General features: G+C 39.8%; 23 protein-coding genes, 3 long non-coding RNA genes and 2 other non-coding genes across 62 annotated transcripts; 19 read left to right on the plus strand and 9 right to left on the minus strand.

Annotated features, from left to right (window-relative positions):
• Positions 1-20,785: 20,785 nt before the first annotated feature.
• LOC127516283 (uncharacterized) lies at positions 20,786-364,933 on the minus strand. Its single transcript, XM_051900759.1, has 2 exons — positions 364,423-364,933; positions 20,786-24,841 (listed from the first exon to the last, which is right to left on the minus strand). The coding sequence occupies exon 2, from the start codon at positions 24,319-24,321 to the stop codon at positions 23,356-23,358; it is 966 nt and encodes a 321-aa protein (XP_051756719.1). The 5' UTR covers positions 24,322-24,841; positions 364,423-364,933; the 3' UTR covers positions 20,786-23,355.
• On the plus strand, positions 57,525-63,687 carry LOC127516292 (uncharacterized). Its single transcript, XR_007930962.1, has 5 exons — positions 57,525-58,073; positions 58,393-58,582; positions 58,739-58,880; positions 59,075-59,380; positions 59,468-63,687. It is a non-coding gene; the product is annotated as an uncharacterized LOC127516292 (long non-coding RNA).
• On the plus strand, positions 93,725-95,100 carry LOC127516289 (cornifelin homolog B-like). The gene is made up of 4 exons (XM_051900777.1): positions 93,725-93,876; positions 94,024-94,139; positions 94,259-94,413; positions 94,619-95,100. Exons 2-4 carry the CDS (start codon positions 94,037-94,039, stop codon positions 94,739-94,741), a joined length of 381 nt encoding a protein of 126 aa, XP_051756737.1. The 5' UTR covers positions 93,725-93,876; positions 94,024-94,036; the 3' UTR covers positions 94,742-95,100.
• Positions 98,631-100,735, plus strand: LOC127516290 (cornifelin homolog B-like). The gene is made up of 4 exons (XM_051900778.1): positions 98,631-98,760; positions 99,002-99,131; positions 99,308-99,462; positions 100,005-100,735. The coding sequence occupies exons 2-4, from the start codon at positions 99,029-99,031 to the stop codon at positions 100,125-100,127; spliced, it is 381 nt and encodes a 126-aa protein (XP_051756738.1). The 5' UTR covers positions 98,631-98,760; positions 99,002-99,028; the 3' UTR covers positions 100,128-100,735.
• Positions 154,028-158,007, plus strand: LOC127516260 (uncharacterized). The gene has a single exon (XM_051900703.1). It carries the CDS (start codon positions 154,533-154,535, stop codon positions 157,056-157,058), a length of 2,526 nt encoding a protein of 841 aa, XP_051756663.1. The 5' UTR covers positions 154,028-154,532; the 3' UTR covers positions 157,059-158,007.
• si:dkey-165a24.9 (probable G-protein coupled receptor 132) lies at positions 163,273-169,125 on the plus strand. The gene is made up of 4 exons (XM_051900755.1): positions 163,273-163,535; positions 163,691-163,823; positions 164,674-165,256; positions 167,870-169,125. Exons 2-4 carry the CDS (start codon positions 163,814-163,816, stop codon positions 168,276-168,278), a joined length of 1,002 nt encoding a protein of 333 aa, XP_051756715.1. The 5' UTR covers positions 163,273-163,535; positions 163,691-163,813; the 3' UTR covers positions 168,279-169,125.
• Positions 173,462-180,790, plus strand: LOC127516273 (uncharacterized). The gene is made up of 2 exons (XM_051900741.1): positions 173,462-175,354; positions 178,766-180,790. The coding sequence occupies exon 1, from the start codon at positions 173,462-173,464 to the stop codon at positions 174,977-174,979; it is 1,518 nt and encodes a 505-aa protein (XP_051756701.1). The 3' UTR covers positions 174,980-175,354; positions 178,766-180,790.
• On the plus strand, positions 196,734-302,581 carry fxr2 (FMR1 autosomal homolog 2). Of its 3 annotated transcripts, none has more exons than XM_051900713.1 (17): positions 196,734-197,343; positions 200,131-200,183; positions 203,595-203,688; positions 205,579-205,650; positions 212,191-212,339; positions 213,942-214,035; positions 214,123-214,239; positions 214,371-214,541; positions 215,500-215,578; positions 215,715-215,824; positions 216,033-216,119; positions 220,160-220,379; positions 246,174-246,353; positions 256,120-256,323; positions 271,520-271,618; positions 281,191-281,285; positions 300,847-302,581. In XM_051900713.1, exons 1-17 carry the CDS (start codon positions 197,293-197,295, stop codon positions 300,955-300,957), a joined length of 1,986 nt encoding a protein of 661 aa, XP_051756673.1. In that variant the 5' UTR covers positions 196,734-197,292; the 3' UTR covers positions 300,958-302,581. The 3 variants fall into 3 exon arrangements, with proteins under 3 accessions (XP_051756673.1, XP_051756674.1, XP_051756672.1); XM_051900712.1 differs by having other exon boundaries at positions 196,735-197,343; positions 215,715-215,872; XM_051900714.1 differs by lacking the exon at positions 256,120-256,323 and having other exon boundaries at positions 215,715-215,872.
• On the plus strand, positions 309,072-314,638 carry ponzr6 (plac8 onzin related protein 6). Of its 2 annotated transcripts, none has more exons than XM_051900775.1 (4): positions 309,072-309,194; positions 312,646-312,772; positions 312,957-313,117; positions 313,791-314,638. In XM_051900775.1, exons 2-4 carry the CDS (start codon positions 312,655-312,657, stop codon positions 314,001-314,003), a joined length of 492 nt encoding a protein of 163 aa, XP_051756735.1. In that variant the 5' UTR covers positions 309,072-309,194; positions 312,646-312,654; the 3' UTR covers positions 314,004-314,638. The 2 variants fall into 2 exon arrangements, with proteins under 2 accessions (XP_051756735.1, XP_051756736.1); XM_051900776.1 differs by lacking the exon at positions 309,072-309,194 and adding an exon at positions 309,207-311,065.
• Positions 349,868-349,941, plus strand: trnan-guu (transfer RNA asparagine (anticodon GUU)). Its single transcript has one exon. It is a non-coding gene; the product is annotated as a tRNA-Asn (tRNA).
• trnak-cuu (transfer RNA lysine (anticodon CUU)) lies at positions 351,731-351,803 on the plus strand. Its single transcript has one exon. It is a non-coding gene; the product is annotated as a tRNA-Lys (tRNA).
• Positions 364,934-366,877: 1,944 nt separating the features above from the next.
• tifa (TRAF interacting protein with forkhead associated domain) lies at positions 366,878-368,282 on the minus strand. Of its 2 annotated transcripts, none has more exons than XM_051900773.1 (2): positions 368,132-368,282; positions 366,878-367,965 (listed from the first exon to the last, which is right to left on the minus strand). In XM_051900773.1, exon 2 carries the CDS (start codon positions 367,899-367,901, stop codon positions 367,320-367,322), a length of 582 nt encoding a protein of 193 aa, XP_051756733.1. In that variant the 5' UTR covers positions 367,902-367,965; positions 368,132-368,282; the 3' UTR covers positions 366,878-367,319. The 2 variants fall into 2 exon arrangements, with proteins under 2 accessions (XP_051756733.1, XP_051756734.1); XM_051900774.1 differs by having other exon boundaries at positions 366,878-367,931; positions 368,132-368,259.
• A 1,181-nt stretch (positions 368,283-369,463) lies between these two features.
• On the plus strand, positions 369,464-377,289 carry rbm4.3 (RNA binding motif protein 4.3). 3 transcript variants are annotated; one of them, XR_007930959.1, is made up of 5 exons: positions 369,464-369,567; positions 370,328-370,770; positions 370,860-371,511; positions 373,871-373,956; positions 376,716-377,289. XR_007930959.1 is itself a non-coding variant. In XM_051900754.1 (4 exons), the coding sequence occupies exons 1-3, from the start codon at positions 369,497-369,499 to the stop codon at positions 371,480-371,482; spliced, it is 1,137 nt and encodes a 378-aa protein (XP_051756714.1). In that variant the 5' UTR covers positions 369,465-369,496; the 3' UTR covers positions 371,483-371,511; positions 371,888-372,623. The 3 variants fall into 3 exon arrangements, 1 of the variants encoding a protein (XP_051756714.1); XR_007930960.1 differs by having other exon boundaries at positions 373,871-373,951; XM_051900754.1 differs by lacking the exons at positions 373,871-373,956; positions 376,716-377,289 and adding an exon at positions 371,888-372,623 and having other exon boundaries at positions 369,465-369,567.
• On the plus strand, positions 373,871-377,289 carry rbm4.2 (RNA binding motif protein 4.2). Of its 4 annotated transcripts, none has more exons than XM_051900750.1 (4): positions 373,871-373,951; positions 374,565-374,991; positions 375,776-376,533; positions 376,716-377,289. In XM_051900750.1, the coding sequence occupies exons 2-3, from the start codon at positions 374,580-374,582 to the stop codon at positions 376,513-376,515; spliced, it is 1,152 nt and encodes a 383-aa protein (XP_051756710.1). In that variant the 5' UTR covers positions 373,871-373,951; positions 374,565-374,579; the 3' UTR covers positions 376,516-376,533; positions 376,716-377,289. The 4 variants fall into 4 exon arrangements, with proteins under 4 accessions (XP_051756710.1, XP_051756712.1, XP_051756713.1 ...); XM_051900752.1 differs by having other exon boundaries at positions 373,877-373,956; XM_051900751.1 differs by lacking the exon at positions 373,871-373,951 and adding an exon at positions 373,963-374,373.
• A 748-nt stretch (positions 377,290-378,037) lies between these two features.
• rbm4.1 (RNA binding motif protein 4.1) lies at positions 378,038-387,369 on the plus strand. Of its 3 annotated transcripts, none has more exons than XM_051900743.1 (4): positions 378,038-378,208; positions 382,309-382,768; positions 384,999-385,284; positions 386,438-387,369. In XM_051900743.1, the coding sequence occupies exons 1-4, from the start codon at positions 378,149-378,151 to the stop codon at positions 386,466-386,468; spliced, it is 837 nt and encodes a 278-aa protein (XP_051756703.1). In that variant the 5' UTR covers positions 378,038-378,148; the 3' UTR covers positions 386,469-387,369. The 3 variants fall into 3 exon arrangements, with proteins under 3 accessions (XP_051756703.1, XP_051756702.1, XP_051756704.1); XM_051900742.1 differs by having other exon boundaries at positions 384,999-385,871; positions 386,438-386,576; XM_051900744.1 differs by lacking the exon at positions 384,999-385,284.
• A 1,159-nt stretch (positions 387,370-388,528) lies between these two features.
• On the plus strand, positions 388,529-398,046 carry sf1 (splicing factor 1). Of its 3 annotated transcripts, XM_051900715.1 has the most exons (12): positions 388,529-388,924; positions 389,549-389,677; positions 391,313-391,388; positions 393,897-394,049; positions 394,125-394,214; positions 394,321-394,504; positions 394,668-394,783; positions 394,876-394,983; positions 395,498-395,684; positions 396,316-396,529; positions 396,790-396,954; positions 397,043-398,046. In XM_051900715.1, the coding sequence occupies exons 1-12, from the start codon at positions 388,678-388,680 to the stop codon at positions 397,363-397,365; spliced, it is 1,992 nt and encodes a 663-aa protein (XP_051756675.1). In that variant the 5' UTR covers positions 388,529-388,677; the 3' UTR covers positions 397,366-398,046. The 3 variants fall into 3 exon arrangements, with proteins under 3 accessions (XP_051756675.1, XP_051756677.1, XP_051756676.1); XM_051900717.1 differs by lacking the exons at positions 388,529-388,924; positions 391,313-391,388; XM_051900716.1 differs by lacking the exons at positions 388,529-388,924; positions 389,549-389,677; positions 391,313-391,388 and adding an exon at positions 391,999-393,460.
• A 12,514-nt stretch (positions 398,047-410,560) lies between these two features.
• On the plus strand, positions 410,561-471,877 carry pygmb (phosphorylase, glycogen, muscle b). Its single transcript, XM_051900702.1, has 20 exons — positions 410,561-411,168; positions 412,719-412,820; positions 426,394-426,472; positions 426,572-426,675; positions 426,769-426,900; positions 427,467-427,578; positions 434,951-435,033; positions 435,126-435,269; positions 435,472-435,564; positions 452,653-452,799; positions 453,328-453,491; positions 454,185-454,299; positions 465,741-465,842; positions 465,944-466,091; positions 466,442-466,500; positions 466,583-466,724; positions 466,818-467,025; positions 467,279-467,413; positions 467,545-467,611; positions 468,251-471,877. Exons 1-20 carry the CDS (start codon positions 410,926-410,928, stop codon positions 468,398-468,400), a joined length of 2,529 nt encoding a protein of 842 aa, XP_051756662.1. The 5' UTR covers positions 410,561-410,925; the 3' UTR covers positions 468,401-471,877.
• Positions 471,878-472,571: 694 nt separating this feature from the next.
• On the plus strand, positions 472,572-523,443 carry clcn5b (chloride channel, voltage-sensitive 5b). 8 transcript variants are annotated; one of them, XM_051900704.1, is made up of 15 exons: positions 472,574-472,907; positions 476,245-476,919; positions 477,445-477,505; positions 478,253-478,389; positions 483,724-483,872; positions 483,945-484,044; positions 484,927-485,114; positions 493,901-494,023; positions 494,735-494,941; positions 496,946-497,026; positions 498,580-499,134; positions 500,353-500,539; positions 500,890-501,288; positions 518,078-518,294; positions 522,408-523,443. In XM_051900704.1, exons 3-15 carry the CDS (start codon positions 477,486-477,488, stop codon positions 522,496-522,498), a joined length of 2,454 nt encoding a protein of 817 aa, XP_051756664.1. In that variant the 5' UTR covers positions 472,574-472,907; positions 476,245-476,919; positions 477,445-477,485; the 3' UTR covers positions 522,499-523,443. The 8 variants fall into 8 exon arrangements, 6 of the variants coding, with proteins under 6 accessions (XP_051756671.1, XP_051756668.1, XP_051756664.1 ...); XR_007930957.1 differs by lacking the exon at positions 522,408-523,443 and adding an exon at positions 512,836-513,359 and having other exon boundaries at positions 472,572-472,907; positions 476,245-477,505; positions 518,078-518,210; XR_007930958.1 differs by lacking the exon at positions 522,408-523,443 and adding an exon at positions 512,836-513,349 and having other exon boundaries at positions 472,572-472,907; positions 476,245-477,505; positions 518,078-518,202.
• A 5,164-nt stretch (positions 523,444-528,607) lies between these two features.
• tnfsf10l (TNF superfamily member 10, like) lies at positions 528,608-554,641 on the minus strand. Its single transcript, XM_051900760.1, has 5 exons — positions 554,273-554,641; positions 548,340-548,489; positions 536,377-536,413; positions 536,086-536,187; positions 528,608-531,894 (listed from the first exon to the last, which is right to left on the minus strand). The coding sequence occupies exons 1-5, from the start codon at positions 554,468-554,470 to the stop codon at positions 531,440-531,442; spliced, it is 942 nt and encodes a 313-aa protein (XP_051756720.1). The 5' UTR covers positions 554,471-554,641; the 3' UTR covers positions 528,608-531,439.
• Positions 554,642-560,312: 5,671 nt separating this feature from the next.
• On the minus strand, positions 560,313-572,472 carry si:dkey-171c9.3 (uncharacterized). 3 transcript variants are annotated; one of them, XM_051900719.1, is made up of 4 exons: positions 572,373-572,472; positions 563,495-563,572; positions 561,696-563,285; positions 560,313-560,651 (listed from the first exon to the last, which is right to left on the minus strand). In XM_051900719.1, exons 2-4 carry the CDS (start codon positions 563,570-563,572, stop codon positions 560,478-560,480), a joined length of 1,842 nt encoding a protein of 613 aa, XP_051756679.1. In that variant the 5' UTR covers positions 572,373-572,472; the 3' UTR covers positions 560,313-560,477. The 3 variants fall into 3 exon arrangements, with proteins under 3 accessions (XP_051756679.1, XP_051756680.1, XP_051756678.1); XM_051900720.1 differs by lacking the exon at positions 572,373-572,472 and having other exon boundaries at positions 563,495-571,271; XM_051900718.1 differs by lacking the exon at positions 572,373-572,472 and having other exon boundaries at positions 563,495-563,810.
• A 277-nt stretch (positions 572,473-572,749) lies between these two features.
• On the plus strand, positions 572,750-603,876 carry ccnb3 (cyclin B3). 2 transcript variants are annotated; one of them, XM_051900746.1, is made up of 12 exons: positions 572,750-572,974; positions 573,217-573,303; positions 573,394-573,477; positions 573,969-574,069; positions 574,207-574,312; positions 574,656-574,754; positions 574,843-574,935; positions 575,366-575,503; positions 586,487-586,642; positions 591,983-592,132; positions 592,781-592,911; positions 603,381-603,876. In XM_051900746.1, the coding sequence occupies exons 2-12, from the start codon at positions 573,229-573,231 to the stop codon at positions 603,451-603,453; spliced, it is 1,206 nt and encodes a 401-aa protein (XP_051756706.1). In that variant the 5' UTR covers positions 572,750-572,974; positions 573,217-573,228; the 3' UTR covers positions 603,454-603,876. The 2 variants fall into 2 exon arrangements, with proteins under 2 accessions (XP_051756706.1, XP_051756707.1); XM_051900747.1 differs by having other exon boundaries at positions 572,752-572,974; positions 573,397-573,477.
• Positions 603,877-637,121: 33,245 nt separating this feature from the next.
• Positions 637,122-669,031, plus strand: LOC127516272 (E3 SUMO-protein ligase ZBED1-like). 2 transcript variants are annotated; one of them, XM_051900739.1, is made up of 3 exons: positions 637,122-637,224; positions 665,396-665,478; positions 666,348-669,031. In XM_051900739.1, exon 3 carries the CDS (start codon positions 667,227-667,229, stop codon positions 668,772-668,774), a length of 1,548 nt encoding a protein of 515 aa, XP_051756699.1. In that variant the 5' UTR covers positions 637,122-637,224; positions 665,396-665,478; positions 666,348-667,226; the 3' UTR covers positions 668,775-669,031. The 2 variants fall into 2 exon arrangements, with proteins under 2 accessions (XP_051756699.1, XP_051756700.1); XM_051900740.1 differs by having other exon boundaries at positions 665,396-669,031.
• A 1,390-nt stretch (positions 669,032-670,421) lies between these two features.
• On the plus strand, positions 670,422-672,160 carry LOC127516844 (coiled-coil domain-containing protein 106-like; the record flags this gene model as incomplete). The annotated part of the gene is made up of 2 exons (XM_051901795.1): positions 670,422-670,641; positions 671,101-672,160. Coding segments are annotated over 2 exons (534 nt in total), but the record flags the coding sequence as incomplete, so codon positions are not given.
• Positions 672,161-792,820: 120,660 nt separating this feature from the next.
• Positions 792,821-1,005,419, minus strand: LOC127516285 (uncharacterized). 11 transcript variants are annotated; one of them, XM_051900772.1, is made up of 2 exons: positions 1,004,217-1,005,419; positions 792,821-793,172 (listed from the first exon to the last, which is right to left on the minus strand). In XM_051900772.1, exon 1 carries the CDS (start codon positions 1,005,156-1,005,158, stop codon positions 1,004,220-1,004,222), a length of 939 nt encoding a protein of 312 aa, XP_051756732.1. In that variant the 5' UTR covers positions 1,005,159-1,005,419; the 3' UTR covers positions 792,821-793,172; positions 1,004,217-1,004,219. The 11 variants fall into 11 exon arrangements, with proteins under 11 accessions (XP_051756732.1, XP_051756729.1, XP_051756726.1 ...); XM_051900769.1 differs by having other exon boundaries at positions 792,821-793,184; XM_051900766.1 differs by having other exon boundaries at positions 792,821-793,164; positions 1,004,217-1,005,408.
• Positions 897,108-897,970, minus strand: LOC127516291 (uncharacterized). Its single transcript, XR_007930961.1, has 2 exons — positions 897,652-897,970; positions 897,108-897,569 (listed from the first exon to the last, which is right to left on the minus strand). It is a non-coding gene; the product is annotated as an uncharacterized LOC127516291 (long non-coding RNA).
• Positions 925,617-966,414, minus strand: LOC127516275 (uncharacterized). Its single transcript, XM_051900745.1, has 2 exons — positions 965,220-966,414; positions 925,617-927,162 (listed from the first exon to the last, which is right to left on the minus strand). The coding sequence occupies exons 1-2, from the start codon at positions 966,008-966,010 to the stop codon at positions 926,724-926,726; spliced, it is 1,230 nt and encodes a 409-aa protein (XP_051756705.1). The 5' UTR covers positions 966,011-966,414; the 3' UTR covers positions 925,617-926,723.
• On the minus strand, positions 984,329-986,136 carry LOC127516293 (uncharacterized). The gene is made up of 2 exons (XR_007930963.1): positions 985,758-986,136; positions 984,329-985,145 (listed from the first exon to the last, which is right to left on the minus strand). It is a non-coding gene; the product is annotated as an uncharacterized LOC127516293 (long non-coding RNA).
• LOC127516269 (uncharacterized) lies at positions 1,002,265-1,004,053 on the minus strand. Its single transcript, XM_051900732.1, has one exon. The coding sequence runs from the start codon at positions 1,003,965-1,003,967 to the stop codon at positions 1,002,399-1,002,401; it is 1,569 nt and encodes a 522-aa protein (XP_051756692.1). The 5' UTR covers positions 1,003,968-1,004,053; the 3' UTR covers positions 1,002,265-1,002,398.
• Positions 1,005,420-1,032,011: the final 26,592 nt, after the last annotated feature.

Consider the following 1,032,011-nt stretch of genomic DNA (forward strand, 5'->3'; position numbering starts at 1 on the left):
ACATCAGCAATACAGTAGTCCACATTTGACCTACTGAACATATTTCTGGATAATTAGTCCAAGATCATGAACTTCATATACATACTTATTGACTCCATCTGATGGTAGATAAGCCAGATAGTAGTCCATATCTGACCGACTGAACATATTACTGGCCATAGAGTATTCGACACTGAAGACTTTATATATACTCATTATATATACTCATATATACTCATCTTCTGATGTCACATTAGCAATATAGAAGTCTATATTTGACTGAATGGACATATTTCTGGCTAATTAGTCTTTGATCATGAATTTTATATATATTCCTCACCCTGATGTTACTTCAGCCATAGAGTATTGCATTATTGAACTAATGGACATATTTCTGGCCAAAAAATACTTGATTTTGAACTTTTTATATATTATCATTGACTCCTGATGTTACTTCACCCATACCGAAGTCCATATTACACCTGATTAATTTTTTTCTGACCCAAATGTATTCGATCATGAACTTTCTATACAAAATCATTGCCTCACTTGGATGTTATATCAGACAGACTGTGGTCCATATTTGACCTAATCAACATATTTCTGGTCCAAGAGTACTTGATCTTGAACTTTTTATATGTACTCATTGACTCCTTCTGATTTTATTTCAGCCATACAGAAGTCCATATTAGACCTACTTAATTTTTTCATGTCCCGTAAGTCCTTAAACATAAACTTTCTATACAAACTCATTGCCTCACTCTGATGTTACGTCAGTAATATATGAGCCCATTTTTGACCTACTGAATATAATTCTGGCAAATTTAGTCCTTGATCATGAATTTTTTTTTATACAGACTCATTGACTCCTTCTGATGTTACATCAGACAGACCGTAGTCCATATTGGACCTAAAGAACATATTTCCGGCTCAAGAGCACTTGATCTTGAACTTTCTATACTTTCCATATTAAACTTTCTTTAAAAAATTGTCCCAAGAGTCCTCGATCATGAATTTTCTATACATACTCTTTGCCTCACTCTGATATTACTTCAGTACTCTTTGGCAAAAAATATGTTTAGGACTTCTGCATGGCTGATGTAACATCAGAATTAGTATGATTTGAAAGTTCATGATCATGGTCTCTTTTGCCAGAAATATGTTCAGTAGGTCAAATATGGGCTATTGTCTAGTTGATGTACCATCAGAAGTATTCTATATGTAGGTATAGAAAGTTCAAGATAAAGAATTAATGCCAGAAAAATGTTCAATAGCTCAATATGGACTACTGTATTACTGATGTAAAAACAGAAGGCGTCAATTAGCATAATTTGAAAGTTCATGATCAAGGTCTCTTTTGCTAGAAATATAGCAATATAATAATAAAATAAAATATATTCAGTAGGTCAATTTTGGACTATTGTCTGGCTGATGTAACATCTGAAGGAGTCTTTGAAAATGTATTTTAAGTTCATGTTTAGGGACTTCGATATGGCTGATGTCAAATCAGGAGTCTGTGAGTACAAACATTTCAAGATTGAGTTCTATTGGGCCAGAAATATGTTCACTTTTTCAAATATGGACTTCTGTCTGGCTGTTGTAACATCAGAACGAGTCAATAAGTGTGTATAGAAAGTTCAAGATCCAGTACTCTTTGGCCAGAATTCTGTTCAGTAGGTCAAATATTGACTTCTGAATATCTGATGTAACATCAGGATTCAATAAGTCAGAATAAAAAAGTTCAAGATGAAGTATGCTCTGGCCAGAAATATGTTCAGTCGATCAAATATGGAGCTCTGCATGGCTAATTTAAAATCAGAAGGAGTCTTTGATTATGTATAGTAAGTTGATGTTCAGGGCTCTTTGGCCAGAAAGGTGTTCTGTTGGTCAAATATGGTCTTCTGTAAGGCCGTTATAACATCAAAAGGAGTCAATGAGTATGTATAAAAACTTTTATATAAAGTTCACGCAGTGCGCATTGCATACAAGAACTAACTCTTTCCTTTGTGCATTGAAGAAAAAACAAATCACATATGCTGTTGCATTGCAATGCATCAAGAACTAACTGTTCATTGCATTGCGTACAATAGTTAACTTATTACGCTTGTGCATAGAAGAAATTAATATAACATATTTGCTGTTGCATTGCAGCATGTGCACTGTTCCTTGCATTGTATACAAGAACTAATGTATTCCTCATGCATTGAAGAAATAACACATAATAATATACATGGTGCTGCAATGGATGAACTAACTCATCCGTTGTGCATTGAAAAGTTGTTGCGTTGTGCATTGAAGAGTTGTTGCATTGCCATGAATACAAGACTGTTAGGTCTCGTATTCATGGCAATGCAACAACTCTACAATGCACAACAGATGCCCTATTTCCTTGCATTGTCTACAAAACTAACTTATTCCGTTGTGCAATGAACAGATAACACATAACACGGGTGCTGTTGCACTGCATTGTATACAAGAACTAAAATGACAACATTCATTGTGCATTAAAGAGTAGACACGTATGTTTTGTTGTATTGCAAGTAAGCATGCACTGTTCCCTTGTATTGTATAGCTAAAAGAACAACAACGTGAATAGAAAAGATAATACATAACATACGTCCTGTTGCACTGCAATAAATACAAAAACTAAATCATTTCATTTGTGCATTGACTCTTCACTTTTTCATTGTATTGTATACAAGAACTAAGTTATACCGTTGTGCATTGAAGAGATAACACATAAGATATGTGCTTTTGCATTGCATTGGGTCCGTGTACGTTTTGATCATTTCATTGCCTAATTGGAATGGAATAACGAGAAATGAAAAGACTGCTCGTTTATTCGTTTTCTCGTTTAGTTTAACAGTCAAACAGTATGCTGACTAGGAGTTTGGTTTATTATATATTATTTCTGTTTTTTAGTAGGTTGACAAATGCAATGAAAATATTTTATATAATATGAATAAAAGTAAAATGTTTACTGTATGACGTATGGGCAACAAGGATTAGATGTAAAAATCAATGATAAACATGACCATGAGAACATCCATAACATTTCCCACTCTCCTTTTAATGAGACCACGAGGTGTGTGTTGTGTGTGTGTGTGTGATCCGTAATTGAATGCAAGTGCAACATTATTTTTTCAAACTGAAGAGCTCATGGAACTCATGGAAATGTATAATAATAAAATGTATAATAATGTATTTTTTTTTTAAACTTACATAATATAACTCATATTGTGTTTTAAAAAATGTGTTTGCATTTGTAATAAATTTATATCTAATTTAATTTCTTAATTTTGTTCATGGAGATAACATAGACAATGTGTCATGGTTTAGTGGAATATTGCTGCCATCTACTGGAAAACAAACATTTAAAATTAAAATAGCATGAAATTTCAAGAACAGCCACTAGATGGTGTGTTTGGTTGGAGCTAAACTTTGCAGGACATTGATCCTTCAGGAGCAGGACACCCCTTACATGCCCTTCACATTACCTGAATGTGATTTATCAACACCTAGTAGTACAAAAAATACTACCAGAGCTTTTCTGGACAAACATTAAATGCACAAAGCAGTGGGAATAAACAATACTTTGAAAGAAATGTAGCAAACATCAGAGAAACATCAACCAATTAATCATGTAACAATAATAATAGTGCTGTCTAATTAATATACAATGTTAAGAGGGTTGATTTTAAGTTGTATTCCACATATGATAGAATCTGTTCAATATTATTTGTAGATTAATGTATTCGATTAATTTTAAATCAGCATGGTCAAATTAATTTTTGATTATTTGTTTAACACTGATATTAATTTGAACCACTGCAAAAAATCTCCTCAGATCACAATTCATTGCTATTTTTATTGGATTGTATTTCTAATCTGAAGTAAACTATTAACAATTTTTTTTTATAACAAAAAGATTGACAATGTATTCTAGCCTAATAACTTTAACATTACAGTTCCTATTCATAATTCGTATTTCAATTTAAGACCTATAATACTGTTACTCTCCAACCCTGCTAATTTTGTCAGGTATTCAGCCTAACAAGTTCACTGATTCAGTGATCTTTTTTATCTCATTCTTTTCGTGTGAACTGAGTCACAACGCTTACAGTCATACTTTTAAATTTAAATAAAATAAAGTTTTCACAGTTATTTATTCAGGTCTCGCACGTACGCACACCATAGTGATCATCTTAAAAGACAGGTTAGACATGTTATCATGGTCACGTTTTTTATTGATTTTTACATACTTATTGCTCAGACATAATTATACAGTAAAACATTTTACCTTTATCCAAAGAGGCGGAACTATTTTCATTGCATTTATTAAAGGGACACACGGAGTTTGGTGTATTTTATTTATATATATATATATATATATATATAATACACTATATATACAGCGTACTGTATGGCTTGTGATCTCTCAAGTGTCGTACATTAGAGGCGAAGCTTCGCAGCAGCACTAATTAGTGCTAATACCATTAATTATTCCAAATAGAAAATGAAATGATCAAAACGTACACGGACCCATTGCATACACGATCTAACATGATGCGTTGTGCAGTGATGAATAACATGTAAGTTATGCACTGTTTCATTGCATGGTATACAAAAACTAACTTTTTTGTTGTGCATTGTTCAGTTAACACAGGAGCTGTTGAACTGCATTGCATACAAAAACTAATTCCTTCGTGTATTGAAGAGAAAACAATACTGCACTGCAATAAAAAAATAACTTTCATTTGTTTTCTGCATTAAATAGATAATACATACATGTTGCATTCCATTGCATACAAAAAGCTTATCCCGTTATGCATGAAAGAGATACCATACATGCTGTTGCACTGCAATTAATACAGTAACACAAGAATTAACGCATTCCGTTGTACATTGGAGAGATAACACATAACGTATTTGCTGTTGCATTGCATTGCATTCAATACTTAAATTATTCTGTTATGTATTAAAGAGGTATATGTGCTATTGCATTGCAGTGCATATAAGATCTATCTTAATCCGTTGTGCAGTGAAGAGAAAACACTTAACAAACGGGCTGTTGCATTGCAATAAATACAATAACTAACTCATTTGGTCTGTGCATTGAAGAGAGAACATAGTGCTATTGCATTGCATGTAAGATCTAACTTATTGCGCTGTGCAATAAAGATGTAACATATATGTGCCATTGCATTGCAATGCATAAAAAGAGTACATATAAGGTATGCGCTGTTTCATTACATTGTATATAAGAACCAACTTATTACGTTGTGCATTGAACAGATAACACATACCATATGTGCTGTTTGCATTGCAATAAATACAATAAATAACTAATTTCATGTGTGCATTGAAGAGAAAACACATAATATATCCTGTGACATTGCATTCAAAAATATGAATTATTCCGTTGTGCAGTGAAGAATAACATATAAGGCATGTGCTGTTTCATCGCAATGTACACAACAACTAACTTATTCCGTGGAGCAATGAAGCCATACAGTAGTCCATATATGAAATGAAAATATTTCTGGCCAAAGGGTTCTTGAACTTGAATTTTCTATACAAACTCATTGACTCCTTTTGATGTTACATTCGAGAGACAGTACTCCACTTTTGACCTATTGAACATATTTCTGGCCAAAGAGTATTCGATATTGAACTTTCTACTCATTGAACCCTTCATATGTCACATCAGTCACACAGTAGTCCATATTAGACCTACTGAACATATTTCTGTCCCAAAGAGTACTTGATCTTGAACTTTCTATACATACTCATTGACTCCTCCTGATTTGATTTCAGACAAACAGAAGTCGATATTAGACCTACTTAAATTTTTTTTTTTTTTTTCCCCAAGTGTCCTCGATCATGAAATTTGTATGCATACTCTTTGCCTCACTTACACTACATATAAACATAAATATAACAGGGCAGCACAGTGGCTCAGTGGGTAGCACTATCACCTCACTATCACCCTGTGTGAGCCTGGTAATGGACTGGCCATCCGTTCAGGGTGTTTTGAGCGTTCAGAAAATATTCAAAAATAACGTTTTCATGACATTTCTAAAATGATAGAATGGAATTTTCCTCTAACGTTCACATAAACCAAGATAAAAAAAACGTTCTTGATACATTAAAAACGACGTTTTCAGCGTTTAAAAAACATTCAGAAATAACGTTTTCATAACATGGGAATGTTAGCACAACATTCTAAGAACATATTTTTGTTAGCTGGGTAGTTACGGCTAATTATGACCAATATATATTTGTGCACACAAAGTTCAAACTTCTCAAAACTTTGTAAATATGAAGAACAATAAATGAGCAAACATGTTTAGTTTAATTAAATTTTGATGCTGGTGGTGAGGGTAAAATCAAATTTTAAACTAATTCTAGCCTTTCAACTGGAAGATCAAGGCCGTGACATCAATGATGTCCACTAGAGGGAGCCACAGGATAAGGAATCTTTCAAGCTTACAGTTTTTATTATTATTATTATTTTATTTTATTTTTTTCACAATTGCTAACAAGCGTTTACCAATACTTAAAGTACTTTTCCAAAACTCTTAACACAGCGACACACCTACATCACACAATTATCCAAATAGTTAATTTTCTGCCCAAAAAAACATATTTTGTTAAATATCAACTCTACTTTTCAAAATGCTAAAAACCTTTTTCTACATATAACTCTATCAAAACACAGCAAACCCAATTCAAAACGGAATCATTCTGTCAAAACACTAACACTGGTCTTCTATCCAACTTGAACATATAGTCAATCATAGCGCAATGACTGTCAAAATACTAACAGTTGATGGCATTACAAAAACTGTTATGTTTTGGTTCTACCTGCAGAAAGTGTGAAATCCAGTTTCCTTTTACTGCAGTAAAAGTAGAATGCTTACATGTATATGTAAGCCATTCTACATTTTTGGTTGAGTGTTGAATGTGTGCATTCTTGGCAACATAGCAACATACTATCTAAATGAGAATAAGTCATTACTTTATAGAATGTAGGCTACAGTAGAAAAAAAGAAGAAGAAAGTAACAGAATTGCTCGGGGCAGCCACTGGTCAAATGGGTCCCCTATGCAGAAGTTCAGTTGCCCCTTGGTTGAAAATTCTTTCTGGGGGTGGGTGTGTTGTGTTGATGGTGCCCCCCATAGAGGGTGGGATGGTGTCTCCTTGGTATTAGTGACCTGCAGACCGCATATTCTGTGTTTATGGAACACTGGTAGTGGAATCATTGTAGTAAAAGTTTTACATGTTCAGCAACAAATCAAAACAACCAACCAACCAACCAACCAAAACAATTTGGTTATTATGGAAGCTTTTTTTTCCCTTTTTAAAAAAAGGCAGATATCAACTGCCTTTGTTGATATCAATAATTGTTTTGTTACTAGTAAAAATGTGAATTCCTGATATCAAGAATTCAGTTGTCACAAGTTGAAATGTTCGACTAGTCATAGTCAAATTTAAGATATCTTTAATTCATCATTTTTAAAGATATCTAAAGTACATTTGTAAATATCTGAAAATAATTTGTTACTAATCAAATTACAATTGTAGATAACTTGAATTAGATTTTTGACCAGACAATCCTAATAAGAGTTTCCTTTCAATACTACACTCCGTACTGCGTACTGCCATTTAGGCAAGACGCAACGGGGAAACTCCTGTTTTCACCGATTCTGAAGCCTTTTTTAATCACGCAGTGAAAGCTGCACGACCATTGGTTCGTGGAGTTTAAGAAAACGGACCAATGGCGAGCCTGCTCGAGCCCGACAAAATGGGCGGGGTCTCGGGCTATATAAGCGGCTGTCTCGCCTTGGCAAACTGATTCATTCTCCTTCAGCGACGCAGATCACATCTCTTCGTTGATCCCGAGACTTGAAGCCGCCTTCTTCCTGCAAGCAGCTGGAATTCGCTGCTGATCAGCACGCTGCTCTGCAGCAGCAAGATCTGCTCGCCTCTCCTCTGCTCGCCACTCTCAAGCAGTTCGCCGCTCTCGAGCAGATTTACTTTCACTTTCAGCTCGCTGCTCTGCCAGCTCGCCGCTCTCGTGCAGCCCTGATCAGCGCGCCGCCTCGTCAGCAGCTGGATCAGTTCGCCGCTCTCAAGCAGCTCTGTCCTCCACGCCGCTCTCAAGCAGCCTGGTCAGCACTTCGCACCCGAGCCGCCCACAGCGCCGAGTGCGTGCTTAGTGTTCTTCCTTCTGCGGCCGCAGTTGGAAGCTGAAAGAGCATTTTTCATTGAGCAAATTTCCTGCAGCATTGTTTCAAATGTCGCGCCACGATTGTGGCACGTGCAGAGATCCTCTGCACGCTGATAACGGGCACAGTGAGTGCGTGCGATGTCTGGGCAAGTCTCACGCAGAAGCCGTGCTCACTGAATCGACCTGCTCTCATTGCGAGAGTATGAGTCTCGCCTCTTTGCGCTCGCGGATAGCGTTCTTTTCAGAAAGTGACTCCGCCCCTCACACCCTCCCATTTTCTTCCTCCCAGGAGCCTGTGAGGAAAAAACAGTGGGGCAGAGGATCTCAGCACTCGGATGAAAGTGAGCTCACGTCGGCTCAGGTCCCGCGTGCCTCACTTTCTCCAAAAAGAGAGCCTTCCCCTGTCCACTTCTCCCGCCCGGACCAGCGCCCCTCTGCCATCGCGAGCGACCTGGTCTCATTCGGGGGATCTGAAGAAGAGCTGCTGGATGACAGCATGTCCCTAGCGGGCCTCGGACGCTGAGGATTGGCCGGACTCGCACCTTGACTCCTCCCCCTTGCTGTCTCTTGAGCCGATCGACGGCAGGGCTTCCATCGACTCCAAGCTCATTTGTGTGCTCTCTAAGGGTGTTGAAGAGCTCAGCTTGGAGTGGTCTGCGCCTGAAGAACCAGCACGCAGCCGCCTCGACGAATGGTTTCTGCCTGGATGTCGCCAGGCTCCTCCCCAGCGGGTAGCTCCCTTTTTTCCTGAGGTGCACGAGGAGCTCACGAAATCATGGCGTGCCCGTACTCTGCCCGCCTTCGCTCTTCTGCTTCTCACGCTCTCACCTCGATTGACAGCGCAGAGCAGAAGTGTTATGACAAACCGCCACCTCTGATTTCCTCTTCCACCCCTTATGTGCACCACAGTTTCTCACAGCGACTTGGTGCTTGAACCAATCCAGCCCCTTGCCACCCGGGCCGAGGCCTGGCAGGCCATCCCCGGAGTGTCAACTTGGGTGCTAAACATAGTAAAACGAGGTTATGTACTCCAGTTCGCTCAGCGGGCCCCGTTATTCAACGGAGTGGTCCAAACCTCAGTAGAGAGCAGGGATGTGCACGTCCTACGCTCCGAAGTGAACACTATGCTGGCAAAAGGAGCCACAGAAATGGTTCCCCCGGCACTAAGCGAATCAGGCTTCTACAGCCGATACTTCCTCGTTCCCAAAAAGGATGGCAGTCTCAGACCTCAGATATCTGAATCGGGCCCTAATAAACTGCTCGTTCAAAATGATCACTTTGAAACAGATCTTCTTGCAGATTCGCCTAGGAGACTGTTTTTTTTCCCTGGATCTGAAGGATGCTTACTTTCACATCCAGATAGCACCCCATCAGAGACGATTCTTGAGATTCGCCTTCGAAGGGGTGGCGTATCAATACATGGTCCTTCCATTCGGGCTGTCTCTGGCTCCCCGCACTTTTACGAGTGCATGGACGCGGCCCTCTCCCCTCTGAGGCAGATGGGCATACACATACTCAACTACCTCGACGACTGGCTCGTCCTGGCCCAGTCGGAGGCAGAGCTAGTGGCACACAGGTCCCTTCTCCTCAGCCACTTGGAGTGCTTGGGGCTCAGGGTCAATTTTCCAAAGAACTCTTTATCTCCCAGCCAACGTATCTCGCTCCTGGGGATTATTCTCGACTCAACCTGCATGAGGGCCGTAGTCTCGCCAGAGCGATCCTTGGCCATTAAGCAGCTCACGAAAACTTGCACGCCTGGATCCTCTCTGCCACTCAGAGCGTTTCAGAGGATTCTAGGTCTCATGGGCTCAGCATCACCAGCCCTGCAGTTGGGCCTACTTCATATGCGCCCACTACAGTTCTGGCTGAAACCGCGGGTCCCGCCCCAAGCCTGGCAGCATGGTCGCTGCTCGCTCAAATTGAATCAGGCGTGCGTTGCAACCCTGACTCCTTGGATGAACCCCTGCTGGTTCGAGCAGGGCGTGGCTATAGGGACGATGTGCAAGAGGAAAGTTGCTTTCACAGACACTTCCAAAATGGGCTGGGGAGCTCTGTGTGACGGTCATCCAGCCTTCGGTGCTTGGACGAGCAAAGAGAGCGAGCATTATATCAACCGCCTGGAAATGATGGCAGTGTATCTAGCTCTCCAGTCCTTCCTCCCTCTCTTGGCGGGACACCACGTCCTGGTCAGATCAGACAATATGACAGTGGTGTCCTTCATAAATCGCCAGGGCGGGCTCTCATCCAAGCCCCTTTTCACTCTAGCAAGATCCATCATAGAGTGGGCCCAGCACAACCTGCTCTCACTCAGAGAAGCGCATATTCAGGGCATACTGAACAAAGGGGTAGACATGTTGTCCCGGAACAACCTTCCCTCGGAGGAATGGTCGCTCCACCCCCTCACGGTTCAGGAAATTTGGGATATCTTTGGGAAGGCAGAGGTCGACCTCTTCGCCCCAGAAGACAACTTTCGACCAAGACCAAGGATGCGCTGGCCCACGACTGGCCCAGCCTCCTCCTGTATGCTTTTTCCCTGGTCGATCTGATTCGCCAGGTTATCAGACGAATCAGGGAAGGTGCCCACAAAGTCCTCCTGGTGGCTCCCCTATGGAGGAGCCAACCATGGTTCTCGGACCTGTCTCAGCTTTTTTTTGGCACGATTTGGCACCCCAAACCCGAGCTGTGGGATCTCCATGTATGGCTTCTAGACGGGAGCCTTCAAACCTCCCTGAAGATGTCCTGAACACTATCTCACAAGCCAGAGCTCCGCCAACGAGACGTCTCTACTCCCTAAAATGGTCAGTCTTTGCTGCCTGGTGTACAGCCCGGGACAAAGACCCATTTACTTGTGACATATCTCTGATATTGTCTTTCCTTCAGGACTTAATGGATAGGGGCCGTTCTCCCTCTACCCTTAAAGTCTATGTCGCAGCTATAGTGGCCTCCCATGCTCCCGTAGCAGGACAGTCGATAGGGAGAAACAACCTTGTTGTTCGTTTCCTAAAAGGGGCTAGGAGGCTGAACCCTCCCTGCCCCCGCACAGTTCCCACATGGGACCTGTCTATGGTTCTCAGGGGCCTTAAGGGCCCTCCCTTTGAACCATTCCAGACTGTCGACTTATGTCCTCTAACGCTTTATTAAAACATTTATTAAAAAAATGCCTTATTGCTAGCCTTAGCATCGGTAAAGCGAGTGGGAGATTTACAGGCTCTCTATGTGAGCCCCTCCTGTCTTGAGTTCGGGCCTAACGACTCTAAAGTTGTCCTGAAACCGAGACATGGATATGTCCCTAAAGTCCTATCCACACCCTTTAGGGCACAGATGGTCATTCTCTCTGCAATTCCTCCTTCCCAGGATGATCATGAGTTGAACCTACTCTGTCCAGTCAGGGCCCTGAGGACTTACAGTTGCAAGAAAAAGTATGTGAACCACTTGCAGAATCTGTGAAAATGTGCAAAATTTTAACAAAATAAGTGAGATCATACAAAATGCATGTTATTTTTTATTTAGTACTGTCCTGAGTAAGATATTTTACATAAAAGATGTTTACATATAATTCATAAGACGAAAAAATAGCTGTATTTATTAAAATGACCCAGTTCAAAAGTTTTTGAACCATTGATTCTTAATACTGTGTGTCATTACCTGGATGATCTACGACTGTTTTTTTATTGTGTGATGGTTGTTCATGAGTCGAAGTGGTTTATTGCTATAAAAGATATGGATTTTAGATGACTTCGAGACACGTGCAGGTAGGGTTTCCACCCGTTCTGTAGTCGATCGTCCCGTATTTGGGACATTCTACCAGAAACATACATTTTCACTTACAAAAAATCTTGGGGAAAAAATATCTTATTCTTAAATCTGAACATTGAGTCATATAGAGGACGTTAAACTATGAGAAACACATATCGTGCCATCTCAGCATGTTTTTATGATTGAATAAAATACATTTTTATATGCATTTCACCCCTAAATTTGTATATGTTAGAATGGTTTCCTAATGAATTTCTTTGATACAAATAGCATTTTCTTTTTGGTCACATGTCCCTGATTGTATCTAACATGGTTTTGTAATTCCTGTAAGAAATATAAGCAACTTTTTGGTCAACTGTAGTACACAAAATCACAGAATACCAGCCAGGCGCTTATATATTTTTAAAAGAACTACCTTTACATAGGAGATTTTTACAAAAACATAGTAGTGGATATATACCCCCACCATCATCTACACAGTTAAAGAGATTAATTCATCAATATTTCCTCAAATACTACATTTTTATATCACAATTTCCTGTGTGACAGGACTGACCGTGGCGTGACAGGACTGACGGCGCTGTGACAGGACTGACATAATGGATTTGGTTTTTTAACTGATATTGTCCAAACATCATTTTAATTAAACTAATTTCATTTTATTTCAATATAAAAACATATTTCATTTAACAATTCATTTAAAAGTTCATTAAAATTTCATTTATCAATCACATGGGCAGATACAATAACAATAAACGACTAGAATGGCACAATGGCACAAACACAGACAGGAGTGAAAACACAATTGTAATGGTACTACTAAGGCCTCTTGTAGCTCTTTCACTTTGTCCTGGAGCTTCTCTTTCTCAGAACGCTTTCGCCCCTCTCTCTTTTACCTGCAACATACACCACACATACTGTCACAACCATTTAACAGTCATTTAAAGGTTATACTCTATTTAGTTACTCTGTAGTTCTATGGAAATATAACTTAATATAAAGTACATTTTATTATGATACAGCAAATGTAATTGTAAACCCCTTGAAATTAGAGTGGTTAACAGACTCTTAATTTAAAAAAAAAAAAAAAAAAAAGTGTACTGATTGCTGTTCTCCACTAGAGGGCGCTCCTCCGTGATGAGCGAAATGATTGAGAAAGGAGCCATATTACGAATGAGAGAGAGCGGAGATAGAAGATTGTTGATTCAGAGTGCAAATATTTTAGAAGAGTAATATAGAGTGTGAAGAAACAGTTTTAAGTTCTTTTCCAGTCGAATCTGGGGGAAGAAACATCTTTTTGTACTTTTATTTCGAGGAACCTCCGGTGAGTGTTATGTTCCTCCGTTATTGCTCTGTAATCAGTCCTATGTGTTCAAATAATGGTTTACGGTTGATAACTAACTGATGATGAGAAAATATTGAAATATGCATGTTGAAAAAAGTGATGAAGGATAGTTTGTCATAAAAAACCAATCGGAGTTCAGTCATATGAGTTGTTAAAATCAACTGCGTCACATGTTGTTTGATGTGCAATGGTTCATGCAAACTGAGCCAATTTGTGATAGTTTGATATTATTAATCAACTATATGGGGATATACTGTTAAGAAAAAGAATCAGAGTATGTGGTGACATGCATGTATGACATTTAGTTGTTTTATTTAGTTTTTATTTAGTCATAATAATATATAATATGTCAGACATTGCTCTGTTTAATGTTGATTAAGGTGGTATATTCTCCCATGATTGTCTTTGTCAGATAAGTTAACGAGTTAATATGCAGTAGAAGGAAGAAAAGAGAAAGCTCTGAAATCTCATGTGCTTTATATCTGTTGTCAATTCAGATGACGTGAATGTGAATGAGTGATAAGTTTTCTGCATTATGCAGGTTGTTTTTTTTTCTTGTTTCCTGTTGATGTGTACTTCTTCGATCGTGGACGAGTGAACGGCGAGCCAATGGTGCCTAGTTGATGTCGCAATGCATCTTTCTTTGCAGCACGTTCAGCATCCTTTTTCTGTCATCAATCCCTGGATACAGATAAGAGAATACAACACACCATACACTTCAGATACCTTGAGTGAAACTGAGTTTAAAACTACCAGGGTAGTAAATCTTTCTTCTGTCACGTGACTACTTCTACTTCTACTTTTTTTTCTATTTTTTCTTTCTTCAGTTTTTTTCTTCCTGGAAGGACCTGACTTTATCAAAAAGACAAAGACAAATAATAACACAAGGAAAAGACTTTCTGAACAGTGTTTGGGGAAACCTTTCTTTTATTGGTCATACCAAACAGGCCTGATTGTATTTGTATTGTAAACTTGTATTTGTATTGTAAACTTTGAACTATTTTCAATTGATGGTACCAATACAAACTCTTTTTTCTTCTTTCACAAGTTGTAGTGAAATTGCCGTCTCAAATTCTCCTTACGAACTTAGACGTTAACTATTCTGTCACGCTACTGTGCCCATTCATCCTGATTAGTTAGTTTAGAACCCCATACTAGAGTGACACAACGGGTTACATCACGAAAGTGGCGAGCCAGCCAGGAGGATTCTTATTGACAGCTTTAATTTTGATTGTTATTATTGTTTGACATTTAAAGTTCAAATTCAAGTGTTCTGAAATTTTTTGAGACCAACAAAGTCATTGTATTTTGTTTCATATTCATTCTCTTTTTGAGGAAAAAAAAGGGTTTTTGAAAGGGTTTTTGGTGTAGATGTACAGAAGTCTCTTTGTGTGTTAAACCTTTCTGGAGATAATCCTAATAATGACTTAGTTACCTTTCCATAAGTAGCAAAGGATGCCACTAAGGTTGTACGGGTGGGTAAACCGGATAGAGCCGGTCAAACCAAAACAATTGTCGAGTTTGATTCTGATCAGCCTATAAATATTCTGAAGCCAGATTTCCCTTGCTATATACCAAATGTGGTTGATGCTACAGTAACATGGCTAGTTGACAGTGTAAATGTCTTGACAAAGAAAACTGACCAGACTGTGAATCAGGCAGATTTTGTTCCACTTGAAGAATCAAGTTCAGATACAGGCTCAGATAGCTCTGACACCGACGGTAGTCACACCCCTCTCCTTAAGGGAAAGACAAAGAGATTAGGCCGAAACTGTGGTTCAGTGCAAGGAACCCCCACTGCAACAGTTGTTCGACCCAAAGTGCCAAAATCTACACATGCACAGAAGCCTGTTCCTTGCATCTCCTCTGACGTGTTGAACCCATCTGAAATACAAAGAATTGTAGTTGAACGTGATTAAGAATGACACTTCAGCAGCTTCATCCATTCAAGGGTCAAAATGGCTGAAATCTTTCTCAGGTCGCATCCCACGACCAGCTGGTGAGGCAGACTTTGAGACATGGTGTTTACACGTTCAGTTGATGTTTCAAGATCATTTACCAACTGATGTACAGCGCGGGAAAATCCTGGAAAGCCTCCTTCCACCAGCATCAGATGTTGTCAAACAGCTGGGTCTTTCTGCTTCTCCACAAGAATATGTTGATCTTCTTGATTCTGCTTATGGTCTTGTGGAAGATGGGGATGAGATATTCGCCAAGTTCCTCAACACTTATCAGAACTCAGGTGAGAAAGCCTCAGATTTCCTACAAAGGTTGCAAATTCTCCTCAGTTTTGCTGTAATAAGGAATGGGTTGAAGAAAGCAGATTCTAACCGATTCTTACTCGGCTGTTGGGATCAGTCACTGCTTCTGTTGTTACAGCTCGAGTCAAAACCAGACAAACCTGAATTTGCTCAGCTCTTGCTCCAGATTAGAACTGAGGAAGATAGACGAGCTGCAAAGCTTGAAAGATTACGTCACTTGGGTAGTTCCAGGGCAAAACCCTTCTTGAACGTTCATACGGTAAATTAATCTTCACTACCCTATGATTCAAATGCAGCCATTCTCACTGCTTACCAGGCTGAAACTGAAGATCTGAGGAGACAAGTAGCTGAGTTGAAAATGCAACTGAGTTCTAAAAAGTCGAAGAAAGAACAGAAAGCAGAATCCAAGAAGATTGAGAAAGAAAATGAGCACACTGTGAAAGCGGAAGTTCAGGCATATCAAACAATACCGAAGTCCCAGCCAAAGGCTTGGTTTTGTTTCAAATGTGGTGGTGATGGCCACATAGCCAGACAGTGTGTGAATCCCCCTAACAAAGATGTTGTGGATCAGAAATACAAAGAGTTGAAGGCTAAGCAAAATTAATGGAAACTGAAGTATGGTCTGAATTTAAACTAGAAAGGGTCTCAATAGAGGGACATATTGAGGCTCAAGTTGATCAGTTGATCCATAGTCCCAATTTGAATCAAAGATGTTGCAAAGTCAAATGTGAAACTCATACACCAATTCAGTCTTTCCCAAAAGTTCCCCCAAATGGATTGGTGGGGCCCTGGTGTACTGCTTTACTTGTTATTGACGGGATCCCCTCTGAATGTCTTCTCGATTCTGGTTCACAAGTGACTACTGTGTCAATCTTTCTACAACTCATACTTGATGACTTACTTGAAGTCGAAGGTGCTGGAGGGCAAGTGGTACCCTATTTGGGGTATCTTCAGCTCAGTATTGAGTTCCCAAAAGAAATTGCTGAAAGAACAGCAGAAGTCCATACATTAGCTCTGGTGGTTCCAGGCTGCAGAACCAACAGTGAAATTCAAGCCTTGGTTGGAACAAATACTCTGGATGCATTGTACAAAGTTTTTACTGAAGGTCTTGAGAGTCAGCATGGAAGTCCCCAAAGCCATGTATATGCAGCTTTTGTAAAAGAATTGAGCAACCAACATAAAATGGAGCTGAAGAATGGGAGGGTTGCAAATGTGAAGGTCCAAGGCAAAGTGGCCCACACAGTTTCTGCCGGTCAGAAGATGGTATTGACTGGATATGCCAGAAATGTTTCTCTATCTTTGGGTACACCTATTCTTGTTGAGTCCTCTTCCCATTCCAATTTACCAAGTGGGCTTCTGTTCTGTAATTATGTTCTCACTTTCCTAGCCAGGACTTCGTTCAAGGTGCCTGTTCTTGTGCAAAACTGCACTGATCATGACATTACAGTACTGTCAAAGAAGATCATAGCTGAGCTTTCAGTACCTCTTTCCCTTTCCAACCCAACACAAACTGTGACAAAAGATTCCTCGCTTGCAGTGCGATGTGCAGGAGTGTGCTCAAACACTAAAGGTTCCATCACTTTTGACTTTGGCGAATCTCCTTTGCCTGAAGAGTGGAAAGCTAGGATCACGCAAAAATTAAATTCCATTCCAGAAGTCTTTGCTCTCAGTGACCTGGACTATGGCCATACTACTGAAGCCAAACATCGAATTCGCCTTTCTGATCCTACTCCATTTAAACAACGAGCAAGGCCAATTCATCCATCAGACCTTGAAGCGGTGAGACTCCATCTTAAAGAGCTGCGTGACCATCGAGGAGGCCTTTGCATCCTTGACTGGATCCAAGTGGTTTTCATTCATGGATCTAAAATCTGGCTATTATCAAGTAGAGGTCGAGGAGGAAGACAAACACAAGACAGCATTTGTGACCCCAATAGGGTTCTGGGAATTCAACCGCATGCTGCAAGGGGTCACTTATGCGGCAAGCATGTTTCAACGTGTAATGGAGAAATGTGTTGGCAGTATGAATTTAAAAGAAGTCTTAGTGTTCCTTGATGACCTCATCGTGTTTTCCAGTACTCTTGAGGAACATGAAGATCGCCTCACGCGTGTTCTCGCCAGATTCAAAGACTTTGGTCTGAAGTTTTCCCCTCAGAAATGCCATTTCTTCCAAACCTCTGTCAAGTACCTTGGGCATGTTGTGTCGGAGAAAGGTGTAGAAACTGATCCAGGAAAGATTGCAGCACTCACCTCCTGGCCTAGACCCAACAACATCAAGGAGCTGAAATCCTTTCTTGGATTTACAGGATATTATAGGAGGTTTGTGAGATTATTCAAAGATTGCCAGACCTCTCAACAGGCTGTCTAGTGTGAAAAGCTCAGTTTTCCCCTGCTGACTGGAAGCGGCCTTTCAATGAAAAGTGGTTCTCGGAGTGTGAAGAGGCATTCCAGAGCTTAATACAGAAGTTGACAGCTGCACCTGTTTTAGGGTTTGCAAACCAGAGGAACCCTTATATATATTGCACACTGACGCTAGTCTGCATGGTCTTGGAGCGGCTCTATATCAGGAACAGGATGGACAACTTAGAGTCATCACTTATGCAAGCCGTGGACTGTCCAACTGTGAACGGCGCTATCCTGTTCATAAGCTTGAGTTTCTTGCCCTAAAGTGGGCAGTGACCGACAAGTTCTTTGACTTCCTTTACGGAGCCAAATTTGTTGTCATGACTGACAACAACCCCTTAACCTACATGTTGACTTCAGCTAAGCTCGATGCTGCAGGACACAGATGGTTAGCTGCCCTCTCAAGTTTTGATTTCAGTATAGAGTACCGAGCCGGGAAAAGGAACCAAGATGCAGACGGTTTATCCCGAAGACCACACACGCAGAATGAGCATGATCATAGTTCCGAGGAGGATGATCGGATACAACAGTTCATTTCTCGGTTTGTGATGGAAAGATCGGAACCAGTGTTCTCCAAGGGGGCTGTGAAAGCTGTGTGTCAGAGACATAACGTGTACAACAGTTTAGACTCTGAGGATGGAGCAGATAGCGAACCAGCAATTGTTGAGTGTCTGGCAATGAGTGAAGAAGCTATTCCACCTGATTTCTTAACCACAGCTGTCTTCTTTGGATCTAACATGCTTCCGGGTATGACCCAGCAGGATTGGGCTCGTGAGCAATGAAATGACCCTGCTGTGAATCAAGTGATTGACATTAAGTCACAAAAGCGTCTGTCCTGCCGTGCTAGGCTGCGTGAGGTTAGAGAAGTCCAGATGATGTTGAGAGTTGTAGACCAGTTTGTTCTTACTAATGATGTCTTGTATCAGAAGCGCATCATTGGAGGGGAGCCTCTATTCCAGCTTGTTCTTCCAAAAGCTTTCAGACCAGTAACTCTTGCAGAACTGCACGATTCAGTTGGCCATCTGGGTATTGAAAGGACTGTAGACCTTGTGCGACAAAGGTTTTATTGGCCCAGAATGGCACTGGATGTAGAGGAGAAAATAAAATCTTGTGAGAGGTGTGTAAGACGCAAAGCAAGGGTAGAGCAAAGTGCCCCTCTTGTCAACATAACCACAAGTCGTCCCCTCAATTGGTCTGTATGGACTATTTATCCTTGGAGCCAGATGGAAAAGGCACAAAGAACATACTCATAATCACTGATCACTTCACGAAATATGCCGTTGCTGTTCCAACCTCTGATCAAAAGGCGAAGACAGTTGCCAAAGTCTTATGGAACCATTTCTTTATTCATTATGGTTTCCCAGAGAGACTTCATAGTGATCAGGGCCGTGACTTTTGAGTCCTCTGTCATAAAAGACCTCTGTCAATTGCTAGGCATAAAGAAAACCAGAACAACGCCATACCATCCACGTGGCAATCCAGTGGAATGGTTTAATAGGACTCTTTTAGAGATGCTCGGGACACTCTCTGAAGAAAACAAGTTGAGGTGGAAGGAATTTGTTCAACCCCTAGTGCACTCTTATAATTGCACCAAGAATGACATCACAGGATTCTCTCCATACCAACTGATGTTTGGTCGACAACCAAGCCTTCCCCTTGACCTTGCATTCGGTCTGACCCCCAGGAACCCTGGTAAGGTGTCTCATTCAGAGTATGTAAAGAAATTGAAGGAGAGTCTTCAAGAGAGCTACCGACTAGCCATTGAACAGAGTGACAGAACCGCACAAAGGAACAAACAGCGATATGACCTCAGAGTCAGGGAATCCATTCTAGAGTCCGGTGACAAAGTGCTCGTAAGGAATGTGGGAATTCGTGGAAAGCATAAAATAGCTGATAAATGGAGCAAGACGTGTATAGGATTGTGAAGCAGATTGACAACTCACCTGTTTATGTTGTTGCACCTATGGACTCAGTAGGTTTAGAGAGAACCCTACACAGGGATTTACTTTTACCCTGTGGATTTCTGTCTACTTGTAAAGATGGATCTACAAGAGCAGAGTCTCCACTGAGGATGGAGAATTTCAGTGTACCCCAGGATGCTCCCACAGATAAGGTGGATGATGTTTCAGATCACGTTCCAGAGGATCATGTAGTAGAGTACTACTCACCAGAGTCACTGTCTTGGATTGAAACAATTGACCTCCCGCTTCCAAGCCACCAAGTGATTGAACCAGAGGGAGAAGTATGTAGTTTGGAAGAAGAGACTACTGAACTTGAAAAGATGTTTCCTGTGCAGTCTCAGGAAAAAAGCCAGGACATCTGAACATGAGGGTTATGCTGAGTCAACTTTAAGCCCGGAGGCTCAACCATTCTATCCGCAGATAACACCAGTCTTTACTGAAATGACTGACACTCAATCAGTTGGTGCAGAGACAGATTTGACTGTCCCAGATGCATTGATCAAAAGTCAAGGGGAGGAAGATGAAGTTATAGCTGATGTCTCCAAGGAGCCCGACACTTCTAAAGCTGAAGGAATACTTCAATCAAATGATGAACTGGTACAAGAACATTTCACACCAAGAAGATCTACTAGACAAAGAGTTCCACCACACAAACTGACTTACCCGACTTTAGGGAATCCTTTAGTCCTCGTTATGCAATCTCTGTTTAGTGGACTTGACAAAGCATTCTCTCAAGCCCTTAACCACGACATGAGCCCTAGAGTTAGTTCCCTATTACCTCATGGGGTTGTATAAATTGACTACATGCAGGGACGCATGCAGATTTAGGAGGGGAGGATGTAACCCCTTGAAATTAGAGTGGTTAAGTCACCTTTATTTATATAGCGCTTTTTACAATGTAGATTGTGTCAAAGCAGCTTTACATTGATAACTGGTACATTATTTGGCTGCACAGCAGCTCTTAAAAGAATAGTGTCAATGCAGGCAGATCAAAGCACTGTTGAATATCAAATGTCAAGTGTCCCCAACTAAGCAAGCCAAAGGCGACAGCGGCAAGGAACCCAAACTCCATCAGGTGACATCAGGTGGCAGACAAGTGGCAAATAGGTGTTTAAATGGAGAAAAAAACCTTGGGAGAAACCAGGCTTAGTCGGGGGGCCAGTTCTCCTCTGGCCAACAGTGCTTTGTTACGATTCAGGTAGCTATCATAAGTCCGACAGGATCGCAACATTAAAAGTATTTATTCCAGTTCCATCCAATTGAGGATCGTATTCATCACGGTGGTATGGACGGTTGTTGAGGAACTGTGTCGTGGCTGTCGTGTCGATGAGGCCCTCACAGTGGATGATCTAGTTGACTCAATCTCTGCTGATACTTCAGGGCTGCGTTGTGGTCGTGTCAAGGCGCAGGTCCTTGGTCTCACCTGGATACGGCCCGGATCCGGTTGACTACGGTGAACCTCGGGATAACCAGAAAGACTAATATTAGCGTAGATGCCATTCTTCTTCTGATGTAACGAGTACATCAGGTGTTATAGGAAGTGTTCCCGGTTCCGGCTGACCTAATTTATGCAGCCTAATAATCCTTTAACGGATTTGAAAATATAAATTGGTAATGTGTTATGTGTATGCCAGGTTAAAGAAATGCGTTTTTAGTCTAGATTTAAACTGACAGAGTGTGTCTGCTTCCCGAACAATGCTAGGAAGATTGTTCCAGAGTTTAGGTGCCAAATAGGAGAAGGATCTACCGCCTGCGGTTGATTTTGATATTCTAGGTATTATCAGCTGGCCTGAATTCTGAGATCGCAATAGACGTGAAGGACTATAATGAATTAGGAGCTCGCTCAGGTACTGGGGAGCTAAACCATTTAGTGCTTTGTAAGTAATTAGCAAGATTTTAAAATCTATACGATGTTTAACAGGAAGCCAATGCAGTGTTGACAGAACTGGGCTAATATGGTCATACTTCCTAGTTCTAGTAAGAACTCTAGCTGCTGCATTTTGTACGAGCTGTAGTTTATTTATCAGGCGAGCAGAACAACCACCCAGTAGAGCGTTACAGTAATCTAGCCTTGAGGTCATGAACGCATGAACTAACTGTTCTGCATTTTTCATTGAGAGCATATGTCGTAGTTTAGATATATTTTTAAGATGGAAGAATGCAGTTTTACAGATGCTAGTAACATGGCCTTCAAATGAAAGATTGGTATCAAAGAGCACACCCAGGTTCCTAAGTGACGACGGAGACTTAACAGAGCAGCCATCAAGTGTTAGACAGTATTCTAGGTTATTACGTGAAGAAGTTTTTGGTCCAAAAATAAGAATCTCTGTTTTTACTGAATTTAGTTGTAGGAAATTACTGGTCATCCAATTTTTTATGTCAGCTATGCATTCTGTTAATTTTGTGAATTGGTTTCCTCAGGGCGCGAAGAAATATAGAGCTGAGTATCATCAGCGTAACAGTGAAAACTAACGCCATGCTTCCTAATGATATCTCCCAAGGGTAGCATGTACAGAGTGAACAGCAACGGTCCTAGTACTGAGCCTTGCGGTACTCCATATTGAACTTGTGATCAATATGACATCTCTTCGTTTACTACTACAAACTGATAACGGTCAGATAAGTATGATTTGAACCATGACAATGCAATTCCACTAATGCTAACATAATTTTCGAGTCTATTTAAAAGAATATTGTGATCAATAGTGTAAAATGCAGCACTAAGATCCAGTAACACTAATAGAGAGATACAACCACGATCTGATGATAAGAGCAAATCATTAGTAACTCTAATGAGAGCAGTCTCAGTACTATGGTACGGTCTAAATCCTGACTGGAAATCCTCACAGATACTATTTCTTTCTAAAAAAAGGAACATAGTTGTGATGATACTACCTTTTCTAGTATTTTTGACAGAAAAGTGAGATTTGAAATCGGCCTGTAATTGACATTCTCTAGGATCAAGTTGTGTTTTTTTAATAAGAGGTTTAATAATAGCCAGCTTAAAAGTTTTTGGTACGTGTCCTAGTGATAAAGATTAATTGACTATTTTAAGAAGAGGATCTATAATCTCTGGAAGCATTTCTTTCAATAGCTTAGTCGGTATAGGGTCTAACATACATGTTGTTGTTTTTGATGATTTAACAAGTTTAGACAATTCTTCCTCTCCTAAAGCAGTAAATGAATTGAATTTTATCTGACGCGATACTGTAATAGACGGTTGCATGGTTATAATTTTTTCTCTAATATTACCAATCTTGCAAGTAAAGAAGTTCATAAAGTCATTACTGCTGTGCTCTTTGGAAACATCAGAAGTTGAAGCTTTATTTCTTGTTAATTTAGCCACTGTATCAAATAAATACCTAGGGTTGTTTATTTTCTTCTAAAAGTTTTGAAAAATAAGCAGATCTAGCAGATTTTAATTAAATACTTCTAGTTTTGTTTTCTTCCAGCTGCGCTCCATTTTTCTGGCTGCTAACTTTAGGGCCCGAGTGTGCTCATTGTACCATGGCATTGGATTAATTTCCTTAATCTTTTTTAAGCGCAAAGGAGCAACTGAGTCTAATGTGCTGAAAAAGACAGAGGCAATAGTTTCTGTTACAACATCGAGGTCTTCTAGGCTTTCTGGTATGCTAAGGCGATGAAACTGATCAGGAAGATTATTTATAAAGCGATCTTTAGTGGTAGAAGTGATGGTTCTACCATATTTATGGCATGGAGGCAGTTTAGCCGCCTTGACTAAATGTAGTATACACGAGACTAGATAATGATCTGAGATGTCGTCACTCTGCTGCAGAATTTCAACAGCATCAATATCGATTCCATGTGACAATATTAGATCTAAAGTATGATTACGACAATGAGTGGGCCCTGACACATGTTGTCTAACACCAATAGAGTTTAGAATATCTGCAAATGCCAATCCTAATGCGTCTTTTTTATTATCTACATGGATATTAAAATCAACAACAACAAGGACTTTATCTGCAGCCAATACTAACTCCGACAGAAAATCAGCAAATTCTTTGATAAAGTCTGTATGGTGTCCTGGTGGCCTGTATACAGTAGCCAGCACAAATGTCAACCTACATAATGTTACGTAAAGTACCATCACTTCGAAGGAATTATATTTGAAAGACTTTTGACTAATACTGTAAATATTACTATAGATTACAGCAACACCTCCCCCTTTGCCTTTCTGACGGGCATTGTGTCGATAATCATAACCTTGAGGACTAGACTCATTTAAAGTAATGTAATCGTCCGGTTTTAGCCAAGTTTCTGTCAAACACAGCACATCTAGATTATTATCTTTGATAATATCATTAACAATAAGTGATTTTGAAGAAAGGGATCTAATATTTAACAACCAGAGTTTTATCATTTGTTTAGCATTATTATCTCTATTTTTTTATTTGTTGAACATCAATTAAATTTTTACCATTAAATGGGTTTGGAAGTTTTTTGTTTTTACTAATTCGGGGTACAGACACAGTCTCTATTTGAAAATATCTAGGTGTAAGAGTTTCTATGTGTTGGGAGTTATCTGAATTTTCTGACTTCTGTAACGTGAGGCAGCTAGCAGACGGTCGGTTTAGCCAGTCTGTCTGCTTCCTGACTTGGGCCCCAGTTTGTCATGTTTCAGTTCTAAGACTATGTGCCATATTACTAGAGAGAAGAGCAGCACCATCCCGGGAGGGATGAATACCATCTCTTTTCAACAGGTCAGGTCTGCCCCAAAAACTTTTCCAATTGTCTATGAAACCTATATTATTTTGCTGACACCACTTAGACAGCCAGCCATTGAGTGATGATAATCTGCTAACTATCTCATCACTCCGACGAACAGGAAGGGGGCCAGAGCAAATTACTTCTCCTGACATTGTACTTGCGAGTTCACACACCTCTTTAATGTTAATTTTAGTGATCTCCGACTGGCGAAGTCGAACATCATTAGTGCCGACGTGAATAATAATTTTAGAGTATTTACGATTAGCATTAGCCAGCACTTTTAAATTTGCTTTGATGTCAGGTGTTCTGGCTCCCGGCAAACATGTGACTATGGTGGCTGGTGTCTCTATTTTCACGTTCCGTGTAATAGAATCGCCAATAACTAGGGCACTTTCAACAGGATTCTCAGTGTGTGTATTACTTAGTGGGGAGAACCTGTTTGATGTTCTTATTGGAATGGAAGAGTGGTGTTTTCCGCGGCTAGGCCGCCTCACCGTTACCCAAGTGCCCTGCTGCGTGGGCTCTACAGCCGGAACCGAACAATGTACAGAGTTCACTAAGCTAGTCGCATCCAAAACAGTATCTGAAGCCCTTGCATTCTTACTATCCTCGATTAAAGTTTGGATGCGTGTCTCTAATTCTGAGATTCTCTCTGTCAGCCTCACTATTTCCCTACATTTATGACATGTAAATCCCTCGTCGCTGACAGAGAGAGCTATGGTGAACATGTGGCAAATGGAACAGGTAGCAATGCTGGGAGAGGATGACATGACTCACCGTGTTTGTAGACTGATCCGACTTACCACAGCTGTTTGAAGAACGCGTTGAAAAAGGAGCGCGCGAGAGACTGTTAACAAGTTAACAAGCTAGCGCTGCAAATGCGTTGTAACAGCGATTTAGATTCAAAGATTACAAGCTAGCGACGTCAGATTAGTGTGGTAGGCAATATTACATATAAGGTAATTAAAAAAAAAAATAAAAAAAATAAGCAACAATGAATAAAAGAGATTCAAAACAAAGCTATACGGAGTTACAGATGCAAACCAATCTGAGCAGCAAGGCCGAGTTCCTCTGTTAACAGACTCTTAATTTGAAAAAAACAAAAAAAAAAAGTGTAGTGATTGCTGTTCTCCACTAGAGGGTGCTCCTCCGTGATGAGCGAAATGATTGAAAAAGGAGCCATTTTACGAATGAGAGAGAGCGGAGATAGATTGTTGATTCAGAGTGCAAATATTTTAAAAGATTAATATAGAGTGTGAAGAAACAGTTTTAAGTTCTTTTCCAGTCGAATCCAGGGAAAGAAACATCTTTTTGTACTTTTATTTTGAGGAAACTCCGGTGAGTGTTTTGTTCCTCTGTTACTGCTCTATAATCAGTCATATGTGTTCAAATAATGGTTTACGGTAAGAAATATGATTGATAACTAACTGATGATGAGAAAATATTGAAATATGCATGTTGAAAAAAGTGATGAAGGATAGTTTGTCATAAAAAACCAATCGGAGTTCAGTCATATGAGTTGTTAAAATCAACTGCGTCACATGTTGTTTGATGTGCAATGGTTCATGCAAACTGAGCCAATTTGCAGTGGCGGTTCTACATTGAATTACACCCTGGGCGAGACCCCCTCCCTAAATAGCACAACTCCTTTATCACACAAATGTGAAAACACACTAAAGAGAATCTAATTATTACACAAAACTCAATTGAGGTGACTGACTTTAGCCCACTAATTCTATTAGAGTATTGCTCTATACAATGGATCCCCCGTTACCCCCCCCCTTGTCCGTTCCATTCTCACTCAGCTTCTGTGCACGGCACCTTCTCAGCAAGCAGGGGCGCCAGTTTGCCAATTCCCCACACGGTGAAATGATAGATAATAGAAAACTGCTTTGCGGCGGCGACGCAGAGGATTTTTTATTTATTTATTTTTTAACTGGTTGTGCCGCCCCTCGTGTATCATGAAAAAATGCCGCCCCGGGCAGCTGCCCGGTTCGCCCGTGCCAAAAACCGCTACTGCCAATTTGTGATAGTTTGATATTATTAACCAACTATATGGGGATATACTGTTAAGAAAAAGAATCAGAGTATGTGATGACATGCATGTATGACATTCAGTTGTTTTATTTCATTTTTATTTAGTCATAATAATATATAATATGTCAGACATTGCTCAGTTTAATGTTGATTAAGTGGGTATATTCTCCCAGGATTTTCTTTGTAAGATGAGTTAACGAGTTAATATGCAGTTGAAGAAAGAAAAGAGAAAGCTCTGAAATCTCATGTGCTTTATATCTGTTGTCAATTCTACGGAGCCCAGCACGTCACCTATAGGAGAAGAAAAACAATCCGTGCCGACGGTTTTGCAATCCGTTCCCTCAGTTTATAAACAGTGCTCACGAATTCTTAAACTGTTCCCTCGGTAGGGCTGGGCGATAATATATTATATTTTATATATATATAATATTTATATATAGTATTTTTTTTATTCTTCGTCGGAAGAAAACAGAGGTTGCGAAGCAAGTTTGGTTGCATTAACAAAGGCACTCGCTCTCTGGTAACCTAGCAACGTAGGGAGTGACATGCTAACAGCCAATCATGTAACAGTATCAAGTTTGGTTGCGCCATATCGTTGTCTCGTGCTGGTCTGCTGGATTCCTCCTCAGTAACCGGCGACTGATAAGCAGAAAATGAGTGCCGCAGCGAGCGAGGAAATTGTAAATAAAAGAGGAAAAGTCAGCTCGCCAGTATGGCAGTTTTTTGGATATTATAAGTCTGACCGTAGTCAGACCAATGTCGTCTGCAAATTATGCAAGACCGTCGTCCCCGCCAAGACTGGTAATACCACGAACTTGATGTACCACCTTAGCCGCGCTCACCCTTTGGAGCACAGCCGTATTCAACCAACAACATCTGTAGCTGCAACACCGCACAACATTTTAATTATTTGAGTTTTCCATGGTTGTTGACATTTCTGTCTTAATAACTGAGGGGATTATGATCAGAGGAAGGTTAAGTTTAAAATAAAAATGTTTAAATGTAATATATTTTTCTCCTGGTCCTTATTTTAAATGGGTCATAAAAAATATCAATAATTATCGATATCGACCGATATGAAACACTGATATCGTGATACAGTTTTCAGCCATATCGCCCAGCCCTATCCCTCGGTTTAACAAATCGTGCCCACGGATTAATAAAATGTACCCACGAATTTCCAATCCGTGCGCTCAGATTTTGCAAACCGTACCCTCGGTTTTTAAATCCGTTCCCACAAATTCATAATCTGTGCGCACGCTTTGCAAATCCGTTCCAACGGGTTTGTAAAAACTGTACTCACGGATTCATTTTAGAAGAAGAACAGGAAACTCCCCCAGGTGAAAAAATACTATAGTAAATACTAGTGTTTTTGAACCATACTATAGTAAATTGTAGTATACTGTATTATAGTATTTACAACACTTCGTTAATGAATGCTACAGCATACTGTGGTATTAACTATAGTGAACTGATAAACTGTTATAAATACTGTAGTATACTTTAGTTTTTTACTACAGTAAACTGTAATTTATTATAGTATAATATACCCTATAGTTGTAGAAAACTTAGCACAATATTGGGTAAAGTAATTTGTTTATATTACTATAGTTATTATATTATCACAGCAACTATAGAATTACAACAATAAATTAATTCAAGTACTTAACTATAGTATGGTTCAAAAACACTATAGAATTTACTATAAATTACTATAGTAATTTTTTTCACCTGTGCCAGGTACGTGTTAACGAATCTTATTGTTTTATTGTGTATTATTCATCAAATTATATTAACTGCAGTGATTCTCTATCAAGGGGTAGCGGAATACAACGATTTAATAAGAATTATGTGCATCAAAATCTTGTTTATTTGTGGTAATCTTAGCACTTTATTATTATTGCCTAATAAACCTGGCATTGTGTATTATGACTGACTTTTAATTTCTTTGTTCCTCTTTTCTTCTTCTAAATGCATGTAGCCAAAATGCAACAATAGGCTAATAATAATAATAATAATAATAATAATAACAACAACAATTATTATTTATTGTATTTATTTTTTAAATGTATTTATTTATCAATTATTTTTAATTTATGACTATAAATGAGTGCACTTAAGATAGTATGTTTATTATAAAATAATTAATGAATGCTTTATTTAAAAAAAATAAAATAAAATAAAAAAAATGTTTGTGTACTAGCTTATTCATTCTTAACATGAAGACTTGTTTTGGTGATTTTTATTATACTAAGCTTTTTGCCCAAAATGGACTTAATAATGGAAATTCTCAAATGAATTCTGAATGGAAGTTCGGGAAATTCTCCATTTTGTAAAATAAAGTTTATTTATTTACAATAGCCTATGCATCCCGCACCTAAATAGGTGGCCTGGTTCAATCTGCCGGCAAAGTTTGGAGGCGGGGCCACAAATCCGTGAGTACAGTTTTTACAAACCCGTGGGAACGGATTTGCGAAAGCGTGCGCACGGATTATGAATTTGTGGGAATGGATTTAAAAACCGAGGGTACGGTTTGCAAAATCTGAGTGCACGGATTTGAAATTCATGGGTACGGTTTATTAATCCGTGGGCATGATTTGTTAAACCGAGGGAACGGTTTAAGAATTCGTGAGCATGGTTTATAAACTGAGGGAACGGATTGCAAAACCCTCGGCACGGATTGTTTTTTTTTCTCCTATAGGTGACGTGCCGGGCTCCGTACAATTCAGATGAAGTGAATGTGAATGAGTGATAAGTTTTCTGCATTATGCAGGTTGGGTTTTTTTTCTCGTTACCTGTTGATGTGTACTTCTTCGATCGTGGACGAGTGAACGGCGAGCCAACGGTGCCTAGTTGATGTCGCAACGCATCTTTCTTTGCAGCACGTTCAACATCCTTATTCTGTCATCAATCCCTGGATACAGATAAGAGAATACAACACACCATACACTTCGGATACCTTGAGTAAAACTGAGTTTAAAACTACCCGGGTAGTAAATTTTTTCTTTCTTCAAATTTTTTCTTCCTGGAAGGACCTGACTTTATTAAAAAGACAAAGAATAACACAAGGAAAAGACTTTCTGAACAGTGTTTGGGGAAACATTCTTTCATTGGTCATACCAAACAGGCCTGATTGTATTTCCTTTGTTCCGTTGACTATGTTTGCAAACTTTGAACTATTTTCAATTGATGGAACCAATACAAACTCTTTTTTTCTTCTTTCACAAGTTGTAGTGAAATTGCTGTCTCAAATCCTCCTTACGAACTTAGACGTTAACTATTCTGTCACGCTACTGTGCCCATTCATCCTGATTAGTTCATTTAGAACCTCATACAAGAGTGACACAACGGGTTACACAATCAATAGACATTTAACTGAATAGCACAATGTAAAGTAACTGTGGTACCACATCATATTATGGCTCAGTAGTAACAGGGTAATATCTACATTATTACTTAGGAAATTACATGGAAATAACGAAATTTCATGTAATTTACTAGGTAATAATGTAGATATTACCATGGTATCACTGTTATTACCAAGCTGCAATATGAAGTGAAATATCATTAATATACAAAGTGCAACCTCAAAAGCAGTGCTACATAGGCCTAGGTAAAAGAGGGACAAAATTAAAAAAAAAAATTGTAGATGAGCATAAAAACCTTCAAATTTACAGTGTAATGTCTATTTATTCAAATAATATTTTGCTATGGCATGCATTAAATACATATTATATGCAATAAATGTAATAAAAAAGAACAATGCCATTAATTTGTAAGGCCATGTTACAGGAATGTCGGGCCCTGTCACAGGAATGTGACGGGACTGATGTGACAAGGGCCTGATGGTCGGCCATTTTAAATTGCCATTACTCAGGCTGCTAGCATGCTAGCATAAAAACTGTTAACATGCAAGCAAGGAATTTCAGGAACCTTTTTAGACATGTTTTGGATTTATTCATTATAAAAATTCATTATTTTCTGGGATGTTTTACCGTGACAGGGTAAAACCCTTTAGCTCGTCCTCCTCAAATAAACCATACAAAAACAAGCTTAAAATCGTAAAATTCAATGATAGAACTCATCCTTGATCAGTGTCAGCTTCACCTCAGTCAAATAATGTCACTTCCTCTGAGACATACCCTTAAAGGCCTATTGCACACATTTTGTTTTATGTAAACGTGACAGGACTGACCGAAAACATGGGGACAGCTGTAAAATAGTATTTATTTGTAGAAATTATGTATAATTTCATGTTTTTAATCAATTGATGTGAATGATAACAGCTTAAACATGTTATTGGAGTTTTTTTTCTAAATAACAGTTTTTAGCGTAATAAAACTATGAAAGTTGTAGCTCCAATTTGGTTGAGGACAAGGACAAAAACAGGATTTGTAGTTTTCAAAAGTGTTTTTAATAAAGGAAAAAATATCTGAGAACCTAATGAATGACATATTCATTTACAGAACAACTCACAGAAATCAACCATCAGTCAGTTTTAGACATTTTTTGGATGAAATACTTTTTATTCACTGTAACAATTCAAGGACAGATAATGTACGTTTCTGGTAGAATGTCCCATTTATGAATGAAATTGTGTCGTGTTTCAAATCGATATGCGACGCTATTTGTCCCATTATTTCAAGCTGTGTTACGTTCAAATCATTCAAATGGACGCCAACATTATTAAGTTAGTTTTCATTGTGATATTCATTTGAAATTCGCCTATGTTGGGAAAGGGATCGTGTAAAAAGTACACACATTTACCATGTTTTTACTATAGTAACTGTTGCTTCACCATATATGTAGTAAACGCACAGTAACCACAACACATGTATGTATGCCATGCTTCTCCCACCCTAACTATAGATTTACTGTTGTGTTTGTAGTGAAAGGACAGTAATCACAGCACTTAACATGGTTTTACCTGAGTAACCATAGTTTTAGTGTGGTATTTGTCATTAAAGCAAGTAACCACAGCACTTACCATTTTATCAGAGTAACCATAGTTTTACTGTGGTGTTTGTAGTTAAAAAAACAGTAACCACAACACTTACCATGGTTTTACCACAGTTACTGTAGTTTTAATGTGGTATTTGTAGTTAAAACACAGTAACCACAACTTTTGCCATGCCTTAAATACCTTTTTGTATTGTAATTGTAATTCAATATTTTTTTTTCTGTCTTGCAGTTACTTCAGATGACATACTCCATCTCCATCTCCCACAACAACCTTTAATCCAAGAGCTCTTTTAAGAAGCCATCTCTCGCAAAAGCCTACTTACTCACTCTCTCTCTCTCTCTAATTCAAATGAGCTTAATTGGCATGACTTGTACAGTATTGCCTTTACATGAGCAATAAACTAAATAATGATTATATAATACATTAAAAAAAAAAAAGAATAAATAAATACATGAATATTTTTATACACAAGAAATAAATAAGTCAATGTAAAAAAAACAAAACAAAAAAAAATTAAAGCTGCAAGCAGCATTTCCCGGGGTTCAAGCATTTAGGGCCTTTAAGCACATATGCATAAGAAGATATCAAGTTTCATTTAGCAAGCATGTAACCATTTAATTTATAGAAAGAACATCTATGCAATGTGCTTAAACACAGAGAAAGAAAAGATTTACACAATGATACTTGATACATACTAAGCATGCTTACACACACACACACACACACACACACATATTTTCTTGTAGATTTAGTATTTAAATACATGATGGGTAACAATGTTTTCTGTAAATCTCAGTATAACACCATTTTCACGTTTCATTTTATTCATCATGTGGCACAACCGTCAAAACTAATACTCGAAAGAAGCTGAAGTGATGGATTTTACCAAAAAAGTGATAGTAAATGTTAAATTAGTAATTTTATATAGTCTAAATATGAATTGTAGAACATATTAGTGAGTATTATGACAAAATGACTTTTAAACAGCAGGTGTCAGCAGAGGACCACTTATTGGCTCACTTTCATTTTAAGTGTTCTGTGTTTCATTTTCCATGTTAACTCCATTAATTTAATATGCTTACACACAAATTTTGTTGCATATATGGATATTTGAGATCAATGATTAGGTAAGAAAATGCTTATTCCAGGTTTCCCCTTTAAATATCATAATTTTTAGGTCTAAATGTAATTGTAATGTTATATTATTGCAAAAACATACAACAAATGAAGTGGTAAACCTTGACAAAATGTGATTTGTAATGTTATTATAAGGATTTATATAGTTTAAAAGGGATTTTAAATGACAAAACCATGACAACTTAAAAGCTTGAACTATATTAGTGGTCTTCTACTGCCATCTGGTGACACAAAATGACAGTTTCAGGCAATTTACAGAGGCAAAATATTGTTTTTAAAGGTTTTTTGACAGTTATAGCGCCATTTATTGCCCGACCTCCACCATTTTTTTGGGTGTCCTCAGAGTGTGTCCATACATATGTGTGCCAATTTTGGTGAAAATATCTCATTTTGTTTTGAAGTTATAGACACTTACATATATGAGAGCATAAAAAATGACATTAAAAAAAACCATTAAAAACATACGTTTTTTTAGTTTTTTTTCACAATTATGGCGCCACCTATAGTCCGATTTACACAAAAATTGGCGTGCTTCTTTAGAGTCATATGCTACATGAGCTCACCTATTTTCGTGAAGTTCTGAGTTTTCTTTTAGGCTTTACAGGCTTTTGGGTATATTTAGCCACTCCCGTTTTCTAAATGACCCAGTTATAGCAACCCAAAGGGTAAAGTTCAACTTTTTTTTTTGATAATTATTGATCTAGAGAGTCGATAGAATTGTCCTACGCTGGTTTCGTTCTGATTGGGTGAAAAACCTAGGACTAGTTCGCAAAAGTAGGTTTTTCACAAATGTGCGAATAATTAATGAACGATTTGATTGACAGCATTAGTTCTTGAGGCAAATTTGTTAAGCATGAGGAGATCTATCAAATGATATGCATATTGTGTGGATCTGTGAAACACCTCATGATTACTGAGGTGTAAAACTCGTTAGCGCCACCTTGTGGCCGATTTCTTTCAAAATTCTTAAAGACCTCTTAGGACCATGAGTCGAACATGCCGACGAGTTTCATTCCGTTCAGCCTCTATTAGCCTTGTCTAATAGGTGCTCAAAGTTCATTGGCCAATGGCGGCCATGTTTTTTGAGATACGCCAATGTCCTCATAGACCATAATGCCCCCTCGGACCAAGACACTGCATACCAAATTTCAAGTCAATCGGACTAACGGTTGCTTAGTTACAGCTGTTTTCATGTTTTTTTCAAGTTATAGCGCCACCTATTGTCCAGTCGACGCAATTTTTTAAAAGTGGCTCCACCCTTAACGTATGTTTTGGCGCCCCTTAGCGACCGTGAATCAAAATTTCAACTTTTTTTTTGATAACTTTTGATAATCCGACTCCAGAGAATATTTCTGCACTGCTTTGGTTCCGATCGGGCGAAAAACCTAACTAGTTTGCAAAAGTAGGTTTTGGACAAAATTCAAAATAGCGGTAAAATTTGCATACCGGAAATGAAATCGGAGATATACGTTTGATCCGTACTGAGCCAAGGATTAAGGTGATATAAGACACTTGACTCTAGGACAAACGGTCTAGGAGTTATTAGTGATTTACTACTTTTGATTGCTGTAGCGCCACCTATTGGCCGATTGGGGTCATACTCTGTCAACCTCTCCTCGATTTCTGTCTTATCATCTGGCAAAGTTTCAAGTCTCTAGGCCTTATGGTTTGGGCTGCATGATCAGTTTTACGGCAGAAGAAAAAGAATAATAAATATAGATGCAAGCAGCAATTACGGGGCCAAGCACAAAAACGGCACAGTAAGCCAGCCAACATGGCTGTGAGCATCAGACCAACTGCAACAGTGAGCAATTAAAGACCTATTAAGATCATTTTAGGCAAAAGAGCTGAAAAATGCTAAAAAATGAGGATTTACTGGTTCATCACTTTCGACCAATAGGTGGCACTGTGACCAAATTAATGTGGTATGGTCAGAGTGAGGTGACAATGACACTTGCAAAGTTTGGTGTCAATATTTCAAAGCATTGCAGAGATACAGACTCAACAGTGATTTTGGCATCATACCTCTAATTTGTTGCTGCAGTATAGGAAAAACATGAAATCCATATGTTTTTGCCGGCATGGTCTGAAGATGATACGATTCAATTTTGGTGAAAATTGGACCAATGGTCTAGGAGTTTAAAAGAGTGTGATTTTAAAGAAAATCAAAGTAGTGGAGACTTAGTTATGCTGACTATGGCAAAATTGGCATCAATGTTCTCAGCATGACCCACGGAATCTAATAAGACCAGTCTCATTACAATAGGACACATTTATATACAGCTATTAGCATTTTTTAAATATTTTGTTATAAAATTTGACCACAAGGAGGCACTGTCTCAAAACCTATTGTGTACCTTCAGAGCATGATGCCGATGCCACATCCTGAGTTTCGTAATGGTACAATAATGCATTCGTATAATATAGCATTTTTTATCATAATACTGTATTGTAGTTAATGTAAGAGGCACAATCCCACCAATTTTTTTGTGTGTCCTCATGGTGACCCCATACATGTGTGTATCAAATTTGGTGCAAATATCTCATTTCGTTTTGGAGTTACAGACATTTACATGTAAGAGATCATAAAAAATGACCCATGGATGACTTTGTTTTGATTTTTTTTGCCACTTCCTATCAAAATTTTGACATTTGGGCTGTGACATTTAGTTAACCAGCTTAGGTTCTGTGTTTCCTACGCTAGCTTCGTCTTGATCAGACTTACGGTTTCAAAGATATTCGACTCCCATGAAAATAAGCCAACCAGATCAAAAGTTATAAGCATATGAAAAAAAAATTCTCTACTAGGTGGTGCTGGTTCGAAACTTCTCAGGCTCCTTCAGGGCATTGTCCTAATGACCCATACCGAGTTTCGTAACGATACGCTAATGCGTTCGTAAAATACAGCATTTTAGCACAAAACTCAAAATGGCCGACAGCCAAAATGGCCGATATGGGAAAACTGGATAACAATCGACTCGGCATGATGCCCCGAATCCAACGAGGCCAAATTTATGATTTTTGGACAAACCCATCAGAAGTTATAAGCAAAAATACCCATTTTTCGTATCTCCGGACCAGTAGGTGGCGCTGCGCTGAAACTCTGCATGTTGCCTCAGGTCATGCTTGTGATGACATGTACCAAGTTTGGTCTGAATACGATACAGCGTTGTGGAGATACAGTCTTATGTCTATTTTCGCAAGCGCTACATACAATTTTTTCACGTGTTTTTCGAAAACGGTTTGAGAAATCAACTTGAATTCCATAACTTTTTGTCGGCATGGACTGAAGATGATCTGGTTCAATTTTCGTGAAAATCTGAGTAATGGTCTAGGAGGAGTAGGTTTTTCAGTAAATTCAAAATGGCGGAAAACTTTTCATGACGGAAAATGACGTCATAGGGTGCAATCGATTCGTCTTGACCCAAGAAATTTCTAACCCTTACGGTTCAAAAGTTATTAACATAAACATGAGTGAAAATTTGGACAGCTGGTGGCGCTAGAGGGATTGAGTTAGAGACTCCAAATTTGCTATGGACAAAAGTCAGACTGTCCTCTGTGTGTCAAATTTCATAACTTTCCCACAAGCGGTTCTATGGGCTGCCATAGACTTCCAGAGCGGAATAAAAATAAAAATAATAATAATAAAAAAGAACGCCAACAATAACAATAGGTGCCTCCGCACCTTCAGTGCTTGGCCTCTAATTAAAGCTGCAAGCAGCATTTATCGGGGTTCAAGCTTTTAAGACCTTTATGCCAGTTATGGTGTTAGGTTCTAGGCCGACACGAAAGCATTTAAGATTTATAGGCTTTTGGATGATATGTAGCGCCACCTGGTGGCTGATTTCTTTCATACTTCACACAGACTGCTAGAGTCAAGAGTCAAATAGGTCCACCAAGTTTCGTTTTGATCAGCCTCTGTTAACCTGGTCAAGCAGGTTTTCAAACTTCTTAGGCTAAAGGCAGCCATGTTTTTTTGAGAGATGCGAAGGTCCTCATAGACATTCATGGCACCTTTGGGCAAGACACTGCATGCCAATTTTCAAGTCAATCGGATTAACTATTGCGTAGTTATTAGCCATTTTCATGGTTTTTTTCCTGTTATAGCGCCACCAAGTGGACAATCGCTTTTACATCATGGCAACTTGGCAAGGACAGCGCATGCCAATTTTCAAGTCAATCAGAGTAACTGTTGTGTAGATGTAGTGGTTTTCATGTTTTTTTTTACTATTACAGTGCCACCAAGTGGCCAAACGCAAAAAGAAAATTTTCTTTGACCTCGGACTGAGCTTGTACACACGTGTACCATGTTTGGTGAAAAATCTTGTTGAAATCAAGAGATATAACCATTTTAGTAAAAGGTAACTGCTACTTCAAACGTTTTGCCGTTCAATTGCGAACCTGAATCACCAATCGAAATTCTTTTAATAACTTTTTGCCATGAGTGTTTCTAGATGATGCATGTCAAGTTTTGAACAGATTACACAAATGGCCTATGAGGAATTCAAAAAAGTAGATTTTTCAAATAATCACAAATGTTTAACGAACAATTTGATTGACAGCAGTGGTTCTTGAGGCAAAGTTGTTCAGAATGAGGAGATTCAACATATATGAACATTGTGTGAATGCGTGATACGTTGCATGATATATAGGTTCAAAAACACAATTGCGCCACCCAGTGTCCGTTTTCTTTCAAACTTCGCACAGACCTCTAGGGCCACGAGTCAGACAGGCCCACCAAGTTTTGTCCCAATTGGCCTCCGTTAACCTGGTCTAAGAGGTGCTCAATTTATAGGCCGATGGCAGCCATGTTTTTCGAGATACACGAATGTCATCATACATCATCAAGGCAACTCAGACAAAGACAGTGCATGCCAATGTTCAAGTCAATTGGACTAACAGTTGCGTAGTTATAGCAGTTATGTTTTTTCGTATTATAGCGCCACCAAGTGGTAATGCTCTGCAATTTTTTTGTATGACCACAGAATGAACTCGTACATGAGTCTGACAAGTTTGGTGAAAGTATCTTGTTTCGTTCAAGAGTTATAACCATTTAAGTGAAAGTGGCCCTGCCAACTTCGAACGTTTTGGTGTCTCGTCACGAGAATGAATCACGGATCAATATTCTTTTAATAACTTTTTTGCCAGAAAGGTCTCTAGATGATGTATATGAAGTTTCGAGTGAATCGGACAAACGGCCTATGAGGAGTTCGAAAAAGTAGATTTTTCAGAAAATTCAAAATGGCGGAAAAATTTTAATGGCGGAAATGAAATCGGAGATATACGTTGAGCCAAGGATTCCAATGATATAAGACACTTGAGTTTACGACAAACGGTCTAGGAGTTATGAGCAGTTTCACGTTGTTGATCGCTGTAGCGCCCCCTATAGGCCATTCGGGGTCATACCTTGTCAGGCTCTCCCCAAATTGAGACTTACCATCTGGCCAGGTTTCAAGCCTCTAGGCCTTACGGTTTGGTCCGCACGATCAGTTTTACGGCGGAAGAATAATAATAATAAATATAGCTGCAAGAAGCAATTACGGGGTCAAGCAAAAAAGGCACGACAAGCCAGCCAACATGGCTGGGAGCATCAGATCAACTGCAACAGTGAGCAATTAAAGACCTATTAAGATCATTTTAGGCAAAAGAGCTGAAGAATGATATGTACAGTCAATAATAAAGATTTACTGGTTTATCACTTTAGACCAATAGGTGGTGCTGTGACCAAATTTAATGTGGTATGGTCAGAGTGAGGTGACAATGACACTCGCTAAGGATATGACTCCTGTGAAAATAAGTCAACCAGATCAAAAGTTAAAAGAATATGAAAAAAAAATTCTCCACTAGGTGGCGCTGTTTCAAAACTTCTCAGGCTCCTTCAGGACATCGTGCTGATGACCCAAACCGAGTTTTGTAACGATACGCTAATGCATTCATAAAATACAATATTTTCGAACTAAATTCAAAATGGCCGATATGGTAAAATTGGATATCATTCGACTCCGTATGATGCCCCGAATCTAAAAAGACCACCTTTATGATTTTTGGACAAACCTATTGGAAGCTATAAGCAAAAATAGCCATTTTTTGTATCTCCAGACCAGTAGGTGGCGCTGCACCGAAACTCAGCATGTAGTCTCTGATCGTGCTTGGGAAGACATGTACCAAGTTTGGTCTGAATATGATAAAGCATTGCAGAGATATAGCCTTGAGTCCAAATTGGTGCTCTACGTTAAATTAATTTGTGTGTTATTTGACAATGGTTGAGTTTATCAGAAAGCTTTTGATAACTTTATGTCAGCATGGACTGAAGACGATCTGATTTGCTTTTCATGAAAATCAAATAAAGCATCTAGGACTAGTTCGAAAAAGTAGGTTTTTCGCAAAATTCAACATGGTGAAAAAACCATTAGTTAAAACCTAACATGTTTGGTATCGTTGGACTCAGCAGGGATTCAGGAGTCTAAGGACATGACTCTTTTGAAAATAAGTTGACCACGCCCGTAGTGATAAGCATTTGAATATTTGATTTTACCACTAGGTGGCGCTGGTCCGAAACTTCTCAGGCTCCTTTGGGGCATTATGCTGATGACCCATACCTAGTTTCGTAACGATATGCTAATGCGTTCATAAAATACAGCATTTTAGCACAAAATTCAAAAAGGCCGACGGGCAAAATGGCCGATATGGTAAAATTGGACATCATTCAACTTGGCATGATGCCCCGAATTCAACGAGACCAAACTTATGATTTTTGGACAAACCCATCAGAAGTTATGAGCAAAAAAAGCCATTTTTCATATTTCCGGACCAGTAGGTGGCGCTGCGCCGAAATGCTGCATGTTGCCTCAGGTCATGCTTGTGATGACATGTACCAAGTTTGGTCTGAATATGGATAAAGCATTGCAGAGATATAACCTTGAGTCCAATTTGGGGTGCTCTACGTTAAATATAATTGCGTGTTTTTCAAGAACGGTTGGGTTAATCAAAAAGCTCTTAATAACTTTTTGCAAGCATGGTCTGAAGATGATCTGACTTGATTTTCATGAAAATCAAACGCAGCGTCTAAGATGAGTTCGAAAAAAAGTAGGTTTTTCGCAAAATTCAACATGGCGGACAAATTTTCATAACGCAAAATGAAGTCATAGGATGCTTTTGAATTGGCATGAGCCTAGGAATCAGAGGAGGAAAGAATTTTGTTTCTAACCATTATGGTTCAAAAGTTATTAGAACAAACGTTAGTGCAACTTTGGACAGTTGGTGGCGCTAGAGAGATTGAGTTAGAGACTCCAAATTTGTTATAGACACATTTGAGACTGGCCTGTATCAGTGTGCCAAATTTCACAACTTTCCGCATACGGTTCTATGGGCTGCCAGAGACTTCTATGGCGGAAACGGAAGAAGAATAATAATAATTAAAGCTACATGCATCATTTATGGGGCCAAGCACAAAAGCGGCACAACAAGCCAGCCAACACGGCCGTGAGCTTCAAACCAACTGCAACAGTGAGCAATTAAAGACCCATTAAGATCATTTTAGGCAAAAGAGCTGAAATATCACAAATACATTCAATAATATAGATTTATTGGTTTATAACTTTCCACCAATAGGTGGCGCTGTGACCAAATTCATGCGGCATGGTCAGAGTGAGGTGACAATGACAATCGCAAAGTTTGGTGTCAATATGTCAAAGCATTACAGAGATACAGCCTCAAGAGTCATTTTGGCATCAAGCCTCTAATTCTTCGCTGTGGTATGAGTACGGTTTCCTCTATCAACACGAAATCTATAACATTTATTCGAAATGGTCTGAAGATGATACGATTCAATTTTGGTGAAAATTGGACGAATGGTCTAAGAGCAGTTTGAAAAAGTAGGTTTTAAAGAAAATCAAAATGGCAGACAGGAAGTTTGGCTGACTATTGTAAAATTGACATCAATGTTCTCAGCATGACCCACAGAATCTATTAAGACAAGTCTCAATACAATAGGCCACATTTACATAAAGCTATTAGCATTTTTAATAAATGTTATTGCAACATTTGACCACAAGGTGGCGCTGTCTTGAAACCATTTGAGAACCTTCAAAGCATGGTGCCGATGACACGTACCGAGTTTCGTAATGGTATACCAATGCATTCATATAATAGAATATTTTATATCATAATACTGTATTGCAGTTAATGGCAATTTCGTGTTTTGTTCAATTATAGCGCCACCAAGAGGCACAATCCCAACAATTTTTTTATGTGTCCTCAGGGTGACCCCATACATGTGTGTGTCAAATTTGGTGCAAATATCTTTTCATTTTGGAGTTACAGACATTTATATGTATGAGATCATAAAAAATGACCCATGAACGACTTTTTGATTTATTTTTTTTGCCTCTTCCTATCAAAATTTTGACATTTGGGCTGTGACATTTAGTTAACTTCGAAGATATTCGCAATCGTTTAAGCGCTAAATCACCACGCTGCACAAACCATAAGTCGAAACCTAGCATGTTTGGTATCGTTGGACTCGGCAAGGATTCAGGAGTCTAAAGACGTGACTCACATGAAAATGAGCCAACCAGATCAAAAGTTATAAGCATATGAAAAAACAAATTCTCCACTAGGTGGCGCTGGTCCGAAATTTCTCAGGCTCCTTCAGGTCATTGTGCTGATGACCCATACCGAGTTTCGTAACGATACGCTAATACGTTCATAAAATACAGGATTTTAGCACAAAATTCAAAATGGCCGACGGCCAAAATGGCCAATATGGGAAAATGGGATATCATTCGACTCGGCATGATGCCCCGAATCCTAGGAGACCAAAGTTTTTTTTTTTTTTAAACATATTTTTTATTGAACATTAAACATGTAAAATGACAAAAGAATAAGCCAAGAAAATACATTTTAAAATATTTTAACCACCTTCCCACAACCCCCCTTCCCCTCCCCACCCCCCACCCCCACTCCCAAAGCATCCAAAAATTCAATTACATGGGTAAAGTTATTATACAAAGGCTAAGACAGACATATCCACATATTTCAAATACAAAAGCACAACATGTAGCAATCAGTGAGAGATAACTAACCTTGCCTGTGTCAATATTTGGTTATTTTCCAGGAAATTTATAAAAAGATCCCAAATTTTGTGGTAGTCCTTTAGTTTGCCCTTTATACTGTAGGTTATTCTTTCAATTGCAATAAAATGTGCCAGATCCTTCAACCAATGATCAATAGATGGACCTTCTATGTTCTTCCAATAAAATGCTACCAAACGTCTTGCAAGAACTAGACAAATGTCAATCATTTTAGTATGATAACCTGATAGTGATAAACTTACGGGAATTAAACCCAAAGCACATATTTCAGGAGTCACTGGAAATGGTTTTGAGATTATTGAGGAAATTACTGTTGTCACTTTTTGCCAGAACGTCTTAATCACCTCACATTCCCAGATACAATGAAAGAATGTTCCCTTATGTTTTTGGCATTTAAAACAGATGTCTGGAATGTTTGGGTTAAACTTATTTAACTTTTCAGGGGTTACATAAGTACGCATTACCCAGTTAAATTGGATCAGCTTAAATCTAGCATTAATTGACAGATTTTGGGCTCTGATACATATCTGGCTCCATTCTAAATCTGAAAGGTCATACTGCAGATCTGTACCCCAAGCGACTCTCTTGGATTCAGATGATTCTTTAGAGCTGTTAACAAATTTGCAATAAAACTGTGAAATTTGGTTTGTACTAAGATCCTCAAAAAACATAGCTTTTTCTAGTTCTGTTGGTAAAGGTCTAGATATGGAATAATTTTGCTTAACATTGATATAGCTGCGAATTTGTAAATATTTAAAAAAATGTGTCATTGGGATTCCAAATTTTTCGTTAAGATCTCTAAAGGTCATCAATGTGTCTCCTTCAAATAAATCCCCAACCTTACGGATACCCTTTAATGCCCACTGTTTAAAGCCAGAGTCATTATTCCCTGGTCTGAAGTCCCTGTTTCCCCAAATAGGAGAAAAGTAAGAGAGAGTTGGAACTTCTCCTAATATGTGCTGAACATCATTCCATACTATTAAAGTATTTCTAACAAATGGATTTTTGGTAGCCTTTTTTAGATTCTTATACAAGTCAGAGTATAAATACAGGTCCATACTCATTTCGTTTATAACTGTCGATTTTATCTCTACCCAGGGTAACTGGCTTTGAGGAAAACCAATAGGTGGCATTAGCCAACTGGGCAGACCAGTAGTACCACTGCAAATTGGGTAAACGTAAACCTCCTCTGTCATAAGGAAGATATAGCAATGTTAGGCGAAGCCTTGCACGTCTATTATTCCAAATGAATTTGGTTAATTTTTTTTTCATACTAGAGAAAAATCCTAATGGAGGAGAAAGTGGAATAGAGCGAAATAAATACAGAAATTTCGGTAGAATATTCATCTTGATAATGTTTATACGGCCAATCAGTGAGACTGGTAGGGAGGACCATCGGTCAACAGATTCATTGACTTTGGCTATGACTGGGTTATAATTGGCAGGGACTAACCTGTCAACTGTAGGAGTAATGATTATGCCTAAATATTTAAAGCCATCGACTGCATTTATAAATGGATGCCTAATTGGTGGTTGATGTCTTTCTTGGGTATTTAAAAAAAAGTATTGATGATTTGGTATTATTAATTTTATAGCCGGAGAACTTTCCAAATCTGTCAATCAGTTCGAGCACCGCTGGAATGGATCTCTCAAGCCTTGTTAGAAAAAGAATGGTGTCGTCTGCATATAGCGCTATTCTATGATCATGATCTTTAATTTTAATGCCCTTAATGATAGAGTTGCTTCTAATTGCAATTGCTAAGGGCTCCAGTGCTAAAATAAAGAGCAATGGTGACAGAGGACATCCTTGCCGTGTTCCTCTGTGTATATTAAAAGGTTTTGATGTTGTATTATTAGTCCTAACTTCAGCTATTGGTTTAAAGTATAAAATATTGACCCAACCTAGAAATGAGTCTCCAAAACCAAAACGAGTCAATACATCATTCATATACAGCCACTCAACTCTATCAAACGCTTTTTCTGCGTCAAGTGATAGAATACATGTGTCTGGGGCTTCTCTTTTTTCATACAAAATGTTTAAGACCCGCCTAATATTATTACTACCCTGACCATTCTTGATGAATCCATTTTGGTCTATACCTATTACGGATGGTAGGCTTTTTTCTAATCTTGATGCCAAGATTTTAGCAATGATCTTTACATCTGTATTAAGTAGAGAGATAGGTCTGTACGACTCACATTTGGTAGCAGACTTATCAGGTTTCAAAATTAAAGTAATTAAGGCACACCTCAGTGTAGGTGGTAGACAGCCATTTTGAAATGATTCTGCATACATTTCCTTTAGAGGACCAACCAATTTGTTTTTAAAAAGCTTATATATGTCGATTGGTAGACCATCAGGGCCAGCAGATTTACCATTCTTCAGCTTTGATATAGATTCCAAGATTTCACTTTCTTCTAATGTACGGTCTAAATATTTTTTATCTTCTTCTGATATGAGTGGGAACTGAAGATCATTGAGAAATCGAACTTGATCTTCAATAAAATGGGCTGACTCAGATTTATATAAATCTTTATAAAACGAAACAAAAGCATTATTTATCTCTAAAGGATTAAATGTTGTTTCCCCATTCAGAGTTTGAATACTATTAATGGCTTTTTCTGTGTCCATTTTTTTTATCTGCCATGCTAATAATTTCCCTGCCTTTTCTCCATGCTCATAGAAAGATTGTTTCAGTCTTATTAAGCTATTTTCAGCTTTTGTTATGGAAAGGGTGTGGTATTGAGCCCTAAGTTTAAGAAGTTTGTGATCTATAGTATTCGAAGTGTCTAAATAAGCCTTTTCCTCTGCAAGTTTAATTTCTTTTTCCAATAAATCTAATTCCAATTTAAGTTTATTAGTTTTTGAGCTTGTATAACAAATTATCTGACCTCGAATATATGCCTTGAACGCTTCCCACCTTATAGCAGCTGAAGTTTCATTTTTATTCTCTTTAAAAAAATTATCTATCTGTACTCCAATAAATTTTATAAAATCCGGATCATGTAACCATTTCGGATGAAAGCGCCAGCGACGAGTTTCATTCATATCACTTACTGATTTGTAAACTAAAGAAACTGGACCATGATCTGAGATAACAATAGAATCATACTGACACAATGTTACTCTTGGAAAGAGGTCATTAGAGATTAAAAAATAGTCAATACGAGAATGACCCTTCGTCACAGTAGAACAACATGAATATGTTCTTTTACTAGGGTATAACCTTCGCCATGGGTCACACAGATTGAGTTCTTTTATGTAGTCCCATATTTTTTTCCTAGACTGTGTGTGTGTTCTATCTAAACCTGTTGAGCGGTCTAGACTAGGAGATATTGTGCAATTAAAGTCTCCAGCAATTAACAATTTTCCTGGTAAAGAAGACAGCAAAAGAAATAATTTCTCAAAAAAAATCAGACAATCTGTATTAGGGCCATATACATTTGCCAAAATAATGTTTTCATTTAGAATAGAGCCTTGTATTATTATGTAACGACCTGCTGTGTCCTGTAAAACCTTGGATATTTGAAATGGAACTGACTTGTGTATTAAAATCATTACCCCCCTAGAGTTAGGAGAAAATAAAGCTGAGTAAATTTGGCCTTTCCAGCGCCTTTGTATTGGTGTTATGTTATTTGAAGAAATATGGCATTCTTGCAAAAATACAATTGATGGATTAAGTTGTTTAATCATCATTACATTAAGATCATTACTTGCTTAATTTTAGTTAATTTCCCCAAGCCTCTCACATTCCACGATGTTATTTTTAACTCTGAAATGGAACCCATTACAGTATTAGTTCATAGATTGAGAACTGCGTAATATTACAATCTTGTCCCTTAGCCTGTTTACAATAAAATGCAATTTGCCCCATGACTGAAAAAAAGTAAAATATACACAGGATGCTTTTACTAGTACTGGCACCCTGAACTCGCCAGCACTTTACCCGTAACACAAAATCTAAAGATTCAACACTTTGTGTCACTGATCCTATTGCTATGAGCAGCATAACGCGGATCAAGAGCATATTCGTTCATTACATGCTCCCATCAACAAACGGCTGGTCATATTAGAAATTGAACAACAGCCCATAATAACAACTAAAGTAACCACAATCAGTCAGCTTCTGAATATACAACAAATTATAATGAAAATAACTGAAAAACAATATAGATACTTAGAAGTCACTGACCACAACTGTACTAAGTATCATCCGTCAAGTGTCTTTGAAAAGTCAATCAATCCTATTTTACTCTAAATACGTTACCAGTCTCGTAAGAAAAGAGAGCAAGATTTCGTTCCGTGACGACTCCTTTCTTCTGTATTCGGCCTTCCTGCCTGAAGGATTATTAGTGTATCCTTGAGGTTGCGAATAAAATTCTCCACCTCAACTGGGCTCTCAAATGTGCGGTCTCATCCTGCGTGAGTGATGCGCAATTTCGCTGGAAATATTACTCCGTAACGAATGCCCATGGCCTTCAGCTGTTGCTTCACTTCGTAGTATTTCCGTCTTTTCAGATGTGTTTCTCTGGCGATATCTTGGAAAAACTTCACTTCGCGCTCGTCGTATGTTATCTTGCCTTTGGTCCGCACGATTTGTAACACTTTGTCTTTATCATTTGAATTCAAGAAGCGCATAATAAGTGTTCTGGGAGCGTTTCGATCTCGACGTTCCTGTAAACGATGAGCTCGTTCGATGGTTATCGGGTTGGTAAAAGATTCCGGTCCCAGTACCTCAGGCAGCCATTTCTCAAGGAAACCCACCGTATCCGAGCCCTCGGCGCCTTCAGGTAGACCGACGAGGCGCACATTATTGCGACGGCTTCCTGGTCTTCCAGTTTAACGCCAAGAAGTTTCACCTGTTGCTGAAGGGTATCTACGGTGTTTTGCAGTTCGGATACTTGATCCTCTGTGTCGCTAATACGTTGTTCCGCCGTAGACAATCTGTTAGAAAATTCTTTGACGTCTTGTTTAACCTCCTGTATGGCTGAGAGGATTCCTGTGAATTTGATTGAAAAGTCTTCTCTCATGCTTGCGATTGCGCTCATAATGTTGTCGTCTTGGTTTTTGTCTGTATTTGTGTTGGCTTCTTTAACATTACCCTCGATTGTCATGCTAGCTTGATGATTAGCCACAGCGTTGGAGTCGTCTTGGTTTCCATGTTTTTTCTTTGTAGTACGCGAAGTCATTGTGTTGTAATATTGTTTACAGTGATTTTATATATTTGTTAAGTTTTAGTACGATACTAAGGCTGTTTGACAAAGAAATTGCAGAATGTTGTAGGAGCGTGAGTAAACACGTGTGATCAACGCGCCGCCATGTTGAGTCCCCCTAGGAGACCAAAGTTATGATTTTTGGACAAACAAAGTTATTAGCAAAAATAGCTGTTTTTCGTATCTCCGCACCAGTAGATGGTGCTGCGCCGAAACGCTGCATGATGCCTCAAGTCATGCTTGTGATGACATGTAAGAAGTTTGATCTGAATATGATAAAGCATTGCGGAGATATAACCTTGAGTCCAATTCGGAGTGCTCTACGTTGATTTTATTTGCTTGTTATTCAAGAACAGTTGAGTTAAACAAAAAGCTTTTAATAACTTTTTGTCGGCATGGTCGGAAGATGATCTGGTTAAATTTTTGTAAAAATCGAGGTAATGGCCTAGGAGGAGTTCGAAAAAGTAGTTTTTTCAGAAAATTCAAAATGGCGGAAAAATTTTCATGATGGAAAATGATGTCGATTCGTCGATTCGACCCAAGGAATCAGAGGAAAAAAGAATTTTGTTTCTAACCCTTAAGGTTTAAAAGTTATTAACATAAACATAAGTGCAACTTTGGACAGCTGGTGGTGCTAGAGGGATTGAATTAGAGACTCCAAATTTGCTATGGACAAAGGCCAGACTGTCCTCTAACTGTGTGCCAAATTTCATAACTTTCGCTCAAGCGGTTGTTATAGACACAGTGACAGTGAGCAATTAAAGACCCATTAAGATCATTTTAGGCAAAAGAACTGAAAAATCACAATTACATTCAATAATAAAGATTTACTGGTTTATCACTTTCCACCAATATGTGGCGCTGTGACCAAATTCATGCTGTATGGTCAGAGTGAGGTGACAATGACAATCGCAAAGTTTGGTGTCAATATGTCAAAGCATTGCAGAGATACATCAGGCCTCTAATTCTTCGCTGTGTAGTGATTTTTACTCCATTCACCAGTGACGTAGTGATTTTTGATCACGTGCCACTTTAAGGTGTGGTTATGAGTGTATCAGATGACCCCTCCCCCCTTTTTGTAATACGGGGCACCAGTTAAGAATACTATCCTAACAATTTAAGAACACTCCAAAAGAGCTGTTCAATAATTCAGAATTAATATAAACGGGAGGGAGTTGGTCAACTGATTTATCTGAAGGATTTGTGAGAGTCTGGTCAACTAGTAGAGTCTTTGATCATCAACACAAGGAAGACACAGTTATAATAAAATCAATGAAATTTATTAACAATAGACATGCAAGAGTAAATACCACAACTATTAATAATGAAATAATGAATATGCACTTCTAAAAGATAGTGAAATAATAATCAAAGGAAAATACTGAATTAAATCAAAGACACAAATAAATGAAGTGAACACAGAATGGATAAATGCAATGCTGTTGAACTGAATGTAGAATGGAAGAGAACTGTATGGGAATGCTTCTTATGGAAGCCACCTAATGGCTCTGGTAAAATGGTGATAAATAATTGCTTATTTATCATTCAACAAATAATATCCCTATTATTTGTAACAAGCTGACCTCAAGTAACTGTTATCTAAACAGGTTAGAAAAACATATGCTGCATGTATAAACTAATGCCAAGGTCTCTAGAAAGAGGTTTGGTAAGTTTATTATTACGTTCCACACAGTCGGGTGATCAATCCGGTAGCAGAGACGTCTTCCACTGATGATGCAGGCTGCGTGCAGTGGGAGGGCGCGGAGTTGCGATCCAGTAGTCGTGCCACGCTGGGCTGGAGGATGCTGAACTTTGGTTGCGCCAAGAGGGTCCTTTAGGATGGACTGGGCAGCTGGGTCAGATGAATCTTCACAGGTTCCTTTGCAGGCTGGCTGCGTCGCTGAGGAGCCGTGTGGTACAGGCAATGTCTGCCAATGCAGAGGTCCTTTACGGACTGGGCTGCGCTGCTGTAGGAGCCGTGAGGGTCAGATGAAGTCCCTCAAAGCTGGGGCCCTTTTTGCAGCTAGAGTGCAGCTGAAAGCAATGTAAAAGGTTTTGCTCGCGAAAGCTTCACCTTAACCGTCTTGTAGTCTCTTTCCTCGTCAGGTCAGAAACTCAGGACGTGGGGTGTCTGTTAATGTCTCCTTCCCCGTCGAGCTGGAAACGCAGAACAAGGGTGTGTCTACCCGGGGGACATATTTATCCCTTTCTAATGAGGAGGAGATTGAAATGTGGCGTCTTGCCGATCCTGGAGTGTGATTGGCCACTGTTATCTGAAGCAACCCCGGTGTTGCCCACCCTAGTGTGGAACTCATTTGCATAGCATAAGGTACAGTGTTAAAATAGTGTCTTTAACATTTTACCCATGCATTATTTCTTTACCAAACCCCTTTCAAATTATTAAAGGCATCGTAGGGAACAGATAGACACCAAACACAATATGAAATGATTAAATCATCGTCCATGCATTTGTTTATCTGTTAACAGGACTGTCCCATGACCTGTTGTTTTAACAGTCAGTGACCATTAACATAAACTGTGCTTTGCGTGAAGACGGAGTGGATGTGATGCAGTTTCAATCAAATTAAGGCCTCCAAACATAGGTATGAATGGATTTAGATAGTCTCTGTGGCCTCTCTTTATTTCAGTCACTGCTGCTCCATCCAGGGGGTCCTGAAGGAATTTATATGGCAGTCCTTGCCTAAATCTTAGGAATGAGTTTGGTGGTTAGAGTCAATGTGTCGTCCAATGAGAAGTCCTCTCCTTGGTTTTGGTGGGTGCAGAAGGTTCCCCTTCCTGCTCTGGAAGAGGTGTCTGGTAGTTGTCCTAACATCTTATCTGATGTTGCTGAACATTTGTTTATGTTCATTCACCAAAGATCCAATCACAGTGTGGCACATCTTCTCACACACCAGCAGTTAGAGAGGGGCCCTGTCGTAAACCGGTCCCTGGAATGCCATCTTAACTGTTGTTCACAACAGCTGTGTTATATGAATATGGTTTTGTCTATCAACACGAAATCCATATCTTTTATTTGACATGGTCTGAAGATGACGATTCGATTTTGGTGGAAAGTGGACGAATGGTCTAAGAGCAGTTTGAAAAAGTAGTTTTTTGACAAAATTTTGACATTTGGGCTTTAACATATAGTTAACCAGCTTTTTTTAAGTGCTAAATCACAACGTAGCACAAACCATAAGCCGAAACCTGGCAAGTCTGGTATTGTTGGACTCGGCAAGGTTTCAGGAGGCTAAAGATGTGACCCCCATGAAAATAAGTCGACCACACACAAAGTTATGTACATTTTCAGCTAAAACCATTAAAAACATATGTAAAACATAGGTTTTTAACAGTTATAGCGCCACCTATGCCTATAGTCCGATCTCCATAAAAATTGTCCTGCTTCTTTAGAGTCATATGCTGCATGTTCTCACCTATTTTCGTGAAATTCTGAGTTTTTGTTTAGGTTTTATAGGCTTTTTGGTATATTTAGCCAAGCCCACTTCTAAATGACCCTGTTATAGCAACCCAAAGGTCAAAGTTCAACTTTTTTTTTTAATAATTATTGACCTAGAGAGTCCAGAGAATTGTCCTACACTGGTTTTGTTCCGATCGGGCGAAAAACCTAGGACTAGTTCGCAAAAGTAGGTTTTTCATATATTTTCGAATAATTAATGAACGATTTGATTGACAGCATTGGTTCTTGAGGCAAAGTTGTTCAGCATGAGGAGATCTATCAAATGATATGCATATTGTGTGGATCTGTAAAACACCACATGATTACCGAGCTGTAAAACTTGTTAGCGCCAACTTGTGGCCGATTTCTTTCAAAATTCTTACAGACCTTTAGGGCCATGAGTCAAACATGCCCACCAAGTTTCGTTCCGATCGGCCTCCGTTAACCTTGTCTAATAGGTGCTCAAACTTCATTGGCCGATGCCAGCCATGTTTTTTGAGATACGCCAATGTCCTCCAAGACCCTGCATACCAAATTTCAAGTCGATCGGACAAACGGTTGGGTAGTTACAGCTGTTTTCATGTTTTTTTTTTTAGTCTTATAGCGCCACCTAGTGTCCAGTCGGCACAATTTTTTTAACGTGACCAAAGATCTAGCCCGTACATGTGTACCGAGTTTCATGCAAATATCTAATTTCGTTCTCGAGTTATAGCCATTTTAGTAAAAGTGGCTCCGCCCTTATCGTACTTAGCGACCGTGAATCAAAATTTCAACTTTTTTTTTTTTATAATTATTGATATGCAGACTCCAGAGAACATTTCTGCACTGGTTTGGTTCTGATCGGGCGAAAAACCTAGGACTAGTTCGTAAAAAGTAGGTTTTGGACAAAATTCAAAATGGCGGAAGAATTTGCATACCAGAAATGAAATCGGAGATATATGTTTTGTCCGTCTTGAGCCAAGGATTCCAATAATATAAAACACTTGATTCTAGGACAAACGGTCTAAGAGTTATTAGCGATTTTCAACTTTTGGTCGCTGTAGCGCCACCTATTGGCCGATTGGGGTCATACTCTGTCAACCTCTCCTCAATTTCTGTCCTATCATCTGACAAAGTTTCAAGTCTCTAGCACTTACGGTTTGGGCTACACGATGCGTGTTACGGCAGAAGAAAAATAATAAAAATCTGAGCAATTACAATAGGGTTTCAGCACTTCGTGCTTGAACCCCTAATTAAAGCTGCTAGCAGCATTTATCGGGGTTCAAGCATTTAAGGCCGTTTGTCTTATTTATTAAGCATGTAACCACTTAATTCATAGAGGAACAGCTATGATATGCTAAAATAAACACACAGAAAGAAAAGGTTTAAACCAGAGGTCTTCAACCCTGCTACTGGGGACCCACTGTCCTGGAAATTTTATTTCCAACCTGCTTCAGCACACCTGCATCTGTAGTTTCAAGTCATCCAGAAGAGCATGATTAGCTGTGTCAGGTGTGGATGATTAGGGTTGGAGCTAAACTCTCCAGGATAGAGGGTCCCCAGGAGCAGGGTTGAAGACCTCTGGTTTAAACAATAATACTTGACACATACGAAGCATGCTTACACACAGACAGACACAAACACACAAACACACACACACACACGTCACAAACAAGATAAAGAAAAAGCACACATTACCCTTCTCTACTTTCAGTGTGAAGTTAGACCTTTAAACACTTTCTTTGAGCATAGGTCAATGCTAAGCACAGTTAGCCACTGCTAAGCTCTGTAAGCCACTGCTAACACACAACTAATGTTGCACAATGTCACAGGCAAACACACAAACCAACAACATTCAATCTGGAGCAGGGAAGAAGTTTGTCTTCTCCAGCAAGCTCTGTACTGCCCCAATATACTCCCAGTCTCAGGCATGCTAACACAAACGAGCTACAGGTGGTGGTGATTTGGCCTGAGATTTGGCCACATCATTTCAGGTTTCCTTTTAATTAATGTGGCACAACTGTTAAAAGTAATACTCTAATTGAAATGTAAGCGTTTTAACAAAAAAGTGTTAGTAAATGTTAAAATAATGATTTTTATTAAGTCTCAATATGAATTATAGAACAATATTAATGGGTAGTATGACAAAATTACTATTTTAGACAGCAGGTGGCAGCAGAGGACCTCTTATTGGCTCACTTTCATTTTAACAGTGTCTGTTTTGTCTAAGGTTTATTTTACATGTTAACTCCATTAATTAAATGTGCTTACGCACACATTTTGTTGCAGAAATGGATATTTGAAATAAATAATGAGGTAAGAAAATGGAGATCCTAGGTTTCACCTTCAAAATTCATAATTTTCAGGTCTCAATAAAAAAAAAAAAAGGTAAACCTTGACAAAATGTGATTTGTAATGTTATTATAAGGATTTATATAGTTTAAAGAGATTATAAATTACAAAACCTTGAATTATATTAGTGGCCTTCTGGTGGCATAAAATGACAGTGTCAGGTAATTTAATGTAGAAAACTATGGTTTTAAAAGTTTTTTTGACAGTTATAGCGCCACCTATTGCCCGATCTCCACCATTTTTTTTTTTTGGGTGTCCTCAGAGTGTGCCCATACATATGTGTGCCAATTTTGCTGAAAATATCTCATTTCGTTTTGAAGTTATAGACACTTATATATATGAGAGCATAAAAAATGACATATGAAAGACTTTGATTGGATTTTTTTGCCACTTCCTATCAAAATTTTGACATTTGGGCTTTAACATTTAGTAAACCAACTTAGGTTCCGTGTTTCCTATGGTGGTTTCGTCTCGATCGGAAAAACAGTTTCGAAGATATTCGTGAATGTTTTTTAAGAGCTAAATCACAATGTAGCACAAACCATAAGCCGAAACCTGGCATGTGTGGTATCGTTGGACTCGGCAAGAATTCAGGAGTCTAAAGACATAACTCCCATTAAAATAAGTTGATCACACCCTGAGTTATATATATTTTCATCCAAAAGCATTAAAACCACAAGTTTTTTAAAGTTTTCTAAAAGTTATAGCGCCACCTATAGTCCGATCTCCATAAAAATTGGTGTGCTTCTTTAGAGTCATATCCTGCATGTGCTCACCAAATTTCGTGAAGTTCTGCATTTTCGTTTAGGATTTATAGGCTGTTTGGTAAATTTGGCCACGCCCACTTTCTAAATTACCCTGTTATAGCGACCCAATGGGTAGAGTTATTTTTGATAATTATTGATCTAGAGAGTCAAGAGAATTGTCCTGCACTGGTTTTATTCCGATTGGGCAAAAAACCTAGGACTAGTTCGCAAAGTAGGTTTTTAAAATATTCACGAATAATTAATGAACAGTTTGATTGACAGCATCATTGGTTCTTGAGGCAAAATTATTCAGCATGAGGAGATCTATCAAATGATATGCATATTGTGTGGATTTATGAAACACCATGTGATTACTGAGTCGTGAAACTCGTTAACGCCAACTAGTGGCCGATTTCTTTCAAAATTCTTACAGACCTCCAGGCCCATGAGTCGATCATGCACACCGAGTTTGGTTCCGATCGGCCTCCGTTAACCTTGTCTAATAGGTGCTCAATTTCATTGGCCGATGGCGGCCATGTTTTTTGAGATACGCCAATGTCCTCATAGACTATCATGCCCCCTTGGACCAACACACTGCATGCCAAATTTTAAGTCAATCGGACTAACGGTTGCATAGTTATAGCTGTTTTCATGTTTTTTTTCGTGTTATAGCGCCACCTAGTGGCCAATCATCACAATTTTTTTTATCGTGACCAAAAATTTAGCCCGCACACAGGTGTACTGAGTTTGGTGCAATTATCTCGTTTCGTTCTCGAGTTATAGCCATTTTAGTAAAAGTGGCTCCGCCCACATCATACGTTTTGGCGTCCCTTCGCGACCGTGAATCAAAATTTCAATTTTTTTTTTATAATTATTGATATGCAGACTCCAGAGAACATTTCTGCACTGGTTTGGTTCAGATCGGTCTAGGAGTTATGAGCCGTTTCGCAAATTTGATCGCTGTAGCGCCACCAATTGGCCGATTTTGATGATTCCAGGTATCTGAGTAGCGAGCAAGACTACTACCATTTGACAAAGATTCAAGTCTCTAGGCCTTACGGTTTGGGCTGCCTGATCAGTTTTAGGGAAGAAGAAATAAAATAATAAAAAAATCTGAGCAATTACAATAGGTTTTCAGCACTTCGTGCTTGAACCCCTAATAATAATTAAAGCTGCAAGCAGCATTTACCGGGGTTCAAGCATTTAAGGCCTTTAAGCACATAAAAAGGTATTATATTTTATTTAGCAAGCATGTAAACACTTAGATCAAAGATGGAAAAGACCATTTACAGCAAATACAGGCAATTCAGTAAGAAAAAACATGTTTTTTAAAGGTTTATTGACCGTTATAGCGCCACCTATTGCCCGATCTCCACCATTTTTTTTGGGTGTCCTCAGAGTGTGTCCATACATATGTGTGCCAATTTCGGTGAAAATATCTCATTTCGTTTTGAAGTTAAAGATACTTATATATAAGAGAGCATAAAAAAATGACCTATGAAAGACTTTGGTTGGATTTTTTTTGCCACTTCCTATCAAAATTTTGACATTTGGGCTTTAACATATAGTAAACCAACTTAGGTTTTGTGATTCCTACGCTGGTTTCGTCTCGATTGGACTAATGGTTTCGAAGATATTTGCAAAAGTTTAAGCGCTAAATCACAACGTAGCACAAACCATAAGGCGAAACCTACCATGTTTGGCATCATTGGACTCGGCAAGGATTCAGGAGTCTAACGACGTGACTCCCGTGAAAATAAGTCGACCACATCCAAAGTTATATATAATGTCATCTAAAACCATTAAAACACATGTTTTTAAAAGTTTTTTCACAATTATAGCGCCACCTATAGTCTGATCTACACAAAAATTGGCGTGCTTCTTTAGAGTCATACCACACAGACACACATATTTTCTTGTAGATTCAGTATTTATTAAATACATGATGGGTAACAATGTGTTCTGTAAATCTCAGTATAACACCATTTTCAGGTTTCATTTTACTCATCATGTGGCACAACCTTCAAAACTAATACTCGAAAGGAGCTGAAGTGATGGATTTTACCAAAAAAGTGATAGTAAATGTTAAAATAGTGATTTTTATATAGTCTAAATATGAATTATAGAACATATTAGTGAGTATTATGACAAAATGACTTTTAAACAGCAGGTGTCAGCAGAGGACCACTTATTGGCTCACTTTCATTTTAAGTGTTCTGTGTTTCATTTTCCATGTTAACTCCATTAATTTAATATGCTTACACACAAATTTTGTTGCATATATGGATATTTCAGATCAATAATACGTAAGAAAATGCTTATTCCAGGTTTCCCCTTTAAATATCATAATTTTTAGGTCTAAATGTAATTGTAATGTTATATTATTGCAAAAACATACAACAGATAAACAAATGAAGTGGTAAACCTTGACAAAATGTGATTTGTAATGTTATTATAAGGATTTATATAGTTTAAAAGGGATTTTACATGACAACCTTGACAACTTGAACCGTTTTTGGAAAACACGCGAACAAATTTTAAGTAGCGCTTGCGAAAATAGACATAATGCTGTATCTCTGCAACGCTTTATCGTACTCAGACCAAACTTGGTACATGTCATCACAAGCATGACCTGAGGCATCATGCAGCGTTTTGGCGCAGCGCCACCTACTGGTCCGGAGATACGAAAAATGGCTATTTTTGCTTATAACTTATGATAGGTTTGTCCAAAAATCATAAATTTGGTCTCGATTTGGGGCATCATGCCGAGTCGAATGATAACCACTTTCCCATATCGGCCATTTTGGCCATTGGCCATTTTGAATTTTGTGCTAAAATGCTGTATTTTATGAACGCATTAGTGTATCGTTGCGAAACTCAGTATGGTTCATCAGCACAATGCCCTGAAGGAGCCTGAGAAGTTTCGGACCAGTGCCACCTAGTGGAGAATTTTTTTTTTCATATGCTTCTGAATCTGATGATCTGGTTGGCTTATTTTCATGTGAGTCACATACTTAGACTCCTGAATCCTTGCCGAGTCCAACGATACCAAACATGCTAGGTTTTGACTTACGGTTTTTGCGGCGTGGTGATTTAGCGCTTAAAAAACGATTGTGAATATCTTTGAAACCGTTAGTCCGATCGAGATGAAACCAGCGTAGGAAACACGGAACCTAAGCTGGTTAACTAAATGTTAAAGCCCAAATGTCAAAATTTTGATAGAAAGTGGCAAAAAAATCAGAACAAAGTCGTTCATGGGTCATTTTTTTATGATCTCTTACATGTAAATGTCTATAACTCCAAAACGAAATGAGATATTTGCCCCAAATTTGACACACACATGTATTTGACACACACACCCTGAGGACACATAAAAAAATTGGTTGGATTGTGCCTCTTGATCTGTGGCGCTATAATTGAACAAAACATGAAATTTCTATTAACTACAATAAAATATTATGATATAAAATGCCATATTATACGAATGCATTGATGTACCATTACTTCATGCTCTGAAGGTACGCAATAGGTTTTGAGATAGCGCCTCTTTGTGGTCAAATTTTATAATGAAATATTTAAAAAATGCTAATAGCTTTATAAAAATGTGGCCTATTGTAATGAGTCTGGTCTTATTAGATTCCATGGGTCATGCTGATAACATTGATGCCAATTTTGCCTTAGTCAGCATAACTAAGTCTCCACTACTTTGATTTTCTTTAAAATCACTCCTCCTAGACCATTGGTCCAATTTTCACCAAAATCGAATCGTATAGTCTTCAGACCATGCCGGCAAAAACTTATGGATTTCATGTTCATAGACATAACCATTTTCCTATACTGTAGCAACGAATTAGAGGCATGATGCTAAAATGGTTGTTGAGTCTGTATCTCTGCAATGCTTTGACATATTGACACCAAACTTTGCAAGTGTCATTGTCACCTCACTCTGACCATACCACATTAATTTGGTCACAGCGCCACCTATTGGTCGAAAGTGATGAACCAGTAAATCCTTACTTTTGACAGTATATATCATTTTTTAGCTCTTTTGCCTAAAATAGACTCTTTTGCCTAAAATCTTAATAGGTCTTTAATTGCTCACTGTTGCAGTTGGTCTGATGCTCACAGTCATGTTGGCTGGCTTCTTGTGCCGTTTTTGTGCTTGGCCCCGTAATTGCTGCTTGCAGCTATATTTTTATGTGTTGCTTTCTTTAACGTCCTTCCTTTTGGATATTTTGGTCATAGATCATTTCTAACATACTGTTTCAACATGTATATATTTCTCTTTGTTTCAGCTGAAAATGAAGACCAAAGGAAAGGGTTGTCAAAGTCTTGTTGAACCTGTCTTGTTTGTGGAGAGGGATGAATTTGGCCATCTTGTGCGTTTACGGAGAAGACAAAAAGCTGCAAATGCAAACGTTTCCAATGGTATGTCTGTGTTGGTCTTAACCCTTGATTGAACATTTCTGCAGTTATATTTTTTTCACAGCATTTGATGTTTCTTAAACTTTGTTTTACATACAAATGGCCCCATCAGTAAGAAGTAGTAATAATTCTTACAATTAGTCAGCAAATTCATATGATATTGTACAAGCGTACTTGTACAAAACTCATACAAAAATTGCCTTCCTCTCATTCTGTTAAACTTACACACAAAATACTTCCTTTCTCTGCCTATTTCTCTTCATCTTAGTCCTTTACTCCCTTCCTCACTCACTTACACATTCTTTTTTGCTCTGCTTTTAAGGTAGGAAGAGTTTGCATGATGGCTTTTTGTCAGACTGAATCTGATGAAAACAGATGAACTCAGGAGCGTTCACTGGGAACTCAGTCCTGCTAGAGTTCCCAGTGAAGTTGAGCTCGAAGCTGCTAGTGCTGAAACTTAAACAGCTACTGGTGAGGCTTGGCAAGTTCTTGCCATGATCAGCCCTACCCAGGTAAGATTTGTAGAAAATTGTAATCAATATTTATTCATCAGATCCTCTGACCTGAATCTTTTGGTGAATGAACTTAATTATAACTGTCTTAATGTATATGTTTAAAGAACAATAGTAATTAAATGTGGGATCAATAGACATTTTCTTGTTTTACAGCTGAAATGGAAGACCAAAAACGCAAAGAAAATCAGTCACAGCAAGCCAGGCATACCAGTCCTGTTGGGGATGAGGAATGAACATGGCCACCTTGTGCCTGAACAGAAAAGACAGAAAGATGAAAAGGTGCACATTTCCACTGGTATGTCTGTATTCAAGCAATGTAGTTATATGTAGTACAGCATTTGATATTGATCTCTCAAAAACTATTCATGTTAGCAGTTATTATTTTTCACATGTACATCTTTTTATCGCTCCTAGAATGATCAAATCAGCTGTGCCACCATCATCAGAATTTGGGCAGGAAATGAATGTTCTCATTTTCTACTTGTACAGAAAGACTATATCAAGAGGTAGAAGAGCTGTCAGCTGGCACTACAAACACTCAATGCTGAGGTCAGTCTTCACAGAAGTGGTCAGTTCGCATGGCCCAGACTGAAGAGAAGAGGGTCTGAGGCCAGAGATGATGGAGTCTTTGTTGACGGAGTATTCTGTGGCCACCAAGTGCAGCACTGCAGCCTGAAACCATCATCAGTTTTCCGATGTGAAGACTGCTTTCCCAACAGCTCTACTGTGACAACTCAGGTGTTATGGCCCATAAAAGTAAACATCACAACCTTGAGAACTGAGAGATAACCAATGGTAAGTCCAGCGCAATAATTATAAATAATAATATGATATATTGTTTATTGATTTACCACCTCCTAAATACATGTTTTCTTGTGCTAGGACTTCATCCCCTGCTTGAGAAAAAGCTACACTGCATCAGTGGTGCTGAAGAACTATTTGAGCTGCTTCAAGTTCACATCACTGAGGACCACACATGGCCCATCCACACCGATGCTGTGCTGAAAAAGGCTCAACAGTATCTTTTCTTCCTCAGACAGCTGAGGAAGTTCAGTGTGAGCCCCAAAACCCTCAAATCATTTTACACATGCACTGTGGAGAACATCCTGACTGGCTGCATCCCTGCCTGATATAGGAACAGCACCGCCCTAAACTGCAAAGCTCTTCAGAGAGCGTTACAAACTGCACAGAACATTGTTGGAGGTGAGCTTCCCTCCATCCAGGACATCTACAAAAGGTGGTGTGTGTGTGAGGAAAGCACAGAGGACCTTCAGAGACTCCAGCCACCCGAGCCATGGACTGCTCTCACCATTACTATCAGGCAGACGTTATCGCTGAACCCGCACCAGCAGACTGCGAGACAGGTTCTTTCCACAGGCATTCAGAATGCACTGAACTCATACCAGTAACACCACACACAGCACACCCCACACCACCAACCTCATATACACTGCACTCTATCAGTTACATCAGTTACACTGACTGGACTCTGACCAGTGGCATAGCGTCTGGGCATGTAGGAAACCCCCCATCGGCCCCAAATGTGTGCATGCCTTTTCAGCGCCCCTGTGAAGTTCACTTAATTTCTAGAATTTAGTTTCAATTTTACTTTAGCTGCTCGTTTAATCTGACTCCAATTTCAAATGATAATTACTCTTAGATGGTGTTTCCAATTAGAAATTAATCATTGGTTATGCATTAATTTAGATTTTTGATTAACTGCAACTTATTTAAGGCAGCGATAGTCAGAAATCGATATGGTCTTAATTGATGTGCCCTATGCTCCACCTATTAAGCCTCCTGTATGTCTATCCTGAACACAAATTTGCGGTAATACTTTCACTTTAATCTACTAGAAATAATGAATTAAGAATAATGCAGAATAAATCAAGAATAATATTTGTTTTTCAAGTAAAAATGTATCATACCAATTACATAGTTGGACAATTAGAAGCCAATTCAGAAATAATAAATGCATACTGTAGATGTGTGATGGCAAGGCGTTGTCCTATGCTATTTCTTTGAGATCTTCTCTCCCCATATGAGTTTTATAGCTTTATTGCGGGGTGCTTGTTCTCAGTTTTTGTCTTAGCAGGAAAATCAAGTCTTACAGGCATGCAAGGTATGCGCGTGCATATGGGCCCGGGCGGATTGGGGGCCCGCTATTATGGGCTTAACCCCAAAGTATACTTTCGTCATTAGGAGAATTCGCGGACGTCCGCACTCCCCGTCCACGTACTGCGGTCAAGCCTCAGTAGAATGCGCTGCTCCTCTCAGCCACCCACTGAACAGAGCAGACGCAGGTATATGAAGGTAAAATGATGCCATAAAGAATCGCATGCGCAAGTAATATTTGTGGAAGTGTAGGCTACACAAGATTGTAAGCGTAAATTAAATTTGCATGCGCAAGAGAAGATTTGTAAAGGTGTAAATCGCATTTCAAGCATAAGAAAAAATTATTTGCAGCATTTTACTGTTATTCGTAAATGCAATTCATGAATTGTGAAATTGTGAAAACTGTAGCTTTATGCTAAAGCAAAATAAATATGATCTGTATTCTTCTGACTACTGCAGTCAAGCCAGCCACGGTTTGAAAATACACGGTCAAGCCAGCGGCCAAAAAAAAAGTGTGAGCGCCTACTACTTTGAACACGGTAATTTCAGGAACAGCAGAGAGACAAGGGGCTTTCAGTATGCTTGAGTTGCCCAGATGTATCTTTCTTTCTTTCTTTTTCTTTCTTTCTTTCTTTCTTTCTGATATTTATCTTTCTTTTTTTCTTTTTTTCTTTCTTTTTGATATTTCTCTTTCTTTCTAATATTTTTCTTTCTATATATCGGTCTGTCTATCTTTTTTCAGTATGCATACCTCACATGAGTAGATTTTACTGCAGCATTTTGGAGATATATCACATTATTTGACTTCACAGGCCTATAAAGTCCTCATTTAAAATAAGTAGAAAAAAATAATGGTCAGTTTCTATAGGGGACGTCCCATACAGTATGCAGACTTTATATCAAACCATTTTACTGTAACATTTTGGAGATGTATGTCATTATTCTTCTTTATACACCTATAAACCTCATTTCTAATAAGTAGAAAAAATTAATGGTCAGTTTCTATAGGAGACGTCCCATACAGTATGCATACCTCCATATGAGTGGATTTTACTGCAGGGTTTTTTGAGATATCACATTATTTGACTTCGGAGGCCTATAAAGACCTCATTTCAAATAAGTGGAAAAAACTAATGGTCAGTTTCCATAGGGGACGTCCCATACAGTATGCATACCTCATATGAGTACATTTTACTGCAGCATTTTTGAGATATATCACATTATTTGACTTCGGAGGCCTATAAAGACCTCATTTCTAATAAGGTCAGTTTCTATAGGTGACATCCCATACTGTATGCATACCTCATATCAATCCTTTTTACTGCAGCATTTTGGAGATGTGTCACATTAATCGACTTCACAGGCATATAAAGACCTCATTTCTAATAAGTGGAAAACACTAAAGGTCAGTTTCTATAGGGGATGTCCCATACAGTATGCATACATCATATGAGTACATTTTACTGCAGCATTTTGGAGATATATATCATTATTCTTCTTTATACACCTAGAAAAACCTTATTTCTAATAAGTAGAAAAAACTAATGGTCAGTTTCTAAAGGGGACATCCCATATAGCATGCATACCTCATATGAGTGCATTTTACTGCAGCGTTTTTGAGATATATCACATTATTTGACTACGGAGGCCTATAAAGACATCATTTCTAATAAGTAGACAAAACCAGTGGTCTGATTCTATAGGGGACATCCCACACAGTATGCATACCTCATATCTAACCATTTTACTGCAGCATTTTGGAGATATGATACCAATCTTTCATTTGAAGGCCATGTTTCTAGCATCTGTAAAACCGCATTCTTCCATCTTAAAAATATATCTAAACTACGACATATGCCCTCAATGAAAAATGCAGAACAGTTAGTTCATGCGTTCATGATCTCAAGGCTAGATTACTGTAATGCTCTACTGGGTGGTTGTTCCGCTCTCCTGATAAATAAACTACAGCTTGTACAAAATGCAGCAGCTAGAGTTGTTACTAGAACTAGGAAGTATGACCATATTAGCCCAGTTCTGTCAACACTGCATTGGCTTCCTGTTAAACATTTGTATAGATTTTATAGACCGCTGATAATACCTAGAATATCAAAATCAACCGGTAGATCCTTCTCCTATTTGGCACCTAAACTCTGGAACAATCTTCCTAGCATTGTTTGGGAAGCAGACACACTCTGTCAGTTTAAATCTAGACTAAAAACGCATTTAGCCTCTTTAACCTGGCATACACACAACACATTATCAATTTATATTTTCAAATCCGTTAAAGGATTATTAGGCTGCATAAATTAGGTCAGCTGGAACCAGGAACACTTCCTATAACACCAGATGTACTTGTTACATCAGAAGATAAATGGCATCTACGCTAATATTAGTCTTTCTGTTTATCCCGAGGTTTGTCCAAAGTCAACTGGATCTGGGCCGTATCCAGGTGAGATCGAGGACCCGCGCCTTGACACGACCGCAACGCAGCCCTGAAGTATCAGCAGAGATTGAGTCAACTAGATCATCCATTGTGAAGGCCTCATCGTCCATACCGGTGTGATGAATACGATCCTCAACTGGATGGAATAAATACTTTGATTGTTGCGATCCTATCGGACTTATGATAGCTACCTGAATAGTAACAAAGCACTGTTCGCCAGAGGAGAACTGGCCCCCCGACTAAGCCTGGTTTCTCCCAAGGTTTTTTTCTCCATTTTAACACCTATTTGCCACCTGTTTGCCACCTGATGTCACCTGTTGGAGTTTGGGTTCCTTGCCGCTGTCGCCTTTGGCTTGCTTAGTTGGGGACACTTCACATTTGACTTGACATTTGATATTCAACAGTGCTTTGATCTGCCTGCATTGACACCATTCTTTAAGAGCTGCTGTGCAGCCAAAATTATATACCAGTTATCACTGTAAAGCTGCTTTGACACAATCTGCATTGTAAAAAGCGCTATATAAATAAAGGTGACTTGACTTGATATGCCACATTTTTTAACTTCAGAGGCCTATAAAGACCTCATTTCTAATAAGTAGAAAAAACTAAAGGTCAGTTTCTATAGGGGACGTCCCATACAGTATGCATACCTCATATCAAACCATTTTACTGCAGCATTTTTAACAAGTTAAATCTAGGCCAGTCACTCACTGTGAAACAGTTTCAGAGACTGTGTTAGGTCTGATGGCAGCTGCGTCCAACGTGATACCTTTTGGCCTGCTGTACATGAGACCTTTGCAGTGGTGGCTCAAAACCAAGGGGTTCTCCCCGAGGGGAAACCCATTTCGCATGATCAAGATCATGCGGCGATGCCTTTGTGCTTGTGTCATGGAAAAAAAAACCTTGGTTTCTTTCCCAAGGGCCGGTGTTGGGGGCTCCTTGTCATCGCGTAACGCTTACGACGGATGCATCTCTCTCCGGCTGGGGGGTGATCATGAGTGGTCGCTTGGCTCAGAGTCTGTGGAGGGGCCATCACCTTTCCTGGCACGTAAACAAAAACTAAAGGTCAGTTTCTAGAGGTGATGTCCCATACTGTATGCATACCTCATATCTATCCATTTTACTGCAGCATTTTGGAGATATGCCACATTATTTAACTTCAGAGGCCTATAAAGACCTCATTTCAAATAAGTAGACAAAACCAGTGATCTGATTCTATAGAGGACGTCCCATCTCTCTCAGTGCATCTCTCACCGGCTGGGGGGCGATCATGAGTGGTCGCTCGGCTCAGGGTCTGTGGAGGGGCCATCACCTTTCCTGGCACATAAACCAGTTGGAGATAATGGCTGTGTTCCTGGCACTCAAACACTTCCTCCCAGTTCTGAAGGGTCACCATGTGTTGGTCCACACGGACAACACAGTCTCGTACATCAATCATTAAGGGGGTCTGCATTCGCGCCCTTTATGCAAATTGGCACACCAGATCCTCTTGTGGGCCCATGGGAAACCACTGTCAGTCAGAGCAGTGTACATCCCAGGGCACCTGAACCAGGGAGCAGACATTCTGTTGAGGCAGGGGCTGAGGACCGGGGAGTGGAGACTTCACCCCGAGGTGGTGGAGCTCCTGTGGGAGCACTTTGGGAAAGTGGATGTGGATCTGTTTACATCTCGAGAGACGACACACTGTCCATTGCTTTACTCCCTCACGTATCCGGCCCCTCTGGGGTTGGATGCAATGGTAGAGACGTGGCTGAGGCTGCGCCTGTACACTTTTCCCCCAATTGCTCTGCTCCCGGGAGTTCTGGAGAGAGTTCACCGGGACAGGGTCCGTCTACTGTTAATAGCCCCGTTTTGGCCGGGCCAAGTTTGGCTCTCGGACCTGATGTCTCTCCTTGACGGCTCTCCCTTCGAGATTCCGGTCAGGAGGAACCTTCTCTCACAGGCGGGGGGGCTCATTTCTTCACCCCCGCCCGGAGTTGTAGAAACTGTGGGCGTGGCCTCTGAGGGGGCCCAACTCATAGATTCAGGTCTCTCTACCGAGGTAGTAGAGACCATACTCCAGTCCAGAGCTCCAGAGCTGAGGAGGCTATATTCGCTGAAGTGGAATGTGTTCGCTTCATGGTGTAGAGGTTGTATGTTGGACCCAGCTAATTGCCCGGTTGGTACAATTCTGGAGTTCCTGTAAGTTCTCATCAGGGTTATCTCCTTCCACCTTGAAGGTATATGTGGCGGCCATCTCAGCTTACCATACTCCTCTGGATGGTACATCAGTGGGGAGACACCCATAGGTAACTCGTTTCCTTTGTGGCACTTTGAGGCTAAGACCTGCGGCACGTCAGAGGGTACTGACTTGGGATTTGGCCATAGTCTTAGAAGGCCTATCCCTGGCTCTGTTTGAGCCCAATGAAGAGGTTCCTGAGAAGTTCCTCACTCTCAAGACTCTGTTTCTGCTCGCTATTTCATCTCTTAAGAGAATTGGAGACCTTCAAGCTCTGTCGGTCTCTCCCTCTTGCCTGGACTTCGCTCCAGGCATGGTTAAAGCCTTCTTGTTTTCTCGGGAAGGTTATGTCCCTAAGGTTCCCACTAATGTGGCAGGCCCTGTTATGCTGCAGGCCTTCTGTCCTCCTTTCCAGGATTCAGACCAGGAGAAACTTAATTTGCTCTGTCCTGTCAGAGCTTTAGATGCTTACGTTCACAGAGCTGCCCTGTGGCGTGAATCTGATCAACTCTTTGTGTTTCGGGTCCCCTCGAAGAGGGCACCCTGCATCTAAACAAACTTTAAGTGGATAGTCGAGGCTATCTCACTTGCTTACGAGTCGGCTGGCCAACCGTCACCTCTTATGGTCAGAGCCCACTCTACTCGGAGTATGGCTGCCTCTAAGGCTTTGCTTTCTGGAGTCTCTCTTCAAGAAGTGTGCGATGCGGCAGGTTGGTCCTCGCCGCACACGTTTGTCAGGTTTTATAACCTGGACCTGACCTCGACCCCGGGGTCATGAGTGCTATCGTCTTAGTGTGCGCATCACGATTTCACACAGACAGGCACTTGGTTTCTTCGACCTATCAGAAGCTGACTCTGTTTGGTTTAGGTGTGCTTTAAAGTTTCCTGGTCATGACATCACCCACCTATGACGTTCTGTCACGCCATTGGACTGATTTCACATGTACTTCACGACGCAATCACGCATAGGCATTCCCAAAGCGCAGCGTCTTTTTTTTTTTCGACTGATAGGAGACGGGGATCGGCTGGGCATTACTGCCTGACGCACTTCCACTGAAACTGACCATTAGTTTTTTTTTTTTTTTTTTTTTACTTATTAGAAATGGGGACTTTATAGGCATCTGAAGTAGTAAAATGGTTTCATATGAGTTGTGCATATAGTACGGGACGTCCCTTATGAGAACTGGCCAATACTTTTTTCTACTTATTAGAAAAGAGGACTTTATAGGCATCTAAAGTAGTAAAATGTGACATACGTATCTCCAAAACGCTGCAGTAAAATGTTTTCATATTTGGTGTGTGTATATAGTACGGGACGTCCCCTATAAGAACTGGCCATTTATTTTTTTCTACTTATTAGAAATGGGGCTTTTATAGGTGTATAAAGTGGAATAATGACATGTGTATACAAAACGCTGCAGTAAAATGTTTTCATATGGGACGTCTCCTATAAGAACTGGCCATTCGTTTTTTTTCTACTTATTAGAAATGAGGTTTTTATAGTTGAATAAAGTAGAATAAAGATGCGTGTCTCCAAAACGCTGCAGTAAAATGGTTTCATGTGTGTTGTGCATATAGTACGGGACATCCCTTATGAGAACTGGCTATTATTTTTTTCTACTTATTAGAAATTAGGACTTTATAGGCATCTGAAGTAGTAAAATGTGACATCTCCAAAACGCTGCAGTAAAATGCACTCATATGAGGTATGCATACTGTATGGGACGTCCCCTATAGAAACTGACCGTTATTTTTTTCTACTTATTAGAAATGAGGACTTTATAGGTCTCCGAAGTCGATTAATGTGACATTTCTCCAAAATGCTGCAGTAAAATGGTTCCATATGAGGTATGCATATTGTATGGAACATCCCCTTTAGAAACTAACCATTAGTTTTTTCTACTTATTAGAAATGAGGTTTTTATAGGTGTATAAAATAGAATAATGACATCTATCTTCAAAATGCTGCAGTAAAATTGACTCATATGACTTATACATAATGTATGGGACATCCCCTATAGAAACTAGCCATTAGTTTTTTCTACTGATTAGAAATTAGGTTTTTATAGGTGTATAAAGTAGAATAATGACATATCTCAAAAATGCTGCAGTAAAATGTACTCATATGAGGTATGCATACTGTTTGGGACGTCCCCTATAAAAACAGACCATTGGTTTTTTGCTACTTATTTGAAATGAGGTGTTTATAGGCCTCTGAAGTAGAATAATATGGCATATTTCCAAAATGCTGCAGTAAAATGGATAGATATGAGGTATGCATACTGTATGGGACGTCCCCTATAGAAACAGACCATTGTTTTTTGCTACTTATTTGAAATGAGGTGTTTATAGGCCTCTGAAGTAGAATAATATGGCATATTTCCAAAATGCTGCAGTAAAACAGTTTCATTTGAGAAATGCATACTGTATGGGATGTCCCCTATAGAAATTGACCGTTGTTTTTTTCTACTTATTTGAAATGAGGTGTTTATAGGCCTCTGAAGTCGAATAATATGGCATATTTCCAAAATGCTGCAGTAAAAGTTTGACTTGAGGTATACATACTGTGTGGGATGTCCCCTATAAAAACAGACCATTGGTTTTCTCTACTTATTTGAAATGAGGTGTTTATAGGCCTTGGAAGTCAAATAATGTGGCATATCTACAAAATTCTGCAGTAAAATGGTTAGATATGATGTATGCATATTGTGTGGGACGTCCCCTATAGGAAGAAACAATTGTTTTTTTCTACTTATTTGAAATGTGTTCATATCTCCAAAATGCTGCAGTAAAATGGTTAGATATGAGGTATGCATTACTGTGTGGGACATCCCCTATAAAATCAGACCATTGGTTTTGTCTACTTATTTGAAATGAGGTGTTTATAGGCCTTAAGAGGTAGTAAAATGTGATTTATTTCCAAAACACAGCAATAAAATGTTTTCTTGTGAGGTGTGCATGCTGTATGGAACACTGAATTCAAGAGAAGCTGAGACAGTAATCCATATGCAGTAAGACAGTAACACAATTCAATTCAAGAGTAATTGTCATTTTAATACTGTAAAACCAAAAGAGGTATTTAGAAAGAGTGTAAACTGTATTTTATCTGCCTTTTGCAATTAAATATGCTGTAAACCTCTACATAAAACAACGTCTTGATATTGTGACCTATAAAGAAGAAAAAACATTAGTTGAAGATATACACAACTATAAAAGACAATGTGAGTGTAAAAAAAAAAGGCCAACAGAGTAAAGCACCAAAAAAAAAAAAAAACATGGCATCTTCTTATATCATCTCTAACAATTATAGGCATATAACAACAGACAGACAGACAGAAAGAAAGAAAAGAGAAACATTAGAAAGAAAGAAAGAGAAACATTAGAAAGAAGAAAGAAAGAAAGAAAGAAAAGAGATAGATATATAGAAAGAAAGAAAATACATTAGAAAAAAGAGATAGATATATTAGAAAGAAAAAAAGATATTACAAGAAAGAAAGAAAGATATATTAGACAGAAAGAAAAAGAAAAACAAAGAGAGATGGGTATATTAGAAAAAGAAAAAGATATCAGATGGAAAGAAAGAAAGATAAATATCAGAAAGAAAAAAGAAAAAAAGGAGAAATAGATTGATAGAAAGAAAGAAATAGAAAGAAAGATCAGAAAGAAAGAAAGAAAGAAAAAAAACACATAAACTCAAGCGCTCTGAAAGCACGTTCTCTCTCTGCTGTTCCTGCAATTACCGTATCAAAGTAATAGGTGCTCACGCTTTTTTTTTTTTTGGCGGCTGGCTTGACCGTGTATTTTCAAACCGCGGCTGGCTTGACCACAGTTTCTGACTTCTGCTTTTCCGTGCTTACACTTTTGGTGCGTTTTTTTCGCCGAAATTCGGCCAAAAGCATTGCAAGCCTGTGAACAGTGATTTGCAAGCGAAAACAACAGTTTAAAGAACTGCAAAACGGATCTCTATGTGTAAAAAAACGAACTGTTGCAAATGTCTAAATGACTTGTGTACGTACGGCAAAAAGGTCCCGAAATAACCCGATTTGTACAGTTCCGTCTTTCTTTTAGCTGCACCTACAATATTGGCATGATTCTCTCACTCACAATTTTTCTACAATAACAATTGTAGAAAAAAAAAATAACATTAAGATGTCCAGAAATCAATTTCAATAGTACATTGAGAACTCATGTTTAATGTGACAGTTTCATAATACAATATATTGTTAGTTCTGAGATTCTTCAATTTAGTGAATAAATACATAGATTCGCAAATTATACTTGAATTCTCTAGTGGTCTAGTGGTAGAATCTTTGTTAAAAGTATCAAAGTTTCCGTGTTGTAATTCGCCCTTGTATAGTTTTTTTTTTTCCTCATTAAAATCAAAGATGTCCATCAATGGTTGTATATCAAGAGCAGGGTCACGTTTGTGTACATTTGTTTTGTGATTTTACTGAAAGAATAGAACCTCTGCAACGGCATTAAGCGACCGATTGACGTGCTCGTCAATCAAAAATGATTTGGCCATTTCTAATTATTGGAATGGACTTGTCCCCCTCAATGTCTATGGTGGTTACGGCCCTGACATAAACAACATCCCCAAAATATCCTCAAAATGCTGTGAGCTTTTGTTAACACTTATTATGAAATTTTGTCATCTCAGGCAATAATATCCTCAAAACATTTTATGAATGTTGCTTTGATAATGTTCCTCCTTTCTTATTATGGAACATTGTGCCAATTATTTAGCCTATAAAAGATCATTATACAACCTGTTCGACAACATCCCCAAAACATCCTTAAACTGTTTCAGGCAAAATGTTCTACTTTTTTTTTTTAAAAAACATCACTTAACAGGAATGTTTTATTAAAAACATTTTGTCATCTCAGGCCTCAATGATGTCCTCATAACATTTTCCTAATGTGGCTGTGAGAATGTTCTTCCTTTGTTATTATGGAACATTGTGCCAATGTTTTATAAAAGATCATTCTACAACTTTTACCTCAACAACATCCTTAAAACATCCTCAAAATGTTACATTTGAAATGTTCTAGCTTTAACACGTCAAAGAACGTTTAAAAAACACTCTGTGATCTCAGGCCTCAATGATGTCCTCATAACATTTTCCTAATGTGACTGAAAGAATGTTCTTCCTTTGTTTTAATGGAACATTGTGCCAATGTTTTATTGAGAACATTATATAATCTGTTACCTCAACAACATCCTCAAAATGTTACTGGTAAAATGTTTTGATCTTAGAATCAGATTTGATCTTAGTTTGCATTTAACCTTATATAAACATTATTTGAAATGACAAAACATCCTTAAAACATTCTTTGAACATTACATTCAAAGGTTTTCTTTAAAACATTAAACAAACTTGTAGGGAATGTTATCCAAAGTTCTATGAATGCTTCTCCACAGTTCACCTTGCGTTCAACATCAGTTACTTGACAGACCCATTTATAACTTTTTTTCCCATTCACCCAAGATCTGAAGAGCCTCATGCGCTCAGAGGGCGGACCTGAGCTCGCCATGTTTTTAAAAAACCATGCAGGTTTACGGCGCGTTCTAGAGATTTGTCGCTATGATCATTTTAGTGTTAAACCGGAACGATTCCATATTTTAAGGGACGGGTGGCAACCGATGTTTATATAATGTTTTCCTAATGTGGCTAAAAGAATGTTCTTCCTTTGTTATCTTTAAACATTGTGCAAATGTTTTATTGACAACATTGTATAATTTGTTACCTCAACAACATTCTCAAAACATCCTCAAAATGTTCAGGTGAAATGTTCTAGGTTTGTTAAACCGTCACATTAGAAGAACGTTTTATACAAAACATTCCATCACCTCAAGCCTCAATGATGTTCTTATAATGTTCTGCTAATGTGGCTGAGAGAATGTTCTTCCTTTGTTATCTTGAAACATTGTGCCAACGTTTTATTGACAACATTGTATATGTTACCTCAACAACATTCCCAAAGCATCTTTAAAATGTTGCAGATAAAATGTTGTATCTTTGTTAATATGTCACATTAGAAGAACGTTTTATACAAAACATTTCATCACCTCAGGCCTCAGTGATGTTCTTATAATGTTTTCCTAATGTGGCTGAGAGAATGTTCTTCCTTCGTTTTATTGAAACATTGTGTGAATGTTATATTTAAAACATTGTATAATGTTACCTCAACAACATTCCCAAAACATCTTTAAAATATTTTAGGTAAAATGTTCTAGATTTGTTAATACATCTCATTAGAAGAACATTTTATACAGAACATTTCATCACCTCAGGCCTCAATGATGTTCTTATAGCGTTTTCCTAATGTGGCTAAGATAATGTTCTTCCTTTGTTATCTTGAAACATTGTGTGAATGTTTTATTACCTCAACAACGTCCTCAAAACATTCTAAAAATGTTGCGGGTAAAATGTTCTATTTGTTAAACCATCACATTACAAGAACGTTTTATAAAATCATTCCATTACCTCAAACCTCAATGATGTTCTTATAGTGTTTTCCTAATGTGGTTGGGAGAATGTTCTTCCTTTGTTTATTGAAACATTGTGTGAATGTTTTATTGACAACATTATATAATCTGTTACCTCAACAACATCCTCAAAATGTTGCAGGTAAAATGTTATAGATTTGTTTACACTTAACATTATAGGAACATTTTCTGAAATTATAAACATTCTTAAAACATTTTTTGAACATTACATTCAGATGTTTTCTTTAAAACATTAAAAAAAACTTTTACAGAATGTTAGCCAAAGTTCTGAGAACATTCCCTGCTAGCTGGGATTGCCCAAAGCATCACACTGCCTCCACCGGCTTGCCTTCTTCCCATAGTGCATCCTGGTGCCATGTGTTCCCAAGGTAAGCGACGAACACGCACCCAGCAATCCACATGATGTAAAAGTAAATGTGATTCATCAGACCAGGCCACCTTCTTCCATTGCTCCGTGGTCCAGTTCTGATGCTCACGTGCCCACTGTTGGCGCTTTCGGCGATGGACAGGGGTCAGCATGGGCACCCTGACTGGTCTGTGGCTATGCAAACACATACACAACAAACTGCGATGCACTGTGTATTCTGACAGCTTTCTATAAGAACCAGCATTAACTTCTTGAGCAATTTGAGCTACAGTAGCGTTTGTTGGATCGGACCCCATCGGACCATCGCTCCCCACGTGCATCAGTGAGCCTTGGCCACCCATGACCCTGTCGCCGGTTTACTACTGTTCCTTCCTTGGACCACTTTTGATAGATACTGACCACTGCAGATCGGGAACGCCCCACAAGAGCTGCAGTTTTGGAGATGCTCTGAACCAGTCATCTAGCCATCACAATTTGGCTCTTGTCAAACTCTCTCAAATCCTTACACTTACCAATTTTTCCTGCTTCTAACACATCAACTTTGAGGACAAAATGTTCACTTGCCGCAAAATAGAGAAAAAAACTTAGATTATTGACAAATTGGAATTCACAATATTGACTTCTTGTTTATTGATCTGTATATAATTAATATCACGTGCAAAAAAAAAAAAAAAAAAACAGCACTCTTGCTTGCATTATTAAGATATAAAAGATCACACAGGGGCATTTTGCCCCTATTTCTGGAATTTAAGGAGCATTGAGATATTTGGGTTTTGTTTTTTTTGCAAAGTGAGTGACATACTCGAGCCTCGCACATCATTAAAAACAATTATTATCGTAGACGATACAGCTCTGATATTACACATGTACATGCGAATCAACTTTCTCCTGCCACAGCTTGCTGTATTTTCTGCATGTCTTGATTGACAGATGTCCACTCAACGGTCAGTATTCCATTCGCCACATATGCCTACCCTTTCCGTTTTGTTTGACTTGTCGTTGTGTTTTCTGATTTGCTATTTTGTTTTCAGATTTGTCGTTGTGTTTTCTGACTTATTTTGTTTTCAGAATTATCGTTGTGTTTATTTGGTCCGTGTAACTTCGGATAATTTGTTTTCTCATTTTTGTCTTCTAAACGGAAAAACAAAAGAAACCATTCATTTATCACATATTCGACCCTCCTCGTGAGCATAAATAAACAAATCTCGAATCGTTTTTTCATATTTTTATTTTTGTTTTAATCACACTTTGTTCTAATCCGCCAAATGGAAAAACAATAAAACCATAATGGATAAACAGCTTGAATATTCGATCTATACATGGGCGGGAATAAAACGCCCCTTTCCACTGATTGGTCAACCAAAGATCAAGTCGCGTCATCAGTTCTTAGCTCCAGAACTCAGCTCCGCGCAACAGAATATAGTAGCCTATATATATCCGATACATTTGTACGGATTATTACAGAGTTTATTGCAACTACATTTAATCTCTCTCTCTCATCAGACAGCCAGACTAATAAATGGCTCGACACAACCCGTGCCAGGGCAGAGCCTAGACAGAGCTTTCTTCTGTATACACATAAATTCGCGTGCCGTGAAATACTAATTTATCGTATTAAATAATAATTTACGTTGCATCTGCTCTCACAACTAGCCAAACCATTTGGCACACTTATTAGCCTACTATTTAGCTGACCAATTCTCAAAATCTGTGTGTGCCGGAGGCTGCGCGCCGCACTGGACAGCGCCCGGAGAATGCATAAGCTATTGTACTGAAGCGCAGAGCAGAATCGATTCAAGGGTCAAGTCAAGTCATCTTCATTTATATAGCGCTTTTTACAATACAGATTGTTTCAAAGCAGCTTCACAGTGATAATAGGAAAATTAATAGACAAGAGTTTGTTTTGGCTTTACAGCAGCTCTAAGATAGTTTATCGAACTAAAGTTTTTGATTGAATCACTTCCATTGTAAAAATCATTAATTATTAACTTAGGGGACGTTTAAATGACAACTTTTTAACTGAAAACAGAACAGAAACATTTAATGCGTTCTTGCCGTTCCCAGCAAACAAAATTATGTTCTGAGAACGTTTTCCAAACGTTCTCTTTTGGTTGTGGGAACGTTATTTTAAATGTTCTAAAAACGTGGAAATGTCCAGTTTGCTTAACGTTGCTGGAGCGTTATAGGTTAGCATAACGTTCCTGCAACGTTCTTTCCACCTAAATTTTTACCATCAATACAACGTTCAAAGAACGTCGATTTCTAACGTTCCAAGAACGTTAAAATGTCGTTTTTTAAACGTTAGCAAAACGTTATTTTAAGGTTAGCATAACGTTCCTGCAACGTTCTTTCCACTTAAATTTTATTATCAATTCAATGTTCCAAGAACGTTAAAATGTCGTTTTTTTAAACGTTAGCAAAACGTTATTTTGAGGTTAGCATAACGTTCCTGCAACATTCTTTCCACCTACATTTTATTAACAACACAACAGTCAAAGAACGTTTATTTGGAACATTCCAAGAATGTTAAAATGTCCACTTTCTTTAATGTTAAAATGTTATGTTAAGATTAGAATAATGTCCCTGAACCATTCTTTCAACGTTATTTTTTTATTAACACAAGGTACAACCATTCCAACAACACAATGTGAATTACAAAAGGTAATTATATAACTGCACACTTAAAAAACTCATTCATATATAAATTAAGCTTAATCAATAAGATTGTGTGTGTGTGTGTGTGTGTGGTGTGGTGTGGGGTTGGGGGCGGGTTTGCCAAACTAGCAGGTCCAGTCTCTTCATGCTCCATCTGTAAAGTGAACAGACTGACTGATGTTACTAATGGTTATTTATTATTTCATAAGCATTTAATAATAACATTCATGCATTCACTTTTATTTATAGAGCACTTTACAACTGCACCTGCAGACCAAAGTGCTGTACAATCAAGAAACACTTCATTAAAACAACACACATCCTACTAAACAAAGACTAGCCCACCCTCTCAAAGGCTAAAGACAGTGTGTAACAGTGTGGCTACTCCATAAAAGTTATTTAGGGTACTTAAGTACTATAAATATTAAATCACACAAGATTCAAAGGTAGCTTCCAAATGTTATACAATGTAAAATTTCATAACACATTGTAAAGGATTACACTTGAGGTAAAGTGAGGTAATATGCATATGTTCATATACAAATAAAAAAACATAACAATACTTTTAAATTAAACTGCCAGTAGGGGGTGGCTAGTGACTGTCGTAATGAGTGAATCAGTAGGTTCGACTTGAAGCAGTGCTGTGCAATACAATTGGTTATTAAAAGATTAATATGAAGCAGAAGTACAGAATGTCACATTTTATTATTGGCTGTTTCAACACAATTTTTTTTTACCAATTTAAGGCTGATTTATACTTCTGCGTCAAGTGTACGGAGTAGCTATGGCGTAGTCTGTGTGTACTGCACCTAGCCTACGATGTAGCCTGGCGTGCAACTCTTCAAAAATGTAACAACGCGTCAATTCTATGTGGACTGCAAGCGCTGTGATTGGTCTGCTAGAACCCCTCCCTCAGGTTAAAAAACTAGCACAGAGTATTCAGAGAACAGCGAGCATTTTCAACTTCCATAGGAATGAAAAAATGCTGTTTCAGGGGACACATGCAGTCATACTGCAACAAAAGTCGTTACCTATTTGCTGTTTCTGTACATGACAAGCTGCTTCTTCTTCGGCTTTTGCCTTGATACTCAACATGACCGTGGACACTGCCTACTAGTGGTCTGCATGCACATCGACGCAGAAGTATAAATCAGCCTTAAGAACAGCACTTTTACAGTTTCATCGCTCTGCCTAATGTGAGCTTAAGTATTGGGCCGGTTTAACTTAAAGTAAATGTAAAAGTGTAAAAGCTAATATTTAGTTGTAAATCCCTTGCAAGCAATCACAGGAGTGAGTCTGTGACCCATAGACATCACCAGACTCTTGTACAGGAAAAACGTTAATGTCATGCCCTGTATACATGATAAAATCCAAGGTAACTGACTCATCCATGGACAGCAATATAGAGGGTGTGCACGTGACGTCGTCATCGACCGTTATGACTGCGGTTACGCCCACTGAGTAGCAAAAGACTGAGTGGCAGCGCTGGTTTTCAGCGTGAATGCCGCGAAAAACACACAAAACACATCCAACACAGGAATGAGCTTTGTGACTGACTGTACAAATAGCTTTGACACAAAATCTGAGGTATATTTTTACAGACTGCTGAAAGCTACAGAAAAAAGAAGCAAATAGGTTGCTGCAATTCACAGAAACAGCGGGACTCCAGGCAAAGAAACATGTTTTGCAGTTATTATTTTGTGTCAAAATGTTGGATTTTGGGGTAAAATCATACCCTATATATTGTATTGTTGTATATTGTGTTGACAACTCATCAATTAAATATTTACCATCTTATATTCTGCATAATTGGGTGTTTTTAAATAAACACTGACAAAAACTTTCCCCTATTAAATTCAGTCATGCAGCAGGTTCTTTTACCACTCAGTCCGGCTGAAGGAGCGCATTCTGGCGGGAAAGTGACGTCAATGCATACCCTCTATAATCAACACTTTCAAGATCCAGAAAGGTACTAAAGACATCGTTAAAACAGTCAACGTGACTGCAGTGGTTCAACCTTAATGTTATGAAGTGACGAGAATACTTTTCGTGCGCAAAAACAAAACACGAAACACAAAATGACTTCATTCAAAAATCTCTTCTCTTCCCTTTCATTATCCTTACGCAGTAAGCACAGTGAAGGCTTCCGTGTTTACGTCCGTATTGGCCAATGCTGATCATGTGATCAGCACGACGCATGTGTGTGATGCTGACACAGGAGCCGGCCAATAATGAGTCGGCGTTCTGACATAGAACCTGGAATGGCTAGGTGTAAACAACGTATGGGAATGGCACAGAAAAGAAGAGATTGTTGAATAAAGTTGTTATTTTTGTTTTGTTTTTGTGCACAAAATGTATTCTCTTTGCTTCATAACATTAAGTTTGAACCACTGCAGTCACATGACTGTTTTAACGATGTCTTTAGTATCTTTCTGGACCTTGAAAGTGTTGATTATATTGCTGTCTATGGACGAGTCATAAACCTCTCGGATTTCATCAGAAATATCTTAATTTGTGTTCTGAAGATGAAAGAAGGTCTTATGGGTGTGGAACGACATGAGGATAAGTAATGACAAATTTCATTTTTGGGTGAACTAACTCTTTAAGATTTTTCAGATTCTGCATTGTGATGTGTGTGTGATACAGTCAGTACAGCAGGCTAACATCAGTGAGATATCAATAGGGGTCTATCATCCTCTACCATGTTCTTTCTCATCCGGTGGAAACTGCCACTTGTGGTTCAAAGGGTTCCCATCGCCGCAGTCCTTCAGATGAGTGGTTGGAACTGAGAATGTAGGATCCTGTGACCAAACAAATAAATAAAATAAAAACATTTTCTTAATACATTACAGTTCTCATTGTTTAAGCACAGGTTAGAATGACGCAACATGACATGTCATAGTACAATGTAATGATAATACAAAACAATTGTGTTAGTTAGACAGCAATAATAATGGAAAAAATCAAAACAAGTAAAAGTGTTTTCTTGTCGTTTCAGTAGCTGAATAAAATACAAGATAACTTGTGTAACTGAATGGTATTCAAACAAAAGATTTTCAGTGTGCAAGTTACCTGATTGATGACTGTGTTCTTTGAAGAGCAACAGTATTAGAGAAGAATAGCAGCATTTACCACCTGGCCTAAAAATATATACATATATATATACATACACACACAGTGAGTGAGAGAGAAATTACATTATAATATGACAAATTGTAGATTTCTACACTTAAACAAGAACAACAGGAGTGAAATTTACACTTTAACAAATATGATATATTTTATTGTAAGTGTTGGTAAAACACCTTTTCTGTCCTTGTCTGCATAGCAAGTATCAAGTCAGCTGCAGCTCTTCCTTCAGTGCTGTATTTGAAGCATCTGTGGACTGTTGAGAGGAAAGTGCCTGCTGATTTGTCAAAGAGAGAAATAAGATAACAACTCAAGCACACTAGGTAGACTAGAATAAATTAATAAACGTGAATATTTTACTAATAGCTAACTTCTTATAAATGTATGCGGCAGCTAAGTACCAGTTAGCAGTTTACCAAACTAGCTAATTTTAGCTAGACTAATTTTACAACATACACACACTCAATTTATATCAACAACGCGTAATCTTATGTTTTGGTAACAGCTCTATTTAAAATTGTTTTATGAATTTGCACTCATCTCTTCGTCTGATATTTACCTCTGAAAATACAGGACGCTGTCAGCGCGCGCAATAACTGAAAGGCAGCGGCCTATAAAATGCGGTTCACAAAAAAATGATATAACACTGAAAAACTTTTTATGTTGTGTTATGTAAACATGTTATTTACAATTATTCTGTCAATCCACACTTACCCTTTTATGATGTAAATCTCTCTATGATGAAAATACCGGACCCTGTCAGCGCGCGCAAGATTTGAATGGAGCAGGAGCGGGAACGACCGGCTCGTATAACGTCAGGCTAAAAAATAAACAGTTTGGGAAAAAAAATAAAAAAGATACAACGTTGAAATTCTGATGTTATGTTCTGGCATATATGTTATTTAAAATAGTATTGTGAATTCACGCTTACCATTTACGTTTTCTCAGCCTCAGAAAATAACAGACGCTCTCTGCTGCTGCGCGCGCAAGAGCAGAGCTGCAGTGAGGCAGTGGGGGAGGGGAAAGAACAGACTCGAGAGTCAAGACTGTAAACGATTCCAAAAAGATTCGATTCAGTGGCGTCAGCATTTGAGAGTCTCGTGATTCAGCTCAAGGCCTGAATGTCCGTGCGTGATATATTATGAGAACATAAATACTAATAACATATGGACGTTTTGAGTGTTGTTCTAAGAACGTTTTCTATCAACATTATGAGAACGTTCATCAAGTACAAATAACGTCCTAAAGATGTTCCAAGAACGTTGTTCCCAGAACGTTTTATAATAACATTATGAAAACATTCAGAAAATACTAATAACATTATAAGGACGTTCTGAGAATGTTGTTCTAAGAACGTTTTCTCTCAACATTATGAGAACGTTCATCAAGTACAAATAACGTCCTAAAGATGTTCCAAGAACGTTGTTCCCAGAACGTTTTATGATAACATTATGAAAGCATTCAGAAAATACTAATAACATTATAAGGACTTTCTGAGAATGTTGTTCTAAGAACGTTTTCTCTCAACATTATGAGAACGTTCATCAAGTACAAATAACGTCCTAAAGATGAAGAACGTTGTTCCCAGAACGTTTTATGATAACATTATGAAAACATTCAGAAAATACTAATAACGTCCTAAAGATGTTCCAAGAACGTTGTTCTAAGAACGTTTTCTCTAAACGTTACAAGAACGTTAATAATGTTATAAGAACGTTCCAAAAACATTATTTTAATAACATTTTGTACTAACATTCACACAACTTTTAAAGAACGTTAGTGAATGTTCTGGGAAAGTTCCCTGTTAGTTTAAGGGTAGACTATGAAATAACACTTTGAACAATAAAGCCAGAGATGAATATATATATTTTTTTATTATTTATTGGCATCTATTACCGTCATAAATTAATTAGTCAAATAAGGCTACCTAGATTTTTTAAATAGCTATATCTTATTAAATATAGGCCTATGCCATCTCTAAAATTAAAATCTTAAATTTAGTCAACAAAATTAGAGTTTGACACTATTTGTTTCAACCAAAGGCATCTTGCGCTGCAGAGGTGGCATAGCAGCATCTGAAGTTGTTTTTAGATGTATTTACACAATTTAATGCTGCTCAGAGAGGTCCGTAAATACATTCACACAGCAAATACATAATGCAATGATATTAATTTTATGTTTTAAACAAAATGCTTTGAATACAGAAATATGAACTAAATTAAAAGATGTAACGAATATGAAATATCGCCAGTAGGTGGCAGCAAGTCACTGTGTTAATGAATGAGTCATTTTATTCAATCGATTCGCTCGAAACGCTGATTCATTCAGTAGTAAAAAGGCTGTATGGCTCAACTGATTTGTTCAAAGACTCGGATTCATCCACGAATTAACTAGGCTACTCTGTGCGCATTATGTTGCGAGTCCAGGGGCGGATTAAGGTGGTCAGGGGCCCCTAGGCTGCTCTTTGTGTGAGGCCCCCCCTCCTTAATCATTATGCTTTCTTGAAAAAATGTATTTAGTGCCATACATGGTCCACACGCAAATATTAAGGTTAACTGGCACACGCTCATCGAGACAGCCAATACTACAGTTTTTCTTCTATGTCCCTTCAACTGGTGCACCACCACAGTAAGACAATTACCACCACATTGCATAGGTAAAATGTGAAATTGAAAATCATAAATCATATAAACCAATATATAACATAGCATAGGGGGAGGGTGAACCAACTCTAGGGTAAGGCTAGATGCGATTCCTCCATGAAAACATAGAGTCTATGTCATGAAATAGTTACGTGTCGCCTATCAGCAACCTATACACATCCCAATATAAATGCAAAAAAAATGTGATCTTCAAATTCTGAATGAATTAGGCCTATTATGGAAGCCCGTTTCCACCACTAAATAAAAAATTAAAAACCGTAATTGCGACTTTTTTATCTCAACATTGCGACTTTTTTTCCCCCTCACAATTGCGAGTTATAAAGTCACAATTCTGAGATATAAATTCGCAATTGCGAGAAAAAAAGTCGGAATTGTTACTATATTGCGAGTTTATATCTCAGAATTGTGACTATATCAAGCAATTGCGAGTTAATATCTAGCAATTCTGACTTTATAACTCGCAATTGTGAGAAAAAAAGTCAGAAATCTGAGATTAAGTCGCAATTACTGTTTTTTTTTTATTTTATTTTTTTTATTAAGTGGCGAAAACGAGCTTCCATACTATAAAGCCTAGAAAGCGTGCATAAAAGCGCTCCCTTTATAACCACTAAGCTGTCACTCATCTTAATTCATTGCGATCTCACAAAGTTTTGCTAATCGATTAAGCTGACTGAACAATGAATATCTTATTTGGCCTACATAATAACTATATTTTTTTTGTTAAAAGGTAAATTATAACGAGAGGATTTGAGTGTGCAGATCTCAGCACTGGACAAAAACTCATGCGTTCAAGAAATCATCAAGTAAGTTTGTGATTGGCTACATTGCTCAAAAATACGTTGTAACTGCCATTGCAGTTGTAAGCTCAACAGAATCGTGTGTGATTGGTTATAGGGCGCAAGATCTATATTAAATGCCGCAACCAACACTTTTCATTTAATTTTTATTTTCACTTTATTACTAGATTTAGTTTAAATGTGCAGATGCATTTTTTGCCAAAGCCCCCGTTAATTTTTGACCCATTGCCAGGGGAAGCTAAGCCGTCCCCAGCTCCGCCTATGATACATAGCCTAATCAGCATAAAACTTGCCACAGCGCACCAGTAAACGTATTTATTATGAGTGTGTAGTGAAAAAACAGCAAGCAGACGTTCTAAACATTTTAATAATTTATTGTTTCAAGCTTTCTATAAGATATATTTCTCGTGTCTGTGAGGGAAGTACGGTTCATGTTTGTTACGTGCTCAAGTTCACAGAGATGACAGAACGCTCATCCTGGTTGATTTCATTTTACAAAAGCACACCGTTTTCTGTTATTGTGAGTTTACAGAAATAAAAGTAGACCCGTTACAGTTTGTATTACTCTTATCTGTATGACCAAAATGACGGAATATTTTAAGTTATCGCACCTGCGCCTCCATGTCATGCAGCGAGCGCGCTCTCCACACAAACGGATATGCACCAAATAATAGTGCACATTTATCTAGGACTACTAGGCTAACATTAGCGGACTTGTAAAGTTGCTACTACTTACATGTTTCAAGTGATAAGCCGTATTTGAGGTCGATGAATGATAGGCGAATGTTTGTATTTCCTGCGTTAACGATCTCTCCCTCACGAACTGCGTGACTTCGCCACGTCTTGATGTATCCAATGCCTTGAAGTATTATGTCAATTTAGGTATTTTCAGTATATCTTGTTCACGTTGTTGTTTTAACCTTTGTATTTTCCGATTTTTTGTGCTCCACTATCGTAATTTCTTTCGGACATTTTGCCGCTATGCTGCCTAGCAATAGCAGTGACGTAATGAAAATGATTGACATGATTTGATCAGCAGCTGATTGGACAGATGTGACCCAAATGTCACATCTATCCAATCACCTGATATTTTAATGTTTCTTATGGGCCAATGAGGGTCTTTTTTTGATCGCGCTGTAAATTAAAAAAAAAAAAAAAAATAGCCTGGCCAATCCGGGGCCCCTGCACACGTGGGGCCCCTAGGCTGCAGCCTAGGTAAGCCTGTGCGTTAATCCGCGCCTGTGCGAGTCGCACAGTGATCTTTGACTTTGCTTTAGAAATTTAGCTGGCAGAAAAAATAAAACATTGTTTTGAGGGACATCAATTAATACTCAGTGTTAATGAAATAAACTCGGTGTATTGCTCAAAACAACAGTCAGGACTGCTGATCTGCACTTGAACTTCACAACAATGTAACATTCTCTCTGCGCTGTTCAGTGAGTCGCGCATTTTTGGCACACAGATTTCAAGAGTTGATCATCTAAATAAAACAGGTGGTGTGCCAAATAGGTAGGCTAGGGGTAGTTGTGACAGCAGTTGCAACGTAAATTAATTAATATTTAATATGATAAACTAATTCCACCGCACGCAAATTTATGTGTAGGCAGAAGAAAGCTAGGTAGGGTTTGTGTCGAGCCATTCATTAATCTGGTTGTTTGATGAGAAATAGACCTAGATGAAATGTCCAAGTTAAGAATCCATACAACTATACAATTCTGTTGCGCGGAACTGAGAAAGAACTGCTGATAGCAGCTTGATCTTCACTGTAAATACATTCTCTCTGCGCTGTCCAGTGCGTCGCGCAGCTTCAGCAGAGATTTTTAGAGTTGGTCAGCTAAATAAAACAGCGGTGTGCCAAATACGTAGGCTAGGAGTAGTTGTGAGAGCAGATGCCACGTAAATTAATATTTAATACGAACTATAAATTAGTATTATCCATTTTGGTTTTATTGTTTTTCCATTTGGCGGATTAGAACAAAGTGTGATTAAAACGAAAATAAAAATATGAAAAACGGGGGAAAAAATTGTTTATTTATGCTCATGAGGAGGGTCGAATATGTGATAAATGAATGGTTTCTTCATTTTTCCGTTTAGAAGACAAAAACGAGAAAACAAATTATCCGAAGTTACACAGACCTTATTTAACTTGTTAATTTGTTTTTAGACTTTCCATTGTATTTATAATTTGTTGTTTTGGATTTAGGATTTGTTATTTTGTTTTCAAAATTATGAAATACTTATGGGCTTATGAAATTTTGAGCTGCAAATGATAACTTCACATACATTTGAAAGTGACCTATAACATCCTATGATATGAAATCCATCTAAATTTTATCTCATGGATGTGGCTATTGTGTTTTGCAGTCATGGTGGCACCAGCTGGCTGCAGTAAATGTGCTGAATGCTGCTTTAATATAGTCCTTTTATATTTACCCGCTGTAAATGTATATTGCCCACCATGCACTGTTTCCCTAAAGCCACCGGGATGGCTGTGGCGCCGGGGCTTGGGCCCGTCATTCTGCTTGCAGCTATATTTATAAAGTGTTACCGAAATGGGTATACGCACCACAACAAACAAAGACCAAATGTGTGACCTTTACGGACTGTGGTTATGAGTTAATGAATAATATGTAAACACAAGTGTGTGAAGTGTTTACAATTACTAATTAAACATTTTTTTTTCACAACATTTATAAATGTAAAAAAGTGCAATAGGTAATGAATTATAGTTTAATGACATTTGTTAGCATTTGTAAGCATTATATGATGTTTCTTAATGATTTATTGGTAACACTTTAGAATACTGATCCTTCATTCATGATTAATGCATTATTAACACTCTAGTAACTACTATTAACTAACAAGAAGCTCTGATTAATGAATTAGTAAGTAATAGTGCTCAGTTGAAGGTGGTAGTTCACTATTAGCTAATCAGTAACTACTGTTTTTTTCATATCTCCCAGAGAACTACTAAGAAATACTATATACAGGTTCATAATTAATGTGAATTATGCATAATGTATAATTAATTCTAAAGTGAAGATCATGGTAACCCACTAGTAATGACTGAAGTATTACCAAATCCTTCTGAAGGAATTACTAATTATTTGGAACAGTATTCTAAAGTGAGAAACATGATATCTCTCTAGTAACTACTGGAGTCATTGTAAACTTTTGAGGTTTTTGTAAAGTATTGGATAGTAATAACTCAAGAGTTACAACATAACTCTAAAGTAACTACTACTTATATGGATCAGTATTCTAAAGTGAAGATCATGGTAACCCACTAGTAATTACTTAAGTGTTACCAAATACATCAGAAGGAATTACTGTACAAAACTGTGCAAAAATGTACAAAAACCTCAAAAGTTTACAATGACTTCAGTAGTTAATAGAGAGTTATCATTTTTCTCACTTTAGAATACGGATCCAAATAATTCGTAATTCCTTCTGAAGGATTTGGTAATAATTCAGTCATTACTAGTGGGTTACCATGATCATAATTTTAGAATTAATTATACATTATGCATCATTCATGTTAATTATGAACCTGTATATAGTAGTTCTTAGTAGTTCTCTGGAAGGTATAAAAAAAGTAATAGTGAACTACCACCTTCAACTGAGCACTACTACTTACTAATTCATTAATCAGAGTTTCTTGTTAGTTAACAGTAGTTACTAGAGTGTTAATAATGCATTACTCATTTGTTCCTGTGTAGTTATTCATTAATGAAGGATCAGTATTCTAAAGTGTTACCGATTTATTAATAAAGCTTCTAATCACTGTAAACCATCTGTCAAAATCATTTGTAGATTTTGAAAAAAGTGCTTGATCATAAGAACTGAAAGTTTAATGACAATTGTAAGCATTTCAATTTACATTACAGTTTTTATTTTAATTGCTTTGGTGCAATTTTCACAAGCAACTGTTAAATTTTCAAAACTCTTAGTACTAATATCACAACAGATCATCAAAAGAGCACTTTTTTCAAACATTTCAGCATATTTTCAATTGTGTTAGTACAATACATAAAATCAGAAAGTATCGTTTTTCACACCATAAAATAAGTTTCATATTTATAAATGTTTCATTCACATTGTGAGGGACTCGACATGGAGGCAAGATGGAATCCAAATGCTGGAAGTTTAATAAATATCAGCAAACAAATCCAAAACAAAAGGCAGAGATGTAGTTGATAAGGCAGGCAGGATAAACAGTAACAAATAATCAGTCCAATAAGACAACCACAGCAAAAACGATAATCCAGAAGGCAAAAATCCAATAAAGCAAGCACAATGGTCAGTAACATGAAGGCAAAGAAACAGGCAATGTGAAATGCTTGGTAGGGCAGTGATAAACTGGAAATACTTCGCAAAGCAGCAGTGGAAATGCATGTCTATTTATACAGGAGTGAGGCAGGAAGTAACAAACAAGCAACAGTCCATTTTTGGTATTCAGGAGAGGGCTCCCTCCGGTGGCTGGATGAATGAGTACCAGCCTCATTCATTACAGAACCCCTCCCTCTACGAACACCTCCTGGTGTTCTCCTTCTTGGTCGTCCCCTTGGTCGAGGTGCAGGACGGTTTGGGTGCTGTTGGTGGAACTGTTGGATCAGCGATGGGTCCAATATGTCATTGGCGGCTACCCATGATCTCTCCTCCGGTCCGTAACCCTCCTAGTCCACCAAATATTGCATCTGGCCCCCTTGACGACATGAATCCAAGATCTCTTTGACCAAGTAAGCAGGTAATCCATCAATCTCCAGTGGAGGAGGGGGTTCAGGATCCGTGGTTCCGGGGCTAGATGCCGGGTGGACCGGTTTCAGCAAGGACGCATGAAAGGAGGGAGAAACACGGTAGTTAGCAGGAAGTTCCAGATGGTATGTCACAGGATTGATCTGTTTGACAATTCTGAATGGACCAACATACCTGGGGTTTAGCTTCCTGCAGGGTAGCCACAACTTCAGGTCCTTGGTGGATAGCCAGACTCTCTTTCTAGGCTGATAGTTGGGGTGGGGACACCTCCGTTGATCAACTTGGATCCGTTGGGCCCGGATAGCCCTTTGCAGTCTTACGTAAGCGTTGTCCCACACCCGTTCGTTGTGTCTGATCCAATCGTCCACCGCGGGCACCGTAGAGGGTTCACCCGACCAAGGGAATAATGGAGGCTGGTAGCCTAAGACACATTGGAAGGGAGTGAGTCCAGTTGAGGAGTTAGTGAGGGAGTTCTGTGCATATTCCGCCCAAGGAAGAAAGTCGTTCCATCTTTGCTGTTCACGGCTACAGTAGGACCTGAGATATCTTCCTATTTCCTGGTTGAGCCTCTCCACTTGTCCATTAGACTCTGGGTGATAACCTGACATGAGGCTAATGTTGATGTCCAGCTGTTTGCAGAAGGCCTGCCAGACTCTGGAGGTGAACTGGGGTCCTCGATCGGACACAATGTCTGGTAGGCCATAAATCCTAAAAACTTGGTGGAACAGAGTGACAGCAGTTTCCATAGCAGTGGGTAAACCTTTCATGGGGATTAATCTGCATGACTTTGAGAATCTGTCAATGATAACAAAGATGGTTGTATACCCATTGGAGTTAGGTAGATCCGTGATAAAGCGATGGACAGGTGGGACCAGGGTCTCTGTGGGATGGGGAGCGGTTGAAGCAGGCCGGCCGGATGTTCTCTGGGTTTTGGACTGTGCACATACTGAACAATGAGTTACGTATCAAGCTGATTGTTCTGTGGATGCCAGGATGTCCAGTATTAAGAGAGGTATGGACCCACTGTATCGTTCTTTGACGTAGGGTATGAGGAACGTACTGCTTGGTTGGAGGGCATTCAGGTGGTACTGGGTCTGTTTGCTGTGCTCTTTGAATCTCTTCCATGATGTCCCAGCTAATGGGTGCAATTATGACAGATGATGGTAGTATAGGTTCACTTTGTGGTGTAAGATGGGGAGGGTCATGGCGGTGGGAAAGAGCATCTACTTTGCTGTTTTTGCTGCCTGGCCAATAAGTGACTGTGAATTGGAATCTTGTGAAAAAGAGTGACCATCAGGCTTGTCTTGGATTCAGTCTCTTGGCTGCCTTAATGTATTCGAGGTTCTTATGGTCAGTGATTACTTGGAACGGATGGATGGAACCCTCTAGCCAGTGGCGCCACTCTTCTAATGCAGACTTCATGGAGAGTAACTCCTTGTTACCTACGTCATAGTTTCTTTCTGCAGTGTTCAGCTTGCGTGAGAAGAATGCACATGGGTACAGCTTTCCAGGAGTACCATGATGTTGGGACAAGACTGCACCAATGCCATAGTCGGATGCATCAACTTCCACAATAAATGGAAGATTGGGATTGGGGAGTTTTAAAATGGGGGCTGTAGTGAAGCTGGTCTTGAGTGTTTCAAAGGCTTTCTGACCATTGTCACTCCATGTTAATTTAGAGGGTTTGTCCTTTAGCAGAGATGTCAAGGGAGCAGAAGATGAGGCTGTAATTGTGGATACAGCGTCTATAAAAATTTGCAAAGCCCAGAAAACACTGCAACTCCTTGATTGTGTGGGGTCTTGGCCATTCAGTGACAGCCTGGATCTTTGAGTTGTCCATCTCTACACCTTGGTGACTGATGATATACCCCAAGAATGTGGTTTTGGTTGTGTGGAATTCACATTTTTCTGCTTTTACGTATAGCTGGTGCTCTTGTAGACGAGAGAGGACCATCTTGATGTCCGTGATATGCTGGGACAGTCATTGGAGTAGATGAGTATATCATCAATGTAGGCTATGACACACTTATTTAGGAGGTCTCTGAAGATTTAGTTGATAAAGGATTGGAACACTGCTGGTGAGTTAGCCAGGCCATATGACATAACCTGATATTCGTAGTGCCCCCTAGTGGTGATGAATGCGGTTTTCCACTCGTCACCCTCTCAAATGCGAATGAGGTTGTATGCACTTCTCAGGTCCAGCTTGGTATAGATGCGGGCTTCGCAAAGCTGTTCAAGAGCAGAGGGGACTAAAGGGAGTGGATATCTGTATTTGACAGTGACAGTGTTAAGACCCCTGTAATTGATACATGGACGGAGACCTCCATCTTTTTTCTCAACGAAGAAGAAACCAGCTGCCGCGGGGGAAGTGGAAGGGCAAATGAACCCATATGAGAGTGCTTCTTCAATACATTTCTCCATTGCCAAGGTTTCAGGTCTGGATAAAGGATAAGCTTTGCTCTTAGGTGGTGCCATGTTAGGTAGCAATTCTGTCATACAATCCCAAGGACGGTGAGGTGGTAACTGAGTTGCCTTGACTTTGCTGAAGACCTCAGAAAACTCTGAATATTCCTTGGGTATGGTGGTGGATGTATGGTTTTCTGGACTTTCAATACTGGTGGTGAGACAAGGCATGGTAACAGCAACTTGTAGACAGTTAGCCATACAATAATTTGACCATTGTTTGCGCTCACCCTGGTCCAGGAAATGAGGGGATCATGGACAGCCAGCCATGGATGGCCCAAGATGAGAGTGTGTTTGGTGGAGTTGATCGGGGTCTGGCAAAGTCTTCTGTAACGAGACCTTACTATAATGACTTGGGGTGACTTGGGGCTACTTCTTGAGCTTGGAGAGTTTCGTAGCAAGTTATCAATTCTTATTGCCAAAGAAATGAAATCAGTGAGGTTATAGTCAATACCTTTACATGCAAGTTCTGCCTGCAGGTTGTGATTGAGCCCCTCTCTAAACACAGTCTTTAGTGCCACATCATTCCAACAACTTTGTGCAGCTAGCGTTCTGAATTCTACAGCATAGTCAGCGGCTGAGCGAGAGCCCTGGCGTAGATAGACGGTTGAACAGAAATATCCTTAACCCCCTCAGAATATTCAAATACCTCATGTAATTGTGAGACGAAGTAATCAAATGAGGTTTGGAGTTGCTGGTCTCTCTTCCAAACCGCTGATGCCCAGTCTAACTGTCACAAATTTGGCCTCTGTGGCTCCCTCCGATCACCACCTGAGGGCTCCATCACCGGAGTACTAACTCTTTTGGACTTCATTTCCCATCACCCACTACCTGGCGCTGATTACGCGCTCACCTGATCCCCATCCGGTGGACTATAAAACACGCACTCTCACACACACACACTGCGAAGTCTTGTTTTGCCACGGCTGATCCTTCTGAGCGTTCTTATATGTGTATTGTTTTTTCATGTATGACCTTGGATTGTTTATACTGTTACGACATCTTGCTGCCTGCCCATTTGACCTTCTGCCTGTTTATCTGGATATTGTCTGTTCTGTTTGCTGCCTGCCCCGACCCTGGGCCTGTCTCTTCGTTATGTTTCTGCCTAGCCTGTGATACTGCTGTTGCCGGTGATTTACCCTTGCCTGTTGTAATACGATTGTCTACAATAAAGTTGCACATGGATCCCATGGCTTCTGACTCCTCGTTACACTAACTCCCTGTTAACAGCGTCATCATGAATGCACGCTTCTTTGAGTCTTGGTTGAATGATTAGGTTGACGTTAAAATAGATTCTGCATTGTCGTAAAAATCCTCTACATTTCTCGGGAGAGCCATCAAATTTGTCTGGGAGAGCAAATCTTACCAGGGTAGCCTGAGGAGATGGAAGAGAGCGGATATACTGAGTTAAACTCTTGTTAGCAGCACTCAGATGACTCAGTTGTTCCTGGTAGCCCTTTAGGATTTCACTAAGCACAAGCTGCCTAGAGTTGAGAAACTTCCGCTGGATCCATTGGTGGCGAAGTATTCTGTGAGGGACTCGACATGGAGGCAAGATGGAATCCAAATGCTGGAAGTTTAATAAATATCAGCAAACAAATCCAATACAAAAGGCAAAGACGTAGTCAATAAGGCAGGCAGGATAAACAGTAACAAATAATCAGTCCAATAAGACAACCACAGCAAAAACGATAATCCAGAAGGCAAAAATCCAATAAAGCAGGCACAATGGTCAGTAACATGAAGGCAAAGAAACAGGCAATGTGAAACGCTTGGTAAGGCAGTGATAAACTGGCAATACTTCACAAAGCAGCAGTGGAAATGCATGTCTATTTATACAGGAGTGAGGCAGGAAGTATCCAACGAGCAACAGTCCATGTTAGTATTCAGAAGTGGGCTCCCTCCAGTGGCTGGATGAATGAGTACCAGCCTCATTCATTACACACAGTAACTGCCTTTCATAAAGCTATTACTATCAAACTTTTGATTTGCATCTCTTCTCGTTTAGTTTAATACATTTGTCTATTATTTAATCCAACTGAACTTAATGGTTAATTAATGAATCGTTTGGTACACCTGTAGGAAACTTTTCCCTCGTCGAAGCAGAGACCAGGAGACGTTGGGATATCTTTCAAGCAGAAGTTACTCTTTATTGAGAAACGCGCTGTGCGTCGCTGTAGTCATCCAAGTCCAACTAAGGCAGTGTACTTGGTAATTCATATACATTCAAGGGGGAGGAATACATAGAGTAGAGGTGGAGACAATCTAAACAAAGCATGCAAATGCAGTGCAGGAATCAGCCCATTCCCTACATTTCCCAGCCATGATCTAATCAGTATAACGGTGTCATTCAAATGCATAGGTGCTAATCCACTCAGTCTGACAGTATCGCCCATACCTTTACATTATCATAGAGACAAAGGCACCGCTGTATCTTGAGCTTGTCCTGCCAAATGGTCAAGAAGTGCATGAAGACAAAAGGTTAATGTTACAGACACCTGGGCTGCCTGTATTGATCTCCTTAAATTGTCATTATCTTTACCTCAAAATGTTAAATACAATATACTTCACCTTAGCATTTCATGTGAGGTTATGTCAGGATGTAGGATCAGCAGATCTTAAACAGATTCTTAAATTTGTAATCCTACACACCTATAGAGTTCTATAGATAATGATTCTATAGGCATAGTTTCTATAGAAATTATTTGCAATTTCCGATATGGATAATCAAATGTAATGAATTATAAGCAATTTATCTTAGACCACAATTTTCAAAGTGTGTATGTGTGGTCCTGGTAAACACTGTGTTGTGAACCAAATGTCCCAACAAGGATGGTAATACCAGTAATTTTAGACCGTGTTTGGACATTTATTTATTTATTTTTTTGGTCCCCATGAGGAAAACAGCTTATAAATCATATGAAATTAAATTTTTATAAAATGTAAAAATGCAGACATTTTCCTGTGATGGGTAGGTTTAGGGGTATGGTTGGTGTAGGCGAATAGAATATATAGTTTGTACAGTATAAAAACCATTATGTCTATGGAGAGTCTCCGTAAACCACATATACCAACGTCTGTGTGTGCGTGAGAGAGAGAGAGAGAGAGAGAGAGATACAGATACAGATACACAGATTTGAAATTTGTGAACACAGAGCAGGAGAAGGAAAAGAAACAGTCAATAACTGTATAACATCAGTGTCAGGACACAGACGGAGGCAGACAGGTAAGTGATTAACAGGTTGTTTTATCGAGACAGAGGCACGGACACTGGCAAACGGAGAATGCAGGTGAGTAAATGAACAGGCACTTTTGAACAGTCAATTAGCTGGAGTATTAACAGATGATTGTTTCTTTGCAGGTGAAGGATCCAAGAGGAACGGAGAGTAGACAAAGGAAGATGGATGGAAGAGGATACGGAATGCTCAGGTAAGTAACAAGTAAGGAGTCCAGGTACGTTAAACGAGACCAGACACTGAAGTGCAGGGAGTGAGAGTCTTAATAGTGTGTCTGATGAGGTGCAGGTGCAGGTGATTAGAATTCAGGAGACTGTGAACGAGTGGGTGGAGTGTGTAGATCTGGTGACGATGTGTTGGTGTTGGTGGGTGCTGGCTGTGACTCCGTGACAATCAGATTGATCAGAGATGCATCAAAAGAAGGGAGATAAATGGCATCGTTTTACATTATAGTATGCCATGTGACACTGTAAACAGAGGCATTACTATGGTATAGAGACTGCCACATTATTGTAACTCACCCTTCATCTTTAAAGGTTGACTACAGTATAGATTCAGTCATATGGTACAGTGAGATCATTTACTGTATTACAGCAAACTCTGTTCTACACAAAACCTCATGACTGTGTCATAATTCATCACACCTTTTGATAACACTGAATAGATACTATTACAAACATTATGGATTTTATGTCAATTATGTAATTTAGGTAATGTAAGTGTATTTTCTAATGTGGCATCTGTAGCCTGTGTAACTATTTCAACAACAAGGGTGATTTGAAACATGTATCTTGCATTGTTTGCTATTGAATTAACTGATTGTTAAAAGTACTAAACTGAAAGAAGAACATACTGTTGTGTTTTGGTAATTAAACCAAATGTTCACATTACATATTACAATGATCTTGTGTTCTGAAACAGTGAATATGTAGAATGAAAATATGTACAACTAGAATGAAAGCATGAGATCAGGTTTTGAAAGAATGACTAGCTGTGTAGAAGTGTGATCAGTTTGGAGTTTTGTACTAAGAGTTTTGAAAATGTACACCTTACTTGTGAAAATAGTACCAAAGCAAATAAAAAAAACTGTAAATAATGATCTGCTAATCAGTTCATTTATAAACATTGACAAGCACATTATCTCATATTTCTAGCTATGTGCTAGCTATATATTAACTAATTATCTAAGTGTTATGTAATGTTTGTTAATTATGTATTAATGTTTAATAATAATTTATTAATTTTAATAATTTATTAAGTGTTACCTAATTATTATTTCTTATTAAAACAGTTGTCATGCTTAATATTTTTGTGGAAACCTTGATACATTTTTAGGATTCTTTGATGGATAGAAACTTCGAAAGAAAATTGTATTTGAAATAGAAATCATTATAAATGACTTTACTGTCACTTTTTATAAATTTAATGTATCAATTTAATAAGTATTAATTTCTTTGTTCTTTTTTTTTAAATCATTTTTTTAAAAAAATTATCAGAATGATAAAACAGCAATAGTGCTTTAATTAAAAGGCTGGTATGTCAAAAACATGAGTTTGACATCCAGAACCTCTGTTTGCCACTGTTACTGCTTTATGTGAAATATTTGGCTTGAGGGTGATTGTTGTGCTTTTTTTTTGTTTTGTTTTTTTGCATTCTTTTCTTTCTTATAGATAGTTCTCAGTATCAGTATACAGTCTCATTAAGATGAATCATTATGTCTCACGTCAGCAGAACTGGTAATCACCTAAAATCTATCGATAAGAAGAAAAACATGTACCTGACTAACCTGCTTTGGCTCTGTGGAGACGTTGTGTGATGCTAATCTCTTGTCTCTACGCATGTGTTATGTCCATTGCTGGTTCTATAAAGTCACACTCAGATTTCACAGACACTCAGTCCTGGTCTTCATTGTCATTCCCACAGTCTCTCCTCTCCTGTGGTAAGAACTGCACAGAATTAAATGTGACACCCCTGTCTTTTGATAATAAAACTTATTTAACTTTGTTGTGCACATAAGATCTATTGAGCTTACCTTTTAAATACATGTTTCAGTCCTAAACATTTCTTAATGTGTGTTGTCTTTCAGAGTACAAGTCATCATGGCAACTAAGATAGTGATTCAGCAGCCTAAGCCCCTCGTTTTGGCTCCTGGTTCTGACCAGTGGTCCACCAGCATCTGTGAATGTGACAACCTCAATGATTGTGAGTGCATTTTTTTTATGAAAATTACTATGGATAGTCGAATATTTGGTTATCTAATTGGTAAGTTTCTTCTTCTTTTTCTTTGTATGGTTACTGATTTTCCACATCTTGTTCGGCAGGTTGCTTTGCGTTCTGGTGCTGCCCATGTTTCGCCTGCATCACAGCCAGAGATCATGGAGAATGTCTCTGCCTGCCTCTATTGGACAGTTTCGGCCTCATCCCACCCATCACTATGGCAATGAGAGTGTCTGTCCGACGCACCTATGGCATTGAGGTAATGACTGCAAAAATTCACTGCAAAAAATGCATATCTTAATCGGTTCTTTTTTCTTATTTTCCAGTAAAAATGTATTGACAATTAAAACAAGAAAAACTAGTTGCTTCATTTTAAATAAGACAGGCTTTCTCAAATAAAGAATCATTTAGATAAATATTCTTTTATGTTCAGTGACTGACTGATTTCTTTCTCTCTTTATCAGGACTCTATTTGCAATGACTGTGTGTTATCCTTCTGCTGTGGGCCGTGCTCCTATTGCCAGATAAGACGTGAGATGAAGGCTCGCAACCAACCCGTCACCCTCTTAAGCTACCGAGGAAAATAAAACACTTCATCATCAGTCACCAAATTGTAACTTCAACTCTAAAATGAACTCCATTTGGAATTCAGTTCTGACCCAAGCAGTGATGTGGATTTCAGTTGTAGTCTGCTGAGGAATGAAGACTGAAAACTCTTCTCTAAAAATATATGATTCTTTAGGGTAACAACCATATTGATGCTTCTTTAGACTTAATGGAACACTGTTTGTATCAACTGTGAGTTTATCACAGGAATCATTAGGTCCTTGTTAATTTTGTTTCAAAGCTGTTGCTTTTTAGTTATGTTTTGTTTAATTTTATGAATATTTTTTAATGTATTGTCATTGCATGTGTTGAAATAAAAAGAATTATGATAAAAACTGCACTCCTTTTTTATGTTCTTTTGTTTTAGTGCACACTCACACAAACTTTTTGGGTTTTTATGTTTTATGGTGACTATTTTTTTAAACTGTAAATTCTATCCCCCAACCCTAAACCTACCCATCACAGGAAAAAAACAACAACAAAAAAAACATGATTTAGTATGATTTATAAGCTGTTTTCCTCATGGGACCACACACACACACACACACACACACATGTTGGGTTTCCATGTTTTATGTGGACTTTCCATAGACATAATGATTTTTATACTGTGCAAACTGTATATTATATCCACTAACCCTAACCCTACCATCACAGAAAATGTCTCAGGTTACGCATATAACCATGGTTCTCTGAGGGAGGAACAAGACCCCACGTCAGCTGACGCAATGGGCACGCAGGACCCTGGTGTCTGAGAAGTGTAACAACTTAGTCAATCATGGCTGACACAGTGATGACGTCGCAGGGTGCTCCCAGTGTATAAAAAGGGCATTTGAAAACATGTCATCAGCTTCAAATGTCTGAAGCAGGCACGCCCGAGGCATGGAGACGCAACATGGCTTCTCGTTCCTCTCTCAGGGAACCATGGTTACATGAGTAACCCGAGATGTTCCTTTTCAAGGGAACTCAACGGCGTGTCAGCTGACGCAATAGGGACGTCAGTACCAATTACACCATGCTGACCAGTGCCTGCCTGGAGAAAAAATAATCTAGAACCTAGGCACTGGGCTAAAAAGTCAGCCAGCGAGCTGTCTTCTCTAAAATCAACATGCTGTACTTCACACCCTCTTCAGAGAGGGAGGGAGAAGATATAGTATCCTCTAAAAACAGAACTGTTGTACCCCAACACCCTCCTCAGAGGGGGAGGGAGGAGATATCTCCCCTAAAACAAGCCATAATTCCGACTTCCTCTAAAAACAACATACTGTACTCCACGCCCTCCTCAGAGGGGGAGGGAGGAGACTGAAACACCCTGCACACGTTGAAATGGGAAGGAGCATATTATCAGTGTAGCGTCTGGATAGATCCGGCTAGTCAATCAACTTTGGACATTTCAGAATGCTTTTAGCCTCCTGAACTGTGCATGTAAATCACGAATCGGCTCCGGCAAGTCCGGGACCAATTGCCCCATTGGCACCTTTGTTACCCCAGTAAAGAAAAACAGAACATATTCTCACCAGCTCCAGAGACTTCAAAGAGTCACCCTGGTGGGACTAAAGGTGATATGGTCACAGACACTGGCCACAACCCCAATACACACACACATACAGACACTCACAAACACGCATGGAGATTGTGAATGTACATTTATCCTCCAAATATGACTGTGCCAATATGTACCCGTCGCTGTATTTAAAGGTGCATGTATTTATCCCTAGTATATAAGCTTAGCTATGACTGTAGTTGTATTAGTTTTCTTCTAAACGATAAAACTCAAGTATAAACTGTATCTCACCTTTTATGTCTTTGCCATCTGACAAGTTTGGTCTCATTGTAAAGCTTTCGTTATGCTCTAATTGAAAATGTATGTCACATGACTGTAAAATGCATTCTTCTATTTTTAATGGTACTTTGAAGAAAATGTACTCAGATCGGACACTTCGCAAACCATGCAAATTAGGTCATAAATGGAGACAAAGAAAGAGTTTGCCCGCCAAAATCGCACCCTCATCATTGGCTGATGTATCCCAGGAGGCGTTCTGGCCTGTTGTCCTTAAAACACAACGACACGCATCTCTCATTGTCTCTCGATTGTCTCTCGCCATTTAACACACGTCTCTCCCGGACGTCTCGGCGACCGCGCTTCCATCACGCGCCCCCTCTCTTCGGGACGACCATCTTTTGGCAACAAGTTTCTTTGTCAAACCCTCTTCATCCGTCGCCCTAAGTCTTCTCTCTTCATCGCCTAGGAGACGGACTCTTTTTCTTTATTTTCCGGTTATCTTACTCTTAAGTTAAACCCTTGTTTGAAAATCCCGCCGAAGAACACCTTCTCGGAAAAGGACCAATCGCTTCAGCCGCACGCACCGAAACTCCTGCAGAAACACGAAACGACCACAGCACCTGAACCTATGCAAGTATAGAACCATTCTTTCCAAAGCGTTTTAAGCTCGATGTGTAAGCTGAGTTTCCTTGCTGGCTCTCAAAGGTTTTAACTGTTAGTAAGTTGCCAATCCTTTGATCACCTCTGTTTTCTTGACTTTACTTTCGTTTTCCATATATGTGTATTGTTTGTGTATGTCTAGTAGTATAGTCTCTGTATCCGTAGTTTCATATATTAAATACATTATATTCATGCTCGATTGTTTTTTTTTTGCTCATGCAACAAACCCAGGTCACTTTAACGTTTCGATCCAGTATCCTTGCTTTACGCATTGATGCTAGAATAGGAAGTCTTTCTCGTGGCCAGAGAAAAACCTTCCTTTTATAATCGGCTATGAGGAGCTAACGGTTTGCTGGACAAACTAATAGTTTCTCTAAATTATTATCAAACCAGAACTAATCATATATGTGATTGATTATAATTCGTTGTAATTAATTCACAATATATGTATAATTCCCTCTCGGGTCGGTATATGTATTATAATTAATCATAAAGCTTTATGATTTATTATATTCATATATTTCACCCATAAATTAATTAAATACCTGTACTGATTCGCTACATCAGGGAGCCAAACACACAGCTTTGCAAGCTCAACCTGATGCCAGCCATCCCTTTGTAAATTTTTTATCATCTTTCTCCTTCAATAGCAATTATCTGCACCCCAACTCCTTCCTCAGAGGGGGAGGGAGGAAAATGTTATTCTCCTCATAAGCAGAACTATTGTACCCCAGCACACCCGCCCAATTGCTCCTCAAAAGTAGCCCAAAACTAGTCCAATCGCATTTCAGGGGGGTCCCACAGTAAAAAATCGTGTTCTGTGGGGTAAAATTTGTGATTTTTTGGCAGGGCTCCCCTGGTAAAATTTGCATTCCAGGGACTAAATATCACATTATTTTGGGTCAATTCAACCCGCGGACATGAAAAACAACCCGCGGCAACAGTGTATAAGTAGCCCAATTCTGTGGGAAAACCGCGGACTTGGCAACACTGCTGCCTGGTAGTGCGGAGAGCTAAATCTGTGCCCATGCACAGTTTGTCAGTACTGTCTGTCTGTAAGAACGATCAAAGGATTTCATAAAAAGTTCCTGATGTTTGTGTTACATGTACTGAGGATTAATCAATAATTCTGTTGTTTTTGCAAAGAGTTTCACAACAACTAAAGACCTGCATCCATATTAAGATTGTGACATTAATCTCATCTCATTATACATGTTTTAGGTACTTTCTCTTATTTCCAAAAGACAAAATGTAATACAATAGGAATAACTACAGGGGATTACACCACAAGCTTTACAATCATGTTGCATTTCTTGTCAATTTTTCAAAATCTATTGATCTTGCATACTTGTAATTTTTCTCATTATTACCATGTTCCAGTCTGATGAAAACACAGCTAGAAAGTTGTTCTGTGATAAGCATCCTTTACTATTTGCGTACGTGTGGACGTGTATGACTGTGAATCTATGTCTAGACATTCCCGACTTCCTCCCTACCTCATAAATAAATAACAGCATCACCCTCTCAAGGTGTCAGTCGCTTGCATCTCTGTCCCAGGTAAGACAAAATCTGCTACTGAAGCAACTGTTGAGAAAAGCTGTTTTATGTGTATATATATATATATATATATATATATATATATATATATATATATATATATATATATATAGTTTAGAATTTCCTTTATGGAGGCAACTAAGTAACACATTTTATTGTCTGACTTTTTGAAGTCACCTTTTTAATAATAGCTAAAATAATGCTTTAGATTTTTAATTATAGTTTTCTTCTGGGATTTCAGAGTTATTAATTCTGAGAAACATTCATCATGGCAACCAAGATGGTAATTCAGCAGCCCAAGCCATTGATAGTGGCTGCTGCATCAGACCAGTGGAGCACCAGCATCTGCGAATGCGACAACGTCAATGAATGTAAGTTTGTGTGTGTCTGTATGAATTAAGACTTTTAAGAAAAAAGTTAAATCTCTGACTGCTGTAGAAACACTCTCTTTAGATTAATGTTTTTAGCATGTGCTTTCAACACTAAACCGAGAGTCTGATTGTTAAGGCAGAATAATTAATTGGTCGGTCTTCTGGTGATTCTGCAGGTTGTTTCTCTGTGTGGTGTTTCCCCTGCTTCGCCTGCATTACAGCCAGAGACCACGGAGAATGTCTCTGTCTCCCTCTACTGGACAGCTGCGGATTTATTCCCCCAGTTACTCTCTCCATGAGGGTGTCCACGCGCCGACGTTACGGCATCACGGTAAAGACAAAAAACTCTATGATAACCAAAGCATTTTTTTTTAATTCTGTGCTATGACAAGCTGAATCAGTGGACCTTAATCAGGGTAGCGCCATATTTAAGTTTTGACAAGAATGAAAACGAGTCTGTGATGGTTAGAAGTAGAGTGCGTTCAATGGATTGTACTGTTGTTTAACAACATACGTTGTTCAAAAACTATTTTGAAAGTTGTGAGTTGTGAAAATTACATAATCTAGGGCCTTATTCAGTGTATGCCATTAGGTGTGTTCGACTTGAAGCGCGTTGAGCAGACCATCAAAGTGCCACAAGAGCGATTAGAGAGCAGACAGCTCCGCATGTTTTCAAATTGCTCTCGCAATACTTTTATGTCATACATCGACAGGTCTGCTCAGCTTGCTTCAAGTTGAACACACTTAAAGTCTATCCCTCACAGTCTTGTTTTCATCTGCGTTAAATTCAATATAGCATCTAACCTGACTAGATCTATTGAGCCTGTCTTAAATTGTGGTTCATTATGTTTAACCCATTTTTTCTTCACGCAGGACTCTATCTGTAATGACTGCGTGTACTCTTTCTTCTGTGGACCATGCTCATGGTGCCAGATCAGACGGGAGATGAAGGCAAGACTCCATCCAATCACTCTGTTCAACAACAGGCCAGCCTAAAGATCACCATCATCTTTCTCATCTTCATCACCTTTTTTTAAAATAATTTTCACAATACATTCTCTAAAGTGCTCTTTGTCCTTATTGGATCACAGTCACGTCAGTCCAAAACACAAAGACTTGCTGTTCTGCAGGTGTAATCAGAGTTTTTGATCTTCCTCCCACACACACTGACCTGAGATCAGCCCTTTGGCATTGTATTGTAGTGGAATGTGTTTTACATATTGTTGGTGTACAGCTTTAATACAGGAAGTGAAGCATTTCTGAACAATTAATTCCCTTAAGGAAAAAATATGCCAATTTGGGATTTTTAGTGTTATAGCATATTTAGTGTCACAACATATTAATTATTTTTATTATAGATTGTTGTATTATGCTTTCATTTTTAAAGTTATAATCTTTTTATCTCACACTCTGTATCTTTATAAAAATATCTGCTTAATATGATTTTCACTGTAATTGGAAAGTTGTTATATTGAGCCATTGATATGTGACACTGGAGGTTTGATATTAGAAAAAAAAAGATGTTTGTGCAGATCTGTATATGATTAAATGTATAGAATATAAAAATATGTTGGTGTACTCAATAAAGCTGATTAAAAAGATAAGTGTTCTATCAAAAAAAAAAAAAAAAGAAAAAGAACGAGAAAAGAAAAAAGAAAAAATAATTATTTTTTAGAAATTATGCTTAGAAACATTTACACACCCTTAGGCTACTGTTTTCCACTTTTACAAAAAGTGAATAGGAACTGGGGCTGACAAGCTCAAAAAAGCACCATACAACTAATGAACTGATACTAGACAGAAATTACTTTTAATATTAAAATTCACAGGGCCCAGGACAAAATTATTATCATGATTTATTTTTTTCATATGAATGTCCACCCATTTCCTTCTCTTTACAATTAAAGTTAAGGTAGGCAATTTCAGAGATTTCCCAATTCGCCTACTTAAACTATGCCTTAAAAGTATGTAGAGTTTTTATGAAGAAAAAGTACATATTTTTGATTTTGTAGCAGAAGAGTAGGCAAGTTTTGGGACATATTACTTCGCTTAGTTACCGTTTAAACTGCCCTGTCAATCATCTTGATACAGTTAAAATCCTCCATATTCAATTTAATTTAATTTCCTACTGTTTCAGAGAGAAATGTAGTAACACGTTGATCTGCTAGTCGTGTGGGTTTCATGTAGAGATCTCTCCTCGTGTATGTGCAATTAGCATAATGATGCATTTAAAAGTTGATGACCAAACGTATCTTCACATAAGTTCACAATGCTGTTGCAGATGAAATAGAATGTGGATAACATTGAATATCTTTTTGTCAGGTTAGATACTGTTTATTAAACACTCAAACCCCTTTATCTAAATCACTTTACTTAAAGGATTAGTTCACTTTCAAATGAAAATTTCCTGATAATTTACTCACCCCCATGTCATCCAAGATATCCATGTCCTTTTTTTTTTGTTCAGTCGAAAAGAAATTAAGGTTTTTGATGAAAACATTCAAAGATTATTCTCCTTATAGTGGACTTCAATAGACCTCAAACGGTTGAAGGTCAAAATTACAGTTTCAGTGCAGCTTCAAAGGGCCGCGTTCGTTCCGTAATTTGAATAGGGAAGGTGTAAAACATACAGCGTAAGCTTGTTAAAGAATACGGAAGGTGGTCTGGCGGAAACACTTGCGAGGCGATCATTTGTGTTTACAAAGCATATACATTTTTATTTTTTTTTTTTAAAATGACTGATCGTTTCGCTAGATAAGACCCTTATTCCTCGTCTGGTATCGTTTAAAGCCCTTTGAAGCTGCACTGAAACTGTAATTTTGATCTTCAAACGTTTGGGGTCTATTGAAGTCCACTATAAGGAGAATAATCCTGGAATGTTTCCATCAAAAACCTTAATTTCTTTTCGACTGAAAAAAGAAGGACATGGACATCTTGGATGACATGGGGGTGAGTAAATTATCAGGAAATTTTCATTTGAAAGTGAACTAATCCTTTAACCGTTGGACGGCGGTCCCACTGAAACTTTTTCTGAGGATCCTGGGACATATGGCAGCTGCAGCAGCAGTAACACTGCTCAGTTTGATTCATATGAGACTGCTTCAGGACTGGCTTCACGGCCGAGTACCGAGATGGACGTGGCAATGCGGCACTCACCGGGTGAAAATCACACCGGCCTGTCGCCAAACCTTCAGCCCATGGTCAGACCCCTTGTTCCTACGGGCAGGAGTACCCCTGAAACAGGTGTCCAGGCATGCTATGGTATTAATGGATGCCTCTGCCACCGGCTGGGTTGCCATGTACAATGGGCATGCAGTTTCAGGGGTTTAGGGGTCTGCAGTGGCACATCAATTTTCTTAGAGTTGGTGGCAGTACATCTTGCACTGAGCCGCCTAAAAAAGCGCCTACAGGGCAAAGAGGTGCTGGTCCGTACAGACAACACTGCGGCTGTTGTGTACATCAACCATCAGGGTGGTCTACGCTCCCGTCACATATCACAGCTCACCCGCCATCTCCTCCTCTGGAGTCAGAAGCATCTGAGGTTTCTTCGTGCCATTCACATTCCTGGCATGTCAGGTTTTAAATAATGTAAGTCAAATTGAAAACAAATATTCTCTGTTTGAAAAGAGAAATGTCAGTCGTTCGCGAGTCATCTCATTATCCCTTGACGATCCATGCAACAGAGTGAATGCCCGCATCAGCTCAAAAAAAAAATTGATCAAGCTTAGTCAGATTCATATACATCGTTTTGAGACGCAGTGGGGAATAATTCTGGAAGAATTTACCTCAGAGGAAAAGCACGACTTTCAATTTCATTTCGAGGATCAATTAGATCAAGCCGATGATTGTGAATAGTAAGTTTTTTTATTCTTAAGTCCTTTATTCTAATCACGATATAGTGTCTCTGAATATTAAACCCCAAAAAGACTGTTTAAATATGAATCCTGCAAGTTTTGTGTGTCTCTGTGTGAATGGTTTACTACACTTAACATACATTAGTAAACTTTGATATTGGCTATTCCCAAACTATATTGCTATACTGAAATCGACTGAAATACATAATAAATACTGAAATAAAATGTGTTAGCAACATATTAAACTGCACATTGACATTTAGACTCTATAATATAACAAATATAATACATAAAATGTCTGTTACGGAACACAGACTCACAATGATGTAGAAATGAATATGAGAGTTTATTGGACATGGCAGGTAAAGTAAACAGGTAGGTGAATACAGCAGTTAAAGCAGCAATGCAATAATGAATGGAAATACATTTACATTTAGTCATTTAGCAGACGCTTTTCTCCAAATGAGAATAGTAGAAGCAATCAAATCAACATGAGTAGAACAGTATGTAAGTGCCGTGTCTAGTCACAGTTTCATCAGTAGAGTGCTCGTAGCAAGGTTTTTTTTTAAATATATATGCAAATAGATGGAGAAAGAGAATAGAAAATCGAAAAAAGAAAAGTAAAATAAAAAGTGCCAATATTGCTGTCTCAAGTGTTGACGAAAAAGATATGTCTTTAGCAGTTTTTTGAAAATGGCTAAAGACTCAGCTGCCCGGATAAAGCATGGTAGGTCATTCCACCAACCAGGAACAGACCAGGAGAAGGTCCGTGAGAGTGACTTTGTACCCCTTTGGGATGGCACCATGAGGCGCCGTTCACTTGCAGAATGCAAGCTTCTGGAGGGCGCGTAAGTCTGAAGTAGTGAGTTTAGGTATAGTGGTGCAAAGCCAGTGGATGTTCTGTAGGCAAACATTAGAGCCTTGAATTGGAATCGAGCAGCTATTGGCAGCCAATATAAACTGATGAAGAGAGGTGTGACATACGCTCTCTTCGGTTCGTTAAAGACCAGTCTTGCTGCAGCATTCTGGATCAGTTGTAGAGGCTTGACAGTGCATGCTGGAAGGCCTGCCAAGAGAGCATTACAATAGTCCAGTCTGGATAGAACAAGAGCTTGGACTAGAATTTGTGTGGAATGCTCCGATAGGAAGGGTCTGATCTTCCTAATGTTGTACAGGGAAAATCTGCAGGACCGGGCCGTTGTAGCAATATGATCTGTGAAGCTTAAACAATCATCCATCACCACTCCAAGGTTCCTGGCCGTCCTGGAAGGAGTTATGGTTGATGACCCAAGTTGAATGGAAAGGTTGTGATGAGGTGTTGGGTTGGCACTGACCACAAACAGTTCCATTTTGCAAGGTTGAGTTGAAGGTGGTGGTCCTTCATCCAGGCAGAAATGGCTGTCAGGCAGGCTGCGATGCGACCAGCAACCGTCGGATCATCTGGTTGGAATGAGAGGTAGAGTTGTGTGTCATCAGCATAACAGCATAACATAACATTAGCATAACATAACAGGAAAAACCATGTTCCTGAATGACAGATCTTAGTGATGACATGTAGATGGAGAAGAGAAGTGGTCCAAGCACGGAGCCCTGAGGTACCCCAGTAGCAAGATGATGCGACTTGGACACCTCACCTCTCCAAGATACCCTGAAGTACCTACCTGAGAGGTAAGACTCGAACCACTGGAGTGCGGTTCCTGAGATGCCCTTCGACATGAGGGTTGACAGGAGGATCTGGTGGTTAACCATGTCAAAAGCAGCAGACAGATCCAGCAAGATGAGTACCGATGATTTTGAAGTTGCTTGTGCCAATCTCAGGGCTTCAGTAACTGAGAGCAGGGCAGTCTCAGTTGAGTGGCCACTCTTGAAGCCAGACTGGTTGTTGTCAAGGAGGTTGTTCTGTGTGAGATAAGTAGACAGTTGGTTGAACACAACTCTCTCAAGTGTCTTAGCAATGAATGGAAGAAGGGATACCGGTCTATAGTTTTCTAAAAGTGCTGGATTCAGAGTGGGCTTTTTAAGCAGTGGTGTGATCCTAGCCTGCTTAAAAGCTGTGGGAAATGTACCAGTGTGAAGAGAAGAATTGATAATGTGAGTGAGTGCAGGTACAATTGAGAAGGAGATGGCCTGAAGAAGATGAGTGGGGATAGGGTCAAGCGGACAGGTAGTAGGGTGATTGGAAAGGATGAGTTTGGAAACATCTGCCTCAGAGAGCATAGAGAAGGAGGGGAGTATTTGTGCTTTTTCCATTAAGATGTTATTGTCAGTATGTGGTGTGGAGAATTGGCCGCTGATGGTTGTTATTTTATGTGTGAAGAATGTGGCAAAGTCATCAGCTGTAAGAGCTGATGTGGGAGGGAGGGGAGGAGGGCAAAGAAGAGAAGAGAAAGTTTTGAAAAGTGTGTGGGAATCAGTAGAATTGTTAATGTTTGTTGTGATAGTATGTGGTTTTAGCATTGGAGACATTTGTAGAGAAAGAAGAAAGGAGTGACTGATAGAAGCTAAATTTAGTAGGATTTTTAGATTTGCGCCACTTCCTCTCTGCAGCCCTGAGTCTAGACCGATGCTCACGGAGAACATTGGAAAGACAGGGGGCAGAGGGGGTGGCGCGGGCTGGTCTGGATGAGAGGGGGCAGAAGTCATCTAAGCAAGATGTTAGCGTGGTGCAAAGAGTCTCAGTAGCATTGTTAGTGTCCAATGATGAGAACTGTTTAGGGTGAGGAAGTGTGGATGAGACCAAAGAGGATAGGTGGGAGGGTGAGAGCGAGTGTAGGTTTCGCCGAAAAGTAACATGAGGTGGAGTGTGTGTTGAGTTAGGGGTCAGGTTGAGCTTAAAAGTGATGAGGAAATGGTCTGAGGTGTGTAGTGGAGTAACCAGTGTATTATCAGTGGAGCAGCAGCGTGTGTAGATGAGATCCAATTGGTTACCTGATTTGTGGGTAGCTGTAGTAGACACTCGCTTGAGATCAAACGAGGCAAGCAGAGTGTGGAAGTCAGTAGCCTGAGGTTTGTCTAGATGGATGTTGAAATCTCCAAGTACTAGCAGAGGAGTACCATCCTCAGGGAAGGATGAGAGTAACACATCTAACTCCTCCAAGAAGTTACCTAGCTGACCTGGGGGACGATAAAGCACTACAACATGGATTTTAGCAGGGTAGGTGATGGTAATTGCATGTGATTCAAATGAGCTGTAGTCACAAAGAGCTGGTAAAGGATTGAACTTCCATTCATTGGACATAAGCAGACCAGTACCACCACCCCTCCCAATCTGGCTTGGGGTGTGAAAGAAAGTGAAATTAGAGGAGAGGGCTGCCGGTGTGTCAGTGTCCTCTGGTTTGATCCATGTCTCAGTCAGAGCCATGCGATAGAGACCTGAATGAGTAGCAATAGATGTAATGAAGTCAGCTTTGTTTACAGCAGATTGACAATTCCAGAGACCAATAGAAATTGAAAGTAATGTACTAGATGACATGGGTAAAATATGCAGGTTGTTATGATTGCAGAGAGAAGCAGTCAAGCAACAGGTAGATCTACATACTGTACTGTTCTTTGTTTTGCAGGTGATTTGAGGAGGTCGTGGAGGATCTACATACTGACAGTTCTTTGTTTTGCAGGTGATTTGAGGAGGTCGTGGACATGAGCAGCAGAGCACACACTTCGGTGATGTGAGTAAAGCATAAAAGAAGTCCGGGGGAATGAAGACGCTGGAGACACAGACCACCAGGTAGACACTGGGAACATGGAGGATCAGGAGAGATGATGGAACAACAACACATGAAGATAAGTAGCACAGGTAAGTGGGTCTAACTCAAGAACGAGACCAGACAATGTGCCAGGGTGAAGTGTGTGCTTATATGCTGCAGTGATGATGAGATGGAAGGGAGTCAGTCCAGTGGCAGCTTGGCGGAGGGAGTTCTGCGCGTACTCTGCCCAGCCTAGGAATTGGTTCCAAGAGTTCTCGTGGCCGTGGCAAAAGGTTCTCAGGAAGTGCCCAATCTCCTGAGTCTTCCTCTCCGCTTGCCCGTTCGACTGCGGATGGTACCCTAATGACAGACTGATGGTCACACCTATGAGCATGAAGAAAGCCTTCCATACCTGGGATATGAATTGTAGGCCTCTGTCAGACACAATGTCCTCTGGGATACCATAGCTTTGAAATACATGATTGAAGCCCTTCAGAGGAATCAAACAGCAGGATTTAGAGAATCGGTCAACAATGACTAGGACTAGGATGTGTTACCTTCAGATGGAGGTAGGTCGGTGGCGAAGTCTACTCCTAGGTGTGACCAAGGGCGCTGTGGTACGGGCAAGGGAAGAAGTTTGCCAGATGGAAGATGGCGTGGGCTTTTGGAGATGGCGCAATCAGGGCATCCCTGGATGAACCTTTTCACATCCCTGGCCATGTTGGGCCACCAGAAGCGATCTTGTAGCAGTGAGAGGGTGCGGTTGGCCCCTGAATGACCAGTGCCCATGGAGGATTGAGCCGAGTGTGTGAGATTATGTATGAGGTATGGAGACGGGATAGAGCATCTGCCTTGAGGTTTTTGTTTCCTGGACGATAGGAGAATAAAGCCCATCTTGCCTGTATGGGTTTGAGACGTTTGGCGTGAGATACTGGAGATTCTTGTGATCGGTGAGTACGGTAAACTTCTCCTTTGCACCCTCCAACCAATGTCTCCACTCCTCCAATGCGAAAGGAAAGCACCGCTCCTACGCCAGTGGTGGATGCATCGACCTCGATGACGAATGGTTTGTTGGGGTCAGGGTGGATCAGGAGCGGTGCTTTGGTGAACGAATCCTTGAGGCTTTGGAAAGCTTGGGTGGTGGCTGGAGTCCAGGACAGAGACTTGGGCTTATTTCTGAAGAGATTGGTGAGTGGAACTGTGATGGAGCTGTAGTTTTGAATGAAACGGCGGTAGAAGTTTGAGAATCCCAGAAAACGTTGAGTTCTTTTATGGTAGAAGGTGTTGGCCAGTTATGTACAGCGTCGACCTTCCCCTCGTCCATCTGGATGCTGTGCTCACTTATGTTTTAGCCAAGGAACTGGGTGGAGGACTGATAGAAGGAACATTTCTCAGCTTTGAGGAAGAGCTGATGTTCCCTTAGGCGCTGGAGGACCTCTGCAACATGTTGGCGATGTTTGGCCAGGCTCCGGGAGTATATCAAGATGTCGTCGATGAAGACAATCACAAAGCGATGGAGAAACTCCCGGAGCACCTCGTGCATGAAGTCCTGGAATACGGAGGGGGCGTTGACCAATCCATATGGCATACGAATATTCGTAGTGTCTAGTAGGGGTCACGAAGGCGGTCTTCCACTCGTCCTCCTCACGTATCCGGATGAGGTTGTACGCGCTGCGGAGGTCCAATTTGGTGAACATGGCTGCTCCACAAAAATGTTCCAGGGCTGCTGGGACAAGGGAAAGAGGATACCTGAACTTGACGGTGATCTTGTTGAACCGGCAACCAATGACATGAAGCCAAGACAGGCTTCACTTCATTGGTTGCCAGTTGAATATTGTGTGAAATTTCCATAATTTACTTAAAGTGCTCTATTTTCATGCACTAATTTTGTACTTAATATACTAAAAATTCTTCTTTAGTACTTCTTAAGATAATCCTAAGAACAATCTTAAGAGGCATTGACTTAATCTTGAGTGTATTCAACTGTGCTATTTTGAGACACCATGAATATGAACTAAAATGTGCTTTTAACATACTATCTCTGTATTAAAAAAAATGTATTTAGTTACCACTTGTATTACACTTGAACCCATCTTTCATACACTTTTAAATATACTCATTTTTTATATTAGCTATGCATTCCATTAATTTTGTGAATTGGTAAGTTTCGTCAGGGCGCGAAGAAATATAGAGCTGAGTATCATCAGTGTAACAGTGAAAATTAATGCCATGCTTCCTAATGATATCTCCCAAAGGTAGCATGTACAGAGTGAAAAGCAATGATCCTAGTATTGAGCCTTGCGGTACTCCACACTGAACTTGTGATCGGTATGACATCTCTTCATTTACTGTGTAACGTTCAGCCCAGAAGGATGAATTTACATAAATTAAAATGGGGTCAGATTAAACTGTGTGAGCTTTTGGAGTGTTTTAAAAGATGAGTCAACAACAGAAATAAAGTGAATAAATAATATGTATTTACAATAATCACATGGAACTTAAAACAACACAATAAAACCAGGAAAACTTAGTCTGTTAGAAGCATAAAGTCTAAAACACCATACCCTAAAACAGTCCAAGTATCCTAGTGTGCTGATAAGTCCCAATGTGCAAGTGAGAAATGTCCACCGGTGTATAAACAAATGTCTGCAGTACTTTCTGGAAAGGTAAGTCCACAGGTGAGTAATTGTTTTCCTGGTTTGTGGTTTGATTGTTTTCCTGGTTTTATTGTGTTGTTTTAAGTTCCTTGTGATTATTGTAAATACATATTATTTATTCACTTTATTTCTGTTGTTGACTCATCTTTTAAAACACTCCAAAAGCTCACACAGTTTAATCTGACCCCATTTTAATTTATGTAAATTCATCCTTCTGGGCTGAACGTTACATATGGTGGCCCGTACGGGGAACGTTTAAAGATTTTATACGCTGTGTTGAGAAGAGTGTTTTAAGATGATGACAAACCAAATTAATGCTGTTTCTTTTAATACATCTGCTGGTTTTAATGATGAACGGGTTTTACATCATTGTGAATGTGTACAGCTTTGCGCTGAGGTGGCTGCTCTTAAAAACATTGTTTTAAAACTGGAGAAGGATTTTAAAGACTCTGCTGAAACTAATCTTAACCGTGAACTGTTTTTTAGAGAGGCTGTGGATTTTAAATTTGAAAAAAATGGAGGAATCTATAAAGGATGCCGTGGTTACACTAGAGAGAGAGGTCATCGACTGTTTTAAGAGGAGAGACAAGAAATGGGCGAAACAGCTGGAACAGACAAAGGATCCAGAAACTGCCATCTCCCCTCCCACTGCGACGACCAGCCCAGTGCCTCCCACGTCGACCCCTGGCTTTCCTCCGACCAACGATCCCACTGCCTCAACCACTTCACGGACTATCAACAGAGAGACCAATGGAGAATTCTGTGCCACCGTTACAACTGGGCCAGACTTGGACACCATCTTCTCCATCCTCCCCTTCTCCAGAGAGCAGCTCACCAGCTCACAGGGTAATGACGACACTCTCCAGAGACTTTCCATCTCTCCCTCCACTCCACCGGCCGACGGTATTGAACTGCGGGACCACCAAGGCGTGCTGCATCGGTGGATCCAGAAGGGGGAAGACAACATAAAGATCCAGCTCATCATCCCCAAGACCCTGATCCAGCAGACGGTGCTGCACTTCCATCAAAAGACCCCAGAGAGACACCATAGACGGCTCAAGACCCTCCTGAGGATCCTGGAAGTTGCCTGGTGGCCCACGATCCGCAGTGACATCTGGAGATTCGTCGGCGACTGCAAGTCGTGTGGTGTGGAGACCAGGGAGTGTGCAGTCATCAACCCCAGCAGCAGACCACCTCATCATCATCCACTTCATCACCGTTCATCAGCTTCAACATCATCATCATCCACCAAAGAGACCCATAAGCCGGATAGGAGGAAATGCCAGGGGGAGTGGCGTGCAAGGAAGACTGGATGCTACAGAACCTTGGGAGGAATGGTATCACCGACCCAAGGACATCCAGGCTGGTATCTGATCCCACCTCTCTCTAGTGTTCCAATAGATCCCTACGGCAGACTAGTGCCTCTGTGGGAGGGCCTAGTTTTACTTAATATATTACAAAGACATTTTAAGACACACATTTGAGAGGATACCCACCACATGGACAATGGTTGACAGTACCTTTTAAGGACTGGTTTCTTTCCCAAGGTGACGTAAGCTAAGGGGGGGGACTATGTGACACTGTCACATAAGACACGTGTTTTATCCGCTCAATATATATAACATGATGGTTTTATGTATATTTGAGTTTTAATTGGGTTACATGTTGTCTTAGCTATTTTATTCCTCTTACTTATTTTAATGTGTGTATGTCTTTAAATGAGTCTGGGTCTGCCTGTCATGTGACTGATCACATGACAGGAATAAGGAAGTAAGCCAGCATAAAGGAGGCAGCATGGCAAACAAACAGGGTCACCAAGCAAAGACCACAAGCTGGATTGAGGAGTTTCATTTTACGGACTTACCTTTCCAGCAAACCACATCACTTTTCCATTGGATTATCACTTTCAGGACTTTGTATATACACCGGTGGACACTTTCACATTGGGACTTTCGGCACGCTACTAGGACTCTTAAGGACTGTTTTAGGGTATAGTGCAAATGGACTCCACGCTTTTAAACAGCCTAAGTTATTCTAGTTTTATTGTGTTGTTTTAAGTTCCATGTGAATATTGTAAATACACCTTATTTATTCATTTCTAATCATTCATTTTAAACACTCCAAAAGCTCACACAGTTTAATTTGACCCCATTTTAATACATGTAAACTCGACCGATAGGGCCGATCGTTACAACTGCTACAAACTAATAACGGTCAGATAAATATGATTTGAACCATGCCAATGCAATTCCACTAATGCCAACATAAGATACAACATAGATCTAAAGTATGATTATGGCAATGAGTGGGTTCTGACACGTGTTTTCTAACTCCAATAGAGCATAAAATGTCTATAAATGCCAATCCCAATGCGTCTTTTTCATTATCTACATGGAAAAAATCACCAACAATTAGGACTTTATCTGCCAGCCATTGAGTGAGGACAGTCTGTATCTCATCACTCCGGCGAACAGGAAAAGGGCCAGGGCAAATTACAGTGTCTAATGTCATACTTGCGAGTTCACACACCTCTTTGGGTCAATATCACCATAGAGTGCCTTTCAACCCTCACAATACTCAAAAATTTTGGTCTTAATTTCCCATTCGTTTTATGTCTTGTCATAAATAGTAGACACTTAAATACTTTAAGAAATATATGGCTGAGCTCCCACACATATTTTTAGATAATTATGGACCATTATTCGGAGCATAAACCATAAGATATGTCCACTCCTGTCATGGATATATATTACTGTTAAATACATTTTCATTGTAATATTAAGATGCAAATTATATTTTCGGAAAAGTATGATGTCCCTTTTCTAAACAGGGTTATTTGTTTGCTTTTTGTAAGTTACATTCACTCCTCCTTCCCTACATGCCAATTCTTTCTGCATCGACATTCTTTCCCTTCTGTCTGCTTCATCCAGCCTACAATCTATTGTCTGCTTACATTTCACACACACATCGCTTTCACACAACATCCCCACATCGCAGATCTCTTTAACTCATTCCCTTACGACCTTAAGTCTTATGACACTCAATGTTCCTTCTCTCGGAAAATCATAATATTTAATTAACTTTTCTATATCTTGCATGCATCTTTGGCCATACAATCTTCTCATTTGACAAAACACCAGTATATCATATTTTGCGAGCTTGCTCTGGGATTTCCCCATATTGGCTCTCCCGAACTCTCATGGACTTACCTTGTCGGTGCGCACCTAAATAATCTGTTGGACGTCTCCTACAGACCTGACTTTTCACCTAAAATCGGACAGGTTGAGCCTTCCACTCCAGCTTAAGACGTCTAAGCCTTGTCACACAGCCTCAGTTTCAGGCTTCCCCTGAACCCACAAATTTTCTGTAGTCCCCTGACTACAGCTGGATTCCCCAGAAATTTGCTTGAGTGTGTGATGCAGCCTAGATTTCCCTTCCAGAAACCTCCCCTTGGAAACGTCTTAACTGTCCTAACGTGATTCAGTTTCCGGGAATGTCTTAATCACGCTGTCTTCGCCCACAAAGTTTTGTCTAAACTGTGTCACACAGCCTCAGTTTCAGGCTTCCCCTGAACCCACAAATTTTCTGTAGTCCCCTGACTACAGCTGGATTCCCCAGAAATTTGTTTTAGCTGTGTGATGCAGCCTGAATTTCCCCTCCAGAAATTAACTAATTTGCTTTTGCCCACGTGATCTCAATTCCCCTGAGAAACCCCTTGACCATGACCACAGAGGCAGCCAGACCAACCTATATGGTTTGTCCCCTATTTTCCTAATCTTTTTCCAAATTTACCAAATTTTACTCTTAATCACTTTTAATCACAAAATTTCAACTTCAATTCCCCATAAAATTTTGATTTATCTCTTACCAGAGAGTTGTGATGCCACCTGGGTTCCCGCCACCGAAGAGACAAACAATCTGTTCTCCTGATGTCACTAAAGGGGATGGCCTTTTCTTAAAGGGTTAGTTCACCCAAAAATGAAAATTCTGTCATTAATTACTCACCCTCGTGCCGTTTTACACCCGTAAGACCTTCGTTGATCTTCGGAACACAAATTAAGATATTTTTGTTTAAATCCGATGGCTCCGTGAGGCCTACATAGGGAGCAATGACATTTCCTCTCTCAAGACCCATAAAAGTACTAAAAACATATTTAAATCAGTTCATGTGAGTACAGAGGTTCAATATTAATATTATAAAGCGACGAGAATATTTTTGGTGCGCCAAAAAAAATACAAAATAACGACTTATTTAGTGATGGCCGATTTCAAAACACTGTTTCAGGAAGATTCGAAGCGTTATGAATCAGCGTGTCGAATCATGATTCGGATCGCGTGTCAAACCGCCAAACTGCTGAAATCACGTGACTTTGGCGCTCCAAACTGCGGATTCGACACGCTGATTCATTATGCTCCAAAGCTTCCTGAAGCAGTGTTTTGAAATCGGCCATCACTAAATAATTTGTTATTTTGTTTTTTTTGGCGCACCAAAAATATTCTCGTCGCTTTATAATATTAATATTGAACCACTGTACTCATATGAACTGATTTAAATATGTTTTTAGTACCTTTATAGATCTTGAGAGAGGAAATGTCATTGCTCCCTATGTAGGCCTCACGGAGCCATCGGATTTAAACAAAAATATCTCAATTTGCGTTCCGAAGATTAACGAAGGTCTTATGGGTGTAAAACGGCATGAGGGTGAGTAATAAATGACAGAATTTTCATTTTTGGGTGAACTAACCCTTTAAAGGGACGGATTCCCCAATATGACAGGGTGGACAACCGTTCAAGGGACATGGACAAACTCTTCTTTTTTAAATAAAAATATTGTTTTTATTACCAAATGATCAATACACTCAAATTGAGTAATCTCTTATTTAACAAAATATTAATAGGAAAACAAAATTTTTAAAATTTATGATTTGACTATATTTTACTCTCATTCAAATTTAATGAGCAGTGCATGGGACATAGCAAAATAACACGCATTTGAAATAGTACTATCATCCACAAGGTGAATAAACAGTGAGAATGTAAATAAGATGATAAAACCCAAAATTGTGCATGACAGAAAATGGGAAGTCATGGGTTCAAGCCCTGCTCATTGTGTTGATGGCAATGAAAGTATGAGAGACCAAAAAGAGCCAGGACAGCCCTCAGCCCACATGAAATTTCCTCAGGTCAAACCAAAAAGGAAGACCGGCTAGATAAGCAGAGTTAATACATGATGTCACTAACAAAGATACTTAAGGTTTGCATTCACAGGTGACAGCAACCCGGAAATGGTTAACTTCTCCACCAAATAAGGACCAGTGGAGGTGTGGATGTGATCTTAGGGAAAAATCTCACAGTGATCAGCGAAATGGTTGGAGAGTGTGACACCTGGGTCCAAGCCTCTCATCTTAATCTACACCAAGCAGCCTCAACAACCCCACACAGCATAAAGTGAGGGATCAAAGCAGGGGCAGACTGGGGCAAAAAAGTGGCCCTGGACTTTCCAGCACAAAGCGGCCCATCACACGGTCCGCAACACACCTCACCATAAAACCCACCAATTTTTTTTTACACCACTTACTAACATAAAAATATAAATGCTATTTGTACAGAAATATAAATGCTATTTTTTTTTTTATTGAAATGCTTATCATTAACATTAATGAATGACTGGCACACTTCTTTACGTTATTAATTTGTCTTTCCTGGTGCACATGGCAAATAGTGAATAATTTAAAAAAAAAATTCAAATCTCTTTTCCATACAGCAGGGTTTCTGCAGGTTTCATCAAATCTAATTTAATGCTTTTTAATGCCTTTTTAATGCCAATTTTTAATTTTTTTAATGCCATATATATATGCCGCTAAATGTCGATAGATTTCAATTTCAATTTCAAATACTTTATTTATCCCCGAAGGGCAATTCACAAGGTCACGCAGAGTAACAAGCAATATACGTCAAAAACACAACACAGTAAATAAATAACACAATGTACGCAACATATGTGTATTCTATGATGACGTCATACGGCAATTAGAAAATTCATCAAGTCATTGTTGTCAAGTGTCAGCCCTTTACATTTGTTTGCTTCTCTGCTGCTACCCTTTTGCTCACATAATATATTTGATCAAAGCCAAACTCCCAATAAAATTGTTTCATCTATATATTTTTTTCTGTTTTGGTTGTCAGACAATATGAAATGGTGACTGAAACGCAGCCCATTAAGATTACACAGGGCTCGACATTAAGCCTTGTCATGTCAAGTAAATCGGTCACTTGTACAAGTAAAACAGTAGCTTGTCTGGAAAAAAAATAGATTTATTTATTTTTTGTGGTAGAAATATAAATTTGTTCTGAAGCAATATCCTTTCAGAATATTGCAGCTTTGACATATATAAATCTGCATATTTTGCATTTAACTGCATTAAATAATGTTATGGGATTGCTTTAAATGTTTTTTGAAAATACAAATATGAAATGTTGGAGGGGAAATTATATTTTAAAAATGAAACTAAACCACCAGTAGGTGGCGTCAAGTAACCGTCTTATTGAGTGGGTCATTGATTCGTTCATTCAAATGTCCGATTCGTTCAAAACGCTGAATCATTCAGTAATGAAAACAAGGCTGAGTGTTGCGCTTTGGTTCTGCTGTGATCTTTATTTGAAACTATTTTTGCTGCTAAAATAGAATAAAAACAGTCAATGTTCCTTCTAAAATGTAAGTGGCTTAATATTAACTACTTGTTAATTGAACCGTTGTATGAAATCAATGTCGCGTTTTTAATCGTGATGGTAGCCTGTTTAGGAAAACAGCATTCTTGGTCGTGTGATTTTGCTTACCAGTATCAAGTTATAAAAACTCCACATTTTGAATTTTTACCGCAGTATGTTTAACTGAGATTCTTTTTGTGCTTCGCTCATGTTTCCATTTCTCCTCGAGATGGTGCGCGAGCCTCAACAGCGCACCTTGTTATCGTCACTACATTATACAAACTATTATTATCCACTATCTATCGCCACTTACACTAAATGTAATAAAATCAGTCATACTCCCGTTTGGTATTTACGTTTTAATCAGGTCCTTAACCGGTCGAGAAAGTAAAGTTCGAGCCCTGGCATGTTAATCGAGACGTTGTCTGACAAAATCACCATACAAGATAGACATTTGCTGTGATTTTGGCTATATGTACTGAAAAGTCGCTCAGCCCGCCGCTGTCCAAACCGGCGTTATGGCAATTTTGCACTGGCCTGAGGCAATTACCAAACTGGTTCCGTGTGCGTATCACACCAATGTACATTTGCGACAGCAAATCAAAGTTATTAATTATTTAGGCTTTATTCAAAATAAACTGGTATTCTTTTTCTTCAAAACTATCTAAAAAATTTAATGCCTGTAGAAATGAAATTTAATGCTTTTCAATGCCATTTAAGGCCTTAATTTTCGCAAAATCCATTTAATGACTTTTAATGTTTTTTAATGCCCCGCGGATACCCTGTACAGGGAAGTTTAATATCACTAAAGTTCAATACCTACCATTAAATCAGTCCATATGTACCAATGCTCTGGTATGGTCTATAAGACTTAGAATGTAGTGCAGAATGTTTTATGATGCCTTTCTAGTGTTTGTCCTTTCAGGGGCTTCTGTCATTTTATGGAATACAGGTCCAGTTGTGGGAAAGAGTGTAAAAATTATTATGTTTATGAAAAATACATCATATTAGAATGATTTCTGAAGGATCACATGACTGAAGACTGGAGTAATAATGCTGAAAACTCAGCTTTGATCACAGGAATAAATTATATTTTACAATAAATTCACATAGAAAACAGATATTTTACATTTTATTAATATTTTATAATATTTTTTACTATATTTTTTATCAAATACATTCAGCCTTCCTCTTTCAAAAACATTAAGTCTTAATTCAAACTTTTGATCTCCAGTGTGTAAAATAATGCATGTGAACTAATTAGCGAATTATATTTTTATTTTAGGCTACTTGAATATGAAATAGGCTATTACCATGTTTTAGTGTAAATTTGAGAATGATATTTTGAGTTTTATGAATAATTTTCAGATGATTGTGAAATTAGAAATCCTGACAACAGACAGGCTACACAAACATTCACTCTTATCTGACATGCTAAAAACTATAGGCTACGTTAATGTTTCTTTGTGCACTGTGTGACGAATAACATGGCATTAAAATATGAAAAGTTCAAAAAGGCCAGAAGTAGTTGCATCTCTGGAATGAATGTACTTCGTTTTATCGTAAACAGTCTGTAAATATTGCTGTATGTTATTGTCTCGTCATGTTCAGCTGCTTATCTTACCTCGGCCCGCATTCTTCAAGCATTAAAAAGTGCCGCGCTGCTCGGTTTCTGTAGACAGTAAATCCCGCGTCCTTCGACTTGATTGGATATCGCAAACATTTTGACATTGACGAGCGTTTTTAGACACTAAACGGATTCGTTTTTGCCTCAAGTGGCCGCGCCCGCGCGAGCAATTCGTCTGTGCTGACGGAAGGATATAGACTACGAAAATTTACTATAATCCATTCTTCATTACTTTGCAACGGGCCGGCCCACATTGTCCAGCGGCCCACCGGGAAAACTCCCGGTACTCCCGATGGCCAGTCCGCCCCTGGATCAAGGTGCACGCTGGTAACGCCCTCCCTCGCCAACGAAGTAAAGCCCATTGCAATGGCTCGCAAAGTGGCACCTTGGTGAAAAATGGGAAGTCCATGGGTAGGGTGACCAGACGTCCCGTTTTTCCCGGGAAAGTCCCGTATTTCAGCTCTATTTTTAGTGTCCCGACTTATTACGAAAAAAATCATGTTTTGTCCCGTATTTCATCTTTCCTAAAATTTCGTTACAACTGGGTGATCATAGAACGAGTCAGAACAGCCCAATCAATTCGTCGTAGAACAAAATTACCATCCAATCACAATTCGTTATCGATTAACTTGCAGTTAGTGATGACACAACAGAAGCGCTCTCTCTCGCGCGCTCTTTCTCGCTCTCTTTTCTTGCGCGCGAGCCCAGTTTTCAGACAGTGCGCGATCAGTTCTCCTTGAGCCTGAATGGTCAAATCAAATGTACACACAGTTGTCAAAATGTCCATCGTGTGGAGTATCTCAAGTAAATACAGTCGGTTATGGCTTAAGTGGACGTAATCAGGTGGGTGAAAACAGGATATGTGTCAGTATATTGAATTCGGTCTTAAAGGGACAGTAGCCTAATTAAAAAATTGTCCTGTCATTAATGTTAATCAAACAAAAAAAAGAGGTTAAATAAATGTATACATGGTAAATAAACCTACTGTATCTGAAAAAAAAAAAAAAACAGTTTATTTATTTTCTATCGTACTTGTATTGTTTGTAATTTTTTTGTAAATGTCTTATATATATATATATATATATATTGCCCACCCCTTGCTCACCCATCCCGTATTCCACCTTGAGAAATCTGGTCACCCTATCCATGGGGCTAACGAGATGACCAATGCACCTGGAAGAAGATGTAGACCAACTAATGGTTTAAGTTTAGCAGAAGTGTGATGTTTTCTGATGATTAGGGCCCAAGCCACTAAGGCGCAAGGCCCTATGGTTTTTCTAAGGATTATTAGCAGGTGATCTATCGGAGTGGCACGGGGTGGCAACTGCCACCCTAAGAAAAAGCTTTGCCACCCCATTTGCCACCCCAGAATTATCACAGAATAAAATATAAATGTAAGCCGTGTTTCAAGTACTGCTTTTCAGCAGCGGCGCTTCAATGTGATGACATAAAAAAGACGTAACGTAACGCAGCGTAACGCAAAATAATGGCAAGAAAACACGTCTTTCAATAAACTGCATGATGGTTGCACGCGCACGCAGCGCGACCAGTGTAGTCCGCTTCATTAACAAATGACTTATGAACCGGTTCTTTGTGAGTCAAAAACACACAGCGCAGCCAAGTTCACTTACGAATTGTTTTTCCATTTGTTCGTGAATCGGAAAATTACTGCTTCTCAGCTAACTCAGAAGTCCTGTGAGAAATGTAATCCCATCCGAATATGTCTGAGATTCATTTCGTAAATTTTTGGCAAGCTGATTCTCCGATCGCCCGCTCCACTTTCATCATGGATAAAGGTCTCAGTTTTTCTCAATTGCTAACACATTAAGTCATTCAGTTGGCCCAGTTTCCCAAACCATTCGTTCAGTTCTCAAAACAAAGACATTTCTCAAAACGTTTAACAATGACAACATTAGATAGCAAAACTGATGACACAGTCAAAATCTGAGAGAGAGCTGAAAGAATCATTTACGAGTGTTTTAAACTTACACATACAGTATAATTACAGTACCAGTATTTTAGATGAGGGAAATTTCACTATTCAGTACACAGTAAACTGGAGCACATGTTGTAACACCCTCAAACTTGTGATTGTCAACTTTCTTTGTAGCCATTTTTTATGTGTACTGTACTGTGCAGAACTAAGAAATGACTGCCTAGGGATATAGTCTTGTGTCAGAAGACCAATATAATGCTATTGTACAGCATACTGTAATGAAATTTGTCCAAATGTGCTGAGGTGTCACGGTTCATGGATTCACTTACTCACCCTCGTGTGTTGTTGTGTGTGTGTGTGTGTGTGTGTGTGTGTGTGTGTGTGTGTGTTGGGTGTGAGTGAATGATTGTGTGGGCGTCACCCATTATGGTCTGATTGCGATCTGTTGCCAGCCGTGTCTTGTTAGTGGTTGTTATATATTGTGCATGTCTTTATGTGTCTTTGTCAGTTCGTTGCAGGCTGTTCCCGGTGTCGTGTTCTCTGTGTGTTTCTTCCTGGTTTTTGGATTCTGGACTTTCGTCGTGTGCCCTGTTTTCTGGGTTGGATTATCCTTGTTCTCTGATACCCGCTGTAGCCCTGCGCCACCCAGTGCCTCGCCACTCTGCACGCCACAGCCTCTGCCTCGACTGATCCTTGGAGTGAAGTTATTGTACAGCATTTTCCTGTCAATAAATATTGTTATTCTTGCACTTGGATCCTCTGTCTGTGTTCATTCCCTGACAGAACGAACTGACCACTTATGGATCCAGCAAGGTCGTCGGATCTTCAGGAGTATTTGAGCAGGAGTGCTCAACGGATGGATCATCAGGACGAGCAAGTGGTGGCCACTGCTCGTGCCGTTCAGGCGTTGGTGGCGCAGGTGGCTGAGTTATCTACCCAGGTTCAACATCTTTCATCTCCCACTGCGCCAGCTCCACCGTCTGTTCCCCACCCATCCGCCAACGTCAGCAGTCAACAAGAGCCGCGTATTCCTGCACCAGAGAGGTATGCTGGAGAACCAGATGTTTGTAGAGCCTTTCTAACGAAGTGCTCTATTTATTTCTCTTTGCAACCTAACACGTTTTCTTCTGAGGAATCTAAAGTCGCGTTGGTCATGACGCTTCTGACGGGACGCGCAGCGTTGTGGGGAACAGCGGTGTGGGAGAACAAACATCAGTGCTGCTCCTCATTCCACACCCTGTCGCAGGAGATGAGACGGGTCTTCGACCGTTCGGTGGCGGGACGGGAGGCCGCGCGCAAACTCGCGGATCTGCGGCAGGGAATCCAACCAGTGTCTGATTACGCCATCAAATTCCGCACCCTGGCAGCGGAATGCAAGTGGAACGAGGAGGCGCAGTGGGATATGTTCCTGCATGGGTTGGCCGACCGTGTTCAGCAGGAGATTTACCAGCTGGATCTACCCACCAGTCTCGACGGTCTCATTGAGCTCGCGCTGCGGGTGGACGCTCGCTTGCAAGAACGCGCGGCGCGTAAGAGGCCCGTAGCGCGCTTCGAGGAAATGGAGGAGAGCGGTGCCAGCGGAGTTAACACGGTCGGTCCCCCGTTCGATCCTGAACCCATGCAGGTGGGTAGAGCTCGGCTCTCCCGGGAGGAGAGATTACACCGGAGAGAGATGGGACTGTGTTTGTACTGTGGAGGGGCGGGGCATTTTCTTAGGGAGTGTCCCGTAAAAGGCAGAGCCCGACAGTAGTACCGAGGTTATTGTCGGGTGGTCTTTCCTTGGATAAATCCTCATCTGCGACACTCCTCCCGGTGAGACTACAGTGGGTATCGGGGCATCACACCTGCCAGGCTCTGGTCGACTCGGGGGCGGAGGGCAGCATCATGGACTATGATCTGGTCACGCGTTTGCACATACCCATTCACCCTTTGGAACATGCCATAACTGTCATCGCCCTTAATGGACAGAAGCTACCCACCATCACACACGCCACGGAGCCCTTAACCGTCATCACTTCCGGTAATCACACTGAACAGTTGCCATTTTTTATTTCTAGATCTACTACTCATCCGGTCGTCTTGGGTCATCCGTGGTTGCTCAAACACAAGCCCAGGATCGAGTGGGGTCAGGGGTCCGTGGCAGAATGGAGCAACCAGTGTCATGCGTCTTGTTTGTTGTCTGCCTGTTCTTCTGTGTCTCGTTCTGTGTTACAGGAGTCGTCGGTGAATCTGTCAAACGTGCCAGAGGAGTACCTTGACCTGAAGGAAGTGTTCAGTAAGTCCCGGGCTGCTTCTCTTCCTCCGCATCGTCCCTACGACTGTGCCATAGACTTAGTACCAGGGTCTTCTCCGCCTAAAGGCAAGTTATATTCACTTTCTAATCCGGAAAGGGAGGTCATGGAGAAATACATTTCTGATTCTCTGGCAGCTGGGATCATCCGCCCTTCCTCGTCTCCCGCGGGGGCGGGTTTTTTTTTCGTGGGTAAGAAGGACGGGTCGCTGCGGCCGTGCATTGATTACAGAGGACTGAACAACATCACGGTAAAGAATACTTATCCTTTGCCGTTGATGTCTTCTGCCTTTGAACGGCTGCAGGGCGCGTCTCTTTTCACGAAATTGGACCTGCGCAACGCTTATCATTTGGTTCGCATTAGGGAGGGGGATGAGTGGAAGACGGCATTTAACACCCCTAGAGGGCACTTTGAATACTTGGTTATGCCTTTCGGCCTTTCCAACTCGCCCGCCGTGTTTCAAGCACTCGTTAATGACGTGTTGAGAGACATGATCGATCAGTTCATTTATGTCTACCTGGACGACATATTGATATTTTCTTCTTCTCTCCAGGAACATGTGCAACACGTCAGACGAGTGCTCCAGAGGCTGCTAGAGAATGGGCTTTTTGTCAAGGCGGAGAAGTGCGTTTTTCATGCACAGTCAGTTCCATTTTTAGGGTATATCGTGTCGTCTGAGGGGGTGCGCATGGATCCTGACAAGGTTAAGGCTGTGGTGGATTGGCCAATCCCAGATTCCCGTAAGGCCCTGCAGAGGTTTTTGGGATTCGCCAATTTTTACCGGCGTTTTATTCGCAACTTCAGCCAACTAGCCGCTCCTCTGACCGCCTTAACCTCCACCGCAACGGCGTTCAGGTGGTCTAATACAGCTGAGGCTGCATTTTCCAATCTGAAGAGCCGCTTTGTTTCGGCTCCCATTCTTGTCGCCCCTGATCCTTCACGTCAGTTTGTGGTGGAGGTTGATGCTTCAGAGGTGGGGGTAGGGGCAGTTCTTTCCCAGCGCGCCGCCACGGACGATAAGATGCATCCTTGCGCGTTTTTTTCTCATCGCTTATCCGCCGCCGAACGGAATTACGACATTGGTAACAGGGAGCTGCTGGCGGTCAAATTAGCTTTGGAAGAATGGCGTCACTGGTTGGAGGGGTCGGGGGTACCTTTCATCGTCTGGACCGATCATAAGAATTTAGAATACATCAGATCCGCTAAAAGACTAAACTCTAGGCAGGCTCGGTGGGCTCTGTTTTTCGGTCGTTTCGATTTTTCTCTATCATATCGTCCCGGGTCTAAGAACATCAAGCCCGATGCTTTATCTCGTATTTTTGATCGTTCCGAGCGCCCGTCCACTCCCGAGTGTATTTTACCTGAGAGACTCATTGTCTCTTCACTCACATGGGAGGTCGAGTCGAAGGTCCACACGGCCTTAGAAGGGGTAACGCCTCCGCCCGGGTGCCCACCGAGTCGATTATTTGTACCAAAGAGGTTACGTCCAGACGTTATCCGATGGGGCCATGATTCCAATCTGGCTTGTCATCCAGGGGTTAGTCGTACCATGTTTTTGGTTAAGCAACGATTCTGGTGGCCCTGCATGGCTCGCGATGTTCGCAATTTTGTTTTGGCTTGCTCTGTCTGCGCTCGTGGTAAGATTTCTAATCGTTCCCCAGATGGGCTTCTTCAACCGCTGTCTGTCCCTTCAAGACCCTGGTCCCACATAGCGCTAGATTTCGTAACAGGCCTCCCTCCTTCACAGGGCAATACGGTGATTTTGACCGTAGTGGACCGGTTCTCGAAGGCGGCACATTTCATCCCCTTGCCCAAATTACCCTCTGCCAAGGAGACAGCGGTTACTGTCATTAATCACGTCTTTCGTATTCATGGCCTCCCGGTAGACGTGGTTTCTGACAGGGGATCCCAGTTTACCTCCAGATTCTGGAAGGAGTTTTGCAGATTACTGGGAGCGACTGTTAGTTTGTCATCTGGGTTCCATCCCCAGAGTAACGGGCAAGCTGAGAGAGCCAACCAGGATTTGGGGAGAACGTTGCGATGTCGGGTAGCTCAGAATCCTTCATCCTGGAGTCAGCAGCTTCCTTGGGTGGAGTACGCGCACAACTCGTTACCAGTGTCGGCTACGGGCCTGTCGCCTTTCCAGTGTAGTCTAGGTTACCAGCCACCTATCTTTCCTAGTCTGGAATCCGAAGTCGCGGTCCCCTCCGCTCACGCCTTCGTCCAGAGGTGTCGTCACACGTGGAGAAGAGCCCGAGAGACTCTTATTCAGGTGGGAGCGCGCACCAAGGCCCAGGCCGATCGCCACCGGCTGAAGCCTCCCGTATACGTCGTCGGACAAAAAGTGTGGCTTTCTTCCAGGAACATTCCGCTCCGCTCCGTATGTAATAAGTTGGCACCTAAATTCATTGGCCCGTTTACTGTCACCAAGATTCTTAGTCCGGTGACAGTCCGCCTCAAATTCCCCCCAGCGTACCGTAGAATTCACCCCGTATTCCACGTATCTAAAATCAAACCTGTTTTTCATGCTAACATTAATCCGCCGGTTCCGGTTCCCCCCCCGCCGCGTCTCGTAGATGGGGAACCCGTTTATTCGGTTCGTCGTATTTTGGACGCTAGGCGAAGGGGACGCGGATTCCAGTACTTGGTGGACTGGGAGGGTTACGGTCCGGAGGAGAGGAGTTGGGTTCCTGCCAGGGACATCCTGGATCACTCTCTTATTGATGATTACTATCAACAGGTAGGCTCTCCTGGGAGCGCCAGGAGGCGCTCATAGGAGAGGGGGTACTGTCACGGTTCATGGATTCACTTACTCACCCTCGTGTGTTGTTGTGTGTGTGTGTGTGTGTGTGTGTGTGTGTGTGTGTGTGTTGGGTGTGAGTGAATGATTGTGTGGGCGTCACCCATTATGGTCTGATTGCGATCTGTTGCCAGCCGTGTCTTGTTAGTGGTTGTTATATATTGTGCATGTCTTTATGTGTCTTTGTCAGTTCGTTGCAGGCTGTTCCCGGTGTCGTGTTCTCTGTGTGTTTCTTCCTGGTTTTTGGATTCTGGACTTTCGTCGTGTGCCCTGTTTTCTGGGTTGGATTATCCTTGTTCTCTGATACCCGCTGTAGCCCTGCGCCACCCAGTGCCTCGCCACTCTGCACGCCACAGCCTCTGCCTCGACTGATCCTTGGAGTGAAGTTATTGTACAGCATTTTCCTGTCAATAAATATTGTTATTCTTGCACTTGGATCCTCTGTCTGTGTTCATTCCCTGACATGAGGATGCTGAATTTCCTTTTTTTTTTTTTCTTTTTTTTTTTAAACTGTACTGTAATTGGCAGTATAGGCTACTGTATTGTGTTACATTTGATTTTGTCAGAAGAGAATACATTTTCGACTAGAACATTTTATTTTGACCTGGAAGTTTGAGGTTTGTGCAAGTTGATGTATAGTTTCGAGATTGTGTTTATAGTTGTGAGAAAATGTTCAATTGTGTTATGAATTGTGTGTTAGCAATCAAGAAAAAAAATAACTAGATTGAAAAGTTTGAAAAACAAATTTATACAGCCAATTTAAAGTCTTGTTTTAAACAGTTTGGTCAGTTAGGCCAGAATAGATAGATGTTCTGGGTGTTTGTTAAAGTGTTGTTAGGAGATTCTGGGTGGTTGCTTGGCTCTTGGTATGCAGTTGCTATATGTTGCTAGAGTATGTGGTTGATAGGGTGTTCTGGGTGAACACACACAAACATTCCCATCACTGTTAAAGGATTAGTTCACTTTTAAATAAAAATTAGCCCAAGCTTTACTCACCCTCAAGCCATCCTAGGTGTATATGACTTTCTCCTTTCTGATGAACACAATAAGAGATATTTTAATAAATATCCTCCTGACGTATAAGAGCTTTATAACGCAGTGAACAGGGGTCACGAGTATGAGCTGAAGAAAGTGCATCCATCCACATTCATCCATCATAAACGTGTACTCCACATGGCCCCGGGGGGTTAATAAAGGCCTTCTGAAGTGAAGCGATGTGTTTGTATATAAAAAATATCCATATTTAAATAGGGAAGGTGTAGGACATAGCATAAGCTTTTGAACTGCAAGAGTTTTACAATTTCTTCGTACATTGAATACGGAAGGCGGTATATGAATATGTAAGTACTTCAGCTCATACTCGTGACCCCTGTTCATTGCCATTATAAAGCTCAGATGCATCAGGATATTAAAATATCTCTGATTGTGTTCATCAGAAGGAAGAAAGTCATATACACCTAGGATGGCTTGAGGGTGAGTAAAGCTTGGGCTAATTTTCATTTGAAAGTGAACGAATCCTTGATTAATAACAGAAACTCAAAAATTGTTTGCAAAACTGTGGAAATTCAAACGTCCAAAAACTTGGCCATATATCAAACACGCTTGCATGTATTAGTATGAAACTCAGTACACATATAGACCTCATCGGGTCGAACAACTTTCGTGCTCTAAGTTATACGCCGGCTCAACAGGAAGTCAATTATTATGGGTTGTTTGAAAAACGCATGCTCTGGAATTTGATATACTCCTCCTAGGCGATTAATCCGATCACCACCAAACTCGGTCAGCATGGAGTCAAGACATTGATGATGAAAAATTGCCAGCGGATTTTTGATACCTCGAACGGTTTAGCCGTGGCGAGGCAACGGATTTATGGCGAGAAAAGGAAAACACGAAATGTGTTATAACGTCTGCATACATTGATTGATTTCTATGAAACTTCAGCTGTGTGTTCGTTGTAGGAGGCTGATCACATGGATGTGACTATTGTGAGTCAAAGTTATAGCGCCACCAACCGGCAGCAGGAAGTGTGTCACTTTCAAAATGCTTTGAGATCACCCTCTTACTTTCACACGATTTACTTCAAACTTCATCAGAATAATGTCAAAACATGGCAGATGTAGACCTATGAATGTATTTGTGACATCTTAAATATTGTTGCCATGGCAACATGTCAAACTTTAATAATATTCTTTAGTGTTTTTGAGGCTCTTAACATGCTTCAAATTGCATGAAACTCGACATACCCATCAATATTGTAGACCAGTAGACATGGACAACTTGGCTTCACAGTTGCCGTGAAGCCAATGGGGTGGCGGTGCCACCGGGCTTGGGCCCGCCATCGCTGCTTGCAGCTATATTTCTTCTTCTTCTTCTCCCAAATGAATCGCTTTTTTGAGGGCCTAAACATGCTCGAAAACTCATGAAACTTTGCACACGCATCAGAAGTGGTGAAAATTTACATCTGTTATGGATCTCAGAATTAGGCATGGCAAAATAGCTCAATAGCGCCACCTACAGAATTTCAACGGAGTGCCCTTCGCGCTACGTTTCACGTACAGGTATGAAATTCGGTACACACATGTAACATCCCAATACCTACAAAAAAGTCTCCCGGTACGAAATCTGAAAACCAACAGGAAGTGAGATATTTAGAATTTTCTGCAAAATTTGTGCAGATTTTGCCATTTTCACACGTTGTACTTTAACGAACACCTCCTAGAGCTTTAATCAGATCAACATCATATTTGGTCAGTCTAATCTAAAGGCCTTTGCGATGTTAAATTGCGAAGATCTAGAGTTTTCGCTGAAGGGCGTGTCCGTGGCGGCCATGTTTCGCCATGTTTCGCCATGAAACAGGAAGTTCTTGTAAATCGGGTATACAATGTCGGATCTGCCCCAAACTTCACGTTTTATTAGAGTCCTAGCCTGAAGATATCAACATGGCACTATTCAGTGACAGTCATAGCGCCACCTGCGGGCAACAGGAAATAACATGTTTTACGCTGTGATTAACTCCTCGTAGATATTTAACCAGAACCACATCATATATGGTCAGTTTAATCTTAAGGCCTTAGCAATGTTAATTTGCAAAGATCTTGAGTTTTCTTTGAAGGGTGTGTCCGTGGTGGCCTGACAAAGTCTGATGTTTCGCCATTAAGGAGGAAGCTGTTGTAACTCAAGCATACAGTGTCTGATCAGCCCCAAACTTCACATGTGTGATGAAAGTCCTGGCCTGAAGACATCTACAGGTGCTGGTCATATAATTAGAATATTATCAAAAAGTTGATTTATTTCACTAATTTATTATGAAACTCAGTACACATATAGACCTCATTGGGCCGAACAACTTTCGTGCTCAAAGTTATATGCCAGCTCAACAGGAAGTCAGCTATTACGAGTTGTTTGAAAAACGCATGCTCTGGAATTTGATATACTCCTCCTAGCCAATTAATCCAATCACCACCAAACTCGGTCAGCATGAAGTCAAGACACTGAGGATGTAAAATTGCCAGTGGATTTTTGATATCTCGAACGCTTTGGTCGTGGCAAGGCAACGAATTTATGGCGAGAAAAGGGAATCAGGAAGTGTGTTATAACTTATGCATACATTGATTGATTTTTATGAAACTTCAGCTGTGTGTTCGTTGTAGGAGTCCGATCACATAGATGTGACTATTGTGAGTCAAAGTTATAGCGCCACCCACTGGCAGTAGGAAGTGTGTCACTTTCAAAATGCTTTGAGATCACCCTCTTTTTTTTTACCCGATTTGCTTCAAACTTTATCACAATAATGTCAAAACATGGCAGATGTAGACCTGTGAATGTATTTGTGATATTATAAATATTGTTGCCATGACAGCATGTCAAACTTTAATAATGTTCTATAACGTTTTTGAGGCTCTTAACATGCTTCAAATTGCATGAAACTCGACACACACATCAATGTTGTCGACCAGTAGACATGGACAAAGCCTTAGAAGTGAGCGTGGTGGAGGGGCTCAGTAGCGCCACCTTTTGACAAAAGTGGGGGGGTTATTTTTACCTACACTCACCAAACTCGGTACATTTATTGTTCTCATCAAGCTGGACAATTTTCTAATATACATTCATTAGCTCCGACCAACAGGAAGTCAGCTATTTTGGTTTGAATGTGGATTTTTTGAAAAAACAGGCTATGAATTTTATACTACTTCTCCAACAGGGTTTAATACAATCTACACCAAACTTTTTTAACTTGGTGCTAAGACATTGAAGTTGTTTAATTGCAAACGGATGTTGTATATCTCAAACGGTTTGGCCGTGGCGAGGGAACAAATTTATGGCGAGAAAAGGGAAACAGAAAGAGTTATAACTTCTGCATACATTAATTGATTTTGATGAAACTTCGACTGTGTGTTCGTTGTACAAGGCTGATCACATGGATGTGACTATTGTGAGTCAAAGTTATAGTGCCACCAAATGGCAGCAGGAACTGTGTCACTTTCAACATACTTTGAGATCACCCTCTTATTTTTACCCGATTTGCTTCAAACTTCATCAGAATAATGTCAAAACATGGCAAATGTAGACCTTTTAAAAGAATCGTGATATCTCAAACACTGTTGCCTTGGCAACACATCAAACTTTAATATTCATTTTAGTTTCTTTTGAGACTCTTAGCATGCTTCAAATTGCATGAAACTCAACACACATCAGGATTGTTATCCAGTAGACATGGGCAAAGCCTTAGAAACGGGTGGGGAGGAGGGGCTTTATAGCGCAACCTTAAAGTGCAGTAAATGTGGAGTGAATTTGACATAGTCCTTTGATGTTTAACCGTTTTAAATGCCTATTGCCCGCTGTGCACAGTTGCTCTGAAGCCACCGGGGTGGCAGTGCCACCGGGCTTGAGCCCACCATTGCTGCTTGCAGCTATATTTATTATTATTATTTTTATTTTTTTTTCGTCATCCGGGGCTTTTTGGGGGCCTTAACATGCTCAAAACTCTTGAAAATTGGCAGACACATTGGAATCTGCGGCCATTAGGACACCGCAGAGGCTGGTATTCGGGCGTGGCAGGGGGGCTCGACAGCGCCCCCTTGAAAGAAGTTTAAAAACTTGGTCCATATATCAAACACGCTTGCACGTATTAGTATGAAACTTGGTACACATATAGACCTCACCAGGCCTAACAACTTTCGTGCTCTAAGTTATACACCACCCCAACAGGAAGTCGCCTATTACGGGTTGTTTGAAAAACGCATGCTCTGGAATTTGATATACTCCTCCTAGGCGATTAATCTGATCACCACCAAACTCGGTCAGCATGAAGTCAAGATATTGAGGATATAAAATTGCCAGCGGTTTTTGGATATCTCGAACGGTTTTGCCGTAGTGAGGCAACGGATTTATGGCGAGAAAACGGAATCAGTAAGTGTGTTATAAGTTATGCATACATTGATTGATTTTTATGAAACTTCACCTGTGTGTTCGTTATAGGAGTCTGATCACATGGATGTGACTATTGTGAGTCAAAGTTATAGCGCCACCAACTGGCAGCAGGAAGTGTGTCACTTTCAAAATGCTTTGAGATCACCCTTTTTTTTACCCGATTTGCTTCAAACTTCATCACAATAATGTCAAAACATGGCAGATGTAGACCTGTGAATGTATTTGTGATATCTTAAATATTGTTGCCATGACAACATGTCAAACTTTAATAATATTCTTGAGTGTTTTTGAGGCTCTTAACATGCTTCAAATTGCATGAAACTCGACACACACATCAATGTTGTCAACCAACAGACATGGACAAAGCCTTAGAAACGGGCGTGGTGGAGGGGCTCAGTAGCGCCACCTTTTGACAAAAGTAGGGGGGTTATTTTTACCTACAGTCACCAAACTTGGTACATATATTGTTCTCATTAAGCCGGACAACTTTCTAATTTACAGTCATTAGCTCCGACCAACAGGAAGTCAGATATTTTGGTTTGAATGTGGATTTTTCACACACACACACACACACACACACACACACACACACACACACACACACACACAGACAGACATAGACTCTCTCTGTCCAAACCCCCCTACCCCCTCCCTCCTCCTCTCCCCCTCTCCCCTCCTTTGCCCTCTCACTCCTTCAGTCTCTGTTTGTGTGTGTGTGTGTGTGTGTGTGTGTGTAAGTGTATGTGTGTATTACAATCTTGATTAGTGGTCTTTAACCCTTTTACTGATTAACCAAATTTTGAACTACAAATGACAACTTCACACGCATTTGAAATTCAACCATGACACTATATCACTATTAGGACAGGACTAGTTTTCTAAATGTCGTTCGAGTTACAATTATTATTTTTTACAATTAAAATTATTTTTAAATTAATTATTTATTGATATAATTCAAATTTATTAAAATAAAACCCTCTTTAAGTACATTTCACATGATTATAAATAAAAAGCATGATTATATGCTGGAAGGTCTGCTCCTATCTAATTCTTTAAACAAAACAAGCAATTAGAACAATTTCTCAGTTTTTCTTCTTTTCTCTTCAATTATGTACATCCAGTGGTAGTGCTTTCTAAACGCTTATGCAACTGTGAAACAATCTGTTTACAGGTTCAGCCTTACTGGTTTCACAATTCTCCTCCCATACTTTGATCTTGGAGTAGACACCATCTCAGGAAAGTCTTGCTTCTCTGATTCCTGAGAGACAGGGTGAGATTCAGTGAATGTTTCCAAGGACTGGTCTTGTGTTTCACTGTTTTCATCCTTTGACACTGTTTTCATTGGTATCAAATGGTGACGGTTACGTCTCACAGATCCATGTGGCGTATTCACAATGTAGGACCGTGGAGAAACATGACTGGATACAACTGTTCCTGATTCTTTAGCATCTGACACCCAGACTTGTTCTCCTGGCCGTAATGTGCTAAGTTGTCTAACTTTGTGTCGTTCATTAAAGCGCTCTGCATCTGCACGCTTTCTTTCCTTTTCCTTTGAGAAAACTGCAACACAATCGGGGAGTGCTGGATCTAGCAATGATGAGAGCATGGGCACGGTTGTTCGCAGCCTTCTGCCCATAAGAAGCTGAGCTGGACTGTACCCATTCTGCAAGGGTGTAGCTCGATATGCTAAAAGAGCAAGATAAGGGTCTTTGGCTTTCTTGAGAATTGCCTTCACGGTTTTGACCGCACGTTCCGCTTCACCATTGCTCTGGGGAAACTTTGGGCTGCTGGTAACATGTTGAAATCCATACGAGGTAGCAAAGTATTCAAACAAACGCCCAGAGAATTGTGGCCCATTATCTGTTACCAAAGTTTCTGGAACTCCATGCCGTGCGAATATGGACTTCATGTGAACAATGACATCAGTGGACTTAGTAGTTGATAACTGAGCAATCTCCACATATCTAGAATAGTAATCTACAACTAGCAGATACGTTCTAGTTCCCAGCATGAACAAATCCGCTCCTAGCCTTTGCCAGGGCCTGTCAGGTAGTTGAGTAGGCATGAGTGGTTCTTTTGGGTTTTTTCTCTCCTTGAGGCGTGTTCTGCAGTTGAGCACCACTTCTTTCAGCTGATGACTTAACCCTGGCCACCAAACTGATTGTCTTGCTCGCTCCCTTCATTTCACAAGTCCTAAGTGCCCCTCATGCAACTTGGTAAGGACGCTGTTTCTCATGGCTGCTGGAATGACCAGCCTCGTGCCTCTCAGCAACAGGTCGTCCTGTACAGTTAGGAGAGCACATTCTGCAAAGTATCGTTTCAGCACTGGATCATGCTTGCTGTGTTCTGACCATCCTTCAACACACAGCTTCATCACACTAGAACATACATTATCACTCTTCAGCTCTTTTCTCAGCTGTTCCAGGTACGTTGTACTTGCTGGTAAATTTCCCATGATAGAGTCTACATATATGTTAGTGTCTTCCCAAAACTCTCTCTCTTCTTCTTGTAGCTCACTCCGCTTCACCGGAGCGTGTGAGAGAGTGTCAGCCACCCACAAACTCTTTCCTGGTACATGAACAATGGAGTAAGAGTAACGCATCAGTCGCATTCTGAACCTCTGAATACGAGGTGGAAGTGCATCCAAAGCTTGTGAGCCCAAGAGACTCAGTAGCGGCTTGTGGTCTGTTTCCAATTCAAAATGCTTACCGATGAGAAAATCCTTGAATCTTTCGCACACCCATGTGAGACCTAAGGCTTCTTTCTCCACTTGTGCGTATCTCTGCTCTGTCTTAGTAAGAGATCTTGATGCATAAGCTATGGGCTTCCAACCTTCTGACCATTTCTGCATAAGGACAGAACCCAGTCCATAAGACGAAGCATCAGCCGACACTTTACAGTCTCTGTTTGAGTCATAGATAGCTAGAACAGGTGGGGACGACAGAGCATCTTTCAGAGCTTGAAACGCCTTGGCTTGTTCAACTCCCCAAATCCAACAGTTCTTTTTCGACAACAGATCATGGAGAGCTTTGTCTTTTTCTGCCAACTGGGGGATAAACTTCCCAAGCTGATTCACCATCCCCAAGAAGCTCCGCAATTCACTCACATTTGAAGGCTCTTTCATATCCCTGATGGCTGCTGTTTTCATTGGATCAGGACTTATGCCATCAGCAGAGATAATGTGCCCTAAGAAGTGAACTTTCTGCTTTGACAACTCACACTTCCCAACATTGAGTGTCATGCCTGCCTTTTGCATTTTCTGCAACACTGTATGCAGACGAATGTCATGCTCCTCCTTTGTTCTCCCCCACACCAGAACATCATCAATGTGACACACCGTGCCTTCCAGCCCTTCAGTGACCTCTGTAGCCATCCTATTCTGGAAGTGTTCTGGAGCGGAGGTTATTCCGAAAGGAAGCCGTTTGAAGAAATATCGGCCAAATGGAGTTATAAACGTTGTGTACCGCGCAGAATCCTCCGACAACGGTATCTGCCAGAATCCCATATTGGCATCTAACTTACTGAAGATCTGTGCTCCAGCCAGCATTTCTAACGTCTGTTCCACAGATGGCAGGATGTATTTTTCCCTGCGAACTGACTCGTTCAACTTGGAGAGGTCTACACATATTCGAACAGCACCAGACTTCTTTGGGACCACAACCATGCCAGCACACCAGTCTGTTGGTTCCTCCACTCTGCTGATTACTCCCAACGACTCCATATGACCCAGCTCTTCCTTAACTTTGCCCATTAAAGGTAACGGGATTCGTCTCGGGGTTTTAAGTGAGAATGGAATAGCTCCCGGTTTAAGCCTGATAACATATGGCTGTCGAACTTCTCCCAGACTGCTGCACAGTTCTGGATAACTTGACTTTAGTGTTTCCATATTGATGTTATCTAATCATGCCACAAGCTCAAGTTTTGCGATAGCCGGTCTGCCCAGAAGTGCAGTGTGTAGATTTCTGATGACGTACAGATCTTCCTCAGACTGTTTTTCACCTCTCTTTAACAACAGATTTGCTACTCCGACGACATCCAAGGGAATTTGTCCCGGACCAAGCAATGGCCTTGTCGTGTTCCTGAGGGCTTTCTTGAAAATCTCCTTAAACACATCTACTGGCATGACAGTGACATTCGCGCTGGTATCAATCTTAAACGGTACGCGTTTATGTCCAATGTCCAAGTCCACCATCCATGGTTCACCAGTTTCTGTGATGCTGCCAAGAAATATAGGATCGCCCTTCACGCACAGTTTTAGATGATGCACACATCCGCTTGTAGTGGCCTTTTTTCCCACAGGAGTGACATTTTACATCATTTGCTGGACAGTCACGCTTTGCATGTGCTGGGGAGCTACCACACTTATGACACTGGTTGCCATTCGTCTTACTAAAGTGTAGTACATGTGGTTTTTGTTTAGCACAATTTCCTTTTTGAGCTCTCCCCACATTACGCTTTCCTTTGTACACTCTGTCGACAGAACCAGCATCTGTACTCACAGCGTCTGTCGCACTTCTCAGCGCAGCTAGCTGTCGTTTCACCTCCTCGCTTTGTCTTGCCATTGCAATTGCTCTTTCCAAGATCAGTTCATGATCCAACTGCATACGCTCAGAAAGCCTTCTGTCCGCCAATCCCACGACGAGTCTGTCACGAATCAGCTCATCGTGCAATGCAGAATAATTGCAATGTTCAGCCAGAGCATACAAAGCTGTCACAAATGAATCAACAGTCTCCTGGTTCTCTTCCGAGTTTTCATGCAAGTTGCTCGCCAATCAGAACCGTTCAAACCGCCGGAACCATTTTGCCCAGTCTTGTGGTTTAGAAAAGTTGCACGGCTCAGGCGGCCGTATGCTGAATGTAACGCTCGGTCCCACTGCTCTCGGTAAAGCGACCGCCATACCTCCGCCATACCTCCGCCATACCTCCGCCATCCATTTCAACTCGAGCGTTCTTCCCAATACACGGGCTTCACGAGTCAACTGCAGCAGGTAACACGTCTAACTACAGCACTTCTGACACCATGTCGTGTCTCTTAAATAAAGACTCTGGATTCAAACTGTATTAACGTGTTTTACTTTCTTCAGGCAATGCCATACATACATACATACAACTCACTGGTACTAGTCGCCCTCTAGTGACATCATATAACATCACCAAACTAGAACACATAGCAACATCCATAGCAACATCACCACACTTGGCAAGTACTGATTGGGACATTTTTTACGGGAATCTGAATGACAAAGTTTCTGTTATTACTGATTATATAAACTTTTGCATTAGCACGTGCCTCCATGTCAAAACAGTAAGGAAATATTCCAACTCCAAGCCATGGATTACCCCCCAATAAAACAATGTCTTAAAGAAAAACATAAAGCCTTCAGCGAGAAGAATTGGGTTAGCCTGAAATTGGCAAACCGCAATATCAAGAATGAGGTATTCAGGGCAAAACTGAAATACAAGGACAGACTGGAAAATGAATTTTCTAATATGAACACGAAATAAAGCATTTCAGAAAGTACGGACACTAACAGGATGTGAATTCAGAACTACTTCATGTGCAAATAATGCAATAGATCCAGCACTATTTGTAAAAGAACACAATGCATTTTATGCTCGTTTTGACAAACACATTCAACTGAATGTGAAACATTTTTGAGAGCCCTCCCTCCTCCAGACCCTGATGAATCACCCCCCTTCAGTGTGGAAGATGTGAGGTGTCAGCTCAGCAGATGTAAGCTGGGCAAGGCCCCGGGTCCTGACGGCATCTCAGCACAGGTGCTGAAGAATTGTGCTCAAGAGCTCTCACATATTTTTTACTTTCTTTTCAGTGAGGCTTATTTCACTGCCACCATACCTTCCATATGGAAAATGTCCATCATAATTCCTGTCCCCTAGAAGCCATGGCCCACGGAGCTTAACCACATTATGGACATTCAGAAAAGAAGTCACCAAAGACCGTCAGTCATTCATAAACTTCAAGGACTTAATGTTGCTCCTCGATTATTATAGCTACTTTATCAAAGCATCATTCAGCCAATTTTATTGTATTATTCTATCTGTTTTTTCAACATGTTCTCTGATAAAAACCAGACCAAACTCACAAAGGTGTCCAATGTTGCTGCGAAAGTTATAGGTCTTCCAACACTCCACCTCAAAGAACTTAATAACAGAGCCATTACAAGCATTGCAATTTCAATAGAACAGGACTCCAAACTTCCACTTAATGAGTATCTAGCCCCACTGCCCTCAGGATGCAGGTATAGGGCTCTGAGGTGCAGGGGGGCCCACTTTGGAAGAAGCCTGATTCCCTCAGCCATCACATACCTTAATAACAGACATTGCTGAGTGTTATCTTAACTTTTTTTTTTTTGTATTATGTTTTTTGTATTATGTTTGTTATGTTGTGTGTGTTAAACAAGTGCAGTGCTGTGGAAAAGAATGCAAAGTACTGTGCTCTGTCTGCTATTATAGGGAGTATAGTAGCGTAGTATTTAGTGTGTGTGTGTGTGTGTGTGTGTGTGTCTGTCTGTCTGTTTGTGTGTGAGTCATTTTCACGCTTGATGGTTAGTTTAACCCTTTCTTTGCAGTGTGCATTAAATGATAAGAAATCCCTTAGGCCTTGGTTTTTTCTATACACATTTGAATAACAAAATAAAGGCATAATACTAGTTCATTTGTAGGGCACTGACAATATAGTTTTATAATTAGGTTAAATATGTATAAAAATACTGGAAATACAAAATTTTGAGCTTCAAAATATATCTTTGCACTCATTTGAAAGTGACCTATGACATCATATAACATGATAATTATCTAAATTTAAATGACCTCATGGATGTGGCTGTTGTGGTTCACAGTTATTGGTTCACCAGCTGACTGCAGTAAATGTGGCGTTTTAAATGACTTTGACATATTCCTTTTACATTCACCCAGTTTAAATACATATCGCCCATCATGCACAGTTGCCCTAAAGCCGGGGTGGCGGTGGCGCCGGGGCTTGGGCCCATCATCACTGCTTGCAGCTATATTTATTATTTTTTTCCAAGGTTTTGGCGGCTTTAGGGGCCCTTAACGTGTTCAAAAACTCTTGAAAATTTGCACACGGGGCAGAATCCACGGCCATTAGGGCTGGGCCAAAGCTGGGACATGGGCGTGGCAGGGGGGCTCTACAGCGCCCTCTAGAATGGAATCTGAAATCATGGATACATACTAACACGTAAATGTATGAAACTCGATACACATATAGATCTCATCGGGCCGAACAACTTCCGCACTCTATGTCATTAGCTCTGCCCAACAGGAAGTTGGCTATTAAGGGTTGTTTGAAAAGCACATGCTCTGGAATTTGATATACTCCTCCTAGAGGATTCATCTGATCGCCACCAAACTCGGTCAGCATGAACATTGAGGATGCTAAATTGCAAGCGGATTTTTGATATCTAACGGTTTGGCCGTGGCGTTGAAATGAATTTATGGCAAGAAAAGGGAAACAGGAAGTGTATTATAACTTCTGCATACATTGACAGATTTGGATGAAACTTTAGCTGCATGTTTGTTGTAGGAGGCAAAATTTTTCCAGTTTTTGCCATTTCCAGACTTTGTACTTTAACTAACTCCTCCTAGAACTTTAATCAGATCAACATCATATTTGGTCAGTCTAATCTAAAGGCCTTTGCGACATTAGATTGCAAAGATCTTGAGTTTTCACTGAAGGGCGTGTCTGAAGCGGCCTGATAAAATTCGATGTTTCGCCATGAAACAGGAAGTTGTTGTAACTCGGGCATACAATGTTTGATCTGCCCCAAACTTCACATGTGTTATTAGAGTCCTGGCCTGAAGACATCTACATGCCAATACTCCGTTACAGTCATAGCGCCACCTGCAGGCAACAGGAAATGTCATGTTTTACACTGTGATTAACTTCTCATTGAGATTTAACCAGAACAACATCATATTTGGTCTGTCTATTCTTAAGGCCTTAGTGACGTTAAATTGCAAAGATCTTGAGTTTTCATTGAAGGGCGTGTCCGTGGCAGACTGACAAAGTCTGAAGTTTCGCCATGAAACAGGAAGCTGTTGTAAGTCAGGCATACAATGTCCAACCTGCCCCAAACTTCATATGTTTGATAAGATTCCTGGCCTGAAGACATCTACATGCAAATATTCAGTTAGTCAATTTGTTGGCAACAGGAAATGGCATGCTTTACACTGTAATTCATTACCTGAATCACATTTAAATATGCCATGAAGTACCAAACATACTAGAAACATGTTAAATCATGAAACACTTGGCTAAGTGCTAATATATGTGATTAATGCTCAGCCTGCGGTTATAGGCCGCTCCCCAGTAGTGGTGTCCAACCCACGCCCTGTTGTGACAACCCAGGTGACAACAGGTAACAACAGTGGGTTAACTGATGCTCTCATGAGATTAATCCACTGTGGAAGTTGGTTGAGATTCTTAATTGGTGGATGAAGTGATTTTGCTTCACACTGTTTCCCATATACCATCAATTGCTTAAATATATAACCATTTCTATGTACAGCCACACACACATACTCACTATATTCATTTTTTTAGCAAATTTTCTATTTGGTCAGGACAAGGCAGCACTCACAGAAGTTTGCAAAATATGAGAAATCATTAAGGTGCCATTCTCATTCAGCTCCAAATATAATATTAGTATTCCCAGAGGCAGAATGTTTTTGTACCAGGTAATATGAACTATAGAAAGTAACAGAGGAAAGAGGAAACTGTGGCTTTGTGATAAAGTACATGAAGTGAGTCATAGCCTGGAGTCATAGTCAGCAATTACACCTGTCTTTGTTGCTTTTGGCAGCTTGTCTCCTCTTTTAAACTTCTCACCAACAAAACTGAATGCTTGAGATCTTTCCAAGATAAGTAATCTACAAGTTGTTTGTGTTGTGTCTTTATGAGATGATTTTGTAGCTTGTTGGAGTGTTTAAGACTCTTCATGTGTTGAAAACATTTGTTGATTTCTTCTTGCTCACTTAGTTCTAAAAATAGTTTAAAGATGAAATGTTAAGGTTAAGCATTATTAACTGTTGTACCCAGTTCTTTTAAACATTAAATAAAATCTTAGTTCTGTTCACCACTTTGAGCATCAAAATAACATTTGAACATTTGAACTTTGCACAGTTAGTAGAGCACTTCAGGAAAACAAAGTTTTCTGTTCAGCAACTGCAAAGCCTCGCCTGTTGGCAGAAACAAGTCAGAGTTTCACAAATCTTTTTCAAAATCATTTTAAACCATTCTGTTTTAAAGGTTCTGCACATTCACATTTCTGTTTGAAGTTTTAAAGTTTCACATTTTGCACATATTTTGTTAATAGTTTACTGTGCTTTTTGCTGTGTCAGTACATGAATCTGCTAAATGTATGCATGTAAATGCATGTAATAGCTAACACACAAGTAGCAAAGTTAAAACCTTTGCTGCTTGGTGAACACAAGCTTATTGTCAATTCTGTTTGTAATGTTTATTATGGGAAAAGCCTGCCTGTTGCAATGCACAGCACAAAATAATTCTATCTGTCAGAAAATGTAATTTCATGATTTTTAGCTTGATGTATCATGTTTTTTTTTGTTGTTGTTGTAATAATCCAAGTTGATTAAACTTAAAATTTGAAGGCATCACAAACACTTAAATTTTTAAGTTGAAACAAAATATTATTAGTTATTCTAATACACAAGTGGATCTTTGAAGAGAAAGCAAGATTAGTAGTATTTTAGTAGTAGCTGATCCAGATCTCCAAACCAGAAATGCAAGACTGATTGTGATTGTATTGCTGTCAAATATTCAAGAAAAAAATCATTTTGCTATTTTGCATTACAATTTATTATTTATTATCAAAAATTATAATGATGTTGGTTGCAATTAGTATTTACGTTAATTATATTATGATAATGGTGTAAAACAAATGGACCATTCTAAATTAAAGGATTTTAATGTAAAATGCATTATGATGTATTAAAATGCATTTTAATGTAAAATTCCCCATCTTAAATGCATTACATATAAGGTACAAACTCAATGTGCTGCCTTTTGCTTTGCACAGAACAGATTAGTGACCTTTAGAATGTAAATGTTTAAATGCAATTCAATCCAAAAGTAACTGATCCAAGCTGTTTTTGGCAAACAGGCCTGTATGAGCTGACTGTTGATAGCCCTCCCTTTTTTCCCTTATTTTCATTTATTTATTTATTTATTTTTTGCCTAGTGATTCAGTCCAGAACCTAAAGCTTCACATTGATTCACATGAAGGCAAACAGGGAATCAGTGAGGATATTTTGCTCTCTCTGATTGAAAGCATATCCAGATGCCACTTTAGATCTCATGTTACAGAGTATGAGAAAGAGGCTTAAAGAAACACACAGCCTTTTGCCTGTTTTGGCGTGTCAAGTGTGGCTGAATGTGATCATACTGTATCTGTGTTGAATGCATGTTTATAAATTTTGGAAATCCAAAGCTTGTTTTGGCATTGTTTGCACCAGGCAACCAGAGTGTCGATAGGATCCTTTCATACAAAAGGTAAAGGAAAACTTTCAGAATGTTTTAGTTCATCACATATACTTGTAATAACTTGTACTGAACATCTGCAGAGCATTTGTTTTTGCTTGTTACCTCAAGATCTGGAGATTAACACTCTACGCATGGTCACAGGTATCCTTTGTTCCAGTTCATTATCTAAAAACACAAACAGGTAATTCCAGTATAGTGAGATGCAGGGCAGATCAAACAAAAAACAACCATGCTTTCGTTCTGATTTGAAATTAACTGTTTTCTTTTTTCACACACAGTTTCTGCCAATCTCATGTTAATCTTGAGTACATATAGAGTAACAATGCATCCTTCATATCTCCGGAAAGTCTTTAGTTTTGTCATATTTATAAAAGATAGATACACTAAACTGAGTCTTTCTGAAAAAAGCCAAGATCCTCGAGGCGTGCCTACCGTCATTGCCGTGGGCAGAGCTAAAGAGTCATGAGCGCGCGTAGCTTCTGCGTAGAGATCGCATGCTAGCTGCGACATCATTATAAATAAAAAGGGAACAAAAACGTTCATGTTGTTTACATTATATGCACTTGCGCGCCGATTGCCAACAAGACACAGACATCTGATGCAGCTTCACTCACCGCCCGTGATCTGCAAATCCAGCACCGAACTGGGACTTGTTTACAAAGTATTCGTCACCGAATTCCCGGGAACAAACAAACATACGTGCACAACTCCGTTGCTGCCTCGGAAAAACAAACTTCATCCTCTGTTCCCTTAACGCTGGGTTCTTTGGGAAGCTGAAAAAGGTAATCTTTCCCTCACAACCCAAAACACACTCCTTTGGTGACAGGAGCTGTGTCTCACTTCAAAGGCCGCATTTGAAGGCTGAATACTTTATCAAGGATGTCATATTTAAGAAAAGTAACCATAATAAAATTGACTGATATTCATTGTGAGGTGTAAAATACTGTAATTTCTTTCTTACTTTGAAATCTAATGGTTATTTTTCTTAAATGAGACTGCCTCGATGATGTATGCAGCCCTTGAATTGGGACACAGCCATTGTTGAAAAATCTCTCGGCTTCCATATCCCGAATGAAGCATTTTGTTTTTTTTTGGTGCACCAAAAATATTCTCGTCGCTTTATAATATTAATATGTTTTTAGTACATTAATGGATCTTGCGAGAGGAAATATCATTGCTGGCTATGCAGGCCTCACTGACCCATCGGATTTCAACAAAAATATCTTAATTTGCGTTCCGAAGTTGAACGAAGGTCTTATGGGTGTGGAACGACATGAGGTGAGTAAAAAATGGCATTATTTTCATTTTTGGGTGAACTAACCCTCTAAGCAGTGTGTTCCTCCCTGCCCTCATTTCATCATGGGTGGGGATACACACGAGCTTTGTGTTATTTGTTTGGGAGCGGAGCATGCTCAGGCAGCCCTCGAATGCTCCGCTCCCGCCTGACGCTCTCTGAGGAGGGCACCTCGGCTCGCGTTCCCCACGGCTCAGGTCCCACTGATGCTGAGGCCACAGTGAAGGCTCACGTCGTGGGGTTCGCAAATGGACCTTGCAGAGGGGTTAGAGATGGGTGCTGGTACTGCAACGATCCAGCGCGTTGTTAGTATCGATCCTGGTGACGGTGAGGATTCACCACCTCACACATAGGCATATGAGGAGCTTGTGGATGTTGTGACTTGTGCTGTAGCCAGATTAAACATCAGCTGGCCAGCCAAGAAACAGGAGGTTCATCATGCAAGCTTATTAGATGAACGCTTCTTGCCATCTAGAGTGCAACCTCCTCGCCGCGGCTTGCCATTTTTCCCCGACCTCCACACTGAGGTTTGGAGGTCGTGGAACAAACCAGCTTCATTTTGTGTTTTCAGTCCCCAAACGGCCAATTATTCTAACATTATGGGACTGAAATAACATGGTTATGGGGAGATGCCTTGGTTGGAAGAGATGCTTGCGAGTTATCTCTCCCCCGAGTCTGCATCATCCCTGAAAGCCCAGAAGTTACGTGCTAGTGGGTAAAGCATACTCTGCAGCAGGTTAGGCAGCGGCATGCTTGCACACTGTGTCCATCCTGCAAGCTTATCAAGCCGACCTGCTGAAAGACCTGGATGAGGGCGGGGAAATGAGCCGTGAAGCTTTCACTGAGCTCAGGAAAGCTACAGATCTATCTCTCTGGGCTACCAAGGAGACGGCCAAGTACATCGGCCGATCTATGGCAGCCCTTGTAGCCACGGTGAGGTATTTATGGCTCAACTTATCTGACATCAAGGATAGAGATAAGAGCTTCCTTATGGATGCCCCGCTCTCTCCTCCTGTCCTCTTCAGCGATTCAGTGAATACAGTTGTCGAGAGAAAGAAGCAGGTGGTGGCATTCCAAAAACTCTCAGGTCTCTGGGGCTGCTGGGCGGGAGCAGCCCCAGCCAAGTACAAGCTCCTCATACAGAGCGCAACAGAAAGTGAGCGTCGCCACCTGAGCGCCCCCATAGAGACACTGGGGATAGGGGTGGCACTCATAGCCGAAGACAGATCTGATGACCGTCATTATCACAAAGAAGGCTTTGGCAAAGAAGTCCTGACACTAGTGGTGTTGGGCTTCTGAGGGCAGTCCCCTCAGGGGAGAGTCAGAGTACACCTCATTATACGGTGTCCGTCTCCCCTCTGTGCCCTCAGGGGACCATTCTACCATGCTGCTTTTGATTTGCAGCATTTGTCAGCGAACATATGTCTCAGTGTCCGTCCGGAAACGTAGTGGCACTGGAACGTTCGCTCCCTCTGAGGAGGGTCTCAGAGGTCACTACCACCTCCTGCTCCTTTCCTTGCTCTACTTGGTGAGCCTCCGATTCCCTGGACTCATTGGTTACAGTCCTTCGAGACTTGGTAGTGGGGCTGACTGACGTGAGTGCAGCCCGCAAAAAGGCGCTGTTACTGCATTGTTTGGGAGCCGAGGGTCAGCGTCTGCTAGGAACCCTTTGAGTCGGGCACCACAAACAATTATGACACAGCCATGGAACTACTGACCGCACACTTTGCGGCCCCACAGAGTGTGCTCTTGCGCCGATTTCTGTTCCGCCAAAGACACCAGCAGCCCGGTGAGTCTGTGTAATACGTAGCAAACTTGCAGGGATTGGCCAGCACATGCAAGTTCGGTGCGTTGCAGGACAAAATGATTTGTGGCCAGTTAATTGAACATACAAACAACGCAAAAGTGCATGAAACTCTGCTATTAGAACCGGATGATTTATCACTGTCCCGAGCAATCACAATTGCGCTCAAGGTGCAGCTCACCACAGCTCCAGTGTTGGCTCACTTTGATATCTCCAGCCCCATCGGCTACAGCCATAGGAGCAAGGCTGTCACAGATCCAGTGGGGCGTGGAGAAGCCCATCGCCTTTGTGTCACGGGCCCTCAATCAGATGGAGCAGCGGTACTCTGTGGGGGAACGTGAAGCATTAGCCTGCATCTGGGCCTGCGAGAGGTGGCATTTGTATCTCTATGGCCGTGCCTTCACCCTAAGGACAGATCACCAGGCCCTGACTGCACTGCTTTCCACGTCAGGGACAGGCCACAGACCACTGAGGCTGCACCGCTGGTCCAACCATCTTCACCAATATAACTTTGACCTGAAGTTCACCTCTGGCAGAGACAATGTTGTGGCTGATCTACTGTCCCGCTCTGCTCCACCCCACCCTGCCACACATACACACACCGACATGGACCAGGTGGAACGGGACATTGTCCAGATCTTACACACACCCCTTCAGGCCGTCGTATCATTAGAGTTTGATTGTGCTGAAAGCATGGTTTTATGCCTGACTATGTATGGGTTTGTATAGTGGGGTCTGATAACAGAGAGACTAAGTAAAAAGATATGATAAGTTGATGCTACTGCTTGTGTCAGTGTGATTCTTACCAAATATAACATATTGGAAAATATTCCTGAGATAAATGTGACATAATGTGACATATTGTTCACAAGCTGTTTTATTGACGTCTTTCCACGGTTAAAACACAAATAAAGTGATTACATCAGACATGATACATTCCGGTAAGTTGTACTATATCTTTCAACATACCTTTGATGTTCATGCATGTTTTTCAAGATATAACTTGTATTGAAGAGGAAGAAAAGACTCGCGCTCCGCGCTGCCGCCTGAACTGAGGCGTTACAGCGATCTGACACATCACATTTAAGAGCGTCAAAACGGCATTTATTGTTTGAATTTCATGATAAAATGGACAGAATTTGAAAACTGAAACATTTATTCTTATCAGAAGTAACAAAGCAAAAAGTTTTGCTATTATTGGATGGGAGGTGCTACAAATAATATTTGATGTAGCCTAGCGAAAAAAACAACAACAAAAAAACAACAACAACAACAACAAAAAAAAGTCACAATTTTAAACTGTGAATGTGTTGAATTTTAACATTGATTGATTGATTTTTTTTTTTTTTTGCTAGGAAATTTACAAACAATACGACAAATATGATAAAATACAAATTAAATATACTTGTTTTTCAGATACAGTAGGTTTATTTACCATGTATACGTTTATTTAACATCTTTTGTTGTTTGATTAACATTAATGACAGACAAATATTTAATTAGGCTACTGTCCCTTTAAGACCGAATTTATGGACGTAATATTTACCTTATTTTCCACGACAACAAGGGTGACGTCATTGCGTTCGTTATGTCATCTTACTTCCGGCCGAGAGGGACCTAAGCTCGTTGCTAGCCATAATCCTACAGCTGTAACGGTAGATGATAACAGAAAGCAAATATTTCAAGTATTATATGCTCAGTTAGGGGCTGCCACAACAATTGGATTAAGTGGAGAGAGCAATTGCACCAACGATGTTACGAACACAATGTGAAGCGGTCAGAGTGTTGTGGTGCACTTTACAATTTACACCCACCACTTTAAGATGAGGAACACCTGAGGCAATGGCTGAAGGCGCTAAACTTGAAGTGCCCACCCAAGCTCCCTTATGTGTGTTCGTACCATTTCATGGACGGGAAGCTGACTGACAAACACCCTTACCCCGAGAAATAGCTCGGCTCCGATGTTCTGGTAGAGAAGTCACGCCGGGTGCTGAACAGGTTGTCAGATTCAGGTAAGCTAACTTAGCTAGTTATGTGCTTTTTAGCCTAACGTTAGATTTGTGAAGTCCGTTCTATGAATACATTTAAGATCAGTAACGATCAGTTAACAAAATACAATCTTGCATGATTACCATTGCCCACCTATATATTTCATAGTTACGATAGCACAAGATATTATGGTACATTACAGTCTTACAATAGCTTACATTATTTCTGTAAGTTACAGAGATTGCAGATGCTAGCAGGCCAGCTAGCTACATCTCTCATTCAGATATTGATATTGACCTACGTATTAACACTAGAGTTAGAGATTGTGTGTATACTGTCTCGTTTTTAATGCATTTCTCTCTCACACACTGTCTCTCACACACCCACACTGTTCAAGTATAGGTGCCATCATATATAAATTATCATGATGCATTTAAAGTACTAATGTAAAAATATGTTTATGGCTATATTATTTCCACAGATGCATCGATGAGCATCAGTGATGCAGTGGACAACTGTGAGAATGATCACATCCACATGCCACTGAACTGTGATGCAGAAACACAATAGGAGGATTCATCTGTCTCTGACCACAACTACGCTTCAAAATCACAACTCAACCTGAAGCCACCTACATCTGATATGGGAACACAATGCGTTGAGCCGGCGCCATTGTACATAACTCTGCTGAGAAACAACCACCTTTGTCAGCTCACAGAGTTTACATTGGATGCATTCCATTCAGTTGCTGAGCACCTTACCAATACATACACCAACAGCTTCCAGCTACACACTTGGGATCAGCTCCTGAAGACTCTGATGAAGCTGCGTCTTAATTTATTGCAGGGTGATCTTGCTGAAAGGTTTGGGCCCGGTTTCACAGACAGGGCTTAGCCTAAGCCAAGATTAGGCCTTGGTTCAATTAGGGCATTTAAGTAGCTTTAATAAACGTTCAATAGAAAAAACATTACTGGTGTACATCTTGAGACAAAACAATGGCACTGTGACATATACTTTTCTAGTATTATTGCCAGAAAGGTAGATTTGAGATCGGCCTGTAATTGACTAATTCTCTAGGATCAAGTTGTGTTTTTTTTTAATAAGAGGTTTAATAATAGCCAGCTTAAAAGTTTTTGGTACGTATCCTAGTGACAAAGATGAATTAATGATATTTCAGACAGGACCACTCACAAGTTACTTGAGTTTATTGAACACAATTTATCTTTGGCGGTATGGTTCCTTATGGGGGTTCTTGCTCCAGAATTAACTGAACATACAAGAGCTTTAACATTAACCCCCTGGAACCATCAGCTTGAAAATACATAGACAATTAAGACACTTAGTAATGTCTTTAAAAGTGAACATGGTAATCGTGTAGATATGGCAGTGGGATGTCTATACTGTAGCTTGGTTATGAGGATGAGTGTCTCTCAGCAGTGGGTTCCATGCCAGCCGGGACTTGAAAGCCTTAGTGATCTGAAACAGAAGACAACAACCAGAAGGTGCATAGTAATATGCTCATGCTTATAATGGGGAGGGAGGGTTGCAAGCAGTTTGAGCATACTTACCGAGCAGTAATGCCATGTATATATGGCCTGTGTCTAATAGGAGAATGGTAGTGATTGGAGCGATTTGACAGCTGACCGCATCAGCTGGTCGCAGCACTATGCCTACATGGCCTGACTGAACTAACGCTGCGCTCGATTAAGAAGAGGAGCTATGACCTCTGGAAGCATCTCTTTCAATAGCTTAGTCAGTATAGGGTCTAACATACATGTTGTTGATTTTGATGATTTAACAAGTTTAGACAATCCTTCCTCTCCTATAGCAACGAATGAATGGAATTTTTCCTCAGGGACACTACAATGCACTGATGACGCGATACTGTAGTATACGGTTACTGTAGTGAAAGTGTTCTGTCTCCAGCTTAGAGAACCTCTTTTCTAGGCGTAATATGGGATTAATCTACGATGCAGGCACATCTATCTCTTGCTCGTGTAGAAGCGATTCTCATAGCCGTAAACAAGTTAAAGCTAGGCCAGTCACTCACTGTCAAATAGTTTCAGAGACTGTCGGGTCTGATGGCAGCTGCGTCCAACGTGATACCTTTTGGCCTGCTGTACATGAGACCCTTGCAGTGGTGGCTCAAAACCAAGGGGTTCTCCCTGAGGGGAAGCCCGTTTTGCATGATCAAGGTCACGTGGCGATGCCTTCATGCCTGTGTCGTGGAAAAAACCTTAGTGCTGGGAGCTCCTTGTCGTCACATAATGCTTACAACGGATGCGTCCCTCATCGGCTGGGGAGCGATCATGAGTGGTCGCTCAGCTCATGGTCTGTGTTGGGGCCATCATCTTTCCTTGCACATAAACCAGTTGGAGATGATGGCTGTGTTCCTGGCACTCAAACACTTCCTCCCAGACCTGAGGGGCCACCATATGTTGGTCTACACAGACAACACAGCGGTGGTCTCATATATAAACCATCAAGGGGGTCTGCGCTCGTGCCCATTATGCAAATTGGCACACCAGATCTTCTTGTGGGCTCTAGGGAAACTGCTGTCACTAAGAGCAGTTTACATCCCGGGGCGTCTGAACCAGCTGGGCAGACATCCTGTCGAGGCAGGGGCTGAGGCCCGGGGAATGGAGACTCCACCCCAAGGTGGTGGAGCTCCTGTGGGAGTGCTTTGGGAAAGCAGAAGTGGATCTGTTTGCATCTTGAGAGACGACACACTGTCCATTGTTTTACTCCCTCACGTATCCAGCCCCTCTCTTCCAGGGTTCTGAAGAGAGTGCGACAGAACGGGGTCTGTCTTCTGTTAGTAGCCCCGTTCTGGCCAGTTCTCGGACCTAGTGTCTCTCCTCGACGGCTCTCCATGGGAGATTCCGGTCAGGAGGGACCTTCTCTGAGGGGGCCCAGCTCGTAGATTCAGGTCTCTCAACAGAGGTTGTAGAGATCAAACTCCATTCCAGAGCTCCCTCCATGAAGAGGCTGTATGCCCTGAAGTGAAAATTGCTGAGGGTGCCAACTTGGGATTTGTAGTAGTTTTGGAAGGCCTTTCCCTGGCTTTCTTTGAGCCTATTGAGGAGGTTCCAGAGAAGTTCCTAACTCTCAAGACTGTGTTCCTCATCGCTATTTTATCTCTCAAGAGAATTGGAGACTTACAAGCTTTGTCTGTATTCCCTTTCTGCCTTGATTTTGCACCAGGCATGGTAAAAGCCTTCTTATTTCCTAAGGAAGGTTATGTTCCCAAGGTTCCCACTAATGTGGCAAACCCTATTATGCTTCAGGCCTTCTACCCACCTCCATTTCAGACCGCAGACCAGGAGAAGTTAAATCTGCTCTGCCCAGTTAGGGCGTTAGATGCTTACGTCCACATAGCTGCCCTGTGTCGTAAAACTGATCAACTGTTTGTATGTTTTGGGTCCCCGAAGAAAGATTACCCTGCATCTAAGCAGACGATGAGCAAGTGGATAGTTGAGGCTATATCACTTGCTTACGAGTCGGCCGGCCAGCCTTCACCCTTGATGGTCCAGGCCCAATCTAATCTGAGTATGGCCGCTTCAAAAGCTTTGCTTTCGGGAGTTTCCCTTCAAGAAGTTTGTGATGCAGTAGAGTGGTCATCGCCGCACACCTTTGTGAGATTTTATAACCTGGATCTGGCCTATACCCCAGAGTCACGGGTGCTCTCGTCTTAGTGTGCGCTCATGATTTCACACAGACAGGCACTTGTTATTATGGCTGTGTGGGTATTGAGGTTCCCACAGTGTCTTCGACACAGTGCGAGTTCCCTTGAAACGTATTTTATGTATGTAACCATGGTTCCCTGAGAGGAAATGAGACGCTGCGTCGCTTTGTCATACTCTGCATGCCTGTGACCGACTTGCTTCAGCCTATCAGAAGCTAGTGTGGTTTGGTAACAATGTCTATTGTATTGTTTTAGAAGAAAATACACTGGCTGTAAAATTGTAAACATCTTGCACTCTCTCACTCTTTGTGTATTTACAGCTTTCTAAAAGATGGATTTGAGGTCCAAACAACTATCTGCACTGACTTGTCTACTCTTTGTGCTGTGCTGCTGTCATGGTGGAAATATCCTGGTGTTGCCTAAAGATGGTAATCACTGGGTGAACACGCAAGTAATTTTGAGAAAACTCCACACCCACGGCCATAGCCTTACTGTGGTGTGTTCGTCTGAAAGTTGGTACATTCAAGAGAATTCTTCCCTTTACAGCAATATCACTGTCATTCCAACGGAGACCGAAGACGTCAGTCCTGACTACTTTAAGATGTTAATAGAGAGGTCACTAGCACTACAAAGGATGTCGCCCTTCTTTCACATACTAAAGGATTTCACAAAAGAGAGCTTTGAATTATTTCTGCCTTTTTGGATGACACAGCACTTGTCGAACACTTGCGAGAGGCTAAGTTTGACCTGCTTCTAACAGACCCAGCATTCCCAGCCAGAGTCCTGTTAGCTAATTTTTGTTTAGCAATATTTTAGAGTGTATATTTTTACATTTTTTACACCTGCTTTCAAACGCTCCCGCTTTCAAGACACTTTGTAACAAATGGACATGATCAAAATGCTTCAGGCATCATAAAATCTTTCCTTTTCTCTCCCCTGTTCAAACTAAGTCATCAGCCCCAAAGAGTCACAAAACCAGTTCTCTTCAAAGGCCATTATCACCTCTGCACCCATGAACGACCTTAGCAGAGACGGTGTCTGGAGCTCTCTGCAAGCTTCAAAGACAGGTGATCCCCTCTCCGTATCCCCCATCAACAGACAGTTCCAGCCATTTGGTCCACAGACTACAGACAAACTTTCAAAGGACATTGACTCCATTTTTACCCACAATCAAACTGTCCCAACTGTATATAGTATTTTCCCTGTATTATGTATGTTCTTATGTTATATTAGCCTAATTATGATTCTTTAGTTATGTTAAAGTAAATGCTGATATCCAGGTGTATGTATCAATTGCTTTAATGTCTTCAAATCCCCATATTTCTTGGTATCAAAAGAATCCTCTTTTCATTTCATAATTAACGGTGTATAGTATAAATGCGTATAAAATGCATCATAATATTTTTACCATGCTTTTGAGTAAAGCTGCACAAACTCTCCAGACCAACATAAACATGCAAATAGGGTGACAAGATAGAACAAAGACTTTCTCCTGGTCATCTTTGATTGGTCACTTCACCGAAATGGGTGTGAACTGATAGGGCCTTTAAGAGTCCTCAGATCAGGTACATCTTTGCTCAATCTCTTTTGACACCATTGTTTCCCGTCTCCTTCCGGAAATTCTATCTTCAAGTTAAAGGGTTAGTTCACCCAAAACTAACTCATTAATTACTCACCCTCATGTCGTTCCACACCCCTAAGACCTTCATTCATCTTCAGAACGCAAATTAAGATATTTTTGATAAAATCCGATGACTTAGAGAGGCCTCCATTGCCAGCAATGTCACTGAACCTCTCAAGATTTAGAAAGGTACTAAAGACGTTGTTAAAACATTCGATGTGACTACAGTGGTTCTACAATAATTTTATGAAGCGATGAGAATACTTTTTGTGCGCAAAAAAATAAATAAAATAACGACTTTGTTCAACAAGTTCTTTTCTTCCGTCTGGGCCTCTGACGTGCGCTCACAAAAGCACCACGACGCATGTGCGATGACATAGAAACCGGCGTTCTGACATATTTGCGAAGACTGTTTTATAAAAAAAGAAAGATGTACAGAGCGCGTCTTCCTCTGCTTGCAAACACAGTGCCGTGCTTCTGGGTCATATGTCAGAACACTGGCATCTGAGTCATCTTCCCGCGCATGCATCGTGGTGCTTTCGTTAGCGCACGTCAGAGGCCCAGGCGGAAGAGAAGAACTTGTTGAACAAAGTCGTTATTTTTTATTTTTTTTGCACACAAAAAGTATTATCGTCGCTTCATAAAATTATTGTAGAATCGCTGTAGTTCCCTTTCAGTCGGTCACGTTCGACGTACGTCAGTAGTGACCGACGAATTGGGATATCGCTAGAGAGCCCTATCAGCTTCGAGTGAACTACAACAGGCCAATGGAGTTGGCGTGCGATATTTGCATAATGCGCACCGCCCCCGCCAGGTGGTATAAATAGGGGAGCAGATGCAATCGCACTCTGTCTTTCGCTTCGGAGCCATCTAGTGTGTTTCCAGCTTTCAGACTTCAGTGAATTCTTCAAGCCAAAAAAAAAGGAAAATTTCTTTTTCTTGTGTTGGTGCAACGGCACTCCAGCGAGGTCGCGAGCTTCCGAGGAGCCTGAGCTTAAAGCTCTCAACTGCTGTTTTTACAGCATTCAATTTCCATTTCCCAGCATTGTGGTCTGTTGCGATTTGGGCCGGTTCCTCCGTTGTGTTCGGGGAGTGGTGTACCCGAACACATCGTGACACTCCCTGTGTGCTTCAGCACAAGAGAGCTGAATTTTTCCCCTCCTAAAAGAGCTTCACAGACGAACCCTGCGTCTTTTTCAAGATGTCATTTCGTCTGTGCGTTACTGGATGCGGTCGTTCATTGGTCCCCGCTGACGGCCACAATCGCTGCATCACGTGCCTGGGCGTTCAGCACGCTGAAGCAGCTTTTGTGGATAGTTCATGTTCTCACTGTGGGAACATGACTATTGCAGTGTTGAGATCGAGACTCTCGTTCCTTGGTTCTCAGGGAGCGGGGGTCCCCTCCCCTATGCCCCGTGCCGCCGTTTTCTCTGGCTTCGGCCGGGGTGACGGTGCGCCGGCGTGTAGGCAGGGTGATCTGAGGATCACGGTCAGGGCTTCCCCGCCGAGCTCCGCTCCGCGGGCCCCTGTCCCCTCTACCTCACTGCAACCGGTGGTGTTGCCGATTGAGCGTGCTGGTCCCTCTACGGAGCGACCAGCCGTTTCTTTCGGAGCACCGGCGGATGACTGCATGTCGATCGCGGCATCGGAAGGTGAGCCAGAGTCCTCGGGAGATGAAGACTCGGCTGCGTTACCTCCCTCCGGGACCGTAGCGTTGTCCGAGCCTGATCCTGAGTTGACGGCTATGCTTTCCCGGGCTGCCGAGAAGGTCGGGCTCGTCTGGAACCCTCCACCGTGTCCCGAACCTTCTCGGCTCGATGATTGGTACCTCGGGGCGGCCCGCGCTGGTCCCCAGCGCCCCGCCCCGATGCCATTCTTCCCGGAGGTGCATGATGAGGTGACCAGGTCCTGGCGGACGCCCTATAGCGTTCGTGCGAGACCTGGTCCCTCGTCCGCCTTCACCAACCTGGATGGCGGGGAGGCTAGGGGATATACGCGGATTCCCCCAGTCGAGAGGTCTGTTGCGATGCAACTGTGTCCAACGGCCTCTGGCTGGCGCGGTGAGCCGCGTCTCCCATCCCGGGCCTGTAAATTCTCGTCAGGCTTGACAGAGAAAGCTTACAGAGCCTGCGGACAGGCTGCCTCTGCCTTGCATGCCATGGCCCTTTTGCAAGTTCATCAGGCAAAAGCGTTGATGGAAATGCCCCAGGGAGGTCTTGACCAGCAGCTGCTTGGGGAGCTGCGTGCCGCCACGGACCTCGCCCTCCGGGCGACTAAGGTGACGGCACGTTCTGTTGGTCAGGCGATGGCCACGCTTGTGGTCCAGCAACGCCACCTTTGGCTGACCCTTGCTGATATGAGGGATACCGACAAATATCGGTTCCTGGACTCCCCCATATCACAGGTCGGCCTTTTCGGCGACGCGGTAGAGAGCTTCGCCCAGCAGTTCTCTGCCGCCCAGAAGCAGGCTGAGGCTATCAAACACGTCCTGCCCCGGCGGTCCGCTGCTGCCTCCACCCCGCCGCCGGCAGCACAGCCTCAGCCCGCTCGTCGCCGAGGGCGCCCGCCTGCGTCGTCCTCCGCCCCTGCTAAGTTGGCAAAGCAGCAGCCTACACCAGCCAAACAGCAGGGTGCCGGTCGCGGACGCGGCGCCCAGCCCGCTCAGGCCAAGCCAGGTGGCAAGAGGTCGAGGAAGACGCGACCCTGAGACGGGCGACCTGGAGGGGAAGGTTCCTGCTCTTCGGGAGAGGACTCCATCGTCTCTCCCACCCCCGGAGGAGGGCCGGGGGGAATTTGTGAAATTGTCTGTCCCGCCGCTGGCTCTCCGGAGTCCAGCGGTACCCACTTCATCACAAAAAGAGCAGTTTCCCAATCCTCCAGGTCACAAGAGACTGTGGCTGTCAGCGCGCGAGGCTCCGCCTTGCCACTCGCAGCCCACTCTCACTTCGCCAGCAGGTTCCAGTGTGATGGTCGAGGCCGCCCCCCAGCCGTCTCCCATTCACACTGTCACCTCGCAGAGTCTGACCCCACTTCGGGCCGCTGCGCCGTCCGAGTCGGGTTCCAGCACTCTGCTTCGCTGCCCCACCCCCGGTGCGTCTGTGGTGCCTTTGGTCCCGCTGGCTCGGTGTCTGGAAGCCTGGATAGCGCTCCCCAGCCCGTCCCGCTGGCTCATTCGCACTATCAGACTCGGCTATGCGATTCAGTTCGCCCGGCGTCCCCCGGTCTTCAGGGGTGTCCACTACACTCAGGTGTCCCTGGACAATGCACCTGTTCTCCGGGCGGAGATTGCTGTCCTCCTGGCGAAGGATGCAATCGAGCCGGTCCCTCCAGCCGATATGAAGTCAGGGTTCTACAGCCCCTACTTCATTGTACCAAAGAAGGGCGGTGGGCTACGGCCAATCCTGGATCTGCGTGTCCTGAACCGGTCCCTTCACAGGCTGCCGTTCAAGATGCTTACGCAGAAGCGCATTTTCGAATGCGTCCGTCCCCAGGATTGGTTTGCAGCGATCGACCTGAAGGACGCGTACTTTCATGTCTCGATTCTGCCTCGTCACAGACCCTTCCTACGGTTTGCGTTCGAGGGTCGGGCATATCAGTACAAAGTCCTACCCTTCGGGCTGGCCCTGTCGCCCCGCGTCTTCACGAAGGTTGCGGAGGCGGCCATTGTTCCGCTCAAGGAACAGGGCGTTCGCATCCTCAACTACCTCGACGACTGGCTCATCCTGGCCAGCTCGCGGGAGCAGTTGTGCGAACACAGGGACATGGTGTTAGCTCACCTCAGTCGGTTGGGTCTTCGGGTCAACTGGGACAAGAGCAAACTCTCCCCCGGGCAGAGGATCTCTTATCTCGGTATGGAACTGGATTCGGTCGCCCGGACTGCGCGCCTCACCGAGGAGCGCGTCCAGTCAGTGTTGACCTGCCTGAGTACGCTCAAGCGCAGGACAGCGGCCCCACTGAAACTCTTTCAGAGGCTCCTGGGGCATATGGCATCCGCAGCCGCAGTCACGCCGCTCGGATTGCTTCATATGAGGCCGCTTCAACACTGGCTCCGCGGCCGGATCCCGAGATGGGCGTGGCAGCGCGGTACGTTCCGTGTTCCCGTGACACCGAATTGCCGTCGCACCCTCACCAAGTGGTCGGACCCTTCGTTCCTGCGGGCTGGAGTTCCCCTCGAACAAGTGTCCAGGCATGCTGTGGTCCACACAGATGCCTCTGCCACAGGGTGGGGGGCCACGTACAACGGGCATGCAGCGTCGGGTCTGTGGACGGGGCCCCAACTGCATTGGCATATCAATTGCCTCGAGTTGCTAGCAGTACGTCTTGCACTGGGCCGCTTCCAGGAGCTGTTGACAGACAAGCACGTACTGGTCCGCTCGGACAGCACTGCGGCCGTTGCGTACATCAACCATCAGGGTGGTCTACGCTCCCGCCGTATGTCGCAACTCGCCCGCCATCTCTTGCTATGGAGTCAGAAGCATCTGAGGTCGCTTCGTGCCATTCACGTCCCAGGCGTGCTCAACCGTGCAGCCGACGAGCTCTCACGGCAGCCTCCGCTTCCGGGCGAATGGCGGCTCCATCCCCAGGTGGTCCAGCTGATCTGGCAGCGCTTCGGCGAGGCACAGATAGATCTGTTCGCCTCCCCGGAGACTGCCCACTGCCAGTTGTTCTATTCCCTGACCGGCGGCACGCTCGGCACGGATGCCCTGGCAATCAGCTGGCCCCGGGGCCTACGCAAATATGCGTTTCCCCCAGTGAGCCTTCTCGCACAGCTCCTGTGCAAAGTCAGGGAGGACGAGGAGCAGGTCTTGTTAGTGGCTCCATATTGGCCCACTCGGACCTGGTTCTCGGACCTCACGCTCCTCGCGACAGCACCTCCCTGGCCCATTCCTCTGAGGAAGGACCTCCTGACTCAGAGACGGGGCACCCTCTGGCACCCGCGTCCCGACCTGTGGAAACTCCATGTGTGGTCCCTGGTCGGGACGCGGAGGTTCTGAGTGATCTCCCGCAAGCGGTCGCAGACACCATCACTTCCGCTAGAGCTCCTTCTACGAGGAACCTCTATGCGCTGAAGTGGAACCTATTCGTCGAATGGTGTTCCTCTCAACCAGAGCGAGAGGACCCCCGATCATGTTCGGTCAGAACCGTGCTTTCCTTTCTGCAAGAGGGCCTGGAGCGAAGGCTGTCTCCCTCCACCCTCAAGGTGTATGTTGCCGCTATCGCCGCACATCACTATGCAGTTGATGGTAAATCGCTAGGGAAGCACGATCTGATCGTCAGGTTCTTGAGGGGGGCGAGGAGACTGAATCCTCCCCAGCCCCCCTCTGTACCCTCTTGGGATCTGACCCTGGTTCTTACATCTCTCCGGGGTCGTCCCTTCGAGCCTTTGCAATCAGTCGAGTTAAAAGTACTGTCCCTAAAGACCGTCCTCCTGGTTGCATTGGCCTCGCTCAAGAGGGTAGGGGACCTGCACGCATTTTCGGTTGACGAATCGTGCCTGGAATTCGGGCCCGGTGACTCTCACGTTATCCTGAGACCCCGGCCTGGATATGTGCCCAAGGTTCCTACCACTCCCTTTCGAGATCAGGTAGTGAACCTGCAAGCGCTGCCTTCGGAGGAGGCAGACCCAGCCCTAGCTTTGCTCTGTCCCGTCCGCGCGCTGCGCCTGTACGTGGACAGAACGCGAAGCTTCAGGACCTCAGATCAGCTCTTTGTCTGTTACGGAGGCCAGCAGAAGGGAAAGGCTGTCTCCAAGCAGAGGATGGCCCACTGGATAGTGGACGCCATCGCCCTGGCGTACGAGTCCCAGGGCGTGCCTTGCCCGTTCAGGTTGAGAGCCCACTCCACCAGAGGAGTGGCCTCTTCCTGGGCGTTGGCGCACGGCGCCTCGCTGACAGATATCTGTAGAGCTGCGGGCTGGGCGACACCTAACACGTTCGCTAGATTCTATAGCCTTCGTGTAGAACCGGTATCTTCCCGTGTACTCGCTTCCACCAGCCGGTAGACGCGAAGAGCCCGTTCTAGTGTCGGCTTGCAATGCCACTCCCGCCCCCTGGGCCGGATACGTGCATCCTTTTTACTCCAGTCGAGTTCCCCGCTTGGCGAACCCTGTCGAGTTCCTCCGCCTCCCCCTTCGGCTCGGACATTGCGGAGTGTCTGATGCCAGGCCAAACCTCCGTCACCGACGTTGACGTTTGGCTGGGTTCCACATGTCGTGACCCCTCCACGTGAGCGGTCCCATGTGTGTATTGTCCACGGTCAACTCCCTACGGCGAGCCCGTGTCTTTCCCTAGCAGAGCCAGCTCTGCTGTCACCTGTCAGATGAGTCTCCCCCTACCCAGGTGGAGCCATCCCAGGGACTCCATATGCGTACTGCCCACGGCCAGTCCATATGTGTACTCTCCACGTAAATTCCTCCCCTACGGGTGGGTAGTGGTCTCCGCAGCGTCCCCTACGGGTTCGCTTCCCCAGTGTAGTCTAGTTTACTTAGTGGGTATGTCGGAACAGCAGTAGACTCTCTCGGCGTAAGCTCGCCCCCTTCCCCGTCCCACTGGTGCGCCGGGTGGCTAGAGCTTGCGCTGGGCACTGGAAGGGGTTCATACTGTGGCGCTTTATTTGGGATCCCAATTCGTCGGTCACTACTGACGTACGTCGAACGTGACCGACTGAAAGGGAACGTCTCGGTTACGTATGTAACCCTCGTTCCCTGAAGGAGGGAACGGAGACGTACGTCCCGTCGCCACAGTTGCTGTACCCTCGCTGTAGTGCGGACTAGATTGTCTCCTCAGCGAAAAACAGAGTGCGATTGCATCTGCTCCCCTATTTATACCACCTGGCGGGGGCGGTGCGCATTATGCAAATATCGCACGCCAACTCCATTGGCCTGTTGTAGTTCACTCGAAGCTGATAGGGCTCTCTAGCGATATCCCAATTCGTCGGTCACTACTGACGTACGTCTCCGTTCCCTCCTTCAGGGAACGAGGGTTACATACGTAACCGAGACGTTACATAGACTGTTTTAACAATGTCTTTAGTACCTTTCTGGATCTTGAGAGGTTCAGTGACATTGCTGGCAATGGAGGCCTCTCTGAGCCATTGGATTTTATCAAAACAGGGGCATTTCCTTCGAGGAGGCAAAGGATGCAGTGCCTCCTCAAAAAAACTGGATGAGAAAATAATCGATATTACAAAAATAAAACAACGCAAATGTTACAAAATTTGACATTAAAAAGTGTAAAAGTCCTTCGTTTTTCTAAAGAAACACTGTCAAACAGTGACACCAGCACTATTTTTTTTTTTTATTAATATTACACATTTGCTTACAAAGTACAAAAGTGAGAAATAGCAAGAGAAAAGAGCCAGGGGTTCAGGGACGGCCAAACATGACATCACTTTGAAAATGATAAAGAAAAATAAATAATGAATAATAATAAATAATAATAAAAAAAGAAAAAAAGAAAAAGAAAAATAAATAAATAAATAAATAAATGGGGAAATCTCAATTAAACAGATCACATAAACATAATCTTCCCCACAAAACAAAATAAAGATTATACAAAGACACCAAAAAGTGAGCATACATTCAGAGTTTTAGTAGCCTTTTTGTTACAGGAGGTAGATAAGGATTTAATATAGATCTTAACATCTTCTTGAAAGTGACAAAAATGCGGGGTCACTTTTCATAATTTTACATTTGTGGATAAAGTATTTTGCAAGTAAAATAATTAGGTTGGAAAGAAAAAAGACATTTTCATGCTGCTTCTCAAAAATAACAAATCCAAACAAGACATCCTTAAAATAAAGCTCAAAGTCTTTATATATATAGTCTACAATAAGTTGGCAAATGTTTTGCCAAAGTTTTCTTGTATGATCACAATGCCAGAAAAGATGCAAGAGAGTTTCTGGTTGTGAATCACAGAAAGTACAGTTCACATCTATATTAAATTTAAACTTAGATACAATGAGGTTTTTACAGGATAGTACCGATGAATAAGCTTAAAAGAAATCTCTTTGACCTTATTTACCAGTAGATACTTGTTAGGAAGAGTCCAAACCTTCTTCCACAACATGTTTTCCACTAAATTATTCCATATTGAAATGACATGAGGAGTGGAAACCCAATCATTAAGAAAAAGAGAACGAATATCTCTATTATTTTTTAATGTAGATTTAAAGCATATTCTGCCTATATACGTGTCAGCCGGGTCTGGGAGAGGCATTTCAGAACTTGTCAAAAAAGTATTACAGCTTTTAAATAGTGTGCGTTCTCGTCGAATCGGCCTGAATGAAGACAGTGATGGCGTTAATGGGAAGACTAATTAAAAAGTAAGTAAACAACTGTCACTTACATATCACCGCTTTGTGTCATGTCAAAATCAACCTCGAAATGGCCTGAAAAACATGATGGTTTTTTTAGTGAGCAATCAGTGTGGTGAAATTAAAGGTAGCTACATCTTCGTGTCTGTGACCACTGACTAGTGTGTACAAGCGTGATGACTGCTGAAAATAAATTGACTATTAAAAAGAAAAGCTGAATATTAGTTTATAAATAATATACATTGTTTAAATTGTTACTACCTTTAGTTATTATTTTGGAATAAATGTAAAAATGAGTAAAAACACTAACTTGATGAAATGTATACTTAGTTTTAATAAATAGAACATTACATAGTGTAAAAATAACAAAATAGAATTGTATTTGGTCTCTCTTTTTATGTAATGTTAACTTAAAATTGTGTAACAGGGACATAAATGACTTTGCCTCCTCATTTTAAAACACCACCACACATGACTGTATCAAAAATATCTTAATTCGTGTTCTAAAGATGAATGAAGGTCTTAGGGGTGTGGAATGACATGAGGGTGAGTAATTAATGACAGAATTTTCATTTTTGGGTAAACTAACCCTTTAACTTCGTTGGATTCAACGTGGACCACCCAGAAGAACCCAAGCGAACGCTTCAGCGCACTCCTGACAAAATCATCAAGAATCTCCAGAATCTACCGTATCTGGACTTATTCAGCAACCAAAGTCAATGCAAGTACCTGTTTGTAGCCTTTAGACGCGTTTCTAAGTTATTGTGCCCCTTTTAAGGTGACCCTGATTCTTTGATGTTTCTCGCAGGTTGTGGTTAACTGATTGTAATATTGCCATTCTCCTCTCTCTTCTCTCGCTCTCTTTCTTTACTTTCCTTTACTTTCTTTATTCTGTATATACTCTTTGCTTATTTTAGTTGTGTGTGTAGCCTAATGTAGTTTTGTTTATTAAACAATTATATCCACGTTTTATTGTCTCTGTGTTCATGCTCACAAATCAAAGTCTCTTAAACGTTTTGATCTAGCTACAGGCTATTAACCTGCTAGCACTTTATACAGTAGGGAAAAGTTGTTCTTTCTTGGTCAGGAAGATAATTTTTGCTAGAATTGATAACTGATTATGCTGTCTGTTCGCTTGGACGAGCTGATTAAATAATCATAAAATTAATTCTGCTGAAACTAATCCAAAAATTTATAATTAATTATAATTCATTATAATTAATTATTCTTATTTCTTTTGAGCAAATTTGCTGCAGCTTTCAATTTCAAACACTTTCGTGTGCTTTCAAACGCTCCTGTGCATTGATCATTATAGCCAATCACAGACATATCTGATGAGCGAGTAAACACAAAGGCCAAGAAGTTTACAAACCGCTCAACAGCGCTTGAAGCATCACATTTCAGTACCGACTTGGTATCGCGGTTGGTACTTTTGACATCACTCAACACATAATCTATAAAAAAGCCAAAAAGATGTATTCCTAGTTCAGCCTTGATGTTGTTCCTTCTCCTAATGTGAATGTGTTTTAAATCATCATTAAATGTCCAATAGGCAACTTTTTTGCTTGTTTCAGTTCTAATCCACTTCCTTGTATTTCTAACCTCAGGTCATGAATTCTTTCCAGCTCTCATTCATTTACCAAATGTTTACATCTGCTAAATAAAAACAAATCAGTAGCATTCCTAGCGCATTACACAAACAGCCATATTTAAAAATGGCTCAAATTTAAATTAATTTCATTTAAGCATCATAATCCAAATTTCATATACTCTCACTGGCCACTTTGTTAAGTACACTTAGCTAGTACCGGGTTGGACCCTTTTGCCTTCAGAACTGCCTTAATTCTTCATGGCATAGATTCAACGATGTGTCCTTAGAGATTTTTTTTGTTCATATTGACATGATAGCATCACACAGTTGCTGCAGATTTGTTGGCTGCACATCCATGATGCGCATCTCCCATTCCACCACATCCCAAAGATGCTATAACGAATTGAGATCTGATGACCGAAGAATTCTTTCCCTGGTGAAGAAAACACCCTTCACAACAGTTGGCCAGATCAAGAACACTCTCCAGGAGGTAGGTGTATGTGTGTCAAAGTCAACAATCAAGAGAAGACTTCACCAGAGTGAATACAGAGGGTTCACCACAAGATGTAAACCATTGGTGAGCCTCAAAAACAGGAAGGCCAGATTAGAGTTTGCCAAACAACATCTAAAAAAGCCTTTACAGTTCTGGAACAACATCCTATGGACAGATGAGACCAAGATCAACTTGTACCAGAGTGATGGGAAGAGAAGAGTATGGAGAAGGAAAGGAACTGCTTATGATCCAAAGCATACCACCTCATCAGTGAAGCATGGTGGTGGTAGTGTCATGGCGTGGACATGTGTGGCTGCCAATGGAACTGGTTCTCTTGTATTTATTGATTATGTGACTGCTGACAAAAGCAGCAGGATGAATTCTGAAGTGTTTCGGGCAATATTATCTGCTCATATTCAGCCAAATGCTTCAGAACTCATTGGACGGTGCTTCACAGTGCAGATGGACAATGACCCGAAGCATACTGCGAAAGCAACCAAAGAGTTTTTTAAGGGAAAGAAGTGGAATGTTATGCAATGGCCAAGTCAATCACCTGACCTGAATCCAATTGAGCATGCATTTCACTTGCTGAAGACAAAACTGAAGGGAAAATGCCCCAAGAACAAGCAGGAACTGAAGACAGTTGCAGTAGAGGCCTGGCAGAGCATCACCAGGGATGAAACCCAGCGTCTGGTGATGTCTATGCGTTCCAGACTTCAGGCTGTAATTGACTGCAAAGGATTTGCAACCAAGTATTAAAAAGTGAAAGTTTGATTTATGATTGTTAATCTGTCCCATTACTTTTGGTCCCTTAAAAAGTGGGAGGCACATATACAAACTGTTGTAATTCCTACACCGTTCACCTGATTTGGATGTAAATACCTTCAAATTAAAGCTAAGTCTGCAGTTAAAGCACATCTTGTTCGTTTCATTTCAAATCCATTGTGGTGGTGTATAGAGCCAAAAAGATTAGAATTGTGTCGATGTCCCAATATTTATGGACCTGACTGTACATCCAGCACTGTGGTCATAAAGGGATGGACATGGTCAGCAACAATACTCAGGTAGGCTGTGGTGTTTAAATGATGCTCAATTGATACTAAGAGGGCCCAATATGTGCCAAGAAAACATTCCAGCACCATTACACCAGCAGCAGCAGTCTGAACCATTGATACAAGGCAGGATGGAACCATGCTTTTATGTTGTTTAGGCCAAATTCTGACCCTGCCATATCTGAATGTCACAGCAGAAATTGAGACTCATCAGAACAGGGAACATTTTTCCAATCTTCTATTTTGGTGAGCCAATCTGAATTGTAGCCTGAGTTTCCTGTTCATAGTTGACAGGAGTAGCACCTGGTGTGGTCTTCTGCTGCTGTAGCCCATCTGCTTCAACCCATGCCTCAGTTGTAACGAGTGGTTATTTGAGTTATTGTTCCCTTTCTATAAGCTCAAATCAGTCCGGCCATTCTCCTCTGACCTCTGGCATCAGCCAGGCATTTTTGCCCACAGAACTGCTGCTCACTGGATGTTTCCTCTTTTTCTGACCATTCTTTGTAAACCCTAGAGATGGCTATGCATGAAAATCCCAGTAAATCAGCAGTTTCTGAAATACTCAGACTGTCTCCCCATGACATTTTGTTCGCAAATGTACATTTGCTGTTAAAACAACTATTGTTAGGGAACTTTGCTTTTACATTGTTTAGATACACCAGCTAGAGCAGCGGGGCATAGGGTGGAGGGGTGTCACAGGGGACATGGAAATGACTATAAAGGGTGTTACAACTTGTCTCTCAGTGGCCCTTCCGTCTGAAAGAACAGCCTAGACTCTCTCATATCTCCGCTTCACATAATGGCCAGCAGGCAGGAGGGTGTTTTTGTTCTGAAGGAGAAAGGCTTCAGGATGTTGCCGCTCAAAAGCAGTAGAAGTGGCTTCCTGCTGGGGGAAATGATCAAAAAGCTAGACAAGCCCCTGGGTTGGACACAGCAAAACTTTCCACTCTAATTCATATACACATATACAGGTTCATGCACATGTAGTGGAGTTGGAAATGCAGAAGACGCTCTCCAGATCTAATCGAGGTGAGAATATTTCTCCTATTTTAATAAATAGATGCATAGGTTCTGGAACATTAGTTTGTTGTATGTTGATTTTTGCATTTGAAATGTGTTATCTTATGACAAACATTAATTTTATAGTGAAACCATGTCATGTAACATTTCTGTGCTCTGCTAAGGTTGCTTAATCATTGTCAGAGGTGATTGGAAAAAACTAAGAGGAGTGGAAAGGTTTGGTTCAACATGTTTAATGAAAAGTTTGAAGATTCAAATGTCATGGACAAGTCACAACCATAGAAACCATGCTTCTGAGTAAGTTTCCATTCCTATGCATAACATATCTAAAAATAACTACAGATTCACATGATTAAAATTATCATTTAATTCTAATCTAATTTTAAGTGAATTTAAGCATAACAACAATTAAAAAATGTACACTATGAAAAATACACTACCGTTCAAATGTTTGGGGTTGGTATAAGATTTTTTTTAATGTTTTTTTAAGTCTCTTTTATTGCATCTATTTGATAAAATACAGTAAAATAATTCAAATTGTTAAATATTTTTATAATTTAAAATAACTTTTTATTTTAATATATTGTAAAATGTAATTTGTTCCTGTGATGCAAAGCTGAATTTGATCCTTCAGAAATCATGTTAATATGCTGATTTGCTGCTTAAGAAACATTTCTTAATATTATCAATGTTGAAAACAGTTGCGCTGCCACTGCTTCATATTTTTGTGGAAGCTGTGATGCATTTTCTGTCAGGATTCTTTGACGAATAGAAAGTTCACAAGAATAGCATTTATTTGGAATAGAAATCTTTTATATCAAAGTCTTTACTCTCACTTTTGATCAATTAAACATGTCCTTGCTCAATAAAAGTATTTATTTATTAAAAAAAGTTGTAGTCATTTACAGAGTTGTTAAATTATTAGTGTTTTTAAAGTTTGTGTGTTAGATGATGACAAAGTTAACTTTAATGTAAAAAATACCATGCACAATTAAAATATTCAGTATCAAACAATACTTATTCTTATGAATGTAAAAATGTCTAATATCTTCAGATTATAATATAGTGCAGATATATTGTGCATTCCTTGCTAACCTGTTTGAGCTACCCTTCAGATTTGTGCAATTTTTTTCCTAATTTTCCACAGACCTGACCAATGGAAGCTGCCAAATCCCTCTGGCAAATGACAGAATAGGTCTGACCTACATCTACAGCCTTTCCTTCTCTATTGGACTCCCAGCCAACCTGCTCTCCCTCTGGGGACTGTACCAGCTAGGCCGGTCTGGTGGAGGTGGCTGCCAGCTGTTCTATATCTTCAACTTACTGCTTTCAGATCTTTTCCAACTACTTACCTTACCACTGTGGATCCTTTACCTGCAGGGAGACCACCGCTGGCCTTACGGGTCTGTGACATGCCAGCTAGTGGGCTACGTTTTCTACGTTAACCTCTATGCCAGCGTCATTTTTCTTTGCCTTATCGCCCTGGACCGCTGTCTAGCAATTGTGTACCCTCTAAGCAGCCGTGGTGTACGGAAAGTGCGTGTGGCAGCCTTTTCTGGTGTAGTAGTGTGGACTTTGATATTTCTTTTCTGCCTGACTGGCCTCTATCCATCTGTGTTCGAGCCCCAGAGAGAGCTGTGTCTGGAGCAGTACCCTGTAAGCACTAGATATGCTTACTTCAAAATTGCCACAGTTGCTTTAGGATTCCTGATGCCCTGCTTTATACTAGGGTAAGTGAAAGGCACTTAAGGACATTTATGTTTTGGTGTTTCAGTGCAGCTGGGTCAATGAAATAATGTTCTTATTTGGTCCAGATCTAACAATTTATTTAAAAATTATAAACACTAAAAATAAACACTAAAAATGCAAAAGTTGATTTGTAGATTATTGTGCAGAGTGATCAGAGTCATTTTAAATAATTGCAAAAAGCTTCATTGAGGGACCCCCCCACCCTCCGCGCTTCCCTCCCACCCTCCCACACCACACACCACACACCACACACCACACACCACACACACACACACACAAAAAGACCTCACCATTCTGAATGGATTATAAAAGCTGACTGATTTCTAGAAGAAGTGCTTCTAATCATTCTAATCATGTTCTTGTGTTAGCAATGGTTACCTCCAAAGAAAGACGTGTAGCCATCATCGCTTTGCATCAAAATGGCCTCACATGCAAGGAAATTGCTATGTAGGCATATTACACCTGAAAGAACTATTTACCAGATCAAGAACTTCAAGAAAAGAGGTTCAACTGCAGTGAAGAAGGCTTCAGGATGTCCCAGAGTATCCAGCAAGCACCAGGACCACCTCCTCCTAAGGAGTCAGGAATCGTGTCACCACCAGTGCAGAGCTGCTCAAATTAGCAGCAGGCGAGTGTGAGTGCATCTGGATGCACAATGAGGCCAAGACTTTTGGACAACAGCCTGGTGTCAAGAAGGGCAGGAAAGAAGCCACTTCTCTCCAAGAAAAACATCAAGGACATACTGAAATTCTGCAGGAAGAACAACATCAGAAGACTGGGGCAAAGTTATTTTCTCTGATAAAGCCCCCTTCTGACTGTTTGGGACATCTGGAAAATTGTGACAAATTGTGATTTGCATTAACTCCAAGCACTAATAATGCAAGAATGGATCATCATCAGACAGAATTGTCTGATTGTCTGACAGAGCAAATTGCAGAATTTATGACTCTTTGCATATATTGAATGTTTTTGCCAATAAAAGCCTTCTAAAATTATGAAATGCTTATCATTCTTTTCAGGTGTAGCATAGAAAAAAAAGTGTGAAAAAAAAGAATCTTATTTTAAATCTATATTTTAGATTTTTACAATGAGGTTTCACCACATAACATTTTTAACATAATTAATTTAAAATTTTTGAAAAAAAAAATGGTATAAACGTTTTTCAAAACCAAATGAAAGCAACATGAACACTGTAAAAACAAATCCCCATAAAATTTACGGTAAAAAACGGCAGCTGTGGTTGCCAGAACTTTACCATAAAAAAATACTGTAGCAACAATTTAGGTTTTACGGGAGAGCACTTAGTTTACTGTCTATTTTACAGTTCAAAACCATATAATTTAAAGGTTTATATAGTAATAATTACGGTTCATAACAGTTTATTTAAAAAAAAAAAAAATCTGTTATATTTATGTATTTCATTAACTGATATAATGTTAATTTACCAACCTATTGAAGTACTAATACAGTTGCAAAAAAAAAAGTATGTGAACCACTTGCAGAATCTGTGAAAATGTGAATAATTTTAACAAAATAAGAGAGATCATACAAAATGCATGTTATTTTTTATTTAGTACTGTCCTGAGTAAGATATTTTACATAAAATATGTTTACATATAATCAACAAGACAAAAAAAAATAGCTGAATTTATTAAAATGACCCAGTTTGTCAAAATGTTTCACATTTTCTGCAAGTGGTTCACATACTTTTTCTTGCAACAGTATCTGTTTTGTACATTTGTAATACACTTACAACCACCAAACACAGTGGTGATAAAAGTCACATGATGAATCAAAGTTCATCACAAGCAGCTTTTCCAAAAGCTGAGAAGGACAATACTATTATATAGAAGGTGCACACAGTGTCATTCACACAAACACTAAACACCATCGTGGTAACACACATACAATTTTAAAAATGCAATAAACATTAATTTAACAACATTAGATGTAACATAAAACCCTAATGTACATAAATGATTAGAAAAAAACTAAGAAAAACTGAGAAGAAAGAGTTATTTCAACGAAAATACATCACATGTACATCACAAGTGTCATGCAGGGAATTGTGGGAATGTCAATTTACGCTTTTTCACTGTAAATTATACAATGACTTGTTATTTTTCACTTCCAAAAACTGTAAATTTAATGGTATTTTACCGTAAAATCACATGAAATGTACTGTTAGATCTATTAGTTATTCACCGTATATAGAATGGAAACTTTCTGTAAACCAATTAACTGTTTTTCACTGTAGCATTTTTTTAGTCTTTTACCATTAAAATCACGATCATTTTATACAGTGAAGTACATGAGTACAACATGAGTACATTTCTAAGAACTTGATAAAGATTTATTATCGTGGACGCACTTATTTGTCACTGCCCCAGCCAACTTTTTAGCAACCCGTATTTATTAACATGTTGTCTCAACACACAGGCCCAGGAATGAATTTGCATACCGGAAAAATGGCATTGCAAAGATGACAAACACAGATACAACGTCTGTCTCTTTAAAGGAATGTTACTGTAAACACAATCATAACTATATCATTCATAACCTTTTGGCCTTTCTTTCCTCTTATTCATATTCAGGTACACCTCGGCCCGAATCGGGTTAACTCTACAAAACTCCCCATCTGTCTTGGATCACGAACGCCGCAGGATTGTCGCCGCCCTGGTTGTCATCACTGTTATCTTCATTGTCATTTTTGGTCCTTATCATCTGGTGGTCGGCTACAGATTTGTCACACTGCTTCTTACGGAAACTGAAAAAGACCAGTGTTCAGTGGAAGTTTCCCTCTACCTTTACTATAGAATCTGCTACGGCCTCACAAGCCTCAACACCCTCCTAGACCCTCTTTTTTACATCTTTCTTTGCAACGATGCTCGCCAAGAGCTACGCAGATCTCTTCTCTGCATCTGCCTGGGGAATAGGGTGCACCAGGGATCACGAGTACCTACTTTTCCCAAAGGCCGTCTCAACCACAGTGCAGATGTTTAGCTGTCTCATACAGATGCTAATCGGGGTTAGTGGCTTTGTACGCCATGTGCTGAAACCAAGGTTTTTTCACACATGTTGTGATATTATCAGACTAAGATCTGATTACCTGTCGCCACTGCGATGACATCACTGATGTCATTAAGACATGGCTGGTATGAGACGCCCTCTGGATCGCTGTCACAGGGAATGTGTGTCAAAACTCCGCCTGCAGCAATTTCAGTCAATTGTTTAGACTCCTATACAGCCTGAGGAGACTCTAATACGTCTCTATATTGCTGAAAATAAATTTTTACATCTCCCGAATTCAGGTGTGATTTTACCGAATTCAGGTGTGATTTTACACTACCTTTCAAAAGTTTGGTTTTTTTTATTGTTTTTAAAGAAGTCTCTTATGCTTGCCAAGGCTGAATTTATTTGATCAATAATGCAGAAAAAAAATATTTTTAAAATAACTATTTTTAATTTCAAAATATATTATAAAAAGTAATTTATTACTGTGACACAAAGCTGAATTTTCATCATCATTACTCCAGTCTTCAGTGTCACATGATCCTTCAGAAATCATTCTAATATGTTGATTTGCTGTTCAAGAAACATTTCTGATTATTATCAATGTTGAAACCAGTTGATCTGCTACATATTTTTGAGGAAACCATGATACTTTCCTTCAGGATTCTTTGATGAATAAAAAGATCAAAAGAACAACACATTTATTTGAAATAGAAATCTTTTGTAACAGTGTAAAAGTCTTTACTGTCACTTTTGATCAGTTTTATGTACCCTTGCTGAAGGGTAAAATTGGTATTAAATTCTTTCTTTCTTAAAAAATATTCTTACTGACCCCAAACTTTTGAATGGTAGGCGTGTATTTTGTCCAACATCTGTAAAATCTGTGCTATGCTCTGTTAGTTGTTTTAAAAGAAACACAATCGTGTTGACAGTGATAAAGGTGAGAAATGGAAACTTTCTCAGGGAAAGCTGCAAACAAACAAACAAAAAAAAAAAGATCATGGATCACAGCAAGTAAGCAACAAGGGCAAAAGTTGAGCTCTTTTTAAGGATTTTAAGGATATCCAAATCATGTCTGACACCTACTGGAAGACATATGCAAAGGCAGGCATACATGTGCTGTCGGATCAGATTTTGTTAGAACAGTAGGCTACAATGAGAATATGAATGTAACAACATGCCTAGAGTGAAACTGAATGTGCTTGCTTTGGATGCATTTACACTATGGGCTGAAATATATATGTTCGACAATACTGCAGCTATCAACAAGTTCACTTCCGCAAGAAACTGGCAATCCACCTTTTTCCTATACTAGGCCTATGTTTTAGATCATGTGAGGCACTTCCGGTTTGAGGTTTAGTTTCACTCAAAAAGGCTGAAACAAATCATTTCAAATCATAAAATTGTGCTACAAATAATCCTTATCCGTCAGTGTGACTAAATGGGCTGTAAAATTTGCTCCATGTTCTATTTTTAGACGTCAGGACAATACCGTAACAATTGGTATTTTAATGTGACATGGTAGCCTACAAGAATATCTATGGCAAGATCTCTTTTCACTCACTGCATTATTTTCCTCCTGATTATTTTCTCTTTCCCCCATAAATAAATTCACTGGAATACACTAGAACAGCTTTTCCCAACCAGGGTGCCATCTGGCGAGAGCAGGAGTGCCGTGTAAAAAGTCCTTCAAATACTTTTAAATTGCTAAAATGTGTAAAATCATTTATTATGTACCATCAATCTCTCATGACTCCAATAACAACAAATAACACACAAATTTATAATAAAAATGCGAATCGTAAGAAAGGTTGGTCTGAATTTCGGTGTGAGTTGCGCATAATTCCTATTCCCATTCTTCATTCCTAGTGCGTACACATAAAGCCGCCTCTTGCAAGAGACTGGGTTGTAATTTTATATCCCAGACACAGGGAATACAAACACTGATCTCTCTATTCAAACCTGCAATAATTAATAAGTTTAACTGTCCCAGGACCTTACGGAGCCCCGTGCGGGGAAAAAATAAATTGTTCCCTCGTGATACTACACGAGTACTGCGTCATTCGTCTTATTAATCAATATAGTTTATTAATAAGACAAGACGCTATGGGGAAAACTCCTTTTTCTCAGATTCTGAAGCCTTTATACAATCACGCAGTGTGAACTGCTCGTGCATTGGTTCATAAAGTTTAAGAAAACGAACCAATGACGGCGTGGAGCGCACAAGCCAATGGTGAGCGAGCCCGCTCGAGCCCACCAAAAGGGGCGGGGTCTCGGGCTATATAAGCGGCCGTCTCACCATGGCAAATTGATTCATTCTCCTTCAGCGACGCAGATATCATCTCTTCGCTTGATCTACGAGACTTGAAGCCGCCTTCTCTGCAAGCAGCTGGATTAGCTGATCAGCTTGACGCTCTCTAGCAGCTCTGTTCACGTGCCGCTTCCGAGAAACCTGGTCAGCGCTCTGCCCCCGAGCCGCCTGCAGTTTGTGTGAGTGCACGGCGTATCCTTTGCAACTCGTTGCATATAAAAGAGCTTTTTTTCTAAAGAGCAAATTTCTGTGACGTTGCTTCAAATGTCGCACCACGATTGTGGCACGTGCAGAGCCCCTCTGCACGCTGATGACGGGCACAGTGAGTGCGTGCGATGTCTGGGCCAGTCCCACGCAGAAGCCGCGCTCACTGGATCGACCTGCTCTCATTGCGAGAGCATGAGTCTTGCCTCCTTGCGCTCGCGGATAGTGTTCCTTTTAGAGCGCGACTCTGCCCCTCGCTCCCTCCCGTTTTCTTCCTCCCAGGAACCTGTGAGGAAAGAACAGCGGGGCAGAGGATCCCAGCGCTCGGATGAGAGTGAGCTCACGCCGGCTCAGGTCCCGCGTGCCTCACTCTCTCCACAAGGAGAGGTTTCCCCCGTCTGTTTCTCCCGCCCAGACCAACGCCCCTCTGCCGTCACGAGCGACTTGGTCTCGTTCGGGGGATCTGATGACGAGCCGCAAGACGACAGCATGTCCCTGGTGGCTTCGGATGCCAAGGAGTGGTCGGGCTCACTTCCTGACCCCGCCCCCTTGCCGTCTTTGGAGCCGATTGACACCAGAGCGTCAATCGATTCAGAGCTCACCTGGGTGCTGTCAAAGGCAGTTGAGCAGCTCGGCTTGGAGTGGTCTGCGTCTGAGGAACCCACACGCAGCCGCTTAGACGAGTGGTTCCTGCCTGGACGTCGTCAAGCGCCTCCTCAGTGGTCAGCGCCCTTCTTTCCTGAGGTGCATGACGAGCTCAGAAAGTTATGGCGTGCTCCCTACTCTGCATCCTTCTGCCTCTCACGCTCTCACCTCTGTGGATGGCGCCGGGCAGAAAGGATATGACAAGCTGCCTCCCTTGGACGAAGCTGTGGCCGCACACCTGTGTCCGCCCGCCGCCATTGGATGGAAGACAAAGGCCGCCCACCCATCCAAGCCCTGCTGTACCACCTCGGCCCTCGCTGGACGGGCATACACCTCGGCTGGCCAAGCAGCTTCCGCTTTGCACTCCATGGCGGTACTCCAGGTGTACCAAGCAAAGCTACTCAGAGACCTGGATGAGGCTGGATACGACTCAGCCACCTTTAAGGAGCTGTGTAGCGCCACAGACTTGGCTTTGTATTCCACAAAGACCACGGCTCAGGCTATTGGGTGTTCGATGGCCAGCCTGGTGTTGCTGGAGCGCCACTTATGGCTCAACCTGACGGAGATCAAGGACGCGGATAAGGCCGTTTTCCTTGACTTGCCGATCTCCCCCACTGGCCTCTTTGGGCCCGCCGTCGATGGTTTCACCGAGCACTTCACAGCGGCACAAAAGTTGTCCCAGGCCATGCAACACTTTTTGCCTAAACGCTCCAGCTCCTCTGCTTCGAGCCGCCCTAAGTCTGCGCCAGCTCAGCAGCAGCCGCCCAAAGACAAGCTGCAAGCCGCTAAGCCCGCACCACGATCTGAGCACAGACAACGCTCGCGGTCTGCTAGGCGCCACCCTCCTCCGGCGCGACAGGGACCCCGGCCCAAGATAGCGTTGGACCCTGTGCCTCAGAAGTCGGCCTGATGTCCAAGAAAGGAAGAGGGGGAGGCTAAGTCCCGCCGTGGCCGGACCATCCTCCAAAACGCCTCACCCAGTTTTTCTGTCACCCCGTTCAGTTCCGGGTGCTCAAGAAAAAATGATTGTTGCCTACACAGAGCCTGTTCAAATGCCCTGGCAGTGCACCGCTGTTATAGCAACAAAAACAAAAAGCAAACTTATTGTAAATGATATTATCACAGACAATAATCTGGATTTGCTGTGTTTGACAGAAACTTGGCTAAAATCAGACGATTACATTACTTTAAATGAGTCTAGCCCTCAAGGTTATTATTTTCGACACAATCCTCGTCAGAAAGGCAAAGGGGGAGGTGTTGCTGTAATTTATAGTAATATTTACAGTATTAGTCAAAAATCTTTCAAATATAATTTAAGGAGCTGTGTAGCGCCACAGACTTGGCTTTGTATTCCACAAAGACCACGGCTCAGGCTATTGGGTGTTCGATGGCCAGCCTGGTGTTGCTGGAGCGCCACTTATGGCTCAACCTGACGGAGATCAAGGACGCGGATAAGGCCGTTTTCCTTGACTTGCTGATCTCCCCCACTGGCCTCTTTGGGCCCGCCGTCGATGATTTCACTGAGCGCTTCACAGCGGCACAAAAGTTGTCCCAGGCCATGCGACACTTTTTGCCTAAACGCTCCAGCTCCTCTGCTTCGAGCCGCCCTAAGTCTGCGCCAGCTCAGCAGCAGCCGCCCAAAGACAAGCCGCCAGCCGCTAAGCCCGCACCACGATCTGAGCACAGACAACGCTTGCGGTCTGCTAGGCGCCACCCTCCTCCGGCGCGACAGGGACCCCGGCCCAAGATAGCGTTGGACCCTGTGCCTCAGAAGTCGGCCTGATGTCCAAGAAAGGAAGAGGGGGAGGCTAAGTCCCGCCGTGGCCGGACCATCCTCCAAAACGCCTCACCCAGTTTTTCTGTCACCCCGTTCAGTTCCGGGTGCTCAAGAAAAAATGTTTGTTGCCTACACAGAGCCTGTTCAAATGCCCTGGCAGTGCACCGCTGTTATAGCAACAAAAACAAAAAGCAAACACACTCAAAAAGAGAGCATATTTCCTCTTCCACCCTACACATGCACCACAGTCCCTCACAGCGACTTAGTGCCAGAACTAATTCAGCCCCTCGCCACACAGCAGGCCATCCCCGTGTGAGTGTCAGCTTGGGTTTTGAACATAATAAAACGAGGTTATGTACTCCAATTCGCTCAAAGGGCCCCGTTTTTCAACGGTGTGGTCCAAACCTCTGTGGAAAGCAAGGATGCGCATGTCCTGCGTTCCGAGGTAAATGCCATGCTGGCGAAAGGGGCCATAGAAGTGGTCCCTACAGCACTGAGCTAGTCGGGGTACTACAGCAGGTACTTCCTCGTCCCCAAAAAAGATGGCGGCCTCCGGCCCATCCTCGATCTCAGACAGCTGAACAGGGCCCTAATAAAGTGCTCATTCAGAATGATCACTTTGAAGCAGATCTTCCCACAAATACGCCCGGGAGACTGGTTCTTTACCCTGGATCTGAAAGATGCTTATTTTCACATCCAGATAGCCCCCCACCCCAGACCCGAGCTGTGGGATCTCCATGTGTGGTTTCTCAACAGGAGCCTGCTAGCCTCCCAGAGAACGTCTTAAACACTATCTCTCAGGCCAGAGCTCCGTCTACAAGATGTCTCTACTCCCTGAAATGGGCTGTCTTTGCCGTCTGGTGTACAGCACGGGGCGAGGACCCATTAACTTGTGACATATCCCAGATATTGTCCTTCCTTCAAGACTTAATGGATAGAGGCCGTACTGCCTCTACCCTAAAAGTCTACGTTGCAGCTATAGCAGCTTCTCACGTTCCTATAGCGGGGCAGTCGATAGGGAGAAACAACCTTGTTGTTCGCTTCCTTAAGGGATCCAGGAGGTTGAATCTCCCTCGTCCCCTCACGGTTCCTACTTGGGATCTTTCAGTGGTTCTTAGAGGCCTTAAAGACCCTCCCTTTGAACCAATCCAGACTGCCGACCGATGGCTCCTCTCGCTAAAAACTGCCTTGCTGCTGGCCTTAGCATTAGTTAAGCGTGTAGGAGATTTGCAGGCGCTCTCTGTGAGCCCCTCGTGTCTAGAGTTTGGGCCTAACGACTCCAAGGTCGTCCTGAAACCAAGACATGGATATGTTCCGAAAGTCCTATCGACCCCCTTTAGGGCACAGATGGTTGTTCTCTCCGCTCTTCCTCCTTCTCAGGATGAACAGGAGCTGAACCTGCTCTGTCCTGTCAGAGCCCTGAGGTCTTACATTGACCGTTCCGCCTCCTTTCGTCAGGCAGAACAGCTTTTTGTCTGCTTCGGGGGCCATTCAAAAGGTCTTTTGGTCTCGAAGCCCAGACTTTCCAGATGGACAGTCAACGCTATAGCACTCACTTACTCCTCCTTAGGCCTTCAATGCCCCTTAGGTGTGAGAGCGCATTCCACGAGAGGTATGGCCTCCTCGTGGGCATGGTCTTGTGGTGTTTCCATTGCCGACATCTGTGCGGCGGCCGGCTGGGCCTCTCCGTCCACATTTGTCAGGTTTTATAATCTGGAGGTCCCTGCGCTTCAGTCGCAGGTCCTTTCTGCATAAGCTTCCCTGCAGTATCTACTTATGCTTCTACATTACGACCCCGACCGGGTCTGGGCGTAATTTTATTTCGTGCCCTCTTATATATACTCTATATATATACTCCAAACCCATTTAATGGTAAAAATTGAATTGATGTTCAACAAATAAAAAATAGAGATAATACTGATAAACAAATGATAAAGCTTGGGTTGTTAAATATTAGATCCCTTTCTTCAAAAGCACTTATTGTAAATGATATTATCACAGACAATAATCTGGATTTGCTGTGTTTGACAGAAACTTGGCTAAAATCAGACGATTACATTACTTTAAATGAGTCTAGCCCTCAAGGTTATTATTTTCGACACAATCCTCGTCAGAAAGGCAAAGGGGGAGGTGTTGCTGTAATTTATATTAATATTTACAGTATTAGTCAAAAATCTTTCAAATATAATTCCTTTGAAGTGATGGTACTTTATGTAACATTATGTAAGTTGACATTTGTGCTGGCTACTGTATACAGGCCACCAGGACACCATACAGACTTTATCAAAGAATTTGCTGATTTTCTATCGGAGTTAGTACTAGCTGCAGATAAAGTCCTTGTTGTTGGTGATTTTAATATCCATGTAGATAATGAAAAAGATGCATTAGGATTGGCATTAACAGACATTCTAAATTCTATTGGAGTTAGACAACAGGTGTCAGGACCCACTCATTGTCGTAATCATACTTTAGATCTAATATTGTCACATGGAATCGATATTGATGCCGTTGAAATTCTGCAGCAGAGCGACGACATCTCAGATTATTATCTAGTCTTGTGTATACTACATTTAGTCAAGGCTGCTAAACTGCCTCCCTGCCATAAATATGGTAGAACCATCACTTCTACCACTAAAGATTGCTTTATAAATAATCTTCCTGATCAGTTTCATCGCCTTAGCATACCAGATAGCTTAGAAGACCTTGATGTTGCAACAGAAACTATTGCCTCTGTCTTTTCCAGCACATTAGACTCAGTTGCTCCGTTGCGTTTAAAAAAGATTAAGGAAATTAATCCAATGCCGTGGTACAATGAGCACACTCAAGCCCTAAAGGTAGCAACCAGAAAAATGGAGCGCAGCTGGAAGAAAACAAAACTAGAAGTTTTTCGCCATCATTGGTTCGTTTTCTTAAACTTTATGAACCAATGCACGAGCAGTTCACAGTGATTGTATAACGGCTTCAGAATCTGAGAAAGAGGAGTTTTCCCCATAGCGTCTTGTCTTATTAATAAACTATATTGATTAATAAGACGAACGACGCAGTACTCGTTCCGTATCTAAGGGAACCGAGGTTACGTTAGTAACCGAGTACGTTTATGCTATTAATCATTCGAAACATGAGGACATTTTATTGGGATATTTCGTCCCTGCATGCGTTTTAATTCCACTGTAGTTAAATTGTGGCTACCTTTTAGCCTATTTTTTTAGTTTCTTAATTTTTCAGATCATAAGAACGAATTAATAGCCCAACAAAGTTCTCACATTTTTAGTGTTCTCACAATGTAATAAAATGTGATCAACAGGTCCGTAATTCATTTATAAAGGAACGCATTAATAAAAAGTGATCAACAATTTCTTAATTCGTTTACAAAGAAACGGTTTAATAAATATGATCAACAATTTATTAATTCATGGACACTTTATTTTTCTGTATGTTATGCACAGAGCTCTGTGTTGTACGGGAATGAATGTTTCAATGTGCATGCCTGACCTGTTGAAATACTTCAGTGAATTAAGCATTTTGTCTGCCGTCACTGTAATATTTCACTGTAACTGTAGGCTATTCAAATAGCTGGAACATTATGCATTTATATGATAAATTATAGCCTATAAATGTAAGCAAATAAATTATGGTGTAAAAAAATAAAAGTGTGTGAGAACTGCAGGACACACACATCTCAGTAGCCTGTATATGTTCGGGATTTAAACCCATGTCATTAGCGATACTGCTGTCCAACGCTCTACCACTGGACTACAAGTTGGCTTTCCAGTGAAATGTCCAGAAGAGAAGATCCCTTTTCCAGCAGTAATCAGTGCATCCGCGCACGCGAAAGAGGAGCGCTCTTCATTCCTCTCACTTCGCAGTAGTAAAAATAATCAACTCATTGCACATGATTTGTTGAGGAAATTTTTGGCACTGACTGTGAGATATGATGGTCTTGTGGTGTATTTATTTTATGTTTATTAAAGTGCAAGAGGACTGTTCAAATCTTAATCAGGGATCGCACTGCATTTTGTGGAAAACAATAGGTTACTGTCGTAACCCAGGTTATCTGAAACATCAAGTGGAGCGATCCACCTATGGGAAGGGAATCATTATAATAATCGATTGATCGATTGATCGATTGCACCTGTCTGCCTCACTGCTCAGAGTGGTTTGCGTCTGTAACTCCGTATAGCTTTGTTTTGAATCTCTTACTTTCATTCATTGTTGCTTATATTATCATTACCTTATATATAATATTGCCTACCACATTAATCTGACGTCGCTAGCTTTTAATCTTTGAATCTAAATCGCTATTACAACGCTTTTGCATCTCGCTAGCTTGTTAACTTGTCATCAGTCTCTCGTTTTCTTTTCAACGCGTTCATCAAACAGCTGTGGTAAGTCGGATCAGTCTACAAACACGGTGAGTCATGTCATCCTCTCCTAGTGTTATATCGTGTTCTGTTTGCCACATGTTCAGTATAGCTTTCTCTGTCAGCAACGAGGGATTTACATGTCATAAATGTAGGGAAATAGTCAGGCTGACAGAGAAAATCTCAGAATTAGAGACACGCACCCAAACTTTAATTGAGGATAGTAAGAATGTAAGGGCTTCAGATACTGTTTTGGATGCAGCTAGCTTAGTGAACTCTGTACATTGTTCGGTTCCGGCTGTAGAGCCCGTGCAGCAGGGCACTTGGGTAACGATGAGGCAGCACTCTTCCGTTCCAATAAGAACATCAAACAGGTTCTCCCCACTCAGTGAAACACCCACTGAGAATCCTGTCGAAAGTGCCCTAGTTATTGGCGATTCTATTACACGGAACGTGAAAATAGAGACACCAGCTACCATAGTCACATGTTTGCCAGGAGCCAGAGCACCTGACATCAAAGCAAATTTAAAAGTGCTGGCTAATGCTAATCGTAAATACTCTAAAATCATTATTCACGTCGGCACTAATGATGTTCGACTTCGCCAGTCGGAGATCACTAAAATTACCATTAAAGAGGTGTGTGAACTCGCAAGTACAATGTCAGGAAAAGTAATCTGCTCTGGTCCCCTTCCTGTTCGTCGGAGTGATGAGATAGTTAGCAGATTATCATCACTCAATGGCTGGCTGTCTAAGTGGTGTCCGCAGACATACTGGCTAAACCGACCGTCTGCTAGCTGCCTCACGTTACAGAAGTCAGATAATTCCCAACACATAGAAACTCTTACACCTAGATATTATTACATAGAGACTGTGTCTGTACCCCGAATGAGTAAAAACAAAAAACTTCCAAACCCATTTAATGGTAAAAATTTAATTGATGTTCAACAAATAAAAAATAGAGATAATACTGATAAACAAATGATAAAGCTTGGGTTGTTAAATATTAGATCCCTTTCTTCAAAAGCACTTATTGTAAATGATATTATCACAGACAATAATCTGGATTTGCTGTGTTTGACAGAAACTTGGCTAAAATCAGACGATTACATTACTTTAAATGAGTCTAGCCCTCAAGGTTATTATTTTCGACACAATCCTCGTCAGAAAGACAAAGGGGGAGGTGTTGCTGTAAATTATAGTAATATTTACAGTATTAGTCAAAAATCTTTCAAATATAATTCCTTCGAAGTGATGGTACTTTATGTAACATTATGTAAGTTGACATTTGTGCTGGCTACTGTATACAGGCCACCAGGACACCATACAGACTTTATCAAAGAATTTGCTGATTTTCTGTCGGAGTTAGTACTAGCTGCAGATAAAGTCCTTGTTGTTGGTGATTTTAATATCCATGTAGATAATGAAAAAGATGCATTAGGATTGGCATTTACAGACATTCTAAATTCTATTGGAGTTAGACAACAGGTGTCAGGACCCACTCATTGTCGTAATCATACTTTAGATCTAATATTGTCACATGGAATCGATATTGATGCCGTTGAAATTCTGCAGCAGAGCGACGACATCTCAGATCATTATCTAGTCTCGTGTATACTACATTTAGTCAAGGCTGCTAAACTGCCTCCCTGCCATAAATATGATAGAACCATCACTTCTACCACTAAAGATTGCTTTATAAATAATCTTCCTGATCAGTTTCATCGCCTTAGCATACCAGATAGCTTAGAAGACCTTGATGTTGCAACAGAAACTATTGCCTCTGTCTTTTCCAGCACATTAGACTCAGTTGCTCCTTTGCGTTTAAAAAAGATTAAGGAAATTAATCCAATGCCGTGGTACAATGAGCACACTCAAGCCCTAAAGGTAGCAACCAGAAAAATGGAGCGCAGCTGGAAGAAAACAAAACTAGAAGTTTTTCGCATTTCGTGGAGAGAGAGAATGATTGAGTATAGAAAGGCCTTAAAAACTGCTAGATCTGCCTATTTTTCAAAACTTTTAGAAGAAAATAAGCACAACCCTAGGTATTTATTTGATACAGTGGCTAAATTAACAAGAAATAAAGCTTCAACTTCTGATGTTTCCAAGGAGCACAGCAGTAATGACTTTGTGAACTTCTTTACTTGCAAGATTGACAATATTAGAGAGAAAATTATAACCATGCAACCATCTACTACAGTATCGCGTCAGACAGTGCATTGTAGTGTCCCTGAGGAAAAATTCCATTCATTTACTGCTTTAGGAGAGGAAGAATTGTCTAAATTTGTTAAATCATCAAAATCAACAACATGTATGTTAGACCCTATACCGACTAAGCTATTGAAAGAGATGCTTCCAGAGGTCATAGATCCTCTTCTTAATATCGTTAATTCAGCTTTATCACTAGGATACTGTTACAGGACAGAAGGGAGCGGAGACACAGGTAAGGATTAACAGGTTTATTTCAGGTAAAGCAGAGCGTGAGAAGAGTGCAGGTGAGTGAAGACAGATGAATGGGTCGATGAGCCAATGAACTGGAACTGATACTTGTCTGTGTTCTCTAGGGAGCGTGGATACCGGGAGACGAGGAGCAGACGAACACACAGGAGAAGCACAGGAGACGAGGAGACACTGGGAATCACTGAAGACGCTGGAGATAGGTAAGTAGTCGAGTCCTGGAGGTAAGTGAACACTGGTATGTGTTAACGAGACCGGACAGTGACTGAGTGAACTGGCGTGACTTATATGTGGCTGTGGTGATGATTGTGAATGAGCGTCAGGTGTGGCTTGTCAGTACTCAGGAGAGGGAGTGCGATGTGATTGGGTGAGTGTAGAGCCTGGCGTGTCTGTGACATTACCCCCCCCTCCACGGTCCGCTCCTGAGGACCGCGGACCCCGACGTCGTGGTGGTCGACCTCTGCCTCGGGGGCCTGGCTTGCTGGGGTGTCTGGCGTGGAAGTCGTCAAGGAGGCTGGGATCTAGGATATCATTCCTCGGGACCCATGAGCGTTCTTCGGGGCCATAGCCTTCCCAGTCGACCAGGTATTCAAGGGACCCACCACGACGTCGGGAGTCCAGGATATCTTTCACCTGGTAGGCCACCCCGTCTTCTGCGATGAGTGGAGGAGGGGGATCTTCGGGGTCGCCAGGCTCTGTGGAGGGAAGAACAGAGGGATGGTGAGGCTTCAGGAGTGACACATGGAAAACTGGGTGAATGCGATACTCAGGAGGGAGTTGCAGGTGATAGGTGACGGGGTTGACTTGCCGGATGATGGTGAAGGGGCCAACGAATCTAGGACTCAGCTTTTTACAGGGCAGGCGCAGCTTGATGTCCCGGGTTGACAGCCAAACCTTCTGCCCTGGTTGGAAGTTGGGTGCGTGGGAGCGTCGAAGGTCGGCTGTCAACCTGCGCCTGCGTAGGGCTCGCTGGAGTTGCAGATGTGCTGAGTCCCAGACCCTCTCGCTCTCCCGGAACCAGTAATCCACCGCCGGAACGTCTGATAGTTCCCCATCCCAGGGGAAAAGTGGGGGCTGGTAGCCAAGCACGCATTGGAAAGGTGTAAGGCCTGTAGTGGGTTGACGAAGAGAATTCTGGGCGTACTCGGCCCAGCCCAGGAACTGGTTCCAGGAGTCCTGGTGGCCGTGACAGAAGGTACGCAGGAAACGGCCGATCTCCTGTATCTTCCTCTCCGTCTGCCCGTTCGTCTGTGGATGGTATCCGGAGGAGAGACTTATGGTCACACCTAGGAGTTTGAAGAAGGCCTTCCAGACTCGGGAGGTGAATTGGGATCCACGGTCTGATACAATGTCTTCAGGTAATCCAAAGTAGCGAAATACATGGTTGAATAATAGTTCTGCCGTTTCCATGGCAGTGGGGAGTCCAGGCAGGGGAATTAAACGACAGGACTTGGAAAAGCGGTCGACGATTACCAGCACACATGTGCATCCATCGGAGACAGGAAGGTCGGTGATGAAATCCACTCCTAGGTGCGACCAGGGACGAGTGGGAACGGGCAGAGGCTGGAGTTTTCCGGAGGGAAGATGGCGTGGACTCTTGGAGACGGCACATTCCCTACACCCTTGCACGTACCTTCTGACGTTGGATGTCATGTTGGGCCACCAGAAGCGCTGTTTTAACAGCGAGAGGGTTTCGTTGACCCCGGGGTGGCCAGTGCCCAGTGAAGTATGGGTTGAATGGATGAGGGGTGTGCGTCGTGACCGGGGTACATACTTCAATCCGGGGGGACAACCCGGCGGAATGCTGGTGGAGGCATTGGACTCGGGGAGCGTCTCTTCCGACCAGGATATGGGACTTACTATGAGTCTTTCGGGGATGATGGGCTCTGGATCCTCGTTGCTCTCGTCGAGGCTGTGGATACGAGATAGGGCATCGGCTTTCACATTCTTCGATCCGGGACGGTAGGAGATGGTGAAATTAAATCTCGTGAAGAACAGAGCCCACCTGGCCTGGCGGGGGTTTAGTCTCTTGGCTTCACGTAAGTATACTAGGTTCTTGTGGTCAGTTAAGACAACAAAAGGGTGTTTGGCTCCCTCAAGCCAATGCCTCCATTCCTCTAGGGCAAGCTTGATGGCGAGGAGTTCGCGGTTGCCGATGTCATAATTGACTTCCGCCGGGTTGAGCTTCCTGGAGAAGAAAGCGCATGGATGGAGTCTGCTGGGATTCCCCTGCTGCTGGGATAATACCGCTCCCACTCCGGTGGTTGAGGCGTCAACTTCGACGATGAAGGGGAGCTCAGGGTCAGGGTGAGCCAGGAGGGGAGCGGTCGTGAAGGCGGTTTTGAGGGCCTCAAAGGCTTGGGTGGCTGCTGGGGTCCAGGACAGAGACTTGGGCTTACCACGGAGGAGGTTGGTGAGTGGACCGGTGATGGAACTGTAGTGCTGGATGAAACGGCGGTAGAAATTGGCAAATCCTAGGAATCTTTGTAACTCTTTAATAGTGGAGGGAATGGGCCATTCTTTTACAGCTGTGACCTTCCTCTCGTCCATGCGGACGCCACTGTGGTCGATGTTGTAGCCGAGGAATTGCACGGAAGGCTGATGGAAGGTGCACTTCTCGGCTTTCAGGAAGAGGTGGTAATCTCTCAGGCGTTGGAGGACCTCCGCAACGTGTCGGCGATGTTCGGCCAGGCTCCGGGAGTAGATCAAAATGTCGTCAATGTAGACCAGGACAGACCGGTGCAGGAACTCCCGGAGCACCTCATGCATGAAGTCTTGGAATACGGAGGGGGCGTTGACCAGGCCATACGGCATAACAAGATATTCATAGTGGCCGGTAGGTGTCACGAAGGCGGTCTTCCACTCGTCCCCCTCACGTATTCTGATGAGGTTGTACGCGCTGCGGAGGTCCAGCTTGGTGAACACAGTGGCGCCGCGTAGATGTTCCAGGGCTGCTGGGACGAGAGGAAGAGGGTAACGGAATTTTATGGTGATTTGGTTGAGTGCTCGATAATCAATGCAAGGCCGCAAGCCTCCGTCCTTTTTGGCCACGAAGAAAAAACTAGAAGCAGCAGGGGAAGTGGACGGTCGGATGTAACCTTGCTTGAGAGCCTCGTCGATGTACTCCTCCATGGCTTTCTCCTCCGGGACGGATAGGGAGTATATCTTCCCTCTGGGCACTGGCTCACCTGGGATGAGGTCAATGGCACAGTCCCATGGCCGGTGAGGAGGCAGCTTGGAGGCTTGCTTAGGACAGAAGACATCTCTGAAGTGGGAGTAACAGGCTGGGATGTCCGTGGAACGTTTCTCGAGAGGGCTTTCCACTGTGGTAGCCCCGACTTGGATTTCATGGGAACTTGGAGAACTGGGCGCTGGGAGTTCGGGAAAACAGTCCTGGAAACATTGGTTACCCCACTTCAGGATCTCTCCTGTCCTCCAGGAGATGGTGGGGTTGTGCTGCTCAAGCCATGGGCGCCCTAGGATCACGTCAGATGTAGACTCCTCCAGAACCAGCAGCTGTATCTCCTCGGTGTGAAGCACTCCCACTTGGAGACGGAGAGGTCCCACGCTGTAACGTACCTTCCGTAAAGGTTTTCCTGTTATCGCGTGGATCTGGTAGATCTTCGGCGTTGGGGTGGTCTTGAGACGCAGCTGGCGACAGAGGGCTCCGGAGATGAAGTTTCCAGCTGACCCAGAATCGAGGAGCGCACTGGCTGGAAGACAAAGTTCAGCAGCAGTAAGTGTTACTACAATTGTGAGTGGTTTCATTTTATTTAGAGTGGGCAGGACGGCACTCACCAAAAATCGGGCAGGACGTAAAGGGCATTCAGCGATATAATGCCCGGCATCACCACAATACAAACAGAGATTCTGGGTCAGCCTCCTCTGTCGCTCAGCTGCTGAAAGGCGTGAGTGCTCAACTTGCATATTATCGTTTGCTGGTTCCGGGGAGCTGACGGACTCTGGCTGGCGGGAAATGGAGGGGAATAGCGGCTGGCCCTGGTGCTCTTCTAAGCACAGCTGCATACGAGTGGCGAATCTGATAGACAGCTGAATGAATTTCTCGAGCCCGATGGAATCCTCGTATGCAGCGAGATGCAACCGCACACGGGGATCGAGGCCTTGACGATACGTGGTTATTAAGGCCTGCTCATTCCAGCCACTAGCAGCAGCGAGGGTACGAAACTGGAGGGCATAATCAGACACAGTTAGTGCACCTTGCTTTAAATTGCATAATCTCTCACCAATCGACGAGTCCCAGGCGGGTTTTCCAAAAACTTCCTTGAAGTGGGTTGTAAAACTTGACAAGGATGATACAACGGGGTTGTTTAGGCTCCAGAGAGGTTCAGCCCATCGCAGTGCTTTCCCGTGAAGCTGAGAGATTATGAAAGCCACTTTTGAACGATCGTCTGGGTATAAGTGCGGTTGCATCTCCAGGACCAGCGAACATTGCAGGAGAAAACCGTTGCAATCCTCCACCAGACCAGAGAAGGGCGCCGGTTTGGCCATGGGACTGGCGACCACGGGAGGTGAAGGAGCTGTGGCGGTGGATGCGGAAGTGTTCGCTGGTGGCGTTGTCATGGAGGTGCTGGTGAAGGTGCGACGAAGTGCATCGACCAGCTCTTGAATGGGATCCGGGGTGCTCATGCTGTTACCTGGACGGTGTTGGTCCGGTCTTCTGTTACAGGACAGAAGGGAGCGGAGACACAGGTAAGGATTAACAGGTTTATTTCAGGTAAAGCAGAGCGTGAGAAGAGTGCAGGTGAGTGAAGGCAGATGAATGGGTCGATGAGCCGATGAACTGGAACTGATACTTGTCTGTGTTCTCTAGGGAGCGTGGATACCGGGAGACGAGGAGCAGACGAACACACAGGAGAAGCACAGGAGACGAGGAGACACTGGGAATCACTGAAGACGCTGGAGATAGGTAAGTAGTCGAGTAGGGAGTCCTGGAGGTAAGTGAACACTGGTATGTGTTAACGAGACCGGACAGTGACTGAGTGAACTGGCGTGACTTATATGTGGCTGTGGTGATGATTGTGAATGAGCGTCAGGTGTGGCTTGTCAGTACTCAGGAGAGGGAGTGCGATGTGATTGGGTGAGTGTAGAGCCTGGCGTGTCTGTGACAGATACGTACCGAAAACTTTTAAGCTGGCTATTATTAAACCTCTTATTAAAAAACCACAACTTGATCCTAGAGAATTAGTCAATTACAGGCCGATCTCAAATCTCACTTTTCTGTCAAAAATACTAGAAAAGGCAGTATCATCACAACTATGTTCCTTTTTAGAAAGAAATAGTATCTGTGAGGATTTCCAGTCAGGATTTAGACCGTACCATAGTACTGAGACTGCTCTCATTAGAGTTACTAATGATTTGCTCTTATCATCAGATCGTGGTTGTATCTCTCTATTAGTGTTACTGGATCTTAGTGCTGCATTTGACACTATTGATCACAATATTCTTTTAAATAGACTCGAAAATTATGTTGGCATTAGTGGAATTGCACTGTCATGGTTTAAATCATACTTATCTGACCGTTATCAGTTTGTAGTAGTAAATGAAGAGATGTCATATCGATCACAAGTTCAATATGGAGTACCACAAGGCTCAGTACTAGGACCGTTGCTGTTCACTCTGTACATGCTACCCTTGGGAGATATCATTAGGAAGCATGGCGTTAGTTTTCACTGTTACGCTGATGATACTCAGCTCTATATTTCTTCGCGCCATGACGAAACTTACCAATTCACAAAATTAACGGAATGCATAGCTGATATAAAAAATTGGATGACCAGTAATTTCCTACTACTAAATTCAGAAAAAACAGAGATTCGAATTTTTGGACCAAAAACTTCTTCACGTAATAACCTAGAATACTGTCTAACACTTGATGGCTGCTCTGTTAAGTCTTCGTCGTCAGTTAAGAACCTGGGTGTGCTCTTTGATACCAATATTTCATTTGAAGGCCATGTTTCTAGCATCTGTAAAACTGCATTCTTCCATCTTAAAAATATATCTAAACTACAACATATGCTCTCAATGACAAATGCAGAACAGTTAGTTCATGCATTCATGACCTCAAGGCTAGATTACTGTAATGCTCTACTGGGTGGTTGTTCTGCTCGCCTGTTAAACAAACTACAGCTCGTACAAAATGCAGCAGCTAGAGTTCTTACTAGAACTAGGAAGTATGACCATATTAGCCCAGTTCTGTCAACACTGCATTGGCTTCCTGTTAAACATTGTATAGATTTTAAAATCTTGCTAATTACTTACAAAGCACTAAATGGTTTAGCTCCCCAGTACCTGAGCGAGCTCTTAATGCATTATAGTCCTTCACGTCTATTGCGATCTCAGAATTCAGGCCAGCTGATAATACCTAGAATATCAAAATCAACTGCAGGCGGTAGATCCTTCTCCTATTTGGCACCTAAACTTTGGAACAATCTTCCTAGCATTGTTCGGGAAGCAGACACACTCTGTCAGTTTAAATCTAGACTAAAAACGCATCTCTTTAACCTGGCATACACATAACACATTATCAATTTATTTTTTCAAATCCGTTAAAGGATTATTAGGCTGCATAAATTAGGTCAGCCGGAACCGGGAACACTTCCTATAACACCAGATGTACTCATTACATCAGAAGAAGAATGGCATCTACGCTAATATTAGTCTTTCTGTTTATCCCGAGGTTTACCGTAGTCAACCGGATCGAGGCCGTATCAAGGTGAGATTGAGGACCTATGCCTTGACACGACCACAACGCACCCCTAAAGTGTCAGCAGAGATTGAGTCAACTAGATCATCCATTGTGAAGGCCTCATCGACACGACAGCCAGTGGCACAGTTCCTCAACAAACCGTCCATACCGGCGTGATGAATACGATGGATTGAACTGGAATAAATACTTTGAATGTTGCGATCCTATCGGGCTTATGATAGCTACCTGAATCGTAACAAAGCACTGTTTGCCAGAGGAGAACTGGCCCCCCGACTAAGCCTGGTTTCTCCCAAGGTTTTTTTCTCTCTATTTTAACACCTATTTGCCACCTGTTTGCCACCTGATGTCACCTGTTGGAGTTTGTGTTCCTTGCCGCTGTCGCCTTTGGCTTGCTTAGTTGGGGACACTTGACATTTGATATTCAACAGTGCTTTGCATCTGTCTACATTGACAGCATTTTCTTTAAGAGCTGCTGTGCAGCCAAAATTATATACCATTTATCACTGTAAAGCTGCTTTGACACAATCTGCATTGTAAAAAGCGCTATATAAATAAAGGTGACTTGAAGGGCATCCGTACCTGACCTCTGCAGAAGCATCCAATTGCGCCAAGTCTGGCTAGACAGACAGAAGCACGTAGCCAATGCCAGGTAAGGCCTTACCTGAGAGCATATATGGGCTGCACACGCTGCTATTCTCCAGTAAGTATATTCGCTTCTCATGCGGCAAGCGGGGCAAAGCTGTTGGATCGCTCCACTCAGTGTTTCAGAGAACCGGGGTTACGACATTAACCTATTGTTCTCTTTCATCATCTCGTGTTCGAGATCCACCTATGGGAGAGACATGGACAGCTCCCCAATACACTCACAGTGAGGTTCTGTAAGCCAGAGAAGGATATGGGACTCCCCTTGCGAGGGGACGCCCGTGAAATGAAGAGCTGGTCACTCTTGCGGAAAGCGCTGGTCCTGGTAATATACGTCTGTAATGCATGGACAGGACACAGAGCATTCAGCCTCTGATCCTCCGTGGAGGAAAAAGGTGGAGGGTGAAAAGCAGACAGCTCCAACACCTCCGACGCGAATGCCGTGAAGCACTTAGGCATAAAAGCCGGGTTAGGCTTAAGAAAAACCTTATCTCCACTAAGAGAGAATTTAGTGCACGAGGAATGAACAGAGAGTGCATGTAGCTCACTGACACGTTTAGCTGAAGCCAAGGCCAAGAGCAAAGCCGTCTTGAAGGACAGCAGCTTCAGGGAAATACTTCCCAGGATGCTGCCCGACTGCTGAGCCCTCAAAGCCCACATGACAGGCAGAAATAGCCACCAGTAGATCTTAATAGCGCGTCCACGTCCATTAGCGAGAAGAACATAGGACAATGTGCACGTCACTGTTACAGAGCGGCAAAGATCGCGTAACGGGCTGAAATGCAGTGACAAAACTCATTTCATGAATGCTCTCATTCTCAAAAGTCCCAGAAGCAAAACCTGGATAGATGAAGCCATTAGACCCTGCATCTGAGACATGTGCGATATTGCACTTTTGCTCCCTCTCTGAACTGTGACAGACATTCATAGTTCATTAGAGAGAGAACGTGCTCGCATGGATACTGAGTTCAGCTCCAAACCCAGAAAAATCACACTTTGACTGGGTGTAAAATTGCTCTTGTTTACATTCACCCTGAATCCGAGAGATGTGATGTGCATGACCACAAGGCAAGTGTCCTTCTGCACTTTCTCTTTCGATTCGGCTATTATGAGCCAATCGTCTATGTATGTCAAAATCTGCAGACCTGACAATTTCAGGGGAGCTAAACCCACTTCCACACACAGACAGAAAGTCCTTGGACTTAAAGCGAGCCCAAAGGGGAGAACTGTGAATTCGTAACATGTGCCTTGATAGGTGAAACGAAGAAATGTCCTGTGTGGCGGATAAATGCTTATGTGGAAGGGAGAGGGAGAGGTTCTCTCCTATTAACAAATGTTGCCACACACTGGGCAACACTGGGAACTGTGAAACAACTTTGAACACAGGGTGGGCACCCATTAGTAAGGGGGGGCTTACCTCGCCAACAAAGACCTTCCGTTTCTTTAGCAAGGGATATGAACGGCAGAACAGGCATTCAGTGGGTGGTCACCCATGCCAAGGACCATCATGTCTTTCACCTCGACACCCGCGAGGCCGTGTTTGAAGTCGAGCGGGTCCCCCCAACTGTACTTCATATGCTTGGCACAAGCGGGAAGGACAGGGAGAAGCTGCTTTCTCGGGCCGGGAGGCGGACCCAGGAGTTTTCCATCATAGATGTCCCTCTCCTGGTCGGTGGCACTTTGTAAAGCCGGCCATCCAATATTGAGATGAGCGGCCGCTCGCTCACAATATTCAAAAAGGACGGATTGGGGTAGAGCAGGAGGTGTGTGAGCCTGAGGAGCTACAGAAGGCGGGATGGCCTCCTCATCTTTAGAGCCTTTGAGAAGGCCTGCATCGCCCTCGTCCCCAGAGCCGGGCGGCTCATTTGTAAATGAGGGTTCACCCGTTAAGATGTCCTCAAGGAAAGCGGATTCGGCTTGGTCAGACCAATTCAAAGCTGGCGCTCCCCAGGAGTTCCCAGGGCGAACACCATCGTCGTTGTTTCCCCTGTCAGAGTCCGACTGTCCAAAATCCAAACTTTGAGTAGTGGCCACCTTATGTCTGCGGCGACTGAGCTTCTTGGGAAGCACCAGGCAGTGGCTACAATTTTCGGGGAATTCCATAGCTTCCTCCACGTGTTTGAGGCCCATGCAGACTACGCAGTATGGGTTAGAATCCCTGGCGGTGATAAGTGCACCACACGTGGCCGGACAGGCACGTGACAGGCAGTCGCCGGAGGAAGCAGCAGATTTGGAGAGTGCCATCGAAATGTGCAGTAAAATCGAAACAGTTGGCAACCATGACAGAGGGAACGAGCGAGAAAAAAGATGGACAGCCTAAAATGAAGTGCAGCGTGGGCGGCTTGCAGAATGACACAGCTGTAATAGAGAGTGAGACGATCACGTCCGACGGAGGCTGATCAGAGTGATATGTCCTCCTGAAGACAAATCTGAACGTCTGAAATAATCCAACGAGCTGTGAGAAAATTAAACCAGAGGTCGCGAGAAGTGAATGTCAACTGGAGAATAGCAGCGTGTGCATCCCATATATGCTCTCAGGTAAGGGGGTGGGGCCTTACCTGGAATTGGCTACATGCTTCTGTCTGTCTAGCCAGACTTGGGTGCAATTGGATGCTTATGCAGAGGTCAGGTTCGGATGCCCTTCCCATAGGTGGATCTCGAACACGAGATGATGAAAGAGAACAGCAGATTGTTTTGCTAATAACACAGTTTATGTTTAATGGGGAAAACTATAAAACATAAACTGTGCATGCCTGACCTGTTGAAATACATCAGTGAGTTATTAAATGTAGTTTCAAGCGTTTTGTCTGCCGTCACTATAATATTTCACTGTAACAGTCGGCTATTCAAATAGCTGGAAATGCACGTTAACACTTTACAATACAATACACTAATATGCATTAATTCATGCTTAACTAATGCACAGATAATCATGTTTTAATGTATGACTCATGAAGAACTAAACCATTAATTAATGATTACTGCATTGGCAACTAATAAAGTTTCTATATGATTAATAGATTAAGTAATATATGAATTGTTATTAATTAAATGTGTCATAATGTATTAACTCCTTAATAACATATTTTATTAACTAAAAGTGTAAGTTAATGTGTTAATTACCACAATGGTTTGAAGCCATGTACTTCAACTTCCAGTTGTCTGCTTTAATTAATCATTAACTAATGATTTGAAAATGTATCATTATGTTATGATTTTACTTGTTGAGGCACATGACTTTTAACTAATTGTTAAGTAATATGTAATTAATGGGTTTTGACAGTTGCACATGCAGTGAGTGTAATGTTAAAGAATGTGTTTCAAGTCATGCCGCAACAGCTGTTTACATTGGACATGACAGACAATTGCAAGTCCATTTATCCTTCATAACAGAAGTGACGTTTTGTTGCGTTGTGTTGTGTTGCATTGTGCTGCATCCATTGTAGAATCACTATCACTGATTATAATGGGTTCTATTCCAAAGACTATAGAATAACACAAGATGCGTCACTCGTATTATTATGAATGGGAGAAAGTGCAACGCGCAATATGGCAGAATAAGTCCCGCCTTCTAAATAAGAGCCAATCGCCGATTGGTAAAGTCATCGCGTCACTGCAGCGGCCGTTAGAAGCTCCGGTTTCTATAGAAACAGTCAGACGCGCGCCTCCGAAATGAGGCACAAGAGAGCATTTAGGACTGCGCATGCGCATTAGGTTGATCCAGCCTGAAAAATACTGTTTTTTTTGTCATGATTTGAGCGTTTAGAAACAAAATTTATGAGACAGTTGTTGTCAGATTTCATTGGTGATTTCAAATATGAAATTTAATTGAAAGCTTGGCAAACAGCTTTAGAGAATTTGATGTTTCCTCATTCAAAGAGATAGGAGCTGCACTTGGATGCCCGAGAGGCATTTCAAAGATGGCCGCCAAGTGAAATGACTTGTCTTAAAGGGACTTTGTTCTATTCTCTTTGTCCGGTCTTGACACAGTGTTACGAAATAGCAGTGCCCGGCCACATGTTCTCAGTGTTCCACCTTTGAACCCCAAATCTCAAGCTTAACCTGACACATTCCTGTGCCATGAATAACAAGGTTCTGGATGCAGCAGTTAATCTGGTACAGTGGAATCACGGTTGTAGATAGTTGGAAATTGAAATCCATGGCTTAATGTAGATGTCAAAACCATAATGACATATTAGCTAACAATTAGTTAATAGTCATGTGCCTCAACAAGTAAAGTCAAAACATAATGATACATTTGCAAATCATTAGTTAATGATTAATTAAAGCAGACAACTGGAAGTTGAAGTAAATGGCTTCAAACCATTGTGGTAATTAACACATTAACTTACACTATTAGTTAATAAAATATGTTATTAAGGAATTAATACATTATGACACATTTAATTAATAACAATTCATATATTACTTAATCTATTAATCATATAGAAACATTATTAGTTGTTGATGCAGTAATCATTAATTAATAGTTTAGTTCTTCATGAGTCATACATTAAAACATGATTATCTGTGCATTGGTTAAGCATGAACTAATGCATATTAGTGCACACGTATTGTAAAGTGTTACCAAATGCACTTAGGCTATATGATAAATAATTAGCCGAGACATGCGGCGGTAATAGGCATTTTGGTTGACTACCTACTGCGGATGCTCTGTGCTCTCGACTCTCTGGACCAGAGCAGACTGTGTGCGCGGTATGCGTGACATTAACGTGAAACCAGACTTTATTCGCCTCAATGGAAAGCATATCACTGTCTTAATCGTTCCCTATCCACTATATAGTCCACTATGTGCCATTCACAATGTAGAAAATAGTAAATGTGTGAACATGAGCGATTTCAGCCACAGCTTCAGTGTCTATTTAAAATGTAGGAAGCAGGACGCTTTAGATTCTAGAGAGCATTTGATTGGACAGAATATCTGATGAGAAGCTGAAATTTGCGGTAATGTCATGAAAATTTTGAGACTGTCAATTTTGAATGCTTATTTCTCCTAAATACGGATTTTGTCATTGTTTTGGAACACACCAACTTATTCATAACCTTAAGGCTAACATATTACCTTTTGTAACATTATAAATGTCTTTACTGTCACTGTTGATCAATTTCATCCTTGCTGAATAAGAGTATTACTATTATTATTAGGGGCCAAGCACCAAAGGTGCTTAGGCACTGTGGCGAGGGGGGCGTGGTTCAGCGGAGTCGGCAGCGGGAGAGAGAGTCAGGAGACGAACGGTGAGTGAGTGGGTTAAATGCAAATGACGAACACCTGTCTCTTGTTTCAGTAATTGGTGTGGAGAGAGTATATAACACCAGGAGAAACAGGAGTGGGCGAGAGAGAGAAGGACTACTGACTGCTGCCCAAGCTGGATGTGTCTTTTGTTGTGGAGAGAATTTGTGAATGATTTATGACTGTTTTGTGCCTGTCTGCACACCTTTTCTTTTTGTATGCTGAATTGGTTAAAATAAAGCAGTCAGTAGTCAAGCCGACCCTGTCCTCTTCCTTCCTAAACCTTGAACCTTGTTACAGGCACCTATTGTATCTGTTGGCGTTCTTTTTTTATTTTTTATTAGGGGCCAAGCACCGAAGGTGCTTAGGCACCTATTGTATCTGTTGGCGTTCTTTTTTTTATTATTATTATTAGGGGCCAAGCACCGAAGGTGCGTAGGCACCTATTGTATCCGTTGGCGTTCTTTTTTTTAATTATTCTTCTTCTTCTTCCGCTCTTGAAGTTTATGGCAGCCCATAGAACCGTTTGTGGGAAAGTTGTGAAATTTGGCACACAGTTAGAGGACAGTCTGACCTTTGTCCATTGCAAATTTGGAGTCTCTAACTCAATCCCTCTAGCGCCACCAGCTGTCCAAAGTTGCACACATGTTTGTGTTAATAACTTTTGAACCGTAAGGGTTAGAAACAAAATTCTTTTTTTTCCTCTGATTCCTTGCCTCAAGCCAAATCAAATGTACCCTATGATGTCATTTTCCGTCATGAAAATTTTTCTGCCATTTTGAATTTTCTGAAAAACCTACTTTTTCGAACTCCTCCTAGGCCGTTACTCCGATTTTCATGAAAATTGAACCAGATCATCTTCAGACCATGCCGACAAAAAGTTATTAAAAGCTTTTTGATTAACCTAACTGTTCTTGAAAAACACGCAAATAAATTTAACGTAGAGCACCCCAAATTGGACTCAAGGTTATATCTCCGCAATGCTTTATCATATTCAGACCAAACTTGATACATGTCATCACAAGCATGACCTGAGGAAACACCTATGGCCACCTACTGGTCCGGAGATACGAAAAATGGATTTTTTTCGTTATAACTTCTGATGGGTTTGTCCAAAAACATAAATTTGGTCTCGTTGGATTCGGGGCATCATGCCGAGTCGAATGATGTCCAATTTTACCATATCTGCCATTTTGGCTATCAGCCATTTTGAATTTTGTGCTAAAATGCTGTATTTTATGAACGCATTAGCGTATCGTTACAAAACTCGGTATGGGTCATCAGCACAATGCCCCAAAGGAGCCTGAGAAGTTTCGGACCAGCGCCACCTGGTGGTAAAATCAAATATTCAAATGCTTACCAATATGGGTGTGGTCAAGTTATTTTCAAAAGACTCATGTCCTTAGAGTCCTGAACGAATACCAAACATGCTAGGTTTTGACTTAACCTTTTGAAAAACCTGCTTTTTCGAACTCCTCCTAGGGCGTTACTCCGATTTTCACAAAAATTGATACAGATCATCTTCAGACCATGCTTGCAAAAAGTTATTAAAAGCTTTTTGATAGATCCATCCGTTCTCGAAAAAGGCACAAATGAATTCGACAAAAAGCTTGAGAAATCAGACTTGAGGTTATATCTCCACAACGATTTATTATATTCTTACCAAACTTGGTACATGTCATCACAAGCATGACCTGGGGCATCATGCAGAGTTTCGGTGCAGCGCCACCCACTGGTCTGGAGATATGAAAAATGGCTATTTTTGCTTATAACTTCTGATGGGTTTGTCCAAAAATCATAACTTTGGTCTCCTAGGATTCGGGGCATCATGCCGAGTCGAATGATATCCAATTTTCCCATATCGGCCATTTTTGCCGTCGGCCATTTTGAATTTTGTAGTAAAATGCTGTATTTTACGAACACATTTGCGTATCATTACGAAACTCGGTATGGGTCATCAGCACAATGACCTGAAGGAGCCTGAGAAGTTTCTCTATAACTTTTGATATGGTTGGCTTATTTTCATAGGAGTCACATCCTTACACTCCTGAATCCTTGCCGAGTCCAACGATACCAAACATGCTAGGTTTCGACTTACGGTTTGTGCGGCGTGGTGATTTAGCGCTTAAAAAACGATTGCGAATATCTTTGAAACTGTTAGTCCGATCGAGACGAAACCAGCGTAGGAAACACGAAACCTAAGCTGGTTAACTATATGTCGCAGCCCAAATGTAAATGTCTATAACTCCAAAACGAAATGAGATATTTGCACCAAATTTGATACACACATGTATGGGGTCACCATGAGGACACATAAAAAAATCGGTGGGATTGTGCCTCTTGGTGGCGCTATAATTGAACAAAACATGAAATTTACATTAACTACAATACAGTATTATGATAAAAAATGCTATATTACACGAATGAACACGACTTTTTTCCTATACTGCAGCAACAAATTAGAGGCATGATGCCAAAATCACTGTTGAGTCTGTATCTCTGCAATGCTTTGAAATATTGACACCAAACTTTGCAAGTGTCATTGCCACCTCACTCTGACCATACCACATTAATTTGGTCACAGCGCCACCTATTGGTCGAACGTGATAAACCAGTAAATCCTCATTTTTGATCATTTTTCAGCTCTTTTGCCTAAAATGATCTTAATAGGTCTTTAATTGCTCACTGTTGCAGTTGGTCTGATGCTCACAGCCAGGTTGGCTGGCTTATTGTGCCGTTTTTGTGCTTGGCCCTGTAATTGCTGCTTGCAGCTATATTTATTATTATTATTATTATTGTTTAAATCTTACCCTAAACTTTTGAATGGTAATATATCATGGTTTCCACGTAAAATATAAATCAGCAAAAACTGTTTTCAGCATTGATAATAAAAAGAATTGTTTCTTGAGCAGCAAATCAGCATTAGAATGATTTCTGAAGGATCATGTGACACTGAAGAAATTTCTCTAATGGAACAGTAACTTCCCAACTCATTTTATATCCCTTTACTTCACAAATGCAGTGGCTTGGATCTGTTAAAACGTCCTCTGATGTTTGACACATGTCCTCCAACATCTGATGTCTTCAGCTGTCATTTTTTCAACCCCCTCCTGAGTTCCTCACCCTCTCATTTGGTCAAACTGTTTGATGTCATGACTCATGACTTATTTCTCACCCATCAATAAGTAGCATCAAGTTGACCAACATCCAGGAACAGTTTACACCTTCCATGTTTGTTGTCAAGTATCCCAGCATCCTGTTGACAATTTCATGTATTTTTTTTAGGTAACCTTAATGGTACTTTTGTTTCCTTTTGTATCAGACATCAGTCTAGTGCATATGCCATAACATGTGCAACAGTCAAGAAGCTGTGAGATTTCACTATCCAACATCTGTTACAAAAAGTATTCTAAGAATATAGTTTAGTGGTTATGCATGGCAATTGATTACTTATTCTATGGTATTTTAATGTTGCCATAAAGTATTTCAAACAGAGACTTTTAAGGATTATAAAAAGTAGCGGTTTCAAGTCTACATTTTAGATGAGTCCTGATTTTAAAAGAAATACACTGGATATTTTAAATGTTTGACATACAAAATCAATCAGCTGTGCCTAATGCACCAAAGCCTTCGAAATGTGTTTTGAGTTTAGTACATTTTATGATTATTTATCATGAAGTTATATAGGGTGTTTGATGTTATGAAAGACCCCAAAGCATCCGGCATTGCCTCATGTTTGACAAACATTATAATATTTTCGCTAAGGTATATCAGAATACATAAAGAAAGAGCTGTGTTTACATGACATGTAGCCTACATATGATAGTTTTTGTGAATCAGTAGGTCTCAAAAACCAGAGCTACCCAAATATAGCAACTACACAACTGGCGCTAATAGGACAAACCCGGCGAATCTGAAGCCGTGAGCACTGAGTCCGCGTCGACCGGCCCTCGACAATTCCGCCAATTATGGCGCGCAGCTGTGCGTGAGTGGCAGCACAGTAGACCAATTCCAACCACAAACGCCACGATGGGCGGGGCGTAGAGTGGAGAGGGGTGGGGATTTCGGGGTCATTCACAGTCTTGCTGCTCCACTCTGACGGCGTGTGTTGGAGGGGAAGGGTGTAGTAGCACAGAACTACAGTCTTACTAAAGAACAAACGTCCTAATCAAGATCCTTTTCAGATATAGTTGAGAGGATTCTCACGAAAATCACCTCGACATTTCCAGGAACCGTGAGTTCAAGTGCCACAAGGTGTCGGTGAACGTTGATTAGCGGCTGCGTTAGCTGTTGTGCTAACACCTCGTTTACATTCACCGTCATCAGACAGCATCAGTTCAGCACCAGACCCGCCACTTACTGCACTCCTGCGAGCTTCCCTCACGCTTTAGGCAGCCGTTATTGAGTTGATTTGCCCCCACTGGAAAGGTTGTCGGAGCTGAACCCCTCCCTGTGGCTTCTGTGCTCCCCCGTCACCTTTAACCCCCCCACCCCCCCTCTTTCACCCGAAACACTGGACACACACAAGCGGCCGGAGAACGGCGAGAGGCCCGTGAAGCTGGGGGTGGTACCGGACTCGCACGCTGTCGGAGCGCCTAAAGAGAGGCACAGTTGTGGGGACCCGCCGACGAACATGGACGGGTTGGCGGTGGAGGTGCGCGGCTCCAACGGGGCCTTCTACAAGGTAACCTTATTTTAAACAACAATATGAAACCATAAACATCAAGTGTACGCATTTACAAACGAGTCGAGACAGCTCAGGAGTGATGCAGTGACGTGCATCACTTTCAAAGAGACCCGAGATGTAAGTGCTCCCTGGTGTTTGGAACTGCTCGCTAGTCATCGGCCTGTTTGGATAGATTGTTTATTTTATTTCTTAGCTGGTAAACAGGAGAACCACCGAGTCCTGTTAGCACGTTAGCTAATGAGTCTGTTGACAAGAAGCCAATGGCAGTGTCTCAACCTAATGAGCTGCCTTACCTATATAGTATTTATGGGCATCACAGGCGCTTTCATGAGAGGATGGGTGTCTCACTTTGTTTTGAGACACGTGATGGGACACTCCATCAGTGCTTGAAGAGATTGTTAGTCCAAAAATGAAATGTGTCATCATTTATCATCCTCATGTTTGTACCAAACCCTTTCTTTCTTCTGTGGGCCACAAAATATGTTAGGGACTTATTTCACTTTCACTGCATCTTTTTTCCAGACAACAAAAAAGTAAATGGTGTCTGACGGCATCATTCTTCCAAATTGAAGATCACATTTTCATTAAGAATGAACTATCCATTTAAGACTAAGGCAGTGTGGTTGATTTTTATACATATCAAAGTGTCAGCCTTAAATTGTGTTTTATGTGCATTTTGGGAAACTGGTGCCACTGGTTATTCACAAGCCTGTCCCCTTTTTTGGTCAGCATGAGTTCAGGTTAGACTGTGGGGAAACCACTCAGTTCAGCTTTTGTGTTACTTCAACCAAATGAGCTGTTTGGACCAAAGAACCATTCCAGAACTGCTGTTGCCTATGATGGTGAATTTGTTCAGGTTGAGATCAGGCTCCTTTGATCAATCACAAGGTATTTAGATGTTGTGACCATCCAGTTTTATCAAACTTTAGCTGTGAAGTGATGCAAATGTGTGCCATGAAGAGTCACATATGTTTCACTGATTTCATCCATCTCTGTGGAAGTGTGAACAGAGAATTCAACAGAGCCCGACCCTGACAGAACAGACCATATGAAACACTTTTTTTTAAATTTTTTTTATTTTTATTTTTTTTATTGATGGGCATATTATTCCATCGGTGATTTCATTCCATTGGATATTATTCCATTGTGATTTATTTGTTAAGGATATACTATTTTGTAGTAAGATGACAGTGACGGCTGTTTCAATCTGTAAAACTCTGAGGGGCCAAAGCATGTGGGAGAGGAACAGGTGATCTGACACACAACACTCTACAACCCCCCACCAATACTATTACTAACACTCTTATCCTTTGCTCTCTTTACTTTTTCTGTTCCGTGACCCATCATGTTGTGATGTTATAAAAGATGAATTCTTGCCAATTTAGTCTCACCTCTCTTTTATTTATATGCACATTCTGCATTTTTGCTGTAAACTGTCAACGTGTTCTTCTAATTCTAAATTGACTATTTCACAAGTAATCCCAACAACAAGTTCTGATCTGGGATGATCTGATCAATGTCTTGGTTTTGTAACCAGGTTATGAGTAGAAAAATCTTAAGCATATTTCCGACTCCACCAAGTAGACATTGAAGGGGAAAGTTTGCCCCAGTATTCAGATTAGTGATCAGTGCAAACGATGTGTGCAGAATCTTAAATGATTACATTTTCTCCTGTCTTGAATGTGTATTTTTAGTTTTATTAATTGTTTTTTTTTTTCTTTCAAATTAAGACTTTTTATAAGACCTACTTTTTATAAGTTTGAAATATGAAAGTTATTTCTTCTAGATAGGCAGTTTAACTTCAAGGTTTCTTTGAGGTTCCCCCATGAGGGAATGAATAGAGGATGGACAAGGGTCTCTGTCGTCGATTAGTTATCTGCCACTCATTCTGTTGGGTCCTTGCAGTCTGTAGTATCACATTCCCAGAACTGCCACCTTAACATAAGGCTCCATGCCTCTCATGGGCATATGCGGTCAGCAAACATGGGAATATGTAACTTCACAATCTAGTACATTGGAATGGCTTCAACACAGGACCGTCTATTTTAAAAGCATGCTCAGATTTTCAGATTTTGCTGACTTGTAAAATAGCAGAATTAAAGAAATTAAATCTTGATTCTTTTAATAGCTCATAAATAGAGCTGGATATTGTACATTTTACATTCACAGTTAAAGACAGACATACAGAAATAAAAACTTTAGACCCCTCTCTCTCTCAGTTGGATTGATAATGTGGATTTGGCAAGAGTGATAGTGCAGATTCATCCATTAGATGGTTATATGTGAATTCATGTGTCTTGTGACTCTAAATAGGCCTGCATATGCAACTGTGCTAGTGTTCTTGAAACTAGCCTGTCTGTTCCAAGCAGGTTATATACTGGAACTCGTTCTGTCTAATTTTCTCTCTTGTCTCAGTGTCTCTGCCCCATATTAGGCATTGTCTGTATAAGCTATGATGGGGTGGCGACTAATTATTTTAATGGCGGCTCTGATAGACTTGTGAAGGAGGGAGGAGTCATGGATGAGGAACAGATTTTGAGGAGGGGACTTTGGGTGCCTACTCCCCAATTGTGTCTCGCATTCACAAGCCATCACATGCTATCCCTGTGACAAGCTTGTGGCCACATTTGTTGCAAATATATACATGTTGCTTTAGGAAGTTAATGTGTAAAAGCACATGGTTTTGTATCACATCTGTGTCTCACAGGTGTTAACTCCCCAAACAACAGGTGCTAACTTGGTACCATGGAGAACACTTTTGCTGATCATATTTTCTCTTTTTAGGGTTTCATCAAGGATGTACACGAAGACTCCCTCACAATAGTCTTTGAAAACAAGTAAGTTTGGCCGAGCATTTTGTTCACTCTTTCTCAGAGCCTATGCTTGTTTCACAAGGTATTGCTTGTGTTAAGTGTTCACTCTCTGCCACCTACACAACCAACAAAAATATAAGGTTAGCCAAGAAGAGAAGTTTTACCCTGTTTAATTGCTGTGTACTGTAAAAATGACCATGATTTTAACTATAAAAGATTGTAAAAATGCTACAGTAAAAAAAAAAACCTGTTAATTGGTTAACAAAGTTTCCATACTAATATGGTGAAAAGCTGTAATAGATCTAACCATACATTTGTTTTTACATTTATGTTGCATTAAAAGTTAAATTTACAGTTTCTGGAAGTGAAAAAGAACAAGTCATTGAATAATTTACAGTGAAAAACCGTAAATTGACATTCCCAGAATTCCCTGTGACACTTCACATTTGATGTATTTTCATTGAAATAACTTTCTTCTTAGTTTTTCTTAGTTTTTTCTAATCAGTTATGTACATTAGAGTTTTGTTACATCTAGTGTTGTTAAATGTTTATTGCATTTTTTTTTTTAATATCATGTGTGTTACCATGATGGTGTTTAGTTTTTTGTGTGAATGACACTGTGAACCTTCTATATATTAGTATTTACCTTCTCAGCTTCTGGATAAGCTGCTTGTGATGAGCTTTGTGATGATTCATCATGTGACTTTCTCATCACCTGTTTTTGGTGGTTGTCAGTGAATTACAAAATTGCAAAACAGATATTAGTACTTTAATAGGTTGGTAAATTAACATTATATCAGTTAATGAAATGCAGTTTTTTTTTTTTTTTTTTTTTTTTAAACTGTAAATTTAAGTTAAATCTGTAAAACCTAAAATGTTGCTACATTATTTTTGGCGGTAAATTTCTGGCAACCACAGCTGCAATTTTTTTTACCATAATTTTTAACAGATTTTTAAAAAATTTTTTATGTATCTCTGGGGTCTTTAAAAGGGGTTAAGCAACGGTAGTGCATGATGGCCCATTATCAGTTGTCTTGATATATTTTTATAAAATATATAAACGCACACTACTGTTCAAAAGTTTGGTGTCTTTACCATTTTGTAAAAACACTTTTATTCAGCAAGGATGCATTAAATTGATCAAATATGACAGTAAAAACATTTATAATGTTACAGAATATCTCAAATTCAAATAAATGCTGTTCTTTTTAACTTTATTAAGTAGCACAACTGTTTTCAAAATTGATAATATTAAATATTATTCGAGCAGCAAGTCATCATATGATTTCTGAAGGATCGTGTGACACTGAAGACTGGAGTAATGCTGAAAATCAGCTTTGGAAAAATCAGGAATTATTTACATTTTATACTAAATTAAAATGGAAAATCTTAAATTGTAATAATATTTCACAGTATTACAGTTTTACTGTGTATTCTTGATCCAATAAATGCAGCCTTGGTGGGCGTAAGAGGCTTCTTTCAAAAACATAAAAAAATATTAGCGACCCTAGGCCTGGGCGATATGGCCAAAAAAAATATCACAATAACATTTTTTCATATCAGTCGATATCGATAATTGTCACGTTAAATGTCAAATCTTTATTTCTTTCAAGTTTAAAGGCAGACTTTTGCTCCTGAGTGAAAGTTGAAGAAACCAGACCGTTAATTGTAGTTAATTAATCTGAGATAGAACATTCAAAACATTTTTGAATTCCTTTTCGGTCTTTTTCCTTAACAAAATACATTTTTTAATAGAAAAATTTATTTCTTAGTTTCTGCATGTTCTAACCGATGATATTGTTTCAAATCATCAAACAGGTTTGTGTTGCCTGACTTTGATGGCACGTATCTTTGGCACACTTTGCCGTGCAGGCTGCAATATTAATAATATTACATGTTTTGTCTGTTAGAAATGCACATTTGACAGTAGCTTGATTTGACAGTAGCGGTAGCTTGAATTGTGTTTTAAACGCAAAGGGTGTCCAACTCATTATTGGCCAGCTCCTGCGTCAGCATCAAATGCATGCATCGTGCTGCTCGTGTACAGTGTTGGCCAATACTGAGTCGGCGTTCTGACATAGAACCAGGAAGCGCTGCACTGTTACTATGTCAACAGTGTAGGAGACTGACAGGGAAGAGAAGAAATTGTTGAATAAAGTCGTTATTTTTGTTTTGTTTTTGCACACAAAAAGTATTCTCGTCGCTTCATAACATTAAGGTTGAACCACTGTAGTCACATGGACTATTTTAACGATGTATATCATTTTGTGTTCCGAAGATGAACAAAGGTCTTACGGGTTTAGAACAACATGGAACACAGCGCTGTGCTTCTCACTGAATCGCACAGCGCTGTTTAATAGTCACGTAACTTTTGTTAACATTTTATCAAGAAATTATTTTGCAATTAACTTTTATCGCCCAGCCCTAACCAACCCCAAACTTTTGATACGTAGTGTGTACATCTTAAAAAAAATAAATAAACATGGTTGTATTCAATATTTTATTTATTAAATTCATGCTAGTATTAACATGTACAAGTAGATCAATTTATATGTAATTTATTTAAATAAAAGTAAGATGGAGTCTTATCTGATTGTCTGCATCTCACTATCAGCTTGTTTTTTTTTTTGTTTGTTGTGCTTAACTGACAGATCACTTCCACTTTTCCTTTAGCCATGTGCTTCAGCCCGTCTCTCTCTCCACCTGTGCTAATTCTCTTGGGTAACTGTCAGACAGCTCTTTATAGTTCTCCTTTTCCCCCCCTCCATGTCACCCTACTCCTCCCATCTTTATCTGTTTTCTTTCTTCATCTCTCACTCCCTGTTTTGGGCTGACTGAGATCCATAAATAACTCAGTGAGGTATGCAGGCAGGGGAGTGTGGGACAGTAGCCCTGCCATTCTTGGGATGGTTCTGCTGACCCATGGACAACCAGGAGCACTATCATCTCTCTGATACCATGTGCTTTTGGATTTTATTAGATTTGTGTTTAATAGTGAATTTGTCTAACCTGTGTTTAGTTGATAAGGTCAAACAGATTAAGACAGTGTAAGGAATTTCAATAAAAGTGAGGTTTTTCACTAACTGAGAAACTGCTAGTGTTTTTGGAACTTTTGTGTTCATTTAAGTGTGACTTATTCAAAGTTGTGAGCTTTACATTTCTGAGAGCATATGTTTTGCGCATTTCAGTAGAACCACAATGAACCCTTATATCTGAGTGTTGACACCCCTCCTTGCACAAATACTCCTCCACCAGCGTGATACTACTTTAAAACGGACATCTTCCAGAGTATAAATATGCCATTAAACTGCGCTGTTTCTTTCTGCATTGGGTTTTGTTAAGCCAGTCTGCAGGGTTTTTGGAGGTGGGGTGTCAAAGAACTGTAACTTGACTGACAGTTCTGTGTGTCTGTGTGTATGACTTCTTTTCCACAAGTTGGCAACCGGAGAGACAGCTGCCGTTCAGTGACGTGAGGTTGCCGCCCCCACCCGATTACCACAAGGACATTTGTGAGGGTGATGAGGTGGAGGTAGGGATACATTCACTTCTAAAACCCTCGGAGCACTACACAAAAAACCCCCCACATAGGAATCATCACTGGAGAAATAGCTCCTTGAAATGCTCTGCTAACAAAACATGTATAAGGCTGTCATCTTACATTACTTTCCTTAGACCTAAACGCAGGTCATTCTTTAAAGACAACATGAAATGCCTTTACAACATGTTTAACTTTAGTAATATGTATATTACTTTGGAGTGAAACGTAGGTATTTATGTATAAAGGGGCTTTATTTATAATAGAATCTTAGCCATGAGATTTGATTGGATTCTGAAATGTATACAGTGGTATTGTTTTTCCTTCCACTGCCCATGCAGCCTTTATGTGAGCAGACAAGAAATTTCAGAGGTGACAAGTTATTTATTTTTATAGGTGAAAAGTTAAGACAGTTATTATCTTTTGCTATAGTGTGTCAGTAGGAAATATCAGTTTAAATTTCCAAACATTCCTTTTGCCATTAATTGTAATCCAGTGAGAATTTTGTATGCACAAGGAGTCTGACAACAGCTGATATGCTCCACACATAGATCTGATCTCACCATCATCGAGTTCATCTGGGATTACATGAAAAAAATGAGACTAAATCTCCAAGACACTTGTAGAAACCTACCTCCAAAGTTACCTGAAAAGAGAAGCAAACAAATCTAAAGGGCTGACACTTGGCAGAATGCAAATGTAACAATGACATGATGAATTTTCGAATTAACGTATGTCGTCATCTATCGACATGTAGCGACGTATATATATAGCATTAAAAAATTAAAAAAATTGGCATTAAAAAGCATTAAATTAGATTTGATAACCTGTAGAAGCCCTGATTTAAGAGAAATGATTTTATTTTAGTGTTTTATTGAACCTATATTTTAAAATACGGAATATCAATATCAATTGGTGGTACTGGTATCAGCCAGGATTTTAATACCGTGCACCTCACCAGCCACTTTGAAATTGCCCATTTGACTGATTAACAGGTCTGAAACAGATCCAAAATCGCGGCTGGTATGAGACACTTGTTGCACACTGCAGTAAGCTAGATCGATATTAGAGTATCATATTAATAAATGCTGGATGGCTTGTTGCTAAATGGCGTGCAATCAATTTTAAAACGTATTGTATGATGAAGAAAATGCTGTATTACTGTTACTAAAAATAAAGCTGCATCTGATTTTGCTATTTTAGCCACTTGACAAAATAGTGTTTTTCTCTGAGGTATGGTGAAAACATGCAGCTTAGGAAAATCAAGAAAATGAGATTCAAACAATAAGACTAAATGTGTTGAGCTATATAACAATAATTAGTTTTCTGTCTATAAATGTATCCATTTCCCTTGTCTAATGAAACATGTAATATATTAAAGCGTCTTTGGTGTTTCCATGGTTTCTACAAAATAAAACAAAAAAACGGAAATAAAAATAAAACGGAGATCGAGGGTAAATCGGGTATGACCTTACTGATAGGCGACGCACTGATACGGTCCGTGTCCTGGTTAAAATTGCTTATTCCTCTGGATTTAAAGATTCTTGGAACCATCTGGGGTAATGTAAGTCAACAAAATATATGACACTGTTCTAGTGGTTATTGGATTTTAATCCAAAAATCTTACATATTGTGCCTTTTAAGTTGTTTTATAATATATATTGGGCATCTTAATCTGGTATTGGTGTCTTAAATTAAGAAATTGGTTGAGCAATAGATTCAAATATGCCTGACACACACTGCCTCTTTTATCTCTATCATACAGCACACTCCTTTTACGGTACAAACAAATACTAATTAAGTGTCTACTTTCACAGACACACACAGCCCATTTCTTTCAGTGCTTTACTTACACACTTAACTGACCTGGTCTTTCTCGTGCAGGTTTACTCCAGAGCCAATGAGCAGGAGCCCTGCGGCTGGTGGCTGGCGAGGGTGAGGATGATGAAGGGAGAGGTAAGCCAGGTCCAGGTGTCCAAGCTGTGCACATGAGCATGTATTTGATAAGGTGTGGGTTACAGGGTCTGCATTTCAAAGGCTCTGTCTCCCATTATTCACTCAGTTGGCCTCCGAAGTTGAGTCCAAAGTGAATGTATGAATATTGATGAAGGGTGTTTCAGGTCTTTCTGGGACTTGCTGCTCCAGTAGGCGTTTAACAAGCAAATCTGCAGTACTGACCCAGTTACCCATAAACATTAGAGAGTGATCTCATTTATTGAGTCAGACTGAAGCCCCTGGTGATCTAATAGCAGATTCCATAAGCTCTAGAATATGTGTTCAGTATGCATGAGCAAGATAAACAACCTTAAAATGTAGGTCCATTTAAAGACATCTGGGATCCTCTATATGGGTCCCACTTAAAGCATCAGATTAAAGGAATGTTCTGGGTTCAATACTAGTAATGCTTGAATGGCTGCATCAGCTGTATTCTGTCATTACCACGAAAAATAATTTTGAGTTGTCCCTTTGCAATAATGTAAACATTAGCAGTCATTTCAAAGAATAATACTGACTATATATTTATGAATTTCTATTGATGAGAATTTTATTCATCTTTAATATTAACGACGACGACGACAGTCTTTGGACAGGGTCATGGTGAATGAAATCATGAGAATCACGCCTTCTCCGTTGTCCAAAAAAAAAAAAAAAAAAAAAAAAAACCTCCCTCCTCCTGGCTTCACACCACATGAAACGCTCCTGGGAAGAGTGCACGACGGATGAGAGTCATCTCCGCTAGGTCTGCCTGCATTCCTTCGTAAGAATCTCATAAAGCAGCGTTATGATAACCTTCATTTAATTGGCATCGATATGTAAAGCTTGGGACTGTTAATAAGCCTGACATGGCTTACCCAGGGCCTGACAATTCATTCATTTAACATCAAATAGAACATTTTGTCAGAACCTCAAGTAAATTACATGTTTTGTTTAGTTGTCTATATTTTTTTTATATATATATATATATAATCATTGATGAATTGATGACTCGCATCTTTCTCACATTTTTTTTACCCCTGATCTGTTTGCATCCCTGTCTAATTAAACCTCTAGGTAAAAGTAAAATCCTGTTATTCCTGTTTGCTCCATGTAAACGGGGCATAACGGCATGGTCATGACAGTGGTTGAAATATTGAATATAACTACACGCAAAAGGTTAGTAAGCAATTTTACCTCACTAGTATCATGTTAATGTAATTTTTAATCCTTGTTAATTTTTTTCAAAACTGTTTATTTGAACATTTATCCTGGTTCAGTGTGTTCAATTTAAAATGAAAGTACATTAATGCAAGCACAATCTTTATTTTATTTCAATTTTTACTAGTATTGAACCTGGAACATTATTGTAAAGTTAAGGTAAAATGCTAGCATTTACATTAGCTGCTAGAATCAAAATATCTAATTTCTTTTATTAACGAGGACCTAGTATGCCTTTTTACAAAGTCTTTTATTTTGTGTTTGGGAATAGATTAGGTGCTTGAATGCATATTATTCAGGGCTTTTGCACCGGAGGAACCTTTTCATATTTCCTAGAGCTAATGGTGAAAGTACCCACTTTTTGTGTCCGCACCGCAGGGACTGGGAAAGATTTTACTTCTAGGAATGCCTTTTGGGGGAACTAAATGAGCTCCTACTTTAGAGTATGGTCTGTCCCAGCACAATAGGAACTACCAGTGACATAAGTGTACGCTGATTGGCCGAATGCATACAGAACACCAGCACCCACCATTTTTAAAAAAGCTGTGTGTACACAGTTTATAGCCTATATATTTACTCCATGAGTATTCTACAAACAATTCTACAAACATGGAAAATAGTGATAAACATAATACTCATAAAACATACACATAAAATAAAACATAGCATAAAACAGTGATAGATGGACCTCTCAACCTTTACACTAAGGAGAAAATCCAACACGGCTTTAAAGGGACCAAGGAAACATTATTATGCAGGGCCCGGCATTAAGCCTTGTCATGTGCAAGTGAATCAATCATTCACTTGTCCGAGTAAAAAAGGTTGCTTGTCTGGAAAATTTATTCTGTCTGGAAGATTTATTCTGAAACAATATTGTCATCAGTGTTCTATCAGCTTTGACATATTTAAACCTGCATATTTGTGATATTTACCCTGAGGGCAGTAGGTGGCGGCAAGTGACCATCTTAATGAGTGATTCCTTAGGGTTTTTCACACCGCTTTTAACCCCGGGTAAAGGAGCGTTTCACACTTGTAATTTAGAAGCAGGGTTAGTACCACTTTTTAACCCGGGGTTATAAAACCCTGCTCCGGAGCAGGGTTAGCACCGCTTTTGCGACGCTAAGCCTGCACTGTGGTGCCAAACTTGTACAGTGTGAAACGATGCGGTGTTAGAATGTTATGATTAGATGCTTAGCAATGGACAATCAATAGCGTGACTAATATTCGTGCTTTAGACAGTCATGGAAACACTGTGCATTTTATAAACAGTAGCTTCAGGGTTTGAGGGGAAAAATGTCAAGTGGCGACAGAAAATGTGACAATTGGAGTGAAAAAATTTGAAAATTCCATTCAGGATAAACTTGATAGTACAGTCGGCAATATATAATATGAGGATGCGTAACGCTAGAGCCTGTGTAAACACATTGCTTGCAGCGTTCATCCAATCAGTGACACAGACTACACAAATATGCAACTAAGAACGTTAACCCAGGGTTAAGGAATGTACAGTGTTAAAAGTCATCTTATGAATACACAGGATTAATTGTTAACCCCAGGTAAATTATGAGCAGTGTCGAACATGAAGCAAGATAACCCAGGATTCTGTTTACCCAGGGTTTAGAATGACTCAGTGTTAACTATTTCAAGTGTGATAAGCCCTATTGAGTCATTCATTAAAGCGGTTTGTTGAAACGGCTGATTCATTCAAGAATTAGGCAGTTTATGAATGGGTCAAAGATTACTCAACCGATCCATTCAAAACGCTGAATCATTCAATAATGAAACACGGCTGAGTGTTGCTGTGAGACGCGCTATAGTTCTGCTGTGATCTTTGTTTGGAACTATTTACGCTGCTGAAATAGACAAAAACGGTCAATATTAAACAGCAAGTGACTTATTAACTATTTGTTTATTGAGCTGTTGAAATCAGAAGTCAGTGTCACATTTTCAATCGTGATGGTATTCAGGAAAAAAGTACTGTGTAGTACTACCACAGTATGTTAACTGAGTGTCTTTGTGTGTGCTTTGCTCGTTTGTTTTGATTTTTCCTTGAGGCTGCGGGAGCCTCAACAGCACAACCTTGTTACCTTCTATACATTATAAATTATATATTATCCACTATCAGTTGCCACTGACAATAAATGTAACAAAATCAGAATCATTCTCATGTTTTGGTGATTCCGTACTAGTTATTTTTTATTGACGTTTTAATCAGGCTATGTCTGGTCGGGCAAGTAAAATTCTCTTTTACTCTTTTTTTTTTTTTTTTTTTACTCAAAAAATCTACTTGTCCCACTCCCAGACAAGCCGACAAGTGTTAATGTTGAGCCCTGTAATGTATTGTCTCTTTATGTATAACGATGCTTTTGAGAAACGTCTAGGAAGCCCCTCCTTCCGAAAAATACAGTGTGCTCTAATTGGTCGGCTGGACCAGTGTGTTGTGATTGGTCAACCAGAGCGTGTTTTGTCATGCCCCTTACCATAACCGTGAGTTTCAACACATTAATAACTCAACCAGGCCTCTTCCCATTATTTTGCGTATGCCTTAGGCAGGAGTTATTTAATTGAGGAATATTGTGATGTATTCTTTCCTGGAAGAAAACTCAAGACTGCAATCAATCCGGAGTTCAGGAACAGTGCTTACTGATATAGAGAATAACTCCCTTTGGAGTGACTTTGCAGACCTTTTTCATTCTCAAACAGCAACATTACACACAGGGCTGGAAATGGCTGAGATTTATGGGGGAGACTCTAGTTGGGAAGACTTGTATATTATTTTTTATTTTTTCCTTTCGGTTTTTCTTTTCAGACGTATGTACATATAAAATCTTGTATAATCTGTAATGACATTAAACATATTTCATGTTTCCTCCAAACATTTTTTTTTCTTGAATCGAGGCAGGCACATTAAAAGGTCAGAACAGCATAAATGAATTGTGTGGCAATAATTACCTCTCTAATTCTGGCCAACTTAAAGATACATTGTGTAAAAATCTTTATATGTGGTGCATGCATAATTGAACAGGTCACACAAACCTTTTAAAAACATTTGTCCCCAGGTTAAAGAACTAAAGAATGTTTTGGATGGCGACCTCTCAGTTTAGTGCTTTGAAAATCAACAATTATTAAACACAATTAAAGGTGAATCCAGTTTTAAGGGAAAGGGAATCTAATATGCAAAAATCTAAATAATTTGGATAAGAATTTAGAATGTAAGAAATCTCAGAAATGATTTCAACTGCTTTTAAGAATATATAGAGTATTAACGAGTTGATCTCCCCCTCCTTCTCACAACCTGTTTTATCACATGAGGTTGATGCTGAACTAAACAAAATAATGTAACTTACTAGAGGTTCTGACAATGTTAGTTGCTGCAGTCTATTAAAAATATTCAATTAATTCAAGTGATTTTTTTTTTTTTCCCCTTAAAGTCTGTTTAAATGGTTCAATGACTATGATTCACTTATAAAGACCTTGTTTCATTATTGGATGAATCAGTCATTTTGAGCAAATCTCTTGAATGAATTATTTAATGACATACATTTTTGTCACTTGTCGCCACCTAGTGGCATAATGATGTAATTGATTCAATATTTATTTGAAGCGTCGTTATTTTCAAAAGGTGATTTACTCTTTTGATCACTACCGTAGACATCAGTGTTTATATTCGAACTATAAAGTTTTATCCCAGTACTACTTTGATAATTTTGAATTATTGTAACAGAAATAATGATAGTCTACTTTTGAAAAGACCTAAACATGTTTCATACTTAAACATGACAACTGCTCTCTGTGGCTCAGTGGCAGTGCCAATGCAGATCTGAATGTTCGCATTTGTCAAAAGGTTTAATACATCGTCATTTAGGGTGTTTGGCACAAGATCGCAATCTTTTAATGATTGTGTAGCTCTACTGTCTCATTAATGGAAACGTCTCTTTTCAGGCTAGACATCATTATTAGACAGAGTTTGCATTAAATTTGATGAAACCTGGACAATTTCAGATACGTAAACATTGTTTTATCCATATCAAATTTTCTTTTATCACATTTAAAAGTAACTGGTTCTGTTCAGATTTTCTGCTAAAATCTCGGTTCATCAGTTTATTTACCTCAGGTGGTTTGCTCTGATGATTGGTTCTGTGAGGACCCGTGCTGACAGAGAGGCATTGGCTGTTTTTATGCTGAATTCGTATCGCTTTCATAGGCTATTGAGTGAATAATATATAGAAATCCTTTTCATTTCCTTAATAAAATCTACCACCCCCCCTCGAAATTTACTCTGTCCTCCCGCGTTACCCCCCATTTCCAGCCCTGATTACACACTAAAAAAAGTTGAACATGTAAAAAAATCATGATGGGTCCTCTTTAATACGCTTAAAAAATACTAATATGATCTAATAACTGCTTAAACTCCTCAGAGCTTGTCTGCTTCTGTCCATTGTTTATTGTCACAAGTTCCTGTTCAAACCTGCCTTTGCACACAGGTTTTGACTAATTAGGTTAACGCAACACATGGGTGACAGTCAGACCTCTCACTGGGACACTGTCTTCTCCCTCTTGCACACTTTACTCTGATATTGGGGCAGACGAATAATAGGACTAATTTTTTAGACTTGACTTTTGACTGCATTCTAGGTCATTGAGTGTAGTCGGGTGTTACGCTGATATGAGATGTGGTAGCTCTGTGATTATTATAGGGTTTGTTATTAGGCAGGAGGGGCTGTTTCCAGATTATCTTCAAATCCATTTTCTTCCTCACTGCTTTTATTGCATTACAGGCATTAGATGCATAATTTTGGCCTTAAGATGGCTTCAGTCTCACTCAGCATGTGCTGTGCTAATGTGTCTCATTGGAGTGACTAATTACTGTCATTTTGAGCTAGTGGTCTAGCACAACAAAACCGTCTTTGAGCAGCTTCAGTCTGTTTGCTGTGTCATTAAAGTGGTGAGACCGTTAAAGAGGCCATTGTGACTTGTGTGATAAACAGTCAGCTGGTCATTACAGCAAAATAAACCCGACGGGGTGATCAAGAGCCAGATTCAAAGATGACTGTACATTTATCCCGCTTGTTGCATGGCTATTGCCAAAAAGTAAATAAGAGGTGATTTTAAAAATTGGTTTTGAGTTAAGATGTATTTGACAAATAAAATAATTTAAACAGTCATTACACAAAACTATTTGATCTCAGAATGCTGTGTTTGACCAATCAAATTGATTCCACAGAGTAACAATTGGTATAATAATCCAATTTAACTACCTAAAACAATTAACTTAATTTTTTTTTTTTTTTGTCTGTTCAGTTCTATGTGATCGAGTATGCAGCCTGTGACGCCACATACAACGAAATTGTCACATCAGAACGAATCCGTCCAGTCAATCCTAACAGCCCCTCCTCTCAAAACTCCTTCTACAAAGTCCCCATCGCTGTACCCGATGATCTCAGAGACATGTAAGTCACACATGCAGTGTTCTGATGGTCCATTTTATAATGTTTATACAACTCTTTATTGTAGTGGTTCTGTGGGGTCACAGGTCTATTCTGACAGGGTGACACACAGCTAGGGTTGGGTATCATTTAAATTTTAGTTTTGATTCCAATATGGTAATAAAAATGAGAGATTTCAAACATATTGTTGCAAAACATTGTTGCAGCTGAATACCTTGAACAAATATCAGTAGCTTAAAGAACAACTAACTGATAAACTAGACTAATATAAATTTCAAGCATTATTAAAGACAAGTATATAGTCAGTAATACAATAAGAAAAAAAAGCAAATTAGCAGTAACACAAATACAACTGAACATAGTTGTATTAGAAATTGAAATCAAATGTCACATAACACTGCAACATTTTTGTTTTTATAAATAAAATATAGATTAATCCTTATTAAAGTTACAAAAGTTATTCAGTCAAGATCATTGAGTGATTTTTCTTTTTTTTTTTTTCTTTTGTTCTTTGATTAACAGTAACGAGACAGATGGCAGTTTATTAGTCTGCTGTCACTTTAGGACCTAATGAACAGATCCAATATACTGTTATGCATGCATTTTCATTCTCAACTGTTTACATTCAAATAAGACATAACCCACTGTGTTTGAGGATATTTTGACAATTTTGTGTGTGTTTGTCTGTTCAAGTGCAAGAAGATGTGAAAGAGAACTCAATTTAGTGTTTGTGCACTATATGAGAGGCGGCTTTTTGTATGTGCACGCTGGATGTGCCCAGAACAGAAGATGGTGCGCGAGTGCCAAATTGAGTTCTTTTTCGCATCATCTTGTGCTTGAATGGTTTAAAACCACATAGAAATGCGCACACAGGAATAGATAAGCAGAACTGAAATTTTTAATTTTATATCAAGTATCCGATTCCAGAATTGGAATTGAGTTTCAATTCCCAACCCTACACACAGCAGGGGGAAAAAATGCTAAATGCAACTAATTATGTAATAATGCATAGTTAGTTTTATAACTTTTGAAATATTTGTTACACTGCAGTCCAACATTTTCAACATTGATAATAACATTGATAATTTCAAATGAACATTGATAAGAATTTTTGAGCAGCAAATCAGCATATTAGAATGATTTCTGAATGATCATGTGACACTGAAGACTGGAGTAATGATGCTGAAAATTCCACTTTGCATCACAGGAATATTTTAAATTGTAATAATTCACAGTATTACTGTATTTTTGATCAAATAAATGCTGCCTTGGTGAACATACTTATAAGAGACTTGAATAGTAGTGTATATCTGCATGTACAGTGCTCAGCGTAAATGAGTACACCCCCTTTGAAAAGTAGCATTTTAAACAATATCTCAGTGAACACAAAAACAATTTCCAAAATGTTGACAAGACTAAGTTTTATATAACATCTGTATATAACATTTATATAACATATAACATCATAAAATATATATTAATTACATTAAGACAGACCAGCAGTACCACTGCTGTATTGAATGTGTGGTTGGGAATTTTGGAAGAAGTAAATTTTTTTTTTTTAATTCCTTTTTTTTTTTTTTTATATATATATAAATGATGCAGCTGTTTAACTGAGAACATCCACAAAGACTTCAGGAAAGCAATTGGAGCCAACTGCATCTTCTACAACACCTGCACACACCAACTAATTGTCCTGGTCAGTGTTTAATTCTTATTTATTCTTGCTTTATAATACTTAAATATGCGCTGTTGTGTCTGAAGGTGTTTGTCTGTTTCTCTGCAGTCCACAAATGAATCCACGGTGAAACGAGCAGCCCTACTGAGTGACATGCATTTCCGGAGTATTCGCACCAAACTCATGCTGATGTCCCGTAACGAGGAGGCCACCAAACACTTAGAGGTAAGTGTCCTCTATATGCATGTTCCTGTAGAAGTGATTCTGGTCATACTGGAATCCCCCTGTGGTTTAATTAATCTGTTTTAATTAAACATACAGCCAGCTCGACATTTGTGTTTTTGTGTGTGCTGCAGACAAGTAAACAGCTGGCGTCTGCGTATCAGGAGGAAGTGAGGGTGCGTGAGGATCTAATGGGTCTGGCCATTGGTTCTCACGGCGCCAACATCCAGCAGGCCCGCAAAGTTCCCGGCGTCACTGCCATTGAGCTGGAAGAAGAGAGCTGCACATTCAGGATCTACGGAGAGGTCTTCATCTTTTCTTTAAGATCTTCTTAGGGGTGTAACGGTACATGTATTTCTACCAAAAATTTTAGGTATGGGTCTTTAATTTCAGTACGCATGTGTACTGAACGAATACTGTGTTTTAACCGCTGCACGTGTGGTACTTTTCTGTTTGTGGAACGTAATTTCAAACTCAGTTTCTCCCCTAGGATGGGACAATATAAATTATATAGACATACTTTGTTACAAACACATCTAAAAAAATAGTGAAGGAAGAGAACAGAATGAGCTGCTGCTGTGCATGGTCCAAGTTGTTTTAAACATGAAACATGCTTTATATTAAGCGCTTCAAACTAAATCATAAACCTACACGGCTTGCCCTACAGTCAGATGCGTGTATTGTGTAATGTGATGCCTTTTCCTCAGCGCACAACTTACATCTTACGTTGTACACTTTCCTATAAATGATACAAATTCATTCAAGTATTTCGCAAGGATTATCCTGACAGCAAACGATTCTATATTTAACTTTGCAGACTTTAATGCACTTTAATGCAGCTTGTGCATGACCGTCAAATAGACAGAGTGGTTTAGAATGGGTTAGGTTATATTTAGGTTAGAATTAATCAAATTCTAAATTAGTTTGCTAACACATTTTGCATGTCATAGTGTAAGCACTTCAAATCTCTTCCCCCAATTACAACACTATAAACTGCAGTGTATGTTGCTGCCAGTTGCAGTAATGTTGACAGACTTTTTTATTTTTTATTTGAAGACAGACATAATTTGTTCAGTAAACCACTAAAACACGGTTTGTTTTTTCCCCTGCTGTACCGAACCGTGACGTCAAAACCGAGGTACATACCGGATCGTCATTTTTGTGTACTGTTACACCTCTGGTTCATCTTGGGTTGTTTTATAAAGATGCATGTAAGGTGAGTGACAGCAGTGTTTTTGATGGGTTTTGTCTTTCTGACCCAAGACCCCAGAGGCAGTAAAGCAGGCCAGAACTTATCTAGAGTTTAAAGAGGATTCCTTCCAGGTTCCAAGGAATCTCGTAGGTGAGTTGGTTTTCTGCTTATCAGAAATATTTCATTTGGACTTCTGGATGCAGTTTATTTGTGAACCAACAATAGCTACGCAATAATTCTGAAAATCTGGCCCAAATGTTCTTACCCAATGATTCTTTTACAACAGGCAAAGTTATTGGCAAAAACGGCAAAATTATCCAGGAAATAGTAGACAAATCAGGTGTGGTTCGGGTCCGGATCGAAGGGGACAATGATAAAAAGCTGCCCAGGGAGGAGGTAGGCAGGCAGGGGGCTGGCAGAGACAACACTGTCAGCGGCCAAGAGGTGAATGAGCCGCCCACCTGATACAACAAACCTCTCACTGTTACAACTAAATAAAACCTCAGTGAGGAAAACAACACATTATTAGTAACAAGCAGCTTATTTTCATGCAAGTGTTTACTAACACCGCAACTGCTATCCCTCCTCTTCCTTTGTTTTTCAGGGAATGGTTCCCTTTATTTTTGTTGGAACCAAAGAGAACATCAGTAATGCCCAGGCCTTGCTCGAATACCATGTGGCCTACCTTCAGGTTAGTCACCAATCATTGAAAACTGATCTAGGAACAGGTTTATCCTTTTTGTGCCTACATTTCACCTTAAGGGTGTTCAGCTTCTGAACTGATTGCAGTTGCTTAAGGGTGTCTGGAAATCCCATGTGTTTGTCTGTTATAATTTAAGACTCAAAAGTATGCAAATTTTGAAACATTATTTGCAACATAAAATTGCACAGATATGTTGTACCACTAAAGTTATTATTTTTTTTAAATGAACTGTTGTCTCTCGAATAGTCAGCTGATCTCCTCCAAGGAAAGCTGTTGGTCACCCTTAACCACAACTTCACACTAAAAATACCCCCTTTGGGAGTAGATTTGGTGGGGGAGGGGGCAAAGGTTGGATTACATGCTATGTACCCAGGCGCCTCTCAAAATAGACATTTCCTATCTTCGTCTCACCCCAGCTCTACCACATTGCCCCCCACCATCAGTGTTCAGCAGCTGTTTCAAACCGGCAGCTGTCACATTCTGATTTGACACCCTCACACACTTTTACAGGCATGTTTGATCTAGTGAAATCCCACCACAGTAAATGCTGTCTGTGCAGATAATCCTGCTTGAGATTGACATGCAGGACTCTCATAGTCAATCATTTCATCTGCCGCCGCCTCTATAAGAGACTTTAATCGCTTTACTGTGTTTTTTTGTTTGTGTAATAGTATAATAATAATAATAATAATAATAATAATAATAATAATAATAATAATTATTATTATTATTATTATTATTATTATTTATTATTATAATAATAATTATACTATGTACTATATTATAATTATACATATTTTGTTGTCTTTTATATTGTTGTTTTATTATTATATATTGTATTATATTATATTGTTTTCAGTGGTGTGCGGTGGTGTTTTAAAATGAGGCGGCAAAGTCCTGTTACACAATTTTAAGTTAACATTACGGAAAAAGAGAGACCAAATACAATTCTATTTTGTTATTTTTACAGTATGTAATGTTGCATTTATTAAAACCAAGTATAAATTTCATCAAGTTAGTGTTTTTGCTCATTTTTACATTTATTCCAAAATAATAACTAAAGACTGTAACAATTTAAACGATGTATATTATTTATAAACTAATATTCAGCTTTTCTTTTTAATAGTCAATTTATTTTCAGCAGTCATCAAGCTTGTACACACTGGCCACAGTGGTCACAGACACGAAGATGTAGCCTACCTTTAATTTCACCATGCTGATTGCTCACTAAAAAAAACCCAGAGTCATCATGTTTTCAGGCCATTTCGAGTTTGATTTTGACATGACACAAAGCGGTGATATGTAAGTGACAGTTGTTTACTTACTTTTTAATTAGTCTTCCCATTAATGCCATCACTGTCTTCATTCAGGCCGATTCGACGAGAACATGCACGAAAACAAGAGGCAGGATTTATAGCACGAACCAGTCATGTCCAATCGTAACCGATCATATCCAATCATAGCGCAATTGAGGTATTGCCTCCTCTCACGTGATTTTTCCCCCCATTCTCAATTACCCCCATTAAACCCACTGCACGCTATAGAGGCTCTGCTTTGTTTCTATGAGCTGAAGGGAGGCACAAGAGACGCAGACTCCCCACTGTAACTTTACCTGTGGGTGTCGCTGGTAAAGTTACGACAGTGTTTCTTTAGAAAAACGAGTGACTTTTACACTTTTAATGTCATTTTGTAACATTTGCATTGTTTTATTTTTGTAATATTGATTATTTTCTCATCCAGTTTTTTTTGAGGCACGCCCATGATTGTTTTATAATGTGTATTGTATTTTATTATCATTTATAATTAGATATTATATTACATGCTGTATTATATTATCATATCATATATTGTCAGCAATATAAGTAGCATATTTAATATTCCCTGTTTGCTTTTGAATAACCAGTATTTATATTTTATTATAATATAGTTTGTTGTCTTTTAAGTGATATTTATTGAATTATACTATACTATCTTATGTATTGTATTATATTATTTATAATTATATTTTATTATTACATGCTATATTATATGATCATATATTGTCAGCAATATAAATGGCATATTTAATTTTTCCCTGTTTGCTTTTAAATAATGAAAACCAGTAAATATATTTTATAATTATATACAGGTGCTGGTCATATAATTAGAATATCAAAAAGTTGATTTATTTCACTAATTCCATTCAAAAAGTGAAACTTGTATATTATATTCATTCATTACACACAGACTGATATATTTCAAATGTTTATTTCTTTTAATTTTGATGATTATAACTGACAACTAAGGAAAATCCCAAATTCAGTATCTCAGAAAATTAGAATATTACTTAAGACCAATACAAAGAGAGGATTTTTAGAAATCTTGGCCAACTGAAAGTATGAACATGAAAAGTATGAGCATGTACAGCACTCAATACTTAGTTGGGGCTCCTTTTGCCTGAATTACTGCAGCAATGCGGCGTGGCATGGAGTCGATCAGTCTGTGGCACTGCTCAGGTGTTATAAGAGCCCAGGTTGCTCTGATAGTGGCCTTCAGCTCTTCTGCATTGTTGGGTCTGGCATATCGCATCTTCCTCTTCACAATACCCCATAGATTTTCTATGGGGTTAAGGTCAGGCGAGTTTGCTGGCCAATTAAGAACAGGGATACCATGGTCCTTAAACCAGGTACTGGTAGCTTTGGCACTGTGTGCAGGTGCCAAGTCCTGTTGGAAAATGAAATCTGCATCTCCATAAAGTTGGTCAGCAGCAGGAAGCATGAAGTGCTCTAAAACTTCCTGGTATACGGCTGCGTTGACCTTGGACCTCAGAAAACACAGTGGACCAACACCAGCAGATGACATGGCACACCAAACCATCGCTGACTGTGGAAACTTTACACTGGACCTCAAGCAACGTGGATTGTGTGCCTCTCCTCTCTTCCTCCAGACTCTGGAACCCTAATTTCCAAAGGAAATACAAAATTTACTTTCATCAGAGCATAACTTTGGACCACTCAGCAGCAGTCCAGTCCTTTTTGTCTTTAGCCCAGGCAAGACGCTTCTGACGCTGTCTGTTGTTCAAGAGTGGCTTGACACAAGGAATGCGACAGCTGAAACCCATGTCTTGCATACATCTGTGTGTAGTAGTTCTTGAAGTACTGACTCCAGCTGCAGTCCACTCTTTGTGAATCTCCCCCACATTTTTGAAATGGGTTTTGTTTCACAATCCTCTCCAGGGTGCGGTTATCCCTATTGCTTGTACACTTTTTTCTACCACATCTCTTCCTTCCCTTCGCCTCTCTATTAATGTGCTTGGACACAGAGCTCTGTGAACAGCCAGCCTCTTTTGCAATGACCTTTTGTGTCTTGCCCTCCTTGTGCAAGGTGTCAATGGTCGTCTTTTGGACAACTGTCAAGTCAGCAGTCTTCCCCATGATTGTGTAGCCTACAGAACTAGACTGAGAGACCATTTAAAGGCCTTTGCAGGTGTTTTGAGTTAATTAGCTGATTAGAGTGTGGCACCAGGTGTCTTCAATATTGAACCTTTTCACAATATTCTAATTTTCTGAGATACTGAATTTGGGATTTTCCTTAGTTGTCAGTTATAATCATCAAAATTAAAAGAAATAAACATTTGAAATATATCAGTCTGTGTGTAATGAATGAATATAATATACAAGTTTCACTTTTTGAATGGAATTAGTGAAATCAACTTTTTGATGATATTCTAATTATATGACCAGCACCTGTATAGTTCGTTGTATTTTATTTTATATTTTAAATTAAATTATATTCTTTATTGTATTATAATTTATAATTATATATTGTATTATACATATTTTATTATATTCTTATTTTACTTATTGTATTATATTATTATATACTATATTGTCAGAGATATTAATAGCATATGCAATTTCTCCCCTTATGTTATTAAACAATGACAACCAGTCTGTTTTATATTATATTATCTTTTGTGATAGATTTCTGTTTGTGTTTTCTATGACTGCATATGTAGTTTAAGTGCCTGACACCTCTGTTATTGACAGGAGGTGGAGCAGTTGCGTCTTGAGCGTCTACAGATTGATGAACAGCTCCGACAGATTGGGGTGGGATATCGTGCACCCCCCAGTCGCTCTGGTTCAGGGGCCGCCGGCGAGCGTGAACGAGGCTACCTCACGGACGAGAGCACCAACTCTCTGCAGGCCACACGCACCTACGGAGGAAGAGGACGTGGACGCAAATCTAACAATACATACTCTGGCTATGGTGAGACTACAACTCCCATGATGCTTCTCTGTCTTGGACAGTCTGTCTTTCCGAAGTCTGACATCAAGTATGGGATTAAATTCCCACCAATAGTATTGCTGTCACGGATCAAAAAATAAGCGTGTATCAAAAATTTAAAAACATGCATTAATGCAAAATGATCAGAATGGCAAAGAACGTGGTCACGGATCAAAATATAAGCGTGAATCGAAAAATTAAAAGTGCATTTTAAAAAATAACAAGCATGAATCAAAGACTCTAATTAAAAATGATATTGCACAAATCTTAAATTTGTGTTTGTGTTCTTAAAAGTTGTTTTCCTTGCTTTTATTACTCTATACTTTGTGCTTTCTTACATTTTCTGCTCATATTTTACTCTTTTGTACGCTTGTGCTGTTTTTCTCTTTGCTCTTCTTTCCACGTTCTGCTCTTGCTTTTCCAAATGTTGCAGTTTGAGTTTCATGTAAATTAGGGTGGACTTAAGTGTCACCATTGGTCCACTAGTTCTAGATTGACAGCTCCTCCTCTAGCCAATCAATTGAAGAGAGGGAGATGACATCACTTCAATGCGACTCATGGCTACTGATGCTCACACTCATACAGGGGATAAGTTTAATTTGAAACTTTACAAGGACTTTCAAGCTGTATAGTTATCTAAACTATGGACAAATAATTCCTCTTTTTGAGATACATGAGATACTCTTTTTAATGTGCAGTCTTATGTGTGGAATCCCAAGTCTGCCAAAATTAAAAATAAACAAATACATAAATAAATATACAAAGAAATGTAAAAAAGCAAAAATAAATAAATAAATATATAAAATGGTAGAACAAAATGTTCTACTAGTAAATGGCCGTTAGGCTATAAGAAAACGCTTAATGTGGCTTAATGTATTAAGACAGTGATTTTAAAAAACGTTGAGATCATATTCAGGGCTCATCTGAAATTTTTTTTTTTTTTTTTTTTTTTTTGGTAAGTAGTATACTTTATTAGTATGACGTTTAGTGAGTTTGGATTTTAAAATCACTGTAAGCCACGTTAAGTGTTTTCTTATAACGGTTTTCTATGGGAGGAAAAGGCTTAACTTGTTATTAAACGCTTTTTTGTACATAGTATACTTTATTATTATGATGTTTGAGTTTGGTCTGTTAACATCACTGTCTTAGTACATTAAGCCACGTTAAAGCGTTTTTCACGTTAAGTGTTTTAGAATGTCCCCACAAGGGGAGACGCGACATGACAAAATGTTCTACTGTAACCGATGCCTCGTTCTATTTTGGATCTTTTGAAATATGCATAGTATTTTAAGCGTTTGTCACATGTTGTGCATGTAAAAGTAGGAAATATGAATGTGAAGTGAATTTGTGGTCTCATTTCAAATGCATTGATCAATATGCCTTTGTCGACTTCACTGTAGCCTATATGTGCGCTAGTTTGATCTTGTCCGTGTTCTGACCGGTGTCCGAACGATGTTCTATGGCCATGTCTGGAATAAAGAGTAGGCTATCCATGTCACACAGTACAGTTAGGGTGATATTATATGACTTAACCCGTGATGTAAGATTTTGGCCATACTACCCAATCATTCATCCCAGTATCAACGTCAATAGGCTACACTTCTTGTATTTCGGGCACACCACAAGGTGTCACTGGCCTCAACGCTTCGCTCTCGCCTACTCTGAGCTCGATTGCTATGTCTGAGGTAAACCACGCCCTCCTCATTACCCTACAGATAAAGAAACGTAGAAATAAAGAAACGTAGAAATAAAGAAACGTAGAAATAAAGAAACGTAGAAATAAAGAAACGTAGAAATAAAGAAACGTAGAAATGAATAAATGTGGAAATAAATACGTAAATAAATAAATGTGGAAATAAAAATCTAAATGAATAAATGTATAAATAAAAGAAAAAAATAAATGTGGAAAACAATATATACATAAATAAGGAAATGTATAATTTTTTTTTTTTTTTTTTTTTTTTTGCCTTTCTATGTATATTTATTTATTTTTGCTTTTTTACATTTCTTTGTATATTTATGTATTTTTAAATTTTGGCAGACTTGGGATTCCATAGTTATGATTGTTAATCTTTGTTCATAATATATGGTATTTGGTGTTAAAATATTACTTGGCTCATGATGCTAATATGCTAAGGCTACTGTAAATAATATTCTTAATTGTTGTTAAACGATCATAGGTAACCTGGTAATTTAATTCTAAAACTGAATGTATCATTTCTGCATTGACTACGATAGTGTTACAGAGGAGATAGTTACAGAAACCAGGTGGATTTTATATGCAGTGATTTATTCACACACGTTTATTTACATAACTACATAATTGCGCAATACTATAAGATTAATGTTTTAAATGTAGCTTTAAAAACAAAATTATAGATCAGGGATAGGCAACATCAGTTCTGGAGTGCTGCTGTCCTGCAAAGTTTAGCTCCAACCCTGATTTAAAAAAAAAAAAAAAAAAACTCACCCGTCTATAGTATTAATAATCCTGAAGACACTGATTAGCTGGTTCAGGTATTTGATTAGGGTTGAAGCTAAGCTCTGCACTCCAGGACCGACGTTGCCCATTCATGTTATAGAAATATGAATTTAAATGGCCAGTATGTGGCGGAAAGTTACTATCTTTGAGTGAGTCTTTCATTTAAATCTCATTCAAATCGGGAATTCATTAACTAAACACTGCTGTGTTGCTCAGAGACGAGCGACGCTGTTCTGCTGTGGCTTTGTTTGATACTCCTTTCATCAAAATAGTGCAAAAACACACTCAGAATTAACTTATTGCTATATTGATTTATTTATTTAACAGCTCAATAACATTTGCAATCGCTCTAATATTGGGGAAAACACTCTTGATGGTGTGATAGGCTATTGCTTAACTTTATAATTTTATAATCTCGATGCTAAAATGTGATAATTCATAAACCAACACCCTTGTCAATGACAATGTACATGGAAGACAAAATCTATAAATCTGTTTACAGGAAAACAATACATGACAAAATATGCAGGCAGTTTACAATTACGAGCAATATACAATGATCTAAACAATTGCAATGGCATATCTTTAACTGTAATTCACGAGCAATTATATTGTGCAAAAGACAGGAATTGAAGAGACAAGCCAGCAAGCATATTATTAGGGGCCAAGCACCGAAGGTGCTTAGGCACCTATTGTAATCGTTGGCGTTCTTCTTAATTATTATTATTCTTCTTCCGCTACGCGAGTCTATGGCAACCCATAGAACCGTATGTTAAAAAGTTGTGAAATTTGGCACACAGTTAGAGGACAGTCTGAACTGTGTCCATAGCCAATTTGGAGTCTCTAACTCAATCCCTCTAGCGCCACCAGCTGTCCAAAGTTTCACTTCTGTTTATGCTAATAATTTTTGAACCATAAGGGCTATTTTCCGCCATTTTGAATTTTCTGAAAAACCTACTTTTTCGAACTCCTCCTGGGCCGTTACTCCGATTTTCACGAAAATCGAACCAGATCATCTTCAGACCATGCCGACAAGTTGGAATTCAAGTTGATTTCTCAAACCATTTTCAAAAAACATGCAAACAAATTTTGCGTATTGCTTGAGAAAATAGACATAAGGCTGTATCTTTGCAATGCTTTATCGTATTCAGACCAAACTTGGTACATGTCATCACAAGCATGACCTGAGGCATCATGCAGCGTTTCGGCGCAGCGCCACCTGCTGGTCCGGAGATACAAAAAATGGCTATTTTTGATTATAACTTCTGATGGGTTAGTCCAAAAATCATATTTTGGTAATCGATTGGTAATCAATTTCAATTTGGTATCGTTGGATTCGGGGCATCATACCGAGTCGAATGATATCCAATTTTCCCATATCGGCCATTTTGAATTTTGTGCTAAAATGCTGTATTTTATGAACGCATTAGTGTATCGTTACGAAACTCGGTATGTGTCTTCAGCACAATGCCCTGAAGGAGCCTGAGAAGTTTCGGACCAGCACCACTTAGTGGAGAATTTTTTTTTTCCTGTATGCTTATAACTTTTGATCTGGTTGGCTTATTTTCACGGGAGTCACATCCTTAGACTCCTGAATCCTTGCCGAGTCCAACGATACTAAACATGCTAGGTTTCGACTTACGGTTTGTGCGGCGTGGTGATTTAGCGCTTAGAAAACGATTGCGAATATCTTCAAAACCGTTAGTCCGATCGAGACGAAACCAGCGTAAGAAACACGGAACCTAAGCTGGTTAACTATGTGCCGCAGCTCAAATGTCAAACTTTTGATAGGAAGTGGCAAAAAAATCAAAACAAAGTCGTCCATGGGTCATTTTTTATGATCTCATACATATAAATGTCTATAACTCTACAACGAAATGAGATATTTGCACCAAATTTGACACACACATGTATGGGGTCACCCTGAGGACACATAAAAAAATTGGTGGGATTTTGCCTCTTGGTGGCGCTATAATTGAGCAAAACATGAAATTTCCATTAACTACAATACAGTATTGTGATATAAAATGCTATATTATATGAAAGCATTGATGTACCATTACGAAACTCAGGATGTGCCATCGGCACCATGCTCTGAAGATACACAATAGGTTTGAGATAGCACCTCCTTGTGGTCAAATCTTATAATGAAATTTTAAAAAATGCTAATAGATTTATATAAATGTGGCCTATTGTAATGAGACTGATCTTAACTAATTCTGTGGGTCATACTGAGAACATTGATGCCAGTTTTGCCACAGTCAGCCAAACTTCCTGTGAGTCATTTTGATTTTCTTTAAAAACATACTTTTTTGAACTACTCTTAAACCGTTGGTCCAATTTTCACCAAAATCGAATCATATCATCTTTAGACCATGCTGGTAAAATGTTATGGATTTCGTGTGTTGATAGACAAAACCTTATTCATTTACCACCGCAACAAATTAGAGGCTTGATGCCAAAATGATTCTTAAGGCTGTATCTCTGCAATGCTTTCACATATTGACACCAAACTTTGCAAGTGTCATTGTCACCTCACTCTGACCATACCTCATTAATGTAATCACAGCGCCACCTATTGGTCGAAAGTGATAAACCAGTAAATCTTTATTATTGACTATTTGTGATTTTTCAGCTCTTTTGCCTAAAATGATCTTAATAGGTCTTTTAATTGCTCACTGTTGCAGTTGGTCTGATGCTCACAACCATGTTGGCTGGCTTCTTGTGCTGCTTTTGTGCTTGGCCCCGTAATTGCTGCTTGCAGCTATATTTAGGGGCCAAGCACCGAAGTTGCGTAGGCACCTATTGTAATCGTTGGCGTTCTTTTTTTTTTTTTTTTTTTTTTTATTCTTCTTCCGCTCTGGGACTCTATGGCAGCCCATAGAACCGCTTGCGGGAAAGTTGTGAAATTTGGCACACAGTTAGAGGACAGTCTGGTTAATTATGTCACAGCCCAAATGTCAAAATTTTGATAAGAAGTGGCAAAAAAAATCAAAGTCGTCCATGGGTCATTTTTTATGATCTCATGCATATAAATGTCTATAACTCCAAAACGAAATAAGATATTTGCACCAAATTTGACACACACATGTATGGGGTCACCCTGAGGACACACAAAAAAGTGGTGGGATTGTGCCTCTTGTTGGCACTATAATTGAACAAAACATGAAATTGCCATTAACTACAATACAGTATTATGATATAAAATGCTATATTATATGAATGCATTGATGTACCATTACGAAACTCAGGATGTGCCATCGGCACCATGCTCTGAAGGTACACAATAGATTTTGAGAGAGCGCCTCCTTGTGGTCAAATTTTATAATTAAATTTTTTAAAAATGCTAATAGCTTTATATAAATGTGGCCTATTGTAATGAGACTGGTCTTATTAGATTCTGGGGGTCATGCTGAGAACATTGATGCCAATTTTGCCATAGTCAGCATAACTTAGTCTCCACCACTTTGATTTTCTTTAAAATCACACTTTTTCAATCTCCTCCTAGACTATTGGTCCAATTTTCACCAAAATCAAATCGTATCATCTTCAGACCATGTTGGTAAAAAGTTATAGATTTCGTGTTGACAGACAAAACAGTATTCACACATCTCAGCAACGAATTAGAGGCTCGATGCCAAAATCACTCTTGAGGCTGTATCTCTGCAATGCTTTGACATGTTGACACCAAACTTTGTGAGTGTCATTGTCATCTCACTCTGACCACACCACATTAATTTGGTCACAGCGCCACCTATTGGTCGAAAGTGATAAACCAGTACATCTTTACTATTGACAGTATATATCATTTTTCAGCTCTTTTGCCTAAAATGATCTTAATAGGTCTTTAATTGCTCACTGTTGCAGTTGGTCTGATGCCCACAGCCATGTTGGCTGGCTTCTTGTGCTGCTTTTGTGCTTCGCCCCGTAATTGCTGCTTGCAGCTATATTTAGGGGCCAAGCACTGAAGGTGCGTAGGCACCTCTTGTAATCGTTAGTTTTCTTATTATTCTTTTCCGCTCTTGAAGTCTATGGCAGCCCATAGAACCATATGCTAAAAAGTTGTGAAATTTGGCACACTGATAGAGGCCAGTCTCAACTGTGTCCATAGCAAATTTGGAGTCTCAAACTCAGTCCCTCTAGTGCCACCACCTGTCCAAAGTTTCACTCATGTTTATGCTAATAACTTTCGAACCATAAGGGCTAGAGACAAAATTCGAAAAACCTACTTTTTCGAACTCCTCCTAAGGCGTTACTCCGATTTTCACAAAAATTGAACCAGATCATCTTCAGACCATGTTTGCAAAAAGTTATAAAAAGCTTTTCGATAGATCCATCCGTTCTCAAAAACTGCACAAATGAATTCGACGAAAGCTTGCCAAATCAGACTTGAGGCTATATCTCCACAACGCTTTATTGTATTCAGACCAAACTGGGTACATGTCATCATAAGCATGACCTGAGGCAACATGCAGCGTTTCGGTGCAGCACCACCTACTGGTCCAGAGATGCGAAAAATGGCTATTTTTGCTTATAACTTCTGATGGGTTTGTCCAAAAATCATAAATGTGGTCTCGTTAGATTTGGTGCATCATGCCGAGTCAAATAATATCCAATATTTTCCTTAACCTGTTTTTTTTTTTTTTTTTTTTTTTTTTTTTAACTGCTCATAGACTGTTGCTCCAATTTTCACTAAATTCGAATCGTATCATCTTCAGACCATGCTGACAAAAAGTTATGCATTTCAAATTGATTCGTCAAACCGTTTTTTGTATACCGTAGAAACGATGTACAGGCTTGATGACAAAAAGACTCTTTAAGTTGTATCTCTGCAATGCTTTCACATATTGACACCAAAATTTGCAAGTGTCATTGTCACCTTGGTAAGAGCGCCACCTATTGTTCGAAAGCGATAAACCAGTAAATCTTTATTATTAATTTATGATTTTTTTCAGCTCTTTTCCTAAAATAATCTTAAGACTTTAATTGCTCCCCATTGCAGATGGTCTGATGCTCACAGCCATGTTGGCTGGCTTGTTGTGCTTAGCCCCGATAATTGCTGCTTGCAGCTATATTAGGGGCCAAGCACCGAAGGTGCATAGGCACCTATTGTATCTGTTGGCGTTCTTTTTTTAGGGGCCAAGCACCGAAGTTAGTTTTCTTATTATTATTCTTCCGCTCTGGAAGTCTATGGCAGCCCATAGAACCATATGTTAAGAAGTTGTGAAATTTGGCACACTGGTAGAGGATAGTCTCAACTGTGTCCATAGCAAATTTGGAGTCTCTAACTCAATCCCTCTAGCGCCACCACCTGTCCAAAGTTTCACTCATGTTTATGCTAATAACTTTTGAACCATGAGGGCTAGAAACAAAGTGCTTTTTTTCCACTGATTCCTTGGCTCGATTGCACCATGTGACATCATTTTCCATCATGAAAATTTTCCCGCCATTTTGATTTTTCCGAAAAAGCTACTTTTTCGAACTCCTCCTAGGCCGTTACTCCGATTTTCACGAAAATTGAATCGGATCATCTTCAGACTATGCTTGCAAAAAGTTATCAAAAGCTTTTTGATAGATCCATCCGTTCTCGAAAACAACTCAAATGAATTCGATGAAAAGCTTGCCAAATCAGACTTGAGGCTATATCTCCAAAACGATTTATCATATTCTGACCAAACTTGGTACATGTCATCACAAGCATGACCTGAGGCAACATGCAACGCTTCGGCGGAGTGTCACCTACTGGTCCGGAGATACGACAAATGGCTATTTTTGCTCATAGCTTCAGATAGGTTTGTCCAAAAATCATCAATCAAAGTTGGTCTTTTTAGATTCGGGGCATCCTACTGTGTCGAATGATATCCAATTTTCCCATATCAGCCATTTTGGCAGTCGGCCATTTTGAATTTAGTTAAAAAATACTGTATTTTATGAACGCATTAGCGTGTCGTTACAAAACTCAGATATGGTCATCAGCACGATGCCCTGAAGAAGCCTGAGAAGTTTTGGACCAGCGCCACCTAGTGGAGATTTTTTTTCATATGCTTATAACTTTTGATCTGGTTGACTTATTTTCATGGGAGTCATATCCTTAGCGAGTGTCATTGTCACCTCACTCTGACCATACCACATTAATTTGGTCACAGTACCACCTATTGGTCGAAAGTGATAAACCAGTAAATCTTTAATATTGACTGTATATACAAACCCGATTCCAAAAAAGTTGGGACACTGTACAAATTGTGAATAAAAAAGGAATGCAATAATTTACAAATCTCATAAACTTATTTTATTCACAATGGAATATAGATAACATATCAAATGTTGAAAGTGAGACATTTTGAAATGTCATGCCAAATATTGGCTCATTTTGGATTTCATGAGAGCTACACATTCCAAAAAAGTTGGGACAGGTAGCAATAAGAGGCCGAAAAAGTTAAATGTACATATAAGGAACAGCTGGAGGACCAATTTGCAACTTATTAGGTCAATTGGCAACATCATTGGGTATAAAAAGAGCCTCTAAGAGTGGCAGTGTCTCTCAGAAGTCAAGATGGGCAGAGGATCACCAATTCCCCCAGTGCTGCGGTGAAAAATAGTGGAGCAATATCAGAAAGGAGTTTCTCAGAGAAAAATTGCAAAGAGTTTGAAGTTATCGTCATCTACAGTGCATAATATCATCCAAAGATTTAGAGAATCTGGAACAATCTCTGTGTGTAAGGGTCAAGGCCGGAAAACCATACTGGAATGCCCGTGATCTTCGGGCCTTAGACGGCACTGCATCACATACAGGAATGCTACTGTAATGGAAATCACAACATGGGCTCAGAAATACTTCCAGAAAACATTGTCGGTGAACACAATCCACTGTGCCATTCGCTGTTGCCGGCTAAAACTCTATAGGTCTAAAAAGAAGCCATATCTAAACATGATCCAGAAGTGCAGGCGTTTTCTCTGGGCCAAGGCTCATTTAAAATGGACTGTGGCAAAGTGGAAAACTGTTCTGTGGTCAGACGAATCAAAATTTGAAGTTCTTTTTGGAAAACTGGGACGCCATGTCATCCGGACTAAAGAGGACAAGGACAACCCAAGTTGTTATCAGCGCTCAGTTCAGAAGCCTGCATCTCTGATGGTATGGGGTTGCATGAGTGCGTGTGGCATGGGCAGCTTACACATCTGGAAAGGCACCATCAATGCTGAAAGATATATCCAAGTTCTAGAACAACATATGCTCCCATCCAGACGTCGTCTCTTTCAGGGAAGACCATGCATTTTCCAACATGACAATGCCAGACCACATATTGCATCAATTACAACATCATGGCTGCGTAGAAGAAGGATCGGGGTACTGAAATGGCCAGTGTGCAGTCCAGATCTTTCACCCATAGAAAACATTTGGTGCATCATAAAGGGGAAGATGCGACAAAGAAGACCTAAGAGCAACTAGAAGCCTGTATTAGACAAGAATGGGACAACATTCCTATTCCTAAACTTGAGCAACTTGTCTCCTCAGTCCCCAGACGTTTGCAGACTGTTATAAAAAGAAGAGGGGATGTCACACAGTGGTAAACATGGCCTTGTCCCAACTTTTTTGAGATGTGTTGATGCCATGAAATTTAAAATCAACTTATTTTTCCCTTAAAATGATACTTTTTCTCAGTTTAAACATTTGATATGTCATCTATGTTGTATTCTGAATAAAATATTGAAATTTGTAGCAATTTGTACAGTTATTAATCAATTTATGGGTGAAATATGAATATAATAAATCATAAAGCTTTGATTAATTATGAGACATATGTCGACCCAAGAGGGAATTGGGTACATATATGTGAATCAATTACAACGAGTCATAATTAATTACATATATGGTCAGTTGTAATTTAGTAGTTGTTTTAGAGAAACTATATCCCAGTTTGTCCAGCAAACTAAGTTTTCACAGACTATTATAAAGGAAATGTTATCCTCTGGCTATGAGGATAAATTCCTATGATAGCATCAAACGTAAAGCGATTGTGCTAGATCGAAAACGTTAAATTGACCTGGTTTTTGTTGAATGAACAAAAGAAACAATCGAGCATGAATAATGTGTTTAATATATGAAAACTACTACTACAGAGGTTATACGGCTATACACAGGGCAGATACATATATACAGAAGTGAAAGTAAAGAAAGGGAAAGAGAGAAGAGATGTGGCAACTTACTAACAGTCCTTTGCTAACAGTCCTGAGAGCCAGCACAGAAATCAGTTTCATTATCTAAGATTCAGAAACGGTACTTGCATCAGTTTGCTTGCTGAGTTTCAGTTCAGTGCTGCTGCAGTTCATTGGCTTCTTCCGTTTCCGCGGGAGGGTTTGAACTGAGGACATGAAAGTTATTTTCGCCGGAGAGATGGTGGTCCCGAGAGATGAGCGCGATGGAAGCGCGTCGCCGTGACGTCCGGGAGAGACGTGCGTGAGTGGGCGAGAGGTGATTCAGGGCAATCGGGAGAACACACAGGAAAATCCTGGTGCTCCTCTTTTATGGAAAACCAAACTAACACACCTCTTTGGCTGGATGGCCAATAGATGCGTGGCAGTGTTTGGCGGGCAAAGTTTCCTTTGTCTTGTCTCCTGGCTGAATTTGCATAATTTATGGGTATCAGATCGGCTAGTACTTTCTTCACAGTACCATTAAACAAATAGAACAATGCATTTGTCAGCAATGCGACATACATTAGTGAATAAGACATGGAAAGAGCTTTAAAACGAGACCAAACTTGCCATAAGAAAAGCATATAAAAGAAGTTATAGTTTACAGTCAAATGTAACCGTTGGAAATGACACTAGTATCACTACAATCCTAGCTAAGCTTATACAGTGGGAATAACTATATGCAATTTGACAATACAACGGCGGTTACATTTATAATTATATATCTTACACATACAGTCTTCAATGCATGTTTGTGTGTCTGTGTGGTGTGTGTTGGAATGTGGTCTGGCACTTAGTCCACATGAGGGGCCCTTTGATGTCCCAAAGCTAGGAAATGGGGTTCTCTGTTTAACCTCAGAGGGTCCATGAAAGTGCCAAAAGTGCTTGTCTTTCTCAGACCGGCCGGGGCCGATGTGAGATTTACAAACACAGTTCAGCAGGCTAAAAGCATTCTGAAATTTCCAAAGTTGATTGACTACGCCGGATCTATCCAGACACTACAATCCCCCCTTCTACCAACGAAGTTCCTGTGCGGACTTCGTTGGACGGTAACAAGGTTCGATGGCACATGGATCCGGATGGTCAAGCAGCAGGCGGTTCCTACTGGTTCTCTGTCCATCTCGATGAGGCTGGGCATTTTCTTTGACTTGAAACTTCCTCTCCTCTGTCTCTTTTTGAAGCCTTGAGGAAGGGCAGATAGGCACTTGTCCATGGACTCTTGCATCCCTTTGGTCCCTTCGGATAGGATGGAGGCCAGCCCCAGGGTGAGTGTGTACTTGATTGCTGTGGAGAGGCAGAGGGCTGTGTCAGCAGCTGTCCAAGCCTGGGCTATAGGTGAGCTGGTCAGGACGGGCAGTCGGTAGAGTGCTTGGAGGGCTGTATCAACGGGAGTAATGTCAATTAGCTGGGACTCCCCTTTCTCAATCCTCAGTTCCAGTTCTGGATCTAAGGTGTGGTTGTGATTTCCGGAGGAGGATGGGATTTCCAGTTCTGACGGGTCCTCTTCGCTTGAGAGACAGTACACTGCCAGATTGTTGAGGTGAAGGATGGAACCCAGGGGTACCTGGATCCACATACCTTGATTAGGCAGGCTGACACGAGTGGCCGTGTCGTGCTGATTGTAGGTTAGGGTGTCGATGCGAGTGTGGGTGTGGACGAGCAGTCGATCGCCCACAATCTTGGCTTGTGTTCCAATGACTGGGGTGTGAGGCTTGGCCTCGGCGGGGCAGCGTGTGTCGCTGATCACGGGCTGCAACCGGCAGATTCCTTCAGTGTGTTCTCTGAGGGAAGGCTTGTTAGAGCCGAAGCAGTGAATGTCTTTGGTCAAAATGCACCTGCTCAAATGGGGAGCCAGATACAGCTGTGGGTCGCTGTAGTGGTAGACTACCACATCTGAGGTATGTATCTTGGGATGGATGTTACCTTGCCACCACCTGACATTGACCTTGTCTTTGGGTCTGTAGATGTTATCTGGTTCACCGACGGGTGGATTGAGAAGGACGACCACCTCATTCTGCTCGGGGTTGGCGCGCAGTAGGATGGCAGCACCCAGAGAGTCAGCGAGGTGGGCTGGAACAGTCTTGGTGGGTCTGCCAGTAGCAAAGTCCAGCATAGTTTGTACAGGGTACTGAGGAATCCCATTTACAGCCACGCTCTCCATAGAGAAGCTAACTTCTCGCAGCAGGTCTGTTATCAGAGCTATACCCAGCTGACTTTGGGCAAAGTCATTTTGGAAGACTGTAAACAGTTGCTTCATTGAGTTCACCGTTTGGATCAGCAGGAAACTGTGAGTACAGAGAACCACCACAATACCTTCCCAGGATTTGCTAATGGTTTGCAGGGTTTGACGCTGCTTTGCGAGTTGTTTTCTCGGCTGTGGGCTGAGCTGGGGTCTCCTGGTTGGTACAGGTGCACCGGCAGCGTCACCTGCCGCGCCGTCATTAGTTCAGCGGGGGACACCCGAGTTGACTCCGGTATGGTGTCCGTGGTGGCTATGAACCCCAGAGGAAGTTTTACATTAGTCTTTCTGGTTGACTGACCATGAGAATGTGACTCCTCTGCGTTGCAGTGGGGTTCTGGGATTTGTGTTTGCAGTTTGGACTTGACAGCAAACCTGACATCCTCTGACATCCTCTGCCACATCTTGCTGCATGCTGGGCCAGTACGCCACTTGTTTTAATGTCTCATCAGTGGTTCTGGTGCCATGGTGTCTGGCACATGGTGTGTCGTGGGCGTATATCAGTTCACCCCCCTTTTGGCCTTGTGGCATTACAAGCTTTGGCGCTGTGAGGTCGTCAAGGACGTGTTTTAGGATGTTTAGTCCCACACGCAGCATGTGGTTGATCCCATGCAGCCGTTTGTGGCTAGGGGTCGCCGTGGGACCAGATGCCGTGATCGGGAGGTTGGAGGGGTTTGAGTGGTGGTTTAAAACAGTTCGTAAGGAAGTGTTGGTAATTTTGGTTGTCAGTGGCCGTAAGGCGGGAAATGTTGCAGGAACAGAGCGCTGGCTGCGGGTTGCTGCTGCCCCACTAAGGGTGGGTGACTGGGGTGGGGGTGACCGTAGATTATGCAGCGTGCCAGTCTTGGCACGGGCAGTAGTTTGGTCATTTGCGCCTTTGCCACGCACTGGTTGTTTTGAATGTCTTTTCACCTTTTCCCAGTAAACGATCATGTCGTGTGTTTGGGTGATGTCATCACGTGTTTGGAACAGGTGTTGATGTTTCACCGACATGTTGTATTCAGTCTTGAAATTAGTTTGTTTCCAGCCTGGAAGATGGCATGTGAAACTAGGTCTGGCATTGTGTGAGTCTGTGCAAATGAGTTCTCTGATGTTATGGGCTGAGGCAACTTGAAGGGTTATGAGAGTAGCTGCTACTTCAACATACTGACATGACTGGGGACCCCACCTGAAGTTCTGTGGTTGGCAGGGTTGGTTGTTTAACCATCACACCCCTGCACCTGCCTGTAGGATGCCCTCATGGTTGTAGGAACGTCCATCGACGTAGGCCGTGGGCATTGCTTGGCACGCATTCTCTTTGAAGTATCTGTGACAGGTTGGTTGCTGTTGTTGGGGTACCTTTTTCTCAAATGTCAAAGCTGGTGTGTTGTCGTAGCAGTTATGGCAGGCAGCCAAGCCGTTGCCCAGAGCAGATTTGTGATTTGGGGCATATCGTGCCTCAGTGTTGCGCCCCTGGAGGGCCATCAGCCATGTGGCTGCGCGTGAGTTGGTGACTACACCATCTCGGATGCGTTGGCTGCTGAGGAAAGTGACAGGCTGGTGACAGGTCTCTGTGATAACCTTTTGTGCCTCAATGTAGTTGGAAAGTCTTTGGATGGCCCATACAGTGCAGAGCAAAGCCTTTTCACAGTCTGAGTATTTGCACTCCGGTGACAGGAGTGTTTTGCTGGCATACGCTAGGACTCTTTTGTCTTGATCATGTTGTTGACTGCCGTGAGTAGTTGCACACACCTAGAAAACTGCGCGGCTCTGAGACGTTAGTGGGAGGTTTGATGGCTTGAGTAGGTTGAATGCGGCTGGACTGCGGTTCAATGCCTTGTGAACCGTCAAGTAGACCCACGTAGTTGACCTTGGTTCGGCACCATTGTCCTTTGTGGAGGGCAATTTTGGTGCCGGCAGTGGTCAGTTGGTTCAGAACATGGTCTATTTCTATCAGGTGGTCCGCCACAGTCGTACTTTCCATGAGCACATCATCCACATAGATGAGGTTCCCTCTCATCCTTGCATCTGGACATGCTTTGTTCAGAAAGATGTTGAATTCAGCTGGCGAGTTGGCATAGCCAAATGGGCACCACGTGAAAGTGTACTGTCGGTTGCCACAGGTGAAAGCCAGCTTGTGTTGATCCGCTGGGTGTACAGGTACGGTCCAGAATCCTGATACCACATCCAGCGTAGAGAAGATAGTGGCTCCTTTGATTCTGGGTAGTTCCTGTTCCAGCTGTGTCATAAGCCACCGTGACAGAGGCACTTGCCGGTTCAACTTTCTGAAGTCAGTGGTGGGTTGCCACTTGCCGTTTGGTTTGACAATGGGCCAGATGAGGGCTGAATAGGTGCTGTTGCCTGGGCAGACAACGCCTTTTTCTTCCCTTGAACGACCAATCTCCTGCGCTGGTTCATGTGAGGCGATGGGAATTTTGTAATGCCTGACGAAGGTGGGAGGAGCATTTGGGTGGTTTGCACTGTGCACCGTGTGAGGGTTAGGGATGCCACAGTTTAAAAGGTCTTTGGCAAATGTCACTTTGAATTTGATCAGGACCTGTCGGAGTTTTTGACAGTCTGCATCATTCTTTATGGCATCTGCATCATTCTTTATGGCATCTGCATCATTCTTTATGGCATCTGCATCTTCCTGAATTTGTTGGCCTTTAGATTCAAACCTTGGGAATGGCACCTCCGTTGTGGTGTCAGCTGTCAGAGGTACAGCGCTTTCCTGAGTTACACAGGCAGGCTGGTTAGTGACTGTGGGTACTGCAAGGTGTTGGTCCTCCATCAGCTCCATTCTGCGCACCTGTTCTGTGGGTACCAGCCTGATGGAAGTGATGGAGATGATCTTGAAGAATGCTGTGAACCTTGTGTTGTCTGGGCTTCCTTCTGGGACCATTGCATCTGGTATTGAGCTAATGACTGTTAACCGGAGTTCAAAGTCATAGAAGTGCCGGTTCAAAGTCCATCCCAGCTGATAGGCTTTAGGACTGCTGATGTCTGTGACCATGCAGTCGTTGAGCCAACTGTGAACTACACGGGATGACACTTCAGTGAGGTGTGTGGCTTCCAGAGTGAGTCCAAGTTCCACGCCTTCAGGTGAAAGTGTGAAGGAGCCCAGCGTGTGGTTCAGGGTTTGACCACCTTGCATGTTGAGCCAAACAGCACCCCCTTTGGTGTAAGCTGGTACTACAGCTTCCAGGATTGACCAGGATGCAGACCTCTGGGATGGTCTGGCCTGACAGGAAATTGGCAGTGTTGACAGGAACAACAGGGGGCTGTACAGTCAATGGGGCCCACACCAACTCATTAGCAATGTCCATATGAGCCTTAGGGTGCATCAGGAGGTCCGGAAAGACCAGGAAGTGATGGGTTAGATGCAGGTCATTCCATTTCAAGTTCAAAACGCAGATGTTTTTGGCAGTCGTCATGGTTGGCAGACGAAAGTCCAATGGGAAGTGTGTGTGTGCTTGTTGACACATGGGAGGTTCGGTGTTCCCTCAATAAGAGCACTTAACAGCGTGTGGCTGAAGGCTGAGTTGTCTGCCCACAGTGTGCGAATAATGTCTGTTGTAGTCACATCATTCAGCTGTGAGTCTGTGGTGACCTTGGAACAGAAGGGGTTAAAGTCTATGGTGAGTTTGAGTGTGCAGGGTAGCGAACTTGAACTTTGCCCTGAGACGGGGTTCCCGCGGCTAGCTGTGAGGTTTCCCGTGACCTCTGTGACCTGACCGTCTGGCTCAGGTGGTCTGGGTGACTGGAAAGGCAGAAGTTCACACACTTGAGCCCAGATTTTCAGCGGTTTGGCGTTCAATAAGGGCTCAACGCAGTCTAGCAGGTCTTTGTGGATGAAACAGGGAAATGTGTCCATTTGTGCTACACGCACAGGAGGTACCAGGCTCGCTGGACCGATTGTGTGGTGCATGGGAGCTATGTTTCAAGGTGGACCTCATTTTGACGGTGCGACTGCACATTCAGCTCACAGATTTGTGACTTGAGAGTCCGATTTTGTCTCTTAGCTCCATTTGTCAGTCTTTCAAACAGGTTAGGGCAGGTTTCTGGGCAGTAATCAGAGACTGGATAACTGGTTTGATTTTCTACAGTCTTTTCAGACGCAGTCCTCTGCTTGGCGTAAGCTTCGTGGCCCAAGTCTCGCAGCTGCTGGGTAGACATGCTGCGTGAGCAGGCCAAAGCTGACAGATGATCACTCACCGCAGGGTGCAGCTCTCTGAGAAGCAGAGTTTTGAAGATGAAATTTTCCTCCATTGCTGGCTGGTTACGTGCTCTGAAGTAGGGCCTTTGCAGTCGGTTGTAGCAGGCTTGTGGGTTTTTCAGTCTGCCCTGTTTAAGGTCCATGGCAGCAGGGAGTCCTTGCTCATTGCTTAGGTGCTGGGGATCCACAGTGGCGTTGGGTAGGAATGTGCTGGTTAGGGCGCTCCACCAGGTCTCGAGATGGTCCCAGCGGGTGCCGAGGCTGGCTGCTCTGAACACGTTGGCTTGCTGTTGGCGAGAGAAAGACAGCACAAACAGAACCAATGCAAGCACGCGCAGGACTAACGACTTATGATAATGCATGATTATATAATTCTTGGGTTTGATTCCAGTTAACTGGTGCAGACAGTTAGTGGAATGTAGGCTAGACACTTATTGTCAAATAGCCAAGAATGACCACGTGGGTCAATTTTGTGTCGGCGAGTGCCGGATTTAACTCCCTCGGGTCGGCGGTCACGCCGGCGATACCACCTCGGTTTTTTTCTTACCAGTGTGAAAGAGACTCAAAATACTCCGTCAATGTTGCACATATAATTAAGAGTTATACACCATTAAAATTTGTGGAATATCTTCTTTTATTTGCGTACACTCAGAGTAAAAACAAAATGATGTGCTTTTTGCAAACTAAAGAAAACTAACATGATGCGTGATCTGTCGTCTCCCTCTGAACGAAGTTTAATCTGATAGTTCTCAGAAAATGAACTGTAACTTAGTGAATACTAATGACACAAAAATGAGACTTATGTCTAAAAAAACGTTGAAATGTCAGGTTTTAAATCGTGTAAGTCAAATCGAAAAAAAAATATTCTGTGTTTATGTAATCTGTATGAAAAGAGACACATGTCAGACGCCCGTGATTCAGCTCATTATCCGCTAATGCGGCCACGCCCACGGAGCGAGCGCTATTCAGATGCAAATTCTGAAGCAATACATGTATATATTATCTCAATCATGCATTTATTGTCTTGAAAAGTGTTTATCTGGATGTTAAAGCCATGGTTAGCGATCTCTGGAAGACATGCCATTAGTTCCTGAATGTCCTATTCTTCTTTAGAGGAATTTGTGAACTAAAGGTGTACAGAGCGCCCTCCGGCTGCAAGTATGAATTGAAAACCGTATCCAGCGCTCACAGTGATGACAATACATATTGAATAAATATTACTCCTCTGTATAGAAAATTGACAAACATATGAGAATCCATCAATATTTCTCCAAATGTGCATGCTTTTAAGCTAAAAGACTATATGAAATGCCATAGAGGTAACATGAATGTTCAGACGCTTTGCATCACAGAAATACATTATATTTTAAAGTATATAATAGCACACCATTATTTTAAATTGTAATAATATTTCACAGTATTGCTGTTTTTTCTGTATGTTTGATATACACCATGATGAGCTTGAGACATGATCACAGAGGGTTTTTTCACAGCCTACCTGACTGAAAGGCCTCATTAATATGCAGCTCATTAGATGTCTTTATGCGATTCTTTTGTCTTCTCAGGTGTAAATCACCCATTATTCATGATGATTCACGCCTCCACACATACTGTGTTTCTTGACAAAAAGTGTCTTACAAAAACTAAATCAATATATTGTTATAAATGAACGAGTATGCAGGATAATTTTTACATCATTTTGAAGCAAAAACTCTAGTCTATAACCTCCAATACCCAGAAGTCTTGTGAACACAGATTTAATATATATTTTTTGGCTTTATTTCAGTGACTTAAGTTTTTGGTTTTTTCAATAACCACGCATAAACGTTATTCCTTCAAAAACACAAACATGTACATACATGTTCCTCACATATTATGGTAGCCTAGTTTGTGCTGAATACAGTGTAATGACACCTTTTCCATTAATATGTTTATGAACAACTGAAAAAAGCACAAATGTCAGGGCATGTCAACTTCTCCAGGGCCCCGAAAATCCTCAGACCCCAGAGGGTTAAATAAAGATCTTGACAGGCGGTGGCTCTACGAGTCTACTAATGACTTTGGCTGCTCGGTCGTCTATCTATTATTCAGCTTCCGTGATGGCTCTCACAGGCTCTGCCTTTACGTGAACTGAAAAAACAAACACAGCAGAAAAGCAAACAGAACAGAATAGGATGGATGCAATTAAATGAGAAAGAGCAGTAACAAATAGGAAGGAATAGAAGTAGAATAGCAATAAAATAAAACAAGAAGGGCTAGAGGGGAGAAGTGAAATTTAAACTTCCTATCACAGCGGGGTTTATGACGGGGCCCGACGAGGGTGCTTTCGCGTCATAAAACCTAGAAGGATGGTATGCTTAGAAGAAAAAGGGGTTTGACCAACACTTTTGATTGGAGAATATCAAATATTCTGTGGCTTTCACTGAGCGAAGGGACTGTATGTCCTTAATCTCGGCTTGGGGTGATTTGTGATTGCTCAGACAAGAACTCAGTGGCAGGGGCAACCTCTCCTAGACGTTCCAACACTTGACTGTCGTGTCCGTCGGCACCCTGTACCTTTTGCACCGCGATGCAACCTCTCAAACAGGGACTTTCAGCACAATTGCGTGTTTGGGCAAGGTGTTTGCGCCAACGGCCAGATCGACAGGCCAAAATTGAATTTTTCCCAACCCCAGAGTCTGACCCCGCAGGCAGCTACTCAAAGGGCGGTTCTGTCGTGCAGAAACAGGAAAATTTAACAAAATTGCCTTTGTTGTCAACCTGGACTCGTTGCCTCCCTGCACCTGACACACCCAACCTGCTAATGTCCCTGCGTGTTGCCCAGGGTACGAGGTCAGACGTGACCGAGGTTCACACACAGCCAGTGAGAGATCCGCCAGGCTAGTTTACTCCACTCACTGGAACAACCTTCAACTCACCACCTATCGCTAGAGGGCCCTATTTGCAAATACACAAGTGGTCAAGTAAACACAACTTAATTGTACATTTAAATCTCAATTTAAATCTTGTTTAAACTGAATTTAAATAATCAAGTGTGTAGGACAAAAGAATAGGGGTCTAAAATGACAGTCAGAATGAATTAGCTAAAAGTTGAAAAGAAAAAAAAAAGGCAAAGTAAAACACAACAATTCAGAGGCACTTGATTCAAATTTGAATTAAACTCTGTTCAATTGAATTTAAATAAGTGCATAGAATAACAAAATGGGAAAAAGAAAGGAGAAAGCCTTCCCTATTTGAGAATTCCCTAAAGGGAATTGCTTCTTGATGAGCAAAATGCCAACTGATTGACACTACTTAATTTTAAATTTCAATTAAACGTTGTTTAAATTAAAAAAATAAGTGCATAAAATAAGGGAAGCTTTGGTGTGAGGATGCTGTTACCAGCAAATCACAAACAGGACACAGACCTAAGAGTGGATAAAATAAAACAGTAAGTAATAAAAAGAAAGGAATTTCCAAAGTAAAAGAGAAAAATAACTCAAGAGAGAAAGAGAGGAAAAAGTATAATGAAAGAAAATCAAGTAGAATACAATAAAATAAACAGAATAGAGTAAATCTGTGAATACAGGAAAAGGAAAAGGGACAAACACACAGAGACGGGAACTGACTTATCTGGGAGTGTCCACCAGGGGGAGCACTTTCAGAAAGTGAATTCTCTTGTTGGAAGGGAAACGTAATTTAAATTAAAAATCTAAACGTATTTAAATCAAATTTAAATCGGTAAACCACATTCCAAACACGATTGAAAAGCATAACCATCAACAAACATTTATAACGGCAAGCTAGATTAAAGTAGCCAAAAGGAATTTGGAAACACTTCAGCTCAACGTATGGAGAGCAGAGCTAACCCAGAACGTCCACACGATGGCGTTAATGAGTCCACACAACAATGAAGTAGGGAGGGGTGCCACACACCTGAACAGATTGCCCTCTGGCGTCTGGTCAGAGTTACTGCATCCACCTACTGTAATCTCGTGAGAAAGTTTTTATTAGCGCTTTTTGGGGTTTTAATTCCCTGACAACTTAACTGCACTTAATCACGGGTACAAAACTTCAAAATCTCTGCGGATTCTTTGGTGCCAGTTTACTGGACACTAATATGCCCCTTTATTACGGGTACACAATTTTGGGGATTAGTGGACCCCTGTTTGTGCAAACTTAGTGCACACGAATATGTAACTTTGCAGGATTTCTTCGCTGCTGTTACGGGTCACGCTGGATCAGGACGTGGACCAAAGCTCCAAATTTTTACACATCAATCGATAAATCAGATAGACTGTTTTCCGACTAGATCTGTAACGGTCACGTGGTTGGTTAGCTACGCCAATGACGTCACCAAGGAGCAGACACGCTATTTTGAATTATTGGACGACACAGTAATTCAAATTCGAACTAATAGCGGTACAAATATGAGGCCTTCTAAGAGATAAGGGGGAAACTCGTCCCAAAATCTTCTTTCAAAAAAATACGCTGAATACGATTCAATTCGTTTATTCAAGCGGAAATTAATATTAAACTGTATATTGCAAAAAGATTGTCGCCTTTTGCAGATACGAGTTTGAAATATTAATTGGACTGCAGTTTACTTTACGGTCAACAATTGACTACAGTGTTTATAGGCACAAATAGCAGCTTGTTAACGTTTTTCAGAATGAGGGACGCGTTGTCGGCTCACTCAACAAGGCGCGCATATACACATTAAATCACACAAAATTATTCTGGGTTGCTCATACACCAAGAACCAAGTTTAAAATGTTGCCCGCATTCTCCACCAAATAATCTGTAGCAATTTGTACAGTTATTAATCAATTTATGGGTGAAATATGAATATAATAAATCATAAAGCTTTATGATTAATTATGAGACATATGTCGACCCAAGAGGGAATTGGGTACATATATGTGAATCAATTACAACGAGTCATAATTAATTACATATATGGTCAGTTGTAATTTAATAGTTGTTTTAGAGAAACTATATCCCAGTTTGTCCAGCAAACTGTTAAGTTTTCACAGACTATTATAAAGGAAATGTTATCCTCTGGCCATGAGGATAAATTCCTATGATAGCATCAAACGTAAAGCGATTGTGCTAGATCGAAAACGTTAAATTGACCTGGTTTTTGTTGAATGAACAAAAGAAACAATTGAGCATGAATAATATTTAATATATGAAAACTACTAATACAGAGGTTATACGGCTATACACAGGGCAGATACTTTCTTCACAGTACCATTAAACAAATAGAACAATGCATTTGTCAGCAATGCGACATACATTAGTGAATAAGACATGGAAAGAGCTTTAAAACGAGACCAAACTTGCCATAAGAAAAGCATATAAAAGAAGTTACAGTTTACAGTCAAATGTAACCGTTGGAAATGACACTAGTATCACTACAATCCTAGCTAAGCTTATACAGTGGGAATAACTATATGCAATTTGACAATACAACTGCGGTTACATTTATATATAATTATATATCTTACACATACAGCCTTCAATGCATGTTTGTGTGTCTGTGTGTGTGTGGTGTGTGTTGGAATGTGATCTGGCACTTAGTCCACATGAGGGGCCCTTTGATGTCCCAAGAGCTAGGAAATGGGATTCTACAGACGCTACAAATTTGAAACTTCCACATCATTGCATTCCTTTTTTATTCACAATTTGTACAGTGTCCCAACTTTTTTGGAATCGGGTTTGTATCATTTTTCAGCTCTTTTGCCTAAAATGATCTTAATATGTCTTTAATTGCTCACTGTTGCAGTTGATCTGATGCTCCCAGCCATGTAATTGCTGCTTGCAGTTTTATATTTATTTATTTATTTATTCCTTCTTCTTCTTCTTCCACTCTTGAATCTATGGCAGCCCATAGAACCGCTTGCGGGAAAGTTGTGAAATTTGGCACAGTTAGAGGACAGTCTGATCTGTGTCCATAGCAAATTTGGAGTCTCTAACTCAATTCCTCTAGCACCACTAGCTGTCCAAATTTGCACACGTTTATGTTAATAACTTTTGAACCGTAAGGGTTAGAAACAAAATCGATTACACCCTATGACGTCATTTTCCGTCATGAAAATTTTTCCGCCATTTTGAATTTTCTGAAAAAAATACTTTTTCTAACTCCTCCTAGGCCGTTACTCCGATTTTCACGAAAATTGAACCAGATCATCTTCAGACCATGCCAACAAAAACTTGAAATGAAATTCAAGTGGATTTCTCAAACTGTTTTCGAAAAACACGCGAACGAATTTAACGTAGCGCTTACTCAGACCAAACTTGGTACAAGTCATCACAAGCATGACCTGAGGCAACATGCAGCGTTTCGGCACAATGCCACCCACTGGTCCAGAGATATGAAAAATGGGTATTTTTGCTTATAACTTCTGATGAGTTTGTCCAAAAATCATAAATTTGGTCTCGTTGGATTTTTTTTTTATGATCTCATACATATAAATGTCTATAACTCTAAAATGAAATGAGATATTTGCACCAAATTTGACACACAGATGTATGGGGTCACCCTGAGGACACATTAAAAAAAAGTGGTGGGATTGTGCCTCTTGGTGGTGCTATAATTGAACAAAACATGAAATTTCCATTAACTACAATACAGTATTATGATATAAAATACTATATTATATGAATGCATTGATGTACCATTACGAAACTCAGGATGTGCCATCGACACCATGCTCTGAAGGTACACAATAGGTTGAGACAGCGCCTCCTTGTGGTCAAATGTTATAATGAAATTTGAAAAAATGCTAATAGATTTATATAAATCTGGCCTTTTTTAATGAGACTGATCTTAACTAATTCCATGGGTCATGCTGAGAACATTGATGCCAATTTTGCCACAGTCAGCCAGACTTCCTGTGAGTCATTTTGATTTTCTTTAAAAACATACTTTTTCGAACTACTCTTAAACCGTTGGTCCTTTCACCAAAATCGAATCGTACTATCTTTAGACCATGCTGGTAAAATTTTATGGATTTCGTTTTGATAGACGAAACCTTATTCATTTACCACAGCAACAAATTAGAGGCTTGATGCCAAAATGACTCTTGAGGCTGTATCTCTGCAATGCTTTCACATATTGACACCAAACTTTGCGAGTGTCATTGTCACCTCACTCTGACCATACTTCATTAATTTAATCACAGGACCAATGGTGATGCTTAAGCCCTCCCTAATTTACATGAAACTTGAACTGCAACATTTGGAAAAGCAAGACCAGAACGTGGAAAGAAGAGCAAAGAGAAAAACAGCACAAGCGTACAAAAGAGTAAAATATGAGCAAAATGACCACGTTCTTTGCTATTCTGATCATTTTGCATTATTTGTTTCAGTTTGTGCAATATATTTTTACATGTGTTTTTAAATTTTTGATTCATGCTTATTATTTTTTGATCCGTGACCGCAATACTATTGGCGGGAATTTAATCCCATAGTCGAGCGTCACCGTTTCCGGGTCCAAATGCTCTATCAGATCCCAAAAGCAAACAAATGGTACTAATATACACTCATGGTGTGCTGTAAAACTGCAGAAAATTTGAGATATATCTCCATACTGAAATCCCAAATGGCCAGACAATGATTCATCTTTTATGAATTGTTGTAATATTGGACTCTATATATACACTGTTTATAAAAACTTACCTTAATTGTGTAATATGATTAAATAGTGCTCATGAACGGCTATTGAGATAGTATTCTCACTTGAAACGAGTGAAGGCTTAGACCCAGAAACAGTATTCCTTACATCACAACTACAAAACATTTTAATTATATCTGTATCATGGTGTTATTGTATAAAAAGATAAGCATCCCTGGGTAAAAAAACATATTTGCTTATAATTTCTTCTAAACCACTAGATGGCACAAAAACCCTCCACAGCACTTTTCTCAACACCTACCTTTCACCCTTCACCTGGAAGTTTGTCTGATTTTTGACACGATCGCTTGCAAAAGTAAATATAATGTTCAGTGTTACTTTTTTAAATGTTATGAAGTGATTATTTTTTTTCTCTTCTATATTTCTTTAAGCTGCCTTTTGGTCCAGCCTTTTGGAGAATACTTTTTGTGCGTTGATGGGTCTTGTCTGAGGGGGGTGGAAGGGGACTTTTTGACTTTTTTTTTTTTTTAACAAAACCACTTTTAATATTTCATTTCACAACAAAATGTGTTGTTTCACCAATGTTCTATAAAAAAAAAAAAAAACATTTTATTTTCTACAGTCATACACAATGGGAATAATTAAATACTCACCCTCGTGTCGTTCCAAACCCGTAAGACCTTCTTCAGCTTCGGAACACCAAATTAAGATAGTTTTGCTGAAATCCAAGAGTTTTCATTTTTGGGTGAACTAACCATTTAATAAAATAATATATAATATTATGAATACTCAAAATCATATGCCAACTTAACTATCCTATAATATTTTTGTGAAAAGCACTACAAAAAAATAACTGTGACCCTATGATCCTTAATAGCTTCAAATAGGAATGCAATCACAACTTTCTTTTCACACAACTATCAGAAGCAAATATAAAAACAGGGTGTTTATCAGCAGAGTGCATGTCACATTTAATTGTGAAAATCTTTCTGAGGCTGCCTGCTGTTTTTTTTTTTTTTTTTCTTTGTTTATCCATGTCTTCTCCACAGGAACAAACTCTGAGCTGTCAAATGCATCAGAGACAGAAGAGATAGGGGACCGGGAGCCCAGGCCAAAAGGGGTTGGGGCAGAGGACAGGGGTTCCAAGCGTGGAGTTCGTGGCCGTGGCTCCAGCACTGGCAGAGGCCGTGTAGGACCAGGGCCTCGAAACACTAACACCATCAGCTCAGGTACATGCCGTTTGTGTTTATTATACAGAATTAAATATGTCTTGGAACTTTTTTCATAATGAATATAATATTTCTAGTTATGCTGTAAAATATTTAATCTGATAGAAATGGCTTTGTTGTGAGTGAAGTCTCTATCTATTAGTAATAATAATAATAAATAATTATAATAATAATAATAATAAATAATAATAATAGTAAATTGACATCTAGTAAAAAAGACTGGAGGTGTCATAAATTAAATTATCAAAAGTTGTTAGAACTAAAATTTTTAGAGAAATATATACAGTTAATAAAATACTTATAATAACTGATTACTTTTTAGTATTATTATTATTAACTCTTTCCCCGCTAGCTTTTTATTTATTTATTTATTTATTTATTTTTTATTTGCCCGTCAGCATTTTTGATCATTTTCACAAAACTTTCATGGCCCCCAGAATTTTTTGTGTAATTATCTGAACATACAGCATATCAAAATAAAGAACAGAACCTCTGCTTTCAAACAACAAAAAAATTATTCTAGCTTTACGGATTCGTGTTTTTTTTTTTTTTTTTAATCAACACTTAAATATGGGTAGGTTTCATTAAAAAAGCTGAGAAAATCATGTTTTTGTCAAAGTCTATGTCTAGATCGGATTCAGAATGATGATCAAAATGGATAGATCAAGTCTATCAACACCCCCAAAGCTTCACAGTCCTGTACCTCTTCCTCGGTCGACATTTTATTCGGTAACGATAGGCAGTTTTGGTTTATATGCTGTTTAATGTTTGATCATCACATTATTTTACATGTGTATAAACAATGCTTCTATAGCTTGTTTCTGCTGCTTCGGCTATGTTTTGATCTGGAGATTCTGTACTTTTTCAGAAGATGCATAATAGCACCCCCTCCGTTATAACAGTGAAAACATGGATTGTCGGAAAATTAGCTGTGTAAAGCTATGGAAAAGTGGGAGTGTAGAGGGTAGGAAGAGGGGAGACAACAACCAATAAAACACAGACATACAACACCTAGGGCTGCACAATATTGGGAAAAAAAACCTGACACTGCAATATTTTTTTTTTTTTTAAACAAACAAAAAAAAAAAAATCACCAGATGACTTGAATAGCTCTATTTGGAAAGAATTAATTCTAGAATCATTTAGGTGATTTTGTAGGTGAGTGAATACGCATATAAACCAATGAACAAATTACAAGCATAGATAAATAAAATAGAACAAAGATACAAATGAAATAAACAGTCTAACCATATTCAGGTAAAGAAATTGAATAATCAAATGTAAAATAACACTGCATAGTCTTCACTGTATAAATTAAATATAATCCATCTGTGTTAAAGCTACAAAAGTCACTTTTCTTTTTTGTTGTTTTGTTGTTTGATTAACATTATAGACAGCAGCAGGAATATTAGGCTGCTGTCACTTTAAGACTTTAAGATCTGTTTTCTTACCTTCACGGACCTAAGCCATAAGCAACTGTTTACGAGGATTTTGACATTTTGACGTGCATTTTTTTTTTTTTTTTTTTTTTTTTTCATTCCATTCAAGCACACTGAAATAGACGCTGAAGAGAAAGGAATTCGGTGTTCACATGCATCTGCGCGTGTGTGTGTGCACGCACACAAAACAGAAGCACGTTCAGACTTGAACTCTTTCGTGTTCTCTTGCACTCAAATGGTTTTAAAATCGCTTGTATGTTTAAACTGACAGGACCTAAAACACGTGCAAATGATAAACTTTTATTGTATGATGGGCAAACATTGCAATTAACCCGAGAATCGCATGCGTTTTGAACCGTGGTGTCTGGTCCGAACAGGTTTAACAATCCCTATACTTGACATCGCACATCCTGCGATGTGACTATTGCGATATCAATGCTAAAATGATATATTGTGCAGCCCTTATACGCATTATACAGACAAGTATATATTAAAATGTGAGCAGAGAGAAAAAAAAACAACAGAGTTGGGGGCAATCTAAAAATATAACTATGAACAAACTCACAAAAATATTTTCCACATGCTCGTAACATGCATGTTACATATTAAATATTCTTACAGTCTTATCTTCCATGTGTTGTTAGTCAAATTCCAGGGGTCCGTTCTTCGTACCTCACTTAATACATCTGAGATGATTTGGCAGATGCAAGATCACTGATCTCTGGCTAATTTGGTTCTTCAAACAAGTTTGCAGATTTGAATAAAACTTCTGGATTAAGTTGTCTGAGATTACTGCGTGTTCTTGTATTCATTGGAAAGGGCAGATATATCGATACTTGAAACCATGATCAGCAATGCAGCGATTGGCTGCGGCAAGACAGCAACGTAATGACAACATAAAAAAAAGAACATACACCTGATGAAAACCTGGACAAATTTCTGGACCTTTATAAGGAAACATCCAAGCGACCAAAATGACAAGTTATAATAGATAAATTAAATGTACTGTTTGTTACATGATTCACAATTATTTCCATATCCATTTCCATCACGATTTCTAGTATATGTACAGGCTTTACATTTTTTAGTTCATAGTTCACCCAAAAATGAAAATTCTGTCATTAATTACTCACCCTCGTGCTGTTTTACACCCGTAAGACCTTCGTTGATCTTCGGAACACAAATTAAGATATTTTTGTTTAAATCCGATGGCTCCGTGAGGCCTACATAGGGAGCAATGACATTTCCTCTCTCAAGATCCATAAAGGTACTAAAAACACATTTAAATCAGTTCATGTGAGTACAGTGGTTCAATATTAATATTATAAAGCAACGAGAATATTTTTGGTGTGCCAAAAAAAACCAAAATAACGACTTATTTAGTGATGGCCGATTTCAAAATACTGAATCAGCGTATCGAATCATGATTCGGATCGCGTGTCAAACCGCCAAACTGCTGAAATCACGTGACTTTGGCGCTCCGAACTGCGGATTCGACACGCTGATTCATTATGCTCCGAAGCTTCCTGAAGCAGTGTTTTGAAATCGGCCATCACTAAATAATTCCTTATTTTGTTTTTTTTTGGCACATCAAAAATATTCTTAGTTCATGTTAGTTAATACTTTAAGGTTAACAAATGAACCTTATTGTAATGTTACCCATTTTTGTAATGGCACAGCAGAAAGTTAAAAAGTTATCTGCATCTCCTGCGCTGCATTAAGCCACTCCCATAATAGCTGTCGCCGTTCAAATTAATGCACAGAATAGACTAACTGTACATCATGTGTGTAAGACTTCAATAAAATTATTAGGTAATTATTCCCTCATGAACAAAATCTCTCAATGAGTAAAACTGGCTGTCTATATTATCATAGACTTTTAAAGGGCTAGTTCACCCAAAAATGAAATTTCTGTCATTAATTACTCACCCTCATGTCGTTCCACACCTGTAAGACCTTTGTTTATCTTTGGAGTGTTTTTTGGTTGTTGTTGTTTTTTTTAATCCTCTATAGACAGCAACGAAATTAGAAAGAAAATAAGAATTAAGAAAATATCTTAATTTGTGTTCCGAAGATGAACAAAGGTCTTATGGGTTTGGAACGACATGAGGGTGAGTACTTGAGTACTTCTGTCATTAAGGACATGAGTACTTAATGACAGAAATTTCATTTTTGGGTGAACTAACCTTTTAAATTATTATTATTATTATTATTATTATTATTATTTTAAATTAAGAACGGACTCCTGATCTGACCGCAATGTTGGGAAAATACAAACAACACTAGTGTTACTGTAAAGAGAAACACACTTATGACGTGTTTGAAGAACAACAGCGCAAAGCTGAACAGGCAGAGGTGAACAAACAGCACTGAAATGGTCTATTGATGATATTTGTAATGCGGTCTCATGCATAATACAGCACTGTAGCCAGGTTTCCATCCAAGGAAAAAAAAAAAGTTTAGCGCTTCAAAATACACTGTACCAGTCTTTTTATGGACCCTAAAAATTTTTTGCATCCGGGACAAATGAGCTGCTCTGTGTCCAAACCTGGGCTTCATCAAATAAAGGCAGTAAAGTCCTGTCAGACAAGCTGCTCTACTTCACCGTCATCTTATATTCAATTGTCTCATTACTCTGTACATTTTACAAATATTTGGGATGCAAAACACACGAATTTGCTATATACTCAATTTTGTATGGAAACTGCTCAAGGGCAGATTTTTTTTTTTAGTAATATAGTAAAACTTGTGCGACTATGCATTTTTTTTTTTTTTTTTCATTATTAATTTTTATGAATGACATCATCACGCACACCATTTTATCGGTAAAGGCCAACTGGATGGAAACGGCCTCAAGACAGCAAATTTTGCTACATTTTTTTTTTTTTTTTTTGGCATATATTTGCTTTGTCGATAACAAAACATTGCAAAAACTGGATGGAAACTTGACTAGTGAAAGAATTGAAAGAGTTAATTCTCTCAGAGAAAAGTTCAGAAACCGATGACATAGACCTGTACTAACAGCCACGGCAGCTAATCACCACTCCAAATTAACGCATAAACCTAACTTTTCGTGACGTTGATTGAACTTTTCTTTTTAAAGAAGAAATGGTTTAGAAAAAATAAAAAATAACCACTTTACCCTTAATAACATAAGTGCTATCGTTGTTTTCATCCATGTGCAACCTGTACATATCTTTTAACATCTCCAAAAAAGTGTGTTTTAGGGTTTCATGACACTTTAAAATGCTTTGTAGCCTATGCATAGGGGCTTTTGCACCAGGTAGTTATAGAAACTAGCCATTAGGGCCGTCCTCCGAGAAATACATTTTTCTCTATGGCCATTTTCCTGGTTGCATTCGAACCACCGGTAGGAACTCTGTCAACTAAACTATCCCCTGTGAAGGCCTCCTTCCCTTTCCTTTACATATGTATAGATAAAACGTTATCAAAGTAATTCCAGTTCACATGGATCCATGGAAATGACTAATAATTCTGTTATGCGGGCCAGACAAGTAATTTGGCAACGTCACTTTGTAAAAAAAAGACTAAGCATCTGTGCACATACACATTCAAACGTGCATACCTATAGACTTAACACGTAAATGAACGGCAAGAACCCATTAAAAGTCTTCTGTTTTAAAAAGGTGACGTTTAAGCATCCCCTAAGTTAATAATTAATGATTTTTACAATGGAAGTGATTCAATCAAAAACTTACTTTAGCTCGATAATAACTTTTTCCTGGAGCTGCTGTAAAGCCAAAACAAGCTCTGTCCATTAATTTTCCTATTATCACTGTGAAGCTGCTTTGAAACAATCTGTATTGTAAAACGCGCTATATAAATGAAGATGACTCTGAAGTGACGTAAACAGTCACTTATGTCCTGCCGCTCTGGTTGTTGTGTGGAATTTGTTTTGACAGCACTGAGCACACAGCGCTCCCATTTCTCATCTTTATTATTTTTCAATAGGTTTAACAGTCCTATCTAATACATTATTAGATAGAACTGTTAAAGTAAATTGAATACGAAAAAGTATCATAGCGTTTGCCTTGTGGTTGATGCCCAGTGTCGCTTGCGGAGTATAAATGGATCATTCCGTGTCAGATCAACAATATTTCAGAAACTTCCCCGGCTAAAATTTTTGATTTTAATATTTTTTTTTTCTGTATAAAGACAAACATAAATAGTGATGAAAGCCAAAATATTAAATGTCACAGATGTACATTTACTGAGTAATCCACTATTTTGTAGAGGGGGGTCAAAATGACAATTTTCACCTGAGATTTGGAGCCAATTTACAGGGGTGTAAAAATGACTTAGAAAGTTGGCAGCAGAACTGTTTTATTTTTACACAGATTAGTAGGTCTGTTAGTACAATCTGTTGATTTTAGCAATATCTGTTTCATTATATGCCAATTGATTTTTTTTTTTTTTTGGCCTTAAATTTGCATGCCTGTAACTCAAAGTATTAAAAAATTTCTAAATATTCTTTTAGAATCTGGTTCTTAACAAACTTTCCTTTTGGTATCTTCATTTTAAAGGCCCTCGATAGTTCAAACTTACAGATATGGACATGTTAATGTGGCTCCATGAGTAAATTGTACACACTTTCAGTGGTCAAAAACCAAATGTGGGTCACTTTGCATACAGCTGATACTTTTTTTTTCTTTTAAAGAGGAATATCTGAAGAACAAATAATGTTGAAGCTTGAAATGTATCATGTTTTTCTGTCAACTCAGTTGCATAAAATAATACAAAATAACCGGAGTGCCATAAATATTCCTTTTCCATAGTTTGCGTGGCTGTAGTGTAACTCAAAGTATTCAAGATATCTTAATATCCTTTTAGATTCTCATTCTTAAAGTGTCATGGAACCCCCCTGACTTAGCCCAGTTGTTCACACTTCAGAGCTGGAAAAAGTCTCAAAAAATGGGCGTGTAAAGCTGTGGAAAAGTGGGAGTGTAGAGGGGGAAGAGGGGAGACGACAATCAATAAAACACAGAACTACAACACACTCATTATACAGAATAATGAATATTAACAATGTCCTTATTTGAACATTTATATTTCATTTAAAAATACATGATGAAATATGTGCTGGTTCATGTTTAGAGCAATAGATTATATGAAATATGTCCATAAAAATGTCTATATAAACTTGAAACATGCTTGCTTCTGTCCGTATATGATCTGTGATCCACATGTCGAGTGTTGTTAAACTCATCGCGGCGTTCTGTTCTTAAGTGCGCTCCACTTTTTTACATATTAAATATTGTTAGTCATATTTCCCATGTGTTCGTAGTCAAACTGCAGCTCTAAATGCATCACGGGGAAATGCAAACACCACCTTTGTTACTGAGGAGGAAACGTTACACTTATGGAGCCCCGCACATGACATGCAAGAGAAAAGTAAATCGCGCGCACGATTTAGCCTGCTATTTTTTTTTTTTTTTTTTTTTTTTTCATGTCATGTGCGGGGCTCCATACACTTATATGTGCCTGAAGGACAACAACGCAGTTGCAGGCAAGTGAATGGACAGCGCGCGTGTCATCTGAAATTTACGCTGTAATGCCATCTCATGCGCAGTACAGCGCAGTGTTTGGATTAAAAGTTCATTGTCATGAATAATTAGAATTAATGAGCTCTTTGTCATAAATAAATGCAGAGAAGCGTACAGAAACTGTTGACGTCAGCACGTTCGTCCAGCCCTGACTGGAGCCCTGGCAGCCAATCACTACTCCGGATCTTGCTGGTATTATACATTAACGTCAGAAGCCGTGGCGTTGCTCCGACTTTGCTTTTCAATGCAAAAAGAACTAATTTACCTTTAGTAAAGTATCTTTAGTGTTTTCAATGATGTGCAGCCTGGACATATGTCCAAATCTCAAAAATGCGTTTTAGGGTTTCATGACCCTTTAATAAACTTTCCCTTTGAAATCTTTATTTTCAAGGCCCTGTATAGTTCAGTCCCAGAGATATGGGGATCTCAAAGCAGCTCCACGTTCAAATTGTAAACCAAATGTGGTTCACTTTGCACACAGCTGATACTTATTTCATTTAAAGCGGAATGACTGAAGAATAAATTTTAAACTAGAAAAGTATCTTCTTTACCTAGAATTGCATAAAATATAACTCTGAGTACCAAAAATGCACTGAAAATAGTTAAGTTGAGGAACATTAACTTGCTCTCAAAAGTGTATTCATAAGAATCTATATTTGAATCAGATTTAGGGATATTTGGAAGATGGATTTTGTTCATTTTAACAGCTTCCGAAGCTACCATGAGTTCAAATATGCAGTATCATAACTTAAACACAATAACTATCAGCTGTTTAAAAAGTTACCTACAATCGCTTCTTGACCATTGAAAATGGGTAAAATTCAACAATTTGGACATGGAGACACATTCTGGTCCCAATATCTATGGGACTGAACTATACAGGGCCCTAACAATGAGATTCCAAAAGTTAATTAAGAATGAGAATTTAGATGGATAAGATATCTCAAATACTTTGAGTTACAGGCATGCAAACTTTGGAAAATGAATATTTATGGCACACATACTGGTATGTTCTATGCAATTGAGCAGTTTGAGAATGAAAAGTATACATTTCTAGTATTAACATTATTTGTTCTTTAGATATTCCTCTTTAAAAGAAAAAAGTGTCAGCTGTATGCAAAGTGACCCATATTTGGTTTTTGACCACTGAAAATGTGTACAATTTACTCCAATTTAGGATCTCTATCTCTAGCATTGAACCATTGAGGGCCTTTAAAATGAAGATGACCAAAAGGAAAGTTTAAGAACCAGAATCAAAAAAGGATATTAAGATATCTTTGATACTACTTGAGTCATAGGCATGCAAACTTGAGACAAATAACACAAGAAGTACTGTAACACTCAGCCTTACTGGCAGAGGAAACACAATTAAAAGGAGAATTGTTTAAAATACTTGTACGTTGGGTTTAAAAATGAAGACAAGAAAACAGCGGATATAAAACAGATATGTATTTACACCAACAGAAATGACACTGGACTAAAACAACACAAGATATATATAAAGAGTCCTTAGACTGTTAAATGCATAGAGTCCATCAGTTCCATACCATAAAACAGTCCATAGGAAGCTCTGTGTGTAGTCCAATGTGTCCACCCGTGTATATACAATCCAATGTGCAATAATCCAAAGTGCAAGTGTGAGAATGAAGTCCTGGAATGGCAAGTATTCACAAATAAGGAACTTCACAATCCAGGCAGTGGTAGATTGACCCAATTGTTTTCAGGCCTCCATTTTAGGCCATACTGCTCCTTTTATAGTGAGAGGCTACTTCCTACTACCTGTCATGTGATTGCTCACATGACAGGTGGAGTCTCAGTTCTTAAAGACAAACACACACATTTTTTCAAGAGGAGTAAAATGGACAATGAAACATGTAAAACCTATTAAAACTCTGATACACAAATATACAGAGTGGTTAAAACATGTTCCTTATGTGGCAGTGTCACATAGCTTTTTGCCATTTTTGAACTGTCACCCACCGTTGGCATATAATGCAACAAAGATTGCTAAAGTCAACAGATTTTACTAATAGACCTACTAATCTCTGTGTAAAAAATAAAATGATCCTGCCATCTTTCTAAAGTAAACACTCCTGTAAATTGGCTCCAAATTTCAGGTGAAAAATTGTCATTTTGACCCCCTCTACAAAATAGTGGATTACTCCGTAAATATACATCTGTAACATTTAATATTTTGGCTATCATCACTGTTTGTTTCATCACTGTTAAATATTAACGTAATCAAAAATTTGAGGCGTGGACCTTTGGTTGAGTTGACCCTGAATGACCCAAATAGATAACATGCTTTGCTTGGTTCCTTTCAAAATCGCATTGGATTTCCTCTTAAAGGTTGCTTAAAGGTTGAAAAGTGCCTCAGTGTTTTCCCTGTTTGTGGAGTTAGTTTGTGGAGTAAAAATGTAGACTATAAACTGTTTGTTTGTTTGTTTGTTTGTTTGTTTTTTTTTTAAATAGCGAGTGCTGGTGTTTTGCATATGTTCAGCCAATCGACGTACACTTAACGTCACTGGTAGTGTTCTATTGAGCTGGGTTAGACCCTAATTTGAAGTAGGAGCTAATTTAGTCTCTTCAATAGGCATCTCTATAACTAAAATCGTTCGCAGTTCCTGCGGTGTGAACACGTCAAAAAACAGGTACATCCGCTAATAGTTATAAGAACAATGAGAATGTTCCACCAGTGCGAAAGCCCCTCATGCAAACTCCTGCATATCTTTTGTGCCCTGCTGAACTTCTGTGTGTTTCCAGTGCTCCGAGACCCAGACAGTAACCCGTACTCTCTGCTGGAGGGAGACGGTGAACTAGGCGGTGACACAGATGCCAGTGAGAACATGGGCGGCATTGACCGCAGGAGACGTTCACGTCGTCGCCGTAATGACCAGGAACCCAGCCTTATGGATGCAGCTGCTAACGAATCAGACAGTCAGGCAGCCGCCAGTGAGAATGGACTGGGTATGACAAAATTTCAGGTTTTGATATGCACAGGTTGATTAAGAACATTTGAGCTTACATAATTTGTAACCTGTATTTGCATAGCACTATTAACTTTTTATTGGTTTCCCCTTTCCCATCACATGCCTAATGATGCCGTGGGTATGCAATGCAGCAGCAGGAAAGCGTTTTTTTTTTTTGTGCATCTTACTTCATTTTTTTCCTCTTGTGGTTATTCACCACCTCGCTAGGTGGCTGCTCAACTGTTTTTTGTTTTGGGGTTTTGTTTTTGTTTTATTTTTTTGAAGAATGTGGTCAGGAGATATACAGCTAATGTGGTCCACTGACCTAGTTCTACTTTGTCACTATGCAGTTAGATGCACACTCAACCCACTCTGCTCATGTTAACAGTAACAAGACAATATTTTGTACATTTGGAACAAAATCAGTTCTGCTCAATGAAATCCTTCATGACATCAGAGTTAACTGAAAATTTTCCGTCATTGACGGAATTTTTTTTGCAGTGACGGAAAAATCTGAAGGCCGTCCGTCATTTTGACAGATTACACTGAGGCTGATGTAACTTTTTAACTGTAATTCCCACCCCTGTCCAGTTGGTGGTGAGTGCGCTCCAGTGTGGCAGCAGAGCGCGAGTTCAGTCTCCAGAATAAAATGAAAACGATGCGTTTGATTACACACAGGAGAGCACCTAATTAAGTCAATTTTATAATAATAATAAAGTTATAATACTTATACTTACATAATTAAGTTTCTAATCCAGTTCGTTTTGTTTTAAATGGTTTTTGTTTTGTTTTTTTCTTGCTGACTCAAGTTTATGGTCAACGAATGGCTTTTCTGAGGTATAATGTTACGTGACATTGTTTCCAACACTGATTGAACTGATTAAGACATGATCCAGATTTCGGTAAGCTACTGTATCTTGCAGCATATTTTCTGATGTTCGTTCATGTTTATTCTATTCTGTAAAGTAGTAAAGAGGAAGGGATGATCGCGTTCACTCATGATCCGCGACAACTGTTCAAGATGAAAACTGAAAAGTGACGCACAGTCTTTGTTCAACTTTCTTTTCATAATATAAATAAATGCATAGCCTAGGCCCATTTTCTTATCCTGTAAGCTCATGAATAAAAATGAAAATGTGGACGAAAAAAGAAAGTATTAAACGTCTTATCATTAAAATCTAAAAATTAAAATGATGGGTAATAGATTATAACGGAATGACGGACAGTGCGAAAGTCTAATGTGACCTCTGCATGACATGCTGCAAAAGGAAAAAGTGTGGGGTGGACTAGAGTTGTCAAAAGTACTGACTTCGGTACCTATCGGTACTGAAATTTAAAAATGTGACGCTTTGAGCGCTGTTGAGCAGATTCGTAAACACCAGTGTTAATTTTGGCAGCAAATGAAGAGTTTGGTTCCAAAACGCGATAAACGGCATTTTTTTTATTTTATTTTATTTATTTTTATTGAGTTTCAGCCAAAATCAGTATTGTATCTGGTCGGTATTGAAAAGTAATTTATTAATTTTGCGCAAAATGCGATACCCGTCGTGTTATTCTGTTATGTTTTCTCCCTTTCTTTCCAAAACGCGACAAACTCCAGTCACCTTTCTCTGCAGAATGCGATATATATCGTAAACAGTAATGGTGGCGCTCTGAATACACCCGGCATCCTAGTTTTCCTTATCTGCTTTGTACTTTTTTCTGTTTTTGTTGATCACAATGAATAATTTTGACGGCATTGATGAACCTGTGGTGGTTTCTGCGGTGGGGAAGAAACGCAATGAAATTACATTTCATCGAAATGTAATCATTTAAGTGAGGAGACTAAGAAGATGAGGCACTCGAGTTGGGAGGAGGAAAAATGCCGGCTGTTGCTTGTTCCACGACAGCATCAAACTTCTGTCACGGTCCCCAAAACTGAATCATGGACAGTTTTTAAAAGCCGTTTTTAATACCAATGTAGCCTACTCTGTAAATGTGTTTATTTTAACCGTACGGTGGCGCCAGATACTCTTTAATCGGTAATGACAAACGGAGACATAATTCATTTATAACATTAACAAGATGACTCATTGAATTCATTTTGGTTGCGGCGGCTGAATGTATTTTTAGTAAAATGCCTGTATGTAAGATTAGTATTGGCAAAGTTCAGAGGCTGTCATATATGTGAATCAACTTACTTTGTTGTGTATTTTCAATATGAAAAATAACTTTTATATTGATGGATTAATTGCATTTTGAAAAAAAAAAACGTGTCATGGATTTATTGCATTTTGGGGGGAAAAAAATCTGTTATAATTAACCTTTTAAAATCAAAATGTAGATTTGAATTTTTAATGTTTTTATAACCAAAAGATGCCATGTGAAAGTTTGAAACAGAAAATAGTGGTTTTCATCTTGCCACTTTCTTGGTAAAGAAAACACCTTTTTACTCAAATTAATCAAAATGGAGTTATAGCGTTTTGGAACCAAACTCTTCAAATTTTGATTTAGTTTTAGTTAAAGTCTTTGACTAAAATGCCTTTTAGTTTTAGTCATATTTTAGTCATCGGAAATTGTTTTAGTTTTAGTCTAGTTTTAGTCGACTACAGTAGATTTAGTCAACTAAAATCTAATTTAGTTCAATTGTAATGCATTAAGTAAGCATTTCTCTAACAATACACGGATCCAATACACTGATATACATCTGATATACTCTCTAAACTGTTTGTTCACTTAAGACAACCAACTGTACTTTACTAGCCAAAGCGGAGTAAAACACAAGAAAGAGAGCTCTATTCAGTACTTGTCAGGGATTGACACAATTATCATTAAGGTACTATTATAGTTTTTGTTTAAAATTTTGATTAGATTTGATTTTTAGTTTTTCTGCTTTCATTGTAATTTTAGTTAAAAGTTTTAGTAATTTTTTGTGTTTGTCTTTTAGTTTTTGCTTTTAAATGTCTATAGTTTTTTATTTCTGTTTTAGTTACTTTAGTACATCAGGTTAAGCTAAAGCTTGGAAACTAGATGAAATAAAATAAGTTTACATTTTTATATATATTTATTTTTTCAGTTAACATTTATTTCAAGTAATGAAGATTTTTTTTTTTTTTATGGTTTTAGGTTAAGTTACTATAATAACCCTTATACCTGTAAAATATATAGAATAATGTGTCAATGTTCTTAGTCTTTCCTTCCTGTGACAGAAGATACAGTAGTTTACTATGAATTAAATAGAAATTAAATTAAATACAGTTTGTGTAAACAATAACCGTTTTCCCACGGTTAGATCAGCACATTATACTTCAAATGTGCGCATCTTCCACACAGGACGGCAGTCCTGACTGGATATCTTCCCAAATCGTCCCTCTCTATCATTTCTGTCTCGTTTTTGTTGATGAAAATTAGAGTAGATTTTAATCATAGTTTGTCATTCAAAACGCATTTTTATTTAGTCATCGTCTAATTTTCGTCCGTGAAAAAATGTCATTGACGAAAATTATGACATTATTCATCAACGAAATTAACACTGGTAAACACCTCTGATTGGCCATTGTGTTGACACGCTCATCGGATATGTCTGTGATTGGCTTCAATGATCAACGCACGGCAGTGTTTGAAAGCACACAGAAGTGTATGAATTTGAAAGCGTTTTAAATGCGCGAGCGGGAATATTTGAAAGCAGGCGTCTATCAGCGGACTGGTCCGTGGTAGACGCCTGCTTTCAAATGCTCCTGTCTGTATCTGTGTAAGCGCTCGATGAAGAGCATCACTGATGACTTTTTACTACGTTTTTACAGCGTTGATCATTGAAGACAATCACAGACATATCCGATGAGCCGTGAACACAATGGCCAGTCAGAGTTGTTTACGAATCCACTCAACAGCGCTCAAAGCATCACATATTTTAAATTTCAGTATCGACTAGGTACCGAAGTCCGTTCCAACTTTAGGGTGGACAGGGCAAGCTTGCTTGCTCTCTGCCTTCCCAAGTTATGCACTGCGCAGGTGTGGCGTTTTACTCCTTCCACACAATAATAACCCAGGCCAGGATAGTTGGCAAAATTCATCCATGGCCATTATTTTATTGGGCATATTCTGTCTTGTGGGCCCATTTAATAAATTTAGATACAGCTGTTTTGATTGGACTTGATTTATTTGCTTTGGTGTCTCTTCAAACACCATCTCTCACAGACACTTTCACACACCCCTCTGGCCAGAGCATCATACATTTTTATTGTCTGCCTCAGCAGATTGTGAACTAAATGGGGAATGTATTGTTACGGGTAACACAACTTTGATGACGGTGGAAGCTACTAAACGTAGACACACTGTGACATTCCCCACACTGTGGACTAGTGTTGTCAAAAGTACCGGTACTTCTGTAGCAAGTCGGTACTGAAATTTTGAAAATGTGACGATACCAGCATTTCTGTAGTACCGGGAGTACCGGGTACTTTCGGTACCCACTGATAGGACTGTGGCAGTATTTACGTGAATATGACACAGTGAGAAACAAAGCTTCGTTTGGCCTACAGAAGAAATGGTTAGCAAATTTAAATGTGACATCGCAGCCATGGAAACATTTTGGTTCATGCCGAATGACAGAGGTACATGAGTCCATACATTTAAGCTTTGTCAGGTTTGTATTATGTTTTAAGAATCGCGATCTGGTCGCCCGATTAGCAGAGAATGTAACAATATTCCACTAGTTATTCCACTGAACATGGAATCTGTTTATTTTCCCAAATCTTCACTCATGCAGGGGATTATAAACGTTTCTTTCTTTCGTTCGCTTTTAGGCCTATTATATTTGCATTCTTTACTGTGGTAAAGTAGAAAAAAACACTGTAGGACAGAAACATTTTTGCTTGCACGTCAATTTCTATTTAACAGTTTGTGCTTGTTATTATACTTTAAGGTGCATCAAGTTTGTTCATTTATGATTAATTTGTGATTAATTAATTAAATTTTTTTTTTTGAGAAAGTTTTGCTTTCTCTGGCAGCGCAAAATCAAACATAGCTTGAATGTCTTGCCCCTGCTGAAGATAAAATTAGCCCTTCAGACCTTTTACAACAAGTGTCAGTTGCATGTAACATCAAGAGATAACATGAAGATATTAAAGAGAAATGGTCTCTTTCCTGCTCATGTCCCACATCCCTCTCAAAGTGCAGAGCGGTAGGCTATATGACGCATCTTTGTGTGGAAATAAAAAAAACGATTGTTTTTAAAATATTTAACTTTCTTATTATTTAGGTTCCCATTATTCACTGATATTTATTTCATAGTTTTACAGGCTGTAGTGTGTTGTTTCACTGACGGAATAGCTAAAATAAACACGCATGTCTATTACAAAATGGATGTTTGAGCATTTGTTTATTTATTTATTTTATGTTTCATAACTTATTTCATTGAGGTATATATACACACGCCCCAAATATTTATATGTATAATTACCATCGTATTTAATGTTTTTAAAATAGGCTAGTTAAATAAAATAGTAAAATAGTTCCAACAGATTTTCCTGTGGTACCGAAATTGGTACAGAGAACCGTAAAATTAATGGTATTGGTACCGACTACTGGAATTTTGGTACTGTGACAACACTACTGTGGACATTAATTATCAATTGTCTAATGTCAGTTGCCATGAATAAAATGGATAAAATAGATTAGTTTAGAATAATCACATAGACCTAGGCCTGCAGTTGAGAGAGCCCATTTTAATTTCTCAAATGCAATTTGTCATTAATTGCGCAATTACTATTTTCAAACTTTTTGTTGTTACTCATACTTAGAAGAAGATAGGAAATCTCCACACAATCTTGGATCCATGGACAAATAACATTTCCATCTCATATCCCTGGTGCAGCATTTGTGATTTCAAAAATGTGGAGTCTTAGTTATTTATAAAAAAAAAAAAAAAAAATTGCATGCTGAGAAACTGCTAATAAAAAGCCAAAAAAAAAAAAGTGTTCAAGGGAAATTTTACATATCTTTCTAATTTGACATGCAATATCTCATGAAGGAAATAAGTAAGGGGGATAATTCTTTTTTGGTGATGTTCCTCTATATGTGAGTTGCATCTGATTTCAATTTTGTGGTGATAGCATAAAATAATCAAAAGTTACAGCATTTGGAACCAAGGTAGCCTTTTTGTTTAACCCTTGATGCCCCCTAATGGGCATTTCTAAAACCGTTCCTTCACGAGGAATATCTCCTGATTGACGGAAGGGATTGTTGATTTTGGACTCATTTCAATCGGGAGCATCCACTGTAAGTAATGATGTGCCATTTTCTACAATCTATGCAAAGTGTCGTAATTTGTCGTAATTCCGTGAGGAATATCCTGTGATTGACTTAATTATGTTGATGTTGGACTCATTTTAATCATGAGAATCTGCAAATTTCCACAATCGGAGCATGTTTCCCGAGCAAAAAAGTGACACAAATGCCACATCGGTATATCATTTACATATGGGTCTTGCAGTACTTCACATACAAAAACTCACTCAAGTTTAGTCAAAGCCCAAAAGGTTTCCGTGAGACCTTTCAAATGACATGTGACACATGATTATCTGAGCTGTATGTTTTTGACACATTGCAGTACATAGTACAAAAAAAAATTCATAAATTATGAAAACATTTATTTTTCAGCAAATAACTCAGTGCTCCTTAGGAGTTAATCAAATTGGTTACATTCATTGTAAAGTTCAGACTCTAAGCTTTCAAATGACACATTTTGTGTTGATCAAGGCAGTAGTTTTGAAAAATTAATTTTTTATTTATTTATTTATTTATTTATTTTTTTGTAGCTAGGCGGTGCCCACAGGCGGAACACTCTGGTTTAGCGGAATGACTCTGCACTCATTAAGAGTTGAACAAAAATGTTGGATGCATTAGCTGAGTTTCTAAGCTTTAAAATGATACCTATTTTGTGTTATTCCTGTCAGTAGTTGCTTAGTTAGGGCCCGAGCACCGATGGTGTGAGGACCCTATTGTAATTGCTCAGTCAATTCTTCTTCTCCGAAATGAATCGCATTTTTGAGGGCCTAAACATGCTCATGCAGAAGTGGTGAAAATTTACATATGATATGGGTTTCAGAATTAGATGTCAAAATGGCTCAATAGCGCCACATACAAAATTTCAATTAAGCGTTCTTCACGCTTTGTTTCACGTACAAGTATGAAATTCGGTAGACACATGTAACAGCCCAATACCTACTAAAAAGTCCCTGGGAGCAAAATCTGAAAACCCAACAGGAAGTGAGATATTTTGAATTTTCTGTGCAACATTTTTGCGGATTTTATCAGATTCCTAGAGATTTTATCAGATAAACATCATATTTGGTCAGTCTAATCTAAAGGCCTTTGTGACGTTAAATTGCTAAGATGTTGAGTTTTCACCGAAGGGTGTCCGTGGTGTCCTGATAAAATTTGATGTTTCGCCGTGAAACAGGAAGTTGTTGTAACTCAGGCATACAATGTCCGATCTTCCCCAAACTTTACATGTTTTATTAGAGTCCTGGCCTGAAGACATCTACATGCCAATATTCAGTTAGTCATAGCGCCACCTGTTGGCAACAGGAAATTGCATGCTTTACACTGTAATTTGCTCCCTAAAACACATTTAAATATGCCATGAAGTACCAAACATGCTAGAAACACGTTAAATCATGCAACACTTGGCTAAGTTCTAATTTATGCGATTAACACCATGAAACAGGAAGTTGTTGTAACTCAGGCATACAATGTCCAATCTGCCCCAAACTTTACATGTTTGAGAGGACTCCTGTTCTGAACACATCTACATGACAATATTCAGTTATAGTAATAGCGCCACCCACTAGCAACAGGAAGTGACGTGTTTAACACTGTGATGAACTACTAGCAAAATACTAAAATATGCAATTGAGTGCTAAACATGCTACAAACATTCTAAAACATGCTAGTGACACTTAGCTGAGTGTTAAAGCATGCTATTATCATCATGAAACAGGAAGTTGTTGTAACTCAAGCATACAATGTCCAGTCTGCCTCAAACTTCACGTTTGATAAGTGCCCTGGCCTAAAGACATCTACATGCCAAAATTTAGTTATTGTCATATTGCCACCAGCTAGTAGCAGGAAGTGTGGCAAATACAAATGACTGACGACGTCCTCCTATATTTATACTTAAATGCATATTGCCCACCGTGCTCTGTTTTCCTAAAGCCACCTGGTGGCGGTGGCATGGGTGCGAGGGCCCTTTCATTGCTGCTTGCTGCTTTAATAATTTGATAATAAATTTTTTCGTGGGGGGTTGTGTACCGCGGACGGTACACTTAGGGCTTAAGGGGTTAAATCTAGAAAATTACCTTTAAACGAAATGGAGTGACAAATTGTTGCTTTTCTAGCCACAGTTTTCTCTTTGAACACCTTGTGCCCTATTTCCATTGTCTTTGCCACAGATCTGTGTAGTCAAAAATCTATTTGTCTTTATTCCTAGTTGGTTAATGTAATAAACCTCACTATGCCAAATCCAGCCAGTTTTAAATGATTGGTGAGTCAAACTCCCACTTCTGTTAATGAACTTCCTTTTCTTTCATTAAGATGTACAGAAAGGCTGGACTGGTACTTATTGAAAGCAGGTTCAGAATGTCAGTTTAACAGAGAATACAAAGAACTGCTGTGAGACCAGTGAATAAATGAAAGGAATGAAGATATGGTAATTAACAGAATTTTAAGCGGTCTCTGTAGTGATCGTTGAGATGCAGCACCTGCCCACAAGGGAGAGAATGGAAGTCCTTCTGTGTTCTGTGTAGATCATCAGTCAGTTTAACTTGTTGGGCTGTTGCATTGGATCGTCAGCCAGTGATGGCACTCAAAGGCCTGGTGTTGTGGTGTATGAGCTCTGTTGTTTCTCTGCCTCTCCTCAGTCTGGCTTTTGATCGATCCTGCTATAAAATTGCATAATGCATGGCCAAATTGTCCTTAAGAAAAGTCTAAAGTTAAAGTTTAACCTTTTCCTGCGCTAGGGATGCAGCGATTAACCGATATCACAATTAACCACGATTTAAAACATCACAGTTAATTAATCATAAAGGCTCTGCTACACCGAGTGTTTCTGTTGCATGGAACTGTTGCAACTTGCACAAAATGAAAACAAAGTTACACTAGCGGTGCACCAGCTTAAAGTCCCGTGCTTGTCAGAGACACGGAGGTTACTACTCTACACACTAGATCAGTGGTTCTCAACCGGTGGGGCGCGCCCCCCCAGGGGGGCGAGGACACTCTCCCGGGGGGGCGCGAGTAGGCTACAGGATGGGAGGAAAAAAAACCTGAAAGAAAAAAAAAATGCAAATTTTTTTTTATCACTAAACTACTGTCATAAAAAGTTATAGTTTTGTATATACATAACTCCTGAATAAAATTAAAATGTGTTTGGACTGATTTAAAAAAAAAAAAGTTTTGAACAAATTTAATTGGTTTGTCGATAGTGAGCGCAAATGCAGGTGATAAGCGGTTTTATTAAGCGAGTCATTAAGTCGTTCATTCACGATTCGTTCAAACGGCCGATTCATCAAGAATGAGACAGATGTTTGTGAATGGGTCATTGAATCTTTGACTCAAACGATTTGTTCAAAACACTGAATCATTCAAAACACGATTGAGTGTTGCTGTGAGATGAGCTATGTTGTGATCTTTGTTTGGATTCATCGGATCTATTTTCGCTGCTAAAATAGACCAAAACAGTCATTATTTCGTCTAAAATGTAAGTGACTTAATATTAACTTGTTTGTTGAACTGTCATATCAGTGTCACATTTTCAATCGCGAGGTGATGGTAAATTAAGTGATGGTCAATTGTCAGCTCTCTTGGTCGTCAGGTCGTGTGATGTATGTTGCTGAACTGTATTCAAATGTTATAAATATAAAAACACCACATTTTGAAATTTAACTGCAGTATGTCAATTTAGTTTATTTGTGTGTGCTGCGCTCATAGACTTTAGAAAACGGTGCTCATTTGTTTGATTTCTCCTCGAGAAGCTGCGCAAGCCTCAAAAGTTTAAGGTCCTTGCACCCTGACTGAGTCCGAAACTGTCGTATTCGTTTTTTCATATTCGTCATTTGGTGGCTCTCAATTGTCAAAAACACCCCTCCAAATATTTGGGGCGGCCCAGCTTGCATAAGGTTGAGAACCCCTGCACTAGATTAACTATGGCAGAGGGACCAAACAGCGAAGCTTTATTTTCACCAAAGAACCCCACCACCATTTTAACCATTTTGTAGTATTCACAAACATTTCATGGCCCCCATAATATTTTGTTGTATGAATATCTGAACATACATTATATCAAAAGAAAGAACAGAGCCTCTGCTTTTAAACACAAATAATCCATTTTATTCTAGCTTAATGTACATGTAAAACACAGATTGAGTAACGTTAGATCGAGTCCATAAACACCCCCCAAAGCCTATAAAGTCCTATAGCTCGTCCTGAGTCGATATTTCATTCAGTAATGTTAGGCACTTTTCGTTTATATGAGGTTTAATGCTGATGATCGCGTTATTTTTCATATGCAATCTGCTTTCATGTGAGATCGCTAGTTTCTGCTGCTGCTTCGCCTGTGTTTTGGTCTGGAGATACTGCACTCGTTCAGGAGATGCGTACTAGCGCCTCCTACCGTATAACAGTGAAAACACATTAATTGTGATTAATTATCCCTGTTATAGTATTATGTTCAAGTTTAAAAAAAAATAAATAAATTTTCACCATGTTTCCAAGTTCTCAGGTCCAAAAGAATTGTAAAAAGAATGCACAATCTGAAATCACTAAATACTTTTGTGATCTATTTCCATTTGTTATTTTCAAAAGAGAAATACTGACATGAATGTTTACTACGGTGACCGGGAGGGGACATGTTTTGTTCACCTAGTTTTACATATAAACTCGTAGGAACGTGATAAGTCATGGCCACGAGATCATTTTGTAACGTAAGGTAACGACATCCTTATGTCTTGGCCACGTGATGTAAAGTCGTGGCCTCGAGGTGATATGGCGAGGGAACGATATATTTTTCTTGTGGCTACGAGTTAAATGTGTAAACAATCTGCGCGACCATAGCAACTTGGAATTATCAGAAATGGATGACTATAATAATATTTATTTTTAATTAAGAAAATGCGAATTAAGAAATGATTATATTAACATATTGCATATTATATTGTATTGCGCGTGATGTTGCCTAGACAGCAATGAAGTTTATCAATAAATGTTAAAAGAATATGCCTTGTACATTTTTAATCCCATCCAACCAACACTGATCGTTTTATTTTATTTTTAAAATGTATTTAATATTTTTATATTATTATTAATTACATTTAGCTATCCATTGTAAATATATAGGCCTAATTTGCTTTATTTTCCCTTTCATTTCCCATATCTCTGTATCTAACATTCTGTACCTTATGTATTTTGTAAATACTGTAAATGCCCGATCATGTCAAAGTTTTGACTATATGACTGTATTTCTGTAGACCTACAGTAGCTTAAATGAGCGTCTGTTTTCACTTGTAACGTTAGCCCCTCGTGCCCATGACAGCATTTGAATGAGGTTCAAAAATGTGTTATTAATAGGCTATAGCCTTTGTTGAAAGAATATTTTGTTTATTATTTGTATATAGCGTAGGCTATATAAAAGCTTTGATTTGATTTCTGTAGGTGCACGGGAATTTTACAGGAAGTTCATTAACAGGAATTTAACATATTAGGCTATATATTTCATTTTATTTAGGCTAGGTTTAATAGGCATAATAAAAAATAAATAAATATACGATCAGTGAATGGATTAAAAAGGCTGTGAGATGGGATGGATAAAATGTTTTCTTGTAGGCCTATATTTTATGTTCTTACATAGGCTATCCTTTTATCATTATTATTATTAACAAACTTCGTTCGAATGCTGTCAACATCGCGTGCAATACAATAGCCTATAATATGTTAATATAATCATTTCTTAATTCCGCGTTTTTTGTTAATTAAAAATAAACATTATTATAGTCTTGTCCATTTCTGATAATTCCAGGTTGCTATGGTTATGCAGGTTGTTTACACAGTTAAATCGTGGCATTTTCACTTAGGGGTGTACTCACTTTTGTGGCCAGCGGTTTAGACATTAATGGCTGTGTTGAGTTATTTTGAGGGGACAGCAAATTTTACACTGTTATACAAGCTGTACACTCACTACTTTTACATTGTAGCAAAGTGTCATTTCTTCAGTGTTGTCACATGAAAAGATATAATAAAATATTTACAAAAATGTGAGGGGTGTACTCACTTCTGTGAGATACTGTATGAGCATAGTAACTTTAGCACTTCTAACTCCAACATATATGACAAGTTGCTTTTTGCAGGAACAAAGTTTTATTGACCGCTTGCTGGGAGCACTCAATCACAACAACTAAAATACTTAAAACAAATACCACTTTGGTTGAATTCAACCATAATCACTGCCCTTAATAGCCAAGGGCTATCATTGTCTTAACAGAATCCAAAATTCAATTTCACATTCGATTTCACTTTTTTAATTAATTTAGAAGCATTTGTAAGGAAAAGTATGGAGTCCATCCTACCTTAACCCTCTGGGGTCTGAGGATTTTTGGGGCCCAAGAAAACTTTTGACATGCTTTGACTTTTGTGCTTTTTTTTTTCAGTTGTTTATAAACGTATTAATGGCAAAAGTGTCATTACTCTGTATTCAGCATGAACTAGGCTACCATAATATGCAAAGCTGAATTTTCATCATTCAATGTGAAAGTTTTGTTGTGGCACTTCACATACTGGCCAATTAATTTGCAATTTAATGCGTTGCTAGCACATTTTATTTCAGTATTTATTAAATATTTCTGTCGATTTCACTCATCTCAGTATAGCAATATAGTTTGGGAAAAGCCAATATTGCATGTTTACTAATGTAAGTTATGTGTAGTAAACAAAACCGCACATCTACACCATTCATACATAGACACACAGAACATGCAGGATTCAGATTTAAACTGTCTTTTTGCAGTTTAATATTCAGACACTATATCGCGATTAGAGTAAAGGATTTAAGAATACAGAACTTGCCATTCACAATCCTCTGCTTGATCCTCAAAATGGAACTGAAACCAGTCGTACTCTTCCTCGGAGGTAAATTCTTCCAACATTATTCTTCACCGCATCTCAAATCGATGAAAAGTACATAAATCTGACTAAACTTGATGCATTGTTTTTGAGTTGATTACAGCGGGTGGCGTTGACTGTTTACATGGATCACCTCAGAATTTGCGTTTGAATGCTGCGTACTCTCCGTGGGCGTGGAAACATTAGCATATAATAAGGTAACTCATGAGTGACTGACATCTCTCTCTTTTCAAACAGATTACACAAATAGTCTCTGTTTGTGTAATCTGTTTGAAAAGAGAGATGTCAGTCGTTCAGGAGTCACCTCATGGCAGCCCTGACATTTTAACGCTTGGGACATATGTCGCATGTTTGTGTGATAAGTATTCTCTAAGTTATTTTCCTGAGGAGTATCAGAATGGACTTCATTCAGATAGAGATGCCAGATCGCGCATCATGTTACTTCTCTTTATTTTGCAAAAAGCACAACATTTTGTATTTACCGAGAGTGCACACAAATAAAAGTAGACATTCTGTAGTTTCATTTGATGTATTACTTTTGTCTGTATGAAAAAAAAAAATTGAGTATTTTCAGTCAATAAAATAAGCCAGTGCGTTTCCCGACCCCTGAGTGTTAAGTCCTTTTAGCCTGTCCAGGAATGGTCCCTCTGTCGAACAGGGATCTGCAGTCTGGCAGAATGAAGACAAGTTCCTTGTCCCCATCCATCGACAGAGAGAGATTCCGAGGATTCCTGGCTGGCTCGCCAAATTGTGGTAGATTTTCTCCTACGCACCTGACTTTACCTGGGTCATCTCCAATCAACGCCCCAAAACGCCTATAGTTGACGCTTCATTAACAAATGAATAAGGTAGGGCTGCACGATTAATCGCACGATTAGAAAAATAACATTGAAATTGCGCTTAAACAATTTGGCTTAGTGCAATTTATGAAATTGCAAAGGCTGTGATTATTTTTTTATTTTTTTGTATGCGCAGCTTGTCAATGAAGTATGGCTCCAAATGCTTCTCAAATGAAATCTGAAAGCAATGCGAGCTTTAGTCACTTATGTGCATTTGAAAAAGCACCACGTGTCAAACATCTTTCGAAATTAAGCGTTTATTAACATCTTGTCCAACAAAAGACACCATTTTAATAACATGTTTTTACTCCAAACTCACTTCATAACAACAGTTGAGCATCCTTCTGTGAGATGATGTGGCTTCTTACACAGAATAAGGCAGTCATGTGTTTATTAGTCATGTTTAATCAAAGCGTTTATTTAGCTACAATGATGGTATGATGCCCATAGGGATTTCCTGGAATGACATGTCATCTACTTCTGTGGCAGGGCATATTTGGAGTTTCTGTGCAAGAGCACCCTCTGGCTTTCAGATGAAGAAGCATTTACTAGTGATCACAGAGCCGTACAGCACTGACAAGCTGTGCTTAAAATAATCCCCAGCCTTTGCCAAATCACGTGCAGTTTAATTGTGATTAAACGTGCAGACCTAGAATAAGGTCTCTAGTGTTCACTAACTTGCAAAAACCCAGACAGACTCCAGACTATGCCTTAGAATATGCTTTAATCACATCCGGAGGACCTCATATCAGTCACAGAGAATCTCACTGACAAAAAGAATACAACAGTTTATATAGGATAGGAGCATGGCAAAGCATTCTACAATATGATTATAGAATGTTACTTCTGTTACTAGGTAAAGATCTGCCCAAATCATGTTTATTAGTTAGTTGGTTACTCAATATCATGGGGCTATTATATTTATATAGTTGTCTAGCTGTCCCTAAGTTTCATTTCCTCTTTTCTTATATTTGGACATGATTCAGACAAACACTGTCTTAGGCCCAAGGTTTGAGGACATTTTAGCTTTCAAAAGCATACAAATTATGAGTTGTTCCTGCAAGGAAAAAGAAATGTTTATGATTAATTTAAAAATTCCATCACAGGTCACAAAGAATCATCAAAGGAAACTGCCTCAGAAGATAAACTGAAAACAAATTGGTCCCCTTGCATCTCATGCTCTTTGTCTTTCCTCATTTCTCTCAGAAGAGGAAGGCAGACCCCAGCGCCGCAATAGAAGCCGCCGTCGCCGTAACCGTGGCAACCGTCCTGAGGGAGGCTCTACCAGCCGTGACAGACAGCCAGGTGAGAGATTGGGAAGGGGTCAAGATGCAGGAAGAAGGGACTAAAGAAGAGAAGTTTTGAGAAAGAATGGGATTGGGTTGGATTGTGTTGCTGACCAGATTCAATCTTGCATCACCAGCATGAGCACCAGGGCTTATTTTTTATTTTTTATTTTTGTACCTTTGTAGTATTCAAGATTTTTTTTTTTTTAAACAGGACTGTTATAAAATATTTGCTGGTATGATACCAGATAGAGGTCTGCACAAGCTTTAAAGGGATAGTTCACCCAAAAATGAGAATTTGATGTTTATCTGCTTACCCCCAGGGCATCCAAGATGGAGGTGACTTTGTTTCTTCAGTAGAACACAAATTATGATTTTTAACTCCAACCTTTGCGGTCTCAGTCGTATAATGCTTGTCAATGGTAACTCCATCTATAAGAGTCAAAAACATGCACAGACAAATTCAAATTAAACCCTGCGGCTCGTGACGACACAAAACGATCGGTTTGTGCAAGAAACAGAACAGTATTTATATAATTTTTCACCTCTAAAACACCACTGTGTCCAACTGTCTTGCGCATCCGGTTGGTGAGGTCTGAACGCGCTCTGACAACGGAAGTGATGTCTTGCACTCATTGAAGTATAAGCGCGAGACATGACTTCCGTCATCAGAACACGTTTTTAGACCTCACCAACTGGATGCGCAAGGCAGTTGGACATAGTGGTGTTGTAGAGGTGAAAATTATATAAATACTGTTCGGTTTCTCGCACAAACCGATCGTTTCGTGTCTTAGGACATCAATGTGTCGTCACGAGCCGCAGGGTTTAATTTGGATTTGTCTGTGCATGTTTTTTGACTCTTATAGATGGAGTTACCATTGACAAGCATCATACGACTGACAGACCGCAACGGTTGGAGTTAAAAAATCATCATTTGTGTTCTACTGAAGAAACAAAGTCACCTACATCTTGGATGCCCTGGGGGTAAGCAGATAAACGTCAAATTTTCATTTTTGGGTGAATTATCCCTTTAAACTGAAGCCAAAAGCCCTGGCCCGTCCCCGAGATCATTTAACCCGAACCCGATCTGAACATGGAGTGCGTTTCTAACAGAAAATAACTTTTTGCAAATATGCTGGAACGATCAGTAAACAAATACATGTAAACAAACACAGTTTCATCAAGACACAGCGGCCCTCTCAGCAGTCAGCACACCAGAGGAAAGGAGAAAAAGTGCATACTTACCAATTATGAAACTTTGCTGGGTGAAAAGGTGTAATGGTCATATAAAGTCCTCAAACATATAAAGAACTCAAACTTTAACAGTGCTGATAGCAACCCAAGAGATCCCGCTCGTCTTCCATGTCGTGTTTTGCATGCCGTCTGCTGAGCACATGCGCAAAATGATTTTGTATAAATTATATATATTCTAAATGTATACTGTATATTCAAAGCTGTTTTGCGCATGTGCTCTCATGCGCTCTTTTGGTATATGTAGTGTGTGGTTTTTTTTTTTTTTTGGTTTTTTTTTGGCTACAAACCTGAACCTGAAGCTATTTATAAAACATTAACCCGAACCCAACACGAAACCTGCAAGTGTTTTGGGACCCGTCAGGCTTGGGTCGGGTAGCAGACCTCTAATATGTGGTGTATGTGAAATTTTTATATTTGAATTTATTCAATTTTATTATTTTATTGATCTTTTATTCACTTCTTTTGTTAATTTTTCCTTTTTATGGATCTTATTAATCTTTTCTTTATGAATTCTTTTTTAAGCTTTGTTTCATGATGTTTCCTGTACATGTTATTGATTTCTTTGGGTGTATTTTCCATCAGAATTGTTGATTACGTGATGTAGATTGGTATCAAAATGTTTGTTTACATCTCTGCAGATATGAGAATGCAAGATCTGTGATATTCTCTTAAAGGTCTTAAAGGTTCCGTATTCCGTGTGCCTTACAGGCAGTGGTGGCAAAGCACTGAATGGGGCACCGCCTGTGCATAGTGAACAGCTTTCAGATACGACTTTCTTCTTTTCTTTATAGTTCATTCGAGGCAGTTTATAATGACAAATGTCGAGAGCGCACATGTCTTATTTTGCCTAGGGCACCAAATAAACCAGAACCACTACTGCTTAGATCTGCTAGGGTACACTTTGTCTTGAGTGCATCATTAAATGGTTGAAGCAAAAGAAGTACAAGAACTTCAGTGGGTACTTTCCCCTAGTCTCTTCCTGTTACATAGGCACAGCATATAAAAAGTTTCAAAAGACTTGTGGCTTCTTTTCTTCCCCTCTGTGCATTCTGCAAATGTCTTCTTTTAGGCCTTTCTTTCTTTATACTTCACAAACTTCATCTGTTAGATACAATACTTTAGATATTATACTTAGTTTTACTTTATACTTAAATCTAAGTATAAGAAGAAAAAAAAAAGATCTTGAAACTTATTTACTATTACAATTTTAATATTAACTAGATTCATTTGTTTGTCTCTAATTTAACATTTTATTAAAATGTTATTCCTTATTCAAATTTGATGTCAGACGTAATCATTGCTTGTCTGCCTGGATCTCACTGCATCAATGTGTTAATCTTTAGATTGTAGATTTGTTGCATTTTAATTTGCTGATGTTGCATTGGTTCCCTTGTGATACTACACAAGTACTGCGTCGTTTGTCTTATTATATTATTATTAATAAGACAAGACGCATATGGGGAAAACTCCTTTTTCTCCGATTCTGAAGCCTTTATGCAATCACGCAGTGTTAACTTGCACGGCCATTGGATTGTGAAGTTAAAGTAAATGAACCAATGACAGTGCAGAGTCGTGTGAGCCAATGGTGAGCAAGCCCGCCAAAAGGGGCGGGGTATCAGGCTATACAAGCGGCCGTCTCTTCGCCCCCGAGCCGCCTGCAGCATCGAGCGAATGCACTTCGGTGTATCCTTTTGCAACACAGTTTCAGTTTCTAAAGAGTAAATTTCTGCGACGTTGTTGACAGGCACAGTGAGTGCGTACGATGTCTGTCTAGGAAGTCCCACGCAAAAGCCGCGCTCACTGTGTTTTCACTACTGTGCTCAGTTGAATATGATGTTCTTCCCGACTCAGGCGAGACTCATGGTATATATTCTCCCTAAAAGAGCATTTTCCGACATTTGTTGCAAAATGCTGAATCTGACCGTGTCATTTGCTGGCCACACCCCCGCAAGCCGCGTTCATTAAAAAAGGCGTGAGAGCGAGCCCAATGCTGACAGCGCTCAGCTGAAAATGACATGACGCTCTCCCCTGACTCAGGTAAGACTCTTGGAATATATATTCACTCTAAAAGAGCGTATTTCTCCAGCACTTGTTGTAATATGCCCAGTCTCTGAGCGTGTCGTTTGCCGGCCACACCCCCGCGAGCCGCGTTCATTGAGGGCGTGTGCTCTCACAATGAGAGCGCTACAACGAGCTCAAAACTGACAGCGCTCAGCTGAATATGACATGAAGCTCTCCCCTGACTCAGGTGAGACTCTTGGAATATATTAACACTGAAAGAGCATATCTCTCTAGTGTTTATTAAATGCCGAACTTCTGAGCGCTTCGCTTGCTGGTCTTGCCCCCGCAAGCCGCGTTCATTGAGGGAGTGTGTTCTTACTACAAGAGTGCTAGAACAATCTAAATGCTGACAGCGCTCAGCTAAATATGACATGACGCTCTCCCCTGACTCAGGTGAGACTCATGGTATATATTCACTCTGAAAGAGCATATTTCTCCAGCATTGGTTGTAAAATGCACAATCTCTGAGCGTGTCGTTCGCCGGCCACGCCCCTGTGAGCCGCGTTCATTGAGGGCGTGTGCTCTCACTACAAGAGCAGGAAAACGAGCTCAATGCTGACAGTGCTCAGCTGAATATAACATGACGCTCTCCCCTGACTCAGGTGAGACTCATGCTCTTTCTGTGTTAATATATACCACATCTCTCTGGTGTTTATTAAATGCCAAACCTCTGAGCGCTTCACTTGCCGGCCCCGCCCCTACAAGCTGCTCACTGAGGGAGTGTACTCTCACTACAAGAGTGCTAGAACAAGCTCAATGCTGACAGCGCTCAGCTGAATGACATGACGCTCTCCCCTGACTCAGGTGAGACTCATGGAATATATTAATTCTGAGAAAGCAGATTTCTCTGGTGTTTATCAAATGCTGAATCACTGTGCGCTTTGCTTGCTGGCCCCGCCCCACAAGCCGCATTCACTGACCCAAACAGCCTCGTATGTGTTCCCAGTCGCCCCATTCAATTCTGGGTGCTGGGAAAATGTGTTTATTGCACGCAAAGGGCCCGTTCTAGCTCCCAAGTGTATAACCACTGTGGTAGCGGACAAAATAAAGCACAAACATAAAAAAAAAAGAGCGAAATTCCTCTTCCACCCCATGTGTGCATCACAGTCCCTCACAGCGACCAGAACCTATCCAGCCCCTTGCCACGTGGGCTGAGGCCTGGCAGGCCATCCCCGGAGTGTCAACTTGGGTGCTGAACATAATAAAATGAGGTTATGTACTCCAATTCACTCAACGGGCCCCGTTATTCAACGGCGTGGCCCAGACCTCTGTGGAAAGCAAGGACGTGCACGTCCTGTGTTCCGAGGTGAACACCATGCTGGCAAAAGGAGCCATAGAAGTGGTTCCCCCAGCACTGAGCGAGTCAGGCTTCTACAGCAGGTACTTCCTCGTTCCCAAAAAGGATGGTGGTCTCAGACCCATCCTCGATCTTAGACATCTGAACAGGGCCCTGATAAAGCGCTCATTCAGAATGATCACTTTGAAGCAGATCTTCCAACAAGTACGCCCAGGAGACTGGTTCTGTACCCTGGATCTGAAAGACGCTTATTTTCACATCCAGATAGCCCCCCATTACAGGTGATTCTTGAGATTCGCCTTCGAAGGGGTGGCATTTCAATACACGGTCCTTCCATTCGGGCTATCTCTGGCTCCCCGCACTTTTACGAAGTGCATGGATGCAGCTCTCTCTCCTCTGAGACAGATGGGTTTGCGCATTCTGAACTACCTCGACGACTGGCTTGTGCTGGCCCAGTCGGAGGCGGAGCTAATATCTCACAGAGCCATCATCCTCAACCACTTGGAGTGCTTGGGGCTCAGAGTCAATTTTCCAAAGAGCTTGTTATCTCCCAGCTAACATGTCTCGTTCCTGGGGATAATTTTAGACTCGACCCACATGAGGGCCGTGGTCACTCCAGAGCGATCTCTGGCCATTCATCAGCTCGCGAAAACCTTTACGCCCGGGGCTTCTCTGCCACTCAGAGCATTTCAGAAGATACTAGGTCTAATGAGTTTGGCATCTCCGGCTCTGCAGCTGGGCTTGCTTCATATGCGCCCTCTGCAGTTCTGGCTGAAACCACGGGTCCCACCCCAAGCCTGGCAACGTGGTCGTTGCTCGCTCAAGGTGAACCAGGCGTGTGTCACAACCCTGGCCCCTTGGACGAACCCCTGCTGGTTCGAGCAGGGCGTGGCAATCGGGGCGATAGACAAGAGGAAGGTCGTCTTCACAGATGCCTCCAAGATGGGTTGGGGAGCTCTGTGCGACAGCCGTCCGGCCTTTGATGCTTGGAACGGCCCGGAAAGCGAGCTACATATCAACCGTCTGGAAATGATGGCGGTATATCAAGCTCTCCAGGCTTTCCTTCCTCTCCTGGTGGGACACCACGTCTTGGTCAGGTCAGACAGCATGACGGTGATGTCCTTCAGAAATCATCAGGGCGGTCTCTCTTTAAAGCCCCTCTTCACTCTAGCGAAAACCATCCTAGAGTGGCCCCAGTGCAACCTGCTCTCGTTGAGAGCAGCACATATACAGGGCGTACTGAACACAGAGGCGGACATGTTGTCCCATAGCAACCTTCCCTCAGCGGAATGGTCACTCCACCCCCGCACAGTCCAAAAAATTTGGGACATCTTCGGGAGAGCAGAGGTCGACCTCTTTGCCTCACAAAACAATCATCACTGCTCAATATATTTCTTGAAAGCAAGGGACGCGCTGGCCCACAACTGGCCCAGCCTCCTCCTTTATGCTTTTCCCCCAACCATGGTTCTCTGAGCTATCTCTGCTATCGCCCATGGAGCCATTGCCAATCCCTCTGAGATGGGACCTCCTCTCTCAAGGGAGAGGGACAATATGTCACCCCAGACCCGAGCTGTGGGACCTTCATGTGTGGTTTCTCAATGGGAGCCTGCAAGCCTCCCAGAGAATGTCTTAAACACTCTCTCAAGCTAGAGCTCCATCTACAAGACGTCTCTACTCTCTTAAATGGGCCGTCTTTGCCGCCTGGTGTACAACCCGGGATGAGGACACATTGACTTGTGACCATATCCCAGATATTGTCCTTCCTTCAAGACATAATGGATAGAGCCCGTACTCCCTCTACCCTTAAGGTCTATGTCGCAGCTATAGCAGCCTCTCACGCTCCTATAGCGGGGCAGTCGATAGGGAGAAACAACCTTGTTGTTCGCTTCCTGAAGGGATCCAGGATGTTGAATCCCCCTCGTCCCCTCACAGTTCCTACCTGGGACCTTTCTGTGGTTCTTAGAGGCCTTAAAGGTTCTCCCTTCGAACCAATCCAGACTGCTGACATCGGTTAAGCGTGTGAGAGATTTACAGGTGCTCTCTGTGAGCCCCTCGTGTCTTGAATTCGGGCCTAATGACTCCAAAGTCGTCCTGAAACCAAGACATGGATATGTCCCGAAAGTCTTATCTACCCCCTTTAGGGCGCAGATGGTGGTTCTCTCCGCTCTTCCTCCTTCTCAGGATGAACAGGAGTTGAACCTACTCTGTCCTGTCAGGGTCCTGAGGACTTGCATTGACTATTCCGCCTCCTTTCGTCAGGCGGAACAGCTTTTTGTCTGCTTCGGTAGCCGCACAAAAGGTCTTCCGGTCACGAAGCCCAGGCTTTCCAGATGGATAGTCAACGTTATAGCACTTGCTTACTCCTCCTTGGGCCTTCAATGCCCTTTGGGTGTAAGAGCGCATTCCACGAGAGGTATGGCCTCCTTGTGGGCGTGGTCCTGTGGCGTTTCCATCGCTGACATCGGTGCGGCGGCCGGCTGGTCCTCACCGTCCACATTTGTCAGGTTTTATAATCTAGATGTCCCTGCGCTTCAGACACAGTTCCTTTCTGCATGAGCCTCCCTGCTGTGTCCAGCTTATGGTTTTCCATTACGACCCCGACTACGTCCGGGTGTAACTATGTTCTGTGCCCTCTATATGCTCCTTAGGCCCCACTGGTGCCCTAGTTTATGGGCTTGGGAGGATGACTACAGTGTTTCAGTCCCCGTTGTCTGGGCCATCCTGTCTTATGAGTATCTGTCGCAAGCCCTTTTTCAACTGCTCTGCCCCGATGCTCGGTCATCCCCCTGTGTAGCACTGCGTGATTGTACTGTCCCCATATGCGTCTTGTCTTATTAATAATAATTAATAAGTTAATAATAATATAATAATAAGACGAACGACGCAGTGCTCATGTAGTATCACAAGGGAACGTACTCGGTTCCCAACGTAGCCTCGGTTCCCTTAGATACGGAACGAGTACTGAGTACTTTGCCGTGCTATGCACGAGACACCTCATGCCTTCGCTTCAGTCGAATTAAATCGATTTGCCATGGTGAAACGGCCGCTTGTATAGCCCAGTACCCCGCCCCTTTTGGCAGGCTCAAGCAGGCTCACTCACCATTGGTTTGTTTACTTTAACTTTACGAACCAATGGCCGTGCAGTTAACTCCCTCGGGTCGGCGGTCACGCCGGCGATACCACCTCAGTTTTTTTCTTACCAGTGTGAAAGAGACTCAAAACACTCCATCAATGTTTCACATACAATTAAGAGTTATACACCATTTTAATCTGTGGAATATCTTCTTTTATTTGTGTACACTCAGAGTAAAAACAAAATGTTGTGCTTTTTGCAAAATAAAGAAAACTAACATGATGCGTGATCTGTCGTCTCCCTCTGAACGAAGTCCAATCTGATAGTTCTCAGAAAATGAACTGTAACTTAGTGAATACTAATCACAAAAAATTAGCCTTATGTCTAAAACGTTGAAATGTCAGGTTTTAAATCGTGTAAGTCAAATCAAAACCAAAAATTCTGTGTTTATGTAATATGAAAAGAGACACATGTCAGAAGTCCGTGATTCAGCTCATTATCCGCTAATGCGGCCACGCCCACGGCGCGAGCGCTATTCAGACGCAAATTCTGAGGCAATACATGTATACAACGTCTCAATCGTGTATTTATTGTCTTGAAAAGTGTTTATCTGTATGTTAAAGCCATGGTTAGAGACCTCTGGAAGACATGCCGTTAGTTCCTGGAATGTCCTGTTCTTCTTTAGATTAATTTGTGGACTAAATGTGCACAGAGCGCCCTCCGGCTGCAAGTATGAATTGAAAACACAGTATCCAGCGTTCATAGTGATGACAGTAAATATTGAATAAATATTACTCCGCTGTATAGAAAATTGACATAAACATGAGAATCCATCAATATTTCTCCAAATGTGCATTCTTTTAAGCTAAAAGGCTATATGAAATGCCATAGAGGTAACATGAATGTTCAGACGCTTTGCATCACAGAAATACATTATATTTTAAATTATTTAATAGAATACCATTATTTTAAATTGTAATAATATTTCACAGTATTGCTGTTTTTTCTGTATGTTTGATATATACCATGATGAGCTTGAGATATGATCACAGAGGGTTTGTTCACAGCCTACCTGACTGAAAGGCCTCATTATTATGCAGGTCATTAGAGGTCTTTATGTGATTCTTTTGTCTTCTCAGGTGTGAATTACCTCATTATTCATGATGATTCACGCCTCCACGCATACTGTTTCTTGACAAAAAGTGTCTTACAAAAGCTAAATCAATATATTGTTTTATATGAACGAGTAGGCAGGATCATTTTTACATCATTTTGAAGCAAAAACTCTAGTCTACAGCCTCTAATACCCAGAAGTCTTGTGAACACAGATTTAATATATATATATATATTTATTTATATTTATATTTATTTTTTGGCTTTATTTCAGTGACTTAAGTTTTGTTTTTTCAATAACCACGCATAAACGTTATTCTTTAAAAAACACAAACATGTACATACATGTTCCTCACATATTATTGTAGCCTAGTTTGTGCTGAATACAGTGTAATGACACTTTTTCCATTAATATGTTTATGAACAACTGAAAAAAGCACAAATGTCAGGGCATGTCAAAACTTCTCCAGGGCCCCGAAAATCCTCAGACCCCAGAGGGTTAACACTGCGTGATTGTATAAAGGTTTCAGAATCGGAGAAAAAGGAGTTTTCCTCATATGTGTCTTGTCTTATTAATGTTAATAATAATATAAGACGAGGGACGCAGTACTCGTTCCGTATCTAAGGGAACCAAGGTTACGTTAGTAACTGAGTACGTTGATGTTAATTTCAGAGTCATGGTCTACAGAGAGTGTAATATATGAATGCAAACGTAAGATCAGATTACACCACTTGTTTGATCTCTTGCTGCTTCCCCCCCTTCTGACTACTGTTGCTCTCTGTGTTGATATAGTTACTGTTGCTGACTTCATCTCTCGTGCCGATTCCCAGAGCAGACAGAATCTCTCAGGGAAGGAGGAGGCAACGCAGCATGTGTCACATCCCAAGGTTTGCAAAAACTATAACACTAAACGCACCCCTCACAATTAGGGTAAAAATATTTTTTTAATATTTGTTATTATTATTATTTAAAGAAAAAAGTTCCAGGTTTGCTGTGCTTGCTTGTAGGGCTGCGCAATGTGGCTAAAATGGTTTGATTATATATCAGTATGACTATAAAATATAAAAATAATAATTATGGTTATTGTCTTTGTTAACTAAAATTAAAAATATTAAAAACATTCCTATTAACCTCTTAAGCCCGAAGTGTCCCGCCGGCGGGACACCACCCCCCGCAAAAAAATTTATAATCAAATTATTAAGCAACTACTGACAGGAATAACACAAAATAGATATCATTTTAAAGCTTAGAAACTCAGCTTTTTAATGCATCCATTTTGTTCAACACTTAACAAGTGCAGAGTCATCACTCTAAAACTGAGTGTACCGTCTGCGGGCGCCACCTAGCTATAAAAAAAATTAACCATATTTTTCAAACTCCTGCCTAGATCATCACAAAATAGGTGTCATTTGAAAGCTTAGAGTCTGAATTTGATGAACTCCTAAGTACTGCTGAGTTATTTGCTAAAAAACAATAAAAAAACTTTTTTGTACATGAAGCCCCACAAGACCCATATGTAAATAAACAGATGCAGCATTTGTCACGTTTCAGCTCATAACTTCAAGAAACATGCTCTGATTGTGGAAAAAATTAAAATGAGTCCAACGTCCGCATAATCCAATAAGCCGATCACGAGTTATTGCTCACGCAATTACGACACACAAAACCCCACAGGCGCACAGATGCTAACTAAACTAAAATGTAGCGATCACTTGGCATTTCTCAGCATGAGAATGTCCAAATTTAATTTAATTTTTTTTAATTGTAAGTTTTCTTTCAAACTATACCAACCCTTTGACTCTCCTTGCAAGAGATTTGAAGTTTGAGTCATTATTTTTGTGCATGTCACTCAGAAAACAAAAAAAATTCCAAATGCTGTAACTTGATTTCTTCATGTGATCACCACGAAATTTGATCCAGATACAGCTCACATCACCTCATCAAGTCAAGTCAGGTCACCTTTATTTCTATAGCGCTTTTAACAATGCAGATTGTGTCAAAGCAGCTTTGCAGTGATAACTGGTATATAATTTTGGCTGCACAGCAGCTCTTAAAGAAAATGGTGTCATTGTCCATCTTAAGTAAATTCAGTATTGATTCATTCCGATGTAAGAATCAATAGTTATTAATTTAGTTAATTTATCTATATCAGCACTGGAGTAAACAGTGACATCATCATTAAGCTCAGTTCAGTTCGCATACAATGTCAAGTCAAGTCACCTTTATTTATATAGCGCTTTTTACAATGTAGATTGTCAAAGCAGCTTTACATTGATAACTGGTACTTTATTTGGCTGCACAGCAGCTCTTAAAGAATAGTGTCAATGCAGGCAGATCAAAGCACTGTTGAATATCATATGTCAAGTCAAATGTCAAGTGTCCCCAACTAAGCAAGCCAGAGGCGACAGCGGCAAGGAACCCAAACTCCATCAGGTGGCAGACAAGTGGCAAATTGGTGTTAAAATGGAGAAAAAAGCCTTGGGAGAAACCAGGCTTAGTCGGGGGGCCAGTTCTCCTCTGGCCAACAGTGCTTTGTTACTATTCAGGTTGCTATCATAAGTCCAATAGGATCGCAACATTCAAAGTATTTATTCCAGTTCCATCCAATTGAGGATCACGCTGGTATGGATGGTTGTTGAGGAACTGTGTCGTGGCTGTCTTGTCAATGAGGCCCTCACAGTTGATGATCTAGTTGACTCAATCTCTGCTGATACATCAGGGCTGCGTTGTGGTCGTGTCAAGGTGCAGGTCCTTGGTCTCACCTGGATACGGCCCGGATCCGGTTAACTACGGTGAACCTCGGGATAAACAGAAAGACTAATATTAGCGTAGATGCCATTCTTCTTCTGATGTAACGAGTACATCAGGTGTTATAGGAAGTGTTCCCGGCTCCGGCTGACCTAATTTATGCAGCCTAATAATCCTTTAACGGATTTGAAAATATAAATTGGTAATGTGTTATGTGTATGCCAGGTTAAAGAGATGCGTTTTTAGTCTAGATTTAAACTGACAGAGTGTGTCTGCTTCCCGAACAATGCTAGGAAGATTGTTCCAGAGTTTAGGTGCCAAATAGGAGAAGGATTTACCACCTGCAGTTGATTTTGATATTCTAGGTATTATCAGCTGGCCTGAATTCTGAGATCGCAATAGACGTGAAGGACTATAATGAATTAGGAGCTTGCTCAGGTACTGGGGAGCTAAACCATTTAGTGCTTTGTAAGTAATTAGCAAGATTTTAAAATCTATACGATGTTTAACAGGAAGCCAATGCAGTGTTGACAGAACTGGGCTAATATGGTCATACTTCCTGGTTCTAGTAAGAACTCTAGCTGCTGCATTTTGTACGAGCTGTAGTTTATTTATCAGGCGAGCAGAACAACCACCCAGTAAAGCGTTACAGTAATCTAGCCTTGAGGTCATGAACGCATGAACTAACTGTTCTGCATTTTTCATTGAGAGCATATGTCGTAGTTTAGATATATTTTTAAGATGGAAGAATGCGGTTTTACAGATGCTAGTAACATGGCCTTCAAATGAAAGATTGGTATCAAAGAGCACACCCAGGTTCCTAACTGACGACGAAGACTTAACAGAGCAGCCATCAAGTGTTAGACAATATTCTAGGTTATTACGTGAAGAAGTTTTTGGTCCAAAAATTTGAATCTCTGGTGTCAATGCAGGCAGGTGTCAATGCAGGCAGATCAAAACACTGTTAAATATCAAATGTCAAGTGTCCCAACCAAGCAAGCCAAAGGCGACAGCGGCAAGGAACCCAAACTCCAACAGGTGACATCAGGTGGCAAACAGGTGTTAAAATGGAGAAAAAAACCTTGGGAGAAACCAGGCTTAGTCGGGGGTCCAGTTCTCCTCTGGCGAACAGCACTTTATTATGATTCAGGCAGCTATCATAAGTCCGATGGGATCGCAACAGTCAAAGTATTTATTCCAGTTCCATCCAGTTGAGGATCGTATTCATCACGCCAGTATGGACGGTTTGTTGAGGGATTGTGCCACTGGCTGTCGTGTCGATGAGGCCTTCACAGTGGATGATCTAGTTGACTCAATCTCTGCTGACACTTCAGTGTCACTTAATTAGCAAGATTTTAAAATCTATACGATGTTTAACAGGAAGCCACTGGGAGGCAGTTTAGCAGCCTTGACTAAATGTAGTATACACGAGACTAGATAATGATCTGAGATGTTGTCACTCTGCTGCAGAATTTCAACGGCATCAATATCGATTCCATGTGACAATATTAGATCTAAAGTATGATTATGACAATGAGTGGGTCCTGACACGTGTTGTCTAACTCCAATAGAGTTTAGAATGTCTGTAAATGCCAATCCCAATGCGTCTTTTTCATTATCTACATGGATATTAAAATCACCAGCAACAAGGACTTTATCCGCAGCTAGTACTAACTCCGATAGAAAATCAGCAAATTCTTTGATAAAGTCTGTATGGTGTCCTGGTGGCCTGTATACAGTAGCCAGCACAAATGTCAACTTACATAATGTTACATAAAGCACCATCACTTCGAAGGAATTATATTTGAAAGACTTTTGAGTAATACTGTAAATATTATTATAAATTACAGCAACACCTCCCCTTTTGCCTTTCTGACGAGGATTGTGTCAATAATCGTAACCTTGAGGGCTAGACTCATTTAAAGTAATGTAATCATCTGGTTTTAACCAGGTTTCTGTCAAACACAGCACATCTAGATTATTGTCTATGATAATATCATTTACAATGTGCTTTTGAAGAAAGGGATCTAATATTCAGCAACCCAAGCTTTATCATTTGTTTATCAGTATTATCTCTGTTTTTTATTTGTTGAACATCAATTAAATTTTTACCCTTAAATGGGTTTGGAAGTTTTTTGTATTTACTAATTCGGGGTACAGACACAGTCTCTGTGATAATATCTAGGTGAAAGAGTTTCTATGTGTTGGGATTTATCTGACTTCTATGACGTGAGACGGCTAGCAGACGGTCGGTTTAGCCGGTCTGTCTGCTTCCTGACCTGGGCCCCAGTTTGTCATGTTTCAGCTCTAAGACTATGTGCCATATTACTAGAGGGAAGAGCAGCACCATCCCAGGAGGGATGAATACCATCTCTTTTCAACAGGTCAGTTCTACCCCAAAAACTTTTCCAATTGTCTATGAAACCTATGTTATTCTGCGGACACCACTCAGACAGCCAGCCATTGAGTGACGATAATCTGCTAACTATCTCATCACTCCGACGAACAGGAAGGGGACCAGAGCAAATTACTGTTTCTGACATTGTACTTGTAAGTTCACATACCTCTTTAATGTTAATTTTAGTGATCTCCGACTGGCGAAGTCGAACATCATTAGTGCCGACATGAATAATAATTTTAGAGTATTTACGATTAGCATTAGCCAGCACTTTTAAATTTGCTTTGATGTCAGGTGTTCTGGTTCCCGACAAACATGTGACTATGGTGGCTGGTGTCTCTATTTTCACGTTCCGTGTAATAGAACCGCCAATAACTAGGGCACTTTCAACAGGATTCTCAGTGGGTGCATCACTGAGTGGGGAGAACCTGTTTGATGTTCTTATTGGAACGGAAGAGTGGTGTTTCACGCGACTTTGCCCCCTCACCGTTACCCAATTGCCCTGCTGCACGGGCTCTACAGCCAGAACCGAACAATGTACAGAGTTCACTAAGCTAGTCGCATCCAAAACAGTATCTAAAGCCCTTGCATTCTTACTATCCTCAATTAAAGTTTGGATGCGTGTCTCTAATTCTGAGATTTTCTCTGTCAGCCTGACTATTTCCCTGCATTTATGACATGTAAATCCCTCGTCGCTGACAGAGAAAGCTATACTATGCATGTGATAGGCAGAGCAAGTAACAATAGAAGGAGAGGATGACATGACTCACCATGTTTGTAGTCTGATCCGACTTACCACAGCTGTTTGATGAACGCGTAGAAAAAGGAGCGTGCGAGAGAATGATGATAAGTTAACAAGCTAGCGAGATGCAAACGCGTTGTGATAGCGGTTTAGATTAAAAGATTAAAAGCTAGCGATGTCAGATTAATGTGGTAGGCAATATTAGATATATGGTAATGATAATATAAACAACAATGAATGATAGTAAGAGATTCAAACAAAGCTATACGGAGTTACAGACCAAACCACTCTGAGCAGCGAGGCAGACAGGACAGGGTCTGTGGCTGTCTCTCACTATGCGTTCTTAAGCGATCTTGCGTCCTTATGTTCTTGCTCTACGTCATCATCAACCGTCGAAGTTCAGTTCCAATACTCAAAAAAAGCAAGAACAGAGCAAAGCCACTGGAAGGCAAGCCTGCAACCTTTAGCCAAAAAAGTGTAACGGCTAATGCTAACACTCTCAAATGATTGAGAGAACCAACTCGTCCCACTAACCTATTCACCTCACCTACCCACTATCTCCATCCCCAGCAATCTGGATCCTGAAAGCAGTTTAAAGGATTAGTTCACTAATACAATAAACTTTTGCTGATAATTTACTCACCCCCATGTCATCCAAGATGTCCATGTCTTTCTTTCTTCAGTCGAAAAGAAATGAAGTTTTTTGATGAAAACATTCCAAGATTTTTCTCCATATAATGGACTTCAATGGACACCAAATGGTTCAAGGTCCAAATGACAGTTTCAGTGCAGCTTCAAAGGGCTTTAAACGATACCAGACGATGAATAAGGGTCTTATCTAGCGAAACGATCAGTCATTTTGGAAAAAAATACAACTGTATATCTTTTATATAAACAAACGTTCGCCTTGTAAGTGCCTCCGCCAAAACCGCATTTCTGTATTCTCCAAAAAGCTTACGCTGTATGTCCTACGCCTTCCCTATTCAACTTACGGAATGAACGCAGCGCCAGTTACATTTTTTCCATAAGTTGAATAGGGAAGGCGTAGGACATACAGCGTAAGCTTTTTGGAGAAAAATCCTGGAATGTTTTCATCAAAAACCTTCATTTTTTTTCGACTGAAGAAAGAAAGACATGGACATCTTGGATGACATGGGGGTGAGTAAATTATCAGCAAAAGTTTATTTAAAAGTGAACTAATCCTTTAAGTGTTGGATACTTGTCTCCCTCAAGTTCCCGCTGTGCTTCATAGAACGGCTTCAGAAAGTCTATCAAAAAGCCCAGTGTGTCCGGTGCTATTTTTTCAATGCACGCGCTCTCCCCTCGTGCCTCCAGCTTTTCATGGAGCTCATGATAAATGGCCTGTATAGAAGTCAGTGTGAGGTACACCGTACTGAACCGAGTGTCTCCCATTTGCAGCAATGTTGTTGACAGTTGCGCAGCCAACCCCGACTGTTTATCGTACCTGACTAATGATTTAGCAGCAGAAATGGTATCTATGTCTGGAGCACTGTCGGCTTTGGATAACTCGGCAATGTCGAGTCCATGGTGCATTACCGTATTAATGACGTGGTCAATGCAGTCCAATCTCTGGTATGGCCGCAGAGCTAATTTAATGTTTGCCCCCTCATCGGTCACTCATACAATTTTGCTGAGAGAGGAAGCGTCAAGGCCAAACTTTGTCACCAGTAGTTTCAATATCTCCCATCTGATATTTTCTCCCGTCTTTGCCTCTTCCAAAGGGAACATTGTAGTTGTCAAGGTTTTATTCACCAGTTCCATATCCTCACTTATGAAATGGCATGTGATTGTCAAATAACTAATTTTCCTATAATCCTCTGTCCACATGTCTGTGGTCATTGCGACTGTGCCATCCTTCAACAAAGTCTGAAGTGTCTGTACTAAAGCTTTCCTCTTTTCTTCTGCCATGTCAGTGCACTTTTTCGCAATTGTCACATGGCGGGGAATAACAGAGTTTACGGGAACCCTCCCATACGCAGCCCCAACATTAATTAGTTCTTGCGCCAGCTCTTTAAACCCCCCGCCATTTACGATATTAAAAGGCCTAATGTCTTTACAGCAAAAGCTGACACACTTCTCCGTTTGTTTCACCTTTGCAGGGATGGGTTTTGATGCTGTAACAAACGATTTGATTCTAGGTTGATCCTGGGCACTGGCAGGTGTTGAACTGCTTTGATCAACATGCCTTATCAGCGACGAATTTCCTGTCATTTTGCTGTCGTACTTTAACAGAATGTCGCATTTTTTGCGTTTCACATAACCCACTGGCTCATTATTCTCATTATGCACATGGTCAAAACTTTTCCACACCTCAGACTTTGCTTTATTTGCTGGTGCAACCAAAACGTAATCGCCAGAGGCAAGCCTCCGTTTCACCTCCTCAGCATCCATTTTTGCATCTTTCTTGCGCTAATCGAAACGCATCACATGACCGCTCATTTACCGCGCAAGCCCGAGCCCGAGCCCGTGTAAAATGATAGAAATTAAGCCCGTACCCGTCAGGTTCGGGCAAAGATCTTCAGCTCTGCTCTCGGTAATGACACTTTGAAGCATCACTACACAATCCGTATTAGGCCAATTACGTTCCTCCGCAATACTCTCAAACAACAAGAAAAAAACATTGGGATCGTGTTAATTAAATTTCAGAGCAATTTTAAATTACCTACCACATCAAATGCAAGGAAAAACTTTCATTCGAAGGTGCACTTTCAGGAGCTAATTTAGCTTCACCAATTAGCTTTAACCGTTAAACTTGTAACTCATATTCTCTTGACAACTTCTCAGATTCCTGTTGAGCATGTCTAAGCTGTAATAATTCAATTTTGCGTTGTTTAATCATATCATCCATTTTTAATCTTTCTAATTCAAAATTTACGTTCTTTAACAACTCTACCCATCTCTCGATCATGCATTTGCTGCATTTCAAGAATCTCTTTCCTTTGATCAAACAATAAACCCGAAAAAGTACAAAATCCGAAACGGACAAAATATTTTTCTCACTCAACTTTGCTTTCAAAGCTTTTTTAACAAAGCGTTTTTCTCATTCTCTAATATATATCATAATGTTCCACAAGTTACCACAATTGTGCTTTATCCAATTTAATCCAATTTAATAATCCCTCCCACAGAGCTTAATAAAATCTTTAATGGATGCCATTCTTAATTTCCAATTCACATAAATTCATAGGCACAAAAAATATGGTCAATACAGATGAGAATTTATTCATAATTTCCCTTTCCTAAACTACAACCATACCACACCACTATACTTCCTAAACCTAATCTCCACCATGCTTTCCAGATGAGGTTGTATGCCTTGGATCATTTGCAGTTTCTTTTTTTTTCTCCACACTTTTGCTTTCCCACTTTGATAAAGGTTAATCTTTGTCTCATCTGTCCATAAAACTCTGTTCTAAAACTCTACTGGCTCATCTCTGTGTTTTTTTGCAAATTCTAATTGGCTTTCCTACTTTTGGTTCTGATCAGATGTTTGATCTTGCTTTGTAGCCTCTGTAATTCTGTTGAAGTCTCCTGTGAACAGCAGATTGTGAGACCATCACCCCAGCTTTCTGGAGGTTGCTGGTGATTTTACTGACAGTTATGTTAGTTTTTTTTTTTTTTTTTTTTTTTTTTCACAGCCCTTGTCATTTGTCTATCATCAACTGCTGTTGATTTTCTCAGCTGACCTGGTCATTGTCGGTTGCTGAAGCTTGCCAGTGGTATCTATCTTTTTCAGGACATTCCAAACTGGTTATTCCAAGACGATCTCCAGATTTAAATCATATTGAACAAGAATTTCAACAGGTGAAGGGAAGACTAAAGACAGAAACTCCCCAAAACAAGCAACCGTTGAAAATGGCTGTATTAAAGGCCTGAAAAAGCATTTCAAAAGTTTGAAACCAAGAGTCTAGTGATATCTATGGGTCACAGACTCGCTCCTGTGATTGCTTACAAGGGATTTACAACTAAATATTAGCTTTTACACTTTTACATTTGCTTTAAGTTAAACTGTCCCAATACTTATGCTCACATTAGGCAGAGGGATGAAACTCTAAAAGTGCTGTTCTTCTTAGTTGGTAAAACATTGTTGAAACAGTCAATAATAAAATGTGACATTCTGTACTTCTGCCTCATATTATTCTTTTAATCATATTTATAGATGTCTTGACACCACAGCTAACAGAGCAATTTTGTCTTTACTTTCCCAATACTTGTCCCTATATATATATATATATATATTAGTTGCAATAAAAATGTGAATAATTTTAACAAAAAAAAGAGAGATCATACAAAATGCATGTTATTAGGGGCCAAGCACCGAAGGTGCGTAGGCACCTGTTGTATCCGTTGGCGTTCTTATTATTATTTTTTCTGTTTCTTCCGCTCTGGAAGTCTATGGCAGCCCATAGAACCGCTTGCAGGAAAGTTATGAAATTTGGCACACTGATAGAGGAAAGTCTGAAATGTCAACATAGCAAATTTGGAATCTCTAACTCAATCCCTCTAGTGACACCAAATGTCCAAATTTGCACTTACATTTGTGCTAATAACTTTTGAACCGTAATGGCTAGAAACAAAATTATTTTCTCCTCTGTTTCCTTGGCTCATGAATGCACCCATTTTGCATCATGATAATTTGTCCGCCTAGTTGAATTTTGCGAAAAACCTACTTTTTTGTACTTGTCCTAGACGCTTCGTTCGATTTTCATGAAAATCAGATCATCTTCAGACCATGCTGACAAAAAGTTATTAAAAGCTTTTTGATTAACTCAACCGTTCTTGAATAACGCGCAAATTAATTTAATGTAGAGCACCCCAAATTGGATTTAAGGCTATATCTCTGCAACACTTTATCATATTCAGACCAAACTTGGTACATGTCATCCCAAGCATGACCAGAGACTGCATGCTGAAAATGGATATTTTTGCATATAATGTCTGAACAGTTTGTCCAGAAATCATAAAAGTGGTCTCATCAGATTCGGGGCATCATGCATCATGCTCATGCATCATGTGAATATCCAATTTTCTCATATCAGCCATTTTGGGAGTCAGCCATTTTGAATTTTGTACTAAAATGCTGTATTTCATGAACGCATTAGCGTATTGTTACGAAACTCGGTATGGGTCATCAGCACGATGCCCTGAAGGAGCCTGAGAAGTTTCAAGCCAGCGCCATGTAGTGGTAAAGTCAAATATTTAAATGCTTATAACTTTGGGTGTGGTCAACTTATTTTCATGGGAGTCATGTCCTTCGACTCCTGAATCCTTGCCGAGTCCAGCGATACCAAACATGCTAGGTTTTGACTTATGGTTTGTGCAAAGTGGTGATTTAGCGCTTAAAAACTTTCGAGAATATCTTTGAAACCGTTAGTCCGATCGAGATAAAACCAGCGTAGGAAGCACAGAACCTAAGCTGGTTAACTACATGTTTATGCCCAAATGTCAATTTTTATAGGAAGTGGCAAAAAAACAAAACAAAAAGTCATCCATGGGTCATTTTTTTGTTTTCATATATATATATGTCTATAACTCTGAAACGAAATGAGATATTTTCACCAAATTTGACACGCATATGTATAGGCTCACTCTGAGGACACATAAAAAAAAAAGCAGTGGGATTGTGCCTCTTGGTGGCGCTATAATTGAACAAAACATGAAATTGCCATTAACTACAATACAGTATTATGATGCTATAATAAAATGCTATATTATATGAATGCATTGATGTACCATTATGAAACTCAGTATGTGTCATCGGCACAATGCTCTGAAGGTTCTCAAATGGTTTTGTAAACGTTGTAATATTTTTTTAAAAATGCTAATAGCTTTATATAAATGTGTCCTATTGTAATGAGACTGGTCTTAATAGATTCCGTGGGTCATGCTGAGAACATTAATGCCAATTTTGCCATAGTCAGCCAAACTTCCTGTTCACCAGTTTGATTCTCTTGAAAAACATGCTTTTTTGAAATACTCCTAGACCGTTGGTCCAATTTTCACCAAAATCTAATTGTATCATATTTAGACTATGCTGGTAAAAAGTTATGGATTTCATGTTGATAGACAAAACCCTTTTCGTATACCACAGCAACAAATTTGAGGCTTGATGCCAAAATTACTCTTGAGGCTGTATCTCTGCAATGCTTTGACATATTGACACCAAACTTTGCGATTGTCATTGTCACCTCACTCTGACCATACCACATTAATTTGGTCACAGCGCCACCTATTGGTCAAAAGTGATAAATCAGTAAATATTGACTATTTGTGAATTTTTATTTATTTAAAAAAAAAAAAAAACGCTCTTTTGCCTAGGTTTTTAATTGCTCATTGTTGCAGTTGGTCTGATGCTCACAGCCATATTGACTGGCTTGTTGTGCCACCTTTATGCTTGGCCCCGTAAATGCTGCTTGCAGCTTTAATTTTTTGAGTACTGTCCTGAGTAAGATATTTTACATAAAAGATGTTTATATATTGTTGACAAGAAAAAAATAGCTGAATTTATTAAATTGACCCCATTCAAAAGTTTGTGAACCATTGATTCTTAATACTGTGTGTGGTTACCTGGATGATCCTTGTGATGGTTGTTTTTGAGCCCCTTGTTTGTCCTGAGCAGTTAAACACTGCTCTGTTCTTCAGAAAAATCCTCCAGGTCCTGCTGGAAAACCGAAGAATCTGCATCTTTTGAATATTTGAACCCTTTCCAGCAGTGACTGTATGATTATGAGATCCATCTTTTCATACTGAGGACAATTGAGGGAATCAAACACAACTATTAAAAAAGGTTCAAACATTCACTGATGCTTCAGAAGGAAGCACGATGCATTAAGAGCCAGGGGGTGAAATCTTTTGAACAGGATGTCCAATTTTTTTTTTTGTTTAAATATAATTTTTTTTTTTTTTTTTTTCCATTTAGTACTTCCCCTCGAAAGCAACAGAAGATACTTGCATATTTCCCGGAAGACAAATTAAGTACAATATACCTTGATCTTCAAATTCAAAAAGTTTTCACCCCCCGACTCAATGCATCGTGTTTCCTTCTGGAGCATAAGTGAATGTTTGAACCTTTTTTAATTGTTGTGTTTGAGTCCCTCAATTGTCCTCAGTGTCAGTCATTGTTGGAAAGGGTTCAGATATGCAAAAAAATGCTTGAAAAACTGAAGAATCTGCAGGACCTGGAGGATTTTTCTGAAGAACAGAGCTCAGTTTAACTGCTCAGGACAAACAAGGGACTCAAGAACAACCATCACAAAACAAAAAACAGTTGTGAATCATCCAGGTAACGACACAGTTCTTTATGGAGAATATCTTACTCAGGACAGTTCTAAATAAAAAATAACATGCATTTTGTATGATCTCTTATTTTGTTAAAATTATTCACATTTTCACAGATTCTGCAAGTGGTTCACATACTTTTTCTTGCAATTATATATATATATATATATATATATATATATATATATTAGTAACGGTACACAAAAATGACAAAAAAAATACGGGTTCGGTACAGCAGATGGGGAGAAAACAACTATTTTTTTTCTTTTTTCTTTTTTTCTTTTTTTATTAAACAATGTTTTACTGAACCAACTGTGTCTCTGTCTTTAAATGTATTCAATTATAATTAAAATTTTCTTAAGGATAAAAAAATCTATCTCTGCTAATGCTGTTAGGGAGCTATTAGGGAGCCCTTACTTGCACATTACTGTAATAAAGGTCACAATTAACAACAGAGCCCAAATTATTAAATTCAGTTGCTATTTATTTTTAAATATAATCATCAACACTCAAATAATAATAAAAAAAATTATGTATTGTAAACATTTACATTACACAAGGCAGTTTTTTGCATTAACTCCTGTTTCTCCAATTTATTGTTGAAATATAATAATTTATACAGTGGCTGTCATAACTTGTTTTCATGACGGATTTATTTAGGCCTTACATTAACTAACAGGTTAAGTAAAATATAATTAATATATAGGCTAATATAGTGCATATATTTAGTGAAACAGTTTCTCTAGCGAACTAACAAGATGTTGACACTGAATGGCTTTTCTGAGGTAAATGTAATACTGTGTGACATTGTTTACAAACTGACATCTTTCCATGGTTGTAACACTGATTGTGCGATTACACGAGATATGATACATTTCAGTAAGTTGTACTGTATCTTTCAACATACCTTCATGTTCATTCTGTAGTAGTGATGTAGAAGGGATGATTGCGTTCACTCACGCTCTGCGCTGCCGTTTGAACTGAGGCGATCTGTCACGCCACATCAAAAAGGCATTTATTGTTTGAATTTCGTGATAAAATGGACAGAATTTGAAGGATGGCACTTTTAATCGAATCGAAAAGTAACAAAACACAGAGCTTATTGCGATTATTGGTGGTTAATGCTGGTTAACATAGGTTAGGCTAAAAAGCATTACTGTGCGCACCCCCTCTTGGATTGGAGTGTGGATCGCCTGTGACTGAGTGTATTCGTCGTCTAACTGCATGAACCGAATCGTGACGTCCGTACCGTGACGGTTCGGGGCGAATACATGTATACACAGGGTTGGGGAGAAACGGAATACATGTAACGGCGTTACGTAATCAGGATACAAAAATCCAGTAACTGTAATTCATCAGTTACGGCAAAAAAAAACGTAGTAATCAGATTACAGTTACATTTTGAAAAAAGGGGGGATACTATCAGGATTACAATCATTTCATTTAAAACTAAATAAATCATTATTTTGCCATTAATAACACACATTAAGCGCTGCTTGATTATACAGTATTTCCTGGTTCTGTTGCCAGTGATGACTCACGTGAGCCACCCGCTGGTGCATGCGCAAATAACACCCGTCTACAATATAACACCAGTCTCTCCTCACTGCTGTTAGTTGAAACGATGCTGCCCACGGGGAAAAACACTGTCAATTCATGGAAATTTCGCTGCTATTTTGTTTTCAAAGAAGAAAATGCAAACAACATGGTTGTACAGTGCAAAGTCTGCCTTCCAGCTACGAAAACACTTTCTTTATCAAAGGACTAAAAGATAATCTGTAATACCATACTGAACACAGAATGAACAAAAAGATTTATTTCTAATCAGAGGAAGAAAGACTAGTACAAAACTTATAGGGATAATACAGGAATTGAAATGACACATTACAAACAATTTTATAAAGTTGCCACACACAGGACTCAAACCCACAATCGTTGGGTAAGGTGCTTATTAGGCATCTGGCTTTACATATTGAGCTACTTGAGAATGCACATTCATCAGGCTGCAGAAGAGAAGTTTTAATGTGAGAATGATCACAGAAAAAAACGTTACTCAGCATGTTAACCAGATTAGCATGCTAAGCTAACTTAATGCTAATGCTGCTTATAGTTAACCTGATAGCTGAAGAGCCACATTAGAAAGAATGGCAACTGGTTAGCATGCTAAGCAATTAGCATGCTAAGCTAACTAACATAAGACAACAAACAGAGGCAAGGTCACATTCAGAGACAAATATCTCAGGAACGGTAGAGAATATCAAAAATCTGAGTCATTTCTGTGCGGCTCGGTCCAAAGATAATATGAGCCGATTTTGGACAAAATTGGACAAAATATGTAGGAGGAGTACAGAAAAAACTGTTTTTCATTTACTTCAATATGGCTGACAGGTACATTTAAGGAAAATGACAGATGACACATCGTCAGAATCGACATTAGCCAGGGAAAAAAAATGACAAAGCATTCAAATTTTGGACATTGTTTTCAAAAGATATAAGCATTTTTGCAAAATTCCTTATATCTCTGGAACACTAGGTGGCGCTATGTTCCAACTTCTCAGGTACCTTCAGGACATTCTGATGATGCGTACCAATTTTTGTGAAGATATGTCAAATTGTTTAGATAATTGCAATTTGAACAAAAGATATTGGAATTTATGACAAAATTCAAAATGACGGACACGTGGTTTATCCGATATTGACAAAATCGGCATCCTCGGATTCGGCATGGCCCAAGCAATCCATAGAGATATGAAAAAAAAACTTCTCAGGCTCTTTCAGGGCATTGTGCTGATGACCCATACAGAGTTTCGTAACGATACGCTAATGCGTTCATAAAATACAGCGTTTTAGCACAAAATTCAAAATGGCCGACGGCCAAAATAGCCAATCATTTGACTCGGCATGATGCCCTGAATGATTTTTGGACAAACCCATCAGAAGTTATAAGTAAAAATAGCCATTTTTCATATCTCCGGACCAGTAGGTGGCGCTGTGCCAAAACGCTGCATGATGCCTCAGGTCATGCTTGTGATGACATGTACCAAGTTTGGTCTGAATACGATACAGCATTGCAGAGATACAGCATTATGTCTATTTTCGCAAGCGCTACATAAAATTCGTTCGCGTGTTTATCAAAAACGGTTTAAGGAATCAATTTGAATTCCATAACTTTTTGTCGGCATGGTCTGAAGATGATCTGGTTCAAGTTTCGTGAAAATCGGAGTAACGGCCTAGGAGGAGTAATTTTCAGAAAATTAAAAATGCGGAAAAATTTTCATGACGGAAAATCGATTTGTCTTGACCCAAGGAATCAGAGGAAAAAAAATTTTGTTTCAAACACTTACGGTTCAAAAGTTATTAACATAAACATGAGTGCAACTTTGGACAGCTGGTGGCGCTAGAGGGATTGAGTTAGATACTCCAAATTTGCTATGGACACAGTTCAGACTGTCCTCTAACTGCGTGTCAAGTTTCACAACTTTCCCGCAAGCGGTTCTATGGGCTGCCATAGACTTCCAGAGCGGAAGAAGAAGAAACGGAAGAAGAAGAATTAAAAAGAACGGCAACGATTACAATAGGTGCCTACGCACCTTCGGTGCTTGGCCCCTAAAAAGAACGGCAACAGATACAATAGGTGCCTACGCACCTTCTTTGCTTGGCCCCTAATAATAATAATAAGAAGAAGAACACTAACGATTACAATAGGTGTCTACGCACCTTCAGTGCTTGGCCCCTAATAATAAGAGAACTAACGATTACAAGAGGTGCCTTCGCACCTTTGGTGCTTGGCCCCTAATAATAAGGAAACTAACGATTTCAATAGGTGCCTTTACACCTTCGGTGCCTGGCCCCTAATAATATTGCAATAGATAATTTATCAGATTTGTAAAATATTTTTATTGTTGAGACCCATTCAAAAGTATGGAACGTGTAACATTTAAAAACTTGAAGAAATTGAGAAGAAATTATTAAAATTACATTTTAAAATGCAATTTATTTATAGTAAGTTGACAGACCCATGTCTAATTAAAATCACACCAAAGTTTTTTTTTTCTTTTCCCCGAGATAGTTACTGCGTGTCTGCATCATCAGAGAGAACTGAGGTAGCAGAAAACAGGTCGAACTACAACTAGCTCAACTGACCAGCCTAGGTTAAAAAGGGTAAATGCAAGTTTACTGCAAAATGGCTCAAGAACGAGTTCTCGTGGTGGTTGAAGCCTGTGCCTGGAAATGTCTATGAGGCAAACTGCGCCTTGTGACGGAGATGTTTTAAACTCTGTAGTGTGCAATAGGCATCATCAAGGCGGTGGAATCACAGACGCAGAGTGCAGGGCTCAACATTAACGCTTGTCCAGGCCAGGTGGATTTTTTTTGAAGGGGCAAGTGAAAGAGAATTTTACTTGATTGGCCGGAAAAATAGCCTGATTAAAACTTCAGTGACAAAAAATAACCAGTGAAGCATCGAAACGCAAGAATAATTCTGCAAGAATGATTACATTCAGCGTAAACAGCGACTGATAATGGATAGTGTATCAAAGACTATAGAATAACACAAGACGCGTCACTCGTATCGTTATGAATGGGAGAAAGTGCAATATGGCGGAATAAGTCCCGCCTTCTAAATAAGAGCCAATCGCTGATTGGTAAAGTCATCGCGTCACTTCAGCGGCCGTTAGAAGCTCCAGTTCCTATAGAAACAATCAGATGCGCGCCTCCGAAATATGACCCAAGAGACGCACATTTAGGATTGCATATGCGTATTAGCTTGGTCCAGCCTGGAAAAGACTTTTTTTTTTTTTTTTCTTTTTTTTTCATGAGTGTTTAGAAACAAAATGTATGAGACAGTTGTCAGATTTCATTGGTGATTTCAAATATAAAATTTAATCGAAAGCTTGGCAAACAGCTTTGGAGAATTTGATGTTTCCCCATTCAAAGAGATAGGAGCTGCACTTGCATGCCTGAGAGGCATTTCAAAGATGGCCGCCGAGTGAAATAACTTGTCTTAAAGGGACTTTGTAGTCAGTGGCGTAGCAAGTCAGCCCCGGGCCCATATGCAAAAAAAATTTTACGGGCCCCCCTCGGCTTCACGGACTTTAATATGAATAAGATATCACTAACATGCAGACAAAAATGGTAAAAAAAAATAAAAAATAAAAAATTCTAAGAATGACAACAACAGCACTACAGTAGGCCTACTATGCGCTCTTCCATCATTTTGACTTTGCATTGCGGATCTATTTCATGTCAAAAAATGGCTTTTCAACACAGTCTGCGTTTGAATTCGACCGATTCGACTCTGGCTTTGGAATTTCAGAATGATCATTGCATCATTTTAGATGCGATGAGTCAGAAGATTATTCCAGTTATGAATTAATTATTCTGTCACAGACTTTTTTAATGCACATGTTTTATTCCTAATAAATTTACTAGTTTCTTCTCTAAATATGTTTCCATCACGTTTTATGTGCATTTTATTTCGTTGAATAAAGAGTAGGCCTATCCACCCCAGCAAGAGTACGAGTTACATTTATTCACATCTTGTGCAGGATCTTAAAATGCAGACGTAGTCATTTTTTCAGAAAACTGTACTACTTTAATTCTGTACTACTTACATTACTGCATGCATGTTTCAGAAACCCACTTTAAAAATGACAGAAAAGCTAATACCAGTCAAATACAATTGATCATCGACATGGCATGGACCATTTTATGGTCCATTTATTGAGCTTCTTAATGATTTTTAGTACATTTAACATAGGCTATAGCAAGTTACTGACAACATTATTTCTATTATACTTCATTTTTCTGAACATATGGACACGGGTTCTGTCTCGCGCACAGACGCACGTGCAAGCCTTTGAAAGTATTTAGCTGCAGAAAGACGCGTTCGGCGTGTGCACTGCGCACTATCTACTGGACTTTTTTCAAGCCCTCAGTTTACTCTCGCATGGGCTGTTGTACAGTACACATACTGTCCGTGCCATCAAAAATTGGGCTGCACGCGGACGGGGAGTGCGATCGTCAGTGAACCCTCCTGATGACAAAAATTTCACGATGCGGACGGTGCGCGGACGCCCGAAGTATACTTTAGTTTTAAGCCCGTAATAGCGGGCCCCCAATCCTCCCGGGCCCATACGCACGTGCATACCTTGCATGCCCAGACGCTACGCCACTGTTTGTAGTGTATTTCTAGTAATGCTGTTAAAAGCCGCGCTGCCGGTCTCTTTGTGAGAGACTTTAGTGGAGAAATCAAAACATGTGGGCGTAACAGCACGCATAGAGAAACTCACAGAACATACTGAGGTAAAAATTCGAAATGTTGAGTTTTTTTTTTTTTTTTTTTTTTAATATGATTAAGTAACAACGTGACAAGGGAGCTATTTTGCCGAATATTCTCTTGATTGGAAATGTTACATTGATTTTTAGTTCAATAAACAATTAATTTACATTTTGGACACAATATTGACTGTTTTGTTCTTTCACCAATGAAAATAGTTTCAAACAAAGATCACAGCAGAACTATTGCTTGTCTCAAAGCAACTCTCAGCGGTGTTTTGTTACTGAACGATTCAGCGTTTTGAATGAATCGGTTGAATGAATGACTCAATGACTCACTCATTAAGTGACTTGCCGCCACCTACTGGTGGTTTAGTTTCTTGTTTAAAAGTATGCATTTTTCCCAACATTTCTTTATTTGTATATTCAAATATGTATTCAAAATATTAATCTAAAACATTTATTGCAATTGTAATTTTGCAGTGTGAATGTAATTTAATCAGTAACAGCCCTATAGTGCATTTATCATGTAAGAATTTTACATGAAAGATGACGCATACATTTAATAAGGTTAAAAAATTGGCCTTTATAAAGGTAAAGAATGTAAAAATAAAAAAATATGCAGATTTAAGTTTGTAAAAGCTGAAAGAACACTGAAAATATTTCTTCAGAATAAACTGTTTACACAACCAAAAATCTCAGTGATGCTGTACATTTGAGGGATTTTTTAGTATGGCATATTATCTGCTGATACGAAAAGTTCACTGTATATCATAATAATAAATAGCATTTATGACTGATGATATTTTATTTTCTTTTTTTATATTAATGACATTAAATATTACATATACATATGTAATATACTGTGTATTTCCATTACATGTTTGGTCTTAAATTTCATGCATGGTGGTATTAAAAAGGTCTTAAGTCTTAAATTTAACTTGTTTATATCTGTAGACATCCTGTTTCATTCTCTCTTCATCAGGAAAATGGGACTAGCACGAGTAAGGAAGAGCGTACTCCCTCCAAGCACTCCCCTAGCAGCGGCGTGGCATCGCCAGGGGAGGCTGTAGCCCTGGTGAATGGCGTCTCGTAAAAAGTCATCTCGCCTCTTCAAGACCCACGTCTAAAGCAAGACACCATGGCAAACTCTGTCCCTGCTTGCATTCACGTAAACCTTTAAACTGACGAATGAAAATGGACTAAAATCCTTGAATTCATACAAGTCTACGAGAAGAAAATGATACAAAAAAAAATGACGAACGCATCTACTTTAAACCACACATAACTGTGTATGTTTATCCTATCTATCAGTACTTAGTGCATATTTAAGACAAGCTTGCCAAAAATGAGCTCATGGATATGACTCAAATTTTCTGACATAACACAGAAAACAGGACGTGACTATTTGGGTTTTATTTTAGGGTTTTTTTTGTTGTTGTTGTTGTTGCTGTCATTATTTGTTTTTGTTTGTTTGTACTCACTGGTGTGGGATTGTGAAAACGCTCCCAAATAGACGCATCTCTGAAACAGTGTTAGCTAAACTAGGGTGGAGCTAGTGGAGAGGCGATGGGTTGAAGGCGGAGCCTCTCACAAGTGATTGACAGTTAAGTCTGTGGTACTACTTTTTTCTTTTTTTTTTTTTCTTTTTTTTTTTTTTTTTAGGGCAAAGTTTTAGGGTAAAACGGAGAGACATTGTGCCTTGAATTTGAAAAAGAGAAAAAAAAAAAAAAAAAAAAACTTGAGTATTTTCTTTTTTCCCTTAATATTTGCGTTGTTCATGAGATGAAGTAGATGGTTCCTGTTTGGTGTTTTTATTTTGTCTGAGGAAATGACAGGATAATGCAGAATTAGAGGAGTTAGAGTTTGGGGGGAGAGATAGATAATTAATGCCAAACATGAAATTAGGACGTTTGTCCAAGATCAAGTAGTTATTTGAAAGCCGTTTAATGTGTGTTTGTGTGTACGAGTGTGTGTCTGTTTGTACATGTTGTGAGCATATAAATTTGGAGGAACGTTACATGATCCAAGAGACAACCCAGAAGAATCCCAAATGGATTTTGTCTCTTTAGTTAAAGTTTGGTGAAAGTGGCTCAAGTGTCGGCAGCCTTTCCAAACAGAACTAGAGAGAGACGTAAATGAACTAACTGACAGGTTTCTGATAATTTTCAGAATCTCTTTCCTCAGCAGTCCCCCGTACCTTCTGGTGGAAGGCAGGCAGGATGAGTGTGGAAGGTAGCACACACTCGACATATTCCAGCCTTTTAGCCACAACTGACTGAAGGGCAGGAGGGGGTTTGTGCCCCCCTGTGTGGATGGTTGGTCTTGATGGTCTAGAAGGCACTCTGGAAACAGTGAAACCCTATTAAGATAAAGCCAGTAACACTGAGACAGATGCTTGAGTTCACACACACACGTGCATGTACACACATACATCCGAGAGCATTGTAATGTACTCCAATTCTGTCAAATGGAGTTTTGGCCTCTGCTGTCTCTGCTGGGGAGTTTTGATGCAGTGGCAGAGAAGCTGATCAAGTGTTTGTGTCCCTGGTTGTCATGGGTAAAGGGGAGAGGACCGTTCCCTCACTTTATTACTGTCATCTCAGTTCCTGCTCTCAAAGTTTTTTTTTTTTTTTTTTTTTTTTTTTTTTGGTTGTACTTTCCACATAAAAGGAAAAAAAAGATTAAAATGGAAGTGAAATAAATTATTTCTGCAATGACACCTGTGTGCAGATTTGCTTCCCCCCCCCCCCCCCCCCCCCCCAAGTAAATGATTTGTAAAAGAAAATGATCGTCAAACAAAATATAGTATGAACTGTTTTGTGAACCTGTCTAAATAAATCAAAACCCCAATTTGAGAGATTGTTTTAACAATAAACATTAAACATCCAAATTGTTAATCAAATTCAAAAGAAAAAACATAAAATGTTTACATAAAATAAACTATTTAATATATATATTTATAAGGAAAAGTTACTTTTAAAAGTAATTAGTTACAATATTGTATTAATTATAAAAAATTAAGTAATTGTGTTTATGGAAAGTACTGCATTGCGTTGTTTGCATTACTTTTTCTCACCTGGGCTGGGATTTCTTGTTTGTTTAAAGGATTAATTCACTTCTGAATGAAAATTTCCTGATAATTTACTCACCCCCATGTCATCCAAGATGTTCATGTCTTTTTCTTCAGTCGAAAAGAAATTAAGGTTTTTCAGTGAAACATTCCAGAATTTTTCTCCATATAGTGGACTTCATTGGGGTTCACAGGGTGGAAGGTCCAAATTGCAGTTTCAGCACAGCTTCAAAGTGCTCTACGCGATCCCAGACAAGGAATAAGGGTCTTATCTAGCGAAACGATCAGTCATTTTCTAAAAAAAATAAATAAAAATGTATATACTCTTCAACCACAAATGCTCGTCTTGCACTAGCTCCCCAAAAACCTTAATTTCTTTTCGACTTAAGAAAGACAGACATGGACATCTTGGATGACATGGGGGTGAAATGTTAATTCTGAAGTGAACTAATCCTTTAATTATTAAAAAAAACAAAAGTTCTATTTTTGGCAAATGTAAAGGCCCTTTCACATCAAAAGTGAAATGAAAGCGGAACGATCGGTGTATGACATCAAAGCACCCCGAGAGCAGATGGCTCTGTATGCTTTTGAATTGCTCTCACAGTGCTTTGATGTCACACTAAGAATATGATGCAGGAGAAGAAAATTCAATATCTTACTTCAGCAATAAAAAAATAAAATAAAACAAATTTGTTTATCTAAAGTCATTTTAGCTTATTACTATGGCTGAATTGGATCATCGAATGTCAGCAGCAAAGACATTGCTGAATGCATAAAGTATATTTGTATCATTTAATATATTTAATACATACTATTATGAGTTTGCATTTCACTGTTTTTATTCATTTTGAGGAACACTGTTTTTGTGCAAGTTAGACGAGTAAATGCCTGCTCACATTTAGTCTAACTACAGTGACCGTCATGTTTACACAGCACACAACACCTCTGCACTTACTCCTAATTTCTCTCAACGAAGACAAGAGAGCTGTCAGTCAAGTCATAATTTTAAAAGTAATGTGCTACTTTACTAGTTACTTGGAAAAAAAGTAATTATAGTTACCCTATAGTCTTGCATAACCCGACTTTCAAACTGACGGCAGAAGGTATGGACTCTATCGCAGCATTCGTTGGCCAAGGACCGCCCAAGAGAATGTCTGACCGACATTTAAAGCAACAACACAGTTTGTTTTGTTCCATGTCATGTTTAGGGGGGGTGAAAATGTAAAGTTGATGTGCCTACAATAACAGACTGGCATGCATCTAATAAATGAATCATTCAAGAACATTGTGCAAGTTAACTGCAACAATGGTGCTGCAAAACTTTTGAAAATCCAGCATTTAGTTCATCCTAAAAAGTGTTCATTGTCACAGTTGTAAACAGGACGGCTATCTTCTTCCATGAGGGGTGTGAGGGACTGAGAAGTTGGGAACAAGGAACACAAGCTTTCCACTGAAAAATGGGTCTTTATTTGAACCCAAGAAGAAAAAAATTTTCTTATACAACACAACAAAATAAACAAACAAAAAGAAAATAAAGTCAAAACATTCAGACAGAAAAGCCAACAAACTAAAACTGAAAACCTACTCAAATGAACAAACCAACAGTTTATAAAGGAAAGGATGGGCCCATTACAAATTAAGAGGGAAACCAGTGAAACTTTACATTCAACATATAACATTAAGTAAATCAAAATCAAATCAGACAAAGAAATATATTTAATCAAGATAAAGAAAAGCAAAATGTACTTAAATACCATAAATGTACAACTACATAAATCAATTAATAAAGACATCAACTTTTCTTCCTCCCCCCGGCAACCTCAGCGAATGGTATGTCTGGGCAGAACCAACAATGCTAAAATTCTCTGTTCCTGCCTGGACTCTAATTTTCATCACGCCAGGATGCGGCTGCTGCGGACCATGTCTGAAGATCATCACCACACATCACAGGTAAACTTAAACTCAAAATAGAAACAAATGTAAGTAACAGATACAATGTAACTAAGTTGTGTGCACTCCAAATCAGTAACAATGTATATAAAGATGTGTTGTAAAATGTAAACATGCAAACCTAACTAAAGAATTAATGGATATTGTTTGTTTCGTGTGGTCATTAGAAGCGATCATTATACTGAAACCAAAATGAATGTGAATGACAAAAGAGGGAAATTTAAATAAAGATTAACCTTAAATGAATGAACATGTCCTTCGTGTAGATGTATATGTGTGTGCGAGTGCGTGCATGTGGATGCGTGTGTGTGTGAGAGATGATGCATCCACATTACCACTCTTGTGCGTCCACCACTCAGGCCATCACATTTCCCCCCTCTTCAGGAACCTTGCCAGTAGAGCGGGAGAGATAGTCAGCGGTAACGTTGACTTTACCAGACACATGTTGAATCTTGAATCTGAAGGGCTGCATGGCGAGATACCATCTTGTAATCCTTCCATTAGAATCCTTAATTTTCTCCAACCACTGCAATGCTTTATGATCGGTCTCCAGGGTAAACTCACAGCCTAGTAGATAGTATTGATAGTGGGAATTCAAGGCCCACTTTATGGGACAGCTTTTACAAAATTGGGCCACACATTTACTTTCAAACCGGGCTAGAAAAAATACTTTTTGCATTAGTCTTATTTTTCCCCAGGTGGCCACCCCAAGGGATCGAGTGACTCAGATGTAACACCATCTCTCGAACACACTGTGGAACCACCAGTTGTTTCTGGGCCCTGATTTCTCGATAGAGTAGTCCCTTTGTTATCACATATCTGGCTGTACTGTCATTTAGAGGCTGCTCTCTTACCTCTGCAGCAGCAAAGCACTCCGTGAGACTAGCATCTTCCTGCTGCATCTGAATGATGTTGGTGGGCATCTGGAAGATCACAGGTAAGTTAGAGGTCATATTTTCAGACACTGTATGAGCAGCATAATTTACCTTTTCTTGTCTCTTTAGTATGCCCTTCTTGACCACACAGGTAACATATGGGAGGTTGTTAATTTAAAGCTAAATTTAATTTGGCTGAAGTGGGTTGTCCCCATGTAGGGCTTACCAGACCCCTCCACTTTCTTTTGCTGAAAGTGAGGCATGTCGGAAGAACGGCGGTCATTAACAGGTTTCCAAGCCCACGGCTTATTCTTTCCTCTGGCTGCAACAAACACATCCGCCAAAGACGCTGCTTCCGCTGCTATTCTGGGATCTCTTTCTCGAATCCACACCTGGAGTTCAGGGGACAGTGTTTTAAGATATTGCTCCAGAATGATGATTTCACTCACCTCCTCCACCATTTTCCTCTTAGGCTGGATCCACTTTCCAAAGAGTTCCTTGAGCCGACTTTTGTCGATAAGCATTGACATTGTATTTCTTTAAAATAGCATACTTCACTTTGTCAGTCAGTAGACTTGTTCAGATCCATATTGATATAAGCTGCTCTTGCTTTACCAGTCAACAAAGGGATTAAATGCCAAACCCAATCAGTTTTAGTCCACCTACAAGCAACAGCAATCCTCTCAAAAGTAACAAGGAAGTGCTCTACATCATCAGTGTCACTCAGCTTCTCCAATCAAGGTATCAGAGATAATGGCGGGCCTATTTTGTCCTCAACCTGATTAAAACTTTGCTGATAAGCCAAAGCCACAGAGTGTCCATCGGAATCTGAAGGATCCCTATCGGGCCTTTCCCGGGCCTCCCGGCCAATATCAGGTAAGTGAAGATTAGGAGAGGTGCATGCTTGGACTTCCATTTCCAAAAGACTGAACTGGTGCTGGAGAACCGTCGCTCCTGATCTGCCTGCTCCTGCTGTCTTGCAGTCTCCCAGCCTTCCGTCCTGGCCATATGGGTTCGAAGCAGTTTTGCCAACTCGGTCACCAAAACTTCTGTCTCCTGTTGCCTTGCCTCCTTCAACTCCTGCCACGTCCTGGTCCTCCTCACCCCTTTCTTCCACTTGCCGAAAGGGTGGAGCTTTAGGCATACTTTTCTTTAAGGTATGACTTATAATAACAGGGGAAAAAAACACAGCCTAATTTTCGTCACGCCAGGGTGCGGCTGCAGCAGACCATATCTGAAGATCATCGCCACACATCACCGGTAAACTTAAACTCAAAATAGAAACAAATGTAAGTAACAGTTACAACGTAACTAATTTGTGTGTACTTCAAATCAGTAACAATGTATATAAAGATGTGTTGTAAAATGTAAACATGCAAACCTAACAATAAAGAACTAATGAATATTGATTGTTTTGTGTGGTTATTAGAAGCGATCATTATACTGAAACCAAAATGAATGTGAATGACAAAAGAGGGAAATTTAAATAAAAATTAACATTAAATGAATGAACATGTCCTTCATGTAGATATGTGCGTGCGTGCGCACGTGTTTTTGTGATTTAAGAGGACACAAATTTGTATAATGACATGGGTATTACGACGTAAACAATAAATATGAGGACATTTCATGAGTCCTCATATTTAAAATAGCTTTAAAAACATACTAAAGAATGTTTTATTAAAAATGCAGAATGTTTTCTGTGATGGGTAGGTTTAGGAGTAGGGGTAGTGTAGGGGGATAGAATGTACAGTTTGTACAGTATAAAAACCATTATGCCTATGGAATGTCCTCACTTTGATAGCAAAACAAACCTGTGTGTGTGTAAGATAGATGATACATCCACATTATCGCTCTTGTGGAGCCACCACTCGGGCCGTCACAAGGGGGTTTGGCGTCACGACAGCCTTGTTTCCAGGTTGACCTTTAAAGAATGCAACACACAAGTCTCCCAAAAATCTTTGAGAATTCAACCAATCAGATGACAACTTTGAAACTCCCGAATTGTTTCCCAATTTGTGTGCCTTGCACATCAGACTTCTTTTTTTTTATGAACAGAACAGAATATACAACAGTATACAGATATGTACAGAATAATACCAGAGTGTACAAAACATTAATTCATTAATCAAAAAAAGTATCCACGAAAAATACTACAAGTCTTTTTTGCTTTTTTTTGTTGACAATATTCTCCAAAGTGCTGTAGTCCTTGATGATCTGGAGAAAATTAATGAAATTTGGCTTGGACCCTGACCATTTCTTTTTATGACGTTCATCCAACGGTCCGTGGGCATGATGTCTGAGGCTGAGATATGTTACCACCAACAATGTGTGTGTGTCAGTAGAGTTGAGTGGTTTAGCTTGACAAATGCCAGTTATTTTATTGTCTTCTCACCAAACTACAGAAAGTGTCCAAATGATGTCATTTTTTGTGTGCCTATTTTCCTTTTTTATATTCATTAGCAGGAAAATCATTCATTTCAATCAATCATTCATCATTCATTCAAGGTTATGAACAAAATGCCTACTGCAACATTGAATTCAGGCCTTTAAAAAAATGGATGCTGATTGTGGAAAGAACTATATTAGCTGATAAATTTGCTCCTTTATAACCAGCATTGTGAAACTATGTAGCTTTGCTAACCACTGCTAAATAAAAACAGGCATTTTAGCTCTTGTGTATTGATCGAGAGAAACTATGAAGCCCATGTGGGAGTGCCTCATACATTCGAATACAAACTAAGCTCTCAAATCAGGTTTCATTTTTGAATAGCTTGACTAAGAGACAGACTACACAATTTATTTTACCGGATGAGATAGGACAACACAGAATTATAATAGTGATTGTGTTTGCGTGTATTAATGTTAAAATGCATAATAGAGGTTTAGAACCTGATCCCAGGTTCAGATGTCACAGACAATTGAGACAATGGGTTTTTATTACCAGAGCAGATTTAATCTTTGTATGTTTACTGATTCATCACCATGTACATTGCAGTGTTTACATTTTACATTAAACATGCTGTTGTTTAGCAAACCTTTATTTATTCTGCTCAGTGCCTGCAGACCGGTTTTGTTCCAGGATGTCTTACATCATAAGGGTTACTGCGCAAATAAGTCTATTTACAAAGATCTTTTAATATTATCATAATATCAACTTTTATAAATGTCATTAACTGCTTTATATTCAATATGAATAACAATGTCTAATAATTGTCTTAAATTCCCTGATCACAACAGAAATGCACCTGCTTTTCTATTATGCTGCATTTATAATGGTGAAGGGTAGGGGTTGTGTGACGTCCTCATGTCTGTTGTACTCACCTGTGGTCACACACAAGGTGCTCCACCTAGAGCTTTTTGGTTTCCTTCCTGCTGTGAAAAGCAGTGCATCAACACACGTCTTATACACAGCCTCTGAAGACCAGACTTCAGGCAAGTACACCGTTTTCTACGCTTGTGTAAATATGCATCACTTTTCTGTAGTATTCCATTTCTGAACTGTTCCTATATCTGATGACTTTTTATTAGATTGTTTTTCAGATGTTTTAGGACTTTTTGCTATTAATTTAGCTTTTGCACAGCAACAAAGTTGTGTATGAATGTAAATTTATGTCTTGTTTTTCAAATTAGTATTAGTTTAGCATGTCCAGGCACTGCAGCTTTAATTGTATTTGACAGTAGCACCTCTTGATACTTTAAAAATCATATTCTTGCAATTTTCTAAAGCACTTCTTTTGCATTTTCAAATACATTATGCTGAATGTTTCCTGTCCGTGACATAGGAGAACCTGTGGAGGCCATTTACAAGTAAAATGAAGGGGGAAAGTATATGAAAAACCAGTTCCCTGACCTCACTTATGTGCTTTCATTTCATGTTATTCTTGGTCATTGGCAACCATACTGCTCTATTATTTTCCATTACTTCTTCCTTCCCACTCTTTATGCTCTGATACTCTTTGACAGAATAAAAGGTTTGGAAATTTGCATTGTGTTCCTCTGTTCTGGAGTGAGGGAGCGGACTGGCCCTGTGGGTGAAGAAGGGATTTTTCTTTTTCAATCTAGCTCGAGTTTCACCGTGATCTCTGATTGTAGTGGAGATATTAGATAATGGAAGACTTAAGACTAAAAGCAACCATGTAGCTCTTTGCTGTCTCTATTTAATATGATGTGATTTAAATCCTCTCCATCCGACTTGTAGAAAGTTCAGAAACCTCTGTCTAGGCTTCTAAACATTGTCTTTCTCACAAAATATACAACTGACTCAGAAAGGCTTGAAGCCTTAAAAAAATTTACAGTAAATACTTCATTTTAGATGTTGTGAGCTATGCAAAAATGGGACAGATAACTGTTTTTACTCTCAGACGTTTTTTGTGATGCTACAACCTCAAAACTAAATCCAGTGTGGATTTATCAACTTTTAGCACTGCTATTCACTTAATCTGTTTTGTCATTCAAAGTGGGGTTAAATTGTTCAGGTTAAATTGAAACTGGAAAACCTTCACAAATAATTAAATGTAATTTTACCAAAGTATAATAATGATTATAAAACAGATAGTTCTGTTCCTTGATGGTGATTGGTGATATCTGTGTTTTATTTACAATAAAGCATGGCAATGACTGCTTCAGGGCCTAAAACTAACTTTTGGCCACATTTACCAATGGCTGGTGACTTAAGAAAATTTACCAGCTATAAATATTTTTTTTACCGGCCATGAAACTGTTATGAGACAAAAGTTTAGATACCAGTGAAAATTCACAATTCTCTATTCCCATTTCAATATCACAGCTAAAATTACTAGCTTTACTAATATAAATTTAAAACTTTATTAAAGACAAGTAACAGCAGGTTCCAGGTAGAGACACTGAATAAATTTATCAAATAAATAACACTGGATAGTCCTCACTGTATAAATTAAACTAATCCTTATTAAAGTTACAAAAGTTATTCAGTCAAGAGCAATGAATGTTTTTTCTTTGTGCTTTGTTGTTTGATTAACATTAAAAACACAGAAAGCAGCAGAAATATTAGGCTGCCACTTTAAGACCTAATCCACAGATCCAATGCACTGATACTGATACACAAACAGTTGATGGGCCCCAATGACTTCTATAGTATTTTTTTTTTTTTTTTTCCCTATACTATGGACGTCAGTAAGGCCCATCAACTGTTTGGTTACTTACATTCTTCATAATATCTTCTTTTGTGTTCTGAATCGCTGATGGAAATCACTGTGTCCCAATTCAGAGGCTGCATCCTTCGAAGAACTCGAACTTAAAAGGCCACGCCTTCGAAGGCTGCAAAGGTCAGACTGAGCATTGTTAAATGGTATGGTCTAGCCTAAGGAGGACTGTTCTTGTCGCCTAGCAACTGTGACAGCTGCTGTTGATGAGTGACTAATGCTTGTACAAGACTTGAAAGTTATATTAAAATGTCGGAAAACAAAACAGGGCTAACAAACTGTCTAAATATATTCACCATGGTCCATTTCTGTATATAATAAAGAGTATAAACTATTTATAATCAAATCTTAGTAAGATATGTCAACATTTGAACCGCTTTAAAGGTTTTCTTTTATTTTTACATTTTTATCATTAGATATTTGAGTAAGTTGAAACCCAATACTTACGTTTAAAAGTGTTCGTCAATTTCTCTCAAAAAAAATTATGTCGTCACTGGAGCACAATGAATTCTGGGGTAGGCAAGGCCACAAAGGATCCATCTGTTGCATCCTTCATTTCATGGGAAACAAAGGATGCATTTGGAGGCCGCATTTGAAGGAGCCTTCGAATTGGGACAGCCTTTGTCATGGTGCATTGATGCAATCGGTCTTCAAATGCACCCTTCGAAGGATGCAGCTGCTGAATTGGAATGCAGCAGTTTTTACTAGCACTGCTCTTCTTCTACCTCACCTTGCTCGCTTTTTTAACTTCGCCATCACCACCTAGTGATAAGGCATACAGATCATATAACACAGATCACTGACGCCATAAGTCATCCTGTTTGTTTTCATCAGTTTTTAAAGTATTTTAATTATGAAACTCTTCAGTTAACTTTACATTTATGGAAGGGGTAGGTATTTAGCTATAATTACCATGAATCTGTATTAATTTGACAGTATCATTTATTTTATGTTTTAATAATAGCTTTTATTTCGTTCATAAGATTCTAAAGCAATATAAGCTAAATAAAAATACCTTACTTAAAGATTGTTTTATTCAATGACATCCATGCTTGTTTCTTCGCGGGAGGCTTAGCTTGTAGTAGGTGTAACTTGCAGGGGCGTGGTTTGTAGTACTGCGGGACGCAGAAAGAAACTCTCTTTCAACTCTCTTTCAACTCTTTCAGCTTTCAAACTCTCTTTCATTTGGCGCTTGGGAACACCCTTAGCAACATAAACAAACAATATACTGTCAAAACTGTTCCATGTATTATGCATTTCAGCAAAAATAAGGGTTTACTATTAATTTAATGAAGTATGAGTGACCCCTGCATGTCTGCATCATTCATTCACTTTTAATTTTGAAGCCACACCCTTCCCCCATTAAAGTGTCTCTGTCAGGGACTATTTTTATTATTTTACTTAAAAAAAAATAAATAAATAAAGTAATAAAGTAAGGGAGGCTGTGCTGTATTGTGAATTTACAAGTCACTGTCACGCTCTTCAGCCATGACTGTATTCACAATACAGCACCGCTGCTTAGACCTTAATTATTGCTTACTTTATTAGTATTAAAATTAAAAAATAAAAAATAAATATTAATGTGCATGTAAAACACATGCCTCTGTAAATAAATACAAATCTATTTATATTTATTTATTAGAAGTGTTTGTTGAAGACAAGCATTCTTATTTGTCTGTGGATTTTCCCATGTGTTTTCCCAGCTCAGTGGAATGATGATGGCACATTCAGCTGTAAGTGTCCAGCCAGCCATGGTTGTTACCACTGATAACTTGAGGCTAAACCAGTGGAGCAGCGGAGTGTGTGACTGCTGCGAAGACATGGGCATTTGTAAGTGTTTGGTGAGAGAGAAAAAGGGAAATTATTGGAAGTATAATACAGAGTTAGGCATATGTTAGTATGAGGAATGATGAAAATCAACTGTGAGCACATATTTGTGTTTGAGGATGTGTGCTTGCGTATGATCTGAATGCATAACAAATTCAAACATTTGACATCTGTTTTCCTGTGGCAGGTTGCTGTGGTTTCTGGTGTACATACTGCCTCATGTGTAAGACCAGTGAGGATTTTGGAGAGTGTCTCTGTCTCCCCTTGCTGGAGATATGCTTTGGAGGCATGTTGCACCCTATTACACTGGCCATGAGGAGCAGTATGAGAGAGAGGTACCACATTAAGGTAATTACTATGTAATTACTATTTATTAGTAGTATGTTACTATGTTGTATTACAATTTTTGTCAATTATTACTATTTAAAATAAATTAATTTTCAACATCCATTACTCCAGTCTTCAGTGTCACATGATCCTTCAGAAATCATTCTAATATGCTGATTTGCTGCTCAAGAAAAATTTCTGATTATTATCAATGTTGAAAACAGTTGTGCTGCTTAATGTTTTTGAGGAAACCTGATGCATTGTATCGGTATTTGAATAAAACTACCACAGTGGTGTAAGTATATTTGTTTACGAATTGGAAAAACATTGTAGTGCTTATATAACAACTTGTTAGAATCTTATGTTTTAAAAAAAAAAAAAAAAAACTTTAAAATTTACATTTGAGGTTTGACTGAATATAACTTTTTGTAGAACAAAACATGAAAGTCTTTTCAAGTAGTGTTCAACACACCTTATTTTATCTACAAAATGAAAATATTAGGAAATTCCTCAAAAATGCTAATTCTCTTCCAGTTTAGGAAATACAAAATGAATAGCTCTATATCATGTTTAGATGTTGCATGGCTCAAATTTATGTCCCCATTTTGTATGGGCTGATGTTTCACCCACCCTCCCCTTTTAGACTACTCAGTTTCACATCACTTTAGATTTAAAGTTATTTTCTCTCATTAAGGGTTCGATACAAGATGACTGCTGTGTGGTGACCTGTTGCCCTGTATGCGTCTGGTGTCAGATGGCGAGAGAGCTGAAGGCTCGACGGCACTCCCTAGTGGTCATTAACCCAACCATCAACCCAGTTCACCAGCAGCCACAAGCTTTTAACCAGCCAACTCAAGCCGTGAATATGGGCTACCAGCCTCCGGACGCCATCAATCCTGCATACTAATGACCTCAGTGCATATGTGCACATCTGCGCTCCTTTAACCTCAAGCTCCTCAAAGAGCAAAACCTGCTGTTTTGTTGAAGTAATGTAGTGGTCAGGAAATCTGTTGAGTTCAATCTTTATACTTAACCTACCTGTTTAAACTCTGGCAATATTTTTTTCTGAACAAAACAATATTTAATGATAACAGTTTCTATGGCCTGGTTTCACAGACAGGGCTTAGAGTAAGTCAGGATTAGGTCTTAGTTTAATTAGGGTATTTAAGTTTATAAACTTTTATAAACGTACCCTAGGACAGGAAAAAAAAAAAAAAAAAAAAAACTTCACTGGTGTGCATCTTGAGACAAAACAATGGCTCTGCCTCTGACATATTTTAAGATATGTCAGTGCAAGTTAAAAAAGCTCAAACATGCATTTTAGTCTAGGACTAGCTTAAGCCTTGTCTGTGAAACAGGGGATATATATTTTTTTAGCAATTTCCTCTATAGACAAATTGCCATATATATACAAACACACAAAAACAAACACATGTGTCTGTGTGTGTGTGTTAGATGCTTTTGACAGCACTAATATATATAAAGCAAAGATTGGGTGTACACCTATTTAAGTAAATAAATATATTTCCTCACAAAAATGTATGTTTCTTGTATGTGAATTTCTTTTTATAAATGTCATTCTTAATATAACATACTAAAAAACAGATGTGTGTGATTTCCAGTATTAACATGACAAACTCAATCACAACGATTGCTGTGGTGTGCATCTTTCTTTCTTTTTTTCCTCACTCTGTTGTAGCTTGTCTAAACAGTGTCAACACAGTACTCATGTAGGAAGTTTAATGAGACACTGAATTTAGTCACAGGGGAGTCTGGAAGGGAAGACTAATACAATAACACAATTGATTTGTAGCCAAAACAAAATATGTAACTGTAGCAACAAGCAAATCCTTGTGACCACACAAGTGTTAAAGAATAGTGACACTCCCACATATTTCTAGAGAAACTCTACAAACAGAAAGCTTTTCTTTTTTGCTCTCTGAAAAGCCTCCTGTGGACTGGTGTTGAAAATTAGCATGTGTGCTAAAACACTTAAGCAAGTGCATATGGTTCGTCCAGTGTAGCTGTGATGTCCATGTCAAATAAAAATTTAATAATAATAATAACTCTAACCTTCTCAGAAATGAAGATTATATTAAATTGGTCAAAGATATTGTTTCAAATATTGCTAATGATAATAGCCTGGTTTCCTGGACAAGTAAATGGGAATTCTTTAAATACAAACTTCACCAGTTATCTATTTAATATAGTAAACAGCTAAACTGTAATGTTAGGACAGCATGTATAAATGAGGAGATACAAGCGTTACTCTGTTTCTGTTATTTATTTACAACTGCGCAACATGTAGCAGCATTAAAGCACTCTGTGTTGACTCACCGTCTACCGTATGTGCCTCATTAGCCACGCATACCACAACAGGTACAAGTTGCTCTATACATTACCGTATATAACCTAACAGATTCTCAAACTATCATTACATCTTCCCCTTTTTTTCAAATATTATTCTGTATTAACATGTGAGCATTCCACAACAATACCAATAAACATAATAAACAAACAAACAGCTTTCAGTGTCTTCTTCTTTCAAACATCTTATTAAAACAATTGTTTAGAAATTAAATCTTCTTTAGAATTATGAATGACTATCTAGGGATCACCCACATAGATGCTGAGGATTATTCTGCCTCATGTAGCAATCTATGTACTAACTACGAAGTCTTTCAAGTAACCAGGCTGTTTAACAACTCTTCCTCTGGATGTAACAACTTTTTTTTTGTTGTTCTGGAACGTCTTGCTCTAAGTTTTGATCTTGATTACTTGGATGTTGTTCAGCTTGTGTCTGTTCTTCATCCACACCTCTCTCTTTGTCAAACTCACATTGGTGTGAAGATGGGTTGCAGAAACGGAGATGCTTTCTGTTTCTTCTCAAGTCTCCATTCTCTGTGCGAAATACGTAAGAGGAGTTGTGTTTTTACAAACAACTGTAGCTGTCTTGTTCCAGCCTTTCTAGTTGTCCGTTTTGACTGTAACAGGGTCTCCAGGTTTGAGTTCAAGCAACGGTCGACAAACATGACGTCTGTCATAATAAAGCTTGTAGTTAGATTTCATCATATTGTCTGTTACTCTCACCTTTGAGAAATCAGACCACTCAGGTTTCTTTTCCAGGACAGGAACCGGTGTTCTCAGCTGACATCCAAGCATCAACAGCACAGGGCTGTAGCCTGTGGCCTGGATGGGTGTAGCTCTGTAAGCTAGAAGAGCTAGAAAAGGATCCTCTTACCTGAGAATGTGCTTTGCGATTCTCATGGCCCTTCAGCCTCACCATTTGACTATGGAAAATACAGGCTCATGGTGATGTGGTGAAACCTGTAAGCTTTTGCAAAATCCTGAAACTACTGACAAACGAATTGCGGACCATTGTCCGTAACAAGGGTATCAGGACATCCCCATCTAGCGAACATGTTGCTCAATCTTAATGCCACCGTTTTTCCTGACATATCTGGAAGATAGGCAATGTCGATGAATCTAGAAAAATAGTCAACCACTACAAGGTAGTTTCTTTTGTTGACTTCGCAAATGTCAGCTGCAATTCTCACCCAAGGTGCGTCTGGTAATGGGATAGTCATCAGAGGTTCTTGATGTTGTGCTGGCTTATTTGTTTGACAGAAAGCACAGTTCTCCGTAAATACCTGGATCTCCTTGCTAATCCCAGGCCACCAAACACTTTGTTTTGCACGCTCTCTACACTTGACGATCCCCATGTGACCATCATGAAGTTTCTTCTTGATCTCAGCTCTCATGACACTTGGAATAAGGATCCTGTCACTATAAATCAGAAGATCATGACACACAGACAACATAACCTTCACAGCTAAGTAAGGCTTGACGTGCCATCCCTGTCTAACTTACTTCATTACCACCTGCAACTCGGAATCTGTCTTTGTGCTTTCTATGACCTCGTTCAGCATGACATTGTCCAGGCAGCCCTAGTGGACTCCTTCAGGACCGTAATGTCATCTGTAAGCTCCACTGAATCCAGATGTGGTGTCGAAGATGGATGTCTAGAAATATTATCAGCAACAACCAGTGATTTCCCTGGTACATATTCAGCCTTGGCATTGAACCTTATCAGTCAAATCAAGAGTCGCTGGCATCTCAGAGGAACCAATTTCCTTGCTATTGATGAGCGGGATCAGTCCATAACTGCTAGCGTCCACACTTACAATGGTTGGTTTGTTCACATCAAAAAAGGAAAGACCCGGTGCTTCAGTCATGAAGGTGCTTCAGAAGATTCAACGAATCTTCGCGCTCTTCCTGCACTACATTTACATCACTAACATGTAGAGTATGACACACAATAGCATAAATGGCCTCTCTTACCACACTGTCGACACTCTGTTCTTCTCGCTGGGCAGTTGACACTCTTTGGATGTTGTATGCCACATCGCATGCATGCACTTCCCCACGATTGAGTCATTTGATTGTGTTATTTTGGCTATTTGTTCTCTGTGTCCATTTTCTTTCTATGTTTTCTGGCTTGAACGTCCCTTTTGGTCGAAATGATGTGCTGTGCTTCCTTTGTGAAACTTCATTCAATGCTGAAGATCTACTCTGTTCAGAAACATGACTTTTTATCTGTTTCCGACTGCTGTGCGTGTCTACACGCCATCTCAAGCGATAAGTCAGACATCATTTGTAAGCTCTGGGACAAATCTTTATCAACACCAATCACCAGTCTGTCTCTTATATTTTCACTTTTAGCTTCTCCAAATGCGCATGTTTCAGCCAGTTCATGTAAGCTACAAATGAATTCCTCCACACTTTCACCTTGCTTTTGAACACGCTGATAAAATCTCGCCCGTTCATGTATCATGTTGACTTTAGGCACGAAGTAATTGTCCAATTTCCTTAAAACTATGTCGTACCTATTCTCGTCGCCATAATCCGATTACACAAATGTGCATACAATGTGTTCTGCCTCCTTCCCGAGAGAATACAAAAGGGTACAAACTTGAACTTCTCCTAACTCTTTGTCCCGCTTCATGGCTATACGGAATCTGTGGAAATGCTGCTTCCATTCAGGCCAGAGCTTGGGATGACTAAAGTCAAAACTTTCGGGTGGAGAAAACTTTGCCATGTCGTCACGTTGACTTCTAACATCATGTAATGTTAGCACGGCATGTATAAATGTGGCGATACGAGCCACATCCGTTTCTGTTATTTATTTACCACTGCGCAACATGTAGCAGCATTAACGCACTCTGTGTTGACTCCCCATCTACCGTATATACCTCATTAGCCACGCATACCACAACAGGTACAAGTTGCTCTATACATTACTGTATATAACAGATTCTCAAACTATCATTACAAAACAAATCTTATATTTTAAAAAAGACCTCTATTATTAAAGAAATAAATTAATATTATAACAAATTAAGTTTAATGGTGGTGTCACAGACACGCCAGGCTCCAACATCACCTATTCACAGTGCACTCCCTCACCAGAGTACGCACCTGCACTCAATCAGCACTCCAATCAGTCACCAGTTAAAAGACACTCACACGCACTCAGTCACTGTCCGGTCTCGTTTGCATCAAGACTTACCTTCATGCTTACCTCAAGGACTCCTGTACAACTACTTACCTGTCTCCAGCGTCTCCCAAGTCTCCTTCCTTGTTTCCAGTCTCCGTGTGAGCGTCTAGTGTCTCCAGTACTCTGCTTCGTCTGCCATCCACCCGTCTTCCAGGATCTTCATCACTGCAACAAAAGGACAGTATCATTATTCTACCATTCACCATTTATCCTCAAGATTACCATTTCACTTACCTGCATATCTGTTATCTCTGCTGGTGTTCAATAAACATCCATTATCTGTGATCCTTTGTCTCCGACCCTTCTGTATTGTAACAGAAGACCGGACCTAGACCGTAGAACACCAGCATGAGCACCCCTGATCCCTTCCAAGAGCTCATTGACGCTTTGTGCCAAGCACTCACCTCTAATCCACCTGCACCTCTACCAGCGATCACCTCTGTCAACACCGCCATCACCCCTTCACCACCTGTGTACGCCAGTCCCATGGCTAAACTGGCGCACCCTTCTCAGGTGCGGCGGAGGATTGCAACGGATTCATTCTGCAATGTTCGCTGGTCCTGGAGATGTAACCGCACTTATACCCAGATGATCGTTCCAAGGTAGCATTTATTATTTCACAGTTAACTGGCAAGGCGCTTCGATGGGCCGAAACTCTTTGGTCTTAAGATAATTCAATCACCCAGTCGCTCACCAGCTTTGTCGCTCACTTCAAAGAAGTTTTTGGTAAACCTGCCTGGGATTCATCGATTGGTGAGCAACTGCATCATTTAAAACAAGGTACTATGACTGTGAATGTATATGCTCTTCAGTTCAGGACTCTCGCTGCCGCCAGTGGATGGAACGAGCAATCCTTGCTAACCACGTATTGTCAAGGTTTAAATACACGAGTGCGGTTGCATCTCGCTGCATACGAGGACACCATCGGGCTTGAATGCTTCATCCAACTCTCCATCCGCTTCGCCACTCGTATGCAGTCGTGTCTCGAAGAGCACCAGGGCCAGTCACTGTTTACCACTTCCCTCCGCCAACCAGAATCCGTCAGCCCTCCAGAACCAGCCCACGAGCCCATGCAACTGGATAACATGCAGCTGCCTCAAGCTGAGCGGCAGAGGTGGCTGGCCCAGGGTCTGTGCTTATATTGTGGTGCATCTGGGCATGTTATCTCCGCATGCCCCATTCGTCCTCCTCGTCCCATGGTGAGTGCCATCTCCGTGGTGCCACTGTCTTCACCAAGTTGGACCTCCGCAGCATCTACAACCTCATCCGGATACATGAGGGGGATGAGTGGAAGACAGCCTTCGTGACACCTACTGGACACTACGAATATCTCGTGATGCCGTATGGCCTGGTCAATGCCCCCTCCGTATTCCAGGATTTCATCCACGAGGTACTCTGGGAGTTCCTCTACAAGTTCGTACTGGTTTACATCGACGACATCTTGATCTACTCCTGGAGTATGGCTGAACATCGCCAACACATTGCGGAGGTCCTGAAACGCCTGAGGGACTTCCACCTGTTCCTCAAGGCAGAGAAGTGCTCATTCCACCAACCCACAGTGCAGTTCCTTGGATACAACATCGATAGCAGTGGCATCTGGATGGACAGGGGGAAAGTGGATGCCATCAGGAACTGGCCAATACCATCATCCATTAAAGAACTCCAACGATTCCTAGGCTTTGCAAATTTCTACCGTTGTTTCATTCAAGATTACAGCATCATCTCCAGTCCATTAACCATCCTTCTCCGCAACAAGCCCGTCTCTGTCCTGGACACCAGCTGCCACGAGTGCTTTCAACACCCTGAAAGAAGCCTTCATCACCGCTCCCCTCCTCGTTCATCCTGATCCAGAGAAACCCTTCATCGTTGAGGTTGACGCGTCAACCACAGGAGTGGGAGCGGTACTATCTCAGCAGCAGGGGAATCCAAGTAGACTCCATCCATGTGCTTTCTTCTCCCGCAAACTCAACCCGGCGGAGGTCAACTATGACATCGGCAACAGGGAGCTTCTCGCCATCAAGCTGGCCCTGAAAAGTGGAGACATTGGTTGGAGGGTGCACAACACCCCTTCCTGGTACTAACCGACCACAAGAACCTGGAGTATCTTAGAGATGCTAAGAGGTTAAATCCTCGACAGGCACGCTGGGCGCTGTTTTTTACCCATTTTAACTTTACCATCTCCTATTGTCCTGGGCCAAAGAATGTCAAGGCAGACGCCTTATCTCGTCTCCACAATCCTGAGGAAAACACAGAGGAATCTGAACCCATCATTCCTGAAAAACGGAGACCATATCCTCCTCCAATGCTTCCACCAACACTCCACCGGGTTGCCCACAAGATTTGCAGTACATCACCTGGACACGGCGCACTCCACTCATCCACTCTTCCCACACGTCATTGGGCACTGGCCACCCCGGGGTCAATGAAACCCTCTCGCTGCTGAAAGAGCGCTTCTGGTGGCCAAATATGGCAGCCGACGTCAGAAGGTACGTGCAGGGATGCAAGGAATGCGCCATCTCGAAGAGCCCCCGCCATCTTCCCTCTGGCAAACTCCATCCTCTGCCCATTCCCAACAGACCCTGGTCACACCTAGGAGTAGACTTCATAACCGACCTACCTGCTTCCGATAACTGTACCTGCATCTTGGTGATTATTGACAGATTCTCTAAATCTTGTCGTCTGATTCCTTTAAAGGGACTACCCACAGCCATGGAGACCACTGAACTCATGTTCAACCACATCTTCCAGTATTACGGAATTCCTGAAGACATTGTGTCGGATAGAGGACCTCAGTTCATATCCAGAGTATGGAAAGCCTTCTTCTCGCTCCTAGGTGTGACCGTAAGCCTCTCGTCTGGATACCACCCACAGTAGAACGGGCAGACGGAGAGGAAGATCCAAGAGATCGGTCGCTTCCTTCGTACCTTCTGTCATGGCCACCAGGACTCTTGGAACCAGTTCCTGGGTTGGGCCGAGTACGCACAAAACTCTCTGCAACAGCCTACCACTGGACTCACTCCATTTCAGTGCGTACTCGGTTACCAACCCCCATTGTTCCCCTGGTCAGGGGAACCGTCAGATGTTCCAGCCATCGACTACTGGTTCCGAGAGAGCGAGAGGGTCTGAGACTCTGCACACCACCAGCTTCAACGGGCATTGCGCAGACGCAGGTTGACAGCCAGCCTTCGTCGCTCCATCGCTCCAGCATACCAGCCAGGTCAGAAGGTCTGGCTGTCGACTCGGGACATCAGACTGCATCTGCCTTGCTGAAAGCTAAGTCCCAGATTCACTGGCCCGTTCACCATAATGAAGCAGATCAACCCGGTCACCTATCAACTCCAGTTACCACCACAGTATCGCATTCACCCAACTTTCCACGTGTCACTACTAAAGCCTCACCACCCCTCTGTTTCTGTTCCCACAGAGCCTGGCGCAGCCGTTGAACCCCCCCTTCCTCTTGTCCTAGAAGACGGAGCCGCTTACCAAGTGCACGACATCTTGGACTCCCGGCGCCATGGTTGTCTTTTGGAATACCTCGTGGACTGGGAAGGCTACGGTCCCGAGGAACGCTCATGGGTACCCTCACAGACACGCCAGGCTCCAACATCACCCATTCACAGCGCACTCCCTCACCAGAGTACTGATCACACACACCTGCACTCAATCAGCACTCCAATCAGTCACCAGTTAAAAGACACTCACACGCACTCAGTCACTGTCCGGTCTTGTTCGCATCAAGACTTACCTTCATGCTTACCTCAAGGACTCCTGTACAACTACTTACCTGTCTCCAGTGTCTCCCAAGTCTCCTTCTTGTTTCCAGTCTCCGTGTGAGTGTCTAGTGTCTCCAGTACTCTGCTTCGTCTGCCATCCACCCGTCTTCCAGGATCTTCATCACTGCAACAAAAGTACAGTATCATTATTCTATCATTCACCATTTATCCTCAAGATTACCATTTCACTTACCTGCATATCTGTTATCTCTGCTGGTGTTCAATAAACCTCCATTATCTGTGATCCTTTGTCTCCGACTCTTCTGTATTTTAGCAGGTGGATGATAGATTATCTTTGCAATTACAGTTGGATGAAATCTATATGAGAAAAGCCAAGGGGGCATATTAGATCAAGATCTAAGTGGATGGAAAAAGTTAAAACTTCAATTATTAACGGGGCAGAGTGTTCTAATACACAATTAATTTAAAAAAATTGCCAACTTTTATAAGGATTTAGATTCGTCGTCCTCTTCAATATTAGACCCTAATTCCCTCTTTGAAAAAAATGGACAATTTGTCCCTCATATAAATAAACAATTCAAATTGATATGTGATGCAGAATTAACAATTGAAGAGCTTGATTCTGCTGTTATAAGTCTGTCATTGGATAAATCACCTGGCCCAGACGGTATTATGTCTAATTTTTATTGCCATTTTTGTGACTTATTAAGGGAATTTCTTTTTGCAGCTTTTCAGGAAATGACTAAAACTTTGGTTTGACTAGTTCAATGAGACAAGGCCTAATCATGCTTATTCCCAAACCAGGAAAAGACTGTAGATTGTTGGACAATTCACAACCTATAACTTTACTAAATAATGACTATAAATTACTAACCCATATATATATAATAATCGCTTGAAACTGGTTTATCCAAAATTATTGGGGAGATGCAAACTGGATTCATTAGTGGCCTATCTATACATAATAATATTCAACTGGTTCTGGACTTGGTGGAGTATAATCAAGAAATAGAGGATGATGGGATTATTTTATTTTTAGTTTCCTTTCGAAAGGGAACTCGCTCTGCGTTTGCTAACGCTATGGGGAACGTCACACGTGACCCGGTGTCTGAAAGCCAAGTATCAAAACTCCAATCCTATTGGCCGGTGAGAGCCTATGACGTCAAATGGCGCGACCCGTAAGTATATAAGGAGCGCCTGAAGAAACAGTCAGTATCTTCTCGTCTTTCGGGACTGTTCTGTCTGATCGTGATTGTATCGACTCAGGTAAGGGTATCTATATTATGCCTTACAAATGTTCAAGAGAGTGTGTTCATCCGTGTCCCAGGTTTTGACACTTGATATACACATTTCTGGGCGTCTTCTGTCTGGGAGAGGAGCGCGCATAGACAGTACTTGAGGGCACTGTCTGTGTGTTTTCTGTTATTTACTGTGAGCGTCTCCCTATCGGGACGCTCCGTTCTCGTTCGGCACTCTTCTCGAGGGAAGAGGTGTCCGCATCTGTGCCTGGTGATTCTGGCCCCGTTTGTGCTGAGGCAAAACGGCAGCTGCAATCATGGGGTTTGCAGGTAAGGTCGTTGGGAAGTTTGAGAGAGTTGTATTCTCTCTCAGCTTCCCCGGGGCTGACGAGGATGAGTTGTTGGATGACGATGACGTCCGTGTTTGACGTCATCGCATCCGGCAGTGCGCGCTCCTGTGGCTGCTGTGTATGCGGAGCTGCTGGTGTTTTTGGGACGCGCTTCTGGCAGGTTGCGGCTGCCGTGAGGGCGTGTTAAGAAAGGGGCCAAGCGCGGACGGCTCGACGAGCAGTTCCTTTTTGTCTATGAACGCTGCAGCTCCCATAAGCTTTCCATTCCTTCCTGATCTCCGCGTTTGAGATCGGGAGGGCATGGAAAAACCCCTAGCCGTTCACATTGTATCTGAGCCCAGACAGACGGGAGAGGGAAGAAGCGAGAGTGAGATGGGTGATCGATTGTAAACACCGCTGCGTTTGTAATCGATCCCCCAGCTACAAAAGGGCGATTTACTTCTACCCTCTCCTCTTCTTCTTCCACCTCCTATATATATATATATGCATATATATGTATGTTTATATATAGGCATGTATGTATATTTTATAGACATATATCATGCTCAGATGCTTCTTATGGTCAGATTGATGGCTGGGCCCATAGTGATTATTTTTCTGTCGGCCCGCTTTTCCGGTTTGATAATGAGAGGATCTTTTAGGCTTAAAAGAACCCTAGATTCCATCCTTTCATGTAGAGAAAAAAGGAGTATGAGGAGTCTTCGGTCTTTGAGCAGCAGGAAGGTAAGCTGGGTCTATATTTTATGTTTTTAAAATAAGACTTTGTTTTTCCTGTATAGTTTTTCTGAGCATGTAGTTAGTCAGAAGGCTGGCCCATCTCGAGCTGAGGCTCAGAGACAGGGCCAGAGGTCCAGTATGGCCATTCGGGCACCTCCTCCTTTTCAGAGCAAGGCGCAGAGATGGCTGGACTCGGGGAGGAAGAAGCAGGTTTTAAAGGAGGTGATTGATCACATACGCCAGTAGCGTCCGTAATCGATTCCCTCTCGTTGCGAGGGCGACTTTACATCTGCCCTCGCCCCTTCTTCCTCCACCTCCTGGGTTTTTGGTTTCATTTAACATACCCAGGTGCTTCTTTAACAGTCAGGCTGACGGCTGGGCCTTTGATAATATTTTTCTGAAAGGCCTGCCTTCTGGCTTGATAGTGTAAGAGACTCTTTTAGGCTTTAAAGAACCCTAGATTCCATCCCTCCTTGTTAAAGAAAATGGAAGGAGGAGTCTTTGGTTTTCGAGCCGCAGGAAAGTGAGCTGGGTCTATATTTATATTTCTACATATGTTGACCTTGTGTTCCTGTATAGTTTTTCCTGAGTATGTAATCGGAAAAAGTTGTTTGCTTGTTGAGCTTCGCTTTATTTCCTCTTATCTATGGAGATTCAGAGGTGAAGCCCAGGTGTTGCTATGCGTGTGGCCCCGTAGGCCCACAGCTTAGCGGCCCAGGCTAGGACTAGGTTTAGGAGTATATTGTTATAAACCACCCTTTGTATTACTATCCCTTGTTAGGTTTTATAGTTCCTAATTCTGGCCTCCTCCTGAGGGAGTTGTTAGGCCGTATGCCCATTTTCCCCTTGTTTATGTAGGTGCAATGGCTGAGGTTAACAGCTAAGGTAGCAGGCTGTTATTAGCCTCCCTGGTGCTGTTTCTCAGGTGGTAGGCCCTTATCTTTGCGTAGATAAGTTTATGCAGTGACATGCTAGGCCCCACTTTCTAGAACTTTAATCATGTTATGATTTTGTTTCCCCTGAGCACCTTGAATTTCATTCAAGTTTGAGCTACGGTGCTAGCTTTTTAGCTTCCGTCCTCTAGGGCTCAGTACAGATCTATAAGTTCTGTTTGGTGAGAACATTTATCCTCTTTAACGGATGGCATGTATTTACAAAGCATTCGTTTGCTTTGGGTTCTAAGCTTTTGCCCTACATGTATGTGAGCTTTACTCTAGTGCTGCCACAGGTTAGCACCTGTTCTCATAGTAGTAGGCTGTTGTTAGCCTCTATTTAAGGACGTGGTGTTTTTTGTACTCCCCGGCTAGGGTTTATGTGTTTCACTGAGTGCATCACCTGTTGGATTGCACACTCAGGTTGAGTGTAGAGAGTCGTACTTTTAGTTTGATCTCTGTTAGCTCCCACTATGTGATCATTGCCACAGCAGCTATATTACATATAACTGTAGAAGTTGTTGGCTCTTTGTTGTTTAGCCTCCTTCTAGTTGCAGCTTTTGTTTACGGGCACTGTTGGTGTATGGTCAAGAGTTTTGCTCACGTTTACGCTCGTGTCCGTTTGAGGTTGTAGGCCTTGTAGGCCTCCCTTAGACCGTGTTAGCATTTCATTGTACCCTGTAATTATGTGAGTTATGGTACATTGCCTGTTGGAATGTGTAGACTTAGCTCAGGTTGTGTTAAGCTAGTTACCCACAACTGTTTGTTGGGTCTAGAGCTGGTCCCCTTTGAGCTTAGTTCCCTTTTAAGGCCACTTGCTGGCGCTACGTGTTGCTAAAAGTAGTAGGCCCTGCCAGGCCTCCTTTTTCAGATTACATGTTGGCACAATTTGTGTTGGTCTTGTATGACTATTTACCGCCATCGGCCACGCCCACCTCTGTAAAAGTAGGCCCTAGGTCAGGCCTCTCATAGAGTACTACGGCGGAGTATGTACTCCTCTTGTTTAAGAGTTAAGGTGGTTTTACTGAGTACCTGGCCTACTGGCTGGTTTGGTCATGAAACTACCACTGGCTGATGCCATGTGCTACTGGAGTTGAAGGCCCCACCAAGGCCTCCTTTCAGATTGCATGTTGGCACAGTTTTGTGTTGGTTTCTATGTGACTCATCACCATGGATGGGTCGTGATTGCCACTAGCTGACGCCACGTGTTTACAAGTCGTAGGCCTTATAGGCCTCCTGTGTATCATGTTGGAGTTCGGTTGTGTACTCCTCTCACTTTTGAGAGTAAAAGGTGCTTTTACTGAGTACGTTTCTGTGTGGCTTGCCTCTCGGAGTGAGCTCTTGTGTTAAACCGCTCTGTTGTTCGGTTTTTCTGCATTTGCTTCCTTGAGCATGGTCTCTCCTTTAGCTTTAGTTGAGCTAAGTAGTTACCTCGTTAGTAACCTGGTTCTATTTTTGCTCCTAGAACTTTAGTGGCCACTAGCTGGTGCCGCATGTGACAGGTAGGCCCTCTGGGCCTCCTTGTGAACATGCTGGCATTTGTTGTAATATGCTGCTGATTGGCCAGGGCTCCCTAGGTGACTTATAAACCTCCTTGGTAGGTTGGTTATTTGTCCCGCCTGGAGCTTGAAAACACTGCCACGAGCTGATGCCACGTGTCTGGCTAAGGTTATAGGCCCCGCGGTTGTACTGTTGTACTCCTCTTGCTTTAAAGAGTAAAAAGGTTCTTTTACCGAGTGCACTGCTCGTTGGATTGTGTTGGATGGACTGTTATGTGGGCAGTTACTAAAGTCATGTGGTTGTTTTTGCTCCCAGCAAGTTAGATTTCAGGTGTGCGGCCTTGTAGGCCGCCCATGAAATACCACTATGTGTTGACTATACTGGTGTGGTATGTAGTTCTTTATGCAGAACTTTAGTCATGTTGCAGGCCCCTTTCCGTCCTCCATGATTATGTGCCTACAGTATGGTCTATCTGTTAGGTGAGCTTCATACTCCCCTTTGGGTTGTTTGTGTAATTGTGCTTAGCTCCCTAAGCTGATCATTGGTTGAAGACTTCTATGAAGTCTCCCGTTGAGATCAGCCCCCAGGCTGGTTTGTGCTCCCCTGTATCAGGGTCCCCCAGCGCACAGCCTCCTCAGTGCGAATATCAGGCGCTGAGTAGATCCTAGGATTGAGCAGAGTATACTCCCCTCAATAAGAGGGTTCATAGCATTCAGCCGAGTTCTGCTCTCCAGGATGCCCATCTCTACGCGTGGGTTTGAGTTGTTTACTGCCATTTTTTGCAGTCGCTCTTACTTGCTGTCTTCTATGAAGAATGCATTTGTGGAGATTCTGTTTACAGACAGGGTTGGCCAAGACTGAGTTTGTCCCATGTCAGATTAGGTCGGCCTCCCTGGTGGCCTTTCTAGTGACTGGCTGGGGTTCCCTTCGGTTCCCTGGCCACATTCCCTTTAAGGGACCTCTTTCCTCGGAATGTTGGTCCCAGAAGCCTTGAGCAGCCTTGGTAGGCTTTCTGCGGAAGGCCTCTCTGAGGCTCAGCTTGGGCTGTTGGCCGTAGGGAATGCTGTCACTGACAGCCTTGTGTGACCCGAGGGTGAGTTGCTGGCGTTTCCTTTGAAACTGCTTGACATTTGTCTCAGACATATTTTTTGGCATGCACTCTCCTTAAGCATGGCGGTGTGGGTATATCATTCCCCATAGCGTTAGCAAATGCAGAGCGAGTTTCGAAAGGGAACGTCTCAGGTTACGTATGTAACCATGGTTCCCTGAGAAACAGGGAACGAGACTCTGCGTTTCCATGCCATGCTGCCGGGCTGCCTGCTGAACAGTCCCTCAAGACGATAAGATACTGACTGTTTCTTCAGGCGCTCCTTATATACTTCCGGGTCGTGCCATATGACGTCATAGGCTGTCGCTGGCCAATAGGATTGGAGTTTTGATACTTGGCTTTCAGACACCGGGTCACGTGTGACGTTTCCCATAGCGTTAGCAAACGCAGAGTCTCGTTCCCTGTTTCTCAGGGAACCATGGTTATATACGTAACCTGAGACGATTTCTTTAAAGCCTTTGATATGCTAGAACATTCTTTTATTTTTAAATGTTTAAAAATGTATGGGTTTGGTGAAAATCTTTAATGTTATTCGGTTATTCTACACAAATACCAATAGCTCAGTTGCCCTACCAACAGGTACTTCACCCAGATTTGATGTCAAGAGAGGAGTTAAACAAGGCTGCCCCATATCACCTTCATTATTTATTCTGGCTACAGAGATGTTGGCTCTCCTAATTAAAAACTCAAATATTGAAAGATTAAATGTGTTTGGACAGGAAATTGTGCTTAGTCAATTGGCTGATGATACAACATTTTTAAAAGATCTTGACCAGATTCCTTAAGTAATTGAGATGTCTGGAATAGATGGAATGAATGCAAAGGCAGGCTTGATGCATGGATGCAAAGGGATTTGTCTATTTTTTTGGAAGCATTTATTTAACTAAAATGGAAAGTCTTTCTAGGTGTATCTATCCTGCATCTTGTCTCTCTATTTCTGATAGAGCTATTAAGACCATTAATCAAATTAATTTCAATTTTATATGGAGAAAATGTGTGCACTACCTAAAGAGAGCACAACTTATACAAGATTATGAAAATGGTGGTTTACAAGCCTTTCCCCCGGTTTTACAGACAAGGCTTTTTTAACTGAAAGCAACTTGCACTGACATATCTTGAAATATGTCAGAGCCATTGTTTTGTCTCAAGATGCACACCAGTAATGTTTTTTTTTTTTTTTTTTTCTAGAGTATGTTCATAAAAGCTACTGTCTGTGAAACCAGGCCTTTGACTTCTATTGTATAAATGGTATGTTGAAGGTCAAATGGCTTAAAAATATTATAACAAATGAAACTAGTTTCTGGTTTTGTATTTGAAAACTGGGTGGAAGTAGTTTCCTACTGATGTGGTTTCACTGTTTCCAGACTGCCAATCAACACATACGCAGGGTATTTGGTACACACACAAAAAAAAGAACATTATTTGAAAGTGATTTTCCTTGAAACTAACTAGTAACGTATCTGCCATTGCCATTAGACCTTGACAGGCTCAGACTACAGATTATGGTGGGCTACTTAAAACAGCAATACCAAGAAAGGTTACTCACTACAATATGGTTCAAACACATGTAAAATTTAGGATGCTTTTGATATCAAGGTTTGCTGGTTAGCTTTGTCCTTGACAGTGTACAAGATGACCTACAATGTAAAACATGAAATTTTTGAAATTTTTCAAAAGAAATAATGGAAAATTATTGACACTAGGGCTGGGCATTGACACAAATTTCACAATTGGATTTGATTTTTTCAGAAGCTTGTGATTTGATTTCAATTTGATTATACCTTGAATTCAATATTGATTCATTTTGGACCTACCAGGTACAGTACATGGCAAATTTCCTTTAAAGGTTAAAAATAATTGATTTGTAAGCTACTTGCATATAAATTACACATAAGGAAGTTTTTATAATAACGTTATAATAATTTTTAATAACATAATTATGTTTCTACTCGTTTTTTATATAGGCCTAAACATTTAAATGGTGGCTGTCATAAAATGGATTTAAACATTCAATATTGAAGCACATGTTACAGTGCCCTCCACAAATGTTGGCACCCTTAGTAAATATGAGCAAAAGCGGCTGTGAAAATAAATCTGCATTGTTTATCCTTTTGCTCTTTCATTCAAAAAATTCACAAAATTCTAACCTTTCATCAAAGTAAAACAATTGAAAGTGGGGGGGAAACGCACATTATGAAATAAATATTTTTCTCCAATACATGTTGGCCACAATTATTGGCACCCCTAGAAATTCTTATGAGTAAAATATCTCTGAAGTATATTCCCATTCATATTTACATTTTTTTTTTAGCACACCAGGGAGACTAGGAGCATGAAATTGTCCAGCCATGACTTCCTGTTCCACAGGAGTACAAATATGTGTAAACACAAAGGCCAAATCCCCTTAATCATTCATCACAATGAGAAAAACTAAAGAATATAGTTCTGATGTGCAGCAAAAGATTGTTGAGCTTCACAAAATAGAAAATGGCTATAAGAAAAAAGCTAATGCATTGAAAATCCCCATTTCCACCATCAGGGCAATAATTAAGAAGTTCCAATCAACTAAAAATGTTACAAATCTGCCTGGAAGAGGACGTGTGTCTATATCGTCCTAATGCGCGGTGAGGAGGAAATTTGAGTGGACAAAGTCTCTCCAAGGATTACAGCTGGAGAATTGCAGAGATTAGTTGAGTCTTGAGTCTCAGAAAGCCTAGAAAAAATTATCAAACAGCACCTATATCCCCACAAGTTGTTCGGGAGTGTTTCAAGAAAAATCCTCTGCTCTCATCCAGAAACAATCTCCAGCATATTCAGTTGTCAGACAAGACTGGAACTTCAAAAGGGACCTGGTTCTATGGTCAGATGAAACAAAAAAAAAAGAGCTCTTTGGCAGCAAACCCACCAGATGAGTTTAGTGCACACATGGATAAAAAGTACCCCATGCCCACGGTTAAATATACTGCTGGATCTTTAATGTTGTGGGCCTATTTTTCTGCTGGAGGTCCTGGACATCTTGTTCAGATACATGGCATCATGGATTCTATCAAATACTAACAGGTAAAAATCAATACCTGACTGCTTCTGCTAGAAATCTTATAATGGGCCGTGATTGGATCTTCCATCGGGACAATGATCCAAAACAAACATCAAAACCAACACAAAAATGTGTCACTGAGCACAAAATGAAGCTTGAACCCTAAAGAAAATGAGTGGAGTGAACTGAAGAGAAGCACCATCAACATGGAGCTGGGAATCTGAAGGATCTGGAGAGATTCTGTATGAAGGAATGGTCTCTGATCTCTTGTCAGGTGTTCTCCAAACTCATCAGACATTTTAGAAGAAGACTCAGAGCTGTTATCTTGAGAAAAGGACATTGCAATAATTGGGTGCCAATAATTGTGGCCAAAGTGAACTAGAGAAAAACATTTATTTCATAATGAGCTTTCCCCCCCATTTTCAATTATTTTACTTCAATGATAGGTTAGAATTTTTTGAATGAAAGATCAAAAGGATTAACAATGCAAATTTATTTTCACAGCCGCCTTTGCTCATATTTACTAAGGGTGCCAATAATTGTGGAGGGCACTGTAAGTACAAATACAATGAATATGCAATAGCCTATAGTGCAAAATGCTCCTCTCTAAGTTAATTTGTGTAGCTGACTAATGCATTTTTGGACATTGAACAGCTTTTCTGAGGTAAATGTGATGGTAAATGTGACATTTTTACAAGCTGTTTTATTGATGCCTTTCAGCGGTTAAAACGCTGATTGATCGATTACATGTGGCATGATAAAATGTAGGTAAGTTGTACTGTATCTTTCAACATACCTGAGGATGTTCATTCATGTTTATTTCATGATGTAACTAGTAAAGCGGATGAGATGATCAGTTCACGTACGCTCTGCATGAACTGAAGTGCTACAGCGATGAGTCATGCCACAGAGCGCCAAGAAACATCGTGACACCTGGAGACACGTCTATGGTCTCACTCCAGTCTATGGGAAAGTAGCCCATTTTTGATTCTTGTGAGGTTTATTGTGCTTTTCACACTGATCTCCCCCTGAGTTAGTAAGACTCGGTTGCAGATGGTTCTCAACCACACATTTTCCAAGACCCGCCCTATTCTACTCCTGATTGGCTAGTAATGTTAGTTTGGTTGAGAGTGAAAGCTGTGTTCCTCTCATTCCATTGGTAGGCGAACTCATGAACTCGAACGTTATATCAACAATTTTTATTTTTTTTTAAATGTAGGACTCTCTTTTTTTTTTCTACAGCCAAACGCCACACGCCGGAGATCTGGCACGGTGCTGGAAAACTTTAAGCCCTGTCTTCATTTAATGGATGAAGATAGAAGACTGTTAACTTTTAATGATTTTTGCACTATATATAATTTACAATGTGAACATTTTTGTCAACATGCCAGATGGATCTTGTGAACTCCCATCCCTTCCCTTCAATGGTAATGACCTCAGGGCAATGCTTCCCAATAAACTTTTTCGCTCTTGTTTCAATTCTATATTATATCCGACGCTTCTTGATCATAAAAGTGTTTTGCAAGCTTATGACAAACCATTTGTTAAATTCCGAATACAGTATATTAGCTTTCCAGTGGCTCCTAAAGCTAAGGAAACTCATTTTAAAATATTCAATGGTATATACCCGTCAAGTGAAGTTTTAAGACAACGGTTTAATTTTGAAGAAAATGTCTGTATTTTCTGTCAAGTTTATATAGAGACAATTGATCATCTTTTTTTTTTTTTTTCCTTGTGTCTTTTCAAATACTTTCTGGAAAAATATGTCTTATTAGTTGGAAACAAAGATTCATTCACTGCCCACTTTTGCTAGGAAACATTATGTTTGGAATGCTGTTGGATGATTAAAAAAAATAATTTTTTATTATGTTTTATTATGTTGATTCTGGGCAAATTTTTCATTCATAAATATGTGAAGACAAAACCTTATTTTTCTGTGTTCAAATGAGACTTTATTTGTAATTACTTTCCATCGTTGGAATATATGAAAATGAATAAGAAATTTGCTGGAATAATACGAGACCGTGGTCTTTTAGGGGGACCTATTATGCCCATTTTTACAAGATGTAATTTAAGTCTCAGGAGTCCCCAGAATGTGTCTGTGAAGTTTCAGCTTAAAATACCTCACAGATCATTTATAAATCCATGTTGTAACTACCCATTTCTGACTACAGTCAAGAACAGGCTGTTTGAGTAGCATCTGCCTGCACAACCGGAGGCTGCATTTTCAGGACCGCAGTTCAAGGACCGCATTTCTAGGACCCTATATTTTAGTGATAACGCCACCTACCGAATTACAGGACCAGTGACCGCATGCTTTTCGGAAGAGATGGACGACATTCAGAGTATGAGTATCAAATGTAAATCAATTTTTATTTGTTTAACATTAAAAACAATTGTGATGCATTTAATTGCAAAGTGAAGTGATCGTGAGTTGCTAAATAGTCTTGAATGCACTTTATAGCCATCATATATTAGCTTCTAATGCTGTAAAACTAATTGTTAGCATATTCGTTTAACAAAACTGTAGCACGACTGGCAAGTGACTATGGTATGATTAATAATCCTAGGCAGTACAATAAACTGCAGCACTTCGTTGTAAAATCTTGTTAGTTAGCCTACTCAATGTTTTTCCATTTTAAGTTAAAATAATCTTAATGTTTTAACTGTCACGTGCATGCTCACTGTCAGCCTGCCCAGGTCAAAAAATACTATAGTAAATACTATAGTGTTTTTGAACCATACTATAGTAAATTGTAGTAACTTATACTGTATAAATAATAGTATTTACAACACTTTGTTAATGAATCCTTCAGCATACTGTAGTATACAGTGAACTGATAAACTGTAATAAATACTGTAGTATACTTTATTTTTTACTACAGTAAACTGTAATGTATATTGTATATACCCTATAGTTGTAGAAAACTTAGTACAGTATTGGGTAAAATAATTTGATTATATTACTATAGTTGTTATATTACCACAGCAACTATAGAATTACCACAACAAATTAATTCAAGTACTTTACTATAGTATTTTTTTACCTGGGCATGTTTACCCTACAATACATGTTATGAGCATGTCTCTTCATTTTGACATTGTTTTTGTAATGTTGATTGAGGCATTTGACAATTTTAATAGTCAGACATAACAGAGAGGCCATCATAATAATAATACCACGTGTTAGATTGTGTCATGTACTGTGTACTCTATAAGTGATTTCAGTGCAGGCAATATATGACAAAAGAATAATAAATAAATTGGTCAAGTACTAGGCTTAGGCCTAATTTATGTCTATTTATTTATATGAAATGAACTTAAAATGTTTTATTTGACCAATTGGACTCTCTCTTTTTCAAGAAACACATAACAATCCAAGAAGGAAGATTCTTTCCTGGACTAAAGAGATGCACCACATGATGCAAGGAGTTCCTCTGCCCGTTCTGCAGTTCTGCTTTGTTTCACACAAACAAAGTTGAGCAAAGTGAAATCCCATTTATAAAGCCATTTCAAATGCAGTTCTCTATGAAGGTAACATTTGCAAACATTCTTTTGGGAGATGCAATGTTATGATTAATTCAATTTGACCTCAATTTCTAGATCTGTGTATATTTCAATGAACAATTTTCTTTTGATAGACCATCATATATGGCCTGGCTGGGCTGCAGAATTTCTCTGTGGGATGTTGAGAAGGCCTTCTTCTCTGGTCCGGATTATCATCACATGTAAGAGTAGAAAATGTAATTTTTTTTACACAGTGTCCAATGTATCATTTTTTAAGCATTAACAGTATTTCTGTTAACCCAGCAGTGGTTATGTTCTCCATTTACTATTTTAGTGAAGTGGAAGAAAAGAGAAAAGAGGGGAGAGCATCCATTGGTAGGTAGTGCTGCTGCATACTTCACAATCTGTGCTTTAAATATTTAAAGGTCAGGAAAAGTCATGTCAATAACATGTTATTTCTATTCAGATTTCTTGCATCTCCCTCTATTATTTTTTTTTTCTCAGTTCAGATGTGCTTTATTGACATGAAAGTTTCAAGAACTTTTGTTCCCACAGCATCAAAATATTTTTTTTCCAAATCTTTGAACAGTATGCAATAACAGTAATATGAACATTAATTGGTATGAAGATTGATATAATTATTTTTGTATTGTATATAATGTGTGTGCTCTGTGGTGATTAAGATCTTTTAAATATGACATTTAAAATTAGAGAGTTGAACATGAGAGTTGTTCCTTATTTCATTCACTTATATATTATTTTATAAAATATACACAATCTTAAATCTATCCCCAGAGTCATCCTTGTGTTTCCCCTCTGTACTTGGAAATGTGGTTCATGTAGTGACTGAAAAGCTATCATGATTCCTTATTTTACTTGATGAGTTATATTATACTAGTTAGTCACAATAATTACTCAACATTCAGCTCGTAGCAACCAGGTTTAATTGCAAGAATGAAAGTAGTATTTGGGTGTTATAAACCTTTAAAAACCTCTTAAGTAGTTAGTTAAACTCTTAAGTAGTTAGAATTGGGTGGAAATACTGCCTTGGTGGCACTTTTTTCGGTCCTCCTAAACTAGGGTCCTGGAAACGCGGTCCTGGCACTGCGGTTCTCCGATTCGGTAGGTGGCGCTGTCACAAAAAAAGAGGGTCCTGGGAATGCGGTCCTAGAACTGCGGTCCTGAAAGTGCAGCCTCCGGTATTGCAGACGGATAATATTGGGGATGTTCTCGTGCATGTGCCTTTAAATGCAAATAAGTTGCTGTGCCCCGCCCCCTCTCTACGATAACAGTTCCTGCCTCAATCCAATTCTCTGCCAAATATTAACAAGACATTTGCTTGGTTGGTTTTGATTATCATCTATATCGCGATCACTCACATGGATAACATAGCTCTTCTTTTCAGTTTAAACTAATAATGGATCGTTTTCTGAGCGCACTTATCTGAAGCGCGCACACACAGACTGGCTGTCAGACGTCAAGTCTCATGAGTAACTTCTCTTTCACATTTTTTGTTTTGTTTAAACTGTCAAATACACACAAGGTTCTGTCAAAAACACACGCAGTTCACATAAACACAGTCAGTTATGTCTGTGAACATTACACAAATTGTATGTGTATATTAGATCTGTGGTGCATTCCCTTCAAAAATAAAACTAATCCACTGTGTTCAGCGGCTCAGATGTAGGTAAATGAAGACTGTTGAGTTCACTCTTACATCCAACAACAAAACATTTCAAATACTTACCAGACATTGTTGTCGCTACAGCTGGGACTCGCTGAGGGCGGAAACTATGGTAATGCAGGACTGTCAGTCAGCGGTCGTGGGCGGGGCCTGTGGCTAATGTGACCACATTAGCACCATGGCTAAAAAAACAGGTCGTTAGGAGACACTGCTTATGATTTATGGGGATTTAAAAAAAAAAAAAGGAATGGGTGGATTTTTATCACTATAGAGTGGTTGTGTACACACACTGCCAGCACACATTTATGTCCAAACACCATGCAAAAGTGAATTTTGCATAATAGGTCCCCTTTAAGTTTTTTTTTTTTTTTTTTTTTTAAATATAAGTAATTTTCTTTTATTAATATTTATTTAACTGATAGTGCCTTGCTTAATACTGATTTATCTGTATTTATCAATGCCATTGTAGATGTAGGCTCTATTATCTTTTGTTCTTGGTGTTCAATAATATATATATATATATATATATATATATATATATATATATATGTAACGGAGTTTAAAAATATGTTAGTTAAATTCAGCATAAATTGGGGAAACACGCCATTGGCTGTTGTTGTCCAGAGGAGAACTGGCCCCCCGACCTGAGCCTGGTTTCTCCCAAGGTTTTTTTCTCCATTTTAACACCTGTTTGCCACCTGACGTCACCTGTTGGAGTTTGGGTTCCTTGCCGCTGTCGCCTTTGGCTTGCTTAGTTGGGGACACTTGACATTTGATATTCAACAGTGTTTTGATCTGCCTGCATTGACACTATTGTATGTGAACTGAACTGAGCTGTCATTCAGTGTTTACTCCAGTGCTGATAAATTAACTAAATTAATAACTATTGATTCTTACAACAGAATGAATCAATACTGAATTTACTTAAGATGGATAATGACACCATTTTCTTTAAGAGCTGCTGTGCAGCCAAAATTATATAGTTATCACTGTAAAGCTGCTTTGACACAATCTGCATTGTAAAAAGCACTATAGAAATAAAGGTGACTTGACTTGATAAGATGAAGAGTGTTTATTGGCCTGCTTGTGAACTCCGAACTTCTGTTTATTTCATTTAAGACTTCTCATGCAACATCGATGCACTGCATTCTAATCAGTCATTTGGTGCTGTTTGTCCCAGGTATTTTATTTGGTTTTGTCATGTTCTGTGTTAGCCCCAGCTGAGTGTTAGCTATTAGCACACATGCTGACCACCCCCCTGGTCTCAGCCTGAATTATTCCATCCAACACACACACAGTCACATTGGTGCCGTGACTCGTTGTTTCTTCAATCAAGATGATATCTGAAGCGGCTGAGGGTTCATCTTAAAGTTTTCACTGGAGTCAGGTGGACACAATCTTGTACAGAAACTGTGGTCATTTTTCTTTTGGGAAAAAAAAAAGACAAGAGAAACTTTAGGAAATGCATTATGAGTGGTTTTGATGACTATAATACTCCAGTCTGTGGAGATTTATTGAAAGTACCAAAGTCATTACAGTTCAGTGAGCCCGATGTTCAGAGTGATGCTCATAGACAGTCATGCTTCCAATTCAGATCCATTAGTTTGTGAGGGCCTGTCCACTAGTCATGAATCAGATGCTTCAGTAAAGCAACAAGGTGTGTTTTCGTCTACCCCATTTCCTAACACACAGCCCCCAGATGTAATCATTGCAATGACAGACATAATCAGCCAAGTCGGTCAGCAAATTGCTGACAGTATAGTCACCAGACTCAGCCCTACACATTCAGTTGATGCACATTCAGTGGTTGATTCCTCCAAAAATGTGACGGCAGATGGTACAGCTTCACAAATGCTGGACTTGCTACAAAGCCAGTTGTCTATTTCCAGAAACGTGAAAGAACCTCCTAGCTTCAGAGGTGAAGTTTCTGATACTGTTGACTTAAGTGAATGGATTGATGTCATGAGAGATTACATAAAATGTAATAATTTGAACAAAGAGCAACAAGCGGAGGAAATTTTGATCCATCTAAGAGGCAAAGCAAGAGATGTGGTGAAGTTTGGCATAAGAAACGGTGACATTGACATGTCAATGTCAATGCATAACCCTGAAGCTATCTTTAGTATTCTCAGGAAACACTCTGAAGCTGCTCCCTGCTCTCCGCTCCCGCTGGCTGACTTCTATACCACCTTACCCAGACCAGATAAGGATGCCTACGAGTACTAGCTCAGGTTAAACCGTGCAGTTGACGTCGCTGCAGAGCGCTTGAGAGAACAGGGTAAAGTTGTAACGATCGGCCCTATCGGTCGAGTTTACATGTATTAAAATGGGGTCAGATTAAACTGTGTGAGCTTTTGGAGTGTTTAAAAAGATGAGACAGACAACAGAAATGAATAAATAAGGTGTATTTACAATATTCACATGGAACTTAACACAACACAATAAAACTAGAATAACTTAGGCTGTTTAAAAGCGTGGAGTCCATTTGCACCATACCCTAAAACAGTCCATAAGAATCCTAGCGTGATGTAAGTCCCAATGTGAAAGTGTCCACCGGTGTATATACAAAGTCCACAGAAGTGATAATCTAATGAAGAGTGATGTGATTTGCTGGAAAGGTAAGTCCATAAAATGTAACTCCACAGTCCAGCTAGTATATTTGTAATGAGAGATTGATTGTTTGCCATGCTGCCTCCTTTATGCTGGCTTACTTCCTGGTTCCTGTCATGTGATCAGTCATACACATTTAAAGACATATACACTTTAAAATAAGTAAGAGGAATAAAATGGCTAAGACAACATGTAACCCAAATAAAACTCAAATATACATAAAACCATCATGTTATGTATATTGAGCGGTTAAAACACGTGTCTTATGTGACAGTGTCACAAAGTGTTGGATTGTCCAGGTACAGAGGTAACCCGCATGTTCATCAGACACTGCCCTTGTAAAGAGCTTGCCATCACTTTTCGATCTAAAACAATTGATGCATGGTCTGTGCGAGAAGTTCAATATATTTTGAATAAATATCACTCAGAGACCAGTCTTGTATCTGTAGTGAGACATGCAGCAGCCACAAAAATTCCTGTGAACAGAACTGAAGTGGAACTGTCGACAGCAACACTTCTGTCTACTTCTGATGTCCAGCAGTCTAAGTCTTTGGAAACTTCTGCATTAGAGTGAGTCATGAGCCTGTTGGAAAAAGTCCTGTTAAAGGAGTCCACCAGCAAAGAGCTAAGTCGACGCTTAAAGCCCAATGTAAGTCTACCTCGAATAAAAGGACTCAATGACCTGCCATGCACTGTCTGTTCGAGCCCTGATCATTCTGGCCTAACGCATTATCGTGACAAAAAGTTGTGCTTCCAGTGTCACTCTCCTGACCACTCACGCTTTGTTTGTCCTGAGAGAGTGAAATCTCTGTCTTCTCAATGACTGGGAAACTACAAGATCTACACTCAAGGGAGGACAGTGTAGACCATGAGAATATTCCTCCCAACCAGTGTTGTATGAATGATCCTACCTCAGTTTATAGTCTTTCTAATTCTGTTGAGCCTGCAGGGAAAACTGTCATCTTTCAGAACATGCACAGAGTACAGAGAATTGATAGTCTGTTTAACACACCGGCGACAGTATGGGGCGACCTTCAACTGAAAGCTGTGGTTGACAGTGGCTCCATGGCATGCACGTTAAGTGAAGCTGCTGAATAGAGGTCGATCGATATGGGTTTTTCTCTTGCCGATGCCGATATTTAGAAATCAGGGTAGCCGATGGCCGATATATGATGCCGAAGTTATACGGAAAATTGCTTAAATTAAACATTTATTGAACAACACAAGCCTCTCCAATCAGTGCACTAAAAATAATTTATACGTTAAATATTAAATACACAAAACAGGTAATCAAAAATCTAGACTGTCAAATTAACTTAGTTATAGTAATAACTTAGTTAATTCATAGTAATAATAATACATAGCTCAACTTTTTAAGCACCTTCTCAAAACTATTCTGAAGCATGCAGAACTGTCTATACTGTAAGTCAAATAGCCATAATCTAAGTGATAACAAAAATAAGAGTTCACCCATTTTACACAGCCTGCTGCTCATAACTGCATCGAGTGCCCTGACCATGAGCGATGACGTCGTGGAGGCTATGTGCCAGACCCACAGACACAATTAATGAGGACAGTTAATATGCACGTTTTAGCCAGAATTTTAGTCTGAATTGCACGTTTCTACTTTCACATGCAAATGACTTGTTGCACTTATGATCAACATGATCGGCATCAATTCTAGTAGGCTACAACGTAATTACTCTTTCAAAACAGTCTGTTTTCCCCTGCCATCGTTAGTTGAAGCTGTGTGTCAACAAGGCACGGCTGCAGAGTGTGAGTTGCTCCGTCTCACACGCAGCCTTAGAGGGATAGAAATTCTCCAGTAACGTACAGAAACAGAATTGATAACATCAGAGTTTATCTATACAATGCAGGTCATATGAGGAAGCCACTCAGTGTTGTGAAGCTTTCGCCTGATGATTGGACTAGTGAGTGCCAAACCGCTTTCGAAATCTTAAAGCAAGAACTTCTGGACAGTGTAAATCTCGCTCACCCAGATTTCAGCCATTCCTTCATTCTCTCTGTTGATGCTTCATTTGATGGCATAGGAGCTGTGTTATCTAAGGTGCCCCCTGATGAGAAAATTGCACGTCCAGTTGCTTTTGCAAGCAAAACACTCTCAAAGTCTCAAATGAATTACCCAGCACATAGACTCGAATTTCTGGCTTTAAAGTGGGCCATTTGTGACAAGTTCAGCCACTGGCTAAAAGGGAGACATTTCACAGCATGGTCTGATAATAACCCCTTGACCTATATTCTAACCAAAGCCAGATTGGACGCGTGTGAACAGTGATGGGTGGCGAAGCTCGCTACATATGACTTTGACCTGAAGTATGTGCCAGGCATGAAGAACGTTGTTGCAGATGCTTTGAGCAGAGAGCCCTTTGTTAAGTCTTGTGTCAGCCATCATCTGTTAAAAGAACCATACATTTCTCTCTTGGATGAAGTCAATGGTGTTGTTACTGGAACTGTGCAAGATGCCTTGCGTGTCACTAACAACTGTCAGAATGTGCAGGCTGCCAGTGAAGGAGAAACTGAGAATGAGCTGCAGGATAATGTGAATGACTCATGTCCCAGATCCTTTGATGCTGCTGAAGTTTCTGCTGCCCTGGGTGCTCACTGCGATGGTGGAGTTAGTCTTTTACCCGTAGCCAGTCCAACGTCACTCCAGCTCCCTGTTGAAGATCCATCTGTTGCAATCCCATTTTCCCCTTTACATTCGGGCCAGGGTGCGAATTTTGAGAGCAAAATCATTAAGAACCTGCTTGAAATGGCTGGTGTTCAAAAATTAAACACCACACCATACCACCCTATAGGTAACGGTTTAGCAGAACGTTTCAACAGGACTCTGGGAAATATGATAAGAGCTCTCTCAGTTAAATCCAAGGCGAAGTGGCCACATAACCTTCAGTTATAACTGCACTGTTCATGAAACGACCGGGTTCGCTTCATTTTATCTTATGTTTGGGCGTATCCTGAGGCTGCCAATCGACATCATGTTTCAGCATGTCCTTTGTGATGATAGGGTGGTCAGCCATCATGAGTTTGTCTCTGCGCTGAGAAGAGACCTGAGCACAGCTGCAGAAATTGCCCGCAAACAGTCTCAAAAAGCAGAACTGCCATGCCATTCTTTAAGGAAGGTCAGAGGTTCACACTTACCAGTGAGAGATAGAGTTTTGCTGGCTAACCATGGAGAGAAAGGCATGAGGAAAGTTGCGGACAAGTGGGACTCTGTTCTGTATGAAGTACAATCAGTGAGACCAGAGATTAATGTGTACAGGATTACGGAAGTCCAGACTGGCAAAGAAAGAGTGGTGCACAGAAACCTGTTACTTCCAGTTCATTTCTTATCCTGGGATGATGATGAGGAGCAGTCGGTTCGATCAGCTTCCACCGATGCTACCCGTAGCGATTCTGATCCTGTTTCAAAGACAACTGAATGGTTACTGCAGATGGATGGAACACATGATAGTGATATTATGCAGGATGCCACTTGTGGTGGAGCTTCAGACATCCCTGATGAGATGACTCCTTCAGAGTGTTCTGATAATGATCAGCTAAGTCCAGAACCTGAGCACATTCCTGAACCTGTTGAGAGCACAGAGAGTTTACCTGTAGCTAAGCCAAAAGAGTCCTCCAGTTGTGTGCCTGAACCTGATAACAGACCTGTCCCTGTCATTTGCAAACAGCCCACAAGCACACTAACAAGTCACATCACTACACGATTAGGGAGATCAGTTAGGCCCCCTAACAGACTTATTTGTGAAATTGATAATCAACAAATTGTGAGAAGTGATTCAAACAGTGATGCACAAGTTATTTTTCAAGGAACTAACTTTGTTGTTGAGTTGATAAGGACATTTTTGTTTAATATGTCTGAGTCTGAATGATGATTCATATCTATAAGTCAATTGAAATGTTAAGAGTTTGACTTTGAAGTGAGTTTTTCTGAAAAGAGTTTCTTGCATTGTTGCACTGAAAAATTTTGAAGAGCAGAGATATAATTGTAACCTCTTGGAGTGTGTAGACTGCACCTCCTATAGTCTGTGTTAAGTATGGGATCTGGTACCACTCCAATCTTACGCACTTCGTAGGAAGAGAATGATTTTCTGACATACTGTATTGTAAAGCTCTTGTACTCACATCTGTTTTATTTCTTTTCTGCAAACTTTACTGTATATTCTGTTTGTTGCATATGCTGGTTCAAGCCCAATTTAGCAGAATTTAAGGGGAGTGTATGTAACGGAGTTTAAAAATATGTTAGTTAAATTCAGCATAAATTAGGGAAATGCACCATTGGCTGTAGTCCAGATCTTTCACCCATAGAAAACATTTGGCGCATCATAAAGAGGAAGATGCGACAAAGAAGACCTAAGACAGTTGAGCAACTAGAAGCCTGTATTAGACAAGAATGGGACAACATTCCTATTCCTAAGCTTGAGCAACTTGTCTCCTCAGTCCCCAGACGTTTGCAGACTGTTATAAAAAGAGGGGATGTCACACAGTGGTAAACATGGCCTTGTCCCAACTTTTTTGAGATGTGTTGATGCCATGAAATTTAAAATCAACTTATTTTTCCCTTAAAATGATACATTTTCTCAGTTTAAACATTTGATATGTCATCTATGTTGTATTCTGAATAAAATATTGAAATTTGAAACTTCCACATCATTACATTCCTTTTTTATTCACAATTTGTACAGTGTCCCAACTTTTTTGGAATCGGGTTTGTAGTTTAAAGCCCTTTGAAGCTGCACTGAAACTGTAATTTTGACCTTCAACCGTTTGGAGGCCATTGAAGTCCACTATAAGGAGAATAATCCTGGAATGTTTTCATCAAAAACCTTAATTTCTTTTCAACTGAAGAAAGAAGGACATGGACATCTTGGATGACATGGAGGTGAGTAAATTATCAGGAAAATTTTATTTGAAAGTGAACTAATCCTTTAACCTTCAGAAAAGATTACATTACACCAACTTTGGATAGATCTGGAAAGAGGTCTGATGAAACTGGTCAACATGCCCAGGTCTGAGAAGAAAACATATTAAGAAAATGTTAGTGACTATATATTGCACATGGAAAAAGATAGTTATTATTAACACTGCACACACTTTTAAATTGAACAGAAAATGAACTGTTTTATTGTATGTTTTTAAACATAATTAGAAACTTGTAAACTACATCAAAGAGGGTGTATGTTTGTTACAGTAGAAAAACAAGACAAAAAACAAGACAAAATATCATCTTAACAAAAGCAGGGGTGTGTAAAAGATTGTGTGATTGTGTGTTTTCCAGGTAGCCACATGCTATTGGAAACATGCATGTGAATTTGCATGTGCCTCATAAATGCACAGATAGCACTGCATGTGTTACATGTGTGCACAAAGTTTGCAAAAATACATGACTCTGACCGCATTACAGTTCTATATCACTTCGCCAAACGATTTCAGTTATCTCAAAGGTCCTTAGAGCCTAAAACCGCAAAAGAACCAAACCCCATAAAGAAATTGATCAAGCAAATAAATATAACAAACAAGATGATAAACTTTTTTCATGTTTTATTGTCTATGGAACGCATACTCTCATTCTCCCGCTTTATATCACATACAAACGCACACACATATAGTGCAGTCTTTATTACGCCAAGAGGATTGATCAACAGCTATTACAGACATTGTGATTTCTAAAGAAAATTGTGCTGCCACAAAGGACTAATTAATGACCAGTGACGTTGTGATTAATTGCCTCTCTTGCGGAACTGGAACGAAGTGAAAAAGAGCGCGTGCTGTCTTTGAAGACACTGACCATCCAGCACGGATGATTCCTTTCCCTAGACCTCGGGGTGGGGTTTTGTTTCCTGGAAATGGGGAAGTGTTTTACATTTTACACTTTTTCATGTGTTGTGTGTATGTGTGATTGTGTACGTTGTAGTTGTGAGTTTTACGGTTTTATGAACATGATTACCCTACTCTGTGTACGGGACGGGGCGGCGCTGATCTTTTCGCTTTCTAAATTGATTGCTGGATCACGATTTCTAGTGTGCTGTGTAGGGCTGGGAATAACCACTAGAGTGCAGTGTAGTGCAGTGTTAAAGTTTCACTTGTGTAGCGCCATTTGTCCTAGTGAGAGTGTACCGAGTAAATGTTCGTTGAACTAATTTAAATGCTTCTTTATATAAGGGTTATATTTCTTTGTATACAATTGTCAAAGTAATACCTTTCTATAAAGTCCTGGTGTTGTAATGTACCCTCTGTCCTTCATTAATTTGATTAAACCTCTTTAAGTTAAATCAGAGGTTTATTACAATAACAACAAAGAAATAATCTTACCTTGAACAGTTTCCTTCTTTAGCACACGCAGAGATTCCGTTGGTTGATGGCAGCGCTTTCTGCAGTTGTCTGAATGGCTCGTTGAAGATGCTCCGCCCCCATGTGCTGTTTTTACAGTACGAGACTGTTTTTCTCAGGAACAAATTTCTTTTACTGTTAAATGCTGTAAATTTACTGCAAGTACTTAATTTGCCGACCATTAGCTGTAAATTTACAGGATTTAACGGTTTATTGAAATAACAGTATTTTATTGTTGGAAATTGGCTGTAATTTTACAGCAATTTTTTACAGTGTAAAATGGTTACTTGAGTTTGTAGTTTCTCTGTATTAATGTGAATTGTCTGTATTAGTGTTTTATATTTTATTTTCTTTAATGTATGCTTTATTTAGAATTGTCCACTATATGTTCACAATCACTTTGAGAAAATGTAATCAGCAGAGTCGCATATCTCGTCCTGCTGACTTCTCATGCAACATCGATGCACTGTATGCTGATCAGCCTTTTGGTGCTGTTTGTCCCAGTCTTGTCTTGTCCCAGGCCCAGTAAAGCAACTTTGAGTGACCATCCACCTGATCTCAGCCTGAATTATTCCATCCAACACACACACAGTCATATATATATATATATATATATATATGTATATGTATTATAGGCAATTAAAGGCTCATTATTATGACATATTCTGATTTTAAATTTCTCATTTTACCTACAGTATCTCACAGAAGTGAGTATACCCCTCACATTTTTGTAAATATTTTATTATATCTTTTCATGTGACAACACTGAAGAAATGACACTTTGCTACAATGTAAAGTAGTGAGTGTACACCTTGTATAACAGTGTAAATTTGCTGTCCCCTCAAAATAACTCAACACATAGCCATTAATGTCTAAACCGCTGGCCACAAAAGTGAGTATACCCCTAAGTGAAAATGTCCAAATTGGGCCCAAAGTGTCAATATTTTGTGTGGCCACCATTATTTTCCAGCATTGCCTTAACCCTCTTGGGCAATAGAGTTCACCAGAGCTTCACAGGTTGCCACTGGAGTCCTCTTTCACTCCTCCATGACGACATCACAGAGCTGGTGGATGTTAGAGACCTTGCGCTCCTCCACCTTCCATTTGAGGATGCCCCACAGATGCTCAATAGGGTTTGGGTACCCTCAGCTTCTTTAGCAAGGCAATGGTTGTCTTAGAGGTGTGTTTGGGGTCATGTTGGAATACTGCCCTGCGGCCCAGTCTCCGAAGGGAGAGGATCATGCTCTGCTTCAGTATGTCACAGTACATGTTGGCATTCATGGTTCCCTCAATGAACTGTAGCTCCCCAGTGCCGGCAGCACTCATGCAGCCCCAGACCATGACACTCCCACCACCATGCTTGACTGTAGGCAAGACACACTTGTCTTTGTACTCCTCACCTGGTTGCCGCCACACACGCTTGACACCATCTGAACCAAATATGTTTATCTTGGTCTCATCAGACCACAGGGCATGGTTCCAGTAATCCATATCTGCTTGTCTTCAGCAAACTGTTTGCAGGCTTTCTTGTGCATCATCTTTAGAAGAGGCTTCCTGCTGGGATGACAGCTATGCAGACTAATTTGATGCAGCGTGCAGCATATGGTCTGAGCACTGACAGGCTGATCCCCCACCCCTTCAACCTCTGCAGCAATGCTGGCAGCACTCATACGTCTATTTCCCAAACACAACCTCTGGATATGACGCTGAGCACGTGCACTCAACTTCTTTGGTCAACCATGGCGAGGCCTGTTCTGAGTGGAACCTGTCCTGTTAAACCGTTGTATGGTCTTGGCCACCATGCTGCAGCTCAGTTTCAGGGTCTTGGCAATCTTCTTATAGCCTACGCCATCTTTATGTAGAGCAACAATTCTTTTTTTCAGATCCTCAGAGAGTTCTTTGCCATGAGGTGCCATGTTGAACTTCCAGTGACCAGTATGAGAGGGTGAGAATGATAACGTACTCGGTTACGAACGTAACCTCGGTTCCCTGAGATATGGAGCGAGTACTGCGTATGGGGAAAGGTCTCCTTTTCCTCGCTGCTGAAGACTTTTTCAATAGCGCAGTGTAACTGCATGGCCATTGGTTCAAACTAGAGAACTTTTTGAGCCAATGACGGCGCGGCGGAGCTGCGCAAGCCTATGGCGATGCGGCGCGCCAAAGCCCGCCAAAATGGGCGGGGCGTATGGCTATATAAGCGGGCATTTCGCCATAGGATTTCAGGTCATTCGACTGAAGCGACGACACTGAAGCCGCAGCCTCGTGGCATGGCATAGAACGCAGTACTCGTTCCGTACCTCAGGGAACCGAGGTTACGTTCGTAACCGAGTACGCTTATATAGCCATACGCCCCGCCCATTTTGGCGCGCCGCATTGCCATAGGCTCGCGCAGCTCCGCCGCGCCGTCATTGGCTCAAAAAGTTCTCTAGTTTGAACCAATGGCCGTGCAGTTACACTGCACTATTGAAAAAGGCTTCAGCAGCGAGAAAAAGGAGACCTTTCCCCATACGCAGTACGAGTGAAGTATCGAAAGGGAACACCAAATTTAACACACCTGTTCCCCATTCACACCTGAGACCTTGTAACACTAACGAGTCACATGACACTGGGGAGAGAAAATGGCTAATTGGGCCCAATTTGGACATTTTTACTTAGGGGTGTACTCACTTTTGTGGCCAGTGGTTAGACATTAATGGCTGTGTGTTGAGTTATTTTGAGGGGACAGCAAATTTACACTGTTATACAAGCTGTACACTAACTACTTTACATTGTAGCAAAGTGTCATTTCTTCAGTGTTGTCACATGAAAAGATATAATAAAATATTTACAAAAATGTGAGGGGTGTACTCACTTCTGTGAGATAATGTATGTGCTGTGGTGGTAACTTTCTTACTGTGGTGGTCCACCACTTGAAGGAATGTAAAGAAAACACTCTAGTATTGGCGGTCTCAATGTGTGTGCGTATGCCAGTTCACCTTACTTTTTGCGTGTGGACTATGACACTAAATAAATTCTTCCAGTAAAGCATAATGATTAAGGGGGGCCTCACACAAAGAGAAGCCTAGGGGTCCCTGACCACCTTAATCCACCCCTGATAATATCGCTCTCAGTTTATTTTTTTTTTTTTTTTGGTTATTATGAGAAAGAACCATGTAATATTCATCCACACATTCACTCAACCTGACGCACAACCAAAACAATGTTGTTCCGCAAAATATGTTGTTTTTTAACCGCTTGAGGTCTAAAGGTTACATTGTGTACCTTTGATTTACATAATTTATAATAAGTATCTAATCTGAAAATGTAACGCCCAATGTGGGGCTCGAACCGTGCTCTACCGACTGAGCTAGCCGGGCCAATTAAAAACATGGCGAACAGCTCTTCTTACTATTTACAGATCCATGCCTTCCATCTGTTACCGAAGCGGTTTAAAGGTTCAGAACTACATGACTGTTGTAGTTTATCCATGTCAAATTTGCGTTCAAACATAGAATATTACGAAAAAAATAGATTCAGTGAGTTCCTCATGTTACATAAATCAGTGCGTAGTGTTAATATTAGCATATATATGAAATATTTCCAATCAGGGGGCCTCAACAAAATTCCAAGGGTTCTTTAAGATGAGTTAAAATATTTAAAATAAGACAAAACAAGTATTAAAATAAACTAAAGCAAAAATCAAGGTATTTCTTAGTATTTGATTATTTTTTCTAACAAATATAGATCATTCTAGTCATGCCAAGCTCTAAAATATTTGGTAGATATAGGAGGGCCTTGAAGTCAAAAAGGTTGAGATCCAAAATTAGAAGTCCAAAATTGGAGCAACAAATGTTTTGCAGTGTATTAAGCCTAGTGTGTTTCAACCATAGACTGTGGTTTTAACCCGTAGCTTGACACCTGGCACTGACACCTCAGTCCCATTTCATTGGGTTTCGATCAAAATCAAATGCAAATACACAAATTACTACAAATATCATGTTGTTGTATATATAATAATAAAACAAACATACTAATTATAAAATAATTTTAACACAAAAGTTGCAGGTGTTGGATGCTGAAAGTAGAAGAGGAAAAATGTTAATTGTGTTTGTTTTCAGAAAATGTCCCGATCAAAGTCACATAAGCCAATGAGTGTCCTGACTGTAGTGGTTTGCATCCACAGAGAATTGACCTTCTGATGCTGGCAACACACCCCTTCCCCATCAGAAGAAATGGTATGACCTCTTTCAGGAAGTATGTGTAGCCTATAGACACGGCACATACATAAAACCATAATCTATAGGGGCCATTCTCATAGAAACAATAAGTTCTAGTAGTTAAATTTATTCATTCAAGTTAAATTAAGTACATTTAAAAACAATTAAATTATGGGGCAAATAACAAATAACTGTTTATAATGCTTATGTTCACATAAAGTACTTCGGTTTTGGACAAGGTGTCATCTTTGTCTCTGTGGCGCAATCGGTTAGCGCGTTCGGCTGTTAACCGAAAGGTTGGTGGTTCGAGCCCACCCAGGGACGAAAGCAAATTTTGGATAAAAAACTTTATACCACCGCTATCTGGTGGTGTTGCACAAAACTATCATACGTGTGGCTGTGTAACAACACCCAGTCAGGGCGAGCTATTCCATCTTTGCTGAGCAAATGGTGTTCTCTGGTTTCATCTTTGTGAGGATTCCTTGGCCAATCACGTGTCATATTTTCATCTTTGCTGAGCTAATGGCATTCCCTAGCTTCATCATTGAGAGGATTCCTTGGCCAATCACGCTTTGTATCTTGAGCCGCCTACGTTTTATGCAGTTTTCAGTGAAATATCAGTATTATTACAAAGACATTATCCTGGCTGACAAGTGATTTCTTTTTCATTTATAATCAGCATTCTTTGTAGACTATTGGGAGATTTCAACCCTGTCTGAGGTGGGACTCAAACTGGCTTCATTCACGTCAGTGATTCTTGATTATTGATTATTTGTTGTTTGAAGCAGTAGTTTGGATTTGGATTTGATGAGTACCTGCAACTAGCAAACAACACTGTCTTACTAATGCCCACAAAGATGGATGCAGAATCACAACAAAAAATAATAAAAAACTGTTAACCACATTAAATGGGAATATTTAAGAATCTTCTTGCACCAATATAAGATTTGATGCTCTGTAATTAATATCCAGAAATATTAATTTTGTGAAGCGGGCTTATAAGGCACAGCTTCATTGACCCATTTTGTTCCTAATAAGCCCACTATGCCCATTTACATTTGTTTATTTGTGCTTTTATCCAAAGTGACTTACAAATAAGGATTATAAATTCAATGAACCTTATATAAAATTGCATTTAATGACATCATTGTACTCAGAACACATTCATTTAATTCTTGGACTTCACCCACTCACATTATGTTCAGTGTGGGACAAAATGGGCACTCTGAGAAACAAATGAATTGTAAGGAATATAAGGAATTATAGGGCTTAAAAACAAGGGAAGTCTCATAAGCTTGCTGCATAGATACTAAAATATTAAATATATTATGTTTATTAAAACTCTAATCCATATTTGGCCAAGAATTTTAAATTAGTTAAGAACATGATTCAAAACTCGTGCTTATTTAATAATAATAATAATAATAATAATAATAATTTATATTAAAACACAAATAGTCAGTTTATTTGGAGCACATTATAAGCCGTAAGACTTATAATGTTAAAAAGTCATAAAACATATATAAAACTAGTTAACTAAAGCACAGATTCAATCACACCTATACTTGATTGTTAACTTCCATAGTTAACAACCAAATGCGCTAACCGATTGCACCACAGAAACAGCCGCCCATGTTGAATATGGTAGTGCATCTTTATAAAAAAAAGAACTATGGTGTTACTATTGTAAAATTGTAGTAGCCAAGTTTTTTTTTTACAGATTGATTATTTTTAATCTTATAGTTATACTACAAAGATCATATATAGTTAAGATATAGTTACTGCAATAAAACTAAAAATGGTGAATTTGTTATTAGGTTACTTCAGTAAAACCATAGTAACTTTCACATTTTAGTCTATTAATTGATCACAGTATTGTCGTCGTAGAATACTTGTATAGTAATGTAAAAGTATGCACTTCTTTTTCTGAAAAAAACAAAAAAAACATTGTCTATCACAACAATGTTTTGATGACTGTAGATTAGCTGCATTTCTATTGTGCTCACTGAATTGGTTCTTTAATTCTACTAATATTTGTACTGGAGTAAATTAGTGTTGGTCTTAGAATAATATATCAGATATACAACAACAATTCAATACTTGATGCTGTTCAGCCCGGCTAGCTCAGTCGGTAGAGCATGAGACTCTTAATCTCAGGGTCGTGGGTTCGAGCCCCACGTTGGGCGATACTTTTTTTCGTTAACTTTCCTTAGGAAAGAGTGACTCTGGATAATCAGAAACTATGCGGGAGAGGGAAGATTAAACAGCCTATGGCAGAACATTTTGTGTGAAATAAGTTGTGGTTTTAAATAAAAGCATGGCTTTTAGATTCACATTTTTAAGAGCCTTACAAAATCATGTAATTTAAGAGATTAGTTCACTTCAGAATTAAAATTTCCTGATAATTTACTCACCCCCATGTCATCCAAGATGTGTATATCATTCTTTCTTCAGTCAAAAAGAAATGAATGTTTTTGAGGAACATTTCTAGGAATTTTCTCCATATAGTGGACTCCACCAGGGTACAGGTTGAAAGTCCAAATTGCAGCTTCAAAGGGCTCTACACAATCCTAGCCGAGGAATAAGGGGCTTGTCTAGCGAAACGATCTGTCATTTTCTAAAAAAAAAAAAAAAAATACATATATATATATATATATATACTTTTTAACCACAAATGCTTGCCTTGCAATGCTCTGTGATGCGCCACGCATTACGTAATCACGTTGGAAAGGTCACGTGTGACATAGGCGGAAGTATTGATCCATTGTCGACAAAGTGAACGTGCAAAGACTAAGTCAAACACCCTTTACAAAAAAAAGGTAAAACAATGATGTCGGATGATTTTGAAGTTGGAGGAGAAAATGAGATGTTTTTACGCCCTACCGTGGTATTTCCGCCTATGTCACGCAAGACCTTTCCAACGTGATTACTTAATGCACAGCGCATCGCAGAGCAGTGCAAGACGAGCATTTGTGGTTAAAAAGTATGTAATTTTTTTTTTTTTTTTTTTTTTTAGAAAATTACCAATCGTTTCACTGAGACCCTTATTCCTCGGCTGAGATCGTGTTGAGCCCTTTGAAGCTGCACTGAAACTGCAATTTGGACTTTCAACCTGTTGTAACCCGGTGAAGTCCACTATATGGAGAAAAATCCTGGAATGTTTTCCTCAAACACCTTAATTTCTTTTTCAACTGAAGATAGAAAGACATAAACATCTTGGATGACATGGGGGTGAGTAAATTATCAGGAAATTTTAATTCTGAAGTGAACTAATCATTTAATTTTATCAAACTATTACAATGTGTATTTTGCGTATGAAATTTATTTAATTAATTCTTCATGTATCACAGTTAGCAATGCCAGAGTTTTAAGAGTAAAAAGAGAGTTACAAAAAAAAGCTAGAGCAGAAATGTAACTGCGGAAAAGTAGAGAAAAGAAAGAGGGAGAACATGTAATGGTAAGAAGTTCTTATGCTATTTGTGTTTATAGATTTATTACATGCTCACTGCAGAGGGTGTGTCTAAATAGAATAAACATGATGATGATGAAGAAACAAATCAAAAAATGTAGTATGCATGCCTACAGTATTTGTGATCCTAATGTTATGGTAATGCTATTGTAAAAATGTAGTTGTGGTAATGTTATGGTAATTTTGTAATCTTGTCAATGTCCAATTTCCCTCCTTTCAGTCTTACACATACAAACTCAATAGTTTTCAGCTCGTAACCATAAAGATGTGTCATTGTATCCCTGCTGACTGAGAGGAGGCTGCTGCTAACCCCTAACTGACAAACATTGTAAAGTAGTTTTTATTTGAAAAGAGGCTCTAGAAGGACTTTAGTGGAAACAGCACAACCTTAAAATGGACATGAGCCTTGGACCTTGAGCAATACACTAGGCATTTAAAACTACTGTTTAGTGACTTGCTGTAGCCTACTATGTGTGTCTGATATCAAATGGCAAGATAATATTGAAGTCAAGTACTTGTTCATTAATGTTTTGTGTTTTTCTTTGGTTTGGTATATTCTATTTCATACAATTTTCATGCATTCAGCTTGAAGTTTATGCTTGATGCAATAGATTATTTTAAATGGATCTACAGTGGGTACGGAAAGTATTCAGACCCCCTTAAATTTTTCACTCTCTGTTATATTGCAGCCATTTGCTAAAATCATTTAAGTTAATTTTTTTTCCTCATTAATGTACACACAGCACCCCATATTGACAGAAAAACACAGAATTGTTGACATTTTTGCAGATTTATTAAAAAAGAAAAACTGAAATATCACATGGTCCTAAGTATTCAGACCCTTTGCTGTGACACTCATATATTTAACTCAGGTGCTGTCTGTTGTGTATTTACGACATGCAAATTGACCTTTCTGTGTTTCCGTATACCCTCCCTGTGTTACGTTATTCTATTGAGAATACGCCATAGAGTCATATAGTGTTATGCAGGAATAAAAACGGCACGCACCTGTTTTATGCTCGCTCCTGCCTCTCGTGTATTTCTTAAATATAAAGGAAATATATAACATAATTGGCGACGAGGACCCTTCGTACCACGTTAAGTTTTGTTGTTTTTGAACTTTGGTCGATGTTTCAAGACTGAAGATGTTCGCAGCGCTAATTCTCCACTCCGAGCACGCCATTCTCCACGAGGGAGAGGGAGAGTGAATGCACGGCAACCTCGTAATGTGGCAAAGCCGCGACAGTCGGAACAGAACGAGTTGTCTTCGCTGGAAGGAAATAGAGTGAAAGACAGAAAAAGAAGTTGACGACGGAACGCGGAGCAAGAAAAAGGAGGAGAAATTAAAAGAGCTGACGAACGGAAACAAAGAGGGGAGTGAGTAAAAAGAAAAATGGCTGGATTAATTGGTTGTATTGGGCCGTTTGATGAATCAGTAGAGCAGTGGAGTGCTTATACGGAACGTTTTGACTACTTTGTGCTGGCAAACGAAATAAAAAATGAAGCAATTGTGCCAACATTTCTGAGTGTCATGGGTGTGAAAACGTTCAGTTTGCTGCGAAGTTTAACTCAGCCGCAGAAACCAGGCGACAAATCATATGAGGAAATAGTGGGCTTACTCAAAGATCACTATTCACCCAAACCACTGATGATCGCAGAGAGATTCAGGTTTCATAAAAGAAATCAGCAAGATGGTGAATCCATCTCGCAATTTGTGGCTGTGCTGAAACGATTATCCGAACATTGTGAGTTTGGCCAGTCATTGAGTGACACAATACGTGACAGGCTTGTTTGTGGTCTTCGAAGTGAAGCTATACAAAAGCGACTACTAACTGAAAGTAACTTAACATTGCAGAAGGCCATAGAAATCAGCACGTCAATGGAAATGGCTGCAAAAGAGGCACAACAACTAAGTGCTTCCACCCAAGTACACAAAGTGTATGCTGATTCAAAGAACAAGTCAAACTCAGATAAGCCATGTTACCGCTGTGGAAAAGTGGGGCATCAACCTGGAGATTGTTGGTGCAAGGACATGAACTGTAAAAAATTGCGTCAAGAAAGGTCACATTGAACGTGCCTGCAAAAACAAAAAGACACAACCAAGCAAAAATGCTGGACCTAAAAAGAAAAATTACCATAAATTCAAACAAAAGCATGTGAACCAAATGGAAAGTGCCCAGCACACACAGAGTGATTCGGGACCTGAGGAAGAGGACGTGTTATGCGTTTTATCTGTTTCAGGAGATGAACAGGGCTATTGGGTGACTCCTCTTCTAAATGGGAAACCAGTACGGATGCAGGTGGACACAGGAGCTGCGGTATCACTGGTGTCAGTGACAACATTGAAAGAAACGTTGCCGCATCTCACACCTCAGCCATCCAACATTACACTGAAGACCTACACAGGTGAGATAGTTCCTGTTAAAGGGGTAATTGAGGTGACAGTTGAACTAAATATGCAGAAGAAGAAACTACCGCTGTACGTTATCGAAGGCAATCACCCAGCTTTGCTAGGAAGGACTTGGCTGGAAAGGATTAAGCTGGATTGGCAAGAGGTCCGTCTGGTCAACGAAAACACAAAACTCCAAGGGATTCTAAATAAGTATTCGGATGTGTTCAGTGACGAACTAGGAAGTATGAAGGACACTGCAGTGAAACTGATGGTGAAACCAGGCAGTCAACCAAAGTGTTTGAAAGCCAGACCAGTGGCGTACGCCATTAAACCCAAGGTTGAAGCTGAATTAGAGAGACTAGTAAAGGCTGGAGTTCTGCGACCAGTACACACGAGTGAGTGGGCGACGCCAATCGTGCCGGCCTTAAAAAAAGACGGGTCCCTTCGACTATGTGGAGATTTTAAGGTCACCATAAACCCGGTTCTGACCCCAGAGCAGTATCCCCTGCCTCTTATTGAGGATCTCTTTTCCAATCTCGCTGGGGGCCAACAGTTCAGTAAAATAGATTTGTGCCAGGCATACTTGCAGATGCACGTGGACCCAAATTCACAAGAACTTCTTACCATCGTGACCCATAAGGGGATGTATCAATATCAGAGGCTTCCTTTTGGGATTACCTCGGCACCGGCTCTGTTCCAAAGAGCAATGGACCAGATTCTCAGTGGGCTGACCGGGGTGCAGTGTTATCTTGATGATTTGCTGATCACCGGGAAGGATGAGCAAGAGCATTTGAGTAACCTAGAAGCCACCTTGCAGAGACTGCAGAATTTTGGACTGAAGGTCAGGAAGGACAAGTGTGAGTTTTTCTGCCCTTCTGTTGAGTATTTGGGCCACGTGATTGATAGTTCTGGACTTCACAAGGCGCCCTCAAAGGTGAAGGCGATACTAGAAGCGCCAGCTCCGCAAAACGTGAGTCAGCTTCGGTCTTTTTTGGGCCTGTTGACTTATTATGCGAAATTTGTGCCAAATCTAGCTAACAGGCTGAAACCGTTGTACGAGCTACTGAACAAATCCAAAAAGTGGGAATGGACTAAACAATGTGAAGAATCCTTCAATGAAGTAAAAACAGCCTTAGCTCAGTCTGAAGCTCTCACTCATTTCAACCCCGCCCTGCCAGTGCAGTTGGCATGTGACGCATCGCCCTATGGCGTGGGGGCGGTGGTGTCACACATCATGCCATCGGGTGAGGAAAAACCCATCGCTTTTGCATCACGAACTTTGAGTAAGGCAGAATGTAACTATGCCCAAATCGAGCGTGAGGCACTCGCTATTGTGTTTGGGGTGAAGAAATTTCATCAATTCTTATTTGGAAGACGATTTACGCTTCTAACTGATCACAGACCTCTCACCTCCATCTTTGGCCCACATTCAGGTATTCCTTCACTTGCAGCCGCAAGAATGCAGCGTTGGGCCCTTCTTCTGTCTGCACATCAGTATGAGATAAAATACAGAAGATCAGAATATCATGCTAATGCTGATGGGCTCTCCCGACTTCCGTTGCCCACTTCACATCCAGAACCAGCAAAGGCAGACATTTTCTACTTCAAAGAGGTGGACAATTCCCCTGTAACGGCAGCTCAGGTAAAAAAGCACACACGTACTGACCCAGTGATGTCCAAGGTTTTGGATCTCGTGCTCAGAGGGGAAGTAGGAGAAATGTCACCACTCCTAAGGCCTTATGTGACCAGGAGAAATGAGCTAACAGTAGAATCTGGATGTCTACTATGGGGCTCAAGGGTCATTATTCCACCACCATTGAGACAACAAGTTCTGGAGGAACTTCATTCGGGACACTGTGGAGTAGTTCGGATGAAGGAAATCGCCCGTAGCTACCTTTGGTGGCCAGGTGTGGACTCGGAGATTGAGGAAAAAGCAAAAACGTGCAGTGCATGTCAAAAGCTGAGAAATACCCATCAACCAGCCCCGTTACACCCCTGGCAATGGCCTGAGGAACCATGGGTTGAGAGTCCATATTGATTTTGCTGGGCCATTGGAAGACCATATGTTTTTAGTTCTTCTTGATGCCCACAGCAAATGGCCAGAGGTTGAGGTAATGAAAGGCACATCATCATTGAAAACTGGAAGCCCTTCGTTCAATTTTTGGTCGTTTTGGCCTGCCACAGCAACTTGTCAGTGACAATGGGCCTCAGCTGGTCTCGGAGGAGTTTGAGGCTTTCATGAAGGTCAACGGGATTCAGCACATTCGTTCAGCACCTTATCACCCGTCAACTAACGGTCTTGCTGAGCGGTTTGTCCAGACAATGAAGCAGGCTCTCAAGTCGACACAGGGTAAAGGATCACTGAATCAGCGCCTCAACACTTTTCTACTTTCCTATAGAAACACCCCCCATGCCACCACTAAAGTATCTCCTGCCACCGCTATGTTCAAAAGACAACTTCGCACTCGTCTGGATTTGTTGAAACCCCTGAAAACAAAACAGACTGTTCAAGCGCAACAAAACCTTCAGATGGAACGACGTCTAAAAGCAAAACATCGTTGTTTCAGACCGGGAGACAAAGTGCTAGCTCGTAACTATGGGAAGGGTGTCAAATGGCTACCAGCAGTAGTGATCGCACAAACAGGGCCAGTGTCTTACACTGTTGAACTTGCTGATGGTCATCTCATCTGGAAAAGGCATGTAGACCAGTTACTAGCTGCAAATTCAGGTGACAACTCAGGAGAACAGGTGACTATAGATCCTTACCTGGAAATTGCTCCAGAATACCATCATCTGTCAGAGAATTCTTCCACACCAACTCCTGAGAATACACAGACTGAGACTCTGCCTAGTCAGGTGAAACAGACTGTTCCAGTTACAAGTCAGTCAGTGCCCTTGTCAAAGCAAATCCCTGCTAAAGAGACTGTAACTGTGGATGTACCTACAGTTCGGCCATATCCTAAAAGAGAACGTCGACCTCCAAATAGACTGACACTCTAGATAGTGACAAACCCACAACAATGGGGCAGAATAATCCCCAGGGTTATGTCTGGGAATAGAGGTAGTCTACCCTCTTTCCCTAGTTAGTTTAAAAAAAAAAAAATCTTCTGAATAATGTATGCTGACACATACATCTGAAGTTTAAAAGAAGTGTGTTTAAAAGAATGTTACAGTTGATGTAATCTTTATTTTCTTTACTACTTTGAATTTAGGGGGGAGGAATATGTTGTGTATTTACGACATGCAAAATGACCTTTCTGTGTTTCCATATACCCTCCCTGTGTTACGTTATTCTATTGAGAATACGCCATAGAGTCATATAGTGTTATGCAGGAATAAAAACGGCACGCACCTGTTTTATGCTCGCTCCTGCCTCTCGTGTATTTCTTAAATATAAAGGAAATATATAACACTGTCCATTTCTTCTGATCATCCTTGAGATGGTTCTACACCTTCATTTGAGTCCAGCTGTGTTTGATTATACTGATTGGACTTGATTAGGAAAGCCACACACCTGTCTATATAAGACCTTACAGCTCACAGTGCATGTCAGAGCAAATGAGAATCATGAGGTCAAAGGAACTGCCTGAAGAGCTCAGAGACAGAATTGTGGCAAGGCACAGATCTGGCCATGGTTACAAAAAAAATTCTGCTGCACTTAAGGTTCCTAAGAGCACAGTGGCCTCCATGATCCTTAAATGGAAGACATTTGGGATGACCAGAACCCTTCCTAGAGCTGGCCGTCCGGCCAAACTGAGCTATTGGGGGAGAAGAGCCTTGGTGAGAGAGGTAAAGAAGAACCCAAAGATCACTGTGGCTGAACTCCAGAGATGCAGTCGGGAGATGGGAGAAAGTTGTAGAAAGTCAACCATCACTGCAGCCCTCCACCAGTCGGGGCTTTATGGCAGAGTGGCCTGACGGAAGCCTCTCCTCAGTGCAAGACACATAAAAGCCTGCATGGAGTTTGCCAAGATGGTGAGAAATAAGATTTTCTGGTCTGATGAGACCAAGATAGAACTTTTTGGCCTTAATTCTAAGCGCTATGCGTGGAGAAAACCAGGCACTGCTCATCACCTGTCCAATACGTCCCAACAGTGAAGCATGGTGGTGGCAGCATCATGCTGTGGGGGTGTTTTTCAGCTGCAGGGACAGGACGACTGGTTGCAATCGAGGGAAAGATGAATGCGGCCAAGTACAGGGATATCCTGGACGAAAACTTTCTCCAGAGTGCTCAGGACCTCAGACTGGGCCAAAGGTTTACCTTCCAACAAGACAATGACCCTAAGCACACAGCTAAAATAACGAAGGAGTGGCTTCACAACAACTCCATGACTGTTCTTGAATGGCCCAGCCAGATCCCTGACTTAAACCCAATTGAGCATCTCTGGAGAGACCTAAAAATGGCTGTCCACCAACGTTTACCATCCAGCCCGACAGAACTGGAGAGGATCTGCAAGGAGGAATGGCAGAGGATCCCCAAATCCAGGTGTGAAAAACTTGTTGCATCTTTCCCAAAAAGACTCATGGCTGTATTTGATCAAAAGGGTGCTTCTACTAAATACTGAGCAAAGGGTCTGAATACTTAGGACCATGTGATATTTCAGTTTTTCTTTTTTAATAAATCTGAAAAAATGTCAACAATTCTGTGTTTTTCTGTCAATATGGGGTGCTGTGTGTACATTAATGAGGAAAAAAATGAACTTAAATGATTTTAGCAAATGGCTGCAATATAACAAAGAGTGAAAAATTTAAGGGGGTCTGAATACTTTCCGTACCCACTATACATTTTTTTTCTGGGCATAGTTAGTCTGCAAACACCTTATTTGTTCAGTTTAGGGTTATAGTTAATTGAAACTGAAACTAATGTACGGGAATTTTAGAGTTAAAGATCCAAAAGACCAAATATGATGAATAAAGACCCGGAGTCAGAGTTTAATAAAATAAATTGAAGAAAATTTTACTGAAGAATAGTTTGCAGTTTCATCAGCAGAAGCCAGCTTCAAGTCTCACAAGGAGTTCGTAGGCTGCTCCACGTACATTCACATTTCCACAACAATTATACTCTAACAGAGTCCACTAATGACGTCATTACTTCAGGTTGAATGATTCTGATTGGCTAAGAAAAGTAGACAACATTAGGAATCTTCCACACATGGACAGATAGTTATAAACATATCTCCATTTGTCAGGATGCTGACGAGGGGACCCTGGATTTAGGTACTGGATGTCCTTTTAGGTCATGACATGGCATCTTCAGGTCTCCAGCCAAATGCCATCTGTCCATTGATACCAATACAGGACCTACACACAGAACACTAGCCAAGTCAAGTCAAGTCACCTTTATTTATATAGCGCTTTTTACAATGTACATTGTGTCAAAGCAGCTTTACATTGATAACTGGTACATTATTTGGCTGCACAGCAGCTCTTAAAAGAATCGTGTCAATGCAGGCAGATCAAAGCACTGTTGAATATCAAATGTCAAGTCAAATGTCAAGTGTCCCCATCCAATTGAGGATCGTATTCATCACGGCGGTATGGACGGTTGTTGAGGAACTGTGTCGTGGCTGTCGTGTCGATGAGGCCCTCACAGTGGATGATCTAGTTGACTCAATCTCTGCTGATACTTCAGGGCTGCGTTGTGGTCGTGTCAAGGTGCAGGTCCTTGGTCTCACCTGGATACGGCCCGGATCCGGTTGACTACGATGAACCTCGGGATAACCAGAAAGACTAATATTAGCGTAGATACCATTCTTCTTCTGATGTAACGAGTACATCAGGCGTTATACGAAGTGTTCCAGGTTCCGGCTGACCTAATTTATGCAGCCTAATCCTTTAACAGATTTGAAAATATAAATTGGTAATGTGTTATGTGTATGCCAGGTTAAAGAAATGCGTTTTTAGTCTAGATTTAAACTGACAGAGTGTGTCTGCTTCCCGAACAATGCTAGGAAGATTGTTCCAGAGTTTAGGTGCCAAACAGGAGAAGGATCTACCGCCTGCGGTTGATTTTGATATTCTAGGTATTATCAGCTGGCCTGAATTCTGAGATCGCAATAGACGTGAAGGACTATAATGAATTAGGAGCTCGCTCAGGTACTGGGGAGCTAAACCATTTAGTGCTTTGTAAGTAATTAGCAAGATTTTAAAATCTATACGATGTTTAACAGGAAGCCAATGCAGTGTTGACAGAACTGGGCTAATATGGTCATACTTCCTAGTTCTAGTAACAACTCTAGCTGCTGCATTTTGTACGAGCTGTAGTTTATTTATCAGGCGAGCAGAACAACCACCCAGTAGAGCGTTACAGTAATCTAGCCTTGAGGTCATGAACGCATGAACTAACTGTTCTGCATTTTTCATTGAGAGCATATGTCGTAGTTTAGATATATTTTTAAGATGGAAGAATGCGGTTTTACAGATGCTAGTAACATGGCCTTCAAATGAAAGATTGGTATCAAAGAGCACACCCAGGTTCCTAAGTGACGACGAAGACTTAACAGAGCAGCCATCAAGTGTTAGACAGTATTCTAGGTTATTACGTGAAGAAGTTTTTGGTCCAAAAATTAGAATCTCTGTTTTTTCTGAATTTAGTAGTAGGAAATTACTGGTCATCCAATTTTTTATATCAGCTATGCATTCTGTTAATTTTGTGAATTGGTACTCCATATTGAACTTGTGATCGATATGACATCTTCGTTTACTACTACAAACTGATAACGGTCAGATAAGTATGATTTGAACTAAGACAATGCAATTCCACTAATGCCAACATAATTTTCGAGTCTATTTAAAAGAATATTGTGATCAATAGTGTCAAATGCAGCACTAAGATCCAGTAACACTAATAGAGAGACACAACCACGATCTGATGATAAGAGCAAATCATTAGTAACTCTAATGAGAGCAGTCTCAGTACTATGGTACGGTCTAAATCCTGACTGGAAATCCTCACAGATACTATTTCTTTCTAAAAAGGAACATAGTTGTGATGATACTACCTTTTCTAGTATTTTTGACAGAAAAGTGAGATTTGAGATCGGCCTGTAATTGACTAATTCTCTAGGATCAAGTTGTGGTTTTTTAATAAGAGGTTTAATAATAGCCAGCTTAAAAGTTTTTGGTACGTGTCCTAGTGATAAAGATGAATTGACGATATTAAGAAGAGGATCTATAACCTCTGGAAGCATTTCTTTCAATAGCTTAGTCGGTATAGGGTCTAACATACATGTTGTTGATTTTGATGATTTAACAAGTTTAGACAATTCTTCCTCTCCTAAAGCAGTAAATGAATGGAATTTTTCCTCAGGGACACTACAATGCACTATCTGACGCGATACTGTAATAGACGGTTGCATGGTTATAATTTTTTCTCTAATATTATCAATCTTGCAAGTAAAGAAGTTCATAAAGTCATTACTGCTGTGCTCTTTGGAAACATCAGAAGTTGAAGCTTTATTTCTTGTTAATTTAGCCACTGTATCAAATAAATACCTAGGGTTGTGTTTATTTTCTTCTAAAAGTTTTGAAAAATAAGCAGATCTAGCAGATTTTAAGGCCTTTCTGTACTCAATCATTCTCTCTCTCCACGAAATGCGAAATACTTCTAGTTTTGTTTTCTTCCAGCTGCACTCCATTTTTCTGGCTGCTAAATTTAGGGCCCGAGTGTGCTCATTGTACCATGGCATTGGATTAATTTCCTTAATCTTTTTTAAGCGCAAAGGAGCAACTGAGTCTAATGTGCTGGAAAAGACAGAGGCAATAGTTTCTGTTACAACATTGAGGTCTTCTAAGCTTTCTAGTATGCTAAGGCGATGAAACTGATCAGGATTATTTATAAAGTGATCTTTAGTGGTAGAAGTGATGGTTCATGGAGGCAGTTTAGCCGCCTTGACTAAATGTAGTATACACGAGACTAGATAATGATCTGAGATGTCGTCACTCTGCTGCAGAATTTCAACAGCATCAATATCGATTCCATGTGACAATATTAGATCTAAAGTATGATTACGACAATGAGTGGGTCCTGACACATGTTGTCTAACACCAATAGAGTTTAGAATATCTGCAAATGCCAATCCTAATGTGTCTTTTTTATAATCTACATGGATATTAAAATCACCAACAACAAGGACTTTATCTGGAGCCAATACTAACTCCGACAGAAAATCAGCAAATTCTTTGATAAAGTCTGTATGGTGTCCTGGTGGCCTGTATACAGTAGCCAGCACAAATGTCAACCTACATAATGTTACGTAAAGTACCATCACTTCGAAGGAATTATATTTGAAAGACTTTTGACTAATACTGTAAATATTACTATAGATTACAGCAACACCTCCCCCTTTGCCTTTCTGACGGGCATTGTGTCGATAATCATAACCTTGAGGACTAGACTCATTTAAAGTAATGTAATCGTCCGGTTTTAGCCAAGTTTCTGTCAAACACAGCACATCTAGATTATTATCTTTGATAATATCATTAACAATAAGTGATTCTGAAGAAAGGGATCTAATATTTAACAACCCGAGTTTTATCATTTGTTTAGCATTATTATCTCTATTTTTTATTTGTTGAACATCAATTAAATTTTTACCATTAAATGGGTTTGGAAGTTTTTTGTATTTACTAATTCGGGGTACAGACACAGTCTCTATTTGAAAATATCTAGGTGTAAGAGTTTCTATGTGTTGGGAGTTATCTGAATTTTCTGACTTCTGTAACGTGAGGCAGCTAGCAGACGGTCGGTTTAGCCAGTCTGTCTGCTTCCTGACTTGGGCCCCAGTTTGTCATGTTTCAGTTCTAAGACTATGTGCCATATTACTAGAGAGAAGAGCAGCACCATCCCGGGAGGGATGAATACCATCTCTTTTCAACAGGTCAGGTCTGCCCCAAAAGCTTTTCCAATTTTCTATGAAACCATTGTACTTGCGAGTTCACACACCTCTTTAATGTTAATTTTAGTGATCTCCGACTGGCGAAGTCGAACATCATTAGTGCCGACGTGAATAATAATCTTAGAGTATTTACGATTAGCATTAGCCAGCACTTTTAAATTTGCTTTGATGTCAGGTGCTCTGGCTCCCGGCAAACATGTGACTATGGTGGCTGGTGTCTCTATTTTCACGTTCCGTGTAATAGAATCGCCAATAACTAGGGCACTTTCAACAGGATTCTCAGTGGGTGTATCACTGAGTGGGGAGAACCTGTTTGATGTTCTTATTGGAACGGAAGAGTGGTGTTTTCTGTGGCTAGGCCGCCTCATCGTTACCCAAGTGCCCTGCTGCGCGGGCTCTACAGCCGGAACCGAACAATGTACAGAGTTCACTAAGCTAGTCGCATCCAAAACAGTATCTAAAGCCCTTGCATTCTTACTATCCTCGATTAAAGTTTGGATGCGTGTCTCTAATTCTGAGATTCTCTTTGTCAGCCTGACTATTTCCCTACATTTATGACATGTAAATACCTCGTCGCTGACAGAGAGAGCTATGGTGAACATGTGGCAAATGGAACAGGTAGCAATGCTGGGAGAGGATGACATGACTCACCGCACATAGCACATGACTAGCGCACATACACATGATTCACAGCTTCTTCAAGGTTGAAGTTGGCCCAGGCTCCAACTATAAACAGGAAAGTTTCTCAAAACATACTGATAAGTTGTTCTTTTTTCTCAGTGAAAGGTACAGACAATATACATCATTATTCTCTAGTGTTTGAAGATGAAAAGGAAAATAAATGCTTTAACACACATTGAAGGAATCATTCAAATAATTTAATATTTAGAAAGGTAAATGTTGATTAATAACTTAAAAGATATATAGTGAAGCAGTGGATTCCAGAATTCACCTCATTCACTAAAATTAAACCTAAAAATTAAAAAAAAAAAAAAAAGTTTACTATATTCGAAATATTAATAAAAACTACAGTAGTATCTCAATGATACAATAACACTGGCTTTTATTGATTAAAACACAGTCAATCATTGTAAGTTGTGAGTATAAATAGTGTTGAAACTTTACATTTGAAATAAGTGTTTTGTTGTATTTTCATAATAGCAGGTCTAGAAACAGATCCCTGTTTTTTAATATTCTATAATGGTTAAAACAGCAAAATCTTTTTCTCAAGCTTTTGTTGCCTTAAAACTGATTTCTCTTCTGACCCTTTCTTCACATTTAGGCAGTGCTGGGGGGAAAACTCAATTAGCACACATTTTAACAAAAGGCGTCCCTTATATATGTTCATTGTTCATTGGTCTATTATTTTAAACTTTTTTCCCCAAAGATTTAAAACTGTAGATGTCTAATATTCTTCTCAGGTCACTGCTTACTCATGACTGCAAATTATGTGTTCTTTCAGATAGGTCTTTCACTTCCTATCAATTCCACATTTGTGCAATATGTAGTTCCACATCTCATCACATTTTATGTATTTGGTTTTTGTTCCTTGAAAGGTATAAAGCACAATGACTCATGGTGACCTGTTGTTCTGTTTGTCTGGTGGAAAAGATGCAAGAGACCTGAACTCTCTGCAAGTGTTCATCAAACCCCATCAACAGCACTGTAAGTCAGCAAATAACTAGTCTGTACATGCCATCTGCACACCAACTACTGACCAACACTTTAGAGACCCACATGATAACAGAGGAGTGATGATGCTGAGACATCTGTCAATCAAATCTGTTTTGAGCAATCAGTCAGTCTCAGTATTTAGTTCTATGTGGGATAGAACTGAGTGCTGCATTTTAAACCTGAATTACAATTACATGTGTACAGTATGTTCACATACTGTATGATGTTTACATAGTAATTAATAGAGGTTCATATACATACAATCTAATGTGAGGGACTTTAGCTTAACTAGCTTTGAAGTTGATATTAATAATATAATAATCTAATTTTAATAATATAATAAATTTTACATAAAGATATATGTTTTTATTATATATATTTCACAAAGATTAGTACTGCCACCGAAAACCATTCCTGTTGAGAGTTTCGATCTTGTCTGTTCACCGCTGATATCATTTACTGAAAAACATCTGCTATCTGCCCTGGCTGATGCTTATCAGTGCCTTTGTTGTTTGTAAGTACAAGGGTAGGAGGTGAGTGTACAGAGTTTATAGATTAAATACAAAAGAGTGATGGAGCAAGATGGTAATTTCAGGTGAGTTTCAGTTCCTGGGTCACCTGGGATTAACCTTTATACCTTTACTGAAAAATGAAAAAACTATGGTTATGACAGTCTTGCTTTGAATGTATAATTCTCTGTTTGCCAAATGAAACATTTAAAACTGCTTTCTGGAGATAAGTAACTAACCATGATTTTCCAGCAGAATGCAATAATGTTTGAAATAGATACCCACCTATACTATGTTTTTGAATGACTCAAACGCTAAGGACTATTCAGCATTTATAATTTATAACATGTTGTAAGTAGTTTATGAATAACCCTTTAATCATTGTAATTTCAAAAAGTGTGATTCACATTTTATCAAGTAAATGTCAATTCAATATATAAAATATTATATAATATAAAGCTAAACACACTGATGAACACTTCACAGTAATGGAGAGAAAACACAAGTGCCTTGAGCAAACATGTGAGTTACAAAAATCCAATAAAATTCAGTAAAATACTTAAAATATATGTACAGGGGGAGGAAATCAGGCAACAAAACTGGTTCAGTGGCATTCCAGAAGAAATCATAAAAAAGTTTGTAATGTCACTTGAATCATAAGCTACAGTCGCAGATCTCAGTCTGTTACATTTGAGATGCATTTTAATAACACAGTATCAATGATGATAATAATAATATGCAAAGCAAGGTCCAGAAAATGTCTATACTAAAACAACTGTCTCATCTGACTCCAGTGGTTCTTGGCTTGCAGGTGCTCCATTCTCAAGGTTTCTCCATGGCACACCAGTGTCCATAACAGGTAGTTTGCATGGCACATCTATGCCCAATTCCTGTGAAGAGGGTGTATTGCATGTTTCAAACAGGACTTCAAATGTATTCGCTGAATCTCCTGGCTCCTGCCAAATCAGCAGTTCATATCTTCCAAAGCGGAGGAGCACCTTGTCATCAAGCTCAGCTCTTTCGAGGTATCTCAGTTCAGACCCACCGACCACAAGTTTGACCTTCTGGCTCATGTTCTGGATCATGAAGCTCAAGAAAGTGCTGCCAGCTTTCCTATACGCTTGTATGGAGAGCTGTTTTCTGGAGACAGAGGTGTCATTTAGGACAAAGATGCAGGTCTGTCCATCACGGCCAAGCCTTAGTGGATCTTCAGTGTCCATTTCGTATGGTTGATTTATGGGCAGGTTTTGGAACAGCAGGCAACTGTCTTGATTAGGGTGGTAGAGATGTATATGAAGACAGGTAAGCAGTTCTTCAGTTTCAAGTTTGCTATTGTTATTCATTCCGTGTGACAAATGAAGGCAGAAGTACTTCTGTGGGGTTAAATTCCATTGCTGAGAGTTAGACCTAAGAAAAACAACTCGTTATGGGTTAGTTCACTGAACAGTTATAGCCTATCTTGCAACACATGGGATTATTCTGAACTAATCTGAGACTTAACTGATTCATAGCACAGATCATAGCGTAACATTTTACTCTAAAGTATATTATAAATAGCGTATAAATTGCTCACCTTCAGAAGCTGAATGCAACGGTCATCAACTAACGGACGAAGCGCTGAGTGTGAAGCTCAACAAACAAAGAGGGAATTGCATCAACATTGAAATCCACCACCCATTCCAACTTGGAACACGTGACTCTAAAAAAACCCAGAGTTGCGCAACTGATTTCTATGCTTTTGCTATCTATTTTTTGCCACATCTCAAAATGAATATTTTTAAGTTAAAAGCACTCGCCAGTTTTTGTCTTGTGACATGACATAGTTTTAATGAACATTTAAATTAGGTGTTGTTTAAACCGTTCACATATATTGAACGGTTTGAACAATATGGGCTTTCACAATCGCGATCCATGTGGTGTTGAGCTTTCTTTGTCTAAAACATTAAAAAAAATACATTTTTATAATTCAAAGTTTAGGTAAATGGATATCAAACTTAAATAGTAAAACATTTAGCCTAACAGTCGTCCTCTTTTTTGTTTATTTATTTAACCTACTGTTAAAATTATTATCTGTTTGTATCTTCTGCTTAAAATCCATATAAAATCTATATTTATATATTATTCTTTTGATTTATCTTCTGACATCTTTATTTCTATCTAATTAAATTTAATTTACAACTGTAGCAATAATGATTTAAATACACCTTAACAATAGGCATGGCATGCAGACATTAAATGTGTTTTTAGCCTAAATACTAACCAGTCAGATGGATGTGGAAAGACTTGTTTGAGTGGTATGAAAACATGTGAGATAAGGTGCTGTTTGGGAGACTCCTTTTGTCAATAAATAAGTAAATGAAAATAAATCCTGAGACTTCCTTGTGTTATTATTGCTCTTTTTTATTAGTTGGAATTCCCAGACACACAACTTCTAACTTTTGTCTTTCTATTATGTTCCTGCAATTGACCTTCCTCTGATTAACTGACCCCACACCACTAAAGTCCAGTTTAATATCAAGTGAATTGTTAGTTGCGTTGAATATAAATGTTTACACATTGTTTCTGTTGTCCAATAATGTTACCAGTTTTGATGCATTTTCTTCTCAGTTCTGCTATTCACTATTTGAATATAAACTTTATTCCTTGCAGTTTGCTTCAGACTGTTGTAAGTCTGAACACATGACTCTATGATTTATTCTTAATTATTTGCCATCATAATAGGCATAAAAAACTGATAAATGATGTGATATCTTATATTCTTCACTTATGCGTTCAAAATCACACCTTAATTACGACCTCTGTATAGAACAAACAAAGAAATATACACCAAAGCAAGTCCTTTCATCCATTAAGAACAGTTTTTCTTTTAATTTTCTACATTGTAGCTTGTAGCGTTCCGCGTGATTCACATTCTTATATTTTATTGGTTTATTCAGTCATGTGGGCGGGACTAAGGAAGTATATTATTGAATGGCCCACCCTCTTCCTCATTGTGGTGAGAAACAGGCGGTGAGTATTGTTTGTTGTATTTTGACCTTTACAAAGTCAGTTTTAGATTTTAAGTTCAGTACGCACTATAAAAGCTCATTAGATGTAAGTAGCGTTTATATGGTATGTAGAAACTTTGTTAATTGGTTACATGTAAAAGACGCATTAATCGTGCTTATCTAGGCGCGCAACGACTGCTCGGCTGCTAAGCTAAGTTGTTAGCTTATTCAAATGTAGCAACGGAAATAGGGTTTTCTCTCGGGTCGCCGAGCACGTGAGTCTACGATTACTTGATGTATTCATATTTTCATTACGATAAGTGTTTTTACGAATATTAATACACCAAAGAATGTGCCGTGAATAAACTAACGTTAAATGTTTGTCGAGGCTTGCTAGTCAGCTAGCATTAAATAAGCACACGAGGCCGAGGCGTATATAGGGCGCGGAGAACTATTTTGTTGGTAAGAACTTGTTAATTTCTACTATAATGTAATATAATATAATATTTTTATATATATATAATTTTTTTTTTTTTTTTTTTAAACCTTATCCTTATGTGCATGAACGTAGAGAGAAAATGCATTGAAAGCATTTGCATAAACTGGTTTTACTTGATTGGCTTCTCAGGAAGTCCACTGTTTCGATTTCACTCTAACTCCAGGCGTGGTTTTGGGTTCTCATTCTTATGCATTGATTCTTAGCAAACCCATGTAGCTCATTACATAACTACAATAACTTGTTTTGCATTGTTGGCAACTCATTGCAGTGTATCTTGTCACAGTGTGTTTCAGGCTTTGTGTACCACATCAGCAAAGATGGTGAAGATCTTCATTGGAAACCTGCCTCAGCAGGCAGAAGCAGAAGAAATTAAGTCTCTCTTTACTCAATATGGAACGGTCACAGAGTGTGCCATTATCAAAAACTTTGCATTTGTCCATATGGATGATCGCAAAAGTGCAACGAAGGCCATTCGAAACCTTCATTTGTACAAGCTGCATGGAACACCCATCAATGTTGAAGCGAGTCGGGGCAAGAACCAGGGCCCGGTGAAACTTCACGTTGCCAATGTGGAGAAGGGAACTGATGAAGAGCTCAGAGCGCTGTTTGAAGAGTACGGCACAGTTACGGAATGCGCCATCATCAAGAACTTTGCCTTTGTACACATGAGCAACTCTGATGAGGCTATGGATGCAATCAAGGGGTTGGACAACTCTGAATTCCAAGGTATAAAGCCATAGCGTCTTCACTTCCTTTCATATCTTTTTGCACATTAATGGCATTGTGTAATAAATCAAATGTTTTTGCACTTACAGGCAAACGAATTCATGTGCAGATTTCAAAGAGTCGACCAAGAGGCGAGGAGGAGGAAGGCTACGGCCCCCCAGATGGTGGATATTGGCCGCCCCGTTTCCCTGGTGACCGGCCAGAGCCCCCTGGTTACCCTAGGGGACGCTTTGGGTACCCCCCTGGACCCCCTCCACCACCACCCCCTCCTCCCAGACGCCCCCCATATGCAGAGCGTGCAGCACCAGCATACGAACGCGAACGTGGTGTGGTCGACTATTACGAGAAGTACCGCGCTCGCCCTTACGGCGTCTCCTCGTATGAGGACCGGCGTACGGGTGCCATTCCCCCTCCCCCTCCGCCCCCCTCATCTGCCATTATGAGAGAGCGACTGGCTGGCAACGGCCTCGACCCCTATGAGCGACGCCCCCTCCCACCCCCGCCATCCTCGTTCTATGCACGAGACCGCAGTCCCATCAGACGTGCTCCTCCTGCCCCACCGACACCCGCTGGGAATGGTTACTCATACGAGCGATCTCGTCTCTCCCCTCTCTCCATGTCTCGGACCCCGATGTACAGCATGCCTCGGCCCAGAGACCCCTATGCTGACAGGGCGGCGCCACCTCCACCTCCTGCGCGCTACTCGTATTAAAGTGCACCCCTGCGCTTTTGTAACCCAAGGTGAGAATAGGTCCCACAACCCAAAAATGAGCTCTAAAATGACCTCTCAATGTAGAACCCAGAATTGAAGTACTTGGCCTGTTGTGCGTGGTAATTTATGCGTAAGTAGCAGTACCGTAAACTTTGTATAAAAGTTCCAGGATCGTAAGTTTTTAATGGCCTTGCTGTCTTTTTAAAGTACTGCTCGAGCAACACTGAACTTCGTATCGAAGTGTTTAGATTGTAAATTCAAATGACCGTATGGTATATTAAGATTTCACTTCGTATAATTCAGATAAGCTGCTTAGAAATCATCTTATTTGAACTTGGCTTGTCGATTCAGTAATGCCAGATGGCACTACAGCCATTTGACTCATGTGGTTTGCTTTCTTTCCAGGTGTAAATTATTCAACAAGATCGTCGTCGTTGTCTCCAGGTGCACGTGCCGCGATATGTCTTTGTCTGCCAGAGCGCGTTTCGTTCGCCTGCGCACCATAGTGGAAGAGTTCTGTTGCGGACTTCACATTCTATAAAACAACCGCTTTTACACGCTTAAAATCGTCCTCATGCTAAATTGTCAACTCTGCTTTATTTTTTGCCTTGTTTTTATTGTTTAGCATTTGATAGGTGAGTAAAGCACTAAGCCAGATTACATAAATTAGGTTAACTTGGTGGTTTGGTAAAGACTTAAAGGAACGCATAGTTAAAAAAAAAAAAAAAAAAAATCTTCTTTCAAAGAACACTTCAATGTATCACTGTATCTTTTTATCTTTAAAATTTGGAATGATCTTATCGTTTGTTATTAAACTACTGTAACAAGCGCTATGACAATTTTGATTTAGAACCAAAAATACATTTGTGTAAAGGGTTTTTTTTTTTTTTTTTTTTTAATTTTTTTTTTTTTTTTTTTTTTTTTCCCTCTTTCTCTCTCTTTCCTCTCTAAGCCTTTTTGTTAAAGTGCGGCATGCAAGTAAGAATACAATCTCCGCAGCAATAAAAACCTTTCCGTCTACTGGCTTTATTGAAATTGTGCTGTAGTGTGCTTTTTAATTGCAGAGAATCGCAGTTCAAGGACTTTGTATCATTTTCTTTCATAGGAACATTGAAAGTTTTAATAAAAAGACTGGAACCTGGTTCGTCGTTTTGCTTTTCTTGCCAATCTTTTAAACTAAACTTGCCTAAGTAGGCATAAAAGTAACCATATAGCTTAGAGGTTGACATAAATTCGCATTAATAGCCACAACCTAGTTAAGTAGTATTATGTAGAATGCAACTGCTTTTGCGGCGAAATGGAAGCGATTACCTTCACTTCGTCTTCAAGGCTGTTCTTTTTCCTAAAACCATTACTGGTTTGTCCAAATAATCCTATTATTTTGGTTCACTAAGTAGGTAGACTTCCCAATATTTCCTTAAACAATAAGTGTTCGCTTAAGTTTGAAAATGTTTGATTATGGCAGGTAAGTCACTTGATGGATTTAGTTTCTTAACCACTCAGCATGCCTTATCACCACTTTATTTTGAGGTATATCTTTACTACACAGACTGCAGTGACAGCACAGACTTCATTTGTATGACAATGACATGCATTTTAATCATAATGTTTTGGTTACTTATGCAAGTGATGACATACTTAAGGATGACCTCATGACTAATGGTAAGTTTTATGTTGAAGGTTAACTCGTGCAATTTTCCCTGTCTCATATCTATCTTGTACAAATTTTTATAATAAAATCTACTGTATGTGTAACTATGGCTATTCATTTTCCTGTGGGACAAAATGCATGTGCCTCTTACAGTAATCTCAGCACAAAGCAACGTTTTCACTTTGCAGACACAATGCATTAAAAATGGCTGCACTTTCAATAAACCAATAAAGCTTTTACCCCACTGCTTAAACTATGTTCTGGTTTTTATTATAAAATTGCAGTTGTGCAGGGTGTATGCACATGCGTGTATTTGTATTTTGTTTACAGTAGAGGGTTGCAAAGTGTTTTAGAAAGTTTTTACGTTTCATTTAAAGCAACCAGGTACACGACTGGATCAGTAATTGGTGGCCATAACATAAAAATTAGTCATAGACATGTCAATAGTTTGTAGATTCAAAAACATAGGTGTTTATTTTTAAATAAAAAGCGAAATTAAGCTACCTGATTACGGAGAACACGATTCGTTATGTAACGTTAAGTTTTGTTAGTAGAATACATTGGGTTGTATATAATTTATTGCGGTATATGTGCATCTATGCTTCATTAATAAAAGACGACGTTTATTTTACCATACTTGAAAAATCTTGTCTTCATAATTTAACAGAAAACTATTCAGACACGCACCACTCTGAATGCGTGTTTTTTTTTTTTTTTTTTTTTTTGCTCGTGGACAGGAAGTCCTGTTGGTGACGGCGGGCGACTCCATTTTAGGCTTCATTCATCTTTGCAGGCTGTGAGATTACGTGCTCGCTACGGTAAGGTAATGATATTCCTACACAATCAACTCTTCATATTACTCGAATGCTAGTGTTTAGATTTTTCAAGAAGGTAATGCAGTGTGGTGGAATACTATAATTTCTTATTATAGTACTATATTTAATAATACGGCGACGTCTACTTCGGGTAACTTTATGTAGTCGTGCTATAACTTAGCTTAGCTTTACAACATTGGCCTACAACTCTACAAACAAACAGCAACGCTCATCGGTCTTACTTAATCGTGTATCGGGCCTTAAATACCTACTTTAATGATGAGAACAAAACCTACGGGGTTTAACATTAATTTGTTTGGGTGTGATGATCACGCGGATACGTGGCCTAGCAACGCGAGTTAATTCAGCTGCGCCATAAAGTCCAAGAACTGAACCTGGTCTCCCGTTTTACGCACTTTTATCAGGTCAGTGAGTATCACACAAAGCATTTTAATGTTGAGTTGTACGTAAATAATTCTGGCATGCAGCCACATAATCCATGTTAAAACAAGGATGGGATTAGGCTGTCTATGGTTTTGTAGGCCAACACAGCAGTAATGTAGGGAAACATCTGTTGATATAACGTGCATTTCGAAACTATGCTCCCTCTGTCCAGGAAAACCAAATAAAGATGGTTAAGATCTTTGTTGGGAACCTATCCTCAAGCACGACCGCGGAAGATCTGCGCTCTCTTTTTTCTGAGTATGGCAAAGTAAAAGAATGTGACGTCCTGAAAAATTATGGCTTTGTGCACATGGAAGGTAAGCAGGAGGCTGAAGAGGCTATCCGCAAACTCCACCATCACGAGCTGAAAGGTCAAGCCATAAATGTGGAAATGAGCAAAGGGAAACCCAGGGGCTCCACAAAACTGCATGTGAGCAACATCAGCAGTGGCTGCACCAATCAGGAGCTCCGGGCAAAGTTTGAAGAGTACGGCCCTGTGGTTGAGTGTGACATAGTGAAGGACTATGCCTTTGTTCACATGGAGCGAATGGAGGATGCCATGGAGGCCATCAGTGGGTTGGATAACACGAGCTTCCAAGGTGAACATTAACCTTGAAACAAGGAAATCCATGATTACCAAGGGTTGCAATTTACTCCTTAAATGTAGAAATCTTTTTTTTTTTTTTTTTTTTTTTTTTTTAAAGCATGGGAGGAATGTTCTACTCCTTTTTAAGTTATTTGTAATTGCTAAACAGAAAACATTTTCTAAGACAATTGGCAGTAGTCATCATATTTACTAATATTAAAGGGATAGTTCACAAAATTAAAATTCTGTCATTTACTCGCCATCAAGTCGTTCCAAATCCGTAAGACTTTTGTTCACTTTCGAAATGCACATTAAGATGTTTTTAATAAAACCTGAGAGATTTATGTTCCTCTATTTTAAAGTCCATGTAAAAGTAAAAAAAAAAAAAAAAAAAAAACGAACGGTAAAACTTCTAAAGAGACAGACGCTTTATCCATCTTATTTTGCAACTCTGAAGTAAGCTATTTTCTTTGAATGTGCGAGACTTCAGATTCATTAGTCGCTATACATAACTAGATTAATAAAGCACATCAAATATAGTAAATGGGCTTTTGATTGGGGAACAGAAATCTCTCAGGTTTTAAACATATGTTTGAAGATAAACGAAAGTCTTATGGGTTTTGAATGACATCAAGGTGAGTAAATTGTGACAATTTTATTTTTGGGTGAACTAACCCTTTAAGTGATGTAAGTGCTCTTTGGCTGTCGTGATGCAATAATTCTCTTTTAAAATGACGGTTTACGTGAGCAGAAGAAAGTTTTACCTTGTCTTGCGTGTGTTCTCTTCCTTCCACAAGGCAAGCTGATCAAAGTACAACTGTCCACGAGCCGCCTCCGTACAGCGCCCGGCATGGGAGACCAAACTGGCTGTTACGTCTGTGGAGAACAGGGCCACTGGTCCAAAGATTGCAGACGTGGCCAGAACGGTAGCTATGGCGGAAGCATGGGGGGATTCCCTGGTGGTAGAGGTCCCCCAAGGGGCGGCCCGAGCTATGGCATGGGTGGCCCTGGAGGTCTTCCTAATAGAGGTTATCCAGTGGCAGGGCCACTTCCCCCTCCCCCACCCATGAGCCGGCGCCCCAGCTACGGCGAGTACGGCGCAGATGCTCGAGAACGATACCCCAGCAGGCCACCGAGCGCCTATCCGGAGAGATCGTCCACATATGAGCGAGAACGCTACGGAAGCATTGACTATTACGAGAAGTATCGGGCTCGTCCGGCTGGCTCTAGCTTCTTCGAGGATAGGCCTCTCTCTATTCCCCCTCCTCCTCCCCCTCCCTCTTCTTCCTCTCTCTCAAGGATGCGGTTGGCTCCTCCCAGTCTCGATCCCTATGAGCGACGCCCTCTGGCGCCTCCGCCTCCCACAGCATCAGCGTACTTCTCGCGGGACCGTAGCCCAATCAGACGTGTGGGTGCCGGTTCAGAAGGCTACTCGTACGAGCGCTCGCGACTTTCCCCGGTCTCAAGGAGCTCATCGACTTACTCTGTGCCGCGGGCCAGGGAGAACTACACCGAGCGGGTTCGATACGCATACTAAGCCACACACATGCTTAAGGTGAGCGAATGCGGGTCGTTAACTTTGACTCAGATGAGATGTCAACGTGATCTGTTCTAAGCGAAAGCCGTTTCGAGTACAGTAGTAAGCGAAGCCGCTTTACTCGGGTTTAAAAGTACAGTCAGAAAATAATGCCTGTCAAATGTTTCATCTCACAGAATATTTGTTCCTGTTTTTTTTAGGTTTTGTCAAGTGATGAGATTTCCCCTCCACCTATATGACTGCCTCGATCAGACGCTCCATCGGATTTCAAACATGCAGACACATTGATCACAATGCTTATTTGCTCTGCACATTAAGGTTTTACCCATAATATGGAAACTGCTGTTTAATTTCCCCTTTCCAATGGAGACTTTGATGTATGACTGCAAAAATTAGTAGTTGTGATTTTTGTTTACTGCTTTGCTTTTCACTTGTATCCGGAGGTAAGGTGGGGTGTCTCGTGTCAGCATTTTTTTTTTAACTCCGCTATTGCAATTAAACACACTTTTTGAGATTTTGAAGAATTTAACCCCCCCAAGTCATGTTGTGATACACTATTATTTACTTCTTTTTTTTTTTAATGCTCCAAGACTTGTCTTCAGCTGTTGGGTTGGCTTGCCACTTAATTTCTTTGATTCAAGTTTTGTGAGGACAATCTGGTTGTTTCTTTTTTGGCAATAGCATTGTGTATTTTGGGGGGGGAGTGGCAATTTGTAATTAATCCTGCAGCTGCAATAAGCTTTATGGGAAAATAAACTAAAATTCAACATTCCACTTTTCTTTTTATTCTTATTTGCTACTGGTTATTGGTATACGCCAACTGTTCAGAATGAAGTTTTATGTCTTGCTTGTTGAATTGTGTTGTATCTTATGGGCATGTTCAACAGAACAGAGAACTTGTCACAGAGCTTCTGAGTTTTTGTGATTTGGGAGCTTGGAGAAATGATACTGAACTTGTTTTGATTGTTTACTCCTCTGTTTGATGTGTTAGTCTTAAAAAAAAGATCTGATTTAATATACAACTAAGTAGTTGGGCAGCTTTCAGAGGGATGCAAACTGTTTTCTGTTCTGTACACACAAATGACTGTTTATGACAGGAGATCTTTAGATTGTAAGAAGATGCACCTAGATGAAAAGGTGGAATCTACATGAGAGTGAATTGGAAATTTGCATTAGATTTGCTTACCAACTCTCACTCAGGGCTTTATTCACCTTTTGAGACCGCTGGCGTTTACTGGCGTTTCTTCTTTTCGGGTGCCTTGGGAAGCTCTGAAGATGTTTATAAATTTAATTTTCTGTAGTTTGTATGTTTCCTACAGAAGTCAGGAGTGTGTTTTATGAATTATCTTTTGTAATAAACCAATATTTTGGTGACAAAATAACTGTCTGTCTTTCATACTAAAATCTATTTAACATGACTATTACTCGTTTAAACTGATGATCTGTTATTAGTAGCTTACTTAGATGCTTTATTATGTAACACAATTACCCGACCTATGTGGACGCATGCTGCTTTAAAATGACTGAAGCTCTAGTTAGAAAGCTATTACAGAAGGCTTTCACTATGAAGAAATGGAAAGGGGATGGGCAGCATGAACAACATGCAATTCTGTTATCCAGCTAGCTTCGCGGTATGCGACGCAAGAGTGACGCCATTTCATCTCCCACCGGCTCCTGCAAGAATTGTGAAAAGGTATGAATAACATCCATTATGCTTCATCAAAATTCGCAATGTTCTCTTGGCTGAACGGCTAATCTCTTGTCTTGCATTTCGTATGTTTTGTGATGTTTCATTCGTTCACTACACTGTTTTTGCCCGTATTGCTGGTTAGCTAACGTTAGTTGTTGCAGGGCTAGATGGACTGTAAGCTTACTTGATTAATATACTATATGCAGTATGAATGATTTGTATTTAGTTATTGATACAAAGCTTGTCTCAGTGTATCAATATTTTAGATGTAGTAAATCAGTGCACATCATGTGTAGCTTTCCCCCATTGTCCTCATCTAGTGATGGGAAGCACGCCGCGTTTCTTCGAGCCGATTCTTTCGTGCAGTTCGTCGCTGACATTCCGGTGGCATAATAAATTCTTTGAAACGTTAAAATAAAGCAATTTGTAGGTGTACATTTCTTTTTGTAATTATGTTTTATAAATTATTTTTGTAACTTAATGTTGCTGCCATGATTCAGCTCATAAAAAGTTTAGAACCTAATGCACATTTACATGAAACACTATTAATTAATATAGCTTTTTTTTTTTTTTTTTAAGTTTTCCATGGCATTTATTAAAAACAACTCTTTTGTATATGTCATACAATCAGTTCGTTTTATTTGTAACATTTCTGCTGTTTGGCTATTTAAGTGACCATGAAATCAAAACTGAATAATTTTTTAGTATTGTAATATTAATTGTAAATATTGTAGTTGTAGTATACAGGTGCTGGTCATATAATTAGAATATCATCAAAAAGTTGATTTATTTCACTAATTCCATTCAAAAAGTGAAACTTGTGTATTATATTCATTCATTACACACAGACTGATATATTTCAAATGTTTATTTCTTTTAATTTTGATGATTATAACTGACAACTAAGGAAAATCCCAAATTCAGTATCTCAGAAAATTAGAATATTACTTAAGACCAATACAAAGAAAGGATTTTTAGAAATCTCGTCCAACTGAAAAGTATGAACATGAAAAGTATGAGCATGTACAGCACTCAATACTTAGTTGGGGCTCCTTTTGCCTGAATTACTGCAGCAATGCGGCGTGGCATGGAGTCCATCAGTCTGTGGCACTGCTCAGGTGTTATAAGGTGTAGCCCTGGTTGCTCTGATAGTGGCCTTCAGCTCTTCTGCATTGTTGGGTCTGGCATATCGCATCTTCCTCTTCACAATACCCCATAGATTTTCTATGGGGTTAAGGTCAGGCGAGTTTGCTGGCCAATTAAGAACAGGGATACCATGGTCCTTAAACCAGGTACTGGTAGCTTTGGCACTGTGTGCAGGTGCCAAGTCCTGTTGGAAAATGAAGTCTGCATCTCCATAAAGTTGGTCAGCAGCAGGAAGCATGAAGTGCTCTATAACTTCCTGGTATATGGCTGCGTTGACCTTGGACCTCAGAAAACACAATGGACCAACACCAGCAGATGACATGGCACCCCAAACCATCACTGACTGCGGAAACTTTACACTGGACCTCAAGCAACGTGGATTGTGTGCCTCTCCTCTCTTCCTCCAGACTCTGGGACCCTGATTTCCAAAGGAAATGCAAAATTTACTTTCATCAAAGAACATAACTTTGGACCACTCAGCAGCAGTCCAGTCCTTTTTGTCTTTAGACCAGGCGAAACGCTTCTGACGCTGTCTGTTGTTCAAGAGTGGCTTGATACAAGGAATGCGACAGCTGAAACCCATGTCTTGCATACGTCTGTGCGTAGTGGTTCTTGAAGCACTGACTCCAGCTGCAGTCCACTCTTTGTGAATCTCTCCCACATTTTTGAATGGGTTTTGTTTCACAATCCTCTCCAGGGTGCGGTTATCCCTATTGCTTGTACACTTTTTTCTACCACATCTTTTCCTTCCCTTCACCTCTCTATTAATGTGCTTGGACACAGAGCTCTGTGAACAGCCAGCCTCTTTTGCAATGACCTTTTGTGTCTTGCCCTCCTTGTGCAAGGTGTCAATGGTCGTCTTTTGGACAACTGTCAAGTCAGCAGTCTTCCCCATGATTGTGTAGCCTACAGAACTAGACTGAGAGACCATTTAAAGGCCTTTGCAGGTGTTTTGAGTTAATTAGCTGATTAGAGTGTGGCACCAGGTGTCTTCAATATTGAACCTTTTCACAATATTCTAATTTTTTTGAGATACTGAATTTGGGATTTTCCTTAGTTGTCAGTTATAATCATCAAAATTAAAAGAAATAAACATTTGAAATATATCAGTCTGTGTGTAATGAATGAATATAATATACAAGTTTCACTGTTTGAATGGAATTAGTGAAATAAATCAACTTTTTGATGATATTCTAATTATATGACCAGCACCTGTATATTATTTATCCGTGCACAATTTTTTTTTAATTTATGTGCCCTCTTAAATCTTTAATCAAAATAACTTCCTCACTGATGACGCGTTTACTTGCAGAAAGGCGGGACAACCTGTCACTCACATGAGATCACTCTTTGCTGTAAATTTTGCTGTTTGCTGTACACCCTGTCACACAGCAGCTTTTAGGCATTGTTCTATCTTTTGTTAGAAGCAAGAAATGACAAGGAGGCAGCTTCACGCAATACAAAGTGTATGGAGAGGGTTGGATTGTTCCTCCCCCCAGGTGTAGGTGTGGCATTAATGCACTCATGGGATAGTAAAGTGTCCATCGTACGCGCTCTTGAGATTCTCGCCAGAAATTTCCCTGCATACCGCAGTGTTACATTTTTGTTTGTTTGTTTTTGTTGCTAATATTGGAGGCCTTAAAGTGTCTCTGGCAAATAGCAAATAACAAGGATCCAACGAACCAATCAATTCCCGATGAAAGTCCCACACTAGACTACAATATTTTTTCCTGGTTCAAGAAGCCGTTTCACAGAGCTTATGTCAAAACAGAAGAAAAGACAATAGCAACATCTATTTCATGCCAACTTTAACTAACTTCTTACTTTTTGTTCCATAATTCAAATTCCCTGTAGACTTCAAATGATCACTCATCGGTTCTTTTCATTACGAATAGGACATGTCTGAAAGAGAATCTCGATTCAGTTTTAATTGTTGACCTGAGAACCGCTCGGACTGATTTAGTTATTCAGATTCAGAACCGATTCAGCTGTTTCATTGAAAAAAAATCGAATCAAAAAAAGGATTTGCTCAAGAATTGGACATCGATGTTGTCCTCATTTGCGGCAAAAGCCTGTTAAGTCAAGTCAAGTCAAGTCACCTTTATTTATATAGCGCTTTTTACAATGTAGATTGTGTCAAAGCAGCTTTACATTGATAACTGGTACATTGTTTGGCTGCACAGCAGCTCTTAAAGAATAGTGTCAATGCAGGCAGATCAAAGCACTGTTGAATATCAAATGTCAAGTGTCCCCAACTAAGCAAGCCAGAGGCGCCAGCGGCAAGGAACCCAAACTCCATCAGGTGACATCAGGTGGCAGACAAGTGGCCAATTGGTGTTAAAATGGAGAAAAAAACCTTGGGAGAAACCAGGCTTAGTCGGGGTGCCAGTTCTCCTCTGGCCAACAGTGCTTTGTTACAATTCAGGTTGCTATCATAAGTCCAATAGGATCGCAACATTAAAAGTATTTATTTCAGTTCCATCCAATTGAGGATCGTATTCATCACGCCGGTATGGACGGTTGTTGAGGAACTGTGTCGTGGCTGTCGTGTCGATGAGGCCTTCACAGGGGATGATCTAGTTGACTCAATCTCTGCTGATACTTCAGGGCTGCGTTGTGGTCGTGTCAAGGTGCAGGTCCTTGGTCTCACCTGGATACGGCCCGGATCCGGTTGACTACGGTGAACCTCGGGATAAACAGAAAGACTAATATTAGCGTAGATGCCATTCTTCTTCTGATGTAACGAGTACATCAGGTGTTATAAACATGTATACAATTTTCCATCATATGTATTTTATGGCATTTATAGTTAAATACAAGCAGGAGGACATTTAATATGTGTATTTTATTATTTAATTCTGCCTTTGTTCTGGCATCATCATTATATGTAGCTTGCCTGCCTATTTAGACATGCACTACATGTACCTGAATTTTATATTTTCTTTTTCTCCCAACAGGGCCTGAAAGTTGATTATATGTATATACCTAATACCTTTATACCTAAAATGGTAAAAATCTTTGTTGGGAACCTCTCGCCGAACACTACCACTGAGGAGATCCGCTCCCTCTTCTCTCAGTATGGCAAAATCTCTGAGTGTGACATTGTCAAAAACTTTGGTTTTGTGCACATGGATGACAAAGCAGAGGCCGATGAAGCCATTCGAAATCTTCACCATTACATGCTGAACGGTTTAGCCATGAATGTAGAGATGAGCAAAGGGAAGCCCAAGACCTCTACAAAACTTCATGTCGGCAACATCAGCAGTAGCTGCACCAACCAAGAACTCAGGGGAAAGTTTGAGGAATATGGACCTGTGGTTGAGTGTGACATAGTGAAGGACTATGCATTTGTTCATATGGAGCGAGTGGAAGATGCTATGGAGGCCATCAGTGGCTTGGACAACACAGCCTTTCAAGGTGAACCAGTATGGTCCTTTGCTCAGTTTAGCTTAAAAAAAAGTTATTTTATTGTGTGACATTTGTACTTAAAGTGAGCCTCATTACAGGCTGGTAAGTAAAAACTGGTAAGTTATGAGGAGGAGAATTGTTCAATTGGATTTCTACTTGGTTTACTATATGGAGATCATTAGAATATGACTCTATATATTTATATATTGATATATTTATTTTAAAATACAGCAAGTTTTGTCTCAACAGCCAAATATTTCCACTGAGTTGATAAATTCTTCATAGAAATTATTTTAAGCTAGGGAAATTGTGAGTTTTTTTTTTTTTAATTAAATGAAAATTGATGGTATTTACTTGTTAATTAGGTATGCACAAAATATTAGCTCCATATTAGTAATTGGTCTTTTTAGAGAGCACTTTAGCTTGAAAAGAGCTTTCTCTTTAAAAGTGAATGTTGGCTGTGCACATGTAACGATAGCAGAGCTGTGTGTGTTTGTGCAAAGATTTTAAGTTAAATGTAGTAAACGTTAAGTAAAAAAAAATTGATTAAAAAAAAAGGTACAACAACCTATATTTGATACTTTGAAATAGCAATAAACTCCTTTTCAGACCACACACACAAACACTCTTTTTTATATAATACCAAATTAATAATTCAAGTCCATTGGTTTCTTCACTGGTAACTCTTTGAGCTCTTCTCTATTATTACCAGGAATTATGAGACATTTTTTAGTAGTAGTAATTTATAATTAAATCTTCTTCCTGAGAAGAGAAGAAGACCAGGGACCAGGGGCCTTGTGTATAAAACTTTCCATAGATTTCATCCTAAAACCAGAACCTGCGCAAAATTCTCTTTTTAAAACCCAGTCAGCTGGAGATTGTGCGTACATGCATCTCCACCCTGTCTCCTCCCCTAAATAACCATATATTGAGCTTACAACGCCTAGCTTTACTATGCATTACATCATCTGCATATAGTTTCCATGCATATTCCCATCCACGTGACGCTGTGGTACAAGACATTAGGAAAATATGACTATAAATGCCATCACATTACATTGCTAAAATTCATTTACTATCCTTGTCTTGTTTTAGAAAAAAAACAAATCAAACTAAAATACTGTTCAGAGAAAGTTTTCAGTGAAGAGTTATTCTCATTCTCTTCCACTGGCCAAATAATATTTTTAATTGTTTTAAACAAATCAAATTTATGCAATTTTGCCTAAAAGGTAAACATATTTTTGGATGTTTATATATTTTTAATGGAAACAGATATGCCTTATTTTTGCATTGTAAATTATTGTATGACTCAGCCGTCACTGACAAAACATTTTAAAAATAAAATGTGCATATCTTACAATTTCCTTCAAAATCTATCCTTCAAATACTTGGTATTTTTCATAATATTGGGAAGACCATGAAATGGGTTCTCTTCAGGCTACTGTCTGTCTGTGCACGACAGCAGCAGCACACCTGCGTTCAGCAGAGGTTGTACAGTAGGCTTACTGTGTACAGTAACTACTCGTCAGACGATCACAGAGCGATTCCTTCATTGTCTGTCATTATGCCGTTATGTTGCTAAGCCATCTGCTTAGACGTAGTAAGTGTGCATCATTGATCATTATTTGCGTGAAAATATTTTCTCAAAACATGAGATCTGCTATTTAGGGCACAATTTAAAGCGTGGTGTGTTTGGTAAGGGAGACATGCAAAATGTGCAGTGGTGAGGGGTCCCCAGAATAGGTTTTAGAACCACTGGCATATATTTGCGCTAAGTTTATTTATTTTTTTATAAATCCCGATATGTGCATGGAAAATTGAATAGGCTATGTACATTTCAGTTCCTTTTTTGTGTGTATGCAACGTTTATACATGAGGCCCCAGGACAATCTGGAAGAAAAGATTTTATCATCTCAAGTGCTATATAAAGAATAAATAAAAACCATTTGTCTGTTATCGGGCCTTAACATTTTTATATTGTGTTAGCTCTGAAATGCGGCAGATTACTGAAGCAAAATGGGTTTTGAACAGTGTTTCACGTTGACTTTAAATTACAATTGAACTCAAATGGTTGCGATTTTCATTTGAAAAATTCTGGCCATGTTTTTGTCGATAGCAGTGTTGAAACATACCGTGAAATTTAAATTAATGGCTACTTTGATCTTATGAACATTTGCTCCGTGTGCATGCTAAAGTAGTAAAATAGAAATATCATGGCAAATTCTTTCTTTTCCTTAAGGCAAACTGATGAGCGTGAAGCTTTCGACTAGCCGCCTGCGTACCGCTCCGGGAATGGGAGAAAGAACGGGTTGTTATCGGTGCGGGCAGGAAGGCCACTGGTCCAAAGAATGCCCATTGGACCAGAACGGCTCCTACGGAGAGGGCCCAGGCTCGGGAGGATATGGGCCTCTCAGGTTCAGTGCGAGTGGCGATCGTGGTGGCCGGGGTTTTCATCGCGGCTTCAGTGGCGAGCAAGCCTACGGTGGCAGCTTTGCACCCTCACATGGCTTCACCAGGGGAGCAGGGTATGGCATCCCTGGGTATGGAAGGGGTGTGGGTTTTGAGAGTGCAATGAGTTACGGTATGCCAACGGGCTATGGCATTGGCGCGGATAATAGCATGGCTCCGGCGTATGGCAGTGAGGCTGCGTATGGGAACAGTGGCGTGGCCTATGGCAGTGCGTTGCCTGTGTACCCAATACGGCGAGCGCCCTATGAGGAAAGAGATCCGTATGGTGTGGTGGACTTCTACGAGAAGTTTCGGGCACGTCCGTACGGAGCCAGTTATTTCGAAGATAGACGCGCGGTTCCACCTCCTGTCCCTCCTCCCCCGTCCTCCTCAGCGATCGTGAGAGAGCACCTGTCCTCCTCTAACCTTGACCCATATGAGCGCCATTCCCTTCCCCCTTCTCTGGCGCCCACCTCTTCATATTATGTCCGCGAACGGAGCCCAATCCGGCGAGCTCCCCTTGAGGTGGAGGGATATGCGTATGAACGGTCGCGCCTCTCTCCTGTCTCTTCGATTTCCAGGAGTGCTGCGTATGACATACCGCGGGATCCATATGCCGAACAGGCGCGCTATGCTTACTAGCCTAATACCTGTGCGAACTCAGGTGAGATCTTTTTAGGATTACAAAAAGTTGGAGCAAAGTTTGATCAAACTGAAAGCTAGAAAATTACTGTTAATTACCTCCTCCCCCCAACCTCAGAAAAATTTGAAATTCTGTCATCATTTACTCAACCTCAACTTCTTTTGTGATCCACACTGAAAAAGTCATACTAATTTGGAACAACATGAGGGTGACTAAATGATGACATAATTTTCATATTTGGGTGAACTAGTTCTTAAAAGTTCAGCCTTTCATATTGCAGTGATTTTAGCAGTGTTTTTTTTTTTATCAGTGTCATTGATCATCTTCAAATGTGGCAAGGTCCTGCTTGACAATAGCCTCATTATAGCCTCATGGATATTTAGGTTACAGGTCAAATATGTTTACAAATACTAAAAGGCAAAAGACTAACATTGTTACAGATTTGTCAAATTACAGCACTTACTTTCTGATACTTATAAAGTCTTATAACAATTCATGTTGGTGGATTGGCAGTATGAGCACATGGAAGTCCACAGAATTGATAACTGAACAATTGACAGTTTTATTATAATCTCTTCTCTTTGCAGGCATTTCTTGGTTGCTCATGGATCATTTTAGAAGTTGTGATGCATCCTGTTTTGGCTGGGTCAAAGACAGTACAGATGACCCACTTCTTGACACTAAACTACTTTTGTTGTCTTAAACTTGATGTAGCCCTGTGTTTGTTTGGTTTTTTTTTTTGTTTTGTTTTTTTAAAGTTTTTTAATTTGATTCACAGTATAAATACCTGTAAATATTTTTTTCCTCATTAATAAAAGTTTAAAAGAAATCTTATCTTTTATCTTATCTGTACAGATCATTGCAGTTGTCTTTGATCTACAAATTTTTGCAGTTGCTCCTTAAACAAAATGTCGTCAATTGATAGTGTTGGGGAAAGTATCTTTTAAAAGTAATGCATTGCAATATTGTGTTACTCCCTAAAAAAGTAATTAATTGTTACTTTTTCTCGCCTAAAAGTTTTCACCCAACACTTGCTTTAGCAATTAAAAAAAAAATTTAAACACAAATTTGATAGTCATCTAAAGTCATTTTGCTTAGTTGAATTGGATCATAGAAGGTCAGCAGCAAAGAAATTGGTTAATAAAGTAAGTTTAAATAAAGTATATTTGTGTTAATATTCTGAGTTAGCATTTCACTGTTTTTATTCATTTCAGTGAATACACAGCACAGACAACTCCTCTGCACCTTACTCCTGATTTCTCTTAACATGGGGACCGAAGAGGTGTCAGTCTATAAATGGAAAAAAAAAAAGTAACTTGCATTCCTTATTTGAAAAAGTAATTCAGATGTTTTGTTGTAAATTTAAAAGTAATGTGTTACTTTAGCAGTTATTTGAGGGAAAAAAAAGTAATCTGATTATGTAACTTGCATTACTAAATGCGATACCCCTAACTCTGCTGACACATGTGGTGGAAAACTGAATATTAATCTTTGCTCAATAAAAAAATCTTTTGCTCAATCTTTGCTTTCACAATTATTTTTTTCTTTCCCTCAGTTTATTCACTATGGCCAAGAGCTCTTAGTACAGAATATCGCAGTTCAGCATACATGCATAATATTTATATTTTTATTTGCATTTAAACAAGAAGCTATTTATCATTGGTTCACTTGTTACATTTCCTTTCTCTCTTAGTTTCTTTTTTTTAACTTTTCTAACCATCTGTTGACCCTTTGCTGTGATCCAGCACTATCAGCACTCCTGACTTCATGCTATATAAAAATACCCTCATTTCCTCTTATACTTCTTGAACATTTTTTTTTTCTTTTTTATACAATAAGCATAATCAGCACAAGATTTATGTTCTTTTGTATGTGAAATCTTTTAAATTATAATTATGATCATAAAAATAATTCTTCCACACACTATTACAGACAATTTTTGTCTTCTGAGGAAACGGTGCCCAACTCAACTGCTTTAAATTTCTCCTTAAAGAGGAAGCGGTAAAATGCACCCAAAAAACCCAATTATGATGTACAGGCTACAAAGTTGGTGCCACTCAAATAAAATCCCAGCTTTTTGCCCTCTACCTCAGGGTGAATACGTTAAAATATATGATTTTTGTAAAAAGAGTTAGCAGTTTAGCTTGGAAATTAAATTATGAAATGTTGTTCCATGAGTGTAAATGTGTAAAAATATCTGTTAGATTCTCAAATTTCTTATTCTTATCCATATTGTAAAAAGGCATATATAGAAAAGGAGAGTCAGAGAACATATTTACATCCAGTTTATTTATTTGAATATCAAAAGTAATGGGAATTATTACAATTTATTACATTTATTCAAACAGCTTATAGAAATTATTTTAACACTTGACTGTTAATAATAAAAAAAAAAAAATATATATATATATATATATATATATATATGTGTGTGTGTGTGTGTGTGTGTGTCCTACTCTTAATAAACATGCTGTCTAAATTGTAGATAACCAGTGCTGAAGCCAACCTACCTTGCTAGAAGGTTTGGCCGGCTTGCTGAGTGACGACCAATGAGAGGCGAATAAAATGTATCGTTGGAAATACGACAGACCCTAAATGAACCAATGACTGTAAACCACACATAAAATGACATGATCATTGACCTATCGGATAGTTCTAAATTGACGTCAAATCTCCTTTGTCGTTCATAGCAGACGCCATCTTAGCCAGCGGGTGACAGAAGGTGGTTGCATGTTAGGGAGGTATACGTTCGTATTAATTAAATTATCCAGAAAGGAGATTTTTGGGGGGCAGATACTAAACAACAGAGAAGCCCTGACGCCCAGAAATGGCAACGGGAGCCAACGCAACCCCGCTGGGAAAGCTGCACCCGAGTATCGGCGCCAAGCGAGGCTTTGAGTCCGGCCCCGGTACGGGGTTAATGGCGCCGCCCGGGCCTGCGGTGTCTTTCCCGCTGCAGAACTTCCAGCAACCGCAATTAACAAACCCTGGTTTTTCCCAGTTCCCCGGAGCTGTGAGTTCTGCGCTCTCAAACCCAGTCGGAGTAGTATTACCGGCTCAGGCGGGAAGTGGAGGTAAACAGCGTGGACGGGCCTGAGACACTTTAAAGATCAACGGCCTGTTCCATAGTTGTGGTTTGATTGATTACGCTCTTTAGTCTTTAACTTTTTTTTTTTTTTTTTCCATAAATATGGCATTGTCTAATAAAAAGCTTTAGACTGCAATGCATTAACCTGTAGTGCAGTTCATATAATAGTCTTTAGGTGAGTTCTCAAAATCAGTTCTACAGGTTGATCTTAATACTCACTGTGAAGCCTAACAGATGAAATGACCAGAACAATCTTTAATTAAAAAGTTTATTAAACCTTTAGACCAAATATAAGTTATGTATGTATGTGTATGTGTGTGTATATATATATATATATATATATATATATATATATATATATATATATATATATATATATATAATATTATATTATATTTTTTATTATAGTTTTGATGCATATGTTTGGCTTTTATTCCCAAACTGAGCAAACGTGCATTTTGGTACAGATTATATTATATGGCCAGAAAGAAAGATGAAATTCTAAAAGGTTTTAATGTAAATCAGTGAGGTCTTTATAACAGTATAGCAGACTACATAAAATACATATCAGCTGTCACTGTATATTTTTACTTATCACATTCTCTTATAGACTTTGGCCAGAAGAAGCGGAAAAGGAGTCGTTGGAGCAGCGAGACCCCTGATCAGAAGACCGTCATCCCAGGCATGCCCACTGTGATCCCTCCCGGGCTAACTCGGGACCAGGAACGAGCTTATATAGGTGAATATCTGAATTTACTGTTATGTGTGTCTGAGTCAAATTATTTATTAAGTTGCAGAACACTGTTTGTGAATTTGGGGTGGGGGTTATTCTGTCTACACCCAGACAACTCACTTTTTTGTCCCAAAACGTTTTGCTTTATTTCCTCACAGTTTGCACATCACATGCAGGATGTAATTGCTGAATTTCATGAGTCTGACTTCTTTGCTGACATAGTTGAGGTCATTTAATTGGATAACCCTTTGGTTATTTGCTAACCTTCGATCAGTTCAAAACGGCCATCTCTGTATGTTTCAGATTACTGTATAAAGATGGTCTTCTCAAAGAAGTCAATCCATCGAAATACAGCACTTTGCCCATGTTCACTAGAATGTACTAACTCCATCGATGTGCAGTGTGAGGACGTTTTATTTGTCTAGGAAGCACTAAGTATTTGTAGCACTGTCAATGTTTGCTTACCATTTGATGTCCATTAGCAAGAACCCACAGTGTTTTTCTGATGTTGCTGCTTGCTGTGAACTGTCTCCAGCTGCAGATCATCACTGCTCATGTTTACTATGCAAAATGTCTTAAGTCCAATTTGACTGCAAAGCAATGCAGGTCCAACACTGAATTGAGAAAGTCATCTCCATACCCTGTGTCTGAAAGCAGTGTGTAGTAAATTGCTTTCTCATTGCTGTCAGGCACTTGTTTTGCAGTGGCATGTGATGTTAGTGGTTGTTTCAACGATAATGTGACCTACATCTCCTTAACTAGTCCTCTATTGATAACTGATACCTCATGTCCTTTACCTACCATCAACCTGCACCATTCAACATGTGACCTGTGGGGTCTGATTCTCTTTAGCATGTCATAGAGAAATGCATGTGAAAACCCATTAAATGCTTCCATGAGTGATGCAAAACCTTGGTTGATTACAGGTCAGATTTGGGTTTGTACAGCCTGTTTTGGTTGCAGTGGCTTGAGGCCTAGTTAAATAGTTTTTTGCATGAAAAAAATAAAATACTAAAAGCTGATCGGTTTGTCTGATAATTTCTAAATATTAGATCTCAGTTGTCCTAACTTATTATTATTATTATTATTATTATTATTATTATTGGTAAGGTGTGTGTGTGTATATATATAATCCTCTAAATAACTTCATTTCAATTTCATTGAGGATGCAGTTGCTCAAGCCACTTAGCCAGTATGATTTTTGATTTCTTCAAACCCAACGTTTTTTCCCCCTGACAGGCCTTCATGTTTTTGCCACCTTTTTAGTTCACTTGATATGACAATAATATGTGAACTAATATTTTTAAGTGTATGCTTTAAATGTGAATTTTAGTAGTTTCACTTCTCAAAGTTGGTGGCATAAAATTGAAAGCCTGTTTCAATGAACCTTTTTCTGAAATGGTTATTTACTGAAGTCCCCTGAAAATGTGTTGCAGAGAATCAGAAGTCTTCAGCTGACCTTGATTCTTAGTGAATTTTTTTTTTTTTTTTTTTTTTTTTTTTCCCCTCCTTCCCCTGTTGTTTAACCGTAGTCATATTGAGTTTTACAGTGTACTGTTTCTGCTTTTGTGGGTTTTTTTGTTGTTAACCACATTTTTCTCCATCCTTGTTTTTTTTCTTTCCTAACCTGATTTCTTCCAGTCCAACTGCAGATTGAAGACCTGACACGTAAACTGCGTACAGGAGACCTGGGAATCCCTGTTAACCCTGAGGACAGGTCGGAATAACGATTTAAACCCACCAACAGTAACATTTTCTTTACCTTTTCAATGCGCCATTTTATGTGAGGCCAGTTCGTAAGTGTACTAATGTTTATGTAGGGGTAAATGATGGTTAATTGAAGAAATAAGTCTAAATGCTTTTGTCTAAAATGACCATATCTTTGCCTTCTAGTTGAAGGGTTAGTTCACCCCAAAATGAAAATTCTGTCTTTAATTACTCACCCTCATGTTGTTCCAAACCTGTAAGACTTTCGTTTATCTTCGGAACACAAATGAAGATCTTTTTGATGACAGAATGCTGTCAGATTTCCTTCCATTGACTGCCTTTGCAACTACCACTTTGACTCTTCAAAAACTTCATAAAGAGATCAGAAAACTAATCCATATGATTCAAGCGGTTTAGTCCAAATTATCTGAAGAGAATCGATGCTCGATACATATGGATTAGTTTTCCAATCTCTTTATGACATTTTGGAAGTGTCAAAGTGGTAGTTGCAAAGGCAGTCTATGGAAGGAAATCTGACAGGATTCTGTCATCAAAAAGATCTTCATTTGTGTTCTGAAAATAAACGAGAGTCTTTCGGGTTTGGAACGACATGAGGGTGAGTAATTAAAGACAGAATTTTTTTATTTTGGGGTGAACTAACCCTTTTAAAGAGTTTAGAAAATGTCTTAATTATAATTAAATTGGTTTTGTTACATGTCTAAACATTATAGCATTTGAATTGCTTAGTTTAGTTTTAGAGAAATGTTTGGACTGTTTCTGTACACACAGGCTGTTATGGTAGGATATTGTCATATAAAATATCAGACTTTTTCATTCAGTTAGTGTTGCCAGGTAACTGTTATACTATGAAAATAGAAGTTGCTTTGCATCTTATGACAGTGAGGATAAACTGTTGGCAGTACATAGCACCTGACTTTACCAAAGCATAATGTGCATTCATATAAGCAATGCTAATCTTGATCATCTTCAGCAAATCTTATTTTAATCTTAATTCTATTCTGAACTGTTTTTTGTATTCATTTTTATTGCATGCATGTTGTTGTTGTTGTTGTTGTTGTTGTTGTTGTTGTTTTTTTTTTTTTTTTTTTTTTTTTTTAGGAAACATGTATTATAAAGGCTTGTGTAGAATTTATTTTATTATCCCAGTGTAGTCCCTGTAGTCTAAGATAGTAGGTTAGTTTTATCCACTATTTAAGCCATTTAAATTCATTAGATTTTATTGCATTTTTAATGCCCCATCTTTCTAACCTCTGAAATGCATTGTTAAACACAACCGAGTCCTTAAACCTAAAAATCTGAATGGTTGATTAATTGGATGGTCAATACTGGTTTTCCATAATGGGGCTACCACCATTTTGTCCAGGAACTTCCAGAGTATTCCAGATTTCCACACTGGAAGACTGCTCGGAGGAGACTCCTCTGACCTTTTCTTTCTGGAATAACCATAACCTTAACACTTTGATCACTTTGGCCACTCATAGACTTCATAAGCATTCAACATAGCAGGAAATGTCATGTTTCTGACGTGAGAGTGTCTTTAGTAGCCACACCCCTTGCTCTCTGAACAGCCTTAGGTTCTCCGGCAGAATCTTAATCCGACATTTTTACACCGCCAACTCTAAAAAGGTTCTTCTTAAAGGTCTATCCACTCCAGGATTTAGGAACGATCGCTCATCAGCTTCCAGCTCGCAAAACAAAGCTGGAGGGTGCTTCAGGTTGTCAGCGCTGGAGATATCAGTCCAAAAGAAAACCAGCAGAAAATTCTTCCCTCTTCACCCCCCCCCCCCCCCCCCCCCCCCCCAACTTTTCTCCTCTTCGGGTTGCTTCTCATGAACCTGTCACACTTGTGTGGCTGTCTTGTTTGAGCGCTGTTGAAGGTTAATATTTAATCCAAATTTATTTCTAACCCAAATTCCCCCTCTCGTAACTTTTTTCAAGCACAGAGCCTGATTGTGCAGGTTAACAGGTTTTCAGCACCGTCCAAGGGGAAGATAACAGTTGGAATGTTCTCTGAGAGCGTATGGAGGTTTAGATCAGCGTTCAAGAACAGATGCTCTTCAAGTGTGTTGGTTGCCCCATTTGTCTCAGATATTTGTCCTATTTTTCATCTCCCAGATAATATTGAGACACACATTTTATTAATGTTTGAAAATTCAGTGGGCTCCTTGATGCCAAGATTTTGCCACCCCCCCCCCCCCCTTTTTTTTTTTTTTTCTTTTTTTTTTTTTTATAAACTCTGAGCTTTAAGCTCTTTAATCTGAAGAGTGTTTTTCCCTTCTTAAATGGTTCAATATAAGTTTTCTAGTGGACATTTTTATTTCTCATTAGAATGTGAGCACTCTGGGGCATCCCATGCACTTTTTAAATGACCACAGAAAAAGTCAAACCAATGTCAGTCAAGAGTAGGCAAGCCATTGATTGTTTAACTGTTGAGGGTGTAAGTACGGCATTGAGATTTTGACTGTTGCATCTTTCTGTTGTTCTTTCCTTTTCACAGGTCTCCATCTCCTGAGCCCATCTACAACAGCGAGGGCAAGAGGCTTAACACGCGTGAATATCGTACACGCAAGAAACTGGAGGAAGAGAGACATTCTCTCATTACAGAGATGGTGGGACTGAACCCTGAATTCAAACCCCCTGCTGACTACAAGTATGGGTTCTGCAAATGAACTTCTCTCTCTGGTTTTGCACTGTCTGTTATTTACTTGTTTTTCTTCTTACTCAGACCACCAGCTACTCGTGTCAGTGATAAGGTGATGATTCCTCAGGATGAATATCCAGAGATCAACTTTGTTGGGCTTTTGATTGGGCCACGGTAAGTTGCATGAGTTTTTTTTTTTTTTTTTTTTTTTTTTTTTAAATTGGCTGATTCCATAGTCTCTGCATCATAAAGTAACTTGGTCTATTGCTTGTTTCTCCAGTGGAAACACTCTGAAGAACATTGAGAAGGAGTGCTGTGCTAAAATCATGATTCGTGGTAAAGGTTCAGTGAAGGAAGGGAAGGTGGGTCGTAAGGATGGACAGATGCTTCCAGGAGAAGATGAACCTCTTCATGCATTGGTCACTGCTAACACCATGGAGAATGTCAAGAAAGCTGTAGAGCAGGTGATTCCCCTTCAATTGTTCTTGCACCTGGAATTCAAAACTGGTTTTCAAAATTAATACTGTTCCTATAATGCATTAGAAATCAGTTTAATAAAAATGCATAGCTATCAGCTTCAACAATCATTCTACTGCATGTTTTTAAGTGCATTCTTTTTGTCCACAGATCCGTAATATCCTCAAGCAGGGCATTGAGACGCCCGAGGACCAGAATGATCTGAGAAAGATGCAACTGAGGGAACTGGCGCGACTCAATGGCACTCTGAGAGAGGATGATAACAGGTGGAAGATTGCATGCAGGTTTCTTGACCCTTTACTCAGAGAAATGTGCGTTTAAATTTTGTAAATGCGTATGTGTACTTTTTTCCTTTCAGGATCTTACGCCCATGGCAGAGCACAGAGCCTCGCAGCATCACAAACACAACTGTCTGTACAAAGTGTGGTGGAGCAGGTCACATCTCATCAGACTGCAAGTTTACCAGGCAAGCCCATCCACCAGTGATCAATTATTAATTTATTATTTAAATTTATTTTTTTTTATCCCCTCCAAGAAGTGTACCACCTTCTGGTTATGTCAGATAAAGTTCAGACGGTACAATTTGGTTGTTAAGTCTTACGTCACGCGGCGCTTCCGGGTCCAAACGCTCTATCTCATACCACAAAAAAACAACAAACGGTGCTAATATACATGCATGATGTGGTGTAATACTACCAAAAAATTATAATCATTACTTTTATTTCCATACCAAAATCCCAGATGGCCAGACAGTGATCTTATAAATCATTAATATATTAATGTCTGTGACGCTGTGAACACTGAGACTGTTGTGTAGACTGTAAGTATTTTAAATGTTTAACTTCTTAAAATGTTAAATGTTTAATATGAATAAATAGCGCTCATAAACGGCCGTCGAGATGACATTCTAAAATGAAATGAGCCGGGGCCTGGACCTAGACCCAGACCCAGAGGGTTAATTGTATTTCTCTTCCCTGCAGTTCCTTTGCTCCCCGGGCAGGCGAACCACCCCAATCTGCTCAGGATAAGGCCCGTATGGATAAAGAGTACTTGTCTCTCATGGCAGAGTTAGGAGAGGCTCCAGTCCCAGCCTCTGGTGGGGGCCACAGCAATCCTCCCCCTGGTGGACCTCGTCCAACAGGACCCAACAACAACCAACCACCACCAGTAAGACCAACGACATGCACAATTCTTCATAATGTGTACACATACACATGCTGTTCTAAAGTTTGCAGTTGGTTTATTTATGTATTTTTTGTAGATATAGTCTCCAATGCTCACCAAAGCTGCATTTATTTGATCAAAAATAGAGTAAAGCAGACATTTTGGAAATAATTTCTGTTTTAATGTATTTTGGAAGGTAATTTATTCCTATGATGGCTGCTGAAAATTCAGCTTTGCCATTACTCCAGTCTACATTGTCACATGATCCTTCAGAAATCATTCTAATATGCTGATTTGGTGCTCAAGACACATTTCATAACAATGTTGAAATCAGTTGTTGGAAACTGATACTTTTTTTTTTTTTTTTTTTTTTTAAAGGGTTCTTTTGAATAGAAAATTTAAAAGAGCATTTGTTTGATCAATTTAATGCATCCTTGCTGAATAGAAATATTTGTTCCAAAAAAAAACACCCAAGAACCACCACCAAATCTCTCTCTCTCTCTCTCTCTCTCTCTCTCTCTCTCTCTCTCTCTCTCTCTCTCTCTCTCTCTCTCTCTCTCTCTCTCTCTCTCTCTCTCTCTCTCTCTCTCTCTCTCTCTCTCTCTCTCTCTCTCTCTCTCAAAATACTTTTTAGAATCGCCCTCCTTGGATGAATTCAGGCCCTGCTGATAACAGGAATTTCCATGGCATGCACCAGGGTCCTGGTGGGCCTCATAACTTTCCTCCACCAATGCCAAACATGGGCGGCCCTCCTATGCCACCAAACCCCAATGGAATGCCTCCACCCTGGATGCAGCCGCCGCCCCCTCCAATGGGCCAGGGCCCAGCACCACCTGGACACCCAATGAGTGAGTATACCCTGTGATGTTAAGACTTTTAGTCATACAATTCCTGCTTAATAAAGTGTAATAAAACCTTTCCTTAGAAGGATGGAAGTATATAACTGTATCTTTACGAGAGAACAAATGCTTTTATATCCAAGCTCATTTTACGACACAACTCCAGGCTGACATCTGTGTTTGGTAATATTAAAGTATGCTTGCTTTCATACTTGGATACTTAGTGTTCCAGAAAGCTCATTTGTTTCCCTCCCTTGCCTGGTATTCAGGTTTATTGCCACCACCCATGGGTATGATGCCCCCACCTCCACCTCCCCCCAACAACCAACCACCGCCTCCACCCTCAGGACCTCTGCCACCATGGCAACAGCAAGCCCCTCCCCCACCACCCACCAGCAGCATGGCAACCAGTGCTCCACTGCCATGGCAACAGAGTAAGTGTATTACAGTAGTACACACTTGATCTCAATAAAGGTTTTCCTTTAGTCTCTGATTGACCCTTTTTTTTTTTTTCCCTCTCAGATACAACCACTACATCCACCCCTGCCACTGGAAACCTGCCACCCTGGCAACAGCCTCAGCAGACGGCCACCTCAGCCACTCAGCCCCCTCCGCCCCTGGGCACCCCTTCTATGGTGCCACCTCCACCTGGGGTCCAACCCCCACTTCCTCCTGGTGCCCCCCCTCCCCCTCCACCCCCTCCACCTGGCTCAGCAGGAATGATGTACGCACCCCCTCCCCCGCCCCCACCCATGGACCCTAACTTTGTGACCATGATGGGGATTCCCGGTATGCCACCTTACGGGATGCCTCCTGCGCCTCCACCTCCTCCGCCCCAGAGTTAAAGGCTGTTTAGTCTCTGTGGCCCTGTGAACGTGCAGTGATGCCTAAAATATATACACAGGACTATATCACGTTCTGTTCATTTAACAGCTTGATGTGATTAGTTGCTAAAGGGTTTTTTTTTTTTTTTTTTTTTTTTTTTTTTCTATTGATTGCTCTTGGTTCAAATTTGTTTCCCATGCTTGGACACAAAAATGGAGATAGAGAGTATGAGATGGTATGTTTAATTTTGTAAATTTACTTCAATTGTCAATGATTTTTAATTGTAGTATTTGATCTGTTAGTATAATATTTGTTCAAAATGACTTTGTGCAGGGAATGTGTGTTTTTGTTTCTGCCAGCCTGCTATTTCATGTTTCATTTCAAACCTTCTTCAGTGAGTAAAAATGACATCTGCTTAAGATTCAGTTAGCATTCCAACAGGTGTATAAACAACCATTTACACTCTTAACCAACTGTGCATTTGTTGCTGCATAGTATAAAAAGACATTTGTCTTCAAGATATTGTAGATGATTGACTTACTCTATTAGGTGGTCAGTATCATTTTTGTGCTCACCATGTACCCCCACCTCTCCTAAAATTTTTATTTAAAAGAACTTTTCATTAATGCCTTCCACCAAATGTATTTCAATATTTTTGTAATGAAGCATTCAACTAAATAAAAGTTGGCATTGGCATGGTGTTGAATTGTTGGTGTCAATCTTTTACACCTGTTTTGTTAACATCCACGCTTTCTACTTAAGGTTTTAGCGTTACCCATCTTAACTTGAATTTAGTGGTTAAAATGGTTGAATTTCTCTTCTCCCAAAATACACTTGTAAACATTTGAAATATAAAGTGGGTTTAGTGTCTTTGTTGTCACCAGCAAGAATGGATGCTGCTGCCTTCCTCATCCTCTACAAAGGTAGTTGAGGACTCTATAGGGCTTGTGCGCTAGAGATGTGTGGATCAGCTCTAACATCACCCAAATCTGCTGTTAAAAATAAATCATCCACCTGCATTGGTTTTTATTAGCTGTGTAGCAGCTTTTGTGTGTGTGCATAACACCTGAAATGAAAAGACACTAGTTCTGTTGTTTTTGTGTAATCTTGCTTCAAAACAAGAAAAGTGAGCTTTTATTATAAGTAGTTGTGGTTTAAATTTACTTTTGAGAAAATTGGTACGCCTGTTGTGCACAGGGTATAAGGGATGGGTGCTCAAGAGAAAAAAAAAAATGACAACCCTCTTATAATTGGGAAAAAAAGTAGTTACATATTGATTATATTTTAATTAATTACACTATACACTATAGGGCTGTTATATACCAATTGAATAAAATCAGTATCAACAAAATCCATCTTACCATAATCCATTTGCACTGCAATTATAATTGCCTAAATAATGTTATGAGGGCCAGGGTATATTCTGGCAAACCGTTTGCCAGTCACGTCTACAGTGTTTTTCCTGGATCAAAATGAGGCGGAAGTGGTAAAATCGTGATCACGGCAGAAAAAAACACTTTTACAAGCACGTGTTTTAAGTATTTTAATATTAAGAGTAGGGCTGGGCGATATGGCCAAAAAGTCTTATCTCTGTATTTTTGGCTAAATGGCGATATACGGTATATATCTCGGTATTTTCTACATTGTTCTATTTGGATTTAGAAAAAAATAAATAAATCTGTATTTACTTTTTAAAAATCTTAATTTAACATCCTGCCTAATGTTGTCCTACAAAAAGTGTGTTTATATTGAAAGCTATTGATACAAATATAGTGAATGTAACCATGTAGTCTGGCACACTAATAGGCCTACAGTATGTACAAAAAAGAGAGTTACTTTACATTCTAACGTTGTAACAGTACAATCTAAAAATAAAAGTAGTGATTTTTAAAGCAGAAGTTAAATTCACTAGACTAAAAATTAAAATAAAAACAAAGCACAGACTAATTAGCTATATATTTATATATTATATATAGTTACTGCTATCATAAAAATACACTTACTTGTAGGTTTAGAATTCTACATATGGCACATTTATTGTTCAACAAAAAACATTTTGTACATTTTAAAGATAAATTCATTAATCTGGTGCACTTTGAGAGTTAAAATTTAAGAGCTCCAACCCATGTTCAGTGTGCAAAGAACTGAACAAAGAAAAGGTCTTGTACCTGAACTTTAAAAGGGACTTTATAGGGCTTGTGCACTAGAGATGTGCGGATCAGCTCTAACATCACCCAAATCTGCTGTTAAAAATAAATCATCCACCTGCCAACTTCCCAAACCTACGATATTCTCTGATTTAAATATCTGCACCTGATCATCACAAAATAATTATTCAAATTCTCAGTGTTAAACATGATGTATAACAACATAGCCTATAACACTTAAGTAGGCTGCTTTTAAATAAATATCTAAAATAAAACATTTTCTTTGGCAAAATTACATTTCCTTAATAGCCTATAAACAGGTTTTACTCCCTTCAAACTAAAATTGTGTTTTTACCAAATTAGAGTTTCGTGTCTTTATTAAAATCAACACATTAATGATTTAGCTCTCATCCACACGCAATTACTTGGAATGACACCGGCCAAGTAATACAAAATAACATTCCAACCCGGCGGATTATCTGATGCGGATATAACCGCGATCCGCGCATCACTTTCGTCCGCTCTCGCAGAATGTCCTGAGCGGCTCCGCTCGAGGCCAGCTAGTTGTAGGGCCGGAGTGAAAGCGATCTTTTCGGCACGGAACCCCATTTTCTATGGGTATGGGCGGAACGGCTCGAGAATGGACACAGGCCGGGAAGCCGCAACGGAACCGTGGTAAAGGGGTATCTGAGCATGACTGCCTGTCTGAGTTTTGTCAACACTCCACAGCCGGAGGCGGCCGCCTCGTAATTCTCTAGGCAGGAAAAACCCTGCCGTCTAGCAACAGACAAAGCATGTTGTACACGCCCTTTACGAACACGTGATGGATAACTCGCCAAGCAAATCATTCGTTTCCCTTTTCCCAGCGCGATACAGGGGTTATGCGCAATCTAACTTCCATATTCTGTAAAACAGATCAGATGTACTTCATAAAAAAAAAAAAAAAAATGGTGTTTTATTCAAGATAACTTAAAAGGAGCAAGCAAAGATGAGCATAACTGATGTCCCCCCCCCATATGCAGATTGATATTTAAATACTTTTTCATTTTTCTTCTTCACACTAACGTTTAGATATTTAATAGAATAAAACGCCTATAACAATGTGAAATAGGTAGTTTCGCTGATTACCTAAAAGTCCCAAGATATGCAGTCAGTTCATACTGCTGTTAACACTTTCTCTGACAAGCGGATGCAATGAGACCAGTTTTCCGTTTTGGTCATGTGACGTTCGACATATAAGCCCGGAACACACCAAGCCGACGGTCGGCCGTCGGGCAGTTTTTGTTTGTCGGCCAACTAAGTTTTCTCAGTGTGTTCCGCACCGTCGGCTGAAGTTGGTCCTCGTCGGCTTTTCTTCGGCAGAGTCGACATGTTGAATCGGCGTCGGAGCTCGTCGGTCGGTCGGACCATCTGATCATTCTGATTGGCTGTTCAGCTACTGCCACCTGCTGGTACGGAAAGGCATTTCTTCTTACGCAGGCGCAGAACGGACGTGCTACTTGGCCGTAGGGTGTCGAGCGTCGGTTTGATGTGTCAGGGCAACCTTGGACCTAACGCTGCAGACGTGAGCCAACCCCGCAGAGGCGGACAACAGATAACAATGTCAAAGTTCCTGCAAAATAGGTTTTAAATAAATCTGTAATAGTTCTATAGCTATATATATATATATATATATATATATATATATATATATATATATATATATATAGGTAGATATAAGAGAATAGGATTTTGTTTTAATCCAAATCAACACTCACTGGCAGATAAATTACCCTCCCTGTCTTTAGATTATTCCATCAAAATATCAAAAGCATCCAATGGAATGGGAATGGCATGACCTCGTCTGTGCCTGTTATCTGCTTAGGAGTTTGATTGACAGGCGATCTAACCAATCATAACGCCGAATCCGCCGTTATGTCGGGGTGTTAAGTGGATTTGAACTTGAAAAATGGTGTGTACTGACGTTTTTCCGCGGTTGAAACAACATTCCTTCTTATGTTCATTCGTGTTTATTAGATGCTATAAATTAGCTAGGAAGAGATGATCGGTTCATGAGCCGCTTGAACTGAGGCGCTTCAGCGATCTGTCACAACACTTTAAAGAGCCACAAAATGGTATTGTTTAAATTTCTTTAAAAATTACTAAATTTGAAATGTGAGAATTCATTTAAAGCTAAACTGAAACAGAAACCGGCGCTATAACTCTAATTTGGCACAAATCCAAATGTTTCCATATTCACTATGTATTTGGATGCTAAACTAGGCCTATATTTATTATTTAAACGCTTTGATTGTACACAGACTACTTTATATGAGCAGTGTAACTTTTTAAATATTTGGTTGACTGTATGTTATTTTGACAATAAACAGGCTGCGATGTCAAGTAGGTTATGCTGTGTGTGCGCGTGAGGCGCCGGCGCGATCACTTGAATTTTCTTAAACAACTTAAAATACTCAGACATTTATGGTCAAAAGTGTAACACCATTCGAATCTGTGAAGGGTTAAATAGGCCTATTATTTTTGTACACTCACAATAAAAACAAAACATTGCTTGTAGAATAAAGAAAACAAAAAGAATTTTCTACCGTCTCGGTTTCCTTTCCGTGAACTTGCTTCTCAAAAATAAACGGAAACTCAGCATATAGTTTAGTCTAGCCTACTTCTCGCATTTTTTTTTTCTTTTATTTTGTTAATATGTTAATTATTTAAGTGAAATAAATTTCGCGCAGGCTATTTATTCATTTTATTTGATTTAATCCTATTTTTTCTCCATTCACAGATGCGCTGCAGGTGCGTGATGATGATGAATCCTCATGTTCTGTTGTTTATTCTGCTATTTGCTCATGTAGGCTAAAACTAAACCCCTGTGATTTTTTTTAATGGGTGACAGACACTTATCCATTCTAATTTCGTTTAATTCTAATTGAATATAATCTTGTCGGTTATGATAATGATCGCGTCGGTTGAAAGTCAGGAAAAAAAACCGAAATGATATTGACAAGGCAACATTTCTAATTTTCGTTTAGTTTAAGCTTTTCAACTAATATTTATATTTTATTATATTTCAGGATTATTTCGATTAGCATAAATGTTTTTAATGGTTTTTGTTAACTATAATAACCCTGCCTGGGCAAAACATCCACAGAACTGCATTACAGTCATTTTTCCAGCTGTTTAAGCCACGAATATTTACAAATATTCACGAATTATTTAATGCCTCTGGGACACAATCAGACTTATCGAGGCCAATAAACCAGCTATTGTTGCAAACATAATTTACATTACTTTTAAGAATAATAAATGTTGGAAAAGTGATAATAATGTGCCTCTTTTGAGGTATTGTCTCCACTTTCATGTATTAGTTTAATTTTGATAAATAGGCCTATGCTATAGGCCTAGCATTAATGTTACATGAATAGAGTTTTCAGTAAAAGCACGATTTTGTGAGCATTAGCAGAACTGAATGTGTCAGAATAAACGCACGGATTAGCTGTCGCCATTAGAGCTCGTGCATCCGCCTTGGAGAAACTGCGAAGACTGTAACCAGCCGTCTGTTCGCGAATCGCTCCCGCGGTACTTTGATGGCATACACTGCTTAAGTCATAAACTGATAAAGTCGAACACACACCTTATGATTAGCTGTGCACAGGCGGTGCGATGCTCTGCCAATTAATTAATTAATTATTTATTTATTTATTTATTAATTAACGGTTTAAATAATTCACGTACATTGGGGCGGAGCTACGGGTGGGCCTGGGTGGATTGACAGCTTGCCCACCCAGTCAGATCCAGGGAAATACATTATTTTTTAATAAAACAATTTTCTAACGTTTAACAATTCTTCAATAACTTTTTTTAAATTTGATTTGTTTTTTTCATGCATTAAAACTCTTAATAAGAATATGCTAATTCGTCTCTTCTTCAGTTACGTCACACGCCAGTAGTAGCCGACTCTGACTTGTTTAGAACAGACATCAGCCATACAAGGTAAGCTATAGGTGTTTAGTCTGGCCCGCCGTGGCATGGTAATGCAATGTTTTTTGCATGTAATATTTGTGAGAAAGGGGTTTTCTGAAATGTACACATATAAGCCACTTGTATGGCCGGTTGTCGATACAGGACTCAGGGGCGCTCAAATTTGTTATTTCAAATGTAGGCACGCAGCAGCCGCGCTCATGATGGAAGCGACGCGCATGCAGTGCGTTTTCCAGGTGCTTATTGAGATGAAAAACTCTCAACTTTTCAGAATGCCGCAAGCAGGTCATGTGACAAGAACCAACCGATCAGCTTCGGCCTTTCCGTAACAAAACACTAAAAGCTCAGCCGAACAGCTGATCATAGCTGTACGGGGGGGTTTTATATCTTATCTCCATAAATATATCTAGTAGTAGAGCTAATGCAAGGGCTAGAAATCAATAAATCCTTTGTTAATACTTCCTCGTCATCGTGGAGAGTGCAGGTCATGGTTGCATAGCAACAACAGACGCCCCAGGAGCTCAAGCGCTTGGGAAAGAAGAGTTGCGTCCCAAATGACGCACTATACTATGCACTTATACACTATAGTTGCGTCCCAAATGACACACTATGCACTTATACACTATGTACATATGCACTATGTACTCATCCATGTAGTGTATGAATTTTATAAGATTATTTTGTCATTAAACATCGGAGTCTGATCCCCCCTCCTCCTCAGAAATGTAATTAAAGGTGCGACAGCTGAGTGCATGAAGTGTCCAACATTCCACACTTCGTTTTTTCCGTTAATTTAGTGCATCATCCGGGTATTTGAAGTGCACTATTTCTTTTTGGAATTTTCTGTGTGAACGCACTACTCGCACTATTTGTAGCTACTTAAAAACGTCATAGAATAGTGCATAAGTATGAATCTGAACGTATGTTTACATGAACGCAAAAAAAAAAGTGATCCGGTTAATGTAATGTGTGCGCGTTTGTCACAAGTTTCGAATCAGAATTGATTTTTTTTTTTTTTTTAGAATCGTAAGGCAAGAGCTGACTTTTTTTGTTATTTTTATTTATCCATATAGCTGCCTGTTACCATGCCAGGTTATTTCCAAATATTTGATTATTATTATTATTTTTTAATCGGTTTGGTTCTGTTGGTTAATGTTGTAACTGCAGTTTTGTCTTGTTATTATCTCGTTCTAGATTTACTTGAATTGATATTGTCACGTAATATTGTTAGATTAAATAAGGTAATTTGAATTTGCCATACCTTGACTTTTTGTGAATTGACGCCACTGAGGGACGGTCCATCATTTTTTTCCCCTCCCAAATTAAACCAGTTTAAAAACATGGGATGATGCGAATTATTCTGGACCATCCACTTTCTGCCTCCGTCACTGTTTAAGAGAACTGTAAATCTACAATTTACTTTGTCATATTATAATGTAATTTCTCTCTCACTGTGTGTGTGTGTGTATATATATATATATATATATATATATATATACATAGCCTATATATACAGTGTTTCCCACAGAATTTTGTGAGACTGTGGTGGGTGGACATAGGCCCTTTTCACAATGATGTCAGTTAACTTCCGCCTATCCGCAAAGCAGTGGATCTGTTATTCCGTCTTACCTTCACGCTGGCGACGTCTCGGGAAAATGCTTTAATAACTTTAAACGCGAACTGTTTATGTCAAGAATTTACACAGTCGGCTTCTTTTGATAACGTTATTTATTATTTCCTTTCTGTAACTGCCTTGCTTAGGGTTTCCGCGAGAAGAAACTTTAGCAATGTTGTGTCCGTGAATTGCTGTCAAGAGTTTTATCACAATGATTGTGCGTCTACACAAATCTGTTAGCCTATTTGGAATAACAAGAATATTGTCTTTAAAAAAAAATCTTTATTTTTAGAAATTGGTAGGCTATGATAACGGTATTATTTCTTGTGAGATTTGTGAGTAATGGACACCTGAAACATCCACATATAATACTCCGAAGAATTAATGGTGGGAAGATTTTAGTTTAAACTGAACTGGTGCAATATATTGAGATTGTATAATTTGTAAGAAGTGTATTGAAAATACAAAACGGAAGTATGTGTTCATGTTATTCCCTGGAGAAATAATTTTATTTAATTCATTTAATGCTGCTATAACAATGAGTACTGTTGTAAATCCTCTGTATATTTTTGTATGTCACATACAAAAAGTCTTGTTCTACAATAAAGAGATGAATGATGACAATGTTTTTTTTTTTACTAATAAAAATACCATGTACAGGGGTCAGTTTTTACAACATTAACAGTCTTCATGTAGAAATAGTATTAGTAAACACGATTTTTATTATTGTGTATGTCATATTCATCGAAATAAAACTGAAAAAATAGACTTTTTGATATTTAAAAAAAATAAGCTTATTTGATCTTCATTGTACTACATACAGGCACTGAAATAGCCTACATAGTACATTGAACATTGAAAAGTTTTTTCTGCACGTAAATGTCGGAAAAGTGCGTTTATTTCACAAATACTGACAAATACATATAAACAGCTTCATCTGCAATAAAGACAGCAAAGTTTGCACGTTACTACGGGCAGCAGTAAGTGTACGGCTTCAGTGCTCCATATTCAACTCCTCAAGCAGCAAATCTCGCCGATCGGTAAGTTCGTTTGAAATCTGCCAAACACCTTGCCTTGAATTTACATGAAATTAGGCGACTACAATCATTCTCTAACCACATTTGTGGCATATGTACAACTATTGGGTGCACTTCATTCGAGCGGCGCTAGTATTCCAACATGCTGACGGAAGTGAGGATGCACTGCTTCGAGTCCAAACGGAAGCTGTGTGACGTCATGTGAAAAGGGGTTTATTGGCCCTTCTAGGGGGGTCCGCGTTGACGTGCATGCAGACCACTAGTAGGCAGTGTCCGCGGTCATGTTGAGTATCAAGGCAAAAGCCGAAGAAGAAGCAGCTTACATGTAGGCTACGTTGTCAGAGACGCTTACAAACAGAAGCGGCAGAGAAACAGCAAATAGGTAGCGACTTTTGTTGCAGTATGACTGCATGTGTCCCCTGAAACAGAGCATTTTTTCATTCCTATGGAAGTTGAAAGCGCTCGCTCTTCTCCAAATACTCCGTGCCAGTTTTTTAACCTGAGGGAGGGGTTCTAGCAGACCAATCACAGCGCTTGCGGTTCGCGTAGAATTGACGCGTTGTTACATTTTTGAAGAGGTGCACGTCATGTGTTGAAAGAGCCAATAATAAAATGTGACATTCTGTACTTCTACTTCATATTAATCTTTTAATCACCAATTGTTTCTTGATTGTACAGCACTTTGGTCTGCAGGTGCAGTTGTAAAGTGCTCTATAAATAAAGTGAATGAATGAATATTATTATTAAATGCTTATGAAATAATAAATAACTATTAGTAACATCAGTCAATCTGTTCACTTTACAGACGGAGCATGAAGAGACTGGACCTGCTAGTTTGGCAAACCCCACCCCACACACACATTCTTACTGATTAAGCTTAATTTATATATATTTTAAGTGTGCAGTTATATAATTACCTTATGTAATTCACGTTGTGTTCTTGGAATGGTTGTACCTTGTGTTAATAAAAAAAATAACGTTGAAAGAATGGTTCAGGGACATTATTCTAACCTTAACGTAACATTTTAACATTAAAGAAAGTGGACATTTTAACGTTCTTGGAATGTTCCAAATAAACGTTCTTTGACTGTTGTGTTATTAATAAAATGTAGGTAGAAATAACATTGCAGGAACGTTTTGCTAACATTAAAAAACCTGGACATTTTAACGTTCAACGTTACAAATCAACGTTCTTTAAACGTTGTATTGATAATAAAATTTAGGTGGAAAGAACGTTGTAGGAACGTTATGCTAACCTTAAAATAATGTTTTGCTAACATTTAAAAATCTGGACATTTTAACGTTCTTGGAACATTGTATTGATGGTAAAATTTAGGTGGAAAGAACGTTGCAGGAATGTTATGCTAACTTTAAGATAACGTTCCAGCAACATTAAGCAAACTGGACATTTCCACGTTTTTAGAACATTTCAAATAACGTTCCCACAACCAAAAGAGAACGTTTGGAAAACGTTCTCAGAACATAACTTTGTTTGCTGGGGATTACACAATCTGAGAACATTTATTTTATTTGAATTGGTTCATTTAAAAGTAGACAATCAAGCTTTCTATAGATATATTTCTCGTGTCTGTGAGTAAAGTATAGGCTACGCTGAGTTTCGGTTCATGTTCGTTACATGCTCAAGTTCACTGACCAAGACGACTGAAATTCATCCTGATTGTTTTCATTATTTTACAAAAGCACAAAGTTTTGCTGTTATTGTGAGTTTACAGAAATAAAAGTGGACCCTTTACTGTTTGCAATACTCTTATCTGTATGACCAAAATGACGGAGTATTTTAAATTCAACGCAAGTGATCGCAGTGGTACCTCCACGTCATGCAGTAAGCGCGCTCTTTACAAAAGCATTGATGTGCCTAATAATAGCACACATTTATCTAGGACTAGGCTTATGGCAAGCATTAGAGCGACTTGTAAAGTTGCTACTACTTACATGTTTCAAGTGATAAGCCATATTTGAGGTCGATGAATGATAGGCGAATGTTTGGATTTTCTGCCGTCAATGATCTCTCCCTCACGGATTGCGTGACTTCACCACTTCCTGTCTTGATATATCCAGTCAATTTAGGTTTTTTTTTTTTTCAGTATATCTTGGTCATGTTGTTCTTTAATCCTTTGTATTTTACGTTTTTGTGCTCCGCTATCGTACTTTCTTTCGGACATTTTGCCGCTATGCCATCTAGCAGTGACGTAAATGAAAATAATTGACATGATTTGACCAGCAGCTGATTGGACAGATGTGACCCAAATGTCACATCTATCCAATCACCTGCTTATTATTATTTTTTAACGTTCCCAGTATGTTCCGAGACGGTCACGATGTGGAGTTCTTTTAAGGGTTGGGGGACATTATTTGGTGGACCTTCAGGGAACATTCAGGACGTTCTGGGAATATTTAGGGGACTATTACTATAGGATGTTCTGTTAACTTCCCAAATGTCCTCTTTGTAACGTTCTCGCGCGACCATAAAATAACCAAAATAGAACGGCCCCCTAAACTCATATCGGGAACGTTATTAAATGACTAACAGAGGACCATGTGGGAACGTTTAGTTAATGTCCCAAATATCCTCTTTGTAACATTCTTATGTGACCATAAAATAACCAAAATGAAACGTCCCCCTAAAGTCATATAAGGAACCTTGAACTGCAGCACTTTCATTAAGAGGATGTTTTTGGAACGTCCCTAATGTTCTCTAAAGGTTCAGAATTTTCGTCACCTTTAGAGAACTTTTAGGCAACGTTGTGCAAGGACACGAGAATGTCGCCTTCAACGTGGGTGTTTTATAGAAAATAATAAAGTTTGAAGTCACCGTTATGGAGGTGAGCGTTTGCTTTAGATGGGTCCTTGATTCTTGATATTTTAATGTTAGATTTTCCCTGGCTGCTTTAACTGTGTTTCTAAAACACGCTTGTTACAGCAAAAATTGCGAGAGAAATTCTGATCAGATGAATCTGTTTATTTAATGATGGTGATTCAGTCATCATGGAGTGTCCTGATTCTCTCCAGAGACTAAACTCTGAGTGTATTAACTGTTAGTTTTGCATTAATTAAAGGTTAGTTTTTTTCTTTTTTTTGTGTGAGTTTTACTTTTAAAAAATTTTAATACAGAGTTTTGAGCAGTGTCTTTTAGACTCACACAGACATCATGAATCAGCGTATGAACCTCAACAATGGTGACAATAAACAAAAATCGTTTTTGTGACTTTAGTAGCTTGTTTTGTGAAGCTCAGAACTGATCTGTTTATCTGAAAATTTTGTCACCATTGTTGAGGTTCATACGCAGAATCTTGATGTCTGTGTGAGTCCACATGAACCTGTGTGAATAATTTCTGCACAAAAACTTACAAATTATCAAGGCAGGACAGGATTTTATGCATTATCATAGGGCTACAACAACATGAAAGAATACAGTATTCAGAGATCAGTGAGTAAGGCGACTGTATGATGAAATCATTAACAATGCAACCAAATCCATTTGATCAGAGTTTTTTTTCTCCTCACAATTGTTTTTGTAATAAATGTGCTTTAGAAACACGCAATTACAACAACTGGAGAAACGTTAAAGTTAAAATGTCAAGGGTCAGGAGCCCAACTAAAGCAAGCGCTTACCTCCGTAACGGTGACATTTGTAAATTTTAATAAAACAACACCTCATTAAGAAGTTTTGTATGAAAGAAATAAAGTCAGACTGGTTTGTAATAAGTGAAGATGCTGCGATCTAGAGAGATCTGTTAGTGTTTAATGTTCTGTTTCTGTTATCTGAGTTTTGTGAGGTTACCATTGTGCTGGAGAGTAGAGCCTGTGCTTCAGTCAGTGATGAGCCAGAAACACTGATGTTATGCTGCATGTTGCTTTATTTAAAGGCAGTAACTGTAGTTGCTGATGCAGTGATACAGTAGTTACATTAGCTCATGCATGTGCTGTTGTCAGCTAATGACTTACTGCAAGAGATTTGCATTTTAAAGAAAAGGTTTCATAATAATAATCCAGGAAATACCTGTAAAGAGCTTTTTTTTTTTTTTTTTAAGAAAAATTAGTTTTTGTTTGAACAGCCACTTTTGTTAGTCAATTTAGCTCTGATTTTCAATTCAATTTTTTTGATAAGGGCAGCAGGGACGTTCTGAGAACATTTCCAAATAAAATATGGTTCCCTAAACGTTCAGAGAACGTCCTGAATTTTTGTGAAGGTCCGCCAAATAACGTCCCCCAAACCTTAAAAGAACTCCACATCGTGACCGTCTCTGAACGTACTGGGAACGTTACTAGGCAACGTCCTTAACACCAGTGGGGACGTTCTGAGAATGTTCTGGGAACGTAAAATTTCTAGCGGGGTAGTGCTTACGGTACCTGTAATATTTCCATCTGGCCAAACGCTTCTGATCCGGGCAGCAAAGAGGCAGCAGCCTTCGTTATTCCGTAGGAGTCACTCTGAAAACGGTTGTTTTTTACTAAAGAAATTAAGCAGGGAGCTCTGCGACATATTGCTAGCTAGCAAGGTTTAGTCAAAGATTCTCTATTTTTGATTACATTTTAAATATTATTAAAATGTTGTTTCCACTTTTTATTGTTAATTCTAATTCTTAATTTATTATGACCCGCCCAGCCTGTAAATATATAGTAGTCATGTATTGCCTATATAGAGAGGGTGTGCGCGCATCGCCAATGAGCGCGCTTGACCCTGAAGCATCAGCTGAAGATCACGGTGACGCGCGTCGCAACACACGCAGCAGGCATCACGTAGACTAATATCCCTGGTGCACGAAACCTACAACAGTCTACAAGATGTCCAAGCCACTGACGGACCAAGAAAAGAGGAAGCAAATTTCCGTGCGAGGTCTCGCCGGGGTTGAAAACGTCGCAGACCTAAAGACCAATTTTAATCGCCATCTGCACTTCACTTTGGTTAAGGACCGTAATGTTGCAACAAAGCGCGACTACTACTTCGCCCTGGCGCACACCGTCCGCGACCATTTGGTGGGAAGATGGATCCGGACGCAGCAGCATTACTACGAGAGAGACCCGAAAGTAAGAAACCCGAATGCCGCAGTTTCATCCTACAGTCGGGGGCCGCACGTAGGCTACACCACTGACAGGAGGGAGGAGGGGTCGGATCACACAACAGGGGATATAATGCGCAGTAGAGCAGCAACATTGCAAAATGTAAAAAGAAACATGTTTATCCTTGTTGCAGGTTTAATATTGAGGTATTTGTATTGCACCAGGAAATGAGGCTTAATGCTAATGGTTCAGCAGATGGCAGGGCTTTTTTCTTTTTCTTTTATTTTCAATAGTTACATAATCTCTCCATGACTGATGTCAGGAGCGCCTTCATTCAAGGTCCAGCAGATCAATTAACACGAATGTACGGAGAGCTTTTCTATGTGCCTTTGGCAAGGTCAAATTGTTATTTTTGAATCGACGAGCGTGCGAACTATTTACGGAATATCAATAGGCCTATGTGCACAATCTTTGTAGCCTATATGTTGAAACAAGTAGCAACAATCTAACAAGCTAATTTCTGCAATGCCTATTCGAAACATCTTTCAGATTACAACGCTGAACCGCTAAATATACACATTTCACACGAAAACCTATTTTTAAAACATAATTTTAGATTTTGGGGCGCAATTGTTTTCTATAAACGTTACACGTTTAAATTACTATTTAAAAATCTCCCGTCGATTTACAATGTTGTAATGCGTACCTTATTGTGATTAGTTTTCTTTCTTGTGTTCATTTGCTTACATAATTGTGATTGGTCCTTCCCGTTTTAGAATGTTCAGATTGTAGTCCAGTCCTAAAACCTGAAAAGAGGACGTCTGTGGTTTTCACAAGGGGGGTAGACAATCATTTTAGCCCTCATTAGCAACTTAGTAATGTTTATCACAGACAATATTTTGTTCATAAATCCAAAACTGCCATTTTGCTTTGGGAAAGGAACGCATAAGTAATCACAAAACCGGAGCTTACCTGATTCCTACAGGAAATTTAAAATTATACTTTCTAATTTTTAATATTCTAAAATAAAAAGCAAAAATAATTGGGTTGGATACTTTTGTATTTGGAATTTGTGTCATCGCTATCCAAGTGGCTGGCACCCTGACAGAGTGTATAACCTTAAACACTGACAGTTAATGCTGCTATTTTTACATGAGGAATGTGCCAGAGATACAGACTTTCTTACTTATCTTTATAACATTTGTTATCATTTAAAGACAAGAGATATTACAAGCTATTTTTGTGCACTAGTAAATCCTTCATGATACTTGTGTCACTGGGCAAACTTCAATGATTGAATGTTTTGCGTTGACGGTCAATGAGGTCTCAAGATATGGAATACAGATTAGGCTTGTGTTGTGCACCTGTCACAATAATACTTGTCACTAGATGTCTGCTCAGCAGGGGCTTTTCTGGCTCCTACTTCACTGTTGCTCTAAATGGCTCTCAGCTGTTGGTGTTAAGTAGAAAAAACACTTTTTTTTATTAAAAAAAAAAAAGGTCTTCTTTTTTACTCATTATCTTGTCTTTACCCCCCCCCCCCCCCCCCCCTTCTCCTTCTTTGTCTCTACTTCTAGCGTGTGTACTATCTTTCTTTGGAATTCTACATGGGTCGGACCCTTCAAAACACCATGGTGAACTTGGCTTTGGAGAATGCTTGTGACGAAGCAATCTATCAGGTGAGAGGAGATATGTACAACTAATAAGGATGATGATTCACTTAGCGCACAAGATGAGACAATACACGACATTGGGTACACAAGAACGTGACAAGACTATATTTTAACACTATTTTTAAGAAATCTTCAATGACAAAATATATGACTGAACTTTTATTTGACTGAAAGTCACAAAATGCAAAACACTGCAGGTGCAAACTAATTTAGGGCTGCCACTAACGATTATTTTGGTATTCGAGTAATCTGTTGATTATTTTGCCGATTAATCGAGTAATCTGATATTTTTTGTGGTAATAAAACTAGAACAATAGCCTTTAAAATGACTAAAAATACATAAAAATGAGGCAATAATAATTGGTTAAAATAAAGTATCAAAAGCAAGTAATTGTATGGTTTTATTGAATGACACTTTAAATATATAAAATGTAATTATATTCAAATTCTGTACATTATGTGTACAGAGGCACCAACGGCCCCTGCAGAGGGCACCAACGGCCTGGTAATCATTGTTGTTACACTTTATAGCATGATAAAATTAATTTAATATTGAGCAAACAACATTTAAGGGGAGACACTACAGGCAAAAACACTGTTTTTTCAGGCACCTGTCAATTTTGAGATTTTGCACTTTTTGGCTTTTCATAAAGTGTTTTTTCAGACTGGTGGAAAGAAAACATCCAAAATACATTTTTAAGTGTATATCTTATAGCACTTTATCTATTTGCGTCTATAGATTTCAATTACAGTAAATATCTTTAAAGGCCGTTTTCTCAAAATGAGTTTTTTCTCCTGCTCTGAGTCAGAAATCTCCACTTCAGCAGAACTTATATACACCAAACTTTACAGTTTTATTCCTATCTATATTCTGAAGGCTTTTACAGAGGGATTTGTTGATTTATCATTCCTATCCTGAGTTATAGGTCGTTTTACTCAAAAAAACATGGCGAAAATAGATTTTTTAAGGCTATTGTCAGTATTCTCTAATTTACTAAAGCACAAAATAAGATATCCAGAATCCCCTCTGTAAAAGCCCTTTCATCTAATATGTCAACAAATAGAACCAAGAATTTTAAACCTGGACCTTTCCAATTTCCAGATTTTGTTTTTGGAAATGTATGCAAATTAGCATATATTTAAGTATATAAGGCCTCATTTGCATATTAAAACATAAATTTATTCAAAACTTGTAATACATTTTTTTCTTATGTTTATGCCAGTAATAAACTGAAGAAGTTTCACAGTGATATCTTCTAATTTAAAAAAAATCCCTATTCACCTGTAGTGTCTCGCCTTAATTCAAATGTCCATTTGTCTTTAATATTTGGTCACTTCTTTAGGATAAAAATGTTAGAGCCACTGTAGTTTCTTGAACAATAAAATGTGGACATCAAAACATGCAAACTGAGAACGAGGGTTTAAATTTTTATTTTGAAATTGCGATGAACAATTCACATATTTAGAAACATGTTGATGTATTCTCCTGTGTTGACGTAGGTTTACTGACAGAATTTGAAAGCTGAGACTTTGTTTCATATCAAAACTAACCTGCTCTGTCTCATCTGTCGGTGCTTTGTCAGTGTCCGCTTTGCTCTGCAATGTTTTTCACTGCGTGAGAAAATGGATGTGTGGCGCGGAAACAGCGTCAATTGTGTGAGAGTTGGCAGCCCTGCAACCACTGTAAAAGGTTTTACCACAAACTCAACTCCGTCATCTTGATATAGCGAGACAGCTTTTCACCTCAACGAGAAATATTGTCACATTTTAATATCGCAAAATCTCATCACACCCCTAACAACTAAACACTGCAAATAGCAAATAGTTTTGCTGGGATGACTGTTTTTTGTATACCAAACTGCAAGTTAGCATCGCCCTGGTTCCCTTGTCAAAAACCCAGTAGGCTTGTGAAGACACTGTGTCCTAAGATACTTTGGGGAGTGCCTCCGCGTGACTGGTATCTGAAGCAACTGCAAAATCACAGCAATCCTGTTGGCCGGCGACAGCCTATGACGTCATACTAGTGCGACCAGGAAGTATATAAAGGAGCGCCTGGAGAACATGTCATCCACTTCTTCGTCTGAAGGGACTAAACAGGAAGCCCAGAGGCATGGCTACGAGACGCAGTGTCTCATTCCATGTTCTCAGGGAACCAGGGTTACGACTGTAACCTTTCGAAAGGGAACTCGCATTGCATCCTGAGACACTTTGGGGAACAAAGTACTCATGCTGCCATGCTGAGGGGAGAGCATGCCTAAAAATGGCTGTGACTAAGCACAATAATAGCAGTTCCAAATGAAATGCCAGAGCCACTCCCCCTTCTGGTCACACACTGTTAGTTAGTGACAGTATCTGATAACAGATTACTCTAAATTGTAATGTTGACATGCATTCTCTGAAAAGCTGTTTTGAAACGATATTGTGAAAAGCGCTATACAAATAAACATGAATTGAATTGAATTTAGTATTCCCTACGGCCACAGCCCGAGCTATACGCCTGAATTAAAAAGTGCCTTCGTAAAGTACTGGAAGGACTTGTCAAAGGCCTGAATTAAAGGTGCAATGTGTAATATTTTTGCAGTAAAATATCCAAAAACCACTAGGCCAGTGTTATATATTTTGTTCACTTGAGTACTTACAATATCCCAAATGTTTCCAACTATTTGTAAATCATGAGAAAATTGCAATTTTAACCAAGGCTCCGGGACGTGTGAGGAGTCGCCTGTCAATTGTGTCTTGGTCTGCCTCGGTTTCCGGTTTTATTTTGTAGAAACCATGGAAACACCAAAGACACACCAAAGTACCATGCTTTACCATGCCTCAGAGAAAAACACTATTTTGTCAAGTAGCTAACATAGCATAATCAGATGCAGCTTTATTTTTAGTAACAGTAATACAGAATTTTCTCCATCATACAATACGTTTTAAAATGAATTGCATGCCATTTATCAACACAAGCCATCCAACATTTAATATGATATTCTAAAATCGATCTATCTTACTGCAGTGTGTCTCAAACAAGTGTCTCACAGCAGCCACCGAGCGAACGCACAGGGTAACGTTATAACATCTTTTTCAACACACTCAAATGTATCTAATATGATAAACAGAGCTGTGTTACCTCATACTCATGACCGGAAAAGCGGAACTTTTATTATGCCAAATGACTTTTATTATGTGGCATAATAAAAGTTCCGCTGTTCGTGAGGCATGTGTTGCGCAATCGCTCCAGCGGCCTCGTTCAGCTCCCACAACACTCAGTCCTGCTCTGCTTCATACTACAATAACGTTAATAATCGCATCCATGAACATGATTTCTTCCCGAGTCCTATCCCTATTCTTTTGCACCGTACGTTGAGGTGAAGACCACATGTCCCAAGATTCCGCTCTCAAACTTGGCGTCATCATGCTACGCCTTTGTTTTGAATAGGCCTCTAGCGACCTCTAGCGGACACAATTTTTACATATTGCACCTTTAAGAATGAATATGAATTGTGAATGAATTAAGAACAGTCTGAATTGTGACCTAGTCTAGCCAACAACCTGTCTGTTTCCTAAACAGAGTCTCTTACCATGCTTGCCTCATGAGAGGTAACCAAATAAGAGGAACTGCAGAAGAGGCAGTAACCAGCTCACGCCAGACAAAGAGACGGGCATCCTGGGGAGCAGGACTCAGCATAGTGCTTTCCAACCCTTACAAATGAGGGGAGTTACTCTGCTTGACCCTGGATCTACAAAGTACTTCTTTTTCAAAGCACTATGGAGGCTGGGTACTCTACATAGGGTCCCTAATGAGAGGAGTACCTCCAGTTCTATCAGGAGCTGATCTACCAAGGGGTTCACAAGAACCTCGACCTTTCAGACCAAACTATAATCCTCAACCGAATAGAGTATTAACCAAGCTCGGGAGCTAGAATCAGGGAGGCTCCTGCGGAGCCTGCAATGTGAACTCAATCTGTGTACTCTAGGGAGCCAGGACACTCAAACTACCTAGAAGTGCTAGGAATGTAGCTTGACCCGGAGGATCGCTAACAAGGCAGCCAGAGGAGGGCCAACTACTTGGAAACGAGTCTAACAGAGATAGCCACCAGGGGTATGTAGGCTTGTAATACTCTTTCACATTGCCACACGTGCTGCACTTAGCATATCACTTTCTACCCCTTAAACAAGGGGAACAGATCTCATGCAACCAGACTGTCGAGAAGGCCTCTGTATAGGGCCTACTTCTTCAGAAAATCACGTGCATGAGCTTGGGGCTAATGCTTGAGCTCTAAGGGAGTATACTCAACATTGTCTTGAATAGGAGGGAGTACTTAGTCGGCTCGACCTGAGCATCATATGGTGTTGAACACAAGGGGCGCAGAGCTCCAGGAGCAAAGCATCTTTTTTTTTTTTTTTTTTTTAAAGTTATATTTATGGGCTTTTTTTTGTGCCTTTATTCGGAGAGAACAGTAGAGAGCAGACAGGAAAGCATTGGGTGGAGAGAGGGGGGCGGGATCGGCAAAAGGACCTCGAGACGGGAATCAAACTCAGGTCGCCATGAACGCATTTTCGGCACACTAACCACTAGGCTATCGGCGCCGACAGGAGCAAAGCATCTTAGAGGACTTTCACAGGAGAGCCTGCTCTAAAAGGCTACAAGCTAGATAATGCTATTAACCAAAGCTCTAGAGAGTGGGGGTTCTAGCATAGTGCTTTTCACTCTCTAAACGAGAGGAAACCTAACAACGCTCATTCATGACCTTCCTGGAGCTCAGTGGAGCGGAGGTTTCATCGTAACAACTCTCTAAGCAAGAGGAGGCCGACTCACTCACTACAGGGGAACTGTCCACCTGGATTTCTGTGAAGTGGTGGCTTCAGAATAATGACTTTCTAAATGAGAGGAAGCCCACACACTCACCACAGAGTGATTGTCAGGATGGCCTTATGATAGGAGCTCAAGAGCACCTAGAGCTCAATAGAGCGGCCGATTCGATGTAGTGACTCTCAGACAAGAGTAAGCCAGCTCACTTACCACAGTGTGATTGTCAAGGCGGCTCACAGAGGTCTGAGCGCTTGAAGAAATGATCTAACTGGAGCTTGGGGGAGCGGAGGCTTCAGCATAGTACCTCATATTCTCTCAGTGAGAGGAAACCACTCCACTCAGCCTAGGGTGGTTTATCAAGGAGGCCTAAAGAGGGCTATACTCTTAAAATCATGATCATATCTGTAGATCAGTAGAGCGGTGGCTTCAGTTTTTTAGAAAGACCCTCTAAACCAAAGGAAGCCAACTCACTCAGTACGAAACAAAAAAGTGAAAAACCGTTTGTGTTTCCAACACAACACACAAGTCTTGTGTTATCAAGTGTGAAATATCTATAGGTGTGTTCGACATTGGCTGCGGCTGGATGCAACCGATCGGCGAGAGTAGCCGTGTGCAGGTGGGGAGGAGCTGAAAACAGAGACGTGAAGTCGGACACTTTCTGCTTCCCATAGTGACGTTTGTGCTGCTTTTGCATACTTTATCACAGCTGAAGTGTAATAAATGCAATATTGGACTAATACACAGATGTTTCAGAGACATTTTCATTCAATACTTTATGTACTGCTTACAGCGTCTGTTTTTATAAGAATAAAGTTCAACATAAGCACATATTATTTAAATACCAGTGTAGTGGGGTCTACATTTTTTTTTATCAGTTTTATTTTGATAAACATGACACAATATAACATCGCGACTACATGAAAAGAGCTTTAACTGTTATAAAAATACAGATTTGTGAGCATTAGTGGAACTGAAGGTGTGAGAATAAACACGAAACACATGTGATCGCTGTCATGCGGTGATTCGGGCCAATCGTGAAACAGCTGTGTCGTCATCAGAGCCCGTGCAGCCGCTCTTGAGATGCTGCACAGAATGAATCAGCCGGCTGTTCTCGAATTACTCTCGCGGTATTTTGATGCCATACGTTACAGACACGTGGCGGCAGCGCTGTCTCAAGTCGGACAAAATTTCTAACCGGCATGCACTGCTTCAAGTCAGCCGCCGATGGGTCTGTGCAGCGCTGCATGAAGTCGAACAAGCCTTATGACACTCACTCACAGTGCATACCAGCAGCTCCCTCAAGAACTGAGCATGCATGCTCTAACAAAGAACGCACAAGTCATGTATGATATCGAGCGTCAAATATCTAAGACACGGATTGTGCACACAGCTTGACACGTTTGCATTAACAAGCCATTTTTACATAGATTTGAACAGTGTGCTTCAAATAAACAGTCCCTGAAGACGAAAAGAGGATGTTATGTTCTCTAGGCGCCCCTTGTATACTTCCTGGTCGCACTAGTATGATGTCATAGGCTGTCGCCGGCTAATAGGATTGCTGTGATTTTACAGTTGCTTCAGATACCAGTCACACAGAGGCATTCCCCAAAGTGTCTCAGGAGTGCGAGTTCCCTTTTGAAAAGGAAATAATGTAGGCTATAAACGAATTACACAACAGTCGCATGACTTCAACGTCCCCATCACTAAGCTTCCAACAACTCTTTCATTTTTTAATTTTCTCTGATAGTTTGAGTTAGAAAAATTTGCAAGGGCACAATTATAAACACGAGGCTGTGAAACGGACTAGTGTGTAAATGAGTTGACATGATGACATTTAAAGGGATAGTTCACCCAAAAATGTAAATCAATGCGTATGGCCGTCTACTGGAAGCTAGTTATTAGTTTATAAGGTTTTAAATATGGATATTTTTTCTTACAAAAACCAAAAGCTTTGCTTCAGAAGGCCTTTATTATCCCACTGGAGCCATATGGATTACTTTTATGATGGATGGGCACTTATTTGGCCTTCAAAATCTCACTCCCCCTTCACTACCATTATCAAGCTATATTTTAATATAACTCTGATTGTGTTTGTCTAAAAGAAGATTGTCATATACACCTATGATGGCTTGAGGGTGAGTAAATCATGGGATAATTTTCATTTTTGGGCGAACTATCCCTTTAATGTCCCCAACAATCTTTGTAATTCCATTTAGCCACTTATTAGCAACTGCCTTTTTAAAGATAAGTAAAAGCTTTAAAAAATCACAATGGGCTATTAATATGTATTTTATGTCAGTCAATCAGTCATATTTATTTATAAAGCACATTTAAAAACAGCAGCTGGTGGCCAAAGTGCTGTACAGAGTTTAAACAAATAACATAATTAAAATAAGGAAACAAAACACAATCACAGACAATACACAAAACTTTTACCACTGCACCCTACTTACGACCATATGCAATAATAAATAGATGAGTTTTGAGAAGAGATTTAAAATCAATATATGTTTTTATGTAATGGGGCAAATTATTCCAGAGCTGTGGAGCATCCACAGAGAAGGCACAATGTCCTTTCAGTTTGAGACGTGTCCTTGGAACAGTCAGCTCTAAACTATTGGTTGATCGGAGGTCTCTGGATTTATTATGATGAAATAAAAGAAGATCAGAAATATATAGAGGGAGGGACGGAGGCGCGCGCTCTTGTATGCCGATGGAGTAAGACGTGTCTAGCTCGGGCTCTCGCCGAACCCGTTTTATAAAATAAATAAACGCCTTACATTACAAAACATTGTATAAAATCTGCTCTGATTTTGGTTCTGAAATGAGGAAATAGCTGATATGCGGGTCAATGGCGGAAAAGTTACGCAAGTATAAATACGACGCATCATCCAACACTAGGCTCAACGCCGCCTCGACTTCGTGCTCCACCATCACCCGATCCCGAACGACCCCACCCCCGCCGGACAGCCCAGAGAAAATGGACGCGGTGGCTTTGAAATCAGAGATCCTTCGCTCGTTATAAGCGGACATCTCAGCAGTGATCAAATCTGAACTGAAAAGTGCGCTTGCCGATGATTTCAATTTCTTTAAAAACGAACTGCAAGCAGTTAAAAAGGAAATAATAAATATTACGGCGGCAATTCACTCTGAGATAGACCAAATGAAACGTGGTCTGACGAGGTGACAACTTTGCGAAGACATGGAGGGAAGGATGAGAAGGTGCAATATCAGGGTACTGGGGGTAGCTGAGACGGATGGATCAAGCTCTACTGTGTCGGTTTCGAGGCTGCTGAGAGAAACGCTACAACTGGAAAAGGACGTGCTTGTGGACCGTTCGCATAGAAGTTTGGCCTCTAAAAGGTCGGATGGAAAACCACGCGCCATCGTGGCTAAACTTCACTACTACCAAGATAGTGTCGAGGTGCTGAGCCGTGCGCGCACTCGAGCCCCGCTAAGATTCAACGGAGAATCAATCGCCATCTTTCCGGACTATACTGCAAGCGTCGCCAAGGCCAGGGCTGCGTTCACGGAGGTTCGGAAATTGCTGCGTAATCGTCAGGGAGTCCGGTTTGGCATCTTGTTCCCAGCCCGTCTACGTATTTCGTATAACGGTAAAGAAAAAGAATTCACAGATGCAGAAGAAGCGATGAGGTATGTTAAGAAGAACATCATCCCCACAGAGGCTTGAAAATAATGCAGAGACTAAGTTCTATCCATTTATACGTTGTCCCAACTTAAACCCTACCCCAATGGAGCAAGAACTTGTTTGTTTTCATTATCTTTAGCTCCACCCATGGGAGTAGGATTGTGCTACTCAGTCATGAGTGAGAGATCTATGCATTCCAAGGACAATTTGACAGGATATTTATTTGAATAATTCTGCTCTTTATGTTAATACCACTGATTCTATAATTAATGCACTGTTAAGGTTTCCATTCTTATTTTCATATATCTCATGATAAATAATATGGTGCACTCTCAGTTGAGAGCCTGTGTTGCTCAGTTACAATTCATGAGAAGCGTATTATATTATTGCCTTGGCCATTGTCATTAGGCTTACTTTATTTTATTATTATTATTTCTAACATTGTGTTATGCAGCAGATTTTATGATGTAATAACATAATGCGTTATTTGAGTTACTTTAGTATGGCGGGGGCCTGAGCTGTTGGCTCTATAGTGTTCCCAAACACAAACACTTAATGTGTGGATTTGTTTTTGAAGGGTATTGGGCTCACCATGTTCTTGTAGGTGCTATAGGGGGGAGGTGGGAGGGTGGTTTATCAGTTTTGTTTACCTACCAGACTTAGTCTGTCAGATGTCCATATTAATTTTCATTTGTTGTCACGTAGCTTCTATAGTTTCCATATATATTACTATTTCCCCTTAACATGGCTGTCATCAATATTTCCAAAGGGTTTAATGGCTGTTCAGTCAACTTTGTGAGTTGGAACGTTAAGTCACTTAATCATCCAGTGAAACTTAAAAAGGTATTTGCACATTTAAAGCAACTTAATGTAGATATCGCATTCCTTCAGGAGACCCATCTACGTACAACGGATCATTTCAGTCTTAGAGGGAGTTGGGAAGGACAGATATATCACTCTAATTTTCATTCAAAAGCTAGAGGTGCTGCCATACTTATCAAGAAAAATGTGCCATTTACTGTGACTAATGTAGAGGCTGACGCTTTGGGGCGATATGTAATTGTGGTGGGCCAGCTTTATTCTTTTCCAGTCATCCTGGCCAATATTTATGCGCCAAACTGGGATAACCCTGCGTTTTTTTCCAATCTTTTTTCTCGGTTACCAAATATGACATCACACCACCTTATTCTTGGTGGTGACACAAACTGTACACTCTCCCCTGTCTTAGACCGTAGTTCGCTCAAAAAAGCTCCCCTGTCCAAATCCTACCTCCAGAGCAACCCTACTTCCAGAGAATATTCTTTCTTTTCCTCTGTCCATAAGACCTATTCCCGTATAGATAATTTTTTTCTGGATAAAAGACTTTTTCCTCTCATTACCAAGTGTGATTACGGAGCTATAGTTGTATCTGATCATGGTCCCCTAATTATGAAAATGCGTATCCCTAATACACAGTCCAGTTACCGTCCCTGGAGACTCAATTCTCTGCTTCTATCAGAAGAAACTTTTACTAAATTAATTTCCACTGAGATTACATCATTCCTTAAGATCAATCAAACGCCAGGGATGTTCTCTTCAACTATATGGGAGTCACTTAAGGCATATTTACGGGGCCAGATAATCTCATATTGCGCAAATAAAAATAAAAACAAAAACAATACTGCACGCCTTAAGGAGTTGGTGGATGAAATACCGGAACTAGATAGGCTATATAGTCATCTGCCCTCTGCAGATACAATGAAAAAGCGTATACTATTGCAAACTGAGTATGATTTCCTGTCAACAAGGCAGGCTGAGTGTCTCATTTCTAAATCGCGGTATGTGTGTTATGAACATGGGGACAAGGCTGGGCGAATACTTGCACATCAGTTGAGGCAAAGGATTGCTAATCAGTCCATTCCTTTAATTAATGATGAGCAAGGCTTAAAAAATACTGATAGCTTAAAAATTAATTTCTGTTTCCAAAATTTTTACCAATCACTTTATACATCCGATTCATGCGTCGACCCTCATTCGCTGGAAGATTTTTTTGAAAATATACATATCCCCTCTATAGACCCAGTGAGGGCTGCTGAGTTGGAAGAAGACCTCACGGTGGAAGAGATAACATTAGCAATTAGATCTATGCAGAGTGGCAAATCACCGGGACCGGATGGTTTTCCAACAGATTTCTTTAAAAAATTTTCAGAACAGCTTTCCCCTTTGTTGTTATCAGTTTTTGAAGAGTCGCTTTCATCAAAAATCCTACTACCAACCATGCGTCAGGCAGTTATCTCATTAATTCTCAAAAAAGACAAGAACCCTCTTGAGTGCAGCTCATTCCGTCCAATCTCCCTTCTAAACACTGATGCTAAAGTGCTCGCACGACGTTTAGAGGGAGCGCTTCCCTCCGTCATATCACCTGACCAAACAGGTTTTATTAAGAATCGTCATTCGTTCTTTAACATTAGACGACTTCTGAACATTCTTTATAGCCCCTCTCCACCCGGTACACCAGAGGTAGTGATTTCACTGGATGCGGAAAAGGCATTTGACCGGGTGGGGTGGGGTTATCTTTTCAACACACTGGAGAGGTTTGGATTTGGTCGTAAGCTTATATCATGGATCAAACTTTTATACACGTCTCCGTTGGCTGCCGTGCGCACTAATAATAATATATCTACTTATTTTGAGCTTCAACGCGGCACGAGACAGGGATGCCCTTTGTCCCCACTTCTGTTTGCAGTCGCAATGGAACCACTTGCTTTAGCTTTGAGACAAAGAGCTGATATCAAGGGTATACAGCGGGCAGGATTGGAACATAAGGTTTCGCTTTATGCGGATGACATGTTATACCTGTCACAACCCCTGTCAAGTCTTCCCTAAATTGGTGACTCTACTTACAGAATTCGGCAAAATATCTGGCTATAAAGTTAATATCCAGAAAAGTGAACTAATGCCTGTTGGTGATGGGGTCAGCCTGTTATCTTTACGCTCAGTTCCCTTCAAAATTAGCATTAAAAAACTGAAGTACCTTGGGGTTTGGTTTACGCACAAGTATAAAGACTTGTATGGGGCCAACTACCCACCTCTCTAAACTAATCTAAAACAAGATTTTGAGCGATGGGATCACCTCCCTCTCTCACTGGGTGGAAGAATTAATACAGTAAAGATGAATGTACTGCCCAAGTTTTATATATCTTTCAGTGCCTCCCGTTTTTTTTAACAAAATTTTTCTTCTCCAAATTAAATAATCAGATATCGACCTTTATTTGGAACAAAAAAACACCAAGAATTAAAAGAAGTATACTGCAGAGATCTCGTACAAAAGGAGGGATGGCACTTCCAAATTTCATGTTTTATTATTGGGCAGCCAACATAAAGGCACTGCTGTTCTGGTTAAGGAATGACATTACTGTCCCTGCCTGGACAACTCTGGAGGGGGTTTCAGTTGGGTCCACGTCTTTAGCAGCTTTATGTTCTAAAATACCATTCACACAACCAATCTCTAGCTTGACTTCTGATCTAGTTGTTATACATTCAGTTAAAATTTGGAATCAGTTTAGAAGATCATTTTCCCTTAAAGATTTATCACAGGCTGCACCAATTGCTAAAAATGTCATGTTTGCTCCATCAATGATGGACGATGCTTTTGAGGTTTGGGCAAGAAAGGGTGTGGTCTCAATGTCTGAACTTTATATTGATGGAAATTTTGCATCATTTGAACAGTTGGTACAGAAATTTAACATTCCCAAGTCACATTTCTATAGGTATTTGCAACTTCGAAATTTTGTAGCATTGAATTCTGATTATTTCCCATCATGCCCTCCAATTTCTTTATTAGACTCAATTTTTGAATGTAAATCAGTCCAAAAACAGGCTATAAGCAGGATCTATGAAGTACTCAGCATGTATGATTCAACACCTTTAAATTCACTCAAAAATAAATGGGAGGCAGATTTGGATGAACTAATCTCAGAGGAAGTCTGGCACAAAATAATACAGGGAATCTTTACATCATCCGTTTGCCTAAGACATGATGTAATACAGTTTAAAATTCAGACTTTCTAAGATTAAAGCTAACATAGATTCCACATGTGATAGATGCAGGCAGGCTCCCGCAACGCTACTGCATATGTTTTGGACATGTCCAAAACTTTACATGTTCTGGACTAATATTTTCGAGACCTTCTCTGGGCTATTTGGAGAGGTAGTAGAGCCATCTCCATTTATTGCATTGTTTGGTGTGGCCCATTAAAAAAATACTAGTTTTACTAAAAGTAAAATTAAAATACTGTTCCCTTTTGGCTAGAAGACTGATACTGATTAAATGGAAAGACCCTTTCCCACCTACATTTAGTCAATGGATAAGGGAAGTTATGTACCATCTTAAGCTGGAGAAAATTAGGTATACAGTCAGAGGGTCTACTGGGGCATTTTATAATGTCTGGCAACCTTTTTTAAATTTTTTCGAGGGAATGCAAGCAGATAATATGACATTGTAAAAGAAAGGGGGGGGGGGGGGGGGGGATATTATTCATACTTACTTCATGTTGTTTATCTATTATTATTATTTTTTCTTTATGGACGCCTGATCATGTATAGTGTCTTTGTTTATGTCTGGTGTTTGGGGGATGGGGAGTTTAGTTTTGTATATCTTTGTTCTTTCTGTATAATTTGAAAACAATAAAAAAAACTTGAAGAAAAAACGTTTGTGTGTGGGGTGGGACTATTCACTTGTCCAAATAAAGATCTATAATACCTGGGGAACATTATCTGTTATTATTCCATGAACCTCAATAATTAGCCTTTTAAAAAAACATTTTTTTATAAAGAAAAGAGGTCATAATCAATTATTATCATCATCAGTGATAGCATAATCATAAATAGAGAAAGAGCTTATGGAGGAGATCTAGCACTGTATGTATATATGCACTGCAATACCGCTCATCTTGGATCAGCTGCTCCTGGTTCTTTAATCCTATTCATTAGAATAGGAAAGGCAAATCTTTCTGTATCAGCATATTCTATGTTGAGAATGCCTATGAAGATGTGTTGAAAGATGAAACCAGGCAACAGTTTTGTACTCTGAGAAGTTATATACCTGTTTTGGTCCTGCCTGGCTTTCATGTTCTGTTTCTTATCAGTTGGGTCTGGATATGGAAGAGCTGCAGGACATGGAGGAGGATGCTGGCTTAGGCAACGGAGGCCTTGGTCGATTGGCAGGTGAACTCAGTCTCTTTAAATGTGTTGATCATAAGATTAATGGAGGCTTGCACTGTTGAGGTGGTGCTTTAATTCACTTTAATTTCTTTTCTTCTTCAGCTTGCTTCCTGGACTCCATGGCAACCTTGGGGCTGGCAGCGTATGGATATGGAATCCGTTATGAGTTTGGAATCTTTAATCAGAAAATCATAAAGGGCTGGCAGGTGAAAATAAACTTGCAACAATATCTCAGTGAATTGTATTTTACTTCCCTTGGTGCATTTGGTTCTTGGTAAATGATTGACGTAATTTGACAGGTGGAGGAGGCGGATGATTGGCTGCGCTATGGAAACCCTTGGGAAAAAGCCCGGCCTGAATACATGCGTCCTGTGCATTTCTATGGTCGGGTGGAGCACCACCCTGATGGAGTGAAATGGGTGGACACACAGGTGAGAGCATAGAAACCAAAACAAATGTAACCATCTACATTTAATTGGAATGGAAATGCCATTTTTCATATTGTAAAATACAAATTCATTTTTTTTCTTGTACATTATTATTCAAGTTTGGGGTCGATACAAAAATATTAAGCTGCACAACTGTTTTCAACATTAATAATAATAAGAAGAAATGTTTCTTGAGCACCAAATCAGCATATTAGAATGATTTCTGAAGGATCATGTGACACTGATGGCTGGAGTAATGATGCTGAAAATTCAGCTTTACATCACAGGAACAAATTATTTATTAAAATAAAAACAGTTATTTTAAACGGTAATAATAATATTTTTTTTGATCAAATAAATACAGCCTTGGCGAGCACAATATACTTCTTTCAAAAACATAAAAAATCGTACCAACCTCAAATGTTTGAAGAGAGTGTACATCAGAAAGTTCAAGTAGAATGACCAATATGCAAAGCAAGACTCAGATGCCACATGCAGTAGAACTGTGTAATTTTTTTTACAGATGTATCACTGTTTTCTTACTAAATCTGTTCTGTTTGGCTCACCAGGTGATCCTTGCCCTCCCCTATGACACACCTGTCCCAGGATATAGAAACAACATTGTTAACACAATGAGGCTCTGGTCTGCCAAAGCGCCATGTGAATTCCATCTCAAAGACTGTGAGTTCTCTTTAATCAACCAATGAATGATCATCAGACATTTTAAAGGGGTCATAAATTGAGAAATCAACTTTTCATTGAGCTTTTGATATATAAGAGGTCATCGTACTATAAGAATATCCTGTAAGTTTCAGAATTGAAAACTTCCTTGTTAGTCCAATAAAAGCTTTTATTGACACCAGGCCCAGTGAAAGACTCGTCACAGAATGTGCCTATCTATGTCATAGATAGGTGAAACGCTGCCCCCACAGAAGAAATCATCATTGCAATGTTAGCCCTGCCCACTGGCGTGTTAGTGAGATGACGAGGAGAGAAGAGCGATACAGGACTAAAATAACATTACCTTTCAAAGGATCCTAATGCTAGGAATGTGGTTATTTATTTTCAACAATGTGAATGTCTCAGTTGGGCATTATTTATTTTATTTATTCGGTACATTTCACTGTGGATTCTTTGGTAAATATATCGCATTTCGGTGCAGGCTTTGCAAGCAGACTTATATGATACAGACTTGACAGTAATACAACAACATGTAAGTAACTGTGTTCATTCTAATGCCTGTTCTGAGGATGTAATGATTCATGTACAGTCAGATGTTCTTTGTCTATGTTTCAGTAAATCAAACCAGTGACCAAAACGGTCAACTTCATGTTGTTTCTCTTAGCAGGATGAAAATCCTGTCACTGTTATTTAAACAGTGATTAAAGTGTGTGTGTGTGTATATATATATATATATATATATATATATATATAGAAAGCAATCAAAGAACGCTCCCTTTACAATTGCTGGAGCTGTCTATCAAACAGCATGCGCTGGAGCTGTCCAATCAAACAGCGCGAGTTTATCAGTGCCTGAGTTTTGGATTTGCGCCAAAACTCCCATTTTATTCAACGAATCTCTTAGTCACATCACATTTGCACTGTTAGTTATGATAAAAGCATTCGTTAGTGTGCAGAAATTGAGTTTCAATGACAAGATCACTGCTTTCATGCGCACAACAACATGTCTGTGATCGGCTACAATGTTCATCACTGCAACCTTTCATGCCACAATCTAAATATAATGCCATAGATCTAAATCTAATGCTATATTCAACACTTCACAATTAGTTAACCTTGAGAGCTGTAATAGTAAAACGTGTAAAAGTTTTTGAGAGAGCAATACTTCAAGTAATATTTCATCAAAGATGTTAGCTAATCACAGAAGTGGCCATTTACACTGAAGTCTCACAGCAGACAAGCCCCTTAAAACAGAGCGTTCAAATAAAAAGACTAAAATCAGGTTAGGAAAACATCTCAGGTTACGTATGTAACCATGGTTCCCTGAGAACAGGGAACGAGACACTGCGTTACCTGCCATGCATCGGGGCTGCCTGCTGAACAGTCCCTTCAGACGATAAGGTACTGATTGCTTCTCTAGGCGCTCCTTTTATACTTCCAGGTCGCGTCTTTAATGACGTCATAGGCTGTCGCCGGCCAGTAGGATTGGTGAGATTTGATAATTGCTTTCAGACACCAGTTCACGTGATGACGTTCCCCATATGCGTTTCAAACGCAGTGTCTCGTTCCCTGTTCTCAGGGAACCATGGTTACATACGTAACCTGAGATGTTTTCCTAACCTGATTTTAGTCTTTTTATTTGAACGCTCTGTTTTAACCTGAGACGTTCCCTTTCGAAAGGGAACTCTACACTGCGTTTGAAATGCATATGGGGAACGATATACCCACGCCGCCATGTTTGAGGGGAGTGCATGCCAAAGATGGCTAGACAAACGACAGAACTAGCAGCTTCAACCGAAATGTCAGAACCTCTCCCCCTACGGGTCATACATAGGCTGTCAGTGACAGCATTCCTTATGGCCAACAGTCCAAGCTATAAGCCTCAAAGAGGCCTTCCACAGAAGGCCTACCAAGGCCGCTCAAAGGCAGATATCCAGTAAGAGGGACTGCAAAGAGGCAGTAACCAACTCAGACCAGAGCGTAGAGACGGGCATCCTGGAGAGCAGGACTCAGCTTAGCGCTTTTAACCCTTACCAATGAGGGCCATAACACTCTGCTCAATCCTAGGATCTACTCACCGTCTGATTATTTGCACTGAGGAGGCTGTGCACTCTAAAGGAACCCAACACAGGGCCTGGGGCCTAGGGGCTGATCCTCAATAGGGAGGCCTCAGAGAGGCCTACAACCACTGACCAGCTTAGGGACCTAAGTACTATGCAGGACAACCCTCAAACGAGGGGAGTACAGGGCTCAACCTAACAGATAAACCGTACTGTAGGCACAAAATCATGGAGGCCCAAGAAGGGGCCTGCAACATGACAAAAATTCTACATCATGTAGAAATACATCACAGGAGCCTTGCGAAAGGCCAGACATGTGAAACTACATGCTCAATCTGCTAAAAGAACACCCAGATGTGGGGGGAAAAGCTTAAAGGGCGGCCTGTGAAGGCCACACACCTAGAACAGCTCGCTTGCTGATAAGCAAGATCCCACAAACATGGAACTCATTCAGAATGAAACCGAGTCAACTTAGCAGATAGGACTGTAGAGTGCCCACATAACAGTCTACCTTAACACAATCCGACAAGCAGTGTACTCAGTAAAAACACTTTTTACTCTTAAAGCAAGAGGAGTACAAACATATGCCATCACGCTCTGCAGGAGGCCCAAAAAAGGGGCCTACAACTTCCAGAAAGACACGTAGCGTCAGCTCGTGGCAGTGTTCTAAGCTCTAGGGAGCCAAGTATGATAACCAAACTCTCCAGTGAGGTTAACTAGTTTAACTCAACCTGAGCCACCATTCCACCAGCCAATGTACTCAGTAAAAACACCTTTTACTCTTTAAGCAAGAGGAGTACAAACCTACGCCATCATGGGCCTGCGACCCAGAAAGACATGTGGCGTCAGCTAGTGGCAGTTCTAAGCTCTAAGGGAGCCATATATTAGAACCAAACTATCCAGTGAGGTTAACTATTTAGCTCAACCTGAGCTTGACTCTATTCAACACATTCCAACAGGCAATGTACTCAGTAAAACACTCTAAACTCTTCAAACAAGAGGAGTACAAACTACGCCAACATGCTCCGAACGAGGCCCAAACAGGGCCTACTACTCCAGAAAGACACGGGCGTCAGCCAGTGACAGTGTAAAATTAGAATACATACCACCATGCAATGTACTCAGCAAAAACACTTTTTACTCTTAAAGCAAGAGGAGTACACACTTGTGCCATCATGTTCCTGAAGGAAGCCCAAACGGGGCCTGCGACCCCAGAAAGACACGTGGCGTCAGCTAGTGGCAGTATCTAAGCTCTAAGGGAGCCTAATCTGAGAACCAAACTATCAAGTGAGGTTACCTAGCTTAACTCAACCTGAGCTTAAAATCTACACATTCCAACAGGCAATGTACTCAGTAAAAACACTATTAACCCTTACAGTAAGGGGAGCACAAAGAATATATGCTGCCATGCTCTGAAGGAGGCCCGAACCGGCCCACTACTTTAAATTAACACAGGCATAAATCTGTGGCAGTGCTAGTTCTAAGTGAGCAAACCTCTAACCAAACATCTACCAACAAACTTATGATACAACAAGCTATTGTGCTCAGAAGGAGGCCCAAACAAAGCCTTCTACTTAGACAACACAATCAACATCTTGTGGCAGTGTTCAAACTCTAAAGGGAGCTATATAAGAACCAAACTGAATAGTGAGGTTCAGAAAGCAAACTCAACCTGAGCTATGCATTCCAACAGGCCAAATACTCAGTAAAAAACACTTTTTACCCTTAAAGCAAGGGGAGTACAAACTTAGTCACCATGCTCTGAAGGAGGCCAGAAAAAAAGCCTACTACTACAGAAACAGGTGCTAACCTGTGGCAGCAATAGAGTTACAGCTCACATTGTGTAGGACAAAAACTAGAACTTAAAGCATAAACACATGCTTTACTTTCCATTCATACCATCCTGAAACTCAAGGAGGACGCTTTTCACCAACACAGAAGTTCCTACATCTGTACTGAACCCTAGGGAACAGGAGCTTAATAAATGCTAACACTGTTTTATTTAAACTTGAATGTTAATTCAAGGGGTTCAGGGGAAAAGACTAAACAAAGTATGAATGAAAATTCTAGAAAAAAGTGGGGCCTAAGCAATACTAGCATTCACTTATCCACATAATGATAAGGGGCCTACCACCTGAGACAATGGCACCAGGGAGACTAGCCATAGCCTGCTACCTTAGCTGCTATCTATCTTGCACCTACACCAACGGGGTAATGGGCCTTGGCCTGACAACTCTGATAAGATGAGGCCAGAGGGAAGAAGTAAAAAGGTGAAATGCTTTCAGTATATCACCTTAACCCTAGCTCTAGCCTAGGCCAGCTATAGCTGTGGGCCTATAGGGCCACACATAAGCATAGATCTGCCTGGGGCTTAAACTCAGCCTCTAAAAACTCTCTATAGAGAGGAGGCAACTCTGAAAACCTCTAAAAACAAGAGCTCAGAGGAGCAAAGCTCAACCCAAGCCAAACAATGTCAGGCAGCCCCTGAGGCCGACACTAAACCTAGATCTGTCTGAAGTAAAGAGTGCTAATCTCGAATACAAACTCTAGCTATGACCAGAGGAGAAGCTACTCTACCATATGGTGGATGTAAAAGCGGCCATTTTGTTTGCCAACACAGAAATAAATCGTTCTAGCCAACCTAATGGAACTTCAGAGCCCTAAATTCCCCTTCTCTTTTCCTTACATGCCCAGGAAAAACTATACAGGAAACTTATGGTCAATATATTTGTAACATAAATATAGACCAAGCTCACCTTCCTGCGGCTCGAAGACTGGAGACTCCTCATCATGGAAGGGATGGAATCTATGGTTCTTTTAAGCCTAAAAGAGCCTCTTCACTATCAAGCCAGAAGGCAAGCCATCAGAGAAATACTCATCATGGGCCCAGCCCTCACCCTGACTGTAAGAAGCGCCTGAACATGTTAAAAAAATTTCCACTATTCAGGAGGTGAAAGAAGAGAGGAGAGGGTAGACGTAACTACCTTCACGGAGAGGAAATCAATCACTGACGCTGCTGGCGCCTGTGATTGATTACCTCCCTCAAATCCTGCTTTTCTTCCTGGAATCCCGCCTTCTCTGGGACCTGCTCCGAGGAGGAGGAGGTGCCCGAGAGGCCACACTGGACCTCTGGCCCTGTCTCCGATCCTCGAATCGGGATGGGCCAGGACCTCCTGTCTGTCTGGGCCCAGGATCAGATCTGAGTGGCATGCAGGTTTTAAACGCTGCCAAGCACGCCTTCGCCTCTCTGAACTTTCCCACCACCGCCTCGACAGAGGTACCAAAAAGTTCAGAGGGCAAAACCGGCGCATCGAGAAGAAAGCCCTTTTCTTTCTCCCCGATGTCAGCCAAGTTCACCCACAGGTGTCTCTCTCCGTGGCCACCATTGCTGCTATTGATCTACCAGCCGAGCCAGCAGTTTTGTTTAGTGGCCCGAAGTGCCAGATCCGTGGTGCGGTGCAGCTCTTCTACCGCCTCAGGGGACAGACCCTGCCCCTGATCCAGATCCTTCAGCAAATCAGCCTGGTAGGCCTGTAACACCGCCATGGTGTTACAGGCCAAGCGAGAAGTCATTTTAAGGGGCTTGGAAGGCAGGACCGGAGCTTTCAGTGTCGCCCTGTGACGAGATAGTTCGCAAATGTCTCGTCAATAGGGGGCATCGACGCATACCCATGCTGGCTCAATCCCTCAACATCAGCGAAATTAGCCCGCTGATGCCGGTGAATACAAGCCGAGTATGGGTTCTTCCATGCCTTCTCGATCTCAACATGAAGATCAGGAAGGAATGGAAGGCTTACGGGGGCTGTTGTGTTATGGCCAGAAAGGAACCGCTCGTCAAGCCGTCCGTGTGCGGCCCCTTTGTTAACACGCTCCCAAGGCAGCTGCAGCCTGCCAGAAGCGCGCTCCATAACCTCAAGCAGCTCCGCATATGCAGGGCAGGGAGGCTTTGAAGTCTCAGCAGGCTCACCTGCTTCCTCCTCAATAACCATCTCCTGCTCTCTTGGGCTTGACGCCAGAAGAGCACTCGCTGCTGGATCTGATGATGTCAACGAGAGAACATCATCATCATCATCCAGCAGCTCACCCTCGTCAGCCACTGAGGGTTGAGAGAGATTTACACCTCTCTCAAACTCCTCAGCGAGCTCCACCTGAGAGCCCCATGATTTCAACCGCTGCTCTGCCTCAGCACGGGCGGGACCAGAACCACCAGGCACAGATGTCGGCCCTTCTTCCCTCGAGAAGAGGGCCAGACGAGAGCGGAGCGTCCTAATAGGCGGACGCTCACAATTCACACAGACAGCACCCTCAAGCACTGTCCGTGTGTGCTCCTCCCCCATACAGAAAACGCACAGATTGTATGTGTCACCGGGTATCAGAAACCTGGGACATGGATGCACACACTTCCTGAAACGTTTGTCAGACATAGTAATTCTTACCAGATTCGAAGTAATCGCAATCAGACAAAAACAGTCCCTGAAGACGATGAGATAATGACTGCTTCTCTAGGCGCTCCTTTTATACTTCCGGGTCACGTCTTTAATGACGTCATAGGCTGTTGCCGGCCAATAGGATTGGTGAGATTTGATAATTGCTTTCAGACACCGGTTCACGTGATGACGTTCCCCATATGTGTTTCAAACGCAGTGTAGAGTTACCTTTCGAAAGGGAAATGCCTTTTATTTCTATATTATGAGCGTTTTTGATGTAAAAAGCATACTAACATTATAAGTTAACCCCAGGAAACATCATAAAACAATAAAACAATGCAGGTCATGACCCCTATTAACAACAATATGCCTTATCATTAATTTATTATTATGCAAATATCTTGTAATATTATTTATAAAATCAACTTTTATCTATTCCATTTGTGTCCATATACACAACTGTTCAAAGGTTTGTGGTCAGTAAGATTTTTTTCATGTCTCTTTTGCCTCACCAAGGCTGCATTTATTTAATCAAAAATACAATAAAAACAGTAATATTGTGAAATAGTATTACAAATTAAAATAACCATTTCTATTTTAATATACAGACAGTTATGTTGATTAATATTTTGCTTAATATTTTTATGGAAAGTGTGGTACATTTTTTCAGGATTCTTTGATATAGAAAGTCTAAAAACACAGCATTTATTTTAAATTAATTTTTTTGTGTCATTATAAATGTCTTTACTTTCACTTTTGATCAATTTAATTTAATTCTGAATGAAAGTATACCTTTATTTCAGCAAAATTTGACTGACCCCAAACTATTGAATGAGTATCCTTGAGCCTTAGATCTTATGACAGATTTTATATCTTCCTAAACAGTTAATGTTGGTGGTTACATCCAGGCCGTTCTGGATAAGAATCTAGCTGAAAACATCTCCCGTGTGCTTTACCCTAATGACAATGTGAGTGCAACTCTAATGATTCATATTAAGAAACAAATCTCATGACTCCTGGAGCCTAAATGTAAACAAATCCTCCTGTTTGTGTATGTCAGTTCTTTGAGGGGAAAGAGTTGCGTCTGAAGCAGGAGTATTTTGTAGTGGCTGCGACTCTCCAGGACATCATCCGCAGGTTCAAAGCTTCCAAGTTTGGCTCAACTGAGGTAGTGCGCATGGATCTGACCACACTGCCAGATAAGGTAGGACAGCCCTGGAACACTTTGTTTTATGTTAAGATGCTGGGCTTTAGAGAATATTCAACACAGTTCACACAGTTCATCTGGTGTCATTTATTCATATTAATGATACTGAACAATAAAACTTAATGCATTGGGCTAAACAAAATTGGTTTCACATTTAAAAACTACTACAGAGGTTCTCTGCTTTGTCTGTGTTGTTCAGGTTGCTATACAGCTGAATGACACTCATCCTGCAATGGCCATCCCTGAACTAATGAGAATACTGATGGATGATGAGAAACTGACGTGGGACACGGTGAGCTTGTCATTTAAGACTGCAGTCAAACTGGAGGACTATTCAGTTGATTAATATAAGTGTAATACAAGGACATAAAGTAACACTTTACAATAAGTTTTTTTTTTCTTTTTCTTTTTTTGTTAACAAGAATTAGTAAATGCATTAGCTATCATGAATGAATACACCCCTAAGTGAAAATGTCCAAATTGGGCCCAATTAGCCATTTTCTCTCCCTGGTGTCATGTGACTCGTTAGTGTTACAAGGTCTCAGGTGTAAATAGGGAGCAGGTGTGTTAAATTTGGTGTTATCGCTCTCACTCTCTCATACTGGTCACTGGAAGTTCAACATGGCACCTCATAGCAAAGAACTCTCTGAGGATCTGAAAAAAAGAATTGTTGCTTTACATAAAGATGGTGTAGGCTATAAGAAGATTGCTAAGACCCTGAAACTGAGCTGCAGCATGGTGGCCAAGACCATACAGTGGTTTAACAGGACAGGTTCCACTCAGAACAGGCACAGTTGAGTGCACGTGCTCAGCATCATATCCAGAGGTTGTGTTTGGGAAATAGACATATGAGTGCTGCCAGCATTGCTGCAGAGTTTGAAGGGGTGGGGGGTCAGCCTGTCAGTTCTCAGACCATACGCCGCACACTGCATCAAATTGGTCTGCATGCCTGTCGTCCCAGAAGGAAGCCTCTTCTAAAGATGATGCATAAGAAAGCCCGCAAACAGTTTGCCGAAGACAAGCAGACTAAGGAACTATGTCCTGTGGTCTGATGAGACCAAGATAAACGTATTTGGTTCAGATGGTGTCAAGCGTGTGTGGCGGCAACCAGGTGAGGAGTACAAAGACAAGTGTGTCTTGCCTACAGTCAAGTATGGTGGTGGGAGTGTCATGGTCTGGGGCTGCATGAGTGCTGCCGGCACTGGGGAACTACAGTTCATTGAGGGAACCATGAATGCCAACAGAGCATGATGTCCTCCCTTCGGAGACTGGGCCGCAGGGCAGTATTCCAACATAATGACCCCAAACACACCTCTAAGACGTCCACTGCCTTGCTAAAGAAGCTGAGGGTAATGGTGATAGACTAGCCAAGAATGTCTCCAGACCTAAACCCTGTTGAGCATCTGTGGGGCATCCTCAAACAGAAGGTGGAGGAGCGCAAGGTCTCTAACATCCACCAGCTCCGTGATATATATATATAGGGTTTTTCCTGGCTCAAAATGAGGCAGAGGTGGTAAAATCCTGATCACGGCAGAAAAAAACACTTTTTACAAGCACGTATTTTGGGTATTGTAATATTAAGAGAATAAGATTTGTATTTTGAGAGCACTATCATATACACAGTGTTTCCCACAAAGTTGTGAGTTTTCTGTGGTGGTGTACCTCTGTCCCTATAGGGGAGACCAGGGGCATGCTCCCCTGGAAGAAAATTTTGTACATTTTAAAGATAAATTCATTAATCTGGTGCACTTTGAGAGTTCAAAATTAAGAGCTCCAATCCATGTTCAGTGTGCAAACTGAACATAAAAAAGTCTTGTACCTGAACTTTAAAGGAGACTCTATAGGGCTTGTGCACTAGAGATGTGCGGATCAGCTCTTACATCATCCAAATCCACTGTTAAAAATAAATCATCCACCCGCCAACTTCCCAAACCTACGATATTCTCTGATTTAGATAACTGCGCCTGATCATCTCAAAATAATTTTTCAAATTCTCAGTGTTAAGCATGATGATATAATAACATATGACACTGCTTATGACATATGACACTGTAGGCTGCTTTTAAATAAATATTTAAAATATTTTAAAAAAGTTCTTTTTTGGAAAAATTACATTAGTAGCCTGTAAACACAGGTTTTACTCCCTTCAAACTAAAATTGTCACTGCTTCATTACATCAACACTCTTATGAGAATAATTTATGTTAAGTTTGTGTATATTTTTAGTTAAAGCTGTTAAATTTTTAAGCAATATCTCGTGGGGTTTTTCCTTTGTGTTTTATATAATTACCACTAGGAGGTGCTCTAGGCATATGCTTTCCTTGATTGGTTTTCCCTTAATAGAAATATGTTGTCGTTGAAAACGAAAGTAAAAGAGTGACGCACATTCCTTGCGTTTTACCAAATGAGAGTTCCGTGTCTTTATTAAAATCAACACATTAAAGATTTATCTCTCATCCACCCGCAATCACTTGGAATGTTATTTTGTATTTCTTGGCCGGCCCAACCTGGCGGATTATCTGATACGGATATAATCGCGATCCGCGCATCACTTTCGTGTGCTCGCGCAGAATGTCCTGAGCGGCTCCGTTGGAGGCCAGCAAGTTGTAGGGCCGGAGTGAAAGCGATCTTTTTGGCACAGAACCCCATTTTCTGCAGTGGGGATGGACGGAACGGTTTGAGAATAGACACGGGCCAGGAAGCCGCAACGGAACCGTGGTTAAGGGTGTAACAATATGATTGTTATTTGACTCGTGTTGAAGCACGGACCCTTTTGTATGTTGCACTTAAGATGTGAATTCAGTTCAGTAAACACAGAGTCACGGATGTATAGCAGTGGTCTGAGTTATTTATTCACTTTAGCGAAAGAATAAAAGTGAAACATGGTGGCAGCGGTTTTGTTTTTGTTTTTGTTTTTGCTGCCGGCGAACGAGTTTTGTTTTAGCGCTTAACCGCGCAGTGTGAAGTTCGCTGTGGGAAGATAACGTGCTAGCGAAGAAGCCCTGTTGCACCGACACGAGCTTCGTCGGATAAGATGGACGGCGCACTCGGATTAAAACCATTGCCGACATTGATGCTGGACTCGAGCAATCTGGCAAAGACATGGAAGGCGTGGAAAGAAGAATTTCAGCTGTATCTTGATCTGACTTTGACAGATGCGTCGGAAGGCATGAAGGTGAAACTTTTCTACTATCTGGTAAGAGAAACAGGTAGAGAGTTATGTGAAACTTTAGTGGGCTCATCAACGGAGGACAGAACTGTAAACTATGGGGCAACGTGTACATTATCCCCATAAACTTTGTGAATCCAGATGTTCAAATAGAGAAAACGGACCAGGTACTTGTTATGTACAACAAAAGTACACTGAAACCAGTAGGCAAATGCCATCTGAAACTGAGAAATCCACGTAACAAAAAACTGTACAGACTGGAGTTTATGGTCGTTGATGCACACTCTGCAGTACCATTACTAGGAAGCAAAGCAGTCCAGGCGATGAAACTGGTTGAAGTACAATCTGAGAATATCCTGTTGGTGGATAATGTTGTGACAAAGACAAACAGAGACAACACAAGCGAACAGTGGACAATGGAAGAAATAACAAGTGAGTTCTCAGATGTTTTCACAGGTGATGGTTGTCTGCCAGGTCGCTACAAGATAGAGATTGAGTCTGGGGTGCAGCCAGTGAAACTGCCTAAGCGGAGAGTGCCAGTCGCGATGATGGGACCACTGAAGGAGGAGCTAAACAATCTCCAAGAATGAGGTATAATCACATCCGTAGAACAAAGCACTGACTGAATAAGCAGTCTGGTTGTCATAAAGAAACCCACTGGCAAGTTGAGAATTTGCATAGACCCCAGACCATTGAACAAAGCCTTAAAGAGAAGTCACTTCCCTCTGTCTACAATCGAGGACATTTTGCCCGAGTTGTCAAAAGCAAGAGTATTCACGGTCTGTGATGTAAAAAAATGGCTTCTGGCATGTCCAATTGGATGACCCATCAAGTTATCTCACCACGTTTGCAACACCTTACAGGAGATACAGGTGGTTGAGAATGCCTATGGGAATAAGCCCGGCGCCTGAGGTTTTCCAGAGAATGCTGAACCAGGCATTAGAAGGACTTCAAGGCGTACACATAATCGCAGATGACGTGCTAATAACAGGGGAAGGTGAACACTGGAAATGGCGAGTAAGGACCATGATCGAAAACTGAGATTGTTTCTAGACAGATGCAGAGACAGAAATATCAAGCTGAACGCAGACAAATTCAGACTCAGACAAAGTAAAGTGCCATATATTGGACATCTGCTCACATCTGAAGGCTTAAAAGTAGATCCAGAGAAAGTACGGGCCATAAATGAGATGCCAAGACCGACTGACGTGAAAGGGGTACAGAGAATTCTAGACATGGTGAATTATCTGTCAAGATTTTGCAGACATCTTTCAGATCACTGTGAAATGCTCAGACAGCTGACACACAAGGATAGTGTGTGGGACTGGTCTGAGGTGCACAAACAAGCCTTTCAGAGTATAAAAGATCTCATAACCAGGGCACCTGTACTGCTTTACTACATCCTCAAAGAACAGTTAGTTCTACAGTGTGATGCATCGGACACAGGCCTTGGTGCAGCATTGTTGCAGAGTGGAGAACCTGTTGCTTTTGGTAGCCATGCGTTATCACTAACTGAGCGGGGTTATGCCCAAATAGAAAAAGAGTGCCTAGCCATAGTGTACGGCATGGAGAAATTCCATCAATACACATACGGACGGAAAGTGATCGTACAATCGGACCACAAGCCTCTTGAGAGTATTGTTAAAAAGCCATTGCTGCATGCACCCAAGAGACTTCAAAGGATGTTAATGAGACTCCAGAAATATGATTTCATCATTAACTATGTTCTAGGAAAAGAGATGCTGTTGGCAGATGCGCTGAGTCGGGCATACCTGGAGGACACTGCACAGGAAGGATCTGTGGAGAAAAAGATAGAAAGTGTGAACATGATTCAGTATCTCCCAATATCTGAAGAGAGACTCAAAGTAATCAGAGGTGAGACAGCAAAAGATGACACACTCCAGACACTGATAAAGACGATAAAAGAAGGTTGGCCCACTACTACTCAATCCAGGATGAGCTAACAGTGCAGGATGGTATTGTGTTCAAAGGTGAAAGAGCTGTGATACCAGATGTACTCAGAAGCGACATGATACACTGAGTTCACTCTGCACACCTTGGTATTGAAGGATGCTTGAGGAGAGCAAGGGAATGCCTCTATTGGCCTGGAATGAATGCACAGATAAAGAGATACATTGAGAAGTGTGATATGTGTAGATCACTGGAAACAAAACAACAGAAAGAGTCACTTTGCCCACACGAACTGCCTGAAAGACCATGGTCCAAGGTGGGCACAGATCTGTTTGTGTTCAACAATCGGGACTATCTCATCACTGTGGATTATTTTTCAAATTTCTGGGAGGTGGATTACTTGCCAGACACAAAGTCTTCCACAGTGATTAAGAAGCTGAAAGCCCATTTTGCCAGGCAAGGCATACCTGACGTTGTGTTCTCAGATAATGGGCCACAATACATGTCAACCGAATTCCAGCAGTTCAGTAGACGCTGGGAGTTTCAGCATAAAACATCATCACCCACTCACCCGCAAAGTAATGGGAAGGCGGAGTCTGCTGTCAAGACAGCAAAACGTCTGATGCAGAGAGCCAAAATGACAGGACAAGATCCATACCTGGCGATATTAGATCACAGAAACACTCCCTCACAGGGTCTGAATGCAAGCTCTGCTCAGAGACTGTTAAGCAGGAGGACACGCACGCTCCTCCCAACACACAGCAATCTGTTGAAGCCAAAAGTAGTAGACACCACACAAGGACTGAGACTAAATCAAAGACGACAGGAAATGTACTACAACAGACACACAAAAGACATTAACATTCTGAAACCAGGTGACCAAGTGAGAGTACAACCAACACAGGCACAAAAGGTTTGGCAGAAAGCAACAGTTCTGGAACCGGTTAACAAACGATCATACAGGGTTGAACTGGACAGTGGTGGTGGTCTGAGGAGGAATAGAAGGTATCTCAGACACACTGGCCATCAGGGTCAGGTCACGAAACAAGAACAGTTTGCGGAGAACAGGCAAAAGGAGCATTGTGTTCTGCCAAATAGTGACACCAAACCTACTGTCACAACCAGAGCAGATCGGATTAGTGTCAAACCACAGTATTTAAAGGACTATGTTACTTAGTTAAACATGGACTGATTCTTACAGCCTCTCTTTTTAATATAAGAACTGACGTGTTTTGCAGGCTGAGAAAAGACTGTATTTAAATCTAAAGCCTAAATTAGAAGGAAAAAAAAAGAGGGGAGGGGGAGACCGGAAATTGTTTTGAAATGTTTAGACAGTTACTGTGTTCAAATATAGAGATAAATATGCGTTGTTGCACTTGAGAAAGAAAAAAAAAAAAGAAAAAAAAAAAAAGGGAAGGATGTAACAGTGTGATTGTTATTTGACTCGTGTTGAAGCACGGACCCTTTTGTATGTTGCACTTAAGATGTGAATTCAGTTCAGTAAACACAGAGTCACGGACGTATAGCAGTGGTCTGAGTTATTTATTCACTTTAGCGAAAGAATAAAAGTGAAACAAAGGGGTATCTGAGCATGTGATTGCCTGTCTGAGTTTTGTCAACACTCGACAGCCGGAGGCGGCACGAAATTTGACGGCCGCCTCATAATTGTCTATGCAGGAAAAACCCTGATATATTAGTGCTGTCAACGTTAACACGTTAACATATGCGATTGTTTTCAGTTTATCGCGTTAAAAATATTTAATGCAATTAACCCACTATCCATTTTTTCTGTCATCCTTTGGTTAGCGTTACATTTATATGATCACGCTCTTCTTCATGCAAACGCTTTTAAACCATTCAAGCGCATCAAGACAAAAGAGAACGCGCTGTCTGTGAATGTTCTGACAGACACATGACGCACAGAAAGACACACGCCAGTATCGTGCGCACAGGTGTTTAAAATACAACCCGAATTCCGGAAAAGTTGGGACGTTTTTTAAATTTGAATAAAATGAAAACTAAAAGACTTTCAAATCACATGAGCCAATATTTTATTCACAATAGAACATAGATAACATAAGAAATGTTTAAATGGAGAAATTTTACACTTTTATCCACTACATGAGCTCATTTCAAATTTGATGCCTGCTACAGGTCTCAGAAAAGATGGCACGGGGGCAACAAATGGCTGAAAAAGCAAGAAATTTTGAAAAGATTCAGCTGGGAGAACATCTAGCAACTAATTAAGTTAATTCATTTCAGGTCTGTAACATGATTAGCTATAAAAGGGATGTCTTAGAGAGGCAGAGTCTCTCAGAAGTAAAGATGGGCAGAGGCTCTCCAATCTGTGAAAGAGTGCGTAAAAAGATTGTGGAAAACAATGTTCCTCAACGTCAAATTGCAAAGGTTTTGCAAATCTCACCATCTGCAGTGCATAACATCATCGAAAGATTCAGAGAAACTGGAGAAATCTCTGTGCATAAGGGACAAGGCCGAAGACCTTTATTGGATGCCCGTGGTCTTCAGGCCCTCAGACGACACTGCATCACTCATCGGCATGATTGTGTAAATGACATTACTAAATGGGCCCAGGAATACTTCCAAATGTGACATTCTTGTGTCGTGTCCTCAGGGCTAAAGGAGGAGGGAGACCTTCCAGCGGGTTATCAGTGTTCAGTTCAAAAGCCAGCATCTCTGATGGTATGGGGGTACATAAGTGCATATGGTATGGGCAGCTTGCATGTTTTGGAAGGCACTATGAAAGCTGAAAGGTATATAAAGGTTTTAGAGCAACATATGCTCCCCTCCAGATGATGTCTATTTCAGGGAAGGCCTTGTGTATTTCAGCAGGACAATGCAAAACCACATACTGCAGCTATTACAACAGCATTGCTTCATTGTAGAAGAGTCCGGGTGCTGAATTCTTTCACCTATAAAGAAAAATACGTCAAAGATGACCACAAACTCTTCAGCAGCTGGAAACATATATCAGGCAAGAATTCCAACACCAAAACTCCAGAAACTCATAACCTCGATGCCCAGACGTCTTCAGCTGTTTTGAAAAAAAGAGGAGATGCTACACCATGGTAAACATGCCCCCATCCCAACTATTTTGAGACCTGTAGCAGGCATCAAATTTGAAATGAGCTCATTTTGTGCATAAAATTTTAAAATTTCTCAGTTTAACCATTTGTTATATTATCTATGTTCTATTGTGAATAAAATTGGCTCATGTGATTTGAAAGTCTTTTAGTTTTCATTTTATTCAAATTTAAAAAAACGTCCCAACTTTTCTGGAATTCGGGTTGTATTCTGTCTTTATGTTGTTTCTACATTAATTTGGAGATTAATTGTGAAATTATTACATAATAAAATATATTAACTTATAAAAACTTGTATTAAAACAAGCTATATCTTGTACTATTGCAACAAAATTATCTCAGTATAAAAGCACAAATACACTGAGTGAGCAAACATTTAGGCTAGGTGAGATAGTTGTAATGGTAACTGAGCATTGTTTATATATGAATAAAAACCTAATTAAAATCTGTGATCTCAAAAAAACTTAAGTGAGATCTTAAGATTAAAATCAAAGTGATCTCTTCTGAAGAAATTTCTGAGTTCCTAGACTTTCAGTGGATGGACAAAAAAAGATAACTTCGCTAAAGATAGGGGCGCTATGCAATCGTGAACTGCGCTCTCCACGACGACGGGGAAGTTTCAGCAAAGGATAACACCAATTGATTTCTAGCCCTTGCAAAAATGTAAAGATTACAGATAAAAATGTGCGATTAAGTTGCGATTAATCGTGAGTTAACTCATGACAATCATGTGATTAATCTCGATTAAATATTTTAATCGATTGACAGCCCTAATATATATATATATAGATAGAAAAATATCATTGTTCATGTTTGTTCACAGTGCATTAATGTCAACAAATACAACTTTTGATTAAAAAGGTATGTCTGGATGGAAGAGTCAGGGAGTACCCTTGCAGACAAATCTTCCTAGAACCACCAGGGCTAACTCAACTTTGTTTTCTGTGAGAGCAGATCTAAACAGATCTTTCCATCAGAGCGGATCTAAATGGATCTTCCTCATTTCCTCACAGGGATAAATGTAAAAATATTTATATTTGTCAGGTAGCTGTGCGTTTAAACAATACCCTTAAAGACAAATCTTCCTGGACTAACTCTGTCCAGAGTTCCATCCAGGGATAACTCTACTCAACTTTGTTGTCCGTCAGAGTGGATCTAAATGGATCTATCCATCAGAGCAGATCTAAACGGATCTTCCTCGTGCCGGAGGGATAACTGTAAAATTATTTGTATTTGTCAGGTAGCTGTGCTTTTAAACATACAAATCTTCCCGGACTATCTCTGTCCAGAGCTCCATCCAGGGATAACAAATGCTTACTTCCTAATTCTCCCAGCTCTTTCAACCAGACAGCAAGATTTAAAATGCATTAAAAATTAAATAAAAACAAGTAAAAAAGAAATAAAAAGATGATACATATAAAATAAAATGCAGTCAGTTCGGACATAGCACAGTGCTCAATCAGTAAATGCATAGCTAAACAGATATGTTTTGAGTCTGGATTTGAATGTGACTACTGTTGGAGCACATGCTGTTGGAGCTGCTCAGAGTGGTTTTCGTCTGTAATTCCGTATAGCTTTGTTTTGAATCTCTTACTTTCATTCATTGTTGCTTATATTATCATTACCTTATATATAATATTGCCTACCACATTAATCTGACGTCGCTAGCTTTTAATCTTTGAATCTAAATCGCTATTACAACGTGTTTGCATCTCGCTAGCTTGTTAACTTGTCATCAGTCTCTTGCGCGGTCATTTTCTTTTCAACGCGTTCATCAAACAGCTGTGGTAAGTCGGATCAGTCTACAAACACGGTGAGTCATGTCATCCTCTCCTAGTGTTATATCGTGTTCTGTTTGCCACATGTTCAGTATAGCTTTCTCTGTCAGCGACGAGGGATTTACATGTCATAAATGTAGGGAAATAGTCAGGCTGACAGAGAAAATCTCAGAATTAGAGACATGCATCCAAACTTTAATTGAGGATAGTAAGAATGTAAGGGCTTCAGATACTGTTTTGGATGCGACTAGCTTAGTGAACTCTGTACATTGTTCGGTTCCGGCTGTAGAGCCCGCGCAGCAGGGCACTTGGGTAACGATGAGGCGGCCTAGCCGTGGAAAACACCACTCTTCCGTTCCAAAAAGAACATCAAACAGGTTCTCCCCACTCAGTGAAACACCCACTGAGAATCCTGTTGAAAGTGCCCTAGTTATTGGCGATTCTATTACACGGAACGTGAAAATAGAGACACCAGCCACCATAGTCACATGTTTGCCAGGAGCCAGAGCACCTGACATTAAAGCAAATTTAAAAGTGCTGGCTAATGCTAATCGTAAATACTCTAAAATCATTATTCACGTCGGCACTAATGATGTTTGACTTCGCCAGTCGGAGATCACTAAAATTAACATTAAAGAGGTGTGTGAACTCGCAAGTACAATGTCAGGAAAAGTAATCTGCACTGGTCCCTTTCCTGTTCGTTGGAGTGATGAGATAGTTAGTAGATTATCATCACTAAATGGCTGGCTGTCTAAGTGGTGTCCGCAGAATAATATAGGTTTCATAGACAATTGGAAAAGTTTTTGGGGGAGACCTGACCTGTTGAAAAGAGATGGTATTCATCCCTCCCGTAATGGTGCTGCTCTTCTCTGTAGTAATATGGAACATAGTCTTAGAGCTGAAACATGACAAACTGGGGCCCAGGTCAGGAAGCAGACATACCGGCTAAACCGACCGTCTGCTAGCTGCCTCACGTTACAGAAGTCAGATAATTCCCAACACATAGAAACTCTTACACCTAGATATTATCACATAGAGACTGTGTTTGTACCCCGAATTAGTAAAAACAAAAAACTTCCAAACCCATTTAATGGTAAAAATTTAATTGATGTTCAACAAATAAAAAATAGAGATAATACTGATAAACAAATGATAAAGCTTGGGTTGTTAAATATTAGATCCCTTTCTTCAAAAGCACTTATTGTAAATTATATTATCACAGACAATAATCTGGATTTTCTGTGTTTGACAGAAACTTGGCTAAAATCAGACGATTACATTACTTTAAATGAGTCTAGCCCTCAAGGTTATTATTTTCTACACAATCCTCGTCAGAAAGGCAAAGGGGGAGGTGTTGCGGTAATTTATAGTAATATTTACAGTATTAGTCAAAAATCTTTCAAATATAATTCCTTCGAAGTGATGGTACTTTATGTAACATTATGTAAGTTGACATTTGTGCTGGCTACTGTATACAGACGCATTAGGATTGGCATTTACAGACATTCTAAATTCTATTGGAGTTAGACAACACGTGTCAGGACCCACTCATTGTCGTAATCATACTTTAGATCTAATATTGTCACATGGAAGCAGACACACTCTGTCAGTTTAAATCTAGACTAAAAACGCATCTCTTTAACCTGGCATACACATAACACATTATCAATTTATTTCTTCAAATCCGTTAAAGGATTATTAGGCTGCATAAATTAGGTAAGCCGGAACCGGGAACACTTCCTATAACACCAGATGTACTCATTTCATCAGAAGAAGAATGGCATCTACGCTAATATTAGTCTTTCTGTTTATCCCAAGGTTTACCGTAGTCAACCGGATCCAGGCCGTATCCAGGTGAGATTGAGGACCTACGCCTTGACACGACCACAACGCACCTCTGAAGTGTCAGCAGAGATTGAGTCAACTAGATCATCCATTGTGAAGGCCTCATCGACACAACAGCCAGTGGCACAGCTCCTCAACAAACCGTCCATACCGGCGTGATGAATACGATGGATTGAACTGGATTGAACTGGAATAAATACTTTGAATGTTGCGATCCTATCGGGCTTATGATAGCTACCTGAATCGTAACAAAGCACTGTTTGCCAGAGGAGAACTGGCCCCCTGACTAAGCCTGGTTTCTCCCAAGGTTTTTTTTCTCCATTTTAACACCTATTTGCCACTTGTTTGCCACCTGATGTCACCTGTTGGAGTTTGGGTTCCTTGCCGCTGTCGCCTTTGGCTTGCTTAGTTGGGGTCACTTGACATTTGACATTTGATATTCAACAGTGCTTTGCATCTGCATACATTGACAGCATTTTGTTTAACTCCAAAATTATATACCATTTATCACTGTAAAGCTGCTTTGACACAATCTGCATTGTAAAAAGCGCTATATAAATAAAGGTGACTTGACACATCTGATCTCTTCAGGAGGCTGGTCCCAGCTGCAGCTGGCATAACAGCTAAAAGCAGACTCTCCTCTCGAACCCTTGGTATTTAACGAAGTAACTTGATCCTGATGATCTTAGTGATTTGTTAGGTTTATATTCTATGAGCATATCTGCAATGGTCCTAGGCCATTGAGTGATTTATAAACAAGTAACAGTAAAATCAATTCTAAATGCAACTGGAAGCCAGTGCAAGAACCTGAGGACTGGTGTGATATGTTCATATTTTCTGGTTCTGCTCAGAATCCTGGCAGCAGTGTTCTGTATGAACTGCAGCTCTCTTATGGTCTTTTTGGGAAGGCCAGTGAGGATTCCATTACAATAATCCACCCTGCTGGTAATGAAAGCATGAACAAGTCTTGACTGGAGACAAAGCATCTAATTCTTGCAATATTTTTGAGTTGATAATATGCTGATTTAGTTATTGCTTTTACATGACTACTGAAACTCAGGTCCGACTCCAAAATCACATCAAGATTCCTGACTTGATTTTTAGTTGTTTGACCCCTAGAGTGAAGGTATGCGTTCACTTTGAGAACTCCATTTTTTTCCAAACGCAATGACTTATAATTGTCCTTAATATTGGATAATGACAGTTTTGTCTTTGTTTAACTGAAGAAGTTTTAGCACATCCAATTTTTAATTTCATCATTGCGTTGGCACAGGGAGTCAATGGGGCTATCGTCATTAGGTGATAGGGCTAGGTAAATCTGGGTGTCATCTGCATAGCTGTGATATGCAATTTGGTTCTTTCTCATTATTTGGCTCAGTGGCAGCAAATATAGGTTGAACAGGAGCGGTGCAAGAATTGAGCCTTGAGGGACTCCGCATGTCATGGATGTCCACTCTGACTTACGGTCACCGATACTCACATAATAACCTCTCCCTTCTAAGTATGACCTGAACCATTTAAGGACCATCCCAGAAAGCCCGACCCATTTTTCCAGCCTGTCAAGAAGTATGTTGTGATCGACAGTGTCAAATGCAGCACTGAGATCAAGTAGTACCAGCAGTGATATTTTACCTGTAACGGTATTTAGGCGAATATCATTTATTATCTTTATGAGCGCTGTCTTTGTGCTGTGATGCGGTCGGAAACCAGAAATCAGATTGAAATTGTCAAAGTATTCATTCGAGCTTAAGAATTTGTTCAGCTGATTGAAAACACCTTTTTTAATGATCTTGCCTAAAGGAAGATTTGAGATTCAAATATGGTGTTACCCAGATTGTTCAATATGGTGTTATTCAGATTGCTCTTTTTCAGGAGGGGCTTAACCACTGCAGTTTTCAGTGAGTGTGGAAAAGTACCAAGAAGAAGTGAGGTGTTTACCACTTCTAGGAGATCTGCTTCTAAACAGTTAAACACCCTTTTGAAAAAAGATGTGGGAAGTGTTTCAAGGGCGCAGGTTGATGTTTTAAGGTGCTGTACTGTTTCTTCAAAAATTTTTACCATTAATTGCTTCAAAATCAGACATAATAGCTACTTTCTGAGTTTGTGATCTGATCTGTTTGACCCCAGTGCAGCTCAAGGATGTTGTGATCGCCTGTCTGATATAATTGATTTTCTCAGAGAAGAAGGAAGCAAACTCACTGCATTTACTGTCTGAGAGCATTTCACTGGGAATCTGACTTGGGGGGTTTGTTAGTCTCTCTACAGTAGCAAAAAGAGTGTTGTTTAAGTTGCTGTTTATAATATTTGAGAAGAAGGTCTGTCTAGCTTTGCCTAGTTCCACATTGAAAGCATGAAGGCTATCTTTATAGATGTTATAGTGGATTACAATTTTTGTCTTTTACCACATGCACTCAACGTTTCTGCATTGTCTTTTCATATTTTGCACTGCTGTTGAGTTTCTCTAAGGCACTTTTTGTCTGCCACTCTTCTTCCTGACTTTCACAGGAGCAATGCCATCAATAACATTCTTGACTTTTGAGTTCAACAGAAAAAAAATCAACAGAGTCTGTAGAAATGTTTCTTGTTGAAGATATAGCCTTCGTAAACAGCACACTAGTGTTCTCATTTAAGCATCACTTTTTGACCAAGATAGATCTAGCTTCAACATTAGCAGAGATCAGTATATCAAAGAAAATACAGAAATGATCAGATAGCGCTACATCCTTAATTATAATGGATGATATGTTTAAACCCTTACTGATAAGTAAATCTAGAGTGTGTCAACGATTGTGTGTGGGTCCATGTACATGCTGAGTCAGATCAAAAGTATTCAAAACAGTTATGATTTATTTTGCCATATTGATTTCTGCATTATCTATGTGGATATTAAAGTCCCCAGTAATAGCAAAACAGTCAAACTCTGAGGAAATTGTTGATAACAGTTCTGTAAAGTCCTCAACAAAGGCTGGAGAGTATTTTGGAGGCCTGTAAATAACTAAAAGTAGATTGCGTGGAGCAACTTTTTACACAATACCCAGATATTCGAAAGACAAGTAATCACCAAATGACACTTGCTTGCATTGATAGACATCTTTAAATAGAAATACACCTCCACCTCTCCTAATAGTTTTGCAGACACTCATAAAAGTAAAATTAGGAGGGGCTGTTTCATTGAGGACTGTTGCACTAGCGTCTACTACACACTACGGTCTTCTAGTCACGTTTCATTTAGAAGCATAAAATCCAGGTCGTTTGTGGTTATTAAGTCATTGACAAGAAGTGATTTATTTTTAAGTGAGCGGATGTTTAAAAGTGCTAGCTTAACAATCTTACTTTTTGTCCCCACAGTAATCTTAGTTTGACGTGTAATAGGCAGCAGATTATATGGATTTGCCATATGGCTTGAAAAGGCCTTAGACTTTCTATCACGTAATAGAACAGAAATAGAAAAAGCAACAGGCACACTGGGTTCCCGCTTGTTCTGTAAACATTTGACAAAGTTACTGTTATCATAGCGGGGACCTGACACATATCACTGAGAGCTGTTATCAGTTGTTTTTGGTTCACCTAGAGCAGATGGAGGAGGGTGTGGGCCCTAGTGTTGTGGCAGAGGCCGAAGAGCTCTCATAGGAGGAGGGGGAGGGCGAGCTGGGCCCACAGGCTTTGGTGGTTGCGGGGTTCACCGCTTTTTTGTTGATATCTGGGGGCTTGCAGCAAAAGAGCGGGAGAGTTTGGTTCCAGGATACACCACTTCCTCTATTTTCTCTGAGAAGCACAGAACTGTGGATGCTGGAGAGAGGTATAACGTGTCCGGTGAGAGGGGCTGTTGCTCTGGTGTTATTAGAGGCTGTAATATGTTGTCCTGGCTTCCCTGGCTGTTTTCTCGAAAGTCGTCCTTAGACTGTGCTCCAAGATTCAGCACCCATCTGCGGTGAGCTCTGTGGGCAGGGCTCAGTCGGGATTGTGTCCGTGAGCACTGGTTGTTGCGGCTCCGTGGTGTTATCATTGTCCTTGTGGAATGTGTCAACCGCATGTCAATTTAGGAGTTGAAGTGAAGTCCTGTGGTCATTCATACTCTATCCAGGTGTGTGAGTGCGATTAAGGTTGAGTGGATTGGCACACACTGCTGAAGGATGATGGAGGGAGAAGTAGATATTGTCCTTTAGCACTCTTGCACCAAGTTTGTTTGGGTGCAGGCCATCCTGTTTAAACATTTGTCTCTGACTCCAGAAAAGATTGTTGATGTTCAGTCCCTTTTATGTTGCAGGTTTTTTGCAGCCATGTATTAAGCCCAAGTAACTGTGAAAACTTATTTGTTCCTCTTGCTGGGAGTGGTCCACTGAGGAACGACTGAACTTTCAGTCTTCTAAGTGTTTCAAAAAGTTAAGGAGTTTTGACTGCTCTTTCCGAATATCATTCTTCCCCACGTGAATGATTAGTTGATTTGCAGCCTTATATTTCATCAGAATGCTCTTAAGTTCCCTGTTTAAATCAGAAACTGTTGCTTGTTGAAGGCAGCACATATTTGTATCCCTGCTGCTAATGTTTCTGATTATGGAGTCACCCACTATCAGAGTCCTGGGCTCAGCTGCACTCTGAGCTGAGTGCCGCTGTCTGCTCGACCTTGAGCGGCCGTTAGCATCAGTGTTAGCTGCTGGCTGATTTAATCTGTGTCCGATCATGTTTGGGGATTCCTGACCCACATTCATCACATCTGGGGATTCCTCACCTCCATTCATGAATACTTCAAATCTGTTCTCCAGATGTATAGGCGGAGGTAGGGAACCAGTGTTTGGGGTAGAGGATGCTACTGCGGCAATATGTGATTCATCTGAGAATCTAATGTCTCGAGTGCCTTTGGGTCTCGCTCCCTGTTTATGCCATTGATTAGTGTTTTGATCAGTTATGGCTTGTTTCTCTACACTCAGTATGGCCTGTTTAGGAGCACTGGATTCATGGGACTCACTGGCTGTTTGCTGAGGTCATCCATGATGAAGCTCTGTTGTGTGTTTTGTCTGGTTTGGTAGTCCTGAAAGTAATCTTGTTTCAAGAACTGCAATCCTTTGTAGAAGTCTGTAGCAGTTTGTGCAGCAGGTAGATTCTTCAACCAGAAGAGGCATTTTCTTTCTAATCCTTTTGAATGTAGGCAGCTGTGTTTTCCCTTCTCTGGAATGTAGATGGCTGCTGTCAGTGGGAGGCTGGTCGGATAAAAATTTCCCTTTTTTGTAGTAATCTTCCAGTCACAAAAGTTTCTACTTTTAGCGTTGGTGCCAAGCTTTGTCGTTTGAGCACTGTGCTGATTTGCTGTAGTTAAAATTAGGAGATAAAATATAAAAGCGATAGAGCAAAGCACGGCGCAGTAAGCAAGAGCGTTCAAACAGTAGCTAAGCAGGAAGTAGGAAGCCTTGAAACCTTATTGTAAAGCGTTACAAGACATATAAAGTTAAAATTTACTGATTTCTAGAATGAAAATTTGCCCATTGACCAACATCATAATGTTGTACTCCTCTACCTCAACTAATTTCTCTTTCTCTCTCACTCTCCTGTGACTTTCTGTCATTCTCTTTTTCTTCTCAGGCGTGGGACATCACTGTGCATACTTGCGCATATACTAACCACACTGTCTTACCAGAGGCGTTGGAACGCTGGCCTGTCGACCTGTTCCAAAACCTTCTGCCCCGTCACTTAGAGATCATCTACGAGATTAACCGACGTCACCTGGAGGTCAGGGAACAGACATTCTCTTCATGGAACATTGCATTTGAACTTTATTGTTGATAAGAATAAATAAATAAATGAATGTTTTTTGAGGGGCAGTCGTGGCCTAATGGTTAGAGAGTCGAACTTGTAATCCAAAGGTTGTGGAGTCTCAGTACCAGCAGGAATTGTTTTATGTGTGTGTGTGTGTGTGTTTTCACTGCTCACTGCTGTGTGTGTGTGTGTGTGTGCTCACTGCTCACTGCTGTGTGTGTGCACTAGGATGGGATAAATGCAGAGCACAAATTCTGAGTATGGGACACCATACTTGGCTACATGCCACGTTACTTTCACTTTCACTTGAAGGTTGGGAGATCTGTAACTCTGTAGGACTGTGTTGACTCCAAATAAGGAATAAATTGTGCTGTGAGGTTATATAAACAAACTCCTCTGCTCTGCATGACTCAGCATCCAGTAAATCTCAGATGAAGAAAAGTAACTTCCCATGTATTTTTCACTCTGTTTTGACCTTTCAGTTTCTGTCCTGTTTCTTAGCGGATATCTGCGCTCTACCCTGGTGATCATGACCGTTTGAGACGCATGTCTCTCGTTGAAGAAGGAAGTCAGAAGAAGATCAACATGGCCCATCTTTGCATCGTTGGTTCTCACGCAGTTAATGGCGTGGCACAAATCCACTCTGACATTATTAAAGACACTGTGTATGTCTCCTAACTTTTTTTTATATTAGAATACATAGTAGCCCCAAAAAGTATGTGGACACTTAAGCCACATTTAAAAATATATAATACTGTTCAAAAGTTGAGTTTTTAATTTTTAATTGAAAAGATTTTAATGATTATGAAAGTAGTCTCCTATGCTCATCAAGACTGCAATAAATTAATCAAAAATATAGTAAAAACAGTAATATATTGTGAAATATTATTGCAATTCAAAACAACTGTTTTCTGTTTTAATATATTTTGATGTAATTTATTCCTGTGATGGCAAAGCTGAATTTTCTGCATCATTACTGCAGTCTTCAGTGTTACATGATCCTTCAGAAATCATTCTAATATGCAGATTTGCTGCTCAAGAAACATTTCTTATATTATCAATGTTGAAAACAGTTGTGCTGCTTAATATTTTTGTGGAAACTGTGATGCTATTTTCAGGATATTTATACATTTGCATATTAAATGTCCAAATACCATTTAAGATCACTGTTTAATTATATTGACACATACTATATATCTACTATATGTAATTCTAAATATAGTTTATTTCACAATCTCTTGTCTTGTCTCTTAATTTATTTCTATCAAATTGCCTCAAAATTAGTCCTGGTGAATAACTCACAGATGTTTACGGCTCAAAAACCATATCTAATTTGGTGCCGTTGATTCTGTCAACAGTTTTAAGGACTTCTATGATGTGGACCCACAGAAGTTTCAGAACAAGACCAATGGTATCACACCTCGTCGCTGGCTTGTCATGTGTAACCCTGGACTTGCTGAGGTTATCGCTGAGGTAAGAAACATTGCTGAAACAAAAAAACTGTTATTATTACATGTATAAAGAGGTAGGGGGCAATACTGAGAGAACTAACAAAAAGTACCATCACCGTAGTTAAAGCTGCAGTCCGTAAGTTTTGCCTCTTTGTTGCCATCTATGTTTGAAACCTGCAAATGCAGTTATTTGCGGAATTATCTTTACGTGGGTTGTGCATCGGCACGGCTCCTCAGCGCGGATGAATCTAATGTTTGCTGTCAGTCACCACATCTGTGTGGTACTTCGGAATCACAGATTCTATGTCTTGGAAGTATGACCAAAATAAGAATTTTCATCGGAAAATGTCATCTGAACGTCTCAGGTTACTTATGTAACCATAGTTCCCTGAGAACCAGGGAACGAGACTCTGCGTTGATTACGCAATGGGGAACGTCACACATGACCCGGTGTCTGAAAGGAAACTATCCAACAACTCCAATCCCTATTGGCCCGTGACAGCCTATGACGTAATATGGCGCGACCCGGAGTATAAAGGAGCGCCTGGAGAAACAGTCAGCATCTATCGTCTTGAGGGACTGTTCTGCAGGCAGGCAGACCGAAGCATGGCAAGGAAACGCAGAGTCTCGTTCCCTGGTTCTCAGGGAACTATGGTTACATACGTAACCTGAGACGTTCCCTTTCGAAAGGGAACTTCAACTCTGCCTTGATTACGCAATGGGGAACGATATACCCACGCCGCCATGCTTGAGGAGAGTGCATGCCAAATAATATGGCTGACAAACGTCAAGCAGTTTCGAAGGAAACGCTTAGCAACTCACCCTCGGGTCACACCAGGCTGTCAGTGACAGCATTTCCTATGGCCAACAGCCCAAGCTGAGCCTCAAGAAGGCCTTCCGCAGAAGGCCTACCAAGGCCGCTAAAGGCATCTGGAACCAACTTTTCCGAAGAGAAAGTGGTCCCTTTTAGGGAATGTGGCCAGAGAACCGAAGGGAACCCCGGCCAGTCACTAGAGGGGAACTGAAGTCACCCCCAATGCCACCAGGGAAGCCGACCTGGCCTGTCATAGGACAAACTTGGTCTTGGCCAACCCTGTCTGAGTACAGTATCTCCATAACGCATTCTTCATAGAAGAGAGCAGGTAAGAGTGACTGCAGAAAGGCAGGAACAGCTCAGACCCACGTGTAGAGATGGGCATCCTGGAGAGCAGAACTCAGCTGAGTGCTATGAACCCTCGTATTGAGGGGAGTATAATCCGCTCGTCCTAGGATCTACTCAGCGCTTAATTAACGCACTGAGGAGGCTGTGCGCTAAACACCTGTTCCTACAGGAGAGCACAAACCAGCCTAGGGCTGAATCTTAGGAGGAGGCCTGATTAAGGCCTACCACCATGATCAGCGTTGGGAGCTAAGCACTATTACAAGCATAACCCTAAAAGGGAAGTACAAAGCTTACCTAACAGGTAGACCATGCAAAGGGCACATACTCATGGAGGCCGAAGAGGGGCCTACAGCATGATAGTAGCTATATGTGAAACAGAAGTATATTGACTTGACCACTCTGAACACCTGTCTTGCTGGAGCAGACAGACAACTTCAATGGCAGCATAAGAGGCTGCAAAGTGCCCGCATGACAATCCACCTAACACAATCCAACGAGCAGTGTACTCAGTAAAAGCACCTTTTAATCTTTAAAGCAAGAGGAGTACAACGTATGCCAACACGTATTAAGGAAGGCCTGGATGGGCCTATAACCTTAACAGACACGTGGCATCAGCTCGTGGCAGTGTTTTAGGCACCAAGACCGATAAATAACCAACCATAGGTTAGATTTATCACCTGGGCCTCTGGCCAACCAGAAGTGTATACAGATAATTCTCAGAGAGAAATAGATGAACATACACCAGTATGTTCAAAAGGCGGCCCATAGAGCCTAGCAACCTCTAAAACATATGGCGTAAGTCTAGTGGCCGCGTAGAGACTGGCATCCTGGAGAGCAGAAATCAGCTGAATGCTATAAACCCTCGTAATGAGGGGAGTATAATCCGCTCATCCTAGGATCTACTCAGTGCTTAATTAATGCACTGAGGAGGCTGTGCGTTAAACGCCTGTAAACAGGGGAGCACAAACCAGCCTACAGGTCCTAACACAATCCAGTGAGCAGTGTACTCAGTAAAAAAACACCTTTTTACTCTTTAAAGCAAGAGGAGTACAGCGTACGCCAACACGTATTAAGGAAGGCCTGGAGGGGCCTATAACCTCAATGGACACGTGGCATCAGCTCGTGGCAGTGTTTAGGCACCAAGAACGATAAACAACCAGACAAAAGGAGGTTGGATTTATTACTTGGGCCTCTGGCCAACGAAAGTGTACACAGATAATTCTCACAGAGAAATATACACAAACATACACCAGTGTGTTCAAAAAAGCAACCTTTAAGACACACGGCGTAAGTCTCGTGGCCGTTTCTAAGAGCACAAAAGATCCACCCTAGGCGCTAGGTGGCTCTTAGCTCAACTAGAGTAGAATCAGAGTCAGGGAGGCAGCTGTAGGTTAAACCAAACCTTAGTAAGGTTTCACTACCATAATCAACCTGAGGGGCCAGCCACTCAAAATACAAAATAAAAACACCTTGTTACTGTCATAGCAAGAGGAGTACATAACTGAACTCCACATGTTACACCGGAGGCCGAGGTAGGCCTACCTTAGTAAACACGTGGCATCAGCAAGTGGCTACCATAACCATACCAACCATCAGGTCATGCATTCAAGGATTTAGTTTCTATAAAGAAATGCATATTATGCCACATACTCCACGAGAGGCCTGCTCAAGGCCTACTCAACAGAGGTGGGGTGTGGCCGATGGTGATAATGGATTCACAAGCCTCCTGTCAGCATGTCAGCTAAAAAGGAGGCCTTATGGGGCCTACAATCTCAGCAACAAGCGGCGTTCAGCCCGTTTGTCCATATAAACACCAACTGTGCCAACATGTAAACACATGGCATCAGCCAATCCAGGACCATACCAACCAACCGGCCATGCATTCAGTGGAAAACCTTTCATGCATAATACTAAGAGAAGGAATGCATGTTACGCCGCCATACTCCACGAGAGGCCTTCTTAAGGCCTACTCAACAGAGGTGGGGCGTGGCCGATGGGTGGTGTTGGACCAATGGTGGTATGGGTTCTTGGATTCCCAGGCATCCTGCCAACATGTCAGCTAAAAAGGAGGCCTTGTGGTGCCTACAATCTCAGCAACAAGTGGCGCTCAGCCTGCTTGCAGAATAGAACACAAACTGTGCCAACATGTGTCCAATGACACGTGGCTTCAGCTCGTGAATGTAAACTATGTGAGCAAACTATGATCAGCTTAACAGCACTTGTTAGAAATACAATTGCTAACTAGAAGGAGGCTAATTTAACCATAAGAGCCTACAATCAAAGTTATATGCAATATAGCTTTTAACAAGATCACCAAAAAGGGAGCTAATAGAAACCAGCTTTCCTCAAAAAGTGGTTCTATACTACCCTGAGTATGCAATCCAACAGGTGATGCACTCAGTAACACCAATAAACCTACTAATGAGGAATATTAGGTCACCAATGTCACCAATAGCGGCTACGTGAAAAAGCCTGCTATTATGAGATCAGGTGCTAACCTGTGGCAGCATAAGTAAGCTCACATATAATGTAGGGCAAAAGTCTAGAACTTTAAAGCAAACACAATGCTTTGATGTATATGCTATTTCCAAAGAGGAAAATAATTTTCTCCCAACAGATTCTCAAAACTGTACTGAGCCATAGAGGACGGATGCTAAACACTAGCAACATCAACTCAAACTTGATTAAAGAAAACAAGTAGCTCAGAGGAAAAAACACATTTTCCATAGCATAAAAGTTCTAGAAAGTGGGGCCTAGCACACACAGCATGACTTATCTACGCAAAGATAAGGGCCTACCACCTGAGATAACAGCATCAGGAAGTCTAAAAACAGTCTACAACCTAGCTGTTAAACTCAACAATTGCACCTACATAACAAGGGGATAATGGGCATACAGTCTAACAACTCCCTCGGGAGGAGGCCAGAACTAGGAACTATACAACCTGACAAGGGATAGTATACATAGGGTTATATGTAAATAACACACCTAACCTGGCTCTAGCCTGGCCGCTAAGCTACGGGCCTAGTGAGGCCTGGGCTTCACCTCCAAATCTCATGGATAAGAGAAAGAAAGCGAAGCTCCAAGCAAACAATGTCAGGCGGCCGATTAAGGCCGACCTAAACATACATACTAACTGAAGTGACGAGTGCTAACTCAAACTACTCTAGAAAGCAGCAGATGAGAAGCTACTCTAAACAACAGGTGGCTAAAAGGCGGCCATTTTGTGGCCTGCACAATATATATTCTAGCCAGTCTATCAACTTCAGTTTGCCCAAAAAACCCCTACTTTTTCCTGACTACATGCTCAGAAAACTATACAGGAAAATAAGGTCTTATTTTAAACACATAAAATATAGACCCTCCTGCGGCTCAAAGACCGAAGACTCCTAATGCTCCTTTTTACGTAAAAGGATGGAATCTAAGATTCTTTTAAGCCTAAAAGATCATCTCACTATCAAACAGAAATAGCGGGCTGACAGAAATAATCACTATGGGCCCGGCCATCAGTCTGACCATAAGAAGCATCTGAGCATGATTTATGTTTATATATACACATGCATATAAATATATATATATATACACACATATATATATACAGTGGGTACGGAAAGTATTCAGACCCCCTTAAATTTTTCACTCTTTGTTATATTGCAGCCATTTGCTAAAATCATTTAAGTTCATTTTTTTTCCCTCATTAATGTACACACAGCACCCCATATTGACAGAAAAACACAGAATTGTTGACATTTTTGCAGATTTCTTAAAAAAGAAAAACTGAAATATCACATGGTCCTAAGTATTCAGACCCTTTGCTCAGTATTTAGTAGAAGCACCCTTTTGAACTAATACAGCCATGAGTCTTTATGGGAAAGATGCAACAAGTTTTTCACACCTGGATTTGGGGATCCTCTGCCATTCCTCCTTGCAGATCCTCTCCAGTTCTGTCAGGTTGGATGGTAAACGTTGGTGGACAGCCATTTTTAGGTCTCTCCAGAGATGCTCAATTGGGTTTAAGTCAGGGCTCTGGCTGGGCCATTCAAGAACAGTCACGGAGTTGTTGTGAAGCCACTCCTTCATTATTTTAGCTGTGTGCTTAGGGTCATTGTCTTGTTGGAAGGTAAACCTTCGGCCCAGTCTGAGGTCCTGAGCACTCTGGAGAAGGTTTTCGTCCAGGATATCCCTGTACTTGGCCGCATTCATCTTTCCCTCGATTGCAACCAGTCGTCCTGTCCCTGCAGCTGAAAAACACCTCCACAGCATGATGCTGCCACCACCATGCTTCACTGTTGGGACTGTATTGGACAGGTGATGAGCAGTGCCTGGTTTTCTCCACACATACCGCTTAGAATTAAGGCCAAAAAGTTCTATCTTGGTCTCATCAGACCAGAGAATCTTATTTCTCACCATCTTGGAGTCCTTCAGGTGTTTTTTCATGTGTCTTGCACCGAGGAGAGGCTTCCGTCGGGCCACTCTGCCATAAAGCCCCGACTGGTGGAGGGCTGCAGTGATGGTTGACTTTCTACAACTTTCTCCCATCTCCCGACTGCATCTCTGGAGCTCAGCCACAGTGATCTTTGGGTTGTTCTTTATCTCTCTCACCAAGGCTCTTCTCCCCCGATAGCTCAGTTTGGCCAGACGGCCAGCTCTAGGAAGGGTTCTGGTCGTCCCAAACATCTTCCATTTAAGGATTATGGAGGCCACTGTGCTCTTAGGAACCTTAAGTGCAGCAGAAATTTTTTTGTAACCTTGGCCAGATCTGTGCCTTGCCACAATTCTGTCTCTGAGCTCTTCAGGCAGTTCCTTTGACCTCATGATTCTCATTTGCTCTGACATGCACTGTGAGCTGTAAGGTCTTATATATACAGGTGTGTGGCTTTCCTAATCAAGTCCAATCAGTATAATCAAACACAGCTGGACTCAAATAAAGGTGTAGAACCATCTCAAGGATGATCAGAAGAAATGGACAGCACCTGAGTTAAATATATGAGTGTCACAGCAAAGGGCTCTGAATACTTAGGACCATGTGATATTTCAGTTTTTCTTTTTTAATAAATCTGAAAAAATGTCAACAATTCTGTGTTTTTCTGTCAATATGGGGTGCTGTGTGTACATTAATGAGGAAAAAAAATTAACTTAAATGATTTTAGCAAATGGCTGCAATATAACAAAGAGTGAAAAATGTAAGGGGGTCTGAATACTTTCCGTACCCACTGTATATACATATATACAGGAGGTGAAAGAAGAAGAGGAGAGGGTAGATATAAATTGCCCTATGTAGCTGGGGAATCGATTACAAACGCAACAGTGTTTACAATCGATCGCCCATTCTTCCTCCTCCCATCTGTCTGGGTTCAGATACAAATCTTGATGGCTAGGGGTTTTTCCATGCCCTCCCGATCTCAAATGCGGAGATCAGAAAGGAATGGAGAGTCATGGAAGCTGCAGTATTCATGGACAGAAAGAAACCGCTCGTCGAGCCATCCGCACACGGCCCCTTTCTTAACGCGCTCTCACGGCCGCCGAAAAGCGCGTCCCAAAAACACAGCAGCTCCGTCATACACAACAGCCAGAGGAGCGCTCGTAGCCGGACGCGATGACGTCGAACACGAACGTCCTCGTCATCCAGTCATCTTCGTCAGCCCCGGGGGAGTTGAGAGAGAATACAACTTTCTCAAACTTCCCAACGAGCTCACCTGCGAGCCCTATGATTGCAGCCGCCGCTATGCCTTCGCACAAACGGGGCTAGAATCACCAGGCACAGATGCAGACAACTCTTCCCTCGGGAAGAGTGCCAAACGAGAACGGAGCATCCCGATAGGGAGATGCTCACAGTAAACAACAGAAAAACAAACAGCCAGCGCCCTCAAGCACTGTCTATGCGCGCTCCTCTCCAGACAGAAAACGCCCAGAAAATGTGTATATCCTGGGACACGGATAAACACACTCTCTTGAACGTTTGTAAGGCAGAATCCCTTACCGGAGTCGATATAGTCGTGATCAGACAGAACAGGACTGAAAGACGACGAGATGCTGACTGTTTCTCCAGGCGCTCCTTTATACTCCGGGTCGCGCCATATTACGTCATAGGCTGTCACCGGCCAATAGGGATTGGAGTTGTTGGATAGTTTGCGTTCAGACACCGGGTCACGTGTGACGTTCCCCATTGCGTAATCAACGCAGAGTTGAAGTTCCCTTTCGAAAGGGAACATGTAAGTAACATGTCTGCCACTTCTGTTCTGACCAACTGAGAAAAAAAGCATTACAATCGCGCTGCCAATGGTGATTAAATCTAACGATCGCTTAGCTTGGATCACGTCAAACTGTGCAAATTATTATTATTGTTATACTTTGTTCTCAAATTGTTAATGTTAACATCAGCATTGCGTGACTATGTGTATTTAGTGTGTATTAGCGTTACCTCTAGATTTCAATTTCTGTAGCCACTCCGCAGTCCGAAGTCTTTTGTTTTTGACTACGGGTTAATCTCCAGTTGTCACTGATGATTGTTATTTGGTCATTTCTGGATTACAATCCACCATCAAAATGACAAGTTTGATTAAAGCTGCAAGCAGCAATGAAAGGGCTCTCGCAAGGAAAACAGAGCACGGTGGGCAATATGCATTTAAGTATATAAATATAGGAGGACTATGTCAGTGATTTGTATTTGCCACACTTCCTGTTGCCAGTGGGTGGCGCTATTACTATAACTGAATATCGTCATGTAGATGAGTTCAGGGCAGGACTCTTTTCAAACATGTGAAGTTTGGGGCAGATTGGACATTGTATGCCTGAGTTACAACAACTTTTGTGGCGTTAATCGCATACATTAGCACTTAGCCAAGTGTTGCATGATTTAACATGTTTCTAGCATGTTTGGTACTTCATGGCATATTTAAATGTCTTTCAGGGAGTGAATTACAGTGTAAAGCATGCCATTTCCTGTTGCCAGCAGATGGCGCTATGACTAACTGAATATTTACATGTAGATGTCTTCAGGCTAGGATTCTTATCAGACGTGTGAGGTTTGGGCAGAAATTGTATTATTATAGGGAGATGAGAGGGTCTGTATCTCTTACCATTGGAGAAAGCGTAACGGCCAACTTGGATCACGTGTGGCACCTCTCAGCCTATCGTGTCATGGCAGTGACGTCAGTGCCTGCCGTTCAAAGTTTTATGACAGTCTAGTTTACATATATCAGTTTTTTGTGGATTAGCGCGCTGGTCTTGTGAAAAAATGTTCTATATTTTGGGCCCGAGCACCGGTGGTGCGAGGACCCTATTGGAATTGCTCCGTTTCTTATTAGGGCCCAAGCCACTGGTGGCGTAGGACCCTCTTGGTCCCCTAAGGATTATTACTAGGGCCCAAGCCCAAAGGGCGAAGGCTCTATTGTTTTCTTTAGGATTATTAGGGCCCAAGCCACTGGTGGCGCAGGGCTCTCTTGATCCCCTAAGGATTATTATTATTAGGGCCCAAGCCCTTTAATGGGCGAAGACCCTATTGTTTTCTTTAGGCTCAATCATTAAAACGAATATTAAAGTTTGATGCGTTGCCAAATCGGGTAAAAATAAGAGGGTGATCTCAAAGCATATTGAAAGTAACACACTTCCTGCTGCCAGTTGGTGGCGCTGTAACTTTGACTTACAATAGTCATATTCACGTGATCAGCCTTGTACAATGAATTTTGTATCAAAATCAATTAATGTATGCAGAAGTTGTAACATTTCCTGTTCCCCTTTTCTCGAGATAAATTTGTTGCCTTGCCACGGCCAAACCGTTTGAGATATCAAAAATCTGCTTGCAATTTAGCATCGATTTAGCATCATCAATGTCTTGACTTCATGCTGACCGAGTTTGGTGGTGATCGGATTAATCGCCTAGGAGGAGTATGTCAAGAGCATGCGTTTTTCGAACAACCAGTAATCGCTGACTTCCAGTTGAGCCACCATATAACTTAGAGCACGAAAGTTGTTAGGTCCAATGAGGTCTGTTATGGGTATCTGAATTAGTCGAGGCAAAATGGCTCGATAGCGCCACCTACAAAATTTCAACAAAGTGCCCCTCACGCTACGTTTCACGTACAGGTATAAAATTCGGTACACACATGTAACAGCCCAATCCCTACAAAAAAGTATAAATCTAAAAAAAATCTAAAAACCAAAAGGAAGTCAGATATTTTTAATTAACTTTGCAAAATTTGTGCAGTTTTTGCCATTCCCATACGTCGTACTTTAATGAACTCCTCCTACAGCTTTAATAAGATCAACGTCATATTGGGTCAGTCTAATCTAAAGGCCTTTACAACGTTAAATTGCGAAGATCTAGAGTTTTCGCCGAAGAACGTGTCTGTGGCGGACTGACAAACTTCGATGTTTTGCCATGAAAGAGGAAGTTGTTGTAACTCGGGTATACAATGTTGCATCTGCCCTAAACTTTACATGTTCGATAATAGTCCTGGCCTGAAGACATCTACATGGCAATATTCAGTGACAGTCATAGCACCACCTGCGGGCAACAGGAAATGTCATGTTTTACATTGTGATTACCTCCTCATGGAGATTTAGCCAGAACCACATCATATATGGTCAGTCTAATCTTAAGGCCTTAGTGACATTAAATTGCAAAGATCTTGAGTTTTCGTTGAAGGGCGTGTCCGTGGCGGCCTGACAAAATCTAATGTTTCGCCATGAAGGAGGATGCTGTTGTAACTTAAGGCATACAGTGTCCGATCTGCCCCAAACTTCACATGTGTGATAAGAGTCCTGGCCTGAAGACATCTATATGCCAATATTCAGTTAGTCATAGCGCCACCTGCTGGCAACAGGAAATGGCATGCTTTACACTGTAATTCACTCCCAAAAACACATTTCAATATGCCACGAAGTACCAAACATACTAGAAACAAGTTAAATCATGAAACACTTGACTAAGTGCTAATGTATGCGATTAACGGAAGTTGTTGTAACTCAGGCATGCAATGTCCAATCTGCTCCAAACTTCACATATTTGATAATAGTCCTGACCTGAATACACGTACATCGCAATATTCAGTTACGGTCAAAGCGCCACCTGCTGGCAGCAGGAATTGTGGCACTTTGAAATGACTTTGCCGTAATTCTCCTGCATTTACTCGCTTACATGCATGTCGCCCACTGTTCACTGTTTTCCTAAGCCCACCGGGTGGCGGTGAGCAGGGGTGCGAGGTCCCTTTCATCACTGCTTGCAGCTTTAATTGGTGTTATATTGCTAGTAAACGTACAGTATGACTGCATTGTTTGTGGAATGTGCTTTACTGAGCGAAAAAAAAAAAAAAAAAAAAAAAAGAGCATGAATATGTCTATTAGCCTTTTTCACAAGAATCGGAAATCACGTGGCGCAGGGTAAACTTAGTTCCACTTTGGTCTGCGGCTATTAGATTAATATGCTCTTTTTTCAAATATCGCTTCTTACCTTTTCTGTTTTGTCTGTTTTCCAAGTTGCTGTTTTATAATCTACGAAGAAATTACCCTGCTTGTATCACCGTACGACGAACATTATATAATTAATTATATAATTAACATTAACATTAACATTAAAAAATTAAACTCCCAATATATGCTTCAATGCGGGATAAAAAGTCGTGAGAGATACATAATATCGTTGTGAGTTAATGCGTTAAAAATATATAGTATGTATTAATCTCGCATTACATCCCGCATTCAAGCATATGTTATAACTAATCCTGAGCGATTAAAATGATTAAACTAAGATGTAATTAATTTCCAAGACCACACTGTACACAACTACTGGGGGGGGGGCAGACATTACGGAGTCTTCATGGGTGAAGGGTTGAAAGAGTAAATTTTACAATTGTGTGTTTGATCAATTCAGATGCTACACCTCACACCATCAGTGCTCGGGCCCTAATTATTCCAGCTGCTGTGAGAAAAGGCTATAAATGATCTGCTACCAGCAGCATCTCACATGCCATATAGCCTACTAGCTGGGACTCCTTCTTCATGTAAACAGAGGTGACGTAATGACGCAAAGACGAACGGCTGCATGCTTGAATTTCCTGCGGAAACCCATTTACCCATATTATAAAACATTATTACAAGTTTACCGTTGTGAATCAGACTAAGGTAAGGAGATAGTTTTGAAAACTGGCTGGTTATGTACTTGCTCACAAATTGATTTTGGATCATTTTTAACCAAAAAAAGTTACGGACTGCAGCTTTTTGTAAGTTGTATTCCAAGCCCTCGAAAGCCAATCAAGAGTCATTATTGACCAAAAAAATCGTTGTCTTATGTTAATCGTTAGAGAATTGGAGAGGACTACATCCACGACCTGGGCCAGCTGAAGAAACTCTTGAAATTTGTGGATGATGATGCTTTAATTCGAGACATTGCCAAAGTCAAACAGGTGAGACAGAATCCACTTTCAAAGTGAAATTTAGTGCAAAAATCATTCTATATGAGAATGATGAACATTACATGGTATATCAATTGCTTTGTTGCTTTCAGGAGAATAAAATGAAATTCGCAGTGCATCTAGAGGAACAATATAAGGTAAAGATTAACCCAAACTCCTTGTTTGATGTCCAAGTGAAGAGGATCCATGAATACAAAAGGCAGCTGTTAAACTGTCTGCACATCATCACCCTCTACAACCGTAAGTTTCTCTTGAAACAGCTAAATATTTCTCTAGTTTTACAAGCTTCGAAACCAACCAGTGCATATCTAGCATGCTACTGGAGCATATTTTTATTTTAGTAGGCAGCATACAGTATACTGTTCAGAAAGTATTCCTTTCCCAAGATAGCCTACACCGAAAAACATTTGGTGTAGGATTTACTTTGAAACAATCTTCACTCAGAAATTGCTAGTAAATTTCACAAATAATTACAAAGAAACGGCAAGTAACATTAAATTAAATATAATATTTTGAAGTGGAAAGACTGATATAGTATTTTCTTGTAAAACGTGTGCTGTGTACTTAACTTTACTATTTTGTCTGATCAGTCATCAAGAAGGAGCCTAACAAGGCCTGGACTCCAAGGACAATTATGATTGGAGGAAAGGTGAGAATGATCACTTCACTGACCAGTCCGATCTGTTCTACTAAAATCTGAATGCTAATTGGTTAAATCATGCATCTTCAAGGCTGCCCCCGGGTATCACACAGCTAAGATGATCATCAAACTGATCACGGCAATTGGAGAAGTGGTAAACAATGATAGTGTGGTGGGAGATCGTCTGAAAGTCATCTTCCTTGAGAACTACAGGGTTACACTGGCTGAGAAAGGTAGCATGCAAACTTTTATTATTGGATCAGCTCCTTGTCTTATTTATTCACTCACACTTCTCAATCTGCTTGCTTCTTTCTCTCTTTTTACAGTCATCCCTGCGGCTGACCTGTCCGAGCAGATATCCACAGCAGGAACAGAAGCTTCTGGAACAGGCAACATGAAGTTCATGCTGAATGGAGCTTTGACCATCGGCACCATGGATGGGGCTAATGTGGAGATGGCTGAAGAGGCGGGAGAAGAGAACCTCTTCATCTTTGGCATGAGAGTTAAGGATGTGGAAGCTTTGGATAAGAAAGGGTGACAACATTAGCTTCAATTAACAATTTGTCTGAATAGCATTTTTAATTTTTTTTTTTAGTGCATTCGTTTATTAATATTTACAAAAGTTTGTCCATTTAAATGTATTTTATTAAAACATCATCCACTTAAATAGAGATTAGCAAAATAAGGAGGAAATTAAAATTATAGTGTTGTTCATTTTTTATACTAACAGAAAGGTTACAAATGAGAGTATACAGTGTTGCTTAACTTAATTGAAGTTTATTTCCAGATACGATGCCATGGAGTATTATAACCGCATTCCAGAACTGAAACAAGTCATGGATCAGATTTCTGAAGGATTCTTTAGTCCTGGAGAGCCTGATCAGTTTAAAGACATTGTCAAGATGCTGATGCACCATGACAGGTAAGAAAACAGAAAATCCTAATGATGTCACACTTTTTCTTGGATAACATAGTCCTTTTACATTCTCTTTCTCACACTGAAAAGAGAATGTAATACTGATCATATAAATTACATTTTGGTTGTGATTGCAGGTTCAAGGTGTTTGCTGACTATGAAGACTACATTAAATGTCAGCAGAAAGTTAGCGCCCTGTATAAGGTTTGTATTAAAACAACATGATATTGTTTGACGACACTAATGTTTCAGGTCAGTAGGTCATGTTGGGTCAGTAATATTTTTCTTCTTTTATTTAACAATGATGTATAAAATGTTTAGAAGTTACAGTAAAGATATTTAAAATGTTACAAAAGATTTCTATTTCAAATAAATGTTGTTCTTTTAATCTTTCTATTCATCAAAAAATGTATCATGCTTTTGACAAAAATATTAAGCAGCACAACTGTTTTCAACATTGATATTAAAAATGTATATATATAAATGCAGCCTTGATGAACAGAAGATACTTTTTTCCAAAACATTAAAAAATCTTACAGCCCCCAAACTTTTAAACGGTAGTTTATGTGAACAAGATGAGTGAATAATACTTTGGTCTATTTTTCCTGAAGAAGAAGACTAGATTTTAAATGTGTATATGTGCTACCATTTTATTAGGACTACACTAGCATATCATTTTACATTCAAAATAGCTGTTCCATCAGTTTATTTGGAAATATGTGATACGATTCACCTCAAAATGTATAGATGGAAATAGTGCTTAACATTCATTGTTCTTAAAGGCCTTTAAACAACAGAAACACACTGACTTGAAGTTTGTTCCTCTTCCTGATTCTGAAACAGAATACTAAAGAATGGACCAAGATGGTCATCCACAACATTGCTGGTTGTGGAAAATTTTCCAGTGACCGCACCATCAGCCAGTATGCCCGTGAGATCTGGGGCATGGAGCCTAGTCTGGAGAAGATAGCAGCCCCAGACGACCCCCGCTAAGTCGTTCCACAATATCAAAATCTTTCATTGTTGTAGCTGTTCTCACATTCAAATTATTTACCATTATGAAGATGTATAAAAGTGATTTTAACATTGACATGTCATAAGAGATGTTATTCCATCTTGCCGTCAGACAGCCAGAATGCCTCACACACGCTGTTCTCTGCATCTCTGCTCCAGTGACGAGCTGTCAGCGCATCTACCTTTGTGGCATGTTTATATACAGTATATGTTGGTGTAAGAATGTTAGTTTTCTTGTGAAGTATTATGAAAAGGTCTGATGTATTTGTCTCTCCATGCCAGCGGAATAGCACAGCCTCATCCTGAAGAACCAAATATACACTGTGAGCTCAAAGTATAGCAAAAACGTTTCTTTATTTTGCCAGATATCACAGCATGATGGTGACTGTTACGTAAACAATTTGAGAAACCTTTTTTGTTCTTTTTTGTGTGTTGTAGTAAAAGGTTTGAATTGAGAATTTTAGACTGATTATTTAAAACGCTTTTGCTATATTTCAGTTTCTGACAGGCAGTTATCGCATGAGCAGTTTGGGCTTTGATGACTTTGAATATGGCACAATTACAGCCATAATAACCTATGTAAAATTCCTGCTGGACATGTCTGTCACAAACTCTGACTGCTTGAAACTACCTGCTTTAACCATATGAGTGTTGTTTGTGTATATTTATGTCTAACTGCCTGTCTCTCATTGGCCTGTTGGTGCTCATGACTTGTTCTTCCACCCACAGAACTCCTCACTTTAGCACTTTAGATATGATCTGTCACTTTTGTTCTCAAGAAGCGTTGTACTATAGCTCTCATCGTAACTCTGTTTTTCACACCACACAAAATAAGACCTGCACGAATGATGCCCTTACGGAACAAAAATATATGGGAATATACTGCAAAATATAATGCAATATATGACATAATACATTTCCATATATGGGAAACTAGTGCTCATATTTTTTTTAATAAACTGCAATATATGCATTGACCATACAGGTGCTGGTCATATAATTAGAATATCATCAAAAAGTTCATTTTTTTATTATAAATTATTTTTAAAAATGAAACTTTCATATATTCTAGATTCCCTACATGTAAAGTAAAACATTTCAAAAGGTTTTTTTTTAAATTTTGATGATTAGAGCGTACAGCTAATGAAAGTCCAAAATCCAGTATTTCAAAATATTAGAATATTTCCTAAGATCAATCAAAAAATGGATTTGCAAAACAGAAAAGTTCAAGTTCTTTAAAGTATGTTCTTTTGTGCACTCAATACTTGATCGGCAGGACACATTACAGCAAATGACTTGCTCCTAGCACAAATTACTGCATCAGTGAAGTGTGGCATGGAAGTGATCAGCCTGTGGCACTGCTGAGGCACTATTGAGCCTTCAGATCATCTGTATATTGTTGGATCGACTGTTTCTCATCTTTCTCTTGAAAATATCCCATAGATTCAGGTCAGGCATATTGGCTGGCCAATAAAGCACAGTAATATCATGGTCAGCAAACCACTTGGAAGTGGTTTTTGCACTGTGGGCAGATGCTAAAGTCCTGCTGGAAAAGGAAATCAGCATCTCCATAAAGCTTGTCAGCAGATGGAAGCATAAAGTGCTCCAAAATCTCCTGGAAGATGGCTGCATTGACTTTGCACTTGATAAAACACAATGGACCAACACCAGCAGACGTCACGGCCCCCCCAAATCATTACTGACTTCAGAAACTTCACACTAGACTTCAAGCAGCTTGGATTCTGTGCCTCTCCAGTCTTCCTTCAGACTCTGGGACCATGATTTCAACATGAAATGCAAAATTTACTTTTATCTGAAAAGAGGACTTTCGACCACTGTTCACTGTCCAGTTCTTTTTCTCCTTAGCCCAGGTAAGATGCTTCTGACGTTGTCTCTGGTTCAGAAGTGGCTTGGTAGTCCTTTTCCTGAAGATGTCTGAGTGTGGTGACTCTTGATGCGCTGACTCCGGCTTCATTCTACTCATTGTGAAGCTCTCCCAAGTGTTTGAATCGGCTTTACTTGACAGTATTCTCAAGCTTGCGGTCATCCCTGTTGCTTGTGCACCTTTGCCTACCCAATTTCTTCCTTCCAGTAAACTTTGCATTTAATATGCTTTGATACATCACTCTGTAAACAGCCACCCCATTCAGTAATGACCTTCTGTGACTTACTCTCTTTGTGGAGGGTGTCAATGATTGTCTCCTGGACCATTGCCAAGTCAGCAGTCTTCCCCATTAGTGTGGTTTCAAAGAACAAAAGATACCCGGAATTTATACTGTAGGGATGGTCATTTAATGAAACTCAAATGTAAATATTCTAATATTTTGAGATACTGGATTTTGGACTTTCATTAGCTGTACGCTCTAATCAACAAATTTAAAAAAAAAAAAAAAAACTTTTGAAATGTTTTACTTTACATGTAGGGAATCTAGAATATATGAAAGTTTCATTTTTAAAAATAATTTACAATAAAAAAATGAACTTTTTCACGATATTCTAATTATATGAACAGCACCTGTATATGGCTACATATTGAAATATAAAATATTTAGAAATGAAGACAAAAATAGCATTACATGTAATATTCATAAATTTTTATCCTTTATTTTGTATATCTGTTGCACATATTTTGGAATTTAAAAGGTTTTCTGGTATGAGTTTTTGGGGTTACCATTGTGCTGAAGAGTAGAGCCTGTGGTTAATATGTTTATATCGCATGAGTAAATATATCTGCAATATATTACACATGCAGTAGCCTACCATATCTCATCACATATAAATCTATATATTATGAAGTGTATTACTGAATATAAAATTACGTACATTGTGATATATATTAGTAAATATATGAAAAGCGGCAATTCCTTATGTACTATTCAATATATTCTAATATATTTACACAATATATTATTCTGTATATTTTCAAATATACTGTTATATCATTTAATATATTGATTATTCATATATAGGGAAATATATTTTCTTTCCGTAAGGGTGGGCCCCTGTAGCAAACTTTGCTTTGAGTCCAGTGAGGTAGCAAAACTAATATACCACTGAAGTGTGATTCTCCATACTTGCCAGGCTGCATTCAAGACCCTGAAATGTATTTACTCGAGACTTGTATACTTAGAATAGGAAACGAATCATTGCTTCTGATTTGCTGAAGTGGCTATTTAGCTGACAATACTTTAAATCGGCAATTAAACTAGAATTAAACCGAATTCCTGGTTTAGTGATAATGGAATAGGATTTTAACTCTGGTTCCTGCTCACCCCTACATAGACTTACAACCTAACCTGCAACTTTTGTTAACAGCTCCAGCAATCTGATGGAAACCCAAAGTTCTTTGTTCTCTCTGAATGTTTTGCCCGTATTGTGGGTGACAACGCACACAAAACAGTCCTGCTGATACCCTTAAAAAGAGACAAAATAAGAAATAAAAGATGAAGAAATTAATCGCTGTTTCTGCTTTTTGCAAGTATTGTTTTGTTGGTTTTACATGTGACTTCATAGAGAACGGTTAATATACACCATTGTTAAAAGCTGTTGGTCAGTAAGATATTTAAAATGTTAAAAAAGTGTATTTTGCTCAACAAGGATGCATTTATTTGATCAAAAATACAGTATAACTATAATGTTGTGAAATATTATTGCAATTTAAATAACCAGTTTCTACTTGAATGCATTTTAACATGTAATTTATTACTGTGATGTCACAGCTGAATTTTCAGAATCATTACTGGTCTCCACTTCCACATGATCCTTTAGAAATCATTCTAATATGCTGATTTGCTGCGCAAGAAACATTTCTTATTATCAAAGTTGAAACTGATACATTTTTTCAGCATTATTTGATGGATATAAAGATCAAAAGTTTTTTTTTTTCTTGTCTTAACTGTCACCTTTGATCAATTGAATGCATCCTTGCAAAATAAAAGAATTTCTAAAAGAAATCTGATATACGTAAGTGAATGGGTATAATTATATGCATTGTAACCAGCCATCATTTTTAAATTCAGTTGCAGTTCATTCAAATAGTTTTTAAATTATTTATCGCTCAAATACTATGAGGTCATATAACTGAATGTATAATTAATCATACAAAAATTAGGAAAAAATGAGCCAAGACATTGGGTGGCGCTATTGACCTCCAAACAGTTCACCTTTTTTTGAGGAAGGAAACCTTTCTTGAGCTAAAACCACTAAGCGATGTATCGGTATATGGACAGACCCCCTGCCACTTCAGACTTTATCCCACTCGAAAGGTCCGTGTGATTGGACTGAAGACATCCGTGGTCAGAAGGCTGTGAGATGCTTTTGCCGGGTAAACTGTGACTGACCAGTTGACGGAACTGGCAGACATCTGGGGAAGATTACGTCGGCATTGTTTAACCGAGGAACTTTAAAATCCTGATCACAAGACTTGGCGCCTTAAAGTCCAGTAACTTACTAACAAATAGCGACTACTACGCAAAGAACGAAAGAGGTATGTATCAAAATGTTTTGTTCGGATCCAGTCAACTGAATCATTTGGACTGGTTAAATCGTTCAAAAGAACAAATTAGCGTCGATTTAAAAGTGACAGATAACAGACAAATGACAGCTGTGTTTAAATGAGGTAAAACGTCTGTGGGAAAAGTGTTATCTGCTACTTAAACTGATCAAATAGAGGACATAAACTTGGTCACTTTATTGCTCTAGCTCTACAATAATTGACATTGTGTGGTGACTACAACGCGGTCAATAAAATAAGTATTTTTTTGCTTCGAGTTTAAAAAGGACTGATCAATCAAAAACCCTCAGACTGTCGGTGATGCTGTATTTTGGGGGAATTGTGTACGTTTGTATCGGTTGGTTTGTAAATCGTTTGCGGAGCAAGAGAAAGGAAGTGGTAGAGTTTTTGAACCCTGACTGAGTTTCACTATCATATTTCAGAGGAGCCCCATTGGGAGACCGATGCATCAATTTGCGGTAGGTTTTGAAACGGAGAACCGGCACTTTTTCAGAACCGATTCCATTAATGATTTTTTTAAAATTGTCTGACAGTGTTTATAGCACTACTTATTTTAATACTAACACCGCTGTTGGCTCTAGGCTACAGTGTAGTACGGAGCCCCTAAAGGGACGTGGTGGTGAGAAAAAATTGGGATGGGAGGAAAAAAAAAATTCTAATCTTTTGCGTTCCCTCGCAAAGATATTATCGTTCCCTTGCTGTGAGCTCGGAGAAACACTTCCTCTTTACAGGTGCATCTCAATAAATTAGAATATCATGAAAAAGTTATTTTTTTTTTCTTCTGTAATTTAATTCAAAAAGTAAAACTTAAATATATTCTAGATTTATTAGACATAAAGTAAAATATTTCCAGACTTTTTTGTTTTCATTTTGATGATTACAGCTTGCTACTCATCAAAATCAAAAAATCAGTATCTCAAATTATTAGAATATTTAATTTCAATTTCTATTAAATTACCATTCTCAGGGTATAAATACTGGGTTTAGGTCAGTAATCCCAACAGCAGTCATGGGGAAGTCTGTTGACATGACAGTTGTCCAGAAGACGATCATCAAGGTGGGGTAAGCAATGAGGGTAAGCCACAGAGGGTCATTGCTGAAAGAGCTGGCTGTTCGCAGAGTGCTGTGCCAAAGCATATTCATGGAAAGTTGACTGGAAGGAAAAAGTGTGGTAGGAAAAGGTGTACAAGTGAAAGGAATGACTGCAGGCTTGAGAAGATTGTCAGGTGAAGCCGATTTAAGAACTTAGGAGAGCTTCAAAAGGAGTGACTGAAGCTGGAGTCAGTGCATCAAGAGCCACCGCACACAGACTTCTTCAGGAGATGGGCTACAAATGTCACATTCCACGTGCCAAGCCACTTCTGAACCAAAGACAACATCAGAAGCGTCTTACCTGGGCTAAGGAGAAAAAGAACTGGACTGTTGCTCAGTGGTCCAAAGTCCTCTTTTCAGATGAAAGTAAATTTTGCATTTCATTTGGAAATCAAGGTCCCAGAGTCTTGCGGAAGAGTGGAGATGCACAGAAACCATGTTGCTTGAAGTCCAGTGTGAAGTTTCCACAGTCAGTGATGATTTGGGCTGCCATGTCATCTGCTGGTGTTGGTCCACTGTGTTTTCTGAAGTCCACAGTCAATGCAGCCGTCTACCAGGAAATTTCCTTCTGCTGACAAGCTTTATGGAGATGCTGATTTCATTTTCCAGCAGGATTTGGCACCTGCCCACACTGCCAAAGGTAACAAAAGCTGGTTCAATGACCATGGTGTTACTGTGCTTGATTGGCCAGCAAACTCGCCTGACCTGAACCCCATAGAGAATCTATGGGGTATTGTCAAGAGGGAGATGAGAGACACCAGACCCAACAATGCAGATGACCTGAAGGCCGCTATCAAAGGAACCTGGGCTTCCATTACACCTGAGCAGTGTCACAGGCTGTTTGCCTCCATGCCACGCCGCATTGATGCAGTAATTCATGCAATAGGAGGCCCAACCAAGTATTGAGTGCATAGAAATGAACATACTTTTAAGAAGCCTGATATTTCTGTTTAAAATATCCTTTTTTTTATTGATCTTATTAAGTATTCTAATTTATTGAGATAGTGAATTGGTGGGTTTTTGTTAAATGTGAGCCAAAATCATCACAATTAAAAGAACCAAAGACTTAAATTACTTCAGTCTGTGTGCACTGAATTTATTTAATACACAAGTTCCACAATTTGAGTTGAATTACTGAAATAAATGAACTTTTCCACGACATTCTAATTTATTGAGATGCACCTGTAATGTCCTGCTGGCTGGCAGTAGTGTTTCAGTCAGCTCCATATGTTAATAATGCATACAAATAATGTGCGACTATTATAAAGCACATTTGAGGACAGTTGGGTTGTTGTAGATCGTTGTCTAGGTTACTATGATTGGAAATAGCTGCATTTGAGTTTTAACAACGTTTAGCTCATGAGTTATTGTTTCGGGAAGTTCGAATCTGTGAATATATCGGCAACTTTTCTGAATTCCTTGAGTTAAGCACTGACTGCATTTCTTTATATTTGAGTCCAACAAGTTCAAACTCTATGAGTCGCGCATTATTTGTGTGAATTATTAACGTATAGAGCTGACTGAAACACTACTGCCAGCCAGCGGGACATTAAAGAGGAAGTGTTTGTCCGAGCTCACAGCAAGTGAACGCAAATATCTTTGCGAGGGAATGCAAAAGATTTGAAAAAATTTTTTTCCTACCATCCCAATTTTTTTTCCACCACCACGTCCCTTTAGGGGCTCTGTAGTGTAGAGCGATTCACTAATGAATGACTTTTATCAGCCGTTTTTTTTAAGGGCAAAAAATGGCAATGACATAGCCTAAACTTTGTGTTTCGCAAAGTTTGCTTCTTCAGTTGTGGTGTTGATTCACATTGTTTCTAGAGTATTGTGCAGGGTGATCAGATGCATTTTAAATGCAAAAACATTAATTGGCCAAAAAATGAACATCACAAAAACCCAAATTTCTGTTTTTTTGGCCCTGGCACAAAATGACCAGGTCATCATTTCACTAATCATATCATCAGCACATGGTAAAAGAGTGTAAAAGAGTACTAGTCAGGTAAAATCTATAACTCTATAATTCTGAATTGGATTATAAGAGCAGACTGATTGCTATAAAAGGAGGGAAGAAGTCCTTCCAATCATTGTGTTCTAGTGTTAGCAGCGATTACCTCCAGAGAAAGATGTGCAGCCATCATCGCTTTGCATCAAAATGTCCTTACATGCAAGGAAATTGCTGTAAAGAATATTGCATCTGAAAGAACAATTTTTACAGAATCATCAAGAACTTCAAGAAGAGAGATTCAACTACAGTGAAGAATGCTTCAGGACGTCCCAGAGTGTCCAGCAAGTGCCAGAACCTTCTCCTCCTGAGGAGTCAGCTATCGTGTCACTACCAGTGCAGAGCTGCTCAATATTAGCAGCAGGCAGGTGTGAGTGCATCTGGATGGCACAATGAGGCCAAGACTTTTGGACAACGGCCTGGTGTCAAGAAGGGCAGCAAAGAAGCCACTTCTCTCCAAGACAAATGTCAAGGACAGACTGAAATTCTGCAGGAAGTACAGGGATTAGGCAGCAGAAGGCTAGTGCAAAGTTATTTTCTCTGATGAAGCCCCCTTCTGACTGTTTGAAACTTCAATTGTCCACAGAAGAAAAGGTGAACGCTACCATGAGTCCTGTGTCATGCAAACAGTGAAGCATCCTGAGACCATCCATGTGTGGAGTTGCTCTCTCACAACTCCGCTCAAAACCATTGTCATGAATAAAGAATGGTATCAAAATGTCCTGTGAGAGCAAATTCTCCCAACAATCCAGGAGCAATTTTATGATGATCTGTGCATTTTCCCGCATGATGGAACACCATGTCACAGAGCAAAAGTGATATAATAATTACACTGAAATTTTGGATCTGTGGCCAGCAGGGCCGGCACAAACTCAACTGCCACTCTAGGTAAAACAATGTTGTGCCGCCTCCACTTCACACTCACAATTAAACACAATCTTTGAGATGGAGATTTTGTTTATTGATAAAATTGCACTAAAATAAAAGCATAGGCTACACAAGCATGTTTTCTGTTTTTTTTTTTCTTTTTTTTTCTTTTTTTTTCTTCTTCTTCTTACCTTTAGCCTACCAGCCAAAAGCGCATGTCAGGCTTTAAAATCATTAGACATCTCCAGCAGTAAAAGTTGTCATCTTTTGTATTCATGTCCTTGATGACATTTTTAGATGTACATCAGGGTGTTTTGCATGTAGACCGATGCCGCTCTAAGATTGGGGTGGGTCTGGAAGAGGGGAGGGGTGTCCGGGAGTGGCACTACTAGGGAGAATGGATGAAAGTTCATTTAGATTTAAAATAACTAACGAGCTGATAATTTGTTGATACAAGTACAATAATTTCAAATGAATGTTCAAAAGATAAATAAATTAACTTTCTCTCTTTCTTGCCACCCTGACTGTGCTGGCCCTGGTGGCCAGGCAAGTGAGGCAACTCCCCGGATCTTAATCCTATAGAGAACATGTGGTCAGTCCTCAAAAGGCGAGTGAACATACAGAATTCCACAAATTGTGACCAACTCTGAGCACTAATATGGCAAGAATGGATCGCCATCAGTAAGGATTTGCCCCAAAAGATATCCATCATGTCAGAGTGAATTGCAGAGATTATGAAGAAGGGTCAACACTATAATTTCTCTTGGCATATATTGAATGTTTTTGCCAATGAAAGCCTTTAAATATTATAAAATGCCATAGTGCCAATCATAGTTTTCCAGTAGACCATAGAAAAAATGTATAATTAATGAAAAAATGATTAGTGAAAAAATAATATACAAATACTGAAGCTGCAAACTTTGCAAAACACAAAATTTTTTGTCACTGCCAAAACTTTTGGCCATGGCTGGACAGCGAGATCAGGGTAGCCCGCTGATTCCTGAACAAATAACTCATGTGATCCGGTTCTTTTTAGTGAATCAGAAACTTACAGTGCTACCAGCTGAATGATAGCTGAACAATTCCTGAACACCTTACTTGTATTAGTTAATTCTTTTTAGTTTATCAGTAACATTCAGCATTCAGTACAATAACATTATCAATGACATTCAACGGTTCTTGATAAAACGCACCATTTACAAGAACTGTATCTGGTTTATACCTGATTTGTCATATTAGCATCATAATTTCGCAGTATGCTTCTGAGGATGATAAATGCAATAAGAATGACTTGTATTGTTCACTCCCCCTCACTCTTCTATGAGCTTACTGTGTGTTCTCTCTGCTCTGACAGGGGGATGATGGACAACGGAGGGTTTTGCAACGATAATTATCACAGTTTAAGCAGTGATGATGAACTGGTGGATATTTCAGATGTTACGGTGGACTTCAGTGAGGATGTCCCGCCTCTGAACCGAGATTACAGTGTGGGTAGGGACACACTCACGCACAACACAAGTTGATGTTAACCAATATTGGATGCACTGTACATTTTATTTCAGCTTTTATCAAAGATCTTTATGGTTTTGCAAGATTAACTGGATTGTTTTTAGTTTTTAAGCTTTGTTTTACAAACATTTGATAAATAAAGCATATACTTTTACAGTTTGAATGTCTTATCATATACATGGCCGTGCCCAGGGTTTTAGAAATACCAAGGTCTAAAAACTGAGCTTGGGGGAGTTTGAACCCCTCAGGAAAAGTGATTCCATTGGTCTACATGATGTGTGCATTTTAAGTCTGGAAGGCAAAGATTGAATAACATTAGTTTAAAACCATGTCAGCCTTTTTCATTTTTGTTTGTGTCAGTGAAAATAAAAGAAAGAAAAAGTAATATGGTCATGAAAAATGTAATGAATAGATTTTTTTCTGTTCTGACAAAATTTGAATTGGTGAATGATAAGAGAATGATCATAGAATTTTAATTATTAGGTAAAGTACCCTTTTAAATTTTAAGCACAGACCAGCCATGGACAAATAAATGTACTAAGGGTGCAGACACAAAAGAGAAAATTAAAGGAATAAAGAAGAAAACGTATAAAGTAAAATCTCACTTTTTGACCTTTAAAAACTGAAGCGTTGTGCTAGAATTCACACTCTGCATCTGTAAAACGTACTTGTTTTGTAAAGAATGTAGGTTTAATCTTTTAGTCACGCCACATGGTAGAATCAGATCAATCTGTTCTCTGTCTGCACAGATACAGATGATGCTGTGCTTGATGTCACAGACAGACACTTATACCAGGAACTTCCACTATTAATGTCTGTATTTCACAATCTATTCTGTCTTCCTCATTTCACTCTACCTTCCTGTCTGATACTCTTACTGTAATATTGAGCTGTTTAATACTGTGTGAAGATACAACCTGAAAAACAGTTTAATTCTATATTATTTTGTCTTTGAAGCGAAGACTAAGCTTCCGTACCCTAAAGCAGGGGTTTTCAATCTTTTAGATGCCACAGGCCTTGTGTGTGTATGACCCTCATCCTAAAATTTAAAAGGCATCTATCCTTTATTAACATCCAATTGATATACTGAAAAATGTATATTATAAATGAGTTTCTATTAAGTCATATTTATTTCTACTCTATGGTTATGTACTGTTAAATGGATTATTTATTTAATTTTAATCTAATTATTTATTTATATTATTAAATTTTTAATTATTTTAATCTAATCTAATTTATTTATTAAATCTAATTCAAATCAAATAAAATTCGATTGTTTAATATTTGAAAATGAAGAAATTAAGACAGCCATAAATATTAGTATTGTAATTTTACAGTTGTAATGTAAAATAAAATTATTATTATATTATTAGATTTTATTTATTTTACAGTGAAATATTATAATAGTAATATTTCTTATTTTCCTTTATTTATTAATTTTTAGGGGTTCAAGCACGTAGTGGTTGAATTATTTTCACGGGAGTCACGACATTAGACTCCTGAAACCTTGCCAAGTCCAACGATACCAGACTTGCCAGGTTTTAGCTTATGGTTTGTGCAACGTTGTGATTTAGCGCTTAAAAAACTTTTGCGAATATAGTCCGGTTGAGACGAAACCACAATTGGAAATCATTGCTTGTTAACTAAACGTCACAGCCCAAATGGCAAAATTTTGATAGGAAGTGGTAAAAAAATCCAATCAAAGTCACTCATGGGTCATTTTTTTCAGTGCTCTCATATGTATATATGTGTCTATAACTTAAAAACGAAATGAGTTATTTTCACCAAATTTGACACACATATGTATGGACACACTCTGAGGACACCCCAAAAAAGTGGTGGAGATCGGGCAATAGGTGGTGCTATAACTGTCAAAAAAAAAAAACCTTTAAAAACCATATTTTTCCTTAGTAAATTGCCTGTATTGGCTGTAAGTGGTCTTTTCCATCTATGATCTGAGTGCTTGCTAAATAAAATATAATACCTTTTTATGTGCTTAAAGGCCTTAAATGCTTGAACCCCGATAAATGCTGCTTGCAGCTTTAATTATATTTGTATTTAGTAGTAGTAATAATAGTATTATTTCATAGCCGTATTGATGTATGATCAAAATTTTGGCCAAATTGTGCAGCCCTACAAACAAGCGCAGCAAACCTGATTTTTTTTTTTTAAATCGCATTTTAAATCATAATCACAACTTTTATAAGAAAAATTGCAATTAGTTTTTTTTTTTTTTTTTCACCCAAATCTTGCAGCCATAGGTTTATGGTACTATTATGTTAGTGTAATTTTCTTTGCTATGCATGCATGCGTTTTGTGTGGCTGTTAAGAAAAATTTTAGCATGAAGGCCCTTTATTCTTTTAATCATTTAAAAAACAATGGCAAAACACTAACGAAGGTGGCTTGTGTGAGCCTAAGGCAACATTATGCACTGTGTGTGTTTCAGCTTTGTTTTCAGTGGTGCTCTAAGAGATAAAAAGAAATAAAATGAAGGAAAATGGGATAGATCAGGTTTACAGCTTATGTGATTTGGCAGTCATGAGTCACTGTGACAGGCAGGAAATGTAGTTACAGCCATCATATGCATTTTACCAGTTGTTTCTGAAGTCTGATGCTTTCTAGAGTAATCCTTATCAGTATGACCTCATGGTCAGCATTCATTGGGATTGTTAAAATTAATGACACCAACAGCATAATTTCATTGCTTGTAAGAATGATTTGGATTGAGGGAGTCACCAGAGAATTAAGCAAAAGAAGAAACTGAGGAACTAGATTAAGAGTTCATTTTAGTTTGAGCTGCTGTTGTTCATGGTAAACATCTCTGTTCTATTTATATCTGTTATCTCAGTCTTTACTCACTTCTGTTTATTGTTTTGTTCTTAATTAGACCATCAGTAAATGACACAGTGAATGAGATCACAGTTAAATGAGAACACACACGCACACACAGACTCATTTTAGAGCCACTGTTTCCTCTTAAACCCCCATGCTTTGAACATCTTTTCCTCCTTAATGTTTTTCCACCAAGAGTCAAATAACTTTTTATTGGTCAAACTCCACACTTCTCCCTTATTTTCCTATAGGCTATTCCTTTGGTTATTTTGAGTGCTAAAACTTCCTGTTAACCCTCTTTAGCCTGATTGAGAATGATTTAGACTTGCATTCAAACATTAACATGCTTAATGTGTTCATACTGAATTCCACTGTTGATATTTTTCTTTTTTTCAGGTTGAGGAGGAACAAAAACATTTCAGAGAACATCTATATTGTCATTAGTCATTTAATAAGAGCCTAATCTGCACTGTCATTATTTTTTGCTGTGATATATTAAATTGTTCAAATGTTTAGGGTTGCTAAGATTTTTAAAAAAATAACTTTTCTATTTTAATATAATTTACAATGTAAAGGCAAAGCTGATTTTTCACCATTGTTACTCCAGTCTTCAGTGTCATATGATTCTTTGATTGAAAAGAAATGTTTGAAATAGAATTTTTTTGTAACAATGTAAAAGTCATCACATCTATATATCATCATATAGCCAGCAGCATTGCCGTCCTTTATGTCAGATGTTGAAAATATGATAAATGCTGTTGTGCTGTCAGATGCCTTGTTTCAAGTTGAACCTGAATCTTTCAGTTTGTATCACACATTGGTTTAAAACCTGTCTGAAGGCCTGGTTTCTCTCACTCTACATCTGTTAAACCAGCTAAACTTGTTTGATCTGAAACATTTGACCTGTGTTTCAGTTCATTGTGTCATTTGACTTATTTGCATACTGACGTTAGTTATGATGGTAGCCAAAATGACCTGGGGCCTGTACCATGATGATAGTTGAACAAACTCAGGGTTATAGGATTAGTTTTGAGTTGACAAAACCAAACCACTCCAATCTGGCTTTGTTGGTACCATGATGCTTATCATCAACTTTCTTTGTCAACTCAGGCTTTGATCCTGAGTTTGTGGAGCACGTGCACATGAATCCATGACATCAGTGGTGGACAGCCAATCACATGCTTTGCAACAGAGAGAAACTATGATTCACTTCTCGTGAGAGAGCCAGCGCGATTCAAAACTCTTTTGCTGAAGATTAAGAGATTGAAGAAAATGAAGTATTTAAACTCATTTACACTAATGAAAATACTTGTCCATGAAAGAGGACAAATAAAAGAAATTATCTTCTTAACTATCAGTGCAAGTGAAACTTGTGAAGTTAGTTTATTTAGTTGATAATATATAGCAATAGAGACTCATAAATGTAAGGTCACATGTCATATTAAAGTTTATTTACAGCTTATTTATATTACATATGATCTGTATATATTAATATTCATTGAAACTAAATGCTTAATAATAACTGCTAAACTAAAATTGCTTGTATGTATTGGATTAATAATAATATATATCATATAATAATTATATAAATCATAAAATAATTCTAAGTAATTATCATTAAAACCAGACAATTTCATTGTTAATTTTTTTTTTTTTACTATATAGTGACCTTTAATTTGGAGGACAAGAAACTGGGCTTGACTTTATTGCGTTGGATGTGTCAGTTCATTTAGCTCACATCCGATTGGCCCAGTTTTGGTTTGAGATCTCTGAACCAGAACATAACCTGCCCTGGAGCAGGTTTGCCACGGAGCACAAGTTACTATGGTGATGAACACCGCTAAAAGCCAAGTCACTTTCATGGTACCTAAAACCCAGGAATGGTGCAAACTAATCTGAAACTTACCTGGCTAGCCAGCTAATCTGGCTTCATGGTACAGGCCCCTGGGCTGTGTTTCTCAAAAGCATTGTGAGCTAAGTTGATCGTAGGCTTACAATGCTTTTAGGAAAAGGAGCCCTGTCTAGTTATCTGCTGTATATCTCCTTACTAATCCATACAAAATGATTGCATAGTATTGACTCTAAATGTAACGTTCCATTACATATCTCCTAGTTCTTGAAATAAAATTATTTACTAAAGAAGCCGTGACTCTGTATCCTGTTCCAACTGTCCAGCCTCATCCACTATTATTTGTGGTCATTGTTTGAGGTCAACATCAGCCCTTTTCTTTTTCTTGAGTCTGTCTGGCTCATTCAAAATGCATTAGCTTTGCCCTGTCAGCGATATCTATATGTAATTGTGATCTGGTTTTTATCTGTAATTCCTCTCAGGCCACAATGGGAATTGTTCATCCTTAATTGCCATTTTATTTGCATTCTATTTTCACAATAGAAAAACGGCATAGGCATGCACTGCTGCACGCAATATGCAGAGTGTCTGCTGATTTCCCATGAGTTTTTGTTGTTGTGTTTTGTCCCTGTAGGCTGCTGTAAAGCTGATTGGAGACTACACAACAGTCCTAAGCTGATGGATCTAATGGATGACACCATTCCTGGCATTGGCACCTATGAGGACTTCAACACCATCGACTGGGTTAGGGAGAAGTCTAAAGACAGAGATCGGCATAGAGAGGTGAGTGGGGTTTCCACCTGCTTATGAAACTCCACCCACAGTTCCTGCTCCAAAACCTTGTGTTTCTTTCAGATCACCAATAAGAGTAAGCAGTCTACACTAGCCTTGCTCTTCAGTGTCAGTGATGCCTTTTCTGGCTGGCTTCTAATGCTCCTCATTGGACTTATGTCAGGTCAGCCCACTTCCTGTTTATTTCCTTGTAGCTGTTGTGATTTTTTTTTTTTTTTTTTTTTTTTTTTTTTAATATCTTTGTATTTATTTCCTGAGCTTGAATGCAAAAAGTACATTAAAGATTTTGGATTCAAAGTGGACTTACATACTTTTCGTACTCAGTTAGTCCACACTTACTGTGTTGAATCATAAAGATATAGAAGCCCATTTCTGGCATATTGGGAAAAAATGCAATTGAAAAAATTATGAGATTAAAAAGTCAAAATTATGATGCTTATTTGTAGTTTATGTCATAATTAAGACTTCTTATGACTTTATGGTTTACTAAAGCATGATTTTTTTTTTCTTATGTGTCAGAAATGGGCTTTCATATAAAGGAGTAATTAGTAAGTATAAGTATTGCTCTTTTTCCTATTTAAGTTTAAAATCCCGTAGCCCTAAGGATTATTCGTCATCACACATCACTTGTGCTGTAGGGAGAAGAATGATACGTCAAAAGTTGATAAGAGGTGTGCTATTACTTTTCTTTGCTTTCATACCTATAATTTTAGCCTGGCAGGCAAAAAAAAAAAAAAAATTGACAAAATCCCCTAAACTTGCAGAAGGTCCAGAGTCTCTAGGAACCAGAATATCAAAGAAACTTGAGTATGGGGTTGTTTGACTTGGACCAGTAAGCAAACACCTAGCTAAAAATGCCCTTTGCAACCCCATAGCAATACTCTGGCAACCTCCCACAATACCCTAACATCATGGTAGCAGTTTTGATGGGCAAACACCACTCACATTCTCTTTAGAAAAAGTAAAAAGTAGTGATAATTATGTAAAAATACATTTGTATGATGTGAGATGAATATCTTTTGTGTCCCATCTCTTCCCTCACCAGGGGCCTTGGCTGGAGGTATAGACATTGCCGCCCATTGGATGACAGACCTTAAAGAGGGTGTGTGCCTGAACGGGTTCTGGTTTAATCACGAGGACTGTTGCTGGACATCCAATGAAACCACTTTCCAGGAAAGAGACAAGTGTCCTCAGTGGAAAAGCTGGGCAGAGCTCGTGGTTGGAGTCAATGAGGTGGGTTCCATATTCAACCTGCACTGATGTACCATATTACATGTGTATTCCAAGGCTCGAAATTGCAAACATGTTGGTCGCATATGCTCCCGAATTTTAATCTGTGCGACCTCAAAATATATTTGGGAGCATTTGTGCAAGTGCAAATAATTGTTGTGGTGTGACCTGTTTTCATTTCCCTACAAAAGGTTCAGTAATTACTGCACAGTATTTGATACAGTGATCAATCCACCGTTCTACCCAACATTACATAACCAATTACACTTTATCTTTACATTCTTAACTTTTAATGCAGATTTTAATTAATATTAGTCATCAGTCACTCCCTTTCATTGCGCTCCATTGTCACGTGACAGGGAGCTAACTAGCACGCAAAATGTAAAGAGCTGAAGAGAGAAGATGAAAAGAACACTAATATAAGAGATTTCTTTTGTAAGCTGCCTAAAGTTACAGATAATGTAAACCCTGGAGTTGGTGATGGCAATTATGTGGTGAGTGTGGATCTACCAGCAGAAAAGAAGGCTTACAGTTTTCAAGGAGAGTGGCTGAAAGATTTTTAGTGGCTCCACTATGAAAATGGTTCAATGCACTGCGCTCACTGTAAAGCCTGAAAAGTGACATGTGAAGGCCGAGTAACCCATACTCGGAATTTGTCCTCTGCCTTTAACCCATCCAAGTTTGTGAACACACATTAGGAGCAGTGAGTAGTGCACACACACATTGCAAACTGTGGAAACAGTGGGCAGCCATTTTTGCTGTGGCTTTTGTGGCCACAAAAAGTTACAAAAAGTGGCTTTTGTCCCGGGGAGCGATTGAGGGTTAGGTGCCTTGCTCAAGGGCACCTCAGTCATTTCCTGCTGGTATTGAGAATCGAACCTGCAACCTTCGGGTTACCAGTGTGACTCTGTAACCATTACGCCACGACTGCAAACCTCTGTGGGACAGAGGTTGCAGGTAACGCTGCATTTGCCAGTGAATCCACACATTTTAAACACAAGAGTTAGATTAAACACTGGGAGAGTGCCAAGCACAAGATATGCAAGGACAAGTGTGTGGCAAAGAATTCAGGATCAGATTCGATTGTTGAAGCTTTTCATCATCAAGATGCTGCCGGTTGTTCCGCTCAATTTGCAGAGCTGAATGTGAAATTTAACACTGCCTACACCATCGCCAAATAAAAGCTTGCCTTCACTAAATTTAAACCCATGTTGCAGCTCATTGCGTTTCTTTTTAAATAAAAGAAATCTGTTCAAATGTGGTGCTTCCTAATTTTCAGTGGGTGCTTCTAAATTTTTGCTTGTGCTCTTAACTTTTGGAAGTTGGGAGCACCAGTGCTACCAGGTAAAATAGTTAATTTCAAGCCCTGGTAACCATTTCATCATCATGTTGTGGCTTACTGCTTTAAATCAAATGTATCATTCATGTTTTCACTGATATGAAAAATTACAAACGCTAGTGGTTATTGTTTTAGTAGAATATCACATTGTTATTTACATCTAGTTGACAGATGAAAGACAGATGTGTTTTGTTACTTGTTTGTTTGTTTGTTACTTTTTTTTTTTTGTGTCTGATTGTTGTAATAAGTCTTCTTAGTTTAGCAGAATCCAAGCTTTACAGGCCTGTTTAGCTCAAAGATTTCTAAATATATGACAGTGTTCTGCGAAACCTAAATTAAATGAGTTCCTGGTCCCTCACTTCTCTGTGGATTAGAAGTCATCTCTTGTTTAACCATTCGTCTGTGGTGCTGGTATACTAACGATATATTACTGTTCAAACGTTTAGAGTTGGTAAGAGTTTTCTAATGTTTTTAGTGTTTTTGTAAAGTCTCTTATTCTCACCAAGGCAAAATGTAATTGATCAAAAGTACAGTAAAACATCCATATTGTGAAATATTATAACAATTTAAAATAACTGTTCCCTGAGAACAGGGAACTCTACTCTGCGTTTGAAACGCATATGGGGAACGTCATCACATGAACCGGTGTCTGAAAGCAATATCAAATCTCACCAATCCTATTGACCAGCGACAGCCTATGACGTCATCATAGATGCGACCCGGAAGTATAAAAGGAGCGCCTAGAGAAGAAGTCAGTATCTTTTCGTCTTCAAGGGCTGTTTTGTCTGATTTCGATTGTTCGAATCTGGTAAGAATAATTACTATGTCTAACAAACGTTTCAGGAAGTGTGTGGATCCGTGTCCCAGGTTTCTGACACCCGATGACACACACAATCTATGCGTTTTCCGTCTGGGAGAAGAGCATGCACGGACAGTGCTTGAGGGCGCTGTCTGTGTAAACTGCGAGCGTCTGCCTATTAAGATGCTCTGCTCTCGTCTGGCCCTCTTCTCGAGGGAAGAGGGGCCGGCATCTGTGTCTGGTGGTTCTGGTCCCGCCCGTGCAGAGGCAGAGTGGCGGCTGAAATCATGGGGCTCTCAGGTGGAGCTAGGGCTGCTCGATTATGGCAAAAATCATAATCACGATTATTTTGGTCAATATTGAAATCACGATTATTTAACACGATTATTGGTGGGTGATGTGATCAAAGTCTTATTTCATGATATGCGTAATTTTAAATGTCAGTGAAATTTCACAATTATCAATACTTCAGCAAAAACTAATACTAGGTTAATTAATGTAAGTAAAAAGTCCTCAAAACAGCTACAGAAGACAATAAACAGTCAACAATTAAGAACAAAGAAACTAATTACAAACAAAGCAGACAAAAAATACAACAGAACAAAAATACAAATGAAATAAACAGTGCTTTAGGTTTTTCAGATAGATGTACTAACAGTGGTATTTAGTTTAGTAATACCCAACAGAAATTGAATAAAGTAATCAAATGTAAAATAACTGCTGTATACATTAAATATAGACTAATTCTTATTTAAAACTAAAGTTATTAATTCAAGAGCAGTGAGTGGTTTTATCTCTGTCTTTTCTTGTTAGATTAATAATTGCTAAAGTCATTGTTAATGTTAGCTGCTGTCCCTTTAAGAGCTGCACGGACCCAATATAGGCCTACTGTTATGCCTATATGCTATATGCTGCCTTCACGAGGTCTCGGAATTATGGTAAATACGAGCTTGCTAGGTAAAAATTGCACATAAACACCCTTTCATTTCGCAACATGAATGCGATGAGCTCGTAATCACGACTTCAGAAGTGGTAATTATCAAATTTACGATAGCACGTGAAGGCAGCAATACACACGTGCACTTTCTCAGTGTACACTTAACATATAACCGACTGCATTTACGAGGATACTTACCAAAACGGCATTTTGATATATTTGTGTTGGCTATTTGACTGTTTAGGCGCATATCTGAAGACCTTTGCTTATGCGTGTTCCGCACTGTCTCGGAGGGCGCGCGCAGGTGGCCGCCTAGGGAACAGCGCCCGTTTCGCGGCTTAATGCGTTTTTTAATACCACGGTTTATGTTTAATATCAAGCACGTCCTGAAGTTTAGCAACAGTAGACTGCATTTTACATCCCTCTCTTATTCGGCTGATTTGGATGTTAAGTTTGGGTTAGGGAGGAATAAAAGCACACCACTGTAAAGGAAAGGAAGGTGTGCTGAACGGAATGCAGCAGCGGTACAGTAATCATTTTACCTCGATTATCTTGTTTTCATAATCTTTGGAAGCCAAAATCGAAATTGAAATCGAAAATATGATTAATTGCACAGCCCTAGGTGGAGCTCGCTGAGGAGTTTGAGAGAGGTGTAAATCTCTCGCAAAACCCAGTGGCTGATGAGGGTGAGCTGCTGGATGATGATGATCCTCTCGTTGGCATCATCTGATCCAGCAGCGAGTGCTCTTCTGGCTTTAAGCCCAAGAGAGCAGGAGATGGCTGTTGAAGAGGAAGAAGGCGAGCCTTCTGAAACTTCAAAGCCTCCCTGCCCCACGTATGCAGAGCTGCTCGAGGTTATGGAGCGCGCTTCTGGCAGGCTGCAGCTGCCATGAGAGCGCGTTAAGAAAGGGACCGCACGCGGACGGCTCGACATACGGTTCCTTTCTGGCCATAATCTGGCAGCCCCCGTGAGCCCATACTCAGCTCATATTCACTGACATCAGTGAGCTAATTTCGCTGATGTTGAGGGAATGAGCCGGTATGGGTATGTGTCGATGCCCCCTATTGACGAGATGTTTGCTAACTATCTCGTCGCAGGGCGAGCACAGACATTGAAAGCTTCAGTCCTGCCTTCTAAGCTCCTTAAGATGACATCTCGCTTGAATGGCAGGGCATACGCGGCAGCGGGTCAGACTGGTGCTGCCTTACACACGATGGCAGTGTTACAGGCTTACCATGCTGATCTGCTGAAGGATCTGGATCAACGGCAGCGTTTAAGATCTTCATACCACTCAGATCCGATTCTGGGCCCAGACAGACTGGAGGATCGGGGACAGGGCTAGAAGTCCAGTATCACCTCTCGGGCACCTCCTCCTCATCAGAGCAGGTCCCAGAGAAGGCGGGACTCTAGGAAGAAGAAGATTTGAAGGAGGTAATCAATTACAGACGCCAGCAGCGTCGGTGATTGATTTCCTCTCCATGAGGGTAGTTACATCTACCCTCTCCTTTCTTCTTCCACCTCCTGAGTAATGATATTTTTTACCCAGGTGCTTCTTACAGATCAGGCCGAGGGCTGGGCCTATGATAAAAATTTTCTGATTGGCTCGCCTTTTGGCTTGATAGAACCATAGATTCCATCTTTCTATGATGGTAAGTCTACGTTCTTCGAGCCGCAGGGAGTAGGCTTGGTCTATATTTATATATTTAAATATATTGACCTTAGTTTTCCTGTTTAGTTTTTTCCTGGGTGTGTAAAAAGAAATAGAAGGGGAAAATTGGGGCCCTGAAGTTCCCATTAGGTTGGTTATCTTTGTGTTGGCTATATGGCCACCTTTACAGCCACCATATGGTAGAGTAGCTTTTCTCCTCTGGTCATAGCTAGAGTTTGTATTAGAGATTGGCACTCTTTACTTCAGATAGATCTATGTTAAGCGTCGGCCTTCTGGGCCGCCTGACATTGTTTGGCTTGGGTTGAGCATCGCTCCTCTGAGCTCTTGTTTATAGAGTTTATTTCAGAGTTGCCTCCTCTCTATTGAGAGTTTTAGAGGCTGAGTTTAAGCCCCAGGCAGATCTATGCTTCTATTGCTGGCCTAGGCTAGAACTAGGGTTTGGGTGATATACTGGAGCATTTCACACCTTTTTACTACCCCTGTCAGGAGAGTGTAGTTTTTCCTAGTTCTGGCCTCCTCTTATTAGAGTAGTCAGGCCAAGGCCTATTACCCCTTTGGTGTAGGTGCAAGATAGATAGTAGCTAAGGTAGCAGACTATTGCTAAGTCTCCCTGGTGCTGTTGTCTCGGGTGGTAGGCCCCTTATCACTATATGAATAAGAAAATGCTAGTGTTGCTGTGGCCCCACTTTTCTAGAGCTTTTCATTCTATACTTTGTTCAGTCTTTTCCCCTGAACCCCTTGAATTAAGATTCAAGCTTGAGTGAAACAGTGTTAGCTTTCTTTAAGCTCCTGTTCCCTAGGGTTCAGTACAGATGTCTCTGTCTTTGGTGAAAAGCGCCCACCCTTGAGATTCACAATTTCAGGGTAGTATGAATGAGAAGTGAAGCATTCCCCTGTTTCTCAGGGTTGTTAATGCTCTAGTTCTGTTTTGCCCTACACAATGTGAGCCCAATAACTCTATTGCTGCCACAGGTTAGCACCTGTTTTCTGTCGTAGTAGGCTTTGTTCTGGCCTCCTTCAGAGCATGGTGACTAAGTTTGTACTCCACTTGCTAATAAGGGTAAAAAGTGTTTTTTACTGAGTATATGGCCTGTTGGAATGCATAGCTCAAGTTGAGTTTGTTTTGTGAAACTCACTATTCAGTTTGGTTCTTATGTAGCTCCCTTTAGAGTTTGAACACTGCCACAAGATGTTGATTGTGTTGTTTGGAGTAGAAGGCTTTGTTTTGGGCCTCCTTCAGAGCACAATAGCTTGTTGTATCACAAGTTTTGTTGGTAGATGTTTAGCCAGAGTTTTGCTCACTTAGTACTACAATAGGTTTATGCCCGTGATTATTTGAAGTAGTAGGCTGGTTTTGGCTTCCTTCAGAAGCATGGCAGCATATATTCTTTGTGCTCCCCTTTCTGTAAGGGTAAAAAGTGTTTTTACTGAGTACATTGCCTGTTGGAATGTGTAGATTTTAAGCTCAGGTTGATTTAAGCTAGGTAACCTCACTTGATAGTTTGGTTCTCAGTTTAGGCTCCCTTAGAGCTTAGACACTGCCACTGGCTGACGCCTGTGTCTTTCTGGAATAGTAGGCCCTGTTCGGGCCTCTTTCAGAGCAGAGTGGCGTAGTTTGTACTCTTGCTTTGAGAGTAAAAAGTGTTTTACTAAGTACATTGCCTGTTGGAATGTGTTGAATTAGAATTAAGCTCAGGTTGAGTTATATATTTAACCTCACTGGAGAGTTTGGTTATCATATTGGCTCCCTTAGAGCTTAGACACTGCCACGAGCTGACGCCACGTGTCTTTCTGGAGTCGTAGGCCTTCTTTTGGGCCTCCTTCAGAGCATGATGGTGTAAGTTTGTACTCTTGCTTAAAGAGTAAAAAGTGTTTTTACTGAGTACACTGCTTGTCGGAATGTGTTGAGGTAGACTGTGATGTGGGCATTCTACAGTCTTATCTGCTAGTTTAACTCTGTTTCAATCTGAACGAGTTCCCATGTTTGTGGGATCTTGCTTTATCAGCAAGAGAGCTGCTTTAGGTGTGTGGCCTTCACAGGCCGCCCTTTAAGCTATCCCCCCCACATCTGGATGTCCTTAAGCAGATTAAGCATGTAGTTTCACATGTTTGGCCTTTTGCAAGGCTGCTGTGATATTTCTACACGATGTAGAATAACGTCATGTTGCAGGCCCCTTCCTGGGCCTCCATGATTTTATGCCTTCAGTACAGTCTATCTGTTAGACTGTAACAACCCTTGTTTGAGGGTTGTTCTGCATAGTTCTTAGCTCCCTTAGCTCCCTAAGTCTGGTCAGTGGTTGAAGGCCTCTCTGAGGCCTCCCTGTTCAAGATCAGCCCCTAGGCTGGTTGTACTTCCCTTGTTTGGGTCTCTTAGAGTGCACAGCCTCCTCAGTGCAAATAATCAGGCGCTGAGTAGATCCTATGATTGAGCAGAGTGTTACTCCCCTCATTGGTAAGGGTAAAAAGCGCTAAGCTGAGTCCTGCACTCCAGGATGCCTGTCTCTACGTTCTGGTCTGGAGTTGGTTACTGCCTCTGCAGTCACTCTTACTAGATATCTTCTCTGTGATCAGACAGGTCATTGGCCAAGACTAGGTTGTTTTTAGACCAGGTCGGCCTCCCTGGTGGCATTCAGGGTTGACGTTGTTCCCCTGACAAGTGACTGGCTAGGGTTCCTTCGGGCCCCCTGGCCACATTCCCTTAGAGGTACCCTCTTTTCTCTGAAAAGAAGTTTGGTCCCAGAAGCCTTTGAGCGGCCTTGGTAGGCCTTCTGTGAAAGGCCTCTTTGAGGCTTATAGCTTGGGCTGTTGGCCATAGGGAATGCTGTCACTGACAGCCTATGTATGACCCGTAGGGGGAGTGGTTCTGGCATTTGACGTTTGTCTAGCCATCTTTGGCATGCACTCCCCTCAAACATGGCGGCGTGGGTATATCGTTCCCCATATGCGTTTCAAACGCAGTGTAGAGTTCCCTTTCGAAAGGGAACGTCTCAGGTTACGTATGTAACCATGGTTCCCTGAGAACAGGGAATGAGACACTGCATTACCTGCCATGCATCGGGGCTGCCTGCTTTCAGACACCGGTTCACGTGATGACGTTCCCCTTATGCGTTTCAAACGCAGTCTCGTTCCCTGTTCTCAGGGAACCATGGTTACATACATAACCTGAGACGTTTTCTGTTTAATATATTTTAAAATGTAATGTATTCCTGTGATGGCAAAGCTGAATTTTCAACATTACTCCAGTGTTCAGTGTCACATGATCCATCAGAAATCATTCTAATATGCTGATTTGCTGCTCAAGAAACATTTTTTCCCCCTTCTTATTATCAATGAAAACAATTGTGCTGCTTAATTTTTGTGGAAACCGTGATACATTTTTTTTTTTCAGGATTTTTCGATGAACACAGTTCAAAAGAACAGCATTTAATTGAAATAGATTTTTTAAAATTATTTTATAAATCTCTTTACTGTCACTTTAATGCATTCTTGCTGAATGAAAGTATTAACATCTTTAAAAAAAGTCTTACTGACCTCAGACTTCTGAACGGTAGTTCATATCACCCCCTTGTGGTATGCAAACAAAGCTACAATGTAGAAAGTTGAAGAAATTACAGTAAAATATTTTCATCTCAGATAATTTTTTTATTATTACTTTGTAAAACTACTGGTATTATATATTCATTGGATTTAAACATTTATTAACAAATTCTGAAATGCAGCAGTAAAGGAATTTTGTAAAGAAATTTCTATTTTTCAGGATCCAATCTATTGAGATCGGAGGCATTATTTTAAAGACTTTTAAGCCAGTGTTTCATGTAAATCTAGAATAAAGATATACATATTAATATTGAGGGTGTTTCAAGCCTTAATTAGGAGGTCATATTCTCCTAAATCCCCCATTGTTCATTTCTTGATCGTCAACTTCAGGATGTAAGTAAACAGTATGCAAGAAAAATTGTGGCCTCTAACTGTGGATATATCCTGTAGGGGGTGACTGTGTATAAGCCCCTTTGATTTCAGCTGTATCCTGTGTGTGTCCTGCAGGGGGCCAGTGCATATGTGGTGAGTTATTTCATGTATGTGTGCTGGGCTCTTCTCTTTGCCTTCCTGGCAGTGACTCTGGTGAGAGCATTCGCCCCTTACGCTTGTGGTTCTGGAATACCAGAGGTGAGATACTCACACATATGATGTACCATGTATCTTTCCACAAATACAAATTCAAGCTCTTTATTTTGATTTTCTCATCAAACCGGCCTACAACTTTTCTTCAGCTGTACGATCACAATTTCTTCAGAAACTGTAAAAATTTAGTTATTTTTGCAATTCTAGTGGTGCAGAAATTACACACTTCAGCTTCACTTTAAATGTGACTTTAAAAAAAACACCACCTTGTTAAGCAGACAATAGTGAACCAGATGTTAGTAGTCATTTTTATAGGTCAAACTTTTTTTTTTTTTTTTTTTCAGTTTTATATTTCAAACTGTCTGAGTAAGGTGAGAGAGTGAATAGAGACAAACAATTTTTCTATAGTTTTCTGTACTGTTTTCAGATGTTTAACCACAATTGCTTCTGTGCTCTAACCTTGGCAGAGAGAACAATGAAGGGCTTTCTGACATAAGTCACACTGTCTGTCTGACAAAACCCTGTGTTAGATTATTGCAGTTGTAATATTAATTTAAATTCATGTGGAGGAGTTGTCAGAGGAGATTTAAGGACAGTTTTAATGGCTGTTTTTTAAAACGATCCATTAAGAACTGTTCATATGTCAAGAAAAACTGCTTAAGTGAAGTATAACTGCTCCTCAACTCTTGGTTTGTTATATTGCCAGTTTTTGGAAATAATTTTTAATCCTTTATAACCTATCGTTAATTCTTGCAGATTAAGACCATTCTGAGTGGCTTTATTATCCGTGGGTACCTGGGAAAGTGGACTTTGATCATAAAGACCATCACATTGGTGCTGGCCGTCTCTTCTGGCCTCAGTCTGGGGAAGGAGGGTCCGCTGGTTCACGTAGCCTGCTGCTGCGCAAACATCCTATGCCATTTCTTCACCAAATACCGCCGAAATGAGGCCAAGAGGCGAGAGGTGAGAGAAACTGGGGAGGGAGATAAGGAGAGGAGAAATGGAGTGATGAAGAGATAAGGGAAAATAGAGTGTGGGACAGACTGACAGAAAAGTAACAGAAAAGAATTTTGTCTTGGATCAAAACATGTAATGTAATATATTGATACAAGTCTCTTGGCTTGGTCTCTGGTAACTGATGTGCTGGAAGTTGCCAGTGCAAAATTGGTAATAGAAATAGTGAACAGACAAAGCTTTCTCTAGACTGTCCTCCTGAATCAGTTATATCATTGGATTGTATAATTTATTGTTCATACAGTGGGTACGGAAAGTATTCAGACCCCCATAAATTTTTCACTCTTTGTTATATTGCAGCCATTTGCTAAAATCATTTAAGTTCATTTTTTTTCCTCATTAATGTACACACAGCACCCCATATTGACAGAAAAAACACAGAATTGTTGACATTTTTGCAGATTTATTAAAAAAGAAAAACTGAAATATCACATGGTCCTAAGTATTCAGAGCCTTTGCTGTGACACTCATATATTTAACTCAGGTGCTGTCCATTTCTTCTGATCATCCTTGAGATGGTTCTACACCTTCATTTGAGTCCAGCTGTGTTTGATTATACTGATTGGACTTGATTAGGAAAGCCACACACCTGTCTATATAAGACCTTACAGCTCACAGTGCATGTCAGAGCAAATGAGAATCATGAGGTCAAAGGAACTGCCTGAAGAGCTCAGAGACAGAATTGTGGCAAAGCACAGATCTGGCCAAGGTTACAAAAAAAATTCTGCTGCACTTAAGGTTCCTAAGAGCACAGTGGCCTCCATAATCTTTAAATGGAAGACGTTTGGGACGACCAGAACCCTTCCTAGAGCTGGCCGTCTGGCCAAACTGAGCTATCGGGGGAGAAGAGCCTTGGTGAGAGAGATAAAGAACAACCCAAAGATCACTGTGGCTGAGCTCCAGAGATGCAGTCGGGAGATGGGAGAAAGTTGTAGAAAGTCAACCATCACTGCAGCCCTCCACCAGTCGGGGCTTTATGGCAGAGTGGCCCGACAGAAGCCTCTCCTCGGTGCAAGACACATGAAAAAACACCTGAAGGACTCCAAGATGGTGAGAAATAAGATTCTCTGGTCTGATGAGACCAAGATAGAACTTTTTGGCCTTAATTCTAAGCGGTATGTGTGGAGAAAACCAGGCACTGCTCATCACCTGTCCAATACAGTCCCAACAGTGAAGCATGGTGGTGGCAGCATCATGCTGTGGAGGTGTTTTTCAGCTGCAGGGACAGGACGACTGGTTGCAATCGAGGGAAAGATGAATGCGGCCAAGTACAGGGATATCCTGGACGAAAACCTTCTCCAGAGTGCTCAGGACCTCAGACTGGGCCGAAGGTTTACCTTCCAACAAGACAATGACCCTAAGCACACAGCTAAAATAATGAAGGAGTGGCTTCACAACAACTCCGTGACTGTTCTTGAATGGCCCAGCCAGAGCCCTGACTTAAACCCAATTGAGCATCTCTGGAGAGACCTAAAAATGGCTGTCCACCAACGTTTACCATCCAACCTGACAGAACTGGAGAGGATCTGCAAGGAGGAATGGCAGAGGATCCCCAAATCCAGGTGTGAAAAACTTGTTGCATCTTTCCCAAAAAGACTCATGGCTGTATTAGATCAAAAGGGTGCTTCTACTAAATACTGAGCAAAGGGTCTGAATACTTAGGACCATGTGATATTTCAGTTTTTCTTTTTTAAGAAATCTGCAAAAATGTCAACAATTCTGTGTTTTTCTGTCAATATGGGGTGCTGTGTGTACATTAATGAGGAAAAAAAATGAACTTAAATGATTTTAGCAAATGGCTGCAATATAACAAAGAGTGAAAAATTTAAGGGGGTCTGAATACTTTCCGTACCCACTGTATGTTTAGGAGGGTGAATATGCTCTTTCTTGAGCATTTTAGTTAAGAAATTGGGATGGAATAATTTGTAAATATTCATTGTGTGTGTATATCAGGTGTTGTCTGCAGCATCTGCAGTGGGAGTGTCTGTAGCGTTCGGTGCTCCTATTGGAGGGGTGCTTTTCAGTCTTGAGGAGGTGAGCACTTTGTTTCTGCAGTCCTGCTATAATCAAAGAGATTCATATATTTTTATAGTACTGTTTCTGATGTTTTTCCCCCCCTTTTGGATGGGTTATTATATAGTCAGCCAAATAAACCCAAAATAAACCTAGACAGGCTGTTCAGGGATTATTTTTAGATGGTAATAACTAAAGTGTTTAAAAGGGGGTTTCTATGTGATTCAATGTCTATATATATCATTGCGGTATAATTTTATTTGACCAACAAGAAATTAATAATATGATAAAATAAAACGGCTTCACTGCTATTTAAATGGTTAAAATACTCTGAAATTTTAACTTTTATTTCTAACAAAAAAAGAAAAAATAATAAAACAGAGATATATCATAGATGTATTCTTGTCATTTGACTTTATGTATGTATTACATTTTTAATGCATTTTTGAAAGAAAGAGAAAAAAACCAAGTCACACTATTGGCACACAAACATCTGATAAACATCCTAAAAAGGGCAGATTCACATGTACACTACCATTCAAACATTTGGGGTTGGAAAGATTTATTTAAAAAATTATAAATGTTTTTGAACAAAGTCTCTTATGTTCACAAGACTACATTTATTTGATCAAAATACAGCAAACAGTAATGTTGTGAAATATTACAATTTAAAATAAGTTTTCTATTTTAATACATTTTAAAATATAATTCCTGTAATGGCAGAGCTGAATTTTCAGCAGCCATTGCTCCAATCTTCAGCATCACATGATCTTTCAGAAATTATTCTAATATGCTTATTTGATGCTCAAGAAACATTTTCTTATAGACCATTTGGGTGTTTTGTGGGCGGAGCCTACCTGGTGGCAGAAAATGATAATTATATATAAAAGAATAATAGGTAAAAAAAAATATAATTTAGAGTTTATATCTCACAATTCTGACTTTTTTTCTTGCAATTCTGAGATATAAACTTGCATCTTTATATCCTGCAACCTTGCAAGAAAAAAGTCAGAATTGTGAGATAAAAATATTATAGGTCTAAATGTTACCTATGTAAAATGTTGTAGGTTTAAATATTATTTCATGCTGTAACTGTAGGGCTAATAGATTATGTCCCCAATGAACGGTGTATGTGAATATTATGTAGACCTATTGTTTACATCAAATTCATGCTTTAATAGTAGACAAATCATCACAGGTTTCATCAGTCCAGTCTGTCCATTTAATGGTTTGCAATCATGAACGTCTGCGTTTAGCTTCAAAGGTTGTCTTCAACGACGGTATTCTATGAAAACGAAGACCATCTTTTTTGCATTCCGATTCTGACATCCAAAGGCACATTGGCACAATAACACTTTTTTTTTTTTTTTTTTTTTTTTTCCTCTTATTCCTCGAATTTTGCTGTTTCCTCCGCTTGTTACCACTGATTTCTGCCACCACAATATGCGCGCAACTGCAAGTGACATAACTGTGATGTCTGCTCCCAATTGGTCTATTATCAGTGTTGAAAACATCTGCTGAATGTTGTTCTGACATCTGACAGCGACATATTTCTCTCACATTTTCTTTTTCAGGTCAGCTACTACTTCCCTCTGAAGACTCTGTGGCGTTCGTTCTTCGCTGCTCTGGTCGCAGCATTCACCCTTCGCTCCATTAATCCCTTCGGCAACAGCCGTCTGGTCCTTTTCTATGTGGAGTTCCACACTCCCTGGCATTTTCTAGAACTCATACCTTTCATATTTCTGGGCATCTTTGGTGGCTTTTGGGGGGCTTTCTTCATCCGTGCTAACATCGCCTGGTGCCGTCTCCGAAAGAACAGCTGCCTTGGGCACTACCCTGTCCTCGAGGTTCTGTTGGTCACTCTGATCACAGCGTTGCTATCGTTCCCAAATGAGTACACTCGGATGAGCGGCAGCCAACTGATCTCCGAGCTGTTCAATGATTGTGGTCTGCTGGACTCGTCGAAAATCTGTGACTACAGTGGAAGCAGAACAGGAAGTGTTAATAATACTGTCACTAACGGTCTGGCGGATCGTCCGGCAGGGCCAGGGCTTTATACAGCTATGTTGCTGCTAGCTCTTGCACTGGTCTTTAAGATGTTCATCACTGTGGCTACATTTGGCATGAAGGTAACAGACCTAGATGTGTTTTGACTGCAAAACAAACTCTAGTCTCAGTAGAGTTCTGAGAATAAACCACTTAATTAGTTATACAGAAGATTTTTTTTTTAACTTAAACCTTGTGTCAATTTAAAAAAGTTACAAAAATGTCAGTGTCAAAAAACTTATAAAAACAGACTTAAGTTTGGTCTCTTTTTAAAGAAGACCCATGGCAGAGTATTGTTGAAGTAAAAAATGTTTAAAAAGTGACACAAAAAAAGTTATAGAGGTTTAAGTGTATGAAAATGATTTAATAAAATATATATTTAATAAAACCTGTTGAACTCAAAAAAAAAAAAAAAAAAAGAAAAAAAGGTGAGTATTTGCTTTATAGGCCAAACCTGAGACCTTGTAAAAAATAGTAAAAATTAGAAAAAAAAGCCTAATAACAAAGACTGCATCATTTTATAGTTAAATGTCCCTGGGATTAAAAATTGCTGTTTTAATGGGTTTCAATGGGGACATTTTTGTCCTTAAGGTCTAAGTGTAACCATTTTGTGTCCCTAGTGTAAAATAGATTAAAGGAAATTAAAGGTGAAATAGGAAAATTCCAATATTAATAAACACTTGTGCCAAAATGAATGCAATTGGCATTAACACAGGCAAAATGATTAAAAAAAAAAATAATAAAATTGAAAGACAAAAATGTCCTTAAGAGCTAAAAATTTTTACAAAAATGTTCCTCCATGATTAAATTGCAGTTTTATTCCTCAACCGCTAGAGGGCCAAATCGTTTATACAATATAATAATAGCCAAACTCCTAAGCACCACAAATTTACCACGGTACAGTTACAGTATCATTTTGGAAATTTCCATTAAATAGAATTGAGTTTCCCGCAGGTTAGTTTGGCAGGCTTTTTTCACAGAATAATAGTAATTATGTCAAATTTCAACATTTTAATGAGAGACCCCAAAAAATGGGTTTTATTTTATTTCAAATGTCATCCAAATAAATTTGGACCCAACAATTACATGTTATTTAGTTTTCCTTGATTTCATTGCCTATAGAAATTCATCATCTGAGGCTATTTGTTATCTAGGGTTCCAATTCCGAAGTACATCGATCCAATCCTTGTCACGATAAAACCTTCAAACCTTCTTGAAGTTGTCAAATCACTGCTTGCATATCTAGTAAGCTCTGCCATCTTTATCTATTTCTTTTGTCTTATTCTTTGTTCTTTCTCTAGGTGCCATCCGGTCTGTTCATCCCCAGTATGGCGGTGGGGGCTATAGCCGGCAGACTTCTTGGTGTGGGCATGGAGCAGCTGGCCATCTACCACCATGACTGGAATGTTTTCAGAAGCTGGTGCTCTCCTGGGGCGGACTGCATCACGCCGGGCCTCTACGCCATGGTGGGCGCAGCAGCCTGTCTGGGTGAGGGGTGATTTAGTTCCATTTCTCAGAAATGGATTCATTTTCCAGATGATTTATTTTTCACTTTGCAGTTACAACCAAATTGCCTTGTGCAGTCTTCCATGCAGAAGCATTTAATGTTGGCTTTCAGGAAAATAGCTTGACCTTTCTTAGTCATTGAGTCACACTTTTAATAAACTATTTCATTTATACATCCTAAAAAATCTTTATTAAACACCATCTTGTAACAAAAGAAATGTGTTGCTAGTTTTGTCATTTGCATTAAACTATTCAATCGCCACATCCGGCTATAATTCTGCTGCATTGCCAGTTGAGTAAGCATGAGTTTTTTTTCTCAATTCCCACTCTAGGTGGTGTGACACGTATGACAGTCTCTCTGGTGGTCATTATGTTCGAGCTAACGGGAGGTTTAGAATACATTGTGCCCCTCATGGCTGCTGCCATGACCAGCAAATGGGTCGCAGATGCTCTGGGTCGTGAGGGCATCTATGAGGCCCATATCCGTCTTAACGGTTACCCCTTCCTGGAGGCCAAAGAGGAATTCCGCCACAAGACTCTTGCCACAGATGTGATGCGGCCACGACGGAGCGGCCCACCGCTGTCTGTGCTGTCACAAAGCGGAATGACTGTAGAAGAGGTGGAGAGACTCATCTTAGACACCACCTTTAGTGGCTTTCCTGTGGTGATCTCACATCAGTCTCAGAGATTGCTGGGCTTTGTGTTGAGGAGGGATCTGGTCATATCTTTAGGTTAGTATTTGTTTTTATTCTGTGCTCCACATATTTACACTGTTTACAAGGTTTTCTTAGTCAAAAAAAAAGGAAGAAAAGAAAAGGAGAATATATGTACACACAGTACCGTTCAAAAGTTTGGTGTCAGTAAAACTTTTTTTTTTTTTTTTTGAAAAACTATCTTTTTGTTCAACAAGGGTACATTAAATTTATCAAAAGTGACGCCAGGTGTGACGCAAGTGTTTTTTGCTAGTTTCAGCCCGACGCAGTTATAACTTTCATGTCATGCACCATGTTGTTTAAATAGCTAATGCATTTGCACCCATTTATGCACCCATGGGCATGCTGGTCTGAAAACGAGGTGTGTTCAGGCGCATTTTTGGCACGTTACTATTTTGAGGCAACTGAAATAGACTGCGCCATTGACTAACTGAAACCTGGTCTAAAGTCAGTGGCGCAATATATTTATTTTTTTGTTATTTAAAGAGCGCATTAGTAATATGTGCCTATAGGCGCACATACACTCTGCTTATTACACACACAGGGACAAGCAGCAGCACACATGGGAGATGAGACTCTGGTTTATTGCACTTTACGCCCAAAACACACCCATTACTCTTTAAGAGAATAGGGACAACCCTTTTAGACCATGCGTCGGGCATGTCAACCTTTTTTCCCATCCTTAAACTAGCAAAAGTGGATTCGGACTTGCTCTAAGTGCACTTGCGCCGTGCGCTTTAGACCATGCACTTAGATCGTTAAAATGGGGCCCTTTATGTCACATATGTATATTTACTGAGTAATACACTATTTTGTAGAGGGTCAAAATGAAAATTTTCACCTGAGATTTGGAGCCAAATTAGAGGGATGTAAAAATGACTTTATAAAGATGGCAGCATCATAATTTTATTGATTGGTAGGTCTATTTGTAAAATCTGATCTTTGTGTCATTATATGCCAACAGTGACTGTTCAAAAATGGCAAAAAGCACTTCTTGTGTCTTTTGCCTCAAATTTGCATGCCTGTAACTCAACAAGTATAAAAGATATCTTAATATCCTTTTAGATTCTGGTTCTTAACAAACTTCCCTTTTGGTATCTTCATTTTAAAGGCCCTTGATGGTTCAGTCCCAGAGATATGGAGATCTTAATGCGGCTCCATGAGTAAATTGGTAAATTGTACACATTTTCAGTGGTCAAAAACCAAATGTGGTTGGTTTGCATACAGCTAATACTGATGTATTTCTTTTAAAGAGGAATATCTGAAGAACAAATATTGTTGAAACTAGAAATGTATCTCATGTTTGTCTATCAACACAATTGCATAGAACATTATTCCCTTTCCAAAGTTTGCATGACTGTAACTCTAAAAGTATTCAAGATATCATAATATCCTAGATTCTCATACTTAAAAATTGAAATCTTCTTTTTCAAGGCCCTATATAGCTCAAAGCAGCTCCATGTTCAAATTGTTGAATTTTACCCATTTTCAGTGATCAAAAACCCAAATGTGGTTCACTTTGCCCACAGGTGATACTTATTGCATTTAAAGAGGAATGTCTGAAGAATAAATAATGTTTAAACTAGAAATGTATCTCGTTTCCCTCTCTCAAAAGAATTGCATAAAACTTAACTCTCTGAGTACCAAAATCCACTGAAATTGTTGAGGCAAATTAACTTGCTCTCAAAAGTGCATTTATAAGAATCTATATTTGAATCAGTTTTAGGGACATTTTGGAAGATGGGACTTTGTTCATTTTAACAGCTTCTGAAGCTACCAAGAGTTCACATATGCAGTATTGTAGCTACACGTTACTGCACTGACATCCCTATATCTATGACCATATAAGGCCTTAAAATGAAGATTCCAAAAGAAAAGTTTCATAAGAACAAGAATCTAAAATGACATTAAGATATATTTAACACTTCTTGAATTAAAGACATGTAAACTTTGGAAAAATCTTTTTGGCACTCAGAGAGGTATGTTGTATTGTTTTAAAAGAGGGAAACAAGAAACATTCTAGAATCAGTGTTATTTGTTTTCAGATATACTTGTTTAAACACAATAACCATCAGCTGTTTAAAACGTTACATACATTTGGTTCTGGACCATTGAAAATGGGTAAAATTCAACAGTTTGGACATGGAGTCACATTGGGGTCCCAATATCTATAGGACTGGACTATATAGGGCCTGTAAAAATGAAGATTCCAAAAGAAAAGTTTATCTTTTGGCGGCTTGAGAAGTCCAGAAGTGTTCTGCTCCGCACATTTCTTATTGTTAACGACTTGTTTATCATTTATTGGACGACGCAGTTTGAAAATAGTGTTACCGAGCTTTAGCAGAACAACATGGCGAGAAGTAATCCGAAAAAAAACGGCTGACATTACAGAGAATGTTGGCGTTACGCAGTGTGTGGACGGGGCCGTCGCAGGCCAGGAGGATATCAGAACTCCTCGGTGGTATTAGATCTGAGGTATTGGCGCTCAGAGTTGAGATACTTGCAGAGCTTAAATCATCTATCTCTGCAGTGAATTATTAGAGCAAGAACAGAAGCTGAAGGATGTGGAGGAATCCCTTACCGGCGTAGATGGTCGTGTTACTTCCTTGGAGTCGGCATCCCCGAAGGCACCGAAGGGAATCATACTTCTGCATTTATTGAAGCACTGTTACTCGAGGTATTCGGTGAGCAAAGTTTTACCAGGAAGCCGGAGGTGGACAGGGCTCACCGCTCCCTAGCACCCCTGCCGAAGCCAAATCAAGCCCCCAGACCATTCATCGTGCGAATGCATCACTACCAGATGCGGGAATTGATTCTCCGCTTGGCACGGGAAAGGGACAGGTGTTATACAAAGGATCGCTTATACGCTTTTACCCAGATGTCAGCGCCAAGGTTGCAAAGAGGAGAGCGGCTTTTAACCAGGTCATTGCTCAACTCAGAGGAGCGGGTATTGAATTCGGATTGCTTTTCCCTGCACGTCTAAGGATCAATCATGACGGAGCGAGACATTTTTTTGATTGTCTGCAAAAGGCTTTGGAATTTGTGAGAGGAATTGTCCCCCCTTCAGCGAATTAGTTGGAATGAACATCACGTCAAAATGTGTCTCTAGTTCTATACAACACTGACATTGTTTTAAGTGGACTGAGAACTGAAGAGACTAATTTGTGTTTGAACTTAGTGCTCTTTAGTTCACGTTAAAAATGTCGTTTTTTTTTTTCTGTTAATGAACAACAGTTTAATTCCAGTGGAGCAGAAACATGAGCTGATAAGTTATGGTTCTTAGGGTGGGTGGTGGGAGGTGGAGATTGTACGGCTTTTTTTTCTTTTTAGTTCTCTATATATTGTTCAGAATCATTATGTTTATGTGGTTTTTGACAAATTCAGTATCTTTTTGTTATTCATTTACAATTACTTTTTGATAACGTGTCCAAGTTGAATAAATTAGACTAGATTAGATGAACTTTATTATCCCGAAGGAAATTTGTCTTGGACACATACAATCCAGTGACTGTTGCTTAAATACATAACTTAATACATACGTACAATACATACACATGCATGCACGCACGCACACACACACACACACACACAAACACACACGCAAAATACCTACAATTAAACACACAAACTGCCATCAACCAATTAATTGCACACTACCCATCTTACAGCACACCTATAATCGTTATAAAAATTCACAAGAAAAAAAGATCATAAAATATACATGGGGAAAAAAAACAAACAAACAAACAAAAAAAACAGCACTATAGGGGCAAACCTCTCGCTGACTTGTCATTTAAAGCTTTGATGGACAGGGGGACAAAGGAATTCTTAAAGCAGTTAAGACTGCACTGGGGAACTCTAAAGCGTCTTCCTGAGGGAAGAAGCTGGTACTCAGGGTGAAGGACATGACTAGGATCTGAAATTATTTTTTGGGCCTGTCTGATAATAGTTTCATTGTAGACAGACAGCATCCCACACTTCAGGCTAACTCCCATTATTTTCATGGCTGTCTGTGTTAGCCGTGTAATCTGGGCTTTCAGCTGTACACTAAGGTTGCCAAACCAGGCTGAGATGCCATACCGCAAAAGGCTCTCAATTACAGCACGATAGAAAAGAAGCAACACTTTCTGGTTAACACCAAAGACCCTCAACCTACGTAAAAAATATAGCCGCTGTTGAACCCTACAACAGATGTTTTCTACCTGAGCACTCCATGTCAGTTTATCAATATGTATGCCCAGATATCTGTAGGAATCAACCAGGACTATATACTGGTCATTGATGGCCACTGGTAAGTGGTCTCCAATGGATTTAGGGTCAAACACAATCTCCACTGTTTTCTTAGTGTTGATGGTGAGAGAATGCTTATCGCACCACTGGACAAAATTCTGGACCTCATGTTTATATGCAACTAAATCTGATGTATCCAACATGAGACCCAGAATAGCTGTATCGTCAGAGAACTTAATCATGTAATTGTTAGCATTACTACATGTACATTCATTAGTGTACAGTGTGTACAGTACAGGGGAACTAATGCACCCCCGGGGAGCGCCAGTGCTGATGGTCAGAGGTTCAGACAACGTCCTGTTCACCCTGACTTGCTGACTACGATTTGTCAAAAATGAGTGGAACCACCTAACAATAAAGGGGTTGACATTCATCCGCTGCAGTGTTTTCAAGAGAACATGAGGCTGCAGTGTTAAAGGCTGAAGTAAAATCTACGAACAACAGTCTGGCATAAGCCTTAGGATTCTCTTAGGATTCTCAAATGTGATGTAAACATTATAACTTGGAATGTGAAAGGCATGAACAATGTCATTAAAAGAGGTAAAATTCTTTCTCACTTAAGGCAATTAAATGCTGACATCATTTTCCTACAAGAAACTCATATTTTGAGCGCAGATGTAATTAAACTAAGGCATTCGAGCTTTAATGCTAAAGGCAGAGGTACGGCTATTCTTATTAGGAACAACATTTCTTTCACTAGCGAAAAGGTTGTTGCAGGCCGCCTGATCGACAAACAAGTTATTTTTGTTAACATCTATGCCCCAAATTTTGATGACAGTAACTTTTTCCATAAAGTCTTCACATCTATTCCTCCAGTCGATGATTATGCGTTAATTATAGGTGGGGACTTTAATTGTGTTCTGAACACATCCCTGGATAGATCCTCTTCTAAAGTTGTACAGCCCTCTAAGGCTGCTATATATATTAAAATTTTCCTCTCCTGTTCATCACTCTTACAGCCGCATTGATTTTTTTTCTTGATTGAAGAATCTTTTGCCTTCTGTGTCATCCAGTATGTATCATAGCATTGTTATATCGGATCATGCCCCTTCCTCATTTGTGCTTCGCTTACCAACTCAGTATTCTTCCTTTAAGCCCTGGAGACTAAATCCTTTGCTTTTGGCAGACGAAGAATTCATTGCTTATCTAAGCAAAAAGATAAAGTTTTATTTGGAGCTGAATGATACCCATGATATATCAAGATCTACAGGTGCTGGTCATATAATTAGAATATCATCAAAAAGTTGATTTATTTTACTAATTCCATTCAAAAAGTGAAACTTGTATATTATATTCATTCATTACACACAGACTGATATATTTCAAATGTTTATTTCTTTTAATTTTGATGATTATAACTGACAACTAAGGAAAATCCCAAATTCAGTATCTCAGAAAATTAGAATATTGTGAAAAGGTTCAATGTTGAAGACACCTGGTGCCACACTCTAATCAGCTAATTAACTCAAAACACCTGCAAACGCCTTTAAATGGTCTCTCAGTCTAGTTCTGTAGGCTACACAAACATGGGGAAGACTGCTGACTTGACAGTTGTCCAAAACATGACCATTGACACCTTGCACAAGGAGGGCAAGACACAAAAGGTCATTGCAAAAGAGGCTGGCTGTTCACAGAGCTCTGTGTCCAAGCACATTAATAGAGAGGCGAAGGGAAGGAAAAGATGTGGTAGAAAAAAAGTGTACAAACAATAGGGATAACCGCACCCTGGAGAGGATTGTGAAACAAAACCCATTCAAAAATGTGGGGGAGATTCACAAAGAGTGGACTGCAGCTGGAGTCAGTGCTTCAAGAACCACTACGCACAGACGTATGCAAGACATGGGTTTCAGCTGTCGCATTCCTTGTGTCAAGCCACTCTTGAACAACAGACAGCGTCAGAAGCGTCTCGCCTGGGCTAAAGACAAAAAGGACTGGACTGCTGCTGAGTGGTCCAAAGTTATGTTCTCTGATGAAAGTAAATTTTGCATTTCCTTTGGAAATCAGGGTCCCAGAGTCTGGAGGAAGAGAGGAGAGGCACATGGTCCACATTGCTTGAGGTCCAGTGTAAAGTTTCCACAGTCAGTGATGGTTTGGGGTGCCATGTCATCTGCTGGTGTTGGTCCACTGTGTTTTCTGAGGTCCAAGGTCAACACAGCCGTATACCAGGAAGTTTTAGAGCACTTCATGCTTCCTGCTGCTGACCAACTTTATGGAGATGCAGATTTCATTTTCCAACAGGACTTGGCACCTGCACACAATGCCAAAGCTACCAGTACCTGGTTTAAGGACCATGGTATCCCTGTTCTTAATTGGCCAGCAAACTCGCCTGACCTTAACCCCATAGAAAATCTATGGGGTATTGTGAAGAGGAAGATGCGATATGCCAGACCCAACAATGCAGAAGAGCTGAAGGCCACTATCAGAGCAACCTGGGCTCTTATAACACCTGAGCAGTGCCACAGACTGATGGACTCCATGCCACGCCGCATTGCTGCAGTAATTCAGGCAAAAGGAGCCCCAACTAAGTATTGAGTGCTGTACATGCTCATACTTTTCATGTTCATACTTTTCAGTTGGCCAAGATTTCTAAAAATCCTTTCTTTGTATTGGTTTTAAGTAATATTCTAATTTTCTGAGATACTGAATTTGGGATTTTCCTTAGTTGTCAGTTATAATCATCAAAATTAAAAGAAATAAACATTTGAAATATGTCAGTCTGTGTGTAATGAATGAATATAATATACAAGTTTCAGTTTTTGAATGGAATTAGTGAAATAAATCAACTTTTTGATGATATTCTAATTATATGACCAGCACCTGTATATTATGGGAGGCATTAAAAGCATACCTTCGGGGCAAAATAATTTCTTTCTCCTCTTATGCTAAAAAGCAAGAACTCTCTAAGCTCAGGGATATTTCAGAAGCTATCAACAAGCTGGATGAACAGTATGCCATCTCTCCTTGTCCCCGCTTATACAAAGAAAGAATAAGTCTCCAGTCCGAATATAATTTGCTGTCAACTTTGCGTGAAGACTATTGAAAACCCGGCACACATTTTATGAATTTGGAGACAAAGCCAGTAAATTATTAGCTTTCCAATCTCATCAATTAAATAATTCAAAAATGATAACCCAAATTAAGTCCCCATCTGGATCTATGGTATATACTCCACAGGAGACAATTTCGTTCATTTTTATTCTACTTTATATACTTCAGAGTATCCTAATGATACTGCAATTTTAGATTCCTTTTTTAAGAAAATAGATTTACCAACTATAAATCCTGACCTTAACTCTGATCTGGGCAGACCTGTAGCTGAGGCAGAGGTTGCAGAGGCAATTGCAGCAATGCAAAGTAGTAAAGCACCAGGGCCTGACGGTTTCCCAATAGAGTTTTATAAGAAGTTTGTAACCTTGCTCGGTCCACTTCTTATGGCAGTTTATAATGAGTCCTTTAATACAGGAATTCTTCCTGTAACAAAAAAAGCTTACGCTAAATGTCCTACGCCTTCCCTATTCAACTTACGGAGAAAACGGAACTGGTGCCGCGTTCTTTCCTTAAGTTGAATAAGGAAGGCATAGGACATTCAGCATAAGCTTTTTGAAGAATACGGAATCGCGTTCTGGTGGAAGCACTTGTGATGCGATCATTTGTGCCTATAAAGCATATACATTTAGATTTTTTTTTTTTTTTTTTTTTTTTTTTAGAAAATGACTGATCGTTTCGCTAGATAAGACCCTTATTCCTTGTCTGGTATCGTTTAAAGCCCTTTGAAGCTGCACTGAAACTGTAATTTTGACCTTCAACCATTGAAGTCCACTATAAGGAGAAAAATCCTGGAATGTTTTCATCAAAAACCTTAATTTCTTTTCGACTGAAGAAAGAAGGACATGGACATCTTGGATGACATAGGGGTGAGTAAATTATCAGGAAATTTTTATTTGAAAGTGGACTTAATCCTTTAAGGAAGGCAAAGATCCTACTCATTGCAAATCATACAGGCCAATTTCGCTCTTGAATGTAGATTTCAAAATTTTATCCAAAATCCTTGCGTTGCGCCTAGAACCCATTCTTCCTACTGTAATTTCAAATGATCAAACAGGATTTATTTGAGGCCACAACCCTTTCAACAATTTACAACGCCTATATAATGTAATATATACAAATTCTCCTCTAGGCGAAAATGAAGCATTAATCTCTCTTGACGCTGAAAAGGCGTTCGATAGAGTAGAGCGGGAATACCTTTTTTACTCTCTTAGGCAGTTTGGCTTTCCTGCAGACTTAATCTCATGGATTAGATTGTTATATGTTTTTCTGGTAGCTTCAGTGTGCACAATGTTTACTCTGAGTATTTCTCTTTACACCGAGGCACCAGGCAGGGATGTCCTCTCTACCCCTTGTTATTCACTATATCAATTGAACCTTTAGTTGCTGCGCTCCGTCAATCTTCTAACTTTAAAGGTATTACACGACATGGTACAGAGCATAAAATTTCATTATATGCGGACGATGTTTTGCTATATGTGTCAAGCCCAGCCTCCTCAATACCACAAATTATTTCACTATTACAGGAATTTGGCAATTTCTCTGGCTATAAGCTTAATATGAGTAAAAGCAAGTATTTTCTGATTACTTTGACCTGTAGAGACTATTCCTTTATTCCCTTCAGAGTAGTACGTGAGGGTTTCAAATACTTGGGTATACAAGTTACCAGATCATTTAACAAATTGTTAAATTTTTGCCCACTTCTGGATCGATGTAAAAAAGACTTTGTGAAATGGTCCTCTCTGCACCTATCTTTAGCAGGTCGTACGAACCTAATTAAAATGTTTGTTTTGCCACGGTTTCTGTATTTATTTTCAAATATACCTATTTTTATTAGAAATATTTTTTTTTACTAAGCTGGATAGTCTAATTACTTAATAAGACCCCTCGCATTAGGAAAACGTTTTACAGAGATTAAAATGTCAAGGAGGGATGACATTACCCAACTTTTTATTTTACTATTGGGCAAGTAACATTTAGCACTCAAAAATGTTTTGATGCTGTTCACTTTATTTAAACAACTTATTTTGATTCAACACAATTGTATTAGGTTTCTGGTTGAAATTTAATTGCTTCATGTTAAATTGACTTGAAACGATTACTTTTGACTTAACTTGTTTTCATTTTAAAATAACATGTTTCAATCAAGTAAACTCAACCAGGACTCAATCCAACAGGACTTTCACTTCCTATCATGCTTTGCAAAGGGGCTGATCTGGGCAATAGAACCTGTCTGCGGACTGCAAGAGGGGCGTAACAGGAAGGGGGCGTAACTTGTTGCAGGGGGTGTAACTTGAAGTTGTCAAAAATCACACAGAACCACAGACGTCGTCAAAACGTGATGATATCGGCAAGACAAATCGTCACCATATGAGGGAGTATGACTGACTGACAACTCTCGAATCAGAATCGTACTACTTATAATTGTTTATCTTACATTATTTGTCTTACCGTGGTCAGTACCACCATATGTCGGCGTGACGTATTGCGATCTTCAAGCAGGAGATGGATGAAATATTCTGAATTGTGATGCCGACTGTTTTCTCCATAATTTACACTGAATTGATTTAAGCTGAACAATGACACTATTGTCTTTGTAATGCTGCTTTACAGGAGAATTTAATTCTATTTGCATCATTCAATAATTTAATCGTCACTTGACTGTAAAATACAACAAAATTATGTATTCAACCTGTCATATTCGACAATATATATGAAAATCGATTAAGAAAACTTTAATTCCTTAAAGTTAAAGTAATAACATGCAATAACAATAATAACAATAATAAAATAAATAACAATAATTTAACTAAGCTTAAATGAACTGACATTAAGCTACTTTTGAGCAAGTATTATGAATTTATTTGTCAACACGCAGATGCACACACTCATACACATTGGGCACAGGTCTCTTTTTAAAAACATTAAACATATCAACCCCAAAATTTTAAAAAACAATTTTCCATTTCAACAAATATTTCATATTTGGTAACAAAAGTTACAGCATTAGGTGTCACAAATTACCAATGAGCAATCATGTTTTACCTTTAAAAAAAACAAAAACAAAAAAACAAGGCACAGTGGTCACATAAGCAATGATGGGGTCAGAGCAGGCACAATGAGGTCTTCGATGTCTTTGACTTGTTTTAAGCTTCACAGTTCAACCTTTTTAAAAAAAAAAAAAAAAAAAGGACTTTACAATAAGGTTAAAATGGTTAACAATAGTTACAGCATTAGGTGTCATTCCTCTCAGATTTCATCAAAAAGTTGTTCTTACAGGTGTGGAACGACATGAGTGTGAGTAATTACTAATTAATGACAGAATTTTCATTTTTGGGGGAACTAACCCTTTAATTGCATTAACTGATGTTAACATATACATGTTAAAATATATTAGTCTGTATATAAACAAACATTAAACAATATATGCTGTAAAATTGACAGTTCATGTTAACTAATAAATAAACTAATGTTCATAAATGTCTCCTTATTCTAAGGCAGAGATGGGCAACTCTTTTCCTGGAGGGCTGATGCAGATTTTAGTCCAAACCTAATCAAACAACAGCGAACAGAGTTGCCCAGCCCAGTTCTAAAAGTGTTACCAAAAACATGCAACAGTAAAACAGTAGGCCCTAACAATCAATTGTACAATGTTTACAAGTAGCTTAAAGTCCCCCTGTGGTGAAAATCAAGCTTTTTTAAAAGAGCCTCAAACCCGCGGTTTGAAATCTCTGGTGTTTCTGACGTCACAAACTACCTTGTAACCAATTACGTCAACATGCCAGTGAGCTTTAGCATATCATTAACAGGGGAGTCTCAAGAGGAGTCTCTATGTTTCTGTTAATATGAAAAATCAGGTACATTTAGTAATATATTAGATGAATTATGTATTTGATGTTATGATGAACTACATGCCTTTCTCCACTGACGTTCTGAGTTAAAGCATTTGTAAGGATGCTGATTGTTAGAAGGCAGCGGTCTGACTCTGAGATGGCGTAAGGGAACATGGTGTGTGTAACATTAGCAACACATTATTGGCTGTTTGATAGTGTAGTCAAGCAAAATGCCAATCATATTAATTACCGTTATGTGTCCGACTTTGTAAAAAGATGATAGTCTTAACCTCACCCTCAGACAGATGTTCGCAGCTCCATTATTGCAGTAAACTTGTAATTGTGATTGTGAACAAGAAAAATATCAAGATACACATTCAAAGAATTCTCTCATCAGAAAATACAGATGTAACAGCAAATCACCATCTTCCATCGCAATGCATAGACTGTAATAAGGGCATTTTCGCTGTTGGAAGAACTTCTGGATTTGAAAACAGACACTGGAGGGTGCACAGACGCTGGAGGGTGCACAGACGCTGGAGGGTGCACAGACGCTGACGCTGGAGGGTGCACAGGCGCTGGAAGGTGCACAGACGCTGACGCTGGAGGGTGCACAGGCGCTGGAGGGTGCACAGGCGCTGGAGGGTGCACAGACGCTGAAGCTGGAGGGTGCACAGGCACTGGAGGGTGCACAGACGCTGGAGGGTGCACAGACGCTGGAGCTGGAGGGTGCACAGACGCTGAAACTGGAGGGTGCACAGGCGCTGGAGGGTGCACTGACGCTGGAGGGTGCACAGGCGCTGAAGCTGGAGGGTGCACAGGCGCTGAAGCTGGAGGGTGTGCTGATGCTGGAGGGTGCACAGACGCTGAAGCTGGAGGGTGCACAGGCGCTGGTGGCTGCGGAGACACAGGTGGACACAGGTTCAAAAATAAATTTTGCTGAGTTATAATCCTTGCACAATGGCAGCAGTGATAATGATGGCTTTTTAAACATCCACCGTGGCATCTGTACATTTTATACAAAGAGAAATTCAGGTTTACAAAATACTCATACATACTTTATTTGTTAAAAATTAAAACTGTAGACAAATTAACGTTGGAATAAATTGTGTAACATTACTAGTGGACAATTTGTAAATTTTACAAGATCTGCAACATTTATTGAAACCTTTATTTATTGACAAATACCTCCGTGTTTAACAGCTGTCTTCTCGTGGGTTTGCATATGTGCCACAACATATGTATACACTTGCTACAGAACTCGCGTTTGTAGTTTGGGACTTCAGAAGTTGGATTTTGCAATATTCCTTCCCTAAAAACTGTTGGAAGCAAATTAATTAAGAATTTTATTATTTACACATCAACATTTAATCAAAAACACTTTACAACACTTTCCAAAAGAGTCATGTTCTCTAAAGATGTATTACACCCACATCATTTCAGTAAGCTCATTAAGTTCTCTATTCAGGCTGAAGTTGAAGAGTAAAACGGAGAAAAATAATTCAATTTATATTTAAATAAAGATGCATTTTCACATTTGTCTGGATTAATGTGGAAATGGCCTAAATTCCAACAATGCAACGTCCAACAATGCAAACATTTTCATTTTTTATGTGTGGGATATGTGGGGAAAAAGAATAATGTTACAAATTGCTAAAAGGAAGTTTATCAACTCCAGTAAACAATACCAATATGTCTTACTACTGTATGAAAATGATTTTTACACTTCAATTTAAACAGTTATCTCTGGAAAATATACGTACCGTTGTCTCTATACAAGCTGCCATCTTGACGTTTTGACTTCTCGTGTGGTTCTGTGTGATTTGGACAACTTCAAGTTATGCCCCCTGCAACAAGTTACGCCCCTTTCTTGTTACGCCCCTCTCTTGCAGTCCGCAGACAGACCCTTCTCGATCTGGGAGAGTAAATGTTGAAATAAAGTGTTATTTTAAGCAGTTTTTAGCAACATGAGAAAATGGAGAGACTTTTTAATGTTTACTGTTCTATTATGTTGGTATTTAAAAGTTTCTGTTATGTTAATAGTTTGGGGTTACCATTGTGGAGAAGTGTAGAACATGTGCTTGGGTTGAGGACCTGCTAACAACAATTAAAGTTGTTTTAATAATAAAAACAACTATTTGGGGCATGCCATAGATGGAGTGAAACCATCTTCTGGCTAACACCTAACCTAACAATAAGAGTCTTTACAGAGTAAAGATTTTGTAAAAGTTGTGAAGATTGTTCTTGAACGCATCCACTAAATAATTAAACTTAATGGTTTTGGACAAAATTAAGAATGTTAACCTGATTCAACTAAATAGCATTGAGTTAACCTTATGTAATAAATTTAAGTTAACTGAAATAATAATTAAATGCAACATAACCAAATTACGTGGAACCTGTTGACATAAAAAAAATTAAATCCAACGTATCATTTTTTTTGAGTGAGAAGATAATCTATTGGTTATCTAGTGTAGATCCTCAAAATATCCCTTTGTGGGGGCAGGGGGAACAATCCTGTATGAAATTCAAACTTACCTCCTTAATTTGCTCCTCACTCCCCCTGGTGGGAAGAAATTACATCTACTCCCCTAATCCTGCACTAATTCACACTCTAAAAATCTGGGTCCAATTCAGAAAATATTTTGGTTTACAGTTAGCTTCCATTTTAGGACCTATTGTATCTAATTGTTTATTCCCACCAATTTATGTAGACTCTGCCTTTTGTATTTGGGAGGAGAAGGGGATTAGACGCCTAAAAGGTTTATATTTTGCTCTTTTTTTCAAGATCTCAGACGTCATTTTTCTTTACCAAGTTCTCACTTTTTCCGATTTTTGCAGATTAGGAGTTTCATCAAGAAGGTCTTTGTCTCCTTTCCTGAAATTCCCCCTACCTCACTTATTGAGTCTGTGTTTGATTTTAACCCACATAACAGAGGACTCATTTCAAACATATACTCTTTAATAATTTCTATAAATCCACAGAGCCTGGATGATATTCGTAAAGCCTGGCAAAGTGATTTGGGTAGAGAATTCACAGATGAAGAATGGCAAAATGCTTTAAATCAGGTGCACTCCTCCTCTCCTTGTGCAAGGCATGGATTAATTCAATTTAAGGTTCTTTATAGGCTCCATTTCACTAACTCCAAACTAGCCAAGATTTATCCAAATGTCAGCCCTGCCTGCAATAGATGTTCACAATCGCCCGCTACAACCGCTCATATGTTCTGGGTGTGTCCAAAGTTTTGGAGAGAGATTTTTGAGTCATATAAACATATATATGATATCCTGATTGATCCTGATCCTATGATGGGCATTTTTGGTGTGGCGCCTGAGGGTGTAAATCTCAGGAAAGATATTTTTTCTGTTATTGCCTTCACTACGCTACTGGCGAGGCGTTTAATATTATTTCAGTGGAAAAGGGCAGACCCTCCAACCCATAGCAGCTGGATAAAAGAAGTAATGTTTCATATTCAGTTGGAAAAGATTAAATATATGATTTGAGGTTTGAAACGTAAGTTTCAAGACATTTGGTCCCCCTTCATAAGATATTTTGAACAACTTTCCTCCCTCTAAGATGGAGTGACATGCCTGAACCTCCTCTTATTTTCATATCTTTTTTTTTTTTAATAATATTTTGTTTTTATTATTATTATTATTTTTATTATTTATGTAATGTACTTATTATGCATGTGTCTTTTCTATTTCTGCTAAAACTAGTGGGTTTAGCTTCTCTATTATGTTTTTTTTTGGTCTAATATTCTTACAGGGTGTATTTATTTATTTATTTATTTTATTTATTTTTTATGAGGGTATACCCCTTCTGTGAGCATTTTTTGTTTAGTGCTATATTCATCATGTTTATTAGCCATACGTTTCCTTGTTGTCAAGCCTTTCATGTTAAATGATAATTTATGGACTGAACAAACATGGACACTTAATTCCTTTGATGTCAGTTTTGTACTCTGGATTGTATGTTTATATATATATATATATATATATATATATATATATATATATATATATATATATATATGCCGTCAAGGGGTGGGGTGATGAATGTACTGTAAATGTTAAAACTTAATAAAAAAAAAAGAATTAAAAAAGAATGAGAATCTAGAAGGATATTAAGATATTTTGAATACTTTTAGAGTTACAGACATGACAACTTTAGAAAAAGAAAATTTATGGCACTCACAGGTATATTCTATGCAATTCAGATACAGTTTTACAGTTTTAACATTATTTGTTATTTAGATATTCCTCTTTAAAAGAAAAAAGTATAATCTGTATGCAAAGTGACCCACAACTGGTTTTTGACCACTGAAAATGTGTACAATTTACCATTGTACCATATATCTGGGATTGAACCATCAAGGGCCTTTAAAATGAAGATACCAAAAGGAAAATTTGTTAATAACCAGAATCTAAAAGGATATTAAGATATCTTTAATACATCTTGAGTTACAGGCATGCAAACCTGAGACAAGAAAAAACACAAGAAGTGCTTTTTGCCATTTTTGAACTGTCACTGTTGGCGTCTAATGCAACAAAGATTGCTAAAGATTGCTAAGATTTTACTAACAGACCTACCAATCTCTGTGTAAAAATAAAATAATGATACTGCCATCTTTCTAAAGTCATTTTTAAACCCCTCTAATTTGGCTCCAAATCTCAGGTGAAATTTTTCATTTTGACCCCCTCTACAAAATAGTGGATTACTCAGTAAATATACATTTATTTATTTGGCTTTCATCACTTTTTATGTTTGTCTTTCTACAGAAAGCTGGGGACCTCTGGTTGAGTTGACACAGAATGACCCAGTAAAGACTTATTGTTGAAAACAGTTGTGCATTTTTTAACATTTAATAATAAGAAATGTTTCTTGAACACCAAATCAACATAGTAGAATGATTTCTGAAGGATCGTGTGACACTAAAGACAGGAGTAATGATGCTGAAAATTCAGCTTTGCCATCACAGGAATAAATTACATTTTAAAATAAATTAAAACAGTTATTTTAAATTTCAATAATATTATTTCACACTGTTACTGATTTTACTGTATTTTTTTTTTTTTTTTTTTTTTGTAATAAAAAATAGAGCCTTGCTGAGCAAATGACTTCTTTTCAAAAATATAACAAAATCGTATGGTAGAATAAACAAATATATGACATCAGTTTGACTGTTAGGAGTCTTAAAAACAGCCAACTGACTGATGCAACCAACCACAGTCACTGAAAGCAGTTTTTATATATTTTTCTGATATTTAGGGAGATGAAGCCATGCCTGAGATTATCTCTTTCTCTTGCTACTAAATGTCTCGGACCAAACTCTTGAATATCTGTCAGTTGATAGCACAAAGATTTTGTCAGCCTGGCGCCTTGTATGCGCAACTTTGTTTCTTGGCTGACTGATTAAAAACTTGTGTGCCCTTATTACAAGACGATTTAGAGCAGCCAGCCAATTAGATTGGAAGCAGTAATTTCAGTCAATTCTTTTGTGCAATATGATGGTTTGTGGGTCTGTGGGCTGTAAGTTTTGCTAGTTAACCCTTGTTGTAACTGATTATTGTTGTTTATCCTGCTAATTTTCCTGTTTTTGTGTTTTTCCTGCATAACTTTCACTCAATCATCTCAGAAAATGCACGGCGGCATCAGGAGGGCGTGGTCAGCGTGTCTGCTGTCCTGTTCACTGAATGTGATCCGCCCGCATCACTCAATGCTGTTCCTGCAGTCAAACTGCGCAGCATCTTGGACCTCAGCCCCTTCACGGTCACTGTGCACACGCCCATGGAAATTGTGGTGGACATCTTCCGCAAGCTTGGCCTGCGGCAGTGCCTCGTCACTCAAAACGGGTGAGTTTGTGGAAATGGGTGGTGTGTACAGCTGTGTGGTCCATTTAAAGAAGTGGATGAGATATGCATGTAGCAGTTATTTGTTTTCTCCCATGAGAAGCAGAATGAGGCTATCATTTTATGGCAGCTGTATGAACGTAGGTCAGATTAAAAGATTTTAATCTCACCCTTAAAGTCACACATTAGCTCTGTTCCAAAATCTAGTGAGCTTGAGCTGCTTAGCATTAAAGGCAACACCTGTGGCAGCAACACTATGCAACCTTCTAAGATACCTCATTTGGCCAAACTCTTGAGACATTATCGCAATCAGATAAGACAACCCCAAAATGCCTTATGAAGAGCTAAGCTATAAAATTCAAAATGCTAGGCAAGAGTTGAGAGAAATGTTCAGTAAAAATATACTTCAATTGATTTAATGATGATTTTTTTTTTAAGTACTTAATACAACTTAAGTATAAATGTATATTTGTGTGCTATAGGTCAGTGGTTCTCAAGCAGGGGGGCATGACATAGACATTATGTCTATGGTGACAGCCCCATATGAAATTGCAGTACAGAAATGATTAGTTCTCCTTTCGAGTCTTCAGGTTCGAGTCGTTTGTTCATCCCGTCACAGCCCCATAGGCTGAATGCAGAAACAGAAATGATTAGTTCATCTCTCGAGTCTTCGGGTCTGAGTCCTTTTTCTTTTGTCACATGACTGCTTCCCGGCTCAGTGTCTCGCAACAAATACAACTTTATATTTGTATTACTATTGACTGTATATTGTATTATATTATATAAAAGATATGTGCAATAAACATTTATGTTATGCCACTGTCCCTTCTGACGAATCTTTTTAAAACAAATATTAGACCAATATGTCCAGTCTTCATAGGAAAATCAATTATTATACTAGCTAAAAAACAAAAAAAATAAACTAAACTAAAAACATTAATTACGCATTTGTTTGTAAGGAAGGTTGTGAATTAACTAATTTTTGTATCCAATACGGCTGTCGTCACGTGAAAGAAGAATGAAGTACTCAGACCAGAAGACTTGAGAGATGAACTAATCCATTTCTGTTTCTGTATTCAGCCTATGGGTCTGTGACATAATGAATGAATGAGCCATAGATGCTGATATGGCAATAAAAATAAACAAACATAATGAACGAACGACTCGAACCCAAAGACTCGAGTGGCAAACTAATCATTTCTGTTTCCTGTACAGAACCTATGGGATGTTGCGCATGCACGGTCAACACAAAATGAACGAATCACTCTCTGAGACAACTTGTTGTTCCCGAGTCCTATTAAAGGGTTAGTTTACCCCAAAATGAAAATTCTGTCATTAATTACTCACCCTCATGTCGTTCCACACCCATAAGACTTTCATTCATCTTCGGAAGACAAATGAAGATCTTTTTGATGACAGAATGCTGTCAGATTTCCATCCACTGACTGCCTTTGTAACTACCACTTTGACGCTTCAAAAACTTCATAAAGAGATCTGAAAACTAATCCATATGAATCAAGCGGTTTAGTCCAAATTTTCTAGAGAGAATCGATCGCTTGTTATGATGAAAAGATTTAATTTAGGCTGCGTAACACACAAGAATGAACCTCATTGGTTACGCAGCAGGAAGAGGTTTGTTCTTGTGCGTTATTCAAGTTAGGTTGAGCTTCTGCTTATGTTCGCTGAAGGTTTACATGCGAGTAAAAGCCTAAATTAAATCTTTTCATCATAACAAGCAATCGATTCTGTTCAGAAAATTTAGACTAATCCACTCGATTCATATGGATTAGTTTTCCGATCTCTTTATGAAGTTTTTGAAGCATCAAAGTGGTAGTTACAAAGGCAGTCAATGGAAGGAAATCTGACAGCATTCTGTCAGCCAAAAGATCTTCATTTGTCTTCCGCAGATAAACGAAAGTCTTACAGGTGTGGAATGACATGAGGTTGAGTAATTAATGACAGAATTTTCATTTTGGGGTGAATTAACCCTTTAAAGATTCATTCAAAATGAACGAATCATTCATGAACAACACATCACTAGCCTCAAGTTCACTTAAAATGATTTGAAATAAGACAAAACAAGCTTTAAAATAGAAAAAAACTGCTTAAAATAAACATTTTAGCTGACATGGTATTTCTTATTTTAATTTGTTCTCTCAACAACTGTCATTTTTATTTAGGTTATATTTTATTTATTTATATTTATGAGTGATTGGACTGGAAAAGTCATGGAAATTTTCAGTTATGTCAAGCATTTAGGGTAGAAATTACTGAGAAATTGCTGTGAGTATAAAAACTATCACAAATGACTAGAAAAGTCATTTAAATTTGTTGGCAATAAAAATGTAAACACTGGTAACACTTTGGTATTATGGAATTATTATTATTTATTATTGTTATTATTACTGTTGTTGTTATTTTTAATATACTGCCAATATACTGAAGGTATATAGTTTTTGAGCAGCTTTGTCATTACAGCAGAAGTACCAGAAATATCTTTGTGGGCCTTTGAATGGGGGGGCTTTTGTCTCTGACAGTGAAGGACCTTGGAGTCAAAAGATGTGAGAACCGCTGCTGAAGATGTTTTTACTGGAGGAAGTAGGTTAGGTTAGCTTAAATGGGTATCTTAGCAACATGCTAATGTCATACAAATATGGGAGAATTGACTTACAATTGATTCCAATAGTGAGGTATTGCTGCATATGTTGAGCATTTCAAATCAGTCATTTATTAGGTTCCTCAGTTTGAATGCTGCCTTGAGGGCTGTTTGTGTTTTGGAGAATTGGCTCACTAGGTTTGAGAATAGATCTGTCATCTCCATGTTGCAGTTTGGATTATGTTAGTTAAAATAAACTTTAATTATGTTTAATTATACGTCAACCCAGCTGAGTCTTTGTTTTATTTTATTTAAAATAAAATAAAAAATCAGTTGCCATAAAAAAAAAAATCTATTTCAGTCAGAAATAATTTCAGTCCTCCTTGTGTTCGAATCCTTCCCAACAATCCTTGATTACCAATCAAGTAGGCATGAAAGTCTTTGCAAGACATGTGTTTAAAGTTGTATTGTATACACAGAAGCCCCTGCTATGTTTCCATCCCCCTATTTCATGCGCATTTTCAGATATCACAAAAAAAAGAAAGAAAAAACACTAGATGGAAACACCAATATGCGCATTAAATCTAAAAATGCACATAAAAAAAACTTGTGCTCTCGGATAAATTTTTATGCGACACAAAAACATGTGCATAAACAAAGTGGAAACACATATTTTATAAATTATATGATGCGCATCAAAAAAGACATATGTGACTTTGAGATTGGTCTGCTGGTTTGTCCAGGTATGCCGTCCTATCTCATTGCATAGCATCTAAAATGCTGTTTTCGTCATTCTGTAATGCCTGAGCAAAGTCTGTCGTTAAAGTGGTTCTGTATAATTCCCTTCCAGAAGCACCTCATACGATTGGGTCACAAACATCAGGCATCTGAATGCAAGATAACATGACAGCGTTTATTGTGTTCAATCTGCGTGCTCTGATGCGCAAATTACTTATGTATTTGCGTGAGAAGGAATAGCGACTGTAGAAAGCAAAAGCTGAATCCCGGACATTTTGGGCGATTTAGAAATCCCAGCCGGTCGCATTTTTTTTAGGTCCAAAAAGAGGACATGTCGGGGAAAAAGAGGACATATGGTCACCCTACTTTCTTATAAGAGTGCTCCCTGCCATATTTGTTCAAAACAGCTGAAGCTGATTCTTGAGGCATTTGTTTTGCCTTTTAAAGAGAGAGAGAGAGAGAGAGAGAGAGAGAGAGAGTTTGAGTGTGTGTGTGCGCGAGTTAATCAGCTCCCGATGTTGAGTAAATCAACGTGGCTGTTGGTCTTTCTCAGTCCCTATGATCCACCCTTCAAGTCTATCTAGCACAATAAAAGGAAATGACATAATATAAAAAGAGTAGACTGGAAACAACACACATGCACACACTTGGCCTTGAAACTTTATGCAAACATAGTCTCTCTCATGCATATGCTAACTAGGACCATCTGTACAATAATTTTGTGTGACTTGACAGATTAGTGATTTGTATTAACTAAAAACTCTTTTCTGACGCTCTTTCAGGCGTTTGCTGGGAATCATCACTAAAAAAGATGTTCTTAAACACATGGCGCAGATGGCCAACAGAGACCCGGATTCTATCCTTTTCAATTGAAGACTCTCAGAACTGGACGGAGAGGACACTCCTGCACACACACATGCACTCTGAGGGCTGAATCATCCTGTGAGGATGATGATGATTATAATGTTGTTGGTAGGACTGTGTGTGTATCACTGAGGTACTGCTATTATAGAGTGGTGTGAGTGGCCTAATGCAGCTTTTTGCTGCTCCAGAACTGGACATGCTCAGACAGGAGCTGTTTAGCCTGTCTGGAGGCTACAGAGACATTAATGTGACACATGCTGTTCTCTCACACCTGTGAACCTCATTTCAGGCCTGATTGTTGCCATCAATGCTTGCTGTATTCGGTCTAAATGCTTTTCCTGCCGACACGTCTTTTCAAATTTGGGGCGACATCTTTTCGAGCTTTTAATTCATTAATGGTGCTTTACTCTACTAAAAAGCATCTTAAGCTAGCTTAAGACAGTTGCTAGTCTCAGGCTGGTCTGAGTTGCCATTTTTTTTTTTTTTTTTTTTTTAATATATACATTTACCGGACCAACTAGTCGAGACCATAACAGCCAAGACCAGAAAACAAAGTAGTACACTATTTTTTTTTTTTTTTTTTTTTTTTTTTTTTAAGCAGGGTTTTTTATTCCCTGCAGTGACGTCTGACCTCGAAAGGAACTTCAGAAGGGTGAGAACATTCCTGAGATGATCTAGGGAATGTGCGTTGAGGTTGTCTTGTCTGAACCTGTGTGCGTCGAATGATCTCTGTGGGAAGATGTGCCGAAATGTATTGAGATTTGGTGTATCATGTTGAAAAGGCACACAGACACAGAGAAATTCTTTCTCACTTATACATACTAACAAAATTCTGTCATTAATTACTCACCCTCATGTCGTTTCACACCCGTAAGACCTTTGTTCATCTTCGGAACACAAATTAAGATATTTTTCATAAAATCTGATGGCTCAGTGAGGCCTGCGTTGCCAGCAAGACAATTAACACTTTCAATGCCCAGAAAGCTACTAAAGACGTATTTAATCAGTTCATGCGACTACAGTGGTTCAACCTTAATGTTATGAAGCAATGAGAATACTTTTTGTGCACCAAAATACGACTTTATGACAATATCTAGTGATGGGCGATTTCAAAACATTGCTTCATGATCATTATGAATCTTTTGCTTCGAATCAGGGATTCGGAGCGCCAAAGTCACGTGATTTCAGTAAACGAGGCTTCGTACATAAGTGTTTCGAAATTTCAATGGTTCACCACTGGGGGGCGTGACTTTGGCAGTTTGATATGCGCTCCGAACCACTGAATCGAAACAAAAGATTCGTAAAGCTTCGAAGCTTGATGAAGCAGTGTTTTGAACTCGCCCATCACTAGATATTGTCAAAAAGTCGACAATATCTAAGTTTGTTAGCTTGTTTTTTTGGCACACAAAAAGTATTCTCGTCGCTTCACAACATTAAGGTTGAACCACTGTAGTCACATGAACTGATTTAAATACGTCTTTAGTAGCTTTCTGGGCATTGAAAGTGTTAATTGTCTTGCTGGCAATGCAGGCCTCACTGAGCCATAGTATTTTATGATAAATATCTTAATTTGTGTTCCAAAGATGAACGAAGGTCTTACAGGTGTGGAACGACATGAGGGTGAGTAATTAATGACAGAATTTTCATTTTTGGGTGAACTAACCCTTTAACCTATATGACTCTTTCTTCTGTTTAACATGTTGAAAAAATTTTGTCGATATGATCAAAATCAAATCTGTTTCAGTCTCTCTCACTCTTTCTTACTCCCAACAATCTGTTTAGCCTTACCATTGGCTTAAGTCTTCCAAAAAGTTTGTAGTGGCTGCCAAACAACCAATTTCCACTCAGCTTCCCAAATGGACCAAGCTGCAATCCCAGCATTGCACCACCAGGAGGCACTCACAATCTCACAGATTGTTCATTCTAGATATTGTGCACCACCTGTTGGCCCAGTTCGCTCTCTGGGTGTGTTGCTGCAATCTCTCATGTCATTACCTTTGGGACTCATTCCCCCAACATCTTTATGCTCATATTGAGCACCTGGACCCTTCCATACAGTCTTTGGAGATGTGAATCCACTCCTCCGTCCATTTCCCTCACTGTCTTTTCCATGCAACCACGTCGTCGTCCTCAGACAACCTCAGCAAAACATCTCCTGGCACCTCCCTTGTTTGGCTGTGAGGATCTGATTATGACATAACGAGATCCTCCCAGTAACGAAAGGGCTAAACTCATACTGTAGTCCACTTCCTTGGCATACTCGCTTGACATTTAGTCTCGGTATGTTTTAAAACCTCCACCCTCCAGTTCAATGCATGTTTTCCCCCCCCGCATTGGCATTTGGGTTGTTTATGGCCTAATAAAGGCATTTGATTCTTTTCATGCCTGTTCTAAACGCTCTCTTTCCCTGCTCGCCGTAATTCCCGGGAGTTGGATTCGGGGCAGGGAGGTCGTGGAGGGCTATTGTTCCCATTAGCTCCTGCTCGTCTGGGATCCCGGTCGCCAGGATGTCCCCCGACCGCTTCCCTCAAGCACCGTCACGCAGCCCTGACCGCCTTCCACTCTTAGAAAGACAATTTCCGGTCTAGTCTTTAAACAACAGTCTATTCTGCACTGTTATAATGGAGCGGGAGGGAAAAAGAAATTCTTGCGCTCTGATTACTACAAGAAAAGGTGTTTGTGTGTGTGTGTGTGTGTGTGTGTGTGTGTGTGTGTGTGTGTGTGTGTGTGTGTGTGTGTGTGTGTGTTTGTGTGGGGGGCCGTAGGGGTGTTGGAAGGAGAGATTATGCCTTTCTTTTTTGCCTTCCTAGGAAAACATGGGAATATGGGAGGAGGGAGAGAAGAAAAGGTTAATTAAACAGTGTTCACTGGTCAGTGCAAGGATCGTTTCACAAAGGTCCCCTCTGTGTCACACGGGGGGTTATTGGAGAGACTTCAATCCGGGTGGGTGCTGAGCCTCTTTGCGCTGTAACCCAACACTTGATTGGTGCAGAAGGAACCGGGCCAGGACCAGGACCAAATGAAATTTTATAATGTAAAACAGGACACGCCACAGACCTCCTATGTTCTTATCTACAGAACATGGGCTTCAAATAACTCAGGAAGGCAAACAAGCAGCAAGTAAACAGCTGTTTAGTTTGCATCTGCTTGAAAATGTGCCTGCCTTTTTTTACGCAAATAGCCAGTTTAGAGCTGAGGACAAATGCTAAACCTGAGTAAACTGCTTTTACAGGCGTCAGTGAGCATGTTTACGATGTAGATCCGAAGAAACCTGTGATTTTTCTCCCCAAAAAGGGGATACAGTTATTACCAAATTGTTTGGAAGGAAAAGAAATATGCATAATTTATTCCAAAGCACTCCTCAGAGATGATGTATTTGTCTTTTTATTGATAAGAGATGTTAAATTTAAATATGTATTTATTTTGCACAACAAAAATTCTATTGCAGTATTTGTATGTAACTGTGATTATATCATATTGTCAAATGAACTTTTGTCCATTTTAATAAATCTGAATGAATAAATCCTGCATTCATCTGAAGGTCAAATAGTATGTTTATGCTTCAGCTATGTAAAGAATCGCTTGTGGCCTTTTTCGTTTGTTTGCTTGTTTGTTTCTTACATAATCAAACACTCCAGGAAATTAAAATTCCAGAAGTTTTTATTCCCTAAAATCCCAAATTGCTCTGGTGGCTGTAGGAATAGATCCACACTGGTTCATGTTAAATGTGGTATTTCAAGGAAATTGCAGAGGGTCTTTTAAAACACCACAGGACTGTGGGGCGAGTCTTATTTGATACTGCTTCTGAATGCTGACTTTCTCACACCTTTTGAAGGACAACATTTTAATAACTATTATTTTGTAGCTTTATTATAAGGAGGATGCTTTTGAAAAAGCACAAATGCTTCTTGAAGTAGCAACAATGTGAAATGATCTTTTGGGCATTGTTCACAGATGATTTAGAGGATAATTTTATATGGATCTTTGAATGAAACACAAGCCTGTTTCTGCATCTGAATAAAATAAATAAAAGGGTAATTGCACCTATACAGTATATCTCACATTATTATCCCATTGTTGCCTGGGCAATTAACTAAAATAAAGTTGAAGTTAAAGTACTAAAATGACTAAAACTGAAATACAAATAGATTAAAGCTAAATAGAAATATTAAAAAAAAAAAAAAAAAAATACAAAATGACTAAAACTACTAAATTTACTAAACTTAAAACGAAAATGGGCAATGCAAAAGTGTGTATTTGTCTATGGAAAAAAAAAAAAAAAAGGTCAATTTGACAATGGCTAAACACTAAGCTTTTAATTGTCTTAAATACAAATTATTGATTATTGGTCAGGAAATTAGCTAAATTTAAGCAAATGCACTACTTGAAAAACCGTTGCTATAATTATAAATGCATCTCTACCACACTGAAGCATGGAGGAAGTGGTGTCATTGTGTGGAGATCCTTTTTAGCTGTTGGTATTGGTGAGCTACTTCACTGTGAAAAGTCATTTAATGCTTTAGAGTTCAGGAGAATATTGCAGAATGGCTTGCTTCCCAAAAGTGAAAAGTTGTTATCTAAAGAGGAATGATCAGATGTTATTTTTCACCAAGACAATCATCCTGCACAAATTGCATAGACAACCAAAAAGTGGCTTAAGAACAAGTCCATCAGGCCCATTTTTTTGCCCAGGAGTGTACACACCATACTGATTCACAGAAAAAGTGTTTATTTGTTTTTAGAAAATGTAAATATCTAGATTGTTAATGTTTAAGTCATCACAAACTGGCCTAATTTCTGTGTCTCAGATTGGAGAGGAGACTAATATCGACCTGAGGGATGATTGCGGAGCTTCTTGGTCACACAGGATAGAGATGATCTAGCTGAGCAGAGAGATCTCCAGCCCCGCTGCCACTCTCCTCGTGCCAACTGTCCCATTTGTTTATTTGTGTTTACTCTTTCCAGGCCCTGCACAAATGAATGAGATAATTGAGGCCTGTGTGTGTGTGCTGAGATGTTGAATTATTTGGACAGTGCCTGGATGTGATTCCTGTGACATTCCGGAGTGTTCTGGTGGATTCTGGGAATTGGGGAGGACAAACTTGGGTTTGTGAATAGGAATGCCTGGTGGTCTTAATGAATGGTAGAAAAGCTTTAACGATGACACATATGAGTGACGGATTGTTAGGGAGTGCTGGCAAGGGGAATGTGTGATGAAGTGAGGGTATATTTGTGTAGGCAGGAACAAGGCCAGTCTGGGTGTTCAGGGCAGGTTGTCTCAATGAGTGTGTGTGTTTCGGACAGTGTGTGTGGCCACATCTAAAACTTGAATAGACTGTTGTGTGGTCAATACTGGGTTAGTCAAATGGTGTGCAAGTGTGTGTGGCCTCTGAGTGTGTTTTGTTTTTGAGATTGTGAGACATCGGGATCCCAAGCAGAATTGAGAATGACAATGACTCATAGTTGGTTGTCTAGAAGACTTATGAGAACAGAGAGTTGGAGAGTGATCTTAAGCTTGGCTTTGAGTGTATAGATTTATGTGGGTTTTTGTCTGACCAGATCAGCATATCTGAATGATTACTGAAGGATAACGCGACACTGAAGACTGGAGGAATGATGCTGAAAATTGAGCTTTGCCATCACAAGAATTAATTATACTTAAATTATATTAAAATAGAAAACAGTTTTTTTACATTAAAAAAAAAAAAATATATATATATATATATATAGTTAAAAATATTTTTTTCAATAAATTAAATAAATAGAATAGTATTAATTTCTTGTATCAAAATCTGATTAAAATCTTCCCAGATTTTAATTTTTAAAAATTGAAAAAAAAAAAAAAAAAAAAAAAGTAATAAAAAAGAGATTATTTAAAACAATGGGAGTCAATGGTAAGTCCCCACCATGATAGAAAAACAAACATTTGAGTGTGTGTGAAATCATCTTCTGTGTAAGAGAACCACGTGTGTCTGTGTGGGTGGGTAAATTGTGGTATTGTGTGTGCAAGTTTGGCAAAAGAAAAACAAAACAAATGGTGTAGAATTCATGCTGCAAGTCATCAGCATGGGCAAAAATGCACAAGCTAGCAAAGAGATTATCAAACTATGACTCATGATTGAAAAAAGGCACTTTAATTGTTAAAAATGACACCTCAAACTTCTGTTTTTACGACACAGATCAGACATTTTAAAATTATACAATAAAGAGGGACAGCGTGAGAGATATCAGTATATTCTTACCAAGATGGAGACGCAACATTGGTAAACAGTGCATAACGTCTTTCTTTAAATGATAAACAGTCCCACAGATCGGTGGTCAGAGAATTTAACAATCCCAAGGAAAAAAAAAAAAAAAACTCTTGCTGGAAAAGGAAACACAATTGTCTTTTTGTTATTAACTGACAGTTCATGTTGCTCACTGGATTTCACTCTGTTCTGCCCCCCCTTAATTTTTTCACAGCAGTCCCATAAAGTCTACACAGAACTCAGTGAGATTTATAGTAAGTATGCAAAGCATCATATCCACTGTTTTAGAAACCAGTCAAGCAATTAATAAAAAAACACACTCGCGTATATACGCACCTAACATACATTTGTCTTCTGTGTTCACATTGTGGTTCTTTGTGGTTCAGAGGTCATGCTGTAATACGTCTAGATCCGATGGAATTCAGCCATATTTCTCTTTCCTGGCCACCCCTCACCCCACTACAACCTCCATGTTGTACAGATAGGTACATATTTCAACTTGTTTACATATGTGCACACTCGCACAAGACCCTGGACAGGCCAGAGCAGATTGACTGGGATAATAAGCTCAGTTAGTGTGAATTAGTGGGATTATCCAGAGTCCTTTGGGGAAAGTTCACAAAGTCCAAAAATGGGAATTCTTTAATTTCTTTTCCCTAATTTTGTTACAAACCTGTATGACATTTTTTCTTCTGCAGAACACAGAAGACATTTTAAAGAATGTTTTTTTAAACAGTGAAAGTCAAGGCAGTATGATGTGTTCCACAGAAGAAAGTCATACCAGTTTGGAAGAACATGAGAGTGAGTAAATGATGACCATTTTTCATTAGGTGGATGATGTACAAGGTCTCACTGGGCTGCGAAATTATGCGGTTAATGATGGGTTCTAAGCATTGATCAGGTAATATATGACTTCAACACTGATCTAAAACCTGCTTTGAACCTTCCTTAACATGAAAAAAAGTTAGTGTTCTCAGATCAGTGCATAATGACAACCTAAAGGCACATTTACACATACAAAACCTAGTGGTATCTGATGTCACATTCTCTACACCTAAAAAGGCACCCTGTATGGGGACATTTTGGCATTGCAGCATGTTATACCAGTCAAAAGATGAGGAATTGGCACCAAAAGCATTAACCTGCAGAAGAATAACTTGTTCTCCCCCTCTGGATTAAATCAACGTCCAAGTTTCTGAATCCAGACAAATTGCTGATAAGAGTCAGGCGGAATGAAGTTTTGTAATGTGTGGTATAACTAACATTATGTCCATAGCTAAATGCCACCAAACGTCTTGGCTCAATCACTCTCGCTGTATAATGTGATTTAAGGCACTGTCTTGGCAGGGGCCCTTTTCCTTACTGACTTTATCAGTAAAAACTGGGGCAGAGTCCAGAGAGAAGAAAACACGCTTGTGGTTTACAATGAAACCCAAGCGAGTGTTTGCGCTTGCTCTCAGATACACCATTGTGACAGCACTTGATCATTTACAGTGGAGAGTAATCACCCCCACCCTCTCCTCCTTCAAACAAACACTTTTTCCTCAGAAAAAACAGGCTTGTATTAAGATTCACAGTGTCGTTTCATTTGGAGAGCGTCACGGCTTTTACACGTCATCAGCGGGAGGCCCATTTTGTGGGATTTTCATGCAAGAACATCACAACGCTCATACATTTAATTCCAAACCTCATGATTCTGAATTAAATACAATATATACACAGGTTGAACCAACCAACCACATAGAGAAAGAGATGGAAGTATGAAGCACCACTTATCAGAAAAGGGTTTTTCAGGGCACGTAGGGTGTGTTTTGTATGTGTGTGCAATGCTAGAAAAAACAAAGCATTATATGGGTGCGACATTTCAACAAACTGTGTATCGTAGTGTTTATTTAACCTTTCGTTTGGCCGGGACCATGTGAGCAGGGGAGCACGTGTCTTTCCCTGACAGTACTTCCTCCTGCACCCCGGACCAGACAGCAGAGGGAGACTTGTAAAAGTGATTTGTGTCTGAGACTAAACGTATGTGTTTTTATCTTATCGCTGTGTTCTTCATGTGTGGAAGCCATAAATACTCAGGAGTATGAGTGTTTTCAAATGCAACAAGCTGGATTCCTCTGTGTTTATATGTGCGTGTGAACTTTTTTAGGTCCTTTTCTTGTCCGGGCATGCTGCTCTGCTGGTCCGACAGGATGGGGAGAATTCCGCAGTACTGCAACCTGCCAGGATGCTCCTTTGAGGCTGGTAGAGCTGCATACTTCCCCTCTCATCTTTCTTTCTTTTTCCACATTCCCACTATCATCATTCTCTTCTCATATCTCTGTTTTTTAAACTGTTTTAGATCCACTGTACACAAAAATATTCCCCTCCAGCGGACGAGAGCAAGTGTAGTTCACACATCAAACTGTATACAACATTGGCACAGATTCACTTTGTGTGAGTTTTTGTCTCTCGATTGTTTTGCTACCGTTTCAAAGATTCACATCTTTTATGTGATTTGTAGAAATATACATACATTCCTCTGTCTATAAAAGAAATAACCTTGTCCGAAATGTCTCTCATTCATGCATCCTTCACATATTCAAAGTATTAAAGAAAGGAAAGTTGAACGATGAAATGAGTCTTTTCTCTTTGGGTCGCAGCCTCAAAACGGTCCACCCAGTGGGTAAATGTAGTCCCGATCCAGTTCCTCTGATGTGCTCTTACAGATCCAGACGGAAAGCTCCGAAATAGCTAGAAGAGTCCTCGCCGTACACCATTGTAGGAGACGAGACAGACACGAAGACCTCGTCGCCCGCTCGCAGCTCAAACAGGCCGCCCTGGTACACTGAGTGAAGGGCATATTCTGCATCTGGAGCCCAACATTTGGTCCCCACTCCCTTCAGCAGCTGAATCGGCCTCAGGTAGGAGGTTTTCTTATAGATGCATTGGACCAGCTGGTGGCTCACGCTGTTTTGATCCCCCTCGCTGGGAGAGGGGTAGCGGAAGTACACTTGGGAGTACAGGTAGTAGCGACCGTCTTGGGGTACGCGAAGGCGCCCGTTGGCCAGTGTCATGTTGTGTAGATGGGCACCGAAGCTCTGGTTGGCCCAGGAACGTACAGGATGGCGGCAGGACTGGTGCAGGTCTGCTTGAGGGGTGGAGTACTGAGCGCCAACTGAGAAAAAGGCAGGAGACAGATTTTCGGTTAGCACAGAGCTGTCAAACTGTCAAACTTTAGCTTCAACCCTAATTAAACACACATGAACCAGCTAATCAAGGTCTTCAGGATCACTAGAAAGTTCCAGGCAGGTGTTTTGGAGCTGATTGGAGCTACACTCTGCAGGACAGTGTCCTTCCAGAAGCAGAGTTTGACACATGTGGGTTAGCATAAAACGGCATTCGCAAACCGTTTTATTTCTATAAGGTGATGTATTTTTGAGTGAAGCTTTTTGATGTTCAGCTTCAGCACATAACAAGCACATACAATGCACATAACACAATTATTTAAACAATTACTAAAATTTTAACTAAAATTTAAATGAAAACTGAAAACAAAAATAAAAGGTAATTCAAAATATAAATACTATAATTGTATAGAGATAATATTAAAATAATACTGAACAAAACAAAAATGTAGGGCAGATATTTCATCCGTCGGGAAGCGATTGGATTGTGAAAAGTGAGCGTTACAAACTAAAATGGAGCTATTCTTTTTAAAATCTATCATTACTTGCTTTTATTGTCATAATCTCTATTACTTTACCATTAACTAACATTAAAGGCAAACCTTTTCATTTTAGAATAATGTACTGATGAATCATGTAAAAACATGAATGTGCATTATGTGGGGAATGGGGATGCACTGATATTACATTTTTGGCTGATAATGATAAGCTGCTACTTATTTTCATGGTATGGCTGATAACCAATAAATTCTTGATATTAAAGTTCAGTACTATTTTGGTTAAATAAATAAAATCAATTGTTCAGGCATCACATTATAAATGTACAGTATGAAAAATGGATATTCGTTATAAGATTTACTAAAGATTTAACAGTGTTATTGAATTATTATTATAAAGATTACCTTTGGCGTAACTTAATACTCACATAAAGTTATTCTAAATGTAAAAATGGGGTAAGCAAGCATGCACAATTAAATATACTATAAATAATGTGGAAAAGCAACTGATTCACAAACCAAAGCCCAAAAAATTCAGTAGTAAAAATAAGAATAAATGTTCCGAAACAAGGAGCATGTGCAGAGGCAGATCATTCACAAGGTAAAAGGGAGGAATGAAAGATTGGTGGATTGTCTTAGGAGTACAGGAGAGATCAGAACAGGAAGGTATGGCTGCACAGGAGAGGAAATCACGGACAGAGTGAAAAATCGAAGAACAGAGAGAGAGGCTGGGGAGGAAGGGAGGTGTAGAGGACATGGAGGAGCAGGCGGCGTGTTCCTCAAACACAATGAGCCACATTCCTCAAAAAAGATCATTAACATGCTAGGCCTGCTCTTTGATTCACTGCTTCAAAAAGTTTTTAAAGGGCCATTCTTCTGACAAAAGTGATAAAGAAAAATACATATGAAGTTTAGATATGTAGGAAAGCCCACTACGACAGGTAATATAGATGTTTCCAAGGATTAAACAATTTTGACTTTGTGAAGTTAACGGCATGTGCAGTTTTCGTAGTGCGTGTTCATGATCCATCATCAAGCACTGTTCAACCACTGGTTTGTGAATAATGCATACATGTGTAAAAAAAAAAAAAAAAAAAGAAAAGCGTCCTTGTACTTCCTTGAAGTTTAATGATCAGACTCATGACTCGTGCTCCAGAAACAAAGCTGGTTTGACTCGGTTTCATTTCCTTCTGAGATGCGTGACTGAATAAATCTAATTTTTTTCCCTGGCATGCATGCAGTCAATAGGACTTTGATCCGAGTAGCAGAACTTCAAAGGAACAAACAAGATTTTGGGATATTTAGTGATATTATTTTGCTGTAGCTAAATAACTAAACAATTTCAGGCTGTTTTATAATCAGTTTCTTCTTTGCAGCTGTTTGCCAGGCTTTTATTTTTTTGACATAGGGAAGCTCTGCCACTGCCTAGCAGGATGGATGGGTCATGTACATGAAGGGCACATTTAAAGTCTCATGAAACCCCCCTGTTTTAGCCCTGTCGTTCACACCTCAGAACTGGAAAATGTCTCGAAAAACGGGCGTGGAAAAGTGTAGAGGGGGGAGGGGAGACAACAACCAATAAAACACAGACCAACAACACACTCATTATACAGAATAATGAATATTAACATATGAGCAGAGGAAAAAACAGAGCGGAGGGCACCTTGATGTGTTTTAAAAATATAATTCTATGACACAACAAACAAGGGACAATAACGGAAGAACATTTAAAACAATCCAAACCTCTCCATAGAGTACCTCAGAGATGACGTGTTTTTGTAGGCCAACCCGGAAGTTAGCGGCGCACGGGTTCCCTCGATCGAAAGCCTATGCATTTTTCCCATAGACTTTTGGAAAACCGCAAAAAATAAGCTCAGTGTTTAACAAAGGGTTATGACACTTACACGTTTTGTCTGTCAAGATAATCTTTACAAGTTAACACAACATTTATACATTTTGAAGCCTAAATAAAGTCGTCAGATATAAAAAGCTAACAGTAGGCTATAAACGGACTACAGCACACCATGGTCGTGGATCAATGTCACCACCACCAAGCTTCCTCAAACTTTATTTAAAAACATGCTCGCTGATTATGATCTGCGCTGTGTATGAATACTTATCCACTTTTTCATGAGAAATGCTGTCCAAATGTCCTGTTTGTCATGATGACATCTAAAGTCCCTGCCAAAGAAAGTAGTCCCTTTTAGCAACTTGTTAGCAACCGCCGTTTTTAAGACACAATAAAGGTTTAAAAAATCACAAGTGGGTTATAACTGGTGTGTTTTATGTCATAGATCAAAACGTGAAAATATTTAGAGGCTTTGTTAACCACAGACCTTATTTCAGGCGATTTAGCAAAAACCCATTCAAAAAACCCATAGACTTTAGGGCGATGGAACCGGAAGTCCTAAAATGCTAACTCGCTTCCGGGTTTTGCATAGCCTACAAAAACACGTCATCTCTGAGGTACTCTATTGACTTTGTATTGCGTGAAGCTGCCTCCTTGTCATTTCTGACTTATAACAAAAAACAGAACAATGCCTAAAAGCTGCTGTGTGACAGGGTGTACAGCAAACAAGCTAAAAAACCCAGAACTAAGTTTTTATAAGCTACCGAACCGTAAAAGTCAGCCTTTAAGGAGACAAAAGTGGATATAGGCAATTGATAGTTTTCACGTGACGTCACGCCCTGAGGGCAAAACAATGCTTTCCTCCATTGCCTGCCAGTCATTTTTACCAGGTTTGTAGTAAGATCTAAGTAGTAAGACAGTGATATTAAAAGACCAAATTCAATATACACCTTATTGATTATGCATACTTTGTACAGGCAAACAATTGAACACAGAATATTAATGTAACACGAGGTTTCTCATTAAGCATTTTTTTTCCATCGAAAACCATAATAAAGAAAACGCGTTGCGTTCATATTCTGGGCTCATCTGCTCGCCTGTATATAGTATGCATCATCAAAAAGGGTTAAACTGAATTTGATCTTTTAATATCACTGTTTTAGTACATTAAGGCGCTTTAAGGGTGGGTTACACTAAGGATTCTTTAGCCTGGCATCGGTTCACCCTCCGCCTATGCTGCTTGATCAGCCCTTTAATTCTAACGGTCTTTCTGCGTAGTTAATCTGTGTTTAAAATCAAGTGGTGCAACACAACTCGATTTAAAATAAAACCCAGATCAACAAATCCTTGATTAGTGTTAAACTTTGCTTAATTTAATGCTTATTGGTACAACCCACCCTAGTTTTTTTCACGTAAGCTTTTTAAAAAATCGTCCAGCTGTTTTTAGTGATTGAAATCACTGCAGGTGCTGTATATGGATCACAAGTGCCCAAAACTTGCATCTCGTTCACATATTTTTTGTTTTTAAGATGGAAAATTGACAGGCTTGTGCTGCAGTTACATAGCTGTTTTCCTCCAGGGCTCCGTGACAGTCACGTGACTGAAAACTATGAATAAGACGTGAAGCATCAGCAGGAAGAATGGGTAAACTGTGGGATCCTGACACTCAGTATGCCTCAGTATGCCTATGTGTGCAGTAAACACTTTGTCATTGGTAAGTCAAATATCCAAATGTCAGTTTTATATATTATATTGCCTGTCGCTGATTATGTTCCCCTCAAGTGGTGTGTCCAAACATTCCAATGGTACACACAAACACACACACACAGGCTCACCTGGTAGGCTGCCAAGGGTCAGGTGGGCTGATGGCCTCTGTGTCACTGTGGTCATGAACTTTGACCCTGATGTATTATATGAATGGGGCATGGCTCTTGCTTCTGAGGAAGAGACAGACAGCAGACAGTCAGCACATTCAAATACATCATAAAATATTAATTGGTGTTGTGCAAAAGATTTTATCCTGTTCTTTGAACTGCACTGTGTTTTGTCTATTTTTGTGTCATTATTCCTGGTATCATTGTGATTTATGGCAATTGTAAAGAAATGATGACTGATCGTATACTCACCATGTAAAGCCTGTTTGGAGATGATACTGTCTGTAACCTGTGGCAAAAAGAAAAAAGAAAAAAAAAGTTCCATTAGTACAGGCAACTGAGTGACATATGATGACGACTCGAAATCTAGATTGTTAACAGGAATGCGAAACTAGATGATTCAGTTTTATAATCATGTCTTTCCTCCTTTTTGTTTTCTGTTTCTTGTCTCACATGCAGATGACTGTGGTTAAAGTTTACCTCAAGTTACAAAACAGCAACATAAGTTAATCATCCATTTTATTACAGAAACATTTCTGCTGTAAAATTTTTATTTTTCAGCCTTTAAAGACGGCAGTTTCTAAGGACAGAAATGTTTACAGTGTGTTAATCTGGAGACTCAGCCAATGTATGAAATGACTAAGAATAGTTTTTAAGGTCACCTTTTTAAAGGGCAGTTTTTCACTAGTCTGTGACGGCCATATTTCAACCAGTCAAACTCCAGTATCCAGATCATAAGTTCCACTGACTGGGTCTTGAACTAAAAACACTCTGATTACTGGCTCATTTCCACTGCCTCAGGCAAGCCTCAGCTCAGGGGTAATATGTTCCAAACACCATCTGATTGAGCTAAATTAAACTAATTGAAAAAAAAAAAAAAAAACCTCTTGGTGATTTGTTCAAAATGTATCAGTGATTGAATCACTGCATTAATACCATTCAGCAAAAAATACCAAACAGAGAATGTCATCAAGAAAGTGGTGAAAAATATATATTCCATAAAGCTGTTCAGATTTTACAAAATTACTAAGTAACAAGTCGTCATGATTAACCCAACTCCCTCAGGCTGGTTTTGACCACTCCTCACATTTTCTTTCCACTTTTTAATGAATACTTCTTGGATAAAGGTTAAACAGTTAAACAAATTCAATTTTCAATTTCAATTGAGCTTTATTAGCATGACTGTGAATCACAATGTTGCCAAAGCATTAACATATTATATATAAATAATAAAATAAACAAACAAACAAAACATATATGTATACATCATGTCATATGTAGCATAGTAAATAAATCCATCTAAGTAAATTAATAAATAAAGCAGTTCTTTCTAGAGAGTTATCCGTCTCTAATGTTGTGAATGGCTAACACATATTTTGCAGCTAGTGTAGCTGTGTTGTCATCTTCACCAAATATGAAGGGCAATTTCTCAGTATCACTCAGTTCAATGAATGATGGAATCAGTGTTTCAAATCTGGGGAGAAATGTTTCTCTTACATCGTGATATTTAGGACAGATGAGTAGAAAGTGTTTCTCATCCTCTATTTGCTGTAGATCACAGTGTCTACAGATCCTCTGCTCTCTCGCTGTCCATGTTTGTCTATGTCTTCCTCTCTCTATTTCTAGATCATGTTCACTTAATCTGTATTTGGAGAGGATTTGTCTTTCTTTAAATTGTTTCATTAATAGATAATTTGCCAATTTAGTGGTTCTATTAAGGGTCGAGTAACATTGGAGTTTATTTTGGAGTTCAAAATGTGCTTTTAGTGATTCATCAAGAGTATCTTTTAGATTTTTGTCAATTTCTTTAATAATAGTTTTGGGGTTGTAGCTGTGGTCAATTGGGAATTGAGTTTCATGGACAAGTTGAAGAGCGAGTGTGTTTAGAGTATGAGGTTCTGCTGAGGTTTCAATGGCAAGGAGGGCTTTATATTGGACTGAATCAGGATCAGACTGGTGGAGGTGATGCCAGATCTGAACACATTTTCATTACATTACAATTTCCAATTTTAGTTTTTTTACTTAAGTTTTATCCCAATTTCTAAAATTTTTTGTACTGGTCCCCAAATTTCACATCCATATAAAAGAATTGGTTTTATTATTGAATTATATAATTTTATCCAAGTTTTAATGGGTAATTTTAAGTGACCGCATCGTGACTTTATAGCATAAAAACCCCTCCGAGCCTTTTCGCTCAGTGTTTTGACAGCCAGACCAAAGCTTCCCGAAGCGCTGATGTCGATGCCCAGATAACAGTAGCTGGTGCTGTGCTGTAGGACCTGGCCTTTATAAGTGAACTGGTGTTTGTTTCCCTGAGATATGACCTTTTTGTGGAACACCATTACTCTGGTTTTGTCCAGATTGACTGTCAGGGCCCACTCATGATAGTACTGTTCCAGCAGGGACAGGTTCTGCTGAAGGCCCTCAGGTGTACGGGACAGCAGGACCAGATCATCTGCGTACAGCAGACATCTGACCTCTGTGTGGTGTAGAGTGAGGCCAGGGACAGTAGAGTGCTCCAGCGTGTCTGCCAGACCATTTATGTAGATGTTGAAAAGAGTTGGAGGGCTGCATCCCTGCCTCACTCCACGTCCCTGCCGGAAAAACGCTGTTCTGTGGTTATTGATTTTCACCGCACATTTACTGTTGGTGTACAGGGATTGTATAGTATCAAAAGTTTTCCCACCAATGCCAATTTGTAGGAGTTTGTATAGTAAACCGTCATGCCAAATTGAGTCGAATGCTTTTTTAAAATCTACAAAACATGCAAATATTTTCCTTTGTTTGTCTTTGTCAAACATCCTTTCTTATTGTCTGTTGATTTGTTTTACGTTTGCGTTGTCGTTTAATGTTAGATAGAGTTGCCAATGTTTTGAATATGTAATTTAAGTTTTTTGTTGCAAAATTTATCCCATTAACATCTAAGCTGAAATTAGTGGATATAAAGTCATCCAGCATTTTTAATATAGTAGGATTGTTTATGTTTTCTTTGAATTGTTCAGAGCTGGATTGGTTCCATTTTAGTTTAGGTTTCAAAGGAAACATTTTTTCAGATTCTAGTGGATAAGTGTTGGTCCTTTCACATGGTGGTTTCAGGTAAAGCACTGTTTGGCAGTGATCGGAAATCGGGAGCTGAGGTCTGACTGTGAAGGCAGTAATAAAATTTGGATCAATATCTGTTATTGAATAATCAACCACATTGGTTCCTAATCTAGAGCAATAGGTGAATCTACCTAATGTATCTCCTCTAGTTCTGCCATTAATTATGTATATCCCTAAACCTTTACAGAGTTTTAACATTTGCTTTCCATTCATGTTGACTAAACTATCGTAGCTGTTTCTTGGTGTGATACTTGATGAGGAGTGAAACATGGTGTCATTGAGTATATGGTCATTATCTACAATATTTACATAATCAATTTCTCTCCTTGTTCTGGCATTTAAATCTGCACATATGAGGATATTTCCTCTGGACTGAAAGTGTAAGATGTCAGTCTGTAGTTTGGAAAAGCTTTGTTCTTTGTAATAAGGTGAGTCATGAGGTGGAATATAGACTGCACAGAGGTAAAGATTAGACTGTGAAATGACAGATTTCACTTCAAGCCAAATAGAAGATTTTTCAATTTTAACAATTTTAATTGAATGTATCAAATTGTCTTTGTGCCATATAAGTATTCCACCTGAGTCTCGGCCACATTTTATTTTTGAATTTTTTGATGAAGGAACAACAATTTCCTTGTATCCTATTGGACAATGTAAAGTCTCATTACTTCGACACCATGTCTCATGAAAGATACAGATGTCCATATCTGTTACACTGCTGAGTAAGTCTTGGTCTGCAGTCTTGTTACCAAAAATAGAAGAGTGCAGACCCTGTATATTCTAACAACTGATTTTAAATTATTTCATGGATAAGTTTTTCTGTAATGTGTGTGAGTGTGTGTGTGTATACATATGTATAAGTGTGTGTGAGTTATGCAGGTTATGTCCTCAGTCTGGAGCAGATGATGTTTAGTAGATGTCTTATCTGGTTGAGTTCAGCAGCTGCAGGGTTTTGTGGCTGTTGAACTGCCGCTGCGTAGCTCTTGTGTTGTGATGGAGGTCCTGTGGCCGATCTGGACTCTGTTGGAGGACAGATGGTTCTTGCTGCTGTGTAGCTCTGGTGTTGTGATGGAGGTCCTGTGGCTGTTCTGAACTCTGCTGGAGGACGGATGGTTCTTGGTGACTGAGATCTTCTCTTGTCATTGGAGTTTCTGCTGTTTCTTGGTGTGTTTTCAGCACTCTGGCGAAGACTTTCACTCCTTGCTTGTTGAGATGTACATGGTCATACATATGATGAGGCCGTATGTCTTTGTGATGGGCGAGGTGAACATTAGGAATAAGTGCACAACTTCTGGAAAGCTCCACATTATTTCCATGGATCATGTGGAATGGCACATCAGTGCGTGGTAGTAGTGCAGACAGAGTTATTTTAGCCTCTGGAAAACATTGTGTGGCTCTGATCGCCACCTCTCTGATCACAGGAGCCACATGTCCCTTCATGGCCCTTAAATCATTTGTCCCTGTGTGGATAATGATGGGCTTATAGTTTTTGTTCTGGTTTCTCTCGGATAGGATCTGAAAAGCACTTCTTGTGTTTGGGCATCAGATTTTCTTGGCTCTCATATTTGGGAATAGAAGTTTCTCATTGACGTATTTCCCATTTGAGTCAGGCAGGATAAGAGCGTGTGTTTCTCTCGGGTCCTCTGCAACGGAGCTGTGGATCTGGGATGTTGGATCAGTCGAGCAGTGAGACTCTTCCTCCACTGGAAGCTGTTCAGGTTGAGGATTTTCTGTGAGTATCTCTGGACACATCAAGGGTTTAGCAGAAGACTCTTTAGGTGCAGAAGCAGAATTGAGTTCTTCTTTCAGATTGTTGATGAGTTTATCTTTGGTGCGGAGTACTGACTTCAAGGCAGATAGCTCCTCCTGCATTTCTTTTCTAACTTCTGTTAGTTGTCTTCCTAAAGTTGATTTTACTTCAGTCAGTTCATCTTTGGTTTGCTGAAGTTCTTTTGACATTTCTTCTCTGTGTCTCTGCAGATATTCAGCCTCTTGTCTTAGATTCTTTATGTCGATTGTCAGCTGTTCCATGTTGTTGTCTTTCAGGTGGGACAGTATCAATTCTTTTAGCTCCACTACTTCTACCTCCAGAAGTGAAAAATTGTCTTTCATTCTTGACATTGGGGATGGAATCACTGTTGCTGAAGTCATTGTCATCTTTTGGACTGATTTTCCAGGGGAGGCATCAGTGTTCTTGTCCTTGTTGTCGTCTTCATCAGACAGTGCCACAGTGTTTTTATATGTTCAAAATCCTCAATGAAGACTTTGAGAGCAGATTCTGATCCTTGGACCATGACAGTGCCATTTTGATACAGGTTTAGGGTCAAATATCTTGTTTCATCATTTTTTTCAGCATCTTCAAATACTAAGATCTGGCTGCCTTTACAGATGCCTCTTTTCTTGGTAAAGGTGAAATGTTGACAGAAGGCAGTGTGCCATAAAGAGCTGTGTTCAGTGTAGAAGAGCAGGTTGCTCATGACACTGTGGTCTTGTTCAGCAAACAGTGTTTCAGGCCTTTCCTTCATCTGCTTGTGTCAGAGCAGCTGCCTGGAGTGTTCGGAACTCTTCTGAGGGTAGATGAAGGGGCGGGGCCAAGATGATGCGCTGGCCATAGTTGACTTAGAATGTAAACAATCAACTGAATTAACTGCCAGTTTTTTTGTTTATTTTCTCTCAGTGAGGATACAAAGAGAGAAAAATGAAAAAAATAAGCCAAAAAGGAGAAAAATATGACTTTCACTGATTTTGTGACAAAAAAAAAAAAAGTCTTTAAAGTTCCAGTTTTGTCCAAAATGTTTTCTTTGTGCTGTTCTTCTAAGCAAAAACCCAAAGAGATATGAAATAGCACAGTCTGTTCAAAATGTCTTTACCTCTCTTTTCTTGTAAGTTTTCTTCTTATTTGTTGTTGTTTTTGTTGTTATCGCTTTCAACATGAATATCCTCTTCTGCAGAGGGTTGTCCTGTGATTATCTTCTCTTGAACTTTCCTCAGATTCAGGTGTGAAAGTGTAAAAAAAAAAAAAACTGTCCTAATTCAACTGAAGCTTTTGTCTTTTTTGTCTAGACGTTGTTTTATGTTGAATCTTTCTACTTTTCTGCTAATTTGTTAATAAAATTATTCTCATTTTTCGTAATTTATCTGGAGCTCAACTCAAGTGTGACCATCTCTCATGGAGCTCTCTCTCTCTCTGTCCCTACCTCCCAAGTCCCTCTCTGTCTGGCATCATCCAAGAGTGAGTGTGTGATGGAGTCTCTGTTGTTCTTGGTGCTCTCTCTCTCTCTTCTCTCCATTCATCAGACAGCCGAGCGCCTGCAGGCTATATAACGTGACATAATCTCACCCAGGCCACAGCAGAGATATATTTCTGACCAAAACTTTCCCCTTTTCACTTTAAATTCTGGTAAATTATCCTGAAATCAATTACACGTCTCACATACAGAGCAGATAAAGGCTGTTTTACTAGTATGTTATTGTACATGCTGCATAACAGAGAAAACGAGAAGGAAAAAGAGAACCAGATGGATTAATACAAATCATTCCATTTTTTTTTCTTCATAATTATTATCGTCTTTACTGCTTTGATTTAAATTCATTTTTAGATAGATAAATGGATAGAAAAATGGATAGGCTATGCAATTGCTAGGGTGTTCTGGGTGGTTGCTAGAAGGTTGCTATAATAGTGTTCTAGACTGTTGCTAGGAAGATGGTTACTAGGGTGTTTGGGATAGATGCTAGTATATTGCAGAAAGATGGATGGATGCTGAGTTATTCTGGGTGGTTGCTAGGGTGTTGCTATGCAGTTGCTAGGGTGTTCTGGGTGGTTGCTAGGGTGTTTGGGGTGGATGCTAGGACAGTGCAAAAAGCTGGATGCTCGGGTATTCTGGGCTGTTGCTAGGCATTTGCTAGGGTGTGGGTGGTTGCTAAGGTGTTGCTAGGGTGTTCTAGATAGTTGCTAGGATACTGTAGATAGATAGATAGATAGATAGATAGATAGATAGATAGATAGATAGATAGATAGATTGCTAGGATTCTGCAAGACAGTTACTAGGGTGTTTGGGGTGGTTACTAGGACATTGCAAATGAGTGGTTGCTAGAGTGTTGTTATGTAGTTACTGTGATGTTCTGGGTGGTTGCTAAGGTGTTGCTATTCAGTTGTTGGGGTGTTTTGGGTGGATAGTAGGCGTTTGTTAGTGTTTGGGACTCTTGCTAGGACATTGCAAAAAGATCCCAAAGCAAATTTAGGAAACACAAAACAAACATGTGACACCAAAAAGAATTTAAAGAAAATATTTCAGGATTTTAAAACCCCTTTTCCTCCAAGCGCAATTTCCTTTAACTGTCCAGTCAGAATACACAATATTCTATAGGACTGTATGAATCAATTAAGAATTGAAAACTCCTGTTGGAATTTTGGTTAATCCAGGAAGATCTTATGGGATTCTTAGTTGATCCCATTGTGTTCCTTTTGGATTGGTTCTCATTTATGACATATATTCCAATAAGAATCCTTCAAACAAGCATTTGTCAGTGAGGCCTATTTAAAGTGTGTGCGCAATCTGTTTTCTGGAAAACAAAACAGAGTTCAGAAGGTGGAGGGCAGAGAACAGACCCATACAAAGACCACAACAATAACAATAAACACACCTAGCATTAAACCTTTGGCCCCTACACCCGTGTGCCAGAAAAGGCGTGCGGCCGATGAAGATTTTTGCTCCATTCATAGAGCAGGAATCGGGTGAATGCATGCACACAGGGTGTGAAGAAAGCCATTAGCGTCCTCTCCGGCTGAGCTTAGTCAAGATGGCAATCCAATACTTTAATGCGGCCGCCAGTGCCAGAGTTTGCTCTGCCGTTGAGATACTGAAGCACAGCGCGTTCCCTTCCTCCAGGAGGATTATTAATAAATAACTGTTGCTTTCCTTGTTGCTTTCTTACACGTCACTTCACTCACCTTTTCACTCAACAATAAATCCCAGAGCGCTAGACTTTGCTCGGTGTGACTCAGGTAAATGGCTAATAACCCACAGTAATGGTAGACACAAACACATACTGTACACACAGTCTCTATGCTGGATAAAATCAGTGCACGCCTGTTATGGCCTTTGAATGAATGGGGTGTGTGTATATGCTTACAAGTTGTTTCCTGCCATTCTTGGCTGCCGTCTGAGGTCGGCCCCCTTCCTCTGTCCCCCGGCCCCCTTCACCAGAGACCCCCCGTTCCACTATAGAGCACAACAGTCTCCTGGATCTGACCTTAAGCCCTGTGAGAATTAATCTTCCCCCCCCCCCGTAAAAGTCTGTATCTATTCACCTGGGGCTGGTTGCACCAGCGTAAGTTACAGCTTAGCTTAGTTTTACCATAAATGAGAACTATAGTACAACCACTGAAAATGTGAACATTGGACTATTACACTTAATTCAAATGCAACCCATTTGTATAAACTGAATATTTATTAAATCTTCCAACCAGGAATGTGTAATGCAATTGGTCTGCCAGTAATATGACAGACTGAATTACATCAGTGAGAGCATGATTTGTGTGAACTGCATTTAGGTCTTAAGATTTACAAACAGCTGGTGCAACCCCCGACCCTGCACTTTAACAGCAGTGTTAGTTCTGTTTGTGCCTGTGTCTTCCTTGCTCTCTCTCTCGTCAGGGATCTCTGCCACAGTGACACTTAATGAGGTGTTAAAGAAGTGACAGGCTGTCTTCAGTCTTTCTTTTGTTGTGGAGAATGGGCTTCCGAGGCTTTAAACCCGAATTAATCTCTGTTTCTTTCTTTCTCTCTCTCTCTCTTTTTAGATGGAAGGTCGCTGTGGAGCACTCGTTGAAATTTGACTCTAAGTAATACCAGCTTTGAGAGCTCAGCACATATTTGGCAGGAGGCGAGCTATCGTATACTCCATGCAGAGCAACATGAGAACACCAACTAGACCAGCCTTTATTACTTTATTAACTTTCTCTTTTTCTTTCTTTTCATTCTAGCAAATTTCGTGTTCACTTGTTACCAAACCCATTCCGCGTCCACAAGCTAGTAGTTTCCCGAAGTTTTATGAAACAAACAATACATTCATCCAAACAAGCCGCATGTAGTAAAACCGACCACATCATCGAAAACAGTCCTTGAGCTATGATCATGCAGAAGATAAAGGTTAGAGGGCAGACAGAGATGGCCTTTGTGTTTGTTGTGAGGCTGGCGGAAAACATTGTGGCTGGCGGAATGCCCCGAGTATGATCACTGCTTTCATCATAAATCTGTTTGAGATGCTGGTGGTGATGCAGCGCTGCCTCAGTGGCGGATGTGAGAACGAAGATGAGATGCTTCCTCATCTAATGAGTCATTAGGAGAATCCGAGGCCAATGGAGAATGGGGACAAAACATCCCATTTAACTTTGTGGGAAACTGATGAGGGATTTAGGGATATCAAGTGGCTGCTGCGGTGTCCTGTTCAGGTGCAGTTTGAGGATATAATATTCCTTGGAATGCTGATATTATTTCTGGGCTGGATCGTATCTATTCTGGCCGAGATGTTGTAGTGTCTTTTGATTTGTTAACTTGTGTTAGGGTTTCTGCATGTGAGCCTGTGTGATTCTCTGCGGACGCAGCCATCTGTTTGGTGAATTAGCCAAACTCTTGCAGGGTTTCAGTTTGTTCAGTTTGTTAGCTGTGCAGTCACTCTGTATTATGCGTCACATCAAAGTCCAACAAGGGCCATGGAAAGTCAAGGAGTAACAATGGCCAGTGGTTTGCGTATACTTCACATTTGTACGCCGCTTGTGTTCTGAGTCCGGCTAAAGTCGAGAATCTGGAGGACGTATGACTTCTCTGTTTGCTTTTTTTTGAGTCTTCCATAATAACTACCAGGTGTTCTGGCATTCTCTAGATTCTGAAGGTCTTCGTTTCAGAAACATGCATTTCCTTCATCTCTCCTCACTCACTCATTCCCTGCCTTTGCTGCGAATACTCTCTCGATCCTCCTTATCCTCTCATTCTTTTTCTGTGTGCTTTACCTCTGTGCTGACATGAAGCTGGAAAAGATCCCAAAGCCTCGGCGTGTGCTTGTTTGGCCTGTTTCTTTCTCTTTGTGTAAATTTCTTCTGTCTTCATCTAAATCTGAATCTCACTCTCTTATTCGTATTGACGTGTGAACATGCATGCAGACACATGCACATAGACATTATTTTTTCTTTCTTTATGTATTTTGGGTCTCGCATACAGTCTGCCCATATGTTCTGGCAAAACTCTCCATTATTTGTTTACTTTTTCTACTGACCGATCCCCTAGCATGATCAGGGAATTCTTTAGCGCACCATAATTGCATCTCTCAGAAGTGGCGCATGTGTTTTTAATTAAGAGGCAAATGCCTCTGTCTCTGAGTGGCAATAAATTGTTTGCAGCCTCACTCAATTAGCAGTGAAAGATTTGACGGTACGCACAGACTGTTGCGCATAGGGGGGAAAAGGGGTAGGACGGGTAGACATGCTCCATAAAATCTGATAACATATTCCCGGAGCTAAGAGACTTGGGTAAACAAAGGGGTGGCACAGAAAATTAATCAAAAAATGGCATTTAGAAATTCCGACACCATAATGCAAAATGCTTAAATTGAAGTCAAAATGAACCCTATTTTCTTTCTAAACAAATGTTTCCTGGTTTTATTGTAAATGATTCGTTAGTGTGGGTTGTTTCAAAAAAGAATTTCTTTCTCTTCTAAAATAACTTTTACTTTTCTGCTGATCTCACTTATTCCATGTTAGCTATTGGATAATGTTAACCAATAGCCAAATAGCTATTTATTCAGTTTGTCACTGATGGATAAAATCAAGTAGGGATGCACAATATATTGGTACCAAATATCTGCCGATATTAAAAATTATTCAGTTTTTTCTATTGGTGGATAATGAATATATAATTGTGCATGTTTTAATTTTAATTTATTTAGACAAAATAGTATGACATTTTAATATTATCCATTTATTGGTTATCTAGCGTTCAAAAGTTTAGGGTCAGAGTTTAGGGTTTAGATTTTTCTTTAAAGAAATTAATATTTGTATTCAGCAAGGATACATTAAATTGATAAGTTGACCAAAAGTGACAATAAAGACTTTTATATTTAAAAAAAAAAAAAAAATATATATATATATATATATATATATATATATATATGTATTTCAGATAAATACTGTTCTTTTGAACTCTTTATTCATTAAAGAACACAGAAAAAAATGTAACATGGTTTCCACATAAATATTAAGCAGCACAACTGTTTTCAACTTTGATCATAATAAGAAATATTGCATGAGCACCAAATAAGCATATTAGAATGATTTCTGAAAGATCATGTGACACTGAAGACTGGAGTAATGATGCTGAAAATTCAGCTTTACCATCACAGGAATGAATTTCAGTAAGAGGTTTTTTTTTATTTATTTTTTTTTAACTGTAATACTTTTTACTGTATTTTTGAACAAATAAATGCAGCCTTGTTTTTTTTAAACACATTTTAAAAAATCTTACCGAGACCAAACTTTTGAATGGTAGTGTATTTAATGTAAATAAGTGTTTGACTTTACTTGATGCTTTGCAAGTCCAGTCACACCTTCAGAATGAGACTTCTTCTAAAACCAAGCCCTAGGCTTCCAAACATGTCAGTTTTATTAATGTAAAAACCACTGGAAGTCTGTGAAGGGAAAAAGCTGGATGCTGAAGGGATAACCAGCCACGCCAGGGGAAAACCAAGCCATTTCCTTCAAATCTGTGCTCTGACTGCTAGATTGGTTCATGATCAGGACAAGGGGGTGAGTCACCCTCTACAATGCTGCATATACAAGCATAAATGCCTGAAAAACTCTCCCATGACTAAACCATCCACTTTTCTTCCCTTAGGAGATTGTAATCACTTGCCAGGACACATTTATGGTAATGGCAAGTTGCTTCATGCTGTGAGGAACTTCACTTGCAACCTTTGTCTACAATTGTGCCCATGCATTGAAAAGCCAGATGATGTTTTTAATAGCCTGTTATTAAGACGCGGCATGCCTCAACAGATAACCAGACAAATGAAGGCAGAAGTTGTGCAACAAGTAAAATCAAATAGAGACTTGAACTCACCTTGGAAATATAGGCCTTGATACCCTCAGCTAGTTTGATGCAAGGCTCTCCAAACAGTTGGGCCAGGTCTTCGGGAATGTCCCGGTCTTTATCCAGGGCATTAAGCAAGCCCAGGCACCGCAGCTCTTCTGTAACCCCCTGACTCTTAACCTGCCAATAGGATGAAAATTAGAACACAAGTTCAAATCACAACCCCTTAATCTGTAAATTAAAATGTGGTTTGAATGCCACGTCATCCTAAGGAACAATGAAAACAGCACTTTGGTGTAGGAAGCAAATTGGGAAACGGGGGCTGAAGGCATGCACAATGAGGAAAATCTGCTCAAGCCCGAAGCATAGGCTGAAGATCAAAAAAATGGCACGTATTCCTCTTGACCCTTTCCTGGAAAGTAGATGAGGACATCTGCAATGGGGCTTGCTATGGAAAGCCAATGGGGTACAAGTTCAGCTCAAAGACCTTGAGCCAGCTGGAGAGGTATGTCCTACATAATGAGGTACTTCAAATGACCTTTCACTGAAACCTACTCTATTCACTGAAACTTGCTCTATTTTCAGTCTCTTTCTCTCTCTTTCTGTCCCTGTTCAGAAACCCAGAGCTGCTCCAAGAAATATATGTTGCCAGTTAAGAATCTCTGTGTGCAGTTTCGCAGCCTTGAGTCACGGTCCGCCAAAGCTCTTAATGACTCTTCAGTTGCAGGCAGAGCTTGGCAGCAAGAAGGTGTTTAGTTAACTCTTGCCACGTTACGGTTCTCAAAGTGAGTCAGGCAGGTACTGAGGGTTCCCCAGATTGAGCAGAGCTGCGCTCACAGGAAGAGCTCAAGACTGATCTGAGACCAGTTTTGCAATTTCTCCAGACTTGTTCATATGCGTTGATCGACAACCTGTTTGCGGTTTTGTCTCATGGGTAAGCTTGGGCTGGTCCTGGATCAGCACAATAAAACGACTTCAGCATAAGCAGAAAAGTACAGCTAGAAAAAAGGCTAGTTTGGGTAGCACTTTACCATATGGTTCAATTTGTTAACATTACTGACTGCATTAGGTTTCATGAACTAACAATGAACATGTTTTACAAAATGTATTAATATTGTGTATGTGTGTGTGTGTGTGTGTATATATATATATATATATAGTATTAATGCCATGATGCCAGTGAAACAAGTTTTACTTTTATTTATCTTGTACATCTGTTTTTGCAAACTTAAACATTTGGTTTTCTGTGATGTATTCAACATGGCTAATATAATGGCTGATTTCATCTGGCTAATATACAGTAGGTGAGGTTTTGTCAAATAGTTTTGAAAGCATCATAATTAGTTAAAAATTACAAACTAATCACTCAGTAATATGTTAAAAATTAAATGCTGTAAAAGTACTGTTCATTTTTAGTTACTCAGTACATTAAAAAATATTGAGCCTTGCTGGTAAAATGTTCTAATTAGGGGTTGCTTTATAACTCCTGTAAGTTATATTTACCACCTGAGCTATAGCTAGCCATCTGCACTACTTTTACCTGGAAAACAGAAACGTCTTCTGACAGGTCACGGTTTCATCACAAAAACCCAGTTTATCTGATGTGTCATATCTTGTGCTTGCATGTACATGTTCAAAATCTTCATAACTGTAAACAACTTCTTGTCTTGTAAGTGCATACTTCCTGCTATTTCTCTCATAGAAATGGGTCAGTTACACATGCCCTGGAATCTGAAGTACTGTCCAGGGTGTGGATAAGTGTGAGCCAGCAATTGATCAGTTGTCATCATGAGTTACACCAAATAAATTAAACAACTCTGGGTCAATGCTGCTACACCCTAATACATGTAAACTCCAACAGTATTGCTATACGTAATCATTCACAGATGGGCCAACTCACAAAAACCATGTAGTTCAATGCACTGTAAAATAAGAAAATCAACATAGATGGTGGTATTGAGTCATTGGTAGTGTGGCTAGTGGCACTCAGGAGGATTTCTGATCCCAGTTGAGGGCAGCAGGAAGTAGGGAACAATGCATCAGTGTTAGCCCTGATTTCTGTAGCTGGGGAAAAGAAGCCACCACTGAACTTTCTGCTTGACTCCACATCCATTGCTTTTTTGGGAAAGGATTAAATAAGAGAAACCAGGCATGTAACTTAAATCCATGCCAGGGGCTCTCTCTGTATCTCACTATAACGTCTCACCCGTCCTCTCGCTTCTCTCTTCTTCGCCTATCCCTGATCCAAGTGTATGTTTTTTCTAGTTCCCCCCTGTGGTCTCAAAGAAAGGAAAGCAGCCTGAAAGTTGGTTGTGATCTAAATGATCTGTGAGGGCTGAAGCTCTGCAACTTCGGATGAGTTCCCAGAGGGCAACAGGTCTAAGCAGGTCTTTAAAGGAAACTTCAGCCAAATATTCAGTTTGTGCATCTGGCAAAGAACAAACTCTGAGGAGATTGTACTCTTTCTCTTTCCTTCTCTAGAAGACCACACAGAAGTCAAAACCTGTCTTGGCAATAGAAAGAAATGCTGTGGCCTTGGGTCGACTTGTCTCTAAATGCAACAAATCATGTTACGGTAAGAAAGGAACCCCCTTTTTGAGCAAAGTTTGAGATTTATTTAGACTCACACAATGAAAAGTATGCAAACAAGTTCAGTAGGTGCTTTCCTCTCAATGACGAGTTTCTCTAAAATTAGCGCATGACTACAAGCGAACAAGTGTGAAACAAACAACGAGCTAAAGTTAGTGATATAGAGTGCATACTCAGCATGCCATCTGCCTTCTAGTACACACCTGTACATACAAACATTCGACTTTACAATGACCCTTGCCATTGTGTGGCAAAAGCCCCAGTTGCCAAGGGTAACTATCCTTTTTTTCTCATAATCACCTTTGTCTTGGCTCCTCTCATTGGCTCATAAATCTCTGGTAAATGGCCAATGAAGCCAGGCCTTATTAAGAGTTCATTGTGATGCATTTTTAAAGTCCCTCTGGGTGTTCTATGAAGTCTCGGGCCATCGCCATCCCGTTCTGCTCTGTCTGACTGAATGTTACACTTCTAGAATACTAACTACGTGCCTGTCAGCGGACCCTGGCTTATTTTCCCGATCCAAATGGGGCCCTAACAGTCGTTTCGTCCTGCTAGAATATCTAAACACTTCTGAGAACCAGGATGTTGTGTTTTTCTCTGCACATAATTAATACAGAAATTAAATATGACATGGACAGATTGAGGTAATTATGAACTTAGTTTAACTCAAGTTACTTGATTAACAAGTTTTAGCTTCGTTTTGGGCCTAATCACATCAGCAAAGGCCCTTTTTACATTAAATCTGATCATTGTCAAATAAAGACAGATAAAATGTCCCTAAATCTCTTTGGAACATTCAGTCCGCAGAGTTTTCATTACTGTGCTAATGGTCCTAAATGAGGGACTAGCATCGTTTATTAGCCGTCCTGGTAGTGTAAACCAGGGCTTTGTTTGTTCTTCCAAGCTCTGATAATCGGGTAAAAAGGAGGTGTTTACTCGTCTTTTAGGACAACACTGCGAGCATCCCATCTGGCCAGAGCACCAAGATGAGCACAGGATATTTATGTTAGTGCTGAAGAATGTTCATTAGGCAACAGCTGTGTATGTGTGTGTGAGAGAGAAAGTAAGTGCATCTGTGTCTTTATTTTAAGCACATTCTCACTCAATAGCTCAATTTTCTTCTTGCCTTTTCAGTCATTGTGTCGAATTGATGACGTCCCTCTGGAATAAAAAAATATCTTTAATCTTTCAGCAAACACCATGGTGATGTTTAATCCTTGAAAATATTTTCCTACGGCTTTTTGTTCATGTATGACTGAAACTTCATCATAACCAGGGCCTTTGAAATAGGCCAGGAGATATTTCAAACCCTTCTCAGATTTATTAGAAAAGCCAGCATCTTGTGTGTTACGCAAGATTTATACCGAGAAGTGAATCATTGCTTGGCCTAGTTTAATTTATTTAGCAAAGACGAAAAATAAAAAGCTACTCTGTGCTATCTAATCAATTTAGATGCAGGACGACAAATTATAAAATGTATAGCTCAAAGTCACTTTATATCAGTGAAATTTATACAGAGCTTTGTCCTCATGTCAGTTTTGTATTTAAGGCTGAACAGTGTGTGTAACGCTTGAAACTATCCATGCCTTCTTCGGGCCTGGCAAACATAACATAACTTGAATCCGCAAAGAATTATCAGAGAAAAGCAGCCACAATTAGATGTAATTATATGTTCTACATAAAAAGTATGATATTACAGTGAGAATGAGAAGGAAAGACAGAGGGAAACTGAATAAGAATAAAGACCAAACGTGAAGGAGAGGGGAAAACAAGTGGGTAAGAGAGTGAGACGTTGTGGATCTTGGCAATGGCAAATGTCACAGGAGGTTTACAATGGGGAGCCTGAGAGGAGACAAACATTTGCTTGCAGGGTATTGCTTTACAATGAATTTCTGTTATTGTTGACGAGGGGCCAGTCTAAAACTACAAGTATACAGTATGAACTGCAAACTCCTGTCCCAAAAGCAAGCACCAGACAGTACCATGACCTGGCACCACCTCCAGCTCAGTTCAACACCTAATCTAAATGAATTTTGTCAGTTGTAGTTACTTATAAATAGGTCAGCTGGAACTCTGTGTGATTTCAACGGTGATGACTTCTGCCGTTATCCTCTCTGTTGTGTTTACAGTCTCACAGTGTGACCATGAATTAACTTCACTTTCTTTTTCCCCGCAGTTGTAGAGGGTTTATTTGAAACAATAAGTCTTATCTCACCGAGCGCTATTGTTTTACAGGCTTTGCTGATCAAAAGGCAGTTTTATATTGAGAGTATTACAGCCTAGGTAGTAACTTCAGACATTTTTGTCATATTTGACTTTGAAATAACCCTAATATGGGTTCAGAGTTTATTAATATTCAACAGGACTTACAGAATCCTACCTCAATCTAGGTTTTGGGTCAGAGTATGACTAAAAGCATCATTTCATCAGAAAAAGGCAGAGCATAATAGATATGCACACTTATCCAATAATCTCAACATTGTGATTCTGATTCATAGAATGTTTATGCTGTATTCTGTGCTGTTGTGTGTATTTCATTGACACTATGTCTATGTATTGTGCTGATTCATGACATCCAGGCAGTTAAGCATGCATAGGAACTTTTGAAGTGTTTCCAACACAATACAATGTTGCAAAACAAGTCCACAACTTCATTGTCTGTTCATGTGCAGTTTCGCTTATTTAATTCATTCTGTTAACAATCTTACTAATCACATTGTTTTTATTTTAGAAATTCTGTTCAGACATTTTTATTTATTTATTGTATTTTATTATAATTGTTGTTTTTATTTATTTATTTTAGTTTAGTTTTTAGAAGAATACCCAAGAGCACACATCAAATGTGATTTGATTAGTCTGAAATCATTTTGATCTGAATCATGTTGTTGATTATTTGTGAATTCGGAGCCTTTAACGTGTCAGTCCTCCTCACAAAACCGCAAATGATCAGATTAAATTACAAGAAATAAACAATTGTCCCATCGCAATGCTTTGCTTCCTTTGACTATGTTAATGCATTTAATCCTAGTAGCGTTCTCTCTGTATCTTGGAATATAAAGTGATACATCACCGATCTGCAACTTAGTAAAGGTTGTCTTCTGTTGCAGACTTGGTCTGATCGGGTGTCAAAACTTAGTGTGCTGCCTACCTTGACGACATTTTGGGGAATCATGTGCACAGAAAACACGAGTAAACATGCTGTCTAGGCAGTGCACTAGGTTTTAAACGCGCCATCGCCCCGAAAGCGCCTGTGATGCCCAAAAAATAGGTGGCACGAAACTCAGTAAGTTTTAAGTCACGGCCTGTTCATCTGATAGTGACAAGAAAATAATCAGTGCAACTTTTTTTTTTTTTTTTTTTTTTAAATTGCTTACCTGCGATAAAGACATGTTTAAGTAGACAAAGAGTCCGGTGGTGGAGGCTATTTGCAGCACAACCACCACGATCACGACCATTGCGATCCATAACTTTGACGGCGAGTCTCGACCACGGCCGTTTGCCGGAACCATCATGTATGTTGTGGACTCGCTGCTGACCGACCTGAAGTAATCCTGGTTATTCTGAGTAGCCATGGCATTCCTAAGACGTGAGTAGATACGCAGTTAGTGGCAAACAAATCAGCAGCGGGACGTTGAATAAACCCCTTCTTGTTGGCGCAGAACGGCCGTGGGAGGGTAGAGTCTGTCCCACACTCGCATGCAGTCACTAATGCTGTAAGACTAGTGCGTGTGTGTATGTAGACGCTGAGGGGTTGAGTCTTAAGAGTTTGTCGACGTAGGCTACATTACTGTAGCTCCTCATGATTTCCTTAACCCCTTTCCTCATACAATTTATCCCACTGAGATCCTCCAATATGAATAAATAATACATATTCTAAAAATATCGTTAATATATCAGTATTTTATATCCTAACATTTGATATAACAGAAAAGCCCAGGATGCTGTCTTTTATGCTGGAGAACCAGCAAGAGTTAAAACCCATTTAAACCAGTGGTTGGTTTTCAATCTTTTTGACTCCAAAAAGCCTCCATGACTTTTCCAGTTGTTTATGATTTACTGTATAAGGATAAGTATAATATATATATATTATATATTATATATAGGCCTATATTTTTTTTTCAATCCAATAGAATAAATAAATATATTTTATCTGTATAAAATATTTAAAATGCCCATGTAATTATAAGATTGTATTTACACGACATTTCCAGGACTATAAATCACCCAAAATTAGGCCAGCTCATGTATCAAGTTTTTTTTTTTTTTTTTTCAAGACCGTGGGAATCCAGGTCCTTGAAAGAAAAAATAAAACAGTCACTGAGGGGGTGAATTATTGAAACATCTTGTTTCATAGTTTTATGTTATTTTATGCTTGTTTTGTCTTATTTTAAATAATCTTGAGGCCCCTTTGGAAGTTTGCTGGGGCCCCCTAGTGGACCCCGGGCCCCTGGTTGAGAACCACTGGTTTAAACTTACGCTGGTTTAGCAAGTTTAAGATGACCAGTTTAAGTGTCCAAAACCCATATAAAATCAGCCAACAGACTAGTCTGACCAGGTTGGGAAACCAGTTAAGAACAGCAAATCACATAAGCTTTATATTTATATAGCACTTTTCATTTTTATTTATATAGTCCATATATATATATATATATATATATATATATATATATATATATATATATATAATGTTAAAGACACACCTGGGGCCGGATTCACAAAATCTTAAGAAATGTTAGAATTTGTAAGAATGTTATTAAGTACAATTCTTGGAAAATTCTTAAAAAGTTCTTAGATATTTTCTTAAAAAAATATTATTTGTTTTCTTAATAAGAAAACAGCGAAGACTTGTTTAAAACATGCAGAGCCAAGTATAGGTTATTACATATATACAGTGCCCTCCAAAAGTATTGGGACAGTAAAAACAAAATTGCTCTGTTAGCTGTGGTGTCAAGACATCTATAAATATGATTAAAAGATTAATATGAGGCAGAAGTACAGAATGTCACATTTTATTCTTTGCTGTTTCAATACAAAATGTTTTACCATCTAAGAAGAACAGCACTTTTAGAGTTTCATCCCTCTGCCTAATGTAAACATAAGTATTGGAACAGTTTAACTTAAAGTAAATGTGTAAATGTGTAAAAGCTAATATTTAATTGTAAATCCCTTGCAAGCAATCACAGGAGTGAGTCTGTGACCCACAGACCTCACCAGACTCCTTGTTTCACACTTTGAAATGCTTTTCCAGGCCTTTAATGCATTACTGTCTCTGAACTGTAATGTGTTACACTGCATTACAACCGTAACTGTAATACGTTTGCGTTACTTTCACCAAAATAATCACAGAAGTATGACGGCATAAAATGTAGTTTATTGTTGCTCATTATACATCCAGTGGAGGGCGATGTGGTATAGCATAATGACTGTGTAGGCCAGTGATCCTCCAGGGGGGCTTGGAGATAACTTAAAATTAATTTAAATATATTAATATAATTCATTAATTATATTATTAATACGTTAAATTAAATATTAACAAACACCACCTCTCTGCGTATTCTGCGATTGTTTCGGAGCGGCCCTCGCCGTTTCTCGCACTGTGTGAAAAACAGGCTGAATGGCGGCTCAAAACACCCAACCGCATCAGTAACATGGTAGCCTATAGCCTACGCAAACTGCATCTCTCATTTGGATAAAGAAAACCAGTGTCGCCAATAAAGGTTTGATGGATGACGATTGTAATGAAGGTAAAGACGATTACAGTGACATACAGGAGTCATACATTAGGCATGCGCGAGTCCGTTATTATTGTTGCGCAAACAAACCGTGTATGTGCGCTCGCGGCTTACTGATATTTCTGCATCTGTTGCTTTGTCTTGCCCGCGCTCTCGTCCGGCGCATTCTTTCTCATCTCCGACCCTGAAGCTCTCTCGGCTATCCTCGTGTTAGCGTGGCACCGGTCCAGGTGTTTTTTCAAGTGCTATTTCTAGAAAGTTCCTTCAGTGCCGCAAATTGTAATATTGCCCTTATCTATTACGTTCTTGTCCTTTTCTCTGAAAATAATGGGAGTATGCCCATCCCACACATGCATAATGTCTCTGCCATCTCAACCATCGAATTCCAGCAGCAGGAAATAGACATAACTATTTTACCCGCGGATTTTTCCAGTCTTGAGGCGCTGTTAAAAAATAAAACTAACACCACTTAATTTCGGGTTAAAATGCGTTGTTGTAACGTGTGTTACTGAGATTTTAACAAGTATAATATTACCCAAATTCTATTAGTAATGCGTTATATTACTGTGTTACAGCAAAAAGTAATATATTACTGTAATATAATTACTTTTGTAATGTGTTACTCCCAACACTGCTGATCAGTACCAAAAATAGGAAAGCCAATTTGAATCTGCAAAAACACAGATGAGCCAGTAGAGTTTTAGAGCTTTTTTTATGGACAGATGAGACAAAGATTAACCTTTATCAAAGTGGGAAAGCAAAAAGTGTGGAGAAAAAAAAAAGAAAATGCAAATGATCCAAGGCATACAACCTCATCTGGAAAGCATGGTGGATAGTGTCATGTCATGGGCATGCATGTCTGCCTCTGGAACAGGCTCACTCATCTTTTTTGATGACTTATTGATGGCAGCAGAAGAATGAATTCAGAAGTGTACAAAAGAATCTTGCCTACCAATGTTCAAGAAAATGCCACCAGACTCACTAGGAAGTGAGGGATATGGCAACAGGACAATGACCCAAAACACTACTGCCAACTCAATCAAGGAGATTATCATGGTAAAGAAATTTTGGGTCTTAAATGGGCCAAGTTTCCAGATTTAAATCCTATTGAACAAGAATTTCACCAGCTGAAGAGGAGACTAAAAGCAGAAACTCCCCAAAACAAGGAACCGTTGAAAATGGCTGTATTAAAGGCCTGGAAAAGCATTTCAAAGTGTGAAACCAAGAGTCTGGTGATGTCTATGGGTCACAGTCATGCTCCTGTGATTGCTTGCAAGGGATTTACATTAAATATTAGCTTTTACACATTTACATTTACTTTAAGTAATTTTTGTGTAAAATCTACAATTTACTTAAAATCTTAATTACTTCATAATACAGCAGTGAAGGGGTGACACTAAAATATCAAGAGTGCAAAATAGACACAGTTGAGCCAGAAGACTCAAATGAGAGGTTGAAATCAGGTTGATTAACCTCTGATAAAGCATTCCTGTTAATTTTTGTTACATTTTTGCTGAATTTTGATGTTATGTGTAACAAAATGTCTTTCTCTGTGTTCAGGTTTGAGTGTAGTAAAATTAATGCAAAAACTGACACTTCAAAAAAAAAAAAATCTAAACCTTTGCAAAAAGTTGTTTTTGAGAATGTCTAAATATATATCCGAATCCACAACTTAATAAAAATAAAAATAACACAAAAATAAATATTTATATCTAAAATAAGTATGTCTAAAAACAACTAGAGAATTTATAAGCCTTTTTATATAGAGTTGTATATCTAGTGGTTAAACCATGGCATTACAGATGTTTTTCTTTTTTCTTTTTTTTCCCACCAGATGGCACTAATCTGCCTTCAAAAATAGGATTTTAAAGGCATTGTCTGTTTTAATCCAAAATAATGCTTATAGAAATATTATGTTTTAAAAAATATATTTTCAGTGGGAAAAAAACTGATAATAATTATTGCATAAATATGAATTAGTACCATGAAATTCTCTCAAAATACAACAGAAAAAATAGTATTGAACAAAAATATATTACATTGATTTTGCTGAAAATAAAAGAAGTAAAAATAATAATAATAAAAAAAAAAAATTCAGGTGTTTGGTCACTTTTGACGGTGAACAACACCAGTGTGACCCCCAAATGAACAATACCAGAGGGTTAAATGTGTATTTTGGATGTTTTCTTTCCACTAGTGTGTTATGGAAGCAAAATGCCTCAAAATGTCAAAATTGACCATTGCTTGAAAAAACAATAGGTTTTGCCTGTATTGTCTTATCTTAAAGGGATAGTACACACACACACACACACACACACACACAAATGAAATAATTTACTTGCTCTCATGTTTTTCCAAACCTGTACTTTATTTCATCAGTGGAACACAAAAGATGATATTTTGAAAACTCAGAAGTGTTTTTTGGCCATGCAATGAAAGTCATTGGGTCTCGTGTTGTTTTCGACCCCCTTGACTTTCATTGCATGGACACTTTTGAGTCAATTTTCAAAATATATTTTTGTGTGTTTTGCAGAAATTAAGTCAGTCAAACAGGTTTGGAAAGACATGAGGGTGAGTAAATGATGACAGACGTTTTGTTTTTGAGTGAACTATCACTTTAATATAGTGTGCCACACATTGGATCACATTACGGACCTCATATCACAGAGAAAATGTTGTGTTTTACACACATTGACCTTATCTTCAAGATAGATGGTGGCTACAAAGAGCCTGATGTGAAAATTCTTTGAAAACACCATAAACCTGAACACATGTCCCTATTCCCCAGAGCAAACATGTTGAATTTATTGTACTCAATTTAACTTATTTTTATCTTTTATACAGTTTCCTTTCTCCGCTGGCTCCTTTATGGCCCGTTTGATCACATGAATACAAAGGATTGCTCACTGTCCCTGTTGACTTAAGTCGCAGCGCTTCAGTGCTTCATTCAGCTTGAGTGATACGAATAGAAAATATATGAGTACATTAAGTCTATGAGGCCTGTTTAATGTAAGGAATTCCTTCACATGCATCTGGCTCTTATTGTAGAGAATAAATCGATGTGTCATAGCTTGGGAAGAAGGGTGGGTGGGGGTGTTGGGAGATTTTCCAGAGCCCCCATGATCCATTTGACTCTATATGTGTCAGCTCTGTTGCAATCACTTCTTCCCTGCTATATCTTCCCCACTCCCCTTTCCTGCTATCTTTTTTCCTTATGCACGTTTTTTTTGCCATCTCTCATTTTTGGCAGCAATGGTTCCTCAGACATTGGAACAAACACTTTTCCAGATGCGTATAACGTGGCTGGACTGAAAGCCATCTTTACTGACACTGCAGCTGTAAAGTCAGCCCCCCCTTGTGTATGAGAATATGTGTGTGTGTGTGTGTGTGTGTGTGTGTGTGTGTGCGGGAGAGAGAAAGCAAGGCAGAGGGTCAAAGAATGAGTATGTGTGAGTTTGTGTGTGTCCTGGGTTTTCAAGCTGTGGTCGCCAAGAGTGGGAGTGAGTGGGATGCAGGTTTTCGCTAAAGCGCATTCCTGCCATGTTAGATATCACTGCTTTGGGAGTATTAATGAGATGCAGTAAAATAGTCCTGCTTTTTACACAGCCCACAAAACCTTGCGCACCCCTTTAGAGCAATCAGCTCCATCATAAAACAACTCCAACAATAGAACATTCACTGCTTATCATCATTCAGACACACTTTATTATTGGTACTGACATATTGTTAAAAAATAATATACAGAATCTTTGGTCAAGAATGTGTCAGTGTGTTTTGGATGGTAGTAACTTCTAAAGCTGATTTGTAGATCAATGACCAGTTCTGCAAGGGTTTAGCTGGTCCAAGATCAGTTTAAACGTGCATTGTCAATCAGGTTCTGCAGATGCTCCAAGAGAGAATTGGAGCTCTCATAGCGCCCTCTGCTGGTCGTTTTCTGCATGTCACAAAACTCATCAAGAGAAGCCACTAAATCGCCCACCGTCCAGCCATTCAGACGGGCTCTCCGAGAGAGTCTGCAAAGCTAAGAGAACGTGTTAGTCAAAAAAAGTAATACAATTACTTTATAATGAAAATGATAGACTTTAGTGTGAGCACTTAATCTAATCGGCTCTTTCAAAGCAGTATGATATAGTACAATGAATGCCATCAAATAATTATAGTGCTTCCTTAAGCTTTTGTAAAGATTCAATCCATATCTCTATAAACTCAAAGCTATTGTATGAGATGGCAACCAGGATTGTTGTAAAATGCAAATTTCACTTCTTAATTTGAATTGTGATAACATTTCCAATTTACTTCTACTGGAACCACAATGCAAATTGCATATTGTTAGCCATGTTTTTATTAAATTTATTTAATCATTTTCTTATAGGATAAAATGTTTATTATTTTATAAAATAATATTTCCAATACAAATGCATGTGCAAGGTTTAAACTGATGTCTGTAAACTTAAAGCTTTTGTCTTAGATGACGACTGGAATCGTAAAAAGAGTTGTAACACTGTCAGTTTAACCACTTATAAATAATAATAATAACAAAAAAAGGATTTTTAAGACAAAACCTTTTCAGGAAAAAAAATATCAATTATAGGTTTAAATTTGATTTACGATTAAGGTTTCCCCATTTACTTCTACTGTGAATGACAGTCCAAACAATTTTTAATTGTCAACCCATGTTTTATGTATTTATTTACAAATTTGTTTTAGGATAAAATTTTTCCTTCTTAACATTTTTTTAAATTAAAATATTTCAAAATTATTGACTGGGAGTTGGTATAATAATAATATTATGTTTTAGGCAACTTTGGCCACCTTAAAACTTACCTCGAAAATACTGAGTTAAAGCCTGTTTCTAATTCTATGAGAATAGGAAAGTCTGTTATATAGTTGTGGTGTGAGAATACTTCCCTATTCTCATGGAATTGTAATGGAATCTAACACTTTATAGTTATTGTCCTTGGTGTGAACAAGGCCTTTAAACATTAAAGCAAAAAGTATTACAACAACCATCCATGGTCTTCTCAATTAGGCAAATTCAGTCTGTGAAAATTGTAATATTCTGTACCTGTTGCTGAAGGCTTGTGTCTGGTAGATCAAACTGAAATGCTGAAGTCCCGTTCTGAGAGGCCACGGCCCAGAGTAGAGCACATTGCAGTTCCTGTACATGACGACTTTCCTCAGCACATATCTTGATCACCAATGGTTTAATGTCTTTCTGGGAGCCAAATTCTGAGTGCTTACAGTTAAAGAGTAAGCTGGAAGCATCACACACAGAATGCTGAAGCACGTCTTCTGCGAAGTCGTTGGCAAATGTGTGTACCGATGATGTCACTTTTATGGCGTCAACTGTAATGGGGTTCAGTTCTGATTTATTGTTACAGCATCTGAAGGTTTTGGCTTTGAGGGAGTTGACTGAGTCTTTACACAGTGTGTTTGAATAATGTTCTTCTTCCCATGGCTGTGGTTCTGCCGCTTGGCTCAAAAGATGTGGCTGGGCTCCATGTTTAAACACGTCCTGTCTTAGCTTAGCAAAAGCATGAACCACACCGTTAATGATTAGCCCACTAGCTAAAACTTTCACCCCGTCCGTTGCAGAGAATGGCATGCTAGATCTTTTTTCTGGAGCCATGTCTACCTTATGTATTGAGTATGATGTTGTTTCTTCCTTCAAAACCTTCCTTTCTCCTCTCGCCATCACCTCTGCTAGAGACGTTGTGACAATTTCACTCGCTAGTTGATCAGAAATAGACAACATGCATTTCACACAACCCTCATCCCTTACTTTTATCTCATTTGTGGTGAGAGAATGAAGGATATCTGCAGATATTTGAGCAGCATAGTCAGTCAGCCTGGAAATGTCATTTTGGAGTCCACCATCATTAGCTTCTCTGCCCTCGTCTTCTTCTAGACCTCCGTTTCGACAACACTCCAGTGAAAGCGAGCGCATCAGCCTCACCATGAAGTCAGCGGATGCGTCTGTCATTTGGTTCTCCAATAAGGGTTTCATGTGGTCTTTGGGGGTTGGAGGAGGAGGTGAAGGAAGAAACTCTTTAGCAAGTCCTCCCTTTAGCTTCCTTGTGAAACTGGCTCGACTCCTCATCATCTCTGGATGTAAAGGGGTGCTTGGAGGAGCATCAGGGTAGTCGAGAGACCCCAGACTGGCCATGCTCTTCAAGGAAGTGGCATATACTGTGGTCAGTGAGTCATTATATTCCTCCATCTTGTCTGTTTCCATTTCAAATGCATTTTTATCACAGTTGTAGTCTGAGGAGCACAGGACCCATGCATTTTCATAATGCATTTTCCCCTCTATAACCCCTTTATCATTTATATTTTTGGACGATGGATCATCAGAGTGATGTTGCCTCTCCATCTCTTCTAGTGCTTTGCAACAGACTTTTAAAGTTAACTCTTCAGCTAGCATCTCAACGTCATCCTGTCTCACTTTGACATATTCACTTGGGTCTCTGATCCTCACAGCTGAATCTATAATAGCTTTGGCTGTCATATGCGCAAAGTGTTGAATAGGCTCTATGTTCTGTTCTAATGTTGCATACAGTAAACGGCTGTATGTTTCCAACGTGTGTTGGATTGACAACGGGTTGTATGCAGGTTGTGGGTATGAACCACTGTTGATTACTATCTGCGTAGAGTCCTGAAAAGGTCATAACAGAAAAAATTAAGATGACTTTCATCAGGTAAAGTTGCACTTTATACAGTGAACATACTTTTTAACAGCTACTTTTTTGCACGATGTTAGAAAGAAATTTAGAAGAGAAGGAACAGTTTTATTACTGCAATGTATTTATTTACAGGCTTTTAATATACTTATATGATACTAAATACTAAAATGTCTGTACTTACATCAGAGTGACCACATTCTGAGGCAGTGACTAGATCACACAGTTTAAATGAGCTGCTTAGCCACTCCTCATTAATCATCTGAAAAAGAGATATAAAATAGATATAATTTAAAGACGCACAATCTATGGGTTTCAAAGACGTCACTTCCGCTATGCTCGCCGCCATTTTTGTGTCCGACACGGCAACTAACACAGCAGTGCTTCATTGTACTGATGATCATCTTTAGCTTTTAGCGAGCACTCAAACAGCAACACAAAACATTAATAACTATGATTGTGGCTGTCATATTAATAACATTATAATTGTATACACTATTGTAATAAAATGTTGTGAATTATTTGGGCTTAGCTGCTGTTTCGGCATGTTGTTACAGGAAGAACGCATCCACAACAGGAGCTACATTCACGTTTCTTAGTTCAAGTTCATGCGTGCATGATTTTGTGCAAATTTAAGTTGTAATATTATGTTTATCTTGTATAAATATATCTGAATTATCCTATATAGAATGTGTTCTGTTGAGTTAATTAAGTGCTTCAGTTTATGTGTTCTCTTCAGTCTCAGCGCGAGCAGCTCAAACAGCAATGATGTTATCTAAATGAGACTATTTGGGAAAAATATCGATATTTAGAAAAAACGTACTCGGTTACTAACGTAACCTCGGTTCCCTTAGCATCGTTCGTCTTATTAATTAATAATGATTATTAATAAGACAAGACGCTATGGGGAAAACTCCTTTTTCTCCGATTCTGAAGCCTTTATACAATCACACATCGTGAACTGCACGGCCATTGGTTCGTGAAGTTAAAGAAAACGAACCAATGATGGCACGGAATGTGCGAGCCAATGGTGAGCGAGCCCGCTTGAGCCCACCAAAAGGGGTGGGGTCTCGGGCTATATAAACGGCCGTCTCACCATGGCAAGTCGATTAAATTCGACTGAAGCGACGGCATGAGGCGTCTCGCGCATAGCACGGCAAAGAACACAGTACTCATTCCGTATCTAAGGGAACCGAGGTTACGTTAGTAAACGAGTACGTTCCCTTGCGATACTACACGGTACTGTGTCGTTCGTCTTATTAATTAATACTGATTATTAATAAAACAAGACCCTATAGGGACAGTACAATCACGCCGTGCTACGCAGGGGGATGACCGAGCATCAGTGCAGAGCACTCAAGACAGGGTAGCCCAGACAACGGGGTACTGAAAAACTTTAGTCATCCACCCAAGCCCATAACTAGGGCACCGGAGGGGCCTAGGGTACATATATAGAGGGCACAGAACATAGTTACGCCCAGATGTGGTCGGGGTCGTAATGGAAAACCATAAGCTGTACACAGCAGATTCATGCAGAAAGGACCTGCGACTGAAGTGCAGGGACATCCAGATTATAAAACCTGACAAATGCGGACGGTGAGGCCCAGCCGGCCACCGCACAGATGTCGGCAATGGAAACGCGACAGGACCACGCCCACGAGGAGGCCATACCTCTCGTGGAATGCGCTCTCACAACCAAAGGGTATTGAAGACCTAAGGAGGAGTAAGCGAGTGCTATAGCGTTAACTATCCATCTGGAAAGTCTGGACTTTGTGACCGGGAGACCATTCGTGCGGCCACCGAAGCAAACAAAAAGCTGTTCCGCCTGACTTATGAAGATTTATGAAGGATACCACCGTCATGTTGTCTGATCTGACCAGGACGTGGTGTTCTACCAGGAGAGGAAGGAAAACCTGGAGAGCTCGGTATACCGCCATCATTTACAGGCAGTTGATATGCAGCTTGCTTTCCAGGTCGTTCCAAGCACCAAAGGCCAGACGGTTGTCGCACAGAACTCCCCAACCTGTCTTGGAGGTATCTGTGAAGACGACCTTCCTCTTGTCTATTGCCCCAATTGCCACGCCCTGCTTGAACCAGCAAGGGTTCGTCCAAGGGTCCAAGGTTGTGACACACGCCTGGTTCACCTTGAGCAAGCAACGACCATGTTGCCAGGCTAGGGGCAGGACCCGTGGTTTCAGCCAGAGCTGCAGAGGGCTCATGTGAAGCAAGCCCAGCTGCAGAGCCGGAGATGCTGAACTCATCAGACCTAGCATCCCCTGAAACATTCTGAGCGGCAGAGAAGCCCCTGGCGCAAAGGTTTGTACGAGCTGCTGGATGGCCAGAGAATGCTCTGGAGAGACTGTGGCCCTCAATTGGGTTGAGTCTAAAATTATCCCCAGGAACGACACACGTTGGCTGTAACAAGCTCTTTGTAAAATTGACCCTGAGCCCCAAGCACTCTAAGTGGTTGAGGATGATGGATCTGTGGGATATTATCTCCGCCTCCGACTGGGCCAGAACGAGCCAGTCGTCGAGGTAGTTCAGTATGCGCACACCCATCTGTCTCAGAGGGGAGAGAGCCGCATCCATGCACTTCGTAAAAGTGCAGGGAGCCAGAGATAGCCCGAACGGAAGGACCGTGTATTGATATGCTATCCCTTCAAAGGCGAATCTCAACAATTGCCTGTGATGGCGGGCTATCTGGATGTGAAAATAAGCGTCTTTCAGATCCAGGGTAAAGATCCAGTCTCCCGGGCGTATTTGCAGGAAGATCTGCTTCAAAATGATCATTCTGAATGAGCGCTTTATCAGGGCCCTGTTCAGATGTCTGAGATCGAGAATGGGTCTGAGACCGCCATCCTTTTTAGAGACGAGGAAGTACCTGCTGTAAAAACCTGACTCGGTCAGTGCTGGAGGAACCACCTCTATGGCTCCTTTTGCCAGCATGGTGTTTATCTCGGAACGCAGGACATGTGCCTCCTTGCTTTCCACAGAGGTTTGGACCACACCGTTGAAAAATGGGGCCCTTTGAGCGAATTGGAGTACATAACCTCGCTTTATTATGTTCAGAACCCAAGCTGACACTCCAGGGATGGCCTGCCAGGCCCCGGCCCGTGTGGCGAGGGGCTGAATTGGTTCTAGCACTATGTTGCTGTGAAGGGACTGTGGTGCGTGTATCGGGTAGAAGAGAAAATTTGCTCTCTTTTTGAGGATGTTTGTTTTTTTATGTCCGCTATCACAGCGGTGCACTGCCAGGGCGTTTGAACAGGCTCTGTGCAGGCAACAAGCACTTTTTCTTGAACACCCGGAACTGAATGGGGTGACAGGAAAACTGGGCGAGGCATTTTGGAGGGTGGTCCGGCCGCGGTGGGACTTAGCCTCCTCCTCTTCCTCCCTTGGACATCAGGCCGACTTCTGAGGCGCAGGGTCCAATGCTATCTTGGGCCGGGGGCCCTGTCGCACCGGAGGAGGGTGGCGCCTAGCAGAGCGCGAGCGCCGTCTGTGCTCAGAACGTGGCGCAGGCTTAGTGGCTGGCGGCTTGTTTTTGGGCGGCTGCTGCTGAGCTGGCGCTGACCTAGGGCGGCTCGAAGCAGAGGAGCTGGAGCGTTTTGGCAAAAAGTGTCGCATGGCCTGGGACAACTTTTGTGCCGCTGTGAAGCACTCGGCGAAACCATGGACGGTGGGCCCAAAGAGACCAGTGGGGGAAACTGGCGAGTCAAGGAAGACGGCCTTATCTGCGTCCTTGATCTCAGTCAGGTTGAGCCATAAGTGGCGCTCCGGCACCACCAGGCTGGCCATCGAACACCCAATAGCCTGAGCTGTGGTCTTCGTGGCGCGTAGGGCCAAGTCCGTGGCACTACGCAGCTCTTTGAAGGTGGCTGTGTCGTGCCCAGCCTCATCCAGGTCCCTGAGGAGCTTTGCTTGGTTCTCCTGGAGTACCACCATAGAGTGTAACGCTGAAGCTGCCTGACCGGCCGAGGTGTACGCCTGTCCAGCGAGGGCTGAGGTGGTACGGCAGGGCTTGGATGGGTGGGCGGCCTTCGTCTTCCATCCAATGGCAGCGGGCGGACACAGGTGTGCGGCCACAGCTTCATCCAAGGGAGGCAGCTTTTCATATCCTTTCTGCCCGGCGCTGTCAACAGAGGTGAGAGCGTGAGAGGCAGAAGGATGCAGGCGGGCAGAGTAGGGAGCGCACCATGACTTGGTGAGCTTGTCATGCACCACTGGAAAGAAGGGCGCTGACTGCTGAGGAGGCGCTTGTCGACATCCATGCAGGTATCACTCGTCTAAGCGGCTGCATGTGGGTTCCTCAGGCACAGACCACTTCAGACCGAGCTGCTTGACTGCTTTGGACAGCACACGGGTGAGCTCCGAGTCGATTGATGCCGATTGATGGGAGGAAGAAAACGGGAGGGCGCGAGGGGCGGAGTCGCGTTCTGAGAAGAACACTATCCACGAGCGCAAAGAGGCGAGACTCCTACCCTCGCAATGAGAGCAGGTCGATTCAGTGAGCGCGGCTTCTGCGTGGGACTTGCCCAGACATCGCACGCACTCACTGTGCCCATCATCAGCGTGCAGAGGGGCTCTGTACATGCCACAATCGTGGCGCGACATTTGTATCAACGTCGCAGAAATTTGCTCCTTAGAAAAAGCTCTTTTAGAAGCAACAGTGTTGCAAAGGATACACCGTTAATGCACTCACACGAACTGCAGGCGACTCGGTGGCGAAGCGCTGACCAGTCTGCTAGGAAGCGGCGTGTGAACAGAGCTGCTTGAGAGCGGCGAGCTGATCTGGCTGCTGCGAAGCGGTGGGCGATCAGCGCTGCACGAAAGCGGCGATCTGAGCGGCGAGCTGAAAATGGCGAGAGCTGCAGGCCGCTCGAGGGCGGCGAGCTGCTTGAGAGCAGCGAGCAAAAGAGAGCGGCAAGCAGGGAGGCGAGCTGATCAGACTGCTGCAGAGCGGCGAGTTAATCAGCGGCGAATCCAGCTGCTTGCAGGTGAAGGCGGTTTCAAGTCTCGTAGATCAAGCGAAGAGATGATATCTGCGTCGCTGAAGGAGAATGAATCGTTTTGCCATGGTGAGATGGCCGCTTATATAGCCCGAGACCCCGCCCTTTTTGGCGGGCTCGAGCGGGCTCGCTCACCATTGGCTCGCGCGTTCCGTGCCGTCATTTGTTCGTTTTCTTTAACTTCACAAACCAATGGCCGTGCAGTTCACACTGCGTGATTGTGTAAAGGCTTCAGAATCTGAGAAAAAGGAGTTTTCCCCATAGCGTCTTGTCTTATTAATAATCAATATTAATTAAGACGAACGACTCAGTACTCGTGTAGTATCGCAAGGGAACATCTGTTATTGTTTGTGATCCTTATTTTATTACCTCCAACTGTGTTTTGTCCCTTAAAAACATTTCTACAGTAGTGCCCACGAGAATAAGGTGGATATCTTGTACATCATCGCCATAAACCGAAGAAAGTGTTACCAAAAAATCTATTACCTAACAAAAATATAAATAAAATAACATAAAATATCTAAATGCAAACAAGTCATTTGACAACATTATTTAGACAATAAAGAAACAAAATGCATGTGCCATGGTGGAATAAATAATTGGAAATAAGGAAATGATTTAATCAAACCGTATGTTGATGAAAATAATATGAGAACAATACAAGTGCTAGTTATTAAAAATAATGCATTAATGCTTTTTTTAAAAAAATGAAACATTTTTAATATTACAGTAATAGTAAACATCTTTAATGACTGTTTGAAATATCATCATTGCTGTTAGAGCTGCATATGCACGCTGAAGCTGAAGAGAATGAATACCCATAAACTGAAGCTAGAAGGTTAATTAACTCAACGGAACACATCCTATATAAGATAATTCAGATATTTATACAAAATAAAAATATTACAACTATTTGCACAAAATCACGCACAGATGAACTTGAACTAAGTAACGTAGTCAGAATAATGTAACTGTTGTGGATCCGTTCTTCCTGTGACAACACGCCGAAACACAGCAACTAAGCCCAAAGAATTCACAACGTTTTATTACAATAGTGTATACAATTATAATGTTATGAATAAGTTATTAATGTTTTGCGTTGCTGTTTGAGAGGAAGATGATCATCAGTTTTGTACAATAAAGCTCTGCAGGTTATTAACCTCAACGAAACGCGTCCTATATGAGATTAATCAGATATTTATAGGCTACATAAATTTAATATTACGACTTTTATTTGCACAAAATCATGCAAATGCACAAGTGAAGCTTGAACTAAGTTATGTGCTAATCAGTCTGGCCATCTGGGATTTTGGTATGGAGATAAAGGTTATGATTATAATTTTTTGGTAGTATTAAACCACATCATGTGTGTATATTAGCACCGTTTGTTGTTTTCTTGTGGTATGAGATAGAGCGTTTCGACCCGGAAGCACTGCCGCGTGACGTCACTATTCAACCGAATAGTGTTCTAATTATAATGTTATGTAAATGACAGTCCCACTAGTTATTAATGTTGTGCATTGCTGTTTGGCTGCCAGTGGTGTGGTCCCATCTGATTGAAGCCAACAATTCCGCCGATCTAACTCCTTTGGGATCGAATAAAATTGTAGTTCGGGGTTTCTCTGACGACTGTTAAAACAGCTAACAGCACCACATATCCCAGGCATATTGTAACCTTGTTGTGAACTTTCTGAGAGTGTTTTGTTGATCTTCCTCTGGTAGCTGTAGCTGCTGTGACCATAGACTGAAACAGGTCGCGCAGCTGTGACCGGACAAAAAAATGGTGGCGATAAAACACAGTGACGTCACATGAAACGCATGGATATATCACCATATTGGTTATCAGATTTTTTTAATTGATCTGTATGGGTTTATATCAATTACGTTTGCATATAATTATAAGCGATAAGCCATTCTGCTTGTTTCCATTTCCTCACACATGCACACCACTGGAACCTTCCATAAAATATTATTTCAGTTCGGAAAGGCTGAAGCGAATTACATTCGCGAGGTTCATTGCACAGGATATGCGCTGTGAGAAACGCGCGCTTTGCTTGATGATACATGTGCAGCAATCTCGCCCGCCGGTAGGCATATTTTCCTGACAAATGCTAAATGAAGGCATCATTTATGTTGTTTGGAATGCTGTGGGTAAACAACAGTAAAGATGAGAAAGAGAAAAATCACACACAGCTCTTGAATGGAAAATGTTCAGATACTCTTAAATACTGAAAGCACTCTTTGTTTATTGCTTGTAACGTTTCATTGTTCCTCTTTTGGCTACTTGCTTTTGTGTTTTGAAGCTGTTTATATATTTAAAAACCTTAAAGTCCCCGTGAACCGGAAGTTGCAAATGACTTTTCTCCAGTGTTGTGACGTATTTCCAAGTGAAACGGAATATTGAATAGAGGGCAGGGTTTTACCTTAGCGCTCCTCCTCTCCATCTCTCGCTCAGATAGCAGACTAACGGTTGGAGAGGAGTGGTTTAAGCATTTTCAACCCAAGCCGTCAAACTGACGTCATCAGAGAAGGAACGCCATTCCAGACCGAAAGTAACTTTTCAGATTTTGATTAAAGATTACCACGACAAACAATTTTTTCTGTGTATTAACTTGCACGGATTAATTGTTCAACACAAGACTAGGAATATGCACTAACAAAGTAAATAGGGTCAATTCTGATTTCATGACGACTTTAACATACAATTTTATTAATTTAATTTTAACTTGTAATTATTTAAAAAGTACTTATATTGCATAAAATGTAAGATTAAGAAACGAATGAATTAATAAGAAAAAAAGTAGATCAAGAATCGTTTTGGAATAGGATTGTGACTCCCAGAATCGGAATCAGATCGTGAGGTGCCTAAAGATTCCCACCCCTAAGAGATATATAACCAACTAAAGAAAAACAGATCTCAAATGAGCAGAAAAAGAAATGGAAACCACAAGTGATCACCAGAAGAGTTGCTGTAACAGGAAGTCATGTGACTGACAGGAAAAGATAGTGGGTGTTGATAGGTTCTGAAAAAAAAAAAAAGTTTTCCATTTACATTCTCTTGCAGACTTTGATTTAATAATTAAGACAATGAAACTGGATAAGACATTATTCTAGATAATGTAACCTTTACCTAACACAATATATTAAGAGAAATGGAGAAGAAGCTTGTGAATGGACGTCAGTTCAAGCTTTGATAAACATCGACTCAGCCTAAAACGTTATTTCAGCGCCCATATACTTATTTAATTTGGCAATAAATGCTACAATGCATGAATAACCTGTTAGCTGCAGTCGGTTCAAATGTTAGATTATGAGTACATTTAAAGAGAATTGGAAATAAAAGGTCTCCAGGGCGGTTCTGTGGAGGACCTCACCTTGAAAAGTCTTTGGTTTTTTAATCTATTGTTTATGTATCGTCATACTTTGATGTTTTTAATGGAGACTTGAAACACTCAAAGGAGATTCTCTGATGAACCACAGATGATGGAGATTTTCTAAGGTGTAATAAAATGTGTGTGTGATAGTACTGGTCTAAAGAAATCCAATGCTATTTAACGTCAAATGCCCCATTAAACAAAGAACGTTTTAGAGGGTGGGATGCACAGTGTTAAATTAAATTTCATGGTATTGCTAAAAGATATTAATAAGTAAATGCATATGTGAAACACATTAAAAACACTTGGTTGTAGAACAAAGCTGGAGAGAGACTGCACTTATACTGTAGAATGAAAGACATCTTACAAGTAATCAGATGCAACCTAATGTATCAAATGTCACGTAACATGGCTTTAAAATGGTTATATTATGATTTTCATCTCCAAGCTTCTAAGATACAATTGAATTTGTCTTACATGCAATAATTTCCTGCTGCTGAAGGAAAATGTGAGAGAAAAGCAGGCAGACCAACTTTTAAAAGTAAAGTAAAATAGTAAAACAAAAAGGGAAATATAATTTCAGCCAAAATAGTTTCTGCAAAAAAATTCATTAATAATAATATTAGTGATAATTAACTAAATACATCAAATCACTTCTTCATACATCCGTTTTCTTTACCTTGTTGAAGAAAATCAGTCAAACAAGTTTAGCTTGATAAACTTGAGTATGTGAGTGATGGGGCCACAGGCAGTTTGCAGACTATGCTGATTTCCTGTGTGAAAGACGTGTATTGTATGTGTGGGTGGCTGGGGGTGTGGCTTCATTGTAAAGACAATAATATCAGTTATATACAAAATAAGCGAAAGCTATTAACATTATTGAAATATTTTACCTAATAAGTAGAACCTCTGTTGGTGTCATTACCAAGCACATTCTCTCCAACGTACACTTAAGAATCAAAGAACGCGAGCTGTCTTCCTATTGGTTGCTAGGGTGTTTTTGAAAATTCTATTGTCCCGCCCCTTAACAACGGCATCCTAACTCGACGCTCATTGGCCTAGAGCGAGGTGCAGTCGGCCAATCGCTTCACTGCGTGTAGTTTTGGACGCATGCAGACAGCAGTTCAGTGTGTGTCTGTTTAAGCCTGGATAGCTTTCCATTGTACTTTTCGTGAATGTGTGCACATATTCTCTCTCTCTCTCTCTCTCTCTCTCTCTCTTTTTTTTTTTTTTTAAATATTTTCCTGCTTTAGTTGATGTTGTTCAGCGTATCGTGAAAAGGTAAGATCAATTTGTAATTTCTCGCAAAACTAAACGAAACATTCGCCCGCATGTTGTTCTTTAACGACCGACTTGATGCTTCCTGCTATCAAAAATAAATTCTACACCGATCTTTGTTTGAATGTTTAGTAACCTTGTGGAGCACAACGAGAGTATGTGTGTGTCTGATGGAAGCGTGCACTATGCAGTTGTTCATTCATTCTTTGTTCACTTCACATTTGAAACAATATTTAACTGTGAAGAATCAGAATAAGATGCCCTTTTCCCGAGGAAAAAAGCCCACCACCAGTAAAATCCCCAAACTTCACCCCAAAGGACTGGAGAACCAGGTATACGGTGAGATCAGATCTAAAAATGAATTAGATCTTTGCTGATTTGATTGTTGTTGATTTGATCCATCTTGTGTTGATGTGTTTAAGCAGGATGGCCCCCAGACCAAGCGCTCATCATCTTCTCCCCAAGGGGCCCCTAAGAAAAGAACTGCTTTTGTGGACATTACCAATGTAAGGGTGCCATTGTCTCACAGTGTTTTTTGGCCCCTTGGTTTGATTCTGATGATATCAAACCAGTAAGTGTTGAGCATCTGACTTGTAACCCCACTAACACCAGCAGTTTAAACGAATGATGCAAATCAGCATGCCTGATAGCCATGACCTCATTGAAATCTTATTCATGCCAGAGCAGTAAATTACAGAGTGTACACAAAAGCAGGAGATCTCAAGTTTTAAATAGGTCAGATGGGCACTCTTTTGGTGGATCTGGGTTTCCAGGTGAGGTGCTCTCATATGCAAATTGTAATGATGGCTCTATTCACCATTGTCTAACACCTTATTCATTCTTTCTGTGTCTCAAGATTGAACCAAGTTGATTGATTTGGTGTGATTCATGCTTATTTTAACAAATTAAACCTTAAGTTCAGTTTTTGGCTGACACTTAGGCTGAATTTTGTCCCAAGAGAAAATATGCTAACTCTTAAAATGCACTTTTATTAAAGGCACACAAGATTGAGCTAAGCAACCCCATCAAAAAGAAAGATCCTGTTAAGAAGCTGCAGAAGAAGATCTCAGTACTTTCTAAGAATGATGTCAATTTAAAGTAAGTCATATTTTACTACCTCTTTATCTTTAATCTACCGTACATTGAGGTGTTTTGAGAGTGAGAATGAGAAGATTGTCCCAGAATTTGCAGGTTTAAAAAAAAAAAAGAAAAAAAAAAATCTTTTCTTCCTTCAGATCTGTGTTTAGTTCAGAGGAAAAGTTGGAGGAACTGAAGAATGTGGAGTCACTAGAAGAGCCCTCTTCTAAAGCCTCAATTCCTCCACACCTCCTGCCTCCAGAGGTAAGGCCCTGGTCTGCTGCATTGGTGTGATGACAGAATTGGCATGAATGTGAATATCTATGAGTAAATATCCAGTTGTCCCAAAGTGTTTGGGAGGGTTTTAAATAGGAGAGCTATTTAAAGAAGCCCCACAGACATATTGCTCCCTGCATTTAAGGTAGATGCAGAAGCAACATTTGAATTCTAATTAATGTTCATTTAATTAAGGATCACACTTTAAACACTTCATATTACATATTCATGGTACATATTATTAACATTCTTTAATATTTTAGGGGTTAACAAAAGTTTAGCAGGTTTTTTCCTTAAATATGCACAAATCTTTGTATCTGTTGTCTTTCAGATTCCTCCAGAGTTTGACATTGACTCTGAGCAACTCAGTGACTCCACGCATGCAGCAGAGTATGCCAAAGATATTTTTGACTACCTCAAGAGCAGAGAGGTTGGTTTAGTAGTGAGTTTATTGATGATCTTGCAGAAACAGAAACAGAAAACGGCAAGCTAAAACTTTTTATTTCTTTTATTTGCAGGACAAGTTTGTCTTACATGACTACATGGCTGATCAACCAACTCTGAACACCAATATGAGAGCAATTCTGGTGGACTGGCTGGTTGAGGTCCAGGTAAGTGTTGATGTTTGATGGCTTCTGGGCATCATTTCAAATGTGATAAGGTAGAATGTTGTTGGCTTTTGGTGGCTTAAAGGGATAGTTCACTCAAAAATGAAAATTCTGTCATTTACTCACCCTCAAGTAGTTCCAAACCTGACACACAAAGGAAGATACTTGGAAGAATGTCAGTAACCAAACAGATCTCGCCCCTCCATTTACTACCATAGTGGGAAAAACAAATACTATGGTAGTCAATGGGGGGCGAGATCTGTTTGGTTACTGACATTCTTCCAAATATCTTCCTTTGTGTTCAGCAGAACAAAGAAATTCATACAGGTTTGGAACTACTTGAGGGTGAGTAAATGATGACAGAATTTTCATTTTTGGGTGAACTATCCATTTAAGCACTGATGTGACTTTATTCTTGCTCTTTATTCTGCAGGAGAATTTTGAGCTGAATCATGAGACTCTGTACCTGGCTGTGAAAATGACGGATCATTATCTGGCCATGAGCCAGGTCAAACGGGAGTCTTTACAGCTCATCGGTTCCACTGCCATGCTCATTGCTTCTAAATTTGAGGTAAGACATGTGCTCTCTCATGATAGCTGAAAGTCATTCCTTTAGACTTGCACTTTTCTGGGCTTAGTGGTAATTAGTCAAGGACTTAGTCATTCTCCCATTATCTCACACATACACACACTTGCACAACCTCATAGAAATGTAGTTACTCATTACGGTGTGTGTATGTATGTACAAGGTACACGTACACACACACACACACACACACACACACACACACACACACACACAGTGCTCAGCGTAAATGAGCACACCCCCTTTGAAAAGTAACATTTTAAACAATATCTCAGTGAACACAAAAACAATTTCCAAAATGTTGACAAGACTAAGTTTAATATAACATCTGTTTAACTTATAACATGAAAGTAAGGTTAATAATTACACATTTTTCAGGTTTACTCAAATTAGGGTGATGCAAAAATGAGTACACCCCACAACAAAAACTACTACATCTAGTACTTTGTATGGCCTCCATGATTTTTAATGACAGCACCAAGTCTTCTAGGCATGGAATGAACAAGTTGGCGACATTTTGCAACATCTTTTTCCATTCTTCAAGAATGACTTCTTTTAGAGACTGGATGCTGGATGGAGAGTGATACTCAACTTGTCTCTTCAGAATTCCCCATAGTGTTCAATTGGGTTCAGATCAGGAGACATACTTGGCCACTGAATCACTTTCACCCTGTTCTTCTTCAGAAATCCAACAGTGGCCTTAGATGTGTGTTTAGGGTCATTGTCATGTTGGAAAAGTGCACGACGACCAAGGACACGGAGTGATGGTAGCACCTTCTCTTTCAGTATAGAGCAGTACATCTGTGAATTCATGATGCCATCAATGAAATGCAGCTCCCCGACACCAGCAGCATTCATGCAACCCTACATAAGGACACTGCCACCACCATGTTTCACTGTAGGCACCATGCATTTTTCTTTGTATTCCTTACCTTTGCGACGCCATACAGTTTTGAAGCCATCAGTTCCAAAAACATTTATCTTAGTCTCATCACTCCAGAGTATAGAGTCCCAGTAGTCTTCATCTTTGTCAGCATGGGTCCTGGCAAACTCTAGGCAGGCTTTTTTGAGCCTGGGCTTTAGCAGAGGCTTCTTTCGTGGACGGCACCCATGCATGCCATTCCTCTGCAGTGTATGCCATATTGGGTCACGGAAAATAGTCACCCCAGTTTGGCTTTCTACTTCTTTAGATAACTGCAGTGAACTTGCATGCCGATTTTCTTCAACCCTCCTCATCAGAAGACACTCCTGTCGAGGTGTTAACTTCCATGGACGACCTGGACGTCTCTGTGAGATGGTTGCAGTTCCTTTTTTTTTTTTTTTTTGTTAATTTTTGCACCACTTTTGCTGTAGTATTATGACTGATTAGTAAAGCTTTGCTGATCTTCTTTTAGCTTTCACCTTTCTGGTGTAAATAAATTTCTTTCTCAGGTCTTGTGACATTTCTCTTCCATGTGGTGCCATTGCTGACAGCATGAAATGGGAAGGGATTTTAACACCCTTTTAAAGTCAACTGTCTGCTGGACATCTGTGTAACGAATAATTAGACTCACCTGTGGTTGAATTCTTGTTAAATTAGACATTTGTAGTCTAAAATGTAGCTTTGCTCCAGAGACTTTCACTCATTTTTTGCATCACCCTAATTTGAGTAAAACTGAAAATTTTGTTCTCTAAGTTATATTAACCTTACTTTCATGTTATAAGTTAAATAGATGTTATATAAAACTTAGTCTAGTCAACATTTTGGAAATTGTTTTTGTGTTCATTGAGATATTGTTTAAAATGTTACTTTTGAAAGGGGGTATACTCATTTACGCTGAGCACTGTGTATGTGTGTATATCATCTTCCTTGTTAAATGAACATTACATTTACTTTACATTACATCAAAAAAGAAAAAAAAACAAATACTTTTCTATTTTGTAATTTTACATTAACAATGTATTGTAATGTTCTATTTATCAAAACCAAGTCAATCTCATCAAGTTAGTGTTTTAAGCATTTCTACATTAATTCCAAAATAATAACTAAAGGCTGTAACAATTATACAACATATTTTATTTGTGTATTGATGTTTTTCTTCTTAATTGTCAACTTAGGCTATTTTGGATCATCAGTCATGCTCCGTAACCATCGTCTGTCACAGACACGAAGATGTATTTTTAATTTCACCAAGCTGATTGCACTAAAAAACCCTGCAGTCATCATGCTTTCAGTCCATTTCAAGTTTGATTTTTGACGTGACATAAAGCTGTGATATCTAACTGGATGATCTGTTTACTTACTTTTCAATTAGTCTTCCCATTGACGCCATCATTTGTTCATTCAAACTGACGCGTGGAACGCGCACGTAAACAAGAGGCGGGATTTATCACACAAACCAATCATAACAAATTACATCCAATCATAACGCGATGGAGACATTGCCTTCTCTCACGTGACTTTCCCCCATTCATTCTCAATTACCCCCCACAAAACCCACCGCACGCCGGGGGTCTAATGGTTTTCTATGAGAGGAAAGGGAGGCATGACTCCTGCTGTAACTTTAACTGTGGGTGTCGCTGTTGGGCAGTGTTCCTTAAGAAATACGAGTGACTTGCGCGCTTTTTAATGTCATAATTTGTAATATTTGTGTTGTTTTATATGTAATATGGATTAATTTCTAATCCTATTTTTTTTGAGGAGGCACTGCCTTCCTTGCCTCCTTGGAGGAAACGCCCCTGATAGATAGATAGATATATATAAATATATAAAAATAGGATGAGAAATTATATACAGTGGGTACAGAAAGTATTCAGACCCCCTTAAATTTTTCACTCTGTTATATTGCAGCCATTTGCTAAAATCATTTAAGTTCATTTTTTTTTCCTCATTAATGTACACACAGCACCCCATATTGACAGAAAAACACAGAATTGTTGACATTTTTGTAGATTTATTAAAAAAGAAAAACTGAAATATCACATGGTCCTAAGTATTCAGAGCCTTTGCTGTGACACTCATATATTTAACTCAGGTGCTGTCCATTTCTTCTGATCATCCTTGAGATGGTTCTACACCTTCATTTGAGTCCAGCTGTGTTTGATTATACTGATTGGACTTGATTAGGAAAGCCACACACCTGTCTATATAAGACCTTACAGCTCACAGTGCATGTCAGAGCAAATGAGAATCATGTGGTCAAAGGAACTGCCTGAAGAGCTCAGAGACAGAATTGTGGCAAGGCACAGATCTGGCCAAGGTTACAAAAAAATTTCTGCTGCACTTAAGGTTCCTAAGAGCACAGTGGCCTCCATAATCCTTAAATGGAAGACGTTTGGGACGACCAGAACCCTTCCTAGAGCTGGCCGTCCGGCCAAACTGAGCTATCGGGGGAGAAGAACCTTGGTGAGAGAGGTAAAGAAGAACTCAAAGATCACTGTGGCTGAGCTCCAGAGATGCAGTCGGGAGATGGGAGAAAGTTGTAGAAAGTCAACCATCACTGCAGCCCTCCACCAGTCGGGGCTTTATGGCAGAGTGGCCTGACGGAAGCCTCTCCTCAGTGCAAGACACATGAAAGCCCGCATGGAGTTTGCTAAGGTGGTGAGAAATAAGATTCTCTGGTCTGATGAGACCAAGATAGACTTTTTGGCCTTAATTCTAAGCGGTATGTGTGGAGAAAACCAGGCACTGCTCATCACCTGTCCAATACAGTCCCAACAGTGAAGCATGGTGGTGGCAGCATCATGCTGTGGGGGTGTTTTTCAGCTGCAGGGACAGGACGACTGGTTGCAATCGAGGGAAAGATGAATGCGGCCGAGTACAGGGATATCCTGGACGAAAACCTTCTCCAGAGTGCTCAGGACCTCAGACTGGGCCGAAGGTTTACCTTCCAACAAGACAATGACCCTAAGCACACAGCTAAAATAACAAAGGAGTGGCTTCACAACAACTCTGTGACTGTTCTTGAATGGCCCAGCCAGAGCCCTGACTTAAACCCAATTGAGCATCTCTGGAGAGACCTAAAAATGGCTGTCCACCAACGTTTACCATCCAACCTGACAGAACTGGAGAGGATCTGCAAGGAGGAATGGCAGAGGATCCCCAAACCCAGGTGTGAAAAACTTGTTGCATCTTTCCCAAAAAGACTCATGGCTGTATTAGATCAAAAGGGTGCTTCTACTAAATACTGAGCAAAGGGTCTGAATACTTAGGACCATGTGATATTTCAGTTTTTCTTTTTTAATAAATCTGCAAAAATGTCAACAATTCTGTGTTTTTCTGTCAATATGGGGTGCTGTGTGTACATTAATGAGGAAAAAAAATGAACTTAAATGATTTTAGCAAATGGCTGCAATATAACAAAGAGTGAAAAATTTAAGGGGGTCTGAATACTTTCCGTACCCACTGTGTGTGTGTGTGTGTGTGTGTGTATATATATGTTAGCAGGTTTTTCCTTGTTTAAAGATTTAAAAATGCACACAGCGCTCTCTGTAAGTATTGGGACAGTAAAAACAAAATTGCTCTGTTAGCTTTGGTGTCAAGACATCTATAAATATGATTAAAAGATTAATATGAGGCAGAAGTACAGAATGTCACATTTTATTATTGACTGTTTCAACACAAAATGTTTCACCAACTAAGAAGAACAGCACTTTTAGAGTTTCATCCCTCTGCCTAATGTGAGCATAAGTATTTAAGGGATGATTTTAAGGGATAAGGGATGGTTTTACTTATTAGCTTTTACACATTTACATTTGCTTTATTTAGTTGGAAATCCCTTGCAAGCCATCACAGGAGTGAGTCTGTGACCCGTAGACATCACCAGACTCTTGGTTTCACTCTTTAAAATGCTTTTCCAGGCCTTTAATACAGCCATTTTCAACGGTTGCTTGTTTTGGGGAGTTTCTGTCTTTAGTCTTCCCTTCAGCTGGTGAAATGCATGTTAAATAGGATTTAAATCTGGAAACTGACTTAGCCATTCTAAGACCCAAAATTTCTATACCATGATAATCTTGATTGAGTTGACAGTACTAGTGTTTTGGGTCATTGTCCTGTTGCCATATGAAGTACTTCCCAGTGAGTCTGGTGGCATTTTCTTGAACATTGGTCAGCAAGATTCTTTTGTACACTTCTGAATTCATTCTTCTTCAGCCATCATTGAATAAGTCATAAATAAAGATGATTGAGCCTGTTCCACAGACAGACATGCATGCCCATGACATGACACTACCTCCACCATGCTTTCCAGATGAGGTTGTATGCCTTGGTTCATTTGCAGTTTCTTCTTTTCTCCACACTTTTGCTTTCCTACTTTGATAAAGGTTAATATTTGTCTCATCTGTCCATAAAACTCTGTTCTAAAACTTTACTGGCTCATCTCTGTGTGTTTTTGCAAATTCTAATTGGCTTTCCTATTATTGGTACTGATCAGATGTTTGATCTTGCTGTGTAAGCCTCTGTAATTCTGTTGGTGATTTCTCCTGCGAAAAGCAGATTGTGAGACTATCACCCCAGCTTTTACTGACAGTTATTTTAGAGTTTTTTCATAGCCCTTTTCATTTGTCTATCATCAACTGCTGTTGATTTTCTCAGCTGACCTGGTCATTGTTGGTTGCTGAAGCTTGCCAGTGGTATCTATCTTTTTCAGGACTTTCCAAACTGGATATTCCAAGTCAATCTCCAGATTTAAATTCTATGTAACATGCATTTCAACAGCTGAAGAGGAGACTAAAGGCAGAAACTCCCCAAAACAAGCAACCGTTGAAAATGGCTGTATTAAAGGCCTGGAAAAGCATTTTAAAGTGTGAAACCAAGAGTCTGGTGATATCTATGGGTCACTCGCTCCTGTGATTGCTTGCAAGGGATTTACATTAAATATTAGCTTTTACACAATTACATTTACTTTAAGTTAAACCGTCCCAATATTTATGCCCACATTAGGCAGAGGCATGAAACTCTAAAAGTGCTTTTTTTCTTAGTTTGTAAAACATTTTGTGTTGAAATGGTCAATAATAAAATGTGACATTCTGTACTTCTGCCTCATATTAATCTTTTAATCATATTTATAGATGTCTTGACACTAAAGCTAACAGAGCAATTTTGTCTTTACTGTCCCAATACTTATGGAGGGCACTGTATATGTGTGTGTGTGTGTGTGTGTGTGTATATATATATATATATAGTAGTAGTCAACATTTGAAGTGGATCAAAAAAGTTAATCAAAGTTGTCCTAAGAAGTTTTTAGGATAACTTTGATGAAAGGTTTTGATCCACTTCAAATGCTGACTATATATATATATATATATATATATATATATATATATATATATATATATATATATATATATATATATATATATATATATACAGGTGCTGGTCATATAATTAGAATATCATCAAAAAGTTGATTTATTTCACTAATTCCATTCCAAAAGTGAAACTTGTATATTATATTCATTCATTACACACAGACTGATATATTTCAAATGTTTATTTCTTTTAATTTTGATGATTATAACTGACAACTAAGGAAAATCCCAAATTCAGTATCTCAGAAAATTAGAATATTACTTAAGACCAACACAAAGAAAGGATTTTTAGAAATCTTGGCCAACTGAAAAGTATGAACATGAAAAGTATGAGCATGTACAGCACTCAATACTTAGTGGGGCTCCTTTTGCCTGAATTACTGCAGCAATGCGGCGTGGCATGGAGTCGATCAGTCTGTGGCACTGCTCAGGTGTTATAAGAGCCCAGGTTGTTCTGATAGTGGCCTTCAGCTCTTCTGCATTGTTGGGTCTGGCATATCGCATCTTCCTCTTCACAATACCCCATAGATTTTCTATGGGGTTAAGGTCAGGCGAGTTTGCTGGCCAATTAAGAACAGGGATACCATGGTCCTTAAACCAGGTACTGGTAGCTTTGGCACTGTGTGCAGGTGCCAAGTCCTGTTGGAAAATGAAATCTGCATCTCCATAAAGTTGGTCAGCAGCAGGAAGCATGAAGTGCTCTAAAACTTCCTGGTATACGGCTGCGTTGACCTTGGACCTCAGAAAACACAGTGGACCAACACCAGCAGATGACATGGCACCCCAAACCATCACTGACTGTGGAAACTTTACACTGGACCTCAAGCAACGTGGATTGTGTGCCTCTCCTCTCTTCCTCCAGACTCTGGGACCCTGATTTCCAAAGGAAATGCAAAATTTACTTTCATCAGAGAACATAACTTTGGACCACTCAGCAGCAGTCCAGTCCTTTTTGTCTTTAGCCCAGGCGAGACGCTTCTGACGCTGTCTGTTGTTCAAGAGTGGCTTGACACAAGGAATGCGACAGCTGAAACCCATGTCTTGCATACGTCTGTGCGTAGTGGTTCTTGAAGCACTGACTCCAGCTGCAGTCCACTCTTTGTGAATCTCCCCCACATTTTTGAATGGGTTTTGTTTCACAATCCTCTCCAGGGTGCGGTTATCCCTGTTGCTTGTACACTTTTTTCTACCACATCTTTTCCTTCCCTTCGCCTCTCTATTAATGTGCTTGGACACAGAGCTCTGTGAACAGCCAGCCTCTTTTGCAATGACCTTTTGTGTCTTGCCCTCCTTGTGCAAGGTGTCAATGGTCGTCTTTTGGACAACTGTCAAGTCAGCAGCCTTCCCCATGATTGTGTAGCCTACAGAACTAGACTGAGAGACCATTTAAAGGCCTTTGCAGGTGTTTTGAGTTAATTAGCTGATTAGAGTGTGGCACCAGGTGTCTTCAATATTGAACCTTTTCACAATATTCTAATTTTCTGAGATACTGAATTTGGGATTTTCCTTAGTTGTCAGTTATAATCATCAAAATTAAAAGAAATAAACATTTGAAATATATCAGTCTGTGTGTAATGAATGAATATAATATACAAGTTTCACTTTTTGAATGGAATTTTGAAATAAATCAACTTTTTGATGATATTCTAATTATATGACCAGCTCCTGTGTATATATATATCAGGGTTCCCACGCGTCCTGGAAATCCTGGAATATTAATGACCAATTTTCCAGTCCTGGAAAACACATGGAAAACATAGATTGTCCTGGAAAATTATAATTTTTAAATGTTCTTCATTAAAGAATTGGCCGACAACTGGTTGAAACAATTAACGTTAGTAACAGAAAGCGCTCTGTTCAGGGATGCTGAGTTTTGACACGTGAGCTCACGCTGTTTAATCTCCCTGTGACGTATGACGCTGTCTCGTGTTGGCGGGTTTTAGGTGCTAGGAATTAAATGCTCGAATGTTTGCAGCAAATGTTCACTGGTATGCAGGTAATATTTAATTACCTTGTTAATATTATTGTAAGGTAATTATTTTGATACGCATGTGCAAGGGGTCTGCACGGCGAATTACAGCATGCGTGACGTCATTTGTCTGAGAAAAGGTTATCGATTTGTTAAGTCTATTTTATTTAGAATCGTTGGAACGTCTTGCATCCCCATGACAAATCAGACCCAAACTTCCCAAACCTGTTTTATGAACGATGTAGGAAGTGAAAATGAGATGCTGACGCGATGCACAGCGATAATTGCGTGTTCATAGTGCAGCACAGACTTGTGAACATGAGGCGGAGGCCGGTAATATATAATAGTACTTATATAAACGTAATAAAGGCACGTTTGAGAAACGATTCATGACCCATTCATGAAGACCGTCTTTTCTTCATTCCTAAATGAATAAGCGTTTTGAATGAATCGTTTGATAGAGTGACTCCAATGATTCACTCATTAAGACTATTATTTGCTGCCACCTGCTGGTGGTAAGTTTAATTTTTAAAGCATCTTACCTTTCCTCTTTCGATTCTAAATTGTATTTATTTTAAAACATTAAACTTGTTGCATTATTTATACAATTGTGATATACTGTTTGTTGATATTTTATTACAACACTAGATTATTACTAGTGATTTTTGGTGTCATTTTATTAAATAGTTGGTTAATATAATATGAATATATAACATAACTTAAAATAAATATAGAATGTGTGCTTTCCAAAAAAGAAAAGACAATGAAGTACAATGACCGGATACAAAATTAGAACAGGATAGGATGCAAAAAGAGATGGTAATAAAAATAAAGGGGATAGAATATACAGTTTGTATTGTATAAAAACCATTATGTCTAAGGAGATTATCCTGCTAGAGAGTGAACCAGATGTGTGTGTATTTGGTGTATTTCTGATTTTATAGTTAGGTTATAGCCATAAAATGTATGTTTTTTTAAGAGAGGAGAGAGGAATATATTACTTTAGGCTGTGAATATGTGATCCTTATATTTTATTCCCATCATCATGAAATTTGAAATGTCCTGGAAAAATCCTGGAAAATGATCTCTGAAAAAGAGTGGGAACCCTGGGTGTATATATATATATATATATATATATATATATATATATATATATATATATATATATATATATATATATATATATAAAATATGTATACACACACACACATATATAAATATATATAGTAGTCAACATTTAAAGTGGATCAAAACCTTTCATCAAAGTTGTTTATGTGTGTTATAATATATATGTGTTGGTGCACGTTTACAAGACGTCAAACTCGGCGAAAAAAGAGCGCAAATTCTGTTTTGATTTGGGTAGTGCCTATATACTTGTCTGTGTAATAACTAAAAGAATGTTTTATCTATCATATTTTATGGCTAGTTTACTTTAATTTTTTATAATACACCATACTTTCACCCAAACTGAATAATTAAAAACAAGTTTAAATGGGTAAATCTTCTATAAATATTTTTGATTCTTAACTTTCTTTTCTGACATACTCCAATTTTTGTTAAAACACACTAGACATGCTTTTTTTTTTTTTTTTTTTATGTGAAATCATATTTACTTTGTCCATCAAAAGTGTGCTTTCAATTTAATTGAGCATCAGCAGTGCAGCAAAAATAGTCTCTGCGCTGAAACCCCCGCTTCACCGCTGCTCATGCAATGCTCCTGCTTGACGCTCACTTGCTGCTCCTGCTCCCGGTGTGAATGAAGTCATTGGTTAAAGGGTTAGGTCACCCAAAAACGAAAATAATGTCATTTATTACTCACCCTCATGTCGTTCCACACCCATAAGACCTTCATTCATCTTCGGAACACAAATTAAGATATTTTTGATTAAATCCGATGGCTCAGTGAGGCCTGCATTCACAGCAATGACATTTCCTCTCTCAAGATCCATAAAGGTACTAAAAACATATTTAAAACAGTTCATGCGAGTTCAGTAGTTCTACCTTTAATATTATATTTTTAGAATATTTTTGTGCACCAAAAAAACAAAATAACGACTTTTCAACAATATAGTGATGGGCCAATTTCAAAACACTGCTTCGGAGCTTTGCAAATCGAATCAGGGACTTGGAGCGCCAAAGTCACGTGGTTTTGATTCGTTAAGCTCCGAAGCAGTGTTTTGAAATCGGCCCATCGCTATATTGTTTAAAAAGTCGTTATTTTGGTGCACAAAAAGTATTCTTGTCGCTTTATAATATTAAGGTAGAACCACTGAACTCACATGAACTGTTTTAAATGTTTTTAGTACCTTCATGGATCTTGAGAGAGGAAATGTCGTTGCTTTGAATGCAAGCCTCACTGAGCCATCGGATTGAATCAAAAATATCTTAATTTGTTTTCCGAAGATGAATGAAGGCCTTACTGGTGTAGAACGACATGAGGGTGAGTAATAAATGACATTATTTTCATTTTTGGGTGAACTAACCGTTTAACATGAACGCTGAAAAAAAAACGTGCTGCTCATGCACCGCTCACACTTGTGGTGTGAAACGGCTGTAACTGAACAATAAAAGTCAAATTGAGTGCATTGCAGTGTGGGTTGCAGTACCTGCACTGTGTGCTGTATTTTTGCATACTATGCACAATATACTTACTGCATGCTGCAAAAAAATTTTCAGTTGTTACCCATCATCTTTCTGGTGTTTCCTCACAGGAGCGGGCTCCACCTTGCGTGGATGATTTCCTATATATTTGTGATGATGCCTACAAGCGCTCCCAGCTCATCGCCATGGAGATCAGCATCCTGCAGGCGCTGAACTTTGACATCAATATTCCGGTTCCATACCGCTTCCTCCGTCGTTATGCCAAGGTTAGAGACAAAAACACATATCCCCTCACTGAAAAGAGAGGTGGAACTCCTTTGGAGTCATCTGACACACACTAGGATTAACATCGTGTGTGTGTGTGTGTGTGTTTGTTTGTTCGTCAAAGTCAGAGAGAAAGAAGTATGCGTTGGATGTCTTTGTGTTTGTCAGGTGTGACCTGTTTTATTTCCCCTCTGTATTCCCTGAGGAATCTGCCCGTGTGTGTGTGTGTGTGTGTGTATGACCGGCTGTTACTGGTTGTTACTGCTTGTTGCTGTCAGAACCATTCCCATTTTCAACAGCTGAATTAATTGAGCTTTAGTCAAAGCTCCATGATTTAACAATGTCTTTTTTTTTGTTTTTATTTGTCAGCGGAATGGCTGGTTTTACTAATTGTTTTTTTTCTTTAGTGTACATTAAAAAATAATATCATTATATTCAATGTGATCATTAAGATAACAACACAACAAAAATAAAATCATTTTTAAATGGTGGCTTAGTTTTCTGAAGAAAAGCAATTACAGCATGCACACAAATAGATCACTTATACTTATTAATGCCAATGCTTTTATCCAGAGAGTAGGGACAAGCTACAAGCAATAAGGATACAGTAGACCAACTCCCCTTTTGCTTGAATGTGGTTACTGATACATTAGTAAAATAAAATAAGGATGGTTTACTTGCGTTTTCTCAACTTCGTGTTGTTCTAAACCTCTGTGGAGCTTAAAGGGGTCATAAACTGCATTTTTAAAATTATTTTATATAGGGCTGAAATGATTAGTCGACAATAAAAAATTGCGACAAATATTTTTGTTGTCGAATAGTCTTTTGATTTCATATGACCTATTTGAAGGGCCTGCAAAAATGCGGTTTGACCAGTGGGGCGTTGTAGCACAACACTGTAAGGGGCCATTCACACAGAACGTGTCTTTGCGTCTAAAAACGCGAGACGCGGCGCTCAGGAATGGTTTTTAAAAAAGTGCAGCGTAAAACACGAGGGTCTCGAGACGAGCTTTTGAGACGTGATGCAATGACGACAATAACAGAAATAACAGAAATAGGCAAACAGCAGAATTGATAGATACGAGTTTTGACATGGAAAAAAAGAAAATAAGATAATAATGAGCGCCTCCTCCTCCATGTTGCCGTCAAAAAAAAACAGTTGTCATGCTAACTTGCTACTGTAAACAGAAGCTCACAACGCTTGCTCCGCCTCTGAGTTCTTCTGATTGGTCCACTTCTTTTAATTCTTTTAACTTGACACGGCGTCTTAAAAACGCGGCGCTCATGTGCGAGGCACTGCAAAAGCTGCGAGATGCGAGCGTAACGGTCATGCACGTCCGTCAAGCGCGTGTTTACATAGAAAAACAATGGGAAAAACAATGGGAACCCTAATGCAGTCTTCCCGGATCCAATCCAATAGAAGAAGACACTGCGCTTTAGAGTGCAAACGAAACCATAAAATGTGGGGAAGTTTAACATAGCTACAAAAAACAAAAATGCTGTTTTGAAGGGCCACCAACTCTCACTCATTCAAACTCGCACAATTGACACTGTTCTCACACCACACGTCCATTTTCTCACGCAGTGAAAGATACATTGCAGATCAAAGAGGATACAGACAGCGCGCCGACAGATAGGACAGAAGAGGTTACTTTTGATACAAAACAAAGTTTCAGCTTTTAAATTCTCTTAATTTTACTACGGAATTCAAACAATACATGTGGTTTTGATGCTCTTTAATGTGGCATGACAGATCACTGTAACACCTCAGGTCAAGCGGCACGTGAACCTATTATCTCTTCCTCTTTTATACTTGCGTGATTAAACATTAATGATCATCAAAAAGTATGTTGAAAGATACAATACAACTTACTGAAATCAATCCATCTCTAATGTAAATAATGTTAATCACAGTTTCAACCCCAGAAAGACGTCAATAAAACAGCTTGCAAACAATGTCACAAAACGTTGCATTTACCTAAGGAAAGCCATTCTCGATAGTTAGCTAAAAAAATAACTTTAGAGAGGAACAATTGAAAAAACATATCAATATTACATATTATGTTTACTCTTATTAAAATATATATATCAGAAGTCACTGGTGATTTTGGATACACATTTACACATAATTGTAACGAAGCAATTGTGACCGTAAACGTTTTTTACTCACAAGTGTGTTGCGCCGTTCCTGTCTGATCCAATATAGAAGGCACAGCAGTGTTTTTTTTAATTTCAGGGTCTCTGCAAATACACTGCAGCTACTGTGTTTGTCATTTACCTACTACTAGTCATGCTTGAATCAGAGTGCGGGGCTACTGAACTTTAGGTTTCATGATGTCACCAACCCGGGAAGAAGCTCATTGTAGTCCCTACCAGCTGTTTGTTGTAGTCCTTAAAAAGCGATTTCTGTAAAAGAAATTATCTCCCTTTGCATTGAACTTTGAGTGTCGTAACTTTGCAGATGTTGTTTATGCTCAAAGGGCAACATTACACACTAAAGTTAAAAAAAAAAGTGAAATCATAATCAAGGACCCCTTTAAACTACTCATCAAAAGTTTTGAGTTAGTAAGGGAAAAAAAAAAAAGTCTTTTATTCAGTAAGCATGCAATTAATTGATCAAAAGACTGTAAAGACGTTCCAAAAGGTCTCTCTTTCAATACTTTTATTAAAAAAAAAATACTTTCAATTAATCAAAGACTCCTGGAAAAATGTATCACAGTGTCCACAAAATATTAAGCAGCAACAAAGATGATAGTAATAATTAACGTTTCTTGAGCACCAAATCAGCATACTCTAATATGCTGACTGGTGCTCAAGAAACATTTCTTAATGATTTCTGAATGATAATGTGACACTGAAAACTGTAGTAATAATGCTGAAAATTCAGCTTTGAATCACAGCAATAAATTATATTTTAAAATATATTCAAATAGAAAAGTTATTTTAAATTAAAATAATAATTTAAAATATTAATGGTTTACTGTATTTTTGATCAAATGAATGCAGCCTTGGTAAACATAAGAGTTCTTTCAAAATACATTTTTAAAAAAATCTTAACGTAGTAGTGTATATTAAAAGAAATTTTGCAGAATCTTGATATAGACATTTGATGGTGTCATTAGCTATGTTTCCATCCACCTATTTTTATGCACATTTTGGGATATTGCATATCAAACTGCTGGATGGAAACGCCAAGATGCGCATAAATTCTAAAAATGCGCATTAAAAATTTATGCGCTTGTTGGAGTTGGATACATTTTTTTTTTTTTTTTTCCGATAAGAAAACGTGCATAAACTACGATGGAAAGACATTTACCAAATTAAATTCCTCGATGCTCATAAAAAAAAAATCATGTGACTTTGCGATGGGACGGTATAACTAGACTAACCAGCGGACTGATCTTGTTTGCACAACATTTGAAATTTTGGTTGTTCTGAAATGTCTGAGTAAGTCTGTCATCAAAGTGGTTCGGTATAATTCCCACCCAGAAGTGTCTTAAGTGACTGCGTTCCCAAACAGCAGCATCTGGATAACACGTTTATTGCATTTCTGCTCTGAGACACAAATAATTTATAATATATGAAAATTATTATATACAGTAGCTTCTCCTACTTTTCTTAGTGATATTTAGCGCCAGTTTATCAGAAAGTGACGATTTTGTTCTCTTTGATTCACTGGATGGAAACAGTACTTAATTTGCAAATGTTTTATGCGTTTTACCGACAACGGTGTCTCGTAAACAATCCCGGTGTTCTGTTGTTGGATGTAAGAGTTAACATAGGAGTCTTCATTTTCTCTCAACATCTGAGCCACTGAGGATGCCGTGGATTAATTTTTGAAGGTAATGCGCCCCAAAATATACCTAAATTCGTTTATGTCTGTGCAAATTATTTCACTCCAGACTTTGTGAATGAGGGTCAATGCTTTGTGAACGAGGGTCAATGCAAAGGGACAATACAAAACAGGTTTTGCTAAAAAGTTGATACTCAAGGATGGATCAGTACCAACTGTTCGTGATCCAGCTTATAGTCTCTGGAGTGACAGTGGTAACGGCAGTAATGAAGGTGAGAGCACGCACTTTATTACAGTTCATCTTTATTACAATTCATTGTTTTATGGATATAAAGTTTACCAGTTTATTAAGCACCCCCATCGAAAAAGAATAAGTTCTGTATATACTTGTTTACTGTTAGTTGTAATTAATGTTTTTGTGTAATTCAGTCGCTGTGTATGTTGATGATAATGCAAGGGAGAGAGAGAGTTTATGGATAAGACTTTAATGCGCACTTCTTGTACTGTGTTTTATTCAGCTCTTATTGTGATTTTTCTGGAGTGAAAACGGACGCTTCATCTTTTGTGTGATGTACAATAAACTTCATAAAACTCATCAGTAAAGTTTTGGCCATCATTTGGACGGGGTCTGCTACAACAGGCTTGTACTAATGGTGGATAAAAGCAAGCTGACAACATAATTTATAACCATAATTAAACTAAACTATATCTGTTCTGTCTCCATGCTGTCTCCCCCAAAAAACTGGCCATTTTAACATGCTATAAAAAATAACCTGTGGGGTATTTTGTGCTAAAACTTCACATACACACTCTGGGGACATCAGAGACTTCTTTTACTTAATAGGTGCCCTTTAAATTCGCAACTTTGGATGAAAGCATAGCTAATGGCTGTTACCATATGACAACATATGGTACTTTTTATCAATTCATTTATTTATTTATTTTTTTTTTTTTTTTTTTTTTTTCATCCATTTTTAGAGCTGAACAGCAATGGTCTCTATGAACTGCTTTAGGGATAAAGATTAAGGTGTAAAGATTTTTCAATAATTGTCCACAGGAAAAAAAATGCAGGTTTAGAACAACATGAGGATAAGGAAATAATAACAAAAATTTTACATTAACTATTCCTTTAAAGAATAAAGCATTCAAGAATTAAGGAAATTAAGTTTACATTTCAGATGTTTACATTTAAATGCTTTTCTTTTTTGGCTCACCAGAGCACTTCCTTTAGTAATTGAAGAGTTCATTTGCAAAAACAGATAACTTATTAAACAGATAATTTTTATTAATTCTCACAAAACATGTTTTTTTTTTAAATTGTGTATTCCAAATAATATCAATCAAACTGCGGTTGGGTTGTTTTGATTAAGCAATAATAACTCCACTTGGGTTGGATGAGCTGTGTGTAATCTTTTTGCAGGGCCTGAAGCTACTGGCAGTGCTACTGATTCTGTGTGTGTGTGTTGTACTCTGCAGTTTGTCATTGCATGGACACTTATTCTGGCTTGTTGTGTATGTGATGATTAACCTGTCTCTCATTTCTTGGCAGTGTGTGAATGCAGGTATGGACACACTGACTCTGGCACGCTTTATTTGCGAGCTGAGTTTGTTGGAGATGGAGTTTGTGCCCGTAAGAGCATCTTTGCTCGCCTCTGCCTGTCTGCTCATCGCTCTAGTTACTAAGGATCTGGGAGGATGGGTACGTGTTTACCTTTATGCCTTTATAACGTATGCACAAACACAGAGCTCATGAATACCATTTATTTTCACGAAATGCTGTCGTTCCTTGGTGATGCACACAAGCACTTCAAGCGCTTTCACAGTGAGTTCAGCATCATTGTGTGCTGTGATTTGGATATTCTGTGCTCTTCTGATGGCACTAAATGAGCTAAAGCTGATGACAGCTCTGTGATAGGCTAGTGACTGCACATTATGGATGCCAATTTCTGTTCTCACACACCCACACATTCTCACACATGACAAAGGTATTTTGGTTAATGAGAGTGAAACTGGACAGTGTTTACTAACGTTTGAGTAATTGCTTTATGTCCTGAGTGGCTCTACAGAGAAGTCAGAGATGAAGTTCAATTAGCTTAAAACACCCACACACACACACACGTTCATTTACATTTTCTCCGGATGTCGTTTCCATCTTATCCTCATTATTGACAGCTTAAGGGCATTTTCTTCTCTCACCATAAAATATTTGGCTGGCGTCTTAAAGTCATATATCCCTCATGTAACACTGATTAGACTCCTTCGAGCTTACAGATATCTGGCTTCACTTCATAATTGCACTTCAGGGTTTGTGTGAAGATTTTGACTGATGTTCCACTTCTGTTTCCAGACACTGTGTTTGCAGTTCCACTCTGGATACAGTGTGGAGGATCTGGCACCCGTGGTCAGAAAACTACACGATATGCTCAGCAGCCCACCGGACAGTAAACTCGCAGTTATCAGGAGCAAGTACGCGCACAAGTAAGTCGCAATGCATTTTTAAATTGTGTATTTTTAATCTTTGTGTCTACTTTGTGTACATACATACAGATTTTTAAAGTACTTTTATCTTATTTATTTACCCCAAAATGCAACAGTAGAAACATTGTTTATCTCAGTTATTTAAATACACTTTAAAATACAGGGTTCTTGCTGGGTGTGTTTATGGTTTCAACAGTTCGTTTGTGTGCTGATTCTGAAGTTTCACAGCACATTTCCATTTTTTTAACATCTAAAATCATCTGCTTTCAACTGACAAGACTTCATACATATATATATATATATATATATATATATATATATATATATATACATACACACACACACACACACACACACATAATAAATAAATATATATATATATATATATATAATATATATATATATGTGTGTGTGTGTGTATATATTATTATTAATATTAGGGGTGTAACGGTACACAAAACTGACGGTTTGGTATGTACTTCGGTTTTGAAGTCACGGTTCGGTACGGGTTCGGTACAGCAGCGGGGAGAAAACTAAACATAAAATTGTTTTTTTTTTTTTTTATTAAACAGTGGTTTACTGAGTGTCTGTCTTTTAAATAAATCAAATTATAACTAAAAGTTTCTGAAGGATTAAAAAAAATGTATCTCTGCTAATGTAAACTACACTACCGTTCAAAAGTTTGGGATCAGTAAGATTTTTAATGTTTTTAAAAGAAGTTTCTTCTGCTCACCAAGGCTGCATTTATTTAATTAAAAATACAGTAAAAACAGTAATATTGTGAAATATTATTACAGTTTAAAAGAACTGTTTTCTATTTGAAAATATTTTAAAATGTAATTTATTCTTGTGTCTGCAATTTTCAGCATCATTATTCCAGTCTTCAGTGTCACGATCCTTAAGAAATTATTCTAATATGCTGATTTGCTACTCAAGAAACATTTATTGTATACAATTGTACAAAATATTTGTGTACAATATATATATATATATATATATATATATATATATATATATATATATATATTTTTTTTTTTTTTTTTCAGGATTCTTTGATAAATAGAAAGTTCAAAAGAACAGCGTTTATTTGAAATATAATTTTTTGTAACATTATAAATGTCTTTACTGTCACTTTTGATCGATTTAATGTATCCTTGCTGAATAAAAGTATTTATTTCTTTAATTTCTTTTCATAAAAATAAAAATTCTTACTGACCCTAAACTTTTGAACAGTAGTGTATAATGTTACAAAATCTTTGTATTTCAGATAAATACTTTATTTTAGAGGGTTTTTTTTTTTTTTTTTTTTTTTTTCAAAAATAAACACAGAACAGACAAACAACACTGTCTCGGACCACACAAGTCAAAAAAAAAAAAAAGTAAAGACTTCCTGTTGGTCAGAGCTAATGACTGTAAATTAGAAAGTTGTCCGGCTTAATGAGAACAATAAGTGTACCGAGTTTGGTGACTGTAGGTTAAACTATCCCCCCCACTTTTGTCAAAAGGTGGCGCTGTAGAGCCCCTGCTCCCTGCCCATTTCTAAGGCTTTGCCCATGTCTACTGGATGACAATATTGATGTGTGTGTCGAGTTTCATGCAATTTGAAGCATGTTAAGAGGCACAAAAATGCCTAAGAATATTATTAAAGTTTGACATGTTGCCATGGCAACAATATTTAAGATATCGCAAATACATTTACAGGTCTACATCTGCCCTGTTTTGACATTATTGTGATGAAGTTTGAAGCAAATTGGGTAAAAATAAGAGGGTGATCTCAAAGCATTTTAAAAGTGATACACTTCCTGCTGCCAGTTGGTGGTGCTATAACTTTGACTCACAATAGTCACATCCATGTGATCGGGCTCCTACAACCAACACACTGCTGAAGTTTCATTAAAATCAATCAATGTATGCAGACATTATAACACATTTTGTGTTTCCCTTTTCTCGCCATAAATTCGTTGCCTCACCACGGCCAAACCGTTCAAGAAATCAAAAATGAGTTCATGAGTTTTCAAGCATGGTAAGGGCCCCAAAAGTGCCCGAATAGTCAGAAAAATAATAATAATAATAATAATCCTAAAGAAAACAATAGGGCCTTCAGCCCTTTGGGCTTTGGCCCTAATAAAGTAACTAAAAATAATACTGATAATAGCAATACATACATTCAGTAGCCAGAAATACTACAGTAAAAACCTGCTAAACAATCAGTCAAGGTGCCCAGGAAGATGTACAGCTTTAGCCTCAGAGGAGCCACTAGGGGCTGGTTGAGCGGTTAAACCTTTGACATGCCCTGACATTTGTGCTTTTTTCAGTTGCTTATAAACATATTAATGGCAAAAGTGTCATTACACTGTATTCAGCACGAACAAGGCTACCATAATATGTGAGCAACATGTATGTACATGTTTGTATTTTTGAGAGAATAACGTTTATGCGTGGTTATTGAAAAAACAAAAAACTTAAGTCACTGAAATACGTCCACTAAACAAATACAAAATGTGTTCACAAGACTTCTGGGTATTGGAGGCTGTAGACTAGAATTTTTGCTTCAAAATGATGTAAATATTATCCTGCCTACTCGTTCATACAAAATTTAAATCAATATATTGTTTTATAAGACACTTTTTGTCAAGAAAGACAGTATGCGGGAGGCGTGAATCTTAATGAATAATGTTGTGATTCACACCTGAGAAGACAAAGACCCGCATAATGACCTGCATAATGAGCCCTTTCCGTCAGGTAGGCTATGTGAGAGGACACTTTTTTTGGTATTTTATTCAGAATATAGTTAACAATATAAATGAGACACATTTTGAATAAATGAGGGCACATTACTTACCTGCAGTCCAATGTGTTTGGTGTTTCTGCACTGGAGGAAAAAAAAAAAAAAAACCTTTCCTGCTTCAAGTCAGTGATCTCACCATTATATTCATTCAGAATGTCCAGTGTGGGCTAATATCTGGTCACTATTATACTAAAATCTGTGAGATAAAAATAAAAAAAAAAACCTCAGTGAGCAACAGGATCATATCACGTTAAAATAATGTCCACTCTTAACAGAAAACATAATTGTATAGGCATAAATTTAAAAATACAGTACCAGTCAAAAGATTGAACACATTACTATTTATAATGTTTTTGAAAGAAGTTTCATGATCAAAATTTATTTGATCAAAAATACAGAAAAAAAACGCAATACCGTGAAATATTATTACTAGGGATGCACCGATCCGATATTCAGATCGGGTATCGGCTCCGATACTGCCATTTTTGCCGGATCGGGTATCGGCCGGATGGGACAAATTCAAATCGATATTGTGCGTGTACTATTCTGTGTTATTGTTAAGCTCCACAAAAGGCACAAAAACATTAAAAAGCACCATTAAGTTTATGTGCACTATATTCCAAGTGTTCTGAAGCCATTCCATAGTTTAATTTGAGGTGCAGATAAATATTTAATTCGTTAAATTAAAGTTCGGTTACGACAGTCAACACAATGAAACTCTCTCCAAGATGAATCAATGTTTCTATTATTATACTTCATCTGTAGACAACGATACCGGTAATACAATACGCATTAATATATCTTCAGTTTGTGCTTTGTACTTTTCACTGCGGAGCACTGCCGCTGCGCGCTGTGACTCCATGTTGCTTCAAGCGCATCATTCTGCACACGGGATGCGCATAAGCGCTTTGTGCTGCTCTGTATGGGAGCCATTCATATTATATACTTACTTTTGCGCAATGAAAGATTGTTAATAGCATTTTTTTTTTTTTTTTTGCATTAATGTTAATAGCATTCATATGTTGCTGCCTCATTAAAAAAAACTCCGCTATAAATTTAAAAGAAATGTCTTTTAATTTTATTGTATAGCCTATATTTATATACAAATATATTTAGTTTATGTCATGTATGACTCAAACATTCATGAAAAACAAGCCATGAGTCATGGGTGAAGGAATCGGCTGGACTCCTGTTTATTTTTAATGTCTACCGAGCTAGTGAAGCTATTGGTTTATTTACAGTTGTTGCACTGATGCACAATTTAATAAATAAATCACTAAATTTGTGTCTGTTTGTTATTTTGTTTTACAAAATTAGGAAAGTAATGTTTAAGTCAAGCCTGATACCTTGCACAAGAATGATCCCAGTTTCTATATATATATATATATATATATATATATATATATATATATATATATTAGAGAGAGAGAGAGAGAGAGCCTAAATAAATAAATATATTAAAACGGAAACGGAAATGTACGTCGATCTGCCCCATTAATTCACACTGAGACAAACAAAACTTGCAGGATTCATATTTTAGTTTTTTTTTTTTTTTTTTGCGATTTAATATTCACAGACACTATATCGTGATTAGAATAAAGAACTTAAGAATAAAAAACAACTTACCTTTCACAATCATCGGCTCGATAGTTGATCATCGAAATGAAAGTGAAACCAGCTCTTCCTTGAGGTAAATCCTTTTAGAATTATTCCTCACCGCATCTCAAAACGATGAAAAGTATGAAACTGACTAAACTTGATGCGTTTTTCTGAGCTGTTGATGCGTTCACTATGCTGCATTGATCGCCTCAGAATTTGCGTCTGAATAGCGCTCGCGGTCCGTGGGTGTGGCCGCATTAGCGGATAATGAGCTGAGCCGCCGACATCTGACATGTCTCTCTTTTCATACAGATTACATAAACAGAGAATATTTGTTTTCGATTTGACTTGCATGATTTAAAACCTGACATTTCAACGTTTTTTTAGACATTCGTCTCATTTTTGTGTCATTAGTATTCACTACGTTACAGTTCATTTTCTGAGGAGTATCAGATTGGACTTCATTCAGAGAGAGACTGCAGCTCGCGCATCATGTTAGTTTTTCTTTATTTTGCAAAAAGCACAACGTTTTGTTTTTACTCTTGGTGTACACAAATAAAATGGGACATTTCACAGATTAGAATGGTATATAACTCTTAATTGATATGTCCAAAATTGATAGAGTATTTTTAGTCTCTTTCACACTGGTAAGAAAAAAACCAAGGTGGTATCGCCGGCGAAACCGCCGACTCCAGGGGGTTAACTTGTCCAAATGGCCCAGGAATAAACCCCAAACAGCGCAAAATTTTTCAATGGAATTAGTTCTCAAGAATCTGAGTCTTTCCATTTGTATAAGAGAGATCATATCCGTAATCCAAATTCGAAAGGAAGGGGGTGAAGGTGACTTCCAGTTCTTCAGCACAAGTCTCTTAGCCACAATCATACCCAGGGTTAGAGATTGCTGTATTGCCCCCGGGAGGCAGGAGGTGCACTGTGAAAAACCAAAGATAGCAAGTTCTGCATCCGGTGGAAGAGGCCTATTGTAAGCCTTGGAGTACCAGTCAAATATACTTGACCAAAATCCAGACAATAAAGGGCAAAACCAGAAAGCATGAGAAGTTGTATCCTCTGCCACCTTGCACCGGTCACACATTGGAGAAACAGAGGGGAAAATTTTATGCAGTTTGGTTTTAGTGTAATGCAAGCGGTGAACAACCTTGAATTGGATCAGTTGGTGTCTGCTGTTTACTGAGCAGACCTGTATCGTAGCCTGACACTTATCCCACATATCGTCAGAGTTCAACTCCCAGGTCTTCCTCCCAGGCTGCTTTAAATCTCTCAGTAGGAGCTGCAACACAGCTTTCAAATAAACAAACAAATTTGGAAATAAGATGCCTACAATCAGGAGGATTCAGAAAAACATGAAAAAACACGTTTTTCAGGAAGTTGTTCGAAATTACAAATTTTGGACTTTACATAATGCCTGATTTATAGATAACGAAAGAAGTGTGCATGAGGCAAATCAAATTTCTCTCTTAACTGGCTAAAGGATGCAAACCTTCCCTCAACATAAAGGTCCCTGATGGACTCTAAGCCCTTCTCCCTCCAGACAAAGTAAGTTCTATCAGTCCAGGGGGGTAAAAAAAAGAATGATTGTAACAAATTGTCATGTGAACAGAGGTCTCTGGCAGGGACAAGACTTTTCTCACCTGATTTAGAATTCTAACAGAATTTTTTAACACAAAGCTTAATTTATTCATCGCTGAAGGCCTATCAAACTTAGAGAACAACATAGCCGCTAAGGAGGTGCCAACAGCCAGGTTAGTCTCCATTTGCACCCACAAGGGGATGTCAGGTGTCAAATTGGCTGGTGTCCCCTTCACCCAGTACATTAAAGCCCTAATATTGGCGGCCTAGTAATAATGCTTGAATACTGGCATACCCAGACCACCTACAGACTTGTGTTTTTGTAGATACATTTTAGAGATTCTGTGTGTTTTATAGTTCCAAACATAAGAGAGGATTATAGAGTCCAGTTCCTTAAAGAAAGCAGAGGTAAGAAAAACAGGGAGATTCTGACAAAGAAATAGGAATCTGGGAAGAGAAACCATTTTTATTGAATTTATACGCCCGATCATAGACAAAGGTAGAATTTTCCAACTTCCTATACTGCATTTAAGTTTTGAAAGAAACTCCACAAAATTCAACTTAAATAATAATTTTGAATATTTGGGGATCGTCAAGCTGAGATACACAAAATGATCCCTGGTTATCTTAAACGGAATATTCTCCAAAAACCCAGGTCTATAAGTATCAGAAAGAGGCATAAAGTTACTCTTTGACAAATTGATTGTATACCCTGATAGTCTCCCAAAAGAAGTAATTAAATCTAAGTGAATGGGAACTGATCTTTCAGAATTCTGCAAATACAATATTACATTGTCTGCATACAGACTAATAAGAGCTTTCTTGCCTCCCACTTCGAGACCTGTGATACCTGTATGATGCCTTATACTTAGATCAAGAGGTTCTATTGCAATGGCAAGAAGGGCAGGTGAAAGGGGGCACCCCTGTTGCACTGAGCGATGTAAAGGAAACTCAAGCGACCTGTCTGCATTAGTTAAAACTGAACATTTTGGTCTGGCATATATTATTTTGACCCATGATACAAATGTCTCAATAAGAAATGAGCAGCAAATTACTTGAGCAGCAAATCAGGATCATGTGACACTGAAGACTGGAGTAGTGAGGCTGAAAATTCAGCTTTGCCATCACAGGAATAAATTACTTTGTAAAATATATTCAAATAGAAAACAGTTATTTTAAATTGTAACAATATTTTACAGTATTACTGTTTTTACTGTATTTTTCATTAAATAAATGCAGCCTTGGTGAGCAGACGAAACTTCTTTTAAAAACATTAAAAATCTTACCGATCCCAAACTTTTGAATGGTAGTGTATACAGGGAGCCCTTACTTGAACATTACTATAATATTAAAGGTTAACAACAGAGGCCCAAACTATTAGCCTAAATTCAATTGCTATTTATTTTTAGATATAATAATCAACACTCGTAACAAATTGTATGCAAACATGTAAGCTGCACATAAAGCAGTTTTTGCATTAACTTCTAAATCTAATTATAAAATTACTCCAATTCGTCATTTATACACAGTGGCTGTCATTTTCATGACAAATTTATTTAAATAATTTAAATGACGCATCCAAAGTGTGTGAAATGCCCGCGCTCAGGCTCTACAGTGAGTGAAATGCCCGCGCTGATGCGCTCAGCTGTCAAGTCATCATAGGTTAGGTAAGTCACAATGGCAATGCCCTGGCATTATTTTTTCTGATGATATATGTCACCAGCCGTCAAGCATTAGGCCTACATTTAGGCTAAGTGAAAATGAATGTCAAGTAGGCTAATATGCAGCTTGTTGTGCATTTTGAAACCAGCGAAAATTGCAGGATATGTAGAACATGAGTTCACACAACGTCACATCACGCACATGCAGCGCTTCTGTGAACGGAGAAAACAGAATAAAACTATTGGCAAACATAACACATATACATCAAAAGGGAATATTTAGGCCTATAGGCTACGCAAAATATTTCACTTAATTAATTAGGTCTACAGATTAACAAAACGAAAGTGGTTCATTGTGGCGCACCCCAAAGATCTAGGAAAGGAAACAGACATTCTGCTTATTTTCGTTATTTAAGTGTCTTTTGTAAATGTATGAAGTATGTCTTGCTTTTACCTGTATAACCATAAATTACGGAGTACGGTTTACTGTCTTAGAAGGAAAAACAATTCCAGTGGCCTCATGCGCACGCACACAAATTAAAATAATTAATACAATCAAAATAAAATTAATTAAAATACAATCAGCCAAACATATAAAACGTTACACTGCTCAATTCACTTCTGTAATACAATCTGCTGTTTACCACCTGTGACCACCCCCTGACTGTGCTGTTACGTGAAGGATGATACAAAGCTTAGGCCTAGGCTACAAAATAAATAATAGTTTAGCATTCGTCTCAAAAATGGAAACTGTGCCGAATGGGAAAGGTAGGCTTCAGATTCACTTTAAATTAATTCGTTTAGCATCTTATTTTTATTTCTAATAAATAAACCTGTTTCTCGCCTTGACTATAGCAATAGAAGCTGGAATGGCGTTTAAAAAGAAAATAATTTTTTAAAGACTAAAAAGTCTTCTTTAGTACTTCTTAAGATAATCTTAAAAACATCTAAGTGTACTCAACTGTGCTATTTTGAGACACCATGAAATATGAACTAAAATGTGCTTTTAATATACTATCTCTGTATTTAAAAATGTATTTAGTTACCACTTATAGTACATTTGAACCCATAGTGTACTACAAGTTGTAACTAAATATATTTTTTAAATACAGAGATAGTATGTTAAAGCACATTTTAGTTCATATTTCATGGTGTCTCAAAATAGCACAGTTGAGTACACCAAGATGTTCTTAAGATTATCTTAAGAAGTACTAAAGAACAATTTTTAGTATATTAGGTACAAAATTAGTGCGCGAAAATAGAGCACTTTAAGTACATTATAGAAGTGTACTTTTTTTTCCACCTGGGTACTGACATTCTTCCAAATATTTTCCTTTGTGTTCAGCAGAACAAAGAAATTCATAAAGGTTTGGAACTACTGTGCTTTACAGAGTAATGGTCTAGAATACATAATTTTGATGGTCCAGATGGAAGGGTAGTCCGAGATGAAATATGCTGTAACCACCACCACAGCTGTTAAATAAACACAAATTATTCACAATTTATATGGTCATCTTTATTTCCTAAATACAAAAGCAACAGGTATTCTTTTTCCTGTTGAATTTTAATATTCTTCCAATATTTATACAATCATGTAGCCTACACCCATTAACCTTTTATGCTTAAAGCTTTACCTGATTTAATTGTTTTTATACTACATTTTTAGCTTCTGCCACGTTCTTTTTTTCCCCGTGGGATATCATGAATGAATATTAGTTCAATAACTTACCATTCTGCCAGTTTTTGATATTATAACAGTGGTTAAGAATTAAACTTAGGCTACGTATTGACTCGGAAGTATGCAGATGTCTTTTTGTCGACCTACTCAGACCTAAACCACTACTCAACCTAAACCACTATGGTCACGTGGACTATTTTAATGATGCATTTGCTACCTTTCTGGGCCTTTAAAGGTGCAATGATGTTGCTGCCTATGTGTGGTTCAGATACCTCTTGGATTTCCTTAAAAATATCTTCATTTGTGTTTCGAAGATGATTACAGGTTTGGAATGACATGAGGGTGAATACTTAATGACAGAAATTTTATTTTTGGGTGAACTAACACTTTAAGGCCTGGAAAAGCATCACAAAGGAGGAAACCCAGACTTTGGTAATGTCCTTGGGTTCCAGACTTCATGCAGTCATTGCCTGCAAAGGATTCTCAACAAAATATTAAAAATGAACATCTTATTTATGATTATATTCATTTGTCCAATTATATTTGAGCTACTTAAAATGGGGGGACTGTGTATAAAAATGTTTGCAATTCCTAAACTTTTTACTTGATATTCTTGTCAACCCCTTAAATTAAAGCTGAAAGTCTGCATTTCAAATTCATCTTGATTGTTTAATTTTAATTTTAGTCTGGTGGCATACAGATCCAAAATTATGAAAATTGTGCCTGTGTCCAAATATATGGACCTAACTGTATATAATTTTTTATTGTTATATAGATTTACCCTAAAGTGTTATACAGCACTATTTAGAGAAATTGCTTATTTCAGCAGTTTAAATAAACTTTGAACTGTACGATTCTTGCTGTGTGGGTTTATGGTCTAAATTATTTGGGGCAAATTATACTTTATATAACGTATAGTCAAAATTCACATTTAGTAAATTTTTACTCCGTTTTCTTTGCTGAGTCTGAGCATGACTGACATGTTGTTTTGATGCTCCTCCAAAACCTGATTGGCATTTTGACATGTATTATTTAATGTTATGCCTTCCTACAACAGATGTTGATTTCTTGAAAGCATTTGACTAATGATGCAATTTGTTTATATTACAATATTGTGGCATTTGTTTATGTCTTGAGTTATCTATTTATTTTACAGGGTTTTCTTTGAAGTTGCGTTGATCCCCACAGTGAATCTGGAGAAGTTGGAGGGGGTTTTGAAGTTAGCTTAAGGAAAATGTATGTAATGTTTTAAACATTGTAAATAATTTTATTTAATGTTATATTTTAATCTTTTGAAATAAAGTCTTTGTGTGTAAATTGACACGTATATACATGTTTTCCATTGTATCTTCAGTTTTTTCACAAACCATGTTATTCTTCCTGTAAATGTAAAATCAGTTAACTAAAACCCAAACTAGTGACCCCATCAATGTTTCAAAAGCTGATAAAGTACAAACCATCCTATCAGTTCAATATATTAGGTCATTAGGTTTTTGTTATTGAATGTTACTAAAATGGCATTTTAATGCCTTGTACATAGATGTTTTTCTTTTTTCGTACTGTTGTATAGTTTTCCGTGTCTACATTTTCTTGATCACTTTACTGACAGTGTTCTTTTAAACACTATGGATGATTAAAAAAGTACTTTTGCATATTTGTCTGATTCTTGTACTTACTTCAGTTGACATTTAATGCATTTTTAAAATGTATGTAACATACAATGCTGCACTGTACTTTTACCAGTAGGAGACAGCGTGCTTCCAGATCCTCCATCACCACGTCGAAAACGTGTCTGCATTCAACTCTTTTCAACCACACTCAATCATTACACCAGTAGAAAATAAATAACCTCCATCACACTTCAGCCCCACTGATTATTGAATGTAGGAAAGCACTCTTGTTTATCTGAAGAGATTGTCTGCCGGTCCGGATGTCCAAACAGTCTCTGACGTCTGTTGGTTGTTTTTGGATGCAGCTTGAGTCACAGATGTGAGCCAGTCCAATCCATCATGGCCAACAGCGAACAACAAACCTCTCTGAGCTGTTTTTGTTGTTTGTTCTTTTTGCTGCGATCTCTTAGTTTCTCTTGTGAGGTTTAGATGTGGATTGAAAGGGGAAAAGACAGCCTTTGATTAGCATAAGTCTTCTCGATCTGCTCTAGGGATGGCAGAATGCTGATTGCTTGTCCTGCGGGAATTAAAGGCCGATATTTCTAATCCTTGTTATTACATTCGACTCATTGATGTTTGTGCATACCATCCTAGATGGCATGTTGGCCGTGCACAGCAGGCAGGACCCTTTGATCACTGACCGACTAGATCCTGGGCTTTGTCTTCTGAGTCCTTCACATATATGCTGAGAATCGCTCTGACTGCAGAATCAACATGCAAATCTTGATTTCTCATTAGTAGTGGCACTGAATTTGTTTACTGCTAAAGGATGCCATTTATAAATGGCATGCTTAAACATTTGTTGGTAAATGTCTGTGGTGACTCCATTAATTGGGATAAGGAGGGCCAATATCTGGCTGAGTAAAATGGAGGAGAAAATACATCATTTTTATGCCACATTCTGTCAGTGAATGTCCTAAACCCCATTTCGGATGGATTAAGCAACAAAGATCATATCTGTATTCTCCTTGAGGAGAATTAAAAACAAAACAAATAACTGCAGTTAATTGCAGACATTTCTCTGATATCTTAATATATTCTGTGAGAATGAAAGCGTGAGGTTGCTTGCAATATCAAAATAATTGTAATTTCGGTAATGTCAAATTATACATAACCTCCAGCTTTTTAGCTTGTTTTGAACCAATTAGTCTTGTATAGCACATCACTTTTCACCTCATACTCGTTCTGCATGGAACCTCCTGTTTATCTGTGTTTCAACAGAGTTGCGATGTTTGAATATTATTTTCGAACAATTTTCCTGTCATTTTCTCTGGGACTCCTGAGACAATTGGGTTGTATCCATGATCATTCCAGTCAAAATAAATGCATGAGCATGGAGCCAGATATGCTATTTGAGCCGCAAACACTTCATGGAGCAATCTGCCTCAAAGACAGAGGCGTTTACCTTAGCCAGCTAACTACAAATGAAAATTCATTACAATCAAGTTATGAAAGTTCAAGTTATGAATCAAGTCTGCTGCGAACACATGCAGCTCTGATGGGACACATAATCATGGCAATTACATAACAGCAGGAAGCAGCTGTGTTAGTTAGAGGTGGAAAAGATCAAATAAGAGCATGATGACACTGTGACTTGCTGTGGCGCTTACTAATAGCAGTATTATACATGCATGAATCTGTCTAATGGACATGTACAATACTTGAACGAGGTCAATGATGTGCAGCCTACCCAACATCATCTGCTCTGCACATCTGGCTCCATGACAATAATTACCAGAGTCAGTGCTCGGACTATAAAAGATGCTACTACATATGCATCTGTCCCAGCCAGAACTTAGGGGAGACGGGGAGTGTTGTAACACGGGGTCAGTTGTAACACTGTCACTTTGACAAGTCAGAAAAGATCTGTGGTCATGTCTTTAATGTCATAAACTCCCATCACCTTTTTTAGCTCACAGGAGAAGTAGCATTTGACTGAGCAACACTGTAGATTTTATGACCAAAAAACTGATTTTCAGGAAAGAAAGTAACATTTTTTTATTAAGATAATTTTTGCCCAGCAATCATTGTATTGTAGATACAGTTATTTGACTTAGATAATCTAAAGTTGCTCTTTCTCTAGTTTAATTTGATGCTTTGCGTTCATGCTAACGTCAAACCCACATGCTATAACAATCAGATGTTATGGCTGTTTAGGGTGGGGATAGTTGTAACGGTTCATTAAGAATGTTACAACCAACCCCTTATGATGATTCCAATAAATCCAGTTATCAATCACATCTGCTGTTAAAAGGGCAAAGTCACATTTATGTGGTAAATGTGTTCCAATCATAGTTTATGCGCATGTCTTCTCATCGAATAAAAACATTATCCGCCTCAGTTGAGCACATAAGTTTTTTGTGTGTGTGTGTGCATAGTTTTTTAGAATTTATGCGCATCTTGGCATTTCCATCCAGCGTTTTTTTTATTTTTTTTATGTGATATCTCAAAATTCACATAAAATATAGGTGGATGGCAACATAGCTAGTGACTGAACCCTTGTGTGACAGGAATACAGTATACAAACACACACAAAACACACACTGGAATTGTTTTGTGCTAAATTTAAAGTAATAAAAGTAATACAATACAATGTTTTTTGTCACTTTAAGATGTTCACTTTATTCAGAAATGATTATTCTTTGTTCTTCAATAACATTCTTGCATAAATTAAGATTGTGTGGATCGTATTTCAGCAAATTAACTCTCATTGTTACATCCATCCCAGCTAGTGTTACAACTCACCCAGTAGTAGATTGTAACAACAGAACTCTTTGTGTTTGACATTAACTCACATAACCTGTGATTGTGTAGTACATGTCGAAGTAAGTTATATTTGTAGTAGACAATTGTGGCTAGTATTAAATTTTGAGAGATAGCACAAACAACCACTGAGTTATGTGGTTTTTAATAGCCTTTGTACAACAGTTCATTCTGGTTTTCGAATCTGTTTGGCTGAAAGGTCTTTCCAGCCATGCGATATTCACATGATAACATGAGAGTCACATGATGAATCAAAGTTCATCGCAAGCAGCTTTTCCACAAGCTTAGAAGGACAATACTAATATATAGAAGGTGCACACAGTGTCATTCACACAAACACTAAACACCGTCATGGTAACACACATTAAATTTTAAAAACGCAATAAACATTAATTCAACAACATTAGATGTAACATGAAACCTTAATGTATACAACTGATTAGAAAAAAAAATAAGAAGAAACAGTTATTTCAACGAAAATACATCAAATGTGAAGTGTCACAGAGAATTGTGGGAATGTCAATTTACGGTTTTTCACTAAATTATACAATGACTTGTTATTTTTCACTTCTAAAAACTGTAAATTTAATGGTATTTTACTGTAAAATTACATTAAATGTACAGTTAGATCTATTACAGTTATTCACCATATATATAGTACGGAATATTACAGCTGTGCTGCTATAAAGCCATATCGCATGACTGTGAGTGTGATATTGCTCATATATATTATCTGTTTATTTTTTAACAAACTGTAAACTAAAAAACAATTGTTGTTTGAGCTGAGGCCCTGTCTGTGCATCTGCAAATTGTGAAAAGAATGCTTTTATAAGAACAATTAAATGTTGTTGGTAATTTATGTGGGTTATAGATGTGTTTACAGTTCTGTATAGTGCTGTTTTGTATTAAATGTTTTATTAATTATTTTATTTATTAAGTGTTTTATTTGCAGTCATCACCATGGTGATTAGTTCCTTCTAAATAACTCAAACCTTCTTCATATTCTTATACTGAACAAATGTGCAGAATATAAAAGCACATTTAGCTTTGTCTTTTAGAATATAGGCCTAATAACAAGAATGTTGAACTAACAGGCCTAATATTAGGCCTATCTGAAATGTACTAGATAAATCAAATAGTCAAATAAGTAAATTCAAAAAGAGTTACAAAACATAAGTTTGCTTTAGTTAAATTTGGTTATACAAGAAGGTAATTGAGGTGCTTTTTCCTGTGAATCTTTTTTCACTGTCAAACAAAACGTGCAGTCCACATAATATGAGATGAAAGCTGAGAGCAAGATGGATGGACACTATCTTTCATTTGTCAAAAACAGCTTAAACAGCCTAAACATTCTAAAAGCAAAAGAAGACAGAGGAAAATAAACGATTAGAACGAACAAAGCAGGCTATTTGCATTTACTTCTCTCACATTAAAATTCTCTTATGGCTCGTTTTCACTGAGCGGTATGGTTCAGTACAGTACGGTACACAATTTTTGCCGTTCCATTGTCAAAAGCTGTGAATGGTACCCTAATTCCGAACCGTACCCTACCACTTTTTTGGGACCCTTCCGTTGGGGTACCAAGCACGATAGTACCGTACCAAAAGGGTGGAGCTACACTCTGCATAACGTTGATTGGTTGACAGAGAATCGTCACTTGCGCGTGCTACAAGGGGAATGACAACACAAGAAGCGGCACACAAATGTGGTTCAGGCAACGCGTGCATTGATTATCTTCACTTCATGTAGGCTATATAACAAAACAAAATATAAAACACAACCCTGCCTCTTTTTGTTTTCATTTAAAAAATATGAAACCTATTAATGTGTGGTTCAGGCAATATGTGCATATGTACTCTGATTATCTTCACTGTATATATAGCCTATAATAAAATGAAATAAGACAAAACAACCCTCTCTTTTTGTTAAAAGTCAGTTTTAATTATCCATAATAACCATTATAAAAGTATAAGTATAAAGTATGAGAAGCTATACAATAAGAAATAAAGACAAGCAAACAATTCAGTCAAACGTACAAAGTTAGCGCAACGGTAAAGTTAAATAAATATATAAACTTCACTTTGCCCTCAGGCAAAACGATTTGCCCGGGAACAAATTATAAATTCATGAGACCAAAGATTGCCCGTTATAGACAAGATGAATGATATCTCGTTTTTAACCACTACAGAGACATCTGAGCCAGCGGACTAGCCGAGCTACAGCTGTTCTCGGCTGGGTACATTAGCACTGAGCGCCCGGTGATCACCTGGGTCTCATAACTCCGACAACGTCAGATCAAATTTTCAAATAGGCGCTATCTTTATAAATAAACCACAGATTTGAGCTTTAAACAACTACATTCTCACCTAAAAAACTTTTAAAACTACATTTCATGACACAATAAAGTAGTTTCCTTTCGGAACTCTACACTGTGTTTGAAACGCATATGGGGAATGCCTCCACATGAACCGGCGTCTGAAAACAATATCAACTCACGACAATCCTATCGGCCGGCGACAGCCTATGACGTCATCATAGCACGACCCGGAAGTATATAAGGAGCACCTAGAGAACCAGTCAGTATCTTTTCGTCTTCAGGGACTGTTCTGTTTGAAACGATATCAAACCTATATTAAGGTAAGACAATTTATGTCTGACAAACGTTTCAGGAAGTGTGTGCATCCGTGTCCCATAGTGTTGACATCTGATCACACACATAACTTATAACGTTGTCTTTTATGAGAACAAAAGAGCATGTACAGGCAGTTCTTGTGGGATCTGTCTGTTTGTTATAGTGAGTGTGTTTTACTTGTAAAATGCTCCACTCTCCTCTGGTCTTTTCCTCAAGAGAAGAAGGACCAGCAGCTGCACCTAATGGTTCGGGTCTTACTCATGCTGAGGCAAAGTAGAGACTATATCATGGTGTTCTCAGCTGAAGCTTGTTGAAGAGTTGAAGGGGTGAAATTCCCCGCGACCTTCGACAGCTGACGGGAGAGAGCTGTGTGATTATGATGTGTTGTCTATGACATCATTAGATTCAGCAGCAGTTGCTCTTCTTGTTCTAAGCCAAACAAGAGAGCGGGAGATGGCTGATGAGGATGAAGATGGTGAGCCTCCTGAATCCTCAAAGCCACCCTGCCCCCACGTATGTACAGCTGTATGAGATTATGGAACGCGCCTCTGGCAGATTGCTGCTGCCATTGGAGCAGGTTAAGAAAGAAACCACTCGCGGATTGTTCGTCGAACGGTTCCTTTTTTGTCATAATCCTCCAGCCACCGTAAGATTTCCATTCCTTCTTGATCTTCATACTGAGATCGAGAAGGCATGGAAGGACCTGTATTCAGCTCGCATTCATCAACATCAGCAGGTTAATTCACTGGTGTTGATGGAGTGAGTATGGGTACGCGTCGATGCCTCCTACTGACGAGATGGGTGCAACTATCTCGTGATATAGGTAGGCTCCAACGCTTTATACACGGCAGCAGCTCAGGCAGGTGTTGCTTTACACACAATGTCTGTTTGTAAGCATATCAGTTAGACCTGCTGAAATTGGCTTGGTAGGTCTTTTTATAATCAGTTTCCTGTATAGGATGCAGACTGGGGCCCTGAAGTTCCATTAGGTCGGCTGTATCGATATATTATTAGGGTAGTACTTTGTTTGTTCCCTTTTTTGGATGTGTTGGCTTCAGATAATGAAGCCACCGTTCATATGTATTCAGATGTCGGCTTTAACTAAGCCGTACTGTTAGTCACCTTTTGGTTAATTAGCTTTCTCCTCTGGTAAATGCTAGAGATTTGAGATTAGCTTTCACTAACTTCAGATAGATCTGTTTAGCGTCGGCCTTACAGGCCGCCTGACATTGTGTGCTTGGGTTGAGCTTTGCTCCTCTGAGCTTTACTGTAGAAATTTAGTATTCTCAGAGTTTGCCTCCTCTCAGTTGAGAGTCTTTGGTAGAGGCTGTTGTTTCTTAGCCCCAGGCAGATCTATGCTATAGCCCCCCGAGGCTAGAACTAGGGTTTAGGCTGTCTGCTAGTAGCATTTTACGCCCTTTTTATACTACCCCTGTTATGTGAGTGTAGTTTTCCTAGTTCTGGCCTTCTCTTATCAGAGTTGTCAGGCCAAGGCCCGTTGTTCCTGTGGTGTAGGTGCAAAATAGATAGCAGCTAAGGTGGCAGACTATTGCTAAATCTCCCTGGTGCTGCTGTCTCAGGCGGTGTAGGCCCTTTTCACTATGTGAATAGAAACTTTGTTGCTGTGGCCCCACTCCCCCATAACTATCTAGTGGTACTTTGACTTCAGTTTTTCCCCTGAATCCCTTGAACTATGTTCAAGCTTGAGTGATATGGTTGTAGCTTTTTTTGAAAGCTCCTGTTTCCTAGGGTTCAGTACAGATTGTATCTGCTTTTGGTGAGAATTTCTGATGTGAAGTACCCACCCTGTATTTTTCAGGGTTGGATTAATAGTACTCCCTTGTTGTTCAAGGTTTTTGTACTTTAATATGTTAGTTCTGATTCCTGCCCTACACTTTGTGAGCCCAGTAACTCTAATATTGCCACAGGCTAGCACCTGTGTGTTCTAGAGTAGTAGGCCTGACTTTGGCCTCCTTTAGAGTATGGTGACGTAGTTTGTACTCCCCTTGCTGTAAGGGTAAAAAGTGTTTTTACTTAGTATATTGCCTGTTGGAATGTATAAGCTCAGGTTGAGTTTAATAAAGCTAACCTCACTACATAGTTTGGTTTTCATATATGGCTCCCTTAGAGCTTGAACACTGCCACAAGCTGACACTTGTGTTGTGTGAAGTAGAAGGCTCCGTTTGGGCCTCCTTCAGAGCACAATAGCTTGTTGTATTACAAGGCTTGTTGGTAGATGTTTCAGTTAGAGTTTGCTCACTTGGAAACTAGCACTGCCACAGGTTGATGCCCGTGTCATTCTGAAGTCGCAGGTCCTGTTTGGACCTCCCTCAGAGCATGATGGTGTAAGTTTGTACTCCTCTTGCTTAAAGAGTAAAAAGTGTGTTTTACTGAGTACATTGCCTGGTGGAATGTGTGGATAAAATTAAGCTCAGGTTGAGCTGAACTAGTTAACCTCACTGGATGGTTTGGTTCTCAGATTTGGCACCCTTAGAGCATAGACACTGCCACTAACTGATGCCACATGTCTTTCTGGAGTCGCAGGCCCTGTTTGGGGCCTCCTTCAAAGCATGATGACGTAAGTTTGTACTCCTCTTGCTTAAAGAGTAAAAAGTGTTTTTACTGAGTACACTGCTTGTTGGAATGTGTGGATAGAATTAGCTCAGTTTGAGTTAAACTAGTTAACCTCACTGGATAGTTAGGTTCTAAGATTTGACTCCCTTAGAGGTTAGACTGCCACTGGCTGACGCCCATGTCATTCTGAGGTCGCAGGTCCTGTTTGGACCTCCTTCAGAGCATGATGGCGTAAGTTTGTACTCCTCTTGCTTAAAGAGTAAAAAGTGTTTTTACTGAGTACATTGCCTGTTGGAATGTGTGCTCAGGTTGAGCTAAACTAGTCAACCTCACTGGAGAGTTTGGTTGTCAGATTTGGCTCCCTTATGGGGCATTCACACCAGACGCGACTTGTGCGAATAAATCGCGCTATTTGCGCGTAGTTGGATGCTTGAACAATTTGAGTTTACTCTCTTCATTCGCGCGTGAAATTCACTTCACAACAGACGCGAATTCACGTCATGAGAGGGGCTTCTGCCAGGCGGCTCGTCTCGTTTCTGCACACTTCCTCTGAATAAACACATCAACTACGGCGAATAAGCTCAATTTTCCGGCTTTAGCTAACTTGTAGTCTCAATATGTATATATATATATATACAGTGGCAAGAAAAAGTATGTAAACCACTTGCAGAATCTGTGAAAATGTGCAAAATTTTAACAAAATAAGAGAGATCATACAAAATGCATGTTATTTTTTTATTTGGTACTGTCCTGAGTAAGATATTTTACATAAAAGATGTTTACATATAATCCATAAGACAAAAAAATAGCTGAATTTATTAAAATGACCCAGTTCAAAAGTTTGTGAACCACTGATTCTTAATACTGTGTGTGGTTACCTGGATGATCTACGACTGTTTTTTTGTTTTGTGATGGTTGTTCATGAGTCCCTTGTTTATTCTGAGCAGTTAAACTGAGCTCTGTTCTTCAGAAAAATCCTCCATGTCCTACAGATTCTTCAGTTTTCCACCATCTTTTGCATATTTGAACCCTCTACAACAGTGACTGAATGATTTTGAGATCCATCTTTTCACATGGAGGACAACTGAGGGACTCAAACACAACTATTAAAAAAGGTTCAAACATTCACTGATGCTTCAGAAGGAAATACGATGCATTAAGAGTCGGGGGGTGAAAACTTTTGAACAGGATGAAGAGGTCCAAATTTTTCTTATTTCACTTGAATATCATTTTTTTTCATTTAGTACTGCCCTTCGGAAGCAACAGAAGATACTTTCATGTTTCCCGGAAGACAAATTAAATACAATTTACCTTCACCCCCCATCTATTAATGCATCATGTTTTTTTCTGGAGCATCAGTGAATGTTTGAACCTGTTTAAAAGTTGTGTTTGAGTCCCTCAGTTGTCCTCAGTGTGAAAAGACGGATCTCAAAATCATTCAGTCACTGCTGTAAAGGGTTCAAATATGCAAAAAATGCTGGAAAACTGAAGAATCTGCAGGACCTGGAGATTTTTTCTGAAGAACAGAGCTCAGTTTAACTGCTCAGGACAAACAAGGGACTCATGAACAACCATCACACAACAAAAAAACAGTTGTAGATCATCCAGGTAACCACACACAGTATTAAGAATCAATGGTTCACATACTTATGAATGGGGTTATTTGGTAACACTTTAGAATACTGATCCTTCATTAATGAATAACTACACAGGAACAAATGAGTAATGCATTATTAACACTCTAGTAACTACTATTAACTAACAAGAAACTCTTATTAATGAATTAGTAAGTAATAGTGCTCAGTTGAAGGTGGTAGTTTACTATTAGCTAATCAGTAACTACTATTTTTTTCATACCTCCCAGAGAACCACTAAGAACTACTATATACAGGTTCATAATTAACATGAATGATGCATAATGTATAATTAATTCTAAAGTAAAGGCCATGGTAACCCGACTAGTAATGACTGAAGTATTACCAAATCCTTCAGAAGGAATTACTAATTATTTGGATCAGTATTATAAAGTGAGAAACATGATAACTCTCTAGTAACTACTGGAGTCATTGTAAACTTTTGAGGTTTTTGTAAAGTATTGGATAGTAATAACTCAAGAGTTACTATATAACTCTAAAGTAACTACTACTTATTTGGATCAGTATTCTAAAGTGAAGATCATGGTAACCCACTAGTAATTACTCAAGTGTTACCAAATACATCAGAAGGAATTACTGTACAACACTGTACAAAAACATACAAAAACCTCAAAAGTTTTCAAAGACTTCAGTAGTTACTAGAGAGTTATCATGTTTCTCACTTTAGAATACTGATCCAAATAATTAGTAATTCCTTCTGAAGGATTTGGTAATACTTCAGTCATTACTAGTGTGTTACCATGACCTTTACTTTAGAATTAATTATACATTATGCATCATTCATGTTAATTATGAACCTGTATATAGTAGTTCTTAGTAGTTCTCTGGGACGTATGAAAAAAATAGTAGTTACTGATTAGCTAATAGTGAACTACCACCTTCAACTGAACACTATTACTTACTAATTCATTAATCAGAGTTTCTTGTTAGTTAATAGTAGCTACTAGAGTGTTAATAATGTGTTACTCATTTGTTCCTGTGCAGTTATTCATTAATGAAGGATCAGTATTCTAAAGTGTTACCGGTTATTTTAATAAATTCAGCTATTTTTTTTGTCTTGTCGATTATATGTAAACATCTTTTATGTAAAATATCTTACTCAGGACAGTACTAAATAAAAAATAACATGCATTTTGTATTATCTCCCTTATTTTGTTAAAATTATTAACATTTTTACAGATTGTGCAAGTGGTTCACATACTTTTTCTTGCCACTGTATATATATATATATATATATATATATATATATAGCTCAAATTGAGTAAAGAGCGTTTTTTACAACTTACCAGATTGTCTGACCTCCTCACTCACTTTCTTCCAAGCAAGATCCTTTTTATTTCTGTTTCTATGAAGATGTATCGTACAGCAACAAGGATTTTGTCCTCCATTGTTGTTTCGGTTTTCTGCCTCCTCTCGCTACGTCGTAATCACGTCACTACTAGAGCAAGCTCCTGATTGGTTAACGTGGCACGAATTCACTTAAAGAGGATTACAACTTACATGATTTCAACTTACAGAATCATGGAGGCCCCTTCCCCTTCCCTTGCCGATTCTGTGCCTACGGTACGGTTTATCTGTTAGGTTGAGCTTTGTACTTCCCTTGTTTGAGGGTTGTCCTGCATAGTACCCCCTAAGCTGGTCAGTGGTTGAAGGCCTCCATATTGAGGATCAGCCCCTAGGCTAGTAAATGTACTCCCCTTGTTTGGTTCCTTTAGAGTGCACAGCCTCCTCAGTGCAAATAATCATGCGCTGAGTAGATCCTAGGATTGAGCAGAGTGTTACTCCCCTCATTGGTAAGGGTAAAAAGCGCTAAGCTGAGTCCTGCTCTACGCTCAGCCCGTCTCTACGCTCTGGACTGAGTTGGTTACTACCCTTTTTGCAGTCACTCTTACTGGATATCTTCTGAAGAATGTGATTTGAGACTCTGTGATCAGACAGGTTGTTGGCCAAGACTAGGTTTCTGTAAGAGTAGACCAGGTCGGCCTCCCTGGTGGCAATCAGGGTCGAATACGTTCCCCTGACAAGTGACTGGCTAGGGTTCCTTCGGGCCCCCTGGCCACATTCCCTTAAAGGTACCCTCATTTCTTCGAAAAGAAGTTTGGTTCCAGACGCCTTTGAGCGGCCTTGGTAGGCCTTCTGCGGAAGGCCTCTTTGAGGCTTATAACTTGGGCTGTTGGCCATAGGGAATGCTGTCACTGACAGCCTATGTATGACCAGTAGAGGGAGTGGTTCTGGCATTTCAGTTGAAGCTGCTAGTTCTGACGTTTGTCTAGCCATTTTTGGCATGCACTCCCCTCAAGCATGGCGGCGTGGGTATATCGTTCCCCATATGCGTTTCAAATGCAGTGTAGAGTTCCCTTTCGAAAGGGAACGTCTCAGGTTACATATGTAACCATGGTTCCCTGAGAACAGGGAACGAGACACTGCGTTTCCTAGCCATGCATCGGGGCTGCCTGCTGAACAGTCCCTTCAGACGATAAGGTACTGACTGGTTCTCTAGGCGCTCGTTATATACTTCCGGGTCGCGCTATGATGACATCATAGGTTGTCGCCGGCCAATAGGATTGTCGTGAGTTGATATTGTTTTCAGACACCGGTTCACGCAGAGGCGTTCCCCATATGCGTTTTAAATGCAGTGTCTTGTTCCCTGTTCTCAGAGAAACATGGTTACATACGTAACCTGAGACGTTTTTAAATTACGTGGGTTTTCTCCTCCACTTCTCCGCTATTGATGCTTGCTGGTAGGTGCTGCTGCATGGACGTCTGAACTTTACGTACTTGGTATTATGAAACGCTGAATGATGGCGTGCAGCAAGCAAAGCTTGTCTTCTTCTTGTGACAGACAGCCTCAAGCCGAGAAGCAAGAACAAGATCTGCTGTATCCATTGTTGTTTACTGTGTCGTTTTCTTCTTCACGCGAGAATGACTTCGATCGCTACTTTCCGGCTACACCATGCCTATCAAGTTTGTTGCCGGTGGAAACGCAAGCCTGATCAGGGTGTACCGTTCCGAACCATACCGAACTATACTGAACTGAACCGTACCGCTCAGTGGAAATGAGCCATTACTCAACCTCATGCTGTCCCATATGTATGTGATTCTTCAGATTAACTCAAATGAATATTTTTAGGAAAACAATCCATCTCTTTGAGGCCACATAATGAAGTGGATAGTAACCATATAGTAGGCCTAATCCAAAAGTTGAAGCTTCAAAAACCACACAAAACATTCACGACGATAAACCCATATGACCCCAGTGATTAAATCAATGTCCTCTGAAGCAAAACTATAGGTGTGTGTGTGACTACAATAATAATAATGACAATTGGACTGAAATATGGAGCCCCTAAGAGGAAATGGTGGTGGAAAAAAATATGAAAAAAAAAAAATTATTTTTCCTCCCATCTCATATTTTTTCTAAGTCAATGGTTTTGCGTTCTCTCACAAATGTTTTGCGTTCCCCCGAGAAACTTTGCATTCACTCGCAAAATGTTTGCGTTCCCCAAGAGAAACTTTGCGTTTGCTTGCAAAATGTTTGCATTCCCCTGAGAAACTTTGCGTTACCTTGCAAAACCTTTGCGTTGCCTCGCAAACACTTTTGCATTTGGTCGCAAAACTTTTGTGTTCTTTGCGAACGGTGTTAATTTTGGCAGCCATTTTTGATTTAGTCTTAGTCTTTATCTTCAGATGAAAATGCTTTTTAGTCTTAGTCACATTTTAGTCATTTTTGTCTTTCATAATTTAGTCTAGTTTTAGTCGACGAAAAGTCATCGCATTTTTGTCAAGTTTTAGTCATTGCTTTTAGTCAAACTACAGTTACCAACATTAATTTTGATAGCCATTTTATATGTAGTCTTTAGACAAAATAGTAATTTTTCTCTTTAGAACCAATTCATTTAAGCTTATGAAAAATTTGAATCAACAGGCTGTATTGACATTGCACTCTTAGCAGTAGCACTTGTGCAATTCTACATATCCCTTTTCAGTGGTTCTCAAACTTTTTAGTGTCGTACCCCCTGAAGGGATTTAACATCCTTCTGCGTACCCTCTCTTTTTCACTTAGACTGCAGTTACACCTTTTCCATTAAGGGACAATATTTGCCCTCTTAAATCGATTTTTCGCCGGTATGGATGGTTTGTTGAGGAACTGTGCCATTGGCTGTCATGTCGATGAGGCCTTCACAGTGGATGATCTAGTTGACTCAATCACTGATGACACTTCAGGGCTGCGTTGTGGTTGTGTCAAGGTGCAGGTCCTCAGTCTCACCTGGATACAGCCCGGATCCGGCTGACTACGGTAAACCTCGGGATAAACAGAGAGACTAATATTAGCATAGATGCCATTCTTCTTCTGATGTAACGAGTACATCTGGTGTTATAGGAAGTGTTCCCGGTTCCGGTTCCGGTTCCAGGTTCTCTGACCTAATTTATGCAGCCTAACAATCCTTTAACGGATTTGAAAACATAAATTGATAATTTGTTATGTGTATGCCAGGTTAAAGAGATGCGTTTTTAGTCTAGATTTAAACTGACAGAGTGTGTCTGCTTCCCGAACAATGCTAGGAAGATTTAGCCACTGTATCAAATTAATACCTAGGGTTGTGTTTATTTTCTTCTAAAAGATTTGAAATATAAGCAGATCTAGCAGTTTTTAAGGCCTTTCTGTACTCAATCATTCTCTCCACGAAATGCGAAAAACTTCTAGTTTTGTTTTCTTCCAGTTGCGCTCCATTTTTCTGGCTGCTCTCTTAAGGGCCCGAGTGTGCTCGTTGTACCACAGTGTTGGACTAATTTTCTTAATCTTTTTTAAGCACAAAGGAGCAACTGAGTCTAATGTGCTGGAAAAGACAGAGTCAATAGCTTCTGTTGCAACATCGAGGTCTTCTAAGCTGTCTGCTATGCTAAGGTGATGAAACTGATCAGTAAGATTATTTATAAAGCAATCTTTAGTGGTAGAAGTGATGGTTCTACCATATTTGTGGCAGGGAAGCAGTTTAGCAGCCTTGACTAAATGTAGTATACACGAGACTAGATAATGATCTGAGATGTTGTCACCCTGCTGCAGAATTTCAACAGCATCAATATCGATTCCATGTGACAATATTAGATCTAAAGTATGATTACGACAATGAGTGGGTCCTGACACGTGTTGTCTAACTCCAATAGAGTTTAGAATGTCTGTAAATGCCAATCCCAATGCGTCTTTTTCATTATCTACATGGATATTAAAATCACCAACAACAAGGACTTTATCCGCAGCTAGAACTAACTCCAATAGAAAATCAGCAAATTCTTTGATAAAGTCTGGATGGTGTCCTGGTGGCCTGTATACAGTAGCTTTATCATTTGTTTATCAGTATTAACTCTGTTATTAGGCGTAAATGAAAATATCATCACAGTGAGACTTGGTAACCACAGGTAAAACCATACATGGCTACTCACTACCACTGTCAAATGATATTATATTATGATATGTTATATAGGTCTATAAAAAACACCTAAACACAGGTAAAATACACCTTCACAAAGACATGAATTATATATTCCCCTACCCACCTAATAAATATATTGCAATGTAAATGGCTATAACTGCTACAATACAGAAGGGTTGGAGACAATGGATAACAGGTATTGGGTGTTTATTGAACAACCAGCAGAGACAACAGGAATGCAGGTGAGTAAACGGTAATATAGCAGGTGAATAGTGACTAGTAGAATAGTGATACTGTCCTTTGTGTTGCAGTGATGGTGAGCTGAGATGGCCGACGAATGGCTGATGAAGCAGAGCAGAGAAGACACTGGATAACTCACACGAAGACGGGAGACACAGAAGGAGACTTGGAACACACTGGAGACAGGTAAGTAGTATACAGGAGTCCTTGAGGTAAGCATGAAGGTAAGTCTTGATGCGAACGAGACCGGACAGTGACTGAGTGCGTGTGAGTGTCTTTTAACTGGTGACTGATTGGAGTGCTGATTGAGTGCAGGTGCGTGTGATCAGTACTCTGGTGAGGGAGTGCGCTGTGATTGGGTGACGTTGGAGCCTGGCGTGTCTGTGACAATAACATAGTTTTCAATATAAATATTCCACATTTCCACAAACCATGGTAATTTAGTTTATTCAGTTTCAGTTTATTCATGGTAAAAGTTTGTGTGTTAGTGTGGTGATTTTGGGATTTAAAAGTCTTATCTTCATTCATGGCACAATGTTTCTCCTGTTTTCCTCATCAGTCTTGTTGGGAATGTTGAGGCTGTTTCATCCGATTTAAAACTAGTTTAATCATCGAGTGATTTGTAGTTTGTAAACAAGAGGTGTGTGTTGAATTGAAATGCTTCTTACTGGTTGTCGCAACGCTGTTTAATAATGGTGACCAGTAATAAACGCGCAGCTCCCTTAAGCTTTCGTTCCATTATCCACTGGGCCGTGCTGCGAAGTTCAAAGTAAACTAGTGAAACACCTGAAAACAGCGCTATTTGTTCTGTATTTGTTGTTACTGACCGAGAAATCACCTCAGATGATTCAGTGACAGAGCGGTCCGAATGAATCCAAATCTTTTCAGATCGTTATGCAAGCGCGTTTGGCCAATTCAAGGAAAAGAATCGAGACAAAAGAATGATTAATTCACGAATTACTGATATCGCTGGTTCCGTCGACAGAAATACGGGACACACATAATGACTGCTTAAATATTCACAAGGAAAACGTTTCTTAGGTCAGTCGGAGGAGCGTGCATGGTACGAACAGTGTGTATAGCCGTCCACGCGCCACTGTGCGCATGGATATCTAACCAAATTTAGCCGTGCCGCCAGGAAAAGAGGAGGAGGGAGACTGGGGTGCCGCGGGCCAGATGAATATGATTGGCGGGCCGGATTTGGCCCGAGGGCTGCCAGTTGACGAGCCCTGCTATATGTGATAATATCTAGGTGAAAGAGTTTCTATGTTGGGATTTATCTGACTTCTGTGACATGAGACAGCTAGCAGACGGTCGGTTTAGCCGGTCTGTCTGCTTCCTGACCTGGGCCCCAGTTTGTCATGTTTCAGCTCTAAGACTATGTGCCATATTACTAGAGAGAAGAGCAGCACCATCCCAGGAGGGATGAATACCACCTCTTTTCAACAGGTCTGATCTGCCCCAAAAACTTTTCCAATTGTCTATGAAACCTATATTATTCTGCAGGCACCATCTGCTAACTATCTCATCACTCTGACTGGCGAAGTCGAACATCATTAGTGCCGACAAGAATAATAATTTTAGAGTATTTACAATTAGCATTAGCAAGCGCTTTTAAATTTGCTTTGATGTCAGGTGCTCTGGCTCCTGGCAAACGTGACTGTGGTGGCTGCTGTCTCTATTTTCAAGTTCCGTGTAATAGAATTGCCAATAACTAGGGCACTTTCAACAGGATTCTCAGTGGGTGGGTCACTGAGTGGGGAGAATCTGTTTGATGTTCTTATTGGAACGGAAGAGTGGTGTTTCCCGCGACTGTGCCGCCTCACCGTTACCCAATTGCCCTGCTGCACGGGCTCTACAGCCGGAACCGAACAATGTACAGAGTTCACTAAGCTAGTCGCATCCAAAACAGTATCTAAAGCCCTTGCATTCGTACTATCCTCGATTAAAGTTTGGATGCGTGTCTCTAATTCTGAGGTTTTCTCTGTCAGCCTGACTATTTCCCTACATTTATGACATGTAAATCCCTCGTCGCTGACAGAGAAAGCTATACTATGGATGTGACAGGCAGAGCAAGTAGCCATAGAAGGAGAGGATGACATGACTCCAGACAGGAGCAATCGATCAGTTTTCAGATCATCAGCGCTTCTTCTTTCTGTAGAGAGTGTGTGTGTGTGTGTGTGTGTGTGTGTGTGTGTGTGGTTGCCAGATTGCAAAGATTAAGTAAAATGTGTTCTTTTAACAGAAAAACTCAGATTGGGGGTTTAAATTCTGGAAATCTGGCAACCGTAAGCATGAACGTTCATAAAAACAGTCTGTAATGTTTTGTCTCCTTTATGCGACAAAAACAAAAAGTGATTTTAAAAGAGTGATTTTGGTAAAGTTTTTAGTCTTTTAGCAACATATCAGTCTCGTCTTTTTTCGTCAACGATATTGCATGTGTTGATTTAGTCACAGTTTTCGTTTAATGACATTGGTGTCGTCTCTCTTCGTCTAGACTTAGTCATGGAAAAAAAGGTTGTCAACGAACATTTTTCGTCATAGTTTTCATTAATGAAATTAACACTGTTTGCGAGTGAATGCAAAGTTTCTCAGGGGAATGCAAACATTTTATATTGGTTGTTGTTTTTTACACAAATATTGTTTCACTTTAGAAGACATCAAGGTGGAGTATCCCTTTAAATCTGGTGGAAGTTCTAGAAAGGCTAATGTAACTCAATGCAATTCAGATATAATTTTTTTTGTAACAGAAGCATAACTGTCAGATCCTCCCCCAGTCTCACTGGCTGGTTTTCTGATTTTCTAAGTTTCCTTTTGAGATGGGGGTGGTATATGCACATTGACCTTTATGATTAAGGAGGAATGGAGCGGAATAGTGGAGTGTTTTTGCTCTGCTTCAGGGTTTGGAGATTAAGAGGGTTGAGAGCTGAGATTAACCTCTTCATTCATCTGTGAAAGAAGTTCTTAATGATCACAGGATATACACAGCTCATCTGAAACAAAACAAAGGTCATATAGAAAGCTCCTCTATCTTTTTTTTATTGATTATATCTATTCCTTTGCATTAATATGCACAAATAGATTTTCAGAACCTAAGCATATCATGTTCAATACGCATTCAGAAGCTTCATAACTGCTGCGTTGGGTCTAATCTCAGGGTGATGTTTGCTTGCTGCAGGTGTTATGCTGGCATTCGTATGAAACTGATTACTTGGCAGACTCTGTGAGTAGTGCATTCAGGTTGACTGTTAATCAGTACACACTCTCGCTCACTGTCTTTCGGGAATGGGTAGCGAGCTGAACAATAAACAAAACAACGAAAAAATGTTTGAAAAAATGTTGTACTAGAATGTACGACTGTTAGAGTTTCAGTTTAACGATCACTTCCTGCTGCTCTACATGGAAAAGAGATGAGATTTTAGATGAGTGTACTTGAGTTTGTTTTGTTGAAAATTGACGGCACCAATTGAAGTGCATAATATATTGTTATTTAAACACCCATACTTAATTCACTAGACAAATTCTGTGCATAATTCATTCATACTAAAGGGATGTTATTTATTTTTCTAAAACACCATGTAACCTTCTGAGACTGTCCCTTGGAGATAAGGGATAATTATTTTCTGTACTGTCATCACTGTCGTTCTGTCTCTCTCCCACCCCCTCTCTTGGGAATGGGAGGACAAAATGACAAATAAACAAAGTTATTATTACTGTGGCGGTGCATGAAGTTCGATGCAACTAATAAGGCAGACTCACATACAAACACATTCGCATAGTAGTACACCATTCTTACAGTCTCCTCTTGCTGATTTCCTGACAGACTTAAAATTCTGAACTACCTCTGTCTTTCTTTCTGATAAAGAAGCTATTTTCTTCCTTTTTACCCCCAAATCCTTCCATTTCTTCCTCTTTATCCCTCTCTCACACACAGTGGGCTTGTCTCATAATTGCATCACTGCTCACTTTCTTCCCCCCACCGTAAACACTCAGAGCTCCCCTGAGCTTGTCATCCACGTATAGATGCAATCATGACTGCTGGGGGAAGCTGCCAAGTTACTAGCGTGACTGCCTCTACCGCCAAACCACTGGCTGAGGATATTATGTGTTAAAGGGATAGTTGGTCTTTTTTAAAATGTTGATTGACAGGCCCATGGTCACTATTCACTTTTATTTCATACTGTGCTTTTTACTCCTTTTGTGTTCTGCAGAAGAATAAAAAGTCATGAATGACATGAGGGTGAGTAAATGATGACAGAATTTCCACTTTTTAGTAAAATATCCCTTAAAAAGAGCTGGAGCTGCAAGTTTTGAAGCACTCAGTGCTGGAAGCAGAATCAGTTTTACCTGATGGCATCAGAAGAACTTTGTAACTTTATACCACTCAGACTGAGTGACTCCTGTTTGAACTGATTTGGGACAGGCTGTCCATTATAAGATTTCTCGGTGGATAGTGTAAGCGAGGAGACATCTTAGATCTGTGCAAAAGGATTACTTCTACTGACACTGTCTAGGTCTGTTTTAGCATGCTGTCACTCATGGTGAGGAAATCTCTGGTTTTGATGTTGCCTTGAAGCAACTTTTCTGGGTGTTTTTTTTTTTTTTTTTTTTTTCACTGTATCCCAAATTCCCCAACTATTCTTGCCCAACTACCCATCCATCCATCCATCCATCCATCCATCTATCTATCTATCGTCTGTCATCTAAATTACTTGTAATTCTATTTTTTTCTGATCTTCTGAATTCATTTCCCCCCTCTTCTCATGGTGGTTAGTTCAGTTCTTCAGTTCTACTTTGTGACTATGAAGTGTCTCTCTTTATTCCAGCTGCATCTGAGGAGGACAGAAACGGGGTCATCGTGATTTTTCCAAGTAAGACATGTTCTTGGATTGACATATTTTGTTGTCTGAAAATTAAGATCTAACCATATCCCTACCCCTAAACCTAACACTACCCATAAGTTATTCCTAAAATCAGAGGGAAATGATAGGTGAATGAATAACACTGATGTAGAAGCACCTAACCCTGGTTGTAAGCCTAAACTTGACATAAACTGTAAACTTGTCCCTCAAATCTGATTTGTTGATTGGAATGTTGTTTTTGTGCACCTGGATGGGTGAAATGCAGCACAAATTCTGAGTATGGGATACCATACTTGGCTACACGTCATGTCACTCACTCACTCTCTCATCTTTAGACTGATTTAGTTTCTTCTTTTTTTAATTTTGAAAAAATAAACTATTACTTTAGTTAGCTTCCAAGTCATAGTTATGGGCTACTTTAAAACTTACAAACTGAGATTAACTTAAGATAAATTTAAAAAGACTTGAGATGAACAGAGACCTTTAAGAGATTAAGAGATTCTTACTGTTCTCAAACGCGCACACACATCACATTAAAGGCTTTACTTTAGGGACACCAAAGGATGCGCATCAGCTCTCCTATATAAATTGTGTCTCTCTAGGCTTTGAGAATGTTTGAAGTCTCTGCCATTTCAACAGCAACAATCAATAGATCCTCATGGGCTAGAGCTCAAGTGTTCAACAGAAGCTTATTATCATTTCTAAAAACTAGTTTAGAGATAAAATATAAATAAAAAACAGCTAAATGTGACAAATAGTTTGCCCCAAAATAAAAAACAATAGGTGTTCCTATCCAATCCAATGTTCTTCCAAAGTATTTTCTGCTATTTGTGTTCCATGGGAGAAAAAAAATAACAGCATATATTTTTGGAATGACATAAGGGTGAGGAAATAATGACAGAAGTTTAATTTTATGGTGAACTTTTTCTTTCCTAAAACACTTTATTCTCTTTCACAGCTCCGACACAATGATTTATGATGATCTTACTGTGTTCTGTATATGTGTCTCTTACTGAGACATTGTGGTAGCATCTTCAAAAGAAAATAACACTTTTACTAAGAATGAACTGTACTCACTGATAGCACTGCTTATTTGCATATGCTGTCTGCTTTGTTTTAATGCCTGATTCGTTAAAGTAATTATGCAAATCAGGAAAAGTTGCATGTGACCTCAAAATATCTTTTGTGTGGTTTTGTGGTTTTGTTTTCTGTGCAATCTTTTAGGGATGCACTGAAATAAAAATTCTGGGCCAAAACTGAAACTTCTGGAGACACTTGACCGAAAACTGAAACTGTTTATTTATTTCTTATTTTAAATGAGCTTATTTTTGTATAATTGTATTAATATTAGACTTTTTAATTAAATTCAATCATTTTAATGATACTGAATTTAAAATATATATGGCAATAAAAATATATTATCTTGTAAAGGATACAATAGACTACTGTGATCTGCTATACATTACTGGGGCCGTATTTGTTACATCTGTCAGCTGCGGATGCAATTATTTACCAGCAGATGGCTTTACCCTTGGATTTAGACTGATAACTTGTGCTTTGACCCTCGGCCTGGTTTTTGGACTATGACTGTGGACTGTATCTCATTAAACTGCACGTGGATCCTCACTCTCTGTGCTCAGTGCTGTCCTTTCGTAACAGTGCTAATGCTAACAACCCCAGTGATTACAACGCTCGCCAGTGCAATCACATCTGAACCTTTAGCCATCAGCGCAGCCATGCCTGAGCCGCCAGCAGTCAGGATCGCCAACCCAAAGTCTCCAATTAAGGATGAGACCTTTCAATCTTCAGCCATCACGGACACCATCCCTGTGTTCCCGGGTGTCATCGACGCTGTGATTGAGGACACCAAGTCATATCCACGTTGGGGCTTCATATCAAATTTGGCAGATCCACCTCTGAAAATGGTCAGAACAGCCGGTGTACCAAAACCGCTAGCGTCAAATATTTTTGCTGACACTTCTCTGGTCCCCGAGATCAGTGATGGCAATGGCGTTTTGGTGCATTTGGGTGACGCTCGTTGAAGTGGCTTTGAACAAGACTGTTGTATCAGTGCCAGAGCATACTCCAGTCCATGAATTCACTCTAGAGTCCGCTCAAGTCAACGAATCCTCTCCTGAGTCTGCTTCAGTATATGAGTCTGTTCCTGAGCCCAAGTCTGTTTTTTAGCCTGTTTGAGTCTACGAATCTGTTCCTGAGCCTGAGGCTGTCTCTGAGCCTGTTTGAGTCTATAAGTCTATTCCTGAGCCTGTTCCTGAGCCTAAGTCTGTTTCTGAGCCTGTTCAAATCTACGAGTCTGTGTCTGTTCCTGAGCCTGTTAGAATCTATGAATCTGTTCCTGAGCCTGTTCCTGAGCCTAAGTCTGTTTCTGAGCCTGTTCAAATCTACGAGTCTGTGTCTGTTCCTGAGCCTGTTAGAATCTATGAATCTGTTCCTGAGCCTGTTCCTGAGCCTAAGTCTGTTTCTGAGCCGGTTCGAGTCTACAAGTCTGTTCCTGTCAATGAGTCTGTGCACTCTGAACCTGCACCTGTCCACAAACCTGACACAAAGCCTACTCCTGAGGTCTGTTCAGATCTTGTACTTCCTTTTGAATATTGCTTTGTCAACGTTGGTTAACTCTGCCACTCCAGTCACTAATGTGGATGTCAAGTCTGTATGCCTTGTCAGTTTTGAGAAGTCTACCTGGCCCTGGTTTGCTGCTGATCCGCCTTGGGAGTTTCTGGTTCCATCTGCCTGGCTCTGGTGGTCATCGGCTTTGCCCTGGAGACCTTCTGTCCAGCGTGCTCCGCCCTGGAGACCTTCTGTCCAGCATGCTCCACCCTGGAGACCTTCTGTCCAGCGTGCTCCGCCATGGTCATCTGCTGTCCAACGTGCTCTGCCTCGGCCATCTTCGGCTTTATGATCTCCCCACATCCAGTTTGCTGGTCTCTGGCTCTCGGCTCTGCTTCTCCTCTTGCGTCTGTTTCTGCTCCATGGTCCTGGCCCACCTTCCTGCCCCCAGATTCGCCTCTGCTCCACCACCCACCAGTCCTTCTGTGTTGAAGCGTCTGGAAGCCGCTCCTTCGAGGAGGGGCTATGTTACGTCTGTCAGCTGTGGATGCAATTATTTACCAGCAGATGGCAGCCTTCCTTATTGTCACGCTCTGTTATTCCCAGACTCAATTTCCCAAAACTCTCTGCTCATTATTTATCAGTTTCAGCTGTGTTTAAACCATGTCATTAACTCTGTCTATTTATACTCCTCTAGGCTTTGTATCAGTATGAAGACTTGTTTTGTGTTACTGACAGTTTTCTGAGTAGTCTTGTTCCTGGTTCTGATATCTGCCTTGTCTTGGATTTGGACTAATAACTTGTGCTTTGACCGTCTGCCTGGTTTTTGGACTATGACTGTGGATTGTATTTTCTCAAACTGCAAGTGGATCCTCACTCTCTATGCTCAGTGCTGTCCTTTTGTAACAGAATTGCTTCTCGGTTGGAATCTAGATGAATTTTCTCTTTCACTTTTAGATGCTTAAATGTAATGCTCAACTGCATCTTTTGATGAATAACAGAAAATCTCATAAGTATATATTTTTAAATGTTTTTATACGTTCAGTATTTTCTTTTTAGCTTAGTTTTTTTTTTTATGTGCTTTTGTTATTTATTAGTTTCATTTAAATAGGATATGTCTGTTTAGCTTCATTTATTTCGGTTTTAGACACTTTAGTACTTATATTATAGTTACTTCCCAAGGCAGGTCTAACTTCTAATTTTATATTTTAATTTATTTTTATTTCAAATAATGAAATTTTAGTTTTAACAATAACAACACTGGAAAGACAATTTAATGTGATTTAATGTTGATGGTAGTGACTTTGATGATGGATTGCAGGTATCTTGTTTTTTTTTTGTTTTTTTGTGGTTACTCAACAATTTACTGAATTCAGCCTTTAATGTTGCAGCTTTTACCACCCCAAAGAAAACAATAGGGAGCTATCAAATCTATTGCAAAATAATTTCAGTGATGACTGCTCTCAACCGTGAGCTGCTATTAGCATCCTGTCAATTTTTGATGGCCTGTGGAGGCGAAGAGTGAATAGAGCTTTTGCATTATTTCTGTGCAGAATTTGAGGACGAATAAGGTGAAGGAGAGAATGCGTAATAGCATCTTTGAATGCCCACCAGTCACTAAGGGGATGATATAATAACTGCTCGCCTAGAGGTGGTGTGATGTATATGTGAGCATTTGCCTTGAGGTCTTGCCACAGGCACGAACAGATGGACCCAGGGCTGGAAGGCTGGATTCACTGGGGGGACTCTATATGGAAAGATTTTTTTTTTTTTATTTTTACTTTCAATGACTTTTCAATGAATTTTTTTAAATTTAAAATATTATATAATATGCTAGCATTAAACAGGCCTATTTCATGTTTCCTCCAAACAATATTTTCTTAATTATCAAGCAGACACATGAAAGGTCAATGAACAACATTTATCAACTGTGTGTGGCACAAACATGTTCATTCAACAGAATCTCTGCTTGGAGAAAATTACCTGTTTGATTTTTGGCCAAATTAAAGATACATTTTCTAGGAAGTTGCATATGTGATGCATACTGAATTGAACAGGTCACAAACATTTTAAATACATTTGTCCTCAGGTTAAAGAAAACTGAATGTTTTGGATGGTTACCTCTTAGTTTACTATACTTTGAAAATCAACCATTAAACACATTTAAAGGGGAATCCAGTTTTAACAGAAAAGGAAGCTGATGTGCATTCTAAAAAGCAAAATAATTTGGATAATGTATGTAGAAAATATAATATTCACTTATCCCTTTTCTTAAACAATGGTTAAAAGGGTTGAAATGTGATGTTTATAATTTTATAAAAACTTTTTGTTTTGAGGATGTTACCATAGACATAGTTTTTTAAAACATTGCTACCTGAACATGCAGTTCTATTCTAATATTCGCTGAAATAATTTCAACTGCTCATTCTGATGCAATCTTTATTTGAAGTATCAAGTTACTTTCAAAGGTGATTTACTCTATTTTGTTCACTTCTGTTTGGGATGGGGGACGGGTTGTTTCCCTTGGTTGCGAGGAGTTTGCTCCCTCATGAGGTTTATTTATTTGTTTGTTGCTTTATTTTTGCAAAATGGTCCACACATGCAAAGTTGGTTGATAACACAACTGCAATAAAGTAACAGCCTATAGTTAACAATTACTTGTTTACAAAGTGCCATGGGAAGTCAAACTATCTTTACTTAAAATGTTCTTATAGCCTACTGAACATGTTTATTCTTGAAATACAGCCAGGTTTTTCCTAATGGGCATATCTGTCATATTAGCAGAACACATTTTACACATGAGGAAAACTAATGTTTAATCAATAATTCAAGAAGATCCATGATTCTAACTTGTACTTGGCCTTATGAAAAGTAGTTCTTGTAATTGTTTAACATAGCATTTGTTACAATAAGGATGTAATTAAAGCTAGACCACTGATGGCTCCTCATTGCATGCTTAGGGCAATGTTAACTTTTTTCTTTTTTATTTCTTTTTTATAATCTATTCCCTTAATAGATTATAAATTATAAATTCTTCAACAAGTTAGTTAAAATGTACCACAATAAATACAACAGAACGTGATAAATTCTAGGAAAAGTGGTCATGAGAAGTTTAAAAAGCTTGCAAGATCATCATCATGTTTTCCCCTCTTTTCATCAGTCTTTTTAGTGGCTGTCTTTAGATCATGTTTGACTTTCTCCATAGCGTTTTACTACATTCTCAATAGAATTCAAATGGGTTTCACATTTTATCATAGGAACGGCTCGCGCAAATCTTATCAACACTTTTGGAGCGCGCTGGTGAACGCGCCTGCGGTGATTCGCGCGCGGCGCGCCACTCATGCTTATGAAAGCTCCGAAAGCGCTATTTATACAATTAATTAACAGCCTGATTCTATGTTTCGGTGTGGTCGTTAGAGTACCGGCAACATGTGAGAAGTGGCGGTACGCTTTTTGGAAGAACTGTAGCTATTTCTATTTCTTTATTTAGGAAATGTCATGTGGAAAAGTAATGTCATAACTGACCGTGCTAGCTTTCCAAAATACTTTTGCAAGTCCAAATCGCTGAACCTTGAACCCAGTTCTTCTAAAAAAAAAAAAAAAAAGAACTTTGGATCACGGCAATTTTTCACTCCTCAGTATTTTGAGTCTGCTTTTAAGAATTGTATTGTTCCTTTTCCTTTTCTCTTCAGTGACTCTTCAGCTCTGACTTCTGCAGCACTCTGACAGTTCTTGGGGCTTAGATGTCACTTCATGTCTTGCTCTTCCTCCCTCTTTGATTCCTTCCAGTATCCTCCCACACTTCAGGCTGTCCGGCATCCCCTGTTCACCATACCTCTATCTCAGTGGTTTGCGGTGGTGTTTTAAAATGAGGAGGCGAAGTCCTCATTTATGTCCCTGTTACACAATTTTAAGTTAACATTACATAAAAAGAGAGACCAAATACAATTCTATTATGTTATTTTTACACTATGTAATGTTCTATTTATTAATACCAAGTATAAATTTCATCAAGTTAGTGTTTTTACTCATTTTTACATTTATTCCAAAATAATAACTAAAGGCAGTAACAATTTAAACAATATATATTATTTATAAACTAATATTAAGCTTTTATTTTTAATAGTCAATTTATTTTCAGCAGTCTTCAAGCTTGTACACACTGGTCACTCATTCACAGACACAAAGATGTACCTTTAATTTCACCACACTGATTGCTCACTAAAAACTCCCGCAGTCATCATGTTTTCAGGCCATTTCGAGTTTGATTTTGACATGACACAAAGCGGTAATTTGTAAGTGACAGTTGTTTACTTACTTTTTAATTAGTCTCCATTAAGTCTTGCCAGCACTGTCTTCATTCGACGAGAATACGCACGAAAACAAGAGGCGGGATTTATCGCACGAACCAATCATGTCCAATCATAACCGATCGTATCCAATCATAGCGCAATTGAGGCATTGCCTCCTCTCACATGACTCCCCCATTCATTCTCAATTACCCCCCACTAAACCCACCGCACGCTTAGGGGGCTCTGCTTTGTTTCTATGAGCTGAAGGGAGGCAGAGAGACGCTGTAACTTTACCTGCGGGTGTCGCTGTTTGACAGTATTTCTTTAGAAAAACGAGTGACTTTTACACTTTTTAATGTCAAATTTTGTAACATTTGCGTTGTTTTATTTTTGTAATATCGATTTTTTTCTCATCTCGTTTTTTAGAGGAGGCACTGTCTCCCTTGCCTCCTTGGAGGAAACGCCCCTGCTCTATTTGTCCACTCCATCCACATCTCGCGTTGCCATACTGATGAAAACCACAGCAAACATCCACCCTACTGAAAACATTAAACAAGAAAATCGATCTTTGGATAACTGCAATATGACCACGGGCTTAATGATCAACACTGAAAAGTGTGTGTGTGTGTGTGTGTGCGCGCGCGTGCGTTTTATAATTTCTTAGGAAATCTGGGAATTGAGACACCAGGGTGCATTTGACTAAAAGTTCAGTTGAGCGTAATGGCTGCTTTTGTTAATGATGGAAGAATGTTGCATCTGAGACAGGGTGTCAGTGTGTGTTAGACTCCCCATATCTCTGTCCATGTATTATTCAGTGTCACTCTCTTTCTCTCTCTCTCTGTGTGTGTGTGTGGTCACACCAAGGCTGCACTGAATTTGGAGGCTCAATACAGTGAGGTAAGAAAATTGTTTGGCTCCTTCAGGTTGTCAAAAACAGTGTTCACATCAATTTAACAAAACAGACCTGATATGAAATTACAAATTAATACTTTTGGGATGGGCTTCACTGTCACTAAGATGAAATTTACTTCTCATTAAAGCCAGAAACTTCAACTTGTCCAACCACCACAGGTTTTTCCTTTTCCTTTAACATTTGTTTCAAACAATACAGAATTATTTGTTTTATTTTTATTTATAAAGAAAACAATTTTTACCTTGCAGCAAACATTGTATTCTATGGAAGGCCTTTTCCGCCACTAAATAACAAAATAAAAACAGTAATTGCGACTTTTTATCTCAGAATTGACTTTTTATCTCGCAATTCTGACTTCTTTTCTCACAATTGCGAGTTATAAAGTCTGAATTCTGAGATATAGTCAGAATTGCGAGATATAAAGTCAGAATTGTGAGATATAAACTCGCAATTGCGTGATATAAAGTCAGAATTCTGAGATATAAACTCGCAATTGCGACTGACCATCAGTATTGCTGCTTCGTTATTATTCTACATAAAATGGAAGACATCATAAAGGATTATTTTCAGCGCAGATTTACCAGTAAAGAAATTTTGATTTTACTGTAGGAGATGCATAGCATAAATATTAGTCTCCGGACATTAGAGAGAACATTATGCAGGAATATGCATAGCGTGTTTCCACAGTAACCTTGTACATGAGTACAGCATTTCAAAGAGAAAAAAACAGCTTTTACTGCCATCTAGTGTGCTTAATACTAAAACAATACCTATCATATTTCATCAACACCACTTTGTATGAACTTTGTAACTTTGCAACTCAAGTCTGGTGGCTCCATAAAAGGGCAATCTGTCGTCTATATAAGGCTCCATTGTTGCTGTAGCTTGCATGCGTTCTGTTCTGTTTATGTAGGGTTTTTTTCTTTTCGAATAACTTGTGAATTGACGCCCCCAGGGCATGGTTACCACCTTGTGGATAAACTAATTACTGCAAAAAAAAATTAAATGCGCATGTGCGACCTGCGCATACAAAGTATGAGCGGTTACAAAAATCCGGCGGTGCACGTACAGTACGTGCGTACTCTTCTGATGACAAAGTTCGTGTCGCGCACACTGTACGCTGACCCTCACATCTGCGGAAAAAGTGAAGTATACTTTGGGCTTTAAAGTATTTCTGTGTTTAAATATTTTTATTAGAAATTTTAGCAGACAGTCATTTTTTTAGCAGACAGACACTTTTTTAAAAAATGCAAGAAAAAAAAAAAATATATATATATATATATATATATTTATAGAACAATAGTCATGGATGTAATAGTTCAACAGAAAATATAAATACATTTTGGCTTTAACTCTCTGGCCCTCTTCAGTCATTTTTGACCGAAAAATTTTATATGTTGGAATATTAAAAACCGTAGCTTCGTTGGAATGAGATGACACTTGGTGACTTTTGTCGCATTAGCAATATGAACACACAAAAAAAATGATTCGGACATGTTAAAGTGTCGGAAAAAAAAATAGTCACACTTACCTTCTTTTGGGTCAAAAATGACCCAGTGTGGCTGTAGCAATATGGTAAAATTGAGCCAAAACTCAAATAAGAGGTTGAAATCAGATCAGACCCAGATTTATTAAGCTGTTATAAAACCCACCTGTTCATTTTTGTTATATTTTTTTATTGAATTTTGATGTTATGTGTGACAAAATGTCCTCCTCTGTGTTCAGGTTTGACTGTAGTAAAATTAATGCAAAAAACGACACTTCAAATCAACATTTCAAACAAAAAAAAAAGTTTTTTTTGTCTAAGTATAAATCCAAAACTCCAAAACTTAATAAAAATAAGTGTTTGTGTCCAAAAACCACTAGAGAATTTATAAGCCACTTTATATAGAGCTCTATAGGAATCTAGTGGTTAGAACATGGCATTGCATAAGTTTTTCTTTTTTTACTCTCACCAAATGGCACTAATCTACCTTTTATGATCTCGGTTAGGGGTGTTGGACCATAATAATTGAGACGCTATGTTTAACAGGAAACAAGGGATGATTTATGAAATACCTGTAGGCCTACTGTCATTATAGTTAATGATGAAGCATTCACAAATTGAGTTTGTATTAAATAAACAATGTTTTAATAAAATTGTATTAAAGTGTTCAAACAATACACCAATTTTAACAAAGAACAACTGCTGGAAAAGTGCATTTACACACTGTAATAAACTCTAAATGTCTTACACACTATATTTAACGGGTACTGCCTGTTGTTTGTAAATTACAAAAGTTATTGTGCATTATCAAAAAAAAAAAATGTTGAAAAAAAAAAGTGCAAAGGCAGTTTTAAACAGAGGTTTTAACCACTGTAGTGAAAAGCTGTAACAATATGCAGCTTGACCCTCTCTTATGAGGGTAGGTTTGAATTCAGAAAAACAATCTGCCTAACTTTGTTAGGACTCAGTCTGTTTCGTCTTTCTGAAATAATCTGACCCGTTTTCGAAAACACTCTCTCTGAAGGCACAAATGTAGCAACTATGCAAAGTCTCCTTTTCATGACAGCTGTTAACCCTTCATATACTGCTTGCCTTGCTTTCCACCAAGTCAGTGGGTCTTCCGTTCTTGGAATCAACGTCTCTGCAAGATACCCTCTCATTTCTGCCACTGCGGTGGATGTTGGGTTGCTGATGCTGACTGCATCAGCCACTCATTCATCAAAATCCTCCCTGATTGAAGATTGCTGTTCAGAAGACGGAGGGGCTGGAGGAGATGTGTGCTCAGCTTGAGTTTGCTCATCTGTACTGGACCAAACCCTTGCAGCAGCTGCACTTATGCTTTTGGCTGCGTCATCTGCAGAAGCAGCATCATGAAAGGCCCTTTGCTTAAATCGGGGGTCAAGAAGGGTAGCCTCAGAAAGCAGACGAAAATGCTCTATGTTGTGGAAGCGATTTTGCATATCCTCAGCCAGTGTGTTCATCATTGCAATAACTGGGCCATGTTTAGACACAGCACCCCGCAATTGCTGGACAATTTTTTGCAATCCCCTTGCCATCAAAATGACCTTGGATGCAGTCACATATCTGTTTTAATAAAAAGACAAAATAACTTAATTAGATCAAATGTGTATATGAGAAGGCAATAAGCATAAACCAGGTGGGTTGAAATATGTCATACACTTAAAGTATTTCACCAGTGGAAGCAGTTATATGTTAAATTAATTTATACATACCTTTCAGCACTGATTTCAACAGTGACTTCTTCAAAGGGCTTCAAAATCTCACACACATCTTTGACTATGTCCCACTCTTCAAGTGTCAGGGCTGGAAGGCTGGGGTTGACCAATGCAAGTGTTGCAATGATTGCTTCCTTCTGCAGCCAAAATCTTTTCAGCATGTAATAAGTGGAGTTCCACCTTGTTATTACATCCTGCTTAAGCTTCACCTCTTCAAGGCCCATTTGTTTTTGTGTTGCTTTTAATCGTTCTGTTGCAACAGTGCTTCTGTGGACATATTCAGCAACATTCTTCACTTTTGCCAGTATCCCCTGAATGGGTTTTAAGCTTTCCCTCACAATTAAGTTTAAAGTGTGGGCAAAGCATGGCAAGTGCTTCCATTCAGCTTTCCGGATAGCTGCTTTTATGTTGCTAGTATTGTCAGTGACACATGCAACAACTTTGTTTGCGATTCCCCACTCATCACAAATCTTTTTAAGTTCAGCTGCCAGATTGTCAGCAGTATGCCTCTCTGTAAATGAGAAGCAGTCCAGAAGAAATGATGAAAGTGTAAAACTTTCATCAATGAAATGACAAGTGACTGCCATAAAACTGGTAGTTGTCCTTGATGTCCAGCAATCAGTGGTCAGACACACAGCTGAAGCTTTGCTGACTTTCACCATCACCTCTTCTTTAATTTTGCTGTAGAGCTGTGGTACCAGAGTGTTTGATATGGTCTTTCGGTTTGGCAAAACGTATGATGGATCCAGTGCCTACAATAATCTTCTAAATCCTGTGTAATCAACAATTGAAAAAGGTTGTAAATCCAGTGCAATCATTTTGACCAACTCCTCATCAACTTTGCTTTGTCTGACAGGGCCAATTGGTGTTCTGACAAAGCTTGATATTTGACTCTGTCTTGTTCTTTGGACACCACTGGTGCCAGTTCCAGATGTGGATGCAGTAGAAGTAGAAGCAGTATCAGAAGAGACAGCAGCTGTAGAAGCAGTACCTGAGGCTGATGTTGATTCTGTAGAATCCTCTTGTCTCACTTGCACAAGCAATGCAGTTGGATGCTTTGTTTGCAGGTGTCTTCTATAATTTGATGTTGATCCTCCTTGGCCTGACAAAATAATGTTACAAAGCTTGCATTTTGCTTTCTGGGGTCCAGCCTCATCAAAGTGAAGCCAAATATTGCTTCTTTTTCTGGAGGTCATCTTGTGTGGCTGCTCTTTCTACCTGTCTGCCTTGGTTGTTGTTTGTAACCTTTGGGGTGAGAGGTGTCAAAAGGAGGTGACCCTTCCCCCACATCACTGTACAGCATACAGCTATGTGGGGGAAGGGTAGTACATGCCCTTTGACTTTTGAGGTGACTCCCAGTCTCCCTTAGCAACAGCGAGTTTTAGCAGACTAATAAGCCTAACCAACAGAAAATAGTTTGCTCTATATTCCTCTTAAAATGTATTCTTGCAAGTATTTTAGCATTTACTGTAATACTGTAAAGAAAAACCAAAATGTGGAATACAAAAAGTTTATTGTGCTTTTCCAAATACACCATAACAGATTAATAGCATACAAAATATACTGTACAAGAAACTACATGCAACATGAACAAATATTTTGTACACAGATCAAACTATCTAATGTTCAAAAATAGCTCTACTTATTTTTCTATATTGATGTTGTTTAAAAAGCATTACAGTAAAAATTGTGCAGTTGTGCTTACATGTTAATTATTTTTAAAGATTGGAAGCAATTAATTGTTTGTAAAACTATCAAACTAAACATTTATTTGTTTCATATATAATCCATGTTTTTCAGGAACAGCTTATTTAATTTCTGAACAAGGTGATATAAAGATAAAAAATGACCTAATCAAACTGCAGCAAGAGCAAACAAGCGACTCCTTTTGAATCGCTCTCGCGGTTCTCGAATCTCAATCTCGTTCTCGGTTGCAATGGTTTTCGGATCATCAGTACACAACCGAGAACCGCTTCTTTCGGACGTGTCCGATTTGAGAACCAATGAGCTGAAGATACTGCGCATGCGTGATTCAGCGACAGCGTGTCTGATCTGAACTACCGAACAGTAATGACTGTCACAGCACAGCACGCCACAGGCGTCTGAACTCTGAACCGGACAACTGATGCCATCGTGAGCGCGGGTGAAACGAGGATAATGGGCCAATCTGGCGAAACGTAAGTTTACTTAATTACAAATAAACAGTAATGGATTATACATAGTAAGTGGAGCATAGTTTCTGCGCTGATGAAGACTAATTTATTGACGTCATATCTGTAAAACATCCTAGTTTGCACATCACTGCCTGCATATGTGTTGATGCTTTAGATACAAAAAACCAAATTGTCAGATTATAATGATGTTTTTAATTGACTGATGTTATGATTACTGACTTTATATTTGAATGTGTTAAGCCCACGATAGACTTGACGCCATTACGTCATCGCTAATGACGTCATTACGTCGGAGCGTTAAAGAACCGGTGAACCATTTTTTTCAACCGGTTTATTGAATCGAACGGTCCGAAAGAACCGGTTCGCGGAAAAGAACCGAACTTCCCATCACTACTAGCAACAGTAATATTGTAATTTGTGTCGGGTGTGTAAATGACAACACGCAAAATCAAAACGGGACTCCATACCTTTATAATGAAATAGCGATCGCGAGGTGAATCCAGTCCATCGTACTTGGGTAAAATGTCCATGAGCATCCATTGAAATACAAACAACACATTTTGTCCACAAAAACTTTAAATCCACGAAATATTGATATATTGTTCATTGTTTGCATCATATTTCTTCTGAACGATCTGCTCTCCATCATCGTTCTTCAAGAAATTATACAATCTGAGCACCGTTTATGTTGTAAAATTGTATATGATCGTATACATTAGACTCTCACAAACAAATGAGCCCGCATCCAAAATAGTGCAGCAGTTTTAGTTATAATATCCAAGCAGTGCTGTCGGAATTTGTCGTGTCTTGAGAGGCACATTCTCCAGCCATTGTCATTGTAGTAAATCTGGCGGACAAAACTTTTAGCTGATGCCAAGATGATCCAACAACGTGTGTTCTGTTTATCTTCCGCATGTGTGCACATGTACACAGACGCATCTATCCCGACCATAAGCACAGCATATAATTATGTGAAATACTCCCGGAAAAGCACAAACACGGCAAAGATGCCAAATTGAGTGGCTGGAATTATCTGAGGTAAAGTGACTACTCACAGACAGCAGCTGCAATTCATCTGTCACTCAAGTGGCCATGGCCTTAATTATGCAGAACGTTAAGGCTTAATATAATTTAAACAGATGAGCTATAAAAAAATTCACCCCCCTCAGAGTTGTCATGAAGGTCAAAATTAGCTGTATAGACCAAAACCACAATTTGTACCAGGCTGTAAACATGTTTTTTCTGCTGTAAAGTTGGGCATTTTAACATGGACTCAATGAGATTCTGCTCTCTTTTGGAGCCTGTCCCTAGCGGCCAGTCGATGAATTTCAGTTTAAGTCACTTCCGTGTTGGTTTCATGCAGATACTACTCATTAGGGGCCAAGCACCTCTAGCGCCACCAGCTGTCCAAAGTTTCACTTACGTTTATGCTAATAACTTTTGAATCGTAAGGGCTATAATCAAAATTATTTTTTCTCTGATTCATTGGCTCAAGCCGATTCGATTGCATGAACATTTTCCCGCCATTTTGAATTTTCTGAAAAACCTACTTTTTCAAACTCCTCCTAGGCCGTTGCTCCAATTTTCACGAAATTTGAACCAGATCATCTTCAGACCATGCTTGCGAAAAGTTATCAAAAGCTTTCTCGAAAACTGCACAAATGAATTTGATGAAAAGTTTGCCAAATCAGACTTGAGGCTGTATCTCCGCAACGCTTTATTGTATTCAGACCAGACTTGGTACATGTCATCACAAGCATGACCAGAGGCAACATGCAGCGTTTCAGCACAGCGCCACCTACTGGTCCGGAGATACGAAAAATGGCTCTTTTTGCTTTTCCGTGTTGGCTTCAAGAGAAACTAGGGGAGGTTGCCGCTTGGTGAAAACCTATTAGAAATTCCAGAGCATGGTGGCCTTCTGGGCTGGCCTGCAAATTGATGACATGACTAAACAGTTCTATTCTGTCAAAAGGAATCTCTCATTTAGACATGTAAAACAACAAACCACACCTTTAGTACATGATCGTCCCCTTTGGAAGTGAAATGTTACAAAGACACAATGAAGAAAATGCTTCATGTTTCTTTTAGTTTATACTAACGGCCTCTAGCAAAACTTCTGAATTCATTTAAAAGATTCAATGTCATGAACCATGCAAACTTTGACAAGTGCAGTGACTGATTCTTTTCTGGTGTGGGCAATCTGGCAGTAATTGTAGCAACGGCACATTTTATTGTCAGCAAGTACTGCACTTGTTGAACTTGATGGTATTATAATTTAGATTATTTATTTATTATTTTTATTAGTTATTATTCTGAAGTTTCTGATAAAGTTTAGTGTGTCAGGCAGACTGAACATGTTTTGCTACAGTGATGAAAACACAAACTATACTGAAACTAAATAAAAAGTATAGTCTGCACCATTTAAACTAAATGGAAATTTAAAACAAATTTGAATTAACCTTGTTTAGGTTTAGGGCTGGGTTTGGAGTTTCTTATCAGTATTTCAATATAATATTTTTACTAACACATCATCCCTGATTTGACAGCTAGTTGATGGTTAGGAATTGGGTTGGGTTGTTTATTTGACAGTAATGTGTTCCAGGAACACGTCTTACTTGGCAAAATCACGGTGATTGAAAAAATGAGAGGATGATGATATGAGATCACATTGAGGTAAATATGATGGCTGAGATGAATGGGTGGGCGTAACGGTCTGCCCACTTGTGTGCATCATTAAACAGACTGATTTGTTAATGTGATTGTACTCCATGATGGAAAGACTGCAATGGGAGAGAGAGTCTGCCCTCAGAACTCCAATCAGTCATTTTTCTTTCACTAAAAGGTTTTACACATAACAAAATGAATAATACTTTAAAAAATAAGCTTACAGTTTTGTACACCCACATGAGATGAAGATTGTCTTAGCCTAATAAAAGCTGTTTCATTTTACATGGAGTTTACATGCAGATACTACTCATTAGGGGCCTACGCACCGAAGGTGCGTAGGCACCTATTGTAATTGTTAGTGTTCTTCTTATTATTATTCTTCCGCCATTGAAGTCTATGGCAGCCCATAGAACCGCTTGCGGGAAAGTTATGAAATTTGGCACACTGATAGAGGCCAGTCTCAATTTGTCCATAGCAAATTTGGAGTTTCTAACTCAATCCCTCTTGTGCCACCAGCTGTCCAAAGTTTCACTTACGTTTATGCTAATAACTTTTGAACCGTAAGGGATAGAAACAAAATTCTTTTTTTCTCTGATTCCTTGGCTCAAGCCAATTCGATTGCATTTTCCTGCCATTTAGAATTTTCTGAAAAACATACTTTTTCAAACTCCTCCTAGGCCGTTGCTCCAATTTTCACGAAATTTGAACCAGATCATCTTCAGACCATGCTTGCGAAAAGTTATCAAACGCTTTTTGATAGAACCATCCGTTCTCGAAAACTGCACAAATGAATTTGACGAAAAGCTTGCCAAATCAGACTTGAGGCTGTATCTCCACAACGCTTTATTGTATTCAGACCAAACTTGGTACATGTCATCACAAGCATGACCAGAGGCAACATGTAGCATTTCGGCGTGGCGCCACTTACTGGTCCGGAGATACAAAAAATGGCTCTTTTTGCTTATAACTTCTGAACGGTTTGTCCAAAAATCATAAATGTCTCATTAGATTTGGGGCATCATGCCGAGTCGAATGATATCCAATTTTCCCATATCAGCCATTTTGGATGTCAGGCATTTTGAATTTTGTGCTAAAATGCTGTATTTTACAAACACATTAGCATATCGTTACAAAACTTGGTATTGGTCATCAGCACGATACCCTGAAAGAGCCTGAGAAGTTTCATGCCAGCACCACCTAGTAGTAAAATCAAATATTCAAATGCTTATAACTTTGGGTGTGGTTGACTTATTTTCACGGGATTCATCTCCTTCAACTCCTGAATCCTTGCCGAGTCCAACAATACCAAACATGCTAGGTTTCGCCTTATGGTTTGTGCGACATGGTGATTTAGCGTTTAAAAAACTTTTGTGAATATCTTCGAAACCGTTACTCCGATCGAGACAAAACCACCGTAGAAAGCACGAAACCTTAGCTGGTTAACAAAATGCTAATGCCCAAATGTCAAAAAAATCAAAACAAAGTCATCCATGAGTCATTTTTTATGTTCACATACATATAAACATCTATAACTCTAAAACGAAATTAGATATTTTAACCAAATTTGACACACATGTATGGGCTTACCCTGAGGAAAAATAAAAAAATTGGTGGGATTGTGTCTCTTGGTGGCGCTATAATTCAACAAAACATGAAATTGCCATTAACTACAATACAGTACTATGATAAAAATGGTATATTTAGGGGTTCAAGCACAAAGTGCTGAAACCCTATTGTAATTGTTAGGATTTTTAGGGGTTCAAGCACGAAGTGCTGAAACCCTATTGTAATTGTAAGGATTTTTATTATTATTATTATTATTATTATTATTATTATTCCGCCGTAAAACTGATCATGCAGACCAAACCGTAAGGCCTAGAGGCTTGAAACCTGGCCAGATGGTAGGTCTCAATTTGGGGAGAGCCTGACAAGGTATGACCCCGATTGGCCAATAGGGGGCGCTACAGCGATCAACAACGCGAAACTGCTCATAACTCCTAGACCATTTGTCGTAGACTCAAGTGTACAGGTGCTGGTCATATAATTAGAATATCGTGAAAAAGTTCATTTTTTTATTGTAAATTATTTTAAAAAATGAAACGTTCATATATTCTAGATTCCCTACATGTAAAGTAAAACATTTCAAAAGTTTTTTTTTTTTAATTTGTTGATTAGAGCGTACAGCTCATGAAAGTCCAAAATCCAGTATCTCAAAATATTAGAATATTTACATTTGAGTTTCATTAAATGACCATCCCTACAGTATAAATTCCGGGTATCTTTTGTTCTTTGAAACCACACTAATGCGGAAGACTGCTGACTTGGCAATGGTCCAGGAGACAATCATTGACACCCTCCACAAAGAGAGTAAGTCACAGAAGGTCATTACTGAATGGGGTGGCTGTTTACAGAGTGTATATCAAAGCATATTAAATGCAAAGTTGACTGGAAGGAAGAAATTGGGTAGGCAAAGGTGCACAAGCAACAGGGATGACCGCAAGCTTGAGAATACTGTCAAGTAAAGCCAATTCAAACACTTGGGAGAGCTTCACAATGAGTAGAATGAAGCCGGAGTCAGCGCATCAAGAGTCACCACACTCAGACATCTTCAGGAAAAGGACTACCAAGCCACTTCTGAACCAGAGACAACGTCAGAAGCATCTTACCTGGGCTAAGGAGAAAAAGAACTGGACAGTGAACAGTGGTCGAAAATCCTCTTTTCAGATAAAAGTAAATTTTGCATTTCATGTTGAAATCATGGTCCCAGAGTCTGAAGGAAGACTGGAGAGGCACAGAATCCAAGCTGCTTGAAGTCTAGTGTGAAGTTTCTGAAGTCAATAATGATTTGGGGGGGCCGTGACGTCTGCTGGTGTTGGTCCATTGTGTTTTATCAAGTGCAAAGTCAATGCAGCCATCTTCCAGGAGATTTTGGAGCACTTTATGCTTCCATCTGCTGACAAGCTTTATGGAGATGCTGATTTCCTTTTCCAGCAGGACTTTAGCACCTGCCCACAGTGCAAAAACCACTTCCAAGTGGTTTGCTGACCATGATATTACTGTGCTTTATTGGCCAGCCAATATGCCTGACCTGAATCTATGGGATATTTTCAAGAGAAAGATGAGAAACAGTCGATCCAACAATATACAGATGATCTGAAGGCTCAATAGTGCCTCAGCAGTGCCACAGGCTGATCACTTCCATGCCACACTTCACTGATGCAGTAATTTGTGCTAGGAGCAAGTCATTTGCTGTAATATGTCCTGCCGATCAAGTATTGAGTGCACAAAAGAACATACTTTAAAGAACTTGAACTTTTCTGTTTTGCAAATCCATTTTTTGATTGATCTTAGGAAATATTCTAATATTTTGAAATACTGGATTTTGGACTTTCATGAGCTGTACGCTCTAATCATCAAAATTTAAAAAAAAAACTTTTGAAATGTTTTACTTTACATATAGGGAATCTAGAATATATGAAAGTTTCATTTTTAAAAATAATTTATAATAAAAAAATGAACTTTTTGATGATATTCTAATTATATGACCAGCACCTGTATATCATGATATCATTGGAATCCTTGGCTCAAGGCAAACAAAACGTATATCTCTGATTTCATTTCCGCCATTTTGAATTTTCTGAATAATCACCCCAGGGCTGTGTTCTTTCACCTTTATTTTATATTCTGTATACTAATATGTGCCAAAGTAACCATGTAAATAGGACTATATTGAAATTTGCTGATGACACCGTTATCGTGAGTCTGCTACACGACAATGAGTCTGGCCATGGTCCTGTTATTGAGGAGCTTGTCACCTGGTGTGATGAATCTTATTTGGAGTTAAATGTAACTAAAACAAAGGACATGATTATAGATTTTAGAACTTGTACTTTACGTTATGCACTGCAAAAAATGCTGTTCTTACTTAGAATTTTTGTCTTGTTTCCAGTCTAAATATCTAAAAATTCTTAGATCAAGAAGCATTTTCTTGACAAGTAAAATTATTTTCTTGTTTTCAGGAAAAATAAGTCAAAATTAAGTGAGTTTTTCCTTAAAACAAGCAAAATAATCTGCCAATGGGGTAAGCAAAATAATCTTAATCCAAACTGAAAACAAGATTATATAGCTTATTTTTGGTTTGAAATAAGATTATTTTGCTTACCCCATTGGCAGATTATTTTGCTTGTTTTAAGGAAAAACTCACTTAATTTTGACTTATTTTTCCTGAAAACAAGAAAATAATTTTTACTTGTCAAGAAAATGCTTCTTGATTTAAGAACTTTAAGATATTTTGACTAGAAACGAGACAAACTCTAAATAAGAACAGCATTTTTTGCAGTGTGATACTACAATTATTAAAGATCAGGCGGTAGATTGTGTAGAAAGCTACAAATATCTAGGGACAGTCATAGATTCTAAATTGACTTTTGAAAAGAACTGTGAGATGGTATGTAAAAAGGGACGTCAGCGTCTGTTTTGCCTCAGAAAGCTGTCTAGATTTCACATTGACAAATCTATGATGACCCTTTTCTATCGGGCTTTTATTGAATCAGTCTTGTCGTTCTCCCTTGTGGCGTGGTTTGGTAATTTGTCTTTGAAGAACAAAAATTCTTTGAATCAAATTGTTAGGTGGGCAAGTAAGATTATAGGTGAACCACAACTTCACTTAGCAGGTCTTTACTCCAACTATTTACAGCATAAGGCGAGTTTTATTATTAGAGATTGTTCCCACCCTTTACATGCTGAGTTCCAGCTCCTCCCCTCTGGATGTCGGTTCGTGGCTCCTGGGTGGAGAACTAGACGATATAGGAATACTTTTGTACCTGCAGCTATAGAATTATTAAATGAAAAAAGCAGGAGATGATATGCATGGTTACTTTATGTACTTTATGTATTTTAGGTGGGCATCGAGGGTGTGTGTAGAAGCACATTGTCATGACTTTTTATTTTGTTTATTTTTAATATTTTATTGTTATTGTATGTTGTTTATGTCTTATGAATTGTCTTAAGGATGGATTGCTGAATCTCTTGACTGCGTAACAAATTTACCTTTGGGTACTAATAAAGATACCTTGGCCTTGACCTTGACCCTAATCTACTTTTTCCAACTCCTCATAGGCCGTTTGTTCAATTAACTCGAAACTTGATATATATCATCTAGAATTTTGAATCGGTGATTCACTCTCGTGACGGGACTCCAAAACGTTCTAAGTAGGCAGGGCCACTTTCACTTAAATGGTTATAACTCTTGAACGAAATGAGATATTTTCACCAAACTTGTCATACACATGTACGAGTTCATTCTGTGGTCACACAAAAAAAATTGCAGAGAATTACCACTTGGTGGCACTATAATACGAAAAAAAACATAAAAACTGCTATAACTACGCAACTGTTAGTCCAATTGACTTGAACATTGGCATGCACTGTCTTTGTCCAAGTTGCCTTGATGATGTATGATGACATTCGTGTATCTCGAAAAACATGGCTGCCATCGGCATATAAATTTTGAGCACCTCTTAGACCAGGTTAACGGAGGCCAATTGGGACAAAATTCGGTGAGCCTGTCTGACTAGTGGCCCTAGAGGTCTGTGCGAAGTTTGAAAGAAAATGGCCACTGGGTGGCACAATTGTAATACAGCAAACTTACCTCTGTTCATCTGAGAGTTTATCAGCATCCCTCCTCCACCCTATCTCCTCACTTCTAGTTCTATCTAATTGGTAAACCGGGGGGAGTACTCTGGGTTCGGGCCAAAATTCCAAGCTCGGAAAAAAAAAAATGACATGTATGAGTATGTAATTTAGCATTAAACATTACGTTACTTGCGGCTAATTCATTAGAATAAAATAAAATCATGTGATCAAACATAACAGTTACAGAATTTTATTTCATTACCTCATCCATGAACAAGATTTGTGAGTCCCATCGGATTGATTTTCATCAGCAGTGGAGGTGAAGACGACAACTCCTATCATTCCACACTTCTTCACTGCATCATCAAGCTACGCTTTTGTTATTGTTTTGAATATGTGACCTCTAGCAGCAAAAATACATACTGTACCTTTAACAAATGAATTGAGAATGTCTTTTAAATTCCAATTCAATTACTCAGTTTGAACTGGGGTAGGATGCAAAAATTGCAATTCAAATTTATCGCCTGGATTCACAGACAAGGCTTAAGCCTTGTCCCAGACTAAAATGCATGTTTGAGCTATTTTAACTGAAAGCAACTTGCACTGACATATCTTAAAATATGTCAGTTCCACTGTTTTGTGTCAAGATGCACACCAGTAATATTTTTTTTTCTAAGGCACGTTTATAAAAGCTACTTAAATGCCCTAATTGAACTAAAGCATAATCCTGGCTTAATCTAAGACCTGTCTGTGAAATCGGGGCTAAATGTAACGAGGAACGTTTCAAATTAATTGAAATTCAAAGAAATACAACTGTACTTTTTATTGAGAAAAGCAAAGTTTGTCAAGACAAGATCTGAATGTGAAATTTAATGTTTTTTAAAGAACATGTTTTTGAAAGTCTCATGCATTTATTTGATCAAAAATACAGTAAAACTGTAATATTGTTAAATATTATTACAATTTAAAATAACTTTTCTTATATATTTTTAAAATATATTTTTTTAATATTTATATTTTAAAAAGCAGTTTTCAGAAGCCATTACTCCAGTCTTCAGTGTCACATGATCATGCATTATTTAAATGCAGCCTGAGACTTTAGAGTCCCCTGACAGTCTGAGGCACTGGCCCCATCCATAAACCAGCATTGCTTTCTCTCCTTCTTTCCATCTGTTTTTAAACCCTGTAGCATTCTGAACCATTTCCGAATTAAATGTCAATGTTCTGCTGACACACAGACAAGGTAAGAGACAAGGAAAAAGACAGAAATGGTGTTTAAAAAAACAAGCATGAATCAAAACTTTAAACACATTAAAAATGATATTGCACAAATCTTAAACTTGTGTTTGTGTTTTTTTAAAAGTTGTTTTCCTTGCTTTTATTACTCTGTACTTTGTGCTCTCTTACATTTTCTGCTCATATTTTACTCTTTTGTACGCTTGTGCTCTTCTTTCCACGTTCTGCTCTTGCTTTTCCAAATGTTGCAGTTTGAGTTTCATGTAAATTAGGGCAGGCTAAAGGGTCACTAGTTCTAGATTGACAGCTCCTCCACTAGCCAATCAATCGAAGAGAGGGAGATGATATCACTTCAATGCGACTCATGGCTACTGATGCTCCAACGTGATCTCATGAGAAAACGTGTGTATTTTTACGTAAATTGTGGTTCTACCACACGTACATTTACTTACGTTTTCATACACACAAAAACGTACAACATTGACGTATTTATAGCACTAAAACATAAAAATACTTACGTATTAACAGCAAAAAAACGTAAATCATGTAACGTAAAGTGTGAATGTATATGAATTCCCATGTATTAATATTAAAATCGTGGCTTTAATGGGAGAAATGGGAACGCGGGGGCACCGCGATGCGACCGCAAAGGGCACTTTCGCGATCAAAGTGCACGCCACTGATAAGCATAATGCAGTATTACAGTATACACATACCAATTAAACGCGCAGGTCTCCTCTCGTGCGTCCTCTCCACTGTGTCGCTGGTCGAGGCAATAATCACTTTTGTTTCGCTTTCAGATATCTCTTTTGTAGATGCCATCAATGCTTTTACCTTTCTAGATGTAATTACCGAAATCAAAACAGTCCATAAACTATATCTTCACGAAAACTCCAGTCAAGCCAGCTTGCGCGTCAACCTGAGAGATCAGCCTCCTTACCTTAAAGTGTCAAATTTCTCGGTTTCTGAATGGACGGTTTGGCTTGATTGACAAACGCTAACGTTTGGGCATGATTTATATACCATCGACCTGTCCTAAAATGTTAGCACGCTTTGATCGATTGTTTGGAGATTGTGTGTTTCTCCATTCGAGAGCGCATTTCCTGTTCACATCCGCGACAAAAGAGTTAATTATTTACAAACGAAAACTCTCAGAAACGTGAAAATGGTCTCATTTGAAAGAAAATATCCTAAGCTAAAAGATGATATAGTGTGACTGATTGAAGCAGCCCTTATCAAAAGTGCGGGGGTCGATTTCTGTCTTTTCAAAACTGCGGGGGTCCTGACCCCCCTGTCCCCCGTGTCAACGGCGCGCCTGCATAAGATACACTAAAGCACAACATAAATTCACAAATCACATCCATTTTATTTGTTCGCTGTACTCCATATCTTTAGAATCCATATATTTGTAAGGAACAGATCTAAATTCAGCCCTTTATCCATCAATCTTCATCTTCATTCTCAGCAACAGCGACCGTCACAGTCAAAGCTCGCGCTCGTTATGATTCAAATTAGTGATGTCCGGTTCGCAAACGAATCGTTCTTTTTAACCGGTTCTTTTCAGTGAACCGGTCGAACCAGTTCACCAAATCGGTCTGAATCGTTCCAAACAGTTCGCATCTCCAGTAAGCAAACACTAATCCACAAATTACTAAAGTTACTCACTTTTTGACGTGCCTGACACTACCTCTCGAAATAAACCAACATCCCGGAGTTATTCGGTTACTCCAACAGTAGGCTACACTGACTTAACCTGCTGTAAAGAGAGAAATGATGATGAGCACGAGCAGCAGAGCAGCTGATATGAGTAAGCATGCGCGGCGTACACGAACGAACGTACACGAACGAACGTACACGGCCTGTCACCGTTCTCGTTCTCGAGTCAAGAATCGGTTGCAACGGTTTTCGGATCATCAGTACACAGCCGAGAACCACTTGTCCAATTTGAGAACCGATGAGCTGATGATACTGCGCATGCGTGTAATTTTTCAAGAGAACGAAAAGTATATTAGTCAAGTTTTGTTGAACATCGGAAAGTGTGATAATATAAAACATACTGGAAATATTTATGACTTAATTCAAAATACAAAAAGTTTATTGTGCTTTTCCAAATACACCATAACAGATTAATAACATACAAAATACTGTACATACTGTACATAATAAACTACATGCCAACATGAACATAATATTTTGTACATTTTGTACAATTATAATGTTCATAAATAGTTCTACAAAATTATTTTTCTATATTAATGTTATTTAAAAAGCAATATAGTAAAAGTTGTGCAGTTGTGCTTTCAAGTTATTTTTTTTAAAGATTGGAAACAATTGTTTGTAAAACTATCAAACTAAACATTTATTTGTTTCATAAATAATCCATGTACAGCTTATTTAATTTCTAAACAAGGTGATATAAAGATAAAAAAATTATGTAATCAAACTACAGCGAGCAAACAAGCGACTCATTTTGAATCGCTCTCGTTGTTCTCGAATCTCGTTCTTGAGTAGAATCGGTTGCAACGGTTTTCGGATCACCAGTACACAACCGAGAACCGCTTCTTTCGGACGTGTCCGATTTGAGAACCGATGAGCTGATGATACTGCGCATTTGTGATTCAGCGTGTGATCTGAAGCTACAGAACAGTAATGACTGTCATAGCACCGGTTAACTAGGACAACTGATGCTATGAGAGGACTCGAATGAGGGGCCAATCTGGCGAAACGTAAGTTTATGTAATTACAAATAAATCGTAATGTAAGGGGATCATGGTTTCTGCGCTGATGAAGACTAATTTATTCATTTTATGACTGTAAAACTTCGTTTGCACATCACTACCTGTATATGGATGCTTTAGATGCAAAATTAAATGGTAAGAAATGTTTCAGATTATAATGATGTTTTAGTTGACTGATGTTATGATTACTGACTTTATATATTTGAATGTGTTAAGTGTTTTTTCATCCCGGCCCGCGATAGACGACGTCATCGCGGATGACGTCATTACGTCGGAGCGTAAAAGAACCGGTGAACCGTTTTTTTCAACCGGTTTATTGAATCGAACTTTCCGAAAGAACCGGTTCGCGGAAAAGAACCGAACTTCCCATCACTAATTTAAATTTTAAAGTAGCGCCACCCTCGAGAAGCGTTACGACATGGTTTACGGCACTGATATCGAACGCTCATTGGTTCTCACCTGCTTCGTAACAGATTGCGACATGCCATGTTTCAGTGGATTGACATTTGAAATGAGGGCGTGCCTTCACGGAGAGAAACTGGATTTATCATATTTTCATGGATTAATAAGTTAAATTCTGCTCTGTACCCTATAAAAAACTATTACCGGCAGAGAGGACTGTGACTGGAACTCATCATCATTTGAACTACATTTGGTACCACTTTTGACATTTTCGCAAAAAAAAAAAAATTATTGTGATTACGCTTGTTTGTCTGTCATTCTTTTATTTATAACAGTAGGTAGTTTAAAGAAATGGTTATAGGTAGGTTAAGAGGTAGGTGTAGGATTAGTGGCTCAAAATATCGTTTTAATGTTATATTTTTACTAAAATTGTCATTTTCCTACACATTTCTGTTCTTTGTTTTATTCTTTTAACATTCTGTATAAAATGGGTAGGTTTAGGTTCGGGATGGGGTTTAGGGATCTTACATTTATCTACAAAATGATAAAATAGAAATTATACGTATATCTTTATGACATAAAAGATTTGTAAATATTTTACGTTTTTTCGCTGTAAAAATGTAAGTATTTTTACGTTTTAGTGCCATAATTACGTCAATATTGTATGTTTCAGCACCTTTCTAAACGTACAAAAATGTACGTTTTGTGTCTTTTGAAAGTTACGTTAAGTTAATACCTACGTATTAATGAGACCAGGCTGGATGCTCACACTCATGCAGGGGAGGATAACAGTTTAATTTGAAACTTTACAAGGACTTTCAAGCTGTAAAGTTATCTGAACTATGGACAAATAATTCCTCTTTTATGAGATACATGAGATACTCTTTTTAATGTGCAGTCTTGTTATGATTATTAATCTTTATGTTCATAATATATGGTATTTGGTGTTAAAATATTACTTGGCTCATGATGCTAATATGCTAAGGCTACTGTAGCTAATATACTTCTTAACTGTTGTTGGTAAACAATCATAGGTAACCTGGTAAATGAATTCTAAAACTGAATGTCTCATTTCTGCATTGACTACGATAGTGTTACAGAGATAGTTACAGAAACCAGGTGGATTTAATATGCACTGATTTATTCACATACTTATTGTGTTTATTTACATAACTACAAAATTGCACAATACTATAAGAGTAATGTTTTAAATATAGCTTTAAAAACAAAATTATAGATCAGGGATAGGCAACATCAGTTCTGGAGTGCCGCTGTCTTGCAGAGTTTAGCTCCAACCCTGAAAAAAAAAAAGAAAAAAACCCTGTCTATAATATTAATAAACCCGTCTATAATATTAATAAAAATGAAGACACTGATTAGCTGGTTAAGGTGTGTTTGATTAGGGTTGAAGCTAAACTCTGTACTCCAGGACCGACATTGCCCATCCATGTTATAGAAATATGAATTTAAATGGCCAGTAGGTGGCGGAAAGTTACTGTCTTTATGAGTGAGTCTTTCATTTAAAGTCTCATTCAAATCAGGAATTCATTAATGAAACACTGCTGTGTTGCTCTGTTTTAATTAACAATGTATGCTACGTTACTGTAAAAAGCATTTTTCTATTTTTAAAGTACTTTGGAGAAAAAAGTACTCAGATCTGACACTTCATAAATTATGATTGATCATAATGTGTTATGATTTAATTATATATATATTTCACCCATAATTCAAGCTAATTCGTTACAACGGCAAATTTAGGAGCCATTGAGCAGCGGTGGATGGCTTTGGGAGCGGTGGAGTTTTATTTTGAGGTCTACTACAAGCCGTTAGACAATTCTTTCGACTCAAGCTTAAAAAAGGAGTGCTGTTCCGAACTATCCTTGACCCGAGAGACAGGGAAGAAATTTGTCAATTGGTGGTTCCAGAACCCTTGCTTTACAAAGTGTTCGAGAGTCAGCATGATCATTGTGGATATTTTGGAGAAAGAAGCACGCTGGAGCACATGAGGTGAAACATTGTACAGCATTGGTTTGTCCACTACGGCTGTCTTGCACGACTACATTCCGACCAAGGTCGATGTTTCAAAGCCAGTGTCATCAAAAAACTGTGTAAAGTCTGTGGAATCAGAAAAAGTTGCACAACTCCATATCACCCTCAGGGTAACTCCCAGTGTGAAAGATTTAACAGAACTATGCATGACATGTTAAGGACATTACCCCCAGAAAAGAAAAAGAACTGGAAGCAGTATCCAGTTGGTTACGGCATACAATAACCGAATCCACGCTTCAACTGGCTATTCGCCATTCTACTTAATGTTCAGGTGGGATGCCTGAATGCCGATGGATATTCTTAACGGGAGAGACTTGGAAGGAAGTGGAGTTGGCAATCTTGATGACTGGGTGAAGAACCATCACAACAAATTGAAGACAGCTGTTGAAGTGGTCAACAGGGCAGCACAAGAGGCTTCAAGACAAAGAAAAAGACCTGGTGACCGTGTTCTGTTACAGAACCATTCACATGGGAGGAGGAAGAAGATACAAGATCACTGGGAATCCCTACCTTACATTGTGGTGAAACACAATCACGCAGACACTCTACACACAGTCTACACAATTCGCCCAGAGAAAGGGTAAAGTTGTACATAGGGATCAACTCAAGCATTGCACTTTTCAGTCATCGCCACTACCTTGCACATCTAGACATAAATCTTGAGAACATGCAGGATAGGAACATACTGGTATGGCAAGATGTCTTAAAATGTATTTATTTTTCTAACATTTAAACTTAGACCACATTATTAGATTACCCTTTGACTTTATGAATACACATAAATGACAGCTTAATGATTTTTTTTTTTTTTGTGCATTTATTTAAAGACCGCATGTGCCATTTTTTTTTGTCACTGGTGTTACCTTACTTCTCTGGCGTTAGAATTATTTCTCAATTCTTTCAGCACATGCAGTCAGAATTACAGAAAAATAATGATAATGCAAAAAATAAGGATATTATATTTTATTTATTTTAATCAGGTTTGTTAAAATTGTGACTGAATGATGTTAGTTCACTTGCGCAACCATGTATTTGCTATAACAATGAAAATATTTGAAAAACAGTTATAAATTAAAGCTGCAAGCAGCGATGAAAGGGCCCTCGCACCCGAGCTCACCGCCACCCGTTGGCCTTAGGAAAACTGTGAACAGTGGGCGATATTCATTTAAGCGGATAAATAGATGATAAATATGGCAAAGTCATTTTGATGCACCACACTTCCTGCAGCAGGTGGCGCTTTGACTATAACTAAATATTGGCATGTAGATGTCTTCAGGCCAGGACTATTATCAAACGTGAAGTTTGGAGCAGATCGGACATTGTACGCCTGAGTTACAACAACTTCCTGTTTCGTGCCGTTAATCGCATACATTAGCACTTAGCCAAGTGTTGCATGATTTAACATGTTTCTATCATGTTTGGTACTTTATGGCATATACAAATGTGTTTCTGGGAGTGAATTATAGATGTTTTGACATTATTGTGATGAAGTTTGAAGCAAATTGGGTAATAAAAAAAAAAGAGGGTGATCTCAAAGCATTTTGAAAGTGACACACTTCCTGCTGCCAGTTGGTGGCGCTATAACTTTGACTCACAATAGTCACATCCATGTGATCATTCTCCTACACTGAACACACAGCTGAAGTTTCATAAAAATCAATCAACATATGAATAAGTTATAACACACTTCCTGATTCCCTTTTCTCGCCATAAATTCGTTGCCTCGCCATGGCCAAACCGTTCGAGATATCAAAAATCCGCTGGCAATTTTACATCCTCAATATCTTTACTTCATGCTGACTGAGTTTGGTGGTGATCGGATTAATCGCCTAGGAGGAGTATATCAAATTCCAGAGCATGCGTTTTTCAAACAACCCGTAATAGCCGACTTCCTGTTGGGGTGGAGTATAACTTAGAGCACGAAAGTTGTTAGGCCCGATGAGGTCTATATGTGTACCTAGTTTCATACTAATACGTGCAAGCATGTTTGATATATGGACCAAGTTTTCTGACTTCTTTCAAGGGGGCGCTGTCGAGCCCCCCTGCCACGCCCGGATACCAGCCTCTGCGGCGTCCTAATGGCCGCAGATTCCAATGTGTGTGCCAATTTTCAAGAGTTTTTGAGCATGTTAAGGCTCCCAAAAAGCCCCAGATGATGGAAAAAATTAAATAAAAATAAATATAGCTGCAAGCAGCGATGGTGGGCCCAAGCCCGGTGGCACCGCCACCCCGGTGGCTTCAGGGCAACTGTGCACGGCGGGCAATAGGCATTTAAAACGGTTAAACATAAAAAGACTATTTCAAAGTCACTTGAATACACCACATTTACTGCAGCAGTTGGTGCCCATATGATCACACACACACACCCACACACAGAGAGAGAGAGAGGTTTAACAACACCTTTATTTATACACTTTTACTTCACAATAAAACCATTACTAAAAACACATTTGTATGCTTATTATAAAACCACTTTTAAAACCTTCCAAAAATTTCTATCAAAAATTTAAAACAAAACAATCATCATATAACATGCACAACACTTCATTAACACGCCATACATCACAAAAACCCAATAAATTATTTGTCAACTTATAATATGCAAATTCAATCTTTAGCCTCCCTGCTATTAGCCGCTTAAACATTTCTTCAGGATCCATAGTTGCCAATTGTAAACCTTTATTTTTCCATGTTTTCCACACTGCCAGTTTAGCCGTTCCAATCAGGTAATTTAATAAACACATTTTTTCCTTTTTGAAAATGTATACTTTATTCCTCCAATAAACACCTCATCAGAAATATTCTCATCAAATTTTCTAAACCAGCTCCTTATCAATTTAAAAATACCTTTTAATCTCTCACACTTTAAAAACAAATGCTCTAAATCTTCTTTTCTCCACAGAATCGACAATCACCCTTTACAGCTGTATTCAGGTGTGCCACATGTCCGTCTGTAGCTATTGCCCCATAAATTATCCTCCATTGTAGATCACCAGTACGTTTCTCCACAGGAGGTTTATATAGGGCCCTCCACCTGTCTCTTATCAGGAAGTCTGGGCTTAACAAATCTGGCCACTTTGAAACTTTTTGTTTTCTCAATGAATCTTGATGGATCATTTTTACTGTAATATTGTACATTACTTTCTTTGTCATGCTCTTAAAAGAACAACACTGGGGAGTCCCAAAGTACAACATTGTATCCACTACTTCTTCTTCAACCTCCTTTATTGCTGGAGAAACAGTCAGTTCTGGAAAATCCATATCATTGCCCATGTCCTGAATATTTTCATGTCTTTGTGCAATAAATGTCCTGTATCCACTTGGCAATGCATTGTAAATTTCTTCTTTTAATTTTCACACAAGACGTGAAGATCTCAAGCCCGTTGCCTCTTTAAGTTCATCAAGCGATTTCCACCCTTCTTCGTTTAATAAATGATCCAGCTTTACAATTCCATTCCTTAATAAACATTGTCGTACAGTCACAGAAGACAGCAATCTGGTTTGAATCATTGGATTAAAGAAGAGTGGTTCCTCCGGTGCCCAGTGTTCTAGATTGTCCACATTCCGTTCTGTTCTTAGAACAGTTTTCCATGTTTGTAACATAGCTCTATAAAAAACAGTGAGCTCAGACAAGTTCATCTCCTCAAGCTTCATTAAGAATAATTGTTTATCAAGTCCAAAGCCGCCCACTCTCCTCATGATTGCACTTGCAGTTTTTCCCCATAGCACATCTTTATCATAGAGAAATCTCTGTGCAGCCTGTATCCTAAAAGCACGGATTCTATTTCTCACATCCACAAGTCCTTGGCCGCCTTCCTGTACTGGTAAGTATAATACTGCAGCGCGAGTCCAATGCTGTCCATTCCAAAAAAAATTCACTATTGTCCTTTGTATATTGGAGATCAACTCCTCTGGTGGCTCCATTACAATAGTCCTATGCCACAAAGTAGAAGCAGCCAGATTGTTTACTACCAGAACTCTTCCTCGATATGACAATTGTGGTAATAGCCATCTCCACTTCGACAATCGGGCAGACACCTTTTCTATCAAACCCTCCCAGTTTTTCTTTTGAAATTGTTCATTTCCTAAAAAAACTCCTAAAATCTTTAGTCCGTCTTTTTCCATTGCAACCCTCCTGGAAGTTGTGTAAAATTTTCCGAATTACCAATTATAAATCCTTCACTTTTTGTCCAATTAACCTTAGCAGAAGAGGCTTTTTCGTATAATTCAATAGTTTTAGTTAAAATTTCAATGTCTTTTGGTCCTGTAATAAAAACAGTAATGTCATCTGCATAGGCTGATAAAACCACCTTAGAATGACCATTAACCTGAGGGATTAGGGTTCCTTTTAAATTCCTCCTCAACTTACATAATAAAGTTTCAATTATTAGGCTATATAATTGTCCTGAAATTGGACAACCTTGCCTTATACCTCTTGTCACAGGTATTGGAGCACTTAAACCACCCCCCACTTTCACCATCACATAAACGTTAGAATACAACAACTGAATATATGAAATAAAACCATCACCAAAACTCTTTAACACTTTAAATAGATATTCATGATCCACACAATCAAATGCTTTTTCTTGATCTAACGACAACACTCCCAAATCATTCTTATTATTCTGATTAAAATCAATTATTTCTCTCAATAAAAAAGGCTATCTATAATAGATCTCTTAGGAATGCAATATGTTTGATCACTTTGGATCAGCAAATCTAAACAGTGTTTGAGTCTATTTGCTAAACACTTTGAAAAAATTTTATAGTCCAGATACAAAAGAGATACAGGTCTCCAGTTTTTTAACAGTCCAAGGTCTCCCTTTTTTGGAAGCAATGACAAAACTGCTCGACGACAACTTATTGGAAGTGAATTACTTTTGATGCATTCTAGAATTACTTCATATAAATTGGGTCCTATAAGGTCCCAAAATTGTTGATAAAATTCCACCGGTAATCCATCAATTCCAGGTGATTTACCTTTAGATAGTTGCCGCATAGCCTCTGTGAACTCTTGAAAAAGTGACTAAATCATCCAAAACTTTTTTTTTTTTTTTTCTCCAAGCTGAGGTAACTCATTAAGTAAGTCCTCAGTACAGTCCATGTCACAACTCTCAGCTCTGTATAATTGCTTATAAAAGTCTCCTGCCAATCTCCTCATTTCTGTAGGATCTGATGTAACTGATCCATCCGAACGACGAAGATGGCACATCATCTTTTGTTGAACATGCTTTCTTTCAAGGTTAAAAAAGAATGTACTTGGAGCATCCATATCTTTAATGGAACAGTATCTTGATCTTATCAGTGCTCCTTTTGCTTGTTCATGTAGTAGTAAACTCAGTTCTTGTCTTTTCTTATTTAACCCAATACACTGTACAGCTTCATTATTATTTACAGCTTGTTTTTCTACAAACTCAATGTCACTTTGTAAAGCTTTCACTGTTGCTTTTTAACATATTTGATGAGTGGAAGGCATAATTTTGACAGAACATTTTTATATTAGCCTTTCCCACATCCCACCATTGGCTTAGGTTTTCAAAAGAATTTTTCTTCAATTTCCAAATTTTCCAGAACAATTAAATTTTTTACAAAAAGAGACATCCTGTAATAACTTTACATTAAAAATCCAGTAATAATTACATTTAAATGTCTTCTTCAAATTAACATTTAATATGACCATATGATGGTCTGAAAAACCATTAGTTCTAATAAAAGTATTCATCACCTTATTGTTCCATATTTTTTTTTAAATAAAACCTATCCAATCTCGCTCCAGTAATTCTATTATCAACCACTTTTAACCATGTATACTGCTTTATTCCTTCATTTCTTGTTCTCCGTACATCTATTAATTGAAATTCATTTATAATTTTTTAATGCATCACTTGACTTATTATGCGGCTCTTCCCCATTTCGGTCAACAATGAAGTCTGTTGTACAATTCCAAACACCTCCTAATATTAGACAAACATTATCATCATATTTTTCAATAACCTTCCTTAATTCCATAAAACACATCAGCTGCTCTGGACCATTGTTAGTAGCATAAACATTAACAAATACAAATATTATTCCTTTATACTCAATTTTTGTTAATAATAATCTTCCTTTAACAATTTCTTCTACCTTTTAAAATATTCACACTTTCAGAAAATAAAATCGCTACCCCAGCACTATTTCTTGTCCCATGACTCAAGGCAAAATTTCTTTTCCACCATAATCCTCATTGAATTCCATTATCATTGTCTGTATGTGTTTCTTGTAAAAAACAAACATTAACCTTTTCAATTCTTAAAAACTCTGAAATCTGTGCTAATTTATTCCTGTCCCTACCCCCATTAATATTCAATGATCCTACTCTCCACACATCCATATAGAGAAGTAAGAAGTAGACAGAAACGGAAAAGAAAAAGCACAGATTAAAGACCACCACTTGTGATTTATCCATGAAACTACTTTTGTGAAACTCTCACTTTACTTTTCCTCAATTTCGTTAGCATCTTTTTCAGCCGGAATCTTTTCTTTTTATCCAAAACTTCATAGCTCACTGTTTTTTGCAACAACAACACCGATATTATAAATTTCTCCGCATCTGGAAAGAACTCTTTTACATCAACAACTTTACCAAATGTTGTATCAAGAAAGTCATTAATTTCTTCTAAAGAGTATGTCTTCCATCACTTGTGACCCAATGTCTGAAATCTCGGAAAGTGCATCTTCCTCTCTCATTTCTGCATCACAATTGTCTTCATTATCATTTTTTCCAACACTGTTTTCTCCAGCACTTTCAACATTTTCCATATCCTCACTCCTTACATTGTTTACAACCGTTCCTGTTATTTCATTATTCAAACTCACACTATCCTCAATTCGGTTATCATTTTCTTTAGGTAATTCAACAACTTCCTCAACTCCCTGGGCCTCCTTTTCCACATCTTTTTCAGCTCCCTGAGCCTCATTCTCTTTCACATCTACAGACTACACATTTTCAGCATCATTCACAGGAACAACCTCATCAGTGTGTCTAGCGGCTTCTTCAGCAGCTTGAACTTTATGTGGGCATGCTAAATGCTTATGCCCAACATCTCCACACTCAAAACATTTCATGTTTCCAGTATTTGCGTAAACCGTGTACACTCTTCCTTCATGCCAAACTCTAAAAGACACTTCTAACTCCTATTCATTTAGGAACATAAAGACCTGTCTTCTAAATGACATGCGTTTAAGCGCTTCATGTTTACATCCGAGAGGAACTGTTTTAATTGCGCTAGCTAATTTCCCATATCTCAAAAGCTCTCTTTCTATCTCATTACTTTGGATGAAAGGTGGCACATTTGAAAGAGTTACCTTGACAGTTGGTGCAACCAGCGGTGAAACAGTAATAAAGTCTCCACTTACCACTATTCCGCTGCTTATAAGACGATTCACTTGGCTCTCTTCTTTTACAAACACAACCACCGCTTTATTCATTCGCGAAGCAGATGAAATGTTTTGATAACCGATCTCCTCTCCTACGGCCTGTAACACTTCCTCCACATTCACCCCGTTCGCCGTCACACACCTGATCCTCAAAAATATTCTACTATCGCTACAAAAAAATATAACTTAAATCAGAAATTGAAAATTTTTTTTTTTAGAAAAGATAAGAAACAAGCACACAATCACCCTCCCCTCTTGAGAACCCTCACACACACCCAAACGCTCCCAGCATGCACAGAGAGAGAGAGAGAGAGAGAGTGTGAAAAATCCACATTCAAACCAAAATATCTGACTTCCTGTTGGTCGGAGCTAATGACTGTAAATTAGAAAGTTGTCCGGCTTAATGAGAACAATATGTGTACCGAGTTTGGTGACTGTAGGTAAAAATAACCCCCCCACTTTTGTCAAAAGGTGGCGCTACTGAGCCCCTCCACCACGCCCGTTTCTAAGGCTTTGTCCATGTCTGTTGGTTGACAACATTGATGTGTGTGTTGAGTTTCATGCAATTTGAAGCATGTTAAGAGCCTCAAAAACACTCAAGAATATTATTAAAGTTTGACGTGTTGCCATGGCAACAATATTTAGGATATCACAAATATAATCACAGGTCTACATCTATCATGTTTTGACATTATTCTGATGAAGTTTGAAGCAAATCGGGTGAAAGTAAGAGGGCAATCTCAAAGCATTTTGAAAGTGACAAACTTCCTGCTGCCAGTTGGTGGCGCTATAACTTTGACTCACAATAGTCACATCCATGTGATCAGCCTCCTACAATCAACACACGGCTGAAGTTTCATAAAAATCAATCAATGTATGCAGACATTATAACACATTTCGTGTTTCCCTTGTTTGCCATAAATTCGTTGCCCCGCCACTGCCAAACCGTTCGAGATATCAAAAATCCGCTGGCAATTTTTCATTATCAGTGTCTTGACTTCATGCTGACCGAGTTTGGTGGTGATCGGATTAATCTCCTAGGAGAAGTATATCAAATTCCAGAGCCTGCGTTTTTCAAACAACCAAAAATAACGGACTTCCTGTTGAGCTGGCGTATAACTTAGAGCACGAAAGTTGTTAGGCCCGATGAGGTCTTTATGTGTACTGAGTTTCATATTAATATATGCAAGCATGTTTGATATATGGCCAAGTTTTCAGATCCCATTCAAGGGGGCGCTGTCGAGCCCCTGGGCCACACCCGGGTCCCAGCCTCGGCGGCATCCTAGTGGCCGCAGATTCCAATGTGTGTGCCAATTTTCAAGAGTTTTTGAGCACATTAAGACCCCCAAAAAGCCCTGGAAGTTTGAAGAAAAAAAAAAAAAATAAAATAATAATCCTTAGGAGAAAAATAGGCCCCTGCGCCTTAGTGGCTTGGGCCCTAATAATAATAATAATAATCCTTAGGGGATCAAGATAATAATAATAATAATAATAATAATAATTAAAGCTGCAAGCAGCGATGAAAGGGCCCTCGCACCTGGGCTAACCGCCACCCGTTGGCTTTAGGAAAACAGTGAACAGTGGGTGACATGAAACAGGTGAAAACATGAAACATGAAAACCCGGTATTCATTTCAAAGTGACACACTTCCTGTTGCCAACAGGTGGCGCTTTAACTGTTACTGAATATTGCCAAGTAGATGTCTTCAGGCCAGGACAATTATCAAACATGTGAAGTTTAGAGCAGATCGGACATTGTATGCCTGAGTTACAACAACTTCCTGTTTCGTGGCGTTAATCGCAAAAGTTAGCTCTTAGCCAAGTGTTGCATGATTTAACGTGTTTCTAGTATGGTTTGTACTTCGTGGCATATTGAAATGTGGGTCCCACTTTATATTAAGTGTCCCTTATACCTGTGAACTTACATGGTAACTAGATGTGTACGTAACATGTAACAACAGTGTAAGTACACATTGGTACATAGTATCTACAGCTCTAATACTGGTGTAACTACACACATGTAACAACCAACTGAATAGAATGTGTAAGTACAAATGTGTAACAGGACATTGGTAACAACACTTTTTTCACTTCAGAAAGTACACATGTGTAACAAGAATTATGTAACTACATTTTGTAACAACAATATGTACTAGCACAAGTTTTTAATCTTCCACACGGATTCTTCAATACTGCAGTTACCAGTTTGGAATAGCCTGAAAATTTATGGAAATCATGATGATTCCTATGTACATACCATGTATTTGTGAACACTGAATTAGAAGGTTTCACCTTGTGATACCAGTGTACTTACATGGTAAATCCTCAGGAACTGTCCACTCAATATAAAGTGTAAAATGGTCACAATTTACTGTGTAATATGTAAAACCTAATTCTCTGTGCAACACTTTAATTACAGTGTACTTACATGGTAACTCCCCAGGAACTGTCCACTTAATATAAAGTGTAAAATGGTCAACTTACTGTGTAATATGTAAAACCTAATTCTCTGTGCAACACTTTAATTACAGTGTACTTACATGGTAAATCCTCAGGAACTGTCCACTCAATATAAAGTGTAAAATGGTCAACTTACTGTGTAATATGTAAAACCTAATTCTCTGTGCAACACTTTAATTACAGTGTACTTACATGGTAAATCCTCGGGAACTGTCCACTCAATATAAAGTGTAAAATGGTCAACTTACTGTGTAATATGTAAAACCTAATTCTCTGTGCAACACTTTAATTACAGTGTACTTACATGGTAACTCCCCAGGAACTGTCCACTTAATGTAAAGTGTAAAATGGTCGGTCCCACTTTATATTGTGTCCCTTATACCTGTGAACTTACATGGTAACTAGATGTGTACGTAGCATGTAACCACAGTGTAAGTACACATTGGTACATAGTATCTACAGCTCTAATACTGGTGTAACTACACACATGACTGTGTGACTGTAAAGATAAAATTGGTAATCAGAGTGTCAGATTAGAAATGGAAAATTAAAAAGTAGAATAAAGGAAATAAAAAGTAAATCTGTGCTGTGCAATAATATCTCAATATCTATCAAAGAAAAACTATCACATTCATATTTCAAAGTTTATTATACATTCTGCAACACTGTGTATGCATACTCTCCTAAGTAGTTTGAGTAAGCTATGAACTTAACAAAACAAGTTAGAAGTTGTTAGCATGATATAGTCAAATTCCAGAATCTGAAGAAATGTCACAACATGAACAGTTAGAGCCAAAAAATCATACACCTTTATTGAAATCTAAACCTGTATGCTCTTCTAATGTCATGGATCAGCTGTGCCAAGGCACCTTTCCTATTTCTTTTTCCCAGCCAATAGTGCCACTGGATGAATTTCAAATGTTCTCTTAATAGTTTTGTAGTCTTGTTACCCCTAAATCTTGACACCTGTGCCTTGATGGCTAGCCAGGCCCGTTCAATATGTTGTGTGTGACAGCCAGTTTGGGGATCAACAAAATTTTCGCTGTGGTTTACAGTTAGGTGTCTGTATCCTAGCGGTTGTAGCGCATTAAGATATGCCCTCCAATTGTCACTGTAAACAGTTGATCCCCTTCTGATGTGCCTTGTGATAATGGGCATCAGTGTGGTCCTGGAACGGTCCTTTACCATCTTTAGGACTAGTAGGCGGCGAGCTCCTTTAACTTCCATCATCCCAAACACCCAGCCTTTTCTTCTCTGCCAAGTGGTACAACAGTGGCCACGATTAAACTGAAAATGCATAAACACAAGAAAATATTAAGAGCAGTAAAACCCGGTATGTGTCAGAGAAAACATACATTTGGATTCTGATCTCCCCATAATCATTTAGGGGTTACTCAAGCCATTCCTCAGCACGCAAGTATCTTCATTAACCTAAACATTAAACAACTGAATAACAACAAATAGGCTGAGGAGAACATATTGTTACCTTTTGGAACATCGTCATTCAATCATGTCTTTTGATTGCATGTGGTATTTTGATGTGATATTAACCCTGGAAGTATTATTGAATGCAACTAAACCAACTTTAGTATTTCAACATGGTAAAAAACTTCCATTCTTTTTTAATTTTTACATCAGATGTACCTTTCTCTTGTGAGCAAACTTAGACTCATCTATGGCCACAAACTTCTGTCTTGACTTCCCACCAACTCTAAGACCTGTTCTTCTTTTCAGATTCTTCAGCACCTTGATGCAAACCTGTAAAAAGTATGTGGCCATAGAAGAATTAGTACAAACAAAATTAATTACAATTCAACTGGCTGAGCAATGTACTACTGAAGACTCTTGTGCAAAGGCTTGGATTATATACGAATGCCTGTGACAAAAAATAAGCTACCTTTCTGAGCAATTTGTTCATTCTGGTCAATGTTGTTGAAGTTTTGGCAACACAGTCTTCCATCAAATCAGTCTGTCTTAAATGTAGACCCTGGGAAAATCTTAATTAAAAACAATAACCAAAAAAAAAAAAAAAAAAAAACTGAAATAAATATCCTTTAAACAGTGATTCGCTGCCACCTACTGGCGGGTTTAATTTCACATTTTGTGATTTTTTTTTTTTTTTAATAATTTCAAATAACAGTATTTAACGTTTTATATTTTCAACATTAAAAACATTTTTATGCATCTGTAACTGCTTTTAACGGATTAATTTTAATAAAGTTTAATCTATTCTATAGTTATATAGTTATACATTAGATTACAGTTTCTGTACCTGAAAATCTCTTGTTTAAACCTACATGAAAAACTTGAAAAGCACCATTTATTTCATTTATATGTTTGTTCTGTTGTATTTATTTGTGCTATTATTTGTAATTTGATTATTTCTTACTATTTTATTACTTATACTGTTTATTTGTCTAACAATATTTAAAATATAAGTTAATCTAGTAGCTTTTGGTGTCATAACCCTATTTATTGAGGTTAAATGTAACAAAGACAACGAAAACAATAACTGCTTATTTTATAGGTCCATTTTCTTGTCTTTTACTTTTATTCATTTTTTTGTTGTGGGGCCAGTGAAAATTTTGGCGGGGCTAGTAAAAATTAAACCACGTACTGGCCCGACCGGGTCAGTAGAAAAAATCCTTAGCGTTGAACCCTGTGATGTATTTTTCTTTATCACTATTCGAGTAGCTTCCGAAAATAACAGAAAAAAGTACAAAAAATACTGTCCAAAGACTGGAGAAATGTAATGTTTTTGTACTTATTTTTCTGCTATTTTCGGAAGATACTCGAATAGTGATAAATATCTAGCAGTTGATCGCGATCAAGGGGTAATATTATGTAATGTCATCATTACATACATGTAGTTATTAGGTACCTAGCTACTATTTACCTGTATATGTATTCCATCCACTTTACCAGGGGAATCCTAGAGTTATAAAACAGTGATCCATTGCGAATAGAGAGTGTAATCCTGCGATGCGTGTTTCTTCGACATGTCCTGAGATAACAGTGCAAAAAGCATGCTGCCTAAAATTGCGTTAAGGTTACCTATCCAAACAGTGAGTTAAATTGGGTGCCTAATGTTACTTACCATATGTAACCATCACGTCCATTGTGGGCTTTAATTCTCATCTTTTTTCCACAGTGGCGACAAGGTGGTGCTTTGCAAAGCAAGCCTTTCTTCTGTAGCCATTTGATCATTAATTTCTTATGTTTTCCACCGCTGCAAAGACGTATTAACTTATTTAATTGCCTTGAATACATAGCAATCTAGATACTGCTAATGTAAAACAGAATGATGCATGTTGTTCTATTTGAAATCTTGGCGCCTTGTTGGTAACTGGCTGCCTGTAACGTGACAGTTGTCCCATGACGTTACGTAAGCTTTGATTGGCCTGCTGCCTGAACCGCCAACTTCATCCCTGTCAGGACTCAGGGTAATTTTTTGACAGGAAACAGTTACCGTTAGCTTGCTTCTCCGTTCATACATACATACATACATATATATATATATATATATATATATATATATATATTCTTTTAAAGCAACATTTTCTTCAGTATGCCACGAAAAAAAGGATTTTCTGTGAAGAGGAACTGCCCCCAACGCAGCGAACCTGACGCCATGGACCTCTTGAACGAAGGTAACTCTAACGTTAGTTAACATGTCAGCTTATGTTAGCTTTACTACTTATTTATCATGATGATTCTGTTAGCTAGCCAGTATCTACTATGCAATATTGACTAGCAAACGTTAGATATCAGTCCACTTTTTGTGTAATATAGCCAGGTACTGCAAAGGTCATTGTAAAATGCTTAACGTCCTTTATGAAAATGAACCATGGTTTTACTACTACAAAAAAAAAAAAAAAAAAAAAAAAAAAAAACATGATTACTACAGTTAAACCATGGTAACCACAAATTAACCATGGTTTTGCTACACTATTGTATAGCCATGGTATTTGTAGTAAAATCATGGTTATACAAATAGTAGTCAATATGCAAAAAAAACCTACAAAAAAAAAAAAAAAACACTTTTACTATAATAAAACAATGGTTGATTTCTTGCAAGGGGTGAAAAAGCTTAAAATGGCTTAATGCCCCAAAACAGCAATCAGTGATTAGCAAATTTGACCACAGATCAATTTAGTTTGAATTTTTAAGATGAGTGAGACCTCATAATAAGAGATGTGTGAAGCAATATGGTGATCTTTGATATACTTTTGGTGTATTACGCCAAATTAAACTTTTTCCTCATAATGGGCCTCAGTGGAGGAAAAAAATGCTTAGGTTAAGTCCATACTTCAATTTAGATTTTTTTGACTGGTGAAAGTGTTAATGAAAGAAAATGTCAGAGAGAAATTTGATGATAATTGATCATATTTTTGGAACACTGAGCCAGGTTAAGCCTTTTCACAATAAGTGTTTTAGAATGTCCCTGCTTCAATGTTGCTGTAGTTTGGCTTCATTTGTCAGACAGGAACATTAACCATTTCCTTTTATGTTTTTACAGACCAAGCTGATGTGGCCCAGCATATAGATGAAGAACACCATGGAAAAGACAGCGACAATGACCTTTCTGTTGTTGCAGTGGGAACTCCAGAACCAGGTGAGTTTGTATTTACTTACTGGGAAATTAAACAGGTTGTATGTATTTTGAATTTTAGATCATGGTCACGTGAGCCACATGTAGTCTCCTCTTGGTTACCGTGATTGACATGAGAAGCTAACTTGTTTCAAATCATGTGAAAATTTCTGTGTCCTGTGTTCTAGGGTTGGGTGATATACTAAAAACTCACCATGACAAGAATTCTGAAGCTTTCACTGACCTATTAAAAAAAAAGTTAGCATGTTAGGGAGCAACCTTCATTTTGTGCAAGCACATTTTCATTTGCAACCCTTTAACCAAAACTACAACAGCCAATCACACTCTTGTTCCACTGAGCATATATGGGATATAAATACTTGGTCTAGCACTGATGCCACCCTTATTACACAAGTGAAATCCATTGTATTGTGGTACATAAAGTTTAAACTAGAAGAAAGTGTTTTACTGTTTGACCATATGAAAAGCTGTGATACAGCTGCTCTTCTATTACTTGTTCATATATATATATATATTAGGGGTGTAACGATATCACAAACCGAACCGAAAGATCGCGATACACCACCCACGATACGAATCGCGGAACTCTCGTGGCGTACCGTGGTACTCTCACGCCTCCTGCTGCCCATTGTTGAGGTTGTCACTTATCGCTAACTAACTAATCTATTAATTTAAACAAAATTTTCTTTGCATACATTTGATTAAATTGTATTAGTAACGACTAATAAGAGCTTTTTAAATGCTGTTCTAAATATTATATTCCAAAGTTACTGGTTTGTGCATGTCATGCCACGTGACTTGGGAGTGAGCGTCACACTCGGTTACTACTGTGTACGCAGGATGGCTGCTCCGCCTGAGATTGCAGATCCCCCGGACACATTTAAGTCTATTGTGTGGGAACATTTTGGTTTTTCAGTGGAGTACAGGAATGGAATTCGTGTCGTAGACAAAGCACACACAATCTGTCGTAACTGTTTCACAAAACTTACTTATATGACAGGAAACACGTCTAATATGCAAGCGCATCTCCGGAGACATCACCCCAACATTGATATTAGCGGCACACGTAAGAAGCCTCAAAAGCAGGAAACTCTTCCCACTGCCTTCAGAATGAAGCTACAAGCTAACTCTGACCGTGCTCAAACAATTACAAAGGCAATAGGTGTTTTCATGGCACTAGATATGCAGCCGTTTTCCGTTGTTGAGAATGACGGATTCACGCATTTGCTAAGTGTGTTGGAGCCCAGATACCAATTACCGAGCCGACCGCATTTCAGTCAGAATGTGCTGCCTCACCTTTACAGCGAAGTAAAAGCCAAACTAGTGGAAGACCTGAGCAATGCTAAATTCATTGCTTTAACTACGGACGGGTGGACCTCACGTGCAACTCAGTCTTTCATGACGATCACGGCGCACTGCATTACGGACAACTGGGTAATTAACAATCCGGTTCTGCAGACACGCGCTGTCTATGAAAGCCACACAAGTGATCATCTGTCAGAAATACTACAGGCAGCTGTAGCAGAGTGGAAAATCGACAGAGAAAATGCCACTATTCCTGTGACAACAGATAACGCTAAAAACATTGTTAATGCAGTTGAAGCAGCCGGTTTTTCACCAAATATACGATGTTTTGCGCACATAGTTAATCTGGCATCACAGAAGGGAATGGGAGTTAACCAGATGTCACAGCTTTTAGGCAGAGTGCGAAAGGTGGTCACCTTTTTCCATCGTAGCACTACTGCTGCAGCAGTGCTGAAGGACAAACAAGAGATGCTCCATCTGCCTCCACACAAGCTAATTCAGGATGTTCCCACCAGGTGGAACTCCAGCTATGACATGCTTGAGCGCTACCTTGAACAGCAGGCTGCTGTTTTCTCTGCACTTACAGACAGGAGTATTAAGAGGAACATTAAGGACATTGTTACTCTATCTGATGAAGATATAAAATTAGCTGAGGACATCATTCAGGTTCTTAAAGCCCTGAAAATGGTCACAACTCTGCTAAGCACAGAACAGCTGCCAACCGTATCAATGATAATGCCACTGAAACACACCATCCTGGAATCTATGAAAGTGAGTGACACCAATACAACAGTTGTTAAAGATGTCAAATCTGCCATTGTGTCCGACTTAATCAACAGATACCCAGAATCTGACTCAATACTTGTGCAGTTTCTTCATATGAGCACTGCACTTGACCCACGTTTTAAATCTCTGCCCTTTCTGGATGAAACCATGCGCAGCAACCTCTTTAATAGCCTGATGGAGAAGATTCTGGAATACCATCCCCAGCAGGTATTTTTTATTATTATTGTTTTAATCCAAACTTAATTTAATAAATTAAATTTTACCTATACTATTTAGTTTCACACAAAGCTGCAATGCATATTACTAGTGAATATGTACTGTGAAAACCACTTTACAAACACAGTATATATATGTATATTTTTTTCATTCAATTTAAACAGAAATCTATCTTCATTCTATCTAAATGAAATCAGAAATGAGAATCACTATGTTTGTTTTTGGTATTTCTATGCATCTGATATAAATTGCAATTAGCAATATTGACTTGAAACTATTTTGTGGCTTTGTACTTGTTAGCCCTTGGTCTCAGAGGAGCAGTTAGATGTGGCATCCAGCAGTGATGATCCTCCGGCCAAAAAGGCACCAATCTCTGAACTGTTTGGAAAGTTATTTCCAGTGGAGCCGGGCACTCCTGCACCCAAGTCTCTATATCAAATGGTGAAAGAAGAGGTTGAGCGTTATAGGCAAGTGCCAACTCTTCCAGTGGAGTCAAATCCACTTGCATGGTGGAAGGACAACGAGAGCCAGTTTCCTCATGTAGCCAAGTTGGCTAAATGCTACCTAGGAGTCCCAGCAACATCTGTTCCCAGTGAGAGGGTGTTCTCTACAGCAGGGGACATTGTTACAGCACAGAGAGCAAGCCTCTCACCTGAGAATGTGGACATGATGGTGTTTTTGAAAAAGAACTTAAAACTTAATTGAACATTCCAAATGTTTCTTAGAGTAGACAAGCCAGTGTTTATTTTTGACTAGTCTTGGAGTTATTTATTTAATTTTAGTTTACTCTGTTAAGCTGAATAAAGCTAAAGTTAAGCTAAAGAGATAAATGTTTTATTCTGACTAGTCTACATTGGAAGTATTTATTTCATTTTTGTTTACTCAGGTATGCTGACTGCACTAAAAATGTGAAGCCAAAGTTAATAAAGAAAAAGTCAAGTTATTTTTGTTGTTATTATTAAGTGAATCTATTGTTCCTTAGCATTTCTGATAAAATGACATGAACCCTACCCCCACAGCAAACCGAACCGAACCGGACCGAACCGTGGCTCCAAAATCGTAAACCGAACCGAACCGTGCCATTGGTGTATCGTTACACCCCTATATATATATATATATATATATATACAAAAAAAATCCTGGTGATGATCTTACATTGTTTTTAAGGACAAGATAATGAGACTTCCTCCTTGGCAGAAAAAGACAAGCTGATGTTCATGGCCCAGTTAATACCGGATGTTGCGTGCTTCTATAGCTGAAACTTGGCAGCCACAAATATGTCACGAAAGCAGAGTACTGAGAAAGATATATTCTTTTCTTTTCTTATTCATATTCTTTTTTATACCAAATTTTTACTGTGAAACAAAATGCATGCCAGGAGAGCCAGCTGACAAAATCAATTGTTCTCCATTTGTTTTCCTTCTCTTCCTTTTCTTTCATGTTTGAGTCTCTGTAATCTCATGTCACTGTAAAATCGTTCCTACAGTCAACAAGTGTGTGGCCTCGTGGTCTGGGCGAATCGTCTAGTGTGCGCATTCAGGGGATTATAAGGCTAAAAATTGGTTGAAACTGTATTCATGTCTGTGGTCTCCCATGGTTTTAAAATCAGTTAAGATTTAAAAATCATCTAGTGTGTGGCCACCCTAAATCTGTGTATCTTTTTATGTAACTAAATGTGTTATTGTTTCCTTAGACAGAGGTGCAAAAAAGCAAGTAAAGAAAATCTTGGACACGAGCACTGAATGCAGCACCAGTGACACTGATGAAGAGTCCCTGATTTCTTCCTCCTCTTCAGAGTCACCTGATAGCGACATTCCTCGGAAGAGGAAAAGAGGACATAAAAAGAAGACAAAGAGTGCTAGCAGGTCAAAATCTGCCAAACACAGCTCACGTGGTAAGCACATATCCTGTTTTTGTATCTTATAATTCTGTTGATGTGTACTTATTCAATATATATTGGTTATTGGTCTGCTTGACTAAAAGTGCTACTGGTATCGTCCCAAAAAAATAACATATCGGTTGACCTCTAGTGTAGATGCATTTATTGAGTTGAAGTGTAAATAGAAGGCAGTGGCTTTGGAAGCAAAACTGTTTCTTTCTTTTTTATATTCATTATATCTTATTTCGGACACTAATACATTTTGAAAATGTCTGAGAAATACAAACATTTTTGCTAGCCGTTCAAGAGTAGTTCCTGGTGCCTCTAGTGTTACAAGCACCAATAACAATATTTGATGTTTGAGTGGTCTGTGCATTTGAAAATTTGATCTATTTGATACAAGTCTTGTTTTTTGGGGGGAGTTTGTTTGTTTTTTGTTTTGTTTTTTGTCTAAGATCTTTGATCTTTCTACAGCAACAGCCCCAGACGATGTACTGAAGCGGTACAATAAAGTTTTTCGTGCCTTCAACAAAGAAGGGAGCATCAGTAAGGCATGCACCAAAGTTGGGGTTGACCGAAATACACTCGCATTAACAGCTGTTGTGGCTGAAATACAGCTTATTGATCCAGAGTTTTACCGAAACATCCCGAAGTTCAGAGCCAAGGAGGAGAAACTCTTCGACTTTGCAAAGCGGTGCCTGCAGTCACTGACAGCAGACATCAGATCTGCCATAGAAAATGCCAAAAAAGAGCGTAAACTATTACCAGTAACATACAAGTTGAGATAGAGAGACACAAAACCTCCAAGCTGCTTATTTCATGTTTAGATGTTGGTTTAAGGTAAATTTTGTTATTCACGTCAGTTCACGTTGGATGTAATTCACATTGAGTTCCCAATTTTGGTTGATGACATACAATTTAGTTATACAAGCTTTTTTTTTTATTATTTGATAATGTATAATATATTTAATTTCCAACAATGTCAGTATGTTAAAAGCATATTTAGATTCACAATAGCAGAGTTTTTCTATTTTTGTTTTTTATTTTTATTTTAGGCAGTCTAAAGGCCCCTATGCTGTTTTAGCGGTAACCCAGCTGCAGGTATACTTCTAAAGTTTTACTTTAGAATCTGTTACACTGTTGAGTGTAATGTGTTAATAAACATTGTTTATCTGTACTGCATTCTTTTCTCTTTAATTAACATGTAACATTTCACAATGTAAGGTTAAAGTTCCTATGAAATTATCATGTAAGGACACTAATGGCACACAACAATGACCCTAACAATTACACTTTATATTAAGTGGACAGTTCCTGAGGAGTTACCATGTAAGTACACTGTGATTAAAGTGTTGCACAGAGAATTAGGTTTTACATATTACACAGTAAATTGTGTCCATTTTACACTTTATATTAAGTGGACAGTTCCTGAGGAATTACCATGTAAGTACACTGTAATTAAAGTGTTGCACAGAGAATTAGGTTTTACATATTACACAGTAAGTTGACCATTTTACACTTTATATTGAGTGGACAGTTCCTGAGGATTTACCATGTAAGTACACTGGTATCACAAGGTGAAACCTTCTAATTCAGTGTTCACAAATACATGGTATGTACATAGGAATCATCATGATTTCCATAAATTTTCAGGCTGTTCCAAACTGGTAACTGCAGTATTGAAGACTCCGTGTGGAAGAGTAAAAACTTGTGCTAGTACATATTGTTGTTACAAAATGTAGTTACATAATTCTTGTTACACATGTGTACTTTCTGAAGTGAAAAAAGTGTTGTTACCAATGTCCTGTTACACATTTGTACTTACACATTCTATTCAGTTGGTTGTTACATGTGTGTAGTTACACCAGTATTAGAGCTGTAGATACTATGTACCAATGTGTACTTACACTGTTGTTACATGCTACGTACACATCTAGTTACCATGTAAGTTCACAGGTATAAGGGACACTTAATATAAAGTGGGACCCTATCTGAATATTGGCATATCGATGTCTTTAAATCAGGACTCTTATCACACATGTGAAGTTTGGACACTGTATGCCTGAGTAACAACAGCTTCCTCCTTCATGGCAAAATATCAGATTTTGTCAGGCCGCCACGGACACGCCCTTCAATGAAAATGCAAGATCTTTGCAATTTAACATCGCTAAGGTATTAAGATTAGACTAACCATATATGATGTGGTTCTGGTTAAATCTCTATGAGGAGTTAATCACAGTGTAAAACATGTCATTTCCTGTTGCCCGCAGGTGGCGCTATGACTGTAACTGAATATTGTCATGTAGATGTCTTCAGGCCAGGACTCTAATAAAACGTGAAGTTTGGGGCAGATCGGACATTGTATACCCGAGTTAAAACAACTTCCTGTTTTATGGCGAAACATTGAAATTTGTCAGGCCGCCACGGACACGCCCTTCAGCGAAAACTCTAGATCTTCGCAATATAACATCGCAAAGGCCTTTAGATTAGACTGACTAAATATGACATTGATCTGATTAAAGCTCTAGGAGGAGTTCGTTAAAGTACAACGTCTGGAAATGGCAAAAAGTGCAAAAATTTTGCAGACAAAATCCAAAATATCTCACTTCCTGTTGGTTTTCAGATTTTGCACCAGGAGACTTTTTTGTAGGGATTGGGCTGTTACATATGTTTACCGAATTTCATACCTGTACGTGAAATGTGGTGCGAGGGGCACTTCGTTGAAATTTTGTAGGTGGCGCTATCGAGCCATTTTGCCATGCCTAATTCTGAGACCCATAACAGACGTAAATTTTCACCACTTCCGATGCGTGTGCAAAGTTTCATGAGTTTTCAAGCATGTTTAGGCCCTCAAAAATCTGATTCATTTAGGAGAAGAAGAATATAGCTGCAAGCAGCGATGGCGGGCCCAAGCCCGGTGGCACCGCCACCCCGGTGGCTTCAGGGCAACTGTGCACGGTGGGCAATAGGCATTTAAAACGGTTAAACATAAAAGGTCTATGTCAAATTCAGACCACATTTACTGCAGCAGCTGGTGCCTCTATGATCACAAACCACCATCCTAATCTGTCATGTTTGTGTTTTTCTCAGACAACCACTATAAAAATTCCAGAGCAAACTACCTACTGTTATTTGCGCAAACTCAACAGTACTCTGATAAATCTAATCCAGTGTAATGTGAATTTCTGTGATTGCTGATGTTATATTACCCTAACATTTCTCCATGTGTTTTTTGACCTCCCTGAGCTGTTGTTTGCGCACCAATCTTATGCACCAAAATCATGCTTTCATTTAATTTCAGTATGGGTGGTATTTGATGTAAAAATAAAAATATTATAAAATTAATAAATAGAGCCAAATCACGGAACTTGCGAAGATGATTTTAATATCTGTCTCAGGTAAGAGTAAGGTACGTGTCTAGATTTTTCTGCTCACTTATACAAGTTTTTTTATAAACAGCCACTTTTATAAAATCATGTGAAATTTATGTAAATATGGGTTTTGAATAAATTAGAATTGTATCAATAAATAATTAATTTAAAAACATATGCGTCGTACATGATGCTCGCAAACACAGCACATGAACTTCTGTAACGCCCATGTCTACAAAACACACACTCTCCTTTGTAAAAAAGAAAAAAAAAATTCTAGTCTTGTCTGAATCAATACATGAAATCACAGTTGTCGGGTAATAAGAATTGTAACTTGTGTCATTTAGAAAAGTAGTCCTGTCCAAATAGTGATATTGTCACAGACACGCCAGTCTCTACACTCTCACAGACACAGCACACGTCATCACCAGAATACTAATCACTCACACCTGCAGCTCATCAACACCCTCATCACCAGCAGCACAAAAGGCCCACGCTCTCACTCAGTCACTGTCCGGTCTCGTTTGCACTTGGTACTCACCAGTCTGCTTACCTTAAGGACTCCTCTGAAGATACTTACCTGTCTCCTGTGTTCCCTCGACTCCTCGTTGTCTCCTCGTCTCCTGTGAGTTCATCTGTGTCTGCTCAAGCTTCAAGTCTGCCATCCGTCTGCCCATCCTGCAAAACCAAGACAAGTATCAGTTTATCAGCTACACCAGTCAACGTGTTACCCTGTCTTCACTCACCTGCACTCTGTCATATTCTGGTCGCTCAATAAACTTTAATACCTGCGTTAGGGCTGGGTGATAAAACGATAACGATATGTATCGCGATAGACACGTGATCGATATCAATAAAAAAATGTGTTCGATAAAACGTTCGATATTTTTTATTCTTCGTCGGAAGAAAACAGAGGTTGCGAAGCAAGTTTGGTTGCATTAACAAAGGCACTCGCTTTCTGGTAACCTAGCAACGTAGGGAGTGACACGTTAACAGCCAATCATGTAACAGTATCAGTTTGGTTGCGCCATATCGTTGTCTCGTGCTAGTCTGCTGGATTCCTCTTCAGTAACCGGCGACTGATAAGCAGAAAATGAGTGCCGCAGCGAGCAAGGAAATTGTAAATAAAAGAGGAAAAGTCAGCTCGCCAGTATGGCAGTTTTTTGGATATTATAAGTCTGACCGTAGTCAGACCAATGTCGTCTGCAAATTATGCAAGACCGTCGTCCCCGCCAAGACTGGTAATAGCACGAACTTGATGTACCACCTTAGCCGTGCTCACCCTTTGGAGCACAGCCGTATTCAACCAGCAACATCTGTAGCTGCAACACCGCACAACATTTTAATTATTTGAGTTTTCCATGGTTGTTGACATTTCTGTCTTAATAACTGAGGGGATTATGATCAGAGGAAGGTTAAGTTTAAAATAAAAATGTTTAAATGTAATATATTTTTCACCTGGTCCTTATTTTAAATGGGTCATAAAAAATATCAATAATTATCGATATCGACCGATATGAAACACTGATATCATGATACAGTTTTCAGCCATATCGCCCAGCCCTAACCTGCATTCCTGTGTCGCTGTCCCCTTCTGTGTACGTAACAGATATAGTGTCATAGTTCAATTTTAAATGAGTGTGAAGTTATCATTTGCAGTGTGTTTTTATATTTTAATTAACTTAATTATCAAACTAATAATATAATACTATATTGTCAGTGGCCTACAAATAAACTGGCTTGATTAGCTGCTTCAGGTGTGTTTGATTAGGGTTGGCACTAAACTCTGAAGGACAGTGAGTCTGCAAGAAAAGGGTTAAAGAACTGATCAAGGGTGTAAAACTGACACACACACACACACACACACACACACACAGATAATGAGTGAGACTGAGGGAGCAAGGGGGAGGGGGAGTGGGAGGACAGAGAGAGAGACAGAGACAGACTGAGAAGATCATTTTAAACAAACAAAAAAAAACATCTAAATTGTGACACAAAAACACAAAATTGTTTTGATAAATGTTTAAATATACCTGCACATACAGTGTAAAATAAAAAAGAAATCATTGTTCCATGTATCTAAACTATTGCTCTTTTGCTTGCTTTATCCAACCCTGTTTAAAAATAGGTATATGCTGCTCTCTAGTTGTTACTCTATGTATGACATTTATCCATTTTTCAATCAGATATAATTAATCTGCCTATTTTTAACTCACACATACTTTTTGAATTGAAAAAAAAAAAGAATAAAATGTGTTTATTTCAAACATTTGTATTATTCTATATATAAATTAATTGTGTATAGTGTTTTTTTATAGAAAATATGAGTCATTCCATTTCCCTTTTTTGACATTACTTCAATCTATTATAATGGCAACAACTTTCGAGATATCCATTATCCGTTCTCAATTTAACATCTTCAATGTCTTAGCACCATGGTAAAAAATGTTTGGTCTGAATCGAATAAACCCCCTAGAAGTAGTAGTTTAAAATTCAGAGCCTGTTTATTCAAAAAATCCACATTCAAACCAAAATATCTGAGCTAATGACTGTAAATTAGAAAGTTGTCCGGCTTAATGAGACCAATATGTGTACCGAGTTTGGTGACTGTAGGTTAAACTAACCCCTCCACTTTTGTCAAAAGGTGGCGCTATAGAGGCCCAGCTCCCCGCCTGTTTCTACGGTTTTGCCCATGTCTACTGGTTGACATCTCTGATGTGTGTATTGAGTTTCATGCAATTTGAAGCATGTTAAGAGTCTCAAAAGCTTCCAAAACGAATATTAAAGATTGATGCGTTGCCATGGTAATGGTGTTTCAGATATCACAATTCTTTTCAAAGGTCTACATCTGCCATGTTTTGACATTATTCTGATAAAGTTTGAAGCAAATCGGGTAAAAATAAGAGGGTGACCTCAAAGCAAGTTGAAAGTGACACACTTCCGCAGTGGCCGCAGATTCCAATGTGTGTGCCAATTTTCAAGAGTTTTTGAGCACGTTAAGGCCCCCAAAAAGCCCTGGAAGGTTGAAAAAAAATAAAATAATAATAATAATCCTTAGGAAAACAATAGGCCCCTGCGCCTTAGTGGCTTGGGCCCTAAAGAAGCGGAATAATAATAAACGGAGCAATTCCAATAGGGTCCTCACACCATCGGTGCTCAGGCCCTGATAAACGGAGCAATTCCAATAGGGTCCTCACACCATCGGTGCTCGGGCCCTAAATATAGCTGCAAGCAGCGATGACGGGCCAAAGCCCGGAGGCACCGCCACCCCGGTAGCTTCAGGGCAACTGTGCACGCCGGGCAATGGGCATTTAAAACAGTTAAACATAAAAGGACTATGTCAAATTCACACCACATTTACTGCAGCAGCTGATGCTCCCATGATCACAAACCACAACAGCCACATCCATGAGATCGTTTAAATTGAGATGACTTTCATGTCATAGAATGTCATAAGTCAATTTCAAATGAGTGCAGAATATCATCCTAATCTGCCATGTCTGTGTTTTTTTCTCAGACAACCTCTATAAAAATTCTAGAGCAAATTATATACTATTTTTTGTGCAAACTCCACAGTGCTCTGAGAAATTTAATCTAGACTTAATGCGAATGTCTGTCATTGCTGATGTTGTGTAATCCTAACACTTCTCTTCGTGTGCTTTTTGACCTCCCTGAGCTGTTGTTTGTGCACCAATCTTATGCACCAAAAGCATGCTTTCATTTAATTTCAGTATGTGTGGTATAAGATGAAAAAATAAAATTAAAAAATTAATAAATAGAGCCAAATCACAGAACCTGCAAAGACAATTTTAATGTCAGTCTCAGGTAATAGTAAGAAAAAAAATAAACTGGGGTGTGGGGGGTAACTTTGCATTTATTACTTAGCCTACTTTAACTACTTCGATACCACAGCAGAAACTACTGGCCTAACTAATATATTATTAAAGGCAAGTGAACAGACTGTAAAAAGAACAAATACTGTACACCAATTACAAGCATATATAAATACAACATAAAGTTACAAATTAAGTATAAGGTCTAACTGTAGTATTAATTTTCATGTACAGAAATGTGATAATTAAATGTAAAATGACACTGTTCACTGTATAAATTTAATATAGATTAATCTTTGTTAAAATGTTGTTTTACATGACAGACAACAGCAGGTATTTATAGGTTGCTGTCACTTTAAAAGTAAGACCCCCTGCACGCACATATCCGATAGATACACATCCGAATTCTCACCTCGTTCAATTAAGACATAACCGAATGTGTTTACGAGAATACTTGCTGAGAAGGGGTATTTTGACTGACATAATATGTGTATGTGTCCATCCAAGTGCATTGAGGACGCGAAAGAGAAATCAATTTGGAGTTTGTGTGCTATCTGAAATGCACCTCTCTCTCTCTGTGTGTGCGCGCGAGCCTTGAATGTATATGCATCTGTGTGCACCGATAACAGCGTGGCGTGCGATACCGAATTAAATCCTCTTTTGCCTCTTCTAGCGCTGGAATGGTTTTATATCTATTTAATGTGTAAACTAGCAAGACAAAACACGTGCAAATGATAACCTTTCACTATATTGCGGTTAAACTTGCAATTGATCCGTGAATCACATGCGTCCCGAACCGTGGGGCTTGGTCTGTATGGATCACAGATCAACAACGATCCGTTTAACCACTAAAGTCAAGTCAAGTGACCTTTATTTATATAGTGCTTTTTACAATGCAGATTGTGTCAAAGCAGCTTTACAGTGATAACAGGAAAATAATTTTGACTGCAAATGAAAATGGTGTCATTTTCCAGCTTAAGTAAGATCAGTATTGATTCATTCCATTGTAAAAATCCTTAGTTATTAATTTAGTTCATTTATCTATACAGCAGCTCTGTAGAAAACAGTGATGTCATTGTCCAGCTCAGTTCAATTCGCATAGAATGGTGTCAGATCAAAAACATTGTTGAATATCAAGTTGAATGTCAAGTGTTCCCAACTAAGCAAGCCAGAGGCAACAGCGGCAAGGAACCCAAACTCCCATCAGCTAACAAAAATGGAGAAAAAAACCTTGGGAGAAACCAGGCTCAGTCGGAGGGCCAGTTCTCCTCTGGCCAACAATGAACAGTGCATGATTATGATTCAGGCAGTGTTACAGGTCAAAAGTCAGATTGGGATCAGAACAGTCAAAATATTTAATCTAGTTCCATCTGGTTGAAGATCGGATTCATCACGCTGGTATGGAAATGGTTTTGTTGAGGATCTGTGCCACTGGCTGTCGTGTCGATGAGGCCTTCACAGGGGATAATTGACACAATCTTTGCTGACATTTCAGGTATGCATTGTGGTCGTGTCTAGGCGCAGGTCCTCCATGTGATCTGGATACGGCCCAGATCCGGCTGACTACGGTACACCTCAGTATAAACAGAGAGACTAATATTAGCGTAGATGCCATTCTTCTTATGATGTAATGAGTACAACAGTTGTTGCCGGTTCTGGCTGACCTAATTTATGCAGCCTAACAATCCTTTAATGGATGTAAAAATATAACTTGATAATGTGTTATGTGTATGCCAGGTTAAAGATATGCGTTTTTAATCTAGAATTCAGAGTGTGTCTGCTTCCCGAACAATGCTAGAAAGACTGCTCCAAAGTTTAGGTGCCAAATGGAAAAGGATCTACCACCTGCGGTTGATCTTGATATTCTAGGTATTATCAACTGGCCAGAATGCTGAGATCGCAATAGATGTGAAGGACTGTAATGTGTTAAGAGCTCGCTCAAGTCCTGGGGAATCAAATCTATACGATGTTTAATATGGAGCCAATGCAGTGTTGACAGAACCGGGCTAATATGGTCATACTTCATGGTTCTAGTAAGAACTCTAGCTGCTGCATTTTGGACCAGCTGTAGTTTGTTTATTAAGCATGCAGGGCAACCACAGAGTAGAGCATTACAATAATCTATCCTTGAGGTCATGAACGCATGAACTAACTGTTCAGCATTTGTCATCGAGAGCATATGTCGTAGTTTAGATATATTTTTAAGATGGAAGAATGTGGTTTTACAGATGCTAGAAATGTGGCTTTCAAATGAAAGATTGGTATCAAAGAGCACACCCAGTATTCTAAGTTATTACGTGCAGAGGTTTTTGGTCCAATAATTAGAATTATTAATTAATAATTATTAACCCTCTACCGCATGGTGTTGCCATATGGCAACATACTCTTTGCGTTCATTTCCTTGCCACTGTCTCTTGAAGAGAACATTCTCATTTTTTTGTTGGTAAGAGAAGACCTTAGTTTAGCCAATGATGTGCTTTGGTTAAATCACATGACATGCAATTTTTTTCTGTGGCGTGATTTCTGACAGACTGCTGTCTCTTGTCGGTAGTTGTTGAAAGCAAACTAAAACGTCAGTAACAAACAAGGACCCGCCCATGTCACATTCACAAAAAAATTGGTAACATCATCTCAGGTAAGTTATGATGACATATTCACCACTCAAAAAAGTTTTTATGAAAATAGTTTTTGGTAAATCGATAAAATGTCTGTGTTGCCATATGGCAACACTGTGCAATAATGGAATGACATTATTGTAATAGGTTAGCTAGCTAGCAAAGGTCAGCTGCAGTCTGTTAAGCTGTAACAATAACAACATTAATGCTAGTGATATAATGTTGATTAGTCGTATGTTAAGGACTGTCATGGCATTTATATTATGGATTAAATCAACATTGGAGACCTGCCTGCCCACTGCCACCATAGCCAGTACTACTGGCCCAGACCTACCACTGGCCTACCATGGTGTCTCAAAAAGGCAGGTGCAAGTGGCTGTAAGTGTATTGTTAGGGTGAAGTGCACCAAATGTGATGTGTACCTGTGCCTCACCTCTTAAAAAAATGCTTTTTGAAGTTTCGTACAGAAAAAGGTGAGGTTTCAAGGATTATGGGGGGTTCATGTTCATAACCTTCCTCTAATAAGATTGCGTAATGTTGAATTTTCATGAACTGCAATGTTTTTGGTTTTATGTCAATGTTTTATGATACATGATGAACAGTATTATATTTTTTTTTAACTGTCTAAATTTGCAATCTAAGTAATATTCATGAAAAACGTAATGAAATTCGAAGAATATAAAGCATTATCCAGCAAAAGAGAATGGAATAAATAAAATCACACGATGCTGGAAAATACGTATAAGGTGTTGTTTATAATTACTGCTAAAGCTTATAATAGCACCAATTGATTCAATACAAACAACATTTCTGAGGAAAAATATTAACTATATACACTTACACTTATACACTTATACAGTTATTTCCACTATTGTACTTTGTTGCCATATGGCAACATATAATAAAGTACCTTAAAATAATATATTTTTCCAATTTTTTTTTTTACAGCACTTCAAGTTAAGCCATTTTAAGAAAAGAAAAAGAGTCAAATATTTTTTTCTATAAATTTATCATAAAGCGTGCGGTAGAGGGTTAATAATTATAACAGAAAATCTCATTTTTTTCTGAATTTAGTTGTAGGAAATTACTAGTCATCCAATTTTTTATATCAGCTATGCATTCCATTAATTTTGGGAATTGGAAAGTTTCGTCAGGGCACGAAGAAATATAGAGCTGAATATCATCAGCGTAACAGTGAAAACTAATGCCATGCTTCCTAATGATATCTCCCAAGGGTAGAATGTACAGGGTGAAAAGCAACGGTCCTAGTACTAAGCCTTGCAGTACTCCACACTGAACTTGTGATCGGTATGACAACTCTTTGTTTACTGCAACAAACTGTAACTCTAATGAGAGCAGTCTCAGTACTATGGTATGATGAAAATCCTGACTGGAAATCCTCGCAGATACCTTTTCTTTCTAAAAAGGAACATAGTTGTGATGATACTGCCTTTTTTTTTTTTTTATGATTCATACTGTTTATTTCCTTCAATGAGCAAACAATATATTTAATTTACAGATAACTTTTCTAGTATTTTTGACAGAATAGGTAGATTCGAGATCGGCCTGTAATTGACTAATTCTCTAGGATCAAGTTGTGTTTTTTTTAACTAGAGGTTTAAATAGCCAGGTTAAAAGTTTTCGGTATGTATCCTAGTGACAAAGATTAATTAATGATATTAAGAAGAGGATCTATGACCTCTGAAAGCATCTCTTTCAATAGCTTAGTTGGTATAGAATCTAACATACACGTTGTTGACTTTGATGATTTAACGAGTTTAGACAATTCTTCCTCTCCTATAGCAATGAATGAATGGAATTTTTCTGATGTGATACTGTAGACGGTTGAATGGTTATAATTTTATCTTTAATATTATCAATCTTCCAAGTTAAGAAGTTCACAAAGTCATTACTGCTGTGCTGTTTGGAAACGTCAGAAGTGGAAGCTTTATTTCTCGTTAATTTAGCCACTGTATCAAATAAATACCTAGGATTGTGTTTGTTTTCTTCTAAGAGAGTTGAAAAATAAGCAGATCTAGCAGTTTTTAAAGCCTTTCTGTGCGCAAAAATGCTTTCTTTCCACGAGATGCGAAAAACCTCTAGTTTTGTTTTCTTCCAGCTGCACTCCAATATTCTGGGCTGCTCTCTTAAGGGCCCGAGTGTGCTCGTTCTACCACGGCGTTGAACAATTTCCTCAATCTTCTTTAAGCACCAAGGAGCAACTGTATCTAATGTGCTGGAGAAAAGGAAGTCAATAATTTCTCTTGCAACATCGAGTTCTTCTAAGCTATCTGGTATGCTAAGGAGATGAAACTGATCAGAAAGATTATTTATAAAGCAGACTAGATAATGATTTGAGATGTAATCGCTCTGCTGCAGAATTTCAATGGCATCAATTTTGATTACATGTGACAATATTAGATCTAAAGTATGATTACGACAATGAGTCGGTCTTGACACATGTTGTCTAACTCCAATAGAGATTAAAATGTCTGTAAATGCCAATCCCAAGGTGTCTTTCATTATCTACATGGATATTAAAATCAACAACAATTAGGACTTTATCTGCAGCCAGTACTAACTTTGATAGAAAATAAGCAAATTCTTTTCATAAAGTCTGTATGGTGCCCTGGTGGCTTTTATACAGTAGACAGCACAAATGTCAAATGGGATTTATCATGTACACTACATAATGTTACATAAAGCACCATCACTTCGAACAAATTATATTTGAAAGACTTCTGAGTAATACTGAAGATAATACTATAAATTACAGCAACACCTCCTTCTTTGTACATTACATTTCTCCATTCTTTGTACTGTATTTTTGTATTTATTTTTCTGTTATTCACAAAGATAAAGTCAGACCGTTCTGTTTCTGCTTTAAATCTTGAAATTAAATCTAATTCAATTCAAAAACAACTGCTTATGCAACGTATGTAGCATCTTTGTTTGGATTGTGATTAAAATGCAGTGGTTACCTCTAATTTAAAATGGCTAGATATTTTTATTTTTAGGCCAATTTCCTTGTTATAGAGCAAATAAACAATATAATAATAATAATAATAATAATAATAATAATAATAAATATAGCTGCAAGCAGCAATTGGGGGCCAAGCACCGAAGGCATTGAAAATAAGAAATAATGAGAAAAATTAAATAAGAAATAATGAGAAAAATGTTTGGGTTGTAGCGCAGTGCAGAACCCTAAGATCAAAAACAGCAGAAATTGAATCTACATGAAAAAAGGTGGTTTAGAAGTAGAGGTGAGAATGAACTCAAAATGAACAGAATAAGAAATAAGAAATAATAAGAAAAATGTCTTGGTTGTAGCGCAGTGCGGAGCAGGAAGAGAAAAAAAAAAAAGACCAGAAGCTGAGATGAAAATGAACACAGAATGAACAAAAATAGATTTAACTCTAATCAGAAGAAGAAAGACTAGTACAATACTTATTGGGATAATAAAGGAATTGAAATGACACATTACAAACAATTTAAAAGTTGCCCCACATGGGACTCGAACCCACAGTCTATGGATCTGGTGAATGACACTCAATTCGTTGCACCACTGGGCAGACACTTACACACACCTGCCAAAATTCAGTAGTTCATGTGGGAATGATCTCACAATGAAGATGTTTTTACAAAAATGCAGCACATGTTATATTTATTCATTTTAGTTTAGATCATTCTAGGAAACACTCAATATCTGGAACAGAAGAATTTTTTACAAAACAACCAATTAGAATGCTAAGCTAACTAGCATAAGATAACAAACAGAGGCAAGGTCACATTCAGAGACAAGTATCTCGGGAACGGTAGCGAATATCAAAAAAACGTTCAGTCATTTCTGTGTGGCTCGGTCCAAAGATCATCTGAGCCAATTTTGGACAAAATTGGACAAAATTTGTAGGAGGAGTAGTGAAAAAACTGTTTTTTTGTTTACATCAATATGGTGTACAGATACATTTAAGGAAAATGACAAATGACACACCGTCAGAATTGGCATTAGCCAGGGAATAAAATGACATAAAGCATACAAATTTTGGATAATGTTTTCAAAGGTCATAAGCGTGTTTGCAAAATTCATTATATCTCTGGATCACTAGGTGGCGCTGTGTTCAACGTTCTCAGGTACCTTCAGGACATTCTGATGATGATATGTACCAATTCTTGTGAAGATATGTCAAATTGTTTAAAAGTTATTGCAATTTATGACAAAATTCAAAATGGCGGACATGTATTTTATCCGATGTTGACAAATTCAATATCCTCGGATTCGGCATGACCCAAGGAATCCACAGACACCAAGATCATGTTCAAAAGTTATTGGCTAAAATAGCCACTTTCCAGATCTCATGAACTGTAGGTGGCGCTGTTCCCAAATTTGCTATAGACCTTCAGATCATGGTTCCGATGAAGCCTACCAATTTTTGTTTCGATTGCTCAAAGTTTGGCCGAGATACAGCCTCTCAACCAATTTTGGGTCGACCTCGTTAAGTTTGTGACATCATAACTTTTGAACAAAGATTAATAAAAAAAATCTGTTAAGTCATTTCTGTGCGGCTTGGTCCAAAGATCATGTGACCAAAGTTTGGACAAAATTGGAGAAAATTTGAAGGAGGAGTAGTGAAAAAATGGAATACTGTACTTCAAAATGGCAGCTACTGTAATGGGGCGGAGTCTTAATGTAAGATGTTGATTGGAATCAGCATGAAGAGAGGAATCAGATGTACTAAATTAGATTTTTCTAGATTAAATGGTTGAAAAGTTATAACCTTTAGAAAAGTGAATTTTTGAACTGGTGGTGGTGCTATAGATTTGGTCATAGAGACTCCAAAATTGGTCCAATCACTATTCATGAGCCAAATTTCATCATTTTCTCATGTTCTGTTGATAGGGCTGCCATAGACTCCCATTGGGGAGGAATAAGAAGAAGAAGAAAACTAACGGATACAATAGGGGTTAAAGCACCTTCGGTGCTTGGCCCCTAATTGAAAAAAAAAAAAATCTGTAACCAGTATCAGAATCTGCCAATATGCTTGTAAAAAATAAAAATAAAATATCAGAATCTGATTTGGCCATGAAAAAATACTGAATACAATCTGGGCTGTCTTTTTCTATCAATTCTTCAAGGTAGATCTTGTCTTTCATAAAGGTCGAGGTCAGGGATCTTAGGCTTAAAAATATTGGTGACCACTGGTTTAGCCAGTCTGTCTGCTTCCTGACCTGGGCCCCAGTTTTCATGTTTCAGCTCTAAGACTGTGTGCCATATTACTAGAGAGAATAGTGGCACCATCCCAGGAGGAATGGATACCATCTCTTTTCAACGGGTCAGGTCTGCCCCAAAAACTTTTCCAATTGTCTATGAACCCGGTATTATTCTGCAGACACCACTTAGACAGCCAGCCATTGAGTGAGGACAGTCTGCTAAGTGTCTCATCACTCCGGCGAACAGGAAGAGGGCCAGAGCAAATTACAGTGTCTGACATTGTACTTCACACACTATTTAATATTAATTTTAGTGATCTCCGACTGACGAAGTCGAACATCATTAGTGCTGACGTGAATAATAATCTCAGAGTATTTACATTTAGCATAAGCCAGCACTTTTAAATTTGCTTTGATGTCAGGCGCAAACGTGACTATGGTGGCTGGTGTCTCTATTTTCATGTTCCGTGTAATAGAATCGCCAGTAACTAGGGCACTTTCAACAGGATTTTCAGTGGGTGCGTCACTGAGTGGGGAGAACCTGTTTGAAGTTCTAATCAGAACGGAACAGCGGTGTTTTGCCCTGCGACTATGTCGTCTCACAGTCACCCAGTTAACAGGTAAGTTAACAGGCTAGCAAAATGCTAACGCTTTGTGATAGCGATTTAGATTAAAAGAAAAAAGCTAGCGACATCAGATTAATGTGATGGGCAATATTAGACAATATCAGATATATGGTGATGAGTAAATCATATTTCGTAATATAAAAACAAGGAATGATAGTAAATAGAGATTCAAAAGAGAGCTATACGGAGCTACTGATGCAATTCACTCAGCAGCGAGGCAGACAGGAGCAATCAATCAGGCAGGAGCAATCAAGTATAGAGCAAAAAGCAAGAATTTTAATATACTAAACACAATATGATTCACTTAAAAAAAATGCTCAACACATAATATTTTAACTATGATTATGGAATCTTTAAACACTGTTTATGTACTAATAATTTTTATTTATTATATTTTTCTAAAATCTATTAATACTTCAATATATAAAAAAAGCACTATGGTAGGGGGTGTCCAATCTCCAGCCCTAATTAAACACACCTGAACCAGTTAATCAAGGTCATTAGGATCAATGAAAACTTCCAGGCTGGTGTGTAGGAGCTAAACATGTAGAGGAATAAACATCTCTGAGCTATGGCCATTACCATAAACTATATCGGTAGTAGGAAAAAAAATACTATGGAAGTCAATGGCTACCGTCAGCTGGTTACCAACATTCTTTAAAATATCTTCTTTTGTGTTCAACAGAAGAAAGAAACTTGTATAGGTTTGGAACAACTTGAGGGGAAATAAATGATGACAGAATTTTCACTTTGGGCTGAACTATCCCTTTAAAGCTGCAGATTCACCTTATGTAGACCTTAAGCTCTTTAAATATTACAAAACAGCCATGTCAGTCACTTTCTCAATAAACACAAGATTTTTTTGTGATTGTGTTTCAGTGGAAACAAACTAAACTGAATGGAATTAAGTTACATTCCTCAAATTTAACAGTGATTCAGGAATATGAATCATCTACCTGATTAAGCAGTAATCAGGGAGCATGAGTTAAGGCACAGGATAGCATCAAGTCCCAGGTCAGGTGATTATGCGGTTGACAACATCAATGTATAATCAATATCAGCATTATCAGGACGGTGCTTCTCTCTCTCTTTTTTTAATTGTCCATCTTCATCTGCCTTCACTTCTACTAAAGGAGCAATGTGCTCTGCAAGCACTGATGGATGCAAGACATGGGCCAGAGAAGTCATGTAAGTATGTCAGGTTCAACACACAAGACTTCTGTATAGGATGCACCTGTGTTTTCTCTCTAGTGAGGAAGCATCAATTAGACTACTGAAAAGTGCACATGCAAAACCAAAATGGGCGTTTACCAATCAGTGGCCAATTTCAAACTACAATAGATGTTTTTTAACCATTTTTCAACAGACTTGCTAAAATCATGAAGGCCCTCCCCTAAACCAAGTTCCCAGTGGATTAGAGCAAATTGGGTAAAGCGGTTGAAATGCCCATCGTGGTGTGAAAACGCCCCACTGATTGGGAAACACCCACTAGTGTTCTGCAGAGATACATACCTGCATGATCTTGTAGTCATCAATTACAAATCACTGTTAGATCAAATCACAATCTCAACCAAAATGATGGTTTCGATCAAAACTCAACATTGTATCAATGTCACCATGCTATCTGGGAATCCATGCCAAGCCAACTTTGCAGCTATTCAGTATCACAAATCAAATGCAAGCTCTGCTCTTAAGTGCCCACTCACATCCTGTTGGGCTGCCTCTCTGTCCAACGTGTGTATCAGGTCCTGCAGTTCTAAAAAGCATAAACATTGGCATTAGTGCCATGGCTCAGTTAGTCTTTATATTCTCAAGAGATGTCAGAAAGGTTTTGTTGCCGTTATGTATTCCTCATCTGATGCCCCCTTCCATTCCTCTGTTTGATATCAGATGACTGGCAGAGTGTGTTAAGCCCCTCTAATGGTATTTCAGAGCAGAGTGTCCAGTGAGAAAAGTGATGGATTACGCTCCCGCCTGTCTGAACTCAATTTGGAGGCAATGCAAAAACACTGGGTTTGTTTTTATAGTTGATGATGTTCTATTGGACCTCTGCCTCCGCGTGCCGCTCACTGAATTTGATAGCCCTAACATGGAAAACGAGATTTCCACTCTCGTCATCAGCTGAGGCCGTTCTGCAGTGCTAATGTTCCTAATTAGATGTTCTTTACTATCTCTTCTGTGGGCTGGTTACACTCGCTTAGTTTACCTGAAAGAATGGGGTGGAATCTACAAATGGATTCTCTTGTGAGAAATATCAGTCATAAGTTTCGCTTAGTTTGGGGTTGAGGAGGAATTTGTCTCAAGTGGTTCCTTACTGCCACTGACTGATTGCATTTGATTGTCCCTGAAGGCTTCTTCTGCCACTCTGATTGAGGTGAAAGCTATCACTTTTGTGGAGTATCGTCTCTCTGGTAGCATCTGGACCAATCAGACACACACAAATTATTTATTACATTTAGCGAATAATCCAGCAAACTCACTCTCCCAACAAAGGTCTGTGAACCATCCCCCAAAAGTGCAACTAACATCCCAAATGCAGCTAACACCATCTGGTTACAGGACACTATCTGGTTACAGGACACAGGAGGACTGATAAGGTTTATGGAGTTTTGACTCTCACTTAATTCTCATTGAAAAGGACAAATAAACCCTTTTAACCCTATATATATTCTATATATAACCACTTGAGAAACGTATCAAAATGTATTCGATTTCACTATGTGATCATTCCATTATAGTGTTTTGCCTATGTATTAATCCTTGAATGCATGTGTTAGTATTACTTGATTAATCAAGATATATATATATATATATATATATATATATATATCACTTTTGATATCTACCTATTTGTATTTTAATGAACTACATGATCACGTATGTTATATGTTGATACCTATGTAACATATTAGTATTATCAGAATCTCGAAGGTTCTTCTCTTAAACACCCAGTCAAATTACATATGCAAATACCTGCTAGAGGACAAAGGATCGTAAAGTTTCCCAAAGGAGGCCTTGCCTTTCCATTCACCAAAGATCCTCTGACTGGTTCTCTCTTATCAAGACAACATCAGCAAAGATCAATTGGAGCTTCAACAAATTGCATCAGGACAGTTTAATTCAAATGGGAGAGACATGCAAGTATCAAACTTAGTCTCATTATTTGATACATTAAGTATCCTTACCCCTTTTAAAAAAGGGCATGTTAGAACTAAACGGATGGTTTGTTCAAGGCTGTTTGAATTGTTTGAATTTCAAACAATGCTATAACTTCTTGCTTTCCTGTATTCTGCTTCAGCTCTTTTTCCCTTGGTAAACTGTATGCATGTATGTGGGTGTATGTTAGAGTAGTTTAAGTGTTTAGTCTAGTTAATAAAGTCTTGTTCATGTCACACGAAAAGTTGTCCGTGTTTCATGCGCATATGCTGGAGTCCCTTATCATGCAGATTTTGACTACATGCTCTCAGTAGTACTGTACAGTAAGAAAGTGTCAGGGAATGAACACAGACAGAGGATCCAAGTGCAAGAATAACAATATTTATTGACAGGAAAATGCTGTACAATAACTTCACTCCAAGGGTCAGTCGAGGCAGAGGCTGTGGCGTGCAGAGTGGCGAGGCACTGGGTGGCGCAGGGCTACAGCGGGTATCAGAGAACAAGGATAATCCAACCCAGAAAACAGGGCACACGACGAAAGTCCAGAATCCAAAAACCAGGAAGAAACACACAGAGAACACGACACCGGGAACAGCCTGCAACGAACTGACAAAGACCACATAAAGACATGCACAATATATAACAACCACTAACAAGACACGGCTGGCAACAGATCGCAATCAAACCATAATGGGTGACGCCCACACAATCATTCACTCACACCCAACACACACACACACACACACACAACAACACACGAGGGTGAGTAAGTGAATCCATGAACCGTGACAGAAAGTTATTTTCCATACCCCGAAAATGAACATTTCTTAGAATTAATAAACAATTAACACTGAGTGTTCCCTGGACAAACAGGTTAATTGATTGTAATATTAATTTTACTACATTAAGTTAATTCTATTAACTGATCCAAATATTTATAATTAATTATAACTAGTTCTAATTAATTATTCATATTTATTTTGAACTAATTTGCTACATAAATGGTGGAGAATGTGGGCATGATTAAACAAAGATTATGAGCTTAAACCACTGTCAACCTAAAAGTGTGCATTTGATAATTCCAGCCGGAATACGACATGTGATACGCATTTAGGTCGCTAGTTGCTGGCTTGTTTAAATGCAGATAAAGTGATAGCTTGAATTGACATCTCTACTGTAATTGAAAGAGTCTTGACACATTTTAGCATATGTTCAAATAGTATCAGTGTAAAGTTAATCTGATTTTAGCAAAGAAACCCTAATTTCAGAAAGTGTAAATCTGTTTTGAAAAAGGAATCTCAGCTCAGCAGCATGTGAACTGTACCAGAATTGATTATTCTGCTTTGGTTGAAGAAATCCCAATTGAAGTATTGCTTAACCTGTTTCTGATGAAGAAATCTCAGTACAGTGTTATATAAATGTAGAGTTGGGTGATGCTCCCCTTTCTACAGTGTAAATGCCTTACTAATTATAGTTAGATTGATGCCATTCATCTAAACTTTAACTGTGCATCTGCAAGCATAGCTACCTGGTGATCAAAACTGTGTTTCACTCACTGAAAGAAACATTAGTATTCATGCACAAGATGGATGTAACTATGTATGCTTAACCCTCTGGGCCCTGGAGGTGTTTTGACATGCCCTGACATTTGTGCTTATTTCTGTTACTTTTAACATTTTCATGGCTAAAGTCTGATTACACTGTTGTTCACAAGACTTTTGAAAAATATATGATGTAGGCTAGAATTTTTTGCTTCAAAACAATGTGAAAACCATCCTTCCCACTCATTCACAAAAAATAATATATTGATTTACAATTTGTAAGGCGTGTTATACTGAGATGAGTGAAATCGACTGAAATACATAATAATACTGAAATAAAATGTATCAGGAATGTATTAAACTGCACATTAACATTTAGGCTCTCTATATAATATATATTAAATACCATAGAGGTAATATGAATGTTTAGACGCTTTGCATAACAGAAATACATTATTTTTTAAAGTATAATAAAATAGAAAAACATTATTTTAAATTGTAATAATATTTCACAGTATTGCTGTTTTTTTCAGTATTTTTATCAAATAAATGCAGGCTTGATGATCATGAGACTTCTTTTAAAAACATTATAAATATCTGTTATCAGCATACTCACAGATGTTTTTTTCTTTTATCTCATAGATTTGAGAATCATAGTGACCAGATATTGGCCCACACTGGGCATTCTGAATGAATATAATGGTGAGATCACTGACTGGAAGCAGGAAAGGATTTTTTTTTTCTCCAGTGCAGAAACACAAAACACCTTGGAATGCCAGGTAAGTGATGTTCACTTATATCTTTGAACAGGATTTATTTCCAGGTAAAACTGTATATTCAAAATGTGCCCTCATTTATTCAAAATGCGTCTCATTTATATTGTTAACTATATTCTGAATAAACTACAAAAAAACTACTTTGTACTTTGATTTTTTTAGTGTCTTCTCACATAGCCTACCTGACTGAAAGGGCTCATTATGCGGGTCATTATGCAGGTCATTATGCGGGTCTTTGTCTTCTCAGGTGTGAATCACAGCATTATTCATGAAGATTCACGCCTCCTGCGTACTGTCTTGACAAAAAGTGTTTTACAAAATTTAAATCAATATATTGTTTTATATGAACGAGTAGGCAGGATAATTTTTACATCATTTTGAAGCAAAAATTCTAGTCTACAACCTCCAATATCCAGAAGTCTTGTGAACACATATTTAATATTAATTTTGTGACCGTATTTCAGTGACTTAAGTTTTTTGTTTTTTCAATAACCACACATAAAGGTTATTTTTAAAGGTTAAAAATACAAACATGTACATACATGTTGCTCACATATTATGGTAGCTTAGTACGTGCTGAATACAGTGTAATGACATTTTTGCCATTAATATGTTTATAAGCAACTGAAAAAGCACAAATGCCAGGGCATGTCAAAACTTCTCCAGGGCCCCAAAAATCCTCAGACCCCAGAGAGTTAAGAGTCACGGCTGCTTTAAGAGGCGCGGCTTGCGAGCTCTGAATGGGTAACATCATATCAGTCTGATCATTCTAAAAAGATATAGCAATTTACTAGACATCTGGGCCCAGGTCTGTGGATAGTTTGGGGCTTGTAGCATTAAAGCTCTAGGAGGAGTAGCAGTCAGAAAATGTAGTCTCAGAAGAAAAATAATAACTAGAAGATAAAGTTCGTAAACAAACTTTGATGTTGGCTTGGCAACGCCGCGATGGGCAGCCTGAGGCAAAAGAGCCAACACACATGTATGTTTGGCCGCAAAGAAATAAAGAAGGAATTTCTTGTATTTAGGGCTGTAACAAACAATTGCTGTGATGATTGATGGATCTGTCGATTCTTCAAATGGGTAACTTCGTATCAGGCGATCAACTAACCTGTTCAATAAACTGTTTAAAACATGCAGTCACCCCATCAATACTGAGATTCTAGATGGTATAAACAAAGATATAATGAATCTTGACAAACTGAGAACAGAATCGAAACTGTCTCGTGTCTCTCTCTCTCTCTCATCTGCTCATGCTGGGAGCAGCAGAGGCGTCGGCGACACGACGTGCCTCCAATGCACAAATCTTTGCATAGATGCCACACATCATTAACACAGTAACACAGTCATACAAACAAAGAAGCTCTTTGATGCGTTCTTGTGCTCGCTTGAATGAAATGTATTTTGGACATGATGAAGCGAGAATGGACAAGCTTCGGAGCGCGAGCTGTATTAGAGACGCGAGCCGTCTCTGTGTCACTCAAAAACGCATCCAAAATCTAAATGTAAGTCTTTAATCTGTTCCTGTGATAGAATATTGTCAAATCGCTGGAATGTTTTATTTAAAAGGTGTAAGACGTCATCCGATCAATATTTCCAGTTGACATTAACAAACAACTTGTGAAGTGCTCTCTTTGTAACATTATTTGTCATTTGACTGGGCTGAAAACAAGATGATTTCTTATCCAGCTTCTTCCAGTGGACGGTACTGCTCCTCTAGAGGGCGCATTTTTGCTCTGTCTATGTAAGTCTATGGAAAAATTCTGACTTTTAAAAAATTAATATTAAAAAAATCTGTACATCTGATCTGTCTAAAAAGATATAGCAACTAACTAGACACTAGCGCCAAAGTCTGTGGCGAGTTTGGTGCTTGTAGCATTAAAGCTCTAGGAGGAGTAGCAGTCAGAAAATTTAGGAACAGAAGAAAAATAATGTTTAAGTAGAATATCAGTATGTTGGCTTGGCAAAGCCTCGATGGGCAACCTGAGGCAAAAGAGCCAATGCACATGTCTGTTCGGCCGCAAAGAAATAAAGAAGGAATTTCTTGTATTTAAGGCTGTAACAAACAATTGTTGTGATGATCTGTTGATTCTTTTATCGATTAATGTATTGATTATTTATTTGCTCCACTTTATATTGGGTGCCTTTAACTACTAAGTACTAACATGTACATTGATCATTTAATTATTGTGTAAATGTTTTTACATTTGTACTGATATTTTTAAAAATACCTGCATGTATCAACAGTAGGGCTGCAACATATGATTATTTTGATAATCGATTAATCTACTGATTATTGAAACGATTAATCGTTGTCTTAATTCCGGAGATTAAATATCTGCTTGAATACTTCTATGAAGGAACTGAAGTCACTGCCGCTTTAAGAGGCGCGGCTCAGCTCGTGAACTGTGTGTGTGTTTAACATCGTATCAGGCGATCAACTAACCTGTTCAATAAACTGTGTAAAACATGCAATCACCCGATCCATACTGAGATTGTAGATGGCTTTTCACTGTATATTAATGTTATATAAATCGCACCGTGCAGCTGTCTCGTGTGTCTGTCTCTCTCTCATCTGCTCATGCTGAGAGAGACAGCAGAGCCGGCGACACGACGTGCCTCTTTAATGCACAAATCTTTGCACAGATGCCACACATCATTAACACAGTCATACACACAAACACTTAAACAAAAGCTCTTTGATGCATTCTTGTGCTCGCTTGAATGAGGTTCGCCATGTATTTTGGACATGATGTCGTTGAAGCACTGATAGAAGCGAGAATGGACAAGCTTCAGAGCGTGAGCTTTATTAGAGATGCGAGCCATCTCTGTGTCACAAAAACGCTTAAATGTTTTATTTAGCAAGGTTAAAAATCACATGCAAATGACGAACATAGTGAGGATGCGTTGCAGTGGGCACTCGCGTTAAGAGACGGAATTCGCAGCTCTTTCTGTCAAACAAAACAGCTTGCATTTACTGAATGTGCCACTTTAATGCGTTCTTGTGATAGAATCTTGTCAAATCGCTTGAATGTTTTATTTAGCAAGGTTGAAAAGGTCAAATTCCAATACCCCCTTCCTCTAGTACCCCCTGCACTCGAACAGCTCCATTCAGCTAAATGGTTCACCAAACTTGACCTACGCAATGCCTACAATCTGATCCACATCAGGGAGGGGGATAAGTGGAAGACAGCTTTCTATACCACATGTGGGCACTACGCGTACCGGGTTATGCCCTTCGGGGCTGGTCAACAGTCCCTCTGTCTTCCAAGCTTTTATCAATGATGTATTCCGTGACATGCTTGGCAGATGGGTCATAGTATACATGGATGACATTCTGGTCTACTCCAACTCTTTTGAAGAACACGTTAAGCATGTCAGGGCAGTTCTCCAACGTCTGATCTCCCATCGCCTATTTGCCAAGGCGGAAAAATGCATGTTTCATCAAACTTCCACGACATTCCTAGGCTATGTGGTCAGTCCTGATGGAGTAACTATGGATGATCGTAAAGTGCAAGCTGTCTTAAACTGGCCTCGTCCCACAACCATCAAAGAGATGCAGAGATTTCTCGGTTTCGCTAACTTTTACAGACGATTCATTTGTAACTTCATCGCAGCCCCTCTTACTTCAATGAACAAGGGAGGGAAAGGTTGTCTAACTTGGTCTCCAGAGGCCGACAGGGCTTTCAATCATCTGAAAGAACATTTCTCCACGGCACCCATATTACATCACCCTGATCCTGAACTTGAGTTCATGGTTGAGATTGATGCTTCAAGCACTGGAGTTGGAGCTATCCTCTCGCAACGTCAGGGTAATCCGTCCAAACTCTTCCCCTGTGCTTATTTCTCTTGTAAACTCAATCAAGCAGAACAGAATTATGATGTGGGGAACCACAAACTTCTTGCAATGAAGACAGCTTTCGAGGAGTGGTGGCATTGGCTAGAGGGAGCCAAATACCCCTTCTTCCAAATACGTCCTCACTGATCATCGCAACCTTGAATATCTTCGCTCAGCCAAAAGACTCAACCACTGACAGGCCAGGTGGGCTCTGTTTTTGTGTGTTTGACTGGAGTAGGTTTCTATTCTGGGCCGAGTATGCACAAAATTCCCTACGCAAGCCATCCACTGGTTTCACCCCCTTTCAGTGTGTGCTCGGTTTTCAGCTACCCCTCTTCCCATGGTCAGGTGAACCCTCAGACTTACCCACCATCAACGACTGGCTCAGAAGAAGTGAAGCCACCTGGAATGAGGCTCACAATCACCTCCAACTTGCTGTCAGGAGACAAAAAAGATCAAGCTGATCGCCATAGACGTCCCAGTTTAGAGTTCACCCCAGGATCATGGGTCTGGCATTCCACCAGAGACCTCCGGTTAAGACTACCCTGCCGCAAACTCAGTCCCACGTACGTGGGTCCCTTCAAAATCGTTAAACAAATAACTCCTGTATCTTATTGTTTGGCTTTACCATCCCAGTACCGTATCTCATCCACTTTTCATGTTTCTCTGCTCAAAGCCACTGGTGCTCCGAGAGGGGTGGACAATCTAGAAGAGGCCCGGACCCAGGGACCCCCTCCTCTAATCATCGACAGAGAGGGTCAAAGAGATCCTGGACTCCAGGTGCCGAGGTGGAATTCTACAGTACCTTGTAGACTGGGAGGCGTATGGACCAGAGGAGAGGTCTTGGGCCGCTGCTAAAGGACTTTCTGGACTCCACTCTAACTACAGACTTTCATCTGACCCATCCGGATAGACCTGCCCCTCGTCCTCGTGGAAGACCTCGGTGACATTAGCCTTCTCACATCAGGAGCCATTCGCAGGGAGGGGGCTCTGTAATGAATCCGGCCTCTGTGGTTCCCCCCGATCATCACCAGAGGTCACCATCACGGGAATATTGACTTTCACTCACACACTCCATTTCCCAGAAGCCCTGTACCTGGCTCTGATCACGAGCCCAGCTGCACCTCATTACCTGGACTATTTAAGTGGCCATTTCACACACACACTTTGCGAAGTCTTGTTTTTTCCCTAGCTGACATATCTAAGCGTTCTATTTTCTCTTGTTGGATTACTGTGTTTGACCTTGGACTGTTTTCTCTCGTGTGGATTATTGCTGCCTACCTCTGACCCTTTGCATTGTTTCATGGACTATTGTTTACTGCCTGCCGCCTGCCTCGACCCCACGCCTGCCTTACTTCTCTGATTACTGTCTTATCTACCCTGTCTGCTGTTCATCGACCCTGTTTGTACGACTAAGATTGTTATTAAAAAAAGCTGCAAATGGATCCTCATTCTGTCGACCCCTCATTACAATAGGAGCCAATGGCTCCTTAATGAATTTTTTTGTCTGGAGCCCTGATAAGATGTTAACCTGAATTTAGGCAATAAAAAATAATAGATCCTTCAATTAGGATTATGTGTAAGAGACTGTAAGTTTTGCCTCTAAAAGTAAACAAAGCTTAGTAAAAGAGTGTTTGTGTTGGTTTTCAATTGGGCTTGACACACAAGACCTTTGTTGTCTGTGAATGTTTCTAGCACACGTCCCATTACCCAAGAGTTTCCCGGTGCAGAATCATCAGCAACCAATACAATGTCTCCAGGCTTGAGATTTTTCATTAGGCTTTGCCACTTTTGTCTTTCTTGCAGGTCTGGTAAGTACTCTTTGATCCAGCACTTCCAAAATAGGTCAGCCATGTACTGAACCTGGCACCACCTACGTCTGGAATATAGGTCTACTTTAGGGGTGAAACGGTTCTCGGTAAAAAAATCGAACCGTTCCGTTCTGCACACTCGGTTCGGTGCACCACGGTTCATCTCATATCTGACGACGCATACGCATCTATAATATGGTTTGTAGAAAATAAATAAAACAGACAGACAGAGTTAGGCTAATGTATGTTTCTGTCGATGGATACACATTCAGCACATGCTGCTATATATCTGCGTTTAACACTCAGGGGTCGGCTGGTCGCACCGGCGATACCACCGTGCTTTTTTCTTATCAGTATGAAAGAGACTCAAAATACTCCATCAATGTTGCACATACAATTAAGAGTTATACACCATTTTAATCTGTGAAATATCTTCTTTTATTTGTGTACACTCAGAGTAAAAACAAAATGTTGTTTTTTTTTGTAAAATAAAGAAAACTAACATGATGCGTGATCTGTCGTCTCCCTCTGAACGAAGTCCAATCTGATAGTTCTCAGAAAATGCACTGTAACTTAGTAAATACTAATCACAAAAAAATTACACTTATGTCTAAAGAAAGGTTGAAATGTCAGATTTTAAATCATGTAAGTCAAATTGAAAACAAAAATTCTCTGTTTATGTAATCTGAATGAAAAGAGACACATGTCATACGCCCGTGATTCAGCTCATTATCCACTAATGCGGCTACGCCCACTGAGCGAGCGCTATTCAGACGCAAATTCTGAGGCAATACATGTATACATCGTTGCAATCGTGTATTTATTATCTTGAAAGTGTTTATCTGCATGTTATAGCGATCTCTGGAAACCTCTGTTAGTTCCTGGAATGTCACATGATATGCCTCTTCTTTTACTGAGATATTTGTGGACTAAAGGTGCACAGAGCGCCCTCCGGCTGCAAGTATGAATTGAAAACACAGTATGCAGCGCTCACAGTGATGACAATAAATATTGAATAAATATTACTCCTCTGTATAGAAAATTGACATAAATATATGAGAATCCATCAATATTTCTCCAAATGTGCATGCTTTTAAGCATATTAAGAAATTACGGTCAATATAAGATTTTAAGAGTCAAAATGTGAAGCTTGAGTCTTAGATCTTTTTAATGATGTATAGTTTGTCAACTGCACATTAACATTTAGGCTATATAATATAACAAATATATTAGCCTATATGAAATGCCATAGAGGTAGGAATGTTCAGATGCTTTGCATCACATAAATACATTATATTTTAAAGTATATTAAAATAGAAAACCATTATTTGGTTAGAGACTTAAGACTTCTTTTAAAAAAAATGTGTCCAATCTTTTGACTGGTACTGTAATTTAACATAGGCCTATACAAAATTTTCTTCACATGATGTGCAATAATACGTGCATGCATGAGATCACAAAAATCATGTTTTTTTTTTGTCAAGAGTGGACATTAATCCTCTTATCAGCATGATCACAGAGGGTTTTTTCACAGCCTACCTGACTGAAAGAGCTCATTATGCGGCTCATTATGCAAATCTTTTGTCTTCTCAGGTGTGAATCACGGCATTATTCATGAAGATTCATGCCTCCATGCATACTGTGTTTCTTGACAAAAAATGTCTTAGAAAATTTAAATCTCTCTATTGTTTTATATGAACGAGTAGGCAGGATAATTTTTACATCATTTTGTAACAAAAACTCTAGTCTACAACCTCCAAAACCCAGGAGTCTTGTGAACATAGATTTAATATATATTTTTGGCCTTATTTCAGTGACTTAAGTTTTTTGTTTTTTCAATAACCACGCATAAACGTTATTCCTTCAAAAATTCCACAGACATGTACATACATATTCCTCACATATTATTGTAGCCTAGTTCGTGCTGAACACAGTGTAATGACACTTTTGTCATTAATATGTTTATGAACAACTGAAAGAAGCACAAATGTCAGGGCATGTCAAAACTTCTCCAGGGCCCCAAAAATCCTCAGACCCCAGAGGGTTAAACTAAACTCATTTAAGCCTTGCCAATTTAAACATTCAAGTGCAAGGCGCGAAACAGAACTTGTGTACTGATCCGTGTATTATGTCTTAAAGAGACAGCAGCCCTTGCATTCCTGCTGTCTGAATGTGTTTTTAATGTTAATCAAACAACAAAAGACAAGGAAATCACTCATTGCTTATGACTGAATAGTAACTTAATAATTAATAATGATTAATCTTTATTTAATTTATACAGTGAAGATTATATTGGGGGTTGAAAATTCACTGTACACCTTTTGCAAGCAATGTGGTTTGAATCCTGTCATTATTCAAACTTTGTATAGCCTTTCGCAACTCCGTTTCTGCCCCAATAAAATTCGTTCCATTGTCAGTCCTGATTGTTTGAACCTGACCCCTTCTAGAAACGAATCTCTTCAGTGCATGAATGCACGAGTCAATATCCAAAGAGCTAGCAATCTCAATGTGAACAGCTCTTAACATCAGGCAAGTAAAGATTACCCCATATCTTTTAATCAGTGTCCTTCCTCTTTTTATTTGAAATGGGCAAAAATAATCAATGCCTACATTTGTGAATGGTCTGGCAATAGTCTGTCACAGGGAAGGTCAACCATAAATTGTTTGTCTGTAATGCTGCGCTGGCATTTACAAACGGTGCATTGAGACAAGTTTTTTTCTTATGGCAGTTTGCACTTTTGGAATCCAGTATTTTTCTTGCAACTTCGATAACATGTGATTATGGCTGCTATGTCCTACACCTATGTGAATTGATCTTAAGATCAGATGTGAAACATGGTGGTCCTTTGCTAACATTGCAGGATACTTGGACTCCTCAAGCATAGCCTATCTGCTTAGTCTGCCACCTAATCTTAGGATTTTGTCTTGTAAAACTGGTGACAACCTAAAAAGAGCGCTACTGCGTTCCAGTTTTACCTTGCTGGAAGGCTTTGATTTCCTCAGAAAACATGATTGTTTGGCTGTAGCGAATGATCTATTTCTCAGCATTTTCAGTGTCATTTACAGTTAACCCTCTGGGGTCTGAGGATTTTTGGGGCCCTGGAGAAGTTTTGACATGCCCTGACATTTGTGCTTTTTTCAGTTGTTCATAAACATATTAATGACAAAAGTGTCATTACACTGTATTCAGCATGAACTAGGCTACAATAATATGTGAGGAACATGTATGTACATGTTTGTGTTTTTGAAGGAATAACGTTTATGCGTGGTTATTGAAAAAACAAAAAACTTAAGTCACTGAAATAAGGCCAAAAAAAAAAAAGAAATCTGTGTTCACAAGACTTCTGGGTATTGGAGGTTGTAGACTAAAAATGATGTAAAAATTATCCTGCCTACTCATTCATATAAAACAATAGAGAGATTTAAATTTTCTAAGACATTTTTTGTCAAGAAACACAGTATGCACGGAGGTGTGAATCTTGATGAATAATGCCGTGATTCACACCTGAGAAGACAAAAGATTCACATAACGAGCTGCATAATGAGCTTTCAGTCAGGTAGGCTGTGAAAAAACCCTCTGTGATCATGCTGATAAGAGGATTAATGTCCACTCTTGACAAAAAAAAAAACATGATTTTTGTGATCTCATGCATGCACGTATTATTGCACATCATGTGAAGAAAATTTTGTATAGGCCTATGTTAAATTACAGTACCAGTCAAAAGATTGGACACATTTTTTTAAAAAGAAGTCTTAAGTCTCTAACCAAATAATGGTTTTCTATTTTAATATACTTTAAAATATAATGTATTTCTGTGATGCAAAGCGTCTGAACATTCCTACCTCTATGGCATTTCATAGAGGCTAATATATTTGTTATATTATATAGCCTAAATGTTAATGTGCAGTTGACAAACTATACATCATTAAAAAGATCTAAGACTCAAGCTTCACATTTTGACTCTTAAAATCTTATATTGACTGTAATTTCTTAATATGCTTAAAAGCATGCACATTTGGAGAAATACTGATGGATTCTCATATGTTTATGTCAATTTTCTATACAGAGGAGTAATATTTATTCAATATTTATTGTCATCACTATGAGCACTGAATACTGTGTTTTCAATTCATACTTGCAGCCGGAGGGTGCTCTGTGCACCTTTAATCCACAAATATCTCTGTAAAAGAAGAGGCATATCATGTGATATTCCAGGAACTAACAGAGGCTTCCAGAGATCACTATAACATGCAGATAAACACTTTTCAAGATAATAAATACACGATTGCGACGATGTATACATGTATTGCCTCAGAATTTGCGTCTGAGTAGCGCTTGCTCCGTGGCCATGGCCGCATTAGCGGATAATGAGCTGAATCACGGGACGTCTGACATGTGTATCTTTTCATTCAGATTACATAATCAGAGAATTTTTGTTTTCGATTTGACTTACACAATTTAAAACCTGACATTTCAACCTTTCTTTAGACATAAGTCTAATTTTTTTGCGATTAGTATTTACTAAGTTACAGTTCATTTTCTGAGAACTATCAGATTGGACTTCGTTCAGAGGGAGACGACAGATCACGCATCATGTTAGTTTTCTTTATTTTACAAAAGGCACAACATTTTGTTTTTACTCTGAGTGTACACAAATAAAAGAAGATATTTCACAGATTAAAATGGTGTATAACTCTTAATTGTATGTGCAACATTGATGGAGTATTTTGAGTCTCTTTCATACTGATAAGAAAAAAGCATGGTGGTATCGCCGGCGCGGCCAGCCGACCCCTGAGTGTTAATGTAACACCTGACAGTGAAGCTTTGAAGTATTCCATTTCCTTTTCAAGTTCAGAATTTGCAGTTACATTGTGTCTTAGAGTTAACTTCCAGATCATTGCCAGATGTCTTAAGAGTGTTACTTGGCGTTTTTGGCCACTCTGCCTCAAGAGGACTTACTGTAGATGCTTTCCTTAAAGCAGATTCATGGCTTACAGGTCCATCCTTTCTGACAAAGCCAGAATCAATGTCAGCTGGGTTGGAAAAAGAACTCACATACCTCCATTGTGACACTTTTGAGAGCTCTCTGATTGCAGTTACCCTGTTGGCCACAAATGTACGGAATCGTGTGCTTTCATTGTTGAGATACTTTAGGACTGAAGTACTATCTGTCCAAAATACAGACTCCTGAAGAATCAAGTCCAATTCAGATTTCAGCATATTATCCATTCTATCAGCCATTGTAGCTGCAGTGAGCTCAAGACGTGGCATCGTAACTTCTTTTACTGGAGCAAACCTTGCTTTACCCTTACAAAAGATTACTGCAGTTTTTTGGACATGAAAAACCTGCAATATTGCAGTATAGCCTATAATAATAGATATCTGAATTTTTACTGGAGTACAATTGCAGTATTACTGCAATACATCTAAAGTACTAGTAAAATAAAAATGCAATACAACTGCAATACAGCTGAAGTATTACTCAAATAAAGCTGCAATACAACTGCAGTATTACTGCAATACAGCTGAAGTAGAACTAAAATACAACTGCAGTATTACTGCAATACAGCTAAAGTAGTACTAAAATTATAATGCAATACAGCCGCTTCCCTGTGCTCCAGCCGATCTTCTTCGATAATTCCCTGTGCTCCAGCCATCTACTTTGATGCTTTCCTGTGCTCCAGCCATCTACTTTGATATCTCCCTGTGCTCCAGCCATCTCCTGTGATACTCCTCTGATCTTCCACAATCTCCTATTCAAGTAACCTGCTCTCAAACACGCATCTGTATCGCTTACCTGCACACTCACCTGTACTCCTTGTGTCCTTGTCTGCTGTGTCTTGGTGTTGGCTTCCTCAGGCTAAACCTGGTGTCACATCTCCATGTAGTTATTCTTATCATCATCATAATAATCATCATCATACAATACCTCCACTGTGCTGTTGTTGTTACTCACCTTGTAACCTTCAGTCAAAATGACATGCTTTCTCTTTGTAAATGTTTTCTCGTATGCATTTACATTATTCCACAATGTAAATACTACCTTACCAGATTTTAAAAAAAAGACAAAAACTTTACTGGCCAAGTGTACTCACTTAAGGAGTTATGGTTTAAGCTCTGAGCACTTCACACACACACACACACACACACACACACACACACACACACACACGCCTATATTACTAACAGGGGACTATCACTCTACACTGGCCAAGAGGGGACCAAGAGGGGCAGGGTGTTTCGTGTCATTTTGAAGAAACAAAAATGACATACAAAATTTTCTTTTAAGGTCTTTATAAAAATATGCCAAGAGGGGACCTGCAACTCTGACCGATGTCTACCTGTCCAACAGGGGACCTCCATAGCCTGCAATGGAGTTGTGTGTGTGAACAGTGAACTGGCAGTGAAGTCATTATGTAACTTTATATAATTATATATTGTTCACACAGGTATCAGGGATCACAATAGGCATAAATATATACAATATACAAATTAAAAAAAAAAGAATGACCAAACCATCAGTTGTTAAAATTTGTAAACTATGAATTGCTTGAGGAAAAACCATTTGAATCTGTTTTAAATACAACAGGGAAAAAAATACAGTCGGCCAGACGGCAACAGTTCAAAAACTAATGTTGTGGACATTACAGAAGAGTAATTTCTTTAAGAAATTTATTCTCTGTTGTGGCTTCATACTTACAGTATATGATCAGTTCACATATCCCATTTAAGCTTATTGTCAAGTACACCAAGATATTTATAATTTTGGACTGATTGTACTGGCTGCCTGTTAATTAAAAATAATTTCTGCTCTCTAAAATCAATAGACATTTCCTTTGTTTTGGAGATGTTTAGAGTGAGATTTGATTTCTTGCACCAATTTAAAAAGATATCAAGGACTGGACTGTGTTCCTCCTGCCCATCATATAAGAGACTCACTAGCCGTGTTTCCACTGTTGAGCCAAAAACTTCAAAACTTGCTGCATTTAAAAATGCTCAGTTGGCTCAATTAAATTATGTGAACTGAACACTGGCACTTTATTTGTTAAACCAACCAAAGTTCCCTTTCAGTCGGTCACATTCAACATACGTCAGTAGTGACCGACGAATTGGGATATCGCTAGAGAGCCCTATCTGCTTCGAGTAAACTTACAACAAGCCAATGGAATTGGTGTGCGATATTTGCATATTGCGCACCGCCCCCGCCAGGTGGTATAAATAGGGGAGCAGATGCAATCGCACTCTGTCTTTCGCTTCGGAGCCAACTGTGGTGTTCCTGCCTTGGCTCTCAGCTATTTTGACTTGGAGTTAAACTCACAAAGCCTTGAAGAGATTTTCAGCGGTCTTGTGTTGGTTTTACGGCACTTTACAGCGAGGTCGCGAGCTGCAGAGGAGCCTGAGCTGTGTGCTCTCAACTGCTGTTTTTACAGCATATTTCCAAAAACTCACCTGTCTTTGACGGTTGCGATTTGGGCCGGTTCCCTGCTTTGTGATCGGAGAGTGGTGTACCCGATCACATCGCGGCTGATCCCTGTGTGCTTCGGCAAAAGATCAGAGCTGATTCCCCTTCTAAAAGAGCTTCACAGACGAACCCTGCGTCTTTTTCGTCTGTGCGTTACTGGATGCGGTCGTTCCCTGGTCCCCGCTGACGGTCACAATCGCTGCATCACATGTCTGGGTGTTCAGCATGCTGAAGCAGCTTTTGTGGATAGTTTATGTTCTCATTGTGGAAACATGACTATCTCAGTGTTGAGATCGAAACTCTCATTTCCCGGGTTTTCAGGGAGCAGGGGTCCCCTCCCCTATGCCCCGTTCCGCCGTTTTCTCTGGCTTCGGCCGGGGTGATGGTGCGTCAGCATGTAGGCAGGGTGATTTGAGGATTACGGTCAGGCCCCCTGCCCCCTCTACAACACTGCAGCCTGTCGTGCTGCCGCTGGATAGTCCTGGTCCCTCTACGGAGGCTATGCTTTCCCGGGCCCCCGAGAAGGTCGGGCTCATGTGGAACCCTCCACCGCGTCCCGAACCATCTCGGCTGGATGATTGGTATCTTGGGGAGGCCCACGCTGGTCCTCAGCGTCCCGCCCCAGCGCCATTCTTCCCGGAAGTGCATGAGGAGGTGACCATGTCCTGGAGAGCGCCCTATAGCGTTCGTGCCAGGGCTGGTCCCTCCTCTGCCTTCACCACCTTGGATGGCGGAGAGGCCAAGGGGTACCCTGGGATCCCCCCAGTCGAGCGGTCCGTTGCGATGCAGCTGTGTCCAACGGCCGCTGGCTGGCGCGGTGAACTGCGTCTCCCATCCCAGACCTGTAAATTCTCCTCAGGTTTTACGGAGAAAGCTTACAGAGCCTGTGGACAGGCCGCCTCCGCTCTGCATGCCATGGCCCTTTTGCAGGTGTATCAGGCAAAAGCGCTTATGGATATGCCCCAGGCTGGCCTTGACCAGCAGCTCCCTAAGCAGCTGTTGGTCAAGGCCACCCTGGGGCACGGGGGAGTCCAGGAACCGATACTTATCGGTTCCTGGACTCCCCCGTGTCTCAGGTCGGCCTATTCGGTGACGCAGTCGAGAGCTTTGCCCAGCAGTTCTTGGTCACACAGAAGCAGGCTGAGGCCATCAAACATGTCCTGCCCCGGCGGTCCGCTGCTGCCTTCACCCTGCCGCTGGCCACACAGCCTCAGTCTGCTCGTCGCCGAGGGCGCACGCCTGCGTCGTCCTCCGCCTCTGCTAAGTTGGCAAAGCAGCAGCCCACACCCGCCAAACAGCAGGGAGCCGGTCGCGGACGTGGCGCCCAGCCCGCTCAAGCCAAGCCAGGTGGCAAAAGGTCGAAGAAGCGGCCCTGAGACGGGCGACCTGGAGGAGAGGAATTCAGCTCTGCGGGCGAGGATGCCAGCATCTCTCCCACCCCCGGAAGAGGGCCGGGGGGAATTTGTGTGTTGTCCTGTCCCTCTGCTGGCTCTCTGGAGTCCAGCGGTACCCACCTTTTCACAAAGAGAGGGCTGCTATGCCGTCCAAGTCAGGTCCCAGCACTCTGCTTCGCTGCCCCACTCCCGGTACGCCTGTGGTGCCTTTGGTCCCGCTGGCTCGGTGTCTGGAAGCCTGGATAGCGCTCCCCAGCCCGTCCCGTCCCTGGCTCATTCGCACTATCAGACTCGGCTATGTGATTCAGTTCGCCTGAATCACCTTTTCGAATGCATCCGTCCCCAGGATTGGTTTGCAGCGATCAACCTGAAGGATGCGTACTTTAATGTCTCGATTCTGCCTCAACACAGACCCTTCCTATGGTTTGCGTTCGAGGGTTGGGCATATCAGTACAAGGTCCTACCCTTCGGGCTTGCCCTGTCGCCCTGCGTCTTTACGAAGGTTGCGGAGGCGGCCATTGTTCCGCTCAAGGAACAGGGCATTCGCATTGTCAACTACCTCGACGACTGGCTCATCCTGGCCAGCTCGCGGGAGCTAGCTCACCTCAGCCGGTTGGGTCTTCGGGTCAACTGGGACAAGAGCAAACTCACCCCCGGGCAGAGGATCTCTTATCTCGGTATGGAACTGGACTCGGTCGCCCAGACAGCGTGCCTCACCGAGGAGCACGTCCAGTCAGTGTTGAACTGCCTGAGTACACTCAAGCGCAGGACAGCGGCCCCACTGAAACTCCAGAGGCTCCTGGGGCATATGGCATCCGCAGCCGCAGTCACGCCACTCGGATTGCTTCATATGAGGCTGCTTCAACACTGGCTCCACGGCCGGGTCCCGAGATGGGAGTGGCAGCGCGGTACATTCTGTGTCCCCGTGACACCGAACTGCCTTCGCACTCTCACCAAGTGGTCAGACCCTTCGTTCCTGCGGGCTGGAGTTCCCCTCGAACAAGTGTCCAGGCATGTTGTGGTCCACACAGATGCCTCTGCCACGTGGTGGGGTGCCATGTACAACGGGCATGCAGCGTCGGGTCTGTGGACGGGGCCTCAACTGCATTGGCATATCAATTGCCTCGAGTTGCTTGCAGTATGTCTTGCACTGAGCTGCTTCAAGGAGCTGCTGTCAGACAAGCACGTACTGGTCCGCTCGGACAGCACTGCGGCCGTTGCGTACAGCAACCGCCAGGGTGGTCTACGCTCCTGCCGCATGTCACAACTCGCCCGCCATCTCTTGCTATGGAGTCAGAAGCATCTGAGGTCGCTTCATGCCATTCATGTCCCAGGCGTGCTCAACCGTGCAGCCGACAAGCTCTCACGGCAGCCTCCGCTTCCGGGCGAATGGAGACTCCATCCCCAGGTGGTCCAGCTGAATTGGCAGCGCTTCAGCGAGGCACAGATAGATCTGTTCGCCTCCCCGGAGACTGCCCACTGCCAGCTGTTTTATGCCCTGACCGGCGGCACGCTCGGCACGGATGCTCTGGCACACAGCTGGCCCCGGGGCCTACGCAAGTATGCGTTTCCCCCAGTGAGCCTTCTCGCACAGCTCCTGTGCAAAGTCAGGGAGGACGAGGAGCAGGTCTTGCTAGTGGCTCCGTATTGGCCCACTCAGACCTGGTTTTCGGATCTGACACTCCTCGCGACAGCACCTCCCTGGCCCATTCCTCTGAGGAAGGACCTTCTGACTCAGAGACGGGGCACCCTCTGGCACCCGCATCCCGACCTGTGGAAACTCCATGTGTGGTCCCTGGACAGGACGCGGAGGTTCTAAGTGATGGCAGTCGATGGTAAGTCTTTGGGGAAGCACGATCTGATCGTCAGGTTCCTGAGGGGGGCGAGGAGACTAAATCCGCCTTGCCCTCCCTCCGTACCCTCTTGGGATCTCACCCTGGTACTTACATCTCTCCGGGGTCATCCCTTCGAGCCTTTGCAATCAGTCGAGTTAAAAGTACTGTCCCTTAAGACCGTCCTCCTGGTTGCATTAGCCTCGCTCAAGAGGGTAGGGGACCTGCACGCATTTTTGGTCGATGAATCGTGCCTGGAATTCGGGCCCGGTGACTCTCACGTCATCCTGAGACCCCGGCCTGGATATGTGCCCAAGGTTCCTACCACTCCCTTCAGAGATCAGGTAGTGAACCTGCAAGTGCTGCCCTTCGGAGGAGGCAGACCCAGCCCTGGCTTTGCTCTGTCCCATCCGCGCTCTGCGCCTGTACGTGGATAGAACGCGAAGCTTCAGGACCTCAGATCACCTCCAAAATCTTTTTACAGTGTATTTTAATAACAAGAACGGGTGTTTTAGTGTTATTATGAACATTGCCGCTACATTCAGAGATATACAGAATACAAAATATTGCTAAATGTAAAGGTATAAATATAAAAATATTTTTTAACGTCACTGAACCAACCTACATACATCAGTTTATATCAACAAAACTAAGTTTTACGGGTTAAATCAAGCAGAAATAGCTCTATAAAGTAATAATTGCAGGTCATCATTTTATGCAGTGAATTTTGATTAAATAAACAAAATGCTTTTGGTCCCCTGTTAGATGGCAAATTATGAAATCCGTTTGGTTGCTTTGCCATTTCTTACCATCACAAACACACTGTAAAGATTTTGGAGGTTAGATCTAAAAATTTTATGTTGACTTTCTGCATTGTTGCAAAATTGTCAGTTATCTCAATTAAAGTATGTGTACTCAATGTCTTTTAACTCTGACACTTTAGCTGAACCATTTTCTGAAGATTTTCAATGCAACAATCAACATAGAACTGAGTTTTGACCTTCAAAATCTTTCTAAATTGTATTTTTATGGCAATATCTGGTGTTTTAGTTTTATTATGAACATTGCTTTTACATTCAGAGATAGTCAGAATATGAAATATTGCTAAATATAAAGGCAACCAAACAGGTTTCACACTTTAACATTGTAGTGTCTGTTCAAAATTGGATCTGCCCGTCAAGTTAGAATCTTCAGAATGCTTTTAGCCTCCTGAACTGTGCATGTAAATCACGAATCGGCTCCGGCAAGTCCGGGACCAATTGCCCCATTGGCACCTTTGTTACCCCAGTAAAGAAAAACAGAACACATTCTCACCAGCTCCCGAGACTTCAAAGAGTCACCCTGGTGGGACTAAAGGACATATGGTCACAGACACTGGCCACAACCCCAATACACACACACATACAGACACTCACAAACACGCATGGAGATTGTGAATGTACATTTATCCTCCAAATATGACTGTGCCAATATGTACCCGTCGCTGTATTTAAAGGTGCATGTATTTATCCCTAGTATATAAGCTTAGCTATGACTGTAGTTGTATTAGTTTTCTTCTAAACGATAAAACTCAAGTATAAACTGTATCTCATCTTTTATGTCTTTGCCATCTGACAAGTTTGGTCTCATTGTAAAGCTTTCGTTATGCTCTAATTGAAAATGTATGTCACATGACTGTAAAATGCATTCTTCTATTTTTAATGGTACTTTGAAGAAAATGTACTCAGATCGGACACTTCGTAAACCATGCAAATTAGGTCATAAATGGAGACAAAGAAAGAGTTTGCCCGCCAAAATCGCACCCTCATCATTGGCTGATGTATCCCAGGAGGCGTTCTGGCCTGTTGTCCTTAAAACACAACGACACGCATCTCTCATTGTCTCTCGATTGTCTCTCGCCATTTAACACACGTCTCTCCCGGACGTCTCGGCGACCGCGCTTCCATCACGCGCCCCCTCTCTTCGGGACGACCATCTTTTGGCAACAAGTTTCTTTGTCAAACCCTCTTCATCCGTCGCCCTAAGTCTTCACTCTTCATCGCCTAGGAGACGGACTCTTTTTCTTTCCTTTCCGGTTATCTTACTCTTAAGTTAAACCCTTGTTTGAAAATCCCGCCGAAGAACACCTTCTCGGAAAAGGACCAATCGCTTCAGCCGCACGCACCGAAACTCCTGCAGAAACACGAAACGACCACAGCACCTGAACCTATGCAAGTATAGAACCATTCTTTCCAAAGCGTTTTAAGCTCGATGTGTAAGCTGAGTTTCCTTGCTGGCTCTCAAAGGTTTTAACTGTTAGTAAGTTGCCATTCCTTTGATCAACTCTGTTTTCTTGACTTTACTTTCGTTTTCCATATATGTGTATTGTTTGTGTATGTCTAGTAGTATAGTCTCTGTATCCGTAGTTTCATATATTAAATACATTATATTCATGCTCGATTGTTTTTTTTGCTCATGCAACAAACCCAGGTCACTTTAACGTTTCGATCCAGTATCCTTGCTTTACGCATTGATGCTAGAATAGGAAGTCTTTCTCGTGGCCAGAGAAAAACCTTCCTTTTATAATCGGCTATGAGGAGCTAACGGTTTGCTGGACAAACTAATAGTTTCTCTAAATTATTATCAAACCAGAACTAATCATATATGTGATTGATTATAATTCGTTGTAATTAATTCACAATATATGTATAATTCCCTCTCGGGTCGGTATATGTATTATAATTAATCATAAAGCTTTATGATTTATTATATTCATATATTTCACCCATAAATTAATTAAATACCTGTACTGATTCGCTACAACATCTAACAGGAGACCAGTGTCCTTTTGTGTAATGAAATCACTATAACATGCACATTTTGCTGCTGTTTAACTTTACCATTTAACTTGTGTGGAAATGGGCATGGAATGATGAATAAAAAAAATGGTAACCTGTTGTGTTAACCTGTTATTGTAATGACAAACTAACTAATTTTGTTCAAGTCAATAAAAACCTTACTGAACCAACCTAAATACATACATTTTTACCAAAAAAAAGTTTTATGGGTTAAATCAAGCAGAAATAGCTCTTTAAGGTAACAATTGCAGGTCACCATTTTATACAGTGAATAGTGATTTTGTTAAACAAAATGCCTTTGGTCCCCTGTAGGATGGTAAAGTATGACACCTGTTTAGTTGCTTTGCCATTTCTTATTATCACAAACACACTGTAAAGACTTTGGAGATCTAGGGCCAGATTTACTAAACAGGGAAAAATAGTGTGAGCACAAAACCATAAAAGTTCAGATGGTAGTGGAAAGTTCAGCGCATGATCTACTGATAAAGCACAAATTAAAGAACACACTGACGCAGCCGGATCAATTCCATAATGACCAATGCAATCTACCAAGAGAAGCGCAAATTAGCATCTGGTTTAAGACTTTTACATCTAAAAAGTAAACTCCAACAAATGCATATGCAATAAGGTCAGCTGCAAAAATATCTGTGTCCACGCTTTTTCAGAGCTAATTTTTCACCGTCTTTAGTAGACACACACACACACATACACACAAACAATTTGCATCATTTATGCATCAGTTATATTGTTACCACCTAATTTCTGGTCATGTGAAAGAGCTACCACTGTCTCATCGTATCTTACTATAGAATTCTGGAATGCATACAGAACAAAATCAAGACGCGTACATTCAGAGGTTTGTTTGTGATGGGACACTCTACTCCACTGATCAGTATGACTCATATGGGCTTGTTGTTTTGCCCATACCAAATATGTATGAACTAGATCAGATTTATTGTGACCTTATCTCAGTGTAATATGTGAGGAGGAGAAAATGAATGCTTTGGGAAAATAATTTTTATGGTAAAAATTTATAGTAAAATTTCATTGTGTCTGTTTACCCTTAATGAATTGTAAGAACTCCATGTAAATGTACACACACACACCATTTACATATTTTATGCATTGGTTATATTGTTGCCACTTGTAGCAGTGCTACATAAGGGGTGACATTTATACTTTTGTCTGATTAACACTCATGCATAGTTGATCATTTATTTTAATTGTCGCCCCGTTTTCTGTACTGTTGCCTTGGTGTGTGTGTGAGTCCCCGTATGAATGAAGTCTCGCGAGATTCCACATGTTCTGTGCATCCTAGTCATCACGTGACAATAACACAGAACTCTTTGCTATGTAGGTAGCTGGCTTACCGGCGTCTAGCAGCGTCTGTGTTTGCTTCACACATTTTTGCCCGGGTTTCACCGCACTTGTGGATTATTACCATACTGTTGTTGGTGTATACTGCCGCCTCACTTGTGGAGTTTTTTTCTGTGTGTTTTTGGACTTTTGGACTGCTCTCCAGTGAGGATTTTGACAGTTTCGGGTGCTGCAATACAAGCCAGAAGCGATCATTTTTCATTAATTACATTCAGTGCCCATATATGGATCCAATCGTGGCGCATACAGATACAGATGCATATGACATTGTTCAGATCGCAGTTAAAACAAATATAATCAAAAAGGCTTACTTTGGGGCCAGTGACTAACATCTTGATGTTACATCTGCAGCAATGATAACGAACAAACAGGAATTTACGTCTTTACTGCTTACAGATCACACAGACACAGCAGCTCAACTAACTATGCAGCTCACTACCAGAACAATTACAACGACACAGGTTTCAAAATAAAAGCCCCTCTTAAAGGAGCCTTTAATACATCAAGTGTCCACAAAGTCACCAAATCTCATGTTATTTAGATTAAGACAACTTTTACTGCAGTTTTACTGCTGTTGAACTTCAATGTGCTGTAGTTGTACTGTGATTATACTTCATTATACTGCAAGTCTATGGTTGTGCTTAATTATACTGCAGTTATACTACTTTGTACTGCAGTTGTACTTCACTATACTGCAGTTCTTTTTTGTAAGGGATACCCATAACAAAGACACAATGTTGGTTACCTTTGTGATTCTCCATGAGCAAGTATGACACAGTGTCATAACCCAGCTCAAAATGATGCAGCTGTGCTGAAGTGACTTCACCAAAGTTAAGTGGCTTTATGTATCTCTCAACCTGAAAGTCATTTAAGTTCTGTCTGAGAGTTTCTGGAATACTGTCATCCCAATCATGTTTTGTTCTACAAAGCTCTTGCAGTATTTGTTTTGGAGGAAGAATAACTGGAGAAAGTATTCCAAGGGGATCATAAATGAAGCTGACCGTGGACAAGAGGCTTTTCCTGTAGGGTTACTGTGAACTGCAAAGTGTCCATCTCTACAGACCACTGAACCCCTAGGGCTCTTTCCAATGGTAACTTGTCCTTCTCCAGATCCAAGTCCTTCACTGTCTTTGCTTTGTTCTCCTCACTTATAGATGCAAGTACAGTACGACTGTTGGACATCCACTTGGTCAAATTAAATCCTCCTGATGCACACACCTCCCTTAATTCATGCATTAGAGCAATACCCTGCTGTTCAGTAGCCACAGACATCAAACAGTCGTCCACGTAGAAATTCATAAGGACTGTCTGAATTACCTCTGGTCTGTGCTGTGCACGGATACCTTTTGCACAGCTTTGCAGAGCGTAGATTGCACAATTGGGGAGGATGTGGCACCAAATAAGTGAACAGTCATTCTGTATTTCTCCAATTCCTGAGCAGTGTAACCTTTAGGCTACCAAAGGAATCTCAACAGGTCTTTGTCTTTAGCAGGAACTGATGAAACATCCCTTCTTCATCTGCTGCAAGGGCTATTGGCTTATGTCTGAATCTCGTCAGCACACCAATGAGAGAATTATTCAAGTTGGGTCCTTGTAACAGTTGAGAGTTGAGCAATTTTCCTTGGTAGGTAGCTGCGCAGTCAGACATCACTCGAAGTTTGTGTTTTTGTTGGTGATGCACCCCGTGGTGTGGGATGTACCAGATTCTGCCAGGGTTTCCTTCAGTTTCACTTGCAAGGATTTTTTCAGCATGACCTTTGAGTAACATGTCCTCCATTAAACTACAATTTGTGGAAAGCTGAATTTCTTTTAAATTTCCTTTTTAGAAATTGAGCACGCAGAGAAGCAACAGCATAGTTGTTGGGAAATGCTACATCCTTTATGCAGTAATGTCCATCAACAAGCTCTATGGACTGTGATACAGACTCCATAAACTGCCTATCCTCTATAGACATTTCCAATTTTTCAGCTTGCTTACACTCAGGAAAATCATAACTCATTTGCTGCTGACTTAGGTTCTCCAGGCTTACCACTGAAATCCTGTTTTCCATCACCTGTGGCCATCCTGTGTTTTTGTTAGTTTGGATGTTCTCTCTATAGAAAAAGGTCCATTTACAATCCAGCCCAGGATGGTCTTGACAGCATAAGGCCCATCTCCTCTGCTGTTGATGACTTTCCAAGGCTCAAGAATCTTGGGTACATTTGTTCCTATTAGTAAGCCAATACCTGCATCAATCTGAGGAAGACGCACCTCTTCAAGGTATTTTCAGTTCGGTGAAAATATGTGTACTAACAGACGTTTCCTGTCCCATAGTACGCAGCAGGATGTTGTTTTCCTACCAGTTAGCCTTAGTGTCTTCATTAGCTGTTTCTGATGCAGAAAAGTTAGTTCATGCTTTCATGACGTCTAGACTAGATTACTGTAATGCTTTACTAGCTGGTTGCCCCGCTTCCTCAATAAACAAACTACAATTAGTACAAAATGCAGCTGCTAGAGTTCTTACCAGGTCAAGAAAATATGATCATATAACACCAATTTTATCATCTCTACACTGGTTACCTATTAAGTTCCGTATCGATTATAAAGTACTGCTAATGACCTATAAGGCTCTAAATGGTTTAGCTCCTGTGTACTTAACCGATCTTCTATCGCCCTACAATCCTTCACGCTCTTTAAGATCACAAAACTCTGGACTTCTGGTTGTACCTAGGATAGCTAAGTCCTCTAAAGGAGGGGGAGCGTTTTCACATTTGGCTCCTAAACTCTGGAATACTCTTCCTGATAATGTTCGGGGCTCAGACTCGCTCACCCAGTTTAAATCTAGATTAAAGACACATCTCTTCAGCCAAGCATTCACATAATGCATCTCATATCAGATCAATTGCACATGACTATCTTTGCTTAATGTTATGAACAGCAGCTATGCTAATTATTCTCCATTTGCTTTTCCGTTTTACCTCGGGACGCCCGTTTGGATCCAGCCTCTTAAGAAGACCTCAGATGACCAATACTTTTGAAGAGACAGCGGCAACTCCTGCGAGGACTTCAGAAGATGCAACATCTGGATCAACACGCACATTCGCAAATTTCTATATATCCTAATTATTGTTAATATGTAATAAATTTTTCCAGGAGCTCTTTGCTTCTACCTTCAATTAAATTGCTAACAGTGATTGTATATTAATTGCCTAAATTATTACATTATTAGCTAACTGCATTCTCCAAATTGAAATGTTGAAATGCATTCTCTTTAAAGCTGCTTTGAAACGATATGTATTGTGAAAAGCGCTATACAAATAAATGTGAAATTGAAATTGAAATTGAAGCTGTTCTGTGCAAAATGCCGCAGAACTTCCCGGGTCTAAGAAGGCGTAGGTCGTAACCACGTGAATGCCTTTTTTGGACTTAACCCTAACTGGTACAGTGGCCAATAAGCACACTAAATGACCAGCCCCAGTACAGCCACAAGTTTCGCTGGTTACTGTACATGATTCGGTGACAGTTGTGAAGCTTTCTCCATCTTGAGATTCTGGAAGCGCTGGCTTCTTTTCTGGGAGATGGAGGATGGTTGGGTGCTTTAGTGAGCATTTCTGACATGTTAGTCTTTGCATACAACCTTTACTCATATGACCTGGTAATAAGCAACTATAGCACAAGCCCTTAGATTTCAGAAAGTCAAGTTTTTCTTTGTGTGGCTTATGCTTCAGAACATTGCAAACATCCAATCCATGGTCTTTATTACAGCATAAGCAGAGGGTTGCATGGCTTGCTTTTGCTCCATCCTTTTCCTTTGTTCTTTGTTTTTTGAGTTCTGGAACAGGTGTCACACTTGTTGCAAAAGTTACTTGATTTGTTTGTTTTGAATTTGTGATTGTCTTTTGCCATTTTGTTATCCTTAATATTACCAAACAGTGGATGGGAACAATCTTTGCCTGTTTGTCTACAAAACTAACCAAGTCAGAGAATCTTGCTCTTAAGCCAGTCCTTTCTTGAAGCTCACAGGCAACTACCCTTCACTTTTCTCTTAGTTTGAAAGGAAGCTTTGATACAATCACACACATGTTGCTTGGACTGTCCATCTCTTCAACATATTCCACAGTCAACCGTGTTGCGACAACCAGTAAGGAAAAGAGCAAAATCTATCAAAAAGCTTTGTTATCCTCAGGCTTTAAAGCTGGCCAGTTCAGAGCCTTTTCTGTATAGGCGGTGGCGATTGTGTACTCAATGCCAAAATGTTGGTAGTCTCTTAGCCTCTTTGTAGCCCCTTTCAGAAGGCATGTGTTGACAACTGCGTACCAGTACCTTTGTTGCCCCATGGTGAACTGCTCTAAGAAGTACAGTCTGTCTTTGTTATTTGTTGTCTTGTTCTCTACTCCATGTTCAAAGGCTCGAATGAAGAATGTGAATTCAAGTGCGTCTCCACTAAAGACTGGAATATCTATAGGCAGGAGAGAAGATAAAGACTGCTGTTTTATAAAAATCTCAGCAATATCATTTTGACGTTGCATGATGTTGAACAAACTTCCTGTATCAACATGTGCAGGAATGCTCACATCTGTCCTTGGTTGCTCTGATTTAGCAAAGTCCTGTTGCCCATCACTGACTGTTGGAACTGCATCAGCGTCAGGTGCTAACTTTTGGCCATACTACTTTGTAGCTTTATGGTTTTCTGCAGTTGTGGCAGCCTTTGCTGCACTACCAGATACATCAGAAACACTACGAGCTGGTTCATATATGGACAAAACCTGAAGTTTGGCTTCAGCTGCAGCAATAGCATTTTGGAGCTCTAAATTTTCCTTCTTTGCTTTGAGCTCAGCTTTCTCTCTCTCAAGCTCTTGTTTCTGCTTCAAAGCATAAGCTTGTGCCAATAACTCTGCCCTTTCAGCTTCAATTCGCCCTCTTGCGATGCTGTGTGGCGGCGCAAACATGGCGGGTCCATGATGCAGCTAAGTTCAATAATATCCCCAAAATGTCCAAAAAGCTGTGAAAGTTCAGCAGAGTCCGATCAGCTAAGTGTGTATAATCCAAATGCCATCGGAGAATCTCAGCAGCGATAGTCCATTAAATTCCAAATATCGTGTCTGATGATGCATGAATCACTCGTTAATCCTCTCGTTAAAAACAAAAATATTGATCGTTTCGGACGAAAAAGAGAAGTTTTCTTACTTTATGTAGATGCAAAGTCCTGTATTAACTTCACTGGTATTACAGTGGCAGGAAAAATGGGTTCTTACTCATCACAGAAGTCAGTCAAAAATCCATAAACAAGTGCGAGTTTAATCAAAACACAAAAATACAAAAATGTACACATCCTGTTGGTTCTTGTATCCTGTAATATTACACTTGTTAAACCTTTGTCTTGTGTTTCCTTAAACGTTTAAACATAAGTTTTTATCAATAAATGACAGCAAAACAGTAAGAAAACTGTTTGGGAAGCTTGAGAGAGTTGTATTCTCTCTCGGCTTCCCCGGTGCTGATGAGGATGAGTTGTTGGATGACAGTGACGTCTGTTAAGGGCGCGTTAAGAAAGGGACCGCACACGGACGGCTCGACGAGTGGTTTCTTTCTGTCCATGAACGCTGCAGCTCCCATAAGCTTTTCATTCCTTCCTGGTCTTTATGTTTTAGATCGAGAGGGCATGGAAAAACCCCTAGCCGTTCAGATTTGTATCTGAGCCCAGACAGACGGGAGGGGGAAGAAGCGAGAGTGAGATTGTGAGTGAGAGTGATCGATTGTAAACACCGCTGCGTTTGTAATCGATTCCCCAGCTGCAAAAGGGCGATTTACATCTACCCTCTCCTCTTCTTCTTCCACCTCCTATATATATTTATTATTTATATGCATGTATATATATTTTATAGATATATATCATGCTCAGATACTTCTATGGTCAGACTGATGGCTGGGCCCATATTGATTATTTCTGTCGGCCCGCTTTTTCGGTTTGATAGTGAGAGGATCTTTTAGGCTTAAAAGAACCCTAGATTCTATCCTTTCATGTAGAGAAAAAGGAGTTTGAGGAATCTTCGGTCTTTGAGCCGCAGGAAAGTAAGCTGGGTCTATATTTTATTTTTAAAATAAGACCTTGTTTTCCTGTATAGTTTTTCTGAGCATGTAGTTAGTCAGGAGGCTGGTCCATCTCAAGCTGAGGCTCTGAGACAGGGCCAGAGGTTCAGTATGGCCAGTATATCCTTTTCGGAGCAAGGCGCAGAGACGGCTGGACTCAACTTTACATCTGCCCTCGCCCCTTCTTCCTCCACCTCCTGGGTTTTGGTTTAATTTAACATACTCAGGTGCTTCTTTAACAGTCAGGCTGGCGGCTGGGCCTCTGTTAATAATTTCTAAGGCCCGCCTTCTGGCTTGATAGTGTAAGAGGCTCTTTTAGGCTTTAACCCTTTAAAACCGGATGTGTTGTCGGCGACACATCCAACCAAGCTGTATTCATGGTACCGTAACTCTTGAACTGTTTGCGCTATCGTAATAATTCAAATTGCTACAGACAGTTCACAACATGGGCTTTTATATATGGGCAATATATGGGTTATTACGGTAATTTCGTGCCTACGTCAGCAAATGGCAGCCGCTTTCGGGGAGAGCAGGTGGAAGGAGGATTTGAACGGAGAGATATGGAGCGCGGCAGTTTAGGGAGTTTTGGATCGCATAAATAATAGAAGAAACAAACAAAAACATGGCGAAGGAGTACACAGTCGATTGGGATGATTTTTGATAAGACTTGGGAGGAGGCTAAGTGAGACTCGCATTTCGCATTTGGTGTGTGCATCTGTATAATGTGTCCGTGCAGTAAATGTATGCATGCATGTATGCATGCATATGTAGTAACGTTATATGTATGCGTGTATGAAAAAAATTTCTCCTGAATGAAAACTGTACAACCAAGTGTCACAAAAAGACTTGTATATATGTAATATAGTTGAATGTTCAAGTTTGAAGTGTTAGATTCTTTCGATCATCATTTTTCTCTTTTTTTCTAAATAAAAATCATAAAATTTATTCTTGTTTTTTTTTTTATTTTAGTCTATTTAAATTCTATTTACAAACTCGCCATATATATTAATGGTCGATAACTGTAATTTATTGAAAGCCAGTTGTTTTCTGAAAAAAATGACACCTTGCACTTGAAGATAGCACATTGTTTGAGAATTTTATAATAAAAAAAAACATAATATGTGAAAACGGGCTATTTTAGCTTTAGGTTCTAAAGGGTTAAAGAACCCTAGATTCCATCCCTCCTTGTTAAAGAAAATGGGAGAAGGAGTCTTTGGTCTTCAAGCCGCAGGAAAGAGAAAAGGGTCTATATTTCTAAATATGTTGACCTTGTGTTCCTGTATAGTTTTTCCTGAGTATGTAATCATAAAAAGTAAGGGGTTTTTGGGCAAACTGAAGTTTGATAGGTTGGCTAGAACGATATATTGTGCAGGCCACTGTAACGACTGAGACAAATCAGACACAATTATTTGTTATAGGTAACCAATAATTGTTTAAAGCACTCTGGGGCCTGTCCCCCATCCCCCGAGAAGTTCTCAGTTACAAGTTTTATTGCGCTAAAGAATGTGGTTGCCATATGGAAGAGCAGAGAAGAGACACAGAAACGTGCATCTTTCCTGCATTTTCCCCACAGAACACAGACTTTCCTGCATTAATTTATAGACAGACCGTTCTATAAATGAACATGCACATTCCTAGGAAATGGTATCCATTATTTTTGTTGTTGTATTGCACTCATTGTATTCGCATGTTTTATGATACATTTAAGGTAACTTCAATTATGCCATGTTTAGTGTCTATGGGTTCGTATCGAGAAGATTTAAATGCTTGTGTATGCGGTATGTCCATACCTGTGCAACACATCAGTATTACAAGAATCTTTAATAGTTCTTCTTCAAAACTCAGCCAGTAAATCTTGCTCGATCATAAAAGCCCTGACAGGAGGCGTGTTATCGCCCGGAAATACAACATCTTCATTGGTCCGGTCAACAACTAAGAGGTGTGACTTTGACCAGAGGTTAAAAGCCAGTGAACAATGCCACTCCCGCTCTTTCCTTGCTTCTTGGACGACTGAAGAGACCCCCTTCTTGCTGCAGGCCTGTAGGCCTAGGCCTGCAGGCCTCGGCCTACAACCCAGCCATGTGCTCATCTATAAGTTTTCATAGTACTTCATCTAACGCAGAAGATACCGGCAACAACTTCGGACCGAACCATCAAGATTACAACCCAGCCAGCAGATCCGATGCTCCTCAGCCTAAAGGCATCTTGCAAGTATCGTACATTTGAACACTAAACAGCGATTTAGTATTGATTTGTAAAACTTACCTTTGTCAGCAAAGGTGTTTTATTACTGAGGAAACTGATGATTCTTTTCCAGATTGTCTATGACTTTTTCCTATAGCTCTATCAACAGTTCCACTTCCGGTTCAACTCTCATTATCATATCATTGCTCATTCTTACCAATGTATGTGTGTGACCTTCGTGTATGTTATGTGTCTGTTAGTTTAGTTATGTGTTTGTGAGTTAGTTAATAAAGATTGTGCACAATACATGTTTGGTTCTGACTCCGTCTGCTAATAAATTGCCTCTTAAGTGATTTAGATCCTGACTACATGCTCTGAGTAGTACTGTACAATACGAATGTTGTTTTTCCATAACCTGGAAATGAACATTTCTTAGAATTAATAAACAATCAACACTGAGTGTTCACTGGACGAACAGGTTAATTGATTGTAATATTAATGTAGCTACATCCAGTTAATCTGATTAACTGATTTACATATTCATAATTAATCATAATTAATAATCATAATGAGTTATGAATAATTATTAATATTTCCCCTTTGAGTTAATTCGCTACATTTTGGTGGAGAATGCGGGCATCATTTTAAGCAATTGTTTGCAGACGGACCCAGTAATCAATCATGTGTTTTTACATAATCTTTATTAACATCTTATACATGCACATATAAATTGCTGATAAAATCAGCAAAACTATGGCTTGTATGCACGTTCCCTTGAACGGCAGAAAGTTCCTCGATGCTATAATGCATGTTTAAATTGTACGAAGAAGCTAACCTGAAATTATCGAAGAAATCATAATTTCAGTTGCTAAACGAGCGTAAGACTTTTTCTGACGACGGAATCTCAGATTAGCAGCGCGTACGACAGGGTACCAAAATAAATGAACCTGATCTTGGGCGAAGAAATCCCCACTTTCAGCTTTAAATGCATAAGTCTTTTTCTGACGATGGAATCTCAGATTAGCAGCATGTACAAAGGGTATTAAAATAAATTAACCTGATCTTGGGCGAAGAAACCCCCACTTTCAGCTTTAAATGCATAAGCCTTTTTCTGATGACGGAATTCCGGATTAAGCAGCATAAATTTACCTGTGTGACGAAGAAATCTCACTACAGCGTTTGTAATGGTGTTCTGGGCGATGCTCCTCAGTCACCGATTAAGGCCTTTTTACTATTCGTTACGTCACTGTATTCATATTAATGCGCTGGACCGCCCATATGAAACACACAAAATGAATTTGTGGTGTAAATTCTAGCTTAGCTACCTAGCAATTCACCACTGTCTGTGAAGTGATGTGCTGTTGTGATTTGTGAGTTATGCGTGGCCACACTGGAGTTCTCAGTGCGGACTTGCAGCACGGTTAGAATTCTGCTCTATTCTGATTGTGTTGCAAGCTGGCATTGGTCTCCTGGCGGCACCTGACAACAGAGCGTGTTAGAGCAGACACCTCTAAAAGTCTGATAACAGCACCCACATCACAGACTGTTGTGCAAACAACAAACCACGTGTAGCCAAATCTAGCTCTCTAGCAACCCTACATGTATACCCTGCAAGCCCTTTACCTCGACTAAAAGCTGCTAGCACCCTGCTAGCATCTAGACACGTGCAAGCGTGAAGCATTCAAACCAAAGACTTTATAGACTTTGGGATCCTTTTTAGGAGGGATTTTGATTTGAACTGTTGATGGGGACACAAAGCGTTGTGAAGCTCAGAATCAAACAAATCAATTGAGTCACAAACGATTCACTGTTTCGAACCGCTCAAAGCATCCTTTGCGGATCAGAACAGTAAGCGTAGCGAAGACTTAACAAGACATCTTTAATAAACCATTCACAAATGTTTTATTGAAGTTGTAATCAATTAAAAGTGATCAACGAATCAACTAATATCCTTAAACATGAGGTTTCTGTTAAGACACGATATTTCAGTAAACTGTAGAGCTTGTTAATGAAAACTGGGCTATATCAGACAAACATGACAATACGCCTCTTCCCTTTATCAAATGCATCATTTAAATGTTATACACATTTCATATACAAATCATGTATAGACATGGGTTCGTGGGACTTAGAGATGAACCACTGACATTTTAAATCACTTTGAAACAGCTATGATGCATCACGAAGCCTTGTTTACTGAAATCACGTGACTTTAGCAGTTTGACACACGCTCCGAATCACTGACGCAAGACAAATGATTCACATGGGTTCCGAAGCTTCACAAGGCACGCCTCAAAGGCACCCATCTCTGGTTTAAACCATTTGTGTGTGTGTGTGTGTGTGTGTGTGTGTGTGTGTGGTGTCACTCACTTTGTTAAGTCTGAGTATCTCTACTCAGCCAAGTTGAATTTAGTTAAATTTGAAAATTTATTTAAATCAATTTTGTCTATTTACCTTTCCTTTTAGATTCCTAAATCTATAAGGAAATTCTAATTTAATCTTTATTTCGACTTTATTCCTCCTCTATGTCTTATTTTATTTCATTCACTTTCTTTTGTTTAAGCCTGAATATCTCTATTCAGCCAAGTTGGATTTAATTAAACTTAGCATTTAATTAAATCAACTTGGGTATTCACCTCCCCTTTAGGTTCCCTAGAGCTAAAAAGACCTTCTGCTTTTACCCTATTTATTCTGTTATTTTACCATCATCATCATCTTCCCTCTTTTTATAGGATTACAGTAGTTCTAGAAACTGTTGTTCCCTTAATATGATATAATGGTATAATGAGTTATAGGTCATTACTATCCTAATTCCTATCTCTTAGCTACCCCTCCTCACTTCTTAGTGCCGAGTACATGAAGTACGGCCAAAATCCAATGCACTTTTGGCTCCGGAAAAGACTAGAAACTCTTCCCTTTTTTTTTTTTTCCTTTGGACCTCAAGGCATTTGGTGTTTCTCTGTTAGCCTAGAGATTAGGCGATTACTTGAACAAGTGACACCTGCTTAACCATATCTCCTAGCAAAACTAAATAGGTAAAACACTCTTTTCTTCCTTTCCCCTTTCTGATTTCATCTTATTTCTACCAGTTTGTTCTATTCGTTACCCTCATGGTGACAACCTATGGAAAAGAACCATCAGTATTCTGAGTAATAGTTTAACAACATGGACCAGCCCAGTCATCAGTAAACACAGCTTACAGCTGTCAACAAAGATACTCAAACCCCTTAGTTGTGACCAGCACTAAGTCTCATATCGGCTTAACCCACTTCAGCTATTCACTCCCTACATGGCCCACATAGCTGTACGAACTTGCATTTGCCTGTGCCATCTCTCTCTCTCTCTCTCTCTCGTGTCCCCATAAGTGTGTCAGTTTGCCTAGGACATCCAGCCCTGCCATCCAGGACCCCCTGGAGACCCAGCAGAACAATGTGATGGACACCCTTCAGCCAAAACAGTCAATGACCTGCAACAGCAGAGCAAGGGACAGCGAGGTGGGCAGCACCAGCGAACACTTGACACCCGGCCTGAGCCACAAAGAGCTTCATCTTCTCCTTAGCCCATGCTCATACGGGCTTCCAACAGGAGGTAAATGAACGAACGCTGCAAGTCACAGAGTTCCACAGAGAACCAACCCACTCAGCGTGAGAAGGCACAGGACAGATGCAAGGACCCTAACAGAGCAGAGCAACTGAGGGAGGTAATCTAACTGTTAATCGCTAGTGCTGTTGACTATTCCCAATACCAGGTCATTCTGTTGTTTTAATAACTTCTTTAAATCTTTTTATTGATTTTAATCATAATAGCAATCAGCTATTCGTTTTTACTAGTATTATTTCTTTCATCGACTTGATTTATTTACATTTTCCTTTCTGCTCTCGTGTGGTTTAATTTCCCAATAGAACCACAAGTAACTAGACATACCTTCCTTCTTGATTTTGTTTATTTACAACAGTTGCTTCAATTTTACGAGCCAGTTACAAACGTAATTTAAACGATTGCTATGGCATAATTTTGAGCACCCCTAATAAACCCAATCTAATAGGAAAGGGCTCCTTTTCCTTTCTCTCTTTTCATTGGTTCAGAGATCAAGCCTGTTGTGAGCCATCAGCAAGTTCTGAGAAATAATTTGACCATAAGATCCATCTTAAGTCATTTATTAAACCTAGCTGTATGCTATACACCTAGCTGCCCACTGTGCCTTCAGCTCCAAACACTGTTTGATCTTGCATTAAGTCTCTTGCCCTTACTCTCACCACAAGTGTGCCAAAATGTTGCAGAATGCTCAGCCTAACTGCCCAGATGGCAGACCAAAGGACTGGGTAGGTGTCATGAGGAACATCCTCCTAACCACGGCTGCTGATCACTTGCAGCACCAGAGCCAAAAGCAACTGGACAACGATGGAAGAGAAGTAAAGGCAGATGACTAAAACCAGAGGTATGATCACAAAGATCTGACTGAGGTCAACTTCTTCCTGGCCCACAACCTCACAGGTTTGAAACAGGAGGTAAACAACCTCAAATTCCAGATCGCAGAATCTCACAAGGAGCTGACAAAGGCTAAAAGCCGCATAGACCAGCTAGAGATGCTGGGCGCAAGACAGACACAATGTCCCTGGCAGAGTGGAGTCACAGGAGAAAATCCACAGACATCAAAAGGCTCTGACAGCTGAAAAGACAGCTAGAAAGGACCCAAAAAAAAAAAAAAAAAAAAAGGAAAAAGGAACTATTTCACAAAGAGTCACCGTTAAAAACTGCAAATTCTGAACTCTTGGACAAAGATGCCAGAATCAAGGCCCGTGAAGGTCACCTGAATGTGTCCAGATCTGGGATTGAAGCTCTCACCCAGCAGCTGGACAACATAAACGATGAACTTAACATGGTCCAAAGAGAATTGAGATACTCTTACCTGCTACAGAGAGAACTACAGCAGGAGGGACATCTCACTCCCCCACATGGAATCAGCAGAAAGGCCTCCCCCAGCCAAGCACAGAGGTACAAAGGGGGGAGCCAAAACCTTTTACTTGACACCTTACCTGCCCATTTCCTGAAATCCTCTGCAGCCGTAGAAGGAGAAGGATTAATTCAGATGAACCCTGAAATGGCACATGAAGTGACATTCGAAGACCTCCAGCAACAACCTCCCCATCCTTCACACAGCCGCCATCCAGAGGCTGCACAAGGACGACTGGACATGCCTGCATCGGACCTGTAGGAGCTTCTAACGCTAGTAAGAGAGCTCCTTGAACAGTACTTACCTGAGGAGTACTCAGAAGCACAAGCTTCTGACCACTCACACAACACCACTCAGACCTGCTCAAGTTGGCGCCGCCGCAAGAGCAGAGGGACACTGCAAACTTCAGACTCCTTCTGACTGAGAGCAGAGGTAACAAACGCCTGCTGCCCTTCTGTCATCAACCCTAGGTCAGTCTGAAACACACTTCACACTACAACTCCCAAAACCTCTTCCTGCAACCACCTGCTTCACGGGCGTCCGAACGACAGCTAACACTGTCAAGGCACCTGCTACCTCGACACCTGCTGAGCAAGCTCAAAGACCTGAACCTTGCTACCAGCAAACATCTCGCCCACACTAACTGACTTCAGGGTGACAGGTGACACACTGTCAAGGCACTGGCTGCCTTGATGCCTGCAGCACCAGCTCAGAGACCTGAGCTTGTCTACGGTCTACATCAACCGCCATGGAATGACCACCACTACAGGAGACGCATACAACCAGAGCCCATCACAGCCTCCCAGCCTTGTGTGCCAGTGGTGTGTCTGATCTTTCTGCACCTTCAACGTCGCTCGCTGTTGCCATAAGAGGGACAACAATGATCGAAAGGGGGGAATTATGTAACGACTGAGACAAATCAGACACAATTATTTGTTATAGGTAACCAATAATTGTTTAAAGCACTCTGGGGCCTGTCCCCCATCCCCCGAGAAGTTCTCAGTTACAAGTTTTATTGCGCTAAAGAATGTGGTTGCCATATGGAAGAGCAGAGAAGAGACACAGAAACGTGCATCTTTCCTGCATTTTCCCCACAGAACACAGACTTTCCTGCATTAATTTATAGACAGACCGTTCTATAAATGAACATGCACATTCCTAGGAAATGGTATCCATTATTTTTGTTGTTGTATTGCACTCATTGTATTCGCATGTTTTATGATACATTTAAGGTAACTTCAATTATGCCATGTTTAGTGTCTATGGGTTCGTATCGAGAAGATTTAAATGCTTGTGTATGCGGTATGTCCATACCTGTGCAACACATCAGTATTACAAGAATCTTTAATAGTTCTTCTTCAAAACTCAGCCAGTAAATCTTGCTCGATCATAAAAGCCCTGACAGGAGGCGTGTTATCGCCCGGAAATACAACATCTTCATTGGTCCGGTCAACAACTAAGAGGTGTGACTTTGACCAGAGGTTAAAAGCCAGTGAACAATGCCACTCCCGCTCTTTCCTTGCTTCTTGGACGACTGAAGAGACCCCCTTCTTGCTGCAGGCCTGTAGGCCTAGGCCTGCAGGCCTCGGCCTACAACCCAGCCATGTGCTCATCTATAAGTTTTCATAGTACTTCATCTAACGCAGAAGATACCGGCAACAACTTCGGACCGAACCATCAAGATTACAACCCAGCCGGCAGATCCGATGCTCCTCAGCCTAAAGGCATCTTGCAAGTATCGTACATTTGAACACTAAACAGCGATTTAGTATTGATTTGTAAAACTTACCTTTGTTATAGGCTATAACAAAGGTAAGTTTTAACATATTAAAAGCTAGGTTAAAGCTAAAGCTAGGTTAAGTGTGTTATATGTTAATCCTATGTATACTATTCCTTGTCAGGTTGTATAGTTCCTAGTTCTGGCCTCTTCCCGAGGGAGTTGTTAGGCCGTATGCCCATTGTCCCCTTGTTTATGTAGGTGCAATTGGTGAGATTAACAGCTAAGGTTGTTGACTGTTTTTAGACTCCCTGGTGCTGGTTTTCTCAGGTGGTAGGCCCTTATCTTTGCGTAGATAAGTTATGCAGTGTATGCTAGGCCCCACTTTCTAGAACTTTTCATGCTATGAAAAATGTTTTTTCCTCTGAGCCACTTGATTTTCCATTCAAGTTTGTGTTGACGGCACTAGATTTTTAGCCTCCGTCCTCTAGGGCTCAGTACAGATTTGCGAATCTGTTTGGAGAGAACATTTATCCTATTAGGATAGCATGTATTTCAAAGCATTGTGTTTTGCTTTGATTTCTAGCCTTTGCCCTACACTTGTATGTGAGCTTACTTATGCTGCCACAGGTTAGCACCTGTTCTCATAATAGCAGGCCTTTTGATATTAGCCTCTATTTAGAGAGAGTGGTGAATATTTTAATATTCCCCAGTTAGGGTTTATTTGTGTCACTGAGTGCATCACCTGTTGGATTGCATACTCAGGGTAGTGTTAGAACCACCTTTGCAGTCTGGTTTCTATTAGCTCCCTTTGGTGATCTTGATAACAGCTATATTGCATATAACTTGGAATGTAGGCTCTTATGTCTTTAGCCTCTTTCTAGTTAGCAGCTTGTGTTTTTCAAGTGCTGTTGTTAGGTGATCATAGTTTGCTCACATAGATTTTACACTGCCACAGGCTTTTGCTACGTGTCTGTTTAGGGTAGTAGGCCTTGGTAGGCCTCCCTTAGACCATGTAGGCATTTATTGGTTCCCTTTAGTCACTGGTTTAGGATACATTGCCTGTTGGAATGTGTAGCCATAGCTCAGGTTGTAGTTAGCTTCCACAGCTGTTGCTGGGTTAGAGCTGGTTCCCTGTAAGCTTGGTTCCCTTATATTCACGAGCTGGCGCCACGTATCACTGAAAAGGTAGGCCCTAATAGGCCTCCTTTTTAGTTCACATGTTGGCACAGTTTGTGTTTATATATCTCAAATGGGCTGAACGCCACTTGTTGCTGAATTTGAAGGCCCCATAAGGCCTCCTTTTTAGCTGACTTGCTGGCAGGATGCTTGGGAATCCAATACCACCATCGGCCATGCCACACCTCTGTTGAATAGGCCTTAAGCAGGCCTCTCATGGAGTATGGTGGCGTAATATGCATTTCCTTTTTAGAGACTAAATCGCTGAATGCATGGCCTAATGGTTGGTATGGGTATGGTTGCCACTAGCTGATGCCACATGCTTACTAGGGTAGGCCCTCCGTGTAGCATGCTGGAGTTCAGTTATGTACTCCTCTCACTTTGAGAGTAAAAAGGTGCTTTTACCGAGTATTTTCCTGAGTGGCTGACCTCTCAGGGGTGAGTTTTTGTGGTAAAACCTGTAGGAAACGTTTTCCTCGTCGAAGCAGAGACCAGGAGACGTTGGGATATCTTTCAAGCAGAAGTTACTCTTTATTGAGAAACGCACTGTGCGTCGCTGTAGTCATCCAAGTCCCACTAAGGCAGTGTACTTGGTAGTTCATATACATTCAAGGGGGAGGGATACATAGAGTAGAGGTGGAGACAATCTAAACAAAGCATGCAAATGCAGTGCAGGAATCAGCCCATTCCCTACATTTCCCAGCCATGATCTAATCAGCATAACGGTGTCATTCAAATGCATAGGTGCTAATCCACTCAGTCTGACAGTATGGCCCATACCTTTACATTATCATAGAGACAAAGGCACAGCTGTATCTTGAGCTTGTCTTGCCAAATGGTTAGGAAGTGCATGAAGACAAAAGGTTAATGTTACAGACACCTGGGCTGCCTGCCTTGATCTCCTTAAATTGTCATCATCTTTACCTCAAAATGTTAAATACAATATACTTCACCTTAATATTTCATGTGAGGTTATGTCAGGATGTAGGATCAGCAGATCTTAAACAGATTCTTAAATTTGTAATCCCACAAACCTTACTGAGGTTTAGTTTTAACTACATCAGCCTCCTTGAGTCTGGGCTTCTACTCTAGTTGAGCTAAATAGCTACCTAGTATCTAGGTTGGTTCTATTTTTGCTCCTAGAACCCCGTTGGCCACTAGACTAACGCCGTATGTCTAAAGGTTTTAGGCCCTCTGGACCGCCTTTTTTGAACATACTAGCGTATGTTGCAGTGTAATTCTCTTACTGGAGAGCTATCAGTATCCTACTGAATACACTTCTGGTTGGCCAGGGCCCCAGGTGATAATTTAACCTCCTCTGGTTCGGTTATTTATCCTTCCTGGTGCTTTAAACACTGCAACGAGCTGATGCCCTTAGAATGTCCTTCTAATATGACGAAATGCTCTTCGTATGTGAGTCATGCTCCATATAAAGCTACTATCATGCTGTAGGCCCCTTTCTGGCCTCCATGATTGTGTGCCCACAGTATGGTCTACCTGTTAGGTTGAGCTTTGTACTTCCCTGCTAGGGTTGTCTGTGTAATAGTGCTTAGCTCCCTAAGCTGATCATGGGTTGTAGGCCTCCATGAGGCCTCCTCCTGAGGATCAGCCCTAGGCTGGTTTGTGCTCCCCTGTATCAGTGTTCCCTAGCGCACAGCCTCCTCAGTGCAAATAATCAAGCGCTGAGTAGATCCTAGGATGAGCGGATTATACTCCCCTCAATACGAGGGTTTATAGCACTCAGCTGAGTTCTGCTGTCCAGAATGCCCGTCTTTACACGTGGGTTTGAGTTGCTTACTGCCCCTCTCGCAGTCGCTCTTACTTGCTGTCTTCTCTGAAGAATGCGTTATTGAGATTCTATTTTCAGACAGGGTTGGCCAAGACTAAGTTTGTCCTTCATCATACCAGGTCGGCCTCCCTGGTGGCATTGAGGGTGACTTCGTTCCCCTCTAGTGACTGGCCGGGGCTCCTTCCGGTTCCCTGGCCACATTCCCTTTAAGGGACCACTTTTACTCTGAAAATTTGGTCCCAGAAGCCTTGAGCGGCCTTGGTAGGCTTTCTACGGAAGGCCTCTTTGAGGCTCAGCTTGGGCTGTTGGCCGTAGGGAATGCTGTCACTGACAGCCTTGTGTGACCCGAGGGTGAGTTGCTGGCGTTTCCTTCGAAACTGCTTGACATTTGTCTCAGCCATATTTTTTGGCATGCACTCTCCTTAAGCACGGCGGCGTGGGTATATCGTTCCCCATAGCGTTTCAAACGCAGAGCGAGTTCCCTTTCGAAAGGGAACGTCTCAGGTTACGTATGTAACCATGGTTCCCTGAGAAACAGGGAACGAGACTCTGCGTTTCCATGCCATGCTTCGAGCTGCCTGCTGAACAGTCCCTCAAGACGATAAGATACTGACTGTTTCTCCAGGCGCTTCTTATATACTTCCGGGTCGTGCCATATGACGTCATAGGCTGTCGCCGGCCAGTAGGCTTGGAGTTTTTGATACTTGGCTTTCAGACATCAGCTCATCAGATATCTGCTCATGTGTGACGTTCCCCATAGAGTTTCAAATGCAGAGTCTCGTTCCCTGTTTCTCAGGGAACCATGGTTACATACGTAACCTGAGACATTTTGTGATCTCATGCATGCATGTATTATTGCATATCATGTGAAGAAAATTTTGTATAGTCTTATTATATTTTAAACTATATACAGTACTGGTCAAAAGATTGGACACATTACTATTTTTAATGTTTTTGAAAGTCTCATGCTCATCAAGCCTGCATTTATTTGATCAAAAATACAGAAAAAACAGCAATATTGTGAAATATTATTACAATTTAAAATAATGGTTTTCTATTTTAAAATACTTTAAGATATTATTTATTTCTGTGATGCAAAGCTGAATTTTCATCATTTATTGCGAACAAAAGCTTCATTGATTCGTTGCACAAGCTTGTTGCATTTTTCGAGTTGATGTGGGCGTTGTTGACTGTTTGCATGAATCGCCTCAGAATTTGCGTTTGAATGCTGCGCGCTCTCCCGTGGGCATGGCTGCATTAGCGGATAATGAGGTGACTCATGAACGACTGACATCTTTTCAGACAGATTACATAAACAGAGAATATTTGTTTTCCACTTACATTATTTAAAACCTGACATTTCAATGTTTCTTTAGACATATGTCTCATGTTTGTTTGATAAGTATTCTCTAAGTTACAGTTCATTTTCTGAGGAGTATCAGAATGGACTTCATTCAGAGAGACGACGGATCACGCATCATGTACTGTGAGTGTACACAAATAAAAGAAGACATTTCACAGATTTGAATGATGTGTAACTCTTCTTTGTATGTCCAAAATTGTCAGAATATTTTGAGTTTTGAGAGCTTGGCATCACCAGGCATCTGCGTTATGCTCATCGTTCCTGTCGTCATTGCTGTCTCCCGTCCTCAGCTATTCCATCGTTCTGGATTATCCGGTCTGATATCTGCTACTCTATGCTACTGGCTGCTCACCACAGAAGGAATTATAACGCATTGATTGCTATACCATGTGATTCGTCTCTGTCAAACCAACATACGCACAATGACTGCCTGCTTTCTGAAATTGCAATGTTTAACTGTCGATCTCTCATGGATAAAGCTACTTTAGTCTCCACGTTAGTAACTGAGAAAATTCTGGACTTTCTACTATTAACTGAATCCTGGCAAATTCGTTGCATCACAGTCTCCTAGGATATAGCTACCTGGCTAAACCTCGTCTAACATCTAGAGGTGGTGGCCTGGCTGCTCTTTACCCCAACAGCATTTCTGTAAAGTCTGTTAATTTTCATGACACTGTTACTTTTGAATATTTGGTTTTCAAAAATTGTGGCCCAAGTACAGTGCTTGTGGTTCTTCTGTACCATCCACCAAAACCAATTTCTAACTTTCTCAGTGACCTAAATGAATTGTTAACCCTTACCTGTGCTATGTCCTCTTCTGTTATATTACTTGGCGATTTCAATATACATGTAGATACAAATAATGCCAAATTACATGGACATATGTCAGTGTTTGAATGTTTTAATTTTGAACAGCATGTGAACTTTCCTACTAGGGCTGGGCGATACAGCTAAAAAAATGATCATGATATAATGTTTCATATTGATCGGTATCGATAATTATTGAAAAAAAAATAGTAGAAAAAAAAATGTTTGAATTTAACCAATGCATTTTTAATTAAGGCAAACAACAAATAATTTTAAAGCAAAGTAAAATGTAAACAAATCTTTCTTATTTTATATGAAGATTAATAAGTGTTAAGTGTTAAAGTAATAAGTGTTAATAGAAACTTAAAGCTGCACTTTTTTGTTTCAAACCGAGATCACAATTCTGAATGACAACTAAACAAAATAACATGTAATTTACTAGAGGTTCTGGCAAAATATTAATTGCTGCAATCTATTTTAAAATTTTAAAATTTAAAATTTATTTGAATTATTATTATTATTTTTTTTTTTAAATCTATTTGGATGTATGATTCAATTACATGCCCATAAGTACTCTTCTTTTATTACTGGATGAATCAGTGTATTTGAAAGAATCTGTTGAATAAAGATTCAATGTCAAATATATTTTTTAACACTTACTTGTTGCCACCTGGTGGTGAAACAATGTAATCGATAAATAAGTCGTTTTCAGCTCCAAGTTTCTTTCAGAAGCTGATTTGCTCAATTTTGATCGATAACATAAACACTAGTGTTTATATGTGAACTATAAAGTTTTATCTCAGTATTTCTGTGATAATTTGAATATTTGTAACACAGAAATAAAGATACTGTGTGTGGATGAAAACACTGTGCAGCTGTTTATACCAACATGACAACTGCTCTCTCAAGACAAACTTTGAAGTAGATCAACTGTAAGACGTAAGGAAACCATGAAACTGCCACACTGACGAACTAATGTGTAATTTTTTATTCACAGTGTCCTCATCGCCGGCAGGTACAGCACTCATTTTTATGTGTTTGTGTGTTCTGATTTCACGTGGCGATTGCGCAACTGAACTCCACAGCAGCTTGTTTGCGTGTCACTCATAGCGCGTCTGTTTGTGATCTAGGGACGGAGCGCATTTGAGAGTTGTTCATGCAACCGAACTTAATGTCTATTTACATTTTAATGCATTTAAGTGAAACTATATCGAGAGTTATATCGAATATTTTTTTCTATCGTTATCGATTAAGATGTTTGTTGCTGCCGCCCTGTTTGAGTTAGAGCTCCGTCGAGTTGATTCCTAATTGCTTGTTTTTTTCTCTTAAAATCAAATTTATAACCTATCATTCTCTCTTTTACGGCGAGGGAACACATCCCCGACATTATTTTATATAAAAAACACTCGGATTGCCTTGATATCGCTAGTTTTATCCGACTTCCCGAACATTCGCTACTAGCTTTAGCCCGTTAGCAATAGCGGCGTGGTCACACTAGCGTTTGTACTCTTCTCACTCACAATATTATTGTTCATCTATACTAATGGCGAGTGTATCGGATGTGTCTCTACCTTTGAGTGCAGGTGAGGACACGTTCGAGCTGCATGCGGTGCAGTTGGAGCTGGAGGCCGTGGAACGACAGATTCGGACCCTTCTGGAGAAGCAGGCCGAGCTACGGGAGCAGCGAACAGTGCTGGAAACATCCCGTGCTGACGCTCACCAATCCTCGGTAAGTTTGCAGCGCGATATTAACACTCCTGCTTCCTCTACGCCGTGTGCTTCTCTGCACAGGGCCCGAGCACCCAGAACGTGTTCATCCCAGCCCTCGTTCACTCCGGCGCCGTCACGCCAGGGACCTTGGGTTCTTCAGCAGCGGAAGGCGCGAGCCAGGCCTCGGACCAGGACCTCTCCCCCTCCGCCGCCCCCGTCTTCGAGGTCTCGACGAGGAACCGCTTCTCCCCTCTTCGCGAGGCAGAACGCGACGCCGTGGTCATCAGAGACTCCATCGTCCGCCACGTCCACGCTACCATAACCAAAGGTAAGGTGCGCAGTCACTGTTTTCCTGGTGCTCGTGTTCTCGATGTCGCTACACAGGTTCCCGCGATCCTGAATGGCGCTGAGAGCATCCGAAAACCTCTCTGAAATGGTCGAAGAAGGCATTAATAGTGGCTGTTACTGGAGCGTTAGATTCCCAGAGGGGTTGAGCCCATTGCAATGCTTGTCCAGACAGCAGAGAGATAATAAACGCCACCCTGGCGTGTTCAGTAGTAAAGAGATGAGACTGTGCTTCCAGATATAGCAAACATTGAAGTATCACCTTCGAAATATTGCTCGCTTACGTTCATTTTTAAGTATCAATGATGCAGAGACCCTAGTCTATGCTTTCATAACTTCCTGATTAGATACTGTAATACTCTTTTATTTGACTTACCCAATACAACTTTAAATAAGCTTCAATATATTCAGAACTCAGCAACTAGGGTCCTTACACATAAGAAATCTTCTCACATTACTCTAGTTTTATGTGGACTACACTGGCTACCTATTCTTTTCCGTATTTAAAACAAAATACTCCTCATTACACTGTGTTCCAAATTATTATGCAAGTGACATATCAGTGGGATTTCAGCACAATAAACATTCAGATTTTAGTTTTTCAAAGAAAGTGTTTGTTTTATTTCTCCGTATCTTTTTAGATAACTGGTATCAATCTCAGACAGGTTTGTTAAATAGTTTGCCAGGTCTACTTAGGTAAATGGAAACCCTACTTAAAGATGTTTTTCCACATTATTAAGCAAGTCACAGTTCTTATGCAATATGGGGAGGAAGAAAGATCTTTCTGAAGATGAAAAGCATGAAATGGTGCAATGTTATGCAAAAGGCATGAAAACAACTAATATTGTGTGAAAAGTGAATGGAGATTATGGAACTGTCATAAGATTTGTGAGTGATTTAGAGCACAGCATAACTAGGTCAGATAAAGGCTTAAAGTTTCTGTCAAACAAGTCAATTGTATTAAAAGGACAGCTGTAAAAAAAAAAAAAAAAAAAAAGCCACTGTTGAGCAGCAGGTATTTGAAGCTCGAGGTGTCTCTGGAGTCTCAAGAACCTCTCCATGCAGGCTGGCAGTTATGTGTAATATTGCATTTCAGCCACCCCTAACCAAACCTCACAAAGAGAAACATCTACAGTGGGTGTAGAAATACATTTTCAAACAGTTTTATTGCTGTGGTGTTTTTTGCAGCATGGGATAGTGCATAGTACATTGTATTTCAGAAGGCATTATCCTTCTTTTTATACCAAAGCTGAAAATGGCCAGTTATAAACTCCACATATCTTGCAGAAGTTATTTCGACACCCTCAGAGACCCTAAAGGGACCTTCCATCTCACTTCCCAATATTCCAGCCCAAATCATCACCCGCCAGCTCCCTGCTGGCTGACGTCACAGTCTTGTTGGAACGTGGTGGCCACTCACCAATCATCCAGAAATCCATCCATCTAGACCATCCATTGTAGTACGGCATTCGTCAGTGAATAAAACTATTTAAGAATGAGTCTTCATTTATTTCATACAATTTTACGCACAACTGCCAGCCAGAATGTAGAGGTTCTTGAGACTCCAGAGACACCAGGAGCTTAAAATACCTGTTTGCTGCTCAACACTTTTTTTTTTTATAGCTGTCACTCACAAATCTTATGATAGTTTGATAATTTACATTCACTTTTCACACAATATTAGTTAGAAATCTGAATGTTTATTGTAGTGAAATTCTCCTGATATGTCACTTGCATAATAATTTGGAACACAGTGTACATTCAAAGCCCTCCATGGTCTCGCCTCTCAGTATATCTTGGATCTCATTGATACATACACCCCTGTCCGTGCACTTAGGACCTCTGGAATTCTCTTCCTCAGCATATTCGCAACCTTTCATCATTACAGGATTTCAAAGCCGAACTGAAAACATATCTTTTCACCCTATGTTATTCTAACATTCCTGTCTCCTGGTCTGTTTTTTTTGTGTGTGTGTGTGTTCGCTACCCTCTATGTATATGTATGCTAATGTATATGTACTCTAATTGGTATGTATATGTATTCTAATTTTTCCTGTTTCTTGATCTGGTTGTGTTTTTGTGTTCTCTATACTCAATGTATATATATATATATATACATACAGGTGCTGGTCATATAATTAGAATATCATCAAAAAGTTGATTTATTTTACTAATTCCATTCAAAAAGTGAAGCTTGTATATTATATTCATTCATTACACACAGACTGATATATTTCAAATGTTTATATCTTTTAATTTTGATGATTATAACTGACAACTAAGGAAAATCCCAAATTCAGTATCTCAGAAAATTAGAATATTGTGAAAAGGTTCAATATTGAAGACACCTGGTGCCACACTCTAATCAGCTAATTAACTCAAAACACCTGCAAAGGCCTTTAAATGGTCTCTCAGTCTAGTTCTATAGGCTACAAAATCATGGGGAAGACTGCTGACTTGACAGTTGTCCAAAAGACGACCATTGACACCTTGCACAAGGAGGGCAAGACACAAAAGGTCATTGCAAAAGAGGCTGGCTGTTCACAGAGCTCTGTGTCCAAGCACATTAATAGAGAGGCGAAGGGAAGGAAAAGATGTGGTAGAAAAAAGTGTACAAGCAATAAGAATAACCGCACCCTGGAGAAGATTGTGAAACAAAACCCATTCAAAAGTGTGGGGGAGATTCACAAAGAGTGGACTGCAGCTGGAGTCAGTGCTTCAAGAACCACTACGTATGCAAGACATGGGTTTCAGCTGTCGCATTCCTTGTGTCAAGCCACTCTTGAACAACAGACAGCGTCAGAAGCGTCTTGCCTGGGCTAAAGACAAAAAGGACTGGACTGCTGCTGAGTGGTCCAAAGTTATGTTCTCTGATGAAAGTAAATTTTGCATTTCCTTTGGAAATCAGGGTCCCAGAGTCTGGAGGAAGAGAGGAGAGGCACACAATCCACATCGCTTGAGGTCCAGTGTAAAGTTTCCACAGTCAGTGATGGTTTGGGGTGCCATGTCATCTGCTGGTGTTGGTCCACTGTGTTTTCTGAAGTCCAAGGTCAACGCAGCCGTATACCAGGAAGTTTTAGAGCACTTCATGCTTCCTGCTGCTGACCAACTTTATAGAGATGCAGATTTCATTTTCCAACAGGACTTGGCACCTGCACACAGTGCCAAAGCTACCAGTACCTGGTTTAAGGACCATGGTATCCCTGTTCTTAATTGGCCAGCAAACTCGCCTGAACTTAACCCCATAGAAAATCTATGGGGTATTGTGAAGAGGAAGATGCGATATGCCAGACCCAACAATGCAGAAGAGCTGAAGGCCACTGTCAGAGCAACCTGGGCTCTTATAACACCTGAGCAGTGCCACAGACTGATCGACTCCATGCCACGCCGCATTGCTGCAGTAATTCAGGCAAAAGGAGCCCCATCTAAGTACTGAGTGCTGTACATGCTCATACTTTTCATGTTCATACTTTTCAGTTGGGCAAGATTTCTAAAAATCCTTTCTTTGTATTGGTCTTAAGTAATATTCTAATTTTCTGAGATACTGAATTTGGGATTTTCCTTAGTTGTCAGTTATGATCATCAAAATTAAAAGAAATAAACATTTGAAATATATCAGTCTGCGTGTAATGAATGAATATAATACACAAGTTTCACTTTTTGAATGGAATTAGTGAAATAAATCAACTTTTTGATGATATTCTAATTATATGACCAGCACCTGTATGTATGTGTATATATACCGAACCTTATTTGATTATGATTGTTGATATAATTTTTGTGTGAATTTGTCCGTTCAGGTGCAAGACTTGAAAGAGAATTTGCGTGAGAGTATTTGTGCGCTGTGATGCGAGTTCCTTTGTAGAGTCTTACGGATGTTTAAATTGGCAAGGTTTAAATGAGTTTAGTTTGAACGCAGATAGCTATTGTGCTGTTCAGGTCTCACCTGCGCTCGTGCGCTATCAACACCCGGGTGGTGACGGTGTAAATGACTGGTCATAGAGCATACGGCACTGGCATTGAACAATTGTTTACAAAGAGTGACTGTTTTGTCCATGTTCTTTTGATAATCGTTGTTGTAACGTATTGGGAAACCAGAATGTGTATCCATCAACTGAAACATACATTAGCCGAATCCGTCTGTCTGTCTGTTTTACACATTGTCGTTTTCAACAAACCATATTATAGATGCGTTGTCAGATTTGGGATGAACTGCGATGCAAGCGCGTGCCAAACTGTTGTTACGTACAGAAGGGGACGGAGACACAGATACGGGTTATCAGGTTTATTGACGGTAATGCAGAGCGTGAACAGGATGCAGGTAAGTGAATGCAGATGGACAGAGCAGAATGATGAAGAGCTGGCACTGATACTTGGCTGGATGTTTCTTACAGGGAGCGTGGAGATCAGGAGACGAGGGAGCGTAGACACACTGGAGAAACACTGGAGACGAGGAGACACAGGGAATCACGGAGAACGCTGGAGACAGGTAATCGGAGAGCAAGGGAGTCCAGGAGGTAGGTGAACACAAGGTAAGTGTCAACGAGACCGGACAGTGACTGTGTGAACTGGTGTGTCTTTTATGTGGCTGTAGTGATGAGTGTGAATTGGTGTCAGGTGAGGCTTGTTAGTATTCAGGAGAGGGAGTGCGATGTGATTGGGTGACTGTGGAGCCTGGCGTGTCTGTGACATTACCCCCCCCTCCACGGTCCGCTCCTGAGGACCGTGGACCCCGACGTCGTGGTGGCCGACCTCTACCTCGGGGGGCAGGCTTACTGGGATGTCTGGCGTGGAAGTCGTCAAGGAGACTGGGGTCTAGAACATCATTTCTCGGGACCCATGAGCGTTCTTCGGGACCATACTCTTCCCAGTCGACTAAGTATTCCAGGGAACCACCACGACGCCGGGAGTCCAAGATGTCTTTCACTTGATAGGCCACTCCGTCTTCTACGATGAGTGGAGGAGGGGGATCTTCGGAATCGCCAGGCTCTGTGGAGGGAAGGACAGAGGGATGGTGAGGCTTTAAAAGTGACACGTGGAAAACTGGGTGAATGCGATACTCAGGAGGGAGTTGCAGGTGATAGGTGACGGGGTTGATCTGCCGGATGACGGTGAAGGGGCCAACGAACCTAGGACTCAGTTTCCTACAGGGCAGGCGCATCCTGATGTCCCTGGTTGACAGCCAGACCTTCTGCCCTGGTTGGTAGTTGGGTGCGTGGGAGCGTCGAAGGTCGGCTGTCAACCGGCGCCTGCGTAGGGCTCGTTGGAGTTGCAGATGTGCTGAGTCCCAGACCCTCTCGCTCTCCCGGAACCAGTAGTCCACTGCTGGAACGTCAGAGGGTTCCCCATCCCAGGGGAAGAGTGGGGGCTGGTAGCCGAGCACGCATTGGAAAGGTGTAAGGCCAGTAGTGGGTTGACGGAGGGAGTTCTGGGCGTACTCGGCCCAGCCCAGGAACTGGTTCCAGGAGTCCTGGTGGCTGTGACAGAAGGTACGTAGGAAACGGCCAATCTCCTGTATCTTCCTCTCCGTCTGCCCGTTTGTTTGGGGATGGTAACCTGAGGAGAGGCTTACGGTCACACCTAGGAGCTTGAAGAAGGCCTTCCAGACTCGGGATGTGAACTGGGTACCACGGTCCGAAACAATGTCCTCAGGTAATCCATAATGACGAAAGACGTGGTTAAATAACAGTTCTGCCGTTTCCATGGCAGTGGGGAGTCCAGGCAGGGGAATTAAACGACAGGACTTGGAAAAGCAGTCAACAATGACCAGCACACAGGTGCAAACATCGGAGACAGGAAGGTCGGTGATGAAATCTACTCCTAGGTGTGACCATGGACGAGTGGGAACGGGCAGAGGTAGGAGTTTTCCGGAGGGAAGATGGCGTGGGCTTTTTGAGATGGCACATTCCCTGCACCCTTGTACGTACCTTCTGACGTTGGATAGCATGCTGGGCCACCAGAAGCGCTGTTTCAACAGCGAGAGGGTTTCGTTGACCCCGGGGTGGCCAGTGCCCAGTGAAGTATGTGTAGAGTGGATGAGGGGTGTGCGTCGTGACCGGGGTACATACTTCAATCCGGGGGGGCAACCCGGCGGAACGTTGGTGGAGGCATTGGTCTTGGGGAACATTTCTTCCGACCAGGAGATGGGGCTCACGATGAGTCGTTCGGGGATGATGGGCTCTGGATCTTCGTTGTTTTCTTCGACGCAATGGATACGGGAGAGAGCATCAGCTTTCACGTTCTTAGGACCGGGGCGGTAGGAAATGGTAAAATTGAACCTGGTGAAGAAAAGAGCCCATCTGGCCTGGCGGGGGTTGAGTCTCTTGGCATCACGGAGGTATCCTAGGTTCTTATGGTCTGTTAAGACCGTAAAAGGGTGTTTAGCTCCCTCAAGCCAGTGCCTCCACTCCTCTAGGGCGAGCTTGATGGCAAGGAGCTCGCGGTTGCCGATGTCATAGTTCATTTCCGCCGGGTTGAGTTTCCTGGAGAAGAAAGCACATGGATGGAGTTTGCTGGGATTCCCCTGCTGCTGGGATAACACCGCTCCCACTCCGGTGGTTGAAGCGTCAACTTCGACAACGAAGGGGAGTTCTGGGTCAGGGTGGACCAGGAGGGGAGCGGTCGTGAAGGCGATCTTGAGGGTCTCAAAGGCTTGGGTGGCGGCTGGGGTCCAGGACAGAGACTTGGGCTTACCACGGAGGAGGTTGGTGAGTGGACCGGTGATGGAGCTATAGTGCTGGATGAAACGACGGTAGAAGTTGGCAAATCCTAGGAATCTCTGAAGTTCTTTAATCGTGGAGGGAATGGGCCATTCTTTGACTGCGGTGACCTTCCTCTCGTCCATGCGGACGCCACTGTGGTCGATGATGTAGCCGAGAAAGTGCACCGATGGCTGATGGAAGGTGCACTTCTCGGCTTTCAGGAAGAGGTGGTGGCTTCGTAGGCGTTGAAGGACCTCCGCAACGTGTCGGCGATGTTCGGCCAGGCTCCGGGAGTAAATCAGAATGTCATCAATGTAGACCAGGACAGACCGGTGCAGGAACTCCCGGAGCACCTCATGCATGAAGTCTTGGAATACGGAGGGGGCGTTGACCAGTCCATACGGCATGACGAGGTACTCATAATGGCCAGTAGGGGTCACGAAAGCTGTTTTCCACTCGTCCCCCTCACGTATTCTGATGAGGTTGTACGCGCTGCGGAGGTCCAGCTTGGTGAACACAGTGGCGCCGCGCAGATGTTCCAGGGCTGCTGGGACGAGAGGAAGGGGGTAACGGAACTTGATGGTGATTTGATTGAGTGCTCAATAATCTATGCAGGGCCGCAAGCCTTCGTCCTTTTTCGCCACGAAGAAGAAGCTGGAAGCAGCAGGGGAAGTGGACGGACGGATGTAGCCTTGCTTGAGAGCCTCGTCGATGTAATCCTCCATGGCTTTCTCCTCCGGAATGGATAGGGAATAGATTTTCCCTCTGGGCACTGGCTCACCTGGGATGAGGTCAATGGCACAGTCCCATGGCCGATGGGGAGGCAGCTTGGAGGCTTGTTTGGGACAGAAGACATCCCTGAAGTGGGAGTAACAGGCGGGGATATCCGTGGAACGGTTCTCGAGGGGGCTTTCCACAGTAGTAGCCCCAACTTGGATTTTCGGGAACTCAGGATAACTGGACGCGGGGAGTTCAGGGAAACAGTCTTGGAAACAATGGTTACCCCACTTCAGGATCTCTCCTGTCCTCCAGGAGATGGTGGGGTTGTGCTGCTCAAGCCATGGGCGCCCTAAGATCACGTCAGTTGTAGACTCCTCCAGAACCAGCAGCTGAATCTCTTCTATGTGAAGCACTCCCACCTGGAGACAAAGAGGTCCCACGCTGTAACGCACCTTCCGTAGTGGTTTTCCTGTTATCGCGTGGACTTGGTAGATCTTCGGCGTGGGAGTGGTTTTGAGATGCAGCTGGCGACAGAGGGCTCCGGAGATGAAATTTCCAGCTGACCCAGAATCGAGGAGCGCGCAGGCTGAAAAACAAAGTTCGGCGGCAATAAGTGTTACTTCAATTGTGAGTGGTTTCATTCTATTCAGAGCAGGCAGAATGGCACTCACCATGGGCCGAGCAGGACGTAGGGGGCATTCGGCGATGTAATGCCCGGCACCACCGCAATACAGGCAGAGATTCTGGGTCAGCCTCCTCTGTCGCTCAGCCGCTGAAAGACGTGAGTGCTCTACTTGCATGTTGTCATTAGCTGGTTCTGGAGGGCTGACGGACTCTGGCTGGCGGGAAAACGAGGGGAATAATGGCTGGCCCTGGTGCTCTTCTAAGCACAGCTGCATACGAGTGGCGAATCTGATGGATAGTTGAATGAATTTCTCGAGCCCGATGGAATCCTCGTATGCAGCGAGATGCAACCGCACACGTGGATCGAGGCCCTGACGATACGTCGTGATGAGGGCCTGCTCATTCCAGCCACTTGCAGCAGCGAGGGTACGAAACTGGAGGGCATAATCAGACACAGTTAGTGCACCTTGTTTTAAATTGCATAATCTCTCACCAATCGACGAGTCCCAGGCGGGTTTGCCAAAAACTTCCTTGAAATGAGTTGTGAAACTGGACAAGGATGATACTACAGGGTTATTTAAATTCCATAGAGGTTCAGCCCATCGCAGTGCTTTTCCGTGGAGTTGAGAGATTATGAAAGCAACTTTGGAACGATCGTCAGGGTACAAGTGTGGTTGCATCTCCAGGACCAGCGAACATTGCAGGAGAAAACCGTTGCAATCCTCCGCCAGACCAGAGAAGGGCGCCGGTTTGGCCATGGGACTGGCGAGCACGGGAGGTGAAGGAACTGCGGCGGTGGATGCGGAAGTGTTCGCTGGTGTTGTTGCCGTGGAGGTGCTGGCGAAAGTGCGACGAAGAGCAGTGACCAACTCTTGAATGGGATCCGGGGTGCTCATGCTGTCGGTGTCGGTCCGGTCTTCTGTTACGTACAGAAGGGGACGGAGACACAGATACGGGTTAACAGGTTTATTGACGGTAATGCAGAGCGTGAACAGGATGCAGGTAAGTGAATGCAGATGGACAGAGCAGAATGATGAAGAGCTGGCACTGATACTTGGCTGGATGTTTCTTACAGGGAGCGTGGAGATCAGGAGACGAGGGAGCGTAGACACACTGGAGAAACACTGGAGACGAGGAGACACAGGGAATCACGGAGAACGCTGGAGACAGGTAATCGGAGAGCAAGGGAGTCCAGGAGGTAGGTGAACACAAGGTAAGTGTCAACGAGACCGGACAGTGACTGTGTGAACTGGTGTGTCTTTTATGTGGCTGTAGTGATGAGTGTGAATTGGTGTCAGGTGAGGCTTGTTAGTATTCAGGAGAGGGAGTGCGATGTGATTGGGTGACTGTGGAGCCTGGCGTGTCTGTGACAACTGTGGGTGGAGAACCGAATAGTGATGTGTCGTTCATGAACGATTCATTTATTTTGAATGAATCTTTAATATGACTCGAAAACGACGAGTTGTCCCAGAAAGTGATTCGTTCATTTTGTGTTGACCGTGCATGCGCAACATCCCATAGGTTCAGTACAGGAAACAGAAATGATTAGTTCTCTTCTCGAGTCTTTAGGGTTTGAGTCGTTCGCTCATCAAGTCCCAGCCCCATAGACAAGGCTATGTAGCCTGTACTGGAAACAGAAATGATTAGTTCACCTCTCGAGTCGTTCGTTCATCACGTCACAGCCCCATAGGCTGAATGCAGAAACTGAACAGAAATTGCATGTGGGGCTGTCACGGTCATGGCACAGTTCAAGCACTGACAGAACTAACGACTCGAACCTGAAGACACGAGAGGTATCAAATCTTTCTGGGGAACAGACGTGATAAATGTGAGGTGACAAAAGAAAGAGCGACTCGGATCTGGAGGTGCCTGACTACACAGCCTGAAGACCCTGCTAAGCAATTAATTAATCATTTTTTACTCATAATTTGGCCTTCATGGCTGTATTAGCATATAATTTATTTTTTATTCCAAATGTGATAAACATTTGCGTAAGTAGTATGTGTTGGGGAATTTAAAATGTAACATTTCAATTATATTCTGCTGAAATGAACGAAATTACTTGAAAAAAGATTTGTTCATTTTGCTGAACGAGATTCAAAGAGCCGATTTAGTAAAATGATCTAAACTTCCCGCTACTAGAACTGAACGGTTCGTTTTTTTTTTTTTTTTTACCAAGAACTGTTACACCCCTAACACACATGGTGTGGTCCTGAACACGTTGTAGCTGTGACCATCTATAGAATGATTTCCAAAGCTAATCAAACGGTTAATCACTAGTGCTATTGATAATTCCCAATTTCAGGTCATTTTGCTGTTTTAATCACTTATTTAAGTCTTTTTATTTGTTTTAATAATAATAGCAGTCAGCTATTCATTTTTAAAAAATTCCTTCATCTATTTGATTTATTTACATTTTCCCCTCTTGTTCTAGTGTGGTTTCATTTCCCCACAGAACCGCAAAAGGAACTAGACATACTTTTCTTTTTGACTTTTTTGATTTTCAACAGTTGCTTCAATTTTATTAGCCAGCTACACAAGTAATCTAGACGATTGTTATGGCATAGTTTTGAGCACCACTAATAAACACAATCTAACAGAAAAGCTCTCCTCTTCCTCTTTCTTTCTCTTTTTCATTTGTTCAGAGATTAAGCCTGATGTGAGCCATCGGTAAGTTGAGAAATAATTTGACTATAAGAACCATCTTAAGTCATTTATTAAATCTAGGCTTACTCTTGTTGTGGAGAAAAGTCATCTCTTCCTTGCAAATGAAGCTCAAGAGGCCAGAAGTCAAAACAAGAGTTCCAGAAGTCAAAATAAGACTTTGAACTATTGAACAAAGCAACAAAGCCAAGATGCCTGCAGGACATCTGAGTTTGTCTCTGGCCAGGGTGCAATTATTATACCCTTTTTTTAATCTGTTATTTCACAATAACCATGTGACTTAACTCTCTGGTAAGATTCACCCTCAGTTTCATACAATTAGGTCTTTCTTTTCTCACCTGTCTCTCTAATAGAGGCAACCTGCCAAATGATGGTCAACCCTTTATTATAGGCAAGATGTAGCATTTTCCAAGGACACTCGGCTCCTTCCCAGAGGAGGGTGTCCTGAAAATACCCCTAACTTGGCAGAATATTCACGGGGTCACATGACTTTTTCCAATGCTCCTGGCTTAGTGACAGTTCTTACACTCATGTAATAGGCCATGAGACCTTCAAAAACACATCTGGCTGTTATGTTATTCAAACTATTTCTACAATGGTTTTCTTATATAATTGATGAAACATTTCAACATCCTCTTTTAGCAAATCTACTCAGATCCACACATATCTTAGAATCCTGCTGTCTGCAGCTAAGATAATAATAATAATCGAGTACACATTTCACTTGTTAATCACACCTGGCAAAACCTAGCTGTACACTATACACCTAGGCCCCACTGTGTCTTCAGCTCCAAATTCTGTTTGATCTTGCATTAGTCTTTTGCCCTTACTCTCAACACAATTGTGCCAAAATGTTGCAGATGCTCAGCCTAACTGCCCAGATGGCAGACCAAAAGGACTGGCTAGGTGTTGTGAGGAACACCTTTCTATCCTTGGGTGATAACGACCTACAGCACCAGAGCCAAAAGCAACTGGACAACAAGGGAAGAGAACTAATGGCAGATGACTCAAACCAGAGGTATGATCACAAAGATCTGACTAAGGTCATCTTCTTTCTGGCCCACAACCTCACAGGTTTGAAACAGAAGGTAAACAACCTCACACTCCAGACCAACGAGTCCCACAAGGAGCTGATACATGCTAAAAGCCACATAGACCAGCTAGAGATGGAAGCTCAGGACAGACACAAGGACCCTGGCAGAATGGAGTCACAGGAGAAAATCCACAGACTACAAAAGGCTCTGACAGCTGCTGAACACCGAAAGCAGCTGGATAATGCCACCAAACAAGACCTTGAAAGAGAACTGTTTCACACAAAGACACTGTTAAAAACAGCTAATGTGGAACTTAAAGAGAGAGATGCTAAAGCTAAGGCCCCCTGAAGGCCCTCTGCGTGCAGCCAGAGCTGAAGTCCAAAACCTGAATCAGCATTGCTACAATGCAAAACCCTTCTCCAAAAAGCTCCTAGCCAGCCGAGGACAGAACTGTCACCATGGCAACAGACCGAGGTACCAAACCTACCACGGGGGAGAAGCCATGGATGGGAGCATCCTTATCCTGCAGACACCACAGGATCTCCAACAGCAGTCTACAACAACATCCTCCTCCACACCCTTCACAGAAGTGCCAAATGGAGGCTGCACAAAGACAGCTGGACACACCTACTTCTGAGTTACAGGAGCTGCTAGCTCTAGCAAAAGAGCTTCTTGAACAAAACCCACCCGAGGAGTACTGTGAAGAACAAACTTCTGACTCCTTGCCCAACACAACTCAGGCAAGCTCAAGTCGGCACCACTGCCAGAGCAGAGTGACACTGCAGACTTCAGACGCCTGGTGACTGGGCGCAGAACCAAGGGCCCCAATCGGGACTTTTGGAGCCAGTCACGATCGTAATTTGCGAGTGGGACGGGTGGGACATGTCCCCACCACTTTTTGCCAGGGTCGATATTGTCCCTGCCTCTTTTTAAAACATCTAGCGGCACGAATGCATATGAATACAAAAAAACCTTCTCTAGTTGATTAGCCATCATTCTTTTGTGTTAAATAAGAGGCGATCTGGCTCTGGGATTTGTTGTTTTTGAAATCATGCTGAGTGCTTGTTATCAGTGGTGCAACAGTGTTCTCTTGATGCTCGTGCAAACTGCGCAGTCTTCACACAGGTGAGCGCTTTAAACCGCGTTTCCATTACAGATTTGCGAAATGACGCCATTTCCATTAACCGAAGTTATGCGACTAAAACGTCTTTTTTTTCTTCTCGCGATAAGTCATTCCAAAATCATGGCAACGGATGTTGGTAGGTTTACAGTTATCAATGTAAAGCTGCTTTGACACAATCTACATTGTAAAAAGCGCTATATAAATAAAGGTGACTTGACTTGACTTGACTTACTTACATCCCAGCCACTGCACTAGCCATTATTTTTAATCAAAGGAGACATATGAGGTGTTTCTCCCTCCTTATCTGCTTCGAGGTCTTGATAAATGCAAATTGTGAGTTTAATGAAGAACTCTCGTCTTCTGTCCAAACATAACGCGCCCTCTTTAAAGAATGATTGATTGCAGTTTTGCAAAATATTCCTTTTTCGAATTGCCTGAAAAACCACCTCATGTGAGCCTAAAACCTTTTTTGCGATATTTGGGAGTTTTTGCAAAATTGACGTGTTTCCATTGGGCGTATTTTCAATTCGCAATTTTAGTTTGCGCAATTTAAAGGGTAATGGAAACGCGGCTACTGATGAACATCTTTGGTTTAAATGAGGAAGAAAAAAAACTATACAAGGGCAGATTAGAACCCAGATCCTCTGGCACGCTTAACGAAAGTACTACCACTAGCCCATGAGGACTAACGAATACTTAACACGGATCTATATATTTATTCACTAATGTAAATACTCTCAAGACTAACAATATATTGTATTATTGTAGATGTAAGGATGAAACTATCACATGAATTTTATGTCAATAAATTGTGCATTTATTAGGCAATTGTACATTTCTGATATGCAATCTTCACAACCCGATTTAAGTTTTTTCAGGTAGGTATTACAGTAGTATTAAGGTAAGAAATAATAAATAAATTTAAAAAGGAATCAAATGTAAAATAATACTAGATGGTCTTCCCTGAATAAATTAAATACAGATTCATCCTTACAATTAAGGTTACAAAAGTCATTCAACAGCAGTGAGTGTCATTAATGTTAATCAAACATTAAAAAAGGTAAAAAAGGCGTAAAAAAGGTTGGGAACCACTGAACTACATGATCATGCATATTATATGCTTCTTATATGCTATGCAACATATCAGTATTATAAGAATCTTGAAGGTTCTTCTCTTAACACCCAATCAAATTACAGAGGACAAAGGATCGTAAAGTTTCCCTCCAAAGGAACAACTTCTTATTGACTCACACACCTCCGGAGGGTGTGACATCTTCAAACTTTAAAAGACCACTGATCATAAGATCATGCGGTTTTCCGCTTTCTGAGAAATTCTGATGTGAAGTTGATGCTGAACTAGAAGTCTTCTAAGGAACCTTAAGTTTGTGCCAGGCCTTGTCTTTCCATTCACCAAAGATCATCTGACTCCAACTGGTTCTCTCTCATCAAGACAACATCAGCAAAGATCAACTGGAGCCTCAACAAATTGCATCAGGACAGTTTAATTCAAACTGGCAAAACATGCAAGTATCAAACTTAGTCTCATTATTTGATGCATTAAGTATCCTTACCCCTTTTAAATAAGGGCATGTTAGAACTAAAGTTGTCTGTGTTTCATGCTCATATACTGGAGTCCATAATCATGCAGATTTTGACTACATGCTCTAAGTAGTACTGTACAGTAAGAAAGTTTTTTTTTTTTTTTTTTTTCCCCATACCCCGGAAATGAACATTTCTTAGAATTAATAAACAGTTAACACTGTGTTCACTGGACAAACAAGTTAATTGATTGTAATATTAATTTTACCACATTAAGTTAATTCTATTAATTGATCCAAATATTAATAATAATTATAACTAGTTATAGTTATTATTCATATTTCTTTTGAGTTAATTTGCTACACTCTCTTTACTCCTCTGTGCGTTTGCACTTTGGACGTTCTGATAAATAATGCATTAATATTACCTTTCATGACATCTTCACTTTTTAGGTTTAAAATAAATTAAGATCTTCTCGTGCCTCTAAAAACTATTTCATCATTAAATTATATATATTTTTTTGCCATATTCTTCTCCCTAGTGACAAGGGATGGATGGATGTTTCTCCACCAGTACATGAACTACAGTTTCAAGCGCCATTGCTTGACTTATTAATTTACTGATGTCTTGGCAAAAGCATCTCTAATGGTGATGTAGCGGGGCTTCTTTGAATGGCAGTTTGTTTCTGCTTCTCCCTCCAGTTTAGGTGTGTGATAAAATATGACAGGTGCAGAGCATGTTGATTTGCGCAGTTCGTCTGTATCATGAAACGAGCATTTTTTCCATGATGTGGATGGGTTATCAAAATCGAAGCACGTACTTTGCAGGCCGGCCCACGAATCCCTAAATGGCATCGTAATGAGGCTTCATTTGAATAACAGTCATGAGAAGATGAGAAGATGCATGCGCTCCAACAAAGGCTGGTAATTAAGCACACCATTAAGTGGCGGATGTGGATTTAAAAGAGGTCTTGGTAGAACAACCTTATTCTACTTATTTCATCCCTGATGGATTGAAAGAGTTTAGCCAATGTGTGATGATTTTCTTTGGCAGTTTTTCTGCCTCACATTCCCACTCTGGTTTTGGACAGAGTATTTTTGATGGTGACTACCTCATTTGTGGATACCCATATTCTATATTCAGACCCCCATTCTGCTGCAAGTTTCATTTCTCACTCAGCTGGTGATACAGACAGAAAATGCCAAGTGTTGCAATTTAGTTATTTAGAAAGAAAGTTTTCTGCTCGATTTCCATAAGAGTCTCAATTGTGTGACATAGATGTCATGTTCCTTAGTGAAATTTCAGTCCCAAGTGTATTATTAGCATTCTTTGTCTGTTATGCTGTCTCTGTGTGTGTATTATTCATCTCATGACTCTTTACAGACCTTCAACCTGAAAACTTAAATGTGTATGTGTATTGTTTTTACCCTCCTTAATTGATTTCTCAATGTGACAGCTCTGCTAAAGAACACTGACTAATTGATGAACACATCATTCATGGGACGTTTGGCGCAAGCTGTAACCCGGCACTGCCAAGACATGTCTTGACAGAGGGGTGGACATAAAGGGGATGATGGCTAGGAGAAATAGTGGCCTACGGTACACGTTCTGTTGGCAATGTCAAGTCAGTGGCAGATTCATTGCTTCACCACTTCTGTGTAAAATCCTGCATACCATCCATAATACAGTTTAATACAGTTTTTTTTTTTTTTTTGATATAAGATGTGATTGCGTAGGGGCAAAGTTTTAAGAGCATGCAATACTCAAATTAAATAAAAATAATTTTGAATTAAGCTAATACAAAACAAATCTTGAAAGTTTTGTCACAACTCATTTTCAGTACATGTTCAATCCATTTAAATCTGTAAAAAAAAATAAAAATAAAAAAAAATAAAATAGAAAAAATCTTTTAGAATAAGTTTACTTTATACATTTGTTTTGGAACTACATAAAATGTTTTTTGTTGGGATTAACTCAAATTGGGCAGAGAATTTCTAGTTTCCAGCATGCATGCATGGGACTGAATAGACCTAGAAAATGTTAATAAGGTGCTATTTAGCAAGATGAGAAAATATGAATACTTGTTATTGTTTAATGTTCTGTTAAGTTGGGATTTTCTGAGAGTTTCTGTTATGCTGTAGTACAAGTTTATGCTTTTGCTAGGTGACTGTGTACAAAGTGCAGCAACTGTTTTAACCCTGTTCTGGTTTCATATCCCAGGGTTAAAAGCAGTTAATTTTCTTTCCACACTGCAAGAGTGAAGCATTGCTTCTTTCTTAGCCTGAAGTTTAAAACGGTACTAACCTCAGGTTAACCTCAGGTTAAGAGTGCTTTTAGTAAAAGCATCAAATAAATGTATATCTGGTCTGTTGGTGTATTGCTTAGAAAAAGCAAAGTAAGAGAGAAGGTTTGAGTGGTAGTGTGTGTATATATATATATATATTATTTTTTTTTTATATATATATAACATTTACCCAAAACCATTGATTAATATATTGTCTGAGAGATTTATTAGATAATGTAATATCAGCTTGCATCCAATGCAGAGAATATATATAAAAGTCCTTTTCTATTGCAAAAGTTATTTCTTACTTCATGTCTATTCTAGCCTGTACTCCTAAAAGTATTTATATTATAGCACTTCTCATGTGACTTTCAGCTTAGAACGAATCACTTTGTCTCATAAGAATCATATTTATTTTTTCCTTAATTTATCCATGATTTCCCATTTATGTCGTCTTGCATTCATTTATAGATTTACCTTGTTTCAAATTGACCCAAATTGCGTAAACATTCCCAATTATGCTGGCATGTTTGCGCCATTGATTCGCATAATTTTTTGCTTAATGCACAGTGTGCAAATAAACAATGCTTTCAGGGGTCGCAGATAATGCTCAGTGAATTCATCTCTTGTCATCCGTTTCTTGTCAGGATTTGTCCATCAGGCTGTCTATCTGTTATCATCTTATCAGAACTGGTCCTTTTTTGAGCACCATATGGGAGTGCTGTTGTTGAGCAGCTGCTAACAACTAAAGCTTCAATGACAGTAAGGACAAATGATGATCCCTCCAGCTGATACTACACACACACTCCACACTCTCCAACTGGCACAGTCAATTAGATGTATTTCAAAGTAGTACGGTGATCAGTCTCTCTCTCTTTTCGTCCACCTCTCCCCTGCAGCTTTAATAGTTTGTCTTTCCCGGAGGTTCAAGTCTGTTCAGTAAGTACAGACCAGGCCTTAATTAAAGTATATCAGAACTCGCTGGAAGTTTGAAAAGATGGCACAATATGAAAATACTGCTTCAGAGAACATGTAGAGAAAGAATAACTCCGACATCTGTCACTGACAGTGCAATTTATTATATTCTTTATTTTACCATTGAGAACTATAAACTAACTGACGTGAAACAAAACTGATGCAGATTTTATGGGCTTCTCTTGGACTCTTAGCTTGGATCCCTCAGATCTGACTATTCAGACATGTGTTTCTATAAAACAAATGCTTGACCAAATGAGAGATGACAAGCAGTGATTCGTGCATGCACATATACATACATGTACAGGTTTCATGCTTTTTGCTTCAAAATGATCTATATATCCAGCTTTCAGTCTCCAAAAACCCAACATTAAAATCATAAAAATGGTCTGGAAAAAATAGGCTAATAATGAAAATGAAATGTGTTGGGGTAAAACATATCCAATAGTATGAAAAAAGTTTTTGAAAGAAGACTCTATTTATTAAAGGGTTAGTTCACCCAAAAATGAAATTTCTGTCATTAATTACTCACCCTCATTTCGTTCCAAGACATAACCGACTATGTTTACTATGATGCTCGCCAAGACAGGCATTTTGAAATTGTCCGTTCAAGCGCAAGAGGACTTAAAAGCGAGCTCAAATTTATTATTCAAGTGCTGTCAGACGCTGCTTTCTGGGCGTGTGCTCTGGATGTGCAGTTTGCGCACACATAACTTCTCACACAGCACAAGAGTTATCTTTTGTGTCTTCTTGTGCTTGAGTGTTTAATTGGCAAGGCTTAAAAACGAGTGATAAACTTTCATGATGATGCAGCACTGGTCCAATCGGGATGGTGACAGTTCTGTCATCAAGCCCTGCATGTGCTCTCTTTCTCTCACAGTGAGTACGTGTGAGAGAAAGCGACAGAGGGCGCTCTCAGCTAAGTGACGTGCGTAAAGCTCAGCAGGCAATGAAATTATATCTGCGCTAAAATTCTTTTTTGCCTCTTACTCAATTACAGGTGACTGTAATCGTACAATTTACTAGTCATTGGCTAATTACATTGCAAGTGATTTACTCGCATTGTAGAGGGTTTTAAGGTTTAAGGTGTTTTTCTGGTTCAATGGAATATGTAAATGACTTAGAGCAGCAGAATTTCTTAGCACAATACTAGTAATTTCTTTGTCCACATTGAATAGTATATTTGATTTTATAGTGCTGGAGCAATGAGAATATATAGATTTATGGTTTTGGACCTATGATATTTCACTATGTGCAGGGCTACAGTGCAATGTGACCGAAATAGAAACCACGCCACCAATGATATGTCAAAATGTCTCAGTTGGTTTGATAAAAAGTCATGTAAGAATTATCTGTATCTGGTACATCAGCCTGAGGGTGTAAATAAGGGCAGTCCTGTCCAACCCACCTCAGGATGATGTCTCAATTCACTGCACTACCATCAACTCATAGGCTAGGAGGGAGAACAGTAAGAAAAGGTGGCAAAATTTAGAGATATAAAAAAGAGAATAGAAGATGGTAAATCAGACACAATACATCAACACAAATGACCTAATGTCAAAGTACAATCCTGTTATATAGGTGCTTTAAAAGAACAAAAAGGATCAGTGAAAATCAACAAAGAAGGTATGTGGTTATAGATTTTCATTGATTAGCAGGCAAGAAGTCACAAAGGACTTGATCACTGATTACCTTAATTGATCTGAACTAATAAAGTAGCTTTTTTTTCTTCATTTAATACACACATCTTTTAACTAAACTGAAATTTTGGCTGTCATTATATTGCATAGTGAGAGACTGAGTGGCCATATTTCCAGACTGTAGTTTCATCAGTTTCCTCTGACCGACGAATCACCAATCATCAATGCATTGTGATCCTTTTTTCTCAATCTTAGGAACACTCATTCCTCACTCCTCATTCGCTTTGCAGAGAGGTGACTCATTTGTGGTGATGTGTGAAGAGGATCTGTAATTGATGTTAACCACGCTGGGCGGTAGCACATTCCACCCAACTGCCCACAGTGTGACTTGGCAGTTCGGATCCAACCAAGCTGTGAGTGACCTTGGCAGATGGTCAGAGCCAAAGCCGTATCGGCCGCCTTGAGCAATTTGAACGCATTTGGGGTGGGGTGGGGGTGGCGTGGGGTGGGGGGCGTGGTGGGGGCATTTGTTCTTTTAATTAAAATTGACCATTTTGGTTTCTAAACATTTTTATAAACCTATTTTCATTGCTTTCAACTTACAGTTATAAAAACCAGATGTTTACTTTTTGTTACTACATAATTATTTTTGTTGCCATTACCTGTAACTGGCAAGGGATTTTTAGTTCCCAGCATTCTTTGCATGGCAAGTAAATGATGAAATGAAGTAATATTTTATGTGTTTTTAAACACTTTTAAACACTAACAAGTGAGAAATGGAGGAGGACTTGTTAGTGTTTAATGTTCTGTTTTGTTGGGATTTAGACTAATTTTGTTATGTTGGTGGTTTGGGGTTTTTCAGTGTGGTAAAGAATGGAGCTTGTGCTCTGTTTGAGGACGGATTCATTACTTTGTTTTACTGAGGAGCAATTAACATGCAAATGTTATTGGAGAGGCCAGATTTCTCTTCCTTGTGCTTGCCAACACCATACATTGTATTATATAAGATAAACAGTAAGTTTGGTATGCTAATATGTGCTAATGCTTGATACAGATTTAGTTGGGTTACTTTGATGATAATGTTTAATTTTATTGTGTCTTTAGTTTGATTTAATGTTAACAACATTTCCACAACTGAATTAAGTTCGAGAATTATTATTATTATTAAGTATAATTTTTTTTTGTGTGTGTGTGTGTGTGTGTGTGTATGTGTGCAAGTTTAATATCTGCAATCTCTGTCTTTCTTTTAGGAAACGTTCTTTGAATCTTTTAATGACACGGTCTTCCATAATACTAATGACATTCAATCGAACACAGCTTGGTCCCATTCATAATCATAACCATAAATGGTTCAAAGAAACAAAAAAGCATTAACTAAATTCATATATCATGAAAGCAAAGAGGAAAAAGAGAAAATTATAGATAAACAAAAAAATGACGTACCATATAAAGTGCTGATGAAAAGCAGATGACAGACTAAATGCTAATTGGCATCCATCAGCATCGTCTGGCGGTCCAAATGGCCTTCCATTACCCACACAATTGAGAATCAGTGATGATAAGAGAGAGACAAATGAAGCCATGACCCAGCAGCCTCACACACAAATGGACGCACACACTGTAATTGCTGTCCAGATAGAGGTGTGTTTGTTGTGATGCTGGAGGTGGAGTTTGTACGAAGTGAGTTGGAAAGCATCGAAATTCTATGTGTAATTATTTTTGGCTTGCAGACTCCTGTCTCATCTGAGGAGTGAGAAGAAAGGAGCAGTTAAAATTGTGAGGCAACAATTACATCTCTGTTTCTCTGACTGATAGCAAGAGAAGCTCAGAGGTGCGACTGATTGAATCTCAATCTGAAAATTGCTCTCGCTCATGGCCTTTCACTCTGTTCTTTAGCTGTTCTCTAGTCCCTTTAGTTTCAGATAATTCAGTATATTACTCATCCACCTGCCCTCTCAACTTCTGCCCTTGTAGTATATCTGTCCTTCTGTCTGCTCCCTGAACTTTCTCAACTTTCTCTCTCTATGCCTCTCGCACAATGAAGAAGTTCTTCTTGAAGAAGTTAAGTGAAGGTTTTACTTTTAGTGTTATCCATGTTTGGTCCTTTATAAAACCAAATATGTTTTCAAACATAAAACAAAATACCAGTACCTATATCATTAAGAAGAATGGTGGAGGGAAATGCAGTAGAAGATGTGTTGTTGTTTAAAGGGATAGTTTTCCTTTTGTATGGCAGCATTGTTTTTATTGTTGATTTGAAATATATTATTATTCAACTGTAATCTTGACAAGCAGTTTTGGACATTTCAGTCTTTTTCACAGTAAGGTATAGATCAGGGGTTCCCAGACACATTCCTGGAGCCTCCCCAACACTGCATGTTTTCCATGTCTCTTTAATCAAAAACACCTGATTCAGATAATCACCTCATTAGTCGAGACTCCAAGACCTGAAATGGGTGTGTCAGACAAAGGAGACATGCAAAATGTGCAGTGCTGGGAAGGCTCCAGGAATGTGTTTGGGAACCCCTGGTATAGACTATTGTCTATATAGAAAATAACATTATAACATTTTGACCAGTCAAATTAGCAATGTATTATTAATAATGATAATGGTTTAAAATAATGATTGATATAAGTGATATAATCTCTCTCTCTATTCTCCCTCCCTCAGATTCAGTTTTGCAATTCATTCATATTAGCACAGCATTAACAGCCTAGCTAGCTGTGTCAAAAAACAAAACAAATGATATAAGGTAAATACAAACAGAAAATATGCAGTGAATGTTTTTTTTTTTTTTTTTCTATTCACTGCATATTTTCTGTTTGTATTTACATTATATCATTTGTTTTGTTTTTTGACACAGCTAGCTAGGCTGTTAATGCTGTGCCAGTATGAAATGAACTGATAAAAAAAAAGACCACAAGTTTACTTTTATCCTGAGAGTGAAACAGATTTGGCTTTGCACATTCTTATATAACCGGGTTAACCTGTTTTCCTTTATCTGAGTCATAAGTCATGAACGGCTTAAAGGGGTCCAAATATGCTTTTTTCCCACTTTTTCAACTTCAGTTAGTGTGTAATGTTGCTGTTTGAGGCTCAAAGCTCAAAGTCCACTCCAAAGGGAGATATTTTATTTAACAGAATCCACTTTCCAAGAACTACAATGAAAGACTCATTTGGACTACATTTTTTTTTTTTTTTTTTTTTTTTTGTGAAGTCACAATGTTACTTAATTTAAATAATCTTTGTTACTATTTAAATAATCCCAGCCCATGGAATACGCAAAAAAAAAAAAAAAAAAAAGCTTTCAGAACCTAAGAGAGTACAATATAGGCTATGCAAAACAGCTTCTCCTGAAATGGAGCAGTTCCCACTTTGTCGGGACAATCTGTTGTTTGTGGATCACAACTTGTAATTATGTCTTATTATTTGTAGTTGCGTTTTCTATTAACAGTTCCAATTATAAGTTCTATGTTGTTGCTACGATGTAAACAAAAGGCAAAGCTTTGCCTCTGCTCACCTGCTAGCCAACATTAGTGTTGATATATTGTTTACTGTAGCTTTTGTAAGCTCTCGCCTTTTGTAAGGCTGTTCACCGCCCCTTAGGAAAATTAACCATGGTGTATAATATTGTATCTAAAATAAGAAAATTATAAAAAAAAAAAAAAAAGCATACCACTCTGAAACTTCTTGTGAAATCCATGCTTGTAAAGTCATGAAATTGGTTCTACACGATCCTCTTGTTTGTTGACATTCTTAAGTCTGAATCAGGCTTGAATTGGTTTGAATTTGATGCCATGCTTAATATTTACATCTGAGTAGAGCTCGCTGTTATGGTAAGGGATGTGACATTTTCTGAGCCTTACAAAAGGCGAGAGCTTACAAAAGCTACAGTAAACAATATATCAACACTAATCGTGTTCAGAAGCGATGTCAATCCCAAAACACTGGGCCAGCTAACCAATCACAGCACATTTTGTATTTCAGAAGGAGGGGTTTCAGTGAAACAGGAATTAAATGGCATGTTCGAGCCAGACTGGAGAGAGACCTGCAGTAATAAAGTAAAATATGTGAAAAAATAATGTGTATTTTAAACAAACAAGCATGAAAGCATATTTTAGTACACCCCCAAAACAAAATCTTCAACTTCGTAAAAAAAGGGCATAATAGGACCCCTATAAAGTATAAACCAATAGACACAGCTAGCTTTTTGCCCCTTACCCCGATTTCTCCCGGCATGTAAACGTATTAACCTGCGTTCTGTTTGCTTATTGAAGTGCGCATGTGTGATATCATATGTGACAGGAAAGCGCCCTTACTGCATAATTTAAATGCATTCAGACAGAGTGAGCATTTCAATATAGAGCTTGGGAATCTACACCATTGTGCATTGCATTCTGGGTAGTCGCCGCCATGTTCCCTTTCAGTCGGTCACGTTCGACGTACGTCAGTAGTGACCGACGAATTGGGATATCGCTAGAGAGCCCTATCAGCTTCGAGTGTATAAAAACAAGCCAATGGAATTGGCGTGCGACATTTGCATAATGCGCACCGCCCCCGTGAGGAGGGTTGGTGTTACGGCACACAATATAGAGTGAGGCCGTGACTTCCTGAGGAGCCTGAGCTTGTGCTCTCATTTTTTATTGTTATCACAGCACTGTTGCCTTGCTGGTTTGCGATTTGGGCCGGTTTCTTGCGTGTGTACTGTTAGGCGACCAGTGTGAACCTACAGTCACATCGCGGCTGTTCCCTGCGTGCCTCAGCACACAGAACAGAGCTGAATTTCCTCCTTTCTAAAAGAGCTACACAGACAAACCCTGCGTCTTTTTTAAGATGTCATTTCGTCTGTGCGTTACTGGATGCAGTTGTTCCCTGGTCCTCGCTGATGGTCACAATCGCTGTGTCACATGCCTGGGCATTCAGCATGCTGAGGCAGTGTTTGTGGATAGCTCATGTTTTCATTGTGGGAACATGACTATCTCAGTGTTGAGGTCTAGACTCTCGTTCCTTGGTTCTCAGGGGGCAGGGGTCCCCTCCCCTATGCCCTGTATGGCCATTTTCTCTGGCTCCGGCCAGGGAGGTGGCACGGCGGTGTGTAGGCAGGGTGGCCTGAGGATCACGGTAAGGGCTTCCCCACCGATCTCCGCTCCGCGGGCCCCTTTCCCCTCTGCAACAGTGCAGCCTGTGGTGTTGCCGGAAGAGCGTGCTGGTCCCTCTACGGATCGACCATCCATCTCCTTCGGCGCGCATGCGGATGAGCAGATGTCGATGGCGGCATCGGAAGGTGAGCTTGAGTCCTCGGGAGATGAAGACTCGGCTGCGCTGCTTCCCTCCGGGACCGTAGCGTTGCCCGAGCCTGATCCTGAGCTGCCAGCTATGCTTACCCAGGCCGCCGAGAAGGTCGGGCTCGTGTGGAATCCTCCACCGCGTCCCGAACCTTCTCGGCTGGATGATTGGTTTCTCGGGGTGTCCCGCGCTGGTCCTCAGCGCCCCTCCCCGGTACCATTCTTCCCGGAGGTGCATGACGAGGTGACCAAGTCATGGAGGACGCCCTATAGCGTTCGTGCCAGGCCTGGTCCCTCCTCCGCCTTCACCACCCTGGATGGCGGGGAGGCCAAGGGGTACACTGGAATCCCCCCAGTCGAGCGGTCCGTTGCGATGCAGTTGTGTCCGACGGCCGCCAGCTGGCGCTGTGAACGAGTAAATTCTCGTCCAACTTGAACGAGAAAGCTTACAGAGCCTGTGGACAGGCTGCCTCAGCCCTGCATGCCATGGCCCTTTTGCAGGTTTACCAGGCAAAAGCGCTTATGGACATGCCCCAGGGAGGTCTTGACCAACAGCTTCTGGGGGAGCTGCGCGCCGCCACTGACCTCGCCCTCCGGGCAACTAAGGTGACAGTGCGTTCTGTTGGTCAGGTGATGGCCACACTCGTGTTCCAGCAACGTCACCTTGCTGCCTCCACCCCACCGCCGGCCACACAGCCACAGCCGTCCGAGTCGGGCCCCAGCACTCTGCCTCGCTGCCCCACGTCGGGTTCGTCTGTGGTGCCTTTGGTCCCGCTGGCTCGGAGTCTGGGAGCGTGGCTAGTGGCTTCACGGCTGGGTCCCGAGATGGGCGTGGCAGCACAGTACGTTCCGTGTCCACGTGACACCGAACTGGCGCCGCACCCTCACCCAGTGGTCGGACCCTTCGTTCCTGCGGGCTGGAGTTCCCCTCGAACAAGTGTCCAGGCATGCTGTGGTCTACACAGATGCTTCTGCCACGGGGTGGGGAGCCACGTACAATGGGCATGCAGTGTCGGGTCTGTGGACGGGGCCTCAACTGTAGTGGCATATTAATTGCCTTGAGTTTCTAGCAGTATGTCTTGCACTGAGCCGCTTCAAGGAGCTGTTGACAGACAAGCACGTACTGGACAGCACTGCGGCCGTTGCGTACACCAACCATTAGGGTGGTCTACGCTCCCGCCACAAGTCGCAATCTCTTGCTATGGAGTCAGAAGCATCTGAGGTCGCTTCGTGCCATTCATGTCCCAGGCGTGCTCAACCGTGCAGCCGACGAGCTCTCACGGCAGCCTCCGCTTCCGGGCGAATGGAGACTCCATCCCCAGGTGGTCCAGCTGATTTGGCAGCCCTTCGGGGCCGCACAGATAGATTTGTTTGCCTCCCCGGACACTGCCCACTGCCAGTTGTTTTATTCCCTGACCGAGGGCACGCTCAGCACGGATGCTCTGGCACACAGCTGGCCCCGGGGCCTACGCAAATATGCGTTTCCCCCAGTGAGCCTTCTCGCACAGCTCCTGTGCAAAGTCAGGGAGGACGAGGAGCAGGTCTTTCTAGTGGCTCCATATTGGCCCAATCGGACCTGGTTTTAGGAGCTGACGCTCCTCGCGACAGCACCTCCCTGGCCCATTCCTCTGAGGAAGGACCTTCTGACTCAGAGACGGGGCACCCTCTGGCACCCGCGTCCCGACCTGTGGAAACTCCATGTGTGGTCCCTGGACGGGACGCGGAGGTTCTAAGTGATCTCCCACAAGCGGTTGTAGACACTATCACTTCCGCCAGAGCTCCTTCTACGAGGAAGCAGCACGTCCTCTAACGCACACTCCATGCCTGTGGCGAAAGAACAGGGGCTGGGAAGGAGGAAGCAGCGCGTCGCTCACTGCCCACGCACACCCTGTATGACCAGAGAGTCAGGAAACCGCTCTTTCTTGACAATTTGGGACCACTGGCCATTGGGCCAATGGCAGAACAATAGTTAGGCCCTGTACCAAATGGCACACTAAACCCTCACGGTCTTCCTCTGAGTCTGCACTTTCACGACGTAATGCCGCTTTGACTGCCGGGTAAAGTCCTCTGCATAGCTCACAGTCTTGCAGGCTCAGCTGAAGTGTGCATCAAGCTTAAATGACGAATGGGACACCCTACGGTCTTGTGGACTTAACGGACATGCGAACACAGCGGCCATTGAAAGTCCACAAGACCGAAAGTTGCTTTGGCCAGCAGGATGACCATAGCATGCAAGAAGGAGGCGGTCTGTCCAGCAGCACCGTGAGGCTTAACAACTAAAGCTTCCATCACCTCACAGGCACTGGATGGGAGCCACAGATGATTCCTCCAGGTGGCAGCACTTTGCGGACATAAATGCACTGCAATTGCACAGTCCACCTGAGGAACCCCCATGAACCCCCTGACCGCCCCACAGATGAGGGTAGTGAGAAAGGAAAAACTTTGAACAGATTTTGGAACTAATGTGCCTCCATACTGCCAAAGCTCTTCATGCACTTCCGGGAAGAAAGGCAGTGAGGCGGGGCGAGGCGAGGCGAGGCGATCTTTTGCGTCGTGCTCCGAGCCCAGAACCAATCCACCAGCGAGTCTGAGTGCACGGCGGCCCGGGAAAGCATGGCTGTCAACTATGAATCCAATTCATTTTGAGCAACACCGCTGAAGGGGAAATCTCAGCTTCATCTTTCTCTCCAGAGAACGATAGCCCTCTCACCGATGCAGCTATCGACATCTGATCCTCATCTGGAGCGCCCAATGACGCGCTGGGTTGCTGTGGCAACACGCGCTGTCAGCAGGCAGCTCACTAGCACACGACACGCTGAGAAGTGGGAGATCTGCGCGGGTTTTCCCGGCAGAAAGCTCTCGCTGTAACTCTCAGTCTCCAAAAGTGTTGAACAGACACGTGGCTGTGCTTTTACACACAAGCGGCGGCTGGGCAACTACAAAGGGGACTCAAGCCTTTACGAGAAAGGAGAGTCACGACCTGCGTGTCGACGTGATCATGTTCCCACGAGAACACAAATCGCCCACGAATGCTGCATCAACATGCTGGGCATGTGAAACAGCGATCGTGGCCGTCAGACAAAAACAGGAAACGACCGCATCCAGGAATACACGGACAGAGAGGCATCTTTAAAAAGACACTCGCTGCCGTGCTTGCTCTTTTAGGAAAATACTCTTAGCTGAAGCGCCCAGGGGTGAATGCTGCCTTGTGTGCACAGCAAGCTGGATGCAAACGCTGAATGCGCCATCACACCTGCAGAGAGATCCTATAATGAGCTGCAAGCAACATAGCAATTAAAATAGCTGTTTTTGGAGTGTTCTCCTGATAGCATTTAAAATTGCTGTTATTTGCTCAGAAATTTACTCTCAATAGAGGTGAATTGGAAAAAAGCGATCGCTGTGCGTGCATACATAGCAAAAGTATGGGGTGTGGCCCGGCATGTAAATTCACTGGCCAATTCTCATTGGCTCGTTTCGTACCACTTGGAGGTGATTGGGCTCCCAGACGAGACCCCATTACGTCAATATCGACGTAACGTTGAACGTGACTGACTGAATGGGAACCATGGTTCCCTGAGAACAGGGAACAAGATGCTGCGTCAAAGTGCTATGGGGAACGTCTCCGCATGAACCGGTGTCTGAAACGCTTATCAAATCACGGCAATATCATATTGACTGGCAACAGCCCATGACATCATAATGGTGCGGCCTAAAAGTATATAAGGGGCGCCTAGAGAACATGTCATCCACTTCTGAAGGGACTGTTTGGCAGGCGGGCCCCACGGTATGGCTGGGAGACGCAGCGTCTCGTTTCCTGTTCTCAGGGAACCATGGTTACATGCGTAAACTGAGACGTTCCCTTTCGATAGGGAACTCGCGCTGCATCAAGTACCCAGCAAGATGGGGAGTAAATCTGCTCAATCGTAGGATCTACAAAGCACCTATGTTTCAAGGTGCTAAGGAGGCTGTGCACTCTAATAGGGACCCTTGTGAGGGGAGTGCTCCCAGCCTAAGGGCTGATCTAACTGGGAGGCCTCAAGCAAAGCCTTCAACCTTCTGACCAGACTTAAGGAGCTAAGTACTCAAATCCACCCTCAGAATGAGGGGAGTCCCAAGCTCGACCTATTAGGTCGACCAGGCTATAGGCTAGAATTCCGAAGGTGATCTAAGCAAGAACTTGCTGGCTGACAAATACCCAACTGCTGGGGACTCGCGTCAGGGAGGCCTACAGTGGCCAACTACCTGGTATTGAGTCTTTGCTGGCAGAGAAAATACCTGCAATGTGGGGAATTCGCCTTCAGAGAGACCCACTAAGCCCAAACACCTCGATGGCAAAAAAATCATTGGCTGAAAGTACCCAAACACTGGGGACTTGCTCACAGAGAGGCCTGCTAAGGCCAACAATCTGCTCAACGATCAAGTCATTGTTAGCCGCCACGCACCCAATTATTGGGGACTGGCTCTCAGGGAGGCCTGCTAAGGCCAGCTACGTGATAACAAGTCTAGCTAGCTGTCCAAGGCCTGCAGCGCTGGGGCTCTCCCACATGGAGGCCTGCTAATTCTTAGAGAGACCTGCTAAGGCCAAGAACAAGCATTAAGAACAAGCATTCTCTAGCTGCCAGGTACCCACACTGCTGGGGACTCACCCTCAGAGAGGCCTGCTAAAGCCAACTATCTGAAGTAAGTCTATGCACGTCTACCAGAGAACCCATTACTGCTGGGGACTAGCCTCCAGGGTGGCCCACTAAGGCCAGCTGCCAGTTCTATGTGGCAAACTACAGCACCCACACTGTTGGGGCTCACCTTCAGAGATGCCTGCTAAGGCCACCTATCGATGGCAGCTAACAACAACTTGCTAAGTACCTAGATACTGGGGACTCGCCCGCAGGGTGGCCTGCTAAGGCCAGCTACCTGGAGTGTGTCTTGTTGCTACAACATCCACACTGATGGGAGCTCACCCACAGAGAGGCCTACTAAGGTCTTACTATCTGATGGCAATCATACTAGCTACCAGAAACCCATCTACTGCTCACAGCTACCGGACAGCGCACCTGCTGGCTGCTAAGAGACCAACATGGTGGGGACTCACTCTGAAGGGAGACCTGCTAAGGCCAGCTACCTTATAGCAAGTCTAGTAGCAGAGATATACTGTTTACACAGCACCTAAGCCTGGGACCTATCACATTGCCGACGAGCAGTGTACTCAATAAAAGCACTTTTTACCCTTTAAGCAAAGGGAGTACAAACTTACGCCATCATGACCTGTCGGAGGCCCACCTGGGCCAACTACTCTCAGATGAACACAGGCGTCAGCTTGTGGCAATGCTCGGGCTTCAAGGGAGCGTTATAAATAACCAGACCGAAGTGAAGGTTAAACATACCGCTTGACCTAAGCCATCATGGACAGATAAACACAGAGCTTGTGTTAACAAGAGAGTACTATCCACATGACCCTGAGAATGCTACAGGGTGGAGGCCTACCATAGAGACACCATGTGTGGTGTTGTGAGAAAAAAACAAAACAAAAATGCGTACAAATTACTTCTCCAAATGGGCGGAAACTAGCAATGAGGAAGTAAAGAGAAAATGGTATAAAAGAGAGAGAGAAACGGAAGGGAAAAAAAAGGAAAACAAAACATACAGGTTATTGAAGCGAGACACACGCTACCTGAAGGCCTGTCGCTGCTAGTTGTTGATGGATTTTCTGTGCGCTGACCGGGGACGATCCCAAAGTGATAGAGGAATTGAGCTCTGCACGGTTCGCCTGCCTGGTGCAGCATACCTCCAGCTACCTCCAGCCTGTTTCGCCTGCCACAGATATTCGCATTGAGTGCATCATCTTGTAACCCACGTCAAATCTCTAAATCTTTTCCCCGGCAACTGGGTGCGTTCGCAAAGTGACGAATGGACTGAGCTCCACACAGTTCACCTGCCTGGTGCAACATAACTTCAGACCGACTTGCCTGGTATTCACAGTGAGTCCATCTTCAAACCTTTTCCTCGGCCTTGAATGTCCAGTAGTGTGGCCGCTACGCAGCCTGCTTCCCACAGCACTTCCTCTGGTACTGATTCATTTTATTGTTTTCATTAGTTTTGTTGTGTTTTTTTTTTTTTTTGTTATTTGAAAAAAAAAATATATATATATATATATATATATAAATGCTGTTTGAAAAGTGAATTGTGTAACTGTTTTGTTGATATTTGCATGTTTTCTTAAATACAATTTTTTTGACCTGAAAGCCTTCATTCTGTGACTGTGTCATTTAAGTCCATATTCTGTGTTACATTTTGTGTATCGGTGGTTTATGAGCTGTTTACCAGGAAACTGAAATTGAATATTTATATATATATTTTTCTTGACAAGTTTTGACTTGTCTGGCTCCCGAACAATCTAATGCAATTTATCTTTAACAATACTTTAAATTTAATTGGGGCAGCCACCGTTACAGTGGCATCCGAACAGGGACTGAAACCCCAAAAAACTTGAAGCAAATAACAAACTAAAAGACTTGGAGTCTTTGAAAAGACTAAAGAACTTGATTTTTGAATTTGTGATCTTTGAATACTTGCTGTTGGGGAACTTTGAGAACTTTTGCATTATCAGGTTGGACATTGAACACTTTTTGTAATGATTTGAAGTGGACATTGATCACTTTTTGTGATTATTTGAACTCTTTGTTTTGGAAAACTGTGTCAAGCTATTCAAGCAAAGGGACTAGTGTGACTAACAATATAACAAGTATCATTTTAAGAACTGTTGGGTCAATTTTGTGGAAAAAAATGAATTAGTAAACCACTGTGAATTGGTAAATTCTATAGTTTATTTTTTTGGATTGTGAAATTGTAACCCCTCTGTAGTTTGTTATTTTGGTGCCCTATTTTCCCCAAAGAATTTATACAGGCCCATTAGTATTTTTATTTTTACAATATTTCAAAATTGACCATTGCCATTTACACACACTTCAACATGGCCAATACCCTTCCACCACAATATACTTTTGTGGCAATTGATCCTCCAGATATTGCTACACCCAACTGGGCCTCAGTGCAGCAAACACCACAACAACCACGACAACCACTTCATCTTCCCACCTTCTACTCCACACCCACACACTTTCCCAGTCCTCCTCCAAGAGCCCAGGTACGCTTTGCCATTCCACCACCAGGGGAAAATGTTCCTTCACTAACCGATGCCATGCAGTTGTGCACCTCCACAGAAACTTCGCAAACATCGCCTCCTTCAGGAACACAGCAGGACTTGCTGGGATTTCTCCCAACTCCTGGCAGAGGAATTTATCAATTGTCAGCGCAAGTACAAGGGAACTGGGATATCCTGTTTAATTGCCTCAAACAGCAGGACGAAGCTTTGAAAATACTCACCAAGGAACTTGCAACTACAACTTCACAGCATGACGCCAAGATTTAAACCTTGACTGCTAAGATTAAATCCAACCATCAGCAGCTTCCTCACATTTGGCAGATAATAGTGACCCTCTGTTATATTTAACCAGATGTCAAGACTTTCTGGCCTTACACCCTCTGGATGATGCAGACATTCTGGCAACCTTTCGCACTGTCCTCTATGGAACAGCATGGGACTGGTGGGAAGTGGCTAGATCCGCTGTTAGCAACTGGAACGAGTTTGAGACAGCATTTCTCTCTGCATTTCTCTCTGAGGACTACAAAGACGAGTTAGCTGAGTGTGTACGCACCAGATTTCAAGAAGAAAAGGAGCCCATTAGAGATTTCACTTTCACTTACAGAGCTCTATGCAAGCAATGGAAACCTTCACTGACAAAGAATGAGTTACTCAAAATGATACTAAAGAATATTAAACCATACCTCGCCAGTCAACGTCACAGCAGAGTAAGTACAGTGGATGAACTGGTAAAACTACCTACCTCCAACCGGCAAGTTGAAAGATCAGCCGTCCAGTGCTGGAGATGTAAAGGTCATCATCCATCCAGAAACTGTCCACAATACTTTGCTTTGCCTTCCCCATCACCTCAAAGTCCACATCAATCTGCAGGAAATAAGCAAACTTTTCCCTCAAAGAAGACAGGAGGAATGCCACCCAATAACGCCTTGACCATCACACCCCCATCCCAGCCATCTGCCATGACTGAAACTTTTACTTCTAAACGTGAGTCCATACCTCAACAGTTGTGCCTGTAACCATTGGCCTCTGGACAGGGAAGGCTATAGTTGACACAGGAGCAAGCTATACTCTTTTACATGAAAGCTTGTGGACAGAGCTCGCCTCTTCTGACACTCTCTGCCTTTGGTCCCTTGGACCCCTCTACTTGGCAAATGGTGAGACCGCAGTACCTGTAAGGTGGACAAACAAACATAACACTCCACAACCAAATCTTTTCCATACCTGTAGCCATCCTTTCCTCCAAAGCTCTAGTGTACTCTGTGGTCTTAGGATTAAATTTTATATTCACCAGTGGGCTGCACTGCCGTCCAAAGGCAAAGTGCAGTAACTACACATTTGATCAAAATTGAGTTAAGGCTTGAAATGGGCTTTGTGACATCTGTTCTGTCTTGTGACAAAGTCTCCTGGTTCAAATTCGTGCTGTTTCTGAGAAACGAGGGTGTCAAAATTGCAGTAACTACAAAATCGAAGCTAATACCAAGGCAAACTGCAGTAAGTGATGTTATTGCATTCTAGCTTTGTTTTCCCGGCTTTGACACACTGCAGCCAAATGATGGTTAAACTCACGTTAAAACGCAAATATCCAAAGATGAGTAAGGAAGATAGCAAATTATTAACTCATAGCAAAGCAAATGACAGCTTTATAATCAATTAACATTAACTAGCTAGCTGCTAGCAAATTAGACAGATATTTAAGCCTACCCGCGCTGCTCCATTGAAGGCAATATCCACTCTGACAACGTAATCAGGCGGACTGGCCATCGGGAGTTCTGGGAGTTTTCCCGGTGGGCCGCTGAACAATGTGGGCCGGCCCGTTGCAATGTAAATATATGCGAAGAATTAATTAAAGTAAATTTACGTAGTCTGTATCCTCCGTCAGCCCAGACGAATTGTTTGAACAATTCAGGCAAAAAACTTAGTGTGCTCAGTCTGTCTAGCGCTCATCAAAATGTTTAATTTACTGCGCACAGAAACCGAGCAGCACGGCACTTTTTAATGCTTGAAGAATGCGAGCCGAGGTAAGATGGGCAGCAGAACATGACAAAACAATATACAGCGATATTTGCCTACTGTTTGATTAAAAAAAAAAAGTTAAACGACGGACATTCATTTCCAGGAATGCACTTCAAACCTTTTTGGATTTTTTATATTTTAATGACGTTATTCGTCACACAATGGACAAAGAAACAATCATTTGAAAATTATTTATAAAACTCGAAATATCATTCTCAAACGTATACTAAACATGGCAAAACCGGCAACTTTCATATTCAAGTAGCCTATGTCCCGTGTTAGGAAAGTGTCTAAAATATATTTTCTAATATAATTTTCTAATTAGTTCACATGCATTATTTTACACACTGGTGATCAAAAGTTTGAAATAAGACTTCTTTAATGTTTTTGAAAGATGAAGGCGGAATTTATTTGATCAAAAATACATTTAAATAGCTGTTTTCTATGTGGATTTATTGTAAAATGTAATTTATTCCTCTGATCAAAGCTGAATTTTCAGCATCATTACTCCAGTTCCTCAGTCACGTGATCCTTCAGAAACCATTCTAATATGCTGTATTTTTCATAAACATAAGAATTTTTACACTCTTTTCCACACTTGGACCTCTAGTCCATAAAATGACAGTTGTCAAGCTCCTGAAAGGACAAACACTATAACCAATAGAAAGGCACCATAAAACAGTCCACATTCTGCACGACATTCTAAGACCATACCAGAGCATTTTTATATATGGACTGATTTAATGGTAGGTGTAAGACTTGATTTTCCTGCTAAGACAAAAACTGAGATCAAGCACCCTGCAATAAAGCAATAAAGCTTATCTGGAGAGAAGATCTCAAAGAAATAGCATAGGACAACACCTTGCCCTCACACATCTACAGGAGGCAATAGCCCTCCCCCCAAAACACACACACCCTCCTTCCTTTCCCCCTGACTCAAGTCACTGAAAGTTCTCCAAGAAGTATAATGTATCTGGTGTATCTATTGTTTATTCCTTTCATGTTTGGTGTCATTTTAAATGTCTTGGTGCGATTGGTAAAATGGTCTCAATTTCACAGCAGTCACTGGTATTATGAAGAAGACTGAAAACTAAGGATAATTCTGTTCTCCTTTTGGGTGTTGAAAAACCCACTCCTCTCCCCCAAAACAGGTGTTGGTGTAATAAATATTTACAACCCTTTGTTCTGGTCTGTATATAAGGTAAAGTGCAAAGCAGTCAGGGGGGATTTTCTGTAGCCAGAAGCCCCCACACAGTGGTGGACAAGTGTCTTCAAACACTAATCCACCACTGTGTGCATGTGCATTTCAGTTGATGTTATGCATTTATTATTTCTGAATTGGCTTCTAATTGTCCAACTATGTAATTGGCATGATACATTTTTACTTGACAAATAAAATGTTATATTTGGTTTATTCTGTATTATTTTTGATTCATTATTTCTAGTAGATTAAAGCGAAGGTATTACCGCAAATCTGTGTTCAGGATTGATCATACGGAAGGTTTAATAGATGGAGCATAGGGCACATCAATTAAGTCCATTTCGATTTCTGACTATCGCTGCCTTAAATAAGTTGCAGTTTTCGTAAATATATAAAAACTATGCTTTTTGTTACGAGTAAGCAGAGCGCGACCGACTTAAAGGTAGATATTTACCCTGCATCCAATGTTTAAGGTCAGAACTGACGAGTTTGTGTCCGGGAAGAGCACTCAAGTCGGCCGAAGTGACTTTTCTAAAGCGATACCGGGACTGCAGTGAACGAATAATTGAAGATATAAGATAATCAGAATAATCAAAAATCTAAATTAATGCATAACCAATGATTCATTTCTAATTGGAAACACAACCTAAGAATGAGAATCATTTGAAATTGGAGTCAGATTAAACGAGTGAAATTAAATAAACTTCACAGATGCGCTGAAAAGGCATACACGCGTTAACCTTCACCCAGGCCATCGGATTCCGTTTTTGGGCCGATGCGGGGTTCCTTACATAGGTATTGAATTTAACCATTACAATTTAACCATTGACCTCAACAGTGGGTACTGGCAGGTGATGATGGAATCCAAGACCAAGACTGCTCAATTCAATGTACCAGTTCAATGTCATGCTCTTCGGGCTAAAGAATGCTCCAGCAACATTTCAATTGAGTGGAGACTGTGCTAGTTGAACTACGAGGAATAATATCTTTTGTGTATATTGATGACATTATCATTTACTCACCCAACACTTCCATGATCTGCAGGCTGTCTTCTCCCGGTTGCACACAGCTAGTTTAACAATCAACCTGAAAAAGAGTAAATTCTGCCTTCAGGAATTGACATTTCTGGGACATGTGGTAAACACAAAAGGCATCTCTGCTGACCCCAGCAAAGTAGAAGCCATCCGTTCCTACCCTGCACCCAAGAACCTTAAAGAAGTTCAACGATTTCTCAGATTGGCGGGATGGTACCATCGGTTAGTGCCCAATTTCTCTCGGATAGCATAGCCTATAAATGCCTTGAAGAAAAAGGGACGTACTTTCCAGTGGTCACCACAATGTCAACAAGCCTTTGAGAAATTGAAATCGTATCTCACCTCACCTCCTATCCTGGGACATCCTGATCTCCAGCTTCCTTTTGTTGTCTACATTGATGCCAGTGACTCAGAATTGAGTGCAGTGTTGACACAACAGAAAATGCAAGGCTTGGAAGAAGTCATAGCCTATGGCAGCTGCACCTTAACGAAAGCTGAGATGAATTATTTAGCTACTTAAAAAGAGTGTCTGGCAATAGCGTGGGCTCTCGAAAAATGCCAACATTACTTGGAACCGAAACTCTTCACAATAGTTACAGATCATTCAGCTCTTCAGTGGGTCATGAATTCCACAAAAACCATGGGACGTCTAATCCGTTGGGCCCTCCGCCTGCAAAAATTCGACTTTGTAGTTGAGTACCAAAAGGGAAAACTCAATGATGCCCCAGATGCTTTATCCCGAATGCACTCTGCACCTGGATGCCACTTGTACTCCACTCAGAAGGAGGAACCTGGATTTCCAATTTCAGCAGTAGACATCTGCGAAGAACAACACAAAGATCCGGGAATTACCAAGCTATTTCAGTCTTCTTTGCAAGACGAATACGAAGTAGTTGAAGACACACTATATCACCGAACTCATTTGACAAATGGACAAGTGCACTATAGAATCTATGTTCCTGCCACCCTTATCCCAAACATTCTACAACATTACCATGCTCATCCCTTAAGTGGTCATTTGGGAATTTACAAAACTTACCAGAGAGTACACCAAGTCGCCTTCTGGCCAGCCATGTGGACATCTGTCAAACAACATGTGAAAAGGTGTGTGAAATGTCAAACTTTGAAAAATGAGAAACGCAAACCTGCTGGGAAAATTCAACAGACCACCATCACTTGCCCACACAAGATGTCGGGAGTGGATATCATGGGTCCTCTGCCTCGCAGCCCCCACTGGCATTAATATCTACTAGTGTTTGTGGATTACTATTCCCAGTGGGTTGAACTATTCCCCTTGTGAAAGGCCACTGCTCAAACTGTCGCTTTACATCTCAGAGAAGACATCCTGACTTGGTGGGGGGTACCTGATTTCATCCTGTCTGATCGGGGTACGCAATTCATGTCAGCTGTCTTTCAAGACATCTGTACTAAATGGAAAGTCACCCAGAAAATGACTACCGCGTACTATCCACAGACAAACCTAACAGAACGAGTGAACAGAACATTAAAACAGATAATTTCAGCATATGTGGATGATAATCATAAAAAGTGGGACCAACACCTACCTGAGCTACGGTTTGCCATCAATTCAGCGGTACAAGAAACCATTGGTATGTCTCCAGCTGAGCTTCACCTCGGGAGAAAATTACAGGAGCCAATGGACAAGCTGCTGCATGGGCAAAATCTTTCTCCAACTGCTCCATCGTACAATGTCACAGAAACATCTGGCTAAGTCGCAAGCTAGAGCCAAAGAATGCACCAAGAAAACATCAGTAAGACAACTCCGTAGCTACAACAAAACTCGAAGAGATGTTACCTATAAAGAAAAAGATTGGGTATGGCTGAGACATTTTCCACAGTCCAGTGCACTTCACCACTTTAGTGCTAAGCTTGCCAACAAATGGAAAGGTCCCTATCGAATAATAAAACAGCTGGGACCACTGAATTATCGTGTGGCATTAGAAGACACTGGTGAGGATGTGCATACCGTTCATGTATGTAATCTAAAGCCATGCTTTCCCACCACTGAGGAGTTAAATCACATGGAAAAGTCAAAACTTTTGGAAATCTTCCATAAATCTACTGACGAAGATGAGGAGTTTCTTGGTTTCTGACAATACTCCCTTTTTAACAACCTGGGATTGTCTTCTCCAGGGGGGGAGAGTGTGGCGTTGTGAGAAAAAAAAAATGCATACAAATTACTTCTCCAAATGGTAAAGGGAACTAGCAATGAGGTAGTAAAGAGGAAATGGTATAAAAGAGAGAGAGAAACAGAAGAGAGAGAGAGAGAGAGAGGGAAAAACAAGGAAAACAAAATGTGCAGGTTATTGGAGTGAGACACACGCTACCTGAAGGCCTGTCGCTACTAGTTGTTGCTGGATTTTCTGTGCGCTGACCGGGTGCAATCCCAAAGTGACGGAGGAATTGAGCTCTGCACGGATCGCCTGCCTGGTGCAACATACCTCCAGCCTGGTTCACCTGCCACAGGTATTCGCATTGAGTGCATCATCTTGTAACCCACGCCAAATCTCCAAATCTTTTCCTCGGCAACCGGGTGTGTTCGCAAAGTGACGGATAAATTGAGCTTCGCACGGTTCGCCTGCCTGGTGCAACATAACTTCAGACTCGCCTGCCACAGGTATTCACATTGAGTCCTTCTTCAAACCTTTTCCTCAGCCTTGAATGTCCAGTAGTGTGGCTGCTATGCAGCCTGCTTCCCGCAGTCCACACACCCACACACACACTACACATGCATACACGGAGCGAGATAATTGCTTGTTTGTTTTTGTTTTTTCTTTCTTGTTTTTTTTTTTCTTTTTTCTTTGTTTGAAGTTTAATAATTTCCACAAAAACTGTTTAAAAAAAAAAACTTCATTTATGTTTATGTATTGTGAATCAAGGACTCTTTAAGTTGTGAAATCGAATGAAAGTATGAACTTAAGCAGCGCTTCATTTCAGTGTTTTCATTAGTTTTATTGTGTTTTTTGTTGTTTTTTTGTCATTTGAAAAAAAAATACAAATGCTGTTTGAAAGTGAATTGCGTAACTGTTTTGTTGATATTTGCATGTTTTCTTATATAAAATTATTTTTTTTTTTACCTGAAAGCCTTCATTCTGTGACTGTGTCATTTAAGTCCATATTTTGTGTTACTGTGGATATTGAACGGCATTCATTTTGTGTATCGGTGGTTTATGAGCTGTTAACAGGGAAACTGAAATTGATTATTTATATATATATATATACATAGTTTCTTGACAAGTTTTGACTTGTCTGGCGCCCGAACAATCTTCTGCAATTTACCTTTAACAATACTTTAAATTTAATCTGGGCAGCCACCGTTACACATGACAGAAATGATATCTGCACTCAGCCCTAGGGGAATGGGGCCTTTCATTAAAAAGCCACCCATATTCAACCCAACGCTTGAACGTCAGTTCAGCATGCTTAAGGGAGAGCCTAGCTAGGGGCCTAACTGTTAACTAGCTTTTGAAATGCGAGGCCACAGCAAAAGAGCACTCTATTCACAAAGTGAAAAGGGCCTAACATCACCCAGGACACAACTGCACCGGGGAGGCCTATCCAACGGCCTGTGTCCGTAGTCACTACCTATTCTGCCTCTGCACCAACCTGCATCATACCCCAAATGCAGAAAGGGCCTTGGCTGGACAACTCTCCATTGAGAGGAGGCCAACAGTAGGGATGCAAAAAAAAAGGACCCACACTCAATATAATGAGGGGTCAGGGACGGGAATGCTTAGCAGACCGCCTCCACTATCCTTAGCACTTAGCCTAGGCCAGCTATCAAGGCAGCCCTGGTGAGGGCCAGCCCAAAAGTATAGATCTACCTGGGGATCATAAGAGCAGTGGCCTCTACAGAATGACTCTCAACATAGAAAGGAGGCACTCAAGCTGAATAACCGCTAAGGTGGCCTGAATCTACCATGAAAGATCTTCCAACAAGTGACGCTTACCCAGGTAATAATGTCAGGCGGCCCCATGGGCCGACGCTAGACATTTAATCTATCTGAAGTCAAAGCATTTGTCTTTTTGCACAACAACTCTCCAAACCTTGTAGGAGAGGAGACAAACTACTCCACCCTGAGGTGGCTATCAAGGCAGCCTGACGAGGGCCAGCCTACAACAGAGGCCTCAAAACCACTCCCATTGTGGGAGGAGGCCAACTCACTCGAAACTATTATTATTATTAAAAGCTGCAAATGAGCGGTGGTCTCACTAGAGAATTTACAATAAGCAAGACCTACACACTCTCATAGGAAGACCGAAATGGTACTTCCTTTAAAATATCGGTGTAGCCAACCTACAGGGGACTTCAGGGCCCTAAACACATAGTAGTTTTTAAAAAAATTTGTCCTATTTTTAAATAAATAAATCCCCACAAACTCTACACAGGGAACAGTGGTCTACAAAGAAAATACTTTAGTATTTAAATAGTAACAAAGACCTAAAAGAGTTTAACTTGCAACCTACCACCATGGAAAACGTGGGGTCTACCACCCTTTCAAGCCTGAAAGGGCATTCTCACTATCGAAGCCAAAGCGGACTGTCAGAAGATCATAGCTTATAATAGGCCCAACCACAGGCCTGACGTAAGAAGCGCCTGGGGAAACAGTGAAAAGAAGAGACCCTTCTAAATCCCTCAGCAGTCCCGCCTGGTACGCCTGCAAGTGAGTTGTCACTTTAAGGGGCTTAGATGGCAGAGTCGGAGCTTTCAGTGTCGATGTCCACCCAGAAACAAGATGGTTAGCAATCAGAGAACAGTAGGAAATACTTTAGTATTTAAATAGTAACTAAAATCTGAAACAGTTCAACCTGCGGCCATAGGGTGGTGACCTACCACCATGGAAAACGTGGGGTCTACCACCCTTCCAAGCCTGAAAGGGCATTCTCACTAAGTTTTTTTTTGTTTTGTTTTTTTGCAATGAACGCATAGTTCATGTGTATCGTCTGGTGTCCAATATCTCGGACACGGATAGATACACTTCTTAAACCACTTGGTTTTTTCTGTGAATACTGATTGCCAACAATATTGCTTCACACATAACAGTCCCTGAAGATGAAAAGAGGATAACATATTTTCTAGGCGCCCCTTATATACTTTCGGGTCGCACCATTATGATGTCATGGGCTGTCGCCGGTCAATATGACATTGCTGTGTTTTGATAAGCATTTCAGACACCGGTTGACGCAGAGACGTTCCCCATAAGCGATTTGACGCAGCATGAGTTCCCTTTTGAAAGAGAACTAAAAATGTCTTGGGCTTGTGTTAACCACAAACCTTATTTAAGGCATTTAATCAAAAACCAATTAAAAAAACAAACAAACAACAACAAAACACCTTGATTTTGGGACAAGAACCTTGAAGTGCAAACTTGTTTCCAGCAGGTGTGACTCGATTGGACTGACCATATTTAGTGAGTGTGTTTCTGTCCCAGCCTTTAGATAAGCAGTGTTTTAAGTAAGAATAATAATGCAGCAGACTTATTAGGGGGTACAAGTCTGACAGACAGAAAAGTAAGTGATGTCATATAGTTTCTGTTCTGTCTCTTTTAAAAGCATTCAGTGTCACTCCCCTGACTTTGTTTTTGCTTTGTCATTTGACATTTGATGTAATTGATCTATAATTGTGTAGTAATGTCTGTACAGTGTCTGTACAGGGCCTAATAAAACAGTGGCAGGCTGCATGATTTAAAATGATTACTGTAATTATACAAGTAAACAGAATGATTTTGAAAACACACAATTATGATTCAGACAATTGATCATTATGAAAAATACAATTAGTCTATTTAGTGGTGATGAAGGAAGAAAAGAATAGGGAAAAAAATCTAAAATGAGGCAGATATATGCTACTTCAATAATTGGATAATTGTTGTGCATTATTTAGAACATTATGCACATTCAATCTCAGTGTCCCTCTTTTTCTCCATCTGTCCTTCTCTATTTCCATTTGCACATTTGTTGACAAGGGTGGCAAGGTTGTTCGTTTACCTGGCACTTTCAGTGGATCTCTGTCTTTTTGATACAAGTAAACATGACAGGAAACTTAGAATGTGTGTGTCTTTGTGTGTGCAGTCCTCAGAGGAGATGACAAAGCGGGTTGTTTCGAGCACTTAGCAGGTTTATTTTGTTGGGTAGAGAATAATGCAAATATTAAATATTAAACATAATAAATATAAAATAAACTTACCACAAACTAATTTTGCGGAAGACTTCTTGTGACCTACATGGATAATTGAGAGCTGGTGGGGGCAGCAGAGAGGCTACTGCTGTTGTAATTGTTTTGGAAGACATTTCTCTATTTTTGCAAGCAACATTAGTTTAGTTTAGTAGACGTTTTAATAGCCTATTTAAAGGCTGGGAGCTGTGTGTTCTGTCGTGCCTTCAGCCAATCTGTGTTGTGTCATGATGTTATTTTATTGCAGTTCTACACTCTTAAAAATAAAGGTTCTTTATTGGAATTTATAGTTCCATGAGGAACCAAAAGACATCAACATTTCCGGTCAGGCACAGTAACACAGTGTAGTGCCCTAGGGTGACCACATTTGAAGTTCTGTCTCATGGTTGTCCTGAGTTCATTCTTCACTCTTTTAAGTTGAGAGAAGGATCTCTTGCTCTCACAGTTGGCAACAGGCAGGGTAAAGAACAATCTGAGTGCAACGAATACACTTGGGAAAGTAGTCTGTAGCCCATTTTTTCGTAGAATTTGCAGCATATTTTTTGAAAAAACTGGATATTGCAGGTACTTTTTAAAGGTGGCAATGTGTCATGATATTTTCTCTTTTTTTAATTTACATTTCACACAACCGCTAAGCTGATGCTGCCTATCCATTTTGATTGACTCTGACTGGGAGGGGGTAAATACACTCTGACCTGACCCAATCGCAATTCTTTATATGCATATATTTTATATTCTCTCTCTATATATTGTATCATTAACTGTTCATTTTGTATCTTTTGTATCCGTATCATTCCAGCAAAATATTATATATACAAAACATGATTTTTTTTTTTTTTTTTTTTTTTTTTAAAGGTCTAGTCATTATCTTAATCACTTGGTGCCCCCCTATTGGCTGGTGCCCCAGGGCACTCACCCAATCCCGTCTATGGATAATCCAGCCCTGTTTCCGGTGATTCTGTGCATTTCCGGTGACCATTTTGGGACCTTTCACTGAACAATTTTAAGACTGCATGGACCTTTCCATTACAGAAAAGGTTCTTTAGATTATTAAAATGTTCTTTACACTATGAATAAACCCTGGTTCTTGTAAGAACTGTTCACTGAAAGGTTCTTTTGAGAACCCAAAATGGTTCTTATATGGCATCGCTGTGAAAAAAACATTTTGGAGCGTTTATTTTTTAGGGGTGCAGAGTGATTGTCCCATAGCATTTATTGCTCAGATTATTAGCTCAAAAATTCAAAGATGGAAGTGAGTCAGAGAGAAATGTGAATGTTAACGCATCACGAAACATAAATTACTTGGTGCACTTTAAAATCATTTTTAGCCATTCCTATTTAGATGTAGATTTTACAGTGATCTCTCTGTGTATAACAGTCTTTATGGAGCTTGAATCAAAGCATCTGTTTTGCTTTTGGAATTAGCAAGGAGACAGCGAGTCAAAGCTCAAAGGAGAGATACAGGTACAAAACTTTGAATGACACTCAAGGTCAAATCCCTCTGCCTTCATTTGTCAGAGTGGAGTTATCGGCCTCTCATTTACCACACATCCGCACTTATGCTCAAAGCAGGGCAGCCTGATGGCCCGATTAGCCCTGATTTCCATTTCCCCTTTTCAAAGCCCTTTCATTAATGCATGTCTCAGGTGGCCCTGAATAAAAGCGAGGATTTCTAAAATCTTTCGCCCTAGGGAATGAGAGAGCATGAAGGCAGAAGGAAGCTCTGTTAAAGTTTTACAACTGAAGGCCACAGGGTGGTGTTCTGCATGTTTCTTTTGTTAAAGGTAAAAGAGATAGAAAGATAAAAATAGATACAAATACTTCACTCATTCAATATCAAACACTCTGGCTTCTGGCTTCAGGGTTCAGTCTTCATATAAAGTTTTTATGGTGACAGATGTATTTTAAAGGATAGTGCCAGGGTGATAATTTAGCAACTTAATCTATACTTTGACAAAATCTATAAATGTCACATGAATATGCTTTTAATAAAAGGTTTTATAAATTGAGCATCTCAGTTCAGCTTTCTTAATCTGCAGACTCTACCATTCTTTTAGATATTAGCCTTTTTATAATAATTGACTGGATTATTATTATGGATACATCTATGTACTCAATATCTGGATATATATCAGAATTCCTCATCTAGATATTTTTAGCCAAGCATTTTGTCAAATTCTTGTGAAATACAGTTTAAAATGGATGACTTCCCCTTTTCCCAGTATGTTCTGATATGCTTTTTAAAATGTATTTTAGAGAAATATTTTCAGCATCAATTCGTTGTCTGTATTGCTAAGCAGAATAATTAACCTCAGACTTCAAACTTCAAATAAATTAATTCAGAGTGAAATTGCATTTCCACAGATGCATATCCTCACTTGATTTATTCCTGTTAGTTCAAAGTCAAGCAAAGGGCTTCAACATGAAATTCATCCACTCTAATCAGTAGGACTTTTGGTATGTCCTATATTTTTATTTTTTTATTTCTCTATTTCTCCTTTTCTTATCTTACATTAATTCAATTAAATCTCCAATGTAAAACTTTATCTGTATAATATGCATCTAACCCGCCAGATGTGCAGAATTTAAACAAGCAATTCAAGAAGTCGGAGAGAGGACAGTATATTCTTTTTACCAAATAGACTTTCAGATTATAGTTTTCAGACAAAAATAACCATAATCAAAAAGTGAACTGCTGCCAGTCAGATTTAACTTTTCAGTCCCTCATGAGTATCCAAACATCTTTATTGAGCTCTTTGCGTCTGTAACTGCAAAATATTCTAAGGTAAGTGTAACAAAGTTCTTGTGGTAAGGAAGGAAGAGGACAGGGTTGGCGTGACTGCTGCTGGTGGCTTTATTAGGTTTTCTCACTCAAAACAGAACGTCGTGCTCACAGCGCTCAAAATCACAGACATATCAATAACATAAACTTCAGCTCTCCAGAAATGCAGGATCCTCCAGGTGTCCACCAGTCAGCAGTCCGTCTCTCTCTGTCCGCTTCTGATCCTCCTGATCTTTTATGCGGTCTCTCCACGACAATTACTGTAACAAGACACAGGTGTTTGTTATTTGCAGTTAACCCACTTACTCACCGCTCGTCTCCCAACTCTCTCTCCCGCTGCAGACTTCGCTGAACCACGCCCCCCTCGCCACATACCCCCACCCCCCGATTCCCCGGCCTGCAATCTAAATGGCGTTGTGAAAGCTGTCTTTTCTTTGGACATAGGCGATAAGGGGATCTGCCAATATCCTTTCGTTAAATCCAGTGTCGAATAAAAACGAGCTGTACCCAACCGATCAAGCAATTCGTCAACCCATGGCATTGGATACGCGTTGAATTTCTACACAGTGTTCACCTTGCGGTAATCCAGACAGAATCAAACTGAGCCATCGGTCTTCGGAACCAAAACTATCGGGCTCGCCCAATCACTGTTGGATTCTTCTATTACCCCCATTTCAAGCATAGCGCCTAATTCAGTCTGAACCACTTTTTTCTTGTGTTCAGGTAACCGATACGGCCGGCTGCGCACCACCACGCCTGGCTCCATCTCAATATGGTGCTGAATGAGATTCGTTCGACCGGGCAGGGGCGAGAACACGTCTGCAAATTCTGCTTGCAACTTGGCTACATCAGTGAACTGGGAGGGCGAGAGATGATCTCCTTCCGGGGCCAGAGCGAGAGATTGTGTTTTGGTGCTCACTTTTGGACCGAGATCATCTTCTCCACTCACTACCGTCGCCAGCATCACCGATTCCGCCTTGTTCCATTTTTTTAGGAGATTGAGGTGGTAAATTTGACGTGCCCCGCTCCTATCTGACCGTACTACCTCATAATCGAGATCCCCGACTTGCCGTGTGAACTCAAACGGTCCTTGCGACTTTTCAAGTAATTTAGAACTCGAAGTTGGAAGTAATACAAGCACTTTATCTCCCGGTGAAAATTTTCGCAAATTGGTTCCCCTGTTGTACAGCCGGCTTTGTTTGTTCTGAGCCTGTAACAAATTCTCCATAGATAGCCGCCTCAAAGTGTGGAGTTTTGTTCTCAGGTCCAGTACATACTGAATTTCATTTTTGCTTTGAGATGGTCCGTCCTCCCAAACTTCTCTCAGGACGTCTAACACCCCCTGGGGCTGACGTCCATAAAGAAGTTTAAAGGGGGAAAACCCCGTGGAGGCTTGCGGGACCTCTCGTACAGCGAACAACAGGGGTTCCAACCATCTGTCCCAATTTTTGGCGTCTTCGTGAACGAACTTACAAATTATTGTTTTTAAAGTGCAATTAAATCTCTCGACCAGCCCGTCTGTTTGTGGGTGATAGACGCTGGTACGGATCGATTTAATGCCCAAATAAGTCATATAGTTCACGTAACTTTCGTGACATAAACGCTGTGCCCTGATCAGTGAGGATCTCTTTCAGGATCCCCACTCGGGAGATTAAACAAAACAACGCGTCCGCTCTTAGCGGAGATGCTGCAGAGAGCCACTGCCTCAGGATATCGTGTTGCATAGTCCACCGAACAATTCTTTCGAAGGAGACCTGCATTAATGGAAGCGGGCGCAATGGCGCTTTTGGAGAGGCCGGTGGATTTACCAACTGACATTCAGGACAAGACGCGCACCACCTGCGCACATTCTCGTGAATGCCCGGCCAAAAAAATCGGGTCATGAGACGATTTAGTGTCGTTGTTTGACCTAAATGTCCAGCCATAGGATTAAAATGAGCCGCCTGGAAAAGCATTTCCCGACGGCTTTTTGGAACTAACAACTGTGTTGTATCTTCCTTTGTTTGAGCGTCTTGGGTCACTCGATACAACCGTACTTTTATAATTGCAAAATATGGATAGGAAAGTGCACGAGCAGGCTGGAGAGGTTGACCGTCGATGTAACAGACCTGTTCAAAAGCATGTTTTAATGACTCATCCTGAGACTGCTCCAGGGGAAAATTATCGTGCTCCTAGAGGATCAGCCTCTCGATTTAACTCTGTTCCCCTGTATCAGATCTCAGTGGTCCCTGTTCAGCCTCTCCCAACTGCACGCGCGCCCCCCATTCCTGCTTTCTTTTTTCCCAAGAGACATCCGCACATAAACAACCCAATAATTCACTAAAAGCAGGCCAATTAGTTCTCAAAATTAGCGGATGTCGGAGGTGCGGGTTAACTGCAACCTCCACACTATGCTTTTGACCCCTAAATTGAATAATAGCGGACATTAAAGGATATTTCCTTTAATGTGCACACGCCATACCTGAACCATGCGGCTTGCATCCAGTGCCTCGGGTTGAATCAGGCTTTGATGGATCGAGGTTTAGTCACATCCTGAATCCACCAGAGCCTGATAGGTACCCCCCTTAATACTCACAGGTATTTGGTACCAGCCAGCCTGACCAGGGGCAGCCTGCGGGGCATCCGGGACCCGGATCATTGTCCCCACCTCCATCACTGGACACCTGTCAATGAAATGCTCCAGGTCCCCGCAACGCAAACAGAAGTGGCATCCGTCCCAGCCGTGGTCAGCCCCGCCCCCCTGGGCAGAGCTCGCGGACCAGCGGAGTAGTCCTGTCCGTTCCCACCCCACCCTCGGGGCGGGACTCGAGGAGGGCCTGGTGGACGGGACCTGGGGAGAGGGACAGGTCGAGAGAGAGAAGTGGAGTGAGAAGAAAAAGGGGAAGAGAGAGAGACAGCTGGAAGGGATTCGCCGACCGCGGGGCACGCCACCATCTGGTCCTCCGCCAGTTGGATGGCTGAGTCCAGCGACGTTGGTCAGTGGCACTGGACCCACTCGGCTGTCTTCCTTGGGAGACGAGTGATGAACTGTTCCAGTACCACACGGTCGATGATGTGTTCGACGTCGCTTCCCTCAGCCAGCAGCCATTTGCGACATGAGTCCCGGAGCTGTTGGGCCATCACAAAGGGTCAGCCACTCTTGCTCAGTTGCATTTTCAATGAAAATGTTTTTTTTTATTATTATTATTTTTCAGAGAATATTGCCTATAACATCATTTACATAAACAAGTGCACTTTCCATTACCTGTGTGTCACAGTACAGAAGTTGTTTAACAGTTTCACGTAAGAGATTTTAGTCTGCAGTCTTCAGAGCCTTAAATAACAGGATTTGTTAAATTGTGATTAAACAGGTTGCTTTGAAAACTTATGCATAAAAGTTACAATAAGTCTCTTTTTTGTTTCTGTTTCTATTTCCAAAGCTAAGAAAAACATTTACTTTTAAATGCTTAATGGGGATACTTTCAACTTACATGTTCAGAAGTTTTGGTTAGTTACTTTTGAGTAAATCTTTGACACAGCATCCATACTTGCACTTAAGTACAATTTCTCTGTGTTTTTTACACACTGGTTGCTTTTGTAACCACTGGATTTATGCATACCTCCCCCACAATATATTTTCTTGAGCTTTTATGAGCATTTGTATAAAGAACAGTGTGAACAGTGTCCATGCCTGCATGCTATATAGCTCATTATCTCTGTTGGCCTCTTACATTAGATTTTTTTGTTTGTTTGTTTTTTTGTTTGTTTGTTTGTTTGTTTTAAATACTACTGGCTTGGGACAATGTGCGATTTTACAGAGAAAACATTTGCTCAAGTTGTTCTTGCAAATAACTTAAAGAAGTTTACTATTAGAATAAAATTTTTGCTTCATTATATCGCCTCAGGTTAGTAAAGCAACAGAAATGGTGTGGTGGGTCCTCATGACTAGCAATATTGACCCAGACTACAAGAGGCATTCCTTCCTCTTCTCCTTTTTGGTTGACATTGAAGTCACTTTAGATCTGCTCATTTTTGGATGCCTGCGTCGTACAGAGACCATGATCAATTATAGTTAATTAAGATAAAGAAGCACAATTTCTTTATATTAATTCACTTAATTCACTCACTTTATCTTAATATCTTAATTCTATTATATTCCTGATTTGAAATATGTTATTGAAACTTAGATATTTTAATATTAGATCTGATCTTTTGTAGATCTTTGTCTTTCCCTATTCAAATAGATAGAAGCTGTACTTACATGGCTGGAAATATGGCTGAATATGAATATGCCATATAGCAGATATCAATTTGATTTTACTTCATTTGTCTGTGTTAAAGGGTTAGTCCACCCAAAAATGAATTTTCTGTCATTAAGTACTCACCTTTATGTCGTTCCAAAACCGTGAGACCTTTGTTCATCTTCGGAACACAAATTAAGATATTTTTGATTAAATCCGAGAGGTTTTTTCTGATGTCCCTACTCCCTATACACAGCAATGTCATTCCAAATTTCAAGGCCCAGAAGAAAGGTAGTAAAGACATCTTTAAAATAGTCCATGTGACTACAGTGGTTCAACCTTAATGTTATGAAGCGACGAGAATACTTTTTGTGCGCAAAAACAAAACAAAAATAATGTCTTTATTCAACAATTTCTTCTCCTGCCTGCCAGTCTCCTAAGCTGTTGACGTAGTGTAAACAGTGCAGCACTCCCGGGTTCTACGTCAGAGTGCCGACTCATTATTGGCCAGCTCCTGTATCAGCATCATACACATGCACCGTGCTGGTCATGTGTACAGCATCGGCCAGCATCGGCCAATAATGAGCCTGCGTTCTGATGTAGGATCCAGAGGCGCTACACTGTCAATAGCGTAAGAGTCATGAGGGTGAATAATTAATAACATAAATTTTGGGGTGAACGTTAGTCCTTTAACATTTTGAGAGCTTTAACTTTGGATTGGAGAAATTTGTGTGCATTGTGTCATTTATACAAGTAATGAACCATTCAAACCATTTATAATAATTTGAAATTGTTCTGATGGCTGTGTTAATTGTTTTTAGAACGATGACCTTAGTTTAGAGAAATACGTAAAATCAGTTAAGCAAATGGTTTTCTATTAAAAGCATTTATCACTTTTCGCTCTCAAAGGAATAATCTAATGAGCAAATGCGCTCAACGAGAAAATGAAACCATCTCAAATTACATTTTTAAATATTCTACTTTTTGAAGTGTAGATTAAAATAGAATGTAAAGGTTACTTATTGAGATATGAATGGCCTCTCAAAACCTGAAAAATGCAGCATAAGCGTGTAAAAGTGTCAGAAGAAGAGCAGTTATAATTTAAAGGGTAATTCCTGCTATAAAGTGGTGTGTACTGAAGCCACTATAGGGGTGATCAGATCAAATTATAACTAGGGCCTAACCTGCTATAGAGGGCATGAATGGATAATAATAGCAATCTGGCTGTGTCAGACTGTGTGTAAACAGACAAACACGCTAACTGAATCACCGTCACAGACAAAGTGTAGTCAGGGGGAATTACCAGATGAATTTATCACTGTGACTATTCCAGAGCCACAATATCACAAGGAATTATTACCACTTTATCTTCATCAGCACCAAAGTCGGCCATGAATGTCAAAGCCAGTTGCAAAGCAATTTCGGAGAGAATGATGCACATTCCCTCTGGATATTTGCCTTGTCATGGTTAATAAGGACACTTTTTATTCACACTTCCCCACCACCATTATTAATAAGAATGACCTTAACCTCACCAAGAGCAAATCTCACTGATGGCGAACATTTGAAAGTTGCGTGACTTGGAAAGGAACTGTCTTTTTCCACATTAGCACTTCATATTCATGTATAAACATCTCCCCATCCTACTAGTCATCCACTGACCACACTTGGCCCTGCGGGTGTTGCTTGTGCAGATGGGGTGTGATGACCAACATGAAGGTTCTCCTCAGAATAGCACTTTGCGTTTACAGAGATCAGCGACAAATAGCAGATCAGAGAGCATGTGTATGTTATGTGTTCACTGACCTCAAATCTGTGTTAAAGAATCCTTTTCAGCTACATTTCAGTGTCTGTCAATGTTGCTGACCTTCTACGACCCTTCCGATGCCTGGGGGGTTTACAGGGTCTGGCTATGGAAAGCATGGCCTTCTTGAATGTCAGCATTGACATCTTAACTTGGCTCTGATTGTCTGAGGAAACATGTTCCATGGGGGCTTAATGTAGATCTATGTACTGGCTAGATAGATGTTTTGTAGACAATGTTTAAATTACATGTTTTTGTAATCCTTTGTGATAATCTTAGTAACATCAGTATGAATAGCACTTATCTTTACTAAGTGCTATGAATGAAGGCCAGTCTCACCAATACCAGTACTGGTAGTTATGTCTCTATTGTATGGATTTTCTCTCTATTTCTGGGCATAAAATTAGTAATTATAGCCATTTAACATTACAATATAATTGAAAGCCATAATTTGTAACATTTAATTAGCTTAAAAACTATAACAACTTTTAATTTAAGTGAACTTAAAAAAAATCTTCACATTTAACCATTTATAATAAATGTCACATTTAAAGGGGACCTATTATGCCCCATTTTATAAGATGTAAAATAAGTCTATGTTGTCCCCAGAATGTGTATGTTAAGTTTTAGCTCAAAATACCCTACAGATTATTTTTTTATGGCATGTTAAAATTGCCACTTTTTGTGGTTGAGCAAAAACGCGCCGTTTCAGTGTGGGCCCTTTAAATGCAAATGAGCTGCTGCGCTCGGCCTAAGAGGGCGGAGCTTCACGAGCTGATTCTCCGGTGACAGGATTCAGTCAGGACGCACTATAATGTCAGAAACTGCGAATATATGCTGCATGGAGATAGAACAGGTATAGTTTAGTTTAATTACTGTTATAACTTATACTGTCTTCTTGTTTTTATCCACTATATTACTACAAGCCTGTTGTACCGTCCGAATGATTGCCAAAACTTTACAGATGAGTTTAATGTTTGTTGTACTAAACACAAAAGATAAAGCGTCCGTTTTCACTCTAGAAAATCACTGTAAGTGCTTAATAAAACAGTGCAAGTGTGCATTAAAATATTATCCATAAACTCTCTCTCTTTCCCTTGAATTATCACCAACATACATAGCGAAGAACACAGAAACACATCGTTACAACTAACAGTAAACAAATATATAAAGACCTTATGCCTTTTCAGGTGGTGCTTAATAAACTGGTAAACTTTATGGCTGTGTCCGGAAACTGGAAAATGCTGCCTTAGGAGGACACATTTCAAGGCAGGAAGGCAGGCACGTCCGAATTCAATGGCTGTGTCCGAAATCTCCCCCTATACCCTTAAATAGGGCACTATTTGAGGGGACAGCCATTTGTAGTGGTGTCCAAAACCATAGTGGACGATGTTGAGTGCACTCATTCAATCCCACAATGCACCGCAATAACGAGTGTACAACCGATGCACGCTCAGAGAATACCCATAATGCACTGTGAGAGTCGCGCGCTGAATGAATTCCCGCGTCTTGCCAGGAGATGGCGCCCGCAGCTGAATCAATCATCCATTCATTTTCCAAACCGCGCTGGTCCAGCATTATCATACAGGTATAAATTCCTTTTTAATTAATCATTAAAATCGTTTAAAAGGTTTGAACATGCTAGTTCAACATAAATATTCATTACTACTGGAGCTGCCAGTTTGCTACATTTCAAAAGATTATTAAACAGCAGCACAAACTATGCGAAAGCGACAGCCCTTCCGGTGCACTTCAGTGTACGAATTCACTGTTTCATTCACTCCTTTAAGTGGACTATATTAGTGGAGTAATGTAGGGAATAGTGAATGAGGGTATAGGGGGCGATTTCGAACACAGCAAATGTTAGCTTCACTTCCTGTTTCCTAAGATACCTTCATCTGATCGATTTATCAAGGCAGCACAGATGTATCCTTCGCTGCCTTTGATATCCCACAATCCTGTGCTTTACATTCTGTGACAGTTGAGCTAGAAAATAAAGATGGCATCTGAAAGTTGCGTTTCCTGGCCAGTTTGTGAGTAAATGTACATTTTTGACCAACATTTTCCACTTTTGATGTCATTTCTAGCGAGAAATTACTACTGTAGTATTTAAATATGTGTTTAGTTCTCACCAAAGCTCACGCTATATTGCTGTAGATCATTAAACTGATACGCTGCCTCAGAAGTCTGTCCGAAATCCGTTTCATGAGGTGCCTTCATGCACAAACGCTGCCTTACAGGTCATTGTTTGATAAGGCAGCGAGGCAGCAAGTCAGCTACCTAGGTTTTCGGACGCAGATATCTATCCTGGCCCTGGTAATATTCTAATTTACTTTGTACATACTGACACCTATTGGTCACTTTAAGAACTCTGTCACTTTTAGTAATACAGCAGCCATATTGGATTTTCAGAGCTCATGGTGCAGAGTGTAGAGGTGCATCCACGTCCATCCTTGTTGTTTTGCTCTTGAAAAGGCACAATCTGTAAGTTTAAAAGCTTAATCTATGCAGTAACATATGCTTGTTTATTTTTGATAAGTTGTGCGTATGTTTGAGAACTATTTACATGTGACATGCTGAATGTAACTCAAGGCATAGAATTTTGATGCTAGATTGTTTATTCATCTCACCATTGCTATGTTCTAGATTACATAAAGGTGATTCATATGTATCTTATATACTGTTTTGAGCTATGTGAAGTGACTGTAACTTTGTAAAAGATAGCATTTCTTAAATATCTTTGTTCATTTGTGTAACAGTTTCACAAATTGGTCTTCAGTAAAGAGAGTTTGACCCTGATTTCCATCTGCGACCTTTACTGAGCCTTTGTTTAGCTCGCTGCCAAAGCAAAATAAGAAAAACGCAAGCTGAGGGCAGAAGAATATCTGTAAATCAACACTGATGAACTATAATAAAGTACTCTCACCTTTATTACTGCCGTATCCAGTATCACTCTGGAGACTGTAATCTGAATCACGAACAGTTTGTACTTATAAATCCTTGAGTAGCACATTTTTAGCACAACGTCTGTTTTGTATTGTCCCTTTGTATTGATATTCATTCACAAAGCAGTCCGGTGTGAAATGATTCGCGCAGACATCAACGAATTTCGGTAGAATTGAGGGAGCATTTTTTTTTTTTTAAAGAAAATTAATCCACCTCGTCTTCAGCGGCTCAGATTTCAGGAGTAAATGGAGAGAGCTATGTGGATTAATCCATCCAGCTACAGAACACCTAAAACCTTGGGAGACGTTTTCTTTAGTGCAGCAATGGCAGACTGTACAACTGGCTGTGAACGCGCTCAGGGCGGTTCTATGTTAAAACGGCAGTGTCTGTCAACATTCGTGGGTGGGGCCTGTGGCGAATATGACGTCACATTGCCAGGGGTCTGGAAACGGCTTGTTCAGAGACACTGCTTATGATTTGTGGGGATTAAAAAAAAAGGAGTGGTTGGAGATTGGAGGTTGTGATTTTTATCATTATAGGGTTGCACACACACTGCCAACCAGTATAGTTACAGTAATTATATTACTTATCCACTGAAAAAGTAAGGTAAGGGATTACTGTTCATTTTTAGGTAATTTAATTACAGCTACTTGTAATGTACTTGCGTTACATACTGTAAATTAGTTCAACAGTTCTTTTAAATCAATATTGAATTTAAAATCTAAATTTGTCATCTAAAAGTAAAAGTGAACGCTACCTCTTTAAAATCGTTATCTGTAGTGCAGTTGAGCGTGAGTTCGCAACTTCGCACCAGTTGGCTGCGTAGTCACTGTCTGAAGATGTCGGCAGAAGCGGGTGGCTGTTTTGCAGAATGGAAATATTCCAATATTCACTTTTTTGACACAGGTAGGCAAGAACATTACGGTAAAATGTAAACTATGTCCTAGGGAGAAAAAACTGCGTGCGCGCTCTCTGAGAGACGTCTTCAGTCAGCCAAAGCACACACATGCGAGTGTCAATTTTCGCGGTTTATTACACATAAACGTTCAAATACACACACAGTTATGCCAAAATGCCCGTTTTGGCGTATATCCGCGTTGGTTATGTGAATGTGAACAGCGTGTGTAACAGCATATAACTGTCTCCGTCCATTAGGTCTTAGTGACAGCAGTCTTTAAAACTTGCTACTGTCTACTATTGGCTGTCTGTATTATAAATGATAATCAAACAATAAAAGAAAAGCTTTAATACGGATTAATCTATATTTAATTTATACAGTTATGACTATGCAGAGTTATTTTATATTTGATTATTTAATTTCTGTGGTATTTTTACTTACTACTAGACCTACCTGGAAAAAATATAGCATTGTTTTATTTGTATTTTTATATATTTTTACCGTGGTATTGAGTATTGTGCACTTTTGGTGGTATCGGTACCGACTACTAGATTTTTGGTATAGTGACATCCCTATTTGCTACTAAAAAAAATGTAAGTATTATAAAGTAAATAAAAGTATTATAGTATATGTTTTAATGAAGTTAAAATGTTTTAAAAAGCTATAAAAGGCTAAACTATTCCGTGTTTGACTAAATTATTAAAAGAGTTTCCTTTCTATTGTCTATCTGGTCAAGGTTTATAGGGATTTTAAGAAGTAAATATAGCTGCAAGCAGCGATGGCGGGCCCAAGCCCGGTGGCACCGCCGCCCCGGTAGCTTCAGGGCAACTGTGCACGGTGGGCAATATGTATTTAAACTGAATATTTTAATTATTTTAACCAAAGAGCAGTTATCTGCCTAATTTAACTCCCTCGGGTCGGCGGTCACGCCGACGATACCACCTCGGTTTTTTTCTTACCAGTGTGAAAGAGACTCAAAATACTCCGTCGATGTTGCACATATAATTAAGAGTTATACACCATTAAAATTTGTGGAATATCTTCTTTTATTTGCGTACACTCAGAGTAAAAACAAAATTATGTGCTTTTTGCAAAATAAAGAAAACTAACATGATGCGTGATCTCTCGTCTCCCTCTGAACAAAGTTTAATCTGATAGTTCTCAGAAAATGAACTGTAACTTAGTGAATACTAATGACACAAAAATGAGACATATCTAAAAAAACGTTGAAATGTCAGGTTTTAAATCGTGTAAGTCAAATCGAAAACAAATATTCTGTGTTTATGTAATCTGTATGAAAAGAGACATGTCAGACGCCCGTGATTCAGCTCATTATCCGCTAATTCAGCGCTATTCAGACGCAAATTCTGAGGCAATACATGTATACATCATCTCAATCGTGCATTTATTGTCTTGAAAAGTGTTTATCTGGATGTTAAAGCCATGGTTAGCGATCTCTGGAAGACATGCCGTTAGTTCCTGAATGTCCTGTTCTTCTTTAGAGTAATTTGTGGACTAAATGTGCACAGAGCGCCCTCTGGCTGCAAGTATGAATTGAAAACACAGTATCCAGCGCTCACAGTGATGACAATAAATATTGAATAAATATTACTCCTCTGTATAGAAAATTGACATAAACATATGAGAATCCATCAATATTTCTCCAAATGTGCATGTTTTTAAGCTAAAAGACTATATGAAATGCCATAGAGGTAACATGAATGTTCAGGCGCTTTGCATCACAGAAATATATTATATTTTAAAGTATATAATAGAATACCATTATTTTAAATTGTAATAATATTTCACAGTATTGCTGTTTTTTCTGTATGTTTGATATACACCATGATGAGCTTGAGACATGATCACAGAGGTTTTTTTCACAGCCTACCTGACTGAAAGGCCTCATTAATATGCAGCTCATTAGAGGTTCTTTATGCGATTCTTTTGTCTTCTCAGGTGTAAATCACCCATTATTCATGATGATTCACGCCTCCACGCATACTGTGTTTCTTGACAAAAAGTGTCTTTCAAAAACTAAATCAATATATTGTTATAAATGAACGAGTAGGCAGGATAATTTTTACATCATTTTGAAGCAAAAACTCTAGTCTACAACTTCCAATACCCAGAAGTCTTGTGAACACAGATTTAATATATATTTTTTGGCTTTATTTCAGTGACTTAAGTTTTTTGTTTTTACAATAACCACGCATAAACGTTATTCCTTCAAAAACACAAACATGTACATACATGTTCCTCACATATTATGGTAGCCTAGTTTGTGCTGAATACAGTGTAATGACACTTTTTCCATTAATATGTTTATGAACAACTGAAAAAAGCACAAATGTCAGGGCATGTCAGAACTTCTCCAGGGCCCCGAAAATCCTCAGACCCCAGAGGGTTAAACTTACACATACTTCTTGTAATTAAAAAATTATTTAAAATGTGTTTATTTATAATATTTGAATTATTATATACTGAAAAAAAGGATGTATATTTATAAAATAAGGGTGTATATTCCCTTCTTTGTCCTTAATTTAATCACTTACCATGGCAACAATGTTCGAGATATCCAACATCCCTATTCAATTTAACAACTTCGATGTCTTAGCAACAAGTTAAAAAAAGTTTGGTGTAAATTGTATAAAGATATTAGGAGGAGTATATCAAATCCCAGAGCATGCGTTTTTCAAACAACCCGTAATAGCTGACTTCCTGTTGGAGTGGTGTATAACTTAGAGCACGAAAATTGTTAGGGCCGATGAGGTCTATATGTGTACCGAGTTTCATACTAATACGTGCAAGCGTGTTTGATATATGGACCAAGTTTTCGGACTTGAATACACAGTTGGTGCCCATATGATCAAACACACACAGAGACCCACACATACCCACACATAGAGAGAGAGAGAGAGAGAGAGAGAGAGAGAAAGAGTGAGACTGAGGGGGGAGGGGGGTAGGACAGAGAGAGAGATAGAGTGTGAAAAATCCACATTCAAACCAAAATATCTGACTTCCTGTTGGTCGGAGCTAATGACTGTAAATTAGAAAGTTGTCCGGCTTAATGAGAACAATATGTGTACCGAGTTTGGTGACTGTAGGTTAAACTAACCCCCCCACTTTTGTCAAAAGGTGGCGCTGTAGAGCCCCTGCTCCCTGCCCATTTCTAAGGCTTTGCCCATGTCTACTGGATGACAATATTGATGTGTGTGTCGAGTTTCATGCAATTTGAAGCATGTTAAGAGGCTCAAAAATGCCTAAAGAATATTATTAAAGTTTGACGTGTTGCCATGGCAACAATATTTAAGATATCGCAAATACATTTATAGGTCTACATCTGCCCTGTTTTGACATTATTGTGATGAAGTTTGAAGCAAATCGGGTAAAAATAAGAGGGTGATGCTTTGAGCACTTTAAAAGTGAAGTGATACACTTCCTGCTGCCAGTTGGTGGTGCTATAACTTTGACTCACAACGAAACACCCTCCAATGAAAACTCAAGATCTTTGATATTTATCATCACTAAGGTCTTAAGATTAGACTGACAACATATTCAATTCACATTTATTTGTATAGCGCTTTTCACGATACATATCGTTTCAAAGCAGCTTTACAGAGAAAGCATATCAACATTACAATTTGGAGACTGCAGTTAGCTAATAATGTAATAATTTAGGCGATTAACATACAATCACTGTTAGCAATGTAATTGGAGGTAGAAGCAAAGAGCTCCTGGAAAAATGAATTACATATTAACAATAATTAGGATTTATAGAATGTGAATGTGCGTGTTGATCCAGATGTTGCATCTTCTGAAGTCATCGCAGGAGTTGGCGCCGTCTCTTCCAAAGTTTTAGTCATCTGAGGTCTTCTTAAGAGGCTGGATCCAAACTGAAACTGATGTACTCTCTAGTCACCTCGGGACGGGCGTCCCGAGGTAAAACAGAAAAGCAAATGGAGAATAATTAGCATAGCTGCTGTTCATAACATTAAGCAAAGATAGTCATGTGCAATTGATCTGATATGAGATGGATTATGTGAATGCTTGGCTGAAGAGATGTGTCTTTAATCTAGATTTAAACTGGGTGAGCGAGTCTGAGCCCCGAACATTATCAGGAAGGCTATTCCAGAGTTTAGGAGCCAAATGTGAAAACGCTCTCCCTCCTTTAGAGGACTTAGCTATCCTAGGTACAACCAGAAGTCCAGAGTTTTGTGATCTTAAAGAGCGTGAAGGATTGTAGGGCGATAAAAGGTCGGTTAAGTACACAGGAGCTAAACCATTTAGAGCCTTATAGGTCATTAGCAGTACTTTATAATCGATACGGAACTTAATAGGTAACCAGTGAAGAGATGATAAAATTGGTGTTATATGATCATATTTTCTTGACCTGGTAAGAACTCTAGCAGCTGCATTTTGTACCAATTGTAGCTTGTTTATTGAGGAAGCAGGACAACCAGCTAGTAATGCATTACAGTAATCTAGTCTAGACGTCATGAAAGCATGAACTAACTTTTCTGCATCTGAAACAGATAACATATTCCGTATCTTAGCAATGTTTCTGAGGTGGAAGAAGGCTGTTTTTGTAACATATGAAATATGATTTTCAAAGGACAAGTTGCTGTCTAATATAACACCCAGGTCTTTAACTGTCGAGGATGGAGTAACAGTACATCCTTCTAAATGCAAATTGTAGTCTGAGAGATTCTGTGTACAGGTTTTTGGCCCAATAAGTAATACTTCAGTCTTATCTGAATTTAATAGAAGAAAATTACTAATCATCCAATGTTTTACTTCTTTAACACACTCTGTCAGATTGGATAATTTAGAGTTTTCATCTGGTTGTGTTGAAATATATAATTGAGTATCATCGGCATAGCAGTGGAAACTAATTCCATGTCTTCTTATAATATTACCAAGTGGCAGCATGTATATTGAAAATAGCAGAGGGCCTAACACAGATCCTTGAGGCACTCCATAATTTACTATTGTTATCTTAGATTTTTCCCCGTTTAAATAAACAAAATTGTGACGGTCTGATAGATACGACCTAAACCACCGTAATGCCTGTCCCTGGATACCAATGTAATTCTGTAGTCGATCTAGGAGTATTTTATGATCTATAGTGTCGAACGCAGCACTGAGATCAAGTAACACTAGTATTGAGATACAGCCTTGGTCAGAAGCTAGAAGTAAGTCATTTGTAATTTTAACGAGCACAGTTTCTGTGCTATGATGAGACCTGAATCCTGACTGAAATTTTTCATAGATAGCATTTTTTTGCAGGAAGGAGCACAATTGGACCGACACCACTTTTTCTAATATTTTCGATATAAATGGAAGATTTGAAATGGGTCTGTAATTTGCCAATACATTTGGATCTAATTGTGGTTTCTTAATGAGAGGCTTAATAACTGCTAACTTGAACGGTCTTGGAACGTGACCTAGAGATAAAGACGAGTTAATAATATTGAGAAGAGGCTCTTCTGCTACAGGTAACAGTTCTTTCAGTAGTTTAGTGGGTATTGGATCTAATAAACATGTTGTTGGTTTAGACGCTGTGATAAGTTTATTTAGCTCTTCCTGTCCTATAGTTGTAAAGCACTGCAACTGTTCTTGAGGGACGATAATTGAGGCTGAATCATAAAACTCTGTCAAGGGTTGTACATTTACAACCGTATTTCTGATGCTTTCGATTTTTTCAGTAAAGAAATTCATAAAGTCATCGCTACTAAACTGTAATGAAATGTTTTGTTCTGGTGATGTCTGTTTATTTGTTAATCTAGCCACTGTACTAAATAAGAACTTTGGATTGTTTTGGTTATTTTCTATGAGTTTGCGGAGATGCTCGGCCCTGGCTGCTTTTAGAGTCTTTCTATAACGGGACGAGCTGTCTTTCCACGTGATTCTAAAGACCTCTAAACGAGTTTGTCTCCATTTGCGTTCTAGATTACGAGTTTCTCTTTTGATAGCGTGAGTAATATTGTTGTACCATGGTACAGTATTTTTCTCTCTAACCTTTTTTAATCTCATCGGTGCAACAGTATCTAATGTACTAGTGAAAGTGGTGCACATACTGCTAGTAATTTTCTCAAGATCATTTGTGTGTTTGGGTACAATGAGCAGGTGAGACAGATCAGGCAGTTTATTTGTGAATTTATCTTTAGTTGTCGGAAGAATTGTTCTACCTAGTCGATATCGTGGCGCAATTTGACAAATATCCGCAGTATGCAGTACGCATGTTACAAGGTAATGATCAGTGATATCATCACTTTGCGGTAGAATTTCTATATCAGTAGGATTGATTCCATGTGATATAATTAAATCTAGTGTATGATTAAGACGGTGAGTGGGTCCAGTGACGTTTTGTTTGACCCCAAACGAGTTTAGTAAATCTGTAAACGCAGCCCCTAACGCATCATTTGTATTATCTACATGAATGTTAAAATCTCCAACAATCAGCGCTTTATCAATGTTGACCAATAGGTCTGAGAGAAAGTCTGCAAACTCTTTTAGGAAATCAACATAAGGCCCTGGAGGTCTATAAACAGTAGCCAAAGCAAGAGATAGTAGCGACTTTTTATTTATATCTGAGAGTGTAACGTTTAGCACGAGAATTTCAAATGAGTTAAACCTGTAGTTTGTTTTCTGGGTAACGTTAAGAATCTCTCTATAGATTGTTGCAACACCACCGCCACGGCCAACCGGACGGCATTTATTTTTATAACAGTAGCCAGGTGGACAAGACTCATTAAGACCGAAATAATCATTTGGTTTAAGCCATGTTTCAGTAAGGCAAATTACATCAAGACTATTATCTGTGATCATTTCATTTATAATAACCGCCTTAGGTGTCAGCGATCTAATGTTTAGTAGCCCTAGCTTTAGAAATTGTTTCTGTTCGGTAATTTTGCGAATTTCTGGTTTGATCACGATCAGATTTTTTCTAGATCCTTTATTTTTATAGTTGAACCTCACTATTCGGGGAATAGACACAGTTTCTATAGACTGTATTACACTCACATTTCTATCAATTAAGTGGGTAGAACACAGACTGTGATTTGAGGTTTGACTTACTAGTCATACGGTGCGAAGCGTCTTGGAGATGTTCTCCGACAGAAGATCAGCTCCGATTTTGCTGGGGTGCAGGCCATCAGCACGGAAGAGCCTAGGTCGCTCCCAGAAAAGATTCCAATTATTTATAAAGAGCAGCTTCTGTTCAGTACACCAAGACATTAACCATTCATTTAAAGCAAATAATCTACTGAACCTTTCATGTCCACGTCGGTACGTCGGAAGCGGTCCGGACACGATGATCCTCGTCGCGGGCGATGTGGCTCGTACCGTCTCGATCAGGCTCCTGAAGTCCTGCTTCAGCACCTCCGTCTGCCGCAGCCTGGTGTCGTTCACCCCCACGTGCAGAACAACAGCTCCGATGCTCTCAGCGCCATTCAGGATCGCGGGAACCTGCGCAGAGACATCGAGGACACGAGCACCAGGAAAACAGTGACTGCGCACCTTACCTTTGGTTGTGGTAGCGTGGACGTGACGGACGATGGAGTCTCCGATGACCACGCCGTCTCGTTCTGCCTCGCGAAGAGGGGAGAAGCGGTTCCTCGTCGAGACCTCGAAGACCGGGGGCGGCGGAGGGGGAGAGGTCCTGGTCCGAGGCCTGGCTCGCGCCTTCCGTTGCTGAAGAACCCAAGGTCCCTGGTGTGACGGCGCCGGAGTGAACGAGGGCTGGGATGAACGCGTTCTGGGTTCTCGGGCCCTGTGCAGAGAAGTACACGGCGTAGAGGAAGCAGGAATGTTAATATCGCGCTGCAAACTTACCGAGGATTGGTGAGCGTCAGCACGGGATGTTTCCAGCGCTGTTCGCCGCTCCCGTAGCTCGGCCTGTTTCTCCAGAAGGGTCCGGATCTGTCGTTCCACGGCCTCCAGCTCCAACTGCACCGCATGCAGCTCGAACGTGTCCTCACCTGCACTCAAAGATAGAGACACATTCGGTACGCCCGCCATTAGTATAGATGAACAATAATATTGTGAGTGAGAAGAGTACAAACGCTAGTGTGACCACGCCGCTATTGCTAACGGGCTAAAGCTAGTAGCGAATGTTCGAGAAGTCGGATAAAACTAGCGATATCAAGGCAATCCGAGTGTTTTTTATATAAAATAGTGTCGGGGATGTGTTCCCCCGCCGTAAAAGAGAGAATGGTAGGTTATAAATTAGATTTTAAGAAAAAAAAAAAAACAAGCAATTAGGAATCAACTCGACGGAGCTCTAACTCAAACAGCGCGGCAGCAACAAACAAGAAGTGACGATATGTGGCTTGGAATTAGCCCGCTCACATATCTCACAGCTAGTAGTCGCTATCAGGCAATCCGAGTGTTTTTTATATAAAATAGTGTCGGGGATGTGTTCCCCCGCCGTAAAAGAGAGAATGGTAGGTTATAAATTAGATTTTAAGAAAAAAAACAAGCAATTAGGAATCAACTCGACGGAGCTCTAACTCAAACAGCGCGGCAGCAACAAACAGGAAGTGACGATGTGATATCATATGATGTTGATCTGGTCAAATCTCTATGAGGAGTTAATCACAGTGTAAAACATGATATTTCCTGTTGCCCACAGGTGGCGCTATGACTGTAACTGTATATTGTCATGAAGATGTCTTCAGGTCACTACTCTAATAAAACGTGAAGTTTGGGGCAGATCCGACATTGTATACCTGAGTTACAAGAACTTCCTGTTTCATGGTGAAATATCGAAGTTTGTCAGGCCAACACAGACACGCCCTTCAGTGAAAAATCTAGATCTTCGCGAAGGCCTTTAGATTAGACTGACTAAATATGACATTGATCTGATTAAAGCTCTAGGAGGAGTTCGTTAAAGTACAATGTCTGGAAATGGCAAAAAATGGCAAGTTAATTCAAAATATCTGACTTCCTGTTCAGTTTCAGATTTTGCTCCAAGAGACTTTTTTGTAGGTATTGGGCTGTTAAACGTGTACTGAATTTCAAAATCTATGTGAAATGTAGCACGAGGGGCACTTCATTAGGTGGTGCTATTGAGCCATTTTGCCCCGCCCAATTCTGAAACCCATAACAGACGTAAATTTTCACCACTTCTGATGCGTGTGCAAAGTTTCATGAGTTTTCGAGCATGTTCAGGCCCTCAAAAATGCGATTCACTTTGGAGAAGAATAATAATAAACGGAGCAATTCCAATAGGGTCCTCACACCATCGGTGCTCAGGCCCTAATAAACGGAGCAATTCCAATAGGGTCCTCACACCATCGGTGCTTGGGCCCTAATAATAATACTAAAGAAAACAATAGGGCCAAAGCCCAAAGGGCTAATCCTTAGAAAAACAATAGGGCCCTGCGCCTTAGTGGCTTGGGCCCTAATAATCCTTAGGGGATCAAGAGGGCCCTGCGCCATTAGTGGCTTGGGCCCTAATAATAATCCTTAGGGGATCAAGAGGGCCCTGCGCCATTAGTGGCTTGGGCCCTAATTAGTAAGTTATTTACTGAGTAATTAAATTACTTTTCAGACAGAGTAATTAGAAAAGTATTTTAAATACAATATTGATGTAATTAGTAATTAGTAATGAATTACTTTTTTGAAGTAACTTACCCAACACTGCTGCCAACACACATTTATGTCCAAACACCATGCAAAAGTGAATTTTGCATAATAGGTCCCCTTTAAGCGTGCCTTATGCGCCAGAGAAACAAGCGCTCAGCCATTTTTAGAATTTTGTGTTTGAACTTCCGTTTTTGCGGTAGCTCTGTATATTTATGTGGCATCACTGTTGAGGAGTAATTAGCTGGTGAAGTGAATTCACTTACTGTAGAGTTAACAGGGTTTACAGGGTCTGGCTATGGAAAGCGTGGCCTTCATAAATGTATTTGACATCTTAACTTGGCTCTGATTGTCTGAGGAAATGTGTTCCATGGGGGCTTATGTAGATCTATGATGCTGATAATCTTAGTAGCATCAGTATGAATACGTTGAAAATTACAAACCAATCAATTATGTCTTGCCAAGTGTGCTATCAATTTCCAGCAAAATTGTTTATGAATTCATTGAGGTCATTAGGGATGCCTGGTATATCAATCAGTATCGGTTGATATTGGATATTTTATTATGCATGCTCACATTCCATATCCATTCACATTCCAAATGTAGCACTCTTATGGAAATACGATAATATTTTGCAATTATCATTTAAATCTGGCTAATTTTCAAATTGTTTGTCATAAATTGACATCTCCGTAAAATGTTGTAGGGTTTCTAATCAAAATATGACTTTCTGTTACAAAAGAGGGCATTGATTTCATACATGTCCACTGTAGAGGACACCAGGATTTAAGGCATGTTTATCAGGCATTTTGGGAGGTACAACAAGTGAATAGGGGGAAAAAAATTAAATATCAATAATTATATGAAATATTAGATATTATTATGAAAATGTTGCCAGTTATTACTCCCATTATTACACTTCATTTTTTCATTACATGTTGCCCCAAGAACATTAATATGCAAATTATAGATACATTGCATTGTGTATATATACATCGTATTGAATGGGACGACTCATTTATGGCCATTTTACCCACATATTGCATAAAGTAAAATGGTATATCAATTCTTACCATTATATCTTTCATAACATAGTTGAGAATCAACTTTATACAAAGTTTGGTTAAAAAAAAAATCCTGAAACCTAAAAATTAATTGTTGAATGAAAAAAAAAAAAAAAAAAAAAAATCCCATTGTTTTTGCCTATACAGTATGTCATTTCATGTCCTTTTATTTTTTTAAACAACTGGGTTCTGATGTCTACTACAGAGGACATAGCATAACATATGAATAAAATCTTTTTTTTTTTTTTTTTTTTTTTTTTTTTAATTTGTTTCTTTTTCTCTAAACAATGTAATGACATGAAAAAATACTAAATTCGCAAAAAGGTTTTTTTTTTTTTTTGATAAGGTTGTGATGCCTAAATTCACCTGTAGCATTACAAATGATTTATTTTAGTTTATAGTGTTTAGTGAAAAATGCTATATGAATAAATTATGTTTTAAAGTATTTTAAAAAAAATGTCGTTAATAAACATTATACATATTGTTAAAACATAAATAGTAAATAAATTGACAATAAGAAATTTACATTTTTTGCTTAATGTACAATTATCTTCTTTTATTTTTTTAGGGGAGTGAAAATGTTGGCAGCGCAAATAGAAAATTGAACTATTGGCCCTACCAGGCAAGCTGAAAAAATCTTTACTGTTGTGTTTAGCCCTGGAGAATAATATGTTTTTACCTATAGGGCACATTTCAAAGCGACTTCAAGGCTAGCTTAGGCCTGTTTCCATACCTTTGAACTGAGATTAAATTCCTCTCCTTGTAAACCTAGTTCAGTCATAAAAAGCTGTATTCCACTTCTTAAATTATTTATGATCGCCAGCTAGGGATTAGAAAGGCATTTAGACTGCCTTCTCCATCAAAATATCATTTTAGCAGATGTTGACATTTGGTTAAAGATTTGGTTTAGCCAACATGTATTAACTGTGGCTGTAGCTTAAGGGGTTAACAGGGCATGGTGACAGTTTGGTCATTTTCAGGTTTAAGGCAGTTCTTGAAAATGGAGTGTGAGCAGCCACATGCCCAGTGTCAAAATATCCATTACTTTTCTGTCTCCTTGCCACGGCAATGGTGATATATCAGACCCCTCATCCCATGGGTCATCAGACTGAGCCATGACTGCAGTTGTAGAAGCTAATGGAGTGTGTCTATTTTTCATCTAGCTCTTGCTTCTGACTATATGGACTGTACTGTACATCACTCTTGTCTGCCTTTACCCATAAAGCCTTTGGACTTTTGTTTTTTAGAGAGTGCAACTGTGCTCACTGATTCTTGTCCTGTGTAAAGGTCAAAAATTTTTGCATACAAAAAGGTTGGAATCCATCAGCTATGTGCTTTAGAAGAAAAATCAAGGATCAAGGTTGTTTTTGTTGAGATACAGACCTTGACCATTCAAAGGCTAAACCAAAGTAGTAATCTCTCATTCATTGAAACCGAGGGCATTTTCACACCTGTAGATTGACACATTGTTCCGAAACAGGGACTTAATTTGTTACAATGTTGTTTTCTTCTTGGTTCGGTTTGCTTTCACAAGGCAATATTTCAAAGCATACCAAAATGTGTTTATGCAAGTCACATGCGAGTACAACTGTCCCCTTATTGGTCAGAGTTTGCTTTGCGTCATCCATTAAAATGACTGACAAGTTCGCTTCATGAACATATTGTGGCTTGTTTAGTACCTACTGTCAAGACACACGCAAACACTATACGAATGTAGCCGTCATTCCTGCTGTTAAAGTACTACATTCGTACTAATTCAAGTGCGATCTCTCTGTATCTCCCAGCGCTGTCTAAGGGTGTTTTCACATATAGTTCCTTTTAAAAGAACCAAACCCAGTTCACTTAAAGTGAACCAAAAAGGGAACCAGCCGAAAGTGACCTCAGTCCTTTTAGTGTTCACAGTCTAGTGGACTCAAAAGAAAATCCAGTTCTTTTTTTGGTCCTCTTCAGCACTGAAGTGATCTCAGACACTTTCTTGTTCACACCACAACTTCATAAGAACTCAGATCCCGGCTTTCTGTGTTTTCAGTAACACTGCTGCATCTCTCCAATTGTGAAAAATACAGAAAAAATAAGCAGTGGATAACTGATCAGAAGTTTATCACATCACATGATTGGCTTAACTTAATCAACCTCATTTGATACTATAATCTTCATGTCTGCTGTAAATCTTTTGTAGCTCAGAAAAAGAACAATAATAACACTTCACAATAGACCCCTTAAAAGTTTGTAAACATTGCAATGATTCTTGGTGGGCAGGGCTTAGCTGGAGGCAAAAAGAGGCGCTGGACGCAATGTTGACAAGCGTAAGCTAGCACGTTTTAGGAGGGATTTATTAAACATGGATGGAGAAGAAGGTTCGGAACTGTCTGAATATGTACAGTCACTGACTGTGCGGGACCGTGACAGCTGTTTTTGTAAATTAACTCTCGCAGGCTGCCTGACCCGTATGCCATACGGCCACGGGAGTGGCATGAAGACTTGACGGGGCTGCCGAGGGTGGAGTGGCCGGTGTTACGAGATTTTCGGTTTCTGAGATTTTCGGTTTCCGAAGGTGGAGCATACATGAATATTAATGAGTTTCGCAGACATGCGCGATTGCACGTGCAACTGAGAATTTTAGTTCACATTGTATCTCAAGACATTAGTGGATTATTCCATAAAGGTAACTATATTCTCAGCGTCGCGGCTGACTTATGCCTAAACTACAGTTGTTTACTTCTAGGAAACAGTTTATAATGTTTTCATTAGTATGCATGATTTGTGCAGTCGTCTGTAACTGAATGACAGATACTTTGTGTAACAGCAGAACACCGTCTACAAAGAGTTCAGCTCGACTTGGGTAAATTTGGTTTTATATTCGCACATTCGGACTTCCGCATAGGCTACAATAACTTTGTACACTACATTGGACATTCAGTGGACGTTCACAAGTAAGTATGCCATTAAAATAATACTTGCCCATTTTCATCGATTGTGAAAAATGTTGTAGTTACAATCGTTGGTTGTAAATATCATGTCGCTGTTCAGAATTTGCAAACGTTAACTTTATTGCACATTATTAGAACGTTCTTAAACATGGAAGTCCGAATGTGCGAATATAAAACCAACTTTACCCAAGTTTCAGCTCATTGTGCTCTTCCTTTGCGATGTTTTAAAACTCTGTATTTTATTAGTTGTTATCATTAAGTACATCACTGCCTGTAACAACTGAAATAAACCTGTATAAATGTTTTTGAGGACTTATATCTGTTCTGGTATTGTTCTTTAATTCTTGTTCATTTTGATATGATGTAGGCCTCTTCAAAAGGATTAATAAAATTCTTTATGTTTAGGCTCACCAAGGCTGCATTTATTTGATCAAAAATAGGCTAAACAGTAATATTTTGATTTGTTTTTTATTTTAATATATTTTAAATGGCTGTTTATTCCTGTTACTCCAGTCTTCAGTGTCACATGATCCTTCAGAAATCATTCTAATATGCTGCTTTGCTGCTCAAGAAGCATTCTTAGCTACTATTATCAGTGCTGAAACAGGAAACCATGATACAGTGCCTGTTGATTCACAGAACAGCAAGTTTGAAGAACAGTATTGAAATAGAAATCTTTTGTAACATTAGAAATGTCTTTTTTCCCTTCTTTTTTTTAACAAAAATCTAATTAATCCTTGTTGAATAAACTTCATCCTTGTGAAATTCATTTTTTAAAAAACAAAAAAACTACAGTGATTGCATTTGTTCAAATTATTTGGGGCCACTGTCTGTAAAAAGATAATGTTTTGTTGTTATAAAAATAGTTTTAAGTAAATAAAAAAAGTCATTAAAATTCTAAGAGTGGTAAAAATGTCAATCTTTAAGACTAAAAATGTAATTTTTTGATCTGAGAATAGCTTGTCATATTTTCATATATTAAGGGACTGCTACAGTAGCTAAAGTTTGTTGTTGGCAAGTACATGCCGATCTTTTTGTACAAAAAACAAAATGCCATTAAATGTCTTACACAATGTCATATGTTCACTCCATCACACATTATACAAAGCATCTATTAATCAAAAGCAAATAAAGGCCATATTCCCATCTTTATTCCAGGATTTGTGATATATGTTTTGTCATAGTTTAATTTTTTTCTTTTTTTTCTTTCAAAATTTCATGAGGCCAAAGGTGCCCCTAATTAAAGCCCCATGAAGAACATGCATGTTTATGAACATTAATGACCAGTGAATTCAGGTTGACTGGGACACTTTTTGCCATTGGGATGACTGGAAAAAAGTTTCCCGATCAACCTGAATATATGCCAAATAATGAATGTTTGTGTATCAAAATAAATTGTCCATTTATATCACTGATCATCATTGTATATCCAGGTACACAAGTCACACATGGTCAAAACAACGCATGCCAGAGAATAACAAAAGGTTGCAAAAATCTTTATTGGGCCACTGATTTTGGACATTATTTCTTTTATTTCCAGGGGGATGACCCAGTTTTAAATCTTCATAAGGTGAGGTAACAGAAGAACATATCAATACATCATTGAAATGGCAGCTGCATGTTTTTTAACAATATGTTATTTATTTATTTTCCCATTTATTTGTAATATGAAAACGGTATAATCTACTTTAGGTGTTCTGGGATGCTTGGTTTTATTGTGAAATTGAAAAATTAAACCTTGTGGTGTCAGTGTATCTTTCTTTAATATATATATATATATATATATATATATATATATATATATATATATATATATATATATAAATGGAAACCATGAAAAGACAATATAGATTCAGCTATTTTTTTTTAGAATTTGTCACCAACCGGAAAACCAGAGAATGTTAGTCAGAACAGGTAAGCTAACACATGTATCATCACACCAGTAGTCTGTAGGTTACAAAAATATTATGTCCACAGACATATTTATATAGGCCTATCAGCTGTTACATCGCAAGGTACAAAGGAAGAGCACAGCGAGCTGAACTCATTGTAGACGTGTTCTGCTGTTAAACGAAGTATCTGTCATTCAGTTACAGACGACTGCACAAATCGTGCATACTAATGAAAACATTATAAACTGTTTCCTAGAAGTATAACAACTGTAGTTTAGGCATAAGTCAGCCGCGACGCTGAGAATATAGTTACCTTTATGGAATAATCCACTAATGTCTTGAGATACAATGTGAACTAAAATTCTCAGTTGTACGTGCAATCGCGAATGTCTGCGAAACTCATTAATATTCATATATGCTCCGCCTTCGGAAACCGAAAATCTCGTAACACCGGTAAGCCTGGTGTAGTACTAGATAAAACCAACACACCAGTACATATGCATAGATTATTTTACCCGATATTAAGTGTGCACTGCAAACACGAGCATTATTTATGATCGTCTCCGTCCAGTCTGTACACTGTATTGCATTCAACCACAATTGTCTTCTTGATTTCTGTGAAGGAATGTCTGCCGGGATCCGGTAAAACTTTAGTTTTGAACCAAAAGTGCTGTTCCTTCTATTCTGGCAGCCAAAAACACAACAAGACGACATTTTAAAGTCAAAACCTCAAACTTTTAGCGTGCCTGCTATGAGTTCATCCTTATGTTTTGCCTCCAGCTAGAGCGGTGACGTCACAGTGACGTAGGCGATTAAGGGGTCTATAAGGTTCTATTAATTACCTTTGGTAATTATTTTACGTATCATGAATTAACAGCATTTATATTAGGGATGTGCAGCGGAGCCTGTATCTGTAACAATTTCCAAATTATTTGTATCTGTATTCGAATAAAACTGGAAGTGACAGAGCTTTAACCAGAAGTTTTTACAGTTACTTGAGAAGTTTGTCATGTCTATGGTTTTAAATGTATATCTATTTCCTTCATAGTTCAAATATGCAATATAACTCATCAATAAATAAATAAATACGGTGTAAATGTTTAATAAAAGAAAATAAAGTTTATTATATTTTTCCCAGAGGAACTTTGTGTTAGAGGAACAGTTATGTCAGGACAATCATTATTCTGCCCTGGCAATGGTGTTCTGAACCAAGCGTTGACAGCTAGCTAACAGAAATAAAGCTCCATTACACGTTCTTCATTGTGCTTATGTGATGCACACTTTACTTTACTGTAAAACTGAAAGAAACACAAAATATACAAATTACAAAGTGATTTACAAAATAGCATGGATATTTTCACATTCGCAAACATCCATTTACAGAATCAAACGACTAAATAAACAACCGATTTATGTTAACAGCATGTGCTTGCAACCTCATTAGCATATTAGCCGTCAGATCGCGCTATATTTCAGAATCAAACATCGATCTCTAAACATCTTAATAACGACCAGCTTTTAATTAAACTAACACAACATTATTGCAGTCATTTTCAATATGAAATTTATAACTTATGGTCGTATCTACTCCAAGGATTAGACCGCAAACAATGACGTGCATCCAAAACGCAGATCACAGAAAACGAGTCTCTTCTTCTACTGTTTTACGTGCTTCCTGTTGCGTTCTATTGAGTAGTGTAATAACATTTTTCACCACAAGGTGTCACACACGAACTACTTATACAAATCAAAATACAGCTTCCAAAGAGAAACTAATACTGCACAGAACACTCCCCGCCTGGTATAACTTGTGTTATACCACTATGCATTCCGATTACCTGACAAAAGTAAGACAACATTACATATAGGTCTTAAGTACTCTCTGACAATCCCCTGCTTAGCAGTCTTCACCATAACCTTACGAATTTTTCCATCAGATAAGGCTATAGTCTTTGCTATGAGACCAGTTGGCCACTCACTGCGCTTAGCTTCCCCATCCTTCAACAGAACAATGTCTCCTTCCTGAATATTATCTCTTTCCTCTGTCCATTTTTTTCTGGGTTGCAAGGTAGACAAGTACTCCTGCTTCCATCGCTTCCAGAATGAATCTGCCGACATCTGGACTTGACGCCATTGATTTTTGTGCAGGTGACCTAACTCTAAATTTCCTAGAGGAGCTGGAGCAACACTCGCCTTCTGAGTTAAGAGCATTGCTGGTGAAAGCACCTGGGGCATGCCTGCATCTGATGAGATTGGGATTAAGGGTCTGGAATTCATAATGGCCATGACTTCTGCCATTAAAGTTGTTAAGACCTCATGCGTGAGTCTTGTAGGAGTTTTCATCAAGAGCGCCTCCAGAATTCATCTGGCAATCCCGATCATTCTTTCCCACACTCCTCCCATATGGGAGGAATGTGGAGCATTAAATGTCCAAGTGCAGCCTTGATTCTGCAAGAAGCCTTTCAATTCTGAGTCGCTACTGTCAATTTGGAGTTCTTTGACTGCTCCAATGAAATTCGTCCCCCTGTCAGAACGAAAGTGCTTTACTGGTCCTCTGACAGCCAAGAAGCGACGCAAAGCACAAATAAAGCTTGATGCTGATAGGGACTCCACAACCTCTAAGTGAACTGCTCTGGTATTCAAGCAACTAAATATGACAGCCCATCGCTTGCTCTCAGTGCCCTCTTGTCTTGCGTGTCACCACAGTGAATGGTCCGAAAACATCAAGACCTGTGTGTGTGAAAGGTGGATCTACAGAAACTCTATCTGAGGGCAAAGCTGACATCTTCTGACTCTCCACTTTACCTCTCAGTTTCTTGCATAGCACACATTTGTGGATGATATTTGAAACAGGTCTTTTGCCACTGACGATCCACAATCCAGCACTACGTATAGCACCTTCAGTAAAATGACGGCCTTGATGAGCAACTTGATCGTGATAATGCTGAATTAAAAGACCAGTCACGTGATGGTTGGGAGGGATTATCAAGGGATGCTTTTCAAGATCAGAGATGTCAGCACAGTGAATGCGACCCCCAACTCTTAACAGACCTTCCTCGTCCACAAAGGGGTCAAGTCTCAGGAGTGTGCTATGCTGCGAGACTTTACCAAACTTAGTCAAACTCTCAAATTCCTCTTGGTACACTTCTCGCTGTGTGGTTTTGACTATGGTCGACTTGGCTTGTGATATCTCCACACCTGAGGTTTTAGTACACAGATGCCACTTTTGACAGAGTGCGTTAGGAAAAGATTGTGAGAATGATTTTGCGATGTGCGTCAGAGTAGCGACAGCCCTCACCAAGGATCTCCAGCTTGAGAAACGTTCGAATCTGCTTAAGCCTAGTAACTGCTCTTTAACGTTAGTTGCCAGTGTGTTCACTTGAGGGCGAATTTCAACATCCTCTTCTGCTTTGACAAGTCCATACGACTCCTCTAAACTACATTCTATAGGGTTACATTCCCTAAGGAACTCTGGACCTGAGAACCAGTTGGTAAGGGGTAAGTGGGCTGCTGCCACAAACCTGGTGGCATGATCTGCTGGATTCTGTTCAGAACAGATGTAATGCCATTGACTAGGTTCTGTGGTTTTTCTTATGCGTGCAACTCTATTAGCCATGTACATGTAGAATCTGCGTGTTACATTATGAATGTAATCGAGCACTATACGACTGTCAGTATAGAAGTGGATGATGTGGAGCTCTGTGTCAATTTCTTCCTTTATAAGTTCCATCAACTCGACAGCAAGCACCGCTGCGCATAACTCCAGGCGCGGAACAGTATGTGCTGGAAAAGGGGCCAACTTGGATTTTCCCATTACAAACCCCACATGAAGCTGTCCGCTTGAATCTATTACTCGTAGGTACGCTACTGCAGCAATAGCTAAAGTAGAAGCGTCCGAGAAGATACACAACTCTCGAAGCTGAGCTCCGCACAGTGAGGTTGGGACATAAGATCGTGGTATTTGCAATCGATCAAGCTCAGCTAGAGATGAAGTCCATACCGTCCACGGATCTCTTTTGTCTGAAGGAAGAACGGTGTCCCAATCCTGTTGTATAACTGAAAGTTCTCTCACTAGAGCTTTGCCTTGCATAGTGATTGGACAGACAAACCCAAGAGGATCATATAAACTATTGACGGTGGAAAGGATCCCTCTTCGAGTGAAGGGTTTGAGATCTTGAGAAGCTTTAAATGTAAAGCAGTCTGTCTTGAGGTTCCAACTTATACCAAGGCTGCGTTGGAGAGGTATTGGGTCTTTATCAAAATCCAGGTCTTTGAGATCTTTGGCTCTCTCACTAGATGGAAAAGCTTCCACCACCGAAGCACTGTTAGAGGCCACTTTATGCAGATTCAAGCTTGACTTCGATAGCATTGTTTGTGTGCGCTTTAGGATATCAATGGCTTCTCTTTCAGTAGAGACAGATGTGATGCCATCATCAACATAGAAATTGCGTAACACAAAGTCCTTAGCATCCGTTCTGCACTCTGCTTCGCCAAGTTCTGCTGCTCGTCTTAAGGCATATATAGCGACCGCTGGCGAAGGACTATTGCCAAAGACGTGTACGGTCATTCTGTAATCAATGATCTCCTTTTCTGCACAGTTGTCTTTGTGCCAAAGGAAGCGAAGATAGTTGCGATGCTGCTCTTTTACTTTGAAACAATAGAACATTTGTTCTACGTCCGCCATCACAGCTACTTTCTCCCTACGGAAGCGCAACAGCACACCCAAAAGGGTATTGTTAAGATCAGGTCCGCTCATTAAAACATCATTAAGGGAGACCCCTCCATACTGGGCGCTTGAATCAAAGACCACCCTAATTTTGTCAGGTTTGTGTGGGTGGTAAACTCCGAAAATTGGCAAATACCAACATTCTTCCCCTGATTGTAAAGATGGAGCAGGTTCTGCTTGCTCATTTTCAATCACCTTCTGCATAAAACCAAAAAAATGTGTTTTCATATTTGGTTTCTTTGAAAGAGTGCACTGTAATGAGTTCAGCCTTTGCATAGATTGCTCTCTATTGTTCGGGAGTTGCATTCTTGGAGAGCGGAATGGAAGTGGCGCCACCCAGTGGTTATCCTCATCAAGGTACACCTCTTTGTCCATAATGTCGAGAAAGACTTTATCCTCAACAGATAAAGCAGCTTTATCATCCTCTAAAGATCTGAAGAACACATTCTCTTTTAAGCCCTTTGTATAGCTCTCACTGGTTTTTTGAACACTCGAGAGAACATGGTGGGTCGGGTATATATGTTAAAAGAGGTGACTCACCCCGTTCTATGACATTGAAGCCTTTTGTGCATGGAGAGAAGAATGAAGTTCGCCCATTTGGAAGTATGTTGGTCTTATAAGCGTTCACGCTGGACTGACGATGAGTCCCATTCAGGCAAATTTCTCCCACTATCACCCAGCCCAGGTCTAAGCGCTGTGCGTACAGTGTGTTGTGGGGTCCATTGCGTTGTTCACGCACTTTGTGCACACTAAGAACATCTCGACCCAAGAGGAGAAGGATAGGAGCACTAGGATCTAAAGGCGGGATTTTATCTGACACAGCAGTGAGGTGGGAGAAACACATAGCTATCTCAGGCGTAGGAATCTCGGATCTGTCTTCTGGTAAAGTGTTACACTCTATCAAGGGTGGAAGAGCAACTACTGTTTTCCCATCAAGCGATTTGACAGAGAATCCATTTACTTTCCTCCCCGCAGTAGTCACTACACCTGAACACGTCTTCAGTGTATAGGGGGAAGAACTGCTAACGATGTTGAACAGATCAAAGAACTGTGACTTCACCAATGATCTATTACTCTGTTCGTCCAGTACAGCATAAATGCGTTTGGCTCTTTCATGTTAATTAGAGGGATAAACATTTACGAGACAAATCTTCGAACATGACTTGGGCTTACTAGCATCTCCGCAAATCTCAGTGCACTTGTTGTTGACCTCAGCAGTGTCCTCATCTGTTTTTTTCATGGTTTGATCTGTTGTTGATACAGACACTTCAATGGACCACAGAGCAGGACCCGGATGCATGGCTGCAATGTGCCGGTCGCTGTTGCATTCTCTGCACTTAACAGATGCTCTGCAGTCTCTTGCAACATGCTTAGTGGAAGCACAACATCTAAAACAGATGGACTTTTCCTTCAGATGTGCTTTTCATTCATCCAGGTGTTTGCTCCTGAATGTGCGACACTTGTGAAGTGGATGAGGTTTATTGTGTATGGTGCAAAGCTTGTCTGGGTCTACATTCTTGTCTGAGTTTCTGTCTTGGTTTGGTTGTGCAGCCATTATTTCAGTTTTCTTGACGAAGACGGAAGTTCTGTTACTCGACCTGCCAGCTCCGTCAGATTTTGTGTTGTTTGAGTAGCCAGTTGAAGCAAGAGCAAAACTAGGGTCATTTCTAGTTCTTGCCTGTCTACAAACAAATTCAACAAAGAAGCTGAAAGGAGGAAAGTATACATTATGGTCTTCTTTGTACCTGGAACCTTGCGTAATCCACTTGTCTTGAAGACTGAACGGGAGTTTTTCTGCGATGGGGTTGACTCCCCATGCTGTGTCAAGGTAAGCAAGTCCAGGTAAACGACCACTCTCTTTTGCTGACTGCAGCTCGAGCAGCAAGTCCCCAAGATCTCTCAGACGGTGGGTGTCTTTGTTTGTGATGTGAGGAGACGTGTAAAGTCTCTTTAACATCGCCTGCTCGATGACCTCTGGACACCCGTAGCAGTCCTCCAGGCGACGCCATATCATATGAACTCCTAAGGCAGGATCACTGACATGAACTGATTTGATTCGTTTGGCATGACTGGACGAATCAGGACCAAGCCATCTGACAAGAAGGTCGATCTCCTCTCTGCTAGCTATATTGAGTTCACTGGTTACAGCTCGAAAAGACGTTTTCTACACCCAGTAATTTTCCGGACAGTCATCAAACTGGAACAAGCCAGAACTCACCATTTCTTTTTTCAACAAATATGTAGTGAAGTCATTTGCATGAGGTGGTGGTGGTGGTGCTGGCACAGAAAGCAGACAGACTGGCTAAACCGACCGTCTGCTAGCTGCCTCACGTTACAGAAGTCAGAAAATTCAGATAACTCTCAACACATAGAAACTCTTACACCTAGATATTTTCAAATAGAGACTGTGTCTGTACCCCGAATTAGTAAAAAAAAAAAAACAAAAAACTTCCAAACACATTTAATGGTAAAAATTTAATTGATGTTCAACAAATAAAAAATAAAGATAATAATGCTAAACAAATGATAAAACTCGGGTTGTTAAATATTAGATCCCTTTCTTCAAAATCACTTATTGTTAATGATATTATCAAAGATAATAATCTACATGTGCTGTGTTTGACAGAAACTTGGCTAAAACCGGACGATTACATTACTTTAAATGAGTCTAGTCCTCAAGGTTATGATTATCGACACAATGCCCGTCAGAAAGGCAAAGGGGGAGGTGTTGCTGTAATCTATAGTAATATTTACAGTATTAGTCAGAAGTCTTTCAAATATAATTCCTTCGAAACTATGGTACTTTATGTAACATTATGTAAGCTGACATTTGTGCTGGCTACTGTATACAGGCCACCAGGACACAATACAGACTTTATCAAAGAATTTGCTGACTTTCTATCAGAGTTAGTACTAGCTGCAGATAAAGTCCTTGTTGTTGGTGATTTTAATATTCATGTAGATAATAAAAAAGACGCATTAGGATTGGCATTTGCAGATATTCTAAACTCTATTGGTGTTAGACAACATGTGTCAGGACCCACTCATTGTCGTAATCATACTTTAGATCTAATATTGTCACATGGAATCGATATTGATGCTGTTGAAATTCTGCAGCAGAGTGACGACATCTCAGATCATTATCTAGTCTCGTGTATACTACATTTAGTCAAGGCGGCTAAACTGCCTCCATGCCATAAATATGGTAGAACCATCACTTCTACCACTAAAGATTGCTTTATAAATAATCTTCCTGATCATTTTCATCGCCTTAGCATACCAGACAGCTTAGAAGACCTCGATGTTGCAACAGAAACTATTGCCTCTGTCTTTTCCAGCACATTAGACTCAGTTGCTCCTTTGCGTTTAAAAAAGATTAAGGAAATTAATCCAATGCCATGGTACAATGAGCACACTCGGGCCCTAAAGTTAGCAGCCAGAAAAATGGAGCGCAGCTGGAAGAAATCAAAACTAGAAGTATTTCGTTTTTCGTGGAGAGAGAGAATGATTGAGTACAGAAAGGCCTTAAAATCTGCTAGATCTGCCTATTTTTCAAAACTCTTAGAAGAAAATAAACACAACCCTAGGTATTTATTTGATACAGTGGCTAAATTAACAAGAAATAAAGCTTCAACTTCTGATGTTTCCAAAGAGCACAGCAGTAATGACTTTATGAACTTCTTTACTTGCAAGATTGATAATATTAGAGAAAAAATAATAACCATGCAACCGTCTACTACAGTATCGTGTCAGATAGTGCATTGTAGTGTCCCTGAGGAAAAATTCAATTCATTTACTGCTTTAGGAGAGGAAGAATTGTCTAAACTTGTTAAATCATCAAAATCAACAACATGTATGTTAGACCCTATACCGACTAAGCTATTGAAAGAAATGCTTCCAGAGGTCATAGACCCTCTTCTCAATATCGTCAATTCATCTTTATCATTAGGATACGTACCAAAAACTTTTAAGCTGGCTATTATTAAACCTCTTATTAAAAAACCACAACTTGATCCTAGAGAATTAGTCAATTACAGGCCGATCTCAAATCTCACTTTTCTGTCAAAAATACTAGAAAAGGCAGTATCATCACAGCTATGTTCCTTTTTAGAAAGAAATGGTATCTGTGAGGATTTCCAGTCAGGATTTAGACCGTACCATAGTACTGAGACTGCTCTCATTAGAGTTACTAATGATTTGCTCTTATCATCAGATCGTGGTTGTATCTCTCTATGAAATTCAGAAAAAACAGAGATTCTAATTTTTGGACCAAAAACTTCTTCACGTAATAACCTAGAATATTGTCTAACACTTGATGGCTGCTCTGTTAAGTCTTCGTCGTCAGTTAGGAACCTGGGTGTGCTCTTTGATACCAATCTTTCATTTGAAGGCCATGTTACTAGCATCTGTAAAACCTCATTCTTCCATCTTAAAAATATATCTAAACTACGACATATGCTATCACTGAAAAATGCAGAACAGTTAGTTCATGCGTTCATGACCTCAAGGCTAGATTACTGTAATGCTCTACTGGGTGGTTGTTCTGCTCGCCTGATAAATAAACTACAGCTCGTACAAAATGCAGCAGCTAGAGTTCTTACTAGAACCAGGAAGTATGACCATATTAGCCCAGTTCTGTCAACACTGCATTGGCTTCCTGTTAAACATCGTATAGATTTTAAAATCTTGCTAATTACTTACAAAGCACTAAATGGTTTAGCTCCCCAGTACCTGAGCAAGCTCCTAATTCATTATAGTCCTTCACGTCTATTGCAATCTCAGAATTCAGGCCAGCTGATAATACCTAGAATATCAAAATCAACTGCAGGTGGTAGATCCTTCTCCTATTTGGCACCTAAACTCTGGAACAATCTTCCTAGCATTGTTCGGGAAGCAGACACACTCTGTCAGTTTAAATCTAGACTAAAAACGCATCTCTTTAACCTGGCATACATGTAACACATTACCAATTTATATTTTCAAATCCGTTAAAGGATTATTAGGCTGCATAAATTAGGTCAGCCGGAACCGGGAACACTTCCGATAACACCTGATGTACTCGTTACATCAGAAGAAGAATGGCATCTACGCTAATATTAGTCTTTCTGTTTATCCCGAGGTTCACCGTAGTCAACCGGATCCGGGCCGTATCCAGGTGAGACCAAGGACCTGCACCTTGACACGACCACAACGCAGCCCTGACGTATCAGCAGAGATTGAGTCAACTAGATCATCCACTGTGAGGGCCTCATCGACACGACAGCCACGACACAGTTCCTCAACAACCGTCCATACCGGCGTGATGAATACGATCCTAAATTGGATGGAACTGAAATAAATACTTTTAATGTTGCGATCCTATTGGACTTATGATAGCAACCTGAATTGTATCAAAGCACTGTTGGCCAGAGGAGAACTGGCACCCCGACTAAGCCTGGTTTCTCCCAAGGTTTTTTTCTCCATTTTAACACCAATTTGCCACTTGTCTGCCACCTAATGTCACCTGATGGAGTTTGGGTTCCTTGCCGCTGTCGCCTCTGGCTTGCTTAGTCGGGGACACTTGACTTAACATTTGATTTCAACAGTGCTTTGATCTGCCTGCATTGACACTATTCTTTAAGAGCTGCTGTGCAGCCAAACTATGTACCAGTTATCAATGTAAAGCTGCTTTGACACAATCTACATTGTAAAAAGCGCTATATAAATAAAGGTGACTTGACTTGACTGGAGTAAAGCACTCAGCAGGGACTTGAGAGGGCAGGCCCGAGTCACGCTGCATTCGTACTGGATAGTTTTGATGCCTTACTTCATCAGCTCCATCAAATGGCTCAACTTTTACATTCGAACGAGAACACTGGAAGTCGTGTTGAATTGTCTGTTCCTGCCTCATAGGAACTGTCTCAGCATTCGATTCCTCCTACACCATTGGAGGGAGAGAACTTAGTGAGCCTGCAACATAACTCTGCGTCACATAACTTGAACCCTCACTTGCATGTTGTGAATTAGGAGTCAAATTAGGAGCATATTGTAGCTGAGAATGTTTCTGCACATACTCTATGGTGCGTTCAGCTTTATTTGAGAGGCATGATTCTTTTTCTAGGTCGACACTTGCTCCGTCTTCTCTATAAACTGCAGCTTCATAAACTTCAGTCTCTGTAGATGCTGCTACAGCTTCTTTCTGCAGTTGTAACACGTATAAATCAGCCTCAACCTCTGCTTTTCTGCGAGCTGTCTCAGTTAGTGCTTTCTGTTGATGCTCTTCGATTTGAGCTCTTTCTCTCATCATGATGGCTTCCTTTTCTGCATAAGAGGCCTTTACTTGCTGCTGCTTTAGCTCTTGCTGTGGTCGCAGCTGCACTAGCCGAAGATCTACTCGAACGATGTGATCTGCTTGACCGTGATCTTGTTTCTAGAGGTTGGTCAGCTTCCTCTTCTTTCCTGCGAGGCTGTGACTCATCCATCTTGATATTGTAGTATTAAATGTAAGCTGGACGGAATCCTGTTTGTTTGTCTTCACCCGCCGTGCAGTCGACCTTTTACTATTCTGCCCTGGCAATGGTGTTCTGAACCAAGCGTTGACAGCTAGCTAACAGAAATAAAGCTCCATCACACGTTCTTCATTGTGCTTATGTGATGCACTTTACTTTACTGTAAAACTGAAAGAAACACAAAATATACAAATTACGAAGTGATTTACAAAATAGCATGGATATTTTCACATTCGCAAACATCCATTTACAGAATCAAACGACTAAATAAACAACCGATTTATGTTAACAGCATGTGCTTGAAGAAAAAAGCAACTGTGCAACTTCATTAGCATATTAGCCGTCAGATCGCGCTATATTTCAGAATCAAACATCGATCTCTAAACATCTTAATAACGACCAGCTTTTAATTAAACTAACACAACATTATTGCAGTCATTTTCAATATGAAATTTATAACTTATGGTCGTATCTACTCCAAGGATTAGACCGCAAACAATGACGTGCATCCAAAACGCAGATCACAGAAAACAAGTCTCTTCTTCTACTGTTTTACGTGCTTCCTGTTGCGTTCTATTGAGTAGTGTAATAACATTTTTCACCACAAGGTGTCACACACGAACTACTTATACAAATCAAAATACAGCTTCCAAAGAGAAACTAATACTGCACAGAACAATCATCTACAAACTCAAATAAGAGTTGGACTCTGTAAATAGCTGATTAGAGAACATGGAAGTTGAAACAAAATAGCGTCTGAATATTGCTAAAACAACTTTTTCTATGCATAAAAAAACCAAAAAAAAAACCTATGGAGCTTGTTACTATATAAAAATATAAACTTAATGGGTTAGTAAATATTGACATTAACCATGATTACATGCTGCTAGTGATCATTAGTAGTTTATATTAAGTGTAGCAAAGGAATGCGATAGTTTATATTATATATCGCAAATATATTAAGCATTCCCCCGGAACGCGATCGCGAATGGACCTTGTTTTCAGCAGTGACAGAAAAGACGGAACAGCGGGTATGGCAAGCCTGAAGGTACACTTGTTGAATTGAAACGCAAAGTGGACCTCGGTGCTTTCACATATCAAGAAGAAAACAAAACACAAACAGACCCACAAACGAACCTCCGGAGGTGGTCTGAGTACGGTTTGCTTTTGGGTCCTTTTAGGGGGGTCTGAGATCACTTGGTTTGTGCACATACACGCTGAACCGCTCCGAGAGCGTTTGGTGGGCTCAAACGAACTAGGTATGAAAACACCCTAAAATGCAGCAGTGTTTGATTCTGTGAGTGAGCACATTAGTTAGGCTACTGCAGTTAACCAAAGAGCGCCTCTTCATCTTAAAACGTTGTGTATTTGCGCTTCTCCGTGCAAGAACGCTGTCCTGATGAAGCCTTGATTCCCGCTGCATTATAACATTCATATACACTAGGTTTTGGTAAAAATATTCATCTGAATACAAAGATCTATTTATTACTATAGACATATAAAATATATTTATATATTAATATGCACTACCATTCAGAAGTTTGGAGTTGTTTTTTTGTTTGTTTGTTTTTTGTTTTTGAAAAAACAAAACAAAAATGGTACTACATTTATTTGATAAGAAATAGCCTACAGTATAACAATATTATTAGAATTTAAACTACATGATGTCTATTTCAATATATTTTAAAATGTAATTTATTTCTGTGATGGCAAAGCTAAATTTTCAGCATCATTACTTCAGTCTTCAGTGTCACATGATCCTTCAGAAATCATTTTAACATGCAGATTTGGTGCTCAAGAAACATTTCCCATTATTATCAATGATAAAATTTGTGTTGCTTAATATTTTGTGGAAACTGCCAGTGTTGTAGTACTCGAGACTCGGACTCGGTCTCGAGACTATTGTAACGGTCTTGGTCTTGTCATGGACTCATGTGCATATTGACTCGGAATTGACTCGTACTCGTACATATTAGGACTCGGACTTATTCCCGAGACCACTCGAGTCCCATTCAAAATATTTCATGACTATTACTGTATGTTAATGTTCGGGGGCAAAGAGCAATGATAATATTGTGGTCAATAAAACAAAATGCATTTGAATTATAATTTACATGACAATGTGTACAATAGTAACGAATCGCTCAAAAGTCGGAAAATTCCTATTATTTTTTTTACATATCTGTCAGTGTGAGGCGTTGCCATAACGCGTTGCTATGGGTTGCGTGCGTGTGCGACTGACTGATTTTCCACAGTCTGTTCGAAACCTCGAGCCATATATGGTTCTTTCTCTGAGTGCCTATGGCTCGACGGAAGAAAAAAATAAACCAAACAATTTTTTTAACTTTTTTTCCCCATCAATAATCAAAGCTAGCGTGTCGATTTAATTAAAAATCTATTTATTATATATTTTTAAATATTACATAATTCCGGGTTGTCATGTATAGAGAATTCGAATCTGACGTCACGCCGCATTGAGTTCTGGGTAACTTCTTTGTTTATCCGCCACATTGATAGGATCGCGCAGCCTTTCCGTCATTGAGTTTAGTCCAGTAATTTGTTTTCTGTCATGATTGTGAAAAATGTCACCATTGTATGTCATTAATGCTGCATCGATAATGGCGATAGTAACTCTGATCATTGTTCTGAGAGAAAACTGGACATTGAAAAACGTTTTTTCGCCTTTTCTCTGTGTAAAAACACCAAGGGAAGCAGGTCGAAGAGATGACGAGAAGACGCCGGATGGCAAATCTATAATGTCACTGATTAAACCCACTTATCACTCAATAAAAGAATCACATTGCTAAGTGTTTTTGAAATTTTTGATTTTGTTTGGTTTAATGATTAACATTACCTTTTGCGAGTCTGACTCTCACTCCGCTTGTGAATTAGCAGGACTTGAACGGGGACATTCAAATGCTTAACAAGAAAAACGCTTCATGTGGTTTAAAGCACCATGACAAAGACAAAATTCTGTACATATCTATTAAAGCATGTGTGGAGATACACATATGAGCCCAAAATATAAACGCAACACGTTTACATGTTTACATGTCCTCTCATGTAAAGAAAACGCTTAATGCACTTAGACTGATATTAAAGAGACCAAATTCTGTTTTCTAATAAAGCATAAATGTGCAGAACAACGGATGAGACCAAAATATAAACTTTCAGTATCGCTTAAAATGCCCAAGCCATTTTAAGAATTTTCTTCATAACGGTTTTATAAAGGGAAGAAAACGCTTAATGTGTAATTAAATGCGCTGCGTTCATATTCTGGGCTCATCTGCACATCTTAATATCACTGTCTTAGTACACTAAACCAGCGTTTTTAAAATGTCCCCTTGCAGGGAGCCACTACTAAACTGTTAACAAGCTCCTAGGGTTTTGATTTTGGTAGTCAATGAAATAAATATAAAAATATAGTTTGTTTGTGTCTGTCTGTCCGCTGAATGTGAGCCATAATCTCGGATTCTCCTCCTCTGTGATCGTGGAAAAGGGGGATATTTACAGTGACAACAGTTGTAGGCCTACTCAATATGCTCGTTTTAGCATCATTTAAACGTGTCCAACAAATAAATGAATCGAGTTCTCTCAGCGTGTTGAACACAGATTTATTTGGATATTCATATGATGGCTGATGCAGCAGCGAGCGTCCAGTGTGCGACACGGATCCACAGATCCACATTGTAAACGAAATTCTACAAAACTTAAGTGAAAAAAATAAAATAAATAAAATTATCATGCGATGCGATAAAATAGCGTCTATTCCCTGCAAACGATACCATTAAAAATGTGAATATTCCACTTAATGGCAGAAACAAAACAAAAGGTAAGCAAGCATCTGTATTAATTTCAGAAAAGTCGCATTAATGGTAAGTAGTGTTCAATTCATTTAGTGTTGATACACCGTTTACTATTTGATGAAACTATCAGTTAATGAAGCCAAAGTGCCACCTACAGGCCTATTATGTGAAGTGTAGGCTGGCGAAATGGTGACGTGAAAGGACTTTATTGTATTATTTTTGATAATTATTAGCTTATGTGGCATTATGAAATAAGTCTCTTATGCTCATCAAGCCTGCATTTATCTAATCAAAAACAGCAATATATATTTTAAAAATATTATTACAATTTAAAATAATGGTTTTCTATTTGAATATACTTTAAAATATAATTTATTTCTGATGCTAAGCTGAATTTTCAGCATTATTACTCCAGTCTTCAGTGTCACATGATCCTTAAGAAATCATTCTAATATGCTGATTAATTTTCAAAGTTGGAAAGTGGAAACAGTTGTGCTGCTTAATATTTTTTATAACATGCTGTGATCCTTTTTTTCAGTCGATTGATTTAAAATCTTTGTTTCAAAAATGTTAAAAATAACAGCATTTATTCAAAATAGAAATCTTTTCTAACAAATTACCTTTACACCACCTACTATGTGGCCTTTTTACCCTTAACTGATAATATTTTTAAAAACAATATCACTCTAAGTAAATAAAATACAGTGTACATGCCATGGTATATTTGATGAGTATGGTGCCAATTTTATTGTTTCCACCAAACATTTACATATTCTTTTAGGTCTTTAGATTTCCTGTCTCAGACCAAACCTTATGTAAACTTGAACTTGTCTTGGAGTCCAACCTCTCTGGTCTCGGTCTCGACTCGTACTCGAATGAGCTGGTCTCGACTACAACACTGGAAACTGCTATAATTTTTTTTCAGGATTCTTAAATAAAAGTTAAAAAAACAAACAAAAAAAAACAGCATCTATTTGAATTTTTTGTAACAATGTAGAAGTGTTTGTAAAACTTCTGATCAATATAATGCATCCTTGCTGAATGAAAGTATTAATTTCTTTCAAAAATATACTGACCCCACACTTTTGAACGGTAGTGTATTAATATTAGTGCTGTCAATCGATAGAAAAAAAAAATGTGATTAATCGTACATAACATTAAAATTTATGATATATTTTTATATTGTAGATACATATTTTCTAGGGGTGTAAGAAAATATCGATACACATGAATATCGCGATATTATGTTTGGCGATACTGTATCGATTCTCAAAAACACTGTATCGATATTTATTTATTTAGATCCAAGATTCGTGGCTTTGTGTTCGGTTTAAACCACAGACTGTATAAAACCCAACCGCTAGATGTCAGTGTTATCTCAGAACATAAAGTGACGCGTAGCCGGAGAAGCGCAAGGTGCATGCTAACGTTAGCATTAGCAAACCTAGCTCACAAGACGATAGAATTATTCTTTACACTTCCATTACACTTCAGAGCTGAAGTGTGTGTGCTCATTTTGGCTTCTATAAAGAACCCACAAAGGAGATCGACAAGAGTCAGTTGTTTGCAAAATAGGCCATGTTAAAATCCAAAACTCGGGAAACGCATTGAATCTGAGAGCTCACTTAATATCCCGATGCCATCCGCGCTGCTGAGAGAGGCGTTCGATAGAATATGTAGTATGCACTGCACGCTTTCCTCTCGGTAACAAAATAAACACACAACAAAAATGACAGCAGTGACAGAATTAAGAAAGCATCTGATCATAGCGATGTGAATATGTTTGCACCAGCTCTGTTCAGCACTTCAGTGAAGTCACGTTTATTTAAATAGCACTTTATACATTAGACTGCTAAAGCAAGCAGCTTTACAGTATTAAATATAAAACAAACAGATATTCAGTCATGAAATGGACTATGCACTAGTTGTTAAATAGTTTAGAAATTAAAAACTGCTATACCGTGAACTTTTAAAACATATACACCTAAAGAATCCTGCAGTCACTTTACTATTTTCCCTTAGATTGCATAAAATAGTGATTAGTGATATAAATGCAAATGATACTGCATTGATTAAATAAAATAAAGTTGTTTGTAAGGTTTTATGCATATGGTGGTGTGTTCTTTATGACCGTTTTTTCTAAAATTACATCCTTTTTTCTAAAAAAAAACAAGGAATATCGCAATATATCACAATATATCGTATCGTTACCCCTGTATTGTGATACGTATCGTATCGCCAGATTCTTGGCAATACACAGCCCTAATATTTTCACACTCTCCAAATTAATGTATAAAGAACATAAAGACTGTATATTTTAAATATGTGTTTAGTGGCATCTTTTTTGCTAAGTGCTATGAATGAAGGTGAGTCTCACCAATACCAGTACTGGTATTTATGTCTCTATTATATGGATTTTCTCTCTTTTTCTGGGCATAAAATGAGTAATTATAGCCATTCAACTTTACAGTATAATTTAAAGCCATAATTTGTAACATTTAATTGGCTTAAAAAATTATTATAACAACTTTTAATTTACGTGAACTTAAAAAAAAAAAGCAATCTTCACATTTAACCCATGATAATAATTGTCACATTTAAGTGTGCCTTATGCTCCAGAGAAACAAGCGTGCAGCCATCTTTAGAATTTTGTGTTTGAACTTTCGTTTTTGCGGCAGCTCTATATATTTCTATGGCATCACTGTCAAAGAGTAAATAGCTGGTGAAGTGGATTTGCTTACTGTAGAGTTAATGAAAGTTATCATGAGCATTGTAATGTTTGAAGCGGATGTCATAACAAATGACTGGGAAGATTTTAAAATGAGCTGTTCATTCATAAATCTGTAAGATCTTCATGCTGTGGAAATACAAACCAGAAAACAGAACACAACAAGTGCAGTGCTGAAAAGGGGCAAGGCTACATAAGGTCTATAGTTTACACTATATAGTGTATGTACTATGTACATAGTGTGTACTAAGTGTATTTTGTTCATTCATTTTCACAATAAAATTAGTAGTTAAAACATTTGGTATCAATATTTTTATGTGAGGATCGATCCACTCAATACAGCATCAGTATTACATGTATTTTAGGGTTCAAAAGCGTAGCCCTGAAACCCTATTGTAATTGTTAAAATTTCCAAGGATCAGCATTCTCCCCTAAAAGTGATCAGGCAGACCAAACTGTAAGTCATAGAGACTTGAAACTTTGAGGGCTGGTAGTACTTACACCGTCTACAACATCAGCACGGCTCGCCCCGAACGGCTTTACGGGGATGCTACAGCGATGAAAAGTACAAAATCACTCATGACTCCTTAACTATCAGGCATAGGCTCAAATGTCTTACAGTATATCATTGGAATCCTTGGACGGACAAAAAGCATGCCTCGGACTTGCTCATCGAAATTTTCGGGTATTTTAGATTTTTTGAAAAACCTACTTTAGCAAACTAGGTTTTTGGCCCCATTGGAACCAAACAGCGCAGCATGATTCTCCGGAGTCTGATTGTCAATAATTATAAAAAAAAAAGTTGAAATTTCACAAGATATTTCAAGATATTTTCCAAACTCAGCACACCTATGTAAGGGCTCATGGTGGCGCTATAACTACAAAAACAAAACAAAAAAAAACATTAAAAACAGCTATAACTACTAGAGGTCGACCGATATGGGTTTTTCTTTGGCCGCTGCCGATATTTAGACATCAGGGCAGCCGATGGCCGATATACTGTATGATGCCGATTTTTTTTGGCCGATATGTTTGGCCGATTTTCTTTTTTTCCCCCTTCATCTCATAAAATCTGATTCCACAGTTAAGTAATAAGAAGTTATACAGAAAATTGCTTAAATTAAACATTTATTGAACAACACAAGCCTCTCCAATCAGTGCACTTAAAATAATTTATACTTTAAATACTAAATACACAAAACAGGTAATCAAAAATCTAGACTGTCAAATAAACTTAGTAGTAGCCTAATTCATAGTAATAATACATGGATCAACTTTTTAAGCACCTTCTCAAAACTATTCTGAAGCATGCTTCTATACTGTAAGTCAAATAGCCATAATCTAAGTGATAACAAAAATAAGAGTTCACCCATTTTACACAGCCTGCTGCTCATAACTGCATCGAGTGCACTGGCCACGAGCGATGACGTCGTGGAGGCTATGTGTTGGACCCACAGACATATTTAATGAGGAAAGTTAATATGCACGTTTTAGCCAGAAGTTTCGTCTGAATTGCACGTTTCTACTTTCACATGCAAATGACTTGTTGCACTTATGATAAACATGGTCGGCATCAATTCTAGTAGGCTACAATGTAATTACTTTTTCAAAACGGTCTGTTTTCCCCTGCCATCGTTAGTTGAAGCTGTGTGTCAACAAGGCACGGCTGCAGAGTGTGAGTTGCTCTGTCTCACACGCAGCCTCAGAGGGAGAGTAATTCTCCAGTAGCATACAGAAGCAGAATTGATAACGTCAGTGTTTATCTATACAACGCAGGCTTGTATAATAATTTAGCCGCTGGGCTCGTTACCAGGTTTTGGTACCCGCACCTACCTGTAGCCTAAACTACAGCTGGTTAAAGGTTCGCACACCCCATCCGCGTGCAGGGCATGTGTGAGTGATTTGAGAGATTCAAAACTGCAGTCCACTAAATCCGTTTTTTCCACGCTCACAGACAAAGGAGTAAACTTTGAAAGGCTCGCGTGCTCAAGTGTGCGCGAGATGCAGCGGAACGCGGAAAATGAAGCATAACTGGTCCTTTATGCCGGTGGAATGGCAATCGCGCCTGCCTAATAATTGGCCTAATTTGCAGCTCAATCGGCCAATGCCGATTAATTAAAAAATGCCAAAAATCGGCCCGATATATCGGCCAGCCGATCAATCTGTCGACCTTTAATAACTACTTCACCGTTAGTCCAATTGACTTGAAAATTGGCATGCACTGTCTTTGTCCAAGGTGCCATGATTGTCTGAGGACACTGTATCTGAAAAACATGTCCGTCATCGGCCAATGAAGTTTGAGAAGTCGTTCTTCTTTGGAAGACAAATTAAGATATTTTTGATGACAGAATGCTGACAGATTTCCTTCCATTGACTGAATGAATTGAAAACGAATCCATATGAATCGAGTGGTTTAGTCCAAATTTTCTGAAGAGAATCAATCGCTTATTTGAAACATTGATAAACGAACATAAGCAGAAGCTGAACCAAACCTGCTACATAACCAATGAGGTTCATTCTCATTGTTTGAGCTTCCGGAAGAGGTTTGTTCTCGCGCATGTAGCAGGTTTGGTTGAGCTTCTGCTTATGTTCACTGACCAAAGTTTACATGTGAGTAAAAGCCTGAATTAAATTTGTTTGTTATAACAAGTGATCGATTCTCTTCAGAAAATTTGGACTAAACCACTCAATTCATATGGATTAGTTTTCCGATGACATTAATGACAGAATTTTCATTGTGGGGTGAACTAACCCTTTAACGGAGGCCAATCAGAATGAAACTCACTGGGCCTGTTAGACTCAAGGCCCTAGACGCCTGTGAGAAATTAGAAAGAAATCAGCCACCAGGGGGCACCTTCGTGTTTTCACATGCACAAAGGATTGTGTATCCACAACATTCATACCACATGATAGAATTCCTTATTCTGAGCAACTTTGCCTCTAGGGCTCGTTAAAATATTAGAGATTATTTCAAAAACCAACTTTGGCAAAGTAGTCCTAGGTTTTTGGCTCAACCTTGATAACTGTTAAAAAGCTTTAAAAACTATATATTTCCTATGGTAAATTGCCTGTATTGGCTGTAAATGGTATTTTCCATTTATGATCGAGATCAAGGTTTGCTAAATAAAACATAATACCTTTTGTACACATGTGCTTAAAGGCCTTAAAGCGCTTGAACCCCTATAATTGCTGCTCGTAGCTATATTTACACTTACTTTTGCATTTAAACCTGCATTTATTAATTAAGCATGTTACTGACAGGATCAAAAACAGGCAGCCAGACGGAGCTTGAAACAGGCGAGCGGGTCTTGCGAAGATGAGTGCAGCTGATCATAGGATAGGCTTACATGCGAAACATCCTTGGTCGTCCACTCTCTCTCGCTTTATGGAGCTGGTGAATGGAACCCAGATTGCATGATCATATACTGTAACACTAGTCAATGGATGCTGTGTTAATTGTGTTAAATATTTTGAATATGTTAAACAGAAATTATTAAACATAGAAATTAATTTGATATTTTTGACAGCCCTAATTAAAATATATTAACATATTTGTTAAATCATAATAAAACTGAAGTAATCATCATTAATAAATCGTCATTAAAACTTAAGTACTGAATATGGGCTTTAGGGACTGAAAAAAACATGTGGGGGTACAGTTATGGGATGCCTAAATGTATCTGTCTGTTGTAATGTTGTAACCAAAACAATGCCACAAATGTGCATGCATATGTGCAGTTTCTCTATGTGTAAGCCCATTTAAAATTCTTGCAAAGAGGACATCTTGAGTGCTCAATTTGGAGGCAGAATAATCTGGAGCAATGTCATTGCAGATGTTTAACACTGCCCACCATGCTAGTTGTTGTTTCAACTGTTGTTATAGGGCAGGCCAGAAATGTGAAACTAAAAATAAAAATTACATAAATGTTACTCTTTTTCCCTTCTGTCCTTAATTCTAGACATTCTGTTCCTCAGACAGGACAGATGGTACAGCATATTAAGAAGAGGAAGGTTTAAACACCCAAACATCTCATTTATTTTATTTCTGTGACTCACTGCTTACGGCTCATCTGGTGGTAGTGCCCTCTGAATGGAGGGAGAGAATCTGAAAGAAAATGAGAGTCTGATAAAAATAAACAGCCTGAGAGGGATAGATTAGCTGCTTTATTTTCATTATGGACTCTTTATTCTATAAACCTGATTAGTTGTACAAAAGAAAGCAGATTTGGTTACGACACAAAGAACTACTTGCAGTTCTATATTCCTTCTCAGTGAGTTTTATCATTTTATGATCAGCTTTGCCCATAAGCTGCCCACATTCCCTCTGCTAATAAACAGTGTTGTGATGATAACAATGCACCTCTGCAGATCTGACTCATACATCTATTACCAACAGGATTCACTTGCTTTTACACTGTTATAAGCCAATACACTGGGATTTAAACGTGCTTTGAATTCACTCTGAATTCTTGATTTCAGGTCCAAACTTTAGTTATTTTAGTATTGGCTCAAGGCGTTTGGTCACATTTCATTTAAGGTACACATAAAAATGTCTGAATTTCTTTAGATGTGAAATATCAAGTGTCAACTGCTTTTTTTTTTTTTTTTTCATGAACTAACTTAACTTTCTGAGCCACCCTTTAAATTATTTTTAACAAATTGGTTTTATGGTCTTTTTTTTTTCATGGTGTGTGAAACAAGTTCACTCAGGTGTCCCAGCAGAATAACCGGCAGTGTGGTTCATTATGTTAACATATAAATATGTTCCACAAAGTTTGGCAATCATAAAATGTCCAACAATAAATTTGCTTCATATTTTGAAACCTAAAAAAATTATTATTATTTATTTATTTATTTTTTGCTTGTTGTATGCCTTTAAAATAAATGCCACTTTTTTGGTATTTTGTTATATAAAGCAAATACATTTATTAATTTTTAAAAGTGTCCATATATATATATATATATATATATATATATATATATATATATATATATATATATATAATATATATTATAAACTGAAACATTTTAGGTAAAGGTGTTAGGATCAAATAATATTATGGCTGTCTCTTTACACTAAGCGCAAATAGCCATGTGCAATTTAGTGTTTTTATTCAGAGCTGAGAGAGAGGGATAAAGCTGGCCCATAGGGTTTTTACTGCAAATCCCACACAGTATAAGAGTATTTAAACATCTGTGGGAAGTATATGTGACGGAAGGGACTACACATGTCATGAGGGGAGAGACAGCAAGCTGTTTACGAAACGGAGAGGACCACCTCTCGGGAGGAAAACGCATACACATATAGACATATTTGCTTTTGTATACAGTATTTAAAATGATCTCAGAACAGTTTTATGGTAATATTTAACAATATGTTCAAATAAATGGAAATAAGATTTGAAATGTAGAGCCCTCAAGGTTGCAGCAATGGTAACACAATAACAACTGAAATGTCAGGCATCTGTAAAAGCATTGGAAGTTAAATAAAATTGTTTGACGAGCACAGTTTGTTTTGTTGTTGTATTTCCTATTAGAACAGGACATAGCTGAACACAATGATCACATGCTTCATCCCAATTCACCTATACCTATACTATGCCCAAAAGTATGTACTCTTTTTGTGAAGAAAAATTAGATACTAATTTTTTGATTGTGTAGCAAAAGAGTAGGCAAGCTTTGGGACATACCACATTATAACATACTTGTAACAGTTAACATCCTCATATACACACACTCCATATTTTATGTAATTAAATTAACACTACTCAAAAAATTCTTCCTGCCATATTAAAGAGAAAAGTAGCATGTTGATCTGATGGTTGTGGGTCTTTCTCTTTTTCAGGGCATTTCTACTTAACCATATTCTCACACACATCTAGTGTTACTTTTGTCAGCTATTTTTAAATTTAATCTTAGTCTTAGTCCTATGTCAAATGTAGTTCTACCGGAAAGACTCAATAGGCAGATAAACGTTCGCTAATTTTATTCTATGAAAGAATTGTAAACAATTAAATGATTTCGTGTCCAGTAGCAGTTATATCATAAAGTTCTTTGGCGTAGGCCCCGTCCTTAGTCCAGGTCTTGATGTAGCTGACGGACCCTGCCTGAAGATGAAGGCAGGGGCAGAGCCAACACCAGACAGGAGGAAAGGGCCAACCTGGTGGTGGTGGAGGGGAAGATGGAGGGGAACTTCGCCACGTCACCTATGAGCAGCAGATGAGAGAGTAGGGAGAGATTTATATAATGTTGACGTAATTGGCTTGATATAATAATTTATGATGTGGCATTAGAGTCTTTCTGGTAGAACCTACGCTGAAGCTTTCATTTCTACCAGAAAGACTCAGTAGGCAGATAAACATTCGATAATTTTATTCTTTGAAAGAATTGTAAACAATAAAATGATTTCGTGTCCAGCAGCAGTTATATCATAAAGTTCTTTGGCGTAGGCCCCGTCCTTAGTCCAGGTCTTGACGTAGCTGAAGGATCCTGCATGAAGATTAAGGCAGGTGCGGAGCCAACCCCCAAAGATTGAAGAAATTTGATCCATCAGTTGAGGTCTAATGTCGTGAGGGATCCTAAGGTATAGAAAATCACATTATGAAAAAGAAAACAAGAAAAAAAAAAATCAATACTTCTTACGTTAAATGTACGTGACGTTGATTTGCAGTGTAATGCGAATGCCTTGAAGGCTGTGTCGAGTGAAAGCCCCGATAGGCTGTGGTATGTGGATTCCCTCATGGCTGTAAAATGCGAAGGCTCCAATAAGCCATATAGTGTGAATGCCACGATAGACTGTGGAAAATGGTGACCCGATAGGCCATGTAATGTAAATGCCCCGACGGGCTGAGAAAAGCGAGTGCCTCGATAGGCCGTGTTATGTGGATGCCCCGACGGGCTGTGTAATGTTAAGGTCCCGATAGGCTGTGTTGTGTGAACGCCCCGATGGGCTGTGAAATGTTAAAGCCCCGATAGGACGTGTTATGAAAATGCCCTGACGGGCTGTGTAATGTTAAGGCCCCGATAGGCCATGTTATGTGAATGCCCCGATGGCCTGTGTAATGTTAAGGCCCAGATAGACCGTGTTATGCAAAGAGCAGAAATTTAATGATAATGAGGAAAATGAAATAGAGCCACCACCAGTAGCTTATTTATTAGGCATACCTAAAGGTTGCTTGAAAGTGTTTTCTGGGCGTTAAGGATGATTTGTTGATCAGATCTGATGCAAGATTCATACGCGGCAGACGTCCATCTACCTATCAATTTGACAGTGGAGTCAGGGATACCATGTGCAGCAGCAGTAGAAGCAGCATCAATGCGAAAAGAATGGCCAGTGTATTTGTAAGGTGAAATACCACAAGTTGTTAAAACTGCAGATAGTTGGAGTTTAAACCAATGTTTTGTCATTGGGAGACCGTTAGGCAGAAGAAACAAAGGTATCAGTTTAGGAGTGTGCGGACGAACTTTAAGATAACGTACCATAGCAGTGTAAGGACAGAAGGAATGATTTATTCTATAAATCGATATTGAGACATCTTTTCCTAAAGTATCTGTTTTAGAGTGTTTGAGAAATAATGTAAAGCAATTTGGAGAAAAACATATGTCAGAAAAAGACAGGTCCCGTGCTGGATTATAATGTAAAGATCGCGTGATCGCATATTGTTGTATATTGCAATGCCCTACCAATTGAGCTACGCGAAACCCGAACTATAACGCAGATAAATAGGTACATTGCATTAAAATGAACGTGTCCTGTTGTCGATAGAGGCGCAACTTCAGTAAACGCTCCTATGGGTCGTATTTCATGCATTAAAATGAAAGTGTCCTGTTGTCGATAGGGGCGCAACTTTAGTAAACGTTCCTATGGGTTGTATTTCAGGGAAGTGACAAATAACCTATATGGGCATATTGGTTGGAGGACATGTTGTTATCTAGGGTCAGCGTGCACAGATACATTAGACACGTTATCTGTATTCATAGTAAATGCTTATTTACTATTTCATACCAGCATCCAGAAAGACCACAATTGACTCCCCCATAGACTGCTAATTACCCATTCATTGCTTCGTCTAATCCATTGCTCATCTACTTGGCATTCATTTTTTTTTTTTTGTTAATTTTGTTTTCTTAGTAGTTTAGTCATTTTCCTGCAACTCTCTTGGAGATGTAAGCTCTTGCAGATTCTGTTAAATTGTCATAGTTGGATCTTAGTTTAAGAGAATGTTGGCCAAAGTCAGGCATAGCGTTGGATCCAGGTTGGCTGTAGGAGAGAAAACGAAAGCGAGAAAGGGCATCAACAATTTCATTAGAATGCCCAGGGATATGTTCGGCTTTAACAATGAAATTGTGAATAACTGATTGCCAGGTTAGACATCTTAGAATAGACATAATTGCCTGACAATGCGATCTTCCTTTGTTGATAATAACGATGACTGCTTCATTGTCACAGTACATTACTATATTCTTACACGACCAAGCCGAACCCCACAAAACGGGTGATTGGGTAAATTTAGTGCAGAGCTGATGAGGCCGACTCTTGTGTTAAAGAAGCAAATGTAGTGGGCTTTTTTTCAGCAAACCTCTGCTCTTGAAAAAATACTCCAAAACCAATAGAGGGATAGGCATCAGTAAAAAGCTTGAGATCATCTGATGACTCTGCAACCTCACTGTAAAAAAAAAAAAAAGTGCCCAAAACTTAAGGTCTGATAAGCAACCATCATCTAGGAAGATCGTATCACTTAAGTTTTGTAACGATTAAGCCAAAGACAACAAGCGAGAAATGAAAGATCAACCTTGGGGAATAATTCTCATCGGGAAATTAAGATGGCCAAGAAGGGAGAGCTTGTCGCTGTCACGATTACCAGTGAAAGTGCCCGTCATTGCCAACAGAGGGCACTCCACCCTGGACTACACACATCATTTGGACTCCATTTCCCATCTACCCTCATACCTTGGACTGATCATTCTGCACCTGCTACCCATTATACAATCACTCACACATAAAAGACACTTGCACCCACACCTCCATGCGAAGTCTTGTTTAGCAACGCTCATATTTCTGAGCGTTTCCCCTGGATTCCGTATTCTCGTTTGACTTTGGACTGTTACTCATTTCTGATTCTCTGCTGCCTGCCTTGACCCTTGCCTGTTCCTGGATTGTGTATGTTTGCTGCCTGCCCTGATCTCTGCCTGCCTTGGGACTGATTGTTTGCTGCCTACCTAGATCACTGCCTGTCACTGTTTCTGCCACGGGCTCATCCTTGCTGTTATTGTGTCTGTGAACTTGACTTCAATAAAAGCTGCAGATGGATCTTCACAGATGGATCCTTACAGAAGACTTCGCCACACAAGGATCCAGCGGCTTCTCCAAGGAACATAGGCCAGGTATGAACACAGTGATTCTGCTGCTAGCGCTCAAGCAGGGCACACGATCACTCAAGGGTTACATTGGGGAATATTTGGCTTTGGCTATTGGCTCAGGATTACCGGACTGTATATTAAAAGACTTTTTCTGTGATGGCCTTAATCAGCCTTTAAAATCAAGAGGGATTCATGAGGGTCCTCGTACGTTACTGGGTAGCTTTTTGGATTATTTTTTTGGACTGTTGGTTCAGCGTTCAGCAGGGCGAACACCAAATCAAGTCACAGTTGATCTTCATGAGCCAAGTTGTCTGTGAACTTGCGTCCTGTCCTGAATCAGCCACAGTGGCCTTTTACAAACTCTTGTCCTGTCTCGACCCACCCGCAGAGGCTGTCTGTGAACTTTTGTCTTGCCCAGAACCAGCCATAGAGGCCATTTATGATTCCTCCCTGTTTTCCGATGGTACCACTGTAGAACCTCCAGAGGTGGCAGTATCCGCTGCAGACCCTCTAGAGGTGTCAGCTATGAACTTTCGCCTTGTCCTGTCACAGCTAAGGAGGCCGTCTATGAACTTTCGCCCTGTCCTGTCATGGCTAATGTGGTTGTCTGTGAGCCCTCAGCCAAGATGGCTGCCACGCCTGAGCCCTCAGCCAAGATGGCTGCGCACACATTGGATCCAGTCTATGAATCCACTCCAGAGCCCGCTCCAGTCCATGAATCCGCTCCAGGGCCCGCTCCAGTCCATGAATCTACTCCAGGGCCCGCTCCAGTCCATGACTCCACTTCTGAGTCCACTCCCGAGTTTGCCCCAGTTCCAGAGCTCAGCCTTGTAAGCTATGAACTTCCTGTCTGCATCGACAATACCTTAAAAGTCATACCAGAGCTGCCTGTTTGCCTCGACACGACCACAGAGGTCATTCCTGAACTGTCTGCCTGCCGCAACATGACCAGAGAGGACATTCTAGTCAGATCCTTGGAGAGCGTTCCTGAGCTTCCTGTCCATCGTCTTACGGCCTTTGTGGCCAAAACTAACCTCACTGAGCTCTATGTTTCAGATTCGCCTGAGCAGCCGTATTGGTTCCCAGTGTTACCAGATCTGCTGTGGTGGTCGTCTGCTCTGCCGTGGGGGTCTTTAAACCTATCAGCACTGCCGTGGTGGTCCTCTGCTCCGCCGTGGGGGTCTTCAAGTTTGTCAGCACTGCCGTGGTGGTCCTCTGCTCCGCCGTGGGGGTCTTCAAGCCTGTCTGCACTGCCATGGTGGTCATCTGCTTCACCGTGGGTCTCTTCAAGCCTGTCTCCCTGGCCGTCTGTCCAGCCTTCTCCGCCCGGGCCATCTGCCCTGCCTCAGTCTCCAGGCTTTCTTCCTTTCCATGGACCTGGCCAACCATCCCACCCACTGTTCCGCCTCCACCCCACCCCCCTCCAGGACTTTCTGGGTTTTGGGGTTTAGGAGTGTCTGGAAGCCACTCCTTAGGAGGGGGGCTATGTCACGATCACCAGTGAGAGTGCCCGTCATTGCCACCAGAGGGCACTCCACCCTGGACTACACACATCATTTGGACTCCATTTCCCATCTACCCTCATACCTTGGACTGATCACCCTGCACCTGCTACCCATTATACAATTACTCACACATAAAAGACCCACACCTCCATGCTAAGTCTTGTTTAGCACCGCCTGATATTTCTGAGCGTTTCCCTTGAATTCCGTAATCTTGTGTTTGACTTTGGACTGTTACTCACTTCTGATTCTCTGCTGCCTGCCTTGACCCTTGCCTGTTCCTGGATTGTGTGTTTGCTGCCTGCCCTGATCTCTGCCTGTCACTGTTTCTGCCATGGGCTCATCCTTGCTGTTATTGTGTCTGTGAACTTGACTTCAATAAAAGCTGCAGATGGATCTTCACTCCGTTGACCCAATCCTTACAGTCGCGTTTGGTAACTGTTTTTGAAGAAGGAAACGATTCTGTAACTGGTCCCATTCTATTTAGTTTATCATTAGGAAGTATGGCTTGCATCTTGATAGTGTCAAGAATAATTCAGAGGAATTTGAGACGTAGCGGGACCCATAGTTTTCTCTTTTGAGAGCGTAATGCCCAATTCGCAAAACACTCTTTTAAGTGTGTCAAGCATCGTGCTATGCAAAGAAGGTAAGTCAGTTAGTAGAAAATCGTTGAGCAGGTGTAGCACGAATGGGAGCTTGCTTACATTCAAGAGGATCCAACACAAAGCCTCAGAAAGGCAATTGAAGATGTGCGGACTACTCCTACAGCCGAAGGTGAGTCTCACTGCGAAATAGAATTTAGATTCCCATTTGATGCCAAACAACAGCCAATCGGAGGGATGAATAGGCATGATTTTGAACATGTCAGTAATGTCAGCTTTAACAAGCAATGCTCCATACCCTGCCAGCCTGATTAACTGTATAGCGTTGTCGACCGAAGCATAGTACAAAGTAAAAGGTTCTAGAGGGATACATTCGTTGATGCTAGCAAAGCTAATGGAATGGGAGAAGACATGTCAAATATCAAACGCTTTTTTCCTGAATATTTATGTGTGGCTATGCTGATAGAAAGGAGGAGAACTGAAAGGTCCGATAAGGCAACCTTTATTCAGTTCTTTTCAAGAAGGCAGGAGACAACTTCAGGTTCAGCTAAAGCAGACTGCAAGTTTTTTGCTACGTAGGGAGAAGACAGTGGTGAAAGAACGCTGACCCGAAACCCTTGAGAAAAACTGGATCAGGGTGAGAAAAAAGGTAGCTTAAAAAAATTGTTGCTTTATAGGGTTAGATGGTTGGCAATTCAGAATTTTTTCTGAGGAGGCACTTTTCCACATGTCGCTGGCCTAAAACGGCTTGGGCAGACGGATTTCAGGTGCAGGTCCTTGCAAAAACTGCAAATGTGAAAATCTACAATTAGAGAAAGAACACATTGAAATTATTGCATAAAGGAATGCTATTAAACATAATGATGGGTCGACCTTTTACATCAACGTGGGTACTGGAATGTTCAGCACCATGGACAGCGGTCGGTGCTCTGCTAGCATGAGTTTTAGGGCAGAAGGATACAGAGTGGCCGTGGGAACTGCACATGACACAGGTCACATGACACAGATACTGAACCAAAAGTTCAGTATCTATGATTGACCAATCCAATATACTGTTGAACAAAGTAATAAATGAAGCAGATTTAGCTGAAAAAGACCTGTGATATTCATAGAACAAAGTACCCCCATATCTTTGATTGAATTCTGCCATCATTGCCAAATACATATCTTCCCTGCGATCGGGAAATGTCTGGCATAAGATGTTTGTGTAGATTCCAAAAGCTACAACGAATTCACTGAACGAAAGGTTGCGTTGCAGTCTGGGATCTGTAGTTTTCAAAAAAACTGCCACGTCACCACAGTCAACCATTTGTTGATTGTTAGCTGGCAATGGAAGCAGCAAAGCAGCAAGTTTAATATCCTTACTGTTAGGATGTACCAACGGCCAGAGGTGTAAAAAAAAGATAGCAGGGGACAAAAATGCACAGTTCAGAGTGGATTTAATCCCAAAGGTGCAAAAATGTAGTTCTCCAAGGTGTGCACAGTAGCAATAGTCAAAAACAAAAAACAAAAAACAAAAACAAAAAAAAAAAAAAACAAAAGGAAATAAATCAAAGTTATTTACAATATATAAACAAATGTAAGTTTGGCTATGTCAAAGTCCAGGCCCAAAAATACACGTGCAATTCAACCTCTCCACCCTCACTTCCCCTAAAATGGCTGCCTTTTAAAGCTTTGGCTCCTCCTATATTTGGGACATACCATTTTTAGGGGGAAACCTATAAGTTGCAAGCAGATGACAAAATAAAACCATCATACCTTCATCATAGTTCGGCTCTACAACATACATCATTTGCATCTATTACAGTTTAAATTGCTCAAAACAATAAAGACAAGACATATAAGAAAACACTTACATCCATGGTTCTCTCCCTCCCCTATGAGGTCAGAACCAGATGGAGAAATCTGCCATGAGCAAATGTTAGCTTAAATATGGCTACTTCCCATGTGGACAGGTTTGGCAAGTGAGAGGTGCACCAGAAGGTATGTCTAGCTGTTTGAAATGCATTGAAGTTAACTTGAAAACTAAATGAAATGAAATAAACACTTATTGTTTAAAGTATTCTTTTCTGTGTAATGATATTGGAACAGCATGCATCACTGAACATTAAACATTTAAACAGACAAATACAAAACTAACAACTTGGGATGATAAATGGGATGACACCAAAATGAGGGCTACCAACATACAACTACATAAGGATGGTATAGTTTGCCGGCATTTAGTTTGTATGTATGGGTAGTGGTGGAAAGAGTTTGTTGTGTGCACATACCCATGCTCAGTCCCTTCAAAATAAAAGTCCTAGGTCACAGTCAGTCTGTGACATTTCCCCCTCCTTCTCCAGACACCTCTTGAGGTTCAAAATCAAAAGGCTGAATGGCCAGAAACCACCTAGTGATTCGAGCATTGTTGTCTCTCATCTGGCCTAACCAGGCCAGAGCCCGATGATCAGTCTCCAGCCGGAACTTACGTACAAGTAAGTAATAGCGCAGAGAGTCCAACGCCCATTTAACTGCAAGGCATTCCTTCTCCACCGTTGAGTACTTTGTCTCCCAGGGAAGGAGCTTCCTGCTGATATAGGCAATTGGTTTTAGATGTCCTTGTTCACCCTGCAACAGCACAGCACCCAGGCCATGCTCTGAAGCATCAGTCTGCACAGTGAACAGTTTCTCAAAGTCAGGACTCTGAAGCACTGGTTCTTTACATAATGAGTCCTTCAAATCCTGAAAGGCCTTTTCACAGTCCATAGTCCAATTCACCTTGTTTGGGTGGCATTTTTTGGTGAGGTTAGTCAGGGCAACTGCCCGGGCTGAGAAGTTTGGCACAAACCGTCGGTACCAGCCCACCAGTCCCAAGAAAGACCGTACCTGCTTTTTGGTCACAGGCCTCTCAGCATTCTTAATGGCTTGGATTTTACCAACTTGTGGTCGGACCACACCATGTCCCAGTACATACCCCAGGTATTGGGTCTCAGCCTTGGCCAGGGCACACTTGTCTGGGCGAATGGTCAATCCAGCAGTCTTTATCCTCTTTAGCACCTCTTGTAGATGCCCTCGGTGTTCCTCCCAGCTCTGGCTAAAAATAATAATATCATCCAAGTAGGCTGCAGCAAACATTTCTGCCCCCTGGAGAATCTGGTCCATCATTCTCTGAAATGTTGCTGGAGCCCCATGAAGCCCAAATGGAAGAACCCGGAACTGAAAGTGTCCAAATGGGGTCTTAAATGCTGTAAGCTCCTTGCATTCTGGCTTCAACGGAACTTGCCAATACCCCTTGCAGAGATCGAGAGTGCTGAGGTATTTTGCTCTTCCAAGTCTTTCACTCAGTCTATCCACTCTCGGCATGGGGTAAGGGTCAAACTTACTGACACTATTCAGTTTACGGAAGTCCAGGCAGAACCGAAGCGTGCCATCCTTCTTGGGTACCAGCACGATAGGGCTGCTCCACTCGCTGGTGGATGGTTCTATTACCACCAGAGTCTGCATGGTCTCCAGCTCCTCTTTCATCACTGGCAGCAGTCTTTCAGGCACACGATAGACAGGCTGTCGGATGGGTTTAAGGTCATTCAAGATGATAGAATGAGAGATAAGGTCTGTCCTACCAGGTGAGTCCATGAAAAGTTGGTCAGGTAAGCATCCCATCAGCTGTTGTTTCTGGTTCTCAGTCAAATGATCGAGATTCAACTCACTCTTGCCTGGATGTCCAGGGATATATTGCTCATCAGCCTCCTCTTCCTCTTCTACTGCTCTCACAAACAAAGTGTTGTCAGTCACTAGGACTGGTGTGCCCTCTGCCATATCTGACGATGGTATACGGGAATGCCACTTCTTTAGCATGTTGATATGAAAGACCTGCAGAGGCTGGCTTCTTGAAGGAATCTCATTTTCGTAGGTCACTGGACCCACTTTCCGCTTCACTTCATAGGGGCCTTGCCATTTTGCCAACAACTTGTTTTCCGATGTTGGCAACAGCAAGAGGACCTTTTCACCAGACTGGAAACTGCACGCTCGGGCTGCCTTATCATACCACTCTTTCTGCTGGGCTTGGGACTGGAGCAAGTTCTTTTGAGCTTGAGCTGTGGTCTTTTGGAGCTGCTCCCTCATCTTGAGGACATAAGTGAGGATGTTTTACTTACTGGGCTTATGCGTGTCCTCCCAGCTCTCTTTTAGTACATCCAAGGGTCCTCTAACATGATGGGCATAAAGGAGCTCAAAAGGGGAGAATCCTGTTGAGGCCTGGGGTACTTCCCAATAGGCAAAAAGAAGGAAAGGCAGCCACTTGTCCCAGTCTTTGCCTGTTTCAGAGACAAACCTTCTGAGCATGGATTTTAGGGTCTGGTTAAAACGTTCGACCAGGGCCATCAGTCTGAGGGTGATACGGGGTGGTTCGCACTCTCTTAATACTCTCCCTAACAGTTGATATACCTGGTGTAGGGTATGGCTCATGAAGTTAGGACCTTGGTCTGTAAGAACCTCTCGTGGTATGCCTACTTGTGAAAAGAATCTCAAAAGTGCTGTGGATATCTGTTTGGCAGTGACCTCTCTTAAGTGGATAAGCCTCAGGGTACCTTGTGGCATAGTCACAAATTACTAAAATGAATCGGTTCCCTGCCTGACTTCTCTCCAGTGGGCCAACAATATCCACTCCTATCCTTTCAAATGGAGAGTCAACAACAGGCAATGGTATGAGCAGGGGTACGACCAACAGCAAGCTGACACTCAGGGCATGTCTTACAGTACTCCTTAACCTCGCTGTACATTCTGGGCCAGTAAAACCTTGATGCGGATTGCCAAGAGGTTTTCATAAATCCCAAGTGACCTGCCCAAGGGATGGAGTGTCTGAGATCTAATATCTCCCTTCTCTGTGTCTTTGGTACAACCAACTGCATGCCATCCTCCTTACTTTCTCTGTACAAGAGTCCATTACTCAGTACAAATCTCTCACCCAACAAAACATTCACCCCTTCCTTCTCCCTTACCTGCCTAAAACAGTCAGCTAAGGTGGGATCTTCATTCTGAAGCTTAGCAAGATTATTCGGAGTGACAATGTCTGTATCACTCAATTCAGGTTCCTCTGCCTCTACCTCAGCTTGCTCTGTGTTCTCTATCAAACTTCCGACATGCTCTCTACGTAGCTGTAGCCTATCCTCCTCTGTAGGTTTTGGTTCTGCGACAGTAACCTCAGAACAAAAAGGCATTGTTTACAGTGACTCATCAGTACCTTGGGTTGGTGTGTCTTGTACTTGCTGCCTAGCCTGCCTAGCCATGAGGATTGCGATGTTAATGGAGCCGATGCCGGTGTGGTGGAAGACGCAGATAGTTCTCACCCACTTTTTAGCCAATTTGAGCCCTTCACATTGCCTATAACATTAATCTGACGTCCATAGTTTTTAATCTTTTAATCGAAATCACTATCACAATGCGCTAGCATGTTAGCTTGTCATCTGTGCCTACCGTCCTTTTCTCTCGCGCGCTCCTTTTTCTATGAGTCCATCAAACAACTGTGGTAAGTCGGATCAGTCTACAAACATGGTGAGTCATGTCATCCTCTCCTTTTGTTGTTACTTGCACTGCCTGTCATATGCATAGTATAGCTCTCTCTGTCAGCGGCGAGGGATTCACATGTCATAAATGCAGGGAGATAGTCAGGCTGACAGAGAAAACCTCAGAATTAGAGACACGCATCCAAACATTAATTGAGGATAGTAAGAATGCAAGGGCTTTAGATACTGTTTTGGATGCGACTAGCTCTGTACATTGTTCGGTTCTGGCTGTAGAGCCCGCGCAGCAGGGCAATTGGGTGACTGTGAGACGGCCTAGTCGCGAAAAACACTGCTGTTCTGTTCCGATTAGAACATCAAACAGGTTCTCTCCACTCAGTGACGCACCCACTGAGAATCCTGTTAAAAGCGCCCTAGTTCTTGGCGATTCTATTACACGGAACGTGAAAATAGAGACACCAGCCACCATAGTCACATGTTTGCCAGGAGCCAGAGCGCCTGACATCAAAGCAAATTTAAAAGTGCTGGCTAATGCTAATCGTAAATACTCTAAGATTATTATTCACGTCGGCACTAATGATGTTCGACTTCGCCAGTCGGAGATCACTAAAATTAACATTAAAGAGGTGTGTGAACTCGCAAGTACGATGTCAGACACTGTAATTTGCTCTGGCCCCCTTCCTGTTCGTCAGAGTGATGAGATACTTAGCAGACTATTATCACTCAATGGCTGGCTGTCTAAGTGGTGTCCGCAGAATAATATAGGGTTCATAGACAATTGGAAAAGTTTTTGGGGCTGACCTGACCTGTTGAAAAGAGATGGTATTCATCCCTTCTGGGATGGTGCTGCTCTTCTCTCTAGTAATATGGCACATAGTCATGACAAACTGGGGCCCAGGTCAGGAAGTAGACAGACTGACTAAACCGACCGTCTGCTAGCTGTCTTACGCCACAGAAATCAGATAAATTCCAACACATAGAGACTCTTTCACCTAGATATTAACACATAGAGACTGTGTCTGTACCTTGAATTAGTAAAAAAAAAAAAAAAAAAATCCAAACCCATTTAAGGGTAAAAATTTAATTGATGTTCAACAAATAAAATACAGTGATAATACTGATAAACAAATGATAAAGCTGGGATTGCTGAATATTAGATCCCTTTCTTCAAAAGCACTTATTGTAAATGATATTATCACAGACAATAATCTAGATTTGCTGTGTTTGACAGAAACCTGGCTAAAACCAGACGATTACATTACTTTAAATGAGTCTAGCCCTCAAGGTTACTATTATCAACACAAACCACGTCGGAAAGGCAAAGGGGGAGGTGATGCTGTAATTTATAGCATTATCTTTAGTATTACTCAAAAGTCTTTTGAATATATTTCTTCAATGTGATGGTGCTTTATGTAACATTATGTAAGTGACAAATCCGATTTGACATTTGTGCTGACTACTGTATACAGGCCACCAGGGCACGATACAGACTTTATCAAAGATTTTGCTGATTTTCTATCGGAGTTAGTACTGGCTGCGGATAAAGGATAAAGATAAATTGTTGGTAATTTTAATATCCATGTAGATAATGAATAAAATGCATTGGCATTTACAGACATTCTAAACTCTATTGGAGTTAGACAACACCTGTCAGGACCCACTCATTGTCATAATCATACTTTAGATCTAATATTGTCACATGGAATCGATATTGATGCTGTTGAAATTCTGCAGCAGAGCAATGACATCTCAGATCATTATCTAGTCTCGTGTATACTACATTTAGCCAAGGCTCCAAAACTGCCTCTCTGCCACAAATATGGTAGAACTATGGTTGGTCTGGTTGAGTGTGAAACCAGACCAACACTGCGGGGGGGCACCAGGAACAATCGCGGCTGGGCTCGGACCGCGGCAAACAAGCCCAGTGTGAAAGCCCCCTTTGTTTGCTATTCGAATCAACAATGGAGTTTAAAAATACGGCCAATGGACTGACGATGAGGTTCAGGCTTTATTAAGCTTATGCAGAGGATGAAAACCAGCGGAAATGTCGCGCGCAGTCCTACGTCACCGGACTATCTTCACGCCACTTTAGACCGCTATGGAAACGCAGCTAGCAATAGGTCTGGGGGAAAAAAGTTCCTGCAACAAATTTTTCTGGGTAATTTTGGAGGAAACGCGGCTTTTATGAACTTCTTTACTTGCAAGTTTGACAATATTAGAGAGAAAATTATAACCATGTGACCATCTACTACAGTATCGCGCCAGACAGTGCATTGTAGTATCCCTGAGGAAAAATTCCATTCATTCTCTGCTATAGGAGAGGAGGAATTGTCTAAACTTGTTAAATCATTGAAATCAACAACATGTATGTTAGACCCTATACCGACTAAGCTATTGAAAGAGATGCTTCCAGAGGTCATAGATCCTCTTCTTAATATCATTAATTCATCTTTATCATTACGTACCGAAAACTTTTTAGCTGGCTATTATCAAACCTCTTATTAAAAAACCACAACTTGATCGTAGAGAATTAGTCAGTTACAGGCCGATCTCGAATCTACCTTTTCTGTCAAAAATACTAGAAAAGGCAGTATCATCGCAACTATGTTCCTTCTTGGAAAGAAATGGTATCTGTGAGGATTTCCAGTCAGGATTTAGACCATACCATAGTACTGAGACTGCTCTCATTAGAGTTACAAATTATTTGCTCTTATCATCAGATCGTGGTTGTATCTCTCTATTAGTGTTACTAGATCTCAGTGCTGCTTTTGACACTATCGACCACAATATTCTTTTGAATAGACTCAAAAATTATGTTGGCATTAGTGGAATTGCATTGGCATGGTTCAAATCATACTTATCTGACCGTTATCAGTTCATGGTAGTAAACGAAGAGATGTCATATCAATCACAAGTTCAATATGGAATACCGCAAGGCTCAGTACTAGGACCATTACTTTTCATTACTTTTTTTTGTACATGCTACCCTTGGGAGATATAATTAGGAAGAATTGCGTTAGTTTTCACTGTTACTCTAATGATACTCAGCTCTATGTTTCTTCACGCCCTGACGAAACTTACCAATTCAAAAAATTAAAGGAATGCATAGCTGACATAAATTAGATGACTAGTAATTTCCTACTACTAAATTCAGAAAAAAATAGATATTCTAATTATTGGACCAAACATTTCTGCACATAATAACCTAGAATACTGTCTAACACTTGATGGCTGCTCTGTTAAGTCTTCGTCGTCAGTTAGGAACCTGGGTGTGCTCTTTGATACCAGTCTTTCATTTGGAAGCCACATTTTTAGTATCTGTAAAACCACATTCTTCCATCTTAAAAATATATATAAGCTACGACATATGCTCTCAATGACAAATGGGGAACAGTTAGTTCATGCGTTCATGACCTCAAGGCTAGATTACTGTAACGCTCTACTGGGTGGTTGCCCTGCTCATCTGATAAACAAACTACAGCTGGTCCAAAACGCAGCAGCTAGAGTTCTTACTAGAACCAGGAAGTATGACCATATTTGCCTGGTTCTGTCAACACTGCATTGGCTCCCTATTAAACATTGTATAGATTTTAAAATCTTGCTAATTACTTACAAAGCACTAAATGGTTTAGTTCCCCAGTACCTGAGTGATCTCTTAATGCATTATAGTCCTTCATGTCTATTGTGATCTCAGAATTCAGACCAGTTAAATTAACCACAGGCGGTAGATCCTTTTCTTTTTTAGCACCTAATCTTTGGAACAGTCTTCCTAGCATTGTTCGGGAAGCAGACACACTCTGTCAGTTTAAATCTAGACTAAAAACACTTTTCTTTAACCTGGCATACACATAACACACTATCTACTTCTATGATTCGAATCATGTAAAATGTTAGGCTGCATAAATTAGGTCAGCCGGAACCAGGAGCACTTTCCATAACACCTGATGTACTCGCTACATCATAAGAACGGCATCTACGCTAATATTAGTCTCTCTCTGTTTATCCCGAGGTTTGCCGTAGTCTGCCAGATCCAGGCCGTATCCAGTTGAAATGAAGGACCTGCGCCTAGACACGACGAAAACGCAGCCCTGAAATGTCAACTATCCCCTGTGAAGGTTTCCTTCCCTTTCCTTTCCCTATGTATAGATAAAACGTTATCAAAATTATACCAGTTCACATAGATCTGCAACACAACTAATTTTTCTGTATTATGCGGACCAGACAAGTAATTTGGCAATATCAAAAAGACCAAGCGTCTGCACACATACACATTTAAACACGCAAACCTATAGACTAAACACATAAATGAATGGCAAGAATGCATTAAAGGTCTTCGGTTTTCAGTAGGAAAGATGTCATTTAAGTGGCCCCTAAGTTAATAATTAACAATTTTTATAACGGAAGTGATTCAATCAAAAACCTACTTTAGCTCAATAATATTTTCTTAGAGCTGCTGTAAAACCAAAACAATCTCTGTCCATTAATTTTCCTATTATCACTATGAAGCTGCTTTGAAACAATCTGTATTGTGAAAAGCACTATATAAATGAAGATGACTTGAGTTGACATACACTATATAAGTCTCACCTTACTCTCTCATCTGCTGCTCAAATTAGGCGCAGAAAGCTTAGGTCTTTTAGCTTGTTGAGGTGAAGATGACTTGGCCATTCATTTTCCATCGGGTTGGCTTGGTTGAACTGACGGCGTCAAGGTAGAGGCAGTGCCGTCCGTAACTGAATCAGAGGGGCATCCCATGGTGTTATAAGCCAGAAGAAGGAGATCTTTGCGCGGCAATTCGTGGTTAATGGGTATGCCAACGGCCTCTAGTGTAGCGATGATTTTCTCTGAAGGCCACTGGGACCAAGGAGAGTTATTGTCAGAGTCAGATAAATTGAAATCTACGAGCGCTTTTTGCGACATTGTAAGACAAGTAGAGAGCGGAATTTTGCCACGTCACCTATGAGCAGCAGATGAGAGAGTAAGGTGAGACTTATATAGTGTTGACATAATTGGCTTGATATAATAATTAATGACGTGGCATTAGAGTCTTTCTTGTAGAACCTACGCTGAAGCTTTCATTTCCCTTTCAGTCGGTTACGTTAGACGTCATGTCATGACCGACGAATTGGGATCTCACTAGAGAGGCTAATCTATTTCGAGTGCAACTAAAACAAGCCAATGCACAGTGGCATGCAATCAGCTGCGCTGCCCCGCAGCTTGGGTATTTAATGAGTAGCAGGTGCATCGCATACTTGAGCTTTCTGCTTCGGAACTGAGTGGTTTGCTTGTTCTGTTCACGTCTACTCATAGAGTTTTTTTTTTAATTCGAGTTGAAGCGGCCTTCACTGAGAGTGAGTGCACACTACAGGCTGCACTATTCCCTGCCAGTGTCGTGGTCATCTCCCCCTGTGTGCTTCAGCACCGAAAGAGAGAGCAGTTCTGTAAAAGAGCTTACACGGGTGTGATTTTGCATCTTTTAAAAGATGACATTCAACTCGTGTTTTTCTGGATGCGGTCGTTACCTGGTGCCGGGTGATGGTCATGATCGCTGCCTCACATATCTGGGCAACAAGCACACAATGGTAGCTTTCATGGATGAGTCATGTACCCACTGCGGGAAGATGACCATTGCGGAGTTGCGGTCTAGACTCCAGTACCTCAAAAGTACTGAAGCCCCCTCGCCTCTGCCTTGATCTAACCCTCCTAAACAGGGGGCTACTCAGGCAGTAGCTTGGGTGACCTGAGAGTTACGGTGAAGGCTTCTCCTTCGGGAAACCAACCCACTAGGGCCCCCCTTGCACTTCGCAGCCAGTCGAGCTGCCTGAGGTATGGGCTGGACCATCACAAAGGTGTGTACCACTCGTATCCTTTGGCGCTCTACCTGAAGATCAGATGTCGATTGCTGCCTCGGAGGGTGAGCCAACTATCTGGGGATGATGATTTGGCTGGGTTGCTTTCTTCAGGTATGCTTGCCCGGCTATCCTCCACCATGTCCCAAGCCCTCGAGATTGAATGACTGGTTTCTCGGGGAGGCTCGTGCTAGTTCTTAGCGCCCCACCCCAGTTATTTTCTTCCTGGAGGTGCATGAAGAGCTCACTAGGTCCTGAATGGCACTTTTCACTGCCCGAAACAGACCTAATGTCTCTTCCGAGAGACACAGAGAGGCCTCGGCTTGCTCGCCTTTATATTGCTCCAGAGGGTCTGCTCTGCTGTCTCTGCCATGTATAGCCTCCTTCCAAGCAGGGTGAGAACCACCTCAGAGACTTCCCTATGAAGGACGGCCCTTCAGGGTTAGTCCATATGTGTATACGCCACCAGACCTCCGGTGGAGGATGTGGCTTCCACAGTGTTTCTTTTCCTCTGGAATGGGTATGCTTTCCCAGTGTTATCCAAGTTCACTGTGTGGGCAGTGCTCACCTCTGTGTTAGCCATGTATTTCTGTGATGCAAAGCTGAATTTTCATTTTTCATTGTGAACAAAAGCTTCATTGATATGGCACTAGACTATTTCACAGTGAACTCTTCACAATCTGTTCAAAACAGGCCAAAGAAATCATCTAAACATTCATATTACCTCTATGACATTTTATGTATATATTTGTTATATTATTGAGCCTAAATGTTAATGTGCAGTTTAATACGTTGCTAACACATTTTATTTCAGTATTTATTACATATTTTAGTCAATTTCACTCAGTATAGCAATATAGTTTAGGATTAGCCAATATGTCTAACGTTACTAATGTAAGTTACGTGTAAATGAAACATGCGACTGCGCCATTCACACAGATACACACAGAACATGCAGGATTCATATTTAAACAGTCTTTTTGCGGTTTAATATTCACAGACAATCTATATCACGATTAGAATAAAGAACTTAAGAATAAAAAAACTTACCATTCACAATCACCGGCTTGACCAAGTTGATCCTCACTCAAAATAAAGTTGAAAGTGTTCTTCCTCTGAGGCAAATACTTCCAGAATTATTCCTCACTGCATCTCAAAATGATGTACAGGAATCTGACTAAGCTTGACGCGTTTTTCCGAGCTGATGCGGGCTTTCACTCTCTGTTGCATGTATTGCCTCAGAATTTGCGTCTGAATAGCACTCGCGGGCCGTGGCCGCATTAGTGGATAATGAGCTGATAACGACTGACATCTGTCTCTTTTCAAACAGATTACATAAACAGAGAATATTTGTTTTTGATTTGACATGATTTAAAACCTGTCATTTCAATGTTTCTTTAGACATATGTCTCATGTTTGTGTGATCAGTATTCACTAAGTTACAGTTCATTTTCTGAGGACTATCAGAATGGACTTCATTCAGAGAGAGACTGCAGCTCGCGCATCATGTTAGTTTTCTTTATTTTGCAAAAAGCACAACATTTTGTTTTTACTGTGAGTGTACATAAATAAAAGAAGACATTCTTTAGTTTCAGTTGATGTATTACTTTTGTCTGTATGATAAAAAATGAAGGAGTATTTTAAGTTGGTTTTGCTGCTATGTGAAAAAAATCCAGCAAAACGCGCTGGCGCGTTTCCCGACCTTTGAGTGCTAATAATATTTGAATAAAGGGTAAATATATGCAAATTTTCCTAGGCCTAACATCACTTTTGATCTTCAAACAATGTGGCTTTTATGAGGAGTTCGGGCCTCCCTGGATTTGTTAGAGCCATTGGAGATGGAACTCATGTTCGCATCATTGCTCCAATTGTAAATGAGGAGACATATATCAATAGAAAAGGATTCCAAAGCATCAATACTAATTCCTGATAATTTTGCACAATGCAAAGCAATTTTTAAAAATACATTTAAATATTGATGTTTCAGCTTCATTAATGATTTTATTATAATTACAATAAATGATTGGTGTCATGCTGCTGTGACTTCACCCTTGCAGGCTCACTATTGGCTGATTCAGAGGTTGAGGGCGGCTATTTTGGGTTGACATCATTGTAGTAACCTCAGTCAGCATTTAAGAATGAGGGTACGTTTACACAACAAGGATTTACTAAAAACGAAAACTTTTTTTTTTGTACAGATGACAACGGTATCAAAACTATCCCCGTTCACACTGATCCGTGAAAATGACTAAAAATGCTGTATTACGCATGCCAGACAAGTAGTTGGCAATGTCATTTGTAAAGAAAGACTACAGTTTCACAGATTTGTGTTTTTGGAGTTTACATGGAGATGACAACTATTTCAAAAGTTTGCATTTTCAGGCCACCAAAATGCCATTGTCGTGTAAATGAACAGCCAAAATCCATAAAAAGTTTTCCGTTTTTAGTTGAAAGCGGTGTTGTGTAAACAGTCCCTTAGTCTTTCACCTTGCTGAAAGTTGCTTTTAACTTCTTTATAAAAGTCTCCTACTCTTAGACAACTCCTACTTTTTACTAAGAATTTTTTGACACTAAAGTCAAAGCTTAAGACTATTCTTAAAGAGCATTTCTGAGAAGTTTTATACATATGGGCTCAGGCCTGTATGTCTGGGAGTTTTAGTTTAGTTTTAGTCACTGAACACAGTCACATTTTAGTCATGCTGCATAATGGATTTATTGATAATTATTTTGCTCAAAATTATAATCACAACGAAGGTTAGATTGCACATTTAGTCACAGCAAACAGCACAAGCGGCTTGTGAAAGAACACAGACTGACTGAATGACACTTTAATTTTAGCAGAATATATCAAATGGAGATCGCTGAACTCTAGCTTAATTGTTTGCCTGTATTTTCGTTGTTTTTAGATCATCAGAGTGTAGAGAGAGCGTGTGCACATGGTTGATTACAAATATTAAAGGGGTCCTATTATGCCCTTTTACAAAGTCTTGATTTTGTTTTTGAGGTGTACTAGAATATGCTTTCATGCTTGATTGTTCAAAAAACATGTTATTTTTCACATATTTTACATTATTAAAGCACTTCTCTCCTGTTTCGATGAAGCCCCTCCTTCCAAAATACAAAATGTGCTGTGATTGGTTAGCTGGCAGTGTGTTGTGATTGGCACCGCTTAGCACGTAACAAATGCCACACCCCTTACTATAACAGTGACCTCTACTCAGATGTAAATATTAAGGATGGCGTAAATTTCAAACCAATTCAAGCCTGATTCAATGTTAACAAAGAAGAGGATCGTGCAGAACTGATTTCATGCACTGACTTTACAAGCACAGATTTCACAGGACATTTCACAGGACAAAAACATTGGAATATTTTTTTTTGTTTTTTTTTAATTTTCATATACATTTTAAATGCTGGGTTCACACCATGTTGTAATTACTAGAGGTGTGTCTCTTCACTTGCCTCTCAATTCGGTTATGATTCAGAGGGTAACGATTCATCTATAAAACGATTCTTGATGCATCACAATGCATCTTTTCCTCCAATTCTTTTCTTAATAATAATTACTATATTAATAATCACAATATTGCTATTTTTTTATTTTATCTTTGTTATTAAAAATAAGAACAAAGATGCAATCAGTAGAACAAATATAATAAGAAAGAAAGAAATTAAATTAATAGTGCTTTACTTTTTTCATTTTACATCTAAACATAAGCATTCAAGTAAAAGCAAAATTAGCACTGAAAAGGCTTGGACTTTGTTTTGAGTTTTTTTTGAGGCTGACCTTATTGCATATGCATTTGTAGGAGTTTCCCTTTCAGACGCAAAATTTATGGGAGGTGCGTATTTAATCACACAAAGTGATTTACTAATATTTGCGCTAGTCAATTTACTGGTATTTGTGGCATTATTTAACGCCCCAAAAAAGCATGTCTTAACCCATTTTGCGACATGGCTGCAGTTGTTGCTGCTAGAAGGAGACACTGCAGAGAACAGAGAGTGTGTGGTAGAAGGGAGAAAATATTTTCCACTCGTATTAATTTCTTTGGAATGCCAGAAGGCGGCGTTATCCATATATTACATGTAACAAATTGTGCCTGTGTCGACCCGCACCTGATGAGCATGAGCTCTGCTTATTTGCGACCCAACGCTAATTTGCACTGCTTTTGGTAGATTGCGTTGGTCATTATGTAAATGATTTGACTACGTCTGTGTTCTTTAATTTGAGCGTCACAAGCGCCAATTTCACTGCCCGGGCAAAAATTGCCACTCCCATTGGCGCATTTGTGGAATTAATCCCGTTTAGTAAATCTGGCCCTTAGTGTATTAATTTCAAATAAACTTTATCTACATCTGACCTTTGACCTTTCTTTAGGGTTTCATCATTTATAACTGACATTGTTCTATTAGGTTCAATTATATTTGGCAAAACTTCACACACATTCAAATTAGAGGTCGACCGATATATCGGGCCATATTTGTCTTTTTTTAATATATCGGCATCGGCTGATATCCGTGTTTAGTAGCGCTGATTTAAAGCCAGGCACGTCCGCGGGCAGCCCTGTGTTATTGGTGCGGTGGAATGTGCTGCTGCCGCATGTGAATTGGAACTTTTGGAACAGTTCTGGGAGATTAAAGGTAGCCTAAGGCTTAAATTCTGATATTTCAAAGTACTATGGCCATATATTTACTATATATTACTAGTAAACTTTGAAGTGTTGCTTCACTTAGTGAAAGAAACAACGGATAGCACAGAACCGTCAGGAATGCTACAGCTGGTTGAAGGTTCGCTTACTTGTAGTTAACTTTAAGGGACTGTAGTCCAAAACTACCAGCAGCTTGCTTGCTAACATATTAGCCCCAATGTTATAAGTTCTGTTTTATTTTTCCTGTATCGGAGTCCAAGAATTTCACTCTGTGTTTGGGGTGGAGAAGGCGGCAGCTCTCACAAACACTGCAGCGTGATTGAGAGCTATGTTACTCCGACAAATATCGGCAATATTAAGAAGATTTGGCATTTCCAATTAATGTAAGCCTGTTAAATTCTTCTAGTCTATTATTATTACTATTAGGTAAGCTACTTTTATTATTAAATTAATATTATAATAAATTTGCCCCGCAATAATTTCACAGCGCATCACCGCATAACTGACGTGCTGTGAAGATAATAAAAGATTAGGCTATCAGCTCCTCTTTGAAAATGTTTTAAACATTTTTTAGGTCTATTATACAATGAATTAGGCCTATAATTAAAATTATTAACAGTCTATAATATTTCCTAACACTGCAGTCATAAATGAAAATTAAGAGCAGCTTTAGGCAAGCACCAACTTTAAAAAAAAAACAAAAAAACAAGCTGTTTAACACGAAATACTATTCTTCTCATTTGTTTCACTATATGTACGGGCCACAAGAGAAATAATGGAATAAATTAAGACAGTTGTATACCGTTATCAGCATATTATGTTGAAATTTGTCTCTGAGAGAAAATGCTCCGTTAATGCAGCGTCAGGCAGCTCCGTCACTTTTACTTTCACTTTGAATACTGACCGAGGTTAAGCTTTTACCGGCATAACTTTTCCGCAAAGTTTGCACGTTGCTTCTTGTGTGATATCCATTGGCTCCCCTTCTTGGTTGAACTTTGCAATAATGAAAATTCAGCTCAAGAATATGCGCATCTGCGTGTGTTTCCATCAACTGTGTAATGCGAATAAAAATGGACATCAGCCTAATAAAGTGATGTGTTCCGACCAATGACTATATATATATATATGTATGTGTATATATATATATATATATATATATATATATATACAGTGGGTACGGAAAGTATTCAGACCCCCTTAAATTTTTCACTTTTTGTTATATTGCAGCCATTTGCTAAAATCATTTAAGTTCATTTTTTTTCCTCATTAATGTACACACAGCACCCCATATTGACAGAAAAACGCAGAATTGTTGACATTTTTGCAGATTTATTAAAAAAGAAAAACTGAAATATCACATGGTCCTAAGTATTCAGACCCTTTGCTGTGACACTCATATATTTAACTCAGGTGCTGTCCATTTCTTCTGATCATCCTTGAGATGGTTCTACACCTTCATTTGAGTCCAGCTGTGTTTGATTATACTGATTGGACTTGATTAGGAAAGCCACACACCTGTCTATATAAGACCTTACAGCTCACAGTGCATGTCAGAGTAAATGAGAATCATGAGGTCAAAGGAACTGCCTGAAGAGCTCAGAGACAGAATTGTGGCAAGGCACAGATCTGGCCAAGGTTACAAAAAAATTTCTGCTGCACTTAAGGTTCCTAAGAGCACAGTGGCCTCCATAATCCTTAAATGGAAGACGTTTGGGACAACCAGAACCCTTCCTAGAGTTGGCCGTCCGGCCAAACTGAGCTATCGGGGGAGAAGAGCCTTGGTGAGAGAGGTAAAGAAGAACCCAAAGATCACTGTGGCTGAGCTCCAGAGATGCAGTCGGGAGATGGGAGAAAGTTGTAGAAAGTCAACCATCACTGCAGCCCTCCACCAGTCGGGGCTTTATGGCAGAGTGGCCCGACGGAAGCCTCTCCTCAGTGCAAGACACATGAAAGCCCGCATGGAGTTTGCTAAGATGGTGAGAAATAAGATTCTCTGGTCTGATGAGACCAAGATAGAACTTTTTGGCCTTAATTCTAAGCGGTATGTGTGGAGAAAACCAGGCACTGCTCATCACCTGTCCAATACAGTCCCAACAGTGAAGCATGGTGGTGGCAGCATCATGCTGTGGGGGTGTTTTTCAGCTGCAGGGACAGGACGACTGGTTGCAATCGAAGGAAAGATGAATGTGGCCAAGTACAGGGATATCTTGGACGAAAACCTTCTCCAGAGTGCTCAGGACTTCAGACTGGGCTGAAGGTTTACCTTCCAACAAGACAATGACCCTAAGCACACAGCTAAAATAACAAAGGAGTGGCTTCACAACAACTCCGTGACTGTTCTTGAATGGCCCAGCCAGAGCCCTGACTTAAACCCAATTGAGCATCTCTGGAGAGACCTAAAAATGGCTGTCCACCAACATTTACCATCCAACCTGACAGAACTGCAGAGGATCTGCAAGGAGGAATGGCAGAGGATCCCCAAATCCAGGTGTGAAAAACTTGTTGCATCTTTCCCAAAAAGACTCATGGCTGTATTAGATCAAAAGGGTGCTTCTACTACAAACCCGATTCCAAAAAAGTTGGGACACTGTACAAATTGTGAATGCAATAGGAAGGAATGCAATAATTTACAAATCTCATAAACTTATATTTTATTCACAATAAAACATAGATAACATATCAAATGTTGAAAGTGAGACATTTTGAAATGTCATGCCAAATATTGGCTCATTTTGGATTTCATAAGAGCTACACATTCCAAAAAAGTTGGGACAGGTAGCAATAAGAGGCCGGAAAAGTTAAATGTACATATAAGGAACAGCTGGAGGACCAATTTGCAACTTATTAGGTCAATTGGCAACATGATTGGGTATAAAAAGAGCCTCTCAGAGTGGCAGTGTCTCTCAGAAATCAAGATGGACAGAGGATCACCAATTCCCCCAATGCTGCGCCGAAAAATAGTGGAGCAATATCAGAAAGGAGTTTCTCAGAGAAAAATTGCAAAGAGTTTGAAGTTATCATCATCTACAGTGCATAATATCATCCAAAGATTCAGAGAATCTGGAACAATCTCTGTGCGTAAGGGTCAAGGCCAGAAAACCATACTGGATGCCCGTGATCTCCGGGCCCTTAGACGGCACTGCATCACATACAGGAATGCTACTGTAATGGAAATCACAACATGGGCTCAGGAATACTTCCAGAAAACATTGTCGGTGAACACAATCCACCGTGCCATTCGCCGTTGCCGGCTAAAACTCTAAAGAAGCAATATCTAAACATGATCCAGAAGCGCAGGCGTTTTCTCTGGGCCAAGGCTCATTTAAAATGGACTGTGGCAAAGTGGAAAACTGTTCTGTGGTCAGACGAATCAAAATTTGAAGTTCTTTTTGGAAAACTGGGATGCCATGTCATCCGGACTAAAGAGGACAAGGACAACCCAAGTTGTTATCAGCGCTCAATTCAGAAGCCTGCATCTCTGATGGTACGGGGTTGCATGAGTGCGTGTGGCATGGGCAGCTTACACATCTGGAAAGGCACCATCAATGCTGAAAGGTATATCCAAGTTCTAGAACAACATATGCTCCCATCCAGACGTCGTCTCTTTCAGGGAAGACCTTGCATTTTCCAACATGACAATGCCAGACCACATACTGCATCAATTACAACATCATGACTGCGTAGAAGAAGGATCCGGGTACTGAAATGGCCAGCCTGCAGTCCAGATCTTTCACCCATAGAAAACATTTGGCGCATCATAAAGAGGAAGATGCGACAAAGAAGACCTAAGACAGTTGAGCAACTAGAAGCCTGTATTAGACAAGAATGGGACAACATTCCTATTCCTAAACTTGAGCAACTTGTCTCCTCAGTCCCCAGACGTTTGCAGACTGTTATAAAGAGGGGATACCACACAGTGGTAAACATGGCCTTGTCCCAACTTTTTTGAGATGTGTTGATGCCATGAAATTTAAAATCAACTTATTTTTCCCTTAAAATGATAAATTTTCTCAGTTTAAACATTTGATATGTCATCTATGTTGTATTCTGAATAAAATATTGAAATTTGAAACTTCCACATCATTGCATTCCTTTTTTATTCACAATTTGTACAGTGTCCCAACTTTTTTGGAATCGGGTTTGTAAATACTGAGCAAAGGGTCGGAATACTTAGGACCATGTGATATTTCAGTTTTTCTTTTTTAATAAATCTGCAAAAATGTCAACAATTCTGTGTTTTTCTGTCAATATGGAGTGCTGTGTGTACATTAATGAGGAAAAAAAATGAACTTAAATGATTTTAGCAAATGGCTGCAATATAACAAAGAGTGAAAAATTTAAGGGGGTCTGAATACTTTCCGTACCCACTGTGTGTGTGTATGTATATATATATATATATATATATATATGTATATATATATATGTCGCACAGTTATTATCCTCATTAAACCTGTCTAACGTTAACAGTCAACAAGGCTGTGCAACAAAGTATTTAATTGATTTTTATTTATAAAGTTGTATTTATTTTATTTAAATGTATATTTAAGTTTACATTTATGTTCCAACAAACTTGAAAAATTCAGCTTGATAAATGCTCTAAAACTTTTATGTAAATCAAGTCAGAGTTCAATAAATGATGTTAAGTTTAGAAATGTTGTGCATCCACTTATTATTAGTGTGACATTTTAGCATGCAAATGAAGGGGAAAACTTAAAGATATCGGCCCTAAAAATCGGCCTAACATATCGGCCATCGGCTGACTCTGACCTCTAAACATCGGCATCAGCATCGGTTATAGAAAAACCCATATTGGTCGATCTCTAATTCAAATGCATTTTCACTATCTGAAAAGTAGTGAAAAGGTCTTAGTGTTTTAAAAAACATTGAAAAGTTTTATTAACATTCCATTTCATCTTGTTATTTCATCCTCTATATTTCATTTGGAACACAAATGTGAAAATGTCAAAAACTTGACACAAATTCAGATGCAACTTTGCTGACTGGAAAATCGTCAAACCATGTCTTAGTGTTTCACAAATCATTAAAACAATCTTTAACATTGTTTCTTTCTTGGAATTCTAAATCAGTGATTGTAGCACAAGTGAAAATCAACAGGACTCTTCTTTTTCAGAGTAGCCCACACTTTCCATACGTAACTCGATCTTGACCTGTATAGTCATCATTTTTGGAGCATCCCTGATTGTCTGTGAAGTGAGGCCAATAGGCAGTGGCATCTTTCCTGACCTCCGGTTGAAGTATGGATTACATCTTGCATAGGATAATGTACCTAAATACCTGACTTCCACAACAATCTATGACTTATATTCTTCATCTCTGCCATCACTACCACTGCTTCCGGGCCGTCCCAAGGATGGAGGGGGATCCCCCCTCAGTCCGTTCACCACGGAGCCCCCTCAAGCATGTGGCCCAGTGTGATTGTACCGGTTGCACCGCCCATAGGACACCCCCTGACTGCTTCTGTTCTCCTTGATCTTCAACTTCTTCCTTTCTTACTACGACCTTACTACGTTTCTATGGTGACACTATCAATGACTAAATTAATCTGCAGCGGTCAGGTTGTACAACGGTCAGGTGGTACAAGCAGGAGCTCTCAGAACATTTCCATCTTACAGGCTGTAATTACGAGCTGTACGAGGTCATAAACGCTTTTTACAAGCAGAAATCTTGAAATTACGGTAATTTAAACATGCCGTGAATGCACTCAAACACCGGGCAGAAAATGTATCCTTTTAAGAGAAAAGCTGTGATTGGGGGATTTAAAATCTTGACATCTGGCAACCTCAAGCATGAAAGCTTGTTACAAACAGTTTGTAATATTTTGTCTCCTCCTCTTATTCGACAAATACAAAGAGAGATTTTAGTAAAGGTTTTATTTTTTTAACTACAATTTAGTCTTTTTTCGTCAGCGATATTGCATGTTGATGTAGTCACAGTTATTGTTTAATGATGTTGGTGTTGTCTCATCATCGTCTTGTCTTGTCATGGAAAAAAGGTCATCGATGAACATTTTTCGAACATTCGTTAACAAAATTAACACTACACACATTCACCATGTTTGTCTTCTTTACAACAAACTATGCTTTGGGACACACTTATTCTAATCTCACATACTATTTAGGATGAATAGGTTGCCAATCCCCAAAACGTACAGTGTGAACGTGGCCTGTGTGTGCAAGATGTGTCACCAATAATTTTTTGGTCCGGAAGACTTTCAGGAGTACAGACATGGACTAAAAGCCATAAAATTACTATTTCAATTTCAGATCATTCACTGATTTGATGCCTTTATCTGTACTTACAAAAGCCCACTCAATTTTCCTAGAGTAATTTAAGGTTAAGTGCCTTTCTCAATAAGGGCACAATGGAGATGGGTCATGACTCTCTCCTTATAGAGAGCAACCTTCTCATTACCAGAAATGAGCATTAGCCATGTTGCCACAGCATCTACCTAAATATAAATCATTTATGAGAAAGTGTGCGTTTACCATAGATATTACAATATCGATCAACCAACCATCTAAAGGTTTAGCTATATTTGCTCTCTTTTAATGTCCCCCAGAAGATGCAGCCCCCAAAAATTACTATTATATGTATTTTATACAGCAGTTGTGCTTCAATGCAATCCATTTGATGATTTGGGATGTATAAAAGTGATGAAAGTCAGTACTGGGTATTGTGATTTTGTGAATGCAATATTTTAGTGGTTTATAGGGTTCTCATAATTATTTTGTTGACTGTGTTGTTGGTTTTCATTTTCTTTCCTTTCTCATCGATTTGATTATTTAATTACCAAATTTGTGTAATATCTTCTGGACATGTTCATCTGCGCTATCATTCCCACCTCTAATTTGCTGCAGGTGTGCTGCTTCTATAAATATAAATATCACAGGTCTCGGCAGAGCATGGTGAATGTGTGTGTGGGTTTGAAATGATGTATTTTAACTTAAAAATATTACACTCATCTGAAAGATTGTCAGTTGTTGGTGCTACGTTGGGCATTTTTAAGAATGATGTGAACTGCTATAGCCACCATGCTGTCAATTAGTGCTTTCATTTTTTAATTACAAATGCGTCTTTTTATGCTGTTGAACTTTGGGACTTTATATAAATGTCATATATGTATTGATTTATGTGCTGAATGAGGTTTTAACATGTTTTTATGCTCGTATAGCCTACTTAAGTGGCTACTTATTTTATTAACATTTCTCTGATGCAAGTCACTTCCCTTGTATCCCTTGCTGCCAATTAAACATGCTTCACAAGAATTTATTTTATTTATTTATTTATTTATTTATATTTATTTATTTATTTACAGATTACAGGTGTGCATCTTGAGACAAAACAATGGCACTGACATATTTTATGATATGCCAGTGCAAGTTGCTTTCAGTTAAAACAGCTCAAACATGCATTCTGGTCTAGGACTATAGGTTTAAGCCTTGTCTTCGTTCATCTTCTGAACACAAATTAAGATATTTCTGAACCATACATAGGCAGCAACATCATTGCAACTTTGAGGCCCAGAAAGGTAGTAAAGACATCGTTAAAATAGTCCATGTGACTACAGTGGTTCGCAGAGAATCCTTTTTGTGCGCAAAAACAAGACAAAAATAATGACTCTGTTCAACAATTTCTTCCCTCCCTTGTCATTCTCTTACACAGTTGATGTAGTGAACGCAGTGCAGCGCTTCTGTGTTTACGTCTGAACACCGGCTCTGCATTGGCCGACGCTGTACATGGGAGCAGCACGACGCATACATGCCGGCGTTTTGACATAGAACACGGAAGCCCTTCACTGTGTTCACTATGTAAACTGTGTAGGAGAATGACAGGGGAGAGAAGAAATTGTTGAATAAAGACGTTATTTTTGTTTTGTTTTTGTTTTTAAACTTCTAATTTATAATTTTATGAGCGCACACATCTGAACCACACGCACAGAAAGCTGTCTGTCAGACGACACGTCTTGTGAGTATTAAATTAACTTCTCTTTCACATCTTACTGTGTTTAAACTGTCAAATACACACAAGGTTATGTCAAAAACACACAAAGTTCACAAACACAGTTGGTTATATCTGTGAACGTATACAGCAGGGACAGAAATCGCATGTGTATATTAGATCTGTGGTGCATTCCCTTCAGAAACAAAACTAATCCACTGTGTCTTCAGCAGCTCAGATGTCGGGAATAAATGAAGACTCTTACATCCAACAACAAAACACCTCAATTGTTTACCAGACATTCTTGTTGCTACAGGTTCTAAATGTTTTCATAATCTTCAGCAGAAAAGTGCCTCTCACTCTCCATGTTTTTGTTTAATATTGTGAACACGAAACCAATTCTGAGTTTGTTCTATTTGTGTTGTTCAGCCTCTTGTGTAGTAACTCACTCACCTATTTATTTTATTTAGCTAAAGAACCTATAAGCTTAATTACTAATGGCTCTGCCGCCCTGGATTGGCAGTGGATTATGAAATATTCAGTGTGAGGACCATTGAACTGTATTCCCAGCTGCTGAGTGGTAGTGGTATCATGTCTTTATTTTTAACTCCCTGTAGAAACTCCATTTGGTTTAACTAAGTTAAGTGGCAGCAGCAGCACCTCTCTGCCGCTCTGAGACTCATCATCATCCCATTCATGTTGGAAAATAGCTGTTGTGACATTTATCCTTGGTACATTTTAAATGTAATTTCCTGAATTGAAAGCACTCCATCACAGCTAACTCAAAGAGCCACTTTTCATTAATAGTCTGAGAGAGGGAGGACTAACTGAATGTTTGAGCCAGTTGGAGATGAGTAGGTGGTTGTTTGCATATAAAGCTTTAGATTGCTATACTGAGAGTGATGACCTGTCCTTTGCCTCTGAATAACATGTGAGCACTGTTCCCTATTTCAACATCTCTAAAAAGAAAATCGAACATCTTCGAAACGGATGAGTTTGGACCGGTTGTTGCGTAGACACGGTATCAAACTCGCGCCTGTGATTAATGTTTCTGTGGAACAATGTGTTTTGGCTGTAGGGGAAGTTGTCGGTTTCAACAGCATATTATCCAGCCTCTCGTATGAACAGCGCTGTTGTTGTTTTTCTGGACACTATTGAAAAAGTAAACAGTACTGTACAGAATGGAGTAGTTATACAGGATACCTTTACTCCCGTAATGACGCTGCTTCAACTGGTGAAAAAAATATTCTTGTCCAATGTTCCCCTGCTCATTAAAGATAAACTCTTGCTTGCAGAGCTCTCAAGGCATGGTAAAGTAGTGTCCCAAATGAAAAATATCTCGCTTGGCTGTAAATCACTGCTACTCAAGCATGTTGTTTGTTTTAGACGTCAGGTTTACATGGTGTTGAAGAATGATGCAGATGAATTGAATGTGGCTTTCAAATTCAGAATTGATTGTTTTGATTATGTGGTTTTTGCTACCTCTGATATTATGAAATATTTCAGATGTGGAAAAGAGGGACACATTAGAAGTGCATGTACTGAGAAAGCTAATGATACTGGAACTCTAGATAATGAAAGGATGGGAGGGATTGCTGAACCTGGGACCAGTGTCGCTTTTGCTGGGGAAGATATGCATGTGGAAGCTGGGAGAAGTGAGACTGCTGAGGATGAGCAAGTTGTGAAGAGTGTAGGGGAACATGTTGGTGGCACAATAGTAGGTGCAGGCAATGTAGAAAATGAAACTGATGTATTACACGAAGATGTATCTACTAAGGCAGAATCTATTGAGACTGAAGAGAGTTTGGAAATTGACATGGTGAGGGATGAAGCACTTTTTAAAACTCCCTCTAAAGAAAAACATTAAGGAAAAGCCCAAAGCAAATGAGCACTGGTCAGGTGATAGTAGACTCAGCTAATAAAAATGATGATACTGAATGTAGCACAGTTGAGGACTCTGATGGTGAGGCAACGGATAGTAGGAATAGACGAGACTATCAGGGTGTTTACACATTTGGAAAAATAAGATAATTTCTACAGAAAACAAAGAATATGAAAAAAGTTCAGGTTGAGGAATATTTCCCGATCACAAAATGTTCATCGATTCAGTTGTAACTTTGATGAGGGGTGACAGTGAGGAGCATTTCTCTGCCCAGGAAGTGTTCAGGTTGAAGAAATTTGTTTTCGAAATTGAAACTAAAACAAAAAACTGAGGATGGCTTTGAAACTACATAAGTTATTTTGTTCTTTTAAGCCACTGTTTGCATCATATCTTTTGATAATATACCTTTTAATGAGTGCGATAAGGATGGGCACTTGTAATGTCTTGTTTTGGGTGATGTTCTTGTTTTCATGTTCATGTTTATGATTTTATGTTTATGATTTCATGTCTTTTATTTTGTAGTTTGGTTCATGTTGCTTGTTTGTGTCATGCTTCCCTTGCTCCTCATGTTCTCCCTTAGTCTATGTGTCATGTTCTCATTGGTTGTTTATGGTCATGTGTTTCTGAGTTCTGTTCTGTCATTGGTTCCCTTGTTCCTTGTGTCACTTCCCCATTGGTTGTCTTAGTCATGTGTTCACTCAGTTCTTGTATTTAAAGCCATTGTGTTCCCCATGTTACTTTGTTGTGTATTGTTAATGTAACCCTGCTGTCGGTGAGTCTTATAGTCAAGTCAAGTCAAGTCTGTTAATGATAAAGTCTGCTCTTTGCCAAGTCTGCTCATCATCAAGTCTGTTAATGTCAAGTGGTTGCTTTGGCCTGCCAGAGCCACTCCAGAGCCTCGTCCCAAGATGGCCGTCACTCCAGAGCCTCGTCCCAAGATGGCCGCCACTCCAGAGTCTCAGCCCAAGATGGCGAGAATTTTTTTTTTTTGGGGGGGGTCTATAAGTACCAAGCTCCAGCGGCTGCAGAGCTTGGTCCACTACTGCGTCACGGCCCAGGTCCACCCATGCCCCAAGGTCCATGTCTACCCACGCTCCACGGACCAGGTCCACCCATGCTCCGAGGTCCATGTCTGCCCATGCTCCATGGACCAGGTCCACCCATGCTCCGAGGTCCATGTCTGCCCATGCTCCATGGACCAGGTCCACCCATGCTCCAAGGTCCATGTCTGCCTACGTTCTATGGACCAGGTCCGCCCACGCTCCACAACCCTGGTCCGCCCACGCTCCACGACCCTGGTCTGCCCACACTTCACGACCCTGGTCCGCCCACGCTCCACGGCCCAAGTCCACCCACGCTCCAGGACCCTGGTCCGCCCATGCGCCACGACCCAGGCCCACCATGGTCATGCCGTGGACCAGATCCTGTCCCCCTGCATGGGACTGGCCCTCCATCCCACCCCCAAGACCGCCTCCGCTCCATCATCCTCCGGGACTATGTCTTGTTTTGGTTGTTGTCGGGAGCCGCCCTTAGAGGGGGGGATTCTGTGATGTTCTTGTTTTCATGTTCATGTTTATGATTTCATATCTTTTATTTTGTAGTTTGGTTCATGTTGCTTGTTTGTCTTGTATTTAAAGCCACTGTCTTTCTCATGTTACTTTGTCGTGTATTGTTAATGTAACCCTGCTGTCGGTGAGTCTTATAGTCAAGTCAAGTCAAGTATGTTCATGTTCAAGTCTGCTCAAGTCTGCTATTTGTTTTGGGGGGGGAGATTTTAATTGCACAGAAAATTATGTATTGGATCGAAATCATGTAGAGCCACATGCTGCCTCAGCTCGTGTAATACGTGAGCAGGTTGAGACTTACGTGAGCTGGTTTATGTGACATATGGCAGGGGCTTAATAATGATGTCAGACAATATACAGCACATGCAAGAGAAAATGTTATATCCCTAGCCAGAACGGATAGGTTTTGTTGTTATAAGCACCATTTTAATATTGTGAAAAAATGTGTAATTGCCCGAGTAGGTTTTTCGGATCACTGTTAAGTTTAAGTCAAGTTTTTATAGCAAACATAAAGGCCAGAAGTGCCTATTGGCATTTCAACACGTCTTTGATAAATGACAAGAATTTTAGGACAAATTTGGGACAATTTTAAGATGAGAAAACAGGACAGAATCTGAGGCAGTGGTGGGATGTTTGGAAGGTTAAAATAATGATGCTTTGTCAACAATACACTTTCAGTGTTACCCTAGGACATAACACGATCTATGAAAAAGTTAGAAACTGAAATAGTTGAATTACAGAAATTGGCTGATGTTACCAAAGATCAGAGATATCTGGAGACTCTTAAATCCAAAAGATCTATTCTCATAGATTTATTAGAAATTAGAGCACAAGGAGCATTGGTTCAATCTCATTTTTTAAATATTTCACAAATGGATGCCCCTTCTAAGTTCTTTTCAGTCTTGAGAGAAAGAATGGTCATTGCATTGCAATAGTCGTTGCATTCACTGATTACATTTTACATTTACATTTAGTCATTTAGCAGATGCTTTTCTCCAAAGCGACTTACAAATGAGAATAGTAGAAGCAATCAAATCAACATGAGTAAAACAGTATGTAAGTGCAGTGTCAAGTCACAGTTTCATCAGTAAAGTGCTTGTAGCAAGGTTTTTTTTTTTGTTTTTTTTTGTTTATATATACGCAAATAGATGGAGAAAGAATAGAAAATCGAAAAAACAAAAGTAAAATATAAATAAAAAGTGCTAATATTACTGGGTCAAGTGTTGACAAAAAAGATATGTCTTTAGCAGTTTTTTGAAAATGGCTAAAGACTCAGCTGCTCGGATAGAGCATGGTAGGTCATTCCACCAACCAGGAACAGACCAGGAGAAGGTCCGTGAGAGTGATTTTGTGCCCCTTTGGGATGGCACCACAAGACGCTGTTCACTTGCAGAACGCAAGCTTCTGGAGGGCGTATAAGTCTGAAGTAGTGGGTTTAGGTATAGTGGTGCAGAGCCAGTGGTTGTTCTGTAGGCAAACATTAGAGCCTTGAATTGGATGCGAGCAGCTATTGGCAGCCAATGCAAACTGATGAAGAGAGGTGTGACATGCGCTCTCTTCGATTCGTTAAAGACCAGTCTTGCTGCAGCATTCTGGATCAGTTGTAGAGGCTTGACAGTGCATGCTGGAAGGCCTGCCAAGAGAGCATTACAATAGTCCAGTCTGGATAGAACAAGAGCTTGGTCAAGAATTTGTGTGGAATGCTCCGATAGGAAGGGTCTAATCTTCCTAAATTTGCAGGACCGGGCCGTTGTAGCGATATGATCTGTGAAGCTTAAACGATCATCCATCAGCACTCCAAGGTTCCTGGCCGTCCTGGAAGGAGTTATGGTTGACGACCCAAGTTGAATGGAAAGGTTATGGTGAAGCAGTTCCGTTTTTGCAAGGTTGAGTTGAAGGTGGTGGTCCTTCATCCAGGCAGAAATGGCTGTCAGGCAGGCTGCAATGCGACCAGCAACCGTCAGATCATCTGGTTGGAATGAGAGGTAGAGTTGTGCGTCATCAGCATAACAATGATAGGAAAAACCATGTTCCTGAATGACAGATCCTAGTGATGACATGTAGATGGAGAAGAGAAGTGGTCCAAGCACTGAGCCCTGAGGTACCCCAGTAGCAAGATGATGTGACTTGGACACCTCACCTCTCCAAGATACCCTGAAGGACCTACCTGAGAGGTAAGACTTGAACCACCGGAGTGCGGTTCCTGAGATGCCCTTCAACATGAGGGTTGACAGGAGGATCTGGTGGTTAACTGTGTCAAAAGCAGCAGACAGATCCAGCAAGATGAGTACTGATGATTTTGAAGTTGCTCATGCCAGTCTCAGGGCTTCAGTAACTGAGAGCAGGGCAGTCTCAGTTGAGTGGCCACTCTTGAAGCCAGACTGGTTGTTGTCAAGGAGGTTGTTCTGTGTGAGATAAGTAGACAGTTGGTTGAACACAACTCTCTCAAGTGTCTTCGCAATGAATGGAAGAAGGGATACCGTTGTATAGTTTTCTAAAAGTGCTGGTTTCAGAGGGTTTTTTTAAGCAGTGGGGTAATCCTAGCCTGCTTAAAAGCTGTGGGAAATTTACCAGTGTGAAGAGAAGAATTGATAATGTGAGTGAGTGCAGGTACAATTGAGGAGAAGATGGCCTGAAGAAGATGAGTGGGGATAGGGTCAAGTGGACAGGTAGTAGGGTGATTGGAAAGGATGAGTTTGGAAACATCTGTCTCAGAGAGCATAGAGAAGGAAGGGAGAATTTGTGTGTTTTCCGTTAAGATGTTATTGTCAGTATGTGGTGTGGAGAATTGGCCGCTGATGGTTGTTATTTTATGTGTGAAGAATGTGGCAAAGTCATCAGCTGCAAGAGCTGATGTGGGAGGGAGGGGAGGAGGTCAAAGAAGAGAAGAGAAAGTTTTGAAAAGTGTGCGGGAATCAGTAGAATTGTTAATTTTATTGTGATAGTATGTGGTTTTAGCATTGGAGACATTTGTAGAGAAAGAAGAAAGGAGTGACTGATAGAAGCTAAGGTGGGAGGGTGAGAGCGAGCGTAGGTTTCGCTGAAAAGTAACATGTGGTGGAGTGTGTGTTGAATTAGAGGTCAGGTTGAGGTTAAAAGTGATGAGGAAATGGTCTGAGGTGTGTAGTGGAGTAACCAGTGTATTATCAGTGGAGCAGCAGCGTGTGTAGATGAGGTCCAATTGGTTACCTGATTTGTGGGTAGCTGTAGTAGACACTCGCTTGAGATCAAATGAGGCAAGCAGAGTGTGGAAGTCAGTAGCCTGAGGTTTGTCTAGATGGATGTTGAACTCTCCAAGTACTAGCAGAGGAGTACCATCCTCAGGGAAGGATGAGAGTAACACATCTAACTCCTCCAAGAAGTTACCTAGCTGACCTGGGGAACAATAAAGCACTACAACATGGATTTTAGCAGGGTAAGTGATGGTAATTGCATGTGATTCAAATGAGCTATTGTCACAGAGAGCTGGTAAATGATTGAACTTCCATTCATTGGACATAAGCAGACCAGTACCACCACCCCTCCCAATTTGGCGTGGGGTGTGAGAGAAAGTGAAATTAGAGGAGAGGGCTGCCGGTGTGGCAGTGTCCTCTGGTTTTATCCATGTCTCAGTCAGAGCCATGAGATGGAGACCTGAATGAGTAGCAATAGATGTAATGAAGTCTACTTTGTTTACAGCAGATTGACAATTCCAGAGACCAATAGAAATTGAAAGTAATGTACTAGATGACATGGGTAAAATACGCAGGTTGTTATGATTGTGCTGCCTCCAACGTGTGGCACGCGATTTACGAGTGTTAGTAATAGTGGGAATTTGGAAGCACATATCTAAAACAGGTCGTAAGATAGACCGACAAGAACAAACTGTATAAAAGAGGAAGGAAAGTAGGAAAAAGAAAAGAGCAATACTCAAGTGCCTTGTCGGTGTCCTTGCTCGGTGGAGTTGCGCAGGTAGAGTCGCTGGTCTTTACACTACTCGGTCTTCACACGATTAGGGCTTCACACGAGAGCTGCCATGTCCACTGCCACGGTATACTACACAGTTTTATACCCACTTGATACAACGTTAATTAGTTCAGCAGGCCATGCCTTACTGACTACACGCCTAGCGAAACGAGAACAAACGCGACTTGCCATGTGAATACAGTAAACAAACTTTCCTAGCAATGACACAGCACTAAAATCAAACTAGAAAAGTCACAAAAACACTTACAGTATGTAGATCCTCCTGTTGCTTGACTGCTTCTCTCTAATAAATGCTAAATTACAGCTGTTTAAGTACTATAAGCTGGCTTTGGCAACGCCTTACTGACTCAGAGCGAAACGAGGACAAACGCGACTTGCCACGTGAATACAGTAAACAGACTTTCCTAGCAATGACACAGCACTAAAATCAAACTAGAAAAGTCACAAAAACACTTTACAGTATGTTGCTTGACTGCTTCTCCTTGCTGCCCATCTTCAGCTTATGCTCAGAAGATGGGCAGGAGCTAACAGAACCCTCCGAAATAAGAAAGAGCCGTACGGTTCTATGCTGGACTGTACTCAGTGAGTTTGTTAAGGATGATGATTTGTCTGCTCACTTCTACGAAGGTCTACCCAGTGTTTCAGAGAATTCAAAAGCAGAGCTGAAGAGGCTGCTGTGTGAGCAGGAGCTGTTCATTGCTCTGAAAGAGATGGAGGGGGGTAAACCCCCTGGCATACAGTCATGTGAAAAAGTTAGGACACCCTATTGAATTCCATGGTTTTCTGTATCAGGGCATAATAAAAAATCATCTGGTCCTTGGCAGGTCTTAAAATTTGTAAAATAAAACCTCAGATGAACAACAACACATGACATATCACACCGTGTAATTATTTGTTTAGCAAAAATAAAGCCAAAATGGAAAAGCCATGGGTGACAAACTTAGGATACCCTTACTGTTAACATATGATTTAAGAGGGTAACAGTCAGGCACTGCTAATCAAATATCTTTGATTAACTGATCACCAGCAAGTGTGAGCACCTCTATAAAAGCTGAAGTTCTGGCAGTTTGAGTGTCTGGAACCTTCAGATGTGTGTTAACAAAATGCCAAGGAGAAAAGACATCAGCAATGATCTTAGAGAAGCAATTGTTGCTGCCATCAATCTGGAAACAGTTACAAGGCCATTTCAAAACAATTTGAAGTCCATCATTTACAGTGAGGAAGATTATTCACAAGTTGAAAACATTCAAAACAGACACCAATCTTCGCATGAGTGGACGTCCCAGCAAATTCACCCCAAGATCAGACCATGTAATGCTCAGAGAAATTGCAGACAGCCCAAAAGCTACACCTCAGACTCTACAGGCCTCAGTTAACATGTTAAATGATAAAGTTCAAGACAGTACAATTAGAAAAAGATGGGACAAGTATGGCATGTTTGGAAGGGAGAAAGCCTCTTCTCTCTAAAAAAAAAAAAAACATGGCAGCATGGCTTAGGTTTGCAAAGTTGCTTCTGAACAAAAAACAAGACTTCTGGAACAAAGTCCTTTGGACAGATGAGACCAAACTGGAGATGTTTGGCCATAATGCACAGTGCCAAGTTTGCTGAAAACCAAAAGAGCATATCAGCACAAACACCTCATACCAAAAGTCAAGCATGTGGGTATAGAGCTGATGATTTTAGGGGTCCCACTATATATTAAGTGGCCTTAACTACTATGTACTTACATTTAAATTAATCATTTGTGATGCACTTATTGTGTACATACATGTTTTTACATTGTACTTATATTTTAAAAACACCTGCATGTAATTACATCTGTAATTCATTTCTGTAATTACATTTATAATTACACTGTTGACCCATCCCTTACACCTTATCCCTACCCTTAAACCTACCCATACCACCAAAGCTTTCCCTAACCTTAACCATATCCCACCTCAATAGCAGCAAAAGTGTTTTGCAATTCAATATGAACCCAATAAGTACATTGTACTTATTTTTTGATGTAAGTACATAGTAGTTAAGGCCACCTAATATAAAGTGGGACCATTTTAGGCTTGTTTTGTAGCCATGGGCCCTGGGCATCTCACAGTCATTGCGTCGACCATGAACTCCTCTGTATACCAAAGTATTCTAGAGTCAAATGTGAGACCATCCGTCCGACAGCTAAAGCTTGGCCAAAACAACTAGACAATGATCTGAAGATTACCAGCAAATCTACAACAGAATGGTTGAAAAAGAAAAGAATAAAGGTGTTGCAATGGCCCAGTCAAGTCCAGACCTCAACCTGACTGAAAAGCTGTGCTGAGAGCTGTGCATAGACATACACTCAAACCAAAATTTATTCAGACACCTTGAACATTTCATTCATTAAAGGGGACCTATTATGCCCCATTTTACAAGATGTAAAATAAGTCTCCAGAGTGTGTATGTAAAGTTTTAGCTCAAAATACCCCACAGATAATTTTTTATAGCATGTTAAAATTGCCACTTTTAGGGGTTGAGCAAAAACGTGCCGTTTCAGTGTGTGCCTTTTAAATGCAAATGAGCTGCTGTGCTTGGCCTAAGAGGGCGGAGCTTCAAGAGCTCATTCTCTGGTGTCAGGAGTCAGTCAGGATGCAGAAACTGCGAATAATATGCTGCATGGAGATACAACAGGTATTGTTTAGTTCAATTACGGTTATAACTTATATTGTCTTCTTGTTTTTATCCACTATATTAGTACAAGCCTGTTGTACCGGACCCCGTTCGACTTTACCGATGAGTTTTATGACGTTTATTGTACTTCACACAAAAGATGAAGCATCCATTTTCATTCTAGAAAATCACTGTAAGAGCTTAATAAAACACAGTGCAAGTGTGCATTAAAATATTATCCATAAACTCTCTTTCTCCCTTGCATTATCATCAACATACACAGCGAATTACACAGAAACACTCGTTACAACTAACAGTAAACAAATATATAAAGACCTTATGCCTTTTTGGGTGGTGCTTAATAAACTGGTAAACTTTATATCCGTAAATCAACTCTGATGAACTGTAATAAAGTGCTCTCACCTTCATTACTGCTGTATCCAGTATCACCCTGGAGACTGTAAGCTGGATCACGAACAGTTTACTGATCTATCCTTGAGTAACAACTTTTTAGCACAACCTCTGTTTTGTATTGTCCCTTTGTATTGACATTCGTTCACAAAGAAGTCCAGTGTGAAATGATTCACGCAGACATAAATGAATTTCGGTAGAGTTGAGGGAGCATTTTCTTAGAAAACAAAATTAATCCACCTCATCTTCAGCAGCTCAGATTTAGGGAGTAAATGGAGAGAGCTATGTGGATTAATCCATCCAGCTACAGAACACCTAAAACGCTCGCAATGGCGGACTGTACAACTCGGTGTGAACTCGTTCAGGGCGGTTCTATGTTAAAACGCCAGTGTCTGTCTGTCTGTCAACATTTGTGGGCGGGGCCTGTGGCTAATGTGACATCACACTGCCAGGGATCTGGAAACGGCTTGTTCTGAGACACTGCTTATGATTTATGGGGATTAAAAAAATAGGTCCCTTTTAATACAGTTTATTCACTACAGTTTAACAAAAAATGGTAATAAAATATGACAAGATCTCAGAGTTAAACTGTGTCAGAAAAAATTAATCTTAATTAAGTCAGATAACACTTAAGCAAAACATGGTCAGGTCAAAGTGTCTGAATAATTTTTGGTTCCAAATTTTTTATCATTTTTACTGGTAGTCCACTGTGTGAAGAATTTTTGGGGATAATATGTCACAGTTTACTTTATTTTGCTATCCTCACTTACATAAATGAACTATAGTGTCCTGCACCCGCTAGTAAAAATATATCAAAAATATAAAAAATGTCTGAATCATATTTGGTTTGACTGTATGTCCACAAACCTCAATAAACTGGAGCAACACTGTAAAGAAGAATGGGCCAAAATTCCCCCAGAACAATGTGAGAGACTGATAAATTCATAGAGAAAATTATTACTTCAAATTATTGCTGCTAACAGTGGATCTACAGGCAATTGAATCATAAGGTGTCCTAACTTTGTCACCCATGGTTTTTCCATCTTGGCTTTATTTTTGCTAAATAAATAATGACATGGTGTGATATGTCATGTGTTGTTGTTCATCTGAGGTTTTATTTTCCAAATTTTAAGACCTGCCAAGCACTAGATGATTTTTTATTATGTCCTGATATGGAAAGCCATGGAATTCAATAGGGTGTCCCAACTTTTTCACATGACTGTAGATGGACTTCCCATGGAGTTTACAGAGGGCCTGTTTACACCTGGTCACTTCATGCGTTTTCTCTGATCGGATAGCTATCCGATCGTGAAAAGACCAGGTCTAAATGCCCTCCGAAACTCATTTGAGACGGATTTAAATTCGATCGCTCAAACCACTTCAGGAGGTGGTCTGGGACGCATTCCAGTCAAAACTGAACAGGTCTAAATGCATCTGGTTGTTGAAACCACATATGTAAATTTAACTCCTCCCAAAAATACTAAAATTAAACATGTGAGAGCGTGTTATAGGCTAAATAACATGTTATTGCTAGATATGACAGCGCCACTGCAGCACGCATCGCCGCATTAGAGTAGCTGAGTATCTCTTCAGAAAGACAACGCGCAAACTGCCGCAAATCAAACTGAAAGTAAGTCTCAGGCGCTCAAAACACAATAATCTTCATTAAAAGTAATGAGACTAAATGATCTTACCAGTGCTGTTGCCGTGCTCTCTCCTATTGTGTCTTTTGAAATAAGCTGATGATCAATAAAATACAGCTCATATTTGTTGCTTTCGGTGACGTGAACTCCATGAAATCTGCATATAGCGTGGGAATTGAAGATCGGATCTATATCCGTTTTGCGGAGACACATTTGTGTGGCCATGTGTAAATGCAATCGTTTTTATAAATCAGATAGCTATCCGATCAGAGAAAATGCATGAAGTGACCAGGTGTAAACAGGCCCAGAGAGTTTGGGCCAGTATTGGGTAACGACCTGTTGGCTGTTCTCAATGAGAGCCTAACTGAGGGTTGTTGCCTTTAAGCTGCAGAAAAGCGGTGATTACCTTGTTACCTAAAAAAGATAATCTACAAGATAAGGAACTGGAGCCAGTGAGCTTGCTATGCTCTGACCTGAAAATATTCTCTAAAACTCTGGCTAATAGGCTGAAAAAGGTGATGGAGAAAGTCATTCATATTGACCAGGCCTATTGCGTTCCGGGAAGATCTATTTTAGATAATGTTTGTCTTATACAAGATAGTTTAAATGTTTGCAGTCTTTCTAGTGTTGATTTGGGCCTTGTTGCTATCGATCAAGAAAAAGCGTTTGACAGTCGAGCACAGATATCTTTGGAAAACTTTAGATGCTTTTGATTTTGGGTTGGATTTTATTAATAAGATCAAAGTTATGTACCAGGACATTGAAAGTGTTTTAAAAATCAGTGGTGGTTTGAGTGCCCCTTTTAAGGTTTTTAGGGGTATTAGATAAGGTTGTGCACTATCAGCAATGTTATATTCTCTGGCCATTGAGCCCTTGCTGAATAAATTACAATCAAAAATTTCAAAACTTTCAAAAATATCTTGGAGATACAATTACACAGCAAAAAAACTGGGATGGAATAGTAGAGAAAATGGTAGGTAGATTGGCTAAATGGAAGTGGATTCATTCACAATTATCTTTTAGGGGAAGAGTGTTAATAGTGTAACTTAGTAGCTTCAATACTCTGGCATAAGCTGTTTTGTGTAGATCCACCCATAGGGTTATTATCTCGGCTGCAAATAATTTTTGTGGATTTCTTTTGGGATCGATTGCACTGGATTCCACAAAGTGTATTGTTTCTACCTAAGGATGAAGGTGGACAAGCAGAATGGCAACATTTCGTCTACAATTCATTCAAAGATTTTTAACAGGCCCTACTGATCGGGTGTGGAGGAACGTGACAAGAACGTAGAACAAGGCCGTTCTACAAAAGGTGGAGGGACTTGGACTTGATGTTGGTCTCTTTTTTTATGGATTACAGGAAGTTGTACCTGAATGGCGTATCTCCTTTTTATTGTGGACTCTTTAATATATGGGGACTCTTCACTTTCAAAAGAATGGACAATTTAGACTCCTTGTTTTGGCTTTTGGAGGAGCCTCTTGTTAAGGGGGCCCGTCTAGACATAACAGATGAGTTGCCGGGCCTCACTCAGAAGTTGTGTGACTCTGTGAAGCTGAGGCAAATTGTTAGTGTAGCTGGCACGGAGTTAAGTGATGCTGCGTTAGCCCTTTTGCTGGGGCACAGCTCCGTTTGCCACACAGGAACAATAGTAGAAATGTGGAATAAAAAGCTTATGGATGAGGAAATCACACTACTTATGGACTTTGGAAGAGGTTTTGAGGTTCCTGATACAAAAGATCCTGTTCCGAAAATTAGAATTACTCCGGACTTGAAGGATATGTCAGGTCCTTTGCTAGATCTTCACAAGCTGCAAGACTTGGATTTGGATACAGTATAGGGGAAAGTTTTATGTCAATGTTGCGTTAAAGTTTTTTAGTTGCTCTAAATGGGAGAGTCGATACGGTGTGGGGGGAGAAGCTTGGGATGGCTGTAAAAACGAAGCCATTTTGGAGAGTGTTTTATAAACCACCATTGATTAAAAATACTGGAGACTTACAATGGAGAAATTTGCACGCTGCTGTGGCAGTTAATGCATTTATCTCTGTTATAAATCCAAGTGTTAATGGTCAGTGTGTGTTTTGTGGTCTAAGGGAAACAGTTTTTCGTTGCTTTTTAGATTGTGTAAGACTTAAATCACTTTTTGTTTTGTTGAGTCAAGTGTTTTTGAAATTCGGGGAAAAGTTCACACTTAATGCTTTTATTTTTGGGACAGGATATAGCCAAAAGCAAATATTAACATGGCAGCAGATCAGCTTTGTTATTGGTCAAGCAAAACTTGCAATTTATATAAGCAGGAAAAATACAATAGAGAATAGACCTGGTCAAGACATTATGCCTCTATTCAAAGCCTATGTTAAGTCCAGAATTGTTGTAGATTTTAAGTATTATAAATTAATAAATGACTTGGCATCCTTTTTAATGCAGTGGTGTTACAAAAACATTTTCTGTGCTGTGATGGAAGGGGGTTTATCTTTCTCTCTTTTTTTTTTTTTTTTTTTGCATTGAGGTGTATAATTTAGGTTTTCTTTTTTTGGAATTTGTAAAAATTGATTGTTTGGAATAAAGCTGTTTTTAAAAAAATCAAATCTCTCTCGCCTTCCTCTTTGTTGCTGTCTTTCAAATAATGGCAGCAGAAACTGTAATTTTGCCACTGACAGGTAAGTACCACTATTGGGCACCACATCCAGTGCAACAGAAATGGGATGAGTTTCTCTTTCTCTCCTGCTGTTGTGATGGTTAGGAAAAAAACTGTCAGCTGTCTTTTAGAACAAGCAACTTAAAAAGCAAGAACTTGAAATGTCAAGTTTGGTGGTCAGGGTCCAACTAAAACTGAGCAATGAGCATGCTCAGTTTGATCACTAATGATGCACTTGAACAATTTGTGTTTTTGGGAACTTGGGACAAATGTTTGTCATTCATAATTAATTTATGTTTTAGCTGTGTGTAGTGTTTTTTTTTAATCTATAATTTGTTGTAGATTTTGTGTTAAGTTTCAAATCAGTATTAAGAGTGATTAGTGTTCTCTTCAGTGAAGTTTCTTCCATTTCAACGTGTATATGAAGAGTTCATTTGCAAAAACAGATAACTCCATTTTTATTCATTCTCATAAATCATGTTTCTTCTTTTATTATTGTGCATTCCAAGTAATCTCAATCAAACTGCAGTTGGGTTTTGTTTAAGTAATAATAACTAAAAAATACAGGTAACTTACAAAATTAAAGTTCATTGAAAGTATTTTTTTTTTTATATGGAGTTAATAAGTTAACTAAAGTTTGGGAGCAAGGCCATGTCTTAACCAATCAGCTTGTTCCTATCTGCATATTTACACTGAACTAACCTTCACAGCACCATTTGTCTCAGTTTCTCGATGGACTCACCATGGATCCTGAGCTGCAGATCAATCCTTCTGACTCGATGACGATTTATTCGAAATCAATCCTCCTTCACAGAGAAGGTCTTCACAACAATCCCTACAAAGGCAAACCTCACACCGGTTGCGTTCCGCCGTTCAAATTCCTCAGCCCTGCGGGCAATCACACCATAGTTCATTAACGGAGATTTCTCCAACCCTTGATCTCAGGATCACTCTCCTCCGCACACAAGAACTACCATCCGCGATTGCCACAGCCATCACAGGAACGGAAGCTGGTGCGATCGCTCTCCTCGTCAACAGAGTCTCTCACATCCATCCTCCCGCAGTCCTCATCAGCGCACTCACGGCACGTCTCCCAGATCAGAGACTAACATTAAGAATTGGACTGTGGCTCGCCTTCAACAAGCTCTTAACCCATTTAATCCCACCAGTCACAATTGTGACCACAATTTTTGCTTGCATATTTTTCTGTAGTATTAAAAAGCATCTCTTATTATGAAGCACATGTTCGTATATAATGAAAATTTAAGATGTCTACATGAGTTCAGGGCAGGTCTTAGATGATTAGGTAGTTTGGCCATGTGACCATACACATTCATTTCCTGGTACTGCCATCTTAATGGAAGGATGATGTCAAAGCTCAGAAATGACAGGTAAGTTTTCTAAGTTCGTTTTTTAATAGCGCATACATTTTTTGCATGCATTATCATGAAAGGGTTATCTATACATACATATTAAAATTATATTATTACATTGTTTATTCTGTTGTCAAACTGCTGATAATTGAAGACGGTCACAATTGTGACCGGTGGTATAACACAGAGAGTCTATGTCCCCCATATGTCATTCTGTGTTATTCTGATGAACTCTCTTTCAGACTGACCTTAAGTCAAGTTTTGGATTTACTTGATGCTGATGATCCAGAGCCTGCAATTTGCAATATAGCAGTGGTCCCAAAGACAGAGAAGGATACAATAGAAAGCGACTGTGATAGTGATGCATCTGACATGGATTTTACTGGTGACTCAGCTCACCTACCATCAAGAATCTTGAATTCTACTGCAGAATTGTTTGGATCTGATCATTTTGAGGAGGATGAACCTGCCTGCGAGGACCAACCAAACTTCACAATCCAAACAAAAAGTCTCACAAAAAAGCTTGAAGCTGTAAGACTGATGCTGGACTGTCTAGACCAAGAGAGGGCTACTCTTTGAGAAAACAAAGGAAATTAACATTTGAACTCTCTCTTGCAAAATTAGCATCCCCATCTGAGACGCAATCACACCGAGTCAATCACCTCAGCATGGCCTTAATCTACATTTCCTTTCCTTCACCCCCCTCTTCCCCCATCTCTTCTCTCTACATGCAGAGATGATCTGAAATTCACCCAGAATCTATATGGTTTATTGTAAACAGTTATCATACAACATTATACATGTTTGGTATCATTTGAAATGTCTACATTACAAAGGTACAAAGGTCTCATCCCCACAGAAGTAAACCAGAAGGTAATAAAGGTTTTAAGATTTTAGAGATATTTTGCTCTCTGTAATGGGTGTGTCTGCCTTCATAGGGTCTTTCATGCAAATGGCCTTCTGTCCCCAAAAGGTGTAAACTACTCAGTCTAGGACCCTGATTAATGCAAATTCCCATTGTGAACTCATGTTTCCATTTGAAAAAAGTTTCTGTCTTGGTCTGAGTATTTAAAGAGATGTTGCAGGAGGCTCAGGGCGCGATTCTGTAATCAGATCAGCCCACATTGCTGAGTGTCCTTCAGATACTCAGCCATGTGTATTTTCCTAATGTCAGGTATGCATCTTTTACTCTGTTTCTGAGCATCTGATGTTTTGTATTGATCGTCTTTGAATTGATTATGTAATTGGCATTATACATTTACCTGACTAATAAATTGTTATATTTGACTTTATTCTGACGTGCTCTGAAATTACTAGTAGATTATAAATCCATAATCCCACAAATCTATGCTCAGGTTAGTAACGGACTAAAGTACAGTTTAGGTGGAGCAGTGGGGCAGTGTTTTGTGTCCTCCTTTATTCAACAAAAACAAAGAGTGATTTGGCCAAGTTTTTTTTTTTTTTTAAGCCACATTTCAGTCTCGTCTTTTTTCGTCAACAATATTGCATGTGTTGATATAGTCACAGTTATTGTTTAATGACGTTGGTGTCGTCTCTCATCATCTTGTCTTAATCATGGAAAAAAAGGTTGTCAATTAACATCGCTGACACACGCACACTCACACACTAACAGATGGGTACACACACACACGAAGATATGCACACACATGCACACAAACGCACACAAATGCAAAATGACAAACAAGGTTTCAGCATGTAAGACATGCATGGTGTCACAGACACGCCAGGCTCTACCATCACCCAACCAAAGCGCACGTCATCACCCGAGTTCTAATCACGCACACCTGCATCCCATCAGCACAGTCATCAGCAGCAGCACAAAAGGTACACGCACTCACACAGTCACTGTCCGGCATATGGTCTTACCTAAATGCTCACCTCAAGGACTCCTTCCAAGATACTTACCTGTTTCCAGCGTGTTCCCAAGTCTCCTTTGTTGTTCCTCATCTCATGTGAGTTCCTCTGTGTCTGCTCAGCCCCAGTCCGTCACCAGCTTGCAATATCTGCAAGAGAAAAGACAAGTATCACTCCAGTATCCATATTTGCCACCTGTTATATCTGCCTACACTTACCTGCACTCCGTTACAGCTCCTGGTTGTTCAATAAACATTACCTGCACTCCAGTGTCTTTGTCCCCTTCTGTATTGTAACAGAAGACCGGACCACTACTGCTGAACACCAGTATGAGCACCCCGGATCCATTTCAAGAGCTCGTGGACGTTCTACGCCAAGCACTCTCCACTAATCCACCCGCATCTTCACCAGCGAGCACTTCCGCAAACACCGCCGTCTCTCCTTCACCACCTGCCATCGCCAGTCCCATGGCTAAACCGGCGCCCTTCTCTGGCTCGGCGGAGGATTGCAACGGATTCCTCCTGCAATGTTTGCTGGTCCTGGAGATGCAACCGCACCTGTACCCCAACGACCACGCTAAGGTAGCATTCATAATTTCTCAGTTAAATGGCAAGGCGCTTCGCTGGGCTGAACCTCTTTGGTCCCAGAAAAATCCCATAACCCAGTCTCTCTCCAGTTTCATCGCTCACTTCAAAGAAGTTTTTGGAAGACCTGCCTGGGATTCTTCAATCGGTGAGCAGTTATATCAGTTAAAACAAGGATCAATGACTGTTAACGAATATGCTCTTCAATTCAGAACCCTCGCTGCCGCTAGCGGATGGAAGGAACAATCCCTCATAACCACGTATCGTCAAGGATTGGATCCACGCGTGCGGTTGCATCTCGCTGCATGCGAGGATTCCATCTGGCTTGAACGCTTTATCCAACTCTCCATTCGCCACTCATATGCAGTCGTGTCTCGAAGAGCACCAGGGCCAGCCGTTATTTCCATCACCCCTCCGCCGACCAGAATCCGTCAGCTCCCCAGAACCAGCCAGCGAACCCATGCAAGTGGAAAATACTCATCTGTCTATGACTGAACGGCAGAGACGGCTGACCCAGAACCTATGTCTCTATTGTGGATTGTCTGGGCATTACATCTCTAAATGCCCCATTCGTCCAGCTCGTCCCAGGGTGAGTGTGATCATTCCTTCTATAGATAAGATGAAACCACTCACCACTGTTGTAAACCTTATTGCTGCCGGTGTATCTCTTCCAGTCAGTGCCCTCCTTGATTCTGGGTCAGCCGGCAACTTCATCTCTGGTGCCCTCTGCCGTCAGCTCAAGCTCAAGACCACAGCAACGCTGTCGACTTACCAGATCCACTCGGTAACTGGAAGGCCCCTCAATTGAAAACAAGTGCGCTATAGCACTGGCCCGATCCAGATTCAAGTGGGCATCCTCCATGTGGAGCAACTCCATCTGCTGGTTCTGGAGAAATCCACCGCTGACGTGATCCTAGGGTGCCCGTGGTTGGAGCAACATAACCCAGTTATTTCCTGGAAGACTGGGGAAATCCTGAAGTGGGGCGACAGCTGCTTCCTGAACTGTTTCTCTGAGTTTCCAGTTCCAACCTCTCCACGTTCCGAAGAATTATCAGTCTGTGCCACGTCCATAGAAAGTCCAATAGAGAAACGTTCAGTGGATATCCCTCCGTTTTACGCCCACTTCAGCGATGTCTTCTGCCCCAAGAAAGCCTCCACGCTGCCTCCACACCGGCCATGGGACTGTGCCATTGATCTGCTTCCGGGTGAGCCAGTGCCCCGCAGAAAGATATAATAATAATAATAATAATAATAAGTTTTATTTATATAGCGCCTTTCCAGGGCTCAAGGACGCTTTACAATTATCAAGGAAGAGATAATACAAGTAGACAATGATGAAAACAATAATGGACAGGAAAGCATACAGAAGAATAGAGTCAAATACAGAAATACAAAACAGGACTTAAGAGACATAACATAACATTCAGAGAAATATTAGTATATTAATGCAGAGCAATCAATTCATCAAATCAGAGGTATAACATTCAGAAAACAGGTGAGTTTTGAGTAATGATTTAAATTCAGAGATATTATTAACACAACAGAGTGAGCGGGGGAGAGAATTCCAGAGTTTGGGTGCAATAGTACTGAATGATCTGCCCCCCATTGAAGAGAGGCGATGCCGAGGGACAACGAGAAGGCCAGAGTCAGAGGAACGTAGTGAGCGAGTCGGTGTGTAGGGGATGAGCATATTACAAAGATAAGAGGGAGCCAAGCCATGCAAAGATTTAAAAGTGAGCAGGAGAATTTTTAATTTATTACGGTAGGCAACTGGAAGCCAGTGGAGATCATATAAAATTGGGGTGATGTGAGCAGAACGCTTGGTATGGGTGAGTATTCTAGCAGCAGAGTTTTGAATGTATTGTAATTTGGAAATGGAGCTGGCAGGTAGACCAATGAAAAGGGCATTACAGTAATCAAGGTGTGATGAGACAAATGCATGGATGACAGTTTCAGCGTCTTTGTTACTGATGAAGGGACGGAGTTGGGCAATGCGACGTAGATGAAAGAATGCAGATTTGGTAATAGAGGTAATATGAGACTGAAAGGAAAGGGTGGAGTCAATGATTACACCTAAATTTTTAACAGTATTGGATGTTTTGATGTGAGAACCAGCAATTTCACAGGTGAAATTGGTAGAAATATTGCTGGTAAGTGAGGGAGTTCCAATGAAAATAATCTCAGTTTTGTCCATGTTGAGTTTCAGAAAATTTGAATTAAGCCAATCTTTTATGTCTCTCACACAAGCGGAGATTTTGTCAGTTTGGGGAGGTAGAGTAGGTGTGAGTGAGTATAATTGAATGTCATCAGCGTAAAAGTGATAGTTAAGACCATGATGTTGTAAAATCTGACCTAGTGGTATGATGTAAATTATGAATAATAAAGGCCCGAGAACGGATCCCTGGGGAACACCTCGCTTCAGGGGGACAGTAGGTGATTGAAAATCCTTAACTGAGATGTAGAACTGTCTGTCAGAGAGATGGGAAGAGAACCAAGAAAGAGCAGTACCAGAAATACCCAAATCAGAGAGACGAGAAACAAGCAATTCATGGGAGACGGTATTGAAGGCAGAGCTGAGGTCAAGTAGCAGAAGTATAGACAGAGAACCAGAGTCACCAGAAAGCAGTAGATCATTCACTACCTTTACAAGTGCAGTTTCAGTACTATGGAGGGGGCGAAAACCAGATTGAAAGGGATCAAAGAGATTATTTTCACCTAGAAAAGACTGGAGTTGGGAGGCAACAGTGCTTTCCAGTAATTTAGCTATGAAGGGTAAATTTGAAATAGGACGATAATTAGATAGAACTGAGGGGTCGAGGTTGGGTTTCTTGAGAACAGGGGTAACTGCAGCAGTTTTGAGAGGTAGAGGAAATGAAGCAGAGGTAAGAGATGTATTGATGAAGTGAGAGATAGGTGCAGAGATGGAAGAATGGCAAAGTTTCAGGAGAGAAGTAGGAGCAGGATCAAGTTGACAGGAAGAAGAGTTGGATTTCAAGATTAACTTAGAGACAGAAGATGGGGTCGTCAAAGAAAAACAAGACAGAGTTTGACTGGATAGATTTGGTGGATAGTTGAGCTTTGTATCAGTAGAGAAGCATTGGTGGACGGCATCAGTCTTCAAGCAAATAATCCAGAAAAGAACAGCAAAGCTCATTAGAAGCTATGGCGTCTTGGGGTGGAGCTTTAGTAAGCTTATTTATTGTATTGAATAATGCTTTTGGCCTGTTACTTGATTTATTAATTGTGGCAGAGACAAAACTAGAGCGAGCCGAGATGAGAGCAGATTTGTATATTTTGAGATGATCAAGAAAAGCTAAATAATGTACAGTAAGACCGGTTTTTCTGTACAGACACTCAAGCCGTCTACCAGTAGCCTTAAGAATACGGAGCTCAGGGGTATACCAAGGAGAAGAGTGGGAAGAAGGGACACTTCTGGTCTTAATAGGAGCATGCTGCTGTAAGATTTCAGAAATTATGGAGTGATATTTAGATAATATCATGGAGGGAGAAGATATATCAAAGACATCAGAGAGGTTCGAAAAAACAATAGAGGTACAGAATGATGCAGTATCAATAGCTTTCAGATTGCGGTATGAAATAACAGTTTTAAGGCATTTTTTACGCATAGGCAGATTTAAGCTAAAATCAAGAAGTTTGTGATCAGAGATACCAATGTCAGAGGAAGAGATGGAACAGATATCAACCCTTGATGTACAGATCAGATCAAGGATATGACCACGAGTATGGGTAGGAAAATGAACATTCTGAGTCAGATTAAAACATTCAAAAACAGACAGTAATTGATTAGTGTTAGAGCAAACAGTATCGACATGAATATTGAAGTCACCAAGCAGGAGAATGGGAAATGTCAATGAACAGGCAAGGGTTAACAGTTTTCTGAAGTGAGTTCAGAAAAAAAGTTGGACAGGGCTTTAGGAGGACGATAGAGCAAGATAATTATAAGAGAGTCAGCCTTCAATACCATATATTCAAATGAATTGGTATCATGAAAATTAAGTTGCGTGAGTCGGAGATTGTCTCTATAAATGACAGCGAGACCACCCCCTTTACCATGCAGACGAGGTCTGGACAGATACTTATATCCTTCAGGTGCGAGAAGATTCAACTGCAGAAAATCATCCGGAACTTGCCAAGTTTCAGTGAGAAGAAAAATGTCAAGATTATTGTCAGTGATAATTTCATTGAGATAAGGGGCTTTGTCCGATATTGATCGACAGTTCAGAAGCGCAAAGTGACGATGCAGGGAATTCAAGTTAGCGGTATGTTGCTGGGCATCAGTGAGATAAATTAAAGAGCGATGTATAGTATTGCCGGCGGGTAACTGTCTGGTCATGGACGACAATCTATGGTTAGTCCAGATGCACGGAAGGGAATCAGGCTTAGAGCAAAAGGTACTCCTGAAGACACGCCGTGAGCGGTGAATGTATCGTGGGCGCCGGAGAATCCTTAGATTCCGACAGCATTCATACGTCACAGAATCGAGACGTGGGTGGCAGTTCAAGGCCCTTAGCTGTGATGGTAAATATCCAATATCCATTATGAAAGTGAGATAGAAAATGAGGCAGATAAAAGAAAAAAGAAAAACTTTTGCCCGAGGCATGTTAGTACTGAGCAAATGCGAGCCGATCACAGGCGAAAACCACGTTAGCAAGGACCTGAACGCCACTTCACCAAAAAGGGCATACTAAATAGGAGACAACACACCCAGATAGCAAGCTATTAAACGAACAGCGCAACCGACTGAGAGAGCGGTAACTCACCCATCAGAAGAGCCGAACGTGGTGGAGGCGTTAACAGGTAGAGGGTAGAGCTCGCAGCAGCCCAGTGGCAAGCTCACAGACAACAGGAGTTTGAAAATGATAATAGTCCAGTTCAAGGATCAGCAGTGAGAAATGGAGTAATCCAGACAGAATACTGAAAAAATAATCCAACAGAACGGTGGAAAAACATGTAACAAAACATACAAACAGTCCAGGTGCAAAGCGGCAGCACAGACGCGCACAGCGTTCTCGACCCGGAAGTAGGGCAGGGGAACCCAAGAAGATATATTCACTGCCCATACCAGAGGAGAAGGCCATGGAGGAATACATCCAAGAGGCTCTGTCACAAGGTTTCGATTCTACTTCCCCTGCTGCTTCCAGCTTCTTCTTCGTGGCAAAAAAGGACGGAGGCTTGCGGCCCTGCATTGATTACAGAGCACTCAACAAAATTACAGTGAAGTTCCGCTACCCACTTCCTCTCGTCCCATCTGCGCTAGAACATCTCCGAGGTGCCACTGTCTTCACCAAGTTGGACCTCCGCTGCGCGGGTACAACCTCATCCGGATACGTGAGGGGGACGAGTGGAAGACCGCATTCGTGACCCCTACTGGCCATTATGAATACCTTGTCATGCCGTATGGACTTGTCAACTCCCCTCCGTATTCCAGGATTTCATCCATGAGGTGCTCTGGGAGTTCCTCCACAAGTCTGTCCTGGTTTACATCGATGACATCTTAATTTACTTCCGGAGCATGGCCGACCATCGCCACCACGTTGCGGAGGTCCTGAAACGCCTGAGGGAATTCCACCTGTTCCTCAAGGCAGAGAAGTGTACCTTCCACCAGCCTTCAGTGCAGTTCCTTGGCTATTACATCGAAAGCAGTGGCATCCGGATGGATGAGAGGAAGGTGGCTGCAATCAAGGACTGGCCCATTCCCACAACAATCAAAGAGCTCCAGAGATTCCTAGGATTCGCCAATTTCTATCGTCGGTTCATTCAAGGTTACAGCATCATTTCCACTCCACTCACCAACCTTCTACGGAATAAGCCCAAGTCTCTGTCCTGGAACCCAGCCGCAACCCAAGCCTTCGAAACCCTGAAAGAAGCCTTTACCACCGCTCCCCTCCTGGTTCATCCCGATCCAGAAAAGTCCTTCATCGTGGAGGTCGACGCCTCGACCACCGGAGTGGGAGCGGTCCCGCCACAGCAGCAGGGGAACCCAAGTAGACTCCACCCATGTGCCTTTTTCTCCCGCGAACTCAACCCAGCGGAGATCAACTATGACATCGGCAACAGGGAGCTTCTCGCCATCAAGCTGGCCCTTGAGGAGTGGAGGCATTGGCTCGAAGGAGCTAAACACCCGTTTGTTGTTCTAACTGACCACAAGAACCTGGAATATCTTCGAGACGCCAAACGACTAAACCCATGCCAAGCACGATGGGCCCTGTTTTTCAATCGTTTCAACTTCACCATCTCCTATCGCTCGGGGTCAAACAATGTAAAGGCAGACACCTTATCCCGTATCCACAGTCCCGAAGAAAGCTCTGAAACTCCTGAACCAATCCTGTCCAAGAAGCTCTTCGTCAATCCCATTGTCTGGTCCGAAGAGTCCAATGCCTCCACCAACACTCCGCCGGGTTGCCCACCAGGTTTGCTCTACATCACCCGGACACGGCACACTCCCTTCATCCACGCATCTCACACGTCACTGGGCACTGGCCACCCTGGGGTCAATGAAACCCTCTCGTTGCTAAAAGAGCGCTTCTGGCGGCCGAACATGACATCTGATGTCAGAAGGTATGTGCAGGGATGCAAAGAATGCGCCATCTCGAAAAGTCCACGGCATCTTCCCTCTGGGAAACTCCATCCTCTGCCCGTTCCCAAACGACCCTGGTCACACCTAGGAGTAGATTCTATCACCAACCTCCCTGCCTCAGATAATTGTACCTGCATTCTGGTGGTCATTGACAGATTTTCTAAGTCATGTCGTCTGATTCCTTTAAGGGGACTACCCACGGCCATGGAGACTGCTGAACTTATGTTCAATCATATATTCAGATATTATGGAACGTCATCACCCGAGTTCTAATCACGCACACCTGCATCACATCAGCACAGTCATCAGCAGCAGCACAAAAGGCACACGCACTCACACAGTCACTGTCCGGTCTCGTTGGCATATGGTCTTACCTAAATGCTCGCCTCAAGGACTCCTTCCAAGATACTTACCTGTCTCCAGCGTGTTCCCAAGTCTCCTTCGTTGTTCCTCATCTCGTGTGAGTTCCTCTGTGTCTGCTCAGCCCCAGTCCGTCACCAGCCTGCGATATCTGCAAGAGAAAAGACAAGTATCACTCCAGTATCCATATTTGCCACCTGTTATATCTGCCTACACTTACCTGCACTCCGTTACAGCTCCTGGTTGTTCAATACTACATTACCTGCACTCCAGTGTCTCTGTCCCCTTCTGTATTGTAACACATGGTTTACAGGAATCGAAATTATAAATCCTCGATCACGTTTAGAGAAAGTGTCTCAGCCATTTCAGCGGGTAGTTCAGTGTTGTGGTGGGAGGGACACAATGTCTCATTCCCTCCATCAGGGAACAGAGTTTACAATAGTAACCAAGACTTTCCCTATATGTCAGTTATTCTGATGTTGTGTCTGTGATGACACTATGGGTCCCTTGGGAAAATGCCACAATCAGCTGAACCGTGTTATGAGGTTTGGCAGAGCAGATGTCGGCAAGCTGCTGCGTGCCGGATAACAAGTGCACTCGGCTATGTCGTAACAAGCCGTGTAGTCCTTCATTCCACACAGGACTGAAAGGACAGTACGTACAATGGGAATAGGTCTTGACTTTTTCTGGGTTTTTTTGTTTTGTTTTGTTTTTTTAAATAAAAACTTTCAGTTGTGCAGACCAGGAGTTTGCGCTGGGGAAAGTGTTCTTTTTCCTATGCAGAAAAAAGAACACTATAGAGACTACATCTTTCCTGAAGGGGGGTTAGCATGTGGAGAATGCATCATATGAACTTGCCAAGTGAGAAGTACCACACATGGAAAAAAGTCCCTGTGGTAGGTCCTACCTGAAGTGGGAGGAGCACTACAGACACACTGACTGATGGCAGGGCGAAACTCGCCTGTAAGGGAAACCAAACAGTGGAAAATACATCAAATGGGATTACCGTCAAGGAATCTGCATATATGGAGCACTTAGCCCAACTACACTGGTTCACCTGAAAAAGAGGATAACCACAAGTAATGAGCCTGGTAGTGAAATTCCTCTGCCCTACTTGGCTACCAGTGAGTGCTGAAGGTTAGATTGATGTCCAGGGCTTGCCAGACACAGGGAACTAACATGGACCAAAAAGCGCACGTTATCACCTCAGGGAGGGAAAAGGCAATGTCTGGAAGTAATACACCTGGCCAGTTGCCTGCAGTTTACCTATTCATACCCGATAACACACGGAAACTGGCTCAGCCCTGTGAATGTAGAATCTTGCAAAGGTATTGGGTGTAGCCCAGCCTGCTGCTCTACAGATGTCTGTTAGGGAGGCATTTGTTAGTGCCCAGGAGGATGCAACACTCCTAGGGCACGGCACACCCTGGGCTTGGTATGCCAAAGAAATATCATCCACAATCCAGTGGGCCGACCTCCTGTCCCCCAAAACCAGACAAAGAGCTGCTTAGAGCATCTGAAGGTCTCCGAGCGGTCATGCAGTGCACGTACCGGACACAGCGCAAAGTTGCAAGTTGACCACCTGATCCCTAAAAGGAGTAGTGGGAACTTTGGGGACATAGCCTGACCTGGGTCTCAAGATCATGTGAGAGTATGCCGGGCCAAATTCCAGGCATGTTTTGCTGACAGAGAACGGCTGCAGATCCCCAACCCTCTTGATGGAAGTGAGCGCGGTCAGGAGGGCTGTCTTAAAAGAGAGGGCACTGAACCCAAATGACTTTAGGGGCTCAAAAAAGGTCTCTCTGTAGACCCAGCAAAACTACAGAGAGGTCCCAAGAGGGAATAAGGCACGGCCTTGGAGGATTAGGATTTAAGGTGGAGGGGGACAGCCACCCTTCCAACCTCTCCTGCAGGAAGGAAAGCACCAAACCGACTGCGCATCTCTGTGAATCTTCACCTCAGGAAGAACACCAGTTTGCGAACAGACACTACTTCAAAGCATACAGTCGCCTTGTAGAGGGTGGAGAGAGTGAGCACGTCCCATCCAAGGGCCAAAAGCGGAGGTTTTAGAGGTCTGGGTGTGGGTGCCAAATTATGCCCTGCTCCTATGAAGGTCCTTCCTCCAGGAATTCGCCAGGAAGGGGTTGTCGCAAGGAGCATAAGCTCAGAGAACCAAGTCCGGGAGGGCCAGTACGACGCAACCAGCAAACCCTGTTCCTTGTCCTCCCTGACTTTGCACAATGTTTGTGCAGTCAGGCTCACTGGGGGAAATGCATGTTTGCATAACTGTGTGCCAGTGCATCTTGTGCCGGGAGGGGCCTTAATCAGGGAATACCACAGCATGCAATGGAGGATTCCTGGGAACGAACAGGTCCATCTGTGTTTCGCCCTGTTCACTCAGTCATTAGGCTCGTTTGAGATGCGTCTCGCCTTGCCTGAAATGTAGGCGAGAGTAGGCAACTGCATTGAGGGGAAGAGTGAAAAAAGTGCAGGCAATTTAGACAGTTTTCTCTTCTCATAGTGGATCAGACACCTACATGATCAAAGGCAGATATCGCGGGATTCTCACTCATGCGGTTTGACACCCAAAATACTTGTTATTTTATTCCATTCAAAAGACGTGTTTATCAATCATTTTTACTTTAATGAAGACATGTTTTTATATATTTTTTATAAATATGACAACAATCACATAACCCATAGATTGCACTGAGATTGCACTGTCAGAGAGTTTGGGAATATTCACACATAGTTTATTCACATAAAAACATGATATCAGAGTTTTAAAATCAAACATTTTAAAAGAGAACAATGCATCACGTCTGTTTAAACCAATGAGCATTAAACTGTGTCGTCAACAAGTCGTTTCCCATCGTGCTTTTGATCAGCGCAGTCAGTGGAGAGCAACTGTGCCTGACTGCAGAATCCTATGTGGCCGCCTCGCTGTTGCGAGAGTGTTTTGACACATGTCGGCATGACATCAGAGCAAGGCGGTCCACAATCGGACACATTTCTAACCGCATGCATCTTGCTGTGATCACCGGTGATCGGTTCCATGCAGATTTTGCTCATCTCAAATGAGCCTATTATCTGTGAAGTCTTGTAAGTGTCACTACTGCATTTCTGAGCATTCTCCCTGGTTTCATGTTCTTTTGGTTTTTGATTCTCTGCCTGTTTCCCTGGATTTCTCTGTTTTGCCTTTTGCCTTGGACTCTGTTATTGTTTGGACTGTTTGCCTGTGTTTTGACCTTTGCCTGTTTTGATGACATCAGAGCAAGGCGGTCCACAATCGGACACATTTCTAACCGCATGCATCTTGCTGTGATCACCGGTGATCGGTTCCATGCAGATTTTGCTCATCTCAAATGAGCCTATTATCTGTGAAGTCTTGTAAGTGTCACTACTGCATTTCTGAGCATTCTCCCTGGTTTCATGTTCTTTTGGTTTTTGATTCTCTGCCTGTTTCCCTGGATTTCTCTGTTTTGCCTTTTGCCTTGGACTCTGTTATTGTTTGGACTGTTTGCCTGTGTTTTGACCTTTGCCTGTTTTGATGGATTACGATTGTGGATTACCCTTTCAATAAATACTGCATTTGGATCCTCAACCTTTGTGTCTCAGAGCAGTACATGACAGCGGCATTGAAATTTTGTGTAAAGACACTTTAGATGTATTTTGGTATTTAGGTTTACTTATAACAGGCAATTCAGAACTTTATATAACAGGGAAGGGGGAGGTTTACATTCACATTTAGAAGATGTTTTCATCAAAATAACAAGAATATTTGTAAAGATCCAATCTCTGGGCTGCTGTTCCACTCCCTCCTTAAGCTTCCATGTCATGCTCCCTCCAGGTCTCCAGATGGCACTTTAACCCCAAGCTCAGTGCTCTCCATTCCTGCAGATGGTGCTATTGTATTTAATTGTACTCAGAACTCTCCTCATTAGCCCTGATTCCCTTCACCTGTGTCTTGCCCTTTATAAGTGTGCTTGTTCCCTGCCATTATGTTCAGACTTGAGCATATGTACTCCAGTCTCCAGATCTCAAGATAAGTTTTGTGCCTTATTGTACCTTTTGACCCTTGTGTCTATTTTTGTTTCTCTGTTTTATGGAAGCTCTGCTATCCTAGTTCATTTGTACTTTGTACCTTGGTTTCTCAAGTGAAGATTATTTTTATTTTTTGGAAGACTAAAGTCTCTTGACTCGTTACTCTTCTGCTTTTGGGTTCCATTGTCTGGGAGTTAGCTCAGTGGAGAACACGCCACACTTAGAACACCAGAGACCTGGGTGTTCTAAGCAAGACTGAACCATGGAAGGGAGCCCAACAGAAGGACCTTCACCACCCTCTAATGTGGACCGTATTTTGGCAGCCCTCTCAGATCAAGAAGCAACCATACAGCAGCATGACCAGGCGCTGTCAGAGATCCTCCATATTTTGAATCTCCAGTCTCAAGCCTCCTCACCCCAAGAACTTCAATCACCCCCTGATCTTCCAAAAAGATCCATGTTGCCATTCCCATTAGAGCCCAAGTTACCAGCACCAGAGAGATTCGATGGCAGTCCTGAGAGATGCAGAGGGTTTATTACCCAGTGTACCCTGGCCTTCCAGCTTCAACCCAGCAGCTTTCCTACTGAGAATAATAAGGTAGCTTACATTATTACACTCCTAACGGGCAAAGCTTTGGACTTGGCCTCTGCTTTGTGGGACCAGATGTCTCCAGTAACAACCAACTGCCATGAATTCATTTCTGAGATGAAAAGAGTTTTTCACCATCCAGCCAGTAGGGGGATGTGGATCACCACCTGCTCCACCTCTCTCAAGGTACCTGGAGTGAAGCAGAGTTCGCTATAGAGTTTCGCACTCTTGCCACAGAGAGTGGGTGGGATCAACAAGCCTTGAGGACTACCTTTCACCATGCTTTGTCTCCTGAGATCAAGGATGAGTTAGCCTTCCGAGACCCTGCGCCTGACCTTGAGTCCCTCATTGATGTGGCTATCCAGGTAGATCATCGGCTCAGGGAACGCCAGCAGGAGCGACAACAGGAGACTAGATTTTTCGAGTCAGCCAGCACTGTTAAGCTGCCTTCATCTCTTAGTGCCCCTGAGGAACCCATGCAGCTGGACGGAACCAGAATCTCCCAAGCTGAGCGCAACCGACAGATAAGGGAGAAATGCTGTCTCTACTGTGGCAAGCCAGGTCACTTTCCCTTTGCCTGTCCTAAGTTGTCGGGAAAAGCTAACTCTCGTCCAGGAGGAGGGGGGCCAGGGCGAGAATAGGAACCATCCCCTGCTCGGCAACCTCAGGTTTGACAATCTAAGCTACTGTCACCCAGGGCAACTAAGTATGGACTATAAGATGGCCAAGAGACTTGCCATTCAGCCAGTGATTCTCCAGAAACCCCTTAACATCACAGCAGTTGATGGCAGTCCTCTGGGTTCAGGAGAAGTCAGTCAATGTACTCCACCTCTCCAGCTACAGGTGGGGCAACACCAGGAATGGATACAGTTCTTTCTGATTCATTCTCCTAAACTTCCTCTAATCCTCGGCTTCCCTTGGCTGACTTTACACAACCCACACAGTGACTGGTCCCAAGGGGTTGTTAGAACCTGGGGAACTGACTGCCAAGTTTTTAGATAATACCTTCTGCCATTCTTCCAAGCTATTAGAGACATTTTCAGAACCCTCACTAGACATCTCCAGGAGGAGATCTGCATCTATTTCTGAGACCCAATCCACAGAAGTCATGGCCGTCCCTGAAATGGAGCCAGTCGCAACCAAGTCTCTTGCTCATTATCCTGAGTTATCCCGAGTCCCCCAGGAGTATGCGGACCTCAAGGAAGTCTTCAGTAAAACCCAAGCTGCCACACTACCACCTCATAGAGCTTATGACTGCACTATTGAATTAGTTCCTGGTACTTGCCCACCACGTGGAAGGCTCTATTCCCTCTCTGGCCCTGAGAGATTAGCCATGGACAGATATCTCAAAGAAGCCTTGGACAGCGGATTCATCCGTCCATCCACCTCACCTGCAGGAGCCGGCTTTTTCTTCATTGAAAAGAAGGACGGGGGTCTCCGACCCTGCATAGACTATTGAGGTTTAAACCATATAACCATCAAGAACCAATACCCTCTCCCTCTTATGTCCACAGCTTTTGAGATCCTGTAAGGGGCTACCATCTTTATGAAACTTGACCTTCGTAATGCATACCATCTAGTTAGAATCTGTGAGGGGGATGAGTGGAAGACGACATTCAACACCCCGACAGGCCACTACAAATACCAGGTAATGCTGGTAATGGCCTGGTCAATGCACCAGCCATCTTCCAAGCCTTTATTAATGATGTTCTCAGAGAAATGCTGAATATATTTGTGTTTGTCTATCTGGATGATATTTTGATTTTCTCCCGCAATTACCAAGAGCATGTTCAGCAGGTCAAACAGGTCCTGGCCCAGCTACTGAAACATAAGCTTCATGTAAAGTTGGAAAAGAGCAAGTTTCATGTTCCAGAAGTTTCCTTCCTCGGCTTCACAGTATCAAAAGGCAGCCTTCAGATGGATCCAGGCAAGATACGAGCAGTTTTGGACTGGTCTTGACCAACTTCAGTGAAGCAGGTACAACGCTTTCTGGGCTTTTCCAATTTTTATAGAAGATTCATTAGAAACTTCAGTTCTGTTGCCGAGCCTCTTTCCACATTGACCAGAAATTCAACTAGGCCATTTGTGTGGACAAGCAGAGCAGATCACACCTTCAACAGAGTAAAACAGCTCTTTACAAAAGCTCCCTTTTGTGTTGGAGGTGGACGCCTCTGACGTGGGAGTAGGAGCTGTCTTGTCACAGAAGTGCGATAAGTGCGATAACAAGCTTCACCCGTGTGCTTTCTTCTCTCGTCAGCTTACCCCAACACAGAGGAATTATGATATTGGGAACCGGGAGCTGCTGGCTGTCAAGATGGCTTTAGAGGAGTGAAGGCAATGGCTGGAGGGGGCCAAACAGCCATTCCTCATCTGGATGGACCACAAAAATCTCACTTACATCCAGCAGGCAAAGAGATTGAATGCCCGAAAAGCCTGCTGGGCCCTCTTTTTTTAATCAGTTTAACTTTACTCTCTCCTATCGCCCAGGTTCTAAGAATCTCAAGCTAGACACACTCTCAAGGCAGTTTGAACCACCAGAAGTGGAGTGCTGTCCAGAACCCATTCTCCCCACTTCCAGAGTGGTAGCTCCAATCCAATAGGATATTGAAACAGTGGTTAAGAGGGCCCAACGGCAGCAGCCAGGTCCAGGTAATGGCCCTCCAGGGTGCCTCTTTGTTGCTAAACTTCTACATTCTAAGGTTTTGCAGTGGGCTCATGCTTCTCTCCCTTTTAGACACTCTGGGATTACTAAGACATGCAAGCTCATCCAAAGGAAATTCTGGTGGCCTAGATTGCAGAGGGACATCCGGGCTTTTGTTGCCGCTTGCTCCGTCTGTGCCCAGAACAAGGAGCCAAGGACCCACCCTCATGGCCTGCTGCACCCGCTGCCCGTTTCAAGATGCCCTTGGTCCCACATTTCCTTGGACTTCATTACAGGCTTGCCACAGTCTCAAGGAAACACGGTAATCCTTGTAGTGGTAGATAGATTTTCTAAGATTTGTCACCTCCTACCTTTGTCCAAGCTCCCCACAGCTAGCCAAACTGCGGAACTATTGATGAGGCATGTGTTCAGAATCCACGGCTTTCCCCAGGATATGGTTTCTGATCTGGGCTCGCAGTTTACTTCCCGATTCTGGAAGGCGTTTGGCCGACTCATTGGATCTTCCTTCAGCCTGTCCTCCGGCTTCCACCCCCAGTCAAATGGCCAAACTGAGAGGGTAAATCAAGAAATTGAAAAGACACTGAGGTGCCTGGTTGCAGACAACAAAACCACATAGAGCTCTCATTTAATATGGGCTGAATTTGCACATAATACCCTTTACCATTCCTCACTAGGTATGTTCCCTTTTGAGTGTCAATATGGTTTCCCTCCCCCTCTATTTCCCGGACAGGAGCCAGAGATTGATGTTCCAGCTGCCACACAGCTGTTCCGCCGGTGCCAGCGTTCCTGGCAAAGAGCACATATTGACTTATTGAGGGCTGCCCAACAACAATGGAGGCAGGCAAACCGACACCGAAGGGTAGGGCCCACGCTTCGCCCGGGACAAAGGGTATGGCTCTCAACCAGAGACCTTCCATTGTGGGTGGAATCCTGCAAGCTGGCCCCACGATACATTGGTCCTTTCAAGATCCTTAAAAAGGTTAACCCAGTTTCCTATCGACTCCTTCTGCCCAGGTCCATGAAGATTCATTACACTTTTCATGTTTCCCATTCAAAATCTGTTGTTTGCTCTACTCTGTCTCCAGCTAGGAAGCCCACCCCAGTACCTCGCATCATTGATGGCCAGCCAGCTGGGAGGGTTCATGGGAAGGTTCAATATCATGTGGATTGGGAGGGCTTTGGCCCAGAGGAGCGGTCCTGGATTCCTGCTTGAGATATTTTAGACCCAACTCTCATCTCAGAGTGTCGCCAAGCCAAAGGGAACAGTTAGAAGAACATCAGGTGCCGTTCTGTAAGGATGGATTTTACCAAGGCTGAATTCAAGATTCCTATCCTGTAATAAAACAATAAAACTCTCTAAAGAGAGGATCTGCGAGAAAGAGCACAGGACAACACCTGTCTTAACCTCCTCTCTTCCCCCCCCATGCTGAGTTCCTGACTCCTCACACCTCTCCTTCCCCTCAGGCCATGCAAATCTCACAAATCTGCTATCTTAGGTTTTTTAAGTGACATCAATGTAAATACTTCTGGTGTGACTGGTAAGATGGTTTCACTCCCACATCAATAGAACAGACAAGAATAAAGAAAACAAAACCTGTTCTCCTGGTGTGGGAGATGTCCTAATAAAGATCCTTATTAACCATTTGTTTTGACCCCCAAAACCAGGCGTGTGACCCTTTGGGGCACGAGAAAAGGTCCAGCAAAAGCTGCATAAATATTTGGGTGCTAAATGTTTACAGTCCTTTTGTTAAGGCTTGGGGTATTTAAAGGGATTTGGCAAACCACTCAAGGAAGCATCTGTATTCAGAACTTCCCACACTATTGCTGTGTGTCTCTCTCTACTTGCCAGGTATGCTGACTCTTTGAAATTGCTTTTTACTATGTTTTAAATTGTGTTTTGTATTTTCTGCTGATCAAGTTGTGTGATGTATTCTTTTTAATTCTTTTAATTGATGTTTGAACCTGCCTGGAACAATAAATGTTAAATTTTGATTTATTTTGGATTCTCCTGAAATCATTATTACCAGTAAATTATGGGAGGCTAATGCTACCGTAAATCTGTGTCCAGGGTAGAACAAACTGAAGGCGCATGAATGAAGGAGCAGTAGGCACTTCATCTGAAGACCTTTTGATTTCTGTTTTCCACTGATTTAGCAAGGTGTATGGAAGTGGCTAAATTAAAATACACTTTTGTTCGAGTGAGCAGTAGGCAACCGACTAAAGGTATTAGTTAACTTATTACACCCTTTGACGAAGATCAGACTGGCGAGTTTATGTCCGTGAGTTTACCACAAACCCGGAGCGAGTAACTCTGTGCAGCATTGGGTCCCTGATGAACGAATAATTAAAAGTATGGGATATTCAGAAAATTAAAGATCTAAATTAAGTCACAACTAATCTAATGATCAGCTGTTAAATCAGAAATACTGTAAACTCGAAGAGTCAATTAAAATTTGGAGTCAGATTAAATTATTCACGGAGTCAGAATTAAATTAGAAACCAAAAATTTTAATAAATAAAGGTAATTTTTACAGAAGCGCCAGAAAAGACATGCACGCAGAATAACCTTCAACCAGGCCTTTGGATTTCCTTCATTGGGCTGACGGGTGGAGCTTACAGTTCCTAGGGGAGGGGCTCCTGTAAAGAACCAATCTCTAGGCTGCTGTTCCACTCCTGGCCTGCAGGGGGCGCCCTCCTTAAGCTTCCATGTCATGCTCCCTCCAGGTCTCCAGATGGCACTTTAACCCCAAGCTCAGAGCTCTCCATTCCTGCAGATGGTGCTATTGTATTTAATTGTACTCAGAATTCTCCTCATTAGCCCTGATTCCCTTCACCTGTGTCTTGCCCTTTTAAATGTGCTTGTTATACTTGTTTATTACACACTGTAATAAAAATGGAAGTTGCTGCAGTCGGGGAAGCCACTGTGGCTCTTTTCTCCTACATCATAAATGACTTGGTCTCAGAGCACAATCGTGTGAGATGCTTCTGACAGGTCATTTTACCAAATAATTCTGATGACAGACATTGGCTCAGGCATTTCAGAATGATCAGACCAAGATTTGAGATGCTGTGCAATGAAATTGGTCCGCTGGTTAGTCCAGTTCTGTTATGACAGCTCTCGGAGAGATTGGCATGGTAATGAATTTGGCAATGTTAAAGTATTTGGTCTTGGCGGAATAGATCTGCTACACTGCTGCTGCTGCTGCTGCTGATGATGATTATTGCTGCTGCAAAGCAAGTACAGAGACTTTCTAATGCCAATACATTCACAGACATTCTGCTGTGAGCATGTAAGACATGCTGCTGCTGCTGCATATATACAAACATGGAATAACCCCCATAGCAGATCTATGTAGTGAACAGCAGACATGATGGCACCAGAGCTTCACAACAGACATCCTTAAAACAAAAGATAGGGGTGCAATGGTTCAGATTACTCACGGTTCGGTTTGTATCACGGTTTTAGGCTCACGGTTTTGGTACGGTTCGGTATGTGCTATGTTCAGGTAAAGAATTACTACTGTCAAATAAACATAAAGAAAATAAGAACAAATAATCATACAGAACAAATAAATACAGTAAAACAAAGATACAAATAAATAAAGCTTTTCAGGTTTTTCATGTATCCGGTTTTCAGGTACAGAAATTGAATAAAGTAGCTAATAAAATGTAAAACAACATTGCATATAATCTTCTCTGTATAAATTAAATAAAGATCAATCATTATTAATTATTAAGTTGTTATTCAGTCATGAGCAATGAGTGACTTCCTTGTCTTTTGTTGTTTGATTAACATTAAAAACACATCCAGAGAGCAGGAATGCAAGGGCTACTGTCTCTTTAAGACACAATGCACGAATCAGTACACTGATACTGAACACATGTGTTCTTTCTCAAGTGTTTAAGTTCATAAAGACATAACCTACTATGCTTGCTAGGATACTCGCCAAGACAGGCATGTTAACATAATTTGTGAATTTGTCCATTCAAGCACAAGACTTGAAAGAGACCTCAATATTTGCACGCTGTACACGCGCTTCCGCATGCGCACTTCGGATGAGTGCATAAATCTTCTCACAGCGCGCGTAATTTCACTTTCATGCCTTGCACTCGAATGTTTAAATTGGCAAGGCTTAAATAAGTTTAGTTTAAATGCAGATAGCAACGTGTGCTGTTCAGATCTCACCTGCGCTCGCGTGCTATCACCCGGGTGGAAACCGCACCTGGAATAAAAGCCAATGCAATTGCACCCACTGAGACAGAAATGTGATACCTCAACCAATTCACATCAAGTTTGGACTCTATGAGTTCAGAACACTGCCACAAGGACTTTGAGAAAGGTTTGAAAATGAAATAAAGCATTTCCAAGGTCCTAAAGACATTGTTTTATTTAACTGTGTATTTTGGGACAATCAACACGTATCACAGGATGAAAGGTGGGCGTGATGGGCGGACACCTGGAATGCTATGACCCAATCACATCACCACATCAGAAAATGTTGGGATTAGTAATCTCCTACAAACATTCTACAAACATTTGTGAAAGAATGGGTCACTCTCAGGAGCTCAGTGAATTCAAGCATGGTACCATGACAGGTTGCCACCTGCCAAGTCCATTCGTGAGATTTCCTCACTACTAAATATTCCAAGGTCAACTGTTAGTGGTATCATAACAAAGTGGAAGCAACTGGGAACAACAGCAACTCAGCCACAAAGTGGTAGGCCACGTAATATCACAGAGCAGGGTCAGCGCATGCTGAGGCGCACAGTGCACAGAAGTCGCCAACTTTCTGCAGAGTCAATAGCTACAGACCTACAAACTTTGTGTGGCCTTCAGATTAGCTCAAGAACAGTGCGTAGAGAGCTTCATGGTATGGGTTTCCATGGCCGAGCAGCTGCATCCAAGCCTTACATCACCAAGTGCAATGCAAAGCGCCGGACGCAGTGGTGTAAAGCACACCGCCACTGGACTCTAGAGCAGTGGAGACGTGTTCTCTGGAGTGACGAATCACACTTCTCTGTCTTGGCAATCGGATGGATGAGTCTGGTTTTGGTGGTTGCCAGGAGAATGGTACTTGCCTGACTGCATTGTGCCAAGTGTAAAGTTTGGTGGAGGGAGGATTATGGTGTGGGGTTGTTTTTCAGGGGTTTGGATTGGCCCCTTAGTTCCAGTGAAAGGAACTCTTAATGCTTCAGTATACCAAGACATTTTGGACAATTTCATGCTCCCAACTTTGTGGGAACAGTTTGGGGATGGCCCCTTCCTGTTCCCACATGACTGCGCACCAGTGCACAAAGCAAGGTCCATAAAGACATGGATGAGCGAGTTTGGTGTGGAGAACTTGACTGGCCTGCACAGAGTCCTGACCTCAACCCAATAGAACACCTTTTTTTTTTTTTTTTTTAAGATTTATTTTTGGCGTTTTTGCCTTTATTATGATAGGACAGTGATAAGGCATGAAGCAAAGTGGGAGAGAGAGAGGGGGATGGGATCAGGAAAGGACCACGAGCCGAGACTCGAACTCGGGTCGCCCAAAGCGCATTGGCGCTACATGTCGGTGCGCTGATGACGATGTGATCGCTACAAATTGATTTAAGGACCTATCAGCCTGTGCCATCTAGAATTTCATGCCAGAACTTTGTATCTTTCCAATCACATCCTCTGTTTTTTCACATCCTCACATCCTGCGTTTTTTGTTGCGCATCAAGCGAGGGATTTATTCAGTAAATGTGTTTCCATCATAGTTTATGCGCATGTTTTCTTATCTAATAAAAAATATATCCACCTCATTTGAGGTGGATATATTTTATGTGCATAAAAATAGGTGGATTGAAACATAGTTACTGATGGCCATGGCCTTGTTCTTGCAGAGGTTGTTGCAGAGTGGCGATATACCAATGAGAGGAAGAGAGAAGACGGCAGAAGCTAGGTAACATGTCATTTACATGTGTGGGTGCGTATTTATGAGGGAGATGCACACTGAAAATTCAGTTATGGTGCTGAGTCACTTGTCTCTCACACGCATTCACTTTGAATGGTAAATCTGCTCAACAGCCTAACATATCTCTCTTTTGATTCTTTGAACTGACAGGAGATCATTTGTGCCCGAGCCCCCAGCATCTATTTCATCCTGTTTGCCTGTGAGCAGAAGTATATTTCAGGCTTCTCAGCAGTAGAAGATCAAACGGGATGAGCTTTTCCTAGACATCTAGTCATATTGAGTTACCTTTGAAAAAAAAAAAAAAAAAAAAAAAACAGCTCTGGGAAAATTTTAATGTGCTCAAGCAATTTATTGAATATTCTACAATGTGGTAATACTAGTGTATTTTCTAGGTGTCACACGATGGTTGCAGCAGAGATGAGACCGGATCTATTTGCAGCAGTTTACAGGTTTTATTAACAAAAGAACTCAGAACAGAGCAACCATCTAAATGCAACGATAACGGACAAAGAGCAGACTGAAACACAGAGCTTAAATACAGATCAAACAAGAGGGCTAATTAACTAGACACACCTGAACATAACTAACTCAATCAGTAACCATAGTGACAAACAGGGAGAGATCGGAGGAATACAGGAAGGTAAGTCCTCACGCCGTAATACATCTACAGAGGTGGGAGGGTGGGCACCCTGGAGGCTGACGAAGGCATGGTTTTGCTGAACCGGAAGCCAGGGTGGCGCCGCCAGTTCAGGGGACCATGGCGTTGCAGGCAGTTCAAGGGGCCATGGTGGTGAAGCGTTCATGGCCTTGACCCAGGAGCTTTGCTTGGCCACTACGGCTGAGGACATATAGCACTGCTTCATTCTCTGGTGTTCATTCTCTGACTCAAGATCTGGAACAGACTCAGGAAATTCTCTCACGGGAACAGGCTTAGGAAATTCTCTCATGGGAACAGGCTCAGGAAATTCACTCACAGGAACAGACTCAGGCGTTGCAGCCATGATGAAAACAAGACTCTGGAATGGCGGCCATGATGACTGGTGACTTTCTCTCACTGCACTGATGGTGAAGATGCAGTCTCTCTCGATCAGGATCTTTAGGAGGTAGTCAGGTCACAGCCAGCCAAGTCCATATTTACTGCTGCTAGATCCATGATATGGTCTGTTATTCTGTCACAACGTAGTTGCAAATAAGTAGAAACAGGATCTAGATACAGCAGTGTATTCACGATTTAATAAAGAAAACGCAGGATACCACGAACAACTGAACAGAAAAACGTCATATATGCAACAAATAACCACTGAACAGGACAAAACTCAGGGCTTAAATACACAGTGAACTGATCAGGGAAACGAGAAACAACTGACAAGACTAACGAGTTAATTACAAGACACAGGTGACAGGGATTGAACAGTCTACACTATTTACACACAAGTCAACATGTTTTCGTAGGTGGTTTAAAAGGGAAAAGTTTTTTTTCTTTCAGCGGGGCAGTACACAGCACAGCTAACAGTATAAGCAACAAACCACTTAAATCCCTATTACCTGTAATTCTGTTTTAGAGAGGCTTTCTGTTTCCTTTTGACTTGGTGCCATTGAGTGGGATATTCCCTCTTAATACTGTGGAGGCACAGAATGGGTGGCTGCCTGTAGCCAGGCCAAGCTAATCAGACAGATTGATGACCTGTTAGCAAAACTCGGCATAGCCTGAGAAGTTTCTTTGAGGTTGTTAGTGCAGTGAAGTGATAGTGAAGGGGCTGTGTTTTGCTACTCAAACTGTTTTAAATTAATACTATCAGCTTAGTGGATAAACGTTGATTATTTGTGTTCATAAATGACAGAGCAGGGTCTTGCACCAAGAAAATAAGCAAAATGTCAAAACCAATCTATGCGGCAGCTTAACAAATTAGTACATAGTTCAGTGGGTAATGAAATTCAGTGGGAAAAGGAGAAGTGTGCCACCAGACAGAACGCTCTGTGTGCCGTTTAATGTTGAACGATTCTGCCAGTAGTGTCTTTACAAACTGCAGAAAGAGAAGATTTTTTTTCACCATTAGTAAGCTGCCCTTAGAACAAAAAAAGAGCAAAAAGAAGATTCGCATTCAGTGATGCAATTTTCCTCCCACCCCTGCCATTGTGATTATCCAACATATCCCAAGATATTCTTCCTTATTGCCACAACATCATTTGAAATGTCTTAATAACCACTTTTATCTGCATGGGGTTGAAGACTACAGCTACAGCTGGTTTTAATTATGTTCATTAACAACCAATTACAACCTTTAAAGTGATAATGAGATAGAAAAGATTTGTGTGTGTCTGCAAGGGAAAACTAATATAAGAAAGGGTTAATAAACAAACACACACTTAGAATGGAATACTAGTGTGCTGTTTGCTTTACAGTTTACAATGTATAATGCCTATTAAGTCGGCATGAAATTAAAATTCACCCTATCTATTTTGTAAGTGCATGTTATAGATCTTATTTTAAACGATTTATCTGTGCATATTTTAAGTTTTTTAAATGTTTTTTTTTTTTTTATTAATTTTTTTATGAAAATGTCATAACTCGATCTTCCCATGAAAACGACTGACCGGATGGACTGAACAAAGTCCCCATCTTACATTTATTCTTTTGATAATCTGTTACACGTCACAATATGGAATAAAAGATTTGTCGCTACTTCTGTTTCATTGTGACTTTAACATGAAACAGCAGTTAAAGGGTAGGCAATATCGGAGAGGCTAACACTTGCAGGCTAGCTTTGAAAGCACAAGATCTCACCTTCCCTTCATAGTGCTCTCCAAAGCCACACCTCTTCCAAAACACACAACCACGCACAGCCAGAACAGAGTCTGCAAAGCATCACAAGACAGCATTAAATTACCTCATGTTTCAAAGCATATAACATTAGAATAATAATGAAATTAAACAAGAGCTCTGACTTGTACCACCTGACCTCTGCAGATTCATTTCGGCATTGATAGTGTTGTCATAGAAACGCATAATTCTGAGTCTGAGGACCCGAACAGCTCTGAGTAGGATGTCACGGGACTGTGAGGAGACTCAGGACTGGGCGGAACCAGCGGGAGTACTGGAGAGTTCATGCTTGGAAATTACCTCCTCAAATAAGTCCATTATATTCCCAGAGGCCAAGTTTAGCACATTTACAGAGGTGGAAGTGTGGGCATGGCTTCCATCCAAGTCCTCAAGCTCCACTAAAACTCCCTCAGGAGGAGTAATCTCATGTTGTAGCAGTCTCATGCACCTGGTCAGATGTGTCAATGGGCACAGGCTCCAGGGTGGTATTCAGCTCGGTTTTGAATTCTGGCACGTTCTCCGGCAGGCGCTAGCTTAGTATTTGCGGTGGAGTTCAGCTTCAGCTCTGTGTGGTTGGGTGATGGCCGACTGGGCTCTGAGTCTGGTGGAGTGGTGCTGGTGGGCTCCGCAGGTGAAAACCAATACGTTGTTGACCAGCACCCACTCCACAAACGTGGCAAAATCCTTTTTAGGACCATTTTTTCTTTCAATTTTCAATATACTGTTTTCAGTCTGTGGGTTCAATGTTGGTATTTTATGATCAATATTTTGTTTTATATTGCATCACAAAATGGAAAAAGCAATAATTTCCCCTATTCAAGTGGCATAAGTTTCCATTCATGGTCCTTTTATTTGTTTGTCAGAGAACTTGACAGGATCCAGGCACATAAATCCTCGCTTGAAACCAGTTTTTTCAAGTGCTGAGTGATGTTTTTGATCATACTAGTGATGCTGGTATCAGCAGCCCACTGCTGATTAATTGTTTGCAGGACCCAGGTGGAGGAGAGGAAAGGAACAATTGTGTTCCTAATCTCCCTCTTACTCTCTCTGCCTCTTTCTCTTTTCCAGGTCTGACAACAGAGCTGACGGAGGTGCTTATCACATGAATATTAATTCCACCATGTTTCAACAATATGCTTGCTAATCTTTTCTCTTTCTCCTTCTCTCTCTCTTAAGTGAAGTCCTTATTATCATTGTTTCAGAGCTGTCATCTGCAGAACAGGAGCTGCACTCTCTTATTTATATATTGTTTCAATTAGTCTTCGGTGTTTTGAACTATGAGTGTGTCATCTCATCTTTTAAACTCTCTCTTTAGTTTTCCTGTTTGTTTGAAACTTTTCTATTCACTTTAGTTGCCCTCATGTAACCAAGACTTCAGAAGCCATCTTGCAACAAAGCCAAGTGTTAATGACACCATCAAACCTAAGAAAGCAGATCAAATTACAGATACGAAAAAGAAAAAGAAATAAACAGACAGAGCTAACACTGTGAGTGCGCAGACATGTATCTACAAACAACCACAGACTAGCATTACATGATTGTAACTTCTGTTGAATGTGTGTCAACACATTGGTGACATGAAATGATGTTTTATTAACAAAGTTCTGGAGGAACACGTTTCTATCCCAGCCAGGGATAAGGGGGGAGTTCTCTGGATTTGGGCCAAATTCTGAGCTCGGAACCTTCCCCTCAGTCAACATACTCAAATGCGCATACTCTTCTCACTTCTACAGAGACGTACAATGACATGAAAGAACGTTAAAAGGAGGTTATAAAGATGCTTTTTGTAGAAAAATTTTAAGCATAGCTGTTGGTGATCCAAAGCTTGACAGGTGTTTTGACCAAAACGGCTCTGCAGTCCTAAAGATTGGATTCTCACAGTGCATGAAGTCTTTTGGAATTTCTTTTTGGACTTCAGAAATAGGGTTTGATAGTGCACCATTTATATGTGACATAGACAAGTGACAGATTGGCAGCACATTTGCTGGTTAATTTGCAGATAACAGGATATAAAAAAGTCTGAGGATGTAAGAGTTAGTAACCACACTGGCAAATGAGAACGATCCAAAACAAACAAAAGCTGCTAAAGAATATAAATAACTTGCACACAACTGTGATGCAGTTTTTAAATCGTGTTTAAATAGATAAGATACAAAAGTATGTACAGTTGCAAGAAAAAGTATGTGAACCACTTGCAGAACCACTTGCAGAATACAGTAGAAGTGGAGACAATCTAAACAAAGCATGCAAATGCAGTGCAGGAATCAGCCCGTTACCAGCATTTCCCCAGCCCTGATCTAATCAGCATAACAATGTCATTCAAATGCATAGGTGCTAATCCAATCAGTCTGACAGTATCGCCCATACCTTCACATTATCATAGAGACAAAGGCAGAGCTGTGTCTTGAGCTTGTCATGCCAAATGGTCAGGAAGTGCATAAAGACACCTGGGCTGCCTGACTTGATTTTCTTAGAAAGTCATCCTTTTTACCTTAAAATGCTAAATACAATGTACTTCACCGTAGTATCTCATGTGATGTTATGTCAGAATGTAGGAACAGCAGATCTTGAACAGATTCTTAAATTTGTAATCCCACAGCATGTTCTGTAAGAAATCAGCTTCGGAAAGAAACCCCACCCCCACTGCCTTGCCATAACTATCCAACTTACCACAGTTATAAAATGTTTTATTTATTTATTTACCCAAACGCTGGGATGAGGCTATTGAGTCATTTTTGGGTTATTTTTTCAGTGTTGGGTAGTTTTTGTGCTGTTATCATCTCCCCCCCCCCCCCCCCCCCCCCCCCCCCTTTCTGTGCTGTAAATCATTTTATTTTATGAATAGCAACATACAGGTACGCAATTGTAGCCAGTTGACTAAAACATCTGTTTAATTTGATATTTTTTAATCTCCAAGGAGAAATGTTCTGTAAATTTAGTTAACTTTAGCAAAACTTGTATTAAATTAATTTTTATTAAGTTCTATTTTCAATGGTTCCGATCGGGAGTTCCTATCAATTGTTGTAGGTGGGGCCTTAATTAGTGAGACACCGAAGGGAAATGTATCGCTTCTCCTTTAAGCGTTCGCGCTCAGACGCACAGTGTATGCGAACAGAGAAGCAGAGAGGGTTTTTCTCTCTCATATATATCTTGCATTAACTGTCTCTTTATAACGTAATCGCTACGTTTATGATGTTAAAACACTGTTAAGAGTTTCTGTCATAACTTGTATCCGTGTGATTAGTGTATTTTCCTTGAAAGTGATACTTTTGACCGTGTTAAAAGTAGTTTTTCAGTTGCACGTGTATCTTTCCATGCAGGAATGAGAGAGTAGGCCTGATGTGTGTATACTAATATTGCCTCACACTACTCTGTTTAAAGTATGTTGTTTCAATCTGTGATCATTAATTTAAATGTTTATTTTGTAATTGGAATTTATTTGCGAGTTGATTTGGAATGCATGTGTACTTAACAGAGGTGTAAAGAGTACCTGAAAACCATACTTGAATAAAAGTACTGATACCTTACATCGAAAACGACTCCACTACAAGTTACAAGTAACCAATTCCAATACGACTTGAGTAAAAGTCTTAAAGTATCTGATTTTAACAGTACTTAAGTATTTTACTCATGCTGAATGTAGGCTCAGAGATGCACTAGTCCTGAGAGACAAGCAAGTGAAAATAAGAAACAATTGATTTGTAAGATAAGAAATCAAGTTTATTTTCTAAAATCAAAATCAAAATGAACACCTCAACGTTGCAATAAATCAAGGTCGACACAACAACCTTTTAAACCTCTACAAACTTTCAAGTCTCAGTTGAGCTCAAATGCACAGAAAGGCCATAAGTAAACCAATATCCTTCAAAACGGTCTTGTCAATATAGCAGATAAATAAAACAATGTTAAGTAAAATTAAATAGTCTATTGTATGTGCTGGTTTGAGCCTCATCACCAGCTGCAGTCATTCCATCATCTAATAAATCAAACATCTGCGATCAGCAACTACCTGCTAATGCACTCACATTCACATAAAGTATCCTTGTTGACAAGTTTTGGGTGAATAAAGGCAAAATGCACAAGATATAGTACCTTCAGTGCCCTTAGATGGCGATATCGCTTCTTTATAGTAGAAACAAACTGCTGCAGAAAAAGTTAGCTGCCATGAAAAATGTAATTTGTAATTGCATAACTCATCACAAATGTAGTGGAGTAAAAAGTACATTTACTTGCTCAAAAATGTAGTCAAGTAAGGAGTAAAAGTTGCCAATATCTTTGATACTCAGTACAACTACAAAGTAGCCAAAAAGATACTTAAGTACAGTAACTAATTACATTTACTCAAGTACTTTACACCTCTGGTACTTAAGTGTGTACTAGGCAATCTCTATACTAATTGCCTTGTGGTATAATCTCATGCAGTGAGACAGTGTGTTTGTGCCAAAAGAAGAACTTTATTGTACACAGTGATTTAACAATCAGAGTTTAATGCAATTTAGAGTTTATAGTACATGTTACATGCATTCCTATGAGTTTACAGCATACTTGAATGTTAACTTTTACAAATGTTATGTATTTACTATTACGATTTTATTTATTATGTGAGATAATTAAGCACTACATTTATTCATGTTAAATATTTCTATATGTAACATCCCTTAAGCGTTCGTGCTCAGACGCACAGTGTATGCGAACGAGGAAGCAGAGGAATGAGAGAGTAGGCCTGATGTGTGTATACTAATATTGCCTCACACTACTCTGTTTAAGGAATAAATCCATCTGCATCCTTCATCCCATTTGTGGTGTGGTTGTGTTTCCGTGGTGTCTGGAGGTTACCACTTGAAGTCTGCTACACAATGTCAGTCACCTAACTGACAAGTGTCGCATCGGTCTTTTTGCATGATGGAAACGCCTAATCCCTTGCATAAAACATTATTTCTAAAGATACTAAGTTAAATCTAATTTCTTAAGATTTTAAAATATGTTCTCAGAGCTGTGCACTGTTTGTTTATGGGCAGGTTATGGCGTCAGTCACAGCATCTTTCAGCAATGAGTGAAACACAGGGCGGCGGTCTGAAGTAGAACACGAGCCCAGCACAAGATCCAGCACCGCTACCCTATGGATAACAGAGGCCGGTTGATTACACTTGAATTGCTTTTAAATGTTTTAACTTTTGATTCTAAAATGTTTGTTAAACGAGTTTAAATGTAAGTATTGTATACATGTTAAAACGGAATAAAATATTCTGTATTAAGAAATGTTCTCTTTATCTGAAATAAAGGAAGATATTGTGTAAACTAGTGGTTGTGTCAGGTATTTTAGATTATTACGTTAATAGTGTTTTTTTTTTTTTTTTGTACGTTTGATTTGTGTCAGAATTATGTGGTAATTATTAATTACTAATGGGTTCCTTAAATCTTTACTTTAGAATACTGTTTCAGGTTCTAAGTAATTACTGCAGAATTATCTAATAATTCTTTATGAATTGCTAATGGGTTCCCTATATGTTCACTTTAGAATACTGTTTCAGGTTCTAAGTAAGCTAATTCCTGCAGAATTATCTAATAATTCTTTATTAATTACAAATGGGTTCCCTGTATTTTCACTTTCCTTCAGTCATTGCCTTACATACTGGAATTTACTCAATGGTAATGTGATATGCTGAGGAAAACAGACATACTTACAGTACTGTATATAAAATATAAAAACTAATCTGAGGTAAGTTGGCTATGGCAAGGCATTTGGAGTGGGGGTTGGGTTCCTTTCCGAAGTTGATTTCTTACAGAACACACTCACAAAACAATTATTTACCACACAGGCAAAAACCTCTATAAAATGTATTTATTAATACTGCATTTTCATAATACTATTACTGATAACATTAGTAAATAAGAAAGGGCAGCAACTCAATGTAATTGTGTTTGACTGTTCATTAGTTACTTAATAGTTATTTTTCTTGAACATTAATCAGTAGATAATTAATAGTAGTTCTTCAGGAGGTATGACAGAATTCATTAGTTATTGATTAGCTAACTGTTACTTAACAAAATCATAAAATTCTATTACATACTGATTAGTTAATACATCTTCCTTAGTACTTAACAGTAGTAACTTAAAGGGATGAAGAACTGAGAAATCAAATTTTCCTTGAGCTTTTGACATATAAGAGGTCATCATACTATAAGAATATCCAGTAAGCTTTAGAGCTGAAAACTTCCTTGTTAGTCCAATAAAAGCTTTTATTGACACCAGACCCAGCAAACGACAGGATTTTCAAAGTGGGGATCTATGACGTCAAAGGGCAGCAAGCACCGCCTCCGCAGAAGAAGATCAACGCCTACTTCATCACTGCCTGTTTAGCCCCGCCCACCGATTCGCGCATGACATGCAGTAGAATAGGCCTACGTGGTGCTAAACTAAATGGAGCTACCAAGCAATTAACATACCGTTGAGGATTACAAAATATTGTGCCTGGACTCCACAGTAATGCGACAACATGTAAGTAACTGTGTTAATTAATGCCTGATCTGATATGTAATGATTCATGTACAGTCAGATGTTGTTTGTCTATGTGTCAGTAAATCAAACCCGTGACTAAACGTCAACTTGCGTTGTTTCTCTTAGTAGGATGAAAATAATCTGTTATTTAATGGTGATTAAATTATATAAAGAAAGTGATCAAAGAAAGCTCCCTTTGCAATCGTTGGAGCAGCGCGCGCTGAAGCTGTAAATCAAACAGCGCGAGTTTATCAGTGACTGACGCGCAAAACTCCCGTTTTATTCAACGAATCTCTTAGTTATATCGCGTTTGCACTGTTAGTGAAGATGAAAGCATTCGTTAGTGTACAGAAATTGAGTTGCAATGACGAGATCACTGCTTTCATGCGCTCAACAACATGCCTGTGATCGGCTACACAGTGTTCATCTCTGCAACCTTTCATGCCACAATATAATGCCATAGATCTAAATGTAATGCAACACTTTTCACGATTAGTTAACCTTGAGAGCTGTAATAGTAAAAACGCGCTAAAAGAGAGAGTAATACTTGGCTATTTCAAATGGAAAGATGTTAGCCAATCACAGCAGTGGGCGTTTACACTTAAGTTACACCGCAGACACGCCCCTTAAAACAGAGCGTTCAAACCAGAGGGCTAAAATCAGGGTAGGAAAAATGTCTTTTATTTATAAATCATGACAATTTTGGATGTAAAAAGCATACTAACATTATAAGTGCACCCCAGGAAACATTATAAAACAATAAAACAACGCAGTTCATGACCCCTTTAAGTGTTAATGAAGAATTACCTATTAGTTCTTCAGTAATTCCTTATTAGTTATGCAGTAAGTAAGAAACAGTATTCTAAAGTGTTACCGCAATATTTTATAATTGATGCGGAACGTAATAGGTAACCAGTGTAGAAATGATAAAACTGGTATGTGATCATATTCTCTTGACCTAGTAAGACCTCTAGCAGCTGTATTTTGGACTAATTGTAGCTTGTTTATTGAGGATGCAGGACAACCAGCTAGTAATGCATTACATTATTCTAGTCTAGAGGTCATGAATACACAAACTAACTTTTCTGCATCAGAAACGGATAACATATTCCGTAGCTTAGCGATGTTTCTGAGGTGGGAGAAGGCTGTTTTTGTAATAAATATGATTTTTGAAGGACAAGTTGCTGTCTAATATAACACCCAGGTCTTTAACTGTAGAGGATGAAGTAACAGTACATCCTTCTAAATGCAAATTGTATTCTAAGAGATTCTGTTTACAGATTTTTGGACCAGTAAATAATACCTCAGTCTTATATGAATTTAATAGAAGAAAATTACTGGTCATCCAATATTTTATATCTTTAACACACTCTGTCAGCTTGGATTATTTAGAGATTTCATTTGGTCGTGATGAAATATATAACTGAGTATCATCAGCACAGCAGTGGAAACTAATTCCATGTTTTCTTATAATATTACCAAGTGGCAGCATATATATATATATATTGAAAATAGCAGAGGGCCTAACACAGATCTTTGCGGCACTCTATAATTTACTAGTAGCCGCATTTCCACTGTTGGGCCTAAAAAGCGGGCATGAGTGCGTGCCAGGACCAGTAGTCCTGGCACTGTCACTTCCGGGGCTTGATCGTGCCTCGTCGGGGCTTCCTCGGGCCAGCGGCCAGGGTGTATTTGGCCTGCCGAATACCTTGGTCCAAAATGGGCCAGCTCGTGCTTGAGGGAGTAGTTACAAACAAAGGCGGAGTTTATCTGAGTCTGGTAGGGCTGCTCGATTATAGTAAAAATCATAATCACAATTACTTTGGTCAATATTGAAATCACGATTATTTAACACGATTATTGGTGGGTGATATGATCAGTCTTATTTCATGATATGAGTAATTTTAAATGTCAGTGAAATTTCACAATTATCAATGCTTCAGCAAAAACTAATACACACTTTCTCAGTGTACACTTAAGACATAACTGACTGCATTTACGAGGACACTTACCAAAACGGAATTTCGATATATTTGCGTTGGCTATTTGACTGCTTAGGCGTGCTTCAGTATCTGAAGCCCTTTGCTTATGCGCGTTTCGCACTGTCTCGGAGCGTGCACACAGGTGGCCTCCTAGGGAGCAGCGTCCGTTTCGCAGCTTAATGCGTTTTTTAATAGCACGGTTTATGTTTAATATCAAGCACGTCCCGAAGTTTAGCAACAGTAGACTGCATTTTACATCCCTCTCTTATTCGGCTGATTTGGATGTTAAGTTTGGGTTAGGGAGGAATAAAAGCGCACCACTGTTAAGGAAAGGAAGGTGTGCTGAACGGAATGCAGCAGCGGTACAGTAATTGTTTTACCTCGATTATCTTGTTTTCATAATCGTTGGAAGCCAAAATTGAAATTGAAATACGAAAAATACGATTAATTGCACAGCCCTAGAGTCTGGAGACGGCAGCGCCGCGGATGATTTTATATAGGTTAACATCAGCATTAAAGACTTTTAAAATCATTTTAGCTCAAAACTCACTTTCAGACAGCAGTGAGTGTTTGAAATAACTTCTGTTTGTGATCTGATGTGGATTCTGATCACTGTGCAGAAATATTTATATGCAATGCAAAAGACTTTGCGCGCTATTACCATAGTGAACATGGTAAATACAACCGCTTGAAGAAGTCAGACAAATCAAACATGTAGGCTGTCACAATTGTGTATTTATTTTATCTGTCAATACGTCTTGTCTCTTGAATTTGTCTGATATCCATATTTAGCTCCGCATGAGTCATAAAATAAAGCAACTCCGGTTTTTCGGGAACTTCCTCTGTTTCTCAAACTGAAAATATAACTGTTGGGACTGTCATTTAAGAGAGTGCTAAAGCTCCTCATGTCATATTTTTGGTGGAAATTATCATTCTTTCTAAATGAGATGTAAACATACTATCATGTGACTAAAAATAAACAGAATGCGACTGAATAAGTACGTGTGTCCTCTTTCTTTTGTGAAATAATGGTAAATACCACTTTATTTCTGTGACTAATGTTTAATCTTGACACAAATTAATTCATTATGATCAATTTATCACTTATTATTGTAAAACTGTGGTAAAACATCGATGCTTGGGTTTTAAATCTTTAAGTAAACAACAAAATGCCAACAAACGGCCGCTTTTATTATGTTCGCTTTACGATATTGCTAGTTTCCAGTGATTTCTTTCTGATTAGTTTTCTGATAAAACTTCCATTTGTTGGTGAAATGATGGGTTTGTGTGACTTTGCTCCAGAGAGTCATTTTACGGGCGGGTTTTAGTGAAGGCCGACAGCAGAAATGCAGTGTGATTCTGGGCTTGGTGCTACAGGTCCGAGGCTATTACCCTAGCCTGGCCCATTGAAAGCCCTGGCTCGCACTGGCCCGACAATGGAAAAGCACCTAATGTTATCTTAGATTTTTTCCCCGTTTAAATAAACAAAATGGCAATAGTCTGATAGGGACGAAATAAACTACCTTAATGCCTGTCCTTGAATACCAATGTAATATTGTAGTCAATCTAAGAGATTTTATGATCTATAGTGTCAAACGCAACACTGAGATCAAGTAAAGCTAGTATTGAGATACAGCCTTTGTCAGAAGCTAAAAGTAAGTCATTTGTAATTTTAAAAAGCACAGTTTCTGTGCTATGATGAGGCCTAAATCCTGACTGAAATTTTTCATAGATATCTTTTTTTTTTTTTTTTTTTTTTGCAAGAAGGAGCACAATTGGGCAGACACAATGTCTTTCTAGTATTTTAGACATAAATGGAAGATTTGAAATGGGTCTGTAATTTGCTAATACATTTGGATCTAATTGTGGTTTCTTAATGAGAGGCTTAATAACTGCCAGCTTGAACGGTCTTGGGACATGACCTAGAGATAAAGACGAGTTAATAATATTGAGAAGAGGCTCTTCTGCAACAGGTAACAACTCTTTCAGTAGTTTAGTGGGCATTGGATCTAATAAACATGTTGTTGGTTTAGAAAAAAATTGAGGCTAAAACGCTGTCAAAGGCTGTACATTTACAATTGTATTTCTGATTTTTTCAGTGAAGAAATTCATAAAGTCATGCCTACTAAACTGTAATGGAATATTTTTTTTCAGGTGATGTCTGTTTATTTGTTAATCTAGCCACTGTACTAAACAAGAACCTTGGATTGTTTTGGTTATTTTCTATGAGTTTGTGGAGATGCTCAGCCCTGACTGCTTTTAGAGCCTTTTTATAACTGAAGTGCTGTCTTTTGACGCAATTCTAAAGGCCTCTAAATGAGTTTGTCTTCATTTGCACTCTAGATTACGAGTTTCTCTCTTGATAGCGTGGGTAAACTTGTACCATGGTGCAATACTTTTTTTTCTTTTTTAACCTTTTTTAATCTAATGGGTGCAACAGTTTATAATGTACTAGAGAAAATGGCGCCCATACTGCTAGTAATTTCCTTTAATTTCCGTTTGTGTACACTGAGCAGCTGAGACAGATCTGGCAGGTTATTTGTGAATCTAATTATAGTTGTTGGGAGAATTGTTCTACCTAGTCGATAACGCGGCGCAATATGGCAAATATCAGCAGTATGCAGAATGCACGTTACAAGGTAGTGATCAGTGACACAATAGACAATAGACACGGTTTTTATATACTGTACTACACTTGCATTTCTATCTCTCGCATTAATTGAGTAGAACAAAGTCTGTGATTTGAGGTTTGACTTACTAGTCATACGGTGCATAGCATCTTGGAGATGTTGTCCGACAGAAGATCTGAAGATCAGAAGATTATTTGTGAGTCTGTTTTAAGTACCGTCCTGCTTTATAGGTGTCTGTTAGATAAAGCGGAACAGAAGCTTTTAGAATAGATTAGAGTTTATTGTCATTCCATCCATATCCAGGTATACAGTAGTAAAAAATGTCAACTTGTTGAATTGGTAAACAAAATACTTTTCTTCCACTTCTCTTTTCTTCATGTTTTTAAACCTGCCCATGATCATAACATGTCTGTAGCACTACAATATATTTGCCAGATGATCAGAGAAGAAATGTAATCAAAGCATATATAATGCAGTATAGTGTGATTTAAATCTATAGTGCTCCACATATTGTAGTCTAATAGTCAAGTCAAGTCACCTTTATTTATATAGCGCTTTTTACAATGCAGATTTTGTCAAAACAGCTTTACAGTGATAGAGGGAACATAATTTTGGCTGTACAGCGGCTCTAGAAGAAAATGGTGTCATTGTCCAGCTTAAAGGGTTAGTTCCCCCAAAAATGAAAATAAAGTAATTTATTACTCACCCTCATGCCGTTCCACACCCGTAAGACCTTCGTTAATCTTCAGAACACAAATTAAGATATTTTTGTTGAAATCCGATGGCTCAGTGAGGCCTCCATAGCCAGCAATGACATTTCCTCTCCCAAGATCCATGAATGTGTTAAAAACATATTTAAATCAGTTCATGTGAGTACAGTGGTTCAATATTAATATTATAAAGCGAAGAGAATATTTTTGGTGCGCCAAAAAAAACAAAATAATATAGTGATGACCGATTTCAAAACACTGCTTCAGGAAGCTTTGGAGCATTATGAATCAGCGTGTCGAATCAGCGGTTCGGAGCGCCAAAGTCATGTGATTGCAGCAGTTTGGCGGTTTGACACGCGATCCGAATCATGATTCGATATGCTGATTCATAACGCTCCGAAGCTTCCTGAAGCAGTGTTTTGAAATTGGCCATCACTATATAAGTCGTTATTTAGTTTTTTTTGGCGCACCAAAAAAATTCTCGTCACTTTATAATATTAATTTTGAACCACTGTACTCACATGAACTGATTTAAATATGTTTTTAGTACATTAATGGATCTTGAGAGAGGAAATGTCATTGCTGGCTATGGAGGCCTCACTGAGACATCGGATTTCAACAAAAATATCTTAATTTGTGTTCCGAAGATGAACAAAGGTTTTACGGGTGTGGAACGGCATGAGGGTGAGTAATAAATGACATTATTTTCATTTTTGGGTGAACTAACCCTTTAAGTAAGTTCAGATTCATTCTGTAAAAATTATTAGTTATTAATTTAGTTCATTTATCTATACAGCAGCTCTGGAGAAAACAGTGATGTCATCGTCCAGCTCAGTTCAGTTTGCATACAATGGTGTCAGTGCAGGCAGATCAAAAACATTGTTGAATATCAAGTGTCCCCAACTAAGCAAGCCAGAGGCGACAGCAGCAAGGAACCCAAACTCCATCAGGTGACAAAAATGGAGAGAGAGAGAAAAAAAAAAAAAACTTTTACAATGCAGATTGTGTCTAGTTGACACAATCTAGCTGACATTTCAGGGATGTGTTGTGCTCGTGTTTAGGCGCAGGTCCTCCTTCTGATCTGGATACGGCCCGGATAAACCGAGAGACTAATATTAGCGTAGATGCCATTCTTCTTATGATGTAACGAGTACATCGGGTGTTATAGGAAGTGTTCCCGGTTCCGGGTGACCCTAATTTATGCAGCCTAACAGTCCTTTAACGGATGTGAAACTATAAATTCATAATGTGTCATATGTATGCTAGGTTAAAGAGATGTGTTTTTAGTCTAGATTTAAACCGACAGAGTGTGTCTGCTTCCCGAACAATGCTAGGAAGAGTGTTCCAAAGTTTAGGTGCTAAATAGGTAAAGGATCTACCACCTGCAGTTGATTTTGATATTGTAGGTACTATCAACTGGCCAAAATTTGCAATAGACATGAAGACTATAATGCGTTAAGAGCTCACTCAGGTACTTGGGAGCTAAACCATTAAATGCTTTGTAAGTAATTAGCAAGATTTTAAAATCTATTCGATGTTTAATAGGGAGTTAATGCAATAATAATGCAGTAATAAGGCTGGGCGATTTTTCCTATTTTTTTGATTAATTCGAATTTAATGTTTTGCCTCGATTTTATTATTTTTTTAAATCGAGAAATTGTGATTTTGAATAAAAATGTTAGCAAGCGTTACAATTAGACATGTTGACAATACAGCAATGATAACCATATTAAGAAAAGAAAATGATCCGACCTCATGATGGTGCCGGCGCGCCTGATTAACCGCTCTCACGTGACGCTCTATGAACGTAGAACACATCACTATTCTTAAGCGGCTGTTCATTCAGAAATGCGTTGTTGCGTTATAAAAATAAGACGCAGGCAGTGGAATGAGGAAAAAAAGGCAAAGTTATTAAACGTGAGTTGAGCTTTTTTTTTTACTTGACCGCCGTGTTTTTAGAATGACGTTTCATGGGTGAGACGCTGCAAAAGACGCTAGTCACAAGTGCAACACCTAAACATGTCTGCCAAACATAAAAACAATAGGACAAATAGCGCAATAGAATGCAAAAACCTGTAAACCTGTTTGATATTTCATGTTTGCATGATGGTGACAGGCTGAAAGCTGCTGTTGTTTTCTGTTTTTACAAAGCATTTGCTGTTAATAATAGCCTATTACTGGTGTTATTTATTGCTATTACTTTTTGGCTAAGAAATATTTAGCATTTTCTTATTTTATATTATTTCTGAGCATATAGGATGTGTATAAGTTTGTACAACATTTGTCTTCATATTTCAGGCGTATTTCTGCAAAGATATTTAACAAATTGTTCATGTTGATCACTTCATGTGTGGTGCACTTGGAATGGAACTTTTTTTTAACTAGATTGTTAATAAAGAGAATGTTACTTAAATCATATTGTAGTTAAGTTTTTAAGTTGACTAGTTAAACAGTAAAAAAAAGAAAAAAAAAAAGAAATCGAAATCGTGAATCGGTCAATCGTTCTGAAAAAATCGAGATTTTATTTTTTTGCTATATCGCCCAGCCTTATGCAGTAATAATGAGCATAATCACAGTTGAGCTCTAAATATCATAGTTACTGCCTTAAAGGGTTAGTTCACCCAAAAATGAAACTAATGTCATTTATTACTCACCCTCATGCCGTTCCACACCCGTAAGACCTTCGTTAATCTTCGGAACACAAATTAAGATATTTTTGTTGAAATCCGATGGCTCAGTGAGGCCTCCATAGCCAGCAATGACATGTCCTCTCTCAAGATCCATTAATGTACTAAAAACATATTTAAATCAGTTCATGTGAGTACAGTGGTTCAATATTAATATTATAAAGCGACGAGAATATTTTTGGTGCGCCCAAAAAAAACAAAATAACAATTTATATAGTGATGGCCGATTTCAAAACACTGCGTCAGGAAGCTTCGGAGCGTTATGAATCAGCGTATCGAATCATGATTCGGATCGTGTGTCAAACCACCAAACTGCTGAAATCACGTGACTTTGGCACTCCGAACCACTGATTCGGTGTGGAACGCCATAAGGGTGAGTAATAAATGACATTATTTTCATTTTTGGGTGAACTAACCCTTTAACAACGGTTCATGTAAATGTAGCCAGTAATAGGTACCGTTGAAGCAAATAACCTTCATGCAAATTTGCATTTTGCTGATCTCTTGCAATGAAGTTTCTCTTTTGTTCTTGTGCCCTGAAACTTAATTCAAAGTTAGTTTTCTCAATAATTCACAATAAATGTGGACACTGAAGGTAGATCATTATCACAGACCATTAGACAATATTTTCTGATAAATTTATATATTCTACTTGTTATTCTGATGGTAATCAATTAAATCGCAACATAGCTCAGATTTAATCTTTAAGCAAAACTTTAAGTCTTCCAAATAATAAATATGCCACATTTTTCAGTACATCTAGTAACACTTTTTGGTCGACAGAGACATGTGCAAGCCTGGTCATTGAAATTCTACTACTAGCTCATGGAACAATTGGGTCATTGCTTTTTAGTGCCACCCTTCAACCTCTGGGGCAGAGTTTTTGTTGTTGTAGAAATAGCTGGTGGATTGGTAGGGGAAGAAGGTCTGGGCTTTTTCATTCACTCTCCATGTGACTGTGCATTTTGACAGCAGCACCAAAAATTTATCTAATTCATTATGAGACTGTGTCATGAGTCTTGTATGAAAAAGGGGGTGAATAAGCATGAACAAGGGTTTGCCCAGTCTCCCTGCCTTTTTGTACTTCCTCTTTGATTTCCATCCTATTCTTTTCTTTCTTTTAAACATTTTCCACTCAAAATTTAGTCAACTCATACCCCTTTTAGAGTTGAATGAGACAAACGACCAGTTTTCCACTATTAAGTGGGACACAAAAGCAAACAGTAATTAGGGAAATGAACAAACAATGCTTCCTCCTACATGATAATAAAGGAAGAGCACCCAATAAAGGAAGAGCACACACACACATATGCACACACAATCGGTTGTGACCACCAACTTCTGTTCATCTCATGCCTCTTAATCTCATTACCCCCAAAAAAGAGTGTGTGTAATGCAACATGGACATTTTACCCGATTATGATGTGACCTGCCGTTCTTCTTTCGTTTCTAAAAACAAGGTGGCAGGTTCAAAAATTATGATCAGCATGAGCAGATACATTCTGCCTGAAGCTTGCTGTGACTCATCAGAGCAGATTAATTGAGATGATTTTGGCAGCTTTCTTTGCCTTGTTGTATTTATTCTAAGCTGGTTTAACTCCCTTGTTGCACTGGCACTACTGGCACTATCTTTTGGCATCAGAGCAGATGCCAGTTTAATGTCTCCAGTCAATGCCATGGTGTGAAACGTAACTCATATTCAACCTTTTAAAGTGCATTTATCCTTCCCCTACATTTTGGGTGGTACAGAGGAAACAGACCATAAGCAGAGGACTCGGACAAGAGGCGACTTTGATAGCTGATGCGCCTTCATTGTCAGTGCTTTGCATTGAGTTTTCCTGCTTTATACACCTCTATGAATCTGTCTCACTCAATCTCTGTCTGTCATCCTTGTTCCAAATAATGTCTTACAGAAGTGCTTGTTTATCCTGTCATTGTCCCATGCATGTTATTAATTTAGCTTCTATTTTCCACCTTGTTTACAACCAACCCGCCCCTATAACAATGCCAGTGTCTCGTTCTTTTTCACCTTCTTTTTGCCCGTAGACACAATTGTGCAGATGACAACCATTTTCTCTACCTTAATTAGACAAGTGATGCCTCCGCAGACACCCCCTCTGTTCCACTGTCACAACCATTGCTGCTAACATGTATCACCTCATACACCCCTCCAAGCAAGCGACAAAAATATGAAAGATTTTACCCAGTTGGGAGCGAGGCGCAAACCATTTTATGTTGTTAATATCTGTTTGTAATAGTGTAATGCTAATTCATCTGTTTTTCTTCTCAGCTCCACTGAGTTAATATACCCAACTCTCTTAAACAGACATGCTCTCTCACCTTTTTGTTCTGAGGTGTGGTGTCTGCAATGAGGTAGTCAAGACATGGTTGTCACTTCTAACTCATTCGATCCACTGTCAACGGGTCTGAAATCTAACGCTGCTAATTTCATACCCTGGGAAAAGCTCTGCACAGCAAGACGCGAGGAATAAAACTATCACAAGCATCTTAATTAAAGTCTTTCAGTGGCAGAAAGTGATAACAGCCAGGGTAACACGATTTTGAAATGCATAGGCACAGATTCATCAGACTTACCAGTCGTATGTCTGATGCGTAATTTTAGCAATGATCTCTTGAAGTCATTAAAAATAAATCTCACTGTCTGAGTCTGGCTGAAAACATTTATTTAACATATTTATGTACTGTTGCTCTGAACATGCATCTCACAATTATCACATCTTCAAAAATCCACATTTGGTATCACAGCTGTTTTATTTTGCGAACGTACATTTGATGTTCAGAATCGAGCAGCTGCACAATTATCCCTGTTTTAATCATCTGTGTCTGCGATATATTATCTCTTCTGTGCAATGAAGCATTTACTAAAACATTACTCATTACTCTGAAACTGAAGCATGTTCGGAATCGTAATGTTCGATGTCTTATAAAACATCTGCCAATTATGTCATCAAAAGCCATTAGCAAAGTGCACCTCTTTCATTCTTTCCTATGATGCTTTGTCCTTAGTGGCCCGTGAGATTAATAGGCTCTCTTAATAGGCCTTGCGATATTGACTATGTCCAAATTCGCCATTTGGAATTCGATAGCAATGCCTTCAGAGGATCATTAGTTTCTGCTTCTAGTAGTTAACAGAAACTTGAGATAAACTTAAAGGACAAAGTCAGTGTGACATCCTGTGTAGTCACCCTCAATCACATCTCCAGATCTGGTTATTATTTGTGATGTGGGAACATATGGTAATCACAAACCATGAGCGCTGAGCCGTTAAGTGCTTTGAAACTGATCCAAGATTAGTCTATTATTCCAGCCTCCAACAAGAGCCACAAACGCTGCTTTCCCTTCACCGCTGTTTACATCACCGCTGTTTATTGTAGAGCATTAAACTGCATGGGTAAATATTTGATCTGATGGCTCTGATAACCTTGGCAGCATGACAAAGCTTTTTTTTTCTCTTTCTAACTAAATGATCATATTGGTAAAACAAGCTATGCAGTCTCTGGGTATTTTTTGAAAAAATGAGAAAAGGTTAGATTTCCTCAAGAGGGTGAGGAATGTCAACCAATGCTCTGATCAAAGATATAGACCAATGAAATAACCAAATGTCTTTTATCTTCCCCTCCACTGAACCTCATATTGTTTCTCAGGTCAAACTGAGAATTCTGTAATTCCTTTTTCCCCCTCTGGCTTCCTTTTCCTTTACTTTTCTTTGTCCTTTTGTCTTTTCTTTTCTGTCTTTCTATTTATTTCCCTTTTATTTTTCTCTGTCTTTCTTTTCCTTTTCCTTTCTTAGTCCTTTCTTATGCTGCATCCGAAATTGCATAATTCCTTACTATGCTGTATAGTAGGAAAAAAACAGTATGTGGCAAAAGAAGAATGTCTGAATTCACAGTACTCTTGAAATAGTAGGCAAAAAGTACCCGGATGACCTAATTCTTCCTGCGAAATTCTGAATTGTGCATACGATGGACACTTTACTATCCCATGAGGCCACGGGTGAGGATTTGTGAATGACAGTGAAGCGACGCAGGTAGGTCACATGATAATGACAACATGGTGAATGTAGTACGTCCAGATTACATTTATACTACATACATTCATACTATATGGAACATACTTTTTTTAGCGGTTGTGAAGTAATTACTTATTCAAAATTATTCAAAGTACCTACTCAAGAGAGAATGCATTTTCGGATGCAGCCTTAGTTACTTGTCTTTTCTTCTTTCCTTTTTTCTATTAATTTTCCTTTTCTTTGTCTTCCTTTCCTTTTCCTTTCGTAGTCCTTTCTTAGTTTCTTTTTTCTTTTCTTTTCTTTTTCCTTTTGTATTTCCTTTTCTTTTTTCTCGCCTTCTACCTTTCCATTTCATTTAATTTTTCCTCTTCCCTCTTTCTTTTCTTTTCCCCCTTTCTCCTTTCCCTTTTCTTAAAGGGCTGAAAATTTTTTAGATTGTACTTTATAACGAGATGCTGCATCCCCTAGGGGTCGCTATGGGGAATGCCTCCGGCATGCCAGGTGTCTGAAGCATGAGTCTAATGAACTTGACATTGGCAGGCGGCAGCCTATGACGTCACCACAGGTGCGACCGTGAGTATAAAAGGGCACCTGGAAACAACGTCATCCACTTCTTGTCTGTAGGAGACCGAGCATGAATGCCTGAAGCATGGCAAAGAGATGCAGCGTCTCGTTCCCTATTCTCAGGGAAACATGGTTACATGCGTAACCTAAACGGATCATTGTTGATCCATGATCCGTATGGACCAAGCCCCACGGTTCGGCACGCATGTGATTCGCGGATCAATTGCAAGTTTAACCTCAATAGAGTGAAAGGTTATCATTTGCACATGTTTTGTCTTGCTAGTTTACACATTAAATAGATATAAAACCGTTACAGATAGCTCGCAAACTCCAAATTGATTTCACTTTCGCGTCCTAAATGCACTTGGATGGACACATACATGCATTATGTCAGTCAAAATACCCCTCTCAGCAAGTATTCTCGTAAACACATTCGGTTATGTCTTAAGTGAACAAGGTGAGAATTCGGAAGTGTATCTATCGGATGTGTGCGTGCATGGAGACTTACTCTTAAAGTGACAGCAACCTATAAATAGCTGCTGTTGTCTGTCATGTAAATCAAACAGCAAAACACAGCTTTAACAAAGATCTATATTAAATTTATACAGTGAACAGTGTCATCTTACATTTAATTACTACTTTTCTGTACACGAAAATGAATACTACAGTTAGACCTTATACTTCATTTGTAACTTTATGATGTATTTATCTATGCTTGTAATTGGTGTACAGTATTTGTATTTTTTTTACAGTCTGTTCACTTGCCTTTAATAATGTATTAGTTAGGCTAGTAATTTCTGCTGTGGTATCGGAGTAGTTAAAGTGGGCTAAGTAATAAATGAAAAGTAACCCCCCACCCCCCAATTTTTTTTTTTTTTTTGTGCTGATCCGAAAAATGATCCGATCTGTGACTTAATAACCATGATATGATCCGAACCGTGAGTTTTGTGATCCGTTGAACCACTGCTGATCACATGCTTGATGTGTGCACCATTGATGATGGCCAATGGTCTGAAATGTTGTCTTCTGCTTCTTTTTATTGCAGTCAGCCTCCAAACAGCCCAGCATTGGAAGAGGAAACCTCAGAGTCAGTGCATGGTGACACTGCTAAGGGCCTCGGTTGGCCAGAACCAAGGCAAAGCCATTGGAGAGTAACATTGAGATGGCAAAACTCACATTGTTAAAACAGGTCCATTCAACACTGTCTGCAGCAAATAATGACAGCCTAGAGGTGTTTGGCCAGCAAGTAACAAACGAGCTGAGAAATGTTAAAGATAAAGCATTGCAGCTCAGATTTAGGAGGAATATAATGAATATGTTGTATGATGCTCAAGAGGCAGAGCAGGCAAGCCAGTACCAACCACTATTTGTGGGGCCATCTTCATCTCAGTCAAGGTCTTACACACCTGTGCCAGTGCAATATCAGGTATACAAGGTGGCCCAGCAGAGCCCTCAAAGTCAAGTGGACCACCAGGCCCAGTCACAAAGTCAGCCTCCACCACTCTCTTTTGTAAGGATGCTTAATTTGGAGCATGATTAGTTTGTTAGTTTAACAAAATGTGCTTTTAATAAACTATATCTGTATTTAAAAAATGTATTTAATTACCACTTGTAGTACACTATGGGTTCAAGTGTACTATAACTGGTAACTAAATACATTTTTTAAATACAGATTTTATTAAAAGCGCATTTTAGTTCATATTTATGCTGTCTCAAAATAGCACAGTTGAGTACACTTAAATGTTCTTAAGATTATCTTTAGTACTAAAGAAGAATTTTTAGTATATTAAGTACAAAATTAGTGCTGAAAAATAGAGCACTTTAAGTACATTCTAGAAATGTAACTTATTTCACCTGGGGTAATTGTAATGAAATACCAGCAAATTATTTGTGAAAACTTAATATTTTCTTTTAGAATACATGTTGGCATTAGTATTTTTGTTATGTGTTTGCATACATGTGCAAAACCGGTCTGTAGAATCTTAGACTTTACCTTGACTCCTCAAATGAGCACTTTCTGTTCTTTCTAGTGCAATTACATTGTACTTGGTGTGTGATTCCTAGCAAGTTTTTGTTTTTGTGTTGGGAGAAAAAAATACCATCCAACTTGAGAATGTTTAATTTACCTCTAATGTTGTTGTAAAGGTTGAAGGGTTGTTTGCACTTGTGCCTTAAGAAAACATTTTTGTTAATTATATATATATATATATATAGTCAGGTTTCCGATAATAAAGGACCCAAAAGCAGAGATAAACAATAAACTTTATTAATTCTGCTCAAATAATGACAATGAGCGCAAAGCTCAGGGCCAAACTTGACTCAATAGAGCAGGGGATAGTCACAGTCCAGGCGATCGTCAAAACCAGATAATCCGTTCGAGATCCTGGTTAGCACGCTCGGTCTGGCCATTGGTCTGTGGATGGAACCCTGAGGACAGACTGGCGGAGGCACCCAGCTGCCGACAGAATTCCCTCCAAAAATGGGAAATGAACTGGGGCCCCCTGTCAGAGACCACATCCTCCGGAAGACCATGAATCCGGAAGACATGGTCAATGACCGGACACCCCCCAGGCACCTCGACACCGGCTAAGGCTCGTCTGACCCGACCCTCGACGCCCCAGACGACCGCCCCCACCACTCGCCCTAAAGGCAAAATAGTATCGGAAGGAGGCACATCGCCAGGCACGTCGAACCGCCGAGACAGAGCATCAGGCTTTTTGTTTTTAGAGCCCGGCCTATAAGACAGCACGAAATCGAAGCGCCCAAAGAACAGAGCCCAGTGAGCCTGTCTGGAATTCAATTGTTTGGCAGATCGAAATATTCCGGATTCCTGTGATCGGTCCACACCAGAAATGGAACTGCTGCCCCCTCCAACCAGTGACGCCACTCCCCCAAAGCCAAACGCACCGCCAGCAACTCTCTGTTGCCGATGTCATAATTCCGTTCTGCGGGAGAGAGACGGTGTGAAAAATAAGCACATGGATGCAACTTATTATCATGAAGGGATTTTTGAGAAAGAACTGCTCTGACACCCACCTCTGACGCGTCCACCTCTACCACGAACTGCCTGCTGGAATCCAGCTTTATCAAAACCGGAGCAGTAGTAAACCTTGAATTTAATTCATCAAAAGCCACTTGAGCAGTAGCAGACCAACCAAATTTAGTCTTGGTGGAAGTTAACGCTGTCAGAGGAGCCGCTACCTGGCCAAAATTCCTAATAAAGCGCCTATAAAAATTAGCAAAACCTAAGAATTGCTGAAGCGCTTTACGAGAGCCACTCACCGGCCAATCGGAGACAGCTCTTACCTTCGCAGGGTCCATGCGAATCACCTCCACCGAAATGATGGATCCCAAGAACGGAACCGACTGAGCATGAAAGGTACACTTCTCTGCCTTCACGAACAACTGGTTCTCTAACAGCCGTTGTAGCACTCACCTGACGTGCTGGATGTGCACCTGAAATGAGTGAGAAAAAATTAAAATGTCATCCAGGTACACAAAGACAAATTTATTGATCATGTCTCTCAGCACGTCATTGACGAGTGCCTGGAAGACAGCCGGGGCATTGGACAGGCCAAACAGTAGAACCAAATATTCAAAATGCCCTGTAGGGGTATTGAAGGCTGTCTTCCACTCGTCCCCCTCCCTCATCCGAACGAGATGGTAAGCATTGCGCAAGTCCAGTTTCGTGAAGAACCTTGCGCCCTGCAGGACCTCGAAAGCTGTAGACATAAGAGGCAGGAGGTACCGGTTCTTAATTTTGTCATTCAGCCCATGATAATCAATGGAGGGACGCAAAGTACCATCCTTTTTCTTCACGAAAAAGAACCCCGCTCCCGCTGGAGAAGAGGAGGGACGGATCAAACCAGCTGCCAGAGACTCAGATAAATATTTCTCCATTGCCACCCATTCAGGAGCAGACAAGGAGAAAAGACGTCCGCGAGGGGGAGAAGTGCCAGGAAGAAGCTCGATAACACAATCATACGGCCAATGTGGAGGAAAAGCAGCTCGAGACCGACGGAAGACCGCCCGCAGATCATGGTACATAGAAGGAACCAAAGTCAGATCCACCCCCTCATCCTGCAACACAGAAGAAGAAACAGAAGATGGAGCAAGACAGGTAGCATGACAATAAGGACTCCAAGATAAAATAGTGTTATCTGCCCAGTTAATATTAGGATTATGAGTAGAAAGCCAAGGATGGCCCAGAACAATAGGGACAGAGGAGGAATTAAATAAATAGAACTCTAATTCTTCCCGGTGATTCCCCGAAGTAACCAAACTCACCGGGCCGGTAATCTGGTTAACAGCCATTAGCTGATGTCCGTTGAGAGAATGAGCAATGAGTGAAGAAGAGAGATTATGAACAGGAAGACCTTTTAAACGAGCCCAGTCAGCATCAACAAAATTCCCCTCTGCCCCAGAGTCGATGAGTGCAGAGCATTTGATGACAGATCCATTAAGCAGTACTGAAACAGGTAAAAGGGTACGAGAATCAACCGATGGGGAGATAGAAGTGCCGCCCGCCAGGACCCCCCTGTTTACTGACGGGCGGAGGTTTTTACTGGACATGCAGCAGCAATATGGCCTTGACCACCACAATACAAAGTCCCCTTGTCAGTCGTCGTCGCTTTTCTTCGGCGGAGAGACGCGTTCTCCCCACCTGCATAGGCTCTGGTTCATCAGATGACTCTAAGACTCGGGAAGCAAGTGGAGAAAAGAGCTTGGCCCGTGTCCTGCTGGAATGTCCCCGAACTTTACGTCTAAGCTCCATCCGAGAATCAAGTCGAATGGCAAGCTCAATGATGTCATCCAACAGTTCTGGGGGATCGCGAGCATAGATCTCATCTTTAATCTCTTCCACCAATCCATCCGAAAAACGTGCCGCCAGTGCCGCTGGATTCCATTCACTTGTGGCAGCAAGCGTCTTAAACCCGATGGCATAATCTGCTACTGATCTACTGCCTTGATGAAGAGCTGCCAGTTGCCGGGAGGCCTCTTTACCAAACACTGACCAGTCAAATACCTTAATCATCTCAGCCTTAAAAGTTTGAAATCATCACAGCATGGATCTTGAGACTCCCACACGGCAGCACCCCAGTCTCGAGCCCATCCAGCTAAGAGGGAGATGATATAAGCTACTCTAGACCGGTCTGAAGCATAGGTCCGTGCCTGGAGTGAAAAGACCACCTCGCACTGAATGATAAAAGAGCGACAATTAGTTGGCTCACCTGCATAAACTGGGGGGTTGTTAATGCGTGGCTTGTGGACATTGGGCAAAAGACCAGCAGTCGCTGGCGCAGGCGGTACAGTGTTCTGGTTGGCCATTTGGAGCTGCTGCAACTGGCCAGTGAGCTGAGTGACCCGAGCAACCAGAGCGTCTACAGTGAGACGGGCAGAGGATAGTTCTTCATCATGACGGCCCAACATAGCTCCCTGAAGTTCAACAGCGGCACGAAGCGGGGATTCCTTTGCTGGGTCCATAACTGGCCAGTGCGTGATGTCAGGTTTCCGATAATAAAGGACCCAAAAGCAGAGATGAACAATAAACTTTATTAATTCTGCTCAAATAATGACAATGAGCGCAAAGCTCAGGGCCAAACTTGACTCAATAGAGCAGGGGATAGTCACAGTCCAGGTGATCGTCAAAACCAGATAATCAGTCCACAAAGCGTCTAATCCACAGGAAATGCAGGGAGGAGAATCAAACAGGCAAGAGGTCAAAGTCCAGGCGAACAGCAGACGAACGTAGAATTAATCACAGTCTGTGATAACTGTCAAATAGCAGTTGATAAAGATCAGTCCAGACCGACCGCCACAACAAGAGGAAATTCCTGCAGAGTAAGTCACATTAGATGCGTGAAGTCGCGACCGGAAAATCCGTTGAACAAGGGTTTCAGATCATCCGAAGATCCAACGGAATAACTGGGCAAGTAACAAAAAGAAACACCAAACGACAAGACTGAAAACTGGTTAACAACAAAAGGTACGGGTGAATCGTACAGGAAACAAAACACACTGGCAAAGAAAAGAAGGAAAACAGGAGATTAAATAGCGGAGAAATCAGGAAGAAAACAACAAACAGCTGCGATATAGCGCAAGCGGCCACACTGATTGCAGAGTGCGATCAGCTGAGAGCGACCACCACGTGCAGAAAGAAAAAGTCAAGTCAAGTCAAGTCACCTTTATTTATATAGCGCTTTTTACAATGTAGATTGTGTCAAAACAGCTTTACATTGATAACTGGTACATTATTTGGCTGCACAGCAGCTCTTAAAAGAATAGTGTCAATGCAGGCAGATCAAAGCACTGTTGAATATCAAATGTCAAGTCAAATGTCAAGTGTCCCCAACTAAGCAAGCCAAAGGCAACAGCGGCAAGGAACCCAAACTCCATCAGGTGACATCAGGTGGCAAAAAAAACCTTGGGAGAAACCAGGCTTAGTCGGGGGGCCAGTTCTCCTCTGGCCAACAGTGCTTTGTTACGATTCAGGTAGCTATCATAAGTCCGACAGGATCGCAACATTCAAAGTATTTATTCCAGTTCCATCCAATTGAGGATCGTATTCATCACGGCGGTATGGACGGTTGTTGAGGAACTGTGTCGTGGCTGTCGTGTCGATGAGGCCCTCACAGTGGATGATCTAGTTGACTCAATCTCTGCTGATACTTCAGGGCTGCGTTGTGGTCGTGTCAAGGTGCAGGTCCTTGGTCTCACCTGGATACGGCCCGGATCCGGTTGACTACGGTGAACCTCGGGATAACCAGAAAGACTAATATTAGCGTAGATGCCATTCTTCTTCTGATGTAACGAGTACATCAGGCGTTATAGGAAGTGTTCCCGGTTCCGGCTGACCTAATTTATGCAGCCTAATAATCCTTTAACAGATTTGAAAATATAAATTGGTAATGTGTTATGTGTATGCCAGGTTAAAGAAATGCGTTTTTAGTCTAGATTTAAACTGACAGAGTGTGTCTGCTTCCCGAACAATGGACTATAATGAATTAGGAGCTCGCTCAGGTACTGGGGAGCTAAACCATTTAGTGCTTTGTAAGTCATTAGCAAGATTTTAAAATCTATACGATGTTTAACAGGAAGCCAATGCAGTGTTGACAGAACTGGGCTAATATGGTCATACTTCCTAGTTCTAGTAACAACTCTAGCTGCTGCATTTTGTACGAGCTGTAGTTTATTTATCAAGCGAGCAGAACAACCACCCAGTAGAGCGTTACAGTAATCTAGCCTTGAGGTCATGAACGCATGAACTAACTGTTCTGCATTTTTCATTGAGAGCATATGTCGTAGTTTAGATATATTTTTAAGATGGAAGAATGCGGTTTTACAGATGCTAGTAACATGGCCTTCAAATGAAAGATTGGTATCAAAGAGCACACCCAGGTTCCTAAGTGACGACGAAGACTTAACAGAGCAGCCATCAAGTGTTAGACAGTATTCTAGGTTATTACGTGAAGAAGTTTTTGGTCCAAAAATTAGAATCTCTGTTTTTTCTGAATTTAGTAGTAGGAAATTACTGGTCATCCAATTTTTTATATCAGCTATGCATTCTGTTAATTTTGTGAATTGGTAAGTTTCGTCAGGGCGCGAAGAAATATAGAGCTGAGTATCATCAGCGTAACAGTGAAAACTAACGACATGCTTCCTAATGATATCTCCCAAGGGTAGCATGTACAGAGTGAACAGCAACGGTCCTAGTACTGAGCCTTGCAGTACTCCATATTGAACTTGTGATCGATATGACATCTCTTCGTTTACTACTACAAACTGATAACGGTCAGATAAGTATGATTTGAACCATGACAATGCAATTCCACTAATGCCAACATAATTTTCGAGTCTATTTAAAAGAATATTGTGATCAATAGTGTCAAATGCAGCACTAAGATCCAGTAACACTAATAGAGAGATACAACCACGATCTGATGATAAGAGCAAATCATTAGTAACTCTAATGAGAGCAGTCTCAGTACTATGGTACGGTCTAAATCCTGACTGGAAATCCTCACAGATACTATTTCTTTCTAAAAAGGAACATAGTTGTGATGATACTACCTTTTCTAGTATTTTTGACAGAAAAGTGAGATTTGAGATCGGCCTGTAATTGACTAATTCTCTAGGATCAAGTTGTGGTTTTTAATAAGAGGTTTAATAATAGCCAGCTTAAAAGTTTTTGGTACGTGTCCTAGTGATAAAGATGAATTGACGATATTAAGAAGAGGATCTATAACCTCTGGAAGCATTTCTTTCAATAGCTTAGTCGGTATAGGGTCTAACATACATGTTGTTGATTTTGATGATTTAACAAGTTTAGACAATTCTTCCTCTCCTAAAGCAGTAAATGAATTGAATTTTTCCTCAGGGACACTACAATGCACTATCTGACGCGATACTGTAATAGACGGTTGCATGGTTATAATTTTTTCTCTAATATTATCAATCTTGCAAGTAAAGAAGTTCGTAAAGTCATTACTGCTGTGCTCTTTGGAAACATCAGAAGTTGAAGCTTTATTTCTTGTTAATTTAGCCACTGTATCAAATAAATACCTAGGGTTGTGTTTATTTTCTTCTAAAAGTTCTGAAAAATAAGCAGATCTTTTAAGGCCTTTCTGTACTCAATCATTCTCTCTCTCCACGAAATGCGAAATACTTCTAGTTTTGTTTTCTTCCAGCTGCGCTCCATTTTTCTGGCTGCTAACTTTAGGGCCCGAGTGTGCTCATTGTACCATGGCATTGGATTAATTTCCTTAATCTTTTTTAAGCGCAAAGGAGCAACTGAGTCTAATGTGCTGGAAAAGACAGAGGCAATAGTTTCTGTTACAGCATCGAGGTCTTCTAAGCTTTCTGGTATGCTAAGGCGATGAAACTGATCAGGAAGATTATTTATAAAGTGATCTTTAGTGGTAGAAGTGATGGTTCTACCATATTTATGGCATGGAGGCAGTTTAGCCGCCTTGACTAAATGTAGTATACACAAGACTAGATAATGATCTGAGATGTCGTCACTCTGCTGCAGAATTTCAACAGCATCAATATCGAATCCATGTGACAATATTAGATATAAAGTATGATTACGACAATGAGTGGGTCCTGACACATGTTGTCTAACACCAATAGAGTTTAGAATATCTGCAAATGCCAATCCTAACGCGTCTTTTTTATTATCTACATGGATATTAAAATCACCAACAACAAGGACTTTATCTGCAGCCAATACTAACTCCGACAGAAAATCAGCAAATTCTTTGATAAAGTCTGTATTGTGTCCTGGTGGCCTGTATACAGTAGCCAGCACAAATGTCAACCTACATAATGTTACGTAGAGTACCATCACTTCAAAGGAATTATATTTGAAAGACTTTTGACTAATACTGTAAATATTACTATAGATTACAGCTCCCCCTTTGCCTTTCTGACGGGCATTGTGTCGATAATCACAACCTTGAGGACTAGACTCATTTAAAGTAATGTAATCGTCCGGTTTTAGCAAAGTTTCTGTCAAACACAGCACATCTAGATTATTATCTTTGATAATATCATTAACAATAAGTGATTTTGAAGAAAGGGATCTAATATTTAACAACCCGAGTTTTATCATTTGTTTAGCATTATTATCTCTATTTTTTATTTGTTGAACATCAATTAAATTTTTACCATTAAATGGGTTTGGAAGTTTTTTGTTTTTACTAATTCGGGGTACAGACACAGTCTCTATTTGAAAATATCTAGGTGTAAGAGTTTCTATGTGTTGGGAGTTATCTGAAGTTTCTGACTTCTGTAACGTGAGGCAGCTAGCAGACGGTCGGTTTAGCCAGTCTGTCTGCTTCCTGACTTGGGCCCCAGTTTGTCATGTTTCAGTTCTAAGACTATGTGCCATATTACTAGAGAGAAGAGCAGCACCATCCCGGGAGGGATGAATACCATCTAGGGCTGGGCGATATGGCTGAAAACTGTATCACGATATCAGTGTTTCATATCGGTCGATATCGATAATTATTGATATTTTTTATGACCCATTTTAAAATAAGGACCAGGAGAAAAATATATTACATTTAAACATTTTTATTTTAAACTTATCCTTCCTCTGATCATAATCCCCTCAGTTGTTAAGACAGAAATGTCAACAAACATGGAAAACTCAAATAATTAAAATGTTGCAGCTACAGATGTTGTTGGTTATATACGGCTGTGCTCCAAAGGGTGAGCGCGGCTAAGGTGGTACATCAAGTTCGTGGTATTACCAGTCTTGGCGGGGACGACGGTCTTGCATAATTTGGAGACGACATTGGTCTGACTATGGTCAGACTTATAATATCCAAAAAACTGCCATACTAACGAGCTGACTTTTCCTCTTTTATTTACAATTACCTCGCTCGCTGCGGCACTCATTTTCTGCTTATCAGTCGCCGGTTACTGAAGAGGAATCCAGCAGACCAGCACGAGACAACGATATGGCGCAACCAAATATGATACTGTTACATGATTAGCTGTTGCTAGGTTACCAGAGAGCGAGTGCCTTTGTTAATGCAACCAAACTTGCTTCGCAACCTCTGTTTTCTTCCGACGAAGAATAAAAAATATCGAAGGTTTTATCGAACACATTTTTTTATTGATATCGATCACGTGTCTATCGCGATACATATCGTTATCGTTTTATCGCCCAGCCCTAATACCATCTCTTTTCAACAGGTCAGTTCTGCCCCAAAAGCTTTTCCAATTGTCTATGAAACCTATATTATTTTGCGGACACCACTTAGACAGCCAGCCATTGAGTGATGATAATCTGCTAACTATCTCATCACTCCGACGAACAGGAAGGGGGCCAGAGCAAATTACTTCTCCTGACATTGTACCTGCGAGTTCACACACCTCTTTAATGTTAATTTTAGTGATCTCCGACTGGCAAAGTCGAACATCATTAGTGCCGACGTGAATAATAATCTTAGAGTATTTACGATTAGTATTAGCCAGCACTTTTAAATTTGCTTTGATGTCAGGTGCTCTGGCTCCCGGCAAACATGTGACTATGGTGGCTGGTGTCTCTATTTTCACGTTCCGTGTAATAGAATCGCCAATAACTAGGGCACTTTCAACAGGATTCTCAGTGGGTGTATCACTGAGTGGGGAGAACCTGTTTGATGTTCTTATTGGAACGGAAGAGTGGTGTTTTCCGCGGCTAGGCCGCCTCACCGTTACCCAAGTGCCCTGCTGCGCGGGCTCTACAGCCGGAACCGAACAATGTACAGAGTTCACTAAGCTAGTAGCATCCAAAACAGTATCTGAAGCCCTTGCATTCTTACTATCCTCGATTAAAGTTTGGATGCGTGTCTCTAATTCTGAGATTCTCTCTGTCAGCCTGACTATTTCCCTACATTTATGACATGTAAATCCCTCGTCGCTGACAGAGAGAGCTATGGTGAACATGTGGCAAATGGAACAGGTAGCAATGCTGGGAGAGGATGACATGACTCACCGTGTTTGTAGACTGATCCGACTTAACACAGCTGTTTGAAGAACGCGTAAAACAAAAACAAAAACGCAAGAGAAAAGGGACAGATCAAACCCGAGTCCTGACATATATTTGAATATTTGTTTTTAATGAAATTGCTTTTTGTTTTTCATTCAGGGAATTAGTAATTTGATTAATTTCTGTTCAGTAAAAATGTTCAGACTATATGAGTCATTTCAAAGGAAATATATATTTTATTTTTTTCAACAAAGCATCCAACTTGGTGAGAACATTTTGCTTTTTACTGCAAAGAAATTATACATTGTAATGTGCAATGAAATTACTACACCATATCCTCTTGCCATGAAACACTCCCTGCAGGTGACACAAAGTATTAGCAAAGTTTGTCTCGTTGTTTCTTGGCTTCCACTGAGCTGTTTCTTGCTCTTCCCATTGATGACTTTAGTGCTCCCTCTCTCCTCCGTGCTCCGTCAATAAGCTGATGGTTGGCATCTTCATAATCCACATAGGTGGGTGGCACATAAGCATCAGATCTTTGACTGTGTAAAAAGTTGTGCAGACAAAGACATGCAAAGAGAATGGTAACAACTTTGTCTGGATACAGGCAAATTGTTGTTCTTAAAACTCTTAAAACCGATTTGCCAAAATTCCAAATGAACCAATGAACACGTAGGGCATCATGATATCAGTGTTGGGCAGGGAATCATCAAGGGGGACATGGAGTTGGCCAGTGTCCATAGCGACTTTCAGGTCCGACTGGGCAAACACACCAGCATCAGACACTCTGCCCTGGGTTCCTGCACTTGCATACACAAACCTGTAGTTAGCGTCAACTGCTGCCATAAATATGATGGAAAACCTTGACTTGTAGTGGTAAAACATGCTTCCAGTCTTGGCAGGGGGTTGAATGAAGATGTGTTTGCCGTCCACAGCCCATAAGTGTGGAAAGTTCCACTTGTCAGCAAAATCTTTGGCAATGGCCTTCCACTCGGACTCAGTTGTTGGTGTCTGTGAGATGTAGAGGTGATCTACCATATGAAGTTAAATAATCACTATTTTTATTCAATCATTAGGATTGCAATACAGCTCAAAATTGTTTCATGTTCGTTTCTGACTTGACTAAATGTTTTCCTTTCTCAACCACCATAAAATGGAGGACAAAACTACAAATGACCAAATTACCAATGCGTATTAACAATTATGTCAAATCTTAAGGCAGAGTAAATACAACATCACGGATTCAGACAATCACATAATATGTGTGGAATGTCTTTGTTCCGATGACTAATAGACACTTTTGGTAACACTTTACAAAAACATTTTATTTATTAACATTTGTTAAGGACAACAGTTAACATGGGGAAAAAAATAGAAATAACAATACTTCTACAGAAGAAATGTTAGTTTGTTAATTTCCATATTTACTAATACATTATTAAAATTAAAAGTTGTATTTGTTAACATTACTTAAAGGCATAGTTCTTTCTTAAGTGGGTGTCCTTCTTTGTGATGTGTGGAGCCACCTTCTCCAAGAGGAAATTGAAGTCCTCCACAGAAATTCTTAGTAGGTCCCGAAAGCCCTTCATATCATCCACCTGCATTAATACATAACAATAACTAGACCAGAAATGGCACAGTGACATTACAAGCTGACACAATAATCAATTAAATAGTGTTCAAAACATGAAACAGGGTGTGCAGACATACAAGTCATACGGCTAGGCAGTATATCAGATTGAAGCTTAATATAGCATATTATATGAGCCACTTGACTGTAACACTACTTGGTAGAAAACGACGGCTTACTTCCAGTTCGCGTTGCAAAATGGATAAACCATATTGCCCACGTCTTCCGAGGCACCTGCGCGTCCAAATACGCCTACGTCTCTTTTTTTTTTTTTTGACGTTTCTGCACACAGAATTGCACATATCACCAAGGCAGCGCATTTCTCCTGGGAAAGCATGTTTCTTCATTTGAAACAGCAACAAACTTCCGGGTTCGGGGGGTCCTACGTGTTGATTTCACACGTATAGTGTGAGCAGTCACATCGCAGCTCGACGATCGGACCGTATAGTGCGAGCACATAAACCGTGAGCTTTGGCATTCCGTCGCATGCGATTTACTCGTGCAGTGTGAGTTGATACCTTGCTGAAATCGCACAGTAATCGCACAGTGTATGCCCAGCTTTAGAGAGCATATCCTTAGTCATTGGTCCAATTTGAGTGCTGGAGTGGCAGTACTTTTTTCCCCTATTGTTAAATTGAAAGTGAAAATTTTGTCAAAAAATGAAGTTGATCCAGGAAACCTGCTGATTGTTAAGGCAGAAATTAGTAATCTTATTTTTCTTTTTGTAAATATTTATGTTCCAAATATAGGTGCAGAGAGAATTCGTTTGTTCACTAAATTAGAAGATTTTTTGAAGACAACAACCTGAAGGAGATCTCATTATCTTGGGGGGAGATTTTAACTGTACTTTGGATTGTACACAGGATAGGAAGAGTGAGGAACCTCATGCACAGAGTGCTTTGTGCTTAACCAATGTGATTAAAAATCTAAACCTATCTGATGTATGGAGAGAACACAATCTCCTTTCATGTCAGTATACATGGGTGAAGATTAGTAATGAGAAGGTTTCTGCTGCACGCTTGGATAGACTCTATGCGTCATGTAATATGAGGAATAGAGTTCTAAATTAAACTATTTTTCCCACTTCAATGTCTGATCATAAATTCGTCACTATAGAGTGTACTTTATTAAAAAGAATGCATAAAAGTCATTATTGGCATTTTAATGCAAAATTATTAAAAGATAAATATTTTTGTGAGAATTAAGTTTTTTTGGGAGTTTTGGAAGAGTGAGTAGAATTTCTATGAAAATTGCATTCAATGGTGGGAAATAGGGAAAGTACAAATAAGGAACTTTTGTCAACAATATTTATCACATTCTCCGTTTTGTATAAAAAAGTCATTAGAAATGTCTTAAAAAATAAAATAATTGGTGTTAAGCAAAGTATGATTGCAAATGACTCAAAGTATGATTGTAAATCTTAAAGGTCTGTGGACTGAAAAGACTAACCTGCTGAGCTCAATTTTAAATGAAAGAGTGAAAGGAGCTCTTGTGAGCAGTCGGTTTTTAACAGTAAGAGATATGGATGCTCCTACTTCTTTCTTTTTTTTTCAACCTTGACCGTAAAAAAGGACAAGAAAAATTGATGTACTGTTTAAAAGACTCTAATGGTCGAGACACTTCTGATCAAAGAGATGTGTAAAATTGCTGTGGATTCCCAGATAGCAAGGTGACATTGATTCAATGTTGAAATTCCATCAGAATCATCATTTTGGTTGAGATTGAAAATTCAATGCTAAATAATATTGAATCAATGTTGAAATTTCAATGCTTTTCAGTGTTGAAAAAGACAACATTGAATCAATGTTGATATTTCAATGCTTTTCCGTGTTGAAAAGTACAAACATTGAATCAATGTTGATTTTTGGTCAGATTAATTTCCCCATGTCAATCCATCTGTCCCCTCATTAAACACTTTATTCACATTAGCATTCATGCTCCCCATGACCCTTCCTTCTAGTCTAGTCCCACAAAAAATAAATAAATAAATAAATAAATAAATAAAAATCCTGCCAACTAAAGTATAGATAAACTCCAACCAGTTGGAAGTCAGTGAGATGAAAAAGCTTGACATTATTATTATAATAACGTTACACTCTTTCAACTTAAACACTGGCTGTGTCCGAAATCGCCCCCTATACCCTTAAATAGGGCACTATTTGAGGGGACAGCCATTTGTAGTGGTGTCCGAAACCATAGTGGACGATGTTGAGTGCACTCATTCAATCCCACAATGCACTGCAATAACGAGCGTACAACCGATGCACGCTCAATGGCTAGAGAATACCCATAATGCACTGTCAGAGTCGCGTGCTGAATGAATTCCCGCATCTCGCCAGGAGATGGCGCCCGCAGCTGAATCAATCATCCATTTATTTTCCAAACCGCGCTGGTCCAGTATAATATCATCCAGGTATAATTTCCTTTTTAATTGATCATTAAATCATTTAATTAACATTGTACATGCTAGTTTTCATGGCAGAGTTTAACATAAATATTCATTACTACTGGAGCTGCCAGTTTGCTACATTTCAAATGATTATTAAATAGCAAGCACAAACTATGCGAGATCGGCAGCCCTTCCGGTGCACTCAGTGTCCGAATTCACTCACTCGTTTCATTCACTCCTTCAAGTGGACTATATTAGTGGAGTAATGTAGGGAATAGTGAATGAGGGTATAGGGGGCGATTTCGAACACAGCAACTAAATTCACAACTACTTAAAACCATAGACAGTATAATAAAAACTAGACGCCCTATTGGCCTCTTTGGACTGTTGCTGCGATACGTCAACAAGTCCGCCATATTGTGCGGGGCAAGACTGCGCTGTTAACAAATGCAAGTAAACGGGCGAGCTGCGGTTTTTCTGGATAAAAACAAAAATAACGTTTACATTTATCAACCGATTTCAGTGGTTTATAATGTACGTGGTGTTCAAAAAGTTCTAGTTACTTAAAATCTCTATAGTTAGACATATAAAATATTTATTTTAATAAGAAATAGTAAAAGCTCAGGCTTGTCATGTATTTGGCTGCTTTATTCTTGCATAAGAATTGTGAAAACGCCCATACTGAGATATAATTTAATTTTCACATTAAATGAAATAAAGTTTTCTTATTGTGGAAAAGGCATTTTCTGTCTTTAACCCAATTTTAGCTTTTCTTGAGCTTAGAATTGACTACCATTGAGAAAATGAAACAAATCATCAAATACAAACCACACAGGCTGCTTTCTGTATTTTTATAGCACTAAAATGATACAGGTATTTGCAGATAGATATTCCAAAACACACAATAATAAAGATAACTGATGGATCCTTTATGGTAATGATATGGTACAACTACAGTGCAATGCAAATAGTAAATATAAGAAAGTGAGAATAGTAAATAGTTTGTTATACACTATATATAAGAAATAGTTTATGTAGTACATAATATAATAATATAGTCAATAATAAAGTATATATTGTCAATAAACAAACAATATACAGCAAATAAAATAGTAACGAATAGTTATATAATAGTATAAGTACAATAATATATTGATAATAGCATATAGTATAATAATACTATAATAATAGCAATAGAATATGTAGTATCATTTACAGAATATAGACAATAACAACAGCATAACTAGATTGATAATCTCAAGTGGTATAATATAATAGTATTGGTATAATAATAATAATCGCAAATACAATGTAATATCAATTGCAGAATAATATAGACAATTATAAAAATAGTAAATTAAATAGTGACTACAATAATAATATAGTATTGGTATAATAATAACAACAACAGGCTATATATTTTCCATCAATCTCTTGGAAATGGTGAAAACAGTGCACTGACCAGCTCTCCTCAGCTTTCCTTGAGGCTTGTGTAACCCTGGTTGCAACGGGCTAAAAAGGAAATAAAAATATAAACAAATCACCATTTAATGGCAAACTATTAAATAATCTAAGAAGACAAACCTACTCTTTGTAGATGAGTCGGGAAACTTCCTTTCTTATAGCTACTTCCCACTATCTCCTCGACTCTTTGTCTTTGTGAAACCTTCAATGTGTGAGAAACTAGCCAACTAACTAACATTACAGTAAGATTCACAAAATATCAGTCACCTAGCCGAAACGAGTACTTGTCATAAAAGTCGGTTTTAAGAAAATAAAGATGCATATTTAAACTTAAGGATATTTAGTTTATAAAATAAGATATAATAAAAGCTAAAACTATATTAGAAATCATGTAAACTCATGTCTCAACTTTCACAGCTAACTAGCGACATCGCTGACTGACTCCGGTGGCCAACTACTATCAATATAATTATGAATTATGAATTATGACCCTGTGAAAGGTCATTCCCCTAGACCTGTTTTCAATTGTGCAGCGATTTGTACAGCCCCAAGCAGCACACGAAGCAGGCATTTTTCTCATTTCCAGTTATGCGCATTATGGGAACGTTGCCCCGCACAATATGGCGGCGCCGTTGACGTACGGTCCAGCGGCCAATAGGGCGTCTAGTGTTTATTATAATGTCTATGCTTAAAACATTTCACCTGCAGTTCAAGGATCCCGCGTCAGACGTTCTTCTTTCTGCTCGAATCGATTTTCTCGGACTGAAAGGTAGGTTGAACTTGGAAATTCGTTTTACTTTATATATTGGATAATGCAGCGTTTGAATGTGTGTTTTACAGTTAATTAACGTCGTTTGTGAACATGAATACTAACAGAATCGTAATTAATTGAATTTAAAATGAATTCCTCCTTTACTGTGCATGCAGCAGCAGCGCGAGATATTTGAAATGCCGTGGACGGAAAGTGCGCGTGGTGCGGGAGAAAACGCCCGAGGCTGTGGGGATTCCTGCATTATAATATTGAGTTAAGTTTTTAAATTAATATTTGTCTGTTCTTTTATTTGTCTTTGACATGTTAGCTCTGATTTCATGTATATGTTTTCCCAAAATGATGATCCAAATCTGTAAGTAAAGACATTGTGAGCTAGTGTTACATTTGCCTAACGTGGTGTTTTGCTTCGTCCGGGAAAAAATGTTAGGATTTTTTTTTTTTTTTTTTAGTATAAATCATTATCATGATTTTAGTAGAAATATTAGATTATAATAGTAGTATTTGCACAACTAATTAATTGACCTAGTAAACAACTTTCGACCACTAATAAGTGCTGTAAAATGTTTCTCCCCTTAGGACCTAAAGCTGATGTTTGATGACACTTTTGAAATGCTGTAGCGAATCTGTACAGGTATTTAATTAATTTATGGGTGAAATATATGAATATAATAAATCCTAAAGCTTTATGATTAATTATAATACATATACCGACCCGAGAGGGAATTATACATATATTGTGAATTAATTACAACAAATTATAATCAATCACATATATGATTAGTTCTGGTTTGATAATAATTTAGAGAAACTAGTTTGTCCAGCAAACCGTTAGCTCTTCATAGCCGATTATAAAAGGAAGGTTTTTCTCTGGCCACGAGAAAGACTTCCTATTCTAGCATCAATGCGTAAAGCAAGGATACTGGATCGAAACGTTAAAGTGACCTGGGTTTGTTGCATGAGCAAAAAAAACAAAAAAAACAATCGAGCATGAATATAATGTATTTAATATATGAAACTACGGATACAGAGACTATACTACTAAACATACACAAACAATACACATATATAGAAAGCGAAAGTAAAGTCAAGAAAACAGAGGTGATCAAAGGAATGGCAACTTACTAACAGTTAAAACCTTTGAGAGCCAGCAAGGAAACTCAGCTTACACATCGAGCTTAAAACGCTTTGGAGAGAATGGTTCTATACTTGCATAGGTTCAGGTGCTGTGGTCGTTTCGTGTTTCTGCAGGAGTTTCGGTGCGTGCGGCTTAAGCGATTGGTCCTTTTCCGAGAAGGTGTTCTTCGGCGGGATTTTCAAACAAGGGTTTAACTTAAGAGTAAGATAACCGGAAAATAAAGAAAAAGAGTCCGTCTCCTAGACGATGAAGAGTGAAGACTTCGGGCGACGGATGAAGAGGGTTTGACAAAGAAACTTGTTGCCAAAAGATGGTCGTCCCGAAGAGAGGGGGCGCGTGATGGAAGCGCGGTCGCTGAGACGTCCGGGAGAGACGGGTGTTAAATGGCGAGAGACAATCGAGAGACAAATGAGAGACGCGTGTCATTGTGTTTTAAGGACAACAGGCCAGAACGCCTCCTGGGGTACATCAGCCAATGATGAGGGTGCGTTTCTTTGTCTCCATTTATGACCTAATTTGCATGGTTTATGAAGTGTCAGATCTGAGTACATTTTCTTCAAAGTACCATTAAAAATAAAAGAATGCATTTTACAGTCATGTGACATACATTTTCAATTAGAGTATAACGAAAGCTTTACAATGAGACTAAACTTGTCATAAGAGAAGCATATAAAAGAAGTTATAGTTTACAGTCAAATGTAACCGTTGGAAATGACACTAGTATCACTACAATCCTAGCTAAGCTTATACAGTGGGAATAACTATATGCAATTTGACAATACAACGGCGGCTACATTTATATATAATTATATATCTTACACATACAGTCTTCAATGCATGTTTGTGTGTCTGTGTGGTGTCTGTTGGAATGTGATCTGGCACTTAGTCCACATGAGGGGCCCTTTGATGTCTCAAGAGCTAGGAAATGGGGTTCTCTGTTTAACCTCAGAGGGTCCATGAAAGTGCCAAAATGCTCGTCTTTGTCAGACCAGCCGGGGCCGATGTGAGATTTACAAACACAGTTCAGCAGGCTAAAAGCATTCTGAAATTTCCAAAGTTGATTGACTACGCCGGATCTATCCAGATGCTACAATGCATTGTAAGTAATTTCTATAAAAAAAACCTGATATAGTTGTTAATGAATTACTAATGTTGGATATGAGTAAAATCCATGTTGTTTATTGACTTGCATGTTATCCTCTTTAACAAACCAGATCTTCATGAACCTTTATGCTACCCCAAATGCATGTGATTTATTTTTATTTTTTTCAGAAAAATCTTTTGTAATAATTGTGTTTCCCCTATCTGGCTGAAAACAGACTGAAAACATTCACCTGAGAAGAGTGTGTCCTGTAGGCCCTTTTTTCCTGAGAAAAAGTCCTGACGACCTCATGAAGGAGTACCTTGTGAGTTGAACGTCAGCATATTCTGATTTATTTTTCAGAAAAAGTATAAATTTATTTTGTAGTAATTCTAGCAAAAGGCAATCCAACTGGTTTGTTTTATGTACAGAACTTTAGGATACCCAGACAGATGATTGTGAGGGTGACACGATATCGACTAGGTAGAACAATTCTTCCGACAACTAAAGATAAATTCACAAATAAACTGCCTGATCTGTCTCAGCTGCTCATTGTACCCAAACACACAAATGATCTTGAGAAAATTACTAGCAGTATGTGCACCACTTTCACTAGTACATTAGATACTGTTGCACCGATGAGATTAAAAAAGGTTAGAGAGAAAAATACTGTACCATGGTACAACAGTATTACTCACGCTATCAAAAGAGAAACTCGTAATCTAGAACGCAAATGGAGATAAACTCGTTTAGAGGTCTTCAGAATCGCGTGGAAAGACAGCTCGTCCCGTTATAGAAAGACTCTAAAAGCAGCCAGTGCTGAGCATCTCCGCAAACTCATAGAAAATAACCAAAACAATCCAAGGTTCTTGTTTAGTACAGTGGCTAGATTAACAAATAAACAGACATCACCAGAACAAAACATTTCATTACAGTTTAGTAGCGATGACTTTATGAATATCTTTACTGAAAAAATCGAAAGCATCAGAAATACAATTGTAAATGTACAACCCTTGACAGAGTTTTATGATTCAGCCTCAATTATCGTCCCTCAAGAACAGTTGCAGTGCTTTACAACTATAGGACAGGAAGAGCTAAATAAACTTATCACAGCGTCTAAACCAACAACATGTTTATTAGATCCAATACCCACTAAACTACTGAAAGAATTGTTACCTGTAGCAGAAGAGCCTCTTCTCAATATTATTAACTCGTCTTTATCTCTAGGTCATGTTCCAAGACCGTTCAAGTTAGCAGTTATTAAGCCTCTCATTAAGAAACCACAATTAGATCCAAATGTATTGGCAAATTACAGACCCATTTCAAATCTTTCATTTATATCTAAAATACTATAAAAAATGGTGTCGGTCCAATTGTGCTCCTTCTTGCAAAAAAATGCTATCTATGAAAAATTTCAGTCAGGATTCAGGTCTCATCATAGCACAGAAACTGCGCTCGTTAAAATTACAAATGACTTACTTCTAGCTTCTGACCAAGGCTGTATCTCAATACTAGTGCTACTTGATCTCAGTGCTGCATTCGACACTATAGATCATAAAATACTCCTAGATCGACTACAGAATTACACTGGTATCCAGGGACAGGCATTACGGTGGTTTAGGTCGTATCTATCAGACCGTCACAATTTTGTTTATTTAAACGGGGAAAAATCTAAGATAACGATAGTAAATTATGGAGTGCCTCAAGGATCTGTGTTAGGCCCTCTGCTATTTTCAATATACATGCTGCCACTTGGTAATATTATAAGAAGACATGGAATTAGTTTCCACTGCTATGCCGATGATACTCAGTTATATATTTCAACACAACCAGATGAAAACTCTAAATTATCCAATCTGACAGAGTATGTTAAAGAAGTAAAACATCGGATGACTAGTAATTTTCTTCTATTAAATTCAGATAAGACTGAAGTATTACTTATTGGGCCAAAAACCTGTATACAGAATCTCTCAGACTACAATCTGCATTTAGAAGGATGTACTGTTACTCCATCCTCGACAGTTAAAGACCTGGGTGTTATATTAGACAGCAACTTGTCCTTTGAAAATCATATTTCATATGTTACAAAAACAGCCTTCTTCCACCTCAGAAACATTGCTAAGATACGGAATATGTTATCTGTTTCTGATGCAGAAAAGTTAGTTCATGCTTTCATGATGTCTAGACTAGATTACTGTAATGCATTACTAGCTGGTTGTCCTGCTTCCTCAATAAACAAGCTACAATTAGTACAAAATGCAGCTGCTAGAGTTCTTACCAGGTCAAGAAAATATGATCATATAACACCAGTTTTATCATCTCTACACTGGTTACCTATTAAGTTCCGTATCGATTATAAAGTACTGCTAATGACCTATAAGGCTCTAAATGGTTTAGCTCCTGTGTACTTAACCGATCTTCTATCGCCCTACAATCCTTCACGCTCTTTAAGATCACAAAACTCTGGACTTCTGGTTGTACCTAGGATAGCTAAGTCCTCTAAAGGAGGGAGAGCGTTTTCACATTTGGCTCCTAAACTCTGGAATAGCCTTCCTGATAATGTTCGGGGCTCAGACTCACTCACCCAGTTTAAATCTAGATTAAAGACACATCTCTTTAGCCAAGCGTTCACATAATGAATCTCATATCAGATCAATTGCACATGACTATCTTTGCTTAATGTTATGAACAGCAGCTATGCTAATTATTCTCCATTTGCTTTTCCGTTTTACCTCGGGACGGTGACTAGAGAGTACATCAGTTTCAGTTTGGATCCAGCCTCTTAAGTAGACCTCAGATGACTAAAACTTTGGAAGAGACGGCGCCAACTCCTGCGAGGACTTCAGAAGATGCAACATCTGGATCAACACGCACATTCGCAAATTTCTATATATCCTAATTATTGTTAACATGTAATTCATTTTTCCAGGAGCTCTTTGCTTCTACCTTCAATTAAATTGCTAACAGTGATTGTATATTAATTGCCTAAACTATTACATTATTAGCTAACTGCATTCTCCAAATTGTAATGTTGACATGCATTCTCTGTAAAGCTGCTTTGAAACGATATGTATTGTGAAAAGCGCTATACAAATAAATGTGAATTGAATTGAATTGAATTTTTTTTTTTTCTTTTCTTTTTTTTTTTTTTTACTACTTAACCCCATTCACAGACAAGGCTTAAACCTGGTCCCAGACTAAAATGCATGTCTGAGCTGTTTTAACTGAAAACATATCTTAAAATATGTCTTTGCCATTGTTTTGTCTCAAGATAAACACTTTTCTAAGGCATGTCTATAAAAGCTACTTAAATAATTGAACTAAGGTCTGGTCCTGGCTTAGCCTAAGCCCTGTCTGTGAAACCAGGTCTATTTGTTTGTCACCACGAAATGCCATTTTTACAGTCACTTGTTTTTCCTGAATGTGATGTTAATTCCAGTTCAAACAGTGTGTGGTTATAAATGAATACATTTGTATGTAAACTGAAGGAAGTTGTGAATTGTTCATTAAAACCATATTAACTGCAGCCCTTACATTATTTCTACTCATTTCAATCAGAGACAGACATTTAACTGCCTTAGAATCTTGCTGTACATAAAGCAAGATTGATTTGATATTGTTTCCATGTTAATTCAATGTTAAATAGGTGATTTAATTAAGGTTGAAAAAACATTGATTTTACAACCATGTTGATCTATTTTTCATCATTGAAATAACATTATTTAAGGGTGCAAACCTGATGAAAAATCAACTTAAATTTCAACATTGATTCAATGATAATTTGGTTAATGCATTAACACTGATTCAATGTTGATTCAAGGTTGGTCTGCTATCTGGGTTTTTACTCCAGTCTATACGCTTCTAAAAAAATCAGATGAGCAATGTAGGAACGAACTGCTTAATGACCTTCCGGTTTTAACCTCAAAGGACAAAACATTTTTAGAGACTGAACTTACCTATGAAGAAGTCACGGCTGCTGTTATGGGACTCTCTATAGGTCGTGCACCTGGAATAGATGGACTGTCTGCCGAATTCTATAAGGCTTTCTGGCCTGTTCTTGTACATGATTACTTTGAAGTTCTTCAAAAAAGTATTACTGAAAAAATCCTTCCTAAGAGCTTTCAGCGTGCAGTTTTAACACTGCTCCCGAAGAAGGGGGATTTAACACTCATGAAGAACTGGAGACCTGTGGCAGTTTTGTGCTCAGATTACAAAATCATTTCCAAATGTTTGGCAAACAGATTAAATAATGTACTGTGTGTAATCATACATAAAGATCAGTCTTACTGTATAAAAGATAGATCTATTGTAGATAATCTACATTTAATAAGAGATTTGTATGACTATGCTTTTGATAATAAGATTGAAATGGGGTTTTTATCATTAGATCAAGAGAAGGCTTTTGATCGGGTGGATCACATTTTTCTCTTTGATGCTCTGAAGGCCTTTGGGTATGGTGATAATTTTATTTCAATGATAAGGTTATTGTACACTGAAGCCACATGTATGATAAAAATGGCCGGTGGCCTAAGTATTCCTGTGAATGTTCAGAGGGGAATTAGACAGGGTTGTCCTGACCGGGCCAACATATAGTATAATTATTGAACCTTTGTTATGTAAACTAAGAAAAGAACTTACAGGTTTACAGATTAATTTTTTAAACTCAGCAATCTGTCAGATTATCTGCATATGCAGTTGACGTTACAGTTTTAAACAGAGGTGATGATGATGTTGATGTAGTAAAGCATGCTCAAGAGTGTTATGGAAAGGCATCGTCAGCCAAAGTTAACTGGTCCAAAAGCGATGCTGTGTGGTGTGGCCAAGTTGTTAAAAGTCCAACACTTCCTGGTGGTTTACAATGGGGAAGGGCAGGTTTTAAATATCTGGGAGTTTTTTTGGGGACAAATGAATACAGAAAGCAAAATTGGGAGGGCCTGTTGGAGAAAGTACGTGCGCAGTTGTCTCATTGGAAATGGTTGCTGCACCAGTTGTCCTACAGGGGAAGGGTGCTGAAATGTAATAACCTCGTAGCCTCTTCCCTTTGGCACAGAATGATGATCCTTGAACCTCCAGAACACCTTGCAAAACAAATTCAGAGATGTCTGGTGGATTTTTTCTGGTCGGGCAAGCATTGGTTAAAGGCACCAGTGCTGTATCTGCACAGACAGGAAGGAGGACAAGGCCTAGTGGATATCATATCTAGAGTAAAGACCTTCAGACTTCAAGTGGCTCAGAGACTCCTCTACGGGAAGGATGTGAGTTGGGCTGGGATAGCGTGTACTTTATTGAGGAAAGCAGGCAACATGGGATTAGATCGCTACCTGTTCCTGATGGAGATAAACAAGTTGGATCTTGCAGGACTAACATCATTTTATAGATCATTTTTAAAAACATGGACACTTTTCAGTTTTTCCAGAGAGTCAAATAATGCACAAAGCCATTGCTTTTTCACTCTGCACTGAATTTGGACATTTTTAAAGATGCATCACAAGTCTGTGGGCGGCAAAAATCACAAAAATAGGACACTTGATACCTGAAGGTGAATGGCTATCAGCTGAAATTTTTGCTGGAAAACTGGGCATAAGATCAATTTGTGTGGCAAAGAAAATTTTGACTCAGATAGCTGAGTTTTTGCCACAGAGTTATAGACTTTCCTTAGAAACCTATAATGGAGAGATGGACACATTTGATTTTCCAGAATTGGAAATTACAGCTGAGACTGAAAGCTGGGAAGAAACTGAGGGTGGTCTTCAGCAATACAGGGAAAAAATCACTGTACACATTGTGTGTCAAGATACTGCATCTTCATGCTCTCACAAATGTAAAGGAATCTAAATGGCAAGAGGTGTTTGGATTAGGTGCTTCCCCCAAGAGCAGCTGGAGGACCTTGTACAAACCTCCTATTGAAAAAAGAACTGGAGATCTTCAGTGGAGGTTAGTGCATGGTATAATAGCTGCTAACAGACACAGAGCACGTCTTGATCCGCAGGTGAGGGAGGGATGCCCTTTCTGTGGAATACAAGAACCTGTTTTTCATTTATTTTTAAATTGTGCTAGATTACAACTGTTGTTTCCGACAATGGATGGGTGGTGCCAGAACCTGGGAGTAGTTTTTTCACCTATGCGTTTTATATATGGGCCTGAATACAAAATAAGTAAAAAGGAGTCTCATGCTTTATTGAATTTTTTATTTGGACAAGTTATGTGAAGTTGATTCAATCCTCATGGGTTTAGTAAGATCACATTTAAAAATTGAATACATTTATTACAAATTAGTTAATGACTTTGAAACTTTTAAATATAAATGGGGTGTAAATCAATGTATTTGTGATGTTTACTGTAATGGAAATTTAAAATATTTATTTTAGGTTTTTGTTTTTTTTGTTTTTTCCCTTATGTGATAATGTGAAGGTCTGAAATGTGATACTTCCATAGCTGCTTCTATGGAAAAAAAACAACAACTTTTTAATTTTTGGTATTAAAGTGTTTTTAAAGTCAAAGTCTCTCTCTCTCTCTCTCTCTCTCTCTCTCTCTCTCTCTCTCTCTCATTTCCAGTGTGAGTGTTTGGAGTGGCATGAGTGTGGAGCGGCGTGAGTGTGGAGCGTATTTTTCTGAGTGAGTTTTTTTCTCCTTTTTTCTTTTGAATTATTGTTTTTTCTTTTTTTGATCGCTTTGTTTGTTTGATTTTGGGTCGCGTAGGGGTTTTCCCCTTGTGTGGCCATGTTGGACTCACGAGCTGGGTTTCTAAAGAATCTCATGCAGTGTTAAAGTGGTGTCCGCGTTGAGTGTTGAAGATTGTTGTATGGCAATGGGAGATGTTGTTGGGCACGACAGTATTTTGTCGGCGTTTAAAATGAATAGTGCTGTTGTGGTTTTTTTTAATTCGGTGGAAAAGGCAAATGAGTTAGTGGAGAAGGAAATTGTTGTAAATAATCTCTTCACACCTGTTCTTCCACTTTCAACACCCTCAAAAAAGGTGACATTGTCTAATATTCCACCCTTTGTTTCTGATGATACATTAGTTAAGGGTTCTTGTCCCGCTATGGAAAGCTGGTTTCACCGATTAAGAAAATCCTCATTGGTACTGCAGCTGCTTCACCACTGCTAAAACATGTAGTTTCTTTTAGAAGATTTGTCTACATGATTTTGAAAGACAGTGAAGAACTTGACTCGACTTTTAATATTAAGATTGACAACTTTGGTTATGTTTTCTATGCCACAACTGATAAGATGAAATGCTTTGGCTGTGGTGGGGTAGGCCATCTAATTCGAGCCTGTCCTGAAAGGAATAAAGAGGATCATCTGTTAACTGATGAGCAAACCAATGAGGGAGACTAATCTAAATAGTGATGATGAGGAAAGGGTTGAAGCTGAGACCTCTAATGCTCCCATTTTGAGTGTGAAGAATCGGGCTGTTGTGGAGAACAATGGTAGTGTTTCTGAGGCTAAGGATGTAGTTTCAGATGCCACTGCACCAGTAGTGTCTTTGCAGGAAGGTGGGTTGGAAGCTACTGCTGTAGTGAGTGAAGGAGTCAGTGATTTCAGTACTGAGCCAGTTTTGACAAAGGGTGGAAGTGATCATGTGAAGTGGCAATCATTTGAACCTTGTGATGATGTTGATTTAGAATCAGATAAAACTGAGTTCAAAGTTCCAATTAAAAGGAAAAGTTCAAGTGAAGTTCAAAGTGTTAAGCAGAAAAAAACAAATGTGGTTGATGATGACAAAGAAGAGATATAAAGTGGCAATGAATGGCTGATTGACTTCAGTGAGGTAGTTCCATCTCCCACCCTTTCCCACCCAGCATCTTTATCTTCATCATCGTTAGTGAACGATACTATTGACTGTAAAGACTGTATATTACTCACCGTTACGCCGTCGATATCCTCACCACCTCCATCACCCCAGAGCTCAGCCAGTCCTCCAACCATGCCGCTGCCGGAGGTCCACAGCCCTGCGCCGTCTCCGTGGGAGCGGTCGTGTGTCCACCTGCAGCGCCATCACCTGAGGATCCTGCGGCTCCGCCCCCAGCCTCTGAGATCCTTGCTCCATCTCGGCCTGTCGACCTGTCGGCTCCGTCGGGGCTTGTCCCACCTACGGCTTCACCGGAGACCCTCGGACTTCCGGTTCCTCCGGGTTCCCTCATCCTGCCGGCTCCCCCTTGGTCCCTCATCACACCTCTTCCGTCACGGACTTGCGGTCCGTCCGCTGCACTCCGTCCCTCCACCCCTACGACATCAGCGGGCTCCTCGTTCCCCTCGGCGTCGCCCCTGTCCTCGGTCACACCAGATCCACCTCAGCCCTCGGGTACTCTGGCTACACCTTCGACAGTCGTCACCGCAACATCGCCTGGGTCTCCAGTACCAGCGATGGAGACGAGCGGCATCGCCTCTCCGGCGGATCCATTGGCCACGCCTCCGTCGGTCGTCCCCCAGCTGTTGTTAGCCACGTCACCATCTAGACTCCTCCCTCCCTCGTCTACGCCGCGGGCTGTCGGCACTGGGGAGCTCTGGGTCTGTGCCAGCGGTTCGTCATCTCCATCACCACCTTCACGTCTCCTCAGCCTTCCACCTGTCCTTCGTCACCATCACTTCGCCCGCCTCCAGAACCCCCTCCGGCCCTCCCCGTGGATGTTCCGTTACGGCGCGAGGACGCGCCTCGCCGGAGGGGGATGTACTGTCACAGTCACCAGCACTAGCACTCCATTTCCCAGCATCCCTTCTGTTCCTCACCTGCACACATTCATTTGTCACCATGGACACTAATCATCTTCACAGCTGCACGTCATCAGTTAATTCCCCTTTGTGTATATAAGTTCCTGTTTCAGTTCTGTTCATTGTCCGTTAACCCAAATTAAGCAGCTTTGTTTACAGTTTACTTGAAACATCACTACAATTTACTAATTTTAGAATGAGTGTCTTGGAGGCTGATATTTTAAAGCTCCAAGAATTGGCAGAGTCTACTGATACGAGAAGTTTCTTAGATTTACTTTTAGATAAAAAAAACACAACACAACCCAACACAACTAGAACTTGGTTCTAGGACACAGGGGGCATTGGTCAGGTCGAGATTCCAGAGTATGAATCAAATGGATGCTTCAACAAAATTCTTTTTTACTCTGGAAAAAAAAGAACGGTCAAAGTAGAACTATTCATGCTTTACGATCTGACACTGGTATTCTTTTGACAGATCTTTCTGTTGCTGTAGAGATAGAAAATGAGGGTGAGTTTTTCTTTGAAAACTTACCTCAGGTGCCTGAAAGCATCAACGTTGGAATTTCTGGCCCTCTGAGTATGAGTGAGCTACAAAAAGCACTTCAAGGAATGGTGTCTGGAAAGACACCAGGCATTGATGGTATACCAGTGGACTTTTATAAGTCTTTTTGGTCAACGATAGGAGAAGATCTCCTAGAAGTGTTGAATACCAGTCTAGCAAGGGGTAAACTGCCTCAAAGTTGCCGAAGAGCTGTGCTGACCCTTTTACAGAAAAAAAGGAGATCTTGGAGACATAAAATGTTGGCGTCCAGTTTCTTTGCTCTGCAGCGAATATAAGCTTTTATCAAAGGTCTTAGCTAACAGATTGGCTAATGTAATGGATAGTGTTATTCATCCTGATCAAACCTACTGTGTCCCAGGTAGATCTATATTTGACAACATTGCTTTTATTCGTGATCTTATCGAAGTCTCCAAGATGTTAAACCTAAATTGTGGTTTTATTTTGTTAGATCAAGAAAAAACCTTTGATTGGGTAGAACATTGTTTTTTTATGGAAGGTTTTAAATGCATATGGCTTTAGTGCGAGTTTTATTAACTTCATTAAAGTCTTTTATAGTGATGTGGAGAGTATTTTAAAAGGTCAACAGTGGTTTATGTACTCCTTTTAAAGTTTCTAGAGGCATAAGACAGGGTTGTGCATTATCTGGTATGTTATACTCTTTAGCAATTGAGCCTTTGTTACAACAGATAAGGTGCAAGCTTCAAGGTGTCATTTTACCAGAATGTAAGAATAAATTTATACTGTCGGCCTATGCAGATGATGTGACAGTTAATGGACAAAGTGATATTCAGGCTTTGTTAAATTTGTTGAAAACATTTAAAAAATCTCTTCTGCTAACATAAACTGGAAAAAAGTGAAGCTTTTTTATTAGGGGATTGGAAAAATGATAAAGCAAAACTTCCTATGGGCTTGGAGTGGGGAAAAATTGGTTTTATATAGGGATAAGCTACATTGGATCCCGCAAAGTGTTTTATTTTTGCCTAAAGTAGAAGGTGGTCAGGGACTGATACATCTGCAAAGTAAAATAGCTGGTTTTAGATTATAATTTGTTCAAAGACTTTTAACTGTTTCAGATGTTTTTAACTGGAATGCTGTGGCAAGAGTGATTCTGAATAAATTGGGTAATTTTAATCTAGGCAGGACAATTTTTTTGATGGATCCATTAAAATTTAATTTTCCTATGTTACCCTTTTTTATATATATAAGAATGTTTTTAAAGTGTGGAATCTTTTCACTTTTCAAAAAGTGGAGGACTCAAAATCTCTTCACTGGCTATTAGAAGAACCTTTAATCCACGGTAAGAGATTGGATTTAGCAAACAATTTTTTTCTTCCCGGACTAAACAAAGCACTTATTGATAACAAGATGGTGACTCTTGACCGTTTACTGGAAGTAGCTGGACTTGATTTTAAAAGCAAAGAAGCAATATCTCAACGTCTTGGAATGAGTTCTACTCGTGTTGTAACACAACTTCTTCGGAGATGGGAATCTGCTCTAAGTGATCAAGAGAGACTTTTGTTATTAGACTATAATAACGGACTGTGTAATCCAGACTTCAAAGATTTTTTCCCAGGTTTAATTTTTGCTCTTAAGTTGGATGGGTGCGCTGGGTTTTATCTTGAAAAACCTGATTCTTTAAGTGTTGATTTTTTTTTCTTGTGACAAAGTTTTTGTATAAATACTGTTTAATTGTTTTTAACAAGAAAAAGTTGAACAACAGGATAGATACACCTTGGTGTGATTTTTTTCATTTGAATGAAGACAAAAAAACAGATTAGAGAATTTTTTACAAACCACCGTTGACCAAAAAGACAGGGGATTTACAATGGAGAATTGTTCATGGTGTTATTGCAGTAAATGCTTTTACTTCTGTTTTAAATCCTGGAAGTACTTTTTGTGATGATAGAGAGACTATTTTTCATGCATTTGTAAACTGTCATAGACTTGAACCACTGTTTTCTGTTTTAAAAGATGTTTTTAAAAATTGCAATGAGGATTTCTCACAAGAGATTTTCATTTTAGGATGCAAATATGTTTTAAAGAAAAAATGTGTGTGTCAACTGCTTAATTTTGTGGTGGGACAAGCAAAAATGGCCATCTTTTTGAGCAGGAGAAAGAAAATTGAAGAGGATATACTACAAAACACTGTCGTGTTGTTTTTTAACTTGGTGCAATCTAAAATTTTAATTGATTTTTATTACTATAAATGTATTGATGATCTGTTTTCTTTTGAAAATATCTGGTGCTGTAATGATGCTTTATGTGCCATTTTTGAAGATGAATTAATTTTTACACTTCATTATTTTATTTTTATTTTTATTTTTTTGTTATTTTTTTTTTTTTGAAGGCTATGAAATTGTAACAATGAATTTTTGTAAATAAAAGCTTTGTGAATTCTCAAAAAAAAAAAAATCTCTCTCTCTCTCTCTCTCTGAGAGGTGCATGCTGGGAGTGTGTGTGTGTGTGTTTGAGAGTGGAGCGTATTGGCAAAAACGGGTGTAGGAAATTGGTTTTTCCTTCAATTTCTTTCTTGTTGCCCAAAAAGTATCAGAGTGTCGCCTCTTGGGTTCTATCCACCTGTTTCCGGGGGGCGCTACTGTAAAAAAGAACTTGGGTACAACTTCCTGTGAGGCGACGGAAGTAGTATTACAATTGTATTTTGTGTGTTAATAAGCGAAGAGGCTAGTGTTTTTCAGATCATTGTTTATTTTGTAAAGTTGCAAACCTTAATGAGAGATGTTGTAATGGCGCTCAGGGAAAACATTTTAGTTTAGTACATTTATTAGTTAATAATATCACAATACAATAAACAATTTTACTGACCTTCCACAAAAATGCTGCTGCATGACTACAAGAGCGTCCTGGCCCTGCAATACATGAACAACCGGCTGTCTGTACTTCACCTGTCACTGATGCGTTTCTATAATAAATACACTCGTTAATACCAGAGAATGCTTGAGGAACGTAGACAACTCATGTATGATTATAATCGTGCATTTATTTGGTTTAATGTTTTATCTGTCTCTTCCCTGTGCCTTTGTTGATACCAGACTAATGCATCCACATATCTGTAACAATCGGTTAACTCGTATAACTCATAATTCCTGTTTTCTTCTCATGAGCTCCCTCTGTTGCTCTGGCTGAAAGGATAAAAGTAAAGATAGACGGGAGAGATCGCTCAAATGTCCTCGGATTACAATCATCGCATAATTTCGAGGAAAATTAATAGAAATGCTCAGAAATGTGACGTAAACATATGATATTTTATCAATATATTTATAAATGTGTAAGCCTTTGGATTTAAAAACCTTAGTGGAGTTGTTTTGTGCATTCCTGTTATCGTAAATAAATGGAAGCAGGTGAAAATGAATAGGTATGTGTTCTCTTTTTATGTGAATATAAATATCAGTTAGATTCAGCATGATTGATGTGCACTCCTGACCGCTTGTTTACTTCGAACCGGAAGACGGTCCCACTTTTGACGCAAGGCCTCATGGGGCATAGGAAACTTGTGGATACTCTTTGGGTGCTTCTCAATTCTTATTTGTGCATCCTTGTTTCCTTTCCTTGCTTCCTTTCCTCGCGTCTTAGCTCCACCCCTTCAGGATGCGAGGGAAGGACACAAGGAAAAGAAGTGAGGACGGAGGAATTGAATCAAGTGGAATGATATATCCTCGCTCCCATTATCCTCACTTCAAAGCGTCATCAGCTGCAGTGAGGGATCTACCCACATGTTGTTAAAGTTTGGTTTTTAAAAAAAATTATAAAAAATATTAATAAAGCAAGATGCTCCGTTGAAATATGTGAGATGTAAAGTTTATTTAAACAGCAAAATGAAAGCATACATTTAAATTATTGTGACGGACATGAAGGGGAGGAGAATTTATGCGTGCGTCAGGTTTCTCGACGAGAAAGGCTTCCGCAAAGGATGCACCTGTGTATTCTCACTCATGACTCCTCAGAAAGCCTCCTCACTCCTCGTTCTTCACCTTCTCATGGTGCAATTAGAGAATTGAGATGTCCTTCAAGATGGCTGAGCTCGATCGGTTTCCGGGTCATAGGAGGGAGGACAGAGGAGCAAGGAAACGAGGAGGGATATTGAGAAGCACCCCCTGCTACGAGTAGAGAAGTCTGCCGCCGAGCTCGCACCAGTGCGGGCTCAGCAAATGTGCGCATCGAGGGAGCAAATCGGCCACAAAGGGGGCGCTTGCGAGCACCCCTTTGAAGCCTAAAATTGACAAACGGGACACCCTACGGTCTCGTGGACTTAACGGACATGCGCACGCGGCAGCCATTGTAAGTCCATAAGACCGAAAGTGCATAGAAGTGTGCCATTTGGGACAGGGCCTTATATTGTTTCATACTAGAGCGGCGACGTGTAAATTTGAACGCTTGGTGCGGTTTTGTTGTGTGCCGATATGGCATTTGCCTCTGGGCAAGGCATACCACACCTGACACGGCGTAATGGGTGCATGTGTGTACCAGAACATGGTGTAAGCGTGGAAGAAGTGCTTGTGGTAGTAGGAGAACAAATTGGATGTGACAGTATTGTCTCGGCCTCTCGCATGAATAAGGCAATTGTTGTGTTTTTAAAAATGGAGCAGTTAGTCAATCAATTAATTGAGAGTGGTTTATGGGTGACAAAAGCATTTGTGCCTGTAACTCCTTTTAGCTACACCGGCAACAAAAATCACAATATCCAATGTTCCACCTTTTGTCTCAAATGATGCTATTGTTAAAGAATTGATGAGATATGGAAAAATTGCGAGTCCAATTAGAATGATCCCGCTTGGATGCAAAAACAGTGCACTCAAACACATACTTTCATTTCGTCGACAAGTATTAATGTTTTTGACTTCACCTGAGCGCACTTTAGAGATTTCTTTCCGCGTTAGTCAAGGAGAGAGTTCTTATATATGGTTTATGCAAGCACAGAAAATCTGAAGTGTTTTGAATGTGGTGATTTGGGACACAAGCAGTTTTCCTGTCCACATAAAAATGTGAATAATGAAGAACAACAATCATTCGCTGACATACCTTAAAATGGATCTAACGGCAATAACAATATAATGGAAATTAAAGCTGCAAGCAGCGATGAAAGGGTCCTCGCACCTGGGCTCACCGCCACCAGGTGGCCTTAGGAAAACAGTGAACAGTGGGTGACATGCATGTAAGCGAGTAAATACAGGAGAATTATGGCAAATTAATTTCCTGCTGCCAACAGGTGGTGCTTTAACTGTTACTGAATATTGCCAAGTAGATGTCTTCAGGCCAGGACTATTATAAAACGTGAAGTTTGGAGCAGATCGGACATTGTATGCCTGAGTTACAACAACTTCCTGTTTTGTGGCGTTAATCACATACATTAGCACTCAGCCAAGTGTTGCATGATTTAACATATTTCTAGTATGTTTTGCACTTCGTGGCATATTGAAATGTGTTTCAGGGAGCAAATTACAGTGTAAAGCATGCCATTTCCTTTTGCCAGCAGGTGGCGCTATGACTATCTGAATATTGACATATAGGCATCTTTAGGCCAGGACTCTTATCACATGTGAAGTTTGGGGCAGATCAGACATTGTATGCCTGAGTTACAACAGCTTCCTCCTTCATGGCAAAATAATATCAGATTTTGTCAGGCCGCCACGGACACGACCTCCAATGAAAACTCAAGATCTTTGCAATTTAACATCGCTAAGGTATTAAGATTAGACTAACCATATATGATGTGGTTCTGGTTAAATCTCTATGAGGAGTTAATCACAGTGTAAAACATGTCATTTCCTGTTGCCCGTAGGTGGCGCTATAACTGTAACTGAATATTGTCATGTAGATGTCTTCAGGCCAGGACTCTAATAAAACATGTGAAGTTTGGGGCAGATCGTACATTGCATGCTGTAGTTAAAACAACTTCCTGTTTTATGGCGAAACATCGAACTTTGTCAGTACGCCACGGACACGCCCTCCAGTGAAACTCTAGATCTTCGCAATATAACATTGCAAAGGCCTTTAGATTAGACTGACTGAATATGACATTGATCTGATTAAAGCTCTAGGAGGAGTTCGTTAAAGTACAACACCTAGAAATGGCAAAAAGTGCAAAAATTTTGCAGACAAAATCCAAAATATCTCACTTCCTGTTGGTTTTCAGATTTTGCACCAGGAGACTTTTTTGTAGGGATTGGGCTGTTACATATGTCTACCAAATTTCATACCTATACGTGAAACGTGGTGCGAGGGGCACTTCGCTGAAATTTTGTAGGTGGTGCTATCAAGCCATTTTGCCACCCCTAATTCTGAGACCCATAACAGATGTAAATTTTCACCACTTCTGACGCGTGTGCAAAGTTTCATGAGTTTTCGAGCACATTTAGGCCCTCAAAAATGTGATTCATTTGGGAGAAGAAGAGGCGGAATAATAATAAACGGAGTAATTCCAATAGGGTCCTCACACCATCGGTTGTAACGGAAGGGAACGGGACAACGGAGTGGGAGATCCACGTGCAGGTTTTTAATAAAATGAGCTTAGTCGTACAGGCAGAGGTCAAACACCAGCAAACAGATCCAAGAGGGCAAGGCAATAGAGAAATCCAAAACACAGGCTATGGTCAAGGCAGGCAGCAAACAATCATCAAACAAAGAAACAGACCAGGGTCAAAAACACAGGCAGAGGTCAAGACAAGACAAGGCAAGGCAAGGCAAGGCAAGGCAAGGCAAGGAACAGGGAACACGGAGACAAGGTCGAACAAAGGCTAAACAATACTCAGCAATGAGTGTGTGTGTGTGTGTGTGAGTGCAGCTTATAAAGGGTCACTGATGGGAAACAGGTGTGAGTGCATGATTGGTTCCTAGGTGAGGGATTGTGGGAAATGTAGTCCAGAGTGAAGTGACTGTGTGTGTGCACTGAAAAAGTCTTAATGTAGAAACAGAGACCTCTGGTGGGGAGTGGAAGGAGACAGCAGTGGGCGGAAACATGACAGAACCCCTCCCCAAAGGAGTGGCTTCCAGACACTCCTAAATCTTGGAGGGAGGTGGAGCGAAGGCGGAACAGGGGGGTGGGATGGAGGGCCAGGTCCATGGAAAGGAAGAAAGCCTGGAGACTGAGGCAGGGCAGACGGCCAGGGTGAAGAAGGCTGGACAGACGGCCAGATTTACAGGCTTGAAGACCCCCACGGCGGAGCAGACGACCACCACTGCAGGTCAGATGGGCTTGAAGGCCCCCACGGTGGAGCAGACAGTTCAGGAACAACCTCCGCGGTCATGTTGAGGCAGACAGGAAACTCAGAGACCACCTCCATGCTGGATGCCAGCCCTTGATGACTAATGGCGGGTTCCCCTGATAGAACAGAGGAGGGTTGCGGTACGCCAACTGCCCTAGGACGTGACGCAGGGATGGGAGACAAGACGTGGAGGGGTTATAGAAGGTCTAATGAGACGAGACGAGGCTCTGGAAGATCTGATGGGGCGAGACGAAGCTCTGGAAGATCTGATGAGGTGAGACGAAGCTCTGAAAGATCTGATGAGACGAGACAAGACTCTGGAAGATCTGATGAGACGAGACGAGACTCTGGAAGATCTGATGAGACGAGACAAGGCCCTAGAAGGTCTGATGAGATGAGACGAGGCTCTGGAAGATCGGATGAGACAAGGCTCTGGAAGATCTGACGAGAAATGACATGGCTCTGGAAGATCTGATGAAACAAGACGTGGCTCTGGAAGATCTGACGAGGCGAGGCTCTGGAAGATCTAGTGAGAAGAGGCTCAGGAAGATCTACTGAGACAGGGGCTTAGGAAAGCCCTCCAGGGCGCTGACTGGAATGTCCTTTTTGGTCATGTTAAGGCTGACAGGAAACTCTGAGACGACCTCCGTGGTTGTCTCAAGACAGGCAGGAAACTCAGGGACGACCAAAAGGCTGGATTCTAGGACTGGACCAAGCTTAGGAGTGGACTCATGGGCTGAAGCGGGCTCTGGAGCTGATTCATGGGCTGGAGCCGATGTGTGCGCAGCCCACACACACCAAATGGCTGTGGCCATAATGGTCAGCGCTGTAGTCTCTGAGGGCTCAGGCGTGGGAGCCATCTCGGCTCAGGGCTCAGGCGTGGCGGCCATCTCGGCTGAGGGCTCAGGCGTGGCGGCCATCTCGGCTGAGGGCTCAGGCGTGGCGGCCATCTCGGCTGAGGGCTCAGGCGGGGCGGCCATCTCGGCTGAGGGCTCAGGCGGGGCGGCCATCTCGGCTGAGGGCTCAGGCGGGGCGGCCATCTCGGCTGAGGGCTCAGGCGGGGCGGCCATCTTGTCCGTAGACACTGGCGGGGCGGTCATCTTGTCCGTAGACACTGGCGGGGCGGCCATCTTGTCCGTAGACACTGGCGGGGCGGCCATCTTGTCTGTAGACACTGGCGGAAGATCAACTGTGACTTGATTTGGTGTTGTGGTGGCTGCCATTTTGTGAGTGGGTTCTAGCGCAGCCACCATTAAAGGCACTGGAGTTATGTATATGACCCCCACACTGAAAAGAGAGCCAGTTAGCATTAGAGCAAAAATTTAACAAGTGACCCTCGAGGACCATACATGATTAAATAATCTTGCAGTGGTGCGTTTAATCCATGACAGAAGAAATCAATGAAAGCAAAGTCAGGCAAGTCAGATAAATGTGCAATGTCCAGAAACTTTTGGATGTGGTCCTCGAGGGTACAATTACCTTGACGTAGGTGGACAAGACGTGTTGCTGGATCCATGTTATGGCTGGAAACGCTCATAAAAGCCGCTGGATCTTGGTGGCTGATCCATGTGGGAGATCCACGTGTAGGCTCTATTAAAATGAGAGTAGTCGTACAGGCAGAGGTCAAACACTAGCAAACAGATCCAAGAGGGCAAGGCAATAGAGTAATCCAAAACACAGGCTATGGTCAAGGCAGGCAGCAAACGATCATCAAACAAAGAAACAGTCCAGGGTCAAAAGGGCAGGGCAGGGCAGGAGGAACACGAAGACAAGGTCAAACAAAGGTTAAACAATACTCAGTAATGAGTGTGTGTGTGAGTGCAGCTTATAAAGGGTCACTGATGGGAAACAGGTGTGAGTGCATGATTGGTTTCTAGGTGAGGGATTGTGGGAAATGTAGTCCAGAGTGAAGTGACTGTGTGTGTGCACTGAAAAGGTCTTAATGTAGATACAGAGACCTCTGGTGGGGAGTGGAAGGAGACAGCAGTGGGTGGAAACATGACATCGGTGCTCGGGCCCTAATTACGGTAATACGGAAGGAAAAAGGAACAGAGGAGCAAGCTGAAACATCATCAAAAGATGTAAATGCATCAGATGAGGTGAGTGAATGCGATAACCATGTAAATATTGATGAGCAAGCTGGATGTAGTTTTTTTTACAAATACTCAAATGATGTTCATAACAAATTTGAGAATACAAATGATGTTGAGGAAAGGAATCAAACAAAAATGCAAGCTGTTGAGGAAGGTTCAGGAGATGAGTTTGATGGAGTGTCACAATGTACCGATGATAGTATGAAAGATGACGAACAGTGGTCTGAAGAGTACGATATGTCAAAAGTAACAAAAAGAGATCTGTATACTGTAGATCAAATCAATGCTTTTCTTGACGAAACAAAGGGGAAAAGTGTTGAGGTGGGTGTTTGTTTTGTTTTTTTTCCCCTGATTTAGACAAATTTGTTGCTTCTGTAATGTGGGCAAGGAAAGTTAGTAGCGATACTGAACTTTCACAACAAAAGCGTTACAGATTAAAGAAATGTTACTAGGTCATTCCACGAAATCGGTGCCTTTTGCGTCCCTAAGAAATAATCAGACATAGAAGTATAACAACAAATAAATTTGTGATTTAAAAACATATCAGTACTGTGTATTGTTTTATATTGTTCAATATTACACCAAAGTAAATTAAATATTATTTTAAATAATTAAAATTGCATTTATTCTCATAAGGGTAAGGTTTTTGGCCTGTCCCTTACTATGATTGTTCTTTTTCAGCAGGACTTTCAATTTGCAAATTGAATGCAAAATGATACAAAAATCACATTTGCATATTGTTCAAAGTATAGTCTTATTGTCAAGCAATGTTTTAGCATAAGTATACATTATTTTTTATAAAATATAAATCATTTTATCGGTGTCCCTGATTTCATGTCAGCCCTGTTACCCTCACCAAAGAACCCTGTATAAATAATGGTACATTCCAGTGACATCACTTCCAGGAAGTTACATCATCTCTAAACCAGGATGCCAACAGTTCAAATAAAAATAAGTTTCTGTCTCTATTCTATAATTTTCTATTTTTGATGATTTATGAGGTTTGACTGAGGGGGGATATCATCCAATGTCAAACCTGTTACCATTTTTGAAGTATACATTTAAACACTTATTTATTTAATGTAACATAATCATTATCTACAGGTAATATCCCTTTAAAAGTGTACAAAATGTGCTTTTGTGATCTGGTCTGTTAGCTAGCAAATAGCAAATTAGCTTTAAATTGTCAAACCTGTTACCGTCAACCCTGTTACTTTTCAGAGTAACAGGTCTTGACATGTGGGTAACAGGGATGACAGATTAGGTGTCAAACTTAGCCACACTGATTTTAACATTTATCTGTGTCAAATGCATTTTAAAAGGTCATCCCAGGTGTATTATTGATGTCCATATCGTTCAGTGTGGGTGACATATGAGCATCAGTTACATTTTTAGTTAATATTTTTAGTTTTGTTAGTATTAGTATTGTTGGTACACGAATCTCGTAATTCAAGTATTAAAGGGATAGTTGAAGTATAAGCGCGAGACATTGAAGTGAGACATCACTTCCGTCATCAGAACGCGTTCCGACCTCAATAACCGGATGCGCAACGCAGTTGGACATAGTGGTGTTTTAGAGGTAAAAAATTATATAAATACTGTTCGGTTTCTCGCACAAACCGATCGTTTCGTGTCTTAGGACATCAATGTGTCGTCACGAGTTGCAGGGTTTAATTTGGATTTGCCTGTGCATGTTTTTTTGACTCTTATAGATTGTGTTGCCATTGACATGTATCATACGACTGACAGACGGCAACGGTTGGAGTTAAAAATCATCATTTGTGTTCTACTGATGGAACAAAGTCACCTACATCTTGGATGCCCTGGGGGTAAGCAGATAAACATCAAATTTTCATTTTTGGGTGAACTATCCCTTTAACTATTTAAATATATTGTATAAACTTAATATATAATATATATTAACTCTAACAGATGGAGTGTGTAGCTTTTCATTTCTTAAACAACCATGTTGGAATATGTATCATGGCCATATTCCAAGATGACAATGCCAATATTCATGAGGGTTAAAGAATGGTTCAGAGAGCACAAAGAATCATTTTCACACATGAATGGGCACTACTGAGTCCTAACTTTAACCTCAATGTAAGACTAACCTCTTGATGGAAATAAATGTTCTGATGCCATTTCCATCAGGAGGTGCATACATTTTTGGTCAAGTTCTTGTATTGACAATGCAAGAGGTGAGCACTCTGTAAAGTCTACTCCAGCACATCCCAAAGACTTACACTGAGGTTAAAGTCAGGACTCAGAAGTGCCCATTCATGTGTGAAAATGATTTTTTGTGGTCTGTGAACCATTCTTTCACAATTTTAACCCTGATGAATATTGGCAGTGTCATCCTGGAATATGGCCATGATACATATTCCAACATGGTTGTTTAAGAAATAAAAAGCTACACACTCCATCTGTTATGGTTAAAAGAACCGTTGCCAAACATATAACATGCTAGAAACATAATAATCACTGTAATAATGATCCATTCATAGGTTCTCAAGTATTTACCTATTAAAATCCAAACAACAACCTTTTTTTTGGCCGGGCAGTGTATATTTTAAGTTCTGTGAGGGGACACACTGACACAGACAAAACGTATGGACACATGGGTCTAATTACAGTGCCCTTAAAACATTTATAAAGCATCTGTGCATATGCACAGATTTGATCTTAGAGTGTGCATACGCTTAAATCCACGCTCATATGTATAAAAACGTGGAAAAGTGCTTATAGCGACACATCAGGGTCTGAACAGACGTACACACTTTTCCTTGTCAGATTACCGCAGGTGTTTTGAAATCTAAGCTATTCTTGCAGTTCGCCATTCTAAATTAAACAATTTCGATGATGACTGGTGATCTTTTATATGTAAATGACATTAATTAGGTGTTTTTTACAATGGGGAGAACTGAAACCATTCAGTTGAGCACAAGTTCAAGATTATTTGCGATTTATATATTTCACATCTGAAAGAGAGGCGTACGCTTGTTTTCTGTGTGTACGTTCATTCTATGAATCTCACATACGCACATCTGAGAAATGATAGGTAAAATTACTTTATAAGGATGCAACATGTATGATAAAAATGGCAGGCGGTCTTAGTGTCCCTGTTAAGGTGGAAAATGGAATAAGACAAGGCTGTCCACTCTCGGGACAGCTTTATGTTTTAGCCATTGAGCCTCTTCTTTGTAAATTGAGGAGAGATTTAATGGGCTTACAGATTGATCCAAAGTCAAATGTTAATATTAAAGTCTTTATAATATTACAGTAATTATAAGAAATGATAAAGATGTTCAAGTACTGGAAAGAACTTTAGAGTGTTATAACAAAGCTGCATCTGGTAAAGTAAATTGAGAAAAAAATGATACATTGTGGTGTGGTGAAGATAATAAAAAACCTTTGCTACCAGGTAGATTGCAGTGGAAAAGTTCTGGTTTTAAATATTTAGGGGTGTTTTTAAGAAGAAAAGACTACAGAAGACAGCATTGGGAAGGCCTGGTGGAGAAAGTGTGTGCTCGGTTTTCTCGCTTGCAAAAGTTGCTACCCCAGTTATACTTGTTTGCAACAATCTTGTTGCTGCCTCTTTATGGCATAAGATGACCATTTTAGAACCTCCTGAAGAAATGGTAAAAGTTATCCAAAAAGAATTAATACATTTTTTTCTGGTCTGGTCAACATTGGCTTAAAGGGTTAGTTCACCCAAAAATGAAAATAATGTAATTTATTACTCACCCTCATGCCGTTCCACACCCATAAGACCTTCGTTCATCTTCGGAACACAAATTAAGATATTTTTTTGAAATCCGATGGCTCAGTGAGGCCTCCACATTGGTTCAATATTAATATTATAAAGCGACGAGAATTTTTTTGATGCGCCAAGAAAAACAAAATAACGACTTATATAGTGATGGCCGATTTCAAAACACTGCGTCAGGAAGCTTCAGAGCATTATGAATCAGCGTGTCGAAGCGCCAAAGTCACGTGATTTTAGCAGTTTGGCGGTTTGACACGGGATCCAAATCATGATTCAATATGCTGATTCATAACGCTCCGAAGCTTCCTGACGCAGTGTTTTGAAATCGGCCATCACTATATAAGTCTTTATTTTGTTTTTCTTGGCGCATCAAAAATATTCTTGTGGCTTTATAATATTAATATTGAACCACTGTACTCACATGAACTGATTTAAATATGCTTTTAGTACATTTATGGATCTTGGGAGAGGAAATGTCATTGCTGGTGATGGAGGCCTCACTGAGCCATCGGATTTCAACAAAAATATCTTAATTTGTGTTCCGAAGATTAACGAAGGTCTTACGGGTGTGGAACGGCATGAGGGTGAGTAATAAATGACATTATTTTCATTTTTGGGTGAACTAACCCTTTAAAGCTCCAGTTTTGTTTTTACCAAGACAAGAAGGAGGCCAAGGATTGTTGGACATTAAAAGTAAGCTAATGGCTTTCAGACTTCAGACAGCCAAAAGACTTCTTTACGGAGAGAACATAAGCTGGTCTGAGGTAGCCTGTGCCCTATTGAAAAAAGTGGAGAAGATGGGGCTAGACCGTCATCTTTTTGTTATGGATAACCAAAGCTTGGACTTGTCTGGTTTGACACCTTTTTATTACTCAACGTTGAAAGCATGGAGAGTTTTTAGTATTTCAAGGAAGCCAAATGGAGCTGAAGGACTTTAGGTAAAAGAAGAACCTTTGGTGTATAATCCTGCAATGGACTTGGAAATATTGAAGTCCCAATATGTGAGGAATGCTTTGAGGAATGCAGGAATTATCAAAATCAGATACTTAGTTACAACAGAAGGATGGATGTCTGCAGAGAGCCTGGCTACTAAGATGGGTGTGTGTCACAGACACGCCAGGCTCCACCATCCACCAATCACAGCGCACCACTTCTCCTGAGTTCTGATCACCGGCACCTGCAACTCATCACCACCTCATCAACACCAGCATAAAGAGCACTCACACTCACAACCACATTGTCCGGTCTCATTTGCATCTAAACCTACCTGTATGCTTACCTCAAGGACTCCTACCAAACTACTTACCTGTCTCCAGCGTCTCCTGTTCTCCTTGTGTGATCTCCAGTCCGTGTGTGAGTGTTCTCCGTGTTCTACGTTCATCCATTCCAACGCCATTCAAGATCTTCACGTCTGCAACCACAAAAGGACAGTATCACTTATCTTCACTCCAGTTTATCACCTTTACGTTACTACATACTCACCTGCACTGCTGTTATACTCTGCTGGTATCAATAAACATCCCTGTCTGTGATCTCCTGTCTCCGACCCTTCTGTGTTGTAACAGTGTGAGGTCAATCCGACTAACACAAAGATTATTGAAAGGTTTATTTGATTGTTTACCAATGGACTATACATCTGCATTGGAAAAAATGGATGATGAGGAATCCTCTTTCCCAGAGCTAAAAATTAAAATTGCTGTTGAAGAATTTTCAGAACAAGAAGGGAGTCTGCTTACTTTTAAAACTCCTCAACTTGAACTTCTTTTATGTCAAGTCAAGTCACCTTTATTTATATAGCGCTTTTTACATGTACATTGTGTCAAAGCAGCTTTACATTGATAACTGGTACATTATTTGGCTGCACAGCAGCTCTTAAAGAATAGTGTCAATGCAGGCAGATCAAAGCACTGTTGAATATCAAATGTCAAGTCAAGTGTCCCCAACTAAGCAAGCCAGAGGCGACAGCGGCAAGGAACCCAAACTCCATCAGGTGACATCAGGTGGCAGACAAGTGGCAAATTGGTGTTAAAATGGAGAAAAAAACCTTGGGAGAAACCAGGCTTAGTCGGGGGGCCAGTTCTCCTCTGGCCAACAGTGCTTTGTTACAATTCAGGTTGCTAATATAAGTCCAATAGGATCGCAACATTAAAAGTATTTATTCCAGTTCCATCCAATTGAGGATCGTATTGAGGATCACGCCGGTATGGACGGTTGTTAAGGAACTGTGTCGTGGCTGTCGTGTCGATGAGGCCCTCACAGTGGATGATCTAGTTGACTCAATCTCTGCTGATACGTCAGGGCTGCGTTGTGGTCGTGTCAAGGTGCAGGTCCTTGGTCTCACCTGGATACGGCCCGGATCCGGTTGACTACGGTGAACCTCGGGACAAACAGAAAGACTAATATTAGCGTAGATGCCATTCTTCTTCTGATGTAACGAGTACATGAGGTGTTATAGGAAGTGTTCCCGGCTCCGGCTGACCTAATTTATGCAGCCTAATAATCCTTTAACGGATTTGAAAATATAAATTGGTAATGTGTTATGTGTATGCCAGGTTAAAGAGATGCGTTTTTAGTCTAGATTTAAACTGACAGTGTGTGTCTGCTTCCCGAACAATGCTAGGAAGATTGTTCCAGAGTTTAGGTGCCAAATAGGAGAAGGATCTACCGCCTGCAGTTGATTTTGATATTCTAGGTATTATCAACTGGCCTGAGTTCTGAGATCGCAATAGACGTGAAGGACTATAATGAATTAGGAGCTCGCTCAGGTACTGGGGAGCTAAACCATTTAGTGCTTTGTAAGTAATTATCAAGATTTTAAAATCTATACGATGTTTAACAGGAAGCCAATGCAGTGTTGACAGAACTGGGCTAATATGGTCATACTTCCTAGTTCTAGTAACAACTCTAGCATTCTTCTGCATTTTGTACGAGCTGTAGTTTATTTATCAGGCGAGCAGAACAACCACCCAGTAGAGCGTTACAGTAATCTAGCCTTGAGGTCATGAACGCATGAACTAACTGTTCTGCATTTTTCATTGAGAGCATATGTCGTAGTTTAGATATATTTTTAAGATGGAAGAATGCGGTTTTACAGATGCTAGTAACATGGCCTTCAAATGAAAGATTGGTATCAAAGAGTACACCCAGGTTCCTAACTGACGACGAAGACTTAACAGAGCAGCCATCAAGTGTTAGACAATATTCTAGGTTATTACGTGAAGAACTTTTTGGTCCAAAAATTAGAATCTCTGTGTTTTTCTGAATTTAGTAGTAGGAAATTACTGGTCATCCAATTTTTTATATCAGCTATGCATTCCGTTAATTTTGTGAATTGGTAAGTTTTGTCAGGGCGCGAAGAAATATAGAGCTGAGTATCATCAGCGTAACAGTGAAAACTAACGCCATGCTTCCTAATGATATCTCCCAAGGGTAGCATGTACAGAGTGAACAGCAACGGTCCTAGTACTGAGCCTTGTGGTACTCCATATTGAACTTGTGATCGATATGACATGTCTTCGTTTACTACTACAAACTGATAACGGTCAGATAAGTATGATTTGAACCATGACAATGCAATTCCACTAATGCCAACATAATTTTCGAGTCTATTTAAAAGAATATTGTGATCAATAGTGTCAAATGCAGCACTAAGATCCAGTAACACTAATAGAGAGATACAACCACGATCTGATGATAAGAGCAAATCATTAGTAACTCTAATGAGAGCAGTCTCAGTACTATGGTACGGTCTAAATCCTGACTGGAAATCCTCACAGATACTATTTCTTTCTAAAAGAACATAGTTGTGATGATACTGCCTTTTCTAGTATTTTTGACAGAAAAGTGAGATTTGAGATCGGCCTGTAATTGACTAACTCTCTAGGATCAAGTTGTTGTTTTTTAATAAGAGGTTTAATAATAGCCAGCTTAAAAGTTTTTGGTATGTATCCTAGTGATAAAGATGAATTGATGATATTAAAAAGAGGATCTATGACCTCTGGAAGCATTTCTTTCAATAGCTTAGTCGGTATAGGGTCTAACATACATGTTGTTGATTTTGATGATTTAACAAGTTTAGACAATTCTTCCTCTCCTAAAGCAGTAAATGAATTGAATTTTTCCTTAGGGACACTACAATGCACTATCTGACATGATACTGTAGTAGACGGTTGCATGGTTATTATTTTTTCTCTAATATTATCAATCTTGCAAGTAAAGAAGTTCATAAAGTCATTACTGCTGTGCTCTTTGGAAACATCAGAAGTTGAAATTTATTTATTGTTAATTTAGCCACTGTATCAAATAAATACCTAGGGTTGTGTTTATTTTCTTCTAAGAGTTTTGAAAAATAGGCAGATCTAGCAGATTTTAAGGCCTTTCTGTACTCAATCATTCTCTCTCTCCACGAAATACGAAATACTTCTAGTTTTGATTTCTTCCAGCTGCGCTCCATTTTTCTGGCTGCTAACTTTAGGGCCCGAGTGTGCTCATTGTACCATGGCATTGGATTAATTTCCTTAATCTTTTTTAAACGCAAAGGAGCAACTGAGTCTAATGTGCTGGAAAAGACAGAGGCAATAGTTTCTGTTGCAACATCGAGGTCTTCTAAGCTGTCTGGTATGCTAAGGCGATGAAAATGATCAGGAAGATTATTTATAAAGCAATCTTTAGTGGTAGAAATGATGGTTCTACCATATTTATGGCATGGAGGCAGTTTAGCCGCCTTGACTAAATGTAGTATACACGAGACTAGATAATGATCTGAGATGTCGTCACTCTGCTGCAGAATTTCAACAGCATCGATATCGATTCCATGTGACAATATTAGATCTAAAGTATGATTACGACAATGAGTGGGTCCTGACACATGTTGTCTAACACCAATAGAGTTTAGAATATCTGCAAATGCCAATCCTAATGCGTCTTTTTTATTATCTACATGGATATTAAAATCACCAACAACAAGGACTTTATCTGCAGCTAGTACTAACTCTGATAGAAAGTCAGCAAATTCTTTGATAAAGTCTGTATTGTGTCCTGGTGGCCTGTATACAGTAGCCAGCACAAATGTCAACTTACATAATGTTACGTAAAGTACCATAGTTTCGAAGGAATTATATTTGAAAGACTTTTGACTAATACTGTAAATATTACTATAGATTACAGCAACACCTCCCCCTTTGCCTTTCTGACGAGCATTGTGTCGATAATGATAACCTTGAGGACTAGACTTATTTAAAGTAATGTAATCGTCCGGTTTTAGCCAAGTTTCTGTCAAACACAGCACATCTAGATTATTATCTTTGATAATATCATTAACAATAAGTGATTTTGAAGAAAGGGATCTAATATTTAACAACCCAAGTTTTATCGTTTGTTTAGCATTATTATCTCTATTTTTTATTTGTTGAACATCAATTAAATTTTTACCATTAAATGGGTTTGGAAGTTTTTTGTTTTTACTAATTCGGGGTACAGACACAGTCTCTATTTGATAATATCTAGGTGTAAAAGTTTCTATGTGTTGGGAATTATCTGACTTCTGTAACGTGAGGCAGCTAGCAGACGGTCTGTTTAGCCAGTCTGTCTGCTTCCTGACCTGGGCCCCAGTTTGTCATGTTTCAGCTCTAATGCAAAGCACTGTATGTCTCGTGTATAAAGGCATCACATCTTCATTCTTTGGAAGGACTTAAAGAATCAAAATGGCAGGAGGAATTTGGATCAGAGGCTTCCCCTAAAGGTAGCTGGAGGACCCTGTACAAACCCCCTATTGGGAAAAGGTTTGGAGACCTTCAGTGGAGGATTGTGCATAGTATAATAGCTACAAACAGATACAGAGCACACCTTGATCCACAGATAGGGAATGAGTGTCCTTTTTGTGGAAAAACTAAAACCATTTTTCATTTATTTTCTCAATGTATGAGACTACAACCATTGTTTTCTCAAATGGAAGAATGGTGTCAGACTATGGGGGCAGAATTTCCTATGTCTTTTATTTATGGACCTAAATATAGCTGGAATAGAAAACAATTTCATGTTTTAATCAGTTTTTTGTTTGGGCAAGCCAAAATGGCAATATGGTTGTCATGAAAAAGTAAACTTCATGGTGTGGGTCAGTTGATGCTGTGTTAATTTTAAAGGGTTTAATAAAATCAAGATTAAAGATTAAATAGAATATGACTTTTATAATCTGGTTGAAGATTGGAATCTTTTAACAACATATGGGGAATAAATCAATGTATTTGTGAAGTTGAATGTGATGGATCTTTAAACACATATGTTTAAAAGTACGTTGTGTAGGCTTACGTGTATGTATGAATATTGAGTATGCATATGAAAAATATAGTTTTGTTGTTGTTGTTTCCCCCTCTGTTTATGCAATTCCATATATGATGTTTTTAAATTTTAGTAATTAAAGTGGCTTTCAAAGTCTCTCTCTCTCTCTCTCTCGGTGCATGCTGGGAGCGTTTGGGTGTGTGGGGGGATTAGTAAGGGGAGAGGGTGACTGCCATTTATTTTTTCCTTATTTTTCATCTTTAAAATTTGGGTTATAACAGTTGATTTTTGAAATTAGGTTAAGCTGAGTTATCTGTAAGTTTTAGGGACGGTGTTGAAATGGCGTCGTTCCCAAACGGGGGAGAGCCACCGACACCTGTGTCTCTGCGTAATGGAATTAGGTGTGTTCCTGCGCCAGGTGTGGAGGTGGAAGACGTGGTAGTGGCGGTCGTAGAGCAGACCGGCTTTGAAAATATTTCTTCGGCCTCGAGGATGAACAAGGCAGTTGTGATTTTTGTAAAGGTGGAAGAGTTAGCAAACCGTCTCGTTGTCAGCGGAATTGTGGTAAGTGGCGATTTTATTTTATTAATGTTTCCCCGCTGGTTACGCCGACGACACGTATAACTATCTCGAACGTGCCCCCATTCATTCATAATGATGAGATTGAGCGAGGGTTAGTTCGTTATGGAAAGTTTGTTAGCGCAATTAAAATGGTTCCACTTCGCTGTAGAAATGTAGCATTAAAGCATGTTATGTCGTTTAGGAGGCAGGCGTTCATGTTTTTGAATGAGCCAGAATTGGATGTTTCTTTCAGGGTATGGCATGAAGGAAAGGCGTACATGGTTTATGCAAACTCTGGAAATATGAAGTGTTTTGAGTGTGGAGATGTGGGACATAAAAGGATGGTGTGACCACATAAAGCTCAGAACAATGAGGAGGTTGCAGACCCCAGTGATGCTGCTGATGTAGGAAATGGATATGATACTGCACCACAGTCTCACGCTGGAGAGTCGAGTGGCGGTCAAGCTCAAAGTGCTATTCACATTGATGATGTTGTTAATTATGATGGTGATGACATTGAGGTTGAGAAAGTTGAAAAATCTGGTTTGTCTAAACAAAGTAAAAAGGCTGAGGTTAATGGAAGTGCAGATGATGAAATGGCAGGGACATCTGAATGTGTTGAAATGTCTGAGGAGAAAGAGATAGGAGATGATGATTCAATCTCTGATATTTCTGAGATAGGTTCACGGGTTTTGGATGATACGTACACATTGCAGGAAATTAATAACTTTTTGGATGCAACGTTTGGAAAATTAGTGAAGGTTAAGGATTTTTTTTCCAGATACAGAAAAATTCATTGGGTCAGTGATGTTGTTGCAGAAAACTGTTAGTTACTAGGCCTTAAGTAAAAAAAAAAAAAAAAAAAAAAGATATTCCGTCTGAAGAAAATGGTAACAAGTTAACTTAAAGAAGGATAAAAGGCATGCTTTGGAAAAAAAAAAAAAGTAAAATGAACAAATTGCACATGATGATTTCTAAACTTTGAGTTACGTTTGTACCTGTCCTGTCTCTTTTATTTCCTCTTTTTTTTATGGGGCTTTTAAGGGTGAGCTCCTTAATTATAAATGGAGGTAGAGACAAGAATAAGTTAGTAATGGTCTTAGAGCTTTTTTTTTTTTTTTTTTTTTTAATTAACCGGGTTGATGTAGCTTTTTTTTTTTTTTTTTTTTTTTTTTTATGCAAGAAACCCATACTAATGCTGATAATGAAAATGAATGGAGTATGTGGTGGGAAGGGAAGCTCACTTTAAGTCATGGGACAAATAATAGCGCAGGAGTAGCGATTTTATTTTCTAAAAATATAAATGTTAATATTTTAACTGTAGATGAGTTTATCAAAGGTAGATTTTTGTTAACTAAGATTGAGGTTGGAGGAAGGGAATTTGTGTTCATGAATGTTTATGCCCCAAATGATGGGTCTGAAAGGATGGATTTTTTTATGAAAATGAGAAGGATAATTCAGACACTTGATAGTAATGTATGTATTGTTTTGGGCGGAGATTGGAATTGCACCACAAATTTTACAATTGACAGAAATGGTGAAGAGCCATATAGTCAATCAAGCATGGTGTTGACAAAAGTATTGAATGAATTTGAATTACTAGATGTGTGGAGAATGATCAATAAAAGAGTTAGACAATATACCTGGCTTAAAGTAACTGATAATAGAGTCAGTGGTGCAAGATTAGATAGATTTTATTTGGGTAAAATATGGAATAATCGGGTGTTGAATGCTTTTACCTAATGGTTTTTCAGACCATCACATGGTTATTTTTGATTTTAATTTAAATATGTCAAAATCCACTTATTACTGGCATTTTAATGCTAAATTACTACAAGATGTTAATTTTTGTGATTCATTTGGCTTTTTCTGGAAGAACTGGGAAATGAGGAAAGAGTCATTTGAGAATCTCGATCAGTAGTGGGATGTGGGTAAAATTAACATAAGGATTTTTTGTCAATTATTCATCTCATATTGGATCAGTGGTGAAGGAAACTGAAAAGGCTACAAAGAGACATTGAACTTTTAGAACAGGACATTTTTAATAATAATGAACTTGTGCATGATGATGTTCTACAAAGGAAAAAGAGCTTGGGACTTTTCTACAAGAACAAGTAAAGACAGCGCTAATAAGGGCAAGATTTTGCTCTATTAAAGATATGGACACTCCAAGCACATTCTTTTTTAATCTTGAAAAAAAAAAAAGTACAACACAGAAGCAAATGTATCATCTTCGCCGTCATGATGGTTCTATAACAACAGATCCTATGGAAATAAGGAAGTTGGCTGTGGATTTCTATTCACAAATATATCCTTCTGAAAACTAACTCTGAAAGCGCTGTTGATCTACTCCGTGATATTAGTTGTAGTAGGGCAGTACTTTTATTACCACCAAAAAAAAGAGATCTAGGACTTCTAAAAAAAAAAAAATAAAAAAAAAAAAAAATTGGAGACCGGTGTCATTATTGTGTGTTGACTACAAAATATTCTCATTGTTTAGCTAACAGACTAAAGTGTTATCTATGTTTATTAGTGCAGAAGGAACAGACATACTGCATTCCTGAAAGGTCTATAATGGATAATATTTTCTTATTACCTGATGTTATTGAAATTAGTCAGTTAAATAATTATGAAATTGGTGTTATTTCTTTAGATCAGGAGAAAGCATTTGATAGAGTTGACCATGGGTATCTCTATAATGTTTTACAGCATTTTGGTTTTGGTGACATTTATTTCATATATTCAGTTGTTGTATTCAAATGCATTTCTTCTTGTAAAAGCTGGTGGTGGTTTAAGTGCATCAATACATGTTTTTAGAGGAATTAGGCAAGGCTGTCCACTTTCAGGACAGCTGTATAGCATTGTCATTGAACCTCTTTTGTGCAGGTTAAGGAGAAATCTTAATGGAGTCTTAATTCCAAATGGAGACATAAGTTCTATGGTGTCTGTATCGGCTTACGCTGATGATGTTACCGTTTTTATTACAGGCCAGGATGATGTTACAGTTTTAACTAAGAACATTGAACAATATGAAAAGGCATCCTCAGTTAGATTAAACTGGGGAAAAAGTGAGGGTTTTATTATTGGACAGTGGGTGGGAAAAGGACCTCCACAGCTTCCTGGTGGGTTGAAATGGGGTAGGGAAGGGCTGAAAGTTTTAGGTGTATAACTAGGGAATAATCATTTTCAGATAAAGAATTGGGAGGGAATGCTGGAGAAAGTAATTGCCAGATTGTCTAAATGGAAATGGCTATTACCACAGATGTCGTATAAGGGGCAAGTTTTGGTTGTTAATAACTGCCTCTACACTGTGGCACAGGATGATGGTCATGGAGCCACCTGATGAACTGATCTGCCGTATACAGAGAGCATTAGTGGACTTCTTCTGGAGTGGGCAGTATCTACCTGTCCAGGAAGGAGGACAGGGTTTAGTGGATGTGAGGAGTCATATCTGTGCTTTTAGGATACAAGCAGCACAGAGACTCCTGTACCATAAGGACTTGACTTGGGCCCAAACTGCTTGTGCGTTGCTACAGAAAGCAGGAGGACTGGGATTGGACAAACATTTATTATTAATAAAACTAGAGGAAGTGAGCTTGTTTGAGCTTACACCGTTTTACAGGTCTATGTTGCAGGTCTGGAGAACTGGTTTTAAAGTAGAGGGGGACACTGATCCTCAAGCACACTGGGTCACTGAAGAACCCTTGTTTTTTAATCCAGTGATACAGACAAGGATGTTATCTTCTGTCAGTATACAAACATGCTTACTAAGGAATAATATTGTAAAACTGGGGCACCTCTTGGACAATAATGGATAGAGATCAGCAAAGACCCTCAAAGAGGTGACAGGATTACGGTCATTAAGACTTACAGCAAAGCTGATGGAAGAGATTTTTAATGTAATACCAAGCAACTACAGAGATATCATTGCAAGAAAGGAAAATAATGAGAATGGATTCCCAAAGATAAAAATAGCGCCCACAAGTAAGGTAGATCTGGAGGGTGCGGACACTGGTTCAATTTTGTCTTTTGAGGTTCCTCAAATAGAACTTTTTGAGTCTACATCAAAGAAGGCCATATATCATACCACAGTAAAGATCATACATCAAGAATCACTCAAGTTAGTAAAAGCCTCTGGGTGGCCAGGACGGTTGACTCCAGACTTTCTCGTGAGGGACCGGTGGAGAGCCCTGTATAAGCCTCCGGTGGAGAAGTGAACAGCTGATCTACAGTGGAGGATTATTCACAGGGCAGTAGCTACAGACAGACATGTGGCACACTTGAATCCGGCAGTGGGTGGGGAATGTAGGTTCTGTGGGGAAGATGAGGATTTGGAACATTTGTTTTTAAGATGTGCAAGACTACAAAGTCTTTTTAACCTTCTTAAAGAATGGTTTAGGGAATTTAACGAGGATTTTTCAGATAAAGTGTTCATTGGAGGGTTAAAGTATGGATTTTTGATGAGGAAGAAAGTGTTTATTTAAGTTATTTGATTGGGGTAGGGAAGGGCTGAAAGTTTTAGGTAAACGTTTTAGTTTAAGTTTAAGTAAAAGTTTTATGTATTGTAAACGATGTTTACAATACATCTGTGGGTTTATATATGTTGTTTGAATAGTAATGTAGGAGTTTTGAAATGTAAAAATTGAAGAATTATAATCTCTCTCTCTCTCTCTCTCTCTCTCTCTCTCTCTCTCTCTCTCTCTCTCTCTCTCTCTCTCTCTCTCTCTCTCTCTCTCTCTCTCTCTCTCTCTCATTTCCGGTGTGAGTGTTTGGAGTGGAGCGGCGTGAGTGCGGAGCGTATTTCTCTGAGTGAGTTTTTTTCCTCCTTTTTTATTTATATTTTGAATTATTATTTTTTCTTTTTTTTTGATTGCTTTGTTTGATTTTGGGTTGCGTGGGGGTTTTCCCCTTGTGTGGCCATGGTGGACTCACGAGCTGGGTTTCTAAAGAATCTCACACGGCGTCATGGTGTTAAAGTGGTGTCCGCTTTGAGTGTTGAAGATTGTTGTATGGCAATGGGAGATGTTGTTGGGCACAACAGTATTTTGTCAGCGTCTAAAATGAATAGTGCTGTTGTGTTTTTTTTTTTTTTTTTTTTTTTTTTTAATTCGGTGGAAAAGGCAAATGAGTTAGTGGAGAAGGGAATTGTTGTAAATAATCTCTTCACATCTGTTCTTCTGCTTTCAACACCCTTAAAAAAGGTGACATTGTCTAATATTCCACCCTTTGTTACTGATGATACATTAGTTAAGATCTTGTCCAGTTATGGAAAGCTGGTTTCACCGATTAAGAAAATCCTCATTGGTACTGCTTCACCACTGCTAAAACATGTAGTTTCTTTTAGAAGATTTGTCTACATGATTTTGAAAGACCGTGAAGAACTTGATTCGACTTTTAATATTAAGATTGACAACTTTGACTATGTTTTCTATGCCACAGCTGATAAGATGAAATGCTTTGGCTGTGGTGGGGTAGGCCATCTAATTCGAGCCTGTCCTGAAAGGAATAAAGAGGATCATCTGTTAACTGATGAGCAAACTATGAGAGAGACTAATAGTGATGGTGAGGAAAGGGTTGAAGCTGGGACCTCTAATGCTCCCATTTTGAGTGTGAAGAATCGGGCTGTTGTGGAGAACAATGGTAATGTTTCTGAGGCTAAGGATGTAGTTTCAGATGCCACTGCACCAGTAGTGTCTTTGCAGGAAGGTGGGTTGGAAGCTACTGCTGTAGTGAGTGAAGGATTTGAACCTTGTGATGATGTTGATTTAGAATCAGATAAAACTGAGTTCAAAGTTCCAATTAAAAGGAAAAGTTCAAGTGAAGTTCAAAGTGTTAAGCAGAAAAAAACAAATGTGGTTGATGATGATGACAAAGAAGAGATGGAAAGTGGCAATGAATCTTCAGATTCAAGTTTCAGTTTTTCTCAAAGAGATTCATTCAGTCGTGACTATGAGGTAGAATATATTAAACTCTTCCTCAAAGCAACGAAGAATAAGAGAGGAGTATGTGTCTGTGAATATTTTCCAGATATCAAACAATTTGTTGACAAAACCAAATTGTTCATGGCGGAAAGCTTATTCACAAACAAGAAAATGTATAGGCTGAAGAAAATTGTAAGAATTCTAAACCCAGATCTTGTAAATGAAAATAGCTAAAAAACCTAAAGTGACATGTTATGGGTTCCTAGTTATGTTTTTAGCAGGTTTTGCTTGTTTTTTTTCTTCTCCTCTTTTCTTTTAAAAATGAATGACATTAATATTGCTTCCTTGAATATTAATGGGGCATGAGATTTTAAGAAAAGAATGGAAATTTATGAATTTGTGAAACAACATAATTTAGATGTGGTGATGCTGCAGGAAACTCATAGTGATCTAAATAATGCTTCTGATTGGGCTAGAGAGTGGAGTGGTTTTTCGTTTTTAAGTCAAAATACTTCACTTAGTGGTGGAGTAGCTGTTCTTTTTGCGAAAGATTTTAACCCACTTTCTTTTCAAGTAGAAGAAATAGTAAAAGGTAGACTTTTAAAAGAATCTGGAATTCAAAACTAAGAAAGCTTTTTATAACTCTATACAACAATGGTGGGATGTAGGAAAAGCCCAAATTAAGCAGCTTTGTTTACAGTTTACTCGAGTTTACTAGTTACTAGTCACTACAGAGAATCATTTTAGAATGAGTGTCTTGGAGGATGATATTTTAAAACTCGTACAAGAGGTTTCTTAGATTTACTTTTAGATAAAAAAACACAACTGGCTGATCTGCTTGGTTCTAGGACACAGGGGGCATTGGTCAGGTCGAGATTCCAGAGTATGAATCAAATGGATGCTTCAAAAAAATTATTTTTTAATTTGGAAAAAAAGAACGGTCAAAGTAGAACTATTCATGCTTTACGATCTGACACTGGTATTCTTTTGACAGATCTTTCGGATATTTGCCAAAGGGCAGTTGGTTTTTATGAAAATTTATATAAAAGCGATGTTGCTGTAGAGAGAGAAAATGAGGGTGAGTTTTTCTTTAAAAACTTACCTCAGGTGCCTGAAAGCATCAGCGTTGGAATTTCTGGCCCTCTGAGTATGAGTGAGCTACAAAAAGCACTTCAAGGAAGTGCTTCTTTCCAGACACCAGGCATTGATGGTATACCAGTGGACTTTTATAAATCTTTTTGGTCAACGATAGGAAAAGATCTCCTAGAAGTGTTGAATACCAGTCTAGCAAGGGGTAAACTGCCTCAAAGTTGACGAAGAGCTGTGCTGACCCTTTTACCGAAAAAAGGAGAGACATAAGATGTTGGCGTCCAGTTTCTTTACTCTGCAGCGACTATAAGCTTTTATCAAAGGTCTTAGCTAACAGATTGGCTAATGTAATGGATAGTGTTATTCATCCTGATCAAACCTACTGTGTCCCAGGTAGATCTATATTTGACAACATTGCTTTTATTCATGATCTTATCAAAATCTCCAAGATGTTAAACCTAAATTGTGGTTTTATTTCGTTAGATCAAGAAAAAGCCTTTGATCGGGTAGAACATTGTTTTTTATGGAAGGTTTTAAATGCATTTGGCTTTAGTGAGAGTTTTATTAACTTCATTAAAGTCCTTTATAGTGATGTGGAGAGTATTTTAAAGGTCAATGATGGTTTATGTACTCCTTTTAAAGTTTCTAGAGGCATAAGACAGGGTTGTGCATTATCTGGTATGTTACACTCTTTAGCAATTGAGCCTTTGTTACAACAGATAAGGTGCAAGCTTCAAGGTGTAATTTTACCAGAATGTAAGAATAAATTTATACTGTCGGCCTATGCAGATGATGTGACCGTATTAATGGACAAAGTGATATTCAGGCTTTGTTAAATTTGTTGAAAACTTTTTAAAAAAATCTCTTCTGCTAACATAAACTGGAAAAAAAGTGAAGCTTTTTTTTAATAGGGGATTGGAAAAATGATAAACCACTTGGAGTGGGGAAAAATAGGTTTTAAATATTTAGGAGTTTTAATTGGGGATGAAGAGGTTACACAAAAGAACTGGGAGGGTGTAATCGAGAAAGCTAAAGGTAGACTTGAAAAATGGAAATGGCTGGTTCCAAAAATGTCATTTAGAGGGCGAGTTTTAATTGCTAATAATTTAGTGGCCTCTTTGCTGTGGCACAGGTTTGCTGTTTTGGATCCCCCGTTAACTTTGTTAACGAAATTACGAGCACTGCTAGTGGACTTTTTTTGGGATAAGCTACATTGGATCCCGCAAAGTGTTTTATTTTTGCCTAAAGTAGAAGGTGGTCAGGGACTGATACATCTGCAAAGTAAAATAGCTGCTTTTAGATTACAATTTGTTCAAAGACTTTTAACTGTTTCAGATGTTTTTAACTGGAATGCTGTGGCAAGAGTGATTCTGAATAAGTTGGGTAATTTTAATCTAGGCAGGACAATTTTTTTTGATGGATCCACTGAAATTTAATTTTCCTATGTTACCTGTTTTTTTTATAAGAGTGTTTTTAAAGTGTGGAATCTTTGCACTTTTCAAAAAGTGGAGGACTCAAAATCTCTTCACTGGCTACTAGAAGAACCTATAAGCCACGGTAAGACATTGGACTTAACAATTTTTTTCTTCCCGGACTAAACAAAGCACTTATTGATAACAAGATGGTGACTCTTGGCCGTTTACTGGCAGTAGCTGGACTTGATTTTAAAAACAAAGAAGCAATATCTCAACGTCTTGGAATCAGTTCTACTCATGTTGTAACAACTTCTTCGGAGATGGGAATCTGCTCTAAGTGATCAAGAGAGACTATTGTTATTGGACCATAATAACGGACTGTGTAATCCAGACTTGGAAGATTTTTTTCCAGGTTTAATTTTTGCTCAAGTTGGATGGGTGTGCTGGATTTATTCTTCTTTCTTTAAGTTCTTTAAGTGTTGATTTTTTTTTTTTTCTTGTGACAAAGTTTTTTTTATAAATATTGTTTAATTGTTTTTAACAAGAAAAAGTTGAACAACAGGATAGATACACCTTGGCGTGATTTATTTATTTTTATTTTTTTTTTTCATTTGAATGAAGACAAAAAAACAGAATGGAGAACTTTTTACAAACCGTGTTGATCAAAAAGACAGGGGATTTACAATGGAGAATTGTTCATGGTGTTATTGCAGTAAATGATTTTACTTCTGTTTTAAATCCTGGAAGTACTGATAAGTGTCCTTTTTGTTATGATAGAGAGACTATTTTTCATGCATTTGTAAACTGTCATAGAACCTCTGTTTTAGAAGATGTTTTTAAAAATTGCAATGAGGTTTTCTCACAAGAGATTTTCATTTTAGGATGCAAATATGTTTTAAAGAAAAAATGTGTGTGTCAACTGCTTAATTTTGTGGTGGGACAAGAAAAAATAACCATCTATTTGAGCAGGAGAAAGAAAATTGAAGAGGATATAATACAAAACACTGTCGTGTTGTTTTTTTGTGTTGTTTTTTTAACTTGGTGCAATCTAGAATTTTAATTGATTTTTAATTGATTTTTAATTGATAAATGTACTGATAATCTGTTTTCTTTTGAAAATATTTTGTGCTGTAATGATGCTTTATGTGCCATTTTTGAAGATGAATTAATTTTTACACTTTATTAATTTGCATTGAGTTAACTATTTTATTTTATTTTTTTTATTTTTTTTGGAGGCTAAGAAATTGTAACAATGAATTTTTGTAAATAAAAGCTTTGTGAATTCTCAAAAAATCTCTCTCTCTCTCTCTCTCTCTCTCTCTCTCTCTCTCTCTCTCTCTCTCTCTCTCTCTCTCTCTCTCTCTCTCTCTCTCTCTCTCTCTCTCTCTCTCTCTCTCTCTCTCTCTCTCTCTCTCTCTCTTCAATTCATATTGCTTTATTGGCATGACATATTTAGGTAGGTATTGCCAAAGCATTGCATAAAGCAAAACAAAAACAAACAGGAAAGAAAAAAACAAACAAGAACATATATAAAATGCATTCATATATATATTTATACACATATTAATAGTATTATAATATGGATGTGTTCACTCAGTACCTCTTAGTTTGTGGCAATTATAAATATGGTGTGCTACTAAAGAGGAAGAAGGTCCTTCAAGTAACATTTTCAGTTTGTCAGTTTCATGGAGTGACTGGAAGTCAGGGATAATATGCTGTATTTGACAGTACGGTTCTCTTAAGGTTGTGTATTTATCACAGTGGAGAAGGATGTGTGCCTCTGTTTCAACTGCCCCTGATCTACATTCATTACAGACTCGTTCTTCTTTAGGTAACCATGTCTTATGTCGCCCTCTTTCTATGGCCAGCTGGTGGTCACTAAGTCTGTACTTGGTTAATCAATTCCTGTGTGTTGTATTCCTGACTGAGGTGAGATAGTCAGCCAGATTGTACTCTCTGTTTAGTCTAAGATAACATTGGAGACGACTTTGCTTTTTGGTTTGTTCTTTCCAATGCTGCATGGATGTCTCTTTCTCTTTACTCATGATTTCTTTCATTCTTGCAGGTTTTTCAGGGGCAGTGATTTTGAACATTTTGTTTGTCAGTTCTGACACCTTTGCACAAAGATGACTTTTCTGAGCACTCAGTTCTTGTGTTTTTAGTGCTTTAAAATGAAGAGTGTCTTCAGGACTAGATTTTAAGTGTATCCAGAACTTTAAAGCTCTTTTTTTTAATCATTAAATTGAGGGGAAGACGGCCTAGTTCCGCCCTACAGGCGTTATTAGATGTGTTTCTGTGGACATGAAGGATGCTTCTACAGAACTCTACATGTAGACTTTCTAAAGGATGTTTGTCTCAAACCTTATGGCTGTAGTTACTCGTTGGACCCCAGACCTCACTTCCATATAAGACAATAGGCAGTATCACACTATCAAAAATCCTTGTCCAAATTCTGATTGGAATGTTTATTTTGAATAATCTAATTCGTATGGCATGCATTGCTCTGCGGGCTTTTATAAGTAATGTTTTAATAGCCAAATTGAAATTTCCAGTGGGTGTTAAAACCAAACCAAGATAATTATGTTGTAAAGAGTGCTGAAGAGTGGTGTTGTTTACAGTAAATGCATGTTTATGTTCCAGATTTCTGGTTTTTTTTCTGAAATATCATCATTTTAGTTTTTTGGATGTTGACTTCTAAGGCCCAGTCATGGCAGTATTTAGTTTGAAATGTCTAGGTTATTCTGGAGACCTTTCGGCGTTTTAGATAGAATTAGTAAGTCATCTGCAGTAGAGTCCTGCACGGGCCACAAATATAGACCCTAGCCCGGCCCTGGCCTGAGACGCTCAGGCCCTGCCCGGCCCGTGTCCGACAGCTTGTCAGAATTTTCGGCCTGAACCCGACTGGAGCCCTTTTTTTTTTTTTTTTATCCTACCCATAACGCAGCCTTTGTTGCAGCCATTAAAATGTTCAGTTTTGTTTTTAATTGCAAAGTAGTTCCTTTTCATTTCTTTATTAAGTTAATTTAGAAAAATGTTTGGAGCACTTCTTTGTTTAAATTAAAGTTTGTTTCTTAAAGTGACGACCGCAGCGGCCGACAGTGAGTTGAGCACGTTTGATCGATTTAGACTCTCAAATCAACACTTGTTTTACCTACAATAAAAGCCATAGATATAAAACACTAATATAAACATATCACAATGTTAGTTTAAAGGTTTATTAGCACTACCACAGTAAAAAAGCTACTTTTTTACAAGCTGAGGGGGGCTGCTCTGCTGCTCGCAACAGCGTGCGGAAAAACAAAAAAACAAAAACAAAACTGGCTTAAAAAAAAAAACTTACAGGTTGTCTTAACTTAGACCACAGCTATGCATCAAAAATCAAAGCTTCACCACAGAACATGGTCATTTTCAAACGAAAAACGAGACAACATGCTACAGCCAGAAGAACACTCTCATATAGAGAAAGAGAATCGTGGAGAAAAAACACGACATCCGCATTGGAAAGTTTTAATTAGGGATGCTCACAATTGACTGTTTAAAAAGAAAACAAACTATAAACATACTGTAGCTATAGACAACAAATCCTATAAATGGTAGCCTATTCAGAACAGAACCATAACAAAAAATAAAAGAACATGTCGCCTACCTCTCCAATTCGGCACAAATACAGATGTTTCCATATTCGTATTTGAATGCTAAATTATTATTTATTATGTAAATTATAGGCTTTGTACTTCGCTCACGTTCCAACAATACATCCTTCACATGTGCTTTGCAAGTGAGGCGATAGTAGCTATAGCGCTGAATGCCACAGATTGTACAGACTAGCCTATATATATATATATATATATATTGAGCAGTGTAACTTTGATTGACTGTATTTTATTTTGATAATAAACAGGCTGCGATGTCAAGTTCAAAATGCGAGAACTGATAGGCTATGTTGTGTATGTGTGCAAGGCTCCGGCGCAAATTCTCCATCCAAGTGCTGCAGGTGCGTGAAGTGTGAATACTCATATTCTGTTGTTTTATGTGCTGTATTTGCGTGTGTATAAAACTAAAGCCTTGAAAATAACATTTTGGTATTTTTAATGGGTCACACCGAAATGAACATCCCTAATTTTAATCCAGTTTCAGCCCTCCTTTTTCGCTCTTCCAGCTGCTGTGCTGAAGGCACGCTGCTACACTAAACATGAGGACGCGCGCACGCAGCCTCCGAAATGAGATGCAGCTATGGTCTCATAATGTTTCTGCCAGCGCAGCTATGCATATGTTTGTTTTACCATCATCAGCTTCTCATGGTTTGTTTTAATTGGATGTCTAAAGTATTAAAAGGAGGAGAAGCCTAAAACAGGCCCGAGGCCCAGTCCGCCTCTGAGCTATGACGTAAAAAAAATCGGCCCGAAGCTGGGGCCGTAAATAAGTCGGGGCCCGTCGGGCTCAGGCAGAAATGCAGGGCTCTAGTCTACATACAGTAAATATTTGACTTCTGTGTCAAATAGTTGTAGTCCTGGACTTTCTGATTGGTCCAGTAGATCTGCCAATTCATTCATATAAATGTTAAATAAAGTTGGGCTGAGGCAGCAGCCTTGTCTGACCCCTTGCTCTTGGGAAAACTATTCTGTTCTCTGTTGACCAATTTTTACTGCACATTTAATTTGGTTATACATGTTTTTAATTAAGTTGTATATTTTACCCCCAATACCACTTTGAATGATTTTATAAAACAATCCTTTATGCCAAATGGAGTCAAAAGCTTTCTTGAAATATTTTTCCGTCTTTCTTTTGGTGTACATGTTTGTTTATTAATGTGTGTAGTGTGTGAATATGATCAGTGGTTCGACGTTTAGGGAGGAAGACAATTTGAGATTTGCTGATGACATTGTGCTGCTTTAAGAAAGATGAAATCCGAGAGTTAATTATACAACAAAATACTTTTCCTAAATTGCTGGTTACACAGATTCCTCTGTAGTTATTAGGGTCTGTTTTGTCTCCACTTTTAAAGATGGGAGAAATGAGCCCTGTATTCCAGACCTCTGGAAAAACACCTGAATTCAGAATCAAGTTAAAGAGTTTGAGCAATGCATTCTGAAGTTCAGGAGAGCTGTTATTTAGCATCTCATTTTTTATTTTGTCAGGGCCAACGGATTTATTAAATTTGAGAGATTTCAGTTTTCCACTAAGTTCTTGTTGGGTTATTGAATAATCTAGTGGATTTTGGTTGTTTTTGATGCATGACTCGAGCGTTCAATTTTTCAAGGACTTTTAATTGGTTGGGATTTATTATTGGGGTCAGTTTGATGGCTATAGAGGTTCTCAAAATAATCTTTCCAAATTTGACCATCTTGTATGGCTGGTTCTTGTGGCTTTGTAGTGTTCAAACTGTTCCACATGCTCCAGAACTGGCCCTGATCAATTGTGTTTTCAGTCTTTTGAAGCGTGTTGTTATAATAATCCAGTTTCTTCTGTCTTAGTGTGTTTTTGTATTGTTTCAGAAGTTCTGAGTGTTTTAAGTGCAACTCAGTGTTGACTGGATCTTTGTGTTTTTGATTTGAAATGAATCGTAGCTCTTGTCTAATTGTTTTACAGTCATGGTCAATCCATTTTTCAGAAGGTTTTTGTTTAGTGCTTTTTTTGTTTACATGGTGTCATTTTATTTAAATTAGCTTTTTTTGCTATATTTTCAAAAATGTTCCCTTCCGATTATTATCAAATGTTAAATTGCTAAACAATGTTATGGAATTGACTATTTCATTTGACTTTAACACGTTAATATATGTTTCAGCAGTGCTATGAGTCCATCTATATGATGTGTTAAGTTTATATAGATGAATTGGCTTTTTGTGTGTTTCTCTTGATTTGATGTTTTCACCCTTAATGGAAACATTGATCTGGCTGTGATCAGACAAGGGTGACTGAGCTTTGATGGTAAATGCATTGAAATAGGAGGGGATTATATTTGATATGGCATAATCTACAACACTGTTCCCAAGATTTGAGCCATAGGTAAAGTGTCCACAGGAATCTTCTTTGATTCTACCATTCAGGGTATAAAGACCTAAAGTTTGACAAAGGTGAGCTATCTCCTTCTCATGTCTATTAACTCCAGTATCCTGGTTATTTCTTCTAGGTAGGTTATTAAAGAAGTTGAAAATAAATCTTTGTGAATAATTATTTAAATAAATAAACAAATAGAATAATAATAATCATTGTGTTGTGAATGTTAATTAAACAATTCTAAAGATTATTTCATCAGCTGTGGTTTAAATAGATTTTGTGTGTTTCAGTTAAACATTTTGTTGCACAGGAGACTTAGCAGTCATTTAATTTCCCCCACATCACTGGAGGAGAGTTCATGAGCGGATGATGAGGGCGGCTGCTGTCGTGCCACTACCTGGGCGTAGGTCGGTGTCTGCTGGGGCGGCCCGGTTGGATGGCGCTGGGGTGGGGCTTCAGCGTAGGGTTGTCTCTCTTGTTGTCTGTGAGACCATCGTAAAGTCGTGGTGAGTCGAGTGAGGTGAAGGTCCAGATGGATCAAACTGCTGCATTCTCATCTGATATTTTTTTTTTTTTTTGTCTATAGCCAGTTGGGAAGCGTCCAAGGGCAACATCCTTGATAGCTTTGGCAAAAATCCTGACTCCATCCTGATTCAGGTGGGGACCATCATGGTCATGCCATAGAACTATGATGGACTAAGTGCACATTGGGCAGGCAGGAACAGATGTGACAGACCTCTTCATTGATCTGATCAATCACAAAGGGAGGGACGTTGAGCCGTGGAAGCAGAGTGGAGATCAGCACACGTGTAGCGGGGAATGTCTGTGAGGCTTTCTTTGCCATCTCATACATAGCCTTGGCTGTGCCTTCATTTAGACTGTGGAGATCGTTCGTGCCTGAATGGATGATAATGCATTGCGGACTGCCGAGTTCCTCTTTAGTGAGCAGTTCATGAGCACGTTCTGTTTTTCTGCAGTGGAGCGCTAGAACTCACTGTTTGGGGAACAGTTTGTCTGGTTCTATGTTTTTCCCAATTGAGTCCATCAGAAGAACCACTGGTGTTCTGTGGGAGAGTGGCTGTGTGTGAGTGAGGTCCTTCACATGGACATTCACTGTGTCTAGAGGTGAAGAGCTGTGTGACATCACTTCATGATGGGGTTGTGAATCACTTTCAGTGCTGAAGTTGTTGTTGGGAGATTCACTTTCCTTGTTTTTAAGCTGTAAACACATCGCAGTCTGCTCTTCCAGCTTTTCTTTTAACTCTTGGATGTTTCTCTCATTTTCTTTCTCTCTGTATTGAGTCCTCTTTCATTTTTGACATTTCAGCCTTAATCTTCATGTTGATGTTGTGCAAATCCTTTATTTCGGCCTGAAGATTTTTGATAGTAAGTTCATTTGGGCAGCTAAGAATGAGCTGTTTTAATTCTGACAGCTCCATCTCTAGAAGAGCCATTTTCTCAGGGAGACAGCGGAGATAACTGGATCTGTGTGTCCTGCTCGATCATCAGTTCATCAAATGGAGCAGGAGAGTAGGCCATCAGTCCATTCTCCTCTTCAGATTCCTCCTCAATGGTGCAAGCTGTTTCCTTCTCGACTGTCTGTTTTAAAAGGGGAAATGATTTTTCAAAAGCTTGGACACTAGCTTCATTCCTTTGAATTAAGACCATTCCAGTGTTGTACAGATTGATGGTTTGGATCTGTGAGGAGTGGCCAGCTGATTCAAAAACACTGATCTGACAGCCTTTACAGATTCCCCTCTTCTTAGTGTATGGGAAGAAGTTACTAATAGCACTTTTCCAAATGTGGTTCCTCTCTGTATAGAAAATCAGATTTGTCCTCTTTTCTTGAGATGTCATATCAACATAAAGAGATTCAGGGTGTTCATGTAACAGTGACTGTTTGAACATTTTTCTTTGATCTCCTTTAATATCAGCAGGATAAATGATCTCCATGGCAACCGCTGAACGCGTCCGTTATTGACAGTTGAGATTTATGGTGCTGGCAGTTGTTAAAAAAATAACAAAAAAGTAAAATATATATATAAAATATATATAACAAAAATCTTCTTAATGATGAACTGTATTGCCTTGTTTTGATGTCTTTATCTCGTCTCGTCTTGTGTTTGCGCTGATGATCGCCATCTGTTGTATGGCTGCAGCGCCAGCACTCTCTTTCTCATTCTTTCTCATTTCTCAAACGTCCACTTTTGGTACGGCAAGATGTCTTAAAATGTATTTCTTTTTCTAACATTTAAACTTAGACCACATTATTTGATTACCCTTTGACTTTATGAATACACATAAATGACAGCTTATTTATGTGTATAAATGACAGATTTTTTTTTTTTTTTTTTTTTTTTTTTTGTCACTGGTGTTACCTTCCTTCTCTGGCAATTTTAAAGGTTTTTATAAAATATTATTTCTCATTTTTTTCAGCACATGCAGTCAGAGTTACAGAAAAATAATGAATGCAAAAAATAAGGAGATTGTTTTTTTTAAATCAGGTTAGTTAAAAGTGTGATTGAATGATGTTAGTTCATTTGCACAACCATATATTTGCTATAACAAAAATATTTAAAAAACAGTAGTAGTTATATGCTGCACCTTCTGTCAAAATGATGGATCGCGACCTTTGACCTTTCTGACCTCTGTGACCCTTGGGACCACCCACGACGTTCCCCTCCCCCACGGACCACCCACGAAGTTTTCCCATCCCCCTACCATGGTTGACCGTAGTATCACCCCAATGACCTTTGACATTGTTGGTGATCCTCCGGGGCCCGATATGACCTTTGTCCACATATTTTGAATAGCGATGGTGCCCTGTGAACCTCTGGACATCTTCTGGGTGATCAAATGGCAGACGGATGATTTTAAGGCTTTTTGAACTCTGACACGCCATATTTGAGGGTGTGATGTGATGGCATCCGCATTCCAGCTTGCTTGTGGTCATTTTATGATGCTCTCATCTCTCTGTCTGTGCAAACGATAAGCAACACGAGTCTAGAAACAGTTGGATCAAAATAACAAAAGAATAAACATGGTATATTTTATGAAATAATAAATCGGTTGAGTCATAAGCTTTAAAAAAAGAATGAGCCATAAAACAGTAATAAGTTTAAATCGTATTTACAATATTCACAGAAAACTTTAAAACATCACAATAAAGTCAGGAAAAGATTTCCTCGTGCAATGATTTTTGAATGAAATTGGTTTACAAATGCTTATGAAATATAAAACACACAAAATTATGTTCATCAAGTAGTTGAATTTTCATTTTAACTTTGTCAAAGCATAAGAGGTTTTTGTGGACATGTCCATGTTTTTGTGGAGACCTTCCATTGACATGACTATTTTTTATCACTTATCCCTAAACTCCAACATCACAGTAATTCAAACAGTTGATTACTATAAATGGTGTTTAGTATATTTAGTATTTTTCAAAAAGTTCATTGAATAACATTCACTTCTTTTAAAAGTTTATAAATAAATTGTATAAAATTAAACATGCTTCTAAAACAGTATTAAACATTTATTTATAAAACAACTCATGTTTTTTCAGAGAGCAGGGGAAAAAAACACTCCTTACTTTTTTTTGATGTCCTTAACATGAATAAAGTTGAAGTCTAAAAATATCTCTCTCTCCAAGTAACTTCATGCAACCGTGCTGTGAAACCTGAGACAGAGGGGGGTGATGAAACATTGTTTTGTCTGTGCTAACTTTTATTTCAAAGCATACATTTAAAAGTTTAAATTACATCTTTTAAAAAGTCTCAAGTCAAATCTTCCTAGAAGACTGATTATCTGACTTAAAACCTAAAGTATATTTTTATTTATCAGTGTATGTATAAAATGTTGGGGTCTCACACATTGTGCAACATTTTCAATAATTCCTTAAGAAAAATCACCAAGCATTTTCAGAGAGAGAACCTGTAAAATCTCAGGCTGGTTCTTATCTCTATTTTAAATGAAATGATTCTAAATAAATGTGTAACATCAAACATGATGCTAAAAAATATTTAAACAAATTAAACATAGTTTCGTTTTAGCTAAATAAATAAATAATTATAAATATGAAAACGCCTTACATTTTCAGAGAGTTGAAGAAGCAGTTCTTGATGATAAAAAGTAAATAGTTTAAGTTGTATTATAAACAAAACACTCCCAGATCCTCCTAGGAGTAAACTCTAGTGTGAATGAGAGATGGGAGGGTGGAGTCAGACAGTTGAGCTTCTGTCACAGCATACGTTAAGACCGCTAACTCCTTTCCAGAGTGAATGCTTCTGTATTAAATTTATTTCAAAGCACAAATATGTTCTTAAATATGATATTTTAAAAAATTACAAGGTTGTTTAAATCCATTCTTTAAAGTTTTAATTGAATTCAAATATTCTTCCTAGAAGTCTACTCTATCGGGATAATAATCTGATGCCCTACGGTGGAAATGATTTTGCCTGAATTTAACCTAAAGTATCATTTATATGTGTGTATATATATATATATATATATATATATATATATATATATATATATATATATATATATATATATATTAGTATTCCATGTTTCATAGTTTAAAGCAAAAACTTGTACTTAGTCATCTTAGATCTCAATAATACAAAAAAATTCAAGCAACATTTTTGCCCATGAGACACACAATGCTTTAAGAAATCTGTATGTTTTTAAAATAAACTGCAAATATTTAATTTGATTTTTTTTAAAAATCCAAAAGTGAAGGTGTTTGTGTGTTTGAAGCCTCACAACTCGAACGTAACTCAGAACGAGGGCTCAACATTGCTCTTGTTTAAAGTCGTATCTTTGAGAAAATCATACATTTTCAGAGAGAGAGAGAGATCAGATGTTCCTCTGTGTTGCTCCCATGAAAAAAAAAGTATCTTGAGTGAATATTTAATTTTACTCATCTTATTTTAAAGCATGATATTACTTATAAAATAAATGATATAACATGATATAACTTCAAATAAAAAAGTGGTCATATGTCGTCATATTATTTTGCTGTGCCTGAACTCTGCATCTGACATTCTGTACTATCTATGATCTAGACTGGCACAAGCATTTGTCACTGTGGAAACATATACCCTTCACTGAAAATATACAAAAATATATAATACCGGTCATCTACTCAAAAAAATGTGTACATTTTTAAAAATATCTGTGTGTCACACTGATGACACTAACAGGAAGAATGCCCTTTGACCCCCAATGATTTAAAGTGACCCTACAAACAACATGTTTTCAACTGAGTGAATCCACACATGCCAGGGTCTTTCAGAAGATGCGACTCCACAGGGTTCAGTCGGTCTCCTGAGATTGTTTAATTTCCCTTAAAAACCAAAGATTAGGCCAAATCCCTACCAGGCATGTCCACATCAGACTCTGTGGTAGAAAATGTCCTTGCTGTTAAAACCTAGTATATCTGTTAAATATGTTGTTTTGTGTTTTAAAAACCATACATTTAAACTTGCATTTTTTTTTTCTTTTTAGTTGACGCATGTCTCATAGATCTATGTGATTTTATTTTTTCTTATTTCTATAGTTTCAATTCCTAGTAAATATAAAACAAAAGAATGATGTCGATTTTTTTATTTTTTTTTTTGCTGCAATGTTTTTAACAATTAGATATTACACAGTTCCTCACACAATGCAACCATTAAGGATAGGCTCATGACAATGCGTGAAAACACTACATATGTAAGATAGTTTTACCAAAAATCAAATACTGTATTACATTTTTTTTTTTTTTAAAGATAATCTTACTTTAAAGTATGAATAAAAAGTTAAAAGCAAACATATATTCATACCTGTTTGTTCTGACACACTGCCATTCATTGTTTTATAAAATGTGCTTTTATTATTTCTACAAGGGTTCATACTACTTTTATCAGTCTAATAAATATGAAGTTAATACATAATGAAACAAAGAATATCACGCTACCAAATACTTTTGACACAATGTTTTTAAGAATTTTTGTTTGTTTGTTTGTTTTTTAAATACGACTAAACCACTTTATTTTTTCTTCTGACAGACTATTAGACAAAAATCATTTTCCCGTGGTGTTGAAATAGGACTTATTTCAAAGTTTCAGACATGCTACAATCATGCGATACAAGGATCTGGCTGAAGCTTCATAATAAAGAAAAGAATAGGTCATTTTCACTTGTCAACATGTATTATACACACTTTCAACATGTATTATACGATATTTGTACGTTATTATTCACACCATCTGAAAGGTTTCAGTAAAGCTTTAGATCAGAAGCCGAAAGCTATGATTTCATTCAGTTCGAGGAGGGTAATCAAAGTTACACACTGAAGTAAAGCTATACATCTCAAACATGATCTTTGTACAAATTATGTGAGCACAATAAATTCTCACATCTAAATTCAAGAGGCCTAGTAACTAAGAAAGCAGTGACATCATGTAAGAAAAGTGTTATATACAGAAGTTCACTCTTGATTTATTGTGATAGGCATTTTTACCCCCTTCATTAGTCTTAGTCACATTATAAAGACTATCAAGATCACTGGTAGCATTTTATTCGTCGGTCTGTATATGTTTTTAGCCGAATACTCCTCTCCGGTTGCTTTCAGTGTAGGTTTTTTACAAATCACACATGTGTGATGAACACAGACCATTCATTTAAGTATCTTTTTAGATGTATGACTGAACTTCTGACAAAACCAATTCTGTTTAATGAATCATTTCTTTCAACATCACAGCATGACGTTAAAGAATATGTGTATTATAGTATACAGTTTTGTTAGAGTCTATGCCACACTGTTGTAATGCAAGCTCATTTTGAGAACTATAACATCGTATACCCTTGTAAAGAAGAAATTCAAACAATCATTATGCAGGTATTATACGTACAAAATTTATGTGTGTACGACATATAAGATACGTTTAGCTATAATGTAAACATAATACAGAAATCCTCTCTTCTGATCTATTGCAAAAGATTGTAATTTGTAAATGCCATTTTCCACTAGCAGATGACACTGTTTACAATTTTTATTAGTTTGTATATATGTACAGTTTTAGATAAAGACTGCACTCTGAGTTTGGTCAAACATGCAGCTACTCGCAGGACATAATGAAAACACAAACAAATGATACTCCTACTACATGAGTGTTTAAACTAAAAGTGTAATGTTCTTTTAGGCCATCTTTCTGGTCTGTCTATAAAGCGGTCACAAGACACATAATGCATCAACGTAAAAAGTGAGTCTTGCTGTTTTTCTGTTACATTACAGCTATTACACTTCAAACTTTTATAACTATTGCACTTAGAGCTATGCATTTCACGGCACAGTCATAGACACACAGTTCTTTTGTGCTTGTCTTTAAACAACAGTTAAGTAGATTAATTGAAAATTAAATTGAACAGTGGGATGATTCATGCCTTTTTTTTTTATTTTTTATTATTCTGTCAACACCAATACTTTGACACCAGTGTTTTTTGGTGTCTGTCCTTTAGAACTGATCCAGAAATGATTTGTTATTCTTTTTATGAAAACGTGCGATAGACAGTTTTTTATCCTCATCAGCAGAATACTAAAATGTTTTAACAAATTGAAAATGTCAATAGTTATAACTAGCAAATGCAAGTGAACTGTTTTTAAGGAGATAATTTACATTTTATATGTGAAACAAACTCAGTCTCAGTCAGTTGGATTCTAGTTTCTATTGAACATTGTTATTGTACCGCATGTTTAACAGTGCTAGGGTTCTTGGACTCAAAAGTCACAAAGTCTTTATCAGTGGTCATCTGACTCTGAAGCTAGACTAAATATTAGGATGTAGTTTGGAGACATTTGAGTTTTCTTTGATTTGTTTGCACTTTTCCTGAAACACACTGCTTTTTAAATTGTTTACCAATTTTTAATATCAACATTTTCAACGTATTGCTGTGTGATTGTAATATTTGTGTGTGTGTGTGTGTGTGTGTGTGTGTGTGTGTCTGCTTTCCTTACACTTTGTATCCTTGAATATGCTGTAATGTTAGTCAACTTTAGGTATTCTCGGCATCTCTTTATTCGTAGCATTTGCTTGATTTAATAAAATATTGGTTTAAATCATCATCTTCACTTGAGATCTTTACATTATTTTATTATACAATCCTAGTTTTTAAATAGCGCTGAAATAGATTTTTGGGGTGGTATGTGGATATTGAATATAGCACAAGGAACTCTGAAATATTTTATCTTGTAAAACATTTAAAATGACTTCAAACGCTATATAGACGTTTACCCTCCAGGGGTTAGAGGTTACACAGCGGGTGTTCACATTCTCTCTAGTTAAATCCTACAGGCCCTATCTACTGAATAAGCTGTAGGAAACGGTCTGCAAAGCTACAATGGCTACTCCACAAGCTCCTGAAACTTCTGTTGAAAGTTTTCTTATTATTACACAGATTGGCTCTTTGGTATAAACACACATGCTCGTCACATCAGAATACCATGAATTTGCCAGGCCTCTTACAACATCCATTTCCTTTTTGAGATTTGTTACACGTTTGGTATCCCCCTCACAGGCCTTATTCGAATCAAATGCAGCATCGATGATCTTGTGCATCAGCTGAACCATCCGTCCTCTGAAATAATCTTTAAACATACTGTCCAAGATCCCTTTTAGAGGGCACTCATTGCCCGTGGCGCACTGGCATGCGGGGTGTCCGTGCACAGCCTCATCAGAACTCATAGGTGGGTCGTTCCCCATCAGCTTTTGCATAGACATTTCAGAAATCCTCTGCATTGAAGATGGATTTTCAGAACTCAACTTGGTGCACGGTATAAACTTTGTCCCCTATTCGATGCTGAAAGATTCCAATAGTTCCTGGAATATCCTGTGGGTGAGTCCGTAAAACACGATTGTCCAACGGTTTACACAGTTTATTAACGGTTTGAAGTTTGGGTTTTTGGGTCTGATCCCCCAAAGTGTGAGTCGAAGAAGCGTCAGGCTCAGACAGACAGGAATGTTGAAATTGATTTTGGCGGTCCATGTAACAACCAGACAATGTTCCTTTGACTTTTGATCAATGAGATGTTGCAGTAGCACAGCAGTCTGCGTTGGTACAGTTGTCTACAGGTTGCAGCACCAACTCCCTCACACAGATTGGTTAGAAAACCCTGAAATTAACATTGATATTGAGCCCTTGCTTCTGTTTTTGTTTGTTACTTGACATTATCCATGTTCCTTGCTATATGTGTAATTGTTTTTGTTTAATAAAACTGATTGGATCCAATTTGCCTCGCCTCTAAGAATCTCTATGTTACAGACATAATGACTTATTCCAATTATAGAATTTGTTTAAAGTATGTATATTTTTTCAAAAACACTAAAATTATCAATATGCTATCATCCGCACAACAGGGGAGCGAGGGCGGACCCTAATCGGCTGTCCTGATAAACTCTACAGAGAGCTCACTTTTCAAGCAACCTGGGTTTCCTAACCAATCTGTGTGAGGGAGTTGGTGCTGCAACCTGTAGACAACTGTACCAACGCAGACTGCTGTGCTACTGCAACATCTCATTGATCAAAAGTCAAAGGAACATTGTCTGGTTGTTACATGGACCGCCAAAATCAATTTCAACATTCCTGTCTGTCTGAGCCTGACGCTTCTTCGACTCACACTTTGGGGGATCAGACCCAAAAACCCAAACTTCAAACGGGTCCCATTCGTCGTCAGATTGAGACGAAAAGTCCATTTCGCAGTCCTCACGGGGTTTCATCAACTTAATGAGGTTTTGGTCATGAAGTGGCATGGTCCAACAGGTTGATATAGTTATGTTATCACCGGGCTTTATCACCTTGTACCGCACGTTTGGGGTCACTCCATCCCACTTGTTCATGTAAAAGCTTTTACCAGCGATCCCATTCAGATCGGTCCAGATACGATTGTAGAAAAATGACCAGTCCTTGGCGGGCAAAAGCACACAAGGTGTCTGTGATGTAAATTCTTATTCAAAAAATTCCATAGCGTAGAGTTTAACCGTACGTGATGCTTTGTTAAAAACAAAACCGCCCACATAAACATCGGCCATCAGAAATTCCTGTTTCACAAAATTTTCATCTTCATGTAGAAACTTGGTCAAACGAATCCTGTGTTTTTTCTGCCGTGCGTAAGGAATTTTTTCTTCTGTTTTAACATAACTTTCAACAGAAGTTTCAGGAGCTTGTGGAGTAGCCATTGTAGCTTTGCAGACCGTTTCCTACAGCTTATTCAGTAGATAGGGCCTGTAGGATTTAACTAGAGAGAATGTGAACACCCGCTGTGTAACCTCTAACCCCTGGAGGGTAAACGTCTATATAGCGTTTGAAGTCATTTTAAATGTTTTACAAGATAAAATATTTCAGAGTTCCTTGTGCTATATTCAATATCCACATACCACCCCAAAAATCTATTTCAGCGCTATTTAAAAACTAGGATTGTATAATAAAATAATGTAAAGATCTCAAGTGAAGATGATGATTTAAACCAATATTTTATTAAATCAAGCAAATGCTACGAATAAAGAGATGCCGAGAATACCTAAAGTTGACTAACATTACAGCATATTCAAGGATACAAAGTGTAAGGAAAGCAGACACACACACACACACACACACACACACACAAATATTACAATCACACAGCAATACGTTGAAAATGTTGATATTAAAAATTGGTAAACAATTTAAAAAGCAGTGTGTTTCAGGAAAAGTGCAAACAAATCAAAGAAAACTCAAATGTCTCCAAACTACATCCTAATATTTAGTCTAGCTTCAGAGTCAGATGACCACTGATAAAGACTTTGTGACTTTTGAGTCCAAGAACCCTAGCACTGTTAAACATGCGGTACAATAACAATGTTCAATAGAAACTAGAATCCAACTGACTGAGACTGAGTTTGTTTCACATATAAAATGTAAATTATCTCCTTAAAAACAGTTCACTTGCATTTGCTAGTTATAACTATTGACATTTTCAATTTGTTAAAACATTTTAGTATTCTGCTGATGAGGATAAAAAACTGTCTATCGCACGTTTTCATAAAAAGAATAACAAATCATTTCTGGATCAGTTCTAAAGGACAGACACCAAAAAACACTGGTGTCAAAGTATTGGTGTTGACAGAATAATAAAAAAAAAAAAAAAAGGCATGAATCATCCCACTGTTCAATTTAATTTTCAATTAATCTACTTAACTGTTGTTTAAAGACAAGCACAAAAGAACTGTGTGTCTATGACTGTGCCGTGAAATGCATAGCTCTAAGTGCAATAGTTATAAAAGTTTGAAGTGTAATAGCTGTAATGTAACAGAAAAACAGCAAGACTCACTTTTTACGTTGATGCATTATGTGTCTTGTGACCGCTTTATAGACAGACCAGAAAGATGGCCTAAAAGAACATTACACTTTTAGTTTAAACACTCATGTAGTAGGAGTATCATTTGTTTGTGTTTTCATTATGTCCTGCGAGTAGCTGCATGTTTGACCAAACTCAGAGTGCAGTCTTTATCTAAAACTGTACATATATACAAACTAATAAAAATTGTAAACAGTGTCATCTGCTAGTGGAAAATGGCATTTACAAATTACAATCTTTTGCAATAGATCAGAAGAGAGGATTTCTGTATTATGTTTACATTATAGCTAAACGTATCTTATATGTCGTACACACATAAATTTTGTACGTATAATACCTGCATAATGATTGTTTGAATTTCTTCTTTACAAGGGTATACGATGTTATAGTTCTCAAAATGAGCTTGCATTACAACAGTGTGGCATAGACTCTAACAAAACTGTATACTATAATACACATATTCTTTAACGTCATGCTGTGATGTTGAAAGAAATGATTCATTAAACAGAATTGGTTTTGTCAGAAGTTCAGTCATACATCTAAAAAGATACTTAAATGAATGGTCTGTGTTCATCACACATGTGTGATTTGTAAAAAACCTACACTGAAAGCAACCGGAGAGGAGTATTCGGCTAAAAACATATACAGACCGACGAATAAAATGCTACCAGTGATCTTGATAGTCTTTATAATGTGACTAAGACTAATGAAGGGGGTAAAAATGCCTATCACAATAAATCAAGAGTGAACTTCTGTATATAACACTTTTCTTACATGATGTCACTGCTTTCTTAGTTACTAGGCCTCTTGAATTTAGATGTGAGAATTTATTGTGCTCACATAATTTGTACAAAGATCATGTTTGAGATGTATAGCTTTACTTCAGTGTGTAACTTTGATTACCCTCCTCGAACTGAATGAAATCATAGCTTTCGGCTTCTGATCTAAAGCTTTACTGAAACCTTTCAGATGGTGTGAATAATAACGTACAAATATCGTATAATACATGTTGAAAGTGTGTATAATACATGTTGACAAGTGAAAATGACCTATTCTTTTCTTTATTATGAAGCTTCAGCCAGATCCTTGTATCGCATGATTGTAGCATGTCTGAAACTTTGAAATAAGTCCTATTTCAACACCACGGGAAAATGATTTTTGTCTAATAGTCTGTCAGAAGAAAAAATAAAGTGGTTTAGTCGTATTTAAAAAACAAACAAACAAACAAAAATTCTTAAAAACATTGTGTCAAAAGTATTTGGTAGCGTGATATTCTTTGTTTCATTATGTATTAACTTCATATTTATTAGACTGATAAAAGTAGTATGAACCCTTGTAGAAATAATAAAAGCACATTTTATAAAACAATGAATGGCAGTGTGTCAGAACAAACAGGTATGAATATATGTTTGCTTTTAACTTTTTATTCATACTTTAAAGTAAGATTATCTTTAAAAAAAAAAAAAATGTAATACAGTATTTGATTTTTGGTAAAACTATCTTACATATGTAGTGTTTTCACGCATTGTCATGAGCCTATCCTTAATGGTTGCATTGTGTGAGGAACTGTGTAATATCTAATTGTTAAAAACATTGCAGCAAAAAAAAAAATAAAAAAATCGACATCATTCTTTTGTTTTATATTTACTAGGAATTGAAACTATAGAAATAAGAAAAAATAAAATCACATAGATCTATGAGACATGCGTCAACTAAAAAGAAAAAAAAATGCAAGTTTAAATGTATGGTTTTTAAAACACAAAACAACATATTTAACAGATATACTAGGTTTTAACAGCAAGGACATTTTCTACCACAGAGTCTGATGTGGACATGCCTGGTAGGGATTTGGCCTAATCTTTGGTTTTTAAGGGAAATTAAACAATCTCAGGAGACCGACTGAACCCTGTGGAGTCGCATCTTCTGAAAGACCCTGGCATGTGTGGATTCACTCAGTTGAAAACATGTTGTTTGTAGGGTCACTTTAAATCATTGGGGGTCAAAGGGCATTCTTCCTGTTAGTGTCATCAGTGTGACACACAGATATTTTTAAAAATGTACACATTTTTTTGAGTAGATGACCGGTATTATATATTTTTGTATATTTTCAGTGAAGGGTATATGTTTCCACAGTGACAAATGCTTGTGCCAGTCTAGATCATAGATAGTACAGAATGTCAGATGCAGAGTTCAGGCACAGCAAAATAATATGACGACATATGACCACTTTTTTATTTGAAGTTATATCATGTTATATCATTTATTTTATAAGTAATATCATGCTTTAAAATAAGATGAGTAAAATTAAATATTCACTCAAGATACTTTTTTTTTCATGGGAGCAACACAGAGGAACATCTGATCTCTCTCTCTCTCTGAAAATGTATGATTTTCTCAAAGATACGACTTTAAACAAGAGCAATGTTGAGCCCTCGTTCTGAGTTACGTTCGAGTTGTGAGGCTTCAAACACACAAACACCTTCACTTTTGGATTTTTAAAAAAAATCAAATTAAATATTTGCAGTTTATTTTAAAAACATACAGATTTCTTAAAGCATTGTGTGTCTCATGGGCAAAAATGTTGCTTGAATTTTTTTGTATTATTGAGATCTAAGATGACTAAGTACAAGTTTTTGCTTTAAACTATGAAACATGGAATATATATATATATATATATATATATATATATATATATATATATATATATATATATATATATATATATATATATATATATATATATATATATATATATATACACACATATAAATGATACTTTAGGTTAAATTCAGGCAAAATCATTTCCACCGTAGGGCATCAGATTATTATCCCGATAGAGTAGACTTCTAGGAAGAATATTTGAATTCAATTAAAACTTTAAAGAATGGATTTAAACAACCTTGTAATTTTTTAAAATATCATATTTAAGAACATATTTGTGCTTTGAAATAAATTTAATACAGAAGCATTCACTCTGGAAAGGAGTTAGCGGTCTTAACGTATGCTGTGACAGAAGCTCAACTGTCTGACTCCACCCTCCCATCTCTCATTCACACTAGAGTTTACTCCTAGGAGGATCTGGGAGTGTTTTGTTTATAATACAACTTAAACTATTTACTTTTTATCATCAAGAACTGCTTCTTCAACTCTCTGAAAATGTAAGGCGTTTTCATATTTATAATTATTTATTTATTTAGCTAAAACGAAACTATGTTTAATTTGTTTAAATATTTTTTAGCATCATGTTTGATGTTACACATTTATTTAGAATCATTTCATTTAAAATAGAGATAAGAACCAGCCTGAGATTTTACAGGTTCTCTCTCTGAAAATGCTTGGTGATTTTTCTTAAGGAATTATTGAAAATGTTGCACAATGTGTGAGACCCCAACATTTTATACATACACTGATAAATAAAAATATACTTTAGGTTTTAAGTCAGATAATCAGTCTTCTAGGAAGATTTGACTTGAGACTTTTTAAAAGATGTAATTTAAACTTTTAAATGTATGCTTTGAAATAAAAGTTAGCACAGACAAAACAATGTTTCATCACCCCCCTCTGTCTCAGGTTTCACAGCACGGTTGCATGAAGTTACTTGGAGAGAGAGATATTTTTAGACTTCAACTTTATTCATGTTAAGGACATCAAAAAAAAGTAAGGAGTGTTTTTTTCCCCTGCTCTCTGAAAAAACATGAGTTGTTTTATAAATAAATGTTTAATACTGTTTTAGAAGCATGTTTAATTTTATACAATTTATTTATAAACTTTTAAAAGAAGTGAATGTTATTCAATGAACTTTTTGAAAAATACTAAATATACTAAACACCATTTATAGTAATCAACTGTTTGAATTACTGTGATGTTGGAGTTTAGGGATAAGTGATAAAAAATAGTCATGTCAATGGAAGGTCTCCACAAAAACATGGACATGTCCACAAAAACCTCTTATGCTTTGACAAAGTTAAAATGAAAATTCAACTACTTGATGAACATAATTTTGTGTGTTTTATATTTCATAAGCATTTGTAAACCAATTTCATTCAAAAATCATTGCACGAGGAAATCTTTTCCTGACTTTATTGTGATGTTTTAAAGTTTTCTGTGAATATTGTAAATACGATTTAAACTTATTACTGTTTTATGGCTCATTCTTTTTTTAAAGCTTATGACTCAACCGATTTATTATTTCATAAAATATACCATGTTTATTCTTTTGTTATTTTGATCCAACTGTTTCTAGACTCGTGTTGCTTATCGTTTGCACAGACAGAGAGATGAGAGCATCATAAAATGACCACAAGCAAGCTGGAATGCGGATGCCATCACATCACACCCTCAAATATGGCGTGTCAGAGTTCAAAAAGCCTTAAAATCATCCGTCTGCCATTTGATCACCCAGAAGATGTCCAGAGGTTCACAGGGCACCATCGCTATTCAAAATATGTGGACAAAGGTCATATCGGGCCCCGGAGGATCACCAACAATGTCAAAGGTCATTGGGGTGATACTACGGTCAACCATGGTAGGGGGATGGGAAAACTTCGTGGGTGGTCCGTGGGGGAGGGGAACGTCGTGGGTGGTCCCAAGGGTCACAGAGGTCAGAAAGGTCAAAGGTCGCGATCCATCATTTTGACAGAAGGTGCAGCATATAACTACTAACAGTAAATAAGTAATGATGCAATCCTTTAAATCTTAATTCTTGAGTGTAGCAGAATTCAATGTTTGTAAAATTATCATCATCTCACATATGACACATTTTATTTAATGTGACAGACAAAAAACAGTAATACCAGTGACACAATGAATCATCAGTGACCTATACATAAGACCAAAGATCCTTATTCTTCAACTATAAGTAGATGAGACAAAATTTTTACATTTGGTATACAATCAAAGACTTATTTACACTTAGTGAAAGCAGTCAGTAAAAGATCATACACAACATTTTAAAAATAAATTAAAAATTTATTTAAAAATAAATAGTTTTATATTTCTATAAGTGTTAAAAATAGCTTTTGTGAGTTTTTATTTCAATTAACAGCAGTACTTTTGTGAATTAATAGGAGCTCATATCTAGTGCGTCCAGGGTGCGATTTGTGGGGGAAAAAAAAAAAAAAAACGGGAGGGGGAAATGTTTTGAAAAGTTTTTTTTTTTTTTTTTCCCTTTGAAAATAAATCATAAACCACAGTGGAGAGCTATATACTATTTTTGGCAGCTGTTACAGAATCATTTTTACAATAAATCTGATTTAACCTTGAGATTTGAAGTATTAGCTAATCTTATTAGATCTAATCTTCGATACTTACACCACTATTTACAATGAAACTAATAATACTTAATTTCTGATAGGAATGCGAAATCATTCGGTAGTTATTGATTTTTTTTTTTTTAATAGAATAACGAGATACAAACCTCTACATTCAATTGTGTTTGCTCCCATTTATTTTTGGTCACAGTGCATACACATACAGACTTTTAGTCCCAAAGTGCGCACATATGGAGAAATAGGCATTTACCTCAGATTTCGTTAGATAGAATAGAACCAGGGCCATGCGCAGGGTTTCATAATTACAGAGGTCACAAAATGTAGTTTTCTCGGGGGCATGCTCCCCCGAGGAAAATTTAGATTTTCCTCGTGTACATACATTATCTCACAAAAGTGAGTAGACCCTTCACATTTCAGCAACTATTTTAATATATCTTCTCAAGGGACAATACTATAGACATGAAACTTGTATATATTTTAGAGTAGTCAATGTGCTGCTTGTATAGCAGTATAGATTTACTGTCCTCTGAAAATAACTCAACATACAGCCATTATTGTCTAAATAGCTGGCAACAAAAGTGAGTACACCCTAAGTGATAACAGCTCTATGTCTTTTAACCATGCAAAGCAACATGTCCTATTCATCATGTTCATGTTTTTGTCTGCTTGACAGGACCATACAAATGTGTGGATCTTGTATTAGAGCAGTTTAAATTTTTATTGCTTTGAGTACAATACTCATACTGACCACTGGATGTTCAACATGGCACCTCGTGGCAAAGAACTCTGAGGATTTGAGAATTAGAATTGTTGCTCTCCACAAAGATGGCCAAGGCTATAAGAAGATCGGTAACACCCTGAAACTGAGTTACAGTACAGTGGCTAGGGTCATACAGAGGTTTTCCAAGACGGGTTCCACTCGGAACAGGCCCCGCAAGGGTCGATCAAAGTAGTTGAGTCCTCATGCTGTGCGTCAGGCACAGAAGCTAGCTTTAAAAAACAGACGCATGAGTGCTGCCAGCATTGCTTTAGAGGTTGCAGAAGCGGAAGGTCAGCTTGTCAGTGCTCAGACCATACGCTGCAACAAGTCGGTTTGCATGGCCATTGTCCCAGAAGGAAGCCTCTTCTGAAGCTGGCTCACAAGAAAGCCTGCAAACAGTTTGCTGAAGACAATCTGTCCAAGAGCATGAATTACTGGAACCATGTCCTGTAGTCTGAGACAAAGATAAACTCATGAGACAAAGATAAACTTGTTTGACTCAGATGGTGTCCAGCATGTGTGGCGACGCCCTGGTGAGAAGTACCAAGAAAATTGTGTCTTGCCTACAGTCAAGCATGGTGGTGGTAGCATCATAGTCTGGGGCTGCATGATTGCTGCTGGGACTGGGGAACTGCGCTTCATTGAGGAAAACGTGGATTCCAACATGTACTGTGACATTCTGAGGCAGAACATGATGCCCTCCCTTTAGAAACTGGGCAGAACGGCAGTTTTTCAACATGATAACGACCCCAAACACACACCGCCAAGATGACAACTGCCTTGCTGAGGACGCTGAAGGTGAAGGTGATAATTGTGGCCAAGTATGTCTCCAGACCTGAACCCTATTGAGTACCTGTGGGGCATCCTCAAGTGGAAGGTGGAGAAGTGCCATGTGTCTAACATCCAGCAGCTCCGTGATGTCATTATGGAGGAGTGGAAGAGGATCCCAGCAACAACCTGTGCAGCTCTGGTGAATTCCATGCCCAGGAAGATTAAGGCAGTGTTAGATAACAATGGTGCTCACACAAAATATTGACACTTTGGACACAGTTTTGACATGTTCACTTAGGGGGTATACTCACTTTTGTTGCCAGTTATTTAGACAATAATGGCTGTATTCAATTCAATTCACATTTATTTGTATAGCGCTTTTCACGATACATATCGTTTCAAAGCAGCTTTACAGAGAAAGCATATCAACATTACAATTTGGAGACTGCAGTTAGCTAATAATGTAATAATTTAGGCGATTAACATACAATCACTGTTAGCAATGTAATTGGAGGTAGAAGCAAAGAGCTCCTGGAAAAATGAATTACATATTAACAATAATTAGGATTTATAGAATGTGAATGTGCGTGTTGATCCAGATGTTGCATCTTCTGAAGTCATCGCAGGAGTTGGCGCCGTCTCTTCCAAAGTTTTAGTCATCTGAGGTCTTCTTAAGAGGCTGGATCCAAACTGAAACTGATGTACTCTCTAGTCACCTCGGGACGGGCGTCCCGAGGTAAAACAGAAAAGCAAATGGAGAATAATTAGCATAGCTGCTGTTCATAACATTAAGCAAAGATAGTCATGTGCAATTGATCTGATATGAGATGGATTATGTGAATGCTTGGCTGAAGAGATGTGTCTTTAATCTAGATTTAAACTGGGTGAGCGAGTCTGAGCCCCGAACATTATCAGGAAGGCTATTCCAGAGTTTAGGAGCCAAATGTGAAAACGCTCTCCCTCCTTTAGAGGACTTAGCTATCCTAGGTACAACCAGAAGTCCAGAGTTTTGTGATCTTAAAGAGCGTGAAGGATTGTAGGGCGATAAAAGGTCGGTTAAGTACACAGGAGCTAAACCACTTAGAGCCTTATAGGTCATTAGCAGTACTTTATAATCGATACGGAACTTAATAGGTAACCAGTGAAGAGATGATAAAATTGGTGTTATATGATCATTTTCTTGACCTGGTAAGAACTCTAGCAGCTGCATTTTGTACCAATTGTAGCTTGTTTATTGAGGAAGCAGGACAACCAGCTAGTAATGCATTACAGTAATCTAGTCTAGACGTCATGAAAGCATGAACTAACTTTTCTGCATCTGAAACAGATAACATATTCCGTATCTTAGCAATGTTTCTGAGGTGGAAGAAGGCTGTTTTTGTAACATATGAAATATGATTTTCAAAGGACAAGTTGCTGTCTAATATAACACCCAGGTCTTTAACTGTCGAGGATGGAGTAACAGTACATCCTTCTAAATGCAAATTGTAGTCTGAGAGATTCTGTGTACAGGTTTTTGGCCCAATAAGTAATACTTCAGTCTTATCTGAATTTAATAGAAGAAAATTACTAGTCATCCAATGTTTTACTTCTTTAACACACTCTGTCAGATTGGATAATTTAGAGTTTTCATCTGGTTGTGTTGAAATATATAATTGAGTATCATCGGCATAGCAGTGGAAACTAATTCCATGTCTTCTTATAATATTACCAAGTGGCAGCATGTATATTGAAAATAGCAGAGGGCCTAACACAGATCCTTGAGGCACTCCATAATTTACTATTGTTATCTTAGATTTTTCCCCGTTTAAATAAACAAAATTGTGACGGTCTGATAGATACGACCTAAACCACCGTAATGCCTGTCCCTGGATACCAATGTAATTCTGTAGTCGATCTAGGAGTATTTTATGATCTATAGTGTCGAACGCAGCACTGAGATCAAGTAACACTAGTATTGAGATACAGCCTTGGTCAGAAGCTAGAAGTAAGTCATTTGTAATTTTAACGAGCGCAGTTTCTGTGCTATGATGAGACCTGAATCCTGACTGAAATTTTTCATAGATAGCATTTTTTTTTTTGCAGGAAGGAACACAATTGGACCGACACCACTTTTTCTAATATTTTCGATATAAATGGAAGATTTGAAATGGGTCTGTAATTTGCCAATACATTTGGATCTAATTGTGGTTTCTTAATGAGAGGCTTAATAACTGCTAGCTTGAACGGTCTTGGAACGTGACCTAGAGATAAAGACGAGTTAATAATATTGAGAAGAGGCTCTTCTGCTACAGGTAACAATTCTTTCAGTAGTTTAGTGGGTATTGGATCTAATAAACATGTTGTTGGTTTAGACGCTGTGATAAGTTTATTTAGCTCTTCCTGTCCTATAGTTGTAAAGCACTGCAACTGTTCTTGAGGGACGATAATTGAGGCTGAATCATAAAACTCTGTCAAGGGTTGTACATTTACAACCGTATTTCTGATGCTTTCGATTTTTTCAGTAAAGAAATTCATAAAGTCATCGCTACTAAACTGTAATGAAATGTTTTGTTCTGGTGATGTCTGTTTATTTGTTAATCTAGCCACTGTACTAAATAAGAACCTTGGATTGTTTTGGTTATTTTCTATGAGTTTGCGGAGATGCTCGGCCCTGGCTGCTTTTAGAGTCTTTCTATAACGGGACGAGCTGTCTTTCCACGCGATTCTGAAGACCTCTAAACGAGTTTGTCTCCATTTGCGTTCTAGATTACGAGTTTCTCTTTTGATAGCGTGAGTAATATTGTTGTACCATGGTACAGTATTTTTCTCTCTAACCTTTTTTAATCTCATCGGTGCAACAGTATCTAATGTACTAGTGAAAGTGGTGCACATACTGCTAGTAATTTTCTCGAGATCATTTGTGTGTTTGGGTACAATGAGCAGGTGAGACAGATCAGGCAGTTTATTTGTGAATTTATCTTTAGTTGTCAGAAGAATTGTTCTACCTAGTCGATATCGTGGCGCAATTTGACAAATATCCGCAGTATGCAGTACGCATGTTACAAGGTAATGATCAGTGATATCATCACTTTGCGGTAGAATTTCTATATCAGTAGGATTGATTCCATGTGATATAATTAAATCTAGTGTATGATTAAGACGGTGAGTGGGTCCAGTGACGTTTTGTTTGACCCCAAACGAGTTTAGTAAATCTGTAAACGCAGCCCCTAACGCATCATTTGTATTATCTACATGAATGTTAAAATCTCCAACAATCAGCGCTTTATCAACGTTGACCAATAGGTCTGAGAGAAAGTCTGCAAACTCTTTTAGGAAATCAACATAAGGCCCTGGAGGTCTATAAACAGTAGCCAAAGCAAGAGATAGTAGCGACTTTTTATTTATATCTGAGAGTGTAACGTCTAGCACGAGAATTTCAAATGAGTTAAACCTGTAGTTTGTTTTCTGGGTAACGTTAAGAATCTCTCTATAGATTGTTGCAACACCACCGCCACGGCCAACCGGACGGCATTTATTTTTATAACAGTAGCCAGGTGGACAAGACTCATTAAGACCGAAATAATCATTTGGTTTAAGCCATGTTTCAGTAAGGCAAATTACATCAAGACTATTATCTGTGATCATTTCATTTATAATAACCGCCTTAGGTGTCAGCGATCTAATGTTTAGTAGCCCTAGCTTTAGAAATTGTTTCTGTTCGGTAATTTTGCGAATTTCTGGTTTGATCACGATCAGATTTTTTCTAGATCCTTTATTTTTATAGTTGAACCTCACTATTCGGGGAATAGACACAGTTTCTATAGACTGTATTACACTCACATTTCTATCAATTAAGTGGGTAGAACACAGACTGTGATTTGAGGTTTGACTTACTAGTCATACGGTGCGAAGCGTCTTGGAGATGTTCTCCGACAGAAGATCAGCTCCGATTTTGCTGGGGTGCAGGCCATCAGCACGGAAGAGCCTAGGTCGCTCCCAGAAAAGATTCCAATTATTTATAAAGAGCAGCTTCTGTTCAGTACACCAAGACATTAACCATTCATTTAAAGCAAATAATCTACTGAACCTTTCATGTCCACGTCGGTACGTCGGAAGCGGTCCGGACACGATGATCCTCGTCGCGGGCGATGTGGCTCGTACCGTCTCGATCAGGCTCCTGAAGTCCTGCTTCAGCACCTCCGTCTGCCGCAGCCTGGTGTCGTTCACCCCCACGTGCAGAACAACAGCTCCGATGCTCTCAGCGCCATTCAGGATCGCGGGAACCTGCGCAGAGACATCGAGGACACGAGCACCAGGAAAACAGTGACTGCGCACCTTACCTTTGGTTGTGGTAGCGTGGACGTGACGGACGATGGAGTCTCCGATGACCACGGCGTCTCGTTCTGCCTCGCGAAGAGGGGAGAAGCGGTTCCTCGTCGAGACCTCGAAGACCGGGGGCGGCGGAGGGGGAGAGGTCCTGGTCCGAGGCCTGGCTCGCGCCTTCCGTTGCTGAAGAACCCAAGGTCCCTGGTGTGACGGCGCCGGAGTGAACGAGGGCTGGGATGAACGCGTTCTGGGTTCTCGGGCCCTGTGCAGAGAAGTACACGGCGTAGAGGAAGCAGGAATGTTAATATCGCGCTGCAAACTTACCGAGGATTGGTGAGCGTCAGCACGGGATGTTTCCAGCGCTGTTCGCCGCTCCCGTAGCTCGGCCTGTTTCTCCAGAAGGGTCCGGATCTGTCGTTCCACGGCCTCCAGCTCCAACTGCACCGCATGCAGCTCGAACGTGTCCTCACCTGCACTCAAAGATAGAGACACATTCGGTACGCCCGCCATTAGTATAGATGAACAATAATATTGTGAGTGAGAAGAGTACAAACGCTAGTGTGACCACGCCGCTATTGCTAACGGGCTAAAGCTAGTAGCGAATGTTCGAGAAGTCGGATAAAACTAGCGATATCAAGGCAATCCGAGTGTTTTTTATATAAAATAGTGTCGGGGATGTGTTCCCCCGCCGTAAAAGAGAGAATGGTAGGTTATAAATTAGATTTTAAGAAAAAAAAAAACAAGCAATTAGGAATCAACTCGACGGAGCTCTAACTCAAACAGTGCGGCAGCAACAAACAAGAAGTGACGATATGTGGCTTGGAATTAGCCCGCTCACATATCTCACAGCTAGTAGTCGCTAGTAGTCGCCCTGTAATAACTCTGTATGTTGAGTTATTTTTAGAGGACAGTAAATCTGTACTGCTATACAACTAGCACACTGACTACTCCTAAAGTATATACAATTTTCATTTCTATAGTATTGTCGCTTGAGAAGATATACTAAAATGGTTGCTGAAATGTGAGGGGTGTACTCACTTTTGTGAGATACTGTATCTGCATTTTAAGATGTTTTAAGGCCAACGAATTGGATAACGATAGCTTTAAAACCATGTCAACAAATACATACATGCATGCACAGTTTTGAGGCAGCTTTAATCGAATGTTTGGAGATTTCATGACTTCATTTACATCAGAATAACGACGGTGCATGCTCGTAGTTTCTTTTGCGCTTTATAAGCTATAATAAAGAAATATGCAGCGGCCGTCGCCGCATTTGCGCGAGCAATTCTTGAGTGCGCGCCGCGAGCACAATATAATAGCTCACTGGAGTTTTACTGACAGCCTGACATCTCATCTGACCGCAGTTCACTGTTGTCACTGAAGCTCCCTCGTCGTCACCTACATTTTCAGCGCTCGTTTGACTCGCGCCTGGCGCTGAGGCGAAGTTGGAATGCGCGTCTGAAAAGTGTCCCATTTGTTGTGGTCGTAAAGAGACAGTTCTATATAAACGAAGCATTTTACTTGGCGACGTTTTAAAAAATATTTTTATTTTTGGTATTTTATATGCTCTGTTGGTGGTTTGTGGAGTAGCAACACCCGGGGGGGTATTTTTTTCCATATATGAAAAAAAATATATGGAATTCTGCTACACAAAATTCCATATTTTTTTTCAATTCAGCAGAGGAAGCAGGGATACATAGAGCAGAAGGGGGGAAATCCCCCCCATCCCCCCCCCTACAAATCGCACCCTGAGTGCATCTGTTCAGAACGTCGTCACGGCAACTATTATTGATAACACTCTCTCTCTCTCTCTCTCTCTCTCTCTCTCTCTCTCTCTCTCTCTCTCTCTCTCTCTGTCAAGCTTCTGTCTGCATTCCCCAACCTTCCACGATTAAATGTGCTTACCTAAAACCATCTTTAGATCCTGCATATAATTGCATTCCACAACCTATAGAAAAGCCTAAACTAATCCTGGACTTTGGCAGACGTGCTTCCCTGGTTTACTTCTGCATTAGTATGCTGTCTGTAAAGCATATAAGCTAGAATCCCCCCCCCCCCCCCAGTAGCAGAGCCGGTTGTGATTGTTTTCAGCTGAGACAGGTATGCTTGGTTACTCTCTCATCCTTGACTGTGCGAAGCGGTTTGAGTATTTAGCCTGGCTTCCCTCATCCTATTTGTGCAGCTTTGCATTGATTCAAGGTGTATACAGTTATATGGAAGATTTGCTTAAGGAGGAGTGTGGTCAAGAGCTTTCAACAGCTCTCAGTTCAGCTGCACAAAGTATTCAGCAGTGTGAAATTGTGCAGCGAACCTATTGTGAGCTCCTTGCTGACTTAAATTACTTTCAATTTGAATATATTTTAAATTGTAATTTATTCCTGTGGCAAAGCTGAATTTTTTTTACAGCCATTACTTGAGTCTTCTCTTCAGTATGACACGATCCTTCAGAAATCATTCTAATATGCTGATTATGCTGCTTAATATTTTCGTAGTAACCATGCTAGATTTTTTTTTTTTTTTTTTTTTTTAAGAAATTAATACTTTTGAATGATAGTGTAGCTTTATTTGTTTGTTTGTTTGTTTTTTTTTTAAACTCCAGATTTCATCCTCCTAACCAATTAGATCAGACTGGATATCTCATTTAGTTAATCGGCAAAACTCTATTTAAAAAAGTAATGAGAATTTACTTGGCTTTTATAATGTTTTTAAAAAATTGATTTCAGATCAGTGCAGACAGGTTCTTTAAACAAAGGTTTGACTCGACAACCCAGAGTGACCTGAAATAATCTTTAGGTTTTATTTCCACAAACTGTAGTAAACATCAGGGGCCGTATTCACAAAACATTTTATCTTACCACTAAGAGTTCTCATAAATGGCAGTAAAAGTTCTTAGCTAAGAGTTTTCTCTTAAAACCTATTCACAAAACTGCTGAGACCAACTTTTACTAAGAAATAGAGAGAAGTCTTAAGCTAAGAGTAAGGGTGGGGTTGACCCCGTCCTCGTTGCTATGGACTATGCCCACAGTGATTGGCTGTTGGGGAGGAGTTAGGGCTGGACGATTATGACCTAAAATCATAACCTCGATTAATTGAACATTTTACCTCGATTACGATTAGTCAACGATTATTTTGTTTCTTTTTCTTTTTTTTTTGCTCTCATAGTTCACTTAAGGTTTGTACTGTAAATATGCTTGATTATTAAAGGTGGGATATTTTTTCTGATTGAAAGAGTGATCTGACATAGCTCACTTTCAGCAGTTATTTTATCTATGGTTCGTAACATTTCTTACAGATTTCTGCTCGTTGTAAATCAGATAAAGATAAATTAGCACAGTACGAGTACGTAATGAGAGCGATTGCCTGTGTGAATTAGTCATACCATCTCTCTATTAATTGTGAAGCTTACCTGTGGGTTGTAAGTAGTTACTTCAAAAGTAGAAAAATATATGCTATAATAACTTTTGAGTTTCTAAGCTACTTTAGTGATAAATCACAGGGCAGCGCTGACAACTAGTTGCTGCTCCTCTCAGTGCGCGCAATCTTCACGTTTTGTGCAGATACTGTTTGTATGAGTGTTTGTGCTACAATGCAGCTGCGTGAGCACGGTAGCTCGATATAATAATACACATCTGATCATCTAAATCGCTTGAATGTCCAAACTGGCAAACCTTAAAACAGTTAAATGAACAGGTAAGTGAACTTAAAGTTTAGTGAAGACGCAAGGCTCACCGTTCGCGCACCATCTCTGTGTGTTGACTCGGTGTTCATCTACGTGTTGACTGGACGGGGCGGAGTCATGTGGCTACACATGCGGTAGTATGTTTTTAAGTGGGGAGTATTAACAGGATTAAAAAAACAAAATAACCGACATGGGAAAATTACGTTGGTTAGAGGTTCTGAATTTCGGTTTCGATTACTTTGATTAATCGTCCAGCCCTAGGAGGAGTCTCTGTCAGCGATTTGATCATTGAAATATTGTAGAATGAGGTATCATGTTGCCATATACAAATAAAGGTTTTTAAATAAAAATGTTGCCATATTCAGTTAAAGGTTTTAAAATGTAGACTAAGTGTCACTAATTAAAGTAGTACAGTATATGTTCAGCTAATTGTCAGCCTGTTACATGTCTGCGTCTCGAGAGATTGCAGAATTTAAGTGACATTATGTTTTATAAACAAAGTTTTGGAGGAGCACATTCAAACGTGGAGGTATATATACACAAACGAGAGCCGACTCACATATGGCTCGTTTCCACTGAGCGGTACGGTTTGGAACGGTACACCCTGATCAGGCTTGCGTTTCCACCGCCAACAGCACCCTTACTTGATAGGCGTGGTGTAGCCGGAAAGTAGCGATTGACGTTATTCTCGCGCGAAGAAGAAAATGACACTGTAAACAACAATGGATACAGCAGATCTTGTTCTTGCTTCTCGGCTTGAGGTTGTCTGTCACAAGAAGACGACAAGCTTTGCTTGCTGCACGCCAACATTCGGCGTTTCACAATACCAAGTACGCAAAGTTCAGACGTCCATGCAGCAGCACCTACCAGCAAGTGTCAATAGCGGAGAAGCGGAGGAGAAAACCCGCGTAATTTAAAAACGACTTTATTATGAAGTTTTTTAGGCAAGAATGTAGTTGTTTAAAGCTCAAATCTGTGGTTTATTTATAAAGATATTTGAAATTTTTATCTGACGTTTTATCTGTTGTGAGATCCAGGCGAACACCGGCCGCTCAGTGCTAATGTACCCCGCCGAGAGCAGCTGTACCTCGGCTAGTCCTTCTGACATTTGCCGCTGGCTCAGATGTCTCTGTAGTGGTTAAAAATTAGATATCATTAATCTTGTGTATAACAGGCAATCTTTGGTCTCATGAATTTATAATTTGTTCCCAGGCAAATCGTTTTGGCTGAGGGCAAAGTGAAGTTTCATAACTTTATATATTTATTTAACTTTTCTGTTGTACTAGTGCGCTGACTTTGTACGTTTGACTGAATTGTTTGCTTTTCTTTATTTCTTATTGTATAGCTACTTATACTTTTATAATGGTTATTATTGATAATTAAAACTGACTTTTAACAAAAAGAGAGGGTTGTTTTGTCTTATTTCATTTTATTATAGGCTACATGTATGCTACATATACAGTGAAGGTAATCACTGTACATATGCACATATTGCCGGAACCACACATTATTAGGTTTCATATTTTTTAAATGAAAACGAAAAGAGGCAGGGTTGTTTTATATTTTTTGTTATATAGCCTACATGAAGTGAAGATAATCAATGCACACGTTGCCTGAACCACATTTGTGTGGTGCTGCTTGTTGTCATTCCCCTTGTAGCACGCGCAAGTGACGATTCTCTGTCAACCAATCAACGTTCTGCAGAGTGTAGCTCCACCCTTTTGGTACGGTACTATCGCACTTGGTACCCCAACGGTAGGGTCCCAAAAAAGTGGTACGGTACGGTTCGGAATTAGGGTACCATTCACAGCTTTTGGCAATGGAAATGGCAAAAATTGCGTACCATACTGTACTGAACCAAACCGTACCGTTCAGTGGAAACGAGCCAATAGTTACCTTGACAGTTTTCTGCATCCACCAATCCGTTCCTCACTCTCGGCTGGCTGGGGATACGAGGAGAACTCTGGATTTGGGCAAAATTCCAAGCTTGGAGCCCTCGATCCCCTTGGACAGCACGCCAAATACACTTATATTTTATATATAATATATATATATATATATATATATATATATATATATATATTTTTTTTTTTACTCTATTTGATCATTTGTATGTGTGAACTAGTGAAAACAACTGCCACAGGTAATCAGGAACTATTATTTATTTATTTATTTATTTATTTATTAAAGATTTATTTTTGTCATTTTATCGTAGTTTCAAATCTATAAATCAAAATATGGATTGTATTTATGAATAAAAGACTCAGCACCGAAGGCTCTATCACTGTTGCCTCAATGGTGTACAGTGTCTTTGGGTGGATTGCTGAGGCGGATTGGCACCAACAATCATTTTGGGACTGTTTTTGATTTGGTCTTAGTGACTTAGGAGTCCTCTTGACTACTCCTAGCGTTTCACAGATTTAGGAGCTAGTTTTAGCGCTAAAATGCTTTGTGAAATACTCTTAGAGCAAAAATTAGGACTGACACACCCATTATTTTTAAGAGTTTCTCCTAAATCGGCAAGTTAGGAGCTACTTTTAGCCTTAAAATGTTTTGTGAATATGGCCCCAGATCATTTATTCACAATGATTTTTGTGATTTCTGAGTATTAATGTGGTTGAGTGATGTAATAGGTGTTACCTGTGGCCTCTGTTGCCCTGCGGCTCTCCAGCTACTCTCAGCCACCGACCTTGAGATGTTTGACTCTTTAATAAGACCCTAAGGCTCCACCAAAAGGCTTGTGAGTGCTTTCTCTCTCTCGCTTCTCTCTCCCTCCTCCCCCTCTTCATCCTGTCAGTACATTTCACTCTGACCTGTGTTTCAGAGTGACTCTCTGAAAAGATCAGATCTCTGCGGTCAGCTGCTAATAACCTGTGAAATTTTCATTTCATATTCATGCAGATCAATGACTGCCATAACATCAAAAGGAAACCACTATTTTAAAATCTGGTTAACTGAATATTTAACTTAGTGAACACTGCAACACTTTCAAGTCCCTGTGAATTACAGGTGGAATCCTAGGAAGAGTGTTAGATTATCCTCCATATTTGTGTTTTTCAGTATGTCGGATGGAGCTGTTTGTAACAACATCTGGTGGCGACTGATATCACTCCTTATCAGTTTAAAGGTAGGGCTGGGTGACATGACCAAAAATATTATCACAGTATTTTTTTCCATATCATTCATTATAAGTATTTATCATAATATTTATTGCATACCTTTAAGGAAGGAAGAGCAGAAGAAGCTAAGGGGGAAGAACAGAGGCAAAGGAAGAGGAGAGGGAGGGAGTTTATTTTGGCTGTGGAATTATGTTCCAGGTTTTTGTCCAAAGCATCTAAGATTTTGGCCACGACCTTTGTGTCCTGTCTAATTACAGGCTATCATGTTAAGCTCTCAGTGCTCTGTGTGTGTGCATGTTTCCAGAAAATATGTGTGTGTGTCCACAGCATGCTGTCTGTTGGAGTGTAGATCTTAGCCACTAACTATAGACTTGTAAATCAGATTCCCATATGTTAAAGGGTTAGTTCACCCAAAAATGAAAATAATGGCTCAGTGAGGCCTCCATAGCCAGCAATGACATTTCCTCTCCCAAGATCCATTAATGTACTAAAAACATATTTAAATCAGTTCATGTGAGTACAGTGGTTCAATATTAATATTATAAAGCGATGAGAATATTTTTGGTGCGCCAAAAAATAAAAATAACGACTTATATAGTGATGGCCGATTTCAAAACACTGCGTCAGGAAGCTTCGGAGCGTTATGAATCAGCGTGTCGAATCAGTGGTAAAAAATGGACTGCTGTCCAGTAAGCATGTCATTGCTTTTGGCTTCTTTCCTTTTGGCAGGAATCTGTTTTCTACCTCCTGTTTATTTACACTGATCCAGGAGAAATCACGAGTCAATATAAGCACTCAAATAGCGAAACTGCGAAAATACTTCACCCTCCATACACACTGAAGTCAATGCAAGGAGTTGCATTGAACCACATAATTAATGAGTGATGGCCTGTAATCTCAAGACATTTCCTGGCACTTGAAGTAGCAGCACTCTGACACAGGTGGATCAAACGCCCTGCTGAAAATCACTGTAATGTGTTAGATTAGTAGAGTCTGACACACTGGCTTGGTGCTGTTAGACGCAGCTCTAATAGCTCACTTTCACAGTGTTGTGAGGCGATATTACTGAATTCTTGAGGGGATGTGTGGGCCAGCTTAGTTCCCGTAGCAAGATATTATTCATTGTATTTCACCACCAGTCTGGAATTGCCTATTTAGAAACATAAACATGACCAACAGTGTTTGGGAATGTTATTTTTAAAAGTAACACACAACAATATTGAGAGGGCTTTCAGTATAACTCAGAATCCTGTCATCTCCAGAAATTTTCTGATGATTCAGCAGTTGTTGGCTGTATAATGGACCGTGATGAGAGTGAATACAGGGAGCTATTAAAGAGTTTCGTGGACTGGTGTGAGATAAACAGTCTCAGGCTAAATGCTAGTACGACAAATGAAAATTGTGGTTGATTTTAGCAGATTTCCTCAGCAATAGGTACCAGTAAATATACGAGAGTCAGAAATTGAGATTGTAACAGTTTGAGTATCTGGGTGTATATTTGAACAACAAGCTTGACTGGTCTGACAATACGGTACAAGTCTATAAGAAGGGTCAGAGTTGTATTCATTTGTTAAGATGACTGAGATCCTTCGGGGTATGTCATGTACTACTTAAGAGCTTTTATGACTCTGTAGTCTCATCTGTAATCTTGTATTCTGTCACATGTTGGGGAGGGGGACTGTTGGAAAAGGAGAAGAATAAGTTAAACAAACTTATAAAGAAAGCAGGTTCTGTTGTGGGTAGGGTGTTACCCACCTCACCTTAGAGGAGATAGTGCAAGATAGAATGATTGGGAAACTGGTTCTTATGACGCATCATGATTGTCATCCCTTCAAACAGTTTGAGCTCTTGCAAGTACTTATAGCTCAAGATTAAAGGATTAGTCCACTTTTAAATAAACTTTTCCTGATAATTTACTCACCCCCATGTCATCCAAGATGTTCATGTCTTTCTTTCTTCAGTCGAAAAGAAATGAAGGTTTTTGACGAAAACATTCCAGGATTATTCTCCTTATAGTGGACTTTAATGGCCTCCAAACGGTTAAAGGTCAAAATTACAGTTTCAGTGCAGCTTCAAAAAGCTTTAAACGATACCAGACGAGGAATAAGGGTCTTATCTAGCGAAACGATCGGCCGTTTTCGAAAAAAAATGTAAATGTATATGCTTTATATAAACACATGTTCGCCTTCTAAGTGCTTCCGCCAAAACCGCATTTCCGTATTCTCCAAAAAGTTTATGCTGTATGTCCTACGCCTTCCCTATTCTACTTACGGAATGAACGCAGCGCCAGTTACATTTTTTCCGTAAGTTGAATAGAGTAGGCGTTGGACATACACCGTAAACTTTATGGCTACATGTATATAATTATATAATTTAAAGCAGTCATTACTACAATCTTCAGTCACATGATCCTTCAGAAAACATTGTAATGTTCATTTGGTGCTCAATGAATATTTCTTACTATTTTTTTTTAATCAATGTTGTTAATGTCAGCTGTTTAGTGATGCTTAATATTTTTGTGGAAAATGATAAATTTTTTCAGAATTTTGAGTAAAAATAATGGAAATAGATGTTTTATGTAATATATAGGTTATTTGCAATATATGTATGTATTTTTAAAAGAATAAATTTTTAAATAGATTTGAAAGATTTTTTGTAACAATGCAAAAGTCTTTTTGTTTTTTTTGTTCTGCTTAACATTTCTGTGGAAACCATGATAAATTTTTTTCAGGATTTTCAGGAAGTTATAAAAAAAACGCATTTTTAAATATAAATCTTTTGCAACAATGTTAAAATCTTTACTGTCACTTTTGATTTATTTAATGCATCTTTGCTGAATCTTTTTTTTTTTTTTTTTTTTTTTAATCTACATAAATAACACACTCTATGGCAATGGACCTTGGTACATCAAGATCACCACCATGTCCAGTAATGATGCTTGCCACTCCTGTGCTTTATGTACCTTCCTGTCCTGTAGTTCCTGCATCAGAGCCTGTTCACAATATGGCTGCCACTTCAGAGCTAGTTCACAACATGGCTGCCACTTCAGAGCCAGTTCACTCCGCCAGTGTCTTCAGACAAGATGGGCGCTCCGCCAGTGTCTTCAGACAAGATGGGCGCTCTGCCTGTGTCGTCAGACAAGATGGCAGCTTCAACGGTGTTGTCAGACAAGATGGTTGCTACGCCAGAGCCTCCAGCTGTCACGGCTACCACGCCAGAGCCTCCAGCCATAACGAACACTACGTCAGGAGTCTCCAGCCTTCACGGGTGCCTCGTCAGAGTCTTCAGCTGTCATGGATGCCACATCTGTGTTCCCGGATGTCATGAGCACTGCATTTGAAGACAGTAAGGCTTTCCCTAGGCGTTGAGACTGGCTTCAAGTCTGGAGGACACACCATTGACGTCAGTACGCGCAGCCAGCATCCCTAGACCAGAGCCATCTAGCTCACCGGCCTCAGCACTCTCAAGCCTGCCAGTGCCTTCACTGTCCGTTCCAGAGGTCATTCCCCTGTCTTTGGTACTTCCCGTTACGGCTATGGCCATTTTTTGTGTTTGGGCCACACACTGCTCTCCAACCCATGAGCCCACTCCAGAGCCTGCTTCAAGTCAAGTCACCTTTATTTATATAGCGCTTTTTACAATGTAGATTGTGTCAAAGCAGCTTTACATTGATAACTGGTACATTATTTGGCTGCACAGCAGCTCTTAAAAGAATAGTGTCAGTGCAGGCAGATCAAAGCACTGTTGAATATCAAATGTCAAGTCAAATGTCAAGTGTCCCCAACTAAGCAAGCCAAAGGTGACAGCGGCAAGGAACCCAAACTCCATCAGGTGACATCAGCCCATGAGCCCACTCCAGAGCCCGCTCCAGTCCTTGAATCTGCTCCAGAGCCCGCTCCAGTCCTTGAATCTGCTCCAGAGCCCGCTCCAGTCCTTGAATCCGCTCCAGAGCCCACTCCAGTCCATGAATCTGCTCCAGAGACAGCTCCAGCCCATGAGCCCACTCCAGAGCCCGCTCCAGTCTTTGAATCCGCTCCAGAGCCTGCTCCAGTCCATGAATCCACCCCAGAGACAGCTCCAGTCAGCAAATCCACTCCAGAGCCCTTCTCAACCCAAGAACCTGCTCCAGAGCCCTCCTCAGTCCGTGAGTCTACTCCAGAGTTTGCTTCTGTCCTGGCGCCCAGCCTTGTGACCTATGAACTACCTGTCTGTCCTGATACGACCACGGAGGTCATCCCTGAGTTTTCTGTCTGCCCTGATATTACTATGGAGGTCGTCCCTGAGTTCCCTGTCTGTCCCAACACGACCAGAGAGGTCGTACCTGAACTCCATGTTTGCCTCGACATGACCGCAGAGGACGTTCCTGAACTGTCTGTTTGCCTCAACACAACCAGAGAGGACGTTCTGCTCAGAGCTTTGGAGGGCATTCCTGAGCTCCCTGCCTGTCCTGTTACAGCCCTAGTGGCCAACTAGCAAACTAACCTCTCTGTGCTTCATGTTGCAGTTTCACCTGATCAGCCTAGGTGGTTCCCTTCCACTATGTTGCCAGATCTGCCCTGGTGGTCATCTGCTCCGCCGTGGGGGTCTTCAAGCCCGTCCACACTGCGTGGTGGTCATCTGCTCCGCTGTGGTGGTCTTCAAGCCCGTCTACACTGCCGTGGTGGTCATCTGTTCCACCGTGGTGGTCTTCAAGCCTGTCTGCGCTGCTGTGGTGGTCGTCTGCTTCGCCTTGGGGGTCCTCAAGCCTGTCCGCCTGGCCACCTGCACAGCCTGCACCACCCTGGCCTGTTCAGCCTGCTCCGCTCTGGCCGCGTGCTAAGCTTCTGTTTGCATGGCCTCTTCCACTTCATGGACCTGGACCTCCATCCCGCCCCGTTCCGCCTCCGCTCCGCCTCCCTCCTGGACTTTTCTAGAGCTGCTAGGAGCGTCTGGAAGCCAGGAGGAGGGGGGCTATGTCACAATCCCTGTCTGTGTTCCCTGAGTCTCCATTGTTGTTTGTACACCATGTTTCCCTGCCACTCTGCTCACTTGTTAGTTACCATGGACACTCATTGGACCACGCCCCATCTCGTTGGTTAGCTCAGCTGTAACAGATGTAACTCATCCATTACCTGCGAAGTACTGTTTAGTGTAACAGCTGCAATTCTGAGTATTTCCCTGGTTTCTTGTCTTTTGGTTCTTGGATTATTGCCTGTCTTTTGGGTTTCCCTGTCTGCCCCTGTGTTCCTCCCCTTTGTTGTCTGTTTGGACTGCCTTATTGTGTATTTTGACCCTTTGCCTGTTTTTGACCTCGTTTGTGAATTACCCCCTCAATAAACTGCGTTTGGATCCTCAGCCTTCGAGTCTCGGAGCAGTTTTGTTATAGAAATTTGTTTGTAATGATCTGGTCTTTTTTTTTTTTTTTTCTGTTTTTTTTTTTTCTCCAGTTTGCAATGCAGAAGCTGAAATTAGGCTGAAAGTATTAGAAGCCTCCAGTATTATTATTATTATTTTTATTTTTTGTTCATTTAAAAATGTCTTTAAATTAAGCCAATATTTTGTCTTGTCATATTCCTTAAAGCTGCAATATGTAGATTTTCGCCACTAGAGGACGCCTATTCAAAACAAAGGCGTAGCTTGATGACGCTGAGTTTGAGTGTGGAATCTTAGTTGTCGTCTTCACCTCACAGCCAGTGGAAAAGAATAGGAACGGGACTCGGGCAGAAATCATGTTCATGAACGAGATTGATTAACGTTACTGTAGTATGAAGCAGCACAGTGCTGAGTGATGTTGGAGCTGAACGAGGCCGCTGGAGCGATTGCTAATGAGAGACGAACACGTCACATGTCTCGCGAGTAGCGGAATATTTATTATGCCGCTGTCGTTGCTTCTGCTTCTTCCGGTCAAGCGTATGAGGTAACAGTCCTGTTTGTCATATTAGATACATTTGACTGTGTTGAAAATGATGTTATAACGTCACTCTGTGTATTTGCTCGGCGGCTGCTGTGAGACACTTGTTGCACACTGCAGTAAGCTAGATCGATTTTAGAATATCATACTAATAAATGCTGGGTGGCTTGTGTTGATAAATGCCATGCAATATAGACAAAATAGTGTTTTTCTCTGAGGCATGGTACTCTTGGAAAATCAGGAACTAGATTTAAACAGTAAGACTAAACGTGTTGAGCTATATAATAATAATAATTCGTTTTCTGTCTATAAATGTAACCAAACAGTTGTTCCCTTGTCTAATAAAACATGTAATATATTAAAGCGTCTTTGATGTTTCCTTGGTTTCTACAAAATAAAACCGGAAACAGAGGGTAACACAGATATGACGCCATTGACAGGCGACTCCCAGACACATCCCGTATCCTTGGTTAAAATCACGATTTTCTCACGATTTACAAATAGTTGGAAACATTTGGGGTATTGTAAGTACTCAACTGAACAAAATATATAACACTGGCCTAGTGGTTTTTGGATATTTTACTGCAAAAATTTACATATTGTGCCTTTAATTAACATGAACTAAATATTCAAACATGTAAACACATTTATTAAATTAAATATTAAGTATCAACATTTTTTTTTTTTTTTTAAATCAACAACATCAACAAAATACAACATGTAAAAAAACTGTTCTTGACAATACTCAATACCATGATTGGATTATTTGAATCAATTATATACTTGATTTTCTTTCTAAATGTATTTGTAATGCATTTGTAATATCTTGCCGTATCCCTTCAATGATAATCAAAAATTCCTAGATGTGATTAATGCTGGAAGCCTCTTCTTGGCTTCTAAACCTCTACGACTGACCTTTTGAATGTCCATTGGTGTTCTCTGTCACAACACATTTGATGCACTGTCTGAATGTTATGAATTAAAAATCTACTTCATTCATGCTTAAACTCAGTAATGATATTCAGAAGCAAATTGACAGAGTTGGACTGTGAATTATAGAGTAGGTAGATGCTCTTGTTACAGTATTCATACAGGTCACTAGCAGTTTTCCATGGTGAAATGTGTGATGGCACTCATGAAAGACTGGTCTTATATGAATATTCCTTCACTGGCATAAGTTTGGTTGTGGACAAACATAAAACTTTTAATTCCCTAGACCCAACTGCAAATAACCTTTCTTGCATGAATAATATATATTAGACTTGTGCCTAAAGTTTATTTCCTGAGTCTGATGATTAGGGTTAAAATCACTCAACCGATAGAACAAACCATCTGTGACTCTGTTTGGTTATTTGCACTGCTGCTTTGATTGCTATGCGGAAAAAGTATGCATGATGCTTATATAACCGATTTGTAAATTATTACTAGAACTCAAATGGGTGTTGCCTGCTTAAGTTTCTTGGTTACAATTTAAATCTAAATGTAAATGAGAGATTCACATCTATGTTAGACTTTTCCAATGAATAGCAACACCTGGTTGAAAATTACGCCTATGAAAATAGCAGACAGAACTGTCAACAATTGGAAAACCAATCTTACAATGTTACTGAAGACCTGTGTCTTGTTCTTTGTATGCCGTGGAGCCGTCTTCCCATTGAGCCAAGTGTATTAATAGATTAATATTCATTGACATTTTTAGATTTGCCTAATCCTAAATGTCATAAACTACTGTGTACTCCAGTTGACAAAAGAAAGAACTACTTAGACCCGAAGACTCGGGAGGAAACTAATCATTTCTCTTTCCGTTACAGACTGCATTATATCCTATAGGGCCGTCACGGGATGAACGAATGACTCGAACCTGAACCTATACCTGTACAGAACCTATAGGATGTTGCGCATGCGTGGTCAACCCGAAATGAATGATGAGACAACTCATCAACTCTTCACGATTCATAGATTCGTTCAAATTGACATATTCCCATTATAATGCTTGATCTGTAGATAAAAGGCTGTGGATTTGCATAAAATTATTTATTTTGCTAGAGTTTATTGATGTTTCTGCCTACTCTCTAGAGGGTGTCTGTTAGATCACACAGCACAAGGACTATGAAATGGCATCAAATGCACAACAAATGGAATTTAAAACTGTGAAGAAACAAATGATCAATAAACTTGGACAGATATACACTAGGATTTGTGGCTCGACATTTCTTCACTTTGTGCCGTGAACTTTTCAATATGCACTTGCTCAGTGCTGCGCACTGTGACTCTGTTGCTTTAAGCACATCATTCTGCACCTGGGATGCGCATAAGCGGTTTGTGCCACTCTGTTTTGAAGCGATTCATATTATCATGGTTTTACACACTGAAAGATTATTAAAAGCCTATCTTGTTCTGTCGTATCTATCATATCTTTTTGCCCCATTAAAAAGCTGCACAGTTCATTTAAAATAAGCATCTTTTAACTGTATATTATTTGTGTGTATCTATATAATTCTTTACATTCATATATAAATCTAAACAATTGTTGAATATATGAATACATGAATGTATATTATGAATACAATTTGTAATTTGTTTTTATTAACATGTTTAGATTTTATAAAATTATCCTGCATCAAAGATTTTTTCAATAATTACTTTTTGCTGCTGAATTATACACTCACTCAATTAAATATTTTTTTGTCATAGCTTATTATTATATATTATTATTGATATGTTGTAGTATAATGTAGTAGTGTGTATTTAGTGGATTTTGGATTGTGTTTAACAAATAAAAAAGTGACCATTAGTTCAGTATATGAATGATACATTTTATGGCCTTTTCTGTGACTGGCCAGAATTGAATGCATTTCTTTAATATTTAAAGGTGTTAACTGTAATCTTATGCTCCAAAATGATAACTTACAAAATATTAAATTCATCACAATTATTTAATGAATGAAGCACACAAAAATGTATGACAAAACCCTAAAACAGACAATTAATCGTCAAAGCCCTAAAACTGGCAATTAATCGGCATAACCGCAATTATTGTTTAGACAATTCAGCCAAATTTCATATTCGTGACAGGCCTACTAAAAAGTATATCTTAGATCAACACATCTTACTGAAGCATGTACCACAGAGGCTTTACAAAAGCACAAGCAGAATATCCAATTTATGTAAGCACTTTCTGGCTGATTTTAATCTCGTATACCTTAAATATACCCTGCTATATCGCCACTTGCGAAACCATCAAACATCAAAAAGTCACAGTCAATTAACATCTTTTAGAAGTAGAATGCTATCTGTGGGATTTCAGTTTAATATATTTGAGACAAAGCAAAGCAACTTAAATCCCTCAGCAGCTCATGAAGACCTGTCATACCCCTGCTGGGAACTGAAGAAAAAGAAGGGAAACAGAAATGGAAATACACAGAAAGAAAAGGATTAAGAGAGAGACAGAGTGAAAGGAGACACAAGGAGCTCTATAAAAGCAACAAACGGATAAAGAACAGGAAGCTTGTGGCAAGACAACAAACACTCCATGATTTAGATATAGTCAGTGAGATAACATAATATGACAAGCTGGACGACAACAAAACAATATGGCGAGACAATCTCATTGTGTTCCTGAAGAGCATCAGAGTGTGTAAACTGATAAATATTGCATGACTGACATGTTAAATTCTTTCTTTATTCCTTTATGCTGGTAAGAGACATGCTGGATTGTGTTGTCCCTCTGCAGGGCCCAGGTTTACTGGAGCTTGTCACAATTGTTATCTCCAGCCAGGCAGGAGGGTCTGGCTCTCACCCTGAGGGATGCTGGGATTCTGGGTTTCACTTTGCGAATGACAGTTGAAGCTTCTATTGTTTTAGCATGTGCTGGATCATTGTTTTTCACTGCTGTCTCTGCCATTGTTCAGGTAGAAAGGATAGATATTGACGGTGTGGTGGTCTCTGGGGTCTGTGTGACACATAGCATGTTTGGCTAGTGGTAGCCGTGGTGGCGTGGTGTTCTGCTGATAAAGGATTGCGCTTTCACTCTGAGGTTGGCTTTCCTGTTAGAAGATGTAGGGCTGGGCGATACAGCTAAAAAATTATCACGATACAATGTTTCATATTGATCGGTATCGATAATTATTGAAAAAAATCTTAGTAGAAAAAAATGTTTGAATTTAACCAATGCATTTTTAATTAAGGCAAACAACAAATAATTTTTAAAACAAAGCTAAATAAAATGTAAACCAATCTTTTTTTTTTAAATTTTATATGAAGATTAAATAAGTGTTAAAGAAACTTAGAGCTGCACAATTCTGGATAAATTGAGAATTTTTGTTTGTTTGTTTCAAACCAAGATCACAATTCTGAATGTCAACTAAACAAAATAATGTAATTTACTAGAGGTTCTGACAAAATATTAATGGCTGCAGTCTTTTTTAAAATGTTAAATATATTTGAATTAATTTTAAAAAATCTGTTTGGATGTATGATTCAATGACACGCCCATAAATACTCGTTTCATTACTGGATCATGAATCAGTGTATTTGAAAGAATCTGTTGAATGAAGATTCAACGTCAAATACATTTTTTAACAGTCACTTGTCGCCACCTGGTGGTGAAACAATGTAATCGATAAATGCGTCATTTTCTGTGCGTTCAAGTTTCTTTCAAAAGCTGATTTGCTCTATTTTGATCGATAACATAAACATTAGTGTTTTATCTGAACTATAAACTTCTATCTACGGATCCCCGGACATGACATGCAGCAAAAAAATAGTAGGCTAAATTGTGCGCATGATTTATTAATTCGTTCCCTCGATTTACTAAAACGTGCGCACGATTTAATTTTTTTTTTCTTGCATGTCATGTGCGGGGCTCCGTATCTATCTCATTGCTTCTGTGATAATTTGAACATTTGTAACACAGAAATAAAGATACTGTGTGATTGAAAACACTGTTTGTGCAGCTGTTAATACCTACATGACAACTGCTCTCTCAAGACAAACTTTGAAGTAGATCAACTGTAAGACGTAAGGAAACCATGAGACTGCCACACTGACGAGCTGATATGTCCTTTTTTATTGACAATCTCCTCGTCGCCAGCAGGTACAGCACTCATTTTCGTGTGTTTGTGTGTTCTGATTTCACGTGACGATTGCGCATCTGAACTCCACAGCAACTTGTTTCCGTGTCACTCCTAGCGTGTCTGTTTGTGATCCAGGGACGGAGCGAGCTTGAGAGTTGTTCATGCAACCGAACTTCGTCTGTTTACATTTTAATGCATTTAAGTGAAATATATCGAGAGTTATATCGAACATTTTTTCTATCGTTATCAAATAAGACGTACCGTCGATAAATATCGATACCGTTTTATCACCCAGGCCTAAAAAGATGGGATCTGGACAGTGATCAGCTGGACAAAAAAATAACACCTGGATCTGATTAATATTTTAACATCAATGAATAATGCCAGCTTTCCTGAGGAAAAAAGGAACAGACAGTGAGACAGAATGAGAATTGATTAGTAAACCGTAAAAGTAGTTGTTAGGGGTCAGACAGGAAGAAGCCACTTTAATTTTGCTGAATAATCCAAACCAAAGTTTTACTTATCGTTTTATAATATTATACACTAAATATGCTTAAAAGTATGATTTTGAAAGAAGTCTCATATGCTCACCATGGCTGCATTTATTTGCCTAAATTTAATGTCCAACAACAGATATTTCAGCAAAATGAATATTTTTGCGCTGAATATTAATTTTCTCCCTCTCTATAGCGTCCCATCTGTTTGACACGAACGCGCACACCGGTGCTCATTCAGTAAAGTCTGAAGTTTAATGCAGACTGTCAGGACGAGCCTTCATGCCAAATGGAAATACTTACGTGAATTTGTAACACAAATAAGGATATAACCGTAAAATGAAAGTTTTGCACTGAGGAAATATATCACACATTAAACAGCAGGGCAAGCCATGTTAAAGTCCCCCTGAAATCAAAATTTAAGTTTTTTTAGTTTTTAGTATGAATGTGTTAGCCTTAAGGTTATGAATTAGCAAAACAATGACAAAATTCGCATTTAGGAGATATAAGCATTCAAAACTTAGTCTCTCACTTCCGCTAAAATGGATCACGAATTTTCATGACATCAACCATGGACTTCAGCTTCTCATCAAATTTTCTGTCCAATCAAATGCTCTCACAGTCTGCTCCAGTCCAGAGACACGATAGCACAGAGCGGATCATACGCGCAAGTCGGCACAGACCACAAAACATTCAGACGCGTTTGAATTCTACAAACAGTGCTATAATTTTTGAAGCAATATGGAGAAAAAAACGGTTAGAGATTGAGGAAAATTGGGTTTTACGAACTCAATGGCTTTGGCCAAGCTGTGATCTAGGCAAAACGCTACTGGCTATTTTGAAAAAAGGGGAGGAAATTCTAGATATATCCCGCCCTATCTTCCTGTTTCATTTGAAATTGTGTCAACACAGCGAATAAAGCTGCACGTTCTAAGGCACTTCAGTGGGGTTGAAATGTTGTTGCCCAGAGAGAAAAACAAATGTGTGGCGCTCGAGGAAATGATGCACTTGAAGCGAGAGCTGCCGTATTTTCCCCGGGTTTAATAAAATGACTTCACACTCATCCACATACATGGTGATTGAGTGAGAGAAGGTCAACTTTTGTGGCCAAACTAGAAGATTGGCTTGTAAGCCAAGCATACTGTGACCTGGTGTCATCAAGTCAACTCCCTCCAGCTCAACCGCGGCCTCTGGCACATCACTCAGAACAACTGTTCTGGAAGGAACCTGATTCACGACAGAAGCTCTCACCATAAAATCCATGCCCAAGACTAGCAGCGCTGAAAGGTTTTGGATGACTGCAAAATGATGGTAAAAGCGTTCGCCCATGAAACCAAACTGTAACCAAGCTAAACACAATGGACAACACATTGCACCATCGGCAAGCTGTAAAAGAGGCGCAGGCCAAGCTGTTGTTTTGAAAGTCCCCCCAGGAACAAATTTTGAAACATTCGCTCGCACGGCTGAAATGGAATCACCCGGATCCAGGGTAGCTTCAAATACCTGGCCGTAAAAGATGGACAGAAATTCGAAATTCACTCAGCATGTGGCTAACAAACATAGGAAAAGGCTCGTCTGGCATCTGAACCTGATCCAGGATACCTCTCATAATGCATTCCTGATTATCAGATGGCATAAAAACCTTCCTAAACAAATCGCAAAACTGTGCCCACATGGAAACATGGGAACTCGGGACATTAAACTACTTTTTCGGCTCCTTGGAGAGAAAACGGGGAGCTCAAGTAACCAAAGTAACCAGAGTAATCAAGTAACAAGGTCTAGTGAAGTCCTGTATATATCGACAGACTGAAGCCAATCATCTGGAGTCGTCTTACCTTCACTGTCGAATATTAGAGGTTCAAGACGCGATTGATGGAGGACAGAGGCCAAGACCCTGGACATAGCTGACAAATCAGCCAAACCTGAGATCGTAAGTCTCCATCCTCTCTCGGAGATGTACTCTTCTTGGTAAATAGTCAGAACATGTCACTAAGTCAAGTAGGTCACGATTTTCAGCCATCTTGTTTGAATGTGTGGTATAACAGCAAATTACAGAAACATCATCAGATAAGCAAAACAAAATATTAGCCGTGTTTTCATTACAGATTTGCGCAAAACTTTTTGCGATATTTTCTAAAAGTCAATTAAAAAATATTGTTAAATGATGGCGTTTCCATTAACCGATGTTATGCGACTAAAACTCTCGCAATGAGTAATTTTCCTCTCGCGATAAGTCATTTTCCAAAAGATTCTTCTTTCTGCGAGCTTTATTTGGAGCGTAATATTTGCCACGGCTTCTGGAAGCCCTTGTTCCTCATATATGCTTCCCTGGGTGCTTCTCAATACTCCAATGGATGCTTCCTCATTTCTTTGCTCCTCCAGCCTGTGACCTGGAAACCGATGAAAGAAAATATCGAAGGCCCTTTTAATTCTATAAATGCCATTTCAATTCTATAAATGCACTACAAGGAGGTGAGAAAGCTTCCTGAGGAGCTATGAGCGAGGACACACAGGTGCATAGACATTTAATATTATTCGTTTCTATTATGTTAATTAATAATTGTTAATACATTAATACTATTAGTATTAGATGTCAAACTTTAATAACAAGGGTCCCCAGATCCCTCGAGGCTCGAGCGCAGCTGATGCAGCTAAAGTGATGCTTGAAGGGATCAAGAATATTCCAATATACAAATAAGATTTCCTTCGATTACCCCGTCCTCATTTTCTTTTCTTGCATCCTCCTGTTGCATCTATGGGGTGAAGCTGAGGCGCGAGGAAAGAGATGCATAAATAAGAAAAAAGCACCCTGTTTTATCTTCTGTACAAACATATCACGCTATCTTTAAAGAATGATGATGTGACTACGTCAGGTGACCTGTAAATGTGAAAAAACTGTTCACATTCAGTCGGTCAAGTTCGGCTTACGTCGGACAGACTGACGAATCGGAATCTCGCTAGAGAGGCCAATCTGCTTCGAGTGTAAATAAAACGAGCCAATGCACATTGGCATGCAATCATATGCAGCAGCTGCTCTACCTCGCAGTGCGGGTATTTAACAAGGAGCAGGTGCGTTGCATCTTCAGCTTTTCGCTTCGGAGCCGAATGGTGTTTGTTCTTGTTCTCTGCAAGCAGTGTATAAGAAAACGAGTCAAGCTCTCTGGTTGTACTTCTCTTCGAGTTCAATTGCGGGCGTACAGCACAGCAGCGGGGTCAAGACCCTCTCTTTATTTTGTGTTTTTGCATTTTCTTTCTTTTGCCAATTAATTGAGCAAATAAACTGTTTTACAGCGTAAGAAGGCTGTTCTCACGGCCGGTACGGCGCGCTTTTGAGCGCTGAAAAGCCGTTTTTACCGCTGGTAAGAGTGAGCACCTTCAAAGAGAGGAGAGCACACGACAGGCTGCACACAATCCCTGTCTGTGTCGCGGCGGCCGTTCCCCTGCGTGCTTCAGCACTTTTAAAAGAGTAAAGTCCCTAAAAGAGCTTACACAAGTAGAGCTTGTGTCTGGTGTCCCAGACCAGCCTCTTCGGCGACTCGGCAGAGAACTTTGCCCAGCAGTTCTCGGCTGTACAGAAGCAGTCTGAGGCCATCAGCCACATCCTGCCGTGGCGGTCAGCTGCTGCATCCACCCATCTGCCGCCGGCAACACCTCAGCTTGCTTATCACCGAGGGCACCCCCCTGCAGCTGCCCCCGCTCCCACGCCGCAGCAGCAGCCTCCATCCAAGCGGCGGTAAATCCTTTGTTTTATTTTGTTTCTGTTCTGGCCAGCGGTACCCAAATTTTCAAAAAAAAGAGTATTTCCTTCATCTCTGGGTCCGAAGAGGTCCCCTTGGTCCCACTTGTACGGTCTCTTCAAGCCTGGCTAGCACTCCCCAGTCCATCTCGCTGGCTGATTCGGACCATCAGGCTCGGCTATGCGATTCAATTTACCCGGCGTCCCCCCAAGCTCAGGGGCATCCACTTCACTTCAGTGAAAGCTGTCGATGCCCATGTTTTGCGTGCGGAGAACGTGGTCCTATTGGCGAAGGACACAATAGAGCCAGTCCCTCCAGCCGATATGTGGTCGGGGTTCTACAGCCCCTACTTCATTGTATCCAAGAAAAGCGGTGGGTTACGACCAATCTTGGACCTGCAAGTTTTGAATCGGAGCCTTCAAAAGCTACCGTTCAAAATGCTCACGCAGAAACGCATCTTCGAGTGCATCCGTCCCCAAGATTGGTTTGCAGCAATCAACCTGAAGGACTGAAGCATATCAGTACAAGGTCCTACCCTTTGGGCTGGCCCTGTCTCCCCGTGTCTTCACAAAAGTCATGGAGGGAGCCCTTGTTCCCATGAGAGAACAGGGCGTTCGAACCCTCAACTATCTCGACGACTGGCTCATATTAGCTCAGTCTCGGGATTAGTTGTGCGAACACAGGCACCTGGTGCTCAGTCACCTCAGCCAGTTGGGCCTTCAGGTCAGCTGGGAAAAGAGCAAACTCGCCCCCGTGCAGAGGATCTCTTTTCTCTGTATGGAGTTGGATTCGGTCTCCCAGACAGCACGCCTCACAGAGGAATGTGCTCAGTCAGTGTTGAATTGCTTGAATACGTTCAAGGGCAGGATAGTAGGGCAGTAGGGCAAATTCTTTCAGAGGCTCCTGGGGCATATGGCAGCTGCAACGGCAGTAACCCCGCTCAGTTTGCTTCATATGAAACCGCTTCAGCGGTTGGTGGTCCAGCTGATTTGGAGAGAGTTCGGAGAGGCTCAGGTAGACCTGTTTGCCTCTCCAGAAACCTCTCACTGCCAGCTGTCTTACTCCCTGTCCGAGGGAACACTCGGCACAGATGCACTGGCACACAGCTGGCCCCGGGGTCTACGCAAATATGCGTTTCCCCCAGTGAGCCTACTTGCGCAGATCTTGTGCAAAGTCAGGGAGGAAGAGGAGCAGGTCCTGTTATTTGCACCCTATTGGCCCAACCGGACCTGGTTCCCGGAACTCATGCTCCTCGCGAGAGCCCCTCCCTGGTGCATTCCTCTGAGGAAGACTCCATGTCTGCGGTGGGCGGGGCATGGCCGTCATGGAGATAATGAAAATATTTGAAGACTTTTAGAAAAATGAATGTTAAAAATAAAAATTACATGAAAACCTGTCTATGAAAACATGAAAACGTGATTACAGTGTTAGATTGTGATGCAGCAATGTTATTAATAAGGAAGCATCTAAAAGGAATAGCTGCCTGAGGTGAGTGGCACCAATAAACTGATGCCCGTTCTATGACACATCCATGATATTAATAATAACTTGATAACTTAGATACATAATATAGATGTAACATTACAACTTGTATCGGCACAAAAGAATGCAAATGCCAGTGAACTTTAAGTTACACGCTATAGCGAGAGTGAGAGAGAGAAAGAGTAAGAGAGAGCTCGCACTGTGATGCGCTTTCACGACAGCACGCTAAAACACGGGCAAGGACAGAATTTACTGTAGATTTCTATAAAGTTCTCATTATAATGCCATGTTTATGGCAGATCTGTGCTTTATTTTAATCACATTAATAAGTGATTCCATAAATCGCCTGCGCGTTTTCGAAGCCATGCCAATTATGCCATTGAACAAATATGACGAAAAATGCACTGCTGCATTATTATAACATCAGTATTTTTATTTATTTATTTTTTTTAAAGAAACATCTAAAAGCAATATGACTGTCTCAAGTAACTCAGTCAATATCAGGCATTGCATTTGAGCATGAAACTAAACACTGATATACAGCGCATTCAGCATCTTAATAAATGTTGATATCCCGACCCAACGCATTCTGTATTAGATGAATCAGATGTAGCTATTACAACTTTCATCCGCAAAAAGGTTTACGAATGCAAACGTGAACTTGACCGAAAATGTAACTCCGATTGTGCTTTAAAAAGTGTCACTAATATTTCAGCAATATTTTGGATTCAGTTTGCACTTTCTGATCAACCAAAATGTTATTTTACAGTATGAAAATCACTGATGATTATTGCTACATTAATTATGAATAGAATTTAAAGGATATTTTCAGCGCAAGATAAAAGCTTGGCGCTACACAACTTACACTGAACTGTATTATCATCTGTCTTGTCAAAGTGAAACTAGACATCACTACGTGACTTCGAGGCCATTTTCTCTCTTCTTACATCTTTTGACGCATGCTGTGGAAAGCCAAACAATCGGAGCTCAGGGCGCTGCCCAAAGTGCTGCTATAACCAATCAAGAGAAAAAAGAAAAAGTACATTTTGATCATCGTTTACATGATCGATCGTCGTTGTCACGGTCGTGTACTCGATTGCTGTTGCACATCCCTACCATATGTACGTCCCCACATAACTCCTTCCGCAGTGTTCCTTTCCCAGTGAAAGCGTACGCTTCCCAGTTTTATCCGATAGTCGCACTGAATGGGTTGTGTGGAACAGCAGTGATCAACTGTGTTAGCCCTTTCTCACCATCCTTTAGGCAAGGGGGTGTAGGAGGCTTGCACAGAGCACTGGAAGGGGGCAGTGCCGACTGAATGGGATCGCCTTGGTTACAAAGGTAACCCTCGTTCCCTGAAGGAGGGAAAAGAGACGTTGCTGACTATAATGCATTAAGAGCTCGCTCAGGTACTGGGGAGCTAAACCATTTAGTGCTTTGTAGGTAAGTAGTAAGATTTTAAAATCTATACGATGTTTAATAGGGAGCCAATGCAGTGTTGACAGAACCGGGCTAATATGGTCATACTTCCTGGTTCTAGTAAGAACTCTAGCTGCTGCGTTTTAAACCAGAGCAGAACAACCACCCAGTACAGCGTTACAGTAATCTAGCCTTGAGGTCATGAACGCATGAACTAACTTCCACATTTGTTACTGAGAGCATATGTCGTAGTTTAGATATATTTTTAAAATGGAAGAATGTGGTTTTACAGATGCTAGAAACATGGCTTTCAAATGAAAGATTGGATAAAAGAGCACACCCAGGTTCCTAACTGACAACGAAGACTTAACAGAGCAGCCATCAAGTGCTAGACAGTATTCTAGGTTATTACATGAAGAAGTTTTTGGTCCAAAAATTAGAATCTCTGTTTTTTTCTGAATTTAGTAGTAAGAAATTACTGGTCATCCAATTTTTTATATCAGCTATGCATTCCGTTATTTTTGTGAATTGGTAAGTTTTGTCAGGGCTTGAAGAAATATAGAGCTGAGTATCATCAGTGTAACAGTGAAAACTAACGCCATACTTTCTGATATCTCCCAAGGGTAGCATGTACAGAGTGAAAAGCAACGGTCCTAGTACTGAGCCTTGCAGTACTCCCATATTGAATTGAACGTTCAGATAAGTAAGATTTGAACCATGCCAATGCAATTCCACTAATGCCAACATAATTTTCAAGTCTATTCAAAAGAATATTGTGGTCGATAGTGTCAAAAGCAGCACTGAGATCTAGTAACACTAATAGAGAGATACAACCATGATCTGATGATAAGAGCAAATCATTTGTAACTCTGAGAGCAGTCTCAGTACTATGGTACGGTCTAAATCCTGACTGGAAATCCTCACAGATACCATTTCTTTCCAAGAAGGAACGTAGTTGCGATGATACTGCCGTTTCTAGTATTTTTGACAGAAAAGGTAGATTCGAGATCGGCCTGTAATTGACTAATTCTCTAGGATCAAGTTGTGGTTTTTTAATAAGAGGTTTAATAATAGCCAGCTTAAAAGTTTTCTGTATGTATCCTAGTGATAAAGATGAATTAACAATATTAAGAAGAGTATCTATGACCTCTGGAAGCATCTCTTTCAATAGCTTAGTCGGAATAGGGTCTAACATACATGTTGTTGATTTTGATGATTTAACAAGTTTAGACAATTCTTCATGTCCTAAAGCAACGAATGAATGGAATTCTTCCTCAGGGACACTACAGTGCACTGTCTGACGCGATGCTGTAGTAGACGGTTGCATGGTTATAATTTTCTCTCTAATATTATCAATCTTTCAAGTAAAGAAGTTCATAAAGTCATTACTGCTGTGCTGTTTGGAAACATCAGAAGTTGAAGCTCTATTTCTCGTTAATTTAGCCACTGTATCAAATAAATACCTAGGGTTGTGTTTATTTTCTTCTAAAATATTTGAGAAATAAGCAGGTCTAGCAGTTTTTAAGGCCTTTCTGTAATCAATCATTCTCTCTCTCCACGAAATGCGAAAAACTTCTAGTTTTGTTTTCTTCCAGCTGCGCTCCATTTTTCTGGCAGCTCTCTTAAGAGCCTGAGTGTGCTCGTTGTGCCACGGCGTTGAATTAGTTTCCTTAATCTTCTTTAAGCACAGAGGAGCAACTGAGTCTAATGTGCTGGAAAAGACATAGTAGTTTCTGTTGCAACATCGAGGTCTTCTAAGCTATCTGGTATGCTAAGGCGATGAAAATTATCAGGAAGATTATTTATAAAGCAATCTTTAGTGGTAGAAGTGATGGTTCTACCATATTTATGACAGGGTGGTGGTTTTGCAGCCTAGGCTAAATGTAGTATACACGAGACTAAATAATGATCTGAGATGTCATCGCTCTGCTGCAGAATTTCAACGGCATCAATATCGATTCCATGTGACAATATTAGATCTAAAATATTATTACGACAATGAGTGGGTCCTGACACGTGTTGTCTAACTCAAATAGAGTTTAGAATGTCTATAAATGCCAATCCCAATGCGTCTTTTTCATTATCTACATGGATATTAAAATCACCAACAACAAGGACTTTATTCGCAGCTATACTAACTCCGATAGAAAATCAGCAAATTCTTTGATAAAGTCTGTATGGTGCCCTGGTGGCCTGTATACAGTAGCCAGCACAAATGTCAACTTACATAACGTTACATAAAGCACCATCACTTCGAAGGAATTATATTTGAAAGACTTTCGAGTAATACTGAAGATATTACTATAAATTACAGCAACACCTCCCCCTTTGCCTTTCTGACGAGGTTTGTGTCGATGATCGTAACCTTGAGGGCTGGACTCATTTAAAGTAATGTAATAGTATGGTTTTAGCCAGGTTTCTGTCAAACACAGCAAATCTAGATTATTGTCTGTGATATCATTTAC

The sequence above is a fragment of the Ctenopharyngodon idella genome, chromosome 7, assembly GCF_019924925.1.
Source record: "Ctenopharyngodon idella isolate HZGC_01 chromosome 7, HZGC01, whole genome shotgun sequence".
Classification (NCBI taxonomy): Eukaryota; Metazoa; Chordata; class Actinopteri; order Cypriniformes; family Xenocyprididae; genus Ctenopharyngodon; species Ctenopharyngodon idella.

Coding starts and splice junctions, on each gene's coding strand:
- LOC127516283 (XM_051900759.1), bottom strand. CDS start 24,321: ATGATAAAACTCTGGTTGTTAAATATTAGATCCCTTTCTTCAAAATCA.
- LOC127516289 (XM_051900777.1), top strand. CDS start 94,037: ATGGCAACTAAGATAGTGATTCAGCAGCCTAAGCCCCTCGTTTTGGCT. Junction 94,140..94,258: donor ATGTGACAACCTCAATGATT/GTGAGTGCATTT, acceptor CTTGTTCGGCAG/GTTGCTTTGCGTTCTGGTGC. Junction 94,414..94,618: donor GACGCACCTATGGCATTGAG/GTAATGACTGCA, acceptor TCTCTTTATCAG/GACTCTATTTGCAATGACTG.
- LOC127516290 (XM_051900778.1), top strand. CDS start 99,029: ATGGCAACCAAGATGGTAATTCAGCAGCCCAAGCCATTGATAGTGGCT. Junction 99,132..99,307: donor ATGCGACAACGTCAATGAAT/GTAAGTTTGTGT, acceptor GTGATTCTGCAG/GTTGTTTCTCTGTGTGGTGT. Junction 99,463..100,004: donor GCCGACGTTACGGCATCACG/GTAAAGACAAAA, acceptor TTCTTCACGCAG/GACTCTATCTGTAATGACTG.
- LOC127516260 (XM_051900703.1), top strand. CDS start 154,533: ATGCGTCCGTCCCCAGGATTGGTTTGCAGCGATCGACCTGAAGGACGC.
- si:dkey-165a24.9 (XM_051900755.1), top strand. Junction 165,257..167,869: donor ATGCCCTGCTTTATACTAGG/GTAAGTGAAAGG, acceptor ATTCATATTCAG/GTACACCTCGGCCCGAATCG.
- LOC127516273 (XM_051900741.1), top strand. CDS start 173,462: ATGCACCACAGTCCCTCACAGCGACTTAGTGCCAGAACTAATTCAGCC.
- fxr2 (XM_051900712.1), top strand. CDS start 197,293: ATGGACGGGTTGGCGGTGGAGGTGCGCGGCTCCAACGGGGCCTTCTAC. Junction 215,873..216,032: donor ACACTGTCAGCGGCCAAGAG/GTGAATGAGCCG, acceptor TTTGTTTTTCAG/GGAATGGTTCCCTTTATTTT. Junction 271,619..281,190: donor CAGCCGTGACAGACAGCCAG/GTGAGAGATTGG, acceptor GTGTTGATATAG/TTACTGTTGCTGACTTCATC.
- ponzr6 (XM_051900775.1), top strand. CDS start 312,655: ATGATGATGGCACATTCAGCTGTAAGTGTCCAGCCAGCCATGGTTGTT. Junction 312,773..312,956: donor CTGCGAAGACATGGGCATTT/GTAAGTGTTTGG, acceptor TTCCTGTGGCAG/GTTGCTGTGGTTTCTGGTGT. Junction 313,118..313,790: donor GAGAGAGGTACCACATTAAG/GTAATTACTATG, acceptor TCTCTCATTAAG/GGTTCGATACAAGATGACTG.
- tifa (XM_051900773.1), bottom strand. CDS start 367,901: ATGAATAACAATAGCAAACTTGAAACTGAAGAACTGCTTACCTGTCTT.
- rbm4.3 (XM_051900754.1), top strand. CDS start 369,497: ATGTGGGCGGGACTAAGGAAGTATATTATTGAATGGCCCACCCTCTTC. Junction 369,568..370,327: donor ATTGTGGTGAGAAACAGGCG/GTGAGTATTGTT, acceptor ATCTTGTCACAG/TGTGTTTCAGGCTTTGTGTA. Junction 370,771..370,859: donor GGACAACTCTGAATTCCAAG/GTATAAAGCCAT, acceptor TTGCACTTACAG/GCAAACGAATTCATGTGCAG.
- rbm4.2 (XM_051900750.1), top strand. CDS start 374,580: ATGGTTAAGATCTTTGTTGGGAACCTATCCTCAAGCACGACCGCGGAA. Junction 374,992..375,775: donor GGATAACACGAGCTTCCAAG/GTGAACATTAAC, acceptor TCCTTCCACAAG/GCAAGCTGATCAAAGTACAA.
- rbm4.1 (XM_051900742.1), top strand. CDS start 378,149: ATGCGACGCAAGAGTGACGCCATTTCATCTCCCACCGGCTCCTGCAAG. Junction 378,209..382,308: donor CCTGCAAGAATTGTGAAAAG/GTATGAATAACA, acceptor TTCTCCCAACAG/GGCCTGAAAGTTGATTATAT. Junction 382,769..384,998: donor GGACAACACAGCCTTTCAAG/GTGAACCAGTAT, acceptor CTTTTCCTTAAG/GCAAACTGATGAGCGTGAAG.
- sf1 (XM_051900715.1), top strand. CDS start 388,678: ATGGCAACGGGAGCCAACGCAACCCCGCTGGGAAAGCTGCACCCGAGT. Junction 394,984..395,497: donor TCAGACTGCAAGTTTACCAG/GCAAGCCCATCC, acceptor TCTTCCCTGCAG/TTCCTTTGCTCCCCGGGCAG. Junction 395,685..396,315: donor ACAACAACCAACCACCACCA/GTAAGACCAACG, acceptor AATACTTTTTAG/AATCGCCCTCCTTGGATGAA.
- pygmb (XM_051900702.1), top strand. CDS start 410,926: ATGTCCAAGCCACTGACGGACCAAGAAAAGAGGAAGCAAATTTCCGTG. Junction 435,034..435,125: donor TGCTTTACCCTAATGACAAT/GTGAGTGCAACT, acceptor TGTGTATGTCAG/TTCTTTGAGGGGAAAGAGTT. Junction 466,501..466,582: donor CAATTATGATTGGAGGAAAG/GTGAGAATGATC, acceptor TGCATCTTCAAG/GCTGCCCCCGGGTATCACAC.
- clcn5b (XM_051900704.1), top strand. CDS start 477,486: ATGTGGTCAGTCCTCAAAAG. Junction 477,506..478,252: donor ATGTGGTCAGTCCTCAAAAG/GCGAGTGAACAT, acceptor CTGCTCTGACAG/GGGGATGATGGACAACGGAG. Junction 497,027..498,579: donor TGCTTTTCAGTCTTGAGGAG/GTGAGCACTTTG, acceptor TTTCTTTTTCAG/GTCAGCTACTACTTCCCTCT.
- tnfsf10l (XM_051900760.1), bottom strand. CDS start 554,470: ATGGCTACTCAGAATAACCAGGATTACTTCAGGTCGGTCAGCAGCGAG. Junction 536,414..548,339: donor TCAAGGCCTATATTTCCAAG/GTGAGTTCAAGT, acceptor TTTTTGCCACAG/GTTACAGACAGTATCATCTC. Junction 531,895..536,085: donor GACCCTTGGCAGCCTACCAG/GTGAGCCTGTGT, acceptor CCTTTTTCTCAG/TTGGCGCTCAGTACTCCACC.
- si:dkey-171c9.3 (XM_051900718.1), bottom strand. CDS start 563,659: ATGGCGGCGAGCATAGCGGAAGTGACGTCTTTGAAACCCATAGATTGT. Junction 563,286..563,494: donor CAGAATGTGGTCACTCTGAT/GTAAGTACAGAC, acceptor TGACCTTTTCAG/GACTCTACGCAGATAGTAAT. Junction 560,652..561,695: donor ACACAAGCCTTCAGCAACAG/GTACAGAATATT, acceptor ACGTTCTCTTAG/CTTTGCAGACTCTCTCGGAG.
- ccnb3 (XM_051900746.1), top strand. CDS start 573,229: ATGCCCTTTTCCCGAGGAAAAAAGCCCACCACCAGTAAAATCCCCAAA. Junction 573,478..573,968: donor CTTTTGTGGACATTACCAAT/GTAAGGGTGCCA, acceptor CTTTTATTAAAG/GCACACAAGATTGAGCTAAG. Junction 586,643..591,982: donor TCCTCCGTCGTTATGCCAAG/GTTAGAGACAAA, acceptor ATTTCTTGGCAG/TGTGTGAATGCAGGTATGGA.
- LOC127516272 (XM_051900740.1), top strand. CDS start 667,227: ATGCCACGTGACTTGGGAGTGAGCGTCACACTCGGTTACTACTGTGTA.
- LOC127516275 (XM_051900745.1), bottom strand. CDS start 966,010: ATGGTACTTTACGTAACATTATGTAAGTTGACATTTGTGCTGGCTACT. Junction 927,163..965,219: donor GAAAATAAACACAACCCTAG/GTATTTATTTGA, acceptor ACACAACCCTAG/GTATTTATTTGATACAGTGG.
- LOC127516269 (XM_051900732.1), bottom strand. CDS start 1,003,967: ATGATCACAGATAATAGTCTTGATGTAATTTGCCTTACTGAAACATGG.
- LOC127516285 (XM_051900772.1), bottom strand. CDS start 1,005,158: ATGGCGGGCGTACCGAATGTGTCTCTATCTTTGAGTGCAGGTGAGGAC.